This window comes from Ascidia mentula, chromosome 9 (genome assembly GCF_947561715.1).
Source record: "Ascidia mentula chromosome 9, kaAscMent1.1, whole genome shotgun sequence".
Taxonomy (NCBI): Eukaryota; Metazoa; Chordata; class Ascidiacea; order Phlebobranchia; family Ascidiidae; genus Ascidia; species Ascidia mentula.
The window spans coordinates 14,112,541-15,230,238 of NC_138574.1; the positions used below are offsets into that span (position 1 = coordinate 14,112,541).

The 1,117,698-nt window shown below is 39.2% G+C and overlaps 126 protein-coding genes, 2 long non-coding RNA genes and 7 pseudogenes across 165 annotated transcripts; 81 read left to right on the forward strand and 54 right to left on the reverse strand.

The window, feature by feature from the left end:
- Positions 1-49,495: 49,495 nt before the first annotated feature.
- Positions 49,496-53,103, forward strand: LOC145913805 (endonuclease G, mitochondrial-like). Its single transcript, XM_083001565.1, has 7 exons — positions 49,496-49,720; positions 49,958-50,087; positions 50,264-50,360; positions 51,126-51,290; positions 51,724-51,805; positions 52,140-52,266; positions 53,021-53,103. Exons 1-7 carry the CDS (start codon positions 49,541-49,543, stop codon positions 53,101-53,103), a joined length of 864 nt encoding a protein of 287 aa, XP_082857691.1. The 5' UTR covers positions 49,496-49,540.
- Positions 53,104-59,362: 6,259 nt separating this feature from the next.
- On the forward strand, positions 59,363-64,190 carry LOC145912994 (endonuclease G, mitochondrial-like). Its single transcript, XM_083000486.1, has 7 exons — positions 59,363-59,590; positions 59,826-59,955; positions 60,130-60,226; positions 60,570-60,734; positions 61,054-61,135; positions 61,419-61,545; positions 64,108-64,190. Exons 1-7 carry the CDS (start codon positions 59,411-59,413, stop codon positions 64,188-64,190), a joined length of 864 nt encoding a protein of 287 aa, XP_082856612.1. The 5' UTR covers positions 59,363-59,410.
- A 458-nt stretch (positions 64,191-64,648) lies between these two features.
- Positions 64,649-72,206, forward strand: LOC145914660 (endoplasmic reticulum mannosyl-oligosaccharide 1,2-alpha-mannosidase-like). Its single transcript, XM_083002475.1, is given in 13 exon segments — positions 64,649-64,732; positions 65,259-65,354; positions 66,135-66,194; positions 66,257-66,352; positions 66,568-66,619; positions 66,935-67,139; positions 67,710-67,860; positions 68,096-68,287; positions 68,726-68,896; positions 69,224-69,367; positions 69,719-69,931; positions 70,310-70,441; positions 70,639-72,206. Coding segments are annotated over 13 exon segments (1,809 nt in total). The 3' UTR covers positions 70,852-72,206.
- Positions 72,207-74,492: 2,286 nt separating this feature from the next.
- LOC145912993 (endonuclease G, mitochondrial-like) lies at positions 74,493-78,608 on the forward strand. The gene is made up of 7 exons (XM_083000485.1): positions 74,493-74,722; positions 74,960-75,089; positions 75,264-75,360; positions 76,134-76,298; positions 76,729-76,810; positions 77,145-77,271; positions 78,013-78,608. The coding sequence occupies exons 1-7, from the start codon at positions 74,543-74,545 to the stop codon at positions 78,093-78,095; spliced, it is 864 nt and encodes a 287-aa protein (XP_082856611.1). The 5' UTR covers positions 74,493-74,542; the 3' UTR covers positions 78,096-78,608.
- A 4,551-nt stretch (positions 78,609-83,159) lies between these two features.
- Positions 83,160-85,721, forward strand: LOC145914181 (endonuclease G, mitochondrial-like). The gene is made up of 6 exons (XM_083001969.1): positions 83,160-83,339; positions 83,472-83,601; positions 83,774-83,870; positions 84,386-84,467; positions 84,773-84,899; positions 85,608-85,721. The coding sequence occupies exons 1-6, from the start codon at positions 83,160-83,162 to the stop codon at positions 85,688-85,690; spliced, it is 699 nt and encodes a 232-aa protein (XP_082858095.1). The 3' UTR covers positions 85,691-85,721.
- Positions 85,722-95,813: 10,092 nt separating this feature from the next.
- On the forward strand, positions 95,814-105,534 carry LOC145913628 (uncharacterized). Its single transcript, XM_083001350.1, has 13 exons — positions 95,814-96,119; positions 97,315-97,589; positions 101,181-101,299; positions 101,407-101,504; positions 101,605-101,734; positions 101,943-102,027; positions 102,703-102,860; positions 103,108-103,979; positions 104,112-104,264; positions 104,347-104,408; positions 104,670-104,833; positions 105,009-105,248; positions 105,402-105,534. Exons 1-12 carry the CDS (start codon positions 95,845-95,847, stop codon positions 105,168-105,170), a joined length of 2,553 nt encoding a protein of 850 aa, XP_082857476.1. The 5' UTR covers positions 95,814-95,844; the 3' UTR covers positions 105,171-105,248; positions 105,402-105,534.
- A 446-nt stretch (positions 105,535-105,980) lies between these two features.
- LOC145914661 (uncharacterized) lies at positions 105,981-113,633 on the reverse strand. The gene is made up of 11 exons (XM_083002477.1): positions 113,477-113,633; positions 111,571-111,695; positions 110,927-111,024; positions 110,472-110,601; positions 110,098-110,182; positions 109,770-109,948; positions 107,900-108,582; positions 107,423-107,530; positions 107,302-107,363; positions 106,479-106,645; positions 105,981-106,200 (listed from the first exon to the last, which is right to left on the reverse strand). Exons 1-11 carry the CDS (start codon positions 113,631-113,633, stop codon positions 106,027-106,029), a joined length of 1,968 nt encoding a protein of 655 aa, XP_082858603.1. The 3' UTR covers positions 105,981-106,026.
- A 2,233-nt stretch (positions 113,634-115,866) lies between these two features.
- On the forward strand, positions 115,867-117,029 carry LOC145914062 (leukocyte elastase inhibitor-like). Its single transcript, XM_083001839.1, has one exon. The coding sequence runs from the start codon at positions 115,891-115,893 to the stop codon at positions 117,022-117,024; it is 1,134 nt and encodes a 377-aa protein (XP_082857965.1). The 5' UTR covers positions 115,867-115,890; the 3' UTR covers positions 117,025-117,029.
- Positions 117,030-117,956: 927 nt separating this feature from the next.
- On the forward strand, positions 117,957-119,106 carry LOC145914061 (serpin B6 pseudogene; annotated as a pseudogene).
- Positions 119,107-120,037: 931 nt separating this feature from the next.
- On the forward strand, positions 120,038-121,752 carry LOC145914064 (serpin B6-like). Its single transcript, XM_083001840.1, has one exon. The coding sequence runs from the start codon at positions 120,053-120,055 to the stop codon at positions 121,178-121,180; it is 1,128 nt and encodes a 375-aa protein (XP_082857966.1). The 5' UTR covers positions 120,038-120,052; the 3' UTR covers positions 121,181-121,752.
- Positions 121,753-121,760: 8 nt separating this feature from the next.
- Positions 121,761-137,990, forward strand: LOC145914662 (uncharacterized). The gene is made up of 6 exons (XM_083002478.1): positions 121,761-121,872; positions 122,122-122,235; positions 130,223-130,324; positions 130,585-130,697; positions 131,378-133,904; positions 135,067-137,990. Exons 5-6 carry the CDS (start codon positions 132,784-132,786, stop codon positions 136,202-136,204), a joined length of 2,259 nt encoding a protein of 752 aa, XP_082858604.1. The 5' UTR covers positions 121,761-121,872; positions 122,122-122,235; positions 130,223-130,324; positions 130,585-130,697; positions 131,378-132,783; the 3' UTR covers positions 136,205-137,990.
- LOC145914065 (serpin B3 pseudogene) lies at positions 123,144-124,377 on the forward strand (annotated as a pseudogene).
- On the forward strand, positions 125,918-127,255 carry LOC145913968 (serpin B3 pseudogene; annotated as a pseudogene).
- LOC145914060 (serpin B4 pseudogene) lies at positions 128,494-130,170 on the forward strand (annotated as a pseudogene).
- Positions 137,991-138,216: 226 nt separating the features above from the next.
- LOC145913070 (leukocyte elastase inhibitor pseudogene) lies at positions 138,217-140,788 on the forward strand (annotated as a pseudogene).
- Positions 140,789-140,795: 7 nt separating this feature from the next.
- LOC145913069 (leukocyte elastase inhibitor pseudogene) lies at positions 140,796-142,483 on the forward strand (annotated as a pseudogene).
- An 11-nt stretch (positions 142,484-142,494) lies between these two features.
- Positions 142,495-144,162, forward strand: LOC145913068 (decapping and exoribonuclease protein-like). The gene is made up of 2 exons (XM_083000587.1): positions 142,495-143,362; positions 143,623-144,162. The coding sequence occupies exons 1-2, from the start codon at positions 142,520-142,522 to the stop codon at positions 143,956-143,958; spliced, it is 1,179 nt and encodes a 392-aa protein (XP_082856713.1). The 5' UTR covers positions 142,495-142,519; the 3' UTR covers positions 143,959-144,162.
- Positions 144,163-144,390: 228 nt separating this feature from the next.
- LOC145913192 (outer dense fiber protein 2-like) lies at positions 144,391-155,254 on the reverse strand. Its single transcript, XM_083000761.1, has 18 exons — positions 155,097-155,254; positions 154,832-154,978; positions 154,489-154,677; positions 152,756-152,821; positions 152,350-152,471; positions 152,132-152,261; positions 151,691-151,816; positions 151,298-151,435; positions 150,948-151,079; positions 148,634-148,869; positions 148,112-148,258; positions 147,647-147,836; positions 147,032-147,166; positions 146,672-146,770; positions 146,167-146,349; positions 145,810-145,923; positions 145,574-145,666; positions 144,391-145,276 (listed from the first exon to the last, which is right to left on the reverse strand). Exons 1-18 carry the CDS (start codon positions 155,181-155,183, stop codon positions 145,091-145,093), a joined length of 2,520 nt encoding a protein of 839 aa, XP_082856887.1. The 5' UTR covers positions 155,184-155,254; the 3' UTR covers positions 144,391-145,090.
- On the reverse strand, positions 155,243-156,554 carry LOC145913193 (uncharacterized). The gene has a single exon (XM_083000762.1). It carries the CDS (start codon positions 156,341-156,343, stop codon positions 155,387-155,389), a length of 957 nt encoding a protein of 318 aa, XP_082856888.1. The 5' UTR covers positions 156,344-156,554; the 3' UTR covers positions 155,243-155,386.
- Positions 156,555-156,889: 335 nt separating this feature from the next.
- On the forward strand, positions 156,890-161,783 carry LOC145913616 (BTB/POZ domain-containing protein 8-like). Of its 2 annotated transcripts, none has more exons than XM_083001338.1 (11): positions 156,890-157,145; positions 157,197-157,285; positions 157,670-157,797; positions 158,081-158,201; positions 158,632-158,829; positions 159,165-159,346; positions 159,418-159,600; positions 159,662-159,799; positions 159,900-160,091; positions 160,212-160,265; positions 160,613-161,783. In XM_083001338.1, the coding sequence occupies exons 1-11, from the start codon at positions 157,027-157,029 to the stop codon at positions 160,724-160,726; spliced, it is 1,518 nt and encodes a 505-aa protein (XP_082857464.1). In that variant the 5' UTR covers positions 156,890-157,026; the 3' UTR covers positions 160,727-161,783. The 2 variants fall into 2 exon arrangements, with proteins under 2 accessions (XP_082857464.1, XP_082857463.1); XM_083001337.1 differs by having other exon boundaries at positions 160,553-161,781.
- An 819-nt stretch (positions 161,784-162,602) lies between these two features.
- Positions 162,603-171,735, forward strand: LOC145913503 (UNC93-like protein). Of its 5 annotated transcripts, none has more exons than XM_083001191.1 (9): positions 162,657-163,034; positions 163,740-163,934; positions 164,769-164,968; positions 165,496-165,615; positions 165,865-166,012; positions 166,511-166,680; positions 167,164-167,398; positions 167,630-167,930; positions 171,654-171,735. In XM_083001191.1, the coding sequence occupies exons 1-8, from the start codon at positions 162,941-162,943 to the stop codon at positions 167,896-167,898; spliced, it is 1,431 nt and encodes a 476-aa protein (XP_082857317.1). In that variant the 5' UTR covers positions 162,657-162,940; the 3' UTR covers positions 167,899-167,930; positions 171,654-171,735. The 5 variants fall into 5 exon arrangements, with proteins under 5 accessions (XP_082857319.1, XP_082857317.1, XP_082857316.1 ...); XM_083001190.1 differs by lacking the exon at positions 171,654-171,735 and adding an exon at positions 168,216-169,267; XM_083001192.1 differs by lacking the exon at positions 171,654-171,735 and adding an exon at positions 168,432-169,267.
- Positions 169,341-175,147, reverse strand: LOC145914663 (uncharacterized). The gene is made up of 11 exons (XM_083002479.1): positions 174,875-175,147; positions 174,028-174,186; positions 173,730-173,835; positions 173,249-173,455; positions 172,670-172,796; positions 172,469-172,598; positions 171,266-171,436; positions 170,809-170,967; positions 170,498-170,603; positions 169,809-170,015; positions 169,341-169,492 (listed from the first exon to the last, which is right to left on the reverse strand). Exons 1-11 carry the CDS (start codon positions 175,013-175,015, stop codon positions 169,362-169,364), a joined length of 1,644 nt encoding a protein of 547 aa, XP_082858605.1. The 5' UTR covers positions 175,016-175,147; the 3' UTR covers positions 169,341-169,361.
- Positions 175,148-175,592: 445 nt separating this feature from the next.
- LOC145913173 (replication factor C subunit 3-like) lies at positions 175,593-179,213 on the forward strand. 2 transcript variants are annotated; one of them, XM_083000737.1, is made up of 8 exons: positions 175,593-176,029; positions 176,239-176,413; positions 176,611-176,686; positions 176,797-176,916; positions 176,989-177,119; positions 177,463-177,577; positions 178,122-178,244; positions 178,834-179,213. In XM_083000737.1, the coding sequence occupies exons 1-8, from the start codon at positions 175,891-175,893 to the stop codon at positions 179,023-179,025; spliced, it is 1,071 nt and encodes a 356-aa protein (XP_082856863.1). In that variant the 5' UTR covers positions 175,593-175,890; the 3' UTR covers positions 179,026-179,213. The 2 variants fall into 2 exon arrangements, with proteins under 2 accessions (XP_082856863.1, XP_082856862.1); XM_083000736.1 differs by lacking the exon at positions 178,834-179,213 and having other exon boundaries at positions 178,122-178,811.
- A 127-nt stretch (positions 179,214-179,340) lies between these two features.
- LOC145914161 (uncharacterized protein C11orf42-like) lies at positions 179,341-182,490 on the reverse strand. The gene is made up of 7 exons (XM_083001946.1): positions 182,361-182,490; positions 182,018-182,129; positions 181,640-181,770; positions 180,949-181,160; positions 180,309-180,480; positions 179,873-180,000; positions 179,341-179,430 (listed from the first exon to the last, which is right to left on the reverse strand). The coding sequence occupies exons 1-7, from the start codon at positions 182,435-182,437 to the stop codon at positions 179,372-179,374; spliced, it is 891 nt and encodes a 296-aa protein (XP_082858072.1). The 5' UTR covers positions 182,438-182,490; the 3' UTR covers positions 179,341-179,371.
- A 332-nt stretch (positions 182,491-182,822) lies between these two features.
- Positions 182,823-209,619, reverse strand: LOC145913199 (uncharacterized). 3 transcript variants are annotated; one of them, XM_083000771.1, is made up of 12 exons: positions 209,541-209,619; positions 209,276-209,324; positions 209,038-209,089; positions 208,793-208,859; positions 186,224-186,350; positions 186,022-186,085; positions 185,775-185,895; positions 185,473-185,584; positions 185,128-185,213; positions 184,630-184,722; positions 184,297-184,504; positions 182,823-183,901 (listed from the first exon to the last, which is right to left on the reverse strand). In XM_083000771.1, exons 1-12 carry the CDS (start codon positions 209,591-209,593, stop codon positions 183,773-183,775), a joined length of 1,161 nt encoding a protein of 386 aa, XP_082856897.1. In that variant the 5' UTR covers positions 209,594-209,619; the 3' UTR covers positions 182,823-183,772. The 3 variants fall into 3 exon arrangements, with proteins under 3 accessions (XP_082856897.1, XP_082856896.1, XP_082856895.1); XM_083000770.1 differs by lacking the exons at positions 208,793-208,859; positions 209,038-209,089; positions 209,276-209,324; positions 209,541-209,619 and adding an exon at positions 190,119-190,532; XM_083000769.1 differs by lacking the exons at positions 208,793-208,859; positions 209,038-209,089; positions 209,276-209,324; positions 209,541-209,619 and adding an exon at positions 190,074-190,532.
- Positions 209,620-214,017: 4,398 nt separating this feature from the next.
- On the reverse strand, positions 214,018-220,048 carry LOC145913996 (uncharacterized). Its single transcript, XM_083001769.1, has 8 exons — positions 220,001-220,048; positions 217,753-218,197; positions 217,456-217,576; positions 216,792-216,855; positions 216,505-216,625; positions 215,999-216,094; positions 215,403-215,607; positions 214,018-214,438 (listed from the first exon to the last, which is right to left on the reverse strand). The coding sequence occupies exons 2-8, from the start codon at positions 218,145-218,147 to the stop codon at positions 214,313-214,315; spliced, it is 1,128 nt and encodes a 375-aa protein (XP_082857895.1). The 5' UTR covers positions 218,148-218,197; positions 220,001-220,048; the 3' UTR covers positions 214,018-214,312.
- A 3,389-nt stretch (positions 220,049-223,437) lies between these two features.
- On the forward strand, positions 223,438-227,461 carry LOC145914664 (uncharacterized). The gene is made up of 8 exons (XM_083002480.1): positions 223,438-223,754; positions 224,418-224,568; positions 224,979-225,183; positions 225,253-225,299; positions 225,493-225,660; positions 225,966-226,108; positions 226,610-226,808; positions 227,144-227,461. The coding sequence occupies exons 1-8, from the start codon at positions 223,438-223,440 to the stop codon at positions 227,459-227,461; spliced, it is 1,548 nt and encodes a 515-aa protein (XP_082858606.1).
- A 2,092-nt stretch (positions 227,462-229,553) lies between these two features.
- LOC145914003 (bile acid-sensitive ion channel-like) lies at positions 229,554-234,607 on the forward strand. The gene is made up of 9 exons (XM_083001778.1): positions 229,554-229,805; positions 230,112-230,247; positions 230,615-230,830; positions 231,166-231,376; positions 231,962-232,151; positions 232,431-232,570; positions 232,743-232,850; positions 233,127-233,259; positions 233,593-234,607. Exons 1-9 carry the CDS (start codon positions 229,622-229,624, stop codon positions 233,775-233,777), a joined length of 1,503 nt encoding a protein of 500 aa, XP_082857904.1. The 5' UTR covers positions 229,554-229,621; the 3' UTR covers positions 233,778-234,607.
- Positions 234,608-235,924: 1,317 nt separating this feature from the next.
- On the forward strand, positions 235,925-241,504 carry LOC145914067 (bile acid-sensitive ion channel-like). Its single transcript, XM_083001843.1, has 9 exons — positions 235,925-236,173; positions 236,542-236,677; positions 237,717-237,932; positions 238,090-238,300; positions 238,744-238,933; positions 239,485-239,624; positions 239,914-240,021; positions 240,462-240,594; positions 240,945-241,504. The coding sequence occupies exons 1-9, from the start codon at positions 235,990-235,992 to the stop codon at positions 241,127-241,129; spliced, it is 1,503 nt and encodes a 500-aa protein (XP_082857969.1). The 5' UTR covers positions 235,925-235,989; the 3' UTR covers positions 241,130-241,504.
- A 1,435-nt stretch (positions 241,505-242,939) lies between these two features.
- Positions 242,940-247,207, forward strand: LOC145914665 (acid-sensing ion channel 1-like). Its single transcript, XM_083002481.1, has 9 exons — positions 242,940-243,132; positions 243,346-243,481; positions 243,832-244,044; positions 244,406-244,616; positions 245,085-245,274; positions 245,332-245,468; positions 245,537-245,644; positions 245,917-246,049; positions 246,347-247,207. The coding sequence occupies exons 1-9, from the start codon at positions 242,940-242,942 to the stop codon at positions 246,511-246,513; spliced, it is 1,488 nt and encodes a 495-aa protein (XP_082858607.1). The 3' UTR covers positions 246,514-247,207.
- A 1,206-nt stretch (positions 247,208-248,413) lies between these two features.
- On the forward strand, positions 248,414-254,317 carry LOC145913407 (acid-sensing ion channel 1C-like). The gene is made up of 9 exons (XM_083001056.1): positions 248,414-248,676; positions 249,144-249,279; positions 249,748-249,960; positions 250,376-250,586; positions 250,825-251,014; positions 251,322-251,458; positions 252,694-252,801; positions 253,039-253,171; positions 253,443-254,317. The coding sequence occupies exons 1-9, from the start codon at positions 248,484-248,486 to the stop codon at positions 253,607-253,609; spliced, it is 1,488 nt and encodes a 495-aa protein (XP_082857182.1). The 5' UTR covers positions 248,414-248,483; the 3' UTR covers positions 253,610-254,317.
- An 817-nt stretch (positions 254,318-255,134) lies between these two features.
- On the forward strand, positions 255,135-260,465 carry LOC145913408 (bile acid-sensitive ion channel-like). Its single transcript, XM_083001057.1, has 9 exons — positions 255,135-255,305; positions 255,659-255,794; positions 256,066-256,263; positions 256,601-256,811; positions 257,609-257,801; positions 258,249-258,394; positions 258,551-258,658; positions 259,047-259,173; positions 259,623-260,465. The coding sequence occupies exons 1-9, from the start codon at positions 255,170-255,172 to the stop codon at positions 259,772-259,774; spliced, it is 1,407 nt and encodes a 468-aa protein (XP_082857183.1). The 5' UTR covers positions 255,135-255,169; the 3' UTR covers positions 259,775-260,465.
- Positions 260,466-261,033: 568 nt separating this feature from the next.
- Positions 261,034-265,611, forward strand: LOC145914666 (bile acid-sensitive ion channel-like). Its single transcript, XM_083002482.1, has 9 exons — positions 261,034-261,169; positions 261,561-261,696; positions 261,924-262,139; positions 262,555-262,765; positions 263,494-263,683; positions 263,992-264,131; positions 264,553-264,660; positions 264,975-265,107; positions 265,478-265,611. Exons 1-9 carry the CDS (start codon positions 261,034-261,036, stop codon positions 265,609-265,611), a joined length of 1,404 nt encoding a protein of 467 aa, XP_082858608.1.
- Positions 265,612-275,802: 10,191 nt separating this feature from the next.
- On the reverse strand, positions 275,803-288,314 carry LOC145914667 (2-oxoadipate dehydrogenase complex component E1-like). The gene is made up of 16 exons (XM_083002483.1): positions 287,984-288,314; positions 287,566-287,756; positions 287,133-287,327; positions 286,687-286,848; positions 286,104-286,248; positions 282,472-282,612; positions 282,098-282,200; positions 281,658-281,796; positions 280,814-281,056; positions 280,268-280,528; positions 279,710-279,866; positions 279,152-279,274; positions 278,391-278,533; positions 277,770-277,849; positions 277,327-277,576; positions 275,803-276,910 (listed from the first exon to the last, which is right to left on the reverse strand). The coding sequence occupies exons 1-16, from the start codon at positions 288,312-288,314 to the stop codon at positions 276,809-276,811; spliced, it is 2,766 nt and encodes a 921-aa protein (XP_082858609.1). The 3' UTR covers positions 275,803-276,808.
- Positions 282,699-286,047, forward strand: LOC145914070 (C-type mannose receptor 2-like). Its single transcript, XM_083001847.1, has 8 exons — positions 282,699-282,850; positions 283,042-283,216; positions 283,501-283,703; positions 284,200-284,400; positions 284,650-284,820; positions 285,079-285,126; positions 285,371-285,439; positions 285,617-286,047. The coding sequence occupies exons 1-8, from the start codon at positions 282,793-282,795 to the stop codon at positions 285,715-285,717; spliced, it is 1,026 nt and encodes a 341-aa protein (XP_082857973.1). The 5' UTR covers positions 282,699-282,792; the 3' UTR covers positions 285,718-286,047.
- Positions 288,315-288,537: 223 nt separating the features above from the next.
- On the reverse strand, positions 288,538-289,916 carry LOC145914727 (testis-expressed protein 30-like). Its single transcript, XM_083002553.1, has one exon. The coding sequence runs from the start codon at positions 289,608-289,610 to the stop codon at positions 288,771-288,773; it is 840 nt and encodes a 279-aa protein (XP_082858679.1). The 5' UTR covers positions 289,611-289,916; the 3' UTR covers positions 288,538-288,770.
- A 2,487-nt stretch (positions 289,917-292,403) lies between these two features.
- Positions 292,404-295,486, forward strand: LOC145913185 (N(G),N(G)-dimethylarginine dimethylaminohydrolase 1-like). The gene is made up of 6 exons (XM_083000751.1): positions 292,404-292,689; positions 293,070-293,205; positions 293,281-293,389; positions 293,909-294,105; positions 294,620-294,748; positions 295,107-295,486. Exons 1-6 carry the CDS (start codon positions 292,553-292,555, stop codon positions 295,209-295,211), a joined length of 813 nt encoding a protein of 270 aa, XP_082856877.1. The 5' UTR covers positions 292,404-292,552; the 3' UTR covers positions 295,212-295,486.
- Positions 295,487-295,500: 14 nt separating this feature from the next.
- LOC145913187 (uncharacterized) lies at positions 295,501-327,960 on the reverse strand. Of its 2 annotated transcripts, none has more exons than XM_083000753.1 (51): positions 327,665-327,960; positions 327,179-327,257; positions 319,235-319,497; positions 318,751-318,917; positions 315,147-315,354; positions 314,760-314,882; positions 314,587-314,670; positions 314,268-314,417; positions 312,821-312,979; positions 312,334-312,516; positions 312,029-312,142; positions 311,610-311,723; positions 311,190-311,277; positions 310,978-311,130; positions 310,598-310,701; positions 310,342-310,446; positions 310,063-310,150; positions 309,374-309,519; positions 309,034-309,147; positions 308,536-308,805; positions 308,008-308,183; positions 307,691-307,817; positions 307,216-307,343; positions 306,938-307,085; positions 306,507-306,678; positions 306,092-306,237; positions 305,722-305,842; positions 305,508-305,610; positions 305,285-305,407; positions 304,897-305,104; positions 304,772-304,827; positions 304,465-304,658; positions 304,170-304,305; positions 303,824-303,970; positions 303,455-303,595; positions 302,872-303,073; positions 302,477-302,625; positions 302,130-302,255; positions 301,630-301,837; positions 301,142-301,321; positions 300,730-300,919; positions 300,429-300,538; positions 300,027-300,228; positions 299,678-299,838; positions 299,104-299,467; positions 298,439-298,622; positions 298,132-298,188; positions 297,878-297,981; positions 297,618-297,804; positions 297,122-297,256; positions 295,501-296,536 (listed from the first exon to the last, which is right to left on the reverse strand). In XM_083000753.1, the coding sequence occupies exons 1-51, from the start codon at positions 327,735-327,737 to the stop codon at positions 296,321-296,323; spliced, it is 7,686 nt and encodes a 2,561-aa protein (XP_082856879.1). In that variant the 5' UTR covers positions 327,738-327,960; the 3' UTR covers positions 295,501-296,320. The 2 variants fall into 2 exon arrangements, with proteins under 2 accessions (XP_082856879.1, XP_082856878.1); XM_083000752.1 differs by having other exon boundaries at positions 297,122-297,259.
- A 701-nt stretch (positions 327,961-328,661) lies between these two features.
- Positions 328,662-329,644, forward strand: LOC145913190 (uncharacterized). Its single transcript, XM_083000759.1, has 2 exons — positions 328,662-328,780; positions 328,977-329,644. The coding sequence occupies exon 2, from the start codon at positions 328,987-328,989 to the stop codon at positions 329,569-329,571; it is 585 nt and encodes a 194-aa protein (XP_082856885.1). The 5' UTR covers positions 328,662-328,780; positions 328,977-328,986; the 3' UTR covers positions 329,572-329,644.
- Positions 329,645-330,804: 1,160 nt separating this feature from the next.
- Positions 330,805-334,445, forward strand: LOC145914669 (uncharacterized). The gene has a single exon (XM_083002484.1). It carries the CDS (start codon positions 330,805-330,807, stop codon positions 334,399-334,401), a length of 3,597 nt encoding a protein of 1,198 aa, XP_082858610.1. The 3' UTR covers positions 334,402-334,445.
- Positions 334,446-334,498: 53 nt separating this feature from the next.
- LOC145913191 (protein Dr1-like) lies at positions 334,499-336,176 on the reverse strand. The gene is made up of 4 exons (XM_083000760.1): positions 336,019-336,176; positions 335,642-335,777; positions 335,207-335,370; positions 334,499-335,016 (listed from the first exon to the last, which is right to left on the reverse strand). Exons 1-4 carry the CDS (start codon positions 336,088-336,090, stop codon positions 334,894-334,896), a joined length of 495 nt encoding a protein of 164 aa, XP_082856886.1. The 5' UTR covers positions 336,091-336,176; the 3' UTR covers positions 334,499-334,893.
- A 598-nt stretch (positions 336,177-336,774) lies between these two features.
- Positions 336,775-369,995, reverse strand: LOC145913188 (uncharacterized). 4 transcript variants are annotated; one of them, XM_083000755.1, is made up of 13 exons: positions 358,526-359,347; positions 356,278-356,375; positions 353,221-353,476; positions 345,070-345,190; positions 343,814-344,670; positions 343,552-343,672; positions 342,958-343,144; positions 342,059-342,356; positions 341,547-341,726; positions 341,184-341,272; positions 340,842-341,105; positions 340,378-340,568; positions 336,775-339,612 (listed from the first exon to the last, which is right to left on the reverse strand). In XM_083000755.1, the coding sequence occupies exons 1-13, from the start codon at positions 358,974-358,976 to the stop codon at positions 339,180-339,182; spliced, it is 3,546 nt and encodes a 1,181-aa protein (XP_082856881.1). In that variant the 5' UTR covers positions 358,977-359,347; the 3' UTR covers positions 336,775-339,179. The 4 variants fall into 4 exon arrangements, with proteins under 4 accessions (XP_082856881.1, XP_082856883.1, XP_082856884.1 ...); XM_083000757.1 differs by lacking the exon at positions 358,526-359,347 and adding an exon at positions 369,778-369,995 and having other exon boundaries at positions 340,842-341,272; XM_083000758.1 differs by lacking the exon at positions 358,526-359,347 and adding an exon at positions 363,866-364,157 and having other exon boundaries at positions 340,842-341,272.
- A 3,559-nt stretch (positions 369,996-373,554) lies between these two features.
- Positions 373,555-408,186, forward strand: LOC145913217 (reversion-inducing cysteine-rich protein with Kazal motifs-like). Of its 2 annotated transcripts, XM_083000795.1 has the most exons (22): positions 373,555-373,678; positions 374,047-374,105; positions 374,974-375,057; positions 379,325-379,358; positions 392,480-392,556; positions 399,007-399,098; positions 399,225-399,406; positions 400,900-401,159; positions 401,468-401,570; positions 402,555-402,678; positions 402,964-403,113; positions 403,504-403,640; positions 403,979-404,116; positions 404,174-404,362; positions 404,649-404,771; positions 405,013-405,184; positions 405,379-405,547; positions 405,937-406,086; positions 406,167-406,302; positions 406,446-406,613; positions 406,809-406,951; positions 407,259-408,186. In XM_083000795.1, the coding sequence occupies exons 1-22, from the start codon at positions 373,591-373,593 to the stop codon at positions 407,475-407,477; spliced, it is 2,997 nt and encodes a 998-aa protein (XP_082856921.1). In that variant the 5' UTR covers positions 373,555-373,590; the 3' UTR covers positions 407,478-408,186. The 2 variants fall into 2 exon arrangements, with proteins under 2 accessions (XP_082856921.1, XP_082856922.1); XM_083000796.1 differs by lacking the exons at positions 373,555-373,678; positions 374,047-374,105; positions 374,974-375,057; positions 379,325-379,358 and adding an exon at positions 390,409-390,565.
- Positions 408,187-408,844: 658 nt separating this feature from the next.
- Positions 408,845-410,951, forward strand: LOC145913130 (uncharacterized). Of its 2 annotated transcripts, none has more exons than XM_083000678.1 (6): positions 408,845-409,123; positions 409,333-409,397; positions 409,469-409,600; positions 409,959-410,066; positions 410,143-410,243; positions 410,708-410,951. In XM_083000678.1, exons 1-5 carry the CDS (start codon positions 408,931-408,933, stop codon positions 410,239-410,241), a joined length of 597 nt encoding a protein of 198 aa, XP_082856804.1. In that variant the 5' UTR covers positions 408,845-408,930; the 3' UTR covers positions 410,242-410,243; positions 410,708-410,951. The 2 variants fall into 2 exon arrangements, with proteins under 2 accessions (XP_082856804.1, XP_082856803.1); XM_083000677.1 differs by having other exon boundaries at positions 410,165-410,243.
- Positions 410,952-411,153: 202 nt separating this feature from the next.
- LOC145913129 (prohibitin 1-like) lies at positions 411,154-413,539 on the reverse strand. The gene is made up of 7 exons (XM_083000675.1): positions 413,384-413,539; positions 413,027-413,188; positions 412,627-412,769; positions 412,386-412,439; positions 411,876-412,034; positions 411,723-411,801; positions 411,154-411,473 (listed from the first exon to the last, which is right to left on the reverse strand). The coding sequence occupies exons 1-7, from the start codon at positions 413,466-413,468 to the stop codon at positions 411,334-411,336; spliced, it is 822 nt and encodes a 273-aa protein (XP_082856801.1). The 5' UTR covers positions 413,469-413,539; the 3' UTR covers positions 411,154-411,333.
- A 468-nt stretch (positions 413,540-414,007) lies between these two features.
- On the forward strand, positions 414,008-414,463 carry LOC145914670 (uncharacterized). Its single transcript, XM_083002485.1, has one exon. The coding sequence runs from the start codon at positions 414,008-414,010 to the stop codon at positions 414,461-414,463; it is 456 nt and encodes a 151-aa protein (XP_082858611.1).
- A 294-nt stretch (positions 414,464-414,757) lies between these two features.
- LOC145913499 (DNA-directed RNA polymerases I and III subunit RPAC1-like) lies at positions 414,758-416,138 on the reverse strand. The gene has a single exon (XM_083001181.1). It carries the CDS (start codon positions 416,121-416,123, stop codon positions 415,083-415,085), a length of 1,041 nt encoding a protein of 346 aa, XP_082857307.1. The 5' UTR covers positions 416,124-416,138; the 3' UTR covers positions 414,758-415,082.
- An 800-nt stretch (positions 416,139-416,938) lies between these two features.
- Positions 416,939-418,415, forward strand: LOC145912973 (ubiquitin-conjugating enzyme E2 G2-like). Its single transcript, XM_083000452.1, has 5 exons — positions 416,939-417,097; positions 417,252-417,333; positions 417,397-417,515; positions 417,716-417,856; positions 418,158-418,415. Exons 1-5 carry the CDS (start codon positions 417,055-417,057, stop codon positions 418,280-418,282), a joined length of 510 nt encoding a protein of 169 aa, XP_082856578.1. The 5' UTR covers positions 416,939-417,054; the 3' UTR covers positions 418,283-418,415.
- Positions 418,416-418,771: 356 nt separating this feature from the next.
- On the reverse strand, positions 418,772-423,755 carry LOC145912972 (WD repeat-containing protein 88-like). The gene is made up of 11 exons (XM_083000451.1): positions 423,577-423,755; positions 422,694-422,804; positions 421,960-422,048; positions 421,181-421,383; positions 420,792-420,918; positions 420,361-420,474; positions 420,200-420,270; positions 420,064-420,146; positions 419,556-419,624; positions 419,241-419,333; positions 418,772-418,902 (listed from the first exon to the last, which is right to left on the reverse strand). Exons 1-11 carry the CDS (start codon positions 423,655-423,657, stop codon positions 418,786-418,788), a joined length of 1,158 nt encoding a protein of 385 aa, XP_082856577.1. The 5' UTR covers positions 423,658-423,755; the 3' UTR covers positions 418,772-418,785.
- A 615-nt stretch (positions 423,756-424,370) lies between these two features.
- LOC145913804 (monocarboxylate transporter 14-like) lies at positions 424,371-430,025 on the forward strand. Its single transcript, XM_083001564.1, has 7 exons — positions 424,371-424,790; positions 426,118-426,261; positions 427,236-427,399; positions 427,495-427,904; positions 428,320-428,458; positions 429,094-429,307; positions 429,602-430,025. Exons 1-7 carry the CDS (start codon positions 424,601-424,603, stop codon positions 429,736-429,738), a joined length of 1,398 nt encoding a protein of 465 aa, XP_082857690.1. The 5' UTR covers positions 424,371-424,600; the 3' UTR covers positions 429,739-430,025.
- A 2,734-nt stretch (positions 430,026-432,759) lies between these two features.
- LOC145913652 (monocarboxylate transporter 14-like) lies at positions 432,760-438,569 on the forward strand. Its single transcript, XM_083001384.1, has 7 exons — positions 432,760-433,017; positions 434,625-434,768; positions 435,598-435,761; positions 436,559-436,896; positions 437,460-437,598; positions 437,738-437,951; positions 438,293-438,569. Exons 1-7 carry the CDS (start codon positions 432,828-432,830, stop codon positions 438,427-438,429), a joined length of 1,326 nt encoding a protein of 441 aa, XP_082857510.1. The 5' UTR covers positions 432,760-432,827; the 3' UTR covers positions 438,430-438,569.
- A 407-nt stretch (positions 438,570-438,976) lies between these two features.
- Positions 438,977-451,896, reverse strand: LOC145914378 (polypeptide N-acetylgalactosaminyltransferase 16-like). The gene is made up of 14 exons (XM_083002203.1): positions 451,695-451,896; positions 451,476-451,618; positions 451,169-451,270; positions 450,766-450,833; positions 450,643-450,708; positions 450,237-450,358; positions 449,245-449,417; positions 448,469-448,572; positions 448,045-448,171; positions 447,848-447,940; positions 445,021-445,104; positions 441,929-442,064; positions 441,163-441,288; positions 438,977-440,885 (listed from the first exon to the last, which is right to left on the reverse strand). The coding sequence occupies exons 1-14, from the start codon at positions 451,797-451,799 to the stop codon at positions 440,742-440,744; spliced, it is 1,593 nt and encodes a 530-aa protein (XP_082858329.1). The 5' UTR covers positions 451,800-451,896; the 3' UTR covers positions 438,977-440,741.
- A 3,468-nt stretch (positions 451,897-455,364) lies between these two features.
- On the forward strand, positions 455,365-458,267 carry LOC145913179 (ubiquitin-conjugating enzyme E2 B-like). The gene is made up of 4 exons (XM_083000742.1): positions 455,365-455,500; positions 456,461-456,657; positions 457,068-457,156; positions 457,670-458,267. Exons 1-4 carry the CDS (start codon positions 455,457-455,459, stop codon positions 457,808-457,810), a joined length of 471 nt encoding a protein of 156 aa, XP_082856868.1. The 5' UTR covers positions 455,365-455,456; the 3' UTR covers positions 457,811-458,267.
- A 151-nt stretch (positions 458,268-458,418) lies between these two features.
- On the reverse strand, positions 458,419-459,804 carry LOC145913178 (DNA replication complex GINS protein PSF2-like). The gene has a single exon (XM_083000741.1). It carries the CDS (start codon positions 459,147-459,149, stop codon positions 458,595-458,597), a length of 555 nt encoding a protein of 184 aa, XP_082856867.1. The 5' UTR covers positions 459,150-459,804; the 3' UTR covers positions 458,419-458,594.
- Positions 459,805-460,333: 529 nt separating this feature from the next.
- LOC145914741 (uncharacterized) lies at positions 460,334-472,266 on the forward strand. Its single transcript, XM_083002570.1, has 25 exons — positions 460,334-461,472; positions 461,649-461,830; positions 462,139-462,229; positions 462,470-462,526; positions 462,660-462,729; positions 463,080-463,212; positions 463,549-463,685; positions 463,903-464,059; positions 464,384-464,439; positions 464,610-464,718; positions 465,104-465,212; positions 465,501-465,644; positions 466,013-466,175; positions 466,514-466,661; positions 467,384-467,540; positions 467,840-467,932; positions 467,999-468,100; positions 468,530-468,724; positions 469,043-469,174; positions 469,710-469,842; positions 469,912-470,004; positions 470,287-470,485; positions 470,675-470,749; positions 471,134-471,235; positions 471,475-472,266. The coding sequence occupies exons 1-25, from the start codon at positions 460,640-460,642 to the stop codon at positions 471,909-471,911; spliced, it is 4,107 nt and encodes a 1,368-aa protein (XP_082858696.1). The 5' UTR covers positions 460,334-460,639; the 3' UTR covers positions 471,912-472,266.
- Positions 472,267-473,189: 923 nt separating this feature from the next.
- LOC145914671 (advillin-like) lies at positions 473,190-480,710 on the forward strand. Its single transcript, XM_083002486.1, has 21 exons — positions 473,190-473,210; positions 473,497-473,607; positions 473,669-473,743; positions 474,249-474,324; positions 474,519-474,639; positions 474,998-475,220; positions 475,550-475,654; positions 476,002-476,102; positions 476,334-476,415; positions 476,604-476,705; positions 476,833-476,938; positions 477,373-477,452; positions 477,691-477,828; positions 478,034-478,216; positions 478,427-478,557; positions 478,898-479,032; positions 479,094-479,187; positions 479,561-479,701; positions 479,764-479,949; positions 480,169-480,303; positions 480,597-480,710. Exons 1-21 carry the CDS (start codon positions 473,190-473,192, stop codon positions 480,708-480,710), a joined length of 2,460 nt encoding a protein of 819 aa, XP_082858612.1.
- A 231-nt stretch (positions 480,711-480,941) lies between these two features.
- Positions 480,942-484,027, reverse strand: LOC145914672 (noelin-2-like). The gene is made up of 7 exons (XM_083002488.1): positions 483,965-484,027; positions 483,520-483,693; positions 482,971-483,168; positions 482,646-482,818; positions 482,169-482,391; positions 481,528-481,700; positions 480,942-481,077 (listed from the first exon to the last, which is right to left on the reverse strand). The coding sequence occupies exons 1-7, from the start codon at positions 484,025-484,027 to the stop codon at positions 480,978-480,980; spliced, it is 1,104 nt and encodes a 367-aa protein (XP_082858614.1). The 3' UTR covers positions 480,942-480,977.
- Positions 484,028-485,029: 1,002 nt separating this feature from the next.
- LOC145914673 (uncharacterized) lies at positions 485,030-488,292 on the forward strand. The gene is made up of 16 exons (XM_083002489.1): positions 485,030-485,046; positions 485,479-485,635; positions 485,740-485,834; positions 485,919-486,089; positions 486,163-486,251; positions 486,368-486,430; positions 486,488-486,594; positions 486,844-486,880; positions 486,934-486,984; positions 487,044-487,079; positions 487,145-487,183; positions 487,238-487,278; positions 487,340-487,427; positions 487,752-487,797; positions 487,859-487,980; positions 488,264-488,292. The coding sequence occupies exons 1-16, from the start codon at positions 485,030-485,032 to the stop codon at positions 488,290-488,292; spliced, it is 1,188 nt and encodes a 395-aa protein (XP_082858615.1).
- On the reverse strand, positions 488,008-489,344 carry LOC145913984 (sulfiredoxin-1-like). Its single transcript, XM_083001755.1, has 4 exons — positions 489,249-489,344; positions 489,053-489,190; positions 488,833-488,930; positions 488,008-488,473 (listed from the first exon to the last, which is right to left on the reverse strand). The coding sequence occupies exons 1-4, from the start codon at positions 489,336-489,338 to the stop codon at positions 488,362-488,364; spliced, it is 438 nt and encodes a 145-aa protein (XP_082857881.1). The 5' UTR covers positions 489,339-489,344; the 3' UTR covers positions 488,008-488,361.
- A 299-nt stretch (positions 489,345-489,643) lies between these two features.
- Positions 489,644-490,515, forward strand: LOC145914674 (tRNA (34-2'-O)-methyltransferase regulator WDR6-like). The gene is made up of 5 exons (XM_083002490.1): positions 489,644-489,713; positions 489,775-489,875; positions 490,099-490,177; positions 490,245-490,311; positions 490,374-490,515. Exons 1-5 carry the CDS (start codon positions 489,644-489,646, stop codon positions 490,513-490,515), a joined length of 459 nt encoding a protein of 152 aa, XP_082858616.1.
- Positions 490,516-490,791: 276 nt separating this feature from the next.
- On the forward strand, positions 490,792-496,124 carry LOC145914755 (tRNA (34-2'-O)-methyltransferase regulator WDR6-like). The gene is made up of 14 exons (XM_083002593.1): positions 490,792-490,893; positions 490,976-491,114; positions 491,355-491,507; positions 491,595-491,696; positions 492,035-492,238; positions 492,348-492,467; positions 492,653-492,823; positions 493,072-493,241; positions 493,338-493,437; positions 493,694-493,803; positions 494,115-494,297; positions 494,689-494,859; positions 495,024-495,111; positions 495,437-496,124. Exons 2-14 carry the CDS (start codon positions 491,042-491,044, stop codon positions 495,529-495,531), a joined length of 1,740 nt encoding a protein of 579 aa, XP_082858719.1. The 5' UTR covers positions 490,792-490,893; positions 490,976-491,041; the 3' UTR covers positions 495,532-496,124.
- Positions 496,125-496,502: 378 nt separating this feature from the next.
- LOC145914754 (uncharacterized) lies at positions 496,503-510,894 on the reverse strand. The gene is made up of 23 exons (XM_083002592.1): positions 510,588-510,894; positions 509,451-509,559; positions 509,180-509,251; positions 508,897-509,027; positions 508,713-508,813; positions 507,752-507,846; positions 507,235-507,434; positions 506,528-506,637; positions 504,656-504,814; positions 504,102-504,242; positions 502,580-502,705; positions 502,339-502,485; positions 501,808-502,004; positions 501,245-501,445; positions 500,732-500,908; positions 500,186-500,291; positions 499,457-499,658; positions 498,910-499,103; positions 498,633-498,668; positions 498,158-498,356; positions 497,598-497,737; positions 497,123-497,195; positions 496,503-496,867 (listed from the first exon to the last, which is right to left on the reverse strand). The coding sequence occupies exons 1-23, from the start codon at positions 510,776-510,778 to the stop codon at positions 496,648-496,650; spliced, it is 3,327 nt and encodes a 1,108-aa protein (XP_082858718.1). The 5' UTR covers positions 510,779-510,894; the 3' UTR covers positions 496,503-496,647.
- An 858-nt stretch (positions 510,895-511,752) lies between these two features.
- Positions 511,753-512,677, forward strand: LOC145914293 (alpha-tocopherol transfer protein-like). Its single transcript, XM_083002100.1, has one exon. The coding sequence runs from the start codon at positions 511,794-511,796 to the stop codon at positions 512,637-512,639; it is 846 nt and encodes a 281-aa protein (XP_082858226.1). The 5' UTR covers positions 511,753-511,793; the 3' UTR covers positions 512,640-512,677.
- Positions 512,678-513,531: 854 nt separating this feature from the next.
- LOC145914296 (alpha-tocopherol transfer protein-like) lies at positions 513,532-514,716 on the forward strand. Its single transcript, XM_083002104.1, has one exon. It carries the CDS (start codon positions 513,567-513,569, stop codon positions 514,398-514,400), a length of 834 nt encoding a protein of 277 aa, XP_082858230.1. The 5' UTR covers positions 513,532-513,566; the 3' UTR covers positions 514,401-514,716.
- LOC145914294 (alpha-tocopherol transfer protein-like) lies at positions 514,638-516,489 on the forward strand. The gene is made up of 2 exons (XM_083002101.1): positions 514,638-514,773; positions 514,968-516,489. Exon 2 carries the CDS (start codon positions 514,972-514,974, stop codon positions 515,806-515,808), a length of 837 nt encoding a protein of 278 aa, XP_082858227.1. The 5' UTR covers positions 514,638-514,773; positions 514,968-514,971; the 3' UTR covers positions 515,809-516,489.
- Positions 516,490-516,512: 23 nt separating this feature from the next.
- On the forward strand, positions 516,513-518,059 carry LOC145914295 (alpha-tocopherol transfer protein-like). The gene has a single exon (XM_083002103.1). The coding sequence runs from the start codon at positions 516,564-516,566 to the stop codon at positions 517,398-517,400; it is 837 nt and encodes a 278-aa protein (XP_082858229.1). The 5' UTR covers positions 516,513-516,563; the 3' UTR covers positions 517,401-518,059.
- A 30-nt stretch (positions 518,060-518,089) lies between these two features.
- Positions 518,090-523,066, forward strand: LOC145914290 (solute carrier family 35 member F5-like). 3 transcript variants are annotated; one of them, XM_083002096.1, is made up of 11 exons: positions 518,090-518,230; positions 518,570-518,728; positions 519,197-519,259; positions 519,356-519,488; positions 519,718-519,848; positions 520,321-520,490; positions 520,757-520,944; positions 521,283-521,442; positions 521,626-521,716; positions 521,937-522,079; positions 522,495-523,066. In XM_083002096.1, the coding sequence occupies exons 1-11, from the start codon at positions 518,090-518,092 to the stop codon at positions 522,556-522,558; spliced, it is 1,443 nt and encodes a 480-aa protein (XP_082858222.1). In that variant the 3' UTR covers positions 522,559-523,066. The 3 variants fall into 3 exon arrangements, with proteins under 3 accessions (XP_082858222.1, XP_082858223.1, XP_082858224.1); XM_083002097.1 differs by having other exon boundaries at positions 521,937-522,085; positions 522,495-522,638; XM_083002098.1 differs by having other exon boundaries at positions 521,937-522,089; positions 522,504-522,572.
- A 126-nt stretch (positions 523,067-523,192) lies between these two features.
- Positions 523,193-526,784, reverse strand: LOC145914292 (uncharacterized). The gene is made up of 8 exons (XM_083002099.1): positions 526,484-526,784; positions 525,884-526,080; positions 525,528-525,691; positions 525,017-525,208; positions 524,574-524,700; positions 524,199-524,338; positions 524,037-524,137; positions 523,193-523,828 (listed from the first exon to the last, which is right to left on the reverse strand). The coding sequence occupies exons 1-8, from the start codon at positions 526,727-526,729 to the stop codon at positions 523,541-523,543; spliced, it is 1,455 nt and encodes a 484-aa protein (XP_082858225.1). The 5' UTR covers positions 526,730-526,784; the 3' UTR covers positions 523,193-523,540.
- A 1,771-nt stretch (positions 526,785-528,555) lies between these two features.
- On the forward strand, positions 528,556-529,531 carry LOC145914133 (uncharacterized). The gene has a single exon (XM_083001913.1). The coding sequence runs from the start codon at positions 528,720-528,722 to the stop codon at positions 529,368-529,370; it is 651 nt and encodes a 216-aa protein (XP_082858039.1). The 5' UTR covers positions 528,556-528,719; the 3' UTR covers positions 529,371-529,531.
- Positions 529,532-534,358: 4,827 nt separating this feature from the next.
- On the reverse strand, positions 534,359-542,781 carry LOC145914077 (uncharacterized). Its single transcript, XM_083001855.1, has 5 exons — positions 542,537-542,781; positions 537,681-537,887; positions 536,436-536,990; positions 535,780-535,994; positions 534,359-535,524 (listed from the first exon to the last, which is right to left on the reverse strand). Exons 1-5 carry the CDS (start codon positions 542,679-542,681, stop codon positions 535,390-535,392), a joined length of 1,257 nt encoding a protein of 418 aa, XP_082857981.1. The 5' UTR covers positions 542,682-542,781; the 3' UTR covers positions 534,359-535,389.
- Positions 542,782-548,237: 5,456 nt separating this feature from the next.
- LOC145914152 (uncharacterized) lies at positions 548,238-550,840 on the reverse strand. Its single transcript, XM_083001929.1, has 6 exons — positions 550,723-550,840; positions 550,114-550,239; positions 549,788-549,881; positions 549,395-549,507; positions 549,046-549,114; positions 548,238-548,685 (listed from the first exon to the last, which is right to left on the reverse strand). The coding sequence occupies exons 1-6, from the start codon at positions 550,835-550,837 to the stop codon at positions 548,573-548,575; spliced, it is 630 nt and encodes a 209-aa protein (XP_082858055.1). The 5' UTR covers positions 550,838-550,840; the 3' UTR covers positions 548,238-548,572.
- Positions 550,841-552,241: 1,401 nt separating this feature from the next.
- Positions 552,242-560,825, reverse strand: LOC145914775 (puromycin-sensitive aminopeptidase-like). Its single transcript, XM_083002615.1, has 21 exons — positions 560,542-560,825; positions 559,959-560,121; positions 559,660-559,729; positions 559,241-559,400; positions 558,913-559,015; positions 558,708-558,787; positions 558,206-558,354; positions 557,883-557,997; positions 557,413-557,534; positions 557,000-557,147; positions 556,733-556,843; positions 556,452-556,584; positions 556,050-556,179; positions 555,733-555,877; positions 555,100-555,322; positions 554,649-554,749; positions 554,263-554,361; positions 554,073-554,180; positions 553,664-553,819; positions 553,315-553,362; positions 552,242-553,243 (listed from the first exon to the last, which is right to left on the reverse strand). The coding sequence occupies exons 1-21, from the start codon at positions 560,776-560,778 to the stop codon at positions 553,106-553,108; spliced, it is 2,739 nt and encodes a 912-aa protein (XP_082858741.1). The 5' UTR covers positions 560,779-560,825; the 3' UTR covers positions 552,242-553,105.
- Positions 560,826-562,263: 1,438 nt separating this feature from the next.
- On the reverse strand, positions 562,264-567,260 carry LOC145914776 (phosphatidylinositol 4-phosphate 5-kinase-like protein 1). The gene is made up of 8 exons (XM_083002616.1): positions 567,004-567,260; positions 566,774-566,842; positions 566,372-566,535; positions 565,938-566,009; positions 565,617-565,707; positions 565,106-565,271; positions 564,595-564,757; positions 562,264-563,289 (listed from the first exon to the last, which is right to left on the reverse strand). Exons 1-8 carry the CDS (start codon positions 567,202-567,204, stop codon positions 562,689-562,691), a joined length of 1,527 nt encoding a protein of 508 aa, XP_082858742.1. The 5' UTR covers positions 567,205-567,260; the 3' UTR covers positions 562,264-562,688.
- A 1,187-nt stretch (positions 567,261-568,447) lies between these two features.
- On the reverse strand, positions 568,448-570,004 carry LOC145913981 (uncharacterized). Its single transcript, XM_083001751.1, has one exon. It carries the CDS (start codon positions 569,966-569,968, stop codon positions 568,880-568,882), a length of 1,089 nt encoding a protein of 362 aa, XP_082857877.1. The 5' UTR covers positions 569,969-570,004; the 3' UTR covers positions 568,448-568,879.
- A 417-nt stretch (positions 570,005-570,421) lies between these two features.
- Positions 570,422-585,971, forward strand: LOC145913127 (histone-lysine N-methyltransferase SETD2-like). Of its 2 annotated transcripts, none has more exons than XM_083000671.1 (34): positions 570,422-570,619; positions 570,968-571,353; positions 571,536-571,649; positions 572,030-572,119; positions 572,392-572,521; positions 572,790-572,886; positions 573,177-573,256; positions 573,631-573,768; positions 574,236-575,222; positions 575,338-575,425; positions 575,674-575,718; positions 575,785-575,876; positions 576,247-576,314; positions 576,420-576,503; positions 577,273-577,434; positions 577,800-578,010; positions 578,422-578,597; positions 578,782-578,968; positions 579,431-579,582; positions 579,827-580,029; positions 580,442-580,602; positions 580,736-580,872; positions 581,104-581,188; positions 581,376-581,473; positions 581,830-581,918; positions 582,417-582,594; positions 582,760-582,961; positions 583,280-583,363; positions 583,484-583,570; positions 583,773-583,841; positions 584,074-584,342; positions 584,736-584,850; positions 585,209-585,394; positions 585,674-585,971. In XM_083000671.1, exons 1-34 carry the CDS (start codon positions 570,599-570,601, stop codon positions 585,830-585,832), a joined length of 5,430 nt encoding a protein of 1,809 aa, XP_082856797.1. In that variant the 5' UTR covers positions 570,422-570,598; the 3' UTR covers positions 585,833-585,971. The 2 variants fall into 2 exon arrangements, with proteins under 2 accessions (XP_082856797.1, XP_082856799.1); XM_083000673.1 differs by having other exon boundaries at positions 572,395-572,521.
- A 707-nt stretch (positions 585,972-586,678) lies between these two features.
- LOC145913243 (carbohydrate sulfotransferase 11-like) lies at positions 586,679-591,258 on the forward strand. Its single transcript, XM_083000834.1, has 5 exons — positions 586,679-586,858; positions 587,891-588,131; positions 589,641-589,852; positions 590,276-590,433; positions 590,857-591,258. Exons 1-5 carry the CDS (start codon positions 586,721-586,723, stop codon positions 591,230-591,232), a joined length of 1,125 nt encoding a protein of 374 aa, XP_082856960.1. The 5' UTR covers positions 586,679-586,720; the 3' UTR covers positions 591,233-591,258.
- Positions 591,259-591,678: 420 nt separating this feature from the next.
- On the reverse strand, positions 591,679-595,990 carry LOC145913242 (uncharacterized). Its single transcript, XM_083000833.1, has 12 exons — positions 595,681-595,990; positions 595,394-595,496; positions 594,566-594,629; positions 594,415-594,508; positions 594,122-594,291; positions 593,770-593,907; positions 593,511-593,564; positions 593,352-593,445; positions 593,158-593,288; positions 592,990-593,103; positions 592,599-592,748; positions 591,679-592,140 (listed from the first exon to the last, which is right to left on the reverse strand). The coding sequence occupies exons 2-12, from the start codon at positions 595,432-595,434 to the stop codon at positions 591,820-591,822; spliced, it is 1,371 nt and encodes a 456-aa protein (XP_082856959.1). The 5' UTR covers positions 595,435-595,496; positions 595,681-595,990; the 3' UTR covers positions 591,679-591,819.
- LOC145913244 (serine hydrolase BPHL-like) lies at positions 594,573-597,055 on the forward strand. The gene is made up of 6 exons (XM_083000835.1): positions 594,573-595,239; positions 595,623-595,789; positions 595,891-596,044; positions 596,161-596,321; positions 596,577-596,683; positions 596,914-597,055. The coding sequence occupies exons 3-6, from the start codon at positions 596,014-596,016 to the stop codon at positions 597,002-597,004; spliced, it is 390 nt and encodes a 129-aa protein (XP_082856961.1). The 5' UTR covers positions 594,573-595,239; positions 595,623-595,789; positions 595,891-596,013; the 3' UTR covers positions 597,005-597,055.
- Positions 596,332-597,360, reverse strand: LOC145913245 (uncharacterized). Its single transcript, XR_014403333.1, has 3 exons — positions 597,224-597,360; positions 596,896-596,960; positions 596,332-596,657 (listed from the first exon to the last, which is right to left on the reverse strand). It is a non-coding gene; the product is annotated as an uncharacterized LOC145913245 (long non-coding RNA).
- Positions 597,361-601,832: 4,472 nt separating this feature from the next.
- On the forward strand, positions 601,833-609,496 carry LOC145914675 (carbohydrate sulfotransferase 11-like). The gene is made up of 5 exons (XM_083002491.1): positions 601,833-601,904; positions 602,151-602,391; positions 607,966-608,177; positions 608,554-608,711; positions 609,120-609,496. The coding sequence occupies exons 1-5, from the start codon at positions 601,833-601,835 to the stop codon at positions 609,493-609,495; spliced, it is 1,059 nt and encodes a 352-aa protein (XP_082858617.1). The 3' UTR covers position 609,496.
- On the reverse strand, positions 606,957-607,631 carry LOC145913731 (uncharacterized). The gene has a single exon (XM_083001477.1). The coding sequence runs from the start codon at positions 607,629-607,631 to the stop codon at positions 606,957-606,959; it is 675 nt and encodes a 224-aa protein (XP_082857603.1).
- A 74-nt stretch (positions 609,497-609,570) lies between the features above and the next one.
- Positions 609,571-613,487, reverse strand: LOC145913240 (uncharacterized). Of its 2 annotated transcripts, XM_083000831.1 has the most exons (12): positions 613,340-613,487; positions 613,204-613,281; positions 612,841-612,904; positions 612,690-612,783; positions 612,397-612,566; positions 612,045-612,182; positions 611,788-611,841; positions 611,629-611,722; positions 611,435-611,565; positions 611,267-611,380; positions 610,876-611,025; positions 609,571-610,404 (listed from the first exon to the last, which is right to left on the reverse strand). In XM_083000831.1, the coding sequence occupies exons 1-12, from the start codon at positions 613,420-613,422 to the stop codon at positions 610,084-610,086; spliced, it is 1,491 nt and encodes a 496-aa protein (XP_082856957.1). In that variant the 5' UTR covers positions 613,423-613,487; the 3' UTR covers positions 609,571-610,083. The 2 variants fall into 2 exon arrangements, with proteins under 2 accessions (XP_082856957.1, XP_082856958.1); XM_083000832.1 differs by lacking the exon at positions 611,788-611,841.
- A 2,727-nt stretch (positions 613,488-616,214) lies between these two features.
- LOC145913347 (serine hydrolase BPHL-like) lies at positions 616,215-618,123 on the forward strand. The gene is made up of 6 exons (XM_083000968.1): positions 616,215-616,353; positions 616,728-616,894; positions 616,996-617,149; positions 617,268-617,428; positions 617,684-617,790; positions 617,999-618,123. The coding sequence occupies exons 1-6, from the start codon at positions 616,251-616,253 to the stop codon at positions 618,087-618,089; spliced, it is 783 nt and encodes a 260-aa protein (XP_082857094.1). The 5' UTR covers positions 616,215-616,250; the 3' UTR covers positions 618,090-618,123.
- Positions 618,124-619,286: 1,163 nt separating this feature from the next.
- Positions 619,287-620,574, forward strand: LOC145913257 (uncharacterized). Its single transcript, XM_083000854.1, has 2 exons — positions 619,287-619,459; positions 619,525-620,574. The coding sequence occupies exon 2, from the start codon at positions 619,598-619,600 to the stop codon at positions 620,486-620,488; it is 891 nt and encodes a 296-aa protein (XP_082856980.1). The 5' UTR covers positions 619,287-619,459; positions 619,525-619,597; the 3' UTR covers positions 620,489-620,574.
- LOC145913256 (uncharacterized) lies at positions 620,567-623,909 on the reverse strand. Of its 3 annotated transcripts, none has more exons than XM_083000853.1 (9): positions 623,774-623,909; positions 623,545-623,712; positions 623,215-623,319; positions 622,538-623,041; positions 622,284-622,420; positions 622,107-622,226; positions 621,727-622,043; positions 621,498-621,668; positions 620,567-621,435 (listed from the first exon to the last, which is right to left on the reverse strand). In XM_083000853.1, the coding sequence occupies exons 2-9, from the start codon at positions 623,698-623,700 to the stop codon at positions 621,197-621,199; spliced, it is 1,749 nt and encodes a 582-aa protein (XP_082856979.1). In that variant the 5' UTR covers positions 623,701-623,712; positions 623,774-623,909; the 3' UTR covers positions 620,567-621,196. The 3 variants fall into 3 exon arrangements, with proteins under 3 accessions (XP_082856979.1, XP_082856978.1, XP_082856977.1); XM_083000852.1 differs by having other exon boundaries at positions 622,113-622,226; positions 623,524-623,712; XM_083000851.1 differs by having other exon boundaries at positions 623,524-623,712.
- An 887-nt stretch (positions 623,910-624,796) lies between these two features.
- Positions 624,797-626,929, forward strand: LOC145914688 (serine hydrolase BPHL-like). The gene is made up of 7 exons (XM_083002503.1): positions 624,797-624,948; positions 625,067-625,173; positions 625,431-625,597; positions 625,716-625,869; positions 626,049-626,209; positions 626,276-626,382; positions 626,477-626,929. The coding sequence occupies exons 1-7, from the start codon at positions 624,920-624,922 to the stop codon at positions 626,577-626,579; spliced, it is 828 nt and encodes a 275-aa protein (XP_082858629.1). The 5' UTR covers positions 624,797-624,919; the 3' UTR covers positions 626,580-626,929.
- An 867-nt stretch (positions 626,930-627,796) lies between these two features.
- LOC145914687 (serine hydrolase BPHL-like) lies at positions 627,797-630,486 on the forward strand. The gene is made up of 8 exons (XM_083002502.1): positions 627,797-627,933; positions 627,994-628,042; positions 628,485-628,591; positions 628,893-629,059; positions 629,225-629,378; positions 629,843-630,003; positions 630,070-630,176; positions 630,347-630,486. The coding sequence occupies exons 1-8, from the start codon at positions 627,909-627,911 to the stop codon at positions 630,447-630,449; spliced, it is 873 nt and encodes a 290-aa protein (XP_082858628.1). The 5' UTR covers positions 627,797-627,908; the 3' UTR covers positions 630,450-630,486.
- Positions 630,487-631,253: 767 nt separating this feature from the next.
- Positions 631,254-641,725, reverse strand: LOC145914676 (uncharacterized). The gene is made up of 20 exons (XM_083002492.1): positions 641,521-641,725; positions 641,057-641,164; positions 640,524-640,633; positions 640,185-640,326; positions 640,012-640,127; positions 639,782-639,947; positions 637,683-637,910; positions 637,262-637,369; positions 636,677-636,786; positions 636,280-636,421; positions 636,045-636,160; positions 635,815-635,980; positions 635,644-635,744; positions 633,223-633,427; positions 632,866-632,973; positions 632,492-632,601; positions 631,928-632,069; positions 631,753-631,868; positions 631,524-631,689; positions 631,254-631,363 (listed from the first exon to the last, which is right to left on the reverse strand). The coding sequence occupies exons 1-20, from the start codon at positions 641,690-641,692 to the stop codon at positions 631,254-631,256; spliced, it is 2,742 nt and encodes a 913-aa protein (XP_082858618.1). The 5' UTR covers positions 641,693-641,725.
- Positions 641,726-643,401: 1,676 nt separating this feature from the next.
- On the forward strand, positions 643,402-648,497 carry LOC145914768 (uncharacterized). Of its 2 annotated transcripts, none has more exons than XR_014403397.1 (13): positions 643,402-643,540; positions 643,596-643,702; positions 644,030-644,196; positions 644,464-644,617; positions 644,774-644,934; positions 644,991-645,097; positions 645,233-645,331; positions 645,756-645,883; positions 646,220-646,386; positions 646,629-646,782; positions 646,887-647,047; positions 647,142-647,573; positions 647,637-647,693. XR_014403397.1 is itself a non-coding variant. In XM_083002606.1 (13 exons), exons 1-13 carry the CDS (start codon positions 643,467-643,469, stop codon positions 647,737-647,739), a joined length of 1,689 nt encoding a protein of 562 aa, XP_082858732.1. In that variant the 5' UTR covers positions 643,402-643,466; the 3' UTR covers positions 647,740-648,497. The 2 variants fall into 2 exon arrangements, 1 of the variants encoding a protein (XP_082858732.1); XM_083002606.1 differs by having other exon boundaries at positions 647,142-647,248; positions 647,637-648,497.
- Positions 648,498-648,574: 77 nt separating this feature from the next.
- On the forward strand, positions 648,575-651,582 carry LOC145914769 (serine hydrolase BPHL-like). Its single transcript, XM_083002607.1, has 6 exons — positions 648,575-648,711; positions 648,901-649,067; positions 649,359-649,512; positions 650,038-650,198; positions 650,554-650,660; positions 650,729-651,582. The coding sequence occupies exons 1-6, from the start codon at positions 648,615-648,617 to the stop codon at positions 650,826-650,828; spliced, it is 786 nt and encodes a 261-aa protein (XP_082858733.1). The 5' UTR covers positions 648,575-648,614; the 3' UTR covers positions 650,829-651,582.
- Positions 651,583-652,186: 604 nt separating this feature from the next.
- On the forward strand, positions 652,187-660,334 carry LOC145913459 (choline/ethanolamine transporter flvcr2b-like). 3 transcript variants are annotated; one of them, XM_083001114.1, is made up of 12 exons: positions 652,187-652,388; positions 652,493-652,680; positions 655,093-655,324; positions 655,856-655,951; positions 656,525-656,666; positions 657,097-657,240; positions 657,573-657,640; positions 658,346-658,449; positions 658,819-658,929; positions 659,129-659,234; positions 659,606-659,717; positions 659,886-660,334. In XM_083001114.1, exons 2-12 carry the CDS (start codon positions 652,511-652,513, stop codon positions 659,960-659,962), a joined length of 1,362 nt encoding a protein of 453 aa, XP_082857240.1. In that variant the 5' UTR covers positions 652,187-652,388; positions 652,493-652,510; the 3' UTR covers positions 659,963-660,334. The 3 variants fall into 3 exon arrangements, with proteins under 3 accessions (XP_082857240.1, XP_082857239.1, XP_082857241.1); XM_083001113.1 differs by having other exon boundaries at positions 652,187-652,359; XM_083001115.1 differs by lacking the exons at positions 652,187-652,388; positions 652,493-652,680 and adding an exon at positions 653,819-654,119.
- A 726-nt stretch (positions 660,335-661,060) lies between these two features.
- Positions 661,061-663,570, forward strand: LOC145912963 (ferroportin-like). The gene has a single exon (XM_083000439.1). It carries the CDS (start codon positions 661,140-661,142, stop codon positions 662,832-662,834), a length of 1,695 nt encoding a protein of 564 aa, XP_082856565.1. The 5' UTR covers positions 661,061-661,139; the 3' UTR covers positions 662,835-663,570.
- LOC145912962 (WD repeat-containing protein 48-like) lies at positions 663,571-681,623 on the forward strand. 2 transcript variants are annotated; one of them, XM_083000438.1, is made up of 18 exons: positions 663,571-663,690; positions 663,793-663,855; positions 664,069-664,234; positions 664,566-664,778; positions 665,675-665,865; positions 666,149-666,388; positions 667,043-667,232; positions 667,612-667,709; positions 669,862-669,969; positions 670,340-670,436; positions 670,502-670,588; positions 673,021-673,165; positions 675,716-675,803; positions 676,117-676,196; positions 677,101-677,235; positions 678,880-678,976; positions 679,824-679,934; positions 679,997-681,623. In XM_083000438.1, exons 1-17 carry the CDS (start codon positions 663,646-663,648, stop codon positions 679,914-679,916), a joined length of 2,136 nt encoding a protein of 711 aa, XP_082856564.1. In that variant the 5' UTR covers positions 663,571-663,645; the 3' UTR covers positions 679,917-679,934; positions 679,997-681,623. The 2 variants fall into 2 exon arrangements, with proteins under 2 accessions (XP_082856564.1, XP_082856563.1); XM_083000437.1 differs by having other exon boundaries at positions 679,824-679,929.
- A 3,453-nt stretch (positions 681,624-685,076) lies between these two features.
- LOC145914014 (uncharacterized) lies at positions 685,077-687,912 on the forward strand. The gene is made up of 4 exons (XM_083001789.1): positions 685,077-685,266; positions 685,907-686,098; positions 686,572-686,781; positions 686,964-687,912. The coding sequence occupies exons 1-4, from the start codon at positions 685,098-685,100 to the stop codon at positions 687,473-687,475; spliced, it is 1,083 nt and encodes a 360-aa protein (XP_082857915.1). The 5' UTR covers positions 685,077-685,097; the 3' UTR covers positions 687,476-687,912.
- A 2,725-nt stretch (positions 687,913-690,637) lies between these two features.
- On the forward strand, positions 690,638-694,982 carry LOC145913592 (CD40 ligand-like). Its single transcript, XM_083001311.1, has 7 exons — positions 690,638-690,912; positions 692,327-692,431; positions 693,459-693,540; positions 693,843-693,881; positions 694,124-694,251; positions 694,478-694,593; positions 694,785-694,982. The coding sequence occupies exons 1-7, from the start codon at positions 690,766-690,768 to the stop codon at positions 694,951-694,953; spliced, it is 786 nt and encodes a 261-aa protein (XP_082857437.1). The 5' UTR covers positions 690,638-690,765; the 3' UTR covers positions 694,954-694,982.
- A 1,352-nt stretch (positions 694,983-696,334) lies between these two features.
- LOC145913889 (flavin-containing monooxygenase 5-like) lies at positions 696,335-701,444 on the forward strand. 2 transcript variants are annotated; one of them, XM_083001656.1, is made up of 12 exons: positions 696,335-696,488; positions 696,751-696,922; positions 697,324-697,407; positions 697,518-697,633; positions 697,792-697,934; positions 698,458-698,543; positions 698,661-698,787; positions 699,058-699,246; positions 699,638-699,788; positions 700,405-700,508; positions 700,668-700,766; positions 701,035-701,444. In XM_083001656.1, exons 1-12 carry the CDS (start codon positions 696,368-696,370, stop codon positions 701,251-701,253), a joined length of 1,611 nt encoding a protein of 536 aa, XP_082857782.1. In that variant the 5' UTR covers positions 696,335-696,367; the 3' UTR covers positions 701,254-701,444. The 2 variants fall into 2 exon arrangements, with proteins under 2 accessions (XP_082857782.1, XP_082857783.1); XM_083001657.1 differs by lacking the exon at positions 701,035-701,444 and having other exon boundaries at positions 700,571-700,740.
- Positions 701,445-701,539: 95 nt separating this feature from the next.
- On the forward strand, positions 701,540-707,331 carry LOC145913890 (flavin-containing monooxygenase 5-like). Its single transcript, XM_083001658.1, has 12 exons — positions 701,540-701,907; positions 702,326-702,497; positions 702,829-702,912; positions 703,023-703,138; positions 703,385-703,527; positions 704,091-704,176; positions 704,427-704,553; positions 705,039-705,227; positions 705,612-705,762; positions 706,103-706,206; positions 706,348-706,446; positions 706,945-707,331. The coding sequence occupies exons 1-12, from the start codon at positions 701,787-701,789 to the stop codon at positions 707,158-707,160; spliced, it is 1,608 nt and encodes a 535-aa protein (XP_082857784.1). The 5' UTR covers positions 701,540-701,786; the 3' UTR covers positions 707,161-707,331.
- A 1,861-nt stretch (positions 707,332-709,192) lies between these two features.
- Positions 709,193-715,109, forward strand: LOC145913375 (flavin-containing monooxygenase 5-like). Its single transcript, XM_083001006.1, has 12 exons — positions 709,193-709,307; positions 710,672-710,843; positions 711,121-711,204; positions 711,306-711,421; positions 711,662-711,804; positions 712,355-712,440; positions 712,505-712,628; positions 712,808-712,996; positions 713,178-713,328; positions 713,612-713,715; positions 713,917-714,015; positions 714,539-715,109. The coding sequence occupies exons 1-12, from the start codon at positions 709,193-709,195 to the stop codon at positions 714,770-714,772; spliced, it is 1,617 nt and encodes a 538-aa protein (XP_082857132.1). The 3' UTR covers positions 714,773-715,109.
- Positions 715,110-715,746: 637 nt separating this feature from the next.
- Positions 715,747-727,825, forward strand: LOC145913143 (flavin-containing monooxygenase 5-like). 2 transcript variants are annotated; one of them, XM_083000698.1, is made up of 13 exons: positions 715,747-715,881; positions 718,691-718,783; positions 720,656-720,827; positions 723,393-723,476; positions 723,711-723,826; positions 724,371-724,513; positions 724,746-724,831; positions 725,077-725,203; positions 725,937-726,125; positions 726,520-726,670; positions 727,017-727,120; positions 727,240-727,338; positions 727,391-727,825. In XM_083000698.1, exons 3-13 carry the CDS (start codon positions 720,685-720,687, stop codon positions 727,607-727,609), a joined length of 1,461 nt encoding a protein of 486 aa, XP_082856824.1. In that variant the 5' UTR covers positions 715,747-715,881; positions 718,691-718,783; positions 720,656-720,684; the 3' UTR covers positions 727,610-727,825. The 2 variants fall into 2 exon arrangements, with proteins under 2 accessions (XP_082856824.1, XP_082856823.1); XM_083000697.1 differs by lacking the exons at positions 715,747-715,881; positions 718,691-718,783 and adding an exon at positions 720,156-720,357.
- LOC145914677 (flavin-containing monooxygenase 5-like) lies at positions 716,039-719,526 on the reverse strand. Its single transcript, XM_083002493.1, has 12 exons — positions 719,409-719,526; positions 719,046-719,217; positions 718,666-718,749; positions 718,335-718,450; positions 717,952-718,094; positions 717,717-717,802; positions 717,441-717,567; positions 717,189-717,374; positions 716,771-716,921; positions 716,557-716,660; positions 716,312-716,410; positions 716,039-716,260 (listed from the first exon to the last, which is right to left on the reverse strand). Exons 1-12 carry the CDS (start codon positions 719,524-719,526, stop codon positions 716,039-716,041), a joined length of 1,608 nt encoding a protein of 535 aa, XP_082858619.1.
- A 492-nt stretch (positions 727,826-728,317) lies between the features above and the next one.
- On the reverse strand, positions 728,318-740,251 carry LOC145913553 (condensin-2 complex subunit D3-L-like). The gene is made up of 33 exons (XM_083001266.1): positions 740,188-740,251; positions 739,998-740,128; positions 739,498-739,660; positions 739,191-739,324; positions 738,838-739,011; positions 738,717-738,772; positions 738,552-738,630; positions 738,172-738,369; positions 737,847-737,972; positions 737,650-737,778; positions 737,157-737,314; positions 736,646-736,725; positions 736,163-736,371; positions 735,674-735,772; positions 735,109-735,215; positions 734,820-734,923; positions 734,578-734,696; positions 734,330-734,399; positions 734,006-734,121; positions 733,462-733,690; positions 732,808-733,051; positions 732,382-732,469; positions 731,697-731,920; positions 731,164-731,297; positions 730,870-730,952; positions 730,614-730,730; positions 730,397-730,507; positions 729,954-730,079; positions 729,630-729,678; positions 729,359-729,473; positions 728,981-729,114; positions 728,581-728,719; positions 728,318-728,436 (listed from the first exon to the last, which is right to left on the reverse strand). The coding sequence occupies exons 1-33, from the start codon at positions 740,249-740,251 to the stop codon at positions 728,346-728,348; spliced, it is 4,200 nt and encodes a 1,399-aa protein (XP_082857392.1). The 3' UTR covers positions 728,318-728,345.
- Positions 740,252-752,389: 12,138 nt separating this feature from the next.
- On the forward strand, positions 752,390-756,649 carry LOC145914360 (ras-related C3 botulinum toxin substrate 1-like). Its single transcript, XM_083002181.1, has 4 exons — positions 752,390-752,483; positions 753,224-753,414; positions 754,313-754,528; positions 755,079-756,649. The coding sequence occupies exons 1-4, from the start codon at positions 752,478-752,480 to the stop codon at positions 755,254-755,256; spliced, it is 591 nt and encodes a 196-aa protein (XP_082858307.1). The 5' UTR covers positions 752,390-752,477; the 3' UTR covers positions 755,257-756,649.
- Positions 756,650-757,810: 1,161 nt separating this feature from the next.
- On the forward strand, positions 757,811-772,179 carry LOC145913246 (serine/threonine-protein phosphatase 4 regulatory subunit 4-like). The gene is made up of 22 exons (XM_083000837.1): positions 757,811-758,034; positions 758,334-758,407; positions 759,637-759,758; positions 760,241-760,369; positions 760,647-760,827; positions 761,080-761,187; positions 763,554-763,675; positions 764,588-764,710; positions 765,234-765,463; positions 765,543-765,662; positions 766,054-766,212; positions 766,648-766,836; positions 767,084-767,189; positions 767,317-767,491; positions 767,884-768,043; positions 768,399-768,505; positions 768,786-768,907; positions 769,257-769,355; positions 769,800-770,067; positions 770,463-770,524; positions 770,783-770,864; positions 771,078-772,179. The coding sequence occupies exons 1-22, from the start codon at positions 757,948-757,950 to the stop codon at positions 771,148-771,150; spliced, it is 2,898 nt and encodes a 965-aa protein (XP_082856963.1). The 5' UTR covers positions 757,811-757,947; the 3' UTR covers positions 771,151-772,179.
- A 415-nt stretch (positions 772,180-772,594) lies between these two features.
- On the reverse strand, positions 772,595-775,508 carry LOC145914678 (carbohydrate sulfotransferase 11-like). Its single transcript, XM_083002494.1, has 7 exons — positions 775,301-775,508; positions 774,999-775,094; positions 774,827-774,936; positions 774,310-774,425; positions 773,859-774,065; positions 773,187-773,372; positions 772,595-772,913 (listed from the first exon to the last, which is right to left on the reverse strand). The coding sequence occupies exons 1-7, from the start codon at positions 775,506-775,508 to the stop codon at positions 772,595-772,597; spliced, it is 1,242 nt and encodes a 413-aa protein (XP_082858620.1).
- Positions 775,509-777,251: 1,743 nt separating this feature from the next.
- Positions 777,252-796,690, forward strand: LOC145913473 (uncharacterized). Of its 5 annotated transcripts, XM_083001144.1 has the most exons (25): positions 777,252-777,370; positions 777,896-777,955; positions 784,979-785,108; positions 785,428-785,526; positions 785,742-785,919; positions 786,919-787,055; positions 787,248-787,351; positions 787,795-787,959; positions 788,370-788,531; positions 788,879-789,115; positions 789,731-789,819; positions 790,209-790,241; positions 790,612-790,775; positions 791,912-792,159; positions 792,258-792,369; positions 792,687-792,883; positions 792,975-793,026; positions 793,204-793,306; positions 793,621-793,705; positions 794,067-794,165; positions 794,307-794,384; positions 794,581-794,836; positions 795,213-795,547; positions 795,717-795,798; positions 796,014-796,690. In XM_083001144.1, exons 2-25 carry the CDS (start codon positions 777,905-777,907, stop codon positions 796,547-796,549), a joined length of 3,732 nt encoding a protein of 1,243 aa, XP_082857270.1. In that variant the 5' UTR covers positions 777,252-777,370; positions 777,896-777,904; the 3' UTR covers positions 796,550-796,690. The 5 variants fall into 5 exon arrangements, with proteins under 5 accessions (XP_082857270.1, XP_082857267.1, XP_082857268.1 ...); XM_083001141.1 differs by lacking the exons at positions 777,252-777,370; positions 777,896-777,955 and adding an exon at positions 781,283-782,828; XM_083001142.1 differs by lacking the exons at positions 777,252-777,370; positions 777,896-777,955 and adding an exon at positions 781,283-782,828 and having other exon boundaries at positions 795,216-795,547.
- A 2,695-nt stretch (positions 796,691-799,385) lies between these two features.
- LOC145913003 (centrosomal protein POC5-like) lies at positions 799,386-806,728 on the forward strand. Its single transcript, XM_083000504.1, has 11 exons — positions 799,386-799,556; positions 799,829-799,973; positions 800,387-800,500; positions 800,712-800,890; positions 801,237-801,335; positions 801,652-801,822; positions 802,043-802,222; positions 802,640-802,799; positions 803,414-803,580; positions 804,684-804,896; positions 805,451-806,728. The coding sequence occupies exons 1-11, from the start codon at positions 799,470-799,472 to the stop codon at positions 805,571-805,573; spliced, it is 1,638 nt and encodes a 545-aa protein (XP_082856630.1). The 5' UTR covers positions 799,386-799,469; the 3' UTR covers positions 805,574-806,728.
- Positions 806,729-806,734: 6 nt separating this feature from the next.
- Positions 806,735-809,360, reverse strand: LOC145913004 (uncharacterized). The gene has a single exon (XM_083000506.1). It carries the CDS (start codon positions 809,304-809,306, stop codon positions 808,281-808,283), a length of 1,026 nt encoding a protein of 341 aa, XP_082856632.1. The 5' UTR covers positions 809,307-809,360; the 3' UTR covers positions 806,735-808,280.
- A 3,194-nt stretch (positions 809,361-812,554) lies between these two features.
- On the forward strand, positions 812,555-813,503 carry LOC145914679 (uncharacterized; annotated as a pseudogene). The gene is made up of 5 exons (XR_014403387.1): positions 812,555-812,731; positions 812,788-812,941; positions 813,009-813,082; positions 813,145-813,260; positions 813,320-813,503. The product of XR_014403387.1 is annotated as an uncharacterized LOC145914679 (transcript).
- A 152-nt stretch (positions 813,504-813,655) lies between these two features.
- LOC145914222 (uncharacterized) lies at positions 813,656-814,466 on the reverse strand. Its single transcript, XR_014403366.1, has 2 exons — positions 814,100-814,466; positions 813,656-813,989 (listed from the first exon to the last, which is right to left on the reverse strand). It is a non-coding gene; the product is annotated as an uncharacterized LOC145914222 (long non-coding RNA).
- Positions 814,467-823,112: 8,646 nt separating this feature from the next.
- On the reverse strand, positions 823,113-824,980 carry LOC145913857 (uncharacterized). Its single transcript, XM_083001619.1, has one exon. It carries the CDS (start codon positions 824,859-824,861, stop codon positions 823,788-823,790), a length of 1,074 nt encoding a protein of 357 aa, XP_082857745.1. The 5' UTR covers positions 824,862-824,980; the 3' UTR covers positions 823,113-823,787.
- Positions 824,981-826,546: 1,566 nt separating this feature from the next.
- LOC145913302 (sequestosome-1-like) lies at positions 826,547-829,190 on the forward strand. Its single transcript, XM_083000913.1, has 7 exons — positions 826,547-826,829; positions 826,966-827,115; positions 827,316-827,589; positions 827,939-828,091; positions 828,309-828,401; positions 828,534-828,572; positions 828,706-829,190. The coding sequence occupies exons 1-7, from the start codon at positions 826,713-826,715 to the stop codon at positions 828,849-828,851; spliced, it is 972 nt and encodes a 323-aa protein (XP_082857039.1). The 5' UTR covers positions 826,547-826,712; the 3' UTR covers positions 828,852-829,190.
- A 400-nt stretch (positions 829,191-829,590) lies between these two features.
- On the reverse strand, positions 829,591-835,292 carry LOC145913301 (uncharacterized). Its single transcript, XM_083000912.1, has 14 exons — positions 835,143-835,292; positions 834,840-834,926; positions 834,549-834,641; positions 834,207-834,324; positions 833,784-833,893; positions 833,302-833,447; positions 832,845-832,965; positions 832,428-832,562; positions 832,002-832,177; positions 831,621-831,725; positions 830,885-831,053; positions 830,529-830,679; positions 830,323-830,436; positions 829,591-829,982 (listed from the first exon to the last, which is right to left on the reverse strand). Exons 1-14 carry the CDS (start codon positions 835,260-835,262, stop codon positions 829,897-829,899), a joined length of 1,731 nt encoding a protein of 576 aa, XP_082857038.1. The 5' UTR covers positions 835,263-835,292; the 3' UTR covers positions 829,591-829,896.
- Positions 829,890-850,862, forward strand: LOC145913299 (uncharacterized). 3 transcript variants are annotated; one of them, XM_083000911.1, is made up of 12 exons: positions 829,890-830,001; positions 830,342-830,462; positions 841,133-841,240; positions 845,003-845,091; positions 845,952-846,046; positions 846,822-846,972; positions 847,767-847,852; positions 847,978-848,211; positions 848,479-848,612; positions 848,878-849,262; positions 849,607-849,795; positions 850,165-850,862. In XM_083000911.1, exons 4-12 carry the CDS (start codon positions 845,035-845,037, stop codon positions 850,424-850,426), a joined length of 1,593 nt encoding a protein of 530 aa, XP_082857037.1. In that variant the 5' UTR covers positions 829,890-830,001; positions 830,342-830,462; positions 841,133-841,240; positions 845,003-845,034; the 3' UTR covers positions 850,427-850,862. The 3 variants fall into 3 exon arrangements, with proteins under 3 accessions (XP_082857037.1, XP_082857036.1, XP_082857035.1); XM_083000910.1 differs by lacking the exons at positions 829,890-830,001; positions 830,342-830,462; positions 841,133-841,240 and adding an exon at positions 842,443-844,000 and having other exon boundaries at positions 848,881-849,262; XM_083000909.1 differs by lacking the exons at positions 829,890-830,001; positions 830,342-830,462; positions 841,133-841,240 and adding an exon at positions 842,444-844,000.
- Positions 850,863-852,060: 1,198 nt separating this feature from the next.
- Positions 852,061-853,290, reverse strand: LOC145914127 (uncharacterized). Of its 2 annotated transcripts, XM_083001908.1 has the most exons (3): positions 853,240-853,290; positions 852,796-853,095; positions 852,061-852,505 (listed from the first exon to the last, which is right to left on the reverse strand). In XM_083001908.1, exons 1-3 carry the CDS (start codon positions 853,261-853,263, stop codon positions 852,308-852,310), a joined length of 522 nt encoding a protein of 173 aa, XP_082858034.1. In that variant the 5' UTR covers positions 853,264-853,290; the 3' UTR covers positions 852,061-852,307. The 2 variants fall into 2 exon arrangements, with proteins under 2 accessions (XP_082858034.1, XP_082858033.1); XM_083001907.1 differs by having other exon boundaries at positions 852,796-853,264.
- Positions 853,291-878,366: 25,076 nt separating this feature from the next.
- Positions 878,367-888,635, reverse strand: LOC145913699 (prolyl endopeptidase FAP-like). The gene is made up of 20 exons (XM_083001444.1): positions 888,587-888,635; positions 887,946-888,058; positions 886,875-886,982; positions 886,325-886,503; positions 885,726-885,857; positions 885,365-885,497; positions 884,959-885,064; positions 884,134-884,280; positions 883,437-883,578; positions 883,330-883,374; positions 882,906-883,114; positions 882,462-882,649; positions 881,790-881,951; positions 881,492-881,561; positions 880,928-881,052; positions 880,541-880,671; positions 880,104-880,206; positions 879,637-879,695; positions 878,994-879,146; positions 878,367-878,605 (listed from the first exon to the last, which is right to left on the reverse strand). Exons 2-20 carry the CDS (start codon positions 888,037-888,039, stop codon positions 878,486-878,488), a joined length of 2,406 nt encoding a protein of 801 aa, XP_082857570.1. The 5' UTR covers positions 888,040-888,058; positions 888,587-888,635; the 3' UTR covers positions 878,367-878,485.
- A 1,254-nt stretch (positions 888,636-889,889) lies between these two features.
- On the reverse strand, positions 889,890-892,699 carry LOC145913582 (LETM1 domain-containing protein 1-like). The gene is made up of 8 exons (XM_083001300.1): positions 892,396-892,699; positions 892,027-892,136; positions 891,887-891,969; positions 891,588-891,774; positions 891,342-891,449; positions 891,002-891,157; positions 890,682-890,778; positions 889,890-890,364 (listed from the first exon to the last, which is right to left on the reverse strand). Exons 1-8 carry the CDS (start codon positions 892,691-892,693, stop codon positions 890,276-890,278), a joined length of 1,128 nt encoding a protein of 375 aa, XP_082857426.1. The 5' UTR covers positions 892,694-892,699; the 3' UTR covers positions 889,890-890,275.
- A 382-nt stretch (positions 892,700-893,081) lies between these two features.
- On the reverse strand, positions 893,082-899,805 carry LOC145913581 (uncharacterized). The gene is made up of 9 exons (XM_083001298.1): positions 899,666-899,805; positions 899,536-899,607; positions 897,983-898,171; positions 897,218-897,421; positions 896,851-897,013; positions 896,285-896,414; positions 895,808-896,008; positions 894,993-895,224; positions 893,082-893,237 (listed from the first exon to the last, which is right to left on the reverse strand). The coding sequence occupies exons 1-9, from the start codon at positions 899,729-899,731 to the stop codon at positions 893,085-893,087; spliced, it is 1,410 nt and encodes a 469-aa protein (XP_082857424.1). The 5' UTR covers positions 899,732-899,805; the 3' UTR covers positions 893,082-893,084.
- A 3,755-nt stretch (positions 899,806-903,560) lies between these two features.
- LOC145913554 (cadherin-4-like) lies at positions 903,561-912,109 on the reverse strand. Of its 2 annotated transcripts, none has more exons than XM_083001268.1 (16): positions 911,933-912,109; positions 911,812-911,848; positions 911,516-911,625; positions 911,005-911,169; positions 910,828-910,936; positions 910,537-910,764; positions 910,301-910,467; positions 909,838-910,032; positions 909,455-909,615; positions 908,820-908,965; positions 908,467-908,682; positions 908,164-908,302; positions 906,453-906,553; positions 905,972-906,108; positions 905,479-905,616; positions 903,561-904,705 (listed from the first exon to the last, which is right to left on the reverse strand). In XM_083001268.1, exons 1-16 carry the CDS (start codon positions 911,984-911,986, stop codon positions 904,493-904,495), a joined length of 2,316 nt encoding a protein of 771 aa, XP_082857394.1. In that variant the 5' UTR covers positions 911,987-912,109; the 3' UTR covers positions 903,561-904,492. The 2 variants fall into 2 exon arrangements, with proteins under 2 accessions (XP_082857394.1, XP_082857393.1); XM_083001267.1 differs by lacking the exon at positions 906,453-906,553 and adding an exon at positions 906,873-906,973.
- Positions 912,110-913,777: 1,668 nt separating this feature from the next.
- LOC145914680 (peptidyl-prolyl cis-trans isomerase B-like) lies at positions 913,778-915,445 on the reverse strand. Its single transcript, XM_083002496.1, has 4 exons — positions 915,182-915,445; positions 914,609-914,840; positions 914,366-914,482; positions 913,778-914,001 (listed from the first exon to the last, which is right to left on the reverse strand). The coding sequence occupies exons 1-4, from the start codon at positions 915,443-915,445 to the stop codon at positions 913,778-913,780; spliced, it is 837 nt and encodes a 278-aa protein (XP_082858622.1).
- A 1,789-nt stretch (positions 915,446-917,234) lies between these two features.
- LOC145913555 (vacuolar protein sorting-associated protein 4B-like) lies at positions 917,235-922,022 on the forward strand. Its single transcript, XM_083001269.1, has 12 exons — positions 917,235-917,391; positions 917,587-917,698; positions 917,920-918,073; positions 918,460-918,515; positions 918,656-918,775; positions 918,901-918,938; positions 919,086-919,204; positions 919,503-919,651; positions 919,894-919,975; positions 920,198-920,329; positions 920,607-920,835; positions 921,170-922,022. Exons 1-12 carry the CDS (start codon positions 917,368-917,370, stop codon positions 921,269-921,271), a joined length of 1,317 nt encoding a protein of 438 aa, XP_082857395.1. The 5' UTR covers positions 917,235-917,367; the 3' UTR covers positions 921,272-922,022.
- A 79-nt stretch (positions 922,023-922,101) lies between these two features.
- Positions 922,102-924,776, reverse strand: LOC145913556 (small ribosomal subunit protein uS4). The gene is made up of 6 exons (XM_083001270.1): positions 924,723-924,776; positions 924,503-924,633; positions 924,092-924,185; positions 923,701-923,887; positions 922,934-923,037; positions 922,102-922,213 (listed from the first exon to the last, which is right to left on the reverse strand). Exons 2-6 carry the CDS (start codon positions 924,626-924,628, stop codon positions 922,146-922,148), a joined length of 579 nt encoding a protein of 192 aa, XP_082857396.1. The 5' UTR covers positions 924,629-924,633; positions 924,723-924,776; the 3' UTR covers positions 922,102-922,145.
- Positions 924,777-925,445: 669 nt separating this feature from the next.
- LOC145914068 (protein trapped in endoderm-1-like) lies at positions 925,446-933,990 on the reverse strand. Of its 2 annotated transcripts, XM_083001844.1 has the most exons (9): positions 933,902-933,990; positions 931,733-931,933; positions 929,475-929,597; positions 928,656-928,857; positions 928,347-928,478; positions 927,864-927,994; positions 927,635-927,719; positions 926,215-926,348; positions 925,446-925,740 (listed from the first exon to the last, which is right to left on the reverse strand). In XM_083001844.1, the coding sequence occupies exons 1-9, from the start codon at positions 933,958-933,960 to the stop codon at positions 925,572-925,574; spliced, it is 1,236 nt and encodes a 411-aa protein (XP_082857970.1). In that variant the 5' UTR covers positions 933,961-933,990; the 3' UTR covers positions 925,446-925,571. The 2 variants fall into 2 exon arrangements, with proteins under 2 accessions (XP_082857970.1, XP_082857971.1); XM_083001845.1 differs by lacking the exons at positions 927,635-927,719; positions 927,864-927,994.
- A 2,636-nt stretch (positions 933,991-936,626) lies between these two features.
- Positions 936,627-940,782, forward strand: LOC145913606 (cilia- and flagella-associated protein 157-like). The gene is made up of 10 exons (XM_083001325.1): positions 936,627-936,872; positions 937,004-937,172; positions 937,416-937,550; positions 937,797-937,918; positions 938,123-938,285; positions 938,488-938,592; positions 938,787-938,932; positions 939,147-939,273; positions 939,546-939,689; positions 940,123-940,782. Exons 1-10 carry the CDS (start codon positions 936,694-936,696, stop codon positions 940,402-940,404), a joined length of 1,572 nt encoding a protein of 523 aa, XP_082857451.1. The 5' UTR covers positions 936,627-936,693; the 3' UTR covers positions 940,405-940,782.
- LOC145913608 (pre-mRNA-splicing factor ATP-dependent RNA helicase DHX16-like) lies at positions 940,402-942,976 on the reverse strand. The gene is made up of 6 exons (XM_083001327.1): positions 942,871-942,976; positions 942,178-942,369; positions 941,715-941,877; positions 941,306-941,467; positions 940,836-941,005; positions 940,402-940,538 (listed from the first exon to the last, which is right to left on the reverse strand). The coding sequence occupies exons 1-6, from the start codon at positions 942,936-942,938 to the stop codon at positions 940,409-940,411; spliced, it is 885 nt and encodes a 294-aa protein (XP_082857453.1). The 5' UTR covers positions 942,939-942,976; the 3' UTR covers positions 940,402-940,408.
- Positions 942,977-943,234: 258 nt separating this feature from the next.
- On the reverse strand, positions 943,235-951,918 carry LOC145913607 (G-protein coupled receptor 84-like). Its single transcript, XM_083001326.1, has 9 exons — positions 951,830-951,918; positions 949,662-949,862; positions 947,319-947,441; positions 946,479-946,680; positions 946,140-946,271; positions 945,656-945,786; positions 945,426-945,510; positions 944,006-944,139; positions 943,235-943,529 (listed from the first exon to the last, which is right to left on the reverse strand). Exons 1-9 carry the CDS (start codon positions 951,886-951,888, stop codon positions 943,361-943,363), a joined length of 1,236 nt encoding a protein of 411 aa, XP_082857452.1. The 5' UTR covers positions 951,889-951,918; the 3' UTR covers positions 943,235-943,360.
- Positions 951,919-954,533: 2,615 nt separating this feature from the next.
- Positions 954,534-958,550, forward strand: LOC145913604 (cilia- and flagella-associated protein 157-like). Its single transcript, XM_083001324.1, has 10 exons — positions 954,534-954,780; positions 954,911-955,079; positions 955,329-955,463; positions 955,709-955,830; positions 956,056-956,218; positions 956,423-956,527; positions 956,727-956,872; positions 957,087-957,213; positions 957,452-957,595; positions 958,018-958,550. Exons 1-10 carry the CDS (start codon positions 954,602-954,604, stop codon positions 958,297-958,299), a joined length of 1,572 nt encoding a protein of 523 aa, XP_082857450.1. The 5' UTR covers positions 954,534-954,601; the 3' UTR covers positions 958,300-958,550.
- LOC145913603 (pre-mRNA-splicing factor ATP-dependent RNA helicase DHX16-like) lies at positions 958,297-967,694 on the reverse strand. Its single transcript, XM_083001323.1, has 22 exons — positions 967,475-967,694; positions 967,181-967,315; positions 966,803-966,950; positions 966,563-966,684; positions 965,983-966,117; positions 965,548-965,689; positions 965,210-965,315; positions 964,968-965,041; positions 964,460-964,636; positions 964,242-964,363; positions 963,945-964,052; positions 963,581-963,782; positions 962,867-963,063; positions 962,497-962,628; positions 961,948-962,067; positions 961,431-961,571; positions 960,757-960,914; positions 960,060-960,251; positions 959,702-959,864; positions 959,211-959,372; positions 958,741-958,910; positions 958,297-958,433 (listed from the first exon to the last, which is right to left on the reverse strand). The coding sequence occupies exons 1-22, from the start codon at positions 967,538-967,540 to the stop codon at positions 958,304-958,306; spliced, it is 3,102 nt and encodes a 1,033-aa protein (XP_082857449.1). The 5' UTR covers positions 967,541-967,694; the 3' UTR covers positions 958,297-958,303.
- Positions 967,695-973,204: 5,510 nt separating this feature from the next.
- LOC145913826 (uncharacterized) lies at positions 973,205-976,204 on the forward strand. Its single transcript, XM_083001584.1, has 6 exons — positions 973,205-973,623; positions 973,802-973,888; positions 974,001-974,210; positions 974,479-974,578; positions 974,715-974,918; positions 975,217-976,204. The coding sequence occupies exons 1-6, from the start codon at positions 973,590-973,592 to the stop codon at positions 975,422-975,424; spliced, it is 843 nt and encodes a 280-aa protein (XP_082857710.1). The 5' UTR covers positions 973,205-973,589; the 3' UTR covers positions 975,425-976,204.
- A 3,792-nt stretch (positions 976,205-979,996) lies between these two features.
- LOC145914335 (ankyrin repeat domain-containing protein 17-like) lies at positions 979,997-1,004,015 on the reverse strand. The gene is made up of 51 exons (XM_083002150.1): positions 1,003,863-1,004,015; positions 1,003,308-1,003,485; positions 1,002,865-1,003,024; positions 1,001,306-1,001,450; positions 1,000,545-1,000,667; positions 1,000,058-1,000,205; positions 999,087-999,320; positions 998,568-998,662; positions 997,799-998,036; positions 997,289-997,480; positions 996,828-997,025; positions 996,438-996,559; positions 995,940-996,056; positions 995,172-995,367; positions 994,839-994,982; positions 994,467-994,591; positions 994,248-994,343; positions 994,034-994,124; positions 993,855-993,895; positions 993,608-993,653; positions 993,504-993,529; positions 993,373-993,442; positions 993,116-993,220; positions 992,572-992,775; positions 992,263-992,405; positions 991,979-992,124; positions 991,737-991,842; positions 990,932-991,087; positions 990,519-990,646; positions 989,815-989,989; positions 989,252-989,452; positions 988,837-988,957; positions 988,605-988,775; positions 988,306-988,438; positions 988,006-988,101; positions 987,675-987,839; positions 987,274-987,423; positions 986,763-986,997; positions 986,020-986,161; positions 985,820-985,945; positions 985,146-985,613; positions 984,935-985,057; positions 984,609-984,767; positions 984,437-984,537; positions 984,143-984,257; positions 983,935-984,005; positions 983,282-983,590; positions 982,759-982,962; positions 981,158-981,512; positions 980,761-980,813; positions 979,997-980,386 (listed from the first exon to the last, which is right to left on the reverse strand). Exons 1-51 carry the CDS (start codon positions 1,004,013-1,004,015, stop codon positions 980,366-980,368), a joined length of 7,620 nt encoding a protein of 2,539 aa, XP_082858276.1. The 3' UTR covers positions 979,997-980,365.
- A 33,216-nt stretch (positions 1,004,016-1,037,231) lies between these two features.
- Positions 1,037,232-1,041,891, reverse strand: LOC145913453 (uncharacterized). The gene is made up of 2 exons (XM_083001105.1): positions 1,041,738-1,041,891; positions 1,037,232-1,038,902 (listed from the first exon to the last, which is right to left on the reverse strand). The coding sequence occupies exons 1-2, from the start codon at positions 1,041,801-1,041,803 to the stop codon at positions 1,037,661-1,037,663; spliced, it is 1,308 nt and encodes a 435-aa protein (XP_082857231.1). The 5' UTR covers positions 1,041,804-1,041,891; the 3' UTR covers positions 1,037,232-1,037,660.
- Positions 1,041,892-1,052,720: 10,829 nt separating this feature from the next.
- Positions 1,052,721-1,063,373, reverse strand: LOC145913457 (uncharacterized). Of its 2 annotated transcripts, none has more exons than XM_083001111.1 (27): positions 1,063,281-1,063,373; positions 1,063,020-1,063,119; positions 1,062,177-1,062,875; positions 1,061,509-1,061,678; positions 1,061,078-1,061,212; positions 1,060,766-1,060,848; positions 1,059,984-1,060,142; positions 1,059,653-1,059,800; positions 1,059,556-1,059,593; positions 1,058,967-1,059,116; positions 1,058,720-1,058,840; positions 1,058,531-1,058,615; positions 1,058,283-1,058,391; positions 1,057,781-1,058,066; positions 1,057,344-1,057,553; positions 1,056,962-1,057,112; positions 1,056,395-1,056,659; positions 1,056,034-1,056,129; positions 1,055,895-1,055,968; positions 1,055,399-1,055,526; positions 1,054,959-1,055,143; positions 1,054,179-1,054,269; positions 1,053,986-1,054,122; positions 1,053,831-1,053,900; positions 1,053,704-1,053,725; positions 1,053,185-1,053,315; positions 1,052,721-1,052,901 (listed from the first exon to the last, which is right to left on the reverse strand). In XM_083001111.1, exons 1-27 carry the CDS (start codon positions 1,063,305-1,063,307, stop codon positions 1,052,767-1,052,769), a joined length of 4,005 nt encoding a protein of 1,334 aa, XP_082857237.1. In that variant the 5' UTR covers positions 1,063,308-1,063,373; the 3' UTR covers positions 1,052,721-1,052,766. The 2 variants fall into 2 exon arrangements, with proteins under 2 accessions (XP_082857237.1, XP_082857236.1); XM_083001110.1 differs by having other exon boundaries at positions 1,061,497-1,061,678.
- A 921-nt stretch (positions 1,063,374-1,064,294) lies between these two features.
- Positions 1,064,295-1,068,578, reverse strand: LOC145914020 (uncharacterized). The gene is made up of 12 exons (XM_083001795.1): positions 1,068,447-1,068,578; positions 1,068,275-1,068,346; positions 1,067,791-1,067,919; positions 1,067,520-1,067,611; positions 1,067,224-1,067,278; positions 1,066,995-1,067,073; positions 1,066,621-1,066,751; positions 1,066,057-1,066,185; positions 1,065,639-1,065,788; positions 1,065,415-1,065,492; positions 1,064,947-1,065,036; positions 1,064,295-1,064,868 (listed from the first exon to the last, which is right to left on the reverse strand). The coding sequence occupies exons 1-12, from the start codon at positions 1,068,486-1,068,488 to the stop codon at positions 1,064,614-1,064,616; spliced, it is 1,302 nt and encodes a 433-aa protein (XP_082857921.1). The 5' UTR covers positions 1,068,489-1,068,578; the 3' UTR covers positions 1,064,295-1,064,613.
- Positions 1,068,579-1,069,999: 1,421 nt separating this feature from the next.
- LOC145913362 (uncharacterized) lies at positions 1,070,000-1,080,692 on the forward strand. Its single transcript, XM_083000987.1, has 30 exons — positions 1,070,000-1,070,128; positions 1,070,262-1,070,408; positions 1,070,587-1,070,676; positions 1,070,733-1,070,861; positions 1,071,096-1,071,285; positions 1,071,445-1,071,597; positions 1,071,749-1,071,833; positions 1,071,909-1,072,057; positions 1,072,241-1,072,299; positions 1,072,480-1,072,619; positions 1,072,908-1,073,018; positions 1,073,125-1,073,273; positions 1,073,453-1,073,619; positions 1,073,962-1,074,124; positions 1,074,254-1,074,377; positions 1,074,476-1,074,609; positions 1,074,677-1,074,847; positions 1,074,966-1,075,114; positions 1,075,373-1,075,591; positions 1,075,808-1,075,893; positions 1,075,971-1,076,023; positions 1,076,141-1,076,358; positions 1,076,623-1,077,539; positions 1,077,796-1,078,160; positions 1,078,389-1,078,767; positions 1,079,286-1,079,336; positions 1,079,474-1,079,568; positions 1,079,828-1,079,946; positions 1,080,129-1,080,258; positions 1,080,322-1,080,692. Exons 1-30 carry the CDS (start codon positions 1,070,022-1,070,024, stop codon positions 1,080,571-1,080,573), a joined length of 5,301 nt encoding a protein of 1,766 aa, XP_082857113.1. The 5' UTR covers positions 1,070,000-1,070,021; the 3' UTR covers positions 1,080,574-1,080,692.
- Positions 1,080,693-1,081,112: 420 nt separating this feature from the next.
- Positions 1,081,113-1,088,497, forward strand: LOC145914205 (RUN domain-containing protein 1-like). Its single transcript, XM_083001996.1, has 13 exons — positions 1,081,113-1,081,333; positions 1,081,731-1,081,864; positions 1,082,160-1,082,285; positions 1,082,466-1,082,579; positions 1,082,749-1,082,904; positions 1,083,414-1,083,516; positions 1,083,946-1,084,061; positions 1,084,518-1,084,633; positions 1,084,982-1,085,108; positions 1,085,582-1,085,726; positions 1,086,482-1,086,626; positions 1,086,773-1,086,858; positions 1,087,104-1,088,497. Exons 1-13 carry the CDS (start codon positions 1,081,261-1,081,263, stop codon positions 1,087,325-1,087,327), a joined length of 1,665 nt encoding a protein of 554 aa, XP_082858122.1. The 5' UTR covers positions 1,081,113-1,081,260; the 3' UTR covers positions 1,087,328-1,088,497.
- A 1,102-nt stretch (positions 1,088,498-1,089,599) lies between these two features.
- LOC145914204 (FH1/FH2 domain-containing protein 3-like) lies at positions 1,089,600-1,112,941 on the forward strand. Its single transcript, XM_083001995.1, has 30 exons — positions 1,089,600-1,089,850; positions 1,090,083-1,090,186; positions 1,091,160-1,091,218; positions 1,092,938-1,093,005; positions 1,102,932-1,103,037; positions 1,103,448-1,103,542; positions 1,103,646-1,103,757; positions 1,104,629-1,104,807; positions 1,104,946-1,105,005; positions 1,105,063-1,105,136; positions 1,105,330-1,105,527; positions 1,105,633-1,105,743; positions 1,105,946-1,106,017; positions 1,106,263-1,106,385; positions 1,106,639-1,106,707; positions 1,107,737-1,107,798; positions 1,107,860-1,107,946; positions 1,108,010-1,108,674; positions 1,108,746-1,109,051; positions 1,109,183-1,109,308; positions 1,109,612-1,109,767; positions 1,110,161-1,110,343; positions 1,110,540-1,110,659; positions 1,110,966-1,111,127; positions 1,111,331-1,111,521; positions 1,111,611-1,111,803; positions 1,111,884-1,111,934; positions 1,112,156-1,112,267; positions 1,112,358-1,112,531; positions 1,112,589-1,112,941. The coding sequence occupies exons 1-30, from the start codon at positions 1,089,653-1,089,655 to the stop codon at positions 1,112,654-1,112,656; spliced, it is 4,284 nt and encodes a 1,427-aa protein (XP_082858121.1). The 5' UTR covers positions 1,089,600-1,089,652; the 3' UTR covers positions 1,112,657-1,112,941.
- The last annotated feature ends 4,757 nt before the right edge of the window (positions 1,112,942-1,117,698 follow it).

A 1,117,698-nucleotide genomic window follows, 5' to 3' on the forward strand; every position in this document is an offset into this window, starting at 1 on the left:
TCACAATGTACAACAGGCATCAGCCCAGCACTTTCATGTTCTTGTGTTTCCACGAAGACTCGAATCTTTTCAGTTGTGTCAACGCTTCCATCTTGTGAATAAACTTTCACATTATGAACAACGATCTGACGCCTCAAGTTCCAAAACCACTCCTAACTTTCCTCAACACGCTCTGTCATGATTTCTTCCTTGTTCAGTTTCCACCCCTTGGCCAGCTTGCAATAGTATAGCTGTGTGCAACAGATTGTTTATTAGAAGTGTTACACAACGATACGATATATAAATATTACCTGTTAAAAAGGCACGGCACCACGTTGCAATGCTAATGTGGGGTCCTGTGTTTGCAAGAAAGAGACATAAGTATTTTTTAGATAAAAAGGGGAGTCCCCGGCGACTTGCAAAGTCCGTTCGTTACGTTGGCAATCGGGTAATCCCCAGCCTTTCTCTTGCGTACACGACTTGCAAAATTTTTGTCTCAAAAATCGCTATTGTGAAATTGTGCGAGTTTTGGTTATGAAGTTCTTATGAGTTATTGGCGTCTACCCACAGATACCGTAAACAATGATACATATGAGTAGAGTTAAAAGTTGTGCGTCGTGATCGCGTTCGTGGGATACAGCAGTGTGCAGCTGTGCGTTGAAGCGTGACATCGCTTTTTTCTCGTGTCGTATTTGCCGCGTTATAAACGAGTGCTTTGTGTTTCTCGCTTCTTTCGACTGCGGGCAACGCTTGGAAACGAGCTCCAAACTGTTGTCGTCAGGATTCGCACAATGTCTGTGTTAATGTTACACACGCTTTCGCAGACGTATGACAACATAAACCTTTTACAGAAGTAAAAGTTAAGGTTAACCAAAACGTACCTGATAGTGAAATGTAAAACATGTCGATTTGGAGAACCTATAAACTGAATAATGTGGGCGTTGACATTGGTTCATTTGCCACCAAACCAAGCTCACGTTTCGTAGCAATAAAAAACGCTTCCAAAATGAAAACAAACAAATACACAGCAAACCTGACAAAAACATTTTAAACAAGAATATGACCAGTTTTGAACTGTAAAACTATACACAGTTTGGCTTTTTGCACTTACATAGTTTTCCTGTATGTGTTTAGTGGTAAATTCCTGTGCGATGTTTGTGTTAATTAAGAATGTCGCAAGTTTTTATGAGTTGCATGTTTTCACGACTTGTTTCAAGTTTTGGTGTCGGTAAAAACTGTTGTGTGTAAAAATATGCGTTCATTGTTTTAAGCGGGAAATCCACAATCAACAGAAAAAGTTCAACCAATCAAACGTGACCTTAACTTTTCTTGCAAATGACATAACAAACATGAAGTGCGAAACAGCGTAGCGCAAATTCAGCTGAATAACGCAAGCGATTGAATGAATAGAGAATGTCGGCCGATTAATGTTCAAAACTACGTTTACCCAGGGGGTAAAGCGTCTCTGTGTTTAAAAATGGGCGTGGGCGGCAATTCCGCGTCTCGCACGCACACGGGTTGGTTGTTTGTGCGAGAGACGCGGGGAGAAACCAAAACTCACGTTTCGTAGTTGCATTTTGAAATCCGCAATCAAGGTTTTAAAGATTTTTTTCGGTCGTACTGCGCGACTCTACTCAAACAAATCGACGTGTTGTTTGAGTCGTAATTAATTAATACGAACGATCTTTCGGCGAGTTTTTTACTTACCTTATCTTCCCCCGTATACATTCGTTGACTTTTAGTTTTCTTGAATTACTTTCAAAAACGAAAACAGTCAAATTTCTCGGAACTTTATTTTCAGCGAAAACTGCACAGTCAGCACTTATGACAAACTGAAATCTCACATATTTTAATGATCGCGTTTATTTACGACCCCCCAAATTTTGTCTTCGAGAAATTTTGGCTCCAAAATCACTGCCGTGAAATTGTGCGAGTTTGTTAAAATTTGTGAATTAGTTAAAAAAATTAAATTGTATAACGAACAGTATTCATACACACACATTTACATATTTACATTGAAAACATTTAAATTGAATAAGTACGGGTTTTAGGTTGTTAAATTTCAAAGAAAGCTCTAATTTCCACATTATTGATGACAACGGATCCATCTTCCGCGTAAACTGCTTGTAACTGGATCACATATTGGTTGTTAAACATCCACAACCCCAGGTAGATTTCCTCGAATCTATTCGCCATTGCCTCGTATTTGCTGTTGGTAAAATGGTTCCAATATGTCTGTAGAAAATCTGTCCACAAAATAGGCTTTTTTATGAAAACTTATTACCCACCTAATATTCATCATTACCTTTTTCTAAGTTACCTTGACCCCTTGAGCAATGTTGTCGACTGACTCGCTCAACCCTAAATGCGTGGAGTTGGTCCAGGAAACGCGCAATGAGAAAAAAGGTTGTCTACCCTTCGGGGAACCACCTCCGATCAGGTCGCAAATTGTTTTATTCCAATGCCTTAACAACCTTCCTCAAAACACAATTCTAATTTTTTTTAACGGTATAAACTTAACAATTCCATTGGTGTTGATCTATAATGTGCTATTAATATTACGTAGGCAACGCAGTATTGTTACCAGCCATACCACCGTCGGAACAATTGATTATTGTTACATAATTGTTACAATTGATACTACATACCACCGTCGGAACAATTGATTGCAAATGCGCGCCGGTAAGTTAAGGCAACTAACTGTACACAAATCCGCAAAACTCGGTCTCCAGTAACAATTATTCATTCATAAATGTGGGAAAATTCCCCTAAAATATTTGAGGTCTGAACATTCCAGTCGTCTGTGAACCAATTGTGTATTTTCAAAAAGTTTTCTTGTCGATCACATTTGCTGGCAAGTTTGAGACACCTGGTTTATAGCATAGATGTCTGATAAAGAATTTACAAAACCGGAATGACATGCTGAGAAGAAGTGTTTCACGCAATCGCATTACAAGGCAGAATCTCCCATTGCACAGTTTCTTTGTACTTGATATCAGCTTTCGTATTGGCCACGTTTATTAAAATGTCACCTCGCAAGTTGTGCTTTTGTGCACCAGTGTATCTTGACCATAATATACCACGTGAAACCGCTTGGCTCGTGTATAGTTCAGTCGGTAAAGCGTTAGGCCTGGTTGGCCCGGGGTCGTAAGTTCGAACTCCACTGAAAATTTGATTTTTCAGATCTCGCTCCGACTTGTCCGAAAAAGTGGCTGATCCAGCTCGGTTGCTATGACGCCGTTTTATTCTCAAAAAGTAAAAGTTGCCATGAATATAATCCTCCCAAAATTATGCCCTGCAGATACGAATTTAATACTCCAGCAAATGGAAAAAAACATACTCACCAGCAAATAGAACACGGTGATTAGGAGTATGACAATCACGATTGCCATTGAAACAATCTTGTGCGTGTTTGTCTCTTCATCAGCAACAAAATTCAAAGCATTTTTTCCGTAGTAAGCTGGCGATTGGAGAAAATTAAATGCAGAGATTAAATACAAAAAGTTCGCAATGTTCACTGGGTCGCCCTGGTTGAGGTGGGGATTCCCCTAATTGCGAGTGGAGATTTGGTCAATGTGAGCTCTTCCAATTAACGCAGTTGATAATTGTGATTAATTCAACTTTTCCAACATCAGAAATTAATGACGTCCGCAAACAAATAATTAAGCCACGGAAGAAGTACAAATATTGTAGAAAGCACATATTAGTCCCGGTTCACACAGGAATTGTCACGATAAGTTTAGGCCAAGTGTATAGGCCTACGTAGCAGCGTACGGTCCTCCATACAGATTCAAACACTTCGTAGCAGGGAGAATTTGCTGAGACAGTTGTGTATAACTTGTACAGCATACGCTGGGCTACTGTGTGCTCAGCGGACGGCCGACAACGCCAAAATATCTGTCTAATTGCGGACGACCCTGTGCCAGTGCCCGAGCTGTGTAATGTGATACTGTTGTAAAAGTATGTAGCTTGATAATTGAACAAGCTAATATAACATACAAAAAAGTAAGCACAAAATAACAACATGTGGTCATAGTAAGAACAGATATTGAAAATATGAAAATTTCTAATAATGTTGGAAAATCTGACTGTTATTCTTTAGCGCCCGTCTGCGAGAATACTATCCTAAATTGACAATTTCTAAGTGGCGCGCTTTTTAGGTTTAATAAAGTTTAATAGACTTCCACCAAAGGTACAATAGAACATCGTACAACAACAAAGCAGAAGATTAAGGACGTTTTAAACGACATTGTTGTTGTGTCGTTTCGTTACAATGAATTGCTTCTTTACTGTGTGTAATCGCCAATATTTTGTGTTTCGAACGCAACCAACTAACTGCGCGTTGTTGACGTGATTTGTCGCGTGGCTTGATTTGCCCTCGCATTAAAATAGTAGTGAGAGTGAATGTTTTATGTTCCTGCGTTAAGGACCTACTGTTGGTAAGTGTGGTTTATTTAGTCAATTGTGTACCACCTTTTGGTGTTTACGCGTGTATCAACCTTACTTTTGCGAAACTTGACCCTGCACCAATTCAATAAATAAGTGAGAAAGTATGTATGCGCATGAGTACAGACAGCTGCAATACAACAACGAACCGCAGCCCAACTTATTAAGCTGCGGCTACACTGTTGTTGTATCAACGTTTTAATTGTTTTTGCAAAATTTGTCGCGAATTATTGGAATTTATCTACTTGGATTCAATCATTGCTTTATTTAACTGTGATAACTTCAAGTAAATACGAAGGCTACGTTCTTTGGTGCTAACAACGTACAACAACGAGAGAAGATTAAGAACAATAACAAAGAACAATGTGTTTTCTTTCCGGCAGTTTACAATAATTTGTTGTAATTGTTGTGTCTTCTGCAATGTTTGGTGCCTCTGCCTCTAGCATGTGAGTTGACAAGCGATGTCAACGTTCACCCTTTTTTCTTTTTTCCTTTGTGCCCCTGCGTGTTTCAGTGTGATTGAATTGTTGCGTTATACCTGATGAAGTCTCGCCGCATGGCAGACGAAACGTCATGAGAATACAGTATGTTTATGCCAGAAGATCAGTACATTTTTAATTGCAATATGCCTGGCAACAACAGCAATTTCAAGATTAAGAACATTTCAAACGTCGGTGCTTTAGTGATATTTCAGTTCAGCTAAATTTAACTCATGTTGAACGTTTACTGTGATTGCATCACTGTTACAAGTATATTTTCAAAACTCCACACTAACTGATGCAATTTATTTGAATGGCCTTTGAACTAATTGCTCCAGAATTAAATGTGTATTGTGAATTAAAGCAATTAAGTACATTGTTTGGTGCTTATTGGCGATACGGTAATATTTTTTCTTGCCTTCTATGCATCTTTTATATAAGCGGTGCAAATCCACAACATTGTGTGACAATATAACCTTTAAACCCTCTGATGCGACAAGTATGTATTTTTACATACAAATACATGGAACAATTCGGTGATGATTGCAAAATAGCTTCTGTGCTATCTGGCAAATGTGATGTTTTCTTTTAACTTAGTTTACCCGGTAACTTTATACATAGTTGGGATCTGTGCATTTAGATAATCTCCATGTTCAAGTTTTGTAATCACCAGTTTACATATTATGTAAAACTTGCAGTGTGTTTTTTTTCTTTAAAGTCTGATCATTCTTGACTATTGGTATTTAATTTTAACAGTCTTTGTTAACTTACTTTCCAATACACATATTTGCTGTTGAGTAAAACAAAAAAAGTCCGACTGCCAATTTATTTGACTTCGCATTAGAAAATGCCATTCGCTCTTGATTGCCAAAAGTGTTTTAATTCTTATGGTTTGTAAGTCGCTAGGTGGAACTATTGAGTACAAAACTGTTTATCTTCGCATGTAAAAGAATTGTGTGTTAATTTTATTTTTTCTTGAAAATTTTTACAGGAACACATCATAGATATATGGTTGTAAATAGTAGGATAAATATATGACAACCCCGGATATAACTATTGTGACGTCAGATGGAACGTCCCGTGTTTGTTGAACCAAAACCGCCGGGATCAAAGGTCAGCGCGGAGGTCAACAGTGATATGTAACACGAAGAAAGGTAACAGTAAACTGAATAAATTAGGGGTTGCAATTAGTTCACTTGCCTGTTGGCGAACCACACCCAAGTTCTTTGAGAATAAAAATAAATGAATGCACGCGCTGAAAGATACGTATTATCTACACCGCCTGGTACTAGCACAACGGCTGCTCTAACTAATCTAAGCTTTACTTGCAAACCTGGTGCACAAATAAAAAATTGTTATACTCCTGCGCTGTTGGTTACTGACAGAAATCCCGGCGTGGTCTTGTTACTTGCTTTAAACTGTGTTGCATTCCGTTCCCAATGCAATGTTTTTGATAATTAGGAATGTCGCAAGTTTTTATGAGTTGCAGGTTTTCACGACTTGTTGTAAGTTTTGATGTCGGAAAAAACTGTTGTGTGTAAGAATATGCGTTCATTATTTTAAGCGAAAAACGCACAATCAAGGTTTTAAACATTCTTTGACAGAAATAATTTTACCAATCGGACATGACTTCAACTTTATCGTCAACGTAGTCTTTCCGCAAGCACTGGTGTTTTACCAAACCACGTCACCCACCAACAAAGTCAACATTACCTATGAAATCACACTGCGCGTTGTGGACACGTGATTAGTCTCGCGTGAGTGTTGTTTGAGTACAACTTTACAGCATGGTTGTATGTGTTTGTTGAACCGAAACCGCCGAGATCCAAGGTCAGCGTTTTCACCGCCTGGTATCGCGTGGCTGCGTTAGTGTGTTTGTTGAACCGAAACCGCCGAGATCCAAAGGTCAGCGTTTTCACCGCCTGGTATCGCGTGGCTGCGTTAGTGTGTTTGTTGAACCGAAACCGCCGAGATCCAAAGGTCAGCGTTTTCACCGCTTGGTATCGCGTGGCTGCGTTAGTGTGTTTGTTGAACCGAAACCGCCGAGATCCAAAGGTCAGCGTTTTCACCGCCGGTATCGCGTGGCTGCGTTAGTGTGTTTGTTGAACCGAAACCGCCGAGATCCAAAGGTCAGCGTTTTCACCGCCGGTATCGCGTGGCTGCGTTAGTGTGTTTGTTGAACCGAAACCGCCGAGATCCAAAGGTCAGCGTTTTCACCGCCTGGTATCGCGTGGCTGCGTTAGTGTGTTTGTTGAACCGAAACCGCCGAGATCCAAAGGTCAGCGTTTTCACCGCCTGGTATCGCGTGGCTGCGTTAGTGTGTTTGTTGAACCGAAACCGCCGAGATCCAAAGGTCAGCGTTTTCACCGCCTGGTATCGCGTGGCTGCGTTAGTGTGTTTGTTGAACCGAAACCGCCGAGATCCAAAGGTCAGCGTTTTCACCGCCTGGTATCGCGTGGCTGCGTTAGTGTGTTTGTTGAACCGAAACCGCCGAGATCCAAAGGTCAGCGTTTTCACCGCCTGGTATCGCGTGGCTGCGTTAGTGTGTTTGTTGAACCGAAACCGCCGAGATCCAAAGGTCAGCGTTTTCACCGCCTGGTATCGCGTGGCTGCGTTAGTGTGTTTGTTGAACCGAAACCGCCGAGATCCAAAGGTCAGCGTTTTCACCGCCTGGTATCGCGTGGCTGCGTTAGTGTGTTTGTTGAACCGAAACCGCCGAGATCCAAAGGTCAGCGTTTTCACCGCCTGGTATCGCGTGGCTGCGTTAGTGTGTTTGTTGAACCGAAACCGCCGAGATCCAAAGGTCAGCGTTTTCACCGCCTGGTATCGCGTGGCTGCGTTAGTGTGTTTGTTGAACCGAAACCGCCGAGATCCAAAGGTCAGCGTTTTCACCGCCTGGTATCGCGTGGCTGCGTTAGTGTGTTTGTTGAACCGAAACCGCCGAGATCCAAAGGTCAGCGTTTTCACCGCCTGGTATCGCGTGGCTGCGTTAGTGTGTTTGTTGAACCGAAACCGCCGAGATCCAAAGGTCAGCGTTTTCATCGCCTGGTATCGCGTGGCTGCGTTAGTGTGTTTGTTGAACCGAAACCGCCGAGATCCAAAGGTCAGCGTTTTCACCGCCTGGTATCGCGTGGCTGCGTTAGTGTGTTTGTTGAACCGAAACCGCCGAGATCCAAAGGTCAGCGTTTTCACCGCCTGGTATCGCGTGGCTGCGTTAGTGTGTTTGTTGAACCGAAACCGCCGAGATCCAAAGGTCAGCGTTTTCACCGCCTGGTATCGCGTGGCTGCGTTAGTGTGTTTGTTGAACCGAAACCGCCGAGATCCAAAGGTCAGCGTTTTCACCGCCTGGTATCGCGTGGCTGCGTTAGTGTGTTTGTTGAACCGAAACCGCCGAGATCCAAAGGTCAGCGTTTTCACCGCCTGGTATCGCGTGGCTGCGTTAGTGTGTTTGTTGAACCGAAACCGCCGAGATCCAAGGTCAGCGTTTTCACCGCCTGGTATCGCGTGGCTGCGTTAGTGTGTTTGTTGAACCGAAACCGCCGAGATCCAAAGGTCAGCGTTTTCACCGCCGGTATCGCGTGGCTGCGTTAGTGTGTTTGTTGAACCGAAACCGCCGAGATCCAAAGGTCAGCGTTTTCACCGCCTGGTATCGCGTGGCTGCGTTAGTGTGTTTGTTGAACCGAAACCGCCGAGATCCAAAGGTCAGCGTTTTCACCGCCTGGTATCGCGTGGCTGCGTTAGTGTGTTTGTTGAACCGAAACCGCCGAGATCCAAAGGTCAGCGTTTTCACCGCCTGGTATCGCGTGGCTGCGTTAGTGTGTTTGTTGAACCGAAACCGCCGAGATCCAAAGGTCAGCGTTTTCACCGCCTGGTATCGCGTGGCTGCGTTAGTGTGTTTGTTGAACCGAAACCGCCGAGATCCAAAGGTCAGCGTTTTCACCGCCTGGTATCGCGTGGCTGCGTTAGTGTGTTTGTTGAACCGAAACCGCCGAGATCCAAAGGTCAGCGTTTTCATCGCCTGGTATCGCGTGGCTGCGTTAGTGTGTTTGTTGAACCGAAACCGCCGAGATCCAAAGGTCAGCGTTTTCACCGCCTGGTATCGCGTGGCTGCGTTAGTGTGTTTGTTGAACCGAAACCGCCGAGATCCAAAGGTCAGCGTTTTCATCGCCTGGTATCGCGTGGCTGCGTTAGTGTGTTTGTTGAACCGAAACCGCCGAGATCCAAAGGTCAGCGTTTTCACCGCCTGGTATCGCGTGGCTGCGTTAGTGTGTTTGTTGAACCGAAACCGCCGAGATCCAAAGGTCAGCGTTTTCACCGCCTGGTATCGCGTGGCTGCGTTAGTGTGTTTGTTGAACCGAAACCGCCGAGATCCAAAGGTCAGCGTTTTCACCGCCGGTATCGCGTGGCTGCGTTAGTGTGTTTGTTGAACCGAAACCGCCGAGATCCAAAGGTCAGCGTTTTCACCGCCGGTATCGCGTGGCTGCGTTAGTGTGTTTGTTGAACCGAAACCGCCGAGATCCAAAGGTCAGCGTTTTCACCGCCTGTTATCGCGTGGCTGCGTTAGTGTGTTTGTTGAACCGAAACCGCCGAGATCCAAAGGTCAGCGTTTTCACCGCCTGGTATCGCGTGGCTGCGTTAGTGTGTTTGTTGAACCGAAACCGCCGAGATCCAAAGGTCAGCGTTTTCACCGCCTGGTATCGCGTGGCTGCGTTAGTGTGTTTGTTGAACCGAAACCGCCGAGATCCAAAGGTCAGCGTTTTCACCGCCTGGTATCGCGTGGCTGCGTTAGTGTGTTTGTTGAACCGAAACCGCCGAGATCCAAAGGTCAGCGTTTTCACCGCCTGGTATCGCGTGGCTGCGTTAGTGTGTTTGTTGAACCGAAACCGCCGAGATCCAAAGGTCAGCGTTTTCATCGCCTGGTATCGCGTGGCTGCGTTAGTGTGTTTGTTGAACCGAAACCGCCGAGATCCAAAGGTCAGCGTTTTCACCGCCTGGTATCGCGTGGCTGCGTTAGTGTGTTTGTTGAACCGAAACCGCCGAGATCCAAAGGTCAGCGTTTTCACCGCCTGGTATCGCGTGGCTGCGTTAGTGTGTTTGTTGAACCGAAACCGCCGAGATCCAAAGGTCAGCGTTTTCACCGCCTGGTATCGCGTGGCTGCGTTAGTGTGTTTGTTGAACCGAAACCGCCGAGATCCAAAGGTCAGCGTTTTCACCGCCTGGTATCGCGTGGCTGCGTTAGTGTGTTTGTTGAACCGAAACCGCCGAGATCCAAAGGTCAGCGTTTTCACCGCCTGGTATCGCGTGGCTGCGTTAGTGTGTTTGTTGAACCGAAACCGCCGAGATCCAAAGGTCAGCGTTTTCACCGCCTGGTATCGCGTGGCTGCGTTAGTGTGTTTGTTGAACCGAAACCGCCGAGATCCAAAGGTCAGCGTTTTCACCGCCTGGTATCGCGTGGCTGCGTTAGTGTGTTTGTTGAACCGAAACCGCCGAGATCCAAAGGTCAGCGTTTTCACCGCCTGGTATCGCGTGGCTGCGTTAGTGTGTTTGTTGAACCGAAACCCCCGAGATCCAAAGGTCAGCGTTTTCACCGCCTGGTATCGCGTGGCTGCGTTAGTGTGTTTGTTGAACCGAAACCGCCGAGACCCAAAGGTCAGCGTTTTCACCGCCTGGTATCGCGTGGCTGCGTTAGTGTGTTTGTTGAACCGAAACCGCCGAGATCCAAAGGTCAGCGTTTTCACCGCCTGGTATCGCGTGGCTGCGTTAGTGTGTTTGTTGAACCGAAACCCCCGAGATCCAAAGGTCAGCGTTTTCACCGCCTGGTATCGCGTGGCTGCGTTAGTGTGTTTGTTGAACCGAAACCGCCGAGACCCAAAGGTCAGCGTTTTCACCGCCTGGTATCGCGTGGCTGCGTTAGTGTGTTTGTTGAACCGAAACCGCCGAGATCCAAAGGTCAGCGTTTTCACCGCCTGGTATCGCGTGGCTGCGTTAGTGTGTTTGTTGAACCGAAACCGCCGAGATCCAAAGGTCAGCGTTTTCACCGCCTGGTATCGCGTGGCTGCGTTAGTGTGTTTGTTGAACCGAAACCGCCGAGATCCAAAGGTCAGCGTTTTCACCGCCTGGTATCGCGTGGCTGCGTTAGTGTGTTTGTTGAACCGAAACCCCCGAGATCCAAAGGTCAGCGTTTTCACCGCCTGGTATCGCGTGGCTGCGTTAGTGTGTTTGTTGAACCGAAACCGCCGAGACCCAAAGGTCAGCGTTTTCACCGCCTGGTATCGCGTGGCTGCGTTAGTGTGTTTGTTGAACCGAAACCCCCGAGATCCAAAGGTCAGCGTTTTCACCGCCTGGTATCGCGTGGCTGCGTTAGTGTGTTTGTTGAACCGAAACCGCCGAGATCCAAGGTCAGCGTTTTCACCGCCTGGTATCGCGTGGCTGCGTTAGTGTGTTTGTTGAACCGAAACCGCCGAGACCCAAAGGTCAGCGTTTTCATCGCCTGGTATCGCGTGGCTGCGTTAGTGTGTTTGTTGAACCGAAACCGCCGAGACCCAAAGGTCAGCGTTTTCACCGCCTGGTATCGCGTGGCTGCGTTAGTGTGTTTGTTGAACCGAAACCGCCGAGATCCAAGGTCAGCGTTTTCACCGCCTGGTATCGCGTGGCTGCGTTAGTGTGTTTGTTGAACCGAAACCGCCGAGATCCAAAGGTCAGCGTTTTCACCGCCTGGTATCGCGTGGCTGCGTTAGTGTGTTTGTTGAACCGAAACCCTCGAGATCCAAAGGTCAGCGTTTTCACCGCCTGGTATCGCGTGGCTGCGTTAGTGTGTTTGTTGAACCGAAACCCCCGAGATCCAAAGGTCAGCGTTTTCACCGCCTGGTATCGCGTGGCTGCGTTAGTGTGTTTGTTGAACCGAAACCGCCGAGATCCAAAGGTCAGCGTTTTCACCGCCTGGTATCGCGTGGCTGCGTTAGTGTGTTTGTTGAACCGAAACCCCCGAGATCCAAAGGTCAGCGTTTTCACCGCCTGGTATCGCGTGGCTGCGTTAGTGTGTTTGTTGAACCGAAACCCCCGAGATCCAAAGGTCAGCGTTTTCATCGCCTGGTATCGCGTGGTTGCGTTAGTGTGTTTGTTGAACCGAAACCGCCGAGATCCAAAGGTCAGCGTTTTCACCGCCTGGTATCGCGTGGCTGCGTTAGTGTGTTTGTTGAACCGAAACCGCCGAGACCCAAAGGTCAGCGTTTTCACCGCCTGGTATCGTGTGGCTGCGTTAGTGTGTTTGTTGAACCGAAACCGCCGAGATCCAAGGTCAGCGTTTTCACCGCCTGGTATCGCGTGGCTGCGTTAGTGTGTTTGTTGAACCGAAACCCCCGAGATCTAAAGGTCAGCGTTTTCACCGCCTGGTATCGCGTGGCTGCGTTAGTGTGTTTGTTGAACCGAAACCCCCGAGATCCAAGGTCAGCGTTTTCACCGCCTGGTATCGCGTGGCTGCGTTAGTGTGTTTGTTGAACCGAAACCGCCGAGATCCAAAGGTCAGCGTTTTCACCGCCTGGTATCGCGTGGCTGCGTTAGTGTGTTTGTTGAACCGAAACCCTCGAGATCCAAAGGTCAGCGTTTTCACCGCCTGGTATCGCGTGGCTGCGTTAGTGTGTTTGTTGAACCGAAACCCCCGAGATCCAAAGGTCAGCGTTTTCACCGCCTGGTATCGCGTGGCTGCGTTAGTGTGTTTGTTGAACCGAAACCGCCGAGATCCAAAGGTCAGCGTTTTCAGCGCCTGGTATCGCGTGGCTGCGTTAGTGTGTTTGTTGAACCGAAACCCCCGAGATCCAAAGGTCAGCGTTTTCACCGCCTGGTATCGCGTGGCTGCGTTAGTGTGTTTGTTGAACCGAAACCGCCGAGATCCAAAGGTCAGCGTTTTCACCGCCTGGTATCGCGTGGCTGCGTTAGTGTGTTTGTTGAACCGAAACCGCCGAGATCCAAAGGTCAGCGTTTTCACCGCCTGGTATCGCGTGGCTGCGTTAGTGTGTTTGTTGAACCGAAACCGCCGAGATCCAAAGGTCAGCGTTTTCACCGCCTGGTATCGCGTGGCTGCGTTAGTGTGTTTGTTGAACCGAAACCGCCGAGATCCAAAGGTCAGCGTTTTCACCGCCTGGTATCGCGTGGCTGCGTTAGTGTGTTTGTTGAACCGAAACCGCCGAGATCCAAAGGTCAGCGTTTTCACCGCCTGGTATCGCGTGGCTGCGTTAGTGTGTTTGTTGAACCGAAACCGCCGAGATCCAAAGGTCAGCGTTTTCACCGCCTGGTATCGCGTGGCTGCGTTAGTGTGTTTGTTGAACCGAAACCGCCGAGATCCAAAGGTCAGCGTTTTCACCGCCTGGTATCGCGTGGCTGCGTTAGTGTGTTTGTTGAACCGAAACCCCCGAGATCCAAAGGTCAGCGTTTTCACCGCCTGGTATCGCGTGGCTGCGTTAGTGTGTTTGTTGAACCGAAACCGCCGAGACCCAAAGGTCAGCGTTTTCACCGCCTGGTATCGCGTGGCTGCGTTAGTGTGTTTGTTGAACCGAAACCGCCGAGATCCAAAGGTCAGCGTTTTCACCGCCTGGTATCGCGTGGCTGCGTTAGTGTGTTTGTTGAACCGAAACCGCCGAGATCCAAAGGTCAGCGTTTTCACCGCCTGGTATCGCGTGGCTGCGTTAGTGTGTTTGTTGAACCGAAACCCCCGAGATCCAAAGGTCAGCGTTTTCACCGCCTGGTATCGCGTGGCTGCGTTAGTGTGTTTGTTGAACCGAAACCGCCGAGACCCAAAGGTCAGCGTTTTCACCGCCTGGTATCGCGTGGCTGCGTTAGTGTGTTTGTTGAACCGAAACCCCCGAGATCCAAAGGTCAGCGTTTTCACCGCCTGGTATCGCGTGGCTGCGTTAGTGTGTTTGTTGAACCGAAACCCCCGAGATCCAAAGGTCAGCGTTTTCACCGCCTGGTATCGCGTGGCTGCGTTAGTGTGTTTGTTGAACCGAAACCCCCGAGATCCAAAGGTCAGCGTTTTCATCGCCTGGTATCGCGTGGCTGCGTTAGTGTGTTTGTTGAACCGAAACCGCCGAGACCCAAAGGTCAGCGTTTTCACCGCCTGGTATCGCGTGGCTGCGTTAGTGTGTTTGTTGAACCGAAACCGCCGAGATCCAAGGTCAGCGTTTTCACCGCCTGGTATCGCGTGGCTGCGTTAGTGTGTTTGTTGAACCGAAACCGCCGAGACCCAAAGGTCAGCGTTTTCATCGCCTGGTATCGCGTGGCTGCGTTAGTGTGTTTGTTGAACCGAAACCGCCGAGACCCAAAGGTCAGCGTTTTCACCGCCTGGTATCGCGTGGCTGCGTTAGTGTGTTTGTTGAACCGAAACCGCCGAGATCCAAGGTCAGCGTTTTCACCGCCTGGTATCGCGTGGCTGCGTTAGTGTGTTTGTTGAACCGAAACCGCCGAGATCCAAAGGTCAGCGTTTTCACCGCCTGGTATCGCGTGGCTGCGTTAGTGTGTTTGTTGAACCGAAACCCTCGAGATCCAAAGGTCAGCGTTTTCACCGCCTGGTATCGCGTGGCTGCGTTAGTGTGTTTGTTGAACCGAAACCCCCGAGATCCAAAGGTCAGCGTTTTCACCGCCTGGTATCGCGTGGCTGCGTTAGTGTGTTTGTTGAACCGAAACCGCCGAGATCCAAAGGTCAGCGTTTTCACCGCCTGGTATCGCGTGGCTGCGTTAGTGTGTTTGTTGAACCGAAACCCCCGAGATCCAAAGGTCAGCGTTTTCACCGCCTGGTATCGCGTGGCTGCGTTAGTGTTTTTGTTGAACCGAAACCGCCGAGATCCAAGGTCAGCGTTTTCACCGCCTGGTATCGCGTGGCTGCGTTAGTGTGTTTGTTGAACCGAAACCCCCGAGATCCAAAGGTCAGCGTTTTCATCGCCTGGTATCGCGTGGCTGCGTTAGTGTGTTTGTTGAACCGAAACCGCCGAGATCCAAAGGTCAGCGTTTTCACCGCCTGGTATCGCGTGGCTGCGTTAGTGTGTTTGTTGAACCGAAACCGCCGAGACCCAAAGGTCAGCGTTTTCACCGCCTGGTATCGCGTGGCTGCGTTAGTGTGTTTGTTGAACCGAAACCGCCGAGATCCAAGGTCAGCGTTTTCACCGCCTGGTATCGCGTGGCTGCGTTAGTGTGTTTGTTGAACCGAAACCCCCGAGATCTAAAGGTCAGCGTTTTCACCGCCTGGTATCGCGTGGCTGCGTTAGTGTGTTTGTTGAACCGAAACCCCCGAGATCCAAGGTCAGCGTTTTCACCGCCTGGTATCGCGTGGCTGCGTTAGTGTGTTTGTTGAACCGAAACCGCCGAGATCCAAAGGTCAGCGTTTTCACCGCCTGGTATCGCGTGGCTGCGTTAGTGTGTTTGTTGAACCGAAACCCTCGAGATCCAAAGGTCAGCGTTTTCACCGCCTGGTATCGCGTGGCTGCGTTAGTGTGTTTGTTGAACCGAAACCCCCGAGATCCAAAGGTCAGCGTTTTCACCGCCTGGTATCGCGTGGCTGCGTTAGTGTGTTTGTTGAACCGAAACCGCCGAGATCCAAAGGTCAGCGTTTTCACCGCCTGGTATCGCGTGGCTGCGTTAGTGTGTTTGTTGAACCGAAACCCCCGAGATCCAAAGGTCAGCGTTTTCACCGCCTGGTATCGCGTGGCTGCGTTAGTGTTTTTGTTGAACCGAAACCGCCGAGATCCAAGGTCAGCGTTTTCACCGCCTGGTATCGCGTGGCTGCGTTAGTGTGTTTGTTGAACCGAAACCCCCGAGATCCAAAGGTCAGCGTTTTCACCGCCTGGTATCGCGTGGCTGCGTTAGTGTGTTTGTTGAACCGAAACCCCCGAGATCCAAAGGTCAGCGTTTTCACCGCCTGGTATCGCGTGGCTGCGTTAGTGTGTTTGTTGAACCGAAACCCCCGAGATCCAAAGGTCAGCGTTTTCATCGCCTGGTATCGCGTGGCTGCGTTAGTGTGTTTGTTGAACCGAAACCGCCGAGATCCAAAGGTCAGCGTTTTCACCGCCTGGTATCGCGTGGCTGCGTTAGTGTGTTTGTTGAACCGAAACCGCCGAGACCCAAAGGTCAGCGTTTTCACCGCCTGATATCGCGTGGCTGCGTTAGTGTGTTTGTTGAACCGAAACCGCCGAGATCCAAGGTCAGCGTTTTCACCGCCTGGTATCGCGTGGCTGCGTTAGTGTGTTTGTTGAACCGAAACCGCCGAGATCCAAGGTCAGCGTTTTCACCGCCTGGTATCGCGTGGCTGCGTTAGTGTGTTTGTTGAACCGAAACCGCCGAGATCCAAGGTCAGCGTTTTCACCGCCTGGTATCGCGTGGCTGCGTTAGTGTGTTTGTTGAACCGAAACCGCCGAGACCCAAAGGTCAGCGTTTTCACCGCCTGGTATCGCGTGGCTGCGTTAGTGTTTTTGTTGAACCGAAACCGCCGAGATCCAAGGTCAGCGTTTTCACCGCCTGGTATCGCGTGGCTGCGTTAGTGTGTTTGTTGAACCGAAACCCCCGAGATCCAAAGGTCAGCGTTTTCATCGCCTGGTATCGCGTGGCTGCGTTAGTGTGTTTGTTGAACCGAAACCGCCGAGACCCAAAGGTCAGCGTTTTCACCGCCTGGTATCGCGTGGCTGCGTTAGTGTGTTTGTTGAACCGAAACCGCCGAGATCCAAGGTCAGCGTTTTCACCGCCTGGTATCGCGTGGCTGCGTTAGTGTGTTTGTTGAACCGAAACCGCCGAGACCCAAAGGTCAGCGTTTTCATCGCCTGGTATCGCGTGGCTGCGTTAGTGTGTTTGTTGAACCGAAACCGCCGAGACCCAAAGGTCAGCGTTTTCACCGCCTGGTATCGCGTGGCTGCGTTAGTGTGTTTGTTGAACCGAAACCGCCGAGATCCAAGGTCAGCGTTTTCACCGCCTGGTATCGCGTGGCTGCGTTAGTGTGTTTGTTGAACCGAAACCGCCGAGATCCAAAGGTCAGCGTTTTCACCGCCTGGTATCGCGTGGCTGCGTTAGTGTGTTTGTTGAACCGAAACCCTCGAGATCCAAAGGTCAGCGTTTTCACCGCCTGGTATCGCGTGGCTGCGTTAGTGTGTTTGTTGAACCGAAACCCCCGAGATCCAAAGGTCAGCGTTTTCACCGCCTGGTATCGCGTGGCTGCGTTAGTGTGTTTGTTGAACCGAAACCGCCGAGATCCAAAGGTCAGCGTTTTCACCGCCTGGTATCGCGTGGCTGCGTTAGTGTGTTTGTTGAACCGAAACCCCCGAGATCCAAAGGTCAGCGTTTTCACCGCCTGGTATCGCGTGGCTGCGTTAGTGTTTTTGTTGAACCGAAACCGCCGAGATCCAAGGTCAGCGTTTTCACCGCCTGGTATCGCGTGGCTGCGTTAGTGTGTTTGTTGAACCGAAACCCCCGAGATCCAAAGGTCAGCGTTTTCATCGCCTGGTATCGCGTGGCTGCGTTAGTGTGTTTGTTGAACCGAAACCGCCGAGATCCAAAGGTCAGCGTTTTCACCGCCTGGTATCGCGTGGCTGCGTTAGTGTGTTTGTTGAACCGAAACCGCCGAGACCCAAAGGTCAGCGTTTTCACCGCCTGGTATCGCGTGGCTGCGTTAGTGTGTTTGTTGAACCGAAACCGCCGAGATCCAAGGTCAGCGTTTTCACCGCCTGGTATCGCGTGGCTGCGTTAGTGTGTTTGTTGAACCGAAACCCCCGATATCTAAAGGTCAGCGTTTTCACCGCCTGGTATCGCGTGGCTGCGTTAGTGTGTTTGTTGAACCGAAACCCCCGAGATCCAAGGTCAGCGTTTTCACCGCCTGGTATCGCGTGGCTGCGTTAGTGTGTTTGTTGAACCGAAACCGCCGAGATCCAAAGGTCAGCGTTTTCACCGCCTGGTATCGCGTGGCTGCGTTAGTGTGTTTGTTGAACCGAAACCCTCGAGATCCAAAGGTCAGCGTTTTCACCGCCTGGTATCGCGTGGCTGCGTTAGTGTGTTTGTTGAACCGAAACCCCCGAGATCCAAAGGTCAGCGTTTTCACCGCCTGGTATCGCGTGGCTGCGTTAGTGTGTTTGTTGAACCGAAACCCCCGAGATCCAAAGGTCAGCGTTTTCACCGCCTGGTATCGCGTGGCTGCGTTAGTGTGTTTGTTGAACCGAAACCCCCGAGATCCAAAGGTCAGCGTTTTCACCGCCTGGTATCGCGTGGCTGCGTTAGTGTGTTTGTTGAACCGAAACCCCCGAGATCCAAAGGTCAGCGTTTTCACCGCCTGGTATCGCGTGGCTGCGTTAGTGTTTTTGTTGAACCGAAACCGCCGAGATCCAAGGTCAGCGTTTTCACCGCCTGGTATCGCGTGGCTGCGTTAGTGTGTTTGTTGAACCGAAACCCCCGAGATCCAAAGGTCAGCGTTTTCACCGCCTGGTATCGCGTGGCTGCGTTAGTGTGTTTGTTGAACCGAAACCCCCGAGATCCAAAGGTCAGCGTTTTCACCGCCTGGTATCGCGTGGCTGCGTTAGTGTGTTTGTTGAACCGAAACCCCCGAGATCCAAAGGTCAGCGTTTTCATCGCCTGGTATCGCGTGGCTGCGTTAGTGTGTTTGTTGAACCGAAACCGCCGAGATCCAAAGGTCAGCGTTTTCACCGCCTGGTATCGCGTGGCTGCGTTAGTGTGTTTGTTGAACCGAAACCGCCGAGACCCAAAGGTCAGCGTTTTCACCGCCTGATATCGCGTGGCTGCGTTAGTGTGTTTGTTGAACCGAAACCGCCGAGATCCAAGGTCAGCGTTTTCACCGCCTGGTATCGCGTGGCTGCGTTAGTGTGTTTGTTGAACCGAAACCGCCGAGATCCAAGGTCAGCGTTTTCACCGCCTGGTATCGCGTGGCTGCGTTAGTGTGTTTGTTGAACCGAAACCCCCGAGATCTAAAGGTCAGCGTTTTCACCGCCTGGTATCGCGTGGCTGCGTTAGTGTGTTTGTTGAACCGAAACCCCCGAGATCCAAGGTCAGCGTTTCCACCGCCTGGTATCGCGTGGCTGCGTTAGTGTGTTTGTTGAACCGAAACCGCCGAGATCCAAAGGTCAGCGTTTTCACCGCCTGGTATCGCGTGGCTGCGTTAGTGTGTTTGTTGAACCGAAACCCCCGAGATCCAAAGGTCAGCGTTTTCACCGCCTGGTATCGCGTGGCTGCGTTAGTGTTTTTGTTGAACCGAAACCGCCGAGATCCAAGGTCAGCGTTTTCACCGCCTGGTATCGCGTGGCTGCGTTAGTGTGTTTGTTGAACCGAAACCCCCGAGATCCAAAGGTCAGCGTTTTCACCGCCTGGTATCGCGTGGCTGCGTTAGTGTGTTTGTTGAACCGAAACCCCCGAGATCCAAAGGTCAGCGTTTTCACCGCCTGGTATCGCGTGGCTGCGTTAGTGTGTTTGTTGAACCGAAACCCCCGAGATCCAAAGGTCAGCGTTTTCACCGCCTGGTATCGCGTGGCTGCGTTAGTGTGTTTGTTGAACCGAAACCCCCGAGATCCAAAGGTCAGCGTTTTCACCGCCTGGTATCGCGTGGCTGCGTTAGTGTGTTTGTTGAACCGAAACCGCCGAGATCCAAGGTCAGCGTTTTCACCGCCTGGTATCGCGTGGCTGCGTTAGTGTGTTTGTTGAACCGAAACCGCCGAGATCCAAAGGTCAGCGTTTTCACCGCCTGGTATCGCGTGGCTGCGTTAGTGTGTTTGTTGAACCGAAACCCCCGAGATGCAAAGGTCAGCGTTTTCACCGCCTGGTATCGCGTGGCTGCGTTAGTGTGTTTGTTGAACCGAAACCGCCGAGATCCAAATGTCAGCGTTTTCATCGCCTGGTATCGCGTGGCTGCGTTAGTGTGTTTGTTGAACCGAAACCGCCGAGATCCAAAGGTCAGCGTTTTCACCGCCTGGTATCGCGTGGCTGCGTTAGTGTGTTTGTTGAACCGAAACCCCCGAGATCCAAAGGTCAGCGTTTTCACCGCCTGGTATCGCGTGGCTGCGTTAGTGTGTTTGTTGAACCGAAACCCCCGAGATCCAAAGGTCAGCGTTTTCACCGCCTGGTATCGCGTGGCTGCGTTAGTGTGTTTGTTGAACCGAAACCGCCGAGATCCAAAGGTCAGCGTTTTCACCGCCTGGTATCGCGTGGCTGCGTTAGTGTGTTTGTTGAACCGAAACCGCCGAGACCCAAAGGTCAGCGTTTTCACCGCCTGGTATCGCGTGGCTGCGTTAGTGTGTTTGTTGAACCGAAACCGCCGAGATCCAAGGTCAGCGTTTTCACCGCCTGGTATCGCGTGGCTGCGTTAGTGTGTTTGTTGAACCGAAACCCCCGAGATCCAAAGGTCAGCGTTTTCACCGCCTGGTATCGCGTGGCTGCGTTAGTGTGTTTGTTGAACCGAAACCGCCGAGATCCAAGGTCAGCGTTTTCACCGCCTGGTATCGCGTGGCTGCGTTAGTGTGTTTGTTGAACCGAAACCGCCGAGATCCAAAGGTCAGCGTTTTCACCGCCTGGTATCGCGTGGCTGCGTTAGTGTGTTTGTTGAACCGAAACCCCCGAGATGCAAAGGTCAGCGTTTTCACCCCCTGGTATCGCGTGGCTGCGTTAGTGTGTTTGTTGAACCGAAACCGCCGAGATCCAAATGTCAGCGTTTTCATCGCCTGGTATCGCGTGGCTGCGTTAGTGTGTTTGTTGAACCGAAACCGCCGAGATCCAAAGGTCAGCGTTTTCACCGCCTGGTATCGCGTGGCTGCGTTAGTGTGTTTGTTGAACCGAAACCCCCGAGATCCAAAGGTCAGCGTTTTCACCGCCTGGTATCGCGTGGCTGCGTTAGTGTGTTTGTTGAACCGAAACCCCCGAGATCCAAAGGTCAGCGTTTTCACCGCCTGGTATCGCGTGGCTGCGTTAGTGTGTTTGTTGAACCGAAACCGCCGAGATCCAAAGGTCAGCGTTTTCACCGCCTGGTATCGCGTGGCTGCGTTAGTGTGTTTGTTGAACCGAAACCGCCGAGACCCAAAGGTCAGCGTTTTCACCGCCTGGTATCGCGTGGCTGCGTTAGTGTGTTTGTTGAACCGAAACCGCCGAGATCCAAGGTCAGCGTTTTCACCGCCTGGTATCGCGTGGCTGCGTTAGTGTGTTTGTTGAACCGAAACCGCCGAGACCCAAAGGTCAGCGTTTTCACCGCCTGGTATCGCGTGGCTGCGTTAGTGTGTTTGTTGAACCGAAACCGCCGAGATCCAAGGTCAGCGTTTTCACCGCCTGGTATCGCGTGGCTGCGTTAGTGTGTTTGTTGAACCGAAACCGCCGAGATCCAAAGGTCAGCGTTTTCACCGCCTGGTATCGCGTGGCTGCGTTAGTGTGTTTGTTGAACCGAAACCCCCGAGATCCAAGGTCAGCGTTTTCACCGCCTGGTATCGCGTGGCTGCGTTAGTGTGTTTGTTGAACCGAAACCGCCGAGATCCAAAGGTCAGCGTTTTCACCGCCTGGTATCGCGTGGCTGCGTTAGTGTGTTTGTTGAACCGAAACCGCCGAGATCCAAAGGTCAGCGTTTTCACCGCCTGGTATCGCGTGGCTGCGTTAGTGTGTTTGTTGAACCGAAACCGCCGAGATCCAAGGTCAGCGTTTTCACCGCCTAGTATCGCGTGGCTGCGTTAGTGTGTTTGTTGAACCGAAACCCCCGAGATCCAAGGTCAGCGTTTTCACCGCCCGGTATCGCGTGGCTGCGTTAGTGTGTTTGTTGAACCGAAACCGCCGAGATCCAAGGTCAGCGTTTTCACCGCCTGGTATCGCGTGGCTGCGTTAGTGTGTTTGTTGAACCGAAACCGCCGAGATCCAAGGTCAGCGTTTTCACCGCCTGGTATCGCGTGGCTGCGTTAGTGTGTTTGTTGAACCGAAACCGCCGAGATCCAAGGTCAGCGTTTTCACCGCCTGGTATCGCGTGGCTGCGTTAGTGTGTTTGTTGAACCGAAACCGCCGAGATCCAAAGGTCAGCGTTTTCACCGCCTGGTATCGCGTGGCTGCGTTAGTGTGTTTGTTGAACCGAAACCGCCGAGATCCAAAGGTCAGCGTTTTCACCGCCTGGTATCGCGTGGCTGCGTTAGTGTGTTTGTTGAACCGAAACCCCCGAGATCCAAAGGTCAGCGTTTTCACCGCCTGGTATCGCGTGGCTGCGTTAGTGTGTTTGTTGAACCGAAACCCCCGAGATCCAAAGGTCAGCGTTTTCACCGCCTGGTATCGCGTGGCTGCGTTAGTGTGTTTGTTGAACCGAAACCCCCGAGATGCAAAGGTCAGCGTTTTCACCGCCTGGTATCGCGTGGCTGCGTTAGTGTGTTTGTTGAACCGAAACCGCCGAGATCCAAATGTCAGCGTTTTCATCGCCTGGTATCGCGTGGCTGCGTTAGTGTGTTTGTTGAACCGAAACCCCCGAGATCCAAAGGTCAGCGTTTTCACCGCCTGGTATCGCGTGGCTGCGTTAGTGTGTTTGTTGAACCGAAACCGCCGAGATCCAAAGGTCAGCGTTTTCACCGCCTGGTATCGCGTGGCTGCGTTAGTGTGTTTGTTGAACCGAAACCGCCGAGACCCAAAGGTCAGCGTTTTCACCGCCTGGTATCGCGTGGCTGCGTTAGTGTGTTTGTTGAACCGAAACCGCCGAGATCCAAGGTCAGCGTTTTCACCGCCTGGTATCGCGTGGCTGCGTTAGTGTGTTTGTTGAACCGAAACCGCCGAGACCCAAAGGTCAGCGTTTTCACCGCCTGGTATCGCGTGGCTGCGTTAGTGTGTTTGTTGAACCGAAACCCCCGAGATCCAAAGGTCAGCGTTTTCACCGCCTGGTATCGCGTGGCTGCGTTAGTGTGTTTGTTGAACCGAAACCGCCGAGATCCAAGGTCAGCGTTTTCACCGCCTGGTATCGCGTGGCTGCGTTAGTGTGTTTGTTGAACCGAAACCGCCGAGATCCAAAGGTCAGCGTTTTCACCGCCTGGTATCGCGTGGCTGCGTTAGTGTGTTTGTTGAACCGAAACCCCCGAGATGCAAAGGTCAGCGTTTTCACCCCCTGGTATCGCGTGGCTGCGTTAGTGTGTTTGTTGAACCGAAACCGCCGAGATCCAAATGTCAGCGTTTTCATCGCCTGGTATCGCGTGGCTGCGTTAGTGTGTTTGTTGAACCGAAACCGCCGAGATCCAAAGGTCAGCGTTTTCACCGCCTGGTATCGCGTGGCTGCGTTAGTGTGTTTGTTGAACCGAAACCCCCGAGATCCAAAGGTCAGCGTTTTCACCGCCTGGTATCGCGTGGCTGCGTTAGTGTGTTTGTTGAACCGAAACCCCCGAGATCCAAAGGTCAGCGTTTTCACCGCCTGGTATCGCGTGGCTGCGTTAGTGTGTTTGTTGAACCGAAACCGCCGAGATCCAAAGGTCAGCGTTTTCACCGCCTGGTATCGCGTGGCTGCGTTAGTGTGTTTGTTGAACCGAAACCGCCGAGACCCAAAGGTCAGCGTTTTCACCGCCTGGTATCGCGTGGCTGCGTTAGTGTGTTTGTTGAACCGAAACCGCCGAGATCCAAGGTCAGCGTTTTCACCGCCTGGTATCGCGTGGCTGCGTTAGTGTGTTTGTTGAACCGAAACCGCCGAGATCCAAAGGTCAGCGTTTTCACCGCCTGGTATCGCGTGGCTGCGTTAGTGTGTTTGTTGAACCGAAACCGCCGAGACCCAAAGGTCAGCGTTTTCACCGCCTGGTATCGCGTGGCTGCGTTAGTGTGTTTGTTGAACCGAAACCGCCGAGATCCAAGGTCAGCGTTTTCACCGCCTGGTATCGCGTGGCTGCGTTAGTGTGTTTGTTGAACCGAAACCGCCGAGATCCAAAGGTCAGCGTTTTCACCGCCTGGTATCGCGTGGCTGCGTTAGTGTGTTTGTTGAACCGAAACCCCCGAGATCCAAGGTCAGCGTTTTCACCGCCTGGTATCGCGTGGCTGCGTTAGTGTGTTTGTTGAACCGAAACCGCCGAGATCCAAAGGTCAGCGTTTTCACCGCCTGGTATCGCGTGGCTGCGTTAGTGTGTTTGTTGAACCGAAACCGCCGAGATCCAAAGGTCAGCGTTTTCACCGCCTGGTATCGCGTGGCTGCGTTAGTGTGTTTGTTGAACCGAAACCGCCGAGATCCAAGGTCAGCGTTTTCACCGCCTAGTATCGCGTGGCTGCGTTAGTGTGTTTGTTGAACCGAAACCCCCGAGATCCAAGGTCAGCGTTTTCACCGCCCGGTATCGCGTGGCTGCGTTAGTGTGTTTGTTGAACCGAAACCGCCGAGATCCAAGGTCAGCGTTTTCACCGCCTGGTATCGCGTGGCTGCGTTAGTGTGTTTGTTGAACCGAAACCGCCGAGATCCAAGGTCAGCGTTTTCACCGCCTGGTATCGCGTGGCTGCGTTAGTGTGTTTGTTGAACCGAAACCGCCGAGATCCAAGGTCAGCGTTTTCACCGCCTGGTATCGCGTGGCTGCGTTAGTGTGTTTGTTGAACCGAAACCCCCGAGATCCAAAGGTCAGCGTTTTCACCGCCTGGTATCGCGTGGCTGCGTTAGTGTGTTTGTTGAACCGAAACCGCCGAGATCCAAAGGTCAGCGTTTTCACCGCCTGGTATCGCGTGGCTGCGTTAGTGTGTTTGTTGAACCGAAACCGCCGAGATCCAAGGTCAGCGTTTTCACCGCCTGGTATCGCGTGGCTGCGTTAGTGTGTTTGTTGAACCGAAACCCCCGAGATCCAAAGGTCAGCGTTTTCACCGCCTGGTATCGCGTGGCTGCGTTAGTGTGTTTGTTGAACCGAAACCGCCGAGATCCAAGGTCAGCGTTTTCACCGCCTGGTATCGCGTGGCTGCGTTAGTGTGTTTGTTGAACCGAAACCGCCGAGATCCAAGGTCAGCGTTTTCACCGCCTGGTATCGCGTGGCTGCGTTAGTGTGTTTGTTGAACCGAAACCGCCGAGATCCAAGGTCAGCGTTTTCACCGCCTGGTATCGCGTGGCTGCGTTAGTGTGTTTGTTGAACCGAAACCGCCGAGATCCAAAGGTCAGCGTTTTCACCGCCTGGTATCGCGTGGCTGCGTTAGTGTGTTTGTTGAACCGAAACCGCCGAGATCCAAAGGTCAGCGTTTTCACCCCCTGGTATCGCGTGGCTGCGTTAGTGTGTTTGTTGAACCGAAACCGCCGAGATCCAAAGGTCAGCGTTTTCACCGCCTGGTATCGCGTGGCTGCGTTAGTGTTTTTGTTGAACCGAAACCGCCGAGATCCAAGGTCAGCGTTTTCACCGCCTGGTATCGCGTGGCTGCGTTAGTGTGTTTGTTGAACCGAAACCCCCGAGATCCAAAGGTCAGCGTTTTCACCGCCTGGTATCGCGTGGCTGCGTTAGTGTGTTTGTTGAACCGAAACCCCCGAGATCCAAAGGTCAGCGTTTTCACCGCCTGGTATCGCGTGGCTGCGTTAGTGTGTTTGTTGAACCGAAACCGCCGAGATCCAAAGGTCAGCGTTTTCACCGCCTGGTATCGCGTGGCTGCGTTAGTGTGTTTGTTGAACCGAAACCGCCGAGACCCAAAGGTCAGCGTTTTCACCGCCTGGTATCGCGTGGCTGCGTTAGTGTGTTTGTTGAACCGAAACCGCCGAGATCCAAGGTCAGCGTTTTCACCGCCTGGTATCGCGTGGCTGCGTTAGTGTGTTTGTTGAACCGAAACCGCCGAGATCCAAAGGTCAGCGTTTTCACCGCCTGGTATCGCGTGGCTGCGTTAGTGTGTTTGTTGAACCGAAACCGCCGAGACCCAAAGGTCAGCGTTTTCACCGCCTGGTATCGCGTGGCTGCGTTAGTGTGTTTGTTGAACCGAAACCGCCGAGATCCAAGGTCAGCGTTTTCACCGCCTGGTATCGCGTGGCTGCGTTAGTGTGTTTGTTGAACCGAAACCGCCGAGATCCAAAGGTCAGCGTTTTCACCGCCTGGTATCGCGTGGCTGCGTTAGTGTGTTTGTTGAACCGAAACCCCCGAGATCCAAGGTCAGCGTTTTCACCGCCTGGTATCGCGTGGCTGCGTTAGTGTGTTTGTTGAACCGAAACCGCCGAGATCCAAAGGTCAGCGTTTTCACCGCCTGGTATCGCGTGGCTGCGTTAGTGTGTTTGTTGAACCGAAACCGCCGAGATCCAAAGGTCAGCGTTTTCACCGCCTGGTATCGCGTGGCTGCGTTAGTGTGTTTGTTGAACCGAAACCGCCGAGATCCAAGGTCAGCGTTTTCACCGCCTAGTATCGCGTGGCTGCGTTAGTGTGTTTGTTGAACCGAAACCCCCGAGATCCAAGGTCAGCGTTTTCACCGCCCGGTATCGCGTGGCTGCGTTAGTGTGTTTGTTGAACCGAAACCGCCGAGATCCAAGGTCAGCGTTTTCACCGCCTGGTATCGCGTGGCTGCGTTAGTGTGTTTGTTGAACCGAAACCGCCGAGATCCAAGGTCAGCGTTTTCACCGCCTGGTATCGCGTGGCTGCGTTAGTGTGTTTGTTGAACCGAAACCGCCGAGATCCAAGGTCAGCGTTTTCACCGCCTGGTATCGCGTGGCTGCGTTAGTGTGTTTGTTGAACCGAAACCGCCGAGATCCAAAGGTCAGCGTTTTCACCGCCTGGTATCGCGTGGCTGCGTTAGTGTGTTTGTTGAACCGAAACCGCCGAGATCCAAAGGTCAGCGTTTTCACCGCCTGGTATCGCGTGGCTGCGTTAGTGTGTTTGTTGAACCGAAACCGCCGAGATCCAAGGTCAGCGTTTTCACCGCCTGGTATCGCGTGGCTGCGTTAGTGTGTTTGTTGAACCGAAACCCCCGAGATCCAAAGGTCAGCGTTTTCACCGCCTGGTATCGCGTGGCTGCGTTAGTGTGTTTGTTGAACCGAAACCGCCGAGATCCAAAGGTCAGCGTTTTCACCGCCTGGTATCGCGTGGCTGCGTTAGTGTGTTTGTTGAACCGAAACCGCCGAGATCCAAGGTCAGCGTTTTCACCGCCTGGTATCGCGTGGCTGCGTTAGTGTGTTTGTTGAACCGAAACCGCCGAGATCCAAAGGTCAGCGTTGTCACCGCCTGGTATCGCGTGGCTGCGTTAGTGCGTTTGTTGAACCGAAACCGCCGAGATCCAAAGGTCAGCGTTTTCACCGCCTGGTATCGCGTGGCTGCGTTAGTGTGTTTGTTGAACCGAAACCGCCGAGATCCAAAGGTCAGAGTTTTCACCGCCTGGTATCGCGTGGCTGCGTTAGTGTGTTTGTTGAACCGAAACCGCCGAGATCCAAAGGTCAGCGTTTTCACCGCCTGGTATCGCGTGGCTGCGTTAGTGTTTTTGTTGAACCGAAAACGCCGAGATCCAAGGTCAGCGTTTTCACCGCCTGGTATCGCGTGGCTGCGTTAGTGTTTTTGTTGAACCGAAACCGCCGAGATCCAAGGTCAGCGTTTTCACCGCCTGGTATCGCGTGGCTGCGTTAGTGTGTTTGTTGAACCGAAACCGCCGAAATCCAAAGGTCAGCGTTTTCACCGCCTGGTATCGCGTGGCTGCGTTAGTGTGTTTGTTGAACCGAAACCGCCGAAATCCAAAGGTCAGCGTTTTCACCGCCTGGTATCGCGTGGCTGCGTTAGTGTGTTTGTTGAACCGAAACCGCCGAGATCCAAAGGTCAGCGTTTTCACCGCCTGGTATCGCGTGGCTGCGTTAGTGTGTTTGTTGAACCGAAACCGCCGAGATCCAAAGGTCAGCGTTTTCACCGCCTGGTATCGCGTGGCTGCGTTAGTGTGTTTGTTGAACCGAAACCGCCGAGATCCAAAGGTCAGCGTTTTCACCGTCTGGTATCGCGTGGCTGCGTTAGTGTGTTTGTTGAACCGAAACCCCCGAGATCCAAAGGTCAGCGTTTTCACCGCCTGGTATCGCGTGGCTGCGTTAGTGTGTTTGTTGAACCGAAACCGCCGAGATCCAAGGTCAGCGTTTTCACCGCCTGGTATCGCGTGGCTGCGTTAGTGTGTTTGTTGAACCGAAACCGCCGAGATCCAAGGTCAGCGTTTTCACCGCCTGGTATCGCGTGGCTGCGTTAGTGTGTTTGTTGAACCGAAACCGCCGAGATCCAAAGGTCAGCGTTTTCACCGCCTGGTATCGCGTGGCTGCGTTAGTGTGTTTGTTGAACCGAAACCGCCGAGATCCAAAGGTCAGCGTTTTCACCCCCTGGTATCGCGTGGCTGCGTTAGTGTGTTTGTTGAACCGAAACCGCCGAGATCCAAAGGTCAGCGTTTTCACCGCCTGGTATCGCGTGGCTGCGTTAGTGTTTTTGTTGAACCGAAACCGCCGAGATCCAAGGTCAGCGTTTTCACCGCCTGGTATCGCGTGGCTGCGTTAGTGTGTTTGTTGAACCGAAACCCCCGAGATCCAAAGGTCAGCGTTTTCACCGCCTGGTATCGCGTGGCTGCGTTAGTGTGTTTGTTGAACCGAAACCCCCGAGATCCAAAGGTCAGCGTTTTCACCGCCTGGTATCGCGTGGCTGCGTTAGTGTGTTTGTTGAACCGAAACCGCCGAGATCCAAAGGTCAGCGTTTTCACCGCCTGGTATCGCGTGGCTGCGTTAGTGTGTTTGTTGAACCGAAACCGCCGAGACCCAAAGGTCAGCGTTTTCACCGCCTGGTATCGCGTGGCTGCGTTAGTGTGTTTGTTGAACCGAAACCGCCGAGATCCAAGGTCAGCGTTTTCACCGCCTGGTATCGCGTGGCTGCGTTAGTGTGTTTGTTGAACCGAAACCGCCGAGATCCAAAGGTCAGCGTTGTCACCGCCTGGTATCGCGTGGCTGCGTTAGTGCGTTTGTTGAACCGAAACCGCCGAGATCCAAAGGTCAGCGTTTTCACCGCCTGGTATCGCGTGGCTGCGTTAGTGTGTTTGTTGAACCGAAACCGCCGAGATCCAAAGGTCAGAGTTTTCACCGCCTGGTATCGCGTGGCTGCGTTAGTGTGTTTGTTGAACCGAAACCGCCGAGATCCAAAGGTCAGCGTTTTCACCGCCTGGTATCGCGTGGCTGCGTTAGTGTTTTTGTTGAACCGAAACCGCCGAGATCCAAGGTCAGCGTTTTCACCGCCTGGTATCGCGTGGCTGCGTTAGTGTGTTTGTTGAACCGAAACCGCCGAGATCCAAAGGTCAGAGTTTTCACCGCCTGGTATCGCGTGGCTGCGTTAGTGTGTTTGTTGAACCGAAACCGCCGAGATCCAAAGGTCAGCGTTTTCACCGCCTGGTATCGCGTGGCTGCGTTAGTGTTTTTGTTGAACCGAAACCGCCGAGATCCAAGGTCAGCGTTTTCACCGCCTGGTATCGCGTGGCTGCGTTAGTGTGTTTGTTGAACCGAAACCGCCGAGATCCAAAGGTCAGCGTTTTCACCGCCTGGTATCGCGTGGCTGCGTTAGTGTGTTTGTTGAACCGAAACCGCCGAGATCCAAAGGTCAGCGTTTTCACCGCCTGGTATCGCGTGGCTGCGTTAGTGTGTTTGTTGAACCGAAACCGCCGAGATCCAAAGGTCAGCGTTTTCACCGTCTGGTATCGCGTGGCTGCGTTAGTGTGTTTGTTGAACCGAAACCGCCGAGATCCAAGGTCAGCGTTTTCACCGCCTGGTATCGCGTGGCTGCGTTAGTGTGTTTGTTGAACCGAAACCGCCGAGATCCAAAGGTCAGCGTTTTCACCGCCTGGTATCGCGTGGCTGCGTTAGTGTGTTTGTTGAACCGAAACCGCCGAGATCCAAGGTCAGCGTTTTCACCGCCTGGTATCGCGTGGCTGCGTTAGTGTGTTTGTTGAACCGAAACCGCCGAGATCCAAAGGTCAGCGTTGTCACCGCCTGGTATCGCGTGGCTGCGTTAGTGCGTTTGTTGAACCGAAACCGCCGAGATCCAAAGGTCAGCGTTTTCACCGCCTGGTATCGCGTGGCTGCGTTAGTGTGTTTGTTGAACCGAAACCGCCGAGATCCAAAGGTCAGCGTTTTCACCGCCTGGTATCGCGTGGCTGCGTTAGTGTGTTTGTTGAACCGAAACCGCCGAGATCCAAAGGTCAGCGTTTTCACCGCCTGGTATCGCGTGGCTGCGTTAGTGTTTTTGTTGAACCGAAACCGCCGAGATCCAAGGTCAGCGTTTTCACCGCCTGGTATCGCGTGGCTGCGTTAGTGTGTTTGTTGAACCGAAACCGCCGAGATCCAAAGGTCAGCGTTTTCACCGCCTGGTATCGCGTGGCTGCGTTAGTGTGTTTGTTGAACCGAAACCCCCGAGATCCAAAGGTCAGCGTTTTCACCGCCTGGTATCGCGTGGCTGCGTTAGTGTGTTTGTTGAACCGAAACCGCCGAGATCCAAGGTCAGCGTTTTCACCGCCTGGTATCGCGTGCCTGCGTTAGTGTGTTTGTTGAACCGAAACCCCCGAGATCCAAAGGTCAGCGTTTTCACCGCCTGGTATCGCGTGGCTGCGTTAGTGTGTTTGTTGAACCGAAACCCCCGAGATCCAAAGGTCAGCGTTTTCACCGCCTGGTATCGCGTGCCTGCGTTAGTGTGTTTGTTGAACCGAAACCGCCGAGATCCAAAGGTCAGCGTTTTCACCGCCTGGTATCGCGTGGCTGCGTTAGTGTGTTTGTTGAACCGAAACCGCCGAGATCCAAAGGTCAGCGTTTTCACCGCCTGGTATCGCGTGGCTGCGTTAGTGTGTTTGTTGAACCGAAACCGCCGAGCGATACCAGGCGGTGAAAACGCTGACCTTTGGATCTCGGCGGTTTCGGTTCAACAAACACACTAACGCAGCCACGCGATACCAGGCGGTGAAAACGCTGACCTTGGATCTCGGCGGTTTCGGTTCAACAAACACACTAACGCAGCCACGCGATACCAGGCGGTGAAAACGCTGACCTCTGGATCTCGGCGGTTTCGGTTCAACAAACACATACTACGCTACAATTTACGCTGTACAACGTATGCCTCCTCCGCACGATGTACCGACGCTGCGGTCTTTCCTTGGATCTGTACAATTTTATGCAAAATTTTTGCCTGCAGAATTTTCAACTGTAGCAGAACCACTCTACCGTCTCACAAAGAAAGGCATTCCTTGGAAATGGAGTCAAAAAGAAGAACGTTCTTTCAATCAGCTGAAGGAATTACTATCCAGAGACCAAGTGTTGGTTCATTTCAATCCATCCATTCCTGTGGGTATTGCCTGTGACGCATCAAGTGTTGGAATTGGTGCTACGTTGTTTCACCGTTTTCCCGACGGCAGTGAGCGACCAATTGCCAATGTTTCTAAAACTTTGACACAAAGCCAGAGGAATTACAGTCAAATTCAAAAGGAGGCTTTGTCAATCGTTTACGCTCTAAAGAAGTTCTTTCAATATTTGTTTGGAAGAAGATTCATCCTGATAACGGATCATAAACCACTGATGTCTTTATTTGGTCCGCAAAAGCCTACACCAGCTTTGGCAGCCAACAGGTTGGCTCGATGGGCACTTTTCTTGAACCAATTTCAGTACACCATCGAGTATAGAAAAACCAACGAACACAATAATGCTGATGTTTTAAGCCGACTTCCACAAGGCGATGATACAACTTTCGACGGAGAGGAAAGTGCTGATGACGTAGACATCGTTTGTGCCATCGAAACAGTCGGAATGCAAGTGTAAATGGACTCCTCAGCACTACGAAAAGAATCTTCAAAAGACCCAATATTGAGCAAGGTGATTCAATACACGCACGAAGGTTGGCCAAGACAATCTTCCGATGAACCGACGGAAGAATTCCGGAAAGTGAGTAATTTTCTCACTACGTCATATGGAGTTCTTATGTATGGCTCCAGAATCGTCATTCCAGCAAAACTACGTGACAAAGTTTTGCAGCTACTGCATTTGGGCCATTTCGGCATGCAGCGCATGAAGCAACTGGCCAGGACAGTGGTGTACTGGCCAAACATAGATCGAGACATTGTGGACATGTGTCGAAAGTGTGGCACATGTGATGAGCACAGAAACGTATTGCCGAAGGCTCCCGTACATCCATGGATACTACCCGAGAAGCCATGGAGTCGAATTCATGTCGACCATGCCATAAATTTTATGGGTTACAACTGGTTGGTTGTAATTGATGCTTATACGAAGTATCCATGTATTCACCGTACTCAAGCAATCACCGCTAAAGCAACAATGGATCTTCTCGACCAAGATTTCGCGCATTTCGGATATCCACACTCAATAGTGTCCGACAATGCACCATCGTTTACATCGGAGGAGTTCCGAAACTACTGCAAAGAAAGGGGGATTGTTCACCTTACAGGCGCACCTTATCATCCTGCGACCAATGGGGCAGCGGAGCGCTTGGTGCAAACTTTCAAGAAGGCATTACGAAAGTCTTCTGAGCCGCCCATGAACGCATTGAGAACTTTTCTCATGCAATACCGCCGTATACCAAACAGTAGCGGATACTCCCCAAGTGAACTTTTAAACGGAAGGCAATTACGAACAAAGATTGACACCATGATGCCTTCTCCAGTACATGATGTCCAGAAAAAGCAGTTGCAAGGAGTTAAACACGGTGTTTCCACTACACGCGTTAACAGGACATACTACGTCGGTGATCCTTGCTATGCACTGTATTACGGACCACGGCATGACAAAGACCCACGATGGGTTCCCGCACTGGTCATCAAACGTTGCGGAAGTCGAAGTGTTCGGGTTAAAGTTATTCCCCGAGGTCCGATATGGAGACGACATATTGACCAACTTCGACCCAGATATGCATCATCACAAGATGACGAGCCAGGAGATGAACCAGCAGATCACCCAACATCACGCGATGCATCCGATGATGAAGAGTCCGGTCGTGCCGATACGCGCGACACGGTCACCGCTGAGACTATCGTTAGTCCTGACAATACTCATTCACCTGCGGCGCAGGAGTTGTCACACGGGGAGAGTTTACCCCGGCGCTCGAAACGGCGTCCGAAGCCTCCCAAATTTTATGGTTATTAGTGTCATTTTGCGTTGTTCCATAACCCAATATTGGCGGGGAGGTGTTGTGTAATTGTATCATTATGTGTCCCAAAGTTGACCTTACAAAACGGCGCTTAAGACTCGCCGTGCAATCAGCGTGTCTGGCAATGCGACCCACGCGACCCACGCCAGCGTGTCTGGCAATGCAACAATTAAAATATAAAGTATTCATTCAAATCGTGGTTGCCAAGTAACGTTCACAGCAAAACCAATCAACAATGAAGCGGACCCGGCTTGCAATGTCCGCAAAGGTTTGATTTCTGCGGTGGAGCGTACATCGGTGAAACAGGGAGAACGTTACAGACCCGGTTAAAAGAGCATCGCCGCGACGTTGCAGCGAAGAATAGCCAGAGGACAGCACTGGCGAAACACGTTGTCCTAGAGATGGAGGTGGACCACACAAAACGTTTATTCCTAGAGACGCTCCACATTCACAAGAACAACCAATGCGTGAATGACAAGGGACAATGTGTGTACTTTCCAGCGGTTTACAACAATTTGTTGTAAGCGTTACGCCCCGCTACACACCTGGTCACATGACAATACCAGCGGTGCCAATGTTATCCGTTCCCCCTTTTTCTTGTGTTTTTCTTACGTTTTTCTTGCGTTTTTACTGTTTATGCGTTTGATGCATTATTGTCGACATAACCCTGAGGAAGTCTCGCTGAATGGCAGACGAAACGTCGGTTTCAAATAAACACTTTAGAAACTCAGTGCCAGAAGAGCAATTCCGATTAATAAGGTTTGATTTCGTCCGAATGCGCTACCTTAACTGGAAGCTATTTAGCTTTAGCTCTTCTGGCACTGAGTTTCTAAAGTGTTTATTTGAAACCGACGTTTCGTCTGCCATTCAGCGAGACTTCCTCAGGGTTATGTCGACAATAATGCATCAAACGCATAAACAGTAAAAACGCAAGAAAAACGTAAGAAAAACACAAGAAAAAGGGGGAACGGATAACATTGGCACCGCTGGTATTGTCATGTGACCAGGTGTGTAGCGGGGCGTAACGCTTACAACAAATTGTTGTAAACCGCTGGAAAGTACACACATTGTCCCTTGTCATTCACGCATTGGTTGTTCTTGTGAATGTGGAGCGTCTCTAGGAATAAACGTTTTGTGTGGTCCACCTCCATCTCTAGGACAACGTGTTTCGCCAGTGCTGTCCTCTGGCTATTCTTCGCTGCAACGTCGCGGCGATGCTCTTTTAACCGGGTCTGTAACGTTCTCCCTGTTTCACCGATGTACGCTCCACCGCAGAAATCAAACCTTTGCGGACATTGCAAGCCGGGTCCGCTTCATTGTTGATTGGTTTTGCTGTGAACGTTACTTGGCAACCACGATTTGAATGAATACTTTATATTTTAATTGTTACATTGCCAGACACGCTGGCGTGGGTCGCGTGGGTCGCATTGCCAGACACGCTGATTGCACGGCGAGTCTTAAGCGCCGTTTTGTAAGGTCAACTTTGGGACACATAATGATACAATTACACAACACCTCCCCGCCAATATTGGGTTATGGAACAACGCAAAATGACACTAATAACCATAAAATTTGGGAGGCTTCGGACGCCGTTTCGAGCGCCGGGGTAAACTCTCCCCGTGTGACAACTCCTGCGCCGCAGGTGAATGAGTATTGTCAGTACTAACGATAGTCTCAGCGGTGACCGTGTCGCGCGTATCGGCACGACCGGACTCTTCATCATCGGATGCATCGCGTGATGTTGGGTGATCTGCTGGTTCATCTCCTGGCTCGTCATCTTGTGATGATGCATATCTGGGTCGAAGTTGGTCAATATGTCGTCTCCATATCGGACCTCGGGGAATAACTTTAACCCGAACACTTCGACTTCCGCAACGTTTGATGACCAGTGCGGGAACCCATCGTGGGTCTTTGTCATGCCGTGGTCCGTAATACAGTGCATAGCAAGGATCACCGACGTAGTATGTCCTGTTAACGCGTGTAGTGGAAACACCGTGTTTAACTCCTTGCAACTGCTTTTTCTGGACATCATGTACTGGAGAAGGCATCATGGTGTCAATCTTTGTTCGTGATTGCCTTCCGTTTAAAAGTTCACTTGGGGAGTATCCGCTACTGTTTGGTATACGGCGGTATTGCATGAGAAAAGTTCTCAATGCGTTCATGGGCGGTTCAGAAGACTTTCGTAATGCCTTCTTGAAAGTTTGCACCAAGCGCTCCGCTGCCCCATTGGTCGCAGGATGATAAGGTGCGCCTGTAAGGTGAACAATCCCCCTTTCTTTGCAGTAGTTTCGGAACTCCTCCGATGTAAACGATGGTGCATTGTCGGACACTATTGAGTGTGGATATCCGAAATGCGCGAAATCTTGGTCGAGAAGATCCATTGTTGCTTTAGCGGTGATTGCTTGAGTACGGTGAATACATGGATACTTCGTATAAGCATCAATTACAACCAACCAGTTGTAACCCATAAAATTTATGGCATGGTCGACATGAATTCGACTCCATGGCTTCTCGGGTAGTATCCATGGATGTACGGGAGCCTTCGGCAATACGTTTCTGTGCTCATCACATGTGCCACACTTTCGACACATGTCCACAATGTCTCGATCTATGTTTGGCCAGTACACCACTGTCCTGGCCAGTTGCTTCATGCGCTGCATGCCGAAATGGCCCAAATGCAGTAGCTGCAAAACTTTGTCACGTAGTTTTGCTGGAATGACGATTCTGGAGCCATACATAAGAACTCCATATGACGTAGTGAGAAAATTACTCACTTTCCGGAATTCTTCCGTCGGTTCATCGGAAGATTGTCTTGGCCAACCTTCGTGCGTGTATTGAATCACCTTGCTCAATATTGGGTCTTTTGAAGATTCTTTTCGTAGTGCTGAGGAGTCCATTTACACTTGCATTCCGACTGTTTCGATGGCACAAACGATGTCTACGTCATCAGCACTTTCCTCTCCGTCGAAAGTTGTATCATCGCCTTGTGGAAGTCGGCTTAAAACATCAGCATTATTGTGTTCGTTGGTTTTTCTATACTCGATGGTGTACTGAAATTGGTTCAAGAAAAGTGCCCATCGAGCCAACCTGTTGGCTGCCAAAGCTGGTGTAGGCTTTTGCGGACCAAATAAAGACATCAATGGTTTATGATCCGTTATCAGGATGAATCTTCTTCCAAACAAATATTGAAAGAACTTCTAGAGCGTAAACGATTGACAAAGCCTCCTTTTGAATTTGACTGTAATTCCTCTGGCTTTGTGTCAAAGTTTTAGAAACATTGGCAATTGGTCGCTCACTGCCGTCGGGAAAACGGTGAAACAACGTAGCACCAATTCCAACACTTGATGCGTCACAGGCAATACCCACAGGAATGGATGGATTGAAATGAACCAACACTTGGTCTCTGGATAGTAATTCCTTCAGCTGATTGAAAGAACGTTCTTTTTGACTCCATTTCCAAGGAATGCCTTTCTTTGTGAGACGGTAGAGTGGTTCTGCTACAGTTGAAAATTCTGCAGGCAAAAATTTTGCATAAAATTGTACAGATCCAAGGAAAGACCGCAGCGTCGGTACATCGTGCGGAGGAGGCATACGTTGTACAGCGTCGACTTTGGAACCCTTCGTGATGCCCTTGTTGGAGAGAACATGGCCAAGGTACTCGACCTGCTGTTGAGCAAATTTGCATTTTTGCTTCCTGCAACGTAAGCCTTTGTCTTGGAGCCGTTGCAACAAACGTTTGAGATTGTGAAGGTGGTCCTTGGCAGACGAACCACTGACCAATATATCATCTAGATATACTGCTACACCCGGTAGGTCTTTAGTGATATCATCCATAATTTCTTGAAAATAAGCTGGCGCAGAACTGATACCAAAAGGCAATACGTTCTGTAATAAAACTCCGCGATGTGTGCTCAGAGCAAGCTTCTTCCGACTTTCTGGTCCCAACTTGATTTGATTGTACGCATCCGCCAAATCGATCTTCGTGAAGCCATAACCACCACCTAACTTTCGCATTAAATCTTCTGGTAATGGCAATGGGTGACGATGAACTTCCAATTGTGAATTGACAGTCACGGAATAATCACCACAAATTCTTAAAGCAGGCTTTTGCGAAGAAGTTATTGATTTGCGGACCGGAACTATTGGCGTACCCCAGTCGTTGAACTTCACTGGAGTCCAAATTCCTTTGCTTATCCCGGAATCTAAAACCTGGGACAAATCACTCTGCATAGCGAACGGAACTGAACGCGGTTTGCAGAAAACTGGTTTTGCGTCGTCCTTAAATTGTACCTCCAGTTCATAATCTTGAAGACAGCCTAAATTGGGCTTAAACAGTTCTGCGAATTCACTGCACAACTAGACACACTCTTCATGTAGTGATATGTCTTGCGGTTCTTGAGCGGTTACGGCTTGTAATACCTCTGCAGCTTGTAAGCTTGACTTGCCGTACAGAACTTTGTCCAACGAAATACCCATTTTCTGTATTCCGTTCCGCCCCACCAAATTCAAACGTGGAATGTTGCAGACGTTGAAATGAAGGTAAGCTACCTTTCCGGAATCTGCATAACTGGTAGCAGACGTAAATGTGCCCATTACCGGCAAGTTGTGCCTGCTTGCAGACTGATACTGCGACGTTGCTTTGTGCAGATGTGGAGAACCAATCTTCTTCCATGTTTCTTTTGACAGAAAATTTCCGCCGGTAGCTGTATCAAGTTCTATGTTCAGCGAACGATCGTTGATGCAAATTGGAACTTCCAACTTGGGCGTGGCTGCTTCAATAGTGGAAACGCAATTCAGTTTCTCAATTCTTTTAACGCCATGGGACGAGCGCTGTAGAATCTTTTTGTGGCAAACGGATTCCAAGTGTCCAGTTAGGTGACAAAAATGACAGGTTGCATTCTTGAAACGACATTCGGAAGCCTGATGCGAAGTCTTGCCACATCGATAACATTTCCTCCCTTCAGGTAATTGCACCGTCCTCGAATCCACTTTACGTTTCTCCCACGGCTTAGCTGTAGCACGTACCTTGAACACCGAAGTCGATGGCTGCGTCCCGTAAACAGTTTCTTTAGCCACTTTGGCAGCATCTTCGGTTTCAACCGCAATGTCAATCGCACGAGCAAAACTCAATTCGTCATCCTTTGTCCTAAACAGAGCTTTAAAAACCGCCTCGTTTTCAATTGAACAGATAAAACGAGTGCGTAAAGCTTCATCCAATGGATCTGTGATGGATGCAAAGTCGCAAGTTGCTGCGCTTTGTCGAATGCGAACAGCGAGCTCTTGAATTGTTTCTCCCGGCTTGCGCTTCATGTCGGTCCAAAACTTGAACCTTTCGCGGACTATGAAACGTTTGGGGTCAAACTGAAACTTCATATGTTGGACGATTTCTTCTAACGTGAGCTCATTGATGTCTCTTGGTGGCGATTCCTGTGCAGCCAAATTGAAAAGCATCTTGTACACCGTTGAAGATTGATTCGTCAAAAATACCTTGGCCAGTCGATCGTCAGGTACCAAATGAGCTTTGGCAAACGTGCAAAACCGGGACCAGTAGTCAACCCACAGCTCTGAAGTTGAATCAAAAGGCAAAAAATTTGGCGTATTTAGGTGAGTTACCGTTGATGCCGTTCCTTCCGTCGATCCTTCACTCGAGCGAGGCTTTCCCAGAATTGCTATCATCGCCTCCATTTGTTCTTGGTGTCGACGTTCTTGTTCTTCAAGTTGACGTTCTTGAACTTCGCGATGACGTTCTTGGGCTTCGCGTTGACGTTCTTGGGCTTTAAGTTGACGTTGCATCATCTCCACAAGCTTCTCCATGACCAGAAATTCCGTCCTCGTCGCCAAATAACTGTTGTGTTCTTCAGTCACAAACAGTTCAAGTGTATTGATACAAAACAGTGCGCAGCTTTTATAGGCAAAGCCAACACGCAAACAACGCCAGGAACGCAATTATTAGCCACTGAGGTGCGCAGTACATCCACAGGCGTGGGTCGCATTGCCAGACACGCTGATTGCACGGCGAGTCTTAAGCGCCGTTTTGTAAGGTCAACTTTGGGACACATAATGATACAATTACACAACATTAATAATGATGCTTTGTGCGTTCAAATCACTTGCCGATGTTATTGCTTCTAATGCAAATTACCAGAGAAAGCTTTGGCCATGTTCTTAAATTTTTGGGAAAAGGACGAACGTCATTTGCGCACCCGTGTGTTTTAAGTTATAAATAAAGCCTCACTGTCGCCATTTTTCCGAATAACTAACGAAACAACACAAGACAGTAACTTTTTGTGAATGTTTTACCTCTGTGGCTTTTCAGTAACAACATAGAATATACGTTTAAAAATAATATGTTTTTAGATTTTGTTTTAGCACAAAAAGGCAGATATTTAGTTTTTCAATCGTTTACTTCTGCAGTATATTATGGTATAAATAATCTTCCCTTGAATAGGAATATAACAGTAGAGCTTTTGTGGGACGAAACTTGCATGACGTTATTATAAAAGTATGACCTGCGCTGGTGGCGTTTTTAAAACGTGAAAAGAAAAAAAAAGCGTCTGCCTAGCGGAGAGGACTCGACAATCCAGTATCACAATTCCTAAAATGGTTTAAATTCTATGCAACGGACAAACATTAAAGCTTTCCAGAAATTCTTGTGACTTTGTAGTGAATGAAATTTAATAAAACTGTTAAAATCTGACATAGTGAACCCACTAATTATAAATATTTTTTAGGTTTGTTAATGTTTAGTGGACTTCCACCAAACATACAAAGGAACATCGTACAACAACAAAGCAGAAGATTAAGGACGTTTTAAAAAAATTCACTTTTATGACATGTTTTTTGCAAATGAATTCAATCAATATTGCATTCCTCTGTGGTTGCCCTAGGTATGTTTGTAGAACTTCTTGAACTCCATACGTTTGGTAATGTTGTTTGGAAATGTGTGCACTCGGATAAACACCATATCAATTCAATTGTTTTGTGTTCTGTTGTTCGCCGTCTCAAAGGTACAGTGATTTGTTGTTGAAGTTTCCACTGATCCACAGCAAAGATTCGATTACGTCACTGCTGCCGCCTGACTTAAAGGCATCTCTATTGGTGGCGAAAGTAGAAGTGAGAAATGATTGCACCGATTTTCTTTCAAACACCGCCCGAAAATATCTGTACGATCCTGCGTTAGTGAGTGAGCGCTTAGGTGTAAGACACACTCCTGATACTTTCTCCGTGTTAGTAGAGTTTAGTTCATCGCCCAAATAAGTTGGAATTTGATTTAAAAATTATGTAGCTTGGTAATTGAACAAGCTAATAGAAATATAACTCATACAATAAACACAAAATAACAACTTGAGGTTAAAATTAAGATTCCGAGCAGAAACCGATGTTAAAAATACGTAAATTTCTTATATAAATATCACGTGTCTGCTTTAGATTATGAGGAAGTGATGTTGGAAAATCCATGATTGTTACTCTGTAGCGCCCGTCAGCGAGCGCTAAAATTATCCTGAATTGACAATTTCCAGGTGTCGCGCTGTTTGGGTCGATTAAAGTTCAGTGGACTTCCACCAAAGATACAGAAGAACATCGTACAACCACAAAGCAGAAGATTAAGGACATTTCAATTTGTTGTTGTGTCGTTTCGTTACAATGAATTGCTTCTTTAGTGTGTGCAATAGCCAATATTTTGAGTTTCGAACGCAACCAACTAACTGCGCGTTGTGGACGTGATGAGTCGCGTGAATTGAATTGCCCTCGCATTAAAATAGAAGACTTTTGAGTGTGAATGTTTTGAATTGCTGCATTAAGGACCTACTGTTGGTAAGTGTGGTTTATTTAGTCAATTGAGTACCAACTTTTGGTATTTACGCGTGTATCAAACTTACGTTTGCGAAACTTGACCCTGAACCAATTCAATAAATAAATGGGAAAGTATGCGCATGAGTACAGACAGCAGCAATACAACAACGAACCGCAGCCCAACTTATCAAGCTGCGGCTACACTGTTGTTGTATCAATGTTTCAATTTTTTTTTGCAAAGCTTGTCGCGAATTGTTAGAATTTATCTACTTTGATTCAATCATCGCTTTATTCAACTATGATAACTTCAAGTAAATACGAAGGCTACGTTCTTTGGTTCTAACAACGTACAACAACGAGAGAATATTAAGAATGTTTTAAACGTCGGTGCTTTAGTGATATTTCAGTTTTGCTAAATTTAACTCATGTTGAACCTTTACTGTGATTGCATCACTGCTACAAGTATATTTTCAAAACTCCACACTAACTGTTGAAATTTATTTCAATGGACTTTGAACTAATTGCTACATAACGAAATGTGTATTAATGAGAGCTGCAGACAGGGTGTATACACGCACTGCAGCTCTCATTGATTATTATGGCTCTTTTGCGCATATAAATGTGTATTGTGATTGGAAGTAATTAGGCACATTGGTGCTTATTGGGGTTACGGTTATATTTTTCTTGCCTTCTATGCATCTTTTATATAAGCGGTGCAAATCCACAACATTGTGTGACAATATAACCTTCAAAACCTTTGCCCTTTGCCAAAAGTGTTTGAATTGTTATTGTTTGTACGTCGCTAGGTGGAACTATTGAGTACAAATCTTGTTGATCTTCGCACGTAAACCTTTCTTAAAAGTCTTTGATCAACATATCTGTTACAGGAACACAGCATAGATATATGGTTGTAAATAGTAGGATAAATGTACTCTGACAAACCTGGATATAATTATTGTGACGTCAGATTGAACCTCCCGTGTTTGTTGAACCGAAACCGCCGAGATCAAAGGTCACCGCGTAGGTCAAGAGTGAAATGTAACACGTAGAAAGGTAGGTAGTATTAAAGTAATTAAATTTTTTTTTGGTTATGAAGTTTTTATCTGTTGTTGACGATTACCCACAGATGCTGCAAGCAATGATTATGAGTAGAGTTAAAGATTTTTTTTGTTACGATTGTTGCACGTCAAGACTTGTGTTCGCCTGCCCGTCGAAGGGTGTCATTGCCATTTTCTCAACGACAATGCGAAATATAGGTTATTGACTATATATTATTATTTCCGACAGTTCTTAAAACTTTTAGAATCACACAGTCATCTATCATAATGGTAAGAATAGAACAATTCCTCGTCTCCAGCCCGCCTTCTACAACGGGTCTATACGAAGCACGCGGAATTTCTGTCCAGGCCGCGCGAATAACGCAGGACTCGCCCAGTAACGAAGTCCCAAAAATTCCAAGCTGCATGTTATTTTGCGTTGGTTCCATGCTCAAGGCTTACCACACGCATCCGCAAACGTATGACAGCCGAAAACCTTTCACAGACGGAAAAGTTTGTGAAACTAAAACGTGTTTTAATAGATTGGTGCAGAATAGCGTGACTGCGTAAACTTTGTAAACTGAGTAATGTAGCCATTAGTTCATTTGCCTGTTGGCAAACCACACTCTCGTTCTTGGAGAATAAAAATAAATGAATGCACACGTAAACCTGACAAACGCGTTTGCAACAAATATATGAACAGTTTTAAGTGATGAAACTCCACAGTTTGGCTTTACCACTAACTTTGTACATAGTTAGCGAACTGTGCGTTTAGGTAATCTCCATGTTAATCAATCTGTCGCTAATTTTGTTGTTCGTGTCAAAGTTACCAAAATTTGTAGTATTTTCCAGTTCATCGACCATTGCCTTTGAGTGTTTAAATTGTAATAGTACGTATAATCGCTAGGTGGAACTAGAGAGCAAAATCTGTTCAAAATCGTTTCCACCAATCCCCGTTTAACCAATATTCTTTGTTTGTGAATAACTTGGAATTGTGGTTATCATAATGGGGCAAAAGTCAGATAACTATTGTGACGTTATAATCGTCCCGTGTTTGTTGAACAGAAACGGCGGAGGTGAAAGGTCAGCTTTACCTCACGTGGATTTACCTCATTTTGTGATGGAGTTTTAATGGGTTGCTGAGGTTTACCAACAGATAGCGTAAACATTGATATATACGAGTAGAGTTAGAGGTTGTGCGTTGTGATCGCGTTCACTGTAACATAATGATTGTAACACGTGGGAAAACTGTAGTATTCACCTGTGCGTTGAAGCGTGACATCGCTTTTTTTTTCGTGTCGTATTTGCCCTTATAAACGCGTGCTTCGGGTTTCTCGCTTCTTTCGACTGCGGGCAACGCTTGGAAACGAAGCTCGCCAATGAATGAATACGCATGAGTACAGACAGCTGCAATACAGCAACAAACAGCAGGCCAACTTATTTGGATGCGGCTACACTATTGTTGTATCAACGTTTCAAATTTTTTTTGCAAAATTTGTCGCGAATTGTTGGAATTTGTCAACTTGGATTCAATCATTGCTTTATTTAACTATCACTTTACACCCACTGCTCTTTAGCACCACCATGTGGTCAACAGTTTTAAAATCCTTCATTTTGTCAAATTTATCTCGTGTATTTGCGCAGAAACCTAAAACGTGTTTATGTAAACCTTGTGGTTCGACAATGCGTTGACTCCGGGCATCACGTTGAGCAATTTGTGGAATGTGAAATGCAAGTTTTTTTTTTCATGAAAAGTTTCAAATTTGAAAAACTTCACCCGACCTATTCCACCTATTATGACGTAATAAACATTTCTATTTTAAATTTTGTATCCAACTTGTCGCATACCACGTGCTGTTTATCCGAAGACCTATTGAGGTGTACAGTTCTACCTGTTATCGCCTGTGTTGTGTTCCAATACCCACACTGCTGCTCTCAGCCTATTGCATTTACATTTGACTGTGTTTTATTTGTATAAACTCGTACATCGTTTATAACAGTGGCCCGCAACCAGAGTACCCCAAGCCGGTCTTAGTGTATCACGGTAAAATGTATGAATCTTTATTCTTGGCCTGATGTAAGAAAAAAGGTCGCGGTGTTCTGGTTTGTGGACTCTTGACTTAATGCAGTTTTATTTGTCCCTCAAGCTGTCGCAAAAGTGTGGTTGCGTTATTGTGCGTTTACATTATAATCAGTTTGAAGCTAATTTTGATGTTTAAAACTTTCCATTTAATCGATGTTGGTTGGTTTCTGGTAAGTTGTGAAAGATTTTCTTATAATTGTCCAAGTGAAGCTGTTATTGTTACGATTCGATTTCAAACTTCTGAAGTTTTTTGTTAAACTGTTTTACGATTCCGTGTTACGAGATGATGTTGTCGTCTTTTGAAGTTCGTGGTATTTTCGAACCTGAAATAATTTTTTTTGTTCATTCTCCAACGTTTCCACTATAATCGATATATTTCTTTCAGGAACGCGAAATGTAGGTTTTGTGTTTAAACATTTTAAGGAAATAATTTGGATTTAACTGGTGTGACGTCATCGGAAGGAATACAAAATGTTCTGTGTTTGGTGAAGTTTTGTTGGATAATTTGAACCGCAAAAGTCAAGAGACAACATGTAAGTTTTTCACGTGTGGATTTCACCAGTAAATAACGTATATTGGTTGGTGGGGACATATATTGTCCATCTTGAAATCAGTCCAAATCGCCATTTCTGTCGAAGTATGACGTCACAGTCCTCTATTATTGTGACACAATAATGTCATTGTTTGTGTTTATAGTTGTGGTTTGAGATCAGTTTCTACTGTGGGGTCATTCTGTTAATCAAGTATGTTCTGTATTGATTGTAATTACGGCGCGATGCTTGGACCCCTGGCTTATGTGGCGAATATTTCGAAAATAGCTTTCTTTATTACGTGATTAACCCCCATAGAATATACACTGATCTCGGCCATTGGTTTGTGAAATCATGCAGTGTTGCTAAACAATTTGTGGCTTATGTGATTGGTTGTGTTGCCCACATCGTCGTAGTGACAATTACCTACTAGCATTTGGATTTTGTCATGATTATTCAGAACGCATGGTATGGTTTTATTTGATTGGTTATGGACTTCTTTACTAATATGTAGAATCCACCTGAATCTAGGCGAAGTCTTGTAACTTAGTATGCAACATATCACCATGTCCTTGCATTTGACACCCACGCCATACCCCCGACAAAAATCATGAAAGTTAGCGGGAAGTAAACGCCCCCGACCCGGTCTAACGTGCGATCGGAGCCCCAGCGCAGAATTGTTGCTTAAATTTGTTCGTCATAGCAAAAGTCTTATTGCGTATCGAAGTAGGTTTATGCTTTTGAATGTCGGTCGGAGAAAAACTGTTGTGTGTGCGAGAAACAACATTAAACGTGGTTGAATCGGTAGTTTCTTGTTTGCGAAGCAAACTTCACATTACGCCGCGTTTATTTGTTTGCCGCGGGGGTGTTTAATGCGAGATGGATAATCGTAGTTTATTCACGACTTGTTTTAGTTTTGAAGTTTATTATTTGTTGAATGATTCGCCCGCCCAACGAACGTTGTTTGCCGTGCAGTTTTGTTTGTCAACGCCAACTTCGGGGCTTCACAGTAACACCGGATTAGCGCATTACATACACAGTGATGATGATGATGATATTGAGATGGTTTTAATTGGAAAAACGTTTGTTAGGTGGTGTTTGTCGGAGACGAATCTCGTGTTTCATTCGGGTTTCATTATGATTTGTTACAAACGTTATTTTGTTTTCATGTAACCATAATCGTCGAGTCAAAACTTTATTTCCAGCGATAACTGCAAAGTCGGCATTTATGACTAACTGAAAACTCACATATTTTAATAATCGCGTTTAATTACGACCCACAAAATTTTGCCTTCGAAAACTTTTGGCTTAAAAATCACTGGCGTGAAATTGTGCGAGTTCGTTAAAATTTTGAATTAGTTTAAAGATACGCAGATTTATTACCCTGCTTTCGCATAGCAAGACAGTATCCCCCATTGCGCAGGTCCTGTATATTTGGCGATCTTGGCTCTCGTATTGTATGCAATGCCTTGGCTGCGAAGCCTGTGAACCTCATTGTTTAAATAAAACTAAAATTTTTCAACGCAGTTGATGACGCAGATTATTTATTTATATGAACGCCGAATATAAGTCAATACAACTTCTTACAAAATAAGACATATACAGCAAAATAGGCAGTGACATATACAGCAAGTTTTTTAGAACCTGTACACAAATGCCCGGACAGTCATTGTAATGGTCACAGTTCCATCTGCAGCATAGACTTCTTCAATTTTTACCACATAGTCGTTGCCGAGGATAGAAATTCTTTCATAACTTTCCATAAAACATTCCGCCATGGTTTACTTCTTAGTTGTGATTTCTTGGTATTCTTTGTTGCAACTGTCGACAATACCTTGTTTTATTAATGTTGAAATTACCGTTGTTAAGATATAACCGTAACCTGTTGCTGCAATTGCATCCGACGACTGTAGGTTGGTTGTTAATTGAAAATGAGCGCAACGAGATACGACCCAAGCCCTCCGCCAAACCGCATGCGGTTGGAATAACGGACGAAGTAAAAGATTTGTGAAAGAGACGAACATACAGTTAGGTTACCCAAAGTTAAATCCCCTGCGCTTCGCTCCTCCTACTTTTTTGCGCAAGAGGAACGACGGAGCGCTCAATCCGTTCAAAGGAGGTGTATGGAATTCGCTGCGGTTTCAATCCACTTGGAACAGACGAACACGAAGGGTTTTATGTGTGCGGTTTTGTTAAGTTTGTCACCTTGCATTAGATATATCATAAACATTAAAAGACAAGTCCTTGACATTAGATGTAAAGTTGTTTTAGGTGTATATCGTTCACATTTTAACCTTATCCCTTTTAAAGCATTAAAGCATCTTCAGTTCTATTTGAATAAGAACTGAAGATGCTTTAATAGCGAAACATGTTTTCTAAAACCAGAAGCGTGGACACAAAGTTGTTCTAGTAACATTTAAAGTTTTTGTGTTTAAACATTTTAAGGAAATAATTTGGATTTAACTACTGTGACGTCATAGGAAGGAATACAAAATGTTCTGTGCTTGGTGAAGTTTTGTTGGATAATTTGAAGCCACAAAAGTCAAGAGGCAACATGTAAGTTTTTCACGTGTGGATTTCACCAACAAAATCAGTCCAAATCGCCATTTCTGTCGAAGTATGACGTCACAGTCGTCTATTATTGTGACACAATAATGTCATTGTTTGTGTTTATAGTTGTAGTTAGAGTTAAGTTTTAACTGTGGGGTCATTCTGTTCTGTGTACTTTACCAATAAAATACTTTTTGAATGTAATTAGTATTGTGTTTCTTGTGTTGCAATCTGTCGCAATGCGATGTTTGTGTTAATTAAAAATCCAGGACCCAAGTAGCTGCTGCCAAGTAAAATACTGTTTAAATGTGATTAGTATTATCATTGTTATGTGTTGCAGTCCATTCAAATGCGATGGCTGATCTCGGCCACTGGTTTGCGTATTCATGCAGTTAAGTACTGCTAAACACTTTGCAGCTTATGTGATTGGTTGTGTTACCCACATCGTGGTAGTGAAGGATTCCTACTAGCATAGTGATTACCAAACTTTTTGTGGTTGCGTACCACTTGGAGGTAAAACAATTTCGGCGCGTACCACCTAGATGAGTGTTACAAAGTAACCTAGGGGATGAAGTAACGAACATTTTACGATTTGTTAAATTCGAACTCGGTCCGCAAATTACCGAAAGGTGCTTGCGTACCACTTGGAATACCGTCGCGACTACAGGAGTGGTATAGTAGTATTACTTACAAATTCAGATGAATCTTATCCAACACCCAAATAGTTGTCTGCTAAACAACTCAAAGCATCGTCTTAATAAAAGCAGCCCAAAAACTACAGTATGACTAGCATTAAAATACTTTTTGAGTGTAATTAGTATTGTGTTGTTTGCGTTGCAATCTGTCCCAATACGATGTTTGTGTTAATTGAAAATGTCGCAAGTTTTTATGAGTTGCATGTTTTCACGACTTGTTTTAAGTTTTGGTGTCGGAAAAAACTGTTGTGTGTAAAAATATGCGTTCATTATTTTAAGCAAGAAACCCACAATCAAGGTTTTAAACATTGTTTGACAGAAATAGTTCAACCAATCGGCACGACCTCAACTTTTTAGGCCCAATCGATCGTGACGAAACTTTAGAGCCCAAGCGCAGAATTTTTTCAGGCTAACTTTTCAAATTTGTAGACTTTTCGACTTTTCACCACTGCGCTTTGTGGGCTGGCTCCCCGGTTCAGCAGAAGTCATATTGCGTACGAAGTAGGTGCTTTTGAATGTCGGTCGGAAAAAAACTGTTGTGTGTGCGAGAAACAACGTTAAACGTGGTTGATTGAATCGGTAGTTTCTTGTTTGCGAAGCAAACTCCACATTACGCCGCGTTCATTTGTTTGCCGCGGGGGTGTTTAATGCGAGATGGATAATCGTAGTTTATTCACGACTTGTTTTAGTTTTGAAGTTTATTATTTGTTGAATGATTCGCCCAATTTATTTTCAGCGAAAACTGCGTAGTCTGCGTTAATGACAAACTGAAATCTCACATATTTTAATGATCGCGTTTATTTACGACCCCCAAAATTTTGCCTTTGAAATCTTTTGGCTCAAAAATCACTGCCGTGAAATTGTGCGAGTTTGTTAAAATTTGTGAATTAGTTCAAAGAAACGCAGATTTATTCCCATGCATTCGTATAGCAAGGCAGTATCCTCCGTTGCGCAGGCCCTTTATATCTTGGCTCTCGTATTCTGCAATGCCTTGACTGCGAAGCCTGTGAACCGCATAATTCAAATAAAACTAAAATTTTCGACCCAATTGATTACGCAGATTATTTATTCATAAAAACGCCGAATGCGCCAATACAACTTTTTGCAATATAAGACATATACAGCAAAATAGGCAGAGACATATACAGCAAGTTTTTAGAACCTGTACACAAATACTCGGACAGTTATTGTAATGGTCACAGTTCCATCTTCAGCATAGACTTCTTCAATTTTTACCACATATTGGTTGCCGAGGATCGAAATCCTTTCATAACTTTCCATGAAACATTCCGGCATGATTTCTTTCTTAGTTGTGATTTCTTGGTATTCTTTATTGCAACTGTCGACAGCATGCGTTGTTTTATAAAATTTACCTATGTTAGAATATATATTAGTATATGACAATTACCTGTTGCTTGCAATTGCAATCCGAAGGCAATAGGTTGTTGACAAACAATGTTATAAATGCAACAAATTCTCGGCTGCGCTCTAGACAGAAGGTTGCAATCCGACGACAGTAGGCTACCAAAATCACCGCCACGCTTCAAGGGTTGTAAAGTCGTAAATGAAAAACAGTTCTCTTAAATCACACAGAGAGAGAGAGAAAAAAAAGGTATTACCTATTGGTAAATTTACTTACTGACGCACTTTCCTTTTTTCTTTCTGACACTGTTGAGCGTTAAAGGGAATCAGTTGTTGAGTTTTGAGTTTCATGGGTTTGTAGTAGTGGGCTGCTGTAATATTTTTATGTTATCCACTACAGGCGATTGGACAATTTACAGATTTAAAATTTTGTCCAACTGTTGTTGTTTGAATTTTTTCTTCTGTTCAATGTTGCTTGATCTCAAAGAATCTGTTTTTTAGGCATAGGTCTTTATGTGCAAAACTGTGTGTTTGTATGACGTAACTTGCATGACGTCATGAAGAAAGGGGTCCTTGGCCTGGTGGGAGCTTTTATGGCCGGGGGTCTTGTGGGGTTGGAGTTGGAACGAGGAAACGTGTTGGGTTATTTAGAACGGGTGAAGGTGGTTAAAGCTGCAGAACCGACCAGACCATCCCTGATCATGAAGTACGGATTCCCAAGCAACGAAAACATCAAAGTAACTGAAAATCATTACTATTTTTAACCTTTTTCTTAAGCTATTTTAATACAAAAAAAAAAGAATTACAAAAAAACAATTTTTAGGGCAAACTTTGTTATCACTATAAATTATTATGTGGTATGGCAGTAGTAATTTATTACTTTAACTTAAATTGTAACATGTCTCGGAAAAAGTATGTCAAATTTATGCTAAAATATGTCGTTGAAGGTAATGTGAGAACAATATTTGGTTTAGGTTCGTGAAAATTACGTCCTCTCATACGATCGTAGGAATCGTAATCCCAACTGGGTTTTTGAACATCTTACAAGAGAAATTGTTGAAAAAAATGAAGAAAGCGTCGATCGTTTGAACATCGGTTTCGTTGGTGAGATAATATCAACGTTCAAATAACGTGCTTTAATATTTGTACTGTGCAAAATATTGAAAATTCTAGCTATTCAAACAGTGGAAGTTGCAAAAAACTTTCAGAAAAACGATTTTGTTTATTACAGAGTTGTGCAGGTAGTTTTTGCATTTCAACGTTTCATTGTTTTCATGCAGAGGACCAGAGCATTCCAAAGATGTTTCGCTCAACAAACAGGGATTATTACAGCAGTGGTTACGACAGAGGACACATGGCTGCTGCAGCCAATCATAGGTCGGTGGTAACTAGTAAACTTCCAACCATTAAATCATTTATGTAGTTCAGGGGCGCACAACCTTTTTATTATTGCTGGCCGCATCACACAGACTTCATTTAACCAACGACCGCCAGTGAGTCCAAACTGATAACTTCGCATTTACTTATGCCGAAAAGCGTGATGAAATTTTTTTATATTTAACAATTTTTCTCGCCTAAAACTACATGATCTTACTCTGCTTAGTAGCAACGTCTAACCAATTTCATAAACCAAACACCCAGGCAAGGTTTTTATCAGGTTTAAACAATACACGGCCGACAATACAAATGTACTATAAAGCATGTGTTCGACCGCAGGTTGTGCCCCCTGACGCCTGACGTAGTTTATTTCTCTGAAGTTTCGTCTACCATTCATTGAGACTTCATCAAGGTTGAATTGTGCTGTTAAACCTTGATGAGTCTCGCTGTACGGCAGACGAAACGTCGGAAAAATAAACTCCGTTATGTATGTGACCAGTAGTTCAGTTCTATTGTAAATTGCATCATATTTTGAGCAAAAGTAGCACAACATTGTTTAAATCGATTGAATTCGTGACGAACCAAGACAAGAGAAAGGTGTAAAAAAATGGCGTTATTGCTACCGTGGCATGGCCAAAAAGCTCCATAGATGTTGTTTTAAGTTTAATATCACTAATCCGTAGTTAAAACAGGCTGTTATAAGTCAGGTACGGAAAACAGGTGTACATTACCAGTACGATTCAAACATTTTGTCCAATGCTGCAGAGCACGAAAGAGTTGGATGGAAGAGACCTTTTTTCTCTCCAATATTTGCCCTCAGTCTCCTCATTTCAACCAGAAGGCGTGGAACAATTTGGAGAAATACGTCCGAAGTTTGGCTTTCCATTACGACAACGTGTACGTGTGTACTGGACCCCTGTATCTACCCATGTAAGTTGGTTGTTTCTATCTATGGTTTAGGAAGGTTATACGCAAGAGCGGTCAGTAAATGATGTAATTATGTGAGTTAATTATCATTTTCACAGTTTGGTTCTACATTCCTTCATATTGTTTCTATTTTTCCGCAATAATTGCCAGGCGTTTTTTCTTATTATGAAATACTCTTATTATACATTTTGGAATAAGCTTTTGCAACTTCTGACTCTGTATTGGATGACTTCCTCGCTTTCCTTGCAATATATAAACTCATTCAAAACACGTTTCCTGTTGAAACAGTATTCGGTGAAGTAAAATATTTATCGCCCCCTGCAACTTTCTGGGTGGTTCCTATCTTAATTGAAAAGTAGTAAAAAATGAATCCTATTTAATCTGTAATGCAAAACCTGCAGTATTCGGTGAAGTTTAAGCTCGGTTTCTTGTTTAGGAAAATGCCAGATGGAAAGTTGTATGTGACTTACGAAGTATTGGAACCAAACCATGTCTCTGTTCCCACGCATTTCTTCAAGGTATTGTCTTGCTATGAAATACAACAATATGTTAAACAACTGAATAGAACAAAGCACGTATAATAAGGTCTAATGTAATAGATATAGATAGTGACTCTGCAATGATAGTTTCAACATTAAGCGTCTTATCCGTTAAAACTTTATGGTCCTCAAATCGCAACGTGTAGAAAAATCGTGTTGCTGTTTCGACTTTTACAAATATTGTGTTTTTGTTGTTGCTATTTTGTGGATCAAATGTTTTGAGTTTTTATATTTATTCCAAAATAACTGAACTATCCTTTTACTACTGACAGAAACAACATGTTTAAAAGCTTGCAAAATCTTACTTTTTCAGGTTGTTTTGCTGGAAACAGGGGGAGATTATACGTTGAAGAGTTACGTAATGCCTAACAGGGAAGTGGACCCGAATATTCCTGTGAGAGAATTCGAACAACCCATTGAGGCCATAGAAAAATCTTCAGGTGTTTTGTTGATTGTGATTTCTATCTCCACGCGAGCACGGACGACAAGCTTTTAATTTTTTGCCCACATTCGAATGCATTGAAACTGAATGCATTTCCATGCATACTGCTGCCTAAATCAATTTTCAAACAAATGCTGCTTGATTTTTTTGACCACACCGGGATTTGAACCGAGGACATCCTGGGCATGAATGTAAATGGGTCGGAAATTAACCGTGTATTAAGAAGTTACTCTTTAGCGTCGTTTTGCGGTGACCACACTACAAGCCCATTAACAATGAAACTGGAAATTAAATTCAACTTTTTAGCTGAAGGAGAACGAATTAACTTTGTGTTATTGTATTGCGAGAAATTTACGTGGATTCGTAGAATTTAAACCATTGTATTAGAAAGTAGTAGTATTTCATGCAATGGCATGTTTGGCAGGATCGCCCCTCTGCGCAGGTCCTTGCTTGGCGATCACCGCTATCGTATCGCGATCATTAGGCCACAATATACCCCTGAAACCACTGATCTCCTGTAGCTCAGTTGGTAGAACGTTGGGCCTGGATGGCCCAGGGTCGTGAGTTCAAACCTCACCGGTCGCTTGATTTTTCAGATCTCGCTCCGACTTGTCGGGAAAAAGTGGCTGATCCAGCTTGGCTGCAATGCCTGAGCTGCGAAGCCTGCAATCTTAATGTTGTATTAGGAAGTTTTTAGAAGATTTGATTTTTATTTAAATTTGATGTTAAAATGATGACTGCTTGTTTTTTAGGTTTGTTAATGTTCAGTGGACTTCCACCAAAGATGCAGAAGAACATCGTACAACAACAAAGCAGAAAATTAAGGACGTTTTAAACGCGATGGTTGTTGTGTGGTTTTGTTGCAATGAATTCAACGTTTCTTACTGTGGTTGCATCACTGTTTAAATTTTTTTTTACAGAATTTTGTCTACTTGAATTCAATCATCGCTTTATTTAACTGTGATAACTTCAAGTAAATACGAAGGCTACGTTCTTTGGTGCTTACAACGTACAACAACGAGAGACGACATGTTTCAAACGTCAGCGCTTTAGTGATATTACAGTTCAGCTAAATTTAACTCATGTTGAGCCTTTACTGTGGTTGCATCAATGCTACAAGTATATTTTCAAAACATTACGCTGTCTGATACAATTTATTTGAATAGACTATGTAACTAAATGTGTAATGTGATTTAAAGTAATTAAGTACATTGTTTGGTGCTTATTGGCGTTACGGTCATATTTTTCTTGCGTTCTATGCATCTTTTTTTTATGAGCGGTGCAAACCCCACAAAATTGTGTGACAACTTTTAAAAGTTTTTGATACGAGTATTTTTTACATACAAATGCACGGAACAATTCGGTGATGATTGCAAAATAGCTTCTGTACTTTCTGGCAAATGTGATGTTTTCTTTTAACTTAGTTTACCCGGTAACTTTGTACATAGTTGGGATCTGTGCATTTAGATAATCTCCATGTTCATGTTTTGTAATCACCAGTTTACATATTATGTAAAACTGTGTTTTTTCTCTGATCATTCTTGACTATTGATATTTAATTTTAACAGTCTTTGTTAACTTACATTCCAATACATATATTTGCTGTTGTGTTTGACTCGGGTCAGGAAATACCATTCGCTCTTGATTGCCAAAAGTGTTTAAATTGTAATAGTTTGTAAGTCGCTAGGTAGAACTATTGAGTACAAAACTGTTTATCTTCGCATGTAAAATAATTGTGTGTTAATTTTAATCTTTTCTTGAAAATTTTTGATCAAAAGATTTCTTACAGGAACACATCATAGATATATGGTTGTAAATAGTAGGATAAATATCTGACAACCCCGGATATAACTATTGTGACGTCAGATGGAACGTCCCGTGTATGTTGAACCGAAACCGCCGGGATCAAAGGTCAGCGTGGAGGTCAAGAGTGATATGTAACACGTAGAAAGGTAACAGTAAACTGAATAAATTAGGGGTTGCAATTAGTTCACTTGCCTGTTGGCGAACCACGCCCAAGTTCTTTGAGAATAAAAATAAATGAATGCACGCGCTGAAAAATACGTATTAACTACACCGCCTGGTACTAGCACAACGCCTGCTCTAACTAATCTAAGCTTTACTTGCAAACCTGGTGCACAAATAAAAGATTGTTATACTCCTGCGTTTGTTGGTTACTGATATGAATACCGGCGTGGTCTTGTAACTTGCTTTGGACTGTGTTGCAATCCGTTCCCAATGCAATGTTTGTGTTAATTAAGAATGTCGCAAGTTTTTATGAGTTGGAGGTGTTCACGACTTGTTTTAAGTTTTGATGCCGGAAAAAACTGCTGTGTGTAAAAATATGCGTTCATTATTTTAAGCGAGAAACCCACAATCAAGGTTTCTTAATGTGTTCTGTTTCAACAATTTGTAAAATTTATGTGTTCTGTTGCTCTATACCAAACCGTTCGCTGTGCAGACCAAAAATTTTGTCACTCCTCCCATGCAAACAAACGTCACAACAATATTTACGCAAACGTGTTAAGTTATCCTTAATTGTGACAAATATCATTGCACGGGACGAGGAAACGGTCGTTTCTCGTGTTCCGTAGTTACATTTCGAAACTCTCGTTGCTCGGCAATCTGTTTATTTTGTTCAATTGCGAATTGATTCAAAGCAGTTTTCTTTTGTTGTGTGTTAAAAATATGCGTTCAATATTTTTAAGCGAGAAACCCACAATCAAGGTTTTAAACATTCTTTGACAGAAATAGTTCAACCAATCGGACATGACTTCAACTTTATCATCAACGGTTCACCAAACCACGTCACCAACAAAGTTAACACCAAAATTTTGTCACTCATCAGTAAATATTGATTTTGCAAAACAATCCCGTGTTCCAAGCGGTTAATCAGTAATCAAGTTCAAACAGCCGCAAAACTTAGTTCGAGAAATCGCAAACAAATTTCCCAAATGCGCATTGTTCAAACAGCCGTATTTAAACAAACGTAATGTCCACATGGCACCTATTTGATACCAACTAAGCATACAGAGAAAATTCTGACAGATAAAAACACAACAAAAGTAATGGAAAAACGCATATATCCCAAGTTTTTTCGTTCATATCACCTGTTTAAAGTTTTGATTGCATCTTTACCCAGGTTCAAAGGGCTAAAAAGCATTGAGAAACACTGATATTTACAGTGCACAAAATACAAAAAAACGAATTTTTAGAGAATAATTTCCGTCTGCTTAAGACCACACAAATTTTTTTTGTTGGATAATTGGAAGCCGCAAAAGTCAAGAGGCAACGTGTAAGTTTTTCACGTGTGGATTTCACCAGTAAATAACGTATATTGGTTGGTGGGGGACATATATTGTCCATCTTGAAATCAGTCCAAATCGCTGTCGAAGTATGACGTCACAGTCGTCTATTATTGTGACACAATAATGTGTTTGTTTGTGTTCATAGTTATGGTTTGAGATCAGTTTCTACTGTGGGGTCATTCTGTTAATCAAATATGTTCTGTATTGATTGTCATTACGGCGCGATGCTTGGACCCCTGGCTTATGTGGCGAATATTTCGAAAATAGCTTTCTTTATTACGTGATTAACCCCAAACAATATACACTGATCTCGGCCACTGGTTTGCAAGATCATGCAGTTAAGTATTGCTAAACAATATGTAGCTGATGTGATTGGTCGTGTTACCCACATCGTCGTAGTGACAATTGTTTGAATTTTGTCATGTTTATTCAGAACGCATGGTCTGGTTGTTGTTGATTGGTTAAAGGCTTCCTTACTAATATTTAGAATCCACTTGAATCCAGACGAAGTCTTGTAACTTGCCATGTAACATATCACCAAGTACTTGCATTTGACACTCCCGCCTTACCCCCGACAAAAATCATGAAAGTTAGCGGGAAGTAAACGCCCTCTACCCGGTTAAACTTGTGACCGGAGCCAAAGCGCAGAATTTGTCTTTAAACTTTGTTCGTCATTGAAGCAGTCATGATGCGTGACAAACTATGTTTTTACTTTTGAATAAATGAGATCGAAATACTGCAAAACTAAACGAAATGAAACTGCGCAGGCCCTTCATATTTAGCGATTTTAGCTCTCGTATTCTGCAATGCCTTGGCTCCGAAGCCTGTGAACCTCATTGTTCAAATAAAACTAACATTTTTCGACGCAGTTGATCACGCAGATTATTTATTTATATGAACGCCGAACATACGTCAATACAACTTCTTACAAAATAAGACATATACAGCAAAATAGGGAGAGACATAGGCTATACAGCAAGTTTTTTGGAAATTATACACAAATGCTCGGACAGTCATTGTAATGGTCACAGTTCCATCTGCAGCATAGACTTCATCAATTTTTACCACATATTGGTTGCCGAGGATCGAAATCCTTTCATAACTTTCCATAAAACATTCCGCCATGGTTTACTTCTTAGTTGTGATTTCTTGGTATTCTTTGATGCAACTGTCGACAATACCTTGTTTTATTAATGTTGAAGTTACCGTTGTTAAGATATAACAATTACCTGTTGCTGCAATTGCATCCGACGACTGTAGGTTGGTTTTTAATTGAAAGTAAGCGCAACGAGATACGACCTTAGCCCTCCGCCAAACCGCTGCGCTTGGACTAACGGACGGAGTAAAAGATTCGAAAAACGCAATTTCAGTGAAGTTTGCGCCAATTACCAAAAGGTAAATCCCCTGTTTTTTTGCGCTCCTCCCGTTTTTTTGCGCAAGAGGAGCGACGGAGAAGCGCTCAATCCGTTCGCAGGAATTCGCTACGGTTTCAATCCACTTGGAACAGACGAACACGAAGGTTTCATGTGTGTGGTTTTGTTAAGTTTGTCACCTTGCATTAGATATATAATAAACATTAAAAGACAAGTCCTTGACATTAGATGTAAAGTTGTTTTAGGTGTATACCGTTCACATTGCATGCAACCCTTTGAATATATTACAACTGTTTAAACCTTATCCCTAGGCAAATTCATACCTACCTTTAAAAACTCTATGCAGATGGCATATTGCAAGGCTGTTACTCTCGACTTGGTATGTAACATATCGCCATATACTTGCATTTGGCACTCCCGCCCTACCCCCTGACAAAAATCATGAAAAAGACGGGAAGTAAGCGCGCTCTACGCGGTCAAACGTGTGACCGGAGCCCAAGCGCAGAATTGTCGCTTAAATTTGTTCGTCTATCGAAAATTGCGTATCGAAATAGATACTTTTGAATAAATGGTGTAATAAAGGTGTTGCGATTTGAGTATGAGGTAACATTCCCTCTTAATATGAATGAAGGTAGTTTATAATTCTCGAGCCATTTTGTTTTAAACTTGATTCAACACTTGATCCGAAAATTTTTCCAGAATAAATAAATTTTCAATTAAATCCAACAAGAATTAATTGCTACGGAAAGTTCGAATCGTATTCCCTGTTGTAAACCCTGGTATTAAGGCACAAATCCTTAAAGCAACTCAGAAACCACGGAAAGAATCACTTTTCAATTGAATAAAAAGTTCCACGGCCTTTGGTTTTTACACGCCTCAATTTTTAGATGTTTATTGAACTGCAATTTTGTTGGAAGTGAGCTTGCCCTGTTTCTTACTTGCGAATACAGAGCAACCTTTTCCAAAACCCAAATGGTTGTCTGCTAAATAACTCAAAGCGTCGTCTTAATAAAAGCAGCCCCAAAACTACAGTATGATTAGCATTAAATTGCAGCAAAAAAAAAACTTAATTTTGTTTCTTGTACTCTGTCCCTATGCTATGTTTGTGTTTATTTTTGATTAGAAACTGTTACGAGGCTACGTCTCGTTCCGACATTGCGGTGAAAGAAAGTATGAGAGAAAATACGACGTTTGACGTAGTTGTCTCCGCGGCAACGAACCGCGCTTAGTGTGCGTTTTTTAACAACTCAAGGGTCATATTGATTTTGAACATTTTTCTTGTTGTTTTTAAAGTTTGTACGAATTTGTTTGTAAATTGCAACCAAAGAAGGATTTTAAATTCTTTCAGCATTTGCTACTTTTGTTGACCTGTAACTTCTTTAAATTACTTTAATAAACGAAGCATCCAGTAAATTTTATTACCAGCGAAAATTGCAAACACTGCCTTTATGACAAACTGAAATCTCACATATTTTAATGATCGCGTTTAATTATTCCACCTATTATGACGTAATTAACTTTGTTCATCATAGAAGCAGTCATGATGCGTGACAAACTAGGTTTTTACTTTCGAATAAATGAAATCGAAATAGTGCAAAACTAAACGAAATGAAACTGCGCAGGCCCTTCATATTTAGCGATTTTAGCTCTCGTATTCTGCAATGCCTTGGCTCCGAAGCCTGTGAACCGCATTGTTCAAACAAAACTAACATTTTTCGACGCAGTTGATCACGCAGATTATTTATTTATATGAACGCCGAACATGCGTCAAACAACTTCTTACAAAATAAGACATATACAGCAAAATAGGCAGAGACATATACAGCAAGTTCTTAGAACACTAATGCTCGGACAGTTATTGTAATGGTGACAGTTCCATCTGCAGCATAGACTTCTTCAATTTTTACGACATATTGGCTGCCGTGGATCGAAATCCTTTCATAACTTTCCATGAAACATCCCGACATGATTTCCTTCTTAGTTGTGATTTCTTGGTATTCTTTATTGTAACTGTCGACAACATGCGTTGTTTTATAAAAAAAAACCTATGTTAGAATATATGTTTAGTATATGACAATTACCTGTGGCTTGCAATCCGACGACATTAGGTTGTTGATTAAGAAGAAAGATGAGACAACTACGCCTAACAACTGCAATGTGACGAAAAAAAATCCCTTGAACCAGAAAGAAAAAAGGAATACGGTGCGTGCTAGGTAGTGCGTGGAACACGAAACGCCGTGGAACTGTTCAGCGCTGAGTTTTATGGAGTAGTGGGCTGCAGTAATATTTTTATGTTATTCACGGCAGGCGATTGGCCAATTTATAGATTTTTTTGTCCAACTGGTGTTGTTGAATTTTTTCTTCTGTGCAATGTTACTTGATCTCAAAGAATCTGTTTTTTAGGCATCGAGGTCTTTAAATGTAGAACTGTGTGTTTGTATGACATAACCTGCATGACGTCATGAAGAAAGGGGTCCTTGGCCTGGTGGGGGCTTTTATGGCCGGGGGTCTTGTGGGGTTGGAGTTGGAACGAGGAAACGTGTTGGGTTATTTAGAATGGGTGAAGGGTGTTAAAGCTGCTGAACCGACCAGACCATCTCAGATCATGAAGTACGGATTCCCAAGCAACGAAAACATCAAAGTAAACTTGAAATATTTACTATTTTTACCCTTTTTCTTAAGCTATTGAATAAGAAAAAATAAATTACAAAAAAACAATTTTTAGGGCAAACTTTGCTGTCACTATAATTTATTATGTGGTTTGGCAGCAGTAATTTATAACTTAAATTTATTGTAACATGTCTCGGAAAAAGTACGAAAAATTTATAATAAAATATGTCGTAATGAAGGTAATGTGAGAACAATATTTGTTTTAGGTTCGTGAAAATTACGTCCTCTCATACGATCGTAGGAATCGTAATCCCAACTGGGTTTTTGAACATCTTACAAGAGAAATTGTTGAAAAAAATGAAGAAAGCGTCGATCGTTTGAACATCGGTTTCGTTGGTGAGATAATATCAACGTTCAAATAACGTGCTTTAATATTTCTACTGCAAAATATTGAAAATTCTAGCTATTCAAACAGTGGTAGTTGCAAAAAACTTTCAGAAAAACGGTTTTGTTTATTACAGAGTTGTGCAGGTAGTTTTTGCATTTCAACGTTTCATTGTGTTCATGCAGAGGACCAGAGCATTCCGAAGATGTTTCGCTCAACAAACAGGGATTATTACAGCAGCGGTTACGACAGAGGACACATGGCTGCTGCAGCCAATCATAGGTAGGTTGTAACTAGTAAATTTCCAACCATTAAATCATTAATGTAGTTCAAACTCATCACGGTTGAATTGTGATGTTAAACCTTGATGAGTCTCGCTGTATGGCAGTGAAACGTCGGAGAAATAAACTGCGTTATGTGTGTGACCAATAGATCAATTCTGTTCGTGACAAACCAAGTGTAAAATTAAATAGCGTTGTTGCTACCGCGGCAAAGCCAAAAAGTCCCGTATATATTTTTGTAAGTACAATTAACTAACACCACAGTTAAAATAATCGATTAAAAGTAAGGTACGGAAAACAGGTACATTACCAATACGATTGAAATATTTTATCCAATGCTGCAGAGCACGAAAGAGTTGGATGGAAGAGACCTTTTTTCTCTCCAATATTTGCCCTCAGTCTCCTCATTTTAACCAGAAGGCGTGGAACAATTTAGAGAAATACGTCCGAAGTTTGACTTTCCATTACGACAACGTGTACGTGTGTACTGGACCCCTGTATCTACCCATGTAAGTTGGTCGTTTCTATCTATGGCAAGGAAGGTTAAACGCAAGAGCGGTCAGTGAATGATGTAATTATGTGAGTTAATTATCATTTTCACAGTTTGGCTCTACATTCCTTCATATTGTTTCTATTCTTTCGCAATAATTGCCAGGCGTTTTTTCTTATTATGAAATACTCTTATTATACATTTTGGAATAAACTTTTGCAACTTCTGACTCTGCATTGGTTGACTTCCTCACTTTCCTTGCGATATATAAACTCATTCAAAACACATTTCCTGTTGAAATAGTATTTGGTGAAGTTTAAACCTGGTTTCATGTTTAGGAAAATGCCAGATGGGAAGTTGTATGTGACTTACGAAGTATTGGAACCAAACCATGTCTCTGTTCCCACGCATTTCTTCAAGGTATTGTCTTGCTATGAAATACAACAATATGTTGAACAACTGATTAGAATCATGCCCATATAATTAGATCTAATGTAATAGATATAGGGTCCTGGTCCTCAAATCGCAACGTGTAGAAAAATCGTGTTGCTGTTTCGACTTTTACAAATATTGTGTTTCTGCTGTTGCTATTTTGTGGATCAAATGTTTTGAGTTTTTATATTTATTTCAATATAACTGAACTATCCTTTCACTATTGACAGAAACAACATGTTTGAAAGCTTGCAAAATCTTACTTTTTCAGGTTGTTTTGTTGGAAACAGGTGGAGATTATACGTTGAAGAGTTACGTAATGCCTAACAGGGAAGTGGACCCGAATATTCCTGTGAGAGAATTCGAACAACCCATTGAGGCCATAGAAAAATCTTCAGGTATTTTTTTATCATGATTTCTTTCTCCTCACAAGCGACGTGATTGTGACGTCAGATGGAACGTCCCGTGTTTGATGAACCGAAACCGCCGGGATCAAAGGTCAGCGTGGAGGTCAAGAGTGATATGTAACACGTAGAAAGGTAACAGTAAACTGAATAAATTAGGGGTTGCAATTAGTTCACTTGCCTGTTGGCAAACCACACCCAAGTTCTTTGAGAATAAAAATAAATGAATGCACACGCTGAAAGACACGTATTATCTACACCGCCTGGTACTAGCACAACGTCTGCTCCAACTAATCTAAGCTTTACTTGCAAACCTGGTGCACAAATAAAAGCTTGTAACATACACCTGCGGTTGTTGGTTACTGACAGAAATTCCGGCGTTGGCTTTAAACTGTGTTGCAATCCGTTCCCAATGCAATGTTTGTGTTAATTGAAAATGTCGCAAGTTTTTATGCGTTGCAGGTTTTCACGACTTGTTTTAAGTTTTGATGCCGGAAAAAACTGCTGTGTGTAAAAATATGCGTTCATTATTTTAAGCGAGAAACCCACAATCAAGGTTTCTTAATGTGTTCTGTTTGAACAATTTGTAAAATTTATGTGTTCTGTTGCTCTATACCAAAATCAAATCGCAAAGAGCCACGTGACAACTGGCACGTGACAACTGGCATTGTAATGCGATAAACAATACGAACAATACCAGACGACCGAGAGAGATTTCGTGTCCGTCTGGTAATGTTATTTTCATTTGTGCCTTTCTCGTAACCAAAACACACGTTTCATAGTTAGTTGCATTTTGAAATCCGCAATCAAGGATTCAAAGATTTTTTCCCGTCGTACTGCGCGACTCTACTCAAACAAATCGACGTTGTTTGAGTCGTAATTAATTAATACGAACGATCTTTCGGCGAGTTTTTTACTTACCTTATCTTCCGCCGTATACATTCGTTGACTTTTAGTTTTCTTGAATTACTTTCAAAAACGAAAACAATCAAATTTCATGGAACTTTATTTTCAGCGAAAACTGCAAAGTCTGCATTTATGACAAACTGAAAACTCACATATTTTAATGATCGCCTTTAATTACGACCCACAAAATTTTGCCTTCGAGAAATTTTGGCTCAAAAATCGTTGCCGTGTAATTGTGCGAGTTCGTTAAAATTTGTAAACAAAATAAAATTAACATTGTTTCACACAAGTTGGTAAAACTCACAAAGCAGAGAATATACACAATGTACAACAAGCATCAGCCCAGCACTTTCATGTTCTTATGTTTCCACAAAAACTCGAATCTTTTCAGTTGTGTCAACGCTTCCATCTTGTGAATAAACTTTCACAATTTGAACAACGATCTGACGCCTGAAGTTCCAAAACCACTCGTAACTTTCCTCAACACGTTCTGTCATGATTTCTTGTTTAGTTTCCACGTCTTGGTCAGTTTGCAATAGTATAGCTGTGTGCAGCAGATTGTTTGTTAGAAGTGTTACTTACCCATACGATATATAAATATTACCTGTTAGAAAGGCACCACCACCTCTTAGTAAACTTGAAGGTACAGCTGTGAGCAGCAGATTATTGTGACATGCTGAAATAAGACAAATCGAGAGAAATAGGAAAAAACAGCCCAATGGCAAGAGCCCTATTTGAAAAACGAAACTAAAGTAAACAAACCTGCTCAACCATGAAGAACCGGGAATCCCCGACAACCAACGGGAACTCCCCGGTCCTTCATGGTTGAGTAGGTTTGTACTCGGCTCCCAACGTTACTTGAACGTCGAATTGACGACAAACTCTATTTCGTGATCAGAATCGGTTTGGGAAAATTTGGCTTCCAATTAAGGTAGCGTATTCTGACGAAAACGAACCTTTGCGGGTTTTGCAAGCCGGGTCCGCTTCATGGTTGAGTGGGTTTACTGTCAACGCTACTTGTCAAACACGATTTGAATGAATACTTTAAATTTATGATGGGTTATTGGTTTGTTCGTTAAATTCACTTGTTGATTTGTAATATGGTTAGTTTACATTTGATTTCTTATTCATTTTCTTGTTGTGTGGCCCCAGTGGGGAGTATTTTATTGTTTGATCGAAGCCTCACTGTCACCATCTTTACGAATAACTAACCAAACAACACAAGAAACTAACTTTTTGTGAATGTTTTTCCTCTATGGCTTGTCAGTAATAACATAGAATATACGTTTCAAAATCAAATTATTAGATTTTGTCATGTCACAAAAAGGCAGAAATTTTGTCTTTCATTCGTTTACTTCTGCAGTATATTATGGTATGAAAAAAGTTCATTAACGTAGTTTTTTGGTGACGAAACTTACATGACCTGCGCTGGTGGCGTTTCAAAACCAGCGTCTCGTGGGTTTAGCCACCACTAGCGGAGAGAACTCGACAATCCAGTATCGCCCATCCCAAAATGGTTCAAATTCTATGCAACGGACAAACAATAATGTTCATTGTGACCAGAAATTCTTGTGACTTTGTAATGAATGAAATTTAATAAAACTGTCAAAATATGACATAGTGAACCCACAAATTGTAAATATTTTTTAGGTTTGTTAATGTTTAGTGGACTTCCACCAAAGATACAGAAAAACATCGTACAACCACAAAGCAGAAGATTAAGGACGTTTTAAAATTTTCACTTTTATGACATTTCGTGTAAATGAATTCAATCAATATTGCATTCCTCTGTGGTTGCCCTAGGTATGTTTGTAGATCTTCATGAACTCCATACGTTTGTTAATATTGTTTGGAAATGTGTGCACTTGGGATAAACGCCATATCAATTTAACTATTTTTTTGTTCGCCGTCTCAAAGGTAAAGTGATTTGTTGTTGAAGTTTCCACTTTGTGTATTTTGCAAATCATGATGTCGGTTGTGTTCGTAATGTATTTTTATCTTCGTTAATATTACAAAAAAAATCTTCATAACAAAGCTGTATGAGACCGAGAACCCACACCTATACTGGTGTCGCTAAATAGAAATTAAAATGAAGCCTTCATTTGGTAGACTGGACAGGCAAACATGGTTGGTTATGATCCACAGCAAAGACTCGATTTTTTTGAAAAGTATCTCTACTGGTGGTGAAAGTATGACAAATGGTTGCACATATTTTCTTTCCGCTACCGGCAGAATATATCTGTACGACCCTGCATTTGTCCGCGAGAACTTAGATGTAATACACACTCCTGATACTTTCTGTGTGTTCGTAGAGTTTTTTCGTGCATCGCTCAAATAAGTTGGGATTTGATTCGAACTTTGTTCGCCATCTTCAGTTTGTTGTGAATGGTAAAGCGTGACATTTTTCGTGCCCTGTAGTTATTCATTTCGCACCCTGCGACACGCATCAGCGCTGAGGAATGTGATTGGCCGATTTCCCCTATATATGACCGCGATTGTTTTCTTTTATGGCCAGTCTTATTTCGTACGTGATGTCGTCTCATGCTTTTGTGCAAAAAATCCAACGGTTTTACTGTTAAAGTATGTTGGTTGTAAATCTAACAAGCTAACAGAATAACAAGGTTGGCAACTGACTAGAGATAATCCAACATTTAAAATATCATTTTAATCAAATGCAAATGCCGCTGATTGCGTATCTGCGTTAATATCTGCGGAAGTAATGTTGGAAAATCCTCGATTAGCTTCGTTGGCAACTCTTTGGCGTCGGTAGCGAGAAAACTATTTTATTTGACAACCGCTAGGTGGCGCTACTTTACAAGTCTGATTGGTGCTTACCAGGCGACGGGAGCCTCGGTTTGAATCCCGGTGTGGAAAACAAAATTAGAAAGCGGTGAAAGGTTAACTGCAAAGCAAAGTCAAGAAAGATAGTTTTTTTTCTTCGTTGATGAAAGTCAGATGAAGTGTTTTGTGCATCATTCTTTTAACATTTCAGTTTCATTGCGTTTGCTTTTACAGATTCTGCTTTGTTCGTAAATTGCTACATTTTTTACAAAATACCTACCTGCAGTTAATATTGTTTGTGCCCTATTTCGGGAAAATAACCTCATCAAACCTCAAGGTTATTGTAGGATATGCAACAAACAGTTGTTGTACTTTTTGTGTCAAAGTCAATTTATAACTCCATGACTTCAGTGATAAATTATAAATAAAATTAATAGAAGTAATAAATAAAAAAGTATTAAGTAATAAACAGAAACTGCGCAATGTCAGATGCGCTTAGGAGCCGACCACGACATCCAAGCAAATTCCGGGAACGCACAATTCATCATCTCTTTTGAAAGCAGCATTGCCAGGTAGTGGCCACATCCTAAAAAAAATCTTGGGTCTCCCAGAGGACTCGTAAGCCCTCCGAGGCCCAGACACAACACCTACCGACCAAGTGAATCGTAAAATGAAACCCAAATAAATAATAACACTGGTTACCTTACCTTACATAACACTAAATGTCACCAAAAACCCAGCACTGCTATCGTCGAAGTTGCTGCATGCCGGTTTACCCAAAACTGCATAATTCCGATCGTTTTGTTGTTGCATAACTTCCTCGTGTTTAGATAAGCTTTCTGCTGTTAAACTGTTTTGTGATACTTTCTAAACTTAATTTATTAAAAATTTTGCAGAAAGATCCAGAGCGTCGAAGGCCACCCAAGATAATAGCTGGTTTAAAAAAAGACAAACAGGTTGGCTGAAATATTTCAAAGGTTTTTTTTTCCAAAAAACTTAAATTTTACCTTCTCGCAAGGTGGAATTTGATCTGGACTCGGGCAATGACATGCAGATGGTTCCGGTGGAGGACCACAAAGATTTTGAGGATCCTGAAGAGGAAAATGTTGAAGAAGTAAGCTGACTAAAGTTTAAATCACTTTAAACCCGTTCCTGGTTTTTGTGCAAAAATGTGTGAGCAAAGTATTCTCATTTCTTATAAAATGGAACTCTTTCAGTTATTATTGCAGTCAGGTTTAAAACCTTCTTATGTGAGTCTCATAAAGAGGGGTTTGTAAATGTAAAAAAATGTATCTATTGTAAAACGAAAATACTGTTGCATTTTTGTAGGGAAATGAACCAGAACAAAAAGAGGAACAGCATGAGCATATTCCAGCCCCAGGTAAGGATAAAAAGGTTGTGAATTCTTCAGTTGCACCCCTTTCAGTTGCAACTTCAAACTAACGTTTCGGACAAGGACTGATGCAGTTGTATTGTTTATATATATTTTTAATTCACGTTAAATTTTCACATGTAATTTTGCTTCCAAGGAAGTCTGACTTTAAATAATAAAATAAAACAACACTTTATGTTCCTTATATATTTTTTGCCCAGAAAAACCAAAATACTAATATTGTTGGTTAAATGTCAAAAGAGAAAAAACAACCAACATTGAATCTGTTGCCATTGCAAAACTAACATAAATACTTTGTCGCAGATTTCCGATATCTATCAGAAACAGAACTTTCAACAAAACAGAAATTTGTTGTCAATATGTTCAAACATGCATGGAAGGGGTACAAGCAGTCAGCATGGGGTCACGATCATGCACACCCAATATCAAAAACACATGATGACTGGTTTGGGGTTGGCCTAACATTGATTGATGCCCTTGATACAATGTACATCATGGGCTTAGAAGAAGTTAAAAAAATGTTTCTGTTTGGGACATTTGATTGTTTTTGTTTAAAATTATCAATAAAAACGTCATATCATATCAAAAAAATGTAATTTTTTTATCATAAAAAAGGTAGCTTGGTACCGGTGTGGGCATTGTGTGCCGATTTAAATGCTCACTCTTCTAAAGAATTCAAATTGTGTTTTAAGCAACAAAATCAACATTGTCTTGGTGTTGTTGTGTTTAAAATTGTGTGACTGTCAATTGTATTTTAATGTTAAGCTAGAACTGTGGCCTATGTTAAACAGTAAATGACAGTTGTCCTAAACAGAAGGTAGATAACAGGTATTCATTAGCCCACCATTTCCTCTGAATTAACCAAAATGCCAAAAGTATGTGGTTATTTTTTTCAGGCATTGTCATCGTGTTATATTTTAAACTAATAAAATTATCCGTTGCTGTGTTAAAATTTCTTTTATTAGCAATTGTAATTGTTATCTGAAGAGATCGTTCCAATTCTTATCGCCATAAATAATGTATGGTATACAAAACTATGCTCTGTAAAACATGGTCATTAACTGCAATGCTTATTTGCAGAATAAGCAGATGTTCGTGATTATGTTGCAAGCAAGATGTCATTCAATGTAAATGTTGATGTTAATCTTTTCGAATGCACAATAAGAGTGCTTGGAGCAATGTTAAGTATGTATGAACTTACTGGAGACGCACTTTACCTCAATAAAGCAGTAAGTCAATTGTTGCTTTGTATTCAACTTTTTTATTAGTGTACTAGTTGGTGAAAAAGATTACTTAAGAAACTATATTCATTGCTACTATGACCAAAGTTTCAAATTCTGTAAAATGTAACTGTGTAATTTATGCTAAATGTGCCTAACTTGCTGCTTTATTATGCAATAAACATGTATTTTAGAAGAAAATTTGTTTTCCTAAAGTTATTTTCAAAAACACATTTCTATGTAGACTGACATTGGAAACAGACTTATGCCGGCATTGAGCATGTCTGTATCAGCAGTTCCATTCTCAGATGTTAACCTGAAGACAGGAAATGCAAGACCTCCAAAGTGGGGACCAGACAGCACTGTATCTGAAGTCACAACCATTCAAATGGAATTTCGTGAACTTTCATTCATAACCAAAAATCCCAAGTACAAGGTGAAATTTGGTGATGTGTTTAGACTTTATTGTTGCTGTGTTTAGACTTTCTTGTATTAAAAGTTCCAGATTTTAAGCATCGAAGTATATTTGTCCTAACTGTTAAGTATCTGTCTTAACTTTCATGTAAAACACGAAAAGTATTGAATGGATAATTTGATGGATTAGCTATACTTTGTGATACAGTATGAGTATAAGAAGCAAATAGCGTCGACTATGGCCATTAATGCCCCCATTTCCTGACCAAGACGTTAAATATAAACTATACTTTGTTGTTACCAACTAACTCAGTTCGTCTCGCATTAGTTTTGCAAATGATTATCTAATTGTAAAACATTGGACATAATGTAACAAAACACAATGCAACACATCTACAGGCTGTAGACTACAGCATATTTTCCAGTCATGAACAGTGAATCATTCTTCTCTTGACTACAGGATGCAGTGGACCGTGTATCGGAACATGTTGCAAGTTTATCTGGAAAGAAAGGAGGACTGGTACCCATGTGGGTCAATGCTAATACCGGACTGTTCCGTCCTGGTGGCACTTTTACTGTTGGAGCAAGAGCCGACAGCTATTATGAATATCTTCTCAAGCAGTGGGTGCAGGTTGGTATTCTGCTGTCACATTTTATAACAACAGAAAAAGCGACATAAGATAAACTTGTAATTTTTTATGTTAACGGTCATAATAAGGAATGAACTGTGTAAAACAATGGTTTGCCCAACTGATGCATCGCGACATACTGATGTCATTTTATTGTTACTGGGGTGTCACAAGCTTACAAGTGGGTTGTTGGCCAATTTTATTTCATACCAAACTGGGTATAAGCTATTTTTGTGTTACGCAAGCGGTTTGTTTGTACAAACAGTCAACTTTTTTGGGTGCTTCGTTATAACATTTGGGACATACCCTAAGTCGAGAATGCATTGCAGACGAGTCAGACCGAACAGAGATTCCTGGATCGGTATCTTGAGGCTGTGAATGGTATTAGGAATTATTTGGTCGGTCATTCCCTGCCCAGTGGATATACTTATGTTGGTGAACTTATTGGTGGTGTCACACCCAGTGCAAAGATGGTACGTCATACTACACAGGGGAACTTTTTCATATGTGTTTCGTTAGAATTATCAATCCCATTGATGCCATACAGCAAGAGTACATACAAGCGATATAGAGATAAAGTGATTTCATTTTAATTCAGCTTTTACTTCTATCTTCCCCCAAAACAGCCATTTTGCTAAAAATTTGTTGAGGTAAATTTCGTGAATAAAGCTTCTTTTTCTTGAATTATTAAACACAAACTCAAAATGGCATAAAAAATAAGGATGTTGACATATATTTTAAATAATACCCCCTATGTGTTTGTGCTTTCAAAAACATTTTCATTAACTAATTATTTCTCATAATATCGATAATAATATTTCAAGGACCACCTGGTTTGTTTCTTACCTGGGACGTTGGCCCTCGGTTCCACTCTCATCTCCCAATCCCACCCTAAAGAATCTCGTGAACACATGGATCTCGCAAAGGACTTGATGGAAACTTGTTACCAGATGTATGCAAACACACCAACCGGGCTCAGTCCTGAAATAACGTATTTTAACTTGGCTGAAAAAGCAAAAGAGGATCTGTATATTAAGGTAATAATCTAATTAAAAATATCATCATGTCGTCGTTGACTCAATATAGACTGTTTTTGTCACTATGCCAGGTCTCATCAGTGCAGCTGTTGACAGTAGCACTGTGCTAGATTTTACACTAGCGGACAAATTCTTAATTCTTTTAATATATGAAATATGTCGGTTAGAAATATTACATTGCAGTTTTTGTTAAAATAAGCGAAAAATTGGGGCTTTAATTTAATGACGCTATGACTGCAACAGTCATAACTATGCCAAAAACGAATATATTACAGTTGTTTCAACGTTATTGCTAGACAAATACATACCTACCTTTAAAAACTGTATGTAGATGGCATATTGCAAGGTTGTTACTGGACCAACGTTTTTTATTCAAAGCCACTCGATCGCCACAATCTGCTGAGACCTGAAACTGTTGAATCTCTACTTTATTTGTGGAGGATTACGAAAGATCCAAAGTACAGAGACTGGGGTTGGGACATCGCACGTGCGTTTGAGAAGCATACCAAGGTATGATTTCTTTAATCTTTCTTAACTTAATGTTCATAGCATATATGTTTGTTCTTATTTGTCCCCACTTGTAATGGCTGATCGTTGCAACAAAATATTTTCAACGTTTTAGTTAATGCCACTTACTTCACACTCATAAAAGCTTTAAAAATCCAAACTTTCGTATTGTGACGTAAACCCTTTTTATGACATCACAGGTGGATGGGGGTGGTTACACGTCTGTAAAGAACGTCATGGATCCGAATAATCCGAATCCATTCGACAAAATGGAGTCGTTCTTTCTGGGTGAAACCTTAAAATATCTTTTCCTTCTGTTCTCCGACGACGAATCTTTGATTCCGTTCGACCGATACGTTTTCAACACCGAAGCGCATCCTTTTCCGATTCGATCTTCGGCAGCCGTTTCGTAAAGTTTCGGATTCCGAACGTTTCCGAAGCCTCAATGGGGACAAAAGATCTTTACATTGAGAATTTTTATGCACTTGGCAATGCAGCCAAACTTTATCGAGATGACGTCACAGATGACGTGACGTGTTGTATAATTCTAGTTACGTCACTATGAGATGATGTAATTGGTTTTAAAATTTGGTTCAAAGAAAAATATGTTGTCCAAAGCGATTGTATCTGTGATAAAGCAACCAATTCAGCTTGTTTCTGTGCAAGGAACACATGATGAATATAATTCCATCACTAGTTTGTTATTCTACGTTTAAATGCCACAGATCACTTTCCAGTCGACGGTACGTCATCTTAATTTACACCCACTGCTCTTTAGCACCACCATGTGGTCAGCCGTTTCAAAATCCCTTATTTTGTCAAATGTCTTGTGTAACTGCACAGAAACCTAAAACGTGTTCGTGTAAACCTTGTGGTTCGACAATTCGTTGACTCCGGGCATCACATTGAGCAATTTGTGGATTTGACCTTTTCCACCTATTATGACGTAATAAACATTTCTATTTTAAATTTTGTATCCAACTTGTCGCATACCACGTGCTGTTTATCCGAAGACCTATTGAGGTGTACGGTTCTACCTGTTATCGCCTGTGTTGTGTTCCAATGCCCACACTGCTGCTCTCAGCCTATTGCATTTACATTTGACTGTGTTTTATTGTATAAACTCGTACATCGTTTATAACAGTGGCCCGCAACCAGAGTACCGCAAGCCGAACTTAGTGTGTCACAGTAAAATGTATGAATCTTTATTCTTGGCCTGATGTAAGTAAAAAAGTTCGCGGTGTTCTGGTTAGTGGACTCTTGACTTAATGCAGTTTTATTTGTCCCTCAAGCTGTCGCAAAAGTGTGGTTGCGTTATTGTGCGTTTACATTATAATCAGTTTGAAGCTAATTTTGACGTTTAAAACTTTCCATTTAATCGATGTTGGTTGGTTTCTGGTAAGTTGTAAAAGATTTTCTTATAATTGTCCAAGTGAAGCTGTAATTGTTGAGATTCGATTTCAAACTTCTAAAGTTTTTTGTTAAACTGTTTTACGATTCCGTGTTATAAGATGATGTTGTCGTCTTTCGAAGTTCGTGGTATTTTCGCACCTGAAATAATTTGTTTTGTTCATTCTCGAACGTTTCCACTATAATCGATATATTTCTTTCAGGAACGCGAAATATAGGTTTTGTGTTTAAACATTTTAAGGAAATAATTTGGATTTAACTGGTGTGACGTCATAGGAAGGAATACAAAATGTTCTGTGTTTGATGAAGTTTTGTTGGATAATTGGAAGCAGCAAAAGTCAAGAGGCAACGTGTAAGTTTTTCACGTGTGGATTTCACCATCAAATAACGTATATTGGTTGGTGGGGACATATATTGTCCATCTTGAAATCAGTCCAAATCGTCATTTCTGTCGAAGTATGACGTCACACTCGTCTATTATTGTGACACAATAATATCATTGTTTGTGTTTATAGTTATAGTTTGAGGTAAGTTATTTTACTGTGGGGTCATTCTGTTAATGAAGTATGTTCCGTAGTTATTGTTTTTACGGTGCGATGCTTGGACCCCTTGCTTATGTGGCGAATATTTCGAAAATAGCTTTCTTTATTGCGTGATTAACCCCCATAGAATATACACTGATCTCGGCCATTGGTTTGTGAAATCATGCAGTTAAGTGTTGCTAAACACTTTGTAGCTGATGTGATTGGTTGTGTTGCCCACATCGTCGTAGTGACAATTGTTTGAATTTTGTCATGTTTATTCAGAACGCATGGTATGGTTGTGTTTGATTGGTTATGGGCTTCCTTACTAATATTTAGAATCCACCTGAATCTAGGCGAAGTCTTGTAACTTGGTATGTAACATATCGCTATGTATTTGCATTTGACACCACCGCCTTACCGCCGACAAAAATCATGAAAAAGACGGTAAGTAAACGCCCTTAACCCGGTCAAACTTGAATGAGCCCCAGTGCAGAATTGTCGCTTGAATTTGTTCGTCATAGCAGAAGTCATATTGCGTATCGAAGTAGGTTTATGCTTTTGAATGTCGGTCGGAAAAAAACTGTTGTGTGTGCGAGAAACAACGTTAAACGTGGTTGAATCGGTAGTTTCTTGTTTGCGAAGCAAACTTCACATTACGCCGCGTTCATTTGTTTGCCGCGGGGGTGTTTGATGCGAGATGGATAATCGTAGTTTATTCACGGCTTGTTTTAGTTTCGATATCGGAAGTTCAATATTTGTTGAATGATGATTCGCCCACCCAACGAACGTTGTTTGCCAACCGTGCAGTTTTGTTTGTCAACGCCAACTTCGTGGCTTCACAGTAACACCGCATTAGCGCATTACATACACAGTGATGATGATGATGATATTGAGATGGTTTTATTTGGAAAAACGTTTGTTAGGTGGTGTTTGTCGGAGACGAATCTCGTGTTTCATTCGGGTTTCATTATGATTTGTTACAAACGTTATTTTGTTTTCATGTAACCATAATCGTCGAGTCAAAACTTTATTTCCAGCGATAACTGCGAAGTCGGCATTTATGACAAACTGAAAACTCACATGTTTTAATGATCGCGCTTAATTACGACCCATAAAATTCTGCCTTCGAAAACTTTTGGCTCAAAAATCACTGGCGTGAAATTGTGCATATTCGTCAAAATTTGTGAATTAGTTCAAAGAAACGCAGTAGTATTACCATGCTTTCGCATAGGAAGGCAGTATGCCCCATCGCGCAGGTCGTTTATATTTGGCGATCTTCTCTCTCGTATTCTGCAATGCCTTGGCTACGAAGCCTGTGAACTTCATTGTTCAAATAAAACTAACATTTTTTGACGCAGTTGATCACGCAGATTATTTATTTATATGAACGCCGAATATACGTCAATGCAACTTCTCACAAAATAAGACATGTACAGCAAAATAGGGAGAGACATAGGCTATACAGCAAGTTTTTTAGAAATTGTACACAAACGCCCGGACAGTCATTGTAATGGTCACAGTTCCATCTGCAGCATAGACTTCTTCAATTTTTACCACATATTGGTTGCCGAGGATCGAAATCCTTTCATAACTTTCCATGAAACATCCCGACATGATTTCCTTCTTAGTTGTGATTCCCTGGTATTCTTTATTGCAACTGTGACAACATGCGTTGTTTTATAAAAAATACCGATGTTAGAATAAATGTTTAGTATATGACAATTACCTGTGGCTTGCAATCCGACGACTGAAGGTTATTGATTAAGAAGCAAGATGAGACAACTACGCCTAAACGTCTGTAATGTGACAACTGAAAAAAATTCGCTTGAACCAGAAAGAAAAAAGGAATTGTTGTTCTCTTCTGAGCGAGCTATACGGTGCGTGCTGCGTGGAACACGAAACGCTGGACCCCTTTTTTTTCTTAGCGAGCTAGACAGTGCGTGCGTGGAATTGTTCAGCGTTGAGTTTTATGGAGTAGTGGGCTGCCGTGGTATTTTATGTTTTTCACGGCAGGCGATTGGCCAATTTATAGATGTGTAATTTTGTCCAACTGTTGTTGTTTGAATTTTTTCCTCTGTTCAATGTTGCTTGATCTCAAAGAATCTGTTTTTTAGGCATAGGTCTTTATGTGTAAAACTGTGTGTTTGTATGACGTAACTTGCATGACGCCATGAAGAAAGGGGTCCTTGGCCTGGTGGGGGCTTTTATGGCCGGGGGTCTTGTGGGGTTGGAGTTGGAACGAGGAAACGTGTTGGGTTATTTAGAACGGGTGAAGGTGGTTAAAGCTGCAGAACCGACCAGACCATCCCTGATCATGAAGTACGGATTCCCAAGCAACGAAAACATCAAAGTAACTGAAAATCATTACTATTTTTAACCTTTTTCTTAAGCTATTTTAATACAAAAAAAAACGAATTACAAAAAAACAATTTTTAGGGCAAACTTTGTTATCACTATAAATTATTATGTGGTATGGCAGTAGTAATTTATTACTTTAACTTAAATTATAACATGTCTCGGAAAAAGTATGTAAAATTTATACTAAAATATGTCGTTGAAGGTAATGTGAGAACAATATTTGGTTTAGGTTCGTGAAAATTACGTCCTCTCATACGATCGTAGGAATCGTAATCCCAACTGGGTTTTTGAACATCTTACAAGAGAAATTGTTGAAAAAAATGAAGAAAGCGTCGATCGTTTGAACATCGGTTTCGTTGGTGAGATAATATCAACGTTCAAATAACGTGCTTTAATATTTGTACTGTGCAAAATATTGAAAATTCTAGCTATTCAAACAGTGGAAGTTGCAAAAAACTTTCAGAAAAACGATTTTGTTTATTACAGAGTTGTGCAGATAGTTTTGCATTTCAACGTTTCATTGTTTTATTCAGAGGACCAGAGCATTCCGAAGATGTTTCGCTCAACAAACAGGGATTATTACAGCAGTGGTTACGACAGAGGACACATGGCTGCTGCAGCCAATCATAGGTCGGTTATAACTATAGTCAACTTCCAACCATTAAATCATTTATGTAGTTCAGGGGCGCACAACCTTTTTATTATTGCCGGCCGCATCACACAGACTTCATTTAACCAACGACCGCCAGTGAGTCCAAACTGATAACTTCGCATTTACTTATGCCGAAAAGCGTGATGAAATTTTTTTATATTTAACAATTTTTCTCGCCTAAAACTACATGATCTTACTCTGCTTAGTAGCAACGACTAACCAATTTCATAAACCAAACACCTCAGTTTTTATCAGGTTTAAACAATACACGGCCGACAATACAAATTTACTATAAAGCATGTGTTCGACCGCAGGTTGTGCCCCCCTGACGCCTGACGTAGTTTATTTCTCTGACGTTTCGTCTACCATTCATTGAGACTTCATCAAGGTTGAATTGTGCTGTTAAACCTTGATGAGTCTCGCTGTACGGCAGACAAAACGTCGGAAAAATAAACACACGTTATTTATGTGGCCAGTAGTTCAGTTCTATTGTAAATTGCATCATATTTTGAGCAAAAGTAGCACAGCATAGTTTAAATCGATTGACATCCTGACAAACCAAGACATGAGAAAGGTGTAAAAAAATGGCGTTATTGCTACCGTGGCAAGGTCAAAAAGCCCCATAGATATTGTTCAATAAGCTAACACCACTAATCCGTAGGACTGTAGGTAAAATAGTCTGTTATAAGTCAGGTACGGAAAACAGTAGTACATTACCAATACGGTAAAAACATTTTATCCAATGCTGCAGAGCACGAAAGAGTTGGATGGAAGAGACCTTTTTTCTCTCCAATATTTGCCCTCAGTCTCCTCATTTCAACCAGAAGGCGTGGAACAATTTAGAGAAATACGTCCGAAGTTTGGCTTTCCATTACGACACCGTGTACGTGTGTACTGGACCCCTGTATCTACCCATGTAAGTTGGTCGTTTCTATCTATGGTTTAGGAAGGTTATACGAAAGAGCGGTCAGTGAATGATGCAGTTTTGTGAGTAAATCATTATTTTCACAGTTTGGCTCTATATACCTTCATATTGTTTCTATTTTTCCGCAATATGGGCCAGGCTTATTCTTAGGATTAATACTCTTATTATACGTTTTGTAATGGGTGTTCGCAATTTCTGACTCTGCATTGGTTAACTTCCTCACTTTCCTTGCGATATAAACTCATTCAAAACACATTTCCTGTTGAAATAGTATTCGGTGAAGTAAAATATTTATCACCCCCTGCAACTTTCTGGGTGGTTCCTATCTTAATTGAAAAGTAGTGAAAAATCTGAACCTTTTTTAAACTGTAATACAAAACCTGCAGTATTCGGTAAAGTTTAAGCTCGGGTTCTTGTTTAGGAAAATGCCAGATGGTAAGTTGTATGTGACTTACGAAGTATTGGAACCAAACCATGTCTCTGTTCCCACGCATTTCTTCAAGGTATTGTCTTGCTATGGAATGCAACAATTAGTTGAACAACTGATTAGAACAAAGCACGTATAATAAGGTCTAATGTAATAGATATATATAGTGACTCTGCAATGATAGTTTCAACATTAAGCGTCTTATCCGTTAAAACTTTATGGTCCTCAAATCGCAACGTGTAGAAAAATCGTGTTGCTGTTTCGACTTTTACAAATATTGTGTTTCTGTTGTTGCTATTTTGTGGATCAAATGTTTTGAGTTTTTATATTTATTTCAATATAACTGAACTATCCTTTTACTATTGATAGAAACAACATGTTTTAAAGCTTGCAAAATCATATTTTTTCAGGTTGTTTTGTTGGAAACAGGTGGAGATTATACGTTGAAGAGTTACGTAATGCCTAACAGGGAAGTGGACCCGAATATTCCTGTAAGAGAATTCGAACAACCCATTGAGGCCATAGAAAAATCTTCAGGTATTTTGTTGATTATGATTTCTATCTCCATGCGAGCACCGACGACATGCTTGTATATTTTGCCCACATTCGAATGCATTGAAACTGAATGTATTTATAGCCATGTATACTGCCGGAATCTATTTTCATGCAAATGCTGCATGACTTTATTTTACCACACCGAGATTTGAACCCAGGACATCCTGGGCGCGAATCCCGATCAGGTTTTCTTCTAGGTATATGGGTCGGAAATTGACCTTGTATCAAGTTACTCTTTAGCGCCGTATTGCGGCGATCACACTACAAGTCGACTAACAATGAAACTGGAAATTAAGTTCAACTTTTTAGCTGAAGGACAACGAATAAACTTGGTGTTATTGTATTGCGGGAAATTTGCTTGGATTCGTAGAATTTAAACCATTATATTAGGAAGTAGTAATATTTCATGCACTGCGCGCAGGCCCTTGCTTGGCGATCACAGCTATCTTATCGCGATCATTAGGCTACAATATACCCCGTGAACCCACTGAGCTCCTGTAGCTCAGTTCGTTGGGCCTGGTTAGCCCAGGGTCGTGAGTTAAAACTTCACCGGGAGCTTGATTTTTAAATCTCGCTCCGACTTGTCAGGAAAAAGTGGCTGATCCAGCTTGGCAGCAATGCCTGGGCTGCCAACCCTGTAATCTTAATGTTGTATTAGGAAGTTTTTAGAAGATTTGATTTTTATTTAAATTTGATGTTAAAATGATGACTGCTTGTTTCTAGGTTTGTTGATGTTCAGTGGACTTCCACCAAAGATACAGAAGAACATCGTACAACAACAAAGCAGAAGATTAAGGACGTTTTGAACGCGATTGTTGTTGTGTCGTTTCGTTAAATTGAATTCAACGTTTCTTACTGTAGTTGCATCACTGTTTCATATATATTTTTTTGCTAAAATTTGGCGCGAATTGTTGGAATTTCTTTGCTTGAATTCAATCATTGCTTTATTTAACTGTGATAACTTCAAGTAAATACGAAGGTTACGTTCTTTGGTTCTAACAACGTACAACAACGAGAGAAGATTAAAAGCGTTTCAAACGTCGGTGCTTTAGCGATATTTTAGTTTAGCTAAGTCAAGCTCATATTGAACCTTTACTGTGGTGGCAGCACTGCTACAAGTATATTTTCAAAACTCCACACTAACTGATACAATTTATTTGAATAGACTTTGAACTAATTGCTGCATAACTAAATGTGTGTTGTGATTGAAAGTAATTAAGTACATTGTTTGGTGCCTATTGGCGTTACGTTCATATTTTGCCTTGTCTTTCTATGCATCTTTTATATAAGCGTTGCAAACCCTTACAAACCCCACAACATTGTGTGACAATATAACCTTTAAAACTGTTTATCTTTTCCGCTGTTCATCTCTTGATTGCCAAAAGTGTTTGAAATATTATAGTTTGTAAGTCGCTAGGTGGAGCTATAAAGTAATAGTTTGTTGATTCTAAATTTTTTCTTGAAAATCTTTGATAAAACAAAAATCTTACAGGAACACAGCATATATATATGGTTGTAAATATTAGGACAAATATCTGACAACCCCGGATATAACTATTGTGACGTCAGACTGAAAGTCCCGTGTTTGTTGAACCGAAACCGGCGAGATCAAAGGTCAGCGTTGAGGTCAAGAGTGAGATGTAACACGTAGAAAGGTAGGTAATATTAAAAGTAATTTAGATTTTTTTGGTTATGAAGTTCCCATGCGTTGTTGACATCTACCCACAAATGCTGCAAGCAATGATATATATGAATAGAGTTAAAGGTTATTGTGCGTCGTGATCGTGTTCACTGTAACATAATGATTGTCACGTGGGAGGCTGCAGTGTCCGCCTGTGCGTCGAAGCGTGTCAATGCCTTTTTCTCATTGAGGATGCGAAATATTGACTCTTGTAATTTCCGGCAGGTTTTCACAACTTTAAAAATCTCGTGAGTCATACAGTCATCTATCATTATTATAAATATAGAACAATTCCTCGTCTCCAGCCCGCCTTCTACAATGGGTCTATACGAAGCACACGGAGTTTCTGTCTAGGCCGCGCATACAGCCCAGGACTCTTCCAGTAACAAAGTCCCAAAAATTCTAAACTGCAAGTTGTTTTGCGTTGGTTCCATGCTCAAGGCTTACCACACGCATCCGCAAACGTATGACAGCCGGAAACATTTCACAGAAGTAAAAGTTTTGTGAAACTAAAACGTGGTGTAATAGATTGGTGCACAATAACGTGACTGCGTAAACTCTGGAAACTTAATAAAGTAGGGGTTGCAATTAGTTCATTGCCTGCTGGCAAACCACACTCACGTTCTTTGAGAATAAAAATTACTAAATGCACACGCTGAAAGATACGTATTAACTACACCGCCTGGTACTAGCACAACGCCTGCTCTAACTAATCTAAGCTCTACTTGCAAACCTGGTGCACAAATAAAAGCTTGTTATACTCCAGCGTTTGTTGGTTAGCATTATCTGACATAAATCCCGGCGAGGTCTTGTAACTTGCTTTGAACTCAACTTCTGCCGACAAAAATCATGAAAATAGCGGGAAGTAAACGCCCTCAACCCGGTCAAACTTGTGACTGAGGCCCAAGCGAAGAATTGTCGCTTAACTTTATTCGTCATAACAGTAGTCATGATGCGTGTCAAAGTAGGTGCATACTTTTGAATAAATGAAATGTATTATATCCAAAACTAAACCAAATGAAACAGTTGTTGCGATGTGTGTATGAAGAAGCGTTTCCTCGTAATATAAATAAAGGTAGATTAGTATCTCATTCCCCAGCATACATCCATCGACAATTAATATTATCTTTGTTATGTGTTGCAATCCGTCCCCAATGAGATGTTTGCGTTAATTAAGAATATCGCAAGTTTTTATGAGTTGGATGTTTTCACGGCTTGTTTTAAGTTTTAATGTCGGAAAAAAACTGTTGTGAAAAAATTGTTTCACACAAGTTGGTAAAACTCACAAAGCAGAGAATATTCACAATGTACAACAGGCATCAGCCCAGCACTTTCATGTTCTTGTGTTTCCACGAAGACTCGAATCTTTTCAGTTGTGTCAACGCTTCCATCTTGTGAATAAACTTTCACATTATGAACAACGATCTGACGCCTCAAGTTCCAAAACCACTCCTAACTTTCCTCAACACGCTCTGTCATGATTTCTTCCTTGTTCAGTTTCCACCCCTTGGCCAGCTTGCAATAGTATAGCTGTGTGCAACAGATTGTTTATTAGAAGTGTTACACAACGATACGATATATAAATATTACCTGTTAAAAAGGCACGGCACCACGTTGCAATGCTAATGTGGGGTCCTGTGTTTGCAAGAAAGAGACATAAGTATTTTTTAGATAAAAAGGGGAGTCCCCGGCGACTTGCAAAGTCCGTTCGTTACGTTGGCAATCGGGTAATCCCCAGCCTTTCTCTTGCGTACACGACTTGCAAAATTTTTGTCTCAAAAATCGCTATTGTGAAATTGTGCGAGTTTTGGTTATGAAGTTCTTATGAGTTATTGGCGTCTACCCACAGATACCGTAAACAATGATACATATGAGTAGAGTTAAAAGTTGTGCGTCGTGATCGCGTTCGTGGGATACAGCAGTGTGCAGCTGTGCGTTGAAGCGTGACATCGCTTTTTTCTCGTGTCGTATTTGCCGCGTTATAAACGAGTGCTTTGTGTTTCTCGCTTCTTTCGACTGCGGGCAACGCTTGGAAACGAGCTCCAAACTGTTGTCGTCAGGATTCGCACAATGTCTGTGTTAATGTTACACACGCTTTCGCAGACGTATGACAACATAAACCTTTTACAGAAGTAAAAGTTAAGGTTAACCAAAACGTACCTGATAGTGAAATGTAAAACATGTCGATTTGGAGAACCTATAAACTGAATAATGTTGACATTGGTTCATTTGCCACCAAACCAAGCTCACGTTTCGTAGCAATAAAAAACGCTTCCAAAATGAAAACAAACAAATACACAGCAAACCTGACAAAAACATTTTAAACAAGAATATGACCAGTTTTGAACTGTAAAACTATACACAGTTTGGCTTTTTGCACTTACATAGTTTTCCTGTATGTGTTTAGTGGTAAATTCCTGTGCGATGTTTGTGTTAATTAAGAATGTCGCAAGTTTTTATGAGTTGCATGTTTTCACGGCTTGTTTTAAGTTTTGATGTCGGAAAAACTGTTGTGTGTAAAAATATGCGTTCATTATCTTAAGCGAGAAATCCACAATCAAGGTTTTAAACATTGTTTGACAGAAATAACAATAAACAACACCGGATCGGTGAACCAAGCCACCCTGGTAGGCTGTCGATCGATACCGTCGTAGTAGTCGTGTCCGGGCCATGAGATTTGTGGAGCCCATGAATGGAGAGGGAATGGCGTCGCGAGGGTCGCAATTGTTTTTTTGTCCGGGCGCGACGTGTGAGGGAGGACTCGCCAATCTCGGCACGCTGCACTCGTCCAGTTTTTTTACATTCGTTAACTTTTGGTTTTCTTGAATTACTGCGCACTCGTCAAACAAACAAACGTTGTTTTCCCGTGTACCGAAATTAGTAACTTTTCGCGTCACCACCACGCTTTTTTTTGAAATCTAGTTGTGTTTTCACGAGAATCGGCGAGTTTTTTGCGTACCTCATCTTCCGCTGTATACATTCGTTGACTTAGTTTTCTTGAATTACTTTCAAAAACAAACCGTCAAATTTGTCGGAACTTTATTTTCAGCGAAAACTGCATAATCTGCGTTAATGACAAACTGAAAACTCACATATTTTAATGATCGCGCTTAATTACGACCCATAAAATTTTGTCTTCGAGAAATTTTGGATCAAAAATCACTGCCGTGAAATTGTGCGAGTTTGTTAAAATTTGCGAATTAGTTCAAAGAAAAAAAAAGTATTACCATGCATTCGCATAGCAAGGCAGTATCCCCCATTGCGCAGGTCCTTTATATATCTTGGCTCTCGTATTCTGCAATGCCTTGGCTGCGAAGCCTGTGAACCTCATAGTTCAAATAAAACTAACATTTTTCGACCCAATTGATTACGCAGATTATTTATTTATAAGAACGCCGAACATACGTCAATACAACTTCTTACAAAATAAGACACATACAGCTAAATAGGCAGAGACATATACAGCAAGTTTTTTAGAAATTGTACACAAATGCCCGGACAGTCATTGTAATGGTCACAGTTCCATCTGCAGCATAGACTTCATCAATTTTTACCACATAGTGGTTGCCGAGGATCGAAATCCTTTCATAACTTTCCATAAAACATCCCGTCATGATTTCTTTCTTAGTTGTGGTTTCTTGATATTCTTTATTGCAACTGTCGACATCATGCGTTGTTTTATAAAAGTTAACGATGTTAGAATAAATGTTTAGTACATGACAATTACCTGTTGCTTGCAATCCGACGACAGTAGGTTGTTGATTGAGAAACAAGATACGACCACCACGCCTAAACGTCTGTAATGTGACAGAAAAAAGTCAAAACATTCTCCAGATTAAACCAGAGACAAAAAAGAAAAAGGAGGTGCGTCAGTAAATTTACCAATAGGTAAACCCCCCCGATGTGAATGTTGTTCTTTCTCAGCGAGCCAGACAGCGCTCAGTTGTAACTGTTGAGCGTTAAACGAAGAAATCTGCCGTTGAGTTTTATGGGTTTGTAGTAGTGGGCTGCCGTGACATTTTTAAGGTTTTTATGTCATTCACGGTAGGCGATTGGCCAATTTATAGATTTTTTTGTCCAACTATTGTTGTTTGAATTTTTTCTTCTGTGCAATATTACTTGATCTTAAAGAATGTGGTTTTTAGGCATAGAGGTCTTTAAATGTAAAATTGCGTTTTTTAATGACGTCATGAAGAAAGGGGTCCTTGGCCTGGTGGGGGCTTTTATGGCCGGGGGTCTTGTGGGGTTGGAGTTGGAACGAGAAAACGTGTTGGGTTATTTGGAGTGGGTGAAGGGTGTTAAAGCTGCAGAACCGACCAGACCATCTCAGATCATGAAGTACGGATTTCCAAACAACGAAAACATCAAAGTATTTGAAAATCATTTTAAATTTTTTTTCGCTATTTGAATGAGATAAACAAATAGAAATGAAAACAAATATGTTTTATGGCAATCTTTGCTATGGCTTTATCAACATAATTTTGCACAATATCTGTTTTAGGTTCGTGAAAATTACGTCCTCTCATACGATCGTAGGAATCGTAATCCCAACTGGGTTTTTGAACATCTTACGAGAGAAATTGTTGAGAAAAATGAAGAAAGCGTCGATCGTTTAAACATCGGTTTCGTTGGTGAGATTCAACGTTCAAATAACGTGCTTTAATATTTGTACTGTGCAAACAAGTAAAAATTCTAGCTATTCAAACAGTGGAAGTTGCAAAATAAATTTAGAAAAACGGTTTTGTTTATTACAGAGTTGTGCAGGTAGTTTTTGCATTTCAACGTTTCATTGTTTTCATGCAGAGGACCAGAGCATTCCGAAGATGTTTCGCTCAACAAACAGGGATTATTACAGCAGCGGTTACGACAGAGGACACATGGCTGCTGCAGCCAATCATAGGTGGGTTTAACTAGTAAACTTCCAACCATTAAATCATTAATGTAGTTCAAACTTTTTATTATTGCTGGCCGCATCACACAGACTTTATTTAACCAACGACCAGTGAGTCGAAACTGATAATTCGCACATACTTATGCCTAAAAGCCTAATGAAATGTTCCGTTTAACGTTTTTTCTAACCTGAAAATACATGATCTTAGTCTGTTTTATAACAAAGATTGACAAATTTAATACACCAAACATCCAGGCAAGACCTGTTAAGTTTTATCAACACACGGCTGACAATGCAAATGTACAATAAAGCATGTTTACGGCCGCAGGTTGTGCCCCCCTGGCGTAGTTAATTTCTCTGACGTTTCGTCTACCATTCATTGAGACTTCATCACGGTTGAATTGTGATGTTAAACCTTAATGAGTCTCGCTGTATGGCAGTTGACAAGTCGTAGAAACCTTTTTTATAATGTAATACAAAACCTGCAGTATTCGGTAAAGTTTAAGCTCGTTTTTTTTGTTTAGGAAAATGCCAGATGGGAAGTTGTATGTGACTTACGAAGTATTGGAACCAAACCATGTCTCTGTTCCCACGCATTTCTTCAAGGTATTGTCTTGCTATGGAATGCAACAATATGTTAAACAACTGATTAGAACCACGCCCATGTAATAAGGTCTAATGTAATAGGTATACAGATAGTGACTCTGCAATGATATTTCAACATTAAGCGTCTTATCCGTTAAACTTTATGGTCCTCAAATTGTTAATTTTACAAATATTGTGTTTCTGTTGTTACTATTTTGTGGATCAAATGTTTTGAGTTTTTATATTTATTTCAATATAACTGAAATATCCTTTTAATATTGATAGAAACAACATGTTTAAAAGCTTGCAAAATCTTATTTTTTCAGGTTGTTTTGTTGGAAACAGGGGGAGATTATACGTTGAAGAGTTACGTAATGCCTAACAGGGAAGTGGACCCGAATATTCCTGTGAGAGAATTCGAACAACCCATTGAGGCCATAGAAAAATCTTCAGGTATTTTGTTGATTATGATTTCTATCTCCACGTGAGCACCGACGACAAGCTTGTATATTTTGCCCACATTCGAATTTTTTTGACCACACCGGGATTTGAACCCAGGACATCCTGGGCATGAATCCCGACCAGGTTTTTCTTGTAGGTAAATGGGTCGGAAATTAACCGTGTATTAAGAAGTTACTCTTTAGCGCCGTTTTGCGGTGACCACACTACAAGCCCATTAACAATGAAACTGGAAATTAAATTCAACTTTTTAGCTTAAGGAGAACGAATTAACTTTGTGTTATTGTATTGCGGGAAATTTACGTGGATTCGTAGAATTTAAACCATTGTATGAGAAAGTAGTAATATTTCATGCAATGGCATGATTGGCAGGATCGCCCCACTGCGCAGGTCCTTGCTTGGCGATCACAGCTATCATATCGCGATCATTAGGCCACAATATACCCCTGAAACCACTGAGCTCCTGTAGCTCAGTTGGTAGAACGTTGGGCCTGGATGGCCCAGGGTCGTGAGTTCAAACCTCACCGGTCGCTTGATTTTTCAGATCTTGCTCCGAATTGTCGGGAAAAAGTGGCTGATCCAGCTAGGTTGTATTGCCTGGGCTGCCAAGCCTAGGCATTTGTTTATTAGGAAAGTTTTAAAGGATTTGTTCCATTTGAATTTGATGTTAAAAACTTATTATGATGACTGCGTGTTTTTTAGGTTTGTTAATGTTCAGTGGACTTTCACCAAAGATACAGAAGAACATCGTACAACAACAAAGAAGAAGATTAAGAACGTTTTAAACGCGATGGTTGTTGTGTGGTTTTGTTGCAATGAATTCAACGTTTCTTACTGTGGTTGCATCACTGTTTAAATTTTTTTTTACAGAATTTTGTCTACTTGAATTCAATCATCGCTTTATTTAACTATGATAACTTCAAGTAAATACGAAGGCTACGTTCTTTGGTGCTTACAACGTACAACAACGAGAGACGACATGTTTCAAACGTCAGCGCTTTAGTGATATTACAGTTCAGCTAAATTTAACTCATGTTGAGCCTTTACTGTGGTTGCATCAATGCTACAAGTATATTTTCAAAACATTACGCTGTCTGATACAATTTATTTGAATAGACTATGTAACTAAATGTGTAATGTGATTTACAGTAATTAAGTACATTGTTTGGTGCTTATTGGCCTTACGGTCATATTTTTCTTGCCTTCTATGCATCTTTTTTTATGAGCGGTGCAAACCCCACAAAATTGTGTGACAACTTATAAAAGTCTCTGATACGAGTATTTTTTACATACAAATACATGGAACAATTCGGTGATGATTGCAAAATAGCTTCTGTGCTATCTGGCAAAGGTGATGTTTTCTTTTAACTTAGTTTACCCGGTAACTTTGTACAGAGTTGGGAACTGTGCATTTAGATAATTTCCATGTTCAAGTTTTGTAATCACCAGTTTACATATTATGTAAAACTTGTTGTGTGTTTTTTCTCTTTAAGAGTCTGATCATTCTTGACTATTGATATTTAATTTTAACAGTCTTTGTTAACTTACTTTCCAATACACATATTTGCTGTTGTGTTTGACTTCGGGTCAGGAAATACCATTTGCTCTTGATTGCCAAAAGTGTTTTAATTCTCATGGTTTGTAAGTCGCTAGGTGGAACTATTGAGTACAAAACTGTTTATTTTCGCATGTAAAATAATTGTTTGTTAATTTTAATTTTTTCTTGAAAATTTTTTGATCAAAAGATTTCTTACAGGATCACATCATAGATATATGGTTGTAAATAGTAGGATAAATATCTGACAACCCCGGATATAACTATTGTGACGTCAGATGGAACCTCCCGTGTTTGTTGAACCAAAACCGCCGGGATCAAAGGTCAGCGTGGAGGTCAAGAGTGATATGTAACACGTAGAAAGGTAACAGTAAACTGAATAAATTAGGGGTTGCAATTAGTTCACTTGCCTGTTGGCAAACCACACCCAAGTTCTTTGAGAATAAAAATAAATGAATGCACACGCTGAAAAATACGTATTAACCACACCGCCTGGTACTAGCACAACGCCTGCTCAAACTAATCTAAGCTTTACTTGCAAACCTGGTGCACAAATAAAAGCTTGTTATATTCCAGCGTTTGTTGGTTACTGACAGAAATCCCGGCGTTGGCTTTAAACTGTGTTGCAATCCGTTCCCAATGCAATGTTTGTGTTAATTGAAAATGTCGCAAGTTTTTATGCGTTGCAGGTTTTCACGACTTGTTTCAAGTTTTGATGCCGGAAAAAACTGCTGTGTGTAAAAATATGCGTTCATTATTTTAAGCGAGAAACCCACTATCAAGGTTTCTTAATGTGTTCTGTTTGAACAATTTGTAAAATTTATGTGTTCTGTTGCTCTATACCAAACCGTTCGCTGTGCAGATCAAAAATTTTGTCACTCCCTCCCCCAATCCATTCCGTTAATCAAATCGCAAAGAGCCACGTGAACAAAACACGGTCTTTCTCGTTTTCCATATCACATTTCTGGCTGTCAGACGACCCCCCCAGTCTTTCTCGTTTTTCGTAGCCCGCATCTCTCGCACAAACGTCAATTTTCATTTGTGCCACCTGAGAGAGAGGAAGCACATTTCTGGCTGCACGAAGGGTCTCAAGTTGCAGCCAGAAATGTTTGTGATCAATTGAAAATGAATGAATGACGGCCAGAAATGTTTGTGATCAATTGAAAATGAATGAATGACGCGACAATGAATGGGGGGTCCGTCTGACAGCCAGGACCCACATGTGTTTTGGTAGCCCGCGTCTCTCGCACAAACGTCATTTTCATTTGTGCCACCAACATATCACATTTCTGGCTGCAACTTGAGAGAGAGAAGCCACCACCCCCCCAGTCTTTCGCGTTTTTCGTAGCCCGCGTCTCTCTCATTTTCATTTGTGCCACCAAAACCAAAACACACGTTTCGTAGTTAGTTGCATTTTGGAATCCGCAATCAAGGTTTTAAAGATTTTTTTCGGTCGTACTGCGCGACTCTACTCAAACAAATCGACGTTGTTTGAGTCGTAATTAATTAATGCGAACGATCTTTCTTACCTTATCTTCCGCTGTATACATTCGTTGACTTTTAGTTTTCTTGAATTACTTTCAAAAACGAAAACAATCAAATTTCATGGAACTTTATTTTCAGCGAAAACTGCAAAGTCTGCATTTATGACAAACTGAAAACTCACATATTTTAATGATCGCCTTTAATTACGACCCACAAAATTTAGCCTTCGAGAAATTTTGGCTCAAAAATCGTTGCCGTGAAATTGTGCGAGTTCGTTAAAATTTGTAAACAAAATAAAATTAACATTGTTTCACACAAGTTGGTAAAACTTACAAAGCAGAGAATATTTACAATGTACAACAAGCATCAGCCCAGCACTTTCATGTTCTTATGTTTCCACAAAAACTCGAATTTTTTCAGTTGTGTCAACGCTTCCATCTTGTGAATAAACTTTCACAATTTGAACAACGATCTGACGCCTGAAGTTCCAAAACCACTCGTAACTTTCCTCAACACGCTCTGTCATGATTCCTTGTTCAGTTTCCACCTCTTGGTCAGCTTGCAATAGTATAGCTGTGTGCAGCAGATTGTTTATTAGAAGTGTTACTTACCCATACGATATATATATATATATATATATATTACCTGTTAGAAAGGCACCACCACCTCTTAGTAAACTTGAAGGTACAGCTGTGAGCAGCAGATTATTGTGACATGCTGAAAAAAGACAAATCGAGAGAAATAGGAAAAAACAGCCTAACGGCAAGAGCCCTATTTGAAAAACGAAACTAAAGTAAACAAACCTGCTCAACCATGAAGAACCGGGAATCCCCGACAACCAACGGGAACTCCCCGGTCCTGCATGGTTGAGTAGGTTTGTACTCGGCTCCCAACGTTACTTGAACGTCGAATTGACGACAAACTCTATATCGCGATCAGAATCGGTTTGGGAAAATTTGGCTTCCAGTTAAGGTAGCGTATTCTGACGAAAACGAACCTTTGCGGGTTTTGCAAGCCGGGTCCGCTTCATGGTTGAGTGGGTTTACTGTCAACGCTACTTGTCAAACACGATTTGAATGAATACTTTAAATTTATGATGGGTTATTGGTTTGTTCGTTAAATTCACTTGTTGATTTGTAATATGGTTAGTTTACATTTTATTTCTTATTCATTTTCTTGTTGTGTAGCCCCAGTGGGGAGTATTTTATTGTTTGATCGAAGCCTCACTGTCACCATCTTTCCGAATAACTAACCAAACAACACAAGAAACTAACTTTTTGTGAATGTTTAACCTCTGGCTTTTCAGTAACAACATAGAATATACGTTTGAAAATAAAATTATTAGATTTTGTTAAATCACAAAAAGGCAGAAATTTTGTCTTTTCATTCGTTTACCTCTGCAGTATATTATGGTTTTAATAATCTTCCCTTAATAGGAATATGACAGTAGAGCTTTTGTGTGACGAAACTTACATGACGTCATTATAAAAGTATAACCTGCGCTGGTGGCGTTTTTAAACGTGCGTCGCGTGGCTTTAGCGACCACTAGCGGTGAGAACTCGACAATCCAGTATCGCACAACCTAAAATGGTTTAAATCTTATTCAACGGACAAACATTAAAGTTGATTGTGGCTTTCCAGAAATTCTTCTAAATTTGTAGTAAATAAAATTTAATAAAACTTTTGAAATCTTGACATAGTGATCCAAAAAATTGTAAATGATTTTGGTACAAATTAAATAGGTTTTAATTTTCAGTGGACATGTACAATTGTACAACAACAGAAGATTACGCCGTCTTGAATTCAGTTACCGGACCTGTTTGAGTTTGTATTCTGCAAATCGTTATGTTGGTTGTGTCTTGTTGCTGTAACGTATTTTTATCGTCATATAATTGGTAAAAACAACGTTTGAAACGATACTGTGATGTCGGACATGAGGGACAAACGGCGGCTTCGCAAGGTTAGGGTTCCCGTGAAACGATCCCCGACTTGTCGGGCTCATTTTTTCCATTCCAACTTATTTGGCATTTTTTAAACTCTGCTTATGTGAAGTTTAATTGCTCAGCCTCAATTATATTTTTGTTATATTTACGATCTTTTCCCTTCTGACCTATGTTGTTTGCGTGTGTTTTCATGAAACCACAATCGTCCAAAGCAGAGACGTCTGATGTTCCAAAACCATTCATAACTTTCCTCAACACGCTCTGTCATGATTTCTTGTTTAGTTCCACCTCTTGGTCAGCTTGCAATAGTATAGCTGTGTGCAGCAGATTGTTTATTAGAAGTTTTACTTACCCATACGATATATAAATATATTACCTGTTCAAAACGAACGGCACCCTTTGCAATGTGGGCACGTGTGTTTGCAACTAAAGGCCTCAAGTGACAAGAAATAGACGAGCGGGGAGTCCCCGACTGGTGGTGTGGCGATAAAAGGGAGAATGGATGAACCCTCTCTACCGCCCGACAATATTTGTATGAACCCTGCCTTAATGCGTGAGAGCTTAGGTGTATGTACGCTCCTGATATTTTCTGTGTGTTCGTAAAGGTTTTCCGTCATCGCTCAAACAAGTTGGGATTTGATTACATCTTTGTGCGCAATCTTCAATTTGTTGTGATTAGTGAAGCATGACATTTTTCGTTCCCTGTGGTTATTCATTTCGCACCCTGCGACACGCATCAACGCTGAGGAATGTGATTGGCCGATTTCCCTATATGACCGCGGTTGTTTTCTTTTATGACCAGTCTTATTTCACACGTGGTGTCGGTTTATGCTTTTGTGCAAAGAATCCAACGGTTTTACTGTTAAAGTATGTTGGTTGTAAATCTAACAAGCTAACAGAATAACAAGGTTGGCAACTGACTAGAGATAATTCAACATTTAAAATATCATTTTAATGAAATGCAAATGCCACTGATTACGTATCTGCGTTAATTTCTGAACCCTGCGTTAAAACGTGCGAGCTTAGGTGTAATGCACGTTCCTGATATTTTCTGTGTGTTCGTAGTTTTCCCACGCATCGCTCAAATAAGTTGGGATTTGATTCAAACTTTGTGCGCCATCTTTATTTTGTTGTGATTGGTGAAGCGTGACATTTTTCGTGCCCTGCAATTTAGTTATTTCGCACCCTGCGACACGCTGAGGAATGTAATTAGCCTATTTCCCCTAAATATGACCGCGGTTGTATTCTCTCATGGCCAGTCTCATTTTGTACGTGTGTCGGTTCATGCATTTTTGCAAAGATTACAGCAGTTTTACTGTTGAAAGCTCGTAGATACAACAAGCAAATTGAAATACAATACACCAAAAAACAAACAAAAACTGCTTGAGATAATCCCGCATTTAAAATAACATTTTAATCAAAATATGGCGCTCATGTAAATATTACGCATCTGCTTTGTTTTTTAATCTGAAGTAAAATTGAAACATCCTCGATTATGCTGGTCTTTAGCAACTCTTTGGCGTCGTCAGCGAGAAAATTATTTTGAATTGGCATCCGCCAGGTAGCGTTTCGGAGTGTTTAAGGGGGGTCTCCAATAACGGTCAAGGCGTCTGGTCCAGATACCAAGCAGAAAACCTAATCGGATTCTTGACCAGGATATTCTGGGTTCGAATCCCGTTAAAAAAATTATTGACTGTCACTCAATTAATATTAGGCGGTTATTTTTTCACCAAAACCGTTCGAATTGTTTCTAAATTTTAACTATCATATTCACACACCGGTTTAAGGTAAGCAGTGAAAAGTTATTTGAAACAAAAAGCCGGTCAAGAACTTGTTTTTGTTTGTTTTGGGCAGCATTATTTTAACATTTCAGTTTTATTGTGTTTGCTTTTACTCAAACTGATTTGTTCGTAAATTACAATGTTTTTTTTGCAAAAAAAACTACCTGTAATTTTATCTGTGCCATATTTCGGGCGAATAACTTTATCAAACGTTTGCACAGGTTATAGTAGAAATGAATAGTTGTTGTACTTTTTGTGTCAAACTCAATTTATAACTCCATGACCTCAGTAATTGGTTGATAGCTTTATAACCATCTGTAATATATTCTGCATGCGAAGTAGCCATATTTCGGATACGTATACTCTATGCGGCGAGCTAACTACCTTACATAACACTAAATCCCTACAAAAATTGATAAGGAAATACCCAGAACTTTATCGACGAAATCGCTGCATGCCGGTTTACCCAAAACTTTATAAATCCGATCGTTTTACATCAGCGGTTTCATAGGAAATGTAATGCTGTTGCATAACTTTCCTCGTGTTTATTTAAGCCTTCTTGCTTATATAACTTGCGGTTTGGATGACATTGGCTTATGTAAGGTGACTTCGGTATAAAACAGGGAATCGCTCACTCATTTCATCGATCGTTTTGTCTGCAGGTTTGCTATAGTTTGCTCTTGCTGAAGAATGAATAAGAGCAGGCTTGCGATTTAAGGAACTGGCGTATGGACGTGTCACTGGGTTTATTGGTCGTTTTTCGAGCTTGATGTTGGTTTAAATGTAATAAAGCTGGATATGTTTTGTTATTTTGTCTGATTTGCATTACAGAAAGGTGTTTCACCCACAATAGGATATTTAAATTGGATTTGGAATTTTCCGGTCTTCGTTGTAGAATGTCGCAGACCACTTTCAAGCGGTTAGTTTTTTTGTAATTAAAAGTCGCAGTGTTAGGTTAGGTGTGAATGTTAATAAATTGAACGCACAGTGCAAGTATGTTATAATGTCTGATATGTACAGATACCCCAACCTATAAAACATGGGTTAAAATTGGTCAACAGTTGATGCAAATTTTAAATGATGTTCCATGACGAGCTCCAGACAAGACGGAACGCAACAAACAGACAAACAAAACATTCGCAAATATTTAATTACGCGACCATTGTTTTCGTTAGGAAATGCGTTCTGTTTTGACAAAGCGCCCTACAATGGTCCCTAATGACGTAACAGTGCTGTCAGTCATTACGCGTGGGTCTTTGAAGTAACGGGCGTTTCTAGAATGTCTTTAAGGAGTTCGATGCGTTCCCACGGACTAAATTGAGGGCCTTGACAAGAAATTGAGGATAATTGTTGCCAGGAATTGGGGAATTTGCCTAAATTGCGCACAGCTGATAAATGTTCGTTGTAATCGTGTAATTAACGTAAAATCAAAGCCAAAATTTATAGATTAAAGTTTTGAGTTTTAAATGGTAAATTACTTGCAAAAAAACGCATAGATTTTGTTAATTTGCTGTTTTTGTTCAACATGAGTTCATGTAAGATATTTTCCAAGAATGTAGAAGATAATATTGAATCTATTACGAATAGTTTTAATTCCAGTTGCGTGTTAGAACCATGCAAGCCGGGCGGTTTGTTGCAGTGTCGCCTTACCTGTGCTGTAATGTTTTTTCGTTCCTTTTTAGCCAAGGTTGTTTTTGGAAACAGGTGGTAAGAGTTGAAGTTAGGTGTGCAGTGTTATCACAGTTAAGCAACATAGCCTACCTTGTGATTTGAATCTTTGTGGTGATCAGGTTTTGATGATCAGCATTTTATCCTCTTTGTTGGGGCATAGTTTTAAAAGCGCTACAAAGTTATTTTGTATAGTTTTGGTCGATCCGATTTTTGCTAAACAACGTTCCTATGCTTCTAGGTCTATTTCACTTCACTTCGATTGAGGCAAGTTGTCGAAGAACATACCTAAGTCACTTGTCTTTCAGTTGCTTTAGATATATATATATTTCGCCCATAATTCTCCATCGTCAGTGTCACCTATTCAAATAGAATTTTTTTAATGAAGTATTAAATTCCGAGCAAAAAATATTATTTGCCACAATTTAAATATAAACAGAATGTGGTGTGTTGCATTTCAATGAATGCAAAAAGTTCGTGTATCGAAGTTCATTATATTACGGGTTTTTGATTCCGCTCTTTCAACCTTTGCCGCTATCAGTTATCTCCCGTCAAATAGAAAGTGGTTAATTTTTCGCACCCTCGTCTTCCGTTGTTCCGAAAACGCAGCGGAATTATCACTTGCACCAACTCACCGTGGTTTGTCGTAGAGACATTTTTAATAACCTCTCTATTGCAAACTTTCTGGACTTTTAATTGTAACCAGATGGATTGTCATAAAAAACTGCACGAATCAGACAATGAAGGTTGGTGTCGACCTAACCGCCTTGTTTCGTATCAGTATTTCCAGGGAACCCTAAATGAGAGCCTTTCAATGGTACTTACTTTTATAGATACCCAAATACATGGCATAAAACCTCATATCATGTAATAAAAAACGATTATTGCCCGTTATCTGAACTCAAAAAGGGTACAAAATTTTATATTTTCATAATTACAGCACTGACTAATGGGTGGCCTGTTGAAAAAAAAACCTGTTTTAAAACATCTCGTTTTCGCGTGACATCAGCAAGTGGAGCATTGGACAAAAGTTGCTAGTCATGATCATTACTGTTTCAATCAGGATGCATTTCATTGAACTCGGCATAAGTCGCCATTCAATTTCATTCAACGGAGATTAATGGTTCAAACGCATAACGGCATCAAAGCCTAGCTAAGCCCCTTGAGGTGCATTGTCATAAAACGGATTACCTTTAATCAAACGTACCCGCTTCGACTTCCACTTTGTGTCTCGGGCAATCGAATTGCAATCATCGCCGCGGGCACAATTCGCACCTAAGTCTTGTGCGCGCGAGTCGCGTGGCGTTCGATGGAAGTTTGTGCAGAAACGGATGTGGATGCTGGTGGTGTGAATCAAGCACTAAGCACTGGTATAAAAACAAGGTGTGTAGCTGGTGTAGAACTCAGTTGCCTTGTGTGCTTGGTAGGTCGATTGAAGGCGAATGTGGTGCTTAAATAAGACCCCATAAAGTTAAAGCAGGTGAAAAGTAGAGTGATTTTGGGAGAATATATCTTTTATGTGGAGAAAGCTTTGTGAAGCAGTTGTTTTTATAGAAGGAAGTTATAAAGAAAGGCTTAACAATACGACAACCCGATAGACCTTAGCCACCTTTTATATTTACGACACAGAATTGTTTGAGTAAAATTGACATTAACAAGTTCACAACGGGAAGTATGTTAAGTTTCATCGGCAAATCAAACAGAAATGTAGTGAATGACCTTGAGTTTAAACCTCCAACCCTTCAGACATTGGTAAATATTTTCCACGATTGAAAAGTTCGAAACCAGCTGCCCTCGCGTTCAATATTTTTATAAGCGTCTCGGCATATTTACTCTACGGCGGGCCCTGATCCCTGGCGAAGTTTCTAAACTCGTCGCTGGAAGGGTTTCGACTCCTGTGGTCTCTGCGTTTCGACGCAACGTTGTTTATGCAAGGGGGCGACGGGAGTTAAACTAACACTAAAATGAGAAGATTTAAAGCGACGAAAACCCGACGTCGTCGACTAAAAACCTTTTGTTGGACCGGCGTTTTCAAAATACAACATTATTTGTACAACCGCCGTGAAGTGTTTGGTTGAATCGGCAGGTGCTAAGTAGTTGGTGTTCAAGTAAAAGGATGTTTTGCAATGGTATGTATTGCGTAAAGTGCACGACAGGGCTTTAAACGAAACTGTTCTGGACAGGATAAGGCCGCCTTGCGCTGTATGTAACTTCGTTTGTTCAATCGATTTCATATAAATTTAAACACTTTCGATGGTTAAACAGTTTGATGGAAAGGAAATGCTACTGACATTTGTTGTTCAAAGTATGTTAGCTAACCTTGAAGAAGTCTCGCCGGATGGTTGACGAAACGTCGGTTGTTATAAAAATCTCGTTACTTTATGCCAAAGGAATAACTCTTTTAAAAATAATGATAACTATTTCTTTGTTTCTTGGCTTCTTTGAACAGTGTTTTCTGTTATCGCAGAATTTAGCATTAGCGAAATAGTCAAATCGAAAAGTAAATCATGCCTGAAAGAGCGCTACGACTTATCACAAACGTTGATATGGCAACCGGAATAAAAACGCAAGACCTCAGGATGAAAACATTGAACAAGATCATGAAGAAAAAGCGGGATTCCTCTGAAAACGCAGATGCTAAACAGAAAGAGCAATGGTTGATGGCTGTTGAACGAGCCGCCTGGTGTCGCGGCCTTGCTTACAGCTCGAGCTCTACGTCGTCGTATACGTCAGAAGAAGATGACGTCACAAGAAAAGAAATGTTTTCAAGGATTAGAGCAAGGTAGGCGATCAATTTGTGTCGCATATGCAGACACATTAGCTTTTATCGTTCACTTATAATACGCATATATTCCATATTTAACTGATGTGATCAAAATGCCTTTGGACGTTAATCAAGGCGCAAATACTTAACAATTAAAGTTCCCCAGCTTGTTTGAAACCTGCCCAAAACCGGGCAAAGGGACAAAAATAGTCACGTTCGAGTGATTCTCTTCACGCTTCCATGTTAGGACACGTAATTATAACAGAACTTTCATACCTGCGATTGCCTGTTAAATCCAGGTAGCTTTGCGAATGCCATGCGAACTTTAAGAGGCATTGTCGTTTAATTACCACTTTTATGCTGGAAGAGAAGCGGTTTATTACCTCATTTTTCGACTCACCTTCCGAGAAAATCAATTTACAAAATGACAATGACTGGCTTCAGTGAGGTTACGAACTTTTAACAAGTGACGAAAGCATGTTTTGACCTTGGGTTGAAGCAATGACCTTGCTTACTTTGATCGAAGTCGAAAACCCAACAATTAGCGCTCAACACTTCGTCCCAGTTGACTCGTTTCTTGGTGCACTGTGACAAAGTTTAAGTTACAAATGTCAGTATTTTTGCAAATGCCAAACAAGCTTTTTATCGGAAATTATTGAAAAGTTTGCTTCATGTTTAAATATTTTTGTAACTGCTGGAATATTGCAAAACAAATCACATGTCACGCTTGGTAGGTTACAGCACGTGACTCGCCATCCAGCAACCTCAGCTGGCGATACGCGATAACGTTCATATCTTGTGTAAACTCGGCGATAATTTATCGCGTTTCCGAACACGCTCGGCGTCTCACAATGTTATCGCGTGCATATCGCGATATGCGGATCGCGCGGAAACAATGGACTTGGCTCAGAATTTGCAGGAAATTCGAAAGTAAATTTTTTCGATGTAATGTAAGCTAGTATATATGATACAATCCCACGCTATTCAACACTGTACATAAGCAACTGTAAACAGCACAAGACACGTATTGAGCTGAATAAATAGCAGTTTTAGGATAATCATGACTTTATATGTCGCCTATGCATCATAAATACGATGCAATTCTTCTAGTTAGGGAGGAAAAGCAAGAATAAAGCAACAAGCATGAATCAAATGCATTATTATTTAAAACTATTTTCATGTGTTTTACTGATTTTTGTCCATGACTTTACAGATTGAACAAGTTTGATTCTGATAGCGACTGCACAAGTAGTAGCGAAGACGAAACAATGAATTACGGCGGGGGTCCAGGAATAAGAATGCGCAAAATGCGAAGAGTTCATCAAATTCGCCGACAGTTGTCCACAGTGGATACGAATACAGCCGAAGTTACCCAAACCGAAGACAACGCTTTTGACGCCCACTTGCGGACAGCGCTTTCTGTGCGTTCTTTACCACAGGGTAGCGCAAAAGATCGACTCCAAGAAGCTGGAATTGTGTCAGAGCACAGTGAGTACACAGCTTATTTTTGAAGTTGCATTAATTGGCGCATCATTCGCTTGCACATTTAAGACTGAAATCAATTTTGTTCATATACAACACTTGGACAAAGGTAATGTAACATACACAACATCATCACTGAAACATGTTATTTTCTAATTTAATTAATACAAAGGTCTTGGTACAACAGCGAAGAAATATTGTGCTACTTCTGCTGCCAAACAGTGGAGACGTTCACACCACTTTAATGCACCCAACTAAACAAGTACAATTCAAATCCAAAATTAACTGCTCAAAGCGCTAAAACTTTCACCCGCAGTGGCACTTAATCGATGCGCTGGCGCTCAATCAAATGTACACGCCCTGCCAAATACGCCCGCCTGCCAAAGCAACCCTAATTTTCAGCAGCAGATGTTTTATTTCTAAACTGACAAGAGCCGCCATTTTGACTGCAACCCGCATAAAACGACTGACAGGTTTTACTGCTATTGTGCGTTGTGACGAAACAATCGGGTATTGTCCGCTGTAAAGATTTGGCGGTTTAATTTGTTTTGTGCGAGTAGGGATTGTATGTTGTTTTAAGAATTGATGTCATTCGGTGATATATGATTTTTTCACCGAATTAAGAGCTATAAACATCGGTCGATTAAATACACTAATCTATGTTTAGAGCAGGATCTTCTGTTTGTTTGCGAATAGACGTTTTAGCCCTTATTGCCTTGGAAAAAAACCACGCGCCCATATTGCCTAGCCTTGGAAAAAAACGACCAAGTTGCTTCACAACGCAGATTCAAAATTTTGGCGCGTGGTGATTGGCCTTTGTTACGTCACAGAGTAGGTGAATGGTGTTTGTGAAGCAGAAAATCGGTGTCTTTCAACCCCCTGTCTTGTACAAATGACGCGTGCTCCTAATTGACGGCCGCCCGCGGAAAATCTGTTAATCCTGTCCCAGAGTTCTGTTTGTGGATTGCGAAAGTTAATTGACTTTTCACTGTGCTTGCCAGAGTGGAAAGGTTTCGTTTTTCGACAGTTGGATTAAAGTTGAACGCCCGGTTTAAGATTTACAGACCCACATATTTGCGACGAAGACATACTTGGAAAAAACTTTTAGTTTAGGCCGAGTCAAATTCGCACAAATTGTTAACTTACTATTATTTTTATTTGTCTATTACTACCAATCCAAAACCTCTCAATTTTCATAAATTGATAACTTTTTCGGCAAATGGTTGCATTAAATAGTCCCATTGCTGTTTCGCTCATCACATGACCTTCAAATGACATTCCGCCACCGCGGAAATGTCCCATAGACTTGTGGAATCATGGTTGGCGAGCTGTGAACCCTTTGCCTGACCCAAATTCAGCCGCTCGATGATCCGTCATTTCCCGACATGACGTATTGACTTGTAGACGCGTTTTGATTATGACGAAACAAGTGAAATGGTCGGCGGAGCGCATCGCCTGTTATTCGGACAATACGAAATAGGGTTTTGGTCTTGAATTGAAGTCGACAATGTGGAGAGATGCACCACAAAAAAATATTTTATTTAAAATATAATATATAATCATGTTTTTTTTTTTAATCTTGGCCGAAAATTTAACGCCATAAGGTGCTAGTTTTCCTGCAACTGTTTTACGGGTGTGTAAACATAAACAATTAGCAGCAAATATAAGTGGACGCCCTTAAGTTGGTGCAATTAAAATCGCGCTTCTTAATCTTCACGCCTTTGAATGGAACCGCTTTGCTTGTTTTAATAACTCTTGGGGGATTAACGAACGCAGGTGCGAATCGTACCAACTCTTTCTCGAACGCGCGCATTTAGTCACAAATCGCGATTCGTGTTTCGTTTGTTTTACAACTTAAACAAGATCAAGTTGCAGAATTTTGCTTCTTCGTTCAATGACAGCCACGTTTGCTTGGTATTCATTACACAACATTTAGAATAACTACCCGTAAATCACATGCAAAACCCGTTACACATAATTATGTGATAAATTTAGAATCGCGTTTATGAAATTCATATTTTACGCGCATATTTCGTAATTCTCTAAATTATGAAACGCTTTTGGTAACTTGGCATCAAGCAACGGCACCTCCAGCCTTTAAATCGTTTCCCATCCTATCCTAAAACTAGAACCAAAGTGCCAAATGATTCTATTCCATTGTTTACGTCACTTATTCACCTGCGGGATCGCTACATAAACGATACCCCAGGTATGGGTTCGCGAAATAGATGCTCATTGTCTCGCAGCGGCAGACATTGTTACGTCACAGTAGGGTGTAGCGTGAGAAAGTGACGCGCGACTTTTGACTTGGACGCGTGCGAAAAGTGGCATCACAAAAAGTGGTTCGCTTTTTTATGATTTCGTGAAACAATTGATGAAAGTGGGTTTTGATCTAGTTGTTGACTAAAATGATGTCTCATGGTTGCCAAGACAACAAATTCCAGTCAATATAATTGCGTTTTCGCCGTTGCACATCAAGTAAACATCTCATAAAATTGATGATAACTGTTGCCAGCAAACGCACGAAAACAGAGAACAATACGTTGCCAATCAATCTATAGAAAACATACAAATTGGTAAACTAACTGATTTGTTGGTTTCTTGTCCTTGTTACCTGTTTATACGGATTAGTGTAGATACAGGAAGGCTTTGCGCGCACACTGTTAGGTTTCGTTTTACAACCTCAGCAGGTCTTGCATTTAAACCTACTATAGGTGATTGAAACAGGTTCCATTAATCCGGATTTGGTGCCGATTCCCTGGGAAATTCCACTTGTATTTTGTGCAAAATTCGTAGACAAGTTTGCCCTTTTGTCAACAACGTGTTACCTAAAAACGAAGAACATTTGGTAGTTTAGCCACAAGCTTAACTTTTAAATATATTCTTGGCCACAGCATGGCCACAAAATATCATTTTGAAATATTACAACACCAAAGAAAAGCCGAAACTGGCCTTACTTGATAAAACTTAAAACGGCCATAATTTAGATAGTTAAAATCCACATGCTTTGCGAACACGTGGATGTTGCTTGGCGACCTGGCGAGTTTCCATTGAAGGAATATGATAGTTGGTTTTCTTTTGTTTAAACTGAGCCGTGTGAAATTGATGGCTGCCTTCAAGGGGCCCGCTGCGTCTTTGTGTTAGCGAGAAGAAAAAAGAGTTGGGACGGTCGTAAAATCGCTCGCCCGTCTTCTGGTCGTCGCAGTACCGTCGCGGGCAGCTCTGATGCGACAGTGCGTCGTCTAGGAGTTGTACATCGTCAGTTAGCTTTTACTTAGATTGTTTGTTGGGTGATAAAAATGCAGGAAAAAGACAATTCGAGCCTTTACATTGTAGCATTTACGTTAAGTGCTGAATGTGTCTGAAATAAGCATGTGACCCGTTTAGTATCTATTAATGGCACCTTGTTTAGCCATCAACTAAACTAAAAGCCTGTGTTTTTGCAGCTGTTAATAGCGACGTTTTCTGTTTATTAAAGTTTTAAATATTCCGTGAAAATGCACGGCTTAAAGTTAAGAGGTAAGAAGGTTCAATTTTATGCGGCAATTTTTGCGTTTGGTGACATCATTGCTGACGTCATTATGTTTTGTGACGCAGGTCAACTGAAGCTGGTTGTGTGCGGGTCTTCGAAGAAACTCACCGTTACTTTTCTCGGCTTGAGGTCATTTACACAAGTTTGCAAAATGTCCGGGCTTCCCAATCACATCTTCCTAAAGGTGAGTGTGACACCTAGTGGTGCTTAAGACATGTTGTATCTTGCCGCCAGATGGTGATGTGGATGCGTCGCTGATAGTTTTTTTAATTTCGTCCATTCTGTTTGCAGCTTTCTCTTTCTCCCGATACGGATAGTCGTATACGTCACAAAACCAAGCCTGAGCGAGTCACTGATGACGTCACAATGCTTCACGACACTTTCACTTTGTAAGTTTTAATTTTTTCGTATGAAAATAGCAAATGTGTCAAAAAAAATTGCAAATTTTCATCTGGAAAACAACATTTTTAAACGTAATATTTCCTTTAGTGACATCACCAACCGTGACGTCAGCAAGAGAATGCTTATTTCGGCGTGGAGCAAAACCGGCGACTCCCAGCGTTCCGCTTTCATCGGTTGCATGAGTTTTGGAGTCCGGAATATCATCAGCAACCATGAGGTGGGAAAACAATTGTTGATAATATTAAGTTGTGGTTTAAAGGTAGTGAATGTAATGATCGCTTTGGGTTCGTTTCGGTCGAAAATCAAAAGGGAATCGAATCGTTTAAAAATCATTATTTTTGAACAAGTTTTTTTTGCTATGGTGTGGTCTATGAAGTGTAATAATGACGTAATCTTCCAAAACTCACATTCCTTTTTCTATTCAGGTCATCCAGGGTTGGTATTATTTCCTCCGTGAGAATCTAGGAAGGAGAAAACACCTGAAAGTGAAGACGCAACCTTCCGTTGACGGTAAGTTTCCTACAAACAGCTTCACTTCCATTCAGTGTAAACTCTTTTTGTGTGCGGGTTTGCAAAAACAATATTTAACGCAAACTTTGTTTGCAAAAACATCTCAATTTTCGTATATCCATGAATAAAAGCGTAGTAATCAGTTATGGCGTGGATTAGATGCATAACTTTTAAGTACATATTGGTTGGAATGCCTACTACTGTGTGACCCATTATTTAAAAGGGCTTAAGTTTCATTTGTATGGAGTTGATGGCCGGACGTAATTTGACAATATTACTTGGATTATTATGCGACGCTCGACTGTCAAAGTCAGTCGTATGATAAACTAGTTGGCAAAAGTTTTCCAATCGATCATAATCAGCCATTGGCTCGTATTGCGCCTTTTCTCAACGATCATGGCCACAATGACCTTGGCCGCGTGTAGACAAGGTGGTTTTTGTGAAAATTTTCTGTTGGCGCTTTATTTCCGTCAGTCGGGTTTCTTACTCAAGACAAAAAAAAACAGGCATTGTGTCATTGTCTTATTCAAATAGAACTTTCTTTTCAATTGTTGTTTTTTGCGGCTTTATTAATTTAAGTACGTACATGGCGTTGCCCAGTACTTCAAGTGGTTCAACCCACATTACCGAAACACTAAGAAACTGACCACCACTAAAATTATTTTCCATTCACAGCAAAGCGCAGACGAACGCCGCGACGTCAATGCCGGTCACGTGACAGTGAGAGCGGCGGAAGTCGTTCGAACAATTCAAGCCGAACCCGTTCGGTCCGCAGGAGGTTTTCAACCCGATCCGGAAGCAGTGACAGCTCCCTGGCCAGCGGTTATGCCAAGGTAATAACTTTGCCTTATGACGTAAAAATGCCCTTTTTCCGTCACGTGGGCGATGGAAGAGCGCGCGCTTTTCTTGAGCTCAGTTGGAACTAGATTTTAGTGTGAGGGTTGGTCGCATTGAAAAGAGAATTTATTTTTTTTCAACACTTTTTTCAACAAGTTTTTAAACTATCTCATCTATTTTGTTTAGTTTTAATTTACCTATCACAGCCGTCATTTAAACAAACACCTTTCGTTCAATTTGTAGACTTGCGTTTACGACCAGTGTAGCTGCAATTGCTGCGTCATAGACGAAGAAGATAGACAACGTCGTCGTCTTTCTAAACTCAGCAAGAGACGTCGCGTGTCTGTGGGCGTGTCCACACCTGGCGTGGTTTACTACGACCTGCAAGAGCGTATTCCAAACGAGAAGGAAAGCCCGATTGTTACGTCATCGGTAACGCGTCGTGACGTCGTCCAGGCGGTTGAGAAGCGATCTTGTGACGTCGTGAGTGGAGTGATGCAGAAGAGGGGGACAAAGACTCCTTGCGGAAGGAGGAATTTGCAGAGGAAGAATTACTCCTCCGACGACCTCTTCATGTCGAGGATCAGCTACTGTACTGACCCGGATCACGAAAAAGAAGATGATGACGTATTCGTCGGTGATGACGAGTTGAAGCAGGCATCCCTCCATCGCATGGAGACGAGGGCGGCTCGCATCGTGTCCCCAACATCCCTGGCAGGATCGGCCAAACATTCCTCATCCAAACTGGAGGAATTCACAAAACCATCCGACAGCGTCTCGAAACTCCGCAACCTCCGCATCCACAACATCCAACCAATCAAGTTCGACTTCGAGCCAGAAGCTCAACCTCCCTCACCCGGAGCCGACGACCGCGGTTACCATAGCGACACGGGAAGGTCGACGTCATCCACTACGTCAGAGGAGTCCGTTCCTTCCCAGCAATCCTCAACTGAATCTGATTACGTGTATTTGTCGTCTGGTGACGCCATTGCTACCTCATCGCAGTCGGAAGGGTGTAGGGTCATCGATGACCTCATCAAGTCGTGTGACGCAATTGGTGATGACGTCATTTGCAAAGAACCATTACCGGAAGAAAAATCGAAACCAGCGAAGTTGTAAGTGTTTTGAATATTTATTCCAAATTTGTGAATCAAAGAAACTTTCTCTTATGAAACTAATGATTTCATTTGTTTTATTTATAAATCTTCCAAGATTTGTTACCAGGCATGTTTTATTTGAATTTCTAGTTTTTCGATCAAAACTTGGTTGCACCGAAAAGCTGGGGATGCCGACAGTTTGCACAGACCTGTTGTTTCGTTAAAAACCTCGCAAAGTCAACGAAGAAGCGAAACTGAAGCAACAAAATTGAGAAGAACTGCAAGTCTACGTAAACCTAAAAGGTAACAGTTTGTTGTTTGGCGTTGAATGTAATGTTTCCACCTATCATACGAATTTGTTAACATTTTCCTTTGCGTTTTACAGAAATGCCTGCGAAAATTGCTTCATAAATGTACAGAATCTATCGGACCTGCTTGAGAAGAAAGGTAAATTCTTCATACGAGCTGTTTTGTCTAATTTATTCATGAATTGATGGATCTACGTTAATGTAGAATGGAGTATATGTATGGATTAAATATACGCAATATTTTGTTGTTAATGCCTAAAACATTAAAGTTTAAAATAAATTTACATCGATAATACGCGTATGGATCAATTGTCATCTACAATATATTTTGCCGCTTAAACCAGATCATGTGAACAAAATGAAAGCCAACACAAACATTTAAACACTGTTCACTTTGCAGGAGGTGTGGTTGCTTTTCGGGCGTTTCTCCAGCGCGAATACAGCGAAGAAAACCTTGATTTTTGGATCGATTGCCAAAATTTCAAACTCACCAAGCCAAGCAAAGCGCGCAAGGTGGCGCTAAAGATATACGAACGATACGTGACGACTGGCTCTCCAAATGAGGTTGGTCATTTATCTCTACTCTATATATTGTTAGGATTTGTTCATGAAAGTAATCACGTTTTGCGCACTGCAGCAAAACTATTACGAACTTCACATGCGTATTTTTGCCCTAAACTAATTTTTATAAACCACTTACTTTTATAAATAACCTAATTTATTTTTCTTTCGTGTGCAGATAAACATTGACGGCCACATACGCGAAGAAACGAAGCAAAAGCTGAACCAAGCGACAAGCGACACATTCGACGCCGCACAAATCCGTATTTTCAAACTTATGGAACGCGATTCCTTCCGTCGTTTCCTCGTTTCCGATTTATCGCACAAATGCAAGGCCTAAGTGTGTTGATTGTGACGTCACATGATGATGAGGAGATGCTAAATTGTCCCAATTGGATGACGCAATGTAGTGCAATAGGTAAGCCTTCCTCATATATAGCAGAATGAATATGTTTATTGTAGATTAAGGGAACTTTGTTTACAATGTTGTATAAACTTGTCTTAGATGTAGCTTTTAGTATTTATCGGCGTATTGATTGTTTGTTAATATTCCATTTTTTATTATTCACAGATTTATTTCTGATTCTCGGACGCGATTTGCACAGTTTTGATGTCGACGCTTCAAAGTTCCACGTTCTTTTCTTTTTTGTGTTTGTTTTTTCCAAATTTCACCGTCTTTAGGCAATAAACATATTATCTATAAACGCTGTTGTTCGTGTTGAAAAGTTGGTTGCACGTACTGTGGCTCGTTGGGAAGTTGGTCCGGGTCGTTCGTTCATTCAGACCATTCTTTTCTCATGACCATTCACCACTCCAAATAAGGAGGCACAGAACAGCTGCGAGATTTCCGATTTAAGCAAGTTGAGAATATTTCTCAAGGGGAAAAACACGATATTAAAATAAACTGTTACGTTCGTGACTACATGGAAATTTCCTGTTTTTAAATTTCCTTTTTGGTGAAATTTCTGTCATACAGTTTCGCATGGCGATATTTTGCTTTCAACTTGGTTTTCGAACTACAATAGATTAAATACCTCACACCTACGTTGTCAGACTTTATCCAGATATCAATGCAAAGCCACTGACTATAGACATAATACACAAGAAGATCAGACTTTTCATCTAGCACACCCTCAACATACAGCACATACACAAACAAAAATTTTGTATTGAAATGAAAAATTCCACAAAACAGATCATAAGTGTGCGCTTGTTTTACACCTGTGAGCAAATTCTGAAACTAAAAATCGTCGGAACGAGTCTTGCGACATTAGCTTGAAAATACGATCTTGAGCCTGATCGAACATATCGACACTGGGACAATCGAGACTCGATTTCACTTCCTCGCGCGTTGAAGAATCCAAGTTTATCTGTGACGCAACAAACACGTTTGTTAAGACGGAATGAGTTGACTTTTGCATCATTAAATAAGCTTTGACAGGTGAATAGTCGGCATTAACTGCCACGTGCCAGCGGTTTGATATTTAAAAGCTTTAAATAAGTGACTTCATAAAATCTAAACAAAAATGTATTCGATAAACCCAATATAATACTTATTTGTGACGTCATTATAAATGTGAAGCCTATAATCTCCGAACATTGTTATATTCTATCATTTTTGGAAAGTGCCACTTGAACTTGGTTTCACCTCTGATGGCGAATCCACAACGAGAAACTGGCTGTAAATCTTTGTCGCCATCTTGTGGATTTTTGAGCTTCCCTTGACACGTTTGAACGACTCGCACTCGAGCCAGAACTCGAGATTCTCTTCACTGAACTCGCTCTGTAGGAATCCTCGAAATGCGTTGGTGCCGCCTGCAAATCATACATAGATTCATAAAAGCTGGTGGTAGAGACCCTCTACGCATATGTGGAGGTTGCCTGGCAAGTTGTGCGCTTGCGCACCAGTGTACCTTGGCTAGAATATACCCCGTTAGACCGCTGAGTTCAAACCTCACTGGGTGCTTGATTTTTCAAATCTGGCTCCGACTTGTCGGGAAAAAGTGGCTGATCCAGCTAGGCTGCAGTGCCTGGACTGCGAAGCCTGTTAACCTAATGGTCGCGATACGATAGCTTTAATCGCAAAGTAATGACCTGCGCAGTGGGCGATACTGCACCCCCAGTATTTTGCATAAGGCGGTGCAACCTACGGCGCATGCGGCAAATGTGGTATATGGGACCATTTCTGGTAGCATACACTGAGGACAAATTTCGTGGTTTCGTGGTTCGTGATAGCGTATTTCAGAAATATATTCATATAATATTAAACTACTTTAAAATTAGGATGATACTAGATTATGCGCATTTGAGTTAAAAAAGACCCTGATTTAGCAACGTGATTGAACATTCAGATTAGGTCAGGATTCAACCGAATAATGACTTCAGGTATTCGGATTCGGATTCGGATTTAACCGAATCTTTTCCGTGTTGTTAAAAAGACATATGTTCTACAGTATAGTCAGATATCCCACCTTTCCGCGACAGCAAGTGCGCCAAACTTGAGGATGAACAAAAACAATTTTCACATGAGTCCCTGCAAACAATTTTCACGTTAATCGTTGAGTTGGTTACGGAGAAAAACTGTAATATTACCTTTTTGACCTTCTTAAGCTTGAAGATCGTTTAAAGTTTGATGGTGTTGGATTGTTGGCTTCTTGCTTCATGTCGGTTTTGCGTTGAATCCAAGACCTGAACGCGAATCTACAGACAGGCATTTGTTAGCTTAAAAATAAGCAGAGAATAACCGCATTGAACGTTAAATGACTCAGGGCTGGTTAGGTCTGCTACAACCGGTGGTACACACGCCCCTGACATATACTTAAAAGGATTGTGCCTTAACTCGCCACTGCCACGCACATATTTGGACGACTTGAACGCATGGGCAAAAATAAACAGAAAATAATCGCATTTAGAACAAATCTGATTTTCTGTACCAAAAAGAAAATGTGTGTTGTTTTCTACCATTCCCATTAAAAATACATGAACGGGGGAAAATTAGCGCTACATGCGAACAATTTAATTCCTCAAACAAATTCCAACAAATGATTTAGGTCCACACCCTCTACTCACAATCTGCCAATTTTCGATTTCTCTTCGACTGCTTCTTCTCGAATTACGTCACTTCCTAGGGGAAGTCCCTCCGCGGCACTCCTAAACTCGTGTAGCGCATTCAAGCCTGCATCTAATGACAGTCGTCCTGCTTTTCTTCCTCTTGCTGAAGTGGGAAGGATATCCCATGCGGCAGGGTCGGTGCGAAACGCGTCATCTCTTTCGAAATCCGTCTGTACCTCTACGTTGTCGCGGTTTTCCTTTTCAGCTTCTTCGCTGTGGTAGCCCGTGTCTTCGGGCGTTGGGTGCGGTTGGTGCACGTCTTGCACGGTACGAAGTGCGCTTGGTGCGACGATCCTGGCGGATCGAAGTTCTGTTTTTCGCACAGATGCACATTTCAATTCCAACGGACTCTCCGGCTTGGCGTTGAACTGTTTCAGTTTCGGGGAAGCACCCACGCCAGGCATCGGCGCCGCGCTTCGTGTTTCCCGTCTCATGTTTACATTTCCAGTTTTTGCATCGCGCAGGATGGCGCCTCGCGACGTGGGCGCCTCTGTGACGTCACAATCTCCCGGCATCTTTTGTCGCTTCACGCCGTGCGATGCGGAGTACGGACTGTGGCGACGTTTTTGTTTGCTTTCCGCAGACAGTGCCGTGCGCTCATCCTCTTTCTTGCAGTACATGCATTGGCAGCCCGCGTAAACCTAAACATGAGACCAAAGGTAATTCACACAACCTTTTTGATAGCTGGTTTATTACTCGTTATATACTCTCTGATGGTGTTCAAGGTTCCGCTTTTGCTACATTTTAACGATTCACTTTACTAACAACTGCACAGTAAATGCATAACTAACATCAGGTACGATACACAATGGATGCAGCTGCTTTTTTTATATATTATTGCGTAAATGTCGAGGTCGAAGAACACGAATTCTGGAACATGATGCATTTTAACTCTTATCACAAAACTATTCGCTGCATCAAACACCGGTCCCAAAGCCAGTGAACCAATGGCAGTTTTCTTGTCCATATAAAGGGCACCAAAACTCAATCAAGCTTAAACCACGAAACCGTTTCCGATCTGTTGTGTCAGCCCATGACAAACCTCCCCGTCTAACTCACAATGTCTACCTCACTGTGTTTTCTGTACTGCACAGACTGTACTGTAAGTACAAAGCTGATACATAGGGGAAAAACTCACTGCATGGAAATTGGAGAGAGTACTGCTTCTTTCAGTTAATTAACGACTGTATCACTTTCTTTGTCCCTCTCCTAACAATAGTGCGGGGATAATCCGCTTACAGACAAATAGAAAAAAACGCAGCTAGACTTCACAGAAACTGCGAAAGGCTGCAGACATTTCGAAACAGCTGAAGTTCAAGTGCAGGACTTTAATTGTTTTGTTTTTTTACCCGTTTTTCTGTCGGTAAAACACATTTCAACAACTTTGCATGTTTCATACAAATCTTGATCAATAAATTCATTGAAAGTAACTTCTAATATCGAGAACTGCAAACGATGACCTGAAATACTGATACTGTTTGCGTTGCGTGTATCTTTCAATACATATATTCACCTTGTTTGTTCGGTGTAAAAACCACTGAACGATTCCCCCGCTTTTCTGTAAGCTAATCTACTCTAACATAAAATCAAACACGCTTACAACAAGCTGTAACCCACAAAACTGCAGACAGTTTCCAGACTGCTCACAACGGTTTTTATCGACTTCGTTGTTCCAGAACAGCGTATTATTCACCCTTCCCGTCGCTCGTCATAAGATTATGACGTCATAACCTGTAAGCTGTCAAGTAACGCTTGTTCCCGAACGAAATGCTTGGCGGCTCCCGGCGGCTTAACCTTTGATTAATCGCGTTACAAATTATTCACCAACCTTGTGTTGAAAGGTTTCGTTCTGTTGCGCCACCGCCAATTTCTTCAGCCTTGCGCTGTGACGTCCACGCGTGGGCAGTGTGCTGTATCGCAAGTCGTTTGGGTGGTTCCCCTGTTGCGCAGACAGGCGTGACGTGGTCGCCTTGTGAATGTGCGACCTTGTGGGCGAGAGAGCTGGAACTGTACAATATAAAAGTCCATCTTTAATAGACCTTCTTGCATTACACGCAGTTACAGCACCCAATAAAAGCTTGCCCCGTTACAGTTGGGTTTTAAAAACTTTGTAAGGTACTGCCCGTCGTGAATATCCATAAAAAGCAATCGCTTACCTCCGCCGGGGTTTCCGAGTTTTACTTTCAGGTGTTTTCTTCGTCCGAGATTCTCCCGAAGGAAGTAGAACCAACCTTGCACAACCTACGTCATTACATATGTTTTCATTTATATTCTTGTATTTATGTTGGTTTTAAACCGTGTTGTTTTTGTGTTTTAGGGATACTGATGATGCCCACAAGCATAGGTGAAACATACATAAAAAAAACCTTGTCAAACAAACGACTTAGGATTCTGTAGATGTTGCTTAAAAAATCGGTTACTAAGTCCTTGTTTGTCGTAAAGCTCTCAAGATATTCCCACCATACAAACTTTCATTCAACAAATAAAAGTTTAATTTTAAAACTGACGCCGCCAAGCTCAACCAGCATACCTCTTGATTTGCGATGATTCCCCTTACGCCGAAACTCATGCAGCCAATAAAGGTGGTTTCGTTGGCAGAAACATTTCTACACCAAGCAGAGATGAGAATCCTTCGGTGAAAATCCACCTCGCCGATGTCGCTGTAACGAATACAAAGACGTTCAAAAACTTAGAATGTGACGACTATAACTTGTTGACAGAAGTTCTGGAAAGGTTTTTCGTGTACTGATTGGTGTGACAGGGCCTTTATGTGTGATTTGGAAATAGACTTGCTTGTAATCGCCTTCCAACAAGATTAACTTGTGTTACTTCAGCATCGGGGGCAAGCTTTACTTTCTTTCACAAAATCTTTGTGGCATGTTAGAATATCTTTAACACATTTCATGTGCATATATAGCTATTACGCTATGATAAATACTGGTAGGGATTTGCCCTGATAGAAACACTATACTGCACGGTACTTACAAGGCAAAGTTTTCGTGCAACGTCACACAACCGTTTATGACGTATTGCGATGTTGTTCTGTGACGTGTGCGCGTTTCCTCGTCCGGACACAAGGATATCTGCGTTGTAAATAAATGCGTTGTTATGTTGACTGAAGTCGAGAATTTGACTCTCGATGAAATGAACAAGTTGTCAACAAGGCTTACAAAAAGTTTCAGTCTTCTTGTATGTTTGTAACCTATTTAATTTTAAATTAGATTCCCGCTTATGGCCAGTAAACGTTTAGTGGACAAATTATATGGTGGTTACTGAAACCCCGCATAAACTTTTTGGCCATAGACCTCTTTTTTGTGAACCTATTTTTTCTCGAACTCACAGCCTTAAGTCACATTACTGTTTCGCCCAATAGAAACAGAAACTAAAACCCAAGGAAAAATAACGTAACAACCAAGAATTATCATCACAAAACCTTACGAAAGCAAGTTTATTATCGTCACGGACCCAGTTTTAAATAACCTGTGTCAGAACACGCAATATTTCCCGACCTTTTCTTACGATAAACGCGTATTTTATGTAAAAAATGGTTGCCCACTAATTCGTTAGAGAAAGGCACTATACATTATACTTACTAAGCTCGGAACCGGAAAATGAGCGTTTTTAATCACCTTAACATAGGCTGTGGTGTTCAACGTAATGCTTGGTTCACTTTCTGTTGGCGGAAGAGACCGAAGTCCAAGAATGGTGAGAGTAATTTTGCTTGGAGTTCCACACAGGACCATTTTCATTTGGCCTGCGACATAAACATTTATAGTTAGAATCAAGAGAGATATTAACGTCATATTAACTTATCTAACTTGTGGGCAGGGTTTCTGTTTACATTTTCCAAGTTTGGCAATTTTTTTTGCATTACAGTAGCGCAAGACCCACCTTTTGATTTGTTTATAACCATGCTTTCGTTTAATGCTTTATGCAATTCTAAAACACCTATTTGACTGCATCAGTATCTTAAACAGGAATGAACAAATATAATAATAAGATTTTACCAAATATATGCTTAAGTCTGTCCAATTTTACATCGCCACAATCACACAGCAACCCTAAGACATGCTTTTTACCAGCCGGCGTCAAATAACACTATTTTTCCTGCCTAAGAATTTGGGTAAAAGCTTCAAAATTATCGTATATTGTCCAGATCAACATCTAAGCAGATGACGACTGCCAGCTATATTGCTTAAAAACTGCACGTCTGCATTCAAATTACAGCTGAATTGAAATCAAGCCGTAACCCCATCAAGACGGGTGTTGTCTCAACGGATTAGGAAACTGTCACTTTCACACGCATTTAACAACGCGGCGCCTTTGATCGTGCGTTCCCAACAGCACAGTTTGATTCTTGGTGTCTTCAGCGAGGGTCGGGGTAGTTTTGTTTGATCTCGGTTACAAGCTGAGCTTTTCAGTCAACCCTTTGCAACACATTACGTTTTATAACTCGTAGTCGCATGGTGCTTGCTAGAGGGCATAAATTTAAATACTTTATTGTTTTTTTTTTCGCTTTGTCTAAAAGCTTGGCCAGAGTGTTTGAAAAAAGACCAAGGGAGACGCTTGGCACCGAAAACCTGAACTGCAGCGTTTCCCTGTCCATACTCTTACATTCTCTATTTGTTTTCATTACTGAAATACTTCGGGCAAAATAAACCAACGAATGAAAAAAAATATGAAAGACACCCATATATATAAATAAACTTATATGCTTATAATGGTAAAGTAATAAAAGAAATATATTCTGCCAGAAAATGCGTTTTTATTTTACCGAAAAAGTACCACAATCAAAAAGCGTTGATACCTGACCATCGCACAACATAAACCGCCCTTCCAAACTACTTCCAACTTCTTCCATAAAACTCTTAACAAACTATGCATTACTATCACAGTGCTTCCCGCCCTTATATGAAAGAGGATTGGGCCAGACGGTGCAGAAACGTTTCTCGCCTTTTCACCATTGCAGACGTTAGGCGACCTGCTCGCAAAACGAGAGATTGAACAATGCAGAAGTTCTTTGAAACGCCGAACCTGAATGGCACCTCTGTGACATCACAAAGTATCCCGACGAACCTTTGGACGTCTGGCGGTTATTTGCTAACTGACCGCTTCAGTCTGTTTCGGGTCAAAAAGTTCAAGGTTCCTAATTACTCGCCTTTGTCCAAACACGTTTCGTAATTCTCAAATGTTTGGTATACAGCAAGGCGCAGAATAGCAGACGCATTTATTACTACTAAAAACTTTATAGCAAAATGTAAACGATATTTGTCGTATGCGAAAGTCAACAGGTTTCAAAATTGGAAACACGTGTTTTATAAATGTGGCCAAAAAAGACAGAAACCGTTGCGATCACAGGGCTAGAATGAGGATCGTTTAAACAGGAATTCATCAGCAAAAATATATTGAACAAAAAGCTTACAAAAGATGTGCAAAAAAAACCATATTATTGCAAGGTTAAAATAATTCTTAGCAATAGGCCTATATGAATTACAACACAGACATAGCTTTATCTTTTTATTATTTTTGAGTTACCAAGTTGGGACAAATCTTCCATAGCGACGAGACGCTCTCTGCTGTCCACTAGCGGCACAATAAAATCCGACGCTCGGCAAACGCTTGAGTGGCATCTGGTAAGTACCTTTGGCAAAACGTGAAAATTGAAATTCGCCAAAGTGTTGTTTCTCTCCATCATTAAATATACCTATGATGACACGGAACAACTGCAAGAATTCGAATAATACTACGTAATGTGACTGTAGTGCAAAGGAGGGGCGATTGGGGCGACTAAATACATTAGAAAACAAATATATTATAACACTGAAAATAAAACACAGCAGTTGAAGTCAAAATTTTTTGAATAATTTATTTTCGTTCATTACACTGGTGTGGTAATTGTCTGGCGCATAGCTATCTCCTCAACTAGCTCCCAGTTTGCTTGACAAAGAATTTTGGATTATTCCCCTACAGAAAATGTCTGGATCCTCTGTGGTATTAACTCTCACTTCTTTCCTGCCATAAAGTCAATTAAATTTCCCTTACCATTAGGATGCACCGCGCATAAAAGTAAGTAAAAAAACATAAATGCAGTTTTAACGTTGTTTCCACAGCAAACATATCGTTGTTAAAGTCTGACAACATTTCAAGAAAGCTGTGTCATGCGAGCTGCTTTACCGCGACTTTTCGGAACACTTTACTTGGCGGTCCTTGTCACAGCAAAATAAAACACACTAGTTTAGAAGGGAAAATCGTGTTTTATACTTCTGGTGAAACTGCTTTCTTTTCGTATAGCTGAAGTTTCAAGCAGCTGTCTTCAGTTCTCCCAACAGTTGCTGAAGAGGAAACTCAACTTTGTCAACTTTTGAACGAGCCAAGTCACAATAATATCACGCTGTGCTTACGGATGCAGAGAGTGCGCCGACGGAAAGTGACAAAAAATCGATGAATGGGACGTATTGTTGGCGGTGAAACAATGTCATTTGCACGAAACAGATCCATTTCCTTTTTATCGACGATGCCACGATGTCTTTTGGTGACAAATGGGTTTTAATTCAAGTTCTTCCCTAATGCGCGCGAAAGGTATTTTATATCCATCTCATGCGGCGCGGTTGAGTAAATTTGTCAAAAGGTTTACAAATATTTTAAAAAGAGACGTAAGACTGGTTCCTTAATTGTGCCAGGATCTATCCCTTCTAAGATACGTGGGCTATTTATTATTTAAACACTCTTAAACTTTACCTTTGTGATAAAACCAGCCAATGCAAAAAAAAACAAAAATTCTTGACTAGTGTTTAAAAAGATTTCTGCCAAAATGTCCAATATAACGGTAAAGTATTTAAATCTTGTTTTTTTTTGTTAAGTGACATAGAGCGACATGCGGGATTAAAACACTGCATCAACAATAGTTGATTGAAGCGTTCCATTGAACGTTCCAGCAGCTCAGGAAGCGGCCACGTCGAGTGCATATAAAAGACTGCAGCAATGTTTGTGAATATTGTATCGGTAACTAGAAACAAAATGGTTTACTTTGAAGTTAATTGTGGTTCTGGATATTCATGGTGGGTGAGGATGAGCTGAGCTTCCAGTGTTTTTGCTATAGTTTTTAGAAAACTAACCATATCGAGCGAACAATAATGAAACTCTTCGACCTTGGTTTATTTGTGTATGCGGTTTTATGGATCACAAACCTAAACAAACGGTGGTTTCAAACAGCAGAATTGTTTGTCGAAAATATTTTTACTTTTTTACTTATGAACAGTTACAAGACCTATAAGACTATTTTGAAGATTAAAATAAATCCACTAAATCGCACTAACCATTGTGAAGTTTTTTACCAGGGACTTTCCCTGATGGGAAAATTCGGCTTATATATTATTTTCAGTTGTTTGGGAAGTTGTACTTCCGCTTTAGTTGGTTGTAATTTTGTTACGTCACCGGAAAAATGCGGTTTATAAACTTTAGATACGATGTAACAAATTACGAATTCATCAAAGACTTGCCTGTGTACTTTAATGCAATTGATGTGTAAATGTAATAATGGTTCAAACTTTGCATCAAAAATGGGTCTGATATAATAATGCTACAGATAAAGATTGGTTGAAAATGCATTGTTTTGAAACACACCGCCCGCCTGGTGTTTTTGTGCGGCCTGTGATGCACTTTTCAATAAAAGTCATGTGGCTCAGAAATGATAAAGCGAAGCAGGATATGAATAGCCTACTTGTGCCAAGCACATAAACGAAGATTTATGTTTTGTTTAGACTGTACTATAAGTTGATTTTTTTTAAGCAAACCAAATTATAATTCCATTATTGCTTTGTTTCGTAAATTTATTGTGAAAAGTTATGTTATACAAAGTGGCATGCAAAATAATTTCTAACGGAAATATTTTTATGATATAAACAAACTATGCATTCTGCAGGTGTTTCACAAAAAACACTGTGTATAAAATGGCGAAACCACTAAGAGAAGGAAATTTAAACTTTTGCTTGGACTTATACAAGCTTCTGTCGAAAGGTGAAGAAAATCTCTTCTTCTCTCCTTACAGCATTTCAGCTGTGATGTCCATGGTCTTGTTGGGTTCAAAGGAAAATACTGCAAAGCAATTAAAGGAAGGTCTTGGATTTGGAGAAATTTGTGATTCAAATCTGCATGAAGAAATTGGAAAAGTTTTAAAAGGAGTCAAAGCAATTAAAGGCAATGTTGTGTTAAATGTTGCCAACAAGTTATTTCCAGAAATTTCTTTTAACTTGGAATCCGATTTTCAAGAGAAATGCATGAAGTTTTATGGTGCTGATATCGAGGGTTTGGATTTTTCTGGAAATCCTGATAAATCTCGACTGATGATTAATGATTGGGCTCAAAGAGAAACAAAAGATAAAATTAAAAACCTTCTTCCTGATGGCTCCATTAATGGTCTCACCAAATTGGTTTTGGCAAATGCTGTTTATTTTAAAGGAGATTGGAAGGACAAGTTTAACATCAAATCAACTAAAAAGTCTGAGTTCTTTGTCAACCCCCAAAAATCAGTTTCAGTTGACATGATGTTTCGATCTGGAAAATACAACATTGCCTTCGACATGGATGTGAAAGCACAGATTGTTGAACTTCCATACCATGGTGACAGTGTGTCCATGATAATTATTCTTCCAAGTGACAAATTCGGTTTGGCTGAAGTAGAAAAAAGTGTGAACACAGAATGGCTTCTCAAGATGATTCACCAGTTTTCAAATGAAAAAATAGAATTATCTCTTCCAAGAATGAAATTGGAACAAGAATTTGACTTGGTGTCCACAATGCAAAAGATGGGAATTAAGGATGTTTTTAATGATAGTGAAGCCAACTTAAAAGGAATGTCTCCACAAGAAGGTTTATTTGTGTCAAAGGTTGCACACAAAGCCTTTATAGAAGTTAATGAAGAAGGGTCTGAAGCAGCAGCAGCTACTGCAGCGGTTATGATGTTGTGTGCAGCTGTAATGCCAGTTCGAGTTACCTGTGATCATCCATTCATGTTCTTTTTGATGCACAAACCATCACAGACAATTCTCTTCTGTGGTCGTCTAAACTCTCTGTCACCACAATAATGCATGAAGTTGGCGAGCTGCAGACAGGTTGTGTACACGCACTGTTTCGAACTGTCAGGTCTCATCATTGCAGCTGTTAAAGTTGCACTGTGCTAGCTTCTACACCAGCAGGCACACTATTTTCCATATAGGGTACCCAACAGATCGACGTTAACCGGAAAGGTACCACAAAGTGGAAAATAGTGTGTCTGCTGGTGTAGAAGCTAGCACAGTGCCACTTCAACAGCTGCCCTGATGAGACATGACAGGTCGAAACAGTGCATGTACACAACCTGTCTGCAGCTCTCCAATATTATGGCTTTTTTGCACATACAATGCATGAAGTATTTTGATTGAATAAGTTCACAAACCATGTAGTGCTTGAACTAAAATTTTTGTCGCACTTTTTGTGTTAACTATGCTTACTTTTGTCTTGCTCTGATTATTTTTTATTGAAATTTACAAATGTGCGATTTGACAAGATTCTTGTAATACACATGCATTACATTTTCAAAGTATTTAAACTGTTTTTCTTTTCCAATCAATTGAAATTTTTTGACCGACTCAATTTGTTACAAGCGATGTAAACCATGTTCCTGCTTTAAACTGGTTTTAGTTTCGGAGTTACATTTTTTGCATCGTTTTGTTTTAGTAGTTTGTTTTTTGTAGCTGAGTTTTTAACTTGACATTTAAACATTTGGTAGAAAACTGAGTGTATGTGATGAGTTTTATATTTATTTGTTTTCTTTGCACTGGAGTGTGTGTAAATGATTTGAAAGTTGTTGACTTGTAACCATTGCAAAGTTCTTGTAAATTATAATATTTCCTGTGTAATGTTTTGATGCCTTTTGTGCAAATATGATTTAAATGACATTATGACACAGGCACTTTGTTGCAATTTTTTCATTTGTGTTGACAAAAACCATGCATTTTTTAGGTCTTTTCCATGTGATTAGTTGTGCATAAAAATGGCGAAACCACTAAGAGAAGGAAACTTAAACTTTTGTTTGGACTTATACAAGCTTCTGTCGAAAGGTGAAGAAAATCTCTTCTTCTCTCCTTACAGCATTTCAGCTGTGATGTCCATGGTCTTGTTGGGATCCAAGGAAAATACTACAAAGCAATTAAAGGAAGGTCTTGGATTTGGAGAAATTTCTGACTCAAATCTTCATGAAGATATTGGAAAAGTTTTGGAAGGAGTCAAATCAATCAAAGGCAATGTTGTGTTAAATATTGCCAACAAGTTATTTCCAGAAGTTTCTTTTGATTTGGAATCTGATTTTAAAGAGAAATGCATGAAGTTTTATGATGCTGATATCGAGGGTTTGGATTTTGCTGGAAATCCTGATAAATCTCGACTGATGATAAACAATTGGGCACAAAAGGAAACAAAAGATAAAATTAAGAACCTTCTTCCTGATGGCTCAATTAATGGTCTCACCAAATTGGTTTTGGCAAATGCTGTTTATTTTAAAGGAGATTGGAAGGACAAGTTTAACATCAAAGCAACCAGAAAGTCTGAGTTCTTTGTCAACCCCAAAAAATCAGTTTCAGTTGACATGATGTTTCGATCTGGAAAATACAACATTGCCTTCGACATGGATGTGAAAGCACAGATTGTTGAACTTCCATACCATGGTGACAGTGTGTCCATGATAATTATTCTTCCAAGTGACAAATTCGGTTTGGCTGAAGTAGAAAAAAGTGTGAACACAGAATGGCTTCTCAAGATGATTCACCAGTTTTCAAATGAAAAAATAGAATTATCTCTTCCAAGAATGAAATTGGAACAAGAATTTGACTTGGTGTCCACAATGCAAAAGATGGGAATTAAGGATGTTTTTAATGATAGTGAAGCCAACTTAAAAGGAATGTCTCCACAAGAAGGTTTATTTGTGTCAAAGGTTGCACACAAAGCCTTTATAGAAGTTAATGAAGAAGGGTCTGAAGCAGCAGCAGCTACTGCAGCGGTTATGATGTTGTGTGCAGCTGTAATGCCAGTTCGAGTTACCTGTGATCATCCATTCATGTTCTTTTTGATGCACAAACCATCACAGACAATTCTCTTCTGTGGTCGTCTAAACTCTCTGTCACCACAATAATGCATGAAGTTGGCGAGCTGCAGACAGGTTGTGTACACGCACTGTTTCGAACTGTCAGGTCTCATCATTGCAGCTGTTAAAGTTGCACTGTGCTAGCTTCTACACCAGCAGGCACACTATTTTCCATATAGGGTACCCAACAGATCGACGTTAACCGGAAAGGTACCACAAAGTGGAAAATAGTGTGTCTGCTGGTGTAGAAGCTAGCACAGTGCCACTTCAACAGCTGCCCTGATGAGACATGACAGGTCGAAACAGTGCATGTACACAACCTGTCTGCAGCTCTCCAATATTATGGCTTTTTTGCACATACAATGCATGAAGTATTTTGATTGAATAAGTTCACAAACCATGTAGTGCTTGAACTAAAATTTTTGTCGCACTTTTTGTGTTAACTATGCTTACTTTTGTCTTGCTCTGATTATTTTTTATTGAAATTTACAAATGTGCGATTTGACAAGATTCTTGTAATACACATGCATTACATTTTCAAAGTATTTAAACTGTTTTTCTTTTCCAATCAATTGAAATTTTTTGACCGACTCAATTTGTTACAAGCGATGTAAACCATGTTCCTGCTTTAAACTGGTTTTAGTTTCGGAGTTACATTTTTTGCATCGTTTTGTTTTAGTAGTTTGTTTTTTGTAGCTGAGTTTTTAACTTGACATTTAAACATTTGGTAGAAAACTGAGTGTATGTGATGAGTTTTATATTTATTTGTTTTCTTTGCACTGGAGTGTGTGTAAATGATTTGAAAGTTGTTGACTTGTAACCATTGCAAAGTTCTTGTAAATTATAATATTTCCTGTGTAATGTTTTGATGCCTTTTGTGCAAATATGATTTAAATGACATTATGACACAGGCACTTTGTTGCAATTTTTTCATTTGTGTTGACAAAAACCATGCATTTTTTAGGTCTTTTCCATGTGATTAGTTGTGCATAAAAATGGCGAAACCACTAAGAGAAGGAAACTTAAACTTTTGTTTGGACTTATACAAGCTTCTGTCGAAAGGTGAAGAAAATCTCTTCTTCTCTCCTTACAGCATTTCAGCTGTGATGTCCATGGTCTTGTTGGGATCAAAGGAAAAAACTGCAAAGCAATTAAAGGAAGGTCTTGGATTTGGAGAAATTTGTGACTCAAATCTTCATGAAGATATTGGAAAAGTTTTGGAAGGAGTCAAATCAATCAAGGGCAATGTTGTGTTAAATATTGCCAACAAGTTATTTCCAGAAGTTTCTTTTGATTTGGAATCTGATTTTAAAGAGAAATGCATGAAGTTTTATGATGCTGATATCGAGGGTTTGGATTTTGCTGGAAATCCTGATAAATCTCGACTGATGATAAACAATTGGGCACAAAAGGAAACAAAAGATAAAATTAAGAACCTTCTTCCTGATGGCTCAATTAATGGTCTCACCAAATTGGTTTTGGCAAATGCTGTTTATTTTAAAGGAGATTGGAAGGACAAGTTTAACATCAAAGCAACCAGAAAGTCTGAGTTCTTTGTCAACCCCAAAAAATCAGTTTCAGTTGACATGATGTTTCGATCTGGAAAATACAACATTGCCTTCGACATGGATGTGAAAGCACAGATTGTTGAGCTTCCATACCACGGTGACAGTGTGTCCATGATAATTATTCTTCCAAGTGACAAGTTTGGTTTGGCTAAAGTGGAAAAAAGTGTAAACACAGAATGGCTTCTCAAGATGATTCACCAGTTTTCAAATGAAAAAATAGAATTATCTCTTCCAAGAATGAAATTGGAACAAGAATTTGACTTGGTGTCCACAATGCAAAAGATGGGAATTAAGGATGTTTTTAATGATAGTGAAGCCAACTTAAAAGGAATGTCTCCACAAGAAGGCTTATTTGTGTCAAAGGTTGCACACAAAGCCTTTATAGAAGTTAATGAAGAAGGGTCTGAAGCAGCAGCAGCTACTGCAGCGATTGTGATGTTGCGTGCAGCTGTAATGCCAGTTCGAGTTACCTGTGATCATCCATTCATGTTCTTTTTGATGCACAAACCATCACAAACAATTCTTTTTGGTGGCCGTCTTAATTCTCCACAGTAATTTACATGTATTTGTGAAGCAAGATTTCAAACTATTTAATTTGGCCTCTTTGGTACCAATTTTGACAAATCTCATCTTAGATTAGACAGTTTTTATGCATTGACATGTATACATTCTCATGAATTATGTTTTGATTTGGTTTGGAATTTTTTTAACATATCCAGAGAGCATTTTTATGTATTAATATGCATGTAAAGCTTAATTTTGTTATACTTGTGAATATCAGATGCAAAGTTTGTGTATTTAATACCAAGGTAGCCTTTATAACTATATTAAGTGCAGTGAAAATTATTCTATGTTTGGGTTCCTGTTGTAATTAAATCTTGTAGATATTTTGTAGTTACTTTGCACTTTACTTATGTATCACCGTTTTATGTGCAACAAAATAATCGACTTAACTGATAGTGCCTTATAATTGCAAATTGAAATTAATTTTGTGCTAAAATCTTCAACTTGTTTCACATATAGTTCTGTGTTATTTCGTCTCTTATATATATACAGTGATCGCATAGTATGGCAACCTTGCTATGTCCTGTGGATTGATTCACAAGTAATAATTATCTTAATTTTCTGTTAAAGGTCTAAAAATGCTCCTAGTTTAAAATGTTAGCAAATGAATTTCTGCTTCAAAGTGATAAACACTAAAGATTCCTGGTGTCAAGTTTTGGAACCAAAATTATGTTATATAAGAGGTAACATCTTAAATGTACTTAATTATTTGTTGAGGGTTTATGTAAACTGTTTTACTTAATACATGTGTCTGAGTCGGTGACTTTCTGACACAATGCTGAGATTTCATTTTCCTAAGTTAAAGTAAGGTCCTTCATGCAATTTTGTTAGCTTGTGTGCAAAATTTTTTTTTAAGTGAAATGTGATTTAATTACCTTATGAAGAGCATGACTTTGCATTTATTTTTAATTGCAATTCTTCTTAAATTGCAGCAAGAAATCTGTTGTATGCACCAACATTTTCTACAAACTGTTGTAAATGGAGTGAGGATCCAAAACTATCTTCTGGTAAAGTTGAGGCTGTTGGGAATATTGAAGAAATTCAAGGTAAAGTTTGGGTAATTGTGGGGTACTGCTTTGTCACTAAATTCGTAGTTTTGCCGTCCATGTTTGCTTTAAAACATGGTTTACATTTACTTGTGCATTGTTGTATTAGTTCAATATATGGTGCTGCTCCTTATGTGTGTGTCATTAGTTGGCTGTTGAAAAGCCTGGTTATGATTTCGTCTTGAAATCTGTTGTGAGGGAGGCTGTATCATCATATATCTGAATACACACATTGCATGATGAATGCATTAAAGTCTGTGCAAAATACGTGTCTTATGCAATGCAAGTTTTAGTTGTGGAAGATGAATTTTGTCTAAAACTGGTGTTATTCCTGCTTTGTGCAGTTCCTGTAATTCATGTTCCAATCAACATTAAACCATGCAGTTAAATTATTTTATTTTATCTTTTTGCATCTTGAACTTGGGAAATAGGAAAAGTAATAAGGCAAGATATAAAAAACATTTATGATACTTCGACAAGTTGCTGACTAAATGTCTTCCTGTACATAAATTAAAAAACGTTTATTGGATTCACTGCCATGACAAGCATTATGACTGAGAAACAACATTGCTGAAAATTATTAAGCATGGTTCCATGAAACAAGTTTGAAGAGTTTGCTGTCACAAACAACATATTATTGACCCCAACGCTTATGAAAACACTTCAATTAATTGCTTGCTGTAAGACCCCATATCTCTGTCAACACTTTGTTGTTTGTGAAGTGCAAACTGTTCAAAATGATTCCTTGGAACTGCAGTTAATATTTTACAACAATAGTGACACTCACCTATGACAATACATTCACAGTCAACTACAGTCTGTGAATTGTGCAACAATATTTGAAATTGTGTAAAATATCAATATTTTTCATGATAAAAGGTTTCGGTGATAATGAGCGTTATTGCATTGGAATGAACTTGTGGTGCTTAGTATACCGCATGCATGGGGATGTTGGATCAAATGCTATGAACAGTTGGCAACCAAGATTGCATGAAGAATGTTATGTGCATTGAAATTTTGAGCTTAGTTGAGCCTCCATTGGTGGAAGAAATTATTTTATGACTAAAAATATAAACAAATGATACTCTTAAAATTTTGTGAAGGTTTTTCAGTAAGGTGTGTATAAAATGGCGAAATCACTAAGAGAAGGAAATTTAAACTTTTGCTTGGACTTATACAAGCTTCTGTCGAAAGGTGAAGAAAATCTCTTCTTCTCTCCTTACAGCATTTCAGCTGTGATGTCCATGGTCTTGTTGGGATCAAAGGAAAATACTACAAAGCAATTAAAGGAAGGTCTTGGATTTGGGGAAATTTCTGACTCAAATCTTCATGAAGATATTGGAAAAGTTTTAAAAGGAGTCAAGTCAATCAGAGGCAATGTTGTTTTAAATGTTGCCAACAAGTTATTTCCAGAAGTTTCTTTTGATTTGGAATCTGATTTTCAAGAGAAATGCATGAAGTTTTATGGTGCTGATATCGAGGGTTTGGATTTTGCTGGAAATCCTGATACATCTCGACTGATGATTAACAATTGGGCACAAAAGGAAACAAAAGATAAAATTAAGAACCTTCTTCCTGATGGCTCCATTAATAGTTTAACCAAATTGGTTTTGGCAAATGGTGTTTATTTTAAAGGAGATTGGAAGAACAAGTTTAACATTGAAGAAACCAGAAAGTCTAAGTTCTTTGTCAACCCAAAAAAATCCGTTTTAGTTGACATGATGTTTCAATTTGGAAAATACAACATTGCCTTCGACAAGAATGTGAAAGCAAAGATTGTTGAGCTTCCATACCATGGTGACAGTGTGTCCATGATAATTATTCTTCCAAGTGACAAGTTTGGTTTGGCTGAAGTAGAAAAAAGTGTGAACACAGAATGGCTTCTCAAGATGATTCACCAGTTTTCAATGAAAAGAATAGAATTATCTCTTCCAAGAATGAAATTGGAACAAGAATTTGACTTGGTGTCCACAATGCAAAAGATGGGAATCAAAGATGTTTTTGATGATAGTGAAGCCAACTTAAAAGGAATGTGGTTGCACACAAAGCCTTTATAGAATTTAATGAAGAAGGGTCTGAAGCAGCAGCAGCTACTGCAGTAGATGTAATATTGGCTTCAGGTCCAGTTCGAGTTACCTGTGATCACCCATTCATGTTCCTTTTGATGCACAAACCATCACAGACAATGCTTTTTGGTGGCCGTCTTAATTCTCCACAGTAATTTACATGTATTTGCGACGCAAGATTTCAAACTATTTAACTTGGCCTTTTTGGTACCAATTTTGACAAGTCTTATCTTGGATTATACAGTTTTGTGCATTGTCATGTATGAATTCTAATGAATTATGTTTTGTTCTGGTTATAATTTTTTCAACTTATCCAGAGAGCATTGTTATGTAATAATATACATGTAAAGCTTGTGTAATTTATGCCAAAACAAAACTGTATATTCGTATCTTTCTAAAAAAAACTCAATTAAAAAATGACTAACTAATCTTGTATAAATTTAATTGTGATTTTGATTTAAACATTATTTTAACTGTTTTCACTTGATCTAATGATTGCTATTGTTTCTAAATATCTTATGGTTTTCTATTTTGGGCTTCCCAAAGTAGTGGGTGTAATTTCTGTGTTTTAAGTTTTTGTCAAATTTTCCTTCTTTAAATCTTTGAACACAGTGTAATTGCAGAGCATTTTTTATGGGATGTGCATTGCTGTTACAACTCACATAAAACAAATTATGCTTTGACAGTTACATTTATGTTGTGATTGTTCTTTGCCACAGAACATCTTCAATCTGTTCATTTTAAATACATCTGTGCCATCTCCTCATTATAACTTGTCGCAATTGCAACATACATGTGTTCTAATTTCCCTGCAATAAAATGTAGAAATTGAGTAAGTCTTGGTTGTAAAGGCATAAATACATTTTAATGGATGAAAATATATACAGGGGTTAGAACTGTTTGCTGGTTAAGCAAGCCAGTGTTCTTAATATTCGTTGTGTTATTGCGATTATTTGGACGTGGTACAGGAAATTGCTTGATCAGTAATTCCGGCAAACATAACTCAAGGCAGGAAGTGACATAATAAAGTCAAAGTTTTGGAAATCCCGATGAGAGACAGGTCTTAAAAGTCAGGGGAATTATAAGTCTTGATCATGGAACGGTTCTAATTAGGGAATTTGAACACCACCCAAAATGTTGGACTGCTTTTTGCACAACTGGAGGCTATGTTGTTTGTTCTCTGCCAAGTGTCAACCATAAACGTGAGTGACATAATGGCTGACTTTAACTTTCAACATTTTGTGAGTTTAGTCCTACTGTAGTGGAGTAATATTTAAAAACTAATCTGCACTAGACCTCTGAGGATGGTGTACCAGTTTTTGAATAAAATTACTGCTGCCAAGTAACATTAAATTTTAAGAAGTAGCAAATGTGAATATAATAATTGCAATGTGTTGATTACGATGTAAAAATAAATTCTTTGACCAACCCAACATTCAATGCAAAATTTTAATTCTGTGTGTTTGTCATGTAATTTAATAACATTTAGTTTTGCAGCAAATAATAGCTGTACGTGTTATCATACTGGATTGTATTGGATGTTAGATTGTAGCAGTAACAAATTAATGGTGTGCGTTATGTGTTAGGTATTTTCTGTCTGATAAACAAGTTTCAAAATGGCAGAGGCTGTGAAAGAAGGGAATATGAAGTTTTCCTTGGATTTGTACAAGCTTTTAACAAAGAATGAAGAAAATCTCTTCTTCTCTCCTTTCAGCATTTCGGTTGTGATGTCCATGGTCTTGTTGGGTTCGAAGGAAAAAACTGCAAAGCAAATAAAAAAATGTCTTGGATTTGAGGGCATTAATGAGAAAAATCTTCATGTGGAAATTGGAAAAGTTTTAAAAGGAATTAAATCAATTGAGGGCGATGTGGTGTTGAATATTGCCAACAAGTTATTTCCAGAAGTATCTTTGAAGTTAAAATCTGAATTTAAGAAGAAATGCATGAAGTTTTATGGAGCCAATATTGAGGGTTTGGATTTTGCTGGAAATCCTGATAAATCCCGACTGATGATTAACAATTGGGCTCAAAAAGAAACAAAAGATAAAATCAAAAATCTTCTTCCTGATGGCTCAATTAATGATCTCACCAAATTGGTTTTGGCAAATGCTGTTTATTTTAAAGGAGATTGGAAGGAAAAATTTAACATCAAGTCAACTAGAGAGTCTGAGTTCTTTGTCAACCCCCAAAAATCAGTTTCAGTTGACATGATGTTTCGATCTGGAAAATACGACATTGCCTTCGACATGGATGTGAAGGCACAGGTTGTTGGGCTTCCATACCATGGTGACAGTGTGTTCATGATAATTATTCTTCCAAGTGACAAGTTTGGTTTGGCTGAACTTGAGAGAAGTGTGAACACAGAATGGCTTCTCAAGAAGATTCACCAGTTTTCAAATCAAAAAATAGAATTATCTCTTCCAAGAATGAAATTGGAGCAAGAATTTGACTTGGTGTCCACAATGCAAAAGATGGGAATTAAAGATATCTTTAATGAAATTGATGCCGACTTGAATGAAATATCAACAAAAGAAGGCTTATATGTTTCTAATATGGCACATAAAGCAGTCATAGAGGTAAATGAGCAGGGGTCTGAAGCTGCTGCTGCAACAGGAGCACAATGCATACGAAAAAGCTATTGCATACCTATCAGAATAACTTGTGATCATCCATTCATGTTCTTCTTAATGCACACATCATCACAAACAATGCTTTTCTGTGGTCGTCTAAACTCGCCGATATAATGTATCAAGTAATTTGGATTGAATCAATTCACAAAATACATATTGTCTTTAAATTAATTTTTTGGGTGTAAATCTTTAACCTCTGATTTGATGTGCATTGCTTTTGAAAGTTACAAAAAACACAGCATGTTTTAAATTTTACATTTATGTTGTGATTGTTCTTTACCACAGAACAACTTCAACCTGTTTCATATTAAATACCTCTGTGCCATCTTCTCATTTTAACTTGTTGCAATTGCAACATACATGTGTCCCTTAATTTCCCTGCAATAAAATGTAAAAATTGAGTAAATCTTGGTTGTGAAGGCACAAATACATTTTAATGGATGCAAATAACCACAGGGGTTAGAACTTTTTGCTTCTAAAGCAAGCCAGTGTTCTTAATATTCGTTGTGTTAACGCGATTATTTGGAATTGGTATGGGGGAAATTGCTTGATCAGGAATTCCGGCAAACGTGACTCAAGACAGGAAGTGACATAATTAAGTCAAAATTTTTGGAACTCCCGATGAAAGGCAGTTCTAATAAGTCAGGGGAATAATAAGTTGTGATCATGTGAACTGATCTATTTTAAGAATTTGAGCCCCACACAGAATATAGGACTGTGTTCCTTTTTGCCTTGAACACCACCCAAAATGTTGGGCTGTTTTTTGCAAAACTGGAGACTATGTTGTTTGTTCTTTGCCAAGTGTCGACCGTAAACATGAGTGGCATGAGGCTTCGCCGTTTCTTTGTGCATGCTATGACTGTGCTGTTCTGTGGAAGTTTGCATTAGAGAAGAATTTCGTTTTCTGTATTTGCATTCTCTGCCATACATACTGGTGGTTTATTTGCCACTGCAAATGGCTGACTTTAACTTTCAACATTTTGTAAGTTTAGTCCTACTGTAGTGAGAATTTAGAAGTACTATTTAAAAACTAATCTGCATACTAGACCTCTCAGGATGGTTTTACAGTTTTTGAATAAAATTGCCGCTGCCGAGTAACATTAAATTTTAAGAAGTAGCAAATGCGTAATAATTGCAATGTGTTAAACAATATACACATCATTATAGTTAATTATGATGCATAATAGCCCAAAATAAGGATTGTTTGGATTTCTCGATTAATAATCAATTCATGTAAAAATCACCTGAAAATGAAGGTGTATATTACACAATATACTTATGTCATATTTTTTAAATTATTAGGCCAGAAAAAAATTTCCCAAGAAATCATTTGGATAGTGCTGGGATAACTAAATTAAAACTAAATTCTTTGACCAACCAAATACAATACAGAATTTTAATTCTGTGCATTTGTCATGTAATATGATTGAAATTAGTATTGCAGCAAAAAAAGCTGGACATGTTATCATACTAGATTGTATTGAATGTTAGATGGTAGCAGTAACAAATTACTAGTGTGCATCATGTGTTAGGTATTTTGTGTCTGATAGATAAGTTTCAAAATGGCAAAGGCTATGAAAGAAGGAAATATGAAGTTTTGCTTGGACTTGTACAAACTTTTGACAAAGGATGAAGAAAATCTCTTCTTCTCTCCTTACAGCATTTCAGCTGTGATGTCCATGGTCTTGTTGGGTTCGAAGGAAAAAACTGCAAAGCAATTAAAAAAATGTCTTGGATTTGAGGGCATTAATGAGAAAAATCTTCATGCGGAAATTGGAAAAGTTTTAAAAGGAATCAAATCAATTGAGGGCGATGTGGTGTTAAATATTGCCAACAAGTTATTTCCAGAAGTATCTTTGAAGTTAAAATCTGACTTTAAGAAGAAATGCATGAAGTTTTATGATGTTGATATTGAGGGTTTGGATTTTACTGGAAATCCTGATAAATCTCGACTGAGCATTAACGATTGGGCCCAAAAAGAAACAAAAGATAAAATCAAAAACCTTCTTCCTGATGGCTCAATTAATGATCTCACCAAATTGGTTTTGGCAAATGCTGTTTATTTTAAAGGAGATTGGAAGGAAAAATTTAACATCAAGTCAACTAGAGAGTCTGAGTTCTTTGTCAACCCCCAAAAATCAGTTTCAGTTGACATGATGTTTCGATCTGGAAAATACAACATTGCCTTTGACATGGATGTGAAGGCACAGGTTGTTGGGCTTCCATACCATGGTGACAGTGTGTCCATGATAATTATTCTTCCAAGTGACAAGTATGGTTTGGCTGAACTTGAGAGAAGTGTGAACACAGAATGGCTTCTCAAGATGATTCACCAGTTTTCAAATCAAAAAATAGAATTATCTCTTCCAAGAATGAAATTGGAACAAGAATTTGACTTGGTGTCCACAATGCAAAAGATGGGAATTAAAGATGTTTTTAATGATAGTGAAGCCAACTTAAAAGGAATGTCTCCACAAGAAGGCTTATTTGTGTCAAAGGTTGCACACAAAGCCTTTATAGAAGTTAATGAAGAAGGGTCTGAAGCAGCAGCATTTACTGCAGCAGTTGTGATGTTGTGTGCAGCTTTAATGCCAGTTCGAGTTACCTGTGATCATCCATTCATGTTCTTTTTGATGCACAAACCATCACAAACAATGCTTTTTGGTGGCCGTCTCAATTCTCCACAGTAATTTACATGTATTTGTGAAGCAAGATTTCAAACTATTTAATTTGGCCTTTTTGGTACAAATTTCGACAAATCTTATCTTGCGTTAGGCAGTTTTTATGCATTGACACGTATACATTCTCATTAATTGTGTTTTGATTGGGTTTGGAATTTTTTCGCTAATTTTACTTAAAAGCTTAATTTTGTTGTACTTGTAAATACCAGATGCAAAAGTTTGTGTATTCAATACCCATGTAGCCTTTAAGACTATATTAAGTGCAGTGAAAATTATTCTATGTTTGGGTTCCTGTTGTAATTAAATTTTGTAGATATTTTGTAGTTACTGGAATCTTTGCACTTTAATCATGTAGCACTGTTTTGTGTGCAGTATGCAGCAAAAGAATCAATAATTTATACATCTACGTTCTGATTTTCTCTCATTCACTGATAGTGCCTTATAATTGCAAACTGAAATTAATTGTGTTGTTAAAACATTCAACTTGTTTCACATGGAGTTCTGTATTATTCCATCTCTTATATATGTGTAGTTATCGCACAGTATGATAACCTTGCAATGTCCTGTGGATTGATTCACAAGTAATAATTATCTTAATTTTATTTTAAAGGTCTTATAACACTTCTAGTTTGAAATGTTAGCTGCTTAAAAGTGACAAACACTAAAGATTTCTGGTGTCAAGTTTTGGAACTGAAATTATGTTTTATAAGAGGTATATAGCATCTGAAATTTACTTAATTGTTTGTTGAAGGTTTAATATGTTGTTTTACCTAATACATGTGTCAATTTCATTGACTTTCTGACACAATGCTGACATTGACTGAGATTATATTTCCTAAGATTAAATGAAATCTTTCATTATTTTTTTTCATCTTCTGTGCAAATTCTTTTTGATATTACCATGTGATTTAGTTACCTTATGGAGAGCATGAATTTGTGTTATTTTTTATTGCAATTCTTCTTTAATTGCAGCAAGGTATCTGTTGTATGCACAAACATTTTCTACAAACTGTTGCAAATGGAGTGAGGATCCAAACTGTTTTCTGATAAAGTTGAGGCTGTTTGGAATATTGGAGAAATTTAAGGTAAAGTTTGGGTAATTGTGGGGGTTTTGCTTTGTCACTAAATTGATAGTTTTGTCATGCATGTTTGTTTTAACACTTGGTTTAGATTTAATTGTGCATTGTTGTATAAGTTCAGTATATGAATGCTGCTCCTAATGTGTGCATAGTATGGCAACCTTGACAAGTTCTGTGGACTGATTCACAAGTAATAATTATCTTAATTTTCTGTTTAAGGTTTTATAACGCTTAAAAACATGTATGGGAATCACCCAACAGTCTTATGGTAACAAGGACTTGGTATCTGATTTATTAGGAAGTTGTCGAAGAGCAAACCTGAGTCTCTTGTATTTTAGTTGTGTTAAACATATATATTTCACTATAATTCGGCATCGTCAGATTCACTTAAAGCAACGCTGTTTAAAACAAAATAAGTAAAACAATACAAAAAAACTGACATGAAGTTCTAAGGTTTGTACACTGGTATACATTCAGTCTCTTTATTCTGAGAATTTACAAACATATTATGATAGGTCAAAAAGTCATGTTTGCATTATGTGTTGAATAAACGTCTTCCTGTAAATGAATTAAAAAAACATGTATTGGCTTTACTGCCATGACAAGCATTGTGAGAAACAGCATTGCTAAAAATTATTAATCACAGTTCCAGGAATCAAGTTTGAAGAGTTTGCTCTGTTTTTCAGGGGAATAATAAGTCTTAATCATGTAAACGGATCTAATCAGGGAATTTGAACCCCACCCAGAATATAGGACTGTGTACCTTTTTGCCTTGAACACCACCCAAAATGTTGGACTTTTTTTGCGCAACTGGAGACTATGTTGTTTGTTCTCTGCCAAGTGTCGAACATAAACGTGAGTGACATAAGGCTTCGTGGCTTGTTTGTGCATGCTATGACTATGCAGTTGTGGGGAAGTTTGCATTAGTCAAGAAATTTCTTTTCTGTATCATCTGCCATACATACTGGTGGTTTATTTGCCACAGCAAATGGCTGACTTTAGCTTTCAACATTTTGTGAGTTAACTCCTACTGTGGTGAGAATTTAGAAGTTTTATTTAAGGGTAGCCTATTGGTACGATAAACTGCAAAGGTATTTCTGTGTTTGTGTGACATTGAGATTGGATACTGATGGAAATTTGCATAGAACACTAGAGCTGTGCGCTCATATTTACCTTATTCTACTTAGTTAAACAGAACAAATCAATTGAAGCACATTATGGATGATAGAAACCTTGCATGAAGAATTCCTGTGATAGTATTTCAATCATTTTGTAAGCAATAACTTTTTCTGGAAAAAAAGTGAAAACTATTTGCACACTAGACCTATTAGGTTGGTTTACAAGTTTCCAAATAAAATTAACTCTGCCAAGCAACACATTGGAAAATAAATTCAGCTCCCATTCTACTGTTGGAAACCAGTTATTGAACTTAAGAAGTAATGCATGCGTAATATCTGCAACGTATTGAACAACTGAACTAATTGGCTTTACACACAGGAAACCGCATGTCATTAAAACATCGTGACCGTAAACCTGCAACATGTTTGATAACTGTAACACAAGCTATAATACAATGCTCCATGTTTGAAAACAATGCCTAGTTGCGGTGCGCTGTGGTGTGTAGGTGAGTTTTAAGTTTGCTTCCAAAACAGACAAATTTGGAGGATCTGGACCCCAATGGACACATCTATGCCTGTAGCTGTAAGAATGATTGTGAAAATACAAAATAATATCAATATTCGTCTGGTCAAACAACCCCCCACAAAGAATGCCTTTCGGTAGTCTCCTGTACTAACATGACTATCACGTTTGTAATTTGGTTAAACCAATTAATGGTATTTACATAAAATATGCTTTTTTAAACACTTAATGAGTGCAATTGAAGAAAATATTTGCATGTATATCAGAACCAACATACAATACAAAATTTTAATTCTGTGCATTTGTGATGTAATATGATGGCAATTAGTATTGCAGCAAAAATAGCTGTACATGTTATCATACTAGATTGTATTGAATGTTATATATCAGCAGTAGCAAATTAATAGTGTGCATTTGGCAGGTATTTTGTGTCTGATAGATAAGTTTCAAAATGGCAAAGGCTGTGAAAGAAGGAAATATGAAGTTTTGCTTGGACTTGTACAAACTTTTGACAAAGGATGAAGAAAATCTCTTCTTCTCTCCTTTCAGCATTTCAGTTGTGATGTCCATGGTCTTGTTGGGATCAAAGAAAAATACTGCGAAACAATTAAAAAAATGTCTTGGATTTCAGGGCATTAATGAGAAAAATCTTCTTGTGGAAATTGAAAAAGTTTTAAAAGGAATTAAAACAGTTGAGGGCGATGTTGTGTTAAATGTTGCCAACAAGTTATTTCCAGAAGCTTCATATGACTTGGAATCTGATTTTAAAGAGAAATGCATGAAGTTTTATGGAGCTGATATTAAGGGTTTGGATTTTGCTGGAAATCCTGATGAATCCCGACTGATGATTCACGATTGGGCTCAAAAAGAAACAAAAGATAAAATCAAAAACCTTCTTCCTGATGGCTCAATTAATCGTCTCACCAAATTGGTTTTGGCAAATGCTGTTTATTTTAAAGGAGAGTGGAAGGACAAGTTTGATATAAGTGACACAAAAACTTGTGACTTTTATGTTAATCCAGAAATGACTGTTACAGTTGACATGATGTATCAGTCTGAAGATTTCAGAGTAGCTTTTGACATGGATGTGAAAGCACAGATTGTTGAGCTTCCATACCATGGTGACAGTGTGTCCATGATAATTATTCTTCCAAACGACAAGTTTGGTTTGGCTGAAGTTGAAAGAAGTGTTAACAAAAAATGGCTTCTTAAAATTATTCGTAAGCTTTTGTATGAAGAAATCAAATTGTCTCTTCCAAGAATGAAATTGGAACAAGAATTTGACTTGGTGTCCACAATGCAAAAGATGGGAATTAAAGATGTGTTTGATGAAAATAAAGCCAACTTAAAAGGAATGTCTCCACAAGAAGGCTTATTTGTGTCAAGTGTGGCACACAAAGCTATCATCGAAGTAAATGAAAAAGGGTCTGACGCAGCAGCTGCTGCTGGTACCGACTTATTTTTAAATTGTTTGCCGATCATTATTAAGTGTGATCACCCTTTCATGTTCTTCCTGATGCACAAACCATCTGATGTAATCCTCTTCTGTGGTCGTTTTATTTCCCCACAATAATAGTCAAGGGGCATTGTTCCGTCAGAATTATAGAAAAATTTATACGAAAAAAAGGTTTTGAGGAAAACTGAAATGTGTTTAAGAATGTGGTTGTACATTTATACATTCACTCCAAACTTTGTTCTGGGTTTCCACTGTGTCCATAAGGTCTCATTGTAACAAAATATCTGTTAAAGAGTAACACAGATGTACTAAGGTGAGCTCTAGCTTTCCATTTAAGAAAATGTCAAAAAAATAAATTGATACATGATCTAAACAGAAGTGGATGGGAAATTTGTTTGTATGTTTATTTGCCACCTTGCTGTGTTTTAATGCACTGTTTAACATGTTCTACATCATCCACAGGACACTGCTGCATCTAAATCAGCATGTGTTGTGAAATTTTAATGTTTGTAATGGTATCTGAATTAAACCATTTACATATATATGTTGTACAGATATGTGACACATATAAGTTGTATAATAATAATAATCACTCAAAACAGTTATCACATATTGCTAAAACACCTTATCCCCTGGCAGTCACAAATCAGCCTTATGACTTAATTATTTTCTTTGTCATGTTTCTTGACCTGTTCATATTTTTTCCGTACAGCTTTGTTTAGTGCTGTAGTTTTGTGCCCTCCAGGTTGTGGTACTTCCCCAAGTATATCTTCCTTGTTGTTCCATCTCCAATCATACTGCATACCCCTTTCACTTTTTACTTGAAATTATTGCCAGAATAAAAGTACTGTGTTTTAATTGTGATAACCTTTTTTAGGCAATTGAGTCATTGCTTTGATCATTCTGGTACAACATTTCTTTATAAGACATGACAGACATGTATTAGTTTATTGTCAAGTTAAAAGGTTTCTGATTTTTAACCAAATGCAATTCAAATTCAAAACATAATTTTTTATGTAAAGGGAATGATAAAAATAACTGTATTGCCAAGGTAGAGTTCTAAATTTACAATTGTAAGAATGTCTGCACTTCTAGCAGAAACTCTACTAAGTTTGGTGATGTTTCATCTGTTAAATCCTTTATTTACCCAGCAGTTTAACAACTAAGCAATTGCGTTGCCTTTACTTTCTGGACAGTTTTATTATCATTGATTTGTTTGTTTTGCAGAAACCTGTGCTAAGCTGTACGTTAGTAACTGTTTAACCATTTTGCCATGGACTCCTTGAAGATTGGAAGTGTCTCATTTGCCTTAGCTCTGCATAACTGCCATTTACGTGACAAAAACAACATATTTTTGTCGCCCTACAGTGTGTACACTTCCCTTTGTATGGTGTTAAATGGAGCTGCTGAATCAACTCAGATTCAGCTAAGAAAAGCTCTTAACATTGGTAGTGAAATTCCAATCGATCAATTGTGTGAAGTTAACTTGAAGTTGATGGATGAAATAAACAATGCCAGGGAATCCATCACTCTGGAAGTAGCAAACAATGTGTTTCCAGATACTTCCTTTACACTTTGTGATGAGTTTATTGAGGCTTGCAAGAAATATTTCAAGTGCGATGTGATTGGACTGGATTTTCAATCCAATGCAGCAGATGCTAGAAACACAATTAACCAGTGGGTTGCTGAGAGAACTAGAGATAAAATAAAAGATTTGCTTTCCCTTGGTGATTTGCAAGGAGCAAAACTGGTTCTTGTCAATGCCGTTTACTTCAAAGGGGATTGGCTGAACCAGTTTGATTCAGGCAAGACGGAAGCAGGAAGATTTCAGATCAACCTTTTTCGGTCTGCATCTGTTCAAATGATGAAGACATTCAGTTATCAGCGATATCTGAAAGACAAAAGCTTTGGTGTTAAGGTGTTAGAGATTCCATACAGTGGAGATACTGTGTCTATGATTATCATTTTGCCAATATCAAAGTTTGGATTAAACTCAGTTATGGAGAAAATGACTGGAACAAAATTGCTTGATCTTGTCTCAAGGATTGATAGCTGTAAGGTTATAGTTGCTGTTCCAAAATTTAAGTTGGAAGAAAAGTACGAATTGACCAATGCTTTACACAGACTTGGCATCAAAGACATGTTTACCACAAAGGCCGACTTAAGTGGAATTTCTCCTGGCGGTGACCTTTTTGTATCTCAGGTTGTTCACCAATCCTATATAGATGTAAATGAAGAGGGTTCAGAAGCTGCTGCTGCAACTGCTGTTATTGGATTAGCAAAAGGATTCGGATTCGGTCGCCCACCAAAACCTCGGACATTTATTTGTGATCACCCTTTTTTCTTCATGATCTATCACAAGCCCAGCCAGGCTATCCTATTTTGTGGCAGCTACAGAAAACCACCAAAAGTCTAACCAGTATTAGTCAAAATAAACCTCAGTTTCTATTCATTGAAATGAATCATGTCAACATACAAAACAATTTGTTTTACTCAGTTGCTGTGGTCTTGTTTCCTATGGCTTTTCCACAGCCATAAAACAAAGTCAATTAATTGCACATAACAATTAAGTCAGACCCAAACCTCAAGTAGTGCCAAGTTTTTTGTCAAAGGTTTTTGACCCTTCCATAGTTTTTAGCTAAAAATCAATTGAGAACCATTCATATTGTTTTTCTCCACTGAATATTTTACATTGTTATGCTTTGCACTAAGGTTTCTGCTGTTAATGATTTACTAGTTCCTCTACCATTTCACACCATTCTGTATTTTACCTATACTATTTTGTATATCTATATCTGTGTAAAAGTGCCATGAAGTACAAAGAGTATGCATAACCAATAAACCAAAATACATGTTTCATGTTATGAATTTAACATCAGATATTCTTTCATTTGTACTAATTGCTATATACTAAAACGTGTGTCATGATACTGGTTGTTATAATACTTGTTGCAATTCATTTTTACCATACAGATTTACAATTATCTGATACTTTCAGATTGAATTAAGGAAATTTTATACCAAAATATTGATAGATTATGGTTGTAGATTTTTATTCACTTTAAACTGTGTTCTGTGTTTCCACTGTATCCAAAAAGTTATATTTTATTGAAATTAAGACTGGCAATCAAGAGAAAAATAATTTAGATATTAAAAAAACACCTGAATTGTATGTTGTATATATGTTTAATTGCAACCATGTTGTGTTTTAATGCAGTGTTTAACATTTTCTACATCATCCACAGGACACTGCTGCATCTAACTCAGCATATGTTGTGAATTTTTGATGTTTGTCATGGTTTCTGAATTAAACAGAATACATGTATATGTTATGTAGATATATGACATATGTAAGTTAGATAATAATAAAAAATATCATTTTGCTAAAACACAGTCACAAATCAGCGTTTTCATGTTTCTTGACCTGTTTATATTTCCACATACAGCTTGGACTCTTGTTGTTGTTTTGTAAATGTGTGCCTCACACTGTAATACTTCTCCAAGTTCATATATTTTCCATTATGTTTTATCTCCTGCTGTATATTACATTTCACTTATTACTTAGAACTGCTTTTAAAATAAACGTACTGTGCTTCAAATTGATGAGGTACAACTTATTATAGGTAACTGATTATCATTATTTTTATCATTTCAGTACAACATTTTAGCATAGAAACATAGTTTTGAATTTCAACCAATTTAAAGTTTTTGTGAAGGGAATGATGAAAATAACTGTATTGCCAATGTGAAGTTGTAAATTTACAATTGTAAGAAGGACTGCACCACTTGCCAAAACTCTATTAAGTTTGGTAATGTATCATCTGGTGAATCCTTTGTTTACTCAGCAGTTAAAATTACAAAGCAATTGAATTGCCTATACTTTCTGGACAGTTTTATTATCATTGATTTGTTTGTTTTACAGAAACCTGTGTTAAGCTGTATTAAGCTCATTTTTTCCATACAGATTTACAATTACCTGATACTTTCAGATTGAATTAAGGAAATTTTATACCAAAATATTGATAGATTATGGTTGTACATTTTTATTCACTTTAAACTGTGTTCTGTGTTTCCAATGTATCCAAAAAGTTATATTTTAATGAAATTGAGACTGGCATTCAAGAGAAAAATAATTTAGATATGTAAAAAAATCTGAATTGTATGTTGTATGTATGTTTAATTGCAACCATGTTGTGTTTTAATGCAGTGTTTAACATTTTCCAGCAGTTAAAATTACAAAGCAATTGAATTGCCTATACTTTCTGGACAGTTTTATTATCATTGATTTGTTTGTTTTACAGAAACCTGTGTTAAGCTGTAGGCTGTACGTTAGTAACTGTTTAACTATTTTGCCATGGACTCCCTAAAGATTGGAAGTGCTTCATTTGCATTAGCTCTGCATAACTGCCATTTACGTGACAAAAACAACATATTTTTGTCACCCTACAGTGTGTACACTCTCCTTTGTATGGTGTTAAATGGAGCTGCTGAATCCACTCAGATTCAGCTAAGAAAAGCTCTTAATATTGGTAGTGAAATTCCAATTGATCAATTGTGTAAAGCTAACTTGAAGTTGATGGATGAAATAAACAATGCCAGGGAATCCATCACTCTGGAAGTAGCAAACAATGTGTTTCCTGATACTTCCTTTACACTGTGTGATGAGTTTATTGAGGCTTGCAAGAAATATTTCAAGTGCGATGTGATTGGACTGGATTTTCAATCCAATGCAGCAGATGCTAGAAACACAATTAACCAGTGGGTTGCTGAGAGAACTAGAGATAAAATAAAAGATTTGTTTTCCCTTGGTGATTTGCAAGGAGCAAAACTGGTTCTTGTCAATGCCGTTTACTTCAAAAGGGGATTGGCTGAACCAGTTTGATTCAGCCAAGACGGAAGCAGGAAGATTTCAGATCAACCTTTTTCAGTCTGCATCTGTTCAAATGATGAAGACATTCAGTTATCAGCGATATCTGAAAGACAAAAGCTTTGGTGTTAAGGTGTTAGAGATTCCATACAGCGGAGATACTGTGTCTATGATTAACATTTTGCCAATATCCAAGTTTGGATTAAAGTCAGTTATGGAGAAAATGAGTGGAACAAAATTGCTTGATCTTGTATCAAGGATTGATAGTTTTGAAGTTAAAGTTGCTGTTCCAAAATTTAAGTTGGAAGAAAAGTACGAATTGAAGAATGCTTTGCACAGACTTGGCATCAAAGACATGTTCACCACAAAGGCCAACCTAAGTGGAATTTCTCCTGGCGGTGACCTTTTTGTATCTCAGGTTTTTCACAAATCCTATATAGAGGTAAATGAAGAGGGTTCAGAAGCTGCTGCTGCAACTGCAACTGCTATTACAACAAGTGGATTCCCATTCAGTCGCCCACCAAAATATCTGACATTTATTTGTGATCACCCTTTTTTCTTCATGATTTATCACAAGCCCAGCCAGGCTATCCTGTTTTGTGGCAGCTACAGAAAACCACCAAAAGTCTAACCAGTATTAGTCAAAATACACCTCAGTTTCTACCCATTGAAATGAATGATGTCAACATACAAAACAATATGTTTACTCAATTGCTGTGGTCTTGTTTCCTATGGCTTTTCCATAGCCATAAAACAAAGTCAATTAATTGCACATAACAATTAAGTCAGACCCAAACCTCAAGTAGTGCCAAGTTTTTGTCAAAGGTTTTTGACCCTTCCATAGTTTTTAGCTAAAAGTCAATTCAGAACCATTCATATTGTTTTTTTCCACTGAATATTTTACATTGTTATGCTTTGCACTAAGGTTTCTGAGGTTAATGATTTACTAGTTCCTCTACCATTTCACACCATTTTGTATTTTACCTATATTATTTTGTATATCTATATCTGTGTAAAAGTGCCATGAAGTACAAAGAGTATGCATAACCAATAAGCCAAAATACATGTTTCATGTTATGAATTTAACATCAGATATTCTTTCATTTGTACTAATTGCTCATGATACTAAAATGTGTGTTATGATACTGGTTATTATAATACTTGTTGCAATTCATTTTTTCCATACAGATTTACAATTACCTGATACTTTCAGATTGAATTAAGGAAATTTTATACCAAAATATTGATAGATTATGGTTGTACATTTTTATTCACTTTAAACTGTGTTCTGTGTTTCCAATGTATCCAAAAAGTTATATTTTAATGAAATAGAGACTGGCATTCAAGAGAAAAATAATTTAGATATGTAAAAAAATCTGAATTGTATGTTGTATGTATGTTTAATTGCAACCATGTTGTGTTTTAATGCAGTGTTTAACATTTTCTACATCATCCACAGGACACTGCTGCATCTAACTCAGCATATGTTGTGAATTTTTGATGTTTGTCATGATATCTGAATTAAACAGAATACACGTATATGTTACGTAGATATATGACATATGTAAGTTAGATAATAATAAAAAATATCATTTTGCTGAAACACAGTCACAAATCAGCGTTTTCATGTTTCTTGACCTGTTTATATTTCCACATACAGATTGGACTCTTGTTATTGTTTTGTAAATGTGTGCCTCACACTGTAATACTTCTTCAAGTTCATATATTTTCCATTGTGTTTTATCTCCTGCTGTATATTACATTTTACTTATTACTTGGAACTGCTTTTAAAATAAACGTACTGTGCTTCAAATTGATGAGGTACAATTTATTATAGTTAACTAATTATCATTATTTTTATCATCCCAGTACAACATTTTAGCATAGAAATATAGTTTTGAATTTCAACCAATTTAAAGTTTTTGTGAAGGGAATGATGAAAATAACTGTATTGCCAATGTGAAGTTGTAAATTTGCAATTGTAAAAATGACTGCACCACTTGCCAAAACTCTATTAAGTTTGGTGATGTGTCATCTGGTGAATCCTTTGTTTACTCAGCAGTTAAAATTACAAAGCAATTGCATTGCCTTTACTTTCTGGACAGTTTTATTATCATTGATTTGTTTGTTTTACAGAAACCTGTGCTAAGCTGTACGTTAGTAACTGTTTAACCATTTTGTCATGGACTCCCTAAAGATTGGAAGTGCTTCATTTGCATTAGCTCTGCATAACTGCCATTTACGTGACAAAAACAACATATTTTTGTCACCCTACAGTGTGTACACTCTCCTTTGTATGGTGTTAAATGGAGCTGCTGAATCCACTCAGATTCAGCTAAGAAAAGCTCTTAACATTGGTAGTGAAATTCCAATCGATCAATTGTGTGAAGCTAACTTGAAGTTGATGGATGAAATAAACAATGCCAGGGAATCCATCACTCTGGAAGTAGCAAACAATGTGTTTCCAGATACTTCCTTTACACTGTGTGATGAGTTTATTGAGGCTTGCAAGAAATATTTCCAGTGCGATGTGATTGGACTGGATTTTCAATCCAATGCAGCAGATGCTAGAAACACAATTAACCAGTGGGTTGCTGAGAGAACTAGAGATAAAATAAAAGATTTGCTTTCCCTTGGTGATTTGCAAGGAGCAAAACTGGTTCTTGTCAATGCCGTTTACTTCAAAGGGGATTGGCTGAACCAGTTTGATTCAGCCAAGACGGAAGCAGGAAGATTTCAGATCAACCTTTTTCGGTCTGCATCTGTTCAAATGATGAAGACATTTAGTTATCAGCGATATCTGATAGACAAAAGCTTTGGTGTTAAGTTGTTAGAGATTCCATACAGTGGAGATACTGTGTCTATGATCATCATTTTGCCAATATCAAAGTTTGGATTAAAGTCAGTTATGGAGAAAATGACTGGAACAAAATTGCTTGATCTTGTCTCAAGAATTGATAGCTTTAATGTTAAAGTTGCTGTTCCAAAATTTAAGTTGGAAGAAAAGTACAAATTGAAAAATGCTTTGCACAGACTTGGCATCAAAGACATGTTCACCACAAAGGCCGACCTAAGTGGAATTTCTCCTGGCGGTGACCTTTTTGTATCCCAGGTTGTTCACAAATCCTATATAGAGGTAAATGAAGAGGGTTCAGAAGCTGCTGCTGCAACTGCAACTGCTCTTTTAACAAGTGGATTCCCATTCAGTCGCCCACCAAAATATCTGACATTTATTTGTGATCACCCTTTTTTCTTCATGATTTATCACAAGCCCAGCCAGGCTATCCTGTTTTGTGGCAGCTACAGAAAACCACCAAAAGTCTAACCGGTATTAGTCAAACTACACCTCAGTTTCTATTCATTGAAATGAATGATGTCAACATGTAAAACAATATGTTTACTCAATTGCTGTGGTCTTGTTTTCTATGGCTTTTCCACAGCCATAAAACAAAGTCAATTAATTGCACATAACAATTAAGTCAGACCCAAAAATATTGTTTTTTTACATTGAATATTTTACATTGTTATGCTTTGCACTAAGGTTTCTGCTGTTAATGATTTACTAGTTCCTCTACCATTTCACACAAATTTTGTATTTTACCTATATTATTTTGTATATCTATATCTGTGTAAAAGTGCCATGAAGTACAATGAGTATAAATCACCAATAAGCCAAAATACATGTTTCATGTTATGAATTTACCATCAGATATTCTTTTATTTGTACTATTTGCCACATACTAAAACGCGTGTGTGATACTGGTTATTATATTGCTTGTTGCAGTTCATTTTTCCTTGCAGATGTACATTTACCTAATATTTATGTTTCTTCAGGTGCTTGAAATAAGTTAATGTGGTTTTATAATGTTGCCAAACCATTCATACGAACCATGCCATGGACGTTTTCCAGTAGCAGGACTTCTCACCAGCAATGACAAAAGCCATCAGTGCACTTTGCGTAAACCGACCGAAGTTGGACGCTTTTCTCTCGACGGAGAGCGAAAATTTCATCACGATCGCAGTCAAATGACCTGTCTTGTTTTGCCAAAACCAACAGGAAACAAACGATTAAATTTCGATTTGAACGATGGCTTCGAAACAGAACGCTTTGTTAAACGAGATGAGGAAGTCAAAGAAAGACTGGATCACCTTCTTATGTGGATGCAGTTAAACAAGTCTAGGTTTGCCGAATCGGGTCAGACCAATGCTGGTTCCAGACAACAACAAATGATTGGAAGCTGTCCTGACTTTGTGCTTTGGCGTGGTCACCTCACTAAAATGATGTGCACTCCATATGAAAACCGCGAGGGTTGGATTATGGCAACTCAGCGACTCGGCAACACTATCTACATTAGTGAAGTTGAAACCGAAGCAGCCGCGCACAGAAAGGGGAATATGACCTACAGGGAAAAACAGATGACTTATTGGGGAGTTCGTTTCGAAGGTTACATGACAGGTCCCTTTCCGAAACCTGGTGCAGAACCCGAAATCTTAAAACCTGTTTGGGAAACTGTCGTCAACACAAATGAGGCATTCTGTTCTGTGTTGAGGAGTAGACTTAATGGAAGGCACTCACTGATTTACGGAGCGGAAGTAGATTGCTGTCATCCTGTGCAGGTTTTAAACCCACCAGACTGCTACGTGGAGCTGAAGACAAGTCGAATCTTTACTTCTTCGAGACAAGAGGACAACTTCTATAGATTCAAAGTATGCTATAATAATAAATTGTTGCCAACTACCCCGAAAGTGGGTGAATTTACAAAACTATATCTAGAACCAAATAAAATTTGAAGACATCATTGCTCATATACATTGTGCTTATTCCTCGTTGCCTAAAAATACATATGTTTCCATTGCTTTATTACATGCAAGTGAAATGTAAGTACTTTACTTGACACTCAAACGCTTCTTGTTAAAACCACACGTTATAAAGGTTATCCTTACAGTAAATTTACGTATGTTTTTAGACACGGAAGTGGTGGGCGCAGTCGTACTTGGCTGGAATTCCTCAAATTACCTGCGGTTTCCGCGACGACAATGGCTGTGTTTCCCACCTTAAAAATTTCTCCACAGAATCTTTGCCTCAATTTGCCGCAAACCTCCACAATTCATGGAAGGCTGATACTTGCTTAATATTCCTCGACAATTTGCTGGAGCAAGTGAAAGGTTTTTACGAGAGGCAATCTACTTGTGATATGTGTATATTCACCTGGGAACCAGGAAATCCAGATATTACGTACGAAGGAAGAAACTCCGATAAAGACGGGTTTCTACCGGCTTGGTATATTGCTGAAATGAAATGATCTTTGTTAATCGATTATGGGAATCATTTCCGACCATTCTATTGCAACTGATGTGACGATTTCCACCTTGTATAATTTACACGTCAAACATGGAAATGTTAATTTGAGTGGGTTAAAATCTGTCTGCTTTGTTATAAGACATAACATGTATTTGTCATAAATAACAGAGCAGACAGATTTTTAATCCTCCATGTTCAGTGATCTTGTTCGTGATGGTGCAAAGGTTTTGAGAATTTTATTCCATATTTTCGTTACCAATTTAATAAATTTTCATGAAAAATTAGGCCATGGCAGTGGATAATCTGGTTAGTAATGGAAAACGTTGAATCATTGCAACTGAAATTGATCGTTTACCTGCCGGCTAAGATGTAAATCCTTTTGCAACTTTGCTTTGTCTCTGCATTTGCAGCCCCAAAACTCACACAACAGACAATAGGATATCAAAATATATTTCTTCAGCAACTTGGTCTGAGCTGACGTAGATGCATAAAAACAACAGTATCAGTTTCACAGGAAAAGCTTGCCAAATGTTTCACAAAATAATTTTATAGTTTTGGGACGGCTTTTTTGTTATGCTCGGTGTGGGAATGCAATATAAGCATTTTTCAGTACAGCAACAAAACTGCATTAAACAATAGCTTGCTAGACTGTTACAATCGTACATTACTACCTAGCGGAATGTCTATGTATGCTAATTTACAAAGCAATGACGTGGTGCTTAAAACGTGGATATCAAGGACTTTGATTTTAACAAGCAAACGTATGGGACAAGGTGCCACAGGCAGGAATTATAGGAATGTGTTTTCATGAATAAGTTTGGTGTTTTAAACGGGCGTGCGGATGTAATTGGGGGTTTGTAACTGTGCAGCTTGCAGTACATTATGCAAAACACTTGTGCAACAATTCCATACAAACATTTACGTCAATTGTAATTGGGTTTTACTAAAAATGTCCCAACCCAAATGCGCCTTATGCAGAAAAGACACAATTTACACAGAAAATATATTTTCGCTACACTTTTAGCCAACCATAGATACTGCAGAGATTCCTTGTTTAAAACAGTCACAGGAGACGCCACAGTGTCTCTCCAAACAGAATTTAACACCTTTGGCTGCCATTCCACCAGTGTTTGTTAATAAGGAGACCGATCAGCTTGATGGCGCACCGGAGTCGATGTGAGTGACACGTCACCGCCAAACACGTTGTTGTACGAAGTTTTGAGGAAGTTGACGTAATTCCGCATGGATCTGTTTGTGGATTCCGCTTGCTCCAGACGGTCTTTAGCGTCCTGCAACTTGCTCTGGTTCCTTCTTTCAGCCTGAAAAAAGAAGTTTAAAAATAAATGCCAGAGCCATAAAATTGTTCGCTAACATTTTGCAAATGTTTCGAACACAACCGTTTTCATTGTCAGTGTAGCGAACAGTGGCAAATTTAAGTATTTCGCATCTATGTACGTTTACATTTGCTGTAATGGCATTTTTCAATTATGGGAAGCGTCGTCCTAACTGTGCAAGGCTTTCTTACGCAATCGGTACTTTTCGAAGTTAATTAGATAAACGTCGAATGTTTTTACATAAACTTACAACAAACGTGCTGCATAAAAACAGTTACTTACATCTTCTTTTGTTCGCTTTATGGAAGCAACATCGGTTTTAAGTCTCGTCACAGCGGTTTCCAAATCAATGATTCTAGCCTGCGCAGCGTGTTCCTGCGTGAAAAAAATTGCAATTCAGAACATTGTGCACAAAAGCTGCTCTAGTAGAAGTAACATGTTTCGTTGCGTGCACACATTTGTCTAAACAAGTATTGCGAGCAAGATATCTACTTATATTCCTCCATACAAGCTCTTACCCTCGCCGCCGCCTTTTCCACTTCACTTTCAACAGCTTTGCGTGAATCGGCGACTGAAGCTTCCAGCTGACGTTTAAAACTCAATTTCTCGTGATTTGCTTCCTCCAGTTTGAGCTGAAGCGAACACAGAGTTGTTATATAAAAGCAGCCCTGGCACTAAGGCAGTTTATTAGGATCTAAATTCCATACAATCGACACAGTGGTACCTCTTCTACCGAGTACAAGTTTTAATGACGTCATAAATACAAGGGGATAATGTGTTTTTTTTTTCATCTTCATTAATATTTAAAATGAAACTTTAACATCAACTTGTTACACACATAATTTCTCACGTGACCGCACTGTTACGTCACAAACCTGCAATTGTTGTATCCTCTCATCTTTTCCCACGGTATCCAAGACCGTCTCCTTCACCCTGACGTCCCGGTCATCCAGTTTAACCTGCAGGATTTGCAGGCGTGCTTCTAACGCTCTGTTCTCGTCACTCAGGGCAGCGATCCGCTGACGTAATGATGACGTTTCATCCGCTCGATCTTCAGTCTGTGGTTCGAAAATATTTGATAGTTTTTGATAAAAAGGCCGAAGCTAATATGATGATTATTATGAGCAAACGTTTCCAACAATGCTGTGCTCATCATCAGTGCATATTGTGGACTAATTAAGCCATGCACACAGAAGCATGTTAAATTTTTTTTACATAAACATGTTTCGCTATGAAGATGAAAAACGGCATTCTGACGAACAGCTCCACATATATTTGAAAGAATACACTTGTGTGGAGTTGAGATACGTTTCGGCTAAAGTTATGTAAGTTTGTCTATTGATTTGGTTTTTCTTATCAGTGTGAAAGTAGGTAGAATACCTTGTTCGTGAGGTCTGCTATGATCCTGGTTTGTTCGGCCGACCTCTGTTCAAACACGTGAAGTTTGTCCTGGGCGTCTTGCAACTTCATTTCAGTTTCCTGGTATGCGTAAATGTATTAAAATGTCAGCAACAAGATCGTGGTAAACAACAAAAAAGTTGCAATTTTGAATAAAGGTTGCCATGGTGATTACATTTTCATGTTCAATACATTAAAGCAGCGATTCCTACAGAATCTGGTTTCAAGCAAATTGTGGGTTTTGCCGAGAAAAAGGCGGAATTTCATCAAAACGCTTTCTTTCTTCCAAATCAATTTTCCTGTATTTGATGATGACTGAAACCCCATAAAGTCCAGATTCACCTTGAGGAGTTCGGGTAATGGCTGCAAGTCCCTCATTCTATCCAACATTTGTTCCTTAACTCGTTCGATTTCATTGTTTCCGTCATCACGCATTCGCCGCGAGCTCCTCTCCACCCTTTCCGCCGATAGAAGAGCCTGAATGACGCCAAAATTAATTTGATCGTCTTAAGTTTAGGTTGCGATACAGCACTGCAGTGTATGAACGCTTAATCATTGCCTAATTTGAACTTAAATTAGTAAGTATCACCGGATGGTTGACGAAACGCAGCCTTTAATAAAAAATCTCGTAACTTTATGCCGGAAAAACAGTTCTTTAAAATTACAATGTAAGGCAGCAAGAATAGCACTTTAAATGAAAAGATTTAATGCATTGCAAAATACCAACACAAAACAGTGTTAAGCATGTTTTTAAACACAAGAAATCGTCATAAAATTAACGAAGGTTACAAGGACAGTAGTTTGTTTTTGAAACGTTTCATCACCGCAATGTTAAACAACAAATTTCCCACTTTTAAAGTTACAAGTTGGGAATAACTTTTCATAATACTTAATATTATGTTTCGAAGAATGTTTTAGCTGACAAATTTAACTTCAATCAATCAAAAGTAAAAGTACCTCTTCGGCTTCGTTCTTTGCTTTGCGCAGCTGTGTCCGAAGCTCCGACTCGACCGACTCCCTCTGCCGGATTTCGGCGCGCAAGTTCCCGGCTTCTTTCTCAGCCTCCTTCGATCTATCTTCAGCAAGTGCGCAATCCTTCCTGTTACGTTCGGCGTCCGATCTCAAGGCACTGTTTTCTGACATCAGCCTAAAAAAAATAACAATCACAAGGAGTTGAGTGCTTATAGCGAGTTCAATCAGACCAAGTTGTCTACAGAATAAATCACTAAGACGGTGTGTTTATGCTTTTACAAATGAAAGTTTGTTTTGTTGGAATCTCCTGCTACTTTTATGGCCAGCAAAGACTTAGTAACAGATTTTTTGAACAACTCACGAATTCGGATTCTGTACAGGAGTTGTTTTCACATATTTTATTTAATTAAAAAAATACCCGATAATCTGTCTCTAAACCGGAACTCCCACCTGTCAATTTTGCTTCTGTAATCATCTTCTTTGGATTGCGTCATCAGTTCGTTCGTTCTCAGCATCGACTCGAGATCGGAAGCTTTCTGAGCCAAAGACTGAACGTGATCGTCCAACCTTCCTTTTTCATCTGAAGTACGTTGGTATCTACAAGGAATGGATTAAATATTACATAAAGTGTGCATTTCGATAAAACCATGTACAAGCAAACACGTCAAAGCGTTGCAGACAGTGTACACTGTTTCGACCTATGAGGTATTATCCGTAAAGAATAGTCTTTGCCTGGCTAGCCGTCAGTCATAAGTTGCATTAAAACAGTGGCACAGTATGTAATTTTACAAAAGCAGTCAATGTGTAAAGGATGCACATGAAAGCATTTCAGCTTCCTTTTCAACATTACAAGAAAACGCACTTACTGTTTCTGACGAAGAGATTTGCGGTTTTAAGCACACGTCTTTTTTTTCTCTTACGCTATCACATTGCACGCGCGCGGTTAATGGAGATTCATTGAACACCACCCACCTATCTCTCCATGCATCAGCCTGGGATCTCGCTTCCTCCAACTTGCGTTCCCGATCTTCCAGACGACCTTCCAACCTCTTCATTTCATCCTCGGCCTTCTCCGCTCTGTTTCTCTGGGATCTCGTCGCTTTCTTGAGTCCTTCTTTCTCTCGCGCAATCATTTCTCGTTCATTCCGCGCGACTGCTGTGAGTTCTTCCGCTTCACGTCGCGTCGTCTCGCTCTCGCGTTCCATGTTCTGCCATAGAAATATAAAAACATGCAACTTTTCGTGGACAACAATCTGGATATTTTTGCTTTATGATCGGAATATTCCAGTGACACTGGAGATGATATCAGGACGAATGTCCTATAAATGTATTCTAAAGAAAGGTAAAAATGTCATCTTGGAGAAATGTGGATATCAAGTTACATATTTCCAAGATGTTTTCCTTATTCAAACCTGTCTCACTCACAAACCAAAAGATCTGACCGAATATTTTTATTATCCACAACTTTGCACAATCAGGCAACAAAAACACAGGGTTTACTGCTTGGCGCACGTGCTTCGTCGCAATCAATCTCTTCGCACGATGCTGCACTTATTCTCATGCGGTTTCGTATGCACGCAGTGCAGAATTAACTGCTGTGTTTCAAGTGGGCCAATAATCTAAACCTCTTTACTATGCCGTGGTATTTTCGGCGTATGAAACAAGCAACACATTTTCTGTTTTGGAAGATTTAGCCAATAAGCAACGCACTTTGCAGCTACTTTTGAATCTCAGTCGTCACCGGGTTCGCAATTACGCACACAATTTTAAAAGTTTAACCATTCTGAGCATCTTTCTCCTGTGGTTTTGTAAAACATCAAACACCTGAGTGTAAAGAGACTGGCCCATATTGTTATTAACACTGTCATGTTTAAATAAGACGTTTCGACAAAAACTTATGCCATCATCAGTTTGACTGACGCGATTGGTGTAGCTCCATCATTATAAGGAGCTGACCTGACCGACGTCACAGATATGGCTCGCGCGGGTGGTGACGTCATTTTGCTATCGGCCACACACCACTGAGAGGCGGAAAATGCGCAGTAAGCGACGCAAAACGCAAAATACACATCAAACACCTGATACAATGATTACCATGTATGTGTTTGTCAGATCGTGCAGTGACGTTGCAATCTGTGATAGAAGTTTATGTTTGGCTGGAAACGGAACATTCGCGATCGGACCTGAAGATATCAAATGATATTAATCAGAATTGCAAAAACATTTAATTTTTTGTTGGTACTTTTTGGTTGTTGAGCTTCTTGGGGTAAAGTTCGGACCAGTGATTTTTCCCAACTGCTGCGTTCTCGTGTTGCCGATCGCGCAAACTTATGCTGTTTTGATTTCCGATGGTCTTCCAGCTGGGTAACTCGCCATCCCGTTGAAGTTGCTTTTTTCCCTTCCGCAAACTTATTTTTCAACTTTGCTTCCCGGCAAATATAGCAATGGGCAAGACCTGATGTTTGGTCATAACGAAGCCAGGAGAACATGCAGAGCCACGCTTTTCTGAACGAACGTTTAGCTGACCTGGATGTGTATCAAAAATTGCTATACATTACTTTGATATTTTTGAGTCAATCGTGTTTTAGTGAACTCCATACACTGCTACACACTAATAAGCCTCATCCTATAAACTGAAACAGTGGCTGTTTGCAGATCACTTAACAATATTTTTAATTGTACTTACGGTTTTTTATCGTTTAAACTTCCTTGTGATCCGGAACTTTCGGTTGTTATATTTCCCACCTCGTTATATCGACTACGCCCACTTACACCACTTGCCTGGTGCTGAGATAAAAAACCAAACAAGGTAGACTGGATTATGTCTGACTCGACTTTAACTCTTTTTCTAGGCTGTTCTTCGAGCTCCATTATATTTTCCACGCAGTATTTTTGCTATACGATTACACGGCTTTGGTCACAAAAATATATCCACGCAGTGCAAGATTTCGAGCTGTTTGTATGCAGAATCACGCCTGTATGCCTAAGTTGCGAGTGAGCAACTGTGTCTGGACTGTTCACCAACAATGGACGATAATTCACATCCCGCTGGGCGTCGTGGACTGACGGGGGTCGAAAAAAAATGTAACGGAAATCGCGATAACGATGTCGATGAGCAAAGCAATACAAAGTCTACTTGCACGATGCCCCTTGGGAGGTCACGTTCGACGTTATCTCCAATCCGCTTCCTATTCGGACATTGTGTCCGAAGCATATTTTATTCTCCGACATTTAATGTCCAGCATAAAAGGTTTTAATTCCCGTACAGTACGCAGTTTTTCCTTACCTTGAGCTGAACGTGGAGTCGGTTATTTTCCATCTCCTTCGCCCTCAGTTCACGTTGCAGATGGGCTCGGGTCGCCTCCACAGACTTGTTCAGTTCGTTGAGAGTCCGGGCGTGGTTTTTCTCCTCTGAAACCTGGTCACAAAATATTGTGGGTTAAAATACAACGTGCTGCGCATCTTGTACGTCACAATGTGACGTCAATATCATCACGTCACCGGGTCAATATACAGATGAATTTTAACACTGTTGTAATCAAATCTACAAAGATTTGTGCAGTCTTTCATAACCAATCAAGCACATTGTATTGTACTAAATAACGAAAAAAATAGATTTTCAAAAACATGTTTTACTTGTGCTGTGAGCTGTTCCACGTCGTTCCTCTTCTGAATTAACTCCGATCTCATCCTTAGGAGTTCAGAATCGGAATCTGCCATTTTCTTCATCAGAATATCTCGCTGCTCTTCAAGACGTTGCACATCTCCTATCGTCTAAACAGGCGGAAACAAATAATATCTTATATACGAGTTTCTATAATTTGAACACAATCAGAACTGATGAATACTAAGTTGTCCGTTTTTTCCGATGAAAAAACAACAAATACCAAAGAATAGTAGCGAATCCAAAGGCATGGAAATTACGCGACGAAACAGTACAAAAAGCGCCAAACAGTGGACAGTTTTTAAAGTCACTTTCTCTCGACAAGTCGAAAAAATTAAACGTTTCATTAAAATATGAATAATCACCTTATGCTGTAATTGCAACAGACGTCGAACTTTTCTGTTTGAAACTTCGAATTGTTCGAGTTTCTGGAGCAAGAGATCGCGTTGTTTGCTCAGTTGGTTTACGTCCGATATCGCCAGGCGTTTTTCCTGTTAATAAACATGTTTGATGACATTCGTTTTAAATGAAGAATACAACGACTTAAGGAATAATTTGGTGCTTGACGTTTTAAGTTAAAGCAAATGAGCCAATAATGATTAGTGAGCTGAATTTTGTCTAGCTGTTACATCGTTTTCTGGGAAAAAACTGCCATTATCTTATGATTACAGAATGTTGTGTCTGCGTTTTACGTCAAATTTTGTGTCATTATAGCTACAAACAGCTTGAATTTGGTCAATTCTCTAAAATGTGTTTAAAGTGTGCATTCCAAGAGAGAGAGGAAATGTTATGAATTAAACACTTACATATTTCAATCTCGATGCAACATCCCTGAGAGCTGCCACTTGTTTTCCGGCCTCTGTCCCATTAACTTCCACCTCAACTAACTGATGCAGGAGAGAGTCTTTATCAGTTGGGAGATCGCCAACATCTTTTCTGTAAACCAAGGATACATAGAAATATACATTACATATGAAAGTATCCCTTATATATGTGGTTAGGTGGTTAAACAAGGACAACTTACAGACTAGTAGCCAGGTTGTCTTGGAAATTTTCAACACTCTTTCTCAATCTCAAATTCTCTTTTTCTGTTTCTTGATATTCACGAGAGAGAAAATTGAGTTCCTTGTCTTTGTCCTGAAGTGCCTGAAACCACACATTAGGTTAATACTATTTCTGTGTTTGTTACAAAAAAATCAGCAAAAGATGTCATGGTTACTATGCCTACAGAGAACAATGAAGAGTTTATGCGCATCTTTTATTACAATTTGTCCTCAGTACTTTCGTAACAAAAATCTGTGTTAATTTCGGCACAAAACCCAACAAAAAAATATGTCTGATATTGTGGCAAACCCTATGTGTTCATTATCACACCATAGTTAAAACTAAATATGTTGGTTAAAATTAGGTAAAGTATGTTCATATCTTACAGCATGAGATGCTTCCAATGCCTCATCCCTTCTCTCTAGTTCCCCTTCAATTTTCTTTAATTCCATCTGTTAGTTGCAAGAATAATTGACAACATAGTGATTAATGCAGTTAATACAATTACTCTATTCATGGTCACATAATCAGGTATTTTTGAATCATAAGACAAGACAGTGTAACCGGGCATGAGAACAAATTATATTCTTCTCCGTATTGTATCAAATATCTCTCCTGTCTAATTTGTATTCAAAACATGTCAAGAGTAGTTACAGACAACAAGGTAATTGGTGCCCACAGTAAACTGATACTTTCAAATCCTGGAACAAAGACAAGACACAGAAGAAGAATCAGCTTTATATAATCAGCTATGTTTGATTTACAAGCTAGCAGTGTATTAGTGTATGTATAAAATTGTCAATTGTTTGCTGACTAAAACCTTTTTGTCCTTCCTAGGTGTGCTGCTGCACCTCTGCCAATCATCTACTGATATCACAGCACTGGTTTCTGCTTGTTTAGTTTCAATATGCGAGCAAAGCTGGTCTGTTAAGGGTGAACGAAATGATACCTAAAAACTTTGAATGTCATACGTAGCAAAAGGACTCAAGGGTTATTTGCTTGGCTAGGAACTTAAGCACACAAGAATTGACCACAGCCTTCTGATCCAACCATTACAGACCTAATTTTTCAAAAATATTTTCTTAAATTGGCTGTGATACACAAGTACAAAGTAACACAGACTTAAGTTCAGACAAAATATGTACCGCTGCTGTACCTTTTGGCATGCAGGCTGAGCACAATCGATCGGTCTGAAGTTTCTCTTTTCAAAATCTGTTCTATGAGACCTTGCACAAAATATGTTAACAATGGTCTACAAAAAGCTTTGATTTGTATTTTTACCTTTCTAGAAACAGTAGTGGTTCACTCCTAGCAGAATTAGGTATTAATAAATTTTTGGGAATATATGCTTCTTTGTTGGTTGAAAGGTTTTCTGTACTTGACACCAATTTCTTGCCACTGCGTTTTTTGTCTGCTGTTGTTGGATTCTTATTTTTCTCAGCTGATTTAACCATCTTGGAGAATGCCCGATTTACTTTCCGTTCAACCTCGCTAACCTGATTTGGTTGTTTAAAACATTTGGTGTGCCTCACTTTCATTACTTGCTTTGGTTTTTCGCTGTCACCATGGCTGTAATAATTAAAAGTTATTGCAACCCAAAACTTCTAAATCCTAAAAACTGCTAAATTTGAATAAAACTATTCCAAATTCTTTTCTGAACAACTCTGTCTCAAATAGTCATTTATGGTTTGACAAATGTTTACCACAAACTTATGCTGTTGGGTTTCGGGCTGGATCGTAAACACTGACTGTTCTGCGAAATCATCTTGCTCATATTATTTGCCTGAAACAACAGACTTATGTCACAAACCTAGTAATGCTTTGAAATAGAACAAAGCAACCAAAATACTACCAATCAATCAATCAATCAAAACAAATATTTTGTTTTGCCAAGAGTCAAGCCCACTACAACTACATAAGAGCATTAAAGTTGGAATGTATTTTTATTTGGGTGCAAAAAACTTGGAGTTTATTAAACCAAAAAGCCAAAGCTAATTTCAAACAGGACTGCGTCCATCAACGTTTGCACATAATGTATAGCAGCATATTAGCTTTGTTTTTTTGTTTAAACATTTTAATTTTATTCTCACATCCTAATTAACATATGTAATATTCACACCTCATTCTTCAGAGTTCCAACCTCAGCCATGAGATTTTCAATTTTGCGTTCGTACTCGCTAAGGTGAGCTCTCAGACGGGAATCTTCCTCGGTTGATAAATCGCTTGTTTTCAGTGGAATTTCGTCAACAGGGTGGACATTTAGATCAACTTGATGAGGACCATGGACCTCCAGTTGCGATCTTGTGGACTAAAATAGTATTCACATAGTGTTTATTGTTTTTTTTTTGCTCAAGGGTTACATGGCACCATAAAGGTTTAAAGACACTGATCTAGTATTAATACTTTATGGTTATTGGATATTCAACAATTTTACAAAATATGACACTTTTTGTTCTACAAACCTCCCATTTATATTGTTTATCCAACTTGTCTTTCATGCTTGTTCTTCCTGGAGCCGGAATCCAGGGGTCATTTGCTGGCTTCAATCGACCCCTGGGGCCGCTTCTTACACTGTGCCTGACATTGGACTGGTTCCGTGCTGTCGAGGCCTGCAATAAATAATCATAAAGACATTTCAGTTCTTTAGAAACATAATAGAAATATGTATCTGTTTTAGCAATGATATCTGATGTTAAATTTTGCAAAAGATTCGTTGTTGGTTCAAACCTCCTTTAGTTCAGCCTTCTTTGGTTTTTTCACATGTACATGAAGGGGGGTGTTATCCTGGACGTGAACGTGAATTGGGGAAGACATCTTCTTGTTTAAATCACAATTTAAAAACTTGCAGGCACTTTATACATAAATTTGCATTATTGCATATCTTAACTGTAATGAAAAAAACAAAAACATCAAAGCAAAAAAAGAAATTGGCAGTTGCAATAAAACGCACACAATGATTCCTCAAGCAAAGATACTATAAAGAGCAGCGGTATTTCACTCTATATTTGCTTTATTAGTTACATTGAATAAAGTCTTTCAACAAGTTCTGGTAAAACATCAAAAAAACTGTTCAGGGCAATGGCCTCCAGAATCAGGTCAGTAACATCAATGGGACAATCAACAAAATTTACATCAACAAGTTTTTTTGGACTTCTCTTTACATCGTAAACAAGTTTTACATCACAGTGCTTGGTAGTGCCATTTTTTCCCATATAACAAACTTGCAGTATTTGACATTCTGAGGTATTTGCAATAAATTTTACATGATTGAGCTTCTCGTACTGTTTGAGTAGATTCTCTTCCTCTGTATTCCCTTTTGACATTTCATTTTTTCTTTCTATTTGGAACTGGTAAATGTTATCAACTTCTTTCGGCACAAATGATCCCAAAGAGAGCTGTGAAGCAGTTGTGATCAAGTTAAGATCCAACTGCAATTTGGCGATAAGTGCTTTCTGATCTCCAAGAAAGTGATCAGCCTCTTGCTGAGTGGTAATTTTTTTGCCGAAAATCAGTTCGATTTCATTCAAGCGTTCAGTAAGGGATTTACATTTGGAAATCTTGGATTCAACTTCACGCTCTGCTTCGTCGATAGACGACACCTCGTTCAATTGTTCCCAAGCTTCCATCAGAAATTGAAACATTTCGTTTTCAAGTTTTTTACTTCTTTCACATCGCAAGTAGTCGCTTTGGATGCTTTCAGTGATCTCGCTAACTTTAGACTTAATATCATCCACACTTATCCAACTATCGATTGATTTAAAAAACTGATTTAGAAATATGGCATAGCTTGTCAACTCCACACAGTTGTCTCTCATATTTTTGATTTCCAACATAAGACTTGTGTATTCATATCCAGGATCTTGGCGCAAATCTTCATGTTCTTCCAATTGTTTGTTGATGTCCCATAGTGAAGAATACAAACTATGCAGTTTTCCAAGTGCTGACACAAAAGCAACATCAGTCTCAACCGTCATTGCGTGACGACCTTTGTTGGATGTGATATACTGAAATGACAAAGAAATAAATTTGTTTTAACAATGGCCTCAAATTTGTTCTGCAATAACAATTTCAATAGTTTTGACTGCAAAAAGTTTCTTTATACACGCAGTAACGCAATAAAGCAAATTTTGCTAAATTTTATACAACATAGCAACGAAACATCCGCTTAAGCTACTTAACAACAAAAACGTCAACGCCTTTCCTGACAAAATTGATTTGAACGAATGGAAAAGGTTAAAAATGTAACCCGACGCCTTACGGACGATTTTGATTGGTCGAGCCACCCAGCTGTTGGAAAAACAATAACACGCATGAGTAGCCACAAAATATCCTTCGCAAAAAAAATCCCAACACAATTTTTTATTTTTATGAAATTAATTATAATTAAACCCAAAGTATTTTTTTAGTATAACGTGTTAGTAGTGTTTTTACGGCGGTTAGACTTGATTACTGACAATGAAAAAAGACAAGGTACCTTCTTACCGGATCGTTACTTGGGACTTTCCCTCATTGAAAGTAGTTGGGGTTGTTGAATATTTCATGAATATCATTTCTTTGCAATGAGTGGATTTTAGCAAATGGTGGTCGCATAGCAATTGCTCAGAATTTTCAAACAGAACATGATCCGTCATGAAGTAACGCAACGTAACAAATAAAGATGCCTTTCCAAAATAAGAAAGCAATGAAGAAAAACGAGAAAGATGAAAATTCCATGGTAAAAAAGGTAAAATCCTGGAAAAAGAAAGCGTGGGAAAAGTTTGTCTGTGATATTGAAAAGTAAGTTTTTTAATTTTTGTGGGTATTTTTGTTAAATTGATTTCTTTAAAGGTTTTTAGAAGACAGCAATGATCAACTGCACAGCACTGCAATATCTAACTTGCTCAAGAGTGGTGGTATAGAAGATGTGACGTCCAACTGTAATTCATTACAAAATTTGTTTTATGAGTCCAATTTCTGTGATTTTTGTGGCATAATAATTTAAAATAAGAAATGGTGGCGATAAATCCTTGCCTTGCCATCTGTCGGGCAAAATCGTCCACAATAATCATGACAAAGTTGCACTAACGAGACCGAGCTTACTTAAAATACTTTATCTGAATAAACTATAGCTCACATGATTTGATATTTTGTTTTCTGATGTCATTGGTAATCAGGAGTAAGGAAAATGGTTTTGTACTTGGGTTTGGGCAGCATAATACTGAAGTGTCTATTATGTTGCAGACCATTGTAATGCATCTTCATTTAAATATATCTCAAAGCAAAAATACTATAATCAAATGTGCTCAAAACTTGTTTTGCAGCATCAGCATCTCAACAGCCATCCTGTATACAAGCCTACACCAATTTGTATTCAACAAAAGGCAGACAATTTGAAATGGCTATGCTGCATATATTAACTACTGGCTTTGGTCATGATGTAACTTTCAAAGTAAGACACTTGGTTAATCCAATGACTGTAAATAATAAGTTAGTGTGTTAGTTATAATATCCTGCCTATTCTTTAAAACATTACTGTTTATAGAAAAAGTTTATTAAACATTTCTGATTGTTAAAAAAGTTAGATCCCAAATCTATTTTGCCCATAAGTTTGTTTGGAGCTTTTGATACATTATCAAAGACTTCCATAGGATATATTTCAAGCACATTTTGAACCAGTTTTTATTGCAAATATAATAGATCATATATGATCTGTAACAGTCAGTTGATTTTAGGTTGGTGTTGACAAGTTTTTGGCACATCGAGGTATTCTTGCTGCTAGGAGTGGTTACTTCGCTTCAATGTTCAGCCACTCTCAGTGTTGGACAGAAAAGGAAAAGACAGAAATAAGTCTTGGTAAGCACGTACTGTTACAACAAACATTACAAATATTCGAAAAATTGTGTGGTTACTCAATGATCAACGCAGTAGTTACAACTCACGTTTTTGGTGAGAAAACAAGTTTTGACATTGAATCATACCGGTGATTTCCAGTTTAATTGTGGAGCAATCCATTCATAAAATTAAAGCCAGAATGTTGTAAAACTTGTTCTGATTTAGGTGTGAAAAGCTTTATTAATTTGAATAGGAGAAGCCCTGCTTAGCACTGTTGATAAGCACAGCTTTGTTCGAAACATCTCCTTTTGATCAGAAATTATTTGGATTATGTGTTTGTTTTTTATGTGATCCATGATTCTTGGTTAATTCATGTTACAAACTTTTCAATTGTTGCGAAAATGTATGAGACTTTCCATTTGATTAGTAATACATTCTGTAATGTATGCAGAGGCAGTTGAAACAAGAGCATTTGGAATGTTCCTATGTTATACATATGGCCTGTTTATTGACTTTTCCAAAGTGGAAAACATCTTCATTTCTTCACTGGCTTCAGTCGCAGACATGTACAACTCTGTGTACATTAATCATGCAGTGGAGTTGTATCTGGTTAAAGAGAAGTGTCACATATTTCACAAGCCTTGTGCAGGTGGGGATTCATACTTTGTTTCTGTTTATTTGTGATTGTTTGTTCATAAACACATGCTATTAATAAGTATGGCCAATTAGTAGAAAGTTGGATTTTTGCTGTCGGAAACTTCTTTTGGATTTATGCTATGTAATTAAATGGTTGTTTTTGTTCAATACATTTGACAATAATAAATTACACATCATAAGATTTACCCCACATTAGAAAAAATAGCATGTTCTTTTGCATTGTGGTAAGTGGTTGCTCTCCAGTAGTTTGCACAGAGTTTGATACCTAACGATCAAATTGCCTCTACAGCTGCACTTATGAGTTCTTTAGCATTGTGTTTTTTGCAGAGTGTCTTGTCGGATTCACAGAAGCTTTGAGGTTTGCATGCGCTTATAACATGACCGACCTTAAAAACAAGTGTCTTGATTGGAATGTTCAACATCTACACAAAGTTTGGCAAACTGAAGCATTTTGTTCGATGCCGAGTGATCTTTTGGAGACCTGCTACAAATCTGTCAATGACAGAATGGTAAAAGCTTCTCTGTATGGAAATGTTTCCTTAATTTCTTCTGTTGTTACGTTTATGGCAATTCTTGGCAGGATGTTGATAATGTGGGAGACGTTACCTTGAGGGTGGACATCCTTCTCGGAAGCCTGACTTCTGTTAAATGGGAGAAGCCGATGGTTGTTATGGCAACGAAACTGATGAGTGATTGTGAGAAATTTATAGCCAAAAATTTGTACGAAATAGTGGAGGGAAAAAATTGGGATTTGCTTTTCAAGGTTTGTTAAACCTGGAGTTTGTGGTAAAACATTCAATACAGTTGGACAATTTTGTGCACAGGGTATGGGTTGCAGGACGGAGATTGTGGAGCGTATTCTGACAGTAATTGGATCAACTCTGACCGATAAAAATGCTTGCTACCAATATGTAGCAATTCAAACACTTCTCACATCTGCAAAGGCAGAAGAATGGAATCCAGTAATTTTGGCTTGCTTCATTTTTACAATATAATATTTTTTTTGGAAAATTAGGAGGTATGAGCTTTAATGGCACACAATGCTCATATTTACCATTTCAGAATACTCCTGTCCTGCAAAAACTATTTGACAAGATTGAAAGATATTTATCAAGTAGTTACTTTGCAATCATCCACACCAAAGGTTGGGACATTTTACCAGATGAGGTGAAAGTAAATCTTGGGCACAAGACAATGAGCGGGGCTGACCCTAAAAGAAAACCCGGTCGTAAACCCATTTTGTCAAGTTCAAAGGTTAAGATTATGTTTCTGTGCTCATATGGTTTGGTAGACTACTTGTAATTTGAAATTGTGCAATGCAAAACATAGGGATCATTTTGGTGTTGTTTAGAATGTGAACTTATTTTATTTCAGACAACGATCAAAGTGACATTAGCAAAGAAAGTTGCAAGCAAGCCTTCTTCCGAAGTAAAAAAAATTAAACTAATATCCTGAAAAACTATTAACCCAATGTGGCACAGTAATTTAAGACAAATTAATCAACAAATATTTAAAATAATAATTTCAGTTAATATCTTAGTTGTTGCCAAAAAACTAATGATAATACTGCAGTAGGATGCAGTAAGATGCAGTGTGTTATACATGAAATTAACGTCAAATCTAAACCTAATTTTTTAAATATAAAAACATTTAACACCGAAATTCAAAGAGTTTAAACCGTCCGAAAACTAGTCCAAATAAATGGTTTCACACAGAAGCCAACAAAAGCGAAACTCCCAGCGACCACACCCACGGAACGCCCATATATCTTTCAGGGACCTCCACCCCCTCTTTCTACAATTACTGCGAAAGAAAGTTTCTATAACGTCATAAAAGAAAAAGATACAGCGTCAATTGTGACGTTTTATACTACGTCACCTGCATCGTGAATGAGGAAATAGCACTGCCTTCATATGAAAATATAGCCAGTTTTCCTATCACATTGCATACTGTGCATTACCATGTTTCCAATCATATATCACATGTAGTCAAAAGTTATGCTTTAATGTTTATGGTGGCCGCTGCAACTTCTTTTAGAACCATTTTCATCTGCTTTTACCAGGTGACATCACCTTGCGCCATGATAAACAGTTGCCCACTGTACGTATGTTGCGAGCTGACTGCTAAGGAATTTCGTTCAAAGGTTTTTGCACGTCACAAGTTTTCTATTTTAAACAATTCTAATGCTGGTGCTGCTTTGCTTGTAAAGCCTAAAACACTGTGAAAAAATCAAAATAACAATTATGTATACATTCCATTTAATAGGTAATGGTATTCTACATTTGCATTCTTTAATCGTAAACTTCATTAGCAGTATAGTCACAAATTGTGACATTACACAAACGTGAAATGGAAATCATGACCATGCAGCTTGCAAACCTGTAGTTATCTTTTCGCTTTGGCAGGAATTTGTCAACCAACTTAAATTTAATCCATTTCCCAAACGTTAATCTTGATTAGTTCTGCTGCAACAATCTAATGTGTAACCAGACTTGTGTGCGATTATCGGTCCAAGTGAATGCGACCTTGAACGTAATGATCTGACTTAAGTCTGCCCACACGACGCTTGCAGCTTTGTTTCAACACAAAGCTCGTTGTGACGTTTCCGAATCAGAAGCCTATTTTGTCAAAGTTGCGTCACAATTCCGTTTTAATTCATTTGAAAGAAGGAAATACAATCTAAACTGATATCCAGCAAGATAACTTCCTTAAATCAGAATAGCTGCCACTACTGATTGTTTCGTAACCATTGTTGTGTCTGGTTTACTTTTAGCCCCAAAACTTGGAACTTTTATAAATTTTGTTGCGTCATGAGTTATGACGTTATTTTTGGCATGGTAACTCATGGGGTGTCATTTGACATTTATATAAAGAGTGAGGTTTGTGCTGCTTGGGATCCCTTGTTGTTTACGTTTCAATTTCTGATCTATGTTAGATTCAGATCAGTAATATTAGGACCGAAAGGTCACAACACGCCGACTGGGTTAGTACGCATTTCCGCAGCATGCCCAGTGAATGATAATCACTGTACATATTCTGTACAATGCGTGAGAACAAGGCGGACGCTACAGCATTGGAAGTCGCAACGTTTTCCGATCGCCATTTGTCACAGAAACGGTTGGCACACAGGTCTGACTTCAAATGTGCCTGAGGATATCTCGCTTGTTGAGCAACAGGGCAGCACTTGATTACCTGAACAAGTGCCCTGAATTGGGATAGTTTGTAAGTTGCGCCAGTCTGATGTATGAAGTCGTCCAATACTATTGTTCAGGTAACAGGTATACGGAAGAATCAGTCAGCCTTGGATTGAAATGCGTGTCACGGTCAGGAGGACATTGAAGGTCATACACCACAAATCGTAAACTGATAAGCTTAACAGCACACGGATAAACTTAGCAACGGGCACAAATTTACCAAAACAAGCAATGCGGGAAACCAGTTTCACAACTGGAACCTGCTTTGTACAGTGCAGTGGAACATGCTACCGAAACCGTGAAAAACATACAGACACACGTAAATAGCAAGTTAGGCAGGCAAAGCACAAAGGGTCTTTCTGCAACGATAGCGAAGCCGATAAAGTAAACAGTGTTTGACGTCATAAAAACCGCAGACAGAGGTTTGTGAAAGAATTCGGGGTAAATCCAAGACTCAAGGAAGCGTTAAACACTCCGTCTTACTTTGTAAACACGTCGGTATGACTTTTATTTTAGGGAAAATCCAGCTTTGAGTGGAAACTTTCAGGTTGCAAAACTTTTTCTTCAACAGAATCGCATTGGTTAGTTTATCTATAAAGCACCCATCTAAAAACTTCTACTGCAGTGTTACCCAACCGGTGGTACACGTATCACTGGTGGTAGGCGACGACATTCCAGGTGGTACGCGAGCAACTTTCCGTAATTTGCGGATGTAGTTCGAATTGAAAAAATCGTAACTGTTCGTTACTTCATCCCCTAGGTTACTTTGTAACATTCGACTAGGTGGTACGCGTCGAAATTGTTTTACCTCCAAGTGGTACGCAACCACAAAAAGGTTGGGAATCACTGTTTTACTTTGTGACCTGTTCTATCTTTGTCGTCATGGTTGAGTGGAATTAATGCAAAGTTATGACTCAAACGTCGAAGATGACTCAGCAAAATTCAAGCTTGCAGTATTATCTTGTATCTGTCGGAACGCTGGTGAACGTATCGGCGTATGTTGGTAAGTGTTGAGTGAAATGGATGTTGTGATTTACTGTTGGGTAATTCGTGCAGTTTTGGTCCACACCATTGTCTAATGGCACTGTTTGGTTTCGAGCGTAACCAGATTCGTTGTTGGGCCAAAAACGAAAGTGATGTATAAATACCGCTGTTTTTTAGCGATGTATGGCGATTTTTGACCCTTTGAAATTACCAATTATTTCTTGTTTTCTCTCTGATGTAATGAACTAATTGTGTAACCAACCTTAAGGATTTAGTCTGAAAGAATACCCTAGGAACGGATCTCAAGGAAATACCAGTTGTAGCAAACAGTACACTACCAAATACAGATGCAACAGTATAAGTTAACCCACGGTAGTTCCAGTTTGTTAGTATCTAGGGCCGCAACACTGTTACAGTGCGAGCTGGATGTAAGAAATGTCACAGTGTATTAAACTGGATCCAAGCAAACAATTCGGCCCCTATTATAGAGAACGTGAGATTCGCAATAAAACAACATTTGTTACCTACCAGCAACTTGCCTTCCTGGGCGTTTTTATTCTAAAATTTATTAAAATAAAAGCAAAATTCTGAATGAGTTTTGCTGTTGGCGGCAAGAAATTACGGCATGGGTCGCACATCGTCATCAACATATCGAGAAAGTTACTTTCAAACTGACGTTGAAAGGCTCGGTTTGTTACATTTCTGATGTGTTTATGTTTCTCAGGCATACTTGTGCTGCAAAGCAGCATGAACATCACCGACAATCTTGGGACGATTAGTGCCAGTATCCTGTATGCTTGTGCGTTGGTGCTTCTACTGTTGTTCACTCCATACATGCTCACGGAAGTTGGACCGAAGTGGTCTCTCGTCCTTGGCGAAATCGGTTTCTTCGTCTACACATTAGGAAATTTTTTCCCCAGTAAGTTCCACATTGCTATCGTTGATATTCAAACCCAATGACACTAGCAAGATGTTCAATTACCTAAAAAAAAGAAAAAAAAGTGCTGTCATCGTATCCAATCAGGATCTGCCACTTTCCGCGTTGGAGCAAGATCCGCTTGGGCGCCAGTGCGTCTTGGCCACAACGGAGCCCCTCTAACAGCTGAAATCCTTAAGCTCAGTCGGTAGAGCGTTGGACTTCAAACCTTACCGGGAGCTTGACTTTTAAAATCTTGCTCCGACTTCCTGGAAAAATCAAACTTTTGCTGCGATGCCAGTGAACCTTATTAAAATGGTTAGACTGACAATGCATGTAAAGCAATGGTAAAGACCTTGTCCGAAATATTTTCTTTCACAATTTTCTGTAATTACGGGGTAAAGATTGAAGGTATTGCTGTCGTCCGGTCTTTGTAAGCATTTCGGCCTAAGTTTTCTGTTTTCTATTCTTCCTGTAATTTATACAGAAATGATTTTCTGTCCTAATGTTTTCTTGTATATTTTGAGAACATTAAGTCTGACTCGTATTTCAGAATACATTGAAATGTTTTCTTTATCAAAACGTTTGGGCAACAACTCATACACTCAATGTTGAGTAAATGATTAATGTTCCCGAGTGATTTTGGTTTTGTAGTTGGTGGATAATAATGTGATTAAAGAATGTATTTGAATACGTTGGACAAATTGATGATGCCTTTTTAGGCGAAATATATTTTTCTTATAAAAATCCATTTGGGCTGTCCACAGATCGCTCTGTGGAATTTAACAAATAATTATTGGTGGATAATAATTAAAATGTATAAATATTTTTGTCCAGCTTTTTATACTATGATACCGGCGGCTGTTGTTGGATCACTGGGAGAAGCACTTGTATGGTCCTCGTCCACTCTCTACGTAGCACAGATGGTGAAATCTCATTGGTCGAGTAAAGGCGGATCGAAGGAGGACGCAAAAGGTCTTGACAGCATGAGGAACAAGTGGTTCGGACACTTTTTCGCCATTCTTAAGTCGTGTCAGGTCAGTTTTGTTGTAGTTTACATGCTTGTGTTGATATGAATTGAGGAAAATCTGATGCGGAAACTTTGCTGATAAAAGTTGCACGAAAAGAATTGTTTTATCTGACCGCGAGCCATGTAAAGAATACGCAAGGCTTTATTTGGCGATCACAGCTATCGTATCCAGCTTGGCTGTGACGTCAGCGAAACTTGTGAAAAAGAAAAATTAGGCTTGGAAAAATACGGTCTAGTATACTTAACCTTGATTTCGGTGCACACATGTACTGAATTTGCATCGTCATGATGACCAAAACAAAAAGACAGTTTTCATTTTGTCAGGCAATCAACTAAACCCGGGGGTTTTCAAACCCTTAGACTCACTGTTCTTCATTAGTGTCATGATGAAATACGACAATTGCAGTGGTAGCCTATAATATTTATGCATACTTTTTTGCGGCACATCTGAGCCCACTTCAGGGCACACAGTTTGGGAAACCCTAAACTAACCCGACTGTGTTAATTTAAAAAAAAACAAATGACTGTTTTCAGATCATTGGGAACCTACTTTCGTACGCTGTGCTGTATGGAGCTCGAAATTTGAACGTAGGAACCACGAACGCAACTAACAAAGACTTCAACTTGTCATTATGTGGGAGCCGGTATTGCTTGGTATGTCGACCAACAGAAGGAAGGACTGTGGCACAGTGGCGTTGAACAATAATTGTACAAAATGGTTCTGTTAACTTGAAATATATGTTTTGACTAACCTATAGCTAATGGAGTTTATGCTGAATTTCAGTCAAAATAACTCCATGTGAGAAACTAAACTTTCTAATGATAAAAAATTCGCTATACTTAACACTGAATTTATTTGTGGATTCTGCATCACCTAAAGCAACAAGTAATTTTCCTTTATAGTCCGAGCACGCAGACAGCGATCGATACAAATACGTCCCTAAAAGCAAAATATCCATATACCTTCTTGTCGGAATCTACGCAGCAATGCAAGCTTTCGCTGTTATCCTTCATTCAGTCTTTTTGGAAAGACTTCCAAGAAGTTCCAATGGTAATATTTGCGATTTTGAAAAAGTATAATTGACGCCGCAATTGATTTTCGTTTTTTTTTAGTATAAAATAAGATATAAAACATCTACAATACAAATCATATTGAGCTAACAACCACATGTTGACCCGATACTCTGATGGTTATCCTTTTTATCTTTTCACTGGGGCGCCGAACCCTTATGGTTTTGTCGGTACCCATTCCATTGTCCATGTGAATTGTAACTATTTAATCGGAATTGCTCTTCTGGCACTTAGTTTCTAAAGTGTTTATTTGAAAACAACGTTTCGTCTGCCATCCGGCGAGACATCTTCAGGGTTACTTCAGGGAATTGTAACTATGTGTGCAAAATGTAGGTGATAGGAACGTAACTGCGATAAAATATGATTGACTTGATTATACTCGTATGTCTTAGATCGTCTTTTACCGCCATAAACTTAAGATTTTTGTTAAAAACATGACAAAAATTCTTTTCAATAAATCCGGCGATTTTTCCAACAGTCGCATCGAAAAAAGTGGTTCTGAATTCCATAAAAACATCGTTTCAACATATGATCTCTATAGAGAGCATTCTAGTGACACCTACCGGTTTGTATTATGGTCTTGTGGTTGGCTACGCAGCTTCAAACTTCACACAAGCTTTCGTCTCCTGCACAATCGGTGTTCAACAGGTAAAAAGCTTCACATAAAATTTATACGATTTTTTCCTTGTTTTCGTTTGTGCTTAAACTATGTTTCGAAACATTATAGGGACATTCTTGATACTTTGGTGGGAATAATTGGAAAAAAAACACCGAATTCTTGCCCTGTTCTCATCTAATGCCAATGATAACATATTCCGATAAGGACCGAACGCTTTAATTTTTGCCACAAACCTCCGCTTCTAATACAGTTCTGTTCTTGCTGGCAGGTATTGTAATTTTAAAGAACTGTTCCTTTGGCATTTTAGGATACACAACCTTCTGGTACAATAATCTGAGGAAATCCCACCAGATGGTCGATAAAACTTATTAATTTATGGTTACAAAAAAAAAACTCTCGTAACTTAAGTGCCAGAACAATTCCTATTAATTTACTACGCCCGACAGCAAGAATAAAATAGCACCACATCTGGTTCAAAGTTTTTATATTTCTAATCATCCTCCTCCACACAGGTTGGTTTGGTAATGGTGATCTACGGCGTTTTAAACGTCGTTACGTCGTTTCTGGTCGGTCGGCTCGCTCACAGATTCAGCTTGAGGCCTGTCTTCGTTTGTGGCTTCGTTTATGACGTATTCAGTTGGACAGTGCAGTTGGTATGGCGACCGATGCAAGCTACGGAGTACTGGGTGTACGCGATTGGAGGGTTGATCGGTGTTTCGGATGGAATTTGGCAAACCGCATCAGCATGTAAGTGAATATTGTTAACTGTTGGCTAAATTCTGCGCAACCCAGTATTAAGACTGTGTTATTCGTTCAATGCTGACTTTGCATAGATTAAGGCTCTGTTACCACCAGAATGGGGTTTTATTGACCTTTGGATGTGGAGTTTGCATCTCTATGCCTTTATTGCAGTAAAAAAAACTGATCTTAACATCGAAAAAGAACTCAATGAGTTATTTGTGATATTTTGATTGACAGCTGCCACCGGCGTATTCTTCTCCGATCGAGTAGAAGTTGCGTTTGGCAACTTGAGTTTCTGCACTGTGCTGGGACTCTTCATCAGCTTCCTTATTAGCGGGAAAATTTGTGTGAACGCCAACATCGGGCTCCTTTACGCCGTGCTGGCCTGTGTGACTTTGGGATATTCTTTTGCCGAATGGCGTCGCTGCAAAAATCGCAAAGAATCTGAAAGCGAGGAAAGGACAAACATGTTGGAATACACAGACCAGAGCGTGTCGTACGACTAGCGGTCATAATTTAAATTGAACTTATCCGCCAGGTGGGGTTAATAAGTTGTGGTTTTATGGAACGTTATAGTTAACGAATGCAGCAGTTTATGGCGACGACCATTTGATATCTATGGGATGAACGATTCCAAGAAATATTCAAAACGTCAAAATTTGTCTTATGTTTGGGTTTTTTCGTCAGAATCGAATGCCATATAGGTCGGACGTAATTTTGTTGGAGGGAATTCATTTTCAAAGCACTTCGTCCAATCCAACCTTATGTGGTTTTGTCGCATTTTTTTCTTTTAACAATTATTTCTTTCTCAAAATATTTTTAGAAAAAGGTCGCGTTGGAACAGTTTATAAACTTCAACCGAATGCGCTGACTTTCCACGTTCGACACTAAACTTACAGCTGAATTGACATTTTGTTGGTTCTGAAAGTGACTTCTTTTCGTTGGCATGCGACCAACAACCAAACGCCAATGAAACTGTGAAACTCGAGAATTTTGTACAATTTTTTTATACATACTGACTGACGAGACTTTTGTGTAGGGCAAGGGTTCAAAACCCTAACGGTTATGCCTGTAAACCTCATGATCTCGATATGATTGCTGTGAACGCCAAGTAAGGACCTGCACAGTGGGGCGATCCTTCCAATCACGTGGATGCATGAAACATTGCAGTTATGCGTACCATATTTATTAAAATACTATCTATTGCGTGCCAAGGGTTTGTATGAATTGTTTTGAAGGTGTTGGCAAAAAACTTAATTTAACGTGGTTGAATCTAAAACAACACTTCAAAAACATTTTCTAACATTCTGTTGGCAAAAATCGTCCCGCGTGCCATTTTTAAACCATTGAAATGCCAAATTTAGCACGTGTTCCCTGTGTTGTTCACCCCCGGTTAAAAGTTGTAGATCGTCAAGCATTATGAAAGAATTTGTGTAAAAGGTAGTCACTATAAGTTTTGTAATGTTATCGATAATATCAAGTAAAAATAAAACTCCGCAGCGCTTACAGACGGACTGCTGCCGGTGGCAACCTTATGGTAAAGGATCAAATTTCTGCTGTGTTACATTTACGTGTTTCCTGTTTTTCAACTTTAGAAAACAACTATCGGAAACCGCAAACAGTTCCAGAAAAAAATACCACGGAGTATGGTGCACGATTATATTATTCCACAATGCTGAAACAGCTTAAAAAAGCAGCTGGTGATAAATACAAGTTTTGTACGCAAGCTTCGCTTGATTAAAATATAAATATGGTTTAACAGCAACAAGACCACCCGGAGTTTCGTAAAAAAACACGTACACCAGCAAAAATATCACAAAAAAATATTAAAAACATTTGGTTTTGCCACCAATTGCCCCCATCGAAGATGCATTTGTTTCAATTGTACATGGTGTAGTAAAACTTGAGGGATTCTTGCATGTTGCTGAAAACTTGCATTGTAATGTTATTGGTAGGATTTTTTGGGGTTTTACCCAATTTTCATTCCTTCATAGTTGATCGCAGCAAGTCGATATTCTGCCATTTCCATTCCTTGAGTGTAGTGGAAAGCAATGTTGGTCAAAATGACGATGTACTCGAAAAATGCAAACCACGAATACACTGCAATATAGAAGCTTATTAAATAATTTTCAAAACTCTACATTAAAATATTCACATGTCAGTAATATTACAGTCACCTTTCAAAAAAAAACTATTGACAAGACATAAATTCATTTGTATCTAAATTACTGTTTTTTTTCAACTTGTCAATGTTACAGTCAACGTTTTTAAAATAATTATTGATAAGACAACCATTCCATTTATGTTTAAATTAGTATTTATCATATCTTATCACAGCAAGAAAATGTGTAGGTTTTTCTTTATAGGTAACTCACAAAAATATGGTTTTAAGTTGCTTTTTTATATAAAATCTCACCTCCAGCTTCACAATGTTTGTTGTGGCGGAAGTAAAAATAAATGGCCAAGATAAACGAGATTATGTTGAGAATGAAAAACAGCAGCTTTCTTCTTGCTAACTTTCTTTCCCTTGCGTCAAGGACAAGAGTGGTTTTATTGAGACAGTCGGCCACCATAAAAGTGATGGCTCCGGACATGAAAGTGATAAAAAAGAATTCGTGTGCATCTGAAAGATACAACAAATATACCAGACATGTTAATGATATTTGTGACATAAGTTGACAAATTTGAATATAACAAATAACAAACAACCTAGTACTTTTATATATGGTTTAGAAAGCTTAATTTCCGAAATAAAAAATATTGCCCCTAATTAAAACTAATGTTACAGTATTTCCTGTATAATTGGTGGTGCAATGTTTTGATAAGGGACAGACTATTAAATAACTTGCAGCGACTGATGAAGCAAGATCAAGCTCGTGCGAATAAAGTTGTTTAATAGTCAGTCTCATATCAAAACAGTGCACCATCAAGTACTATAGGTATAAACCAGAGACTGACATGGCACATTGAAGAAATTGAATTACAGTATTAGGTTGTTACATTCAAAAGAAAGATTTCAAAGCATGTATTCAATAATGTTAAATGCAATAGAATAGAAAACTTGAATCATTTCTGAGTGTCAGCAAAGTAATTGTCATCGCTCACCCCCATTTTCTCTCGAAGAAACAACGGACAATGCAAGAAGGGAGGAAACCTCAACAAAATGAGCACTTAACGTTATGAAACTCAGAAATGAATGCAGCGGCCTCAGCTGTAAAAAAGGAGACATAGTTTTTATTCTACTTGCTGCAAATACCCAAATGATAATTCACATGTTTTATTGAACAAGATGGGAAATCTATATTATTCGCATGTTACCATCAACTAAATAAAATAAAATATTAAATCTTTCATACTGGAACTCCTGTTTTACATGTTTGGACAAGAAAAGCAGTATTAGAGCACATTTTTCACACCAGTGCAGCTTTATTAACTTGACTTTGCTTCAGCCAAACTTTGTACATCCACAAAAACACAAGCCTTGGAGTTGTATGCAGACCAATGCATGCCCTCCAAACATACGCCTGTGGTGTTAGGGCAATAGCTGCACTCACTGTAGGGAGGTAGTTGGGCACCTTGTAAAACAAAAAATTACATTTCAACAAAAACATTGGGTAAATATAAATATCAAAGATTATACTTGGGTGCAAAATACATTGAATAATGCTAGACATTATAATTTTGACTACTTTTACACCTTGTGCTGATAAATTTAAGAATTGATTCGTTATGTTGACTACGCAATTCACATGCATTTAAAGAAATGTTTCCCAAAACAATACTTCATACATTGTGGCACATTTTTGGATCAGAAAATATATGAAACTCAATGTTTTACAAATGGGTGGTGGAAAATATTTAAATTAAACCAACCTGGCAGTGTGTGCTTGTTGATTTATCAAAATCAAATAGTAACGACCACACAACGGCAAAAACTAATGCTACAACGGGAAGGGAAACCACAATAGTTGAAGATAGCACCATTGTAGTCCCAACCAGTTCAGGCTGTTTCATTTTGTCGATATAATACCTTAAGTTGTTCCACTATAAATGTATTTGCAGAATAACTGACCAGTGATACAGTGAACGGTTAACAAAATATCTTAAAAATAAATGCCTGTGTGACTTTGGGATATGCCTTTGTCGAACGGCGTCGTTGCTAAAATCGCGAAAAAACTGTAAGCGAGGAAAAGTCAAACATGTTCGAATACACAGACCAGTACGACTAGCGGTCATAATTTAAATTGAACCTATCTGCCAGGTGGGGTTAATAAGCTGTGATGTTATGGAAGTCCTTGGTAACCACGTTAGTCAACGAATGTAGCAGTTTATGGCAACGACCATTTAAAACCGATGGGATGAGCGTTTCCTAGAATCATTCAAAACGTCAAATTTTCTTTTGTTTGGGTTTGTTCGTCGGATCTGAATGCCATGTAGGTCGTAAATTTTTGGGGGAGAATTCACCTTCAAATCACTTCGTCCAATCCGACCTTGTGTGGTTTTGTCGCATATGTTTTTTTTGTATTTATTAAAATACTATTTATCACGTGCCAAAGGTTTGTGTGGATTGTTTAGGAGGTGGTAGCAAAAAACTTGATTTCAGGCGGTCGAATTTAAAACAACACTTCAAAACATACTGTTAGCAAAAATCGTCCCTCGTGCCACTTTTAAACCATCGGCATGTATGCCCTATGTTGTTCACCTCTGGTTTTAGGTTGAGGTTGCGTTTTGTCAGGCATTATGAAAGAATTCATGTAAAAAGTAGTCACTATAAGTTTTGCAATGTTGTCGATAGTATAATTACAAATAAAGCTCCACAGTTATTACAGACGGACTGCTGCTGGTGGCAACCTTATGGTAAAGGATCAAATTTCTGCTGTGTTAGAATGTGTTTCCTGTTTTCAACTTTAGAAAACAACTATCGGAAACCGCAAACAGTTCCAGAAAAAAATACCACAGAGTATGGTGCACGATTATATTATTCCACAATGCTGAAACAGCTTAAAAAAGCAGCTGCTGATAAAAACAAGTTTCGTACGCAAGCTTCGCTTGATTAAAATATAAATATGGTTTAACAGCAACAAGACCACCTGGAGTTTCGTAAAAAAACACGTACACCAGCAAAAATATTATAAACATTTGGTTTTGCCACCAATTGTCCCCCATCAAAGATGCATTTGTGTCAATTGTACATGGTGTAGTTATACTTAAAGGATTTTTGCATGTTGCTAAAAACTTGCATTGCAATGTTATTGGTGGCATTTTGTTGGGTTTTACCCAACTTTCATTCCTTCATAGTTGACCGCAGCAAGACGATATTCTGCCATTTCCATTAGTTGAGTGCAGTGGAAAGCAATGTTGGTCAAAACGACGATGTATTCGAAAAATGCAAACCACGAATACACTGCAATATGGGAGCTGATTAATAATTTTCAAAACTCTACATTAAAATATTTAAATGTCAGTAATATTACAAACCATTTCATTTATTTATGGCAGTTCTTGTGGCATAAAAGTTCCGAGATTTTTATTAAAAAAGTCTCTTAGGATGTCAGGCAAAATGTTTGCAATAAAAATCTTGTAACTTCTAGCCATAAAAGTTCTTTAAATTTACAATGCTTTGCAGCAAGAATAGCACTAAATTCATTTGTATTTGAATTACTATTTTTGTGTCAACTTGTTAATGTTATATACATTTAATTTTTTTAAACAATTATTGAAACAAGACAAATCATTTCAATTATGTTTAACTTACTATTTATCACATCTTTTGCAAAAAAAATGTGTAGGTTTGTTTTTCTTTATAGATAACTCACAAAAAATAAGGTTTAAGTTTTTTGTTATATAAAATCTCACCTCCAGCTTCACAATGTTTGTTGTGGCGGAAGTAAAAATAAATGGCCAAGATAAACGAGATTATGTTAAGAATGAAAAACAGCAGCTTTCTTCTTGCTAACTTTCTTTCCCTTGCATCAAGGACAAGAGTGGTTTTAATGAGACAGTCGGCCACCATGAAAGTGATGGCTCCGGACATGCAAGTGACAAAAAATAATTCGTGGGCATCTGAAATATACAACAAATATACCACACGTGTTGATGATTTTGTGACATAAATCGGCAAATTTGTATGCAACAATTCAATATTGTAATATTGGGGCTGAACTTTTGTTTTTAAATTAAACAGTTTTTCCTCAAACAAAGGAAATAAATTTGCTGTGGAATCTTTGTTTCTAAACTATGGAATATTACAGTGTTAACTTGTTATGTTTAAAAAAAAGATTTTACAACATGTATTCAATAATGCATAAAGTGTCTGCAAAGTATTTGATTCACTCACCCCCATTTTCTCTCGAAGTAATAACGGACAATGCAAGAAAGGAAGAAACCTCAACAAAATGAGCACTTAACGTTATGAAACTCAGAAATGAATGCAGCGGCCTCAGCTGTAAAAATGGAGACATAGTTTTTATTCTACTTGCTGCAAATACCCAAATGATTATTTACATGTTTTTATGGAATTAGAAGGGAAATCAATGATATTTGCATGTTAACATCAACTAAATAAAAAAAAATATTAAATCTATATTTAAATTTACGCTTTTAAGAAAAGCAGAATGATAACACATTTTTCACACCAGTGCAGCTTCATTAACTTGATTTTGCTTCAGCCAAACTTTGTACATCCACAAATATACAAGCCTTGGAGTTGTATGCAGACCAATGCATGCCCTCCAAACATACGCCTGTGGTGTTAGAGCAATAGCTGCACTCACTGTAGGGAGGTAGTTGGGCACCTTGTAAAACAAAAAATGACATTTCAACAAAGACATTTGGGAAAAATAAAAATTATAGATTATATTGGTGCAAAGTACTTTCCGATTTTTTTCGGACATTTACCACGTATATTTAGCATTCAAAACATGTAGCTGATTGCAGCAATTTACGCGATGCAATAGCCAAATTTCGTTACCAAAGCACACGACTTTTAAATTGCGTATCTGCACGTGTGTTTGCAAAAAACGCAGGAACAAACCGCATTGTTACGAAACCATGCGGCTGTACCTCAGCGAGTATTACGCGACAATGCACACCCCGTTGCTTTCGAGGCCACAAAAACAAAACGGCACGAAACGTGATAATGACGTCGTAAGCGTTGCAAGGCAAACTTGCGCGACGCACAATACTTTTCACTCGCTATTATTTCTTTGCCGAAATGCATTCGGACATTGTGTCCGAAATGACTTAATTTTTTACCGTCATTTCGTAAAAAAATCGGTCAATGACTGACAAATGACACAAAAAACAGCCTCATGGAGATAATTTTTTTATATTGACAACACAATTCACAACGCAAATTCATGTATTTAAAGACAGGTTTCCCACAGCATTACTTCATACATTGAGGCACATTTTTTGGATCAAAAAATATATAAAACTCTTTTTTTACAAATGGGCGGTGGAAAATAATTAAATTAAACCAACCTGGCAGTGTGTGCTTGTTGATTTATCAAAATCAAAGAGTAACGACCACACAACGGCAAAAAATAATGCTGCAACGGGAAGGGAAGCCACAATAGTTATAGATAGCACCATTGTAGTCCCAACCATTTCAGGCTGTTTCATTTTATCGATATAATGAATTTGCACCACTAAATATATTTGTAGAACAACTGACTAGTAATACAGTGAACGGTTACAAGAATATCTTAAAAATAAATGCGAGTGAAGCAAAACAGTTTTTTTTAACACAGTAGTCCGTCATTTACCTTTTTCAATTGTAGAATTACAAAAAAATTCTGAATAGGGCCTGATGATAATACGCTTGAGTGAGTTTTGAAAAACTAAACATAAACTGTGTAAAATATATTTTCCGCACAAATAATGACACTTTTGGACTAACGACAGTATAACATTGCAAGAAAGTAGCAGCAGCTATTATTTTACTGACAAACACCAAAATGAAAAAAAAATTGTAAGCAGCCCTATTATAAATCTATATCCGATCGACCTTGTAAATGTGGAATATTTCCCGCCAAATGGGAAAACATTGCAATAAAATCAAAATTCGGGAAAAGAGATCAGTTTAAAATCGGCTGTTGTTCAGGGTTTACGGTCCTTGGGCACGTATTTTTTAAGGTCTTTTGAAAGCTATAAAATGTATAAAATATATTGTATAAAACCCTGTAACTTCATTACCATGCGTCACGCGAAAATATATTTTTCAGTTTGGGTTGGCCCCCTTGTGCCACAGTGCCACCCACAGTGCCACTGCCAGCACATGCAGTTGTGCAGGCCCTGTTAAATGCTGGGTGTGTGAGACCTGTGACGTATTTGATTGTTGAACATCACATTGGCATTGGAATGCTGATTTTCGTAATTTAACGTTATCTGATTTTGTTGGCTAAAAAATAGTGAGGAAGTTATGTTTTGTTACCCCCACCATTAGTTTAGATTTGGTGTTTACTTTATTGTTTTCTGCAAACACAAACCTTGTTGGAATGAGCTTATGGGTGGATAAATATCGGCCAAAAAGTCTAGCCAAGCTGGATTTTCACCTTGAGCAGGCCGAGAACTTAAAGCTGCTCGTAAAGAATGGCGACTTTCCGCATCTTTTGGTGTATGGACCCCCGGGAGCAGGTCTGTAAGAAATGGCCATTTTTTTATTATTTTGTACACGTTCTTGCAATATCGATTTAGTTTTACTCATCCCTATACTCTATCTCTAATTGCAAGAAATTATCTGAAACTAAATTTTTTATTACGCCACATACTTAATGCTGATATTTGACATTGTGCTCAATTTTGATTTATTTGTGCAAAATAAACACAACTATACAATGCATTAGGAAAGAAGACGAGGATAATTTGCTTACTGAAAGAGTTGTATGGTTCTGGGGTTGAAAAACTACGGATAGAAAAGCATATGTTTACAACGCCGTCGAATAAGAAGATTGAAATTGCCACTTTAGCAAGCAATTATCACATTGAAGTAACACCAAGTGATGCTGGGTTTCATGATAGGTAGGTTAATGACCTGTTAGTTGCAGTAGTTTAATCTGTGCCTGAGGAAAATAAGTATTTCCTAAATAAATAACAAAAATAATTGTAAATCCGCAGTTTATTACAACCAAGATGAATATAAATAAAATTTATGTTACATTAACTCTATCATTATAAGTTTTGCACATAAATGATAATACACTTTGTATTTTTTGCAGGGTTGTCATTCAAGAGCTTATTAAAACTGTTGCCCAATCTAATCCCTTGGATGTTACAACACAAAAACATTTTAAGGTAACATTAACAAAATTCAATTATCCGAGTTGTTTTAACACTGTATGATGAGTTTTTGTGTGTTGTGCAATACTACTCTACAAAGGGTTTTAATTTATATTCTCTCAAAGGTGATAGTTCTCACAGAAGTAGACAGACTTTCAAGAGATGCCCAACATGCTTTGAGAAGAACAATGGAGAAATACATGAACTCATGTCGTCTTATTCTTTACTGTAACTCAACAAGCAAAGTATGTTCGGGTTGTATTTATTCGGGTTATTTTGTCCGTTCGTACTTAATTGACAACCTTTATATTTTGCAGGTGATCCCAGCTATCAGAAGCAGATGTTTATCCATCAGAGTTCCAGCTCCGAGTGAAGAAGAAATAGAGAAAATTCTGATGTTTGTTTGTAAGAAGGAGGGTTTGACACTACCTCCAGAACTTGGAAAGAGGTTTGTATTTGTTGTGATCATTGAAGTGTAACATTTTTACACTGTATCGTATGATTTCGCACCCTGTAAACATTCCAACGTTAATTGTACAGGAATGTGATTAGCCGCGTTCCCTATATAACCAAGGTTGCATTACCCAATGGACAGTCTTTAATTGTCTGTGCTTTTGCTTGATGCTTCTATCGAATACAAGAATACAACAGTATTTATGAATGGAAAATAAGCTATGCTGAAAAAGGGCATGCACTTATTTTTAAGAACATGATATATTTGTAATTTTGTAGGCCAAAAGTAATATACATTTACCATGTTAGAAGTTGCTAATAGCCTAACATTTTTTTAGAATTGCCATCAGTTCCAAAAGAAATCTTCGAAGAGCATTGTTAATGTGTGAGACATGCAGAGTGCAACAATATCCTTTTACACCAGACCAAAGCATTATGGATCCAGATTGGGAGGTAAGGTATTGCTTTAAATTAGATTGAGTTTAACCCATCAGGTTATGTCACAACTTTTGTAGCAGAAATACTTTGATGCCAGTGGCGGATCTAGAAAAAATATGAGGGGGGTGTTCGGTTTCGGTACCTAATTAATGAAGCTGTTAGATGCGATTAAAATTTTTTTTCGGACATTGATCATGATGTAATTTTTTGTCAAAATCTGGGTGGAAACCAGTTTAGTTGTTGAACACGTTGCCAATATTACGCTTGTTAAAAACAGCTGTTAGCGCTCGCAAATGTGCAAAGAGGAATATAAGGCCACCGTATGCAACATAGTTGTCGTTCCTGCAGAGCGTGAAATTAATCGCACTTTCACACCCCACAAAACAATGTGCCATAATGCTGAGGGGGGTGTTCTGACACCCAAACACCCCCCTAGATCCGCCACTGTTTGATGCAATGAATATTTGACAACATGGTGATTATTGAACAACTTTCACATTCTACTGGAAATTGTGATAAATGACTGTTGTTTAACCTTTTGATAAATTGTAATTTTTAGATCTATTTGCGAGAAACTGCCAATGCGATTGTATCAGAACAAAGTCCCAAGCGATTATTGGAAGTTCGACATCGACTTTATGAATTACTCACCAAATGCATTCCAGCTGATGTTATAATGAAGGTAAGTTGCATGGCATGCACATGTGCAACTATTATGTCTTCTTCACTTACCTTGCAAATGTTGAGAATCAATATTGCCTGTGATATTTTTTTATGTATGTCGGTTCCCTTTAGTTTTATTTTGCCATGCATCATAGATAAATTGTATCTATACAACATTTGTTATTCTTATGTAAAATCAATACAGATTTCCATTAACCTGGGGTTTTGCTATTGTCGTTTTGAAAAACTACTCATGGAGTTGGATTTACGAATCCAACAATTTGGGACTTGCTGTGAATTTAAGCTTGTTTTTGCTTTTGTTATGCTATGTGGTATTTTCGAAATGGCTGTTACTAATTGCTTGAATGCTGTAGTTGCAATTAGCAATGTTACAGTAAAACATTTCTCTTCTAATTATCACAAAACTCATATACCAACAACACTAAAAACCTTTCTAAATGCCCTTACATCCAGCTTCAGTAATGCTTCTCATTTAAAAAAATTAATGCATGTGTGATGCAACACAATTGTCAAAAATATACTGTGGTAAACATTAGCGGTCCCAATTAACACCCTACGCAATGTATTCATAACTGCCCTGTATGCAGGGAATTTACAATGAGCTCATGCACAACTGCGATGGCACTTTGAAATGTGAGGTAACACAACTGGTGGCACACTATGAACACAGAACACACGTTGGTCAAAAGGACATCTACCACTTGGAGGCATTTGTTGCAAAGTTTATGAGTGTTTATAAGCAATTCTTGGAGGAGGGATTTGACGCAATGATGTTTTAAAATGCGAAAATTGTTTGTTTGTGTTTTTTGAATATTTGCTGGACCTTCTGTTGAGATACACGATTCTTTGCGGTCACTGAATAGAAAATACAATGACATGTGTGATCGTCACAAGTATAGCATGATTGTGGAAATAGTGGAATGGTGTTTCTGTGGCTACTTCCTTGTAATAAATTTTTTCCATTTTTGTTGGCAAGCTCATGAAAATATGTGTGCACATCTTACAGACTGTGAAAAGTAAATAAGAATTACTTTTTAACAATTTTTAACTTTTTTAAAAGTGACACGAAAATGCGTAAAAACAGTTAAGTGCTGGGGTGGCTGATCATAAAAAATGAAACAAAATTCAGTCAGATGAAGATGTAGAATCCGGTGGGGGCGGTAGAGGGTCGTTTCGGCGATTACCTGAAGTTGAGAATGTTAATATTTATTTGCACACAGACAAGTTGAAATCCTGTTCTCTAGCATAAAGTAGATGATAACTTTAAAGATTTCTACGAAGGACCAAACTATTAATTGCTATTAAAAGGTTAGAAAAGTGCCCAAACTTACGTTGTAGTAAATATTAAGGAGACCGACCCATGTACGTAGTCCCAGATAACGTGGGTTCAAATACCGGCGCATTAAAAAATATATAAATTAAACTTTTTGTTTCAATGAATAACATCCTTCTGTGCACTTTATATGCCCAGGATATATTGCTTTAATGTTGAGTCATGGTTGAAAACAATCGTGCCCACTGCGTCACTGGCATGACGCGGCAAAAATTCCCATAGTTGCCATGCACAGTACTTGCGCCTTTGTCCATTCTGATAACGAACTGCATGCGACATGGGGTAGGTTATACCTGGAATACCCGGTAGGAGATCTTGCGGGTTTCGCCTGGCGGGTAGGGCATGGCCCATTGTCCATTGGTGTGAGGGACCGGCAGTTTCGGGGGCCCTGGGCAGGGGGTCACTCCGTAACCTTGAAGCTCTGAGGACAAAATAAAAAATGTGTTGTGTGTTTCAAAAATTCTTGCAGTGTGTTCTCTGTTCTGTAAGCTTTATTTGACAAACTTTGGCAGCCTCTATTTATTAAAACAGAAAATCACTCCTGTTGAATGCTTGTAAAATCGTCTTTTAAGGTTTTGCGGTTTTTATGAAAAAACTGTGGTCTGTTCCAAACGAGATTAAATTCAATATGCTCCATATTTAGAGTGACGTTTGTCTGGAAATATTTGTGTGTTATCTATAGATACCAAGTATATCCCATCTGACGCAACACTTGTTATTTTTTTTTACCTTTTCCACCTTCCTTCTCTCAAACCGTCCAGCGTGGATTTTTCCATAAATCCGACACAACCGTTTGTCATCAGGGGAAACTTTTGTGCGTTGAAACCCACGGGCATTCGTCTATCATGGGCGAACTTACGGTTCGTTGTGTCCATGTATTGACTTCCAGGCTGTTGCTCGCCTGTAATAAGGTATATCAATGAAACGTTTTTTTCTGCATTGACTGCGTATAGCGTCAAAGAAATATGTAGGGGTTCTATGTTTTGAACAACTATTGTTTTCTGTTATTTTTGCTGATGTCTGCCTTTCAGTGTTATTTTAAAAAACGAAAAAATTAGGGGAACATTATCAAAGCAAATACTTTTGGCCGTTATTTTGACCGGATGGTGGACGAAACGTTGGTTTCAATAAACACTTTCGAAACTTAAGTGCCAGAAAAGTAATTCCAAGTACTTATTTTGACTGTTTTTAATTGGCCATTAAGAAATCCGTGTGTTTCATGTAACTAAGTTTTTTATTTTTCGCTCGCTCCGACTTGAATAACTTTAACATCATAGCCTAAGATGTCTTAAAAAAGGCAACACACTTTCATACCAAAGTTTCACAATTAAACAAGAGAAACTCAGTAAATTTAAAAACCGTTACTCACCAATAGTGACACTGACGCTTACAGATTGAGCGTAGTAGATCTCGTACACGATAAAAAGCTTTTTCACATCACTAAGTTCAGGCAATCTTTTATCCAAAACCAGTTTGCCAAGCTCCATACTCAGCGATACGTCATAGCATTCTGTGCCGTTGATCTTGATCTTAATCGCTTTCTTAACACCGTTTTTCATGCCAGACACGCGGTAAACGTATCTGCAGATAATCGCAAACTTAGGCATGAAATTTGGGTGCAAAATATTTGGAGTTAATAACTTTGAAGATGAAAGCCAAAGCTAAAATGCTGTTATACATTAGTAATAGTAAACGTTTGATTTGTAGTACTGATGATGAACGCAGTTAGTGTTCGAAACGTTTACTATTACTAATGTATAACAGCATTTTAGCTTTGGCTTACATCTTCATAGGCATGAAATATTTGCCAACAATGAAATATGCCTGGCAGCGTCAGTAACAATTTATTTACCATTGATGTTATAATTTTAGTTTATATTTAACTGGAGGTGATGTTTTCCAGCTTTAACCATTATTCACGTCTCAAAAACAGATCTTTGTTATTGTGTTTTTTGAGACTGCGGTTACACAGGAAAGGTTGTGAGTTTGCGAATTTGAGCATATATTTACGTTTGGTCTATAACCACTTGCATTTACCTACAAACTGCAGTAAAATTTACTTGTTATTGAACTGGTAATCTTGCACTTTTTCCGGTTTCTGTTGAAAAGGCGTTTTGTCCACGTGCGGCGCTGTTACGCTTGCCATTGAACCGACGATGGCATATGACGTTTTCCCTGTTCCGCTGTGGGACTGACAGAAAAGGGATGGATTACTTCCTATGTGTGTCAAGATCAAACCAAATTTCACAAACACATTCTTTTATGCTTTTTTCGTGTGTGGTACATCTGACATTTTGACTTTTTTTAAAAAGCTGAATTAAGTAACTTGGTTACAGAGCAAAACATTTATAAATTATTGCAGTTTTTAATGGCGGTTGATTCAGATTTTTTGTAATTTAAATTGCGAAAATTTGTTTCTTCTCAGAACAAATTGTTACCGATTTTCTCCCTCTTTTCACAACCACACCGAACGGCACAAAGTGATAAGCTTCATCCAAAAACGGAACGGTCACTGCTTCGCGACCCAGCAGCTGGTAACCGACAAAATTTCTGCACAAAATTGTATTTTCCAAACAATAAGAGTTGTGACGTAATTGCAGGATATTTTTTAGGCGTTGTTTCAGTGTTTTTTCAAGCACAAAACTGACTTAAAATGGTAACGGATAAGTTGAAATTTCGGGAATCAAAATATTATTTGTTTGTAATTTAAAGAGAGCCTGCTTGGTGTTACACAATGCCTTTTGCAGGTTGTTGGATAACCAAGGCGTGTTTTAAACTTACCGACACAGCTCCCAAGCTAAACCGGGATCACATGAAGTAAGCTTGTCAAATATCTGACTTGGCATGGCCTCGTCCATGTTTTAAGGCTTCGTTCTTCAGGTCGTTTACACTCATCAAGCTTAGATGACATTTTATGTCCAAGCGACCCCTCTAAATTGAGATCCCTTGCGACAAAGCATTTTCTTGTGAAATATAAAATGTACTTTCGCAGGCCTATTTCCTACTCAGTGGTGTTTCAAGTTACGTCACAAAGTCGCTTGTTACGTAACAACCACAATGGGATAAAGCATTATTTCTCATGTTTGTCGGTAAATCTCCTGTCTGTAGTTTCGGGTATTTTCAGTTCTGTCGAGCTACCGCTGTATTGATTCGCGATTTTTTTCGACAATAGACAAGCGTGTACTTATGCCTCAAACTTAAGTGTCTGCACATACGCAACCGATTTGAAAGAAAAAAGTTTTATTGATGGAAAACACATACATTAAACATTACTGCGAGCAGGGCAAATGAAGTGCTAGTAGTTAACACACAAGCCTACAGCTTTAACACGACGAAGTAGAATTACACTTATTGCATTTCATTGGAGGGCAGGTATCACATTTACACAACTTAAACCAAATTTGCTACTGAGTTTTACAACACATTTACACTTTCTATGTTTACTTGAGGGATTGAAAAAAGACCGAAGTGTTGCAATTTTTTTCATCAATAGGAAATTATTGTATGATGTGATTTAAGAAGTTTGGTTGATTTTTGCGGAGTTGAGTGATTATGTATATTTGTATACTTTTACTACAGGAACTTTAGGAAAATGAAGATGGCAAGCGGACAGTTGAATAACAGCGCTTCAAAATGAACGTTTCGGTAATTGTACACAAGTAAAATATGTTACATTTCTTCCGATTTGTTTCCTACGGATTAAGTGATTTCTTGGAACTTTGGCGACGCACAAATACATACACACGTTAGGTACAAATCAAGCGAAAATAACTTCCAGACCAAAGTACACCACACACAACATTCAAATACCAGAATATCAAACCTGATCTGCTGTACAGCTTCACAAATTTGCGTATTAATGTTTTGTCACAAAAATGCAGAGCACCATGCTGATTTACTGTTGACTAATGGCGTATGGTTAAATTTTTAATTAATCAGGTGAAAAGTGAAGTATTTTTAAGTTTTCTTTTCACGGTTCAGAATTATTATTTAATCGCAGTAAAATCACAGAAAATTTATAAACAAACCAAAATCAAGATATGTTTTAATCACACAATTTAAGAGCAGTAAATGTTTACACTGAGATTTTAAAGTGCTTGGTGTCAGAAGACTGCCAGCAAAACCGTGTAGATACAACACGAGTGCTACTGACAGCGCAACAAGTTACGATGGAACTTCTGTGTAAGATTTGCTCACTGCATGGAGCAACCAGTTCTGTTGTCGCTCGACATTGAAGGCCTGAGATTCTTGCCAAGAAGCCAAAAAACCGTGCAATCCTCCATGGTAACCTTGGTGATAGGGAGAAGGGTGACCACATGACTCTGTAGAAGTAACATTGGTTTATTGGTGGTGACTGCAAGGTTTAATTTCGTTTTGGGTGTTTTCCCAACCAACAAAAATTATTCAATGAGTACAATAACAAAAGTTGAAAATGTTTTATTGAACTAATTAAGTTCGCTGTGGTCTGCATTTGGATGGAAAATGCTAAAACACCACAACACAAGCAGGTCGCAAACCTTGGTCAACATAGAAATCTGTGCGATCGTTAACTTTAGTACCTGCAGCATTCTAATTTTGCATCCAAACTAACAGGTCGTTCTCACAGATTTCTATATTACACAAACTTATTATGTGGATCAAGTATGCCGACAAATCTGTGCTCAAGTGTTTTAGTATCTTCAACTTGGGTGTTTAAAGTTGACAAGAAGTTACGCACCTGGCTGCGAATTCGGCCAATTATTCTGGAGTGCTCAGTCAAGAAGATTTGGGACATTTTGACCACCTCCGGATCCAAGCAATCGTTCCAATCCACGGGATTCAATTTCTTATTTCTGTCGACGAATATCTTGTAACCGTCGCATTTCTTCAACTGTTTTTGTGTCAGCTGTGGCACTCGGGTGTAGTGCTCGTCTGTTACAACGTGTCTGTAATTGGATATAAAAATATTTTAATTAAATAAAATTAAGGTGGGTTGTTCTATTTATTTTAAATATGAAAATATTTAATCAATAAATTGACGAAAGTCGGTTTAATATCATGTTTTTTTTACCTTTTCACGACCATTTCTTGATAGCTGACAACTTTCTTCGATCCATTGCATTTGTTGCAAGTTTTTCTGCATTGTCCGTGACACGAAGCGCATCTGAGAGATAGAGAAATTGTTAACCGGATAAGCCAAGTGGAAGTAGAGGTTAATGGAGAAATTACTCTTGCGGAAATTTTAATCAGTCTTAAATTTCCCGGGGCGCCGATCAACAGAACGAAATCTTGGCTGCTATCGATTTTCCATCAAAAGCACTGGTGATCGATATGTTGGCTTACTAATGTTTGTTAAGACTATATGAGAACAACGGGAGTTTGGTGAGAGCTCCATGCGTTAATTTGTCGTGCAATGCTTGTTTTCCTTTTCGTGACATATCGTGGGTTTTTAGGTTTTTGAATCTATCAAAAATTTCCTTTCAGTTTACATTGGTTTTGTATTTATACAATATGAAGGGTTTCAAAAAAATTGTCAGAAATTTCGGAAAATATTGATTTTTGTTCTTACGTTTGCATTGCTTGCCCGTAGCAGTGGTGACAGCATTCACTTCTACTGTGGCAATGCGAAATCGGGTCCCGACCATCATGGAATATCTGCATGCAATAAACAAAAGTTCAGTTCGGACCTGAAATATTTCGCGCTTTTTATATGTCGGTTAAAAGCAATTCTGGCAAAAACTTTTATTATATCGACGTTTCGGTCGTCACACAATAGACCTTCATCAGGACGAAGTGTTTCACCAGAACAACTTTGAATCGACAGAACATTATGTCTGTTAGCGTCAGCAATGAGTCATTTTCGTGTGTGTCTCGAAATTTTTTTGTTGGGAAACACTTTATGGTAATCGCCCACCTCTTGATGCGTTTCGGTTTTCACGAGTCTCCCGTCCCCATTGCAATGGTAACAGGGGGTTTTCCCGCAACCGTGACAGTTGTCACAGTTTTCGGTGCCACAGCCTCGGCATCTGAAAATGTTAAACGTCATTAACGTCGACATTTTTTTAGTTTAGTAATAGCAAAATAATTTTAGAAAAAAATGATTAATTAAGGAAACAATACAATTTATCAGAGCCAATGTGTTTGCGAAAATTTGTTCCGTAAATTAAAAAAAAAGTTAATTCGAGGCGGGTTCGAATCCCGGCTCGGGTAACTTACATAGGACAAGTGATCTTCTTTGACGTGAAGGGGATTTCCACCCGTTCCCCGTCCCGTTCTTCGCAAAGAATCTTCCACAGCTTAGGGGCTCTCCCCATGTCTGGGGTGCTCAAAGCTTCACCTGCATTTGGACTTCATGTTATTTTGTGTAATCACTTTTCTGTCGTTATTGCACAAATGGTTTTTAGTTGACTTGCAACTATTACCCGACCATGTGCGTTTGCATAAGTACTTTTACATGACCAACCTGGTGTATAGGCTCTGCACTGCGTTGTTTGAGATCGTTCGACGATGTGGGACTTTAGTTGGTACTGTAAAATTAACACGTTTGTAGTTTATGATTTCTATCGATTGCTCGAATACCATAATAGCTTTCATGTACTCAAAACCAAATACAGTACATTCCTATTCCTATAACAAATGCAGTACATATTTGTTATAGTACTTACGTGGTATGAAGTGAGAACTTTTGTTTTGCGGACGTGTTGCTTTTTCACCGTCCATCTGTTCTTAATGTTTTTCTTGCGATATTCGTCATAAAGTTTCTGAGCTTTAGATTTGCTGATCATGGGGATTCTGCAAAACCAACAGAAACACGTTTAATTGCTGTGTTAAATTTCTAATTCGTAAACGTCACTTTGAAACCAAGGAAACTGCACAAGTTTACTGAGAACTTGTGCCAACAAAAACCATGCATCGTGAAAACAAATGAAACACAGCAAGCGACAAGCAGTGATAACTTGGTTCAAACACAAAACGCAACAACAAAGGAAGTGTCGCAACTTTTTGCAATCTTGACTTCCGAATTTTTGATAAGATTTGTCGTATGAGCAAACAACAGTGACAATTTTAACAACTGTTTTTATGCCCTGGTCAGGTTTGCCGCCCTAACGTCGCGGCAAATGTTTGCCAAGCCTACATTACCTCACGCATTCTTCCGGGTATCACCTAATTATTATCCTTTTATCCAGCCGCTGTTTTTGCGACAACTAATATTGCGACACGGTTGCGACACTGTGATCGCAAAAAAATGTGATCGCGTCTGTCGCATTTTTAATGTGCACCGGAGGTTCGAATCCAGGCAGCGCATCTGACAAACGCTTCAAACCAAAAACCACAACAGCATTCACAACCGAACGAAATCCAGTTTCCGACATTGACGCAAAGGAAGTTGTATTTATAATGGATGTTTGTGATTATTGGGGGGTTTACAGTCAATGTGACGGAAACTAACAATGAATTTATTGGCTGGCAACCACTGTGTTGGTTTTAAAAATATTTTTCGCTTTCATCCAAAGTTTTCTTTTTATCGATCCTTGTCAACCAGGGGATTACCCTCAGGGAGAAGGGCGAGGATTAAGGTAGGTGTCAATGGGCAGATGCTAGTGTGTTGAAACAACAAAGCAAACGAGACAAGCGGAAGTCACGACAACGCCAACAGGAAAACCCATTGTCATGTCACACTTAGAAGCATTATTTCAATTGTCCTGCTACGAGTAGGGAGAAAATTTCAATCCAGAAGAATTCCAAACGCCCCCGCTGTGCTTCAGGCAATTCCGCTTGTTTTCCAACAAGACAAAAAACAAACAAACAACAAACCCACACTCAGTGGATACTGTGGCGAGCTTCCAACCGCAATAAACAAAACGGAGGGAGGGAATTCTCATTTGTGGTGCGTGGTTTCTATCAAACTGACAACCAGTGATAGGACGGGATTCAAGTTCGGTTTGTGGTACAATGGGAACCAGTTTAACCTACGTTCCCACGGAATGGGCGGTCCATATATTTTTATAACGCGTTGTGGAAGCGTTACGTTATGCTCCAGGAGGTATGTTTACGAACCCGCACTGTGCATTCGTATAGACTATAGACCAGGTGTTCTTGAGTCATCGCAGTAGGTCTCGTGTATGATTCCCACGTTTCCTTATCTTATACAAAGCAGCAAATGAGTCCGAACGTTGTCCCATTATTATCGACCCCGTGCACCTCTGACCGATAAACAAAGGCAACCTCCCACTATATTACAGTTGGAAGTCGGCGAGCGTCCAACAACCACCAATTGCCGCCGGTTTGTGACAGGCATTAAAACCCGGCATGTCATCGCCCGTAGTAGGCAGCTATTGATTGAGCGATGTAATCGTTTATAAATTGCCTTTGGCGGTCGTCCGTGACAACCTATCAACACTAACAAGTTCACCGCAATTTCATGACAAATTTATTTAGTTAAGGATTTGGTTTTGGAATGGGCAGGATTGCCTGCTTCCCTTTGAAGAATAAAAACTATAGGCAAAGCAAAATTAGTGATAAATTTTCGTGTCTGCGAAGTTGAAGCGCAACATATTAATGCAAGTTGTCGTTGTTCGTGAAACGCATCCGACGCCGGTGTGTTTTAACAGGTAATTTTGCGACATATCGTGTAAAAAATGGATTTTGTAAATTCCCAACAAAAGAAAACAGGTTGGGGTCAAATTTTAAACAATCCTAACCAGGTTTAGGTTCGATCGACCCGCGCGCTCTTAACGTAAAACAAACACGTGCTTTTTCCGCGCCGCTGTTCAATGCGGGCAAATCTTACACCACACGCCATGCGGCGTCCCGGGATAAATCGATCGTCGATCCATTACAACCTGCCTTACGTAAGCCAACATCTGGCGCTGAACTGCAATGCCGTGTTGCGGTTTTCACACGTTTCGAAGCTTTGCAGTAGTGCGCACAGGTTGGGAAACATCACAACGCTTGTCCAGTCCCGGCGACACGCAAGAAAGGACGCGAATGTAAAAGTTCGTGAGCCCGGTTGTTTTTTAGACATCGCTCAACGCCATAAGATAAAACGGCGCCGAATTTGGATCCTTGGCCTGCCCGGGCCCCCAATGTCCCCTATGACGCATCGGGTTATCGGCGGCGCCGTCGAATAATTGCACGAACATATTACTCTTGTTGTTAACTTCCGCTGGCAAGTCGTCTGTGCAGCTAAAGGCGAAATGCCAAACCAAGATTCACCCCCGCGTATTAAAAAGCCAATGAAAATATATTAAACTACATATTCCTTTTTTAGTGTTCGTACTTGGTTTCCGAAATCTTTGTTACAAAAATTTGTAGCAAAATTTGGTGTGATTAAAAAAAAAACGAAAAAGTTATTTACTTTTACCAATTTCAACATAATTCAACTCAAACAATAACAGCGCCTGTAAATTATCGCCTGTACTTTTCCATTTCGTGACAAGAAGGCGTTTCATTTCGCCTGGGGTCGCGCAAAGCGAAGGGAACCATTTCAAATCACGCAAACCTCGATCTCGCATAGAGCACGACCCTGTAGATGGCAAAATGCTTCAGCTGATGCATTTCAAAACAAACCTATAGACTTCCCCCTTGTTTTGCTGCGAAAGTCGTGACCCAGAGTGTTGATTAAACAAACCTAAGTGGGACCAGGTGTAAGGCTGGGTTACACGGGGTTGTACGAAAGGAAATTTTCCAAGCCTGCGTCAACAGCAACTACAGCAACTGTAGCGAATCAAACGGAAGCAAAAGCCTTGTAATACTTAAGGTCAAAAATAAAAGGTCGTTGACAAAACGATTGAAACAACTGCATATATAAGGCCCTACTGATTAACTAGTGTAATGCGCAATATCACATTTACCAGAGCTAAAGCTAAGCGGTGTATTCGCCAGGCACCCTATTACTATGACGTATGGTTAGTAGAATGCGCATGTTAAGCGTATGGTTGAAGTTGAAAGTTTGCCGCCAGGATATATCTCCTGTAATCCTGGACAGATAACTTCAAGGTCCCTATCTTAAACTTTATGCCACGTAAATACCTTTGAAATACGTCACAAGGGAGGTGGTTACGAATAATTCCTACGTTTTGTTTGTTTTGTTATTTGAAGCCAACTTCAAACAAGTTAGAGAAGGCCTTTCATCTGAAATTGTACCGCTTCAATTGTTATGTGGGAACTATGGTCAAACATCAAGAAAACGAGAAAAATGTGCTCGCCAACTATACGTGTGTGAAGCATTGAAACTTGCACGGAAAACATGAAGAATTTGTGTTTTCATGTGATAACAAAAAGCACACACACTCAAGCAAAGCCTGCTACATGATAAATTTGTTATGCTGGCAACACCAACATATGGGACTCACACCGTTAAATACAAAACCGAATGTTCAATTCTCTAAGGAGCCTCTTTGATTCTGGCACAAACAACGAAAGGCACATGCAAAGGTTTGGAAAACCCACGTGGGCAACAAGCATGGACAATGACAAGCCGGATGCGGCACCACATGCCGTCTACCCACTCACGTTAGATATTCTATCTTTCCTGCAGGGCCTCCAAGTTTTATGTACCTGTGGTTCTCCGACGGGTCTTGACACAGAGCAACCTCTTGGGGTGGTGGGTCAGAAAACATGAAAGGTTGAACTCTGGGCCAATTTCCTGACCTCAAGTGAACCTCGTTGTCTTCCATGATGTGCAAGACCTGGCTCCCGTGACGACCCCGGCTCTTACTGCTACCACTGCTGCTGGTTGAGGCACAGTCATACGGCAAGAAGACTTCGTTATCGGAAGATTTTGCTGGGTCCTCCACACTGTATGGAGGAGGAGGGTCCTCCCAGATGCGAGTTTGGTCATCACAGATCGATCCGGACAAACTTCGTTGGATAATTCGACGTGGCGAAGATCGTTTGGGCGAAGCCATTGTTTGCAAGAGTTTTTTCAAAATTTTATAAACTTAAACTGACGCTGCAAGGTACAAAAAACGGTCAGCAATTCGTCTGTATCTGATGAAAGACTGAACGTTGTTGTAAATAAAGTGTTGCGTTTTGTTACTTTACACGTCACTGCGTTTTATGCTTCGTCCATTATAAATCCCAAATGTACAAAGCCTTTAAAAAGTATGGTTACCACAAAGTGTAAGTCTTAGCATGGCTGTTTGGCCGGCAAGATCGTCCATACCCGCACCAAGCTGCACAGATAAGCCCTCCTAGGTCAATACAGTGGCCATCTGTATGAGGCTTACAAAATTACGAAACTTTATTGAGTTTGCTCCAAGCCTCAGAACCACGTTATCACAACTATTAAAACAAACAAACCGCACATGTGTGCTTAAAAAACCCTTAACCCCAAACCTATGCTGTTTGTTGAACCCTGAACACAGGGTCTGTGATACACGAGTATCATCAAAGCTTCTGTTGTTATCTCGCCTCAGAACACAGGTCACACACAATTTTTATCATCACATAACCTCTTTCTCCTCACATTAACATCTACAGTAACAAATTTCGGACTGATTTCCATTCCAACGAATGCGTTACATCTGTCCCATGCACTAGCAACCATGGTTTTCAATTTGCACCCTGCCTTCCCTTTAACCCAGGACTGTACAGCGTTACACAGGCCTCGCCTGTTGCTCCTACATTATTGATTCGTTCAGGCAATCGCAATTAGTGAGAGACGGGCGCACGGGCAATCGATTTAGCCACAGCCTTGCCTTCCAGTCTCCAGTACCATTTCAACGTGTTTAAAGTATGGTTGTTGTTACGCACACCAACAAAACCATTGGCGGTACGCAGGTACAATAAAGCGGTGGTTTGATTGTTATCGGATGAAATAATATGCGCAATCTCACTCAAAGATCTCAGGTAGATTCGTTTAAATTTTTAAATAGTTTTTTTTGGGTTACCCCTGACAACTCAGTTTTTGGTAACTCCTGACAACGCTGTGGAAGCTTTAGTTTAAGTCGCGCAATTCTGAAGGTTTTGTTCAATGTGACCAAGGGCTCAGTTTTAAAACTAGAACCACCATAAATCTTCCGCTGAAAAGTGTGAGTTTTTTTTCGATTTTAATCTTACATCTCTCTGCCGTTATTGACGCCGGGACAATGGGTTTAGCGGAGAGCTCGCTCGGTTCCCTTCCCACGTATTACTGACCGAGCCCTTGTGAATAATTTACAACGGGGATGAAGCGATAGCGGCGTTGAAGCGACTTTGGGTGAGGAAAGAGAAAGGGTAAACCGACTCTTGTTGTGTTTTGGAATTATCCGCTCCCCGACCAGCTATTGTTCACTATGCGGCCTATAGAAACGTGAGCGGGAACAACGCTGTGCCCAAAGACAACACCTTCCACCTGGCAACAGTGCAGCAACTGAGAAATAATGTATGTGCATATTGTTGTTACTTCACCGCAGGAAGGCCACGTTGTCAGGCCCGCGTTTTAATCCCCACAGGACAAAACGTTCTTGTCGATTCAACCTACGCGCGCAGGAGAACAACTGTCTGGCAAGCGGTTGCTATGCGACGCGGCTGCCCTGCTACTTGCATCTGTTCTTATGCGTGTGCATCGTGCGGAAGTGATTGCGCACCTGTCTATGCATTCCCGCATCTACCAGTTCGACCTCGCACAAGACACACAAGTAATCAAATCCATCGCAATGTCAGGTCGAAAGTTTAGGAATGGGGCTCGTCTGGGCGCAGCATTAACCATTGCACATACAAAAATACGCCTCCAACACAAAATACAGTTACATTTTAACAGAAATTGACAAATCTGTCACCGAAAAACTACCTGAACAATATAAAAGAATAAGAAATCTTTCGTATTCACAAAACCATGGCCAAGTTCGCCTTGCTAAACCAACCCGTACTTCCGAATGGAAAACTTCACTTGCTGTTCGAGCAAAGCAACATAATGTATTGAGGAACCGGAAAATAACAAAGACATGGACGGTCGCTTTTAAATGCGTGGACAGGTTCAGACTTGACCGTGAATTGAATTAAACCCCGCTGTACACGAATTAAAAGCTGCTTTCAGCTATTCTTGAGTCGGGCGCCTGTAAAGGTACTTGAGTAGCATCTGAAATATGCTTTGTATTTTTAGATGTGACCTTGAAATACATAGTTTATGAACCATCGTCATGTCTTACTTTTAGATGCAAGAGAACAGTTAAGTGCAGCGCTTTTATGCTTGGCATTTACAACAACAAACACATTTGATTTAACAAAATCCATTTTCAAGACCAATTTTCAAGACGCTATCGTATTTACATTCGCTTAAAACGAGCAGGAAGGCGAAGATTGCTATGATATTAACACATGATCTTTTATGTTGTTCACCTATCACGACGCACAGTTTAATGATGGTGGTTTGCAGACAAGAGTCCCACTCTACCGAATGCGGACGCAATAAAACGTAAGTAAAGCATGGCGCATTCATTAGTCAGTAGTAGCGCGCAGTGCATTATTAACGGAGCATTAGCGTGGGTTATATTGATTGTACACAAAGGATTCATCCCAGACAAATGCAATATCATGTTTTTGAGAATACCTGTCTAACTTCTTCCCACCTGTTACTCTATTCATCATAATTACCATGACAACATAACTGAATCGTCTGATGAGCCTGCAATGTTATACCGATATCAATGACCGAAATACCAATTTGTGGTCATTCCTCTTCGGGAATCGATCCCATACTAAACGTACAAAGGATCTCCCTACATTGCACGAAATTAAGGTAAGACTACCTCACCGTTCATTACACCCTGGCGTCCCTTCTAAATGCCTCGAATTGCCGGCCTTCCATCATCGCGGTAACGTAACACTAGTGGCGTCCCTAGCGCTCGGGCGTGTAACTGTACCCGCACATAACAGCAAAACTTCAAAGGACGATATTGATAGCGGGAAATTACTATCCAACATGTTTAGCATGGAAACCTTGTGACATATCACATGGTTCACATATGATAACAAGTTGGGTGTTTTCTGCGTGGGCGGGCGTGTGTAGTTTGTTTGTTTCCAGCCAATGCTTGCTATACCCTTTGTTGCCTTGGCAGTGCCAGTTGCTCAGGGGGAAATTATGATAAATTGTTTAAATGTTCGCGATAGTTTATCTGGAAACCATTTCCGACTCAGTATTAAACCTATTTACAAGATACACTTTTTTTTGGCATAAACATTTATGCGAACATTCAAAAACATCATAATTTCCCCCTTGAGCAACAAGCAAACGTTTATATTCTTATGTGCAAACCACACACATATACCAGATCAAAACTCTACAATTCTTATATCTACAAACACCCCAAACGTATTCGCCCTTTATAACTTATAATCGTACATTCAAACCTCGACTGGCCGCCTTTTTGTTTTCACATTGCAACGCGCTATACTGTATAAGTCGTACAGATATATCCTCGCCATCCCGCATATCGTGCTGTCAGACCGTTTCAACAACTTCCTCATCCTCGCGGAACACCATAGCAAGCGACACAAACACGCGAATGTGTCGGGTTCTTACCGTTCTAAACACGTCTATTGACAACTGCCAGTATTAGGCTAACGCGATATCGCTTTGTTTTTAAACTCTAGCGCGGTGCTGTCTCGAGGTGCATACATTCTAATAAGAAATTATTTGCAAGCAATACCAGTGCGTGGTTTAGGTGTTTGTCCTTATATTGTAGATATAGTTTTGTAGACTATGTTAATACGGGTTTGTTATCATTCTCGTTAGCTCGTGTGGGTTCACACACGTATTTTCAGCAGTTATAACGCGTTTAGTTTGTTATAATTTAGCTGAAAATCCCAAACAGGCGCATCCGTTCAAAGGAAACTCAAACACGATTCATTCACCCCAAATCTGTTTTAATTGCTCGGAAAAACGGGGAACAACTTGGGCACTTTTTGGGCTACTGTAACCCCGCACTTGTGCGACCTGGAATTCACGACCCTGAATCAGGAAGTTGCCTGCCCCCCCTGCGTCTGGTGACGCGCACGCTTTGTCTCCTGGCGGTCAATTAAGAGATCATTTCCAGCTAAACCGTCGGGGTCGCTTTAATACCGAGAAATAGTTTGGTTTCAGTCCACACGCATCCGACTCCGTCCCAATCAACCACATATTTGGACTTGCCACAACCTCGCAAAAGGCCTTGCTATACCTAAGCGCACATCGGCTGCAGTGGTTATACAATATTTTGTAATATAAATCCAAATGACAAATCTGTTTACAAACTCTAAATCGACTGAAAAATACGGTATTTTCCTCCACTGTGACACTTCACTCATTCCTTCGAAAACACTATGGTTTAAGGTTGGTCGGAGCGTGGAACTGTGGGCGTCAGGTCTGCCATATGGCGTTGACATGTGACAAACATGCCAACGTGACCAAACATGACAGTGTCAGAAAATTTAATCGATTGAAATTTTTGCAGCTCGGCAAATGGAAATCGGTTTTAAACAAACTTTGTACAAATTTCTCTTCTGATTGCTTTTGAATACAAAATATGGCGCAACTTCATTGCTTAATGTTAAAACTGCGAAATTTATTCTCAAAATGCCTCGTTCAATCTCGTACCTTCTAACACGTCCATCAGCGCCACACGCAAGCTTAAATCCCAAATACGAAGGATTTTTCACATGGCGTTTTAATGCCGTCCGCGCCGACCAGATCCCCGCGATTCTGACAAGCTATAACTGACTGCCGCTTGAAACAGAGCGCTAAATTGGGAAATATTCGACGCTTTGGAAATATCAGTCAATCATTTGACTTTCAATCAAGGTCGTTTAAGGTCGTGGCTTCTTGGAACTGGCGAGCAAATCTTGCTGCCAGGCAACGAGGCATCGTCGCATTACCAGGCGTCGGTAATTATCTAATTACAACACAAGCAATGTCGGCCGTAGCTTGGATACCGCATACTGCCTGCGAAACGTTCAACAGCTGGCACGTCGCTATATGATAGCCTCAACTCTTTGTGAAGCTCTTAACCAGTGAAATGGAAGTGTTTATTGTGCGCTAAACTGTTTTTTTTAGTCAACTTGTCCATGCCTCGGATCTACGCAAAAAATTTAGGCGGTTTGGTAAAACGAGTTTAAATTACGCCACCCTATCCTGCAACGTTGTTACTGTTCCTTTAGGAATGTCTTTTCAAATGGATTTTTCCCCCTAAAAATTGGTTCCTTTTTGGTTTGCAACTTGAAGGACGCCTTTTATCTCACAGGCGGGGGCAACATGAAAAATACCCACGTTGTAGGGGCCGACAGCAAACAGTTGTTTGTGGCATTGTTGTGGAGTCACACAAGTAGATGCTTACACCCATTGCAATTTGCAAGGTTCGCCTTTTGCGAGAACGGGAAAATGTGACTACACACACGTCAGGTCAATGCGACCTCTTGCCCGTCTTTTACTCCTGTCTATTACTCGACGTACGTCGCGTTTCGCATGGAAACAACATAGTTACTTTAGGTTCCGGAAGATTGTCAAAAACACATACAATAGTCAAATATATTGGTATTTTTTGCAACGTTTTCCTGTTTCTTGCGATGTCTGTGCACATTTCTGACGTCACCAAACTGGCAATCTGCCGACACATAATTTACAACAAAAAAGACAACTTGCATGGGTCAATATTCCCAGGCACGATATTACTACGCCCACTTCGTAAACTGAATTCATAACCAAGGAACCCTCACATATTTGCTATATTTTTAGTGACGAAAAACCGCTATTCGTCAATGCGGCGCCCTTAAGGCAACCATAGCATCGACCCCCCCGGGTTTGGCCCCCTTAGCACGTCACGAACTTCCATTGTGAGTCAGCCCGGTGAGACTGACCATGACAACAAGATAAAAAAACATCGCATTCGCCCGGTCCTTATTACTTTGCCATGCCTTCGCTCTGGTCCTAATGCGCACACAACGCTCAATGGCCCGTCTACCCTATCGAAGTCCATTAGTGCCATTAAAGTCAAGAAAGTCTGCGATAAAGCTGTGCGTCTTTCCGCATATCGTCGGCATTCACAACCTCTCAACCAATGGTTGTTGTTTATTATGGATGTCAATGCTTGGTGGAAGAATTTTTAAACACATTTTACAAATGCCCTCTTTCCTGCTTGTAATTTACACAAGACCGCAATGTTTTTGTTACCACACTTATATACGCCTGCTATTCTTTTTCCCTTAACAAACTTGGGCGAACTTCACGTCCACTTAAAAGTTTTTCAATAACTGTCTAATAGATCAGCTTACCGCGTGATACGATCAGTGATGACGTAAATTACATTGCCAGGATGTGAATGTTCAGTTTCATCTCGTTATTAATTAACGTGTTATTACGTCGAAGGGGAAACCCGATATTTCGGTAACTATCTTGCATTTCACTTGGATGTCGCTTGCAACACATGTTTTGTACCAAAAAAGGTTCGGTTAGTTTATATGTACGTGCATTTTCTTACTTGATGCAAACAACGCCCGACTAATTGTGTGGCTCAACTTGCTGCTGTATAACTTCGACAATACAACTGCCCACAATCAACACTAAACATTTTTGATATCGATTTGACACAAAGCTACTCTGACATGCGTTGGCGAACCTTTTCACACAAACACAAAAGGTCTGCTGTACACCATGCACCACAGACTGCCATCAACTGCAGTGACACCAAAGTTATCCATTTTCACGTTTACTGCGGAACTGAAGGCAGACGCTGTAAACTGACCCGTCGAACACTGCTATACGTTAGCCTGGTTTATCTGAATGTAAAGGAAGCGAAAAACAATTAAGTTTGGAACACGTCGACACCTCGCGCAGAAGGTGAACTGCAAATCGATCGAGGTTTATCGCCTTAAGCAGAGCGTGTTATGAGCTTGCCCCGTCTGGGTCAATATATTCGCGCCGTGACACATCGCGCGACAGGGCCAGTGTTTGGGCTCAATGTGGAGCCTTTAGGCACCGAGGAGTTTAGGAGCCCACGAAGTGTGGCTGTGGATTTTACAACGTCCGTCTGCGCAATCAAGCCGTATTCCGTATTTACTCTTCAACGAAATCTATTTCCGGGAAGTCGGTTTGGTTTCTGGTTTTAGTACGTTTACCTCTATGCAGTCGTGTTGTTGTTGCGCCGTAGAATTATTTGCCAAAAGTTGGTACTTTTTATAAATTTCGTGCGATTCGTCGTGAACTTTTCACCAAAAAAGGAAACCACCCTATGTTTGCAAACGGAGTTGAACGCCAGCACAAAAACAGTATAATGCCACGATTCACACACTTGCGTTTAATCCCCTACTGTTCCACCGAGCTGTCGTTTGCGCCAACAAAAGGCTCCGCGCCAATAAACAACGCTGTTAGGTTCATGCCGTTGCAGAGCCAGCCAACGCGAGCAGTGTTGTTGCAGACTTGCACCCATGCAAAGCATTACAGCAACACATAGCTTGTAGTGGCACGTTTTTGGCCAGCCCTGAATGGCGAATCGCAGGCCCTAAATGCCCGCCACAACTACTGTTTATGGCTTTGTTTTACCCTCCGTGGAGGGTTGCGAATAACCACAGGTTTTAACGTCGCTTTTTTGGTAATTTGTATTTTTACAGGAATTGTTGTTCTGTGTATTTTAGCTGAAATGGCATTTTCGTGCAAAACCGCTACACAACTATTTCGTCGCCAGTTTTGTCCAAACCTTTAGTCAGAATATAGATTAAAGTTCCGCTTGTTCAAACCAACTTCGTTTCGATTCGAACCTTCTGTTGTTACAATTACAAATTTGGGCGCAGAAACGTCTGCGTCATAATAATTTTCAAATTTTTTCGTTATGTTCATCCCGGAAGCCACAAATTAACTTTTCGCAGAGCGAGTTTAAAGCCGCACGCTCAACTTGCAACACCACAAAACCATAACAGACCCGCCAGCTTCCACTTAAAACACGACTCACGAAAACCACGAAAACGTTGCCGGCAGAGCAGTAGCGCCGCACCGGCCGATCTCGAACAGCGCTACCAAGGCTGCGCATTTTTTCACCTGTGTAGCGTTCACGATAATAGCGCGACTCACGGCTTTCTCTCGATGGCTTCGCGTTTTTAAGTCATACTCGCGAAGAAAAAGTCCATTCTGGTAAAGCACAAGTAGGGGAATCACCGCGTGTCACCGCGACGGGGATGTTGTGGCATTTTTTTGGCAGACGCGAAAGTCTGTAGTTTCAGAATTTTACATTTTTTGCGCAATACCAATCATGGTACAATGTTGAATTAATTAGGGAAGTTTTGTTTTTCTGTCCGAAAAAGTGGTATTTCTTTGATCTTAATTCCGACCTCTTGTCTCTCTTGTATTGGTCGTTTGTTATGTGGGAGTTTTTTGCGATCAATTAAAGTCGACAAAAGCCAAAAACTGGGAATGTTCCGCTTCGTTGAATTTCATCCCACTTTCTGTTCCTACCCGAAACCTAAGGTCCCGTTAGCTACCTCAGTGTTGACGTCAACTTGTCGCTATACGTCACTCCTCTGTGCGATATTGTGCGGCTGACCCACCCAGTAAACCACACAGCAAGAAAGGTTTGACGACAAACTTCGCCTTATTGTCTGTGGTCTGTTATGTGCCCGTGTAACAATAGACCAGCAGCCGGGTACAACGGAGTCGAATAGACGGCGCAGAGGCGTTGGCACAAAAGATTGACTTTAAATAACTTTCACTGCACACAAGAAAGTCTTGGCGCAATCCAAGTAGCACGTGCCCCGTTGTTTTCGTCGATTTTGGCCAAAACCTTTCCCAGCTTTTAATCCCCCGTTGATGTGTAGTGGTTGTTCCTTGGCAACCGTGAATGCCTTCAATGAGGGAACGAAACGTTGCAAGACATTGCAAAGTGCTAACTTCGTCTGATTTGAAGCAATGTAAACGTAATTGGTGGGAAATTAAAGGAAGCTGCCCTAATATTTGGCAAATATGTGGTCGGGTTTAAAGTTTGGTTTACGAGAACTCCACGAACACCAACAATGAACGCGCGGCGCCAACGGGTTTTACGACTTTAAAGGTTTTCAATTTTACGTGACGCGAAGTTTCGGATTGGGATTTACGGATCCCTGACCCAAATCAAGAATCATTTCAACAAAAGATGTTTTTTGGTAAAATTTTGTTAAAACGTGGCGACTTCTGATCGGCAACGATTCGCACAAGCGGGGAATAACCGGTGAATCAGAAGGTGTGCAATTCCTGGTATGTTTGAGGAGATTACATCATGTTCGTCGTGTTTACAGCATGTTTTGCGTTGGGCAACCATTACCGTTGCTTGGTTCATTGCCTGCTTATGGCGCAATTTCGATCCCATTTTTTCCCGCAGTCGTTGCACGGTGGGACACCTAGCGGTCAAACGTTCAACTTTTGTTACGCTCACCCAATCATTAGCGGCGGCTCGTCCGCGCACAAACCAAACCCTGCTTATTATTTCAAGCGAAATAAATTGTGTACTCTCTGAAGGTTGTATGACAAGACATTAACCCTTCTGTATTGCCAGAAGGGTCCTTCTAAATATGTGCAGTAAACCTGGCCTTTTTTGCTCATGACTATAAGCAAATTGTCTGCCATGATTGGCAACGCACTGCTTGGTATGTTTAATTGGAGATTTTGCATAGCTGGCTTACATACGTGCCGCCATAATCTCATTCTAAACCAACAAGGGTAACTCGGCGTAACCTCAACCTCCCTCAATCCACCCCCTCATTGACCTCTCACCATCGATAAATTTTAGAGGCGTGGCAGAATTCGTGGGCGTGTCTATCTTGTTTGTCCAAATCCTTAAGAATGAGAGCAACGCTAATGGTCCGAAACTCAGGTTTAAACCTTTATCATTACGAGTTTCGAACACGTGAGTTTACAGTGAGTGGTGATGGTTGTAGTGGATAGGTCGGTAATCGGCCGCCTGCGTTTGTTTGTTGGTTGAGTCAATATCGTGCACACGTCGGTGGGACGCCCGGGTTTAATTGTAGAGTAAGTTAATAACGTACACATGTCGGAGGTGTTGCTTGTGCATGTGAATAATGCATTTGTTACGTATTCACATAATGCAAAGGGTTTGTTAAAAATGCTCTAATTTTTGTGCTTTCCTTCCAGCTGTGGCAGTGGACGTATCAGGTTGTTTGTCAGGTATTTCCTGCTCGGCCTACTTTCCATTTTTACCCTGCTTTGGCCCCTTCTGTCTCCGTTAACGTGTACAATCCTTTTTATAGTCAACATTCAGTGAACCTCAAACTTCAAAATGATTACCTTAAATCGTGTTTGCGGCGGGTTCAATAAAAAATCGATTTTCTAATAAAATTATTGCAATCTTTTTTTCGTTGGGTGACGGAGCGTAAACTTTTCCGCATGACTGGATATAAAATGCCTTGAAATTGCGACGGACACAAGCTGCATTGTTTCGTCAAGAAAACAAAGTGGGCGCCCTGCCAGGCTGCGCAAATCGTGCCGCAAATATTGGGGGGCTTACGTTGCTGCAATTCCAGTGAATCAAGAAAAATGAATTTAAAAAATTGAATTGGGATAAGTATTTGTAGTTCAATATTGTTCGCTTGTTACCATTAAAAACGATGCAATGTCGTTTCTTACAATTATTCATAAAAATGTCGAAACTGTGCGAATTGAATGTTCGGAATCCAGGAGGCCTAGGTGATGTTTTTCGTAACGTTGTTGACTTGGGCCGTGACATGCCCGTTTTGTTGCCACGTGGGCGAAGATGTATTTGCCATACACGACCGCAAAAAATCCCCCCTCGTACTCTGCACCTTTCAAACTACTTTACATACAATGAAGTTCGGGCCACTTTGCACAATATTTTCTGCACACAATAGCAATTTATTAAGTTGCAATAGCCTTCCCTGCACCGTTATATTATAAGGTTGCATTGCGAATCCACTTGGCTTTTCATGTTTCTGACTCGATTGTATGTAGTGAGATATGGTTTTATCAACGCATATTTGCAATTTTTTTCCACTATTTACCGCAATAATAAGCGTTGCCAGAATTAAACCAATTTTGAATTTATTGTGTGGAAAATTAGTAAATTTGGTAGTTATATGGTATATATTGTGACAATATAGTATAGATATATATCCTACATCCACTGCGATTAACAAGCCGTTAAAGCAAGGCTTATACATACGCCTTTGCATACGAAGGTAAAGCGTGAATCGATTCTCAGGACTTTAATTCGAAGGAGCACGAATTTTATTTGATTTCTAATTTCTAATATCGCGAATTCGCATCAAATCTTTCACGTGAAATGATGAAATTTGTTCAACCTTTGCTGGCAGTTAGTAAACGACTATTATGTCGAAGTGTTTGTTGACTGTCTGCGGTGAACGCCATTTGAGTATGCGTAGGTAGCTAAATTACGTACACCCGTTGGTTTTTGAATGCTTGTTTCTCTGCAACGTGTTATGGGCATGATGTTCGCCTAATGCTTAAACGCGTTTCCCTTGCAATGCATTAATATCATTTCACCATAAAAAACATCATTGGCTTTATTGCTTATACATGAATTTTGACACGAGGAACCATAGGGACTAGCTTTAGCTTGGCCACAGAAGTTACCTGGTTTGGTACCCAATGAGTAATGGTGGTTGTTACTGCAAAGTAAAAGTCTTCCTTGGCTATTTAACTGACAAAGCATTGTAAGCACAACATAGCTGCATTGTAGAAACATACGAAAACATTTTGATCGTTTGCTTAAAATTAAGACAAATGCAAAAAACGCGTTGTCCACGCTGGTTGCGGAACCTTGTATGCAGCCATTACAGAAACATACGATGATATTTTTGTTGTTTCCTTCAAGGTAAAATTGAGACAAATGCATTAAGCCGTCAAATTGCGTTTTGAAATTACCGATGTCCGATGTGGTTGCACACAGTGAAGATTGTTGTAGCCATTATGAGTTGGCACAGCTTGAGAGATTTCCCACGCAAGATAGCGTAGGCGTTAGACAAGACTTCAGACATCGGTTTGTCGCATGTCGCATTGTTGACGTTACATTATCTCCTCCAGAAGCGACAACAAGCAGAAATTGCGACACAGAAAAACTTTAAACGCCTCTCAAACTTTGTAATCGCGTACGCATCTTGAATTTTGTGACGTAGTGTGACGTCATAATCGACGCGTGACTATCAAATCGTACGTCAATCAGACGCGATTAACGCTCTACCGCAAGGGTCTCGCGTCCCGTCCTACTGAGGTTTCAACATTCGAATTTTGGGGCGCGCCTTTAAACATGTGACCGGGTACGTCATAAACCCCCAGGGCTGTCGCGGGGAATTACTTAAAATGACATGAAAACGGACAAAGTACGATTGCTTGCCGCTGTGATACGCGTTAAAACAGGTTTCCGACGAGATATTTGCGTCAATCAATGTTTGTCTGTACACATCATCCACACACACAATAAATACGCGCGACATCAGCTCAAAGTATGGGAGGTTTAATAGCCAAATACCCGTAACCTTCTTAGTGGTTATAAAATGCGATTAAAAAGTTGAAACAGACAAAAACTGGTTGACATGTAGCTGTTTCATCGGTGTTTGCGTTAACATCAATTGCAAGAAGTGTTTTGAAGCCAAATACCCCGCAATTCTTTATGGCCAGGTGCGATCTGCGAACTTTTAAAGGGGCTTTGTTTGCACTTACACTGAAAAATGTAGAACTGCAGCACGTTCCCTGATATATTGGCGCTTGTTTTAAAACCTACAGTAGGACGGAAATTCATTTTCCGCGTTCCTTATCCCACTGTAATAAAAAATCCAAGAAAAAACCTCCCTAAACCCGAAGTTGCGCAAACAAACTTGTCTGCAAAAGCGACTTTGACATTCAGCGTGTGTTTACATGCAGTAGAATGGGAACGCGCCTACCAATATAAATACTATAATGTGATCAATCATATGTCGCAACGTCTTTGAACTTTACCCCATCATTTACATACACGCAAGATAATTTACACACGCCTTTAATATTACTTGGTTTGATTTACGCGTTGTAGGATTTGTTTAATCAACTCCTTATTGTTACAAACAGTTGCTAGGAAACTCGTGCATGAGGTTTGTTATCAGACAATCGCTTGTTATTACCCCAGATAGTCAATTATGCTAGCAATTAAATTCAATCAATTTGCGCAGGTAACTGTGGGTTATCCATGGTACTGTAAGATACCCTCCGTAGTCCCGCCCCAATGCATTGCGAAACATGGCTGAAGAAAGCTGCAAATGACAATTTACCTTTATTTTCAAATATTTAAATTTTTTGAACGTATGAAGCTTATGGACATAGGCTGTTGCTACGGTGGTAAATTGTTAAATTTATAGTGCGTTTCTGATACAAATCGGTTGACAAGCAATCGTGGACTGCTTGGGATTCGAACCAGTGAACTTCGTTTGAATCGTTTCCAATCCGTTGTGCAGTTGATAATCGAATGCTGTTCTTTGTGTGTTGTTGAAAAGACCCTTGACAACATTATCCAATGTGTTCACATACTAACACTTGCCTTTAGGCGTCGAAATTTAGCGCCAAGGGAACTGAAACTTATAACAGACGAGACAAGCTTTGTCGCCGTGCATTCAAGTGTTCTTGAAAGGGGAAACCCCATCCATTTGTATCAAGCTGCTGTAATCTCGGATTATAAGAGTCCCACGTGACCAAGCAGCGAAAAAAAAGCTTTTTCTGGCTCGTCTGGACTTGGCGAATCTGAGGATGTCATAGAGGGACGGTTTTCAGTAATTTTCCAGGGAAAGTTATTTTGCGCCGCTGCGGGCCGTGGCGCAACATGTTAAGGATATTTTTGTGCGGCCAATCCCTCTGCCAAATGGACTTGCAATGAAATTAACGAGTCGACCAGTTTCGGTTCCTGCTAAGTTTGCAATGTCATGCACCGAAAAGTATAATTTCAATAATGAGTGAAACCGCTTTGACTTGATAGCTGTCTGTATCCAACTGTTCGATGCCCTGGGCGGCTTCAGTTTGTGTAAAAGGTGTGTACCAAAGATAATGACTTAATTAATCGTTTTAAATCGACTGCATCAAATCACGCTGCGCCTTTAGTGGTTTTATAATCGTGGGAAAGAAGATATCGCAGGTTTTGTTGCAATTAACTCGCTTTTGTAGATGATACAAATGTTGGTGTATTACAAATTCAAATTCAACCACCGAATCATCAAACGCAGTGATTTCTACACGCATGGTTTTCATGCTCAAACGCAAGCCTTGATTTTTCAACGATACTCTCTTTTTTATGACGTAACGGTGCCTTATAAGACTTCCGAAAAATATTTTGTATCGAGGCTTGCGTTTGTTACCAGGAGGTGTAACGATTGTGTAGTGACGTCAACAGTTCATGACCACAGTTATTTACCACAGAATTTAATATTCGCTTGATATTAACGTATGAACACGTGACCCGATTCCACCAATTGGGAGGCAACCCACCAAAGCCAGTGAAACCCGTTAGTCGAAACTCCTTCAATTGCGTTGAGTGGGGGAGTATGCAGTGGTAATGGCGGTTTGTTTGTGGAGTAAATTTAAAAGGATAAAGTTCACACATGGACGTGCGTACTGAGATGCCTTTTGTTAGCTTTCTCGTTTGCGGTTCCTTGTTTGTGTCGTTTTTTGTTCGATTTTAAATCATGGTCGTTCAGAGGCGACAAAACTTCCGGCCGTTAGGGAAAAAACACGATGTTTGTGGCAGGGAACGAAGTTGAATTCTTTGTTGTGACGGTCGGTAAGCGCAAAGTTGTAAAATCTCCGCGAACATCAAGTCGATAAACGTGTTTTGTTTACTATGCTCAAGGTAAATCATTGCTTTAACGTCTTGCATTTGCAACTTTGTACGTTGTTGGGCTTGTTCTGTGTTGACGCAACCCTGGAAACATTGCTCAGTACCACGTTTGCCCTTCCACAAGCAAGTAATATGTCTGTTATGCAGATTTGAACATCAGCATGTCGCAATATCTTCCGCTTTGGCAAATCAACAATCGCGACGTGTTTCTAGGGTTCGATTATCCTAATAAGGAACGCTCGCCACTACACGTTCAGACCCCCCTCCACATTTCCAGCTAATGTTACGTACAATCCATTACCATTCGGTCACGAATTTACAAACAACATTATCGCAAGTTTGTCAGTGGAAAATTACTCGATGCTTCCACGGTGGGATTGCTACTGGTGAGAAATACCCTCAATTCAACCGTAATCACTCAAGCGTACAGAGGGTGTAATTTTGGGCGTATTGCAAGTTAAACACGATATTGCGGTGCAATGCATTCTGGAGCAATACATTGTCTGTTGTTTTGCGTTTTTTCTGGAAAGGCGCAAATTGCATTCGTGTTTTTTTCAATTGCACGAAAAGCTTTAATTCATAATAAACTGAAAAAAAACGTTCACTTCGCGGAAAATTATCGCATGAACGCAATTGACAGTTAGTCTCCTTGCAGCCTTTCGCGCCCTGCAGCTATCCCGTGCCATTACGTCACTCTGTTTATCGACGTCATTGACTTCTGCCACTCCAGGCGTAAGAAACGCCCTCGAAACGCCCACGGCCCGTCACGTGAAGGAGAGTACGGGGAACTCCCGATTTCGGGAGAGTAAAACTTTTGTGGAAAATTACCGAGGGGTCGGAGATTGTGAGGACAAATCACACTGCTCGGGAGACGCGTTGTTTGCTCGACATTTTGGGAAGAAAACGCACTTTAGGGCGAGACTCGTTGATCTGTCAACATTATTGTTGAACTACTCGCTCCTTCGTACATAAAAATATGCGGTTGCAAACTTTTTCACGGCCTTCACGTTTCAAAGACGTTCAGCCCTGGGAACTTTGACAAATAACAAAAAGCCACAGAGACAAAAAAAACAATATTTTTGTGTTTTTCACACAAACATCAAAAGTCATAACGTCCAAAACTTTGGTGTGTTTTGCAACGTTGTGGTAAAAAAAGGGTCAAAATGATCTGTCATTAAGGGTTGCAGATTCGAGTTTCGGCTGGAAATCGATTTAAATATTGAGATCATGCGGACGATTCGAAATAACAGTTCCTGTTTCTGTTGCACAAAAAACAGTTCCCGTTTCTGTTTCACAAACGTATTGTAAAAGATGTTGGATTGTTAATTGCTTGCTTGCCACGAGATAATTATATCTGCATTTGCATAATTGTAAAGACGTGTACTTGTGATGCACTTCCTCTGGGCATTGGTTTGACTGCATTTGTGGAAATTTCGATACATATTCGGAGTCTTTCGAAAGGTTATTAACTACGCAAACTACGCATCGAAAAATTCGGCTTGAACAAAAACTTTCAATTCGTTTTTTCTGCATTCTAATTGGAAGCTCGTTCTTTGGGTAGCGTAATTTGTTCTGCTTTTCTGCAGCATGTCTGGACCTTTACCTCGACGCTAGTGTAAATATAGCATTGCTTGTTAAATGTGATTCATACATGTTGTGGCATTACGAGTGTGATTTCAGGCACCCTGAGTTACCGCAGCGTGTCATTTTCAGCAGAAGATAATGGGACAACGCCCCCGCAACGCCCACGTAACAAAAAATTGAAATTTCGGGGAAGCCCCAGGTAGTAAACTTGGTGGAAAATTACCAGTTTTTTCGGAGCGGTTGTGACTGCTGCAGTTATGTGAAGCCTCCTGTGCAAATCACAATAGCCGTCGAAGGAATTCCGTTGCTGCCTCGCTGTCATTGCGTGGAGTTGTGTTTATCCTGCGCTGGCCCAGACTATCAAATGTCAACGGCCACACCTTAGCCGGAACCGAGTTCGCAAACCGACCAGAGCCCGACATGTCGACGCGAAACGTTTGAAGTTTTCGAAATTAAGACTTGTCGAAAAGCCTGGAAATCCCAGAATTAAACGAACATCTGTGTTCACTGTAAACACGTGACCAAGATATTTTTTCTGTTGTTGAAATCAGTTCAAATGATATCGGTTATCTGTTGTTAATTGTGGGACATGCTTAACAGTACGTATTTCATGAACTTGCACCAGTCAAATGCATGGACATAACGATCGATATTGCAACACATTATGCATGTAGGCCCAAATGTCACGGAAAGATTCATGAACAATATGTCGTCACCTAAAACAGCATAGAGATCATACATAATCTTGACCAGTTTAACGAACACTGGAAACAAAAGATTCCATCGCGTCACTCAACCGGAAATAACAAGTTTGGCTCCAAACCTACATCACCACTTGCACCATACCACGTGTTACCACATTTCAAAGTCACGATGACTATGACGACATAAAACACCATTGTTGTTTTTGTTTGAATTTTCAACTTGTGAGTTGATTCGTACACACGTGGGAGAAGTTAAAGTATGCGAGTTGGAGACGATAAACATTACTCTGGGGTTTCTTAAGTGTGTCGCAACGACTTTAAATTCAAATTTTTGTAGTTTTTGTTATAGAATCTACTTTATGTCGTTCTTTTAAACATTGGAAAGTTTTATCGTGATCTTGTAACACCGAGTACTGCAAACAATCCTTACATTGTTGCACCATTCAAACAAGGCACAACAGCCATTAAAAGTACTATAATGGGTTACTGAATAGATCATATAAATTTAAACACTTTTATGAGTTTCGCGTGCGTTCATGTTAATCGTAAAAGGGATTTTCGATTACATTTCTTACTCTTAACGACTTTGTTGTTTTGCCCATTGTTCTTGCAATGTTTTCTACCGAGGAACAACCAAACGATTTTGTGATTGCCAAATCTTTAAACTACTAAACTCGTTTTAAAACAGCAACTTTTCTGAACAATGTTATCGAAAGCTTCGCCCTAAATCCCAGAAAGGCGTTCAAGTCTTGTCCAAACAAGTCACAGTGTTGACAAAAGAGATTTTGTTGCGACAAAAGCAGAGTGTTTTCGCACAAGAAGGAAAAGATTTAGTTTCCATATTGCCATGGTTGAAATTTGTGGTTACTTATTTTCCAGAATTTTTTCGCTCAACACAATGCATTCGTGTCTGCTCACAATGCCAAAATTTTCTGAATTTTAGTGAAAATTGTAAGGAAACTGTTTTAAAATCGAAGAATTTTGGACCAGTTCTCTTCATTCCACTGTTGTACGTTTGAACTTTAGTTTGTCAAGGCTTTTCGTCAAGCTCATTTCTTTTCAAATCCAATCACAAAAGCCACACTTGTCCAAACTCGAATCCCAATGCCTCGCTACCATATTGCGCTATAGCGCCCCACTGTGGCCGAGATAAAACATTCAACGATTTTCTGCTTACCCTTGTCGAGGCGTTAGACTTTGTTGAGCGGAGTCTGAGAATGATCTTCCAGCAACAGCGGGCATTTCTACATCAATTTGATTGTTAGTTGGGCTTTGATATTGAAGGTTAAGACTATTATGAAGCATTTAGATCTGCCATAAATTCAGTGTTGTTAAATTTTGCTAGAAGTGATTTCTACCTGACGTTGTGGGTCGTTTTGTTTTATGATGTTATAAAGCAACGGGCATCGTAACTTTACCCACCTCGTATTGACGTCACCGGTAGAGAGGATGAGCGCGGAATGTTTCCACGAACCTGAAAAGTATGGACGAAAATCATGAAAATTATTCGTAAAATGGCGCCTGACTTGATAACCTTAGTGGATTTATCGGTGCCCAATTTCATTTTATTTTGCATTTTTATTGTTCCTACTTAGTTAAGCTCTTTGTGTTCGAAAGAAAATTAATTGAAATTAAAATATTTACAGAAAAAGCACTTTACCGTTTGGTTTGCCGCCGCTGTTCTCCTTTGCACGCTCGCCATTGAAGTTCTGTAGATAGTGTGATATGCAGTTAGTGAACAAAAAATAAGTTTGTGCGCCTGAACAGATATTTAATCATACATTTAAAGTATGTGGAAGATTGCGACTTCACATGTAGATTTATTGAAATTCGAAACTCAAAAACTACAAGTTTTTGTATGGCGTCAAGATTAGCAAAATTATCCATGCATGGTTACGTCGGTCAAAGTTAGGTTAAGGTTCTACCTTTCTCTGGAACGTTCACTGCGGCAACCTTCAACATTGTCAGGGATGGTCATGGTTAACAGTAAACAGCATAAACCTAAACCCTGTAAATGTTTTACACCGAAATCAGTTTCGCTTTTTTCCGGTTCCCGCAAAAAGGTTTGGTGCGCGCAGTTCCACCATTGCAATCTCTCCTCTTGCAAAATTCCATCACAAATTTTGTGTGAAATAACATGAGTTTGACTACAACCGTACATTTGCAGAGCGCAATCGTTGAGAGCACGAACAACGCACCGACATAACGTCCTCATATTGATCGCTTCATCTCTTTTATAGCTCGTTAACCCTTCAACACTTGCGCCACGAGCCTTTGGCCCAAGCAGAAACAGCGGGAGAAGGCAACCTCTTGACCGGGGAATATATGTTTGTGGTCGAGTGCTTGAGTTATAACGATTTTTTGCCAGTCGATATGTTTAATGGGATGGAACGTACTTGAAATCTACGGCTGGTGTTGGTGGAACCAGGTCGTGTTTTGCTCTTGAAAACAGTGGAAGTGGAATGAAAGTGAATTACAGATTGCGTTGGTTCGTTTGGCGTGGTCGTTAAAGTTTTATATAAACACGAGAACAAGTACCCCGTGTAGCGCAAGCGCCTGATGTTTGTACTTTGTAAAACAAACACAAATGTTTTAAATTGTTGTACATTGGAACAAATTTCATCAATGCTAACGTTAAATAGGAATTTTGGTTATTTAAAGGCCTCGCAAAGGTTTGCAGATTTATGATGTAAGCTATGATTAAACTCAACAAATAATAAACCTTTTTTCCGCTACATGGCAAACAATATTTGAAACGACTACATTTTGAACCTAACCCACACGCAAAAACGACAAGGCATGTTTGTTAATACCGAGAGGTCGTTTAACATGCTTTACATTTTTTACGCCCGGTTAAGTCACGTAGAGCACTTGCAGCGTCAAGTTCAATTGTGGCTCAACAGCCGGTGTTCCGTCTAATCTTTCAAGAGCTCCAAGCACCACAACGATTCCCTGGAGAGCGTCTTCAACCCAATATTCAATCCTATTCAACACCTGGTTCCCACGCCTGGTTGAGTAGAGGGTTTTAAGTACGAATTCGGCGCCTCTTTTACATTGTTATGTCACTTCTATACGAGGGCTGAGATTAAAGATTAGGCAAAGGTATTTCCGCATGAATTGTCGTTATCATATTAGTTGTTGCTTCTGCTGCCAGGTTTATTGTAATTAAGAGAAATTACTCTTCCGGCACAATAAAGCTGATTGTATTCTACCGACTTTGCGTACGATATTCAACTAAGCTTCATCAGGGCTCTACCATATGAATCAGCTGGAACAGAACGTATTTTTGCCCTTTGCAACTTAACATTGATGCGATAATAGTTGCTTTTTCGATAATCAAACAGAACTTCATTATCAAACAGAACCCCGCTACACACCTGGTCACGTGACGACACAAGCGGTGCCAATCCTTTTTTCTCGTGTTTTCATACGTTTTTAGTGTTTATGCGCTTGATGCAATACGTTGACATAACCCTGAGGAAGTCTCACCGGATGATAGACAAAACGGCGGTTTCGAATAAATAACTTCAGAAACTTAAGTACCAGAAGAACGATTTTGATTAATTAAGAACTTCATTAATTTTAGGAAATATTTGCACATTGGGCATACGTCTCTGTAAGCAAAAATAAATATGGGCAACTCGCATTTCAGGGTAACTCTCGAGTATTATGGTATTGTTGTTTATACATATAAACATGCTGTACAACTTTCTTTGCTGCAGATAATAAACTTAAGTTTATCGAAACAAACTTGATGCTATATCACTTCAGACTTAACTTCAATATATTGCCTTACAATTTGCCTTACAAAAATCGCAATTTTACTGTCTGCCACTGTTGAAAACCAATCTGTTGTTGCAAACTATAGCCTGTACCAACGCTTAACGCTCAAAAGGCACAAAAAAAACAATGCGTTTTTTGTTGCATGCTCCCGCTTCTACCTCGTTTCTAACACACGCTGTTATCTCAAAATTTTTCTCCCATTCTTAGCTGGTGACTTTTCTCACGAAACCGCGTTGAAGTTGTTTTGTAACATCACCCAAACCTTCAATGTTTAGTTCAGTATCAAGTAGCGTGGGGTTAACGCTTCTTGTGGTAGCTGTCAATGACTCGCACAGCATTACCTCAGTTATTACAACCGCCCCAACTTCAAACGGTGCGACACGGGCCATTTGAACTTGGCTTGTCAATCAAACGTTTGGAACGTATGTGTTTTTAAGAAGAGGTTCAGGTTATGGGTGGTTTTTGCTTAACCCAACACCCGTGATTCAGCACTTGTTGGTGAGGAAGTTAAAAAATAGATTTAAACCAGTTATTGCCTTATTTGGTAACAAGATAAAACCAGGGCATGCTAAGAAAGGCTCCCGACCAACGTGAATTGGCGCCAGGAAAAGCTTAGTAAGCATACACGTCATATGTTAGCTTGCAGGAGCGTGCGAATTTAAATGAAGAAAAGCATATCCACAATGCCCACTGGAAAAAGTCGAAGATACGACGTCCCAGCAAAAATATTCATACAATTTATTCAACTTTTATTTATAGTTTTGATGCACTCACGATTTTCTAAATCGTTCGTGGTATCGTCGCTATGCGATTAAAAATTAAGGCTATCTGAACATATCCGCTAATGTCCGTAGGTATGCGAGAATCAGGTTGAACTCACGTTCTTGTCGGTTCCGGTATGCCGAAAAACATTCGTGCGACAAGAACAGAACAGTATCGGATGTAACCTACAAATAAGTGTTAAAGCGTTGTGTACCACATATGACGTCAATATCCAACGTCATTTTTTTATCTCTACCGCTTTTACCCACTCCGGTTCACCGCAAGGTCTTTACGGTGTTTAGATAATAATTTGTTTGCTAAATAAACGCAACGTCTGCAACCTGCCGGCTATATATGGAAATGCAATGAAGGGGTTCAAAGGTTTTCGCGGCAAAAACCTGGCACCGAGTTTCATGAAATGTTTTTGACCTCAAACATGGACTAAAAAACTTCTTCGACACAACATTTTCTTGTACACCACGACCTCGTGTCTCACCAGAAGTAACGGCTATGTATATAGGGATATATAGAACGCAATACTAAGTATATAAATTTTCTGTGGTAACCGCAACAGCAAAATCATCGCACAAACCCTCACTGTCACCCCACGCCTGATGAAGCCTCCAGAAGTACTTGTTAGTACGACTCTGTGTGACAAAGCTCTCCTGTCTCCCTGTTTGTGTCAACATGAAGCTAAATTCTACTGTTTGGCAACTAAAAGTTGCTGACCCAAGCTGGGCGACAAATAAAAACAAAAACCCCGAAGAATGGTAGCCGTGCCGTCGCGCATGACCGCCTGGTGCAACAGCGCGTAACGAACAGCGGGCGGTGTTGTTTCTCACCGGTCAGTTTTAAACGCTGACGTGACGAATTAAACGCTTGTGTTGTTTTAAATCCGTTTCAATCTCTCCCGCCGCTGGATTCCAGAGATTTGGGGTCCGGGTTGTCATACTGGTGGCCCAGGGTCCTTTCCGACGTGCTTCGTTTTGTGATTTTTCAGCTTGCATTAGGACTACACACTAACAAAATATGCGCCATATTAAACGTTAACCAAGTTGGGATTATTATTGTGTCATAACGTATCGTTTCCCGTCAACGGGAGCCAATATTTGCTGCCAGAAGTTTTAATACTACTTCCGTTTTTATCATTTTAGTTCAAATCTTTGGTAAACAAAATGAAGGTTAATCCAACTATGCTGACGTATAAAATCAACAAGCATCTCGTTGTGTGGAAACTAATTTCCTTGGGGATTTCAAGGTTGATTTAAACCCAGCCTAAAAAATTCAATACGTCGATCCGCAGAAGTATTTCCGATATCCTGCAGACTTGTCTGAGATTATCACGGGTCTGCACGTTGGGAATTTTGTTACCTGCACGAAATCAGAAAGGCAAAGCTAATACTCTGGCTATTGTTTAGCAAATGTTTTGAACACTTCTGTGCTCATTACCAATGCTATGAACTGGTCATCAGTGCTAAGAGTTGACAGTAGTGTTCCAAATATTTGCTGCTAATGGTCCACTTATTATCTTTGTCTTTTCTGTTCAAAGTAATCAACTTCCCGGGTTTTCGCAACTAATTTTGTGATTATTCTCCTTTTTTGAAAGAAATTATGACGAGGCGACGGCGCGATATAAATATGAAAGCGGGAAATCCTTGTGCCACTCGCCAGAATAACGATACTTATACGACCCCATTGGTATCGCCAGGTCGTTGCAGTGAAACCGATTCCTCTTAGATAATTAACTTCGGGTTTTTCCTTGGTTTTGTGGTCAAACGTTGCATTTTGATACAGGTTTGTCCCAGGTTAAGAATGTGTTTTTGCGATGACAAAAGACTGCTTTACACTCCTGTCCTATGACGTAAGCAACAAACTGTATTTCACAATCGTTAGCTTGAAGGAACATTCGAAGCAAATAAGTTTTGGGTGACGGTGTAAAAATGTAGGGGGAAAATTTACAGCGGAATTTCTTGGCCAAGCATTGGATGCGGCGAAAACTAAAAGGACAAAATTATGTTCAAGCGCTTGTTCATGCACAATTGTATCTGCGTTACTTTCATTCAAAGCATTGCACCCGGCCTACACAAATCTTGTTTTTATACAAATGCAATTTGAGTGGAGATAGTGGTTGATGCGGAACGCTTTTTCCGATTTAAACAATATCGCAAGTTTCGACTCTTTTACAGAAAGGTCTTCTCTCCTTTCCGATCAACCAGAATGGGTTTCGTTGGTTCGATATTTCTGCTTTGTAGATTGGAATGAGGTTTACGGAGTGAATCTGAAAAAAAACACCAAAGTTAATTCTGTTCGTCCACTTTACTGTTGTTCGTAAGCCTTTAACTCTTAAAACGGTTACTCATGCTTGGCTTGAAGTTAGGTTTTGAGGGTGTGGGGCATTTTATTGCGTCCAACAAAATCCAAGCATTGCAGCTAAACCTAGATCAAAGCACTTTTGCAGCCTGGCTTTGATCCAGCTGGGTTGAACTAAATGCGATAGTTAAGAACGCCCGAGGGGCTTCGCAATAGGGTAACCCCCCTTGTGGTACAAAAGCATAATAGACTTATACGTTGTCCACCAACGCCAACAAGAGTTTTACTGTATAGTGAGTTTAACTGCCTTTATTGTGGGATTACAAAAGCTCTGAAATCGAACTTCTAAAAATGACCTTATCCCGAGCGGATGTATTTCATGCACCAGTTTAGTCACCACTGAGGCAGTCGGTTCTTGTATACAGATGTTCGAAATCATCAAAGCGTATCGATACGTGAATATATCGTTTTTACAGGCGATTGTTTACAGGCATGCAAATTAATAAGCTACGATAAGGGGACGGCGACGCCTAAATCCGATTATCGGTATCGCGTAGGGGCGATTTTATCGCAGATTGTTATCGGTGAACGATTTTTTCAGACCGCCATATTTTGCATGAAGCGTAACATTTTTAAATCGGCCATTTATTCTGCTGACCTAGATTTATTGATCTATGAATTATGCCAATATTTCACGTGTAATTACAAATTGTGAGATGTGTAAATATCGCAATGGTTGGCCATTACGTTTGGTGTTTAATTTGTCTGGGAATTAATAACAAGAAACGATTTCTGAATTATTTTGTATAAGTTTATCACTTGCTATCGTCTGTATGCCAGTCACTTCGTTTAGCACGAAATCAATCTTACTTGATCAATCAAGAATAAAAAATCCTTTTGTACAAATAAAGTTAACAGAAAAAACTATAAACCTGTTTAATGATTTTTCCTCTATTCTTGTGGCTTGTTGTAAGGTGGTATGACGCGTTGATGACGTCTTGATCCAGGCAGTTGTGTTCTGTGAGCGGTTCGACATTTGCTTTGGACTCGGTGAAAATTTCGTATCCCTTTGCGTTCTTCAGCTTCTTCGGACTCAAACCGTTCACCAACGACGTGTATTCGTGTCGAACTTTGCTCCTAAAGACACGAACTACTTTGTGGAAAAATCAGTACATAGCTTCGGACTTAAAACATTATTGAATTTTGCGAAGAAAAGAGTTGTCATATTGAACAATTAGCGAATATGAGGTTTTCGCCTGAGAATGGCCAGTTGAATTTTTTGTTGAATTTAACCAAACGTTCCCAAACAAGTCAACACTCTTATCGCATACTTTAATATCAAATTGATGTTTTTTAGATAAGATAAAATGGCGCACACACAAACAGGAATTGTTTGTAAGTGGATACAAAAAACATGTTTTTGAAATAGACGCAAGTCGGTGCAGTATCGACCCAAGGTCACATACGTCCATTTCGAAAAACCAACACCCAAAACGATTACAAGAAAACAAACCACACCAATATTCACCTTTGCACTCTCTCCATCTTGTAACGTACAACATATCCTGTTCCACAACATTTACGACACACACGAACGTCCATCTTATTCCCAACCTCACAGGAGCTGTAAGAAGCGCAACAAACAATGAAAAACAAAAAACACTTAAGTGATACATTTTTGTGGCTTTTTAAAAGAACTTCGTATGTTCAAAAATGAAAACATCTTAATAACGAGCATTTAACTGGCAATATTTCATGCAATATCATTATTGGCAGGATCGCCCCACCGCACAGGTCCTTACTAGGCGATCACAAATATCGAAGCGTGCAACTATTTATTTTAATTTAACATCGAGCATTGTTTCCAAAGACGAACTTTTACTATAGTTTTACGTCTACACTCTAGTTTAATGTGCGCTTAAAAATTAACCCGCGACGAGAAAATAATTAAATCAATGAAATGTGCTTCCAGTTCGTTATACCATGTGTCATCGGTTTGCTCCATATTTCAACACACACAGCTTATACCCTTACTCTGAGCATCTGACTTTTTTCGATGTTCCGGGAATTCTAACGCATATTCCGCTCTCCTCATCCGATGAAATGTCGCAAAGAGTGGATGAGCCGGGCGCAATCACTTCATCCAGTGTTTCTCCTGAAAAAATACTTTTTTGTTTAATTGTATTTTTTGACATGACAAACATCCACTATTCGAACGTGAAAAAATCCAAAAGTTATCGGAATAGAAGATTGTCATCACCATTGCGAATAAAACCGCTAAAAATTTCTGAGTTGCTTCCGCAACTTTTTTAAACTTTTACCTGGTCGAAAAGCTTCTGTTTTTGGAAAAGTTGCTCGCTCTTCCACCGTAGACTTAAGGCAGTACTAAAACACATGTGTGTTAGGATAACTAATGTATTTCAAGTTTCTTGTAGGGCAGTGGTTCGATGCTCAGTTAAGTCTTTCGACCCGCTGTCTCTTAGAAACTAAATGATCCGTCGAGTGCTTTTTGGGCAAAATAATGTAAATCTTTACATTAGGGGATAATTTGAATGCAATTGTGTACGGAACGGAATTGTTGGTGGAAAAATACTACGGTCCGCTAAGACCTCGCAGAGTTTGGATTTGACAAGTGGGTCAGTAAACCCAGGGGTCGTGTATGATTCTCGTTGTAACCTCTGCTGTGCCATATTATATATTAAGCACACATTGACGCTATCACGTACGTTACTCGACTGTTTTTAGCATGGATATTTGTGCACTATTATGGACGTTAAGAAAGGTTAGCAGAAGATATAAAGTTTAAATACATGAACCTGTGCGCTGTTACATATTTATTTGTAACGCTATTTGACGCACCATGGGAAATCGAATGGGAGCTCGCGAAAGCTCGTACTATCAAAGTGTTTCAAATAATCTTCAAGAAAGGCACTTAAAACCACAGCAGTCGTGTCATGTGGATCTCTGACGTTTATTTTCTGTTACCTTGTATGCGTACAAAGATGTCACATCTCCCACTCTTCCACAGCTGTTAAATATATTCCTCCTCCCGGTCGTGAACTTCTCATACATCGCCTGAGCTTCACCGAGGGTCAAGTCGGGTATCCTGCAAATCACGTGAAAATAAGATCGCATATTCTATGAGTCACATGAATATTTTCGTAATAAATTTAAGGCAGAGAGACCGGCGTAAACAATATTATTTGTTTTTAATCAGGTTGTATACTTAGTCATTATACTGTTATTGATGAACGTTGCCAAGCGCCGTTATCGCAAACTCACAGCAAGTATTCCAACACCGGGTTTTCCGAGTTCCTCGTCATGAACTTGGCGCCTTCGCAATCTCCCTTTAACCTCATGATATTTCTGTCATCTCTCCCGAATACTTTGAACTCCTTAATCCCACCTTTGAAACTTCCCTCCATAGCCAACTCCTCATTGCGTATCATTATATCCAATACATCCGTGCTAACACATGTAGAAAGCCTGTAAACAGATTCCTCGTTGGCGTCATCTTCTGGTCCCTCTTCCGGGGCCGTTGGGACCATGGGGACACCGGAAGTGACGTGGTTTGGGTCAAATGGGTTTAACTCGCTGTATGGTGGGGGTGGGTAGTACTCGGGACTTCCGAACGGCCAAGTGCACCATTCAGCCTGGAAGGCGGGCGCACTCGCCATCGTTGGTTGTTTCGCCTACTTCTATGTTTTATGTGCGGCTGTGAATGCGTCTGTAAGGAGGTAAGAATAAGTAGTTATGTATTGGAAATATTTTGCGGTGAGTTTGTACAACCAAGACATTTTTTACAAACAAATGAAACGAAATACTCAACAAAAGCCAAATATGTCACGCAAACTGTCTACAAAGCAAATACGACTTCTCTATTTAAATCACTTTTTTCCCAGAAATTATTAAAAGAGGAAACCGAATGGCTATGACTTCAATACAGGTAAGACTATAATACTTTATATCCCAAAATAAACGTTAATGCTGTGTTTGGTGCGGTAACAATTTGCGACCAGACAATTTTGTCTGATTCACCCTCACGCTGTGGTTAATTCTGTCTCGATATTTAAACTGCACTGCATCCCAGTTTGTACCATTTCGTCTTCCTAAACTCACCAAACACTTTTGCTGCAAATTTGTACTTCAAGTTCTATTCGACAAATTCTCAATGGCGCCGCATTTGCGTGTGGATCGTAAACACTGCTCTCTCACCAATGCAAATAACCCAAGCTTGCAAACAGAACACTGCGTAACTTAATGCCCTGAGAAAAGCACCATCACTTCAACTTTCTGTATGGAAGACACTGGAAACGACATCTAAAGGTAATCGAGTCTTCCGAAGCCCTTACCCTTGTATAAAGTTGCCGCGCTTTGCAATTACCTTAACGAGGCAATCCAGGGCGATTGAAGTCGCGCGAGCCCAGGGGCGCTTTAACATTGTTGAAAGCGGGTAAATTTCCTATCCACAAACGCCCGTCTATCACACGCAATTTCATCGACAGGTTCGTCAGGCGCCCGCACACAAACACGCGAACGGGGCCGAGCGCCCAAAGTTGATCACGATTTTTTCCCCGAAGTTTACGTCATTTCCGTCACGTGACGTCACGGTATGTGATTAAGCGATTGTTTCGCCGGATTTTATGGAAAGAATCAGAGTTAAACACAAGTTGGGTGACCTTTGCGTAAAATAGTCTTCGTTTGGTGTAAAAAGGTGATTTCTAATTTGAAAATATGGATATCAATACCACAACGATCATTGCTCTTTCAATAAAATCACGCATTACTTTATTGAAATATTCTTGGACCATATTCGCACTGTAGATGACAACACCGTAGCCCGAACAAGATAATTTTCTCAGATTTTAACTTATTTAGCCGCCCGACTTAGTCACAATGCTGATCACACGGATGTGATCTCCATCTGCTTTTATCGTTAAATCTACAACAAGGGATCGCCTATAAATCTTATCGGTTTTACTTAATTCTCTTCTTGAGGCCTCAAACTTTTGACATGGGGTCTCTCTGTGGTTGATTTTATAAATGATTTGAAATGAACACTTCGATATGACGTTTGTTAGCAATCTTCTTTCATATCTGTTTTGCACTTTATGGTCTGTTAATCATTTAGATCCCCGATAAACTAGTATTTTCGCAATGTACAGATCGGTGAAAGCATAAATTAAGCACTAATATTCACTAACATGTATTTCTTTGTCTTTTGTTCAATTGTTTTTCCATCAAATTTTTCCATCAACGCATAAATTTATTTTTTACGCAAGTTTTGACTTTTTGATTTCCTACTACTTACAGCTACTAACTAACTTTACAAGTATATAAATGATGTTGATTAAAAAAAAAGAATTATCCAAAAAAATTCAAGTCCAAAATAGTCGCTTTTCCAAAAGCATCAAAGTTTTCTTTCGTCTTACACAAAGCTATTAAACAACAAAGATAATTATCCCTCCTTTTAGAATTTTCCAAGTTCATGATTATTAACACCCAATAATTCCGTATATCTATAACTCACATCGCAGATCAGGTCTGCCCAGCAGCTCCGTTATCAGCATTCTGGCAGTATATCGATGTTCCATAGCACGATTATATCCATCTAATATCGCTCGTCTAATCAACAACCAACGATAATCGATCGATCTAATCAACTCATTCAATCGACGGCTTCGTTTTGGGCAGAGCTCTGTTTGTTGTCCCCCAAAATTTCAATAAATCCGCCATGAGAAGGCTACGTCCGCCCGATGCTTGGTCAGCCAATAAATCAATTGCTTTCTGTCAATTAAAGCGATAGCCGTGGATGGAGTCATGTACCGCCCAAGGTGGTGAGAAGAAACGCGTCAAATATGGCAGCATTACATGTTCATCACGTCCTTAATGAAATATACTGAGATTTTTGCCGACTTTGCGAAAATGAGACTGTAATTTGATCGCTTACAACATCGTTGTCAGTAACACCGTAGCTGCACTGATGAGACATCTGTCAGTATAAAAAACACTATTGGCTATTATTGCTTATACATAATATGATATTCTGTGGCCGATGTATATGGTTTCTTAACCCAACGTAAAAACTACAAGAGCGCGCTAAATTTCTACAGCTGACAATAGTCGATGCTCAAAACACGTTTGTGAATCAACGAGGACAGTTGTTGCTGCTGGGGCAAGCAAAGTAGTTTAACTGGTTTTGCAAAATGATTTTCTTGCGAAAAATCTTTGTTCCCATTTTAGGCCTTTTGAAACCTTTGAGAGGAAAATTCCACACTGTACGTGGTTTATATCGGAAAAACTTAATATCAAAAAAATTATCTGTTATCACACTTTAAATGATGTTTTATGTACCGACAAATTCAATGTATTTCATTTATTGACATCTGTTGCGTGTATGGGTAACCCTACATACGTAGTTGCTATCGAATATGTTGGCTTATGACATTTTTAAAATATAGTTTGACCTCCTCGAAAACTTTCCGTAACTTTCCGTACCCTGTATTAAAATTATTGTTTTCCTCGTTTTTTTTATCTTTCGCAACATCTTGTCCGAGTTTGGCGCAATCTCCATTCGAAATCATGACTCGAGTCTGTTATGCCGCGAAACATAAACAAACAACCCTGTTACGTGGAGGCCAATATCTGATACAATGTGTTATCACTGGAAACTATGGATGTGTTAAGATACCGCGTTAATTTTCCACAGTGGTCAGATTGGCAAGAAATTAAAGGAAGTCTCCGTCAAATTTGAAATCATTTCATGTTTTAGAATAATTTCAAGCCTTGTCATACCGGCAGAAAATGTTAGACAAAATATAACGAGTTCACCAACCGTTTTAAACCCGAATCGCCGTAAGCAACAACGCTTTAAAAAAAATCCCCTCATTAGTCTATCACGTTATGGTCGGTGACGCAACCACAGTCAGCTTCATTTTTGTTTCAATCACACACGTTACAAACTTCACATTTTTGTAAAAACGCCTTTAAAAACCGCTTTGTTTTGAGTCGGCTGGTGTTTGGTTGTTAGGCGTGCGGTTTCCATGGAGGTAATTAGCTTCCCGCTTGCTTGTTACCGAAATATACGAAGATATTGGCAGAGTATTTTCTCCTCTTAATGTGTGTACGAGTTGTTACAGTAACGATTACAAATAAACAATGACTGACAGGTTCACGTAATTCCTGTGTGTTCGGATAATCTCAAATGGGTTCGTCATAATCTGTCCGACGGATTATAAGTACTTATGGTTACCTAGTTTTGGATTGCGATTCATAAACACAGAGCTAAAAGGTGCAAAAACGATGTCTAAATTTGTGGCCTTAAGTTGTTGTAATACGACATGTTATAAGCAAATTAATTGACAACACACTTACGAAGTACAAAACACCAAATTGCTCAAGTTTTGTTGAAACCCAACAGCCTCTTAACAGCAACCATTACGCAATTACGAAACCCGTAATCTAATCCAACGCTCTGACTGATTGTGAAGGTGATAGCCTTGAATTCGCGCCAGTGTTTATTTTTATTTCAGATACGCCGCTCCGCAAACATGTTCAACCCCTACCTGCAGCCACAGTTTGACCGAATGTGTAAGTTTTGTGGTCTGAGGCTGCAGGTGTTATTCACATAACTGCTGTAAGTTTTACGTTCTAGAAAGCAAAGATGAGATGAATGTACAAATAAGTATGCAAGACCCTGGCGAAGAGCTTGTAATTATATTTCAGGAATTTACAACTTTAAATGACACATTTGTATAAACGCGTGGTACTGATTGCTCCGCTGGCCCGGATATTTTTTGTGCAGGTTAAAACACTGCCAGTAACTTTTCGCGGCCATTAGGGAGCAGTCTTGCTTTCAGCGCATAGCATATATGCACATCATGCAACCGTATCACGCCAGCAACTTTAAATGGCCTAATAACCAATTTAGGTGGAGTAAGGTCATACAAGAACTAAACAAAATATGTTGTTTACCGAGGTGTAAATTTCAACACATATTAAACTGCGTTGTTAGCGGATATTATAATGACAGAGGAAAAGTTTACACTGGACAAGGTAGTTGTTGTGTTAAACCAGCAGTGGCTGTTATTATGCCACCCTGATCTGGTTGTCTTTCGGTGCCATTATTATCCTTCTTTGTTTAATCAGGTCCCTATCCTAACAATTAAACTAACGTGTAAAATAGACTTGCAGCCATTGGTAGCAGGAATACATTTGTACACGAAGCATGCATAGTTATGTATATGTGTAACCACAACACCCTTCTATAACTGTGGGTCCCAGGAGATCGGCTTTCGCTGTTTGGTGACTTGGTTAAAGCTAAACGACCATAAATCCTCGTAGCACACCGGTTGTCAGATTGTTCAAAAGTCACTGATCATCATCTGGGGAATACAACGTATCACATAGGGGTAGAAAAGATGTACGTGATTTTATGTGCGTTTGTGTTTGGTGTCAGATAAGCTGATGTAAGGTTGTGTGTTTGCGAAAGAGTAGGTTCGTTGTAGGGTTTTAAACTTGTAGTTTTGCAAACAACACTAGTAAAAAACTTATATTTAAACTGTTAAAAAAGTACTTAGTGTCGTGGAAAACTCAGCAAGAACAATGCCATTAACAGCACATTTTTATTGCATGCGTTGGTATTTCTAATGTAATATTCGCAAATATTGTGGCCAGTGGGTTATCGTAGACAAAGGACATTGGGCGGATTGAACTCGAATTACATCTGTTGTGATTTCGGCAAGCTTATTAAAAGTCTATTTGGATGTAGGCGCATGAAGGTTGTTGGAAGTCTTTCCCGTATTATTATAAACGCACAGTAAACTCTCTAAAAAGACACAAGAAAGACAGAAATCGGCCAGAAGCGAGTTTCAGTTCTCACATTTCTGTTACCCGAAGATCTGGTTTCTTCCAACAACGAATCTACAGCCCTTCGTCGTTCGCACGAGGGCTTTCACGACTGTTGCCATGACAGCACCTAAAAGCACCGCCAGGACTTGCAGGAGATTTCTTCCCCGTTTTTCCGTTCCGAAAATCGTCCTCCTTTTCATCGCCGCTCTTCCTCTGGTGCTAATCCTGCAGAGATGCGGTTTCCACGGCAACGCAGCGTGGAGGAGCAAGAGGGAAGTCATGGTTTCGACTCCCGGCATCGGAAAACCCGGATGCCGGAGGTTGCTGGATCCTCACAACGGGAGGAAGTCCTTCTGCACACGGGAGGAGAGATACGGCTCGATTTGTGTGTTCGAGTGTGACGAAGGCTTCTCGATTCGCGGTTCTCTGTGCAGGTCAGGTTAGGTGTTATCAGGTGTTTCTTGGTTTTAAGTTGTCAAGGTTTGGTGGGGGCAAATATTTTACAGGAAAGTTTTGGTTCATCGAAGCAGAAAGTCCACTGGAAATGCTTTGTTTTGATTTTTAACATAAATAGTCGTAACACAAACACGTCTCTTGCGTCTTTCATATATTATCAGTCTTTCTTTTCCAATGATTTCTTTGTAACCCCAACTAATGTCCCTGGATAACCCGGATTTTCCTCCTGTTGATATTTTTTTACAGTTTATCTTAGGAAAGTTCCTTACTATTTTCTTAAACCTCGATTAAATCTTGTTTTGCGATTTCCAGCCCCTACCAATGAAATTGTTTTATGACAAAAGTCAAATAGTTTCAAAATAACGCCATTCAAACTGTATTTTTTTATATCCAATGTGGAGCCAATAATATGAATTGTGTAAGCTGCAGACAGATGGCCACTGTTTCGACCTAAAAGGTCTCATATCAGTGCAGCTGGTGTGACTATAAGACGACTTTGCTGTATTTTTTTAAATTCGTTCTTTTCGATTTTCCATAAAAAAGAGCCGTAAAAACTACACATATTTGATTTGTTTGAATAAAAAATCTCTTGTCCTGTTATTACGTCAGGAATATCATAAATTAGAAAACCACATCCACAGAACATGTCAGTCGAACGGCAGATGGTCAGGATACGACACGGCTTGTGCTGCTAAGGATGCGTGCTTATTGAAGCCTTCATCTTCAATGAAAAAGATACGACCACCTCGTAAGGTTAAGGAACCAGCCTGCTGTCCAGCCGGATATGATGGGGTGATGTTTTGTATCTTTATGTTGTGCTATTTACATTTCTGTATAGACGACTTTCATGTTATTCCCTGTTGAGGAATAATGTATTTACATGCATTGGAATGGTACTTGTAGCAACAGGGCAGTTACAGTATAAAAACCTATAGGATATTTAAAGCAAGTTAAATAGTCATCAGTCGTTTCAAAGTACCTGTTGTATTTCGCTGTAGATGCAACAGAAACTCGACACGTGTGTATACATTGTATAATTTGTTTTGTTTTTTCAGCAAAGTGCGTATATGTGTTTTATACCGCATGTACAATCGGGGCGATTTTTTCTGCACAGGTTTTCTATTGTCTGTTGTAGCATAGTTTGTTCCGAACAAACGCTGCTATCTTAAAGGAACATACGTCACACTGCGTTTGTCTTTCAGAGAAGATACGACCCTCAGATCCGCGAATGTTGCCACGCCGGTCGTCTCCACTGGAGGACGCCCTTGAGCTCACACGCGTCACGTGACTGCGACTGTTGCGCACGTCACGTGACCAAGTGTTGGACTTGTTGTGACGAACCACTGAGGATAAATGAAGGTTCGAGGAAGCAAATATTCCAGAATTACACGACGGGGGCAGATTTGGGTCAGTGTGCTTTATAATGGAAGCGAATTCGTTTTAACTTCCAGGGATATTAAAATACTTTTACTGCAGAGCTGGCACAAGACGACTTTTCCGATGGCTTTTCAATCGATTTGAAGGTAAACCAGCTTTTTCGGGTCTGCATTCCAACTCCATTAAACCGAAAGTTTTTTTGCACTTCTCCACCTCAAACAGTTCGCTGTTTTTGTCACTGTCTTTTCGGGTTTGATTACATGACGAAACTAAATTGGCGTTTTTGCTAAAAAGAAACCAAGTTACCTCATCAGGCTGTAAACAAGCTTTCGATTCCAGGTTGTTGGTGGTTCGGAGGCGAGCGAAACTTTAAGGAAAATGAACGCTTACATAATGTACCAAAACACACCCTGGGTTAAGAAACCGATAGATGGTTTCCCCCCTGTGTGTGGAGGAGTTCTCATCCACAATAGATGGGTTCTCACTGCTCGCCATTGCATCATGGATGTACGGTGATAACATGTGTGTGTGTGTGTATTATAAATTTTATGGAATAATTCTTGTAATCCTATTTATTTTTACATAATAACAGCGTAAATGTGTGTTTAACGTTGATGTTAAGAACTGTATTAACTTCAGATACGTTGAGTGTGGTTAATGTGCAGATATTTTGAGAACACCTCACACACAGAATTCATCCTAGGTCAAAATTATATTCGTTACTTCGACGTGATCGCCACTGCCATTCTAAGTCCTTGCCGTTACGGCAAACATGTTTTAACGCCACAAAAATTGTGCTTTGCTGCTTGTAGAGCCTTTGCAAGGAAGTGTTGGTAACCGGGGACTTTTTGCGAGTTATCGTTGGTAAGAAATTAAACAACTTCACAACTGAAGGTGACGGACAGGCAAGAAATGTGGACAGAGTTGTTTGCCATCCCCACTATTGTAATAACAGGTTTGTTCCATCGCAGAATGTTTCAATTAAATTTTTATCGAAGTAATTGAAGGGATTTTTGAAACTTTTGTGCAATCGCTTTCTCCGTTGGGAACAAACACCAATTGGTTTGACAAAAACTATCAATGAGAATTTTGTAATGGCACGTGTCTGTATTGTTCCCTGACTGGACGAAGCAAAATTTCACTGCAATGCAATACTTTTATACCTAGAAACCTTGTAGTTATCTTATTGCCAGGATGGAAGGTAAAAAAATTCTCACCGGAACGGTTGAATATGCAGAATTCTTTAAATAAGACGGCGTTCCGGCATACTTTTAACACTGTTTATTGCACTTTATACTCTATTTGCACTGTTAATGTATCGATGTACCCCATATAAACGTCTTTTTTTCTTTGAAAATCCAGTGAGTTTGTGGTTCAAAATATGTAACAGTCGTTGCAAATCACCGATATATTTACAACAAACGCATGCGATATGTTGTTCCTGGCTCGTCTGCAGGAAGAAACCCGACCTGAATGACATCGCCCTGCTTCGATTGTCCAACCGGGTGGACACCAATGACGACAACGTCGCCATAGCAACGCTACCGCTCCAGGGCGAAGAGGCGAACAACTGGAGAAACTGCAAACTGACAGGGTGGGGAATCACCGAAAAGATAGGGGTTTTTCCCTATCCCGATTACAACTTGTGGCTTGAGGTGAGTTATAAGTTTGTGGTTGCAAGGCGAAGAGGTTTGGGTTGAATTATTGCGTTTGTTCTGCGTTTATTGCCCATGGAAAACTGAGGTGATAATCATAACAGCAAGGCTTGTGAAATGCTGTTGCTTCTTCCAACATTATGGATGCCAAGTGATTTGCTGCAAGACAAGATTTAAGAAAACGCAACAAAATGCAATTCTGTAAATAAACTTCGCATAAAATATTCCAATACTTTCCGCAAGCTTTTGACAAATGTAACGTAAGTGACATCACTGCCGAGATGTATCGATGACAACAGTTATGAATTATTTCTGCTTGTAATGTAATAATACAGACTTACCGGAACGCTACACCCCCGGTCCTGCAAGAAGTCAGCGTTCCAATTGTCGCCAACAGACGCTGTAGAGGTCGAATCCGTCCATGTCATCTTTGTGCTGGAGCACTACACAGGGATGGGTGCAATTCTGACAGCGGGAGTCCATTGTTCTGTCAAACCAAAGACGAACGCGGGGGCTTCAAGTCCGATCGCCTGGTGGTTCACGGTGTATTCAGTTCTGGAACTTGCGGCACGCGATCGAACGTTCCCTCGGTGTACGCGCGCGTCTCTTTCTACAGAGACTGGATTGATGACGTCATAGAGGGTTACAAATAATATGTATATAGGGCCCAGTAAGAGGATGGAGCACCGGTGCCTGTACCAGTTTATGGGGCCCGTGATCACCTTCGTTTGCTTTGAAACTGGGAGGTTTCTTTGGCAACACTGGACCCCCTACAACTTTCTGTGATCACTAAGAAAACGTCCTCGCACATTCTATGCACAGGGCACTGTGTGTAAACCGAGTCCATTTCTTTGTTGGTGATCTTTTTTGTGGTATTTTTTATTTTAATTCCTTCATATTTCTTTGAATTCCGATGGCTTGCAATAAAATATATATTTTGCATTACGTTCATACGTCACACAGCGGCGTGGCTACGTTCCTTGGAACACGTGATACCGGGTCACGCCAATTAATTGCCACCTTTGTGTCGGTTCTGTTCTGACGTAAGCGGTATAAAAGGACGTTGCCATGGAAGTGTTGACGCAAACAACCGCAGTTGTCTTGTGATCAAATTAACATTCCTCACGTGTTGCTTATTGTCCCGCCATGACCTCTGCGATCACCAACGGTGACTGGATTTGTATAGAAACAAATAGTTCTGAGTGTCCTCTATAAGATTAAATAGATATTTTTAGTAAAACAATGAAATTACTACAGACAATAAATAGCGTCGAGTTCGTCCAAACAATAACGACAGACTTTTTAGTCGAAAATCCGCTGTCAAAGTTTCAAAAATTCAACGAAATGATTGAAGTTCTTGACTGCTGATTGACTCCAGTTAGTGATGAAAAAAAGACAACAAACAAAGAAGTTGGCATGAAACCCGATAACGCTTCGTCTACGGGAGTGGAGCGCATCCATCCATGACGGAATCATGGACAAAGATGGTGATAGTCTGATTTAGGCATAGTGAGTATCGCATGGTAGTTAAAATTTACACCAGTTAAACTTATGAGAGGCATAATAAGATGGAAAGAGACAGGGGAATGTGTAAGGGTTTAGTGTTTAAATTTAGCAACGGTTATTGCTACAAATATAAAATATAAACTTATAGGATATAAACTTATAAAAATCTTAGAGCTGGAAGATGTAATTTTCCTTTGGTAATGACGATAAATTTAGTACAGACTCTTTGCACTATCAGTGGGTGGGAGGTCGGAAAATACAAACACAACCCGCTCAGGGCGTGAGCGCGGAACCCGATATGATTCCTACAGAACAGAAGTTGAGCGTGTCGCCCCGTCGAGACAATTCTGGACCTTTGTACACAGAGGTGGCGATAATATCTATGTGCAACATATTGTTCTGAGCTGTTCATATCGTGTTAGTCTTGTTGTTACAACAAAACTGAATCAGTTTCTCTGGTCGCTCGTGTTGTTTGCGGTAGCGGTGTTTCATATTTATCAGTAAATACCAATTGAAGTTCGTTGCTGAACCAAGTTTCTTAGTTCAGAAATTTTGTGATTTAATTTCATAAAAAAAGGTTGAAAACTGAAAATAGGTTGTGACCATCAGGTATCATAATGAATTATGAATCTGGCGTTCTTCCAGTAAAAAAACAACAAATATACACCTTTTGCACCTTTTGTTTAAAATCTTTTTATACTAAAAGTGTATATTTGTTGTTATTTCCATCGGAAAAACAAACAGTTTATTATTCACAAAAAAAGTTTGTTGATGATGCCAACCGTAGTCAAGATTTAAATGGCATGACATTGTTTGAACGCAAACGAGACAACGCCTGACGCAAAAAAACGCTGATTAGTTCTGTCACCGGCACGTACTGTTCGCTAAAGGTGCTCCTTGTAAAGAAAGGCACAGTTTTAATGTGTTGTGGGTGGATGGAAATAGAGTTACAGTAATGCGGATTTGCATTTATGCTGCGGTAAAGAAACACCTTGAAGTTGTCTTTTGAACCGAATCGTTTACAGAACAACAAGGTCGATATTGAATGAAAGATTTTTGAGATCGCTGGTAGCCGAAGAATGTATTTTTCAATGCAGAATCAAACTTCCCAATTGAAATTTTACAGAAAACTTTGGACAAAATGATACATCGTCAAACGTAACGACATCTAAGGATATGTGCCGTTGTACAATTGTGTGGTGCGACTTAACAATAATCACTTTATGTATTGCAGAAGCGTACTTGTGTCCAAAACGTAAACTTTGCGTGGTTTAAGTAGGTCAAAGGTCAAAGATCACAGGTTGAAGATGAAATGTATCCAGTGCGGAAACGAGGTGGTTTCCCTGGATGGAGAAGATTATGACAAGAATGAAGATGAAAGATTTTCTTTGGAAAAAGATTTTGTTTCTGACACGAGTTGTCATGGGATCATGTTCTGGAACAAGAGCAAGAATATTGTGCAGCGAATTTTCTGGGTTCTGCTCGTGTTGGGTAAGCGAAATATCAACAAAACAACTGAACATCTTCCAATATTTGGTATTCGTATTCGTATTCGTAATAAGTTATTTTCAGCAAATTAATTAAATGTACCTTTACCCATGGTGACTAAATGCTATCTACAACAAGCCAACCTCCTGCTACCAACAGCCAAGACTAATGTACCAGTTAAATAATACCATTGTGTTTTCATATTAATAATCAATGAATTTGATACATATTCACTTGTAAATCTACAATGATCCAAAACAAACAAGAAATATAAGAAACAATTACGTGTAACTTCTTTCACATTGATAGGAATGACGGCAGGAGTAATTCAACAAGTTGTGGCAAGAATTGTGAATTACTACGAGTACAAAACGACGTCTAGTGTATCGAGGGAGTTTGTCAGCACCATCGAATTTCCTGCCGTCACCATATGCAACTTTAACAGGTGCATATACATTGCCTTTAACACTGGAGTTTTAGAGAATTTCAGTTTCGTACAACACTATATATTGGCTGTTGTAACGTCTTGTTGGTTGTCCTGCATTTACCATAGGCAGCTTAAACAGATGATTTTAGTGAAACACTTTTTCTGTTTAATATGGTCATATTAAAGGATTACCGAGTCAGGAGCCTAACTATTTTCCATTACATGCAGTCATTCTGTTGGACCAAATGATCAATATTTCAAAATGTTTGTTAGGTCAAATTTAGACTGTGGGTAACGGGTATCACGAAAATGTAAACCAATGCAACATAAACGCTCAGACAAACTTGTTCTTTGTATCATGCGATTTAAAACACTTTATTTTCAGGCTGTTTTACCCCTCAAGCAATGAAGAGAGACTGGCCATGCACACTTTAAACAGGATTACGAGTCCTCCAGATTTGGCGTACGCTCAAGCGGTCAACATTTCTCTGAATCTGGAGAGGTTGGAGTTGTACAAAAACTTTCCAAACTTCTCCATAAGTGATTATTATGATCAGAAAGGATACCCCTGGCTGGATGGCGGTCAACTATTGCTTTGTATGTGAGTGAAACTGCATTAAAAGGTTTCAAAGTTAAATTAGAAGTTTGTGTGTTTTTATTCCCTGCTATCCCAAAGTAACAGATGGTGTTTGAATAAGCGATACTGATGATTCCTGTAAATACAGGCGAAATATTTATATCGTAAACAACATCAAACCAACGACTTAGAACTACTTGTAAGAATTGTTTTAAAGTTAGAAATTAATAGTTTGAAACTTGTTTGTGGACGTGAACACGTTTAAACTTTTTTAAATTCCCCAAATATAGTTTTTGGAAAACGTAGGTTTACGATATTCGTATCACTTGTTGTCCAACTTCCACAACCAACTGTTTTAGATTCGCTTCACAATTTTGCAACGCGGGCAACTTCACACCGATCGTAACGAACCACGGTAAATGTTACACTTTTAACTCCAACCAGTCGGTTCAACATAACCAGACAGTAGGTGGGATTGGGAACGGGTTGTTCATGATGATTAACGTACAACACTGGGATTATACGGAGGAGCCACTGAATGGGAGGCAGGAAGCTGGGATTTTGTTCCAGGTAAGAGAAATATCTGTGTCTCAACAATTGCCCTGCGCCAACTACATTGCTACCATTTGCTACTAAGTACCACTGATACAGCAGATGTTACCAGGGGGGCGGTGGCGGTGGCGGTGAAACTGGAACTTCTGCTGTCCTTATAGCACTGATAAACGTAACTATTATTATTATTAATATATAATATGCCTGGCAGCAACAGCAACATTATATTTAACTTCTGCATAAGATCGATGGGAGTGCCGACAAAACAGTTAAAAACTGTTGTACTCAACAATATACATAATTTGAAATTCTATTTAATTGGATGTCTACAGGGCATCATCAAAATCACTTCAAAAACATCTAGAAAATTAATTCAATTAAGTTAAATGCGCTGCATTTTATCAGTCTTGTGTGTCAGTCTTACACTGGATTTCTCTCACAGGGATTAGTTTTGTGTAAAAACGATTTTTTAAATCATTTGTTGCCTCAGTAAAATCATCGTCACAAACAAAGCGACTAAATCAAGTAACATTTCACCCAGGTTCACAACTAAGATGTGAGCAAGTCATGCCAAGTAAACGTATGTTAAAATTTTGTTCGCAGGTTCACAACAAAGATGAAACGCCGAACGTGAAACACTTCGGTGTCGCGGTTCCTGTTGGTAGAAAAGGTTACGCTGTGTTGAACCGAGTCGACTCCGAGGTTATGTACGAACCTTGGGGAAAATGCGACCCGGAAAATGAGAAGGTTTTGAGGTTTTTCTCCTCGTACACTCTTGACTCCTGCATGAGGGGTGAGTTTTCCTCCACCCACATGCCACAATTTCTTGATCTAACTCCAAATGTTAAAAACACGACCAATGTTTCTTAAAATTTTTACGACGCGAAGTTTCAGAACTGAAATTTTCAACAAACTGTTTTTTACGATCAATAATTTGAAAACCTTTGCATCTAAAACAAGAACTTTTTACTTGTTATACCTAATTCACCAAGGTTTATTTATTTCCAGTTACCGGACAAGTTTTCTAGAAACGCAAAACATAAATGTATTAAACGTTTAATATTTTTTCCAGAGTGCTACACCCAAATAGTGATAAACGATTGTGGTTGTCATCACTTTGATCACATATGGGCGAGAGGTTACGCACCGGAATGTTCCATAGATCAGACTTTCAATTGCAGCTCACCCGTGCTTTCTACAGTTTTGCCACGTGTGAGTAAAGTAATACAGAATAGGTTATAATATGTTTGATATATTTGCTCAATCAGATAGTTTTTACATAAAACAATTCTTTTCACGAAACGATTGGATTTACAAACCTACTTTCAGCATAATGTAAACACCAATTCAAATTTGCATGTAAATTTGTTAATATCTTCTGTAGTTATCTCCCGACGCTTGTAACTGCACGATTCCATGCTCCTTCACTGAGTATCCGGTGAGGATGTCGTATTCCTACGGACCAATAAGAGATACAACAACATTTCTTGAGGTATGACTTTTTCTTCGCGTTTAAATGTAAAGTTTGGTTTTCTGGACGAATCTGATCACCGAAATCGATGAAAAACGATTGAAACATGCTTGAAATTCTTTTTGGAACATATTTTGTGATCAGCTTTTTATAACGTGAATGCAAACAGCAGCATTTTAAGTATATAAATAATAAAGGTAATATCATAAGAATAAATGCTCACCCTATCCCTAAGACCGTGTTAGACTATGCGTTTTAAGAACACGCCTATGATATTGTGTTTCTGTTCATTGCCAGGCGGCCTTTAACATAACGAAGGAATACGTCACTGAAAATATTCTTTCACTTGAAGTCTCGTTCGAGAATATCGGGTACAAGAAAGAAGTCGAATCGAAGCAAGTTGATGAGGGGGGTCTATTGAGTGACGTCGGTAAGATTAAACAGTGAACAGATTATAGATGGAATATTTCACGTAGAAACTGCAGTTGAATTCAAATTTTGCCATTACTACTTACGATATTTGTCCACAGCCAATATGCTGCATTTAATCCCAATGTTTATATTATAAAGAGTTTTTATTACTTTAAAACTTGTCGGACAAACTTTTGTTCAAAGTTTATGGAAGATTGTTCAAATTTTCGTCTGTAAATGCGGATTTAATTTTTCTGAATATTTTGTTAATTGACTTCCACACATAACCCTTTGCAATGTGTCTTGAAATAAGACTCAATGTTCTCTCACGAAAGGAAAATGTTTCTTGCAGGCGGGCAACTCGGATTGTGGATAGGAATGAGCTTTATAACATTGGTTGAGTTTATTCAGTACTTCGTTACTCGGGTATTTTATTGCTTCAAACAACCCAAGTTGAAACAGAGGAAAAACAACGGAAAAAGTGAAACTATTCCCACTGCCTGGAATGAAAAAACGAACAACGGATTTCAATATTAAAAACATAATAAATTCTCATTGGCCAGACTCTACATTTTCTGTAGCATTGAAAAAATGTATTCCGTGTTTTAGCGACACACAGATCAATTTTATAATTTATGTAGTCTTGAAATTTGACCGTTACCTCGTTTCCATTGTATCAAGAAACTGCACAGACCACACTCCGCTCTTACTTTCGTTTCAAATTTCGATTGTAAATATGTTGATCCTTGCCTTGCTCCTCTACTGCGTTTTCCACCTCTTGTGTACATGAGGTTACCTATAATAAAATTTGCCATCTTTGTGCAGACAATCAGTGAGTTGTGCGCACTGTTTCAACCAATCAGGTCTCACCATTTAGTCGACTGGCCCGTCGTTGGTCAACGGCTGCACTGATAAGGCTTGTGATTGGTCGAAACGGAGTGCACGACTGTCTGTCTGCTGTCATGTTTGTGTTTATATATTTAATAAGTTCCATGATAAGTCGATACACTGTGTGTTTTTCGCGTATGCTGTTTCTATGTGATATTTTTACGCCCGGCATAAACATACATTATTAAATCCTGTGGTTTCCAACCTCTACTCTGATAATTTTTATGAGACCACTTTAAAATGTTTTTTCTACCACGCAAAATTCCTTACCTAGATGTTATTCTAATATATGGCTATTAAGTACTTCTGCCCACGCATGGAACATAACGTTTACAATTCGACCCTAAAAGATCGCTTCGCAGACCACCAAGCAACTGGCCTGTGGGATTATATGCTTCCAACCTTGAAAGGGTCTGAGGTGTTGTTGTTTTCCATCAGACAAACCGTCTTTAATTATTGATAAAAAAAGGATTGCTTGTTGTTGTTGTCAGCTCGACGGAAAACTACTAATTCGATCACGCTTACTGCGAACATACAAAGAACAACAGCATGAAGTCTCTGTGTGCAGGAAAGAAAAGTTTCCAGCTTTAGAAAACAGTTAGTCACCATAGTGCGAAAAATAAGCAACGTCCATAAAAAAGAACCAGAATATTATGAAATCGTTGAGCGTGTAACCATGAACTTTTCACAGCAGTGGATTCCAGACACTTTGATTGACAGGTGATCAGAGACCAACACAACACGCTTAGGGCGTATGCGTGAAACCTGGGCATGGCTTCCAAGCAGCAGAAGTTAAGCGTGTCGGTCCGCCGAGACGATTCTGAACGTTTTGATACGGAGATGCCAGCGGTGCGCCAAACTTAGTTAAGCGTTGGTTACATTTCGTTTGTCTGTCAGTGTTAGTGTATGAGGAATCACAGGCAAGTATGGGATATTTCGACCATTCTTTGTGTTTCCTTGTGGTCCACAGTGTTATATATTGTTTAATAGGAGTTGCCAATCGATTGCCCAAGTTTGTTGCTGGAGAATAGTTATAACCATAGCTGTTTGATAGGGACTTAATACCTTGACTACGTAACTTTTAATACACAGAGAAAAGATAGCTCGAGTCCTCAACGGACAAAAATAAACAAATACTTTCCGGCCCAATGCAAATATCATCCATATTGAGGAGCATTTGCTACATTTAAATATATATGAAACGAATTAGGAAAGTGAACAGAATGCGTTGCAATGCGTGAACTCGATTAACAAAATTAGTTCCATTTCAGAGTAACGCGGACCGTGTTAAGAAAAAACACGTGGTTTGAACGCAATCAACGCCTAGCGTAAGAAGCGCTGATTAAATTCACTCGAGCGTTCGGAGAAGACGTTTCTGGCAAACTTTGGTGCAAGGTTTGAATGCGCTGTCGTGGAAACAATTGCGAAAACTGCTTTAAAGTTTAGTGTTTACGAAACAGACAATGAAAAGCGGTAAAGTCGGTTTATATGTGTTTATAGAGGTTTTTATGAAGTTTGTGAAACAAAATATAAATGTGAACAATTGAAACAATAATGTGTTTTAAGCGCGGCAGACAGCGCCAGTAGAGGTCTTCGCCTGGCTGTTTAGCTGACAAGATCGTTAACAATCACCAAGCTGCACAGATTGGACCTAAGTCGAAAGAGTGACTTCTGTCTGATGTTCTCTGATAGGAATATAAACAGCTGGTCTTTGTTTGTACAAATTCACTTACCACTAAATTCCCATAAGCGCTGTGGGCTGTTATTGCTGTGTTATTTACATGTTACAGCAGTAGCCCAAATTTACACAAACTGAAACGTTACTTGGCGGTGTAAGAGGGTCGAAGGTCACAGGTTAAAGATGAAATGCAACCAGTGCGGAAACGAGGTGGTTTCCCTAGATGGAGAAGATTATGACAAGAATGAAAATGAAAGATTTGCTTTGGAAAAAGATTTTGTTTCTGACACGAGTTGTCATGGGATCATGTTCTGGAACAAGAGCAAGAATATTGTGCAGCGAATTTTCTGGGTTCTACTCGTGTTGGGTGAGCGATACTTTTGTGCGAATCCCAATGTTTGTTGTTGTAAAATCATCCTGTGTGGTCTTGGTAATTATGAAATAGTTCGAGATGCTTTCAATGCTCGTAAAGCGTGACGAAAGGTCAAAAGATCAAAGAAATATCTTCGAATACTCGGGGTACTCACATTTACCAAATGTGCAAGTGATTTTGGCGTCTATTTAATTCCTTGGTTCTGATTTCATTTTGTAAAATGTTTATCTAAAACCCAATTTTCAGATTTGGGGCCAGTATTAACGTTAGGTTTTCGAGATTAGAACTAATGTATTTGGTACACAAACTTGTAATTCTACAATGAGCCATAAATTTATGTGGAACTTCTTTCACATTCATAGGAATGACGGCAGGAGTAATTCAACAAGTTGTGGCAAGAATTGTGAATTACTACGAGTACAAAACAACTTCTAGTGTTTCGAGAGAGTTCGTCAGCACCATCGAATTTCCTGCAGTCACGATTTGCAACTTTAACAGGTGCATATGCATTGTCTTTAACACTAGAGTTCTATAAGAGTTTCAGTTTAACTCAACACTCTTTTCACGTCTTGTTACAAATGCAACTTCATGAGGGTAGTTATGTGAATTATCTTTCAGACGTTACATGACCTCAAAGTTACAAAACCAGGCACCTAAGAACTGTAGTGATTGAAAACGACATTATATTGTGATATGGAACGCTGATTTCTTGACTCGGCGAATAACAGATTCTTGTGGTGAATTATATAATGTCAAGTCTCATAATACTCTTGATGTCAAGACGTATTGCTCGTTTATTTCATTTTGTAAAAACGCCCGACCCTTAAAAGGACACCCAAGGCCATATTTAAGTTTTAAAAAAGGGTTTTTGTAACAAAGAAAGTAGCGCCGACCCAAAATGTCACCTGATCTCTACGTGAGCATTCCAGCGTAAAAAAAATAAACCTCTATCATTTCCACTTTGATGTATCAGAAGCTCGGCTCATTAATTATGCATTAGCCGGTTTATGGCCTTTTTGTTGTTAAAAGGTTGACATTCTTGTGTTTATATGCCGTTTTACGTGCCTTAATTTTGTAAAATTACGTCAGATGTCAGCCGCAGCCATGGACCACGTGATACATGCTTAGAACCGTTTAGTTGGTCAAATCACAACCAGCTGAAAATACACGCAAATAAGGATTTGTGTGATGTGTATTCAAAATTTGTGAATGTACAGAAAAACCTTACAAGCTCTTCTGGCAAAAATAATTTAGTTAGTTGACGTTGCAGCCGATATGCAATCGAACTTCATCAGGACAAAGTGCGTAAAAATAAAGACTTAAACGTCGACCAACTAAATTGCAAGAAGATTCACAATTTTTTAATAGAGGTCACACGTAGCCTTATTTAAATGTCGTTTTAGTTGGCTTTTTCTTTGGCCAACTAAACTGTCCTAAACAAGAGCGTGCTGTGAGGTTTTTCAACGTTTTTCAACATAAGTCTGAATGAATGGAATACAAACGCGATTCCAGCACGTTTAAATTTATCTATTTTCAGACTCTTTTTCCCTTCAAGCAATGAAGAGAAACTGGCCATGCACACTTTAAACAGAATTACGAGTCCCTCAGATTTCGAATACACGAAAAGAATCAACATTCCTCTCAATCTGGAGAGGCTGAAGTTGTACAAAAACTTTCCAAACTTCTCCATAAGTGATTACTATGATAAGAAAGGTTATCCTTGGCTGGACGACGGCCAACTAATAACTTGTATGTGAGTAAAAATGTTGTTCACAGTTTTATGAAAAAAACGTTTGGATGTGTATATTTGTGCTTTTTTATGTTTTTTGACTATTACTGAAGAATGTCAGTAATTAAATTTTAATCGTATGGGTTTATGTTCAATCACAACTTAAAGCAAACTGTTCCAGATTCGCTTCACAATTATGCAACGCTGGCAACTTCACACCGATCGTAACGAACCAGGGCAAATGTTATACTTTCAACTCCAACCAATCGGTTCAACATAACCAGACAGTTGGAGGGATTGGGAACGGGTTGCTCATGTTGATTAACGTACAACACTGGGATTATACGGAGGAACCACTTTTTGGGAGGCAGGAAGCTGGAATTTTGTTCCAGGTGAGAGAAAAGTGATTGATTGTGAGCAGGAAGATGTTATTCTGTTGTGTTACGGCATTTGCGGGAATTACTCTATGCCAGGGTTTCTCAACGGTGGCTCAATATACCTTTAGGGTCAAACATGGCGTTTTCCGGTGGGTATAATCAGATACTGCAACAGGAAGCGTTATATATTAATTATATTTAAATAAGAAACTGATGATGGTTTGTTTAGAAAGCTAGCTTTGCTAAAATGTTATATTCACAAAAAAACTGATGTGCCTATTACACATAAGGAAAATCGATTTTTCACAGTAAATCTGCTGACGTGAATTAGAGGCGTGTTGCTTCATGATATATACAGTACCAACTGCAGTGAAATTGTTTATTTGCTACCATAAACTTAAATCATCTCCAAAAGTACATAACGAATCACTAGATAGAACCGCAGCACTTTCTCTCAGGTTCACAACAAAGATGAAACGCCGAACGTGAAACACTTTGGTGTCGCGGTTCCTGTTGGTAGAAAAGGTTACGCTGTGTTGAACCGAGTCGACTCCGAGGTTATGTACGAACCTTGGGGCAAATGCAACCCGGAAAATGAGAAGGTTTTGAGGTTTTTCTCCTCGTACACTCTTGACTCCTGCATGAGGGGTGAGTGGAAAATTGTTTGTAAACTGTTTCGCCCTCCACTCACATGCCCTAAGATCATAAACTTATAGCGCACTTGCGCCATCTGCAGTCCAAAAACATATATAGGAACAACTTTTGTACCTGCTGTACCTTGTTTTCCTCGTAAAAGTTTTTTTTGCCACTATATACAGTCGCTAAAATATTAAGACAAGACTTGCCACAAAGTGGAAGTCTTATCGGCTGTTTAGTTGACAAGATCGTTGTAAGTTACATCATAGCTGCGCTGATGAGACCTGTTAGGTCGAACCAGTGGCCCTGCCTGCAGCTCACTATAAACACATTATTGTTTCCATTGGTTATAAATTAGGACAAGACCATTATGATCGTCAGGTGACAAAAATGTTGTTAAATGTGCAGCGCTCTCTTTACCACACCGAAGCGGATTAATTGCCTTCTTTCGCCGCCTTTCTCTTTTACTAGTGTTGCGTGGACTTGCGGAGTAATTGTTTTACTGAACTTGGTAATACATTAAAGCAGTTATAACGCTTCACTTGAATGTATAATTTTTCTAGAGTGCTACACTCAAATAGTGATAGACGATTGTGGTTGTCATCACTTCAATCACATATGGGCGAGAGGTTACGCACCGGAATGTTCGATAGAGCAGACTTACAATTGCAGTACACCCGTGCTATCTGCATCCACGCCACACGTGAGTTGCGACACAGATATATACCATTCAGAACTAAGTTAGCTGCTAAGTGGCGCTTAATCATTCAACAAAAGTTTAATGCCAAAAACCAAGAAGGGTGGGTGATTGGCAACATTGGTCAAGCGCCCGACCCGTATACCAAGAAAAACCTGATCGGGATTCGTGGCCAGAATGTCCTGGGTTCGAATCTCGGTGTAGTCGGAAGTAATTTTAACTTTATTTTAACTCCGTCCAACTAAATTTTTTGTTGTGCTTCCTACTCTACCATTGAAGTTAACACCTTCTGTAGTTATCTCCCGACGCTTGTAACTGTACGATTCCATGCTCCTTTACCGAGTATCCGGTCAGGATGTCGTATTCCTACGTTCCAATAAGAGAAACGGTGGCTTTTCTGGAGGTAGGTACTTCTCACTCCCGTTGGATAGTAGGGATAAATTTCCGTTACAGTTTCGACCTAGGAATTCTCCCACTAACACCCATTAACTGTGGAACTTTGTGCCTGAACCAGGGCTTTTGTGGGACCTTGCGATTCGTGCGTGTTTTTGCAGAAGTTGGCGCTTTTGAGCATGTTGAAACGATATATTTTGCTCTTTTTGTGAAAAAAATCTGGCAACCCTGACCATGACATCCTTTTGGGTTGTTATTTTTATGCTAATGACTTTTATGTAATTTATTGGTAAATCTCAATCAGAGGATCGTTAGAATGATGGAAAATTTATGCATTTGATGAACATTGCTGATTGGTGTTTATAAACACCGTAACACTGCGATTTATGTTCAAAGGATATCAGGTTTATCACCAAGTGATATTTTGGCAATATTCCCGTTCATATTTAGGCGACTGCAAACATATCGAGGGAATTCATCGGAGAAAATGTTCTCTCACTTGAGGTCTCGTTTGAAACTATCGGGTACAAGAAAGAAGTCGAATCGAAGCAAATTGATGAGGGAGGTTTGATGAGTGACGTCGGTAAGATTAAACAGAGAACAGATGACAATCTGAATTAAATGTAGAATAGAATATAAGTTCGTTATTTCGGCCAATGTCCTGGCAATGGCAACGTTTTACGGTGCTCTTGTGTCAACTTTAACTGTTACTTTGGAGTCTGTCTTTTATGTTGTAAAAGAATTTTCCGTACTAAGCTCGCGGAATAGTGGAAATTTTAATCACAGCAGCTTGCGAAATTATTTACTTTTTATTAGTTGAGCTTGCACTTGAATGACAACCTCTTTAAACTAAGTGCTTATCATCAATGGCCCTGAAGCCAAAAGGATAATTAAAAAACTAATTTTAAAAATAAATATCTTTTCTACGTGCAGGAGGGCAACTTGGATTGTGGATAGGAATGAGCTTTATAACATTGGTTGAGTTTATTCAGTACTTCGTTACTCGGGTATTATATTGCTTCAAACAACCCAAGTTGAAACAGAGGAAAAGCAACGGAAAAAGTGAAACTGTTCCATCAGCCTGGAATGAAAAAACGAACAACGGATTTCAAAATTAAAAACATATTGATTCCAATACCATGCATGTGTGCAGATAAATTTTGTTCGAAAATTTACCCGTGTTCATAACCTGATTTCTAATTTTTACTCTTTCGTATGCCTACATCTCGCTTCTACCGTTTATAGGCGGTCGAATAAGTTGCTACTCCAACTTTTACTGTTTTTGTCGTATTATTCTTACCTCTTAACATCTGGTTTTCATATCAGATTATGCGTTGCAGAATGCTGTGTTGGGACTTTTGTGCTTTATAAGTTCCATGATCTGTCCAATTATTTGTGTGTTTCTGCATTGACCGTTGTTTGATGTTATTTCTATAGCGTTCTCGGTATAACTTGTCAAGGTTACTCAAACTATTTGAAGGCTCTTGAAAATGTTTCTGCTAAAAAGCTTTCAATTAAAAACCATTGTGGAACGCTGCAGACAGGGTGTGTACACGCACTGTTTCGACCTGTAAGGTCTCATCAGTGCAGCTGTTGAGTGGCACTGTGCTAGCTTTCACACTAGCAGGCACACTAGTTTCCACTTTGTGGTACCTTTCGGTCCTTGTGGAACGCCTGTCGAGAATTTCTCATAGGCAAATTCGGTAAAACTTCTGGTGTGTATAAATCATTTTGACTGGATATTGAATCGTACAACGCGCCAAACGCTGCAAAATACACGGGTAAAACTTTCTGCATTTGTTACAATAGTTTAATTCAGACAAACATCTCTTATACGGTTTGTATGCTTAATTCGTATCTTATAAATTTCTGTTTAGAACCGGATTTCTACTATTGAGATGGATTATTTTGGCACGTCGATACAAATATGCTTTTCTCCTAACGCCCCCCCAAATAAATGTCAACCATGTTATTACGTTAAACACAATAACACCACCGCTAGTTTAGCCTTGTATTCATGTTGTTTGTGTGAGAATTTTTCTTTCAACCCGACTTAAGCGATAATTTAATTCATTATTAATGTACAGTTTTTATATTTGGCCCAAGCCATTGTTAACACGTGTTACGCTTTCGTGGCACTTGTTGTTTCCCAACAAAGGACAAACGAAAGTGTCTTTTGTTATGTAACACACCAGAAAACCAGATTACCCAAGTGAACTGGTGAGAATGTAACAGGCTTTCCAAACCCAACATATATATGTTTGTGTTGACAGATAAGCAACCAGTGCAACCTTCCCAAATGTCTTGGGTTTAACTAGAGCTCATATTGTTGGTCGTATGAACTCGAGGTGCAGTGAACCGTGAATGCCTCAAGAAAAGCTCTTTCATAAGTTGAGCAAAGTTTACTTTGCACGACTGCTGAGACGCTCAGAATGGTCCACAGGCGCATATACGAAAGAAGTATTGTTTTCTAAGTATAGCTTGGTATGGAAGGTGATATACCGGAGTATAATCCTAGATTATTGGCAATACGGCGTTGTAATGAATTATTTTGTTTTGTTAGATTTCTGTCGTTTAAGATCAAAGTTACCGAATTTGAATGCATGAGCAAATGGTATACGTCATTATGTTGATACGTCATTAGGTTGGCACGTCAGTTATTTGCCACGCCTTCAGGTTGCTAAACGTCACCAAATTAACAGTTTTCACAGTTGAAAGACTTGTTTTTTGCAAAGCACGGTTTCACAAACCATCCACTGCAACATAAGAACTTACATTGTTTATTCGGGGGATTATTTTGTTTTTCAAGAATATTGTTTTCCATTTTGCTCATTATAATTTGTTTGTATTCGCTTTGCAGCAACGTCAGGTTTGCCCAAAAATTTCTGACCTTTAATTCTGAAAGCTTTAAGTTTAATCCGTATCAGCATGAATTGTTTATTGTGCGGAAGATCTCCGAACGAAGTGAGTGGAGACAGTACTGAGAAGGAGGAAATCCAAGGAGCGGCAACGTGTATCATAGAAAACGAATTCGTCCAGAACACGACTTGTCATGGAATGGCGTTCTGGTATTCTTCACGTTACACAATACAGAGGGTATTCTGGATACTTTTAGTTGTTGGTAAGAACATAATTCTTTAGGGAGTTTACTATTCTAGTTTGGCCCACAATAACATAAACAATTGTTGTTATTTTAAGTGCGGCTTATTAACTTGTGTCAACATCTAGGTCACGTATTTATTTTTTGTGGGGTTATTTGTTGTCAAACTTGATTAGTCTCGTTGAACCCAATTTTTAATTGATTTTTTAAAATTATTATGATTTGTATTTTAAGGTATGGCGTCAGTAATGTGCCAGCAAGTAGCGACTCGAGTAATCGCGTATTACGAGTACAAAGCGAGTACCGACATCTCATCCGAGTTTGTTGCTCAAATTCCATTTCCCGCTGTCACCATTTGCAACTTCAACAGGTAAGCCAGCAATTATACCAGGTTATGCACAGCGTACTACAGTACGAGCATTCGACCAAAGATTTATTGACAATTTGCAAAACTGTTGAAAAAACTGGTCACAATAAATTATCACTTATCCTGCCAGATATACTTTACTGCTGCAATACAGCTCGTCTGGCAATTTTATTCCAACGTTGCGGCCACCATGTAGTATTGTCTAAAATATTTTTATCATACAGTATTATTCACATTTTTACATCCTGATCGAAGGCTGCTGCATGGTGGCCGAAACGTTGATATAAGTAAATTGTTGCCAATGTGTTCAGTTATATTTAAAGATGATAATTACCGTGTGTTCACTGACGTAGATATTTCTTCCCGTCATCGGACGAAGAGGAATTCGCGATGCAAGCTTTGAACAGAGTCGCGTCACCAAAATACGTCAACTTCGCTATGCAGCACGACATTCCTCTTGACCTTGAGGAATTAGCTTACTTTGATCAACTCGACACGAATGTGAGCGATTACATGACTCTGAAGGGATATCCGCTACGTGAAAGAAGGGAAATTAAGGAATGCAGGTTGTTCAAGATCAAAGGCTTTAACAACAAATATATAGCTTTGTGGTGTGTTTACCACCAGGCAGGTGTTAATACCGACACAAAATATACTTAAAATAAGACAGTTGTATTTCATGCAATGGAATGATTGGCAGGATCGCCCAACCGCGCCGGTGAGAGCATGTTAACCTACTTAATATAAGTGTATATAATTAGATGGAACTTGGTTTGGAGCCTTTTTATGATATAAAAATTGGCTTTTGCGCTAGCAATACTACATATATGGTCCCCAGTTAGAAGTCTTTTTCAAATTTTGTTTAACAATGCTATCCTAAAAGAATAATTTTTTATTGCGTAATTAATAAACTTTTATGTTGGGCAGATTCGCCGGCGAGAGATGCACGACCAATGATTTTACTCCAGTCCTAACAAACTCGGGTAAATGTTACACGTTCAACGCCAACGTTGATGAGGAACGTTACCAGTTTATTGCTGGTCTGGGAGGTGGACTTACTTTGACGTTGGATGTTCTGCATTGGAATTATACGGAGGAACCGAATTCCGGGTACCAGGAGGCTGGGATTCGATTCCAGGTAATTGTGGTAACTTACAATCCGAATCCGAAGACAGTACAGAAATTTTCCCAAGCATGCATCTGACCAGCATGCGCCAAATTTAACAAGCACTAACGAACTACACAAACTAATTTTTTGTTTAGCAACTCCATTCTATGTAGATAAGTAAACGCCTGGGCGTGATATTCTAAATTGAACTTGCAAGCTTAAAAAAGTTCGGTAAACAAAGTTTAAAAAGCCCTGTTGAGACGATATTTGCTGGCATTACAACCACTTTCCTTGCCAACGAGGTATATGGAATGTATTTTAAAAGCCTCGCCGAAAGTATCTCTTCAGCATGCAATACAAAACGACACACTCATTATATAATTGGTTTAATCTTCAAACAAATAATAACACCTGCTTTTAGCAGCTTACTTCACGCCTTCTAATTGTGCAAAATGGTCAGTCCAATATACGGCTATATTAGTAATTGCTGCGTTCCAGGTCCACAGCAAGCACGTTCCCCCAGACGTTGATAAGAATGGAATCGGGGTTCCAGTTGGGAGAAAGGCTTACGCCCTCATGACACGTAAAGACACTAACGTCATGTATAAACCTTGGGGAATGTGCGACCCCGAGAACGAGAAAACCCTTGAGTATTTTTCCAATTATTCGCTACAGGCTTGCATGCAAGGTAAGCTGAATGGGTGCCTCGTTTTCATAATGGCTAAACCATCACTGGTATGGTTAGAGTGTTACTCGCAAAATGTAGTGGAAGAATGTGGATGCCGAACGTTTGATCAATACTGGGCGTTTGATATTGTTGAATGCACTCCGGAGCAAATGGCAAACTGTACATCACCGCTACTAGCATCCTTGGAGCGGGAGGTAATTGTCATGGCAACCATAGCAATAGAACTGTTAGTTTAACTTAAACCAGACTTCTTTCACGGCAGCTCACACCAGAGTTGTGTTCGTGTTCGGTTCCGTGTAATTTCAAAACCTTCTCTGTGAGCACTTCTTACGCTTATCTTCCCAACATTAACACGGCAACCTACCTCAAGGTAAGGCTATAAACGTATACAAACCAGCACCGGCTAGATGGGTACTGGTATACGTTATTGTTACCGTATTTTGACCGTTAAGGTGCAGTATTTTATCTCGATCTCTTTGTATTTGCGAATGGATTTGCAGAAGAGGCGTTTGCATTGTTTCAATTGAAAACATAAGTTTAGCGAACAATTTATTACCGACAAAGATTCGGGGTCAGATTCCTTTTTTTGTTTCTTGTCGTTCAGACTTGTTTTATTCAAAACATATGATCATGTTGTTTCAGAATACGTTCAGCGACACCAGCAATTATCTTGCCGACAATTTGTTGTCGCTCGATATTTCGTTCGAACAGATAGCGTTCACAAAAGAAGTTCAAACAAAATTAATCGATGAAAGTTCTTTGCTCAGCGACCTCGGTTAGTGTCGGGTGATTAAGTTTTTGTGGCAAATTTGAATTAGTTAAAGCTGTAGAGGCGCCAAATAATAATGTTTAGCCCTCAAACATAACTTAGCTAAGGTAATGAATTTTCCATTTTAAGATCTTTCAACATAAACTATACAGGCCGAGTTCACTTAACCGCGTGCTGTTTTGTCTGTCCTTTGTTTTCGTCCATTGAAAATGGTTGATGAATATTTTTTCAGTTGTAAAGATTGTATTATGTATTAGCTTACTGTATTAGCTATAATTTAATTTAATAAATATTATTTTTTAGGTGGGCAACTCGGTTTATGGGTGGGAATGAGTCTCATCACAATATTTGAGTTCTTTCAATATTTCATTATGAGACTGAGCGCCTGCGTCGTGCTTTCCAGCAAAAGAATTCAGAGGAAACGAAAGTTTTCCACAAATCAACACATCAACAACGCATTTGAACGATAAACAATTGTTACCTCAACCAGATCTTGCGCTTAAATATCCAAATAACTGTTTTTCGTTATTAGTACCCCTGCATATCTTGTTTTCTTCAAATCCTTTGCCTTCAAATTCTGCGATCACAACGGTTATTTCATGAATTTCCTGTTATTTAAGTTTCCTTAGTTTATTTAATGGGCACCGAAATACGGTGGTTGCGGGTTTGAATCCCACCGACAGCAAAATGCTTAGATTAAATTAGTTGTTTGTATCACTTTTTAATACTATGTTGTCTTTATCGCACTTTTCTTGATCAATATGTGGTTGATATTTTAATGAAATCAACAACAGTAACCACAAATAACATTTTTGAAACTGGACTTCTTCGGTTTCCGAGCTTACCTGACGCCACAAAGCAAGTCAGCCATGCGTAAAATATAGACAGCACGGGAAGTCACAAGTGTTGAAATCACAAAAATTAAAAGCACCGATTATTTATTGACATATGAACTATCAATATCATCCTAAATAATAACTTGGGGACCTTCGTTTGTTGACTGTGACGTACATGACAACAGACGCTTCAAGACGCCGTAGACACGACCTCTATGCTTTAAACGCGGTTGCATTGTGAAGGGTCAGGGTTTTGTGTTTGCAATTAGCCAGTGGTGTGGTTCCCTGTATATTAGATGTTTACAACCTCAGGTTCGCGGGCTTCGATGGGGTCCACGGGATGGTTTTAGGGATTCCATAAATGGTCAAGGGTAACTTTGTCATCAACATTTACGTGTATTCTGTGCGTTTTCTGTTGCGCGTTTTTTGTTCACTCTTAAAAACATTTTTCATATTTATATCCATTCTTTTATTTAAAGAAATGTACAGCTCATAGCTCGCCCCAAAGGAACTAAATGAAATGCACCTGATGTGCGCGACCGTTTCAATTAAATTGCAATCTTCACAGCGCAAAGTGCAGACTTTGTCGTGCAATTACCACGAAATATTGGTGCTAGGTAACGATCATTTTCAATCTCTTTAATTCTGCAATCAGGGCAGGTGCAGCTATGACTGTGTGTCCCGATAGAGAATTAGATTTGTTCGTTTTCATCAAACGCAACACGGGGAAAACTTTATTCATGACGTCAGTGATATAAGCGGTTTACTTTTTCCGGGCTACCAATATTTTGTGTTGTTGACAGCACACATATAAGAGAGCACGCGACACCTTTGTGACGAAACAAAAGTGCTTTGTCGTGGTCGCATTGTAGCGCGACTTTGCCGACAAAAGAAACAGAACTTTAACAAGCGGAGTAAACAGAGCAAGGATGCGATATCTTGTCACAGAAATCCACCGTAGTGGGGTTTTGTTTCACGAGGAGAATTGAGGAGAGAACGTCATGAGGTTATCAGAGGGGCACGAATATCACGTGATTCGTGACGTTAATTGATTGATTGATGAGAGAATCTATTGTGTGATCACGGGTCTCTGCGGAATTAAGTTTGGTGTCACATTTTTCCAAGGAGAAGTTAGATTGGCATCGGCGTCGAAATCAGGCATAGGAAATAGTTTTTTCGTCGAAATTGAACAGTTTGGCTGATGAAATAAAGTTATCTTGCCAGAGTCTGTGATAAAGTATCAGCTTCACCAATCTGTCATATGGGCAACAAACACTTGTAATTTGTGGTAATGATTGTGTTTGTCCTCTGTTATCGCCTATTATCAGGCATCTACAGGATCGCGGAAAAACAACGCCTTTTAAAATAAAATATACGTACGATAATTCTGAAAAAATAATGGATTGGGATGTTTTTTCTTGTACAATTTGCAACAATCTTAGTATTTGACCAGCCCAGCAAACTGAAACAAAATAAAGGAAAAGATCACCCGTATTTCTGGTGTACTTTCTTGTTTGTTGTTTTTGTAGTGCTGAGTGTAAACAAAAATATCCAAACCACTGCAGCAAAAAAGCACTGAACTTTGTTCCTTAATCCGTACAAGCATGAATTGTTTACTGTGCGGAAGATCTCCGAACGAAGTGAGTGGAGACAGTACTGAGAAGGAGGAAATGGAAGGAGCGGCAACGTGTATCATAGAAAACGAGTTCGTCCAGAACACGACTTGTCATGGAATGGCGTTCTGGTATTCGTCGCGTTACACAATACAGAGGGTATTCTGGATCCTTTTAGTTATTGGTAAGAACTGATTGTTTGCGAAACCTAGCGCACATAATGTTTGTAATAAAAAAAGCTATAATTATAATGATATTGTGGTTCAACATTGAGGTTATATAAAGTAAAAATTGATTCGTCTTGGTACATTTGAACTTAAATAACTCCAGTGTTAACTCTTGGTAGAGAGTTTATTTGTTCGTCAATAACCCCACTGTACCCAGGGTTACCATCGGTATGGACAGTAATATAAACACGCTGCTTTTTGATGCCGAAATATCGGATTTGCGTCAGAATTCCGATCTAATTTTAATACTATTTGCCAGTTTTTACTAATTTTTTATCAGGATGGTTGACCTTTATTATATTTTATGAACAAATAAGCAAGCTTGGAGGCTTAAACTAAGAACGTAAGTCCAAAATAAGCACGTTTCTTAGAATTAAGTACGGTATGGTAACCCCACAATATCTTTTATGATTTCTATTTTAAGGTATGACGTCAGCAATGTGCCAGCAAGTAGCGACTCGTGTAATCGCGTATTACGAGTACAAAGCGAGTACCGACATCTCATCCGAGTTTGTTACTCAAATGCCATTTCCCGCTGTAACCATTTGCAACTTCAACAGGTAAGCCAGCAAAAATAACACCAAGTGTGTAGCGACAGCAAAAGCAACAATTTAGAGAGAATGAAGTTTTATGTTTCCAAACTTTACTTTGTGTACTTGTTGTGGGAATAAAAAAAGTGCGTGCGTATTTTGCTGTACATATTTTTTCAACAAGTTAATAAAGCGTCCTGGATGTTAATGCGAATATTAGAGAAGTCATTTGTTGCGAAAAATCTCCCAAAAGTTTTACCTAAAAAAATTAAAATTTAGTGACCCCTGCATAATTATTACATATTCACTGGCATCGTAGCCAACCTGGATCAAATATATGCTTCTGCGAACGTAGGCCGAGTCCACACTCACGCTTTGCGCCTGCGGATTCTTTGTTTGTTTCATTGTCCCGAGCGTACGCCCGCAAACAAACAAAGAATCCGCCGGCGCAAAGCGTGAGTGTGGACCCGGCCTTAATCATTTACAACATTGACGTAGATATTTCTTCCCGTCATCGGACGAAGAGGAATTCGCGATGCAGGCTCTGAACAGAGTCGCGTCACCAAGATACGTCAACTTCGCCCAGCACCAAGACATTTCACTCGACCTTGAGGAATTAGATTACTTCAATGGACTCGACACGAATGTTAGCGATTACATGACTCTGAAGGGATATCCGCTAAATGATAGGGAACAAATTCGTGAGTGCAGGTAACAGTTATTTTGAAGATTACCTTGATTACTTGAGCAAAGTGGAGCCAATAATATAAATTATGCGAGCTGTTGACAAATGGACTCTGTATCGACCTGTATCAGTGCAGCTTGGAAAGGTTTTCCACGCTATAGCGTCACAATACTCTTTGGTTTGGAAACCTTTTTATTTTTTGTATTGCAAGTTCTCGCCGCATATTCTGTTTATTCACGTACTGGCTTTGTGCTTATCGGTGCATTTACAATCACAATGTTGCTGTTGCGTAATTCAGAATGCAAACCTAAGACTGCCATTTCTATTAGCAAATAACCTTTACTTCGAATTGTGCATATCCAAGCTTAGGGGGATTTAAATGGCTTAAAAAACCCTGATGCGATTCCACCGTTTACTCAAACAAGTATTTATTTTACGCAGATTCGCCGGTGAGAGATGCACGGCGAGTAATTTCACCGCAGTCCTAACAAACTCTGGTAAATGTTACACCTTCAACGCCAACGTTGATGAGGAACGTTACCAGTCCATTGCCGGCCTGGGAGGTGGACTTACTTTGACGTTGGATGTTCTGCATTGGAATTATACGGAGGAACCGGATTCCGGGTACCAGGAGGCTGGGATTCGATTCCAGGTAATTGTGTTTTAATATTTGAACAATTTTAACCGTTGAGCACAAAGTTTAGTTGTACTTGAAGTTTCGCGGGGAACAACATTACTGAAAAGTACAGAAAATGGCAAGTTCATCAATTTGTCGTAGCCAAGTGCATTTTTTTGGAAATGTATTTAAACTATAACAAAAACTCTTCCATCTGATTCTGACCATTTCGAGAATTACATAAACAAAGCCTATAACCATACATAAATTCCAGGTTCACAGCAAACACGTTCCCCCAGACGTTGATAGGAATGGAATCGGGGTCCCAGTTGGGAGAAAGGCTTACGCCCTCATGACACGTAAAGACACTAACGTCATGTATAAACCTTGGGGATTGTGCGACCCTGAGAATGAGAAAACCCTTGAGTATTTTTCCAATTATTCGCTTCAGGCTTGCATGCAAGGTAAGCTGGTCTTAAGGTTAGGTTGTGTGTACATAAGACATTGTAGCTCACGTAAGAATAGTGCTTCTAAATTCGATGTGATCGACAGAATCCTGTATTAAAAGTGGATTTTACACTTAATGTGCTGATGTCTAATTTAAACAAGATGGCCCGGATTGATGTATTGACGGCAAGATTTATAAATAAGTGAAACATGAAACGAATTTAGTAATAATTATTACGTCATTGCTGTTGTGGTTGCGTATTATAAATAATAATGGTTTAAGACGAGGTTTTTTTAACAACAATAGCCTGAACGTGTTTTCAGAGTGTTACACGAGCTTAGTGGTGGCGGAATGTGGATGTCGAACATTTGATCAATACTGGGCTCATGATATTGTTGAATGCACTCCAGAACAAATGGCAAACTGTACATCACCACTAAGAGCATCCCTAGAACGGGAGGTAATAAAGTATTTGCTTAATAAAACTCTATGTTGTGACATAACGGGCGAGGTTTAAGAGTTCTCCGGATGATGTGAATCGTTTTAATCTTGCCGGGGCGCGGTAGCCTTACTCGAAGGGTCTTGCGAAGTTCGTTTCGTAAAAAACTTCGTGGGTTTTCACCTTTTGTAGTCAGAGCCGGCACAAGCTCATTTTGCACCCTATAGTCAAGGTATTAGGTTTTTCGCCTTATTGTACCACTTTCTCCCACCCAAATTACTGATTATTAAGTTGCCATAGAAGATAGCAGGGTTTTATTGCACAAATCACGAATCACAATGTGTAATTTTCGGTAAGTGTGTCGGGCGCTTTTTTAGGAAGTGTTGCGTCCCCTCCAGGCTGTGCGCCATAGTCTGTTGCCTGGTTCGCCTAATAAACACGCCGGCCCTAATTGTAGTAAAAAACTAATTTATTGTAAGCAATGTGGAGCCAATAATATGAATTTGTGTATAAGCTGCAGACAGATGGCCACTGTTTCGACCTAAAAGGTCTCATCAGTGCAGCTGGTGTGACTATAAGACGAACTTTGCAGACCAAACGGCCAAGCAAAGACTTCCACTTTGTGGTGACTATACAGTCACCGTCATCCGTTGGGCACCAAACTAGGTGCAACCTTACGGAGCAAACAAGGTGGAAACACTACGGCCAAGCAAGCTTAACCAATAGTGCCGTCAGGCCCCGTGTCACAATTGGCCGTTTGGTCTGCAAAGTTCGTCTTATAGTCACACCAGCTGCACTGATGAGACCTTTTAGGTCGAAACAGTGGCCATCTGTCTGCAGCTTATACACAAATTCATATTATTGGCTCCACATTGCTTATCATATGATTATTGTGACACGGGGCCTGACGGCACTATTGGTTAAGCTTGCTTGGCCGTAGTGTTTCCACCTTGTTTGCTCCGTAAGGTTGCACCTAGTTTGGTGCCCAACGGATGACGGTGACTGTATAGTCACCACAAAGTGGAAGTCTTTGCTTGGCCGTTTGGTCTGCAAAGTTCGTCTTATAGTCACACCAGCTGCACTGATGAGACCTTTTAGGTCGAAACAGTGGCCATCTGTCTGCAGCTTATACATAATTTATTGTATTTCGTTCGTCACAAATTGGTGAAGCTTAAAAACCAAAACCACTTTCGCGTTATACTTGTGACCACAGCAATAGAACCGTTAGTTTATCTTAAACCAGACTTTTTCCCCAGCTCACGCCAGCGTTGTGTTCGTGTTCGGTTCCGTGTAATTTCAAAACCTTCTCTGTGAGCACTTCTTACGCTTACCTTCCAAACATCAATATGGCAACTTTCTTCCAGGTAGGGTTATAAACGTATATATATATGCACGTACAACTGACTATAATATTCGTTGTTGTTTTCCATTAACATTTATACGACGCCTTTTTTTGTGTTAATCTGCATATCCTTGTCTACTAAAAGACATGTGTTTGACAAGTTTAAAGTATGCTGGGAATGGTTTTTACCCTGCTAAAATTTCTGCACAAACAAAAATTTTGCAGTATTTAAAGCAAACAAATGCCATTTCGTTTTCAGAATACGTTCAGCGACACCAGTAATTATCTTGCCGACAATTTGTTGTCGCTCGATATTTCGTTCGAACAGATAGCGTTCACAAAGGAAGTTCAAACCAAATTAATCGATGAAAGTTCTCTGCTCAGCGACCTCGGTTAGTTCCAGTCTTGATTTGTTTCAAAAGTGTGCACTTTATTACTTTCCTTTGGTGACAAAAAATAAACATAATAATGTAGAAAAAAACTTAAAATGTACAGGCATAAAAGTTACAACATGCCTAAAATGACAATGAACAGTCCAGAGTGCATTTTTTGTATTATTTTTACATTTAAAAATACAATAAATAAAAAATACAAAATCTAGAATAAAAAATACAAAATCTAGAAGTATATATAGCCTACATGTATTAAAATATTATTTTTTAGGCGGGCAGCTCGGTCTATGGGTTGGAATGAGTCTGGTCACCATATTTGAGTTTGTTCAATATTTTATTATGAGACTGAGCGCCTGCGTCGTGCTTTCCAGCAAAAGATTTCAGAGGAAGCGCAAGTTTTCAACAAACCAACATAACAATAACGCATTTGAACGATAAATCAAATTGTTACCTAAACTAAAATTTGCACTTATTATAGCAGTGCTTTCCAACCGGTGGTACGCGTGCCACTAGTGGTACGCGACGGCATTCAGGTGGTCCGCGAGCACCTTTTCCGGAATTTGCGGATATAGTTCGAATTTAAAAAATCGTAAGTGATCACAAAATGTTTGCCACTTCATCCCCCAGGTCACTTTGTAACACTCAACTAGGTGGTACGCGTTGAAATTGTTTTACTTCCAAATGGTACGCAACCACAGAAAGGTTTGGAATCACTGTATTTTTGCCATTTGTCTCGTTTTTTTACTTCCGTAAGGTGTGGCTGTGGCTTGCAAAACATCGGTTGAATTTTGAATGAATCCGAACAAAAACTGAAACTTTTTGTTTGTGAATTTCTGTCGTTGGCCGTGAGCCTGGAGGTAAAGAGTTCAAATCCCATCGACTGTGCCTCGATTAAAGTAGTTGTTTGTATTACTTGTATTTCATTGTACGCATGTTTTTGCATATTTTACTGGTTTCCAGTTGAATTTTTTTTATCAGCAACAGCTGTGTGACAATGACAACACTGTTTGAAATCACTGACAGATTTTGTAATGTTGCATATTTATTTTTATACACCGCACATTCCATGGCATTGTTGACGCGTTTTTCTGTGTTTCATTTCGTCACTAATCTTGCTTCTGAAAGTTTCAATTTAAAGATGATTTTACTCCGTTTTCAGACGTTGGTTTAATACGAATATGGAATCACAAAATTTTAAACCGGTTTTTGTGTAGTTTTGTGATGCCCCAGTTACAGGAAGCCGAACCCTATATTCCCAGCCCTACCCAAAAACCGTGACCACAACAAAACGCTCGTAGCAAATACGTAGTTTTGTCCCTTTCAAAACTAAATTGACGTCACAAAGGAAGTCAGTCGTCCGTATAATTTGGCGCAACGACAGAAAACAGTTGGTTGAACGTTTAGCAACCACAATATTAAAAGTCTCGATCAATTTGTGATATTTGGACAGGAAAATGGCATCAGTATGTTCTGACATATTAACGTGAAGTGCCTTCGTTTGTTGACTGTGACGTAACTTCCCTCTGTGTGTTCATAGCAGCGTGACAATAGACGCTTTAAGCCGCCGGCAACACGATTTCTACGCTTTAAAACGCGGTTGATTGTGAAGAGTGTTGGTTGAGGCGGTATCAGGCTCTTGTGTGTGCAGTGTTAGTCAGTGGGTTTGGTTTACTGTATGTATACCAGCACTTACTTCATGTGATGTTTAGAATAGGTTTAATAAAGTGTTATTCAAGGAGAACTTGAGGCATGTTGTGTGCATTGGTACAGCTTGTTGTAAACAATATAGCCTGGTTGTTTTGTCTGTAAACAGATATGTGTGAAAAAATCCATGCAGTCGCTTTTGAGATAACAAACCTACTCGCGTTGTAAGTTTTGGGATTTTTTTAGGCACTTGACAGATCAAGATTCACAATTAAAGGTAAACTTTAGGGATGTACCTCTTTTTTTCCATAGGTGCAAATTTGCCAGGTCATTCTCTAAACCCAGTTTGCCGAAATGAAATGCGATCACGATGAGAAAAGCTGTGTGCCCGAAAAAGATTTTGCCAATACAACAAGTTTACATGGTGTGGCTTTCTGGTGGAATTCTAAGTCTGCCATACAAAGGGCATTCTGGGTGGTGTTGGTATTAGGTAAGTGTCACGTGCCCCGTTTCGGTGGAGTGACCACGCTTTGAAGCGGCTAGTCACGTGATTTACTCATGGGAAAACCTTTTCCTTTTTATAAATTTAATGTTATTGAGAATTTGTGAAACTATTTTGAACAATTTGATTTTAAAATTTCCGGGGATATGTAACAGCATTTCGCATTTTTGCATTTCCTAAAATTCAAAACTATTACAGTAACTTTAGTTGATGATCAAGTAACAAGTTAATTTAAATGAAAGTAGTTAGTAATAATGCACTCTTAGCTTTTATAAACCTTTTACAACAGTTATGTAACAATCCTGGTTTACTAAAGTAGATGTTTTTTATCGTTGTTACAGCTATGTTCTGTGGCCTCATCCAACAATGCTTTAGTCGGATCTCGGCGTATTACGATTATGAAACAAGCACTGAAGTTTCGCGTCACTTCTGGCCTCAAATACAATTTCCAGCCGTCACCATATGTAACTTCAACAGGTAAATTCTTCTAACATTCAATTCTGTATATTCTCAAAGTTTGGGTTAGGTATGCCAACTTCAATCAACCGGTATCCACACATTTTACTGTACGTTTTTAGCATTAATGCATAGTTGTTTACAACTTACATAAGTTGGATGTAAGGACTGCAAAATTTTTTTATACATTACCAACAATTTGTTCATTCTTGCAAAAATTACGTTGTTGACCTTGTAGAATAATCACGAATAACCCAGTATTCGTTTCTAAGTTGCTTTGCTGCTTTTCCAGACTGTTTGACCCAGAATCACCAGAAGAACTGGCAGCCATGCGTCTACTCAACCGTATCCTGACGCCTGAAATCACACCAATGGGTCCGACTGTAAATTTATCTGCCCTGGAGTTTTTCAACACCCCAAACTTCAGTATTAGTGACTACTACACGAGGAAGGGTTTTCCCCTGAACAATGAAACACTGTTAAGCTGCAGGTAGATTGCTATTTTTTATCAAATTTATGAACGTTATACGGCACTCTTGCTGGCATGTTAAGTATAGTGATTTTTTTACGTACTGTTGTAGTGTGACACATTTAAACCAATGTTTTTTTGGTGTTTGATTTTGTTTGAAGTTTGGTTTTGTTGGGCGCCAAAACAAGCTGACAATTTGTTAGTTGTTTTTATCAAATAAACGCAGGTGTAGTGGTTAGTTTGTTGGTGGTAATGTAAGATATTTTATCATTATGACTGTTTTCACCTCGAAGTGGTTTCTGCCTCGAATATGATCGTTTCCATAATAACAATAAGAAACTAATGTAACATGACACAGTTTTTCAGGAATCCCGTGCTCGGCTGAAGACTTCACTCCAGTCTTTACAACCATGGGCAAATGTTACACCTTCAACGCAAAACCCGAAACATTGGTCCACCAAACCCTACCTGGAGTTTACGGCGGACTCGAGTTAACGCTCAACGTTTTGCATTGGAACTATACGGAGGATCCGGAATACGGGAACCTAAACGCGGGTATTCGATTCCAGGTGGTGTTGATGAGACAATCGTACTAAGCATGGTAGAAAAATCGAAAAAAAGTCATGGTTACTTGGGATTAAATAAGCGTGGGTTGTATGCGTGGGACAGCAGTGAAAGGCTCAAAGACATGACATACGTTTCCTGTTAGTCATGCCTGCCGCAAGAATCAACACAACAAATGCAGTTACGCCTACACGTTTGCCTGCAGCGTTGATCTGCAGCCTATTTTTCACATTACTGGATAGATTAAATTGTTGTAAGTTATCAAGGAAGTCACAATGCTTTGCTCACAGATTGTGTTTAATGGTACTAAAATGTTACGTAACGCAACACGTCACCAGATATGCAGTCTATTCATATAACGGTGGCCGAAATACACGCAATAATTATAAACCTTGCATAGCTCTAGTTTTATTCAGCCCCTAACACGTGTAACTATTCTGGGTGACACATTTTTACCAGTATTATATCATTAGATGTCACAGCATTTTTTAAAGCAGATGACTAAAGTTACCACAAAATGTAAAGTATAATTTAGATCAATATTACTAAGCTATTAACACGTAAATATATCTAGGTTTATAAGCTTCGTAGTCCATTCATTGCAGCCTACAGATCCAGCTATAGGCTACAATGCCTGGGCTGCGAAGCCTGGAAACCTAATGGACTCGATACGATAGCTGTGATCGCCAAGCATGGCCCTGCGCAGTTGGGCGATCCTGCTAATCATGCCATTGCTGCGTTGTGTAAATATTTCTAGGTTGATTTTTATTCATCTCCTTTACGTCACGTGTAACATTTCCAGGTACACGGCCAGAATGACGTCACAGATGTGGACGGATACGGAATGGCTGTTCCAGTTGGTCAAGCCGGCTACGCTCTGATGGGTAGAAAGGATGTAACGAATATGTTCCATCCATGGGGAGTTTGTCATCCCGATCTGGAAAGGACTTTGACAACTGTTGGGAAAAAATATTCTGTTGATAGATGTTTCTCAGGTGCTGGAACACTGGATTTGTGATAGATTTGGTTTTGCACCTTTATGGAAAACTACATTTATTTTCAGTAGAAACACTGTGGCCTTCACCATATTCGACATTCTTTGATTAAATTTCATTAAGTTCGTTAGTTTAGGCTGGAAGATTTAAATTCACCAAGATCGTTTGTCAGTAATTGCCAAAACGTTAGAAGCATATTGAGTGTAACTGGAGTTTGGGCCCCTCTTATTTTAATAAAATCGCAGCTAATTTTGATGATGTCGTATCCTTTGGCGTATATTTGCGCTTCACAAAAGAACCATAAAAACTACGCATCAATACCCTTGGCATTGAATTGCATATTTACGTATTTGTGTTTGTTCCAATCGGGATGAGAACTGCGTCTGTCAGTCAACTCCCTTGTGTGATTTCCATCCAGCATTTATTTAACTGCGGCCTTCTCTGCAGAGTGCGTTTCTTTGAGGTTGTTGAATAAATGTGGGTGTTACCAGTACGGACTTCCTCGGGTGTCTTTCCATACAGACCATCCAGAATGCACCATCAATCAAACCATCACATGCAGCACTCCGCTTTTTTTTCAGCTTTTGGAAAAGGTTAGCCTGCAAAATAAAATTATTGGGTTATAAAAAAATATACTCGACATTAAACTAAAAACAATGTTTCAAGTTTAGAAAGAAACATGAAACTTTTTTTATCGAAGAAATAGAGCATTTTTTAATAGAACATTTTTGTATCGAATCTTTTTCCAGCTGGAACTGAGTGACTGCCCGTGCCCGATTCCATGTAATTTCACCGAATATGCGACCCAACTTTCTTATGCACTTTTCCCTAATGTTCGGGTTCGTCGCACTGGCGAGGTGAGCTACAAGATGTTTACGATAAATGGTAACTTCTTTGAGTATCGAACAAGTTTGTTTATACAAAAACTACGATGCACTTGCGCAAAACGTTTTGCGGTAAAAACTCCCAACACTGATAGTTATGAACTTAGTGAGGAGAAAGTTATGATATCAAATGGTTCAACAACACGTGTAATTTTCGGTACCAACCACTAGCTTAATAGTGAGGAGAAAGTCATGATACTACTAGCAGTCACTACCTTAATGGGGATTTCGCAACCCTTCTCTATAGGATAACTTTATGTTAATCTGTGTTTAAGACGTCTGCCTAATATGTCCAGCACCTTAGCTTTGACTTGCTTATTGAACATTCGAGTTCTACGTTGTTGCTTTTTACTTAAACCAGGACCTCATCGCACGTGAGTACATCAAGGACAATTACTTATCTTTAAACGTCGCCTTTTCGCAACTCAGCATCATAACCGAAGTTCAGTCGAAGAAAGTCGACGAATCGGCGTTGCTAAGCGACATAGGTAAGCGTAATATTGATTTGCAAAAAAAGTGGCCTCATATTTACCTGTCCACCTGTTGTACTGCTGCATGGTGTGCATGTTTACTGCAACACCAGTATCGGCAAAGGAATGCATGTTTTCGGTCGTACACAAGTCAACTGACATCCGACATTTACATGAAGATAATAACTATTCTATGGTGAACGTCGCTCTTGTTAACCCGAAGGCCTTTCAATCAACTAATTATATAACAAAGAAAGATTTTGATTTTGGATAAAAAGTTTATGGCATTTTATTTGAATAAGAAGCTTTTTAATCATTTTATTACTGTATTTACTGTAACCAAGGAACTAAAGATTCTCACAGGACGAAAAATATTCCAAACAACAGCCAAGCTAAACCTGTTGGTTAAAGCTAGTGCTTTGTGTGCAGTTACATGACGTAATACAAATACTTTAATATGTTTACAGGAGGTCAGCTCGGTTTATGGGTGGGAATGAGTCTCATAACTTTGGTAGAGTTTATGCAATACCTCACAATAAGAACATGGAAATCTTGTAAATCAAAACCGAAAGAGGAGGCGAGTGACAAAGAAAACGACGTCGGACCTCAATCTTTATAACTCAAGATTGCATTTTTTTCTTTTCTTTTTTGTCAATTCTTACATGAAATTCGTGTTTTTTTAAAGTTTCAGTCAATGACGATTCTTGTGCGCACATTCGTATGTTCAAGGCGGCTGCCTGCTGCGAATACCTTATCTTGGTTGTCCAGTCACAATATTGACAGGTCCGGCGCTTCCATTAGGCGAACTAGGCAAGAACGCACAGCCTTAAAGAGGTTCCAGACTTTGCAAAAACCGCCCGCCCCATGTACTAAAATTAGACCTCGGAATAACCTTCCTGCTTGGTGCTGTAAAAAAACCTGCTATCTACTACAGCAATTCAATAGACAGCGGGTGGCATTAGGTTGTTCAATGAGGCGAAAAAAAGTTGGTGCAAAAAATTAGGCTTCCTCTGACCCTTGATAATATTTTGTTGCAAGTTCGTTTAGAATGTTTCACAGAAGTTATTGAGAACACACCGGAAAACAATGCTGGTGGGAAACAAAAATATTTTTCATGGTTTGAGACATATTGGACGTTTTATTTTAGCGCTTATAACTTGTGTTGATTCGTATTTTGCTTTCGCGTTGTTTCTTCGCTTTTGTGCACTGCAATGCCGATTTGAAGCACTTAAACACGTTCTAACATGTTTTACTTTTAAACCTTGTCACTGCTTTTGCGCGCTCTTGACTAGGGGTTGTTAAACAAACAATTTTAAATACAAATTGAAGGAAAAATGGGACGGGTTGAATCAAATCATTTTCGTCTTCAACATAATGTTGTTTGTCCAACAAATTTAACTTATATGACCTATGAATGCTAGAATTTGGCTTATATGTGTCATATATTAGAGTCATAACAATAGTTCGTAGAGGATATTTTTTGGCATTTCTGTCGTATGTGAAGAATTACCACGTTTTCACTAAAGGAACACTGCACCAGGAGTGTTTTTTTGTTATTTTGCCTTCGCTACATCTTCCTGCGTGCAAGCAATGTGCGTTTGTGCATGATACTAAAATCAAACCCAGCGCAAACTCGTGCATCTGGTGTACGAAAAGAACATAATCCCGTAATGTCGTTTTCTAAATCCACTTGCATGGCAGTAAAATGTTGTAGTAACCAAATGAACGTTGGCGAGTCCACCTTAGTGTGTCACAAGTATATGCAAATCATTAACTCTTGTAGTAAAATGTCACTTCCTATCATGCACGCCTCTCTGGGTTGGTGAGGGATGGGTGGACAGCATCCGTCAGTAAGTTTGCTGTAAGATACTGAGTAGAATGGAGACAGATGAAGAGAAAACCCGTTGTTCGCAAGAGGAAGAATTTGCGAGCAGCACATCATGTCATGGTGTGTCATTTTGGTGGAGCAGCACACATGTCGTTCAAAGAGTTTTCTGGATATTATTGGTGCTTGGTATGCTAAAATTTACAACAGTCGACAAGTTAGATCGCTTGTTACACAATTAGTAATTAGTACTTGTACGCTGCTATTATATTTCTTTATGCAAGAAAAAGCAACCAGTTGTTCTCGCGAATATATTACAGCAGCATATGTTGAACTCCGCAAGAAGGCGCGCGCGAGCCACGATGCTACTTTTAGTATTGTTATGTCTACGTTAATGCCATTTCTCTAAAAGTTTACTTACCAACGTGTATATAATCAAATTTATGAATAATATCTCGTTACTACGACATATGGATTTATTTTACAATTTTTCAAACGTTTTTAAAACAAAATTTAAAATGATTGTTTTACTCTCGAACGCAACACCTGGAAACGAGTTCACTCATGCGTTTCTTGCCAGGTTCGTTGTGTGGAATGATTCAACAAGTGACAACCAGGGTTTTGGTTTATTATCAATACCAGACGAGCACAGAAGTTTCGAGAGAATTCAGGAATGCCATCGAATTCCCCGCAGTCACAATATGTAACTTTAACAGGTGGCACGTAACTTACAAGCTAATACACTTCGAATAAACTACAATATTGGTAAGCAGTTATTAACAAATACTGATGCAGGAGACAGTAAAATGTTGTCAGACGTTTTTTATACACTAATCAACTCTTATCATGGCACAACGATTTAGCTTCGTAAAACGTCCAAAACAATTTTTTTTAACTTTTTTGTTTGAACGCACATTTTTTAACTTATTATCGTATACAAAAGGCTTTTCTTTCCGCAATCAAATGAAGAACTGCTAGCCATGCAAGCGTTGAACAAGATCAGCACACCAGCATCCGTCGAATTTGCATCGAGTCTCAACGCTTCGGTTCAAAGTTTGAACGCCCTCCGCTTCTTCAATTCAAGCAACTTCAGTACAGGCGATTACGTCACAAGAAAGGGTTTTCCCCTGGCTGACGGACAGCAGCTTTTCTACTGCAGGTAATTAATGGCTGCTTCATACGTCTCTGCATCAGCGGTTCTCAAAACTTTTAGGCTCACGGCACACTCGGATCCTCTTAATTTGTTTGCGGCACACAAAATGGTCTTAATTAATATCATAAAGGAAAAACCGCAATGATTGTAAATGTTTATGTGAAAAGATCATAACGCAACTTCTATTATAAACAGTGTGATGGCTTCAAGTAATTTCTCTATCCAATTAAACAACCTGACTATATTTTCATTTCGCAAACACCCAAAAGCTAACTTCAGTAGTTCAGCTAACACCAAAAGTCATTGGTTTTGCCAAAAGCACACATGTTAATGTTCATGTCAGTCGTAACCTGTATCGCCTTCCTAATGGCTACAGAATTTTGTTAAAACAACCCAACATCGTTTGTTTATTGTGTTGTAGGTTTGGGGCTCGTTTATGTTCTGCTTCAGAGTTTACACCAGTGGTTACAGATATGGGTAAATGTTACACCTTCAACGCCGACCCCAACATACAGATGTGGCAGAATGCCGGTGGAAGTTACAACGGTCTTTCTTTCATACTCGACGCCATGCACTGGAATTATACAGAGGAGGCGATATACGGGAGGGCTGAAGCTGGAATAAGATTTCAGGTAGAGAACCCAAATAATGTGAATAACTTTGTCGTTGTCTTTCTGCGTATATTGTTTTTTTATGGCCCCAAATTATTCGATTCCAACCGCAAACCAAAGCATCATATAACCAAATATTATGATTTTCTGACCTTATGAATAAGTTACAGTGCAGTGTGGTTTAATTCTAATATGCTTGGTCCAAAATTCAAAATTACCATGAAATATGCATAATATTAATCTGTCCCTCTGGCACAATTAACGTGACTTTTATTGTCTGACGTTTCACAGCTGGACTTCATCAGATGCTTGTTTGTGTGGTGCACCTATACCCTAATGAAGCCTAGCTGTATAGCAGGTGAAACGTCGGACAATAAAAGTCACGTTAATTGTGCCAAAAGGACAGATTATTAAAATATAATATGCATGGCAGCAACAGCAACATAATACGAAACATATATTTGTGTAATTGTATCGTTTTCTGTTCGACAGTTAACCCAACAAAATGGCGTTTAATGTTCGCTGCGTAATCAACGTGCCTTGGCCCCTGCGGAATTACTGCGAATCTCAGAATGTGTTGATTGCTCTCCTGGCGTTAGTTGCGAGTTTTCGTTGTCCCATAATCCCTGCATACTTTGTATCAACACCCACGAACAGTGATTGTATATCAAGAATACAATATATATTTCACGTCTTGCAACGCAATACTACTGTTTAGTACGTTTACGTTAAAATGACGCCGAATTCAGGTTCACAGCAAACACGTGAAACCAAACGTTGAGAAGTTCGGCATCGCAGTTCCGGCCGGTAGAAAAGCCTACGCTGTCCTCACCCGTAAGGACGTGAGGAACATGTACAAGCCTTGGGGTGTCTGTGACCCTGGGAAGGAAAAAACATTGAAGTTTTTTTCAAACTACTCCCTAGAGTCGTGTATGCGAGGTATGATTTCTATGTCTCTTGGTTTTAACACTGGAGATATGAAATATATTTGTCTCAAACGAAAGCCAATAGATTTTAACCCAGAAAACATATTTTCCCATAATGTCCTCTTGGTTTTGATGTGGAATGTTTCCTGTTTTCAAACGCTGTAGCAGTGACGCGTAGCTTCCTTAGCTTTAAGTCTAGTTTTAAGTAATATTCTTGCAATCGACATAACGAGTTGACATCTTTTGAATCCAAGGCACGACATATGTTCTGATTTGTAATCTGGTACTCGGTTTGGTTTAAGCTATTAAACATGTTATCAGAGTGCTACACACTTGGACTCATCAATCATTGCGGTTGCCGCCAGTTTGACCAGCCCTGGGCAAAGCTCCACGCCGCAGAATGCAGCATAGAACAAATGATAAACTGTAGCAGTCGACTCCTTGCTGCCCTCATTCGTCAGGTAACCAAAAACTATTTCAAGAAAACTATTTTTCTATTTTCAAGATATTTCCTATAGTGACACCTGTTACAAATACAATAAAATCGGTGTTAAATATGTTGCATCCAGACGACCTATTTATAGAGAAAATTCGTGCTAATGGGGTTCAGTGCCATTTTATAAAATTCAGTTTATAAGCATGGTAAAAAGACCAAAGCCCTCAACTAAAACATTTACTAAGTTTTAAGCAACATCTTTTCCAATTTCGAGCATAAATTGTCCTCACCAAACATTGACCTCAAACATCCTAGCCCACCACCAAGAAAGCTTTAACGTATCTATACTGGTTTCGGCGTGCCACCGATTGGGAACCACTGCTGCAGAAGTTGATTGTCCCAATCCAATCGCACTGATATCCTGTTTTCAACGATTTCATTTGCAGTTGAGTCCACAGAATTGTTCGTGCACCACACCCTGTAGTTTTACCCAACATGATGTGAGAATATCATACGCTTCAATGCCTAATCTCCCTACGATCAAGTTTTTTGAGGTAAAATGGATAAATTTCCCGACCAAGTTATTTGTCAAATCTTTCCCATTGTGTGCGCAAAAAAAACACAATAAAAGAGGGCTGCAGACACACTTTTTTGACCTGTAAGGTCTCATCAGTGCAGCTGGTGACCGTTGCACATTTCCTATTGTGTTCATGAAAATATTCTTTGAAACACATAAATATAATTATTTTTCTATCTAGTTATTCCGGAAAATACTTCATGTCCAATCCTTATCGTGCGATTATTATGGTCGTGAAAATAAAGTATTTTACGTGCATTGAAAACAAACGAACCACATTCTTTTCGGCAGAATTATTCATCGCTTACTGGTCAATACGTGGGGGAAAACTTTTTAGCGCTAGATGTCGCATTTGATCAAATGAGCATTGTCAACGAAATCCAATTCAAAAAAATTGACGAGTCGGCGCTTCTTAGCGATATTGGTAACTGCTATTAGAAGCAATAATATATTTAGTGCCATTAAAACCAGCATATGACTATTTTGGAAATAAAAGCATGGAACTGTTTGGTGTATATAAAAAATAGCAATGACTATATAGATATGAACGTACATGGTCGACAGTTTTTCCACACAAGATTTTAAAAATAACTACTATATTTATTGTAATATCCAGTATACGAGGACTGTTTCAAAAGAAATGTTGTGCGGCATTTTTCTGTATGTGCCCAAATAATATGAAATATGGGGATTATTTTATAGTACTTATTTTTGAGTGTAGGTACCCTATCCCTGTTCCATGGACTCACTCGCATAAAATCATAAACTATTCACATTACGATTGTTCGTCACAGGAGGACAGCTCGGACTGTGGATTGGAATGAGTCTGATCACAATGGTTGAAGTTCTTCAATATTTTATCTTCAGAATTCAAAGTGTTATTGTTTCATTGGCAAAGAGAACAAAGAACTCCAAAAACGTTTATTAAACTGTCGTGGCATTGAATAAACAACAAAGGAAAAAGCAGAATAAGAGAGATTTTTAGATTAGAGCATTGTGGAAAACAAATTTCATATTGTGGGTTCAGAGAGATTATGAACTGATTAAACATGGTATACATGCGGATTAAAAGATACAGGATATGTACACACCCTGTATTGTTTCCATGTAGCTGGTAAGAAGTGTCTAAATTGGGATAGGCAAAGTCTAGTAACCGTGGTTGCAGTTTTTCAACAATTTACCTTAAGTATTCAGAGAAATTCAAACCGGTTTACAATGCAATCCGAGACAATCCGAGATAACCCCTTTCCGTTTTTCCGGATTTTGGCCAAAACAAAAATGTCCGGTTCCAGGCCGAATTGACCGGAATATTCCGGTTTCAAACCGGTTGGCGCCGGTTTCAGCAGCCTCTCGAACCTCCAAACCGGTTTAAACCGGAATCCGAGACAAAAAGATTTCGGTCGATTTTCGAAAAAACACCAAGGCTAACCCCTTTCCGTTTTTCCGGATTTTGGCCAAAACAAAAATGTCCGGTTCCAGGCCGAATTGACCGGAATATTCCGGTTTCAAACCGGTTGGGGCCGGTTTCAGCAGCCTCTCGAACCTCCAAACCGGTTTAAACCGGAATCCGAGACAAAAAAATTTCGGTCGATTTTCGAAAAAACACCAAGGCTAACCCCTTTCCGTTTTTCCGGATTTTGGCCAAAACAAAAATGTCCGGTTCCAGGCCGAATTGACCGGAATATTCCGGTTTCAAACCGGTTGGGCCGGTTTCAGCAGCCTCTCGAACCTCCAAACCGGTTTAAACCGGAATCCGAGACAAAAAGATTTCGGTCGAACCCCTTTCCGTTTTTCCGGATTTTGGCCAAAACAAAAATGTCCGGTTCCAGGCCGAATTGACCGGAATATTCCGGTTTCAAACCGGTTGGCGCCGGTTTCAGCAGCCTCTCGAACCTCCAAACCGGTTTAAACCGGAATCCGAGACAAAAAGATTTCGGTCGATTTTCGAAAAAACACCAAGGCTAACCCCTTTCCGTTTTTCCGGATTTTGGCCAAAACAAAAATGTCCGGTTCCAGGCCGAATTGACCGGAATATTCCGGTTTCAAACCGGTTGGGGCCGGTTTCAGCAGCCTCTCGAACCTCCAAACCGGTTTAAACCGGAATCCGAGACAAAAAAATTTCGGTCGATTTTCGAAAAAACACCAAGGCTAACCCCTTTCCGTTTTTCCGGATTTTGGCCAAAACAAAAATGTCCGGTTCCAGGCCGAATTGACCGGAATATTCCGGTTTCAAACCGGTTGGGCCGGTTTCAGCAGCCTCTCGAACCTCCAAACCGGTTTAAACCGGAATCCGAGACAAAAAGATTTCGGTCGATTTTCGAAAAAACACCAAGGCTAACCCCTTTCCGTTTTTCCGGATTTTGGCCAAAACAAAAATGTCCGGTTCCAGGCCGAATTGACCGGAATATTCCGGTTTCAAACCGGTTGGCGCCGGTTTCAGCAGCCTCTCGAACCTCCAAACCGGTTTAAACCGGAATCCGAGACAAAAAGATTTCGGTCGATTTTCGAAAAAACACCAAGGCTAACCCCTTTCCGTTTTTCCGGATTTTGGCCAAAACAAAAATGTCCGGTTCCAGGCCGAATTGACCGGAATATTCCGGTTTCAAACCGGTTGGCGCTGGTTTCAGCAGCCTCTCGAACCTCCAAACCGGTTTAAACCGGAATCCGAGACAAAAAGATTTCGGTCGATTTTCGAAAAAACACCAAGGCTAACCCCTTTCCGTTTTTCCGGATTTTGGCCAAAACAAAAATGTCCGGTTCCAGGCCGAATTGACCGGAATATTCCGGTTTCAAACCGGTTGGCGCCGGTTTCAGCAGCCTCTCGAACCTCCAAACCGGTTTAAACCGGAATCCGAGACAAAAAGATTTCGGTCGATTTTCGAAAAAACACCAAGGCTAACCCCTTTCCGTTTTTCCGGATTTTGGCCAAAACAAAAATGTCCGGTTCCAGGCCGAATTGACCGGAATATTCCGGTTTCAAACCGGTTGGGCCGGTTTCAGCAGCCTCTCGAACCTCCAAACCGGTTTAAACCGGAATCCGAGACAAAAAGATTTCGGTCGATTTTCGAAAAAACACCAAGGCTAACCCCTTTCCGTTTTTCCGGATTTTGGCCAAAACAAAAATGTCCGGTTCCAGGCCGAATTGACCGGAATATTCCGGTTTCAAACCGGTTGGGCCGGTTTCAGCAGCCTCTCGAACCTCCAAACCGGTTTAAACCGGAATCCGAGACAAAAAGATTTCGGTCGATTTTCGAAAAAACACCAAGGCTAACCCCTTTCCGTTTCTCCGGATTTTGGCCAAAACAAAAATGTCCGGTTCCAGGCCGAATTGACCGGAATATTCCGGTTTCAAACCGGTTGGCGCCGGTTTCAGCAGCCTCTCGAACCTCCAAACCGGTTTAAACCGGAATCCGAGACAAAAAGATTTCGGTCGATTTTCAAAAAAACACCAAGGCTAACCCCTTTCCGTTTTTCCGGATTTTGGCCAAAACAAAAATGTCCGGTTCCAGGCCGAATTGACCGGAATATTCCGGTTTCAAACCGGTTGGCGCCGGTTTCAGCAGCCTCTCGAACCTCCAAACCGGTTTAAACCGGAATCCGAGACAAAAAGATTTCGGTCGATTTTCGAAAAAACACCAAGGCTAAAACCCCTTTCCGTTTTTCCGGATTTGGGCCAAAACAAAAATGTCCGGTTCCAGGCCGAATTGACCGGAATATTCCGGTTTCAAACCGGTTGGGGCCGGTTTCAGCAGCCTCTCGAACCTCCAAACCGGTTTAAACCGGAATCCGAGACAAAAAGATTTCGGTCGATTTGGCCTTTCAGTGTCAGCAGCCTCTCGAACCTCCAAACCGGTGGTATGTTATTATTTCTATGAAAATAAGTTCCGATGGTGGGAAATCCCCACCGTGTAGACCTTTGTCACAATGGAACATTTACGTCACAGTGCAATCACAGCCGCATAGAGGTAAAATTCTTTGGTTGATTGAGCGCTCATAAGTAAGTGTGCTGTTGCTTGGGCGAATTTAAGCCAATTTCGGGCTGCTCTTTTGGGGTTTTGGGTGCTTTGAATCAGGTAGCTATACTTGGTGCCTGGTGTTGTAGAAAATTAAACTAAAAAGGCAGCTAAAACTTCGGCTATTTACAGAAAAATGAATCGTTTAAGTTCCCATTCATTTCTGGTTTTGAAAAGATCCAACCCTCACCTACGCATTCTGATCAGATATGGTTTGCCAGACCGGTGCATTTTTGGCCCCCTAACTCTTTCCACTCCGGACCATTTTCTGCGAACAGGCTCTAGAATCCGGGATTTTTGAGCAAAAATGACAATTTTCAAACACTTCCCATTTCGTAAATATATAAATTAAAGCGGTTACCAGTATCGCAAAAGAAAGGGTAAACCCCCGTGCTGTATCTAGGCAAGTTTCAGCTTGCTGCGAACAGCAGTTCGATAATTTTATGGCTTTCACCAACAGGACCTTTTTCAACTTTTTCCAAACTAGTGAAAATTGCTTGTTTTGGGGTATGGTTGCAAATGAAATACTCACGGCCCAATTGTAAGGTGTAATAGTTAGATTTTTGGTGTGTAACACACCAATGTAATGTGTGGTCAGGGAAAAATTACAATTCTTGCCCAGTGATAGTTGTTTTTATGTAACAGCCCATCGAATTTTCACATTTTTTCTCAAATATGGTTAAAAATCCAAAAAATATTTTTCTGAACTTTGTATATATCTAACTTACTTGTGAGGATTTTTTTGTACACAGGCTTTGCAGTGCTGTAGTATGCATTATGCAAACATCTATTTACAAAAATAAGTCAAAACCTGTTCAAAAATTTCTCAAACTTTCAAAAATGTCTTGTTATACTATTCGCATGTGTTCATTTCACCATCTATACATTCGAAATACTCACAAGCTTGTTTTTTATTCAAAGTAGTTCAAATTTTTACCAAATGGAGTACTACAAGTGTGCTTTGATGGAAAATTTTGACTTCACTGATAGCATGTGTAGTTTTTCCACAAAGACCCTTGCAAATCATGCATTTTTTAGTATTTTTCAAAAAACAACCATGAAGAAATGAAAGAAGAGAAACAGAGTAAAAAAAGACTATACACAATATTCAACCATGTTGTGAAACTTTACATGCAATTGTTTACACATAATGTCACACTGAATGTTGGACAACAGTATAAATTGGTTTTGAACTGCTCTGGCTGTTGTCTGAAGTTGCTCGACTGACTTTGTCGAAACCTTTCTTTGAATGGAGAAATAGGATTGCATTTTCAAATGTGTTGTGGTTATGAAGGTTTCTTTGTGATATCCATGTTTATTGTAATGCAAAAAAAGGTATTTGGGTCTGATACAACAACTGGAACCAATTCATGTAACCACATTTTCTTGTCGTGTGGTCTCAGAAATGCCCCCCACTTGCCATACTTTACCTCCAAATGCATTTTGAACCTGTTTTGCCAAAACTGCTTTCTGTTTTTGCACAGTACAAGGTTTTTCTTGATTCAGGTACAGACTGATTAATTACAGGACAAAAATATCTAGCCGACTCATTCCTTTTCTACCACAAGAACCATTATCTTGCATTTGCTTCGCAGGCTTTATGACGTCACAGTGGACATTCAACACGGTCGTAATTTTTATGCCGAGGGTTCAAGCGATCTCTGTACTTACAGTACCAATCCTATTTTCACTATTACAGCGCGTTGCTGGTCGTATTGCAACCAAAATATGTGAAAACAGTGCAAAAAAACACCCAAAATTTGCAAAAAAATTAGCGTTATATATGTTGACCAAAATTCATCAAAACATTATTATAGACTTTTGTTGACGCAAGGAACTGCTTTTCCATCCTAGTACATTCAAATGAATGTATTTTTGCGCAGCCAAGGCTTACGATTGCGACGCAATGACGATTTCATTTACCGTCTATATATAGACGCTTGGATTCTACGGCATGCGCGAAATCGTCTATATATAGACGCTCGGAGTGGAAAGAGCTAAGGGCAACTAAAAGTGCAATTAGATTTTGCAGGAAAATAATGCGTTTGTCCAATCTCTCACAACTACACAATAGCACCAAATTAGTTCCTGCAAAATTGCCTACGCCAACCCCAGGGACTGTTTATATTCCCTTGTAGGTCACATGATCCCTATGCAAGTCACAAGACCCATCAACGGTCAAAGAGGAACAGTCGCCAGATGCATTAACAAAGATTTAATTGCCATATGGATCCTTCAGCAGCCTCTGGATTAAGGTAACCCGATCTACGCTGTAAAGATACCACGCTTAAAAAAAACAACCATTTATTGACAGTTGACACAATTTTATGATTCAAATGCATGTTAAAATGTTCCCATATGCATGTTGTATGTACCCAGGATTTATTTAACATTCAAAAATAAGTTATTATTCAAAGAGGGAGGCGGGAGTCTTGGTGTCACTGTAGTTTTCTTCAGTGTTGTTCATTCTTCTGCAAAACATTTATAAGGTGTCAGAAGCCAAACCAACAGCTGGGGTAATTTAAATTTTTTTTTAATTTTTTTGGCCAAATGTTGGTTCTACATTGTACAAAACATTAGGTGTCTGTGCAAAATCAAAATCCATTGTAGCCATTACATCCTACAAAAAAATGCAATAAATAGTGATTCTTAAAGTGGTTTAATGCAAAATTCTTCCTTAATTCCCTACGCCTGCAAAACAAAAACACATTAAGATTCAACCAATTCATACACCTGCAAAACAGAAACATCTGCAAAACAAAAACACATTTAGATTCAACAAATCCCTACACCTGCAAAACAAAAACTTATTTAGATTCAACAAATCCATACCCCTGCAAAACAAAAAAACAGTTTAGTTTTAACAAATCCATACACCTGCAAAACAAAAACATATTTATTTTTAACAAATCCATACGCCTGCAAAACAAAAAAACAGTTTAGTTTTAACAAATCCATACACCTGCAAAACAAAAACATATTTATTTTCAACAAATCCATACCCCTGCAAAACAAAAAACAGTTTAGTTTTCACAAATCCATACACCTGCAAAACAAAAACATATTTATTTTCAACAAATCCATACCCCTGCAAAACAAAAAACAGTTTAGTTTTAAACACCTGCAAATCAAAAACATATTTATTTTCAACAAATCCCTACCCCTGCAAAACAAAAACATATTTATTTTCAACAAAACTATAGCGCTGCAAAACAATAACACATTTAGGTCCAACAAATCCCTACCCCTGCAAAACAAAAACATATTTATTTCCAACAAAACTATAGCGCTGCAAAACAATAACACATTTAGGTCCAACAAATCCATACCCCTACAAAACAAACACATTAATTTTCAACAAATCCCTACCCCTGCAAAACAAAATCATATTTATTTTCAAAAAATCCATAGCGCTGCAAAACAATAACACATTTAGGTCCAACAAATCCATACCCCTGCAAAACAAAAACACATTTAATTTTTAACAAATCCCTACCCCTGCAAAACAAAAACATATTTATTTTCAACAAATCCATAGCGCTGCAAAACAAAAACACATTTAGGTCCAACAAACCCATACCCCTGCAAAATAAAAAACACATTTATTTTCAACCAATGCCTACCCCTGCAAAACAAAAACACATTTAGATTCAACAAATCCCTACCCCTGCAAAACAAAAACACATTTATTTTCAACAAATCCATACCCCTGCAAAACAAAAACACATTTATTTTCAACAAATCCATACCCCTGGAAAACAAAAACACATTTAGATTCAACAAATCCTTACCCCTGCAAAACAAAAACATATTTATTTTCAACAAATCCATACCCCTGCAAAACAAAAACATATTTATTTTCAACAAATCCATACCCCTGCAAAACAAAAACACATTTAGATTCAACAAATCCATATCCCTGCAAAACAAAAACACATTTAGATTCAACAAATCCATACCCCTGCAAAACAAAAAACACATTTAGATTCAACAAATCCCAACCCTGCAAAACAAAAACATATTTATTTTCAACAAATCCATACACCTGCAAAACAAAAACATATTTATTTTCAACAAATCCATACCCCCTGCAAAACAAAAACACATTTAGTTTTAAAAAATCAACGGTAGGAGATACAAAGTGCAGCGTACAAACCAAGCAAATCCTCAACTCATTCCATAAAAAAATTCCCAATCCGAAAATCCTAAAAAGAAACTTAATTATAAGTTTTAAATTTAAGATGGGATAACGCAACGAACTTACCAGCTCATTGGATCAAATACAGCATCTGTGCGACTTCCAGGACCTTCGACGTTGTCTGAAACTGTTACTACTAATTCACGATAATGGCGGTTCATAATCAATGGCACAACTGATCGGCTGATATAAAAAATCACAACACCCCCCGAGAACTTGTCTAACTAACATTGGAAGCAAAAGGATAGAAAATAGATTGGAACTTTTACTGGGAAGCAAAAGTAAATGATATCAAATATCTTGTGATGAAGTGTATCGTATACGTGTCGATCTCCGACTGGTTGATCATCTCCTTCGGCGTAAAACTACGTCAAGCAAAATACACACAAAAACCTGGAACCGCCATCATCACTGCCCAGACAACAAACAAGTTTTAATTCTCGCCTCAACTACCTGAGCTCACTGCAGACCTCACAATAGCCTTAGCCTATATATAAAGTAGAAAGTGAATCTGTCGTGTTTTTCAACCACCCTCAACATAATAAGCAAAGCTCGTAGAGGAACAATCCTCATTAATGAAGGGAGGCCGAGTCAACCAGGATTGCGGAACCGATAACACCGTTACTTAAACCTAAAGTCAACAAATATAAAAAGGGAATGACCAGCAAAAAGAGGGAAGTTATTCGTGTAAATACACCGAAGTGTAAATTACACAAACGTCATTAATTTCAACACTTGTACATTACAGGAGTTACTGCATCTCAATGCTTGAAAACCAAACCACAATCTCTTCGTTACGGAAGAAAGTTGCCATTTGGGTGACAACATCGGATGGAAAAATCTGGTCAAACCCAAATCCACACAAATCCCTAATGTTACAGTTAACACAGGCGCAAAGAATGATTTAAAAGGGGGCAGCAACGTTAAAAGCGTATAACTCAACACCACCGAGTCACTGCCCCTTGCCCAGGGTCACCACACCCCAAATTTATGCGCAGAGCTTAGGGGAAAAGCGCAAACTACTAATTGCGCCCTACAGGCTGGCTCGCGGGCCGTTCGGGAGCAATGCTATGCCGGCCCCTTCGACATAAAATGCCGTCGGAGTAGCGGGTGTCCGTACTAAGCCCGCCTGCACCGCGGCCGCGCAAGTGCGGTGGAGACCGTGCCAAACGTGGTTCTAAACGCATCCTACATTTATTCTACAGCCAATTGACAACGCGCCACCCTTAGCTATAAAACATTGTAAATAAAGTCCCTACGTGGCGCGCGAATCCCAAGTAGCCTACGTTACCTCACCTAACCCTGTTTAAGTGCTACTGTAGTTCTATCCCTAAGCGAATGTATCTGAATAGTAGCACTGATGGAGACTTGGACCTTCTTTCGCCCGACGAAACCCTTCCATCGGGATTCGATGGCAAAAGAAAGCCGCTCACGGCGCAAGTTAGTATAGAGTTTAGGCCTAAACGATTCCGCCATCCCGGTTGACACACGACAGACTCTGGTTGTTTGACTAACATGTGGGTGTTCATAAATGAACGATGAATTGATGAACCGATGTCCGGGAAATCTTGCTGTAAATCTGCAAAAATGAAACCCCAAAATTTAAACTTCTGTACTGCGTATAAGTGTAATCCGCCTTTCCCACCAATATAAAAAAAGATTTGCATAATGACTAATTTAAATGTTTCATAGACGATAGTGTTATGTATTAAATTCACATCAGTCATAAAATCATTAACTATATAACCTATGCATACGAATAGTTAACTACAAGCAACAGCCCGCCTTTAAATACGCCATAATAATTAAATATATTAATTGTAATGAATATAATTAGTGTTATGAAAGACAATCTACAAACAGCAATAACAATGCAAAAGAGTTTTACTGACCTTCCAATTCCACCTCCGCTCAGCACCAACCACAAACCAAAATGGCCGAAAAGAACGAAAGGGAGAATTCGTCGCGCGTGGAATGTTATCTAATTAGTTGCTCGTCGTGACGCAACAATTAATTACGTTCGAGAAAAAAGTTCAGTTTTATTTTTTTTCAAAAAAGGGGAATTTTTTTGGAAGAAACTGTTTTTTTTTCTAAAATATCCAATTAAATTGTTTTGTGTAAAATGTTTGTTTTTATACTTTTAGTGAGAGTATACACGACTGCAAAACACACTAAAACTCCCATGCAATAATTCCGCCGAACTAACCACCAAACGATTGTGGGACTAACTTGTGTTTAAATTACATGAACGAACATACTTCTGCTATGAACGTTCCTTTTTAAATACTCACCCGTTAGTTCTCAGTAATTATTCAAGAATGACCGTCACAAAATACTTCAAAGCTATGATGGGTAATGCAATGGTACAGTTAACGAATATGAAATATTTGATCAAAGGCATTTAGTTAAGCATGTTTCGTGTAAATATTACAGACATTTTTAACGCCAGTCTGCAATGTTTCAATTCAAGGTGTAGTTTTGCTTGCTCATATGAAGCATCGATGAAAAACCTTCTTCCGTAAACTTCTCAAATCGCTGGAAAAGCGGCTAAAACTATTAACGGACCTCAGCGAAACGCAACTTGATTGGAGGCAAAGGCAGGGCCACACAAATTCACCCACTGTAGTAAAACCAACAGGTTTCTTAACTAAGTTGCAACAATCAAGGGGCAAAATGGGCCGATGGGATGACGTTTTTTCGGTGAATTTTTAATCGTTTTTGGGGGGAATTCCTTAGTTTCAAAGCAAACAATTATGTTCATGTTCCCCCTTAAATTCGTGGGTCCTGACAATGATTAAAAAACATAAAATTAACGGAGGCTCCACAGGCGAAATATGTTTAACTTAAATTACGAACTAAGTTTAGGTTTCTTTCAAACATTTCTTTTATTATTCAACAACGATAAGTTGGAAATCTTTATTTGGCAAAACAATTTTAATGCAAAAAGTTAAATAAAAGCTGTTTATTTACAATCGCAATAATGTCACCTAATAGTTGCTAAAAAGTCAGTCTGAAGAAAACGCACAAGGTTTTTGATATATTATCAATTTTTTCAATATCTAAAACAAACAACTCTGACATAACTGCACCAAACTACACATGTAAAATAAACTATACGAAGTTTGCAATACACAGAAGTAAAAAAAGAATGTTCCCAATAAATTAAAAGCCATACGGGTGATCACGTGACACGATGCAAGATAACCACCGAGAAAAATTTAGTGCAACATATTCCGATTAAAACGCTGGACTCAAGAAAACAAATTCGTTTCCATACAGGTCAAAATATTTCACCACAAATGTTAACAAGGTCAACGTGTTATGTAAAATGCATATCGCGATTTGTAAAAAACTTCACTTTTGCAAGTATTTACAACAAAAAGCCAATGCTTTTAATTAATCATACAAGAAGTTATGTAAGTTAAATCAGTTTCGATTGAAAACGGGATATTACAATAATAAAAGTGAAATTGTGTGAAAGCAAATGAGTGAACAATGACAAGTAAACTGCAGACAGTGCACACTTTCGACCTATCGTGTCCCGTCGGCAGGTCTTGTCAGTAGAACCCCTTTGGGGATCGCATCAAATTGTTAGGAAACCCAGCCTTTAAGACAGAAATCCCTCAGTTTTAAAGCAAACAATGGTGATCACGTGAATCTTTATATCTTTATGAGTCGTCTGGGCTCTGTTGACTGCAAATTCACCACAATGTGGAATGGTCTCGGTCTGGCAAGTTAGTTAGCCTACCGTCGTCAGACAACGAAACCCGATAGGTGAGGACACTGTACACAACTACATGCAGCTTACTGATCATTATTGGTTCATTTGCTTCTACATGATGTGTAATTAGTTTTAAATATTAGGTTTTAAGGTTCAATAGTTGATCTCATAACATGTAACACTGGAAACACAACTAAGAAAACGTTTCATCCATTAGAGATTTAATTTGTTGGGTGTGAAGAATTCCAATTCCAACAGCCGGGGTTGGTAGACAGGGTCGCCCTGCGTATCTGAGCTGTAACAATAAACCATTGTGACGTACATACATAAACATTCTGGAAGAAATATCGAAATAATAATTTGCTTAGATTGTTCAGACTATTAGGGTAAAGGGTCGTCTCTTTTTAACATATATATATAAATTCTGATTTAAACAGAATTGTTTTTTTATTTTTTTACTAAACAGCCTGCATTAAATATAAGTAACGATTTGCACAATTAATTGGGTAATGAGCATATTCATATTTTGGCAACAAAAGTTCAAAAGAATTAAAAAACACTGAGTATTTGATTGAAAAAACGTTAGCTTTAAAGTAGTTTATTTTTCTACTTTAATGACCTTGTAGTGATTTGCCAACACAAATTTGGGGAGAAATTGATGATATTATAAAACCGTACATAAACCACTAAGTCAATTTCTCAATCTCCCACCTTTACGCCAAGCAGGTTTTCAAACCGCGGTGCCACGAATGACCACGGGCCCATATTACGTGGCTCCTCTTGGGCCCAAACGAATGATGACGCCGACGAATACCGTGCGATCTCCCGCTGGAGGGCGCTAGTGGGAAATGGGCAGAGTTCCTCAATCCGCAAGATGGCGACGTCGTCCCTGCCGCGTTGGGAGCGTTCCTTCTCTATTGCGTAATAATGCTTTCCAGAACAGATGATCACCGTCTTTACTCTGGTTGTCACAGAACAAAACAATGCAAGAAAAAATCAGCAACGTAGTTTTACCACAAAATAACTTGTTATTTCCAAGTTCAAGTGGGAATCAATTTGCAAAAGTTTTACAGTAAAGAATAATGAATGAAACGAAACACTTTCCGAACCGAAAAAATGGAATTCCACCAAACCAAGTTATAATCTCCACTCACGTGTTTGGGGATCTCCCATCTCCGATCACCGGTTTAAACTCAGTTCCTTCCACGAACTCTGACATTGGCGACATGGCTGGCTGGAAATCACACGGAATTACGTTACAGTTATAATTATAAAAACAGCAACCAATACTTAAATGTTGAATGAAGCATGTTTTTGCCTTAATTTGGCAAATTATAAATAAAGTTTACAAAAACAAAAAAACTACAGCCACCCTGGTAGGTTGTCGATCAACAACTGTATCTGTAGTTGCTGAGTAAAACTTTTTTAGTCATTCTTTCAGACAGATAAAGATGTTCTTCATCTTTTAAAGTGCTGTCTGAAAGATTGACTAAAAAGTTTTGCTCAGCAACTAAAGTTTACAAATCTTTGATGAAGCCGTCATAATTTTGTTTTGTGTGCGTAACTACACGTAAAATATTAAGGGGAGTCCTATAATCTTTAAAACAATGATTAACTGGTAGAGTAATGTTATGTATACATAAAACTTTTGTCATCTTTCCCACAGAAAATGCGAAACGGTTAAATCATATCACCTAAAGTCGTCATGTGTTTTCTACACACTGTACGTGGTATGGCGAATATCATAGTGGACGTTTTAGTGGAGAAATACTGACTGGGAATCGGAGAAGAAGTTTGGGTGAAGCCACGATGAGAGGTTTCCTGAAATTCCTCATCATCTGCCGTCTGAGGAGGTGGAAATACTGGGAGGAAGTTGTCGGATGACAAACCGACATATTCACTCCGTCACTGTCAACATCTGACGAAAAATAAATGTTGCTGGTGAGGATGGCTTGGGCGCCAGGAATGAAAAAGAAACGGAAACTCCGATTTATGGTTGATATTTAAAATGTCCGTATGAAAAATACTTTTGGTAGAATGGCAAGAAAGTTGAATGTATTGGTCGTTATTATACAAAAAAACGATGAATGCAGCAAAAAGTATAGATTTTTATATTCATCTTTGAATAAATCAAAAACAAACCTAAAATACTTCATTTAATTATACACGAGGTAAAAAAACAAACAAAACTACACCTTCCTCATCAATAACTGATAAAAAATATCACAACGGGACGTGAATGGAGAGAGCTTGCATAAAAACAAATCCCACAACTGATGTTTTCGTCCAGTCGAACAAAACAATTTGTTAAACTATGTCCAATTAGTGCCCCTCCCCTTTAAGAAATAACACACTATGTCATGCACCAGTGCTTTTGCCCTTTTCCCAGCGTACTTGTCTTGACCTTGTGCTTTTGACCTTGTGGTCAGTTGCTACTGTTTGTGGAACTGTGAGGAGTTATGGTGTTTTGTTTAAAATACATTTACCTAAACTTTACACTATTAACATCAAAACTTCCGCCAACCCTTTAACTCACGTGTTTCACTGCTGTTGGTACATTGAAGGAACCTTTCCAGTCTACATGACGAATGTTCCGGACCAGCACCGTCATATCCGTGTGGAAGAAGCATCACAAGACCACTCTGGTACATCCACTTCGCTACAAATCAACAAATGTTTCATAAACCAATGTAACGCGCCCTTTATTATATGTCATATCAAGATAGACAAGCGGCTAAGGGGTTACTGCTTTCATGGTAATTAGTTTGCAGAAAACAGTTTTTGTGTTTTTTTTACCACAACGCCGTTGCAACGATCAATGTCAAATTTTACTAAACAAGAAAATAAGTCAATTTCACTGCGCCGTGCCAGTCTCAGAAGTGACCAAAGCGACCAACTCTGATCACTTCGTGCGTTTTTTTTCTTGTTTTTAGCGCTGTACCCGCAATGGACTTTGTCACGTCATCTGCAATACCTTATAAAGCGAGATCTTAAGCTCGCGAAAGCTCGTGTAAATCAAGTTTTTTTTTAGTCAGTCCAAAACAGTACAACAGCAAATACTAAAGAAAACACGTGAGAATGACAACTTCTCCACCTTCGCCGGACGTAACCATGGTATCCAACACGATCTGAGCTCCATTGAAGAAATCGCCGAATTGCGCCTCCCACACTACGAGTCTATTCGGGTTCTCGATGCTCATCCCGTATTCGAATCCAAGAACCGCTTCCTCCGATAGGAGGGAATTCACGATCTATCCGAAAAAGGTTTTCAAAAATCCATTTTAGTGATTCGGTTTAGTAGTCGGTTGGAGGGGAATACCCAGACATGGGAGGGGGAGCAAATAGTGACTGAAAATACGAAATTCTAAGCTTAGAAAAAACACTAAGAAACTGAAACTAAATGTATGTACTTTCTTTCATCTTATTCGTCAACAAGTTTAGATTACACAGTAAGCCATATTAGCATCTTGTTACATAATTGCTATTTTCTATTATCCGATAGAAAGTAAACTTCAAACAGTTCTAGGTATTTGTCCATAATATTGTCACATATAAGCGCCAATCTTCATTAAGCGGGGGATCTTGCTTAGAAAAAACACTTCAGTTGCAGTAATTACATCATCTCAAATGACTCTTAGTTTTGAAGACCGACCTCTAAATGACCTTTCTGCTGGTCGTACATGTGGTTCAAGGGCACGTGGACCCGACCGTCAACTTGGTCAACCAGAAAGTCGTGCCTGTGGCTGAAGGTTCCACGGCCAACATCCTGGCCGCACAAGCGAATATCGTAGCCCTGGTGCAGAAGGGAACCGAACGCGAACGCTTCGGCAAGCGACCAATCAACGTTGCCGTTGGAGCTGAGCCTACCCATGCGTGTAGTCACGTGATTCTTGAGCAGGTTTTCATGCAGATTCTAGGAAGAAAATGAGGTAATGGTTTTGTTGTTGATAACCATTGAAAGCCATTCTAAGCAGGATTATTTGCGTAAAATCTGCATGGAAACGTTTTTTGCATAATTAGAAAACGGAATTTCAGGCTTTTCGCTTTTGAACCCCTAGTTCAATTGAGGCTATGCAAAGTTGACCAATCACTGAATCCCAAATCTAATTTACTCAAAATCAAAACATAGTAATTGTTTTTTCTGTGCTGGACAATTCAATCATGATACACGTAGACACCAGAACAAGCCAACACTTACAAACCCTTCTGGAATTTCGACTGATTTCGCTCCAACGAACCGAAGAAGTCCTCCGTCACATCCGGTATCCCAGGAAGTGACGACATCGGTTCGAGGAATCGTCATTTCCGCCCAAACCGACCCTTTTCCTAGGTAAGTTGGAGGAGGTTCGTGTGATTCGCAATCTTTCAATTCTTTGTTTAATCGTTCTGTCTCTTCGTTCTTCCACTGTTCAACCATTGTGACGTCAACAATCCCTTCTTCCTGCGAAGGCAAAAAATTGTGTTCATTGCATCGTTGCGTAGCAAATGACTGTAAATTGGACATTTGGATATTTGGGAGTGCTTAACATAGAGATACAATCATACAAATGTCCAATTTGCGGTCAAAATTTCACAAAACTTATTCACCGTTAAACATGCCTATTCGTTTTCTGTTTTGCAGGCAACGTTTTTAGCGAAAACTTTTACACGCTTTAAACTTATAAAATAATTGGCACGGACCATAATTACGGGCTGTATGCGACATTGCATGAAAGTGTCTTGTTGCCATAATATACACAAGTGTTGGATGAAAGGGGTCGCTTAAAAATTCAGTTAAATACAGAAAGTCCCCCAAAACCATACAAACAAGATACTAATAAATTATGTATGTATAAATGTACGTGGTACCGAGGTGCAATAGTTAACATTTATTTGGTAAAAATAGAGGTCATAATTCTTTCCAATGAAGGGTTTTAAGAATAAGAAAACAAAGCAAAATACCACAACCGAAGTCCTTTCACATTAAACCATCTTCAAACAGCCACATATTGCTTGGATGAAACCATTTACACAGAAAGAAAGTTGTTGTGATATCGACTTACCACAAGTCTGTCTGTGTACAACTGCGGGACGGACTTTCTCGCATCAATCTTTCGGTATGTTAGGGGTTGGGTGAAAGTGGGGTCGTCCATTTCATTGTGTCCCCACCTCCGGTAGCAGATCATATCCACTATAAAGTCCCTAACAACAACAAACTTTAAGGTTCAAGATCGTTTTTGACTGGGTTTCAACAGTAGCGAATTTGGAAAAACGTTTGAATTGTTTAAAATTGTAAATGGTAATATTGCGTAACCAAATATTTAAAAAAAAATGATAGTAATTTAGAAATAGACAGCGTTTATGAGTGAAAGTTCTTCAGGAGATAATAAAACAACAGAGCAATTTCACCGCTTTTAAAAATACTTTTAAACGAGACATAGTAGTCGTTATAACCACAAAGGCGTTGTTAATAACAAAAAAACTTTTCGGCGAATCCACTAACTTTCTGAACTTGTGTCGGTAAGCTGTAGCAAGTAAGGCAGCTCTCATAACTTCCTCTGGTTCGTCACCATTCACGTGGAGTGTTGGGCAACCGACCATTTTACCTTAAGAATGCATAACTGTGATGAAACAATGACTGATTGTGGTTAAACAATGCGTTCATTCGAGGACAAACCATAATCCCCTAAACAATGCATGACTAGGAATAAACAATGCACTTTATACATTGCGCTGGTTGCAAGTTGCACTTTACAAAGAAACCTGTAGTTATGCAACTATTTTCCCAATTAGTAACCATCTGGCGTCAGAATAATACAGAATGCGGCGAACTTAATTTGATTATATTCAAATTTATGTTAAATCATAGATGCTAACCAATGTCACTGGAATAAGGAGTTGATCTGCCATGCTGTGGAGGGGTGGTAAATCCCAACAAGTTGTTCACTATCAAGTGTATCGTTCCACCCACATCAAAGTGGGGTAGGGCACTCATGTTCATACATTCCATCACCACTCCTGCAATGCACAAGAAAGTGTTGCATCAGTTCACTCCATTCAAGTAGCAATCTTCACGTGGCTGGCTATTCATATTCAAATTGGGGAATAAAACTGCAGGAAATCATGTGACTGAGAATCCATTCAAAAGTGGATCTTGCGACTCCATCAAAACTCACAGGAACCTAAGGTTTGGATGCAATGGAGTTTGAAAAATATTTAACATTCGTTGTTTTGCTTATTTCTGGCACTGTGCAAGGTAAGTCTATCATTACATCTGTGACTGTATGTATTTGTTTTTGGATAACCATATTTAATTCGTAGAAATCAAATTTTTGTTGCAATTTTTCAGTATAAAAAGTATTTTTGTTCATGTTTTTATGTCTTTTAAGTTCCTACTTATGGAAGAAATGATTTTTATATCAACATATTTTGTTGCCTGTATTCCAGCTCAACACAAAGTTCGACTTCATCAACGAGATGTATTTACTTATTCCTACTTTCTTCAAAGCTATGAAATGGCAAAATCAAAATGTGTCAAGGATCAAGCTGCCATGTTGGTGGTGGTCGAGGACAACTTAATTCAAACAAATTTGTTTAACGATCTCAAATCATTTCCTCCAAAGTAAATAAATTAAAAATGGTTTTATTTTTAAAATTGTTTGAAACATTTTAAATAATGTAATTAAAAAACATTTTTAATTAAAAAGGGATATTAGACATCCAAGTCTTTAACAGAGTGTTGGATACAAATTGTTTTTGTAAACATTGTAAAAGCAAAATTTTTAATTTTTATTTTACTTGTTTCCCACAATTAAATTTTTGCCACAGATAATGTCTAAAATCGCTTCATACAATAGACCTAAAACCATGTTAGAAATATGGAGTGCAATAATCCTTGATTTTCAGAGGCAAACATTACTGGATTGGAATACAAAAGTCAGATAGTGAAGGCTGGAAGTGGGTTTCAAACACAATGTACCAGTTCAGCAATTGGCCAACCGGGCCGGATAGTACAAGACCTGGTAAATGTGCTGCTATATCTGTTGAGAATGGTCAGTGGATACCGATGTCATGCAACACAAGTCTGCCCTACATTTGTAGGCAAAAAGGTATCCGTAATACTTTCTTAATAACTTAAACCAATAGTTTTGTCCATGTGTTAATATAACAAAATATATATTTGTGGTAAATGTATGCTTATAATCTGTTTGTGGCCTTTTCTTTTTTTTATATGTTTTACTTTTTTTTACGTGTTTTACCCCTTTTTCCAGTGTTTCAAAATTAGGATGTCACAGTATTACAGTTGCAAATTAAGCATGTTGCCATCCCTTGGTGCATTGCTTAGAGTTTTTTTGATGGAGGGAAAATAAGATCAGTTAGTATTCTGCTGAAAACTGTAAACCTAAGAAAAGTTTCCTGATCAATTTGTAAATAAGTACGTCACAAGTACAGCAAATTTTTCCAAGTACGTCGCAAACCACTAGGTTAAAACATTGGGCCTCATAACTACCAAGAACTGTGCCACACTTTAATGCTTTTTGGTCATATTTTTTCTTGAACAAATAGTTGACAAAAAAGGAAATGACAAAACTGTTATGTTTTCAGCATTAAGTAAGACCAAGGATGAAGACTTAATGATATCCGATATCAAACTACGCCAACAAGATGGTGCAGAAATCTGTAGTAAAACCAACAACATGCATCTTTTACATATAACGTCAAACTCCACGCAGGAAAATGTTGAGATGGCTCTTCAACTTTCCAACAAGTTAGACTTCTTTATTGGACTCAAATCAATGGGAAATGGTGGGTATATTTTTTTATTTTCTTATATTTTTTAACATTAATTATTTTTAATTTTTATGGCTATTTGACACAATATTATCTGACAAACATACAAAACTTTGTGTGTTACAGCTTAACTAGTTAACTAGGTGTTGGTTTGGTTGACAAGTTAACCAAACAGGAGCATTCTTTCTTGTGTCATAAATAATTCGTGTTCCTTTCTTGTGGTAACAGCGTAAAACATCAGCATCTCTTATTTCCCTTTATCAGATTCCTACTATTGGGGTGGCCAGCAAGTACTTAACAACAGTTACACAAACTGGATGATGGGATATCCAAACGATACCAAGGGTAATTGTGTGATTATGGCAAACAACAATGGAACGTGGAAGTGGAAAAATGCTGATTGTGCGTCGCCAACCCGATACTTTGTTTGCCAAGGTTGGGAAACTAACATTAAACATGACAATACCCTGTTGGCGTGACAACAAGAAAAACTCTTTTTACAGAGAAATATTTAACATCAAAATTACTTTTTAAATCAATCGTCAAGATATAAGCTAAAATTTTGCAAATTCTTTGTAAATCTATTTTTTTCCATATTTTTTGGGGCATTAATATAAGACATAACAGAAGGGAAGAAAATTAAAAGTAATTTACATCTGAAAACACACCTTTTTAAGTCATTGTTTTTACCAGGACGTATGGAAACGACCACCAGTATGAAAATAATGACTAGCCATGCAGGTAAGTTTTGAGTTGAAAGTTGAATTGATCACCCCGTTAGATCGTCAAATAATTTTTTTATCAGTGATTGACTTTTGCAAAATTTACAAAAGTTTTTGTTTCAAAATAGAAAGTATCATTGACAAAATTATGTATGCATGTGTAATTTGTTTATTATTCATAAAATGCCAATATGATAAATGTGAAACCAATACTGTTTACAATAAAAAAGTATTGGAAATTAAAATATTATGAATATGTGTAGATGTAACCAGTGAAATGGGTCATGTTACATCAAAAACACATCACATCACTATGACAACTACCACTGTTGGCAAGTTTTGTTATGTTTACTTGTGCTGTTTCAATGTGAAGAATATTTCTAAAATCTATGTTATCACCAACCTTCAGTTGCAAAATTCCATCAGTTTGCATTTGATATTGGTTAACTAAAGCCATACTTAACATGAAATACAGTTTCACGCACCTCTAACCAATGTATAAATTGTAGGTGGTGGAAACATAAAAACAACTTCAGGAGGAAAACGAAGCAACCAAATTTGTCCTATGTTGCTTGTAAGTGTTGTTTATGTGTTAATTGCAAGTGTGTAACATTATAGAAGAAGTGTAGTGCATCATTTTTGGCTCATTTACAATCAAATATATAATGTGTAGGTGTTTTCAACTGTTTCCTACACATACATGAACAGTTTTTACATGTTATTTCCAAACAAGTAATAAGTATTTATATTTACTTGATTTTTGAATGTATTGTATACAAAAAAATTTTGGCCATTATATTTACAATGTATCAATCATTTTTGCCTTTGGAAAGTAAAGCTCAACTACTACTTTACTTTGTGCCAAATCAGCATTAAACTAAACTATTTGACAGACTGGTTATCAACAAATACACTCGTGCTCATTAAACACGGAATAAAATCATCATATTGTTCAAGTTTCACTACTTTTTGAAAGTCTACACAGAAAATCCATACCTTGCCCAGCAAATGCTGCATCTCCGTGTATCGTAAAACTTGCTACCTTATCTCCTCTCAACGTCTCCAGGTTATCCGAGTAATCCCCATCAGCCAGGGTTTGTTGTCTGCCTCTGCATTTTCCCATAACTACCGGATTCTGAGCCTGAAATAAATTTAAAAACATATTAATATTTATGAAGTTAATTTATGATAAGATCTACAGCATCTTAAAGCATGTTTTTTTACAATCAACCTCCAGGCAAATAAGACTGCATGGACCCTGCAAAAAGCTAGCAGACCCAATAGGAAATACACAGCAAGTCAGGGCTCCCAAACTTTTTGCAAACACTTAAAATGTATGACAGAAATATTAACTAATTTTTTGAAACATGAAATGCAATTGTACATAGATGAACTTTATGCGACCCATTTAAATCCTGTTTGCAATCCATGACAGGGTTGTGACCTCCAGTTTAGGAAGCCCTGTAGTAAATTCTAGTAAACTTGAGACAGGAAATCATAAAGTTTGAACCTCAGACTGTGTAAAAGTACTAAAGCTGAATATTCAATTATTGTAATAAACAAACAAACTTGTGCTTGCCTCCAAATGTGAGGGATTGGAAACCAGAGTGACGTGGATTGATTTGTCATCGCCAACTTGTATATCGGTCGATACATTTAGATGGGAAAGTACATCGCCAACGGCAACCGTGAGAGCTTCAGGGGGAAATTCACTGAGACCTTTCATCTTCCCGAACATCACCTGACAAATCACACAGATTAATCCAAAGTAGACAAGAAATTTTACTTAAACACCACCAGTACACAACTAAGCTTTTGATTAAAAAAGTTAGTAAAATTTGATTTTGGTTGACGAGATGGATTTTCAATTGATGGCTTGTTCGTTAAAAAATATTAAGTTTCAGAGATAATGTAGCTAATGTACAACTATGGTGATACAATCGCACCCTGTGATCACCTAAAATCGAAATCACCTTAGCTTAAATCGAAAACAATTTTATGCCCTCAATGTAAACCACCACTGACCTTAGCAGGATATTTCATTTCACCAAGCAGGAGATTATTTCTTCCTCTATGGGGCATCCCAAATACCATCTGCTCGGTGCCGTTACTTGAAAGTTCTTGCAACATATAGTGGACGAACACTAGCATGCTTTCAGCACCTTCGCAACCATATCTTTTCAAGGTTGGAAATTTTGTGGCAAGTAGGTTATCCAACACCTGTATTGTAGGCAATTGTTGATATGTTGGCAATTGGTTCAAATCATGTAAATAGCCACACCAAGCGGCACTGATAAGGCCTGAGGTATGCAGCTCACAATATTGGTTTAATGTTTGTTTTATCAAGGCAGTGAACAGTGTTTATAATGTCATGGATATCATACTCTGATAAGCCAATTTTTTAAAAATATAATATGTTTCAGAAAAAAATCATATGTTTTGCAACCAAATAACCCACCTCTGATTTCAACATCATCTCACAAATATTTTTCTGAGCATCACCAGAAATTTCTATGTGTTGAATCTCCGAAAATTTCTCCAGCAACCATTTTCGTTCTTCAGGACAATCAACTGTTGATGTTTCTATGGAAAGGTTGCGACAGTACTTGCTTTTAAGTTCCTCTAACAGGCTGCCGGCAGCTAGATTTCCTTTAAAAACAATAGCATTCATGTCATCAAGAAATCTTAAGGATGTAAAAAATCCAATTCATAGAAGGCCCTAATACACACAATTGTTACATGATTTATCACTTATTAAAAAAAAGTGTACGCAAAGTTCAGTGCAATAATATTTGTTTTTAATTAAATCAAAAAACCTTTAATAAATTATTTTTTTGGAAATTAACCATCAAATGAAATGTATCTTTGCAACAAACCTTCTAATAAAATGTTATCACCACTTTGCAATCCATGATAAGACAACTCTAATTCCTGTGTATTCTGGTGCTTAATGTTTTTCAATGGATAAATAGTGGCCAGTTTATGTCCATGATTTTGGTAAGCTTCTCTGAGTCTGTGACCAGCAAATGTTAATTCTTGATCAGTACACGTGTCCTCACTAATTTCCTTCACAATGTTGGCCGAGTTCTTGTAGCCAAACACTCCTTGGTTATAATGATAACATCGCCATGACGAAAAGAAAGGAACTTTCCGTGCACAACATTTACTTTTACTCAAAGCAAAATAAAGAAGATTATGTGCAGACATCTATAAGAAAGATGAACAGTAGAATATAAGTTGCCTGTTATAAGTCAGAAATGAAGACAACAATGGAATAATATCATATTTTAATAATCTGTCCTTCTGGAACAATTAAGGTGACTTTTATTGTACGACGTTTTACCTGCTATACAGCCAGGCTTCATCAGGACAATAAAAGTCACGTTAATTGTGCCAGAAGGACAGATTGTTAAAATATAATATGCCTGGCAGCAACAGCAACATAGTATTTGTATAATATCATGTTTGTAATGTTACCAACATATTCCTTTCCTCTAAATATGTTGTACGTTAGTGACTGACACAAATTATTATACATAGAAAAAATGTGTTGGGATTATTGGCCAAAAAGTCTGTGGCAAACAGATTAAAAAAGCTCAAAAGAGTTCAATGTTCACATGTAATAATTAATTGTCTTGAAGGTTGTAACTGGATAACCTATAGTTAGGCAGCTGCAGTTTGAATAATACCGATCCATTTTAATATAACTTTGCCAACATGGTCATGTAACTCGGAATCATTGATTCCCTTCACACTAAGACTGTGACCTGCATTTTTAACAAGCAGCAAAGTAATTGGAAAAGCAGGTTCAAATATTCCCAAATAAGGAGAATCAGTTGTCAGTGAGACTGGGGTCTGTATCTCTGGCTGATTCATAGACTTAAATGTATCCTTAAGCAAATCCAAGCTGCACATTTCATCTTCAGTGCCGCTTACAAATAAGTGTGGAATGGGGGCATTTTCTTTGAGTGCATCCACTCGAGGTTCTTTGCCTTCAGGGGAAAGTGGATAAGATAAACATATAACACCCAGTAGCTTGACAGTAAAGTTGGAATGAACTGCTCCACACCTTTGACAATTGTCACGCACTGTTTCAAGCTTTCGTTTCCTTGATTTGGATTTATTTGTACTAACTTTTATGGACTGTTTGTTCACTGTTCGTGCAGACAGTATGCAGGAAGCAGCAGCTATTGCAGCTCTTGAGCCCATTGACCTTCCTCCAAGCACAATGTTTTCAATATGTGGAAATTCATTTGAAACATAACGGACCACTTCAATGTATACCTTTATTCTGTATTTGATATTGAGGCCTTTGCATGTAAAACGAACACACATATACCCATTCCTGACAAGAATCTTTGTAAGAGACACAAGCTGGTGAAAATCTTTGTCGCCACCAGCGCCATGGGTTAAAATAACACATGTCTTTGGTTTTGACCAATTTTCAGGGGTCTCAACTGTTGCTGATATAAGCTTTTTGTTAAACGGTATTTCAATATCCATGTGATAGTTTTAGATAGATACGTTTATTGCAACTACTTTCTTGGTAACTACAAGAAGCAAGGTCCAGATTAATAGAAACAGAGCCAATTAGTTTTAGATAGAAAAAAAGTTTTTGCAAGGTTATGAATTAGCAATTATGTTCAACCAAAAAGGTAGCATAAAACATGTTGACTAGATGGAAAACACTCGTGATTAAACAATTTTGAAGTTCGCACTACCCAAATCCAATACCAAAACCAACCAACCTGCTATCACTGGAAATGCAAATTTGTACCACCAAATAAGAAGTGGATTGCTTGCAACTACATGAGATCAAAATATGCATTACGTTTTCTGACAGCCAGAGCCATGCCATGGTGCTTTTTATAGGACCAACAACATGAACACAATGCCTTCAAAAAAAACAGCAAAAAAAATCGCAGACCGAAACGAAAAAGCTTTTTTCTTGCAGAAAGCACGACATGTTTGGTGTGCAAACAGTCACAATAAGTCACCCCTAGCTCGTCCCAACCCACAAACTTCGCTCATTTCATTGGTCGAATAATATGATGACGAAACACTTTTTGTGATGAATATTGTTTTGTATTTGTATATTCAACAGATAATAATATCACAATACTACATATAATCACCACAGAAAAAAAAATTATTGAGTATTTTGTTGTTTTATTTGCAAATTTTTTTGACTTTTTCTTTAAAAACCGTTACCCCGTCCCCGCCGCTCAGGATATTCACTCAACAACAAAATATTTTTGCTCGATTTAAAAATACAAGTTGTTGGTAAAGGTAAACGAGAACCAAGTAGCGTTTCCGTTACTGTTTTCAAGTGTTAAAATTGATAAATAAGATAAGGTTTTGTTAGTGTCGTTCTAGTTAATCTATTGTGGGATTTAGTGCCAATTCTGTATGCATAGCTGTTGTTGTTGTAGAAATTTTAATACTTATAATAGATTTGTTGTCATTATGTCATAAAGTCTATTCTATAGACTGGCTGGCGGGGATCGTTTCAACAGTTAAGTAGGAATTTTCTTTTATAATGAACGCCTTTTAACTGCGTTGCACAATTTTCTCAAAACTGTTTTTTTATTTGCATTCCTAGAATCAAACATTGATTCTGCAATAATAGGAAGCATACATGTATGTCACGACATTCTGAATAAGAACGTACATAGAAAAGGGAATATTAAAACAAACAGCAAGTTTTTGGAACAATGGCTCTCTTACTCGGGGTCGGAATAGGAGTTTGGATTGTGGGAATATTCATTGCTCTTACCTTGATCAGTTGCTTTGTATCTGTGAGGACTGCTGGATTAACAAGATATATTGGCCTTATCGTGTTTGCTGTTTCAGTTCTTCTGATAATTATTATTTCAGCTTTACCTATCCAAAGTGGGGCACCTGCATCTGTTGAAATATTTGATCCACTTATTATACTTCGCTATTGTATTCTAGCTGCAGGGTGTGCAGCTATTCTGGTGGCCCTGGTTTTTTTGGTGTTGACGCATGGAATGGAACCAATCTATGCAAGACCACTTAAGTCAAAATGAAAAGACCCTCATTGTTGGGTTGCAGTAAAGCTCCAGTGCTGTCAAATTACACTGTGCCTTTTATAGTTTTATCTGTTACCGTGACAACAATTTGATCATCATTCATCCAAGGTCAATACAAAAGTCCAACTTGGAGTAGATCTATGGCAATGGAACAATTTCAACCCTTTATGATATGTTAATTTCAGCTTGTTGAACTATTGGTGTTTGCTTTGTCAAGTGATTAGAATTGGTCAATAAACGTTTACAGGAAAATTTTTGAAAGTATTTTCTACAATAGAAAACTGTTGTAATTGTGATAGACCACAATTTGCTACAATACTGACTGCAAATAAAAGATTGTGTCAAATTTGGTCAACAGGCCAAACTGCCGTTGATTGCTTTTCTCCCAAGTGATTTGATGCGTTTTTTTTACGAGAAGTAGCACCAAAGGCAAACACAGCAGTTGGAGCTTACCAGAGGGATGTTAGTTGACAAACCAAGTAGCTGCGTTTAAGCATGTTTCCGTGCCAGTGGTGATCGGGTTGCTTTGCATGCAGACAGAAGCCAGTTAATGTCAAGGTTCTGATCGCTAGTTGCACGCACGATTGGTCAAGCAACAAAATGTAGTGAAAAAACTGGCAAAGCTACTTTTGTTGCGGCATATTTCAAGCTCTGCGTCAAAAGCCGCCATGACAGTTACAGCAAGCTGCACTGCGCAAGTAGCAGATTATAAAAATAGTGGGTATATGTAGGCTATGAAACATGGTGGCACTTAAAACAACTCAGTTTCGAGTGGTACTGCAGCGTACCAATTGTTTCCCGGTCGGTTTGCTGCTGTGCTGAAGCTTGCGTGTTCTTGGGGTAGACTACTGTAGCAACCGCATGTTTCCGTACTCGATTCTTTACACAGTTGGAACACATACGGACCGAAGACTGCAGACGGTGTTAAGGTTTCCTGTCGGAGCTCCCACAGTCTTTCTGGCATCCTGCTGGACAACACATTTTTTAGTGCAGCGTACCAATTGATTCCCGGTCGTCTTGCTGCTGAATCTAAAGTCTGCTTGCGTGTTCTTGCTGTTAATACTAAATTCGACTCCGTGGCAGACTTGTTTATTAATGGAAAGACACGATTGCAATACCAGGTGGCTTAAGTTTAGGACTAGCCTAGGCTGTCGAAGGATTACGAAAATGGGCGTTTTATACCAAAGTGTCAGGAAAAACGTGGTTGTCCAGCAGGGTTTTCGAAGCTTGTTTAAGCTCTGTAGGAAAGCTTAACTCCGCCTGTGTCCTTTCCGTCTGGTGTTCCAGTATAAGGGCCAACTATTTGTATATAAAAAGGCAAGCTAACATGCAAATGAGTAAATAAAAAATATTTAAGGCTAAGGTATCAGACGTTGTCGTGAAATTAGCGCCATGTTTGAATGTAAAACTGTTATCACCCGAAGAATTGCTGACTCATTGGCAGGACAAGCGTTGCGAATGGATTCTGGTCCTGTGGTCGACATTGCAAAAGCAAAACAGCAACATGCAATTTACGAACAAATTTTCAGGTTACAAATTATACAGCAATGCAAACCGCTTCATTATAACTTCAAAATAAGCTTAAAATTTATCTGCAAAAATATGTTTTGAAGTCTTGTTACGTTCAATTTATTTGTGAATGTTAGAACGATTAAGACACTTATCGTAAATAAATGTGTTGACCTTTATTTTTGGGGGGGGGAATTTCCAGATATGATTTTTGTCACAGCTGTAAGGCTACGTACGTCATTTGATTTTGAAATTTTGGTAAAAAAGTTCGTAAAATCGTTAAGTAAGCTTGCGAAGCCCCTTTTCCCAACAACACAAATACAAAAACTAATTAATAACCTCTAGTGCAACTCGTTAGATGTGGCAATCCCAAGCAATTTCCTCACAAATATTTTCGTAGGGATCTTAACCTCCGCGTGATCGTCCTGGAAGCAGACGAAAGTCTCCCCGATTGTGTTTTTGTTGAAGACCCAGCTTTCGTCGTAGGAACAAAGGCCTTAATCACCCACCCCGGTCATCCAAGCCGCCAACCTGAGGTAGGCTATAGACTTAATCCCAAATTCTCTGAAATTTAGCAAGACATATTAGAAGGTTTTCTTTTTTCAAAACAGTGCAAGGCGATACATGAATGCCTGAAATCTATTTCTGGTCTTCAAGTTTTTGTTATGAATGAAATGGATCCATCCGCACACATGGATGGGGGTGATGTTCTTTATACAGGTGCATAGCCTACCCGTTCGAAATTACTCTAACAAGATTAGTCATTATAGGCATAGTCATTTATTTGCAGTGTTTCATAATAGGCCTACTGATTTTTTTATGTTACAAATCGCAATTACTGAAAACATAATGAACCCACTCGATAAAATATATTTAACAATATTTTACGTCAATAAAATCGTAGCCAAAATACTGACTTTAAATGGGAAACCATGAAGTTGGTGTAACTTGCTCTAAGATATTTTAGTTTCGGGTAGGAATTGTACAGCTGGTGTGACCCAAATAGTCCTGAAAAACGTATATTCAGTAAATTTATTCACATTTAAGATATCTCACCTAGTATATGAACACACTATGTATTTTTCCTGTAAGTTAAGAATTTTGTTTTGCTTTCAACCCTGTCTTTACATGAATGAACGGCGAAATACACAAAAGGATCCGTGAAGGATCAAATAAACCTTATTTGCAATATTTTACCACCTGTTAGCTTTACCATCCCTGAATACTATTTTACATCAGGCAAGGAAATATTCGTCGGCTTATCGAAGCGAACGAACCAGGCTGGATACGAAGTTCTGCGGAATGTTTTTCACCCAATCCCGGTAAGATCAGTGGAAGTCGTCGACGCCTTGCATCTAAAAAGTGTCGTCACTCTCGGCTCCCCCGGAAAGCTCATGGTTTTCACCGGAAATGAAGCAGCAAAAAAGACAGTGGAGGTAGCGACACACCTACTATATACATGGGGAAACTGTGGCCCGCGGACCAAGTCTGCCCCGTTGGGTCCATAAATTTGGCCTGCTAGGGGGTGATTCAAATATTAGTTCATCTGAAAATTTTTCATTCTGCAATTTAATGTAATTTCATTGGACATTTGTTTGATTTTCGGTTACAGTATTTAAACTTTATTCAATGTAAAAATGCCAATTCATAAACTGTAATGTAAACGCTATAGTCCGTCAAATTTTTGATAATTTTTGGCCCGTGAGCTTAAAAGGTTGCTCACCTTTGGTATACAATGTTAAAAATAACGTTACGGGAAATAGAACGTAACTTTTTCAAATACCTGTGACAAGCATGGGGACATATTATGAGTTTAGTGATGTGAGTGTCGGTTTGAGAATTCCTAGTTTGCTTGTATCGTGTTTAACTGTGTGTCTTATAGTGCTGTTTACATCTATCACCCATGTAAACCTGCTCCCGAAGCACGTTCACGTTCGCCTTCTTTTACAGAACCTAAAAAGTGCGGCTCAAGAGAAGTACGAATACATTGACGTACCCGGTAGAGCTGAATTTGCGAACTGTATTTACCTGGAAAGAGATGGGAAGGGAGTGATCATACATCGATCGGAAGCAAGAAAGGTAACTTCTGTATTTGCATAAACACAAACCCGCGTCACCATGATCTGAAGCAAATGCTACAACAACACGTGGTGGCAACTGGCAAGTGAATTAAACATTTCCGCCTCTGTATTCTGTTCCAAGCCTTGCATTAGCCACCAGTGGTTTCCAACTTTCGTGAAACGAAACACCGATTCCTCACAAAATATGGTGGCAACGCACCCACAAAATTTTGCTGTATTTAATATACCGAGACATGACGTCAACCTTGGGAGACGAAAACATATTGGCCTTGGAATTCAAACAATACCTTACCGTTTACAATCACAACATTAACATCCGTCTACGAGTAAAACTTAATCATACAAATATGTTGCAGGCGTATGAGGGTTTGGATGGATCTGAAAAAGTTGAAGTAGAACATTCCGAACTGGGGAAAGTGGACGGATGCTTAACATGTTCATCACTGCTGTTGGCCATTTAAAACCAGAATAAAAAGAGCTTCAAAATAATGTGTATTTTTGGTTACTAATGATCAATTGATTCTTCCGTTTTTGGTAAAGTACATATTTCTTTTGCGTTGTTGTGTTAAAGTGAAGTTCACAATTTCTTATAATCCTTCTAAGCTGTTTTTACCAAAAGGAAAGGTTTTTTTTAAATTACTTTATGCCTGGCAGTAACAGCAACACAATAATAGTTGGTGACTTTAAACATTTAACGATCTATATAACTTGCTTTGTGGCTGCCTGTTTTAATAAACGTGAAACACAAAGTCAGGGTTACAACTGTGCTTTATTACTGAGCACCGAGTTTGAAACGAAGCAAATTAACAAAACGCACACGACTCTGTGAACGTGGGAAGGTCTTCAACGAAACAACAACAACATATTTACACATTGATTCACACGATTCTTGCTGGAAGTCGGGCGAGAAAAAATAGAAATGGTCGAAGAATGTGGATTGGTCGGCTTCATGCATGAGTGAAAAAGTTTAAAAAGGGTTTGTGTAAAAAAATGTCGCCCGTAAAAAACAAAGTTTGCTTCAAACGAGATTGGAGTGACGAAATAGAGGGAGTTCCAAACGTTTGTTTTGTGGCTCTGGCGGCTCGCGCGTCTTCGAGAAACGAGCGATAAAAGTTACAGGAAGCTTGAAGAAGGGACAAGAGAAAAAATGCGATTAAAAAATCACGACGACAAAAATCTCAAACTTAACTTGATCCAACCTCGCCCGCACGAGGCGGGAAAACGTAAATACTGGAGTTGTCATAAATATAACGCACGAGAAAAACAACCAACGAACGAAGAAAAAGAAAAATTTTACAGCTTATGAAACCCGCGCGCCCGTGTGTGACGTCACAATGGGAGTGTAAAAAACAAGGCGACATAACAATGGAAAAAAGATTTGGTCGTTGCAAAAAAACATTCCAGATTCTTCGATTGGTCCATGTCGATTAAAACTCCGTAAAAGGGGAAAAACCTTTTCAAAAATCATACTTTTCGGTCGACACGTGGTGACTCCTGATGACGTCATTGGCAAGGCACGCTCGGCGACCTCCAGTGGCGGAATGAACGGGCAGGAAAGAGCGATTAAGGATTACGAGGCGGCCTGCATTTTGCCGGGGGCACCCGGGTTTTGTGCGGGGAATACCCTAAGTCGTTGTTGGTGGGGATGGTGAGGATGGTGGTGGGATCCAGGCATGGGATCCGTGGGTGAACGGATGCCCTCCGACCAATCCGAGTTACTCCGCGGCGACGAGCTTGACCATTGGTCGGGTGAGTCTGGACTGGGCGTCTCATACGATATATCCGGCTGCACGGGAAAATGTTCAGTTTAGATGAAGTTGAGTTTGTGGAAATATTGATATTGCGCAGGATAATTTTGTTTTTTATTTAGTGCTTTGTAATATATTTTGTGTGCAAGCATTCCTAAAAATACATTTTTTGCGCCTTCTATTAACTGCCACTAACTTTATATATGCACCACATCTTGTGCGTGGAAAACAACACTGTGTTTTTACATTAAAGCGGTTGCGAACAATTTAACACCAAATGTTGAGCGACCACAAACTTAACAGGCTGAAAGTCTGTACGGAGTTTTAACATAAAATAACTGAATGTAAAAATTACAACTTTCACAACAAATTTCAAACCTGATGTAAGTTTTACTACAAGAAGGCTCTCCTGGCAATACAATTTATAAATATTAACGTTTCGGCTGCTATCCTTATGAAGGCTGCTGCATGGCAACCGAAACGTTAATATTTATAAATAATATCGCTAAACGAGCCTTTTTGTATTGATAATATGCCTGCCAGTATCAGTAAGAAACTGATGTAATTTTGCCAGTGAGGCAAACGGCGAACAAACGGCGATAAAACAATTCCGGATCACTCACCTGCATGTGTTTGTTGATTCCAGGTTGTAATGCGGAAGGTGAAAGGTTGTCAGAACCCGGGGATAGAATGTGATTCGATGGAGGGGTCGGGTATTTATCCAACGGGTTGCCGACCATTTGTGCTTGAATGTTTGTCTGCTGAAAATTAAATAAAGCAATTTTAAATACAATTTAAACGCCATTATCTAGACTGTCGTTGTACAATTAGAATACTTAGACAAGACAAGAACCCCAGGCAACTATTTCCCAAAACGCAGCAAGGTTATTTAAATTATCAAGGTCCCCCCCAAAATAGATGTCTATGTTTAAAATTGTCGCAATTATCTTTTTTGGGGCCTTGTTCCCATGCGTTTGTTGCACAAGATTTAGGAAAATGTTCAGCAGTTTTTTCCTAAAACCGGATAGTTTCAGGAAAGTCAACGTGGAAACTACTTTCAAAAACGCTACAATGGATTATAGGTTCTCAAATTAAGTACAGTTTATGAACCAAAATTACCTGAATGGGAGGTGACGGTTGTTGCATGAACGCTTGGTGGCGCTGTTGGTTCATCTGGAGCACTTGCTGTTGTTGTTGCTGCTGCTGTTGTTGCTGTTGCTGTTGTTGCTGTTGCTGCTGTTGTTGTTGTTGTTGCTGCTGTTGCTGTTGTTGAGCGTGTATCTTTTGTCCCATAAGATCAGCATATCTACCACGATAGCAATTTGTATGTTAGGTTTCTGAGAATCTCGGGTGGTTTTCATGTAAATCATATTTCTTACCTCCGTTGGTCGGCGTCCGGCCTCATTTGTTGCAAACTCTGTTGGTCGGTCATGCCGAGCGCACGATACGACACAATCTGGGAAAGTCCGTTGTGCGACTGAAACTGGAAATAATAAAACATTCTTTTATTTTCCGTAAGTGGGTTGGCGTTAAAAACTTTCTGCCAATTTCGAAAAGTTAAACTTTGCGTAAAATCAAGTAATTTTGGAAAACACATTTAACAATTAAACTGTGCAGGGTGAAGGTTTATTACCTGGTGAGCTTGCGGTATCATCATTCCCTCGTTTATATTCCTCCATTCCTGTGGAATCTGAGAGGAAACAGAGTTATAAAAACTGTCAGTGAGGCAACAGCAAAAAAATCCCGATGGTCGTTGTTATACATAGGAACTTCATTACATAACACATTGAGACTTCTTCTGTTCATAGACATAGTCAATATCACTAAGACGCTTAAGGAATCAATAACGTTATATCGGGGTACGAAATTACAGTGTTTCACACAAAACAGTGTTTCACACACGTTAATTTTTTGTGGAAATCTATTAACAAATCTATCACCTGTCCACCGTGGAACTGCCCCACGTTGAGGTCCAAACCGGTGTGGTTGGCCACGTGATGGTGCTGCCGAGGTGGGTACATAGCGCCACCTTGCGATGGCTGGTGGGAAAGTCTTGGTGGAGTCGGAAGTGATCTTTGGTAGTGGAGGAGGCGTTCGTCCACGTTTGCCATCGGCATTCCGTTACTGTGAACACCAGAATGCGTTTAGGTTAATCCCATGGATTTGATACTGGGTTAGTTAATGGGTTGGGATTTGATACTTGGCCGTTTAGCTTTTCGCCTTTAGGATGTTCAAAGAGTGTTTTTATGTAATTGAAAAGGTGATAAACCGAACGTATCAACACCTAATTTTGTGTTAGTCGCAGCATCAAGTATTTTTGAAAGGAAAATTACAGCCAACGTGACACAAGTTAATTAAATTTTTTACATGAGGTGTGAAGCCAATTTTCCCCAAAACGATTCTGCTCGTGTTTTGTAACAGAAACCGACATCATGCAACTCAGCCCCAACCAAAAAACAAACAATAGAAACTAAAAATATCGCGACTGCAGCCGCGACCTTTGACCCCACGTTAATCTCACGTGATCGTCCCAGGATCAAGTCGGCGCAGTCGTATTGGGGGCAAACGTCCGCTAGAGGTCCTCAGTACGAAGTACTCTGTGTACCTGAACTGTTGCGCCATCGTGTGGCGGAGGTGTGGCAGGTGGTGGTGATGGGCGTGGTGCTGGGGGGGCATGTGGGGGTGGACACCAGAGGGCGGAGAGAGCGTCGAGTCGGTGCTGTATGTTGTGGCGGGGGAGGAGAGGGACGCGGTTCCTGGGGAGAGGGTGCTTTCCCCTCCGTAACCCATACCCCCAGCTGGGTGAATGAGTCCCATGTTGGGGGGAGTCCCGTCGCTGTTTGGCGAGATGCTGTCGGTGGCACCGGACGATGGAGGGCGCTGTGACGCGGCTCCTTTCTTGGTTTTACGACCAGGTTTTCCGTCAGCTCGTCCGGCTTGACGACGCGTTTTCTTGCCATCGTATTTTGCTGCACGAAAATGAAACTGATGTTAAATGGAACGAACTTGAGGCAAATTATGTGCTAAGGTGATAACCAGTGCGTATATAGGAAATTAAACCAAAATGTTGAAACCATGAGAACTTTAGGCGGGACTCGAACCCACAACCCTCGTTTTTTCTCTAATTCTACTTGGCAGTAAGTTGTGAAATTAAGGTGACGCAGTCGTTTTCGCCCTACCTGAGTTTTTCAAGTGTGGCATGTAGGGATCCCTCATCATACCACCCATGTGCGACCCCATGTGGCCAGGTGGCAATGGCGGGCTTCGAACCAAGTTGTATTCGTCCAATAACTGCACAATGTCCGTATGGAGACGCTCGTGGGCGATATCCCGAGGAAGTCTGTGAGAATTGTTGAGGTTTTATTACACATTTCCATATATGGCAATCAAATGTATTGCAAAAGCCGATGTGTTATTTATGCATTGTTTGAGCAAATGTTTATCATCATAAGCACTTAATTATGAATACTTCCACATAACACACTTAACTTTTCTATTAAACTAGCGACAGGACACCTAATAACACACCTGTCCATATGGTCGGTAATGTCCCTGTTGGCGTAGTGGTCAAGAAGGACCCTGACAGCTTCGTAACTTCCTTCCCTTGCCGCCAAATACAAAGGAGTTTCCTCCCGTTCAGTCTGGGCGTCTCTGTTGCATCCAGCGCGCAGTAGAATGGCAACAACCTGGACGTTGTTTACTGCCGCCGCCCAATGCAGTGCCGACTTGCCTGCGAAACGTAACAAGACTCGTTATTGTGACGTCAAACTACGCTGTGTGACGTAAAATGGTGTTCGAAACAACAGCTTAATACATGTAATTTGGAAGTTTGGTTGCGATTACTGCTTTTCAGGACAGAAATATCAAGCGTGGAAGTTTGTGGGAAAGGTTGTAAAACCGACAAAATATTGTGATTTATTCTCAACACACCATGGTCATCGACCGCATTGACGTCAGCATGTGCAGTAATCAGTTCTTCCACCATTCCTTCCACTGCAAGACGAGCCGCGAGAATCATCGGCGTTGTCCCGTCGTTTGTTCTGAGGAATAAATTCTGGTCAGACCCCGAGGTAAAATAACACTTTTGCCCAAATACATCCACTACAAACCGGGGTTGAAATACTATATTTTTCTTTAGTAGCAAGAGAGGATCTTAAATGCGTGCGGTCGATTGATTTAAAATTTGACATCAAAACCAGAAAATACCGTTAACACCAAATCTAACTTTTACCTTGCATCAAGATCGGTCGCGCGGTTTCGTAGAAGAATCTGGAAAACTCCTTGAGCGTCGGCGGCAACAGCTGAGTGTAGAGGAGTTCGTCCTGTCAGATCTTTCATGTTGGCATCAGCCCCGGCATCAAGCAACCGCTTGGCGGCATCAGCTCGCGCGTATCTTGCCGCTAGATGGAGCGCTGTCTCTCCTGCGATCCGAAACAAGATATTAGTTTCCATTCCACAAATGTTGGTACAGCACAAAAAGATGCAACCACAAATCCACAGAAAAAGGTTTTGGAATCAAATAGTTGCAACACATTTTGATCTTGGTACCAAAAAGTTGTACTTTTTTTCCGAAAAATATTTTGGCAACGGTGCGACCTTTTGACCTTTAATAATTGACTCGCAATACGATTTTGACCACACACCTGTTCGTTCAGTCTGGGCACTGAGAGATGCTCCTTGCAACAACAAACTTGCAATCATTCCATCGCTGCCTTCGTTAGGGGAAGTCCCGTCACCGTTACTGTCGGCCGATTCCTCGTCACTCAAACCGGTTTCAACTCCACTACCTCGGGTTGAGGCGAGCATAAGGGGAGTCACGCCGTCTGCAAACGAGTTTGTTTCTTTAGTTTTGACAACGAGGTATTACGTTTGTGTGAATAACCGTAGATCATTATACTGTAACATGCCCTAGTTAAAGCTTTTTACGTCCTGCTCACAATTCACGTCCTACTCACAACATCTTTCATATGTTTATGTTGGAAATCTTTCCCAACTTATAAAATTCCGAAATCTTATGGTAAATTCTCAAAACGTGTTCAACAAAAAAAAGGTTTTTAAATAAAACACCCTTGCATTTATTTCAAACCAGTTTCAAGTTCATATATTTACTCTTCCATCACAAACTACCAACCTGGACCCCGTGCATCTACGTCAGCATTCACGTCAACTTGGGGCGGGGGAGTCAGTTCGGTGACGGCCCCAGCGGATCCAACGCGGGCCACATCGGCAGCATCCAAGTGCTGGGGGGTCCACTGACGTAAATCACTCTTGTTCATGTCGTCATCACGGCTCGATGGTTTTTGTCCACTAGATGGCCTGTATGAGGGAGTTCCCCCGTTCTGAGAGCAAATTGAGAGGTTATAAAAGTGGGACGGTGATAGACGAGTTTAATTCATTGCGAAGATTAAAACACACGATAGCGCGGGTTTGATTCTCAGTGTGGTACAGGAAACAGAAAGACCGATGTTAATGCAACCGAAATACCCGGTATTGTTACAAAAGTCAATGGAACACACCAAATTCATTTAACAGCAAAAATGATTGGGATTAAAACACACGATGGCGCAGGTTCGATTCCCGGTACGGTAAGAAACAGAAGACTAACGTGAGTGCGTGTGTATTTATACTTACAGGTAAAAATTCAACGGCTTCTTCCTGACTGGGAAGGTATCGGTTCCCAGCAGCAGGCCTCTGCTCCCACTTGTTAAGGAAGGGTTGAGTAAGTTGGTTGGGGTGGTGACTTTCCCCATTCAAATCCTGAAAGGGAAATTGTAGTGAAATTACGTCGTGTACCCATGAAGATTATGGGTTATGTCGAATGCTAAATTGTGATTGGCAAAAAAACATTGAAAGTTTTAAAGGCAACGCTGTGAATTAACAGAAGATTTTGTCAAACTATCCAATAATGTATGCTTTAAACCAATAACATAACCTCTGTAAATATTGAAAACACGGCCAGGGGAAATTTGATAACCAACCTTAAGATGCAAATCGTCTTGTCCAATCGGTTCTTTACGAAGTTTCTTGTTGAGTTGGAATCCTTCAGGAAGCCACAAAGTTCCGCTTTCTCTCTTACGTTTCTGATGCGTCAGAACTCCAATGATCACCATGACAATCATAAACCCAGCTGTGTGAAGAAAACTAGTTAAACTTGAACTTGATGAAGGAATGCTTCTGAACAGGTAATAAGCCTTTAATTGTCCACAGTCAAAAGTAACCATTTTTCAAAAGTTAATAAAACAGATAGTTTTTTTTTGCTACATAATGTACACAGAAACAGAGGGGTTGCAGCAGACGAAGGTCACGCGTTGACAAAATTGAAGATAAATTACATGGTGTTTAATTTGAACAAATCTCAAATCGAGGTGCTTACCAATGGCACCAACTATGTACATGTAATTGGGTGGGTCTTCCGTGGTTGGGTCCGGGACAGGTTCAATAGCCCTGATCGTATAACCAGTCTTCAGAGTAGAAGTAGCCACCCTAGCGCTGACGTAGGAAGTCGCCTCAGTTGTTGTTTTGAAACACGAGTCCTCTTCTTGCACACATTTCTGGTTGTTCAAGAGCAGGAAGACCTGGAACAATCCAGAAGTTAAATACTTGTTACGTTGCTTTTCCTCACAAACGAAAATGTAAAATCTTTGGTGGTAGACTGCATATAGCGCATGTCAAGCCTTAATCGTTCTTAATATGTGATGTCACTCGTTGATGACGTATCCGACTGACTCGTCTTTTTTGCTGTAACGAATTTCCTTTGTGGAAAAGTTTTGGAGCGTATTACTTTGGCAAAAATTTGCTGCTTAGCGTAACAGACACAGCCTGTACAACCTTAGTCCACGTGGACGAACGAGCAATTTCATAACTCTTGCATTCAGATTCAAACATTATTTTCGGTACCAAGGAGTGATTTATAACTCAGCGCACTGTTGCGTGAAAAAGGTGTGGCTGGTACTGACCTTTGACCCGACAACTTCGCCGACGGCCGCTCGTCTCATCCGCTCATGGACTGTTTCGTTGAAGAACAAAACTGTGAAGTCCGGTTCGTTTTCCTTTTCCCAACCGAACATTTGCCACACGGAACGTCGCTTTCTCGCAAGCTGAACAACCACAATATGTTGATAACATTGTAACTGTATGGCTCGGCATGTTGCTTAAACCGAAAGTCGACAAAAACGATACTTTTAATCGTAAAATCACTTAGCCTTTTGATACAGACACCATTGGCACTCAAAACCCAAATAAATGTAATAGGTCTACCGTGTTCAATGACGTCACTTCACAGATGACGTCACGCACACTACACATCGGTCAACAATCATACTTACATCTTGAGCATAGACGGGATCAATTTTAGGTTCTCCGTTTTCGTCAGTCTGTAGTTCCACTATACAGTGGAGCACGATTCCAAGTACACGAAGGAAATTTGCTTTCACGGTCATGAACACATCAGGTGTTATCATCACTGTCACCACCTGTGGTTTACGTCATAATGTCATTATACATATAGATAGATATTCCACTTGTTACAAAGCCGTTTGAAGCAACATACGACTTGTTTTAATAAACGTGTTATAAGCCTTGTACAGAATAGTTGTAACTAATTAAACACAAAACTATTTGGCTTTTTTGGCAGTGTAAAGATTTTAATAAAGTTGGAATGTAGGTTTTTACCAGGAGTCCCTCGGCGTTTTGAGGTGGAAAATCTTTCTCACAATCGAGTCCGTCGTATCCACAGGAGAATGTGTTGCACCCAACGTCACAATGCCCGTTGTTATAATTGTCTTTGCAGTAGTCACTGTAGCTTTCTCTGCATGCGAAGAATTAATGACCGATTAAGTGACTAAACTTTGTTAATAGAACAAAACCCAACAGTTTTTAGTATTAAATGTCGTAAGTGTTGTCAACGGGGAAAAATACTACTTTCATTCTGACATAAAAATATCAGTTGTTACGTCACAATACTTACGGGCAAGCGTCTCGCGGTTTTTCACAATCGTATCCATCGTACAAACATTGTTCGCTGTTACACTGTTGATCACACATTCCGTTGCGGAACAACTCCTGACATTGCAGGGCTGCTGGACAATTTGGCCACGGGTTCTTCACTCCGTATGAACAATCACCTCCGTCGTATTCGCATTCGAAAGTGTTGCATTGTTGCTGTGACGTCACAAAGGTTTTTGTTAGATCAAAGTTTAGGGTTTTGAACTTTTCACATAAAGGTTTTATGATTGTTGCGTCATGGGAATGAGTATTACGTCACTGGTACTTACGTCACATTTCTTGTTGCCGCGTAGGGATGCACAGAACGGCTGTTCACAAATTTTTTCTGAACACAAAGTACAGGTAAGAGTTTAAATTTTGTAAACTTTTTTCCCTTAAATTACTTCCTACTCACCAATATAGCTCGGAACCTTCACATTGTTACTGCCTGGTCCAGAAGGGAGGCCGGGTATTCTGTAGATACAAGCTTCACCCCCGAAATCTTCCGGGCAAAGACAATAATCATCAGCGGTGGCGCGATTCACGCAAGTTCCACCGTTGTAACACACCAGGCCACCACTGCACATTGACATCGAGTGGCCACAATCCTTTCCCAGGAAACCCTGCGTGTCGACAAATACATTTGCATGAAGTTTGCGGTTACATGAAAAAATCGTAATTCGCTTGTTGTAACTTAATATCAGGTATAAAGTTTTCCAACAAAATTTTCACATTTTGCCCAAAACACTTGGCTAGTTTGTATCCCAGCAAGGCTTACGTCATAAAAGAAAAAAATCACATACCGGCAGACAGTGGCATCTGTACCCCGTAGGTTCGAGCGGGTTATCCGTACACGTGGCTCCGTTCATGCATGGGTGATTGGCACAATTCGATAACTTCTGGTCGCACAGCTCGCCCGTGTAGCCCTGGCAACGGGAAGGCACGTGATTAATTTGACCAATAAGTGGTGGGTAAGGGTAAACACGTGATTAGTTTGACCAATGAGAGGTGGAGAGGGAAACCTACCTCTACGCAGTTGCACGAAAATGAGTTGACGGCCTGGACGCAGTCAAGCGTGCCTTCGGCATTGCAAGGATCCGATAGACATTCGTTAACGTCACCTTCGCAACTGTGACGACACAAAAAACAATTTTAGTGCTATTAAAGGAGATCCTTCAGTCGTTTTTTCAAGAAATTCCTAATAATGTATAAAGGAGAGTAGGATTCGTGTCAACCGTACCTGGATCCGGTAAATCCGGGTAAACATTCACAGACGAATCCGCCAAGTTGGTCGACGCAGTTCCCGCCATTTTGACAAGGAGAACTCGCACAATCGTTCCGGTCCACCTCGCACCTCGTACCTGGATAGAAATCATACATCGTTTTGAGACATTTCTTACCTTGGGGCTAAATTCTGCCACAATCAAAGAACCTTTCGCTGTATTTAGACAATGACATGTGCCATAAAATTCCACTGCTTACAAAAATCTTCATCAGCATATCTGACAGCCACAGTAGCACAGAATTATAAGTCTTTTTAAACGTACATTGGCACAGCAGTAGGAAGTGAAGCTTGGCGGTAAACTTAATATAATATAATGCCACCTCACCTGTGCTTCCCACGACACAACTGCACGTGAAACCGTTCACCAAATCTATACAGGTTCCTCCGTTCAAACAGGGGTTGGATGAACACTCGTTGATGTTAACCTGGCAGTTGGAACCTTGGAATCCAAGGGGACAGGAACACGTGTAGCTGTTGGAAAAGGTTTATAGAAATCGTATTGTTTGAAATGGTAACTTAAGTCAAGTTTTCTAAAAATAGTGGTTTCAGAAGGCCGTATTCAGAACTTCCAGATGTTTAAAGGTTGCTATATTGAAACCAAGCATGCTGGATATCTTATATCCAGCCAGTATTAAGACACTACATCAAGAATATACACTTCTTGGAACACAAAACTTTCTAAATAAATAGATTTTCATTAGAGTGTGCTTTCGGCAAAGCCTGACGACAAGAACACTCACCTTCCAATGAAGTCGTTGCAAGTTCCATCATTGAGACAGGGTTGAGATTCGCATTCGTCGATATCAGTGTCACAGTAACTACCGGAGTAGCCAGGTGCGCATGCGCAGTAGTGAGTGACCCCACTGTCAATGCAGCTTCCACCGTTGCTACACACCGATTCGGGTGCAACATCTGAAATATGGGATATATGGTTGCAGTAATGTCGCAACACAATATACTGCATTTTTACACCAAAATTTTAAATTACATATTGTAAAAATTTTTTTTTAATTGGAAATGATGGTATTGATATGGTTTAAACGACAAATGGCTTTTTCACAGCTGCTAAAAACGCATAATTTTTTTATCTAGTATCACGGATTTTTGTTAAAAACCACCTGTAGGTGACCGACTGTATGAACATCACCTCAAACCTGTTCAGTGAACTTACTTTGTTCGGCGATCTCGCACGATACACTCGGTATATCGCAGTATATTCCTGTGTATCCAGGCGTGCAGATGCATGAGAAGGAGGTGCCCGATTGAGTGCAACTTGCTCCGTTTTGACAGGGGTTGGGTTGGCAACGGTCGATCAGTTCCTATGGAAAACAACGGTCTTAAAACCAACATTTGACCATAGAAAACATAAGTTAATGCCCTGTGACGTCATACGGCGATGTCTTGACTTAATTGAAAACAGAAATCATGAAATCGCTACAGCGGACTTACGGCGCAAGTGTTGCCTTGGTAACCGGGCAGGCAGTGACAACGGAAGCCGTTGATCACGTGACTGCACGTAGCTTGATTCTGGCAGGGAGCCGATGCGCACTCGTCAATGTCGACGGCACAGTTGGTGCCTGTTACGAAATAAACGACATCAAAAGCTTAAACAATGCATATTTAGTTGTTGATACAGAAGCTCTGGCAGGTGAGTTAAGTTATTATTTGTTGTAAACACTGCATAGTGACAAACTGGCAACCAAATAAGTTTGTACAAATAATCATATTCATATTTATTAAAAGCAACAGAGCCAATGACGGTTTATAGTGAGTTGTTTCATCACAATCAGTCGTATTTTTGTGTGCACATTATTCTTATTAATGAAAAAGTTATTTGTTCCGAAAAAAACACGGAATTGCTACCGCGTTTGCTTTTGCTGTCTACATTACGTATGTAACTAACACGTCACAATCCATCACCAACCTGTGAAACCTGGTGAACAATTGCAGGTATAAGAATTGATTCCATCAACGCAACTCCCACCATTCACACAAGTTGCGTAATCACACTCGTTAATGTCGATGTTGCAGTTGTCACCGGTGAAACCAGCCTGTGTTTATGATAAACATTACCACGTTTGCTTGAAGCAATACTTTTAGATGCAAATTTTGAGTATTTTTAACTTGAAACCGCTTCGGTTGTACCTTTAAATTGTTTTCGGATGCTACTTTTATTATATTAGGACAAAAAAAAATTTTTTTTTCAACCACTGGTAAATTTTCAATGAAACTTTTATTCACCTTGCATGTGCACGTAAAGCTGTTCACAAAGTCCTGGCACGTGGCACCGTTTTCACATGGCATGTTGGCACACTCGTCGATGTCATGTTCGCACGTGGCACCCGTGAAACCCCTCACACACAAACATCTGAAGTGGTTGACGTCATCAATACACGTGCCGGCGTTCATACAAGGGTCTGTGGAGAGACAGAGGGTTTATTACATCATAACGTCATCAGGTTGTGTGAATATCAACACAAAGCACCAGCTTTTAACAACAGGATCAACCTGGCTGTTGTTAGGAATATTTTTCGCCCCGTGGGGCTCATCATTTCCTTGGTTACAGTAAACACAATAATAAAACGATTTAAAAAGCGTCTGAAAAACGATAACACTAAATGGATTAGGGATAAGTGCTTGTGTGCAAATTGCCATAACGGACGGTAGACAGTGGTCACTAGGGCATCATCTGCTGTCTATAGTTTAGATCTCAATTTTTCACTATTTAAAGTCAGGTTATGTTACGTCATTGTTTAAATAAAGACTTACTGGTGACGCAATCGTCGATGTCATTTTCGCAGTTGATTCCGTCGTAGCCAGGCGAACAGTTGCACGCATACCCAGGGTAAAGGTTGACGCAAATCCCGTTAAGACACGGTGACTTGACACACTCGTTGATATCCTGCCCGCACTTGGGTCCTTGGTAGCCATCGGCACATGTACAAGTATAACCGAGGTAGTCATCGTGCGTTCGACAAATACCCTCGTTGAGACACGGGGATGGGTTGCAAGGAGTCAGTGCTGTCTCGCAATTTACGCCTGCGTACATAGGTATGTGGTTCAGTGAACAAATGTTAATTTGACTGAGCTTTGTAATAATCTACACTTGACCAGCACGAGTCTGAAACAAAAAAAAAACGTGCGTACAAAAAAACGATTGAACGCGCCAAATAAAACAGTGCATTTTATTGCCTTGAAAACCAGATATTATCCAGTAAAAAACAAAATGTCATCTTCCACACTTTTTACATGAAACAATCTGCTTACCTGTGAATCCTGCCTGACACGAGCACATGTATCGACCAATCAGATCGTGACACGTGGCATCGTTGAGACAAGGGTTGGGTGAACACTCATCGATGTCAGTCTGACAGTTTAAACCTGAAAGTGAAAAAACAAGATGTTAAAGCGAGATTATCCGCAAGTGGGCGCACGTGGGCAGTTATTATTGCCAGCATTTCCATGTGACAACAATACAAGTTTAAATGGGAAGTATACGAATTAGCAGGAGCTGGAATTGACACATCCCGTTACGTCACGTCATTTTGAGTTCCAAAGTAAGGGTGACAAGTTTCCGCACACGTTTCACACCGATTGGCGCACTCACCTGTGTAGCCGGGTCTGCACGAGCACGAATAGCGGTTAACTTCGTTGCGACATAGGCCGTCGTTCTGGCAGGGAGCGGACGCGCACTCGTTGATATCGTGCTCACAGTTTGTACCTTCGTATCCATCGTAACACGAACACGTGTACCTACGTACATAAGCGTGACATAATTAGGTTGTGACGTCACCAATAGTAGGAAAATTTTAACAATGTTGTTTGTGACGTCGGAAAGAATAACTTTAAGTAATAGAGCGTTCGTTGTTTCTTGGATAAAAGGTGATAAGGAAAGCGCGTGAACGCAGAGGTTAATTTACAGGGAGTATATTGTTGTATGTTCGTGTGTGACTTGTGTTTTAGCTTGTACTTTATCAGTTACACGATAAGGTTAAATGGAACACGTTTCATTCTCACGATGCCCAGTTTAACCATAGGTCAAAGGTTACAACATGCTTTAAGACGCACTGACTCTCAACAAACCACCAACTTTCAGGTTTGTTTTCAATATCAAGAATTGAATTATTACAACTTTCGTAATAAAAGTCACAATACCCACAAAAATTTACTTTTAAACTGCTGAGAATTATTCACAGCGCTTCACAACGCAGTGCAACCTAATTGTCCTTGGCAATATATAAACACCAGTTCCGCCGGCTTTTCGGCCAACAATAAAATCATGTATATTTCACTCACTGGTTGATTTGGTCGTGACAGACTCCATATATACAAGGGTTTCCGGCGCATTCGTCAATATCCGAGTAGCATGTTGGGTCATTGTAACCTGAAATCACGTTAATATTTGTTATATTGGGCTGTCAATGATAGTTTGAAGCCTGTACACAATACGAGTAATTCTAAACAACAAGTAAATGTTGTTACCACACAAACACCATTGTTACATCATCAATGTAAATACAAACGCATTGTTACACTTGCTTTACACCATATGTTTAAAATGTATCAGGTTGTTACCGGGTGGGCAGTGGCATCTGAAGCCATCTTGCCGATCTTCACATGTCCCACCATTCTGACAAGGTTCTGATAAACACTCGTTTATTTCCGCTTCACAATGGATTCCTTACATGAAAAAAACAAGTTTATTTGTTACAATAATAATTCCACAACCACAAAAGCACAAACCACAGAAATGCCGTTGTCGTTTTAATATATACGAATCGTTTGGTAAGAAAAACAAGCAAACCAATGTTAAGTTTACAATATCACCCACCATTGTATCCGGAATCACAGGAACATGAATATTGATTAATTCCATCCACACATGTACCGTGCTGACACGGATTAGAAGCACATTCGTCATTGTTAATTTGGCAACTGTAAAGATGTAGCAGGGGGTAGGGTTAAACACGGAATTGTTTGATATTAAACTAAAATGTAGTCATGAACGTACAGATGGGATTCCTGTCTAATAGTAATTACCAAACATTTTAGGATACGCGTGTTATGAATTGTAAACGAGAATGACCTTGGAAATGTGTATTGGAAACCAAACCATATTTAGATTAAAAGAGTTTGTAACATGCTTATGGTAAGGTTTAATTATTCCGAAACCTATCCGTTGATTCTCACAGTGGATCTAAGAACACCTACTTGTCTCCACTTGTTCCCTGCTGGCAATTGCAGAGGTAACTCCCGGTTAAATCCACACACTGTCCTTCGTTCTGACAAGGATTTGGGTCGCACTCATCAACCATCTTCTCACACAACGTACCCCAATATCCGTCCTCACAATCGCACGAGAACCTACGTAACAAGGACGTTTATGACGTGCACTCTTACGTCATAATCATTTGCCAACTTACTGGTTGATGCCGTCGACGCAGGTACCGTAGTGGCACGGGCTAGATGCGCAGTCGTCAATGTTGACGTCACAGTTCTTACCGGTAAAACCTGGAGATGGAAAGTTTGTAAATTCGTCTGATTTCAAGTTTTCCAAACTGGGATCCGTGGCGATGATAAAAAAGTTAGCTTGATTTCGCAAGCTTGTTGTGTTATTTATTTTGTGTTTCGGAATACGTTTCACGCTTACGATTGATGGGACATAATAAGATTGGGGGTCTAGGAATAAACAGATTCACAAATAGGTTTCCGTGGCCCTGAAAACCCCGCAGTCATTGCTTATCTCATAACTTGTTAAGAAACGAAAGTCATTTTATACTTTCCCCTGAGATAGTTTTATCACACATCCATGTGCATTGTCACATGTAAGCCTACATTCTCACCTGGTTTACATTCGCATGTGTAATCATTTACTCCATCGATACATTGCCAGTGGTGGACACATGGTGTCGCTGCACAATCGTCAATGTTGGTTTCGCAATCTTTCCCTGTAAAACCTGTCGAGGAAAGTGTCCCATTTAACCAATCATGTAAGTAGCAGTATACGGAGAGGTCTTGAACCAAATCATTTATCAACCAAATACACTCAAAATATGGTACCAGTGGTCGTTGTATTCTTGGTCTCAATTTTGCTGTTATTTGCCTCAATATAATTAATGTCGAATTGTACCGAATGCTTAATGGAATGTGTATCTGACAAATTGCCATCAAACGACAACATTTAAACTCAGTTTATGTTAACACATAAAAAATTTTACAGGAATCAAACAATTTTCTTCATATAAGTGGGCATGTCACTTACCAACTTGGCAGGTACAGAGATATGCGTTGACTCGATCTTCACAAGAACCTCCATTAAGGCAAGGATTGGATACGCATTCGTTCTCTTCGAACTCACATTGTTCACCAGTAAAACCTACAAGAAAACATGTAAAATGTAAAAACATCGGAGATTTCGATATTTTCGCTGGAACTGGACAACGATTCTCCCGTTCACAATCGAATCAGTTTTACTGTAAATCGTAAACTTTTTTAACAACACGATACACAACATGCCTCAAGAAATCGCATGAAATATGAAAAATTGTGTGAAAAACTGTTCCTCACCTGCCATACAAACACACGTGAACTTTCCAATCTGATCCAAACAAGTTGCCTCATTCTGACATGGGTCCGATTCACATTCGTTTATATTTACTTCACAGTGAGTTCCTTCATACCCCAGTGCACAGATGCACTCATATGACCCCGGTGTATTGTGGCAAGTTCCCTCGAAATGACACGGGTTGGCTGTCGGACAAAGTTTTCATTATTTTTAAAGTTTGATTAAGTGTCGATTTGGGGGTAAATTTGATGGGTGTACTGCATAGGACAATGTTACCGAGCAAAAGAGGTCGGCTATACTTTCTTCGAAGCAGTAAACAAAGAATATCAACTTATTTTTCCGAAAACGTTACTATTGAGTTCATATTAATACCGTTACATTAAGTTTAAGGTGGAAAGGGCAAAACCATGAAAACAAAAAATAAAATAACAAGAGTTAATTTAATCTTGCATTCACCAAACAGCTGAATAAATCATCAATATTACCGACCTATGAGGCATTCATTCTTATCTTCTGTGCAATTGTCCCCAGTCCACCCTTCCGGACATTTACAAAAAGAAACTCCACTCACAGGGTTGGTGTGACATACCGAACCAGGTGCACACGGGTTTGCAGTAACACATTCGTCGTCCACATGACAAATGATGCCTGTGAAATGGAATAACTTGATTACCTGGCGTTATACAGGCTTGGTGAACCAGTGGAATACGTGCACTGCTCCCAATTCCAGTTAATTTCTGGTTTACCGGAACCGGCAAAAGTATAATGACTTTTTGTATGGTGTTGATTAGTGTACAGTTTTTTTGCGGCAGATAAACTCACAACCCTTACAATTTGCATGCATGAACAAAATGCACACGACACGGTCCAGAAACGCACAAGATTCTGACGTGAATGAACAGTGCGGTTGCCATAGGAAACACTCGCGACCCGTGATTGGCCAATTACGGAAACGCGCGGAAACACTGGTGATGTGAAGCAATCGAGGAAGTCTCTGTTTCCTAAACTAGCGGGGAGCACCACGCTGTGTACGTGAGTGTATTTAGGAACTTATAAAAACACGCATTTCCCTTTGGGCGGAGGCATTTTGGGCCCTGGCAACCAAGGCAACTTGAAATTTCTCTATCGAGGGATTTACATTGTGCATCGTTATTCATGCTACGTGTGGAGTGACGCGGGATTATGCAGACACAGTTGCAATATGCTTTGGGTTGAAATATTGCGCCAAGACCACAAAAAAATGCTTTTACTTTTTAATACACTGTACACTAATACACACTATTTGCGCCTTTAAAACTCTAGTGCGAACTAACTGCTTTTCGTGTTCCTATTTTTCTTCCATTTGCAAAATTTGCGAGTTACTGAAATGCCTCCATTTCCTACGCTGACTCCAATAAATTGGACGCGTGTGACAGCAATGTTGCTCGTTTCCTGTACCCAGACCAAACATGCGGCCACTTTATATCAACTAACTACAACAAGGTCGTCTAACAATCATGCGAACCGGAGAATTGTACAAAAATATTAATGGGAAAACAACATGCCGCTATTTCACATGTGGGAGGTTGATATATTGCTTGTACCGGTCTCACGGCCGTGCGATTTTCACAGTATTTAGTTTTGATTTAAATTGGTTGTTGGTATTATTTAACCGTACGTTTTGTCACAGTGTTAATAATCAAACGAAGAAACAGTTTGTGGTATAACAAGTTCCAGTTTTATGGCCGAATACACGCAAACACCCCATAACCATCAAGATATACTCAGTGTCTATTTTTGCATCAACATTTTCCGATCCATTAAATCATTGCAACAAGACCCTGCGGGTGCATATTTTTAAGTGTAACCTTCTACCGTATTTAAATGCGATATATTTGAATACGTATTTAAAGCATTAGAATAAGACACGGTTGACTCGGAAGATAGTGATACTCACCAACTTTTCCGACCGGGCATTCACATGTGAACATGCCAATCCCGTCGTGACACGTGGCACCGTGAAAGCAAGAGTGACTTGCGCAGTCATTCACGTTTTCCGAGCAATCGTCACCCGCCCAACCGTTGACACAAGTACAGTAGTAAGACCCTGGGCATCAATATTAATGGTTACAACACGGCAAATATATTTAGTTGCCACAAAGGCGGTTCTGCGTTTAACATAACACCCAATTTTGTTGCAACACAAATGGTGTGAGCAAATTTGACACAGGTTTCAAGGCAGTGTCAGAACAAAATCACACCATAGCAATACTTACCAACTGTATTGACGCAAGTAGCGCCGTTCTTGCACAGGTTCGGGTCAAGCGCGCACTCGTCAACGTCCATATTGCAAGTTGAACCTACAACATAAACCACGTCAAACATCCAACTTCCAGTTGTCATACGAAATTAACACAAGGGATGTCATGTCAACTGGTTATGTACGTACCTGTCCAACCCGCCGTACATTGGCACATAAAAGTGTTGACGCCGTCACTACAGGAACCGCCATTTTCACAAACGTCGCCTGTACAGTCGTCTATATTCACTTCACAGTTTGTCCCAGTGTAACCTGAATAACCGAATGGATTTGGGTTTGCTGCAGGAAATTATTCTTGGTAACTTCGATAGGCACTCGTATGTAAATTAGCCCTAGTCGCCTTTGTGATGTCACAAACGCAAAACTTAAGCAACAAATTCACTCGACTAAAGCAGCATCTGCTCCTCTTTAACACTGGTAACTTTTAACGCCCACAGAACATTCTCATTTAAGAACAAGTCCGAATATAAAAAATACTCCCTTAAATTAAGTCAGTATTCCTTGTTTTTCTCTCACCTGCTAGACAAACGCACTCATAGTGAGAAGTGTGATCCGTGCAAGTAGCTCCGTTCTGACAAGGTTCGGGAATGCAGGTACCAGTGGTCGAACGTCCGATTCCACCCAGTCTACTGCTTCCGATGGAGGTTGAGCAGTCGGGTTGGCTGAACCCGGGTGGACAAACACATATATACGACCCAGCTGTGTTCTTACATGTACCTCCGTTCTGTGAACAAGAAAATGGCGTATTTTAGGCACTTTTGTAAGAAATAAGGCAGACAAAGCATAAATTTTAGAAAAAAACGCTGGTAATACAAAATGTCACGCTTTCTTTACGTTGTAATAATTAGACTGTTGTTTGCAGTCATGTTCTTGTCAAAAACTAAATAACTTCTATTCTCGTGTTTCAATACGTTACACCCGATTCGTTCGTTACAACGAAATGCAACTTGGGCACTGTTTCCCAATTCCGATAAAAACAACGGTGTTCCAAGTGGGAAAAATTGGGAATGAATTTAGAGCAATATCAGTTAACTGGTCGGTGCCCACGAAAACATTAACCCTAGAGGAAAGGCAGTCGGGTTTATCATTGACATCTGTGGGACCTGAAGTGGATGAACGTCATTTCAATGCAAGCTCTACCCTCTGTGAATTGTAAACACAGGTGGGAAAACGGCGGGAACGACAAACGTAGTGGGTGGTTTTGGGCTTTATGTGGTGATAACCCAGCAGTAAAAAAAACGGCCGAAGTTTTAAGATTTCACTCATCTGGGAAGGCAAAAAACACCTTTCCGTTGAAAGCTTAGCAACCACCTTTACGAGTTCCCCGACACACATTGTTTCCTGGGCATATTCGTCCCCTTCAGCAACATCTCTATGTCTTTTTTAGTCTCTGCAGAGACTTAACCGTTCTAACAAGCTGACATCAGAAAAATACATTTTAAACGAAGGTGTATTAGGTTTACAGGCATTGCAACCTATAGCTGTGATCGCCAAAGCAGGGTCTGCACAGTGGGGCGACCTTGCAATCATGCAAATAAATGAAATATTGCTGGTGTTTTAAACGAAGGTTTATATTTTGTTTTTTTTTACCGGCAGAACGAATGCATCTGTAGTTTGTTTTCATTCCGTTGACAGGAACCGACGTACAACGGGTTGCCCGCTTGAGCAAACAGGTTCGAGTTACATGGAACCCTCCGGACCATATTAAAATTACTCGAGTTTGAATTGTCCGCGTCACGCTCCATTGCTCACGTACTCGAGTGACGTTAATGGCCGCCATGACAACCGAGTGTTCGATCTACGAGTAACTCGATGCGAGGTGTGCACCGGAGCGTGTCGGGAGCGAGGGTTTAATCAAGAAAGCGAGAAATCTCGAAGCTGCCGCGCGAGCTCTCTTTGTCTAATCCGAGCGGCGCTCGCCGAATCGCTGCTTTCCCACGCTGTGCGTTCGAATGTTCATAAACCACGTGTGTGTGCGTCCCGAAGCGCGCGCGGATACGTCATCAATAAGTAATCGGCGCGGCGAAATCGCTTTTCGAACATGCGGAACGCGGTCGGCGGCGGATTTTTAAGGGCGCGCACATTCGAAGAAGCGGATTTATATTACGGGTTATGAATATTCGGGGCCTTGCACTTTCTTCATTGTTCGTGTATTGTGTTTTCCAGGTGGTTGTTTCAGGGGAGCAAGGATACGAAATGCCTGCGGCAAAATATGCGGGTGCAGCTGGAGGTGTGTGTGTGGTTATTCCGTCGCATAAAGTCTACAGGCTTGAAAGATTTGATGTAGGGTGTCACGTTCGACACCAGAACAAAAAATACCCCATGTATGTTGAACAACTACAAGAATATGTTTATTAATGGGAAAAAAACATACGGTCTTGCACCTCTTACATTCTATATGGTTATACCCGACAACTACATTCTATATAGTCAACATTACAAAATTGACCAAAACAAATTATGATACCTGTTAAATGTACAGGAATCTCAGTAGTCGTAAACGCTCATACCGCAGGTGTTAAAAATAACAAGTTATGAGCTGAATTATTAAAGGGGTAACAGCGGCATTAAATATTAATGTCATAGCGGCCGATAATGTGAGCTATTTGACCCCAATTAAGTGGCGGCTTTTTGAGGAGTTATCCAAGGCGGAAAAGGTCGATTAAGCGCTGTCTTTTTACCAGAACGATCAGAAATTCCCTAGGGTAAAAATGAATACTTGTCTGTACCACACACAGCCCTTAGGAAAACAATATCAATTTGTAGTTTTGGGAGGAAACACTTTGTCTGTTGCAGTAACGCCGAAAAAACAATACTCCTGGCATTGGGTTAAAGGTGTTTGTGTGACGGCCCTCGTCAAATAAAAGGCGAAATTCAACTCCGCCTTTTATCGCCAAGGCGGATTTCAGCCGTTTATCGGCAAAAGGTGATGCCCTAAGGTAGCGGTGTTCACATGCAAATATCGCAGGTTGTTGTTGGCGCTGACATCGCTCGAAAGGAAGGAGTTGGAGGCGGTGAATGGGGGATGACCTAATTATATACAAACTCAGAGTAGCATCGGTTTTAACCCGGCTTTAATTGTGCTTGCGTACGTGATGCCTTCGAGTCGTTTATAATACAGCGGTACTGTGGGTGACTGAGTTGATAACCTTGTGTTTTATCCCTCGTCATTTTGTTTTCGATGTGGTTTTACGTATATTGACAAACTAAATTGATTTTTTTCAACTAATAAATGACTTGAAATTGCAAAATGACTGAAAAATATTTGAGATACATATCTTACATAAGTCTGAATCGCCCACAATACAATACATGTACAAATATTTAAGATATTTAATTTCTTAGGTTGTTTCAATAGACATGAACATAACAACTAACACAAAAAATTAAGTTGCAGCTTGCAGCGTATTAGTTAAACAGGGCTTCGATTTTGCCTCGCACAATGAAACAGACAGGATGTAGCAACGAATAAAGCGATCTTACAAAGTCAAAGGAAAGTGTCGCCTTACTTCATTCTTCTTCTAAAACCCAAAACAATCCCCAGCCCCACGCCCGGAAAAGAGGTTTTACCTTACCGGCAAAATACTGCCGACAAAAAAGCAAATCACCACGAAACTGCAATCAGAATTCACGAACTGTTATTTAACCGCGGCGAGGCAGTTATTAAAGGCGGGACTTCAGGTACTTACGGCGGTCTGCTGAAGGCAGAAGAAAATTATCACTGGCGTCGCAGTAGGGACCATGATTACTTTAATCAAGCGAGGATGGTGCCCACACCCACACTCCGGCCGATATTTTAGCGGCAATTAATTTTACCGGAATGACGGTGGTCTTGACGTAATTCGAGTGGTTTGTGTTTAAAATCGTTTAAAGGGTTTAAGAGTGCTAGCTTCTTGTTGGTCTTTTGCGTTTGTTTTCCTATATTGCTGCTAAGAGCAATATAAGTTTAATTTTGTCCGTGACTAACCACATGAGTTTTTTAGAAAGCAATGTTTTTCCATAAATTTCACACGAAGCGGTGAATGGTGTACTTGCTTAAACTCACACTAACAACCTTAAACTTATCATACATTTGTTAACTACTGAGGAAAATCAAGTTTTAACAAGAAACCTCACTTACTTTGCACATCCGTGGGCTCCTTCCACATTCGTTGATATCTTCTGCACAGTTGGTCCCGGTCCAACCTTTGTCGCACGTGCACATGTACCTGTTGTCCAGTGAGGTACACTGGCCGTGTCCACTGCACAAATCGGGAAGGCAGTAGTCGGTTTTGTCGCAGAGTTTTCCTGAAACAAAAGTTTGAAACATTAAATTTTTTAGGAAGACCAAAACACGGTAAACTAGATCGAATTTCTCAAAAAAAGAGAATTTGCGTTTTTCTAAAAATATTTTCTCCATCGTAACAGCTACGGACAAGCTACATGGCGTTGTCTTTCTGTCTACTTTTCAGGAAGATATTTCATTTTTTAAAGTATGCGTTCCTTGCGATTGATGGGTTTCCAGTCAAATCAAGCGTTTCCCGGACAAAAAAGTTTAGGAAACACTGTTCCACATCAACACTGCCCTTGAAATGTGGAAACCGTATTTCTATCATACTACAAACCTGTGTAACCGCTGTGACATGAGCAGGAATAACCGTCCAAGTTGTTGGCGGGATCGCAAACCCCATGGGCGCAAGGATCGTTAGAGCATGCCAAGAAATCCTGGCAACGATCTCCCGTGTAACCTTGCGGGCAAGTACAGAAACTGCGCATTGTTCCTTTGAATGTTTTGGTATTGCAAGTCCCCCCATGGGAGCAGTACATTGGAGTACATGGGTTCTCTACCACCGTCTCGCAACGCTGTCCACCGAAACCCTCCTGACATCTGTGAAAATAAAAACGTTTTAAAATCCTGGTATGATGTTGTGTAGATAGAACAGGTATGATGATAAGTCGAACGGCTGAGGATTATAAACACGGACTCTGTCTCGAGTACCGTTAAAATTCAATGCTGTGTATTTCGAAATCGTTTCGTTTATTTCGTACAAAAACCCTAAAATATAAGCAGTAACTTTGTCACACTGATAGAAAGTAGCTGGAATATACTGCTTTAATTCACCCTGAGGAAGGCTATATGCCTGACAGCAACAGCAACATTATATTTGTAAATTTACGCTCTGTCTGGGAGCGAGTTCATGGAAAGTTTTTGAACGTGATTCCGAAATGACACGTGAGTAGCGTAGGTACACATTAGTGGAAGGCGAACCCGCACACTGCCGACGAAAAATACAGGAATAGTTTCGCAACCGCAAGGCACCGGTTCCGCCAGGCGTAAATAACCAGAAAAGATCCCTTCGCAACGCTCTACTGATCCTATTGTGACACGACAATGTCCCTTGTGATTTCATCAACTCGTTGAATCAGTGGCAGTTCTGAGGCCATTACGGCACCGAGCCCTGACATTTTCGACTACTCAGGATGGACCCACTCGAAAACAGAAGCGTCACACGACCTCTCAACAATCAGGGGTCAAGGGTTAGGGTTAAGTCGTTTTTCGGCGCACGTATTTTTGGTTGTTCGTCGTAATTGGGATTAGATAATCGGTAAGACGAATTTGTGCAGTCGAATCTGGAACAAGTCACAAACAAAAAGCACGAATAACAGTAAATGAACGTCTTTATCAAGGATAAGAGGGAATTGCCTGAAACTGCTGTGCTGCCCATTTCCTTGCAAACTATCTGCATAAAATTGTAGTAGTGTCTTTCGTCAGGACAAAATATCAATTGGATTACAGGCGTTTTGCATAAACGAACCCGGCAAAAAGTGTTTGTATTCGGTGTTTGAAACTTTTAAAGTTAAAGCGTTATAATTCTTTTACTGATGCCAATGTCAAAATACGACACGTTAACTGTGCAGTAGCACATCGAAAAATTCCCGCGGTGGTGGCGAAAAAATACATTGACCGTATATTGACACTGAATAACGGGTTATCACAGGATGGTAATTTGGATATCCACAAAATTAGGGTCATCCAACCACTACGTCACGGCGTGGGAAAAGTTACCGAAGCGTGACTTTAAGTTGAACTTATAACTGGATCGATTAATTGCAGACTGTATCATGGCCAATTGCCTGCGACCGTCGGTACCCAAGTTCCCACCATTTATATCTTCCACTCGATTTAGCATCGATTTGGAGCGAACAAGTGCATTTAATCGATCGAGCCAGTGATTCCCATAACGACGTTTAAACGCAAGGCACGAGAAAACGGCGGTCCCTTAATGGTCGATTCCACATTGTTTGAAAATAGCGTATCCGAGTCGTGTTATATTGTCCCCCATGGGAATTGGAACGGGACGAGCTGACAATACTAACCACGTCAAACACCAATACACATTGCAATGAGCGTTGCAAGTGGGTTTGAAAATGCACTGAATTCCGTGGCGTGTGAAAAATGCAAACATTTACATAATTGAGAATTAGTAACAGCCGACAACTTAAACCATATTTTCATTGAAGGTAACGAACGGCCAGGCACAAGGTGTTTGTAAGATATAAAAAACATGAGTTTCTTGTCGAGTGTGAATTACAGCCACCAAAACCACCACAGTCAAATACAAACAACGCCACCTGTATCACGTAACGATTTTTCCAACAACTCAACAGTTATTTACGACATTGCGGTCGCTCGTAAACACGCTACGAAAAATCGTCGACAAATCGGTCTGTAACCGACCTGTCAGTCATAAATATTAATGCGCGACATAAGAGCCTGGGGGTGGTACGTCACAACAGCCATTGAAACCTCACATACACCAGCTGTGACGTAACTGCAGGTGTACGCCATGACAGTTGCAAAGCGCTAAGACTTTTGGGGGGTGATTATTGACTCAGACACGTCAGGAACTTGTAAGTTTTAATCCGGGACGTGGGGGTATTACCATGGGAACAGTTACAAATTACCGAGAGCTTGACACGAAAAGTATGGGGATTACTTTGTAAGTTTTGTATAATCTCGGAAATGGTCAGTTTTGTTTGAGTCAAAATCCGTGGTGTAGGGAATTTTGTGAAGCAACACCAGCGTAGTAAGTTTTATTTTACGGTACGCACTGTTCGCAAAACCTGGTTCGAATAATTTAAAATATTGGGTAGCACTCATACAGATTCATATTGAAAACTATCAAAAACCGTTTTCAAAAACATTGTTGGTTAATCTAACTGGCCATAGCTCTGGAGACACGGCCCATGGACGACGCAATCGCCCACGAGGGCAAAATCTTCACAAACAAGGCAGGATTTTACGCACGCGCATCCATAAGTGTAACATGCAACATGAAGTATCTTCAGGGCGCGGCCACCTCGAGCTCACAACGAAGCAGCAACAAACAAAACCAAACCCAACTACGCTTTCCCACGCTTCGCCCACCCAACCAAGTTCGCTTTGGTTTAAACAGGATTACTGCGTAACAAACGAACGTGTGACGACACAGTTAAAGAGGAATGCTGCGATTGATAGTGATAGTTGATACTTGAAAGTGTGTATCTCGGTACAAGCGATTGATGGGTTGAAATGATTCAGCCTTTGATCGCCATTGCTGATCGAAAGATGATACTTAAAGCATTTTGATTTACTGATGGCCAAAAATGACCAAAAAATCTAATCCATAAATTTCCACTTTGGGGGCCTAAGTAACAAAACAATACACATCATAAGAATGTTTAACTATTGGTCAAACAACGGCGACACATGTAATCGTTAATTCACATAGAACTCTTTCACGTTTCACCATTTGGGTCAAGATTAATCTATGTGCAGTCAGTGCAGCCTGAGGAATTGGAGCGGACACTTAAAGCAGAGAAACGTAGAAAGCCCTCCGCACTCTTTCCTCACGTTGTTGGCATAAGCGAGGTTAGCGTGTTGTGAAGTGGTCACGCCGTTATGTCGTTCGTCGCCGACTTAAGGGTCTCGTGTTGGACCAGATAAAAGCTTCGGCCACTCGGTTCGGATGCTTGTTTCACGACATAAGACAGTTTGTTTGTTCATTTGCTGGGCGGCGAGATTGGGTTCTGTGTACTCATTGGGTGGTTTGCTTAAAAGCAGTTGAACACACAACGAACACCGTTTAAACTCCCGTCGTTCGACCTCTTAAACATACTGAGTACACCGAATTGGCCGAGGTAAATCTTTAATGTGCGGAAGGCAAATTAACAAACATTTTATTTTTATGGTTCTCATATTTTAACTATTCAAATCTAGCCATTTTCGTGTATTTTATATTCTTCTTGGCTACTATAAAATTCACGCCATCCACACGTACAGAAACCCATAGCATTAATTGCAGTGTACAACACGACACACCGAGAGCGGGCATTGAAACCCCGCGGCGCGTTTAATTCCAGGCCAAGAAACGTTTTAATTTGTGAGCTAAGACGTCGATCTTGGTGCAAGGTCGGTGCCCGGAGGCGCAAGCATCTCGCCACGAGGATAGAGTTACAACCAGGGGAGGACTTGCAGATACGGGTGCAACAAATGAGACGTTACGCCTGCCCGAACGCCCGGTATTGAGTGCCTGGTTTGCACGGTATCATGTGCCGCTATATGGGGAGGGCTACGCTCGGTTGGAAGGACTTGTGCCGACCTTAAACACACTCAACGGACAATAGTGTGGTTTATCAAGCAACCGCTGCGTTAACGTGGCTTTTGTTATACGAAATGTAACAACTTCACAGTAAAACGATGGAAACACATGGGGATTTACAATTTGTGATTTTCTTGTTACATGACACATCCACACAAAAATATTAAATATTCCCTAAAGTTTCTCTGAAATCAAATTCTTTTAGATCAAAGCTTAACAAACCAATCAATTTGTCTATAGAGTTGTGTTTTCAAAATAAGTGCGTTTGCTTGATTTGCGTTTTTAAAACCGAACTGAAAAACCGCGACTGATACATCAGCAACCAGTAGCTCAGAAACGACGAAAAAGAGCAAAAAGTAGAACGATGTGTTGAGGCGGATGGAACTTTGTGTACGTTCCCACGCGCATGCGGAAATAACATTTACACGGGATGGGGCTTTAATCAGGATGTGTGAACATAAGGTCAACAGCAGCAACCAGACTTCAACGCTGCACCAAATCCTCGCCTGTATCGAACAAATCCAACATTTTTAAATGTTTGCCCACTCTTGGGGCGCTTTTCACTGTGATTGTTTACAAAAAATCGCGACTGTTTCCGAACACCCGTCGCTCGACTGCTGTTTATTACGTTCGTTGTTTACTTTGGACAGATAACTGTTAGAATAAACATCCAGGCCAGCAGTACACAATGTTATAAACAAACTACACTGGAATCGGCGTGCGTGTAATTGTAAAGCCATTCACACAGGGATCCGAACAGCATATTAACATCTACGGGTTGTTTACTTTATATTTGATACGGGTGTAAAATTTCACCAACGCCGTGACAACCAAGGCAGGTGGATTTAACGGTATAAAAGCAAGACGACCAAATTGTTATTCCACCAATTTTGCGAGGCCGCTAGAACCGTTTTAAGTCTCGTCAAAAACAAGCAAGACTTCGAACTGCACCTGCCGTCGCCGACGGTCACGCTTCACTGGTATTAAGAGCTGGCGTTGTCAGCCTTGCTGTGATGGGTCACAGACTTTGGGCGTCTGAACCGGTTTTACAAAAACCCGCACGACTGTTCGGGACGTCTTGCTCAGTGGCGCAAAATTTAACAGGATTGCGAAGATTTTTAACGTTTTTTTCGCAGCTTTTTTAACAATCCTTCGATTGTGCCCCAGGAAAGGAAAAATTACACACAAAAGCGATGGCAATATTTGCCCAAAAGACGAAACACGAGGTACAAGCTGCCATGATTTAGAGGCTGGAACAAGAACACTTTAACGTCAAAAGTGTCACTAAAATGAACATCGTCACTTGTCAGCTATGGCGCTTGGACATCCGCAACAATAGAAGCCGAACCAGTCAGGCGTATTTCCTATGCTTACAGGCATCAACGGCCACCTAAGATCGACTTACAAGCGGACAGGGCGGTCGCGTCCATTATTTCGTCACCATTTGAAGCTTGGTTATAACGCGACCACAACAATGGTTAACGAACCGAAAGTTTTGTTAAAGTGCGACCAATATTTCCGGTGAAAATAAGATGGGCTAGTCGCTATTGTTACTGCTGTAAGTTTGATTGATACCTGAGGGTAACAATATGACTAGACAGTAATGGAATACTTTGATATACCGTTCGATTTACTTGGATAAACCGGCAGCTCATCACATTGATTTGACAGAATAATTAATTTGGTAATATTATTTGCCCAAGACATAAGGAACATTAATGACATCTGTTATAACCCTGTATTGTAAAACGTATCCGTAACAATCGTTTCTTAAACTAAATAGCATCTTATTACATTTGACTTCATATTATTACAATGCTTTTTCCAGGCCCCTTGTTTAAAACCGTGCGGATGTCTCATAACCCCAACCAAATATGGAGAAAGTTCTGTCTGTGACACCATTAATTTTTGAGGTGTTTTAGGGTGAGTGTACCTGGGTAACTTTTAAGCAACTACAGCAGTGTTAAGAGTCAGAGACGTACTTGGGTGAAGACGCAAAACATAGGAAACCAAGTGATTGGCGACAAGGAGGCGTCGTTGTCTGCGTGTGACAAGCGAACTACAACACTTCGCGACGAAAGTTACATCACTCCAACATACCAATAAGCATGCGACGGACGGATGTAATTCGACCTAACACAATGTAGCTGATGAACGATTTCGCAAAAACATGCAAAGCTTTTTATGGAAACTCTGGAAAGCATCTTTTCGACGCCAAGGTCGAAAAGTTTTGACAGGTCACAATTGGTAGATAGTGCCTTGCTGGATTGTGAAATAAAATTCCTCACCTATTGACCTGGTACGCGACTATTTGTCCCACAGTCAATTTAATTAACCCAGTATTTGCTCTCAGACCACATTAAACAAAAAATATTGCGCCACCGTTACGGTTTTTTTGATTGTCGCTTTCCAGTGTTAGGAACCATTAAAAGGGAACGCCTTTCATTGGTTACTTGGAATGCTGGTAACATGATCTATGCACTAAAGCCATTCGAAAATTACAGTCTCCCTGAAGGAGTGGCACATTTTGTGACTAAGTCACTACGCCAATCCATGCTTGCCGTTTTTAGACTTTTGAACTCCGATATCGCGATATCAAAGTATGTGAATCGCGTTCACAAATCTTCAGCGCGAAGTTGGTTGCGAAGTGTTTACCTTTTATGGCGCCTAATTGGCGGTTTGGCTTTAAACATTACAAAGTACAGAACGGGCGATTTCGTAAAATCAGTGGATCCCACGGCGCACCGTTAATGAAAGTATGCGTTTAATTGGCTTAATACCCGAAAAGGTTTGAGCTACTCTCTACAAAACGCGGTTATCGAGAATGTCATACCTTTGTTGCGCAAACAATGACAATCAGACCAACAATAAGAAATATCGAAACGCGACACGACCGCGTATGTCTGCTGGGTCAAACATAATGGAAGTGCTAAGCAAACATTACATATCAGTGCGTGTTGATGCCTAAAAGCGAGGGACATCCGATCCATACCACAATGAAAAATCAGCGCATATAACTGAGGCGGGCTCATGTAGGGGTCTTGGGAACACAGGTCCTACGGGGCCTCCGTGCCGCAGTGTCAACAACACCGGGCCGTTGGCGTAATTCAGGGGTCTTTTTCGGGAGGTTATAAGCGGCAAGTGCACAGAGCTGTCACGGTTAGTGATTTGGTGTCGAGCACTGGGGTATTATGAAGTAAATTACCACCGCGCGTGCACAAATGGAATTTCGGCGTTGCGACCTATTTGCATCTCCAGTCGAAAGCCAACCAACCGAACGTAAGTGAATGAATCGCTCAGCGAACAAAGACAATGGGTCGCGAAAATAATTTGGAAATTACGACGCCCCGATGAGTCGTGTTCTGGAGACGAAACATGAACAATGGGGTGGACAATGGATTGGAAAGTGGGACAATCGGATTAGATTATTATTGCAACGCAAGAGAACCGAAAATTATCGCCCGCTGAGCGCCCTCTTCACTTGTTATTACAACTCTCATCCGGTAGGCGTGCACCTGCTCGACGGATTTCGAATTTCACCCTGTCTTATTTTGAATCCATGTGGAATATAAAGATCAACTCCCAAGATGGCGAAAATCGTTTTCAATAATAAAACGTATCTCCTCTAGGCAAAAAGCTTTCGTTTCAACTCGCTGACGGGCTGTTATTGCGTTGGTATGAAGTTACAGCCTTGTTCGCTCGCCTCGCCTATTCTCAGTGATATCGCGTTTCAGCGCGAGGGAACACACACGCTCCAACCAGCGCGACTCCGGGCACTCACCTCAGAAGAATGCGGCACTCACTTAGATAATACACGGATGGACAAATACAAGTAGCGCCCGCGCAAGTATAAAGTGACATTTTTTAATCGGGGGTGACGCGCAGTTAAAGCGACCAGACAGACCGCAAAATACCATATATTCGTACCTGCAAGAGAAGCTTCCCGACGAGTCTCTGGCGCATGTGCCGTGAATACAGACTCGTCGTCTGGACATGCAGTTTATCGCTGAGGAAACAAAATTTTTAAGTGTAAATGGGCATTTCTGACACGTGTGTATAGTTTAAAAGCAATGATATGTTTTGGTTTTAGGCACGCTCGATTTAAAGAGATCATTGGTACGGGTGAAGTGGCTGCTGAGGGCTGCCTTGGTGACAAGAGTGCTCAGTGCAACACTTAAAATTGGGAACTCTTTTACATTTTATCTTACAAAAGCGTGGGAAAGTTGGTAACAGAGTAGAAACAGATGCCCCTGGATTAATAAAACCACACAATTTTCTTTATAAATCTACTTATGCTTAAGGCATTAAGTGTATATTTTAACAGTAAAATTGGGGGAATAACAATCAGAATAATAATGGAACTTCCAATCCATTGTTGATCACAATGAACATTTGTTACATAAAAAAACCTACCTGAACATGAAACAAAGATACCAACAAAGACAAATAATAACAAAAACTGTTCATGAAGTGGTTTAAATCCCATTTTGGAGGTTTCAAAGTATATCCAAAGAGTTGAAAAGGAAAAGCAGATCACTTGAAATAAATATTCGAGTCTTAAAAGCTCTTCATTTGCTTGTGGACAACTTTGTGTTTTCCAACTTTGTCGCCAGATATTATGTAGAATAATATGAAGTCCACACACAAAATTCTTGCAAAATGAAACGTCACTTCATGTCAAACACAGTTGTGACTAACTTTTGTTTCAAAGATCTAAAAGACAAAATCAAATTACTGTGTGAAAGCTCTAGCAATCAATGAACTTTCAGCAAGTGAATATCTTTTTAACTGCAAGCAACCATGCAAGATGCAACAGCAACATTTAAACGGTGGCAAGCACCAAATTCATAGTTTTATCCAGAAACTTTGCACATACTTTCTAAAATTGCAGAAAATTGGCATAGACGCCTAATTACAAAATCAATTGTTTAAAATCTGATCGCTTTCACAGCAAACATGAATAACCCTCAAACTAAGACAAACCACATACAACAAAATACAACAGTGCACCCAACACCTACTCTACACTCTCTTCTGCTATCTCGCCATAAAAACACAGACGTGATTCACAAAAGTAAATTTGCCCAGACAGCTTTTGCCTTTTTCTCCAGGAATTCGCGATGTCAGGAACTTTTCTCGAAGGGAAAAAATGCTTTGCGCTCTAGCGCAATCTCGTGTACATTATACATCAAATATAGGCCAAAAATTAAATTCCAAAAATTTCGGAATAACACCAATATTATGCTGTATATACTATAAGCTTGATGCTGCATCTTTAAAAATTAGATTAATTTGAAACAATAGAATGGAAAATTGGCTTGAAGCGAATTACTTTCGATCGCCTGAGGCCACGGCGCAAATTTCGCTCGAAGCAATTTTAAATTGGAATTTGTTAGAAGCAATACTTTCGATGGATATACAGCTCTCATGTGCGAGCTGTCAACAGTAAACTGTATTCTGCAATAAGTATGGGATATAAATACTGAAGAGTCCAAATTGGACCAAAAAGTGTTAATCTTGCAGGAACAGGTAATAGCCTTTTTTGGTGAACTGCAATTATTTAGTATATTTATCAAAGCTGTTGTAATGTGTATCCAAGTAAAACATGTTGCATCGTACAGTTGTGGTGATGTTTTGTGTATGACAATAGTTCAAGCGAATTTAAATAATTATTTTTGGTCCAATCTAAAGCTATTGCAAACTCACAATGTTTTTAATTTGCCAGAGTGTAAAATATGGCTGATCAGCCGCATGCAGAGAAACGACGCGGGTTTTCACCACTAGCAGTCATTGCAAGTCCAGTTGTGGTTATGACTGCTCTTCTGTTGGTCACGCTGGTAGGTTTGTGGAGTCTTCACACTCATACCGGAGCCAAGCTTGAAGAGGCGGTAAAGCTAGTCGCCGAGCTCAACAGCGAACAGATGCGCCTGCTGGCTGTCCAAGAGAAACTGCAGGGAGCTGTTGGAGAATTAGAAAGTGGTCTGGCATCACAGCGTGAGGTCCTGGCGCACGCTGACGGGTTTTGGCGGGAGCGAAACCTAATTGTCAGCGGGATTCCAGAACGAGAAGACGAGAACGTGGAATCAATGGTTCGAGAACTGTTTCTCAAGAAGCTCGGGTTGTCCTACGACGAACGCGCGATTGAAGAAGTCCGACGTTTCGGTCGCCGGGTTCAAGGACAAGGGGACGGCGGAAACGAAGGCCGAAAGATTGTTGTGCGATTCGCCAACTTCCTGGACAAACAAAATACTTTAACCCAAGCTAAAATCTTTCTAAACGGAACACCGTACTTTGTAGAAAACGATATTCCAGTTTTATAAACTCTTATGACCCCGTAGATCTTGTTGTATTTTTTGATTAGTTTGAAATCAGCGTACATGAGCACGAATCTACATCAAAACTTACCACCAGTCAACTGACCGGTTAATTATTCGATTTTGCTTTGCTGATAATGTTTGGTTTTGCAAGTTTTGTCAATAAACGAACTCTCGTATCAGAAATGCATAGCATAAGAACATGGTTTCATGATGTAAAACAAGTTAACGTCAGAATTTTGTATTTTCAACATGTACTTTTTGTCGAGACATTTTAAAAAGTGTTTTTTTATGTCAATCAATTTTTCTGAATGAATCAACTTTTCTGAAAATGCCTTTACTTGTACTGTTTACTAATGTGAGGTTCAGAGGCTTCACAGCCAAGGCAATGCAGCCAACCTGCATTAGCAACTTTTTCCGACAAGTCGGAGCGAGATCTGAAAAATCAAGCTCCCGGTGATGTTTGAACTCACGACCCTGGGCTAACCAGGCCCAACGCTCTACCAACTGAGCTACAGGATCCAGCTCGGCCGCAATGCCTTGGCTGCGAAGGCTGTGAACCTTATGATCAGAATACGAAAGCTGAGGTGGCCAAATATAAAGGGCCTGCGCAATGAGGCGATCCTGCTTTGCTATGCGAAGCATCGTATATTACTTTAGTATTTACTAATTGTGTCCGCGGATATGATACATTTTAAGCTGGGACAATACAAAATAGTAAACGAGATTAAAGGTGCGATAAAATAAAAATACCATGATCTGTCCAGTTTTTGTATTGTTGTGATCTGCCCAACGGATCTTCAGTACCGTGGAAGTTAGACAAGGATAGCTAATGTTACTCAAGATATGTTGGTTCCAATCATGGCAGATTAAAAATACATCTAAAATATACTGAAATGAATTACTACAGCGCTTTGGGTCAGGATTTCTATGAATCTTGGCACAACTGCCTGAAATATTACCTCTCCAGTCGTTGTGAATAACCGTATCCCTGACAACAATGAAGCCAGCCAAGCGATTTTACGAATAAGATAAAAAAGTAATTGATGTATGTTTATTCGGTAACATTTTGTGGGTCTGTTTCTATTGCCAGTTAGCAGCACCGTAGGTTTTAGATTGGGCTTAGCAAGAGATTTAGATTTAATTCGTCGTGACTTAACGACTGTGTGTTTTGTGTTCTTTGCAGCTTTGTTACCAGGCCGCCTAAACTGCCATGCCTTAACGGTAGTTGAAAGTGTAATGGGGTGTGGGGCCAGCACATCCGTTGTAACAATAACAAAAGATGTTTCTTCCCAGAAAGCTTCAGCAATCTCGGAGCAAGCGCCTGACATTGAAGTGACAAAAAGTTTGACAACACACAGTGAAAGAGAGGTTCCAGATGGCGCCGAAGACAGTGTACAAAGTGACTGTGAGGCAACAGCTGCAGAAAATTCCTTGGTTGATGAAGATAATGCTGTGCCAAATGAAACAAACAGTACAGATGGATCAGATACACATTCAAGTGCACACATAGACCCAACAGAACCACAAAATATTGAGAATCCTGGTAAAAGTGAGGATGTAGTAACTGTGGTTTCCATAACAACTAGCAATAGCAATCATCAATCAGAAGCAGAGTTAAATATAGAACCTGCCACAAAAGAAAATCTGCAATATCTAGAGATTGCCTCATCCCCCACATCATTGTCGTCTAAATCTGCAGAAAGTCAGTTGTCATTGAACAAGAAACGCAAAGTTTCCTTTGCAGAAATTGACAAATATTGTGGACAAAGTGGAGAAGAACAAAATAAAACCAACACAAAGTCAGAAAAGATTAACAATAATAAAGATGACAGAGGAACAGAAAATAAATATACAGAAGAACATCATTTCTCAGAAAACAAGAATACAGAGAAAGAAAACAATGATTCAAAAAATAAAAACACAGAGGATGAAGATATTAGTTTGTTGAAAGAAAAAAGTGTCATCCAGGTAAATAGAGAATTACTGGAGGGACAGAAGGAAAACACAGTCGATATCATTGAAGGCAAAGATTGTAACAGTGCATGCAGTGACTACACTGACAACTCCAGTGGTTTGGATGTAGATGTTGCTGAAAACATTTTAAGCAACTTGATTGTTAATGATGTTATGTCCTCTCTAACAATGCCACAAGAGGGCAGCAATTCAGAACAACAACATGATCAACATGAAATGGGAGAAAGAACTGAAGTTGTCAAGGAAGTTATAGGTCACGATGTTGTTGTGACTAAGAAAGATGCAGAAAGTGTTGGTAAAGAAATTGAATTGCCGCATGTGGGTGAAGTCGGTCCTGGTGTACTTGTGCCAAGTTCTGGTTTGTCTCTTGCATCAAAACCTGCTTTTCAATATATTGAAACAGACGAAGATATTTTACTTCACTCAGCATTGCGCTTAACTTGTGATATCACTGATAAGCAACAGTTGGTGGATTTAGCAGCAAAAGCGAATGCACTTTATTTGGAAAGTTCCCTGCCAACAATAGCAGAGGTGGCTTCTTCAATGCCTGCATTACGAAAGCTCGACATTGGTGGAAATCATTCAGGCCCTGTGTCAGTCCGAGCTATTCTATCAATACTTACTTCTCATGACTGTGTGGAACACCTTGATATTTCGGACAATTCGGCCGACTCAGAATGTGCCGACCATTTAAGCAAACTTATATCAAGCAGCAAAAGTTTGAGATGGCTTAATGTCTCCAGTAACAATTTTGGAAAGGAATCTCTCAATCGATGCCTTTCTGTATCTGTTCTTGCTTCATCCTCACTAACGTACTTGGATGTAAGTGGATGTGGATCAATGAACTTCCATGGACTATTCGAAGCAATGAGACAAGGTTATAGTAACTGCACTTTACCATTAAGCTACTTGGATATTTCAAGTAACCATTTAAATGATGGACAACAATTAGGCATTGACTTGTCACTGGTACTAGAAAATCCCAACTGTTGCTTAAGGACATTACACCTAAATAGCACAGGACTTACAAGTGCTGGCTGGGAGGCAATGACAGCAGGCCTCCAAGCCAATACTTCACTTGCTGTGTTAAACATTGGTGGATATGAAAATAGTGCAAGTGATTTGTCTGCCCTGGTCAAAATGATTGCTGCAGCCAAAAATCTAAACAAGCTAAGCATCGGTGGAGTAAAGGTAGACAGTGAAACAATACTTGGCGACGAAGTTCTTCCACTGTTAAATATTGCTGACCTTGATGTTGGGAACTGTGGATTTGTGGATGAGGTGTTCGTCAAACTTGCAAAGTCCTCTCCAGGCCGTCTGGGGAGACTGGAATCTTTAAATCTGTCTGGAAATGCTGAGTTGACTTCTGCAGGCATTGAAGCTGTGGATAAACTCTGCTCAATTGATGGTTTCTCCAACTTAATGAAAATCAACTTGTCGTTGATGGAAGTGGACCATCTGCCAGAAACACTCAATAGTTGCTTTAAAAATGTGACACATTTGAATATTAGAAAGTCAAGAATCTCTCAAGCAGCGCTTGCAAGCTTAAACACAATACCTCAGAAGCTAGAGCATTTAGTATTAGATGGAATTAAGCTCAGCAATCTTGGTGCGTTGGCTTCAATCATGGAGGTGAATTCAAAACACCAATTCCAAACTCTTTCTCTGGGTAACTGCGGCCTTACAGACACAGATTTTAAACCCTTTTCACAGTTCCTTGGGCATGTTTCTTCCCCAATAAAGACCCTTACCAACCTTGATCTTTCTTCAAATCGATTGACTGATGAAGCTCTTATCACTTTATCAGATCAACTTAAGAAAATGCCAAACCACCCTCTCAAATCATTGGATATCTCAAACAATGTTTGCACAGATTTGGCAGCCAATGCCCTCTCTTCTCTGATAATGTCTGCTTCATCGAAAAGCAATATCCAGTATTTATCTGTTGCAAGTAATCAGTTAACCTCCAATGGCATCAAATCCCTTACATCCGCCGTAATAACTGGTTCATCAAGAAGAGGTTTAATCTCACTGGATATAAGCAATCAGAAAAGTAGTCTGGATGATGATGAAGCCGATGAAGTGATTACAAACCTGGCAACTACTATTGGTATTGATACTGACCGAAGTGATGAGGTTATCCCTGGATTGCCAGTGAACTTAAATGTGAATTTAACTGGTCTTGATGGAGCATCCAATGCAAAAGTAAAGGCGCTGAATTCAAGCTCAATTAAAACTGACTTCAGCAAGGTCTGCAGAGGGTCTGCAAGCCTAAACGATTATTTGCTTCTGGGAGCAGGTTTGGAAAAGAAGCTTGGAATCCACAACACCGAGAAGATGTGTATCTCCTTTGCTTCATCAGAATGGGTCAGCATAATTGGCTCTGATGCTCCAGCATGGCTTAAAGTGGAGACAGAAAGGGCAAAGGGGGTCTACATTAACCACCTGCCCGGCACAGCAACGGTACAAAGACTTGAAGGAATGCTGGAGATGGATGCTGATTGTCAAGTGAGTGATGTTTACATTGTGAAAGATCCTATCATGAGAAAACCAACAGGAGCTGCATGGGTTTTACTGGATTCTGAAAGCTGTGTTCAGAAAGTATTGGACTGGTGCCATGATGGTGAAGCTGTGATGTATGGATCACCATTTTCTGTCAGTCCATTGCCGGTGTCCATATTGGATGAACAGCAAGGTGCCCAGGTTTTGGCCAAACGCGATCTTGCTCTTCGAGAAAAGCAACGGAAAGAAACAGAACTGGATGACCTCAAGGTTCTGGAGGAGAGTCAGAAGCTAGCTGATGAGAGAGCAGCGTACCGTGAAGCTCATCCTGCCTACCAGGGTGGGAGAATTTGGTAATGCTCAGCTACCTGCAAATCTTCACTGTGGACTGCCTCTGTTTCCTTATTTGTTATCAAGCCAGTGTTCTGTGCATAACATTTTATTATCGTCACAAGACTTGCCAGTTTGAGTAACAGTGCAATGTGCCAATTCATATGATTGCCAAAGTGTTTTTTAGTTTATTTTGTGACTTAACAAAATATTTTACTCGACTACACACAATCCCTTCAAACCCAACCATTAATTGCTTTGGTTTGGTTGGAAAGATGACTCAAAAACCACCAACAAGCATGCACAATATTGTGGATTTCATATCAATGTAAAACCTTTTTTGCATGCACACGAAAATAGCAATAATGTCACAATACACCATGCTTGGGGTCCAGGCCTAACAGTTTAAACTTGTTTAACTGCATTAGGAGTTTTTGCATATCTTCATCTGGCTTTGTGATATGCAGCGTATGCATGTCTGTAAGCAAAAACTTGACCGGTATTAACTCTGCAGATTAATCATCCAGTTTCATCGCTAGTATGTGGAGCTGGAGGCAATTCTGCCGCAACACCTTCCTGTTGTAACTCCATTTGTTGTTGGAGCCATTCCTGTTGTTCTTGTTCCAGTTGTTGTTGTCTTGCCTTTGTAGGACACAAACAATTAACACACACTACACAGCATTATGTCTAAATAGGATTTACATTAATAGACAAACAGGTAATTTAGGAAGGTTGCAAAAAACACTCATGAAGGTTTATGGCTACCTTATGTTGCGTGAAAAAAATTTAATGACGGTAAAGAAATCCGTGTAGAAAAAAATTTAAAACCAACCTGCGCGAAAAGCTCTTGTTGTTGCCGTAACAACTCTTCCTCGGGGATTCCTAGGTTTTCAAGTCTGCTACTTCCTCTTCTCTTCTTCAGTGCAACATGTTTACATTCCACAAGCACTTCACGGCACTCCTCTACATATGATCCAAACCCAAGACTCTCCAATGCTACGAAACATGAACACTTTTGGGATAAGTTACTGGCCCAAAATTGTAACTGCTAAATATGTACAATTGTTCCAACATGTCGACATTATGAACAGTGAATAGATATTTTTTTTCGCAAAATATCGGTAAATTTTCAACAGAATTCCATTTGAATGAAAAACTGTTGATGCCTTCTTTAAGGTGAAATGTATTTTTCTGCCGTTAAACATCTTTAGAGCTGTATGTCTGATTATATTTTACAGCTTTTGCTCAGCAACAAATTCATGTTTACCATCAAGAACGTGTTCTGGCATAATTGTTTTCTTTGTGTTTTTGTTGCAAATATCATTAGCTTCAGATGATACAAGGTGGATGAACTCATTGCAACAAGCCACTATCAACTCCCGGGCTTCATTTGATACACGGACCTAAAAAGACCAAAACATTCATTAACTTTCATTTCATACCAGATTAGAAAGTTTGTTTTTTGCGCGGAGGATTTCGTTTCGGCGATCGTTAATTGCGCGGACGATCGCAACGTTTTTCGTATGTTAATGCATTAGGTCATTAATATTGCGCGGATTATCGGTAAATTTTCGCAAAAGTGACATTTTTTCCAGTCTGGTTTATATATACAACCAACAGGACATACTGTCTACCAAACCATACCTGTGGTAACGTTTCCCTGATTAGTTTGTTAATTGCAGCTCTTGGAAGGTTTAAATCGTCCTCGTCAGCCATTATAAGATAGCAAGAGTTTACAGAAAAACAAGCTCTTTTTGAAACAAGAGAATATCAATTTTACATTTGGTAGGTATAATTACACATAACACTCCAGTACAACGTACAATTTGCTAACAAAGCTGCCAAGGTAAAAAGCGAGCACCTTTTAATGCCACGATTTCTTGTAAATTTATGGCCATGGTTTTTTGGCCATTTGATACACACGCAATAATGAACCTAGTGCGTAAGCTAATGATATTGCGCTCGTGAGGTTTCGAGTTGTGCGTGTTTTTTAAGTTTCCTAAATTTTAGCCTAATCAATAGAAATCGTAGTAACCTCACATGTCATCGTACAAAAAACGACGCTGCAGTGGCACACAAAAAGGATTGCCTTAAATGTGATTTTGGTGCTTTTGTCTAATCATTGGCTATCTACTTGTCGCTACTCACAATGACGTTGGTTTGTGACCTAACCCTAGCAAAAATTTCCGAGACCACTTTGCATAGGCATTTGGCCCAACTGTCAAATTTTTAATGATTGCTGGTCTCGGTTTCAAAAAGTTGGCCTACACCAAAGCTTATGTCTTGCATTACATAAATGCACGTTTTGCAGGATCCTGAACCGGGAATGTCCTATAACTACGTCAACTACGCTGTATTGACTTCTAAATACGCTTCGTTCGACTGCAGAACAAACTCAGGTAGCATCATTCCACCGGTATATTTCAACAGTATCAAATATACTTGCACAATAACCAGGCAAAGGCGCACAGGAGTGGCTTGGCCACCGGGAACCTCGTGAACATAGTGGGGGGGGGCAAGCAAAAGATTTAAAATAAAGCACAGGGGTGAAAGGGTCTTGGGAATCACCTAAAAACTAGGGTTAAAGCGAATCTTTACGCCTGGTGTCTAACACAGTGGCACGTCACATTAGATGTGGCGCGTTGTGGACAAACGTGTGCACACTACAAGGGCATACTTTGCTTTAAACAAATTAATAAGAATTGTTTCAAGAAGTGAATTATTAACATGACGATGATCATAATTGGTTCAAGCAGAAAATAACACAGCATTAAATTGGTAAATTTTTAGACGAAAGTAATTAGGACTGTATATAAGAGATGCTTGGCCAATTGCACATATGCTCAAACCATAGTTACATTGTTAGGCGTGGTTTAAACCAATGGTTTTTTTAACGCAGTAACCATTATTGAAAAGCAGTGAAAAAGAATGAAACCTTTCATACAATATCGCGGATGAATATCAAATGACCTTCATGATGACGTAGGTTTGGGTAAACTTCGAAGCATATACTGACGATAAAGCGGGGGGCGTACCTTGGGACGAAAGGGGGGTGGGGTGTTCCCCAACATTGTGGGTGACAAAAGTAAGATGCACTTGAAATGATGATTTCCTATCGCTGTTATACGCAGATGGAGCAAGGGGTGCGGAAGCGGAAGCGAAATATCGTCTCCATCATTTGATCACATTGGAAATTCACAAACATACGGTTGAACTTAATGACGATGGGATTTACTGTGTTCTGAACTTAAGGAAATGGCGGGTTTGAAAACACGGTTTTAAATATTGAACTTCGCAAGTCAGTGTTAGTTTAAATATGCTGCAAATCCGTTCGTCCGTGAACAGACAAACTCAGGAAGCGGTGGTAAAGCAAATTGGCATAGCGGGTCTAACATACACATGGCACTTTAAGTAAAACAAACACAAGAAGCGGGAACTGAAGCGAATTAAACTGAATGTACGATCACGACCATCAGTGGCGGCAGAAGCACGAAAACACACACAAGCGCAAAGAAACATCGGCTTTCAAGCACGCAGGCAAATCAGCGAGGGGAACCACCGGTTTTTTCGGCACCTCAATCAAATAGGCGGAACATAATAGGAAACTTATAGGGAGCACAACTGGTAAAAGTTTTAAATTAAAGAGAGCACTTTTAGTTTTTGAGGCTGAATTAGTTTGCAGGTTCCTATAATAAGGGGTGATGTGGTAAAGTATGGAAACGCCTCATAGGCTTTAGTACTACATGTGAACGGGTAGTTAAAAGCACCGCTAGGCGAGCGCACAAATATGTAAACGAATAGGTCCTTCTTGGGACGCGTGAAAGTAATTAAAAACATGCTGGGAAAATTAACCGCTAGGGGCCATGTAAAAGATGCTGGATTTCGTCGAGTCATGATTTCTGTGCAAAAAACGAACAAACGACACTCAAGTTAGCGATGCTGCTCTGTCGGCGACGTTAAAGGATTGCTGCAACCTAAATACCAGACAAAAACGGAACCTCTCCGAGACCGCACTGGGCCGATGACGTAACTGTTGACGTCATAGTACGCTCTTTGGCGACACCTTTTGTTTAGTGGCGACTACATCTTATTCACGCATCGACTCTTTGTAGAATGGGAAGAGAATGGAACCTAATGGCGTGAGTTTTGAAGTTGATTTTACTGGTCGGAAAACGTGCAAGTTTGTTTCTGACTTGGTTTAATTTGGTGCGTGATTGCAAATTTTTACCAATGGTGCGTAGGTTTTTAAAAGTTTGCATAGTTGAAGTTGGAACAACTTATTTTCGTTTCGCAGAGTTGATAGATTAATTTGTTCCGGGACAGATATTTCAAGTAGCTAGGAAAATCGCGATCTGTTTTCAAATCTATATGGATGAGGCCGTCCAATGTTACAGCACAAAATAACACACAAAGATCTTTGAGGGGAATTTTCCTATTAAAACGCATTTTTTTGCGTATCGCCGAACCAAAAGCTTTCGGCCAAAAGAACTTCCCGCACCTTGTTATTCGTGGGCGCATTTAAAAGCTTTTTGCAGAGCTGCCGATGCATAGGGGGTAAAATTGCAAGCTTGGCTGTCTTTAAAACATCTATGAGCGCACAATAAACAGATTGCTGTCGTTCGCCAGGTCGCTCCCGGCTTGTTACGACCTTTCCAAACAACTAATTACCCGAATAATTAAAGTGTGAGCTGAAAAAAATTCATGATAGCGGTTGTGACGTATTGCTAGTGTCGCAGTTGACGTCACAAAAAACAGCGCAATTTTGCTCTAAAATGCGATCGATGACGTTTTTCTTGATGAAGTCATTATACTAGCTCATCATGCGGAGGAGGCTTGACAACCACTAGAGGCGTTGGCTCTGGAGGTGGTTCAGTTGATTGCGCCTGCATCTCGTTTTGATCAACAGCCGCTGTGCTGCTGTTGCTGTTGTTGTTGCTGTTGTTATTGCTGTTGTTGTTGGCGTTATTTATGTTAAACATTCCGGCGCCAGCGAATGGAACAGCCCTGGGGGCGAGAGAATTTGTGTCCAAGCCGGGATTACGGTGGGGGATTAACCTGGAAAGCACCGAACCCGGATCCTTCATCACCGCACTGCCAGCCGCTAGGTGGTGCGGTGGAGGGATGAGTTGCGGTTGTGGGTTTGACGTCACGAAGTTGTGTTGGTTGATTGCCACGTGATCAAACTTGTTGCCACGTGTCGAGTCGCCATGTTGTTTCTTGACGTGTTTCTCCAGCGTGCTGCGATGATAATGTTGGATTGTGGTTTAAGTTTCTGTGGGAGGCCGAAAGATCAATCATAACAGATGGCTCCATGGATAAATTGTTACTGATGCTGCCAGGCATATCTATTGCTGAATACTGCCCTTTTGGCAAACTTTATTTTATTGACGTTTCTTAACGTTTTGGCTGTTATGCAGCAGCCTTCATCAGGAGGTAAGAAATAAAGTTTGCCAGAAGGGCGGTATTCAGCAAGGCTCTATGGATGTTTCATGTCAGAAAAATATATTTCGCCTAAGAGGCATCAATAAAGTTTCTGTGAATGCGGAGTTTAAAAACAGAAGCACCATAAAAAAGCGACAAGGTTGGATATTCAGTATTATTTATATTATTCTTTGCATTGCGGTTTATTATATAAAAACAAGTTTTCTGTAAACAGGGAAGCTTCGTCCCAGTAATTCGATATAAAAATTTGGTTTGAAAGCAATGCGATCCCTTGGTGTCGCTCACGAGCATTTCAAGATTGACATTTACGACGTCGTGACTTCAACAAGCATTAATTTCTAAGTTACCTTTACATCGTTGGTTGATTCACAACAAACTATTATATAAAAGCAAAACAGCCATAATAGTGATAGGCTTCTGGTTTAAAAGCAAGCCCAGTGCCACAGTCACCATGGCTGCACTGATAAGACCTTACAGGTCTAAAAAGCGCGTACCACCGCCTGCAGCTCAAAACTATCATTTGATTCATTAATCTTGCCTGATTCTAGAGACGAAACGTACCTGTATACAGAGAAAGGCATCCCGCATATATCGCACCTGTACACGTCCCGCCCGTTTAAACCATGTGTGCGCATATGACGCGTTAGTTTGCTTGACTGGGCGCAGGCGTAGTCGCACAACCGGCATTTGTAAGGTCGTTCTCCTGTGTGCATTCGTCTGTGTACGGTCAAATTTGACGTATTTTTGAAAATCTGCGAAGAAAAAAACGGATCAATGGCTTGAGTTTATGTTGCTTTGCTAAAATGTAACAGGAGGTCAAATTTTTCCAAAGTTTGTTGTAATTCCAAAGTCAAGGTTCTAATAAACTGTGTTAAAAGTGTGAACAGAACGACCATAAGTTGGACAACGGATAAAACTGACAGTTATTTTGCTATAAACAAAACACACATCAAAACGCGCACCTTTAACGTGGTTAAATAAATCAAGCTAGTCGTGCGATAATGTTGCATGACCTTGAATCTCACCTTGCCACAATATTGACACGTGTCGTTGCGCACTGATCCGCGACCACGTGACCTTGGCGGGCCGCCATTGGTCGACGATCTTGATGGACTTTGAGTCATCGGCTGAGACATCCAAGCTTGTTGGGTATTCCCCACTGACCTCGGTATACTGAGCATAGGATAAGGAGAGATCTGATTGGTCGGCGCCATTGTGGGACGATTCTGATTGGCTGATCGCGGTTCGCCTGCCATAATCTGTCTCATGTGGTCCATCAGTAGGGCGTTCTGTATGTCACCGAACTGTGAGGCAATGGAAACGACATCTCCTATCTCAGGCATGGCAGTAGCAGAAGATCTACGGACTTGTTGGGCAGCTGCGGCCGCTGCAGCCATCGCTGCTTGTGATTGAAAAGTCGGGGACATTATTTGGGAGGGGTGTCCATCAGCTAAACCTAAAAAATAAGAATTGTCGGGTCGAATAAACAAACAAATAAGATGGAAACAAACAAATAAGATGGAACATTGTTGCAGCAAATCAAGTGCTTCAGCAGTAGTTTTTGTGGAGCAGTTATTCATAAATGCAAAAGAACCCGCGATCCCATATAACATATCGTTAGTTACGCAAAATATTCAAAATGTGTCACTTTTTCTCTATTTCTTTGCTTAAACTTATTTATTTCAACGTTGAAGTTACCTATGCTCATTTTTCCTCACAAACCGACTTACCGGCGCTTGGCGGGGTGCTGCGACTGCTAGTGGTTGAAGAATGGCGCACTGGACGTCCACCAGGGGACGTGTTTGACATGAAAGGGTTGTGGAGGGGATTCCCGTTAATAGATGAAAGAGCTGGTAACGAACCTCGTCTCGTTGCAGTCAGAAAAGAATTCGATTTCTCCGTTGCGTTGTCTGAAAGAGGATTTAATGAAAATAACGTGTATTAGTGTTGTTCCGGGGCTTTTTTTCAAAAATTACATGAATATTAACAAACAGGATTCAATGCGCTTGCTTTAATACAGGATAATATAATGTAAAAAACTAAATTTCGCCCTGTGAACACCGTCGGTTTCAGTGAAGTAAACGCACACTTAACAATAAAAAACCTATCTTGGACAAAGAATTCGCTTTGCCTAAAATAACAAACAATTCGTTGAAAGTGGAGTGAAGTAGTGGTTTGGTAGCAACAGACATCACGTAAACTGAAGCGCCCGCTCCTTGGATTTAGCCGTTTACATTCTCACCTAAACTCTGCTCCTTATCCGCAGGTGACGACAAACTCCTGCTCATTCCCTTCCCGGATTCATCGTTACGAGGAACAGGGAAGGGAGGGATGTTGGGATAAAACGGGGAAGAACTCTCTTTCCGACCTCCAGAATTCCCGAATTGAAGAGGAGATCTCTCTCGTTTAATCCTCTTCAATCCTTCCTCTTTCTCCTGCTCATCCCGTGACCTCTTCGTCCTCCTACCTTCGTTGTAGGATCCGGAATCCTCCGATGCGGGTCTCTCACTCTCATCAGCATAATCACCCCCGTTTATGTTCTAGAATATTATGATAAATGATAGAAGCTTGTTATATTTGTTATTTGTGAGCGCGAATCTGCGCTGTCGTCCGTGGAAGTTCGCTGTACATAATTAGACAAAGTAACTTTGTTTACGTAACAAAGTAACAAACGTATTTGATGTTTTACGCGGCAATGTAACAGACAAAGTAGCATAAGTATGTGATATTGTCGCATCACAGGGATGGATCGCCCCCACTGCCGGATCCTATAAGACCATTATGTTTACTGGCATCACATCCAAGCTGGATCAGCTACTTTTTCCTAACAAGTCAGGGCGAGATATGAAAAATCAAGCTCCCAGTGAGGTTTGAACTCATGACTCTGGGCTATCCAGGCCCAACGCTCTACCAACTGAGCTACAGAATATCAGCGGTTAGAGGGTGGCCAAGATACACTGGTAGGCAAGCGCACAACTTGCCAAGGAACCTTTACATTAACCTCTATACCACCGTATAATTAAAAGTCATACGTGTATCACACTATCGCCTGACATGGTAGGATCGTTTAGTGCAGTTTGCTGGGATGGCAGTGATCCTGATGAATCGTGTAATTATTAATGCCAAGGAATAACATCATACCGGGAGTTCTTCTTGATCGTTCTCTTCGTTAAAAACTGAGTCGTCGTCGCTTGGAATTGGTGAATTGGGGGCTGATCTGGTTTGTAATTCGAGGGAAGGTCGTCTGACGAAGTGAATATCTGAATCGCCTTCAGATCGTGTCCGCTTGAGGGCGCACGAGTCGTCGATGAAGTTGGATTCGTTGCATCTGTTGTTGGTTGAGGGTAAGTTTGGTTGCAGGAAGGAAAAAATGATTTTGTCCGTTTCAAGGGTGGTTGGAAGTTTTTGAGACTTTAGTAAGCAGCAGATATTTTTATCATACTTGAGAAATGGAGCCAACTATATGTGTTTAGTGACCTGCAGACAGGGCCACTGTTTCGATCTATTCGGTCTCATCAGTGAAGCTGGGTGATTGTTAACGATCTTGTCAACTAAATAGCCAGGCGAAGACTGGCCGTGTCTGCAGCTTACTTGAAACAAATTATTGCCTCCATTGCTTATGCGTCATAACAAATGTAGATTGCATCCAAATAGGATTCCAATTTCAATTCGGCACTAAACTCAACAACTTACTTAGTTTAAACTCAATCAAAACAATCATGATCAGGAACTTACGAATCGAGGCCGTTTGATTCTGAATCGGCACTTGAACCTTCGTCACCGAAAACACTGCCATCATGTGGCGATTTCGCGTGTTCTGAAGGTGGTTTAGAGTCACTAGATTCTGTCGTCTGACCTACATCATGTGATACAGGTGTCATGGGATATTAGCATGAGCGTAACAAGTAAATAACAACAGGTTTAGCATGTCTGCAGATGTCAAAGCATTCATTAACATGGACAACAGGCGTGGTTTAGAACCCGGAGTTCAACTTACTTTTGAAGGTACTGCGGGATGCGATCTCATCGCGGTGGACTTTCATATGACGTCTCAACTTGCTCGCTTGCGAACACCGGTAATCACACAGGTGGCAACTGAAGGGTCGTTCGCCAGTGTGGGAGCGTCTGTGGACGACCAGATTGCTCGCAAAGCGGAAAGTTTTCCCGCAAAACTCGCACGATTTCCGTCGTCTGGTGTAAGCCCACTTTGTGGCTCGTCGGTAAAGTTCACGACCGGTTTGTGCCTTTGAACAAACGATGCCAGAAGCTGAACTCATCGATGAACAGCGAGTCAGGGCGTTTGCTTTGCTTTCAACGCCTTGTCCAGACTCCTGGGCGCCCTCGCCCGACTCGTTTCCATCCTGTTGCGAGCGGATAGAGGGCGCTGATGAGTTGTGCTGCGGGGATAGCACGGGGCTCTTGGTTTGCGACGCTAGGTGCCGCAAACGAGCCGAATAATTGCCCTGTTTCACTTGGTTCAGGATATCTAAGGTGGTGGCGTACGTCTGATTGTTGGCCTCGCCTTCTTGAAGTGTAGGTTGGCTGATGTTGCGATGAGTTTGCGCGGGAACTTGGCTGCACACGTATGTGGGGCATTGACCCGCAGCTGCTGAAGCAATGGCGAAAGCGGCAGCAGTTTGAAAAAAACGGTTGCGTTCGTCAGTGTTAGCCGGAACCGCGGCCGGCCCATGGTCCCCTGGGTTACGTGTGGAAGCAACCTGGATCATCTGGTTGAAGAAATTTAAACTCGGTGACGTCATGGCCGTTTGACGCCCTTGCGTGACGTCATTAGGGTTTATGGGTGCCTGGACGGTGAGGCTATGACCGCGTTCGAGGGGAGGTGGAAGTCGTCTCCTAAATAACGACCAAAGTTAGTGACGAGGAAAATGATAAAACGTATTAAACGCTAGAACAGCACGACAAATTAAGGTATGTGAATTCATGGAGAACAAAAAATATCGACCATATCTGTAGGTGTTCCAGTTCTTATGTGTTTACGTATAATATACATTATTTTATTTGCTAAACAATATGTGTTGTCTACTTCCGCTGTACAGTTCACTGGTTGCGCATTCCTAATGCTGAGATAACAAAGATCGTTTCAAGTCAAGTTGGCTGTTTGATAGAGAATTGACACCAGTGAACTGTACAGGAACAGTTATTGTAAACTACCTAAATACCAACATAATTCGATATATATAAACCACTCGTATGGGCAGGGATGCATCACGTGACCCTTAAGAGCGTACTTACCTCGGCTCGCTTGGTGGCGCTACATCCACGCCGCTACATCCCTGCGCTCGTTGAAGATGTTGCAGAAAACTCACGGCCGAACCGAATTCTTTTGAGCCCGTTTCATCGGGTGACGTTGTACCTAAACGAATGACGTCATCTGGTTAACTAGGTTGCGAATAGATTTTTTTTATTCTTTAAACAAAATGGACCATGATGTAGAGGTTATGTTAAATAATTAAGGGTAACTATATGGAGAGTATGCATAGATATTGTGCTGCGGTTCCAGCCTGGCATAGCATAATGTTCAGGTACCCTGTGTATTCTTAAGCAACATATTTTATTCAGGCGAGTGAGAAGAAGTTTGTGAAACAAACAAAGTTAAGCTTTCCAAGCCAGTCGGAATGAAAGATTTAACATAATCCTAAAGTTCATGTCGGGGGTTTACGCTGAAACTGTGAAGAACGTTCGGTGTTGCGCAACAATTGTGTATTCGAGTGTAACAGACGGCTTACATGCATTTCAAAAAATTGCCCAAAGTCATAATTCAAACAGTTTTCATCTTACATACAATAAAATAGAACGGGAGTGTGAATTTATCAAATAAAATTTCGAAACAACTTTTTGTCTGAGAACCTTATAGGTGCAATCCATCAAACAGAATCAAAAATAACAAAATTACACAACAAGGTCAAAATCCACAGGTCAAAAAGATAGAATAAATGACCTTTGCCGGGCTTATGTAAGCGAGCAATTTGCATAAAACCAAGCAGCCCATTGACGTCACCCTGACTAGAAGTCATGAGAAAGTGGTTTCTTCACCTAAACAAAGTTGGCCATTCGATCTAAAGCCACGGCAATGGGCGTTTTATAATCTGTCATGACTTCAGTCCATCGGTATGCACAAGATGATTCATTTTAAGTTCATGGCTTGCTGCTATGTTGGAATAGGTCAGTAGGTATGCATGGTTTAAGAACGACTTTTAATGGTTGCGAATTGCTGGACATTATTTTTTAGCGCATGAATTAAAATGTTTTGTTGTTCACTCAGTCCTTTCCCGACACACAAGCATATCAATGTGTAAAGTGTTGATTGAAAGTTGTTATTCCTGAAATTATTGAGTTATTTTGTCTTTCGTCGACACAAGTTCTTTGGAAATTCCACTTGACCTCAACAAAAGTGTTTTCAGAAATATTTTGTCACGAGTGGAAAATAAAAACAACTAAGTATAAAAAATTAGCCTGTGTTTATTATTGCCAAAGGATTCGCAAACAACTAACAGAATGACAACGAACACAAATTTATCAAATCACCAACACATAAACCGACCACATCGAAGCAGCCAAGTGAAATGGGCCGGAGAAACCCAAAAACGAATCAAAAAACTGAAGAATGTGAATTCAAGTCAAGCTTAACCGCCAACAGACGCTACCCAGGTAGTCCGGATCAAGGTTGAAGGTTACTAAGGATCAAGGAACAGAAATAGAAAAGGCATTCGATTTTTGATAAATCACACTTGTGCGTGTTGGAAGTTGGCACTTCATAAGAAATGTTTGCCGAAATCTCTGAACAGAAAATGTGAATAATTTAAACTGGTGTTTAAGTAAAGTAAATTGTAAATTACAAGCAATTGGTTTGTTTGCCGGCGGGTTACAGCTAGTTTGTTGCCCAATGGGTAATGGCGGCTGTATAGTCACCATAAAGTGGAAGTCTTGTCGGCTATTTAGTTATCAAGATCGTTGTAAGTTACATCATAGCAACACTGATGAGACCAATTAAGTTGTAGTCTGCAGCTCACCCATGAGCAATGTTTGGTAATATATTCTCCCCCAATAGTAGTAAAAAGTGGCTGATCCAGCTTGGCTGCAATGACTGTAAACCAAACAGTAGTTAAATATTTCAATGGGAGATTACTTGTCAGATGGCAATGAACGTTCTCTTCTGGGTTTAATCACCTTGTTGAGGTCTGGTAAAACTTTCAGTGGCAAACCAACATATACTCTGGCGCCCCGATATGTAATTGTTCACACCAAAACGTCACAAAAAGGCGGGTAATTACGTAACAATCGAGAACGCGATCAAACGGAGTCTGCTTATCATCTGAGGGGGTCGCTGTTGAACGGAGAAGGGATTTCATCATCGTGTCCGAGACAGAGGATTCGAACACCGCGAAACTTCTTTGTTCAACTAAACGCCCCTGGCCATACTAAGCATATTCCCTATCTATAGTAAACTTAGCCAAAGTACAAACAGGGGGAGTACTGGAGCTACTTTTTGTTGGGAAAGAGGTCTCAGCCAATGTTGAGTTGCTATATCGGCGCCTAGTCACGAAAGTCGTTAATGTCCTTTTGTTTACCGATCGGCTGCTAGTTGAACTTCAACTTAAACCACAGGTACTCACACCCGTTTACTCCTGCAACGTGTGGAAAGTATTTATAGGAAGTCCAAGTTTACGAACCCAGGCGTCCGACACAAGCATACATCCTATATAACCAGCGGTTGGTAAATTTTTAAGCCAGACGAAAGCAGGGTGACGTCTTGTTTTTCAGTCATTACAAGGAGTTTCGCAACCTCGTGGCGTCCTCCTGAGTTGCTTAAATTTCGCCGCAAGTCAGGGTAGGCGATCTTACGTAGTCAAATGTAAGCATCGCCTTTGCACCACCAAGAAAGAAAAGACTCCATGCGTAAAACAACACACATAAGCCATTGTACAACTAATTCGAAAGTATTGAAACACCTTCTGTGTACATCAAGGAGGCAAGTGCAATACGTTCTCTACGTAGCCAACTTTACTTAATATGTGGAAATTTAGTTAACTTTCGGCATCAGCGTCACCATGATTTCCAACAAATTTAAATGAAGTTGCTTCATCGCTTTAAAAACCAACGCGACTTTAGCTTGCATTGGTAGAATCCTTGCAATCCAGGCTTTGTATTTGTGTTTGACAACCACACTTGTAATGGTTAAACCCGCATATGACTTGCACAGATGTTTCGCGTTACTTGCAATGTAATTTAACAGAAAAACATTTCTCCAAAAGGCGATTTCCTTTTCCTGACAGGGTGTGACGTCACAATAGGCGATATTCGTTCATGGAACCGTACACGTAACCAACACATGTGCTGATGGCTGACAGAACTGTAAATGGCAACAAACCAAGCATTAATGTTTGTCATAATACAATGCATTGTGAATTCTGCCTAAACACGAAGCAAAACCAGTAAAAGATTGCATCTTCACCACAAGCACTGAGCACAAAACTAGAATGGGCGGCTAAACAGAAATTGTGGCTTTAGCTAAAAAGTAGCACTTTTTTGAGAGAAATGTCCCAGCAGTCATACAAGATACATATGGTGTTTTGACGCTCAAAAAAGTCAACAGCTTCAGACGATCAGAAGGTTGTGATATTAACCGCATGGTAGCGCTGTTGTGCGGTTTCGTGTTCATTATAAAATGTTTACAAATTTTCAACGTCAAAATTGTTGTTGGAAATAGTTAAAGCACGAAGGGCGACAAATTTGATCAAAACGCTAATTTCCGCACCGAAGATGCTTCAGTAACAATTAGCGCTGTTTCGCAATATTGCCACCATTTTATCCTTACAAAAAAACCTAATGTTAGACGGTTGGGTAATACGTTTTAACGTTACACAAACCCTGTACCGTTCATATTGGAGGGTGCCGCACTTTTTTAGGCACCTTTTTGCGAGTAAATACATCTAACCTGATTGATGTTGGTTTGTGCGAGATTTCCGTTAAGGGGCAAGGTGGGGTTCGATGTAAACGGACATCCAATCTTTGAACCCGACAGTCGCTAAAGCTAGCTGAGCTAACAACATTGAGGTTGGAAGGAAGTCGGTGACACGCAGACGAAAGTTACGTGACTTAAAAATGCGGCCCTGGTCGGTTGGTTGCATCAGTTTTGGCTGTTCACAATTTTTAAGCGATTTTTGATTGTTTTTGTGATGTTTTGTCACCAACACTTGCAAATATTCAACTAAACTTTCGGTGACTTTGATGATCCTGGCCCGTTTGTATCTAAACAATAAACTTGGCTATGTTAAATGCTGACAGTGCAAGTCAGTGCTCATTTTTTTGTACAGGACAGGACAAGTTAAAGCTTTACATAATCCGTGACCTGCCATTCAAACTAAAGCGTGCTTATTCATCACAAAATGCCCCAGACCTAATTTTTCATCGGCCGTACTTTGGAAATTACGCCGGAGAAACCATCGCCATTTGCCACAAACACACGGAAAACCGACACCCAACCATATTTGACAGATCACTGGAAACATAGGAAGTTCACGGTCGTATACAGTAGACCGGTGCTGACAGTGTAACCTTTGTATTTTCCCATTTGTATAATTGTCGCAACCAAACGATACCTGTTTGGTAATTACATCATGCGAATTTTTACCGAAAAGCCAGTGATTCTACAGACAGGAGAGGAACTCGCCCCTTGTTCTGGCGACTGACTGGTTTATTCGATAACACAACCACAAATTATTTCCAACGTTTCTGTTCGTTCAAACCGCAGTTGATTGCGCAAAAAAATATCCGGCCCGTGTGCTAGTTGACGAGGGCGACACGTCAGCAACAAGTCTGTGTAAAAGGTTAAACGAAACTTAAGATCCCCATCAAGACGGCTGATGATTGGCTGAAATGTGGACATGGATGAGCGCACATGGTGTGGCGAGGAAAGATTACACAACCACAGAAGCGTGGTGAAACCTGCACAGCGCAATCCTGTGGCCAAGTGCTTGTTTTTTCGCTGAAGACACTCGACAACAAGAGAAGGTGTCCAATACACAGCTTAACGTTAAATAAAACGTACTTGAAGGCCGAAAATTGTTTGATTTCTCAAAAAGCTGTCAAGAGTCAGTGCGATTGAAACATATACTTAACCTTAAACGAAAGATAATTTCCTTTACAATCCAAACCTTCATGAAGCTATTTGAATTTTCTTCATGATTTATAAAACCTAAAGTTTTTTCCAAGGATTTGACGGTTTGCAAATACACCTTCACCGGGGTGACGATTAAAACTCAATAGGGGTTTTGGGAAAACGTGACAACATCCACATCGTGTATTGAGTTTGTTTGCCGTTACCTTATGACCTTGGCAGTTAAACCCAATGTCGCGTGTGGACATTAATTAACGACCGATCGTTGGTTGGTTGGGCGCCAACCAACTCCCCCCCACACCCTCACCCGCGCGCGCGTGATGGAACGTAAATCGCCCTTTCCCCCCATAATTGCACCCATGCGTGACGCGATTATTGATGCAAAGACAAAAGGAATGCATATAGATGGGTTGGAGCTGGGAAAGGGGGAATTCAAAAGCATTTTTTTCGGGGTAATGAAGCGAGATAATCTACCTGTTGTTTATTTTAATACCAGTAACAGTAAAATGTGTCACAATATCTGAAGTTATAACAGAAAAACCTCAAAGTTATGCTTCTATAGGAGCATTTTCGTAACAAATGTTGCGAAAGGTTTCGGTACTGATGAAAGAAGAAGCGAAAAAAAACAGGTAATATTAGGGCAATTACAGGAAACGTGCCAACCCCAAAAAAGCCGCAGATTGTCGGAAAGTTTTGTGACTTGCGAGGGAAAGTTGGCCGGAAGGGGGTGGGGACATAAAGCAGTAAACTTACGACAAGGGCAAAAGTCCGACTTTTGTCTCGACCTTGTGGCAGTCGGATCCGTGGCCAATCATTCACAAGCCAGCAAACACAAGTCGTCTCGCCCGGTCAAACCGCATCGTTTGACGAACGAAAATGCTTCGCCGGCAGCGGCTGCGGTGGCCTACGCACACCAGGCGCTGATAGAGCGTTCTGTTGACTGTGGTGGAGCGGAGACTGGGCAGCCGCTCGCCTCCGCCGAGCCGAAAACGTGGTAACAAGATAGGGTGGCCCGTACAGCCGTCAGCCGGTCACGTACCAGACAGAGAGAAAAAGGCAAGCGGGCTCGGACTTCGGCGCGACCCCTTGGCAAATACACTGCGCCGGTAAACCGATACAACAAACACAGAAGGCGCGCGGACGCGTTTTGTTTCGTCTGGGCAGCGGAGAGAACGCGCGCGTGAACTCTGTTGCGCCCGCCTGCCTGTCGAGCAAGCGATGCGTGACGGCACGTGCATACACACTCACGCCCACTCTCAACCCGGGCGCTCATCCGAGCTGACCGCTGACCGCAAAATCGGCCGAACCGAAGTGCGCGCGCATAGTTCACGGTCACGAGGGGGGCGATCGACCAATGGGCGTCCAGCAATATGTTGGATGGTGACCAAATCGTCTGGGCGGCCTCGAGCACAATCACACGCGAACGCGCGAGAGGTAGCCGAGTGGTCGTGAACTTCAAGTCTACTTCGGGCGTTTTTTTTCATGCACGTCCAGTCGTTGCTCCTGCGGCGTCCCTGCTGCAATTGCCGCGTGTTCGAAGGGCGAATAACTGCCGCGGTTGCGCTGGTCTCACGACGAGCTATAGCATGCATTGATCGGGTCGCAGGTTGTACCACTTGCTTACACGACTGCTTACATATGTAGCGTTTAGGGGACGACGTACGTTGATCAGATTATTCACACATGGGATTTGGATCCTAATGCGGGCAGTGTTTACGATTAATTGTACGAAACTCCTGTTTTTGGCGTTCCCTCGTCAACAGAATACCATGTGCCGGAATTTAATTTAACCTTTTCGCCTCCGTAGATTTTAACCGAAAAATATTTAAAATCGCGGGATTTTCTGAAATCTCAAATTGCTTTCACGATGTCTAAGACTTGGGGTTTTTACATAAAACTAGCCGGGATATTCCAGCGTGAACTGCCGTCCAACCATAGAACGAAACTGATAAAAGTTGCGCAACATGATCGGACGTCGAGGTGGTACAGATTGGACGTGTCTTGTGATGAATTGCGCACCAAGCATTTTCGTTACATGACCCTGGGCAAAACCTCATAACGCGACTGAGCCGAAAAAACCTCTCAGCGGGAAATTACGGACGGACACCAAACTTCTATCGACACTTGGTATGCTGAAAACTCTAATTATGGCTAATGGTTTTTCAAGCAAAGAAGGTGAATGTCGTTTGACCTATAGAGGTTTAACCACTGGACCGTGAGGCAATTCGTAACCGGAACGCAAAAAAGTTCATCAATTTTGTTGCAATGCTTTTATAAGTTGTTTTCTACTCATTCAGCCATGTGATGACTGGTATTCAACATACTTGTACTTAACGTTCGTTGTTTGATATCAACTGTAACGATTAGCCACGCAGTAAATGCGGGCGGGAAGAAATAACACCTGCATTAAACCATTTCTTTAGTGCAGGTAAGGTTTAGATTTATTAATGTTTAACCAGGCGAGGTAGTATACGTTATTTTGTATCCAAGACCTCATGCTACGTGGTTTAACCAGTTTTAGAATGCTCGTGATCTGGATATAATGGAAACCGCGACATGCGGTGGCAACATACGGCGAGTTGCTCCTGACCAATCGGTGTGACAGAAACACGGAACGTTGTGAAAGCGGGAACTGATTGCGAGGAAGTCTTTGAAGTAACTCGTCCTTCCCATAGAGCGTCCACTTAACAATGCAAACGGGAAGGGTTATCGTCGCGGAAGAGCTGAAACTCGTCGCTTCCTATGGCTTTTGCTTTCCAACCATCAAAAAAGGTATACTGTCTGTCGGTTTGCTCGTGTTGGTTTGTTGGACATTTTCGTTGAACCCAGGACGGATAATATGGCAAACCACGCGGAAGAGACTAATTTGCATTGAAGTGATTGGAGTAAAATGGAAGACAGAGTTTGACCACGCGGGATGAACCGAGTTCACTTTGTTCAAAATCGCGTTGCGTTTTACGATTCTTGAACTTGAAATTTAGTTAGATTCAATTAACAATAGCTGATCTTCAGGTAAAAGTTAACGTTGTTTATTTCTCCGACGTTTCGTCTGCGATACAGCGAGGCTTCATTAGGGTTTAACTCAACCTCTTGGCAAACGCAGCACAATATTGGTAAGATTCACCAAAAAATCGCCTTCTACTGAACACAATATCTGCATATTATGCTCCTTTACTCCTTTTGGAGTCTCAGGAATATAATATTTGTGATTCATAAAGACAGATCCGCCGGTCACTGACCTGCACAGACTGATTCCACAATCCTACCTGTTTTTACCGACGATTCCAGCAAGTGTTTGGCCATCCCATCCACGCTCAGCATGATGGGGTTGGTGAGGTCTATTGGAGGGGGAATCACCGCCGTCCCGGGCCCATTTGATGGGCTTCCGACCCCAATGCACACTTGCACCGACGCGTCCGACGTTCCCACGGAAGTGCTACTGCGTTTAGCGTCATTGCTGACGTCAGGTGCGATGACGTGGTCCTCTGACGTCACCTCTGCCTTGCAGGCGAGTTGTTTGTGCTGCAAAAGATGTTATTTTAAATTACAACACTTATGTCACAAAATTTACGTGAAAGATTCATGGTCTGTATTGCGCCTAGAAAACAACCATGTTAATTCTATGTGACCTTTTTAATTCTATTTGACCTTTAGATTTGGTCAAATCAGCTAATTGAGGGCCAGCCCCGGAAAGGGTAATATCATTAAAGTGATGTTGCGCTTAAGAAAATTTGGATCTCATGTCAATTGTCCGCAGAGAGCGTTGTGACAAAACGTCACCATTGCACGTCCATTTTATGCCCTGGGCGATGCCTAATGTTTGAAAACGCCACATTGACAATTGCGGGCAAACGCTGTTGCTGTAGACATTATATATTCCTTTTGTTCCAACGCAATAAACACTTCTTAGTGGCTGGGAAGGCTGTGATTGAAACATCCAACAACAACCTGTCTGCTAGTCAACATTGCGATCAAGCTCAAACCCGGAACGTCTTGTTGTAAATCGTCACCAGTGCAAGCGACATTATGGCGACGATTCCCAGCGGGTGACAGCAAGGTTTGAGACGTTGACACTACAGGAGCCGGGCAATAAAATAGCCTCGTGCGGTCTGGAATTCATTACATGTCGAGTGTTTGGGGTCATACGAACGTTGACGCTATTATTTAACACGTGGTGAGAGAGATATTAATACGTGACACGTCCGGCCGATCTTTAATATCGCTCGGTGCCGAAAGATGGCGGAGGACAAATGTTGTGGAAACATCCGGGTACTTTTTAAATGTAATTGATTTATCGCTGGGATTCTCGGGCGGAACAGAATCTGTGGGAAAAGAATTAAAGAAGCAAAAAAAAACGAGGGTTCAAATTTCATTTTTCCTAAACTCCTTATTTATTTTTCGAGATATTTCTGATGAATTTACGGACGCTGTATTCAAATCAACATAAGTTTACTTTTAATGTTTAGAAACCAACGTTTGAAGCACACGATAGGTCAGGCCAGCGAAAGTATGCGATACGATAAGCCGCTAAAACCATCGCAGATATAATTACTACGTTCTCAAGGCAGCGCTATTAGTGAAAACAGACTTTATATAACTGCAGTTATATAACGACAACAGTCCTTAAAAAATATTTTGCAACGCTCAGCAGCCAAGTGAACGTAAAGCAATCAAAAAAAACCTGTTAATTCTCCCACGTTCGCGTGACGTTCAGATGATTCAACACATGTTGAACTCCCAGGCAAATTCATGACCAACTCATTTCGCCTTTACCCCGCGACACAGCTACGCTCACGTGATCAAAAAAACGTTTCGCGTTGATCCCGCGCGTCTGTTCGTCCACCATTGCCGCCATGGATCGTGCGAGTCTCGCGGCAAACAAATCGCAATGTTCTGAAATCCGCTGGGAATCGCGCGGCGGGGGGTGGTCGACCGAATGCCCTCTGAGCAACCGCACCGCTGCTTTAACTAAAAGGCTTGGGTATATGGTATGATGTGTAGCGAGGCTTAGTTAACGCTAAAACGTTGCAGTTATTACCAAAGACATTTTTACGCCTACTCAGATTCGACGAAACGCGGTTGACCACAATCTACAAATTTGACAAAAACCTCACGATTTAGGCGACCTTTATGCAACCATAAAGCACGAAAAACTACATTCAAGCATCAATCTCCTCATTGGTAACAGTGAGCTGCAGACAGGGCCACTGTTTCGACCATACAGGTCTCATCAGTGCAGCTTTGATGACTTACAACGGCCTTGTTAGCTAAATATATAAGCAAGACTTCCACTTTGTGTTGACTATAAAGTCGCAGTCAACCATTAGGTAACCGTCTGTATACAATTTTTATTGTATTTAATTGCACAATCCCAATTCTATGAAACCTTAACCTAAAACGGCGGGCACGCTCCATATTCGTGGCTGTTTAAAGAGAAATGGATTCTTGGCATGGATGCGAGTCCCATAGGGGCCAGAGCTCCCATGGCAGAAGCCATGTTAATTCGAAACACAAGCGACAATACTGGACCTATCTATGTATTAAGCATTGATAATTGTTCGTCTGGTGATTGTTTCAAGTTTCAACTTGATCTAATGAAGCGGTGGTAGATTTCCGTTTAAATACTTGACCACACGCACTTAACAAAACTTACCCACGTATAAATGTCTAGTCCCATATCTGTGTGTGGTTAGTAGCAAAGTAACACTGCGGTTTAAACTAAATTCAAAGCTTGCTGAACATGAAAAACTATTCAGGAAAAGCATGAAAAATGTGCTTAGTTTGGCGTAAGTAAATCCGCCAGCTATCTAAGTTTTAGGTCTGCAGCGTTCCTGGAAAATGCTGGTAGACATAACGTAAAAACGAATGGTGACGCAACGTCGTTTGATGGACACCATATGTATGAGGACAATACGTCGGCATTATTGTTAACAATTAGTTTGTGGATGTAATAGGAGCTGTCGGGCGCCAAAACAATAATATTTTTTCAACACAATAAAAAACATAATCGCCGAGTCGCAGGACAACGCATTGCAAACCATGCATTGTGTTTACTGCGTATGTAATTATATATGTCCGGTTTTGGTATACAACGTCTATACGTTTGGCATGACTCATTTGGGATATTTTTCTGCCAATCGCTTCTACATACAGTTCTTAGACACAAAAAAATTAGAAAAACACATTTTTGCTGAGCGTGAGCATGGGTTAGAGTGTAGCGTTCTGGAATCACCTAAGTCGTTTGGAGGCAAGTGTTAACACCACACACTCACTCACATATAAATAATGCTCGAAGGGAAATGAAACAAATCCCAGGCACTCACCTGTATGAATTGTACGATTTCTGATAGGGGGAAGACTTTGTTGCACTTTCCGCACGTAATAAAGTCGCCATCATTCTCTCTGTTCTCTTCCGTTTCCACTGCAATATATCACGTAGATTAACTGAAGGTTGTTTTACAACTGTTACCAAGATGTATAAGCAAATCATGCTTGGCTACATAGTTAGCAAGATCGTTGTAACACACCATAGCTGCACTGATTCTGTCCGTAGTTCGCAAAAACGTTACCAGGATATCCTCCGACACAGTGTCTTCCTATGGCAAACATTTGTGACGGAAAAAAACACAAAAGGGAATCAGAAACTCTAATCCTTAATTCCTTCTGTCCTCTCCATATATTAGGATTCCATAACGTTTCCACAACGTGCTAAAGCTGCATTGTTGATTGACATGTCAAAGGGCCACTTTATGGACATACTGATGATGGCGGAAGTATTGGACAGATGCGTTTTTCGTGAATTTTTAATAACCAAACCAAACAAAAAATTCAAACTGTGTCCGCAACAACACAATTGCTACTGCATTAAAGTCTTAACGCCGTCACTGGTTGTCTGACTTATTGGTATCCTTATTAACTTTACGCAAACAATACAACAATGCGGGAATGGGAGAATACTTAAGCAATGTATTGGGATTCCCTAACAAGCACTCCCTGAAGTGATCAGTTTCTATTTGATTTTTGCAAACAATGTATTGTAATAGTTGGAATTTTGTTTTGATTAAGAAAGTGAGTAAGCTTTATTTGTGTCACACCAAGAACTATTACAATACACTGTTCACAAAGTGCTTTAAAGTTACCACAAGGAGAAACCGATACGACGGAAGTCTGGTCACAACCCACTCGAACGACCAAGTTGAAAAACTTAATCGACCTGGATTCAAATTGAAACATTTATAAAGTCATGACTTGGTCATTTTCCAGTTTGTTCGTCGCAAAACACGGGTAAACAACAGAGGTTGGGAATGCAGGGTTTTCCAACCATTCTGTTTCAAAGCAAAAGAGCAAGTTGTTATATTGCATATTTAAAACGTTTTGCTTATTCCTGGTAAGCTCTTCTGCGTTGTTTTTACAGACCCTGGCGATGCTTTTTCGCGAAATATATTTGTCTCATGTGAAAGCCAACACATTTTAACCTCGGAACCATAAATGATATCTGCTGAAGCGCATTAACAAGTTGTTATACCGCACATTTGAAACATTTTACTTATTGGTAAAAAGTTACTGGCCGTAAAACTTTAAATGGAAACCATGGTCCCACTGCTGGATGAGCGATGGGTTACGGCAGATTAACTGGAACGTTTTGGATCGCGAAATCCCGGCCGTTTGACGCGCAGAGAAAAAAAATGACAAATGTTAGGAGAAGGACAGGCATCGTCGTGACTTGAGCCTGCCTAGGATTGATGTCGGTGTGGACGCTTACGTCCGCTGCAAGCAGACGTGCCCATATGCCGACCCGACCGGCGACATGCAGCGGGCTGAGGTTGTCGGGAAACGGAAAAGAGAACAGACGACCAACGACCGACCATAAGCGATGTCGACCTCGGCCGGCGCGACTGAAACATGATTAGTTTTCAAGCTTTCTCTGCGATAACAAACGTGTCTCACCCACGGTTCACATCTAAAAGAGCGATTTTCTGCGAGATATTTATCAGGTTTTCATCAGATGTTTAGTCGATGTTAACTACAACCAGGAATAGTACTCGTTGTCGTCGTTTACCTTCCAGTTATTCACTGCCAACCGGCCCAACGTGTTTTTAAGTAAATATTCTTATTAACTACATCCAGTCAATACTACATCACGATTTCTATCCTGTCATAGGAGCCGCATTTACGTTAACTTTTGTCAAATTCCTACTTGTTGTCTTTCTGCGATCATTTGGGACCAGTGTGGCGCGGAATTCGGACAGAAACACCGGGCGGCCCACGCTAAACCTAAAGTGCGAGCGAGTCACAGCCACAAGCCACCGTTGTATCAACAAACGCCTTCCTGCAAGTCAAAAAAACTCGGCCCTAAACCGAAATCAACAACACAAAAACTTCAACGCGTTCTTGTTCACAAGTTAGCGTCTGCAATACTTTTTTGAATAAACCACCGTAATACCGGCGTACTCAGCAATGCAAACTAAGCTTCAAAACACGTTTGGCGACAATTTGACAAGGTGTTTTGTCACAACTGATTCTGATTGGGGAAAGTTGTAAACTTTTAATCCTATAACAATGTGATTTCACCTGAGTGCCGAGGGTTTTTGAAAGGTTTTTGTTTTCTTCTGTTCCATTTTAAACCTCGTGATTCAGTGGCTACGTGCGAAATGCCGCGACCTGCTTCCACGGTCGCAGTCACGGTGGCATCAGAAGCAGTATGGCCGCCTCCAGACTGAGTTTGCTTCAATTGCTCGCTCATGGACAAACGTCTCTTTTCCGCTATCTCTTTTACAAGTTCCGTGAGTTTAGCATTCTGGCGTTGCAACTGCTCAGTAGCGATGTCGGACATTCCAACTGGAGAAGATACCGCGCTTCCATCGGTCTCCCGCTCCACAGCAGTCTCATATTCTCGAGGTAAGTCCGTTCTGCCGCTGTTCGAATCCACATGGTTGCCTACGAACGCCCCCCTGGGGCTACAGACTCTCTGAGATAACCCGACTCCGTTGCCTGCCATCTTAAACCTTGTGACGCTAGCCATACTGGTTGGTCAGTTTGGAACCTACGTTGTTAAGTCCTGGCGACCACGACACAACGGCACCATTTCCACGCCACGTCCTGCAGCTTCTGAAGCGTCGACGCCGCTGAATCACCAGAGCACACTACACACGCATTGATCACGTGTTTCCTACAAATGTTTCCTGTCGTCTGTCGGTCACGTGACTCGAAAACGAAGAAGCGCTCGTCCGGTGTCCGTTTTCACGCCGCCCCCCACGGGCTGTCGGATACAAATTGCATTTGTTGTGGCAGATTCAAGTCGCACCCCGACTTTGCTACAGAGTTAACGTACGGCGCGTCGACATCGCCATCAGCAACACATTGTGATTAAAACGGATGTCGACCTACGGTGGTATCACTGCAACACAATGGAGCTTGAAGTATCGTAACTATTGACAACCTGTCTGCAGTGCCTGGCGGTTTGCACACAAAACTGCTGGCGATTTTCTAACAACTACTGACAGCTTGCTTGTTGTTTTCAAATAAACGCGATTTTTTTACCACCAAATACAAGTACTGGTGATTAGCATTGCATGTACATGCATTATACATGTAGACCAACACAAAATACAGGCATTTTTACAGCCGAACACACCTGTGTGGGAGTGGAGGTTACCTGGCAAACTTAACTGACTACGATATATCCTAACAGCATTTCTTCAATTTTCCATCGAGTGCAAAGTAAACAAATTATAAAAACTGGGGAAGTTATTCCACTACTCACTTTTACAGACAATTATAAAAGTTTAAACAGATACAGAACGCACAGAAAATGTGCAAATTCGCCAAGGCATGTAAATATGTCCTATTTCATTACATAATAGCCCCACAAAATAGCCACGATCTATTAAACTGAATGAAAAACTACTTTCAGGTGATAAAAAACGTGCATATGATTTTAACAATGCACGAAAAATCCATATTATGTCGACATGAATAGAATAGACTTGCAGTTTGTTTCACAACAATGCATCATGATACAATGTTGATCATACTTGGAGAATCATTATAATGTCACAAACTGGAACTTGTGCGCGTTCCTTTCGGTGCTCTGAAAGCACACGACACAGTGTATACATGTTAAATAATTTAATTCCTGCACAGTCGTTTTTCGCCCAAGCTGTGAAGAATAACACCTACCCTTGTTTAAAGTGTACATCATGCAAAATTAAGCAGACATTGAATCAAGAAAGTCTGACGACTAATTATCTTATCCCACGTCAAGGGCACAAAACTGGTATAAGTGGGAGTTTACCCAAGTAAAAAGTTACTTTATTCGATGTTTAATACATCACCATAACACAAAAGACAAGAATATTTTTGTCAACACCGTCCAGCACAGACTAACTAACACAAAACGTTATCTAGGATCCAATGCTCGTTGTAATAACACTGAGACGTATCAGCTATTCTAGCAAACAAAAAAGAACTTCCATTAGCAATATAACTGACCAACCTGCAAAGTTATTGAATCATTTCACCATGATAAACTTTCGACCAAGGGGAAACACCGATTGCAATGATTTTAAACGGAACCTCTACAATACATTAATCTGCTAGAGCAAAGGTCAACTGAAGGTCGTCAACATTTTGTAAATGAGGGTAATACCCACTTTCGCAACTCCAGACTCACTGCGGCCGAATGCGTCGTGGCGGGCGTGGTTGACTTTCTGGCCAAGGTTTACAAATTGCACGTTTGCAGCGAAACTCGGTAGCTTATTACCATACCTGTGGCACATTTGCGCTATGAAAGCGCTTCTACAAGTAAAAACCTCCTGATAGGTTTTTGGCTAATAGACTCAAGTACTTCAGAAATTAGATTGACTTTCGGAAACCATATGTACATATGTATACGGGCAATTACAGTTTCATGGAGCTTAAAAAATTTGAATTCTGTTTAATTAGAAACATTGGAACTTGTGCTGTTGGATCAACAGAAAAAACTAAACCTATCGTTGTTTTGGGTAAGAAAATCACAATATGTCTATGTTTACAATTCCTCACTCAGAAAACTCATGAAACTTTTCACCAATCAAATCAAACCCGCAGTATTTGCGTTATTACCAAGTTATATAAGAGAAAACCTAGGTCATTTGTCGTTATGTTGTTTCTGATATGTACAAATCGCCAAATCAGATACACCAACCCTTTGTTGTCCATAAGACTGTTGGGAGATTCCTATATTCATTTTAAAGGTTCTATCTTTCCATGTTATTATAACAAAACTAGAGTTAAAATCAATTTAGAAACACAGGATTTGAACATTAATAGATCATTTCAAATATTAACGGGTATCTACCTAAATCGCAACCCCAGACACAAGGTTAAAGTCGTTAAAACAAAATCAAACCATTGACAACAAGTGTGGAAAGCAGGCAGGTACCCGATCAACGCGAAAATCAGATTTAAAATGCCTTTAGCGTGATGGCGAGGGATCTTACTGGGCAGGTGGCACAGCAGCAACAAACAAAGATAACTTTCAATATACAAGGTGTCAGGCCGCCCCCGGGCGAAGGTTAGGTAACGCTGGCTTTGCTGGGATTGAAAGAAAGGTCAAAGTGTTAGTTTAAAGTATTGTAAGCATGTGGGGATCGGCAAGTACGTGCAGTGCGACGTATATGGGGTGGGTCGCGCTCTTTTAGCTTTTTGGAACGAAAACTTACTCAACGACACAGGGGTTTCAAACCATGCCACGCAACAAAACACTTTTTTTTAATTTTACTTAATTCTATTTTTCCCCAATTCTGCATCGATTTTTTTCACAAGGTGGTCAACTGGGTTAACATAATCTTAATGCGGAGATAGTGCGACTAATTGGGTTTAAATTAAGGGATTTTTTGCTTACGATTTATGCAAACTAAGTGTTCAAAATCCAATGGCACAAAATTTTACGGAACAAGTCGACAATATTACAGCTTGAAAACCATTTATGACAGGTTTGCAACACCCGAAAGGCAGAAAATCCAACTTGGTATGGCGGTTGCACGAGCGGGAATTTCCCATACACGCCCACAAGGCTGGACGAAAGGTTGAACAAAAGGAGTAAAGAAGCAGATTCCCGGTCCATCAATCGGATAGAATCACTACAGCCCGCACAACACGACGTGATAGTCGGCACACTGGACCTCGGTCGGACAAAGGGGACAACGAAAAACGGCTAGACGACTGTAACACGACACAGGGTCAACCAATTTAAGGGCACCCCTGCTTTCATGTGGTCGTCTTCTGGTCACCGCAAACAAGTGTCGTCACAATGACACGTAAGTTGAAATACTACAAAACAATCTTGTACAGTCTGTAACCATGGAAACTAATTGCTTTTAAATCCGAAGTCGGAGTTGAGAAAGTGTTTCCGTGTAAATCTGGGAAGTGACCAAGTGGACGAATGATTGCTTGTGTAGTCCAAGCATATCGGCATTATTAGATCGCGGTGGGTCGGTGTTGTCTCAAGTACTAAGGTGGTGATCTTATGCCGGCAATATATGTTTTTTTACAAAAAGGAATATTCGGGTCTTAATCCATCGTGTCGGCCTATCGATTTTTCTAAAACAAGCGAACATGACCACGCAAAAGTTCCCCAATATTTGGACGAACGTAACAGGGCTTTTAGATATCAATGCATAAGCAAAGAGTTCGCTGTTCAAAACTGAAACATAATTCAAATTAAACAAAACTGGTTTCAGAACGAATAACAAATCGCAGTGCAGGTGTTACTTGTCATATATTTCTTGTGGTTCTTTACCAGGGGTGTAAACCCTTTTACTATAGGTGGTCCGTGCATCTGTACATACTTTGTTACATTTGTATTAGAAGCTGCAGCTATAGAGGGATAAGAATCACTGACATGAACTGTTGGCACTTTCGTATAATTTGAAAAATTGTCCATTATTTTTTCAATATTTGGAAGCACTTCAACCAAAAAAGTTTTAAATTTTCTACAAGAATTCAGCAAAACATATGACGGACAAATTCCCCATAGGAAAATATCAAATCGGATGACGCCTTAGTAAATTTTTCGAAAAACGCCCATTTTTCTGGTAAGCAGTAAATTATTTGCTTGGAATGTACACCCAACACTAATCAAATGTCGTAAAATCTGCCATGTACAAACCCAGTCGAAATTAAGGCAAACATATCACTTAAAACAACTTTTACTTTCGCAGTAACCAGGAACATACGTGAGTCTGGCAACTGCTCGAGCATGTTTACTTGTTAGCAAACAAGTAGCAGTTGGCAGACAGACAGTAATTAGAAATGAAGACGTAAAATCGATAATAAATTTACTACTATGCCAAATATAGATTAAAAAATAAACGTCTTCAGCTTTGGTTCATAATATTTGAATTGTCCAGAGGTCCAAATGCCCCTGGGTCACACTCGCTCACCTCAACCTTGTCAACGCAAATTTACGCAAAAATTCAATTTAGCTTAGTGCAACATCGGTCTCCCCAACTTATAACTATTGTTACTCGATCTTGTTTGGGGCAAATTTAAATTGACATTGAATAGATGTTGAACCAAAGTATGTATAATTTTGCCGATCCACGTTTAGGCCATGTAAGTATTAGCTTGTATGCGTGTGTGACAAACCCAAGTGGCATAAAGTTTCATCCAACCACCAACAATGACGGAAAGGAAACGACAGCATTAAGTTGAGCTGCCTAGTTTTTCGAGCATGGGTTACTTTACACACACATTATCAACAGCAGAACAAACAACAGATTTAAATGACGTAACAAGTACTTCTGTGACGATAGATAATCGGGTCTATGACTGACAATAACGAGTAACAAAATAGCGGTTTGAAAAGACCCGCCAACTACATGCTCTAAATGGCATCATTTTGGAGTAGTCAAATACAGAATCACTCACTTTATTGTCATGAAATCAGCAGTGGTGCTTCGACCTTTTACTTGCAGTATTTGCACATTCCACCATGGTGAATTTACAGAATTGTTGAAGTACTTGTCGGTAGGCAGATGTCGACTTCGGTGTGGGCGGCTGTACAGGGCATGCGGTCGGTCTACAAACGGCTTCTCCTCTTGGCAGGTTTCGTCTTTCAACAATGCCTAATCGGTTTGAAAGGCGAGCCAGCAGACTTGCAACTGAAAACGACCACCCGTTGCGACGAACAAGCAAACTTTGCTAGCACTTCCAAGACAAATACAAACACTTTACGACCCTTGAATGAACGATTTTTCAACTAAACCTTAGCGCGACCAGTAGCCGCTATATCCAATAATAACAAGGTAGAGTATGGACGACCTCTTTGCGCGTAACTTCGCCTCCCAACCACTCCTTGACCACGGGTAACGCGCCGACTGCTCCCACACAAGAGTGGGTCTGGTTCTCTTCCATGAGGTAGGCCGGGCAGGCGTGCAATGTGTACTCAGCCTTGGTATAGGTTGGAAGCGTGGAAACTTGCCAATCTTGATGTACAATCAGCACATTTTAGTTGCACAAAGCTCTTTGGACCAAAAACATGACAAAAAATGAAAAGTAACACGTTTGTATGCATGTTAAGGTCTCTTTTATCTCGATTTTTTTTGACCTTTTTTTTCACCCAAGTAACCGCACTAAATATATATTTTATCTTAACATTGCGGCCCTAACAAATGAGTTTGTGGAACCCTGATAAGAGCGCACCGTTTCGCGTTATGATAAGGTTGGAGAGCCAGACGCCCTGTGTCCACTGTCAAGTTCCAACGCCAGACAGCATGCGTGTGCGCACCCGCGGAGAGCACAGAGCATTTAGGAAACAGGAAAGCAAAGAGTACGCGCAGTTCGCCTGGCACCTCGCTCCTCCACACGGCGCACATTTAGGCTTTCGAAAGTCCGTCGCCACCCGCGGTTCGACAGGACTGCGTACGGCAAAGGGTGGCTTATTAAAAGCACAAGGGGTGCCAGAAATATTCTTCTGGAACACGTGTGGAGTTTTTGGAATTTGCCGCGTCTCAAACAAGGTCATGATCAAAGCATGGCGCATTTAAGGTCAACGATATGAGTCATTGCCATACCTGCTTTGGTGCGAGAATGGTGGGGATATCTATCAAAATATGCACAAGGGTTTGGGAAATTTGTGTTAAAAAAAGGGTTTGCTAATCTTTGTATATCCTGCCCGCAACAACTGTACATGTTGAGCGAAACCAAACATAATTCTCAACAACAAACACTGCACAAATGCTCGCGTTGCAAAGAAAACAGAAAGCAAACTCACCCTTGTGAGTACAGACGTTGGGGTTGGGGCTGACAAACTGCAAGCTCCGGTTTGGGAATCTTATCAAAAAAGCTTCCATTGAATCTGACAACTTTGGTGCCTTAACGTTGACCAAATGTTGTTACAATGCAACGGATATTCACTCATTGCTTACTTTGAAAATATTAGCGCACACCGACTTGAGCAAGATGGGATATATTTTAAACAATGCCGTTGCAGTGATTTATATTATCAATCACACATTGTCAACGCGCACGTTTAACTAGAAGTCCATATTGCCAACACGCCACGTTACCAACGCTGCTTGGTGCTGGAAGAGAAGTTCGTATTCATGTGTTCGTTTTCGTAAACATAAGATAAACTTAAAAGCACTGAACAGTAAGAGGCAGTCAACCTGGACACACGGCGTCGAAATGGGCAAATTTAAGTCTAAAATACACAAAGATATCCAACCTTTATGTGCAAAAAAAGCCATAATATTATTGGCAAGCTGCAGACAGGGTGTGTACACGCACTGTTTCGACCTGTGAGGTCTCATATCCAACCTTATTTCTCAAGGACTTGTGATTTATAAACATGTCTTTATAGGTTATTAAACCTCAAGGATTTTTTTAATACTCAATGGAAATCAATCCGACAAATAGACAGAGGAAAATAGAGGTTGCTCTTTAGAGTGAAGAGATAAGTTGTTTTTCACACAAGAACCAAATGCATCCAACACATGCAAAAAGTGAGAACGTCCACAAATTTGATCAATTTTTTAAATTTACATGTGATCCAAACTTGCACAATACAGAAAACCTTTAAACCTTTACTTTTCAGAAATATTTTCCATCATTCGAAATGATTTTGCATGTCATTGGATGTTTTCCTGTCGACGTCCCTATGTTTTGTTCAAATATCTGTTGAAAATGTCGATTGTATGGGCAGCATGCACCTGAATGAACGCTCACTGACCCCAGCAACAACCCTACAAGGATATTGACAGCTCTAAACAGCCTTTCTGCCCCAATGCTTCTGGGGCCTGATTTGGATAAATAACCACAGAATGCACAGATAATCATAACATTGTATTGGAAATTCTGAAACAGCTCAATGTGAGATTAATGGAAAAAAAACTTAAACAGACGATATTTTAAATGAGTAGCAAGTTGTACAGACCCCACAAGTACCATGAAACTCTTTCTCTATAGAAGTATGGGCAGCCTTAGCGAGAAGGTACACGCTAACCACATTGTCATACCTCTAAATCTATGAAATGCCAGCAATTGCCACAAGATACAAAAATATATGTGTTGTAGAAACCCAACTAATTTTGTTCCCTACATGGAAGCCTAAAAATCGTTTGTCCATATCAACACTAGGGTTGAAGTACAAAAGCATGCAAGCTAGATCCATACCACGAATAACTATTCTGTACCCAGAACTTCTCATACAAATGTATTGATGTAAATTTGGCAGCTTGACAATATACTGCAATAAATTGTACGGCACTGATTCAGCGCCCTTGTAAGTAAACTCTACAAAAAAATATTGGTAATTAGGGTAAGGCACAAATACAATACAAATCGTAGTGGCAAAAGTTGTCAACGCAAAACCAGGATTACAAGCTGTGGGAGCCGAGCGCGCTTTAGCGAGTGGCTGTAAATGGCACGGGTGGACCACAAAACACCAGTTGCCGCCGCATTCCACTGCGGATCAAGCCCCACAAAGTTCACCAAGTATGTTACGCCTAATTGTTGTAGATGAACTCTGTAGACCTTGATGGTGGCTGTAAATGCCACAAGACGCAAAATGTTGCATTAAAAGGTGCCAATAAATTACCGCATTTGCGCGCACAAGGCAATAAAATATTCTGCATTTTACGCGCATTTTATATTCATTAATTAAGGTTATTATTTTTAGTTTGTCTTTGAGGCTTCATGTAAAAACCAAAATACACTACGAAAGACTGAAATCGCCTTCGGATTTTTTCTGATCTTTTAAAGATATTTTTTAAAATATTTTTCAAAAAAATAAAATAATTGGTTCCCTGTCACGCAAATTTAATCCGTTGATTTTATTTAATTTAATTTTTCTCCAAGTTTCGCATTATTACCAAACAAACATGGAAAACAGCTTTGATTCCAAAAACACAAATAATTCATTGTTAAAATTAAGATAAAAAATACAATAATCAATTTAACGCCAACTTGGGCACTGAAAATTAAAAAACTAAATAAGACAAGGAACTGAAAGCACGAATTTATTGTTTTCCATCAAATTTTGTTAATTTTAAATTTTGTTTTTATTTTATTTAAAACTTTACAGTCATTGTGCTGGAGTTTGCGCCTGAAAACCTACAATACCCGACTAAAAATTCACCGTTTACCTAAATTTATTCGAGAACTGATTTGCAATATTTCGTCAATCGCAAATCGCACCGTAAAAATCAACGAAACAAATTTTATGGCACTTGGATTAAACCGAAATAAATTTTGACGCTTATGTTTTAAACGTTTCATTTTTACATAAAAACTCCGCCGATTTGGTTGAAATCACGACGAACCCCAAGGAATCTGTTTGTCGACAAGCGTGGATAAAAGCTCGACTTGGGGCAGACAGGGCCGAGTAATTGGTCGTCACACAATCCCCGGAGCGGTGAAAGGTGAAGGAACGAGGCCTGGCCTTTCCCATACTCCCAGCGGCTTGGAAGGTTTGAACTGAACGCGGGGCCAAATGCTAAGCGGAGGTAAAGGGGCAGTCAGTGCAGATTGGTGCGTTGTAACTTTGGCCTTGGCTTTACAAGGGTTTATATTTAGAAGGCAATAATGCGACATGATTTAAAAGTATTGCTTTCAATATTTTGAGATAAGTTGCAGCAGGAATTGCAGTACAAAATAGCAAGGGGTTTATCAATTATCTTTTCCATCATACATGCACTATTAAAGAAAAATAAATGCTGTTTAATGAAGATAAGATGATTGCTGAGGGTTAAAAACAAATGATTTTTGGTAGCCAAAATGTTCGATTACAAACAAGACGAGGTTGCATTTATGAATAAATGGATGAATCTTAATTTAAGCAAATCTGTAAGGCTTAAAATTTCAGGCCAGTTGGGTAAAATCATTTTGTGTCTAATATTCCATTTTTAAATGTTTAGGGGCAAAAAGTTTGTTATTAAACGTCTTTGTCACATGGTTCTGCCCTGTTGTATGTCTGTGTTTTTTTTTCACATTTACCACATTAACACAATTAAATAACTCTTGACATTAAAAATCAACAAGCTTTTTTTCTAAAAATTGAGCAAAAAAGTTTCATATCTTTGGTAGTTTTGAAGACTCCTCTTCTGTATTTGCAAGTTTGCATACTGTTTATGGCATGAATTACATCAGATTATTGAATACAGAATATCAATACAGTGAACAACAGAAATCAACCACGGGTACAACGTTGTGCATCACCACTTTCGTGTCCAAACATAGCATGTTTAACCACAACCAACTACAACTTTCAGCAATGCTATTAACACAACAGCAAACTATGACTCTTCACGTTCCGCACCAAGTACAACATGCGAAGGTACTTTCCGAAAACGTTATATGTTGGTTTGCACAGTTTGCACCATTGCAGAGGCGAGACATCAAAGATAAACCAAAAATTATGTCGTTTCGTTTAATTCGTTTCCACGTGACTGCGCAGCTAACTGAATTACACAAACTTTTCTTGAACTGACTCGGGTGAAACTTAATGACCCTATGGCTTGAGCGTTACTCACGGTACTGCCATATACATATATGTGTGTGTAGTTGTACTCTCCACGCAAGTATGTGGTTTCACCAAACTTACGATGTCAAGGTAGAATCTGATACAGTATAGGAGGGGTGGAATAACAGATATTCCAAGATTAAGCACAAGAAGTCCTATCGCTAGTGCGCAAATCCTTAAATACATTACAACACAAGAAACTTACAATCAGTCCGGGCTTACGAAGTTACAAGCCGTTATTTTATGCCAGAATGTAAATCACAGTCACACATATTTGTCTGTGAGGTGTTGTTGTTTGCGACGGTTTTACACCGCAAAGCTGTCGATAGCTGTCACGCTTATGTGAGTTGACATGCTATTCAAACTTTTTCATTCGCTGCCTCAGACTACACTATACATAACCACCCGCTTTCTCCTCAATGGCAGTAAAACCAAAGAGCATTGTTGCTGTACAAAGGATCTGAGGTTACGTTAACTAGCGACATGGGTGCCTGTCCACTTACAACCAGGTAAAACCCAACAAAATGGCCGACGCACGGGGCCGCCACAGGTGTTCTTTGATTTATATGTGCAGAGGTGAAAATTCTGCGCACACGTAATAGAACTGCTGGCAGGGCTGCGCCTTTTTCACAGTGTGCGAGTCCCTCATACGCTAACGCAGACTTGGCAATTGGAGCTGGTGGCTTTGCCTCGCTTAACTTACAACCATATGGAGTATGCGTCGCATTAAAACGCCCTGCAAAGTTTGTCATGAATTGCGACAAAATGATTAAAGCAGAATACTCCGCGTTTAAAATAATTAATGAAGGTTTGCACTCACCGACACGGAATTGTTGCGGCTTCTCTTGCTTGCGTCGAGACATGTCAAATTCGAGGCATGCTGCTCTCCCATTACAATCTGGTCGAAACCAACGCGAGCGCACTTGACTTTACTGCCCAGACCAGAAGGCCGAATTTAAGCCGCCAACATTGTACCACCGACGGCTGCCTCTTCCTCGCTACTCTCTTCAGACCTTTTTGTTCTTCTTCGTTGTGCGATGACCGCGCATAGCCAAGCGCTCCACCGTTTGTTTATTACTCGTGAATGTCCCCTGATGGGTGTGTGCGGTAACGCGGCGCACGCGCCCTTCGAGCTTACGCGTGTGCATTTAAGCCGCCCGGGCCGCAAGTTCAAGTATACAGGGTCTGCCTGCTGCTGATGCTGCTACGTGATGCAAGACGCCGCGCTGTAACACGTCGTTGCAGTGGCCAATGCACTTCAACGTAAACTCAGCTACTCACAGTAGTTATAAAGTGCTGACTGCAATACAAACTTGTTGACATACAGCAGAGATCACGTATTGCAAAACTCATATATAGACCATTATGCGTAATGTTGACACAGCTAAACAGCCAAGCAGACAACTCCAAGTACTACAAGACTTGACAATACCACCACAAAATAAAACACAAATAGATTGTTGGTGGTATTGTTACGTAACATTTGATTGACTGTTTTCAATAGTTATTACGTAACAGTCTCCTTCGAACAAAGATGTTGGTTTGAAAAGATTAATTGATGAAAAGCGACTTGAACGTTTCGGTGGTCACGGGCCGCTAGGCAGAGATTACGCGTGCTTGTGATTGGTCACTAACTAATTTCGTGCCTGGTTGAGGTTGGTGGGCATGTGAATACACTGCAGCAAATTGACTTCTTTGCTCTTTGAACAGCTCAATATCCGTGGTGAAGTAGTTTCACCTGGGAAATTGACTTTTAACACTTGTAAATCCAGTTATGCAAAGAAAAGCTACATTGGGGAACTGCACAGATTAACTTTTTTGACTATGGAACTTGTATTTAAGCTTGCCCATGTGTAGAACTAATAGCAATGACGTTGCGTTATCAGTCAGTCAAAAAAAATTGATTACCGCGCTGTAACTCAACCGTAAACTTAGCGTAAATATGCGTTGCAATCATCCGATTTGTTCAACAAATAAAAAAGCAATGGCAAAAGGCACGGATTTGCCACTTGAAATGAAGCACTCGAATCCCATAACAATACAATACATTCACACGAGATTGGCTCATCAAGAATGATTATCCACACATAGAAATTGAAGCCTTTGTTTGAACATGTAATCAACTGTGAAAGGCAGGGTTATATTCTCATCTAAAAGGAAATGAACGTGATTTTCAATCGTGTTTACTGGTTAACATTTAATGTTCTGTAGGATTAATGTCCAATATAAATCAACGCTTTCAGACTAACAGATGTTTTGTGCTGTCAAGGTAGCTAACAGACATTCGTTTGCTTTCCCATTGGACTCAATGGTGATTGAAATGGCAAAATGGAAATATACAACAAATATTAAAGCAATCTGTTTCATGATGCAATCAATTTGCTTGTCCGTGATGATTTATGGGAGAATCAGAGGCAAAATATTATTTGGGACAATGCGGGGAGATAAAATGCAATAAAAAATATGGTCATTCTCCACAATGCCTGATAAAGAATCCAGTCATCATGTTGCCTTTATTACAACACAAACATGGCAATAAATCTTAAAAACGTCCAAACGTGGTTAGTAGGATTATCCAGTATAAGATTTTATTTTCTTCTACACCTGGATTCCATTTTTATCCACAATGTTGCAACATTTTTATGCCGTAGTAAATATTTCGGCTTGTCGCTCAAGCAATCATTCCTAATAAAGTTTTGCCGAAACACAACTCATGCAAAATGAGATTTATTCCAGTGTCTAAAAGAAAAAGAGAATTGTTCAACATGCTGAACTACTATTCAATTTGTATGTAAATATATCAAACTTAATTTTCACTAAAATACCCAAAAGGCATTGACAGGTCGTGTTTTAAGCCAGAGGAAAGCCATGTTGCTGGATACAGATGGTGATAGTTGTAAGGCTGTTCTGGCGGCAAAATAAGCCTTTGTAGCCAAGTTTGAGGCACTAATGGGGTTAGGTAATATGTTTAGCAATTATTTATCGATCAAGGCGCCAAACTCATATAACAAGTGGAAAACCCCCGGGATTCGTTACCTTGATAGCCAGGGTTCGAATCCCAGTGTGGTAAAAACTACATCTCCAATCACTTTTCTTGTCTTGTGTAATTTCGAGAGCATCCCCTAGCGATCGCTTGTTCTGCCTTAAACTGCAGCGCCGCTTAGCGGCAACAAATTTATTTTATTTTTACCACAAGTATGAAGCAAAGCATTTTGATAGGGTTTGGATGCGGGTGATTGGCAGCATTGGTCAAGCGCTTGGCCCATATACCAAGAAGAAAACCTGATCAGATTCGTGTCCAGGATGTCCTGGGTTCAAGTCCCGGTGTGGTAAAAAAAACATACGCAAACGAATTGGTCACTGAAACATTATTTTTGGTTGCGCTGTCATAACAGGGAGTAGTAAAACGCTTGCATGAAGGTTGGGAATCACAGCTGTAAGAAAGCTACTTTTGCCAAAAATAAGGTTCATTAAGTGTTCATTAAAGTTATATTAAGAAATTTAAGGGTCATGATTCCTTTGCTATTCAGCAGATTCTTTGGAAATTATTTAAATACAATGCATTTCTTTCGCATAAGAATCGTAACTAATGTTATATATACGATTCCTTGTATACATGTTTCCAAAACATTTATTTTTCTTGTCATCGGTTCATGTGTTTCGAAATACACTGTAAGTAATTGGACTGAATAATTAAATCAGGTATTTCCGTGTCTCTCAACCGTTAGTGTTTCGATTCTTATTTGATAGAACAACTTATAAAAACATTTTTACGTTATAAGGCGGCTTCAGAAAACAGATTAATAAAAATAGTATTTCATGAGACGAAAATAGGATTTTCAAACCACAAGAATTCCATGAGAATTGGCAGGTTTTTTAGTTGTGTAAAGGGCGTGTTGTGAGGTAGTGGAGAGCCTTTACTTTATTTTATTTGAACCTAATTCTTAATTTGCTTTTATAGACACTGATGATGCTTTTAACGAAGCGAAATATATATGTCTAATTAAAGAAGACTGAAAGATTTTAACCTGAAACGAGTTTCTTAGGCAGTTGTTACACAAGAAATCCATGTAACAAGTTGCTGTGTTTTTGATAAATTCGACCTAAACGCGGTTATAACGGAATTTGCGAAAATGCGAAACGGTGGAATACAAAAAAATGCATATAAAAACGTACAAAAAACAATTTCAGCGACAAAAACGAACCAGTCCTATTACACGATTTATTTATTTTGTTCCGTTAGACGGCGCTGCTGAGTAGCACAAGAAGAAGGTTTTCCGCACGCGAGTTCGTGGAATGTAAACAAGGTCGCGTTGGGCTTGGAGCGATGCAGGTGACGGGAGGAGGTGCGTGGAAACGGTCGATTCATCAAAAGAATGTTGGTCAGGAGTTAGTTAGGCAGGGGAGAGGATTAAGGCCAAAATATGATAGCATATACTACATACAATATACCACAATACAAAGCAATGGCAGCGAAATTAAGGCGGTCTTTGGGAGTGAAAATGTGAATATATTTGTCAACACTTGCACTTAACGAACGGGGGGGGGCTAGCTGGAAGGTGCTGCGGAATCGTAACTCGGTTTTTTCTTACGCTGCAGTGAAAAGTCTTGGTCTTGGACATAGCATGTAGCCATGAGCTTAAGAATGTTTTCCAAGTTATTTTGTTTGCTGTTGACCTCATGTATTGTCTCTGGATCGCCGTTGGTTGTTTATTCTGACGGTAAGGATCCTATTCTCCGTAAACTCGTGTATTCAAAATAAAAATACTGGTATAAAAGTGACGGTATTAAGGTTTCCTTGCGTTTATCTTCATGACTCACCGCTTCTCAAATATTTTATCGAATTATTCGATCAGTGGTTGTTTGTTGGGTGGCGGTAACACAATCAACAGCTTTGTGCTGATAAAAATGATCATTTTGCCACAAATTAGTCCTTTTCCATCGAACCTCATGGCTCATATAACTTCTAAGCCATAGTCTTGTCAGCTTATGAATGTGTAACATATGCCAACTTTACCACGATATAGGAGGCTTGGCATGCATCTGTTCCTACTGCAATGAAACTGTAACGTTCCTATTTGTTTTCCAGAAATCCATTGTTGCAGATACGCATCACACAACGAAGGATGCCAGGACACGTGTATGCTGGTAAGTTATTCGTCTAGGGTTTATGACTAAACTATCGAATGGAAATATGCGTGTGTGGGTGTAGTTATTCATCTAAGGTTAACGAAGGCGTGTGACGTATGTGTTTGTCTAATATATACTTGTCAAAGTGAAGCCGCAAGCATGTTAACCGCACTATGCACTGCGACACTGCGGTCAGGGTTTACAAGGTAGGCGCCGAAGTGACAAACTGTTTGCAAGTTGACCTGATTAAACTGACGCCCACGTTGCTGCATGTCGGGTGCCTGTGGAAGAACACAAGTGTTTGACGGCGAAGTTAGAACCGACGGCTGGTCGCGACAGATAGCGCTCCATCGATCCATAGCGTCAAACAGACGCGTGCACTTGTTGCGTCACAAGGGCCTGTCTTACAAGATTTGAATGCATCGCTCTCTTTGTCCAATCTTCGCGGCTGCCACACAGATAATGTTGACATTCGAGAATGCGCTTTTGGCAGACCGCGTACAGTGTGACGTAATACATGGAAGTGGGATGGTTTGGGTATCTCACTGACGCAATAATGAGAAGACAATTCTCATTATCATCGTTATATAACTCATCTCTTGTGGGCAAGAAGTTTTTAATTAAATATCGCGTCATCAACCTATTCCAGATTTGGGTATTTTTTAACCAAAAAAAACAGTTTTTCACTATCGATATGATCTGTTATTTTTATTCGTGAATGGGTTCCATAGTTTAGGAAACACGAAGAATTACTTCCCAACTTACAACTATGTGGTTCTTGTGACGAAACTCTTTGTTTTGACAGAAGTCCAACCCCCAGTCTACTGTCCAGTGGTTACATATATGTTGAAGGCAGACCTAAATAACGCTACTTGTTCGTCCTCAGATTTTCAAGACTAAAGATAAAACGTTTCTACAGGAATTGGAAACGCGATTCCCCGTCATTTGCCCCAGGAGCGACCGCCAGTTGGTGAGCGAATTATAAACTCATAACGAACAAGATTTAAAATAACAAATTTGGCGACAGTAAATTGTGTGCAAAGATCATTCGATGTCGTCATAAAAGGCCTTACAGTATAGCGGTTTCGATCTGAGGAAAAGTGCACGTAAAATGAACGGTTATATCCATAAAATTTAAAAGTTGTCGAGCATTGTGCTCATCACGGTTAATGATTATATCGCATCCTTCACAATTGTACAATTCCTCTTGGGCGAAAAAGTGTGCTCATTATTTCGTAAATTACAAACTAAAATACTAAAAATCGAACCGACTACACGTTTGCACGTGCTGTGGAGTGCTTGCAGGTTTGGTAACACGACGATATCTCATTAACGATCTTGTACCTTCGGACGTGGTTTTGAGGTGAACAATCGGTGCCTTAAGTTTCGCGATAACGATATTGAGTTATGAATCATGATGTTGGCTATGGAGTCTATTTATAAGTGGAAAGTCGAACGATATCAATGTCGATATTGTTTTGTGCTTGTTAATAATGATAAGAAATTTTAATAAGGCGTTGCCAAGTTGGAGTGACGACTTTCATGTTGAAGCATTATTAGTTGGGAGTTTTTTATTAATTTCACAGTGTTTCTTCTGGCTAGATCATAATAATCCGAATCATTTTGTTGCATTCAACCCTTTTCTTCTGCATTTAAAGTAGGAATTAGCAGATGTATTGCATCTGAAGTGCTTTATATTCCCTCAGTTCCTGTCAAACTTTTACGATCGAATTACAAACGAAACCTAGCGCCTTAAAATCCGAACTTTACGGTTGAAAATACGTGACGAGATTTGCAACGATAAAATCTTTTAGGTTGTTGAAGGTTCATCACAGACCGCTGTTTCTTTCGTCGTTTCGCGTTAAATTAGTCAGCCTTTGTTTGCATAAATTCGAAACACAGTTTGTGATTCAAAGTTGTATTTCAAAACCTATATAGGCTGGTATAACCATGCAATATCGCATGTATGCAAGTTGTAAATATTGCTGATTTGGAGCGCGTTTGTAGAACATTATGTTTCCGAGGTTAAAACCCGCCGGCTTTAGCACGAGACAAATATATTTCGCTGAAAAAGCATCGCCAGTGTTTATTAACACAACGTAAATAGTGTAAAAACCACACCCAGAGAAAGTTCATCAGCTCTGACTAAGGCTCGTTATTTGGAACGTGTATTTAGCTGCACAGAACACATTTTGTCTTCAAATAGACAACACAAAATTCCAATACGTTTCTCCATACAACGGTTAGCTGTTCGTTTACGCTCAATTAAGGCCAAGGTTGAACCTCACGGGACATTACAGCCACCACTGCGGTAAACCTGGATGCACAGTATAGACCTAGAGGCTGTTTTGATCACTCATTAAACGCAGCCTTTACGGTTATGCTGCATTGCCAACATAGCTGGGTGTGCCGTGACCTCGAAGAAGTCCCTAGGGCCAGAATGGACCACTTTCACCTCATGGGTTTTAATATCCAAGGAAATGGTCGGTTTACAAACTTAACTTGATAATTTAGTGTATTTTCTGTATTTTTTCAATCCTGGTCTTGAATATATTAATATAAATCAATACCTTGCTGCCATAAACTTATAAGTCAATAATGGCAATGCCGCCATTGTTGGGGATACAATTTTTGCGCCTGAACTGAGAAGAACAAATTCGTTTTAACTGGTTGGGTTTGAAAAACAAAGACTTTCATTTAGAAATAATGCGACCGGCAGGTTATCATGGTATGGGTACAGAATCGAATTACCAATAAATGTTTCAAATTAATAAATATCCCGCATCAGTCGTGTGTCTACGAACTGAATTCTCTTGAGTGTCGGTCTTCAAGAGTGCCAAACCAAGAGAATTCTGTCAATAAATGTTTCAAAGACCACAGCAGAGGCGATCCTGGAAGTTCTTGTATGGATGTTGCTATGACAACGCACACATCAAAACATCTTCAAACAGTATTGTTGAGGTTTAATGGATGATATTTGCCAATGTACCGAACTTGTATTTGGAGGCAGATGCGTGTTAATGGTAACGAATACAGGTCTTGCATGGGCTTGCCTCGGTCCGTAACCACACTGCACTTCTGTATTGTCTAAAGCTGGATTTATTCATCGTCAACCGCCTCGCGACGTAGGGATATTGCCGATCCATAACCGCCCACTGATGAGGGCCGAATAGGCAGATATTTATCCAGTTGTCTGCGTCCTCGTTGAGTGTCTGAGATATTGCGTCGTCTCAGGCGCACCCAGGAACGCTTATTCTCGCTAAGGACCCCCATGTGATAGATCTGGTTTTGGAGAAACGGTTGGAGATGCTGCTGCTTTCTCTTGCCTGTTTTGGCCCTGAATCACCATTGGTTGCTTAAGAAAAGAGCTTTCTAATACGCTGGTTGCTTGTCTCGTAAATTTCACTGATTGCTGTTTGATTTCGGTGGAAATTGTTTGATTCGATGACACGTTCCTTTTTGTAGTTGGAGAACATTGTGTTCCTGGTATTTATGAAGTACAAGCGTTGAAATATGCAAATTTTCTGACCATACAAAATCCTCTGTCAAGTTTTTTTGACGAAAACACGCACCCAGTTGTCCACGCCGGTTGCAAAACCTTGCATAGTTAACACCACGATTTCTTCAAACAAATTTTGGATCCCAGCTCGTTTGTCTCAATACGTTTTCTGGTAATTCTCCAATTTGTTGAGAACACTTTTTTGGGAGAAAGCATGTTGGAAAGTTGTTCACCATTTGTCAAGAGGCAGTTTAGAAGAAACGTCGAAAAAGGCTTTTTATTTGCGGCTTTTTGGTCACAATACCTTAATAATCCCCTTTATAAGACCACAATGCAACTTGTTATTCGTGCTGAATAGAAATTGTAGCGAACACGACAAATTGACGATTACTATTGTGACAACATAAAGAACCCAAAACCCAAATTCCATCGTGCCGAAAGCTAGGATATGGCGACAGTGACAATTTTCTGCCCTGTGGACGAATTTTACCCACTGTTGCCGGAGTGGGTATAATAGTGGGGTTTGTGACGACACAATGCGACAGTGAAAGTGGAATTTTCTTTGATGATCCCCGCGAAAGGTCACGCCTCACTAGCGCTGTAAGCACGTGCGCCCACTACGTCATTGCCAATTTTTTGCCGAAAGGGAAAGAATTTGCCATTGTAACAACTTTATTAAGAATCGCCCAATTGTTTTTTTTGCCACGAAGTGTGTATTTCGGGCTCTGCCTTCGTCAAACTAAAAAATCAAAATAGGATTTGGTTGATAAAATCCCGGCATCACTATTAAATGCTGATTATTCAGAGTGTGATTGGGACGATTTCTGTTCTACGGTTGCCATAACAACGCACACATATTAAAATTTTCTCAGTTCAATTTGATCAAAGCGACTTTTTGCGACTGTTGGTTGAATTCGCAACACAATAAAAACACAGGATCAGCACAGAAACAAATGAAGTCCAGTTAAGTAGCTGTGTAGTATGTTGGTCTTGTTGTTATAATACAGGGATAGAATGGAAAATGATTCCCGGAATCGTTTAACAGAATTCCCCCCGCAATATAAGTTTCTTTACATCGAAAATGAACTGAACAAAACCACATGAAGCAAAAAAAGCACAAAATTTTGCCAGGCCAGAATTTGGCCCAAAACCGCCGAAACCGGTTACAATGTTGTTCACAGTAGGGGATCGCCCTGTTGTTGTTTTTGCTTCACGATAGGGCCATTGATGACGGACAATGGTGTGTTCCTATTTTGCAACAAGCACACCCGAATGCGGCGTTTATCTAAGGCTATTGTAACGTCACAATGTCCGGCTTCGAGCGATATTTGCTTTGCGAATAATGTTAGTTGTCGGTACGTGCACGTTCCACAGTGCGACCGGGTTACAGAAGATTGTGGGGGGTAGTTTGTGTCTCTGTCCGGTCGTTTAGGAACATCCGGCCTTGTTTTATCTTTGAAGGATCATTAGGCCAATCGGGGTCACCAAATGTTTGTATAACCTAGCAACCAAGTGATAGCCGCGCTTGCGGGGACAAGAAAATTATGCAAACCTAACAACCCAAGGCAAAAAACTCTAGTAACACAAAAACCAGTATTGTTACGTCATTTTAATGCAATATTATGTCGTCATAAAGTCCTGTTTGGAAAATATTGTTACCAAATAAATAGATCGAAGCCAATTGATGAATATGAGACTCAGATTATCCTAAAATAACCCTTTTTTATTTGTTTCGCAGAGAAATCTTTGGACATGCCTGGACCAACCAAACAGTGAGTACCAAAATGCATGGAGTTATATCGTCACAGAACACACTCCTTACGTAACAATCAACTAACAATACATTCTTCGAATCCATCAGGGACAACCTAGCCCTGTTTAGACCTTAAACAAACCATGTGAAATGTAACTAACTTATTGGTTGACTTGTTTCAAACAGCAAATTTTGTGGGTTTGTTCCAAGAAAACACATTTTCGCGCTTACATGTTGGAGTTACGCTATTGGTTTGGATTGCTGGGCGGCGTGTGCTGGATTGAAAACTCGACCACAATAACAACTCCCACAACCCACAGAGCGCTAACGAGATGGCATGAGTTAATAAATTACTAAGCAGATATATTACGTTCGCTTGTTTGAAATATTAATGTGAAAACAAAATGCAACAAGTACGTTTATCTTATTAAAATACATGGTGTTAGCTGCTGTATTTTGACACCACTTTTGCTATGTTTCGTCGAGGTTTGTAACAAACACAACGATTCTAGAACTAAACCGCTGTCGAATTGCGGTTTTGTCCTTCCCAGCATAGTGGTCCCACAGCCGGTTAATTACCAACTGGAAACTCTGAAACTCGTTACAAAAAATATCAGATTTCATCTGTTGCAATTCACCCGTGACTCGAACACTCAAACGCGACCACGTTGTTTCTGCTCTGAGATTGGCAGCATGCAAAAACAGGTGGCATTGGAACCGATAAAACCATAAGGATTATCGTGTCATGCGCCTATGTGAAGGTGCTAGCATGGACAAAACATTAAACAACCTGCGAAGAAATAATCTAACTCTCAAACGATTTGGTGTCGAAACAAAAACAGTAAAACCTCATCGTTTAAACATGAAACTATAATGACTTTGTTTTTGCTCCAAGGTTCTGGTTCTTACATTGTCACAAACCCGTGGCTTGTTGCTCGGGTGTTACTGCCGTCGAGAGTTGTCGCACGTCACTATAACCAGGGTAACCATAGATATGAACAGATAGAACTGAAAACGACCCGCACTACGCCATATTGCTAATAATCTGTATGTTATAGACAAATATATTAATGTTTACATATGGCATAGATCACCAACTGACAACTTTGATCGGTCTTGGAGTCGTGGCACTAAAATTCTAGCAAAAAGTGATTGATAGGACTGACCTATTGCACAATTATCCAAGACAATACTGAATACTGATGACGTAGCATAGGCGAAATAAACATATTCTCTAAAGTGCAGTAGCTTGGAGGATTGGGCCATATTGTAGGTTAGTCCCAGTAATCACTTTATGGACAAATAAGCTCGTTTGAGGGCAAAAAGTAAGAAAAACTAAAGCACGCTAATCCTTAATATGCAAAAACCATAGAAATTAGCACCGTATGTTATTCCTGACAAAACCAGGCTTGTGCAAGCTTGGTGGTAGGTTAATAACCTGTAGCTGCGACGCGCCAAGATCCCGCAAATCCTATTTCATGCCATTGTGGTTCGAAGTGTTGCAAAATATGGGATCATAGCGCGAAATTATCCAAGCGTATCGCCGCCAAAACAAGCTGAGTCCTCACAGTGGAGACTTTACTAAACAGAAATGTCAAATTTTTGTTTACCAAATAACGCCTGGAGCGCAAAATAACACCCCCAGGTATGACGTGCGAATGATAAAAGGCACCAATTAGAGATGGTATTGCTACTAATGCGAGTATTAATTTGCTGAGGATGGACGGGTGGTTGTGAATGCCTAGCGCCGTGCGCGCCGACACAGAATAATTTGTTTGTTGTTTTGCCGCACCCCCGTGGTCCTTGCGGGCCCCTAATGTATCCATACGGCGTCATTGGGGCCTGAAGCGAGTCGTTTCCGCGCCTGGATTGTTGTCCCTGGGCCGTGGAGAGACCATGGGCCCCGGCGGCGTCGGCGGCTTCAGCTTTGGGTCCTGAGACATGCTTTTATATCGTCACGGCCAAGATTTTTCGTCAAATTTCTGGTCCTTCTGGGGGTGAAGTTCGCGATATTATCGACAATTAAAAACCAAAATGACTTTTCGGTTGCATTGGAAAGAGATTAAAATATGACTTGGTTTCAATTCATTCGCTTGGGGTTTGCGAAACACGCGAATCTTCACTTAGTAAAGCACTTGCGACCGATAACATACACAGGAAGATTCTTTGAGATTTTGAAACTTAACCCTAGCTTTCAGTTTGTGGCTATAATTCACACAAAACTTATGATAAACATTTGTTCCTTGTAATGTTAATCCAAAGTAATTAACGTTATTTGCTTTGATCTAAATTAAAGCTCAAAATTTTAAGAGGGATTCAAATCACATACAACCAGAGATACAACGTAGAGCCTTTCAAAATCATTCGCTTTAAGTATTTTACAACCAAGTCTTAATAGCTTTGTGACAAACACGAAAATCTTTAACACATTTTCATTGGCAAGAGCTGTGAAACGCGACTTTGATCGTTGCAAACCGAGCGACACAAATTCCCTGTTCCACCCGCCTTTCATCGCTCAGCTTCCGCTATGAGAGTTCGAATTCAACAATCGGATGAATAGGATTTGTTGGTCAAGTTGTCACAAATATTCGCCCTAATTCGAGGATGTCCGGAAATTGAGTCGAAAACCCAGAAAAAAAAGCAAAATTGTTATTCCCGTTTTGCGCGATGGCGAGATTGCGTTGTTGCGTAATAATGACAACAGAACTTTTTACCAAATACGCTAAGTTGAATTGAAGGCATCTGTGATCCCAATGTTAAATAAATCTTGTTTGTTTTGTCTAAAATTTGTTTTGATGTTTTGATAAAGATACTCTACATGACAGAATTTATCGGCCAGACTCCGATATTTTTAAATTGGATTTTTTGCTGATTGCGGATAGCGGTAAAGTTTGTGCTGAGCAGCGCAGCGCGAATTGGACCCTTGGGCTGAACAAGTCAAGTTCACCGTCACTCAGTTCGCAAAAATATGCAATCCCGAAAACGTCACGGATGAGCGAAGCGGTAACAAGTTTGTGTAATTTGAAACGGCAAAACTCTAAACTTCGGCATTTTTTGACCGTCTAAGCTGCGGGGACAGCCTCGCGTTGTCAACCCCATACACCTGCTCTGTGACACTGCAAACAAACGTTGTGATGGGTTTGTCGTGTTTTCAAATCCCGTCCTATACCGTATACGGAGGTGTTTGTACTCTTGCCAGAAGAGCTATAGGTCAAACCTGGGGGCATTTCTCGTTTTTGTGAGCGGGTCTTTCGAGAATGACAGTTGTTTTGTTTTATGTTTTTTTGTGATTCAAGTTAAATGTTAATACTTTGTTGCGCAATTTCGTAAAAAAATAGAAATAGTTTCGTTTCCTTCCACTTTGCAGCGCCGCAAAAAGTGTAAAAATGAAAGACATTTTAAACGCGACGAAAATCTGAATCTCGTCCGAGCGAAACGAATCAGCGAATAATCGATCATCACAAAACATTCGAACCCCAGCTTCAACGCGCGCGTCCGTGCCCACCGTCTGTCACTCAATGCCTAACAGTGCCGGTATATAATTCACTCGGGGCGTTCGTCTCTGTCGTTTCCCGACCAAAATCGCGGTGAGCTTCGGCCCGGAGGCATCTCGCCGCTTAATTTGTCAACACACCAACTATCAACATTTACACCTCGTCAATCGCTCTAAGCTATATTAACTACGATTGGAATTCGAATTTTTGAGCGCGCGAGTCGTCCGTACATCCAGGTACAATACACCCTAGTGTGGAACTTTGCCTTTGATGTTGAGCGGGGGTTGTTAATGAAACGGGGGGAGGATTGGGGGGATAATCAAGTTGGCTATTGTCCCGTAAATTCCTCCGCCAAGGCGACTTCAAAAAATGCGGCATAACTGCCAACGTCACAACAACGTATTGAAATCTTTTGTAAGATTCGCTGTTTTTCGTGAGGCTGAAGCTCATTTAACACGTGGCTCTCGATTAGGCGAAACTAGCTTACATAGATACCAACTCCAAAAAATAGTCTATTCTATTCAAAACCTATTTTTACACCTGGTAAAGCAAGGGAAAGGCTGGTGTTTTTCACAAGAAACTAACAATACAGTCTATATCAAGAGTGCCGATTTACCAGAAAAGGGCAGTTTAGTGACGTAAGACTGTTTAATCTGATGAAGTAACGTGCAGGCCTTGGTAGAGAAAAGTGCTGTAGTTGTCTTAACTTTTTGTAAAAGCGTGCCCTGCCCACACGAGGGTTTCTATTTGTCAAGTTTAAGTTTGTCTCCTGAACTTCGCAGACGAAGCCATAACACGTCAGAGTCAAGTTGTCATCACTCGACCATTAGCGGCCTTAAATAGGTTTACGACACTCCCAAAACTCTACAAAGGATTCTGGAATAACTGAAACAACTGAGGTCACGCACCATTTAGCCAACCTGTCAGATTCCTGGTTGCCCTCCAGAGGTCCCTTTGTTAAACGTTTTCTTTTCATGTCGTCGTTTCGGGACGATTTGATACCCATTTACCGGTTGCGAGTAGGCCGTTAGATGGCGCAAGAGGTGCAATTGTAAATACGGAACTGCTGGGTGGTTGTGACGTCACAGATTATAGAGCCAGGCGAAAGGTTGGTCGTAATTTTTGCGAACAGAGACTATTTGTGCAACAGATACAGGGCACTGGCAACAATATGATACAATGACAAATAAAGCACATTACAACAGAATCTTTACATGGCACAAAGATCATAGCGTTTCCAGTTTGGGTTTATTTGAGTGATAATAATAGCAGCTTTAATCTATGGATGTCAAGTATTTCGTCTTACACAATGAGCCAACAGTTTCAGAAAATATATTGTGGTGCTTAGACTGCCCAAATATTGTCGGGTGACACCAAGTTCAACATAGCTCAGAAATTTATGATTTTAAAACAATAACTTAACACAACTGTAAACAGAACTCGCTTCAGACACACGTCTCTCAAAAACAAATAAAAGATTTATTATTAATGCCACCATGACCGTTCTTCTGGCTCGTTGACAGCCTGGTGATGGCATTGCATCTATTTCCGCCTCCTTAAATCCGCTGGGAGAAAGTTAATGCATCAACTGTTGATTGACGGACTTGTTTGCGGAGGCGGGAGTCATTGTGTGAAAGATTGCGTTTATGACGCGACAATGCTCCCTCCCGGGGACGATTTGGTCACAGAAGTTTGGTTGGTGAAAATTAATGATCGACGTATTTTAGGATTTTCGAAATTCGGAAAATTCAGAACAGCTCATTTGTTTGTTTTTTTCTGAAAACGTGTTAAATCGACTTGCCGAAAAAAATACTGAAGTAATTTTAAGATAATTCTTTGTTTCAAAATTGGGGTAAAATGACAAACAATCCCGGAATAAACATTTCCCAAACAAAGAACATTCCGTCGCCGTTATTCAGAAAAAAATATCCAGGCCTAAGACGGCCTTCATGTGGCTTAAGTTAAAGCAACATGAAAATGGAATCGCCCAAAAAATGCGCATTTGTAAATCGCCCGTCCAACCACATAAGAGCGAAATCGACCATTATTTTAACGAGGCGATTTCCTATGAGATTGACTCTGCAAGGTCGCTGCCCAAACCGACCAGTTCCACGTTTTCTGGCAAGATCGCGACAGACAAGGGTTCGTTCGACGCCCTTTATTTATTTATTCAATCATTTTCCCGCCCCTGGCCCGCCGATGCGACGGCTATTACCGATGAGCACGCCTAGTGAATGTCAAGGTGATCTAGGTAATTGTGCCATTATCGACTGCCACAGGTTCGAAGCCATAAGATGCGTCATCCATCTAGTGGTGGTGATGTTTGTGTGCTGGCTGAGATGAACAGATCCAACGAGAAGTTTTGTTAACACTCTGCTCATCGCGGGCCTGGACGTGCCTCCAGTTGTATAGGTCTGAATTTCTCATAGTTTTTATTCGAGATTTGTGCGTTTTGTGAGGTTGGTTTTCATGTTGACTGATTTCAAGGGTAAAGGAGATGTAGCTTTGTTACGTTTATATGTTATTTGATGTCTTACGAATCTACACAGTGCACATGGCTTTGGAAAAGTCACGAAAGCAGCTTATGTGCCAATGTTGTGTTTGTTATGACACAAAGGCATCATGATTGCGGAAGTTTTGTAAATTTATGTTCATACAGGTTTGATAGAAACATTTTTTTGTGAAATATTCCGTCGTATTTGGCTTGTTAAAACCACGTGATCACGTGAACCAATGAGAAACGTCGAGTCCTTTCGACCGGGCGAATCCAGGCGTTAATTCTAAAACTCTGTTTCATCGTCACTTGTTTAACTTCATCAGCTGTGGGGAAAATGCAAGCATTCAGCACAGGGGCGATAGTTGCCAGCTGCAGAGTGAAGAAGTTACTTGCGAGCAATTAGTAAGTTTACGTTGTGCGGTATCGGGCTTTGGATCGTCGTGATGAGGTACAAGTTGGTTTGCTTGTGAAACTCTTGACTTGTGAGCAGGATAACAAATCGACCTCATCAAGCTCTGTCACAATTTAAACACCCTTTGTAGATCGATGGGATGCTGATGTCATGTCAAGCGGCTCAGAGATAAGCTTTGCATTGTGACAAGGTTTTGGCTGTTTCGTTTACAACAGGTGTTACGTTGGTCGCTAAGTAACCAATTTCGGCAAATTTTTAAGCTTGTGTTGAGAGCAACCTTTGTTGTTTCTCGCATCTATCGCGATACCGAAATTATATATCGCGATATTGAAAGCAAGCGGGCAGCGCCTGGTTTTCACAACTTTTAATTTACGCAATGGTAGAAATTTTTGGGGAAACTTAAAGTACTTTTTTTGCATCACCGACGCGCGGAAATGTGTTGAATTAACTGGATAACATCACCATGCAACTAACACTTTGTTTGAATTTCTGTTTTATTGAAATAAGTAAATATTTTTGGCAGTATTCCGGAAACATTTTCCAACAACCGTATACGAAAGAACATTGGCTTATGTGAAAGAGAACAAACAGATTCCATACCAAGCGTGCAGTTTGTAATGAAGCATTTGCACCGAATCAAATGCGGCAAACCTTACAAAAATACCCTAAATCAACAGAGGAAATCATTAGCGTGGGCCTTAACTTTGTTCCACCATCCGCTTGTGGGGGGGAATTACGTCCAGTGCGGCTTAATCTAATTCCTGAGGCCGTGAATGGGCTCCGGTAATTCGACATAATTTCTACATCGAATGAGCGCTGTGCCCCGGGGCCACAACATCCGGCCTCGTGGGGCGTTCGGGCCCATTGGGGTCCGCTCGATCGCGGCCGCCTAATTGCCCCCGGGTCTTTCGGGCGCGCGAGTCAACTATGCGCAATTCTAGAACTTGTGTTGGCGCGGTTTCCTGAAGTTGGAGCCAAACGTGCGAAGTCGGATTGTCGCGAATCACTCACAGCATATGGAGGTCAAACTGGCGTGACAATCATAACTCCATGCATGAGCGTAGGGCGCGCGAAACCCATTGTTACGTCAGGGCAGGAGCGAGCATTAACTCGATGTTTGTGTCACGGGAATGGAAACAAAAGCAACTCGAAGTTGACAGATGGATAGATCCTTTCTCGTCATAACCCGCGTTTATCGGTCGTAGATTGTTGCTCCAATGGATCTGTAGGTTCGGATAGTAGGATAACGTGTCCGGAGTTCAGCTGCAATCACAAACACGTTGCAGATCGCAGTGTGGTTATGATGGCGTGAAGAAAGTAACCTCCGTGTCGGTTGCAAAGTAGAGAAGTTATCTGGACTACGTTGAGAACTAGCTAAGGAATATACGGCGATTCGAGAGGGCAGTTTAGGCCAGAGTATGGAGAAAGGCAAGAGAATTAGATCTAGGTTGTGCTGTCGAGCTTTGACAAGAAAACTATTGTTCAGCTGCGATTTGTAGAAAAGTAATCAGGTCTGCTTTGTTGAATCCTGATGTCCATATTTAAAGCTATCAATTTAAAAAGTGCATTTTTCGCTATTCCATAGCGATTTCGGCAATATTTGCACCCAAGTTGAAAGGATTTTATGAACAAATTGTGGCTGGTTATCAGTTTCGTCAATCGACCGACGTTTCGTCAAAAATAATCGCGATTTAACGCCATCTACCGGCAATTTGCACGCATCCCTAAATAACTCGGCGCCAACAATGGAGGAATTATTTTCATTTCCGTGTTGCTGCCTGTTTATCACCTGTGTTCGTCATTGTTCGCTCATTGTGACGAAAACAATGGCGGTGACGTCGGGCGCCAGGACCCTTGCGCGCGCGACATTCGTGTTTATTTTGCAATTGTTTCGTCACAAAACGATCGGTGGATGGGGTCGGGTTGAACTACCTTTGACATGTCGATGGGGGGAGGGGGCGAGCGTTTGTGTCGGTCGCGGAAATACAACAAAAGCGCGATGTTTCGCGTTACGAGGTTCGAAAATTCGTGGGAAATGATAAGGAAACCGCGTAGCGGGAGGTTGTGAATGCACCAACACATACAACATGCGTCGTATCAGCAGAGGTAGCGGTCGTATATCGAATTTGCCCACCTGTTATGGTCGGAGATGTTTGGTCAGCGAGTCAGCCTTAAGAAAACCTTTCGCACCTGTAATCACGTCACGCTCTGATGCCCATCACATAGCCGGGCTCGAATCGCGATGAATATTTAATACAAGAAGTCGCGCGCGTTTTCGAGACAATGCGAGTTGGAACGTTTATAAACAGGTCGCGCGACTTGCGAGGCTCGCGGCGTTGCTCTGAAATCGAACGTCGCATAATCTGCGTGGAGTTTATAAACTTCTCGATCTTCTACCCCTAGGGAGATCGCTGCGTTCGTCTGCTATCCGCTTCGACGTCCGGTGTTGTTCCTTCGCCAGTAGCGGGCTAGGATGTTTCTTTGTAGACTGTACAGTCTCAGTTGCCAAGTTCTAAAAGAAGATTACAAAGGGGAAATGGATGAAAACTTACGAAATAAGTTGTATGAGTTTGGTCGTTTCAGAACCCTTTGCACGAAGATGTAGCGAAATCAGTGGAATGTATGTAGTTGGTGGATAGTGCAAACGTATTTTGTTGAAGGTTTTTGTGTTAAAATCGCGTCTCTCGTCACGAGTTTAAAGCGATAAATTATGGACGACTATTTTGTCAGATATTATCGGCGCCCATTTTTTGTCGCTTTGTCGAATCGATTCCATTTTCGTCGCCGATCAGCAGTTTTGGAGTTCATGAAATGATTAAATCCCCATGGAGAAAGAGGCATCAATGATATCTGTATTTACCGTAAAGCCAGCTGTCAGCACTCGAAGGCGGCAAGAATAAAACGGGCCCCAATTCAGCTGCGCCAGAGCTAAGTGCAAAGGCCAGTAGCCGAGTGACGAGGAAAACTTGATTACGTTTCCAGCATCTTGTCATCGAACACCATTTGCAACGTCATGACTCCGGCAAGCTAGACGAAGGACGCCCGATGCATTCGTATCAAATCGCACGGCTGCGCTCGACGCCGTTGGCAGGTCTACCTCAAAAGGGGTTTAAGCGGAAGGCAGTTTGCAATTAACGGCAACGAAATTAGAATTAGTTGTAACTCATATAATCGATGGAAGGTCGCTTTTATTCCAGTTTTTCTGTCGGTTTTAACTTTATGCAGAAAAATTGGTTCGTTCGTCCGTCAATTTCGCCTGAAAAAATTGGATTTCAATTTGGCCCCGATTTTGTGTTTGAATCGAGCACGGGGAAATCGTTTGCAGATGTTTCATTCTATTCATTAAACAATCGACAGTTAATTAGACGAGCGGCGCACAATACTAACCGCCAACATCTGATATTATGGAGCGACAGAGCGGGGTAGAATTCTCACTAGAGCCCAGATTAACATATTTAGTCGCGTGCCCGTATCCGGATTTTTGCTGTTAGATTCGCGCGCCAGCGAGAGGGCGGAGTCAGTTGCTCAGGGTTGATGTCCGTACACATTTATTACAGTTGAGCTACGTAAAGAAGGTTGTGAAGAGGTTTCTGTATTTTTCGTTTTATTAAGTTTTTTGGATGAAATTGATGGAAATTGGCTCAAAGAGATTTAAAAATTCGAAACACTGTTTTAAAATTTAGATCCACGTTATCGTAAAATTGATGTCCGATTTGTTGAAATGTGAATAAGACCTTACTTGATTCTCACAGAAAAAACAAAAAAGGGGTTTTGGAGTGAAGCTTAAAGCCTTGCGTGACTATCAATAAAAAGGTAAAAAAAGGTTGTGGGGCCGTTTTGAAGATTCCCCGGATACCTTCATAGCTGCAGTCCACAACCAGGCTAAGGGAAGGCGGTGATACCGCTTTGCTCGTTAAGTTGATGACAGGCCGTTTTTCGGCTCGTTTGAAGGCGGCGCCGATTACAAACCAGGGGGACAGCCTCAGTTGTTCAGTTGGTCTGCTGGAGTTCGACTGCGTGGGTCTCAGCATGTGTATGTAGTCGTAAGCGTGCCGCTATATTGTAACTGGATACGTTGGATTGTACTCTGTCAAGTGAATATCATGTAGCACCATACACGGGCCACAAATATTGACTACAAATAGTGAAAGCGATTTGTTTTTTCAAACTCCTGTCGTCTGTGGCTTTGTGCAGATTACCACGCATGGCGGGCACTTCTAATTATTATGACCAATATTGCGAAAGAGCGAATTGTTGCCAACGAAATGTAAACGGGCGGTCTGCTTTTAACTCAGAATTCAGCTAAGTTGGCATATGGCATGCGGAGACCGCCGCCGTAAGTAGCTTTGGAGGTGTTGTTGTTCCATAAACAGCAGCAAGACAGAGATCCAAGGTCAGAAGGATTTGTGTGTGTCAGTGCATGGCGTTACGACTTGCCATCAATCACCGTGCTTTAACGTAATTAAGCAGCAACGCCAGTCAGCCACCTTCTTAATTCATTCTGCAGAATGAAACTGTATCTGTATCGAATCCGTAGCTTAGTAGACAGCCTGTATCTTTGCCCAGCATTTCCCTTGGGGTAGCATTATCTTGGCAATACAAGGAGCAAGGCTGTGTAGCGCAGTGCTGGTAACTATTAACAGTTTTTGTGTTTTTCTGAAGTTTATCGTCGTTTAGTGTTTGAGTAATGGATTATTTGATATAAATTCTGCCTTGATAACTGACAAGTCGAGATCTGGGCGTCGTAACAATGGAAATACGAAGAAGTTTTGGTTGGTTTCGGTGCCTACTCATCGGGACATTGCTTCTGCTGCTCATAAGCGGTAATGTAAATATACAGTGTGCGGCTTTACAAATAAACCGCCTCGTCGGTTTACGATCTCTGGACAGACCTTTTGCGTCCAACAGTTTAACGGGAACGGTTATATTTTGTGGAAGTGCTGAACACCCGCAAAAACAACCGAAAACCTCATGGATTTAAAGTCTTGTGCGACCAACAAAATTGTAAATTTGAGTCAAAAAATCACAAAACGCCAAGGCTTATTATGGTGTGTCCGCATGTTAAATCCAAACAATGCAATTGTTCGAAAACGCACACACGCCCAGTGTGATGTCATAAAGGGGGATTTTGTAATCGGCGTGAGATTCTTTGTCGACGCAGCAGGTTTGCTTGTTACGACACAATCCGCTTTACGATTCATTAAGCAGGACAACCCCCCGTTGGGTGGTGATGTTTTTGCCGGGAAGAGTAAAAGTCAAAACTACAGAAATAAACGGTTGTCCGCCATGACGCAAAAACACACAGTTGGCCCATATTGACCCAAAAGCTTAGCAGGGCCCTCTCCAAACATTGGAATCTGGCCGCATATAATAAATATCAAGAGTTTAACTTAAACGATTTAGTCATGTTTTATTTTATTTTGGATTCAATGAACAAAAATATTGCCAACAATTTGTGGCCAAAATCTCCACTTAAAACTGCGAGAGTTTAGAGAATATTTTGTGTTTATTCCGTGTTTTCACAACACAAGTTTGTAAAAACAATGTAATCCGGAATACCCTTCGTCCCGTACAATAAAAGACGAACTAATCGAACGACAAACCGCGAAAACGCGATTACAAACTGGCTTGCGTCCAACGCGATTGTCCGAAATTCGACGTCACTTTAGAAACGCTTTGTTTTGATTCGCGCTCTCCACGAAGATTTTGGCGTCGCGATTTTTCACCGCAAACAAACTTTGACGCGAGAGCCACGATTCCATTGTTACATTATTCTGTTTCCTTAACTTACCAAAAGCAAGTTGATGTTTTTGTAAATGAGTTCGATTTTGGCAAAATTAGTGAGTTATCTCAGATCATAATTTGACCAAAAACATGTTTTTCCTTTTGTTTGCACGTTTATCGAAGCCAACGATTAACCCTACTTGTGACGTAATAATCAGGCATTCTCCTAACAATGCACAAACTAGTAAACGGTGATGCAAGTGCGCAATTTTATCGTGCTGGTGTCAACTATTGCGAAATACTCTGGTTGATTTATGGCAAACAAAACGTCACCAACGGGTCGTTAGAAACAGCTCCTAGTACGAAAATGTCAAAGCCGCGGCAACTTGATTTTCGAATGTAAATGTTGAACTTTCCTTACGCTATTTTATGATTTAGAAAACTATCTAATTCTTTACAGAATTGGTTAGTTCGTAAATCTAGTCAAGAAAAACTGGGCGCTGCTGAGACGTTAATCGCGTTTGTTAAATGTGTCGGCTAACGATTAAGCGAAAGCGCGAGACTGAAGAAATGTCGGTTTTGTTATCGTGATATATCGCTTTATGGACTCAGATATGTAAACTACATTATTAGGTTTGGTCGTGAAATATTTATAAGGAAGACTCGGACTCAAAACAATTCTATATCAAGCACCACTATGACGATAACCTAAGGTTAAAATTTCCTGTTATTTCGTATATTACTTTTCATAAAACAATAATTAAAAATATTAAAAAGTCAAATAAATAAAACATGATATGACTTCTTGGCGATCTGAAAATTTCTTTGCCAGAAGAGCTTTAAATTGACTAAACATGTACACGTTCTCTGCAATATTGGCTGAGTCCTTTTGTTTCCAGAATTATGGAAACAATAATATTTTAAACAAATTCTGTCAACGGAACGTTTCATTACCAACTCACAACTTTAGCATGAATTGTTTCAATCTTTTAACACTTGTTATATTTTTTCAGATGTCAACGGAACATGGGTTGGGAGGAGATGTTGCGAACATACGGCAATGGACGAATGCAGACACTCTTGTCTACAGGTGATTTAACTCCCATCTTATACCAGTGGTGTCATGGCTTACACTGTTAAGTGTTTTACGGAATAATTTACTGCGTTTGTTGGACTATGTTTTTAAGTACAGTAAATAATGCATGGTGGCAATGGGCAGATATATTTTGTGTCATACACAAACATTTGCTTATTCGCTTGCCCGCTTTTGTGGGTGCTTAATCGCAACTCAAGTCAGTTTGTTTACAACCCTGATGATGAGCACAGCGGTGTTCGAAACGTTACAAGGATTAGCTTTGGGTTTTCTGTTCCGTGTAATTGTTAAATTTTGTACAAAGTATTTTTCTTCTATTTGGAATGGAAAAGCCAAAGCCAATATGCTTATAGTCATAAACAGACATTTTAAACACCACTGTGTTCATCATCAGTGAAAAGTAAGAATTTTCTTTTGTTCCCAACGGAGCAAAACAAGAACCAGTTGTTTCCAAAAATAACAACAAGGTATTGGTACAGAACAGTCACAATATATCAAACCTCATAAAGTGTACACCATATTCTGATTCCAATTTGGACATGAGTACAATTAATCATATTAATTCGCCATCATAAGCCCGTCTCTACAGCACGGACTCGAACCTCAAGTTAATTCGGTTTTCCCAAAGGTGAAATCGTGCGCTTCTGTGCAAACAAATATACCACGAAAAAGCATTAACTTCCATCCAAACGGCCACCCAATGTCGACAGCCATGTTTTTAACCGCGTTGTCGTAAATACGTTCTCACCTATAACACATTACGCAATTCAACCCAGGGGTTTTGATAGTGCTGGGCGTTCACACATTCACACCGCCCTTCTTAAAACCCATCCGATTTTAAAGCAATTGTAGGGGGCGCATGCCATCTAGGTCGTGCCCACCACGCCTCGCAGCCCCTCAATGGCATATTTTCGGTAATTGGCGCCTCTGGGACAATAACAGCCCCCAAAAGGACCCCCATTGTAGACACCCCTTCTCAAAGTGATAAAATCCACTCCGCACCTATTTGCCAGAAATACAACATTGAACGTTTCGCAGAAATATGTTTTTCCATAGAAATCACGACAAGCTACTGTGCGTCTTGTGCCTCATTGGCAGCCGTTGTAGCGTTGGAAATGTTGGCAAGGTGGCTCTGGTCGCTCGTACGGTGATATTTTGTCCGTTCTACACAATGCCATGGAACAGTGGTTGTTAACCTTTCTGTACTGGTGAACCCCTTTTGATGACGTCATAGTAGTCCTACAGATATCTACCCCTACCCACCCCGCTAAAACAATAAAAGGCGGAATCGTTTGCTTTGTCAATCAAATAGCGCGTGTATTTATAAGTTTTCGTGGACGTTCCTAACAATGTTTAGCGAGAATTTTCCCTATTACGAAAACAAATCAACAACTTTCCCTGATACCAAAACCAGTTATCTAAACTAAGAAGAAAGGAGCGATTATACAGCAGGCGCGTTTAGTAAGCAGGTGTATGAAATGGGGGTGATTCATGTCCCGATTCAAGATCCCAACAGCTCAATACTGGGCACTGAATAATGCGACTGCAAAGAAAACAAGCGACAATTTCGTCCCGCACTTCTCTGGAGACGCTGTTGTTTCTGTCTCCCGACCCAAGGCGCTAATGCTCACAGAGATTCGACGTCGAGAGGCCCTCGCGTTCCACGGTCCGTGTTCGTTCGTTCAAACAAGTACGGAGATTGTGTATCCAACCTGACGCGATGGTTTTCCTAAGCGGCCCCGCGTCGAATCGTTTAGGACGATAAATTCGTGAATATCGTCCTCATCGTTTAATGTTATTATGCCGCTGGTTATCATTTAAAATAGAGTCTGGTTTAACCCAAGTAAATTGCATGACAACAAAAAACATCAAAAAACATCAACAGTTTGTTTAGAATATTGTAAAATTAATTGCATTGTAATTGGGTTCATGATGTTTAAACTAAGCAAACGATGCATTTTTCGAGCTATAATATTTATCTTTTTCCACCAGTTTTGTATGAAATCCCCCGGACGCATTATCTCGCAGACGTATTTGCGAAACGTGACATACAGTATTGACAAATAGGATTATATTCGATGTTGACATCGAAGTAACCCGCACACGAAGTGAATACAAACCCCCTCTAACCCTCCCGGTCGATCGGTGACCATTTATTTGAAAACCTGTCGTCGGGAGGTCACAATTTTTTTAACAACTTTATTCTTTCGAAAGTCGTAGAACCCCAATCACAACATACATGTTGTCATCGCGTCTCCGCTTGTTTACAATCGAGGTATCACGATTTCATTGTCCTGGCCACAAAGTGGTGTAGGAGGCGACACGCGCGCGACACGATGCTCGAATCTCGCGACATCAATCGTCGGGAATTAATTTCGAACTTTTCCTCTCGGCTGTAAATTGTGGAGCGATTCGTTTTCCATGGGAGGATATGTAGTGCAGTATTTACTATCTAACTTTTGGAACAAAATATATGAAGCACCGCAGGAAAACACATTTCTCTCGTTTCTTTTATAAAAGGTGAACTCTAGAGTTGAAATTTGCTGCCAAGCCCGCAACAAAAAATTAAAGATAACGTTTAGGCAAATGTTGTATAGTATATAAAATACTCATTGCAACTAGGAAAAGTGCTGGTGCGTTCTGCATTAGATTCCAATTCTGCATTAGACTTTAATATTTTGGTGATTGTCTGCATCAACACAACGACTGTTATTGTGACAGAATTGTTAAAATGAAAACCATCATTTTCACTTGAACAAGGTTTTATTTCGAAAGGGATTTTAGCTCTGGAACCACTGCAAAAAAAGCATGTGTTGATTTTTCACATGTATTCGCGGCCACTCTGGAGTCGTACGTTACGAAATATCCCGTCTAAACTTGTTTGCGAAACGCCCCAGTCCCGAAATCGAAACGTGCGCATGCCATTTTACTCGAGATCACCGCAAAATAAAAATATCTGCCCAATTTCAACAACTCCTGGTTAAACAGAAAGTAGGATGACGGGGCGTAACTTTCTCCGGGTTTTCAACCGAAATCCGCAAACTCAGTCTCAAGTCACAGATGTTGAAAAAGTCGATCAGTTATCGGTCGGTCATTAATCGTGGCTCCGAAGGCAGGCAAACACTTAAAACTTCGGGCGCCCAAACCGTCCGCATTCTGTTTGCGCGTCGGACAATAAAACCGCTGTTTAAGTTTGTTGACAACACAAAGTTTGACCACTCGTAAATATCATCAGCTTCGTCTCCTCTGCTTCTGCGTGACGTCGGTGGCTCGACGAAATACCGATTTCTTCCATGGCCGGTGCGAAGATATTAATAATTCATGTTTGCTCAGTGGAGACCGGGAGTCGATACACTCGCGTTCCGCCTCTGGTCTTTGATAGATTTGTCGCCAAGTTGGATAAAGCATTCACAACAGAACTTTTGTTCGAATTTTTCATTAAATTGATATAAAACCGCGACTTTATTGACCTAGGTTTGTAATTGCGATGCAGGCTTACATTGACACAAGTTGACGTCAAAAATCCAAATGACATGTGGCAAAGAGGATGTCGAGGTGGCAGGCATGCAAATGTCACTCAACCGTTACCTTGTCGTGTGCCACGTGTCACACATCGATGAACTCTGCCACAGCTACAAATTGCTCACAGAGAATATTTTTATGTCATGTTAGCAGCAGTAATATTCTAGTTGGTTTGGAATTGGTCAAAACCACTTTGAGAGATCCCGAACCAACATTTTACCGCTAATATCAAGCTACCAACGCGACGAATTCGATTGGTGGGAGCGAAGATACCAAGACTTGTGTGAATTAAATCAATCAATGGAAAATTCACTTTTCGGCAAAGTTCTGGATTAAAACAATTAACTTGTTGCTGATGTTCCCTGGCTTAATGTTCAGTTAATTGAAAGTTGTTCTGGCAAAAAAACTTTTTATTATGTCGACGTTTCGGTCGTCATCTAATCTCCCTCCATCGGGACAAAGTGTGTAAACAATACGGTGAATGTAGGGAAACGCGAAAATCGAATTTAAGACCGCCGTATTTATGGCATAGTTTTAAAATATTCTGGTCGGACGAGAGGTCAGAAAAGTCTGTGCACATTTTTTCCGACTGAAAACTTTGCGTTCGACTCGCACTCGAAAATTCGGGCACCGCGGTATGCGAGCAATGTTTCCTGCTCCAAAGTTTTGCATCGAACGAAGTTTTGGCTCGAGACTAGCGCCCAGACGCCCATCGTAACACAACCTAACCCAGGAACCTATGACAATGGGGTCCGAAACGAGGTTCGATTAATTTTCTGTTGACACCGAATCCGCGCCATTGTCCCGTACGTGGTCACGTGACAGATCCACTTGACCCGCGTCTGTTTCCAGGGTAACCTGCATCGCGCTGCTCCTGGTATTCTGTTACGTTCTCGAACCGTCGTTCCCATGACTTGGTAAACGCGAGGGTGATTGTGTTGTGCTTGTGTTCGTCTCGCCGTCTTGTTATGATGCAAAATGCAGAGGCTCTGAAACGTCTGTTCGCCGCCGACCGCCGCCAAATTGACAAAATACACAAGTGCTGCTTGGTGTAGAAACAGGAAGTGACGTTTAAGTTCCAGCGCCGACCACGTTTATGCAGTCCGGAAAATACCTCTACCCATAAAAAAAACTATTATTAGTAGGAAATGTGGGCAATAAAAGGAAAATTAGAGCCAGCTGGAGTTTTTGTACACGTTTGTTTTAACTTTCAAGACCCGAATTCCATCTCAATCGATCAACCGTTATACGTTGAAATTCTTAACGATCGTTCTACGTTTGACCCGGCAGATAAATAATTCGAGTACGACACGAATGATTAGAATATGGAACTCATCTAAGACTGTGTTGTTTCTGATCAGAAAAATCATTTTTATTTGCATAATATTTTTTCCAACGATTCTCTGCCAGGAAGAAGTTTGATTTCGGTCCAGGATGGCAAAGTGAGCGCCTGCAATTAAATCCTGCGTGTGGTCTTTGCGAAGGTCCTATACATCGCAAGATGGCATTTAACCTCAAGCAGAGTCGCGTTACCTTTTAATGGCTTGTGTACCGGACATTGCAGGGTTCTTGCAACTTGCAACATTACAACGTATCGCTTGCTAAGTATTGTTACGAGGCACACGACCCACGTCTGTTGGGGCGTTGACTAACAGCAACCTCACAAGTCGACGGCATGTAATTGTCGGTTCTAACCTGACCTCTGCACCTGGTTTAGTGTTCCTAACACGAGATGGGAGTCAATCTTGTCGCCTCGGAGTTGTGATATGTGATTGCTGGTTGGTTACGCCCTATTTCGGGAATTGGTTACATATGCGGCCCGACGCGCTCAACCCGTTTATCGTCGCGATAAGCAGGTACAATGCATGACTTCACAACAGAAAATATCACAGAAATAAGTTCGCATGTAAGTCATGGTAAATTGTTGTGTGAAATTCGTTACACCAGATCAGGAATTTAAATATTTTTCCCCAACCGCCAAAGGATGGTCCATTATTCCATTTAGAAGCGTGGTCCTTAATTTTATGTTGTTTTAGACCCGAAAATATTCAATCAAGCTTTTTTGCAATATGGATTTCGGAAATCATCTTAAAAAGTCACACAAATGTTTGGCAAAAGAGTGCACAACAAAAATGCCATTTACAAACTCCAGCAACCGACGGAAAATAGATACAGTTTTGCACCGAGTAACAACTCTTTAAACCAACGGGGGTCGGGTTTTAAAGTTCACCGCAATCTTTCATTTCGAAACCTCTTGTTTGGAATGAAGCCAACACGATCAAGAGAGCGTGGCGGCCATTTTGAAAGCCAAGATCGCGGTTGACGCGATTCGAGTTAAATCGGATACGAGCACCACGCATTTCCGACAACACGGAAGATTAGAGTTCTTCTCACCCGCAGCGAGATAGGGGTGATCCGATATTGTTGGACTCGCTCCCCTATTCCCTGTGATATTTGACATAACATAACAGTTTGAGTGAGTGATGTGACCTTCTGCGGTTTAACGGTTTGGCGTTTGGGGGAGGAATACAGAATCCGATCCATTTGATCAGAGAATATCCGGTTTATGCGAAATTCTTCGCGATTTTCTACGCCACCAACCGCTTCCTTGAAACATACACGTCACAAAATTTTGAAAAATCACGAACGGACAAAGCGACTTTTCGCAAACATTTTAATAAAAGTAGAAAAAAGAAAGACATCTGTGCTCTACAGAGCAAAATAAAACATACAGGATTCCATTTTCTCTTTGTTACTTAAACTAATTCAACACCCGGGTGTACCAGGTCCGCTTGCCAATGACCGTGTTATTATCAATAAAGCACACCTGCAATGCAATTGCGTGGCAATTATATGCATAAATTATAATCCCAATGCATTGTATTTGTTGCTGTGACAAACGATACAAATTGCTGTATTTTCCAGGCCAACTCGAAGATGGAATTACTGGAACATTGCAGGAGTGATTACGAAAAGGAAATGTTTAAATGTATTTACAAGCAGGAGAGTAAGCAAAGGTAAAAGTGATTAAAAATTTAACGTATTCTGCAGCATCATATAATTTTGAAGAATTTACGAAAAATAACCATTGCTGCTTTTAAGTGCTCAAATGCCTGAAACAGAAATTTCTTTCTTGTGTCCAGATGTTGTGCAAGAAATTCAGGGACAGCCAAAGGATGCAGAAACCTTTGCGAGAACGCGTTCGGCCCAGACAGAAGATCCCCAACACGACGCGATATCGACGTTGTAGATCGTAGATGCGGTCCAACCATGGGAAGATGTATGGAGGAGTTTGCCAACACCACCCGACAAACCCTCATTGAAAGTGAGTGTAGAAAATAGTCACATTTGAAATGCACGTTTTTCACGTTTGGACAAATCTTGAAGTGTTGAATCCGCAGGGTTAAAATTAAATAAGCAAAGTGGAGCCAATAATATGAATAGTGTAAGCTGCAAACAGATGGCCACTGTTTCGACCTACACCAGCTTCACTGATGAGACCTTTTAGGTCGAAACAGTGGCCATCTGTCTGCAGCTTATACACAACTAACATTAAATGTTCACAATGGCATTTTTTATACCACTCCATCTCCATAGTTGGCGTTTGAAATACTGTTTGGGTCACAGTTATTTTATTTACTTGATTTAAACACATATTTACAACATCAGGCGTAGCCGTTGTGACGTAACATAAACGCAATAACAATGACAATTTGGGAAAGATATTTCCAATAGAAACCGTTTCGAAATATTTGTGGTAAAATTTGGAATTGTTGAAACCTCGAGTGTCAAAAACTGAATTTAAGTTGCTGAAATACCGGATTTAGTTTTTCAATAAAGGCACGTAGGTATACAAGCATTTAACGCACGTCACGCATAATACACACACTTGTCAGCACCCGCAAAATTGTATCTTATTCCCAGCACAAAGGGTAAAAGACACAAATGGTCACTGTTTCGACCTGTAAGATCTCATCAGTGCAGCTGCAATGCAAATATCGTCCATGGTCATACCAAGCTGTACTGATGGGACCTTTTAAGTCGAAACAGTGGCCATCTGTTTGCAAAATTCATATTATAGGCTTCATGGTTGTTTATGAAATTTGATCAGTAGTTTGTACGGTAGTGACCAACCAGAAAAATAATATAAGGTCACGTGGGGATCTAAGATCACAGGAACGCTTTCGTGTGATTGTGTACACCATTTGAGGCGCTTATGTAAGCTCACACGGCTTAGAAGATGGCGAGGCCTTTATACGTGCGAAAGCGGCGGCAAAACAAGTCTTTGATATTGCAGCAAAAATCAATGCTTTCGTTCGTATGGTATGCGCACGCCGGGGATATATGTGAGATCAAAGGCAGAATGTTATTTTGCACTCCATTAAATGCGATGCAATTAGAACGGATTATAACGATCAACCTTTCATAAGGAATTAACGCAACATTTGCCAAAGAACGTTGTTCCTATAGCTGATATAGCTCAATCTTATAACCTAACAATCAATGAAGTAAAATTTATCATACAATACAATCTTTACCACAAAAATGTATAATTAGCTATAATAGAAAGCATTAAATAACTTATATGACAGTTTGAAGGAAGAAAGATTTTGTTTGAATTAGAACACAAAGTGGGAGAATTTATTATTTCAGTTGTTTTTAACAAAATTACAAAGATCGCAATGACGTTGATCTTTTTGAGTATTTTTTAGCTCCTACCTTCCAATATTGAAACGTTTTCGAATGTTGTGAGGCAAAATACCGTTTTAATGGCGTCACAACCGACCGCACAGGAAAATAAACGATATTTTTATGCAGAACTTCCGTGCTGTGAGTTGTCAGAAAACCAGTTGTGCAAAGAAACTTGCCGCAAGATTTTACAATCGGAAGAATCTCCGAGGGAGCCGATCGCCCGCTTGGTGGAGGTATGCGGCGAATTGATTCCCCACCTTCCACTATGGAAATGCTTCATCGAAGAACCCGTGAACAACCACAACACCAAGCTGGGAAGTACGTCACCAGAGCTGATGTGTTGCAACAAGGCGACGTCACACACGTGCAAAGAATACTGCGAAGAAGTAGGCGTTTTTGTTTGTTGTGTACTTTATTTTCTATGTGTTGTACATTGTCTGTTGACTGCGTTGTAAAACCACCTGTTTTATAGAGGTTTTCTACCGTTTAAAGGGTTAACTTTGATTTAACTGCGACAACGGTTTTAACCTTGTTGTCAGAAAGGAAAACGTACAGTGTTGACCGATTTCACTGAAAGCACAGAAAAGCATTTGTAAAGTTTGTGTTCACTTTTAAATGTCAAAATCCGCACACAGTTACCGAGCTTTTTTGTTTAATTCTACGAATCAATGTTAACCCGCCAAGTGTTCACCAGATTTACTCCAACCCGTGGTCGGAACCAGAACACTGGGAAGGTTTCCAGAAAACCTGCAAATCTTACGACGATGAAACGGAAATGACGGAATGTTTGGATGAAGGTGAGAGATTTAACGTCACTTCCGGTCAATTGTGCAAAAGCGAAACAACCAAGTTTTGCACTTAGAACGAAACAATGAAAAAATATCTTAAAAAAATACAACTAGATTTGCATTCAAGTCATTTCATTTGTAATTAGTATCAAAGCAAAATGCCCGTTTCGATTCCCACAAAAACATTTCGCTGTTCCCCTATCGGCGAATGTAAAGTGTTGCGTCACAATCAGGGAACACAAAAACACGTAACGGTTTGTGCTTCTGTGGAGAAACGGTAAAAAAATCCCACAGGTCCCGAGCGTTGAATGCGTTTCCGTTTGCTGACACAACCACACCCGAACTTAATCCAATAATACAAGCCAGGTTGCACCCCGCACTCACGCAGGCGCCCCCTCGTTACTGGGATTATCTGGCACCGGATTCACGCCCTGGTGAGCTCCGGATTTGAACCCAAACCCCTTTGATCTCTTCTCCCGTGGGTGCGGAGATGCTTCCGTTAGCTTGTGTTCGATTGCATTGCGGAAATTGTCCCCTGATGAGTGACTTGCTGTCTCTGCACGTAGTCGTGATTTAGTTCTAGAATCCTAGCCCAGGATCTGTATCACTTATAACCCTCAAAGTTATAAAATGGCAAAATTTGAACATAACATTTCCCAAGTAGTATTTTTATTACAGCTAAATTGTTGTGTCAGAAAAATACATTTCGCCTAATAAGGCATCATCGGTTACTGCATAGTTTCCGTTTTCTAAGCACAATCCTTTGACAAAAGCGTAAAAAAATATTCAATTCCTTCGACGTTGCTGAAAGTATTTTGACCTGATTGCATTTAAAAACCACAGATCATATAAAATGATTCTGAACGGGCCAAGATTTGTATTAAAAGGTCTAGTTGTATTTAAAGTGATCAAAATCTTAGTCGGACTTTGTGATAAGAAATATTACGTCATGCACTCACGGTCACAACCACGTAACCATGTGATTGCTTTCAGTGGAGAGCCCGTGCAAGATGGGATGCAAGGGGTTGTCGTTCTGCACAAACTACAACAACCGCCCGACCGAACTTTTCAGAAAGTGCGACGCCGACGCCGACATGGTGGCTTTGCATTCTTACAAGTAAGATTCACGTGTCTTTGCGGAAAACATTTCGTTCGTTTAAAAGTTTGGGATTTGCGGTTGCCATGGTGATGAGAATGTGAGGGCCAAACGTTGTTTATAAGCATCTATTCTATGACGTCACTATATCCATTGAGACAAGTCTTCAAATTCATCTGTTTTTCGATGCAGACATTTCAGAAACCCAATTTCGCCATAAAAAATACAGTAAAACGTCGAGAACAACAACTCTTCTATGACGTCACTGCCAATCTTTATTAAATTCGAGTTTTGTTGGCCTTCCAGAATGTGGTTGAAAGGTCACATAACGATCATGGGATCGGATCTTCCCGTTCGAGACATTTCAACTTGCGAACCTGAGAAGTGGAAGATGGTCGCGTGCGCTCTTGAGATCAAACCTTGCAGCAGGAAGACTGGGGAGGCAATAATATGCCAGTAAATATGGTTTATTTATTAATTATTTATAGTGGCTTTTATCTGGTATGGTTTATAGGGCGCTGTCCCTCAACGACGTTATTGTTTAACGCATACATGAATTTATTGTTCACTGGGTAAAATTGTTTTAAAATGTAGAATAAAAAATCAGTTTACTTTTTTAGTTGGACTTGAACATTTCTGATCACTTACTTGTTCTTCCAACAAAACTTACTTTGTGCGCATTTTTGGTAAATTTTTAAACACCTTTAAATACCGTTATGTGTAGTATGAAAAAAAGTCATTTTTATTCACTTTTTAAAAATATCAAGAATCCCTAATGTACAGAGCAATATTCCAATACAACAGCTCAGCGGCGTTTAAGTCTAATTACTTTTCTTTCCGATAAAGATCCGATTGTTTGGGACTTCTCAACAAATGCGTTGACAAGAGCCGACTCCGATACCCGCTCACTGTTGAAATGATTTGTGAGAATCTATCGCCAACTCATCTCCAATCTCAGTGCATCTCCATGTCCACTTATACAAGTGAGTCTGCTGTATTTTACAGAATAAGCGCCTGACTCGATAACCCTTACGGTTTTGACGGTGCCTATGCCAGTTGTATTTTTTTGCATATTTGTATTTCATTACTTTTGGACAATTGAAATTTATTTATAGGAAGAAAAAAACATTTCATAAGTTACCTAAAAAATTTGGCGTAAATTCACAATCATTTATTTCCACCTGGTTGAAATCTTCCCGTTTTCTTAGTTGAGACAAATATGTTTCGCTTTGAAAAGGAATTGTCTAAAATAAACAACAAAAACGTACACCGTTTAGCATATCGACTAGAAAAGTTATGCTTGATTGAATTTCCCTTCCAGAAGCCGGTCAAACACCAAAGACAGTAAACGTTACTCAACCTTGCCATCCAAACCCTTGTCAAAGTGGAGAAGTGTGCGTCATAAACAGAAAGCATTGTGACGCAACAAAAGTTTGTCCCAAGTACAAATGCTTACCAGGTAAATGTGAAAATGAGTTCGCAACAATACGAAATACCAAAATGTCGTATTGTGCAGGTTGTAAGCTGGGCCAAGGCTCCAGCTTCACCGTTCCCTTTGGGTCGCTGGTTCGAGTCCTGGACACATCCAGGAAAGAAGGATGTTTCAAAGCTTGCACATGTGCCAGGTCAGGAGATTTACGGATGTGTCGCCAACTTCCGTGCACTGACAGCAAAATGAACTGCAATATCGCCGGCCAAATGAGATGTAAGTGCGGGGTTATCATAGAAAGGTTTTAAATCTAGATGGACAAATATTTGGAAAGATTGGTCAAGGGTTGTACAGATTTTGTGCATTTATATATCTAAGTTGAATGCGAATTGAAAGGAGCTCAATTCGCTCGTCGCAATTGGCGAATAAACGACATTTGTCATTTGATTATTCCGTCATAGAGGCATACATTTGTTTTGTTGAGGTAACAAACAATCGTAACAATCGTCACGCTTAATCAGATAACAATCATTTTCTACTTTCTTCTGTTTCTTACTTCCAGCACACTCGAGCCACTTCCACGTAGATTGCAACTTCTGCAGTTGCTATGGCGGCGTAGTCACGTGCACAAAACGTCAGTGTCTGACGTCAAAGAGTTCGCCAGAGGAGACACGAAAATTTACAGGTGGGTCAGATTTTCTAAATTATTTTATATTTCTTTCTACACAGCTAAGTCTCAATAATTTCTCTAACTCAAATACCCACGAAGGGTCGTTTCCATTCTTACTTCACGCTAAACCTTAAAATTCCACCTTTAAATTTAACACTTATCCTAATTTTTAAAAAGATAGGAAATATTTAAAATAAGGTGGAAATTGTACCATTTGTTGGCCTCTAGCCGTTTACAAACAATTTTTTTCTTCCAGGCATTTCGTGCAACTGTCCGAATAAATATTCACCAGTGTGTGGAGCTGATGGTCGAACCTACCCCAGCATGTGCGTGGCTTCCTGCTTCGGAATGAAAGTCGGCCAAATTTCTCCGGGGTCTTGCGTCGACCAAAATCCTTGCCGCGGGAACCCTTGCGGGAAGAGAGAAAGGTAACGGATGTTGTAACACACTGTGCATAAACATGGGGCCATTCATATGAATTTTGTGAGCTTACATACAGATGGCCACTGTTTCGACCTGCAAGGTCTCGTAATTACTTTTGCGTATTAACGGGATTTAAATGTGGTTTATCGTGGCCACCTTGCTTTAGCAATGGTGATAAGAGTATATCTTGTGTTAACAGATGCGTGGCGTCTCCAAGAGTCTGTCTCACCCAAGTTCACAAGTGCCAACAATACGAATGCATACCGAGGTACAGAGTGTGCACCAAGTGGCTCCGCAACGCCATCCAGCGGTCGTTGGGTCACCATAAATCGATCCATCGCCACCAACATATTCACGATGACGAAAAGGTATAGATTTCGATTATTTTGGGACATTGCCAATGTCAAGTTTGTAAAGTTATGGTCCACTGAAATACAATTTTTTGTTGCTTGTATGATTTGAAGTTGTTCAGGAAGAATTACGTTTACACAAGGAAAAATAAGTGTCCGTTTGTTTGAAATATTTATTGCAAACATTCATCTTAGTCATCTGCCAGAATAAAGGGGCCATTTCATCTATTTATTGTAGCAATTATTGAATTCCAAGTTGCAGATTTGCAACTGAAGCCTCGGTACAAAAACAAGTTATGCTCTCAGACACAGCATTTGTTTTTGTACCGCAGCCAACAAAGCGAGACTGAGACTTCTGACATAGAAACTAGGCTCGCCTATTAACAACACTATGGTTGATTTGACAGGTCGCTCTATCCTCCTCGCATTTCTTCTCCGCTGCCGCGTTTCTTTCAAACGAAAGTATTGCTTGTGACGTAAACAATCAGCAGTTCGATGACGTCTGCAAACTTATGCGCGCAAAAAGACGGAATCTCTCCTACACGGGGTCATGCAAGGTAAGTTCCCCTTTCCCGTTAAAACATGACGTTCGGCAAATACAAGAGCCACGGTTCAGATCCTCTCAATACATTTTCAGAGCACCTGCGCTGCTGTTCACGCTCGACCGGTTTGTGGCCACGACCGCGTGACCTACAACAGCTCATGCGTAGCGAAAGCCAATGGAGTGTTGGTTGATCACGTGGGACCTTGTGAAAGCATCGGATTGACTGATGGTGAGTCTTACGTCATTGCTAATGTTGTAATTAGTGCGTGAATGTTGAACGCTCTGGTTTTTGTGAACAGTGACGTCACAATAAAATACCACAAGAAACGTGAAGAAAAAATAGGTAATATTTTTGTGTGTTGTTGTTTGAAGACAAGAAAAACGCAGACGCTTGCAAAAACATCGAATGTCCCCCTCTTGCAAACGAAAAATGCAGAGCGATTCGTCCACCTGATGAGTGTTGCCCGATTTGTGGCGGGCTTGTTCGTATAATGCTGAGTAGACAACATCTCGATGCCATAACTGAGGACGTTTGGAAAGGTACCCGGTTTTATTTGCTCTCTATATGTAGTTTCTGTGCTTAATACCTTGTAAGAGTGATTTTTTTCTTTCAAAACTCAAACTTATTCCATTAAAATAGCTTTTTTTGTGAACATTTTGGGATACTGTTGTATTTCTCGTTATAAACTTCAGATCCTTGGTTGAATTCCAACATAACATACAACACTTTTACAGGGCCCGTAACGGTACACGACATTGTGGGACAACTTCGGGGTCGTCTGAACGTGCTCGAGTGCGACATCTCTGGCCAACTTACCACCGAAGGAGATCTGTCCGTTCTCGTCGTTTCAAACGTAAAGAAACCGTCCTTAGTTCAAGTAAGTATTGAAAAATAAAGTTGAAAGTCTGATAATATTTCACATTGCATAACGCATAACGCATAGTATTTCGAACAAATGTTTGACACTTCAGTATAATTGGATAAAACGCTTTTTAGCCAAAACATTTACGAGTAACGACGCGTTGATCTACTGCTAGTGGCAAATGCATTTCATGCCTAGCAACAGCATTTTATCACGCTTTATGTAGGATGAACTTTATTTGCGATAAATCTTAAACCAATGTGGGGAAACTCCTTATTACCAATCTTGCAAAATGTTAATTTTCCACAACCCTGTTTTTCAGGTCGAAGCTTGCTCCCGTGAAGCGGAACGAATTTCGAAACTAATCAACACTCGAAGTCCAATGCTGACGTCATACTTGACACTTTCGCCCCTAACTGCCGCCACCCTCTCTACGTCAGAACACTCCAGCGCCGCTGTGACATCACAAGGGGTGTTTGCGTTTGTCGCCCTCATGTGGCTGGCGCAGTGGCTTTTGCTGAGATGTTTCGCTGTAACGTGATGCATGACGTATGGAGTGACCTTTGGCGACGAGAATAGTCTCCGCGCAGCCGAGTTCTGCGCAGTGGAGAGAGACCAAAACCGTTTGAACTTTTTGCGTTCGTATGAGATTGTTGGCGAGGCGATAGACTTACTATTTTGTTATTGTGGTGTCTGGGTTTTGTTTTCGAAAACGCTTTTTGTTTAAAATGCAGTAACAGCAAAATATCTACCTTTTCATCCCCATTAAACGTCCGAGTCAACAAAAAAATGTCAACGTCTTTTTCTAATTGAAATATTTATATATATATTTTCTTCCTTCACTGTGTTTCGCATTTTATTGCGTCTGTTCCGTTGTTAATATTTCACCTCACTCGCTACAAAACGTCGATGAAAAGATTTCAGAGCAATTCTCTTTTTTCACAAAAAAAGATACGCTTGAACAATTTCAACACATTGTCCCCTATTGAGGTATCAAGCAATGGCATTTTTATGTCCCAACGTGGTTTTAAAGATAAACATCTAAATGATAAACCTGCCTATTCATGTTCCAAAAGTGCTTTTCAACCAATGTTTGCTACACGAGTTTTTTCTACCACGATGTCGTTTTTTGTAGATTTTTTATCTGTTCTCTTTTTAACGTACTTGTTATTTTGTAGATGTATTTTTTTCGTAACGCACGGTGCAACACTGCCGCTGTGCCCGGTTCTTGCAAAATAAATGTTCGTTTACCGAAAGAAAAATTTCAATTTACTTGAGTCTATTTCCAAATTCCAAATTTCAAGTGGGCCGCTATCGTGTTCTGATGATGTGTTCGCCATTAAGGGTAATTCATTAAGTATAAGTATAGCTGCATGAATTACAGCCTTAAACCTTGACAGGGGTTGGTCAAGGAACAGCACAAAAATCTCATGTACAACTTGGTTGGTGATTTAGAAACTAAACAACAAGTAAATAATCGGTAAAAAACCCTTTGGTATGGATCGTACACATTCCACAAGGGGGCAGCATGCTGACAAAACGAAGTTAAAATCGATGAACCCAAATAGTTAAACATGTGGTAATTTGCCAATAGCTATTGTATGTTAATGACCCTGTATGGAATATTGCAAAAAGGAAACGATAATAACACAATTGTACACGCACTGGTTATACCACATTCAATGTGTCAGAACGTTTTGATCCGAAGCGTTTAATTGACTCCGACCTTCGTGTCAAAGTTGAACAAACAAATTAAGCATCTCACAACAAATTTTGCGCAACGAAGTTGAATGGGGTTTATTAATGAATTCGAGCATCCCTTTCTGACGAAACAATGAGCCGATTGAATTACATTTGGTGTGACAAAACAATGGCCGTTGATCTCAGATGTTCAAGCAGTCGTATTTGTATCAGCTGCCCCCGTATAGTGTTTTTAGTAGTGTGTAGTATAGTGCTAACGCCCGAATTACAACTAGCAGTACTGCAAGAAAAAAATGGGATGTTTCAGTTCCAAGGGCAGCACAGAAAAGACGTCAGACCGAGGTCGAAATGCTGCTTCTGCTGCTGGCAGGCATAGTGCTAGTTCACAGGACAGTGGTATAGGTCTGTCTTGTCCAAATCCGTCGTCGACAGTTTTTACTGAGTCAGATCCAGGTTCTGAAGCAATCCACACAAAAAACAAGAAAGGTGGGTGTTGATTTTGTTGGACATTTCGTACAAAGCTGCCGCTCAAGAATCATTTACTTCTACAGTTCGTACAAGTTTTCGTATTTGACTTGTACATGCCTTAATATAATTGCGGAAAGAGTATAATAACAGTAAAATAATTTCATGTTACTCAACATCTTAAAAAATAGTGAGTATAATTTATAAAAACACTATTAATATACATGCAGGTATTGCATTTGATGTGTCAGTGTCTAGAAAAGGAATTATTAAGCAACACCCACCAAGAAAAAAGGTAATTTTGACCGAAAAAAAATCGCCCAACTGTTGTTTTGTTACCTTTTTGCAAGATAATTTTATTTACAGGACGACTTAGGCAGTAGGCCATCGAGCAGAAAGTCCAACACATTGCCTTCAATATCACCTCGTCGTTTGGCAAACCCGCCAGCCAAACTGTTGCAGCATAGGAACGCCTCCAAACCAATAACTGCTGAAGAGGTTGATTTTGATTCTCCAATTAAATTTTTTACATAAACTTTGTTTAACAAAGCTAGGCATTTAATGTATTTTACAATTACAAATTACTACAGAATTCTTTTGTAACCAACGTTTTGGCGGCCATTAGGTTGTCTGGTGTAACAAAATGTGGTCTGTATAGTCCTGGTACGTTAAAAAATCAACATAATAGTCAGTAAATTATATATATATCCCACCATGACTACTTCGAACAAGTGTTGTAACTCACATTAAGGTTTGGCTGTAACAATATATGGTTGTACTTTGTAGTAATTTTGCAAATACGAACCCTTCGTAAAGCGTTTCAATTAAAGCCTAAGAATCCCACTACTTACAACAGATCCAGCGCAAACAAGAAGAAGCCGAACGCAAACGCGAAATGGATAGACTTGCTAAACTTGCTCGCCTGCACCGACGAGATCTTCGGGCGCAGAAGATAAAAGAAAGGGTGGGGCTACATACGTGCTATATTCATGTTTTTTGGTGTGGTTTTTGGAACAACAGTGGTCAACTTTAACATCCAGGTTCGTGGTGGTTATTTTTCAGCGCCAACAGCAGAAACTGTGGGAGACCGACACGGAAGAAGATCTAAGCGACGTCGACCAAACCTTCAACAACGATGACGGTAGAGGGTTGGTTTTCACCAATGTTGGTGCTTTTAAACATATTCTATGTGTTTGGTTATTACATGAATAACCAAGTTTGGCTTCGGCCGTTTGCCAAGGCTAGCTGTGCGCTTAAAATCATTTTAGATTGCATATTTTTCCTCCTCTAAATGCACGACGGTGTAGGTAAAAAAAAAGTTTTAAATACCAAAAACAAATAAAACCTAACCAAACTAACGAGATGAGATACAGAGCTTCTACCATAACATATATGAGCAGCATAAGGAAAGGGTTGTGCAACTTTTGGATGGCGTTGAGCATCAACTAACTAACTGACAAATCATCGCCGATGCTGCTAGCCATATTATCAACAAAAAGGCTCTTCTGACAATATTCTTTTTGTATCACTAACTAACCTTTGGTCGCGACCGCAAGAATATCTAAAATGTCACAAGTTAAAACTGTTTCTTTGCTCGTCTTGCAGAATTTCACTGGGACGAAACTTCCGAACGTTCAGTTCAGATCCGTGACGAAGATAACGGAGAAAATCTACCTCAGACACCTAGTAGTGTCGACATTCAGAGTGACCTGCTATTCTAGTGGACTAAAATCGCAAGTAACGACCGAGAGCCACTGGTGCGTCACCAAGACAACGCAATGTTGAAACCCAGATCATCAGCTGGGAAAAAACGCTGGTGCATACTTGAAAAAAGTTTTGTTTTCTAAGCCACGGACTACCCAACATTCCACTAGCAGTTGTACATCGGGTGCACAGATTACCAGTATTAAGTGTCTATTGTTAAAAAAAATAACCCCCCAAAAAATACACATAAGTTGGCCTAACCTAAACCACATATTTGGAGTCGGTTGTAATCAGTAAAAAACTTTTTTACAAAGTATTATCTATTGGGTGCTTTTGCTTGATATTGTGGATAAACACTTGTTGTCTCATCAATTGAATTATACACAATGTATTTGCTACAAGAACTTTCTGCAACAAACATTCTAAGCGGTCAAGTCAAGAAACATATTTAACCGGCGCAGAAACACTTTGAAAAGCCGCCAGTTGAATACAAGGGGATAGAAGTTGGATCCAACATTTTATAAACATCACTGGTTTGGATTAAGTGACAGCAACACACTTTGGTTGTTGGGAAGGTAGCTGACATTGCGAGAACTTGACATCATGCCGGCAATTTCCTCAGCAGCTTCAAGTTTACGTAATTGAATCAAACCCTCTCCAGCCTCGGCTGAAAATATCAACAGTGCAAATAAAAAGTCACAAATTTAAAACAAAATTTTACAAAAAAACAGAAGGATTTTGGTCAGCAGATTTATGTACATTGTCAGGTCTGGACCTCGGCACATTTGACGAAATTAGTCGCCATGACCAAAAAAGGTCACCAGCCTTTTGATAAATTTTTGTTTTTAAATGGTTTTACCAACAAGCTTGTAAATAGTATGTTTAATCCGCTTTACTTAATGTTACAAAGACATACCAACAGATTTTGCGATCATTTCAGCAGCTTTGGCGTCACCCTCAGCAGTAGTTATTGCAGCAATTTTTTGTTGTTCCGCCTTTTTTCATTTGAAGCAACATCAATAACATGTTACAAGTAAAATTTAAACAATAAACATGTAATTGAACAAACCTTCTCCACTACAAAGCGAGCCCTCTCAGCTTCCTGTTGTGCAACTTGTTTCTGCTCAACTGCTGTCGTAAACTCCCGTCCAAATGTCAAATGTGTCAGTGAAACATCATCCAAAATCAAACCAAACGAATCAGCGCGGTCCGAAAGGTCTTCACTTACCTATGGAGTAGATATGTGGGTTTGCTTATATAAATACATAATCTTCTACAGGGTGAATTCACACACTATGAATGCAATTAGCTTGACTACAGCTTCTAGCACAAATCAAGTTTTTGAGTGAATGTAATGCCTCAAACTTTTAAGTAAACATTACCAAAAATATCTGCACTAGTCCAAACGATAACAGAAGCATAATTTGCCAACCCTATCTAGAAGTGCTTGTATATGGCACCCACTTTTTAGTTCAAGGACCACTGAGTTCATATGCAAGATATAAAAGAAAAAAAACACTTTTATCAATACTAATTGGGGGATGCAGTTTTCTTAAAAAAAGGTAAATGCAAACCTAACCTGTCTGGATACAGTTTCTCTCTGGGTAATCAACTCGCTTGCATCAAATCTGGCCTGCAAAAAAATGTTAAACAAATCAATCTCAGACACAAGTTTGTGTGAATAAAGTTTTTATTCAGGAAAAACCTGTTTATTCTGCACAAATGGCTGTATGTAAAATGTAAATGAACTACACATGCCAAAGTTAAAATAGCGGATTTAAAGTGGCTACACAACCATGCAGACCCAAAGCAAACCTTACCACTACAGATTTTAACACTTCGTTTGTGATCGATGGCAAAATCCTCTCATCATAGTCTTCACCAATAGTTGTGAAAATGTTAGGAAGCATGGATGGTTTGGGACGGAACAGAATACGAAGGGTTATGTGAACATTCTGCAAATCTGTTTAAACATAAGTATTTAAATTTATCAGTTTGCACCTTGTTAATGTCAAAAAGCACAATAAAATTTGAAATAGCATTTTGTGCAAGAGTCATTGGGATCATTGGGAAAATTGAAAATAATTTTACAAACAATACACAGCAGCATAAAATTGAAAGAAGTCATGCAAAAAAAGTGGTGAAAATTGTGTAACTTGATATAAAATCACAAAGCAGCATTTTTGCATGCTGGTACACTACCAGTAATAAGGTATTAACCTTTCGAGCCTGTCACAACAGGAATGTTCCTCGGTCGAGCTTTACAATCAAAGATAATAGGTTTTTGAACAAGCGGAATAAGGAAGTGAGTTCCTTCATTGGTGACAGTTTTCTTGACTCCGGCAAATCGATCAAAAATTACCCCACGACACCCAGCGTCAACTGAACAAAAGAAACAGTTAAACAGTGGCAATACAAAGTTGCATCCATAGATCATGCACATAAATAGTTATCCACAACTATTTACTTATACTTCTATTCAAAAACGAAAAAATTAATACCCAAATGACTGTAATTATGAATGATATCGCGATAATATAGCATTGCAAAAATTAAGCGCGTCATAAAATCGCATACCATTGTACAGAGCGGAGTTGATTACTCCTCCAGCCACGGCTAATCCTAAACCAAATTTCGTCAATCTGCTCATAAGTGCCTCCATTCCCTAGGATGGTGGTTTCTACTTTTCGCAAGAAACCGGTTTGTGAATCGAACTATAATGAAACTACAGGAGAGCTTCAAAACACACACGTTTCAGTTGTAGGTGCAACAAATCAACATACAAAATTGTACAAAATTAACAACAATTTTTACATCAACCTCAAATTATTTCACCATACTGCAATCATTCGGCAACCACCATAATGCAAACTCACTATTTCCACGTGATTACATAAGCATGTTTTACATAAATATCCTGATCAACACGGTACGACCTCGAACGCCAGGGATCCGGATCAATCAAAATTTTAGTCATTATGTGAAAACATTTGTTTTTTGAAAATAATAAACACAAGTAGTGTTACATTTAACTTGGAGAACAACGAAAAACAGGCTTAACGTAATATCGGAAACTAAAACGTCAAAATACGCATTGGCAAATGTCATTCTGAGACGCAATTATCGCGTAACCCTACGTTTCACAACACAGTCGTTATATATGATTCGAATTTTACAACCGGTTCATAAGGTAAGCTAAAGATGGCTCTTCGAAGGTTGCAAAAAGAACTTCAGTTGATGCAAGAATACCCAGACAGGGAAATTACAGCGGCGCCGGACGAGGATGGAAATATACTAACTTGGAAAGCAGTTATAAAAGGCCCTCATGGGACTCCGTATGAAGGAGGATCGTTTAAGATTTCTATCACTATGATGCCGTCTTATCCATTTACGCCGCCGAGGTTGCGTTTTAAGACACCGATATACCACCCCAACATTAGCTCAGACGGACGTATATGTTTGGATATTTTGAACAAAACTTGGTCCTCTGCTTTGACAATTTCTAAAATCCTGATGTCCATCGTTTCGTTGCTGTCAGACCCAAACACAGACGATCCGTTGGTGTTCAGAATAGCAGAAGTTTATAGAAACAACCAAGCTGAGTTCCATCTGCAAGCGAAAAGGTGGACTGAAAAATATGCCATGCACAACGGATAACCAACTACGCAATCATAGTACGAACCGACCAGTCCATAATTTGTTATTTGTGTTTTGAATTTTTTAGTGTGTATCACTATTTTTCAGTGGATACAACTTGTGGTGCCGTTTCAATTTATGCGATTCTTTTAACCAACTACACACGTTTTGTGGTATTTAGGGGATGGCGTGACTTTTTGTAGCAAGTGATTATTGTCGAGCTTCAGCTACCAAAATAAAAAAAAAATATTGCGAAATGAGTACATTTATAACCAGCATGTTAGCCTTGTAACTTTGTAACTTTTCTATTCTACGTACATACATTTTGCACTTTTCTCTAGTTGTAGCCTATATGATGATAATTGATAATACTACAACGCGTTAACAACGTGACACTTCCGCCAAAAATATATTACGCAATTAACATAAAGAGTTGTTACGCGTTTTACAAAGCCATGCGTAGTAACCACAGCCCTTGTGATGGCACTACTCGCTGAATTACGTAGGAGAACCTCATCGTTTCTGAACTAGTCTCTCACAAAACTGTGTCAACGTTGCCTAAAGAAGAATTGCTCACATATCATCACAACGTGTTTTTCAATTGATCACAATAAGTGACAAAAAGTATTTAATTGCATGGCTACTGTGTTTCCATGTCTTTTTCTTGTGCATTGTCCAACTCTCTGAGGAAAGATCTACATTTTGCCATGAGGATTTTGATTGATTCAGAAACCAGGACATTGGGGGCTGTGCCAACAGTGGATTCCACTGAGTAAATGAAATGCTCTTTCACTTTGCTCAGTTGCACTTTGTCTTTAAGGTTGGGGTGTCTGAACACTTCTCTACTGCAAGCGTCCATTCTTGCAGAAGCAACATAAGCTTCATCTTTGTTTTCATCATTTTTCTTGATGCCAATTACCCCGGGAGAGAAACACTTCTGCAATTGCTGTGCGTCATTCCCTGTTATTTTTTCCAACAATTTGACTTCAGGAAGCAGCCTGTAAGATGCTGTAGCCACTGGTGAGAATTTTGCATGATCTCTACCCAAACCTTTGACTGCATGCATCTTCAAATCAATTTCATGGCCTGGTCGAAGTTTAGCGATCAGTATATCATCATGTACTGGCTTTACACACGAAAGATCACTTTGGTTTCCTCTTGGTATCCATTCAATGTCTCCAGAATATACTTTGTGGTTCTTATACAACACATTGGGGTCAGTCGCATCTTTGGGGGCTGAAGGATTTTTTGTACATTTTATATTTAACTCAAGATCCAGAGTATCTTCCGCGGTGCCTTCTAGGTCATCAGATTGCCGGAATTCAAAGAGCCTCGCATCAACATCCAAGGGAATGAGCCCCAATCTGTGAACCAAAACTTCATCCTGAATCACACTAGTGTTGTTGTACAAAAATATTTTTTCTATGGCCATAGTTGGAACTTCAGCAATTAAGATCCTTCTAAAGGCGTTAGCAACAGATGCATCTATTCCAATCATGTCAAACTGCATCTCCTTGTCTTCAATGGAAATAATTTTTATGCGGAAGGCAGATATGAACTTCCTGAAATCCCAGGCATCATTGTAGCCGCTGTAACTGCCAGGAAAAGTTGTGGTGTGAACATTACTTAGCCCATGTTCATTTAAAGTTAATCTTGTTCTCATGTCTTCAATATGATCCATTTTTGCTTTTATCGTCTGCCTCAGTTCCTTCGGTCAAAGTTGGTCTGTTGATTTTAGGGGGATCTTCGGTTAATCTTTTGTAAGTGACAAAGGCCAATAACCCAGCACCAAATAAAGTCAGTCCCATCAAAGAATAAGTCACTGTTTTGTGAGCTCTGTTTAGCATAAGCTCCTTACGTGCCTCAGTCCACCAGGCCATTACCCAGCAACAAAAACAATGCAAGAATGCCAATGCTTTCTGAAAACCAAGATTGAGAATTATTTTTTGCAAGTGATAGAGAAAAAGGTATCATGAAACGGCAAGCTAACAACTAAGCAAACTAATTGATGTATTTTTGAAGAAATGGTTGGCATTTACCCGCTTCACAAACATCTACAAGACTTACAAGCTTTAATATAAAAAGGGTTCCACATTACAAACAAAAGCTCCAGGCAGAGTCGCTAAGCTTAGCTAACTGGCTAATTCAATTTCTTCAGTTTGTCGTGTCTGTCTCTGATCTATGACTATATGCTTGCTTGTGCACTGCTTTTATAAGAGACTGACTGTTAAACAACTTTATTGGCACGAGCTTTCGCGAGATTGATCTCGCTTCATCAGGTGCAGCAAAACTGGCTAAGGTCACGTTCCTGCAAATGTGCTGTTCCGCATGATTAATTACCGTTTTTTTTTTGTCAAATGAACAATAAAAAGTAAAACTTTGTGTTAGGCTTCTTTTGAAAAAAGAATTACTGAAATATTTGTTTTTTGAATCAAAAAAATTATTAGCAAAATAATTTAAACTTTAACCTTTTCAAACAAACACCTTTTTAGGTCACTCATAGGATTTCTATAAATCTAAAACCAACACCATTTGTTTACAATTGCAACGCACGAAGGCAACGTGTATTTATTATATATTGATTTTGTGCAGTGTTTGCGAATCATTTAATCATGGTTGGGTCTGCACTTAAGCGGCTGATGGCGGAATACAAACGTAAGTAATCGTTTTGGTCCCTTTGTTTAGCAATGTTAACTGGGTTTGCTACAATTTATAAAGAAAGTAGTTTGTATCCAAAATTATGCCAAGATCAGTGTCTGTGATATTTGTGCGGAATGGTCATTACCTTTAATGAAAACTATGATTTTAGAACTTTCGCTCAATCCGCCAGAAGGAATTGTTGCAGGCCCAGTGAATGAAGAAAACTTCTTCGAATGGGAGGCTTTGATCCTGTATGACATTTTTATTTTTCCTAATGTCCAAGTTTATTGTTAACATTTTCCTTTTTATTGCAGTGGGCCAGCAGAAACACCTTTTGATGGGGGTGTGTTCAAAACGTCGCTGCTGTTTCCCACGGATTATCCAATGAGCCCACCAAAAATGCGATTTATCTCTGACATATTTCATCCTAATAGTAAGGGCAAAGTTATTTTGATATATGTTGTTGTAAATTTGATTCCTTAATTTGCCTGCATTTTATGATCAAACTTTTGCTAAATTCCTTGTATTGGTTTCAATAAATCATTCACTCGTTGATTTCTAGCAAGGGTTTTTTGTTCTTTATGAACAAACTGGTGTATCTTTTTAATAACATATATGTTGTATAATGTCCAGTTTATCCTGATGGACGTGTTTGCATTTCAATTCTACATTCTCCTGGCGATGACCCTATGGGATATGAAACCAGTGCAGAAAGATGGTCACCAGTACAGAGTATTGAAAAAATACTTCTTTCCGTCATGAGCATGTTGGCTGGTGAGTCAAAATATTGTTTCTCACTTTGTTGACAAATTAATTTTTCAACAAAATTTTGGTTTTGAATTATGGTATATAAACAGAACTTCAAAATATGTCATAAACATTTTTATGTTAAGTTTCAAGATCTATTATCTGGTAATGTTTATTTTGCATTTTGGTACAAACAATCGTTTTGCTAAGTTATTTAAAAAGAAACCCATGCTAATTTGCTGCTGTCCATGTTATTTTTTTCCCATTGCTCACACAACCAAGCTATACAGATTAAATAATGATCAAATTTTATGAAATATATTTCCAGAACCAAATCCAGAGTCTGGGGCTAACGTTGATGCCTCCAAAATGTGGAGGGATGACAGAGAACAATTCAACAAAGAAGCTGAACGCTTGGTTAGAAAATCTCTTGATCTCCCGATGGATTTATGATGCTCTACTGCTAGGGATTAATACACAAAGTTAGCTTAAGGGTACAGTGAATCTCTGCGAGATGGAAGTTCCCATTCTTGACTTTCTCATTTTTAAGCGTAATTTTTCTTCTGTCGTGCAATAAAAAAGTGAATGCATCAGATGGTTTATGCAACTAATTCAGTGAGAAAGATACAATCCCCAAAAAATATACATTACAACGAAACAAAGAAATTTTTTTGACAGTTTCTGCTTGACCTTAAAAAATTAGACATTTGAATTAGGAAAAATTGGTAAATTTTTAGGTAAAAACGTATGCTTGAATACAATAATGATAAAAGCAGTTAAATCACAGTGTATCTGTTGTATCATATTCCCTTAAACATCAGGTAAAAATAACAGTTGCAACAATTATTTTGCCATACTTGCATCACAGACAGGTACAAACATATGATTTGATAAAAAACAAACATTGAAACTAGCGTCAATATTTCTCAAAACAATTATAAAGTCCACCGTCATTCTCATAACGCAGGTAGTTGATTTCGTTGTGGTTCAGCCAGACGACAAAAAACACACATGCGAATGTCCAGAGGGTCATCACATTGAGCAATTGAAAATGGTTTTCCACAGTTTTCGCACTGCAACAATACACAGTATTACACAAGTCTTCCATATTTACACCTCTATGTAATAGCATTGAAAAAACGCTGGTGGCTTATGACATTTTCTCAATTGTCACATTAGCAAGCTTATGTTTGACAAATGTTTAGCTCATCATCTGGCACCCAAAATCGTTATCACAATGAGGTTTTGATCCAAACACAGCCTTCCGCAAAAGAAAAATTCAAGATCAGCCCTAGGAATTAGTGCCTGAATACTGTTTTTTAAATAGAAACTGAGCAAAAATTAGTCAAAATTAAGGCCTGTAATTGTGGATATTTTTGTGTAACTGCATGAAAAAAATTTTCACAATTACCTGAACAATTTTTAGTCCCATGGCCCTCCTGTTTTCAATGACAGCTGGAATGTGATCGGCAGCCTCAATGTTCCAAACTCTGATCGTTTTGTCCTGAGAATTTTATAAAACAAAGTTCTAAAGTTGGATAAACCTAGTCTGTTTCAAGTAATACAATAGGAAGGTGTTCTATGTTAAACTGCAATAGTTTTTAATGCAATTCTTGTGACAGACTGATTTTTCTAAATACCCTTTTAAGATTTACGATTGCATGCAATGTTTTTAACAAATACAAATGGATTTTATTGTTTGCTGGTGTCTTTTCACATGAAATACCTCTGAAGATGAAAGAATCCATTTTGCATCATGACTGATGTCCACCCCAGTCACCCAACCATCATGACCCTTGGAGAAGGTAAATAAAAAACTATGTTAAAAAAAATGAATTTGAGAAAACACAAGTTTTATGTGGGAAAATATGAAACATGAATCATTTCAAACTGAGCTGCAGAATGATGTGTATGCTAACTATTTCCACCGGATTGCTTATGAGTGCAGCTGGTGACTGGCTAGTCTGACTTAATAAACATTATGGTTTTATCAGTGCCCTTGCCATTTTTATTTTGCAATTTTAATGTTCATGCATATTTGTCAAAGTTATTTTGTACAAATAAAATTGAGCTAAATTGGTAGAAATGTATCAACGTCACCACAAAGTGGAAGCTAGTTAGCTGACAAGATTATTATCAGTTACCAGCTGCACTGATAGGTTAGAAAAGTGCGATCACCTGTATATCAATCTAATAAACAAATAGAAGGAATTAGTAAACTTATTTTGATTTACCTTCAAAACAAGTTTCTTGCTTTTGTTTTCAACTTCCCAAACAACGATAGCGGAATCGTAGCCTCCAGATATAACGTTTTGACCTGCAAAGTTTTAATTTGTCAAAAACAACTTGCTTAATTATGCAAACTCACACCATTGCTGGAAAACTTGCAACAACTGACTGATCCATCATGTCCTTTTGTTAGATTAATTGCTCCTTGTGATCTAAAACATATCATAATAAACTAAAACTTTTTTTAACAAAAACACATCACAGGTTAAAAGAAATAAAGTCTAGGTCAATCAGTTCATTACCTGAATGTTCCTGTGGAAATATCCCACACTTGTAACGTTTTGTCCCACGCAGAAGTACACAGATATCTTTCATTGCTTGAAAAACAGCAGCTTGAAACAATATTCTTGTGGCCGCTTTAAGTACAAAACATGCATCAACATCTACTTCAACTTATTTGTAGCAAGTTAAAAATAGATATATTAGCTTGGAAGGTTCACAGGCTTCGCAGCCAAGCTGGATCAGCCACTTTTCCCTTATGATCAGAATATTAGAGCTGTGATCGCCAAATATAAAGGGCCTGCGCAGTGGGGCGATCCCGCCTTGCTATGCGTAAGCATGGCATTACTACTTAGCTTAAAAGGGTATGTTTTCTTTTTGTACAAACTCATCCCTGACCAGATGTAAAGAAGCCAATATTTTGCAATCAAAATCCAAACTTAAGTAAATTTACCTTAATTTTATTGTAACTCGCTTTGACAACAAATCCCAAACTTTAGTTCTTTTGTCCATTCCACATGAGGCAACTCTTTGACTGTTTGGTGAAAATACACAACATGTTGGGGTGCTGTCATGATGATCTGCACAGGGAGATTACAACTGCTTTCTGTCATGCTTATGTGTAGTTGCAACCATTGACAAAAAGAAAAAAGTCTGTTCTATTTTTAAAAAATATCAAAGGTACTAGGCAAACATCCTAATTCCTACAGTGCTTAGGCTGTCCAGACTGCTTTTCTAGGGGTTAAATATTGCAAGCTTTACGTCTCGTTGTGTCATTTGTAGTTATAATTTTTTGCAAAATATGTAAAATTATCATCAATTATTTTCTAACAACATCGTTACCTGGCAATTCTTGGACAGCGGAACCTTCTCTGATATCCCAAACCTTTATGGCGTTATCAAAATCAGATGCGGAAGCAATTAGCTTGCCATCAGAAGAAATGTCACAACAAGTAACAATCCCTTCATGGCGACCTTGCCAGATAACCTTTTCATTCTCGACGTCCCAAAGTTTTATCGTTTTATCCCATGAGCTTGAGAGAAACCTAAATTATAAATTGCCACATAAACTTAATGAAAATTAAACTGTATTTTTGTGCAGTGGTTAGGTTGAATTTGTTTTCCATTTTAAATGGGATTGCTGTCGCTGCCAGACAATTGTAATTTCTAAAAAAACTTCTGGCCCAATTAAACTGCTGATTTTATTCCTACTACAGGTTGCCTGCCATACAACTATCCATAACTCTGTTGAAGCCTCATCCCATAGCAGGCAAAATATTAATGGATGTAGATCAATATTTAATTGTGCAGGAAGTTCAGTTACTAAGAAACCATCCATGGGTATCTGTTAGTACATTGTGGTTTACAAGCTAATCAATTAATTGTTTTCTGAGCAGTTACACGATATTATGTTGCTGTTGCTACCAGGTATAATGTTTTATAATTATTCTGTTCTTCTGGCAAAATTATATGCTTAGTGATATAAGTTGTGCCATTGTGCCAGAAGAACAGATTAATTGAAGTTACAAGATATTTGACAACAACTGTCCAGTAGTACTTACTATAATTCTCAACATTTACCAAGTTTATGCTGAAGATATATTCCTAACAAACAAACTTACTTTGTGTTGTCAATCTCACTCATTCTACTTTTTGTAACAGGCAACTTGTGGCCTTCATAACAGTGAACTACATTTCCATATTTGGTGTCCTACACAAAGTATTAATATTTATAGACATTATTAATATTTGGTCAGTACAATAAGTGGTACAATAATAAATTCGGTAGTACAATAAGAAGAAGATACTCAATAGTTGGGGTTTACTGGATGCATGAGCGGAGTCAAAAGACGTTGTGTTCCAAGCAAAATAAAATTATGATTTATTTCAGTCTTGTTGACTGATTTTGGAGGTTTTAATTAATTATGTCAGGCCAATGACCTTTCTTTAAGACAAATCCACTTGTGTACTAGTCTACACCAATAAGGTCATGCCACCTATGTCTTAAATGTCTGCTACAGTACGTCATACAACTAACAATAAACACAATGGGTTAAAAAACAAACAATTCGCAAATAGAATTATTTTCAAGAAATAAGCATGGCAGCAATCCTGCCAATAAGCCTTGGCTAACATGCAGCATGAGTTGCTTTTATCAATAGCAATGAAAAATATAACTTTTTTTACTTGTGTTACTAAAGGTACTTCCCACATTGGTAGAAAAAGCTGAATGAAACAACTTATAGTTCTTGCTGCCAGGCATTCTAATTTTACAGAACTGTTCTTCTGGCGATTTTTTTTAAATCTAACCTTATGCCAGAAGAACAGTTCTTTAACAAGAAAAACTTATACTTACCCACAATCGCACACTTCCATCATATGAAGATGTGAGTATGAATTTACCACTGCAGCAAAATTGACAACTTGTTACTGCTGCCTTGTGGCCTCGGAACACCTTGAATGGAATCTAAAGAAGGTTTAATAGTTTATTATATGTTGCTATTTAAGTAATGGGGTTTAAACCATTCCTACAATAAATAAAATCATTGGTGCAATTAACACCCATTTGTTGCTTTGTGTTTCAACAAAGCTGAAAATGAGTAAGTTATGCCAGATTGGAATATTTGTAATTAGTGCAGAGATTTTTCAATGTTGATTGTAAAAAGAAACTTTTTATCATGTTAATTTATCAGTCATTTCTTTCCTGAAAGGATTATCACCACATTTATTCCAATCTGGAAAGTATGAAACGACAAATGCAAGGGCTAAAATGCTGCTACAGTTATTAACAGATTGCTTCTCACTGATCAAGAACAGAGACGTTTCGCTACTGGTTAAGTATAGCAGTGTTTCCAATTTTTTTTGTCCGCAAAACACCCCAAGGATCCAGTCTGCAGAATATGGCAATACTAAATCTTTTCGCGTGCACGACCCCAAAGCCCGCGTGCAATGAAAACGGCTTTCTTTTAATTGTTTGATGTTTAGGTATTCACATGCCGAAAGATATTCGCATGCAGTCAGAAAAATTCGCAGCTGCCATACTCTGCAGATTGGCCAAGGATATTTAAGTTGCCCCAGAACACCAAAAACTTCCAACAAACTGACATTTGCTAGTAACCAGATAGTAGACAACTAAACCCCTCGTACTTGTTTAATCCCAGATCCCATTTTGGAAAACGCTGATGTATTAGTAACATTGTAGCACGGAAAAAACTCAACACAAAAAAACTTCTCCAAACCTGTGATAGGTTTTCGTTTTCCCAAAGTTCATTATTTGGAGCTTCTACAACAGTTTTGCTTGAGGCTGACGACAGGACCATGTCAACTAACTTCGATCACTTCACACTAAAAAAGCATTTTTTACTACTTATAACTGTCATTTTACCACACGCACACGACCCATTCTCGACCTCAAAACTTTTTCGAAACTTGTTCGATTTGGGGGATTTTCCGTCGTCCTGGCGATTCAACCAGTCGGATGAGATCAAGTATTAAGAACTTTTTCAAAAGAATTTGTTTATAAAACAACCAAATGGCAAAGTTGTTACATGTGGATTAAATTACATGAAATATATTTTAGGTTCGAAACAACGATAAAGTTCGGACCAATCTTTCAGAATAAAATCACTTTTCGTCGCAAAACTCGAATATATAAAGCGCCTGCCTTCTTAATAGTGAGGCCAGAGATTTTTATTTGTCGTTAGACTATGCTTCCTCCGATGTAATGTTTCATCTAACAGAGGAAGAACGTAGCCAATGCGCACAAACGTAATATAAACACGAGAGCACATTTTATACAAACTAGAGTGTTTGGCAGTCAGCGTAAAAATCGAGCATTTGCGCCGGAAAGCAATAAGTCGTTTAGTGTTTGTGTAAATGATTACTGGTGGATTAAACGAGTTTCTTTTCAGTATTGCCAAAAACTTGGAGATTAAGGTTTTCTGCCTGTGGTTACCGATAACAAGGGAAAGTATTTGTAACAGACAGTCTTATTTTCTTAAACATAACATTATAGTTTTTTGTTATAAAGCATTTCTGTAAATTTCTTTTCTAATATTCACAACTTGCCGTTGAATTCTGTCGCTTATACGGTATATCCACAACTATATCAACAATAACAACTGAAGGTTTTCCAGTCGAGAGAGACAGAGAGCATGCTTTGATGGTCGTTCAATCTGCTTGAACGGAACACGAAACCCGATCACTTTTAGGCCTTCAGTGTTTCCTCTCAAAGACGGTGCAAAGCATCAACATTAGTAACTGATGTACGGGAAAGACCAACACCAATACAGATGGGTTGTGTTAGCGATGGCATCCGCAGTCAACAGTCTTACTTGGGGGATGACTTATGCCGTTGGAGTTTTGTATTCTGATTGGGTTCGCCATTTTGATTCACCCCATGGCTACATTTCATTTGTCGGTGGCCTGCCAACAGCTATGTCCTGTCTGGCAGGTAAGTACAGTGATAATTTAATTGGCTGGGTTAGCGCAAGACGCTACGTTCAATTTCGCAGGCACAGCATTCAACGCATGGGTGTGTTTACCAGACGAAGTTATCCGTAACGCCAAGTATTATTTATACTGCAATCAAGCATACTATTTCTCAGTCCTCCGTTTTATAAAGACCGCAGCCTGATAAAAAATGCTTTAGCCTCCATAGCATAGGTTAACGCCTCCATAGCATAGGTTAACGCTTCCAGTTAAATCCAATTAAATGCGCCACCAGCCGTGCACAACGTTCACCAAACCGTAAAAGCGTGTTTTTTTTCTCACAGAACTTAACAGCCAGTTCCGGCGTTAACGACAATTTAAGGCCACATTTTTCTGCGCACAAAGCAATTTGAGATTTGCGGCGCACGATTATTTGTTTAAATTTGTTATTTGTTCAACGTAACGAGTTATTCTTCAACACAAAGGGAATCGGGTGTGTAGTTCGCAAATGCTTACGTGATGACCTTGAAATCCAACTAGGTCGCCGTGACCGACAGTTTTAAACCACGAGGAGACTGTATTCAAGGTTGGGTGCTCAGCCAAGTGTATCCCGCGAAAGCCTGAACTAACAACTCGCTCCACACTCCGAAACTTGCGGGTTTTAATGCTTCTGCTCACTCACGCGTGACTGATGCTAGGGGGCTCGCAGCAGAATAATCGACATCGAGGCAACAGCGCGGAAATCCCGCAGGATTTCATTTTATCGATGGTTCAAAAGGTCATAAGCGAACCACAACGTACAATTGAACGCATTTACCTCGTAATAGCAAACAATACGTAACTTATACAACATTAAAAAACTTCATGACGCCATGTGCAATGACGTCAATTGCCGTTTTGGTTAAGTTTGTTTGGAAGTTTAATGTTGTTAACCATCTAACTGTTCCCTTCACAAGTTGTAAGTAGTTTGAATTCTTTCTCTTATTATGAATGACAGGGTCAAAAAAAACGCGAAAAGCAAGGATTTAGAGTATTTAAAAAGATTTTTTATTAAACCATACAAATTGTCGAGGTTGTGTTAGGCAATAAAGATAACAATGAAAATATCTCCTTCGCGAAATCAACCTTATACCAGCAACACTTCTTATGCGTGACACAAGTGGAAACTTCATTGTCAATTTCAAAATATTATAAAACCTTGTGCCAAAACGCTTTATAAAAAAATAATATAATAAAAGCGTTTTCCAAGGTTTAATAATATTTTGAAATTGACAAAATTAGGCTGTTTGCTAACCTTGCAGCCTTATATATTGCTGCAGGAATAGCCGAGTATTCATGTTTGTTTGCAGGGCCTGTCTTCGGCTTAATGGTTGATAAATTCGGATGCAGAACGAGCGGTTTTCTTGGAGGTTTGATCATTACTGTCGGAATGGTTGCGGCTTCGTTCGCAAATTCAGTCACCCAACTTCTACTTGGATTCGGTCTCGTCACAGGTGCATGGACTGACAATTGGTTTTGCCTTTTATGACAATCAAAGGTTCTTTATAAAGAAGTCACAAACAGTTGTACAATGTAAAAAAATAGTTAATTATACAATAAGTACATAAATAAAAAAGTTGTACAATTCATTTCACTCCAAACAACAAAATTGATCAAACCGCAAAATGACTAACATAAACCTTGTTGATGGTTTTGTGTCGGTGGATACAGAAGTGCGATCCTGTCATATCCCGTTCACATGCAGGTCCAACAAATGCTTCCTCGTCAAACAAGTCGTTAATCAGTGTTGTTTCATAACACAGTCATTTGTTGGTGAATTTTGTCCCATGTTGACGTTTCAAATAGATGGGTAAAAACATTTTGAAAAACTCGGTATTGCCCGATTCTAGCGTTTACCTTTACTTATTGTCGTGAATTTATTTGGTTCAGTTCGGCCACTTTTCTTTAAATAAACAGGGTCGTTTGTCACAGCAATGTAAACAGCTTGTATCTCTCAGTAGATTAATAACACAGTTAATTACCTTCATCGTTGAAAGTGAGCAAAGGCTTTTATGATCAACCGAAATTTGGCTTCGCACATCCAGCACGAACCTATATGTCGTTTACAGTACAGGATTACGTAACTCGTTGGCTTCGTGCACCTCGACAATTTATTAAACTTTGTAGACTGCAAATTACCGATAAAAAAATGAATACTCTTTTTCATTTTTTTGTCGGTAATTTGGAGTCTACAAAGTTTTTCTGTGTGATTTCTTTAAATTCATGACTCTTCCATTAGGAAGGAGAAAATTCCACGATATTACCACCTATATATCGGTTCAAATTAAAATTCAAAACTGTAGTGAAAATACAACTGTCTGGAAAAATCTTGTGGCCTCCATTGATATATGTTATTGTGGCCTCCTTAGGCTCCGTGAACCCGCCATTGAGAACCCTGGGTTAAGCCATAATCTGTGGGTTTCCTTAGGCTTTGGGGCGGGTCTAGCTATATTCGCCGCCAGCAGTGGAATCAACGAGTATTTTCTCCACGACCGTGCGTTGGCTGAGGGTGTGGTTGGGGGCGGTTTGGGCATCGGAATGTTCGCGTTCTCGGGATTTTTGGAATTGCTCCGGAACCAATATACGTGGAGGGTGAGGATAAAATCGAATATTCAATAAAACTTCATTAATTCATTAGTTGCTATGAACTGTATCGAAATTATTGTGAAAACAATACCTTTTCTCAGGGTGCTCTAATGATCGCGGGTGCTGTTTGCTTCAATAACTCGTTCATCAGCCTCTTCTTCATCCGGGCGAAACACATCCTTCAACATCCATTAAACTTTTGGAGAAACGACCCCAGCTCCGAGTTTGAGATGAAAAATATCCAGTTGAATGACAAAAACTCCCAACAGGATCTTGATGAGGATCTTGATGAGGATGTTGATGAGGATCTTGATGAGGATGTTGATGAGGATGTTGAATCTTTAGATAAAGAAAAGGAAGCCGAGGCCGCGTTTTCCCCGAAACGCCCTGGTTTCTTCCGACGTTCTTGGCATCTCTGGAAGAATCCAATTTTCCTCCTTCTTATCGCGGTTGAATTTCCAGCTTGGTTGGCGACCTTCGTCCCCTACGTGCATTTAATCGAACGCGCCAGGTGCGTACACGAAGCCACACCTGGTAAGTGTGCTTTATTCCATTTGAACACACAGAACGGACGCAAACATGTGCTTTTTGAATGGGGTCGAAAGTTTCTTTTGTTACATTAAACTATTCATTGATTCTAATGAAACACTGACGATGCTTATTTTAGTGAAATATATTTGTCTGCTCAGTTGCCTGTCTATCTCCGTGCGCTCCTTGCTGCAACTCATGCCGAATTATTACTGATGATGAACGCTGTTATGTTCAAAACGTCTGCTTCATGAGAAGCATAATACCTTCCGCATTTATATTCAGATTGAATATATTTGTCTTTTATGAAAGTGAACAGATTTTCTCCATGGAAATACGTGTTTTTGTAATTGTGGTTTACAGTAAATTATTGACTGCAATCTACACATTGTACACAGGCAAAGTGGAGTTGAACCCAATGTCGCTTACTGGCTTTCGTCAACCACTGGCCTGGCAGGATTAGTGGGACGTCCCTTCACCGGTTACGTTTGTTCTCGCTTCGAATTTCACCCCTTCAACTTTTACGCGGCCATGCAGGTAGGCACGTGACTAAAGTGCTTGTCACAGCCAAACTTAATGATCTACATGTAATTCTGTGTAAAGTTGAAATCTGTGCGAATTTTTAAGGTAAGGTGAGAACAGGGCAACCACTTGTTATTCTTGGTTATGTATTTGAATTGAGTAAACTACACTGAATAGTATCTTCATGTGATACACAAAGCCTAGGTACATGTGCCAGTAGATTTTTCGGTGTATAGATCAGTGGAGTCCAACACAAGGCGGAGTACTTTAAAATGGCACTCAAGCTCTTGCGAAAACTCGTGTGTCAAAAACCAAGATTTGTCACACGGCCAATTGTTTTTCTATTGTTCATTCACAATACAAAACAATCGCAGCAAATACGACAAAGAACACTTACTTCTGACCTGTGCCACAGTATAATAGCCTGAGCATGCGCATGTAGGTCAGCATCAGCTGGCTTTAACTGATGCTTGTCGAAAATTTCAATTAGTTGAACAGAATTACCAAACGTTGGTACGGGAATAAGTTATAAATTGGCACGACAGCGTGTTTTAGATGGACAACCTATGGTATAGATGGACTTCAAGGCACTGTTTTTTTAACTGCTTACATATGTATTACCAATTAATGCAAAGCATGTTTTTGTGCAGATGGTTTTGGGCGTTTCCACCGTCCTGAGTCCATTCTGGAATGACATCAACGGATTCTTCGTCTTGGCCGCAATCGTTGGTTTCCTTAGCAACACGTACGGCTTAATTAAGGCCAGCGCAGCGTTTATGCTGGGCCGGGATAGATTCACCGACGCTTTAAGCTGGCTGATGTTTGTGGAAGGAATTGGGGTATGCGTGGGGCCTGTGCTAGCCGGTAAGCTTGTGGTGAATATGGTTTTACAACTTCTCCTTAATTGGTGTCATTTGTGAGAAAGGAGTTCTTCGGACCATCTATTAAAGTAATAAATTACAGATCCTTGATTAAACTTCCGGCTATGTTCAAAACGCATGTGACCATTATCCTTGCTTAAAATTATTTTTTATCCTGCTTTTAGCGCCGCGCCTCCATAAGTTTTAAATGACAACATATGAAAGATCTTCTATTTTATATAGGCAGATTTTCTACTATATAGTAAGTTTTAATGGCGAGCATTCACATGCATTTCAGGGGTTATATTTGAAGCAACTGATTCTTACGACTGGTCGTTCCGTTTCTCCGGTTCGCTTTTAATTCTTGCCTCGCTTCTCTGTTGCCTGAAGCAACCGGTCGAAAGGTTGGGGCGGAAATTGGATGCAAAAACATAACCGGAACCGGCCCGATTTGGCACTTTAACGTTACCGTTAGAAGCGCGGTGCTGCAATATTGGAAAATTCCAACTTATTTTCTTTTTTTTATGGAATGTTTTTTTTTTATTCCCTGTTTTCACAACTTTTTATCGCGCAGTTACGAAAAACTAAACTGTGCGTCCCGGGTTTTTAGCAATTGATTTCATTTTTTCTGTATATGTTGCATTTCAATTGTCCTTTCCCTTTTATCACTTCAACCACATGTTAAAATTTCTGTACAACAACAAGAGACATGCAAAGCTGTATTCAGTGTTGATGTTTCGGCGTAGTTTCCGTTGCAAATTCCTGCATCACAATTTCATAATAAACATATTTAAAAGACCATAATTCTGAGAATAAAAAGACTGGCCTACACTGATGGTGGCATATGTTCTTGCTGAAACGTTTTTCGTGTCAAACATGACAATGTTAGCAACAGTATGGGCCAGTCTTTTTATTCTCAGAATCTTGGTCCTTGTTTTCGGCCTGCTTCTGACGCACGCATTGAGTGCACGTTGAGTACATGTACAATAAGTGCGCGCACCGTAAGTGCGCGTACCGTAAGTGCGCGTACCGTAAGTGCGCGTACAATAAGTGCGCGTACCGTAAGTACGTATGCAGTAAGTGCTGTGCACTTGGTTTCTTTGTTTGCATCCAAAGCGGAATAAACACGGAACCATGTGGTGCAAAGACGTCGTTACGCTTCGGCGAGCACAATATGGTACATTCCATAATATAAACGAAATATACCTTACATAACAAAAGTACAAGGCCTATATAAGCTTGTATGTGATGGTAGTTGTGTAGCCTCACTTCCTTTGGTGGCATCAATTTGATTTGTTTACAAAACAAAAATCTCCGCCCTTAGCTGGAAGTGCTGTTACGTTGTGACGAATAGCGAGGTTCATGAGGGTAAAGAATGGACGCGCTTTGATAATGTAACGAGCAATGAAGGCATGTATGTCAGTATGTGAGTGTGTTACGATATAAATCCAACGATATAGTAAAACCAAATGTTATAAACTTGCTATAGAGGGACATTCAATGACCAAAAGGGCAATGTTTTGTAAACCATATAGTTCCAAAGCTCTGAATTAAAAGACCAAAAATTAGGAAATAATTTGCAAAATAGGCATCGCAAGCAATAAACGTGAGTGAGGTTTAAAGAATTGGAAAAAGAGCATTTAAACTTGTCGCATGAAACCACAAGAAGAGGCCAATCAGATCCAACGAAGTTCTGTTGTAACTCTGATGTCATCTAAAATACAGGCGGCCTGAATGTAATAGTGAAGTACAAGAAAGCCACGTAAATCGCCATGGGCACATTCTGCGGTTACGGAGCTGATTCTTAAAGGTGATACAGAATACACGCATTCGTGTTGCATGAGTAAGAACGCCAGACCGTTTCCGTCATTGAAATTGTTTTCAGTAACGCGTTTGAGACTGATGTAACAGAATGACTAAGAAATGGAAATCCGCTGTCAAATTGGAAACCACTATAACTTTGTTCTTGTAAAACTTACAAATCTGTAGGCCTCAAGCACATGTGTGAAAAGGAAGTCAATACTAACAGTCAGTTCATGATAGCCTATGCGTTTGTGTATGGTTTGTAAGCACAAGTTTAAAACTAGGCGAACCAGCTACAGGTAAAAACGAAACTAAAAATACAAGAACTGTTTCAAAAGAATGCATGTTGGTGAAATATGAATAATGCATCACAGCATAACCGAAGTTTTTAGACCGTACCTAACATTTCGTTGCTGTTGCTGTCAGGGATATTGTATTGTAATTAATATGTTCTTCCGGCACAATTAAACGAATATTTTTATAGCTTGGCTTCGTGCAGGGTAATGGTGTATCACAGCCAAGCATCAAGAAACGTACAAACACGAAAAAGGGCACCGCTAACACCGCTTGTAACATCACGTGGTATAATTGAGAGTTTTGTACGTTGCTAATGAGTAATTGATTTATTTTTATGAAGTAAATGGCAGTGCTGGAAGTAAGCCGTGCGCCGTTGCGAGCAGCAGCAGCATCTAAAACGGAAAATATTTAAACGTCTGACTGCAAGAAAATATGTAAACTTCTTGTGTTGTTGGAACACAGGAAGTTTTCGACAAAACTTTCGTTGGTGATCGATCTGTTTGTTACGTTTCGTTGAAAGATGTTTGTTTTCATCTTGCAGAAGAAGTTATACTTCCATATGTAACGCGTCTCCCATTCTTAAACTTATGTTATTCTTGGGTTCAATTATTGCAAGTAAGAAAACATTTTCAAATTTTCAGCAATTTTCAAATTAAAAATTTTATCCGTAAAAAAAGTTAAAAGCCGACCGAGTCGTATCGTATCGAACAAAATACATCCGATCAGAGGAGAATATATCTTCGCCCTTGACTAACCCACGATTTGTGCAGAAGAAGTTTCCAAACACAGCGCACGTCATGTGGAAATTATTCCCAAGTAGTATTAATCGATTGGATGGTTTGGCGCGAACAGGGAGCGTTCGAGTCACCCGGTACTTTGTTTCACTGAAAATGACCGAACCTCTAGCACAGGAAGTGCGTACAGTATCCTGAGTTTACATAATACACCCGATGTTGTTGGTGACGAGGCACTAAATGCGGAAATGTATGAGTTTAAATGTAACCATTCAAGGATACGTGCGAGGGGTGTGAATGTTTTGTTTTGTGGTGAGAACAAGCGTAAGCTGGCAAGTGAAAATTGACGCTGGCAATCATGGCAAAAAGGCCTACAGACATAGCTACGAGCGGTAGTGTAAAATTTTGTAGAGTTTACAAACAAACTTCACATGCCCTTAAAATATATGTTTATAAACGTGCAGTGCTTTAAGCAATTGAGTAAGAAGTACACACAATAAATTTCACCCGATGTTCACATGAAGATTAGTTCGAATTTAAGAGGCGTTCGTGCCTGATGGCATTTGTTTTGATTTGAACAATTCATTGTCACGACTGATGCTGATTCATGTAACGCAGGTTAAGAATGAAATTGAAATGCAGGCACTGATAGTTTGACTCATTTATCCAAGCTCATTGTGAAGAGCCGATATGCGAGACGCTGAGAGTTTTCAATACAAGTGGGTGATCCTTGTTGCCGCAAGTATTTCAAATGGAATGTCATTTGGACCGACATATGCAGTAGGGGTGCTGTATCCTGACTGGATCCGTACGTTCAACGCCTCAGCAAGATATGTTTCATTCGTTGGAAGTCTGCCGACCGCTGTGGCTTGTCTCGTCGGTAAGTGTATTTTTATTGCCTTGTGTTGGAATCAAGCGCTACAAGAGGGGGTGCATCCACAATGCTTAAATGTCAATGGGGGCCCACGAACACCATTATGTGCCTTAATACTAGGTATTGCACAGGTATGTCATGTGATCTCCTGTACATAAAGTACTCGCACCGGCACCTTTTTTTCTTACAAAGGATTTGGTTGAAATATTTTGTGTTATTTGTAAAATCACGCCATAGCGGGTCCTTGTTTCAAAAGCCCCGGAGGCGCTGTAAACTGCCTTACTCAAAGCTACGAACTTACAATACGACTCGTCCTAAATGGCAGGCTTCCTGCTTCGTATTCAGCAGTTCAGCAAGGCTCAGAGACTTCCTCTAGCAATCGAGAGTGCTTTGTGGCAACGGCTTGGCAAGGTCCTGGTGTTTCCAATACAGTTGAATGATCGCCACACAAACAAATTCGAAACTTACACCTCGTTTTCGAGTCATTGTCGATAGTTGAAACATAACGTTCTGTAAATGTAATGGTTTTGTGTTACGTCACAGTAAAAACTGTCACGTCATCCATCGTTTCATCAAATATTCATTGTTGTCGTCTTTTTGCCCAGCCCCAGACAAACATTGGTCCAAGAGGCTCAAGCGCCCGAGCCTTAACTTGACGAACTGAAATAACAACATAGCTGGGGCAGCCACCCCATAGGGCTTAAATTAAGCCCTAGGCATAAATTATACTTCAAATTGACAAAACACACAGCCATTATTTTGGATTGAAGTAGCTTACATTTGCAAAACAACGTGTAACCAATTATACGCTGATCACTTATCCTTTGTGACGTAATCCACAAACATAATTTTGGTCAAAGTTTGATAATAAAAAGTGACTGATGACGCGGAAGCATGTCAACCATGACGGCTTTGTTGGACAAACTATGTTCGCGTATGGCGTGGAAAGTAATTTTGCTGCCGGCCTGAGTTGAATTCTGCGGTCTACAGCAGCGGTCGGCAGCCGTTTGTACGCAGTGTGCTAAATTTGTTATGGCTTCGCGTGCCGACATGTTTTTGTTTATTGTAGCGAACATGTTACAGTATAATATCCTGGGTGGACGTAAATGTATCATTTAACCTTTCTGGAGGTTTGTACGCTCAAATAGTATTGGAACATGAACGTCCAAATTACTCAGTGTAGAGCGTGACTAATCACCCCTACCCATGGTCCACATTATGCTCTAACCGCCGCAATGGAAATTCCTCAAAGATATCAAATTACCTCTTAACGAAGCATAATCTAATGCCATTTATCGAAATGTATTGCTTCCTACTTCATCTTCATTTTATTCTTTCGTTCATGTGCATGAGAAAACCAGTTGACTTTAATCTGAAACCGAAAGTTTTAAATTATTGTCTTGTTGTGTTGGGTATTTCGAATTCAGCGCTTGAAATAAAATATGAATCCAAACTAATAACCGACACATTTATAATTCATCGCAGAAGTGTTCCATACTATTGCATGACAGCATAGGCAGGATCTCCCCACTACACAGGTCCTTTGTACATTTTATCTCTCGGGTTACGTTGCTTTTATTATAACTCCTATGATGTTGTTCATTTTGTTTCAGGTCCGTTTCTGGGTCCATTGCTGCGAAGGTTTGGAAGCCGGCGGTGCGGAATGTGTGGAGGTGTGCTAGTGTGCTTGGGTCTCGCTTTAAGCGGCCTCGCAACGAGTATGGCTGTCCTTGTAGTGACCTTTGGCATGTTTACCGGTAAGCAGCAATAGATACAAAACGTGATATGGCATTTTACAATTATAAAACAGCTTTTTAGAAACAGGGAAACCGACTGTTGATTCTCACCTGCGTTTTGGTTAAATGTTGCTTGTTTCAAGTGATGAAAAAAGACACAAACTTCGCCTTGCTTAAAATAAACCTGGCCAGACAGTTATAATGTGGAATAAAAGCCCCAGGGAGTTGATGCGAAAGGTCCCAAGACAATGCGTCATAATTCGTTGATAGACATGTCTTTCCCCTGCAGGGTAAAGTGCTGAAAAACTACATAGAAAATACAGACGACAAACCAACATACGAAAATTGAGTTAAAGGCTGTGCTAGTGTCTGCAGACAATGTCAATGCAGTCCAAAGGGGAGATATATGTTATGCAACACGTGTTCAGTGCTGTTTGTTTATGTAAATACATAGATTTTCTACTGATTGCAATAAACAAGCTGCATCCAATCCGAAACACTTGTTTTAAACAATTAAATTTATAACATATCCTGTAAATTATCCCTTCTTCACAGGAGTGGTTCAAAAAGTCTGATACTCAGTCTTTGAGGCCATTAAGATAACAGAAGATACCGATAATACAAACTTTCAATTTAGTTTATATATCGATATATCGGTGTCGCTGGTAATAAGGCCATGTCTAATCAAGGGCTGCCAAAATTCAGCTACCAGTCTATAGGTTACAGAGAAGCTTTTTAAAGAGCATTTTTGCTTAGGGAAAGCACCAAAGGTTTTTTTTTCCAATGTAAAATGCCCCAAAACCTGTGTCCTACAATAATAAGTTGCACTGATATTCGTATTTGTATGCAGGAGTCGGTGTGGGATTGGTGAACTTCTCTCAAAGTGCGGCCGTGAACGGATATTTCCTCAGAAGTCGTGCTCTTGCTGAAGGTTGTACTGGTGGGGGTTTGGGCGGGGGGATGTTTGTGGCTGCCTCTCTCCTTCAATACTTGGCTCGGGAATATTCCTGGAGGGTTCGTACAGCTTAAAGATGGCTACCTGGTGTTTAGTAATGGTATTTTGGTTTCTGGTGTTTAGTATTTTTTCTATGTAGATTTTCAGCACTTTCCCCTGCAGGGGAAAGACATGTCTATCAAGGTCCCAAGACAACGCGTCATAATTCGATGATAGACATGTCTTTCCCCTGCAGGGGAAAGTGCTGAAAAACTACATAGAAAATACAGACGACAAACCAAAGGTCTTATCAGACACTAGCGGGCACACAAATTTCCACTTTGTGGAACCTTTCGGTCAGTGGAAAAGTGGAAATTTGTGTGCCCGCTAGTGTCTGATGAGACCTCACAGGTCGAAACAGTGCGTGTACACACCCTGTTTGCAGCTTTCCAATATTATGGTTTTTTTTCCACAAACAATGATACTAATGTGACCAAAAATTACAATTATTGTTGACAGTAATTATCAACACAACTACATGATTTACGGACAGACCGCGGCATTGTTGTGAATTGAATGAATCGTTTCGAAACGAGCCAGAGTCGCTAGGAGGAATATAATGTTCCAAGGCGAGGAACTTTTTTGGAGATAATATGAGATTGTTTAGGCGACAAAGAAGGGGTTTGCGGTGAATATTTCTTGAAAGACAATAAGGGCCCACTAAACGCGAATGGCCTCAGTGCACCGCACCGCCTGCACACCCCTTCTCGTGTGGCTTAGGGGTTGCTCTTTTCTGGTTACAAACAAGTTTTTGTACCCTTTCAAAATTACATTTCAAAGCGTAGATTCTTCTTCCACACTCCGTTTGTTTCTACAGGGTAGCATTCTTTTACTTGGCGGATATTGCTTGAACGTTTGCGTCGCCGCCTCCCTGTTCATTCCTCCGTCCAAAATTAAACACCACCCTTTCAACTTGTGGAGCGCGCCCTCTAGTGATGCTACAACAGCGGGGAGTGCCTCCAGTGGCGACGAATTGGAACTAACTGTGGTCAATACAGAGAACGAGTCAAAATACGAACCTGAAGACCGCGGACGTTTCGCAAAGAGGACCCGGTATTTGTGGACGAACCCGGTGTTTTTGTTGATTATCGCAGTCGACTTTTTAACTTGGATCGCGATATTCGTCCCCTACGTTCATTTGGTCGAAAGAGCAAGGTTGGACTTTTTTCTTATTTAATATATTCAAGACCTATATTACCTTTCACATACTTACACGGCAACTATACGTGTTGGTAAATGGGTTTCGTTTTCGCTTTAACTTGTGGAAAAAACGCTTACGAATTGCCTTCACCTTAATAAGCGCTGGTTTAAGGGCTTTGTTTGATTCATATTTGTCGCTCAGTTGTAGAGATCATTGGTAAAGCTTATTTGAAAATATAATATCGTGAACATTTTGGTGGTGTTTAATTTTCCGGGAAACGTTAGTGCGATTGACTGCGATCCTGCGGCAGATGTTTATTCTCCGTGAACAAAATCACCATCATACAGGCGCTCGATAATCTCTAAGGTTTAACGGCACCCATGCCATTTAAAAATCAAATCACTTTTATTTTTCATGCAAAGTTACTGCGCACATTGACGATAAACGTAAAACATAAAATGGCACCGATAAAACCATCAGAGTTATCAAGTCAAGCGCCCATGTGAAGGCGATTACCTTACAAAGCATCGCAGCCAGTCGCACTTGGGAGTAATGAGTTGCAACTCCTCTTGCGCAGGCATCAAGGCGTGGACCCGAACTTGGCAGCTTGGTTGTCGGCAACAATTGGTCTTGCGGGAATAGCGGGACGACCCATGACTGGTTCCATCACCAGCTGTTGTAAAGTCCATCCCATGTGGTCGTTCGCCGCCAACCAGGTACGGGGGTTTGCCTTGAACATCCCAGCTATGTTTGAACTGGGATATTTAGAGCAAATTTGCATATAAGGGAAATTCCCGCATTGTCCATCTGCCTGCAGCTCAGAGTAACAAACTAAAACCATATAAAAACTCCCAGGGTTTACTTGGGGCCGTTACCTTCCTCAGTCCGTTCTGGTCAGATATCTACGGCCTCTTCGCTCTAGCGGTTATATTCGGGTTGCTTAGCAACGGGTACGGGTTTATCAAGGCATGCGCGGCGGTCATGATTGGCCAGGAACATTTCGTCGACGCCTACAGCTGGATGTTGTTCTTGGAAGGCGTCGGAATCTGCATCGGGCCGTTTCTCGCAGGTTTGTTACTTTGTAACTATAGTTAATCGTGTGGCGACACCGGGATTCGAACCCATGCGCGTAAAAACGATTAGGATTTCAGCTTGTATAAGCCGAGCATATGACATCATATCTTCGCAACGAATTTTGTACAGTCGCAATTCTGGTCCTCCTGCACTGAATTTGATTTATCGTGGCAGCCTCAGATACCACAATGTAAACGTTTTTCTTCGCATTGGAATCGTAATTAATGAAAAATATTCCAAAAATATTCCACAAATATAATAGGCCCATTTCATAGCATACTATTGTCTCTCAGTCTTTGGCGTTCCGCTAAATTTGAAATAATTTTCAATGTGCAGGTCTTCTCGTTGACGTCACGCAGTCGTACAACTGGCCTTTCTTTTTCTCCGGATCTTTAATGCTCCTCGCATCCGCTTTGTGCCTGCTCAAAAATCCGCTCCAGCGTTTGGAAGTTCGTCTAAAAAGTTCCAGATGACGCAGTCTTTCTTGCTTTTTTACCTTTCTTCGCGTACACACGTAGCCTGCCACTAACCGTTATGCAATAAAATATCAAACATTCGCAATAATTGTGCTACTTTTGCTGCCTAACATACTACAATTTAAACAGTATCTGCTCTTCTCGCATAAATTTTCCGACGTCTTATGCCAGAAGATCAGTCCTGTTTCAATTCGCAATCACATCGCCATTCTACCGAGATAACATGTTATATACCGTGAATATTTATTTTTCTGCATGGCGAAGTTCTATGTTACGTACATTGAATCAGCAACTTCCCAAACTAACAGATGTCAAAATCTGATTTCCATTTCATACGTTTTCTATTGATCTCGACTGCGACAAAGTAGTTAAATATTCCACAATGCGGAAGGATTGCGTGTTATACATCCCATGAGAGGATGGTAATTTTTCGAATCTCGCTCCAACCTGTCGGGTAAAATCGATGCAGCTTGGCTGCCCGATGCCATTAATTATTTTAATCAAACACTTTAAAACTAAAATTCATCGACCTTCAATTCCCGGGGTCAGAACAACGCGAAACAAGGAAGCACCAAAAACGTACAAAGTCGAGGTTGTACACGTGTAAATTCGACATTCACAAACAATTAACGGCATATTCAGAGGGGACAGGAACATCCCAACCTTTTCTCCCGATTCCGTGGAAAAAGTTTTGAAAATATTTGCAAAAACTAGTTCAGGGTTTCGCAGTTGGGGGCTCCACAGCGACCTTGTGTCGTGGGGGTTAACAGGAATTGCCCAAACAATAATACTTTAAGAATGATAAAGTTCATTTGTACAGAGAGACCACCAAAAAGGCCTTCAAAATCGGTGATGGGATCCACAGGACTTTTGCAAACAATCATACTTTCAGGGATAAAGTCATCACCATACAACGGTCTGTAAAAATTTAACCCAAAGTTGGGTCTACAGTGTTTATTAAAGTGCCCTGCTGGTGATCCACGGACTCAAGTTAAGAAACCCTGAGTTGGTTCACCTGTAAACTTTATGGACGCCCAGTTAAGGTTAGTGTGATGCAATACGGCACATAGTGACGTCATTATGTCCTCTAATTGAAGCTCTCTTTTCTGGTCTGTGGATAAAATTAAAATGCTGCGAACACAACAGCAGGAAAGGCGAAATTGCACAGATTAAGAAAATAAGATCGTGGAATCACAGTACGATTGATTGAAGTACGTGTAAAAATGATTTGGAATCTACTCAAGGTCAGTGGGCGCTGATTAATCGTCCACGAGCGTCGCTAAAAACACTGGAAATAGAAGATTTGCACGCTGAACAAATGGAGCAGTTGAGACTATGGGGAGAATGAAAATGCGAAATTACAACAGGACACAATTCCCTAAAAACCATGTTTTCGTAAAAATGGGAACAGTTGAACATGACAGATCGTACACACTTGCGTTGGTGGAAAACCACATTTGGTTTCACAATGACTAAAGTCAACATTCGCTAATCAAACAGCAATTGCATATTTCTGCTTGCTTTTAACATGCATACGCACATGGCGTTGTCATAACAATGCAAAATAAAGCAATAAATAACGTATATATGCACTTCCTTGTGGAAATGGATCAACATAGGTTTATCCAATATGTTAACACTTGGGCTATCGGAGGAAAGTGATCCTATTTACTATTAAACTACAACAGTTTTGCAAAGTTGTTGAGAAATTGGAATATGGCGATTTCGATAACACTGGTACGCTAAACACCGCATGGTGGCGCCAACGTCAAGTTTTTTTAACAAGTGGGGAGTGGAAAAATCTACAAAAGCGAATATATTAGTAGTACAGTGTTACTACTACACTCTACAAGTAACTAAACTACCCAACCGGAAAGACTACGACCGCTAAGCGTAAAACTGTACCAAAAACAAGATACAGCACAAGAATGGAAGTGGGATAGGATGAATAGAACGCGAATGTCCATGGAAGCAACTGAAGTTGTACTCTTAACCATTACCTACTCATTGTTACATGCACAATTATGACTCTGTTACGTAAGGCTCGCTTACAGTTACAACACAAAGGCTTGACCTGGTGATTGGTAGCAACACCTAAACAAAAGCAGAGGCAGCAAAGTTTAACCATGAGTTGCGGGTGCCAGAAAATCCATATTTGATTTTTAAGAAGTTAAACAACCTCCAAGAAATGAGAAGAAAAAAGGGAACAGTCTGATTGAGGGGAAAACTTGCCGCTTGGAGGTGATAAAGAGTCGCACAGTGTCAACCTTCTGATTCCGAAATCTCGAACGCCGTGAAATGAGGCAACGCTACGTTCCGCTTTTCCATAACTGACATCGCTCGCTGCGGTCGCCGGCTGGTTGGCATGGCAACAGGACCAAGTTTGAATGATCGCAGGAGAGACACAGACCGCTCATCCGATGTTTCAGTGTGTCGTTTTTACGCGACCAACGCTGAAAGTTTTCGAACATGACGTTAAGTGATGAAACTGATGGTAGGATAAAATATTAACCCTAAAACGGTAAAATCACGTTCGCTCATCGGATTTGTTATTTTCACGTTGACCGGGTTGGCATCAAATATAACCAAACACCCCTAACTCAACAGCTTTAAACCTTATCCAAACAACCTCCTCATACACAATCCATTCTCGACGCTGGCTTCAAATATCTCCAAAACGACGAATGCGTTGCCATAGTAACCTGTAAAGCAACGTCACGTCACACAAACCTGTTCCGCATCACTGGCGTCGCAACTCTGCAGGACGATCTGCGCATGCGCACTGCGCGATGTCGGCCGGGCGCATTTGTTGCGTGTCACGTGACGCAGCAATCCCGAAGTTGAAAATTTCCAATCCTTGAACACAAATCACGTCACAGAGACACGTATGACGTCAGACATAAAAAAATTAGGTTTGATATGGTTGCGGTAGCTGGAAACTTAAACAAACTTCAAATTATTAAACTTGCCGTATCAGTCTATATGTGTAAAAAGAAAGAATTTAAACAAACTTGAATCAGAAGCGTTGAACAAGGCATAAGACATTGCACATTACAAACACTAGTATGACGTCACAACGCCTTGGTTTAGAACGAACTGTGATTGTTTCCAAATGTAACAGGGTTTATGGATACCCACGCACATTTTAATAAATCATGACCAGAAAGTGACTCAAATAATATTTGTGCGACGCACTCGGCCTTTCTGTGCCAAATCGTCGTTTGTTTTTCGTTGCGCTTACTGCGTTTTAAACAACGCCGCAAAATTGTGCCGAAGCACTTCCTCGCAATCAGTCTAAACGTGATCGCAATCATCGAGCCCACATGTTGCAATTTACGAAAATGTTGCAATTTTGCACCGTAGAAAGATAGCGGGTAGTGGGACAATTAGTTCCGTGGCCATTTCCGTGTTGTCTAACTTTAATAAACAATCGTACACAATCAAGTTGTTGCTCGCGTGTTTAAAAATAAGTTAATGATTCCATGTATTAAGTTACCTGGCCTTTGTCCTCGCTGGGCGTACAAGTTGCCATTGATAATCTCGGAGGTTCTGATTGGTCCAGACATAAACAAAGATTCTTTGATGACGAAACAATCCTCAGTGACGCCATAGAGCCGGCTAAAGGTGGAATTCTAACACAAAAATATGCGGTTTAGTTTTGATTATTTTGACAAAACTTGAAGCGGTTGGCGCGTATTTAGCTGAAGTAACTACAACTTTTAACGTTAATTCAGAAAGACAAGCTGTGTTTAATTCGCATGTCTGTCTTGGCGAAGCATTTAGGGCTGTTTAAAATAAAGTGGAACAGAGTCAGCACAATTAAATATTTCCCCACTGCGAAAGGACGATTGAAGGAAAAACTTTAAACAAACATCACGTCTTTCTTTGCATATAAATGCATCGCGACGCGCGAAGCTGATCAAACAAACCCTTGTCTGCAGTAACAACAAAATATCACGAGACAATTGTTATTTCACACGAGGGCCATCCGTTCGCACCGAACAGGGAAGTTAGTTTAAGGCACGCGCGAAATGTCTGTTACGTCACAATGCACGGTTTGAATAAAAATTCGGCAGTGAGTCAAACTCAATTTCCTTTTGATATAAGTGAAGCCTTGTCCTGAATTGTACACAATCCAAAAGCTGGGACGGATATTTTACCGATTGGTGGCGCCAGAGTGTATTTTTTCTCTCCCAAAATTGGATTTTTTTTTCGTTTAGCGGAATTGAGAGGACTTGAAACTTGTCAGTTTGATCCGCAGTTTTTCAATGAGAAAATTATCCGGCTTTTCCTAAAGTTACTTGGAGAGAACTCCAAAGTCACATCATTCCATATCTCCGCAGTAGAAATGTAAAATCCAGTTACGTTAACTCAACAAAAATGCTGGGAAATAATTTTATGTCCTTAGAAAAACGAGGAGTGGACATTGGTGACCTCGTCGCTGCCAAGGACTGAACACGGACCCTAACCAAGTATAGCAAAATGGACGAAGACGTGGAATTAGGAAATAAACCAAATTAAAACACTTCAACTGATGACGCGTCGGTCGTTTTTAAGCTCAACAAACACTCGAGAAAACTGCACAACGGAAATTTTGGATGAGAGCCGGGACCGGCAGTTGGCTGCGTTTGCGCAAGATTGGTAATTGGGACTTCAGCTTTGGAACATTTCCCTCAAGGACACTTGGAAGGTGACAGGTCACAGCCACCCGGATTTATAATTACCAGGTGCTCCGGATTAAAACGCGTTTCGATTGTTCGGATTTCATTCAAAAGGTTTTAATTGAGTTTTTTGTGCTTGGAGTCGACAAAAGGTTGAAACAATGTTGTTGTTCCTGAAAGCACCCTTGTCTTTAAATCAGTTTTCCACAACCCACGTGAAACGTTTGGCACTGTCACAGTTAAACAAATCACAAAGGTTAATTTGAACTAAAAAACGGCATTTATGTGACTTTATCTAATTTGACGTCATAACTCCTTCAACTTGGGTTGAGATGTACTGCCAAATATTGCAAGTGTGCTGAAGATTGCAGAGGACATATTTAAATGAAACATTCAAGGCAGCAAGTGCAGAAAGTCAGAACCACGCAAAATATCATTTAAGGGAATACAAACCATGAAACTACAAGCAATGTCATATGTAAATGACCACATTTAGTAAAAGCTCCAGTTTCGCCAAAACGTCAACAAACCACAACCTTTTAAACCGAAATATTTATCAAAAAAACGAAGGTTTTCAATTTGCCAAAATAAATTTGAACCCTGATAAGACCAGAACATCCAAACAAAACCAACAGAATTTCCACGGTTCCTTGCAACCGAAAGATTTACAAAACCAACGAGCGTTTCTGAAATAATAAACACCAAGTTTAGACGACAGCCACGAGTGCCAATCAATGAGATAACGTCAGCGCGAAATCGATGTGAAAGCAGAACATGACCCGCTTGGCTAAACCAATTAACGCTCGGGGAGATCAATTTTTATCGTTCATCGCCATTACTTGGGATTTACAGGGTCGACATAGAAATCGTATTATTGTCGCTGGCTCACTGCGTCAGTCGAATTTAAATCCGCAAGAGTTTTCATGCTTGTTATCTTTAATTCCTGTACCATTTGGAACCGTTTCCTCTTCTTTTTAAAGCATCCGTATTTCTGAATTAATGTGTGATATTAATTAGAAAATGACGAACTACAGTTGGTGACGTAATTTTCACATGTGCCTGCTTTGAACTTGCAATCCTGGGCAACTTGAATAAAATTTCGGAAAATTTTACTACATTAAAACCGACAAATGATTTTCTGTTATTGGGTGCTGTGTAATGCAACCTGCAGAACGGTGTTATCGGCAGAATGCAACCACACCCGTCAAACCTCATTTGTGAACAACCGTCTGCACGTAACGCACTTTACCCGATTACAAGAAGTGATTTATCGCGGTTGCCAAGTTACCACAAACAACAATGGAACGCTGCATATTGGCAAGCTTCTTAATTAAATTAAATGACAAGCGGTTAGTCATTTCACATTCAAATGACTAACAAAGTGTGCAAGTTGCCAAATGTGCCGGTTTGTCTGATGCGTTTGATTGATAAATACACGTTTTGACTCAACAGATATCAACCGCCTTTACAATTTACCCATTAAATATTTTCTGCAATCTTACGACATACGTGATGTGATAAACAGCACCTTTCGGAAGCCTAATGTTTTAAACGGCGCCAGGTGCTATTGTACCTCACACATTATGTGAATTCATTGCTCATATATGCTCTCACCGCATCACGGTTGAGTGATTCGTCGAAACACCAAAGTCGGCCCATTTCCCTCACGGGCATTGCGCTCGTGCAAGGTCACAGCCACAACGTCATGTTTCAAACCACGCCCGATGCAATTATACCACACATATATGAAAAAACACAACGTTGCAATAAATGCCTTCGACGGGACATACTCCGTCAGCATTCCAAAACTCACAACGTGGAGGTAATCAGAAGTACATGAGAGGCACTCGTATGGTTTAATGGCCCGTTTTCGATCCGCACCCGCGTATTGCGTATTGGTGGTTCCTGTATAAGTGCATATACTTACATGAGTTGGGGGTACACGTGGTCCAAATACCACTCAAAACTTTTACACTGAAGATTCTCGCGAAGAGCTCTGCGATCTGTGACACTGCGAGAAAAACAATGTGTTAAAAAAATCAGTGTTTCCTAAAAGAAAACCGACAGTAAAAAAGCGACGTGAGGACAAAAATAGGTCTTAATGTTACACAGAGCGTTTGGTTTTTATGTTAACTCGCTGCAAAGCGACTATCTCAAGATCGACATTTTTTTGGAAACACTGGGCAGTAATTGACAGCAAAACTTTTGCCAAGTTTCACAAATAAAACATTTCCAGCCACGGTTGATCATAAACCTGTGGGTACCAAGGCCACACCATCGTAACATATACAAATGCCCAGAAGAAACGCCAATACAATATGTACAGTGGAGACTTCCCCAACCTTATTGGTCAACTTGACAAATTGGGGTCGACAGACTACGCTACATAAACCTTATAAGCGTTGGCTTGGTAAACGACCAATGAAATATGCATGTCCCTGGAACAGCGTGTAGCCAAACAAGGTACTATGTAAATGTTTGTTTAGTCGAAGTTACACAAGCCATGTGGTTGCCATTCCCTGATTTGCTATATTCCAATGGCGCTTGTAAACAGATATTTTCGTGCGGCAAGTCAATGGTTAGTTCTTTTATCTTGCGCTTTGTGCCTATTTCCACTATAACACAAAAGTTACATAAACGCCATAAGTCAAAAGTTCGGGTTTGAAAATAATGTGTTTTCTGTGGTCTCGCATATCAAACACCTTTGAAAACCGGCAAACCATACTTACCGCCGTTAAAGCCGATGATCGCTAGGGTCGTCCCAATATTATAACAAGCCGTAATAACAGACGCGAATCCCTCTGCACACCTGTGTACTTAGGATTAGGTGCCTTCGTTGTCCATGCAGTATAGCAACCCAACTAACTATATGGTTGTTTTGTGTCTGAATCACCTCAGACACTTTCTTATTGAAGGTACTGGGGGATTTTTGTGGTGATTTTAAAATTTTCAAAACCCTAAAAAGGTTGTTCTCCACTCACATCTAAGGTTTTATCTGTGTCCATGTCATTTTAACTTTTTCTTGTATGTTTCATTTACGTTGTGATCTTAAACACGATCTCATTTTCGATGTCAGGTTATAATGTATTTTGTTTGCCATACAATAACGCTACAATGTGCTGTTATAATTAAACATTTTTTGGGGGTCTATTGTGAATGTGTCAATATTTTGTAATATTAACTAACATTTATCAACCATATAATTCCTTTTAGGAAAATACAAACGATTCAACCTAAAAAGTTATAGACCATGAAACGTTAGAAGACCAATCTGGCCTATGTCACATTGGCTACGCTCGTTTAAAGATGTTTGGTTTAGCGTAACATGAGATGTTAACAATGGAGCTTGTGTAAGTTCCCACCAGAAGTTCCGTTGTTCGGCGAAAGTATTGGTTTTAAACAAAGTCGTATCTTCAGTAAATTCAAAGTTCTTGTGGGAAACTACTTCTTAGATCAATATTTATTAGAGGTCACAATATCCCGGTGAAGGTCGATTGTATGACGTCAGAAACGTCGATCACCTAAACAGTTTCGTTTAACAGAACAACTTTGAATTGACTGAACATTATGCCTTGTAGCGTCAGCAACAAGATTTTCAAAGTTGCAACTTTTATAGTTTGATGGTTGGTTAAAGAGGGACATTTTATTTCGGAAACATATAACGCATATACCTTGGAAATGCAACCTCTTTTTAATGCAATTTTAACCTAACAATAAATTTTGCACCGGGGATTTCAACTGCACCAGCAAAACGTTAATCGATCTATTTTGGAGTCAAATCATGTGATTGTTTGTGACATTGAAACACAATTAAGAAAGGTCAATCTATATACTGCATGTTAAAGCAATCAATATCAAGCACTCATTCCAACATACTGAAACGTACTGCTGCAAAATTAATACGCGTGATTTGCAAACTTAACCACATACAGTCGAACTTAACCTTTCTCAACCAAAAATAATTTGGCGTTGGAATAAAAAAAAAACATAGGAACAAGTGTGCCTTTTTGTACCATTGTTTTTTTAATTACAAGGTAAAGGCTAATAAAACTGAACCCACCTTAAAAAAAGCTGAGAAACTATTTAGGCTCGGAAATTAATCAAGGCAGGTACTGAAACTGCTGTGCGCATGCGATATCCCTAAATTGTGTCAACTCGAAACCCGAGAGGAAGATTATGACGTAACAAGGGCAGATGTCTCCCGACTTCGAGAATATTCTTCATCCTTCTATCTATCTATCTATCTATTCTGGGAATTCTAGAGTGTATTTTCGATTGGCGAGTTGCCAAATCGATTCGACCTTCAAACCACAGCTTGAAATAGCGCCAATACCTTAATAATTCATGACAGATCACTATGAAAAACACATTTTTACTCAGAACTGTAAATTAGATTTAGTTACTTCCCGTCGAAGGTGTGAGGAAATGGATTTGCGTAAAAATTTAAAATTCTGCATTATCACCGGGTAATTACGAGGGTACCGAACGTTGATAAAGAAGTCCAAACATGTAAGTAAGCAAAGAAAGTTTAGGTTAAACTTTGTAATTTACATGCCACGACACTACGGCAAAGATTTTTTTCAGACTTTTGTCGTAACAAGCTTTAACATTAAAAAATACTTTATCGTTGAATATCAGTAAACCTGTCACCATAGAACCACGGTTAATGGGCTTGGGAGCGTAAATTTACTTGTGGAAAAATAAAAATACGTTTTTTTCTCTCTTTAATATAACTCGTAATCTAGTGTACTTACTCTCCATAGGGCTTGTGCATAGCAGACGGCCGAGCGCTGTAATAAAACCGTTTGTATTCGTCCATCCAGACTTCTGCCGTCCGTCTTGTGTTTCTGAAACGCAAAATCCACCGTTTACCTACCGGCTTGTACGACCTACTGCCCCCATATTCAAGCGAGCAATGAAATTTCAGCGGGTAACCAAACTACATCCTTACCTTATGTAAGTGTTCGCGTTGCCATCTGGAAAAGTGTAAGGATGCTTTTTGCGGAACACGTGGCCTACTCTACTGCATGGGATAATTTCCAAACTCCCCCCACACATCCAAACACGAAACGAGATTTCTATGAAAAAGTTTAGGCTTAGAATATGCATTGAAATTCGTCTGGTCCTTTTAATGATAACAATATAAGAAAATAAGATGCCATAAGTGATAGATCAATCTACACAGTTTTAACTGCATTTCCTCGTGCACAATTTTTGAAGCCAAGCATTTTATTGGAAAGTATTTTATATGCATGCATGCAGACCTTGATTCTTATTAGGATTGTGACGAAAAAGACATATTGTTCTGTGACAAAGGCAACTATACGGTCCAACAACCACAGCCAGTGAGTAATCGTTATTTCAAGGTCGCTCACCAAAGTTCTCTCCGCCCCATATGTTCATAGCTGTGTCGTATTTTCCAAGATGGTCGAACCACGACTTGTTCATAACAAAGAGGCCTCCAGCAATCATTGGAGTACTACAAAAACCCTTGGTTAATGTTGTTCGAATGATTCATTGTTTGAAATGCACCTAACTAATGACCCCCCTCTGAAAAGCACTTGTGGTTGTTTAAGTAAGCGCGCCGGCTAATGGCTACTGTTGCACGCAACGGCAACGGGTTATATTCACATGTACTTGAATAATGAAAGACTGGCGGCTAATATTGGTGAAATAAGCAAGTACCCCAGGACCAACGCATTGAAACAGAATCCGCTGAACTCATTTTTTATCTTTATTGAAGACTTTAAACTAACACTATCACCACTTTAATATATTGCAACACGGACAAAAGCGACCACCCGTATTGAAATAAAACAACTTCAAGTATAAATACATAATACAAATGTCCGTTAAGTTTGGCTGTAGGGGGTTCTTGTAACAGTCTACGCAGGAGCTTCTCAAACTGTGCATCGTTATAAGTATTCAAGGGCGTCGTGCAACAATTTAAACAAAGAAAATTAAAGGAAACATGGAAGCAAACAAACAAGTTAATTCAGTTGTCTGCGACTAAACATTGTAAACATAGGAACAAACCGTCCTGCTAGGTTTATGATTGGTTGCAAGCGCCGTAAATCTTTCCGAAGTGCGTCGCACGCGAATAAGTTCGAGAACCACTGGTCTAGTTCATTTGCAATATAGGACCACCCACCTTATTGGGGCCACCGGATTATCCCGTTCGTGTAACTGCCGGACAGACAAGCGCTCCCACTTGAAATGAAGACTCCAGTCGAACCCTCCCCGTAGATCGGCAGACGCCGCGATGTACCTGAAGTTGTCCATGTTTATGACGTCAATAATGGGGCTGACGACACGCGTGTGGTCCTGGGGGGAAGAAAAATTGCAGTAGGTTTTTATCTGCAGAATCCGCAATGTTGTTAAAGCGGCTACAGAAGTGAGTACAGATTAACTTGGCTGTAGGAATATATATGTAACAACATTAAATGTCACCAGGACAAATGAAACCTCACGCTTAAGTTTTAGTTCTACATTATAGCTTGCAGTGGAAATTTAACCGACAATAGACTAGACAATTCTAACTGAAGAAGATTTATGAGCTGGCGCTCCTGCTAATGTGGATGGTTCTTAAAGAGACGCCGACTTAGCCCGTTAAAGCGTTGCGGTTTATCCGGTTACGCCTAATTAAAAGATTAGGTAAAGTCCCCTAGGTCCCACACAGGTACACGTTCCAGCGACGTCCGCTTTGTCATCATGCATTCAACAAACTCTACTGCTCTGTTTTAATTGAAGTTGTTGTTTTTCATGTTTTCAAGACTAAAAAGCGGTAAAGCAAAAGTTTATTTATTATTATTCCTATCAAAACTTACGTAAAAAACTTCCAAGGACGAAATGTTTTACTTTTCACTAGTATTATACAAGTAATTGCTCAGCGCATTCGCATTTTTCACAAATTGTAAATCCTGCACTTCGCATGGAATATGGGGCCGGAAAATTTACTTTTATTTGCATTCGAAAGAATTCCGCGGCAGTCGCAACCATTGTTTGAACGTTCTATTGTTCGCCATTTATTCCTTTCCTTTTATGTATCGGCCGTACGCATTGAGGCTATTTCGTCGAAATATTCTAACTTTAAACGTCAAAATTATTGTGAAAAAGTCAGCCGTTGAAAATTGCTCAACCTACCTCGGCTACACGTTGTAACAGAGGGGGAAGCCATCCCGTGTTACACTCACAGTGTGAATCGAGGAAAGTTAGGATCGGGGCTGAAGCGTAATCTGCCCCCTTCACTCTGGACCGAATCAAGCCTGAAAATAGCATTAAAATGACTTTGTAGTTATCAGGGGCTTTTCAGAGCACAAATCATTGCAAAAAATGGTCTTAAACAATCTTTTCTTAAAAAAAAAGGTTTTGAAACTAAGCATTAAAAGTTTTTGCATTAAAGCACAGTAATTTGTTGGAAAAAATCATTGCATGAAATACAGCGATTAAGACCTTCTGAAAACCAACATAAAACCCCTAACCACATAGACACAAATAACTGCTTCATTAACCACAAGACATGTTTATCATCTTGTCTTATAAGTTGTACCTTCTCTCTTATCATTGCGAATACAGTGAACTTTTGGGAGGGCTGTAAGTTGTCGGCAATCATCCTCTGAAAAGCAGTTGTTCGTTTAAATAGTAAAGAATTTTATTAGAACATTAAACATACCGTCATCACTAAAGTCATCGACCAAAACTATTTCCTTTATCAAATCACTCGGACTTCTGTTAAGAGCACTGCAAAAAATTGACACAAATTTACTACTTTTACTGTGGATTTCATGGATGCTGCAAGTTTTTCTCATAGTGCTTCAAATATATAATTATTTTAGTTGTTACCGGACCTAATAAAATGATAATATGAATTGCACAGTATTAAAATAATCTGGATTTGTTGAAATCTAGGTATACCCTGGCAGGCTGTCAATCAGCACCATATCACAAGCTATATTTATATGCAAGGTCGAAACACTGATCATACAGACAGCTCAGTTGATATTTTGCTAGCATTTTTTTTACCAACAATTTTCTTGCCAACAAAACATTAATATTGATTTTTTATTTCTTTTTACCTAACTATTGTTCTTAGAAGGGTTGAGCGAGCTTCATTGTGGAATGTGATGATGATGCTGGTACTTGGTAGTTCGTTAACATTATATGTTCCACCCCAGCATCTGCAAATGTTAATATAAACATCATACATGATCGCTTTATATTTCCATTTTTTATTTTTAATATTAAAAAAAAAACAGTTTATTTTTCTTGTGCTTGAATGACAAAAAAAAATATTTTTTGATGCTGAAATTTGTATGAAAAAAACACATCAACTGCATGAAAGAAAATTTGTGTAATAAATTAAACAAAAATAATTTATGAAACCTGTGACTTCTTGTGTCTGGAATATTTCGATTGCACTGAACTTCATCACTCCTAGCTTGATTAAAGGAATTCCTTTTGTAAGGATCACTTGAATAATATTTTTGACCCTTCACATATTCAACTCCGTCGAACCCATACTGAACCTGAAAAAAAAAATAACACATTTTTTTGTTTATTTTTCACAGCAAACATAAAATTGTTAAAAAAAGCACAACATACCTTTAAAGGCGGGGGCTGACTTTGCTGCAGCCAAATTACCACAAAAAACACAGCCCCGAGCAAAAATATGGCGGTAATTCGGTACAATTTTTTCCAAAATACCATTTCCCTGCAGTTTGCATATTTTACTTCCTCCAAAATTTCTTGGAAACTTTTTTCATTTGCAAATTCATATCAATTTTTTATATTCACACTAATTATAACTACTGTAGAACCGATACATCATTTTACGTGTGGATGAAAATGAAAAAGCCTATAATTAACATAAATGGCCTTAATCAATGTTCACTTCCAGCTGCACTGCTTCTGTCTTTAAAACTGCAACAACTGCAACGTTGTCTAATGGACACGTGCGCTTGAAAGTAAGAACAAAACCGAATCGTAGGCAAGCAGATATATCAAATTACCGTCCATCTCGTCTTTGTTACTCTCCCAATTCACAGCCAAGGAAGCATAACCAACCTTTGATGGCACAGCGCTCTTTGCAGAACCAAACACCCGAATAGAAACAACGCACGCGCTGTTCAAATATTCTCGTGTCTGGCGCCGATCGGGGTTTGTTTACCTTTTCTTAACCGCGGTTGCTCCATGGCGCCGTTTAGCGGTAATATTAAATCCCTTATTGTAAAATTAAACTAATGTTAACGACGCCAAAACAAATTCTTCGTGGAACATAGGACCATAGCAGCTACTCAATATTAAGCTCAGAAGAGCGCGCGTAATTATTTTTTGACCAGGTAGCGTAATTTATTACCTTTGGCAGAAGATTTTGTTTAATCACGAAGTAACACTGACCTTGTACACTTAAACGAGAGCATCATCAAAGTATCCCAGTACCACTTACACTGATTTTTATTTTAATCATTAATCCACATGTCAAAAATGTCAATGAAAATTGGATGACGTCACACTAATTTTTGAGGCACTAAAACGTGTTTATTTTTAGTGCTTCTGTTGCTGTCAGGCACAAAAAATAAATTGCTGCGTCATATCCCTCGGCAGAAGTCTCGGCAGACGAAACTTCGCTCAAAAGAAAAACTACTTTTATGCAAAAGGTACAATTTTTCGAAAAGCTTTTATTTATGTTTCGCACAACATCACAGTTTGCGTATAGAAACTGGATCTTTTCGAAAAAGTTTATTCGCGCAATTATGTAACTGTAGGGTTTAGGCCAGAGGACCCACAAGAAAGGGGGGCAGTCGATGCGGCGCATCAGGGCCCAAAAGAGTCTAGGAGAGAGAGTACATGAATAATATAAATTGGCTTTGAAGCTGGTGAGAGTCCAGCCCGAAAGGCTTTAGCCTCCCTAAAATTATGTGATCTCCAAAATAAATACGAGTTGCGCCAGCATATTTTTTCCCTCTCGAGTGGTAGATAGAAATATATCAGAAATTATAAAGCCGCAAATTCATAATTAACACAACTAATTGATGCATATAGTTCATATTGTTATGTCACTAAAGCCAAATTGGTCGTTTTGTATTGTGTGTAATTTCCAGTATATCGTCTTTGCTGGCGTTGACATGGTCAAACTTGGGCCAACGCCAGCAAAGATAACATAAATTAACAATTTTAAAAAACTTCTTTGGTGATAAAAATTCATCATACGGCCAAAATTCAAATGTTCCACAAGATATCGAAATGTAAAAAGTATGTTTGTTTCTTCATAGCCTATTCGAAATTGGTTTAGTTTATGTCTAGCCCCTCTAAATGATGGTGATACTGATTATAGCGAAAAAGGCAATGACATGTTTACTGTAGCCTAATAATAGCGTAGGATTATCACGAGGCGCGTTGTTGTAAGGTGTGAGGTCACGATGTCGTTTATGGAACAAACACATATTTCGCCAGAGGCGAAGTTAATTCAGTCGATTATGTTAACATCCATTGCTTGTTGTTGCAGAACGACAACAAATAAAACTGATCGTTTGCCGATATTAGTGTAGCCTATTACTAGTGTGTGTTAGAGGGTTTTTACCTATTTTCACAAGCGTCTGTTGAAGACATCGAGTTTAAACCACTCTACAAAATTGTCAAAAGGTGGACGTTCTATTTTAACTTTTCTTGAAGTGCCCTTAAAAGACATTCAAGGAGCGACTTGAAGCAAATTAGAGGCGTTTCAAAGCCTCTTGTAGGTTGAACACAGATGTCAAGCCAGTTTTAAATGTGCATGAAAATTTTGCCCACGTATTAGTAGTTTTAATGGCGATATCAATACGTATAAAAAAGTATTAGATGCAAAGTAAGCGGTGCTGTAGGTCCTTACGTGACATTTTTGTGCCAGCAAGTGAAAGTAGCAGGAAGTATACATAGGGTTGCTTCCATATTTATGAATAAAGTTGACCTCATCACATGCGCAATGCATGAAGAAAAGCGCAAGAAGTTGTATGGTACGTGAAGTTGCGTCAGCATCGATTGACGTCATATCAGGCAACACGCTCAGGAACTTGATCACGTGATGCTACGTCAGTATTGATCTTTTGTTTGGCTGCAGGCAAATCGTTGAGTGGGGGTGGCCGTCATATGGTCTGTGTTGTTGACAGAAGGTACCAGAATATGGGGAAATTTTATTTCACAGAAGGGTATTATGATATTTTATTGCTTAATTTAAAAGTTACAAAGCGTTTTTATTTGATGTTGCCTGTCAGGTTATTTAGCCTACGTTTATTTTGTGCTAATTAAAACGTTGACGGTTTCACAACCATCTGCTTACTGCCATGCAGTGAAAGAGGAACAGCTGGTTTCAGGCTCTTAATTTTAATCTTAGGTTTCTGCTTTTTTGTATTTCAGTATGTGCCACTATGCCAAGTTAATTAGGCTATTGGAAAAATGCCCGGCGTTTAATATTTTTTATATGATTCTGTGAAGAAAGGGCACCTTATGTAACATGATGTTTGTTTCGTAACTTGATCTTTTTTCAGTATTGTGAAATGGTTGTCAAATGTAGCCAAAGTATGGAACTGGATAGAAATAATCTGCTGAAATCTGGACTGGCTATTATTGTTCTTTGAATATTTTTACATGGAATTTTTATATACAATGGGCTTGACTCCAAAACCATACTTACAGCACATTATTTTCATGATGTAGATTTCACAAGTTTTAACTAGAAAGTCAAAACTAAACAGTAAAAAAGAAGTGATCTATTATTAAAGATGGATTTTCCATGACCCACCTTGCCTACAGTTGTTTTCTTTATTTGATGGCTTTATTGTTGTGACCTTCTAAGATTTGTCTCAAGGACATATCCACTTGTTTCATTGGTACAAGGTTATATATGTATTTTTGAAAAGTATCGTCAGCCAGTAAAGGAATATCACTATTATCAAAATACAAATGTTTGATATAATAATACAATAAAGCAAACATTAGCTTTAGGGAAAAGAATTATTTTAGCCTAAAATATATAATTCTATTGTTTACGTTTATTTTTATACTAACACATGCATAAAATTGTCGGAGGTGTTTTTACAAATATGTGGACTAAGTTTTACAGCATTGAGGAACATTAAAACTAGTAACAGAAAAATGTACAGAAAAACACTAAACTGTAAATTGTAGTGTAAGTAGATAACACAGACTGAAACAATCAACATGTGTTTGAAGTGTTTTTGCACATATTGATATCCTACATTCCCAACTCAAGTGTGTTCTATAAATGTATCAACTTGCCATGATTTCGAATGTAAATTCAAGACTTGTTTTTTTGCAGGCAATCAAGTAGTTAAAGTTGTAGTAAAATCGTATTTTTATTCTGTCAAGATGTCAACGCCAGCCAGAAGAAGACTTATGCGAGATTTCAAAAAGTGAGTCCACGCCCTTCAATAGTTTTGATTCCCATGTTCATGTTTTAGAATGAATGGATGTACTTCCTGTGTGACTGTTTATTAGGTTTATCGGCTATGTATATCATACTTATGAGCCCAATGAGTTATATGGGACATAACACATTTTATCCACAATTTGTTGCGTACTGACCCAGTTCGATTTTAATGTGTTACTGTGTCAGTTCATTGGAAGATAGAACAGATAATTTCCTATTTCAGTTATCCTAGGTATAAGCCAACATTAAACAAACCCAAACATATCACATTTCTGCATATTGCTATTCTAACTTTTGATGGATTGGTGGCAAAGTGAGTGACATGCTAAAATGTTACACCCTACTTGCGCATTTGACCTGAATAACCTTGACTTAGCACTGCTAATGTAGTAGTTCAATTGTATGCACTGAGCTGGTCACATTAGTTAAAACTAAAATTATCTGTCATCACATTACCATTATTTTGTTTATGGCTCTGCATTTTACATGTGTTCAAGTTCACGACATTGGGTGTGTCCTGTTCACCTGTCATTAATGACTATTTACATATGAAAGAGAAAGCTGATGTGCTGTCCATTTTTAATTAGACATTTCTCTCATCATCAGGGCTATAACTAACTAAGTTGCTGAGGCGTGTTTGAAATGTCGGCTAAAAATGTCCAGCATATTAGCTCAGGCTTTCTTCAAGATACATCATGAGTTATGCCAAAACAAAACAACTTTAACGTGCATGCGTATATGTATATATTTATATATAACAAAAAGTGCACATATGTTTGGGATAAAATTGTTTTATCACTGTCTGGTCTTACAAATACTGTCACATTTTACCACTTAAATAAAACTATTTGACTGAAAAAGCCAAAGCCTAATGCGATGCTGTTATAAGAAACAATTCAGACACTTTTTGCACTTAGTTCATGATGTATCTTCTTTTCCACAGAATTCAGGAAGACCCGCATGTTGGTGTGACTGGAGCTCCAACAGAAGATGACATCATGCAATGGAATGCAATAATATTTGGTCCAGAAAATACACCTTTTGAGTATGGCACTTTTAAACTAAAGATAGTTTTCACAGAGGAATATCCAAACAAGCCTCCAATTGTCAAATTTGTCTCAGAAATGTTTCATCCAAATGGTAGGTTTTAAATAACAAATTTACAAAACTTGAATATCAAATATGTTTTTGTTTGTTGTTTTAATCGCAATTGTTTTAAAAGTTAGGAGTTGGTATGCAGCCATTGAATCCCTTGCAGTTTACAAATTATGTGTTAATTAATTAGTTGTTTGCCACTGTTGCACAAACAATTAATGTTTCTGGCTTAATGAAAAATATATATATAAACTTTAAATAAAAGTTACCAACTAGGCACAGGGCCCTTTTCACATATTTTATGCATTGGTCATTTAGTACAGATTTAGAAAGTTTTTATGGATGTGGATTGTGACATAAGCAAACATGCATCCAGACAATTAAACTAAAGCCTTCATAAAACTATTTTACATCCTCCCAATACAGCCTAGCTTGAACATTGCATTTGTTGACAGTTTACAATGATGGCGGAATTTGCCTTGATATTCTTCAAAATCGCTGGAGCCCTACATATGATGTTTCGTCTATTTTAACATCTATACAGGTGAGCACTTGTAAAATCTGATCAATTTTTTGACAAAGTAGAGATTTTCCGTTCATGATTATTACATTGGTTAAGAGCAACAAAACTACTTATTACAGAGTTAGCAATGGTGATACATTGATGACATAGTAGCATTACACAGTTACACTTAACTACCACAATCAGCACAATATATGTTTTTCAATGTGATGTTTTTCTTTAATTTTGTGGAAACTGTTTGTGTTCATAATTACTGACAATTATATTCGCCCATAAAATTTATAATATATACTGTGTGAAGTGTACCGTCAATTGAGTCCTTAGGGCACAGCAGAACAATTGGTTCAACTAATAAATGGCATACTATATAAAGGCCTGGGTGAGCATCCCTTTTGGTTGCAGTCCAGTAATGATCAAAAATGGAAATATACTGTAGTATGGACTTTTATATGTAAACCCACAGCAATCAATTCACATGCACACTTTTTATTGCATTAAGATGTAGCATTTCCTAATTTATTGATTTCTTTGCAGTCTTTGTTGGATGAACCGAATCCAAACAGTCCCGCCAACAACAAGGCCGCCCAACTTTACACAGAAAATCGCCGAGAATACGACCGCAGAGTTAACGATATAGTAGAAAAAAGTTGGAAGGAAACATATCACCCTATCTAGAGTAATAAATGCGACCTTATCGTTAATTTTTTATTGCTCTAGTTAGGAATTCAGATAGTTCTGCGTCTCTATGTGTGCATTTCCGTGTGCTCCGTTAAGTTAACTTTCACCGTGCATTGGAACATTTTGTTTTTTGTGACTACCCAGAATGGTAGTTGCCACGACATGTTTTAGTGTTGACATGGTGAACTTGTCTGATTGCCTGTTTATTTCTTTTTACATTTTGCTTTTGTATTGATTTTCCAAATGAAACTTTTCGTCTTTAGATATTGGGCTGGCATGGTTAATGAAACTTTCAGTGTGTCACTTTTATTTAACATTAACCGTGTAGTTAACAATCACAATGAAAGGGATTGATGTGAGCCGTTGAGTTGCTGCCAGACACTACGGCTGGAAACATTATTTCACGTTATATTTTGCTATCAATGTTTCGACAAAATACAAAGGCTTGAACACTTTTAACTTGTGTCAATTGTTAGGTTTGGGAAATTGAACGAGGATAGTGAATATAAACCAACTTCAAGGCACATGCTTACAACTATATAAAAACGCTTTGAATGCAATGTATTTAGGTTGTTGCAAGTCTCACAAAACCAACAAAAGTATGTATCATCAATGTAGTACAACATAAATAAATGCATTTGTTTGTGAGAAAAAATTAAGTTAGCCAAGGGAATGTATGGAATGCAAATTTCTTGGCATGTGATGTAACGACCCAAGCCAACTGCTGAGGTAACAGCCAAAACTATGACCATAAAAACAATCCGACATAAAATGCATGGCTCTACTGTGATGGCAAATTGCGCTCGGCCATGGACTGCGAAGTTCGCAATTTATGTAAATGATCCAAGGATCCAGTCAGAAAAGGTCTGATTGTGTTAATTTCCATTTGAGTAAGATTGTCCAACCTAGCATGACTTGCTTGCAGTTTAACGAACTTATCAACGTTGCTTCTTAACTTGGCGGCTCGTATGTCCCAAATATCTTTCACGAGAGTCCTGATTTCATCTGCTTTCGGAATATTGTCAGTTGAATGAGCAAGCAGCAAATTCGCCATTTCCCGAAAATGTTGATTTGGCAGTTTCGTAAATATTTCGCTTGTAACTTCCTCCTCCTTCTTTCCTTCAAGGTCATCCACATTCAGCCAATCGGGTGCATTTATTCGACACTTCTGCCTCTGTTTTAAAGTTATTGCCAGCCATAGTGGAACATCTACAGGCAGGCCAGGGCTAAATGGCCCAAAATCACCAGATATAAAATAGATTTTGTCCAGTGAAAAGTTTGGTACAATTTGTATGAGTTGTTTTTCAGCAAGGAATTCTATGTCAGCATGCTCCATAATACACCAACCACCTAACAAAAATAGCCTGAGAAACAACAAAAAAACTCAAGCTTGTTTAAAAAAAGATTACATTTTATTTTATGTAAATATAGCCAACATTGTAGTACATGTTAGTTACATCCAAACATATGTAATGTGCACCGCCAGTCAAGTAAGATATTACAGTAAAGTTTAAAACACCCAATGAAGGTCACTCAAGTAAGTATGTATCAGTCACTTTCACAAACACACTTCAAAACAATCGCCCTGACAAAAGATTTTGCCGATATTTGTGTGGGAAGTGTATATTTGATGAATTCTGTAACCGTTTCGTTTATTGTATTTGTGTTATACAGATGAAAATGGGTGACACTGAAATGTTGAATTCATGCAAAGTAGTTAAATTTGGGTTGTTGAAATAAATTAAGTGGGTTGTTGTTCCGATAAATCAAAAACGGTATTTGTTAGTTGTTATGCTAGTTCTTATTAGAGTTGAAGGCAAGTAGATAAACAACTTTATGTGTTTAAAGTGAAACGAAAAGTATAGCGCTTGTCACTGACACAATCACAATAAAATGTGAAAATAGCGACTTTTTGTAAAAAATGTAGCAAAATAACGCAAAGAATTTCACAATCGGGATTTCTTTTGCTTTATCAGTGTGTGATGTCATAAACTCACAACATGCAAGCGTGACAAGACAATCGAGAACATTACGTCACACCTGACAAAGAATGTTGATGAACCTTGAACTTTTCCCGGGATGATATAGAAATGTTAAACTCCACAAAATATTATTTTTTAACTTATTTATCACCACTATAACGCATAAGTGCTGATCCGTTTTCCTAAGAAGGCAATTTGTGAAATTTTGAAAAGAATAATTACATAAACGTAAGCAACAAATAATTTGCAAAAATAAAATTTACGCTTGATTGACAACAGCAGTTCATCACGCTTCATTGCCTTCAAACCTTCAGTCGAGACATTAGCGAGTTGTTGGGAAGAGTTTGGAAAGTTGATCTGATCAAATCCTGCTTCAGGACGAATTTAGAAGTGCGACAGGTTTGTAAATGTACCTTAAAAGAGCCGAATTTAGTTTAGTGTTTGTTTAAAGTAATAAGTTGTTGAGCAATGATCCTCGTTCCATTGCTACAGTAGCAGGTGTATTGCCTACTTGAAGCCCTAGTAAAGCGTAGTTGGATTAGAAGCGCCTTTCAGTTTTTGAGATATTAGTAGTATACCAAAAGCTTGGTAATGTTTAGTCAAACGTTATTTTTTTCAATTTAAAGCAGAACTTGCCTATTGTTGGTTGACTGATCGACATTTTTCTTAACTTAGTAAATGCCAAATCAGATGGCTTGATCAATTTGTCAATGTCCTACTATAATGCAAAGATATCTAGTAGATTTGTCAAATTTCCTCATTGTTAGTGTCGTATGAAGGGTTATGACTTAAGTATGAATTTAAATGGCTCCATTAAACTGTAGAGGAAGAATGAAGAGAGAAAATGCCCCAACATAAAACTCTGGATTCTTCTCATTTAAAACGCTCGTACAAAAAGTCTCCACCTAAGAGAAAGGCGAGCAAACCGCTTGTTGAATACGAAGATTACAGCTCTGAATCGGACAGGGTTAGCCCAGAGATAAAACCAAAAAAATCTGGGTCAAAGCGAGTGATCACTGTCAAGTCTAACATTGTCAAAGAAAAACATTCTGATTCAAACAGGAAGAGGAGATATTCATTTGACAACAATAAGGAAAGGCACAATAAAAGCAGGGAGGAATTGTCAAGGCACCAAAGTTCTTCACACTCAAGTCGTGAAAGAACGCACAATTCCAGTCGAGAAAGGCCCAAAGAATCACATCGTCCACATAAAAAACCACAAAAACGAAGCAGTGCCAAGTCAGATAAAAAAGTGAGGGGCCGATCTCCCGTGTCACAAAGTTTGTCTTTGACTTCTGACAGCTCTGACCAGGAAACAATGGATCGAAGATTGCCCCCTCATCATTACGACCATCGCTATCCCCCAAGGAGTCCACCTTCTGCATTCCACAAGCCAGGTGGTTACCCACCAGGTGTACATCACGATAACTGGCATGACAGGTATCGCTCACCCCCACCCTTTCCTCCTCACCATTCACCTGGTTATGGACACAGACCACGGCCAGCTCATCCAATACTCCGAAGGTCGGTGACCCCACCCCCAAGGTCACCACCGCGACCTCACCCGACAGGCAGTGGCCCGTTTGGAGATCATGAATCTATGAGAAGATATGGTGGCAGATCATCAAGAAGCCCAAATTACAACCATGACTCCAGAAGATATTCTCCATTGCCAAGGTAACAGATTTTGCCAGTACAGTAATTATTTTTAATTAAAATTTTTTTAATGAAAAGAATTAAATGTAATTAGCAAGTAGCAAAAAACACTTTTAAGATTGTTTCTGTTGATAAATTATGCTTCAAGTTTAAGTATTACATTGATGCCGTTTTTAATGACATCTACTTTTTCACAGTGACATGCACTTCAGCAATCCAAATCGTGACGTTGACATGCGACGACTGCCAGGAATGTCAGTTCATAGTCAGTCAAGCCACTCTAACTCCGATCAAAACTATTCCCACAACAATATCAACCATTCCAACGCTAAATCTGCCCTAAGTGTGGAGAAACACTCATCACCTCCATCTGAATCGGGTATAATAGTGTTTTGGTTTATATTGTAAGTCATAAGGCTTTTTTGTAAACCAAGCTTCATGTCTCTTTTTAGTACTATTTACTGGTTTTGTACTTTCGTAAGTCAAAACGTGGACGCCAGAAGCGATTGTTATGATGAAAAAAGATAAAATAGGTGGTTTCAACCCCTGTACACGATTATCAACTTTCGCAATAAAAATTATATACATTTATTTTGTTTCCATGACCACAAAAAGGTTCTGGATACACTGCATTAGGACTATATACCATTTAGGCTGTTTCATAACTAGTTTATCATTTAATTACAGACGAGTCAAAAGGGTCCAAAGGCCGAAGCAACTCAAGATCTAGAAGCAGGAGCAACCACAAACATCATAAACATAAAAAACGAAAGCACAAGTGAGTTATTGATATTTGTTTCTTCATGTGACTTTGTTTTAGCCTTAACCATGCGGAGGTTTATAATTTGAATAAAATCATGGTTTCACATACATGCTAAATTCTTGCCATATGGAAACTACAGAACCTTATTTTTGCAAAACCCTGAATAAAGCTGGCCACTAGCAACAATTTCATATTTTTTTTCTATAAACATTGATTTGTATTGTGTTAAAATAAAAACTTTGCTTGCATTCTTAGATCAAAAAGCAAACGGAAACATGGCAAGAGATCAAGATCCTCCAGACGGCGCTCAAGGTAATTTTACTAATTTTACTAGGACAAACTCATTGAGAATATATAAGCACTGGGAAAGAAACCAGTTTTAAGTCATGAGAAGTGCATATTTTTTTGCCTTGGGGCATTTTTTGTATGAATTTTTTACATTTAGATCTGAGTCAAGAAGTGAGAGCAGTGAAAGCGGAGATGATTCAGTATCTGACGACCGGAAGTCACCCCAGGTCAGCATTTCTGTAAAAATTGCACATATTACTTTTCATCCAGTGCACAGTTTGTGTTGTTGCTTAAATATACATGTAAAAAATTGTTACAAATACACCCCAGTACTATGTCAGGTAATGTCAATGATAAAAAAAGTAGTTTCAATGAGGAAAACTTTTTTTTTATGGACGTATAGGTCATCTTGTAACTTTTACCTAAATTACTCATGCTAAACAATTGCTTTTGTAACCCTGTTAAAGATACTTTGATGTTTTTTGTGAGAATGAATGCAGCATGGGTTTCGTATTCAATACAATGACTCACTACTGTTTTAGTTGCCATGTGTTTACCCCGTGTATTACTTCTATAGAGTCGCCAGGTTGACGCACCCACATCATCCAATGCTACGGCTCCTATGACCGTTAAGGATCTTGCTGCACAACTTTCACAACACCGCAAAAAGTTGAAGGAAGAAAAAGAACAAGCAAATGATTCTCTCGTTGGTATGTAGACAGAGTTTTACTAAATAGAAATATATTTTCTATACACCCATTGTGTAATGTTATTTAAGTCCCTATTAAGGTGGTGATGTTTTTGGTAAATTTGATTATTGTGTTGTTTCAAAATAACAATTATAGGAACACAACATACAAATTTACTAAAACAATCTCCACCTTAAATTGTTTGATAAATTATTCTGGCCCAATTTTTCTTAAATGTTTGTTTGTTTTTAATTAATTATTGTTTGCTTTCGTTAGTAAGTTTCTCGAATGAAATGGCGACATTTGGTGGTTACATGATACTCAGTGTTGATATTTAAACAATTACTTCGTTCACAGACGATGATTCCAAATCACAACGAGGACACCACAAGCACAAACATCATAGGAGGAGAAAAGAGAAGAAGAAGAAGAGTGGGAGCAAGAAGAGGAAGAAGAGAAGTGATTCAGAGAGTGATGTGGAGGATCAAATCGATGTAATCTAATGTTTTTCTTATCTATACTGTCCGATATGATGCACAATCACAAACATTAAAATTATGTTACTGCAGTTATAACAATAAATTTGTGATAATAATGTTTGTGGTAGCTCTTACAGCAAAATAAATATTTCAAATATTTGTGCTTCAAAAGCTTTTATAAAGGTTTTGTATCAGCTCTTCGTAAACTATTATTTTTTATTCCCACCACCAGAATTCACAACTAAATGAGTCCGCAACGGTGCCAAGTCACTCGATGGAGGCAGAGATTCCACGTCCAGATGGTAAGGGAGTCCACCACCAAGTCCTTGTCTCTGTGACACAACAACAGCATATCGAGCCTTCCATGACAATCCTACCTCCAAAACAAGGCAAGATATCCATAAACCTTTATCATCATAAATAACCTCATCCTCGTGTAATGTTTTAAACCAGAGGTTCCCACATAGTGCGTCGCAACCCATAACTGTGCCATTTTATAGTTGTTGGGGCGTTGCAAGCTTGCTTGGTGGCATTGGACAATTTTGTATTTGTAACAAACTGCATGACCATTTAGCTGATGCATAAAAACCTTAAAGAATGTAAAGCATGTTTGGGTTGCATATGTATTGCATCAAAATAAATCCCGACTGTAAAACTTTGTTTGTTGTTTTGTTTTGTAAAGAAAGATAAATATATTTTATGTTTCTCTTTAGAAAATGCAACGAGTCAACAACCTTTCAGTACGTCTTGGTCTGCAGAAATGGAACAGGTAAGATTTTTATGAAAAAAAACTAAAGCAATGTTTGCATTTTTTCTCTTATCATAATTTTTTCTTTAACAGTCCTATGTTCTTAAATGTACAATCCCTGTATTTTCTTGCTTCTCATAACCAAGCCGTCATTTGTTATATTGTGTACAGCAGTACTTTGATATATTCAGGTTTCTCACTCAAAAGATGTGGATCACAGAATCCAACACATGCTCGCTAAGAAGGAGATGGGATCGCTCCCTGAGATGCAAGCGACATCCGCTCCTCACATATCTGAAGGTTATTTCTCAATTCATTTTGTACTTGTTGTAAAAAAAATGTAAAGCTTATTGTAGTGAATGTATGAGGTTACTGTACTCTATTTGTGCTGTAAAATGTAGTTAATGTTTCAATCAAGGAGTTGGTTTTGAAGGTGTAAACTGTTTAGACATTGTGTGCCAATTAAATGGGTTTGTATTGGACAAGCCCTGTTGCAGTCATTTTTTTAGTATTGGCATTTATTAAGATAATCTGATGTTTTTACAACTTTTCATAACACAAGCTTTCATGGGATACTCCCTGCTTCATCAGCTGTAATTTATGCTTGCACAATAAAAGACTTACTGTATAATTGAACATAATAAAGTTTGCTGGTAAATAACCAACTTGTTTTGTTTTCATGTAGTGACTGTGGGCAGTTCTGTGTCGAGTTCGTACAAAATAGCAACTGAGCGTGAGGGATTACCGAAAACTCCTCCTGATCCTTATTTGGAGAAAACCCCTCCCATTGTGAAGTAAGTTTGGTATTCAAGGGCTAGAATCTATTCCAGAATATATTTGTGCCTGGTTATGCTTTTTCAAACAGAAAGTTTAAATCGCATCACATTCCCTGTTGTTGCCCGTGATCGACTAATGTTCATTTCTAACCAAATTTAGTTTATTGGTGAAGTGTCCAAAGAACATGTGTGATTAAAACATCAACATGTAGGTCCTAATAGTAAATAGAGAGAAAAAATTTTGATGAAAACCTTTAAATCATAAACCATGTATACTTTCATGACAAAATTGTTTCTTCCTTGCAGAAATGAACCGGTGCCAACAAAACGAGGACTCCATGATCTTCCTCTTCCTCCTGTCCTCCCAACATCCTCTGCAACTGATGAGGAGCCAGCTCGAACTCCTCCTGCTGTCTTTGAGAAGGAAACACCCAAAAAGAAAAGACCTAAGTAAGTTTGGAAGATGGTTTTGATGAAGTTTTGTTTTCCATAGTTTAACTCAAACAGTAAATGCTGATCATTTTATTAATTTGTTGCTGATGCTGCCAGGGATAATGATCAGTCAATTTAAGCTCTTCTCGTAAGTTTCTTGTTAGAATATGAAATCAAGAACATTTCTTCTGGCAAATTTTCAATAAATCCTCAAACATCTTAAAATCTGACTTGAATTTAAAGCACATTGGAGACTGTAGGAGACTTAAAATCTTAGAATATCTATTTTGGGAAATATAAACTTTGCAAGTTTAAGATTTTATTTGCCATATTTATAAAAACCCTTCCCTTCATAATTATAAAAAACCCATTTCATTTCTCATTAGAATCTGTGGCCCGCGGACACGTGAAGTGAAACAATGCGTTAATGACTGGGGGTCGATGTGCGTCGACGAATACAACGTTATTTCCATCACTGGGGAGGGAACGTTTGGACAAGTTTACAAAGCTGAGGAGAAAAGAACAGGCACAGTATGCGCTCTCAAGAAGGTAAGTTGCGCAACTGTTTGAATTAAAACACCACACTATTAACAAAGCAGTAATGGCTATTTTGTGTGCACTTAGCAAATGTGGTTTAATAAGTCTTTGTGTTTGCGATTTGGTTGTATCATTGCTTATTTGTTGTCATATCAAGATTCTTGGCTTCTCAATTAACTGCGACCATAGCGATGCAAACAAAAACTTATTACTCATTTTTCTAGTGTTTTGTTGTGCTTGTTTTGTTGTGCTCATGGGCCCAAATTTCTTGCTTCCAATTATCTTCACTTACCATGGCACAAAACAATTTACAAAGCAAAAAGTTAACAAAACAACTATTCAAAAAAAAGGTGCGTCTCGACAATGAAAGAGAAGGTTTTCCGATTACGGCTGTCCGTGAAATTAAGATTCTTCGTCAACTTCAACATAGAAATATCGTTAGTCTGAAAGATGTGCTCACTGATAAATCTGATGCCACAGATTTCCGAAAGGAGAAGGGTGAGCTTTGTGTTTTTCATATGATTGTCGTCATGGCAAAGATGGTAATGTAAGGTTTCGGTACACACATGTTTTCAGATCAATATTTTTTTATATTAAAACCAGTGGCTTGATTGATACCAGTAGTAATATGAAAGCTGACATGCAGTTCCCATTTTCCATTGTAACATGTTTCAGTATGGGGTGTGTTGGTGAAATAGTGTATGTCGTGTTGTTTGCATTAGGGAGGTTAATATCAGGTATTGTTTATTCAGTTAGAAATGTTAACATGTTTGACAGAGAAATACTTCTCACGGATTTGCCAAAAGTTCTAATATATGCATTATGGACATTTTGTGTTTTCTGTTTAATCTATTTTTCACATCAAGTTGGTTGTGTTATGTTAACAAAAAGGCTATCCCATAATCAGTGTTAAATGTAGGGGATTATAAGGTGTTTTTTTAGGAGAACCCCCAGCATTTTGGCATATTGTTCTGAGAGTTGTAAAAATGTGGTTTATGTCACACTGTACAAAAACAAACACTACATGAATGTGTGTCATTCACAACCTTCTAAGTCTGCTTTTACTGCGATGTCGATGTTTTTTGCCTTGCTTTTTAATCTATTTATCAAGTCAGATGTAGTTTGTGTTCTGTCTCTCTTTCATGCTCATCTCATGAAATTGTGCATTTCCTTTATTAAATTTCACACACATCATCATGCCAAATATATTTGTTTTCCAGAATGTGCTTTCTACCTTGTGTTTGAATACATGGACCACGATTTGATGGGACTTCTCGAATCTGGTTTGGTTCACTTCAACGAAGGCCATGTAAAATCCTTCATGAAACAACTACTGGATGGTTTGAATCACTGCCACCAGAAAGGATTCCTTCACAGGTAAGCTTTAAAGGGTTAAAAATGTGATTTCACTCACGTAAAATGCTACTTTTTTGTATCCCACAAATTATCAGTATCAAACTATTACGTATTGAAATTGCAGTTTTTTTCATGAAACTACAGTGACACTTTTTTTTGCCATGCAATGCTTAAAAGGTCAAATTTAATTGGTTTTAATAGGTTTTGTCTATTTCAATTTTCACAAAAACAGGTGATACGTTTTTATAGAAGTTCTACTCTCTGACTTATTGCTTGGCTTTAAACCAGCAGTCGCTGAAAACAATGTTTTCCTTGTGCAGAGACATCAAGTGTTCAAACATCCTTCTGAACAACAAAGGAGAAATTAAGCTCGCTGACTTCGGGTTAGCTCGCTTCTACAACCAAGACGAGCCGTAAGTTTGATTTAAAATCACAAGAAATAAAAATATTGTCTCCCTGACAACCAACTCGTTTCGCAGACGTCCGTACACTAACCGGGTAATCACCTTGTGGTACCGCCCCCCGGAGTTGCTACTCGGTGAGGAAACTTACACGCCAGCTATTGATATATGGAGTTGTGGGTAAGTCAGATGGACTCTGATACCAACTATCAACAAAGTCGTTGTGTCGTCTGTTTGTGTGTTTATTGACATAAATTTGGTCTTGCTGGCCTTCCATAAAAGTTCCAGGTCTTCTCTTGCTAAAAACAGAACTCAAATTAAACAGCGTCAATTTTGTGTCACTAAAATAATCTTGTCGGGTACACTTGGCGCTATTGAAAACGACTGATTTTTTAAATTTCTAAACACGAGCTTTCGTAAATTTTTCTCCAGTAAAAACAGATTTTGAAATAATTAGACAAGAGTTTGTGTTTAGTTTTATTATAAAAATTTAAAATATTTCCTCCAATGTGTAGATTTATATAAAATCCGATATAAAAATTAAACATGTCGACATATTTTTGCGTCATCTCCTGCCTAACACCCATCTCGTATACGTTTTACCATCAGTTGCATTCTGGCGGAACTCTTCACAAAGAAACCCCTTTTCCAAGCCGACCGTGAACTCGCACAACTAGAGAGTATTAGTAGGATATGCGGGTCGCCCTGTCCCGCAGTTTGGCCTGACGTAATCCGGCTCCCTCATTTCCACACGATGAAACCGAAGCGACAATACCGAAGGAAACTAAGGGAGGAGTTCGCATTGTGAGTAGATTGACAAGAAATTACCTGCGTAACAGCCGTGTTTCTAAGACCTAAAACCGAAGTGTTGAAAAAACTTTAAAACACACAGTTTTTCTTCAGAATTTACTAATGTTGCAAGTTTTACTCGTATTTCAATTTTTATAAAATTCAAAAGTTCTGAAACTTTTGTATATTTTTCAAATGGTTTTCTTGCATTTTACAAGACTTATTCCTCTTGTCCAAATACTAAACATACTGCTGTCGTCATATTTTCCGAATCATAAACCTTCAAGTCAAAGTACTGTAATTCCTAATCAGGTGACGTTGATTTTATTTTAGTCTTCCAACGTTAGCGATCGACTTACTCGACCAAATGCTGACCCTTGACCCAAGCAAAAGATTTACTGCCGACGAAGCTTTGAATTGTCCCTGGTTGAAAAACGTCGACACAAACAACATGTCCATGCCAGAGTAAGTCCTTGCTTTTTAGCGATTAATTCCGTATGTAGCTGTTGTTGCAGCCAGACATAATTAAATTGTTAATATATCTGACATTCTGGCGCAAAAACATATTTTGGTATTCAACCAACGTTTCATGCGGCAAGACTCCATTAAGGTTATGACCCAAAAGAAAATATCATGAAATGGCTGCAGGAATCATCCTGTGCAGTTTGGCGTTAACCGACATATCTGTCTTTGTACGGATCATGACCCAATACTTTAATGAGTGGCTGTCAGGAGTCAAATAAAAGCAACCGATTGCTTAATCTTTGGCCTTTCTAGTTTTTACGGGACAAGTTTCGTGTTCTGTGGCGAACGTGTTCGTCATAACATGTTCATGAAGTTTACAGGCATTGCATCCTAACTAATACGATAGCTGTGATCGGCAAGTAAGGACCTGTGCAGTGGGGCAATCATGCCATTGCATGAAACATTGCTGCGATAACATGAACATGGGCACAGTTTTGTTGCTCTTTTAACCCGAACCACCTTCTCTCCACCACAGCTTCCCCCACTGGCAGGATTGCCATGAGATGTGGAGCAAGAAGAGGCGCAAGGTAATGAAGGAGAACGCACGACTCGCAGCTGAGGGGAAGCCCCCGATTCAACAGGTCGAGCAGTCCAAGTCGAACCCCGCGGTACATTTTGTGACTTGGGTGGTTTTTCTTTTTAACTTGGGTTTAAACAAGATTGCTTTATTTCGCCAGGCGGGGGCGACGGGGAGCAAGGATGTCGATCAACGCACCTCCTCTTCGGCGACGTCTAGCGGAAAGTCGTCGGGCGCTTCTACTTCCAAAGAAGTAAGCCCTTAATTTTTAACTGTAGTTTTTTTGTGAAATAAATATATGAACAGTTTGTGTTAAACTAGTATTGGCATGAGTTAAATTGCCGAAATGTTTTGAATACATGAAACATGTCAATATCTTCTGCAATATGGGACAGTCGTTTTGTTCTCAAGATTGTAAACTAATGCATGGATAAATGTTCGTTCCTGAGTTCTTTGTGTTTGGAAATAAAACAAGAGTGTGAATAAAATTGACAAAATTAACTTGTCATTTACCTGGTCGCTTTCTTTTACGTAGACGACAGGTGGCAAATCACGTGAGCACGACGCGCTGCTTCGATTGATGCAGGACAACCCGGAGATGAACTTGGCACAGTTGGCTAAAGCGTGGAACATGCCGCTGGATGAGGGCACGGTGAAGCTACTTTCGTCCGTAAACATTCAAGTGCTCATATCCGCACTCAACCAGAAAACCGGAGGGGAAGCCCCTAGTCCAGGCAAGTTGATTTTTTTTTTCTTGTTGGAAACAAACGGAAAATTATTTGCCCCTAAAACGTGGAAAAAAAACGAGTTTCTGTAAATGTTTGTAATATTTTTATTGAACCACTTGTAGAGGAAACAATAATATGTATGATTTCTATGTGTTTGTCGTGTCCGAGACGTAATCGTAATTGGAACACTTGCAGACCTTGCAGTGATATTGGAACATCTGAAGAAAAGTATGACCAAACCAACTTCGTCCAAACCACTGGGTGGTGCTGGTGAGTTGCAATATATTTATTTGTTTGATATTTCTAGGTCATGTTGTAGATACGCCAGTGTGACTGGAAAGCGTGAAATATTTGACAGAATTTTAATTTATTGGCCACTGTTTCGACCTAAAAGGTCTCATCAGTGCAGCTGTCTGCAGCTTTTACACAATTCATATTATTGGCTCCACATTGCTTATCATATTTCATAACTGTTTAGTTTGCATTAAAGTAAAGTATTGAATTTCGCACCATTGGACGGTGTGTAGATTCACTGTTGTGTCACAAATGTCCCAAAAACCACGTAAGTTCGGACCTCATCGAACCATGCCTGAGAAACACTCGTTATTAACTTCATGTTATGTTAAATTAATTGGCAAATTTTCTCCAAACCAGATCTCGGTGAAGACAAGAAACAGAAAATCACCGTCGCCCCCCTTCCCTCAAGACCCGGTTTGCAGGGACCGACTTCCCAACATATTAAGCTCGACAATCTAGGTTTGTTGGATGTTAAAGTAACTGGGATATTTGATAAAATCCTTTGGTTTGCTAAAGATAAGTTAGATACAAATTACACGGGAGTTTGTTATTTTGAATTGAAATGCGGGAGCTAAGAGTTTGCTGATTGCAATACTAACTGATTTCTCATGGTTTGGCGCTCTTTAAGAAGACTGCAATTCTAAGCCATTGTTTAAAATTTTTCCGCGATTTTTAACGCTTGAAATAATTTGTCACAGAATCGCAGCAAATTCGCCATTCTGTGTCCAACGACCCGAAGCATAAGAAACCGCAGGACAAACATAACACTGCCCAAGCCGCTATGCCAAGGAATCGCGACGAAGACCTACGTCACCGTAACCCGGCATCGCCCTCTAGAGGGCGCGCACAAGCTGGGCCACAGAGGACGTCGGCGCCCAGGCGGTCCCAGTCGGCCAACAGCGGTCCTTCGGCTGTCGCCCAGCAGAAAGACGAAGAAATGAAAAAACGACTTGCCAAGATACTCACTCAGCAGTTGCTCGATGGCGCCTCCGGCGGCGGACGCGATTTGAATGTGCTCTCTAGCGCCAGCGGTGTACTATTGAACGATTTGCCTAACAAGGATGTGGACCACCGCCAGAGGGCGCCACGCCCTGACACGTATCCACGTCATTCGAATGGAAAACATGGCTCGTAGTTGCTTTGTACGTCACCATATTGGGGCACCAATTTTTTTTGTTCTTTTTTCGAGTTTTCCGCCGAGCGAATCCCGCGCACGCGCGCCCACTAGCGGTCATTGTGTTTGCGGAAGAAACAATTTCAAAATCTTTCTTAGGAAACGGCACAGACGTACAGTATTGGACAGGCACTGTGCCAACAGACCGATGACCAACCCTCAGATACCTGGTGGTTATTCCCCCAAGGTGGAACACTGCCTATGTTGCACCGTTGTCATGACGACTGAAAACTATTTGCGATTCACGAAGTTCTTGTGCCTCGATATTGAATTTCCCCTCTTGGGGATTTTGCGAAAATAAAAAAGGTCAATTTGCCACCGTGTCTTGGGATCTGTTCCAATACCAAGGTAGGTTTCCAATCTTTCCTAAACGCTATTTAAAAGGGAGCGAATGCTGCTGGTCGCTGATAGCCCCGTTGACTCGCGTAAGCGGTTTTTATGAGACTTTATTTATTTGCGCACACACAGATGGCCACTGTTTTGACCTATAAGGTCTGATCAGTGCAGCTGGCGTGACTTAGCTGACCAAACGGCCAAGCAAAGACTTCCACTCTGTGGTGACTATACAATCATCGTCATCCGTTGGGCATCAAACTAGGTGCAACCTTACGGAGAAAACAAGGTGGAAACACTATGACCAAACCAAAGACTGTTAGTGTAGCCAAGCAAAAGCCAAGTACTTTTTATTTAATCTCGACGTTTTGTTAAGGGTGCTAAGTTCAACGAGTACTTTTTTGGTTCGAAAACCTTCACAGACATGCATTTCCAGTTCGTACCGGAACCTTCTCAAACTAAGTGTGATTTATTGGAGTGCCGCCGTATTTCGGTCGTTCTAGAAACTTTTACCCTAATCTTTCCACACAGATTGAGGTAAACGAAGTGAAATGCCCGTTTTTACTGAAAATGCGTAATTGTTCGATGTTCCACGAACATAAATACAATTGTTTTGCGTCGGGCGATTCGCAGGGGGTCTTTCGTCACTTCCGACACCAGGAACCTACGATTATTACGCGAAGTATTTGTTCGTAATGTTTTCGTTACAGTCCTTTGGGTTTGGTTCGAAACCATCAGCAAAGAAACTGTAACAACGAAAGATACATCAATAGTTGAACGTAAACGTGTTAGCCCAGATTGAAATTAAAGACTTTCCCATGCTGCGATTGCATGAGTTAAGGCTCAATGATAGACGTGCATTACGCACTGTCAGCATTTAACAGTATGCAAATTTAGAGTTAGGTAATGAATGGCTCAATACACAAGGTTAGAGCAGTAATTCTCAGCCATTTTTTGCACTTGCGGACCTGTAAAATTTCAAACAAAAAAAATGATTTTTTGGACTTGCTTAATTGCTATAGAGGGATCTGGCCCTCGGTTAAGCATTGTTTATTTATCTGCCACAGCAAATTACTTTAGTTCGTGAATATAATGAAGCAACAAACCTCGGATTAACGTTAATAAAATCTGCTGACGTTAATCCGAGGCTTATTGCTTCATTATATTCACAAAATGATTTTTAGATAATTTTGTGTCACTCAATGTATTTCAGCATAAACCCACTGCACCCGTCAATAAAATGCCGATCGAATTCGACAAATCTGCAGAAAAGGAGATCGAGCGCGCGGGAAAGAAAAACGGATTCGAAGTTTGGCGAATCCAGGTAAAACGTAACAAGAACCTTAAGTGGAACCGGGATATTAACTTTAACTTTTGTGTCGTAGGCTGATACTTTGGTCCGACTGCCAGAAGCATCTTTCGGGACATTCTATGATGAAAATGGATACATTTTACTCAAGGTTGGATTTTTGCCAATCTTTGTTGTTTTATTTTTACAATGAAAGTACTGGTTTGGGTCAAAGGTTATATTCTTCAAAAAATATTTCACTATATTGTAATTAAAATTACATTGTACAAATGATTCTGTCGATGATGTCATAGGTTAAGTATATAAATTTTAAATAAACATAACATACATTGAACATTATCAAGACACACCTTAGCCTTGATACAATCTAATACAGTGCTTCCCAACCAGTGGGTCGCGACCATTTCTAAACGTTACAGTTTCATGTGTGTACATTGTTTCTTTTCTCATTAAAATATTTTTCATTCATTTGGTCATATCTCATTGTGGGTTGCACAATAAAACTTGCATTAAAAGCGGGTTGCGAACTGAAAAAGGTTGGGAAGCACTGATCTAATACATATGATACTCAAATTCGATTTTAAAGCAAGAAATGAAACTGAGCATCATCAGCACCCACAAAAAACTGACCAATTAATATTGTGGTGTTAACACAGACTCGATCTCATGGAAAAAGACCCAAGTATTCTCTCCATTACTGGCTAGGGGACAACACCAGCCAAGACACAAGAGGTTAGTTTGTAAACACAAATGGTTTTGCGTCCCAATAAAATGCTCGAATATAAGATTACTATTTTGTAATAAACGATGTTAAAATATAAAACGATGGTTTCCAATTGCTTGTGCCGCAATTTGGTCAATAAAACGCAGAATAGAAATTCTGCCGTCGTCACTTCAAGCGTGCAATCTAATCTTGTATATTACAGACACAACAGCGTTGCTGAGCACGCAGATGTATCAATATTTGGAAGTCCCATGTGTTCATTACAGGGAGGTTCAGGGGCATGAAAGCACCGAGTTTTTGAAGTATTTCAAGCACGGCATCGTGTAAGTGTTGGGGATGATGATGTTGTACGATGTTTACGGTGGTGTTGAGCATAAGAGCATTCAAATAAGCTCAAAAATCCTGAACCCCCCCCCAAAAAAACAACAGTTTTTTGGGGGATCTAAACCATAGACTCAGATGCTAGCCTAACGATCACTGCATACCTTCCGTAATGGCAATATACACACAAGCACTAAACAGGATTAGTCTGGCTTTTTTCAACCATTATTAGTAATGATGAGCCTACAACTTTATCACTGCCAGCAGAGTCACATGTCCCCGATATATTTTGTCATAGTACAGGGAAATTCCCATGAAGAAACATGCAAAATTATTAACTTTGTTAAAATATATGTGTAGTTGCATGAAAGGTGCCGTCCCTCATGCGGAGCGAGTTTATGAATCGCTCCCACATTTCGACGTGAAACGGGTTTTCCTCGTCACCGACCAACTCCCTGCAAGAGCTCTGCAGGTCGATTATTCCTGGGGAAGTTTTAACGATTGTGGTGTGATGTTGATCGATATTGGGAATGTGATCATTGTGTGGAAAGGGAAGAAATGCACGGTTCAAAATGCGACTAAGGTGGGTGTGAAAAATCCCAGTAAGAAATCTTTAACTTTCAACTTTTATCTACGGCAATGGGCTGGAGTGAAAATAAGAAAAAAAGCACAAACACCTTTTATTTATTATCACGAAGTTTGTTTAACTAAAAATAATCCTGAATAAGCGGAAAAATAAATACAATAGTGGCCATTTTGTATGTTTTTGCCCCTACTGGCTAGATGAACAGTTTCTTATTTTTTTTGTGTTGGAACAGATGCCGCATTTTTAAACAGTTTGAAAAAACGTATCCTGGAATATTTTAATTTCATTTAATTTGATCAACATTTAAGTTCGTATTTTACCACCAGGCTCGCCTGATCGCAATCCACATAAAATCATCAGAACGCGAAGGTCTGGCGCACATCCATACAATGGAACACTTTAAAAACTCCCAGGATGTTGAAATATTGGAGGTGAGATTTCTAGAAACATTTGGTTTGATTCAGTTTGATAAACTTAACCGTCTGATGTTTGACTGAAAAATTTGACTGGAAGATACCAAAGCCTGGACCCATAGACAGTTCGGCACATGCAATCCACGTATAAGAACGTTAACGGTATAATTAAGTGTAGTATTTTAATTTTATTTATAACCAAAATTCAGGCGGTTGCTTTGTAAATACCTGGACATTAACGCACACACATTTCTATGTTACGCAGTCTTATATGTGGATCGTAGATGCCGACCTATCTGCTGGCCCATACTTTAGTATCTTCCTTACTCAAAACACACTTATGTGGTAATATGATTTCTATGTAGTCTCTTCTTGGTACCAAACCCGAAAAGATTTCGGAAGACAAGAAGGAAGTTGGAGGAGGAAAGAAGACTGGAGATGAGGAGAGGGTGATGACAATCTTCGCGTAAGAATCATCATCGAATAAACAATCCTTAATTCCTCGTATATAAAATACGCTTAGGAATGTAACTCACGACTTTGTAAATCTTTAGGACAAACAATACTGCCCATATATAGTTGATTGGAAATTCATTTGCAAACATTTCGATCTTGTCTACGACCAATCTCAACTGAATTTCGCATCAGCTACATGTGGGCAATATTGTTTGTCATGAATACGCTTGTCCTCGTTCAGACTAGAGCAAGGTCAGTCCAAGGTCATCGAGTTGAACGAGGAAACCTTCCCGAATCTCAACAAGCGATGCCTTCTCAATGACGTAAGCACCCAGTTTTGAGCACTTTGTCATGTTTAGCGTCCGTGAACTTTTTAATAACCTTGTTATCGTGCAGTATTACGACCTTTGTCATGTTTAGGGGCTGAATAGAATTTTTATTAAGCTTGTGGGTCGAAACAGTGGCCATCTGTAAGCAGCTCACAGTTTGTTATAACCTTCCTACATTACAGGAGTGCTACCTTTTCGACGTCCACAGCTCGGGTAGGATTTTAGTGTGGAAAGGTTACGACGCAGAACCTTCGATCAGGGCGGTTGTCTGGAGAGTTGTCATGGTAACATGCTTATACAGTGAACATATAAAATGTAGCGGTTGTTGTGTGGGAGTCAGTAAAGTGAACTCACTCCTGTTTTCCCATCTCGACTACAACCAGTTTAACTCCGTATATTTTGTTGGTTTAGAATTACATGGACCAAACAGAGAGGTCGTTTCATACTCAAGTTCAAGTCATGGACGACGGATGTGAGACTGACGATTTCATTGAACTCTTCCAGGAGTGGGAAAAGGGTGAGGATTTTGCTGATTTTAATCTAACCTTAGGTTATTCTGTTATTCATTGCGTGTACATCCAAATTACTTTTAAGTGTTATGAACTTCTCAATATGGCAACAAACCTCTCAGCTGCTATGTCAGCATTTCTAGTGTTTGTACAACTTACTACAACATAAAACCTTGTGCATTAGTACAACTTGGCCACAATATGCCAATTTTAACCGGTGAGCTCCGCAACTCACCTGGTAAAGCAGTAGTCCAGTGTGTCCAGGGGCGCAAGTTCAAACCTCACCGGGAGCTTATTTTTCAATACAATCTGATCTTTATGTTAAGCTGTTGTGCTACAATAACCATTAACAATATGAAGCATATTGGTTGGAAAAACGTGTTGAATCGGCGATTTTATCGGGAATTTTTAAACGCTATTTCATGCAAACTTTATCGCACAGATGTGTTTGAAGATCGAAAGTTTTCTATCTCTAATCCGGCACAAGAGAAGCCAGCTACGTTGGGCAATGGAACTCTCAAGGTTTGGATTAAATATTATTTTGTTTAGAATGTTTATTTGACATCACAGCTTTAACTTCAATTCTTAAAGAAACTCCAGATGCCAGTAACATATCATCGTCAATAATTACACAGTGGCAAGTACGTATTATTTTGACAGACAAATGGCCATTGCTTCAATCTATAAGGTCTCAACAGTACAGCTGCTGCCCACAAAATTCATATTATTATCTCCATGCTTACTTATATTATTCTTACAGGTTTATCTGATTGACAACAAGAACCTGATCCCCATCCCAATATCCGACCATGGAAAGTTCCACAGTTTCGAATCTTACATCGTCGAGTTTCTGTTCGAGGAGAAAGGGAAACCAATGAGGATTACGTACTACTGGGAGGTGAGATGCAGGGTTTACAGTAGAAACTGAGCATTAGAAAGGAAAAAAAGACTAGATTACTACTAGGCTGAAAGCTAGCCCGGTGCCACATTCACCAGCTGCACTGCGAGACCTTACAGTTTTATTATCGGGCTGGGATTCAAACCCAGGTCGAAAAACGCATAAATTTTTTCAAAACTAATAAATTCAACTACGTCACTTTCAGGGTCGTCGCAACATTGACGATATTGTTGGAGAAATGGATGAGCGCACGTCGACCTCATCCTCTTCCCGCCCAAAACACGTGACCTTGATGAGGCTCGACGGCACCACCGAGTGTCGAGTGGAGCTTGGAAAAGAGCCCCCCCACTTTATCGGGTTGTTCAAAGGGAACTTCATTATTCTCAAGGTAGGGGAAGTACCGTTGCTTTGTTACAAGGAACCAAATGTATTGGATGAATTCTACTAAAATATGACACTAAAAAAAGGACCGCCGTCAATCACCAACTGCACTGATGAGACCTGATTGGTCGAAAAACACTCTTCATAATCTTTATTGCTTGTACAAATATTTATGTTACTTTTTGTTTCCTTACGTGTAATTGTGATCATTTCAAAGGGTTTCGACCCGAGGTCTTCAATTAAAAGACCTCCACCTCCAGCTAACCCTAACAAAGTTCCCGGAGTATTTCTCTACATTGTGAAAGGAACCAACGATCTCAACACTAAAGTGATACAGGTTCCATGCAGGTAAAGCATACTTTCTACAGATAAAACTACATACACGAAAACGAATTGACTCCGCAATTAATTTCTTGACACTTTGATGTGCTTTTTTATTTATCTTAAAATGGTGGGTGTGGGGGGGGGGGAGGATATTGTCACCAATCATTTATCTTTCCGCAGCTGTAAGTTATGTGACGTTTTTGCTTTGTAACATAAATCCCAAATATGTATTTTATGCAAATACGACTACGTGTCTGAGGATAAACAGATCGGCTCATAATGCTAAAAACATTCCGACACAAACTTGGCCATTATCGGTTTATAACGGCCATTTGGATATGAAACCTTGTGTATTTTCCAACAGCATGTCGTCGTTAAACTGCAACTTCCCGTTTATCTGCACAACACCGAGGTCTGTCTACTTGTGGTTCGGCAAAGGATGCATTGGAGATCAGAGGAATATGGCCCACAAGATGGCCGACACCATGCTTTGTGGAAAGTATGTTTTTTTTAATTGTGTATATTGTCATGAGTGCAAATGTTTTCGTTTTTTGGGGCAGAAATCTGGTTGTTATAGAAGAAGGAAAAGAACCACAACGTTTTATCAGCGCTCTTGGTGGAAAAAAACCTTACTTGAATCTTGTGCTGGCCAAGGTACAACACACAAATATTTAAAAACGTTTGTTACTCCACGGTCATGTAATAGTCCTTCATGTGATTCGAGGAAATTTGGTTTGTCTTATTAGCAGTGGTGAAAGTAATCAGGCACAGTAAGACTTGGTGTGTCGAAAATGGTTATGACAAACTTAAATTTAGTAAATATATGCCATTATTTAAGTAAATCCTACTAACGAAAACACAACGGTTTAATAGTTGTGTAGTTTTAATTGTTCTGGTAGATTGAGGTTTACAGGCTTGGTAGCCCATGCAGGCATTGCAGCCTAGCTGTATCAGCCAATCATGCCATTGTATGAAACATTACTGGGTTCCGGTTGAAATTATTTTACTTTCAACCACTGCTTGTTAGGACTCAGATGTGATTCGTTCGATCAGAACATTCCAGTGCGGAGTAGACAGAAGGGGAGAATTCCTTTTCAACGAAGTTTACGATTTGGTTCAGAAAGATTTGGATCCGAAAGCGGTGATTTTGGTCGACACAAATACCGAGGTACGAAAAGTAACTGATCAAGTTTGGCGGGAAAACGTTTGTTGACTCACAATCCTCCACAGATCCTCATGTGGTTGGGTGGCAACGTCGAAAACCACATCGCCGTCCAGTGTTTCCAGATGGCTTTCTCATATCTGAAGGAAACTAAGGATCGTTCCGACATGAAAACTGCGGTTGTTGTCGTAAAACAAGGATTTGAACCGCTTATGTTCACCCGCCTCTTCCCCTCATGGGATCCAGCGTTTAGTGTGAGTACCTGCGTACGATTTCTATAGTTTAACGAGGTAGTTGCTTGAATTGAATTGTTCATGAAAAGACTGTTTTGTGAGATCCATTTACTATAAATTTAAGCATGGTTTGCCGTATACAACTGCCTCTACATGAGGCAAGTCCATTTCGTACGATGATTCTAAAGCAGGGCATTCGCATATTTAACTTTGGCAAACTTTTATTACCAATGCAAAAAGGTTGATGACACGGAGAATAGAATAACATCTGAAGCCGTGAAGCGACTCCTGGTCAACAGATACGGGCTTCCAACCTTCAGTCAAACAGAATTGAGCGAAAAGTGTCCTGAGGGTGTCGATCCGGCCAATAAGGAGGTCGGTTTGTTATAAAATGTTTGGAATGTCCGCAAGGATTTTTGACAAAACAATTTGAATAATATTTCTGCTGTTCGTCGTATTCAAAAATTGGACTAAATGAAAAATCCGCATTTTCAAAGTCGGTGCAGTCGTTTTGATTACTATTGACTTCGAAATATTGGGCTTTAATTACAAAATTAAGGGTGGATTTCATGAAAAATGTAATGATGAAAAAAAAAAGAATATTTTTTGCCATAACTCAGTTGGTGTTGGGTTTTGTTCGAGTATAACCGAGACTTTTATTCGAATAGAAATATCTGACGGAACAAGAATTCCTCTCCGTTTTCCGGATGACGAGAGAAGATTTCGCTAAAAAATCTCACTGGACAAGAGATGACCTCAAGAAAAGACACAAGCTCTTTTAAGCAGCAAAACACACAACTATTAAAAAAGTTTTATTTTCACAAACTGACCCAGAAACGCGATACTTGCTTTGTCATGCTTCATAAGCTATTACCCAACATACATTGTGACTACTTCATTTCCAGTCTTACAGGCCTTCTCACTGTGACCCGTATGGGGGCTTTCCCTAATAAGCTCTCCCATCGCAAGCTTGCTTTGTTGGAACTCCACAAGAAATGCATTTCTACATTTTTCCTTAGCTGTGCAAATTCCTTTTGCATATCGTGACGTCACGTAAAGTTGACGTCATACGTGATGAGGTCACCTTTGTCCCAAGCGTACAAACGTCTTTCACGCTGATTGTAATCCAGCTGGGTCAAAAATTGGTTTCTGGAAAAATGTGTAACTGGTAAAAATTCTGATAGGTGGCATATGGGGGTTAAATGTAAATTTTAACTTGTATTCATACATTGGTGACATGTTATTTGTTGATTTATACACGTGATAAAACGTCACCAACAATCATATTTTTATTTAGTCATAGAAAACGTGAGCATTTATGTATTTACTTTTATGCTTATGGGTATTTAAACCTGACACCGGTCTTATTCAAGTGTATCTTCCAAACGTACTTTGTATAGTATATAGTTGTATAGCGAGGCATGACTCTCAACATCATTATAAAGTATAGGACATGCTTGTACAGTGTTTACACCCCATGCATTGCCTGCTTGTGTTTATATAGCTTAGGATTTATACATAACCATATAGTAGCGTTACAGCTCCTGTACATTACACAGCATGCTTTGAAATTAAACACAACCTCTTCCACGTGCTTACTTGATTGTCATGGTTACGTTGGGTCTCAGGACTGAGTTGGTTTTCGTGTCAAAGGCGAAGTTAAGTGAGGTAGAATAGGAGTCGTATCGCTTTACAGCATACAAAATTCCTCCTGCAATAAATGCGTTCCCAGCCCATCGTTTGGTGTACGTTGTATTCCACACGCGCATCACCTGAAATTTTCAAACGTAAATGCACAGGTGCGTGTGTATTTGTTATTATAAACAAATGAATCTTCCAATGTATAACTACGTGTCAAAGGCTTCCTAAAGAAACGACCAATGTACGTCAGTTCAGATAGGGTATAAAAGTTCAGTTCATATTTTGTCCCAATCAAGCATTTTGACAAAGTATGTGTTTTGTTGCCAACACATTTATCATTGAGTTCATGTTAAAGCATTGGAGTAAATAATGTTAAGTGCAGACAGGGCCACTGTTTCGACCTAACAGGTCTCATTAGTGCAGCTTTGTTCTGACTACCCTATGGTTAATGGTGGCTGTATGGCGGGTGTCACCACAAAGTGAAAGTTTTACTTGGTTATTTAGACCATTTTATGTCACCTAAGCTGTACTGCTGAGACCTAACATGGCGGAACAGTGTCCACGTCCGCAGCTCATTTAAAATTATTAAAATCCCCGACCTTCAACGAATTGTCATCCAACCGACCAATAGATATGTTCCAGTCGTTCGCCTCTGTGGCGTAAATTACCCACAAACCCCCAGCGTCAGCGGTCAAGTCAAGGTCAGTGCTTCCCGCCCACTGGTAGGGACACATGTTGGCGAATCCCGCACCGGGAATTTCTTCTTCCAACAAAACTTTTCTCTGCTCGAAATTGTACTTCACCACTTTGTTGGTGTTGTACCTGAAAATTTGTTAATTTGATAATTTGTGAAAACTGTGAAAAAAGTCGAACACATTCCAAACCCTGTTTTAAACATGAAATGGTAAACTTTAAAGTCTATTATTTCGTCTTTGTGCCAATTTAAAAAACAATTTTTATTCGTGAAAAATCATAAATTTTATACAAAATCATGTGAACTTTGCAAATTATCCTTAAACGTAAATGTAACGAAGTAATAAATTGCTGAAGACTTTCACAAATTACCACAAACATACTTGCTGAAGTACAGATTTCCGTCCATAACCACGTGACCCGTTCCGCCCCAGTAGTAAGGCAGGAAGTGACGATCGAAGGTTGTTTCGTTTTCAAAGTCGGTGAAAATTTGAACCTGATTGTTTTTAACAAAATCCTCCATTACATAAATCATGTCATCGTTACGTTGTTGATCCTAAACAAGAAAAACCATTAGGGAGATTTGTGCATACGTTTTTGAACTCTACTGAACTACAATCTACGTCATATAAGAGAATAACAAAACAGGTAATTCCCCTCGAAATCGACAACCTTGACGAAGTACAACAGCAATTAACTTATTCTTACTTTCATCCAGGCACCGATTGGGTTTTGACTTTTTCTACGAACCGTCGGTTCCGCAATGGAAACGATCACATTGTGTGATTTGAATCCTTTCAATGTTTTGGGTTTTGTTCTACCTCCATGTGTTAACTTCCGTACTGACTTAGTAAATAACTTTTCCGTGGCCATATTTCTTGCAGTCGCACTTGTGTGTGGTGATGTCTGTGGATGTTAAAGTCACATTTTGATAGACATACATAATACAAACTATTTCCACATTAAAATTAAAATTAAAAGCAGCTTGTTAATTTATTTATAGTGAAAAACATCTTTCGCCGAATTAAAGCAGTTTCATTCCTAATAATACGACTAATACTGTAAGACAAACGCCAGTACATCACTAATGTTGACAGGATTGAGTCTGTGCAAGAGTTATGTATTTGCAGACCGACGTATGTAACTTATGTAAATTCGCCAATGTACATTGATTTGACATAGAGTTGCATTTAAAATACCTTCGAAGATGGCAAACCTACGGGGAGGTTAAATGAAATTTAAACACATGAGACTTACCATTGGTTGCGAAAAAGTGTAGTGATTAGTGCGAGGGGCAGATGTAACGTTTCTTCTTGCTTGCTTATAACGGGGATGTATCACTAGCGTCACCTCGTGGCCAACCGATCTCAGATAGTTGATTCCGAGAATACATAGGATGACAACGAAAGGACCGTAAATCGACATCAAACTCTGCAAAGCATTGTTTTATCGCGGTTTATCACAATTTTGCGTTGCACTGGTATATTTAAAATGCTTGCTTGGCAAAAAGGTCACCGTCTAGGTATTGGCGATTGTTTTTTAAATAGGCGTATAATTCCAGTCCAATTTAAATTAAGATGTTGTCATTGAGTCTACGCATTTTATGTACATACATGTTGAAAATGGTCAGCTTGCATTAAATTTCCACCGGAATTCTAACAGATCAAAAACAAAATAGGTTTACCCTTACGTGATGTTGTACCTTATTTTGTTTCTTTTTAACTATTTTTGACTTGATGTGGAGAACGATCTTTGTTTTACTCATAATTGCCTCAAGTTCTTGCAAAAAGCATGATCAAGGTATATCTCAATGACCTATCTTTTATATTACAAATTTCAGTAATTACGATACCTATACCAGCCAATAAAATATTGATTCTGGACAAACGGGAACTACCAATACACCGGGACACAGATTCGTCAGCATCCTTGATCCACATATAAGCTTGTGTAATGCAGAAATCTATACAAATATTAACGGTGAAAGGGTGTGAACTAAACAACCACCCGTTATTTTTAATTTGTTTACAGATTTCTACGTTACGTTGATTTATATGAGGATAAAGTCTGGCGAAAACCCGGTGTATCAGTATTTTCCAGGGCCAACGGCTCCAGAAAACTGTCAAGCAGATCAGCATGCAACTGCGTTGTCCGGTTACTCTCTCTGATGTGTTCTGTTATATTTAACCCCATATCTTATTTGTAGCAACACCATTCTGTACCAGCAACAAAACACAAGAAAACACAAATAAATGCTGTTATAGTCTCTCGCCTGTTCTGGTTACACTAGACTGTCGAGTGTGACGTAACAAACCCTGGGGCTATTCGCGCAATGTTATCTCTGTGTACATTCAAATCTATTATCTAAGAGCGCTAATAACCTCTTTAAACGGCGTTTATAACATTTGTGTTAGCAAAGAACAATTGGGAATTTTCCTGAATATCATAGAAAAGTTCGGGTGCTTTCCATTGCTTTGCAAAAAATTTTTTTACAACCCGATGCGTGGTTATGGTTAAGTTTTTTTTTTTTTTTACAAACTCTTTTAATTCTGATTAACGTATTTTTATTCTAATTTTGAAAACTGTTACATAAATTTTCGCCCAAAACAATAATTCATTTGTTTTCGAATGCAGCCACAAAAACGCGCGGAAATTTAAGCAATTATGACGTCACAGTGCGGGAGGCGAGGATTTTCTGCTGGGCGCGATTTTTGAATATCACTTACACGTGCAGTGCCGTTGCGAAGATTGAGAAGCGCCCTCGACGATGGAGAAAATACGAAGGTAATTATTTGACTGATAATCTTTTAGGCCGGCGCTGAGTAAGTACTTGCGTCGATGATTAGTTTACATCCATGCTTTTGATTTACCCAAATTAACTCACTACCGTAACTTTTGTCAACTTGGTTCAAGGAGCTTCTGTTTTTAAAAAGGAACTCTCTAAACGTTTAATTGTACTTGACTTTAAGGCACTAATCATACCTGTTTCTAGATGAATTGCCTGAAGTACTAATCATACCTCACTAAAGATGAATTGCATGAAGTAATAAAATAGGTGTACCATTGCAGAAAATGTCAGAATTTAGTCTTATTTTAAAACATGCTGGCATTTAAATGAGTGCAGTTTATTTTGGCTTGTCACACATTTGTGTATGTTTATAAAACTTGTATACCTTTTTATTGATGTAAATGTGTTTGTATACTTAACATGCACAGAAAGAGAATCAACAACTCACTGGAGCAGCTGAGAAAATTGCTCCCCTATTCTGTCAACATGAAGAAAGATATGGCGTCACTTCTGGAGCAAACTGTAGAATACATAAACATAATGCACACTGTTTTAAATGAAGATAAACCTGCTTGTCTGAACAAGGTGAAATAATAAAATGTAAAGTGGGAAGTTTTTAGTATGTACTTGTATGAAACTTGTAAAGTAATAATGGTTTGAGTTGTTCATATTGAAAGTATGCTTTGTAGGTTTATCTGTCTTACCGGCAAAAAACTGAACAAATTGAGACATTTAGAAAAAACTTTAAAAAAACAGCTGCAAAAAAGACAAAGTCTGAACCAGGGTCAGTATGAGAAGTAATGTAAATATATTGTACTTATTTTATAACCTAAGTCACTTGACCTGAATTACATGCAATCATTTTAAGGTGTTCATGGGGCCAGCCTTTTGGACAAAGTTCGCAACTGGACATAAATCCCTTTGGCAAGCACCCGGCCTGTATGTCAACTTCATATTATGACACAAACTGCATCAGCAATCCCATGTGGCAGCAACAAAAGATGCCAGACCCCTATTTGTTAAATCAGCCAACATACAGGTAACCACTTGAGGCTTTAATGATGTTTTAACAGTTTGGTTGGCAAAGTTGTTTGACTTTGCATTTATTTCAGTGGTCAGAGTAACAACCACTTTCTCTCGACCGCACCAACATCTTCCATTCACTCACGATCCGTTTACTATCCCCCATCTACAAAACATTGTAAGTCTTTTATATATTTGTTGTAAGTTTTGGTCAATGTGACTACTTTGTATGTATTTACTGTTACTATTGGTTTTAAAAGCAAGTTTTTGGCATCTTCAATTAAATGTTTTTAGTTGAGAATGAAGGTAACATTGCACAGACAAGAGAGATGCACTCAGGGGATGTTTCAAAATTAGGTTTGTGTGAAAGTCATAATGGAAAATGTATTGTTACGCATTGCAATATTAATTTAGCAGTACAACCAACGTCTAAACCAGAGAGCTGGCAGCTTGTGTCCTCTTCAATATCTTCACCACAAATGCCAAATGTATTAAGCAACATAAATTCACCCAATGACCAGGTAAAAGTAAAGCCAACATATTTCCGAGAAGTTGACAAGGTTTTTGACATCAATATTCATTACCAGCCTTATTTTTAGCTCATTATTGTTTTTTAACAAGACACCTAAGAAACCATCTGTAAGCAGTTAAAGGGCAATGTTTATAAAAAATTTTCTTGTGGATAAAATAACTAGAAATCTTAACTTTAGTAAATTAGGTAATTTATCGGTGAGAATATTTGGAGAAATATTGCAACACTTACTTTTTAGACAAATTGCAAACCTGAAATCTTTCAAGGTAGCAATGGTAAGTTATTGTCAGAAGCCTTGTATGTATTTTATTAACGACCTTTTTACCAGGAGAATGGAGCCATCCAATTATCAACAATTCACCCCCAAAGCTTGCCACAGGTTCGGGAAAAAACGAAACCTTGTATTTTAAGGTCTATTTAATGCTTTTATATTTGCAGATGACGCCAGAAAAACTCAGCCAGAGTATTACGATGGTATGTTTAACACTTTGTTTGAACTCCAAACCATAGTGACATGTTAACATCAACATTTCTTACAGAGAATAATAATGCAACGTTGCCATGTCTTGATAAATCAGGTCAGTTTTGAAAAATGTTTTTTTCAAAAGTTTTAAACAGGCATTTCATTTCAGAGGAGTCAAAGTCTATGATAGAAACTTCTCAATGTCCCGTGGTAAGTTTCAATGATAACCCGAAAGTTGTTATAAATATGTTGCTTTTAAAATATGTTGCAGGACACAAGTAAAACCATATCCAGTAATTCTCACATAAGTTTTACAGATGGTGATGTTAAGTGTAGTTCACCACACACAAACAAAGCTGGTAGGTGGAAAAATTGTTCTATTGAGATCAGATCTGTTTAACCTTTTTGGCACCATGAAACCCTCAAAGCAAATGTTGCAAAACCCCCATTGTAAAAAACTTGTCAAATAGAAAGGAAACATGCATTTTGCCCCAACACGCTCTCCACACATTATTGCACTGTGGTTTGACATAATATTTCAGTGTACTGCTTCAGTATTTAATGTTGTTAATGACTTGAAACCCTAAAGATGGGAGTGCTTCCCTGAACACCAGTCAGTTTATGAACCTGTTTTACTGCTGCTCAAAATCTATCGACTGTTGATTGAACCATTTTGTTGACAGTTTCAACGCCAGAAATTTACTTTTCAAGCAGTGATGCCAACAGCCTGTAAGTTTACATCAGAATACATCAAACTGTGATAAATTAATCGACGTACTTTTGTCAAAAGGTGTGCATTGTACGGTGGGTTTGGTTCATGGAATTCACTCCCACCTTTGAGTTTAAACCCAAACTACTTGACAGCTACGACCCAACACCAAGTTTTGCCAAATGATATCAACCAAGAGACAAGTGTGTTTCATTTTATATTTTTTTAATTCATCACGAAGTTATATTATATAATAGATATTTATTCTGTCACAATGTCACATATTAAAAAGTAACTTTGAACTATCAATAAAAAAATTAATTAATTTGAACAGTAAAATACCCAAACACAAACTGACCATGTTTGTGTCACTACCAATAATACAAAGCTTGTGAGTAAAAGTTGTGGAAAATTTACAACAATTTGTGTAAAAAGTACAATATATGTGATAATTGCAAAATAAAAGTTTTGTGTCAAATCTTTCAGGTCCAGCTCAGAGAACTGTGGACAACTGACAGAAATCGCTTCACACATCTCACCCTATTTCATCACTTTTGTGTTGTCGATTTGTTTTGTTATTTTTCTTATTTTAAGTCTGGAGTTGATGCTCCTAGATATGATCGTAACGAAGCCATTGTTGATTTCACGAGTTTCACATCAATCAACTCCCGTTTCAATCTCACGTGGGCTTCGTACCTATACACACTATATTGTTATGCATCTTTTCAGTATTACTTTTTCTTGCAAAATGATTTTGTTTTTTACAATCATTTCTTTTGACACTGTTTTTTTGGGTGTGTACCAACTTCTTAGGATGAATGATTCTTGGCATCAATTACACAAAAATGATTTATATTTATGCTTATTTCATCATGACTCAGCATTTAATAGGTATAATTGGAAATAGATTTGAGGATATCACAACATTAAGTAACAGGAAAATATGAAAAGTGAACTGGTGTGGGTTGGCTTTTCACCCACCACATCGATGTTAACCCATAAAGTGCTCATGTTTGCAAGTCGTGTTTGAGGTTGTACAGAAATGTAATAACCACCTGTGGCATCCTCCGAATGAATAATAATAATCCCCACCAAGCCTTCCTTTAATCCACATCACATCTATTGGAGGAACATCTTTTTGAAGGTTTGTGTCCTTGATTTAAAAAAAGGGCAATAAGGTATTATACACGTCTGCTAAATAATGCTGACCTAAATAGCATCTAGTAGTTTGTCAACATGTTAATTTGTTTTACTAAATCCTGTATGCAAAGTTACCTCAAGCGTTTTCATCAAGGATTGCACTTTCTCTTCGTTCAACTCTGAGGGGAAAGGTCTGGTTAAAAACTTGATGGGCATTGTATGAACTTCGGAGATATGATCACTGTGAATGCTTGTAATGTCACTGTATTCAGACTGTTCGAAAATAAGTGTGTTACTGTTAATGGACGGAATTATAGGCAAATAATCTTACCGACATGCTGGCTGTCGAAACTGTGTTCAGTGCAGATGTACGCAGAATAGTCCTACTGAACACTGCACTGTAAAATAATGACGATAACATCCTCGAACAAATGTAAACTAAAAAGTGGTCATGCTTGATTAATGACAGCTGGGCCAGGTCAGGCGTGTCAACGGCTTCACAAAAATATTCCAAATTGAAATATGAACAAAAACATCAAACAAGAAAAACAAGCCTGTAAGAATGTGGAATAACAATAACATTTTATTAGTAAAAGAAGTATTTAAATTTAGCAATACTGAAGCAAAGTGAATCCGGTGTGTCTGTTTTTACGATTTCTATAGTTGCCAGAAAGCGGCGACGCACGTGCGTTTTGTTTTGTTTATATGTTCTTGAACTGCTGGGAAATGTTTAAATCTACATGGTCAAGTCTCCCAGTTACTGCTTTGCATCTTAGCGACAAGCGTTTTTACTCTGGTAACCTGAACACTGAAAATTCTTGTGCTAAAAGTTCAACTTTGTTTGTATTTAATTGCAGGTTGTGGAGGCGAATTACACGTGTATTCTTGCACTGATGAAAGACCAAGATTTCTCAAAAAGTTTCCGATTTTTAACCATTCAGTGATTCATGGAATAAAGGTGATGTACCTGAAATTTATTTTGTATGATTATATTGAAAACATGGAATAGGAAAATATAATATTCTGATCTTTTCTTTTCAAACACTGATATGCCCACCATCAGTGACATAAATTAACTAAGTTGTGACCAAGTGGACAACATAATGCAGAGAAAAGCAAAACAAAATTGAAACTTTATTGTCAATTGTGATTTAGTGTTAGCAATGTTGTGTTTTGTACAGAGTTTCACTGCTTGCGAAACAAGGTTTCTTCTTGTCTTTGGTGGAAAGCAACTGGCTGTGTTGCAGCCTGATGACCAAGGTGATTGTGTTACCATGCAAATAATTTTAAAAGAAACACAATAAACACTTGTATGTTTCTTCTGTAGAGATTATTATATCTCGTCAATACAAGTCACAGGACTGGATATGGGATGCCCAGTCATTGAATATTGGGTAAAAATTCGTTTATCTGTTGCCACTCATTCAATGTTGTATTTAATTACTAATATTTGTAGCACAGAGCTAGCCATTGCATTGGCTCACAACGCATGCATTCTGTACAATTGGAAAGATGGTGTGGTGATAGAAGAAATTCATTGCTCTGTGAAGTGTATTTTGTATTCAGCCACACTAATTGGAAGGTGTTTATCTCTGTAAACTAATCTTTAAATGTTTAGGATGTTTCTGTTTTGAAAGTGTTGTTAAAAGTCTGTTAATAATTATTGGCATGTACTTTTGCTAACCCCAAAAAAATTTAACCTAAGCTCACTTAAATTTTTTTCAAGTGAGTTATTGTAAAACACCTAAGAATTTTGAAACAAACCACAGTTGTAATCGTCAAGTAAACAAGATTTTTTTATCCTGCACACTTTTAGGGTTTGGAAAGACATTATTTTTTATGCTGGAACAGTATTCAATCATATAGTAGTATGGTCACCGGGGGCAGGCAAGAGCCATGAGCGTGTTCAGCCACATAATGAGATTGCTGGCCATGATGGTGTAATATTTGACATATGTTACAGCAGGAAGTATCAGGTATTGTTTACATGTAGTATATGAAGTTGTATTTATTTCCTGTACAAGTAAGAAAAACATCTTGAATTTGGAACAATTTCAGCTTCTTGTTTCTGCTTCCGATGACCGAAGTGTCAGAATCTGGAAACACTCATCAACAAGTACCAAGATGACCACATCATGTGCTTGTGTTATGTATGGACATGAGGCCAGGATTTGGAAAGTTAGGTTGCTGGAAAATGGTACGTATCAAACTAAGTGACCGCAGTTGTTATGATGTTGTGATAAATAAACTAAGCTGATTTATTTTATGTAGATATTTTGCTACATGCATTGAAACATCTGCAATTTTTTTTAATGAAAGATTTTATTATAAAGTTTGTATTTATCTCACTATAAATACAAAATGTAGTCAAGTTGATCATATGAATAAATTACAATCGGATTTAAATTGACAGTTTATTTCTGTTTGTGTTTGACAGGTGACCAACCGTATGTAATCAGTATTTCAGAAGATGGGTTTTGTATTGTGTGGATTCTCTCCAACCTTCAAAATGCAAATACGATTGATTTCAGCGTTGCTAAGAAGATTAACCTGCATAGCAACCTTTTGAGTTTTTGCTTCGATGACAAAGGTAGCATTTGCAATATGTTTAAAATAACTTTCTAAATGATATGCATGTTTATTTTACTTGTTGTAAAAAACTTTACCATACATTTAGGTAAATTTGCTGTTGGTTGTGGCAATGGCGCCATCTACTGGCTTGATTTAAAAGAGACTGTTTCCCAAATTCAAAGTCAAGCAATTGCTGCTTCCAGTCAAGGTAGCACACATCATATGCACTTAATATTGAGCTTCACATTATAGCCAACAAAACTATGGGTTGTACTCGCTATTGATCAAAGAGGGTAAAATATGACAATATGAGTAGAACTACTGTCTGTTTTCCTTGCTTTGCTGAGTGACAAAGTTTTTAATTTCTATTCTTTTATAATTTGTGAACATAATATTGCATCAGGATTTACTCATGACTTGTTTAATTAACAAAAATAACTTGTGATAAAAAAGTTACAATTCAAGTGTAGAATGTAGGAGACATCATATATGTATTTATACAGCCCATAATAGTTGAAGATGTGTAACCTCTTTGGGTGCATGCAGGTGATTATGGAACTCCAAAGGTTGTAAAGTTGTGGTCTTATGGTGATCGTTCTGTGCTCCTATACACAGACAAAGGATTTCTGTTGGCTTACTGCCTCAGAACTAAAATATGGAAAGTGATCTATAATTTGCCCGACTATGGTTCTTACGCAGTAATGTCATTATCAGAATGCCAATCATTGGTTGCCGTTGGTAACACAAAAGGTAAACTGCTCTTTTTATAATTTGCAATATTTTTTTGCATAAAACATTGAAATGGTTAAATTTCTTACAAAAATCACAAAATTTAATTTCTCCTGTTATATTCTGTCAGGTTCCGTGGTTGTCCTTCAAATTACTACAGATTTGAAGGCAAAAGTTGTTGACGAAGTGGCAGATTTTGATGGAAAAGTTCAGAGAATATCTTGGTGTGGAAGGGATATGTTTGTTTCTGGTGAGTAACCTCTTTGCCAAAGTATGTTTGGAATCCATTAGATTCCTGTTGGTTGGCTGCAGTGTGCGTCAAGGCATTTGTTTTTTACAAAAAAACTGTATCAATTCAAATTTTCCAAGACCTTAAATGTTTTAAACAGCAGCGAATTATATATTTTTGATATCATTTGTATTCTATTGTTTTAGGTCCAAATGGCTATGTTTTCTGGTATCAAGTGAGCCACGAGATAATAAAAATTACTTCATTTATTCTTCCCCAAGCCAAGCACAGGTGGCACATGGCAGTTATGGTTTCGAAATCACAAAACACAGTTATTTGTGGTGACAGAAGAGGTTCCATTCATTTGTTTAGTAAAGGTATATTAAAAAAACAGTGCTCGAATAATATTGGCTGTTCGTGCTGAAATTATTTTATTTCTGATTTAATCAAGCGTACTGGTCATATTGACTCTTATGGTTGTAACCTGTGCATTAGCTACATATAATAATTATTGATTGTATTTAAAAAATTATGTGAACCTTAATATTATTGTACACAACCAATGCACTTTACTATGATTAATTTACTTTTAATTCCCTGTGTTTGTAATGCACTTATATTGCAGACCAGCAGACCCCAGTAAGTACAGTACACGGGGTTCATGGCAAGAATGGAGTAACGTCAATTTCTGAACAATCAGGAATATTTGTAAGCACGGGAAGGGATGGATATTGGAGAAGGTTTCATGTCGTTGATGACACAATACAAATTCTCACTCAACACAGAGCCTCACAGGTTATAATGGCAACTATTTGAAACAGTAGTTCTGAACCTTTTTGCTGGGAACCGCTTTTTGTATACTGTAATTGTTAACCACAAGTTGATTAACAGGGGATGGATTGGTTGGAAAAGGTTGAATTTGACCACACGCAAAACCTTTATGTCTGTGGGTTTCGCGGGAATAAATTCATTGTGTGGAGCAAGAAATCAGGTCTGAAACTATTTGTTTAAATAATTTACTTCATCAATAATGAAAACATTCCAGTGAAACATTAGCATTGGTGCCATACCAAGAAGAATCCTACCTAGGAAATCTTTAGGATATTTACTTCTAAACGAAATTATGTGCAAGCAAATTAGCCAATAATGATCATAAATGCACACTGTGTCAAACTATCACCCAAAATTATATCCAACACACTTGGAATTGGTCTGTGTGTTTTAAGCTGTGTGATCTTTATGTTTAGGAGATGAAATGTTTTCTGCTGCTTGTGGTGGGTGTCACAGATCATGGGATTTTTCCTCATCAATGTCAAAGTTTGTGTTTCTCAAAGCAAGTCAACTCAACATTGTGGAGGTATTGAACCCTTATTACAGTTGTGTAATAAAAAATGCTGCATAACTCTTGGTTGTTTAAAAGCCAAAGCTGTTAAAGGAGAAACCATTGCATACAAGTTAAGATCCCAAATAACACCAGTTAAAAAGGCAATGTATTTTGTGGGACAGAAACATAGATTGGGGTGGTTTTGTTTTGGTCAATACTAACATATTTATAGGCAATAAAGTACACACTAAAAATGATCTAAATCTTGGGTAGACAAGCTATGTTTTCATACAAGAAATGCTGCTTTTCATATTTGTCTCAATATTATGTTTTTCTGTCGATAGATTCCATCAAATGTGTTCAAGGAATCCATTGTCGAAAGTGGATTTCACAATCTCCAGATAAATTGTGTTCGATTTATTGCCTCATATACAGTGCAAGGGAACAGAGTTGACATTATTGCAACTGCCGGGGAGGACACTAAAGTCATAATAACGAGTCTCGTGGAATGCAAAGAAAATTCCATTGTAAGTTGTTTTGTTGTGAAGAAAACTGCTTGTGTTCTGTTTGGAAACATTATTCCAATGATTTGAAAGATCCTTGTTTAACATTTCAGTGTTATTTCTGTCCAGGAGCTTTGAGTCAAAAAAATAAGATCAATCCATTGGTGCAAAAATACTGGGACCAAAAAACTTTAAATAGAAAAGACAAAGCTAAGATGCTGCTTATTGACATGAGAGCAAAAATTTTGAACACAACTGTGCTCGTCACCAGTGAATAGCATGTCAGTTGGTAGCATCTTTGCTTTGGCATTTTTATTTGGAGTTTTAAAATCCACGTTCCATATTTTAGTGGTAATTTCTGTCCATGCGCTATTGCTTAATTTTATATCTTTAGTCATCTTTACATCTGCAACAGGCTACAGTCCTTCATACAATAGATGACCATCTATCAAATGTTCGGGCTATCTGTGTTTTGTCGATGCATGATAATGAGATGTTCAAAGAAGTGTTAATGTTCACGGCTGGGGGAAGAGCATTGCTGAATGTTTATAAAGTTTGTGTAAAGAAAGATGATTTTCCAAGCACTGTGAGTTTGATGGATAAAATTTGAGAAATCAATTGTTACTAAGCATGTTTTAAGTTTAGCTCTTTGAAATATTTTGAGTTGCGCTGCTGTCTGACAGATGAGTATTCTCCTAACATTGTTTACAAGCTTGTGTAACCTTTTAATATAGTTGTTTGTACTTTCAGTCCACCTGTTGTTTGGAGCACAGGGCAATGTATAGAAATGTTACAGAACAGGACATGAGATTCATGGATGTAACAGCTTGGCGATCAGGTAAAAACATAATTGCCAAAACCCCATCACTGAGACACTGCGAGACCAAACTTGCTAAATTAAAATGCTTGCGTTGTAAATTAGCAACATATTGTGATTCGGTCTGTGGTATAACATTTTTACTGACATGGAAATTAATATTTTGATAACTGGCCTTGAACTGGGTTCATGCACTGAATACGTTAGGTTCAAATCCTGCCGTAAAAAAATAGAGTCTGACGCTGATGTTAGAAAAATGTAGAATACCGGGTGATTTATTAGAATTTTGTGAAAAAACTACGACGGAAAAACAACAAAAAATGAGAAATTCAGTCTTTTTGAACAGATGACGGTTTCCACGAGGTGGCGGTAGCGTGCTCGGACGGAAGGATGCGAATTTTTCGATTGGAGGATAGAAATCTTACAGTGATTAGTAAGTAGCGTTAAAATGTGTTCAATAGAGCGTGAAATTATGAAAAAAATTATCAAAATCGTGTAAATTTGACACTTGCTGATATGTGTATCTCTGCATGACTTAAAGAATTTTTGTGGCTGTTGTTCGTATTGTAGTAAGTTACACATATGCAATATCCCGTTCTCGAGGAAGATATCTGCAATTTAAATAGTTGGGAGGTAGAAGGACGTGATCACGCGATTGTGGAATTGATAAAAAGTGGATGCGGCGATTTGAGGAGTGACGTCATCGATTAAGGAACGTTTATATCTTTGCGCATCGATTTTGACTGCGTTTGTAGAATACACGTGATGCATGCGAATAAATGATGACGCGGTTGCTATGGTAACAAACAACGGTTCAAAGGACTTGTAGCGATCGATTGAAACGAAATGCAACAAGTAAAAATGTGGTGCTTTTCGACATAATCCCGACAAGCTTGAAAACATGCACGTCTCAATGTAAATAACTGGCAACAATTTGAGCAAAAGCGAGGTTGCGAACACACGAAAATCTTTCCTGATTTCTATCATAAGGAACATATACGATTTCTATCCGCAGGTCAATCTCACGACACGGGTCACTGCTTTCTTGTCACGTCACGCTTGGATGGTTACATCGTTGCCGGAGCAACGGACGGTTTCTTGCGCGTTATGACGCCGACAATGGATGAGGCGGGGCGGTTGAGGAGGAACCAGTCGGGCGTGAACGCTCTCGGCATCGGTCACGTGACTCTGGGAGGAAAGAGACGCTGTTGCTTGGCAACGGGTGGCGACGACAACTCGATTATGGTGTCGATTGTGAATTTTGCTGTGGGGGGCTTGAAGGAAATGGGGGGATGCACAGTGGCGGACGCTCATGCCACTCAGGTCACAGGGCTCTACCTAGTGGAAACTGTGGATGGACTATTTCTTATTTCCACATCGATTGACCAACGTGTAAATGCGTGGCGCATCGATGTGCGTGAAGATAACGGAACGCCTGATTTGACCTTGACGCTATTGGGGTCAAAGTTCACGCACGTGGCCGACGTAGCGAGCATAGATGTCGCCGAAGGACGTTGCGTCATCAGCGGACGGGGCTTAAACGTCATGGACGTGACTTCACACTGCGTCGCCCTGCACGACAGCGGCACGCAGTGGTGAACATCGGCTGTCGTCGCTCAGTAAGTTTGTGCGGAAAGGAGAGTAATTATGATCCACGCGGTGGCGCTCGTGGGGCCGGTCCTTCACGATGAAGGTGCGGGTGGGTTTTGGCGCCACCGCGTGGGGAAGCGCGCCGTCCGAAACTCCTCCAGTGTCATGGTAACGGTCACGATGGTTTCTGCGAAGAAATATATTGTTGTTGTGATGTTACGCAAAACTTTAGGAAGAATTAAAACGTTTGTAACAAATGTAAATTTTGTAAATGACAAAATTTGGTTGCAAAATGTGCGAAGGGGGAGGTGGGATTTTTTCATTAAGATGATGAGATTAAACAGAACCACAGGATCGTTAAACATTGTAGGTTCGGTTAGAGCATTTGCGTACAATGTTTTCCACAACAGAAACAATCCCGACACTTTTAACTCTCACTCACACAATGGATTTCCTGGAATCTTTCTTCAAATCGAGTTGAGTCATCGACTCCAGGCGATCAGCTGTAAGTCTCGCTGCAGGAAACAATGCGATATGTTTAATAAACATTGTTTGTATTAAGAAAGCTGGTTATTTTGGTTTTAGCTAAGACGGCAAAATGCATTGGTTTTCTGTTCATGTATTCGGTAAATTGCTTTCAACGCATTAGGTGATAAATTGAGAGGCCATGTTTGAGTCAACTTTGCTCGCATTTAATTTTCTCACCATTTCTGTACAAGTAAGGTGGTATAAATCTGCATGGCAATTGGGGGCGGGCTTATATTAGTAATTTGTAAAAAACACGGGTCTCTAATATTTATGTTCTGCCAAATTCAAACGTGGGTCGTAAATTCGCTTCGGGTCTCAAACAGGCGTTAAACTAAGTTAAAGGAACAAAACATATTGTTTACAACTTGTCACAAACGGTAGAAACTTACAAGGTTTCGGTAAGTGGACAGGTTGGGTCCGCATCTGGGTCGGGATGAATTTGTACTTGTTAGATTCACCACCAGAGGGTAGCTCTGAGAGCCACGTCTCCGCTACCAAGGGCGACTCCTGGCGGAACGTTTTCGTGGGTCTGTAGAAAAATAGTTTTTTTCGATACAATGGTTCCACATAAAGCTTTGTATGCGCCCTTATGCAAGAGCCTTTAGATGAAATCCATAATGTCCTACATGTGCGTTTTAATGGGGCCGCCCTATTTCGCAAGGTATCTACTTCCAGCTAACGTAGCAGTCTAGCCCATAGTAGCAGTTAAAGTTTTTTTCGACATTTCGATAAAATGTAACATCAAAGTTTTAAACAGATTACGTAGATATCGTTTAAGTATGCCAGAAGAACAAATTAATTGAAATAATATCATCAAAGTGTCTTATGTCTATGAACTGAATTATTCTGGTTGGGCACTGCATAAGAAGACTGACTTTTATTTTCCGAAATACTCAAGCTCACAAGCATTAAAATACAATATGTCTGTCAGCAACACAAGATATCTTACCTGTGGGCTCCTGTAAAGGTTTTATAGTTGATTGGAGCAAGAGGTTGGGTTTTCTTCCTAGTTGGAGGATAAGCGTCGTGATCTGACCAATAACCCTTGGATGGAGTTTTCAATCGGGCAACGATCGTCTTCGGGTCCTCCAGGAAAACGTGGTGTTCGGTTGGTGATTTGGAAAGTTGAAGGGCTTGGTTTGAACTCTCTGTGAAGGAGGGTTGTGTTGAGGTTTTACATTTTAAACCGGTGATTTTAAACACAGCTTGAGGCTACATTTTGAACATGAATGTATTGGTTTATATTTTTCTGTTACTTTTCACACACTTTACAGACAATTTAGGTTCTTAAAGTCACTTTAGATGCGCCTTCTCTTACTCATGCAGTTTAATCGGAAATTGTGGGGCCAGCTAAGAACAGTTACCACAAATTTATTTTACAAACCGTATTTTCACCAAAGCAATTTCAAAGTTACGTTTATCACCTGATAAACTGAGAGGTTTCAGTTTTGTCGAGATTTCTGGAAAATAAAATAAAAACGTGTTTAATGTTTAACACAGAGAAGCGTGTTTATTATCAACCAACGAAACGTGCAGCCAATATCCCACTATTCAACTACGTTTCATCAGGGTAATGGTCCAGTACAGAGCCAAGCATAAAAAAACGTAAAAATCGCAAAAAAAGGAACGTTGAAAACGCTTACAACATCACTCACTCTATAACTTATGTCACATTTCTTCAGCCATGCTTAAACTACTTACCTTTGGTTCTTGGGTTTGGGCTCAAATCGTCATTTGAAGAATCTGAACTATTTGAAGATAATTTCCTTCTGTTGATTCTGTAACGTTGCCGGTAAAAGTGTTTCTCCCTCAATAATCTCACTTCGGGTGGAGGGGGAAAATCCGGGGCGTCAGGGTGCGTTCTCTCGATAGCAGGCACCCGTGGCAGAGACGACCTGTGGTATTGGAATGTTTATGTCATAGTTTTGTGGCCAGTAGTACAATAATACTATGGCATATTTTATTGGATGACTAATGCCTGGCAAAATGCATTTTAGTAAGAAGCAACATTTTTTTAGACAACTGTTTTTAATGTAAAGCAACATAAACCAAATCTAATGTCATCAATACTTTGCCAATTCGGGGCTAATTATTTTCCGGGCAACAGAAACAGAGATCGCTTAAATTTCAATAAACTATCATCTCTTAGTTTCCGCACATATAGATTTTAGATCAGATGCTCTTATAGTGGGGCTTGGGTAAAAAAAACGAAAATATTGTTTCAGATTTTCCATTATTCCTCACCAACCTGTTGCCGGTTTTCGGGTTTCTTACGACATTGATGAAAGATTTTTCCTTGTCGTGAATCGCCGAACTGGACGGCTTGGCTCGTTGCCGTGGTAACAGTTGCCGCCTTGTGATTGGTTGGTTGTTGGTAGTCTCGTCGCCGAATGGGAAAAGTTCGTTCCAGGATATCGGTTCGATTGACATCTTAGCCTGACTTTGCTTGTCTTTAGAGCAACATTGGATAATTAGTGTTGTTTGTAGGGATTGTAAGAATAAAATTACACCCGTCACCGCCACAATAAGAATGGAATTATTATGAGGCCATGTTTATCGTGTGCAAAATGTTTCGTCCTAAACCCTAATGAAGTCTTGCGACGTGTCAGACGAAACGTTGGTTGAATAAAATATACGTTCAATTTGTGCCCGAAGGACAGTTATTGAAGAAAGTTTCCTAATCCACTATAGGGATGCGTGTGTTCAAATTACAATATGTTGATATTAATTCTAAAAACGAAGCATTTTCTGGCGTGATTAATGATCAAAAACTGGATCAATTTAAAAACCAAAGGCCCCTGGCAGGCTGCCGACCGCACACCGTATAAAAAAAAACAATCCATCTGAGCTGTCCACAGATCGCTTTGTGGAATTTAACATATAATCATATTCTGGCGTGATTACTTTTCAAAACGACTGAGCTTCTTCGCAAAACATGTTAGAATATCAACATCTCGTTTCAATGCAGGGGATTTACCTGGTCTCCCTCTGATCGGGAATTCAGTCTTGGATTTGTGGAGGAACATTGAGAGTTGACCGGTAGACGATGAAACGACATGATTGTCGGCACGCGGTAGTGGGGGCTGGAATAAAAGTGGAATTAGGGTTAATTCATATTTTTTCTGTAGTCTGAGCTGGTTGGTATTGCGGCAAATAGCTTTCACACACATGAAAAGATAAGTTTCTGGACCTTAAACATGAAAATTTAGTCGTATAATCGCCATTACTGGACACTGGGCGATTTCCACATGTTTTAAGCACTTTATTGCTAATAAAATTCTTATCGAAAATCACAAAGGACGGCGGTGGAAAATTTGTCATGAGATAAAGAGGCTTGCAGGCTTAGCAGTCCAGGCATTGCAGCCTAGCTGGATCAGCCACATTTTCCTGACAAGCCGGAGCAAGAATTTGAAAAAATTACATTGAGATGAGAACACAATTCCTACATTACAACACGCCCAGGACAGTTTAAATGAGCGAAAATGCGAAGTTGGCGACGTCCGTTATGAAGTAAATCACCAACCTTGTTCGGTGCTCCGGTGAGAACGGCTGACACAAACCGTTCGCTGGTTGGGGAACTCCCCGACGTGGTAGAGGAGTGGTTCGCCCAAATTCCGTCTTTGGAATTCGAATGTTCGAATTTTATTGATTTTTCTGAAACACTAGAGACGCAGGAGGAAGGACGGAGCAGGGGACGTTTCTGTTGGAAAACAAACAAGTTTGGAAAAGTGGAAAATTGTGTCAATACAAGTTTTTCAAACCGGAATGCCCCACAAAGCGGAAATCTGTGTGCCTGCTAGTGTGCAGCACCACGGTCACTAGCTGCACTGATGAGACCTTACAGGTCAAAACAGTGTGTACACCTGTCTGCATCTCTCAGGTTTTACAAATGTTTACAAATTTGTGACTTTACGAAATGGGTGTAAGTGCTGACTGACGTCATGTCCTCATTAACAATGTGAAGAGCGACCGTAGATACGTATCCAGGATTTGTTGACCGTCAATAAATATTACAAACCATCAATGAAATACTCACTTTCCTCTTGTTCTTGGGGACGATGAGGGAAACTTGAGTCTTTGATTTTTCCAGGGGCGGTTTTTCGATTTGAAATTCCTTCGCTTTGAACGAGTGAGTTTTAAATTTGTGACGTCCAGGTTCGTTCTGGGATTTATCTTTGTGGGTTCGTTTCTTCGTTGCTTCGCTTTCGCATCTTCCTTCAGAAGTAATCGCACAAACCTGGACGGGAAATGATATTTTTTGTATTTAGGGATTAGGCGACAACGTTTGAATGAATTTAATCCAGACTTTATTTTGGTATTTCGTTTCCATATTTCATTTAACTTGGGGCAAATAATTACGGACAAAACTACAATCTAAAAGTCCTTATAATTGGTTAAAACCACGTAATCGTATCTATCAATAAGAGCCGTCCAATTACCCCCGTAATTGCTTGTGTCATATTCTCAAATTGTAATGGATATAATTTTGGACAATAATGACGGAAATATTGCATTAAAGAAGTCTGTAGGTGAAAACCACGTGATTGTATCAACCAATAAGAGTTGTCCAACTACCCCACGGTAACTTTCTATACTTACAGTAAACGCATAGTCGGTGTCAGGGATCAGATTCGTGGCTCGGTAACTTCGGTCGGTTCCAGAATAAATTACTTCCTTGTTGGCGAGCAACTCGAAACGGAAGAACCGACCAAGCGGAACGGATGGCGGGTTCCAGGTCACGTGGACCTCGTTTCGACCAATCACAGTCACCGCGGGTCGGCCGGGTGCATGTGCCCCTATTTGCAAGAAACGTGACATATTCACTAATAATAACAGAAAAGTACAACAACGGTGTTGTCAAAGGGCGAACATAGTTAAAGCATTCATGTCAACCATTATTACCAACCCAAACTACTTCGTAATTTGTTTCTGATCATGTAACAAGATAATATGCCTTTTCCGAATGTCGTAGACATATGTTCATGCCAACAGTTTTTCCTAACCACAATATAGATGCGTCCATAATCCATAATATTATGCTGATAAAAAGTCAGCAGTTGACGATGGTTTATAGTCGGTGGGCTCATGGGATCTACATAATATCCCCATACTGAAGGTTATTTATCGTACCGAGTTCATCAGTGGAGGCGATGATAGTGGACTTCTCCCCTCCACCTTTCGACGTGTTGGCACACACAGAAATCGTATAACTGGTGGCCGGTAGGAGGCGCCCTAATATGTGGGAAAGCTCCAAAGTCGAGTCGATCATCTTGTCACCTACAGTGAGAAAGAAACGTCATCAGTTTGATGACGTAATACCTTATAAGGTAAAAACCACTTTAACCTACGTAAACACGCTACTTGAACCTACCTAAGTACACAGTGTAACCCCTCATTATTCCGTTGGGTTTTTCCGGGGGATTCCAAGCGAACCGGAGTTGGGACGGAGTGGAAGCAACCACACGGAGGCAGAGCGGAGCTGATGGACAATCCTCCTCTGCAACGAAAAAACAATAAAAATAAAGATTGGTACTGAACTATTAGTTTCATACGCAATGTTCTGCGCATGAATTGCTCAGCGGGATTTGCAGAACGCAGCCGTAAAGAAAAAAGTATTACAGAATTCGAGGCAAAATAAATTTACATTTTGTTGCGTAAAAATGTTGTTTTTTATAAATTATTTACAATGCAAACATTGATACAACCACAAAAGTTTGCAAAAACCAATTTATTTAAAACATATTTCTTCGATTTTTCCGGTTTTAAATTTACGCGTTTGCAAAATACAGTCAGGCCTTTGTCTCCGCTAAGAAAACACTTTCAATAAAGGACAGTTTGACAGCTACAAATACTAAATGGAGTTTAGTGTTAAAGAAAACATCAGCAGTAATGTTGGCTGTGTAGTGAACGTGACAAACAAGTCAAGTGCGATCAAAACACGAATCCATGAAACCGCAAACTTCTGTTGTCAGCATCAGGCAACCAACGGTTATTGACTTAAGGCCCTGTGAAGTGGGTCATTATACGTCAACACGGTAGAGCGGTGAATCCTTTACCAGTGACTCTCCAACCACCAGAGCGGTTCCTGACACAATAGCTAATCATTTTTGCCACGAGCGAAGACCGCAATGTGTTTTGAATCGTGTTGTGACGACTTCGGCCGTTTCGGTCGAGCAAAAACACCCGCTGTACGAACATTAGTGCCGAGGCCTTGTTTGAACTTGGTTCTTCACAATGGCATAGCGTGGTTTGTCTTCGTTGACTAAAGGCTGGCATTTACACAGGCGGGTTCTGACGAGCTATCATTCAACAGCGTGGGTACTTGAGTGTATTTGTTCGCACAAACGACCAGAAACCCACGGCGACGGAAAGACCTCCTTGTGCTGGAGGCGGTTTGCTCTGCTGCGGAATTAATCACCGCGTTTCTGGCTTGTGTTTTGAAACGTAACAGGATTTCGACTTGCGACAATATTTGTTCGGTTTATGGGTTGTGGGGTCTGTGGGTTTCCGTATTCTGGTGGTCGAAGGAGTTTGTATTGCTGATAGGAACTACCACCGAAGCGACCGATAAGCGTTATAAGCAGACAAGGTGTTTGAATCTATGATCTAACCCAAGAACGTATATTGAAGTTCCTGTTTTAATCAACCTTATTTGCACTGCTCTTGTTTTTTCAATTACAATCACAACATATCGTCTATGGATCTTTCCTTATTATTTAACGAAAATGTGAAATTTAGGTGCAAAATACAAAGCTAGAATGCTCAGCAAAAGTGGAAAACACGACCTGTGTTTATTATTAGCGCTTGTGCTAACTGGCTAATTGAATAGAAAACTTCTTCTTATTCAAACAATCAAACGCAAAAATAAGTTTTTTATTGTAGGCCAAACTCACCGGTTGTAACAGAGACAACTTCACTAAACGGACTCTCGTCCCCTATGGACGATGCTCTTAACTTCAGGTTGTAAATTGTGTTCGGTGAGAGGTTTTCCAACGTCACATCCGTTTCCGCTCCTTTGTACATGATTTTGGGGCCTGCAAACAATTATTCAAAACTTCACTAAAAACTTGCTATCATCTATGAAATTTCGTGAGCATTTATGTTACGGTTGGAGTTGGTTTGGTCAAGACTTTGTGCCAACGCTGCTAGGGTTAAGAGTTCGGATCTCTACCTTCAAACATAGGCTTACATTTCGCTTGTGGCTCTGTCCATCACAATACCATGCTATAATATGTGTGACGTCAAACTGCCCGCCAGCGTTTTGGGCAAACTGATTCGCGAATGTATTATTCGTATAAACTGAGATTTTTGGGCGGTAATTCTCCCCCCTGTGGTTGTTTTTGCCGCCGCCCATGAACATACCCGATAATGGTTAAATTTGTTTCCACAATGCTGCGTTGATGCTCGTTGGGCGTTTCCCAGATTCCCAAAAATATCAGCCACTCACCATCAAACAACTTGTAGGTGATGTCCATCCCACAACTCGCCTCCATTCCCGTCCACGTTGCGTGTACAGAGGTTGGACCGAGGACTTTAACCAAGGGAGGATTGGGAGTTTTCAGTCGACGGAGTTGGTTCAGAGTCTTCTGTATTTCCTCGTTCAGTTCTGAAATTATGTCAGATTTTTGTAAAGTTTTTCGGGTTTTACTGTAATTGTCGTAGGCTATTTGAAACATTAAATGAATATCTACAAACTACAATGGGAAAATGTCATGAAGATTACAGAAATCAGCCTGTTCTGCTTGGTGGTTTCCAAAGGATCTTCCTTTACTGTTTAGATGTCCAAAATTACTCACAAACATTCAAATATTTACTTTAGTAAATAGACTGACGATGGATGAAATTAATATTTCTGTGTTATATTAAAATAAAAGATGACACTGACTCTGATCTTCAACCATTCTTAGTGACTAATTTTGGACACCACTGCCATATTTTAAAACGTGCAATTAATGTAAACTGCTGTACAGAACAGCGGTCCACGAAAACATATTTGTTTACATCAATATATTCGTCAAATCAACAACTTAATATTTGAGTAAACAACATTCTTGTGCAGTTGGAGGTAGAATGTATTTGAACATTTACAAACACGTTCCCGAAATTCAGCCTCCAAAATAAATATTATGGCAAGACAAATTGAACAACGTCACCATAATCCAAACCGTAAACCAACTGTGAGGTTTTCGGTTTTGGGAGAATTAGTTCCATGTTTGTCTATTGAGCTGGGGAGAGTTTGAAAGTACAAACATTCCCAAACAATGGAGCTACAGTTACAACTTCCATTTGGCGAAATTGAGACAGGAAATTGTAAATTTGAGCGAAGCGTGGCAAATATTTGCAAAACTGAATCAATTTGATTGAAAACAGAGAGAAGCCTGCGTGAGTAATTCCAAGCGAAGATTTTTAAATCGGTGCGACCCAAACAAAGATTTTTCAGGAACATTTTTGCGTTTTTATACGAAACAACCCGAACATTGCTTATTGATGTCCAACTTTTCGGGAACAGTAGTTGTTTTGCAACTGAAACGTTTCCGAAAATAAGTAACTGTTATGCGATTGGCTGCTACCAGGATATCGACTTTATAAACAATGAAATCGGTTCATAATCGTTTTGATTAAGGCTTCACATTTATGTTAATCACACAAAAAATCACAGCAAAAACTGCTGAATCCATCACTATCAGAACCCGGTTTTATGCAAAATGGCGGTTCATGGATTGACCACTATTCCTGTCCATGTATTTAAAACTACTACGATTAATGAGCACATATGCTGGATACGACAATGCCACACATATCGTAATAAAATGAGCTGATAGACAGATAGTTGCGAAGTGGGTCGAACAGACATACAGTTTGTTGCGTCACCAACCTTCGCTTTTATTGAAAGATCGACATGTCGCTATAAAAAACATCATCCTATTCACATCGAGGTTTATACTAAAAACTAAGCAAGGTTCGCGCTACTGGCGTTCCAGCGATCGTTTTATCGTAGTTGTGACGTAACAGAGACGCGTTGGCTCGAATTCGTAAACTTATCAATGGAATAAAGCCAAACCTACTTTTTGTCATCTCAGTCAGTTAGTTCACAGCACTGATGATGAGCACAACAGTGTTCGAAACGTTTGTCATTCATATTGGCTTTGCCTTTTCTATTCAAAGGAATCAACTCTAAGTTTTTGCAATTTTTCATGGAATATTCCCGATAACGGTCTTGAACCCACAAACACACAAATTCCATATTTTGCCGCTCGAGAAACGAGCGAACAAGAATTCACAGGAATCTAGAATTTCGCGCGAATTAATTACAGAATACCTTTGGTGTTGGAGGTCTTGTTGAAGTTTTTGTTCAGGGCGGTGATCACAGCTTCGTTGTCGCGTAATCTGAGAACTCCACGCTTGTGGCTCGACAAAGTCCGCAGCGTCCTGTATCCACATAGAAATATTACTCAATACGTCACGTTTGTACGTCACAGGGCAACGGAACACGTGTTTTGGGGTAAGATACATGGATACGACTAGACAGGGGGCGGTAGTCTGGCCACAAACGACAACTGTTGTAATACGAAGTTAACACGCTCTTAAAGTTTAAGTAAGAGATTGCGAAAGAGTGGGCGACATCTTCAACGCGTGTTAGTTACCCGAAAAACAGTTAGGAATTTTAAAGACGAAACGTCGGTTGTAACAAAAACCTCGTAACCTTCTGCCAGAAAAACAGTTGTTTGACATTGCAATGCCTTAGGAAGTTTTGTGCAAATTCAACCAACGATCTTAATATTCTCAGGCACAGGCAAACCAGCTGTTTGTACACCACCTTGTATACGTTGGTATGTTAGGAACTCGGTTGTGTGTTATATAGGACTGCACTGATACTGAAAGTTACTCCCAAGGGGTTGTTAATTGTTATGCACCGAATTCTAAAACCCATTTATTTCACAAAGTTCATTGGTTAATTTCTATTTTGCTTTCAACATTTAAGTCCCAAGCGAAATATTATCCTAAAACCAGCAAAACCACACTCACATAGCGCTAAACCAAGCTGCTTCGATATCATCCTCGTTTGCAAGTAGAACCACAAGCCGACCAATCATATCTTGACACGAGGAGTTGGCGAGAATCCTTTGGTTACCATCGGCGTCCATTGCTAGGCAACTGACCGCAAAACATGCGTTCTTCGAACTTCCCGTGTCCCCTTTCACCAGCATTCGAAACAGGGAGGAAATCTATCGTAAATCAAATTCCCACTGAACCGGCCATAAAACAGGGACCTTTGCTACCACGTCCATAATAACCCGACGTGGATAAATAACAAAAGTTGCGAGGAACAGATTCTTACAATCGATACAGGTGTTACGGAACATCTCGTGTTATTTGTTAGGAATAATTTGTTCAAAAATCCTAAATCGTTTACACAGAGTTCGTTTTAAGGTGCTGAGACCATAAATAATACGAAACTCGTGCAAAGAGCAACCCGAAAGTTGACAAATAACTGCCACAACCTAGATCGAAAACAGTTTTTCAATAATCCTGTATACATTACCATTCGTTCGGTCTCCTTACAGTTGAGCAACCTTTCCTTTCCAGGTGACATATCAAGCATTCGGCCAATGGCAAAAGCAGCATTCATACCTCGGCCTATAGAAAAATCAAATAGTTTTGTATTTAGTTGGAATATGTTACAACCTTTTAACATTTGCCTGTCGTCTTTTGTCGGTAAACTGTTGTATCTTGTAAAGGAAATTGTTGTTATTCCTTACAATAGAGAGAGCTGTGATCGCCAAGCAAGGATCTGAGCAGTGGGGATTGTGGCATTTTTAACATGTTTTTTCTTTTTGGCGATGATATGGGGTGGAGTTTTGACTTTCTGGGCATATACCTTGTCGTGCAATTGCATGAAACTTCTGAGTTATTCAGCAAAATATCGCCTAATTTAAAATCAGGCGCCGCATACAATGATGAAAGATTAATATTGTTGGTTGACAGCATGTATTTCAATGAAGTCTTACATTCAAACACTGACATTAATCCCAAAACAAATTTTCTCTGTCAACCAGGAACCACTAACGGGCCTTGCGGGCCAGCGGGCCTCAGTCGCTTAAAAAACAACCGAATACATGCCTTTGGAAAGTTAAGTGGCTTTTAATCCCTGCTTCTGTTCCCGCTTACACAACGAGAGAGGTGGACGTAGAAAGGCAGGGAATCGGCAGGGTCACGGAGTGACAAACTGTGGGACAATAGCGACAAATGGGCCGGGCCAGAGATTGACATGTCGCTATTGTCGGTAAATGGTGTCGCGTAGCGTAAAGCGCCTCAACCCAAACACGATTAAGGACAATTGAAACCGGTAACACAGGTAGTAGAACAACTTCTCCTCCGGTTTTCGACAAACTTGATTCATAAAATGACAGCTTTTACAACATTGCTCTATTTTAGTGCAATTGTATGTGTTTTGTGAATGACGAAGGAAACAAAAAAGTTTCACTAAATCGAGTCCTTCTCACCTGCAGCATCATTTCCAAGGGATTGAATAAGCCTGGTGACGATTTGCGTGGAATTTTTGTGATCCAGGATTTTGTGGCAGCCATCTTCAGATATGGTTAGTCTGAAAAAAATTCACAAAAAAAAATAGTAAGTATTCATACGACAACTACCTTAATATTATGGTTTAAGTCATCAATACCGCACCTTGCCAAAACCAAAGCAGCATTGGAAGCAGTCCAGTTATTTTCAGCTCCAAGTAAATCAGTGATGGAGGTGATGGTGTCGAGAATACATGGCTGGGAATTCATCCATTTACGACCTTCACTGGTTTCTGCCTGCAATAAAATAAATTGTTATGATTGCTTGGAACCCACCATAAAGTTCTAATTTATTTGACTCATGAAAAAACATCGGTAATAATTTTAAACCCAAATTCCTTACATTGAATAATATGTTTCTAACTAATATTTTTAGTTATTTATCTTACCAAAGTACCAAGTGTTCCAGCAGCATTCATAACACATTCCTGGTCTTCAGATCCAAGCATTTTTGTGAGATCCTGTACATACATAAATAAATTTAAATAATCAAAACCAACATGTACACATAATATGGTATTGCAATTAAGAAAACACAGTGAAATTATAAGGTGAAAACATTTATCTTGTGTGCAAATCATTTTCTTTTGTCTGCATTTGCGTTAACTTATAATCAGTATCCATTCTTGAGAGTTTTGTTTCCAAACAAACAACACTGACCTGAATAATTGATCCAGATTTTCTTCCTTTGGTGAGAGACAAAACTCTGTGAGATCCAAGTTCTGTCTCCGCCAAGCTCCCGATAACATAGGCTGCATTGCTGGCTATCCTGTACAACACGTTGTTTTAATTTATAAACAAATGACAAAATTGTATACATTCCTGGATCTAGTTATTAACTACCAGGTAAACATACTCAATAAATCTGTAGTCCTTTGAAGAAGAGAACATATTCTAGGTCAGTTTAAAACAGTTGCTTCTTCGGTGCGACGTTATTTGTGAATAATGCTTGAAGAGAAAGTTAGAACCGACATGGGACGCACACCACTGTTTGACGTGAGCAAACAGATTTGAGAATTGAACAAACAATATTGTCTGCAGTGGCCAACCTTTTATCAGCAAATGTCAGTGCAGTGTTTGTTGAAATTACGAAAAATCAATTTTCAAACATACCACAGTGCTGTTAATGTTGTACATTATATGTTTATCAATATTTGTCATGCTTCAGTATAGGGCAAGAGCAATTTAAGTAGTGTGAAATTTGTTTAATAACAAAGCAATTAATCAGAAGAACTTAATTTAATTGAAAGTGTGTTTCTCCGGAGTATCTGACAATTGCGGAGCCACAACTCAAATATCGTCAAATTCTGAAGGTTTTCATTTCCTAAAGGCTTTGTTTGTATTTCTGCTTGGCGATGAAGTACTTTTTGGTCTTTGTTTGCATTTTGGTTTTTGAAGAAAGTAACTGATTTTATCTCCGTTTCATTGCCCAAAACTTGCATGTGCACAGAAAAGAACAAAGACCATTTCTTGGAAAATACAGGCTTTTTAAAAAATGGGCCAAAATTATTAATTGCACCAATGCATAGTGATTCAAGTTCACATTGTGCTTTTCACCATTGTACTTTTCAACATACTAGTGCATTACCTATCAGCTAGTTCATTTACAAAGTCTGGACTGTTTGCTGATCAATGCAATCTCTATGCCGTTACCTTATTAGTGAACTTAGTTAGACCAAACAATGTAACTTTATGTACATATACATTGTTTTGTATATAATTATTTCAACAATGTCATGAGCATAGGCCTAATCCAAAACGTTTCAAGCTGTTGAAATTTTTAGTTAACATTGATACCTCTGCTCTTTAGAAGACAAAAGTGTTACTAAGCTCCACAGAAAATCTTCACTTCCAGAGTCACCCAGAAAGCGGTATATCGTTCTTTCTTTATTTCCATTTATTTCTTCCACAAGTCTGTCCAGGCAACTTTGCTGAGTGCTTGGTTTTGAGGACAACAAGTCTTCAAAATAGTTTCTTCCCGCTGCCATTGCACTGCTGGTCACAGTGCACTAATAATCCTTACTCTGTGTTGGGGCGATTTGTATTTTTACTCCCAGTACACAGATTTCTGCCATCACATCTTGGAGCTATGTAGATTCGACCCGGGCGACGCAAAACAATTGCCTTCCACCCGGCTTCCTTTTTTACCATGGCGACTTTTAAAATTTCGGCAGCTTCACCGCGACATCATGCGGTGAAGTTTATGCGGACGAATTTCATTTCAAAATGTTTCAACAAAATTAATTTAACCACTAAAACATCACTTTAGTCTTGTTTTCATTATTTCGTTTCTGCAGATATTACATACAAAAAATTTTTGATGTTTTTAGTATTATCTGCGAATATTTGGAAGAATTTAGCAAATGTACAAATTTGAAGCCTGTTGTAGTGTCTGAAGTATGTTGTCTACATTGTTCTTACAGTTTTTAACTTTAACGCCAAGTTTTCGTGACTTCATTATTAAAAAACATTTTGTTTACGTCATGCAAATTCGCCCTGTTTACAACGTTCCACTTGAATGATTCCATAGGTCACAAGATTGATTGACAGGTGAATCTTGTTGTATACGAGCATATTATGATCGCATTGTTTTCTTTCGCTATGTACAAGGAAATGTTTCCTGTGCATTTTGCACTCTACAGTATATATAACCCAATTACGGAAACCAGAGGCACCATGTGCTTGTTGAACACCACTGCCTGTGTAACCTAATAATTATATACGATTACTAATGTCGTCATATCTGCCACGTTAATCTTAACATGGACAACACACTAAAAAATGGACGGTGGTTATATATTTATGCCAACAGAAATATCGGCCATTTCTAGACAAGTTTAGTTCAGAAAAGAATCATAACATTCTATAAAATTTGGCCCAAAAATGATTATTTTTGTCATGAAAATTATAATCAGTGCATTTAAGTGCAGTTGGGACAATTTTATATTTGTTTTTAGCTTTAGTGTTGCAGTGTTACTGTAATTTGGAGTAGCATTAGACAGCATGTCTGAAACTAGTCGGTACGAGTGCAAATTAAGTCCGTTCTTGCTAGACAAAGCTGTTGCAGAACTAAATGAACCACATGACAATATTGAGAGACTGAAAGCGATCGACAAACTAAGAAATGCCTATGATGAAAAGAAAAACATTCCTCTGGTCAGATGTGATGATGAATTTATTCTGAGGTTTTTGCGTGCCAAAAAGTTTAAACACGACAAGGCATTAAAGTGTTTGCAAAAATACCATTCTCTGCACAAAGACCTGGAAAACGTCTTCCAGAAAGTAAAAAATCCTGATTCAATGAAGTCAGTCATGGATTCGGAGGTACTTTATGTTCTTGATGATACAACGACTGATGGAGTGACTGTGATTATGTACAGACCAGGTTTAATTAATCCCAACAATGATATTTATGATATCGTCGCTTACTGCATATTGTGCATTGAAATATTGCTTGAAGACGAGCAGTACCAAATTTGTGGGTGTTCGACAGTGGAAGACTTGGAGAATTTTAATCTGAAACTTGTGACAAAGCTGTCCCCAAGTGCTATGAAGAAAATGAACTCTATATGGCAAGATGCTATGCCCGTTCGCTTTAAAGCACTGCATGTCATCCATGAAGGCAAAATGTTTGATATTTTGTTTGCTTTGTTTAAACCCTTTATGAAAAACAAGTTGTTAAAGCGGATTCACTTGCATGGAAAGCAATACCAGGAAATCTATCCAGATGTAAATCCCAAACTGCTGCCATCTTACATTGGGGGAACTGGCCCAGATCCAGCTGTTGGAAATCAAATGTGGTGTGATAAGATTAAAGACAAGCTTTCCAGTGTGTACAACAAGAAATAAGGTTAATGTACTTTTAAAATCCCAGGTGATTTCAGCATTATAATTTGTAAAAATACTATTTCGTAAACAATTCAAAAATGCTATTTCTTTTTGTAATTTGATTTATTGAGGAAAAGGACTGTATATATTTATCTTTTCATTTAAATTGTGGCTGTACAATATGATTGTGTAGATATTATGTTTTGAGATTTCTGTTTGTGCAATTAACTAAATGCGGCGATTTAGAGACATTTTTTCAGTAACCTGAGAATATTTTAATTCAATAATTTTTGTTCAGTTGCATACAATGCTCACCTTTTCCTGTTTCAGTAGATTTACAGTTTGCACAATTTGTGGTTTTGTGTCATGTGCCCGTACCACAGTTACTTTGCCAAAGTGCAATATAGTTCTTTGGATTTGGTTTATTGTTGTTGACACTGCTCGGAGCCGTGTTTGCTCACTCGTCGACTTTAGCATTTGTGACATTATATACCTCCTTTAGCTTCCAGTGATGTGTCTGAATCTGTTGTGCTGTGAATTATTACATTGTTCCAAACTCAAGTTCCTAATATGGTCGATAATTACAGTTTATTTTATTTAAATTTAGTGTTACTAATTGTGTTTGAAGCAAAAAGACACCATGTTTAAACCATTGTTGAAACATTATTGTTATACCTACAGTTGTGTTGTGCTTTTTTAAACTATTTACCTCTTCCTCTTATAGTTCTAATTTGAGATTACCTGAAAGCTACATATTTGCATAACAATATATTTACATAAATTATATCATATATATATTAAACAGTGCTTAAGTATTGCACAAGCTGCATATCCCCATGTGTTAAATACACTCAGGAGCCGGTCTTTCTGCATGCATTTCTGTACATATTTTTCAATAAAACTGTTTTAAATAGGTCAGCAGTTACTTTTGTTGCATGAGCATTTGAAATGAGTGAGCGATATAGGTTTTCACTGAGCCAAGATCTGTTAGAGAGAGCTGTAAATGAGCTCAATGAGCCACGAGATGATGAGTTGAGGTGGAAGGCCATTGATGAACTTCGCTCCACGTACAACTCTGACAAGTACGGACCACTCTGTCGATCTGACGATGCATTCATGATGCAGTTTTTAAGAGCCAAGAAATTTGATCAGGCAAAGTCGCTTCAGATGCTGCAGAATTATCACAATGTACGCAAGCAGTACAAGGATGTGTTCACCAAGATGTCAAACCCAAATATACTGAAACCTGTAATCGAGACTGGAGCGTTTCTCGTACTGGACGGTGAAACCAAACAGGGAGCTAAGTGTGCATATTACAGGAGCGGATTGCTTGACCCCTCAGCTGATCCTTATGAGATGACTGCTGGTTGGATCATGGTCCTGGAGAAACTGCTTGAAGATGAACAGTTTCAGATTTGTGGCTTGGAAACAATTCAAAATCTGGCTGGCTTCAGCATGCTTCTAATGGCTAAAGTGACACCGAGCTTGTCAAAAATGAAGGCTGCTTTGCAAGAAGCTTTGCCGGTACGAATGCGTGGAATTTACATTATTAATGAAGGCACCATATTTGATCTAATAATGGTAATTGTAAAACCATTCATGAGGAAAAAGATACTTGATCGAATCCATGTGTATGGAGGGAAATATAGTTTGCTTCAAGATCATGTCGACAAATCAATTTTGCCTCCTTGTCTTGGAGGCACAGGACCTGATGCTGATGCATTGGCAGCAAAGTGGGTTGAGATTTTGTCAGGGGATTATTCAGAGGACACTGCATTGTAGCCAGCTTTTCACACGTGTTATCGTAAACTGCTTTTCATATGCTTTACTGTATTGTCTGTAATTAACTGTGCTTCAACAAGTTGTTGAATCTGTGATAACTTGTGTAATTCTTGACATTGTGAATTGTTCTCTTGGGTTTCCTGCAACAAGTTGTTAATGTATTATGTTTTATTTGCAATGCTTTATTTTGTGCCACTGTGACCATGCAATTACTTCCATGCTTTATTTCATGCAATACTACAGCTGTTATCGTGTGTTTTGAATTTTCCACAGCTGGTGATTATTGTGCTTAATTATACTGTGTTTTTTGTTGCAGTTACATAGTTTAACAACAGTTCAGGTTCTTTTTCCTACAGCCAACCTTGCAAATACAGTAAGTTCTATTGTTGTATTGTTTCTCAACATTACAATATCTTGCAATCTTGCTAAAAGGCTGCTCTGCGATGTTTTTTATAATGTTCAAACACAACTTAAATTGACATTAGTTGAATTATTGTATTTTAATTCATCACTAAATAATTAAATGTTTTTTTAAAGGATGTATTAATAAATTTTTATTTTTTGTAGAAAAATGTCTGAGAGATACGTTTGTACTCTCAGCCCAGAACTTTTGGAGAAAGCTGTGACTGAACTGAATGAGCCAAGAGACAATGCAGAAAGACTGAAAGCAATTGATGAGCTCAAAGCCAGCTACAAAGCTGAAAAATACGGCCCTTTGACAGATGAGAATGATAAATTCTTGTTGCGTTTTCTGCGGGCAAAGAAGTTTAACCAGAAAAAAGCCTTGGTTGCCTTGCACAACTACCATGACACCAGGAGAAATTTTAAGGAAGTTTTTGATAAAGTCAGAAACCCGATCACGTTAAAAGACGTATGGAATTGTGGGGTGATGGTGGCTATCGAAGGGGCCGGCAAAGATGGATCTTGTGTGGTGCTGGAAAGAGCTGGAAAAATACAAAGAGGTATGGATGTGTACGACCTCACAGCATACGGAGTCCTCATGATGGAGAAACTGCTTGAAAGTGAACAGAATCAAATTTGTGGGATGCAGAGTATCGATGATTTGGAAGGATTCAACATAAGCATTATTACCAAAGTGTCACCCGTAGCACTGTCAAGAATGAATTCTATTTGGCAAGATGCCATGCCCCTGAGAATCAAGGCAATGCACATGTTCAACGAAGGTAAATTCATGGACGTTCTCATGGCTATCCTAAAGTTGATGTTAAAGGAGAAACTGATGAAGCGTATACATTTGCACGGGAGCGATCCTTCCAAGCTGAAAGAATTTATTGACCCGACGAAGTTGCCCCCAACTTTTGGGGGTACTGGACCTCCTGTTGAAGAGATTATTGAATCTTGGAATGAACGTATGTCAGAGGCATGGTCGGAGGACACTCGATTGTAATAACTTGCAACTTTATTTGGTAGTTGTAGTTCGTTGTCATACTGCTAAACACAGATATTATTTTGTAGTTCATCAGCAAATGAAAACCAAGCAAATCCCAAACAATTAGAGTTTTGTGTTTGCTGTTTTCTTCTACAGTTGTAAACTGTGAGTCAGGATCTTCCACTTATATTGCAATCAACTTTATTTACCTTTCATGCTTAGTCACAGCTGCAATGACATTAGAAATGCATCATTACCCCAAGGCACAATGTAGCACTCGTGCTTTTATTAATAAGTAGTTGCAAAAAGCCATGTTACTAATGTCCACATTTGTGCAATTTGGACAAATTATTATTTTAGTATGCACTGTTTTATAGGAAACTTATCTTTTCAAATTCCTTTTTTGTTTGCAATGCTTATAATATTAATATTGTAAAACATCAGTTGTCTACTTCCAAAATCACATCTAAAAATGGTCAAAATATCTGTATTTTTTGGTGCTGTGTTATCTTTGCTTCAGGTGAATATTTCTAGGATTAAAGAAAGACAATGTTATTGATATAAAACATCCAACATAACTATGCAAAATTTATTGTGTTCTCACATAAATATTTTGATGGTTTGGATAAAGCTTGTGGTTCTTGTAGTTCAGGAATATAAGGACTTTATATGTTCATTAAAGTTTAATTTATGCATTTTTTCAAAATTTTCATTTTAGGTTTTGTAGCATTAGCACTGTGATAATCTGTGTTTATTTGTCTTGTCGTGTAACCATGTCTTCACGATATGAATGCACTTTGAGCCCTGAGCTGTTGGAGAAAGCTGTTACAGAACTCAATGAACCTAGGGACAACGCGGAAAGGTTGAAAGCAATTGATGAGTTGAAGGCCGGATACAAAGAAGACAAATATGGGCCTCTGTTGAGCACAGATGATAAATTTTTACTTCGCTTTCTGCGAGCAAAAAAATTCAATCAGAAAAAGGCGCTCACTGCTCTCCAGAACTACCAGGACACGAGGAAAAATTTCAAAGAGGTTTTCGACAAAGTAAACAATCCAATATTACTGAAGGAAATATGGAGTTCTGGAATTTTTGTTGCCATAGAAGGAGCCGGGCTTGATGGCTCCACTGTAATTTTGGAGCGTGCTGGCCTCATTACAAAGGGCATGGATGTCTATGCTTTAACTGCATATGGGGTCACAATCATGGAAAAAATGCTTGAAAATGAGCAGAACCAGATTTGCGGAGTGCAGACGGCTGAAAACCTGGAAAATTTCAACATCAGCATCATTACTAAAGTTTCACCGATTGCTTTGGCAAGAATGAATACCATATGGCAAGATTCGATGCCCGTCCGGTTTAAGGCCATGCATATTTTCAATGAGGGCAGAGTTATGGATATCATTATGGCAATTATGAAACCATTTCTAAAGGAAAAACTTCTGAAACGAATTCACATGAATGGAAGCGATTTCTCCAAGCTTAAGGATTTTATGGATATGTCGAAGCTGCCTCCATGTTTTGGAGGTACGGGCCCAGATATTGAAACAATTATTAAGGATTGGAATGAGAGCATGTCTGCAGTGTGGTCTGAAGACACTTACTTGTAGACTGGTTACTGTGCAAATGTTAGAATGCGTCATTGCACTCGGCAATCCCAGAAATATTTGTTTTTGTCATGTTTGGTTGCGCTAACTCCCCTTTTGTATCCATCTCTCACAGGGTGCATAATGTGTGGACAATACTTCTATTCAGTGTGCAAGTTAGGGTAATCAATTTTTTTCTTACTATCATAGTGTGTGCTTCACAAAATTACTTAAACATACGTTTATGATAGATTTAATCTCAGAAAGAAAATAGTTTATTCAGATCCAAGCCATGTTTATCAGTTATGTTGTCTGTTGACAGAGGTAGACTAATAAGTCATACCAGATGTTGTGATATGTGGTTGCATGATTCACTGCATTGTTTATAGCAGAGTACTGGTTTTATATAATCATCAACAGCCATTTTGTAAACCTCTTGTTCTGTATCATCCGCATGCTTTGTTTATTTTTTCTGTGCTGAATGCAATTTGTTGCTTTTGTCACCATGTTAATTTCATTGTGAGGTTCCAGTTTATTGAGGATTATCTATGCTTAAGGATGACTTACTGTTTTGTTATTGATTATATATGCAGCTTTTAAACATTTGTAATTTGTTGTGTTTCACTGTTCATCCAATCACCTTAATATGTAAAGTTAATCTTTTTGTGTTGATTTTTGCACAGTTTGCAGAAAATAGTATTTGACACAAATGAATGAAAATGCCTTTAAATAATGACAACCCAAGCATCAACACAGTCACTGCTCCACAAAGAAATAAGTCGAAGTACTGCTTGGGTATTTTTCTGCTACTTCTTGTTGATTGTATATGGGTTGCATCTTCCGAAGCAACAGAGGTTGGCAAAATTTTATACTCCTACTTGGTGTCAGGGATAACTTACTGGCTAACATTATCAAATTTTTTCTTTATATAGTTAACCATAGGCTTTAGTGTGCCCCGTTGTAAAAGTAATTTACCATGACTGACCAAAATTCATTTGTTTGTCAGTTGTGCTTTTTTAAAGCCTTTTTTTACAAATTTGCCTTCTTTTGTAAAAGTCACTTAGAAAGTTATTGTGTTAATATAATACCAAATCATATCTGCACACAAAACTTTACATGGAAGCAAATACATAAAAACCTCAAGATAAAAAGTTAAATCCATCCTGTTTTTAAACAGCTACATTTTGTTGCAGTATTTATTCAAGGACATTCACTACAACAAGCCCTACATGAGCACTTACATCAAAACTTCCATGTTCAGTATTTACCTTCTTGGCTTTATTATATTTCCATCATGGAGAAGACAATGTATTCGATGTGCGTGTGACGATTACCCCGGACAATACCAGCTGGTAAGAACGCTTGTGTACCAACTAGAGCAGGTTGCAATACTAAATGTTAATAGAATATCTTCGCCGGCACATAGTCAATTGAACTACCAACTTGGTTGCAAAAATTACGATGGGTCACCTATTCAGAATTATATATTTGCATTCTTACAGGTCCAGGCATTTGCATACTTCATGCTTATTTGCTATTATTAAGTGTTAAGTGACACAACAGATGTATATACTGATGATAATTTATGTTGAATCTAATTTTGTTACTGACCTTAAGTAACTTAAATTTGATATTCAAGGAACCACAACTGAAAAATGAAACAACATTTAAAAAAGTAGCAACATTTTAACCTAAATGCTCACAAAAACACAAAAAGTATTCATCTTGGCTAAACAAGGGGTTTTTGCCATAAAAATGGAAATATGTATGTTTATACATTGTGAATAATAAACTCTAAAATAAACATGTGAAATTATCAGATCGGTGAAACTGACACAGAGGACACAGATGAAGGCGGGGACTTCCAACTAAAAGATTCATTGGTATAAAAACTGTTTTATTTTGAATGTCAAATAATTCTTATCCTTAGTTCCAATTCCTACTTAATTCTAAACATGTAATGTTTGGTTTACGTTTAGGGTGAATCGATGTACGTTCCCGCAAATCTTCCATCAGCTTCGGAAATCGAAAGTGGGAGCGATTCGGAACGGAAAAAATCAATAGGAAATAAAGTTAAATTTAGCAACTTGATGGAGGTGAAGCAACTGGAAGGTTTGTTACAATTTTTAAAAAATCAATATTTTTCTCTTTAAAAAAACTTATTTGTATTTTTTCTCTTTAAAAAAACTTAAAAATTTAAAAACTTATTTGAATTTTTCTTTGACAAACAAATATATGCATTTATGTACTTTCTTGCACAGGCACTGCCTTCTAGGACAATGCTCCATCCGTTTTGTATAGATCATGTTCTTTTATCTAATTGTAGCCACCCTGTATTTAGACACAGAAGCTGACATAATTGCACGGATGAACTACAAAGCTGCAGTACGGGCTAAAATCATGAATAAGGCCAAAAAAGGTGACTTGACAGTTCAGCAAGTTGTCAGAATCAGTTTCATGTTCGCTCTTGTGGTGAGTTTCAAATTTTGCAACATTAAAATATTTACATTTTATGAATATAACTTATGGTTTTATAACGTTTTATCATGTAAAACAAACACTGTATTACTGATGTTAGTTTGCTTTTTTTTTTGTTGAATTATAAACGGTTAAAAAAGTAACCACAACTTTTGCAAAGGTAAAATGAATCTTACTCCACTCATATGGGCATTGTTTACAATAAAACCTTACTATTTGACCTATGTTTGGTAACTTAAAATAGTGCTTTGTATTCTTTGCGTTTAGTGTTTTTGGTAGAAACCATAATAATGGCCTGTAACAAAGAAAAACAAAAGAAAAAAGATTATGCAGTCACCACAGCTACACTGATAAGACCGAAAAGGTTGAAACTGTATGCACTTCAAAAAAAAAAATATTTTTCATTGCTTACACACCATATTGCTTTGACAATATGGAAACTTATGCAGCAATGTTTCTATTTTAGTTTTTTCTTGGCAATATCGCCTACCAGGAAGCTCTCAGTGTTACTGACATGGCGGTGGTGAACATTATGTCGTCCATGTCTGGGATTTTTACTCTGATACTTGCTGCTATGTTTCCGGCAAGACCGGCAGACCATTTTTCACTGACCAAGTTTTTAGCTGTGTTGATATAGTAAGTTGTCAGCCAGTTTGTTTAAAAAAGTATTAATTGTAAAAATCATATTTTTGTGTCAAAATTAAAAATATTAAAACATCTCAAGTTAAATTTATTTTTGCAAAATTAGATTTTATTTTTTTAAATATGGTTTAATTACAAAACACCAAGATCACCAATGACACATTTTTTGCACAATCGAATTTCATACAAGCTCTACTGCTCTGCTAGTTTTACATTAAACAGCCAAATTACCAACTAAGTAAATGTTTTTCCTATTTTAGTGTTGGGGGTTTAGTGATGGTTTCCTTGGGAACTGGAGATAAAGTTGGCGACCACTTTGTGATGTCGAACCATTTGTTAGCTGGGATATTATGGGCATTGTTGGGTGCTTTCTGTTATGCAGTGTACCTCGTATTTCTTCAAAAATCAGTTGGAGCTGAAGGGAAGTTGGATGTACCCATGTTTTTCGGTAAGTTATTGTTCTTTAATTCCGGCCGTTCTAACCTGAATATATTTTCCATGTCCAAATGTCGGCATTTTTTTGTCTGAACACATTGTAAAATATTGAAATAATGTTGCAATTTGAGATTCAAAGAATAAGTAAAAATTATACAAAATTTTGTGATCGGAATTAGACAAAATCATTTTGACATAGATTAAAAATTGGACAAGCAATCAAACGATTTTTTTTTCACCACAAAATTAACGTAGACACATTTTACTAGACACATCAACTCTGTTCCCACAGTAGACACATTTACTGACGTGTCACCTTTGACGTCTTAAAAAAATTTCTGTGTTATTCAGGTTTTGTCGGACTATTTTGTTTTTCACTGTTGTGGGTTGGCATGGCGATTCTTCACTATCTTCACATCGAAACTTTTCAACTCCCAAATAAAACAGAAATTATTTTTCTCGTTGTTAATGGATTTGTCGGCACTGTACTATCAGAACTTTTCTGGCTCTGGTAAGCTTTATACTGGAATTAAACACAACCCAAAGTTGAGCTTATAAAATATTGTGGTTTTATTTAACACAAATTTAATATTTGATTAAAAAAAATTACAGTGAAAACATATGACAAGAACATAAAAATTAATTAAGTTGATTTGCTTGAAGTTATGTGTGGGTTTCCTTTGTATTTCCACAGGGGTTGTCTCTTCACTTCTTCCTTGATAGGTACGATGTCATTGAGTCTCACTATACCTCTGAGCATACTTGTGGAGATTATCGTTAAGAAGGTGGGTAGTAGACTTAACTGCATGCTCTGTGTCTATTTACCTTCATATTTTGCTCTGAACAAAGTATGAGAGATAAGATGATTGTTTCCATAGAGGGTTTAAAACATTTCAGAATATTTCCAGAATTTACCTGTGAAAACAAACAGCTATAGATTGAAGCCAGTTAGATTCAGGCACTTGTCTTATCTTTTTTTAAGAATTATTTTTTTTTCTTTTGCAGAAACACTTTTCGTGGTTGTTTTACGCTGGAGTCGCCCCAGTATTTTTGTCGTTTATTTTTGTGGCGTATCTGTCGGATAAATCACGAGGGGACCCAATTCTGGATTGTTTGCGAAGATGTTGTCGATGTTGTTCCCGCAGAGCGTGAGTGTGAGTTCTTCATCCACACAAGTTACTCCGCAATTAAAATTTTTTAATTTCATTACTGCCTAAATATGATAGATAGAAAATGAAACTTGCCTTCATAATCTGCCGCTGTATTTTCCAGTAATTAACAATCCATGTAATGAACAGGGGAACAGACCTGAATCATTTACAACTTTTATTGGCAGAATAATCTTCATAATTGGCTGAATAATGATGTTGAGCATTTCATTGGCAAAAACAAATAATTTTCCATGCATTTTATTCCAATGTAATAATTCTATGCCATGCATGTGCATCAAATCAGTTTAATTTTTCACACAAAGTCGTGACACACATGAACAATAAATGTGGTGCCTGAAATGGCACTGATAAAATCACAAAGATTTAATTTATTTTCTTGTTTTAATTTTAGGAAAAAAAGAGCTTTGTCCGAGCAAGAGATTCCACTTACTGAGCTCAGTTATGAAGCCACGTAATATGCAATTATCACACAAATACAAATCAACGAAGCACATTTAAATAAAACATTTGTGTTGTCTGATTTTCTTGTTGTACTTTTATTGTCCACTGACTTCCTAAATTGCTTTTGTGTAACTCTTGTTATTGGTGCTTAATATTGCAATATGTTATTTTATTATGTTTTATCGAAAATCAAGAAGTACATGTGGTCTGAGCATGCTATATGATGTGTTCTGTTATCGAGCCAACCTGTTATTAAAGGTCAATGAATCCTATCAAGACATAATTTGCGGAGTTGGTCTGTGGAGCTCTTGGGGGAAAAAAACCTGTACGACATTCTGCATAACTTGGGTCAATTTATCTGGAAATGAGGTCACAAGTTTTCTTGAAAACCGAATTTCTGTTTAGTGTTGATGGTGCATTCCGTTTTGGAAGCCACAAATATTGACTGTTTGAAAATGTTGGGGGTAATTTTTATGTTAAAATGATTTTTTATTGTTGAACCATTTCTTGCAGTCAAAATAGAAATAATTCTATAAATTTTCCCAAACATACCATAAAGTATGTCCTCAGACAAAACTGCTCAGAAGAACTTCAAGATTTCAACCACTTTTATTGCAAAAAATAAATTCACTTGTTTTAAAACGTAAGACGTCACATGCAAATTTCAAAATAGAAACTTTTTTCCACAAAATGGAACATAACGTATGTAGCAGCGTGTTATCAGACGTGCAATAAAATAATTGGGTGCTTTGCATACTGATGTATAACACAGTGTGGTTTAGCACCAGAGAGAGTGTGAACAAAAGACAGCAGTTTGTAAAAGGTTAATCCTTATAAATTATCATTTTCAACCAAATTGCACTTTTTTTGCTTCAACAGCAAAAAACAAAAATTCCTGTAAGTGAAGCAGACTGTCTTCAATGTTATTTGTTCTTTTTGACGTAAAAAAATAATTCTGATCACTTGAAATGTTTGCAACTGCAAAAAGTAGCATTGCTAATCCCCCAATCTAAACACTAACAAGTCATTGAAGAGATTCCCAGAGGTGTCCATTCCACCAAATGTTAGACATACAGGCACAGTGCTAACAACTTTGTCCTCTGATATTGTCACCGACTCCAAGCGATCTCCTGCATCATTTATCTGGTCGCTAGTGGACGGCAACCAATCGTCGAGCGCGACAATCCGAGGTCCTGAACTTGAAGGTCCACCGTTAGTTGTGGCTTTTGTATCTTCTTGGGTAGAAGAGGAATTCAGGCTTTCTGCTGTTACTTGTTCTCGTGGCTGTTAATTATGTAAAGGTAAATTCATTTGGTGAGAAATAAGTCATCATTATTAAACAGCTACATAGTTGAGGAGTTTGTATTAAAGGTTCCACTTTGAATAGAATGGGGAATTGTTGCTTTATAATTTAAGCTGAAATTTATGCTTATTATGTCCAAATCATGCAAAATACATAAATAATATTAACATTATCACTTGTGCTACCAACCGTTTTCTGAATTAATGGAAGTTGTGTCACGATCATGGAGTGGTCAAGTCTTGGGGCAGGGGGTGCACAATCAAACTTAATCCTCGTCCATGTCACAGATTCTGCACGATAATATATTTGTAGCTATAAATTCATGCGAAGACACCAATATTAAGTGTGTACCTGTGTCGAGCTGGTACATGTCATCTAATGCACCTTCCAGTGACAAACCCCCGAAGACGTAAATTTGATCTTGATATGAAACAGCTGAATGTGCAGCGCGAGCACTCGGCACATCACCATTACCTTGGAGTTTTAGACATCTGTAATGAACCATTTTTAACAAAGGCAGAACTTTATTAAAAACTCATGGTTTTGTGTGAAATATGTGGTAATTTCATGGTACATTAAAATTTTCAACATTTAAGTCATTTTTCTACACTTGAAAAACCAGTTGTTTACATATTTCTACTCGACCTTGAAATATTAAACGCACCAATGTTCGACCTTTGCCAGTTAATGTGATAAATATTTGTAGCATCACTAAGTGTATCTTACGTGTGATGTTTCACATTAATCTTGTGAAGATCTTTATGGAAGGTTGGGCCGGACATTCCGCCGTGTATGTACAAGTAGTCACCGTTCATCACCATGGCATGACCGTGTCTCGCACTTGGGAGTTTCCCTAAACATAACATTTGGAATAAAAAACGAATAAAAAACGCAACTCTAACATGGGTGCGTAAAACTTGTTAATTTGCAGTTAAAAAAATACAAAACTTGGCAGTTAATTACACGGAATAGAAAAGCCAAAGCTAATATGCTAAAATTATAAGCAAACGTCCAAACACAGCTCAGCTTATCATCAGTGCAGTGAAGTAACTGACTAAGTTTAACTCTTCACAGAGACATCAATATTAACAATAGTTTATATGTGGATAGTAGACCGGAACATGCACAAATTTGGTTTTGCGAATAAAAATGTAATAACCTGCGCCCACCGTGTAACTTGGGTTGTTCCCAGGACTTCTTCTCTGCATTGAATACATGGAGGGTGAGATCAGGGACAGGGTTTGAACCCTGGTGACCCCCGCTCCAAACATACAAACAATTGCCACTAGAAGCAGCAGAGTGCAGCGTTCTCGAGCTGGGGCACTGGCCTCTACATTCAACAGTTTCCACATGTCCGGTGTCTACCAAAATTTAAATAGTTTGGTCTTGGAATATTGTATATACCCATTCTGTGGACTGCCAAGGTTAAAAACAAATGTTGAAAAGAGTGTTTTTCACAAAATCAAAGCAACCCTAACACATGGTAGCCTTACATAGGGCAGGTCATATCTGGCATGTAACTGATTTAAAAATGTCATGCATGGTGAATTTGGTCTACAATGTATTTTGCTTTAGATCCGATGTTTTTTAAACATCACCACTTAAATATTGTGGGTAGTGAACAACCAATACGGCATGGATATTGGTTTGTACGACCCTGTCCTAACACATTTTTTGTACCTCGGTTCATGGCTTGTACAGAATTGAGGTTGTTGTTTTTCGTCGCCCCACCAAACATGTAGATGTTTGTTTGGTCACAGGTAGGAATAAAGGCACAGTGTTCATATCTTGCGTCGTATTTGCTGTGGGATATCCTGCTCCAAGATTGCCCCAAAAAGTTGAACCTGTAACAAAACTTGCTTTTTAACACACAAATATTTGTTGATTTTTCAAACATTTCTTTGGCATTGAAGTTCTTGCAATGGAAATACCCATCATCAAGCTCGTGTATATTCAGTTTAAAATTATCTTTGGTCAGATATTGTTTTGCAACAGTGCAGTTGCCATATATCAATAACTATTGTAGCTCCTTTTACCGATAAAGGTCACTGTATGCAGTAGATGGATCTGCGCCGCCAATCACATACAACTTGTAGTCGTCCGTTGCAACACAAGCCTGTCCTACCCGGCAACATGGAGGGTGTGGAGCAGATAACACATACCACAGTTTGCTGTTGGGTGCATCCCCACTTTCAAGAATGGGATGCAACTCCATTCTAATGACTACGAGCACCTAAAAAAAATTTACGCAATCATCATGACAAGTTACACATAATATTTTGCTTTCAAGAAGTTATGATAATGCACAACTGTGTTGAATTGTAATCGTCAAACAATGAAAGAAAGTTAAAACAGAGGTTTGACATAAAAACAAAGCAGCATGTTTGACTGAAAGAAGCAGCCATTTGGCAGATTGATATGTTTGAAAATTTCCTACATACACAATTATACACAAAGAACACAACAAAAAGAGCTGCATTTGTAATGAAACAAAAATTCTGATATCAGTTTATTACTGTCTTTGAGCAGCATTTTTAATGCACATAAAAACCCATTTGCCAGTTTGTGCAGGATTTTGGCATTCATCACATTGCAGGAACTTCAGCAATCGATTCGTCCTGGACTTGTTGTATTACAGTAATATTGTCCCCCTTTAACATAATACGTCCAAGAGGTTTCCTTGCATTTCGTTTTAAGTGAACTTCCTCGGCGTCGTCAAGGACCAGGTTCATATATTCGTCGAAACCAACAATGTGACCCTCGATACGCAGATTTACTTGTTCATAAACCCATATGGAGACACGAGACCTGTTTTGGAGATAGCGGAAAATCAGGTTGATCGGCTGGACCATCACCTTTTGAACTTTTTGCTTGTAAGCCATTTTGTTTTGGCGTTTATTTGGGCTATTACAATCTGTTTTGTCAGATAATACAGGGTATTCTGCAGAAAACACATACAGTTATTTACTTAACTATGTTAACAATATTTTATATGCAAACTTGTAAGCATTTTAAAATAATGCTATTCTAGACGAATCAAGCAAAAACATATTTATAAAAACAAGAAAATAAACTATTTAATTATCTAACGTAAAATGTTAAAATCAAACGAAAAAAATTCCTCATCCCGTTGCTCAGGGAAAAATTATCCAAAGCGGTGGTTTCCTACACCAAAGTTTTAGATGCAAAAGTTAACAACAGAAGAATGACCTTGACAAATATTTTACAAAATTATTATGCAAAAGAACCTTACGAACAAATAAGTGATTATCAATGTCAAATTTGTGAACACTAATTCAAAATTTAGTCAATTGAGTTACAACCTACTCAAATAGTACGGATAAGCGATTGCGCCAAATAGAAGAGAGTGCTTTTGCACGTGGTAATTTTTTTTCATGAAAGGGAAAATCTAAACCGCAAAAGAAATTTTCTTGCCGCAAATTAGATTTTTAAAGGCTTTTACACACAACTTTTTTGAAAAAAAATGTGTTTGTTATTGCCGCTGCCAGATATAATGTTAAATTATCTTTAAAGCTCTTCTGTGTTTTACAACTCTATAATCGTTTCGTCCTGAGTTAATCGTTGAATTGTTTTAGTGTTTTTTGCTGTGTCTCCATTAAAGGCGTGTATATTTGTAGGGAACATTCATCTTAAAATAACCACATTTTGTGATTACAAAACAGAAGCGAGCCTGTGTAGTTTTTGTACCGATTTTTCGTTCAACCATAACATTTTCCTTCACGATTGTATAAAAAACGCTTATGAATACGCGTACAAATGGCGCGCTGTTTCACTCTTTACATGTACAGACACAAATCGCACAACCAGATGGGAAAAGATGATTGTTTGCGTTAAACAAACGGCTTTCAGCGCATTTATTTCCGTGTACCGACGCGACGCATCATATTGTATCCCAAAGCTTTACGCGCAAATCTTTCCAACCAGTGTAAAATGTAACTCGATACCTTGATGTATTTTCCTGTCTGAGACATTGTTGTGGCATCATGTCGTTCTATTGTGGAGAGGAATGTAAATCGATGCAAGATGGCTCGGTGTACATAAGGGCAGTAAACGTAGTGCTGTTACAGTGTTATGTAGGCTTACTGCTGTAAAACAAAGCTCCAAAATCCTATACTAAATTACGAGGCCACCACACGATATTGAACATGAATAAAGAAGCAAAAATCGAACGATATACGAAGTTCGAAACGGAATAAAACGACATGGTCGTCGATAAACCGATTAACGCGTCGAATTGGGCGTCGAGGAAAATGTTAAATGTAAAGACGTGGATGAACAAGAAAAAAAAATAGAAATAAAATGCCTGGACAAACTCAATAATGCGACGGGTTATGTCTTGAGCACATCATGTGAAATGTTAAAGAACGGCTTCGTTTTCTGCGATTCTCTTTTGATAATTACTCCCCTTCACACATCGTTCATGGATTGTTGCGTGGATTCAATCTTCCTAAAGGGACACGATTTGAAACCAAACACGTGCACGGCATGACCGCGCATATCGATATATCTCGTATATTTAAAGACCCATTGTGGGATGCTCAACGTAAAAATAACACCGAATTTACGATTGCGACGTCACAAAGGCACAATATCTCATGTAACAATCGGCGCGTTCGACAATGCGGTCCCGGTCGACGTCACAATGCGAGGAGGGCATCACACCAGCCTTTCATTGCCTCGTGCGACTGTGAGGAGGTCGCTGCTTTCGCATTTACGCGAGGACAGCGAGGGTGAAGGAGTCTGTAAAAAAAGGTTAGTCCCACTCCAAGCTGGATTCCAAGTGTTCTCTAATTGACTTTGGGGTCTAAAAACGGCACTGACAGCAGACGGGAAGGACAGAGCAAAGCTACAATGGCCGACAACAGGAAAAGTTCTGCCGGCCACAAGTCAGCAAACCAACTGGAACCGACGCGAGCTATGCGCAAAGTGCAGGAACTGCATGACTGCATGAACATGCCGATCGCCAAGTTGCCAGCGGTGCTGACGTATCTTCGGTGGTTGGACAAGATGGAATCATGGAACGCGCGCCATCCGACCACAATTAACGAGGCTTCGGCGAGACTTCGAGACACCGAGCAGTTGTACTCGTGGGGGAGCGAATTCCGTAACCCCATAGTTTTGCCGAAGATAAAAAAGCAACCAAATGCTGAGAAATACCGAAGCGCTCAAGTAAAACGTAGCGTGTTTGAGGAAGAAACTAAACGACCCGCGAAGGCAAAAACAAGCGTGCCAGGTAGAAAACGAGCCATTGGGAAACCGACAGCTTTCTACGTTCACGCAATGAACGGGTTTAAATATTGGCCGCAGGAACTCTACCAACCCCCAGTGCCAGCCACAAAGTACAGCTTCGGTGAGCGTTTCAATCCTGGCAGAGCTGGCGTCATTAATGACCGAATCTACGCCCGACCCCGGGCTAACAAGCATTACTGGACGGAATTTCAGTTGCACCAGAACCCGATTGGATCTGGGAATGCTGTAACTGGGAGTGTCCTTAAAAACTAAGCGCTTAATATGTTGTATGTTATGGTGTTATTGCTGCGTGTTGCACAAAGTTGTTGTGAAATCGACAGTGTTTTTCAATCAGTGTTAAAAGTATCTGTGCTTTTCTCACTACTTTTGCGGTTTCCTGCGATCACTTAAACACAAATAAATTGTTTTTTGTCCTTGAATGAAACTTCTTTTAAATATTTTACACCTAGTTGAAAATTCAACGGGCCGCCGTTTATGGCAACGTCACCACTATAGTGGAAAAATATGGGTCTTGTTGAAAACCTTCTCCTGAGCCACAGTCACTAGCTGCACTGATTATGAGGCCTTACACAGGTTAAAAATAGTGTACACTGTCTGTAGCTCTCTTAATTATCATTCACTTTTCCTTGTCTCGAACGCACGAATTCTCGCCACTCCACTCAGCCAATCAATGTAAATTCCTCGGGCGCCCAAATTGTACAAACACTTCTGTAACCTTGGAACTGACTGTTAGCGGGTGATGCTGATTTGGAAACTTTTGTCGAGCAGAGCTGTCTTTGTTGGTGCAAGGTGAGTGAAGTGTTTGTACGATTATGTAAAATTGTTGTTAGATTATAAGGTTTAGTTTGTTAAAATGTAATTTAATGATATCCGATTTGCGTAGAGTTCATCGCTTATTTTGACATTGCAGAAACATACCACGATCTCTACACACCCCCGTACAAGACTTGTCCACAGTAGAACTGTCCACTTTTATCAACATCCACATGTTAGTTAAACAACCAGAGTCTGTCGTGCGTCAACCGGGATGGCGGAATCGTTTAGGCCTAAACTCTATACTAACTTGCGGCGTCAGCGGCTTTCTTTTGCCATCGAATCCCGATGGAAGGGTTTCGTCGGGCGAAAGAAGGTCCAAGTCTCCATCAGTGCTACTATTCAGATACATTCGCCTAGGGATAGAACTACAGTAGCACTTAAATAAGGTTAGGTGAGGTAACGTAGGCTACTTGGGATTCGCGCGCCACGTAGGGACTTTGTATTTACAATGTTTTATAGCTAAGGGTGGCGCGTTGTCAATTGGCTGTAGAATAAATGTAGGTTTAGAACCACGTTTGTCACGGCCTCCACCGCACTTGCGCGGCCGCGGTGCAGGCGGGCTCAGTACGGACACCTGCTACTCCGACGGCATTTTATGTCGAAGGGGCCGGCATAGCATTGCTCCCGAACGGCCCGCGAGCCAGCCCGTAGGGCGCAATTAGTAGGTTGCGCTTTTTCCCTAAGCTCTGCGCATAAATTTGGGGTGTGGTGACCCTGGGCAAGGGGCAGTGACTCGGTGGTGTCGAGTTATACGCTTTTAACGTTGCTGCCCCTTTTAAATCATTCTTTGCGCCTGTGTTAACTGTAACATTAGGGATTTGTGTGGATTTGGGGTTTGACCAGATTTTTCCATCCGATGTTTGTCACCCAGATGGCAACTTTCTTCCGTAAGAAGAGATTGTGATTTGGATTTCAAGCATTGAGATGCAGTAACTCCTGTAATGTACAAGTGTTGAAATTAATGACATTTGTGTAATTTACACTTCGGTGTATTTACACGAATAACTTCCCTCTTTTTGCTGGTCATTTCCTTTTTATATTTGTTGACTTTAGGTTTAAGTAACGGTGTTATCGGTTCCGCAATCCTGGTTGACTCGGCCTCCCTTCATTAATGAGGATTGTTCCTCGTCGAGCTTTGCTTATTATGTTGGGGTGGTTGAAAAACACGACAGATTCACTTTCTACTTTATATATAGGCTAAGGCTGTTGTGAGGTCTGCATTGAGCTCAGGTAGTTGAGGCAAGAATTAAAACTTGTACGTTGTCTGGGCAGTGATGATGGCGGTTCCAGGTTTTTGTGTGTATTTTGCTTGACGTGGTTTTACGCCGAAGGAGATGAACTACCAATCGGAGATCGATACGTATACGATACACTTCATCACAAGATATTTGATATCGTTTACTTTTGCTTCCCAGTAAAAGTTCAAATTTATTTTCTATCCTTTTTCTTCCAATGTTAGTTAGACAAGTTCTCGGGGGGTGTTGTGCCTTTTACATCAGTCGGTCAGTTGTGAGATTGATTGTGAACCGCCATCGTCAGTTTTTATCAGGAATATACGATCAGTTCAAACACAGAAGGTCATAAAAGTCAAATATTTCCTTTTCGTCCATTCTGAAAAAAGTAAGTTTTCTGCCTTATCGTAAGTTCAATTAGAACTAAATTGTTGGTTTCGTTGCAGAAAATTCCATTGGGATCAGTTTTGATTTTGATGCAAATATTCCTATTCGTTTACTCCACTTTCAACCTTCCAGACCCAACGATTCACTGCAGGTTGCAATATTAAGTTTTTTTGTTTCCAATCGTAATTCGATCAATCAATTGCACCTCTGTTTTTCAGGTGAATTAGTTTCAATGTTTTGTTTTGCAGGTGATCAATTTAATTTAATTTTTTTGTTTTGCAGCTGATTTAATTTAATTTTTTTGCTTTGCAGGTAAATCAACTTTATTTTTGTTTTGCAGGCGAATCAATTTTATTTTTGTTTAGCAGGTGGATTAATATTATTTTTTTTATGCAGGCAAATCAATTTTATTTTTGTTTTACAGTTGACCAATTGTATTTAAGTTTTGTAGATGAATTAATATTATTTTTTTTGTGCAGGCAAATCAATTTTATTTTTGTTTTACAGTTGACCAATTGTATTTAAGTTTTTTAGATGAATTAATATTATTTTTGTTATGCAGGTGATTTAATTTTATTTTTGTTTTGCAGGTGATTTAATTCTATTTTTTTGCTTTGCAGGTGATTCAATTTTATTTTTTTTGCAGTTGACCAATTGTATTTTTGTTTTGCAGGTGAATTAATTTTATTTTTGTTTTGCAGGTGAATTAATTTTTTGTTTTGTTTTGCAGGCGAATTAATTTTATTTTTGTTTTGCAGGTGATTTAATTTTATTTTTGTTTTGCAGGTGAATTAATTTTATTTTTGTTTTGCAGGTGATTTAATTGTATTTTTGTTTTGCAGGTGAATTAATTTTATTTTTGTTTTGCAGGTGATTTAATTGTATTTTTGTTTTGCAGGCGAATTAATTGTATTTTTGTTTTGCAGGCGAATTAATTTTATTTTTGCTTTGCAGGTGATTCAATTTTATTTTTTTTGCAGTTGACCAATTGTATTTTTGTTTTGCAGGTGAATTAATTTTATTTTTGTTTTGCAGGTGAATTAATTTTTTGTTTTGTTTTGCAGGTGATTTAATTCTATTTTTTTGCTTTGCAGGTGATTCAATTTTATTTTTTTTGCAGTTGACCAATTGTATTTTTGTTTTGCAGGTGAATTAATATTATTTTTGTTTTGCAGGTGAATTAATATTATTTTTGTTTTGCAGGTGAATTAATATTATTTTTGTTTCTCGCAGGTGAATTAATATTATTTTTGTTTCTCGCAGGTGAATTAATTTTATTTTTGTTTTGCAGGTGATTTAATACTATTTTTTTGCTTTGCAGGTGATTCAATTTTATTTTTTTTGCAGTTGACCAATTGTATTTTTGTTTTGCAAGTGAATTAATTTTATTTTTGTTTTGCAGGTGAATTAATTTTATTTTTGTTTTGCAGGTGATTTAATTCTATTTTTTTGCTTTGCAGGTGATTCAATTTTATTTTTTTTGCAGTTGACCAATTGTATTTTTGTTTTGCAAGTGAATTAATTTTATTTTTGTTTTGCAGGTGAATTAATATTATTTTTGTTTTGCAGTTGAATTAATATTATTTTTGTTTCTCGCAGGTGAATTAATTTTATTTTTGTTTTGCAGGTGATTTAATTCTATTTTTTTGCTTTGCAGGTGATTCAATTTTATTTTTTTTGCAGTTGACCAATTGTATTTTTGTTTTGCAAGTGAATTAATTTTATTTTTGTTTTGCAGGTGAATTAATATTATTTTTGTTTTGCAGGCAAATCAATATTATTTTTGTTTTGCAGGCAAATCAATATTATTTTTTTATGCAGGCATATCAATTTTATTTTTGTTTTACAGTTGACCAATTGTATTTTTGTTTTGCAGGCGAATCAATTTTATTTTTGTTTTGCAGGCGAATCAATTTTATTTTTGTTTTACAGGCGAATCAATTTTATTTTTGTTTTGCAGGTGAATTAATTTAATTTTTTTAGGTGATATATTTGTGTTTCTTTTTAGCGCTTCCCACATGGCGGTTGTACGATGTTTCAAACGATCCAATCTCAACGTAGTGTTGTAATGTGAAAGATGTCATGCAATAAAAACCATTCAAAAGTCTTTGTTTTCCATTTTTTCACATACAGCGCGAGGTTTTACAGAATCCCGACTGAATTTGCCGGGTGTTTTTGGTTGTTTTGAATTAACAAAGCAAGCTAGTATACTCGAACAGACGTTTTTAAATACAAATATGTTCACCATCAATGATATCGCTGAGCGACTGATTGCATTCACCTGGGCTTAATATGTCTGCAGTATCTTCGCTGTGGCTTTTTTATTAAAAATAGTCAGCTTCAAGTTGTTCACACTTAGGATTTGTTAAAGTTTCTGTTGTTAACTGGTTATTGTGGTTATTCTGGCATGAATTTTGTTATAGTTTTGGGCATGACAACGCAAAATTATCCCAGTTGTAAACCAGTTCAAGGTCGAAGCAATGAAAGTATTATGGCAACAAGGTAAGTTAGTATGGCTTCAGGCAGATTCCGTTGGTTTATTCTTCGTGTCTGTTTTCAAAAACGCTGCTTATGCGTAAATTATTCGAACAAAACTTTATCGTTACTTTGTTGTAAGGGATGAGGAAGAAAAAGGATGTAGACCTGTTAAAATCCTCTTACTGTTTTTCTGCTGCCCTGTGAAGTTTCATACAAAACCCAAAAATCAAACGATATTCTGTTTTAATTTTACGACTTGAACGAAACGACAAAAAAGTCGACAACGATTTCGCATAGAAAAAATTCTTAAGATCGAAAAATCTCGCGTTCTAGGGAGAAAAAAACGAAACACAGATAAACCTTCTTCACTCGCTACAATGTGTAAACTACAAAGTATATAAAAATCTATCTGCTGTTTTTAAGGCACTGCATCAGCACACATGACATTAATTATATGAGGAAAGTGGAGTCAATAATATGATTTCTGTGGGATGCATGAGGTTGAGTATTTGACTTTTGGCTGAAACGAGTTATTTGTAAATTGTTGATTTGCATGAAACCGGAAATTGTAAAATTAACAAATAAAAAAAAACAGAAAAAAGCGTTGCATTGAAGAAATTGAAAAACCGTTTCAGAAAAAAAAGCGCTTGCAATCTCGCATTCAAACGCACAACAAATAGAAACGATTTTGCCAAAAACGCCACAAGCGTCAAGACATGGAATGCAGAAAATGACCCTGATAATGTTCCACATAAACTTGCTATGGCTTCAAGTCAACAAGTGTTAAACGACACTGGGCGGTTGGAGGTGACAGTTTTTATTGGGGTGGGGCTGCCCTCAGAGCTGGATTATCCGTCTGCGGTTCTGGAGTTTCGTCTAAACTTGTGACATGCGGTTGAAGGCGCGCCTCAATTTTCTCGTAAACAACGTTGACTTTGGCATCACAATTTAAGTCGAAACCAGATCGCGTTTCGTAAAGGAATTGTGGTCGATTAGATGAAAGTTTGATAACAAGATCGAAAGACAAAACAACGCTCGATTTTGAAAAGAAATAGCAAGATATACTTACTTTGTGTTGTGGTAAAGAGAAAAACATAAAATAAAATAAAACGTTTCGACGAAAAATAAACATGGTTCCAGGATGTAATCGTTTTGCCGGCCACTAAAACTCTTCTTGACACGATTTGTATCTTTTCAACAATTCACTGAAATTGTTTTAGGTAAGAGGCATTTTATATTGGTGAACACTAAGGCTAATTGTGATTTGTTTGCGTGATTCCTGTTACATATTCCAGCGCCTCAGATATTCCCTTTCACTTTCTCTGACTTGCTTCTCCGAATTTCCCAACACAACGTTGTCATGACGCCGAATGTCCGTTTTCCGTCCACGCTTCGCTGTGATTGGCCACCCCGTTCCGCTTGGGTGAGTGAGGCGATGATGTACCCGACGAACCGGATCCGGGAGGTCGGTCATGCGTGTGACCGTTAGCGACCTGCAACGGATGGATGGATTTCGTAAAGTTGCCTTGCGTGTCTTCCACGTAAGACTTTTTTTTACATAATGCCTTATCTCAGTTACGGTGATTTTAAAATAATAAACGTACTTTATTCAAAGACCTTTTCAACGCAACGATATGAAAGGTTAAGATAGAAACTTACCAAGTTGTGTTGGGTTTGGTCGTCCGTAATTAGTTTAGCGCACAATAAGAATTACACAAAAACTCAAATTAATGCAATTGACAACTTACCGGTTGTCCTTCAACGTCGACCCTCCGGTGACGTTTCCATCGAGCACGAATCACAAACACCCACGTGAGCGCCAACACGGTTACCACGGCAACCACGAGGGCGGGAACGAGGACGGCAATAACGATCGTCCGCCATTTTTCTCGCATGTGGCGCCCGGTAGTGGTGATGACTTTGGTTTCGCCGGGGAATGCCGAAGGTTTCGGGGTCGAGGGATCTGAAACAAAAAGATTGTTTTGTCGAATTCGGATTTTTATAATTGTTCTGAAACTTACCCAGGCCATAAACGTCACAAATCTGATAAACGTTATTGATATAATATTGCCTGGACTTTACTTTAACTTTGTTGAAACGGTTTTGCATTTGCCACAAAAACAATAATAAATATGACAATGTAGTCTCAACGGGCTTCGTTTAGGTTGAGGTAAATCGTACGAGTAAAATGACGACCCAACTATATTCGAGTACTGCCACAGGCCTTTACCAACGTTTCATAAACGTGGATTTGTTGTTTGTAGAACCAATAACATTGTGGATTATATTCGAACGTATTATTTTGAAAGGCTTCGTTTTTTGAGAAACTGCCCGAGGCAAAGGGAATTTGCAAGAATGTTTACAACGATTAAAAAGATAAGAAAGAATTCCTTAATTTCAATACCTGTGGACCTGCTTCCACTTAAATTTCCAGCGGTCGACACTTCCTCTGATGACGTCACATTCTCAGATGACGTCAATTCCGGTGATGACGTTGAACCTGCCGTAGAAGTTGCATCTTTTCCCGTTGCCACAACCTGTGGATACTTCGTCGTAAGTTGCGTCTGACCAGTCGATGACGCAACTGGTGACGTCACAATGTTTGACGTAGGCGTGGTTGTGGTTTGTTGCGTAAAAGCTATGAACCAAAACGGGAGGGAGCTCGTTGCCTCTTCCGGTGCTGTGGTTTCGTTAGTCACATCCGGGTTACCAGGCCAGGATATATTCGTCCATCTTGATGGGACTTTCCCCTCGGGAAAAAGGGGAGGGTTATAAATCGAATCCCCGCTCGATTCCATTTCGGGTAGTGGGATGATGGCGTACGGGTTATAATTGCTGAAGTTGAGCGAGTTAAGATATTCAAGTCTGTTGAGTCCCTGATACCTGGGGTACTCGGTGTTATTGCTCGTTGCTTCTTCCGGGACATCTTGTAACGAAGGAAACCGAGATCCCGAGTCACCTGTGAAGAAATTTGCGGTCATTTTTTACTGCGTATAGAAAGGGCAAAGTTGGTGATAGAAAATCGTGTCAAGCTGTTGATAGTAGAATTGCTTCAATGTCCAAAAGGTGAACAATCTCTTCAACAGAAAATACACTTGGTTATTCGTAAACTATTGATACGTCTTACTAAAACATTAAAAAACATGGAATTTTTTGCTGGGTTTTACGTTAAATCGGCAAGACCACTAGTCCCCAAACTATGCGTCGTTTTTCTAAGTTTTCGTAGGCATGGAGTACAAATTTGTGATTGTGACGTCACTGTGCCGAGCAACACTTCCCCCAAATAAATTCACTTAAATTTCCTCATGCTCGAATTGCTTCGTTTGAAAAATATTGCGACAAATCTTTAATCGGTTTAATCTCAAGTGCGGAGATTCTTTATAAATGCATTTTACGCAAAAGCAATAGTTTGGAACAGATGGAGTTAAATTTATATTTGTCGAGTGTTGTCAAAAAAGCTGTTTGTTGGATACTTTTGAAGACAAAAAAAGTTTAGCAACGCTTTTTTGCTTGATAATTTTTAACTTTTTTGCTTCAACTTAGAATCTCTGTTAATGTCATGATAATCGTTCCTAAACCGCTCATGGACATTGGGACAAAAGGGTTTGGCTCCCTTGGCCCAAACAAATACCTCTTGCATGCGACCCACCTTCTCCGATCTCATATATATTCATATCATCATAGAGTTGCCTCTTCCGCCTGTGCCGGTAAAATATCCTCCTAGATTTCGAGTGATGGATTAACTTGAGTCCGTGGTGACGTAGGAGATTGACGTCACCGGAACGATGGTATACTGCCACCGGGTGGTGAGCGGGAACGCGGCGTGTGAGAATTGGCTCGTGTTTCACTTCTGTCGCTAAAAAAATAATTAAAAAGTTTGGGGTAAGTTCGCAAACAGGTTTGTGAAGCAATGTCGTTGCGAGGGACGGGCGGAAAAGGGCCGCGACCCCTCCTAAATTTTTATGTTTTAGATCCGTAATAGTTTGTATTTCTCCACAATGTACAAAAATGTGGCTTGGTGATTTGTCAGATAGTACGGTTTGTTGTTTACTGCTTTATATGCTTCAGACCACATAGTTAGTTTTACTAGCGCAAACACAACAAATATTTGCCCCCCACAAGAGTTTCGAGGGGTAATTGCTGCAAACCAGGGCAGAATCCATGACAACAAAGAAAACAACCATCACTCAAGTCAAAACAGTTTCTATTAACATTATTCGGACAAACTTGGATGTTTACCAAAATGGCGGCACACATCATATACTGCATGTATCAAAAAAACTTAAAAAATCTTCGAATTCAAACATTTTTCAACATTCCTAATTGTGTGCATCATATAAATATGTGCAGTAGATGGTGATTCAAAACAACGCATGCATGAAAAGATGACAAAATAACTTAACAACTTGTGCTGTTGATTTGGATGCTAAAATTTTTTGTATTTTTTAAACATTTTGAATTTTGATGGTTTTAAAACTAAAACGTCAACTGTAGCAATTATAAACTTCCCATTAAATTATAATCAAATATGCCCCGAGTAAAATTAGGGAATTTGCAACTATGATACAGCAAGGAAAAATGTCGGCAGAATCCTCGTGTACATGACAGACATAATCTCTTCATCAAGTTCGCCAGCTTTTAAACCTTGCCCTGGGATGGCTTCATGTGCGGTTACGTTGGTGAAGGTGAATTGATACCGGCTTGCTTTACACACAAGGGTTCCACTGTTGTGGACAATTTGGCTTTAACTAAAGGGACGTTAACATGAATAAATAGTCTTCTGTATGGGTTTTATCGATGAAAACGTACGTTGGAAAAATAAGGGACAATGTAAATGTGAATGTTTCAAAATGTGTTGTATTTTTCACGTTGCAAGTATTGTTTTCTCTATGCTAGCCAATATTTTGTTGCGCCATAATAACAGTTATGCGGTCACAGAATGGATACAAATACTAATATTGTTTTGTTGGGTCTTTGTTCAACAAAAACTTACTAGTAAATTCTGCCGTTTTTTATGCTTTCTTGCATAAATGGTTATATCACATTTCAGAGTTCATCAAACAAACATGAGTTTATCCACTTTCCATAAACCCACATTTGAATAAACACAATCATTACCTCAACAAGGCCCAGGCCTAACGACCCAGAGTCATTATTTTCACCTCCGTACACCTTCCGTATGTCTGGCCTGGAGGCACAACATGGCCAGATAACAGCACTTGGAACGTAAACACAGCAATTTTTTATGGGACGAATTCGTACGATTGTAATTTGGTGGTTCCAACATGTTCCATCTTTATGACTCAGAATTGGTGTGTTATTACACATGAATTACAGACAGAAGGAAGCTTTCGGTTTAACTTTAATATAAATGACGTCATTCCTTGTAATACTGTAAGCTTTATTTTTCGGGTCAGTCTTTGCCTTGGTGGCTATTTTTCTTCGGCAAGATTTTTCGTTGTGTATTTGTTTTACAATTTTATTTTTATCAGAACTGGCAATTTTTTTGTTTGCTGGTAGAAAAAGTTGATTTAAATTGCTTTGTATCATACAAGAAACACAATTGTGCCAACATCACCAACAACTCAGAAATCAATTTCAGTGTAAATTTACACGAACAATTTTAAAAGTTTGATTAACTAGAACTAGGCAATTTAATTGTTTTTGTTTTGCATAAAACTTCATTATGAAAAGATAACTTCAACCTATGCTAGTCAAATATTGGCAGTGGGAAAATCACCATCTTGCTTCATCATTGTAAACAAATAATTGTATGTATCGATTTTCCGGAAATTTACCGTGCCCATATGCGGTCGTTTAAATGCGCAGAATTAATATTTACGACAACACATGGATACAAAAAGTGATTCAAGACGATAACTACTCGCATAACTTGAGCGAAATCAAGATGACAGGCACAGGCTCATTTCGAACGCACTGCTGACAATGTGACGTAACAATACATTGCGTTTGTGGGAATTCCAGAAGTCGTTACGAACAAAATCATGCAAAACTCGGAGAGAGTCAACTTTTTATCGAAAATATTATAAATAAATGTGAATATTTTAAATTAAAAATTAGTAACAACACAAAGTTCTTGTGCACACAGGATCTGGCACAGTAAAATTTCTCCCCGGATTTCTCGCTGCAATCCCTACATCAGCACCTGAGCCACCAACAAAAATAAACAATTTTAAAACGTGGCTTGCCTGTTTGTTGACGTAATAAACGAACAAGGGTTCTGCACTATTTATAGAACAAAGTTAATTGACTTCTTCGGACTTAAATAAAGGCAAAGACAACGCACTGATGAAACGTTGCACCAAAATCCCTGTTTGCAACACAAGTGTTCAACAACGGACACAGGCTATGATGTAACCACTTTACTTTACTCAGTTCTTCGAGGCATGTTTTGAAAAACAGGAAAATCAAAAAGAACGAATTAATTCAGCAAGGTCATCGGTCAATAAATTTAAACCAAGGGACGGTTGTTGTCAAATAACATTTTTATTTTTGTTGATTGAACTTGTCTGTTGTGGTCGTAATAATTAACATGGGATAGACACGTGAACCAAGTACATTGAGAACCTTCGGGAGGAATCTACGTATCTATCTTAATATGCAACAAACTTTTCAGTCCACAAGGCCTCTAGGGTTACTTCACAAACAAACATGAATCAATGAAATCATAAGTGGAATCTTCAGAAAGCCTAATTGGTGATAATTAGTTTAATTATGAAGAAATTTCTTCCTTAGGAAGATATATCACAGCTGTGTCAAGTAACGCAAAACATTTCCTCACAACCCAAGTGGACATAAATTGCTTGAACTTCGGGATTAGTTTGGAAAATTTACAGGGTTTTTAAAGCTCGTCCTGTGCCGGAAAAAAACTCTGCTCAACCGAATACATTTTTTTTCGCTACTTTCTTACAAAATTCCAACACGAGTTCGCGATTTCCTGTCGATCACCCACAACAATTCGTAAGAAACGCTTGTCGGCCGCCTCCCCCCTCACAGCCTAAATCCAGGAAGTTAATTTAGGCTATCGCGCCTCGGCCAAGCCCAAATCAAAGTACACCCGGTAATTAAAGCCAGGTGGAATTCAGTTGAATAAAAAGGTTTGTCTCAATTCGGCGGTTGTAAACGAGACTAAAAGGCAAGTGATGAAGATTCCATAACTGCGTTGGTATTTCAGACATTTGGTAATTTTACGAAGACACAACTGTCTCATGTGTAAGTAATAGTGTTTTTTAAACAATGAAATGATGTTTTATAAAGAGCTGCAGAGATTGCCTCTGTTTCGACCTAATATCATTGCAGTATTGGTGTGACTTACAGCTAATTCTATTGCGTCGAAAACAGTTGCCCTGTTTGCCGCTCACATAAAATATAACTGGCTTAATTCCCCAATTAAAGCTGTAGCTCTCCAATATTACAGCTTTTTTTGCACATATAAAGCTCCAAATGTTATTGAAATATGTAATACTGCTGTTTCAATGTTGGACATCCAACTGAGTTCTGCAGATTTCTTTGAGGATTTTACACTTTATCAACTTTCAGAAACTCGTAAAAAAGTATTTACGTAAACCCACAATGTTTTGAACGACGATTTTCGTAGAACTATGATATTGTACAGACAACACAACTAGCACCCGAATCCATGGTGTGGCACTCGACAGACCGCCAACTTTGTTGACGTGTTTGCTTGTGAAAACGCGGTAGATTATATCGGAGGCAATTCGCCGTAAACATCCAACACACGTTGGCAATTTCCCAACTCATCCATCAAAAAATCAAACAACATTTTCGTTTTTCGTCAAAATGTCTGATTTTTAATACGGACACGTGATAAGGGTGACACAAAAAAAATAATATTGAACTGTCAAGTTTGCCTTGTTAACAAATTATCAGTATAAAAATATCTTATTTACTAACAACATTTTGAATCGAAAAAATAAAAAAACGTTTCTTATTTCTCAAGTTAAAGTTTGTGAACACATTGCCCTACAACTAGTAGGTACTCAACTTTACACAGAACAAAACCACGATATTTAATTCTTGTCTGTGGTTAATCTAGTTATTAGGATACACAAACACTACAGCTGCAACACTACCTGTGTGCTGTGGTTGGTGTTGGAAACAAACTGGAAAAAGTACGTCCATGTGCTGAGCTTATCGGAAGTAAAACGGAAGTAAATACACACGAAATTCGCAACTGTCAAAATTTTGCTTGACACAAAATTCACGAAATTCATTAAGTGGACAATAATATTAAACAGATAACTTATTACTTTACTTTTTTTGACAGCCTTTAATTTTAATTTTTACTTTTTTCTCACTTCCTATAGTTAAGATTAACTTCAAGCGTTTTTAACAAGTATCTTAAATCTACCTTTCTGTGGGAGAATCGTTTGTTCTACATTTTAACACTGATATTGAAAAAACTTTAAAAAACAACAAAAATTGCCTGAAATCGTTTATAACCAAAACTTGATAAGAACTTACCGTGTACAGTTGCAAGAAGGGTGACAAATATCAGTATATATACCCCCAGGGCGACAACTTTCTTTGTGCATCTTTTTATTCCTGTTATATAGTTGTGGGAAGTTTGGTTGCATGGGTATAACCGGTGTATGATGTTTCCAGACATTTTTATTGCATCATCAGCCAACAAATGCGCTAACTGTGGTAAAACCGGCTTAAAAGTCTTCCAAATTACCAAATAATTACAATGTCCATTTCTATGTGAAGTTCACTCTGTAAAAATCACAACAAAAGCTGCATTGACATAGTTGTTCTACTAAGAAAACTTCCAAACAATTACATCTGTATTATCTCATGAGGAAAATGTCCTTGATTTATCACCACAAAACAATTGTTCACTTTAATATTAATAAAATTATTATTATCTTGGGATACGATGCTAGGCACATAAATCATATTAAATATCTGAAAACACTCCAATAGCAGATGTAGCAAGCTGTAACAACTAACTTTGAATCAAACTATTCTTCGCAAAGGCAGAGCGAGCCACTTGCCTAATCTGTACTTTTTTACACTCTCAGTCCAGACAAAATGTCACGCATAATTTGCTTCTCTACTCCTTGGTAAATCTTTTTTGTGTTTCACCACCTGTGCTATTCTTGCTGCTATCATAGAAACAATGACAGCCATTAAAATTGCAATTAGAATCTGTCGTTTGTCTCGCGCAAATCCCTTATCATACGCAATAACTCCATTTGTCGCTGTCACAATGGGCCATTGTTCGCGAACACCTGAGTAACAATCGCAACTGTTTCGCCTTCATTCATCTGTCCTGTGCAGTCACAGCAACAGGAGGGCTGGCTGCAAAGTTCCAAGCTCTCTTACAAAGGAAAAAGGAACATTCTGGTTGTCGATGTAAGTGTACGCTGTGGCTCTCAACGTCGCCCGGAGGCAGAAACTGATCTTACGATTGACGATAAAGGCCGCACCCGAAAATATGGGCTTGGTTTCTGCTATCCTGTTGCTTGGCTTCGGGTAATAAGAGGTTATGGAAACCGCAATGTGCTTGCTTATGTTTGACTATCCCTAGATGCCCTCTGACCACTTGATCAAGTTGAATCTCAGATTACTAAACTCGGTGGACGATAGTCAAACCGTGTGGTATAACTACTAATAAAGGAAAAACAACTCATTACACAAGTCTGAAGTTTTCTTCGCTGACAAATTGCTTTTTCTACAATAGTTGTTTTATATTTTTGGGGCCTAAAGATAATAGAACTCAACGAATTCAACACCAATGTTTTGTGCATTTGTAAATCGATTAATAATTAAATCGATTATAAAAAAAGAATTCGTGAGTTGTATACAGATGACCACGATATCAACCAATTAGGTCTCATCATTGCAGCTGGTGACTGACGTTTTTTGGTTATTTTGCCAGGCAGTTTATTATTGGCTTATTTGCTCTACATTTGAAGAATTTCGCAAAACTTGCTCAGCAACAAGAATGCCTAATTTATCGTCTATTTTTACCCCTGAGAGCCTCACATTTACCAGCCCTGATTCATCCAATACCCCACGCATTGTGACGTATACAGTCTTTGTTACGTGGCTCATTTCTTAGAATTAAGGTTGCTGCGGATTTTAAAATATTCGAATAAGACGTCAAGTAACGTGGTGACGTCACCACTCACCTCACGAACATTTTTGCATATGTCTAAAGTTAAACCAATTTTGTAGTTACAAATGGTATAGGACCATGTACTTGTTGAGTTATTCTGGGAATCATGCCCTGACGATTTCAACCTTATGTATAATTATACCACGGCAATCGCAATTCTTGTATTGTTTTTTATGTAACTGAGGATGCGTTTTCTTAAAAGCGAAATGTATTTGTCTTACATACCAAGACTGACAGATTTTAACCTGGAAAATAACGTTTCTGTGATTGGGGGAAAGCCCACGTACATACGTTATTTGTCCTACTGACTAACTCTGTCGGTGTGTTCTATAAGGATGTTGTTCCAACTTTTCAAAATCGTTGAACTTTTGCCTAACATTGGCGACACACTCACACACATATTACTGGCCAATAGAGAACACGTATGCACCTAGCACTATACTAACGCTTTCACAAAGTAAAACTTAATCTACGCACCCCCTGAATTTTAATGTCTTTCATTATATAGGGCAGGTGCCTGCTTTTATGGTCAACATTTCGTAGAATTGAGCACTATAGAAACGATTTTGATCCGCGCATTGAGGCGATATAGCTAGACGATAATCGAAATCGCGCGCTCCTCTCAAGTCTGACGTAGGCGATGACGTATATGTCTGGAGATAATCTACACTGTTGTGCACGCAAACCTGGAAACTGACCGAAACATTTCCTTTAAAGGTTAACTTTCACTTCTGGAAATTCAAAATTTAGGATTTGCAGCTTTTTGATTCGTGCAACACAAACAAAATATTAATGCAAAAAAATGCATGTTCATTACAAGTTTGGAGCCAATACTTTTGCATCGCTTTTAAAATTAGCAGAATCAGCAATAAGTTGTGTCACCAAATATGAGCATAGAACTTGCCGTAATATTTGTTGCCATTATTGGAGAAAGGCATAAATTTACGGAAAAATGTTTAAGCAATTAAACACTATTTGTAAAAATCTACTATCAGTCCAAAACATTACGTCACTATATGCAAAACGTCGAGGCCGTAAACTAAAACCGCGGAATCCTCCCGAAAAACAACCCCGTAATCTTTCAACACAAAACCAGCATTTATTCCCTTCTCAGTGCCAAGTTTTGCTGAACTCAACTTGATCCGAACAAACATTCCTTCAAACTTTTACTCGTTTCCATTTGTCGGTGAAAAGCGAGACAAAATGCTCGTGTCGCAGGCGAGTAATTGTGTACTGTCAGTCGCAAACCGGTCGTTAACTTGGCTGAAAAACGCTTTTCGTTATGTTGGGCAAACCGCGGGCCAAATTTTCAAACCGTGATCTTTTAAGGAATAACAAATGCTGGCACTGAAAACGCCCCAACCAACTTGTTTGTGTCCCATGTGACCTTATCACTGTTTTGTTGTCTTAACTCTATAACGATGGTCGCTGTGCATTTGTGCCAAAAATGCCCCAAGCATGAAAACTTATATCAGAAGATTTTTTAACAGATCCGATTTTTTCCTCAAAGGACAAAATAATGCAGCGGTGTCATGGCAACCCCCAGCTGACTAAATGAGTTAAAACTTTCACCAAAACGAATCCCTATTTATTCCCCCTCCAATGCAACTGCCATCTTGAAGAGAAATAACCGCGAGATTTTTAAAAACTGATTTGAGGCGTCACATTTTATGGACAGCACAAGTAAATTTGAATCCGTTCTCACGGGTTTTGCAACTCTGATACCGCAAAAGACATCGTACTTGAGAGATTTGCTCGTTTGAATGAGGTTACACCTAGATCTGTGACGCGGCAGTCATAAGCACACCACTAATTATTGCATTACATTCTCTACGGTTGCGCATTACGTAAGACCATATACGTTTGCCGTTTTGGACAAACAAAATTCAAAGGTACACTTTTTCTTATGAAAAAAAATATTTCGAAAAGCAACCAAAAATGAACACCGACAAACTTCTTATACCGTTTAATCTACAAGTAAAGGTTTTTCTTTAAACTTGTTGCATATTGGTTTTCCTTTAAACTTGTTGCATATTGGTTTTCCTTTAAACTTGTTGCATATTGGTTTTCCTTTAAACTTGTTGCATATTGGTTTTTCTTGAAACTTGTTGCATATTGGTTTTCCTTTAAACTTGTTGCATATTGGTTTTTCTTTAAAAAAGACTCAATATGAAATATTTTGTCGATCGTCCTTTGCCCAAGTTTTTCCAAACAACGACAAAAAGATCGCGATTTCCGCTTAAATCCGCTGCAAACATTACTACTCGCGATTGTTGGTCAAAACTTTCAAACTTCGAGCGTTCTGGCGCGATGCCGATTGTCACTTCGCGGAAAAACACGTCGGAAAGCACCCGAGGAAATAATTGAGCGCTTCGAAATGTAAACGTTTCCGTGACCGCGGTTCACAGAAAGGTTACACGTAAAATTAATCAAATTCACACGTGCACAATAATTGTGTCGTTTTCGTTCAACGGCGATCGTTAAGTGTGACGTCAGCATATAATCTTGCAACTGAAAAGTTCAGGAACTGGTTGCAGGCGAATATTAAAAACTCGTTGGAGATCCGAAGTGAAAGTGGTGATTGTTAGTTTGTAACGCTTTGAAGATACAACGCATTCTACCTCCATATGCAAGTCTTTGTTGTGTGTATCATTATAAGTTGTTCGGCCGCCAAGTGCTTGCAGTCAGGCAGTGGGAAAGAAAAGCAACGCGTTGATTTGACAGCCTGTGGCGGTGCAAGTAATTACGTGACACCCAAACACGCGGTTGGATTGATTTCAAGATCATGTTGGTGCAATTTGGGTAAAGCACAAGTACTAAACTTTCATGACACCTTCATTCGTGGTGAAACGATATTTGAAGTTTAAGAGAAATGTTACATAATTATCTACATCTAAAGACGTTGCAGTGATGAGTGTAGAGAAATAAACTTGGCTACATTTTGTTCCATCTTTGGTGAAAAAAGTAATTTTGCCATTTTTGGATATTTGTTAATTACTGCAACCAACGTTTACTGGCATTGCACCCAAGGCATTGCAGACTTATATATGATTTCGAGACAAAAGCTATGATAGCCAACCCAAACCCTGCGCAGTGGGGCGATCCTGCCAATCATGCGGTTGCATGATACACCTAATGCAACAAATTACCAAAGCTGAAACACTTATGGTTAGATAAGGCACATCTGACTGCATAAAACGTGATGTTCTGCTTTCTAAACCGCATGTAAACAAAACTATACCAACGCAGTTGCATTCAACAAAGTTAACTAGGATTCAAACTATAGGATTCCAAATTACACACAAAGAGTGGATGAGCGTCAGTGCTATCTTTTGTTTTAAGATATCACAGAAAATATTAATGCTTGCTGGTGCACTGTTTTTGTAAGAGACTGACTGGTAAATAACTTTATTATAGCACGAGCTTTATCTCGCTTCAACAGTGCACCAGCAAGCAATATACACATAGACCAGAGACTGACATGGCAAATTAAAGAAAAAGAAAATATTAATTCTGCCCTAGCGTCATCTGCACTAAAAACATAAAAACAAACAAAAGCAAAACTCAACGTTAACTCCTAGGTATCATTTACACACAACCGACAACACGCTAAACTTGTGTTCAACGAAAGACATTTCTTCTAAACGTTCTGCAATGCTGCACCTGCGCGCGCTTTTGCAAGTTGACCCAATCTATCGAGCGATGTTGACACCAAATAACCACAAAATCCGCCAATTTACCCGAAGGGGAATGCGCTCTGACAAGAACTTGATTCATTCCCGGATTCTGCGGAAGCCTGGTTTGTCTGCACGAAGATTGACCATAAATAGAGTTTCCTTGAATATTTTGACATGATCTCAACATGTTAAACAACGGACTGCGTTTTGACCCTGTATAATTCCCGCTTATAAAAGCTCAAGTGATCAAAAAAACTTATGTTGAGAAACTTTTTCTTGAAGTTATTTAGTGACGTCAATATTTCAGACTCCTTTTTCAACTTATCCTTTATATTCGTAAAAAACTTCAGTCGAAATTAGCGAAAGCAGACAGTGATGTATATTTACAAATGATCAAGCGAGACGTTGGGAAGATTGTACCGAGCAAAGGAAGAAGTGCAAAGGTCTCATGTCTGTTTCAAAAACACACAGAACGATATGGCTTAAATACCGGTGATTAAAGGCAGTAGAACCACAACTTCAACAGGCAAAATACGGTGCAAGATGGGTGGCGGAATGAAATTTTGGGAGAAACGTTCACGTACATTATGTTAAATGGCAGACGCGCAGCAAATGTTTACTAATAACAGTCTGACACTGTATATGGTCACAATTACCACACTTCTCGCTTTCAAAAAGACAAAATGAACAAACAGGAGTTTAATTTGAAGGAATGAAAGCAAAGTTGTTGTTTTGTTGATAATATCCCGGTGGTTTCGATGATCTTGTTCGTGGTGCTCTGCTGCTCGGGGCGGTCTGGATTCCAATAACAACTGAAAACAATAGTAGAAGATTAAACCTTATGTAGGGAGTCCATACATGGTGTCCAACACCTGCAACTTCATAACCACGTAGTTAAAGGGAAACCGTTACTGTTAAATGCAGAATTGTAAGGAGATTGTGTTGGATTGAGTTATGTTCTGTGCTAAACCAAAGAAAAACTTGCGCGCGTATCCGCTTGCTAGTGACACCTTGTGGCACGCTAAAACCCTTTCCTTTAAAAAGGATGCGGTAAATTCGGCTTTAGGAATAATTGTATTTTAAATATTGGATAATGTTAGCAACATCATTTACCTAGAGGTAAGAATAAAAATGTAGCGTAATTACAAATTAACCAATCAAACAGCAAGTACCTTCTCTGCTCGCAGTTTTGCCGTTCGATTTGTAACTTTGTCCGTTCTGGTGTCTGTCGGTCGCTTTCGCTGCAAAATATACATTGTGGCCATCACTATACGTCAACAATAAATTTGAACTTAAAAACATTGTTCGTCCAAAAAATTTGAACTTATTTGAGATTTTTTCTTTTTAATTTGTTAAAGCCAAGATTGCAACCAGCACTTTGAACGTTGATAACACATCAGAGTTATTTTTAGAAAACACTTCAATGTCCACTAAAGCACTTATCAAGTTACCCCGCCGATTTTCCAAACCACAAAACATACGGTAGGACGACCACTTTCATAGACTTTCATATAAACGCACCTAGTGTTTGTGATCTGGTCGGAGGGCGGGATAGAGGTCTATTGTTGTATGAGTTAGACTGCTTTGTAACCGATATACCGTGAAGTTGGGAGTAACCTGGAAGCGGACGGGATCTGAAAAATAAAACAAAAATATATGTAATGAGTTCTGGTGCAATGCCTACAGGATAATCTCAACAGCAATGCAGCAAAATGTGGTTTAAATAGCAAAAGTACGTTGGATACGGACAAACAATTTCTTGATTTATCTGTTCCTCACAGCCAAAATATACACGGATTAAAAGCACATTCGCAAATATCTCGTCGGTTACCAAGCTCTTTCGTTGCATAGGGGAATTATTTGCGCTTAAACGCACATTTACAACGTGAAAAAAATACATGAAGCCATTCTCACTCTTGTATGTAAGGTCGTGTTGATTTTCCGCCTTGTTTGTGACCGGATGCCACCAAGTTCCTACCAAGGGTATTCCCCTGAAGCTCTGGCGAGACTGATAATGGAGTAAAAATATCAGACTTATAACAAATATTTTTATTAAAACTCAATATGGGGATAATCATACAAAGCACTTAGCACCGATGATGAAATCAGTACTGTTTAAAACGTCAGCTTAATGATTAGCATATTAGCTTTGCCTTTCCTATTTAAACTACTTAAAAAAAGTACTTTGCAAAATGCTATTGAGCTATAAAAAAGCTTAGTTCAACAGCAATTTGTCTTACGTTTTTTGTCATTCGGGTCATCTCTTTTTAAACAGTTGCATTTCCCCCCTTGAACACAACAACCAATGATGCAAGCTAGCACAACAACGCCCACTATCGGCAGAACGATAGGAAGGACCTTGGCATCTGAAAAGAAATTTAAAGAAATCAAAATATTTTTCAACTTTTGTCTTGCTGTGCTTTTAAATGTGTGCATCTCCTGGACGTACATAATATAATTCCCATGCGCTTGATCAAAGCGTTGCTCGTTTGTATGCTGGGTGTGTTTAAAAGACCGTTTTACGAGCGAATTTGCACTTTAATTACGCCCACAACAACAAAACAATGACAGACTTTCTAAAACGTTATCAATCAATAAAACCGCGAACAACTTCTTCGTGCACGTGGGAGAGGCACGCGTCGGGTAATTGTGACGTGAAATTACATCGCGTCAGATGCGCAGTGATTTTATTTTCGCATTGTTTTGTATCCGACAGCACAAAAGCGGATATTTGCCACATATATGGATGAGTACAATGCAAAGTTTACATCGTCTTACTGACAAGGTCGCCTCGAGTGCAAAACTTTTCCGCAACCTTTTCCACTCCCACATTGCTGACGTCAACTTACCGTCTTCCACACTGTAGTTGTCATCCCATGCCTGCGATGAACCAAACAGCACAAAAAACACACTTAAAACGGCGTAAAGATTGTTTTGCCTAATACACATGACCGTTTGGCACATAACAATGCTACATAGACAATACTGAATTAATGTGGTTTTAATAAATAAAGTTATTTGCGACAACCCGACTTCTTGCCAAGCCAACTAACTGGTCGCTTTATATAGTTCTAGTTAGAAATGCAATTTGAAATACTTTTTGCAAAAGAAAAGCGGCAACATCAGACTCGTGCGACTGTGTTTCTTCGTTCTAACAGCGCAAAACGTTTTTCTGCTGTATAAAAACTCTAAATCATCTAGTTACGTAATTTGTCTGCTAAAAACAATCACACATTCTTTATGATTGATGTCGTCACAATACCCTTGCATTCAACTTCTTCGGTGTTTGTTACGAAACAATCGACTGCTGCAGCCAAATGGAAACGCCAGGAACTGGACTTAAATGACAAATAATGGCAGAGCGCCGATGCCTGGAGGCAAAAAGTTGGTGCAATTTCCAGCAGTTCCTAGGGTTTGAATTCGCTGCCAACTAAGAAGTTAACATGCCTTAAGCTAATGCAAGCTGATTCACGCAACAACGTTTGTCAGATAAAAGGATTGAACTGTCTTGGTGGTTTGTCGGATTATTTTCAACAAATACATTTCCAAGAATCTTGTTTCGTCGCTTTGTTAAAATTGATTGGCTGCATTTAAATCGGTTTGTGCAACTAACATTCGTTTTAATAAACGGATATTTTTCTGTGGTTAAATTATAACCTTAAAGCGACGACATTTTAATTTCTTTGACTCCAAAAACAATAATTTCAACGTTTTTTTAAGAAACACTTCGGTTTTCTGTTTTTTTCTCTATAGATCTCTGCTCATTTTAAACATGGCACTGCGTCTTTTACATGCTGTGTCTCCACTTACAAAGACCAATCGTCCGACGGCACACATTAATGCCCTGCCCACAAAACCAGCAAAATTCTTTGAAAGTCGCCCGGATAAAGATAAAATTTTGCTGAAATCTACAAAATTAATCTTCCTTTCAGCAGATTTAAATTTAAATTTATTGGAATATCACAACTTACAAACAAACCTATATCACAGATGCAAGGCAGACATGCCCAACAGTAGTCTTGCTTACACACAAAACACTGGCGACATTTTGTATAAGCGCATTATGTCTTTAACTACACGTCGCAATTCATTGGGGAGATTTAAAATGATTGCGGGTAGTGAACGCCCCTAATTTACAAGCGACCTTTTGGTGCAACGAACTGGTTGGTTTGGTGTAGTGCGCCTTGTCCTTTCACCAGAATAATATATTAAATTTAAAGTTGCCTTTTTATGGTTTTATCGGTACCCATTTACCATTTTATTTCTGTTGTATATTGTTCATCTGCGCAGTGGTATTTTGCGCAAAACACAAATTATTTGACTTGTCTTCAAACGAACCACGTTGTGACAAAAACAGTAGTGGTCGTGTTGACGTGGCTGCGAAAAGTACAAAGTTTGGAATAAAACTATATATAAGGACAGGGCCAGAAAAAAAACATTTTGGGGGCACACAACATGCAGTTTGAAGCACTGGAAAGGTCTGAATGAAATGCCAGTACATTGGGTCTAAACTTTTATGACCTGGTAATTCCACACCAACAATTTTGCCCTGCTGCATGGGAGGTTTCTCAAACTGTATGCAGTGGAACAGGCTCAGGTGTGCCCCAACATTTTCACCATGAATTAAAGAAAAATTGTTAATATGTGAAGACACGATAACATAAATTACACCGATTGCGTTCCCACTTTTTACTGTAATCGCCTTTTTCATCATTACTTTATCTTAATAAAGAACGATCAACGGAACTAAAAGATGTGAGTAAGGAGCAGCCGGGCGAGTGTTCGCCAAACATTTAGCCACGAATCTGATTTTTTCTGTTCACTTCATTACTTAGCTAAATTTAACACTTATAGTGAACCGGATAAGTTTACAAACCCGGGTTCTTGGAGACGAATTCGATTTAACTAGAACTCATTATATCAGCTAAAAGGTTACGCAGTTTGTTACAGAAATGAAACGCATTGGTGCGTTAGGCACAACAGCTTGCAGTGAATGTGGTTCACTAACATCGATACGCCACACAAAATTGCCTGGAACGATTCTTGTTTGAACATTTTTTGAAAACTCGATTAATTCTCGAATATCACTCAACATTCCAGTGCGAAAATTAGGAAAATTTACATCATGTCATGCAGTGTCTGGAATGAACACGCTACAAGGAAATTTAATTTTTAAACAAGGACACAAGGGTCAGGAACATGGACGGTCACTAGGTGACGCCACGGATTCACCTAAGCCAAGTGTTTTTTCAGCCAATCAGCGATTTTCCCGCCATCCCGTTTCCACCAATCACTTTTCTGCCTGATTTGTTCGATGGATTGCTGGACGGTGCGCTCTGCTGCCTCTGCCGGATTCTTGTTGAAGAATTCCTTTAAGGGGAAGAAAATGAAACAATTAAGGACAAATTCAACATATTTGTCACTGAGTAAAATACACGAACCTCAACTTCCTGAGCTTTCTCGTCCGTAGCAAAGTTTTCCGTTGTTTGCTGAAAAGTTAAAAACATTGGAAATGTAAAATCACAACAAAGTAGTCTCGCCGTCCACCAGCTGTACCGGAGTCACCTGATAGGTCGGAACAGTGATCATACTGTCCACACCTCAGGGCTACTCTTGCTGTATGTATTTTAACAGTTTTAGGTCACCATTGTCCCGTTTCAAGTAAACATATGTTTTACAAAGAATAAGTCACAATTTTTTCCTGCAAACAACTGCAGCAATTTTTTGCCAAGAACCAAGAAGATCATTTCGTCAAAACAAAGCGTTGACCTTGACGATGATAAAACTGACCTTGACGAGTCTCGAAATGAGAAACATTCCTTTGTACATTCCGTGGAGTTTGTCCCAGTTCGTCTTCGCGTACTCCCAAGCCATATCACGACCAGTTTTGTTACAAGTAGCGACCGAAGCGATCACGAACACTTTGTCGTTTGAACGAACGCGTTCCTAAAATTGCACAAATTTTGTGTCAAATCTTGCTGATAAATGGGAGATCCCCCCAATCATAACAGATCCAACCTCAATTATTTTACCTTAAGTTAAGCGTAGCTAAGCTATAAGGTTGTCAAATGTTTTTTTTTTTTTCAGTTTTAAACGTGTTGTCCAGGAAAATGCGACATTTTTACGCCATGTTCGCTTATTAAGGGTTGAATTTTTCACTTAGTCACATAAGAAACCTCAACATTAACTCTATACTTACAGACATCGCGAACTCCAGAACTTTCGATATGAGAGCCGGATCCTTAACGTGCCCCAAACTCTTCTCAACTCTGTTCCGTTCCTCGTGAAGATCGGTCGTTTGGTGGAGCTAAAGAGCAAGTTGTATTTTACGTATTTCACAAAACGGGAATGAAGATCGTTGTTGACCTTCACACAGATCTCGTCTTTACCTTCAGAAGATCTTCGAGATCGTTGGCGCCACCATGCGACAGGACTGTCCCGTAAACGGATGAGCGCAAGTCGGCGTTGAGGGGGCAGGAATTGTCGACCTGTCCAGCACAACGTAAATAAGTTGGGTGCAGAACACACTACTGTCAAGTCCCCATGACACAACCCTCTACCTATATTACGATATTCCTAATGGTTTAGCACGGTAAGGTGTTTTTGCCCATATATGGTGACGTAAAATTAAAGATGAACAAGCACAATTTTATATATTGGCGCAACTGCTTTTAGAACCTTCCGAATCTCAAGTAATTCGTATTTACGCATGACTAGTTGTGGGTTTAGGTTCAGGAAGTACAAGACGTTTTGTGATGTTGTCATGGTAACTCACATGGGTGCAGAGCCTCTTCTTAGCTTCCGACACCGTCTTCTCGCATCCGCAACCTCCCATCTTCGAAATCACGAGACTTCTCAGCATGCTGTCAAGATGTCCTGGAAACAAATTACATAAAAAGTGACCTCTCGACCGAAAGTTGTGCGCAGTGGACGAGGTGGTGAATGACACAATGGCAGAGATTTTCATTTGCTTAACGACAATAACAAAGATCAGTATAGATTACAGAACGCTGTTAAACACAATTTAAAATTAATCGAGTTTGTAGAGTTAAGAAGCAATAACATGTTCAAACCAAATTAGTCGGGCCAATTTTCTTTACGGTTTATGTCAATATGCTAATAATGCATTCACTGTCAAGTTCTACAGGGTTTCCACCCAGTCCGAAAAATTGCATTGTCACAACAAAGCTTATATTAAAAAAAATCTCCCCTAAAAGTTAATTCACCTTCTCCTTCCTTGGCGTCCCATCCAAGGTTGTCGGACACGCCCTGGAACAACTTCCTGGTGAACTTCTTGAAGTTGGCGTGGGCTTCGTCGTCGTTCCACAGTAAAGTGCTGATAGTCGATACTTTAGCCGATACATCATTCCATACAGTGAAGTTGGTTTCGTTCACGTAAGCTGCAAGAGCCTGCAGGAAGTCGGTGGTGGGGGAAACCCCAGATGAAGCCTAGAAAATTTGATGGCGTGTTTGTGAGAAGTTTCGTTGACAGAAATTATTTGTTCTACAAAGGATTTGTTACATTTTTGCTATTCACGATCCAAAAAACCAAACTGTCTGCAGATCACTGAAATCACATAATATTGGCTCCACTTGCTTATATAAAAGATTAATATCAACTTGATATTTTTGGAAATGTTGTCTATCGACAAATGCCATGGGTTATGCAACAGCATAGAACAAGCTAGAAATATTCGTCTTTCGAAGAGAGGCCTGGTAAATACGCCTGATTTATCCCAAAAAATGCTATTTTACCATCATTCAACATACCAATAAATCCAACACATTGTATGCGTAAATGAAGCTAAAAGTAACAGAATTCTGTGAACCAACTTTATCACTACTTGCACTGTACTCACCAAAGCAAACAGATCACTCTGCAACCCAAGGCGGTCACGTGCCGGCATGGATTGGTCCTTCACCGCAGCTATGAGTGACGTCAGCAACTCTCCGCTGTAGCGAACTCGGAAGAACCCGTAAAGACCGGGATTCACTTTCACCCAACTGTAAGAACATAAATAAAATTTGTTAATGGCCACACAAATATGACTGCATGCGCCTTTCCAATTTAAACCAAAAATACAACCGGATATAATGGTTAATATTAGGTGTGTTGCTGTCCTACAGTGCGGACAAAAATTCGTTGTTGCTTAAATTACACTCCCTTCATTCTTACCCGTCACGTGACACGTTGTCAATGGTAACCTCAGTGGTGGTTTCCTCCAGCAAAATAGTTTTGGCGACCTCGTGTGGTGATGCTGATGTTGAGAAAGCCACAGGGATCATCCACTTGGGGGCGCTTTCATCTAAAAAAAAAGACCATGTTTTTCTCAGACCACTAAAGTGGAACTACTAATTATATTTCCTCAAAATTTAAACTAAACGTATTTTGATAACAACACAAAGCTTCAATAAAAACACAGAACTTCTATGGGTTCTCAGGCATAGCAGCCAAGCTAAATCAGCCACTTTCACCTACCTTATCATGTGAAAGCATTTAACACTTCTGAGATAACTCAAGTAACTGATGTTAATGAAAAATATTTACACAACCTTGGGCCATGTTTCTAACACAAACCTGTGGAGTCCTTCATGTTGTTGGCTCTGAACTTGCTCTGAGAAATCTGCAGAGTTACGCTGTTATTTGTTCTAGATGTGGATTTTACGTCCAACACTGGATACCCCATCTGTGATGTCCATGTGCTCATCACCTGTGGAATAATGTGTATTCGACGTGCCGGCTTTTATATAAAACAAAGTTTTGCAAATCTTGCTATTGTTTATATGAGTTAGATTTAATTAATTACGAGCCCACAGCATTATAACACAAAGTTTCAAGCGTATAATTAGGTTTCCTACCTTCCCAACTGGTTTTCCACTTGCTGCACCCAAAGATTCCCACAGATCTTCAGTGAATGCATTTTTGTAAGCGTGTTTGTTCAAGTACAAATTCATGCCCTTCTGGAAACTCTGTTACACATAACGTTTAAAAGATTCATTAGCAGAGAATCATCGGAAATATAACCACATACTGCTATAGATACAGAAGTAAGCAACAATCGAATCATATTTGGAGTATATAAAAAATATAACAACACACAACAAAAAACGCTTAAGCTTTCTCACAGTATCTCCGATCCAATTGTGCAACATACGGATGACGGAAGCCCCTTTGCTGTACGAGATGATATCGAATATCTCATCTACTTCATCCGGATGACCAACTGGAATCTCGATCGGATGGCTGTTGTCCAGAGCATCAAGATCAAGCGCCCTAAGAACGAGACATGTTTATCTCTGTTTGAATATTCTAAGGAAAAAAATACTAACTTTCATCTCAAATGTTTTAAATTCAGCACAAAAACATTTTAAATTTGACCTTCTACTACAATGCTAGGGTTCTGTTTGCTAATCAAAGTTTGCACAGTTAAAAATTTTCATAGTACTACATTTACACACCCAAAGACTTGAGTTAAAGGTAAAATTTCACAAATTACGAAAGTTACTTGTAAGTTCTGTTCTGGAATAAAAATTCTTACCTGACCAAGTCATGTGTTATGAACTGGGTCCAGATATCGAACTTAGGATGGCAGTGATCGGTAGCGAGATATTCCATGAACGAAGCAAAACCTTCATTCAACCACAAGTGAGTCCACCATTCCTGAGAATAATCACATGATGTAAAAGGCAAAATTAAACTGTAACATCCACTGCTATATTTTAGTTTCACATAAAAAGCAAAGCAACTGTCTTGCATCTTGCCTAGTTAAATCTATTCAAAACACATCAAAAATTAACTGCTTTGCATCACAATTACTGATGGCAAACGTGTACACCCAAAGTTTTATTAAAAAAAACAGTTGCCAAACTTAATTATTCTGGTTTACCACAACAAATGTAATAAACCTCTTTATAACATATCTTTTTAACTTCCATAGTCGCTATATTTATAATTTTTATCAATAAACTATACATTACCATCAGAACAACCACACAAAAATTTATCTACCATTGTAACCAGGTTTCCAAACCATTGATGAGCGAGTTCGTGGCAGACCACTAGCGCCACCCACTGGCGAGTGTGAGCTGAAGAACTTTTGTCATCGATCAACAAAGCTGTCTCACTGTAAAAAGCAATTTGAGTCAAAAACTTAAAACACACCTTCTAACAATTAATCATTTTAGACAATATGAGTGCAAACTACACACACAGAAAACAACAATATCAAAGAAAATTGTTCAGGACCAAGTACAACATAAAGTTTTTCCAGCTCTCAGGAAACTTAACTTAAGATATTGTTTTGTGTTAACCAATAAATCAAAAAACCTTACCGATAAGTCACCAATCCCCAGTTCTCCATGGCTCCAGCACAGAAATCAGCTACAGCGATCAAGTCCATCTTCGGCAGAGGATATTTTATTCCAAAGTAGTTTTCGTAGAAAGGCAAAACCTTGGTTGCAACGTCCAACGCAAATGTACCCTGTTATACAATCAAAAGTACACATTGTGAAAAATAAATGCAATGGATTCAACATTTTGTTTTGTAAACAGTGGAAAACTACAAGTTTTGTTACTGGGTATATGTTGGTTCCTATATAAGTAACACCTTGTTTATATATGTTTGGCAAGTTCATAAAATTCAAATTATATATTTTAAAATAACAAAACAGCAGCTTACATTCTACTGAAAGTATTTAGATTACAAAGTGAGATATTTACCACTCAGCAACAAAACCAACAATTATCTCTCGTAGCTATCATTAAGTGGAGATGTGAGTGAGTTGTATGACAATCACTTAAACAATACATCTTAATTCCAAAACTTAAACAAACCTGTGCAGCTTTTCCAACTGGGGTGTAAACTCGTACTTTGATGCCGTTTGCTGTTTCACTCTCAACAAAATCAAATTCACCTGAAAAATTCAGTTGACATTTTGGTGAAAAAATTAAAATGTTGCATTTGCCCAACATGAAACTGGTAATTAATTATATTTCAAATGTGAAGTCGGCATGCAAAAATCTAAAAACAGATTCTTACCAACAACGAATGCAAGCAAGTAGGTGGACATGATTGGTGTTTGAGCATATTTCAGTATCTTTTTGCTATTGTCACCTTCAAATGCACCCTCAGAAACAACATTCTGAAAATGGTAGCGAGTTTATAAAGTAATCTAGGTGGGAAATTCCAAGCTTGTTTGTAATTGCAAATTTTAGTACATTTATATCAGAGCGTCTTCAATCCAACATTTTCTTTGTGTTTAAAAACTTTCACTTTAAATCAACAAAAAAAAAGTCATTTTTTATTAAAATAACATTAACTTTAAGTCAGCCAACAAACATTGATAAAAAATCAATGTGAGACGCACCATGTTGGAAAGAGCTACAAGTTCCGTGGGAACGACCAAGGTTGTATCAAAAGTTGCCTTCAAAGCTGGTTCATCCCAGCAAGGAAAACATCTTCTTGCGTCGGTCGCTTCAAACTGGGTGACAGCAGCGTATTTCTCCTCTCCATTGTTTCCAACATATCTGATGATACAAAATGTAAATTGCAAAAAAATCAAAGCATTCAAATTAGTTACAGATTTCAAAATATTTTCTCAGATGCATTACTGAATTTTTGAAACACTAAATATATATATACCATTACATTTCACCCAAAAATGAGAACACAAAATTTCTTGCTTTAAATTAAGTTGTCAAATTGTGTTCACAGATAAAAGTGTGGATTTTTAAGCGGTGTTCAGCTTCTATATATTTAAAATAACAAGTCTGTTATAATTCTTACTTGCTTCTGTAGAAACCCTTCATTTTGTCGTTCAGTTCTCCTTTGAATGACATGTTCAGTACACCAGATCCTTAATTTCAGAACAAAAAATATTGAGAGATTGGACAAGGACAAATAAATAAAAATAATAAACATACTTTTACATTTACAATGCAATGAAAAGTAAAATGGGGAAATTAAAATCTTGGGCTTAAATTTTAATGTCATCTGCACTTGTTGTGTTATCTAGAAGCGAATGTAACGTGGTTTAGCACCTTTATGTGGTAACAATTATGGTACAACGTAATTAGATGTTTTACCAGTTGGTAAATTGTCAGGAAACTGAATTGTAACTTTTTCCTGTTCCTCGTCGAATTTGATGCTGCTTGACGCAACTTCCTGGCCTCCATCTGGGACATAGCTTGCAGACGAGATGGAAATGTCCACACTGTTTAAAACCACACTCTTAGTTGCCCCATTTACCTGAAAAAGTAACAATAAAAGTTGAATTATGTTTTAATCTTTTTATATCGGTCTGGAAGCAATTTAGCAAAATACATTCCTCAATAATAATGTTTTTACAGAAATGTGGTAAATTTACATGAATAATGGATAATGAATAGGAGCAAAAACAGTAAAATGGTATTTTATGAAAATACTTCCCCAGTAAAATGAATTGATACCTTTATTTTGATATTAAAATTTAGTTAATGGTGCAAATTTTCAATGCGTTTAATTACCAACCTATCAACTGAAGATAGATCAAAAAATGGTAAAAATAATTTTGATAAAGCCAGTATTTTGCAGAAGGTAACATCAATAAAAATGTATTTAGCATATAACCATGGATGTATTAAGTAAATGTAGTTTACAAGTCATTTGTAACCACATTAGAACTCTCACTTGGACTTTGACAGCTTGCTTCCCATCAAAAACAAATTCCTTCAAGCACGGTTTCAGCCAGAGGTTGTAATTGACTGGAACAATGTTGGTTGGAAGACGAGAAAACGGTTTCTTTTCTGGAGCCATGTTGATTTTTGAACTCAATAGAATAGCAGTTGCACTAAATGAACGAACAGATACTGGAACACAAAAAGAGGCTCGGTATACGAGGTTGACGCACGACTTTCCAACGCGCATAACCAACTGTAATCACCGATCTTCAACCCTAATAAATATGGCTGTAAGAAGTGCTGCAATTACAGAGGGCTTTAGAATTCAATAGTTGAAAAACATTAATCAACAATTCAAACTGGTTTCGTAGTAAAACGTCCAAAAACTGCATTAACTTGCAAAAACTTTGACCCCAAAAACGTCATGGCGGTGGCGGTAATGAAATTTTCTTTTACTGAATCGATTAAACCCTTGCAAGTTAACAAACACAGCTAACTGACATGAAATTTTTGAGCGGAGATTTTCACAAGAAAGAGGAACTAAATTTATTTGCGAAACTTTTGAACAAGATTTCATCTTTTTACAACGAAACCGGTCGTGCGTGACAACCGGCATGCGTTATTAAAATTTATCCTGATATATAGACCAGTATACATTTTTTAAATATTAACTGTATTCTGGACTTCTAGACGGCCTAATCTAACAAAATATAATACAAAATAAACAATTACATGTTGGCTGCGGTAAAGTCCTACTGAAATCTTCTTCGGCTTTTTTTAACTGCCCTGTTTTTCAACACACACAGCATTTGCCAACTTTCATTACTTCATGCAAACAATTAATGATTAAAATCAACATTGGCGAAATTTGCTGCCAGATCTTATCATATTTAGTCAACATATCTATTACGTTTTTGTGGTCGGTATTTGCAAACAACTTGATTGGGATGTAGCGGCCGCACAAATTAAGTGCTACCTCTGGGTTCCATCGGACAATACTCTTCTTAAACTAAATTTATTTACATTCTAATGTAAGGTCACTGCAAGGACTCAACAAAGAGGCTTAACCGTGTGAATGTAGTAAGCAACAAAGAAGCTTAACCGTGTGAATGTAGTAATTTTAAACCACTTTGAAAGTATAACAGCAATTTGAAACCAACGCTTCGGTTTTGTGAAGTCATTCAAATGGACCAAAACGCCTTTGTCAAAACCTTGTTAGGAAACTTTACCCAAATAGCAAAACATGGGTTGGAGTTCAAGCGAAACGTGAAACGACAATTCTTTAATTTCCATTTTACCCAGAACTCGGCTTTGTTTTTTAGAAAAACTACTGTCATTGTTCAAATGACTTTCCCAAGGTGAATGGGACACTCACAACACTAGACTACTAGTCTAATAATGTCTAGACAGGTGGTTGTAGCGTTTGGGTGAATTGTTGCAAGCAGCCAGGTGTGTCCAAATAATTGTTTGAGGTTCAGGTTGTAGAGGGCAGTTTGCCAAAATTCTGCAATTAAAATTATCGCGAAAATTCCAAAATATTGATTAAATATAGAAACTGGTGATAGATTTTGTTATAAATGTGCTGACATCAAAAGGTTGCTTCAATAATACACACAACAATTGTGGTATCTTACTTTTGATGTTCAAAGAGATAAACGACGATATTTCCAATTCATAAACCTCTGTATTTTGAAAAACTTCTTCAAAATTTTGACTACAGAAAATGTCCGTACACGATTTGCAACTTTTATTACTTGCAACATCGATGGAACAAACCACAGTGATATTCTCTACACATTAAGGTAGCAAAGCAGACACACATAAAATATCAACAACAAATACACACACTACTCCTCTACTAAGTCCAAAAACATAAATGTATCTTTATCATTTGTAAGTCCTGATACCCAAAGTGCGTTGCAGTCCTAGCAAGGGTTCATTGTATACCTTGTAGGGAGTTGGAGATACAGTGTCAATATATTCCAGCAGAGTTCATGCAATCACTTTTTTATGAGGAACTAAGGGATGGATTCGTGCTAAAAAACTAACAAACGGAATACTGACACGGCAGCAATTTAAATGAAAGAATATATCGACGAAGTGCTCACAATCAACGTAAATACCTTCTCAAAGGCATTTTGCAAGTTTTACTTAGAGTTAATCCGTATGATCATCCCAATATTTCCGAAAGCGTTGGGCGAAGATATCGGGGTGAACGGTTGAGAAGGAGAGGGGAGGGTATATGATGCGCTTGTACGAGTTCTCCAACTTCTTCTTGAACGTGTACCTCGTGAAAAAGTCGATCACACCCAGATAGTACCTCTGGTCCACTCCGTCAATCACGTGCAACTCATTGCGATAATTCGGCAACAGACGTCGATTCTGCTGCATCGCCTCGTCACTCGTTATGGTCGAGCGGGCACACGATAATTTATGTGACGTCATCGAAGGTGACGTCACACTGTTGGCTGGGTGGTCGATGGCGCTTGTTGGGCGCATAAAACAGGGACAATCAAAACTTGAGCCGCTTTGACTCTGTATAGACGCGGTGGGCGGGGCAAGGGGCGTGTCCTGGACCATACCGGGCAGAACACTGCCCTCATCCGTTTGAGTGCTGCCGCAGTCGGAAGAACACTTGGTGTCAGCAGTGAGAGAGTTGCGGTGGCTCGATGGCGCTGTTGAGCCGGGTTGGGGAGGTTGTGAAGAGTTTCCGAGTTTGAGGGAGGGTTTAAATACACTCTGGTCAACTGCAACTGATCTGGAATACAAACGAATGTTTATGTGAAGTGTTTCGATATTCTTTACCACACGTAACACACAAGTTAAAGTCATTGTTGCTTGTTGGATTTCAAGCCCTATTTTGTTCATTCAATGTCGTATCACACACGGCATGGGTCCTCAAATTTTGTTTAACTATAGACCAGCACAATCTCCACGAACATGCATTTCACTTTTAGCTAAAGAAATCGTAGTTCCCAGGACAATATTTTCGTGGACAAAATGAAGCACGGTTTCGATTAAGTGGACGACATGTTTTTGATGCTGCAGTCCATGAAGCAAGTGACAAAATTATAACCAAAACATATGGTATAACAAATGACCAGTAATAATGCACAGAGCAGTGCGTGCCTGTATCCCAGTTGTAGGAAAACCCTGAATGGGGGTCTGACATCAAAAAGTTAATGGGAGTAACATTATAAATCAACTTAACTGGTGATTCTGTTGGTGGATAGTGAAAACTAATAAGGGTTTCACAAAGGAAACCTTTTATATTTCACCTTTTAAGCGAAATGAAAGCTAATAAACTTCTATATAAGTGCCACTACTTGTATTCAGGTAAGTGCTACTCATAAAGTTTCGCCTTCTGCAAATAACAGGTAATTTGCCTTTGTTAAATGGTGGGCATGGCAACTGTTCCACCATCCACATCAACCCAAACACACTACTGTTGGCAACTGCCATAAATTTTTCTGCCCTTAAAAGTGTCTGCCTTTAAATATAATACGACTTGGTATTTAAACTTACATTTTTAAAATAAAAATAATATCAAGAGTATTTAAATTTTTTTATAAATTATGAAATTGTATTAGCATTTACAACATAAAATGTGCAGCATCACACTGAGGAAATTTTTAATATTGTTGTTAATCTTTAAATGTTTGTTTTCACTTCCTGACAAACATGAAAAAGAATAAAAACAAACAAAAGACTTGTGTTAAATGGAAGCCAAACCATTCATAATGTCCGGCCCTAGGGAGAAAGTTTCAGGTACCATCCCAAAGCAAAAGTGAAGTTTTGATCATTGTCACATTACAATGGGCTTTTGTTGAGTCACTCAGCGTTCATTGTTGGACCAGTAGTGTGACAAAAGTATTTTTTTACAAGTTGAGTCAAAGACATGACAGTAACATGCTGTTACAATGAAACCAATTCATATTTTAGAACACAAATTATATACATTAACTGTATTTCTACAAATTCTTATGCAAAATATATAGTTTGTGCCCAAAAAACTTGGGAGTCAACTAGTTGGAATAGGAAAGCGAAAGCTAATCATACTTACTTTCTAGCTCTCGAAATAATTGAAGCCATGTCTTTATTTTCAAGTTTCTCGTCGGGCTGTAAAGGCTGCATTCCAACCAACAAGCTGTAATCCAGTACACCGATACTTTGAAGAAATCTGGTGTCTATATCAATTTGACGTAAAAACCAATCACGCTGCTCACCTTGAACCAAAAATACACAAAATCAACACAATTTTTTTGTAGTTATTCCTAATCAAGAAATTTAACAACTTAACATTCAATGGTAATATTTGAGGTATTGCTGTCACATTGAGTACAATTCAGGTATAATGAAATGCAAGACACCTAAACCAATTGTGTTTGACTCCCGGGGTTACATGATTAAAAAACAACGAATAATATTGGATTGTAGTGTTAGTTTAGCAACCTGTGTGTATTTGTGGTTGACTCTATTATTGGACTGAGTGCTCTGTAAATATTAACATCTCTTCACCTCAGTGATATGTGTGTCACAAAATCTATTGTGTTTTTTACAAGGTTAAAACATACCGAGGTGAAGCTTTCCATCTTTCAGATTTTTCTCCTTTAAAATAACAACAATAGCGCTGTCTTCAACTGGTTTTGTAAACCTCCCAATTATGCATCCTTTTATGTCGTATCGATGTTGGATTCGTTCTCCAGGATAATAAATACTCAACATCACCACAAAATAAACCTGCACAAAAATAGGGAGGTTTCCAATTCTAAGTACACTAAGAGGATATTATGTGAACAAAAGGTTTTGTGTGGTCTTATTAGGAGTTTGAAGAGCAATCATAGAAGACAGCTCTGTAGATCTTGACTTTATAAAAAAAATATTTTTTAGTTTCAACACCTGCCAATTCAAAAAGAATAATTTTTTTAAAAAATCAACATCTGTAGAGCTGTCTGCTATGATCTGTGTAGCACACTGTTGTAAATATAGTGCACGGTCGATAGCCTGCCAGAATGCATTGGTTGACTGGATCCACTTTTTTTATTAGCACTACACTTACTGGCAGGTTACAAAAAGTCAACTTACTGGTTTCTTAAACTTGCTGACTTGCACGCTGTGCATTCCAACGAACTTCACAAGCAAACTATGAGGAAAATCCTCAAAGTGTTTTACGTACCTGTGCAAAACATTTTGTTACATTGATTTATGAATGGATAAAATATAGAGACAAAACAATTGAACAGTAGTTGATAAATTGAAGAATAATCAAACAATTTGATAACATTTACCAAAATACCGTGATAGTCAAGGGCATTAGAAAAACATAGCGAAAAGTACAATATTGTTTCATAATAACATATTTGTCCAAGTTACACCATAGGGAAAGCACCAAGAAGATTGTCATACCGGTCCAAAATTCTCATAAAAAAATTAACTTCCGATCTTGTGATGGTTTTTATCATCAGCTGTTTGTTGCGACTGAAAAGTTTTGAAACATTTTGTCACTCATGAACACAATATTATAATGGACATGCATTTTTCATTAACTGAAAGCATTCTTGCACTGGGTGCTGTACATTGGATACACAAAAAATTCTTGCATAATTTAGTTGGAATTTAATTATTTATGCATGGTTATGCATGAGCTTTGTGTGCAAGTAATACAAAGAGGTGTCCCATAATTTATTAAAATAAAAACAATAGACTCAACATGCTTACAGTTAAATTTTTAAAATGTCCAAGCAGATTTTAACAAAGTAATCTGTTTTTATATAAACTTGGGAAAGCCATTAAATTGTTGGGTAAAATTATGCATTGCTAATAATAAATTTATATTTTACGTTAAAAAGAAGCTTTGTCCACTTTTAGAGTTTGTTAAAAACTCGTAATAAAATTCCTCATCATCTTTGGGTGAAACTGTTTCGACATATTCAGCTGATGGCAACGCAATTCTTTGCCTTAGAGAGTAGAAGACCCCAGGAGCAAACGATTCAAAATGAATTGGCTGCAATTTAATACACAATCATGTTTTACTAGAAAGATATTGTTGTTTCTTTTCGAATGTATTACAACTGAAAATTTTAAACCAGATTTATTTTGCAATAAAACAGCAGAATCTGTGATGTAAAACTATTATTTTGTCTGCTTTGCCAAAGTTTTGCACCAATATATATAACTGATAAAATCCAACAGAACTACAAAAGTAGAGTCAAAATATATAGTAGAGAAAATTATGCATTTACCGAATCATGGTAAGGGCAGGTGAATTCATGCTTTACAACTTCTGAATGGTCTTGATCAGACAAAAATATCTGCATTAATAAAATACACACAATTTGTAAACCTTCGTTTAAAACACCTTTTATTAAATATAACAAGAGCAAAGAAAAATACAGTTTAGAGATAACGCACAATGGCAACAAAATGTACACAACCCTAGTTGCTATATGTTGCTTATCCACACACTATGTACCTTTTTCTTATCATGCAAGGCAAGAAATGATCTCATTCCATATCTGATATATTGTGTGAAGATGAATTTTGCATGAAACTCGTCGATTTCTCGAACGTCGCGCTGTTTCCATCTTTTACGAACGCGAGTGAAATACCCTTGTCTTTTCACAGCCGTTAGCTTTGACATTTTAACATTATCCTTTTTACTTTTATTACACATAAAATTTAAGGAATAGAAAATAGAACAATGGGAGTAAGCCTGAAGTTAATTGTCCTGAAACTATCATTAAAATTTAAATTGATGTCAAATTGGTGCTTCTTAAAAACGCTGGTAAATCCAAGTAGGCTAAAGCTATAAAATACTGATTTTCACATTTCAAAAATACTTCAAAGTTCAAAAATACTTAGTTCTGTCAATTTTTAAGCAATTTGTTTTTGCTGCTTGTATTGCCTGTGGGTCTTAGAAATTTTGTGTTGTACTGCAGTAACACCTTTCCTGGTATAACAACCTAACTCCACAAATATCTGATTTGGTAACACGTATTTTACAGCCTTTTTACATTACAAACTGTGTCCGGAAAAGAGTGCAACCTCCAAACACTTTACAAACACAACTTTCACTCCCTTACCGGTAAATGCTTGCGCTCTAAAACCTCCTGTAGCTTCCGTCTACACTTTCTCCCACAAATCATCGTCTTTAGGAAGAACAGCTAAACTAAACAAACTCAGCAATATATCTAAAATTTCCATTGTCTATAGTTGTTGTCATGTTGTCATGAACAGGTTTCGGATGAGAGCACGTTCTTTTTACGATTCCGATTTTCATGTGTTTTTGTTGAACAGCTATTGAAATAATTGTTTCACCAAAATATGCAGTTTTGCATCTTGAAACAAACATCACCGATTTGTCGCAAGTTTTCTTTGCGAACGTTTATGTTCACGCCTTTCGCGTTTGCGATACGTCGCTGACTCGCTCTGCGCATTTCATACGATGAAGTACGTCATATTGCTTTGCAACGATTACTGCAACGTCAAGAGAAAAAGATTTCAGAAGAAAAATACAGCCCGGTTACTGTCCAAAACTTATTCCGGCGCACCATTGGCGTTTTTGTAACTGCAGAACAGTAGATATAGTTATTCATGCGCCAGACAAGGCACGCTACTGCCGATAGATTTTGTCTGCAAAGCTTCGTGTTATAACATATTCTAGCGAACGATCGCCACCTTTTGGATCCACCCGTGACGATCTGTTGTTTATTAAAAATCTATAGGAGGAAGCATACGAATGTCGTGTATATATCCGATGTACGCCTCAATTGCTTGGTTTTGGGTTCTTTATTCGCTCTAACCAGTGCGCGTATATTTCATAAAAAATATTTGCACTTACCATTCAACTAGAACTATTTGTGCGAAAAAGAGCACATTTAATGTTGTTTTTTATTATTAATACAGCTCTTGTTGATTATATGAAAAATATTTTCACGTAACAAACGGAAACCAGCTTTTCAAAATGCAAAAATACTGCACACGGACACGGACGTTTTTTGGCAACAGCATGAGCCCGAGCTTCACTCATACCATCCTAATGTGACATCATAGATCATAACGTATTTAGTGAAAAATTGTAATTTGACACCAAACACCGAATCAACAGCAAAATATTTTTTTTTACCTATTTAAATAAACAAGTACATTGTACTCGGTTGGGACATCAACTATAGCAAGAACTAAAAAATATGGAATTTTGAAGCATTAGTATAATAGGTAGAAATATAAAAACAGCATTTTGCACAACTTATTAAATAATCACAATAAAAAAAATACACAAGATTATCGTCACAACACATGTTGAAAAATTGAACAATGAACTATTCGATTGCAAAATGACCATGGAATCATAAAAATCTGTTAGGATTAAAGGAACTTAAATCAATTTCAGATACTCCAGTGACAATTAATTCAGCCAGGGACTTTCCAGTTGCTGGTGCATTTAGAATTCCCCAACAACCATGTCCAGTACCGATGTAAACTCCATCTGTATTTCCAACCTTTCCTATTAACGGAAGACCATCTTGTGTGAGTGGAAGATAGCAGGCTTGGGCTTTAAGGACTCTGCCTTCTTTGAATGTTTCCCCAACCAGATTCGTCATTTCCTTTACTTTTTCACATGCATTTGCAGTGGGCACTATGTCTTTAGGGTATGGAAGCTGGCTTGATGGAACAGGACTTTCCGCCATACCACACACATATACTTCACCATCAGGCCTTGGATAAAGTTCTGGTGAATATTTTCCATACTCTGTGAATAATGCTTCGGCTGGTACAGGAGATTTTGGTGCAACTGTTATTGAATGTGCTTTTTGTCCATAAACTGAAGGTAGATCAGTGATCCATTTAGCAGCCATGCCAGTCCAAGGTCCCATACACAACACCAAGGCATCACATTCAACTGTTGATCCTGATTTAAGTTGTACTCCATCCAACTTCTTACCAATAAATTTTAAATCACAGACACTTTCTCTTTCCATAAACGTAACTCCCTTGGATTTGCTGAAGTTACATAAAGCATTTGTAAATTTGTATGGATGCAGTTGCGCTATTGAATCTTTGGTTCCAATGGATTGCATTGTTTGCCGATCCACGCGAATCCCGTTAGCCCATTTCACATGTTCGTTTGTAGACGTTTGTTTTACTGGCGCGTCTTCAATGGACACCGAAAACGCGTCAAGTCTTCTGTAATCGTACACGTCACTTCCATTTAGCTCTTGCGCTAAAGTCTGGTGCAAGTCAAAGCTCTTTTGGGCAAATGTGTGCAAATCACCGTCAGCAACGCACCAATCCCTTGCCAAGAACCCGCCGGCTTTTCCAGATGCAGCGCAAGCAACAGTACCTTGTTCGATAACTGTACATTGTACGCCATTCTTCAACAAGAAAAATGCGGTGCAGTTGCCAATTATTCCACCCCCACAAACCACAACTTTCATTTTATTTCAACCTTTAAGCTGCACCAAGATTTGCAAAAAAACATGTTTATTCTGTCATGGATGAATAGTTTTTACACGCTAGAGTAAGTATCTCGTTTTTACATTTTATCCTGTTAAATAATAGAATACTAAACGTTATGTGGGTAATAAAGGGGTATTTTGTTTAAACTGTTCAATTTGTAGATATCAATGTAATTTGGGTGTTTTCGTTTCTTTGAAATCTTTATTGCATTAGTCAACTTTACCAAACCACCTTGCCAAAAAATCAAATTTATTTGTAACAATTTGTGTATTGATCCAAATCCAGATTTGTAAGAATTAAGAAAGCATATATTAAGCAAAAATTTCTGGTGATAAATAATTTTTCCGAAAAATACTCCCTACATTGCTTATTTTCACAACGATTCGATTCGACTATTCAGTTGCGCCGCGATTTTCTTTTGGGATGGAGAAGAAAGTTTTGCATTGTTCTTGAAGTTGTTGCAAATTTGTATTTGTGAGCTTCTAGTGCTATTGCACTACGTTGAATTTTATGTGCAGATTATATGATGTTTTTATAAGTTGACACCGCGAATGCAAAATGTAGATAATAGTTTTTATTATTGTTGCGCATAAGTTCTTTTCATTAGCATGGCAAGTTCTGAGCAAAAGGTAAGATAAACATGTTGATGTTGTTAAAGATATTTTAGGCTTGAAGGGCATTTAAACTTTTTAATGTCATAAATAAAACTTGTACAGTATAACGTTTTAAGTTATGCCCCTTACCCGATAACCCCCATTTTTTTCAGTGGCTATGTCATTTTATGATTAACGTTTATTGTTGATGTGCGTGGTAACTATGCATGCAAAATAAATCATATTGGTTTGATTTTTCTTGCAATTTTGGCATTGCATCAACAAATTGAGATCCAAATTGGTCATTTCTGTGAAAAATGAATACTTTTTTGCTTTGTATTTGTTTAATCTTTGTAGAAAATTAATTTTGCTTTTTAATTTCAGCCCATGAGTGGATCAAACCACATCAAGACTGTTTCTCTCCAAGGGTTTAAGGGATTCAAACTAAAGAACAATTGCCAACTTCTATTCAAAACCAACTTCAAGAATGCCACCTCCAAATTGCCAGCTACCAAGAAAGACGACAAAGCTCCCGCAGCTCCATCTCCAAGTCCCAATAAACTTTCATCGCCAACTTCATTCACAAATATAGCCACTGCTGCAATTCAATTGCCTTCCAGTGTACCAAATGTCAGTCCTATTAAACAAGGGCATCCAAATAACCTTTCTGATGAATCCAAACCTAAAACTCCAGAGAAGAAAGTTGAAGTCCCTCCAAAAAATGATTCACTCTTTTTATCCTCACACCAAAGCCCCAAAAGAGAAGAAAGGTGATGGTTTGCAGTTTACAGATTAAAGTGTAATTTCTTTTCTAATCATACATATATACATCTTTTTGTGAACTTTTCTTATTGTTGTTACCTTATCCTTGTTGTTATTGCATGTCTATGTAATTTATTCTTAAAAAATGATGCGAACCACGACACCCAGTTTAAAAGTTTAATATTTACAGAACGTCTTCCAGTCGACATTCCCGAGCTTCTTCAAGTGAAAAATCAAGCAAACGTCGATCTCCAATCAGAACCAAAAGGTCTCCATACCGGGAAAGAAACCACCACTCACACAGGTTTATATTTCACAAGTTTTTTTTTGAGCAGTCCAGAATTGTTTTTCTAAAACCAGGATTTTCCTATCTGGGGGTGCACCCTGCCCTGCAAGCAGTCACTCATTAAATTTATGGGACACAAAGAGTCATTGTTGCATAAAGTACAACATTTACTTGTATTTTGTTGTATTGCAAATTGTGTTGTATAAATTACGCCCCTCTTCTGAGAGTTTTTATTCATTTAAATTATATACAATTAACTGTTACAATGTGACTTATTGCCCTGCAATGTCAAACATGAAGATTCATGGAAAATGTTAGCCTGTTAAAGAGGGGTCTTAAGTAAAAAAGTTTGCTTTTCGATTAGTGAGTACGTACAGTATATTTTTTGGTATTTTCAGTGACAAGAAGCATTCAAGGCCACAAAGTAGGCGTTCTCATTCTTCAGACGAAAGGCACTCACCAAAAAGGAGAAGATCAAGCGACAGCAGGTTTATTGCAATACTCTTAACTAAACTGATAACTTGAAATTAAAGAGAGGTGAAGCTTTCTGCTCAGGGTTATGTTGATAATTTTTCAAAATAAATTTTTTAATCAATGGAAAAAAGTAACAATTGTGATTATGCTTGTGATGTATAGTTTTATCCATCAGCATGTTTTTTTTTTTGAATTACGAAGTTGTTTGTATATTGTGCAACAAACCTCATTGTGTTTATAAAGTGGACGTCGTTGCTTTGACATTTAAACCTGATCTTTTGTTCAGCAGAAACAAACCATCGGCACGCAAAAGACATTTTGTTAATGGACTTTCAGACACTAGTGATTATGATACAAAGAGATCAAATCATGACAGGAGAATACACAGATCACCAGAAAAACATGCTTCAAAGAAGGCAAGTATTTCAGTGGAACAGCTTATGCTTTGTGTTTCATAAATGTTTAGGAAAATACAGTGTGTTTATGTTTTCAAAACTGCAAAAAATATCTGTGATAATGTTCAACTGTATACAGTGAAAACAGTGACAATAATACACTTAAAAAAAAATTGTTTATGTTAAATGCAGATGTACTGTTGAATATCCACTAGATTCATTGTGGAGGCAGTTGTCTTAAATAATACTGATGTTAGTATTGAACTTTAAACATTTTTTTTATGATCAGGCAAGAACAAGCCATAGTGGACGAGATTCAGAGACACAAAAAATAGCGAAATCCAACAAAACCATTTCTTCAAATTTATCAAACCACATTCAATCAGGTTTTTGTACACTTTTTTACTTTGCTGTTTGAACATCAACTGAGCTGTTTGTAAGACCAGTATTTTAACTTTATACAAAAGTATATATCCTTCTTACAGTGTTAGTTCCATGGTTAAGTTTGTCATTGTGTTATGTTTACTGGAGTTGTGTATGTTAGTTTGCTCTGTTCATTTCAAATGCAATTATTTCAAAGTGTTACCCCCTATTTGGCTATTCCATAGAAAATTTTTAATTAAAATCTGAACATTGTTGTCCAAAATGTTTTAACAAAACTTTTTATTTATTTCAGACAAAGAAATTCCCAAACCGGCAGCTGATATTGAAATTGCAAAGGACGAGAATTCAATAAAATCTCCTAAAGCACCCAAGGTATAAAATGCATGTAATACACTTGTCCTAGCAATGCTGTCTAATAAACAAATCTTGCTTTTTACTAAACAACCTGATCACATAAGTGGTAAATCCATGAGATTTTGTTTGAAAAATGTTCTGATTTTTTTTTTGTATAATTTGTTTTTTGGATTTTCTTTTTTTTTGTATAATATATGTTTTTTTTTCTGTTTGGACATTGTTTATTCTACCATCAAGTCATACCAATGGCCATATTCACTTCTGGTCCACAAGACTTTTGTTGAAGTATTTGATCACCAATCTCGTTTTATTGCAATGTTTTCACATTTAAACCAAAACAACATGGAATAATCTATTGAAGATGTCTAATGGGCCTAACTCTGCCTCCAAAGGTGCCGAAATCTGTGGTTCCTCTTGCAAGTATTGGATGTTGGATGGAGGATGGTGATGAAGTTGATGAGGATTACAACAATCCTGACTCACAGATGATCCGAGATCCTGAAGTGGAGGAAGAAAAGCTTGAAAACCAGGTTAACTTCACCTTTGTGAACTTGGTGCTATTGTGGAGTATATATTTGGTTATGTTGAAGTATTAGGCTGCTCTTTTCTAGTGTCCTAGTTCCTTCATGAGTGACAAGAATCCGATTTGACTGTATAATTACAACTAGTGGGCTACTCCTTAGCTTAACATTTTTATAAAAACTTTTTTGACTGAAATATAAAGACCGCAGTTATATGTAATTTACTTTTGTTTAAAACTTGTGCCAACGATTGCAAATTGCTGTACCACGGTAGTTCCATCATTTTAATCAAAATATGCAACTTATGTCCATTGTGTATTTTTGTTGAACAAATTTGTTTGCACACTTCTGTGACATGTGCTGTTAGTTTTGTTCATATTGGTTTTTTGAATTAAGCCAATGTTGGCAACAGTTTGGTTATTCCCATTTCATCAGATTCAATTCAAACATGTTAGATTTAATTTATGATTTTGCAGGAAAGAAATGTTCTCGATTCTATCCTGTCGCACCAAGAAGAAACTCCCCCTGAACTTCCCAAGCAAAATGTCATCACTGATCACGATGTAGTAGCATCTCCAGGAGCCGTACAGAGTATTTTACCTGAAAATAAAAACTCTCTATTGGATGAAAACCAACAGCCACTGTTTAAAGGAACTCTTAATACTTTGCCCGTTCATAACGCAGTGAATGACCTTGACAATGCACTTGCTAACACCAAAGATCCCACAAAACATAATGCTACTAACTTTGAGACCACAGAACCTGTGCTACGCAATGGACCTAATGAAAGAAGTAATATTGTAAACGGAATGTTGAAGGACGACAGCCAAGTTACCGAATCCGAAAATATTGCAGAAACTCAACAAGGTGTAAAACCAAGTGATGAAATTCCTCATTTAGTAAGCCCCAAAAGTGAGCAACCTCTCAGCTTGTTTGAAAAACTTAAGTCAGAAATTCTTAGTGATAGTATTACAAACTTACCGACCGCGGAAGAACTGCCGACTGCGGAAGAAATGTCGACCGAGGTTGAAAGGGCGTCTGCAGTAACTGTCTTGGAAAATATTTCATCATCAAATGTTGAATCTGTTCCACTTCCCAGTCCTGAATTTTCTGCAACTGCAGTAAGCAGCAAACCTATGTTACCGGCCAAAAAACGATGCCATGAATGGTTTAAGGCACTTGCAGAAGAGAAGAATCACATCGACCAAACAGCACCACCCAGTGATGAAGTCAACTCACCACAAATCGATGAAACTAAGCACGGTGAAGATTTGGTGCCAACTGTGGAACCGGGATCGCCGGAGTCGCCGCTCTTCTCACCTGGTTCGGAGAGTCCTGTCCAAGCTCCTCAGATGACTGCGTTCGATGATCTGAGTTCAGCATCTGGTACAGAGGATTACGACCCCGTGGTGGAGATCAGGATTCCCATCGACGATGAAGAGAACGCACCTGAAAAATCCATTGTGAGAAGTTTATTATGTAAACTATGTATATAATACTTTCCAATTGTACATTATTAAGTTCAAAGGTATTATGTACGACTCTTGTCGTCTATGATACAAAATTATCTTCTTTTAGGTTAAGGAACGTCCGCAAGTTGAAGCTTGGACAAGCATTGCTCCATGTGAAGCTTCAACCACCGGGACACCAGAAATCACAACCCCTGGTAATTTAAATTTTTATCTGACTGTGTGAAAAAAGTATAGTTTCATATGTAAACACTTCACAAATATTTTGAACGTTGTATCCTTTTTTATGTGGTAATTTTGTTTTTGTTTCATTAAGGCTTGTTTCTTGTATGGATGAATGGATCTTAAGTACAGCAGATTGCACTTTAATTGAATAAATAGTAGCTTGTGTACAATGTTTTATAACATTATCTTGCGAATCATTTACGGATACTTATTCTTTCAGCTGACCTGGAGATAGAGAACTCTGAAGCATCGGCCACCGACGATGGTAATAAAGTCTCTTTATAGTTTTGTATTTCTTTTATATTTGTGATGTAATAAACCTCTTTACCAGGATGTCGTCGCTCGGCAAGAATAAAGACCTTGCAAGAAAAAATAAAACCACGGATTATGACGAGACTAGATTCCATCAAATCTGATTGTGAGGTAACTGTTTGTTAATGTTAATTGTATAAGTCTAAAGCAGTAACTTAACTCAACAAATCAATTAAATGGTGAATGAACCATGTTGTATTAAGCTGAAAATGAGGTAAACTACCTGTCAAAATTAGTAAATGAGGTCATATTGTATTGGTGGAATAAATGCCTGGTTAATTTTTGGCCAGAAAGTCAGCTATGTTGAGAATTAGTAAATGCATTTTGAAACAACTGTTTGTCATTGTGTGAGGAATAAGTTGTGTTGGAAAGTGTTATTTAATTCCAAACGATTTCTTCTTCCTCTTTCATGCTGTCATTCCTTCACAACCTCCGGTTGTTATAAGTTTACAAACCGATGAATATGTGTTTTTTTTTTCAGACTAATTTGGGAGAATCTCTAATGGTTGAAGAAAACATTAATGGTATCAACCCTGTCATATTCAACAAGTGGGTATTCAGAGTGGTTTGTACAACTATAGGGTCTTTATGTTTCTCAAATGAAAAATGAGTTGATTGTCTTTTTTAACTACCATGTCATACAATGGTTTGTAGAATTGCACCTGGAAACATATCTTCGTGTGAGGAACAGCCACCAAGTTTTGAAGTTATCGCGGAAAACATCTATCTCTCACAAACGTAAGATTTCTATTTTGTTTTCTCAGCACCTGGTAATCATGTGATTTATTTTCACACTTACCATTTAGTTGTATTATTAACTTTCAATTAGCCTTGATGCAATTCTACAGTAATTACTGGTTATATGTGTAGTTAATATTGATGAGGAAAGGGCAGTTAGTTGATACGGAGGAGTTTTTATAAACCAAGTTAACCATCTTGTTGCAGTAAATATGTGTGTGTGGCAAACCATGACATTGTCGACTTGTGCCGGAGGCATCTTACCCTGTGGCTCCCTCCAGTGTCATATTGAGCGAGTGTGTTTAATTTGTTGTGTTTGTATTGCATGTGTCACATAGAATGCTATGCAAATAAATTTGCTTCCTTCAGTATTGTTCACCGCTGTAACATTTTTCAACTGTGTTTTTATAATTGTATTTCTGTTAAGATCACCATGGTGATATTCACATGTTTGTTAAATAAAGCAAAACTGTTTTTCATATATTTTTAAGCATTGCACTTTGAGAAAAATGTACCTTGGTACATTGGTAAAATATGGAAATTAAGTGTTATATTTGCAAGCTAGTGTAAATGATGAATTATGACACCCAAATACACTGTTCACTGTGCATTTTGTCTTAATCAGGAATACTCAGACAACAAGAGTAGTTTTAGCAGGTTAGGGTAGGCAAAAAGTAGGGGTTATTCATATGTAGGAGTAGTTTGAAATTTAAATAAACCCCTTCTGATGATATAATAATCACCTCATTTTGTATGTATTTGTCTGCAGAAAAAAATCCAGAGTAAGAAAGGAGATTCGTCGCATGGTTTGTGAATGTTATAACATTGAAGAAGATGGTAGGCCACCATGTGGTGAGAATTGTCTCAATCGACTTCTGATGATCGAGTGTTCGTCGAGATGTCCATTTAATGATCAATGCTCCAATAAAAGGTTCGGATGTTAATTTGCGAAGTGGTTGCTTCATACATCATGCTATGTTTATTATACATTTATACCTTTGATTAACTATGGTTATGGTGTTAAATGCATAGTAACCAATTCCAATAGTAAATGTATATTTTTTTGGTATAGATGTATAACATACCTTCATTATACACTCGTTGACAGATCCACTGCTGTAATCGGTTACATTGTGCATAGTGGCTAGATTTGTCTGTAGTAGAAATTTTTCGTTTTTAAATCAAACAATGGTGTTCATGGCCTCATTTTGATATTCGTGGGCCCTGGTATGCCGCTGCTTGATGGGCCTCCGCATACTTTTTAAATAACTTCAACATCATTGCCATTTTGTTTAGATTCCAAACGTACGATTATGAACCCACGGAAGTATTTCGAACGTCGTGGAAGGGTTGGGGCCTGCAAGCTTCACAAGCAATAAGTGCAGGAAACCTTGTAATGGAATATTGTGGAGAAGTCCTGGACCAAACAGAGTTTGAACGAAGATCTCAAACCTATGCGATGGAAAACCAACAGCATTTCTATTTCATGGCTCTGTCACAAGATGAGGTCAGTTGTCAGGCAAAAATATTCGTTGCCAAGCAGCTTATTCTGTTACTTGTTGGTAACGCTTATTGTATCTGGTTGGTAAGCATTGGTTAAAAGTACACAAACGTTAATAAAATGAAGAAATGTCAGTCTTTACCTTGGAACCTGAAAGTTAGACTGCTCATATTATGTTGTTTATGACAAAATTTAATTCACAACCTTTGAATTAACCTCAAATTATGTAAATTTAAATCAGTTAAGATTTGAAAAAAATTGCCAAACTTGATGCTGCATGCTGTATTGTACTTTAGTTTGGGGCGAAATATTAATTTTTATCAAAGAATAAAAATTAAGAGAATGCCATGTATGTGTTGATGCCTACCATAGATTTGTGGGCAACCCAACCACTTTAACTGCCCATTTTCATTGCAGATAATTGATGCGAAGTACAAGGGAAATATATCACGCTTCATTAACCACAGTTGTGATCCTAATTGTGAGACGCAGAAGTGGACGGTCAATGGACGACTCCGGGTTGGATTCTTCTCCATCAGAAATATTAACAAAGGGGAAGAAATTACTTTTGATTACCAGTTTGAAAGATATGGGTGAGTCATTGCATGTTTAGTCTTAAATTTATATTTAAAAGTTGTCTTATACTTCAAACATAAGCTAGTTTCTGTAAAGTTCTATAATGTGGTTTAGTCTTGACTCTTTGTACCATCTTACTTAAACATTAAATTAAAATTTGATCTGGTTTGTGTGAATCACAATGTCTCTGTGTTATTTTAGCCGGGAGGCACAAAAGTGTTATTGTGGTTCAACCAACTGTCGAGGTTTCCTCGGTAAAGCTCCATCGGAGGATGATGATGTTGATTATTACAAATGGAAGAAGTGGGAAGTCCTCCCATCTACTCCTGTCGATCAAGATCTGGAAAAGAAAAAGAAGAAGAAGAGGAAGGAGTTTGGTGATACCACGGTAACGACTGATTGTTCGACGAATTATTGAAAACTGGATCACAAACTTATATATCTGATGCATATTTTTATGAATGAACAAACTGAATATTGGCCATCTGTCTGCAGCTTACACAAACTAAATATTTGTTGCTAATGCTGCCAGGCATACTATTCAATAATTCAAAGCTCCTCTGGCAACAAAGCTACTTGTTTGGACGATGTTTCGGTCATTATACAACAGACCTTCAGGATCTGGACACTGTCCAAGCAAGTAGTTTTCTTGCCAGAGGAACTTTGCATTATTGAAACCTATGTTGTGGATGCCAAAGTTTGTTGAATAAGTACAACCTGATATTTGGGTATTAAATTTAAAAAAATTCTGGTTTGGCTTTATTGGTTAAGATTACCACAATAGCAAACCTAACATCATAAAATGCTTGTTTGTCATTATCATATATCAATACTTGTCTTTGTTTTTTAGCTTGAAAGTGAGGTTTATCGATTGAGAAGTGGACTTCTAAACAACAAGGATGTTCTCCTTCTATCTCGATCAATGGTCAGATGCGAAACCACCAACCAAAGACTGATGTGCCTCAAAGTTCTGTGCAGCACTGAAAATCAAGCTTGTTTGAGGTAAATTAATTGATAATTGTTGTGTTACTCTATGTTAAGATTGTTGTGTAAAGGTTTACCACAAGACAAATATAAAATAGTGTAAGCCACATTGACAAGTTGTCAATAATATGTTTAAAATAATTAGTTTCTGATTTTGTCAATGACAAGTTTATGATATTTGGTGTTTTAATGACAAAAATCATGACCAAGCTGTAGTCTGGAATTTGTAAAAATCCAGTTGTTTCAATTTCACCTTCTTTAGATCATTTCTTCAACTTCATGGCTTACCTCTACTATGGAGCTGGATGGTAGATCTTGGTGCTACATCCACTTCTGATGCGGACACTTTCTCCTTTCAACTCCGACTTGAGATCCTCAACACGCTCGCCGTGCTCCCCATCACCAACCGCAACATCCTCGATGATAGTAAAGTCCTCTCCATGGTGAAGAGGTGGTCTGAGGAAGGTGAGTATTGCTGTTAATTTATTATGTATTTTCCAAATGATACAACTTCCTTTTAAAACTGTTGCAATGTACTTATTTGAGGATCTCGTTCAACATAACAGAGTTCCTTTGCAGATTTTGTAAGCCTGCACTGTGCATTCTATTTATATTTTGTTTCCCAACAAAAACAACTCTAGAGCTTATCTTATGCCTTGTGTTATGTCTGTGTGGTCACCAACTATAGGAGTTGTTTTTATTTCAATATTATTTAAGTAACTTTTCCAAAAGTTTAATACCAGTAACCTCCAAAAAAATAATCCATTGTGTTGTATCTATTATTTAAATGTGCAAAGTATCTTTACCAAAGCTGTAAATTAAATGTAAAAAATCTCATGTGTTTCGATATTATTTTGAGTCTGTGTTGTGTTTTTAGAGCAAGGCATTCAGGAATCGCAACAAGCCAAGAAACCGGAAACAGAAACAGTTGAAAAACCTGAAAATGTTGAAGTTGAAGACAAAGATGATGTGGACAAAGAAGAACCCACGGAAAACACTGAAAAGAAAGAAGAAAACTCATCTCCAGTTGAGAAAATGGTACGGGGCCATATCTGATTTCTATGTCAATGCCTTTTAGTTGTTATGATAAAAACTTGGATATTGACTGGGGGTAGAGAGCTTGACTCCTCCACAAAATTGAAAGTACACAATGTATTTTTTTTTGCCACAGGATGAAGATGATGGGGAAGATGCGGTGAAAGAAGAATCCACAGAAGAGAGCCATCAACATTTAGAACAATCCATCCAAATATCAACTCTTACATCAAAACTTCTCGACCTGTGGAAAGATTTGAAGGAGATTTACAGGTTGGTTGCAGATGAACTTTGTTGCATTTGTGAGGTTTGCATACTCATAGCAACCTGTGTTTATGGAAATTTTAAAAGCTGTAATTTGTATGCAAGTTTTTATAAATGGATAGAATGGATAAATGTTAAATTTAAGTTTTAATAATACGAAATAAAATATTTTATTATGACTCCCAATGCAATATATTATGACTCACAATGCATTGTATTATGACTCACAATGCATTACAGAATCCCCAAACGTCAACGAAGCCCAATAAAAATTCCGCAAGGTGGCGAGAGTGAGCGTAGTGTGGAGGACAGATCGAGTTCCCAGGTGAGAGACCAACAACCTGCGCCACATTTCACTCAATCAAAACATTTTTACTCGCGAAGTTTTCTTCAATACACGTGATGCATGAAATGACATGAGTACCGATAAAATCTCAAAAGTTATCGAGTCAGGCGCCCAATTAACCCAAACCCTGCGCCACTCAGTCAACCAAAACCTTTTCACATTTCAGGCTTCTTCGCCTAGTCTCGGTTACCACGGCGACGTCGGTTCTCATGACAACGACCGGGAGAGGTCGCCCCAGCGCAGCAGAGAGTGGGATAGGAATAGGTGAGTGGTGGTTGGATTCACGTAGAAATGTTAATATGGCAAGGAAAAGGTGTCTAGGTTTGTAATTACCAGTGATGTTTCAGTTAACGTTTGTCTTGCGTGCTACGGATTAGTTTGTTACAGATATGTATGTATTGAAGGTAACGCTATATACTTGGCCGGGTAGTTAAAGTGTAAGGTGGACAGATTTGTCTAACCATACAACTCCAAAATTGTAACTCCTCGTCAAAATATTGCGGGGGCATAAATTTATTCGACAATAACAATTGTGTGTCACGACCCCCAGCGTTTTGTGGTCTAAACTTCCATCTATTTGTTAATTCGTCTCGTTTTGTTACGTCACAATAAATCTCCAGACCACGTGATGGCGATAGACGCAGGAGATCACCACAGAGAAGATCTCGTGATGTTGGGAGACAAGAGTCGAGCGAACGGGACGACACAGGTTTGGGTTCAATGTCAGTTGTTAGAATTCACGTCAAGTGAAGATTTTTCCGACAACTGTTACGTCACGTGTTTGGTTTTATGAAAAGTTATTATTTATAAAATATGGCGGGTGTGATTCTCTGTTGGAAATTTAAACCAAAAAATATCTATGTCTGTGGTTTTTCAAACACTTTAAGAAGGTTCACGGCATTTGCGTAGCAATAGTTATAAGTTTATATCAGGAAGAATTGTTCCTATATGTTTCGCAGAAGGCTGACTTAACGTAATATTTGCCACCGTTTCCCAGATAAAACTCTTACATATAATAAAAAAAAATTTGTTTATATTGTTACGTGACGCCCTTGGAAACTCAAAACGATACGCAGTTTGAGAACCTTGTAAAGTTGAAATTATTCAAGGACTTGCCATTGTTTTATTATTGGCATGTACGGATTGTATCGACAATTTATCCCGAAGCAGAAACTTAAATATTTTCAACTTTCTATATTTCGCGCAGCAAAATATTCCTGGTTGAACGACACCCCCTCAAACCGTTTGTCACGTGAGGAACACAGACGTCAATTCGAACGTGGCGTCAGAATTAGGGAGGACGACAAGAAGAAGAAAGACGCGACTCTAGCGCCATCCACCGTCCATAGTTTGTGGCCCCAGCCGGCTCCAAACGCATCTAATCTGTAAGATTTTTGATTATTGTCCAATTTTTGTACCCTGGCAAATCTCTGCGCACCCAAAGCATATTTCTTGACCAATTTAAACATTTTGAAATTCCTTTTATTTTACATAAAAATACTGGTAACATACCACATACACTTGCGTGACGTCAACATTTTTCGCAACAGACTTGCAACGGTGGACGGTATTCCCCCTCAGGTGCTTCCCCCCGCTCAGGAAACGGTTACGTTCACAACGAGCGGTTATTCCGGGAATCTGATTCAAATCAACCCCATTCCTGAACCGCCCCTGCTTCCAACCCCAGTTATTTACCCCGCCCAAGACCCCAAACAGGGGGCTATCTTGTACGACAGCCAGACTCTACTACAGGTTCGTCAAAAGGAGGAATTTGTGAACATGAGTATTTGGGCCAGAAAAGCTTTTATTTTTATAAAAAGACGAAAATAGTTTTTTTACAAATATTAATTGATTTGTGTTTTGCGCAAAAAACAACTACGTGGGTGAAGAATAAACGCAAGGTTTAACATGGGCACCGATAAACCTTAAGGGTTAACGTTAGATGATTTCCTCACAGAGAATTACATCGTTCGCGTAATCGAGAAAGCACATCATAAGTTAGCGTTAAGCCAACAATTCCTTCTTTGCTTACATTAGATTTGATCTTAAACTATCGTTTGAATTGTTCAGAATTCTGCTACGGGAATTCCCCAGACCTTTATGACGTCCGACCAGCATCAACCAATCACTGTACCGCCTCCATCTCAAGCACCTGTGAGTCGCATTCTACTGCTACCCGTAAATACATCTACCGCTTACGTGATGCGGATAAGTTAAAATGAAAACTTTTATTTTGGGATAATCGTATGTTGTCATAGCAACATATTTGTGCAGATTCTCCATCTGGAACCAACCCAGACTTCCGCGGAAAACTTTTCAGCGATCCTCCACTCCTTCCCACAAGCTGCTACTTACCCCTCGGTAAGATGTCTGTTCCCATGGTCACAACTTTATTCAGTCAAACGTTTTAACGTGATATTCGGCCAATAATAATCGTTTTGTTTGATGTGATTCGCGTACTTTGATATGTTACTGGAACTTGTTGAAATAACATTAAAGAAGTGCTTTTTTATTGATTTGAAAGTTTTTAAAGTGCGTTACATATTCTTTTGTTACGTCACAGGGAATCAGTGTCTTAGCGTCACATTCGAATCAAGCTATTGTTCTCCTTACAACCGACCAACTCAACGCAGTAAGTTCCGTTATCAACAAAAACATGCGGCAACATCGTTATTTCAAGCTGTCATCTAAAAACGATTTCCGAAATACAAAAAATCAGTTTTACTCCTAATACTTTGATAATAAGTGGGAATGACAAATAAATTTAAAGATACCTCAATTTTAAAAAACAAGAAAAAACAAAAATTTACTCCATTGAAAGTAGTTGAATCACCTGTCAACATTTCTAATCCTTTTCCATGCAGCTTCTCACAACCCTCCCACCAACCGTGCCAGAACCTACCGTGCAACCTACTTTAACGGTACCCCCACCTGTACCACTACCCTCTGTGACCACAAATACCGTGCCTACAGCGGCACCTCCCGTTCCCTTGGATGATGCGGAGGAATTTTTCGAACCGGCGTCGAAAGCGGCCTCACCCCCAAGGGACCCCAGACCTCCACGCCTTCCCCCCAACTGGAAAACGGCGTCGGACGCCGATGGCTGCGTTTACTATTATCACGTCATAACCAGGTGACAATTCCGTTACAGATCACTGCACATTGACGTCATCACTTACCACCAGTTCTTTATGTACGGCTTCGGACAGAGTGACGCTCGAATATTTTATATTTTTTCTATGTGCTAAAAGAGCCAAAATAATTATTGAGAGCTGCAGACGGGTGTGCACACTGTTTCGACCTGTGACAATGATACCACAGTCAACAGCTGCATTGGTGAGACCTTACAGGTCGAAACAGTTTGTGCACCCATGTGCTGTTCTCCATACGATATTTAATTATTTAAAAATCCCAGTTACCTCACAGCACTGGTGATAACACAGCAGTGTTTAACACATTTTCCCTACCATGAATAGCATACTGGCTCTGGTTCTTATATTCAATATAATTTCAAGTATGTTTTCAGGCAAACGCAGTGGGACGCCCCTACTTGGGATGGCACGGAGGAAGATTTAATTGGGAAGAAGGAAGGAGAAATGGATATTTCATCCACTCCTACTTCGGATGATGGGAATAAGAAGGTGATATTAATATTTATTCAACTGCCCCAAAGCACTCGAACCGTGTTTTAACAAAGGTTTTAGAATGTATGAGATTGGCGCCGAACAAACTTCAATTCCAAACCGTGTTTTGTGAATTTCGAACGACTCCACATTCTTCTCTTCGTTTCGCAACTTCTTTTTTTATTTTTATGTGAATTTCGGTCTTTCATGACATAAAGCAGAGCAACAATGAAACAAACGGATATTAGGATAATAAAATCCAAAACACTTAAATCTGATTATATCATGTTGTCGTTTTGGTGTCGGGTATTGAAACATCACTTCTACGTGAAATTGGTTTTCAAAACGCAATAAACCTTTTCCGTATTAATCACAGATTAACGAAAAGCTTTCCGCTGCTGCTTCGATCGCGTCGGACGCGGAGAGCGCTAAGAAGGCGCGTGAGGCGTTTCGTTCTAGAATGTCGCAACACGTGGTTCAATGTTTGAGCACTTACCGAAAGCCCGATTGCAAAGTTGGCCGCATCACTTCAACTGAAGATTTTAAACACCTTGCCAGAAAGGTGAGTGCAAGAATGTCATTCAGACGAGCACAGAAACAGAACGGACTCTGTAATATTTTTGGCCAATACATTTGCACCACGTCAGCCTAATTATCAGCATTAAAATCTTTTTATTCTGCTGGTTTCACAATCTTGCTGATATGTTGCAAAAGCTGTTCTGACCAGTCCAGTATTAAGGAGTCGCCCATAGCTTAAACTGAGCCTCGAACCACCGTTTAGGCGACGTGCGTTGCCAAGTTCACAAGCATTTTATAATCATTCGATTCTGTTACCTCGCAGTTGACTCACAACGTCTTAATGAAAGAAATCAAACAAGTTCAAGTATGGGAAGACCTTGAATGCAACGCCAATGTCAAGCACAAAGCCAAAGAATACGTGAAAAAATACATGACCAAGTGCGGACCCATATACAAGGGGCGTGAAGATGACCAAAGGTGACCTCGTAACCCGGGGTAACCTTTTCCAAAATCTCTTCGTGGCGCCAATTCCGTCACGTGATCCATGCATTATATTGGTTCTGCCGCATTTTTTGTGGTTGTTTTTATGCGAATCGCTCGTTTTCCGTCAAAAGCGAATAAAATATTTTCAAGTTATGCGCGGTGTTGCTTTGTGAGCAGTCGTAAAAGTTGAACCGAAATTTAGTTAACGACTAGTGTGTTAACCGATTGTATATACGGAAACACAATGCTTTATTTTTTTAGTATTAATGCAATCGTTACTGTAAGATTTTTTACTTTCGAAACCTGTGCCAGAAGAGCAATTCCTGTGAATTACAAAAACTATGTTATGCCATCATAATATCTACAACAATATGTATTGTTTCACACAATTACGTAAAGTTGTTCTTATTGTTAAGCTAGCAGGGAAGGGTGGGTTGGACAACCTAGTCTTGGGGTTATTTTTAGGTGGAACATCAGTGACAGGACAGGTTGAATTTTTATGCATTAGAATAATAAATATCAAAAAGAGAACATATATATATAGCCAGACAGAAACAGACGGCCACTGTTTTGCTAATATGGATAAAAAGTTTTTTTACCCGTGTTTAAATTTGGAACACAAAGGCTGTTACGCAAGATAGAGGAATGCACCAGTGTGTTGTTGCTTGGTTAAGTGGGCCGACGGCTCCAAAGCGCCATTGGATACGTGGCACTTGGTGGTGTCAAAAGGCGCTGTGTGCTAATGTTACTGCGAGCGCTAACGGAATTTGCTGAACAAGACCTGCTGGTAATGCAATCGAAACGTATTTATTGAGCAAGTTTTTTGCGAACAGGATAGAGTTTAAAGACTATTTAGGATATTAGAAAATTTGGTTCCAATTTAAAGATGATTGTGATTCGGCGAAAATCAAAAGCGTTTATTCTTGTTGTTCTATTTATTATGACGAGTTGTTACGTCGCATTGAGGCTACAATTTGAATCTTTGCGACTTCGTGTTAAACGAGACGAGAGGTTGGATCAAAGGGTAAGTTTAAACGTATAATATTGCTTAGTTCATTAGCAGGCAAAATACCATCAATTAAATTCACAAAAACGGCCCATATTTTGCCAAGCGCCTGGTAAAGGTTTCTCAAACCATTTTGTTACAATTTTCAAGTGGCTCTTGTCAACAAGTTTGGAGAGATGCCAATACGAAATCCAAATAGTTATGGGTTCACTACCCATGGTTTGAGAAGCCCCAACCTAAACTTTACCTTGATCTATTTAATTTACTGTGCATTAATTGTGGCTAATTTTGATTTTAAATGTTGTATAATATACTTCTTTTGGAAATAGCAATGTCGAAACTGGCAAAACTGCCCATGCAACAAATTAAATTTAATGTATTGAAAAATGTAATAGCTGAAATCACAGTTGTTGGCATATAGTGCAACACATGTATCTTGGCTATAGCATTTCCTGCAATTGAAGTCACAGTTGAAGGCATATAAGGGATATGTCTTGGCTATTGGTTGTAAGCTAAGTTGTCACTTTCCGCCTATTGGAAAGTCTTGGCGCCAACAAAGAGACTGTAAAAAAGTTTAATAAGTAATATTTGTGTGGTGTGGATAATAATCCTAATGGGGCCTTTTGCAAACAACGGCTATGACGAGTTATTTATTGACTTCCTCGGTTCCCCGAGAACCTGATGTTGGTAAAATTGGAAATAGCTGGACATGCAAAGAATAAAACAAAACAATGGCCACTACAACTCGTTACACCAGTAGTTCTCAATCCTTATCACTTGGTACGGACTTGGAAAGATTTACGGCAAACTTGACTTGTTAAAAACAGTTTTCTCCATTTATATTGTAACGCGACACTCTTGGAAAACCAAAACGACGAACCAACTGCGTCGTGACTCTTTAGGAATTTCTGCGTTACATCCAGAGCAGCCTTTTCCTCGTCTCAGAGCAGTTGATTGCTCTTGGTATTATTATTTTTTTTTCGACATTTTTCACCGAACGGCCGATATTCAATTGTTTTAACTAACATTAAGAACTTGTTTCCTTTACAGGAACTTATTACGGTCGATTCAACAAGCAAACTTGCAAAAACCTTGATTTCCACAAACACCGTCAACTCCACACTAGTTTCAATCAAGCACGGTGATATTCCAAAAGTGTTGGTTTCAACTTTAAACGACCCGTACGGGGAAGTAAAGGCCAGGTTCGCTGGAAGGAGAGCAAAGGTTGACGATGTGTGTGCGCGTTACAACCCGGGTTTCAAGCAAGTTCAGTTCAACAACACCCGTATCGGTGAGTGACGTCATCCTTTCACACATCAAAACTTGGTTAGTTACAAACGACACGTGACATTGGTTTGTAATGGCGTCTGCATGGACGGCTGGGTGGCCAGCGATGCGGAACCGAAAATATGGACATAATGCGAATTAACCTGGGATTTTAGCTTTAATTTTGATAACGTTATGGTAGCTACCTGTGCTACTTCTGAACATGATCTTTTGTTTGAGAATGGTAAACTAAGTAGATTGGCAAACAGACGGATCTAATTTGCACTAAATAGGAACTAAAACACAGTAAAAATAAGAACGTCTGTGGACAACACAGGTTACAAGTGCCTAAACTTAACGACGCCCACAATCTAAATGGCATTCCTGTATAACCTACTGCCAACCGATTGCGGCTTTTGTATCGAGTTAATACTCAGGGCTGCACCCACAGCATGCTGGAAACACAGCAAGTTGTGGATGATCAACGCTTACAAGATACGACTTCGTGTAATATTGCTTCCAATTGTTTCACTAATTATGGCTGCTTTATTACTCTGAATGTGTGTGGATTTTTGCCCACAGTTTAGTATACGTGTTGGCATTGCTGTAATATTGCATAATTATTCCCAAAGATAAAGAGAACAGCTTAATACCGCTAAATACACAGTTTCGTTGCAACGAGCATTCACCAAGCCATTTTGACATGCATATGCATTCCCCACCAAAACTGTGGCGACGAATCCAGATATTTGTAATCAGAGCCACATAGTGAATACTAAGAAAACCGTTACTGTATCTTTGAAAGAGTGTATTTACTCTGCATTCAGTCAAGCACATTAAACCGCTTGGTGGTTTAAAGGCACTTTCTTCCAAGGACAATTACGCCATTGTTATAGATAGGGGCGACAGTATTAATGTAAGGATGTTGACACACAGCGTCGACAAAGTGTTATGAATTATTCATGTATTCGCCGAAATGTGAGCAACACTTAATTTTGCGTGGCAGTGTATACCTTCCACCCCTAATAAACATAAGGTTTTCATTATATTGTGATGCGTCACGTTTTGTCCGCATGCATTATTGGGTTTGATGGAAGGTTTGAATTTGACCGCCAACTTTTGTTGAACAATGCGGAAAAATTTGGATCGTTTTGCACAAAATGTTGTGGAGATTTTGTATATTCCAGCCAAGTGAATCAAACAAAACACAAATAACCCCAACATTCTTTAAACAAGGGCAGTATTCAGCAATGAAAATATATATTTCGGCCTTAGGACATTATCAGTATTCTCATGCAAATAAAATAAAAAATAAATATATTTAAACCTTCGTAACTTTAGTGGTATTCTTGCTGCCAGGTCAATGTGAATTTAAAAGAACTGCAAAAATTAAAAGTACGTAACTTTTGTGCCATCATAAGAGAACAGTTCATTTAAAGTTAGTGACTCTTTGTATTGCGAACGATGGCCAAAAAACACCGCTTTTTTTATTCAAAAACACAAGATCGTTTACAGTTGCATGATTTTAATACAGGGAAAGTTATGAAACGGACGATTGTGAGTTTAAACAAACACGCGGTGATGTGTTACACCTTGAAGTCAGGAAGTTCGAGTTGGAATGATGTTTTCTGGCACTTACGCGAACCCGAGGTAGCAGACAAAATCCCATTTTTCGAACGAGCCGTGTTCGGGAATCTGAGATATTATGAGAATTTGACAGACCAGGAAAGAATTGATCTGTACACGGTGAGTTTATGAAGAATCTTGTTGTGTTAAAGTAATAAATTATGCTGTGATTTTTCCTTAAAAGCATTCGAGTCCTATATTACTACAAAAAAGCTCTACCGGCAATAATATTTATGAGTATTAACGTTTCGGTTGCTTTGCAGTAGCATTCATCTGTAGTTTTCAAAATGAGCAAAACAGCCCAGTTTTTGCGCCACGAAATTTGATCGCGCTGTTTTGTACTTTTATACGACTCCAGTCATAATTTGGAAAAAGCCGCATAAACATGGAAAATAAATTTTAAAAAGAGCCTAAATAGATTTTAAATGGATGAATCAAAAATAAAATTGGGTTTTCAGCCAAAATACACGCATATTTTCACCTTCACTCACTACCTGTTCATATCGTGTAACCAAGGTCACAAGGTCATGTATTTGTTTTCAGCATCCTGATGCACTCAGGATGATGTCTGTGCGCCACCCATTCGCTCGTCTTATATCGGGTTGGGAGGACAAGTTTACCAAGTTGTATTATCATAACCGCTGGTTTGACGAATTTCCACTCATGAAAAATTATCCCAATCTACAGGGAAGTTGGAACAGGTGAGAGGAGAACGCTCATAGAAATATTTGTTATTGTTGCCAATCCCAACATATTTTAACTACCACGCATTCAACTTTTATTGTCAACCACTTTTATCAATCAAGACCGCCTTTAGTTATACAAACAGTGCGAAGCCAAAATTCCACCGCTCGCATTAAAACATCTAATATACTTTTTGAAGAGCATACATGTTTTGATTGGCAGTTGTGTAAGTTTTTGCTGAAATAATGAACTTGTCACTTTTATCCAAATGTCAGAAAGCAGATACGTATCGTCATAATTTGCAACTTGTCGGGTAATTGTTATTCCCTTGTATAGCTACGTACATTGATTGAACGATCCTCTGCCTTGTCATGCAATGGCATGCAACACTTCTACATTGGTAGTAGTTAATCGATTCAAACCAAACGTGTTATTTCCAGACGAGGGCCGTTCATGGAGTGGGAATCTTTCATGCAATACGTGGCCGACCACGGAATGAACTCAAGTAACCTCGACGACCACTTTAACCCGACCTCATGTGACCCCTGTTCGTTTTCCTTTGACGTCATCGTGAAGGCGGAGACATTTGAAAAAAGCGCTGACTGGATTCTCAAGGAGAAACTCAACTACGCCACTATGCGGAAGTTAAATAGAGCCGCGTCTCATTCGAAACCGGAAGAAAAAATTCGCATAATGTTCACGAAACTGGGGAGGGAAACAGTTGAAAAGTTAATGCGGATTTACGAGAAGGAAATGGAACTTTTCGGGTACACGTTTGACGTGGTTACCATGACAGCAGGAGGATGGGAGGACTAATACCACGAGGAAACAATTCAAACGTATGGGAGTGTGGAGGCGAGATTGGATTGAATGAAAGGTGCAAAATGTCAAACATTTTACTGCATTTTTTATATATAGGAGAAATTAGTTCACGCAATAAAAATTTTACTGTGTCAGGGGTTGGGAAATATATTTTTTAATATGCCGTCATAGGAGTATTTACGTTTTCTTGGTTGTAAACTTTACCCTCAAAGAGTAACTTTTTCGTAAGGTTTGCGTATTTTTATACATAACTATAACAAAATGAAATGCAGATATGTTTAAAGGTCTTTTACTCATATATTTAATTGTTGTATGCTGGACTTCTTGCTAAGGTATTATCTATCCTGCCTTAGACCGACCACACGCTGATGTTTGGTTTGTTATATGTACGTCAATGTGTGTTTAAATGTTTGTTGTCACCTACTGCCTTCAAGTTGTGGCCGTTCGGTCCATATGTAGATATTGCCCAGGACGAACTGTGGGCTCCTTCGAATATAACTGATCTATCCGTTGTTTTTCAAATATATTTTTACTTGCGATAAAAGAATAACGAAGGAGAAAAAAAATCACAACACATGACGTCACGGTATTTCGATGTTCAAAGCGCACACAAGCGAGTCTTGGGATATTAACAATTTTTTTCCAAGATTATTTTCGGGAGTTTGTAGTTTCCGCTTGAGATCCGTCGACGCCGTGCCCTCCTTTTGTGAGTTCGAGGCCACAGAAGCGACCGCTTCAAGTCCACTCAAAACTTCAGAAAGTTTTTTTTCGTTGTCCATTCCCGCTGTTAAATTTCTTATTTCGTCGAGTTTGTTTGCAATAACTTGAATATAAACATTCTCTTGTAATTTTTCTTCCGCTGTCGTCAGATCTTCAAATTCAGTTGGGATTTTCGTGGCTTCCTGATAAGAAAAAGACGATTTAACGACGTATCCCACACGGTGTGAATCACACCTAATCCCAGCATATCTTACATGGTCAAAATGCAGAAGTTTTTTTTATGGAAAGCAAATAACAAATCAGTTACTTTTACTAAGCACATAGTATGTTTGTCTGGGGAATATGTAGAAGGCTTTATCTATTATGACAAAAAACGTGTTTATCAGAAAATTCACTTTGCGACAGAGGTGGGTATAACAAGCACAGGGCGTGCCAAAAATCAACCTTAAATTCGGTAATACATACGTTTGCCACGTGACAGATAGCGCACAACAAATATGACACACATCACCGTTTTACTTCAAGCAAATATCGCCGTTACGGATCACAAGTATTATTCACATGGTTCTACTGTGCAAGCTTAAACGTTTTGATTGTTACAAATTATTTTGTCGCATCCAGAAATAACATGTGGTCGTACCTCCGTTAAATCATGCCCAGTGTGGTGATCATTTGGAGGCAGAAAAACATTAAAAGTTGTTTGTTTCAATAAAGTTGGATCACAATCTGTTAGAGCTTGTCGGATAAGCTTTCCTCTCTGTGTTTGTTCAAAGGAGTCCTTTGCAGAAATCTGTGAATCCAAATTATTTTAGCAAATTTTGATCAAAGGCTAGTTGAATAGCAGACGAAACGTGGGTGAATAAAATGTTTACTAGTACAGATCAATCAAAATACAATATCCCTAGGCCTGGTAACAACATACTATTTTAACAAATTTTCCCAGTTTAACATTTTATGTGCAAAAAAATACAATGTGTCATTGCAAGAATAGATAATTATAGTTTTGAATATTTTTGAGCAAAATCATTTACCTCAAACTGTGGAAACTCGATTCTGTGCATTACCCTGATTTTCGCTTTGCACCCAACTTTTTTGGAACCTCTTTGTCTCCTTTTCCTCGCTGAAGCACTCAAGGGATTTTCATTCTAAAATTAACTCAAAAATAAAAAAGGCAATGAAAATAAACTACGTCCAAATACCGGTTTTAACTTTCTTGACTCATTTTTAACCCTGTTGTAGTCTTTTCCATGTTGACAAAGAAGTTGTTTGTGTTGAATTATGATAAATGGCATTAACATATTATCCCATCGGACTTTGCATTTTGAAACATCTAAAAATAGTTTTAAAATTGGGTGTAATGTATGTTGTTAGAGTGTTATCCAATCTTTCTCACCAAACTTTTCATTGCTATAGTAGATGAATCTCGATTTTGTAGAAGATTGAAATTCTTCAATTACTTTTTCTGCTTCTTCAAATGATTTTACATTCTAAGAAGAAATAATTAGGCAAAGTTGTAGACATGGCCACTAAAAACCATAGAATCACTTTATACCTTCACAATTAATGGGGATAAAAAAGATTCATTTCTTTCAAAGTTGCTTCCGTTCTAAAAGGATTTCATGCTGCATTTATTTAAGCACCGTTGTATTACAATACAGTACACTGTGTGTTACCCATCGTTTTCAAATAACTCATTTAATTGCTTTTATGTAGACAGTGGCAAAACACAGAGACTAGAACTTAATTCAACCAAAATCGCACAAGCGGTTTTTAAGATTTTTTTTCAAAAATTGTAAAGATTTTTTATCTACCTGTACATTTAGATGATTCAGAGATTTTGGAAACCTAACACAATACATAAGTTCTGCGACAATTTCTGCTTTAGTAAACAACGCTTTTTTAATATCTTTGCTTGCATGTGTTCGGTAGTATAGGGTGTCCACTTTAAGCTACAAAAAAATAAAACCATCTACATTTACAATATGGATTAACACTGTTCTATTTTGCTGTTTCTACTTGCCTAGTATTGGTGTCTAACTTGCTTATACAATTAAACATAGCATTAGTTTAGGGCACAGAGGTACACAAGGATTTTTTTGATATTTCACACAAAATTTGTTTAAAATAACTGTACATAACAGTAACAGAATCAAGGGTTTCTACCTGATATTGTGGATATCGTTCCACTTTTAATAGAGACAATGAATGAGCACCTTTTATAGAGTTTTGCTTCCTAAATGATTGTCTTTGAAACCCTGGAATGTAGGTTTCCCTTGCAAGGATAACATACGGTGTGCTTGTGTTGTCCCAGTATATCTTTTTGTTATTGGCCTCTACAAAATAATTACATGTATGTTACCACATTTATGGAAACATCTATTTTTAAGGGTAAAGTGACAAAATAAATTATGAATTTTGTGTTTGCAAAAACCTATCCCAATGTTAATTGCACTTACCATATGTAAAAGTGTAAATCTTAACAAGCTGTGTGTTAAGTGATTCTGCAATTTCCTCCAAGCTCAATACTGCCTCTTCCATTGAAGAAATCCACTGCAGGGATAATGAATTCTATTGAAACCATTTTTTTAAAAATCTATTCCCTTTTACCTTTTCAGATTGCGCACAATCCTTGGTTGGAAAATTATCAGCCGATATTTCTACTTGAATTTTACTGAAAATAATCAACAGCAGTTAAACCAGACCAGTTCCATAATTGTGGCAGAATGTAGCCTCCAGCTTGATATAGTCATAATATCAGTGACACCAATTTATTAGGAGTGAAGTTTAATTATTATACACAAAAAAAACAGTTATACCAGTGTTAAAATATATTCTAGAGTGTGTTTCTAAGGTCATTATGGTAAGCTGCAGCTTATACACAAATTCATATTATTGGCTCCACATTGCTTATCATAAATAAAACTGCTTGAAATTGCAGTCTTAGTTAGCCAGATCTTACGGGATGAACAGAGGCTTTTCGAAATGTTTATACAATGGTGTTGAGACATAAACTTGTTAGCTTACATGCAGAAGTGCTTTGTGCCTAATCAGACAGCAGTAGTACATTCAGGAACAGCCCAGCTTATGAGTATTTAATAGTACATGGAGAGGCGTTTATCAAAATAACTTGTACCTCTTTTTCAAGGATAGTTAATAAAAAGAGGAAAATTGTGTTGAAATGTCAGCAACTGAAGGAAAGGTGCCGGTGAATGGGGTTGAAATTCATTACGAAAAAGTTGGACATGGAGACCACGTTGTGCTGCTTATGCCAGGGGCAATGGGCAAGTCCATATGGATGTATATAATTTTAACGTTACGTTATTTTTCACCCAAATATGCAAGTGTTACGTGTGGTATTTATGATAATTCAGAGTTTCGTGATATTGGCCACTTCGTTGCAAAAAAAACGAAAAATATGAAATGTCAATAACTTACCAAAACCACCTAAGGTTGGGTACCACCACCCATCCCACCATAGTCCATCCGCAATACACTGCGTTTTCCAATAGTTAACTGCATACAGGGCCACTGTTTTGACCTAGTAGATTAGATTAAAACAATGGCTTTGTCTGCAGCTACGTTATTGGCTCCATTGCTTTCCTTTCTCAATTTTCTTACAGTGATAAAAGTAAACACAAGCAGCAATTAAATTTATATTTTCAAGGCACCACAAGAGAGCACTTTGGCCCACAACTCGAGAATTTGAACCGGGACAAACTCACAATCGTTGCAATTGACCCTCGAGGTTTAGGCAAGTCGAGGCCTCCTGATAGAGACACGCCACCAGATTTTCTTTACCGCGATGCAAATGACGCAGCTGGGTTAATGTAGGTGTTTGAAAAACTTCGTTGTAGCAACAAACTATCATAAAAATATATTTTTTTTGTATGAAGTAAAAGTAAATTTTGCAACATTGCACTTTTCATCCGAAGGCTCTAGGATTCGAAAATTATTCATTGCTTGGTTGGAGTGATGGGGGTAACTCGGCTGCCATCTTGGCTGCGAAATATCCCGACCGGGTTAAAAAGATAATCATCTGGGGCGCAAACTCGTATATGACAGATGAAGACAGTGCAGTTATAAAAGGTAAAATAGTCTAATCTGTAGAGCACAAAGTATAAGCAATGGTTACTCTAAAACCCTGTTGCCACGTGCTCGTTAGAATAACAGCACATCCTGATATTCTAGATGCATGTTTTTAGGAATTCTGGATCAAGTTTCAGGAATTCCCCTCTCGGGTAAACCCCTTAGCGAACTAGAAGGGTCAGAGTACACGGTAGCTGTAACAAAAGAGTGGTCAACGTGTATGCTTAAACTGGCAGAAAACAAAGATGAAAATGGCGAGGCAGATCTCTACAGAAACGTACGCCTGTTGGTTTTTAATTAAATTACGCATTACTAGCTGTATGGTTAACATAGTGTTACAGACTATTATCCACACAAGATATGAAATCAAATAATTTATCTTATATACCCACGTTTTAGGCAATATAAAAATTTTATTAAGCAGATATTGACTGTTATTGTCAAAGTTTAAAAACGACAACAACGTGTTCCATTATGCGAACATCAAAATAATAATTGTTTAATGTGAAAATTTTGTTTCTATGCCGGACAGGAGTTGCCGAAGATTAAGGCGGAAACTCTGGTTGCTCACGGAACAGCTGATGAATATGTTCCATTTTTCCATGCTGAATATCTTCGCAAACATATAAAAAATGCCAGGTGGTCATAAGGCTTACATATGTACTGCACGCATACAACAACTATGTGTGACCTAAGTAAATTTATTGCCCGATTTATAGAAACTATTGTCAAAATTTTCTAAAGATCTTTGGTTAATTGTAAGATTTTGTAGGTTTTGACTTTTACATCGCAGTTACCTTTAATATTTTATTTATCGCAGTTACCTTTAATATTTTATTTATCGCAGTTACCTTTAATATTCTTCACAGACTCAAAGCTTGGGAAAATGGAAATCACGACCTTCATCTTAAGGATCCTGCAAAGTTCAATGCAATGGTTGAAGAATTTGTGTGCACTTGAAAAGTTCATCTCGTATAACCATTGAATGTAGCCTACCTTCGATTACACTTAAAAAACTTGTGTGGCAAAATAAATGACAAATAGTAAAATGCAATTGTTGGCTACTTGTCAAATATAATTTTAGCTCTTACTGCGTTTTTACTCCAATAAAAATAAGGGCCATTGCAAGATAAATTGGTAATGTCAATGCGCCATATTTGGGGATAAACATGTTTTTACCTGTTCCATACCAGAAGGTTTTTAAAAACCTAAAGGCTGATCACAGTAACTGTGCTGTCTTCAGCGAAGTTTTATTACGTCATCACAACAGGCCGCAGGTACATTATAAAAGAACGAAAAGTCACTTTACATATCATAATATACCTGGCCCTAAAGCCAGGCTAAACGTAGCAAGGCACGTGCTAAAACCATAACAATGTCCTTACGTGTCAGTAAAACGTTGAAAACATGCTTCACGTAATTCGAGTTACTTTTGTTTAGAACCCAAGTCACAATAATAGATTTTATGAAGGAAATTTTGGCATGTTCGCTACAAGCTTAAAGAAAAAAAATCCGACGAAATATGTTACGGTTGAGTGATGTATGACTGAATCACACAAGCCCTGACGAATCTGACTCCTGATAAAAAGGCTACTCTCTAACCCAAAGTCAATCTGTCGGTTTAATGCATAAATAACAGTCGCACGAATATTACAATAAAACGTTACAAACCACGCGTACTAAAATGTATGTCTGTTTGTCTTGAAAATTATCGACTTAATGTCTTGACTTAAATGACTCTATGCGACTCTCCGTGACTCTATATGACTCCCTGTGACTCTATATCTCTTCCTGTTTTACCCAAAGTGGTGTGGCTTATATAGAAAACGCATACAGGGTCGTTTGGGTTCGGACTGATACGTGACTCATTTGAAATGACAGCTGTGTTGATGGAAGGGTCACGTAATTTGAATAGCCGGATAATTAGCTGTCTTCCGTGCATACAATAAACAGCGTGTTATCCGCCGTATGTTGAAATGGGTTCGTGGCGTATTACTCGACGTTAATAAAAATACAGATGCCACGTAAACACAACATAACATACGAGAAATGTGACGTCATATACATAAAAACTCCCGTCCTCGTAAATGTTTTCCGAACAAGTGTTTATGGTTCCTCAACATTAATCTTGTCCTTTGATAGATTGAATTTTTTGTTCTTGTTGCGAATTGTCCATATCTTTTGATGTGATTTCCTTGTTCAACTCCTGGTTGTACTCGTATATAGATCGCAGTTGTTACTCCCGCACGAGTATAGACGGTGGTGATCGTTGAAAGTTGAAAGATTGCGTACGCCGTCGAAATATGCGTCAATCGAAATCCGGAAACCGTCGGAAATTGTTGAGTTGTCAAACGTACATACTGAGATGTCCGTGCTGTGAACACTCGAACGTAATCATCAACGTTTAATGATCTGCTCGTATCTGTCAAAAAAAACTCGAACATCCTGCCGTTATATCTAGGCCTAAACACAAAACATAACAGATAAAAGTTATAATTCACAAACAAATTTATAATATAGTACATCAAGATATTCTGTCTGTTGTCTACTTTGACGCGCAGGGGACATGAATGAGTGACATTGAATTGCTCGTGTTTACGAGTCATATAAGGGACTTTATTGCTGCCATGTGAGGTCTCTATAGCGCTAATATCGTCACAGCGAAAAATTAATCAACACGATTATCATAACTTGTGAGTAACTATACTGTCCGTTAAGGTCGTGCATACCAATACAGATAGGTTCGACATGAGGCGTGTGTTCAAAAATCCCAATTAGTTAAACGAACAAGCTTTTGTACTGAGCAGAGTTGGCAAAGTTTGACGGTCAGTGTGGGCTAAAAAGGATTTGCAAATGTGAAATGTAACTTGCGCCTTGGCCGTATGCACAAATCTCCCACATTGCATTGTATAGACACGCAGTTTTTAGAGAGTGATGAATGCCTTCTGCGGTCTGTAAAATAAGTCGCTTTTTAATTTTACCAGTGCATTTGGAACTTCGTAGGTTAATCACTGCGAATTATTTTTTCACCTACGGCTCCCAAGCCTGGCTTCAGTGCTCAGTAATCAAGTTTGTAACGTCTGATCACTTGCGAAAAATGTGGCGTGTTAATTGCCTTGCGACTAGCAATTATATGCTCTTCGAGTCTTTGCTCGGTGAATAAAAAAGGATTCAGTTTGTGTCGAGGGGACACGGTCGCGAGATGTCGCGCTTGCCCAAATGCTTTTGCATTATAACACCAATTTCGCGTCATTTTGTGCATTTCTCCTGCTATTTTCCTTCAGCAAGTTCAAAAATTACATAAACATTAACGTTTTGGAAACACGTAGCCATGTCGAATCTAGAATAACTGTTATACAATTTCCTTCAACGATTCTGGCAGTTACTTACAAGGGACACAAGGTAAAGTCAGGCGGTTCGTTGCAAATCGATATATCGTTACAGCTACCTCACATGAAGGAAATGTTTGTGTTTACAGACGTAAACGGTGGTGATTTAGATTTGCATTAAGCTCATGTCAATTAATAAATGGGCCGAAAAATCATACATGAAAGCTGTTAATTAGTAATCTCTTGCTTCGAATAGCCATAACAACCCCTAAGCTAGTACGAGGGTTTCTCCTAATGAGGGACAAAATAAAATGAGTAAAAAATGCATGCAGGCTGGGCGACCTCGTTTGCGCAATGTAAGAAATAACGTGTCAGGCCCCTTAGCTGACGTCATGCCTCCGTGAGGACTTTCTAAGCAGACAATGTTATGACCATTTTTCCACAATCAACCCTAAGTTGCCAGCAGTGACGTATGTTAAAGAAAATAATCTAACGTTTCGGACATGATTTAATTAAATCTAAAAAACACTTCCCAAAGTGTATTCGCGTGTGACGTAAACTTATTGAGATGCAAGCGTTATTACAACATCATAATATCAACGAAAATGAGATTGACATAACCACTACGGTCAGGCTTATGCTTATAACTATAAAAACGGTTTGACATTTGACAAAACATACTTAACAGCAGTTTGGCATTTTCTTACACAATCAGGCGCATAAAATCAAGAGAAAAACAAACGTCATACCTCATTATTGTTCGAAATGTTTGTTTCGATCTTTGTCCTTGATGGAGAACATCGAGAAATGTCTGAAAAACTTGTTTGACATGGTTAAAAATCAGAAGGTTTAAATGCCCGTTCAAATATCACGTCGTTGGGTGGCACCAAATTTATGTAGGGCGTTCTTTAAAACGTCTACACAAAATATTAACACTGCCGTATATCTGACTCCTGATAAAAAGGCTACTATCTAAACCAAAGTTAATCTGTCGGTTTAATGCATAAATAACAGTCGCACGAATATTACAATAAAACGTTACAAACCACGCGTACTAAAATGTATGTCTGTTGTCTTGAAAATTATCGACTTAATGTCTTGACTTAAAATGACTCTATGCGACTCTCCGTGACTCTATATTTCTCTCTGTGACTCTATATTTCTCTATGTGACTCTATATGACTCCCCCTGTTTTGCCCAAAGATGTGTGGCTTATATAGAAAACGCATACAGGGTCGTTTGGGTTCGGACTGATACGTGACTCATTTAAAAAGACAGCTGTGTTGATGGAAGGGTCACGTAATTTGAATAGCCGGATAATTAGCTGTCTTCCGTGCATACAATAAACAGCGCGTTATCCGCCGTATGTTGAAATGGGTTCGTGGCGTATTACTCGACGTTAATAAAAATACAGATGCCACGTAAACACAACATAACATACGAGAAATGTGACGTCAGATACAGTGGTGTCAAAAGGCGCTGTGTGCTAATGTTACTGCGAGCGCTAACGGAATTTGCTGAACAAGACCTGCTGGTAATGCAATCGAAACGTATTTATTGAGCAAGTGTTTTGCGAACAGGATAGAGTTTAAAGGTTCCAATTAAAAGATGATTGTGATTCGGCGAAAATCAAAAGCGTTTATTCTTGTTGTTCTATTTATTATGACGAGTTGTTACGTCGCATTGAGGCTACAATTTGAATCTTTGCGACTTCGTGTTAAACGAGACGAGAGGTTGGATCAAAGGGTAAGTTTAAACGTATAATATTGCTTAGTTCATTAGCAGGCAAATTACCATCAATTAAATTCACAAAAACGGCCCATATTTTGCCAAGCGCCTGGTAAAGGTTTCTCAAACCATTTTGTTACAATTTTCAAGTGGCTCTTGTCAACAAGTTTGGAGAGATGCCAATACGAAATCCAAATAGTATTGGGTTCACTACCCATGGTTTGAGAAGCCCCAACCTAAACTTTACCTTGATCTATTTAATTTACTGTGCATTAATTGTGGCTAATTTTGATTTTAAATGTTGTATAATATACTTCTTTTGGAAATAGCAATGTCGAAACTGGCAAAACTGCCCATGCAACAAATTAAATTTAATGTATTGAAAAATGTAATAGCTGAAATCACAGTTGTTGGCATATAGTGCAACACATGTATCTTGGCTATAGCATTTCCTGCATTTGAAGTCACAGTTGAAGGCATATAAGGGATATGTCTTGGCTATTGGTTGTAAGCTAAGTTGTCACTTTCCGCCTATTGGAAAGTCTTGGCGCCAACAAAGAGACTGTAAAAAAGTTTAATAAGTAATATTTGTGTGGTGTGGATAATAATCCTAATGGGGCCTTTTGCAAACAACGGCTATGACGAGTTATTTATTGACTTCCTCGGTTCCCCGAGAACCTGATGTTGGTAAAATTGGAAATAACTGGACATGCAAAGAATGAAACAGAACAATGGCCACTACAACTCGTTACACCAGTAGTTCTCAATCCTTTACACTTGGTACGGACTTGGAAAGATTTACGGCAAACTTGACTTGTTAAAAACAGTTTTCTCCATTTATATTGTATCGCGACACTCTTGGAAAACCAAAACGACGAACCAACTACGTCGTGACTCTTTAGGAATTTCTGCGTTACATCCAGAGCAGCCTTTTCCTCGTCTCAGAGCAGTTGATTGCTCTTGGTATTATTATTTTTTTTCGACATTTTTCACCGAACGGCCGATATTCAATTGTTTTAACTAACATTAAGAACTTGTTTCGTTTACAGGAACTTATTACGGTCGATTCAACAAGCAAACTTGCAAAAACCTTGATTTCCACAAACACCGTCAACTCCACACTAGTTTCAATCAAGCACGGTGATATTCCAAAAGTGTTGGTTTCAACTTTAAACGACCCGTACTGGGAAGTAAAGGCCAGATTCGCTCGAAGGAGAGCAAAGGTTGACGATGTGTGTGCGCGTTACAACCCGGGTTTCAAGCAAGTTCAGTTCAACAACACCCGTATCGGTGAGTGACGTCATCCTTTCACACATCAAAACTTGGTTAGTTGCAAACGACACGTGACATTGGTTTGTAATGGCGTCTGCATGGACGGCTGGGTGGCCAGCGATGCGGAAAGGAAAATATGGACATAATGCGAATTAACCTGGGATTTTAGCTTTAATTTTGATAACATTATGGTAGCTACCTGTGCTACTTCTGAACATGATCTTTTGTTTGAGAATGGCAAACTAAGTAGATTGGCAAACAGACGGATCTAATTTGCACTAAACATTGTTGGAACTAAAACACAGTACAAATAAGAACGTCTGTGGACAACACAGGTTACAAGTGCCTAAACTTAACGACGCCCACAATGTAAATGGCATTCCTGTATAACCTACTGCCAACCGATTGCGGCTTTTGTATTGAGTTAATACTCAGGGCTGCACCCACAGCATGCTGGAAACACAGCAAGTTGTGGATGATCAACGCTTACAAGATACGACTTTGTGTAATGTTGCTTCCTATTATTTCAGTAATTATGGCTGCTTTATCACTCTAAATGTGTGTGGATTATTGCCCACAGTTTAGTATACGTGTGGGCATTGCTGTAATATTGCATAATTATTCCCAAAGATAAAGAGAACAGTATATTAACACTAAATACACAGTTTCGTTTTAACGAGCATTCACCAAGCCATTTTGACATGCATGTGCATTCCCCACCAAAACTGTGGCGACGAATCCAGATATTTGTCATCAGAGCCACATAGTGTATGCAGTGAATACTAAGAAAACCGTTACTGTATCTTTGAAAGAGTGTGATTACTCTGCATTCAGTCAAGCACATTAAACCGCTTGGTGGTTTAAAGGCACTTTCTTCCAAGGACAATTACGCCATTGTTATAGATAGGGGAGACAGTATTAATGTAAGAATGTTGATACACAGCGGCGACAAAATGTTATGAATTATTCATGTATTCGCCGAAATGTGAGCAACACTTAATTTTGCGTGGCAGTGTATACCTTCCACCCCTAATATACAAGAACATAAGGTTTTTATTATATTGTGATGCGTCACGTTTTGTCCGCATGCATTATTGGGTTTGATGGAAGGTTTGAATTTGACCGCCAACTTTTGTTGAACAATGCGGAAAAATTTTGGATCGTTTTGCACAAAATGTTGTGGAGATTTTGTATATTCTAGTCAAGTGAATCAAACAAAACACAAATAACCCCAACATTCTTTAAATAAGGCCAGTATTCAGCAATGAAAATATATATTTCGGCCTTAGGACATTATCAGTATTCTCATGCAAATAAAATAAAAAATAAATATATTTAAACCTTCGTAACTTTGGTGGTATTCTTGCTGCCAGGTCAATGTGAATTTAAAAGAACTGCAAAAATTAAAAGTACTGTGGCGTGCTTGCTCTTTATTCGTAGTCAATAGAATGATGCGTACATGGCGTGACACATGGCACGTGAGAGAATCGCACGAAAAAGGCAAACACGCACCGAAACCAACGCAACCCGCGACGGCACATCCTTACAACATATTATGTCGCTACATTACTCCCCCCCAGAAGCGGGTTTTGCACTTTTTGGAGGTCGGCCTCGTTTTTTAGGCTTTGGTGTAAGAACTGGCTGTGTTGCATCAATAAAGGCCGGCTTAAGGCGATCAATGGAGACTGTTTGCCGAGTTCCAGAAATATCTAACACAAAATATTTGTCGTTGCGCGTTACAACATGAAAAGGTCCCTGATATGGTGAATTTAAAGGAGGACGGTATCCATCTTTACGAACAAACACATACTCGCAAGTAAAAAGCAAATCAGGAACAAAAGTACGATAAGTTCGATGGCGGGACATTGGTACAGGTAGAACACGGGAAACGGTTTTAAGAAATTGCGAGAGTTCAACGGCAGTGGTGGTGTGCGGAATGCAATCACCCAGTACAGCGATCGGTTCGCCATATACCAGCTCAGCGCTGGAGGATTGAAGATCATCTTTCGGCATGGCCCTGATTCCCAGCAACACCCATGGCATCTCATCTATCCAATTTGAAGAGTTGAGTCTGGCCATTAAGGAACTTTTTAAGTGTCGGTGAAAACGTTCCACAAGACCATTTGCCTGAGGGCGGAAAGCTGTTGTGCAGTTGCGCTTTATACCAATAACGTTGGTAACAGTCGCCCACAGATGCGATGTAAATTGCGAACCTCTATCGGAGGTAACTTGAGATGGAACGCCAAATCGGGCTATCCAATGGTGGATAAGAGCACGTGCGCAAGTTTCTGTGGTAGCATCGGGCATAGGTATAGCCTCAGGCCACCTAGTAAACCGATCAACGATTGTGAATAAGTATTTGTTACCTTGGCATTGTGGAAGAGGCCCCACAATGTCAACGTTGATGTGTTGAAAACGGCTTGCAGCTGTAGGATAATGCTTCAATGGTGCACGCGTGTGTCTGCCAACTTTTGCCTTCTGGCAAGCATTGCACTGTTGAGCCCATGTGCGAACTTGCTTATTCATGCCATGCCAGACAAATTTACTTGATACCAGCTTCTGTGTGGTTCGAACAGAAGGATGCGCCAACCCGTGAATCACGTCAAATACACGACGTTTCCATGGTTGTGGAATGATTGGTCGAGGGGAACCGGTTGACATGTCACATAAGAGCGTTAAACCGGGTTCAAACTTTATGTCTTGAAGCTTTAACTTGGTAAACGCTGTGCGGTATGCTTGTACTTCGTGGCTTTGCTGAGCAGCAGCGAGGGCGTTGTAATCAAGGTCAAGATGTGCTTGGTCTGCAGAGGCAATGTACGACCGGGACAATGCATCTGCAACAACATTTTGTTTCCCCTCGATGTGTCTAACATCCGTTGTAAATTCGGATATAGCAGTTAAATGGCGTTGCTGTCGAGCAGAAAGAGGTTCTGACCGCTTCTTCAGAGCGAATGTTAAAGGCTTGTGATCAGTGTACGCGGTGAACGTGCGACCTTCAAGAAAATAGCGAAAGTGGCGAACAGAAAGGTGCAACGTCAAGAGTTCACGATCAAAAGTGCTGTACTTTGTTTCTGCGGGTCGCAGATGCTTGCTAAAGAAAGCCAACGGCTTCCAAATTCCATTGATTTGCTGCTCCAATACCGCGCCAATAGCTTTATCCGACGCATCGATGGTTAATGCCGTTGGAGCCCGTGGTTGCGGATGGCACAAAATGGTTGCACGTTGCAGAGCCATTTTTGCGTTTGCAAAGGAGGCATTTAATTCAGGTGTCCACTGCAGCTGTAAATTTTTACCAGAAAATTGTTTATAGATTGGGGACATGATTTTAGCAGCTGCAGGAATGAAGCGATGATAAAAATTAATCATACCAGCAAACTCTTGTAGGCCCTTAATCGTAGTTGGGGGCGGAAAACGTTGAATGGCTAAAACTTTGTCAGGAAGTGGCTGTGCACCGTTGCAATCAATTCGATGTCCCAGAAAATCAATTTGCGTTTTTCCGAAAACGCATTTATTCACGTTAAGGACAAGGCCATTGTCTGCAAGTCGTTGAAATAGTTGTTTGAGATGTGTGCGGTGAACCTTTAACGAGGAACTCGCAACCAGTATATCATCTAGGTAAACAAAGGTAAAATCCAATGATTGACAAACAGAATCCATAAGTCTTTGAAAAGCTTGAGCAGCGTTCTTTAATCCAAAAGGCATGCGAAGGAACTCAAATAAACCAAAGGGGGTGATGACGGCTGTCTTTGGAATGTCGGTTTTAGCAACTGGCACCTGGTGGTATCCGCGCACTAAATCAATTTTTGAAAACACTTTTGCTCCATCAAGCCGAGAACTAAAGTCCTGAATGTGCGGTATATTGTAACGGTCTGGTATTGTGGCAGCATTCAGACGGCGATAATCACCACACGGTCGCCAATCACCGGAGGATTTCGGCACCATATGTAATGGTGATGCCCATGGACTGGAAGATCTGCGAATAATACCCAGTTGCAACATTTTAGAAAACTCGCGTTTTGCTATTTGCAATTTTTCTGGCGACAAGCGTCGTGCTTTTGCGTGAACTGGTGGACCGTCAGTTGGAATATAGTGTTCTACCTGATGTTTTGGCGTTGCTGCGGAGAACTTGGGAGTAGTTATGGAAGGAAACTGCGTTAGCAATCGTGCGTAAATGTTGTTACTTGTCGAAAGTGCGTTGAGTTGCATTGGTGAGTGATTGGTGCAATGAAGTGGTGCACTCGCAAAGGAACGAGCGTTTAACAAGCATTTGTGCCTTAGGTCGACAAGCAAGGAATTTGCGCGCAGGAAATCTGCTCCGAGAAGCGGCCTGGGCACGTGGGCTAAAACAAACTTCCAAGAAAACTTGCCGGCAACTAAATCGAGCGAAATTGTTTTTGTGCCAAATGTTTTAATGGCGCTCCCATTAGCGGCTATAAGCTTGAAATCGTTGCATTGACGCAAGCGATCCCTACTGGAAGCCGGATAAACGCTAACTTCTGCTCCAGTGTCGACCAAAAATTGTTGTTGTGAATTACTGTCCCATAGAAAAAACAAATTCTTGTGAACGCCGGCCGCTGCTGCAGTTAACAACGGCCGGCCTTTAAGTTTTCCTGATAAGCACAAGGTTGCTGGCATTTAAGGGCACGGTCGCCAAAGCGTTGGTGATAAAAACAGAAACCGTTCTTACGTGATTGCTGCGCAGGTCTTGCTGAAGGCATCTCACGCTTGCGGACTTTTGAAACAAAAAATTGCTCGCTGTTTCTTGCCTTCCAAAGTACGTCGGCACGTTGTGCTAATTGCCTTGGTTCGACCAACGTCTCTTTTGTCAACACGAGCCGAATTTCTTCTGGCAAGGTTCGAAGAAAAATGTAGTGAAACAAAAAACATGGCTTATGACCGGCCATCAGGGACAACATTTCATCCATGAGCTGCGATGGTGATCGGTCTCCAAGCTCGGTAATGTTAAGCAATCGTGCAGCTCTTTCATACTCCGTAAGTCCAAATGTTCTAAGCAAGCGTTCCTTGATTGCTGCGTATTTGTTCTGCTCAGGCGGACTTTCAAGTAGATCCAAAAGACGGCTTGCTGTTAGTTGGTCCAATGCTGACACCACATAATAATACTGCGTTCTATCGCAAGATATTTTGCGTAGCGTAAATTGTGCTTCGGTTTGTTGAAACCACACTCGGGGTTGTTCAGTCCAGAACGTGGGTAGTTTCAAAGAAACAGCAGTGTGTAGTACTTCTTCTTGATCCTGCATTGTCCAAAAAATATCGTTTCTTGACGCTCGGGGTCACCAAAATGTGGCGTGCTTGCTCTTTATTCGTAGTCAATAGAATGATGCGTACATGGCGTGACACATGACACGTGAGAGAATCGCACGAAAAAGGCAAACACGCACCGAAACCAACGCAACCCGCGACGGCACATCCTTACAACATATTATGTCGCTACAGTACGTAACTTTTGTGCCATCAGAAGAGAACAGTTCATTTAAAGTTAGTGACTCTTTGTATTGCGAACGATGGCCAAAAAACACCGCTTTTTTTATTCAAAAACACAAGATCGTTTACAGTTGCATGATTTTAATACAGGGAAAGTTATGAAACGGACGATTGTGAGTTTAAACAAACACGCGGTGTTGTGCTACACCTTGAAGTCAGGAAGTTCGAGTTGGAATGATGTTTTCTGGCACTTGCGCGAACCCGAGGTAGCAGACAAAATCCCATTTTTCGAACGAGCCGTGTTCGGGAATCTGAGATATTATGAGAATTTGACGCAACAAGAAAGAATTGACCTGTACACGGTGAATTTATGAAGAATCTTGTTGTGTTAAAGTAATAAATTATGCTGTGATTTTTCCTTGAAAGCATTCGAGTCATATATTACTACAAAAAAGGTCTACCGGCAATAATATTTATGAGTATAACGTTTCGGTTGCTTTGCAGTAGCCTTCATCAGGATGTAGTTTTCAAAATGAGCAAAACAGCCCAGTTTTTGCGCCACGAAATTTGATCGCGCTGTTTTGTACGTTTATACGATTCCAGTCATAATTTTAAAAAGCCACTTAAACATGGAAAATAAAGCTAAATAGATAAATCTCAAATGTAGTATATAAGCAAAATCTTCACTCATCACCTGTATCGTGCAACCAAGGTCACAAGGTCATGTCTGTTTTTCAGCATCCTGATGCACTCCGGATGATGTCTGTGCGCCACCCATTCGCTCGTCTTATATCGGGTTGGGAGGACAAGTTTACCAAGTTGTATTATTATAACCGCTGGTTTGACAAATTTCCACTCATGAAAAATTATCCCAACCTACAGGGAAGTTGGAACAGGTGAGAGTTTATTGAAATATTTTTTGTTGTTCCCGAACCCAACATATTTTAACTACCACGCATTCAACTTTTATTGTCAACCACTTTCAGCAAATCAAGATCGCCTTTAGTTACAGTGCGAAGCCAAAATCCTACCGCTCGCATTAAAACATTTAATATACTTTTTGAAGAGCATACATGTTTTGATTGGCAGTTGTGTGAGTTTTTGCTGAAATAATGAACTTGTCACTTTTATCCAAATGTCAGAAAGTAGATACGTATCGTCATTTGCAACTTGTCGGGTAATTGTTATTCCCTTGTATAGCTACGTACATTGATTGAACGATCCTCTGCCTTGTCATGCAATGGCATGCAACACTTCTACATTGGTAGTAGTTAATCGATTCAAACCAAACGTGTTATTTCCAGACGAGGGCCGTTCATGGAGTGGGAATCTTTCATGCAATACGTGGCCGACCACGGAATGAACTCAAGTAACCTCGACGACCACTTTAACCCGACCTCATGTGACCCCTGTTCGTTTTCCTTTGACGTCATCGTGAAGGCGGAGACATTTGAAAAAAGCGCTGACTGGATTCTCAAGGAGAAACTCAACTACGCCACTATGCGGAAGTTAAATAGAGCCGCGTCTCATTCGAAACCGGAAGAAAAAATTCGCATAATGTTCACGAAACTGGGGAGGGAAACAGTTGAAAAGTTAATGCGGATTTACGAGAAGGAAATGGAACTTTTCGGGTACACATTTGACGTGGTTACCATGACAGCAGGAGGATGGGAGGACTAATACCACGAGGAAACAATTCAAACGTATGGGAGTGTGGAGGCAAGATTGGATTGAATGAAAGGTGCAAAATGTCAAACATTTTACTGCATTTTTTATATATAGGAGAAATTAGTTTACGCAATAAAAATTTTACTGTGTCAGGGGTTGGGAAATATATTTTTTAATATGCCGTCATAGGGTTATTTACGTTTTCTTGGTTGTAAACTTTACCCTCAAAGAGTAACTTTTTTCGAAACGTTTGCGTATTTTTATACATAACTATAACAAAATGAAATGTAGGTATGTTTAAAGGTCTTTTACTCGTATATTTAATTGCTGTACGTTGGACTTCGTGCAAAGATATTTTCTATCCTGCCTTAGACCGACCACACGCTGATGTTTGGGTTGTTATATGCACGTCAATGTGTGTTTAAATGTTTGTTGTCACCTATTGCCTTCAAGTTGTGGCCGTTCGGTCCAAATGTAGATATTGCCCAGGAAGAACTGTGGGCTCCTTCGAATATAACTGATCTATCCGTTGTTTTTCAAATATATTTTTACTTGCGATAAAAGAATAACGAAGGAGAAAAAAAATCACAACACATGACGTCACGGTATTTCGATGTTCAAAGCGCACACAAGCGAGTCTTGGGATATTAACAATTTTTTTCCAAGATTATTTTCGGAAGTTTGTAGTTTCCGCTTGAGATCCGTCGACGCCATGCCCTCTTTTTGTGAGTTTGAGGCCACAGAAGCGACCGCTTCAAGTCCACTCAAAACTTCAGAAAGTTTTTTTTCGTTGTCCATTCCCGCTGTTAAATCTCTTATTTCGTCGAGTTTGTTTGCAATAACTTGAATATAAACATTCTCTTGTAATTTTCCTTCCGCTGTCGTCAGATCTTCAAATTCAGTTGGGATTTTCGTGGCTTCCTGATAAGAAAAAGACGATTTAACGAGGTATCTCACACGGTGTGAATCACACCTAATCCAAGCATATATCCTACATGGTCAAAACGCAGAAGTTTTTTTATGGAAAGCAAATAACAAATCAGTTACTTTTATTATGCACATAGTATGTTCCTCTGGGGAATATGTAGAAGGCTTTATCTATTATTACATAAAACGTGTCAGCGACAGAGGTGGGTATAACAAGCACAGGGCGTGCCAAAAATCAACCTTAAATTCGGTAACACATACGTTTGCCACGTGACAGATAGCGCACAACAAATATGACACACATCACCGTTTTACTTCAAGCAAATATCGCCGTTACGGATCACAAGTATTATTCACATGGTTCTACTGTGCGAAATTTATAACTCGATCACTTTAAACGCAAGCTTAAACGTTTTGATTGTTACAAAATATTTTGTCGCATCCAGAAATAACATGTGATCGTACCTCCGTTAAATCATGCCCAGTGTGGTGATCATTTGGAGGCAGAAAAACATTAAAAGTTGTTTGTTTCAATAAAGTTGGATCACAATCTGTTAGAGCTTGTCGGATAAGCTTTCCTCTCTGTGTTTGTTCAAAGGAGTCCTTTGCAGAAATCTGTGAATCCAAATTATTTTAGCAAATTTTATTCAAAGGCTAGTTGAATAGCAGACGAAACGTGGGTGAATAAAATGTTTACTAGTACAGATCAATCAAAATACAATATCCCTAGGCCTGGTAACAACATACTATTTTAACAAATTTTCCCAGTTTAACATTTTATGTGCAAAAAAATACAATGTGTCATTGCAAGAATTGATAATTATAGTTTTGAATATTTTTGAGCAAAATCATTTACCTCAAACTGTGGAAACTCGATTCTGTGCATTACCCTGATTTTCGCTTTGCACCCAACTTTTTTGGAACCTCTTTGTCTCCTTTTCCTCGCTGAAGGACTCAAGGGATTTTCATTCTAAAATTAACTCAAAAATAAAAAAGGCAATGAAAATAAACTACGTCCAAATACCGGTTTTAACTTTCTTGACTCATTTTTAACCCTGTTGTAGTCTTTTCCATGTTGACAAAGAAGTTGTTTGTGTTGAATTATGATAAATGGCATTAACATATTATCCCATCGGACTTTGCATTTTGAAACATCTAAAAATAGTTTTAAAATTGGGTGTAATGTATGTTGTTAGAGTGTTATCCAATCTTTCCCACCAAACTTTTCATTGCTATAGTAGATGAATCTCGATTTTGTTGAAGATTGAAATTCTTCAATTACTTTTTCTGCTTCTTCAAATGATTTTACATTCTAAGAAGAAATAATTTGGCAAAGTTGTAGACATGGCCACTAAAAACCATAGAATCACTTTATACCTTCACAATTAATGGGGATAAAAAAGATTCATTTCTTTCAAAGTTGCTTTCGTCCTAAAAGGATTTCTTGCTGCATTTATTTAAGCACCATTGTATTACAATACAGAACACTGTGTGACCCATGGTTTTCAAATTACTCATTTAATTGATTTTATGTAGACAGCGGCAAAACACACAGACTAGAACTTAATTCAACCAAAATCGCACAAGTGGTTTTAAAGATTCTTTTAAAAAAATTTTAAAGATTTTTTACCTACCTGTTCATTTAGATGATTCAGAGATTTTGGAAACCTAACACAATACATAAGTTCTGCGACAATTTCTGCTTTAGTAAACAACGCTTTTTTAATATCTTTGCTTGCATGTGTTCGGTAGTATAGGGTGTCCACTTTAAGCTACAAAAATATAAAACCATCTACATTTACAATATGGATCAAAACTGTTCTATTTTGCTGTTTCTACTTGCCTAGTATTGGTGTCTAACTTGCTCATACAAGTAAACATAGCATTAGTTCAGGGCACAGAGGTACACAAGGATTTTTTTGATATTTCACACAAAATTTGTTTAAAATAGCTGTACATAACAGTAACAGAATCAAGGGTTTCTACCTGATATTGTGGATATCGTTCCACTTTTAATAGAGACAATGAATGAGCACCTTTTATAGAGTTTTGCTTCCTAAATGATTGTCTTTGAAACCCTGGAATGTAGGTTTCCCTTGCAAGGATAACATACGGTGTGCTTGTGTTGTCCCAGTATATCTTTTTGTTATTGGCCTCTACAAAATAATTACATGTATGTTACCACATTTATGAAAACATGTATTTTTTAGGGTGAAGTGAAAAAATAAATTATGAATTTTGTGTTTGCAAAAACCTATCCCAGTGTTAATTGCACTTACCATATGTAAAAGTGTAAATCTTAACAAGTTGTGTGTTAAGTGATTCTGCAATTTCCTCCAAGCTCAATACTGCCTCTTCCATTGAAGAAATCCACTGCAGGGATAATGAATTCTATTGAAACCATTTTTTTAAAAATCTATTCCCTTTTACCTTTTCAGATTGCGCACAATCCTTGGTTGGAAAATGATCAGCCGATATTTCTACTTGAATTTTACTGAAAATAATAAACAGCAGTTAAACCAGACCAGTTCCATAATTGTGGCAGAATGTAGCCTCCAGCTTGACATTGTCATAATACCAGTGACACCAATTTATCAAGAGTGAAGTTTAATTATTATAAACAAGAAAACAGTTATACCAGTGTTAAAATATATGCTAGAGTGTGTTTCTAAGGTCATTATGGTTACAGTGCAATCATAACTGGATCCCTTGTTATACTGCCAGAGTCTTTGGAGCCCGCAAGTCCATAAATTCTTGTTTTTGTTCCAGTAATTGGATCGCCAATTTACTTACTTTTCATCATTCAACAGCGCATGTTGTGTCTGCAAAACTGATCCATTGACAATCCCTTCATTCTTTTTGTAGCAACACCTGGAATATTAAAGAAGTTACTGCAAAAAAACCTTGAACTAATCATATTTAAATTTACTTTGCCGCCACTTGTTTGTTCTTTTGGTTGGGTGCTGCCACACAAATCAGACATTGTCCCTCATTTCTTAGCAAATTGTCCATTTTACTGGAAAGCCAGCGAAAAACATTAACACAGAAGTCAATTTCAGGCTATAATTGAAGCAAAAGTTGCTGTTTGTACAAGATATGATTAGTTTTAGTGAGATCGGTAAAACGCAAGCAAAGTCATTAAGCTTGTTTTCGTTAGTTACCAACAAAAAGCATAGGCCGCAAAATTGTTGTGTGCTTTTGTGCAAAATAGACCAACTTTATATAGCTACTCTTACAGAAAATGTATTTAAGATTGCTTAAAAACACAGACAACAATAATAAAAAAAACTTTTACCGAAAAAAGTTTCCTTCTGTCATTTCGGCGAAATTTTTTTTTATATCAACGAAATATATTTCACGCATGACTGAACACAACTTCAACGGATTTACCAAAAACAAAACACAATTATATGCACAAATTAGAACATAATGACCATTCAAAAACATCAATGTAACTTTGGCACACCTCCATGATCAATTCAGACTATTTTGTTTTCACAAAATGTATATACTGAGGCAGCAATACTTGTTAATTTCAATGCGAACTTACACGCAGTGTTCATGAAAACCAGACTGTTGCAAGATCCCAGCCATCACAATCTGCATACAAATTATACTAAAATAAATGTATATGTGTTATAAATGAAGTTAATTTTAACGTTACAGTCGCAGGGAAAAAATGTAGTTTAACTCCTGGCAGTAACAGGAACAAACAGCACTTTTGTATAATACATGCAACCAACCTGAGACTGCGGGTACGTTTGTTGGCACACCTCGATCAGATGTTGAAAATCGGTCCCGATACTGCTATGGTGGTGATCCGCATGCCGAGAGACCAAGTCGTTCGTACCAAGAGCCAGAATGATAAAATCAACTGACCCGAACCTTTTCCCGTACATGAGTTCCTCCGCTCCATGGTGCAGTGTTCCCCCTGGAATAGAAATAGCACTTAACGTAAAAAGTTCACTATTCGACGATACCACCTGGGGGCAGACAATGTTCCTCCCGTTGCTGTCGGTCACCAACAACACGGAAGGAAGTGGTGACCCCTCAGCACGGAGGTAACATGTCTGCTTTCCGGAAACTCCAACTTTATATTTCTTGGGCGGCGTTCTTCTTCCCATCGTCGATTGCGTCTTCGGTTTTTCGTCGTTACACACAGCAGTGTCGTTGGTGGTTGAGAAATTTACGTAATGAGCTCTTCGGGTACGAATGGTTTCACACGGTTGCGGCTTCGATCTTTCGTAGTTATTCACACGTAGCCAGTTGATAAACAGCAGTTTTCTGTGAATAAAAATGATAGGTTTATGTGAAATGCGACGGATCTTAATTGGTTGCTGAACCATACTTTTTTTTTATTAACAGTACAAACCAAACCTGACGGCTTCTTATTTTGTATTTTCTGACAGATTACTGAATTGTAACTATTTTCTTAACGCTTCACTGCCAAGAATTTTGATCAGGTTTTTAGCTTGTCATGCACTTAGGACACCTTGGCTGATGGTACCATTCGCCCACCTCAAATGCAATTAAGTGATAAACTGCCGTCTTAACCAATTTATCGTCAGTCAATCTTCTCCTACGGGCCCGTAAAGGTTTCAAATGTTTGCCTGTGCAAGGGCCTTGTGGCCAGCCTATACGCGTAAAGGGCTCTATGCCGTCATAGCCGGTGACCTGCAGTTAAGTTCATTTCGTTGGGAAACTTGAAAACTGTTGGGATTTTAACTTATACCGCGTTCATCTGCATGCTCCAGACAAGCTCTGTGCAAAATTAAAAAAAATCCTACGGCCCGGAAAGGTTTCAAATGTTCGCCTGTACGAGAGGCTTTGTGGCCAGCCTATACGCGCGTAAAGGGCTCTATGCCGTCATAGCCGGTGACCTGCAGTTAAGTTCATTTCGTTGGGAAACTTGAAAACTGTTGGGATTTTAACTTATACCGCGTTCATCTGCATGCTCCAGGCAAGCTCTGTGCAAAATTTGAAAAAATCTCACGTCCCGGAAAGGTTTCAAATGTTCGCCTATATCAAGTGACTTCTTCATCTTATGCTTTGTGCAAAGTTCGCATCCAAATTCGTGTTGCTTTGTGCAAAAGTTCGCATCCAAATTCGTATTGCTGCCTCAGTATATATATTTTGTGAAAAAAAATAGTAAGAATTGATCACGGAGGGGTGCCAAAGTGACATTGATGTTTTTGAATGGTCATTATGTTCTAATTTGTGCATGTACTTGTGTTTTGTTTATCTTAATTCTGTTAAAGTTGTGTTCAGTCATGCGTGAAATATATTTCGTTGAAAAAAAAAAAATTTGCCGCGGTTAGGCAGGCAGGATGGTCGTGCGCTTTAACTTAATAACTTAACTGATGAACACTTCCTGGAAAGTGTTCGACACTTGTCAGCGTGCAACAATATTGCAGGCATTCGTACCATGTTAAAACTGGCATATGTGGTCATTTTGCTCTTAAACATAGCGCTTTAAAAACCGCATCTGAAATGCCTGAGGTGTATAGCATTGCAACACGCGGACAGAATACCTTACCATGTCTTGTGAATTGGTTGTAGAGGTAAATTGTTTGGAATACATAAATAAAACAGCATGAAATTGCAGTCTTAGTTAGCCAGATGTTACGGGATGAGGCTTTTCGAAAAGTTTATACAATGGTGTTTAGACATAAACTTGTCAGCTTACATGCAGAAGTGCTTTGTGCCTAATCAGACAGCAGTAGTACATTCAGGAACAGCCCAGCTTATGAGTATTTAATAGTAAATGGAGAGGCGTTTATCAAAATAACTTGTGCCTCTTTTTCAAGGATAGTTAATAAAAAGAGGAAAATTGTCTTGAAATGTCAGCAACTGAAGGAAAGGTGCCGGTGAATGGGGTTGAAATTCATTACGAAAAAGTTGGACATGGAGACCACGTTGTGCTGCTTATGCCAGGGGCAATGGGCAAGTCCATATGGATGTATATAATTTTAACGTTACTCCGGTATTTTTCACCCAAATATGCAAGTGTTACGTGTGGTATTTATGATAATTCAGAGTTTCGTGATATTGGCCACTTCGTTGCAAAAAAAACGAAAAATATGAAATGTCAATAACTTACCAAAACCACCTAAGAGTGGGTACCACCACCCATCCCACCATAGTCCATCCGCAATACACTGCTTTTTCCAATAGTTAACTGCATACAGGGCCACTGTTTCGGCCTAGTAGATTAGATTGTAGCAATGGCTTTGTCTGCAGCTACGTTATTGGCTCCATTGCTTTCCTTTTTTAATTTTCTTACAATGATAAAAGTAAAACAAGCATATATTTTCAAGGCACCACAAGAGAGCACTTTGGCCCACAACTCGAGAATTTGAACCGGGACAAACTCACAATCATTGCAATAGACCCACGAGGTTTAGGCAAGTCGAGGCCTCCTGATAGAGACACGCCACCAGATTTTCTTTACCGCGATGCACATGACGCAGCTGGGTTAATGCAGGTGTTTGAAAAACTTCGTTGTGGCAATAAACTATCATAAAAATATATTTTTTTTGTATGAAGTAAAAGTAAATTTTGCGACATTGCACTTTTCATCCGAAGGCTTTAGGATTCGAAAATTATTCATTGGTTGGTTGGAGTGATGGGGGTAACTCGGCTGCCATCTTGGCTGCGAAATATCCCGACCGGGTTAAAAAAATATTCATCTGGGGCGCAAACTCGTATATGACAGATGAAGACAGTGCAGTTATAAAAGGTAAAATGGTCTAATCTGTAGAGCACAAAGTATAAGCAATGGTTACTCTAAAACCCTGTTGCCACGTGCTCGTTAGAATAACAGCACATCAGGATATTCTGGATATGTATGTTTTTAGGAGTTCTGGATCAAGTTTCAGGAATTCCCCTCTCGGGTAAACCCCTCAGCGAGCTAGAAGGGTCAGAGTACACGGTGGCGGTAACAAAAGAGTGGTCAACGTGTATGCTTAAACTGGCAGAAAACAAAGATGAAAATGGCGAGGCAGATCTCTTCAGAAACGTACGCCTGTTGTTTTTTAATTAAATTACGCACTACTAGCTGTATGGTTAACATAGTGTTGCAGACTATTATCCACACAAGATATGAAATCAAATAATTTATCTTATATACCCACGTTTTAGGCAAAATAAAAATTTTATCAAGCAGACATTGACTGTTATTGTCAAAGTTAAAAAACGACAACAACGTGTTCCATTATGCGAACATCAAAATAATAATTGTTTAATGTGAAAATTTTGTTTCTATGCCGGACAGGAGTTGCCGAAGATTAAGGCGGAAACTCTGGTTGCTCACGGAACAGCTGATGAATATGTTCCATTTTTCCATGCTGAATATCTTCGCAAACATATAAAAAATGCCAGGTGGTCATAAGGCTTACAAATGTACTGCACGCACACAACAACTATGTGTGACCTAAGTAAATTTATTGCCCGATTTATAGAAACTATTGTCAAATTTTTCTAAAGATCTTTTGGTTAATTGTAAGATTTTGTAGGTTTTGACTTTTACATTTATCGCAGTTACCTTTAATATTTTATTTATCGCAGTTACCTTTAATATGCTTCACAGACTCAAAGCTTGGGAAAATGGAAATCACGACCTTCATCTTAAGGATCCTGCAAAGTTCAATGCAATGGTTGAAGAATTTGTGTGCACTTGAAAAGTTCATCTCGTATAACCATTAAATGTACCTTCGATTACACTTAAAAAACTTGTGTGGCAAAATAAATGACAAATAGTAAAATGCAATTGTTGGCTACTTGTCAAATATAATTTCAGCTCTTACTGCGTTTTTACTCCAATAAAAATAAGGGCCATTGCAAGATAAATTGGTAATGTCAATGCGCCATATTTTGGGATAAACATGTTTTTACCTGCTCCATACCAGAAGGTTTTTAAAAACCTAAAGGCTGATCACAGTAACTGTGCTGTCTTCAGCGAAGTTTTATTACGTCATCACAACAGGCCGCAGGTACATTATAAAAGAACGAAAAGTCACTTTACATATCATAATATACCTGGCCCTGAAGCCAGGCTAAACGTAGCAAGGCACGTGCTAAAACCATAACAATGTCCTTACGTGTCAGTAAAACGTTGAAAACATGCTTCAGGTAATTCGAGTTACTTTTGTTTAGAACCCAAGTCACAATAATAGATTTTATGAAGGAAATTTTGGCATGTTCGCTACAAGCTTAAAGAAAAAAAATCCGACGAAATATGTTACGGTTGAATGATAAATACATGTTGTCACGCCTGGGTGGTCCTGCATGAACTTGAGTTGTTCATTATGGGGCGCCGTTTTGAAAAAAATTATCTTGCCGCAACATAGAGCTAAGTTGCGGCAAGATAGCTAAGTTGCGGCAACATAGTGCTAAGTTGCGGCAAGATAGCTAAGTTGCGGCAACATAGTGCTAAGTTGCGGCAAGATAGCTAAGTTGCGGCAACATAGTGCTAAGTTGCGGCAAGATAGCTAAGTTGCGGCAACATAGTGCTAAGTTGCGGCAAGATAGCTAAGTTGCGGCAACATAGTGCTAAGTTGCTGCAAGATAGCTAAGTTGCCGCAACATAGAGCTAAGTTGCGGCAAGATAGCTAAGTTGCGGCAACCTAGTGCTAAGTTGCGGTAAGATAGCTAAGTTGCCGCAACATAGAGCTATCTTGCCGCAACATAGCGCTAAGTTGCGGCAAGATAGCTAAGTTGCGGCAACATAGTGCTAAGTTGCGGCAACATAGTGCTAAGTTGCGGCAACATAGTGCTAAGTTGCGGCAAGATAGCTAAGTTGCCGCAACATAGAGCTATCTTGCCGCAACTTAGCGCTATGTTGCCGCAACTTAGCTATAGAAATGATAAACGTAAACTGTTATCTGTGCATATTCTAGGGGCGACATCGGAAGCAAGTTGATGTGGAACATCTCAAGCAACTTTTGGTTCTAAGAATAAAATTTAGTGATATATGCTGATTGCTTGAAATAGCCAGACCCACATTGAAACGAGTTTTATGTGAATGTAATTTGGAAAAACCAACTTACAGGTATGGCAGGTGGAAATAACTTAGTTAAAGCTTTATTTAACTGGTGTATATCTATCCTCGTGCAGTTCAATATCAGATCAGGATCTTGACACCACATTACGAAATGTAAAAGGAAACCATCCTGCATCTGGGGAAGTTATGGTAAATGGGCACCTTAAAGCACAGGGTATATTTGTACAAAGGAAAAGGCTTCGATCTAGTTTGCATAGAGTTGATGAAGAGGGAATAAAAGCACGACAACTTACAACCATTGCCAGAAGAAAATATACAGTTCCATGTCCTAACTACATTTGGCATATAGATGGCACTCACAAGTTAATTAGATGGAAGTTTGTCATTCACGCTGGAATAGATGGATACAGTAGGTTAAATACCTACTGCCACTGCTCAGATAACAATAAGTCAGTGACTGTTTTAAACTTGTTTGAAGAAGCTGTGGATAAATTTGGTTTGCCACTAAAAATTCGAAGTGATTTTGGTGGAGAAAATGTTCATGTGTGGAGGTATATGTATGAAAGAAGGCTTAACAGCAAATCTGTGGTTACTGGAAGTTCAGTGCACAACCAACGAATTGAGCGACTCAACAGAGATATTAATTCTGAAGTTGTGAATAGGTTTCATAATGAATTCTCATACCTTGAGGAGTGTCACATATTGGATATTATGAACTCTGTACATCTTTACTGTCTCCATTTTGTGTACGAAGATATCATGAACAAAATGTTGGCGGAGTTTGTAACTGCAACAAACCACCATGTCCTTTCAACTGAAAATTATCAATCACCTTTGCAACTTTTTTACATGAATCGCCACCTATTACAGTTTCAGGCGCTAAACCCATTTGATGAAATTGATAATAGTGACATAATATACCCAAGTACTAGCAATGTTGATGTTGAAACAAATTTGTTACAATTGCCTGAAGGTGTATTACAAAACTTAAATGATGCAGTACGTCAAGAAAGTAACAGTATGAACAAATACAAGTGTGCTGTTGAATTTGTTAGTAACTATCTTGTTGAACAGTGAATGCTTTGTTTTTTTACTTTGACACTTGTTTAGTAGTTTTACATTACATGCATACCATACTGCTTAATACATACATCACAAGTTTTCATGATTTATTTTGAAAATGAACAGAAAATATCGGCAGTATTCAAATTATTTAAAAACGATTCTGTAGCAGGTAAGATATGACAGTGTATGTAGTACTGAGGTATGTGGCAAATTGAGGCTAGCAAACAATACAAATCAGAAAGTGTCAATGTTACTCATATTTTACAGTGGTTTTGTCACAATATGTTAAGGCCACATTAACATTCAAATATATCCAGTACAGACACTCAATATCTTACAGAACATTATAGTTTTGGTCTTTAAAACAGTTTTAACAAACAATTGCTGCACACAAGGGGTTGTTATATGCTAGAAATTTAATTGTGTACATAGTCAAAAGAAATAAAGAACATGGAAGTAGTATAACTTTTCACAAATTTAATTAAATAGCTTGGTTACAATCACAGTTTGCAATAAACAAAACAACATTTTAACAAACACTGCTCTCAGGTTATAGTGTACTAACATAAAACCAGTTCAAATGCACATCAGGTCATGTTTGAAAATGCTTTGTGGTACTTAATACTTATTGGTACATGGTAATTCACACTAGCCGAGGTAATGCATCCCATATACAATTGGTGTTCTTTGGGCATATCCAACCAAAATTATTCAATTGCTTTAAACTTTCCCAAAGCCAGGCGAATTGGAAATGCCAAATTCCATTTTGCTTTTGAAAGTGTCGTAATCCTTATGTCCCATGGGAATGCTGATAATATTGGCACAAGTATTTCCTAGGGGAAAAGGGGATGATTCAGTAAACTGTAGAGAAGGCTTTGGAAAAAATCCTAACGGAGGTGTTTCATCTGCCCCAGTTGCAAACACTAATATGCCTTGAAGTGAACATTCAGAATCTCTTTCTGAAGAAAGAAAGTATATATTTCACAAACTGCTACTTTTTAAAACAAAAATAACTTGGCACCTTCCACATCATCTAAGAAGCTTTTCCACCAGGTCATCACCAAATTTTCTTTATTTCTTCTGTTACTTCCAGCCTCAGAAAGCCTTGAAAAACATTTTGGAGCTGGCCCGCCATGCAATAGTGAAAGGGATATAAGAATTCCATAAATGTAGTATAAATCCTTGTCAATTGCTGAAAAAGAAAACAAAACTAATTATTCATATTATTTGCAAAGAAAATTTAAGATTACCTATTGGGTTAGTAGAAAGAAACTTTTTGCTTTCTTTTCCTTCAAATATTATGCTATTCATGATTTCATGCATTACCAAACATAAAAACTCTCTGGTTGGACCTCCAGCATCCACAGCTCCCTCAAATTCACCATTTTCATCACTAAACTCCACAGTAATCCGAGCCATGGGGTTAAACATTTTCCTTTTTACAGTTCGAACAGCTCCGTCTAATATGTTGGACCTAATTACATTGAACTTTTTGACAGCATGTTCATCAATGTTTTCTTGCAAAGTTTCCAGGCACTGTTCTGCGGTGGCAGTGTCATGCAATTTCCTGCAATGCCATTGTAACAATGCATTATTTTCAAAAGTGAATCCAAATAATATTGTTAGTTACTCAGACTTAGAGGGTTCTCCAAGTAATGACTGCTGAATTGCCTGTTGCAGGTCACCATCACTATCATCACTGGAATAGTTTGGAGGTTCATCACAACTTGACACCAAGTTGACATACTCACTAAAAAGCATTTAGTATTGGAAGATTTTTTTAGGCATAGGAATTATTTAATGTTACCGATAAATCAAAGATTCTGTCGCGGTTATGGAACCAACCAATGATGTATCCGGTAAAGGATTGCAATTTTCCTTCTCTTCAGAAACTTCAACACTGTTACTAGTTTCTTCAGTCAACAGAGCATCTTCCTGTGTTTGCTTGCAATCATAAGTAGATATTTAGTGATACATAACATATTACATATGGCATGGACATATTCAATAATTAGTCTTGATCGATTTATTTTTGTAATAGTTGGTTATTATCTTACAAACCATGTCACAATTGTTGACTGCAATTTCCACAGTTTTAATTGCTAGGGCATCTTCTGAACTGATATAAATTTTTTTTGTGTTTAGTGCAAGCACAGCTCTTGCATTCCATATAAATCCATCCTCAGATACTGCCTTCGTCAACAAATTAAAGCCTGGTTTGAGCAACAAGTATTGAAAAGTGGAAAATGAAATGAAGCAATCTTTAAAAGCGCTGATGATGGCTGTTTGCATTTCAGTCATATTCCATACACTGTTAATTTGTATAACATGGTGTAATCCCATTGTCTTCATCTTTTTTTGACATCTTGGTATTGTCATAAACCAATCACCTTTTATTCTTTGTATGCCTTGTGAAAATTCTTGAAGTGGAATACATACAACAATTCTTGAACAAAAGTGATGTCTATCAGTTTTTTTGTATTTGAGTTTTCGACCACCTTTAACTGCAACTGGTTTCCACCTTTTTCCTGTCGAGTTTAATGGACAGAAAACTCTTTTACACTCCTGCAAAACTTAAAGAACAGCATAAGAATATTACATTTACTGCATAATGCTAGCCAAGTTATTTATAACTAGTTGGAATGTTTTTGGATATGCTACTTTTGGATATACCATATGTTACGGGCGCATCAAAGCTAAATGTTATGCAATCTACAGCAGTAAATTAAATTACTTACTGGTTGAAAGTCATCATCATCATCTACAAAGGTGGAATAGCTTGTTTTATCAGCCCCAAAGATACGTCCACCACTACCTCTGATTTCATTTTGAAAGGAAGAATTCTGTCAACAAAGCACACAGTGGTTCGAAAGAAAAAAATACAGTAGTTAACTGCGTCCCCAGTGACAGGGTATACAACTTGGCATGATATAAACTTTTTCGTGAGTTTTACCTCTATTGGGAATAACACATTTCGAACATGAAATTAACATTTGTTACTCACTAACAATACTAATGTGTTTACCCGACCCCTAAGGGGTACTTACAATTTTGGGGGGTTTCTTTACTTTTTCCAACTGGCCTTTAGGCAGTGCAGATCCAGAAGATGAGGCAGATTTGCAATCATTGTCCTGTTCGGCTCGGTCCCTTGCCAAGGTATTAACAACTGTGGCCAATCTTTGCACCGCCTCTTCCAACTCCGTATATTCGCTCCTGGTTTCCATTACCTACGTTACCTTATTAAAAATATATATTAAATATAACGCGATAAAAAGCGCCGGCAAATTTTTAGCTAACCTGCGGCAACAAAGCTTTATAATGCGCAACTTCGTTATCTTGCAGCAACTTAGCTCTACGTTGCGACACATTGACTCTATGTTGGGGGAACTTGGCTGTCTTGCAGCAACTTAGATATCTTGCAGCAACTTAGCTCTATCTTGCGGCAACATATCTATCTTGTAGCAACTTCGATCTATGTTGCGACAACTTAGCTATCTTGCCGCAACTTAGCACTATGTTGCCGCAACTTAGCTATCTTGCCGCAACTTAGCACTATCTTGCCGCAACTTAGCTCTATGTTGCCGCAACTTAGCTATCTTGCCGCAACTTAGCACTATCTTGCCGCAACTTAGCACTATGTTGCCGCAACTTAGCTATCTTGCCGCAACTTAGCACTATGTTGCCGCAACTTAGCTATCTTGCCGCAACTTAGCACTATCTTGCCGCAACTTAGCTCTATGTTGCCGCAACTTAGCTATCTTGCCGCAACTTAGCACTATCTTGCCGCAACTTAGCTCTATGTTGCCGCAACTTAGCTATCTTGCCGCAACTTAGCACTATCTTGCCGCAACTTAGCACTATGTTGCCGCAACTTAGCTATCTTGCCGCAACTTAGCACTATGTTGCCGCAACTTAGCTATCTTGCCGCAACTTAGCTCTATGTTGCCGCAACTTAGCTATCTTGCCGCAACTTAGCACTATCTTGCCGCAACTTAGCACTATGTTGCCGCAACTTAGCTATCTTGCCGCAACTTAGCTATCTTGCCGCAACTTAGCACTATGTTGCGGCAACTTAGCTATCTTGCCGCAAGATAGCTCTATGTTGCGGCAACTTAGCTATCTTGCCGCAAGATAGCTCTATGTTGCCGCAACTTAGCTATCTTGCCGCAACTTAGCTTTATCTTGCAGCAAGTTAATATTTTTCAAAAAGGCGCGTTGATGCCATTGTGAAAAATAGCTATGTTGCGGCAAGTTAATTTTTTTCAAAACGGCGCCCCATAGTTCATGCGCGTCCTCTATGTGTTGCGAATGACTTCGTTTCTTTGTTTCCAAAAATAAACCGATGGTGGCTCTTTTCTTGCGTGAAGGTATTTTTCCAGCTATTGCCATGTCACCGCAGTTGCTACCAAAGCATTACTTTTTGCAAGGTTGCTGCAAAGGAATATGTTCCTTTCAAAATCACTCCTTAGCGCGTGAGTCAAGTTGAACAATTTGTTTGTAACGGGCACATTTGCATGTGTAATAACATGATACGCATCATTATTTAGTAATATCATCTGGCAAAGTTTACTTTATCAGTTTTTTGTAAAGGTTAAGAATGACCAGCGGCAACAAAGCTCTTGTCAATGGGGTCTATCTTTATTACGAAAAAGTTGGAAAAGGAAATCACCCTGTGTTATTATTTCCTGGCACATTTGGTAAATTATTTTTCATTATATTTTGTTTTTCAAATATCTTTCTCCTAACTGCAAAGCAAAATCTTCTTGATTGGCCTAATTTTTATTCTTACTGTAGTGTTCCATCGCATGTATGGATGGTGCTCCACAAATTAAAGGCTATTCTATCTCCAAGCTGCACTAAAATTGCATATATACTGTTTGTTCCTGCATTTAGACAGTCTTAGGTTTACCAGCTTTAAGTGTATTTGCTTTTACTTAATTTTCTTCTCACACAGGAAGCACAAAGACTGACTTTGAACCCCAGATGCAGAAACTCAACAGAGATTTATTCACGATAATCGGATTTGATCCAAGAGGTTACGGAAAGTCAAGACCACCTGATCGAGATTATCCTCTTGATTTTTTATACCGGGATGCTAATGATGCTGCTGGTTTAATGAAGGTTAAGAATTGCAAATACAAAATGTTTTATTTTGTGTACAATTTGTGATGTCAATTGTTGTTAACATTTGATTTTTATTGTTTTTGCTCAATTGGATATGAATATATTTTCTATACAGGTTTTAGGTTATGACATATTTTCTATTGTTGGATGGAGCGCCGGTGGCAACTGTGCCTGCATAATTGCTGCTAAATGGCCAGAAAGAGTTAAAAAACTTGTGGTTTGGGGAACCAATTCATTTTTTACTAAAGAAGATATTGAGATTTATAAATGTAATATGTTAGTAACAAGAATTGTAAACTGTCATGTTGTTGGTTAGTTGTTGTTATCTTCTGTAGCTGTCTGGCATAACATAAATTCTCAGTGGCACTCATTTGCGTAGAGCGCATGTGAGGCAAAAAACAGTAATTGTTAATTTATTGCCAAAACAGCAACCGGTCTTTTTATAAAGTTATTGGGAATCCAGACAACTGGAATGCAGAACAGACACAAGCTATGGTCAATGTATACGGAGAGTTGTATTTCAAAAAAATCTTGTGCTCATGGTTTAATTCTATTCTCAAAATGTCAGAAAATCCTGATGAGAATGGAGATACAGATTTATACAGAAAAGTTGGTTGTATTGATTCTTATGTGTACCCACTCAATTTCTTCAAATAAACAACCTTTTTTGCACAGGAATTACCCAAAATTAAGGCTGAAGTATTAATTCTACATGGAATACAGGAGCAGTTGGTGCCAAAATACCATGCAGAGTATTTACAAAAACATATTAGGAATTCAAGGTAATTAAACACAAAACTTGTAGCTGTTGAAACAGAATTAGGTATAATTAGTTTTTGTTGAAAATTAAACCCCATTTATCGTTTATATCAACAGGCTTGTGTGTTGGAAAGATGGAAAACACAATATCCACTTAAAATTTCCTGACAGATTTAATTCACTTGTTGAACAGTTTTTAAGTTCAACAACCAAATTGTGATTCCAAACTATGTCAATTCCTAGATCCCATTCCAGTATGCATGGCTTTTTTTTTATATGTGTATGTATAGGTGCAGTGTAAGTTCATCATAGACTTTAAATGTTAAAGTGTATTATATTGGGCCCATTCTAAATGTGCCAAAAGCTTTTAAGTTTTTTAATACTTTTAATCAAATTATTTTTGCGCCAAGCGCCAACCTCAGCAAGGTTATAAATATTTCGCCACTTTTCTGGTTTTATGCAACCTTTCTTCAAAATCTCAAGAAGTTCCTGTGCTACCATCTAATGTACATATAGGTCATCATAATGATGTATGTCTTTTGTGTGTTTTTTAAAATTGTTGTAATAAAATATTACATGCTAAATTTGGTTCAGTTTCTCGGTCGACTTGCCAAATTTTTATGTCATCACCCAGTTCTCAATTTTACAGATTCATAACCTCGCTAGTTTGCAATGACGTCACAATAAGCGATTGTTTGAGGCTCGTGTTGTTACAAAAGAATCAGATGGCCACAGAAAAAATCCTAAAACCATCAACAATTGATTGGAAAAATACCCATCATTAAACTAGTGACGCAATAATGATGATACGTTTAAATAATTTGGCGAAACGATATCATAATTCACCCTGTTTTTACATCAAAAGAAATTAGTAGGTAGTGAGATTTCAAAAACGGGGTCACCAAATACAAAATGCCTGGACATAGACATTACATTACACGAAAATGAACATGTATTTTAATTAAGTGCCAAGTACAATTAACAAGCAATTATTGATATTTGAAAGTGCATCAGTATTTTTGAGGCATTCGTTCATTGTTTGATCGATTAGTTCGGACTGGGCCACTGTAAATATCCTTTCCATCCGCAAACTGCACCTAAAACGTTGTGAATGAAAGTGTAAATTTTTCCAAACAATATAGAGGTTTTGTTTGGTATAAGCTATGGTATAAGTGTTGTGAATTATTATGTTCATTGACATCGCAGCACGTTCTGCAAGTGTTGGAGTGCCGGGTAAAAAGAAACACTGAAACAGTTACATGACAAAGAAAATAAAAATTCCGAACAAATACGTTACGGTTCAATGATAAATACATTGTAGCGAACATAGAGAATATTAATATGTTTTAGCCTTCTTAATAAAAGATTGTTTACCTGATTGGTGATGGATACACCAAGTTTACAGAAGAACACGCGTTTAAACCACTGATCTCTAGTGTTTAATAGAGATCAGTGGTTTAAACGCAACAGCATGCGTGTCACACCTGAGTGGTTCTGTTCTGCACTTGTTTTGTTTACCAACAAGCAGTAGGTGGTCTTGGAAATTGGAATGGTGGCTCTCTTTTTGTCTAAAGGTATTATTCCAGTTATTATCGTGTTACTGAAAATTGCAACCGAAGCAATACTTTTTGCAGGGTTGCTACGAAGTAATCTTCACGTTTTGAAATCACTCTGTACTTCCCCGTAAGTCAAACAAGTTGTAACGATTTTGTTCTAGACTTAGAATGCAACATTTTTGTTAGATGTTGGGCATTTATTTGCGCACAAAGTTGGTAACAAAGTTTGAAAGTTATTACTATTCTAATAGGTGTGAATGACGAAAAGAACAACAGGATATATTATTATTTATTATATATGATGTAGCATTAATGCACATGTAGCCTATGTATCTGGGGGGGGGGGGGGGGGGTGAATATATTTTGGCATCTGGTTCTATCACTAGCAGCATACCATGGTAACCGTGGGAATGCAGTGCTCGAAGTGAAACATAGGCCTGGAGACAAGCGAATATTTTTCATTATGCATTAGCTAATTATTTTAAGCTTGTTATGAATAAAGTTGCGTGCAGAGCTGGACTACAACCTAGCATAGGGTTTTGGTAACAATAAGACTTTTTTTTGTATAGGTTAAGAATGATTGCCAGAAACAAAGCTTTTGTCAATGGAGTCAACCTTTATTACGAAAAAGTTGGAAAAGGGAATCACCCTGTGTTATTATTTCCTGGCACATTTGGTAAATTGTTTTTCATTACAGTTTGTTTTCAAATGTTTTTTTTTCGTTTTTCCGTATGTTTACCTCGGCTACAAAGCAAAATCTTCTTTTTCCTGCATACTGCAGTATCCCATTGTATGTATACATGGTGCTTCACAAACTACAGGCTAATCTATCCCCAAAATGTGCTAAAACTATTTGTAAATGCCATTAATTAACATTTAAACAGTCTTAATATGTATGAGAAAAGTCTTTTGTTTTTAAGTCTCCGGTTTACCAACTTTAAGTGTATTTGCTTTTACTTAATTTTATTCTAACACAGGAAGCACAAAGACTGACTTTGAACCCCAGCTGCAGAAACTCAACAGAGATTTATTCACAATAATTGGATTTGACCCAAGAGGTTATGGTAGGTCAAGACCACCTGATCGAGATTATCCTCTTGATTTTTTATACCGGGATGCTGATGATGCTGCTGGATTGATGGAGGTTAAGAATCACATTTATTTTCTTTTGGTTCTTAATTTTTGAAATATTTAATGTTGACTTCATACTGCAATTATACCTGGGATTTGTTTTTACTTGATAAGTAACAAAGTATATTTTGTTTTTTAATTTTGGGAATTGCAAATTATGAACATAATTTCTAAACAGGTTTTAGGTTATGACAAATACTCTATTGTTGGATGGAGCACCGGTGGCAGCTCTGCCTGCATACTTGCTGCTAAATGGACAGAAAGAGTTAAAAAACTTGTGATTTGGGGAAATAACTCATTTATTACCAAAGATGACCTTGATATATATGAAGGTAAGACATGAGCAACACAACTTCTGGAGGTCGGTGTGATGTTGGTTGTTGCTGTAGATCAGTGCTTCTCAATGTTTTTGTAATCGCGTACCACCTACTGTTTTTGTTTTTTCATAACATACTACCATTCCATAGCCTACAATACACCAAAGCACATACAACAAATACTGTGTTACACAATTAAATGCTAAAACCAGGGGTGGTTAAATATGCGCATGTGCAGTTGTGCAGACTGTTTGCTACAAACAATTTTGTTTTATCACATCTAACTTCATATAAGGATCTTGCTAACCACTAATAGTACAGGTAACAGAGGTTGAGAATCACTGCTGTAGATGTTATACTGTTTAAATGAGGTTTATCTGCCAATAATATGCTTACACATGCCAGATATCAGTGTCTTTTTAAGAATTACTATTTCTAAATATGTCGCCAAGGCATAATTTTGTGCACTGCTATTGAAGGTATTGCGAATCCCAAAAACTGGAGTGCAGAACAAACGCAAGCCATGATAAACGTTTATGGAGAATCATATTTCAAAAAAATGTGTCCATTATGGCTCGATTCCTTTCTTAAAATGGCTGAAACTCCTGATGAGAATGGAGACACTGATTTATACAGAAAAGTTGGTTGTATTGATTCTTAATTGTACCCACTCCATTCCTTCAAACTAACAACCTTTTTTGCACAGGAATTACCCAAAATTAAGGCTGAAGTAATGATTCTGTATGGAATGCAGGAGCAGTTTATATCAAAACACCATGCAGAGTATTTACAAAAGCATATTAGGAATTCAAGGTATTTGAATAAACACATAACCATAACTACCAGACATATTCAGTTTGAAAAAATCTATGGTTATATCGATACCATTTATATGTTTCATTGTTTACATGTGTGGTAACTTTGCATGCAAACAAAAATAATTTGATTTAAAATTAAACCCGTTATGTAACTGAAATCAACAGGCTTGTGTGTTGGAAAGATGGGAAACACAATCTCCACTTAAGATTTCCTGACAGATTTAATTCACTTGTTGAACAGTTTTTAAGTGTAACTACCAAACTATGAAACCATATTGTGACAATTCCTACTAACTTTTCCTGCTGTTAATTACCTGTGTGTGCAATGGCGCAGTATTTTTTTACTCTGAATACTTTAATCAATCCAGAGTGTTGGTACTATTCTTGGTCTTGAAGTTGTGTTGATTCATTTTGTCGTTGCGGAGAGTCACATTCAGACAACACACCACAAAATTTTGGCTTGCATAAAAAAGACTATTTTCGACAACAACAAAATGAATGCTAACTCAATAACAAGACAAGAACACCTCCAATTGTCTTTTGCAACTCACAGTATATGAAATACCTCACTCACGATATATGAAATACCTCACTCACGATATATGAAATACCTCACTCACGATATATGAAATACCTCAATCACGATATATGAAATGCCCCAAGTTTGTCTTTTGCAACTCACGATATATGAAATTAATGCCTCAATCACGATATATGAAATGCCTCAAGTTTGTCTTTTGCAACTCACGATATATGAAATGCCTCATACATTGTGTTTGTTTTATTATTTGGATGTTAAATACTGATCAATTGAATATAAGTATACTAAATCCTTGACTATCATATATTGATTTGCCAACATAATAGTCCATTTTTTATACCATATAAAAAATACCCTTAATTAAACCAGTGACGAAATAATGACGTCAAAAAGATTGATAGGTAGCGAGATTTTAAAAACGGGGTCACCAAATGCAAAGGTACCTGGACGTAGATCTTTCATCACACGGAAATGACAAATATTTACAGTAAGTTGGTTTATGTATTAAGTGGAAAGATCATTTATAAACAATCATGTATATTTGAATGTGACATCAGTACTTTTGAGGCATTCGTTCATTTTTTGATCGACCAGTTCCGACTGGGCCACTGTAAAATATTCTTTCCATCCGCCAACTTCACCTGAAACGTTGTGAATGAAGTTGTAAATTTGTCCAAACAATCTAGACCTTTTGCTAGTTATAAATGTTGTGAATTATTATGCTCATTGACATTGCAGCACGTTCTGCAAACACAAAACCCATCTGTAAAATCCGCTGTAAAAATGTTAGATTTCCTATACCTTTGCGCAGGTTCGCCTTTTGAAAAAACCCAACATCGTCTGAGTAACTTCCGATGTCTTTTTTCATTCCATCCATCGAACATCTTTCTTCTATTTCCCATATTTTTTCATCACTGACTTCAACGTCCAAGAATTCCGCTATTTGGCGCAGTTCCGTTTTAAAGTCCTGAAATAAAAGTCGCGGGTAACTTGAAGGTTGTGGGTTCAAATCCCACCGTGTGTGCGTTACCTTTTTCAAATCCTCGTAGTAAACAAAGCGGACGTTTTTATTGTCTCTATGTTTGTACCATGACAAAATATGGTGCGGATACCATTCTCCGGGGAGACAACCATTCGGTATTTTCCCTAAATCGAAAACAAAGGTCAAGACGATATTAAAAATATATATAAAATCAAGCCCTCACCATTAATTAGGTAATCAAAAAACACTCCCCAACCGCCCGTTACCAATCTTGCCATAGGGTGATCCCCCGTCCCTATAATCTTCTGTACAAAGTGATACATGGATACCATTTGATCTTTGGGGTTTCGCAGAATGTAGATAACCTGTAGCGTATGTGTTGTGATCGTCTTGATTCAGCGTCTATTGTTTTAACTTTATATATTCTATGATTAAAGGTACAACTGGTAAGCCTTAATAAAACATGTATTATCCCATGCATTTGTAACGGTTGACTTCTGAAAACATGGGTGGCAACCTGGTACATGCGTTTCGTCATCAATTACATATATTTCTTATCGGGTCACGTGGGTTGTGCAACGAAGCATGAAGGTTAGTGCCATGGGCGATCTCTAATACCGAAGGCCACTGACTCCTGTGATTTGATTTCATTGTAGGCTAGCCTGGAAACCGTTTTCTCGATAATTTGCTAAAAGACTTATGCATGGAATTCGTGAAATTCATGTTCCAAAACCATAACATAGAGGGAGTCACGATTATATAGCATGGGAGTTTCCATTAAACTAACCTTTGCGTCGGCTTTTTTCATCATTTCCAAGTTGACAAAATCTCCCACCACGTGTGTCCCGAGTACTCGACGTTTAAACGGCAACCTGTCGAGCACGTCAAACTTCGAGCCTGAAATTAGGTGTCAAGACATTGATGTCACTTATCAAGTTGTCCAACATGTACAAGACCGTTAAATTGTAAAAGAGGTTTGATCTAATATTGAGCAAATAATATTTTGCACATACTGTTTTGACGTATCATGACTAGCACAACTGTCTGTTGCTTAATAAGTATTAATTAAGGCTCATTTGCTTCGAAATTATATCTTGTAATATCAAACCAGAAATTATCAGCGACAAGATTACAAACGTCAAGGATGATGACGTCACTTACTTTCACCGGCTTCAAGCAGATTGGCGTTAGTTGGAAGCTGCTTGCTTAAAATTAATTCCTTCTCATCATAAAGCAACGTACGTAGGATTGTAACCATCCAGTTTGTTCCTGTGGACATATAAAGCATGACTGAAACTTCGAACACGGTTAATCCCCAGTCAAATCTTCAGAGAGAGAGAGAGAGAGAGAGAGAGAGGCCAATATACTAAATAGTTTTTTTGCCAAAAGAGCCTTGAATTGAATTAATGAATTGATACCTGTTAGATATTATTGTCCCATGAGAGAAAGGATATGCTTTACGTCCATAATACACGTGTAATAATAACATCATTAATGAAAAACCAGCTTTATTCTCACCTGTTTTGGGGTAAGACGCCAATAAAACATCCCCCTCCCTCATCGACCATTTCTCCAAAGCGAACTCGACCGGCTCCGGTGAAAAATGGGCGGGAAACACGTGACCCCGGAACACCTGGGGTTTCGTCGCCTCTTTTACTTTTCTTACAGAGAATTTATCAAACATTTTCATGACGTCATCGTAGAGATCCTCGGGCAAAAGTTGCTGAAGCGTGTCCATTTTATTGAAATTTGCCGCTTATCGTTTAAATGAAACCACGCAACCTAACCATTGAAACATGGGATTTTATGATTGCGTGTGAAAAGTTTAAATGCGGGGATTTTGCACGACAAAGAGCTGATTTATTAAGCGTTTGATTTGTACTTTGAAGGCTGACGTGAATTAAAACTTTTAGTAAAGATCTAGGCCAGTGGTTCTTAACCTTTTCCTTCATCTCAATCGAATCAACAGCAATAATTTGAATGAAATTGGCTGGGGAATTCCCTCTTCCAAAGTTCACACAACGTTTCTATCCACAGCAACCATGCAAGTTAATGTTATTGTGTTATTATGATAGGATAAATACAACTTTTTTACGCGTAACCAAATGCAAAACCGGTCGAACAACTCAGTTTACATGTAAGGAGCCGTTGAACTTGAGTTCCCTTTTTCTAGAATCTACAACACGAACGTTACTGAATGTTTCCAAATCATTTCTTAAAAACACTTCCACCCGAATTGCAGGCCATCCAGTGATACGCATCACTGCACTCTGTAGCAATATACACAAGCGCGAGCTCCGCAGTATCGGTCGGTCAATATTAAATGTTTACCCGGAACAAATACATGGATAATCTGAAAATAACAGGCTACCCTGTGGTTGAAATGAATTGACTTAAAATGCGCGAAAACATTCCAGTTTGATTCAGTTTTCTTAGATTCTGAGAATAAACAGCCTGGCCAACAATGCTGAAACATGGACATGTTTTTTTATTTAATTTTTTTAAACGTTTCGGCAAATAATCATGTCATGATTAGTTTGCAAAAAGTCCTTTCATTCTCAGAACTATAAAATATCCGTAATTAGTTTACCCAAGATTATCTGATCTTTCTATAATCACTAAAAGCAACTTCCACGGCCACATTTCTACCAACAGATTTCCGCAAAACCCTCCGCTTTATACAGAACGCCAGCAGGATGACGTAACTCTGGCGTGTTGTAAGATGTGCCACGTATGTAAGGATGACGTATGTTTACCACGTTACACAATGTTGCGTATGAGAGTGAGCAACATTCTGTAAGCATCGGTTGGGAGGGTATGTCATCACCCTCTACCTGATTTTAATGCATTGGAGGCTTAGTGTTGGTCTTGATACTATGTCAATACTGTTGCTGCGAAAATGCGGTAAATGTGTTTTTTTATGTGGAAAACTACCATTTGTGTTTGGGCATTACACCACGATTACCAACGAAAATATAAGTGCAATAGGCAAAGTGTGTTTACTTTTAAAATAGTGGGGTTGTGACCGACGAAAACGCAGGAAATAATTTCATCACATGATTGCACTGTAATGTACGGCCCACATTCCATTGCATTACAACTGACAGCGGAAGCAATCGTGCGCAGTCACCATAAGCACAATTAGCAATAAAACTCGGGTAAATTTGCCTGTGTTCGACCAAAGTAATCACATTTCGTTACTAACTTAGTATGTACAAAACGCTGCAAAAACACTCAAGCCAATTTTGGTAGGAAGTCTGCCTCCTTTTTAATTTTTACGTCACAATCTCCACGTAATTAAAACCAAGTTGGCGGAGTTGAGTCAGCAGAATGTTTTTCTGTGCACGAATGGCAATTAAGATCTTCAAAGTTATTGAAACTGATTTATTTACATGATTTTGCTGGGTTGGTTTTAACAACCGCAGTCACTTTACATGCACAAGTATATTCGATTCAACAGGGTCTGCGGTTTATAAGAGAAATATCAAATAATTTTATTGCGTATTAGGTTCGTCAAAATGCAATAAAATTCATCCATACGCTTTCTGAATGTCAAAAAACGCTCATTTAATATTTACTGACGAAAAGCGCAATACGCGATGATGTCTCCATTTTGTGTTTGTCAAACAATCAGCAAAACGTTAGAAAGGCTACAAAATACTTAGCAACCTATTATTATTTAGTTGCTATCATTACGTCACTATCTCCACGTCGTTCAGTCCACTGGTCTGAAACACTATCAGGTGAAGAAGGATGATTCTGCTACTGTTTGCTTCAAATACATATACAGACTGCATGGATGTAGTAGGCCGAGGCGAAACGAAAGCATTGCGGTAATTTAATTATGAGAAGTTCACTCACACAAAAATGTACACTTACAAGAGTTGGTCTACGTCACAAGTTTCCAGTGCTAAGATTATTTACAAACAATTATGTATATTTGAATGTGACGTCAGTATTCTTGAGGCAGTCGTTCATTTTTTGATCGACCAGATCCGATTGGGCCACTGTAAAATATTCTTTCCATCCGCCAACTTCGCCTGAAACGTTGTGAATGAAGTTGTAATGTTGTCCAAATACAATCTATAGCTTTGATTTGGTTTTCATTACCTTTGCGAAGATTTGAGGACTGAAAAATTCCAAAGTCTTTTGAGTAACTTCCGATGTCTTTTTTCATTCCATCCATCGAACATCTTTCTTCTATTTCACATATTTTTTCATCACTGACTTCAACGTCCAAGAATTCCGCTATGTGGCGCAGTTCCGTTTTAAAGTCCTGAAATAAAAGTCGCGGATAACTCTGAAGGTTGTGGGTTCAAATCCCACCGTGGGTGCGTTACCTTTTTCAAGTCCTCGTAGTAAACAAAGCGGACATTTTTATTGTCTCTATGTTTGTACCACGACAAAATATGATGCGGATACCATTCTCCGGGGAGACAGGCGTCAAGAAATTTCCCTTAATTAAAAAATAAACTTTAAGATTTCCACTTTGTGGTACCTTTCGGTCAATCGTCGATATAGTGGGTACCAAACTCTAAGATGATTTTAAAATGAAGATCATAAATCAAGCCCCACCGGTAACCACGTGATCAAAATACGCGTTCCAACCTCCCGCCACCACTCTCGCCATAGGGTTATCCCCTGATCCCATTAATTTCTGTACAAAGTGATACATGGATACCATTTGATCCTTGGGGTTTCGTAGAACGTAGATAACCTGTAGCAAAAGAGCTGTGGTGATTATTGGTTTAATATTGTGATTTAAGGGGAAAATTTTGATCTGTAATGTAAATCTAAATCAAGTTATTTGGTGCAAGTTAATTGCGCGTTTGCTCTCTATTGTAATGCTGGGAAATCCAATGAACCACATTTAATATTACCCATATTGGGCATCAGGCCCCACGAGAGGGCGCCAAAGGGCCAAGTATATTTTTGCTTTAAGTTTCGGAATCTGTGTAATTATCAAATCAACCTTTGCGTTGACTTTCCTCATCATTTCCATGTTGACAAAATCTCCCACCACATGCGTCCCGATTACTCGACGTTTTACCGGCAACCTGTCGAAGACGTCGAGTTTCGAGCCTAAAATAAATAAAGTGTTGAAACATCATAGTCTGGAGAGCTGCAGACAGGGTGTGTACACGCACTGTTTTGACCTGTAAGGTTCGTCTCTGTTGTTCAGTACTCAGTATAGGGTAACCAACGGATCGACGTTGACCGGAAGGTACCACAAAGTGGAAATCTGTGTGCCCGCTAGTGTTAAAACTAGCACAGTGCCACAGTGCCACTGTCAACAGCTGCATTGATGAGACCTTACAGGTCGAAACAGTTCGTGTATACACCCTGTCTGCAGCTTGCAAATATTATGTTTTTTTGTACATATATCATAGCCTGGTTGTGCATAAAGCTACACGCAACAGAAGAACTTGTTTATTTTTGCCCTACGAGACGTAATTGAAAGAGATGAATTTCAAAAAATAAAACGCGGCTTTCTGTTACAAAAAAGTCTTGGTTGAAACATATTTGCAAAGTTAAGAACAGAAAGGACGCCACTAACTTTCCCCAGATTCAAGCACAGTGAATTCAGGAGGTAGCTGCTTGCTCATGGTTAACTCCTTCTCATCGTATAACAACGTACGCAGGATTGTTATCATCCAATTTGTTCCTGGAACGACACAAACCAACATACTTGGAATTGACATAACAAGCAAGGACGTTAGGATGAATGAAGTCCGCTCATAGCATGAGTTTAGTCGAGCCTGTTGCCCGCGAAAATGTGTGCAGTGGCCCGAAGAGGGCAAAACATTGTCTGCTGTGGCAATTTAGGCGTGGTGAAAACAAGAACATACATTGTCTGTAAAGTGGCAAAATAGTTTGTAATGCGCATATGGTCCTTTAGCCCAAAAGATTTGAAGCCTCTTGTTCATGGTATATGTGTAATAAAGGCATATTCCCAGAAAAAGCAGCTTTATTCTCACCTGTTTTGGGGTAAGACGCCAATAAAACATCCCCCTCCCTCATCGACCATTTCTCCAAAGCGAACTCGACCGGCTCCGGTGAAAAATGGGGGGGAAACACGTGACCTCGGAACACTTGGGGTTTTCCCCCTTCTTTTACTTTTTTCATAGAACAATTCTCAAATATTTTCATGACGTCACCGTAGACATCCTCAGGTAAAAGTTGCTGAAGCGTGTCCATTATTGATATTTGTCAAATTGCAAGAAATCAACACGACCTGAAAGACAATGTGGACGTGGAATAAACTTTGGAAAATGTTACGGAAAATCAGGTCGACAAAGAAATGTTGGCTTTGATTCCTGCTTCATATCTACCCACATAGTGTGGTGCTGATGTGCAAGTCTGCTGTATATGTGCTACCTCCTCCCCGGCAACCACAAGGAATTCATTGGTCGCTTTATTTTAGGAAATAACCCAGTGATGGTTTCCAATCTTTTAATGTGCTCGTTCTCATTATTTTACATGTCCTCTGTCTGAAGTAACTTACTAAGAAACTATTATTTTGTGACATATATTTGCAGAAGCTAACGTTCCTATTTCTTGCTCTCTGCCTTAAAGTTTAACCTAGCAACCTTACACGGTAGAGTTTATTGGACCATATTCCGCCCAACCTAACAAAATCATTTTGCTGCTGTTGCTGCCAGGTTTACATTAAAACTGATCCTCTGGCATAAATTAACGTAGTTATTTCTCAGTCGTTCGTCCGCCATACAGCGAGACTTACACCTTGATAAAGTGTCGCTGTTTAAACTACGTTTTTTTTTTGCCAGAAGATCAGTTCTATTGTAAACTCGAACAAAAACTGGTAATATTATTGCTAATATAAGGCAGAAGATAAACTACTTTCCAAGTGAACCAGCGACACGTTTCACTGCGCTTGGTTGAATACAAACGACTTGGTCGAGCGCACTTTTCCCATTGCCTGTCTGGGCCTAAATTGGATGTTTGTCCAACACAAACACTTATGAATAGTCTGAATACAACAGGCTTCACACTGATTTATAATTCAACCCAGTACAATGTCTGACTAGTTGGCCGACAAGACTTCCTCAATTACAACATGTACGTGGTTTGCAGCTCATTCCATTTTTTTAAAGGGGGCGCTTCTGAGTTGAGATAAAGTTTGTGTATAAGCTGCAGACAGATGGCCACTGTTTCGACCTAAAAGGTCTCATCAGTGCAGCTGGCTCCACATGCTTATCATGAGATAAAGTTGTTTGCCAATCTCTACAAGCAAACAACAGACGTGGCAACCTTAGACCTAGTCCACAGGTGAACATATTCACCGGCTTTCACCCCGCTTATATACACAACGTATGATGGCTTAACTTCTTCTCTGGCAACTTGCTAAATACGACACGTATGCCTGGATGACGTATGCGTTACGTACTACATACTGTTTGTTGAGGTTTTCGACTTTAACTCATTGGGATCTTGTGTAAGCGATAAATAGGGAAGTTCTGCGGATATTCATGCTGATTTTACTTTTGCTTGGTTATTATTGTCACTTTTTTGGTAATTCTAACAAAACTGGCGGAATGACTCAGCAGAATCTTTTACTGTACACAAAGGTCAAGTAAGGTCCTCAGGGCTAATGAAACTGATTCAACGAATATTCTTCTGTTTTTATGTTATTAAATTCCTTCCTGTATTTGCAAAATTTTATTCATACGCCAGCAGAATGTATTGTGTTTGTCAGATCAAAGGTAAATATAAGGATTTGCTTATTAGAAGTAAGTCCACTGGTCAAGGTTATAGTTCATACAGGTAGAGTAATCATTTAGGCTACAAATAATTATGTATATTTGAATGTGACGTCAGTATTTTTGAGGCAGTCGTTCATTTTTTGATCGATCAGTTCCGACTGGGCCACTGTAAAATATTCTTTCCATCCACCAACTTCGCCTGAAAATGAAGTTGTAATTTTCCCGAAACAATCTGGAGCTTTTGCTTGGTATAAATGTTGTAAATTATTATGTTCATTGACATCACAGCACATTCTGCAAAGTGTACTACACAAAACCTAACTATCAAATCTGCTATGTTTGGTGTCCATTACCTTTGCGAAGATTCGCCTTTTGAAAAAACCCAAAATCGTCTGAGTAACTTCCGATGTCTTTTTTCATTCCATCCATCGAACATCTTTCTTCTATTTCACATATTTTTTCATCACTCACTTCAACTTTCAAGAATTCCGCAATGTGGCGCAGTTCCGTTTTGAAGTCCTGAAATAAAAGTCGCGGATAACTCTGAAGGTTGTGGGTTCAAATCCCACCGTGGGTGCGTTACCGTTTTCAGGTCCTCGTAGTAAACAAAGCGGACGTTTTTATTGTCTCTATGTTTGTACCATGACAAAATATGATGCGGATACCATTCTCCGGGGAGACAACCGATTGGTAATTTCCCTAAATTAAAAGCAAAATTGGTGATGATTTCAATGACAACGAAAATGAAATTCAAACCGTTAACCACGTGATCAAAATACGCGTTCCAACCGCCCGCCACCATTCTCGCCATAGGGTTACCCCCCGATCCTATGATCTTCTGTACAAAGTGATACATGGATACCATTTGATCCTTGGGGTTTCGCAGAATGTAGATAACCTGTCCAAAATTTATTTTTTAGTTTTTTGAAAGAACATCCGTCATTCAGTGCGGGGCAACATTATTTACCCCAAAAGAAACAGCCCTCAGTCCTCGCAGGCCATTCATGTTTCAAAACCACAACATGGCGGGAGTTGCGTAAGAGGAACCAAACATGCTGCAAATAACATGAGCATGGGAGTTTCCATTAAACTAACCTTTGCGTCGACTTTTTTCATCATTTCCAAGTTGACGAAATCTCCCACCACGTGTGTCCCGAGTACTCTACGTTTTAACGGCAACCTGTCGAGCACGTCAAACTTCGAACCTGAAATAAATGGATATTGCTAAAACACCATAAAGTGGTTGTTTATAGATTTGCCAAAAACACAAAGAATATTGTTTCTCTTCACATGAATTAGAACTTCAAAGAAAATGACGGGTTTGGCAAGTTCGGGTAATTAAGCGATTTCTTTCATAACCTCCTGTGATAAGAAAATGTTCAACGAAAAAATCTTGCAAAGATACGAAGAGCAAGAACGTTTACGCTGTTTGCCAGTGACGTCACGGGTTCGTTCATGTAAGTAGAAAGGTTTGACTCGAAGCGTTTACTCGCGAAACACAAAACGGGACTTACTTTTGCTTAAGTTTGATTTTAATTCAGCCACAATGTCTATATTTCTAAAAACCAAAAACAAATCTTTATCTGAGACATTTGGGAGAGAAGGTGGTCCCTCCCTGGCATACTTACTGCCCCCAGCTTCTACCAAGGTAACGTCGATAGGGAGCTGCTTACTCAGGATTAATTCCTTCTCATCGTACAACAATGTACGCAGGATTGCTACCATCCAATTTGTACCTGGAAACCACAAACACATGCAGTCCGTATATGTTACTGTTGTTTTGAAGACAATTAATTGTCGATAAATAAAAGAAAATTGCAACATAAAGTAGCACATGCCAGATATGCATGCCAGATGTGTTCGGAAACGGGTAAAAATTCACCAGCGACTTTTCCAAGTCCAATACAAAAGGCTCTTCTGGCAATGATAAAAATACTCAGTGATGAATTGTTTATGTCCAGTGCAAAAGGCTATTCTGACTATTATATTATTGTTGCCAGAATATACCCTTCTTGTATTAATAATATTCCTGACAGCATCAGTTATGAATTGTTTATATCCATGTTTTGTTGATAGTGTGGTTTATTCTCACCTGTTTTGGGGTAAGACGCCAATAACACATCCCCCTCCCTCATCGACCATTTTTCCAAAGCGAATTCGACCGTTTCCGGTGAAAAATTGGGAGTGAACACGTGACCTTTGAACTCCTGGGGTTTCCCGTCTTTTTTAAGATTTTTTACAGAAAATTTATTAAACATTTTCATGACGTCATTGTATAAATCCGCGGGCAAAAGTTGCTGAAGCGTGTCCATTTTATTGACTTCTGTCACTCAACGTTTCAACAAATCTACACCACCTAAACAATAAAACGTGGGATGTGATCTTTGTATGTTAATGTAAGAATACTGAGAATCACACCTAGAACTTAAGGCTTTTTGGAGCTTTCTTCCCGTGAAGTTGTGCAAGAATTAAAGCCAGTGGTTCTTAACCTTTGAACGTGTTTTTGTCCTTCTTTAGGAATCTTTTCACATTCTATCTGTCGAATATAACTCACTAACTAGATGTGATTGTGACATTATTTTGCATTGACAGAATTAATAACAATCAAAACAGTGTGTAGTGTCTCACTGGTTTGCGGCACTTATGCGTCCATAAGATTAATTTATTTGTCTTCTACTTTTCTCACTGTTTACCCAAATCTAGGCAAGTATTACCACTAACACACGGGGATTTATCTTGCCAATTATTGTTTCTGTTCAAACGGAAATAAGCAGGACTTTGACACAGACATGTATACACAGTTAGTAAAATAGCGCAATGTATGAATCCACATGATCTAAACGGTTCCATTAAAATACTGAATCTGTTGCTCGAAAACAAGGTTCAAGTTACACATGACGCTTCGCTGCAGCCGCCTACAACACGAGAAGTCCAGTCCGCCGACTAATATTAAATGTTTATTCGAGACAAACAGGCAAACATGGTTGGTACAACTCCTCACCCAGTGTGAGCAACTGACTTAAAATGTGTTGAAACATTCCCTGCTTCATAAACTCATAAAATCGCTCCAGAATTAAACTCCCACGGCCTCATTTCTACCCATTTTCCACTATTTGATTTATCATCTTATTCTTTACCTCGGAATGACGTAACTTTTCAAAGATGTGACACGTAGGCAATGTCAAGATGACGTATGTTTACCACGTTACACAAGGTTGCGTATGAGAGTGAGCAACTTTCTGTAAGCATCGGCTGGGAGGGTATGTCATCATCTTCTACCTGATTTTAATGCATTGGAGGTCTGGTGTTGGTCTTGATACTATGTCAATACTGTTGCTGCGAAATTGTGGGCGGGTAAATGCGTTTTTTGTTGCACTGTAATGTCCTAGCTATGATTGATTGCATTACACTGACAGTCATCCATATATCGCTATTTGATTGCAAACAGGGGGTTCAAAGTGTTTTGTGCTATACTGTTGCTACCAGGCAGAATATTCTTAATATAGCTGATCTTCTGGCAAACAGTAACGTCGATTGTTTTTTTACCAATCCTTCCTTGGCCATCCGGCTAGAGTTCACCAGGGTTATGGCGCAGCATGTACAAAATAGTGTAATTGTTCAAAATGCCCTTTTTAAGTGTGGGCTGCTTTTGTTAAGTTGCTGTTGTTACGTGACTATCTCCACGTCATTCATGTAACGTTGGTCGTATGACTCAGCAGAAAGTTTTACTGCGTACAAAGGTCACCAACAAACGCCGGATTAGATTTATTTCAATGCATTTCGGTTCAAAATATCGATGTTTCCGAAAAAAAGATCGAAGTTAGTAAGTAACTTTTGTAGCTTTTTACCTCATCATATTAAAACGATTTAAAAAGTTGTTTCTAAAATAAAAAATTTTGTATCAATAAATTTATTCACGGTTGAACAGCTACAGCACGTTTTCACGGTTGACTAGCTTGGCAAAATATGTTTACATATTGTTGGTTATTGCAGAGTCTGCAGAATTATCTCTGCAACGGAAAGTGGAAGTAAAAGAAAATGATTTTCGCGGGGTTAATACGAACAACTACAACTATCTCTTCACATTGTAGGAAATTCAACTTCATAAATTCGTAAGTCACTTTTTTGTGCTTTAACAAATGTTGATTTTACGCTAAATTTGTGCAGGATCAGATCGATAAGTGACAGCAAGGCTAATGTAAATGGCGTCAACATTTTCTATGAAAAAGTTGGAAATGGAAATCATCCTGTTTTATTATTCCCGGGAGCATTAGGTAAGCAAGTTACCCAGGTACAAATCGGAAGGTTCATCAATTACGCAGTATCAAAACGTTTTTCATATGATAATGCATTTTGTAATGTTTTTTTGTGTGATATTGTTTATTTGTAATATTTGTAATTTGGTTATATACTATTCCTGCAACAAGGCAGTGCCATCTGTACTAAGATGCATTAAGTTATTCGCCTGCTTGGGATTTATTCCCATAACTTTATTAATATGGTTTCTAAAGGATAGAAGAACTGAGCAGAAGTAATGCCATGCTTACGCATAGCAAGGCGGGATCGCCCCACTGCGAAGAACTGAGCATGTATCTTTACAGGAAGCACAAAGACTGACTTTGAACCCCAGCTGCAGAAACTCAACAGAGATTTATTCACAATAATTGGATTTGACCCAAGAGGTTGCGGAAAATCACGACCACCTGATCGAGATTTTCCTCTTGACTTTTTATACCGGGATGCTGATGATGCTGCTGGATTGATGGAGGTTTGAAATGTTGATTCTAACTTTCTATTGCATAATTTTTTGGTGAAGTGATACTTTTGTGTACATTGAAGATTCACAAGCAATTTGATATCAAAGTTTCTGTTAAAATTTTGAGCCCTTAATAAACAAACTTTTTCACCATTAATTTTCGAATCCATTCTTTCGGTAAAGAATTTATTTGGCTTTAAACCCAATGAAGCGATTTCATTTTAAAGCGATTTCATTAAACTTACTATTCAATCAGTTGATTAAATTTTATTTCTGTAGGTTTTAGGGTTTGGGACGTACTCCATACTTGGTTGGAGTGATGGAGGTAACTCTGCTTGTATCCTTGCTGCTAAATGGCCTGAACGGGTCAAGAAGCTCGTGATTTGGGGAAGCAATTCATATTTTTCTAAACAAGAACTTGAATTGTATCAAGGTACATTTTATGACATGTTAAAATAAATTTGTTGCAATTGCATTGACTACCTTATGTTTCAAATATTGTTTGTGGTTGACAATGTATCTCAAATATTAGCTTTAGGGTCTTATTGGAATATTTTGTCAACAGAATAAAATCTTTAAATGTTTAAAGGGATTAGAGATCTTGACAAATGGAGCGCACGAATGAAACAACCCATGATAGATATTTACGGAGAATCTTATTTCGAAAAAACCTGGCATTCCTGGGTGGATGTTTTTGGTGAAATGGCAAAAAGTGCGGATGAGAACGGTGACACAGATTTGTACAAAAATGTAAATCACCCGAACACCTTATGCCACGTTGGTACATAATGTAAACTCTACGACAGGAGTTGCCTAAAATTAAATCTGAGACCTTGATTGTTCATGGAATGAAAGATGCTTTGGTGCCACAATTCCAAGCTGATCACCTGCACAAACACATCAAGAGTTCCAGGTATTGTTTTGTTGCCATAGCAACCAGTGTGGTTGTTTCATGTGTTTGATTGAAGTGTTGGCAAGTAGTTGAGCAATGTCACAAACCACCGCACTTCTGTCCGTAGCTTAATCAATATTTTGATTTAATCCACAGACTTGAATGTTGGGAAGATGGAAAGCACAATTTACACTTGAAATACTCAGACAAATTCAACCAACTTGTCGAACAATTCCTCACATCTTCTGAACCGTGGTACGTGAACTTTAATCCAACACCCTGTCTTTTCCACATATCTTTTAATTTGCTTTCTTCAGAATTATTGCGTCCTGATCCCTAGTTTACATGAAATTGCACGATTGCCTGTGTGGAACATGGATGGAGTGAACTTGAATTGTGCCAAATATTATGCTTTGTCCAAATGATTTGTGAATTTAACACAATAAATGCTTGCTACTTTGTGGCTGTTTTCTTCTATTCTCAATGTTATCCTCACCTGCATTAATTACTAAACGGTTTGCTTTCTAGTTGAGTGTTGTCGCAATTGTGTCACTTCTTTAGCAGTTTTTGATACTACAATTTGGATATAGCAGTTTATGTATTTTTGCATTATGTCTTTTCAAAAACTAGGCTGTTGCACTCACAAATATATTTTATTACATTCTGTGACTGATTACAGGTTTTTAGAGAGTGCTAAAAAAACTGAAACAATGAGTGGAAAGAAGACATTGGTAAATGGTGTAGAACTGTATTATGAGAAGGCTGGAAATGGAAACCATGCAGTTCTGTTAATTCCTGGCTCATTTGGTGGGTGTTGATGTCTTTGATAAGTAAAAATGATCATTTTGTTGTTTATGATAAGTTTTGATTAAATTTTTTGGGTTGATATTATTTTAGTCAGTTTTTGCAAACAGGCTCATTCTATTGTGCTGTTGATGCTGCCAGGCATTTACAATAGAACTAATCCTATGGTACAATTGAACGAAAAAAATTATCTGAAGTTTTGTCTGTCATGCTGCGAGATTGGTCAGAGTTTAACACCGCAATTAAAACACAACATTTAGCTCATGTATTTTTTGTGTGTAAAGAATCAAACACTTTAAATGTGTATTGTTTTCAACAAATTTAGTTTTATTTATGCAGGCTGTATTGAAACTGACTTTCGACCCCAGATGGAGAAATTCAACAGGGAATTATTCACAGTAGTTTCTTTTGATCCAAGAGGGTATGGAAAGTCCAGACCTCCAGATCGAGACTTTCCACTTGATTATATGTACAGGGATGCTCATGATGGAGCAAAACTCATGCAAGTAGGATTCAAAATATGATTTAGTTTTCTTGACTCCGCATAACTGAACTTATATCTGCAAAATTGAAACAGCAGCAAAAAATATTTTTTCACAGTTTTAATCTGATTATAAAGTGAAAAACGCGTTTCATATCTTTTAAGAACTCCTGTCAATTAAGTGCCTTTTGGGTAATAGGCCTTGTCACGTTATAGCGTGATATACTTCAACATTAAAAAGGTGTAAAATTAAATTTATTTTTTTAGCAATTGGGATTTGAAACATTTTCTGTTCTTGGCTGGAGTGATGGTGGTAATGTCGCTTGCATTCTAGCAGCACAATATCCTGAAAGAGTTAAAAAGCTGGTGATCTGGGGAGCTTACGCTTACGTTGTAAAACATGACATGCAGCGAGTGGAAGGTGTGTGAATTTTTTGTAACTGCAATTAGTCTGCTTAAATTTTTATGGAAATATTTTTGCATCTTTTCAAATAATTGATGTACTTTCCTTGATTTGTTTTGAAGATGCCAGGAATCCAAACAAACAAAATCAGAAAGGGAACGAATCCCTAAAAGATGTCGGCAAACAATCTTATTACGAGAAAATCTGGCTCGGTTGGGCAGATTTTCTTCTCACGATGGCAAAAAATGCTGACGAAAATGGTGAAACTGACTTGTACAGACATGTAGGTCACATTTTAAGTTGAGTGTAAATCATTTATATTTGTGAGAGTTATGTAACCATTGTTTGTTTATTAACTGATTACACTTTCCCTACAGGAGCTACCTCGAATAAAGGCACAGACTCTGGTCATTCATGGGGTCAAAGACAAAAAAACTTTCGAGTTTTACCCAAAATATTTTTGCAAGAACATCAAGGATTCAAAGTAATCATATTATCATCAACAACCTCTCAATTAATATTTAAATGTTATAAATTTGAGCAAAATTGTGTATATGCTGACTTGAGCTTCTGTTAAAATCATGTAAATGCTTTATTTGAATAATTTGAATTGTTTCAAAAAAAGTAGTCAAAAAATTTAAGAACTGACCTTTAAGAGTTATTTGTATTCCTGGACCTGCTTTGAACATCTGAAATATTGTTTTATATTTCATTTTTACTTTTCGGGGGAACTTGATTATTCGTGTTTCGATTTGGTCAGAACATTTGTTCTAAAACAATACATCTTCACCTAAAATTTGTTGACTAAGGTGCAGGCAAATTAATCTTGTGACAACAATTTTTACTCTCCGATTTCACTTTTTTCCCCGCAGGTTAGTTTACTGGGAGGACGGGAAGCACAGTCTTCACCTCCAACATCCAGATAAATTTAATACTCTTGTTGAGGAATTCTTGACATCTCTTGCTAAATTATAAGTGTGCAACACTTTCATGATTTTAATTACGTTGCTAATTGAAGATGTGGGGGCAAGTTATCAGCTAGTTCACCAAAGACCTCAAGTTTTACTCAAACAAAACCTCAAGTTTTATTGAAAAAACCCTCAAGTTTTACTCAAACAAAACCTCAAGTTTTATTCCCCCCCAAAAAAACCTCAAGTTTTACTCAAACAAAACCTCAAGTTTTACTCAAAAAAAAACCTCAAGTTTTATTGAAAAAACCTAAAAGTTTTAAACCTCAAGTTCTGTTTAAATGCAACTTGTATTGCAAGTTCCACAAATTAAAAAGTTAATTGTAAATATTTCTTACATGTTAACCAAATATGATCGCTTGTAATTCAGTTGTGTAATTTGTACTCTTTTTGTCAGTTTCATACGTTTTGTGTCAAAAGAATATGGTATGTTTTCTTGATCATTGCACTGTTTACGCTGTTTCTTCAAAAGTATCTAGTTATAAACAACAGCAACTTATAGTTGTGACATTACCTTCTGTATCTCATTATGCCTTGTTGTATTGTCTCTATAGGGACCTTAAATTTTGAAATCAAATTTATTGTCAAAACGGAAAGTATCATGTAATATTTTTTATCTAACAGCTCCACATTGCCCCCCGGTCATATTTTTTTATTGTTTCTATGCATTTACAAATTAAAACCATCCCAGTAACTGGATTTTAAGTTCAAGAGCTTATGAAGCTCTAAAAATGTTAAATTACCCCTTAAAAGGGAAAATGTTGTGAAACAATGTTCCAGAAAGTTCAAGTTTTTGTGTAATTCGTGTTCTTGCAATAAAACTGAATCTTGTCTTATGTTTTAGGAATTAGGGTTGTGTGTTCGTAACATTATGTAACTGTAATGGAAGGCAATAAGGTATTGGTGAATGGGGTGAACCTTCATTATGTAAAAGTGGGACATGGAAATCACACACTTCTGTTAATACCTGGCTCATTTGGTGAGTTTACTGGTGGTATTTTTTGGCCTTTTTTCTCATTTATTTAAATCAAATTTTACTTGGTATTAAACTTGTAAAGATTTAACTAAATGTGATATGTTGGTTTGCAAAATTTTGTAATAATGCATTAACTTGCCTTGAAATTCGCAACTTTCAACTACTACTGTGTAAAATGTACATATAATATAGGGACCATAGAGACAGACTTTAAGCCACAGCTCGAGAAACTAAATCATGATCTGTTCACTTTGATCGCTTTCGATCCAAGAGGTTATGGAAAGTCCTGTCCCCCGGTTCGAGATTTTCCACTGGATTATTTATACAGAGATGCATATGATGCCGCAGGACTTATGCAGGTTTTCAAACGCATGGTTTTGTGCAAAACCTTTTTGCCTATTGGATAATATATGACAGTTATATTTAAAACATAATGTGTTAAATGTCTATTAATAATTCTAAATACAAATAACTCATTTACAACCTAAATAACTATAAGGGTTACAATAGCTTGTCTATCTTAAGTTTTACCTTTTGTCCAAGCCCAAAAAATCACGAAACGTTGTTGTTTGCTTACTTAAAATCTGCATTACTTCATGTGTATGGCAATACCTTCTATCCAAGAAACTGTACCCTTATTTTCTCATTAGGTGTTAGGGTTTGAGACGTACTCCATACTTGGTTGGAGTGATGGAGGGAACTCTGCTTGTATCCTTGCTGCTAAATGGCCTGAACGGGTCAAGAAGCTCGTGATTTGGGGAACCAATTCATATCTCATAAAACAGGATTTCGTACCATGTAGCGGTAAGTTTGATAATAGTAAGCACTTGCGAAGAACAGGATAAGCAGAGAAATCAGGAATACATATTTTCCCCGTACAGCATTGCCAGTTTCTGATTCAAATAGAATCCTATAACGAAGTTATGAATGTCCAAAAGGTGAAATTTATATTCCTGAATATACCAGGCTGATCCTATATATACAAAGTGCTTCTTGTGTACCATTGCTAACGAAAAGCCTGTAATTGCCAGGTTGGGGTTACAATTGGGGACATGCATAAGATTGATAATAAGCTTTATTTCACCAATGTTTTACTAAACTTGTGTGTTTTGTTCATAAATTAATGAAGATTCAGTTACGGTTTCGCACTAATGATGAACGCAGTATTGGTATTCGAAACGTTTGTGATACTGCAAGGATTTGGTAATTATTGTCATAAATATATGAAAAATAGCCATGATGTTATGTAACCTTAGTAACGACCGGGCTAACCTTGCATTGCACAATGCTAACCAGCAAGTTATTAGCTTTGCCATTTTGCTTTTTCAGCTTTACGAGATTTGAACAATTGGAGCGCCAGAATGAGGAAGTCTATGCTGGATGCTTACCGGAAGGATTATTTTGTATTGATTGTGAATCGTTGGGTTGATTGTTATGAAGAAATGGAAAAATTATTGGATGAGAATGGCGAAACGGACTTGTACAGAAATGTATGTTGTGTTCTAACATATGGTAACAATAGAAATGATTTCTTCACGGAAAATGGCTAAATGGCAACCCTGTTTGTTATCAGGGCCAATTTGAAAAAGTCATTTTTAGGCATATCTTTAGGAAAGGACATTTAGAATAATTATATTATCATTACATCAGGTAGTTTGGCGAAAATAACAAAAAAATTTGGTAAATTTGGAGCTAACAATTTTCTTGGGGCAGACCCTTTTAGCTGGATTGAATTAAATCGTTCAAGCGTAACAGGCCTGATTGTGATGTAAAAAATCATTCTGTTTCCATTTTATGTCACATATTTGCCAGAGCAGTAAATTTATTTATTTCTGTGTTAAACAGGAGTTACCGAAGATTTCTTGCAACACTTTAATTATTCATGGATCAAAAGATGCCTTGGTTCCAACTTTTCATGCTGAATACATAAACAAACACATCAAAAACACCAAGTGAGGATTTTAACCTGTGTTGGAGTGCGGTGTGTTTGAAATCTATTTTACCTCATTGTTTTCTACAGGCTGGTGGTTTGGGACGATGGAAAACACAATATTCACTTGAGATTCGCCGACAAATTTAATTCATTAGTTGAACAATTTCTCACCACTTCCAAACTTTAACTTTAAAATTTCTATGGTTTTCGTTGTGTATAATTCTGACACCAAGCAATTACCAAGAGTTATGCAATTTTAAGAACATCTTGGTAACTTTTTTTGTTATTTCAAACGTATTTTTATGCAACATATGCAATATGCGTGACAACTTCAAAGTGTTTCCGGGACGCTTAACATTGCAACATCGTTATTAAAAGAGCCGGAATGTTTTTTTGATAATGTTGCGAATTGGTAGCTAAAGTAGACATTGTAGTCTCCTTGTCGCGCACGTGTCTGCACATTGCTGCTTTATTTCTCTTCAATAGCTGCATAGTTGTGGAACGTTTTGCTTCTGCATCCATCTGTGCTCCGGTGCAATCGATGCAGTCAGTGATGAACACAGGTGGTATCTAAAGCACTGATTCCCAACCTTTTTGTGGTTGCGTACCACGTGGAAGTAAAACAATTTCGATGCCACCTGGTTGAGTGTTACAAAGTAACCTAGGGGATGAAGTAACAAACATTTTGAGATCACTGACGAATTTTTGAAATTCGAACTATATCCACAAATTACGGGAAAGTGCTCGCGTACCACCGGTTGGAAAACACTGTTCTAAAGCTTCTGTTCAGCATTGCAGCTTTCTGTACTCAAAGCTATGAAAAAATTGCTTATCAATGTCAAACTGTTGCTTCACATAGCTGTATTTAAGCTACCAGAATTGTTCAGGCCGAATGACTGAAAAATCGTTGGCAAAATAAATTACATGTTACTTTGTGCCAGATGGACTGTTTTTTTTGAAAATCGTTTTTTTTTTGCTTGCTGGTTTTAGCCTGGCAGCGCCACTGTTTCCTATTCTAATACAGTTTCATTAAAACTTCCATTGTGTTGCACACGAAATCTTGACTCGCGTCGTCTGCCCAAACAACGTTATATCCCTGTAGTTTCACGTCGAGGGCAACCTTTGACTATTGTGATTCCAGCGCCGCGAGTGGCATTGGTTAACACTCAAAGCTGCTTAAAAACACAAATGCAATCAATGCAATTCATTTACAACTTTGTTTTGAACACGAAGGATATAAACGTACATCACGAAAGTATTGAAACCAGTGCATGGTTTACCTTAATCTTGATTTTTAGTGAAACAGATCTTGTAGCGTTACGATAATAGACAGTCCAATAATATCAGACACCAGAAGTTGGTGATTTTGAATAGTTTTGTTCTGGATTTCGAATCGAAAAGATCGAACCAGCGCCAAGCGACTCTGTTGCCGCCAACGTTGTGTGACTGCTTTGTTTAAACGGAAGGAAAGAAGTATTTGCCACAAAACGCGGGTGTCTGTGGTTTTGTTTCAGTAGCTTCAACGCGAGTGCCGGTATACGACGTAAGGGCTGTTTGAGTTTATGGATCAAGTCAAGTCGGTTTAGGGGTTGTCGTTTGTTTAATGGCTTGCTGAACAAAGAGAAACTGTGGAGGGAGACAACACGCAGACAGGAAAGACTCATTAGTTAAGACACTGTAACAAAGCGAGCCAATCTCATTCAGTCCTGTTTTTGACTGTAGGTTGTTGTTTTTGTATCTGCTTCAGGTTAGCGTTGTGACGTGTGATAAATAACGTAACCACTGGGGTCTATTTAACCTCGAAGTTTATTTGTGACGTAATGTTGTGAGGAGATTTCTGATGTGTTTCAGACTTGCTCGGTGGTGACAATGGATCAAGAATGCAAAGACACGATAATTGATAAAGGCTCTGAGGAGGTTGTGCAACCGACCAAGTTGTATCGCAGGAGGTGGTTGATTCTTGGCCTGTTTTGTTTGTATTCCGGCACCAACGCTTTTCAATGGATCCAGTACAGCATCATAAGCAACATTACAACACGGTAGGGGAAATACATTGAAGCAGTTTAACAGCGTATTTGAATAATGTTTTTATTACCAGTGCTATACTATAGGACTCTGGGTTTGAGATTTAAAATAAACTGGTAGTACTTTAAACATGTGCAACTAAGCATAACGAGATGTGATGCGGAACGAGCGATACGTTTAGTGAAGTTTTGGTCTGTGGGAATACGGTATCCCATCCTGTATTTCGCGGATGTAATCATTCGTTATTGCTGATGACGCGTTTGAACCCATTTAAAGATTGGGTTTAAAAGTAGTTTATTTCCCAAATCAAACGTTTCATGAAAGTAACTTGATACCGTAACAGTGTGTACACCCCGTCTGCAGCTCTCAATAGCTTGATACCAGTTTCCTCATAAAATTTGGGAAAAATTGTCGTGCGTGTTGAATAGTAAAAATGTCGTATCTGGTAACTAACGCTTGAGAACGACCAGGCTTATTTCGATTACAGGATTTTTGTACTTACGTCACGTTACACTTGTTTCGTAACAATGCAATATGTTTGGTAACAATACCACGTGTTAGGTAATAATGCTCCATGTTTGGAAACAATGGTTAGTTCTAGGTATAATGTGCTTATTCGCTGAACGGTAACATAAGTGCTAACAGTTTTTTTTTTATTTGGATTGCGTTTATTTAGCCATCTAAACAGACAAATTTATCTTGGGTGGGGATCCCAAACGATGATGCCATTAAGTTTTCAGCACTACGTAACCGTTCAGTTAAATGCTGTTGTTTGATAGTGACTCGAAACACAAATTTCTTCCCAAATAATTGATTGCGGTTTAAAATTAAACGACTTATACTGGTACCGACGTCTTCGAACCACTTTTGCCACCAGCATCTACGGCAAAATTGACAACTACATGTTAATCGTTGGCGTCCAATCTTCGAACAAAGAATACTAGTAAGATCGATGTGAAAGTTGCAAGATTGGCGTGACCGATACGTTAGGCTTAATTAAGTTATCGAAGTAATTCAATTTATAGACTTTTGCAGATAACAATAGCGTTGGTCTGTTCGTGGTACTGTATACCGGTAACTCAACATTTATTCACGCCGTCCGTGTCGAACAGTGGTGTCGCGTGTCGAACACTTAGAATGGAGAAAAAGGCATAAATCGACACCCTAACTGTGTTATTTCTGTTAAGATTATCCCAGAAGTAGAAAATACACTCAGGAATGAGATTTATAATTGTGTATTGGAAATTACATGTCTACGATAAGGGCGGGAGTTGATATCATTAACCGCTTGGAAACGACAAAGGTGTTAGCAATATAGTGAGCGTGGTAACCACACAATGACGTACTAACTGCAGAAAGTTAATATTTGATCCCATCCTTGCAACTACCACAAAGCCGACAAAACCGATGTAATGCTATTTGCATTGGAGCCCGCATAATTGGACTTTACGTCGTAAGTGGACTCCAAAAAGAGTTTTTGTAATTTCCCGTAAATCAATTAGATTTCCTGACTGCGTGGACAACCGTAATGTTTTCATCGGTGTCTATATTGTATTTTATTTCCTTTGTTTATTGTCCACGCGCGTGGTAGTTTTTTACACAATATACAAATTATCCAATTTAATTCAGCAATAACCAAGCTCCCGCAAAATTTTGACAACCAACTTTAATTAATCAGCCGAGAAATTCGATCCCTTTTTTTCGCGGAACGTCAGACAAATGAAAATAAATTCGCCATTTTCCGAGTTATTTGATCGCGTCCGTTATATTCAAATGTCAACTCAACGACGCAGTGTTATTTGAAGGCAGTCACATTACTGCTATGAAGCCACATATACCATAAGAAAACAAAATCACATTACTGCTCCTTACATCACAATGTAATCGATGCAGACATGCCAGTTAGTTCATACACTGGTGGTGAATGCAGGTGTTTTTGTGACTTCTGCTCAGCATGTCAAGCATTTTCACTTTGGCTTTCTACACAATGAATCCTCACTTGACAAAAATTGTGTACTTTCCGACTCGATTAAACTCAAAAGGTATATCCTAAAGGTGCAAACAGTTTAGAAGTGGATAACAATTAAGAGAAAAGTCAAGCTAATCATTATAAGCAAACGTCTGAACATTGCTGTGTTCATCATCAATGCTGTTAAGTTTTTGCTGTGCTTGTCTCTGCATTCGCTTGCCCGCTTTCGTAGACGCTTAGTCGCAACTCAGCAAATCAGTAAGCTTACAGCACTGATGATGAACACAGCAGTGTTTGAAACGTTACCTTATAATGATCTAACAAGTTTTCTTTTGCCAGAAGAGCTTTTAATTACAAATAGTATGCCTGGCAGCGTTAGCAACAAACTTATAATGATTAGTTTTGGCTTTGCTATACACCAAGGTTTATCCCATATGCTGTACTTGTACTTTTGAAGGTTCTACGGAGTCGAAATCACCACCACTGATTGGCTGTCGATGGTTTACATGCTCGTGTACATCCCCCTCATATTCCCTGTCACGTGGTTACTCGACACAAAGGGATTTCGCGTCGTCGCGATTCTCGGTTCCTCTTTGAACGCCCTGGGAGCGATAATCAAGATCGCCTCTGCCGAACCTCATCTCTTCGCCGTGACGATGCTTGGACAGACTGTGTGCTCCATTGCGCAGGTAAAGAATAAGTCGGTGTTTATCAAGCTGACCAATCACCAATGGTGTGAAGGGGAGGGAACGGGTCGTTGTACGGGGGGTCAGTCCACACACTGATTGCGTTATGTAAGAATTCAGTGTAAATGGTTTTCGCCATTTGCGTGTTTTATGGATGAGCAGGCGCCGCGTGGTTCCTTGAATATTACTTAGGGGTCACAAGGCATAAAAGGTTGAGAAGCAGTGAATTTGGTTAAATTAATTGGACGAATTGTTTGCATTTTATCCACATACTTTCTTCTCACAAAACTTCCGAACCCGGGCGAATTCTTCACAGAAACCTGGCAGGAAACAATCTTTCAAACCAGATGTCGCGGAAATTCGTGATTTCCGAATTGCGTATATCTTGTAATATGTGGCACGGGGCACATGTCAAAGATTGAAAATTTAGATTGAAAACATACGGTTGTGGCACCAGAACACAGACTTCACTTCGATCATTTTAGACGCTTTGTCCCTGGTTGTCATGGAAACTCTAATATTTCGTATTTTCAGGTTTTCATCCTTGGGATGCCTTCGAAAGTGGCTGCAACCTGGTTTGGTCCGAAAGAAGTTTCGACGGCTTGTGCGATCGCCGTGTTTGGAAACCAGGTGACTTTTATTATAAATCAACTTATTTCCAGTGCGTGAAACCTGTTGAACGATCCTTGCGGAGTTAAGCGTATAAGTTATGGCATTTTATCCAAGCAAATGTGATGCAGAGATTACAAGCCCTATTAATCCCGTCTCAGACATTGTGGACTCTGAGCTTTCCAGTCCAACTGCAACGAAATGCATACTACTTGCATTTTTGATTTGCATTCCCATAAATTTAGAAGAAACACATCAGTATAAATGATAGAGAACCCCAGAAATTACCAAACCTCTGCAACCAACCAACGCTGCCCTACTTTGAGACCCACTCGTGTGGAACCAACTATTTCACACAATAACCAATAGAGTTAATTTTGTGTTTATCTTGAGATGCAACAGTGCACCTATGATGTGACTTACAACGATAAATATATAAGCAAGACTTCCACGGACTGCACTGATGAGAAATATTAGGTCGAAACAGTGGCTCTGTCTGCAGCTCACTACATTTTACATAAGTTTAGCGTAAAAACAATGATTTAACCCACAGTGGTAATTTGTAATCCCCGTTATATGATTTATATCTCCCAGCTCGGCGTGGCTATTGGTTTCCTCCTCCCGCCCCAAATAGTCCCGGATGTAGACGACTTGGAAGTTGTGGCGGTTAACCTGAGGTACATGTTTATCGGGACGGCCGCGATAACGACTGCGCTCGCTGTGCTAGTTGCCATATGTAAGTACCTTGTTGTAAAACCTCTTGGAATCTCGTTGTATTTACTGCTGTGGTTTTTCCATACGAGTCCTGGGTGTGTTAAGAGGTTCTATGTATTATGTTCACTGGCACATACTTGTTAACATTTGTTGGCAATTGCGAAAAACTTTGCCCAAGTTCGTAGGAAAGGTAATGCAAAATATGTAATTGTTTTTTAAGACTTTTGAGCGCTTCAAACTGGAATTAGGGTTGACATTAAATTTACATATACGTCCTTAGGGTGCTCTATGCAAACTTGACTGATCGGTTGACGTAAAAACCTTTATGTTGACCCCCTGACCCCGGTTGCACGCAAGAATTTATTTTCTTTCCACAAACTTGACCCACCCACAGTTCGGGGGGAATCACCGGAAACGATACAGACATGTGTAATTTTCCCGCTTTTTTTCAGTTTTTAAGAAACAACCTCCACTCCCACCGAGCAGGGCTCAAGCCAACTTTCTGTTGAAGCAAAGCGCCAAAGAGGAATCTTATCTCCAATCCATTAGGAAACTATTGTTCAGTCTTCCGTCTTTCCTTCTTATTATAACCTATGGTATGATTAGTGGGTAAACCCCCATCTAACGTTGTTGGTGACCGAACTTTAAAGTAGTTTAAACGAACTGTGCGTGCTTAGGTTTTGTATGTATTGAAATACCTTGGACATACTCGAAGCAGGTTTAAATGCCAGCACAATATGTTAAGATTTGTAATGTGCATGATTCCACGTCATTCGCAGTACACTGCATGATGACGTCACACGAAAGAAATTAAGCAAATATTTATTAATCAGTGGAGATTTGTTTGGCGTTCATATCCAAATGTTTAACTATATGTTAGCGTGCTAATTCGTGATGTGTGCTTTTAACTCCATCTTATCACCCACAGGAGTGAACACAGGGTCGTTTTACGCGATTTCGACTCTTCTAAACCAAGAGATCCTCGATTCCTATCCGGTAAGCTTCACGCTTGGGTGATTCATGTCACGAATGCCTGCTTTCTGTTGTGTAAATTGTAAGTTGCTTACCTCGTATTTGACGCGGTCCACGGTCAACACTCGGTAATTGTTAAGGATTGGTTGTCAAATGCATAGTAGCCAAACCCGATTTTTGCCTCAAAATTAGTGAAGTTTGTGACGACCGATTTTGTATTTTAATATTGATTCTTTTGTAATTGATTCTGGGAATCATCCCCTTCTCTGTTGAATTTGCTGTCACGATTTCCATTTCTTATGCTTTATACCATAATACGTTGATTACTGCTGGCTAAAATCAGTCAGCTTTCTCAATCAAGACAAACACATTCCAAGACCATGTTTATTACAGCGGAAGTATTTGTCTTAAGTAAGGAAGCTGACGGATTTAACTACGGAAATAAACGTCTCCATGCTGTTTGTGATCAAGGTCAAAAATTTGTGGTGGGTTAAAGTCGAAACCTCCAAATGGTTTCACTAACATTTTGTATCTCACAAAAATTTTACTTTATTACCTGACAGCAAACCGCTGTGGTAGCTCGGTTGTCACCAAGCAGGAAGTTGCGGAAAATATTTGTCGTGCGACCGCAATGCAAACACTTCTTAGTTCATAAGAACGAAGGACCTTCCATGCGTGGGGAGGCCCATATTTCACTGGCAAACATGTTTTCAAGGAATTTGTTTGCAGAATAAAGTTGTCGACGCCGGGCAGATCGGTCTATCTATGGTTGTGGTAGGGGTGGTTGGATCCATTATTTGGGGAATCTGGCTCGATCGTACCAGAACTTACAAGTAACAGTTACATAACATAGCTAAATTGCTTTATTTGCTTAAAAATATTTTGTTTAAAGAATGTATCATTTACATTACAATAATTGTCCATTCGCCGATTCTTCAAGCATTATCCTTTCATAGTAAAACGCACTAAGACATCATTACTACATTAACACGTCTGTCCAAGCGGGTGGTGATAACAGACTTTTAAAAACCTTCAAAACCTACAATGTAACTGCTACAAAATTCATTGAGCATGATTGTATATACAATTGGAACGTCTGAAAATTGAATTTCGAAGCAGTTTCATTGGCTATATTGTTTGTCTTGAAGAAATACGAAGCTGTGTGTGATGTTTCATAATATTGAAATTCTGTTGTTTCGCAGGAAAACCACTGTAACAGTTTATTTCCTCACTCTTTTATCTATGGCCGCATACACAGCTACCTTGAGTCTCGGTCACCTCTGGATTGTTTACGTCACAAGCAGTCTTTTGGGGTAAGTCTGGTTAAAAAGTCCGGAGGTCAAGAGTTCGAGTCCCACTAGGTTCAACATTTTAAAACTGTAACTTGGGACTAAGGCCCAACATTAAACGTTCCTGGAAGCAATGAAATAATAATATTCACGGCTGAATCTCATTTTTCCGGAAAAAAATTCTCAAAAACTTCACGCATGACAGCAGGGTGTTTACTGTTAGATTTACAATGACCGGATACCTCCCGATTGGATTCGAATTCGCAGCGGAAATTACGTATCCGATATCAGAAGGAAGTTCTTCCGGTTTGGTTAACGCATCAGCGCAGGTAAATTCCTCTCAAGTATAAAAAATGACGTTCTATGAAGTTTGTTCAGTATCCGTAAACTGGAACGTAAAGTCTTCGTGTACTACACTTCCAAACCGTTCCGTATGCAAAATGGGGGATTGTAAGTTTTAAATAAAAAGCATTAAAAATATTGTAATGGGAAAAACAAAGAGGTTTGGTTTGACACAATTCCTTAGTCGCTGTTGACGTTTTGCGAAAGTTAAACTTAGTACTATAATTACAGCACACTTCTCCGCTTATCCCGAAATTCATCTGAAGTTAGTAAGACACAATTTGCTGTGTAAATAACTTGGGTACAGGTCAATATTTGCACCAACATGGACTTTTCAGTGTATTTGTTAATTGTATAGACGTTCGGCATCATATTCACAATATGCATGGGTCAGTTAATTCCTGCTGTTTCCGTCCTGGGGGCCAACATTTTTCTCTGCGCTGCACTTCTGCTTGGAGCTATCGTCACAGGTGAGTTCAGTGTAACTTTAAACGCTGGTGAAAAAGGAACTAATTCAGAGTATATTAAACTATATGGAGAAATTTGGCATTTTACAAAGTTTTTAGTGTCTCTGATTGCCGGAGCGTGACTTTTGTGTATAGAAAATATAGAAATGTTAAGTCACACTTACTTTACAGTCACCATATCTGAGGATCTCAAACGTCAAAGAGAAAATCAGAAAATGTTCGATCAACTGAAAACTAATGAAATTTGATGAAAGTTTGAGCAAAAAAGCACTGTGTCTAGTACATGGTTTTGTGTTGCAACATTTCATATGCTTTTCATACGACTTTCTGAAACGCTTTGCTGTGAAACAAATTTATTCCGATATGTGTTTATGTCAAAACTGCGGAGCTTGGATCAGCAACGTTTCTTCGTGCAGTTTTTCCCGAAGATTTCATTTTTCCTTTCTGGACGAGAGAGATTCTCTTCCGATTCATTCAAAGTAATGCTCTGTACGATTATTCTCAAACAATATTTTTGTTGTCCATTCCTGTGGTGCCATTTCGCTGTTTTGTTTTAAACTATCGCCATAGCAACTATACAAATGCTTATGCAAACGGTTGAGTGTTTTTGTCAAAATAAACGGAGAAAAATTCTGATATCTGAAAATACAGTAAATAGTCACACCAAAACAACTTTGCAATTGGACCTCGACAACAGAAACTATATAGTTGTGTTGGATATATTTAAAGAAAAATCACCAGTTAATTTACAGTGTCTAAGCTACGGCAAATTTTTTTCCAGTTTTGCACACTTGGCAGTATTCATAGAAATCTTGTTAATTGTTTATTTTGTGTTATGCTTGACTGGTTGAAAATTTTCGTTACGCGTGACTAGTTTAACAAACATCAGCAAGTTTACGACAAAATAACATCCATTGTTCAGAGTCGAAAAACTTAGGTGCATTTTTTTCGTAAAATATTTATGAATGTAGACTGGACTTAGCGTAGTTAGGATGGTGATTTTTTTTAGATTAAACCTTTTGTGGTACTTGGAATGTTTTGGGTCCTTTTATGGTTGAATGATTATTGTTTTGTGCGCGCCCTTCATATTTGTCCCTTCATGCTGTGTCTGGGGCTGAGGCGTAAATAAACACTGTTTTTATTATTAGCATTCAAACAGATGGTTCACCAAGGACCCACAATTTAAAATGCAATGCTGGTTTTTGAACAACGTTTACTTTTTAAGTTGCAATTGGCTTTTAAGAAAGAACCTAAGTTGTTGGTGCTCTATGTCATGTTATATAAGTTTGCAGAAATATTGCAACGAATGCTGCTGTTTTAAAACAATATTTCAATGTAGGCCAACTTGCTTGGAATAACATATTGCTTGAAAACTTTGTAGAAATGTAGCATTAAACCAGTTTAAACACATAAAAGCATTTCATCATGGTTTCTACTTCAATACTGATTTACGCTGGTCATTTTTTCTCATCATGGGGGGATAGGATGTGGCATTTTGCCATTCCTCTATTCATGACCGACTTCGACCCAACCTCACTCACATTGACTGCTGCCTACGGACTGACATTATCATTTTCTGTTTTATTGTTTGGGCCCTTGGTGGGAGATTGGATCGACAGAAACCAGAGGTTGTATGCAGCAAGAATTTCGCTGATTATTCAAAACCTGGCAGTGATTCTCTGTGCTGTTTTGCTGCTGGTCAACCTACAGTACGGAGACAAAAATGCACCATATGTTATTGGTGTTGAAATCGGGGCCATATTTCTGGGAGCGATCAGTCAGCTAGCCAGTGTGGCAACGGGAATAATTATTCAAAAGGACTGGATAGTAGTTGTAGCTGCTGGTAAGAAGGAGATGTTGGCAAATTTAAACTCTATGGTACGGAGAATTGATTTAACCACTAAAATTATTGCCCCATTGGCATGTGGTCAGATAATGGCATTCGCCAAATTATCTGGAGGTGCAATTTTCATCACTTGTTGGAATGCCTTTTCCATGTGCATGGAATATATGCTGTTAAAGAAAGTGTACGACAGGACACCAGCTCTGGCTGAAAAGAATTCTGAAGAAGAAGAGGTTAATGAACAAGAGATGGCTGAACTTCATGCTAAAGATGAGGATGGAGCTGAAGGCAGCAAAAATGTTGATGAAAATGCTGATGAAGCTGTGCCAAATGATCAAGAAAAGAAACCAAAAGAGAAGAAACCTAAAAAATCTGTGTTCAAGAAAATGTTTGGCTTTATTTTTACATTGAAAGATGGGTGGAAGCTTTACATGGCTCAGCCCATTGCTCTTGCATGTCTTGGGTTTTCGTTTCTCTACCTGACAGTGTTGGGTTTCGGTTACGTCACAACTTCCTATGCATACAACCAATGTTTTAGTGAATTTCTTGTTGGAATTCTGCTTGCCCTGGCTGCCGTCACAGGGATAGTAGCAACATTCTTGTACCCTATAATGCGGACAAAGCTTGGGCTTGTACGAACTGGATTGTTCAATGCATTTTTTCAAGTTATCACCTTGGCATTATGCATAGCTTCTGTATTTGTTGCTGGCAGTCCGTTCAAACTATTGCCAGAAAACCAACCAGTTCAAACTACCACAACATTGCCTTCACCAGTTACCACTGCTGGTTGGTCTGGAAATGCAACCACGCAACTATGGACCACAAACACAACTTCAAATTTCTCCTACAGCACTACAACCGTACAGGAGGACACAGAATTCAACCTTTTTATAAAGTGTTTGGATGGTGTTACACCCCCTTCATCACACTTATCACTGTCATTACTGATGGCTGGCATTATATTGGCCCGAATTGGATTATGGGGTTTTGACCTGACTATAACACAACTTATTCAGGAAAATGTGAGTGAAAATGAAAGGGGAATTGTAAATGGAGTTCAGTTTTCACTCAACAACTTGATGGACATGATACAATATGTTCTTGTCCTTGCTTTTCCTTCTCCGAGCGAGTTTGGATTTTTGGTGATAGTTTCTTCTGTGGCGGTCATGTTTGGATATTTTCTCTTCTGCATTTATGCAAGAAGAGTTCGTGGACACATTTTGCCTCATTGTGGAAAAACTGTTCTTGTTGCAACTGAAGATCAACCTGCAGAGTAACTTGTGATCAATGCTACGTTCATTGTGTTTCAACGGTGCTTCCTGTGTGTTAACTTTTAGTGCCTTGCAATAATGTGTCCATGATTTTTCATATGCTTGCCCCAATTAGGTTCCATCTGTGTTTTGTTCATTATTGTTTATTTTTGTTGCTTCCAGGGTTTGGATATAATATGGGGTCATTCCACAATTTGTAAAAGTTTTTTTTAGGTAAGCAGTTTTTCTTTAGTTCTCTTTTGAAAATTACAGTGTCATTTATTAGTTTTTAAAGATAAGTGCCTGATGTTCATTTAAAAAAAAGGTTGTTACTAACCCTTCATTATATAATTATGTATTTTTGCAAAACCTTTCATTGCCGTATGTTGTAAGCCTATTGACTGTTCATACTTTGTTTAAATCATCGAAGCCCCTTGCATGACATTCACAAAATATGTTGTGCAAATTTTGCAAAACCTTAACAGAAAAAAGGTTTCACAATTGTGTGCATAAAAATACAACATTTTGCTGACAGTCATAAAAATCCCTCAGGTTTATTCAGGATTATATGGTGTTCAAAAGTATTGCAATTGCAAGATCATCATTGTATTCCAATTATATTGTCCAAATAATTTCAGTTTTCATTTGTTTGCGTACACTAACATTTTTAAATTTTGCCATTTTCATGAGTTTGTAGAATTTACTTTTCACGCTTTCATGTAAAATTTTTATGTGTTCATGTCGTGATTGTTGAAGCTGTGGTTTCAGATGCTGGCATAAAACAAACAAATGTAAGTTTGCTGTAATTTTTACATCAACACTTGACTGCCAACGAAGAATGCTCCCAAGAAGGGACCTCGCTGCCTCGCGCAAAAAAATCCAGGTGAAATCCATTGAGTTTGTGCAGTTTTTTAAACATTTACCATTTAATAAATAAAATTGTTTCAATCCTAATTCCTTTATGTTGCTTATGTTTATATTTGAGGTGTCGTACATTATCCGTGATGTCATCGAAAAGTACAACAGATCTGGAGTCAATGCACTGCAGGTAACAATGTGTAGTTTACAAATAATTCTTTAAAAGGCTTTGATCCAATAATAATAATGCAAGTAATGATCAAATTATGATAGATGAGATCACCAAGCTTTTGTAGTGGGGGATACAGCTTACATTTTCTCGTTTTATCAATACGCGGTATTGTTATATAGAAGGTGTGATTACAGTTGCAGTGTGAGCATTTATTAAGATTTATATGTGCAGGTGGACCCGTCTACGAACAGATTGTACACTGGTGGGAGGGATTCCATTATAAGGGTGTGGAATACAGAAGCACAACATGATTCGAAGCAAGATCAGTATATTGCTTCTATGGAACACCATACTGACTGGGTGAATGACATCATACTTTGTTGCAATGGAAAAACTTGTGAGTTTGTGTTTTTATTCCTTTACATTGTACGGCAACACTTCCATATCTTGCCTGTGGTAAAATAAAGTTTTTCGCTGTTTTTCTTGACTGAAGGAAAAATTTTTTAAGGAACTGTTTTTTTTCCCTTAAATTTACCGTAGATATTGTAAACGAAGTTTCGTTGGCCATCCGGCGAGACTACTTTGAGTTTATTGTGCAGCAATTCGTCGTGTACACAAACACTGTAAAAACGCAAGGAAATGTTGTTTTCAAGGCTGAACGACATCTGTTGTAAACAATTTACTGAATTCATGCCATTCTGTTTAACAAAGCAATTATTACGTCATAGTGATTTCCGCCTCTTCGGACACCACAGTGAAGGTATGGAATGCCCACCGGAAGTTCTGCATGTCCACTCTACGAACTCATAAAGACTACGTTCGATCACTTGCGTACGCTAGAGACAAGGAACATGTGGCCAGTGCTGGTCTGGATCGACAAATATTTATCTGGGATGTGAACACGTTGACGTCATTAACAACAACGCACAACACCGTTACCAGTAAGTTGTTGTTTTTCTTGTTGTGTGTATGAAAGCTTGCTACCCTTGTGATGGGGTTAAGTTAATTTGATGATGTAACAATGACTCGGCATTTTCTTTAATGTCACAAACAGTAGTAATGCAAGAAGTTAAAGTCACGAGTATGTTGCAACAAGGAATGTCCTCCATATTTGATTCAAATTATAGATATGTGTCTCGAGGTAATTAATTACTATCGGACTAACAATAAAATGTTTTTAATTCATGAAATCCACCTAACCAGCAACACTTTTTTCGCGTGACACAAGTTAACCTTCAATTTCAATTTTTTGAATGTTACTTTCACGACTCTGTGTCAACGCTTCTGGTTTTATAAAACATGTTTAGCTTTTTACTAAGCATCTTCAGTTCTTATTCAGATAGAGATCTATGGGACTAACATATTTATTTGCCGAAAGCCGAATAAAACGCACAACGCAAACTTTTTCATTTGTCAGAAAGAATAAAGTACCTATATATACACCGTAATTTTATTTGTAATTGCTAAAGGTCAAAAACATGGCAGCTCGTTAAGTGCTTGATGGATGTCAGTCATTGATTGAACATAAGTTCAGCCTGAGTTTAATCTTTACGTTCGTCTGCTAGAGTCAACAAGATTATGACTTTACGATGGGGTTTGTGTGTAGTTTTACGTGGCAACATTTAATGACTTACTGCAGTACTCCACCACTGCAATAAGATTTATGCATTAGCAACATTCGACATTCGGAACAAAATAGTCACCTGTGGCAGCTTTTTTAACCACTTTTTTGTTGTGAGTTATTTGTTGTTTGCACGATACTTCATTTATTGTGGATAATTGCGTGGTTTTTGGCTGTAAGTCTTGTGAGTTTAAATGTTCTTATGATGCCTTGCAGCCTCCAATGTGAGCGGTTGCAAGAACTCGATCTACAGCGTTGCGATGAACGATCCAGGGACGGTGTTGGCTGCAGGTTCGACCGAACGAGTCATCAGAGTCTGGGATCCAAGGACTTGTGAGAAACGGATGAAGTTGAAGGGTCATACGGACAACGTGAAGGCACTGCTAATAAACAGGGATGGGACACAGGTGATTAAGTTTGAATTTAAAGGTTTTGCTGTTGTCTCCAGGCATTGCAAATTTATTTGGAAAAGTCCTTCTGGCACAAAAGTTACGCACATTTTATTGCAACTAACGAATTTTTTGTGCCAGAAGGGCATTTTTCTAAAATTCAAAGTATTTGTTCCAAGTGCGTTTTTTATGTATTTTCCCATTAATCAGTGGCAAATGCAAATGAATTTAAGAGCCGTTATATTGTTTTCACAAAGCAATAACTTTGTGTTCCTAAGCTTGTTTATTCGTTTAATTCCAGCTTTTGTCTGGAAGCTCGGACGGAACAATCAAGCTGTGGTCGCTCGGGCAACAGCGTTGCTTGGCAACACTTCCGGTTCACAAGGAAGGCGTATGGACCCTAGCAACCGTGTTCGATTCGCCTTCTTCATTCGGTTGCGTGTATTCGTCAGGTAGAGATGGGAGGGTCATGTGTAGCGACTTCAGACACCCGGATTGCAGCAGTTATCTCGTGTGCCAGGAAAACGCTCCTGTACTGAGAGTAAGTCAACTTCAACAGGTTACTCTACATCAGGGGCGCACAACCTTATTATTATTGCCGGCCTCATCACACAGACTTTATTTCACCAATGGCCGCCAGTGAATCCACACTGATAATTTCGCATGTACTTATGCCAAAAAGCCTGATGAAATGTTATAAAAAATTTTCTTGTCTAAAATACATGATTTTATTCTGTTTTATAACAAAGACTGGCAAGTTTTATAAGCCAAACATCCAGGCAAAACCTGTAAAGATTTTGATACCAATGCACTATAAAGCACGTTTACGGCCTCATGTTTACGGCCGCACGGCAATACGAGTCCGTACGGTCTGAGGTTGTGCACTCCCACACTATATCTTAGCAGGGTTGCTGGCATCGCAGCCGATGCCTTGTTTATAACACGAGAGCTGTGATCGCCAAATACGGGCCTGCGCAGTTGGGCGATCTTGCCTAGTCATACGATTGCCACAGAACTGTTCTTCTCTCTAATAATAAACATTTTAATCATCTTTTTCACTTCTAAATGGCCTCCTTATAACAGCTATGGATGATGATTTGAAATATTACCAGGCGTGTATACTTAAACAGTTGAACATTCGACTTGATAAATGAAATTGACGCAGTTACTTTTCAACAAAACCTAATTAACGCAGGTGCAACTGGATGGGAAACCTACACCTGAACTCATCTATTGCTCCACGTCTAACACCACAGTGAGAGCTTGGCCAGTGAGACCTGAGACTGACGGTGGAGATATTGAAGCTATGGAGGGCTATGAAAACATGGACGGGTTTTACGATGACGTCAAACCGCATTCGGATAAACCGTGTTACATTATTCCAGGTACGCACATGGTGACTGGAAGTTGCTCGGCCTCGTCAGTGTTTGTTTAAAAGACTCAATATTTGTCATCCGCTAGTGGGCGCCATTGAGTCTTCTTTGTTCTGTCCAGTATTAAGGGGGGATATTTATTCGCTTTTGAGTGGCCCTGACTCAGACTCTGACGGATGTTTGTAACGTCTCATGTAAACGGCAATCCCATACACCTTATCTTGGAGTATCGATAGAATGTAATTCGTCAGACTTTACACATTGTGTGACTCTCGTTCGTGCACCAACGCATTTGTGGGTTCGTTTATTCCTGTCAAACTCTCCCTATATCAAATAAGTGGTTATCCGGTTTGTGCAAAGGTCACGTGTACTATATACCTTGTTATCTTAGGTGCTTCCTGTATAACACAGTACAAGGTGCTTTCTGATAAACGACACATTCTTACACAAGATACGAATGACAGAGTTATGTTGTGGGATGTTTTAATGGTAAGTTACAACTTTATTTCTCTTGTTTGTTCTTTGCGATACATTTGTTATTTCCAAGACCTTTTTTCTTAGTCACCAATACTTCAGTATTTAGGGTTCTTACCTAATTTTGTGGTTTATTGTAACGTGCACTTTGGCTGATGGGCAAGAATATCAAAACAGCAAATTAACTTTGTAGAAAGCGATTAATTTTAACATTAAACAATGTGCGTCAGAAAAGCCCAAGTAAGATTACGTAAACTTGCACCTCAGTGATTATTATGACTCTTTTGCGTAATCAAACGTTAACTTGTATCTCCCCCTAACGTTTTCCTCAACCTAACCAATTCTTAACGCGACCAAGTATATCGTGGTTTCAACCATATATAACGTGTCTTCCTCCGTGTAAAACGAGTTCGAATCTCCACCTGGAACCGCACTTGAATATAATCTCCCCGGGCCAAACACCTCCTGCCGTGCAAGTCTTGGCAAGCGTTTCAAATTCATAACACATCTAAACAATATCTGTAGTCGGAATTGCCGAAAGCGCTGAACATGTTGATGCATAAAATCTACTGCAGTTCGATGCGGTACCAAACAATATTTCAAATCGAACAGTTTCGCAAACTACAATTTGAAAAGCCTGTTTATCGCAATGTGACAGGTAACAATCCACTTAAATGGCTTAATTCTGTTGTAGTTGTTGATCCTATTGTGTTTTATGACGTCATATACTGTTTTGTTTTCATCATAAACCACGAACAAGCTGTTGTTGTGCCAGCGTTTACCACGTACGACCTCAAATTGTTTTTTGTAAGTTGTTGAAATTGCAAAAGAACTTCGTGTTCTTTGTGCGAACTTTTCCTTTTATACCTAAAAATAAAGTAGGGCTTGTCTTGTCAGATCTAAACATCCCACCTCCCACACGCCCAGGTATCTATTTAAATGCAGCAATTTGTCGCCCTAAGTCAGGTCTGCGGTAAATTTTATTTCTTGGCACGTCTTTTTGCGGTTTGCTGCTGCACGTTCGTGTTATGCCTGCCTTGAAATACATTTTCCGACCAGTATCAGAACAGAGGGTCGATGTGTGTTCTACTTCAGATAAAGACAGGCAAAGGACGATCCTTCAACCAATTTTATTTTTGTACTTGAACATAAGTGTTTAAATTAAGCTAAGTTATATTGGGCAGTGCGGAAATACCTCTAAGCATTCGCCTTAAAGAACGGGTTTTAATTAAACGGGTATAATTTTATGTTGTCTTGTCAATATAAGATGTCTCCCGGACAAATTTCCTGACTAAGGTTTTATCTCATCCTTATTTTAAGTTCAACCACAACATTTTCTGGCGAATAAATTACCACGTGTCGCCACTCAGGATGTTTTTGGGCAAAATGTCGCCCAGATTTTTGGAAAATTCCTATGTCAAGAAATGATAAAGATCCACTTATTTGTAAAATATTTGTTTTAAATACTTTTGTGACTTGCCAGCTCTACAGGTTGTTACAGAGGTTTTTAGTTTGTTGAACAAACCAGTATGTAGTTTTATCATCACTTGTTAGTTCTACTTCCTCCATGTTTACTCCATGTGCCATTTACGGCGCTTGAGACGCACTCATTACAAATCTTTCGGGACGGGTTTGTTCTATTGTTAACTTTTATCAGTCGCAAAATACTTGACTAGTTATCTGCCTCCATTTCTCAAAAAAATGAATCAGATTTTCTTTTTTATATTTGTTAATCGGCGCCTATGAGAATTCATAACGGCGCGCGGTTTGAGAAGCGGTGTTGGGAGAAACGCTCTGAAACATTTTGAGCGCAGACGTGCTTGCGTTAAACGATTATTCGAATCCGCTCATAGGAGAATTGGTTTCAATCAATCCTTGTGAGATTATTTTAGCCGAAGAATTGTTCCTTTTTTAAGCCGATGAATTTTGTCTTGTTATCAATCAACAAGATTCGAGATCCAACTTTGCCGATAAAAGTGAAATTCACTGGCGCGGTCCATTTTGCACACGGCACACTTCTATATTTTGCAACTTTTTCTTATTCGTTTAATTACGATAATTTTAAATATTTGCATTGGCTGTTAAATAAGGTCTGTAAATAATTACCTGGCGTCACGCATGAAAACGTTTGGAAATAATCGCTAAACTGTTGGGTACTTCCCCTCAGGCGAAAGCGGTCGAGGATCTTGGAGTTGTTGATTTCGATGTTGAAGTGAAAAACAGGGAAAGAATCCTCTACGTTCCAAACTGGTTCAGCGTGGATCTTAAGCTAGGGGTGAGTTGGTGAAGTTGGAACAACCATCATAATCCAGCTCATTGTAAAAAAATAACATTACTGACTCCATTGCTTGACCAATGTAAAGTCGCAACCAAGTTAACGTCAAGCCATTTTGTACTTGGTTGTGATTAGAGGTTAAAGTCGTTGTTCACAAACAAACTTCTCATTGAGCGACCTATAAGCTTTTTAAATAGTAACCGGCCCAATTTAGAAAAAAATAATAAGATTTATCACTAGGGGCGCTATACACGCTGGTGAACCACTGTATATTCTTGGGGTTGAATTATTTCTTGGCATGACTTGAATAGTCACACATTCTTATTTATTGTTTATTTATTTAATCATCTGACACATGTTCAACTTCCAGCTTCTGTGCATTCACTTGGACGAGCGCGAATGTTTTTCCGCATGGATGACCGCACGTGACGTCCCCGGCTTTGAAGAATCGGACCCAGTTACCAAAAGTAGGTTGCCAGGCAACGTGTGCAAAGACACTTGTATGCTTTTATTAATTACGTGATTTTTGCAGTAAATTACGGAGGACTTCTCCTACGTGCACTACTTGAACACTGGCCGGAGACTCACGTGTCACGTGACGACAAATCTGCTGAGTCAGGTTCGTCATTATGTTGTCGTTGAGTCATTGAAAATATCTGCGGCCATGTTTGTTGATGGCAGATTTGAAAGATTTGATGTTAAATATGCCTAGAGATATGGGTTTAAAATTAACACTTTTAAAGAATGGCGCGCTTCGATTGACAATTGTGCACTGTTTGGAATATTGTTCTTCCATAAAATATTATTGTGAAATTTATGGGGAGCGCCGCGTGTCACAATATTTCATCATCTTTATCCATGACATCATCGGAGGTTGAAGGGGATTTGTCCACCAGACTGAGACAAATCCCAACTTTCAAAAGCACTTCAGGTTTTATAAGTTGGTGGTTTTTGGCGTTGTTTGGTCTGGAATTTTGATGGTTACGTCGTTTGCGAGAATATGTTTCCAAAAACTTTTCCATCTCAGTTTAATCGAACACGTTCTCTTTGTTGCCTTATCACCTCCCAATTCTAGACTTCAAACGTGAAAGGCCTATTGTTTTTTTTCACGATAATTTAACACAAATTTTTTAATACGAACACAAAATATTACAAGAGCGCAAAACACACGGGGTTACGCAGGTGGCTACAATTTATTTGTGTCGAATTTTTTTCCCTCAAAACGTCTAAAAATGTCCGAAGTCCATTTTATTCTTGTTTTAATTTTTTTTAACCTTTTCTTGTGGAGAATCGGGTGTTTTCCTCCTTGCATTGTGTTTCGGTTTGTCAGAACATGGAATCAATGCGGGCAGCTGTTATTTCCAAACGTGTATAGGGATTTTCCACATAAACAATGACGCCGTTGTCATGGTGACCATCTATCCTCTGTTCATGAGAAGGTCGAAATTCCTTTTTTCCGATCCTCCTGTCTGTGACGTTATAATAATGTTGACCGTGTTGCCTGGCAACGCACGGGAGGTAAATATTTTCGCGTGAAATTAATTTTTTTATTGAAATGGACTTTTCAATAAAAATGGAAGAAATTAAGTGGTCAATTCTGCGCATTTTGCTTCGTTACTGGGGAACAAGTTTGTGTGTGCGAAACCTTCTGTAAGGGCAACGTATGTTGTGTCATTGAGTCAAGGCCGCCAACACGGTCTAATCCAGACATAGGCAAACTCCCCAGTCCGTTTGTACTTTTCGTTAGGATTTAGTTAAATGGTTGACGCTTAAAAAACTGTTTACCTTTCGGTTACCGCGTTCAAACGTTAAACACTCATTGTACACCTTACACTAATAACATGCACCATTGACCCACCTGTCCACTGATCCTTCACATAATTCCACATGGGTTATGTTGCCATGGTTACTTTCACTTCCCCCCCCTCAAATCACTTTCGGTTGCCACTGGATATTTGGTTTCGTAAACATGATATGTTGTTCGGTAAACAATTGCTCATGGTTTGATGCTCTGTGAATTACCCGATCCAAAATATGTTAACAGCCTTTACTATACTAAATATGAATCGCAAGTGCTACTGTATTCCCATATTGTGGGCGAATATTTCATGCAGTGGGACATCTATGGATACGTTGGATATTTTTTTTGTCGTGTTAAGTATAAGTGTGTATTTTGTTACACCCGATCACCAGTTTCATTTTCCAGTGTTGCCACAAAACTTTTAAAACATGGACACGACTTTATTATGATGTTGCACATAGCATGTAAAATGTTGCACATAACAAGAACAACGCTCAAATGTAAGTTAGGAGTTCAACTTTGGCAAGTCCTAGTCCAGTTGCCACAAGCTTCACACATGTGAATTATAGTGGAATGCTTGCGGGAAATTTTAATCTCGTTATAATCAGCGAGTTCTTTTGAATTTGACGCCATCCATCAAACTACAACACCACACACTCGTGAATATCATGCCAAGCCAGTGGGAGAGAGGGAGGTTTCACACAAATATTTTAAACTTGTGCGATGCTACGTCACGTACCTCCCCGTGATCGCTTATTTTCAAAGAACTTTCAACAATTTAACCTTTAAACTGGTAGTTGTATATTGTGGAAAACGCCCTACTTCCCCATCAACGTCATGTTAAAGACAGAAACCTCGAAAACAGCAGAGTGTACAACTGGATATCGCCTTTCTAGTGGCGACATATATTCGAAGTTGATTAAAATAATGTAAGAAAAGCGTTTATCAATTGATCAATAGAAATTACGCCTGATGCAAATAGGAGTGTAGACTATCTGTTATAATAAGCAGATGTCCATCAATAAAACAACACGAAGTCGCAACACAAAGAAAAAATTTCGTGCATGAAAATGAAACTAAAATGTTGCATTGATTTGTATTTTGTTGTTGATCAAAGCAACTTGATAGTTTCCGCCAACCACGTATAATTAACTTGCATCGCATACGTAAGTTTGTTTGGGGGCCGTCAACCTCAAAATTCCTCTAGAAACTGATCGGTAATTTAACCCCATATAATTTCCCTCCAACAGACGAAGTGGATGAAACCGGGAGCCAATCATCGCCCGGGAAAAACCTGTCGCCAAGGAAACCGGGACCCGGGGGAAACCCCTTCTTTAAAGTTCCCCGTCACACTCCAGTGATTTTCAGCGAGGCTGGAGGTCGAACACTGTTCAGGTACCCCAAACGATTGTGACGTAATTCCCCCTTTGTTACGTCACAGTAATAGTAATGACGCAACTCGTACAAAAGTCCAAGCACAAATATATAAGGACTAAAAATTTTGAATCGAAATTTCGGTTTCTTACTTTTAATGTATAAAGTATATTTTTCCCAACAAGATAAAATCCTTCTATTTTGTTGTTTCGGTTTCACTCTTGAGTTTTGAAGTTGCCCAAACGTTAATTTTCATTTTATCAAAACACGTTTACACGAGCTGTGTTTAAGCCTCAATCCTGTAATCTCGTTACTCACCCGCCACCGTGAGCCATAATTCCACGTTTACACGACAAGCAAACTTGCTACCGGGTCTTATACCACGTGATGTGATGTCGTGTGCAACGGAATGTGCAACGTTTTGCCGCGTGCAGGCGGTTACCTTCGGTTAAATATGTGTTAGATGCTTAACTAACTTTTCAGTCTGTATTTAATTTTTGCGTTAGCAATACTCGTAATATGAAAAGCTTGCCGCGTCCTTTTGCTTTGCTCCCATATGGTTTACAATATCATATCCAAGTGTGATTAAGCACACAACTTGCTGGATTCCTTCAGTTGTTCGTGTGTTTACGTATATGACGGTGCAAATGGTTTCACATAAAGCATGTTTGCAGTAAAATTTGAACAGGAATTTCATTTAAACATATTTTTTTATCATTATTACATGCAAGTGAACGTTTTGTTGCATCAAAGCCGGATTTGTTTGTGTTCAACAAGCTTTGTGTGAAACCACTTAAAACTGCTCTGTCCAATCATATTACGCGCATTGTGGGCTTGTCAGACGCCAGATTGTGGTTACGTGTCGTTAGAAATGTAGTAGGCGGGCTAATCTCCGCGTGGGCTTAAAAGTATTTCCGTGGAAACTGCATTCACACCAGGTCGTCGTGGTTTCGGTCTTTCAGCGGATGTAAAACCAGTTATGTCTCATGGTAACGCATGGCAGGGCATAGGGTCGCCCCACTTCGCAGGTCCTTACTTGGCGATCACACCTATCGTATAGTGGTCATTAGGTTTACAGGCTTCGCAACCCAGGCACTGCAGCCTAAGTGGATCTGCCACTTTTTCCCGACAAGTCTATAAAGCATTTATACCCCCAGTTTGTTTGTCACATTATAACGTCTTGAAATCATTTGTAATTAAATTTATGGATCGCGATTATGTAAATCAACCTCCAACACTTGCGCACAGTCGTGACTTGCAATTTGTGCAAAGCTTTTCATCTTAGCGGTGAAGTTTATCCGCCGTGTGGTTTGTACAATCTCGCTCACTCCTCTTCGTGACGCGAAAACGCGATTAATTTTCGTATGTGATCATGAAATCATGTCAATTTTTGGAGGATCAACAGTCTGTGGTCAACTTAGTTCAACTCTGTGGGTTCTTAACCCGAACTGCAATCATGTTTGTAGCAAGTTTGTAAGTTATGGCGAAATTTTATTTGTTGCGAAATTTGGAACAGTTATTGCGAAATTGTGAAAGGACGAAAAATGTTTCTGTTAACGTTCCTGTGAGGAAATGTGGGACCACTTGTAATTACTGGCAACACTTTTACGTTCATGTGCAACATGCTACGAATGAAAGACACTCATTTAAACAAGAATTGCGAAAGCTCGTGGCAATACAAATTTATAAGGGATCAGTCTGTCTATAAAATAGTGCACCAGTAGTTACAGGAATCATGTACTCGACACGGCGTATTGCAGAAATCCCTAAGCAAGGTTCTTGTGACTGAAAATGGCGCATGGTTGTTGTGAACGCAGCAAAACATATTGTCATGTCTATCTTGCAACGGAATCTGGAGATAAAACGTTAGAACATCCGACACGATCTTTACCTTGTTAGACTTCGCCGAAATGTTTGGAAGGAAGTTGGATGAGTTCAGTGAAACTATCCACCCTGTATCGCCTTCCTGCTAATCTTAACCTCCGTGTTATGATGTGGGAAGTTTCTCAAAGTCTTTCCTTATAAAGTGTTGCAAACTGATTCCTATGTAACGGTTGGGAAATTATGGTTTATCCTTATAATTACCCTCAACATTATCGCCACACGATCACGTGATATATCTCATAAAATCACTGATTGGAATTTATGAGAATTTTTTTAATTTAAACGTTTTTTTCTCCACACTTTGTGGTTTTCGACGATGAATTCCCGGGGTCAACGCGAAAGTTTGCACAAAAATTAAACTTAAAACACTTACGATTTAGTGTACGATTAGAAAATAATGTTGTAACGAACGAACACACGTACACACGTACACACGTACACACGTACACACGTACACACGTACACACGTACACACGTACACACGTACACACGTACACACGTACACACGTACACACGTACACACGTACACACGTACACACGTACACACATACACACGTACACACGTACACACGTACACACGTACACACGTACACCTACACACGCACACACAAGTAAACACACCTACACACACATGCAGTGAAGCGACGAAGCCACCAGACTTGTTTACCAGCTTCCCGTTTTTCACAGATTGTTATGCGAAGATGCTGCCGGCAAGACAGAAGGTGTCTCTCTACGTGAGACGGTTCCGCAGTGGGTTGTACAGACCGTGGTTGAGGTGAGACACGTTGCATGACACCTGTGACCTTTCCTGGATATCTTCGGCACGTTTTCCCGATCAAACCCGCCTACCAGTTGTATTCACCTCAACACCGATAGCATCAACATGTCTGGTTTTGACAAGATAATCAAAAACGTTGTCGCTTTTTTAAGAGAATCATAAATTTTTGGCGTAATTTCCTTGCTGCTAATTTCATGCAAACAATATCTTGATTGAACGATCCGAAATATTTGCGATAAATCCGATACATGGGATTTGCTGCTGTGATAATGCCTCTTATCGGTACGATTTTTAATTTTGTTTTTTGCAGAATCGAATTCCTGCTCCTTTCGTCAAACTCTCATTCTTCCTGCTTCCTCATCCTTCCTCGGGAATCAAATCAACAAAAGCGTGAGTATGACAACGATACCGATACCTTTACGATACTGATACCTTAACGATACCGACACTAGCACGATACCAATGCCTTAACGATACCGACACCAGCACTATACCGATTGTAACATATAGGGTTGCTATACGTCGGAAATTTACCTGACAAGTCCCGGATTTAAATGTTTGGCAAAAAGTGCCAAAATGTCAAGGATTTTGAATATTATTCACAATAGCTATTACACACATGATGAATTCAACAAATATTCCGTAGTTGCGACACCGAAGGAAAGGTGTTTGCATGGTGATATACTAAGAAGTGCGCTGGCAACCGTATGTTCCAAAATAACATTTTCTGTCATTATCATTCGTGTTACAAAGAATTAAACCGCGGTATCCGGCATTGATGTTCCTGCAATCGCCACAACATAGAACCACCTGCATGTGGGCGTTGGAATTGTTATGAGTCATCCGCCCACGATCTGACAGAAGCTGTTGGCACCGTGCAGAGGCAGCATTTAAGTCCTTGCGGTTTTGTAACTTGAAACACTTGATTTTGTTGTTTTGCAACAAAGTTTCTCAACAATTCAAGCTTTATGAAGTGTTTTTGATTATTCTGGACTCGAAAGAAATGCAATTTTAATTTTTTTGAATTATTTTTTCTTTTGGTTAAACAAAACATTTAGTTTGTGGAAATGTTAAAGGGAAAAATAAAAATGAAAAAAAGTCTGCTGATTGGCTGGTACTGAACCAAACGTTTCAACCATCCACTGTGTTTATTATTAGTGCGGTTACTAATTCACCGTGGCACTACAGCTGTGCAAGCAAGTAATCTTAAATTTGCGCAACATTTTAGTTGGGTCTAATCCTACACGATTTTACGACACGAAATTCCTGATGTCTTTTTGAATTTTTTTTGCAGGACCAACAACAAACTGCTTGCAAACGACATGCTTACAGTAGGGAAGGTGATGGAGCACGTTCATGAGAAGATTGTTTGTGCTGGAGATGACGCATCGCAATCTTCCGGTAACGGTGGAAGTGGACAAGGCGACAAGTGGGTTATTTTACTTGGTTGCTTTGAAACCTTTGGTGTTGATGTTTTGGTGCTGATAGCATACGGTTCCAATATTAATGGGTTATTTTACTTGTTTTTGTAATTTTACGCTAAATAAAAAGATCTATTTTAAGTATTGCTGATATTTTGATTGTAGTAACATACGGTGCCTGTATTAGTGGGTTAAAGTGTCTTGCAAAAAAAATAACTAAAAAGAAATGCAAAGCCGCTAAAAAGAACACGCAGGCCATGCTACCAAGCAACCTTATATCGCATTTCGTACCTTCAAAGTTATGCCTGGGGACAAGAAGTGTGAAGAGCGCCAGAAGTTTTCCTTGTAAATATTTGGAGTTAAAACAAACCCGGCACCTTCGCAACCTTTGAGCTTATGCGGTTTTGATTCTGACTCGGTTAAGAAACTGTAGAGTCACCGTGTTCTGAGCTCTAAAGTTCAATCTATCAAGGTTAAAGTTCTAGAATATCTTTATTGTTGTTCCAAAACTAAGAAAATATGTTTTCACGTGGTTTTGTCCGAATTAGTTCTTGCAGTTTAACTTAAACCATGCATGAACTGTTTACACAGTTTTTCGAATTTTCCAATAAGTCTGGACAAATTTAGAACGCCCTATTTTTGCGTTGGCTCCGCGAAAGCAAATATTGGATTTGTTCTAATTAAAACCTCGCATTTCAACACATCCTGTGTTCGATAATATCGCCCGGAAATCACCCTTTGTTGAGGAAAATGAACAAATTTGAACACGAGAAAAAAACCCAAATCGATTAAAAATTCAAACAGTCTGACCTTCTTGTCATTGTGTGCTTTTGTCTTTCTTTAAACAAGATAAGGAACAAGATTTTAACATGTTTGTTGCGGTTGAATTGCTGTACTGTGACTTAGGGGAAAAATTTGCAAAGCTTGATTCTTTGATAATAATATGTACATGACAAGTGTTTTAGTTTAAAGCGGTTTATATGTTTTTAAAAAGTTCCCCAATCTCCGCCCAATTGATGGTAGCGGCTCTAACCCAAATTCACCTTTACAAAATCAAACATATGGCGTTAGGTGAGTAAGTATTAACGAGGTTACGTGTAAATGTAGACAGCGATTGTTGATTTCAAACCATCGTCTTAACCCAAGTTTCCGTAAGTCTTGTAAAATATGAGATGTTGTTTGTTGTGTTTCCACTTTATCCATATAATATTGATGGAGTTTGAAGTATTGGGAACACACCGTGGTGTTAATCCGCAATCTTTCCAAGGTAATCTGAAGCCGTGTTTGCATTTTGTGAATATGCAATTTTCGCGGATTTACGGCAAGTTTTAAATTTCTAAAGCTCAGTTTTGTCAGAACCAATTCATCAACAAGTATGTCTTAAAACGCTGTTTTTGCTTTTGATCTTAAATATAGAACAATTTTGTAACAGCTACAATCCCTCCCACAAGCATTTTTCTCAAAAACAAGATTCTTATTATGAAGTTCGGTGTTCGATGTTCATGTGAACGATTTGTTTACGTTGATTTTGTCTCAATTTTTCGCGGAATTTATTGACCGCGTTCTGATGTTTGAGGCGGTCAGCTCGCAACTTGCCCTCGGGTGTATGTTTGTTTGTTGATGAAACTTCATCTTAAAGTTTTCAATTTCAGATCGGACGGCGAACCTTCCGTTTGTGACTCATCGGATCCGAATAAGGAATCGATTCTCGGAGCCGAAAATAAAATTGAACTTTTCTGTTCCGATCAGGTGATTAAAAATCAATAACAGAGGAAAGGTCATTCCAGGAATAGGTTTTGTGAATATTTTTAGAATCTTTCTTGGTTCCAATTCTCATAACTACAGTATGCTGGTGAGAGCCTGTACTTAGTCATACAGGGTGCTTATTACACACAATGTTGCTTGTTGCAATATCAGTGAATATTCACAGCGCAAACGTCCAAAAACTTCTTTGCAAAACTCTTACAGAACAAGCTTTCTAAAACTGAAAAAATGTTGTGCGTGATAACATGTGCCTCATCATCTTAAACAGCGGTTAAGGAACAGCTGAAACGTTTACCGAATATATTTTTACTTTATCGTTTATGTTGTAACTTTAAAAACATAATATGAACATATCTGTGTGATCATCCAAGCGAAGAAGCTATCCAGTGTTTCTCAACTATCGGCCGCGTTAATATGTTCAACCCCTCCAACAATATTAATTCCTTTCAGACTAAATGGATTCCTTCTGGCTCAAAGTGAATGCTTTTGTTAAATATTCTTGTATTTCGTTGTTTTTTTGCACTTTAGTTTAGTTTCGCAAAATCATTGGACCATAAAACTTGTTTGAAATTTTTCCAAGAGCAAAGGCATTGAAAACCTCTGTTCTGATCAAAATTTCCATTGTTTGATTTTCAGAATTCAGGATCATTTACAGGAGTTGTTCGAAAAATCTGTTAATAAGTCTTTGTCGGCCATAAAGATAACAGGAGATTCCGATAATACAAACACTTAAATCCCTTAAAACTTGTTTGAAATTTTTCCGTCTACGAGTCGGCAAGCATCAAAGAGATCGAAAACCTCTGTCCCAACATTTCCATTGTCTGTTTTTCAGTCGCTTGAACCTGAGTGGAACTTACGGACGGTGAAACACCTAATATGGAAAAGCGGAAACGACATGCTTCTCCATTACCGCCTCAAATCATAAACACGTGGACTTTGTGCGGTTTGAATGTTGCTTGCGTAACCGCGTGTGACGTCATCTAATCGAAACTTATTTTTTTTAAGGAAGGTGGAATTTCTTGCATTTTTACCTTTGGGTTTCTACCATGCCGACATTGAGCTCTTGAGTGTTGCGGGGCCGACGGCCTAAATCCTGCCGCAGAGACAACTTGATGTTACGCAATGTTGAGCACAGGATGTCACGTGACAACCTGATGGCGATTGTCCAACATGGGTTGCAACTTGTTGGAAATGAGTTCCTGGTGGTTCCGATGTTTATAAATCATAATTCCTGCCTCTGATAAACATAAAGCGTTGTTTTTTGTGACGTAATTTTTTTAATTTAAGACGAATTTGTGGATTTTTTCTGCTAATTATGACCCGGCGTGCTTTTTGCCACCAAAGTAATCGGAATTTATTTCCGTGTTCACAATTGAGAGGTTAAACATGCCCTTCCCTCCCGCCAAAAAGTCCCGCTTGTTCCAACAACATGTGAAACCTTTGTCTGATGTGTTTGAGTAAACAACTTGTCGTCTGCACCTACCTAGGTGTGTTCGTAATCTCGCACAACGGGATTTCCGAACAGACAATATTCCTTTTTTTGTTGAAACCATACGTGGGATATTCCGTCTTGACATATATAGAGATAGAACTATACGTAATGCTAACCAGGCAACTTTATTGTAAAACTTAGTGAACTGCGGGATGCGTTAACGTAAAACCCCCACCGCCTATTGTTGCTGCTGTAAGCTATTTGCAAAACCATATTTGAACGTGCTGCTGTAATATTTGCCAAGCTGTGTGTTATTTGTGACACACAGACTGAAAGTTGTTCGTAGTGACGTCATGCGACAGTCGAACCGCATTCTACTGTGCGGTTAAAACAACATACATAGTCCACAGTTTTTGCATGGTGCACTTTGTAAATGCCATGTAGAGGTGGGAAATAAATTGCAAGTTTAAATGTTGCCTGGCGCGCAAACGATGACATCAATTCACCATTGCATTTCGCAAGCAATAAAACATGAAAGCGATTGACGTTATTCACGAATATTGTGTGATCGACGCCCGGTTATTTTGTCGTGGAAATTTACGACTGCCACGTGGACATATTTCATAAAACATCAAATAAAGTACGGATTTTATGAATTATCTGGTAATTCCCACCGTAGTGTCCAATAATATTGTGGCGTTACTTTGTTTTCTCAGTTTCGACATGCTTTGTTTCGATTTTTGTTTTTGTATGTTCCAATAACAAAAGACGCCCCTTCGTTTCCTTATACTCTGTGCCGTTTATTGTCGGGTATAGATTTGAAAGGTGATTTATGACACAAGAAAAACTTCGCAGGCCAAACCGAGCTCTTTGCCATCGAAACTGCCCATGCGGAACCGGTTTAATTTCAACATATCTGCGCAATGCGTATGGTGATTCCCCTCCTGTGAGAGTCGATTTAGCGTCGAAACTTTTGGCTCAGTTTGCCAGGTCACGTGACAACGCAGCAACGTATTTTCGACATAACCCGGAAAGTTTATTTCGGAAGTAACAAAAATAAGCTCTGGTATTGACCGTTTCCACTTTTCACCAAGTCTGTTTTTGCCAATGCTCTGAAGCAAACACAGCTGCTTGCTATGTTTTTAAATGTATCTTGGTGTTTTGTTTTTTTGTCCGTCTTCAAATACATTTAAATCTCTGTCTCAACATTTCGTCAGTCGATTTAATACACAGTTTCCATTCGAAGGGGAAGCAAACATTCTGCAGTCTATGAAGTCTCCCACACGAGAACGCTGCCCTCTATGACGTTGCAATATGTTAAAATGTCTGGATTGCCTTGTGGCCATTAGGAGTCACCACCCCTACCTGGCCAGATAAAAAAGTCACCTTGCTATGCCATAGTTACGACGAATGGATCACAGCGTCTCGTAAAACCCCCCGCTTCCAAATTGTTGGTATAGTGCTTTCCTTGGAGCCTTCCAATGATACAAAAGCCACTTCAAACTTCGCTTTGAATTGATCTTAAGCTTGTTGTAACTAATGCCAAGCCCTAAGTTGGGCGTTTAGGGGAATCCTGCAGCTTTTACAGACATGTATTTTTAGACCTTTGAAGGGCAGTTGTTCCGTTGGTGAATAACAATGACATTGGCTGATGGGCATGGCTCCAGCCTTGTGCTATTTTGAGGTGTATTGTGAGCATTTTTGTGTCTCCGCCAGAAAAGGTTACGTAAGATGATGGTTCTTATCTTGATTTGCAAGGAGTGTTATTGAACCGCATGTGGGTAGACATGAATTACGCAACGAACGTCATGTTTTGTGCAAGTAAGATTTGCTCAAAATGATTGTGGTAAGCACCACTGCATATAAAGCAGATTAAGACTAGTTTGATGTGTTGGAGATGATTTCTGAGTGAATCAGATACGTGTTGAATGTCCCCACTTCCTATGTTGGTTTACAAATACTTCCGCTTATTAATATTAAATCAACTTTCGACATAAATATTACATTACAATACTTCCGACGAGTTTTGCACCCCTTGAAGTAACTGCCGCCAATGATTTGTTGTCATAAGCAGCCTCGGGAAAAATCAAACTAAACATTACCTTGAAAAGATATCGCGGATGTCGGCCTCAAAGCTATGCAAATATTTGAGAATATGTTGCTAATGAATGATGACCGTTTTTCTCGTGTTGGGAAGTTGCAAAGCAAACTCTGCGTTATACCCAGGGTGGCAAACCCTTTGAAACAAAATCAATTAACGCATTGAGCAAACGTGAAAGCGGAACGAATTAGTGCCTTTGTGTAAATCCCCGTGTATTATTGTCTGAAAAATACCCCTGCGTTGGTGCCACTTTAAAATCCTGCTGGGGTCGCCCAATGGAATACCCCTTGTAAACCAGGATTTTCAGTAATGAATCAGCATTGTTAAATTCTTGTTAGTTTTAATGTTAACCTCTGTATACATTGCCACACAGGCCTATTGTATTATTGGTACATACTCGTGTCTATATTGAGGCATAAAGCTTTTGTTCGTCATCGACAATGCGGTTTGTGACGTAACATTCAGTATCAATAATTTCTTGCTTTATTCGTACGCATTAAGCTTGATCAGAAGGCAGACCACAGCAACCAAGTCAATATACACGGCATGTTCGCTGATAAACCACTCAACAAACAAAAATTTCTGCAAAACGACCTAAATCAATGACGTAACTGGTCTTGTAACATGATATATTGCCTCCTGACTGTTGTGTGTCCACGAGAAATGAAACAAAACCTTCCAAGGGAAAGCCCGTTCCTTTGTTTAGGTAAAATACATTAATTTTCTAAACCCTTACGAAGCTGATCCAAGGCAACCGTAGGTCAGTCAGTCAGTCAGTCAACCCCTTTTTCGAATTTTGACAACTTGTCCACAGATAAGATACGTACAGTTACAGATTAGCTGAACAGATCCCCACTTGAGGCAAGTGACACAGTAGCATCATGTTGACTCAATGTGTTAACGGTTCACTGAACAAGAATGATGAAAGTTGGAAATCCCTCTCGGATAAATTTACAGCGAATGTAACTTCGGAACGCGATTATGTGATGTTGACAGAACCCGCCTTCCGTTTCATAATATCAGTTGAAGGTTTGAACCTCGCAGGTGAATCAGTGCTTGGTTTTACTCTAAATTAATTAATTCGAAGTATTAGTGTACTTTGCTCCATTGGAACAGGTTTTTGACGTTTTACACAAAACGAGCTTGAGTTGACATTTGATCTGCTTTAACGAGATATCTGACAAGCGTAGTACAGCCACAGTGAGGGGATTATGGCAAGCTTCGGGCTGCGGTTTGGCAAGAGTGAAGTTTATTGATGGCTATCTGATCCAAAGAACCGGCCATGCCCATGTTCGCTCTTAGCTGTGTTAGCTCCTTGAAACATTTGTCGGGTTTCAAGTGGTTTTGTCCTGGACAGAATCATCCGGTGTGTAATTATCAAACCTCTGTCTGGCGAGTTATTTCCAGACAGCTGCGATGTATTTTTATCCGCCGCCAAATGTGCCGCTTGCATCGAGACGACAAATTTCGTCTGCTTTAGTTCCAGATTTGTTCCGTGAATCAAAAGCGACCGCTGTGATTCACGGTCTGACCTGAAAGATTTACATAGAAAACCGGTCAAACTGCTGGAAAAGTATTGATTTTAACTTCGTGCGATGGTTACACAGCTTCTGCATTTCTGATTTTCAAGGTTGCCCCGTATCGAGTTACCATGAGGTACTTGGCCAGCAACACAGAAGCGATGCCGACACCGAGCAATTCATTTTGAACACTAGTTTATGAACTGCTCGTTTCAAGTTTCCAGGATTTTAAACTCCCGTTTTGCGGTCCAACCAATATGAAATCGAACCTACGTGTCTTGTCAGGTTTAATAAAGTTGTCTGTATTCACTGAAGCGTATAAATTTGTTGGGCAAGAAATTTGCAAAAAAGTTGTGAATGCAATTGGACATCAATGATTTGCATAAACACATGTGCGCATTTTTTAATCCACCAGTTAGATAATTACAAAGCAAAGATTGAAGTGACGTTTTTTGTGTGTCGCCGGAACTTAAACATTTCACTATCGGTCCTAATTGGGATTTTAGGCAATCTGTGGCGTTATTTTCAAAGGAAACATTGTAATGTAAGTTGTGATAATTTTAATATAAGTTATAATTTCGTGTTTTTTTTTATTTTAAATAGTTGCATCATCACTTCACCCGGCGCTCATCAGCGTTTATTAAACGCTGATTGACGTGAATTTTTTTGGACGCAAACCACTCTGAGTAGCTCCGGGCCACAACGAAAAAATGTCGCATCCCAATATAAGAAGGCGAATGCAGCATTTCGAAATAGGAGTGAAAGCTTGTAGCATAGCGCGACGGTGCTGGTGAACAACGATCCCAGTTTGAAAAACCTGGGCTAGAATGTGAAGATTAAAATACGATTTGTGCGCGTTTATTCAAACCACGTTGTCTATAAGATTAAGTTTATTGGTTGATTGCTTATTCGTCGATTGAACTTGCTACAGATTACTTTCCAATGGTGTATTTCTGCGAGACGGTTGCATGCATTGCAACCAACTATTATCGAAAAAAAAACATAAATTAAACCCTGATATTGTACAGGAGTAGTCGTACTTTTAACATCAGCATGTATCGACTTGTGGGATGGTTTCTGTGCTTGTGTTTGATGGTCGGCGTGCTCGGGTCGGCGGCGGCGGCAAAATCAAAACGCCGATCTCAACGGAGCTGTCAGAGCTACAAGGAGTATCTCAACCCTAAGACGGGAAAATGTAAAAGTTGCTCCACTTGTGGACCTGGTGAGACCTTGGTTAACTCTTAAGCATTGCAAGCCATGGAATCTTGCGCTAAACAATATCGCTGTCGATTGTATTGTTAAAATATTAGCTTTACATTGGTTGCAATTTTTCTAAGTCATTTGTGAATGTAATTTATATTAGAAGTCATAAATAGGGACGAAGCCAATATATAAGTTGTTAAGGTGAACTAACGTACCCGAGTATTGCTTTCGGTTTGCTGATTAAACTCGAACATCCCACAGTCAACATAACATGCGTTTCAAATGTGGCGTGATGGGGATTTTACATAACCCGATACTTGGAGAGTCTGCCTCCCTTTTACACAGGAATGTGACACTGATAACACGATACCTTCGAGTCAACTTCGCGCAACACAGTTATTCAATACCGCGTTAACTCTACGGATTCTGGCTGCGTTGTTGTTTGGCAACACCTCGATTGAAACAAAAAAACTCAAAATCTTTGTCGTAGCGGCAAACAAATGTTATTTTGTGGTTGTCAATGTGATCATAATATTTGTTAAACAGCAATATTTCACAAATATTACGTTGCTGTCGGTCAATAAAAGTTACGTTTAAATGTGTCAGAAGGACAGATTGTTAAAATAAAAGCAATATTTCAACCTGTAACATTTTCACAGGCAGGGGTGTGGCCGTACAATGCACAGAGAAAAACGACACGGTGTGCGAAAAGTGCGTGGCCGGCAGAACATTTTCAACCGGTCGATCTCACAGAGGTTCGCCTTGTTACCCGTGCTCCACATGCGGAGGCCGTCAGATCGTCAAGCAATGCACGCCCTCTAGCGACACCGTGTGTGGCGAATGTCCCATTGGTATGTGAAATGTTGTGGAAACGATATTTGCAGAGATCCGTTAACCTGTGCTATTTTTGTCCAAATACAGTTTTCCAGTGTACCCTTGTCACAGCTAAATTCAGTATTTCAACATAAAAATAGATTTAAAGTACGATTTCTATAGAGAACGGGAAAACTGTAAAACATCAAAACTTCCAACCCTCGTTATCCAGCACTAAGTTGCTATTCATGACTTTCTAATATAACTTAACAACTTTCTGATCCTCAGCTCTGCTCACCAATATTACAGGGGCCTGACCTTATAAAAATTGTGGAGTTTTTTTATTTTCTAATAAAAGTTGTTTAAACGACGAATTCTAAATGGAGATCGAACCCTCCTTCTATAAAACATTGTACGTTTATACCGTAAACTATATGAGGTCGCCATTGTTTACTTTCTGGGTATAATTCAACTACTTTCTGTTTCTCAACTCCAACTACCCATATTACAGGAACATATTGGGATGAAATCTTCAGCAGGTGCCAGACATGTTCCTACTGCTTTGGAAGCTCAAGGCAGGCTGGACTTTACACTGTAAAGGCTTGCATTAAGAAAGAGATTCCGACCACCCACTGGTGCATCCATCGTTCCTCTCCTCCGCATTCAGCTCCTCCACTCCGATCCAAGGTCACTCCTGATGGATCTGTATCTTTTTACACAGGTACGAATCCACTTGATGGCGGTATATAAATTGGTGGTTTTTATCCAGGGATGTTGCAGCGAGGAAATTTTAGTTTTGGTTGCATATTACACTATCAGTTCTGTATAAAAAAAAGCGGGGAAATGAAATAGAACAACAACACGGAAAAATAAATAATAAATATCGTTTTGTTTCAACTTTAGATCCAATTGCAAAAATACTGGACATTGATACCAGCCAGGAGGGGGCGCTAGAGTACGAAGAATTTATTGTCTTGGATGAAGAAAGTCAACCAGATAATGCACAAAGTAACGAAATAAACCTGGACGTATTTGAAGAAGGTTGGTTGGATCACACCGTCGAAAACCCGTTTGTGCGCCCCGCAGCGCCATCTGCCGACACCATGAACTTACAGAATGAACCAGAGGGGGCGCTGTTGGATGCTGTGACAGGAAAACCAGCGCCACCTGCCGAAGATGAGGATAAAGAAGAAGTGCTGGTTAAAATTAAAACACCGAGATCATCTTATGATCTGGCTGTGTTGATAGCCTGCACCTCTGTATTTGCTCTGTGCACTTTTGTAGTTGTTATATTGGCCTGGAAAAAGTGCCGAGAATTAAGTCAACAGAAGGATTTGGAAAGCTACCAGCCTATATACAAACCCAAGAGGAACTGTTGGACAAAACGTACAGATCATGGTCCAATTAATGTGTAAAGAAGAAAGGGTTTCCAAACGTTAATGTACTTGGCTTCCTAGCTTTAACTGTTTGTGGAAATAAATGTTTTTCTGTTTTGTCTAATTGGTTTCACTTGAAATTCACTATTATTTCAATTCATTCATTCTGTGTACACTTGGTTCGTGTCAATCTTTTTGCTTGAGGCTTTTTGGTCGCGAAATTCTTTTGTGTTGTACATCTTTTCTTGGTACTTTATTTCTAATTTATGATTATATTTCTTCAACCAATCTTATGTGTATATATATAAAGTTTACTATCGTCTTGTCGGACACTTACTTTTCGCCTTAAAATTGCCTTCTTTGCAATTTATATATGTTTCTTATGCTTTTGTGACGCAACTCTACACGGTACTTCAGCCATTCGTCACAATCGCGCATTGTCTGCTTTTGTGACGCATGAATAAAACTCAAGATTAGACAAACAATGCAAAACAAACAGGTTGCTGTTTTGAAGCAAACTTTTTATGTTATTTATATTGTGATAAGAACGTCACAAAATAAAGTTTTGAGAAATAATCAGATGAAAATTCGCGTTATCCAAACTTAAGCATTGCCCTGTTCTATATATCTGCAGCACTGGTGGAACCATAGGTCTATTTCTTTTCATTTTAAAGGTTGTTTTAATTGACAAGACATACAACTTGAGGAAAAGCAAAATAGGATCCTATGAATGTTTATGACAAGGTCGGACGTCAGTAATTTGATAAAGACAATATAGAAACATTTAAAACTATGGAGTCTGTATTAAACCGACCAGCATCAGTCATATCCGTCCATAGGCAATCCATTATTATCAAGACACACAACATTGGGAAGTGGATCGAGTACATAATGTTCATAAACTCGGCATTTTACACAAATTTTGTTTTTTCCGCATAAAATTGCTTGATTGGAAATCTCACATATTGGGTAAAACACTAGTTAATGTGAAACCCCTTCAAGTTAGTTAATTGTTTTCGTAATTCTTGTTTTAAATCCTTGTTTTACCACACCGGATTCCCACGGTATCATGGCCACGAATCCCGATTAAGTTTTCTTCCTGGTATAAGGGGCATTGTGCACAGCTCTTTATCCCCACCTACCAAATGTACAGAATCCAGAAAATGCACACTACGCGTCGCAAGAAAGTCATATCACCTTTATATTTCCATTCCAGCGCCCGGACCATGCACTAAGAAATAAACCTGATCGCGTTGGGTTGCCAGGATATCCTGGGTTCGAATCCCGGTGTGACAAAAAATAATTTTTTTTCTGGCAATGGACATGAATACATGCTGTGTGATTTTAAAAACAGGTTGATTTAAATATTTGAAAATCCGCCATCATTTACTTTTTACACAGGCAAAATTTTGAACACTTTGCATTGCTGCATTTCCACACGCTTGCAAGGCGTTGTATGTTAAACTAGTGGTGGGTAATAAAACGTTTAAATGAGAACCGTTAAAGTTTAAAATATTTGCTGACCTTGTAAAAATAGTCTGGGAACGACTGCAAAGTCTAGACCTGGAATTACGCCATTGAAAAATACAATTACGCTCAATCTGCTTAAACGTTTCAACCTTCATAGTTGGACACGAAACGGAATCGCCGTAAACGTTTGATCAATGCGAACCCATTCCACCTCGGCTAAGGAAAGAAGATGTACTGCACGTGTAAACATGTACGTTTGTTTCCGTAAGTTTGTAATATTTTCTTCGTTCAAAGCATAAGCTGTGCTGGGATAAAACCCCTGTTTTGTCAGATTATGGTAAATACATGTTATTACAATCGAATATATATGCTATATTATTTCACTGTGTAATGTTGTAGTGTTGTGTGCGTTATCGCAAGCGCAATCATCTTTGGGTCCCACTGATCACAATAGTTCAACAGAGCTCCTTTAAATCAAATTACATAATTACTTCTTCGAACCTTGTTCGGTCTGGTAACCTCCAACACGCGGATACTTGTAACGCCAAGCACACAACTGCATTGCAAGCAGGTCAACAATATCAGATTTCAAAAATCCCCAACTAAAATCACAACGCATACGAACAGAGACCGCATTTTAAGGTTGAGATGACTGCAATTATGTGTTGTCAACTGCAAAGGGGCAACCACTGCAGCACTATGCAACCTGAACGCAGCACACAATTAGCAAATAATTCACCACAGAAAAGGTCGCCGCAAATCCGGTTGAATTGCATTGTCCAAACAGTTTGATATATTTGTTAGACTCCAGGTGTTATGACAGCTGTGTTGGTAATTTGAGAAAACGTCGCTTTGCAACCTAACTATGGGAAGGCCACCACATTAGTGTATTGTTCCAAATGTCAAGCCAACATCGATAAAAAGCTCGTCATTGTTCACTCGACTTCTTGCTAAACCCAATGCCCATCCCCAATCCGACCGTAAATATTATTGGAATAAATGTCGCGCCTTTTCGTCTCCCCGCTGAAGGCGGCATTCCAAAGCACCTCCTTCAGAAGTTGTTCGCGTTGTGAGCGGCGCACAATCGGTTGCTATTGAGGCAACAATTAAGAAGATCGAGATAAATTCTGGAACAAAAGCTTCGAAAATATCACTGTTTTGATAAAAACCGAAAATCGAAACAGGGTTTGTGGCGTAACAATCGTTTTCGAACCACCCGCATTTGCATAGAATGGGTCATCGTGCGTCAATCGAAGTTCCAAATCAAACAAGCCGTTCGAGCCGAGGGTCTGACAGCGTTGCGCGTCGAACGACTGGGGAGTTGCTCCCTGACACCCATTGTGATGCGACAATTGTAAATGTCGAGTCATCGAACTTGGGGAGCGCGTTGCCCGCGTAACGTCGCGCACACAAACACAAACGTGACCCGCGCGTTGTGGAACCCGATATACGCGAGAAATCTATCTCCCCCACCACACCCATATACACCCATATGGACCCAAATAACCTCATCGGACCGTGCAAGGGGACAATTAGGGGTCAGAAGCAGGGCATTGTCAGCTCATTTGAATCCAATTTCATGATTTAGATTATCACAACGATTCGTGCAGGTCGTACCCTTGCTTCATAGTAGCACGTGCACCGGTAAGAGTGAATTTAAGCCTATCGAACGAGCTCCGTGAGGCTTTTTTCAGGTGTTGGGGCCTCAGCGAAAGGTCGCAGACAATGCGTAGGCTCGGCATTCCTCTGTTGATCGGTAGACGTGTAAGGGGCGTTTGCTGGACTCTGCGTAAAGCACCGAATTCTTGGTGATTTCCGAGTCAGAAATAACGTACGTGGAAAAGCACCGGGCGATAACAATGAAATTACAAGTTTCCGACGATGTTAAAGTTCGTTTGGTCGAAGACGAGGAACCGGACGCCCCCCGCAGGGGAAACGTGGCCCGGGTCGTGGTCGGGGGACTTTTGGCTGTGCTGATCATTTCCAACGTGTTTTTATTGATCAAGGTAAGCATTGTGCTGTGAGGCTGTGAGGCTGCGAGCACGAGTGGTGAAAAACGACAGCGCTTTGGTTTGAGAAAGATTTCGAGAACTTTAAAGTCTGCTGACCTTGTTAAAATTTTGTTGTTTTTGACATGCAATTTGGCAATGTCGACGTTTGCTCAAATTACGCTAAAACTATGTTGTTTGCATAAAATATATTGGAAACATTTGTATGGTTTTCGGGAAATTGCTTTTCTTTTGCTAAACATGACGGTTTGGGAGTTGTGTAGTAAATGCAATCATCAAATATGTTTAATAATGCAATATAATTTTTAATCACCTACGGCAAAGTAAGTTTTTCAAAGAAACAGCAGCTCTTCCTCAAATCAAACAAAATGGCCATGCGACAAATATGGCCGACTTCATTTTCCAGCATCCAACGCCACTAAAAACGTTTCCACTCTTGTAAGAAATCTGTCGGATTCCGTATTGCGAAATTATAAGTTTGCAAAATTTTAAAATTGCAAAAAACTAGCAAAAATGGTCACTGAATGCCCTTGCAAATAAATCTGCGGAAGACTGCTGCATTGCAATTGCAGCAATATAAAAAAATCAAATCATTTGCAAACATTCGCAAGTTATAACGAACAAATGTCAAAAAATGAGTTTTCATAATTTTGGTTTAATATTGCTGCAATGGCAATGCAGCTTGTTGTCATATTTCGTTTTGAGGTTTTCGCGTTAATGTGCGCGCGTTATGCTAAGGGGGTATGCGCCCCTTTTCACAAAATGAATTTGAAACACGAAAATAGAAGAAAAGTATTTGTGGTGGGAAGGTTTGGACACAAATACATGCGCAGATTTACGAAGTAAGCCCTGCAATCTGCACAAATAACTGCTCTTAACCCAAGACTACTTATAATAGCTATGTAGGTGGCAATTTCAGCTTAGCCTAAATCCTGACGCATAGCCTAAATCCTGACAGATGGGAGTTCGTGACCGTTTACCGCTGATTGCTGTCTCCCAAGTTAAAATAACTTAGTTCCTAGTTTCGGTTTCAAATGCTGAGGGTGAACTTGTTGCGGTTTTGTGCCTGGGTTGACCCGACAAAATGGCTCAATTCTATTTTACCACGTTTAACATCATGCGTTGGTCCGACACAAAAATTTTCAGGTTAAAAATAATCCAAGTAAAAATGTTGCCCATCGCTTCTGCTACACATCACGAAACAAATCGCGTATTGCCACTAATTGCTTTGTACATTTTTGGGTAAAAATACTTTTGAATCTTTGTAAATTTGGTTTTAACGGCGACCAAACCCAACAATTTACATTTTATTTTTGTATTCGCTTTTCTAAAACTTTATGCAGATTTTTTTCTTATTTAAAACCCGGAAAAATTTGTGATTTCCACGAAGTTCGTAATTTAATCATTTCAGGTGACGAAGTTGGAGAAAAAAGTAAAAAAAGTGGAAAAGGCAGAAAATTTCATTCTACACGAAAGTGATGGAGACGAATATGAAGACGGGACACCAGATGGAACGGTGTGAATATAATTATCTCCCTTCCAAGTTGCAGTAATCAACCAATTTAGTTTCAAATTAAAAATTTTTATCGGTTAAGTTCCGTTTTAATCTGTGTAAATTTTTGTTAAATGCATCAGATGTGAATTTGGACGAAGTACTGGCGATTCTCTTAGAGTTAGAATTGTGCTTCAGCATAGATCAATGCGTAACACAATCATCACGAAATTTTCCACCTGCAGTTCCATGATTTTCGCAGCCGTGACCGAAATTTAACGCTCGATTTCCGCTAACTTTCCAACAAACCGCGATGTGAGAATCACAGCTTCACCAGGAAATCCACATTATAACACATGGTCGCATTCAACACCAGCTATGGTATTTACAACTCACCGTGCTTTAAACCAACTTTACTCGCGAGTTAGTAGCGTTAGCGTGTTAAGTGGAAACTATCCTCTCGCCGTCGGTAAACCGCAAAATTGCGTCGGGTTAAAAATTAACCGAATCCCAGGAACTGGAAAACGTAAAGTCAATATGACCTCACTCTTCACCTGGGAGGTAACGGCGGATTGAAATTTTAGTGGGGCGAAATATTTTATGGACTTGAGCGAGTAAAAGTTATTAATTTGGAACTTCACCCCCTCGAAACAGTAAACGACAAAACGTTCTTTTAAGTAAAACAAGAATAAAAAAAACATGAAACATTTTAGATCAGAGTTTTTAACCTTTTTTTTCTTATTTCCCACTTATAAAAAAATTTATGAATCCTAAACTTACAAATTTGGGAGGAGTCATGGCCAATATAAGCGCCTTTGGCTCCTTTGGCCCCTCAACCAGTCTAACCATAGACGTTCATTGGCATTACACTGAATATCACTGCACGTGTTCCTTAATCATTTTCAAATATCATTTAATCATTTCATTAAACAATTATTAACCATAATGAGTACGTGATGTTTTGAATCGAGTATGGTGTAAGTAAAATAACAACTAGTTTTAACGCATTTTAGTATATAATGAATTAAAATAACGCAAGTAACAATTGCAGGGCGTCGAAATTCCATCCGATATTTTTGGAACGCCGGACAAAAAATACCGCAGCAAAAGATCGCCAGCCGGCAGAAACAGACGTAAGCGTTTGACTCCCTGGCACCATCTACTGGTGACGCGTTAATTTTTTTTCGCATTGTTTATTTATGGGAAACTTTTATTGTCATAATGATAACTTGCGTACATCTTTGAATCAACGTACACTGTCTGCTAATATTTTATGCTTTGGGCAATTTCATACGTATTTCAAATGATGCTCGGGCGGTTATTTCAAATTTAGAAAAACTCTGTCACAATTACCCCAGCACATAAAAACCTACTTCTGCCATTGTCATCTCCACAATCCTTCGCACTTTTTTATTTCTTTTTTTTTTCGTTACAGCTGTTTGTCATCTTGTGGGAGAAGCATCCCAACCAAATGGTGAGTACTTGACCCTTGAATGAACCAACAACTGTGGGTAAATGTGGTCAACCGTGTTGTAACCTGTCGCTTTTGTGAATGCATTTGTATAAAAAGACATAGTAGCGTAAAGTTGATTTTACAACGTTCTTGGTGGTGAAATATTAATGGATATAAATTTTTATAATATTTGTTTTGTGACTTACTAAATTATTTGCTTTGGCCTTTTTAGGCGTCTTAAATATACGATCTCTATTGTGTAGATGAATTTTTCTCCTGGAAGAAGGGGCCCTCCCCACTTTCATCTTGTTTAATGTCCACCAAACCAAATAATGGACCGGTGAAGGAGATTTACATTAACAGAAGCGGTTTCTACTACGTTTACGCACAGGTAAAGTTCATAGTATAACAGTAGAGACCTGTGGTTATCTTTTTTTTATCCACATCGCATTTAACCGACATTCTAAGCCGAAATCCCCCCACTGGAAATCAAGTTTGCAAATATTATGTACATATCAGTGATATTAAAAAGAGGAACCAAGCTTTAACAATTGATAAACGCCTGATATCAAAATGTGCATTCCCTTTTTAACAAAATCCACCGCTGGCTTTTCCAGGTCACTTTCAGGACAGTTGGACTGAGGAACAATGCGATACAAGTTGTTCGTCGCGTCTATGAGAGAACGAACCCGGAAGTGGAAGAAAACCTGATGACGTCAGTTGTCAGACAACAGTACGTAGTGATTACGTATGTGATATAAATTTTCGCACGTTTTCTAAGTTGTTGAATAGGTTATCAATACGTCATCGAAAAGTGCATCAATACGTCATCAAATAGTTTATCAATACGTCATCGAATAGTTCATCAATACGTCATCGAAAAGTTCATCAATGCTGTTTTTAAAGCTACATTTTTATCCACAGGGCAAATTCGGAACTCACTCCAGCGGACAGTGTTAGTGTAGGGGGGGTTCTCTATTTGCACCAAGGTCAATATGTGAAAGTACGCGACGTGAGGGTCACTTTGACCATGTCAAGTTACGACGAAAGACCGACCTACACCTTTTTTGGAGTCGCTTTTCTTCGAAGATAAACACGTGGATGGGAGTTACGTGCCACTAACATTCGGTTGCCGACAAGTCCTTACTGTTGTTGTTGTTGTTGTTGTCTGTAAAGGTCGAGGTGTTTTTGTATCTATTTCCCGTTTTGCCTTTATTCTCATAAAGTTCCATTTTTTTTCTTTCTTTTTGTCCCCTGATTTTCCGCTTCACCGAACAAACGCGTCACAAAATTAGTGACGTCATCCTACAGTATATAAAAATTATTTGAGTTAGCGTGGAAATCTTTTGGTTGTAAATGAGTGCATTTATTTATCGTCTTTTAGTTTCCTTAATAGTTCTTCAACTGTTTGGGGTCATGGAAAATTTTAGTTAACATTGAACGTAGCCGAAAGTATTGCTTGATAAGCACTGGTATTATTTTTTCCGTCAGATAGCAGTAAAGGGCCTGGTACGTCATTTTTTTAACTTTCTTCTTTCTTGTGTTGTACATTTGCAGTAGTTCGTAAAATAAACTTCGTTAAATTTCAAAACTCTTTTTTTTCCTGCATGGGCCGCTCACAGGTGTACCGAAGATTTTCCATTTTGATATTTAAATTTAAGCAACACATGAACTGGCACTTGATGATAAAGCGGTCTGTGAACATTGCCTAATTTTGCTTTGTTTTTCTTCAATTTAAAAGAATTCCAACAATCATGCAAGACTTTACTTATCGAATGCAGTAATTTATGCACGAACGTGTTGGAAAAGTTGGACACAATTAAAATACTGACGAGGTTTACAGTTGGGGGGTTTTGTATTTGCGCTGAAACTAGCTCACGAAGTTCAACACGCGCAGCATATTAATAAATAAATATACACACATATATCATAGTATATATACATGAGTGAATGTACGGTTGGAGTTTGGTTGTCAACAAGCAATGATTTCTGCGGAAATTAGGTGGGGACTTGTCTGCCTGACGACTAGATTAGAAAAGTCGTATTTTGATTAAAGGTTGTTTTTGCAAATTTTGCGATGACAAACCAACGTTCGTCGTACAGGTTTTCATTTTATTGCGTATATCATAAAAAATTGACAATGACGTTATTTGCAATGCATTGCACACACTTGTATTATGTTACCTATGGCGAATATCGAATGTAGGCCTATGCATTTAAACTCCTGAATTTAAAGTGGTTTGTGTTTACTCCGAACTCCAGTCTGTAACCAATTCTGATGTAAAAAAATGCAGATTGACTAAGGATGTTGTGGACCTCATGGAGAGAAACCATTTTTACCAAGAAAAAAAGGTTTATTTGCTATTTTAGTGGAGCTATAGGTTATGCAAACATATTTACTTAAGATTAACAAGTGCTTCTGCTATAAATGCTGATTGTTCAAAAATGTTCACTTGTTACCTCAGATCAATATATTTTGTAGTGTGAATTAGTTAAGAAACTGTTTCATGACAATGTCCAAAAAAGTTTGTATAATTGGTGCTGGGGCAAGTGGACTTGCTGCGACCAAGATATGCCTCGAAGATGGTTTGGAACCAACTTGTTATGAATGCAGTGGAGATATTGGAGGTATGTGGTTGAACTCTTTATAAGTAGCAACCTAACATGACAAAATGAAGGCTCTTTTAGGACAATTGTACTTGGAAAGTTTTTGCTTTTTGATTATGCACAGATTGATAACATTAAAAAATTACTTAAATTTTCTCATCTAGTTCCCAGTTTGTGGAGATATTTTATTATTTTTGAAGCAAATAAAACATGTCATTGTTTTCTGCAATATTGTCCGGTCTTATTGTTCTCAGGATGATGAATTTTTTTCATTAAATCTCAGGTTTATGGAGATATGAAGAAGACAAGAAAGATGGAGCGACAGTTTATAAATCCACCATAATAAACACCAGCAAGGAACTGATGTGTTATTCAGACTTTCCAATTCCAAAAGAATTCCCAAATTATATGCACAATACAAAAGTCATGCAGTACTTTAGAATGTACAGCAAAGAGTTAAGTGAATGTACAGTTTAATATTTGATTATTGTGCTCTAAAAAAAATTGTGAATGTATTTTAATAAGAAGGCCAAATCTAAGATGCTTGGCATATTAAGCAGACGTTTTCAACACAACTGCGTCCATCTTTAATCCTATTAACTGGCTGCAGTACATAAACAGGCTGCATCACAAGTTTGGCCTTTTTATTCAAGGTTGTACCCTTCAAGTATTTTGCACCTAAGAACGGTTTGATATTTTACAAGATTGGGGTTGTTTTGGTTCGTTCTATTGGCAAGTAAAGTAATTTATTGTTATACAACAGTAGAAAAATTACTACTGCTTGTGATTGTTGTTTCTGTTACCAAGGAACAGTTGTAATTGCAACACCAGGTAAATCGCATTTTTATCTTTCCAGGTTTGGTTTGGAAAAACACATTGAGTTTTATACAAAAGTTTTGTCATGCAAACAGACTGACGACCACGAACAAAGTGGAAAGTGGTGAGGATTTAACATATTACCACACTAGTTGTTTCTATCAATGTGATTGTAAACTGGTTATATTGTAGCAATGCAAACTATGCATTATCACATTTTCGACTGTTTCAAAGGTGTGTCACAGTAAAGAATCTGAAGACAAATGTTGAAAGTAGCAAAGTGTTCGATGGAGTAATTGTGGCAGTCGGTCATCATGCTATACCCAACTATCCACTAGAATCATTTCCAGGTGAAAGGCCATATACATAAACTTATGTTTCTTGCTATCCCCTAAAGTTACTGTCTGAAATTTAGGACAAACTACAATTTCACATAATTTAGCATATTTTAAAACATATTTCAAAAACTTTGTGGTTAAAAAATAAATTATAGTGTGGTTTTAAACAGGTATTGAAAAGTTCCAAGGCAAGTACATGCACAGCAATGATTATCGCAAACCAGGTGCATGTGAAGATAAAAATGTTGTTGTGGTCGGGATTGGAAATTCTGGTGGGGACATTGCTGTTGAAATGAGCCATGTTGCAAAACAGGTCAGTTATTTTTCTTCAAATGGAAATGTTTGCTGGATGTCATTTCATTTAATCAAAGTAATATTTAAAAAAAAACATTATTTATGAAACAATTAAAAGTAAAATTTTAATTTGTGAAAATAAACTAATCAAACAATTTTTATTTTAAAGAAAAAATGCTTGAAACAGGCTGTATATTAACATTTTATTTTTTTAACACTAGTAAATTCCTGATAATTGCATTTTCTAATTTTATGTAATATATTTAATCATTTATGCATGCCACATCTCCCATCGCTGCTGTGAATCCACCTTAACGACAAAATGTTTTTCATTAATATTTCAAGGCTGCCAAAAACATCAACAGTCAAATAAATCTTATGCTTAAATATTGGGCAAATGTAAGATGAAAGATCGGAATAAAATCAACATTAGTCATTGGCTAAAGTATTTAGAAAGTGCTGGCAAATAGTTTTTTTACTGGCCATAATTTGTGTTTACACCAGAAATCGATTAGTGTTTAATTACAAAGTTTATTTTTTAGACTTTCCTCAGTACAAGAAGTGGATCTTGGGTATTTAACAGAGTCCACGATGGTGGATTGCCTGTGGATGCCGTCATTACAACTAGGTAGTTACATATTTTGTCAGACAAGATACGACATGTTTAACTTTCGCACACAATTATTCCACAAAAAATCTTCAATCATGTTCAGCTCACATAATTTATAATTTCTTCATTTCGCAGGAAGGCAAAATACATGAAGAAGCTTTTCTCTAATGAATCAATCAACACGACTGTGGAAAAAATCGTGAACAATAAATTTAATCATGAACTCTATGGACTGAGACCAAAACACAGGGTTTTTAGCCAGGTAAACATCACTGTTTATGTTTCTATGTTTTCGTGTAATGTCAATTGCTGCACCTTGCTTGTAAAGGTAATTTGTTTTAAGCAAGTATGTACACTTTGTGAATTGACTTTAACAAAACAAAATTTATTTGTTGTCAGAGATAGATTAAAATCATTCTTTTAAAATTAATATTCTAATGTATTTTTTTCTTAACCGATTTTCATGGAATTTTTTGGTTAAAAATCACTATCACCATCTTTGTGTTGACTTTGTATTTTCCCCTTCAACCAGCATCCACTTGTCAATGACGATCTTCCCAACCGAGTTCTGAGTGGAACACTGAAGATAAAAGGAAACATCAAAAAATTCACAGAGACAGGGGTGGTTTTTGAGGATGGTGAATATCAAGATGTGGACATGGTTATTTTTGCAACTGGTTACAAGTTTGATTATCCATTCTTGGATCACTCAATATTAAAAGTAGGCAAAGATTTATTTCTTGTACTTTAGTTGAATTAAAAATTAGAATGAGGACACAAAGCTTAACATGTGACATGTTTATTAAAACTATGTCTGCAAAATGTTTTGCCATCATCATTACCAATAAAAAGCATGGCTAGAGTAGCTGTAGGTTCTAAAGAGCTTGTCTGGCCACTTCACAAATAAATATAATAGATAGAATTGTCAGACATACAGTTTTTGTCTGATTTGACCAGGGTTGTTAAAATTCATGTTGAGAATCAAATGACAAAAAATGTCAAATGTCTGTAATATTAAAGATAATGCCTGAATATTCAAGGAATTAGCCGATAATTACTTTGCAAACCACGGGACTGTTGGATTTTCTATTTCATGTATATTCTTTGTGTAGGTTGAGAAGAACAGATCTCGATTGTACAAGCATATGTGGCCCACTAGTGTTAAGAACGGTACCTTGGCCATGATTGGTGCAGTTCAACCACTGGGGGCAACTAGCCCTATATCTGAACTACAGACCAGATGGATTACCAGAGTTTTTAAAGGTTTGTTTGAACCTAGTGAACTGTGCAGTTATTCATTAACCAAGATGTTTTTGTGTGTTTTGTGGTGCTTCAAGTATCATTTAGTATTTGAAATATTGCCAGTGGAAATAAAAGGTTTGCTTGTTCACCAAATATATTTCCCTGGCTGTGTTAAACATAATTTAAAGGAAAAATTTAGAAAAAATCATTGTAGATTTCCAATGTAGCTTGCTGTTGACCTTCAATGGCCAGTCCTACAAAATTAAAACATTACTGGCAGCATGATTAACACAATATCAAAGAATACACGTGCATAGATTTATTTTTTATTACATTTAACTTACATCATCTTTTTAGCCAGAAAAAATATTGTAAACGTTTTAAAGCAGTTTGCAACATTAAATTGTTTGAAACAAAATGTCTCAGATTAAAGTCAACTTGTTACACACAATAGAATAATCATCATTATCTTATTCAAATAGAATCACTTTTGAACAATGCTAAGCATGGATCAGATTCTGCCACAATTTAGGAACCAGTTCACAACATTAGAGTTTATAAAATAGGGCAACTTTAGTTGGAGATTAATTTTTTTTTTCAAAAAAAGGCACAGTTTCTATTGTTTGTGCATATACAGGTTTATCCAAGTTGCCTTCCAAGCTAGAAATGGACCAAGACATTGACAGGAAACATTTCGAGATGATGAAACGTTATTATGATTCACCAAGACACACTGCACAGGTTTGTGAATCTGCTAATGTAGATTCAACTAAATTAAATTTTTACCCTTATCAACTCAACAGCAATTAGCTTTTATTGACATGCAACACAACCTCATGCCTAAAATTATCATTTCTAACTGATGTTAAATGAGCCATGGAGCATAATGTTGATACCTAGGTGGACTACGCTGAATATATGGATGAGATTGCTGAACAAGTTGGAGTGAAACCGAACATGTTTAAATTATTTCTGACCGATCCTGCTTTGGCATACAAGGTAAGTGTTGGGGAAGCAATTCAAAACTGTTTGCAAAAATTATCTAATTTAATACTACAAGGAAAGTTTCAATAAAAAATCTGATGCATTTTCCGACCACACTCAGGTGAATCCTTTTTTTAATTTTGTTCACCTCAAAAAATTGTGTTGGATTCAAGTAAGTTTAAATTCATTTCTTGCATCCGAGAACAATGGCAAATAGTTAAATCCATTGATTTGAATCAGCTTCAATCACAAACTTTATTAACATTTTCATTGTGTTAATCAGGTTCTGTATGAAATCCTTTCTCCATATCAATATCGACTTACGGGACCTGGAAAATGGCCAAAAGCTCGAGAAATGATCATGACGCAAATGGAACGGATCCGTTTTCCATTGGAAACTCGACCAAGTGTGTACAAGGAACCAAAACCAAAGTTTCCATGGTTTAAAGTAACTTTCATAGTCCTCTTGCTAGGTGTAATATTGTATCAAGTGCTTCGATGAAAAGTGAAATTAAAATACAGTTTTCTCTAATAAGTATTAGTGCTAAATGTGCAATTTTTATTTCTTGTGTAACTTTCTTCTAATTGTCATGACCATAATTGCATGTTTAGTGTAATGTAATACTTGTGAATGTGTTTTCTTTAATTTTGTGTCCAATTTTCAGGCAATTTTGCTTTATACGCTGTTTTACCATTTTAAACACTAAACTGTGTTCATCATCAGTTCGGTGCGAGATTAAAAGTATTTGATGAAACCAAAAATTTCTACCCATTGGTGAAAAACTAGCCTTAACTTAACTTGTTTTGTGAAAAAATGGCAAATATTATAGTACAGGCGTGAATAGGTGAAGTTGATGTTCTACAGGAAACAAAACAAATTCAAGTTTGTTTGCTGTGTGTCCGGGAACATGCGCATGTATTTACCCAAGCTAAATAGTGCCATGAATTCTGTCTGCCTTGCAAAACATTAACTCTGTTTTGTACTTGGTTGCTGGCCTCCATTTGCAACTTGTTGCTGGCTGCATACATAGTTACATGACAATGTCCAAAAAAGTTTGTATAATTGGTGCTGGAGCAAGTGGACTTGCTGCGACCAAGATATGCCTTGAAGATGGTTTGGAGCCAACTTGTTATGAATGCAGTGGAGATATTGGAGGTATTTAACTTCATTGCTAGTGACCTAAAATAAGCAAATTATTGCATCTTTAAGGTTACTAAACTTGTCTGAATTTTTTGGAACGTTTTATATTACGAATGTTTACAGATCAATAACAACAGACAAAATGATGGAAAAAATATCGGACAAACTAGTTTGTCTGTGTTTTGTTGTGTAAAACAGTTGTACACACTTTTCAATAGATTGATACTGAAACATGTCAAAATTTAACATCAATATAATGAACATTTACAATGAAATTAGTCACAATTATGACAACATTTCAAAAAAACAATGACAAGTTTTTTTTAGATTTCAGACATATCTGAAATAAATAAAACATGTCATTGTGTCTGCAATATTGTCCAGTCTATTTGTTCTCATGATAATAAATTTTTTTCTTTTCATTAAATCTCAGGTTTATGGAGATATGAAGAAGACAAGAAAGATGGAGCGACAGTTTATAAATCCACCATAATAAACACTAGCAAGGAGCTGATGTGTTTTTCAGACTTTCCAATTCCAAAAGAATTCCCCAATTATATGCACAACGTAAAAATCATGGAGTATTTCAAGATGTACAGCAAACAGTAAGTGAATGTACATGTTAATACTGGAATTTTTATGCACTTAGCTAGGCAGCACTGTGGGGATACCAAATTGTGTATTCCTCATGTTAATTGTATGTTGAAAATTGGATGTAAACATTTTAACCTGAAAATGGACCATTAAATACCTATAGTCCAAATTTATGGCAAGAAAAATTGTCTTAGGAAACCACACAACAAGTCTGCAGGCCATATGTTTGAAAACCCTGGGTTAGCCTGCAGTGCTGTTGTATCCAAGCTGGCACAGCACTGCAACCTGATCAGTAGGGCTTATGTTTATTGGTTATGAAGTCAATATTTTGTATCTTTTCAGTTTTGGTTTGGAAAAACACATTGAGTTTTACACAAAAGTTTTGTCGTGCAAACAGACTGACGACCACGAACAAAGTGGAAAGTGGTGAGGATTTAACATATTACCTCACTTGTTGTTTCTATCAATGTGATTGTAAACTGGTTATATTTTAACAATGCAAAATACGCATTATCACATTTTCGACTATTTCAAAGGTGTGTCACAGTAAAGAATCTGAAGACAAATGTTGAAAGTAGCAAAGTGTTCGATGGAGTAATTGTGGCAGTCGGTCATCATGCTATACCCAACTATCCACTAGAATCATTTCCAGGTGAAAAATAAGACACATAATTATGTTTATTGTATGTTTTTGCATTAGCTAGAATACTGTGAACGATATCCTGGCGATCACATTTCTTTGTGCATCTTTTGCATTAATTACGCTAAATTTTATAGTAAGATGTGAATTTTGCTTTTGTTGAAACTTATTGCATGGTGTTCGACAAATTGTGACTGATAAACATAATGTTTACTAGCAAGATGTTTAGAAATATTGTGTAATGATTGCACTAAACAGGTATTGAAAAGTTCCAAGGCAAGTACATGCACAGCAATGATTATCGCAAACCAGGTGCATGTGAAGATAAAAATGTTGTTGTGGTCGGGATTGGAAATTCTGGTGGGGACATTGCTGTTGAAATGAGTCATGTTGCAAAACAGGTCGTTTTTTTTTTTAAATGGAAATGTTTGCTACTTATGTAATCCCTTCAGCTATTTCTGGAAACTTTTTAAATATCATAAATTTCAAAGCAAAAGACAACTTTCTGTTTATGAAATTCCTGTTGCTGCCAGGCATATTGTACTTAAAAATGTACTGATCTTCTGGCATAAACGTACTGTATTTTTTACGACGTTTCGTTTGCCATGCGGCGAGACTTTCTGTTTAATTTAAAAATGAAGTGATTGGAAAACTGTAAAATATTTCTGTTGTTATGGTAACAACTGTGGTATCGATTGGAAAAAAGTGATATTGTCATGCCAACGCTGACTACATAATGCTAGAGGTCAATCATAAACATTTCTGAGCAATTGTTAACTTATGTACAATAAAATATATTAAATGTTAGTGTATCGTTACAATACCTCCATCCAAGGGACTGAAATCTCCGACTGACTTCAATGAAAATTAAATGGTTGTGTTTTACTAACTTGGTTTTTGGCTTGAAAACTTACATCAGAGTTTTAAAATACATCAGAGTTTTACTGTGAACTATGTTTCAAAGACTTTCCTCAGCACAAGAAGTGGATCTTGGATATTTAACAGAGTAAGTGGTAGTGGATTGCCTCTGGATGCTATCCTAATAACAAGGTGATATGTGTTTTTATCATCCAAGACCTTAAACCACAAACTTCATAACCTGGTTTTTAACATGACTTTACAAACGGTGTTAACATACCCCTTTTTCTTGTTTGTGCTTTTGAATGTTGTGCGGTTTGAATCACAGCATTAAACCCTGATAAAGTCTTGCTGTATGGCAGACAAAACTTCAGAGAAATAAACTAAGTTGTTTTTTTTCGAAACTTTTTTAAAATATTGTAAGTGTTTATTTCACTTTCAGGCATGACAAATACATGAAGAAGCTTTACTCTGATGAGTTTATAAACAAAAGTGCAGAAAAAATCTTGGGCCAAAAGTTTAACCATGAACTTTATGGACTGAGACCTAAACATCGGGTTTTTAGTCAGGTAAATATCAGTAATTTTTATTGTCATTTGCTGAAAAGTTCTGATGTAACAGTAAAAAAATTGCAAAATACAAACCATGCTTTTGAATATTAATGTGATGGTTCAAACTTCCTGAAATCAAACTTGTTTCAAAGCCATTTGTTGTAACACAGGTGGGAAATTTAAATTTACAATATTGAAAAGACCTCATGTCCAAATACAGTTGTTTTTAGGAAACATTTTTCACTAAATCAACATCATCAGTTCTTCTATTTAAAAAATTGATTTGTATTTAGGAATGATCAATGTACATTGTATTAAACTGAAAATGCCGTAACTTTTTTTAAAGCATTTGTTCAGGTGATTTCTTGGTTTAAGAAAAACACACATTTTTCTTTCCTACATTTTTTTTCAATTTATAATGTTATACTTTTTCTTGAATGATTGTTCATGTCATTTGTGGGTTGTAGCAAAATAATTACGTTAAACTTCTTTTTTTCCTGCAGCACCCAACAGTCAATGATGATCTTCCCAACCGAGTTCTGAGTGGAACTCTGAAGATAAAAGGCAACATTAAAAACTTTACAGAGACAGGGGTGGTTTTTGAGGATGGTGAATATCAAGATGTGGACATGGTTATTTTTGCAACTGGTTACAAGTTTGATTATCCATTCTTGGACGACTCAATAATAAAAGTAGGCAAAGTTGTATTATTTTTGTAATGATAGCAAACTAAAAATAAAGCCACCATGTTTTGGGTCGGGTGGCCCAACCTGCAGTCACAGAAAGTAATTTATAATGTCATGCACACATTTAATAAACCAGGTATATTGGTGACTTTGACAAAAAATTTAGAAATTGCATGGCGGGGCTTCTACAGAAACCGGGAATCGCGGGGATATAGAGCCAGAATTCATTTATTTTAGCAGAAATCAAAATTGTAACCTCTATAATGGATTTTTTTATTATTTTTTTTTTTACTAGGAAGAGAGACTTTTAAAATCCTCAGTAAAAATTACCCAGAAGAAGGAGAAAACTCTAACACGATTTTTTTAAATGTTTTTTTTACAATCTTCTAGGTTGAGAAGAACAGATCTCGATTGTACAAGCACATGTGGCCAACTAGTGTCAAGAAGGGTACTTTGGCTGTGATTGGTGGAATTCAACCACTTGGGGCAATAAACCCCATATCAGAACTCCAGACCAGATGGATCACCAGAGTTTTCAAAGGTTTTTTTTTAATTTGAGTTTATGTCATTTAGTCTGCAAGCATGGTTCATGGAAGTGCAAACCAAATTATTAATTAACTATAAATTTTGTTATGCAATAAGCTGTATCAGTTTTGTGACACTAAATTGCACTTCACTAATATTGGCACTATTATCTGGGTATTTTATTTCAAGTAAAAAATTCAATCTTTTTTTTAATATTTATCGCATTATATTCAGCAATTTGGTTTTACATTATGGTCACAAAATATTAACATTATATGCCTGATTATTTTGGTAATCAAGTGAATTGTTGCTTTTAATCCAAACTACACTTGCCATATTTCATACTTTGGATACAGGTTTATCCAAGTTGCCTTCCAAGATGGAAATGGATCGAGAAATTGACAGAAAACATGATGAAATGATGAAACGCTATTATGATTCACCAAGACACACTGCACAGGTTGGTCTGCATAATTTAAGTCTCAATTAAATAAAGTTTTATAAACTATTTGATTCCATTGTTCTACTGTGTCAGACATGTCAACAAAACCTTTTACAGTAGAGATTTTCACCTTAAGGTAAACAAAATGTTGATACCTAGGTGGATTACGCTGTATATATGGATGAGATTGCTGAACAAGTTGGAGTAAAACCGAACATGTTTAAATTGTTTCTGAATGATCCAGCTTTGGCATACAAGGTAAGTGTTGGGGAAGCAATTCTGTTTGTAAGGTTAGCAATAATATTTAACATTTATAACTATCACTAAGGATTAATTGGCATGATAACATCAAGTCCAGCTAAGATTTTAGGTAATGTTTGTTTGTTTTACCAAAAAAATATACCCAAAAAGTAAAAAATTTCAAATAAAACATATTAGTGTGAATCGATGTGCAAAAAAAGCCATAATAATATTGGCAAGTATCAGACAGCGTGTGTAGACGCACTGTTTCGACCTGTAAGGTCTCATCAGTGCAGCTGTTGCAGTGGCACTGTGCTAGCTTTTACACTAGCGGGCACACTAGTGTGAATCGACTTGTTACAACTTACTTAAGTGGCCAAATCCCACTCGCTTCCAATCATACATGGACTATGTGGTATCACTTTCACAAAATTATAAACACAGCAGTTACATCGTCAAATATATGCCTGGGCAGCATGGCGATGCGGAAACCTTAATAAACTCTGTGTTAATCAGGTTCTGTATGAAATCCTTTCTCCATATCAATATCGACTTACGGGACCTGGAAAATGGCCAAAAGCTCGAGAAACGATCATGACACAAATGGAACGGATCCGTTTTCCATTGGAAACTCGGCCAAGTGTGTACAAGGAACCAAAACCAAAGTTTCCATGGTTTAAAGCAGCTTTCATAGTCCTTTTGCTAGGTGTAATATTGTATCAAGTGCTTTAAAATGATTTTCCCGTTAATTTTTTTTTATGTAGTGTAATTTTCTTCAAATTTTATATCAATGATAATTGTGTGAAAATGTGTGATAACATTTTGAAACATGGTGTTTTTTCTTTTGTGCTCAATTTTAAGTAAATATTCCTCCGTTCATTAAATGTTCTGTTTAGTTGATTATAGGCTGTGTTGCATAATGACTTACATAATGACTTACATAATGGATTGCATAATGGATTGCAAAAGATGCCACACACAGTTCATCAACTGGAAAAGATTTCGTGAGAAGCACCTGACTGTTGAGGGGTGTTATTTTTGTTAATCCTCTTCGAGACCTTGAGTTTGAACTCAATGAAAAATGATATCCTGTCTTCAGACAGTCTCGGGTGATTGCACTTCTGTTTTTTTGCTCGGTTGGCATTAGCGGTTTGTTTTTAATTTTAGAAGAGATTTGTTCTCTTTTTCTTTTCTGCAAATAATTATGAAACCTCTATATAACCAAGCTTAAGGCAGATGGAGTTTAGATGCAATTCAATTGTAAAAGTTTCCGTTCATTGTTAAAGTTTTGTTTGGTACAAATTCGAATGTTGTTGAGTAGCCTAGAGCAGTGGTCTCCAACCTGTGGGTCGCGACCCCAAGTGGGGTCTCCATAACTCACCATATTCAATTTGTTACCGAAAAAAGGCTGATGCTTTTTTGTTCTAGTTCGCAACATTTGCCTGTGTTTTGGAGCACAGCTTGCTACCCCGTGTCACAATTAAACCATTGTGTTTCCCGACTATGTCTAATCTTGTTATTCAACGTTTTCAACCACATGGCTGTGTGAAGCCGGATTCAGCGCAATGAGTACATTAAAAACGAAACATCGTAATCGATCGGAAGCAGAGGATGACATGCGGTTAAAGCTTGTGCAAAGTCAAGCCGCGGCTTCAAAAACTCGTGGACAGTATGCAGGTGCAACCATCGCATTAGCAGTGCTAATTAAATGTTGAAGCAAATGGAGAATTTTGTGTTCGTAAAATCACAGCAGGTTTATGTGTTAATTGAAACTTCTTAAAAACAATCATTTTGGAATACTTTTGTGTGGCCACATTTTTCCGTATTTGTGCATACTTACTCGTATTATTTAGTTTTAGCATTACTTGAAATATTTTTCTCCGTATCGGAAAACAAAATGGGGTCGCGTGTAAATGCTGATTTAATTTTCATTAAAATTGGGGTCGCTTCATAAAAAGGTTGGAGACCACTGACCTAGAGAATTAGCCTACTAAGGTATTGTAAAAGTTTATACACGGCTAGTTGCGACAGAATATTTTCTATACTGTTCAAAAATTCATAAATTTCAAAATGTGCACTCAAGTTTTTACTATTTCAAACTCATTGTGGGAAGGACGGTTGAGAGATAACAAGTTGTCGGTGCGAGGCCTGTTTGTAATGAATATCACATGACATATCGGGTAGAACCCAACCTTTACGATAAAAATTTCTTAGTTTTACAGCAAACATGGTGTTCGTGGGCCCCCTTTTGCTATTAGAAGGCCTCTAGACCAGTGGTTTTCAACCGTTTTTATCACATTTCCCTATTTTCCACAGGTATTAAATTTTTTTAAACTATAAATTTATTTTCGCCATATCTGTTACACTTTCTTAACTTTTTCGATCGCGTTGGGTGACCTTTTGCCAATATGTGTAGCCTACGACACACAGTAAATACAGAAAAAATTATTTTTTTTTACCACTTACGTATAGTTTGGTGCTGAGTAATTACCCGTTTACAATTCTCTATTTTTCCACTGGTTAAAAATCACTACTCTAGATGGACAGAGGGGTGCGCCGCCTATTCAAAAGGGGTAGGGGTGTATCGCTTTCTTTGCCCCTCTGTATCCGCCCGCTCCTGCGTTACCAAAATCAAGTTTGTCTGTTGTGTGGAATTATGCAAACATATTTAGCTTTATAAGTGTCTTCAATTTGGTTTTACATCTAGAACGTCGTTCAATTATTTCGTTGTTGTCTGCATTAATCAAGCAATAGCCACGTGACAATGCCCAAAAAAGTTTGTATAATTGGTGCTGGGTCAAGCGGACTTGCTGCGACCAAGATATGCCTCGAAGATGGTTTGGAACCAACTTGTTATGAATGCAGTAGAGATATTGGAGGTAACTTTAATTGCTTTATTCTTTATTATAGCCGATCTAAAGAACGACCAAATCTATGCACGGTATATGGTTGGCCATCGGTGTCATAATTGGTCATATTGTACGCGTACCTTAAATAACATGCATGTGCCTTATTTACGAACGTGCACGTTATTTAAAGTCTGGCCAACAGTGTCATAATTCGAATAAGAGCGACATCATGTGGAATAATGAGGTACGTTGTGCGCGTTAATAAGCAGCACGTTCGCTATTAGTGTACGCGTACCTAATTGTGTATTCTTTGTTATTGTTTGAATTAAGAAAAAAGAAAAAAAAAACTTTAAATAATGTTCACGTTCGTTTATAAGGCACACGCACGTTATCTAAGGTACGCGTAAAATGACGAATTATGACACCGATCGCCAACCATAGCAGGGCGTCCTTAACAATACCGTACTTCATTAAATCTATTGTATGGTATCACATATTACGGAGTTTGTCACCAAAAATTCGTATTATTATTTGTCTACTAAAATGCCTGTTTCTACGTGTAAGATGTAATACCGTATGTACCATACAATGGCTTTGATGAAGTAGAATATGTTTGCCGAAAGTCACTTTGAACCGAATTTTGAAAATTTTTTTTGATGAAGTAGAATATTTCCCACAGTATTTGGATCAAACATTCGCTTGTTTTGAAGTTTAGATCCCCATGCTTTCATATACCGACGAAAACATGCAAAAAAATTTCAAAATTGGGTTTAATCTGACTTTCGGCAAATGCGCAAATTCGGTGTAAAATAAGAGGCGAGACTTATTTGCAAACATGCTGCTTTCGACGACCCAAAGCTCTTTTCCTTGCGGCATTCACTTGTTTTCTTTTGCTCGCACTGCTCGGTGTATTGTTCGCTTTCTGGCGCCACTTTGGTTAACCTTGGATAACCTTGTGACGTGTTTTCAACACTGCATGTTACCACATGTATGTATTGTATATGCGTATCTGCCTTCTCTTGTGTCATGTTGGTGTGAAATAAAAGCTGGGTTTTAAATAACACCCGGCAATCGACAGAACGTATTCTGTCCTCACTCGTAGACAACGGGATTCGCGGCCAAGTAACCCAGGTTCCAATTCCGCCTTGATGAACGATAAAACACCCTACACAAATTATGTGTTTTTGCGGATTTTTGTCCTGAAAATATGTATATTTTTTTTAATTGCAGAAACCAGTAACAACACAAAACATAAACAGTGCGAACGAGCAGTTTTAGGAGTTGTTTATAAAACAAAACATTCTAAACAGTCTATGGCAACCTAAAAGTATGATTAAGCCTAGAACATGTAATAAATTAAACATTAGGATAACAATTTCTTCATTGGATTTCAGGTTTATGGAGATATGAAGAAGACAAGAAAGATGGAGCGACAGTTTATAAATCCACCATAATAAACACCAGCAAGGAGTTGATGTGTTATTCAGACTTTCCAATTCCAAAAGAATTCCCCAATTTTATGCACAATGCAAAAGTCATGGAATACTTACGAATGTACAGCAAACAGTTAAGTGAATGTACATAATTGTAACCTATGTTTATTGCACCAAGCAATGGTTGCTTTCTTTGGGTTAAACACACAACAAAACTGGATCTAAACCTTTCAAGTTAATATGATTGATGATCTAGAAAAAAATATGAGGTGGTGTCCGGTTTGGCTGACCTTGATCAAATACAACTGTAACCTAATTAGCAGGGTTTGTGATTATTGGCTCTGTCATTATGGAGCAGTGGTAATTTGTTTTTTGCGACATCCGGTTAACTGTGCTTTTTGTCTTTTCAGGTTTGGTTTGGAAAAACACATTGAGTTTTACACAAAAGTTTTGTCATGCAAACAGACTGACGACCACGAACAAAGTGGGAAGTGGTGAGGATTGAATTTTTATTAATTTAAATAACATGTTTAAAACTCTTTATTGCCATTGTGAACTGATTATTCTTTATCCATATTTTGTGCCAATTTTGAAGGTGTGTCACAGTAAAGAATCTGAAGACAAATGTTGAAAGTATCAAAGTGTTCGATGGAGTAATTGTGGCAGTTGGTCATCATGCTATACCCAACTATCCACTAGAATCATTTCCAGGTGAATCACTGACTTATAAAGCAAAAAGTTGATGTTAAACTTAGCAGCTGGTGGTAAATGGTTTTTGGATACTGGTGAACGTTTTTTTGTTATTTTTTTCATTGCTTCTATAAACGATTTGAGGACAGCAATTCAAATAATATTTCCATGTATTTTGCTAGGTACACAATTTTTTCTAAAGCCTACTAGTTATATACAATAAACTAATGGATAAATTTGTCTGACTATACAAATAAACAGGCATTGAAAAGTTCCAAGGCAAGTACATGCACAGCAATGATTATCGCAAACCAGGTGCATGTGAAGATAAAAATGTTGTTGTGGTCTGGATTGGAAATTCTGGTGGGGACATTGCTGTTGAAATGAGTCATGTTGCAAAACAGGTCAGTTATTTTGAAAATGTGTATCCACGCTCACGCTTGAGTAACCATGTTTGTTGGGTGTTGGATCTAATTATGTAGGTATATTTTAAAAATCGTCAATTGTGAAACAAGTACAATATTTATCTATAAAATAACCAGTTAAGTGAAATAAAACTGTGTCAAATATGTTGTTATGGTAGCTGGCATAGATTGCATCACACCAAATCACAAAGTATTGTCACATGGTCTTATGCGACACAATTAAATTAATGGTAGTTAATGTTATTTGCTATTCTTTATTATTTAAGTGGATTGCAATTGTTTTGCAAACACATAATGACGGAGATCATGCATAAAATTCAAGGCTAATACTGTTAACTTATCCACAATCAAGTGCCTGTGTATTGTGCAAGCAAACAGTTTCAGCAATAAACTGAAACTCAAAAACTGATTCATGTTAAACACAGAGAGTTATTTCTTCACAACATAAGTCATTTTTTGATCTGAAACCTCATTTTAGTGTTAGTTAAATATAGCAGAGCTTTACTACAACATAAAGTGTATTTTGAAGACTTTCCTCAGTACTCGAAATGGAGCTTGGATTTTCAGTAAAGTTGCTACCGGTGGATTACCTGTCGATGTTGACAAAGCAACAAGGTTAATAGTACATTTTATCACATAGCTCTCAATATCCCAAATAATAGTTTTTTTTTTACTGAAGGCATAGCAAATACATGCAGAGGCTTTCCTCACTTGACAAAAGGCACAACTGTGGAAAAGTCATGAACAAAAAGTTCAACCATGAACTTTACGGACTGAGACCAAAATATCGGATTTCTAGACAGGTGAGTGTTACCAGCACTTTTATTGTGAATGGCAAAAACTTCAGTTATTGTAGAATATACCCCAGTTATACTGTATTTTGGTAATGTCATTGTAAGATACATATCAAACTTTCTTATGTGCTACTACAGTAAATATTATATTTATAAATCATAATTATATTAACCATATATTCCTTCAGCACCCTACAGTAAATGACGATCTCCCCAACCGAGTTCTAAATGGAACTCTAAAGATAAAAGGCAACATCAAAAACTTTACAGAGACAGGGGTGGTTTTTGAGGATGGTGAATATCAAGACGTGGACATGGTTATTTTTGCAACTGGTTACAAGTTTGATTATCCATTCTTGGATCACTCAATAATAAAAGTAAGCTTTATTTGTTGTTGATACACAGGTTGTTCGAAAATAATACAATCATTACTTTGGCTGTGACTGATTATTTTAAGGCAATTTAAAACTTTTCATTAAAGTTAGTTGCGTTTATTTGCTCTTTTCTATAAAGGGTTCCATAAATTAACTTTTTTATCCCAAGCTTGTTGTTCTGTAGGTTGAGAAGAACAGATCCCGATTGTACAAGCATATGTGGCCCACTAGTGTTAAGACTGGTACTTTAGCCGTGATTGGTGCAGTTCAACCACTGGGTGCATTAAATCCTATATCAGAAATCCAGACCCGATGGATCACCAGAGTGTTTAAAGGTTTCTTCAAACTGTTTGTTTGTTGTTTAGACTGCAAGTCTCAGGCATTGCTTGAAATAAACCCAACACAAATATTGTATCGTGGTTAAGCAAGGAGTTTTGAATAACCTAATTTTTTGTGCAGCTTTTTGAATATTTGTTGAAAATATTAAGTTTGGTTCCCTTGTTTGTTGAACGTGTTTTTTATGTTATTTGGAAGTAAGCTTTGCAAAATTACACATATTTATTCCGTACAGTGACAACATAATGAACTGGTTTATGTGTTTCCACACTTTATACACAGGTTTATCCAAGTTGCCTTCCAAGATAGAAATGGAACAAGAGATTGACAGAAAGCATGATGAAATGATGAAACGCTACTATGATTCACCAAGACACACTGCACAGGTCGACCAATATTCCATGGTTAAGTTAACTAACTATAAAAACAAATTTTCAAACATGTTGAACCGATGTTTACCATAATTTGTAATTTTATTTTTCTCGTTGTAATGGCCAGCATAGTAAACAAGTACAATGGACTTAATAATAATAAGTTCATAAATTTTACCAACAATAACTAAAGAAAAATGAAATATTGATGCCTAGGTGGACTACGCTGTATATATGGATGAGATTGCTGAACAAGTTGGAGTAAAACCGAACATGTTTAAATTATTTCTGACCGATCCAGCTTTGGCATACAAGGTAAGTCTTGGGAAAGCGATTCAAACAGTTTGCAAAATTAAGCAAAAAAAACTTTTGAAATCTTATGTTTAATCGAGAAAATACTCCCATCAATCTCAAGTTAATCGTTAGTATTTGTTTTCAAAACCCTTAAAGTACAGATTTTATTCCTAGTCTACCAGCTAGCACAGTGCCACATCAACAGCTGCACTGATGAGACCTTACAGGTCGAAACAGTGCGTGTACACCCTGTCTGCAGCTCTCATAGATTTTATTCCCTTTCGTGAATAATTTAAATTTTTGAAAATCGACTTCTTGCAAATGACCAACTGGCAAAAGGTGGAAGTAAACAATTACTGCCGCATCTACATAGTAAACATGGTATGGATTGAGCTTAGGTTGTGATTTGAACAAATCATAATTACCGCAACTAGATTCCCAACAAAAGGGAAATGGATATAAATTTGCATAAATTGCCCAATTTCATCATATATATTCTCAGTAAAACAACTCTTGCACTTAACAACATGTTGTTTATGTTAAGGTTCTTTTTGAGGTTCTTTCTCCATATCAATATCGACTTATGGGACCTGGAAAATGGCCAAAAGCTCGAGAAATAATCATGGCACAAATGGAACGGATCCGCTTTCCATTGGAAACTCGACCAAGTGTGTACAAGGAACCAAAACCAAAGTTTCCATGGTTTAAAGCAGCTTTCATAATTATTATGCTAGGTGTAACATTGTATCAAGCGCTAATATTCTATCAACAGATTTGATCATGCCTGGTTAAAACTTTATTTTCATGCTGCACAACAAAAACCATTTACCCAAAATAATTTCTACTGTATTTAGAACTTATGCAATCTTTGATTTCCTGTAACTTTATTCCAGTTGTCAATACAACAATGATGACCGCATGTTTGACGAGATGTTATGTATACGAAAGTATTGTTTATAAGTTTGTGTCCCGTTGTTAGTGGTGTTGCTTTTATCGTGCTGTACCTTGCAACTTTTGACCCCCTGTTGTTTCATCAATTTAAAGGATTCTATGTGATGTGTTGGCTGGTTTTGTACATTGATTTAAATAAATGCTTTAAACATAGGCATTTCAGTTTAGGCATGTGGCGAATGTGCATCCAGGGGTCCAAACACCCCCCCCTTTTCTGAAATTCTTTTGTTCGTTTTGAAGTTTAACGAAGACAATCGTAATTTTTTCCATAAATTTCTATACAACTTTTATCTGGGGGAAATGGACACAGGGGAACGTTTATTCAAATTTTAGTTCAAAATATATTTAAACAATTCTTCCCTTGTAATAGCGTCGAAAACCATGGAGCACGCAATAAAGGGAAAGAGTTAAGTAATTAAACGCAAGCTACTTTTAACTTGACGTAACTGCAACCCTTGTATTTTGGAAAGAAACTTAACCAACGTAATTAAAAAAAGAAAGTGGGAATTCCCCAAAGATGTGTGGTGGGCCTCCGTTTTAAAAATTCAGAATCCTAGTTTTTATTGACTGCGCAGCATGTGCACTATGCAGGTGAATTTTGTGGGCTTTGCGCTAGAGTTTTATAAAAGAGTGCGACTGAGCGAGATTGAACATATAAGGCTTGTCGTCCAGCTGGAAGGCAGTTCTGCAGAAAAACGTGTCTTGGAACGCAAGTGTCTTTGTTGCTGCAACGATAAGCGCTGTAGGTCGCGCTTTCAGGTGATAATTGTAATTCGTCCTTAAACTCACTTTACAGTTTATAGTCTTAGATTTAGGGAAATGTGTAGTTTAAATTTAAAATCTTCCATGGCTGTATTGAAAGGCATCAAGGTTTATGCCTGTAAATACCATCAAGTGTGGAAAGTTGAGCAGATTTTTCAATGAATTTGTGACAAGGTAAAATCAAACTGCTTATTAACACCTAAACTTGGCAATTGCTGTAAATGGTAATCTGAGTGGTAGGAGTACAAATTATCAAGTTAATTAAGCTGAAAAATTGTGTATTGCGTGTTTTTAAATTTTGACACAAGGAACAAGTTTATTCCAACACAATTTATCCCCCATAAAATTTTGTTAGACAAATTGCAAAACCAGCCATCAGTAAAATCCACAAAAGAAAGATGAAGGAATTTCCCTTTTTCTCTTTTTTAACTTTTCTTGTGTGCAAGGGAAACAACATTCTCTCCTTTTGAGTCATGATCGTCTCTCTTGCTTTACCCCACCGACCCGGACCAAATAATCTGTACTGGTACGGAGAACTTACCTCGTACAGAATCTAAGTAAAAATATTCTTTATATGTTTAAATATCTCAAAAATGCATCTTACCTTTTTTGCTAAAGCGTAATCAGTGAAAAACAACTTAGGAATATTTGGTTTTGCACCGATTTGTTCAGCAATCTGGTCCATGTAATCTATGAGCTCAACCTGTAGTTTATGATGATAAAATGGATAGTTTATAAATAATTTGCATTGTTTTCTATTTGGGAAATCTAAACTTGTTACGTCCATTTCTGATGCAAAGTTATTTTGTTGTGATCAATCATAATCATTATTTAAGAATTTGTTTTTACTTGTATTGCTTGTCGATGACTTGCATAAAATCGATTTTCCATTTTTTCCCTTTTCTGACGAATGTCCTCATACATAATTTGCTTCGAAGGCAACCTAGCGAGTTCTAAATGAAAAAAAATTGCTTTGTCTTTCTGATATTAATGCAGAAGAATGTGATTGTCATGGGTAACATTTACAACATACAAAATTAACTATTTTGTCACAAAAACAAACCATTCAACACACGAGTTGCCCATCGACATTGTATTTCAACAACTGGGTTGACGGCACCAAAAACATTTACTTGGCCAATCCTGGCAAGTGTGTTGTGTTTCAAGGATGTCGGCCACATGTATTTGTAAAGAAATCCATCAGTTTTCTCAACCTGTGTGGAAGATGATGAGCATGAAAATTTATAGGACCTTTTCATGCTGAAATCCAAAGGGGATCACTTAACAATTAAGTAAATGAAATTGTTTATTTTTGTGAAAACCGGTGTTTGAAAACCATTGGCATATTAATTTTCATATAATATATAAGCAATAATCATATGACAACAAATGTTGTGACACACAGAACCTCTGTTCTATGTGGAAGATTTATTCAAATAGATAACATGGACATAGCCATGTCATATTAAAAACAAAATTACATCCAAAATTGAGTCAGACAAGAATGGAGAATGTTTGTATCCCGTTGCGAAAATGATGCAATCTACGTCTTCTTCTGTTTCATCATCAAACACAACGCTCTTCTCTTTCACACAATTGACGTTGGTTTTGATTTTAATCATGCCAGTGGTGATTCGGGCTGGCAAATCCTGGTTAATTGTTCGATACTAAATCAAAATGTTTGCAAATCATTTTTTAGTTTAAATATTGTTTGATGATTGTTTTTATTTAACCTGGTCAGCAGGAGAATGTTCAGGTATGAGACCGTACAGCTCATGGTCAAACCTTTTCGTCAGCAAATCTTTCATTCGACTTTCAGTCCAGTTTTTAGGCAAATAATCATCCAATAATTTATTGTATCTAAATTAAAAAACAGCTTTTACTATGTTTTTTCTAAATGTTGAAGAATGATTGGAATATTTACTAATATTTGTCTCAAAAATTTCCAATGCATTAATACCAAGTTTTTCTCTTGACAACTTAATAATTCTTTGCATAGTGAAAATTACCTTGTGAGTCCATAAAAATCCCCGGGTAAACCAAAAGGACCCAGACGTCCAAACACCCACATTCCCCTCCGAGTGCTTATGTACACCTGAAATATATGAAAACATGTAAAATAACTTCACATAGTTTTTCAAATGAATAGGGTTTATCGATATAGCAATAAAATTTATAAAAATCTGGCAGCCCTAAAATATACCTTAATTAAGTCTAAATTGGTTTGCTTCATGAATAACTCACTTGTTTAGCATGTAAGCTCAACTCCACAGCGATGTCAACACCAGAATTTCCGATTCCAACCACTAAAACATTCTTGTCCTCATAACCTTCAAAACTCCTGTAGTCGTGACTGTGGGTGATTTTTCCACTGAAATTGTTAATGCCTGTGAATCATATAGACCCATATTAAAAGTAGGGTTATGACAATTAGTGGCAAGCAAGGTATTAACCCACGTCTAGTTTAAACATAGTTTATTGATGAACATTTTCCCTGATTTTGCTTATCCTTGTGGTTGTAAAGTCAAAAAATTTTTTTCGATGCAATTAAAAAGATTTGATTGTAAACTGATGTTAAGTTTAATGCAATTCAAGTTCAACTGTTACAAATCACAGGGTTTTTTTACCTGGAAATTTGTCTTTGGGAAAGTTTGGATGAGAGTGGTGACCAACGGCCACCAAAACACCATCGAATTCTTCTTCTTTCAAAATTTCATTCTTTTGGTTCTTCACTTTTAAAATCCTTGAACAATATGTTAATTATTCAAACTGTTAATTCATGTGTGGTGACTATTTTTCCAAAATGCATTGCAACTGTTTTATTCTTTGATATCAACTATATTGGGTGGTGCAAAGTTGTCGGGAAGTTTTTCGGCTTGAAGTAATTATTCTAACTTAGGATTTAATGTTTTTTCTGGGACAGTTCTACACACCAAAGTCAATGTAATTGCTTCGTACCATTTTCCATTCTCTTTATGTTCAGGTGCTTTTGTACAAGACAAAACATCCATGTTGAACTTGATGTGCTCCAGTAACTTGAACCTGGTAATGCATGTCAGAGTGTAACAGAAAACAGGTGTGTTTAAAAGGGTCCTAAATTGTTTGTGATCTGTGTGTTGATGCTAATTTATAACCATACATTGGTGGAGTACGAAGAAAATTTGTGTATGGAATTTTGTGCAGACAAGCTTTCAAATGAATGTTAGAAATTAAATAAGTTGGATCATATCAAAATCTTAAACCGTTTTTGTATGTTTATATTTCATCAGAATATCTGGCATGATTTGGTTAAACTTTTGCTATGAAAAGTGATGCATATGATGTAGTGTAGTACAAACCTGTCAGCATAACGACGATAATATTCTAGAATTTTGGTATGATGCAGATAATTTGGCCACTCCTTTGGCATTGGAAAATCAGAAAAAGCTGCAAGTTCTTTACTGGTGTTTGCGACGGTAGATTTGTAAATTGCAGCTCCCTTCTTTTGGCCATCTTCATATCTCCACAATCCTGTCAATTAAAATCCAATTTTGTTTGAATTTTACACAAAAAAAAGAATGAAAAATTTTAAATGAATTATTGCACCATTTTTTTTTCCCAAAAAATCAAACAATACAGCAACCAAAAATCTTTGTTTTTTGTAAAATACTTACAATGTTGCACATTTAAAATACTCTTCTACATAATTTCTCCAATTTTACCTCCAATGTCGTCACTTCTTTCGTAACAAACTGGATGTAGCCCTTCATCAAGACAACACTTGATGGCAGTCAAACCACTTGCACCCGCTCCAATCACAGCTATCTTCCTCTTCATCATATTCAGTTGTCACACAAGTTATGTTATGTTAAGTTTAACTTAAATATATTCATTCCTTTACACTGCAAAAGTGAAAATAATTAAAAACTTGATTTAAATCAAACATGACTTGAACAACTCGCATCCTCCTTTGAAGTGGATTTTCTTGACTAAGATATTTAATATTTTTCTGATCAGACCACACTTTCTAATGGAGCAATGCACACCAATGTAATATACTATGACTTGTTTGTACTTTTTGGTTCTTCCACTAGAAGAAAGGTCTTATTATTGTTGTTCACACAAAGCGAATTTAGCTCAACAATCATGTGTATGTATTGGAGGCATTAATTCAGATGCCACCTGATTACTGAGTTTCAATTTGGGTGTAAAAGTTTTTAGTGGTTTCATTGTTGTGGTGTCACAGCAAAATGTGCGGAAAGTTCAATGTCAGGACTTATTAAAATCCATTAAAAAGTATGAACGATTAACGGTGCTTGGGTGCAAAATATTTGGAGTTTATAACTTTGAAAATGAAAGCCAAAGCTGAAATGCTGTTATGCATTAGTATTAGTAAACGTTTCGAACACTAACTGCGTTCATCATCATTAACGGTGTAGACAACTTTGTTTTTGTATAAAAGGACTTTTGTGGTTATGTAGGTTACCTAGTAAAATAATTAATAGTGAATAAAAATGACAAAACAAGGAATTTGAAAACTGGTTACCATGACTACATTAGTGAAGAGGATAGCTGTGATTGGAGCGGGTGCAAGTGGTTTGACTGCCACCAAGTGTTGTCTTGACGAAGGGCTACATCCAGTTTGTTACGAAAGAAGTGACGACATTGGAGGTAAAAATTATTGATATTTTATAATATCTGATATTATAACGACTTAGTTGCTGTTTTAGTGCATTATTAAAATTGATCTGATATAAGTTTTATTTAACAAAACTAACAAAGAAAGTAGGTGCAAGTATAACTTGTAAAAAAATATTTTTTATGTTCGATTGTTATTTTATCGAGCATGTTTGTTTGATTCTTTATGGATACTATTCAATTAGTGAGATGAATAAATAAAAATCTACGAACAAACTTCACTTTGCAAAGCATGTGTTTTACTGTAATCTGTATATTTGTTTTGTTGTAGGACTATGGAGATATGAAGATGGTGATAAGATGGGAGCTACCGTTTACAAGTCAACTGTTATCAACACCAGCAAAGAGTTGATGACTTTCTCAGACTTTCCGATGCCCAAAAATTGGCCAAATTTTCTCCATCATTCCAAGGTTCAGGAATATTACCGTCGATACGTTCACAGGTTTGTATATTTTTCATTAAATTAATAAATTACGTGATTTCTTGCTGCCCGCACGGCCCTTGAGAAGAAGGATTACTATCCGAAACGAATTTTTGACGCAACATTAGCGTTTTTGCAGTGGATATGGTAGATTCTTGCGCCAGACAAGGCACCCTCGTAATGATGGTCAAAAATCACGCCAACCCTTTCGTGTTGGGAGGAGATTCGCCTTTGAAATTACGTAACCTATGTCACAATGGAAAACCACGTTTCGGTATTGTTGCCAGGGTTCGAATCAGCAGTTCGCAATTCGCAAATTGCGAAAGGTTTTTGAAATTATTGCGACACGCAGCAGATTATAAGGCGCCGCATCCTTCTTTATGTATTCATTCGTACACGCAACAAGCGCTGATGCAAACAACGTTGTTAACGTTTCTTGGCAATGTCAACGACTATTTTCTTTCAATCCTCGTATTTTGTCAAACCTCTATTGCGCAAGTCAATGAAACGATGGCAATGTATTACGAAAAAAATATTAGATTGACAATGTTTAAAACAGCAGGTTTTAAGAGTAATGCACAATCGCGTACGAAGCAAACTTTTTGTGTTGGAATTTAGGTTATATATACCGTTTTTGCGATACGTTTTTTTACCGCTAATTCGAATCCTAATTGTTGACAAAAAATATACGACTAACTCACTCTAAATATAAAATCGTCGTCATGAATGGTTGGAATATGTGTTACGATGCAACAAGATAAACTTGTCAGACAAACAGTTTAGTTCGGTTCAAAACACTTGGTATAAATGCCACAAAGTAATATAGCGAGTTAAGCTGGAAATCTGGTAACGTGAATAAATACTAACCGGAGACTCCATATGGCGGAGTAAAGATTGGGCAACCCCACAATCATCCAAAACTCATACAAATAAACTTTGTGTAAAAACCTGACAATGCAACTGTCCTGTGTCTTAAAGAACCCATGCCTCGCTATAAAAAGGCAAGAAAATTACATACCGCGACAACCTTTCCAAATGTTGCCGCAAAAACCTGCTGTATGCTGCAATAATTGAGTAAAATCCATGTGAAAGGCAGGATGTGATTGAATGGACGACAAACGGAAACGTAGGTTGAAAAATAACTTGGTCAGTCCTGCCCTGTGTTGGCAGGTCAGTCTGCTGCAAATATATCTGACACAAAACCTCCGTGCTTGGATCAGGGTTGCCAGATTGGCGCTTTGGGCGCCAAATTCCCTGAATTTGGCTTTTTTCCATTTTGTCTGGCGCCCAAAATTTGGTTTGGCTTATTTGGCCCTTTTCTGGCGTTTTTCCTGTTAGCTTTGCGTTCGGAAGTTGCCCGGGCTCGTTCGTGACGAAACAGGTTCGCGGTATGCTCCTTTTCGGTAAAAAACGTCACGCATCACAGCCCAAGCTAGTTCAGAAGCGTTGCAAACTGTATGCATGGGTCGCGTAAACCAAAGTCCATAGAAAACATTTCTATGACTTTTCGTAAACTTGACTACTTCTTTAGTGACGTCATAATTTGAGTTTTGAAAGACTGTTTGTTAAAAGTTTGCGTAGCACTGGCACTGCTATGCACATAGAAAGACGGATATAATCCAAGAGCATAAATAAACAAAGAAGAGATTATATGTTGCTCTACCGCATGAATGTAATTTGCCTGTAAATACAATTGAACATATATGTTCGGGAAGCAGAAAATTAAACAATACAGTATTTAAACGATTGGCTCTTTTCTGTTTCACTCAAAACTAGATTTGGCGCTTTTTGGCGTTTTTTGTCGTGTTGTTTGGCTCTAAACAAAAAAAATATTCTGGCAACCCTGGCTTGGATGTGATATCGTGTATCTACTGTGGTAGTCACGTGTAAACCTTCTACACAAACCTTATCCCATTTCGTACTTGTGTTGTCCATGGACACATGGTGTAGTTTTCCATTGATGTTAGCGCCAATATCTTTTTGCGGAGGTTGAATGTATCTTGTTAGCACTGGTGTGTTCTGCTTTTGGATGACTAACCTGTGTCGCCAGAATTCATGACACAAAGTAATGCAAATATTATGTTGCTGATGGCGTATCATATCTTAATCTGTTCTTGTAGCACAATTAACGAGTATGGTGCGTTTAAAGGAAACTGTTCTTCTGGTATAAATGTGGCGTACATTTTTGTTTCGTCTGCCATCCGGCGAGATTTAATCATGGTTATGACGTAACAATCAACTATTTCCACAAAACGCAGGATTGCTTTGCCAAGATTTGTCCGGCGACAGAAAAAACGTTGGTCAAATACAATCCACGTTACTTTTGAGTCAGAAGGACAATTTTTACATAAATTGCAATTCATAAGTAGTCATAAGTTTGCGGTAATCGTGATGCCGTAAAAGGGGTGGTTTGTCTCACTTTTTAGGTTTGTTACACGACCATGAACAACAACCCGGCCCTTTATTGAATCCATGCATTCACCCCAACATGCTTTCTACCACCAAACATTGTGTTGCCTCCAAATTTAAGTCGAAAATCAACTTATTTCCTTTTAATTGGTGATCAACCGATTTAAAAATTTTCAGGTTCCAGTTGATGGAGCACATCAAGTTCAACATGGATGTTTTGTCTTGTACAAAAGCACCTGGATATAAAAAGAATGGAAAATGGTACGAACATACTCTGCCTTGATTAGTTTTGTGTTGTTATGTTCACCGAAGTGGGGCTGCCATGTAATTAGAAGGTGCCAGACAACACTGCACCAAAATCAATGGCGTTGCTTTAGTGCAGTTTACAAATATTCCTTATTTTTCGCATTGTTTTCTTAAAATGTTTCTTGGAGGTCACAATTTTTCAAACTCAATGTAAATTTTTGTCCAAAGCAATTCAAAAATGCTTTTCAGGATTCTCAAAGTGAAGAACAGAAAGAACGGGACGACATTGGATGAAGAATTCGATGGTGTTTTGGTGGCTGTTGGTCACCACGCTCATCCGAACTTTCCCAAGGACGAATTTCTAGGTGAAGTCAAATTAAATCCTCAGTAAAATAAGTGACCCAGTCATAAGCATTGCAGCTGGTTAAACTTTAACAAGACTGACATTTTTGTGGCAAACGTTGAGCGTGGCTAAGTCACTTTCTGTAAACTGCATACAGATGACCACTGTTTCGTCCTATAAGGTCTCATCAGTGCAGCTGGTGTGAGTGTCAGACGACTTTGCCGACCATACGGTCAGGGCCATCTGTCTGCAGCTCACAGAAATCATATTATTGGCTCCACTTTGCTTAGAAATGTGGCTGAGTCACTTTTTATCCGTGTACTTTTCTTTTTTAAATTTTTATCCCCAAAACCCGTGTTTTTTCTGTGGTTTTATTGCTTAACAGCTATTCTGCTGGTAATATTTTTTTCTGTTGTGTTCGTGAATATCTGTTCCATAATCCCTTGATCTTGTCATTTTGTTTGAGCAAAAAGTAAAACGGAACTTTATCTTTTTACTCGGATGATAATGAGAAAAAGTATGGATTAAAACATTTTCATCATTACAAATTCTATGATTCACATCAGGCATCCACAATTTCGGTGGAAAAGTCATCCACAGTCACGACTACAGGAGTTTTAAAGGTTATGAGGACAAGAATGTTTTAGTAATTGGGATCGGAAATTCTGGTGTTGACATCGCTGTGGAGTTGAGCTTGCACGCTAAACAAGTGAGTTGGAATTTCGCAAACAAATGGGATTGGTTTATTATTGCTGTATTTTTGTGATGATTAATAACGACATTTTCGGTAGTACTGCTCGATTCAAACGAATTCAATTTACATACTTTGTCATTTTCTATGTTCAAGTCGTTTCCTAACCAATGGTTTTTTCCCGTAATATATTTGGGTCAATTATAAAGAGGATTGATAAACACTGGTTAATGTGTTGGTTTGTATCCAGGTATATCTGAGCACAAGAAGGGGAACTTGGGTATTTAGTCGTGTTGGACCTCATGGGATGCCAGCTGACTTTCTGGGAGTTACGAGGTATTAACATCAGCACTTTTCTGTTAATTCTGTGTCAGCGATTTGGATGAATTACCAGATATATGCTTTTTGCAATAGAATAAGTTTCAGACAGGGGCCAGAACGCGAGGTAATTTTCGAAAAAAATCAAATGCTTTGAAAGTTTATTATTGCGAATCTAGTTTAGTGATTCTTTTTTCGCTTTCATGTGTTATGACGTAACGAAAATAGTAAAATTTTTTTGACAATCCAACCCCCATCGACAGATACCAGAAGTTGCTTCAAGATTATTTGCCTAAAAATTGGAGCGAGGACTTTATAAAAGAAATGTTGACGAAGAAATTTGATCATTCTCATTACGGCCTCAGACCTGATCACGGTCCTTTCGGGCAGGTACGGGTTATAACATCAATATGTCCACAATCTTTTTAACAACCGAAAGGTTTCTGTTATAATACGAATGTTTGTGTTTTTGAATGAATTGATTTTCCCATTCGCAACATTTTTCTCTCAGATTGTTGCAATTTATTAACAAGGTTATTCTAAGGTCGTAGATGAGACTCAACATCTTAGAAAATCGGTGGGGGGTTTAGGGTTGAGGCCCAATTATAAACCTGCACTTCACCAAAACAAGCATAAAATGGCCGAAGTCCACCAAGGGACGGAACTGTTTGCCGGCAGCGTTTTCCGAACTGTCTTCTAGCTCAAAAGTTAAACTTGACTCTTCACGCACCGCTGTGTTGGTTTGGATGCGTGCCACCACTGTGTCAACATTAGTTCTCCCAACTACTGCCGCGCACTTGATCTTTGATATATGTTTTGTCAATTCTCCTTCAGCGCTGGCCTGGAAAGACCTGACACCTTGAATTCTTTCATTAATGTTTGACATTGAGCTATAATATGCCGAATTTTGTCAAAGGCGCATTTCATGTTTGTCCCGTCGGTATGTGTTATTATAATACGGTCTTTGTAAGTAGCAAACAGACAGAAGTACATGTTTTGATACAGCCAACATCCGCGAAAACCTTGAATACATTGTACTACTATTGCTGTCAAGCATATTTTAATTAAAAATATACTTATCTTCTGGCATAAAATTAACGTATTGTATTGAATACATTTTCAGCATTTGACGATGAACGACGACCTCCCAGCCCGAATTATCACGGGATCGATTAAAATCAAATCGAACGTGAGTCACGTGAGAGAGGGGAGCGTCGTGTTTGATGACGAAACAGAGGAAGACGTGGATTGCGTCATTTTCGCTACCGGATACAAACACTTCTACCCGTTCTTGTCCAACTCCATATTAAACGTAAGCTACAGGTGGACGTGGGGTTTTCATCAGGGCAGAGGGAATGTGTTTGCATAGGATTGATGTTAAAGAATCGAGGTTTTTTTCCCTTTTTCAGAAATCTACCAGGTCTGTGTCACTATTGGAGATCAGAGTAATCGATTTTTATTGTAATATTTCTCTATCTGAAATCTGGCAGCGCTTTGGAGACTTAAAAAACCTTGATTCTATCCTTGGCAAAAAATGTTCTTATAAATTAAGGTCTTGGAACATTATGTTTACATGCTTCGCAGCCCAGGCATTGCAGTTTAGCTGGATCAGCGAAACAAATTTTTAAACAAACAACTTTGAAAAACTTTTAACATAAAACTGTTGGAACTGATTTCCTCATTAATTTACCTGCACAATGTTACAGACGAAGGACAATAATGCCGTTCTATACAAGTATATGTGGCCACTATCTTTAGAACGCAACACATTAGCTGTTGTTGGCCACGTTCAAGCATTCGGAGCCGTTAATCCTATATCAGAAATACAATGTCGCTGGGCAACTCGTGTTATTAAAGGTTTGTGTTTTTCAGCATTTTTCACAAACTTGTCGCTTTCTTAATTATGAAAGATTGTACGTCTATTGCTCCCCCGTACGTTTAAGTTGTAATAAATGGCAGTGGTGTGTTTGTTGTAGATTTAAGTTTAAATATTTTATGCCAGGGCATGCGTGGTGAATTTTCCACATCATTGGTTTTAAAAATGTCACAACATGTGAAACGGTTTAGAGTTAAATTAAGATTTTTCCACCTTTTTTGTCAACACAATTCCTGAAGAACTTAGTTTATGAAAATATTGACATTTTTTTAAAGGGTCCCATTACGGCGACTAAAAAATTCTATAATATTCACGTTTTATTATCAGGTCTTGCCAATCTTCCCCCCGAGCAATACATGTTGAAAGATTTCCACAAGAAACAATTCGAAATGAGAAAACGGTTTTACGCCAGTCAACGTCACACAATTGAGGTAGGATTTCGTTGAAGACAGTTTGTCAGAACAGCCTTCATCATTAATCAATATTATTTGCGGTTATCAAAACGTTTGTTGTTTGCGTTCCCTACATTTGTTCCATCCCAACATTTCAGGTTGATCACGTGGATTACATGGACCAGATTGCTGAACAAATCGGCGTGAAACCAAATATTCCCAAACTGTTTTTCACTGATTACGCTTTAGCAAAAAAGGTAAGATGCATTTTTTGAGATATTCAAACATTTAAAGAATATTTTTACTTAGCTTTTATACGAGGTAAGTTCTCCGTACCAGTACAAATTATTTGGTCCGGGTCGGTGGGATAAAGCGAGAGAGACGATCATGACTCAAAAGGAGAGAATGTTGTTTCCTTTGCACACAAGAAAAGTTAAAAAAGAGAAAAAGGGAAATTCTTTAATCTTTCTTTTGTGGATTTTTCTTGCAACTGTTGCGGCGTTTTTTCTCAAATTAGTAATTTTCTGATAAATTGGCAAAAATTTTGGAAATTTTTACTTCAACTGATCAAAGCCTAATTTTTAAAAAACATTTGCTATCCATGATCTTTCTGCCAAGTGATATTTGTTGCAATTATTTTACCAAGGTGCAATATACATTTTGTCGTACTGTACGCTGTTGATTTTATGCAAAATAATCATGTTTTTATACCTCACTAATCGTTGCAGTACTTATAATTATCAAGACGCCTAATAAAGTTTTATCGTTTATTTGCGATTCAAAATATATTGTGCTTTCCTACACGCCATGGTAAAAGCATTGATTTTGACATTGCGAATTTCAAGGTCAATGGCTACTGCACTATCTACTCTTGCAGTATCGGTTTACTTTTAAATATTACGTTAAGTGGTTGTGGCTTTTTTCCACGCAACAGTCAACGTTTGTAAAGTTCTCACGAAGGCTCCCGGATCTTCAATGAATCTTGTTGTTGTTGTTTATGAAAACAAAGAAAGCAATATTATGCTATCCTGGGGGAATCCCCCGTACTTTTGTTTCAGAGTTTCCATAAATGTGGAATAACAGCACGTTGCGTACAAAGGTGCTGTAAAATCCCCTATAACTACAGCCCACTGACCCGTTTCCTTTAAACTTCTGCTACACAAATCCTATACATTTTATTGGAACGAATGCTGAGCTCTGCAAGGTAATATTTAAAGTGAGTCTCAATCTATTGACGTCATGATTACGTAAACAAGGGGTGACGTCATTCGGTCGTTGTTCTGCGTGAACGTCGTTTGCGATTCGATGACGCAGGTGCCGGTGACGTCACGTTCCAGACAGCCGGGGGAGGAGATCTACGCGACAAGAATGTGTTACAGGTGGCAATTGATTTTTGTATTTTTACCACACTGGGATTCGAACCCACGATATTCTGCATTCGAATCCCCACGCATTTACTCAAATATTGTACGTATCTGGACCTAAACACCGTCACTTACTTCTCTGGATGTGGTAGTAAGACCTGCTTTCTCCCCTTGCTCTTCGTGGGTTCTTCATTCTCTTTATCATGGGTGGCAGCAGTGCTGATCATGCTGATGTCCCTTGCGGCGAATGTGATGTTGGCGGCTTTGGCGCTTGCTACAAATAAAGTGGTTGGTTGGGAATATTTTCGTCAACTTGTTAAAGTTCTCAATTCCCGATATACATACAAGTCACAAGGCGTAAAGCGTAGTTGGGCGAAAGAAGACAATAAAAAACAATTTTTTTCTGCAATCTGCATTGACGTTTTGCGTAAAACCCGATTGAAAACCTTTTGTCACGTTTTTGTCATTGACTATTTCAGAAGGATTTTAGTTTCCGCTTTTGACAAAAAAAATGAGGCTAAAATGCTTCACTTACTTGGTGTAGAAGCAGCCCTAGAGGCACTTGTGCAAGTTTCCGACAAACGTTCTTTTTCTAATGTGGACGGCGGTCGCGTCATCGGGGTTTTCCGAGCGGAGTTGAGGATCGCTTGGATGTTCATCGGTCGATTTCTGTTAAAAAGCAATTTTAAATATTTAGTGATAACAACCATGGATTTGAACAACAACTGCAGACATTCCGTTTCACGAAACAAGCGGATGCAAAACCAAAACGCATTAAGAAATTTACAAATGTTGCCTATCTTGCCCACACAATGTTTGCTGGATATCGCGTATCGTGGTTGGAAAAATCGGGTGGTTTGGTCGTTAAAATAACCGAGACACCTTTCAGTTTTATTCATTTCACCAAACTTACCGGCGTCTTGCTGTTCCTGGTGTAACGAACTCCATTACGCCCGCTTGCGGCGTTTGTTGCGCTGTGTTTCGTCCGCTGGATGGTGTTGTAACTGCACTGACAGGCCTGGACGCAACTGCAATGAAAGAATGCAATTCCCTATGTTCAGAATATAGCTCTGTTTGTTACTTTAAGAGCGACACAACGTCTTGTTGCATATGAGTTCTGTGAACCAACATACAACATGTTGTTACGTGAGTAAGGTTTGTGGGCAGACAGAATTCTTACTCACTTGATTTTCTTGCAACTCGGGCGGCCGAAGAAACACTTTGAGCTTGTTCCTGATAAAATATAGTGGTGTTTGGAGTTCATTGATTAGTTACACAGTATGAACCACACAAAAAAACAGCACGAGTATTTTTTTAACGGTTTTGTTTGCATTGATTGTTTTTTATAAAACCAAAACGTTAAGTTTAAACTGTATGCATTGTAAGTAAACACATTCTGCTCAAAAGAATCTGTTTTAAATTAAGATTTTTATCTTTTTTTGCACAATTTTCGCAGTAAAAAAGCTCGATTATTCTAATAGCACGATGTTAATATTTGACTCATTCACCTTCTGTCTGGCAGCCTCTTCCTCTTCACGTTCAAACCTCTTTAGATCAAACTCAATCTCACAAGCAAGTTGTTTATCAGCCGAGAGGATTTCGTCAACTTCAGCTCTGTATTCCTGCATTACTTCCTGGGAGGGAAATAATTAAACTTTCATCTCTTCAAATAATTTATCTGGGTGGGGAATGTTGTTAATCGGAGTCAGAATTCTCGACAATGTTACGACGTAGAATCTGAAGTGGCGAAAAAAAGTCAGTAATTTTTTTAACTTAATCAAAACGTAGATTTCACGAGGAATACATAAAACACAGCATCGCAATTATCACTTCAACAAGGATGAACTGGATGTCGGCATGCGTTTACTACATTAAACACGCTATCACGTAAAATAAGCAAGAAATATTTTAATGCAAAAGTAAAATCGACGACAACAGTATCGAAGCTCACCTTCAGGTAGAGCATGACGTCATGTACGAGGGGATTTTTTTTCTCCGTCAGCATATTCTTCAACGCTATAATAATGGGGATGATGTTTTCTATCAGGTTTTTCTTCACAACCTGAAATCGAAAACGGGTTTTTATCAATATTCGAGCTTTCCACGAATAATGCACACAGTTGGAAAATCATTCTTTAAACAGTTTATTAATAGGCGAAACAACTTACTTGGGAAATAATTTTCTGTTTCATTTTCTGCTTCATTGCATTTTGTTCCGCTTGAGTGCCGAAAATCTCGTCATCTTCATCACTTTCTTTGTTTTTCAACGATTTCAAACGAATTTCCTGAAACAAACCAAAAGTTTTACAAAATATTTCCACGAAACTCTTTTCCCAATACCAGTTTCTGGTAACTGTATCCGTTTTAGTTTAAAGAAAGTCATGAAGTCAATCCAACAAAATAAGTCTCGTCATGAAAACTTACTTTACAGCATAATATGGAAAGAGCGTCGGTTAAAATGTGTCGAGTTTTATCGTTAAGTGGAATCGACGCCTCCACAAATCCATCTGGAAAGTAAAAGTAACCACGTGTCATGAGATTATGTCGGCAATCGAGTGACAACTTATTTCCACACACAGATCACGTGATTTAATTCATTGTTAGCAAACAATCCGGTTGTCATGACACCGGTTGATCAAACAGAGAAGGAATTTAGCTTCAGTCGTATGTTGTTTAACCGTAACAAGTTTCATTGTACGATGAGGACGTTAATTTTACCCAAAATATCGGAGCAGAGTTTCCCGGTCAAGTTGATCCTGTTTTCATCTTCCAAGTTCTCCAGGAGGAAGGAATATATCTCCATCCTCTTCCCAGACTTCCCGCCTCCCGATAAATCGATCAAACGTTTCTCTCTGCAGGAATCGACATAAACTTACGTGGTTTGAAATCTTGCAAAAATATTTCTGAAGTATCAACAACACCACGAAATAACCGCCGTTCACAGCTCTATTTTGATTATTATTTATTTTATTTTCTAGTTGACGTCAATATGACCACGATACGCTTTTAACGTAAGTGCGTCGGTAAATTATTATTTTGTTGCAACTAACAAGAAAACAATATCGGTCGGGACAAAGCAACTGTCAGTATTAGAGCAGTGTTGGACTGCATGACGAAGACTATATTCAATGTTTTGAATACACAATACACTGCATTGAATCTATATATGAAGTAGGGTGGAAGAACTGGTTGATGATGTCATAATGTAGTCGAAACGTAAAGATCCACTGTATATGAAAGTTGAAATTCACCTCTCTGTTTTAACGAACTGGTGCAGATTGTGTTCGTTGTAAGCGTTGAAATAGAAAATACAGGCGACGAAATTACGATAGAACATATCCCCTGCTATCCCTGGCCCTCTCAGATGTTGTTGGAGTAAACAGTATCTCGCTAGGGACCGAACATCTGGATCGGGATCACAACATGCGAACACGAACTTGAACAGGAGGGATCCCTTCCATTTCACAAACTCTTTCTGGAAGAAGACTTCGTTAAATAAATGTGAATGAGCCAATAATGACCAGTGACCCGCTGGCAGTTGTTTACGGTGTAACGACCTATCAGGACTCATCAGTGCAGCTTGACTGACGATAGTCTATCAGCTAACTAGACACATAGTGTGTTCTACTGTGGATCGTCTCCGGTGGTTTCTACGCATAGTTTGTCCTCTTGCGAATAATAAGTGGGATAGTCTCTGGTTAGTTAGTCGGATAGAACTGATGCTGGTCACCAACTGCACTGATTAGACGAGTTAGGCCGAAACTACGGACAAGACAACTGTCACTTTCCAACATTTCATTTTACAAAATTGATGGTAGCACTGGGAAGCAATTGGTTGCGACCGGCCGCACAGGAGGTCAGGTGGCCACCCGACCGTGCTGGCCGAAACAAAACCATCAAAACTCAAACCTTTCGTGCAAGAACTACTGCACTCACCTTGATAAGATCGCTGATCAAAATCACAGCGTGTTTCCTGACTGTCACAGATTCGTCAGCCAAGCATGACGCCATTTCGGAGAGGTGACTGCAATAAACAGTATTCACTTTATTATGAACAAGGCGTCTATATAGCAAAAAATGTTGGAATTCTTTGGTTTTACTTTTATTAATAATCCACGAATCACAGCACAATTACTTTGTGTCCACAAGACAATAACTTTTATACCAAAAAAATGTGGAAAAAATATTAGCAATCCACAACTAATCGCACAACTCTGTGTGTTGGAGACCTCACACTATAGTTGTTTTAACAATAACTTGTGCCATCAAAAGTTTCAACAAAATCCTTCATAAAAAAGCAGTTTCAAATCTCGTTTGGTTTCTCAATGCAACAAAATACGTTTCAATTTGACATGAACTCACGGGTCAACAAGTTGTGTGTGGAGGATGCACAGATCGGTGAGAACAACCAGTACGTTATTCCTGACAGCTTGGTCTGAGCAAGTCACCATCTCCCGTGCCATAGCGGGTACAACCTTCTTAGCGAGTTGCTCGTTTAGGAAACAGGCTCTACCCAAGTTAACGATGGTGTGAGCTCGAATGTCGGAAGAAATTCCAGTGTTGCGAAACTGAGAGAGCGGCTGGGAAAGTCCCTGACTTGATGGAACTGTGATGAGTAAATGTGGGAGGAAGTTTAAATCAAATATAACCGAAATAATCGATATAACTTTGAACATCACCGTTTGTACTGAGATACAAATGTATACGGGATTGTAATGAATGGAGTACATTTTTTTATAAGTTTTGATGCAAACACAGGTGAATTATTTGATGCAAACGATGATATTTATAAGGCGACGAATGCTGGTAAATAATTACCATTATAAGGATAGAAGAACTACGGTTTTGGTTTAAGCGCAATAGTACATGGGTACTGTTTATACCAAAAACACTTTTATTTCCCCGTTGTAGCCTTCAACACAACTAGGGTTAGTTATAAAAAACATTTTCTCCAATATTATTTCCTACTGCTATTGACCGGGACAGTTTACAACAATACGAACTTAGTTTTCATACCGGCCTCGTCGACCTCTCCATCAGAAGGACTCGTCAGTAGAGCTTGAATTGACAACAGGACACGCCGTGGAACATTTCGGGGCGATCTCTGGGCGGTTTCCCCCACAATGTAAAGATGTTTCACCAACAAATCTTTGTCGAAATTACCCGGTGAAGTTTTCATGATAATCTCGGAAAGCCACGAATCGCTTTGTTTGAGTAAAGTTGAACACCAAATATCCATCGATTTCTAGTGGATGAACATACATGGTTTGGATAAGTTTTTGCGAAGGTTCAAACGATTTGTCTTCAAATGTGCGGTGCCATTTGCATGCCCCCAAACGAAGAGGAAGCTCTCGAAAGCTTGTCTTACAAACTTGCAATGAATTAATCCATAGTTGCCATGAATATTACCAGACAAGCGTATTCATGTAAGTCAGAAAAGCTTGGGTGAAAGTTACTCCATAAAGGAAACAAATATAGCTACCTAAGTACATTTTTTACACGAATGTCCATGTGTTTACTGTAAAACCACGCACAAGTTGCACAACCTTACGGAACTCACCCGCGCTTGCTCAGGATCTTTGCTCTGATCGTTGAGAAGTTTATAAACCGCCTCAAAGTGGAATCCGATCAAATGATGCGAAACCTGATGTTTTGAAACTTCGGACTGGAGTTTGTCTGAAACGGAAAACAATAAAAAATCCTCTCCATTCGCTACTTTAATGTTTTAGTACTGCAGGGTCCACGTATAACTAAATGACTACAGCTTAGCAAAATAATTAAAAAACAGGATTTGTGATCAGTATATCAAGGGTTCGAATCCCGGTGTGGCAAATATCTTATTGTAACGCCTTCTTATTATAGAATTTTGTACAACCAAACTTACCAATGACGTCATCCACTTCGTCACTTTTTAAATGTCCGCCAACTTGTCCGACCGAAGCCACGATATCCATCTGATAAAAACACGTTTGTAAATACGATAATCGCTTGTGTACACAGACGTTAGAGACGATACGCAAGCCTCAAAACCCTTGTTGAAAACTTTACTAAAAGTATAGCGGGATAGAACGGAAAACGCAAATAAAAATGAGTTGCAAGTCATTAAGGTTTTAACATCATGTTCAAGGTCACCTTGGTGGCCACAAGTATATCTGAGTGGATTTGATTTCTCCATTGTTCCACTACTGTCGAGGCGGTGGGGGCATCCCCGAAGTAGAGAGTGAACATTCTGATCAACATCCACGCGCAAGCTGAAATAAATATTTTGTAATTTTTCGCGATCGTAAAATGAGGTTATGTGAAAATTATGGTACTCAACTCTAACTTGCTGGAAAGTTGGTTATTTTCTTTGTAAAAAAATCTTAAAAATTAACCGTTTCTGTCGCCGTTGGCCAAATTCCCGCACAGCTTCTTCAGGATTTTTTTGTTGAGTTTGTTTAAAAGTCGCCACTGTTTGATTATCTTCTGGAAGTAAATTCTGAAGAAATTAAATAAAAATACTAAAAACATATCTTTAATATGGCGTAAGAAATTTAAGGAAATTGCAAAATTCTTCGTTTTTTTAGGATTTTAAAGTGATGGAAAACCTCCTCCTTTCTTAAACAGTTGCCATTGGTTTGTTATTAAGGAGGAAAATAAATTCGATTTAAGACAGATTTTCACCTCATTTGATCTCCATCCTCAGTTGTGAGAAACTTGAGTAAATTCCACGCGAGAATTTCTTTCTCCGAATCTTCCATTACTCCGTTCAATAAAACCTCTTCACATAACTGAAAGTAGGGGGGCACGACAACGTAAACATCAAAAAAGCAAACCAGCAGCATTGTTATAGCGGGTTTGTCCCCAACCTTCAAGAACCAGTGACGCATCTTGTCTCTAACAAAATGTTATAACTACGAAAAAGTTGACCGATTTTTAAGACGATTTAGCTTGCGTTATGCGATAATTGCTTCAGTGAAACAGCTATAAGGTCAATGGGTGTATCAGGGAAATAATATTTTCCAATGTATATGCCACAACATGAAAACGACGCACCGTTTTGGAACCTTTGCGATAGTGGATTTAAGCAGTAAAAAGCGATAAACCACTGCAGCAAAACGATTGTGAAATGTTACAAGAGCAAAGATGCGTTGTATGTAGTTAACCGCACCTCGACCACAAACGAGCATACATTGCAAAGAATCAGTTTTAAAGAGGATAACAGTTAAAATTGTAAGGAATCTGTTACCTGCACGCATTTCTCCTGCATTGAACTTTCAACATCAGCTATGGATGGTAACATACACTTCACCCAAACTTCCTGGACGTCACTGCTCTCTGGATAAGCCTGTTATAATTTATGTTGTGATGGTTTTTAATTTGATTCAACAAATTGCGCTTTAGTTATGTTATCTCTGTTACTACAGTAATTTATGGATAAACTATAATTTAGTGTTACTCTGCCAGGGCAAAACCTTACTTTAGTTAAACTGAAAGAAAACTAACCCTTAACCGAGGTTTGACAAATCCAGTCCAATGTTATATCCGAGTTACTGATAAACTAACGTTAATTAATTCTTTGAGCTGAAGGCATCAGTACTGTTTGGTGTGGTTATGGACAATCCTGCCAGCCATATACGGCCATAGGCAAAGACTTCCACCACAAATTGCAGCTCACAGAAATCATATTATTGGCATTAGGCTTATTTATTTAACTTTATTTAAACTTGTCACTAACCATTAACACCGCCGTTACGCTTTGCACAGCCAACTTCCTCACACTTAACAATGGATCCAAACATCTGGACTTCAAAATATCCAACGCTTCTTTAGTGACAGCTATGTAGCCGTTACATAATGACGCTTCTAGGGTTTGAACTGCCGTCCTTCTCACCGCTACTTTCCCCTCCGAACATCTCGGTGTTAACAGTGGAAGAAGACTGGATGCTGGAAACACAAGATTTGGCAGAATGATTAAAATGAAATCGCCATTTTAGGAACAACATAGTTTCTTTATTAGGGAGGCTTTGGGAATTTACCTGGTGAAAGTGTTTATAACAATAATTCAAACAAACTTTAGTTGCATCAAGCAATGCCATTAGATTTCCTCCACAAAAAGTTATGTTTTTAACATCGGAATTTAACAAAATGTATCAACAAAAACACAAGAAAATATATGATTTCCCGCTGGAAGCAACAAGTGTTCAGCTCTTATACTTACATGGAAAACTTCCACCGAACAAAGTTCGTCTCGATTGTCCGCTAGATGGCGCTGGTGTTACAACCTCGCTTGCCGACACCCTACGTCACAATAATCACGTGTTTTCAATCACGTATTGTGCAATACCAGGTTTAAAGCAAAGTGTGGATATAAGAATAGTAATTGAATAGACCAGATGTCAATACATGTGTTAGTGGAGGCTGTTTCGTTTCGGGGTAAAAGAAAAAATTATTGTAAGTTAAAACCAGAGGACCGCAACGCCATACCGGTTAGAATTCAACGGCTTTTGTGTCTTTAAATTTACTCTCTAACTTAAGAAACCTCACCCAGTATACGATAACACAATGGTTTATTATTTAGAGTAATTTCAAACGTTCCAGTTTTTTACTTTCATCCTTGGTTAAACCCGGGGGGTTTTACTGTTTGAAAAATCTGCGACTAACAAAAACATACATAAGGTAAAAGTAACAGGGAAAATACCCCTACAGCTTAGACAGAAAGGAATATTTACCTCCCGCTTTCGCAACCAGAGGTTGTGAGATCGAGTCCCTGCACAAGCGTGGCGAAAGCATTTGTTGAAATAACTTGACGCTTAACAATCTCAGCAAGAACCAACAAAGCCCGGGATCGGACGGTTGGAGCAGGATCGGTGAAGTTGTTTACAACGATCTGTGATGTGAATGTGGAATTTATTCGTCAGTAAATCGCAAGAAAACGGTAAACTTAACCCACGAATTGCTAACCACGTGACATTAATCTTTGTTACTCTAACAACTTTAAACAGAAACAACATTTTTTAAGAATATCAACTTTTGTATCGTTTAACTGGCACATACGACATGACAAAAAAACATTACTATGATGAAACCTATCTGGATAGCAGATGAAACGTCGGTCAATAAAAATGTACGTTTATTTGTGCCAGAAGGACAGAATATTAAAAAAAAACATGACGAACACTGTTGATTCGTGAAAATCATGCAACAAATGTTTACCAAGCCTACCTGTAGAATGTAAGCAGGCAAAAGGCATGGCACCAGTTCATCAGGTACTTCCCCGTCTGCGTCACTAAACTCTGGTTGATGCAACAATAATTCACCAATTACAGCCATCGCTGAAGCTCTATAACCGACCTATATAAACAGTTGTGTCAGAAGAATTACATCAATATAAATGTTTTCCTTTATAATCTTTTTTTTACCCTTGCACAATTGGCAAGCAGCTCCAACCATTTGATGAACTCTGCATAAATTTTCGCTGGAAGTTTTCTCAGTATACAGGTGACTCGCAGCGCCATCTGGTGTTTAAACTCAGATCTGTCCGGTGACTAAAAGAAAAATACAAATATATTCTGTCGTACATTTCTTAATAGGTGAAGATTTGTCAAAACCTTAAACCAGTGATTCTGAACCAGGGGTCAATAAACACCAGGGACATTTTAGACTATTTTCAGGGATCTACTGTCAGAACTTAAAGCCTGACAACCCCAACATTAAATCCATAAAAGTCATGTTTAACAAACCAACCTGAGCAATAACATTATGCAGGAACTCCACGACAGCTTCCTGCACAACTTCTCCGTGTTTATTATGCACCGATGAAACCAATAGTTGCACTGCATCAGCTCTGTGCATGAAAGCACGCGGAACAGTGCTTGACGTTGGACTCACGCCGTGTTTCATTGTAAAAATTGGCATTAGAAGTTCAAACACCAGTGGTGACACCTAAAAATGTAGCAAGGTAATTAGTTTGCCATGAATTTGTTAGAACCAGGCAAAGGCAGCATTAAACAAAAGCTTAACACCCTATACATGCAAATTAACTATCACAGCCAGATTAAAAAACACTCAACAGATCTTAATTTTCATAAATGTTTCGTTTGATCATTTCAACAATGCATGAATACCTGGGCTGGATTTTTGGAAATAATAATTTGCAGTGCCTTGTAAACAATCTGGTCTGGAATGGACATTTCTTCAGGTTCTCTTTAAAAAATCACACATTATTTTATTCTATGCTGTTGTGGTTCCTAAAGTTCACAAACAAATTGTTTCAACAAGACTTCAGTCACCTTTCAATCGATGAAAAGGTGGTTTCCCCGAAGTATTTGCTGATATCAACCAAGCCCTAGAAGAAATTGTCAGAATATTAGAACAAATCCATCCTCACAACACACAAAACTAATCACTTGCCTCAACGGTTACTTTTAGTGGCATTGGTTTATTTTTAAATGCAAAAGTTTGCACAAAATAACAGAAATCTTGAAGAGTATCCGTTAAGTTTCCAACCAACTTGACGGCTTCATTGGTTGTAATTTCAATTTCATCGTCAACCTCCATTTCTTCATCATTAGGCTGTGAATGGGACTGGAAAAATTTGACAAAATTTATGCTCTTTGTGGCTTGATTCCTTAGGTTTTACTTTACAACTATCACTGAAATCGTATCCAAACGTTTTATTAAAGTAAAATTTGTCTTGGCATTATCAGTGTAAATACTATTGTACTTGCATGTTGTTAAACATAAAAAATTAAAGTGTAACTTACAGTTCTTGTTGGTCTTTGTGTGTTTTTGGATTGCCGCTTTTGGTTCTGGGTACGGTTTGAAGCAGCAGCAAGTTTTAAGGCGTTGATGCTTTTCTCATAAATAACTTCATGGAAGAATAAGAATGTGTCGCCCCCTGATTAAAAAAAACATTGATTCATGACCAAAGAATCACACGTTTTAGCAATAACTTACTCAGTTTAATCAAGTCATAATTTATTTTAATCATTACTTTTTTCATTGAACAATAATGGCATTACTTGCTGCCAAACTGTCTTGATTAAACATAACGTTCCAATGTTAACAAACCTTGTTCTTTCATAAGAATGAATGACAAGTGAGCAGCATAAACCGCTCTCTGCTTTTCAAGAAAGGTTGATTTTCTCTGTAAGCCTTCATGGAGGAGATAAAATATCCACACTTGTAATGTTTTAATATCAATCTTGTTGTGCTTCAAGGTGCTCCATAATGACTGAATTTGGAACATAAAATGAAAAAATATTAAACTGGATTCTAAATTAAGGAAAACCAACTAATTCCATTATAACCAGTTTTACTCACAGAAAAGCATGGCACAAAATTGTTGGATTATTTCAAAGAAAAACAAAGTTTACTTTTATGCAATACAGAAAAATGCATACTATCACATCACAAATCAGAAGCTTACTGATTTATGTATAATTCAGGCCATAATGCATGTAACAGTTTCATACAGATAAACGACTTAGTTAAGTTCACATGTCAACATTGACTGTATTATGAAACTAGCCTCTTATTGTCAGGACCAACAGTTAAATTGTGGAACTTACTTCTGGTTGGTAGCTTAGTTCCCTGATTGATCTTATCAGTTTGTAAAACTTGGTGTTGGACGAAGCATCGAAATTTAAATCAAAGATCGGATCTTCCAAAAACTCTGCATTGCTCGTAATTTCAACAAAATCTGAAAATAACAAGTAAAATTGAAAGATTACTTAATTTAGGACTAAAATAACCGCTTACCATCTGATATATCGTTGAACTGAAAGTCTCCACACAAAATATCCACTGCAAATTGAATTGTCATTTTGCCAACAATAAATTACATCTGGAAGAAAATAAAAATAAGAACAAAAATATTCTCTCAACAAAAAATTTCCCGCCAAAATGCTACGATTTTTATGCGCAATTTGCAAAAATTTTCACGAAGTCATTGAAAAAAATCTGTGCAAATCTTTTAATCCACAAGGACAACAATTCATTTAACTTGATTTGATGTTTAAAAAAAGTAATGTTTATTGTCTCACAAGCATGCAATGTAAATAAAACTGTAGTTGCCTTGTAAAACTATCGAACTATATCTGGGGATTACCCAATTTCTTGTAATTCCAATATTTTTCATAAAAAAAGGTATAAAGCAACTTGGTCAGAACTGGCCCTTCAGATACTTTACTGATTCGCCCAAATCGCCCGGCGCTTAAAAAAGGGACCCCGCAGTTTGGCGGGGTGATTAAAAATTTACTTATTTTGGAAGTAAAATATTTCTTGGATTGGGTGTGGAAAATATTCTACACAATGCGAATGGCCACGCCACCATCAACGCTTCAAACACAGATTAAAACACATAAGAAAAAAAAACAACTTGTAGCATCGCCTGTAGAGGCAATAGATTTCTGTGTATCAATTTACCTTTGGAAAATTGTCTCCAAAAAGAGGATAATAAATTTTAAAGGCAGACAAGCTTGTCATAACTCTACGGAGCCATAACGGAGCGTGAAAGAGACACAGGTGGCTCCAAAGCCTTGGGTTTCATACGTTTGGGTTAGAGGTAGGTACTGCAACGTTGTACGAGATTAAATGTCACACGTAACTTCCTGTAAATCCTCCAGTATAACTGACGCATTTCCGGATGCTCGGACATGAAAATAAGCGGATGGAAGGAAAATAAATGTCCTTTTGTACGTAAATAATATTTAGATGTTTTGTAAACTGACAACGTATAAATGTTGATGCTTTATTCAATGCGATGGAACGCTCGCGCTATAATGGGGAAATGTTTTGTTGGTAATTTTGCTGCAAATAACTGCGAGAATATTTTGGTTGTTCGCAGATTTATTGGAGATTCGAATTGTTCGATTTCAAGATAAACAGTTAAAATGTGCAAAGTTGGTCGCCTGTTGCAAGCTCTATCTCTCCTGTGTTTGGTCGCTTGGAGACAAACCTTAGGTGAGTAAATGATTCTTTCCAATATCGTGATGACATTAACATAGGCATATTGACTTGTTGTGAAAATGCAACAAACTTTAACATCTCTTTGTGGTGAAAATCAGCGGTGGAAATAACGAAGGCAGTCATTCAAGGTAATGCTTGGCTGGAAGGACAGGAGCAATGCAACGACACAAGAGTAGAAGGTATTGGGATTAACTTAAACTTTATACCAGTGTCAGGGCGGATCCAGGGGGGGGGGGGGCAATCACTCCCCTTGGAATTGTTAAAACATCGAGAAAAAAAAACTGCAGAAGCAGTCAATAACGTTTTCCTGATACTGATTATTGTTTATCATCGGTGTGTTTGTCCGGCGCTGCACATCTACCGACCAAAATGGTTAATTACGTCATGAATGGTTGAGATTCTGTCCGCAGTCTTGTGCACTAACTCGAATCAACAACTTTTATTTTTGTTGTGCAGATAGGAGAAAGTCTATTGCCATTAAATGTATTGGAAGCTTTGCAGGTGAGCTTCTGCGGACTGAAATAACGAATTTTAATAGTAGACATGCTCCTTGGTTTCCGCACAAACAGAGTTTTTAAACTGTTTTGTATCATTGTCTTGTACGCAGTTGTCTATAAGTCGTCAGTATAATACAGATTTCCAAACGAATAAAGTCTAAAAAAACAGGTTTTAATTTTTTTAAGGCCCAACATGCAGCTACGTATTCGATACAGAAAAATGCTACGATGCAAAAACGGAGCGGCCTTCCTGGTTTGTAATTTGTCACAGTAAGTTGCTTGAAATAAGATACAGAGCATGTACGACACGTTCTTCCTTGTGGGAGCATGTACGTAAGTCCTCGACAACGACACGTTTCTCCAGACATGTAATTGAAAGCTCAGAAAAGTTTGGAACCACTGAAATTACATATTAGGTTTTCCCTGAAGGTCAGATATGATTGAAGGCGGGATATCGAAATATCGAAATGGTGGTCTGCCCCGCACCAGAGTCACTTTTAACGAAAAAGTGCCCTCAAGAGAAATAATGCGCAGGAGCGAGGACCTTTTTTAACGGAGATCAGATTAGACACAGCCTTTAGGATAGAAATCCTGTCCAGCATAGAGGGTTAAGGCAAACGGCGATGTTCATTAGTCCATTTTGCTATTCATGGCCACCCTAGGCGGCCAGAGGCCCAGGTGCCTCTTACCGAATGCACTCCATCTCGTGGGGTATGTTAACACAGTTTTGTTCGGCTCGTTTCCGCATGCCATTTGCGTGTTTTGTTGACAAGCAGGGTCCAAAGTATCTTAATCGTTTTTGTAGTGAGGCCACGAGGCATAAAAGGTTAAAAGTTTGTCTTATCAGAATGTGGACTTAAGGGAATCAATGAATGGAATCATGTTTGCAAGCACTTGTACAAAAGGTTCAGAATATCGTACCGCGAAGAAGGTATGAGTATATTTGTTCTTATAATGCTACAGTAATGTAGAACAATTTCGGTCACCATTTATCAACACGTTTGTGTTCGCCAGGCGGAAACCTGACCTTTACTGTTCTTCCATGCTCTGACGAAGGTAACGGTTATTTTCAGTATTATATATCTCTATTATCCAGGGAAATGTTTATTGTCCATGCAAACTAACCGATATTAGGAATATCTTGGCGTTATGAACTATTGAATTTCTTTTCTATTTATGTTGATTGTGACTGAATTCAATTCAAAATGAATTCATTTTTTTTTAATCCCCGATCAGTAAAACACCGAGAATGATGAGCAAGATAATTTTATGATTGTAATTAAATGGAAAATCCTGATATATTTTATTCACGATATTTTTTGTTTACGATATTTTTTATTCACGATATTTTTATTCACGATATCTTTTGTAGAAGTGACAAAGCGTTTGGAGATTGGTTTGGCGTCATTTCTTCAACCGAATATCACAAAAAATGCAACGAGTCTTTTGGATGACCTAAATAAGTTCCAGGATTCCATATTCGGTTTTGCGTCCTCCAGGGCAGAAGAGGACGAAGTCGGCAACCTCTCTGTTCCTGGCGTTGCCGAAATCGAATATGGAAAAGTCGCATCTGGCCCTCACAACTTTCCTGAGAAACCTGACTCCACTCAACTGCTGGCTTTTAACTCCAGTATCGGTGACGTCATCACACGTAAGAAGCGAGCTATAAAGTTGGTGGTGTTCGTTTTCACCAAATATTTCTTCAACCTCGACAAAATGATACCTTTCTACTCCCTTTCTCCCTCGGCTTCAACGTCATTCTGGCAAACCGGCAACATCACAAAATATCAGCCCAGTGCAACTGTTCCTTACCTCAGTGTGAATGTCTTTTTCCCTCCGGATGGGGAAATAGACGCAAGTGTTTCGTTTGCTGTGGACATGAGAGGTAAAATGAATGTTACGCAAAATAGTTTTTTCTTGTTTTACCGAAGGATCACTGCTTTTCTTTTAAAAAAAACTTCATGATTTTCGGGGCGGTCACTATTATGCCCTAAACGTATTGTTATTGCGACGTTTCCTGGCGGTTAATATAAGAATCTGAACCATTAACTGCAGAAGGCCTGGCGATCACTGCCCTTTCCGTAAAAACACACCCCATAAAGCACCTGCTGATTGAGGCGATTTTGATTATTTTAGTGTTAATTCGAATTCTAGGGGGGTCAAATTGGCCCCTGTATTAAATAACGACACAAAATTCAACGTTGCTTTAATTTCCAGATGACACCACAGTGGAATCGGTGGGGATACCGAGTTTGTTCAAGATCTACAGATCATGGTTCGAGTTGGTCGAACACGATTTCGTCTGTCAACGGTTGGACGTGAACCTCACATTCTTCACATCTGATGGTTGTACGAGCAAGTCTGTGAACGGTGTGGTGACGTGTTCGTGCGACAGAACCGGGATGTTTACTGTTGTACCTCGGATCGTCGCACGAGTCAGACCGGAAGGAATTAGTGTGAGTGGAAAACAACAAAACAAGATATTTTGAACACGAACACCAAAGCTAGTATGCTAGGCATACAGCAGGCGTTTTGAACAACGCTGCGTTCGTCATTCAAATAGTCTGCTCTATTTCTAGCGTACTAGCTTTGGTTTTCTTCTTAAAATAACTTAACCCAAAATTTTTGAACCCAACAACAAGATATATTTCCGAAAATAAATTCCATGTCCGTTTCTGGATAATATGAATAAGGAATGTATGGTTAAGTGATAAAGAAACAAATTAGGAAAACTGTAACCGATTCTTTTACGTAAAACGACACCAACATGTTAAATCCGGTGCAACCCCCCCAAATAAATATGATTTCTATGCTTGCTTCCAGACCATTCTCTCTCTTTTTCTGGTGCTGGGTTTGGTTTTCCTCCTCGTCACAATATTAGCACTCGTTGTTATGAAAAGTCGGGTCACTACTGAGCGAGTGGTTGCGCAAATCAACCTGGTGACGTCACTGTTCTTTCTACACGTCATCATCTTGGTCGAGAGCCGAGGATCCCAGGTCAAACTGTCGTGCGAGGCGACAACCTTCTTCACTCACTACTTCATACTAACAACAGGTGCGTTCAAACCAGCAGTGTTTTTCAGTTATCACGGCCACCTTTTTGTCAAATCATTAAACAAACTGACCCCGCGTAACATTTACCTTGCACTCATCGGACAAACCTAGTTCTACCTTTCTTTGAATGAAATGATGTTGTTATGGGAAGATCACAACCCAAAAATTATCTGAAATTGAACAGACATCAGTTCAGTTCTCACCATCTCTCTACAGCTTGCTTCGCCCTCATGGAATCATTCACCATCCTTATCACCATGACAACCAGAAGCCTCCGCTTCGTTAAACTCAACAGGTTCCGCTTTATCGCACCATGTCTAGTCGCGGGGTGGGGGATTCCCCTGCTGATCGCCGTGACCGTGGCGGGCTCGAGTATTTCTTCCGGAAATTACGTACAGTCCCGCTATGGGCTCGGTTATGAGCGCTGTTGGATGCGTCACGGTTTGACGCCCCTCCTTGCCGGGGTGATCGTTCCTATAGCAACCGTGTTCGCGGGATGTTTCGCTACCTTCGCTGTTTCCATGGTGATGGTTCGTCGCGCGGTTAACGGAGCTCCGCCGGACGGGGAAGTCCCGCCCCCGGCTACTGTGTATGACGAAATAACGGTGGATGACGTGGATCTGAGTCACGTGATGAGGATGCTGGTGGAGAACGTGACCGTGTGTTTAGTTTTAATGACTGCTTGGACATTGTACTTCATGCCAGGTATGATTGCATACAATTGTACCACGTATCCGATCTCATATCGTTCTACGTCACACACAGTAGGTGGCGTCATAGTCAATATATTGTAAAGAACCTTTTGCCACTAATTTAATGTTAATATTAAAGAATATTTTTTTGTAGGAATTCACAACCTTGACGTCACGCAAGCTAGATTGTACGTCACAATGGTGGCTATTGGCTTGCATGGAGTCATTGTGTTCATAGTCTACGTCATATTAAGCCGAGATGTTCGTACTGCCCTCTGCTGGAAAGAAGCGAATTATCCTGAGCGGTACGACCTCTACTGGTACGGACCATACATGCAAAATGATTCATTGATTTCTATGGAGAATCCAACGGTGGCTTTGTGATACATTAACGTCGCCACCACATGATCCCACAAGAAGTATTTTGGCAATTAGTCCATCCTGAGTTGAACTAGCGATTTTTTTTTCAGTAGTAAATGTAACGTATCTATGTTGGCGTATGTGCCCTGACAAATAAGAACATTATTGACAATCTAAATCCACCATAGCTTGTGCATTAAAACACTTTTTCTATCACCAAAATTATCGCAATAGGTTTTGCATTGTACATATTGAATCATCGTTCTTGTAAATATGTGACACAAATACCGTGATTTCGTCTCCAGTGTCGGTCTTATTGTTATTTCTAACACGCATGCATTATATAGACATGCCTTTTTATGGCAAGGTTTACTTGCTTCGCAACCAAAGCATTCCTGTGATTATGACGTATTCTCCCACATGATCACGTGATACCACAACCGCTCCACGCTTGGTTGCGCACAGCTGATAACAATCAGTAGTTGCGGCGAAATTTGGTGCCGAGTCCACTGGGAGCTCACGGGCAACTGCAAGTGACGCAGTCAGCAGCTAGATTGTGATTCATGCTGGTGGAATCGATACATAGGACGCACGCCCAAAGGATTTGCGAAATGTTAAGCTTGTGCTTGTGTAGTCGCATAGCTTTAGATTTGCTTCAAGATTTAACAAAGTTAATTTTTGTAAACAAAAATGTTTGCACAAAGTTGGCAGTTCGGCAAGATTAAATATATATTAACATCGTTAAATCTGTCTGAAAGTTTGTGAGCATTTAGTATGGTCACTTTGACCTGTAGGTAACATTTTGACATTTGTGCAAGGTCTACGTATCAAAGTTGTAAACACAGTGACGTTTGGTTTGTTGACATTATGAAATACCGTGACCTTTGAAAAAAGTCAACTTACGTAAACAAGGTTGGAATAAAAACATTTCCAGCGATATTTACAAGAAACCCGCGCAACAAAATTTGTAGGAAGGTTAGGGTCTGAATCAGACGCGACTGGAGTTGTTCAAATCACTCAAGTCGACTGGCAGAATGTCGTTAAAGTCAACAAGCACCAGGCGTTCCATTATTCAACCTACAACCATTGTTGCGTCACGCGTCGTTCTCCGTTGTTTCGTCATAGACTAGTTTCCGCATTTCCTTGTGATTCATCAAACGTTTTAGAGAAAGATATTTTCAGGTTTGGTTTCGTTGAGTTTCCTAGAAGTGATTGTTGCAGTGCCCAAGTTTCGAACGCACCTATTGTTGTCCATTGTTTGAAACCGCGATTAACAATTAGACGACAGATTGTGGATCGCTTGTCAGGTTTTCATGTATTGAGTTATGTGTTGTAAAACCGCAGTAAACAAATAACTGTGTACCAGAGAAACTGGAACTAGCGTTGCTGTCAAGCCCTTGTTCAAGTTGTACGATGTGAAAGTGATATTAGGGAGTTTATTCATTGTGTGTGTAAATACGAAGTAGCTAATGTGAAAGTGAATATATATTGACTTCACGAATAGCGCAGTTTCGTGTTTAAACTTTAAATTTACGATGGTGGCAACAGTTCATGTAATCGAAGCAAGAAAAGGTGCTCGTTCCTTGGCAGTATTGGATCAAGGGGGCAGACTTGCAAGTACGGCGCGCATTTATTGCTTTGAAGTCCAACGTGAACTTGGATAAAGTGTGATGTGATAACAATGCAAGTTTAAGTTGGCACTTTTCGACTTAACCTAACGCTGTGTACAGCGATGCCATGAACACAACATTCCGACATCGCAATAAAATGAGACATCAGCAGACAAAAGTGCCTGCGTTAATTGCTGGAGCAAAACTCGCGAACTTACAGCGCAAACTTGTCGTAATAATGGGTTACGCGTAACTGTTGGAGCGTGACGAAAGTTCGCGTGTTCTCACTTAGCGCGTTTCCTCCCAAAACACCTTTACTCGTTTGGTATTGCTTTCAGCTAAGTGTCGTATGTGACTGCGTTATTGTTGTGATAGTTTGGAGTTTTTGGTTTTAAGGTTGGGATGAGTTTGTAGTTGATGTTGTTGATAGTTTGTAAGCATGCAATTTACTTACATTATCATTTCATGGCCGATATCAAATATCAATCACACCATCAACATGGAGATCTGTATGTTGTATGTAAAGAAAATACATCTATATGGAAACATCTCAAAAGCGGTGAAGTGGAAATCGTTGTGATCATAAACCTATAGAATGGGGAGCGATTCCCGGAGTCGTTTAATATGAATTTCAAGAAGTTGTTTCCAATTTTCAACCAATTAATATAATGCGTTTGTATACATCTATAATTCTATAACCATTGTTACGTTCCCAACTTTTAAACCAATAGTTAAAGAGCCCAAACGCGCGCTGTTTCTATCTGAGTCGCGTGCTGTCGCATTGTAAAGCGATCGCGTCGTGGTTTTATGGTAATTTGGCTTTACGGCTCCCAATGCAAACAATTACTCCATCGTTTCTGCACCTCGGGCTTCGTAAACACAAAGTAAAGGTAGAAGGCAAGTCAACTTAGCTGATAGTTTTTCCTTGCAAGTTATATAGGTTTTCAAGTATTCTGCGAAAGTTTTTTTTTCATAAACGAAGTTTTTGATTGAAACCAACTTACTTGCGTGAAACCGCACTTTTTGTCAAATACGTGCGAAGTTTAGTTTGAAAGTAAAGTTGTTGCAAAGTAAGGGAGGAAGTCTTCATTGACTTTAAAAACTTCCCTGAGCTGACGGAAAGTTTCTCAATATTGCGGGAGAATGGACGATAATCGATCCCCTCCCCATTACCAGATTACCCGCAATTTAATCGCACTAAAACGCCGCCGATAAGTGGTTCTATCGCCACTACGCTATGATGAGGGCCAAGTATAGTTTCAACAACCAGTTGTTAGCCGTGCTGTCGGCTATGACCAGTTGTATGAGGGTTTTCGGTTTTGCAAGAGACAGAATGAGCTACAGACATCTTCTGTCTCACGCAAGAAGTTATTTAATTTAAACTTAGTTTCGTTTGTGATGTCATGAACCTTTGTGATGTAATGAACCTTTATGATGTCGTGAACCTTTATGATGTGTATGGTTGAAAGCAGTTCGACTTGACATTCACTTTACATTGATTTATTTGCTTCGGGTATTTTGAAACTTGAAGGGTTTAATTTAGTTATCCTTTGAGTAAAAATGACCAAAAAATCCCCGAAACTACGATTGTACTTTTTTTAATTTAGTTACTTAGAAACGGCAACGTTTTTTTTATTAAAATGATAAATTTAGCACAAAAGTGGGGAGCTATATTCTCAGTAAAGCTCTGTTAAAGCTAGTGAAAAACCTACAGATGAATTCCATTTCCTGGTTCTTCACGCGAGTTGGCAGGTGGCATGCGCCCAAACCAACATCGGAATAAACTACATTTCCTGGAGAGGGGACGAAAGCCTTTTTCTCTTAGAGTTTGTTGTTATTCACAGGTTTTGGGTTCATGTTAATGGTTCTGAGGAACAGACAGGGGTTGCTGGGGTTTGCAGATTATTTTAGTTCGACTCTGTTGGTTATGTAATTAGGGAATTTCCCTACCGAATTCAGCACAATTAATAACTTGTTGAAAGTAATGGCTTTGCAAATACATAGGATTTTATAAAATAGTAAGTTTGTTGTCGGAAAGTTGGAGAGTATTAGAGATAAAGGTAAGAGCTGTTCAGTGGAATTGTCTCTCTCAAAATTTCGTGCACGCAGGTTACGTGATGATATTATTTGTTGTTTTAATTGACTATTAAAAATGTATCCTTCATAACTTTCCCGTGCCGAAAAGCTGTCAAAAAGTTGTCGTTTGTTTTTACGCCGGCAGACAGCGGAAGTAGTGGTTGCTACAGAAACCATCGAACTATTTTACTGAGAACGTCTGCGTAGACTTTCTCCTTAGCCTGTCTTGCCCATCTTGCCACTGTAACCATAACAGACGCAAGTCTGAGGTCGGCGCGTGTTCAGGTGCAAGATTGTGTTTTGGGTGAAAACATGGATGTTACGCCCGAAACATTAGCGCTAATTTTTTTTGGTGTTCACTTACACGATGCAGGTCATAGTGCGTGGCATGGGGTCAAGCAGATATCTTCTGATCACGCGGTAATGCACCTGATAGGGTGAATTATTATGCTTAAATTTGCGTGAAATTAGGGATCACACGCATATTTTGGTACAAAGTTTTTGAGGAATGCCGGGTTTTTATGGCAAAGATGACCCACAATGCAGAAAACATTGACCTGTTTCAATTGTTCATGATATTTCGGCAGTAACAGTTCAATTGATTGTGGCAAAAAAACTACATTTGTTAAAAATGTTTTCTGTCGCACTCAGTTCAAAATACATTCATGTGTTCGTTCACCCGGAAAACCCATGGTCATAACCCACAGCTTATTTGCTTTTGTTGACGTAACCCCTAGAAAAGAGTGGGCAGTGACAATTTCAAATAACGTTTTGACCTTGAAATGTTTTTGTGAGTTTGTGTTTGGTAAAACTGTTTGAATTTTGATAAGTTGACGCAAATGTACCCCATCCCTCTATACGTAGCATGAAACTAGACCAACTTCAACAAAACAGCTATTGGTTTTGAGGTGTTACCACCGCATGGTTGTATTTAACACTCACCATCAACTTGTACATTTTTTAACTGGCTTCTGTTAACAGTCGTTGAGATTTAATGTTGAGGTTTATGAACGTTGTAAGAAAGGCTTGCGGGGTGATCCCGTCAACGTTTTTGAAGTGGGCTATTTTAGTGACGCGCGGCGGTAGTGACGTAACAAAGCATGCCCGCCTCCCACTTGTTGGAAGCAGAATCACCGGAGATTCAAAACATAAGTTAGTTTGTGTGTCAGTTAAGCGTTAGTCGGGTTGGCAACAATCCGCAAAGTTCGCGTCGTGGCGTTAAAACATTGGGTTGTCAGGCAGGTTTGTGACGTAATCGGTTGTCAAGGGTGATTTGTGGCAAGGGTTGCATTGATGTTGGATTTGATGTAGAATTGATTTGGGGAAAGAAATCGGGGGGTTTCATTCGTTTATTTGTTACTTCTTAGTTTACATCCCAGCATGACAAAATGTGGAAGCATTAAATGAAAGCTGTTTTGCGTCATTTTCAGAAAAGAGAGGCAGCTTATAGACCTGTAGCCATTGCAGCAGTCGTAGAAAAGAACTGCATTGTCACTGCACGCTACACACATACAACCTTAGAAACAGCAAAAAAGGCAGCAAATCACAACCGTTGTATATCGAAAAGCATGTTGGTTTATCCACTGTAATCTTTGTGAATATATCTAAAAAACACTTCCTTCATAATAACCGGAGCGCGTACATAACGTGTGTGACGATGAAGCGGAAGTTCCTTACTCCGTGGTTCTCTGCTGTACGTTACATGCAGCACGGTTGTCGGTTGGAGAGCTGGGACATGCAAATCATGATTCCATGACGACAATCTTACCCTTTCTGATATTTCCCATGACTTGACAAGCGATTGTGCGTCGTTTGAGGCGATTAATTGCCTCACTTCAGAAAGATTTAGTCGGCTTTGCTGCTGGATAATCTTTAGTTAGAGTGCCCTAAGTCATGAAGCGTAGCGTTCACAATTCCAATATCTCGAATGGATATTGACTTCGGCTTTGTAATACAGAGATGGTTAATAATTCTTGTGTAACTTTGTTTAGTTGCGTTAACTCGGTTGGCAGGAGTTGACTTGTTGGCAAGTTTTCTTATTTGGGTCAAAATTAAAATCAAATTAACTTTCGATTGACAATACGTCATTGTTTGACATCACAATCGATATACTTGCCGTCTGTTGCAGAATACATACAGCTGGTAAGAAGGAGAGGAATTATTTACATGGTTTCAACCCGTTTGATTTATTGTTTGTGAAACTGCAGCTGAATCCTTACTTAAGTTCGTGTTGGTGCTTTTGAAAGGTAGAAAGGCTACTGTGTTGCGTAGGTTTATTTATAGTGTGGTTAGTTGGCGCTCAGTGAAATAGATTACCAAATATGTGAACTGACCAGATGCAAGATAAATTGCCATGAAATGACTACAGGAATCATCCTGTGCATGTCGGTGTTAACGTATTGGTCTTTGTAAGTATTAATATGTCCCGGGAACTCAAAAAGAGTAACAGACGAACTACGTCAGTGTATGTGATCAAAAGATGTGTTAATTTTATGGTCGCTACAACTTTAATTCGTTACAGTTCGATAAAACACATTTATTGGTTTTAGTTGAGACAAAAAATGATTGTAAACGCTGCAAAGGTTCCTCGTGTCCCCACAAACCAGAACGATGTTGAAAATTATTAAAGTCGAATTTAATAACTCTACTTGAAATGTCGTTGATCCTTATAATTACAAGTTAACTAACTTTCCTGTGCCATTACAGCTTAGGTACACGTAGTCGCTCTTGTTCAATTAGGTTTTGTGGTATTTGTGCTGTAAGTTGAATTCTGTCTCAAGCAAACACTTCAAATGCAGGTGAGTTACTGTAACAAATTTATAAGGAACTGACTTTCTGGCACAGTTAAGAATTAATTTTCCTGTAGCCTGTTATATTACGAAGCTTTATTTGAGTCATGGATATATTAAAAGGATTTATATGTGATTTTCTGTGTTTGACATACTTCAAAATTTACAATCAATATACACGTGTAGATTAGGTTACAGTTGGACTGCTTAAGCAGAACCTTTTTATATCATTACAGATAATGAAAACACTAGATTTTATGATTAGTCATGCTAGCTATTTGCATATTTGTCTTAATCAACATGACCTCGGTCTTTCGTCACACTTTGCATATTAGTTAACTTCTTCCACGTAAACCATTTGCATTCGTGACGGGGAAACATCATGTCTGTTGGTTCTGAATGAAAAAGGGTATTGTTACAAAAACAATCTGTGTAACAATTGCTGTTCGTTGCAAACAATCGTTATTATTAACGTTTATTTGCAAACAAAAACAGCATTCAATACAAGAGATAAATGAGCATGTCCAGTGATACACACCTGGAGACGTAGTTTGTTAAATATTGCAGTTAAACGTTGCATTTTGTGTGACATTAGTGAACTTTGTACTACCCATACAATTCGTCGTGTGCCACAAGTTTGGAAAGCCCTGTCCTGCATAAATATGCATTGGTTTATTAAACAATAAACTTGATGTTGAAGCGCTAACAGGTTCGCGTACAATTTCATACATGCGTGTATTTTCCCACAGGCGATCAAACTCGTTGTGGTTGGCGATGGGGCGGTGGGCAAGACGTGCTTGTTGATCAGCTACACTGCCAACGCATTCCCATACGAATACATACCCACAGTGTTCGAGAACTACATGGCAAATATCAGCTTCGAAGGACGACCCATCAGTCTCAACCTCTGGGATACAGCTGGACAAGAAGATTTCGACAGGTTTGTGAAAAAGAGTTTATAATTCTGCGGCAATTTCCTTGGACAGATTCTATTGCGTCATTTTTGTGACGTCAGTTTTCGTCGTTGCCTAAATGACTTTGCATTTATAGAGTGAAATAGAGCGGGTTTTCATATTTCCATTTTAGTGAAGGAGACACAATGCCTGTACTTTACTTTACTCTTGCTGTGGTTATTGTGACTCATCTATAGTCCTTTGTGACATCATAGCACTGTTTCGATTGTCCTTTGCTCTGACGAATCAAGTTTGCGGAAACTATGTCAGGCCAATAGGCTGCGGTAGCGGTTCCCAATCTTTCAAAGCCTATGGCACCCGCACGAAGTTTATGTAGATTTTGTTACCACTGGACTACAGGGTAACAGCAATTTGAATGTAATTTTAAACTAAAAAAGATCTTACTTAAAATCGACCGAAATCTTTACGAACAAAGGTTTTAAAAACAGAGGTCAATATTGGTCAAATCCTTTTCCGACGTGATGTGGTTTCGAGATGAAGATCCTATCAATAATGCAGGAGGCGAAACACATCTTCTATCGACCTTTCCCTGTCGTGACGTAGTTAACCTTTCCACGTCGGACATGATTTAATAAAATCAAGACATTTAAGATATCAAGTTAGAGTGCTGGCATTCCAGACGAGCTGGTTTAAGTAACCTGACCATTACGTCGCCTGACTGACTAATCTATTTAACAAGTGTTTATTTAACAAGTTAACATTTCTGTATACGTTATAATAAAATGGGCTGGTCGTCTGCTACACTTTGTGAGTAATTTTGACTTTGTATGTTTACAAACCTAGTAAATTAATTTCTCCCAGTATACGCGGGAGTACAAAGTGATTCGCACCGAAAGCCGACAAGACTTTGTTTTCTCTCCGCAGACTGCGACCCCTGTCATACCCGGACACAGACGTGTTCGTCCTTTGCTTCTCGGTCATCTCCCCAACCTCGTTCGAGAATATCAAACTCAAATGGATTCCAGAGTTAAACCAGCATTGTCCAAACGTTCCCGTCGTTTTGGTTGCGACCAAACTCGATTTGAGAACAAACCCAGAAGTTCTTCAGCAGCTCGAAAATAAAGGGACTGCCCCTATATCGTAAGTAAAAGTGGAAAACACATATTTTAGTTTTCTTGTTGGCGAGATATGAAAACCACACAGCAAAATTTGAGGTAGTTAATGCCGATATGATTTGCATAAGTTTTGTCAGCTTGTAGTGGAGGACGAACAACTGGGCCGGGACAGATTCGTGACTCATTTGTAACCAGACCATACCGAAAAAACTAATGCTTAATTCTAATTTAAGGATATCAGCGCACGCATTACGCACGCAGCATCCTTATGTGTCCTTAATTCCATGCTAAAATATCCCAGTGGTGATGCTTATGTTAAACCGGTCCGTTACATACGGGCACAGTAAAGAAGGGTTGAGGGAAAGGGAAGTAACTTATCAAATAAAAATCCTTCTTCGTCACAAAGATCTGTTTGAATAGGAACTGAAGGTGTTTAATAGTGCGGAACATTTATTTAAAAAATAGAAGCGTTTTGACACAAGATTCTATGATATTTTGAAATTAACATTGAAGCTTCCACTTGTGCCACGCAAAAGTAAAATGTTTCGTAAAGAAAGATATTTTCATCATTTCAGAGAGATCCAGGGTCAGAAGCTTGCTAAGGAGATACGAGCTGTGAAGTACGTGGAATGTTCAGCCCTGACGCAAGAAAACCTGAAGGTTGTGTTCGATGATGCGGTGTCTTCGGTTCTCCACCCGGAGAGAATTAAGGATAAGGGAAAAGGGAAGGGAAAACCGTGCGCTCTACTTTAACTTCGTCATTTAAATTTCGTCATCCATCTTCTTTCTTCTTTTTTGTATTTATTTTGATTGGGGGTTGGTCACGTGGTAAAAGTAGGTGATGTTTCATCTTTACTGAGGTTTCGTGGCAATATTTGGGAAACTCCAAAAAAGAAAAACCACTAAGTTGAAACTAAAATTTAAATGCGGAAATTTAAACCGTTGCGTTGAAACCGCATGGAATTCTAGGTTTATTTGTTGGCAAATTTCAAACCCTTCATTTTCTCGTATTTAGGGTATTTGTCTGATAGACATGGTTTGGCATATGTATGTATACTGTATTAGATACAATGACAAAGTATTAGCATGCGCCGCACAAGTGCTGTACCAAATCCTCAGGTTATTGGAACGTTTCAAGGCCCTTATAGTTGCAATTAATTGAGCTAGGAGGTTCCTAATTGCCTGAACAAAGTACCAGTATCGCTTCTTGAAGCATAAATGGTAAAAAATAGGCGGTCATGTCAATCATACTTAAGCGAAAGAAGCCGCTGGAAACGTGTATGTGTTCATAACCTTGCGAGCAGCAAGGAAATGGCAACAGACATCACAAACCCACACCTTACCATCTTCCCGATCTTATCCCACGTGCTGTTCACCAGTGCACAACATGTTTATCGACCTGTTGCTGTCTGTCGCGTGTTCCATCGGTGTACAAACTTTGGAAAATGTTCGCTGGAGCGCCAAGCTTTTTTATCACTGGTGATCTTTTGTTGTAATATTCTTACATCTCACAAACATTATGTTTTTCTGAATTAAGAGAAACCATTTCGCCGCGAATTCGGTTGGAATAACAACAAATATTTGTTTTTTTTATTTTTGATTGTGTTTTTTTGTATACGTTTATATTTTAAATGGCCCAGAAACCCAACTTTACATGATAATCTGCACTGTTATGTCTGAATTTGCAGTTTGTCTATTTGTGAGTTTTGCATTTTTTTGTGTAATTCCCTTTCAATTCATTCTCTGTATAATAATGCATTTTCAAAGTCAGTTTATGATTTTTCAATCCATTTTTAATGTTTTTAAAGTCTCAAATTTTATGTTTAATCTTTCTACGCCAATAATTCTGTACATGGGTCGTAATAAATAAGTATTAACATCCTATTACGTTCACAAATCTTATATTTGGGGGAAATTTTCGACGAAATCCTTCATCTGTTTTACTTCTGGAAGGTACGACCCCTTTTTTATCAACACTCCTATTTTCTTGGCTTGCATTTGCGCAACCACAATTTCACCCTTTTTTAGAACTTTCTTTGCTTCATCTTTTCGCAGCGCATACTTTGTCATTATTGTGTTCATTGTTTACCATAATTTTTTGCTTTCCGAATTAGAGAAATTGACCAAATGCAGTGTTTTACTGTCATTTGCGTGTTGTGGTTATTCAGAGAAATAAAGCGTATGTAGTGCGGAAGGTTAGCGCAAGGTTATTTTTACCTTAAAACTTTCTTGAAAAAAATATTCTTTTTTGAATTCTATTTAGATCTTCAATTGTAGAAAACAATGTAAAAAACAAATCACCTTTGCACGCAAAGTCACTGCGCACGTAAACAATAAACGGAATGCATAAATGACAACGATAAAACCTTGTGAAATTGAGTTCAATCATTCTAAGTTCCCCGATATAAAATATTTCAGATATATCCGTTAGATGGCGTGTTTAGTCAGTGAAGCGTGAGCGTATCTCGGTAACACAAACAGCTTCATTTGATCAAATGCAGGTAATGCAGGTTTGTCCAACCAGGCAAATACAGCAATTTACAGTCGTTATATTTACTCAGAAACAAGTTGTTTTGTGTTGCGTGCGTTTTTTAAAAGAAACAATCTTTTTACTATTTGTTTGTGTCTGTCTGGCAGACAAAAACATGTGCGAATGAACATGATTTAGTAACTCAGTTTTGCAAATAAATTGACCAATGAATAAAGAATGACATCATTTGCATCGTTGTGTTATACCAAAATTATTATATTTGGATTATTGTGATACAACAACATAGTTTTAAATAGTTTTAGTATCATCTGCCAGCCTTGGGTTAAATTATGTTGCAGATTTTAAATTGTTAGGTTTTATCGGCAGTACTGTGCTGTTATAGTTTTTTTCTGTTTATTTGCAAAGTTAAAGCTTGGTTTGTGTTTATATGCACAAATAATGTTGGGAGTTTAAATTTTGTTAGATCACAACAAGTTTCCTGCAAAACAACAAAACAGAAATATGCACAAATACAAATGATGTTGGGGTTACAACTGAAACATTAATTGCCGAACATTTAAGCAACATTATTACGTTTTTTTTATTGTACAAAAGTTGCTAACACTACTATTTCATTAGTTTGAAAATCGATATTGTAGTATAAAGCAACTTGATAAAAAATAACCGACTTTGTTGCTGCAATTAGTCATTTGTTATCCTATAGTACAGATTTCCTGTATTACATAATGTTTTTTGCAAGCATAGCACAGGCAATAAACCTAATTTTAAATGTTGTTCGAAAAAAATAATGATTAAATGTACAATTTGCAGGCTAGCACAAGGAGCAAAAAAAAACAATGTTACCCAGCTAGGCAGTAAGTTTGTAACCAAATACCTCTAACAATGGAAATCTAAGCACAGTTTTCTGTATAACTTTTTTGTGTTTATCCGTCCATATACCATTGACCTCAAATATGATGGACTTCAGTAGTGACATTGCTACACTGGAAGAAGATATCCAAGATTTCAACATTGAAAAAGATGTCCGCACTAGCCTTAAGGTATTGATAACCTCTTACTTTAATGGACATAAAGATTAAATGTATGTTTTGATGTTGATGTTTAATGTGGTTGATTTGCAAGTTTTTGTTCTAAACAATGTGAGTATCAATATCCAAATGTGTTAATTTTAACCAAACCCACTTAAAGTTTTAATTTTGTGAATTGCATCATTGGTATTTTGTTAAAATATTTTGCACATGTTATAACTTCTATTAAAAAGCTTTTCCAAACTATGCAGAATTGTCAGATGTACTGAAATGTTTGTGAGTTAATGGTTGGATTTGATGGTTTTTTGTAGACTCAAGAGGAATTGGATCGACTAACGGTCGATGAGACATTGAATGACATTGACCGGGCTGTGTTTATTCTGAGGTTAGACAAATATTGATCTTAAATATTTGCTTACATATATTTGTTTGTTTTATTCAACGAATCATGGTAAAACGTGAATTTGTATTTTCTGTTCATCCTTCCAAAAGTGAAAAACAAAAATATTTCTGAACACAAACTTGGACTTGATTTTTTCCGATAATTGTGTTATTTGAAAAAATAGTTTATTTCTTTGCAATATAACAGTTGGCTGGTAGTAAATTAAGTTACTTTTCCCCTCAAGAAAATGCAAAACAGACAATAATATTGTGTTTGCTTGCACTTGTCATTTGTGAAGAAGAATATGCTTAGTAATGCAAATTTCAGTCTGTGATGAATAATCAGATTTTAAATTAACCCTGGTAAAGTGCAGCAACCTGAGTTGCCGGCAATGTGTTGGAAGACATTCGAAGTTAAGTTGTAACCTCAGTCAGTTGTCCCAAACAAAAGAAGCTTTTTCTACCCAGACAATAAGATAGTGTGACCGACACCAAAGATTGTCCTTTTTCCTATCCCAGCTACTGAATGCTGACAACAGACTAATAGTTTGGTCTTGTGTATCCATTATCTCCTTATATCAACTCCACACTCTATATATTTATTAACTTAGAGTTCAGATAATTTTTGTTCCCATCATGGGTTTATGTGAAACATGGTTAAATGTAACAAAAAACAACATTTTTGTACCTTCTACTATGTTGAGGTTTGATTTTCTAATAATCTTGCAAGAAAACCTAACTTGTAGATCCTATCAAATCAGCCCAGGCATAAATATGTTTCTGAGTAAGTCTTAGTAAAAGTTAGAATAGTCAAGTTTTTTGCTTGCGCCATGAATACCAAATGTCCAAGTTCCTGGCAATATTACTTATTTAGATTTGTTTAAAAGTTTGACACAGCTATTTACTGACCAAAGAGCTTTACATTTGGATAAATATTACAACAAGCGATGGTGAAAACTTTTTTATTTTTTAAAATTTTATTACTTTATGTGTTGGCCCCTAGTCCAGGGGGCAGGACTTGTTGGTTTCGCCGTACACCGATCTTGTGCGTTCATCGTTAACGGCGCCCTTTTGGCTATTACGCCTCATGCATTGAAATTTAAACACAGTTTTTCGATACTCGATGACGTCATAGTAAATTATGACATCAAAATATATCCGCTCCTACTGGAAAAATGAAAACTAAGCGCTTATGGTTGGCGTAAACATGTAATCATCATTTAATCTTTACAGCTCCGGGCAAGAAGTTCAATCTGTGAGTGTGATTCGACATCTTCCTAAATTAATTCGAGGTTGGCAGAATGAGTGCATCAGGAGGGTCATACCTAAAGTCAAGGAGTTACTGCACACTGCAGGTAAAAGGGAATTTTTCTTCAAAAACAATCATTTGTTCTCTAAAGCATAAGCTAAACACAACAAAGCATGACTCATTGGAATTACTATTAGTCAATCGTAAAGCAAATGATCCCAATTTATTTGTTTGGATATTCAACAGTACTCTATGTAATAAATAAGGTTATAACAACAACAGGAATGGTTTGACTTAGAAAACAATAAGTCATAGTGGTGGTGGTTGTGAAACAAGATTAGGCTTAATGGCTGATTTTCAGCTTAGTTTCCTCATATAAATGGACATTTAGGAGTTAAATCCACTATGCCCTGAGCCAAGGTCAAGTGTAGACAGGCCAAGGTCACCACACAAAAAGTTAAAGCAACATGCGTCTGGGTGGACGGAGCATTATGCCTTGTTGACATAGTTGAGATATGTGATGCCCTCTCTCAAAGATGGTTCGTGGTGATATTGAGTACTTACACTCCTCTCTTCATGTTTACACAGGCTTGGATGCCCAGATGTGCGCCACTGAAGTATTCACCACCGTAGCCAAAGATGAACTCCTGCCAGTTCCAGTTTACACACAACATTTTCTTCGAACCATCATAACTAATGTCAACACAAAAGACCCAAGTATGTACTTACTTGTCTTGGTAATATACAAGCATGTCTTCAATAAAAGACTTTCAAACAAAACCGGTTAAAATGAACTAAGTTCTTGTTTTTGGCTAAAATCCACAATATTTTCAGTCAAAAAACAAGCGAATGTTGCAAAATTAAAAAAGTAATTTTTAGTGCTCCAAACTTTCTTTGTTGAAATTTTCTCATGGTAAAATGTAGTTTAAAAACTGTATTGAGGGAATCCACTCAATAAACCCTCTCTTGATAGGTAGTTTGTTGTTAAATGCAGTTGCTTCTAACGCCTGGCTTGACACACTTATCACTGTGATTAACTACATGCCCCGAGAAACAGTTCGAAGAGAAGTTCTGGGTCTTGCCATTGCTAAAGGACAACTCTCCCAATCTACAGCATCACGCTTGTCATGTTGTTCAATACTGGGAGCTGTTTGTTCCAAGTTTGATGCCCACATGTAAGCCCTGCTTTTCGTAGTGTTGACTACTCACATTATCCATTGCTTGCTGTTCGAATGTGTGTTATTGTGGAAGTAAACAACAAAATACAACAACTGAAATAATTTAATTGTGTTTTTCCCGGTCGTAAAATGTCAGTAAATGGATTTTGTAAACATAAACACAATTTTCTTGTTTCCCATTGTTTTGTCATAATATCCTGTCTCTGATCCTGAACTTGTTTTCGTTTAAACCGATTGTCTTCATTCCAGTGTGAAGAAGGATATTGTGCACACGGTGAAGCAGCTTTGCCAGGATGTGGAGCACAACGTTCGAGCCTGTATGTGTAATCATCTACACACTGTGGCAGCATCGTTGGGGTTCGTTGCATTTCAAAATTGTTAAAGAGCTTTGGTATTTTTACCAATTAAAATTTGTATTTCGGAGTTTAAAAAACCGAAGATTAGACAAAACATATTTTTAATACACGCAATGATTCCAGCACTAATGCTACAACACGAATATATTAGGTTCAGGGAGTGTGCTTTTATGGCTCAGCACCTTAAACGTTGTTAACGGGGTTTCGTGTATATAAGGTAGGAATTACACATTCCCACAACGGTTCCTTTGTTTACTAACCCTTGAATAAAGATTTCAACACTTGGTATTTGAGCCTGTCTTGAAGGGTGTTGAGTTGATTAAAACCTGAGGTTAAAATTAAGCTGTGGATCGTAGTGTTTCGACCTGTAAAGTTTCAATAATTTCCACAAGTTTAAAAACATATGCGGATAATCGGGTACGGATTACTACGGATTGAGGCTGATGTCAAATATGAAGTTATTCTGACAATGGTTTATCAGCACTTGCCACACACACACCCTCCAATCATGGCTTGCTTCAATAATGAGAACAATGGAACCCTTCGAAATTGACTTTCAGTTTTAAGAATAAAAATATTGGCACTTGATCAATAGACGTTAGTCGTAATCACTGTGTAATTGGTGTAGAGATCTCGGAAAAAGTTTTCAAACATACACGTCATTAAAGAGACCTTATTAGTCGAAACAGTGGCCAAAAATGTTTGCGTCAGCATGAAATCCCCTTGATATGGTGGCAACACTACTAGCTTGCTTCCATCTGATGTGTTTTTAGCGATGTTTGAGAAAATAAGTCACCACTTCTCACCTGTCGATCCTCCACCGTCTCGCTTGTATATACAAGCTATGTTTGATGTGGCACTCACCACTTGCCATTAGCGTAACGATATCCACTGTGCCAACTCTGATTCTGGTTTGATACCTCAAGTTTCCACGAAAACACCTCCGCACTGGACGACCTGCTGAGCGTATAACATGGGCCATCAAACTTTTAACAAAGGGTCACGTATACATTTGGGAATCCGGGGCCGGATACATGTTCAAGTCAAGATTAGATTATTTCTTACCAAAATGGTCTCTTTGTAGTTGGTGTATAAAAGCAATAATTCCCAAGTTAATTTCGGTGCCAAAAAGCAGGATCTTAACAAGATAACAAGAGGTCCTGTAACGTAGTGACGTAACCAAAACAGTGGGCTGCAAACAGCTTTAGTTTGCGCTTCGGGGGTTGAACTTTTTGTTTTGGCGCCCTGATGGTGTCTCGCACATTTGTTTGCAAATTTACCTCAGTTTCCGTTGTGCAACTTCAAACCCCACTGGAGGCGATATTGTTTTTTCGAGTCCCCTATAGCAGTGATTTCCAACCTTTTTATGCACTTGGAGGTAAAATAATTTTGACGCGTACCACCTAGTTGAGTGTTACACAGTAACCTGGTGGATGAAGTAACGAACATTTTGGGATCACTTGCGAATTTTTAAATTCGAACTATATCCGCAAATTACGGATAGGTGCTCGCGCACCACCCAGAATGCCGTCGCGTACCACTAGTGACTGAATTAATGCAGCTTTGATCCAGTTCTGGAACCGCTCTGTTACCATTGTTCCAGACAAAACCTTACAGTTTACATAAACGTGATGTCAATATTGTCATACCGACTTGGGGTGAAGTTTTCCTGTGTTTTTTATTCTCCCCGTCCATCAACTCCTGAGAGTTGTCATGAAACATCAAGTGGAAAATAAACAAAAATCCCGACTTAATACTCGAATGTGTCTCGTCATCACGACCCGACCACGCCTCATAAAAAACGTTTTGATGGCGGGATGTCAAGGAAATGAAATCTAAATTTTATTCTGTTTCTGTGTTCTCTCGTTTTTCAAAGTTTTAAAAATTATCAATAACGTTACGTGATTTTGTAGCGTTTTCAAATGAGTTCACCGAATCGTTCATGCACAGCATGTTGGGCAATTTGTCATTGGAAAGTTGCATTGCCATTGTTTGTTTGGACACTGCGCAACTTATACTGCAACATAACCCTTGTGGAAGAAAATAAAATTGTTTAAATCAAGATGTTTAGGATTGGAGTCGGCAAATTTATTGCAAACATAGAAAAATCGAATTTATTCAAATAGATTTTTGATTTAATTTACTTTTATATTTTTTACATATACTGTTTGCAATAAACTAGCTGACTTCAATCCGAAGCATCTTGTTTTACACAATTTATAATCCTTATTTTAATATATTGGTGTAATAAGACACTGTCTAATCGACGACTAGATTCTGCCTAAACTAAAAGCAACCAACCTTGTGGAAGAAAAAATATTTCATCACAATTACTCTCCAACTCAAAACATGATTAAATTCCTCCAGGATGGAAGAGACGCGGAAACTTCTCCTGGATGAAGTTCTGGAGCTTGCAGGAGACGAGGAAAGTCAGGTCCGGGAAGCAGCACTGGAAGCTCTCCTCAATATGACGAATCTCCTCGATGACGGTTTGTTTTATTTCTATGTTTATATGTGTGTGACGTCATTTACGTGATCCTCCCTTGCGATGCGATTGCACAGAACACTTCTGCGTTGTGTAATTCGCAAGGTTACACAACATAACAAACAGTAATCGTGTAGATGTATTTTATCGCGCAGATTCATTGCAAACCCTGTTGTTGGAAATAAATTTATTTAAATAAGATTGAAAACACATGAAAGATTTAATCATGTTAAATTTCCAATATGGACACGAACAGATTGTCGTTTTCAGCGAAAATACAAGAAATATGTCCTAAATATATCGCACAGGCGGTTTACCCTGTTTTGAAAAACATTTAAAGTTGGCATCCAACGTAACATCGTCCTTTCACTATTTGTGGGATCTGCGGTACCTCTGGTATTGATTAATAAAGGTTTGGTTTTACAAATTGAAACCCTGACGTTCTTGAACATATTTGACGATCTGTCAAGTTGTTTGTCATGATGTGCGTCAGAAGATGATGTTTATTTAATATTTGCAGCGTCACCAACTTTCATTCTGACCCGATATTTATTTAACCAACGCAACCGACCCTTAAACAAATATAAACACCACAAGTATTTGGACGAAAGGTTAATTTCCAGCTGGAACTAACAACAATATAACGAAGCAACGACAATAGTTTTGTTGGGTCAGCGTTGAAGTTCATTTTGTTTGAACCGATATTTCAGAATGCCTGCCTGTCTAATGGAAGCGTAGAAGGTCGGAATCCTAATCTATAGCAAGCGTTACTTTAACGTAAAACAAAATATTTTTTGTTAAAACTGACGTCACTGTGGCATTTTACCCTACTGAAATTTTTCGTGACCCGTTTAAACATTCGCACACGCGGTTGTGTATCGTGGGTTTCACCAATATCGACATTTTCTATCCGCAGAATGCCTAACCCAGAGTGTGGTTCCGTTGGTGTGCAAGTTCTGTCAGCTGTCAGTACAGAGTGAGGACCACACGCTTATGTTCGTGGCGAGAGAGTTCGGGAGGATTTGCTGCAACATGACAAGTGAGTTATCGACTTCTACACGAGACGTGTGACGTAACATTACCTAAACGCTTGTTTCAACCAGAAGTGGAAAGTTGTGTTCAAGAAATTAAATGAAACACTTTTAACCCCAAAACGATTTAAGGACAATAGAACTTGGAACAAACAAAAAGTATTAAAACTATGAAAGAAAAGTGGTTTCAAATTATTCATGAATCAACTCGCTGTATTAAAGTTGTTTAAGTCTCATTCCATTTGTTTGAAAGCCACTTTCTCAGTTACACTCTGTACACTTGCGTTGCTAAATCTTGAAATTTCTGCGCTTCATTTAAAACGATTTAACAAGTTTCAAATCGATTATCGTGACAGCGTTCATCTTTAGTGAAAAACTAGTTCGTTACCTTGGCTATACTTTTCAACGCGTTTGAAGGTATTCAAACTTATTTTCATATGTTACGTCACTTCCTGTACAGGGCGTTGTATTTTGTCACGTGACTTATCAACTCCTAAATAATTCTTTGCGTTTTTTTGTTCCTCATCACAGAAAACTTCAATCAGGAGCAGCGATCTTGGCTCCTGGTGACCTTCCGCCATCTGTGTGCTCTGGGGCGCCCTCCATCGGACACCGGGTCACCTGAAGGTCAGGGTGACCTTTTGCCCGCCCCAATTTTGCCCCAAACACCCCTCCAACCCCCTCCTTCGCCAAACCGACCGAGCACTGAGAAATTGGAGGAATATGTTGAGTGCAGGAGGTTGTGCGCGTACAATTTCCCGGTGGGTAGATGGCGCTGTGGAGCTATGTGATTTAAAGTAACGAAATTTAAACATTCAACTCGACTGATTTTCCATTCAGGCCCTCACGTTATTCTGCACTCCCGACCCATTCGAGTCCGAACTTCTTCCGACCGCTTCGCTTCTATGTGGTGACAACGACCCGATGGTGAGAAAGCATTTTGCCGCCGGAATCCACGAGGTAACCGAATTATTTCCCGTTCAATGTGTGGCGAATGGTGTTGAGTTGCAAAAGGTAATTTGTAAACGCAGAAGTATTAGCTGCCTTCTCCAGGCATAGCAAGGCAGGATTGCACCACTGCGCAGATCCTTTATATTTGGCGATCTTAGCTCTCGTATCGAGATCGTTAGGTTCACTGGCACCGCAGCCAAGTTTAATCGTCCAGTTTTTCCGACAATGTTAATTGCACACGTACAAGCACGAGTAGCTTTGGGTTTAAAGGTGGTTCAATGGATAATAAGGCGGCGCCGAGGTCCAGATTATTGAAGATCTGGGGTCGCCTAAATCTCGAAATGTTGACAAGTTTCTATTTCTGCTAGATGTAATACTTCTACTTTTTCTACCTGACCAGGTTGCCCAGGCGTTGGAAGCTCACGCCCACCTCATCCATAATCACCTGGTGACGTTACTACGCGAGAAGAACATCCCTGCTGTCCTGGAAGCTTGTTTAAAGAGGTTGCCGGATACTCTGACTGCAGTGGTGGTGAGAGGGAATCTCATTGATAACCAGGTATTTCATATGTTGTTGTGTGGAGAAGGTTTAATACGTAATTACCAAAGGTTTTTATCCTGTTTCACAACATGGCAAGAGATCATTATTTGATAGAGGGTAATTGGGGTCGTCGTACGTCCGGGATTTGGCTGAAAAAGGGTGGAAATGTAAACAATGTCGAAATGTCAGGGGTTTTGAATATATTAACAGTCGACACACCCTGCACTGTAAAAAAGTCTTTGCCGAGATGTTGTCGAATTTTTGTTTTATTTCGACAAAATTTGTCAAGATAATTAACATAACTCGGTTCGGATTTGTGTTTTTACGGTAATTCTGGGATAATCGCTTAGCAACTTTTGTTTGTTGTTTGTAAGTTTTGAACTATGGTGTTTATTAACAATGTTCTTCATGTTACGGCTTTTGTTTTAAAATATCAAAAAACTCTCTTTTCAGCCCCATGGAGTGACTGAGTTGATCGGTGCGCTCCTTGCCGCCATCTCGCGGTTAGAGCAACAGTGGCCATCCGCATGGCGCCCTCTAGAGACGTTGGTAACCCACTTGCGCCGTCTACCGGACGTGTTAACTTCGGATCAGATCTATTATAAGTTCGTTCCTGTCGTTTTTAAGCTGCTCACCACAAACGTGAGTGACCAACATTAAATATTGATGGGAAGTGAATTAAACTTGACCTTATCTTTGACTTTGGCAGGGTGAAAAAGTATCTTGAATTTTAAAATCGTTATTTTTGCATTTTCTGCTTTGATTATACTTAAAACGAGTAAAATGTGGTAATTAAGAAAAATAATGATTAAAACCGAAGAGTTTTGTTTAAAATTACAATTTGATGAAAACTTTTTTTGTAAATCTGAATATCTTGATACATGTGCAGAGATATCTTCCCGTTCGCGAAGCCGCGGCATCCACTGTGTGTGTATTCATACGTCACAATAAGAAACAAACATTACGGAACGAGATGTGCGACAGACTTATACAAGGTGAGAAGTTTTTTATTCCTCTCTTGTTTTCATCCTGTGTAAGAGTGACATAGAAATCCTAATTATTCACGTATGATTTCTATGTTCAACATCCTGTGCTTCCGAGTGAACTTTTTTCTTTCCTCAGATCTTTGTTACGCCAGAAGTTTTCGGAACCGCCTGCTCTTCTTTGAGGCGTGTCGCCACATGATGGCGCTCTTCTCGCGTACTTTTTTCAAGGAGAATTTCTTTGAACACGTGTTGGTTTTATTCAACGACCCCGTGCCCAACGTCAGACTCTGCCTGTGCAAAATCCTACCCAGGTTTGTTTCTTGCCTCCATTTTTCACATTCCCCTTTTTTTTAATTTATAATTGTACTCGTTGCTAATTTTTAAACGTGAAGCATTTCATTTATGACATAAACAATAGGTTATTTTTTGAAACCAAACAAAACACAACAAATAAATACATTATTTTTCAATAACAAACAACATAAGATTAGGAATAGATATTTTCAAAAAATCGGAAAAATTACAGATAGTTGAACAGAAACCATGAGTTTTCTGTAAAGCCAAACATTTGTACCACTGGTAACTTCAAAATACTATTCTGTTTTGTATTATTTCTTTTTATCTGCGTAACATAATTTCAAAAACTCTTTTCTAAATTTCTATAAAAATATTTCCTAACTTTAAATTGTTGTTTCTTCTCCAGCATGAAGGCGTTGTTGAAGTTGCCGAGAGATCGAGCTTTGCATGGTCAGCTTGAAAGCAGTGTGAGGAGGTTACTGTCCAGCGAGAAGGACCGCGACGTTTCATCCACGATTCGCGTCACTATTCTAGAACTCGACCGCACAGAAGTGTCCATGGAATCCGTAAGTCGACCCATTGGCATTTTTTCTTAAAAATACCACCTAGCCATGCCTTCAATGTTGTATTTGATAAGTTGATATACCTACAGATTAATTTCACACCAATTCACGCCAAAGTTTTGTCCAAACTTCTTTGCTTCAAGGTCGAATAGCAATCATTGTATTGTGGTGAACTACTGACAATGCCCCTGTTTTGACCTATTGGGTCTCATCAGTACAACTTTAGTGACTTACCAAAGATTCCGGTAAATTGTCAAGACTTCCACATTGTGTTCTTAACAAACGTCAATATCGTCTTTATCCCATAACCCGGAACCTTGTTGTCTCCAACTTGATTTCATCCCGTTTCTGTTTCTAGCTAACTCAACATCTTCTCCTGGATGCGGATCTTCAGGATCAGCGGAAGGAGGAGGAGGAGAGATTCCTCGTTGCTAAGGAAGAGAAAAGTCGGGATGAGGATGCGAGGTCTCATGTTGGAATAAATTTGCAATGTTTCGCTCATTTACACCGGACAAAAATTAACCATCATGCTTTAAAATTAAGTTTTGTGACAAAAACATGATGCTTCTGGTGCAGTGAACGGCACGGATTCTCGTGCTATAGGTGACGGCTCCATTTGGGGTCATTCTTTTCGTTAGGGGTCTGAATTTGTTCTCGAAAATGGGAACACAGATCGACAAAGTTTGAGAATCGCTTCGATTGGGGAACAATTTACAACTGTAATAACAAAATATAATAAACGCAGGTCTCTAAAAAGTCATGGCAGCAGCCACTCATCTTCATCCATGAACAAAACTCGGGAAAAGAAGTTGAAGAAACGAACAACTTCCTCCTTCCAGTCAAGCACAACGGCTTCAAGTCTGAAAGGTGGTTTGTATTTTCCTAACCTACATATTTCTTACGTAAACCTCATATGTTATCTTACTGTTAAAGGATTGTTTTTGGTTTTTGTATTTTTATATCTTCTCTGCATTCAGCACTCCAACCACTGCAATATATCCGTACTTACCATAGTAAAGTGTTGATCTGTTGTTTAAAAAATTACAATCGCTTTGTAAGCTTAACACTCAATTTTCGAAGAACAATTTGCTTCACTTGCGTCTTGCTGTCGGCTAAATTACGGTAAACGGCATGAGATGGATTGTAATTTGTGTTTAAATGAAAAAAAGTAGTTGCAACCTCAGTAAACACTCAAGTTATTCTCAACTATTTGCAGTCAACGGAAGCAAAGAAAAATCAAAATCCTTCCAGAATATTCCCTCCTCCAATTCCTCGTTTATTCAGGGAAAAGATGGAGTCATATCAAGTTCCAGTGGTAAGTTTCCCAAACACAGCTTGCTGAAGTTGGAATTGTGTTGTCTTTGCGAAGTTCAATACAAAAAAAAACTATTTTATTTTGTGTACAAGTGAAAATTCATTTTCAGTTTGGACAACTTTGTGACTTGTATATTTGACTAGAAACGATTTCCCACTGGGCCTTGAGTATTACCATTGTTCGTAGAAAATGTGGCGCCTGATTAAGAAATACCATTTCAAAGTTTGTTTGGCGCCAAAAAACTAAAGTTTTGAAATTGGTAGACTTAGGGGTTTAACCTCTTCTAATTGCCGGTCGGAATATGTGGCTTGGTCAAATATTTGCTCACAAAAAATGTGGTTCCTTGTTTGCTGCGATCGGCAAATCCTGCGATTTGGATCTAACACTAAAAAAGATCAAGGATCAGTGTTATAAACGGTCAACAAGTGCGTTCAATATTTCCAGGTGGTTCACTTTCCGTCCTCTACAACATGACCCCGACCAACGCCCATCCACCCCGTAATATCGTCAACCACTTCTCACACACTTATCTTACCGGAGCTGCAAGCACTGCGTCCCAGGGTCCTTCCACTGCTCTCGGTCATAAGGGGCCCCAGTACCCCGGGCATACCCTTAGTCAGTCCCGGAATTCTCCTTCTGCCCAGAGTTCCGCCTTTATGGGCTCTTTGACCCAATTGTCGTCATCAACCCAAGCACCCACTAAGCCATCAAGGTTTTTATGAATTTTATTCAACTTGTGATAACTGTTTTTGGGTTTTACAAAAGCAACATTTAATTTAAACATGAGCTGGAACAAACCTGTTGGTGTATGGAATTAATGTTGTATTCTGTTGTATTTTCATGTTTAAACTTGGATGCCATTAGTTGTTGCTTTGTTACAACACCTATATCGTGTTTATCCGTAGTTGCATTTGGTCCTCACTCAACCGATATTTTCATAACTGCACTTCATTGTTCCTTGTAAAAATCCATTAGGTTCGCAAGCTGCGTCAATTCTCCTCCATACGTTAGCACTGATCGGCAAGTAACGATTCTGTCAATCACGCCATTGCATGAAACATTACTGCGTTGTCGTTTAAAATTTGTGTTTTTATTTTTTTATCACAGAAAAAGCGAGCGTCGCAAAACCACCGACTTTTCCCATTCAACTCCGTCCCTCGATCCCTCAAGTAAGCGATATGTTGTAAACATTTCCTCACAACAATATTGTAGTAATAAGGTTGGATGACTTTGTGTTTTTGGGGGGAGACACTGGCGTCTTATGCGAGATGTTGGTTCTTAGAAGTCTCTGTCATCCAGCACTGCTCTTGTTCCATACATTTTCAATTGCACTCGTGTAATACCTGACATTGTAATTGGACTATTTTTCATATTTTTAGCAAACCCAGTACGTTGTGTAATAAACGCAAACTTATTTAAATTTCCAGCGATTGAACCTCGTACAAGGAAAGGAAGCACAGGGAGCGTTTCCTCCACCGGAAGTGGCGGGAGAATCCGAAGTTTACCCGCGTAATTTACCGCTGTTGTTCCTCTTGTTACTAAAGTTTAACCACAACGATCATACTGGCTTTTTTTGCCAAACCAACAAGGGCCAAATGTGGTGCTTTTGCACTTTGTTATTATTTGCTACGATAATCTAAAATTGTGTGCTTATTGCAGGGCAAAAATTGTCTTTTTTTGTTTGGGTCAATGACAAAACCAGCTTTTTTTTCAAATTTGCAGACGCAGAAAATCGACTGTGGGGAGTCCCCTGTCTTCGACCGGTAAAACTAAAAAAGACAAAAGCTCCAGATAGGGAAACTCCCGCTAGGAAAATGCGTCGTTGAAAAGTTGTTGGTCTGTACCAAGTTATCGAAACGAGAACAAGACAGTGACCCGCAAACCCGCGCGCTCGGGCGTCACCTTGCGTTTTTGTAGCATCGTTTTGAACCCCGCCTGGTGGCGCTGTGTGTAGCAAACGTACGGTTTCGTAGATTCTCAGGTTTCAGGCTTTTCGTCCATCTTTTATTATTGCTTTGTTCGTTGGTTTTACTTTTTTTTAGTTTATTTACCTAGCTCAGATTGCTTCGGAAGAAAGTCTGTCCATCCAATTCTCAAACATCCTTCGCAAAACATCCTACAAGATTTTGATGCCATCCTATGTTTGTTCGAGATTCCTTTAAACATTGGCTTCAACCGAAAACCTCACAACATTCCTGTTCATCTTCACGTGACTTCGAAATATTAACAAACATTTGAATATTTTGGTTTAAATGGATTCAGTTGTAATTTACTGTTGGATGTAATTCTTTTCATTGGAAACTGTACACAAGCATATGTTATTCGAAAACTGAGCCATTCCTAACATTTCCTTGGTTTTAATTAAGGGGGAAGTGTTCCTTGTATTTTTTACCTTGTACGAGACAAAATCTTATCATATTTTTTTACCTTTGGGTTCAAGTTCGTCTTAGTGACAAACTTAAACTTCACTGTTGACCAACAAGTTTCAAATAATTGTTTTTTATAATTCGCTTTGGGGTTTAGAACTCGATTCTTTGCCAAATTTCATTCAGAAATATTTGAAAAATGACGTTTGTGGCGTGACAATGGTGGAACTATGTTACCACTATTATTTATTTGTTTAAACGCGCCCATTGTCTACATTCTATTACGTCACACTCGGTTTAACTTGTTGCAAAGTTGACTATTCACATTACACACTGTATCGTATTCATGTTTGCCTTTCTCAACATATTGCGCCCTCTACCGGCCGAGACCCTTCCGTTCTATGAAGGCTGTGTTCGGTCACTCATGCGTGACGTGCCACCGAACTTTTCCACTGTATTTGCTGACGTCAGCAAATTTTCAATAAACAAAATCCGTTTATTTGCAGAAAGATTGTTCCCTTAGTTTTTTCAGAATCCCTCTGGTTTGCAGAAAGATTTGAGCAACCAAACCGCTCTTCACCATATGTGGTTGAATTGTAACCACTGCTCGGGGAGTTGCTGGTTACAGCATGTGCTGGAATTGTTTATATTGATAATATTGCTTTAATCAGATTTCTAACCAACAAGTTTTCAGTTTGGAACGCGTCAGAACTCAACAAATAAACAAGGAATATTGGATGCGATCGGCAATTGCTCAGATTTGCGTAAAAACCTTTTATATTTTCACTGATTTCGTGGAAGTCGTGAAACGTAAAAGGGAGAATTCGGTTAATCGCTGAAACCCAGTCTTTCATTTTTACTCCAATTTCCGATTCACCGAAACCCCCCAGCACTGAGCGTGTCGATATCGAACGTGTAACCGAATCGTGCGAAATCGTCGTAATACAAAGCCATCAATCCACGTATCGTATCTCTGGGCACTCGCGAGAAAAAGTGCCGCACGATGGCGCTGAAGATCCGCTCCGATGACGTCAGACCGTGGGAATCAACCTCTATGCTATCCCCTGCCATGGCAACCGCGTCGTGAACGAGAAATCTTTCCATGGTGGCGTTCACGCGGTTGAGCAGCCACCAGAGGTCGTTAGGAGCAGTCTCTGCTTTCACGATGAAATCGTACGGAAAACTGCAAGGTCTGCGAATGCGAAGGAATATTTGTATGGGGATGTTGAGTTGGGACGGCTGTGATATTTTGGTGTTAATTTGGGATCATTTCGATTTTGCTGTAAAACTTTCACAAATCAAAGTCTCTTAATCTGCATGTCAGTTACAACATTGCATCAACCCTAATTTAAATTGCTCAGAAATTTAAATATTTCAAGTTTTAAAAAATCTATCCTGGTTTTCTAAACCGTACAATTCCAACCCCCACCGTCACCACAACCCGTGTACATTTGCGACCACTTACTTGCAAAGCTGTTCCACCGTCTTGAAATGAGCGTCCACTTTGTCCAATCCATGGTCCGCTACATAACGGACGAAGTCTTCGAACGATATCACGTGATCCTTATCAGGAGGGGATTTTTCGTTGACATAATCAGCCAGACCCGGCATGGATTTGAACATCACGTTCCCAACGCTTGCCACGAAGTTCCTGCTCAAATATTCAGTTCAAAATTCCTGATTGCAAACTCTACAACGTTTAGTAGTTTAGTCAGACCTGAGGAGTCACGTAAAGGAAAAATCCACTCCAGACTATATAGGTTTAATTAATCCAGAAACGCAACCTCATGTTAAATAACTTTTTACTTCGATTTAAGGCGTTTTGTGGAACTCTTTTTATAAATATTTATACTGTAATTTCGGGTCAATATATTCAATAGTTTTCATATCTCAGTATAATGCTGGGTCGGTGAAATACTGAGGGTTGTGAGTTCGAACCTCACCATGAACAGGCATTTTCTGTACCCAATTTTCAGACCAGACTTGTCGGCTTCACACTCTTGGTTACCTGACATATCCGTCTCCCTTAATCCTCAGCAGGGTGGGAGGGATTGCCCTTCAGAGGGAGCTTTGTATTTGCACGGAGAAATTTTATCATAGGACGGACAACGCGTTTAAACCATGCGGAAATTTTTACTTGTGAAACTTGTTGTTCCATCCTGAGATGAGACGTGCAAAGGGGTGACGTATGCAGAGAACTCTCGTGGCGTCGCGCGATTTTGTCAGCGCTCTCTTTGTGACGCCAGGAAGGTCGCGCGTGAAGTTTCGGTTCTCGATGTGACCTTCGTTCGTCCAAGGTCGCGCGTCATCGTAGTTATGACGTAGGTTGTAAATAAGTTTGTGCCTGTGTGATGAAAATGTAAATCTTTTCATCTTGTTTGAAAAAATTTTTGAGCCCCGAGCAAATTTTGAAAAGAAACGTGTTTTTCGGGGGAAGATTATTGTTGTCACAACGTTTTATTTTACTCATGGATTCGCAATTGAATTGACAACAGGTTGTACTGCCACCGTGCGGTTGCCAGAAATAGTGACCATGTATATTTGAATGCCATGTATACAATGTAAATTATTATTATAAAATTTCTTACCAACTGGTGCTCCCAGCTTTCTGGACATGACACACCACTAGGCGTCGCTTCGGAGCAGCTATCAGCTGGATGTTTTCCAGCCACTCATGGGATATTTTCCCCACAGGGCGACAAGCCTACAGAGAATATGCCATTTTAAATACTTTTAATCAAACCAACACTTCCGATTTCTGAAAAAAGACATTCTTTACGGCATAATAGTTTCAATGCCATTAAACTATGATATTTATGGATGAGTAGGGGGCACATGCTGGTTTTTGATTATTACTCTAGGGGTTCTCAAACGTTTTATGCTCGCGGCACACTCAGATCCTCTTAATTCGTTTGCGGCACAACAAACTTTTAGTTTTACGTCATCAAGCAAACCTACAATTGCAGTGAAACCCATAACATTTTAAATACAATTTCCCGCGGCAAACCAAAACCCACTTTACGGCACGCAGTTTGGGAAACTCTGCTCTCGGGAACCACCAGCATAAAGAGTTGATGAACACTGCTTTAAAGTAAAATAAATTACCGAACGTAGTTGGCTTCTCCTTCTGTTGTGAATTAAAGCAACAATCTTACTTTGCTTTGATCGCTCGTAGTGGGAAGGATTCTTAATTTCGATCCACGCTTGTTGATCTGCACGGAATTACTCCTTGAATAATGTTCGTATATTTAAGGAAATTGGTAATTGTTATTCTTACGACCAGCTGTGAGCAGATTCTGTGATGGGATGAGGGAATAAAATGACGACTTGTTGGACGAAGTTGAGGCGTCTGCAGTCACTGTGGTAATTTGTTCTGCAACAAAACAAACGGCGCAATCGGTCAAGTTATGTAAATATATCCCGGCTTGGTTTAATCAGATTTACGGTCACAAACAGTTGGCATGGAAACACAGGTGGGACAGCTTTAATGATTTAACTTTAGTTATACGTGGAAAAAAAAAACATTGAAAAAAATTCGTTTTTAGGGTTTCTAGTGCAAGGATATTTTATATCCTATACCATGTTTTGTGCGATGTCCTGAATCTCCAGATAGAATCTTCCTCTTGATGTAACTTCCGGCCACGTTTCCGGCGGTTTTTCCTCCCCTAATCAGAACCCTCCTCTCCGCGTGTTTCACGATGACCACGAGGAAGAAGGTGAGGAGGAATATGGAGGTGGTTCGGGGAACCACCATCCGGTACATGGTACGAAACACTTTGTTCACCATTCTGTTACATTTGCTGACCATTTGTCTCTGTATCTGGTTTCTTTTGCCACAAAAACTTTGAAAAACTGAGTCTGAAAAATATGTGAAAAAAGGACTGGAGGATTTGGTTAAACTGACCAAGCACATATACGGCCAGTTGTTATTTTGCCTCCTTTGGTTCTACACTGGGGTTTCTTAACTCGTTTGGGTCAGCGGATCACCTGATCAAGTCAATAAACTTTATGAAAACCCAACACCGGTTAAAAGATCCATTTTTCGTTGATTTTTTACACAAAATTTATATCATTGTTGAATGTTTTATTGCTTGTGAAAGTCCTGTTGACTAACTCGATAGATAGCCCTTAGATGTTAATGGACTTTCAGTTAAAAAAAACCCTGTGCTACACTAAAGCCTGTACATAACGGTTACAGAAGTTCAATGAAACAACAGAATACCTAAATACCTGAGACGAGTCTATCAATCGATTGTAAACCACGGCTGCTGATGTTAACTGCAAGATTAACGCTGGAAACACTTTCACCAACAACTTTTCTACAAACCCTTTAGTCCGCATCTATCTCTTCACCACCATCAGGTTTATACAATACGTGGCCACACGTATGTAAAGAGATTGGATGTAGATGCATTGATTAGATGTGCGATGTCTGTAATTACTACTTTACGATGGGGGGAAATTCATTGAAGTTAATAGATGTAAAAGCTTTTATGTGCATGCGTTTGGTAATTGATCACTTTCGTCGCTGGCTTATCCAAATAGGACATGCTTGTTTTCCATGTTAATTAGTAATCAGGAAATAGTACGCACTAAATGACAAACATACACAAATTTAAACCCCTAACAATTTTTCCCTACACCAAAAACAAATACGAAGCCATATACAAAAAGGCCCATCGGATGCACAGTACTAACTGGAAAATACCAATACACCGGGACATACGTATATGTGGATCAAGTATGCGGAATAATCTGTATCCCGGTGTATAAATATGTTCCGGACTTACTGACTTTCCAAAATTGCGATATTTTCAGAAATATTCTCGTATGATTTTACAAATTGCGAAATACAAAAATACAGCAAGCTCATCCACAAGTTAAATAAAAAATAAAAAGCCCCGGTCTTGTGCAATTGGATGAGGGCGTGGTTTAATTTCGGCCTTCGCGAACTGTTGAAATAAAAGCATCAAAAATGGAGAAATTAATTTTGTAGAAGGATATTGTGTGGTTTTGTTAAATGGGATAATCCTAACATAATCATTTGGTGCTTGTCGGCTGGCATTTATGTATTTGTCACTCACTTGCGCTGCTATATTTGGACTTTGTGTTGTGTTTATAAACCTAAGCAGTAAATTATATGTTTAAGTATAAATTTTAGATTAAATTTAACGAAGGTTTGTCAGTTGGTGTAGTTTTTGCCTTTTAAGGCTTTCAGGGAGAGATATCTAAAACAATTCAACTTTTCAAACACTGTTGAAAGGTTATTTTGTTGTTTATATTGTAGCAACACGAAACTGGAGCTTTGTAATATATCCTTGCACAGAAACTGAAGCGATAGCCTATGTAAGGTCCGGTATAATGTATTTTGTAAGTCAGGGACATCATGTTCAAATTAAAGCTGATATTATCATTGAGTATTAAAATATGTGCAAGGTTCAGTGTTATCAGAAGAAATTAAAATATTCTTTCTACTTTCAAAAACAAACTACGGCCAATTTTGTTGTCTAAAATGTAGTTTTTTTCTTTAAAGTTTCATCCTGTGTGTAAATCAAAGGGAGTAATTTGTTATTTAATAGAATCTGTTTTTATCACCAACTGCTCTTTGGATATTAAGGGATTTCTTGCAGGGATATTTTGCCTATCAAGGTATGTTTAAAAGTAGATTATAATAAGATGCTGTCTGTGGTTGTGTTGCATCTAACAAACATACAATTTGTACAAACAATTAAGGTCCAACCAAAAATAATATTATTAGAATGTATGTGATGTGATGTGTTTTGTTAGTTTATGTTATTTTTTGAGGTCATTTAAAGTCATATAATGCATTCATGAACATGTCACTTCAATGTAACCAAATAAAGGTGATTGTGTTATGTAGAATTTTGTCACGAGTAATTAGTTCCTTTTTTTAAAACTGATACAAGCAGCAACAGAAACCAACACATATATTACCTTTGCATTAAAAGATTAGACAAAATTTAGTGGTCAATAAATGCATAATGGTAAAGAAATAAATGTAACATCACTAGTAAGGATCTGTGCACTTTGTACAATTGTGTTGCAAAGCTAATATGTTGGTTTGGTGAATATCTATTGTTCAGTGTCCTGTCATACTGGTATCAATACGTTGTTTAAACATTTCCATTTGCTAAACAATATTTTTTGATGCAGGAAATATTTATGAAATTGGTTTTGGACGAACAAAAGATAGGATCAACCCTGAACCAAGATGTAAGTGAATATAGTGCTATGTTTATTTGTAAAGCTAATAGTACCCCAATTTTTGGACCAAATCATTTTGTTGTCCAATAGTTTTATCATTTGTTAGACATGGACCACACTGAATTTTTCTTGCTGACAAAACCATGTCAACTAATAAAATGGACTTTATTATGGTTTTTAAATTTTAAGTGAGCCACATAATAGTGTATCCAAGTTTTAAGTTAAACTTTTTGTTCATCAGCAATAACATGTTGGTTTGAAAAGGCCCTAGTGTGCTATAGAGAATTAAAATTTAGCAGTGTGGTGCTACATATGGAACCTATGCATGTATTTGACATTTTCTAACATGGACATGAACTTTTGTGACTAATTTTGTTGTCATAGAACCTTTTGCAGCAACCTTTACTTAGGATAGTTAAATATTCATGAGATTTTGGGCTTTAGTAGCCATCCTTTCAACAGCATTTTTCTTTTTTGCCAAGTAATATAACTTGTATGGTGCAATTTTGGCAAACCAGCATTTGTAAAGCTGTTTGTAAATTTGAGCTTTTCAAAATAAAACTGTGTTACTAAACTTTTTAAACTGGTCTGAATTATCAGTTGATTGGCCAATACATGTGTTATTGTTTGAAACATTGTCAATGCTTGCCAAATGAGCAAGCTTAATGGAATGGTTGGGTGACAATGCATCAATTTAGTCCCAACCTTTGTTGTCCATATATCATGGTGAAACTGCTGTTCCCTCTCTGTACAAATACAGGCAGCACTGGTGGCCTTTTGTGTTGGAATACCTTTTGTTTTCAAACAACCCTTTAACAAATTTACTTTGATGCAAAATAAATAGAAGTAAAAATACAACTGGTTTTAAATGGTAAAATAAAGTGCTTTTTATGACAACAAAAAAGAAATGTAATTTTCATCACGCTCATATTGTGGTGAGCACGTCATTATTCCTACCCTCAAAAAAGGCCAATGCAGTTTCACCCCAACAACTAAACATGTGATGGATGTTTGAAAAACTTTAAAACCAATGCCTATGTTGTATTTGTTCTTATTACTCTTAATATTTGTTTGTGGTGAGCAGTTTTATATATTTGTCAATTTGGAAGATTTTTATATACTGAGATTTTATGGAAGATCATCTCTGATTTTGTAGATGGTTGTTTCTTTTATTGTGAAGCTTTCAAATTGAAGTGAGATGTGTGTTTTGTCATGACTTTGCGACTTTATGTATTGTGTGCACATGACTTATTAGCAGAACACTTTTTGAAGGATGTGTTTGCTGTACATGTGTCACAAGGCTATTTGTCAATAATGTACATGTTGAATTAATTTACTGCAACTTTTCCTACACCCCAGGCAGAGCTACAACACAAGTATCAAGTTTCCCTTTGAACCCAGTGTTCATGAGCGTGCTGCAGCCCACATAGGTTTGTTGTGTTAAGGTTTGTTAATACAAGTCCAACCACCAAGGTTTGGTGTTAAACTTCTATATGATTGGCTGTGTACAAAATCCCTAGAATTGGAGTTCAAGGTTACACAAAGTTTTCAATATTTTACTGTTGTATTTTTGTGGTAGTACCAATTACAAAGTGCTGGCCGCAGTCACATGCCTTCGCGCGTGTGTGTAGATCCAGCAGCGCGCAAGCCAGCGCTACTGCCGCCCGACCGACCGCACTTTTGACAATTGTAAAAAGAGTACAAAAGAGGGGAGCGGTGGCTCGTGGCAACAGAGCATCGAGACGGTTGCTCGCTATATATCTAGACCGTGTCTCACGTGACTTGCTCACTCAACTGGGTTGAAAGTCTGGCCACGTGTTTGCGCGTAGCGCCCTCTAGGGACTTGTGTGATTGCGTTGGCGTCGCAAAATCTTTTTTGTTCCTTTTAACTGCGTTTTTTTTTCGCTTTTTGCTGTGCCTAGACTTGTTTCGTTAAAATTTCACTTGTCCTGTGTTTCTGGGGACGTCACGCTTCACAGAATTTCATGTTTTGTTGCCAAGAACTTAACACGACTTTCCATGCACAATGAAGGAGTGTCCAAGTGGTATTTGTTGTGTCACGGTAATTGCTTGTCGTAAAAATCGCCTTTAATAGTTAAATTCAACCCCGCTCAGAAGGGTGATGAAATAGAGAAGCAATGCTTTATTACGTCACAGCTGCTGTTGTTTCGTAAAGATAGAAAACAAACAATTGGCTGTGGGTATTTGGCGCGTTTATATTGATTGCTGTATTAGACAGGAGTGAAGACCAAATATGTAAATGATGGCCATGTTTTATGAAAAACCGGTTCATTTTTCTATACTGCTGAGTCATTTGTGTCCGGTTTGTATTATGAGGCAATTTGTTAAAACGCGTTGAGTCCACAGCGTTCGAATGTAGCTGACACTTATTCGCTGGCTGCTAGTCTAGTTCTTGCCATTGCATTAGAAAAAGGCGACGCCGCGGGTCACACTAGAGGACAAACTCTGCCTGAAAAACGTGGTGTCGACGCTGGTAAACCTTTTAGCTCATGTGTCTCTATCTCGAAAGCATAGAGAAATACTCGTGACTGAATTCTCGGAACGAAAAGTTTTGATGCGGTATATAGTAAGAAACACATGATCTTTCAAATTATGTGAGTATGTGACAGACAAAGTTGATCACAGATAAAATGCCAAGCATTGAAACGAAGCAATAAAATATGCAAATTGTAGTTGGTTAGGTGAAGAAGTTGTGAGGGTTTTATAAAAAAAAACATGTATATATCAAGAAACAAATCTGCTTGTGTGTAGAAGATTGAAACTGTACGGATAAAAATTTAAAATAGTTTTAATTTTATAATTGTGCATTGAAGTTGTTGTTATCTTACATAGTTGTGACTCAATTTTTTACCGGCAATTACCAACTACTATGTACTCGCATAATACATGAGTTATTGATGCAATATTAACTTTGTTTAGATGATTAACTGCAATATGTGTATCCGCCAAAAAAAATGGAAGCGATTAAAAAAACACAAAAGGAAATGCTTTCCATGGCAAAACCCCAACGTACTCGAGTAATTTAATCCGTTCTGTCGACAAGCTATATGCGATTACATACGTTACAAAAGGACCAAGCTATACTACTTCTTTTCGTCTATTGTTATAGTAACTGTCGAAAAGCTTGTCACTGTAAGCTTAGGGCTTAACCGTATCAGGTAGTTGATTATCCTAGGTATGCACTTTAACAATAATGTGTTAGAGGAATGTACGTTAGATCTACACTAATACAAAATGTTCTGGTCGTTTTCGAGTAGTTTTTTTGTCAGTTTGAGATTGTCGACCTTAAGTTTTGTTGTTTTTTAACTCAGGCAAATAGATGAACATTCCTTACATGGTGTTAACTGTAGTTATATCCAAAGTGTTTAGTAAATAAAGGTTTCCACTGTTATGTTTATGATTATCAATCCGAAAGCCCACTGAGCCGTTCATGTACAAGTATGTAATGTGGACAATCGTCAGTTAATTTCGTGAATAATTGGCAATTGGAATTCCCTTGACAACCAAGTACACTATGGCAAAGTCTGCTCTATCCACTACGGAAAGCTCCCAATCCGGCGCCGGTTGTACATTAACAAACCACGTTGGCAGTTTAAACTTTTCTGGTGTTGCTTCAATGACGACCCGTCCTTCAGACCCAACTAGTGCTGGCATCGTGCAGTGTAACCCGGACGATAAAGCAATGGTTGTGGAATTGGAAAGAGATGTGCAACGCAACGATGGTTTTGGCTGTGCAGAAAGTAACGGGATTAGTGCAGAGTTTACTGGAAAAGAAAACGATGGTAAAGGTTGTGACGTTTCTGTGCAAGACTCTGTAATGGAAGTCTGCAAGGAAAGCAAAATAAATTCCTCCATCGATCTTCAAGCGAGCTATTATAGCTCGAACGAGCGGTCTATCGATTCACCTATGCTCAACAAGCGTTATGTTGTAAGCAGTACCCCTCAGAATGTCGACCCAAAGCTGAATCGACTTCTTAACAGCTGTTTAATGGAAGATACGAGCGTAGCGCAGACTGCCAGCTTGGTATTAGGAGTGACAACACAAAGTGCTCACACTCTCACGTCAAACACGTCTTCACACCGAACCGGAGATGGGTTGTACCGCGGTGCGACACTGTCCATGGCCGACATTCAAGTTGTGGTGCCAGACTTCGTGACGTCAGAGGTCAATGACGTCAACTGTGACGTGGATGTTCTAGCAAACCAAAACATGACTGAAGATGTGGTCGCTGATGCAAATCAACCAAGCAAAGTGGAAACCTGTTCAAAAGGGCGCCATACGGTGGTCGACAGATCAGTTAGTGCGGAATTAAGCGACAGCGGTTTCTCTGAAACAGCGACACCAACCGACGCCAGAAAGGTTCATATTTTGAACGTCTCTGAGCCTCAACCTGTTGTGCCAAAACCTCAACCCGAAAGTTCAGTTCCGCCAGAACAAGATGTGGACTTCTCTGAAGCAACTTCGCCTGAAACTCTTTGTAATTACGGTTATTCAAGCTCTGAATCAAGCGACAATGGCGAGTGGTCCGTGGTTGATACAAAGAGCAAACAAAAGAGACGACAGAACAAATCTAGAACAACCTTTCACAACCAGAGGCCCGACAACGACAGACAATATAACAGCAATAGAAAGTACAGTTACCCTGGTAAACCTGTGACTCAAAGGACAACTGCAGGCATGGCGAACCGTGGCAGGGGAATCCCTCAACGCATTATAGGCAGGTCACCTCAGTATAGCGAAGGTTCCAGCCCTCCAAGCAATAGGTATAACAGAAAACGACCCTCTCAAAACTTCTCTGCCCGCGAGAAACCGGGTTTGCACGAAAGTTTTCAGTCACCAGACCAACTTAAACTGTCTTCGGTAAGTGCAGTGGATCGGAAAAAAATAATTATCTCAAATAACTAGTTTGCATTTGGGTGTTTTTTACAACGCTTCAGATGTTTGGGGAGTTGGGGCCTTTCATTTGGTGATTGCATGCGAGTATTTATTTTGTGGTTTGTTGCATTACTGACGTCGTTACGTTGACGCGTCTCAATCCATCTTGCGGTTGAAAACGCATCAATTACAGCAAGTCATGATGTAGTTGCAGTTTATGCGTTTGTGTTTCTCCTCTGGCGCCACATCTGTCGATTCACATTTGGGAAAACACTGACATGGGTTGTTAGGCTTTGGCTGGAGTTCAAAGCAACCACGTGCTTCTGCGGTTTTTCCTTGAAGTATTTCCTGGTTCAATGGATTGCTCAGTTTAAATCGAAGCATTTCGTTTCGCGTATGCTTGCCGCTAGTTCCACAGCTGTCTTGTAACATAAAAAGGTTCATTAAATCAAGTTGAAGGTATAATTTTTTTTTTTACTATTTTTTAAAGACTTGCCCGGAACTGTATGGGGATGTTTAATTGCCTTAAAAGACGGTCGAAGCCTAATGTATTTTAATTTTGATTGCGGTCAGCTTGCGAGATACACGTGACCCATCGGTTTATTGGTCGGCATAATGGAGTTAAAGCCGAAAGTGAGATTTACATTGACTTTCTGTCTGCCTTGTGTTGGCGTATGGCAGTACTGCCCTTAACCTTCGCAACGCTCGGCAAGCGTCGGGTATAAATTATGCATTGTCTAGTCGCACCGTACTTGGATGCACTTGCGTGATCGCCATGCAAGGAAAGTCTGTACGTGGTCTTCCTGTAGTCTGTGCATACCCAGATTGAAAGTCCACTTGCGTGTTTGGAAATATGCAGTTTCGCCTTTCAAGAGAATAAAAGATGGGCAGTTGTTCCCAAACGCCAAACAGCATGCAGATTGTACACGAATCGTTTGAGCTTGACTTGTGTTAATTCAACTTAGTCTGGGCTGTTCTATGGTGCGATAATGTCGGCAAAATTGGCAAAATTATGCCTACATTTTAAATGTGTGCGGGTAACCGAGTTGCCGGTTGTTCCTACAACCGTGTGTTGTTGAGGGACAAAGCGTTTTAGACATACGGTGTTCGGACCCGCGAAGGCCATTTAGGGCGCGCGGTGACTCATGTTTGTGGGTGGGCGATGCTGCTTCGCTGGTTCGACGATAATTATCGACCAAATGGGTCGGAATGTGGAAGGGACAGATACCTAAGTTGGCGCTGCAATTAAACTCGAAAGTACAGTTTATAACCTTGTTCCTTGACATTAAACCCAACACAAATAAAGTTGGTAGTCAGCAGAAATTTGCGCCAAAAAAGATGGCTTGTGCTTAACTATGTGCAGGGAGAGTTAATTGGCGACAAGACATCAATTGTTTCCTTGTTTACTTGTGGTAGGAAACGTAGCCTGTATAGAGCCCCGTCCGCCAGTCGTCACTCTGATAGAACGCCGGCATTTTACTTCCTGTATGTTTTACTGCAAGACCGGCGCCACGCTGCAGTGCAGTTTTAAGCGACGCGGAATTAACTCGCCTCGCTTTTATTCAGTCTTGGGGAATCCATCAACCAGGACAAGGTTCCCCAACCGAAAAGGTTAATAGTCTGTTGATTGTTTAGATAGTGTGGCCCACTATAACGGCTGTCTGCTGAAGGCTTTTTTTGCAAAGTATTAACTGTATAGTTGTTTGGTTGTGGAGTTGCTGTTGTTGGCAGCTATGGTGAACTTGCACGTTAAGGTGAGATATGTCGGATTTTAGCCAGATGCTTGCTGTGCTTCCAGATGGTGAACAATATTATTATGTGTACAGTTATATGTTTAACTAGGTGGTTTCATGCCATGTTAATATCCTAAACAAATTGACTGATTGTCAATCAAAGTTTCCATTTCAGAAGTTCTACTTTTTATGATTAGTAAAATATGTCTATGATTAGTTGTAAATAAATATTTGTTCATGGACTTTAGTATTTGAACTCAAAAATAGCTTTTCCTGCAATCATAGACCAAAAGATTTTGCCACTGGGCATACCAAGAGTTGCTGAAGTGGTTTCCTAAGAATTAGTAGCCACCCTGTACTTGTCCGTGCAAACTACTTAAACCTTGCTGTATTTTTCACCAGGACTATGAGCAGAGAGTGAAACAAACAGAAAACAAATCAGGTCAAAGTGCTCAACTGCAGCAGGAGCATCAAGCGTTACTCAACAGGGTTCCAGACAGTAATTTTGTGTCAGCACCTTTCACAATGACTGGTAAAAATAACTGCTTTCTGAATAACAGCAGTCAAAAACTACAATGTGTTTGTTTTACTAAATAAATGCATCTTTTTACATGTCAACTCGCATCAGCGTCGTGGCCTTAACATGTCCCTTTGAATTATTTGCATAGTAATGAAAAAAAATGTTTAATTTCAATGTTTAAATCCCTTGATGTACAGTTAACTAATTTTAGTCAGATTTACTGTATTTTTCATTTGTAAAGTTTAAGAGCGCAGTGCTTTTATATTTCATGTCTACAAACCTGGCTTCCTTGCATAATTTTGTTGACCTACATTATGTTGTTTGCTTTAAGATCCCACAAGCTTACATCATTTCGAAAGTTCAACTTTTGGTTCCAACACAAGTGCCTACAATGCAATGAATAATGGAGCAAAGAAGGAATCTTGTGAAGGTTTGTAGTAATGGTCAGAATTGTACATGTGGTTTTGTTAAAAACAACACTCGTTTAAAAATACATGAAATGCATCGAAGTCGGAATTAAAAAAAACTTGTTTTATTCTTTTACATTTTGGATGCTTTTCGGTAAATCTTCTCATTAAGCAAGATTTTATCTGATTGTGTTTCACTCTGCATGTATTAATAGCAACATTTCCCACCTATTTGCAGTTGTTGATGAGAATGGCAACACAAAGGAGGTTGAAGTTGCTGAGCAGTTGCTTGATGCAAACAGTGATGAAACAAAGCAGGAATCCATCCCTGAGATTCTGTCACCTGTTGCTACAAAACTTGAAGGCAAAGAACTGATGGAACAACTGCAGCGCCAGCTCGAATATTATTTCTCCAGGTTTGTAGTCAACCTATTAATATTTCATGCAATGTTAAAGTAACAAATTAGTTTTGGTAATTATCTTTGCACCCAATACATTAGAATAATGTTTAAGGTGTCAATCAACCAAAAAGATAATTTGTAGTACCTGCAAATTATACAATGTTTGTATATTTATTGTTGGCATATATTTTGTTTACAATATTTTGTCCTTTGTCCATCTCCAAAGTTCATAAACTTCAATGTTTATGGTGGCTTACAAGTTTAGGCCCCACATATATTAATCATATCCATGTCATGTATGTGGTAATCATGCAGTCACTCAGTCAGTACAAATGAGTGGGTGTCCTTAACTGACAAGTTGTGCATTACAATAAATGATTAATCCTGTCGTGACTGACAAAGGATTGCATAATTGTGTTTTACTGCCATTACATTCACATTCTTAATGCTGTTAACTCTTAACTTAGCCAGTATTACCATATCAAGGATTATTACAAATACCTTACACGACCTTATGGGAAGGGTAACAATTGTAATATGCAATTATGATTAAAAAAAAACACCAAAATCTGTATCTTCCAATATATTTCTGACAAGTCCTTACTTTCGGTGTATTTTGCAACAAATATAATCGTGTCAGATGTTATGTGCTTGTGTTGTAAGGTGGGCTCTACCATAACTTATATAATAGTGTTGTTACGTAAAAGGCAATATATCAAGCAGAAATGTAAAGCCAGTGTAACAATTTAACTTGAACCTTGTTAACGGAGAAGCTCCCATAGCTCACTCTATAGAGAAATGGGCCCAAGGTACCCAAAATCTGGAGTTCAAACCTCAGCTATTTTCTAATTTTTAACTATTTGCTCTCACTTCTCTGGTAAAAGTGGCTTTGACCCACCTGTTGCTGTAATCTCAAAATAACCTCCAAAATGTCCATGTGTCTGTCTAATATGTTCAACAATGTGGATAGCAACTCATGGAATAGTTTATTGAAGTATTTGATATTTCCTGCAGGGAGAATCTTGCCCAGGATCCATACTTGTTATCACAGATGGACAACCAGAGTTATGTTCCAATATGGACGATTGCCAATTTTAATGCTGTGAAGAAACTCACCCTCGACCTTAGCCTGGTTATTGAGGCTTTAAAAAGTGAGCGTTTTCTTAAACAAAATATGTAAATTTGTTCAATATGTCAATATTTTAAGAGTTGTCGCTTTAAAATTACAGTAATGGTAAGTGGTTGAAATATTTTACACAACCTTTTTACAAATTTACAAAATAAACTCCCTCATAATTAGCTGTTAATAAAACCCACAAATTAAAATATGTTAATGTTTACAGCGTCTAGTTTAGTTCAAGTTGATGACAAAGATGAGAAAGTGAGACCGAACCAGACGAGGTGCATCGTCATTCTCCGAGAAATACCTGGGGACACCCCTCTTGAGGTGTTTGATCCCAAACATTTTGCTCATTAATTAAAAATCTCCAACTTTGAAAGTTTAAATTCTGCATTAAGGCCATATCAATCTCTGGTTCCTTAACTGCTATTATTTCCAATGCATTACTTTTGACAAATGGATTTCAAAACACTTTTATCAGCACAAGCTTTTGTGATTCTTGCTCAGGTGTGATAAGAGTAGTAGGCTCACAAAATCTTGTGCTGATAAAATGTGTTTGAAATTTCTGTTACAAGTAGTGCACTAGAAACTACAGCAGTTCACACCATATACAACTTTCTTTTTAAAAAGCTAAACCTTTGATTAAAGCATTGTTTAATTATTTCTTAATATCTACTAGTTAAATTTGATGTTGAAGAGCTGCTACTTCGAGAAAACATCTTATTAAAGTTACCTTGGTTAAATTACCTTAAAATTACATTATGACACAGAATGTTGAAAACCTGTTCGACGGATCCACATGCCCAAAGTTTCTGTCATGTGAGTTTGCTGGAGGTACAAGCTGGTATGTCACGTTTGCAAACGAAACCGATGCACAAGGCGCTTACCGTCACTTGAGAGAGAACGTCCAAACTTTTCTGGGAAACCCTATTATGGTAGGTTCAAGTTTTCTGGAATTTTTGCGCTAAAAAAACCCCATAATTTTTTCCAAATATTACGTTGCTGTTGCTGTCAGTCCTGTTGTATTTCAATTAATTTGTTCTTCCGGCAAAATTAAACGTTACTTTTTATTCAATGACGTTTCGCCTGCTTTTTAGCTGTGCTTCCTCAAGATAATGCTGTGGCACACGAATATGTATCAAGGAACGTAAACAAATTTTCCTTCTGCTAGTTTTGTTGTCCATCTGACATCCTAGATTTCGTTTCTTTCCCCTTTAAAGATTGTAACAATTTATATCGAGGAAAATATGCGAAGTAGTGAGAATTAGCCACAAAATGCAATAATTTTGTGTCAATTGAAACTTTCTGTGACTTTTGTTACAACTGAAATAATAAATTGTGACAGGCTCGAATCAAGTCCAAGACCATCCACCATGTGTACCCTGTGCCCCCACGCCCCAACCAAGCACCAAAGTCAGAACCCCAACCACCCACACCCACACCCACACAAAGTCAACCCGTACAGCAACAGGGAAATCCCCAGCAGGCCCCAACACCTCAACAGCAGGTAGGGGAGATTTTGGAAGTTGAAAATATTTAATAAGTGGTTCTGCCAGTCACTAAACTGATATTTTAGTTATTTTTTGTACCACCCATAACACAATGTACGTACTCAGGACAATGCATTACGATTAGAACTCAATAATTAATAAAATCTGTTTCTTTTATTTTCTTTTAAAGCAGTCCATTTGAATCTTTTAAAACTTTTTTCACAAGCTTCTCATTGCTGTTACATTGTTACGTAATAGGATTGGACAGTGTTAGATGCATGGTTCTCGTTAAATTCAATGCTAATTATAATAGTTTATTATTTTTCTTCCCACATCGATTGTAAAATATTTGCTTTCAAAACAGATCAGTCCTCAACCTGGGGACTTCCCCAGTGTTCCTCAGCCCATACTGTTCTGCCCCCCAGGGCCCATAACTGGCTCCGCGGCCCACCAGGTCAACCATCCGTCGGCCACACTCGCACACACCCCTCCATTTATTGCCCAGGTTGCTTCGTCAGCTTCTACAAATGCACCTGGCCAACACTTCAGCATCGTTCTTCCATACCAGGCTGGGTTCTATCCTCCCGACCGGGGAGTCCTGGTAAGATAAAATATTAAGTTTCGTTGCCAACAATTTCTTCAGTTGTTGGAGCCCAGCAACAGCAGCCAAATTGTGTAAAAAAAAATGTTCCAATGTCTAAAAACTGTTTGAGTCCTTTTTGTTGCTATGGTTGCAATGAAACTAAAAGACAGTACACACTATTATGACCTATCAGGTCTCATCAGTGCAGCTGGTGACTGACGTGGGTCTTTAGACGTAGACTATTACACTTTATAGTGACGCCTCTGTCAATGTGTTCAGTCTCAAACATAATAGGTCGAAACAATGTGCACTGTCTGCTGCTTACTCATTATTGCTAATTTGCATCTACATAAACTAAAAAACATTTCAAAATAACGACTGGAACGTTCATTACAACAAGATTGAAATCTGTTAGATTTCTTTTTAAAGTTGTAAATGGTCATGGCTTTTGCAATAGAATAGAAATTATTTCCCATGTATAAATTAACAACATCTTTTGGCCCAAGTGTTTTATAAATGAAAACTCTATGCATGTGTGGTTAGTTTACCCAATACAATCTTCACACCGATCGTTCTAAGACTTGTGTTACGGTGACAATGTTTAATTGAAACCTTTCCACATTTTCTGTCCAGAACACTTTCCATCCTGGGTTTCTTCCTTCGTACAAACCAGGCCAACCCTCAGTCAACCCCAAGACACCACAATACCAGCACTCACACAGGTGAATTATGCTTTAATATCTGTTGTCTTGTGTCTCATTCCAAATGAATGAAACCATGAACTTGCAGAATCTTCGATTCCTGTCAGAAGAATGTATTTATTTAATAAAAAAAAAAAACAACATTATTAATTTGTAAATGTAGCTGATGAAAAATTGTTGAAGTTGTTCTTGTTAAAGCCAAGTTATCGAAATCTTATCTTCACACTGTCTGGGTTAATGCTTAGTTGACCAAAATAAAACACTAAATGCTGTGTCATTATCGAACATATTATAGTTTATATATAAGGTGGTTAAGCATTTTTACTGTGTGTAACCATGACACCCATTGCAAACAATGAGTTGGGAAAGTTTGGTTAGAGTGAAATCGTACAATATTTGTTTTATTTCAGCTTCAGGGAAGTTCACAAGGGCCTGAACCAAAGGTTGGTTGTTTATTGTGTGTTATAAATCTTTTTACTGTTTGCTGGCACACTATTTAACCTGCTCCTATCAATGATCAGCATTGTTAGTTATTTGGGAGATCAACTTAGCACACAACTCATATAAACCTTGTTACACAACATATGTGAAAGTCTATCTTTTATTATGACACATTTTCTCATTTGGTGTCAGTAATCCTTAGCACCTTAATTTTGAACTAGAACTTCAACTTATATGCGATATAACTAAATTAAATAAATTAGCAAAATTTATTTCTATTTGGAATAATGTCAAATTTTTTTATTATTTCATTGGGGCGTTTAATACCTGCGCAAAAACTGGCCATAACCATTGTGTTTATCATTCTTTCAGTAGGAACCAGCAATTCAACCAGCGAAAGGGGTCGACCTCACTCAGCCAAGCTCAAACTTACCCAAGTTCAACCCACTCCCAAGTACATGTGGGTCAACATTTCATTCTATCGACCGACCCAAACCCTCCAACACTGTTAAGCGAATACTCAACTGATCAACCAGGTAAACTTTAACATGAAAAATATGCTGAAACCAGAGGCTTGATTGGGGTGTTGATCCTCATAAAACATGCAATAGCACTGATAGGGTGCATTCGGCAAACAAAAGCAGTTGCAAGGTTGATTTTTTGTTTAGCACTGCTTTGTGTGGTGCATGCTTGGCACCAAAAACACTATTGTTGCATCATAATGACTTTTGGATAGTATGTCATTAAATTGCTTTTTTTCCTGCTGCGAGTCAATGTAACTTGTGAAAAAAAATAAAACCCCCACAGATTTACAGACCGTTAACAGCCCTTAAACCCAAACCTGTGGGCTTAGGTTTAGCCTACGTGTCGTTTCTATCGGTTGAATTTAAGCGCCATATTTTCTCTGTTTCGTTTTAAATACAACCACGACGCATATTTCCCGTATTGAGCGCTTGCGTAAAGCCACGTGTACGTTGCTAGGTGACGAGCGTGTACTCCACACCAGTCACGTGATAACCCGACCTAACCGCCTCGTGTTTGCGTCATACGGGGGGGTTGAAGGACATCCTCTTACATGTAATGACGAACCTGTTAACACTGAGCATAGCAGAAGCTAACTTGTTTCAACTATGCGCAATTTACTAAACTCCAACAATTGGTTTGTTACATCATAAACCAAATACCAGCCGAAAATTGTCAAGTTAGTTAGGTTTGGTAGTTTTAAACATTGTAGAAAGTAATTATAAGTCAAGTTTAAAGCTTATGTGAAAAGTATTTATCCACTAAACTCAAGTTTTGAGGGATTAATTTAAACTTTTTACTCAACGAAGCCAAACTAAACATACGTGAACTTACATAGGGTGCAGATACAGCCAAGTTCACTAAAACACCATGTTTTGTAACCATAACAAACAGTGAAAGGATCATATGTGGCTTCGAAACCATGCGTTGTCCACATATGTTCTTGTTAAATAAAAATAACCGCTGAATTTTTTTCTTGTTGCCATTCCTCAAAGTTACTTTCCTACATGACAAAAAAAAACTATTTCTGTCAGAAATATTATGTTGCTGCCAGGGATATTAGCTTTTGTTAATCTGTCCTTCTGAACAGCAGGCGAAACGACGTTTAATTGTGCCAGAAGAACAGATTATTTCACTATTTCTGTTACAGTTGGTCAGACAACCCCATCCGGACATTACCTCCCGGCCGTCCCCCCTGCCCCAGCACCGGCCCCATTTGTCACCCCTAATGTTGACTCCATGATGATTGTACCCCGACCTGCCCAAGGGGGTGTACACACCCATATGGGGCAGCACCCAATGGTACCTCCCCGACACCAGCAACGTGAACACAGAGGAACCCTGCAGCAAACTGCACCTCGTCAGGGAGCCAACAACCCCGGCTATGGATCAGCACAGGTAAGCGAGGTCGTTTTCAAATGTTCTTTTCAACTGAAATTATGACCGCGTTTGATTTGAATGTCTGCGGAAAAAAAACATATTACTGCTGTTTCCAGGGTAACAACGGTGGTCAATCACAGTCGAACACGTCACGTGGTAGTCGACCGTCATCTCGATCTTACCAGAATAATCACCAACCAGAAATCAGCCCCAGATTTCAACAAAAAGGTTTGAAATTGAACAAACCTTCTTTATATCAATCGTCGTTTAAGGAACGTTAAGTTCATACAGTTCATAGGAGTGGTTGATCCTGCTTGGCTGCCAGGGAAGCCTTGCAGTTTACATGTCACTGTTTTGGCCAAAAAATTACATCTAAAATAATGTAACGCAATTTCCGCAGAATCAATTCGGATATGTGGTACCTGGTACGTACATCCGGAATCAGGATAACGACAGTTGCAGTGTGTAATGGGATTTTATCATACTCCTGCTTGTTTAAACGTGTTACTTTTATCGACGATTCATAACTTTACTATCCCTCATAGCCATGAACCAGCACCAAGCCCAAATCCCCTACGCCACCAGCACATACGGTTACCATGCCAACCCGACGATGCACCACACCGGTCAGAAGGTGCAGACGATGTTGGTGGATTCTTCGTACAACCAGGGTGACGAACACGGCTCTGGGTATCCTGTACAGAAGATGATGAATGGGATGATTCACCATGAACAGAACATGGTACGTATTAAGTGCAAAACTTCAGGTTTGGGGGGTTTTCTGCCGCTTTTTTACAATCTCTTCATAAAAACTTTGCAATTTTTGTGTGCAGAGATTAAGTCCTGATGACCAGAACCATGAAGATGGAAAATTCGTTGCACAAGGTTTGTGTCGTCCGGATCATTTCCGTGTATGTTTTGATAACGATGGGTTTTGATCAATTGCATTTTTAAACTTTAGTGAAAAGAATTGGCAAAAACAAAACAACCACGATTTTGAAATATCCTGCGCCAAATAACCCGTATATTTCTGTTGTAAAATCGTTGATAATTTCTGTGCAGATGGATCAGGATATGAAATGGTCGGGAGGACTCAGATGCCACCACGTGGAACACTGGGAAGCACTCAACCTCCACCTCATACATCCATCATCATAGACGCCAGGTATCACGTTTGTTACCTCTGTGTTTCATGCTAGAACAATGAAAAGGCTTAACTACAAGGGTTTTACGGAGATTTCAGCGAAAATCAACATAATTTCCACAATAATGATATAACCCCATAATATTCACTGTCTTCATGATCAAAGACAATGCAGCTGTTATCACTTCGTACATTGACTTGGTTTCGAATACGATTACAGTGGACTGTGTTTATTTACTACTAAAGTCATACGATAGAACTTGTGGCATAATCTTAAAACCTTTTCTTGAATATATTAGATACGGGAATAACTTTTATTTTGTTTCGAATTTTAGGAACCGCCAGATGGCGCAAGATCCACGAAGAAATCCACGCCTTCGTCGGCCACGCCCAAGGACAGAAGAAGAACGCGCAGCCGGGGTGAGTTTGAGGCGTCGGTTTCTTTGAACAAATCTTAACCTTCGCATTAGGGCAGAGGTCTGCAATCTCTCCCTATTCATTTGTCATTTTTACTGTTTATGACATTGTTAAACCTTTCGAATTTGGTGCCGTATTTTGTGTAAACATTACCTCATTACTTTGCACCATAACAAAATAGCAGCCAGGGGCCACAAAGTTGTTACAATTTGATAAGTGATTGTGGACCCTTGGCTTAAAGTACTAGGGCTGACCGCTAGATTAATCAAACAATAGTTTGTGAAGTTAACATGTATCTGATCTAGTTGACTTAACCTCCGTGGTATCCTGTTTATTCCCAACGTAAGTTTGTTCTTTCCTGCAGAGAGTCACGCCTCCAGCGGTTTCCATGGTAGCAAGTTCGACACCCTTCACACTGGAGAGTAACTCCTTCCCTCCTCTGCCTGGTTCAATATCCACTATGGTAAGATACCAAAAAAATAACCTGTTAAGGAAGCGGTTAAATTGGACGCTAATTCCTCGATATGTAGTGTTTTGCGTGTAGTGGGAGTTAGTTGGCTGTACAGGTATTAAAGGTGATATAAATACGTGGTGTTTCTTCCAGGCGAACACAAACAACGGGAGGTCGGGTGAGGGCAGACCCGCAGCAGCTGATATTGTGAAAGGTCGCGAAACTGCGAAGGTGAAAACCCAACTTGCCACAATCACTGTTAGAATAAGCAAAGTTGAAGCAGTCGAAATTACGCAAATTTTAATTGAAATGTGTTTGACGTCGGGCGTGGATTAAAATTACATTTATTTTTAATATCCTACAACTTTATAGACTCTATGTCAAAGAAATGAAAACATTTGGAAACAACCCATTTTTTTACTTTCAGACCCCTCTTGTGAGCGCAACCACACAAAACGCAAAGAAATATTCTGAAGTGTCAAGTTCTCCAACCACCCCCATCAGTTTGACCCCACAACAACCCCCTAAACCGATATATGTACCCCCACCTGTCCAGGAGCCCCCAGTTTCAATAAAACACCCCCGACCCAAGCAGGAGGTGAAGAATGCAACCCCCCAACCGATCCCCTTGCCCCCCCAAACCAACACTGTGCCAACCCCCCCGCAACATACTCATGACAAAGGTAGGTGGATTCCATCAATAAATACACGTTTTCAGGAATTCGGTCTTTAATAAAAATTTGAAATCGTTGTTGATTTGTTATAACATGGGGAGTGAATCCCGTGATTATTTAGCAGGGACTTATTTTAAACCTGAAGTCTTACGTCTAGATTTCCATGCATCAAATGGTTGTAATATTTTCTGTACACAATAATTCGTGCCCAACATTATTCCTTACGTAAGTGGAACAAATCGTTGCGATTTATAATTGTTGCGTCACAAGTGCTGTGTACGCGGAGAAGTCGAGAATCATTGTTATAACAAACTTAAGTGCAAATTCACACGTGTTGTGATTAAGGTAATAATATTTATATTTCAAATACTTTCGCCTCTTGCAGCAGCGCCTCCAGTAGTCAAACCGTCCCCCACGCCAGTAGCAAGCAAGACGGTGACGTCAGAAAAGCAAAATAATGCAAAAGAAAAAACTCGACCTGTGGCGCCCTCTGGTGGTGCTACGCAACACATCCCGACCTCGGTCAGCTCGAATGCGCCACCTGGCGGCGATACTCCCCAGAAAGCGAAGTCAACTTCGCGAAATTCATCTTTCAAGAAGATTACGCCGAACAAATCGGAGGGCAGCATTAAGAACGAGACGGTGGTAATGAACAAGCCTGAAAGTCACTCGAACAAACCTGCTGTCGAACAGCACACTATGCCTACTCAACATAATGAGGTAATGTCACATCGGGACATTTATGTTTGGTCGTTTTGTGTAAATTTTGTGGTTGTGATGCAACGTTTACATGGGTTTATAAGTTTTTTTGAAGCTGTAGGTTGCTTAATCCGCCGTTTCCAGTTGGCTGGTCGGTTCTTGTGTTAATGTAAGGTGGATTTTGTTTCAGATTAAACTTCCTAATGAGCAAAAACAAGATGACGCAAATTCTTCAAGTGGTCGAAACTCTTCTTCATCATCACCTACTCCTGGTAACAAAATAAAACCACTTTCTATGTAACGAATGTGTCGTGTGTGTCTGTCATGAACATATACATTGTACGCCTGATTTACTCAATTTAAAAATGATTTTTGCATTCACAAAACACTTCCACGACCCGATGTAAGTTGTTTAAATTACCACAGATGCTGCCACGCATGTAATATTTGCTACAACACGGTGATGTAAGTTGCTGTTTTGTTTCAGACTCTAACGGAAAGAAACCAACCTACGCCGACATGCTTCGCAGCACAAAGCAAGCAGCAGCCATGCGAAACGGCAAGGATTCGTCCGATTCCGCAAGATCCGATTCCGGTGACGACACCAGACCAGTCGATGACGTCAAAGAAGTCGGTGACGTCAAAACTCCTGAAACCCCAAACGCGGAACCTGAAAAGCCGGCTTTCAGGAACCAAAGACCACCACGCGGTGGCGCCCAAGACAATGACGAGGGGGAGTCCCGCCGTTACGATGGCAACGTACCCAACGGATACCCACGACGGGGGGGTTATGACGGGGGTTTCAGAGGACACAAAAGTTACTACCATAGAGATCAGCAATACAGGGATTACGGTTACAACACTGGAGGGCGCGGGAGAGGCGGTCAGTACAGAGGACGCGGTGGTTACCGTGGCAACAGGCGCGGTGGATACCGAGACAATTACTTTAGCGGTAACCATGGCAATCGCCCCGCGATGGTTAACGGCCCAAACGGCAGCAACGGAAACACAGCCGAGAGATGATGGCACTCGGGGACTTCCCCCCGTGACGTCAAAGACTTACGCTCCCCTCCAGCGCCACCAAGCGTCAATATTGAAAGAAACCAGCGACGGGATTTCCCGCCAAAGCGACGTTGCTGCTGTTACGCCGGCGTTGCCCTGGCAACGGCGCCTACTGTGACGTGACAATATGCAATGGGGTGCAAAGCCGTCGTCGTCGCGGCAACGACCGAATCACGTGATCACTGTTCTTAGGATAGGTTTTTGTGAAAACGCGCAAATGAACAATCGTGCTTGTGGGGCCTGACCTTTTAACCCCAGGCTCCCCCTCTTTGGGGTAAACACCTACTAGTTTATTTTCAGGGGTACAACGGGGAAGCCCCGCTTGGGCGAATGCCCTCCCCTTCTGTTTCTTGTTCAGTTTGTAAAAGCAAAACCAAAAGAAAAAATTTAAAGCGTTTATTTATGCCGTGTGCCACGCTTGGCTAAAACATAAAAACAAACCTTCACATTTTTTTATATTTTTTGAGCAAACCGTAACCTTGTTTCCCCGACGGCCTAATACTTACTGGCACTGTGCTCCAGCACCACGAAGCCGTCGTACTCATCCGTTTCAAGGTTATACAGCCCCTGCGCTCATCGGACGTGTCGCTCGGTTTAGCTTGCTGACTTGTACAGCGGGGTGTTCGGTTTAGGTGGATCCCCAGTCGGTGCTTTTTGCCATATCTTCATTGGTAAAATTATTGCGTTTGCTTCCCTTTGCTCCATGTCTCGATGTTTATCACAGATAGCGCGCCACCAGGTGGCAATGACCACAACCATAGGAAAAGCGGCCCCTCCCCCCCACTAAAATAATCCGAATTTTCGATTCCCATTCACCGAAGTCCTGCCTTCTTTCCGGGGCATCTGTGGGTTTAGAAGTAACAACAGTGTCTTAGATGAAAATGCATGTTTTTCAATGTTACAAACAATAAACCTTTCCCGCCAAACTCGCACACTAAAGCCCTCTGTGACGTCATCAATAGGGATTGTTCGGCAAAACTATTTCCACAATTATTTTAGCGGCAAATTTACCCTAGCGTGGGGGTAAAGCGAGGTCATCGCTAATCTCAGTTCGCTCGCGTTTTCTTTTCGTCGCATTTTCTTTTTATTCAGCGCAAGGGGGGGTATGACGTATGTCGACCCCCCTCCCCCCAACCTGTTATGTAATCCCTGGCTAAGCTAGAACAATAGAAATCAAAGCTAATTTACCTGAGCCTGTGATACCCGGTGTGTGGTTTACTGATTTCTCAAGCGAATTCAAATATTTCTCGAAACTAATTTCTCGTCTCGAAATGCGATAGGGTATTCCCCTTTTTTGGCACAGTGGACTACTGATGCGCCAACTTGTTCTCGTGTTCTTTATGCCTTGTTCTTTTAATTTATATCGCGATGTGTGCTCCATGTCGTCACCGTGCGGTCGACTTTATCGTCCCCTCATTTCGCGATTAAAAAAATTACACGATTGTGACGTCATAATCGCGCGATGTCGATCGATCGTTGGAGCGTCTTCAAGTGTTTTTTCTCAACTTAGAACATTTTCTTAACCAAAGAACCCCCGGTCTCGTACTGTGTCGTCACAAAGCAACTGAATGTTTTGATTGTTTATTTAAATTTTCCATTTCAAAGGCACTCTTATCCAGAAACGCTAACAGCTGTGTGTATTGTTCTTGGCGCAACGCCATTGTGACGTCATGCGCAACTCCTCCCATCCACCCAGCAACCTTACTATGCATTTGGCAAACACGTCGCCACGGCAACGCGACTCTAAAAACTCGATTGTTCGGTTTGTCGCTCCCCCCCCTCTCCCGCCTTCCATGTCGTCAAGCCAAACGTAGAATAAGTTGTATCAAACCTTGTGGTTTCTCAATGACGTCACCAGAAAGTCGTGTGACGTCATCCAAAACTTTGCAAACTCTCAATTACGTGGTGCTTGAGTCTTTCTCGCTCTCTGGTGCACGTGACCGCACTGGCGGCTTCTGATTGGTTCGTTCTCGTGCCACACCTCCCCGCATTGAGTTGTATTCTTTCACAAACTCGCAAAGCCAAAAGTTGGGAATAAAAATTCAAACCAGGATATTGAAATTATGTTATTTGATTTTGTGAGATTTATCAAAAGTTAGGAGTGACTTTAAGAATTTGCTGATTCTTTTTGGAAATTTTCCCACAAATGGAATTACGTCAGACGTTCAAAGCAATACAGGACGATGATTTTAAATTTTTATTCTGGATTTTTACCTCATGATGACATCAAAAGTAGTCGCTGACTCTAGATTTTTGGTAATTCTGCTTTTGAGATTTTGGTCTGGGGTGTTCCGTAACAACACGTTTTTATTAGCACACAACAAATATGCTCATGTAATTTTGTATGTTTTCAGGCTTCAAACGTGTTTCGAAACTAGGGATATATAATCACAGATCATTCAGAGGTTGGCACGGATTCCCTGTTGAGAACCACTGCTTGGGGAACAGTCATTGACGTCTAAACTTCTTGATATAAAACTAAGCAGGTAATTGTGATGCAGGATATCAAGGGTTCAAGTCCCAGTGTGGCCAATGAAGTTTTAATTTATAACTAAACGAATACGAAAGCTTAGAATAATTTAAATAACATTTTTGTGCACGTCTGTTTTAATTTAATTTTGTTTCAAAAAATATTCAGACAAATATTTGTGCAAAAACCCGCCATAGAAATCAAAACTTTTCGCCTTGTCCATGTTTTCAGTGAAAGTCACTCAAGCACAACCAGAGCAATTAACCAATCAGCGCTCGCCGTCGTTGATCCATTTTCTCAAAAACTCGTTTTCGTTTCTTCAGTTGTTGTTAAGGTCACAGTTGGTCAATTAAGTTTAGCGATATATTTTGAGCATTCGAACTTCGAATACCAGGTAAGTTCCACTGAACAATGTCAAGTGTTAGCGAAGATGACGAAGAAGGGCCATTGGTGAATTACGACACTTCAAAAGGAAGTTCTGTGTCATCAGGTTTGCAGGTAAGATTTGGTTGAAAGTGATGTGTTTTAAATCAATGACGCAGTCAACCCGAAATGTTGCAGGCCAAATATTGTATAGGGTTAACTAAGTAAAATTATTGGTTTAAAATATCAGCAAAACAAAAAATCTTATTTATTTGGGCGACCAATCTCATCGGTGCCAATTGTATGCACACACAGACACACACAGCTAATTAGGTCAAAATGTAACTAATAACAAAGTTTTAACCAAAAAATCACAAGTAAGAATCTTGAAACATATTTATTTGCAGGAGGAATATGACGAGTTGCTGAAATACGCGATTGTTACTCCGAAATGGGAACCACGAATAACTGCACAGCAAAATGTTTCCCTGCCACAACTCAGATTACAAGAACCAGATCAACTTGCTCTTACCACTGTTGATGAATATTCAGGTATAATTATTGCTTTTCAATTCCTTAATAATAGTTATGAAATGCAACGTATCAGTCTTGTGTGTCCATAACTAAATTATCCTGGTTTAAGAAGACTGACTTTCATTTTTCAAAATACACTAGCTTTCACGAGTACATGTTGCTATGTCAGGTGTAAATATATTTAAGTCAGTCTTCTTAAAGAGTTCAAAATAATTGCGATGGAAATGAATTTGAAAATAAATTCAATGGCTAGATCATCTATTTTTCATTGTATTTGTTGGATTGCATAAACTTGACTCATGTTGTACAATTTTCCACATTTGCAAGAAAACTATAAACTTGTGTGGCTGAATCAAAAAAGAACATGCATTTATAAAATGTCTCCTTGGTTAAATGAGACCTGAATAATAGTTTTTCATATTGCTTCACAGAAAGTACATCGCAAACGGAATCAGTGAAGCGTGAAGGTCACGACAGTGCGATGGGAAGTGAGGAAATCGCTTCTGATAGAAGAACTTTCCGTGAACCACAACTTACACCTAAAGGTTGGTTATTTTGAATCAATATTCCTTACCGGCACAAGTTATTTATCTTGTCACAATGCGTGGTGTAAAACTTATAGTTTATGCCAGTGATAACTTTCGGGTGTGTCGCCAGGTTTTCTTCATGTAAAATCACAAATATCATTTTTCTGAGACATTAAATCTGTTTTTCTAAAACCAACTTAGTCCATACATCTGAATTGTTTTTCATTAGATTATCAACCAGTGGTTGGAGGACTGGGATCTTCATCGTTAAAAGAAGTGGAGGATTCCAAGATGGACACCCAGCAATTCCAACCAGGTTTAAGTTCAAGCCATGGTGGAGATGCAGATATGCAAAGGATGCAAACACATCTGAGCTCATGGCATAACAAGATGAACAACTCTGTAATGGTAAGAGTAGCATATTGTTAATGGAACTCTGCGAATAAGTATTGAAATCACCAAACAGTCTTATGGGACTTTGTATCATATTTTTTGACAAGTTATGTTTGAACAGAACGACAAATGGCTTTTCATACATCATATATTTGTTAATATGACCTAAATTTACCTGATGTTACAAATATGTACAATTAATCAAAAAATAGCGTGTGTAAAAATGTTTGGCTAGTTAAGCAGCTGGTTGGAAGCCACGGTTGCCAGCTACACTTATGAGACCTGTTAGGTGAAAACAGTGTTCACTGCTGTATGCAGCTAACTGTTTATATTGACTTACTAAAATTCATTTACCTTTTAGGCTGAGATGAGTCAGATAAAGATTGCGATCGCCGAAAGCTATCGCAGGGAAATGTATGCCAGACAACAAGAACATGAAGTTGAACGAAAGAAACTACAGGTTAAAACCAACAATATTTCTTATGTTTTATTATACGTGAATCTTGATAGCAGAAAAGGTTGTGTGCCGACTATTGTACTAAAATTTATGTGAATGGCAAAGTTTTAAATATACTTCAGTATAAATGAGTGTGGGATACTTTTTGTTGAGTATCTTGTTATGTTTTTTTTTGTATGTAAGTTTGTGTTTATTCCAGTAAGACAATATTGTTGTTGTGAACTCCAAGGCTTTACTGTTATAGTGTTATTAGCAAATGGTGGACAAATTTTTTCCAAAAGTGCTTTTCGTAACTAAGCAGATTGTTCTTTATTTACAGGATGAAGTATCAAACCTCAAGGAACTTCTTCACACTTACGATCAATCTCTCACTAGAAAAGATGCAGTAATATCCAACCTGACGAGGGCGCTACAGAGCAGCAAGGAGAAGCAGGACATGATGAGAGCCTTAGCTCACTGGAAACTACGACTTATTGATGAAAAACGACAGGTATTCCTCATAATTTTATTTCTTTCAAAGCCACAGTTGAAGCTTTATACAATCTTCTCTGCTGTTTCCAACATTATCAGTAGTTTGTTAACATACTGCCATATTTACTTCCATATCATGAAACTAAATTAGAGGTTTGCAAATTCTCCTCAATCCGTTTATGAAAATATTTTAGTTACCAATTATAATTATTACAAACTATACATGGTATTATCTGCAGGCGTTTACGTCAATCCTGGCACGACGTCATCGTGAGCATGCCCTAGCGGCGAAAGCGTGGCAGGGATGGAGGAGTTTGGTGGAAGGGAAATGGCGGGAAAAAGTGGAGAAGGCTTGCCAGAAGAAAGCTCAGGAAATTTGTGTAAAGTTGACTGACGACTACGAGGCCAAACTTGCTTCCGTAAGTTTATGAATTCCTACTGTCGTGTTGATTAAAATTTTACAGTTGACCGTCTCTTGTTTCTAACTTCTATAGTTCATGGTGCACATTTCTAATCATGTTAATTTCAACCTGCTAAACTACATATAGAGCAGGCAGTTGCTAACCTGTGTTTAGAAAGAGGTTTTATGTTGATGAAATGTAATTCTGTCAAGTCGTTTTTCACCTGAATAACGAATAGATCAGTAATTTATTATGTGTTTCCCGATGGACAAAAGTACATTTTCAGTGTTATGAAAAGCGTTAGTTTGGCAAGTGGTATTCCCTGCATACGTGTATCATGCGGTCGCATCCAGTTTGTAAATGATGCAAAAACTGCCCCCAGTTTGACCATATTGCTCACACAAGGAGTTCCATTGTTGAATATTCTGTTGCCAGGTGAACGAAGCACTTGATTGTTCGCGGGTCGAAGTTAAACGACTTCACAATGAACGAGATCGCTACGAGGAAACGATGAAGAAGGCATTCATGCGTGGCGTGTGTGCACTCAACCTTGAAGCGATGACGATGTTTAAGGAGGATGAAGAAAATATTTCAAGTAAGTTCATCACCGGTGGACGATTTCCAATCACATGAATATTCTTGCATTAAAGCTTTCAGAGCAGTGGTTCCCAACCGGTATTGCGCCAAATCCTTCCAATTGTTACGCGAAAATATTTCACACGAATGTTTGGTGTCGAAAGTTTATTTAATGATGATGCAAATAATGAAAGTTAACATAGTTTTGTGTGCGTATAATATTTTCTGGAATTTCTCCGATGTTTTTAAATTGGAAAATTGCGACAAAACCACGTTTGAATTCCGGTCATTCCACATCTAATAAACGCCATAGTTTTTGTTTTAAATGTGGTTTGGGACATGCGCAGATATTTGTAGCACGCCATGTAATTAAGGTGGGGAACCTCTTCATTGGATCCTGATTAATTTGTGAAAAGCATTATTAACAGACAAATTAATGTTGGCAAACCCTTTATTGTTATTGTTGAATTGTGACGAACTTTCGCAGCTAAAGAAATTTTTCTATTCATGCAAACATGATTACTGTGATGTCATAGAAATCATAAAACAAACCGATTTGCATAAACTTTTATGTTGTATAAAAATAATACTTTCTAGTGTCTGAATCGTTTTGTTTCCAAATTTCTCCTTCAGCAAACGAGGAAGTTCGGACACTAGCTGCCGCTGTTGATGCGCTAACTTGCGACTCGTCAGGAAGCGAACAGACCACTCAAGCGAGACGTGACGTCACAGCTTCGCGACGCGCTGATTCGCTGCCGCGGGATGACGGACGTTCCATGCCCCGCCCTTCTGCTCGAAAGGTGAGTTTGTAATTTCCTGTTTTAAACATTGGTTTTAATCCCACCGACGTTACTGCTGTTCAACAACTAGGGTTTCTTGTGGACCAACATGCCTGGCAATCCATATTTATAAATTTGCAACAATAATAATAATACATACTACATTGAAAACTGATGATAGGTTTTGACCACCAGGTAACATAACCAAACTGTTCTTTCTTCAAGTGCGTAATATTAAATACTGTTTTTTGTTAAAGTTCTGTTCATTACATTTTAATTTAGATTTTATGAATTCATCGGACCGTAAAATTGTTTCGGGTTTTTAAATATTTGAGATGCGCTGGGTTGGGTTGTATTTGGATCACTGGAAATTTAAACAAAAACAACGCCAGAAAAGTTTGCCTGTGATTCACAGACCAAACCAAATTACGATACCCTGTCTTACGTGTTTTCATATTGTGGTGAAATATGGGAACAGATGTCCCAGACGATGTTTTACGTGATGGATGGCAAAATACATCAGGATTACCCACTTGCTTTGTTCCGCTTCGTGACGCAAACGGCACAAAATTGACAAAAACAAACGGCTTTATGACGTTTTTGACAGACGTCGCCATTAACCCCCCTTGTTCACAAATACAACTGCGTTGCGTGATTGGACGGCTGTTTGCAAATTGCTTTGCATTCAAGAGCATTGCACGTGTGGTAAAATCGGTAATTATAGAACAGCTGGCAATCTTTATATAAACTTTTCAGATAAAAGGCTTTTACTAAATCCACCAGTTCCGATTATCTTATTATCCCCACAGGCAAAAACGCTGTTAATTAAGTGGATATTCACATGATTTTCGTTTTTATTTACCTATAGCTACCTGCTGTTGTGGGCATAGTGGTCTGGCAGAAAATGTCCAGCGGTTGGCTTTTCTTATTAGGGCATGTGCGTGATGCTTCACTGTTGACATAACCCTGAAGAAGTCTCGCCGGATGGCAGACGAAACGTTGGTTTCAAATAAACACTTTAGAAACTAAGTGCCAGAAGAGCAATTCCGATTAATTAGTATGCCTGGCAACAAAAATAGCAGTATGTTGGCTTTTCTGTTCATAACACTGACATTTTCTTTCAGGTTTCGGCAAAGAGACAGAACCTATCAACACGACCCCAGAAGCCGCAAACTCGCCGATCTCCCATCCGTGTACAAGCTGGTCGTACCACTACACTCTCCGCAAAAGTAACAGGAGTAGCTCCAGCGGTGACTGGGGTCGAACCGAGAGCTGACGGTTTCGCTTCTGCTTCTAATGGATCTATATTAGTTGAAAGACATCACCCCAATATACAGGTGAGCACGCTGCCCCATCACTTACACGCGATTTGACCGGTATCAAAAATTTTATTATATGATATTGAAAGAGAAAAATGTCAAGAAAATGACCACAGGAATTATCCTGTGTAGGTCGGTGTCGACGTATCTGTATAGTGTGGGAACTCAAATGGAGTAGCAAAACGATGAGCGTTAATGTATGATATATTTGATTAATAAACAAAAAAATAAATACAAAAAAATTATTTAAAAACCACAACAAAACCCAGCTGTGAGTCCAGAAACTGACTAATATGTAATTGTACATATTATACTGTTGGGAGTGCCAGGCGTGAAGCAATTGTCCATTCCTGCCCTCCTTGCAAATAAAGTATTTTAACCCGATAAAGGTAAAATGTATGTTTGGCGAAACGTCGAATTCAAGGAATTTTTTTTTATCTCCGGGAAAGCTACTAGAAATTAAGATATTTCAACAGTTAATTTGATTTACTGCTTGTACAAAACGCGGTTCAAATTTGTGTGAAGAAAAATATTGTTTTCTAGTAACATTTCATCATTCAATGATTTTTCAGAACCTTTTGACCGGCCAACCCTTAGCACACGTTACCAAGCAACCGAACACGCCAACTCAACCAATCAAAAGCCGGGACGAGCGCAAGGGTGGACGCGCTCAACCAATCGGCTCGCGGCAATAAATCGGTCGAATCAGTGTCCAAATGCTCGATGAAAATTCAATTATTAGTGGTTTGCGTGTGGTGTTGGCACGCTATCCTGGCACACATATGCCAAGTGCCTCTGAATAACCGAATTTCCGAGATCCCTTGGGAATCGCGTGTTCCGAAAAAAATTGCAAATTCTCTGTCACGTCCGGTCAAATTCTACCTTGTTCAAATGAGTTGGTCTAATACAAGTGTCCTACACGTATTTTAATTGCTCTGGATGAATCTATTTTCAGGAGTAAACACTACTGTGGTCTTTTTATTGTAGTTTTCGCTATGGTGCTTGTTTTTATAAAGATTCGCCATTTAGTCTTCTGGTCATGGTTTTATTCCAACTAATTCCAGACTCGTTTTGTTGCTTTCGATTAAAACTCTCTACATAGGTGTAAAATTCTTTCAATTCTAAACATGAAACCCAAAACCATCAACGCCAATCAACGTTTAACTCTCATGATAAACACAGTAGTGTTTGGAACGTTGGCCTCGTCCATGCCAACTAGCAGATTCATAGCTTTGGTTTTTTTCTTTAATATTCTCTAAATTGTTAACCATATTTATTTCAAACAAGCTGTGTTTCTTGAATGGAGATCCACCGTTTATCCGGTTTGTTTTAATCTGAATTTTATCATAATTTGGTTTTGAAAAGCAACTCAATTTTCCTATTTCATGTGATTTATTATAAACAAATTATTTTATAATACCTATGTAGTACGTTTGATAAACGTGAAATTTTTGCATCTTTTATAGCTTTAATTCCTTAACACCCAGACTCTAGGGCGGTGTTTAATTGTGATGTTTTCGTTCGCATTAGCGAAAAGACCCGATCGAATTTACATCGATCTGCAGCCTCTTACGTCTCAGTAACGGATTTTCTGCTTCAATCCTGTGTGCTGAGGTCTGATTCTAATTCACACCACCCTGCTTTTCCATTCAACGACCTCCCGTTGAAATTGACTGAAAATTAAAAATTAGGCTGACGTAAATTAAAAGTCCCATATTATCCAATTCACCGGGTGACTTCATCCATCAAGGTTATTTTATATAATTTACATGTACAGTTTTATAGGCCTTTACGTAACGTAAGGCCTTTAGGCTTTAAATTAAACATCTCAAATATGGACTAGGTAATGGAGTAGCGAATTCGGCAACTCCTTCAACATCTCGTTTAGTTTGTTGCAAATAATCTGCGTGTTGGTTCAAATCTTTCTTCCTGGGGAGTTGCTGCAGTTTCTTCATCACTCAATCACAACTGTGAAAATTGCGTGTCGTGTTTTAAGCGTCCTATATTGTTGATTGGGCCCAACCCCATGCTTGGATTCTGCTGATCCAGGGCGAATGCTAAAAAGTGGCCTAAATCTTTTGCCTACACATGAATATTGCGTTCACCAAAATATAACGGTTAAACTGATCAAATTCGACAATCTATTTTTTCGGAGCCAGGTTTGTTTGTGAATTAACTTTCGATGCAAAGAAGGTTTTGTTGACGAGTCGAGTTCTTTGATCGTAAACTTACGTCTCAAAGTTATTTAGGTGTCCTGTATTTTTGGCTTCACCTGAGGCATGTGCCTTGTTTGTCTGATAGTAATTCTGACACTGCACTGGTGGTCAACATGTGTTTTATGTTTCGTCCTTCGACCTCCACTTTACCTCAATCTTTTACACCCACACAATCACAATCTGTGACATCAGTGTATTTTTTTGATTTTTAGTGGTAAAAAATCTCAACGGAACGATTAAATTTACACGAAACATTAAACCGTTGTGTTTTCGTATAACATAGGTGAGATTTCTTTCAATAAGCAATTAATTTTGCAAATTAAAATTTCTAATAACTATTTGTGACACACCAGCTGTAGAATTTTTCCAGAACGTAACAAGAATTATTCCCATTCACTTTTACCACTGTTTTTTTAATAAACTACACTCACATATTACAAATATAACATACATGATTCAACAACGTCTTTGGAGAAACACGATACGTTATGCGTGATTTGATTTGACCAAAACGACTACTATGTTACGAAATTATTTCATTTTTTACTATGGTCCTAAAACTTGAATGTTCTAGACGTGTGTAGCAAGGTAAAATACAAACGTTTGACAGGTTTTAAATACACCATGTTTTTATGAAACAACATTATTACTAAAACAGTTTAGCGGATATTGGGCGCACAAATAAAAAAACAATGTGCTTCCAATACAACAACCAACTTCACAGCAATAAGATCTATTTTTTTGTTGAGAGCAAGATGAATTAGTTATCAGATGAATTGGTTTCGAGTATTCTGGAATTTTCGATTGGTTTCCAATACCTCCCGGCGTACCTGCATCTGTTCTTTGGTTTGCAAACATGTATGGTGGAAAGTGCCCGTAAACATCATGTACAATTGTTGGAGAAAATGTGTCGACTTCCTGATAGCATTCACAATGGGTATTTTAAATAGATGTGGTGTTGACGTTGTTGATCATTACGTTAATGTTTTTCTTGGCGAAACACTGCGGACATCACGTGACAACACAGTCGAATCAGGAGAGCGCTTTCGCGTTTTTTCTGGTGATAATAAAGTTGTTGTGTTGCTCCACAGAAAAAACAACCTTAGCTGTGAGTTTTCGGGACAAGACAACAACGTTCAGTGGGTGATCCAAACCTTCTGTGACGTCATATTGTGGATTTGTGACGTCACAGAGCAGAGCTGCTGGTTTGCTGCATGGAAGTTGGAACCTCTTTGTAACCTAACGCGGAACATGGCAGGAGCCGCTTCTTCCAATCAACGAAGGACACTGTGACGGTGATGATGTTTATCAGCAAGTTGATTGTGTAGACGTTCGCCCAGAGTGTGATGGGAGCGATGCCGTCGTGGATTGTCATCAGTAGGACGCAAGAGATCATGTCGGAGAGGACGCAGATAGTGGCGCACACGCTCAAGCGGATAACGGTGCGCTTCACGTTGCCAGAATTCGGCCGGGCAACTTCCGAGCCGCAGCAAACGCGGATCTTGTAGTGTTTCACCAACGGGTAAATAAGCAAACCGAGAAGGGCGAATTGGAAAACCAGGGCGGAGACGAAGAGCAACAAACCCGGCAGAGTGGATGTCTGGGGGTCGATCTTGGCCAGGTCGTACACACACCCTACGCGGGAGCTAATGAGAGTGAAGTTGGTGAGATAAGTGATGGCCGTCGCCGCTCCAGAGCCAATGTAGCCAATGATAACAACGGCGCTGACGAAACGGAGCAATGGCGAACCGAGATGTCTCAAAGCTTTGTGTTTGTACATTTTCAGCTGTCGGGACCAGAGGAGAAGATAAAGGCAAGTGAGGGAGCTGTGGAAGACTTCAACGAGCTGATGTTGGTAGATCCTGCAGGCCAGGTCCGACTTTGTCCCGTATCTCAACTCAAGTTGCTCAAAGAGGCATCGAATCAAAGCGAAAATCGCTGCCACCAGACACAGAATTCCCTGCGACAGAAAATCCTCGACGCGCTTCGCGAAGTTTTTGTTCTTTTTCCCCTCTTTCCTTTTCACGTCCGCCTGCCGTATTTCAAACACCGACAGGGAAACCACCAGATACAGCGCCACGCACGTCAGAAATGACGTCAGAATCTCGTCACGGATCCAAAGTCGTTCGTAGGTCGCACGTGGATCGAAGAATGCTGGGGCATTTGTTGTTTGAGTTCCATTAGAAGTTTCGTTTCCCGTGTCGTTGTTCATTGTGAGGTCGAGTAAATCAGGTTGGGAAGGTAATAAAGTGGTTACTTTGACACTAATCCTGTCAACACATACAAATATATTTAGGTGCGAAAAATATGGAGTTGGTTACACTGATAAAAAAGCCGAAGCTAATCATTATAAGCAAACGTTTTAAACACTGCTGTGTTCATCATCAGTGCTGTAAAGTTTTTGTTTTGCTTGTCTCTGCATTCACTTGCCCGTTTTTCTGGGCGCTTAATCGCAACTCAGTCAGTTAGTTCACAGCAGTAATGATGAACACAGCATTGTTCGAAACGTTTGCTTAACAATGGTTGGCATATTTGCTTTGACTTTTCTGTATCGCGACATACAAATATATATTGGGGTTAAAATTGTTCATTTCAACATAAATGTTGTCATATTTTTTTACATGTACTGGAATTATGCGGAATGTGCTTTGGTATTGGATGATTAACACGTTAGTTGCCTGTTTTGCAGGCTCTTTAAGAGTTGCCAACTAAATTCAACTTTTGTTAAATCCATTAAACATATTAATATAAAAGTCTGCATGGGAACCAGTATCCACACCGTGTTACAAGTAGTGAATAAGTTAAACAACATAGGTTGTCCAAAAATAAAATGGTGTTACATGGATACAATCGTGCACGACGCCGACAGTAGACGGTGGTCGAATTCGATTCCTCTAATCCCATTGTTTCTCACAATCAAACAATGGGATTCTCTATTCTTCTGTTTCACGAATTGTTACGCAACAATGCAACACAATTACACCTTAGGAACCCAATATACAATTCCTTGGCACTAAATTTTTTAATTTGATAAAAAAAATACACTTTTGGACAACGGTCGGTGGTGAAACAACTCCCGCAAACACGAGGAAATATTGTACAAAAAGGTTTAAATATAATGTCATAGATTGAAGCTGGAGTGAACCAAAAATATCATTTATTTGCAAATGTCTCGGAACATATTTCGGTACAATTGCACTCTCCGCACACGCCAAGGGTCATTTCTGCGCAATTCACAAAATTGTTTCGTTTTTTTTTTCATTTAAAACGGGGAACGAAGGACTTAATTCCAAAATCACCACCCTCAGCTTGTTCCCAAACCTGTCATCTTCTCAATATAACCGCACTGCGACTTGACATTCTCTGAAAATGCGCAAACAAATCTTTTCAAGGTAAAATTACGCCGAAGAGGCCGAGACAAGTCAGTATAAATCCCCCCCAGAGTAATTTTGGTCTCCCCTTGCGAGTACATTCTGGATAACTACGTGTTTCGCCTCCTTGGCACACTAAAACGTACACCATCTGGTCGTATATAGACACCTATTATCGCAATCATGGTCTAAACCAGTGCTTCCCAACCTTTTTCAGTTCGCGACCCACTTTTAATGCAAGTTTTATTGTGCGACCCACAATGAGATATGACCAAACGTATGAAAAACAATTTAATGAGAAAAGAAACAATGTACACACATGCAATTTACTATTAATGCGAACATTTGGAAATGCTTCGCTACCCACCTGAAATAGCTTCGCGACCCACCAATGAGTCGCGACCCAATGGTTGGGAAGCACTGATCTAAACCGACATGCGTTTTACAAAAGTATGTCTGCAATATTGTGGTTGCGTTTAAATGCATTTGGGATATTTCTTTTTTTTGTAGGCGAGAGGGAGGGGGGGGGGGGGGATTAGAAGCAAATTTAAACATGCCCACGAGAAGAAAAATGCCACAACTTCGTCGATTGGATATTTTATCATTCAGGTCTTGGTATAAACACTTACACTACATCAAAAACAACAATCTTCGATTTAAAACTACAAATTAAAACACGACAAAACAACGTGACCTTTCCACTGCATGGATATTGCAATATCTTAACTTGTAACCAAGCAGAGGTTTCGTCTGACAACACGCATCTATATCCCACCATGGTTTACAATATACCGACAAACCCTAATTAGACACGGGGTAATTTTACAAAACCTATTTCTGCTTTGACTTAAGATAAATTTTTAATGACCTGACCTTGCATTATTAACGAATAGCAAACAAAAGGCAAACAGTCATCAGTCTTACGGAAAAAAACCATAATGTTATTAAACCTTTACATGGCGACAAATGTAAAAAGGTCTCTTAAATTTAACCGACTGTCAGCTGTTTAGGATTACATAATTCAAATTGCATAGTACAGCACTAACGCGCCAATTTCACGGAAATTTAATGCGTTTCGCTTTGCAAATGCATTTTGCACGCCTGAACAAAAATAATTTGCAACAAGCTTTAAAAACCGCATGTTTTGCTAAACAAACAGGTAAATATGACGTCACACGCCATATTATGACGCAACAAAACTTTGCTGTCAAGAAGCAGTGAAACCTGCATCAGAATTCACTTTTACTCGCTCTAATCCTTACCCTGCTCGCTCTGCCAGAGAATAAGTTTTAGAAATCGCCTTTACTTCCAACGGAGCTTGACGCAACACAGCAGCTTTATGTTTTCATAACTAAGCATTGTGACGTCAGTGCACTTGTGCGTTAGGCGTTACAAAGCGCGAGCTAGTATTGACTTTAGCAAACTCCGAAGCGGAAACGAAACACGGCTATTTAGGTCACCAATCCTTTGCTTTTATAAAGCAAAACCAAGTGATATTACATCACTTTAAGAATCAAGTAAGAAATATAACAAAATTGTTGATAACTTTTTGTTGCTCGAATAACTTATGCACAGGCCCGATTTTCAGATGTAAACTAAGGTTAATTGTGGTCGAGCATTGCAAAATACGAACGCCAGTGTTGGCGCCAATCGTCACATAAACGGTGGCTTCCTGGCTTGCGCAATTGTGTAAAGCGGGATTCACACCAGACGCGGTTGACGGCTGGCGACGCGGTTTCGAAGCGGCGGGGGATTCACACCAGCCGGCGTCAAGCCGTGACGGCGTGATTTTCTCGCTCGAAGCGTCTGACGGCGGAGTTAAATCTGATTTAACTTTTCCGTCAGACGCTTTGTTTGCTAGTAGCTCTGTTGGCTGCAGAAACTTATTTTTGTGGATTATTTGACTTATTACTGACAATTTTAGCTAGTTTTGTTTATAAATTAATTGTTTTATGGTAAGTTGGCGTAAATTTTCTGGTTACAGTTAATGGTTTTGACACTTGTTTTGTTATTTCATCATTATTTAGTCATATGAATATACTGATTACTAATTAAATTTTATAAATTAAATTGTGATTAATATTTGGTGGAGAAATTTTGTTTGCAGTTTGTTTGTTTAAAAGTTTAATAATGGAATTCAATGAAATGCTAATACAAATGGTACATGATTCTCCATGTATATATGACTCTGGAAGCAAACTATATAAAGACCAGAAGCGAAAAGAAAATGTGTGGAAAAACATTAGTGAGTGCACTGGACAGTCAGGTAGGATAAATGTACTGTTGTTGTCTGGACCAGCAACTAATTAATTGTTGATTCAGTGGAGAATTGCATGAAACGATGGAAAAGCTTACAAGACCGTTTTGCAAAAGAAAAGCGAAAAATTGAAAATGCACGGAAGAGTGGGGCTGCTGCTGAAAACCTGCAAATATGGGAGCATTATGAAGCATTAAAATTTTTGCAGGATCATAAAATGTGAGTGACTTTGGTATGGGCTAAATTATAAATATATTGCACTTCTAACAAGTATGGTTTGTTGCAGGACTGTTGGAAACTTTTCCCGACCATCAACACCTGTGGTTGATTTTACACAAGATGAACCTGTTCCAGAACAAGGTATTTATACATATTTATTATGATTTTATTATTTTAAACAAACATTCAAATGATGTTTGCAGAGGAGATAACCCTTGAGGAGGTGGAAGAAGATATAGCTACCCCACCAAGTACATCTCTGCCATCAACTTCAAGGCAGGGCATGAAACGGAAACGCTCTGATCGATTGGATTTTCAGGTTAGTGTTTTTAGGTTGAAATGTAATTTATGCCACTCATATATTTCATACTGTTTCAGGAAAGCATTTGCAGCATGCTCCGCCAAAATACGGAAAGCATTTCAAAATTAACAGCATCCAACACCGGACAAGATGATGAATTTACAGGCTTTGGAAATTTTGTTGCTTGCAGCTTAAGAAGCCTGCCAAAAAAAGGCCCACGAGGCCATGTCTGCAATTACAGAGCATCTGTCATCACTATGAGCTAATTGAATTGACAATGCATAATGTGTTTTTTACTGTTTATTCTTCAATGGTTCTTTCTTTTCTACTTTTCCATTCCAGCAATTTTTAATTGTCATGCAGCATGTGTTACCTCATTGTATTCTCTGTTCACTTCTAAACATGAAACCAGATCAAAGAAATTGTGTGATTTATTGCGTGTGAAAAAGAAAAAAATATACACCAAACAAGATACTACACTGAATAGAAAAAAACAACTGAAAACAATTATTGCCAAGGCAGTGCACCATTCTCTGAAATGAAATAATCTTTGTAATGGTCTCGTACTGCAGCAGCACCTCTGGTATACATATTTGTACCCATGCGACCAATAGATTGGAAGTTTGAATAACTCTGCATTTCAGATCTCCATTCTCCCATAATTACATTACCCATTCTGTCTTCTCGGTCAACAAACAAAGCAGTACAATAGAACTTTTCATTTCGCACACATTGCCTATTTTTGATCTGCAAAAAATTATGTAAACAGCATGCAGCTTTTGTTATAGCAACAACTCTGTTTGGCTGTTTGAAACATAAAGTTCATTTTGGATCAACCAATATACAAACCAACTTACCTTCTGGGGTACAAAATGTTGTACATCAGTGCCACTAACAATATCACTTGCTGATTTAGCAGTAATATCACAACTAAATCAAAATTATTCATTTTACACTTGTGCTAAGGAAACACACTAGACATAAATATTTTATTTTATTACAGATTTAAACGTTCAAACGATAATTGGCTTTGTCACAACATCTTACGATGCAGAGACGCAGAAATTGGCTGGCACATTGGCCTAGTTTTCGTGGCAACAAAAAATGATTTATTGCCGTCAGCGCCAACCGCTCTGCGGGTGTGAAGCCCCCTGCCGCTTCGAACAACGCGCGAAAAAAACGCGACGGCACCGCAACGCCAGCCGCTACCGTCAACCGCGTCTGGTGTGCAGAGCCCTTAACGCTATGAATACTCGATGCGAATTTTTGCGGTAGTGCTTGTGCCCTGGTTTTATTACTGCTACTTATATTCCTCTTTGCACCTATGCGAGCGCTATCAGTTGTTTTCAACATGCGTAATATTGCCCACGTGTTAACAACTAAACTAATTAATTTTACAAGAACACCGCTTGCCGTTACAACAACGTGACCACTAAAAAACGACATTTCGTCCCTAGACTGACGAAAAAGTCCGGGATCCCTCATATGATGTTTTGTTCCAGAATATGAATGCAGGGAGAAACCTATGACGCAAACACCTGCGTGGCAAGTGTGACGTCACAATTGGTTTAATTTTAAACGCTCGATGATTGCATCTTGATGCATGGGGGATTAGCATGCATCGGGTGTCACGCTCCTCAAAACCACCTGCCCGCAGAGGTCAAATAAATATTACGTCATCGGTCGATTGTGCACGCGCACAATGACGTCTGTTACGTGATGACGTGCGAATGCTATTTTTGATATTCTTGCGAAATATATTTATTTTGAGGTAAATATACACTGGTGGTGTTGTGACGGCCGCGAACCTGTTTACAAAATAAGTCGAAATTTGTCACGCGCCAAACTACATGAAAAAATATACATGACTTTTTTGTCACCTTTTTATGCGAATACATGAATTTTAATGCCTGTTCACTGCTCCAATTTTTACAATACCCCCCCGCATTTCGGCACCTTTTAACCTTTTCCTGACGCAACATAATCCGGGCATATGGCAATATATTGGATTATAGACAGCACTTGTTCATCTCGCATTCCAAACATGTCACGAGTGCCAGAAGTTTGCCTGGCGGACCGAAAAAAGCTATGGGAAAAAGCTTTACGCCGTCGGGTCATGAAGAAAACATCAATAAAGTCGAGACATCGAAGCTTTACCTTTAATAATTCCAAGAAACTGGTCCATTACCGACCAACTTTCAACCTTAATCATTACTGGCTACTGATCGGCTGCTGTCAAATTTCTTACTGAATACACCACACTATATATAATTCACGATTATAAAGGTCTCTAATTGCGGTTTTGAGCGACAGACTCCCTGGCGTATGACGAAACAATTTATTGCATTATGTATGAGGCAATTAGATTGTTACGACACAATTACAATTTTAGCAATATCCACGTGACAAATCGCATTTCTGATAAATAGATTGTTTGGAAAAAACATTTATTCATCAACACATAAAGGGCAATTGTGACGACAACATTGTTTTCTGCTTCGCCACAAGATTCCTTTCGACTCAAGCTTACAAGCTGTTTTGTCTAAATTTATCAGTCTCTTCTGAAATGCACACACTTAACCTATTCTGCTATCAAAGGGCGGCTATATTCAAGCATTGCTGCTTCATGGGTCTGTAATAGCCTGGCAATTATCAGGTACAAGGGTTACTCTTGCCTTCCCATTGACACAAACTAATTGGCCAAAGCGAGCTCTCATAATGGCTGCTCGCACTCTGGTAATTGGTGTTCGCTGATAAACACTGCGTTGTAAAACTTATCACTTTTCCTCGGGTTCATCATCAGTTTTCTATCGAAGGAAATTGCTGTTTCAACGAAGATTACAGGGTGACCTACACAAGGTCAGTTATTTTAAAAACCGAAAGATCTCTTTGGTCTAAAACTTTAAAATTAAGTTTGTGACGACATAACTAACCGATCGTGCAAATAGATCAATAAACTCTTGCCAACTAATGCAAAATGTTCCATTGTTACTCTCGTCATAGCCAATATTTTCTAGAATTCTTGTCCAAACGATTAATGCTGTTGGTTTTCTCATTTGAATTAACAAATATAATAGTCTGAATACGACAATTCAAACCATTACAAAACAATGCAATTTACTGAAGTCTCTCTCTGCAAATATTATCCCTCAAGCAATTTGTTGTTGAAACCGTGCGATGTTATCCCACCGTGTGGTTGTAATTCTATATTTTAAACGTCTTAATTTTCTCAGAAACTTTCGCTTGAAGGAGGGTAAGAATATTTGTTTAGTCCCAATGATGCCTAAAATCGTGACTGTCTAAAATTTTGTGTCTCCTATGAATTATGGAATACTACATGAAATGAAAACACTCTTTCCAGCCAACTTAGCCTTCCCAAGTAACGCTTCGTGAATTTACGACTGATGCATTTCTGTTTTCACAGTGGAAACTATTTCTACAATGGAGTGACTGCTCTGTCACCATATGTGAGGTTTTGACAGGTTAAAAGCTCGTTTAAGAGCTCTTACAAAATGTTGTTTGAAACCTGTCGTTACGCAGTTTGCTTTTAAATGTCTAAATCCTTTGCAAAGGTTTAAATACAACGTGTTTGAAAATCCACAGTGCTTCATAACATACCGCTCCGTGCACACAACTCACCTAACAACCACTTTCACAAGACAGGGACCCCGAACAATGAATTCACATCGCTAGTCGGGCTAACGACTTTCCGTAAGCGCCATCGACAGCTCTTAGCCGAATCCAAACCATGCTACGAGTCCTCATTCCCTACAGTTCTGACGTCATTACGGTTGATGACTTGGGGAGCAGAGTTGCTTTCTAATATTAACTTATGCTGATGCATTTAAGTGTCGTTAGGTGGAAGTTAAAGAGGACCAGAATATTAAGGAAATGTATTTGGTTTTGCGAACAATTTTAACGCTGGGGAATTTAGTAACAACCATGTTTGACAATTGATGACTAATTGAAAGCCTGTTCAACGACAGTTCTATATCGATTTGTACTTTACCCGATTTACATTCATTCACATTTTGGAAGTCACGACGGGTCGAGTTTCCTAACCAATAAATCAGCTGATTTTATCCAAATAAGATAAATGTAAATGGCATTTAGTATTTTATCACTCAATACAAAAAAATACCATAAGGACACACACATAACACTGTATCCAATGCATGACTGACTGAATGACAATTATGTTATACTAAATAATATATTTTACTCTGGAACTTATCGGTTCTGCAATCCCATTGTTACCGGTTTTAAACCACACAGTTTTACATACCGTTTCGCACTAAATCGTTAGGAAACGCGATTAAAAATCCTAAAAAACAGCAGCGACTCCAGCACGCGAAAAAAGCATTGCTAGTACTTCTAGTGCTGAACTTTCAAGTGTTCTGTGCGCTTTTCACTAGCGATGAAAAAGGCCCAACTGTTGGGCGTTCACTATACAACAGTTAACTAGATTAAAGGGGGTCTTGCAAGCGGAAAACGATACTACCTCAGACAAGGCCGAGAGTAACTGGATACCAGCGCCAAACAATACGCTTGTATCTCCAGCCGACACACCCACTGTAAAACTATGTAACGGTTACACTGTCTCACATATATTTCGACCCAAGCAAATTCACATTTGGTCAAATTGCCGCCGTTGATCTTTCGCCTTTAGCAATGTCGCCATTTTTGAAATAAATTCTTTTCACTTATTTTACTTAAAATCTCCTCTGTCACAAATAAAATTTTGCAATCTTGGAATCTCCTGTTATCTCTATAGCCGACAAAGACTTAGTAACAGATTTTTTTGAACAACTCCTGTAAATAATCCTTTTGGACGTTTTTTTCCAAAATGCCTTTTTTTAGTTACAACTTCAACATAAATCATTGTCCCAGCGTTGTTTGCAAACAATCAAATAAGGCAGTGACGTCATATGTAAATTAATGTTCCACTTCACCCTTACTAAAGGCCTTCCCGCGGAATAATCTCAAAGCAGCAGTAAACAGCAGCCACATTAACGCTCAGTAATGCCAGCTATTATGCTTGCTTGAGGCAAAATTGCTGACAAATGCAGACAATCATTCAATAATAGAGACATTTACCTCACAAACGAGCATTGTTTGAATTTGGGCGCGAATATTCCACTTACCGCTGTAAGTACAAGGGTTGATTAAATTACATGTGTATGAAAGCTGAAACAACCATTTCTTCTTTTTTAGAAAGCATGTAATTGACTCAAAGTAGAGTTTTGAAATATTACGTCACAATCATGGAACAACAACGGTTTGTTTCACTATCAATGCGAATTGTTTCCTCATACGAGCTTGCAAACAATAGTTTTAGCCCATAATGAAATCATTGCTAAAGTTTGTTTACGCAGTTCCAACTACGCTATCTTAGTGTCAAACTTAATACCAACTAAGCTGGCTCTGCAACAAACACTGTAACTTTCCCGAATCAGCAAACAATGGTTATAAATCCATATCTTTAGGCGCACAAATATGCTGATCTAGCACACTTGGTATCGTCATTATGCAAATATCATTATTCGTTGTAATTGATATTCCACAATTGTGGACCCAAATAGGGAGGGATACTATCCAAAACTTACTGTGACGCAACAATGACGTTAATGACGTTTTTGTGGTAAGACGAGTAGATAAGCATGCGCCAGACAAAGCACGCCAGTGATCAATCTTAAGACAGCCCGCGGTTTCTGCAACCGTAAACTCATGTTCAATTTGTATGTAAGCAACAAGCCCCTAACTTATGTCAGCAAATTTATTTAGAAATATTTACAGAACAAAAAATAGAAAACCAACATAACAAAAAATCGATTTTTCTCTGAATAACCATAAATTAGAGACTTATTGCTTCGTAGTCCGTAACAATTGCAGTAATTTGCTGTCTGGGGAAAAAAGACAATACCAAACCTAGTGGCACATTCATGTACAGCTAATGAGCAAGTATTATGTCCAATATGTATTTTGCTCACACATATTCAAAGTGTAACGTATTGCTGAGCATCTAGTTGTACTTGATTTGCCCAAGTGTCATTTGGATAAAAGTTATTAGAGATAAGTCCCATTTTTCAAGATATTATTTGAAAACTCGAACTGTAGGAGCGACAGAATTTAGTTTAAAATCTGTTTAAAGTTTAAGCGCAAGACAAAAATTGAGTAAAAATTCTCGACATAGTTCACATTCTTAAAATTGGGGATCGTTAGTTTTTAACAACGAGATACTTGCCTGCAAATCGTGTTGACCTTCAAGGGTCAAACCAGTGAGGAAATTTCTAAAGCCGACTGAACCCGAAATCCGATTACTGGAGGCGTGACTTAATTTAGTTGGCCGGAAATTAAATAAACAATTGCTCCTCCAAACCCTTGCACCTGCATTTACATGCCGCTCCAAACCGTGAATTGACCTTGGGCGACTCCTGCGTGACCTCTAACGGGCATATTAGATTTCTGTGGGTTCAACAGAGAAACCTTTTACACCTGAATTACATTCTCGTTTCCATCTTTAATATTTCGTTGCAAATGTTAGCACAGATGCAAATTTACAGACAAACTATCGCACGATACTACGTTATTACTGCCAATAAATTATGTGTGTTTCGCTATCTAATGAGTAAGCAAAGTAAAATGTGCAACCGCAAGCTGAAATATGTATCTTTTTATGTCTTTCACAATCTCAAAAAGTCATTACGATATATGAAGAAAATTCTTTGTTCTTAGAAAAACTATATGTTTCTTGCCAAACTACTGGTTTTGCCAAACCAACAAAACAATTATACAAATTTGCATATATAAATATATATATTTTAGTTATACCTACGCAATACATATAAGAAGTGTTAGCATTCACATTCCCACTATATATACCCTGCCCTGCCCCTGGGACTTGAACCCGCGCTCCATGAGGGTTTGAAGGTCATTCAATCTGGCTTGTGATGCGGCTTAAAGTGGAGACAAAGGTTACGTTGGCGGTTTCATAACTCCGTAGATTGGCTCTTCATCTCAGATCAATTTGTTTATAAATAAGCATTAAAAGGATTTATAATTACGTATCATATTGCTGTGACGTATATGGGATGGAAACGCCCCGGTCTAAGAGTGCTGGTGGCGCGTGATATATTTGAATGATTGTATAAACGCCAATAACCTGTCAATCGTATCTACAACCAATGTACTATTAAAATATATGGTAGTCCAATGTCGTCGAGTTCCTTCTGTCCTTTGACCTGTAGGTGGCGGTATTCGGTCGCGCAATATAAGGTTTTAATTTCGTGAAAATATATTTGTCTCAATATCTGGGTTGTCTCAATATCTGGGTTTAAAGCCGGGCAACTTCGGTGCCAAGTTGCAATTAACATTTGATGTGATTTTGTTCAAAACCAACTTTAAGGGATTCTTACGATTTTTTCCCTTTTTTATGAAGGAATTTTCTGTCCAAGGAAAAACGTCAAAAACTATTGGCAATATTTTTCATACATGGCGAACTTTGTTGGTAAAATCGTTTCAGTTCCAGCGCACGAAGAAGCAGGCTTTGAGCAAATGTGCGATTTTCCTGTGTAACCCCACACCACATTCAGGAAACCGGCAGAAAGCGGCGACTGAATGGCTGAAAATAGCTCAACATCCCTCGATTGCTCATTCTGTGATGCAGAATGACCCCTGGTCTGGCCCAGCCATGGGAAAGGGGGTCGATTGAGGGAAGAAACTGTCAATTTTGCCGCCACATTTTGGAAAACCCGTCTCGTGTGAGGGTTTGTCATGACAAGCAATCGACATGTGCTCATGATTATGACAAACGCGATCGCTTTATTGGTTGTGAAGGCGCGGCTTGAGGCGTCTTTCGGGCGCCGTGCAATGGATGCTTCGCGCGTCACAAATTCTATTTGGACAATGATTTATTCGTGACAATTACTTCTTTTCATTCGTTTGGTTTTCGTTGTTTGGATTTTTATTGCTTGTTTTTGTTAAAAGCCCCAGATGAATAAAATTTAGCTGGCTATGTTGAAAACTGAATATGTTTTTTTGTGAAACATGAACCTTCATGGAGAAGAATACCTAAAATGTATGCATGAATATATTACATCAAATTAGGCGGAAATCATCATTACAAGATAACCGCACCATTGTCGGTTATAATTGCCGTCGAAGGCAATTATAAAAACGCATAATACAATTCAAGTGGCATACGTATGTAAATTTCAAAATATCGCATCACACAATGTGGAAAATAACGTCTTTATGTCAAAATAGCGAGATAACTGAAACAAATTAACCAGCAAAAGTGCACAGCACTCAAATAAATGTTTTGAAAACTCACTGCAAAAACACGACTTGAATAATTGATGAGCGGATTATATACAAAATGCACCGAAATAATAAATGCCTCGGTTTAACTGTTCAACTTTTTCGTACTTTCCAAACAAAATCTTTGCCGTTGCAATTTCTTAAATCATAAAGTGCCATAGGATCATGTTTTGCGCAACCTTTATACGATCAGCTGCAATAAAAAGTGACCGGACACCACCACCAGGTGCTACGTCAGAAATCCGAGATGCAAGGATCGATACGGGGAAGGGGAAAAAACGGAAATAAGTGGAAGTTGCGGGAGTTTGTGCCATCAAAGTATCGTTGATGGCCTTTTCGCCAAATCCATTATTAATGAGCTGGCTGTTAATTGAAACAGAATGAGGTGTTCGTTTTGCTTCCAACTTTAACGCGAGTTTTTCTTTGGTTATTTTCACTTTTTAATCCTCTTCTATTCTGGAATGTTGATGTCATCAAGTTCTGTGTGGACGTTTGTAGTTGTAAGTTGAAAACCTATACCTCGGGTCAATTCTCAAGAGGTTGACCATGGCGATTTTACAATCGCGTCTATAATAATATTATAAATGTTTCTACACTAAATAATTATTTGATGGTCGCGAAAATTACTACGGAAATCGTATGAACTATCCCGTTTCATCTTTCAACATTGTCAATAAAATAAAATATTTGAACGTCCTTCTTTCCATCGGGAAGCGTCGATTTCATATTTAACTCTTGGAAAGGTGTCGCTGTGTTGGTTTCATTATATCGGTGCAGGTTTTATCGTTAATTTCGTCTGAATCCGAAAGGCCATTGGCGACAAATCTGATAATTACCATCGAATGTTACCCGGCAAATTGCTACGCAGTAAAAAAGGAAACGTCATCAAAAATAAATCTAACATTTACACGTTTGAAGGAAAAAAGATTAAGGTTGAATGACCTTATACCCATTCCCCCTTCGCCAAATGGAGGGGATAGGATGTAATTAAGCGCTCAATACTCGCGAACGACCTTTGTCTGCGTTTGTGACGTCACAGATTAGTGGCAGAAGGCGCCTCATGCTCAGAAAACGTCCCGGCGACATTGCGATGAGAGATAAGATTAGGATCTTGCAGGTGTTGAACATAGATTTCCTTTCCAAATTTTTCTTTTATATTTTTGGTAATATAGATCAGATCTAGAAACGATTGATTTGATTTAATTAAATTCCTGCTTCAACCAATTCGATTGCAATTTTCAATGTCTTGTCTTATTATGACGTTTTTATGAAAACGTTTAGTTAACGTGATTTTGAAGGCTGAACTTGTTGGCTACGTATGTTGGGAATCATGTCAAAGGTAATAATCAAGTCGACATCCAGGTTGCACAAAGTATTTGGGACATTTCATAAGTTATTTGAATGGGCAGCAGGTTTTATTGGAAGGATGCTGATATACTTGCAGTTGTTTTCAACTTTTCCTGCACTCTTATACTGCACACATTCGCCAAATACATTTTCCAAATATTTACATAACAAGTATTTTTTTATTCGATTAATAAAGACGATTAAAATACATGGAACAAGAGGGCAGAGCAATTTGTTTCAAAACTAAAAAGAGAACGTTGAGCAGCAGTCCTAGGTAACAAGATACCCTCAGATTTTACCAAACGAACCATTATTTAAACGCCATTAATTTCAACAACAATTCTGTTGCTTACAACGGAAATACCCAATATTGATTTACACTGGTTAGCATCATCCAAAATCATTGATCTTATCTTGTCTTGGCGAGACAATGTGTTGAAGTTTAAAGACATTTTAGTGCAACTCCAACAGAGGTAAAGGCACACTACAACACATAGTGTAATACAACAACACAGTTTAAGATACAGAATATATTGCTTTGGAAATTCGATAACAACTTATCATTAAATACGTTTTTCGACACTGATTTGTCTAAATGACTAATTGGAGGTAAGTCAAGCACGTGGCTAGTGAAGTTTTACAATTGTCATCATTTGATAGGGTTCTTATCCGGACAACAAGCGTTTGTGTACGTCACAAGTGGTTTGTGGTATGCCATTATTGCAAATCAAAGTTATTTTCTGCATGACCAATTTGTGTGAAACTGAAGCTTTGGCAACATGGCTGTAACATTCAAGAAGTCAGTTGTAAAAATGACCAACGTGCGCTTGTATGCGATATTTATGCAGAATTGTAAAAGGTCAAGGGATTGCTTGCGTCTCATACAGTGGTACTAGGCAAGGTTGTATGTTGTGTCGCCATGACAACCTCATAACTTATCTCATAACAGGGGAAAAACCGACGTCGGCAGTCGACGAAAGAACACGTGACAGCTATGAGATTAATGATCAAGTTTAAGCTGTAAACGTTTGCCCAAAACATGATCGGGCTGTCGTTGTCATGCATGGTAGCCATTGTTGTTGCAACGATGAAGTCTGAAATCACGCACACTGTAGCGCAGATGGCAATTCGCAGCACCGTCCTCTTCACGTGTCGGGTGTTAATTTGCTGCTGCGACAGCTTGGTACAGCAAAGGTTTATGTGGTAATGCCGCACCAGGGGATAGACCAGCAGTCCCATGAGAATAAATTGGAACAGACAAGCACTGCCGAACATCATGAGGCCTGGAGTACCGGAGGACGCCTCGTTTTTGTTCTCAAACTGATAAACACAACCAACGTCCGAACTTACGAGTCGGAAACTGTAGAAATAAACAAAAACTGTCACAGCTGACGACGCGAAAATTCCAACAATGACGGTGCCGCTGATGAACCTTAACCTTGATGACGTCAGGTGACGTAGCGTCCGATGACGATACATCTTTCGTTGTCGTGCCCAGAGCAGTAAGTAGAGTGATAGCAGCGGTATTTGGTAATTGACAACGTACAGGTGTTGGTATGCGAGGCATGCAGAGTCAGATGTGGTCCCGAACCTCAGTTCGATTTGTTCTCCGAAACAACGGAACATTATCGAGACCGCGGCTATCAAGCAAAGCTTTCCTTTGGTCAGAAACAACTCCACCCGTTTCCAGAAGCTCTTGTATCGCCGATTTTCGTGTTTGCATTTCTCGTGCATTACGACTGACCGTCTGTATTCGTATACAGCAAGGCCGATTACCAAATAAGCTGAGATGGCAGTCAAAATTCCAGCAAAGATTTCATCTCTTATCCATAACCTTTCGTAATCCGTTACATTACCAGACTGTTGAAGTTCGGTGGACAAATTAACATCACTTCTTCCATTGTATTCCAACTGGGGTGTGATAGTTTTTCCTCGCACAATGCTTTCATTCATTCTCCTGACAGGTCGTGTTTACAGAGAATATCAACCCTAAGTCGTGCCAGGGTTTTATCTGCACCACTAGGTTGTAACGCACGTTCCTATCTTGTTCTAGAAGTCACGTAGTCCGCCTAAACACAACTACAAGAAGTAATGACGAGCAACTGTTTGTTTAAGCCTAGCTAGCCTTCGGTGTTTAAGTGAAACTGGTCAGACACACGGGACAGGCATGAAGTTTTCGCTTTCACCCAATGAGCGTGAAACCCTTTTTTCTTTCAAAGCTCGCTGGAGTAGAAGCTGGAAAGTGGAAGAGTGCCCTCTCCCCGTGCTCGACACAAGAGCTGAGCTCCACTCGATTACTATTCACAACACGGCGTCTACGTCAGCGTGCCTCAATGGACAATAGGTTCCTGTTCCACAAATCAACACTGCTTGTGGGAGTCAGAGAGGACACGCCTATCCGCTATTGTCTCTTTATTGCGGACAACAATAAAAGCTTTTAGACTGACCGAAGTGCGGTGTTCGTACATGCACCACAGCGCTCCCAGTGGAATGATATTGTAAGATAAGCTGGAAAACTTGTCTGTAACAATGTTGGGAGATCATTTTACAGAGAGATGAAATTAATGTACGTAATGAGGCAATAACAAGAATAATATTTTATAAATGGAGCGATTGGTTTTAGTTTGGTCTCTAGCAAAGAATTCAGAACAATGTTATCGACAACTATTTGTTTTATTCATGTGGTGATATGATTAAAATAAAAGTATTCAAAAAACTACAGACCGTTAGTTTAGGAATTTTAAAGTTGGCAAATACATAAACATATCGATAGAGTAAAGATCTCCAAAGATTAAAACTATTTTATTGAAACACCACTTTCCACTACATAGACTCTCTGCTGACACCTAGTGACACTAGCTGATGTTCATCGATAAACGACAGTGAGTGACGTCATGCTTCTCTGTAATTTGCCGATCGTTAATAAATCACGACGATCCAGTTTAAGTCGCTGCTTGCCAATAAAATCTTCCTGATTTCTTTTGTTTTTGGGGGGGATCGGCGTACTTGTGACGTCACACACTCAATAGTGTTTGATTCTGTCACCTTATGCAATTATTCTTTCGCAATTACTGTGGTAGTATTTTTTTTAAATCTGTACAAGATTCCTAGCATGACCGGCTAACGAGGTCGCTTTGTGATATATTTCTGCGTCTCTACCACGGTTTTCTACCCTCCCTCCACTACACTCAAAACGCGGTTAGTAAAGATTTTTCACTCGAAATACGCCCAACGCCTGCTTCGCATAATCCCGTTAATGTCAGACATCATGAAAATAACGATTTCTTTGGACGTGTTTTCGAATGGCCATAATTTTATGTTCACGCAATTTCGGCATTTCGAATCATAGAATGCTTTTTGTAACAATTCCAAGGGTCCATAGCTTGTTTTGGCATGTTATGTGCAATTTTAAGTTTACCCAAAACTGTGTTACTTTATTTTTTTCCATTATTTAAATAATTTATTCACCAGAAGATATTATCCTTTCCAGTTTAAAAATATTATGAGGGGGAATCCCCAAGTACGTGATGGTCATGTGACCGCGAAATCAGCTGAGTCACAACAAAACAACAACACTCGGTGGTGCAACTTCTTCAATTTTAATATGTCACACCAAAAAGCTTCAATTTTGCCTGTTCACGTGCACCGAGAACATTCTAGAAGCAGAACTGAATTGTTATATATAGCGCTCCAAAGGTGCTGCCTGACACAAGTCTATTTACAAGTTGAAACAATATTTTTAGTGATAAGTTTTTTTTCGGATCTAGAATTAAACTTTGAGGTTTTGTAAGAAGTATTGAAGAAATGGCACTTCAAATAAAAGCGTTCCTGTATGATGAAAAAGTGAATCGGCCAAAGGAAATCCGTCGTTTTGCTGTCGACCAAGATGTTTCCAGTAATTATGATTACCTAAGGCGCAAGGTAAAAATTTGTGTTGTAAATCTCTCTTAACGTTCTTATAAGTTGTATTTTATCAGTGTTTTAATTTATTTTTAAACTAATGACAATCACACATTAGTTAGTCTTGAATTTGAAGAGGGTTTGATATTTTTTGTAGGTGGCTACTGTGTTCCCAAACCTTGGAGAGGACAACTTTGCTCTTCAGTGGCGTGACAGTGACGGTGATCTCATCTGGTTTAACTCTGATGAAGAATTGATGCAAGCATTGGGTCAGCTTGATGGAGACGTCTTCCGTCTTTACATCAAGGTACTTTGTGTGATCCATACAATATTTTTCACATTAGTAGAACTTTTTTACAATGGAATAGAAAAGGCAAAGCCAATAGGACAGTTAATAAAATCAACAGTTTAGAACACTGCTGTGCTCATCATGAGTGCTGTTACCTAAATGACCCTAATTTTTTCACATTAGAAATTTATTCACACTTAAATATCTTTTCACGTCAGCAAAACCCTGGTGAGCAATCAGAAAGTGATTCACAAGAACCTCGTGGCCCAAGATGTGGTCGGCGCAGGAACTTTCCTGGTTGGCAAGGACATGGTGCCCCATGGATGAACCAGCCATTATTTGGTTGGGGCCCTAGGTTCCACCCACCCCCGTACCACTGCTTCCAACAACAATCTGATTCCAGCCAGGAGAAACCACAGGAGGCAAAACCTCAAGAGCAGACACAGGGTGGTTGTTTCTCGGGTCAACAGCAATCTCAATCCCAACACTCTGGTGGGTAAAAGACTTGTCAATTGCTTTTAGTTGTTTATACCCTCAGATCACCAATTACCAATGTGCAATTCACTTGCATCTAAGTTAACTGGAATGTTGCATGATTAAATAAATTTTATCTCCTTAAATTTTCAAATTTTTGGATTTTGAATTTTAAATTAGAAAATTTGAGTCATAGAAGCAAAGGGGCTACAAATTTTATTTTTTAAATTTTGTTTTCAATTATTTTTCTTTAATTTTGTCTCCATAAGTTTTTGGATTTTGATTTTAAAATTAAGATATTTTAGGCAAATGTTGCCAGGAACAACGTACATATTCTGAGTTTTTAAAAGTTTGTCATTTTCTTTAGCTGAAGGTTACCTTAAACACATGGGAAATGCTGTCGCCGATTTTCTTCAGCCATTTGGAATTGATGTTGACATAAATGTTGAACATAAGGGTGAAACAGAAAAGTGCACCGGCACTCAGAAACCACAGGACGGCACCAGTGACAAGGAAAAGGGTAAGCTTTGTCGCATTGATCAAGGACACATGTTTTTCGTCGACAAATCCAAATAAAGATCAATATGTACTTACTTAGTAAATTGTCATGTAAATATTCATCTACACTTTCATAAACATGCAGTTAATACCATGCAATGGTTCATATTGAAAGTCAGCAAGTTAAACAATGAAGTGTTTGTACTAGTTGTGGTTATAACATGTTGGTTATATTTTAGAGGCACCACAGGATAAGTCAAAGGAAAGCTCAGATGAAGGAGAATGGACTTTTTTAAAGAAAGATGGAGACAAAACCGGTGCCAGATCAAAAGGTAAATTTTCAACACTGTGCAGAAAAAGTCTTAAAAGACGTTTAAACACAGTTGAAACAATAGATAAGGTACTGCTGTTACAAATGTATGTTTTGCTAGTTACAAACGGCAACATTTTTGTTTCGTTTCTAGGAGCTGGCACTGGGGAAGACACAATGGAAACTGATGAAGGTATGTTTGTAACAACTATTCCTCTAAATACTCGATATCCTCCTGTGGCTGACGTTTGTCTAAATTAGGTTTATTGTGTGTATATTGCAGAGGTATTTTAACAGTTTGCATTAACTCCTGACATTATTTACAGATACAGTGTTAAAAGATGCTTTGGCACAACTGACTGACATGGGTTTCAGTGACCATGGAGGCTGGCTCACAAATCTTCTCAAAGCTTGCAATTTTGACATATCAAGGGTCTTGGAAGCAATGCAACCAGCCCAGGGCTCCAAGTAGTCTGACACATATAACCTGTTTGTGTACTTTTCTATTTCTCCTGGTGTGTTTTTGTGTACTTTAATTGTGTTTTAAAAAGTAAAGAATTGTAAAATTTCATTAAAATATAATTGTTTTCTTGGCTAAACAAATGACTTTTATACATAAGGGTAATGTAGTCTTATTCTTTGAAGAGCTTGTGTGCCTGCGAATGTGCTTTACTATCACTTGGCTGTAACTGATCAGTGCACTATATTATCCACTTTTAACTTTGTGTGTTGTTGTAATTGCACTTGTGAAAAAGTTTCAGTCATTGTATGTAAATACATTTATCCACGAACAACTTTGTATTGCTTGCTTGGTAAAAAAACGAGTGCCTAATATTATGGAGGTCATTATTGGTTTCCAGGCAAAACATTAGCCAGGCAGAGAACAGCTGTACATCTGTATGAAGTGTTCCATTTTAAGAAAATAAATAGGTTTTAACAAGCATCATAAAAATATTAACCAAAATCGAGATTGCATGTACCTTGTAATTTCGTCTCGCGCGAATTTCAAGAATTGTTGAGTCACTACGTAAAAGAAAGAGAGCGAAAAGGTAGGACTGTTTGTATTCTGTTTGTGTATTTTTAGTATTTTGTTGGGGTTTTCTGTAGCTTTCCGTATGCAAACATTGTTACAATTATAAGGCGTTACCTGGGCATAAATACTATGTTCTTCATTATTCTTGTACAAACATAATCGAATGTTACAATAAAAAGCCTAAGAGTAAACGTTTACTATAGAATAACGCAAAGAAGGAAAAGTTTGTTGGAAAAATTACTAAATATTAAACAAACATGTGGGAAAATTGTCCTGTAGAATAGTAGAAAATGCATGCACATGTAAGACCCACTAAATGTTTTATATATACACAACACAGTATAATGAGCCCCAGTGAAACAAAAAGCATTCAGGCTGTGCGCCTATATAAAGTTCGTTTGTAAATTTGAATGAATGTCTGTACTTTGGACAAGCTCCAACATACAAAGTTTGAACTGGCGAATCCTTGAAGGACAATTGAAGGTCACACTTTCTTGCCGGGGATCATTCCACCAAAGTTAAAATTTCCTTCAGGAAACTGAAAAATGAGAGCAGGAAAACCTGGAGCTCCTGAAGAAAAATGGAAACCGTAATTATTTTGTTTCACAAATATAATAAGCTGTATATCTGAATTTCTACAGGTTGAAGTATATACATATATTATATATATATATATACCGGCTTGGAAAGGTTTTAATTTTAACAGATGATTTTTTGGGGCGATTGTCGATTACACGGACAAACTGTTTGAAAAATCATACATTTTTTGTATGTAAATGCATTGGCTAATTGTTTTTGTGCAAATTTTCGATAAAGTCATATGTGAAAATTTTGTGTAAATAATGTATTTGATGTCATTATTGAGGTTCATTATAGACCTAGTGTAGAAACATGTTATGCTTTTACTGACCTTTTCCAACCACATGCAGAACGCTGTCATGTCGTTTTATTCCTCTCGCCAATCTGTCCGTGAGAACTGTTTGTGTCCAAGAAGAAAGTGAAGATCCCAGATACAATGTGGATTCTAGGGAGGAAAAGTATTGTTTGGAGGTAAATGAGGTTTAGTCAAAACTATTATATCTACAACCATTAATTCTCCTTATTATCAAGACTTACTGAAGCAAATCTCTTGTTCAATAAATGACCCTTTGTAGTTGTTTGTCAAAAATCCGTTTCCTTCAGTTTTTGCTGCGTACTTTTCCACATCATCGCTGTAGTAAAAGTTTCCAGGGAAACTATCATTCATCAGTCTTATTAGATCAATGTTCTGAGGAAAAAAAATGCTTTGAAATAGTTGTGCTCGAGGTAATTTTCTTTGGAAACTCCAAAGAAATTGTAAATTTCATGTTATCAGAGTAAACCAATTTTATTACTTTTAGTGTTTGGAAGCCTTTTGTTGTTTAGTTCTCCATCCAATGATGGCATTTTTGATTAAATTTTTTCACCCAAAATTAGGGCAATAGGTTACATACATTTGGTGGACTTGCAAGAAACAGTTGCTTTAAACTGTAGTCGGCCATCTTGTCTTTGATGGCTTGTACAAAGTTGTTCCGAATATCATCATCATAAGTTAGACCCATTGTGAGTCGGCAGATTTCTTTGTTTCTTTCTCTTGCTCCCTTGGGTCTGGATGGTTTGCACCTGTTTGTATATAAGCTGGGATGTTAAGTTTGTGTGCATTGGTTGTGTGAGTTAGATAATATTGTCATTTTCCCTATAAATTTGCTTTTCTATCCAAGTAATAATAAGCTTTTCATTTGGGACCACATAAGTTAGAAATATCATATCTCTAAAGTTGGTGCTGATTCGTTGTTTAAACAGTGCTTCCCAACCAGTGAAGCATTTCTAAATGTTACAGTTTTCTGTTAGATCACGAAATTATTGCATTATCATTACGAATCATTTATGCAACAATGTAACAAATACATAACAATTAGATCACACAAGAAAACTTGCATTAAAAGTGGGTTGCGAACTAAAAAAGGTTGGGAAGCACTGCTTTACAACATTTCAACATGGGTTTGGGTGTTAGAACCGTTTATCCCATATGGTAAAGTGAGTTGTATTTTCTGTGCATGGTTTTTATAGACCTTTTTTGTCGTTATTCTGGTATCAGGAATTGTATTGTGTTGAAAAAGCATCAGGTAGCTGTAAGTGTTGTTACGAATGCTTCATCCACAATTTGCAAAATAATATAAAATATCTCACATGTCGAGCCAGTCTGATTCATATCTCCAATGTACAGCCATGTAAGGTTGTCCTCCCATCACGTTTTCTATAAAACTGGCTGCAAACTTTCGACATGGTAGAGGTCTGTAATTTGAAAAACAGAGTTTTATTTGTTTATATTTCTTTCTTTTATATTTCTTCTACATAGTTAAACACCATTGTAATCTGTGTTTTATGATTATGTTCTTCCCACATGTCAATGTTTCCCAAGATGGCTGCCAGTATTTTTTTAAAGGGCAGTTTAGCATTTCATGGTCACAACTGAAACCTTCAAATTATGGAGAGAAACTGGTGTTGTTGCATAAAACTCGTCAATCCATTGATCTTTTACTTCCCCTAGTCAGTAACTATATAACTGACCTCATGAACGATTTGGCAATCCTTGAAAATGTGGCCAACCATCGGTCCTGATTAGGAAGACATTTCTTCCCATATATTATCCCCATACATTTGTATTCGTTGGCTCCTATTATTCCCTCGCTCAGATCGTTTGGCACCAACTCTTCGTACGTTTTGACCGAGATCTCTTTGTCGATCTGGAATAACAACAAGTTGGAACCGTGTTCAAGCGTTATAACATACAAAAATTGAACAGAATTTTGTAAATCATAATTGAGAACATAAGCGTTTAGGGTTGCGTTGACTACATGGGACAAGAAGCGTGTTTCGCAATGGAATAGTTAAAGAGAAACATATTTAAATAACGCAAGTTACTGTAGATTTATACGGCGCATATGAGGAAAGGGTTTGACCCGTTGGTTTTGTGGATGTTTGAAGGAGTTTTACCTTAAGATCAGCTGCACGTTGGAAATGTTTGATTCCGTCCGATCTTTTCTTATCCATTTCCCCACACGTGACCAACAGGTCAAGATGTCCCTTGCAATCTTTGCGGAAGTCTTTCATTGAACTTACCCCGAGCACCTGTCAGAAGAATACATTTGGTTACGAATGTTTTGGTATAGTTTTACTCTGGATGTTGATACGCTTGGGAGTATATTATTGAAACGTTTTTCCCCTTGCTGTTAAAGTAGGAGAAATCATGCTGTAGTTTGAGCTACAGGAGACAGAAAAATCATGTTAAATTTGCCTTTTAAACTTTTTGTATTTGATAAAAGTTGCGTCCACGACATTGTGATTGTATTTGCAGTTTGTTTCAAACCATATTTATCGTATCAGGGTCTTATATAACACAAGATAATTCACCTTTTTAAGTGTTCCCGGATCTATAGTGTCAGTGGGAGGCCATACTAAATCCACTGTGTAATTCTGGTCGAATATTGGAAGGACGAATGGATTTGCTGCCGCGTCTCCCATACGTGGGTGTCTACAGAGTAAACAGATGTAAGATTTCATGGAATTAGAGTTGGTTCATAAACCTCGTGGTCTTTTGGATTTCGCAAACTTTAAACATGGGTAAATTTTACAACAATCAATGAAACTAGAAATAAGTGGGAACAAAGGTATGTTGGTGGTTGGAGTGTTTTGTTTGTATGGTAACATAAGCTTGGTGAATGCAGCTACTATGAAATATGGATGGTTTTTCATTGCAGTTAAACACGCTTTGAACTTGCTAACTTTACTCGAATATACCAAAAAGTCGGTTGCAGGGCAAGTCCTAATGCAGTGTGATGTTGATGTTGATTAAAATGTGTTTGTTTACCTGTGGAAGACTGGGACGACCGCCGTCCTTCCCATCTCGTATGCAGTAACAGCTCCTTGTCTGAACAATCTGAACAAGTTGTTCGGTCCCATGTCGAAGTACAACATGGGAAGGACGTATCCCGGTGATTTCAGCTTAGGTTGAGGCTAAAAAACAATATTGGTTATTATTAGGACTTTTAGACAATCACGCATTTTTATTAAATTAAGTTTCACACCAAACAACTGCTGCGTTAAGAATGGCAAGGGAAGGATTTTATCTGTGGCAAGCGGTATTGTTGGTTCAGTTGTAATATTCAACTTTCAAAAACATTTGACGCAAACATTTATTTCTGTTTATTTTCAAAATATAGGATGCGAAACTAATTGAGGACCAAGAAAAATAAACAATTTGTCGGCTTTGTTGGTCGTGATTTTTGTTTTGTTTATTTCAGAAACAAATTCCTTTATAATTCCGAAGGTGACAAAAACAAAATTTCTTACGATGTTGAGTTGTTCGAAGTTTGTGTTGACTCCAAGGTCCGGGGATCCTTTTCCTGACAGAGGTTTGATCGCAACGTTGTTCGTATCCGGTTTACCTTTTTTCGGTTGCGCTTTGTAAAGGAAGGTGGATTAGATTGTGTGCATTGTTGTTGAATGAGTTGCATAAAGTTTTATAAAACCAACGATTAATTTGATCGGTAAAATAATGTTGGTTGTTCGTCTGCTGTTTTAAAATAAGTGCAGCCGTCATACTGTCGGTTTTTGTATCGTACAGAAACATGGAATTTCGTTGTGGTAAACTTTCCGAAAGTTTTGGTTGACCTTAACCTTCTGGTAACCTTTTACACGTGTTATTGGCAATGTTGTTCTTTGTACTGAATTTTTTTCCGATTCCACTCGTATAGAAAATTTCTTATCGCTCACCAACTACTTGTCTCGATGGTGGAGCCTTCTTCGCTGCCACTGGTTTGAGATTTGCCGCTGGTTTTTCTTCTGGGGCTTCAACCGCTTGTACAGGTTCAAGCTTTTGTGGAGCATGTTGCTGTATATACAATTGGTCAATGTTTGCATTCAAACCTCCAAATATATCAGCAGCAGAATATAAATTTTCCCTATTTGCAGTTAAACATAACATCTGTTCGTACAGCATTTGCTAAAACTTTGTGAAACAGTAAAATGTAGATTTGTCCGCATTCAAACCTACTACAGTGGAATTGACAATGTAAATACTTTTGTTGATATTATTCGACAGTCACTGTTACTTACTTCTTGTACAGGAGGTAGGTCTGCCTTAACCTGGCTTTGAACTTGTGGAGGATTTTGTTGCGCTTGCGCCTGTTTCCGTTTTACTTCAAGAAACTTTAAAACAACATAGAATAAGTTTATGTGCTGTTCGGGTCACAACAACCTATTGTACGATAATGAATTGTGTGCAAAATTTCTCTGTTCGAATTTGGTTTAATTTGGCGATTGCCAACCAAACTGGGTAACAACAAGTTCAAAATCTTTTTGAAGGGCAAGTCATCTTTATTTGTTAAATATGTTTCGATCACAAACCTGTTCTTGCAACTTTTGCAGTTCATTTGCTGGCACAGCTATTTCCTCAATATCACCATTAGCGTGTGGCAAACGTACTTGGATATTCTGGAACATAAACGCGACACGGGCGTTAAGTTTTTATTTGCGAGAGTTTGTGATTTGCTAAGCTTTACGATGTTCTCAAAAATACTCAATTGTTTTGATACAGAAAATAGTTTTGCGATAAAACTTTCTGTTGGTCTTGTCATGGACCACTGGTTATGCAATAACGAATAAATTTAGTTGTAATTCGTGTTTTGCACGAGAAACCCACAAACCTACCCTCGAAACGTCGTTCTTATCCATAGTGTGGGACTCCAACATCTCTAACATTAAATAAACAACTGCTACAGCTCCAATCAGTTCCAGGGAACGTTTAATAAACCTCTTATTAATCCTCATTCTTATCACAAAACCATTTACCTGTATATGAAAATCTATTGGAAGAAAAAATATTTCGTCAACATCAACATGGACTTCCTTGAAAGAAAAATGGCGTTGACCAAAATCACCAAACAAACTGATTTTAAACATATTTTTAGAAATACTTCTTAATTGAACATGTTGTGTAGTTGTGTGATGATTTTGGCACACAACGTCTGACAATTTACGACATATGTAGGTTATACATCATAATATAACATGGGATCGACAATATTCCAATCTACAGTCGGTCTCTTCCCGTTTAAGTGCGACGGCATGTTTGTATATTGGCGATAAATATTTGATCAACCACAAAACTAGCTCGCGGCAAAATGTCTGCCACTTAAACGTCGGCCTTTGATGAACTATGACTTGCTCTTGTTCGACGCAACAAAGTAAAACCGGCATTCTGCAAGTTGGCAAGGCTTCATCTAATAATCAGTCTTCCATTTTAAAGATTTGCCCGATTCTGAACTTAATCTAAACTTATTCAAATTATTTTAGCAAATTTAAATTTCACTTTTTGTTTTTATTAAAAATGTCCATTTGTTATCGTTGTGTGAGGCATCCAGGTATTCGAATGTATTTCTGATTACAGCAAAGACTTTAGGCCGTTTTGTTATCTGTGGCATACTCAACTATCACAACATATTTCTAAACTCCATTACATTATAAACTGATGTGAATTTTCTCCTTCCATCACTTCTAACTTGTGTTTCTCATTCCTGTTGTGAAACGAAAATATGCCTGGGTCAAATCTGCTCATATTTACTGTGATGTTTTACATAATCTCTCTATCCAACACTCTGCTCCATCACTTCTGTTGAATCTTACAAAATTGACCTTATCTTATCCCACCTAAATAATGCATTCCAACTTTCATTGGAAACCATAGAATAAGTGCTGTTTTAAAAACAGTCTTAAATAAACTTCCAATACTTTAAAAACACCTGAAGCCAGCTAAAAACGTCTGCTACAACTTGCTCAGTATTCTCTATATACCGTTATTAATCTTTCATATATCTTTGTATTGCATTAAAACTGAGGTAAACATTCTCAGAAAAATTCCAAGCATTTTGCTTCTCAACTTCGCATATTCCACGCAGTTTGTTAAGCAGATATTCAGGTTTTGTGGCGATTTAAAACGTTGAGAACCAGATATTTGCCCGGGGGCATCCATGAAAACGAGAGCATAGCAACGAACACGGCAAACTCTCCAATGTAGAAATCGCACCTATTGTGTTGGAACCGCCAGGGGGGTTCTATGTTAATTGTAGAAGTTGAGTCGGTGCTGAAAGTGTTTTACATTTCGTCGTAAAATTCAAGCAATTAACTTGAAAGTGGAGTTTTGCGCTAAAACTGCCCATGCGGAACCGAAATACTCCCTGCTGATGTCGTACAAGAAAAACTTTTCATTCTTCTGTTCTGGGGGTGGTGGAAAAATAAAAGTAATTACTAACCAACCTACGCCTGAAGCAAGCCTTGTTGGACGGAAAAGATTTTACAAAACACAACTTCATGTCTACACATTGTCGTAGCGCTGTTTGTTACTTTGACCTTCTAATTTTGCAATGACCTTGATCATGAAGAATGTTTCAAATGTTAAGTTTTTCTGCCAGTTTGTCGACTTAACAATATGCTTTACAGAGTTGATGAGTCCCCAAATTATACTCCTGCAGATATGTTTACGCCCGCATGTTGGCGTAAGAGCGCTGTCATATTTTGTGTAACGTCAAGTGGTCGTTTCTGACCTCAATGTGTTGTTGCGACTCTCCAAAAGGTGTCCAAGGAACAAGATTGATGCCTTTATATTTTTCCTGGTTTAAACTTTTCTTGGTATTTCTGTAAGCAAACAACCGCCTGAGGGCGTAATTTAGTAAAATATATCGTGTGCCGCTAATAGGATCGTAACGGTTGGAAAATATGACGTGTTTAACTTCAATTTCCCTCCACCCGCTACCAGATGTTGCAAACGTGAAGGACGGATAGCGAGGTTAAAAGTCACATTATGATAAATTGCTCGAGTTTATCAAATCAAACTACTTGAAATACGGCAGCTCAGCCTTTAGGCAAGAAACACGATACGACCGATTTCCACTTGCAGCGTTCAATGCCTCATCAATAACGCAATGACCTGTTTACGTCACGTCCCCACGAAAATCTGGTTTACGTTTGTGGGTGGGAATCCCCCAACATCAGAGCGGTTGTGGTATGTTGTCGGTTAAAATCTCTTCCATTTTTGGAGACTTCAACGTATTTTAATAATTGTACATTCTGTCGAAAACAATGCTTATGTTACGGAAAGGTTAATGTTATGACAAAGTATTGCAGCATCAATAGGCGCCATACCCTCATTCTTATTGTAAACAACAACATTTACATTCGGGGATGGAAGAAAAAACATTCGCAACAAAAACAAGGTATAGTGTTGTGTGGTATAAGAACATTATCCCATGCGAAACATTATCCCCGGTTCTTATGTCCAAGCAATCGTAACTCCGTTTGAAGCCAACAAAGCTTTGAAACCGAGGCACGCTCGTCTCGGGGCAACATAACACTGTTACCTGCTTTATGGCGTTCCGCTTGTCTCGTTTCGTCGCAAAGCACGTCGTGGTGTTTGTGGGCGGGATTCTGTCTTGTTAGACAAGTTGTAAGGGTCGGTGACAATAGCGCTTACAATCTGTAGGAGTTTCATTGCCCTCAACTCACAATACGAGTTGATTTGATCAGGATGACGACGTGTAAAGCTTGCGGATGAAATTAGACTTGACACAACGTGTTTTCGTGTTTAGGGTGGGTTGGGGTTTGAGGTGGGACGGAAGTCAGACCTTTATGTTAACTTGCGGATTGCCTGTTGCGCTGTGACAGTTGTTTATTCGACTCAGTATGGAAGTTGATGACTCGTTTTTGATCAGAGTCCGGCAATCATACCAAAGCAGAAATTATGTGTGCAAAGTAGAGAATGGGAAATGTCGAGTGTTTACAGTAAAGATTTTTCTGACAATTTAACCACATTTTCGAAACGTAAGCTTTTAGATTGAAAAATAACTTTTGGTTTGCCGAAAACGATGACGGCAAAGGGTTAAGAAATAATTCTTTATTACTTTAACGTATTGACGAAGGCCAGGTTTTGTCGTAATAATAAACTTTGTAAAGTTGAAAACAAGCTTGGTTTGATTTCAAGATAGTATTATGTGAATTTGTGAAGCTAGAAGGAAGTACTTGGTTGTTGGATTAAGTACAAAAGCTTGTTGTTTTGAATTTTGTGCCAAATTTTCGTGTCCTTGAAAACTATATTTAGGATCGATTAATAATTTATAACTAGATGTGTCGTAAATTGACACCCGTTTAATCCGTAGGCGTGTTATCGTATGGTGCCCGTATATCGGATATAGTCATAATACGGTTTTCAAATGCTTTGTATGACACCTGGTGAAACTTATTTTGACGCGAGGGTGTTTTTATCCGGAATGCAGCGTTTGTTTGAACACGTTTTCTTTGATGCTGTGGTCGATCGCATTCAAGATACGGGAAAACACTTAAAACAAAAAGAAACACGTACTCAGTAATTCGTCCTAAAATAACTCCCAATATTGTATTGTGAAATAATTCTAGCCTTTACTGCTTTCCACTAAAGTATAGGTATAATTAACGCATGAACAACCTTATCACATACAACGATCTCAACCGCCGCATTGTCAACGACCAACTCATTTTAAACGTTTGTGAAAAGATTTCATTTGACGCCAGGAGCATCTGTTTAGTCAATACATTACAACACTAACCATGTATTCATCCATAATAACCCAGGTCTGGCTCCAGTACACGTGTTAAATGTTGGTTAACTGATGGAGTGATAGCAATGCCACAATCAATTTTTCGTAAACCTTTGGATGCCTGCCATTGTCTGAACAACTTAATATGTTCATTGGTCAAAGATTTGTGTTATTACTATGGTGGTAAGGATCGTCAATGTTAAAACAAGTATTATGGCATGGATAAGGAGTGTGGCCCAAATCACATGAAGTTTATATCGGATAAATTTGGCGTCACAACCGTGAACAACTTGATATAAGGCAAAGGTTAACATTTTTTTATTATTGCTACGGTGGTTGGGATTTCCATGACGGAGAAATTGTTATTGCAAGGTCAAATGGTATGACAAGATCATCATTTGTAATCATATATTCGAATTTTTTTTTAATAATTGGGAAAAATAGATTTGTGGAACCCTTGTCAAGGCTATTATTTATATTAAGCTTTATCTGGCTGAAGAGATTGGTTTTTAAATACAATAAATACAATGAACCCAGGCGCCCTGAGAAGAGTTTTGATGCAAGTGGTTACCCGATGATCACACGATCTTTGCAGATGTAAGTATATTGAAGGTTGAAGGGTTGGGCGCTCACCTTTACAACAAACCCACAATTTGATGCTAGTTATTTGATTATTCCTGGAGCGCCTTGTGAGAATTGACTTGTTTGTTGCGTTTTGTCGAAACATACGTTCGATGGTGCTTAAATATAATACTGTCAGCTGCACGTGTGATACATGTTGGTTGATCGATACTGATGCTCTCGTAGCAAATTTTATTTTATCGACGTTTATCGACGTTTCGGCTGTTATGCAGCAACCTTCGTCGGGAGATGAGAAATGTAAATCAAGCAATGTGGACAATGTAGCGTTTTTTCTTTGTTTATGTGCAACTACATTGTCCACATTGCTTGATTTACATTTCATACCTCCTGATGAAAGCTGCTGCTTAACAGCCGAGACATCAATAAAATAACGTTTGCCAGAAGAGCAGTATTTAGCAATAAAATATGCCTGGCAGCGTCAGTAACAATTTATGTTTGTTGATCGTCCAGTGCTTTTGGTTCTCCAGTTTATGGTTAATATATTTCTTCACAATTATGACGACGCGTCCACTACGTCATTGCGTGTCTACATAGATTAAAATTCGTCACTGTTTAATAAAAATAATCATAACAGAATGGGTTTTAGTTGTTGGAAATCATGTCACTATAAAATATGGTTTTGGGTTACGTAACATGATTAAGGTTGATTGACTGGTGGCTGGGGAGCAGTTTTAGTAATCAGTCAATGTCGGAAGTTCAAGGAGGTTGTTAATCCTGGAACAACACTCGCTCAAAGCCGCGGTCTGGTTTGAAGGCTCCCCTTGTACTTGACATGGTAAAACTACTTTGTTAAACGTGTCTCGCATTCCTCACAAAACTATGTCAGCATATTGTTGAAACGTTTAAAGTTAAATTCTTGTCGGATGCCATTGCGTTGTCAGCCTTGCGTTGTCCCTTTATGAGAAATATGAAAAGTTTTAGTTAAGGCGTAAAACAGCTGCACTCTGGAGGTTCGACCTCTTCACTTCGAGGGTCCTACAAGGCGATTCTCGAGTGGTCTTGGTCAACATCGCAGCTTTCGTGTAGCATGGAACAAGACTCGACTCTTACTCGTTATTTACTCATCAGATTTCGGCCCGAGTTGGTTTTTGTTCGAGGATTTTTTTTGTTGTCGTTTTTTCTGAACTGTTTGCGAAATGAAATGTGCGCAGGTATTTACAATATTGAGCAACAATTGCCAGTCTTTCCAGATTTTTGCGCAATAGCCAGTTCGCAAGTGAACTCTGGCGTAAAACACGTTTATCTTGTTCTTTGCAACTTACATCCACAAGCTGTAACTACTGTAGGCAAGTCAGGTTAAACATACGGAGTATTTGTTTGTTTTGACTGACCTTCTATCTTTCGGTCTTTTTTCAATGTCTTTTTTGCAGCGTTATTAGAAACAAGCGTGTTTAGAAAACCTAACCCCGAAAATATTTTATTGTGTTGTAGATCTTATTTCTTGCTAGGAACCGACCTGTTGATTCTTCATGCATCTTGTTACATGAAAAACGTGAACCAAGCTGAAGTTTCGACCAAATTCATGTTGATCTTAAACTGGTAAGTCAGCTAATGGGTGCTCGTGTATAACACTATTTTCATTGGTGACAATTCGCTTAAATGCAAAATGTAGTTGAAACTCACTGATTTTGAAAACGTGTATACTGAAAACACACGGCCTTCATATTGTGGCAGACAAAAGCATTATTAAATAAAAAAAAATGCAGTAAGTAACCCCTGCTTAACGTTGTATTAGCGGAAGTCTTGGCGAAGACAATACCGTGCTCCATTTATTGGTGCCTGAATAAAGTACTGTGGGCGTGGGGCGTGGACCATGCTCAATATTTTGTTCTTTCTTTTTGGATTAGTTACAGATTTATCGTATTGGTTCGCGGCTCGGTGGTTACAATATTGTTGTAGTCACCATTGTTCGGTCACAATGTTCCATAAAAGCGAAGATGACATTCGCGATTTAAACGCGGTTTGTTAAAGTCGCGATTCATTCCATTATTCCATTATCAAGATCAACAAACGATAAAGTTGACCTTTAAAAGTTACCGCTCAAAATCAGATTTCGTGACAAGTTGGACAAAACGTCGAACCGGTTTGACCCGGCATACTGTGGTTCTCCGTGAGTGAAAACAAGTCAGGGCTTTCCTGTGTAAATGTTATTCCCCGGCTTTTTAACCGCGACTGCGTGTCCAACCGCACAAAGGAAAACGTGCGTTAAATGACGAAGTTACCGCTGTTGAGTCTTATCGTGGCTTGCTTGTTTTGATTTCATTGGGATTGTGAAAGTTGGGTGGTAGATAGTGGTCAGATATTCATGCTGTGAACAGTGTTCGTTATATTGCACTGTTACGAAACATTTCTACACAGACGACACACGTATATGCTTTCAAAATTAGGCGGCGCACTTCAACCAATTTTAAGCTGTGATATCTTATGTAAAAAAACATACTTGCAACCCTCATTCATTTATCACAAGCCTAAATATACTCCTGCCCCATCTACTGTGAATTTAACCAAGAGTTTAACATACCATGGTCTAAAATTGCCCCCTTATTTGCTCGCTGAGAAATCCTGGCATTGGATCAATTCACGCAAGTTTGACGCAGAAAATCTTACAAAGGATCGGTTTCTTCCCCCTGGCTGTGGCAAATGCTATCAAAACAATTCCAACGATCGTCGCCAAATTCTTCGTCTGCTTGAAACGACGCGAGCCATTACTTGGTGGCATCTACTTATCGTGCGGATGGAAGTGAAAATGTTGCCGGGGAAAAAGTTTTGCTGCTTTTTATGCAATGTCCTGAGTGGTGCGTTAATGTGCAAAGGCTTTGGCCTGTAATTGTGGTCTGATATGAATGTAGTTTGTGGTTTAGCAGTGACACGTTATAACATTAAGGACATAAATTTTTTGTTGTTCGTTCATGTGTTTAAGGATACCAAGTTATTGTGATGTAACAGTGAACTAGTTTATGATGTCACTAAGGGCAAGATCTCGAGCTGCAAAGGTCGGAGTTAGTCAAAAAATACGATTTTACGTGATAAAGTGTGGCATTGTTCGCCATTGCTTGTAACTCACTAAACAGGAATATCACACACTTAAATTGTGTGTAAAGTGCTATGGCAGAACTTGTATTTGAACGTAACATTTCTTGCAAACCAGCATGAAAATTTAATTCAAGACATCGTTAGTTTAAAGAGGTCGCGAAGCCATTTACAACCTTGCGGCTTTGTAATTATCACAATTAACCTTTTGTCGCGATTCAGCGCTTGGGGGATTTACATCGAAATATTGCGTGCAGTTCGTAACTACAACCGACTAACGGTTAAACTTCTTCCGCTCTAGATCAAAACAAACCGGTTCCGGTTATAAATTGTCGGGGGAACGAAAGGTTGTATCATAAACAGGATGTGTTAGACCTTTCATCGAAAATATAGAAAACTGTGTACGTTTACATTTGTATATGTGTCCACATATTTGTTACATTCACGTAGAACGCGGGCATCAAAAGAACGTGAAAGTCTTTCCAGGTTTAACAAAAGACCAAACAAACTTCGGTGATAATTTAAATTCGTCGCGATCACAGAATTGTGGCGATAACGGTTTGCGATATGACGAGTTCTTCACAAAAGCGCGACGCGCAGCCGTTACGCCAATTTAACCGAGTAAAAACCTACTGAGATTGTTACGATTCCCTTTGCAAATAACAACCTTTGTGGACTCGGGATTCGTTGTTCAGGTTGAGTTCTAGTTGAGGCGGATTAATGAAAGTTAGTTGCTTTGTACTGCAGGTTGTTATTCTCTGGTTATTATCTCACTGTCGTGAACATATCTGAAGGCTAGATTTTACATTTACTCTGTGTTGGTGTAAAATTTTCAATAAGCTTGGAAAAGATAAATTATATTCCTGTGTGAGGTCGTGTCACATACCCGGTAATGGTGAACTTCCGTAAGATTTGTACATTCGAAGTTTCTCACATAGAAATCTAACTTGAACTTCACGGTCGACTGCCCACCAGGGTACCTCGCTACCAATAGATCCAGATATATTGTATGTACGGAGAATATGTTGAAAGTATTTGCAGGGTTTAGACTCGTACATTAGACATTATAACACAGGAAGCAGAATGTTGTGCGTGTCGTGGTGCGTATATGTTTGACGCAACTTTCATAAACAATGAAAATAGAGGAATTATACAAGCGGCCCGGATCGAAATACCCCCCAGTAAAAGTGCGGACCACCAAACATGTCGTCATGACAACCAGCCAGAAGCCGGCCGAAGTCAAGGAGCGACCCAAGATTGTGACGACAGGTGATATAAAGACCACAACGCGATTGCTTTGTGACGTCACAAATGAATGCGCCCAGATACGACCAGAAAGTGAAGGCCTGAATCAATCATTTACAACAGAATTATTGCGGATCGCGGATAATTTACACAAAAGCTTTTTATGGGGAAGTGACCTGAAAGTAATTACAACGATTCTCTTCCGAAAAACCCTTCAAAATATTGTGGGATGTAACTATGTTTGAAATGGTGAGGGAATAATTACGTGACACTGAAACTGTGTCAGTTCAAACCTCGCGACTTATGCTTTTAACGTTGGAATAACAAACTTCTGGAACTCTTTCCCGTCTCTCTCTCCAAACCCCTTCCAGTTTAGCGTTGTGTTGATTCCGCAAAGCTCCCCGAACTGAAGATTTGCTTTCCTGGGGATTAAGTTCATGTTATTGTGGCGAATTACCGGGATCTTCACCCACTGTGTTATGTCATGTTTGTTTTGTGATGAAGTTTGTTTGAACAACGTCCCCATGCTCTTAACTCGGATGTCATCCAAAGCTTTTCTAAGCTTCGTAAAAATGTCGACGTTGTCAAAGTTGAAACCTAAAAAATTGTCAAAAACAAGTCTGTTGTCACTTTCTTAAAGTTCAAGTTTGTGTTGATTCACTTTTAGTTTTTATTGTGGTGACTTGGAACCCGGTTCGCTGCTGCTTGAAATTATTGTTTGTCTTGTTTTACTTCAAGCCCACGTTTTATGCTTGAGAAATCGGACAACAAGTTAACGAATAGAAAGTAGCGACTCTCCAGCGAATAATATAGAAAATATAAACCTCGTGTGTCTTTATTGTTATTGGTGGAAGTATTATAATGTTATTGTTGAAACGCTACTTACGTCACAGAGACAAGAGCGAAATCGCGCCAATCTCAAGTGACGTCTATTCCGCAACTGTTTTAAAATTGTAATTTCGTTGAGGTGTTTGTTAGAAGGAAGCGTCACATTCTTTTTCATTAAAAACGATTCTTACGTCACAGATACGAAGACGAAATCGCGTCGTAAGATCGGGATGAGAGTGGAGCAGGTGGCGAGACATGAAGAGACTTCCTACTTACTTGATTCTGAGGTGGGTTATGAACCTGATAAGTTTTGCGATTCAAACACGATTTTTGCCACTTTTTGCTACAACTGAAGTACTGACTTTGTTCCAAATAGGTTTTACGGAATGACGACATGCGTTCCAAATAAGTTTACCTTTGTTCAACATCAACCGTATTTTGTTCGAAAGTTTTTAAATTAACGAATTTGTGGTGAAACTTTCAAAAGTGGAACCAAATTACTGAACGCGCCCTTAAATTCGCGTGAATAATTATCTGAAAAACGTTGTGCTTTTCCCCAAACTCGAGTTACTCGGGTCGGCAAAGTTAGCATCCCACCTTCCAATTTCCTCTGCTCCCAACTTATTACGGTGTCAAGTTTAAGGGCGGAAACTTCAAACAACAAATTATTTTGGTTTTGGTCTTGATCGCTTGACTGAACACGAAACACTCCCGAATAAATTTAATTTCGATACGGTCTAATGATTGCAACCGAAAGTGACGTCACAACTTTTGTTAGCTGATAATATCTGCAAGATGGAATACGTTTATTCGGAGCGGGAATAACTGCTTTTCGTTTTTGTGCAAAAATACGTGTGTTGGAATAACTTTTATACCCGAGATTAATAAAACTCGTGCAAATTCATGTTCAATTCGAATAAATCGCAAAGCGTTATCTTTTTGCGGGAAATCTTACGACCTGAACGTAAATGCTTACAAAAAAAACCCCGCAAATATTGTGGGTAAAACGATGCTTGTGTTGGTAAAGAAATTTGTCTTAAATTCTCATGAATTGTTACAAACCCGTTTGGTTGTGTTAACATTGTTGGTCTGTGGAGTTGTTGTGAATGTTTTATCATCATAAGACATTCTGTTTATTTCCACGCAGACCAACCAAGCAATCCTTAAGAACGTGGTAGCGAAAGATGAAATTTGCCGATTTCTGACCCCACTTAAATTTATTGAAATCGACACTTGGAGGAGGTTGGTATTCATTTAATCATTGTAGACTGAATGGAAATATTGTTTAAATATATTACTTACACTTCTGAAACATATAGTGGTGCACAAGCATTGTTTATATAATCACATTAAAAATCCCGAGTTAAAATTTAGATACAGCATTAAGACAGCGGTTAACTTTATTTACATAAGCGTTTAAATTGCACAAGAGGTTCTGTGTACGCAATACTAAGCAAAACTTATAGCCATCAAAACAAGTTGCACAGCGTATATATGAGTGGGGTCGTTAGAAGACACACGATACACTGTAATGTGCAATTTTCAAAACCTACCAACGCCTCAGGGCGATTCCGTGCAATTACCTGCCCCTCATCCAGTGAGCGAGACAGCAAATTGCCGTTCATCTTGTCATCCGCTCATCCGATACGTGACATAACGCCACACACTGCAACCGAACTGGGACCTCTCCGATAATTTCGCGTGGGATTTTTTGAGAGAAAATTTCCGTTAGTTGTTTTATGTTTCGTGATGCCGCACCTATTGTGTGATTACGTTTTTGGCAATTGTAAGGAGGTTTTTGAACTTAGTTCATTTACCGGATTTACTTGATTGTAAACCATGGCTTTTCAAGTTTTTTAACCGGTTTACAATCGAGTAAATACGGTAACCAAATATATATTATGACGAGCTGCACACGAGGTGATTTTTACATTTTCGGCCGATACGTCATCAGCATTACGCAAAAGTCACTGACAGGACTTGCTCAGAAAAATATGACGTCATTACGTTCATAAAGGGAAGTCCCCTACGGGTTGACGAAGGAGGACGGGGATGAAAAGAGGAAGTGGAGGACCCCCCTCGAAATCCTGGAGGCTGTGAGTCGCCATGACAACGATGTCGTCAGAGGGAACAGGATGGGGTCGGCTGATAAGTTGATGAGGAGACAGGTGAGGTGGACTCATAATGTCGTCGGTTCGAATCCCACCGGAACCGCTTTTAAGTGTTGTGGCCATGAGGTGTAATATTCCTGTCATCAATGGTAATAAACCTCACAAAACGTGCATCGGTTTAAATATACTTTCTAGTAATGCGTGAAAGCAGAAAGATTCAAATTGGAAAATCCAGTGTGTAATACAGGAGAAGTTTTGCATTAATTTCGGTCGCAAACTTCGGCTTCAGAGAAATTCAAAAAACTATGTCTAGGTTTGTTAAAAATCTGGCAAAACTGTGCATTTTGTGTCGTTACTTGGCAACAACACATAAATTACACACAACGTCATCAGTGCGAGTTAAACCAATGAGCAAAACAAGCGTAAAGTCGCACGTCAATGTTCCACTGTAAACTGACATGGTTTAAACCCGTGGAAGAGAAGCAAATAACCGTGGAAACCTCACGAAGATCAAAGCCTGAGCCGGAACTCAAATAACTCGCACAAATATTTGATTTTCTTGTTTAAACTTGGGCGCTTTTGAAATATGTGAATACTCCGGACCAACGGGGTCTCGGGTTTGAATCAACCTTGACAATTTGTTTTATTGGTTGGAATTATAAATGCCCCCCTTTAAACCATTTACTATTTCCATAAATTGCAAATTAAATGTGGATTTCTGGATCTATTTTAATTATATCCTAACAAAGCTATTCCTGTTTGGGTAGCAATGGGTCATTGTTACTTGACGTTGTGATCAAACAATATGCCCTGTTGAATCTGACATAATTATGTGTGTTGTTTCGATTTAGGGACTTTTTTCGGCCCCGGTTCGAAGTGCGTTTGCTCAAAGGAGGGGAATCCCCGCCAACCGTTCTGCAGAGAAGGAAGAATTGAGGTTGGATTTTTGAGCAGAAAATTTCTTGGTTTGAAATAAATAGAAAAAAAGTTTCAAGTATTTTCTTTTCTGATAATCCAAGCGCACATGAACATTACTATAGAATAAATACAACTTAATTTTAGTCAGGGGTTGGACAAACCTCGCACAAACAGTTCATCGGCAAAAGATGGATCTCAACAAAAATCACCAACCGAAAACCGCTCCACAGCCCCACCACGTGGTCGACCATCAACATCTCCTCCCCGTCAACCGATTTTAAGTAAAATCAGCAACGAGAGGTTGTTGGCGGCTCCACAGAGGTTGAGTGCGGTTATCAATAAACAGAGGGGATTCGGTGATGACTCCGACGCACACAAGTACGTGTTGTTGTTGGTTTTTGTTGGTTGTTATAAGTTGGTTTTGTTACCACCATGTCACACAAGAATTTTGGTATTCATGTTCAGTAACACAAATAACCCATTTTATTTTCAAGGGTTTTAATTCTTCTCGAAGTTTAGTTTTTTGGGAAATCAATTTCCAAAATCTTAGCTAAACATAATTCGCGATAAACAGCTTCAATTAAACTGGAAAAAATATTTGTTACGTCACAAGGTCGTTCGTATAAAATGTTGTTGTTTGTTCAGAGGTTACAGTTCGGTTGAGGTCAATCAAGGTCGACTTCTTTACACCCGAACCCCGGTTGTCTCTACCTCCCCCGTGCGGAAATCTCTCAACACCCCGTTATCTCTCTCCACCTCAAACTTGGTGGCAACGAACGGTGCGTTCCGGTTGGCTGCATTTGTAACTTCCTGCTTCACTAAACAACAAAGCGCAACTTGTGATTGACCAAAAAAACTGTTTTTTTTTCAAAAAATTTGGGTTTCAAAGAAATAGATGCTATTTATGAATTTGCTGCCACGGTTTTCGGCAGAAAATCCTTTTTATGCTCTGTTTTTGCTTGTGGTGCCCTGGACTATTATCTTGCTTCGTTTTTTCTTCATTGGCTTGAAGGAATTTCAAAACAAAAATAATTTATTTTTCAGCAGCAAAAAGTCATGAAAACATTCGACGCTCAGCGTCACCTAGTGCCAGCGCCGAGCGAAACAACCTTACCGCGAGGGGGCAGCAAGGCGACGCTCTGCTTCCTCTTCGTAACTCGAATGAAAGATTTGAGAATTTTTTCCCGCGGCCCTCCACTCGACCCCACCCCCCACACGACAATGTGGAAAAGCCCCACGGGACTTTTTCCGACCCCAACATAGCATACGGGCCCCAGTTTCTGGGTAAAAAATCGTCAAACAGATCTAAAAGGGACGGCGTGAATTACAAAGTAAGGAACTATTACGCCGCCGCTCAAAGCACGCCTGACGTCATCAGTGGTGACGTGGGGAAGATGACGACGAGACAATCGTGGGTTGTGAAAAAGAAGTGAGTTTAAGTGTGACAAATTTTTTTGCAAAGGAACCAAGAACTCCATATTAACTTTCAAACCCACTTCGTGACTCGCAATGTGTGTTTCCATGTAAATATTGGTTTTAAATCAATCAACATGACGGCTAATTTGTTTGTAGTTTGGCTTATTTGTATACAACCATGTCGTATGCAAAACAAGTTTCGAACGTAAATGCAAAGCAGGCTCAATTAATCGCAGGTTATCTAAAGGCTGAAAACCTAAACAAGTTCCCGTGCGTTAAGTTTAAACCACAAACAACAACAAATTCATCAGGCATTTTATAAATTTTCACAACCTAACACTTTCTACTCCTCCCCAGCCCTCCAACCGCGTCACAGGGTGATGACGTCAGCACCCGCATCATCTACCACGTGCCCGAAGCCTCTACGGGACGCAGTATGTTGACGTCAAAGGTTCATCATTCTCCGTGGGTGACGCAGGCCTTGCCCGACCCAACGGTGAATGACAAACTGGCCAGAGTAGCTGAGAGGGATGGTTACTACGTGAGGTTTGTTACAATTTCACTGTTTGACGTAAAACCATGAACTCTGCACTACTTTCTGGACGTCACTCCGTTTATTTAAAAACTCAAGTTTATGAGGCAATTTTCGACTGCAAAACAACAAATTTTTTGAAATTAGTTTGCCTGCTAGTGTAAAAGCTAGCACAGTGCCACTGTCAACAGCTGCACTGATGAGACCTTACAGGTCGAAACAGTGCGTGTACACACCCTGTCTGCAGCTCTTTGTACATATAAGAAATTAATACTTGAGTTAATACTGGTCGTTAACGATAACTCAGTAAAATAGTCATAGGAAAGCTCTTGTACAGTTTTTAGTTGTGTAACAACTCAATGTTGTTCATTTTTCCACCGCAGTCGGAACAACAAGTCGGTGACCTTTCACCTGGGGGAACCCCCACCAACCCCTACCCCCTCAACACATCGACCAACCAACCGTTACGTCACAGACAAAATATCCATGGTGGTCGTCGACGTCGACGCTCCATCAAATTTACCACGAGATGGCGCCCTCACAGCACGCGTGACGTCACCTGCGCATGCGGGATCGGCGCTCCGGGCAAGGGGCGGATTTTCGGACGTTTTGCGTCACAGTCATTCGATACCTGTTCGTCCGTAGATTTAACCCCGCTCTGCTCCGTTAAAACCCGTCAACGTGGAAAGTTGAGTTTATGAAGCTCCAGAACCAGGGAATGTTCAATTCTTCTTAGTGTAGAGATCTTGGTCCACAAACTTTCTCTTTGTTGCTTACATTCAAATATTAAAGTTGAATTTGTAAAACCAACGTTGTCATAATGTTACAGTTTATGGGAATAGAGGTCACTGGTGTCATTCCTTGGGTTGAACACGAATATTATTTATTAAGTCAAAAATTAATTAACGACAGATCTCTAATTCTCCCCGCATCTCTACGCTTTCTGCATTGTTCTGCGTTTGGAGGATAAATGTTGTTGAAGATATGTTGTAACATTTCGGATCCTCAACTGAACACTTGTGTAAGAAGCTGACTCTACAAAGTGCGGTTTGATGTTTCTATCAGAAAACCTTTTACAAGATTCAATTGGTGGTTCTATTGCTTGTAAGTGGTTCTTAACCATCACAAGTACAACAAACCTTATTACCCAAGCTTCAATGGAACCCAGTTTGTTGCAAAATGTTGACTAAAACATATAGAAACCAACTAACTGTAAGCGGAAATGTTCACAGGAAGGTTTGTTACAATTTTGTTGAAATCCATAGACAAGCGACTCCGGTCAACATTGTCACGACCAAGCCTTCAAATCAAAATAACAAAGCGACATTGACGTGTGATATGGGATAGGACGTATTTTGCCTAAAAAGTGACGCATTGATTTTTCGTTGAATTGAGTCAAGATTGGAAGCCGAAAAGCCCCAAACTTCGTCACTTGGTAGAAATGATCAAGCATATTTCGTGGAAATTTATGTTGATAAACTTCAAACAGCGACTGCTAAGCACGAAAACGTGATGTTAGATGCGACTAATTTGGGAGCATTTAGAACCAGACGTCCGGCAAAGAATTGGAGTTTCAAGTCACGTTGTTGTGCTACGTGCAGTGTGTCAAGCAATGCGGCTCGAGTCGTTACATGAACAACCCTTAGTTGGCGATTAATTTTGCATCGAAAAAGTTGAGCCTGCTGCAAAAGAACCAAAAACTTGAATGTGAGTTTGTCAAAAACCATGCCCGCAACCTCCAAAAGAAAAATTTACGATTTCTATGTCACGTCATAGACGTTGCGGTTTCTCAGCGGGGGGGAATTGGCCTGCATTGGTTTGGAAAATACTAACATAAATATATAATAAATACTATTATGCTTATGAACACTGTTTACGGATTTGCTCATAATTCCGAGAATGAAGAGAGTGGTCCATACTATGGTCAACTTTATTGCCCTGTTTCATACGAAAAAACGTTTTGGCAAGAAATTAAGCCGTCATCAGTTTAAATGACGTGGTTGGTGTATCTCAGTAGCTGTATTTTCCCATCTGGTCAACATAATTAGGCCTGTGTTGTTGATCAAGTATTGGATGGTTTAGGGATAGGGTTCATTTACTGTCACACAAAAGACAAATCAACCAAATTGTCTTCAGGAGTCCGGTTGAAGCCGATATTATTTACCTTTCGAACCCGACTCGGCCAAAGTTTTGCCTTTGGATCCATCGACAATCACTGATTTAAACAAACTTAAAATTTGATTGTTTTCAATTTATTTCCAACAAATCGCGATGCAGAATAAACTAACAATGAATATAGAACAGTAGAATTATTTCAACATCGGCCGCAACACAATCACCCTCGTAGCGGATGTTTTCACAACAAACGATTCAAGAACACGTTGTGTTGTTTGAACATTGTGGTGCAACAATGACGTCACAATGTAGCGCGCGTGTCAATCGTTTAGACTTCTTTCCAACACACGAAGCGCTAATTGTCAGCTTTCCGCAAAAACTCTTTACAGTTTTGATAGAAATGAATTTGTTTCACTCGTTTATCGGCAAAATATCTTCGTCCTTTGTGACGTGGACAATGGTTCCGTCAAGGTCACCTTCACGAATCGGGACCTTTTTTGGAACGATGATCTCTTCGCAAACCATCTCCGGATCGGGACAATGATCCTCCTGGGAGATCTTCCGGAAGATTTTGATCTTATTCAACGTGATCTCGCATTCTCTTGACATCTGTATTAGAAGGTTGTGGATTAGGACGTGGTATTGGTTCAGAAGGCGGTGAACATACTTTATTACGTCATAGTCAATTAGAACAGAGGTAATATGCACCGAACAAAGACGACGTTCTTTAATATTGTATGCTTGGTTTATGGTCAGGTCACGTGTTTACAAGTATTCTATTTCTCTTCCGTTTTCACAACAACAATTATATTCCGCACCACTGATTATTGGGGAAGTAAACACGTGTTTTTAAACTCAAGAATAAAAGTTGTTTGAAATCCACGAATATTTAAACCCACCCTCCTTCTTTCCACTTCCCTGAGGGATTGACGCAAAATTTTAACATCGGATTCTTGAATCTCGATGTCGTCTTGCAAATCTTCATACGACGGCTTACGAGAAAGTTCTGAAAGACTTCCTGAATTTTCCTTCTGTGACAAGTTTGGAGTTGACGAACTTCGCGTCATCGCCCGTTTAATCTTGGGAAAATATCTGGTAAAGGGTTTCTTGCCATATTTCTTCGCACTTCGTCGCTTGGTTGAAATTTGTCTCTTCATAACGTTCAGTTTGCACTCAAACAAATGTGAATAATGTGAATTCTGAAATGGAACAATGGAGAGGTAAAAACTATGCAGGTTTTCAGATAATTTCAACATTGAAACTTTTTATTCAAAACTTCCAAACTTTTTATTCAAGTTGGGCTTTGTTTAAAAGCTTATCGACAACTTTCTAATATTTTCAACCTGGTTTATCGGAATAACTGCCATGTAGAGTAAATTAGCTGTCTGCGCCGATAGATGTTTAGCATATGTTGCAAATCTGCCCCAAACCTCGCATATTTATTGCAAATATGCCACGAGACAACACGTGACATACGTCATAGTCACGTGACAACGTGTCAGAACATGATCAACATTTCCTGGTTATGAAGTCGATGAGCCACAAGACGCGTTTCGTGGTAACGGGAAACTTTTTACTGACTTATCTGCGAATATAACCTATTTGCGAACTTCACAAGAAACTGTATATTCGCTTATCATACTGCTGACCAAGGTTAGTCGTACAGATAACTAAAGACAGTTATTGGATCATTCCGTACCAACAGAACAGAAAAACTCAAGTACACAAGAAACAGTCATTAACATTTTGCATTTGTCAATCTAACATGTGAAGAAAACAATATTCAGTTCCTTAATGCAAAGTTCGAACGAAAGTGCATTTCACCACAACAAGATATCGGGAAAATAACATTTCGTGACGTTCGCTCGACTGTTATAACTGCCGGCGTCAAAAAAACAGACACGTGAGCAATTAGTTGGAGGGAAATTCATGAAAAAATTACAAGAACATGCCCTGCAAAACCTATTTTTAGCTGGTGGGTGTTCCACCAGCTTTCCCAACCTCCAAACAGGCTTAAAACATTCAAATCTTTAATCCGTTGTAAACACTAATCGGTTGTTTTTTCAGATTTGGGCCAAAACAAAAATGTCCGGTTTTAGGCGGAAATCGCCGGAATATTCCGGTTTTTAACCCGTTGGGGGCGGTTTCAGCAGCCTCTCGAACCTCCAAACCGGTTTAAACCGGAATCCGAGACATGAAATTTTCGGTCGATTTTTGAAAAAACACCAAGGCTAACCCCTTTCCGTTTTTTCAGATTTGGGCCAAAACAAAAACGTCCGGTTTTAGGGGGAAATCGCCGGAATATTCCGGTTTGTAACCCGTTGGGGGCGGTTTCAGCAGCCTCTCGAACCTCCAAACCGGTTTAAACCGGAATCCGAGACATGAAATTTTGGTCGATCTTTGAAAAAACACCAAGGCTAACCCCTTTCCGTTTTTTCAGATTTGGGCCAAAACAAAAATGTCCGGTTTTAGGGGGAAATCGCCGGAATATTCCGGTTTGTAACCCGTTGGGGGCGGTTTCAGCAGCCTCTCGAACCTCCAAACCGGTTCAAACCGGAATCCGAGACATGAAATTTTTGGTCGATATTTGAAAAAACACCAAGGCTAATCCCTTTCCGTTTTTTCAGATTTGGGCCAAAACAAAAATGTCCGGTTTTAGGCGGAAATCGCCGGAATATTCCGTTTTTTTACCCGTTGGGGGCGGTTTCAGCAGCCTCTCGAACCTCCAAACCGGTTTAAACCGGAATCCGAGACATGAAATTTTTGGTCGATTTTTGAAAAAACACCAAGGCTAACCCCTTTCCGTTTTTTCAGATTTGGGCCAAAACAAAAACGTCCGGTTTTAGGGGGAAATCGCCGGAATATTACGGTTTGTAACCCGTTGGGGGCGGTTTCAGCAGCCTCTCGAACCTCCAAACCGGTTTAAATCGGAATCCGAGACATGAAATTTTTGGTCGATTTTTGAAAAAACACCAAGGCTAACCCCTTTCCGTTTTTTCAGATTTGGGCCAAAACAAAAATGTCCGGTTTTAGGGGAAAATCGCCGGAATATTCCGGTTTGTAACCCGTTGGGGGCGGTTTCAGCAGCATCTCGAACCTCCAAACCGGTTTAAACCGGAATCCGAGACATGAAATTTTTGGTCGATTTTTAAAAAAACACCAAGGCTAACCCCTTTCCGTTTTTTCTGATTTGGGCCAAAACAAAAACGTCCGGTTTTAGGGGGAAATCGCCGGAATATTCCGGTTTTTAACCCGTTGGGGGCGGTTTCAGCAGCCTGTCGAACCTCCAAACCGGTTTAAACCGGAATCCGAGACATTAAATTTTTGGTCGATTTTCGAAAAAACACCAAGGCTAACCCCTTTCCGTTTTTTCAGATTTGGGCCAAAACAAAAATGTCCGGTTTTAGGCGGAAATCGCCGGAATATTCCGGTTTGTAACCCGTTGGGGGCGGTTTCAGCAGCCTCTCGAACCTCCAAACCGGTTTAAACCGGAATCCGAGACATGAAATTTTTGGTCGATTTTTAAAAAAACACCAAGGCTAACCCCTTTCCGTTTTTTCAGATTTGGGCCAAAACAAAAATGTCCGGTTTTAGGCTGAAATCGCCGGAATATTCCGGTTTGTAACCGGTTTGGGGGCGGTTTCAGCAGCCTCTCGAACCTCCAAACCGGTTTAAACCGGAATCCGAGACATGAAATTTTTGGTCGATTTTTGAAAAAACACCAAGGCTAACCCCTTTCCGTTTTTTCAGATTTGGGCCAAAACAAAAACGTCCGGTTTTAGGGGGAAATCGCCGGAATATTCCGGTTTGTAACCCGTTGGGGGCGGTTTCAGCAGCCTCTCGAACCTCCAAACCGGTTTAAACCGGAATCCGAGACATCGAATTTTGGTCGATCTTTGAAAAAACACCAAGGCTAACCCCTTTCCGTTTTTTTAGATTTGGGCCAAAACAAAAATGTCCGGTTTTAGGGGGAAATCGCCGGAATATTCCGGTTTTTAACCCGTTGGGGGCGGTTTCAGCAGCCTCTCGAACCTCCAAACCGGTTTAAACCGGAATCCGAGACCTGAAATTTTTGGTCGATTTTTAAAAAAACACCAAGGCTAACCCCTTTCCGTTTTTTCAGATTTGGGCCAAAACAAAAATGTCCGGTTTTAGGCTGAAATCGCCGGAATATTCCGGTTTCAAACCGGTTGGGGGCGGTATCAGCAGCCTCTCGAACCTCCAAACCGGTTCAAACCGGAATCCGAGACATGAAATTTTTGGTCGATCTTTGAAAAAACACCAAGGCTAACCCCTTTCCGTTTTTTCAGATTTGGGCCAAAACAAAAATGTCCGGTTTTAGGCGGAAATCGCCGGAATATTCCGGTTTGTAACCCGTTGGGGGCGGTTTCAGCAGCCTCTCGAACCTCCAAACCGGTTCAAACCGGAATCCGAGACATGAAATTTTTGGTCGATATTTGAAAAAACACCAAGGCTAACCCCTTTCCGTTTTTTCAGATTTGGGCCAAAACAAAAATGTCCGGTTTTAGGCGGAAATCGCCGGAATATTCCGGTTTTTAACCCGTTGGGGGCGGTTTCAGCAGCCTCTCGAACCTCCAAACCGGTTTAAACCGGAATCCCAGACATGACATGTTTGGTCGATTTTTGAAAAAACACCAAGGCTAACCCCTTTCCGTTTTTTCAGATTTGGGCCAAAACAAAAATGTCCGGTTTTAGGCGGAAATCGCGGGAATATTCCGGTTTTTAACCCGTTGGGGGCGGTTTCAGCAGCCTCTCGAACCTCCAAACCGGTTTAAACCGGAATCCGAGACATGACATGTTTGGTCGATTTTTGAAAAAACACCAAGGCTAATCCCTTTCCGTTTTTTCAGATTTGGGCCAAAACAAAAATGTCCGGTTTTAGGCGGAAATCGCCGGAATATTCCGTTTTTTTACCCGTTGGGGGCGGTTTCAGCAGCCTCTCGAACCTCCAAACCGGTTTAAACCGGAATCCGAGACATGAAATTTTTGGTCGATTTTTGAAAAAACACCAAGGCTAACCCCTTTCCGTTTTTTCAGATTTGGGCCAAAACAAAAACGTCCGGTTTTAGGGGGAAATCGCCGGAATATTACGGTTTGTAACCCGTTGGGGGCGGTTTCAGCAGCCTCTCGAACCTCCAAACCGGTTTAAATCGGAATCCGAGACATGAAATTTTTGGTCGATTTTTAAAAAAACACCAAGGCTAACCCCTTTCCGTTTTTTCTGATTTGGGCCAAAACAAAAACGTCCGGTTTTAGGGGGAAATCGCCGGAATATTCCGGTTTGTAACCCGTTGGGGGCGGTTTCAGCAGCCTCTCGAACCTCCAAACCGGTTTAAATCGGAATCCGAGACATGAAATTTTTGGTCGATTTTTAAAAAAACACCAAGGCTAACCCCTTTCCGTTTTTTCTGATTTGGGCCAAAACAAAAACGTCCGGTTTTAGGGGGAAATCGCCGGAATATTCCGGTTTGTAACCCGTTGGGGGCGGTTTCAGCAGCCTCTCGAACCTCCAAACCGGTTTAAACCGGAATCCGAGACATCGAATTTTGGTCGATCTTTGAAAAAACACCAAGGCTAACCCCTTTCCGTTTTTTTAGATTTGGGCCAAAACAAAAATGTCCGGTTTTAGGGGGAAATCGCCGGAATATTCCGGTTTTTAACCCGTTGGGGGCGGTTTCAGCAGCCTCTCGAACCTCCAAACCGGTTTAAACCGGAATCCGAGACATGAAATTTTTGGTCGATTTTTAAAAAAACACCAAGGCTAACCCCTTTCCGTTTTTTCAGATTTGGGCCAAAACAAAAATGTCCGGTTTTAGGCTGAAATCGCCGGAATATTCCGGTTTCAAACCGGTTGGGGGCGGTATCAGCAGCCTCTCGAACCTCCAAACCGGTTCAAACCGGAATCCGAGACATGAAATTTTTGGTCGATCTTTGAAAAAACACCAAGGCTAACCCCTTTCCGTTTTTTCAGATTTGGGCCAAAACAAAAATGTCCGGTTTTAGGCGGAAATCGCCGGAATATTCCGGTTTGTAACCCGTTGGGGGCGGTTTCAGCAGCCTCTCGAACCTCCAAACCGGTTCAAACCGGAATCCGAGACATGAAATTTTTGGTCGATATTTGAAAAAACACCAAGGCTAACCCCTTTCCGTTTTTTCAGATTTGGGCCAAAACAAAAATGTCCGGTTTTAGGCGGAAATCGCCGGAATATTCCGGTTTTTAACCCGTTGGGGGCGGTTTCAGCAGCCTCTCGAACCTCCAAACCGGTTTAAACCGGAATCCCAGACATGACATGTTTGGTCGATTTTTGAAAAAACACCAAGGCTAACCCCTTTCCGTTTTTTCAGATTTGGGCCAAAACAAAAATGTCCGGTTTTAGGCGGAAATCGCGGGAATATTCCGGTTTTTAACCCGTTGGGGGCGGTTTCAGCAGCCTCTCGAACCTCCAAACCGGTTTAAACCGGAATCCGAGACATGACATGTTTGGTCGATTTTTGAAAAAACACCAAGGCTAATCCCTTTCCGTTTTTTCAGATTTGGGCCAAAACAAAAATGTCCGGTTTTAGGCGGAAATCGCCGGAATATTCCGTTTTTTTACCCGTTGGGGGCGGTTTCAGCAGCCTCTCGAACCTCCAAACCGGTTTAAACCGGAATCCGAGACATGAAATTTTTGGTCGATTTTTGAAAAAACACCAAGGCTAACCCCTTTCCGTTTTTTCAGATTTGGGCCAAAACAAAAACGTCCGGTTTTAGGGGGAAATCGCCGGAATATTACGGTTTGTAACCCGTTGGGGGCGGTTTCAGCAGCCTCTCGAACCTCCAAACCGGTTTAAATCGGAATCCGAGACATGAAATTTTTGGTCGATTTTTAAAAAAACACCAAGGCTAACCCCTTTCCGTTTTTTCTGATTTGGGCCAAAACAAAAACGTCCGGTTTTAGGGGGAAATCGCCGGAATATTCCGGTTTGTAACCCGTTGGGGGCGGTTTCAGCAGCCTCTCGAACCTCCAAACCGGTTTAAATCGGAATCCGAGACATGAAATTTTTGGTCGATTTTTAAAAAAACACCAAGGCTAACCCCTTTCCGTTTTTTCTGATTTGGGCCAAAACAAAAACGTCCGGTTTTAGGGGGAAATCGCCGGAATATTCCGGTTTGTAACCCGTTGGGGGCGGTTTCAGCAGCCTCTCGAACCTCCAAACCGGTTTAAACCGGAATCCGAGACATCGAATTTTGGTCGATCTTTGAAAAAACACCAAGGCTAACCCCTTTCCGTTTTTTTAGATTTGGGCCAAAACAAAAATGTCCGGTTTTAGGGGGAAATCGCCGGAATATTCCGGTTTTTAACCCGTTGGGGGCGGTTTCAGCAGCCTCTCGAACCTCCAAACCGGTTTAAACCGGAATCCGAGACATGAAATTTTTGGTCGATTTTTAAAAAAACACCAAGGCTAACCCCTTTCCGTTTTTTCAGATTTGGGCCAAAACAAAAATGTCCGGTTTTAGGCTGAAATCGCCGGAATATTCCGGTTTCAAACCGGTTGGGGGCGGTATCAGCAGCCTCTCGAACCTCCAAACCGGTTCAAACCGGAATCCGAGACATGAAATTTTTGGTCGATCTTTGAAAAAACACCAAGGCTAACCCCTTTCCGTTTTTTCAGATTTGGGCCAAAACAAAAATGTCCGGTTTTAGGCGGAAATCGCCGGAATATTCCGGTTTGTAACCCGTTGGGGGCGGTTTCAGCAGCCTCTCGAACCTCCAAACCGGTTCAAACCGGAATCCGAGACATGAAATTTTTGGTCGATATTTGAAAAAACACCAAGGCTAACCCCTTTCCGTTTTTTCAGATTTGGGCCAAAACAAAAATGTCCGGTTTTAGGCGGAAATCGCCGGAATATTCCGGTTTTTAACCCGTTGGGGGCGGTTTCAGCAGCCTCTCGAACCTCCAAACCGGTTTAAACCGGAATCCCAGACATGACATGTTTGGTCGATTTTTGAAAAAACACCAAGGCTAACCCCTTTCCGTTTTTTCAGATTTGGGCCAAAACAAAAATGTCCGGTTTTAGGCGGAAATCGCGGGAATATTCCGGTTTTTAACCCGTTGGGGGCGGTTTCAGCAGCCTCTCGAACCTCCAAACCGGTTTAAACCGGAATCCGAGACATGACATGTTTGGTCGATTTTTGAAAAAACACCAAGGCTAATCCCTTTCCGTTTTTTCAGATTTGGGCCAAAACAAAAACGTCCGGTTTTAGGGGGAAATCGCCGGAATATTACGGTTTGTAACCCGTTGGGGGCGGTTTCAGCAGCCTCTCGAACCTCCAAACCGGTTTAAATCGGAATCCGAGACATGAAATTTTTGGTCGATTTTTAAAAAAACACCAAGGCTAACCCCTTTCCGTTTTTTCAGATTTGGGCCAAAACAAAAACGTCCGGTTTTAGGGGGAAATCGCCGGAATATTCCGGTTTGTAACCCGTTGGGGGCGGTTTCAGCAGCCTGTCGAACCTCCAAACCGGTTTAAACCGGAATCCGAGACATTAAATTTTTGGTCGATTTTCGAAAAAACACCAAGGCTAACCCCTTTCCGTTTTTTCAGATTTGGGCCAAAACAAAAATGTCCGGTTTTAGGCTGAAATCGCCGGAATATTCCGGTTTCAAACCGGTTGGGGGCGGTATCAGCAGCCTCTCGAACCTCCAAACCGGTTCAAACCGGAATCCGAGACATGAAATTTTTGGTCGATCTTTGAAAAAACACCAAGGCTAACCCCTTTCCGTTTTTTCAGATTTGGGCCAAAACAAAAATGTCCGGTTTTAGGCGGAAATCGCCGGAATATTCCGGTTTGTAACCCGTTGGGGGCGGTTTCAGCAGCCTCTCGAACCTCCAAACCGGTTTAAACCGGAATCCGAGACATGAAATTTTTGGTCGATATTTGAAAAAACACCAAGGCTAACCCCTTTCCGTTTTTTCAGATTTGGGCCAAAACAAAAATGTCCGGTTTTAGGCGGAAATCGCCGGAATATTCCGGTTTTTAACCCGTTGGGGGCGGTTTCAGCAGCCTCTCGAACCTCCAAACCGGTTTAAACCAGAATCCAAGACATGACATGTTTGGTCGATTTTTGAAAAAACACCAAGGCTAACCCCTTTCCGTTTTTTCAGATTTGGGCCAAAACAAAAATGTCCGGTTTTAGGCGGAAATCGCCGGAATATTCCGGTTTGTAACCCGTTGGGGGCGGTTTCAGCAGCCTCTCGAACCTCCAAACCGGTTCAAACCGGAATCCGAGACATGAAATTTTTGGTCGATATTTGAAAAAACACCAAGGCTAACCCCTTTCCGTTTTTTCAGATTTGGGCCAAAACAAAAATGTCCGGTTTTAGGCGGAAATCGCCGGAATATTCCGGTTTTTAACCCGTTGGGGGCGGTTTCAGCAGCCTCTCGAACCTCCAAACCGGTTCAAACCGGAATCCAAGACATGACATGTTTGGTCGATTTTTGAAAAAACACCAAGGCTAATCCCTTTCCGTTTTTTCAGATTTGGGCCAAAACAAAAATGTCCGGTTTTAGGCGGAAATCGCCGGAATATTCCGTTTTTTTACCCGTTGGGGGCGGTTTCAGCAGCCTCTCGAACCTCCAAACCGGTTTAAACCGGAATCCGAGACATGAAATTTTTGGTCGATTTTTGAAAAAACACCAAGGCTAACCCCTTTCCGTTTTTTCAGATTTGGGCCAAAACAAAAACGTCCGGTTTTAGGGGGAAATCGCCGGAATATTACGGTTTGTAACCCGTTGGGGGCGGTTTCAGCAGCCTCTCGAACCTCCAAACCGGTTTAAATCGGAATCCGAGACATGAAATTTTTGGTCGATTTTTGAAAAAACACCAAGGCTAACCCCTTTCCGTTTTTTCTGATTTGGGCCAAAACAAAAACGTCCGGTTTTAGGGGGAAATCGCGGGAATATTCCGGTTTGTAACCCGTTGGGGGCGGTTTCAGCAGCCTGTCGAACCTCCAAACCGGTTTAAACCGGAATCCGAGACATTAAATTTTTGGTCGATTTTCGAAAAAACACCAAGGCTAACCCCTTTCCGTTTTTTCAGATTTGGGCCAAAACAAAAATGTCCGGTTTTAGGCTGAAATCGCCGGAATATTCCGGTTTCAAACCGGTTGGGGGCGGTATCAGCAGCCTCTCGAACCTCCAAACCGGTTCAAACCGGAATCCGAGACATGAAATTTTTGGTCGATCTTTGAAAAAACACCAAGGCTAACCCCTTTCCGTTTTTTCAGATTTGGGCCAAAACAAAAATGTCCGGTTTTAGGCGGAAATCGCCGGAATATTCCGGTTTGTAACCCGTTGGGGGCGGTTTCAGCAGCCTCTCGAACCTCCAAACCGGTTCAAACCGGAATCCGAGACATGAAATTTTTGGTCGATATTTGAAAAAACACCAAGGCTAACCCCTTTCCGTTTTTTCAGATTTGGGCCAAAACAAAAATGTCCGGTTTTAGGCGGAAATCGCCGGAATATTCCGGTTTGTAACCCGTTGGGGGCGGTTTCAGCAGCCTCTCGAACCTCCAAACCGGTTTAAACCGGAATCCGAGACATGAAATTTTTGGTCGATTTTTAAAAAAACACCAAGGCTAACCCCTTTCCGTTTTTTCTGATTTGGGCCAAAACAAAAACGTCCGGTTTTAGGGGGAAATCGCCGGAATATTCCGGTTTGTAACCCGTTGGGGGCGGTTTCAGCAGCCTGTCGAACCTCCAAACCGGTTTAAACCGGAATCCGAGACATTAAATTTTTGGTCGATTTTCGAAAAAACACCAAGGCTAACCCCTTTCCGTTTTTTCAGATTTGGGCCAAAACAAAAATGTCCGGTTTTAGGCTGAAATCGCCGGAATATTCCGGTTTCAAACCGGTTGGGGGCGGTATCAGCAGCCTCTCGAACCTCCAAACCGGTTCAAACCGGAATCCGAGACATGAAATTTTTGGTCGATCTTTGAAAAAACACCAAGGCTAACCCCTTTCCGTTTTTTCAGATTTGGGCCAAAACAAAAATGTCCGGTTTTAGGCGGAAATCGCCGGAATATTCCGGTTTGTAACCCGTTGGGGGCGGTTTCAGCAGCCTCTCGAACCTCCAAACCGGTTTAAACCGGAATCCGAGACATGAAATTTTTGGTCGATATTTGAAAAAACACCAAGGCTAACCCCTTTCCGTTTTTTCAGATTTGGGCCAAAACAAAAATGTCCGGTTTTAGGCGGAAATCGCCGGAATATTCCGGTTTTTAACCCGTTGGGGGCGGTTTCAGCAGCCTCTCGAACCTCCAAACCGGTTTAAACCAGAATCCAAGACATGACATGTTTGGTCGATTTTTGAAAAAACACCAAGGCTAACCCCTTTCCGTTTTTTCAGATTTGGGCCAAAACAAAAATGTCCGGTTTTAGGCGGAAATCGCCGGAATATTCCGGTTTGTAACCCGTTGGGGGCGGTTTCAGCAGCCTCTCGAACCTCCAAACCGGTTTAAACCGGAATCCAAGACATGACATGTTTGGTCGATTTTTGAAAAAACACCAAGGCTAACCCCTTTCCGTTTTTTCAGATTTGGGCCAAAACAAAAATGTCCGGTTTTATGCGGAAATCGCCGGAATATTCCGGTTTGTAACCGGTTTGGGGGCGGTTTCAGCAGCCTCTCGAACCTCCAAACCGTTTTAAACCGGAATCCGAGACATGAAATTTTTGGTCGATTTTTGAAAAAACACCAAGGCTAACCCCTTTCCGTTTTTTTAGATTTGGGCCAAAACAAAAATGTCCGGTTTTAGGCGGAAATCGCCGGAATATTCCGGTTTTTAACCCGTTGGGGGCGGTTTCAGCAGCCTCTCGAACCTCCAAACCGGTTTAAACCGGAATCCGAGACATGAAATTTTTGGTCGATTTTTAAAAAAACACCAAGGCTAACCCCTTTCCGTTTTTTTCTGATTTGGGCCAAAACAAAAACGTCCGGTTTTAGGTGGAAATCGCCGGAATATTCCGGTTTGTAACCCGTTGGGGGCGGTTTCAGCAGCCTGTCGAACCTCCAAACCGGTTTAAACCGGATTCCGAGACATGAAATTTTTGGTCGATCTTTGAAAAAACACCAAGGCTAACCCCTTTCCGTTTTTTCAGATTTGGGCCAAAACAAAAATGTCCGGTTTTAGGCGGAAATCGCCGGAATATTCCGGTTTGTAACCCGTTGGGGGCGGTTTCAGCAGCCTCTCGAACCTCCAAACCGGTTCAAACCGGAATCCGAGACATGAAATTTTTGGTCGATATTTGAAAAAACACCAAGGCTAACCCCTTTCCGTTTTTTCAGATTTGGGCCAAAACAAAAATGTCCGGTTTTAGGCGGAAATCGCCGGAATATTCCGGTTTTTAACCCGTTGGGGGCGGTTTCAGCAGCCTCTCGAACCTCCAAACCGGTTTAAACCGGAATCCAAGACATGACATGTTTGGTCGATTTTTGAAAAAACACCAAGGCTAACCCCTTTCCGTTTTTTCAGATTTGGGCCAAAACAAAAATGTCCGGTTTTATGCGGAAATCGCCGGAATATTCCGGTTTGTAACCGGTTTGGGGGCGGTTTCAGCAGCCTCTCGAACCTCCAAACCGGTTTAAACCGGAATCCGAGACATGAAATTTTTGGTCGATTTTTGAAAAAACACCAAGGCTAACCCCTTTCCGTTTTTTTAGATTTGGGCCAAAACAAAAATGTCCGGTTTTAGGCGGAAATCGCCGGAATATTCCGGTTTTTAACCCGTTGGGGGCGGTTTCAGCAGCCTCTCGAACCTCCAAACCGGTTCAAACCGGAATCCGAGACATGAAATTTTTGGTCGATATTTGAAAAAACACCAAGGCTAACCCCTTTCCGTTTTTTCAGATTTGGGCCAAAACAAAAATGTCCGGTTTTAGGCGGAAATCGCCGGAATATTCCGGTTTTTAACCCGTTGGGGGCGGTTTCAGCAGCCTCTCGAACCTCCAAACCGGTTTAAACCGGAATCCAAGACATGACATGTTTGGTCGATTTTTGAAAAAACACCAAGGCTAACCCCTTTCCGTTTTTTCAGATTTGGGCCAAAACAAAAATGTCCGGTTTTATGCGGAAATCGCCGGAATATTCCGGTTTGTAACCGGTTTGGGGGCGGTTTCAGCAGCCTCTCGAACCTCCAAACCGGTTTAAACCGGAATCCGAGACATGAAATTTTTGGTCGATTTTTGAAAAAACACCAAGGCTAACCCCTTTCCGTTTTTTTAGATTTGGGCCAAAACAAAAATGTCCGGTTTTAGGCGGAAATCGCCGGAATATTCCGGTTTTTAACCCGTTGGGGGCGGTTTCAGCAGCCTCTCGAACCTCCAAACCGGTTTAAACCGGAATCCGAGACATGAAATTTTTGGTCGATTTTTAAAAAAACACCAAGGCTAACCCCTTTCCGTTTTTTCTGATTTGGGCCAAAACAAAAACGTCCGGTTTTAGGGGGAAATCGCCGGAATATTCCGGTTTGTAACCCGTTGGGGGCGGTTTCAGCAGCCTGTCGAACCTCCAAACCGGTTTAAACCGGAATCCGAGACATGAAATTTTTGGTCGATCTTTGAAAAAACACCAAGGCTAACCCCTTTCCGTTTTTTTCAGATTTGGGCCAAAACAAAAATGTCCGGTTTTAGGCGGAAATCGCCGGAATATTCCGGTTTGTAACCCGTTGGGGGCGGTTTCAGCAGCCTCTCGAACCTCCAAACCGGTTCAAACCGGAATCCGAGACATGAAATTTTTGGTCGATATTTGAAAAAACACCAAGGCTAACCCCTTTCCGTTTTTTCAGATTTGGGCCAAAACAAAAATGTCCGGTTTTAGGCGGAAATCGCCGGAATATTCCGGTTTTTAACCCGTTGGGGGCGGTTTCAGCAGCCTCTCGAACCTCCAAACCGGTTTAAACCGGAATCCAAGACATGACATGTTTGGTCGATTTTTGAAAAAACACCAAGGCTAACCCCTTTCCGTTTTTTCAGATTTGGGCCAAAACAAAAATGTCCGGTTTTAGGCGGAAATCGCGGGAATATTCCGGTTTTTAACCCGTTGGGGGCGGTTTCAGCAGCCTCTCGAACCTCCAAACCGGTTTAAACCGGAATCCGAGACATGACATGTTTGGTCGATTTTTGAAAAAACACCAAGGCTAATCCCTTTCCGTTTTTTCAGATTTGGGCCAAAACAAAAATGTCCGGTTTTAGGCGGAAATCGCCGGAATATTCCGTTTTTTTACCCGTTGGGGGCGATTTCAGCAGCCTCTCGAACCTCCAAACCGGTTTAAACCGGAATCCGAGACATGAAATTTTTGGTCGATTTTTGAAAAAACACCAAGGCTAACCCCTTTCCGTTTTTTCAGATTTGGGCCAAAACAAAAACGTCCGGTTTTAGGGGGAAATCGCCGGAATATTACGGTTTGTAACCCGTTGGGGGCGGTTTCAGCAGCCTCTCGAACCTCCAAACCGGTTTAAATCGGAATCCGAGACATGAAATTTTTGGTCGATTTTTGAAAAAACACCAAGGCTAACCCCTTTCCGTTTTTTCAGATTTGGGCCAAAACAAAAATGTCCGGTTTTAGGGGAAAATCGCCGGAATATTCCGGTTTGTAACCCGTTGGGGGCGGTTTCAGCAGCCTCTCGAACCTCCAAACCGGTTTAAACCGGAATCCGAGACATTAAATTTTTGGTCGATTTTCGAAAAAACACCAAGGCTAACCCCTTTCCGTTTTTTCAGATTTGGGCCAAAACAAAAATGTCCGGTTTTAGGCGGAAATCGCCGGAATATTCCGGTTTGTAACCCGTTGGGGGCGGTTTCAGCAGCCTCTCGAACCTCCAAACCGGTTCAAACCGGAATCCGAGACATGAAATTTTTGGTCGATATTTGAAAAAACACCAAGGCTAACCCCTTTCCGTTTTTTCAGATTTGGGCCAAAACAAAAATGTCCGGTTTTAGGCGGAAATCGCCGGAATATTCCGGTTTTTAACCCGTTGGGGGCGGTTTCAGCAGCCTCTCGAACCTCCAAACCGGTTTAAACCAGAATCCAAGACATGACATGTTTGGTCGATTTTTGAAAAAACACCAAGGCTAACCCCTTTCCGTTTTTTCAGATTTGGGCCAAAACAAAAATGTCCGGTTTTATGCGGAAATCGCCGGAATATTCCGGTTTGTAACCGGTTTGGGGGCGGTTTCAGCAGCCTCTCGAACCTCCAAACCGGTTTAAACCGGAATCCGAGACATGAAATTTGTGGTCGATTTTTAAAAAACACCAAGGCTAACCCTTTTCCGTTTTTTCTGATTTGGGCCAAAACAAAAATGTCCGGTTTTAGGCGGAAATCGCCGGAATATTCCGATATTGTTAGTGAGGGGCTATTCTAGTTACGTACTGTTGGATAGATACGTAGGGTAGAAGATATTGTTAGTAAGGGACTATTCTAGATACGTACTGTATTAGATAGATACGTAGGGTAGCATATATTATTAGTAAAGGATATTCTAGATACGTACTGTATTAGATAGATACGTAGGGTAGCACCTATTCTTAGTAATAGACTATTCTAGATACGTACTGTATTAGATAGATACGTAGGGTAGCATATATTATTAGTAAAGGATATTCTAGATACGTACTCTATTAGATAGATACGTAAATAGATACGTAGGTTAGCATATATTATTAGTGAGGGACTATTCTAGTTACGTACTGTATTAGATAGATACGTAGGGTAGCATATATTATTAGTTATGGACTATTCTAGTTACGTACTGTATTAGATAGATACGTAAATAGATACGTAGGGTAGCATATATTATTAGTAATGGACTATTCTAGATACGTACTGTATTAGATAGATACGTAGGGTAGCATATATTATTAGTAAATGATATTCTGGATACGTACTGTATTAGATAGATACGTAAATAGATACGTAAGGTAGCATATATTGTTAGTAAGGGACTATTCTAGTTACGTACTGTATTAGATAGATACGTAGGGTAGCATATATTATTAGTTATGGACTATTCTAGTTACGTACTGTATTAGATAGATACGTAGGGTAGCATATATTATTAGTAATGGACTATTCTAGTTACGTACTGTATTAGATAGATACGTAGGGTAGCATATATTATTAGTTATGGACTATTCTAGTTACGTACTGTATTAGATAGATACGTAGGGTAGCATATATTATTAGTAATGGACTATTCTAGATACGTACTGTATTAGATAGATACGTAGGGTAGCATATATTATTAGTAAAGTATATTCTAGATACGTACTGTATTAGATAGATACGTAGGGTAGCATATATTATTAGTGATGGACTATTCTAGATACGTACTGTGTTAGATAGATACGTAGGGTAGCATATATTATTAGTAAAGTATATTCTAGATACGTACTGTATTAGATAGATACGTAAATTGATACGTAGGGTAGCATATATTAATAGTAATGGACTATTCTAGATACGTACTGTATTAGATAGATACGTAGGGTAGCATATATTATTAGTAATGGACTATTCTAGATACGTACTGTATTAGATAGATACGTAAATAGATACGTAGGGTAGCATTTATTATTAGTAAAGGGCTATTCTACTTCCGTACTGTATTAGATAGATACGTAGGGTAGCATATATCATTAGTTATGGACTATTCTAGTTACGTACTGTATTAGATAGATACGTAGGGTAGCATATATTATTAGTTATGGACTATTCTAGTTACGTACTGTATTAGATAGATACGTAGGGTAGCATATATTATTAGTAATGGACTGTTCTAGATACGTACTGTATTAGATAGATACGTAAATAGATACGTAGGGTAGCATTTATTATTAGTAAAGGGCTATTCTACTTCCGTACTGTATTAGATAGATACGTAGGGTAGCATATATCATTAGTTATGGACTATTCTAGTTACGTACTGTATTAGATAGATACGTAGGGTAGCATATATTATTAGTAATGGACTATTCTAGATACGTACTGTATTAGATAGATACGTAAATAGATACGTAGGGTAGCATTTATTATTAGTAAAGGGCTATTCTACTTCCGTACTGTATTAGATAGATACGTAGGGTAGCATATATCATTAGTTATGGACTATTCTAGTTACGTACTGTATTAGATAGATACGTAGGGTAGCATATATTATTAGTTATGGACTATTCTAGTTACGTACTGTATTAGATAGATACGTAGGGTAGCATATATTATTAGTAATGGACTGTTCTAGATACGTACTGTATTAGATAGATACGTAGGGTAGCATATATTATTAGTAAAGTATATTCTAGATACGTACTGTATTAGATAGATACGTAAATAGATACGTAGGGTAGCATATATTATTAGTAAAGGGCTATTCTAGTTCCGTACTGTATTAAATAGATACGTAAATAGATACGTAGGGTAGCATATATTGTTAGTAAGGGACTATTCTAGTTACGTACTAGGGTAGCATATATTATTAGTTATGGACTATTCTAGTTACGTACTGTATTACATAGATACGTAGGGTAGCATATATTATTAGTAAAGGATATTCTAGATACGTACTGTATTAGATAGATACGTAGGGTAGCATATATTGTTAGTAAGGGACTATTCTAGTTACGTACTAGGGTAGCATATATTATTAGTTATGGACTATTCTAGTTACGTACTGTATTAGTTAGATACGTAGGGTAGCATATATTATTAGTAATGGACTATTCTAGATACGTAATGTATTAGATAGATACGTAGGGTAGCATATATTATTAGTAATGGACTATTCTAGATACGTAATGTATTAGATAGATACGTAGGGTAGCATATATCATTAGTTATGGACTATTCTAGTTACGTACTGTATTAGATAGATACGAAGGGTAGCATATATTATTAGTAAGGTATATTCTAGATACGTACTGTATTAGATAGATACGTAGGGTAGCATATATTATTAGTTATGGACTATTCTAGTTACGTACTGTATTAGATAGATACGTAGGGTAGCATATATTATTAGTAATGGACTGTTCTAGATACGTACTGTATTAGATAGATACGTAGTGTAGCATATATTATTAGTAAAGTATATTCTAGATACGTACTGTATTAGATAGATACGTAAATAGATACGTAGGGTAGCATATATTATTAGTAAAGGGCTATTCTAGTTCCGTACTGTATTAGATAGATACGTAAATAGATACGTAGGGTAGCATATATTGTTAGTAAGGGACTATTCTAGTTACGTACTAGCGTAGCATATATCATTAGTAAAGGATATTCTAGATACGTACTGTATTAGATAGATACGTAGGGTAGCATATATTATTAGTAAAGGATATTCTAGTTACGTACTGTATTAGATAGATACGTAGGGTAGCATATATTATTAGTAATGGACTATTCTAGATACGTACTGTATTAGATAGATACGTAGGGTAGCATATATTATTAGTAAAGGATATTGTAGATACGTACTGTATTAGATAGATACGTAAATAGATACGTAGGGTAGCATATATTATCAGTAAGGGACTATTCTAGATACGTACTGTATTAGATAGATACGTAGGGTAGCATATATTATTAGTAAAGGATATTCTGGATACGTACTGTATTTGATAGATACGTAAATAGATACGTAGGGTAGCATATATTGTTAGTAAGGGACTATTCTAGTTACTTACTGTATTAGATAGATGCGTAGGGTAGCATATATTATTAGTAATGGACTATTCTAGTTACGTACTGTATTAGATAGATGCGTAGGGTAGCATATATTATTAGTTATGGACTATTCTAGTTACGTACTGTATTAGATAGATACGTAGGGTAGCATATATTATTAGTAATGGACTATTCTAGATACGTACTGTATTAGATAGATACGTAGGGTAGCATATATTGTTAGTAAGGGACTATTCTAGTTACGTACTGTATTAGATAGATACGTAGGTTAGCATATATTATTAGTAATGGACTACTCTAGTTACGTACTGTATTAGATAGATACGTAGGGTTGCATATATTATTAGTAATGGACTATTATTGATACGTAAATAGATACGTAGAGTAGCATATATTATTAGTAAAGGGCTATTCTAGTTCCGTACTGTATTAGATAGATACGTAAATAGATACGTAGGGTAGCATATATTGTTAGTAAGGGACTATTCTAGTTACGTACTAGGGTAGCATATATTATTAGTAAAGGATATTCTAGATACGTACTGTATTAGATAGATACGTAGGGTAGCATATATTATTAGTAAAGGATATTCTAGTTACGTACTGTACTAGATAGATACGTAGGGTAGCATATATTATTAGTAATGGACTATTCTAGATACGTACTGTATTAGATAGATACGTAGGGTAGCATATATTATTAGTAAAGGATATTCTAGATACGTACTGTATTAGATAGATACGTAAATAGATACGTAGGGTAGCATATATTATCAGTAAGGGACTATTCTAGATACGTACTGTATTAGATAGATACGTAGGGTAGCATATATTATTAGTAAAGGATATTCTGGATACGTACCGTATTAGATAGATACGTAAATAGATACGTAGGGTAGCATATATTGTTAGTAAGGGACTATTCTAGTTACTTACTGTATTAGATAGATGGGTAGGGTAGCATATATTATTCGTTATGGACTATTCTAGTTACGTACTGTATTAGATAGATGCGTAGGGTAGCATATATTATTAGTAATGGACTATTCTAGTTACGTACTGTATTAGATAGATGCGTAGGGTAGCATATATTATTAGTTATGGACTATTCTAGTTACGTACTGTATTAGATAGATACGTAGGGTAGCATATATTATTAGTAATGGACTATTCTAGATACGTACTGTATTAGATAGATACGTAGGGTAGCATATATTGTTAGTAAGGGACTACTCTAGTTACGTACTGTACTAGATAGATACGTAGGTTAGCATATATTATTAGTAATGGACTACTCTAGTTACGTACTCTATTAGATAGATACGTAGGGTAGCATATATTATTAGTAATGGACTATTATAGATACGTACTGTATTACATAGATACGTAGGGTAGCATATATTATTAGTAAAGGATATTCTAGTTACGTACTGTATTAGATAGATACGTAGTGTATCATATATTGTTAGTAAGTGATAATCGAAAGCTTTCACTTCCTTTCGAATCTCTAGGCCAAACTACAAGCTGACACTTTTAACCTCCGACGAGTTGACCTTTAACCTCATCCCTCCCTCCCCCCAAACAACACAAAACATTACATTTTATTTCACAAATCTTCATCATGGTGTCTTATGGTGGTGATTGGATGAATCATCTTCCATTGAAGTTGTTTCTGCAAGAAAAAAATCTTAAATATCGAAAACAATTATTTGCCTTTTTAAATTCAATAACAGAACGGCCATATAAGACACAAAAGGAGCCAAGAAATTAAATTAGGTTTAAGTGTCCTTACCTTGGAGAGATAAATAAACATCTAAACTTGTGACACTATGGCGAGCGTTCATATCTCACGCCGAAGGCGATCGACAGCGGAACTGTCAGGGAGCGACATGACCATGAACCCCGGATGAATAACGGCGAGACAACGCCAACAGCTAAACTTAACAACTTAACCGGAATTTAACACAAAAAGAAACAACCACTAAGCGCGGAGACGCCTTCAACCAAGGGAACTTGCCGAAACACTATGGCGAGCGTTCATATCTCACGCCGAAAGCGATCGACTGCGGAACTGTCAGGGAGCGACATGACCATGAACCCCGGATGAATAACGGCGAGACAACGCCAACAGCGAAACAACAACAGCTAAACTTAACAACTTAACCGGAATTTAACACAAAAAGACAACCACTAAGCGCGGGGACGCCTTCAACCAAGGGAACTTGCCGCATCACTATGGCGAGCGTTCATATCTCACGCCGAAGGCGATCGACAGCGGAACTGTCAGGGAGCGACATGACCATGAACCCCGGATGAATAACGGCGAGACAACGCCAACAGCGAAACAACAACAGCTAAACTTAACAACTTAACCGGAATTTAACACAAAAAGACAACCACTAAGCGCGGGGACGCCTTCAACCAAGGGAACTTGCCGCATCACTATGGCGAGCGTTCATATCTCACGCCGAAGGCGATCGACAGCGGAACTGTCAGGGAGCGACATGACCATGAACCCCGGATGAATAACGGCGAGACAACGCCAACAGCGAAACATCAATAGCTAAACTTAACAACTTAACCGGAATTTAACACAAAAAACAACCACTAAGCGCGGGGACGCCTTCCACCAAGGGAACTTGCCGCATCAATATGGCGAGCGTTCATATCTCACGCTGAAGGCGATCGACAGCGGAACTGTCAGGGAGCGACATGACCATGAACCCCGGATGAATAACGGCGAGACAACGCCAACAGCTAAACTTAACAACTTAACCGGAATTTAACACAAAAAGAAAAAACCACTATAAGCGCGGAGACGCCTTCAACCAAGGGAACTTGCCGAAACACTATGGCGAGCGTTCATATCTCACGCTGAAGGCGATCGACAGCGTAACTGTCAGGGAGCGACATGACCATGAACCCCGGATGAATAACGGCGAGACAACGCCAACAGCTAAACTTAACAACTTAACCGGAATTTAACACAAAAAGAAAAAACCACTATAAGCGCGGAGACGCCTTCAACCAAGGGAACTTGCCGAAACACTATGGCGAGCGTTCATATCTCACGCTGAAGGCGATCGACAGCGGAACTGTCAGGGAGCGACATGACCATGAACCCCGGATGAATAACGGCGAGACAACGCCAACAGCTAAACTTCACAACTTAACCGGAATTTAACACAAAAAGAAAAAACCACTATAAGCGCGGAGACGCCTTCAACCAAGGGAACTTGCCGAAACACTATGGCGAGCGTTCATATCTCACGCTGAAGGCGATCGACAGCGGAACTGTCAGGGAGCGACATGACCATGAACCCCGGATGAATAACGGCGAGACAACGCCAACAGCTAAACTTAACAACTTAACCGGAATTTAACACAAAAAGAAAAAACCACTATAAGCGCGGAGACGCCTTCAACCAAGGGAACTTGCCGAAACACTATGGCGAGCGTTCATATCTCACGCTGAAGGCGATCGACAGCGGAACTGTCAGGGAGCGACATGACCATGAACCCCGGATGAATAACGGCGAGACAACGCCAACAGCTAAACTTAACAACTTAACCGGAATTTAACACAAAAAGAAAAAACCACTATAAGCGCGGAGACGCCTTCAACCAAGGGAACTTGCCGCATCACTATGGCGAGCGTTCATATCTCACGCTGAAGGCGATCGACAGCGGAACTGTCAGGGAGCGACATGACCATGAACCCCGGATGAATAACGGCGAGACAACGCCAACAGCTAAACTTAACAACTTAACCGGAATTTAACACAAAAAGAAAAAACCACTATAAGCGCGGAGACGCCTTCAACCAAGGGAACTTGCCGAAACACTATGACGAGCGTTCATATCTCACGCCGAAAGCGATCGACAGCGGAACTGTCAGGGAGCGACATGACCATGATCCCCGGATGAATAACGGCGAGACAACGCCAACAGCTAAACTTAACAACTTAACCGGAATTTAACACAAAAAGAAAAAACCACTATAAGCGCGGAGACGCCTTCAACCAAGGGAACTTGCCGAAACACTATGGCGAGCGTTCATATCTCACGCTGAAGGCGATCGACAGCGGAACTGTCAGGGAGCGACATGACCATGAACCCCGGATGAATAACGGCGAGACAACGCCAACAGCTAAACTTAACAACTTAACCGGAATTTAACACAAAAAGAAAAAACCACTATAAGCGCGGAGACGCCTTCAACCAAGGGAACTTGCCGAAACACTATGGCGAGCGTTCATATCTCACGCTGAAGGCGATCGACAGCGGAACTGTCAGGGAGCGACATGACCATGAACCCCGGATGAATAACGACGAGACAACGCCAACAGCTAAACTTAACAACTTAACCGGAATTTAACACAAAAAGAAAAAACCACTGTAAGCGCGGAGACGCCTTCAACCAAGGGAACTTGCCGAAACACTATGGCGAGCGTTCATATCTCACGCTGAAGGCGATCGACAGCGGAACTGTCAGGGAGCGACATGACCATGAACCCCGGATGAATAACGGCGAGACAACGCCAACAGCTAAACTTCACAACTTAACCGGAATTTAACACAAAAAGAAAAAACCACTATAAGCGCGGAGACGCCTTCAACCAAGGGAACTTGCCGAAACACTATGGCGAGCGTTCATATCTCACGCTGAAGGCGATCGACAGCGGAACTGTCAGGGAGCGACATGACCATGAACCCCGGATGAATAACGGCGAGACAACGCCAACAGCTAAACTTAACAACTTAACCGGAATTTAACACAAAAAGAAAAAACCACTATAAGCGCGGAGACGCCTTCAACCAAGGGAACTTGCCGAAACACTATGGCGAGCGTTCATATCTCACGCTGAAGGCGATCGACAGCGGAACTGTCAGGGAGCGACATGACCATGAACCCCGGATGAATAACGGCGAGACAACGCCAACAGCTAAACTTAACAACTTAACCGGAATTTAACACAAAAAGAAAAAACCACTATAAGCGCGGAGACGCCTTCAACCAAGGGAACTTGCCGCATCACTATGGCGAGCGTTCATATCTCACGCTGAAGGCGATCGACAGCGGAACTGTCAGGGAGCGACATGACCATGAACCCCGGATGAATAACGGCGAGACAACGCCAACAGCTAAACTTAACAACTTAACCGGAATTTAACACAAAAAGAAAAAACCACTATAAGCGCGGAGACGCCTTCAACCAAGGGAACTTGCCGAAACACTATGACGAGCGTTCATATCTCACGCCGAAAGCGATCGACAGCGGAACTGTCAGGGAGCGACATGACCATGATCCCCGGATGAATAACGGCGAGACAACGCCAACAGCTAAACTTAACAACTTAACCGGAATTTAACACAAAAAGAAAAAACCATTATAAGCGCGGAGACGCCTTCAACCAAGGGAACTTGCCGCATCACTATGGCGAGCGTTCATATCTCACGCTTAAGGCGATCGACAGCGGAACTGTCAGGGAGCGACATGACCATGAACCCCGGATGAATAACGGCGAGACAACGCCAACAGCTAAACTTAACAACTTAACCGGAATTTAACACAAAAAGAAAAAAACACTACAAGCGCGGAGACGCCTTCAACCAAGGGAACTTGCCGAAACACTATGGCGAGCGTTCATATCTCACGCTGAAGGCGATCGACAGCGGAACTGTCAGGGAGCGACATGACCATGAACCTCGGATGAATAACGGCGAGACAACGCCAACAGCTAAACTTAACAACTTAACCGGAATTTAACACAAAAAGAAAAAAACACTACAAGCGCGGAGACGCCTTCAACCAAGGGAACTTGCCGAAACACTATGGCGAGCGTTCATATCTCACGCTGAAGGCGATCGACAGCGGAACTGTCAGGGAGCGACATGACCATGAACCCCGGATGAATAACGGCGAGACAACGCCAACAGCTAAACTTAACAACTTAACCGGAATTTAACACAAAAAGAAAAAACCACTATAAGCGCGGAGACGCCTTCAACCAAGGGAACTTGCCGAAACACTATGGCGAGCGTTCATATCTCACGCTGAAGGCGATCGACAGCGGAACTGTCAGGGAGCGACATGACCATGAACCCCGGATGAATAACGGCGAGACAACGCCAACAGCTAAACTTAACAACTTAACCGGAATTTAACACAAAAAGAAAAAAACACTACAAGCGCGGAGACGCCTTCAACCAAGGGAACTTGCCGAAACACTATGGCGAGCGTTCATATCTCACGCTGAAGGCGATCGACAGCGGAACTGTCAGGGAGCGACATGACCATGAACCCCGGATGAATAACGGCGAGACAACGCCAACAGCTAAACTTAACAATTTAACCGGAATTTAACACAAAAAGAAAAAACCACTATAAGCGCGGAGACGCCTTCAACCAAGGGAACTTGCCGAAACACTATGGCGAGCGTTCATATCTCACGCTGAAGGCGATCGACAGCGGAACTGTCAGGGAGCGACATGACCATGAACCCCGGATGAATAACGGCGAGACAACGCCAACAGCTAAACTTAACAACTTAACCGGAATTTAACACAAAAAGAAAAAAACCACTATAAGCGCGGAGACGCCTTCAACCAAGGGAACTTGCCGAAACACTATGGCGAGCGTTCATATCTCACGCTGAAGGCGATCGACAGCGGAACTGCCAGGGAGCGACATGACCATGAACCCCGGATGATCAACGGCACAGTTTCCTACCAACATTCTTTCAACTGTTGAAACCATCACACAAACTTCAATGTTCCTTTCGTTATTTTAAAACGCACAAAAATTCAACCTAACTTTTCTAAGAAACCTCTTAACCTCAAAGACATCCACACCAACCAACAACAACAACAATCTGTTTCAGAGAGGAAAACAACGCGCGCACAGTTGCCTCTCAACGCCGAAAGCGGGAACCTTGATTGGTGCTAGAGGCACTGACGTCACTAAACTTATCTTTTCATTCACATGGCGTTTCAAAAGTGTTCTTCCTCTCACATTGAGTATCAAATTTGTATTGAGCTCTGTTTTATTCCTATTTTATGTTTGTAAGACATGAAATTTTTGGTTGATTTTGAAAAAACACCAAGGCTAACCCCTTTCCGTTTTTTTTAGATTTGGGCCAAAACAAAAATGTCCGGTTTTAGGCGGAAATCGCCGGAATATTCCGGTTTCAAACCGGTTGGGGGCGATTTCCGCAGCCTCTCGAACCTCCAAACCGGTTTAAACCGGAATCCGAGACATGAAATATTCGGTCGATTTTTTGACATAAAAAACTAAAAGGTTTCAAAAAAATCCACCGCACATATAACTTCTCGCATTCCATTTCTTTCAAATTTTTTTGCTAACTTGATCCCCATACAAATGTCAACCTCTTTTGCATTTTTTTTGTATTGCTACATATAAAATTGTTGCTTTGAGTTGATTAAGAACACTGTTAATCTCCTTCCCAACTTTCCTGATATATTTTTCAGTGTGCAGGATCAAAATTTGCAGACACTTCATACTAATAAAATATATCGGGTGTTCGAGACCTTCTGCATGTCCCGTGCTTCTCACGTTTGCTTTTTTTAAATCTGAGTTTTTTGCATCACATATACGAGGTTTCACCGAATAACATACAACTGAATTGGACACAAAATAAACAGGGTATTTTTCGATATTAGACTTTTTGCTCGAATTGTGATTTGACAGATATGAAATTCGCCAACACAAGATGAAAACGCAACAAAAATTACATTTCAATAATTAATAAACCTTAATTAAATCTAAGCAATGTGAAATAATTGAAGAATTTGAGGTGGAAATTGTTCCCGTGTTGTCATCCAGGATAAGGCATGTCGTATTTTCCCAAGCAGTATGACAGCCTGTGGTCAATCTGACGGTAAACGTGTTTATTTGCATTCCCAACGTTGATGGAATGAGCTTGATCGGCGTAAAACTAAACATGAACAGTCCGTATTAGAACTTGTGCTAAAACCACAATTCGCATCATGTATGATTCGGTTATAAAACGATCTTGAAACTTATTTTTTACCATTTACAAAAGTATTTCATTTACAGGAAGCGTATCATTCTATCGCATGGCAGTATCGCCCTAGTCCTTACTTGGCGATCACAGCTATCGTATCGAGATTATTAAGTTTACATACATGGGCCCAGGGATTGTGGAAAACACAGATCAGCGATTTGTTATCAATCAAACAACGCGCTGCCAACTGAGCTATGTGAGCTTAGCGGTTATAACGGGGTATATTATGATCAAGATTTTGAAACTCGCCAAATCGTCCATGTCATTTTTGCCACAAATATGTTTTCTATGAACTCACGAAATCATCGAAATCAACATCGGCGGCAACCAAAGCTTTCTCCATCTCTGCTGCACTCTGGAAGTGGACGTTGTCGTCGGCAGTTCCATGGATCAAGTAATACCAGGAATTTTTGAAGTTTTCAATCGGGTGTCCTTCGATAATGGATGCTTTCTGCGTTCAAGAGCGAGTGAATGCGAAGGGAATTAATGACATAAAAGTTGTATGGAATATTTGGCTGATACAAAAGTCATCGTTTTGTGGTGTAGAATGTTTGATTCAAACCAGACGGTCGGATTAAGAAGCGAGAAATTGTGAACCGACATTCGAAAATAGAGCGGAATCTCGAGGTACAACAGCAAAGTAGGTACAGGTAAAATAATTATACCCTGATCCGTTAATATTCCGTTGGGTAGGAATTGTAAACTTACGAATCAGAACAAGCGCAATATTGCAAATAAACTGGTGAGGATTTTATTGGTATGAAATATTTGTTTTGTTTTAGGGCGCCTGACTCAACTTCAATGGTTTTATCGGCGCCCTTGGAATTTCATTGCTTGTGTTTATTGATGGAAACAGTTTTTTGCGGAAAATAAAAATGATTTTATTTCAGTCAAAACCTCGTTAATTCCCACTTGCAACAAACGGTGGTTTACCAACTTACCACATATCCATCATTATTAACTGTAACGTTTCCCATGTATCTCTCAGCATACATCGCATCTGAAATTCAACGTGTCACATTTTATCATGAGTCAAACACACCCTGATTTGAGTGATTCTGACCGAACTAAATCCACTCCATACTCGTTTATAAGCAAGAAAATAATGGAATTCAATCGACGAAATATCGGCCGGGGGGTAATTTATGTTTTCGAGAGGGGATTCGGTTTGAAATGTAATTGCACGTTTTTGATAAAAGATACTAAAAACGTTTACTAATTATCAGAGGTTAGTGTCTCTTATCGTTATTACTGATATTAACATAATATTTATAAACTGAATTTCCAGTGGGGGAGGGGGATTTTAGCTTTGAATATCGGTTTAAAGGATGCATTGGGAAAGCGACAGAAACCCCGCATTTCATGACGTTATTCATTGTACCCAATGTATTGAGGTAACTACACTTACCATACCATCTCCAATCACCCAGAGGAGCGACCGCAACTCCACATTTGAATGTATTCCCGTTGTCGTAACCCAGAGCATGGGAGGTTGTGTAACCGCCGTAAGACTAAAAGGAAGAGAAGAACATTCAGTGTTTCCCAAAAATTTATGTCCGCGGAATTCCTGCGAGGTCGTTTAGACCAAAGAATGTACGGAGAGCAATTTTTGCTTAAAACCAGAGAGCAGCTCATGAAAACCCTTTATAATGTGTTCTGGAACCCTGGTGAACTTTCTTAGGGAATCGCTGAGTTAAGGTCACTTATGCAAAGTATCGTTTTCTTGTGCGTAAACACTGACAATAGCCAGAGTTTCCAGAACATTTTTGAGCTGTTTCACAATTTATTACAGACCCTCAATTATGAAGGAACATCGAAATTCCCCAAACTAAAATCAGATCCCACCCATCCCCATATGGCAACGTGATCGCGATCCAAGTAATCATATGTGTCGAGCAAGTAGATGGCGAAATCCGTTTGGTCGATCGGTTCGTTCTGTCCCAGCTTCAAGTAAACCTCCCTCATGAATTTGTAACCTGGCAAAAACAAGGTTACAAAAATTTCCCTATTCCGAAACTAACGATAACTCAGACAAAATGTCAGAAGACCAAGAAGCAACTTTTTGAGTTAAATCAGATAATTTAGCTGAATTACAAATCACAATTGACGTTTTTCGTCCAAAAACAGGATAACAATTATTTCAATTTTGTTCAAGTCTGAGACCGATTTATGTTTAAAGAAAACATTCGTCACAATTACATTGAACCCCACTTCACACATCGGGGGAATTACCTTCAAATGCTGACCCTCTTCCGTCGACGCTCGCAACTATGACGTCACGTCCGCTTACCATGTAGGTCTGAGCGAATCCCTTGCGCCACGTAGCGGTTACTTTCTGGAACTCGGGACCGGCGTACCTTTAGCGACATCAAGTGGTGAATAGTGACAATGTAAAATACTTTGTTTTTTGGGTAGTTTTGTCACTGATTTTGGTCGACTGTTTGAGAGGTTGTTAACTAGAGCGATCTTGAAACATTAGTGATGTTTTGTAATACTTCCATCGCGTTGTTTTTTTCACATAAACCGTTGATGTTGTTTAACGAAATATATTTTTCACGTTGATGTTGTTTAACGAAATGTATTTGTCTTGAGAACGTCAACTGAATTTAACCTTTGAAAAACATATTTCCTATAAACGTGATCAATTATAAAAAGTGGAGGTCGTTGTTGATGTCGGAATGGGAAATGATTCCCAAAGTTGTTTAACCGTGAATTTTGGTCGGATTTTGTTGAATTAGGCCTATATCCATGGGGAGTTTTCAACACAAGTGAAATCAAGGTAACTACACTGCTTACACTTCAATAAGTAGCGGATATTTCTTGGCTGGGTCGAAGTCGGCTGGCCTCCATATTTCGTAATTGTATTCTGAAACATCAACGAATATCTGGTCAGGTTTGCTAAACACGAAATCTTTAGGATTTTGAATCGCACAAATTTCACATTAGTTTTGCTTCAGGATGAAAAAAGTTATATTTCATGCAGGAGGACATAAAATTTTTTAGACCATCAACGAGTATTTGTTGTAACTTTCCACGAACTTCGCCCATCTTTTACCGCACTACAGCGTAAACGAACAATTTTTCTTCAACCCACCTTTGGGATATTTGTCGGATGGGAATTTCCCGAATTCGCGAACGGGCCAGAGGACTCCGTCAACATTATTCTGGATTTGCTGGTTGTCCTGGATCATCTGTTCCTTCGCCCAATCCCCGTTAGCCGCTATCTCGATCCAAAAAGTGTAAGGCATCAAATCGCCTAGAGGTAAGACACGTTTAGTTCAATCACAATAAAGACCTATAAAAAGAAGAAGATGGTAGCAGAACGACTCACATACTGTATACGTAGGTTTACTGTTATGTTGCCACCGAACAAAAAACTCTTGGATAAACGTGTTTTATTCTGGGGATTTTAATAAAGTAACCATGCATGCATGTTTTGCCAAGGGTGAAATAATGTTTTGCCAAGGGTGAAATAGAGTCACAATGTAGATGTGCAACAACTCAACCTGGATATCTAACCAGTGCTGGATTAAGCTTTGCTGATTCAAAGGCAAATTGCGACAAGTAGAAAGAAACACATGTAATGTGTATTTACTTATGATGCGTTGACATCTTTAATCCTGAACTTATCGTCATAAAGTTATTTGATTGGCCTGGAGTTTTGGCTGCCCGTGGAGACAATTCAAAACTAATTCCCAATCATTTGAGTCACTATACAGGCTAAAAGACACGTGATCAGTTCGACCAATCAGCAAAGGCGTAGTACCTCTGCAATTGATCACAACACCACTCCCGTCCAGGTTGAACACGGGGCTGATCCATCCACAGTGAGAGGGGTAGATGATAGTTTCCAGATCACAAGTCATACACTCAAAATCTGCCTTGTTCCTGTCTGAAGACTTCACCCTGAACACTTGTCGGTTTCTCGCCTCAGGCCAAATCCCGATGAAATATCTGGGAACAAACGCGTCAGTGATCGGGGGGGAGGGGGGATTGTCACTTCCGTATTGTTTTTTTTTTCATAAAGCGCGAATGCAATTTTAAAGCAAGAAAGTGTCAACAAGATCGTTCTAAAATATAACAATTAAGAGTGGATCGTTGAGAAAGGGTCGTGATCCACTCTTTAAATAAAAAAAATAAATTGTATCTTATTCGAAACCAAAGGTATATTTCAAGTTAGAATTATTGCAAAAAATGTGCGTTGTCATACATGAAGTCGTTTGTTTCGTCATAGTAGTTCAGTTCAATAATATCGAATCCAGTGTTTGTTATCCACGTTCTAGTTGTTGTTGCATCTCCTTCTTGCACGTAAGCGATTTGCCAGAATCCGTCCTCGGGGTCGGAATTCGCCCTCGCGTAGATGGTGAAATAATCGCTCGATGCGGTTCCTTTCTTCCATAGAGGATAAAATGGACCAAACTGCAGTCAGAAAATCACTGTCATTATTTGGATTCTAAGTGTTTTAAATAATGTTTACGAAGAATATTGTTTGGTGTTAAGCATTCAAAATGACAGGCTTGGTATGTTTGCAATAAAACAGTCTGCAACCAATGGATCCGCATGTGGCTCTTTCACCATCTGATACGTATTTTAGATATTTAATTTTGTAGTGAATATTTTCAACCCAAACTCACCGATCCAACCCAGCCATTATTCACTGTCTCAGTGTTGACGAAATTCTGTGAATGAATTAAACAATTACAAGATGTGTTTGAACCTTTTTATTTGCAAACAAACTCACATGCCCGCAGTCGAACCCGCTCATATCTTGTTTCTCAACACAGAGCTGGGCGATACTTTCTGTCTGAAATCGGTTCGTCCACGATACGAGACATGTGGTTGCATTCTTCCATGTAAATCGGGAGAAATATTGATCTTCGGCGCTGAACATTTCACAAATAAATCTTCGTGCTCTTATTTTTGGCCTCAAACCAACGCTAATAATAACGTGAAAAGTAAAATGTGGACAACATAAATAAACTGCATACAGTGCACACTGGTTCGACCTGCAAGGTCCCACATTAAGCCTGCTTTGACGATCTTGCCCGCCAAGCAGCTTAGCAAAGAGCAAGGTTAATAATTAAAACGTACAGAAGAGGGATTTTCTGATACTGAGTTCTTCACGGAATTAAAAACAATTTTTGACTATTTTTTCGACCTATGTCATCAGTGCAGCTTGGTGTAACTATCAGACGACTTTGCCGGCCAAATGGCCATAGGAACAGACTTTGTGGTGACAATCACCGTCATAAGTTGGGCACCAAACTAGGTGCAACCTTACGGAGAAAACAAGGTGGAAACAAAATGGCTAAGCACAAGTTAAACCAATACTGCCTTCAGGTCCCTTGTTACAATAAATCATGTCTGGAGCTCCCAAAAAATTCCTATTATTGGCTCCATCATTTTTTCCGACTCTAAATATTTTGCCGCAAACTTACGCAAACTCAGTGGGAGAAGCGAGTTCGAAGTTGTTTGAGAAATCAACTTCTCCTACGTCATAAACCCAAAGTCTCACTGTTCCAATCGGTGTGCCGGCTTTGGGGTATGCGATGTCTATGGTCTGTGGGTATTGTCCATCTCCGTACCTGCATAGAAGAGTTGCAGAGTAACAAGTAGAGTAGCCATAACGGAGTTGACCTGGTAAACATGTTGCCAACAAACTAAGTTAGGAACAACGGTTCCCAACCGTGGGTAAATTTGACTGAATATTGGGGTTAAATTTTGTAAGTAAGATAGTTTTAAACTTTTCACTGTACATCGTGTAGTTTTTGTTTTGGAAAAACCATCAGTTATTTTTGCATAACTTCTTTGTTTCACTGTATAGTTCTTTTTAAGTTTGGTGCAATTTCGTTCGGGTTTGTATTTCAAAACCTCTGTTTGATTTTGCAACTATTTTGCAAAACTTTTATGTTAAAACAGGGGGTAAATTTTAACTTTAATGGCTGCCAGGGGGGAAATGAGTAAAAAGGGTTTGGAACCTTAATTAAGAAGCCCACACTACCACTGTATTGGCCTACATCGGACATGACTCAGCAAACTGGGTTTATTTACTTTACACAGGGAATTATTGGGACGAACAAGAAAATTATTAACATAGGAGTGACCCAAACAATGGCCATATGTTACGCAATAAACGTGTTTTTATGTAAATCGAACATCATCCCATCTGTTTCAAATGCTTTTCAAGATCATTAAAGGTAGTTTGTAACGAATTTGCTGGGAGTAAAGTGTAGCAAACCGCGTAACCCAGTGTTTATACTTACCATGTGTATTCGATAAGGTTGACGCCAGTTTCGTTCGTTTCCAGGAACGCAATTTTGGTTGAATCTGGATTCCAGTACAAAACATAGTTTGTCGCCACCATTTCCTCTGCAACAATATAATTAACATGGGAATTGTAAAATCCCTTAAGTTAAAGTTTGTAAACTCTCTAAAAAAATTCTTTACTAAAGACATTCTTATTCTAAAACTGTTCGTTTCGCGATAAACATTCTCTGCTGAATGTTCTTAATCGCCACAACTCATTATTACGCAACAAATTATGACGTTACACTCGACAAAACCAACATTACAACTTCTGGAGGATTTCGAGGTAAAAAACGTTGCAAAACTACATGTTTAAGGAATTAGCGGTGTTTTTTTTAGCAGAAAACTTTATTGTTCTCTAACCTTCGTACATCCAGTCGGGTATTCCATAATATTTCATGTTTTTCTGACCGTCAAGCGGACTCACGTCTATTATGGTTGGATTGGTGGCCCCGACGTCTTCGATCATTTTCACATTGAAATTGTAAACGTAAGCCTACAGAATGTGACAGGTTTACAACAACAAGTTTCGTGTACGTCTTTCGTTCTTGGGGCGAGCGTAAATTGTATTGGAAAATATAAATCAGATTTTATGAAGAATCCTCGTGCTTTTTTGTGAAATAAAATTGTACAAAGAACAACAAGCCTAAAAGTAGTTTCTGTCATAAATATTGTTGGTTTCCGTGTGTTTGTAATACTTTAGGAATGTTTGCATCAAACTCACCAGCTTATGATCAGTTGGCGACCATCTAACGTATTGTATCATTTTGTCTGCGGGGAAACCGGGGATGGTGATCTCTCTATCTGCCGCAACATCCCAGATGTGCCATTGGGCCGTGTACGAATGTCGCCAAACCTGAATGCACATAAGTGTTGCCGATACTCTACGATCGTCTTGCATGTTTTTAAGCACTAAACTCTTTTAAGCAGTGATTCCCAACCTTTTTGTGGTTGCGTACCACTTGGAGGTTTTTCGACGCGTACCACTTAATTGAGTGTTACAGTAACCTAAGTAACCTATGGGATAAAGTAACAAACATTTTGAGATCACTTACGAATTTTTAAAATCGAAATAGATCTGTTAACTGCGGAAAAGGTCTCGTGTACCACCATTGGTACCACCGGTCGGGAAACACTGCTTAAAGGGAAACTAATGCATCTGTATGGGGCATAAAGGGGTCCAAATGGTTTAAATGAACAACAAACATTTTTTGAAAATTAATTTTTGTGTTTTAGTTATTTCTGTAGTGCTTATGGGAGGACGAAGGAAGTTTAAACCAGTGTTGAGTTGTGCTGAGTCATACCTCAAAACCCCTGACTCACCTTCGCGTAATCCGTTCTGTACAGAATGTATTGTGCATCGGCAGAAACCGAATACCCGTTGCTTTTGAGGTCTTTGTATGGTTGTCCACTTTGGATTGTCTGATAATCAGCGTAAGGTTTGAGAATTTGTCTCCGTTTAATCGAACCATCGCTGTCTTGTGTGATAAAGTCTGTCTGGTCTGTTTGAACCAGGGGAAAAATATGTTGAGGTTAAACTGCAAATAAACGTGCCTGCATTTATTTCCAAATCCGACATTTCGAAAATATGAATTATTGTTCAGATAACACCAAAATATAACGGAAAGACAGAGCAAGATTGTAATTATTGTAATTCAGGGCGTATAAGCTGATGCCTTCATGATGGAAATTATTCAACACCTATTTCAACTTAAAATATTTTTGGAAATTTAGAAATTTAGAAATTCGTCACTAACAATTTCCAGAGCTCATGAATAAACAGACAATGCCAAACCTCAAGACAGCCTTAGTTACAACCGATATACACAGACATACACAGAAGATCGCATTCCAATCATCCATTGGATAATACCTGCTGTAGTACTTTCATCCCATGAGGGGTAAATACTTGACGGGTTGTAAGTCGAAGTCCACAAATCATCAAATTTGAACGGGACTTGGTTGTCCGTTGCCTTCGAATCTAACGAAGGAAAAATTAAGTTACACAAATTTATTTAAATCCAGGGAAAATTTTATGATATAAAAATTTGATACTCACGCCAGGCGATGCCTGTTATATTGTCGAAATATATAAGTTTGCAAAGACGAATATCTTTCAACAGACAAATATTGTTTTACATAAAACCATTGCTTCAACCAGATGTATGATATTCCACGATCTTTTTAATATTTAATCACAACAATGCATCAGAATTTTTTAAACTAATTTGATGACAAAGTTTGTCAAGCTCGGTATCACAGACAAACAAAGTCGACATATCATGACTTGTGGGATTTAGGTTTCGAGGTAAGTTATGACGGGGTCGTTATTACGCATCTCAGGTAAATGGGGAATGTTTGACAGAAAGAGCAGAGTTTGTGCTTTGGTACGAACCTCCTCCTGTTATTTAAACAAGGGGGGGGGGGGGGGGGGGGGGGGGGGTAAAGGTTGTTTGCGACCTGATGTCGAAGCTCTGTTGACTTTGTTCAAACACTCACGTCATCATTACGTAAATCTAATTATGGCGGTCTTGCATTGCAGGCAACCCCCGGAACTGGGCTGTTATCATCGGCGCTTTTTCAGTGATAAGCAGAATAAACTCCCGTAAATCACACAGAAATTTGTTTCGCCACTGGACGGAATTCATCTCATGTATTTTTAACAAAAGATACGAATTGATTTTGTGACAATGGACATATAATTTATATATATAAGATGTAACTGGCCAGATGCGCAAATAATAAATATAAGTTCTAAAATTACCCATCAAGTGACTTTAAGAAATGCCAGGTTTGTTTATTGGCTGAAAGGAAAACAAAAATATTCCAGATGTGAAAACCAAATGAAAACATTAAATTTAATGGCAAAAACTTTATATAGTTCTGTGGTAATTTTTATTGCTATAGTTGCTGTAGCAACTGTGTTTTATATATTTTAACAAACCTGACGATGGAATGAGCAGAACACAGGGGATTACGACTGCACAAGTGACCAACACACTCGCAACCACGATCGCCACAACTGCTGACGTCTTCATGATCGAAATTATTCAACACCTGTAATATTTCAACTTATTAAAATGTTTCGGATTGGAAATTTGTCACAAACGAACTTCAGAGATCATGGGTAAAATTGCAACTTGCTTTAACACAAGACAACGTTGGTTACAAATTATCAGCCGATATAAAATAGACATAAATAAAAAAAATCATTATAATTTTAATAAAATCCCACATGGCACGCACTTATCTTTGCTACATTGGAATAAGCAAACCCTTGCTACATGATTTTTCGTTTATCTCTTAAACGAAAACCATTTCGCAACGTACGCCTTTTCCTTTCCAGCACGTAAATTTTCCTCCGACTGTACTTTTTTAAGTGCAAATTTTTTCTAACATAACTGATCTCAAAATAATAGCTGTAACTTAAAAAGAAAAAAAAATTCTTGCAAAACTAATTTTAACATTTGCCAGTATTTAAGCTCTAAAACGAAACATCTGACAAAAGTTGCTTCAATAAACGCTACAAATCCTGACCAGGGTCTATAGCAGTTAATGCAGGCTAAGCTGACGCGCGTAACCTACCGAATATAGATTTGGTCTCTAATCCGAGCGTTGAAAGACGGATATTCGCTGCTGGTTTGACTCCAACTCCCATGTGAGCGGCGGTTAAACTCCTGCACCACACAAACAACCAACAAAAGGAGAGTTTAAACATTAACTTTTGCATGGAGGCGTAGAACACTTGGTTACGACGAATGCAAACTGACCTTTCGCCAACGACTCATTCCAATTTCTGCGTCACGCGCTTTCAATGCTGTAAAATAAAATCTGTAAATTAATTACGATTGGTGTCAACATTGTAGCTTGTACGGGCATGTCGGCACGAGCAATAACAATTAAAAAGTGTGTTTAAAGTTATATAACCGAACATGTGCAACTTTTCACAATGCTATTAATTCCACGTTTGTATAGGATCGTATATTTTACTAAAATTATGAATTAACTTTCGAAACAATGTTCAGTTTATTGATGGAAAGAAGTCAGATTAACGTTTGGTTTTGCGTCAACATTTCATGGGTTTGCTTGTCGTAATTTGCTGTTCCGGAAGGTTTTAATGTTGGTCACAATTTACCGAAAAACATGAAGTAAACTTTATGGGTAAAGGAAGTAAACAAGATTCCTAGGAATCTTACCTCAGCGAAACAGAGGAGGTGATCATTGGAAAAAGACCTCACTCTTAAAGATGTCACAGAATTTACGATCGCTAAACCAACATGATCGGTTGTAAATTAACCGAATCGCTCTTATACAGCCGAAGTTAAACAAATATCAATAGGGTTAGGTTTGATGGTTGCAGAGGCTGCATTGCCTTCAAAGCGAATTAAATCAATGTGAGGGAAGAAATTAAATATCGAATTTTTTTTACCTTTTTATAGAAATCAATGTTACACAATGTGGAACGTTTTTTAAAAAATCTTGTAAATATTTCCAAAATCTTTACCGAAATTTAGGATTCCCCAAATAAACACTTTGGATACGAATGCGTTTCGTCGCAAGTTCACCTCAAGCAGTTCAAAAACAAGTTTCACAATTCCTTAAGATTGGGCTCCGTGCAAATTTCGCCGGACAAGACTTTTATTTGCACAAAACTTGCCTTTGTTGAAAGTTTCGCCCAAACGATGCTCGTAAATTCACTTCAACAACGGTGTTGTATAACAATTACCAAACAACTTAACAGTTTAAGAAAATATTGACCCAAGATAACTCAATCCGCCTATACTGACAATGAATTTTTCCTGCACCTGACCACACAAGCCAAGCTCTCTACCTCGTGAAATGCAACGTGCGTTACACTGTGTGCACATAGCAGTGACAAACATCTTGGTTTGTTGGAACAAAGATTGTTTTGTTCACAAAAACTTTACGGATTCCGCACTAAACGAGAAGCTGTTGAAACAAATTGCAGCATTGGAGCTTCAACACACAAAAAAGTTGGAACCGTTGCCATGAAACGAGGTATGAAAATCAGCCGGAACTTCTTACACCGGAAAATGAACGCATTTCACAATAAAAGCTTTAAAAAAAGAACACAGACCCTTTAAAAGCTTGTTGACCGTTTTTCAGGTAGGTTTTCTGCAACACCGGAAGTACGTTAGTGCAAGACAATCACATTCGTTCTTGAGCTCTTTGTTTCGCCACCAATTGGCAACACTGCATATTATGACGTCACAGTGAGCAGCAACTTGGCTTTGCATAAAATTGTTGTTGAGTTCAGTTGAAGACTTTACGCTGGAACTTGAGCTCGGAGTAATTTGAAGAGAGCAAAACCATAGCGTGGAGCACGAACCACACATCGCCATCTGGTAGCACACAAAACAATAAAAGTTTAAACAGAAGATGTCGGCAGAGAGCGAAAGATCAAAAACGGAAGGAAGGTCGTCAGAATTCGTGGTTTTTCATATGTTTATATTTTGTGTTCAGGCGTTTTGTTGTAATTGTGCATTGTTCAATAAATCGTGTCATTTTTCATCTTGTTGATTTTACAATGCTATGTTTTGTTAAATAACTATTTCTGATAGTGAATTTAAATTCCCTTTATAATGTTTATGAACAAACAACAACAGTTTTTCAACAGCCAAACAACACTATCAAGTAATATGGTTAATCCTACACCCACCATCACATTGGCTAGTCAACGAAATCCAGTTTTGCATCCAATACAACTGAGCATCCCGTGAGAGTTGAGTGCTGTTGAGACCGCGCATGAGTGAAGCCTGAAATAATTTGATGACAAATTTTAACCTTACCTAACATAGTTATTCAGTTTTATGTGTAAAAAAAATCAATTTTCTAATATAGGGACAAGGCAGTATTATAAACTTGTATTCTTTGTCACAAAGCAAAAAAGGGGTAAAACTATCAAGAAAATCTTTCATGTGCAGAAATTAGTTTGATACACACCACCCTACTCCCTTAAAACAAACATTTCTGACTCACAAATATTAATTCTTCAGGAGAAAGTTGAGTGAGAATTTTTTCACGCTGCAACAATCGATCCAAAGACATGACAAGATGAGCATTTGAAGAGAGTCGGTGTCGAAGCCATGTATATGGTTGGTATGGCGACACCATAATCGTGAAGCAGAACGCTCGCTGTAGAACACACTTACAGTAACATTTATGAAAATAAAACAAACATAGGTTTTTATATGGAACTTAGTTTTACATCGGAAGTGGTCAAAATTCATTGTCAGTTTTCAGTATATCATGTTTGAGATTAAATATAGATGAAAGTTTTATTAAATAGGCTGCCTCAGTTAGTTCTATGTTGTCTTACCAATAAAATGTAGACCATCTGATTTCCGTTAAATGGACTTTCTATTTGTCGACAGAATCGTCTCAAAGGAAGAATTTGGTTGTTTTTAGGGACTTGACCATCCCCAACCTGAACACATTCAGAAAGTCATACAAAATTAGGGGTAGTAACAGAAAACCTGAACAGTTGATGCACAAGCTTACGATATATGAATAACAACATGTGTTCGGTTTGATTAATTATCAGCCACCAACAAAATGACTCAACTGTTTTACAAACATCCTCCAAAACTTTTTTCAATTCAACGTCTTCTGTGTTGTTTTTGTGGTAATTCATGTGATGTACAATCACACAAAACTCTTGCAGTCGATCTTTGTGGATGGCTGTCAGAATTTGTCTCCGCTGACGTGCAGTCCAAAATGTTTGAGGCAAAACATGCCGGGGAAAAAGATATCTAAAAGATGGTGAATTATTTAGAAAAAAGTCTAGCTTTAAATACAGAATTACAAATATTATGTAGTAAACTGAATAAGTGAGGCTACAATTTCCCCACAACTAAAACTTACATTGGAACAAAAACAAGAAAAAACCCAAATGGCAACAGGAACACAGGAAGCAATGGAGCAAGTTTGATCACATTTCGGTGCATCTAAAAATAGTTTTTGCATTTTATTAACGCTATATAACTTTTTAACACAATCTTCACATTGTAAACAATCATTTCTTCTTTGTAAGTATTGCGGTAATTTTGGTCGTCATTTTTCTTTTGTCGAATCCTCCAATAAGCTTTTGCATTTCTCCATTCATGTTGCAAACCTATTTAACATTCAGGAGTTTATCACAAATTTTAAAATAAAAGCTTTTGAACAGTTCAGTGTCAAAGGGTTTCACCAGAAAATCACGAACAGGCAAGTTTTTATAAGCTGCAACATCTATTTTGCAAAAATATAAAATCGCTACATCTTTATCGCATGCCACAACACTGCCCCCAAGTATAAATTTACAAGGCAACCGCATGAAAAGTAATTAACCGTTAATATATTAAGATAAAACTTTAGAGCAATGTGTCACTTACCATTAGATAAATAATCTAAGTACTGTTTAACAGCTGGGGCATGTCTTTCCATTGCATCATCATAGCCTTGTCTAGCTTCCCTTAACCAATCTTTAGCCCTTTCTATCACTGAATTGTTCTTTTTCCTCGAGTAATGCTGTGGTGTGATTGTAAAATATCTTCTATTACGTAAAAAATCTGACGACGATTCAAGTTGAAGGGTTGGCTTTCCATGGTAAACGGATGCGACACCATGATATGCAAGTTGTCGACAAGGCAACTGAAGGGCCAGTGCTCTGCACTTCACTATTAAAGCCATTTTTCTAACACAAAGTAACGCCGCTGTATTTGCACACAGTGTTTCCAGTTTTACAACAAACCTCTTCCAACATAGTGTTACGCATGAGTGCCTTCATTCCAAAGCATCTTTGATACGCTCGAATAAACACAATAACTTGGGTCGGGGCCGGTTTGTGTCAAGAGAAATTTTTGTTTATTTCACAGGAGCCAGGAAGTACGCGTTTGCTTGTCATAATAGCAATTTAAATATCTACGTTTGAAAAACCTTTGGTCACTTATTTATAAGTGTGACCAACTTCATGTAACTGTGACGACAAAATTGCAGGTTGTTCGTTTTTGAGTGTCACGGATAGAATAATAGTTATTTTTATGTATATACTGCATCAACCATAACTAAACAACATTCTGTATCACGTCACTCTTGCGATTGCGGAATGTGCCTGGCGCACGGTAGCGCCAGAGTAGGTTATTTGTTGGACAAGTCTCTGGCGAGTCATTTCTCTAAATTCCTGGGCGTCCTCCATTGGAATAACTGCAGTAGGATCTTTCCTAAGTATTTGTATCTGCAAGAAAATGTACGGGGTTTATTATCACAAGTAGGTTGCAGAAATTACAAAGAACTGTTTCAATTTGTGCAACGAAGGTTGCACGATTGACTCTTTTTCAGGACAATGATCAATAAATAATTTATTATGAAAATAATTCCAGTTTTAAGAATTCAATGAAACTAGCAGAAGTTTCGAATTGAGTCAGCTGATTTATTAGTAAAAAATCGATTTCGCCTGAACTGGCATCCTCAGTTTCTGCAAATTCGAATTTGCAAATAAAACACAGAAAGCTATACGGTAAATAAACCCAAGAATAAAATAAATTAAAATGAAATATAATAAAACATAATAAAACTGCTAAAGTTAAAAAGCAAGAAACCCTGTACTGCTGTCTTCCCTATGCACTACACTGCAATGGAAGGCGTTCAGACTTCAGAGGCGCAAAGATAAGCCGAATGACGTGACACGCAACGCAACGCTACACCACCTGCAGCACGAACGTATACGCCGTAAACACAACACATAAGGACATGGAAAGGGCGATGATAAAAACCAATGAACAGAAATGCGTTGCAACCGTGGGACACATCAATAAACCATCAACAAGATATTATTCACCGAATTCTGGGAATGATCATTTTTTGAATGTTTATTGAGGCCTGCGTAAGGTTTAACCATTTGGCTTCGCAAACATCCAGCCTGTTGACCATCGGTTGTTCAACAAATGTCACTGTGAAACAGCTTTCAATGGGCTGGTGTTGACTTGACGAGGGGTGTGCACTTGAGTAATGGTGGCGCAGGGCCGTCTTGTCGGTACTCCCCGTTTTGCATGTTGTCATATTCCAATCAACCTATTTGTTGAACAACCGATGGTCAACAGGCTGGATGTTTGCGAAGCCAAATGGATAAACCTTACGCAGTCCTCAATAAACATTCAAAAAATGATCATTCCCAGAATTAGGTGAATTATATCTTGTTGACGGTTTATTGATGTGTCCCACGGTTGCAACGCATTTCTGTTCATTGGTTTTTATCATCGCCCTTTCTATGTCCTTATGTGTTGTGTTTACGGCGTATACGTTCGTGCTGCAGGTGGTGTAGCGTTGCGTTGCGTGTCACGTCATTCGGCTTATCTTTGCGCCTCTGAAGTCTGAACGCCTTCCATTGCAGTGTAGTGCATAGGGAAGACAGCAGTACAGGGTTTCTTGCTTTTTAACTTTAGCAGTTTTATTATGTTTTATTATATTTCATTTTAATTTATTTTATTCTTGGGTTTATTTACCGTATAGCTTTCTGTGTTTTATTTGCAAATTCGAATTTGCAGAAACTGAGGATGCCAGTTCAGGCGAAATCGATTTTTTACTAATAAATCAGCTGACTCAATTCGAAACTTCTGCTAGTTTCATTGAATTCTTAATACTAAATAGGAGATTGGTGTCGCTGATTAGTAAACAATGCCAACCAGAGGGCTAGATTCGGAAAAAACTAAGGGAACAGTAATTCCAGTTTGATGGAAATTAATCATTTTACCCAATTCACATAAAAAATTTTCTTTTTTGCTCATCAAAATATGCAAAATCAGTATTAAATCCTAAATTTCTTTCAACAATAAGTTTACAGGCCTTGTAGCCCAGGCATTGCAGCTTAGCTGCGGGTCATGCACCTCAGCGGGAACTTCATTTTTCAAATCTCGCTACGACTTGTCAGGAAAAAGTGGCTAATCCAGACAATCGTGCGATTTCATGAAACATTACCGCGTTCCTTTTTTACCTTTTGTCGCAAATCATCCACAGTGGCGTCGAGTCGTTTATTTTCTTTTGCGGCTCTTTTAATTCTCGTCTTATCTTTAAAGAAATCCGATTTGAGTTCAAGGACTTCGTCAATCAGTTGCAGTTGTTTCTTGGTCAACTCCACGTTGACTTTCTGCGTCCTGTGATCCCTCATCATGAAGGTCAACTTGTCCTTCTCGACAACATCGTTTCGGTGACTGGATGATTTCAACCTGAAACATTTTGTTCACAAACTTTTTAAAAACGTGTAGCCAGTGGTGAACGCAAAGCGGAACGCTCCCGAATTTTTCCGTTTCGGTAAGAATTCAACGGCTGGTGTGTTACAATTAGTTATTTGGGAAACTTCCTTAGTTATTTGGGAAACTTCCTTAGTTATTTGGGAAAATCATAATTTGGGAAACTTCCTCATTATAGTTAAGTGGTGAAATTACAGGAAATCCCTGCTGAAATCGGTGGCATTTCATTTACTTGAATGTTGTAAGAAGTCCAATTCGTTTTTTGCGACCTCTTATTTAAAGGTTATGTTAAAGTTTGCATCAATACTGTTTCAAAACCTTTTTAAAGCGACCCTAGTTTTATAAAACAATCTATTTTACAAAATACCCGCGACCCAAATATAAATGTCATACAGCGACTCTGACGTAACAAACGATATCAGAACTACAAAACACCGATATTTACATATCTTAATTCGTAGTTTTTTGCTTTACTTGCAAACAAGCGACCCGAAAAAAGCGACTCAACTTTAGATCGCGTCCCTTAGGTTGGGAAACATAGATTTAGAATCCTAAATACTTTTCTCTGAGCTGTTGATTTCGGAGGATCGTCTTGTGAGTATTTGCTCTTGCTCTTTCCATCTTCTTCTGGAGGTCATCCATCTCCTCCTTGAGTCCAAATCTCTCCCCATCCCAATCTCTCCTCTTCTGTGACATTTCCTCATGAGATTTCCTCAACCTCCCATGAAGACTCTCAACCATCTGCTCCAGTTGGCTCTTTCTGTCGGAACCAATAATAAGATGCATAAACAATGTTCGAATCATGCTTCTACAACATAAATTGCCACAAAAGAATCAGTCGGTGTCGTTGCATGTCGATGTTATTCAGAGGAATTGTTTTTACATGTGTCAGTATGCGATAAAGATAAACAGGTTTCCAACATTCCTGGGGTTCAGCGTCAGTGTGTGGTCTTTATAACGCTTTTTTGAGTTACCCGTATGTGTGAAAACCGTTCATCACTATGACGCAATACACGGGATTGTCTGTAACAATCACCTTGTTTCTAATGCATTTTTCTCATTGTTGAGTCGATCAATCTCATTATTGCGTTCCTTCAAAATATCGCGTTCTTGTTTCAATTCCTCCCGAAGCGAAGAAATGTCTTTTTCCAAACGTGCGTTCGCTTCTATAACATATGGAAAGTACGAATGGATAAAATTGTTAATCAGTTCGCCCCGATCCGTCCACATGGTATACGGTGGTTCTTTTTTAATTTAAAGTTTTTAATTTTTATAAATCCGTAACCGCAGGGTCACATAAGATCAGGGCTTGAACCTTTTTTCCGCTACCCCAATTATTACGCATTTGTGGGGTCGCGTTTACGGATGTGGGGAACTCCCCTAGTGGGGCGATCTAGATAAGTCCTGTGTTGGACAACAGTTTGTATGGGGGGGGGGGGAGTTGTATTCGAGCGGAGAATGCGCAATTTTTAGTTTAAAGGTTAAATTTTCAATAACACGCATAATGTGAAACAAACCAAGTAAAGCAACAACTTACAATCTGAAACACATTCGCATAACTTCTGTGTTTGCATCGCATTAATTTATAAACGGTGAGTTCACCTTTAAGTTTGTTGTTTTGTCTCAGCATCCATTCTGCCTCCTTCTTCATATTTTCCCTCACCTTCTCGAGTTGTTTGCAAGTTTTATCCAACCCCGTATTCTTCCGCGTTAAATCTTCGACCTTGTTGCGACTCTCGATCAACTGTGTTCGACAATCACTCAACTGGAACGAGAAATAAAGTCCTAGGTTCGGTGCTCGATAAAACGACGGTTCAAAATTTAAAACAATTTTAACACACAACTGTTGATGGTGAATTGACTTTTCTAAACCCTGAATATTAAAAAAAATAAATTTTGCGAGGTATGAAAGGGCTTTATTAAAAATTGTTTTGTTACGTAATAAACGATAAGAATCTAGTAAACTGACCTCTCTGCTCAATCTATCCCGGTCATTTTTCAGTTTGTTGTTCTTGTCATTAACCTTATTGACGTCACTGAGTAGTCTACATATGTATTGCTCCCTTTGCACACTGAACCTCTGGTTGTATTCAACATAGCGGGAGTTTGAAAGAGCCAACGTCTGAGTTTCTTCGATAAAATTTTCCTTCAAATCAGTCAAGTGTTTGTCGTTCTGCAAAAAGCAAAGAAAGTATTAAAAAAACTTTGTTGATTGGGAAAAGCGTTGGTGAAACCGCAAGGAAAGGCTTTTGTAATCCTGGGGGTCAGTCATAGGCTTACCAACCCCCCCTTGTGGGCTCTGAGGACCCCAAAGCCAATTATACGATTGTACACAGTTAAAATATCTGCTTTATACTAAAGATACAAAGTAAAAATACTGAGTATTGTGGATTGGTTTAGCCGAAATCTTCACCGTACAGGGTTTCAATGAAACAAAATTAACATGAAATAATAATGAGAGCGGGGGGCGCTTGATGGCATAATAATATATGGCTTACTATATAGGTAGCATATTAAAGCAAGCCCAGACCCCATCGCACCTGTGGTATTAAAAGCATACCACAAGCTTCTTCGTGTATAGGTAATTTCACAAGTAGTTTTTTAAGAACAAGTCAATTATTTTGAATGACAGAAGGACGAACAATTTTGCTTGCGAGGCTCTGGATATTTATGGATATTTAAATACTTGCCAGTAGACAAACACAAAATGTTAAATAAACAAAGTATATTTGACCTTGAAATAAGTGTCCCTGTCCTCCTCGTGTCGCTTCTTCGTCGCCAGAGCTTGATAATAATGTTGACGAAGCGCTTCGTTTAAACGTTCTGTTTTCTTTATTTCGTCATAATGATCCTTGAATAGGAAAGTGCTGTTTTTCGAATCCTCGTAGAGTTTGTCAAAATCTTTTCCCGTGTGACGAAGTTCCTGGAATACGTCATAAACGTGAAATACGTCATGAACGTAAATTACGTCATATACGTGTGGACTGGTTACGAAGTATTTCACCGCTAGAAGGCGCTAGCGACAACACATTTGTCATATTATCAACTTGGATCATAAGCAGGTTATGAACATTGTGAAGTGGGTTCGAATCCCGGTGCTGACAAACATAAAAATAAAACCTAAATATGCATTAGTTAATGGTTGCTATATTTTTCTGTGTTTTTAGACAAATGTTAAATTGATTAAAACCTGCGTTGAACCTGGAACAATGTAAACTTTCACAGCATTGATTGTTATTTTTCCCTCCAACATTCTTAACACTTTCATGACTTTATTTACTCTGTTTCACTCCTGCTTCTATAGGGCAGACAAGCTGACAACTGACATCATCTTCACAACATCCAGTGCTGTTATCTTTACACTAGACTTGCTCTTGCTTTGCGAGGTTTCCCTGCAGGGCGCTTTTTACTGATTGCTCGAAAAAGTGTTGAGGCATCAAAACCTGCAGGTGCCCTCGGTTAAATTGCTGAACAAATTCTAAATGAAGATAAAAAATTACACTAAGTTCAGACAACCCTTGAGGACGGGAGGCAGATATTGACGAATTTATTGAAGGATGGGACGTTTTGCCTTGGATCCCACAGCGTAATAATGAACTGGAATAAAGTTTTTTAGTTGTTTTAAACTTAAACCAAACATAGTATGTGATACCCCGCTTTAAAAAAAACTTTAACATTTAAATTTTGTTGTGAAACATTGAAAGCAAGCTTTGAGGTCGCACTCAATCATAAGCGTCGACCGAACCCAAATATTGGAAACGGTCGCCTTGGCAGTTCAAACAAAGTTTCCATTATTTGTCAAATATTGGCCGCCCTCCGAGAAAACATGGAATACTGGGGTGTGTTTGGACAGTCGGGATATGTCAAGTACACGACTTACACATCAACCGAGGTGTGGTAGTCATTCGGCGGAATGTCAATTCTAGAGGCTTTTACCATTGTAAATATTAACCCCTATTCTCTGTAATGCTAGACTCTATCGACATTTCTAGCCGAATGCCGAAAGTACTCTGGACTACTTTCGTAATATTCTTTGCTTTAATACGTGTGTTATAAGCAAGTTACTGCTTGTTTAAGCCTGAAGGTTTAAGGTATGATTTGCTTGGTTTGGAAACTCTGTGACGATTTTGTGACATCGCTGTAACTTTACAAATACATTTATTCCACACCTTTTGTTGCCATCTCTAACTTTGTCCAGTGATCGGTATTGTTGTAGCGCAAGCCGCGTATTCCAAACAAACATATGAAATTGTGTTTTATGTAAATGTTCCATACATTTTCACGTACCTGCCACAACTTGTTGTAATCCTCTGTTGATATTTTTCCCTCCAAAGCATTGAGCGCATTCAGTACTTCAACCTACATATTTACGTACAAAGGTTACTGTTTAAACTTCCAACTAATCAATCATCCTAACCTCGTATTCCTTCAGCTTTTCTTGTGATTCTTCCGCGTCCTTTCTAGACGGCACAGACATGTACATGTTTCCACAGAATCCAATGTTACAACGGTTTTTGAAATGTTTACTTCATCGTTTGCAGTCTAGAACACGATCTATAGAACTCTGCAAGCGTTTCAACAATTTACTGTTGATTTGCAAGAAAGTGACAATTTCTGAAGACTACTTTCTGGCAAAATACTGAGCTGGTTGAACCGCTTCCTAATCGCATTGTGTATCTAAATTATGCAGAACTGTCACAAAAGCACATGCAAAGTTGAACCTTATTTGCCCAATCGTGTTACATTATCCCTGGCAGTTCCCAGCAGAACCATGTTAAAGGTTTTGCTGCGCACAAAATCCCAACCAATATCAAAACACAACAATCCCACCCCAGTCCTACACCCCCAGGGCAGTAATATTGATACCTGAACAATATTCTGGCATTCCGAAACAAAAACACCTCGATCTACCCGAGTCCTGCCCCTTTTGTGTCGTAACAAAGGCCCGATTGTGCGTCGGACAAATTCCCAAAGTCGTTTTGGAACAAAGGCTAGAATTTAAACTGTGTTCTACAACAGCATTGAGTGAAACGTGAGCTGTGATGTGTCAAGCGACCCACGGCTACTGTGGCCCACATTTGGGAAAGTAAACAAACCTCCGGATTATAATCGGGTGACGTAAATTATGTACCTTGTAAGGTTCCTTAAAAGCACTGGTGCAGGTCGGTCTCAAAATTATTTACAAGGTTCGAATGGTTTTTAATATTTTTGTGTCTGTTAACCACACAATTCCTTTAAAGTTAGTGACTAACAATTAACGTACAAAAGCACAATCGCTTGTTATGGCGTCCCGTTTCGTATGCTGACGTAATCGAGGTAATAATGAAGAGTGTGGGCCCTTAGGGCGCATGGACCCCTGTAAAAAGAAACCTGCCCAATTGTAGAAGCAAGATCTATATGGTGAATTATATCATGGGTAGGTAACACCCAAACTTAATTAATAACGTACCTAAATAAACAAAATCTTATTTATGCACAAGCGTAAACTTCGCACAGCTGTTTTTTTACTACACCGGGATTTGAACCCAGGATATCCTGGCCACGAATCCTGACTCTCGGTAAATGGGTGGGGCTGATGTTGATGTTTGTAAACCTGCATTTCACGGCGCCGCAACGTGGTGTAAAACCTAAATGTTTGTTATCGCTAGGTAGAGCAAGAACTTACTACGGGACACATTTTTGCGACGTCGATGGTTTGAATTTGCAACTAAAGCGCCCTTAACTTACAACTTGCTGGATGACAAATACGTTATGTGGGACTAACCCTAAAACGCAACAGGTATAGATTTTTCTGTTGGCTACATCGCATCTGTAAGTTCCATACCTTAAGCAATAAATTGTTTTTACTACATGAAATCTACCTAACCAGCAGCACTTCTTTTACGTGACACAAGTTAACCTTCAATTCAATTTTAAATGTTACTAGAACAACTTTGTGTCCACGCTTTTAGTTTTATAAAACATGTTTCGCTTTTTATTAAAGCATCATCAGTTCTACAAACAAAATAAATAGGAAAGACATAGTTAGATTCTAAAATGATAAAACGATAAAACTGGCCGAACAGTAGAAACCTCTGGTGCTAACATACTGGACGACGCTCTGATCAGATGTTGCAAGTTTTCTAAAACTAGAAGCCTGGATACAAAGTTGTTCTAGTAACATTTAAAAATTTCCATACCTTCAGGGGTATTCCTTAAAACACGAAAGAATATTATAGGTGGTGGATTGATAGTTTATGTATGCCGCATCTACAATCCGTTCTTGTTGATTTCTGTGTAAATCATTAAAGTGAAACGGAAAAATGTAATTAATTTGCTGGTGATTCAATGATTTTGCCCAAAAAAATTAATGGTGAAATGTCTTGCCAATAACCAAAGAACGAAGTCATTACTCTTTGTCCCCACCGCGTGATAAAAAGCTTTGGCACAAATTTTCACAAGATGATGACAAAGAGCACAATATCACTGAACTCAAAAAATTTGACCTATAAAACCTTTCCAAATAAATTTTAAATTGAAAAGATGTGGATGCAGTTAATATTTTACCGATTTTTAACATTTTAGTCCTAAGTTAAAGACCCATAGATCTATTAATAAGAAATTTCCCATATATGGTAGTGAACAAGGCACCTTTAAAGCATTTCTCCCTACTTTTATTCGTTCGATTGTGAAATTACGACTGGTAACAATGACGTAATTTCCTTGTAGCCGTCGCGTAGGTGTGCGACTAAAATAAGTGACTACCTTTCCAAAATCAAACATTATGAAACCTCAATATAATGGTTATAGCTCATCGGGTCATAAATTATATGGTGAAAGCATTTTCTTATGACAATAATTGTGATTTTTTTGCGCAGTTCTAAACAAATTTGTTGTTTCAAATATCTGCATTTAAAACTTTAAAATGCCTCGTTTGAAAAGACGATAATATTTTCCCTTTCAAAAGGACGTTATCACAATTGTAATTTGTTGTGAAAATAAAGCCACATTGTTTTGTAATACTTGACAGGAGTACATTTGGAACTATGACATGTTGATAAATATGTGGAGTCGATTTTAAAACAGCTGCTAGCTGACTGGAGGCTGCTGTCGAATTTGCCAAGTATGGCGCGATAATTGGGTCCAGTACACAATCGGGATTAACTGAAAGGTCATCGAGAAACGTCCAAGGATTTGCAACTGCCACAAGTTAATCCGATTCTCGCGCGCACATAATCCAGAGATTGGTAAGCGCAATTTGTTTTTGTAATGAATCCGCATACGGAGGCACTTTTAGTTCAGCGGGACTTTGAAATATCGACTTGGTTGGGACGTTGAGCAAACAAATTAATGATTCACGCTTTTCTGTATCGACGGGTAACGATCTACAAGTGCTGAGTGGGGGTATTGATTCAAAGCGACAAGTGGTCTGTAAAAAGCGCGGCGTCGTTGGCGCACAGGGGAATTGAATAGTAGGTTTTGAGTTCCTTTTCATCGCCCGTAGAATAATAGAAGCGTTCTGCTCCAGTGGTTTGTGAATCATTCACTTGTTCTCTGCCAGCACTCTTGGGTGAGGCTGCTGGATTTGGAGAGGAAATCATAATACTGACCATGTTTCATCCGGATTGCGTTGGGTGTCTTTTGTTTGGCGAGCAAATACTACTTCCCAACTTCAAAGACTCAAAAAATGAGTGACTGACAAAATTTACAACCCATTAGAAAGCAACATTCAACACAAACCTATTCCCAAGTTTTACCAATATCAGTTTGTAAGTAACGAAGTTATTGCCACTGCTGGGGGTGTTTATTTGTTCACTACGCTGTATGAGTAACAATAATTGTCAATGCCACTCTTTACGTCTATTGCAAAAGCGAAGAAAACGCCCCGGGCGCCAATTCAAAGTATTAACATCACACACAGAGGCGCCGTCGCCAATTAAAACAACTCATTTTTATTGTAGTTGCCCCAACCAAACCGCCGTTCTGTTCTGGCGTCTTGTAATTAATTGGCCTTTCGAAATTCTTGTGTCCAATTTGCGTCCCAATCACCAAGCAGGAAATGCCGTACAAAGGTGGATGTGAAAGTGGTTCAAGGAGAGATTTTCGGGCTGTATGTTTTACAGATTAGGGTTCACGGTAGATTATCAGCTTTTCACGTGTAGGATTAACTGCTACACCGACCCCTCAATTATAAATGCTGCCATATTTTCACACGACCGTTTAAAGAGGATTTAAAAAATTCCTGAATGTTGAACACTGGAAACCTCATCTGCCTAAAACGTTCAATTAAACAATAAACCAAAAACATTCTCTACAAAATCACAAACGAGCAAATTCCTCACACTAAGTTGTTTTATTGTCGGAAGGCACCAAATCAATTATAAACCTTTGCAAGGAAATTCACTGATCGCAAAGCAATTTTTCATTCCAAACCAACCTTTGTGAAAGCAACAAAAAGTTGGGCAGCAAAACATCGGTTGAAAACTATATACGTGGTACAAAAGCGTGTGGGGTTTATGTACAGCATACGCCCAGACTTTAAAACTGTAATAAAAGGTAAAAGCTGACCATGAAAAGATTACAAAGCTCGCACCTAAAGTATGGGTTAGATATAAAAGTAAGATAATTTTGGCCAATTAAGTTAATTAGCACCAAAACGTAATCACAAGTGGTGAAGTAGGAATGGATTCGATTGAAATTAGTTGGCCAATAATGTATGTATAATGCATTAGAAATATTGATTTGATCGCCAACAGTTAATTGGGTCGCACACAAACAGGTACAACTAAACGTAAAAGCATGCAGTTGATAAAATGATTAAGAACAACAACGTAGCATCGGTTATACAAAATTATAAATATGAAACCATCAAACGAGATCGCGCTAATTTCTGGTGATACATCAAAATGAATGCTGTAAACATATCTCAATATACAAATACAATTTGATGACTTGAAACCCGGGAATTGATGTAAGGATTGTCAAATTAAATGCCATATATACATAGATTGGTCCACTTACAGTGGTCATTAACACATATAAAAGCGAGCGTACACTGAAAAACAAGTACAAGTACCATCAGTTTTCAATAAAACATGGCGTCGTTTTGACATAAAAGAAATTACATTGATTAAAACAACAGAAATGATATCAGATCAGGTTTTGGCTAAAAATGTCTGTACACATTAGTCCATGCTTTGCCAGCCTGTACTTGCAGTGGCATCATTTGGATTCAACTTCCAACCAAATATCCTTGTCATATTTTTCATTCCTCATCCTCACCGCCGCCGTACATGTCCGCCAATTTCTTAAACCTTGGACCCCAGTTGTTAAGATAATTGTAATCCTGTGATCCATCTGTTGTGCCAGAGTTGAGTGAACTTAAAGACCCAGCATCTGACCCTTGACCTTCATAATCAAACACCAACAAGGAATCGAATGGGGGGGCTGTGGGGTCGTTGTCTGCCTGTTGTTTGGCCTGTGAAAAAAATATTTTATTTTATTTTTGAAAACAAAATAATATTGTGTGGCTGATTATGGTGAATACATTATTTAGTAAAATAATACAGGTTTGGAATTAAATTCATTGAACACTTGTTGAAAGTACGTAATGTAATCAAACGACATCAAGCCTTGGTTTATGAGGAAACCAAAAAGTTATCAAATTACAGTGGACAGACTCTACACATCCTTTCAGGCTCAGCAATCACAAAACAAATACCACAGAATGGTTGAATAGGGAACCAACACAAAATAAAGGAATAGTGATGTAATCCATTCAGGCCAGGCTTAAGCAGTTGACAATAAGTCAAAGCCTCCAATGATTGGTTATACAGGATTACTTGGGGTTTTGGAAGCTTAGCACAAGCTCACTATCATATAGCTTTCAAAACAATTGTGTTGCTTTTATGAAATTGGACCAAAAAGGGATATAACATGTTTATGTCACTTAAATTGTGTTACTTCTGTTGCACTTGCCAGTGCAGAATACTAAAAATACCTGTTCTTTCATTTCAAAAAAGTAATAGATAAATATAATAGATTGAAGTAATTTGCAACAGTTCACTATGCGGGTATTTTAAAAATATATCTCAGATATTCCCAGATAATTAATTATGATGGATTTGTGTTAACACATAAGCTGGCTGTACAAAATACGCAACATATTTAACCCAAGTTAGGATGTAGTCAGGCAGCCATGACACACACAGCAAACATTCCATACACACACGTAGTGTAGAGTGTACTTACATCATTAATATAGTCACCAATATCTGTATCAGGAGGTACCCTCGTTCTTGGTGGCATTTGAGCCCCGAGCGGTTTCTCGTCAACTCTTCTTGGTTTATTCAGTGGAGGAGCTTGCAACGCACTGATGTCATATCCGTCCTACAAGGGTAATAAGTTCAACATTTTTTAACGAACAGTACATTTTTTAGAAACTGGCATTAAATTAACTAAGATTTTATTTTAACCAACATTTTGTCTGCTATTTCCAGGGTATAATCGTTAAAATAAAATCTACTGTTATTGTAAATGCAATGGATACAAAATCAATAATAATTCTGTTTGCAAATAAAACATTACAAAATAAATCAAAATTTATGGTGTTTTAATGGCCCTTATGAAAACTGTCTAATATTTATTTCATTCTTTTGAATCAAAAGATAACATTATATCTTCTATTCACATGGAGTTCTATAGTTTAAAAATATTTTAGAAGTTGTTTAAAAGTTATTCCTACATTGTCTTCTTCACCGCCTCCTTCGTCGTGGTAAGCCTGAAGATTTTCTCTAACATCGTCGTCGTCAATAAACAAAGCTTGTTTCTCCAAGTCAGCTTTCTGACGTCGTCGGTAAGCCACCACAGCAAGCACAATGACTGCACATTGGGTTGACATTGTTAGTGTATGAAAAGTTATTCAATGTAAAACACCACCTCAGCAAATTACTTTTACACAAGTGCGATGATCAACTCAAATTATTTTTGTGAATTTTTGAAACAAAATTATCCATAAAATTTTCCTTTAAACAAACTTAACCAACACATATTCAATAAAAATCCATCAAACAAACTTACAAATAACATGCAAAAACTTTACTAGAAAACTCAAAAATTCTCCCATGCATGTGTATGTTTGTATCATGGTACAAGCAAGGAATATTTAGAAAATGTGTCACACAATTTAATAAAGACATTCACAGTCAAAAAGGGCATGCACTTACTGAGTAATATAAGCATGGCAGCAATAACAGCCACAAGTACAGGCACAGGAAAACCAGCTGCCACAGGCACAGCATTGGAACAAACTCCATTTGCATCACAACTATAATAAAACACCTATGTTTAGTCAACGTAACAAAAGCCAAAGTGTTAGAAGCAAAAGGTTTAGTAGTAAATTCAATAAATAACTCATTACAAACTTGTTAATCGCAATAACGCAAATGGAAATAGTTATTGGCCACATAAAATAAATGAAAAGTTGGAAATAGCAACACCACTTTGAAAATGCAGGAAAACATCAATTTTCCTTCTGCATACAGCAATGGAGTCTACCCATGCAAAAGTGCTCCAGCTACTTATTATAATGATTAGTGTGTAATCCACGATGCACTGCATGAGCCAGATGCCCCTTTATAACTTACTGAACAGTATTAGGATAGCAGCAATGATAGCGACTATTATCATGATATTTATTCCTCCAGGAGCGACCACTATATCTTGGCATTCTCCGTTATCCCCACATCTATGTTAACGTTCAGTTTAAAGTTTTAAGTTGGCCAGAATATGGAGATAGCTCAAAACCATGTGTTTAAAAGCTCTATGAGGAAATTCATTGCTTCATGGCATGAATGGCCTCAAGCCTGGCTAAACCACATGAGACAGGTTTAACTCAGCAGACTTTAATTAAATTGGCCAGAAGTCATGTCAATCTTCGCAACACAAATGTAATGAAGTGTTCAGAAAAAATCCATCAATTAGAACAATGGGATAATTTAGACAAACTGAACGACCAGTATTTTTCATAACTTTATTTCCTGCCCTCACTAAGACAGGGTTATTACATAGTTGGGTTAAAAGCAGCATAACTGATTCCTGCATACTTCAGTCACAGTGTGACACCAGTGGCAAATACAGTTATCACCATGCTTGCATAGCATGGTTGTAGTTCCAGTTCATATTAAGGGTTACTCATTCACTAGCAATGGAGCAAACCAAATTTTTATAAAACAGTTCCTAATATTACTAATCAGGGGTTACTTGATCATGGCAAACACCTGTTGTTTGGATGCATTTTTTTTTAAATCCGAATAATTAACTTTTTAATAACAGCATTTCATAAACTGTGTCTAGAGACATAGCACTAAAGATCAGTGTATTTACTTACTGAATTACAACATAATTTACGCTGGCTCCATTGTCAGAATGATGGCAACATGTGTTAAACATGCAGAGTAGTGGCTTGTCACCGCATATCACATACAGTGTCATAACTTACTTAACAACAAAAGTAACAACACGATTGGGATAATAATGGGCCAGAGTGAGACCGACTGTATCCCAGCAGCACAAACCATGTCACCATCCACACATCTGGTAAGGGCATATGAATGTAGCATTGCTCTTGTTGCGAAAACTTATTAACTTTATTTATTATGCTTGCCGGTGCACTGTTTTGTAAGAGACTGACTGGTAAATAACTTTATTACAGCACAAGCTTTATCTCGCTTCAACAGTGCAACAGCAAGCATTATTGGCATAAACCAGAGACTGACATGGCAAATTAAAGAAATTGACTTTATTTGAGCGTTAAAAAAACAGCACATGTGTATAATAATTTGGTACATTTAATGGCAATTGCCTGGTGAATAAAATGTATTCGGGAATCTGCTATGCTGCTTAGTGTTGATTAGCCAAATTATTTGTGTAACAAACCTGCAAACAGATACAGTGACTGTGCTTGTCCCGGAAAGTCCTTGAGTGTCTTGAATCCTAACCTCAACCAAATGCTTGGGATTATTTGTTGCATCAAACTGTGTGATGGTTGTGAGTAGCTCAGCAGTATAATCCGAAGCTGGAAACATAAAAGTGATAAAATCAGTAAAGCGTGATGTAAGCAAACCGGGACATTTATTGTGCATTGCAAAATAAGATTTAATTGGGACTTTTTGTATTTCCAAAAAGAGGTAAAAAAATATTTTTTCAATACTGTTTTGAAACAAATGAACATCATCTCACTTGATTCAACTATCCAGTTTGAGTCCATGGAAGTGTAGGTGAATGTAGGGCCATTACTTCGGGTGTCCGCATCCAGTATGGTCAAATTGCCGACACTATTGGAGTTTGGTTTCTCGCAAACATTATAAAGAGTTTGCTTAATCTTGGGGGCATTGTCATTAACATCAACGACAGTAACTTCAATGTCCACTGGGGTGGATGTCAATGCAGGAGAACCTGGAACAACAAAAACATTGGTCTAAAATCAAAACCAGTCCTAGTGATTTTCCAAGCTTTTCGATGCCAAATACAACTACTTTGTACTTCTGACTTAGTTATATTGATCTGTGTATGTGTCAATGCAGCATGCTTACCATTATCAGTAGCTTGAATTTTTAAAGTGAATATATTTGTTGCGTCATCCACCAGTGGGCTTTCACGATCAACTCCATTCGCCACGGTGATAACACCTGTACTTTCATCGATGGAAAACCATTCCTGACCATTTAACTGGGAATATCTGACGAAAAACATACCCTCATTGTTGTTTTAAACATTTTTAGTAATCTGAAATTGTTCATGCTAAATTCTAGAACACAACATCAAATAAATACCAGGCATTTTAAATGGGTTTGCAAACAAAAAAATGTTTGTGATAATAGTGTGTTGTATGACACTGTAGCAGTATCATTCATCAAGTCTACAGACTGCAATCAAGTCATTACCTCACTCATTAACATACATGTGCCTGGGGCTACAGACAATTTCACATGACTATGATTAATCTCTGTCTTGGAGAAGCTGAAGACAAGAATCTACACCTACCCTCTGGTGAGTGTACATATACATATACCTACAGAATGTTTTTTAACTGGGCGACTATTTGACTCCATAGATGCTACGATTTTCTCAGTCTTTATACTTTATAACAACCTTAGAATACTTTTTAACCATAACTATTGATTTTATACACAATGGGTATTTTGGGGAGCTAAAATTGACTACCTACCGTATATCTTGAGTTCCACCAAAATCACGATCCACAGCAGTAACAGTAAACCAATTAGAAATGGGAGCTTGATTCTCAGTCACAGAGGCAAGGTATGGTTGATTGATAAACACTGGGGGCTCATTTACATCAACAACGTTGATTTGCACGGTTGTAGTCGTCTGCAGGAGACTTTTGGTTAGTATGCTTGTACAATAATTGGGGATGTGACATATTAACAGACTTCATACATCACAAACAATTGTGTAACCTGCTATTGATTCACATGGACATGCGAAACTTGGTGAAAAAAATGAATAAGCTCAAGTCATTTGCCCACAAATAGTTAACATAACTTCCTGCACAACATGTTTTCAACACAAGTAAGTTTTATATCTTCTCACCCGGTACATGGGATCGTTCTTGTTGCTTGCATCAGCATTGTACCCCTCAACAGTAAGAGTATAACTAGTAACTCCACTCTCATAGTCTAGCATATTGTCAAGAATAATTTCAGCTGAACTTGCTCCATTAATATTTGGGTATGATTTGATGGAGAACTTGCCATCTTCATTACCACGTAATATTTCGAAAGTTACCTGCAAAATTCACAACATTGGTTTGTATAGCAGCAATTACTTCCTGTACAGCCCCAAAAATACAAACTTGTATAACAATAGTAATTGTGAACAGTAAAGGAATTTTTCATAAAACACATCATAATGTTTCTTGTGATTTCTATACAAACATACATTTTTACAGAAATAAAAACCAGTGAACTGAAAAGTTAGAAATTTTTATACGAAGTTTTTAAACTGTTCTGTTGATTAAACTATTTCTTTGCAATGTGTAGACGTGTCAGCTTACCGCCTTGTTAATTCCTTTGTCACCATCTGTAGCTTCCATAGTAATGAGTGCATTTTGCACCTGTGTGGATTCAGGCACATCTATCTTATAAGGTGTGCTTATGAAAACTGGAGCATGATCATTGGCATCATTAATAGTAACTGTGACTGTGCCTGTGGTTTCTTGATCTACAAAGATTTGAACAAGTTCAAGTTACCTGTAAACAAATTTACAACAAGCAATAGGGCACCACTCACGAAGGAGTTCGGGTTCAACATCAGATGCCAGAACCAGAAATGTTACAACTGGAACAGACTCAGCATCCAAATTTCCCACAACAGTAACTTTCCCATCCGGTGAGATACCAAACCGAGGTACGTCACCAGGAGCGGAAGGATTTTCCCCTCCCAAATAGGTGTATGTCACTTTGTTATAATTGTTTTCTGAGCTATCGGCATCGTTTGCCAGAAGTGTCATAAAAGATCCTGAAAGTATATTGTTGAGCTGTATGTTTGCAAGCAAAAGTAAGAGATAAAACAGTATGTTACCAATTTTGAAATCCTCATCAACATTTCCCGACATTGTGGTTTGGTCAAAAATAGGTGCATTATCATTAACGTCTCCCACATTTATCACCAGGTCAACAGGAAGCTCAACCTGAAAATATCAGCATCTTTGTTTGAAAATCCATGACACTATCACCAAACCATATTATAAAAACAAACCTGCTGTCCATTTTCATCAAGAGCTTCTGCCTTAAGAATGTATTGACTTTTCTCTTCCCTGTCTAAGGGCTGAGTTTGATAAACAGTTCCGTTTGGCTTCATCTCAAACTTGGTTGGAACTGGGTTGAAAATGTATGTCTTGGCTGCAGGGTTGTTTGATTTAATCTGTAATTATTTCAACAAATAATGTCAAACCTGGTCAGCACTTAAATTTAGGCATAGCAATGCAGGAAAGTCAAACCATTTTTGCCTTTTAACCTAAGACAACATGAAAAATAAACATATTTTCATGTTAAAGCTGTATCTGATAATTAAAAATGTCGGTAAAAATTAATGTAAATCTTAAAATAATGATTGATATGGATAGCACAAATATTGTCACCAAATCTGTTGTCTACAATTGTGAGATGGTGACCATGTGATAAAGCATCATGGGCGCCCTCAATTGTAAGATGTCAATTGTTTTTTACACAACTTACAAGCTAGTAAATAAAAAATTTTGGAAACTTACAGTTAACAAAGTTTTTGTTTTAAAGAATTTGACATGGCCTGGGTCCGTTTCCGATACTGTCATATCTGGGTACGACCATTCCCTTTTTTGTCTGTGGAGAATCTTCTGAACTGTTGATAAAATAAAACAATTATTTACTAGGAAAACCCACAAGGTTTGTTGCCCAAAACAGATACAAAAAAAGAAGCAGGATTTTAACAATTAACTCGTTAAGGTCCAAATATACGTTTGATTGCTTACTATACAGGAAGTATTTAAGGAAGCAATATACAAGGTATTTAGGATTCAATACTCACTAAAACTTTTAAATTCTTTTCCATTCACTGTGTGTGCCTGAAAAATAAAAACAAAATAATGTTATTTCCTTTCCAGTTCCATTAAAAAATACAAAAAAGTACTATTTTAATAAAATCTCACATGGTGCAAAGCCAGGAGGCACAGAACAGCCTGGATGATCTTGAATTTATTCATTTCCAAACAGGTACGAAGACCCTGGTTTGTAAAAACCTTTTTCTTGATTCGTTCGTGGTAACTTCAATATTTTATGAAAATAAATCAGCAAAGAAACACAAAAATCCTCAATTTATCGTCTTTAAAACTACAACATAATGTAAAGAACAACAACATTTAATACAAATCTTAAACTCCAAAAAAAAGACTTAAACAATAATTACAACCTGACAAAACCTAATAGAATCCAAACTTAAATTAAACGGCGTTTACGTTATTACAATCTAGCTAACACGACCTTACTATTTGCTGCTATTTACTTGTTTTTTAAAAACTTGACAGCACACAAAGCTCGCACACATATTTTTAAAGTACTTTCTAACACATTTTCAAACCGGGAAGACCGACAAAGACGCGACAGAACAACCAAAACCAAATGACGCCATTTTTTTCTTCGCGTCATCAGGAGAAAATGGATCTCTAAAAAAGGAAATCGTTAGATGCCCGACATAGAAATAATAAATTTTAAAAACTATTTTTTGTAAAAATCACTGATCATGGAGACCAGTTGGTAAAATTAAATGCTGTCAAAATAGTCATCTTTAACAAAACCGTATCTGTAGTCAAAGTGATCACATATTTTGAGGTATATTTGTTTGGTTAGACTACTATAGTAAATATTTAGTAAACAAATAAAGTAAATATTTATGAAAGCTTGATATTCGCAACACAAAGAAAACCTGGGAAATATTCTGCACTTTATTAGAACTTCAAACGAAATATCCGTTTGCCGTCTATAAGTTCATATTATTATTGAAACCGAATGCCTTTGAACCTAGAACGCAAGATAATTCCCTAAGTGGTTCAATAGCGCCGCTGGTGTTCGTAAATATTAATTTTCGGTGGACACAATGGCGTGCCTTTAGTCTGGCGCATCTCATCGCCATTATTGCGTCACAATAAGTTTTTGGATAGTAAACACCTAAAAAGCTGGATGCACCCTAGTCACAGGATATTTGACGGCTCCTTATTGGTCAAAACACTCCGACTCTAATCCAGCTCCGCCAATCTCAAAATCCACTCCTGGTGGTTCACGCATAACTAGGCTTCAACTCATGGTGTACCCCAACCATATCCAGTGTTATAAGATCAATTGTTATGGTTGAGATTTTGTGATTTTGACGTTAGTCCAGTTCCGAATTATTAAAAAATGTTCCAATCCAGTTCCATTTAATCCGATACCAGACTCTGTTACCTCTGCTGTCCTCTGGGATTCGCACTCGGCAAAATACACTACGACGTCACACGCGTAACTAATATTTTAGTATGTTAAATAAACTTCATGCAGGCGCTTCCCATCTGCACCGTTCGTGTTACCTGGATATCTATACGTTAAACACAGATCCGTAGGTGAACACAAAGCAGTGCAGGCTGATTCCTGCAGTGTTTAATGTAACTGATGTACTCATAGTTGAATAAAATTGTTGACTTCATAGGTAGAACCTACACTTTATTTGTCTGTCTGCAACAAATTGGCCGCATCAATTCTTCTAAGAGGCAAAATTTAGGACACTTCCAAAACTACGCAACTTCCGGCGGATAAGGGTTGGTAAGAAACAAACTTACGACAATCTACGAATAGTTACGTAACAAAGAGGCAAGAAACTTCGCAAACAATAATGATCTTGTTTTAAAAAATTAAATCCCCCATCTTTCTGTTCTCTATACCGCTTTGTTACGTCACTATCGACCACGGACGCCGTAAAATTGTGCGCACAACACAAAAGAGGGGGTGGGGGATTTGAACAAAATCTAAAGTTCTTTCATTCTGGAAGTCTCCTTCTTGTAAACATCCGTCCATGTGCCCGAAATCCACACTTGCCGGTAGGGGCGGTCGTAAGTGTTGACCTTGACATCGTTGATTTGCTTCGCAATCTTGTGACCTTTGATCACCTGGCCGAAAACCACGTGTTTTCCGTCCAACCACGATGTTCGGATGACCGGAACGAAAAATTGCGACGCATTTGTGTTTGGACCTGTGTGAGAATATCACATTTTATCCAATGAGCAAGAAAATTTAATGGCTAAATTAATTCAGAAGCGGTTCGGACAACTTTTACAATAAATCCTTCGTTTATTTTACAAGGTTTTGAACTGATACCAACACAATATTTCGCCTACACGTTTGTGGGAAGCATCTGTGTTGCTTATTCTAAACAGAATCTTCGAAAACAAAATTTTAAACGTTTTTCTATTGAAGGATGAAAAAATATGGGTAGGATGATAATGAAAAAGTAGTTTAATACAGAAAGATGAGGGTTAATTCAGGTTAATTGACTTCTTTACTATTCCTATGGTCTTAATATAGCACGTGATACATTGTAATGATGTTACTCTTACCAGAGTTCGCCATGGAGATACAAAATGGAAAATGTTTGATGGCAAAATTCTCGTCTCTGAAATATCGCCCGTATATGCTCCAACCTCCACTGCCGTCATTCTTCAAAAAATCCCCACCTGGAACAATGGTATTTGTTACGTTATAAACACCAAATATCACCTAGGGTTCAAATCCGGGTGTGGCCAAAAAACTAAAAAAATCTTTTCGGGCAATGATATTGAATGAAAATCAAACTTATATACCTTGGAAAGCGAACCCTTTAATAATTCTGTGTATCTTGCTTCCTTTGTAACCTTCTCCTGTCGGGCGGTTCTTGTTCGCCAAAGTGATGAAGTTCCTTACAGTCTTCGGACAAGTTCGACCGAACATTCCGAAAGTTACATTCCCAATTTTTTCGGTTCCGAAACTCACTTCAAACGTCACAGTAGCGGTGATTGTACGATCTGCGCGCTCAACCGGAACTTCGCGTCCGTTCTGAGCAAATAGATGAGTTTGTTAAAATACGAAAAGTAAAAAAATTCATGAAAATAATCTAAACCGAATCTTAAAGGATCGATAATGTTTCAAAAGGCGTGAACGTAACCACATCAGAACACTGGTATAAGTTCCAAATTAAATTAGTTATAAATACAGGGCAACAAGCTTGGAAACGTTTATTTCCATACTTGTTGTGTAAAGTAGGTAAGGTGGAAATTGTCATGGCGACTTTAGCAGAACAGGGAATGATTCCCAGAATCAATTACTGAGAATATATACGAGGTTCATAGAAATCGTAATAATACTTGAGTCTGTTTGCTTATAATTTACAAACGTACGATTGTGATAGTTTTGGGAAGTTCTTCTTTATCTTCCTCCTGCTCCCCATCCTTCTTATCCTCATCTTCATTTTTCTTCTTCTTCTCATCCTTCTTCTCCGAACTCTTGGTTTCCGTAACAACCTCAACGTCAACATCACCTTCCACTGTGATCTTTACATCCTCATCATTGTCATCTCCCGCTCCTTCCTCCACATCTTTAGCGCAACATCCGAGAGCCACCAATGAGATCAGGATGGCAAACATCAAACTTTTTCGTCTCATATTCTTCGGTGATTATTTTAACTGGGGAAATTTTCTGAATCTAAAACTTAAAATTTTTGTAAACAAAACTTTAGTTTCTCCAGATCCAAATATGTTTTTAAGAACTAAAAAGTTAGTTCACAGCATTGATGATGAGCACAGCTGTGTTCGAAACGTTTGCTTAGCAATGATCAGCATATTACCTTCCGCATTTATATTTAAAATATTTTCGCGATTTTTATATAAACATAAGACTGGACCTAATTCATTTAATTCTTCGAAAACCTTTTCTTATCAATCAAACTCAACAATATTTCTCATTAATTTTAACGATTTGTTCTTGGCGATCCAACCATAACAGTACAAGCTTAATCACGCCATGGACAGACCTGCTGACCGACCAAGCAGCTATTTCACGACCCCAAGACTAAACTCAGTCTAATCGACTCATTATAAAAGCGTCCAACATTTAATCGTGTTGAATTTTGATTGGCCAGTCGATATTTGTAACTGAGTATAGGCTTGAAGCTTGATTGAATCGAGTGTCGCCGACCGGTTAAAACTTATCGTTTCGAGTGCTGGCAAAGTCTGATCGATACTTCGAGTGTTGTCAAAAGCCGGTTTAGGGTTCGTGGCAGTCACATTGCCACCAAACCATTGCAACGTATCATTTATACGTCATCATCACCGCGAGGTAACGAACGTAACACCACAGTCGTTACGACTTCACAGCATCTATCCTTTGCACTGTTATTCTACCCGTTGACTTTTCCTAACCGTTTGTGGTAATGTTTATGTGTATTAGTTGGTCTATGACTGAGTTTTTTTGGCATGAAATCTTTGGCAGGCAAAAACATTTTTTGCACTCAACTAAAACATGTTAGGGGCCATAAAACTTAACTTGGCAGGGATTATTTTGTCCTTTTAACGTACAAGAAAACGTATAATGTCGGTCACCACACGTTTAAAGTGAACTTGCAAAACCTGCAGGAACAGTCAAGCGCAACAAATATTTTAAATTAAATGACTTGTTGGCTCGCTTGCTTTGAGCGCACACCGACGTTTAACCTATCTTTTATTGTGATTATGTTGGTGGGTGGTACTCGGTATATGACAATCACTATTGCAAAGTAATCCAGGTTTTCCGCTTGAGTTTTAAACCAGTTGGTGGGTTTCACAATAAATAAGTTTAATCATCTACCCAGGAACCTCCGACAAACTATTTGATATTTTATTGGAGCGGGATTTAAGAAAAATGTTTTTACATGTTACTTGTAACGTACACACAAGGGACTGTAGGAATCTTTCATGCGTTAGTAAATAAATAAACAAGCTCGATCACAATATGAGATTATGGTAAACTTTTTGTTTGTTTGTCACTCACGAATAGTTTGGGGAAATAACCGGCCTATAAAACGTTTTGGAAATATGGACGACTTCCGCAAACATTACCAGGTTAACTTTGACACTTTGTGTTTGTGTGTTTTGAAAGAAATTGTTTGTATTCACTACTTCAAAGGCGTTCGCAGGGTTTGTGTGGGTTCCAAAACGTCTAAAAATAATGTTTTTTGTCCTCACGTGATCTTTACTTTCACGGGAATGAAATAATTTTCTGTTGTCAGTCATGCGTAAATATTCACCCCTTTTCAAACAGCATCAAACTGTTTCTTAATACGAAGTTGCCATCAGTTCGAGTGAATAATATCCATATCTCCCAGGTCTACCAGTCTACGACAAACGTACTGGACGTTTATGTGCTTTACATGACTCATTTCTATGTGATTGTATTGTTAGTGTACCATCGTACGTCACATTTTGTCACGGGAAGGGGCATAGACAAGTTTACTAGTTTTAGTTTGAAAGTAATGCAGCGGAACTTGTCATACTTACTGATCTGGTTACTTCCTATATTCACAGGTTTTATTTAATAAACAACTTGAATTATGGCAAATGATACAGTGCTACAGGTGAGTTACCTTACAGGGTATTAAAACATTGTTTTTTCAACAAAGTATATGTTTTTTACTTGAAAAAGTAACCAATGAAAAGATTTCTGTAATGCTGACTTTATGTGTAACAACCAATTTAAGTTTTGTGGTAAGATGAAAAGGTACCACATAAATGTTAAAAGAATAGACAAATGACTTTTTCAATTTTTATAGAAAGCCATTGATATGGTAAAGAAGGCTGTTGAGGAAGACGGATGCAAAAAATATGATGAGGCATTCAGACATTATGAAACAGCTGTCGAGTATTTTTTACATGCCTTAAAATGTACAGCTTTGGTTTTAATTTTTATTTAGACATTTTACAAGTCAATGCAGTAATGTTTCATGCGATCTCATGATTGGCAGGATCTCCCATATTACCAGTAATAATTTATTTTTGCCAAATCTGAAATTTTGGGATATTTTTAGTTAATGCAACATGCCAGATTTTTCGGTTTCGAATTAGTATTTATGTTCATAAACAACGAAATTATTTTTTTGTTCCAGATGAGGCAAAAGACAATCCCACCCTTCAGAAAAGCATCCGTGCAAAATGTATAACTTATTTAGACCGAGCAGAAAAACTAAAGGAGCACTTGGCTGATAAAAGCGGTAGCAGTGGGAAAAAAAGCAAAAAGAAAGAAGTCAAAGCTGAAGGATCGTAAGTTACCAAAAATCATTTTCACATTTATATGGTTTTGCTGCTGACCATATCTTAGTATGATCTACTTCAAAACTCATGCATGTAACTAAACCATGTTGTACTGTGTTTATGTCTAGTTGGTTTATAGATATGAACAATACTGTGTTTACAACTTACAGCATTGTGTAAATCGTGATCGCTAGCAACATTTTCCAATACTAATTTGGTTCAACTTCAAAGCCTGTTTTTTTCCACGTTGACCTGTGTTGAGATTTAACCACATGGTGGCAGAATATATTGGTTCCATGATCTCCAAATTGAGCTGTGACAGTTGGTCAATTGATAACGACCCTAATTTTGTTGTGTACCTTGGGTTTATTGATATGATGTTTGTGTTTTTGTAGCGATGATGATGACGAAGATGATCCAGAAAAGAAGAAGTTTCGAAATCAACTTTCTGGTAATTAAACGCTTGTTAATTTTCTCCATTGTTTTCATGAGAAATGTGCTGAAGTGTTAAACTCACATTACAAAATTATTGTTGTTGTTGTCTAGCAGTCCTGCAGTTGCTCAAATCAATACACCTTGTTTTAAAATCAGGTGCAATTGTTGTTGAAAAGCCCAACGTGAAGTGGAGCGATGTGGCAGGTTTATCAGATGCCAAAGAATCTTTGAAGGAAGCCGTGATTTTGCCAATCAAGTTCCCCCATTTGTTCACAGGTATGTAAGCTGAAAACATTTGAAACAAACTTGAGTTTTAGGAGATGTTGTAACACTTGAAAAAGTCCTGTTACCATGGCAACACTTACTGCAATGCAGCAAAATATTTTTACTTTTTTCTTCAGGAAAGCGAACGCCATGGAGGGGAATCCTCTTATATGGGGTCAGTAATTCAGTATCATTTGTCTTGTCAAAAAAACATAATTTTCTTTTAATCATAAAAATCATCTTTCTTAAAAGTACAGAAATCATATTTGTAGTTGATAAAATAAAAATATGTATCGATGTATCGAATGTTTGTGTTATTTAGCCTCCGGGAACTGGAAAATCATATCTAGCAAAAGCAGTTGCCACTGAAGCCGATAACTCAACTTTCCTTTCCGTCTCATCATCAGATCTTGTCTCAAAATGGCTCGGAGAGAGCGAAAAGTAAAAAGAAAATTATCATTATATAATAATCTCATGGATTCTTTAATAATAGTAATATGTTTTCCAATTTATGGAATACTAAAAATAGTTTGAAAAATATAAACTTCAAGTTAAAGTAATTCATGTCACTAGTTTTTTTCTTGTTTTGGACTTGCCTACAGCATTAATTACTGAAAATAAAAGATTATCAAACGAGTTTGGTTTGGCCTGTTTATGTAAATATTGTGTTTTTGTACTTTATTCTGTGTGTTAAATATTTTAACACATTGTTCTTACAACTTTTTTTTTCCATTGACAGATTAGTGAAAAGCTTGTTTCAATTGGCTCGTGATGAAAAACCTTCAATTATTTTTATTGATGAAGTTGATTCATTGTGTGGTTCCCGTAGCGACAACGAGAGTGAAGCATCTCGTAGAGTAAAGACAGAATTCCTCGTACAAATGCAAGGTTGGTTCACTGGAAACTTGAACACACAAACTTTTTACTATATGTAACCAAATTCACAGCACCTTGTTGTAAGGTCTCTTGTATTGTCAAATCTTATTTAATTTAATTTTTGTATGCAAACTTTGTTTTTTATTGGATGGTGGTTTATACATAATTCGGCCATAACTCTGTGTACTTCAGTGTGATCTGTTAAAAATATTCCTTGTTCATTTACTGCGTGTTAATAAACCTTATTTTCACAGGTGTTGGTGTTGACAATGATAAAGTTTTAGTTCTTGGGGCAACCAACATTCCTTGGCAACTGGACTCCGCCATTAGGAGGAGGTATAAAAAAATTTTTTTGTTGCAAACTTGTTAGTTTTTAATTAACTCAAAAAGCTCTTATGGCAGAAAAAATTAGAACAGCTTTGTGAGTTAATTTAACATTACGCTTGACAGCATCAGCAACAACTGTTTCTGAGTTCTAATCAGCAATATGCATTATTTTTAAATGTTTATAATTGAGCAACTGTTTCCCAAAATACACAAAGACAAATTATTGTGAAGGTTTGAGAGGAGGATTTACATCCCTCTGCCTGAGGAATCTGCTCGGTGTAATATGTTCAAATTACATCTGGGAGAAACGCAAACAAATCTCACAGAAAGAGACCTCATAGAACTCGGAAGAATTACGAAAGGGTGAGTGGTTGGTGCGAGGATTGCAAAATTACCAATATAATTAAATTTGTCACAGCAACTAGTTTTGCTGTAAGAACACAACATTCATGAAGCGGTAACTACATGTGATACGGTGGACACAGTGGTACCTTTGCACCAGCTGATCCGTATTAGTTTTGTTATTCTACAACACATGTTTAGAAGTTATGAATTCAAAATTGTACCAGTTTAGTCGTTTAGTTTTTTCATCCCAACCAACCCTCCCTATGGAAGCACTAATTCCTCCATTTATGTTCAGATATTCTGGTGCCGATATCGGCATAGTAGTCCGTGACGCCCTGATGGAGCCAGTAAGGAAAGTGCAGAAGGCGACGCACTTCAAAAAGGTCCGAGGGCCATGCAGAAAGGACCCAAATGTAATTGTTGATGACCTTTTGACCCCCTGCTCCCCAGGTGCCCCCGGTGCAGTGGAGATGTCATGGATGACTGTTCCAGGAGAGAAACTTTTAGAGCCAGTCGTCGATATGGTAAACTGACAGAAAATTTGTTACATTATGTGAGCTGCAGACAGATGGCCACTGTATTGGCCTGTAAGGTCTAATCAGTGCATTTTGGTGTGACTGTGGTCGATCTTACCGACCTAACAGCCAAGCAAAGACTTCCTCTTTGTGGTGGCTATACTGACCCCATGCTTATTTATTTGAATTTTTATATGATAACCTACGTGTCATAATGCTTTGTCGAATTGCTCAGGATATTTTCAGCTGCACACAAACTTATTGTATGTTGTGTTTAAATCAAGAACACAACACAAACAGTTGAAGTATAAAACATATTACTCCAAAGTTTGCTTTTGTTTAGAATGACATGCTCAGTGCAAAGGAAAGCACCCGCCCCACAGTGAACAACAAGGATCTTGAACAATTCGAACAGTTTACTAAGGACTTTGGTATGGAGGGATGAGATTGAAGGAATTCTCTGCACTATGGCACTTACCAACGTAGCTGCTGTGCTTCAGAGTGAAATATCAGTTAAAACATGGCACCCCTCCATCAGCACACTGTTTCAAGTTCAATCGAATTTTTCAAAGTTTTTGGGACCAGAACTGTAAGAAGTTGTCCATAATATGCACTGTACAAAAGCTTTTTATAAAATGTCTGACATGTTTATTCCGTCGCATTTGGTTAGTCAAAGTTGCTGTTGGATTCTGTTGCTTAAACAATGCCTTTTAAGTTAAAATTAAACACAACAGGTACATGCAGTTTGGATGGGAAAATATTAATTTGAAATACTGAACTGTTTGCATGGAAATGTCATTTGTGCCAGTTTTGCATTAATTTTGCCTGTATTTTTCATTTATTCTGCAATATATACTTTGTAAATACGTTTTTGTTAAGATGCAGGTTTTCCATTTGAAAGTTCAAAATTAGGTTAATTTTGACTCCACTTTCATCCTGATTTTTGTAAATAAACAAGAACCTGTATTTGCGAAGTAGATTATTAAACCAACTTTTCCAACGGTTTGTTGCTGTTACTTCACAGGGTAAGTTGTGTTATGCTTGCGTAACCACATTTCCAGAGTTTTCAAACTGTTTTTTTTAGTTTAATTGTCCTCTACCAAGATTTTGTTTCAGTACTTCCCTTGTGCTAGTATTACCCAAGACGTAATTATTACCAGTTACATCGTACCAATGTTTGGTTGTTGTTCCATTTCCACACAATAAACAAATGAAACCAAATATTTTCTTTGAATACTGGGTTAACTAAAACAGGATATCAACCAACAACGAGACTATGGCTGTAAATCGTTTTATTTCAAGCCACAAAAATCAACTTTTTAATCCTCATCTTCCTCCTCTTCCTCTCCACCTGCTTTCTTCTTCTGGTTCTTGCGCTTCACACGTCCTACAAACAAGTGATTATTTGTAAAATTCCACAAAGCGATCTGTGGACAGCTCAGATGGTAGATGTTTATTGAGAAAAAAAATATTAAGCCTAAAAAGGCATCATCAGTTATTCCAACTTATTCAATCTTATCGATAGGGTGTGCAATCAACAGCCTGTCAGGGGCCTTTGGTTATTAAATTGATCCAGTCTTTTCATTCTTTAATCACATCCTACAAAAAGTTCATTTAAATTAATTGGGCAACGCTTGCTTATAATGAATGGCATACGAGCCTTTCTATTCCATTTAAATGTGTAAGTTTTTGGTGTGAGGAACAAAATACTAGGGCCACATAATTCTGAACTTGAAAGTCAAATAAATCAAGTTTACTTGTGAGCAACTTGGCACTTAGTTTAGTGTTTGAAATGTTTGCCTTGCCAATGCTCACCAGCAGACTTATGACTTTAGTCTTTCATATTTAAAATCAGATAAAAAATGCAACTTCAACACTAGTTTGTCATGCAAGTATCACAAAAATCTTGTTTCAGTTTTGGCATTTTAGGGCACTAAATATTAAGTTTCACATTATTTGGAATCAGTCGAGTCTAATATCTGACAAGTGAAGTTTGTTCCAAAAACTGATACACAATAAACTTGTTTCCAATTCATCATGAACTCTAACAACACCAACTCATAGTAAAGTGAAAGATAGGGAACAAAGATTGTTTGTGATTGCATACCTGGTCTTCCACCACCATAGGGAGATCTTAGTGAGAAGTCAATGTGTTTTTGTGAATCAAGTCTCACGATGAATGAAGGAATATTCACCACCTGTTTGCGAACTCTGGATGAAAGTAAAATATTTGTAAAGTTCAACATTTTCACAAACTTCTCACTATTAACACAATGCAACCGGTTAGATATCTTTAACTGACACAAGGCCCCACATGGCACAGCAAGGATTTTGAGGAACAAGTTCAATTACATTAAATTTGGTAAATAATATGCATGTTGCCCATGGTGACATCCATGATAGCTCTGTTCTTTCAACATGCTGTGGTTTAAGTCCAGATTTGCTTCTAAATGTTTTACACAAAAAACTCTGGAATGTTTAACAATTTTCATTAATAAATCTTCCCAAATATTGCAAGTTGACACTATCCTGCTGTAAGAGACCCCTTCACCAGTATTACATACCTTCCGAAAACGTCAAGTTAAAACAAAGAATTTTAAAACAATATCAGTAAACAGTTCGACACAAGCTAGCAAGAGATAAAATGTGCTTAATTTATAACTATAAAGATCGTGTTTTGTTGGTGGCCATACATCAAATGAATCATAATGGGGAGTAATATAGTTTGAAAAAACCCTGTTCTAAATGTACAAATGGAGATTATTATAGACAAAGTGACCAAGAAAGGTGGCGTTGATTTAAATGTTATTAGACATAAATATCAAAAATTTAGTATATTTACATTAAAAAGGATAATTATGTTCCTAAGAGCACCTTATATGCCTTTGACGGATGAGAATTCGGGCGTGATGAATGGATTTTGCCAAACCAAGTTTAAACACTTGTGTCTGAAGCCTACGTTCCAAGAAATCCTCAACTTTCAAACCCAAAACATAATCGAGCTTCATTTTGGTTTCATCCAACACTCCGATCCTCACAAGTCGTCTCAGCAAAGCATTACCTGAACAAATGTTTCCGCTTGGCAATGACAGCAAAAATACAAAGATTTCTGGAAACTTTACATGGTTTTACGAAATTTCTGTGATTTCTTGACTAAACTGAATAAATTTCAAGCAATAAAAATAGTAATTTTTGCCATGTCAGTACTGATTTAAATGCTGGGTAGGTGTTATGACTTGTTTTTCCAATAAGTAAATATAATTACCTTCAAAGAGACGTCTGGTGTCTTTTTCATCGAGGGTCAGCAAATCACGAGCTGCTTTGCGAATTTTGGCCAGGGTGTATTTAACCCTCCATACCTAAAATTTAAAAAATATTTGCACACATTGTTTTGTCTGCGATACTCCTTCTAACCTAACAGCATATTTGTGAACGACATTGAATGTGCAAAATATGGAACAATCTTTAGCTTTTCGGGGCCCGATGGACGTTTTAAGATTTTTTTTTAAATTCATCATGCATAATATTCAGTTATAAGGAACTTTATGCAGATTCCAGTCAACCCAGTTTGGAAAATGTAGCCTACCATATTTTTGCAATTTGCATAATAAAATAATTTATATTACATGCAGGCAAAAAACAGTTAGACCGTGCATTTAATAGCTTTGTTACTCACCTCTCGTTTGTTGCGAAGTCCGTATTCCCCGATTAATTTCAACTCCTGGTCGAGACGAGCTTTTTCGAAGGGACGACGAGGCGTTACATAAGTCTTGCTGTTCACTAAACTCCTCGCGTGCGGCATTATGCCTAAAATATAATCACAATTTTGACATTTCCTGTTTCAGTAATTGTAAAAACGTCTTTATTTCTGTAAAAATTGACGAGGAAAAACTCACCAAGTTAAACACGGACCAACGTGAGAGAAAAGACAGCCACGATCTCGATCCCACAAAACATGCGCCAGAAAAAATGGAAGATAGATTTCAACATAAAAATAATAAACAAATCAAAATCAGACAACGCAGTAATGTTTTAAGCAATCACATGATCGACAAATCAAAATCAAATCACTTTTGTTTTTGCGCGCAAAGTTATTAAGCACATGAACAATAAACGTGAAACATAAAATGGACTGGACAGCGAAAAAACCTTACGGGTTATCGAGCTGTTGGATCACAGTCTGTCGTATTGGGAGGTGATGGGTTTGGGACGACAAGCTGCATATATGACGTTAGGTGGCCACCCGGCCGTGCTGGCCTAAGCAAAACCATCAAAACGAAAACGTCAACTCGTTTCACAGAACGGTAAGGACGACATTTTCATGGGAAATAGAAAGTAACTTGAAGTTGAAACTCCTGTTGCTTGCAACTTTATTCTTTTTCATCCACAAGGTGTCACAATAGCGCAAACATCGAACCCACCTGCTTAGGTTTCTGAAACCTCAAACTTCTGTTTGCCATTCACACTCAAATCTCTGGGAAAACTGTTTTTCTCACATAAATATCTGCTACCTCGCCCTAGTAAACATCAATGATTTTTGTGTCACCAAAGTCTGCTTAAAGAAACAACAAATAAGATTTATTTCGGTTTGAACGCGCTGGAGGCGGATGGTGGTTGTTTACAAGAAGTAAAAAAAAATGAACACTTGCACGGTTTTAAAGAAATATTAAGGAACAAAACGCAGGAACAACAACAACAATCACAAAAGATCTGCATAAATTTAAAACAAACATGTTTTGGGGGAGTCACGTGATCTTGAGAGCGTCCCTTATTTTGTTCCGTAAAAGTTTGATTAATTTCTTGTATTCTTTCCTCATTCCCTTGTGGAAGAAAACATAGACAAAGGGATTCATGCAACAGTTCAACCACGTGATGTTGGACGCCATCATGTGGAAGCGGGGATCGAACTTTTGGCTGAAATATTAATAAGTGGTTGTCATGGCGACAAATTGTTAACTTAAACCAAAACATACATATTTTCACACTTTTAAAATCAGAAAAACTTTTAAAATCAGAAAAAATAATCATATGTGTGGAACTATTTGTACATCAGTGGTTCTCAAAGTGGGTTCCAGCACCCCAGGGGGCGATTTCTATTAAAAACGGGGCTCTGGAAAATAAATGGACAGCTCAGCATTCAGTGATCAACTTGTTATGTGACCAATGATATCAGGTTGTATGCACTTATATTTTACTTTGTGAGTGTAAATTAAAGTTTGAGAGACTCGCGTTGTTACATCAGCCTCGTCCATTGATGTTCTACTTGCAGGAGAAACCCGCCATAACTTTTTGCCAATTGAGTTGGAGTTTTCAAATCATACAGCTCTTTAGGTTCACAATGAAAGTTTGAGAAACACTGCTGTACACAAATCATATATCCCCACTCACTTTCCAGGTATCAGGTTCAACACCACGCTCGGCAGGAATAGCAAGGTGAACACGAGGCAGATTATGATGCTGACGTACACGAGGTGGTTCTCGTTGTCATGACGACGCTGCACGTGGGCCGGGAGCTTGGTAACCTGTGACGGATCAGTGAAAGTGTCAAACGTTGCGGGAGGTGGAGTAAAAAAACGTGATAAAGTTATCCGCTGCGTCGAACGATTTGGCATGGGGGAGAAATAAACAAATTTGATAATTGAATTTCAAGAGAAAAAACACAACTTTAACTAATTGTGGAATTTGCAGACTTCTCTACCTATTAACAAACGACCAAACATAATAATACACAAACACAGTAACTAAAATAGAAACATTTGGATCTGTCTTTTAACCATCAGCATCAATAAAACCAAAGCTTTGCTTCACAAATTAAACCCCAGTAATATCGCTACTGGTATCCCCGTTGTCATGTTATGTCTGTAATGGTTGGATATGGCACGCATACTTGCACTTGGTGGTTAAAGGTCAGTGCATGTGAACACAACATACGCCGTTCGCCACTTACGTTCGTACATAGGAATGCAGCTTTCATCACAGCCAGGTTAAAATGTTGTTGTTTTTAGTTTAACCCAAAACTGATACGAGTGCAGGGGTTTGAGATTGTGGAGAGTCAAGTGTTACCCCTGATAATTACTTGGGAATTCACAACAGTTGGGTTTTTACTATAAACCCACTTGCTCATATTTTGCTTCAACATTTCAGCCGTAAGCGCATCACTGTCGAGCTCGTCGAGACTTGATTGTTTTGCAAACAGACCTGACAACACTTTTAGCCACAGGGCAGCTTTTTGGGACGTTTATTAATACATTCAGAAAATACTTTGTCTTTCATTGTTACCAGACAATGGTGTGTTGTGGGCCGGTTGTGTCGTAATAATCACAAACTAACTCACACTTTTGGTTGAAAACAACTTTGGTTATGAGCACATTAAACAAGAATGTGCAAAGTCAAGTACAAGTAGAATATTATTGCACCAGTTACACACTATACGCGTTGTTGCCCATTTAAAGTTCAAGTTCGCTATAAAAGCAATCCATGCAGACGAATGAAACATTTTATGCAGCAAAATTGATAAAACAACTATCAGAAGAAAGTTTTAAATCCGGCGATCCTACGACAGACGGTGATTCTCCGTGAGGAAATCACCTTTACATGGACGCCTGACTCGATAACCTTATGGTTTTATCGGTGCCAATGTTATTTAATGTTTGCATGTATAGTTCAATTACGTTGCAGTCTTTTGCGCAAAACAAACATGATTTTATTTTGATTTGTGTGACACAATTTGCTTGACTTTCGCAACGAGATTTCGTTAAAGATTTTCTTGGGTAAAATTCAATGTTTGAATATTTTCGTTGTCACCCACCGAGTTCTCATTTTCAACATCTGTGGATGCAGCTCTCAAAAATCCCAACGAGATTCTACTGAGCCCGCTCTGACTTCGAGATAATCTGATGGAAATGTTAACAAATAAGCTGGAATTGTTTGTTGGGCGATAAACACTTGGTGGCGTCGTAACACAATCATCACCATATAAGGAGTTACATAAAGTCTTGTTGTAATTTGTTTTTTTTTTAACTTTTGAAAGAACTCACTTTGGTTTTTCGTTATTTTCGCTTGCCATTGATATATTCTCTCTCATTATGACGGAACAATCACAGTCAGTTCGACAATCGTCCCCACAATGAACCACGGTCGCGCTGCTTAATTTTTTTCGCATTCGTTGCTGGAACAAAAATTAACACAAAACCTTGCAAGGAAGAAAACATGTTTGTCGCAAAATTGGGACGAATGATTTCATGGTTGAGTTGGATATAGACGAGACTTTTTGAGATATAAATGGACAGTGGATGATTGAATCTTGTGATGATTCAAACAGTATTTACGAGTTCGAGATATTAGTAACGATTATTTTGAGATTTAAATGGGGGTTTCCCCGAAGCGAGAAAAACACCGACATAAAGTCAATCAACCGTGAAGAAATATTGTTTCTACTGTTTGGCGATAATTTTTGTAAAACATTGCCGACCATGCATTAAAAATCACACAATTCACAATTTCAAGTTCTTACTGTTTACCTGATAGAGAATGTAATCGGGAGGACTGTTCGCGTCCATTCTTCTGTTACTTTTGTGTACGTAATAAACCATAACAGCGTAACTCACTGACATCATAATGGATGGAAAGAATTGAAAGAGGAACCGGACAACCTTAAGAATATGACAATGGTTCGGGAACACCGACTTTTTGTGTTGTATTATACGTTTGAATTGCGATGTTAAACCCTAATGAAGTCTCGCTGTATATGGCAGACAAAACTTCGAGGAAATAAACTACGTTAATTTTTGCCGGAAGATCAGTTCTATTGTAAATTAAAATAACCTTACCTGCATATATTGAACCCAGTTGGACGGCATCGATACGAACGTGCAGAGGAACTGGTCGGAGCGCCACCCAGTGATGAGTTGGTCTCCTCTCACGGAGTTGATGAGGGAGGAGACGAAGAAAGGAAGGAGGAAGGCGGGAGCGATGAGCCATGAGAAAAAGATCCAAATCCTCACCATATTCTCGGTGAAGAACAAAGTGTATCTGTGACGTCACAACATGAAGAAAATCGTCAGGTGAGTGAGTTTTAAGGAGAAAACAATAAATTGTGTACAAGCAGATGAGCCAATAACGATCAGGGAGCAAGCCAAAGTTGCGCTGATAAAAGCGCGGTTAAATAAATCATCAAATACTTGAGGAATGCGGTGGAATCTCCCAAGTACACAAGGTTGTTTTTAAACCAGACTTTGTGATTCGACCCAGTGACGTAAATACAGGACAAACATTTGGACGTTGGCTTTTCGTATGGGGATAATGAAAATTTTAACCAACTGCGATGTAGGAATGCAGTATTAAGAAAATCTCCATACTCAAAACACAATGTTTTACAAGTTTATTAGAATTACAAGAAAATCTTGCGTTTAAATTTATTCTTTTAAATAAAGCAAAAACATACAATCATAAATTTACATTTTGGGACAAAATCTTATCGTGACACCTTATTATGATCACACCTTGCAATGAGATTCAGTGAGAACATTACTTGGTTCTGGGAACTGCTTCGCTACGAAAACCGACACAGTTAAGTAGAAGGTGATACCGCCTACTTAGGGGGGCTGTGGTTTACCCCCCGTCCCAACCCCTAATTAGTGTTCACAAACCTGTCGGGAAACACGATCCCCAGGAACCTGTTGAGTGTGATGGAGATCAGACAAACAACAGAGGTGTAACCGCATGAGAAGTAGAAGAAGGCTTGGAGAATGCACGCTTTCTCACTGAACGGCCTGCAAGATATACACAGGTGTTATTGTCAGTTTTTGAGATCCAATCAGCGACTAGCGGTGGATCTCAAGGCAGATGAAAAACACTGCGGTTTCTATCACTCCACAAGGTATTGGGTGGAACTGCAACAAATCATATACCTGCTGGGTTATCGGGTGTTTACAGTTGTGACGGAAAATCAAAAGCGATTGTAAGTCAATATAGGATTTTAATACCAGGTAATTTGGAAAGCAGGAAAATGCGCAACTGCGTTAATGATTAAAAAAATATTTTCCATATTAAAACAAGCAGCAGCCACAAACGGTGTTAGCTTTTCAGAATCTGTTTCACGGCTGTTTCCAGCTCATGTAAAACGACACGGTTTATTGTAAGACAAAATGTTGCCTCCCGATTGTGTTGATTGATATTCACGCGAAAATACCGCCAAACATTCAACGCCTAAACGCAAGCTCCTGGAACTGAGGGAGAACAATTCCTTACTGTTACAACAGACAGAAGTTGGGAAGCTTTTAATGCACCAAGTTGGGATTGCGTGCAAAGTGAAATTACAATCAGGGAAATCACCGTCAACCAGAAGTTCCAGTGGGTTAAGAAAGTTCTAGAATATTATTTTCGACATTTCTGCGAATTTTTATGACATACAAAATCTTTCATGAAACCAATTACACCAAAACCACGTGACCAATTTTGCTGCCTCATTGCAATTTTGATGACGCAACTACTTATACGTCATAATGCGCAAGAAGAAGAAGGCTGGATTAAACAATCCATTTCTCCCATAAACACGTGTGTGAATTAATTGGTTTGTCAAAGTTTCGTTCCTTGTTTCGTAAACAACACCCATCTATGACGTAACAGATATAACCCTGTGTTTCTACACGTGGTTTTAGAGAGTGTTGTTTTGTTGCGGTTTTATGAAAGAAAATGTGAGTCATCAAAAACAGTATCCACTACAGGCTGTCGGTTTGCGGGAAAATATTCTCCTTATCACAGTTTATGTCAAGGAATGAGTCTGACTTCCTGCAAGAGGTGGCAAATCTTTATAAATGAGGCGGATCCAATCGTGACTGATAAGACTTGCGGGGTTTTCGTGTCCAGCTTTTCGTTACGTCATACGAGGATGTGGTTCCTGGAAAGTTTACCGTGGACAAATTGAGCAAAAACAATTGTTTTGCCCTTCCATGGTACGGTAAATTACGAGTAAAAAGGTGTGGCCTTCTTTAAACATCAAATTAACTACTGTTGTAACTGCAGATATCTGAAAACCCGTGTTTCAAATTGTTTTTGTTTCTTATTTTCCATTAAAGGTTTTCGGCTGTCCACACAAATATAATGAGAAGATTGCAATTATTTCACTAATATTATGAGAAAAACAAAGCCTTAAAACTTGTAGAAATTACACTGTAAACTTGCCATGACTAATCGAAAAAGCGCAATCAAAATATCATAGGTTGTATATAAACTACACGGAATTAGGGAATATTAAAAGTTAATCCACTCTTGAAATTGTGGCCGGAATCGGGTTTAGATCAGATCAGATAAGGAATTTGCAACTACAGTCTTGCACACACGACCTGAGATCCCGACTGCAGATAAACCTAAACCAACGCACTAAAATTGAACCGCGAAAATTGTGTAAATTCCAACAAGCTAACGGCTGGTTCCCTGGGCGCAGGCAGAAGTTCTTAGGGATCTACAAGTTGTTGTGGTGCAACAGACTTCAATGCCGGCGTCTTAATTACCGTTACACTAACAACAAGGTCAGTGAACGCAGTTTGGCCAATTCAAACAGTTGTTAGCTGACCAAACACACACGGGCGGTTCTCCTTACAGATGAATATGTTTTTGAACACCAGACGTTCGTGGCGGCCAAGCAAGTTCAAACTGTGGAGTTTTGATGAAATATTGTATTGTAAAAACCAGCAAATACGTGAGATATTGTTTAAGTGACAACAAATATGTCTGCCCATATCTCCATATATGAGAGCGCGCACAACATCTACTGGACTGGTTTGACCGAGGCTAAGGACATATATACTGCTCAGTATTGTTCACAATAACAACTTTGGTTCAATGATTTCAAAAAATATCAACATTTGCCGCAATAGCTACGTGAATAGATTATCACGAAACTCACCATCTCATGAGCGAATATCCCATGACGTTGAAAGGCATCATCACGAGAGCTGTGAGTAGATCAATGATACTGAGGTTCACGATGAACATGTTAAAGCTGCTTCTTCTCAGGTGAGCGTTCCTTAGTACGGACATGATAGTAAGCAGGTTACCTGATGTCCCGATAATTATCGAACAAACTCCGATACCGATGCCAAGGAATCTAGAACGATATCGATATTATCGAATTATTATTGATTTTCATTTGACAACAAATTATAAGTTTAAACCCTGGCATGCGAGGTGATTATTTTTGGCACGCCCTGTGATTTACGAGTTCATGTTCCAAAACTTATTAAATCTTAAACATCGCAGAGCTGTCTGCCTGATCGATGTTTCGACCTCAAGCAGAAATCTAACTTTTAAATCTAGAAATCAAACATATTCCATGGTGTGTGTGGTCACGAAAATATGTTGGCATGTGGCAAGCAAAGCTGTCAACATTTCGACATATTCGTAAACTGACACACATCGTTTAAAAGGTTGGCGACCACAGGTCCAATGTAATAGAGCTGTGCATATTATGAAAGATGCAAGATACATTATTAGCAACATCAAAACCATACAATTCTGGCAGGTTTTATCACTACTACTTTAGAGCTTGGCATTTCAAGTCTTAAGCAAGACTTGCCTTATTATAACCACATCAGATGCAAGAATGCTTTGAAAAGCAAACCCCTACCACACAGCAAGTCAACGCAGTCATTACATTTGCAAGACGGAATTTTTTCGCAGGCACATTGCTGACGTAACAACCATCTATTGTTACGTAACAAAATACAGAAACTTTGTATTTATTGAATCATGACAATTTAATAAGACTTTTTGCAAATTAATCAATAAACACACACAACCAGATTAAATAAATCAACCAAATACCACGAAAAAATATAACATATTTCCTTGGCTGCAACGGGAGTAAAAATGTTCAACGCCCAAAATGAAAATGTGTTCGCATTACAATGGCACGGGATATTGCAAGCTGCATTTTCTTGGCGGAAACATGACACAAAATCATGGCATAGCGTGATTCGTTGTTGCTTGGCAACCAGAACAACCAAATATATTCGATGCAACGCAGGATGTGCGTATATTATAATTGGTTTGGCGAGTCCAGCAAATCGATCTGTGAAGCCCCAATATTTGCCTGCCAATATCTTACAATTACTTTGTGTTCTACATATTTTGTGTAACTCCATAAACTCGAGCCCATTGTGACGGGATAATGCACGCTGTCCATTGTATACCAGAGTAATTCATCATAAACAAAATTATACGAATTTGGAGACAAGCCACGCGAAATCCACGCGAAATAGTTGACATCGTTTAATCTTCACGGTAAACAACTCCAAGTATTATCGGCGCATCGAATCCCCTATGATTTCTCTTGTAATTTCACATATACTATATTTCATGGTGCGCGGAATGTTTTTAAGCAAGACAGGATTTGGTTTGTTTGCTGAACGTGACAACGGCGGGCACGGACGAATGTTTTCTTTGTAAGTCAAATGGAGCTTAGATAAAATATTTTAAAATCCAGTCAAAATGAGCGACTTGACAGACAAGGTCATGAGAAAAGAACGGAAGGATTTAAGAAGGTGAACAAAAATGTGTTGTTGAACAAAAAATATTACGCCAAATTCCCATTGACAGAAAACATCGCAAATACTTTTCGTCGTTACTTGGGGTAAAAGGTTTTGTAACAGAGGCAAGGTGATATACTGCGTCGACGGTTAAGCTTGAAACGTAATATTGCGAATTACCCTGAGGGTAGTTTGAAATTGGGGCTTTGCGAATTGTTGAGTCCCATTAAGTCGGTGAATATACAGAGTGAACTTGCGATAAAATCAGTGAGAAAATGATGCCCACTCATACGAAACTGCAGGAAATACTTTGTCACCATAGGCTGAGATCACTTAAATCTTACACAGGATATTTATTGCATCTGGAATTCCCGGTAAAACTACAACAATAACCGCTATACGTTAATATGTTGATGAATAAATTTGCAGCTTCCACGTAAAGTTTGAACACTTAATAGCCAGGGAGCACCTAATCCGAATGTAGGTTGACTTCCTGGTATGTTTAGCAGTGCTCGGAAGTCAAAGGAAAACCCCACAACAAAACTTACCGGAAACTTTGAACATCTGAGTTGAAATGTAAACTCCCATCAGTGGCCGATTCGTTCATGATTCATAAAAATTATTAATACAAATTCCTGAAAATACCCATAGTTGATTAAAACTTGACGGAACCAAACAGATTTATAGCGAGCAAACAAAAACTGGAAAACATCATTTGCTTTCCTGGGAAATCAGGCCAATAAAAAACATGTTTTTGTTACGATTTGTTTACGATTTGAACAATGTGTGAACGTTCCACCACTACTACCAAAACGCTTGGCAATTATTAAGTCTAAATATAAAAAAAAGGAACGCCTTGGCTGCGAAGCCTGTGAACCTTATAAAAAAAACGTATATAGAAACATAAAATGGTTCAGAAATTTAATTATGATATTGTACTTAGTTGTGGAATAACTTTCAGCCGCAACTTACTGAACGTTCTACCACAACTATGTACAATATCATAATCAAATGTAAACAAACGGATGAACACAGAATTTACTTCAGAACTTGCTGCAACTTTCATTGTTGTTAACTATTCTGCAACAAATCCACGGATAGATTACAAAACAAAACCTTGTCAACATTACACAGATAGCTGCCTCGTCTTCGGTATGCGAGAGAAGGTCTGCGCTATTCTAGAACTGACAACAATAAAAAAAGGCGTCCAAACCGCTAACGCCAAAGTGAGGAAGGACGCGTGTGCTCGTGAAAGGTTATAGGAGGCAAGCAGTGGTCTTAACACACCCGGCAATCTGCTGCATTCCAAACTCTGTGCGAGCATTTCCAAACTTGTTATTATTATTTTGCTCGCGCGTTTTCTCGTAATCGAACGTAAAACAATGCTTTATTATTTCAACCTGGCTATAGGTTGCAATCTGTCAATCAATCCAAGTTAAACGATGAAATGTCTCAAATCTGATGTTATTTCTCGTTACCCACAGTTATCTCAAACGACGTTCTGTTTGGGAATAAACAACGATGGCTTAGAGAGGCGGATTTAAAACATGTCTGAGATTCTCCGCCAGTTTCGAAGATAGCGGAATTGAACGGTGATGAGGTTCAACAAATCACGCTTTAAGCAGATTTACCCGAGCCTCGCTTATCTGAGCAAGTTTATCTGTACACAGCATAAGTTACAACTTCCTCTACTGTGTCCAACTTTGCTTTCATGCGACTTTCACGTTTTGTAAACGTGAGCTCAAGGCTTAGTGTTTATCGCGGGCTTCGGATAAAGCGTTTGATCGATTAGAGAACCTACACAGGCTCCAGTAACTGTTTCTAATAGGACAATCCAACGAACATTTTACTTGAAGACCAAAAAGGACCCCTAACAAGGCAATATGTCAGGCATGCCACAAACCGCAAGAGCGGCCAGTTTAACACAAAGACTTCCTCACTGCAAATCGACCGCAACCAACTCCTGCACTTACAGCGCAGGGCGCATTGTGTTTCGCCAATTGGAGTAATTCTACCCTTTTCTTCATCCCAGTAAGGTTAACTTTTTTTAAACAATCTACGTTTTTTCAGCGTTGTGGTGAATTGCAGATCACAAAGTTGCCCTTGACATGTTTGTTCTACAGTTAAAACTGGTGGCAGACACTTAAGAAATACCCGCCTCCAAACCTCGTCTTGTCACCAATTCAAACCCGGTAGGTAAAAACCAGAAGCCAGCAATTACCTAAATTTACCGCGAACGGAAGAAAAGATACCAGTTGTAATTATAAATTGTTGGCGCAAGTAGCAGAGATACCGAACACTTTGTACCCAGTCTGTCTTGGGAGATTTTATACAACGTGGGAATTTACACGCTCGACCAAAGTTCATCAGATCGACTCGTTGACAATCTTGTAGCAACATATAAGGCTTCTGTTCTTTTACGTTCGTTCCAACAAGTCTGGGGCATCTCCAATAAAACGCCCATGGTTCGTCTGCATTTCACTTTTTTAGGCAAAACGAGAATATACGGTGATGCAATTTCCCCAAATAACCAGACACGATTTTGCAGTGACCCATGTTAACAACGGGCTGGATCGAGGCTCCGGGTTGAATTATCACGTGGTATTTGTTTAGACTACTTGGCTACCTACATGGGTGAATGCTTTGTGGGTTGTCTTGGGTTTCGTGGCGTGTAATTGTCTGTTTAGCACACATACGCAATGCCACAATACTTTCCCTAATAGAAAACCCACAAGCCAAATATCACCTTTCAAAATAAATGGCGAATGATTTGCAATTGTTATTGTACGTAAGTTCGAGACAACAATTATGCAGACATATCAGTTGATGTTTAACACAGAAAAATGTATTTCGCCAAACAAGGCATTATTAAACATGAAACATCAACTGAGCTCTCTGCATGTCTCTAAATTGCATGGAAATACCAATTGTGATACGGTGCGCGATGGTCAGTCTTGGTTCAAACCAGATCCAGATTAGTTTGCTATTCTGCCATACATTTAAATGGCAATTACATAGAAATCTTTGCTTTAAGACGAAAATTATCTTTTAATTTAGCGCATTAGCGCCATCTTCAGGAATAAAATAACCATGGCAACCGCCACTGTGGCAAGATGGACGCCAGCCTAAAGCTGGTGCATTGCATTTGTTTTTTTTTTATTGTGAATTTGTAATCATTGAAATTATTTTTTTAATTCCCGGCGCAACAGTGAATAAGATTGCGATTTTAATGTCTGCAGAATTCTAAATCGAATGTTCTGATTTTTTAGTTGTACCTAAAAACTGTTTTAAACTTATTTAGCAGCAGTTTCTGTTGTTGGCATGTAAATAATTTCAAAGCATGCCCCCTAAAAAGAAAGGTGGTAAGAAAGGGAAGAAGGGAGGAAAGAAGAGTGGGAAAGATGAGGAGGGATCAAATGCAGGAGAGAGGGGAGGATCGGGTAAAGGAAAGGAGTTAAACGAACTCAGCAAAGAATTTTTCCTCATTCAAGTTAAAGATTTGGAACAACGACTTTCAAGGTATATTCCAAACAATTTGGATAACGTTTTTGCAAAATATAAAAAGTATGATTTTTTTGCATAAGCTTGTGTTGATGGTGTTTGCTTTACTTTATATTTTATTGTTTAAAATTTAAATGCTTTTACAACAGATATCAGTCAAAATGCGATGAGTTGAGCATTTCCAATGCTGAGTATGAGGAAAAACACAAACAGTTGGTACAAGATCGGAAAGAAATTGTTGACTTTTTGAAGAAGTCCCTGGAACAACGTCAGGATGAAATATCTGACCTGAACGACAAACTCGTTGGCTTGCAGCAGGTGATGATATCAGTGGCTCAATAAAGTATGAAATTATTATGGAATGTTGCTCTCTGCTTTTATCTCTATGGCCAACTAAGATTTGGTTACAAAGTTACGACAGCTCTTGTATTAAAGTCTTTATTGTCCACCTTTTTGATATATTTAGTCTGAATTTTATACAAAATTCTTGAAAAATTTAAATAAAATTAAATGTGGCAAAAGATTTCAGTTATTATTTTTGTTGCTTTTACAACTTTGTAGGCCAAAGACACAGAGAAGGAGAATTACGAAAGTCAACTGACTCAATTGAAACGTGAATTTCAAGAAGTGCGGGATCAACTGACATCAGAAAATATGATTCTTGGTGGGAAGTTGGCATCACTTGAGGAGTTTAAGGTGATTTTGATAAAACTTCCACAAATAAATTAAGTCCATAAAAAAACTCACAGCAGACAGTGATTCTCTGGGAAGAAATCATTATCATATAAACACCTTAATCAATAACCTGTAAAGTTGTATCAGGTCAATGCTATTTTATTGTTGAATTGATTTGCAATTTTTTAGAGAATTATTTCCAGGTTGTAATAAATTATGTCAAATGAAAACCTACAGGATTTAAAACTTCTCTAAATTTTGTGACAGGTTCAAAAAGAAGATTTGATGAAAAAGTTTGAGGACATGGAGGAGAAATTGCAACAGCAGGAGAAAAATCACAGTGAAATAATCTACAACCTGGAAAGAAAGGCAGTCGTGGATAAAGACAGGTAAACACCTCTGAAAGCTAGTTGTGATTGCAATAATAAACTTGTTGTTTTGAGTATCTTGAAACTTGTTGTGAAAATAATATGCTGAACATTTATTCACAATTCTGTGAGTTGCAGACAGATAGATAACCACATTGTGCAGCTCAGAATTCATATTATTGGCTCCACTTTGCTTATGTATTAACTATGTAAACTACTTGACAGACTGAAAAAGGAAATGGTCCTTCGAGTGAACACTGTTGCAGCCGAGTTTCGCAAAGTTTCAAACAAGCAAATGGCCGACACCACCAAAAGGAACATACGAGAAAATGTTTCAATAAATGCACAACTGACCAAGATGTCGGAAAAGACAAAAGAACTTGTGCAAGTAAGAAAGTGATTAAATTAACATTCACCCTTCCTATGGTTTTGAAAATCTGTTCTTTAATGTTAATGACAATCACAGTCTTGTTTGATGAAATAGTTGGGGTAAATGTTAATTGCTAGGATGTTTCAGTTAAACTATAATGCGTTTATTAAGATTGCAACAAAATAACACTGACTTTTTTACTATTTGTTTTTCTCCTTAGGAAAATGATGAGTTGAGGGAAAAGGACAAGAAGCAGAGATTACAAATTGAATTGTTGGAAGCAAACCAGGAAGAATTAGCCAAGAAAAATCACAGCAACCTCAAGGTTTGTTTTCTTGTCAACATGGCAATTTATATTGCGGGTTAATTGTGTGCTTGTACAACTTTTATATTAGATGCACAATTGTACAGAATAACACTACTCAAAAGTCTGTTGCTGAATTCTATGTCTTTTGTGCTATTTTTATGCTCTACTGTTGAGATGGAATTGTTACCTATAATAAATAAACATATATTCAGGTGTTGAAAATGATAACAGCCCGAGCTCGCCAGCAAGAACTGAACCTGGAAGATCTCGAGTCCAGAGAACAGGAATATATCCAACTTGAGGAGGAATCGACGATGATCCGACAGGAGAATGAACAACTCACTGAAAGGCTTGAGATGTGAGTTAGGGGGGTTTCATACAGGTGCATTCGTAAAGCTTGTCACTTGGTATTCTTGCAATCAGAATAAGGAAACATGTTTCAAACTAAATGTGTTTTTGGTGATTTTAAGTGAAAGCAACTTCACAGTTGACCCATTGTTGATTCTATGTCACACTTGATGTGAAAGTAACTAAATTATTGGAGTTAAAGAAATCAACTTTATTCTGCACAGGCTGGAAGAGGACTTAAAACAAACAAAGCAATCTTTGAAGGTGATGACAGAAGAACGAAACACACTTACTGATGGAAAAGAGCGATTGGAAGATATTCTGGCTGCAACAGCATTCACCTTGCAACAGGTTATTAGAACATTTTGAATGACTCCATAACCCTTCTGGTTATATCTATCCCATGCTATTTTAGCTTTCCTATTTATTGTTAATGTGCGTTTACGTTCTTTTTGTGCGGATAAAACTGAAGTTATCAAATTTATTTGGTATTTTGAGTAGAATGATAACCTAACAATTTAGCTAATGATAAAAAACACCATAAAGAAAGTTGATCTGAAATCAGACACAAAAAAATTTAACCATGGTTGTTCCATGAACTCACTGATATGTTGTGTTCACAGGTTTCAACAGAAGCAGCTGAAGATGAAATTGAAACGAAGGCAAAACGTCAAACAATGATCGAACGGTTGTTGTTGATCCTGAATTCTGCAGCTCTACTAGGGAAAGCCCCACCTCCATCTGAGTTCTTCCAGCAACCACCCAAGGTTTGAACACAAATAAGTTGAATTTGAAACAACATAAGATTACCCCCAACCATCGAATCTAATTAATCCATGCAAACTATTTTAAGACTTTTTTTTACTCTCGGTAACGATCAGGGATTCCCAAAATGAAGTCGATGACAATATGCTAAAAAACTCCATTCACAAAATTTTACAATTACAAATCTAGATTTTTTTTAGCATTTCCAGTGTAGTGTTTGAAACATTTGCCTTGCCCATGCTTACCATCAGACTTACAGATTTGTCTTTCATATTCAGAATTATCATAAAGCATTTCCCAGTCAAATAAATACATGTGCTGCTCAACCAGTTAAAATTTTATAAACTTTTCTATCAGTCTTAAAAAAACGCCAAAACGTTTTCATCATTTTTATTGAGGAAGGCAAATAAAAATCTTCACAATATTTTTGATCAGACGCTGATGGCCCCACTTTCCATGGTGAAAGATGTTCCAAAATCAGACAGTAGCCAAATTCCATCAAAAGAATTTCCACATTACAATCTGGGTGACCTTGGTCTGGTTCCGCGACCTCGAAAACTAACCTCAAAGCAGGCCACGTTCGCCAGCAAGGTGTCCACACTGTCGCACACCACCAGGGTGGGAATGAAACCATCCATGGCAGTCGGAAAGTTGACCCCGAACGCTCTACAGAAGTTGGACAAACTCCCAGCCATTGTGATGCAACACACATCATAACGAGTCAACCGAGTTCTTGTGCAGACTTTCCTTGTTTCCGAGGCATTTTTTTAGATTCTTGTTCAATTTCTTTGTTTTTATAATAATGGGGGGCAACTTCAAGTAACCAACTACTTTCAATTTCGATCGCTTGTCTGGAAAAACATGTGGGTAATTGTTTGTTTGTTTATGTTATCCACTTGCACTGTGCTTTATGTGTGCATATTGGTTTGTTGTATTTACACTTTCACAAGTAAATGTGTTGAAGCTCAGTCATGCACGACCTTGTATAGTTAAATCCAGAGACACTTCGCAAAATAAGTCCTTTTTACAGTGATAATTGTTTGTAAAACAACTGTGGCTGGGCTTACGGGATTTAAGCTAAGTTGCATTCAAGTAATGCTTAGCTTATATGCCATAACACAGCTTAACATGCACATCATATAACTAACCTCATGAATTCCTTAGTGGTGAAGACAAGCTCGTGGTAGACGATCCACCTCGGTTGTTCCTCGAACAAACTACTGTTAGGGTGAATGTGAACAGTTTGTTGTTGCTTTACTGTCCTGTATCCTGACTTGGTCAGTCGTGCTGTGTGGTAAAAGAAGCCAGCAGTGATCGCCTGAAAAAATAACAACGAGCAAATATTAAAATAAATTAATGGAAACCGAAAAGTCAGTAACTATTGACCAATATTACTTTCAGTACTGCAAACAGCTGTGCACCCTGTTTCAATCTATAGAGTTTGATCCCTGCAGCTGGTGACTGTAGTACTTTAAGGTCAAAACAGTCTACACTGTTGTCTAGCTAATTATTATCGCTCTTGTGTTCCCCCAAAATATATCCACACTTAACAAAATCACATCATCCAAGCAATTGTACAAGCACAGTTTCACGAACATAACAACATTCTAAATCAAACCTTCCTGATGGCTTCGGTGTCCCCCGGATTCGACGTGGGTTCGATTTCAACTCTTTCCATCAGTCCGGCTAACTGATCTCTTACATCTCGAGCTCGTTTCATCGATCGGTGTTGGATGAAATTTTCAAAACACCACTGAATCGAGAAATCCGTCCCTGCCCACTGTGATGATTTGACCCATGTTTATGAATACATTAATCATTTGGTCTTAAAATAATAAAAAAAGGGAAAAAAAACAGTAAAATTAGATTAAAATTAGCAGATCAAATCATTTGTATTTTGCACTAAAAAAATACAATGCAGCTTAACTATAAACACAAGAAATAAAATGCCATGGACATTGATACAAACAAAGGTTATCAAGTCAGTCACCCACAGATCAGAAGACAAAACAGCAGAAATTTTTTACCTGGTTATAAACGTTCATCAAAGTAAGATGATCACCACCAGGAAGAAAAAAGTTCATCCTTGCATTGTCAGCGTGAACCATCTTATCTTTGGGTCGGTAAAATATTGAACTGTTCACTGACAACATTGCTACGATCGTCAGCATCTCGTCTGAACATTTGTATCTAAACAAAACATATGCAAGGCTGAAGAAAAAATAAATAAATCTGTTTTGCCACATTAGCTACAATTCAGCGCAGTAATGTTCAATGCAATGGCATGCTTGTCAGGATCGCCCCACTGCGCAGGTCCTTAGTTGGCGATCACAGCTATCGTATCAAAATCATTAGGTTTACAGGCATCACAGCCTGGGCTAATGCTTAATTCTTGAGCTTTCTTTACTTATGGGATCGCACAAGATTCTATGTCAGATTTACATAAATAAAACACAAAGTTCAATGAAATTAATGCCAAGATTTTCTTACTTTTCTGAAGCAAGAATTGCTTTGGAAAGCATCGGGTCGGCCGGAAACTCAGCCATCCTCCTCCCAAGTTTAGTGAGTTCCCCGAGGTGGTTGAGAGAACCAAGGGCGTAAAGTTGTTCCAGGGCAAGAACCAGGGTTTCATGGGGAGGAGGGTCCATAAAGTCAAAGTGGATGAGATCGTTGATTCCAAGACTGGAATGAAGGGAAGGTTTTGAGGTAAGATTTGGATACTGAGTTCTGTGCCCAAAATTCTTCAAGAATTATTCTACAACGTGAACATATTATTTAGTTCAGAGGTCGGCAACCTTTACCATGCAATGAGCCAAAGTCATTCTTTAGCACAAAACTGAAACAAAATATTGGGGCCAAAATAGTGGGTAGAAATATTTTGATCCTTTAATTCACATGAAGCAAATCACACGTCATTATATGGTTTCTAACAAGCTTGAAATACCTACAGTCAAGTTCGCCGGAAGTGTTAAATATGTTTGTTTTTGAACATTATTGCTATTTTCTTTATTGAGATTGCCCTCAAATGGAGTCATATCAGAGATTGAAAGAGACACACGTGGATCTAGAGTTATCGGTCGTCGAAATCTGTTTTTAGTTAAACGAAAATCTTCCACAGAAAACCATATAACACATTATATTGCGACCACTTCCCCACACATAATATCATTCCCCCAGAATAACCTTTTCAACATAAGCACGACGTTGGCCAGATTAGTTCTTTCACAGAACGGTAAGGACGACATTTTCATGGGAAATAGAAAGTAACTTGAAGTTGAAACTCCTGTTGCTTGCAACTTTATTCTTTTTCATCCACAAGGTGTCACAATAGCGCAAACATCGAACCCACCTGCTTAGGTTTCTGAAACCTCAAACTTCTGTTTGCCATTCACACTCAAACCTCTGGGAAAACTGTTTTTCTCACATAAATATCTGCTACCTCGCCCTAGTAAACATCAATGATTTTTGTGTCACCAAAGTCTGCTTAAAGAAACAACAAATAAGATTTATTTCGGTTTGAACGCGCTGGAGGCGGATGGTGGTTGTTTACAAGAAGTAAAAAAAAATGAACACTTGCACGGTTTTAAAGAAATATTAAGGAACAAAACGCAGGAACAACAACAACAATCACAAAAGATCTGCATAAATTTAAAACAAACATGTTTTGGGGGAGTCACGTGATCTTGAGAGCGTCCCTTATTTTGTTCCGTAAAAGTTTGATTAATTTCTTGTATTCTTTCCTCATTCCCTTGTGGAAGAAAACATAGACAAAGGGATTCATGCAACAGTTCAACCACGTGATGTTGGACGCCATCATGTGGAAGCGGGGATCGAACTTTTGGCTGAAATATTAATAAGTGGTTGTCATGGCGACAAATTGTTAACTTAAACCAAAACATACATATTTTCACACTTTTAAAATCAGAAAAACTTTTAAAATCAGAAAAAATAATCATATGTGTGGAACTATTTGTACATCAGTGGTTCTCAAAGTGGGTTCCAGCACCCCAGGGGGCGATTTCTATTAAAAACGGGGCTCTGGAAAATAAATGGACAGCTCAGCATTCAGTGATCAACTTGTTATGTGACCAATGATATCAGGTTGTATGCACTTATATTTTACTTTGTGAGTGTAAATTAAAGTTTGAGAGACTCGCGTTGTTACATCAGCCTCGTCCATTGATGTTCTATACTTGCAAGAGAAACCCGCCATAACTTTTTGCCAATTGAGTTGGAGTTTTCAAATCATACAGCTCTTTAGGTTTACAATAAAAGTTTGAGAAACACTGCTGTATACAATTCATATATCCCCACTCACTTTCCAGGTATCAGGTTCAACACCACGCTCGGCAGGAAGAGCAAGGTGAACACGAGGCAGATTATGATGCTGACGTACACGAGGTGGTTCTCGTTGTCATGACGACGCTGTACGTGGGCTGGGAGCTTGGTAACCTGTGACGGATCGGTGAAAGTGTCAAACGTTGCGGGAGGTGGAGTAAAAAAACGTGATAAAGTTATCTGATGCGTCGAACGATTTGGCATAGGATTGAAATAAACAAACTTTACAAAATGAATTTCAAGAGAAAAAACACAACTTTAACTAATTGTGGAATTTGCAGACTTCTCTACCAATTAACAAACGACCAAACATAATGATACACAAACACAGTAACTAAAATTGAAACATTTGGATCTGTCTTTTAACCATCAGCATCAATAAAACCAAAGCTTTGCTTCACAAATTAAACCCCAGTAATATCGCTACTGGTATCCCCGTTGTCATGTTATGTCTGTAATGGTTGGATATGGCACGCATACTTGCACTTGGTGGTTAAAGGTCAGTGCATGTGAACACAACATACGCCGTTCGCCACTTACGTTCGTACAAAGGAATGCAGCTTTCATCTGCACAGCCAGGTTAAAATGTTGTTGTTTTTAGTTTAACACAAAACTGATACGAGTGCAGGAGTTTGAGATTGTGGAAAGTCAAGTGTTACCCCTGATAATTACTTGGGAATTCACAACAGTTGGGTTTTTACTATAAACCCACTTGCTCATATTTTGCTTCAACATTTCAGCCGTAAGCGCATCACTGTCGAGCTCGTCGAGACTTGATTGTTTTGCGAACAGACCTGACAACACTTCTAGCCACAGGGCAGCTTTTTGGGACGTTTACTATTCAGAAAATAATTTGTCTTTCATTGTTACCAGACAATGGTGTGTTGTGGGCCGGTTGTGTCGCAACAATCACAAACTAACTCACACTTTTGGTTGAAAACAACTTTGGTTATGATTACATTAAACAAGAATGTGCAAAGTCAAGTACAAGTAGAATATTATTGCACCAGTTACACATCACTATACGCGTTGTTGCCCATTTAAAGTTAAGTTTGCTATAAAAGCAATCCATGCAGACGAATGAAACATTTTATGCAGCAAAATTGATAAAACAACTATCAGAAGAAGTTTTAAATCCGGCGATCCTACGACAGAATGTAATTCTCCATGAGGAAATCACCTTTACATGGGCGCCTGACTCGATAACCTTATGGTTTTATCGGTGCCAATGTTATTTAATGTTTGCATGTATAGTTCAGTTACGTTGCAGTCTTTTGCGCAAAACAAACATGATTCTATTTTGATTTGTGTAACACAATTTGCTTGACTTTCGCAACGAGATTACGTTAAAGATTTTCTCGGGTAAAATTCAATGTTTGAATATTTTCGTTGTCACTTACCGAGTTCTCATTTTCAACATCTGTGGATGCAGCTCTCAAAAATCCCAACGAAATTCTACTGAGTCCGCTCTGACTTCGAGATAATCTGATGGAAATGTTAACAAATAAACTGGAATTGTTTGTTGGGCGATAAACACTTGGTGGCGTCGTAACACGATCATCATCATATAAGGAGTTACATAAAGTCTTGTTGTAATTTGTTTTGTTTTTAAATTTTTGAAAGAACTCACTTTGGTTTCTCGTTATTTTCGCTTGTCATTGATATATTCTCTTTCATTATTACGGAACAATCACAGTCAGTTCGACAATCGTCTCCACAATGAACCACGGTCGCGCTGCTTAATTTTTTTCGCATTCGTTGCTGGAACAAAAATTAACACAAAACCTTGCAAGGAAGAAAACATGTTTGTCGCAAAATTGGGACGAATGATTTCATGATTGAGTTGGATATAGACGAGACTTTTTGAGATATAAATGGACAGTGGATGATTGAATCTTGTGATGATAACAGTATTTGCGAATTCGAGATATTAGTAACGATTATTTTGGGATTTAAATGGGGGTTTCCCCGAAGCGAGAAAAACACCGACATAAAATCAATCAACCGTGAAGAACTATTGTTATGCTTCAACTGTTTGGTGATAATTCTTGTAAACCATTGTCGACCATGCATTAAAAATCACACAAACACAATTTCAAGTTCTTACTGTTTACCTGATAGAGAATGTAATCGGGAGGACTGTTCGCGTCCATTCTTCTGTTACTTTTGTGTACGTAATAAACCATAACAGCGTAACTCACTGACATCATAATGGATGGAAAGAACTGAAAGAGGAATCGGACAACCTGGGGAACATGACAATGGTTCGGGAACACCGACTTTTTATGTTGTATTATACGTATGAATTGCGATGTTAAACCCTAATGAAGTCTCGCTGTATGGCAGACAAAACTTCTGGGAAATAAACTACGTTAATTTTTGCCGGATGATCAGTTCTATTGTAAATTGCAGCAAGCCTGGCAGCAACAGCAGCACAAGACATATAACCTTACCTGCATATATTGAACCCAGTTGGACGGCATCGATACGAACGTGCAGAGGAACTGGTCGGAGCGCCACCCAGTGATGAGTTGGTCTCCTCTCACGGAGTTGATGAGGGAGGAGACGAAGAAAGGGAGGAGGAAGGCGGGAGCGATGAGCCATGAGAAAAAGATCCAAATCCTCACCATATTCTCGGTGAAGAACAAAGTGTATCTGTGACGTCACAACATAAAGAAAATCATCAGGTGAGTAATTTTTAAGGAGAAAACAATAAATTGTGTACAAGCAGATGAGCCAATAACGATCAGGGAGCTGCACACGGTCGTACAAAAACAAGCCGAAGTTGCGCTGATAAAAGCGCGGTTAAATAAATCATCAAATACTTGAGGAATGCGGTGGAATCTCCCAAGTACACAAGGTTGTTTTTAAACCAGACTTTGTGATTCGACCCAGTGACGTAAATACAGGACTAACATTTGGACGTTGACTTTTCGTATGGGGGGTAATGAAAATTTTACCCAACTGCGACGTAGGAATGCAGTATTAGGAAAATCTCCATACTCAAAACACAATGTTTTACAAGTTTATTAGAATTATAAGAAAATAATGCGTTTAAAATTATTCTTTTAAATAAAGCAACAACATACGATTATAAATTACATTTTGGGACAAAATCTTATCATGACACCTTATTATGATCACACCTTGCAATGTAATACAGTGGGATCATTACTTGGTTCTGGGAACTGCATCGCGACGAAAACCGCCACAGTTACGTTGAAGGTGATACCGCCTACTTAGGGGGGCTGTGGTTTGCCCCCCGTCCCAACCCCTAATTAGTGTTCACAAACCTGTCGGGAAACACGATCCCCAGGAACCTGTTGAGTGTGATGGAGATTAGGCAAACAACAGAAGTGTAACCGCATGAAAAGTAGAAGAAGGCTTGGAGAATGCACGCTTTCTCACTGAATGGCCTGCAAGATATACACAGGTGTTATTGTCGGTTTGTGATCCAATCAGCGACTGGCGGTGGATCTCAAGGCAGATATAAAAACACTGCGGTTTTCATCACTCCACAAGGTATTGGGTGGAACTGCAACTAATCATATACCTGCTGGATTATCGGGTGTTTACAGTTGTGACGGAAAATCAAAAGCGATTGTAAATCAATATAGGATTTTAATACCAGGTAATTCGGAAAGCAGGAAATTGCGCAATGGCGTTGATGATTAAAAAAATATTCGGCTGTATTTTCCACATTAAAACCAGCAGCAGCCACAAACGGTGTTATCTTTTCAGAATCTGTTTCACGGCTGTATCCTACTCATGTAAAACGACATGGTTTATTGTAGGACAAAATGTTGCCTCCCGATTGTGTTAATTGACATTCACGCGAAAATACCGTCAAACAACGCAAGTTCCTGGAACTGAGGGAGAACAATTCCTTACTGTTACAACAGACAGACGTTGGGAAGCTTTCAATACACCAAGTTGGGATTGTGTGCAAAGTGAAATTACAACCAGGGAAATCACCGTCAACCAGAAGTTCCAGTGAGTTAAGAAAGTCCTAAAACATTATTTTCGACATTTCTGCGAATTTTTATGATGTAGAAAATCTTTCATGAAACTAATCACACCAAAACCACGTGATCAACTTTGCTGCCTCGTTGCAATTTTGATGACGCAACTACTTATACGTCATAATGCGCAAGAAGAAGAAGGCTGGATTAAACAATCCATTTCTCCCATAAACACGTGTGTGAATTAATTGGTTTGTAAAAGTTTCATTCCTTGTTTCGTAAACAACACCCATCTATGACGTAACAGATGTAACCTTGTGTTTCTACACGTGGTTTTAGAGAGTGTTGTTTTGTTGCGGTTTTATGAAAGAAAATGTGAGTCATCAAAAACAGTATCCACCATAGGCTGTCGGTTTGCGGGAAAATATTCTCCTTATCACAGTTTATGTCAAGGAATGAGTCTGACTTCCTACAAGAGGTGGCAAATCTTTATAAATGAGGCGAATCCATTCGTGACTGATAAGACTTGCGGGGTTTTCGTGTCCAGTTCTTCGTTACGTCATACGAGGATGTGGTTCCTGGAAAGTTTACCGTGGACAAATTGGACAAAAACAGTTGTTTTGCCCTTCCATGGTACGGTAAATTACGAATAAAAAGTATGGCTTTCTTTAAACATCAAATTAACTACTGTTGTAACTGCAGATATCTGAAAACCCGTGTTTCAAATTGTTTTTGTTTCTTATTTTCCATTAAAGGTTTCGGCTGTTTCACACAAATATAATGAGAAGATTGCAATTATTTCACTATTATAATGAGAAAAAAAACAACGTTTGGAAAATAAACAAAGCCCTAAAACTTGTAGAAATTACACTGTAAACTTGCCATAACTAATTGAAAAAAGCGCAATCAAAATATCATAGTTTGTTTATAAACTACACGGAATTAGGGAATATTAAAAGTTAATCCACTCTTGAAATTGTGGCCGGAATCGGGTTTAGATCAGATCAGATAAGAAGTTTGCAACTACAGTCTTGCACACACGACCTGAGATCCCGACTGCAGATAAACCTAAACCAACGCACTAAAATTGAACCGCGAAAATTGTGTAAATTCCAACAATCTAACGGCGGGTTCCCTGGGCGCAGGCAGAAGTTCTTAGGGATTTACAAGTTGTTTTGGTGCAACAAACTTCAATGCCGGCGTCTTAATTACCGTTACACTAACAACAAGGTCAGTGAACGCAGTTTGGCCAATTCAAACAGTTGTTAGCTGACCAAACACAGACGGGCGGTTCTCCTTACAGATGAACATGTTTTGGAAAACCAGACGTTCGTGGCGGCCAAGCAAGTTCAAACTGTGGAGTTTTGATGAAATATTGTATTGTAAAAACCAGCTAATACGTGAGATATTGTTTACGTGACAACAAATATGTCTGCCCATATCTCCATATATGAGAGCGCGCACAACATCTACTGGACTGGACTGGCTTGACCGAGGTTAAGGACATATATGCTGCTCAGTATTGTTCACAATAACAAACTTTGGTTCAATAATTTCTCGAAAATATCAACATTTGCCGCAAAAGCTGCTCTGTTGCTATGACAACAAACTGTCTGTGGTGACAATTATTCATTAAGGTCTCGATTCATGTGAATAGATTATCACGAAACTCACCATCTCATGAGCGAATATCCCATGACGTTGAAAGGCATCATCACGAGAGCTGTGAGTAGATCTATGATACTGAGGTTCACGATGAACATGTTGAAGCTGCTTCTTCTCAGGTGAGCGTTCCTCAGTACGGACATGATAGTAAGCAGGTTACCTGATGTCCCGATAATTATCGAACAAACTCCGATACCGATGCCAAGGAATCTAGAACGATATCGATATTATCGAATTATTATTGAATTTCATTTGACAACAAATTATATATTTAAACCCTGGCATGCGAGGTGATTATTTTTGGCACGCCCTGTGATTTACGAGTTCATGTTCCAAAACTTATTAAATCTTAAACATCACTGAGCTGTCTGCCTGATCGATGTTTCGACCTCAAGCAGAAATCTAACTTTTAAATCTAGAAATTAAACATATTCCATGGTGTGTGTGGTCATGAAAATATGTTGGCATGTGGCACGCAAAGCTGTCAACATTTCGACATATTCGTAAACTGACACACATCGTTTAAAAGGTTGGCGACCACAGGTCCAATGTAATAGAGCTGTGCATATTATGAAAGATGCAAGATACATTATTAGCAACATCAAAACCATACAATTCTGACAGGTTTTATCACTACTACCTTAGAGCTTGGCATTTCAAGTCTTAAGCAAGACTTGCCTTATTATAACCACATCAGATGCAAGAATGCTTTGAAAAGCAAACCCCTACCACACAGCAAGTCAACGCAGTCATTACATTTGCAAGACGGCATTTTTTCGCAGGCACATTGCTGACGTAACAACCATCTATTGTTACGTAACAAAATACAGAAACTTTGTATTTATTCAATCATGACAATTTAATGAGACTTTTTGCAAATTAATCAATAAACACACACAACCAGATTAAATAAATCAACCAAATACCACGAAAAAATATAACATATTTCCTTGGCTGCAACGGGAGTAAAAATGTTCAACGCCCAAAATGAAAATGTGTTCGCATTACAATGGCACGGGATATTGCAAGCTGCATTTTCTTGGCGGAAACATGACACAAAATCATGGCATAGCGTGATTCGTTGTTGCTTGGCAACCAGAACAACCAAATATATTCGATGCAACGCAGGATGTGCGTATATTATAATTGGTTTGGCGAGTCCAGCAAATCGATCTGTGAAGCCCCAATATTTGCCTGCCAATATCTTACAATTACTTTGTGTTCTACATATTTTGTGTAACTCCATAAACTCGAGCCCATTGTGACGGGATAATGCACGCTGTCCATTGTATACCAGAGTAATTCATCATAAACAAAATTATAAGAATTTGGAGACAAGCCACGCGAAATCCACGCGAAATAGTTGACATCGTTTAATCTTCACGGTAAACAACTCCAAGTGTTATCGGCGCATCGAATCCCCTATGATTTCTCTTGTAATTTCACATATACTATATTTCATGGTGGCGGAATGTTTTTAAGCAAGACAGGATTTGGTTTGTTTGCTGAACGTGACAACGGCGGGCACGGACGAATGTTTTCTTTGTAAGTCAAATGGAGCTTAGATAAAATATTTTAAAATCTAGTCAAAATGAGCGACTTGACAGACAAGGTCATGAGAAAAGAACAAAAGGATTTAAGAAGGTGAACAAAAATGTGTTGTTGAACAAAAAATATTACGCCATATTCCCATTGACAGAAAACATCGCAAATACCTTTCCTCGTTACTTGGGGTAAAAGGTTTTGTAACAGAGGCAAGGTGGTATACTGCGTCGACGGTTAAGGTTGAAACGTAATATTGCGAATTACCCTGAGGGTAGTTTGAAATTGGGGCTTTGCGAATTGTTGAGTCCCATTAAGTCGGTCAATATACAGAGTGAACTTGCGATAAAATCAGTGAGAAAATGGTGCCCACTCATACGAAACTGCAGCAAATACTTTGTCACCATATGCTGAGATCACTTGAATCTTACACATGATATTTATTGTAGCCGGAATTCCCGGTAAAACTACAACAATAACCGCTATACGTTAATATGTTGATGAATAAATTTGCAGCTTCCACGTAAAGTTTGAACACTTAATAGCCAGGGAGCACCTAATCCGAATGCAGGTTGACTTCCTGGTATGTTTAGCAGTGCTCGGAAGTCAAAGGAAAACCCCACAACAAAACTTACCGGAAACTTTGAACATCTGAGTTGATCTGTAAACTCGCATCAGTGGCCGATTCGTTCATGATTCATAAAAATTATTAATACAAATTCCTGAAAATACCCATAGTTGATTAAAACTTGACGGAACCAAACAGATTTATAGCGAGCAAACAAAAACTGGAAAACATCATTTGCTTTCCTGGGAAATCAGGCCAATAAAAAACATGTTTTTGTTACGATTTGTTTACGATTTAAACAATGTGTGAACGTTCCACCACTACTACCAAAACGCTTGGCAATTATTAAGTCTAAATATAAAAAAAAAAGGAATGTCTTGGCTGCGAAGCCTGTGAACCTTATAAAAATAACGTATGTAGAAACATAAAATGGTTCATAAATTTAATTATGACATTGTACGTAGTTGTGGAATAACTTTCAGCCGCAACTTACTGAACGTTCTACCACAACTATGTGCAATATCATAATCAAATGTAAACAAACGGATGTACACAGAATTTACTTCAGAACTTGCTGCAACTTTCATTGTTGTTAACTACTCTGCAACAAAATCCACGGATAGATTACAAAACAAAACCTTGTCAACACTTCCACAGATAGCTGCCTCGTCTTCGGTATGCGAGAGAAGGTCTGCGCTATTCTAGAACTGACAACAATAAAAAAAGGCGTCCAAACCGCTAACGCCAAAGTGAGGAAGGACGCGTGTGCTCGTGAAAGGTTATAGGAGGCAAGCAGTGGTCTTAACACACCCGGCAATCTGCTGCATTCCAAACTCTGTGCGAGCATTTACAAACTTGTCATTATTATTTTGCTCGCGCGTTTTCTCGTAATCGAACGTAAAACAATGCTTTATTATTTTAATCTGGCTAGGTTGCAATCTGTCAATCAATCCAAGTTAAACGATGAAATGTCTCAAATCCGATGTTATTTCTAGTTACCCATAGTTATCTCAAATCAATTCAAACGACGTTCTGTTTGGGAATAAACAACGATGGCTTAAAGAGGCGGATTTAAAACATGCCTGAGATTCTCCGCCAGTTTCGAAGATAGCGGAATTGAACGGAGATGAGGTACAACAAATCACGCGTTAAGCAGATTTACCCGAGCCTCGCTTATCTGAGCAAGTTTATCTGTACACAGCATAAGTTACAACTTCCTCTACTGTGTCCAACTTTGCTTTCATGCGACTTTCACGTTTTGTAAACGTGAGCTCAATGCTTAGTGTTTATCGCGGGCTTCGGATAAAGCGTTTAATCGATTAGAGAATCTACACAGGCTCCAGTAACTGTTTCTAATAGGACAATCCAACGAACATTTTACTTGAAGACCAAAAAGGACCCCTAACAAGGCAATATGTCAGGCATGCCACAAACCGCAAGAGCGGCCAGTTTAACACAAAGACTTCCTCACTGCAAATCGACCGCAGCCAACTCCTGCACTTACAACGCAAGGCGCATGGTGTTTCGACACCCTTTTCTCAGAGTAAGGTTAACTTTTTTCTACGTTTTTTCAGCGTTGCGGTAAATTGCAGATCACAAAGTTGCCCTTGACATGTTTGTTCTACAGTTAAAACTGGTGGCAGACACTTAAGAAATACCCGACTCCAAACCTCGTCTTGTCACCAATTCAAACCCGGTAGGTAAAAACCAGAAGCCAGCAATTACCTAAATTTACCGCGAACGGAAGAAAAGATACCAGTTGTAATTATAAATTGTTGGCCCAAGTAGCAGAGATACCGAACACTTTGTACCCAGTCTGTCCCGCGGGAGATTTTATACAACGTGGGAATTTACACGCTCGACCAAAGTTCATCAGATCGACTCGTTGACAATCTTGTAGCAACATATAAGGCTTCTGTTCTTTTACATTCGTTCCAACAAGTCTGGGGCATCTCCAATAAAACGCCCATGGTTCGTGTGCATTTCACTTTTTTAGTCAAAACGAGAATATACGGTGATGCAATTTCCCCAAATAGCCAGACACGATTTTGCAGTGACCCATGTTAACAACGGGCTGGATCGAGGCTCCGGGTTGAATTATCACGTGGTATTTGTTTAGACTACTTGGCTACCTACATGGGTGAATGCTTTGTGGGTTGTCTTGGGTTTCGTGGCGTGTAATTGTCTGTTTAGCACACATACGCAATGCCACAATACTTTCCCTAATAGAAAACCCACAAGCCAAATATCACCTTTCAAAATAAATAGCGAATGATTCGCAATTGTTATTGTACGTAAGTTCGAGACAACAATTATGCAGACATATCAGTTGATGTTTAACACAGGAAAATGTATTTCGCCAAACAAGGCATTATTAAACATGAAACATCAACTGAGCTGTCTGCATAAATTGCATGCAAATACAAATTGTGATACGGTGCGCGATGGTCAGTCTTGGTTCAAACCAGATCCAGATTAGTTTGCTATTCTGCCACACATTTAAATGGCAATTACATAAAAATCTTTGCTTTGAGACGAAAATTTTTTTTTAATTTAACGCATCAGCGCCACCTTCAGGAATACAATAACCATGGCAACCGCCACTGTGGCAAGATGGACGCCAGCCTGAAGCTGGTGCATTGCATTTTTATTTTTTTATTGTAAATATGTAATCATTGAAATTAATTTTTTAATTCCCGGCATAATAAGGAATAAAATTGTGATTTTAATGCCTGCAGAATTCTAAATCGAATGTTCTGATTTTGTCGTTAAACCTAAAAACTATTTTAAACTTATTTAGCAGCAGTTGCTGTTGTTGGCATGTAAATAATTTCAAAGCATGCCCCCTAAAAAGAAAGGTGGTAAGAAAGGGAAGAAGGGAGGAAAGAAGAGTGGGAAAGATGAAGAGGGATCAAATGCAGGAGAGAGGGGAGGATCGGGTAAAGGAAAGGAGTTAAACGAACTCAGCAAAGAATTTTTCCTCATTCAAGTTAAAGATTTGGAACAACGACTTTCAAGGTATATTCCAAAAAATTTGGATAACGTTTTTGCAAAATATAAAAGTATGATTTTTTTGCATAAGTTTGTGTTGATGGTGTTTGCTTTACTTTATATTTTATTGTTTAAAATTTAAATGCTTTTACAACAGATATCAGTCAAAATGCGATGAGTTGAGCATTTCAAATGCTGAGTATGAGGAAAAACACAAACAGTTGGTACAAGATCGGAAAGAAATTGTTGACTTTTTGAAGAAGTCCCTGGAACAACGCCAAGATGAAATATCTGACCTGAACGACAAACTCGTTGGCTTGCAGCAGGTGATGATATCAGTGGCGCAATAAAGTTTGAAATATTTATGGATGAAAATTAACAATGTTGCACTCTCCTGTTATCTCTATGGCCAACAAAGATTTGGTTACAAAGTTACGACAGCTCTTGTATTAAAGTCTTTATTGTCCACCTTTTTAATATATTTAATTTTTTATGCAAAAAAATTTACATAAAATTAAATGTGGCAAAAGATTTCAGTTATTAATTTTGTTTTTTGTTGCTTTTACAACTTGTAGGCCAAAGACACAGAGAAGGAGAATTACGAAAGTCAACTGACTCAATTGAAACGAGAATTTCAAGAAGTGCGAGATCAACTGACATCAGAAAATATGATTCTTGGTGGGAAGTTGGCATCACTTGAGGAGTTTAAGGTGATTTCGATAAAACTTCCACAAATAAATTAAGTCCATAAAAAAACCACAGCAGACAGTGATTCTCTGGGTAGAAATCATTATCATATAAACACCTTAATCAATAACCAGTAAAGTTGTATCAGGTCAATGCTATTCTATGGTTGAATTGATTTGCAATTTTTTAGAGAATTATTTCCAGGTTGTAATAAATTATGTCAAATGAAAACCTACAGGATTTGAAATTTCTCTAAATTTTGTGACAGGTTCAAAAAGAAGATTTAATGAAAAAGTTTGAGGATATGGAGGAGAAACTTCAACAGCAGGAGAAAAATCACAGTGAAATAATCTACAACCTGGAAAGAAAGGCAGTCGTGGATAAAGACAGGTAAACACCTCTGAAAGCTGGTTGTGATTGCGTTGATAAACTGGCAATGTTGTTTTGAGTATCTTGAAAACATTTTTTATTCCAATGTGTTGTGAAAATAATATGCTGAACATTTATTCACAATTCTGTGAGTTGCAGACAGATAGATAACCACATTGTGCAGCTCAGAATTCATATTATTGGCTCCACTTTGCTTATGTATTAACTATGTAAACTACTTGACAGACTGAAAAAGGAAATGGTTCTTCGAGTGAACACTGTTGCAGCCGAGTTTCGCAAAGTTTCAAACAAGCAAATGGCCGACACGACCAAAAGAAACATACGAGAAAATGTTTCAATAAATGCACAACTGACCAAGATGTCAGAGAAGACAAAAGAACTAGTGCAAGTAAGAAAGTGATTCAATTAACATTCACCCTTTCCTGTGGTTTTGAAAAATCTTTTCTTTAATGTTGATGACAATCACAGTCTTTTTTGATGAAATAGTTGGGGTAAATGTTAATTGCTAGGATGTTTCAGTTAAACTATAATGTGTTTATTAAGATTGCAACAAAAAAACACTGACTTTTTTACTATTTGTTTTTCTCCTTAGGAAAATGATGAGTTGAGGGAAAAGGACAACAAGCAGAGATTACAAATTGAATTGTTGGAAGCAAACCAGGAAGAATTAGCCAAGAAAAATCACAGCAACCTCAAGGTTTGTCTTCTTGTCAACATGGCAATTTATATTGCGGGTTAATTGTGTGCTTGTACAACTTTTATATTAGATGCACAATTGTACAGAATAACACTACTCAAAAGTCTGTTGCTGAATTCTATGTCTTTTGTGCCATTTTTATGCTCTACTGTTGAGATGGAATTGTTACCTATAATAAGTAGGCTAAACATATATTCAGGTGTTGAAAATGATAACAGCCCGAGCTCGCCAGCAAGAACTGAACCTGGAAGATCTCGAGTCCAGAGAACAGGAATATATCCAACTCGAGGAGGAATCGACGATGATCCGACAGGAGAATGAACAACTCACTGAAAGACTTGAGATGTGAGTTAGGGGGGTTTCATGCAGGTGCATTCGTAAAGCTTGTCACTTGGTATTCTTGCATTCAGAATGAGGAAACATGTTTCAAACTAAATGTGTTTTTGGTGATTTTAAGTAAAAGCAACTTCACAGTTGACCCATTGTTGATTCTACGTCATACTTGATGTCAAAGTAACTAAATTATTGGAGTTAAATAAATCAACTTTATTCTGCACAGGCTGGAAGAGGACTTGAAACAAACAAAGCAATCTTTGAAGGTGATGACAGAAGAACGAAACACACTTACTGATGGAAAAGAGCGATTGGAAGATATTCTCGCTGCAACAGCATTCACTTTGCAACAGGTTATTAGAACATTTTGAATGACTTCATAACCCTTCTGGTTATATCTGTCCCATGCCATTTTAGTTTTCCTATTTATTGTTAATGTGCGTTTACATTCTTTTTGTGTACAGATAAAACTGATAACCTAACAATTCAGCTTATGATAAAAAACACCATAAAGAAAGTTGATCTAAAATCAAACACAAAAAAATTTAACCATGGTTGTTCCATGAACTCACTGATATGTTGTGTTCACAGGTTTCAACAGAAGCAGCTGAAGATGAAATCGAAACGAAGGCAAAACGTCAAACGATGATCGAACGATTGTTGTTGATCCTAAATTCTGCAGCTTTACTAGGGAAAGCCCCACCTCCATCTGAGTTCTTCCAGCAACCGCCAAAGGTTTGACACAAATATGTTGAATTTGAAACAACATAAGATTACCCACAACTACCCAAACCTAATTAATCCATGCAAACTATTTTAAGACTTTTTTACTCTTGGTAACGATCAGGGTTGAGCAAAATGAAGTCCATGACAATATGCCAATAAACTGCATTCATAAAATTTCATGATTACAAATCTAGATTTTTTTTAGCATTTCCGTTTGAAACGTTTGCATTGCCCATGCTTACCAGCAGACTTACAGATTTGTCTTTCATATTCAGAATTATCATAAAGCATTTCCCAGTCAAATAAATACATGTGCTGCTCAACCAGTTAAAATTTATAAACTTTTCTATCAGTCTTAAAAAAATGCCAAAATGTTTTCATCATTTTTATTGAGGAAGGCAAATAAAAATCTTCACAATATTTTTGATCAGACGCTGATGGCCCCACTTTCCATGGTGAAAGATGTTCCAAAATCAGACAGTAGCCAAATTCCATCAAAAGAATTTCCACATTACAATCTGGGTGACCTTGGTCTGGTTCCGCGACCTCGAAAACTAACCTCAAAGCAGGCCACGTTTGCCAGCAAGGTGTCCACACTGTCGCACACCACCAGGGTGGGAATGAAACCGTCCATGGCTGTCGGAAAGCTGACCCCGAACGCTCTACAGAAGTTGGACAAACTCCCAGCCATTGTGATGCAACACACATCATAACGAGTCAACCGAGTTCTTGTGCAGACTTTCCTTGTTTCCGAGGCATTTTTTTAGATTCTTGTTCGATTTCTTTGTTTTTATAATAATGGGGGGCAACTTCCAGTAACCAACTACTTTCAATTTCGATCGCTTGTCTGAAAAAATATGTGGGTAATTGTTTGTTTGTTTATGTTATCCACTTGCACTGTGCTTTATGTGTGCATATTGCTTTGTTGTATTTACACTTTCACAAGTAAATGTGTTGAAGCTCAGTCATGCACGACCTTGTATAGTTAAATCCAGAGACACATCGCAAAACAAGTCCTTTTTACAGTGATAATTGTTTGTAAAACAACTGTGGCTGGGCTTACGGGATTTAAGCTAAGTTGCATTCAAGTAATGCTTAGCTTATATGCCATAACACAGCTTAACATGCACATCATATAACTAGAGATGGAAAACCTCATGAATTCCTTAGTGGTGAAGACAAGCTCGTGGTAGACGATCCACCTTGGTTGTTCCTCGAACAAACTACTATTAGGGTGAATGTGAACAGTTTGTTGTTGCTTTACTGTCCTGTATCCTGACTTGGTCAGTCGTGCTGTGTGGTAAAAGAAGCCAGCAGTGATCGCCTGAAAAAATAACAAGGAGCAAATATTAAAATGAATAAATGGAAACTGAAAAGTCAGTAACTATTGATCAATAATACTTTCAGTACCGCAAACAGCTGTGCACCCTGTTTCAATCTATAGAGACTGATCCCTGCAGCTGGTGACTGTAGTACTTTAAGGTCAAAACAGTCTACACTGTTGTCTAGCTAATTATTATCGCTCTTGTGTTCCCCCAAAATATATCCACACTTAACAAAATCACATCATCCAAGCAATTGTACAAGCACAGTTTCACGAACATAACAACATTCTAAATCAAACCTTCCTGATGGCTTCGGTGTCCCCAGGATTCGACGTGGGTTCGATTTCAACTCTTTCCATCAGTCCAGCCAACTGATCTCTTACATCGCGAGCTCGCTTCATCGATCGATGTTGGATGAAATTTTCAAAACACCACTGGATCGAGAAATCCGTTCCTGCCCACTGTAATGTTAGAAGAACATGTCATGATTTGACATATGTGTCAGTAAATGCATCAATTCAATCAGTCTTGGTAAAAAATGATAAATAATCCTAAGTCGTCTGTCTGTTTCAAGTTTCTACGACATATATATTTCGCCTGTCTGTGCAGACATCATCAGTATTATCAAACTCTCATTAGTCTTGGTAAAAAATAGTAAAATTAGATTAATATTTAGCAGATCAAAAATACAACACAAGGTATAAATTAGCACATGGGCAGCGATAAAACCATAAAGGTTATGGAGTCAGTCACCCACATGTCAGAAGACAAAACAGCATAAATTTTTTACCTGGTTATAAACATTCATCAAAGTAAGATGATCACCACCAGGAAGAAAGAAGTTCATCCTTGCATTGTCAGCGTGAACCATTTTATCTTTGGGTCGGTAAAATATTGAACTGTTCACTGACAACATTGCTACAATTGTCAGCATCTCGTCCGAACATTTGTATCTGAACAAAAATACATTTAAGGCGAAGAAAAAATAAATAAATCTGTTTTAAAAATGCTACATTAGCTACAATTCAACACAGTAATGTTCAACGCAATGACATGCTTGTCACGATCGCCACACAGCGCAGGTCCATACTCAGATTACGGTAAATAAAACACAAAGTTCGATGAAATTAATGCCAAGATTTTCTTACTTTTCTGAAGCAAGAATTGCTTTGGAAAGCATCGGGTCGGCCGGAAACTCAGCCATCCTCCTCCCAAGTTTAGTGAGTTCCCCGAGGTGGTTGAGAGAACCAAGGGCGTAAAGTTGTTCCAGGGCAAGAACCAGGGTTTCATGGGGAGGGGGGTCCATAAAGTCGAAGTGGATGAGATCGTTGATTCCAAGACTGGAATGAAGGGAAAGAAGGTTTTGAGGTAAAAATGAGGTAAGATTTGAATATTGAGGAAATTTGTTGTTCGAGATTGTTTAAGATTTATTCAAAAATGTGCACATATTTTCTGGTTCAGAGGTCGGCAACTTTTGGCATGCAAAGAGTGAAGTATGCTCTTTAGCACTAAACTGAAACTAGGGGCCGAAAAAGTTGCTGGTGATTATTCTGATTCTTTAATTTACATGAAACAATTTACCCGTCATTATATGTTTTCAGTTAACCTGAAATACCTACAACTACAGCCAAGTTTGCCTATGTTTGTTTTTGAACATAATTGCTATTTTCTTTATTGCTATTGTCCTCTAACGAATTTATATAACAGTGGATGAAAGAACCACATGCGGATCCAAAGTGATCAGTTGTCGAAATATGTTCTTGTTTAAACAAAAATCTCCCACAGAAAAAGCATTATATTGTGCCCACTTCCCCACACATAATATCCCCCAGACCCCAGGATCACCTTTTCAACATAAGCACGACGTTGGCCAGATTAGTTCGTTGGATCTCTGGTACCGTGGAATCTTCCAACTCATGCATGTAAGCCCAGGCCGTGTAAAGACGGAAACATTTACCAGGTCCAACCCGACCTGCTCGACCAGTTCGTTGGTTTGCCGATTGCTGGGGAAAATGGAAAGGGTTTATTTGATAGCAGGATTACAGTGTGGTATAATAATATGGTGTAAAATAAAAAGTGTTTATGTTTACTTAAAATCACACAACAAGTCATATAAGTATCTTGTTACTTGGTTGCTCTTTTTATTCTGTATGGGCATTAGTGATACATATTGATATTTAAAAACATTTTTGATTATCTTAACTATAACTTTCAATTGAATAACAACAGTAACTTTTTACACAATTCCAAGAATAAACTGAACGTAGTAAAGAATAAAACTTAAGCGCAAAAAACTGAAATATTTCATTTTGATCAGCAAAGTCGTCCGAAAGTCACACCAGCTGCACTGATGAGACCTTGTAGGTCGAAACAGTGGCCATCTGTATGCAGCTCACATAATACATATTATTGGATCCACTTTGCTTATCTTTGAAATATTCCAATCACACTGAGTAATATTATTTTAACAAACATCACTTCGCAACTTAAAACAATACAGAAACCGTGTCGTTTCAAACCTTGGAGCAAGGGACCACTATGAGAGATTCCATTCCATTTCTTGCGTTGTAACTTTTCTGTTTACAGAATCCGGGGTCGATCACATACACAATACCGTCTATCGTCAGTGACGTTTCTGCTATGTTGGTTGCCACGACAACCTGGAACAACAAACGAAATTGCCCTGTTTTACTTTGGTCACTGTTAGTTGCGAACAGTGTTGATGAGAGAAAAACTACAAATCCCAGTTTATTTAAGGATTTGCAGTAATGCATTTGTCTGGTAATTATTAATTGCAAATATTCGCATTGCGCCATCAAGTAAATACAAAACATGTGAAAGCTTCTTTATATTATTCGCATAAAGACAAAATCTGTTGCAGAATTTTGCCGCTGCCATGGAATAATGTAATCTGTAAATTGATTGTGAAAATAGGTTTTATGCAATTTCAGTTATCATGAATAGGGAATCGGTTTGTCCACATCCATATAAGCAATCATAATTTCCATTCCCGACCATGACATGTGGTGTAATTACCTTCCTAGCATTAGGAGGGGTCGGCTCGAATATCTTGGATTGCATATCTGATGGAAGGTTTGCGTAGATCGGAAGAACCAGAAGTTCACGAATCCGGGATCCCAGACTTCGGGCTTTCTCCTGCAATAAACAAAGTTTAACAGCAAATTTTTAAATTTACTTTAAAATTTGATAACACAAAACTTGACGTTTGTGAAACAAAGATAAACGATTTCATTGTTGCGTTTCAGCAGACATACTGTGATTTCTGTGGTGTATTTGAACACCAATAATTATGAACCTAAGTAGAATGTCGGGTGAGGTTACGTAATAGCTAGGATAGTCATTACATTTTCTTTCTGATTGCAAAAAAATTGTAAACAATCATTGTATACACAACACTTCATGCTGTTGCAATCCAAATTCAAAACTTTTACTGTTGAAATTAAACCTTTGGACGCTTGTGGCCACAAAAAAATTAAAATTAAATTTTGAAGCATGGGCAGAGGGGAATCTCATTAAGGCTGACCAAGTGATCACAACATTTGAAAGTTCCCGAGATAAACCAACCTGCATCATTTCACAACACGACTCGATCTCCTCCTGTCCAGTAAGGAAGATGAGAATGTCTCCGATTGGTTGAGTCAGATGGATTTGGAACACAGAGACCACACAAGCGTCGAGATAGTCTGCCTCTGGAGCCTTCACACAAATAAAACCTTAATCGTATTTTGTTGAAATAAAAAATAATCAAGAAAGTTATTTTAATGCAGTTTGCAGATCAAATATGAGCCTTGCATACACTGTCACATGCAATGGAACATGAAATTTTATTTTTAATTAAATCCTTTTCTCCCCTTTTTTAATTACCAACAAAGTACACTGAAATCCCTTGGGTCCGAACAACCAGGAAAATACAATTTCCCGAAGATCAACTTACTTTGGTGTAATAAATATCAACAGGAAATCTTCGTCCTGGGATTCGAAAAATCGGAGCGTCGTCAAAAAATGTTGAAAACTTCTCAGCATCTAAAGTCGCACTGCTGATCAGAAGTTTGAGGTCAGGTCGGAATCGAGCGATGTCTTTCATCAACCCAAACAGTATGTCCGTGTGGAGAGTTCTTTCGTGGGCCTCATCTGTGTCACGAAGAAGATGCAAGATTAAAATATTGTAACCTCTGGTCCACTTTATGGCTGGAAAAGACTCAGTGCCAGATAAATTTAAAGTACTTTTATGCAAAACAAAGAAGTCTCTTAAATAAACTAATATTTTTCTATCATATTTTGACATAATTGACTTAAATTACTGAAAAGTAATTTGCTTTAATTCAATGAAAATACAATAAACAACACCGGATCGGTGAACCAAGCCACCCTGGTAGGCTGTCGATCGATACCGTATCTGTAGTAGCTGAGTAAAACTTTTAAATCAATCTTTCAGACAGCTCTTTTAAAGATGTTTAACATCTTTAAAAGAGCTGTCTGAAAGATTGATTTAAAAGTTTTACTCAGCTACTATTGCTTTAATTCATCTAGACTGTTTTGTAAACTCCACTTTCTAGTATATTAGCAGTATTAAAACATTGTCTGAGTCATTACAAAGAACAAAGCAGATTGCGGAAATTTAGCCAGCCATGAATAACCCAAAACTCACCGATCATAATCACGCTGTATGTTTTTAAATCAGGTTCAGTCAGGAATTCCCTGAGCAGCATTCCGTCTGTCATGTACTTTATCTTCGTCCTTTCACTCGTGCAATCTTCGAAGCGAATGCTGTACCCAGCTTCTGCCCCAACTTTCACTCCAAGCTCCTCGGCAACTCGTGACGCAACTGACATAGCTGCCACACGACGGGGCTAGAGGTATACATGTACTACTATTAAATGCAGAAAAAAATCTTTAAAACATGGCAAAAAATTATGGAAGTTGACACACATGAGAATACAATGACATACTTTAGGAGAAATAAAAGACAAAAGATTCACACTGATTCAAGAAACTGACACATAATTACACACCTGTGTGCAGCCAACTTTGAAGTCGCCTCTACAGTAACCAGACTCGTACAAATATTGTGGAATTTGAGTTGTTTTTCCACTTCCGGTTTCACCCTCAATGATAATCACCTACAGTAAGTGAAAGTTCTATTTTAAGGGGTTGTAACCACACTACAACTTTATTTAGCAGAAAATAACTTCTCCATTCTTCTTTTGAATGAAATTTGATAAGACAAAGTCATTCAAGCTTCTGATTTAATCATTATACTGATTTGTGTTTAAATGAACACAGATGTGGGATCAACACAGTCAAAATACCTGATGTTCTTCTATTGCATCAAGAAGATCTTGTCGGTAAGCGTAGATTGGCAACGACTCTCGAACTTCTTTGATCGTCTGCATTTTTTTATCTTTTTCACTCATTTGCACTTTTTCCATTTCTGAAACAATTTTTAGAATTAAAAAAAAAATTTCAAGAGTTATTTCGATTAAATAATCATATAAAAAAAACTTCTTTGAACATAATTTTATCCCACCTTCATCATTTAGCGTCCCCTTCCTAGTCGTGGCCTGTACGAACTCAATCATGTCGTCCTCAGTTATAAGTTCATAATTGTCAGCTTTCCTCCGGGCGTCTTTAGCTCCGTAGTGAGTAACTGCTGCGTTCAACCTTGTTTGCTCCCATCTCTGATGTTCAACATTCGTGTGATAACCTGAAACATAAAGATATTGCATAAGTTAAGATGAAAACAATATTTATGAATAAGCTGGCAGTTGTGGACGCTGTTGACTTCAGCGCTGAACTAGCTTTCAAAAAACAAGCAGACACAGAAATTATCACTTGGTTGTAGTTTTCAGTCAATATCGATACGTTGGACACCCAACTAGGTATCAAACAACAGAGATGAACCACCATGAAGCGCATTATGACCAAACAATTGCCTAATAAATACAATGTTAGAAGGTAAACCAATTTTATGGGTGAGTGTTGTTCATAGTAAGGTCGGTTATTTAATTGTTGAATAAAAGCACACAAATTCTCACCATCTGTGTTTGTGTCAATCTCATCATATTCGTCAGGGATGCTTTTCCTGCGTTTCTCTTCCGGAAGATAATATCTAGTAAGATTTAAATATTTCACCACTTAATTATTCTTCATTTTTATGAAAATATTTGTTTTTAAAATATTTGTTTTGAAAAGTGGAAATAATGCCTGAACAAAGAAGTTACAGAAGCACATTTTTTGTAATCTTGTCAGAAAGTTGGGAGGATTAAAAAGCCTTTACCTTCCACTTTTATCTTGCTTTGTTATTTTCCTGTAATTCTCAGCGACATCGATCACAGTTTTCTTGTATTCTAAATCCTTTCTCTCTTTGGATGTGAGAGCCTCGCCTTCAAACAATAAAAAAAAAACATGCTAAAAATTGCAGGTTTAAAGAAAACTCCATAGTTGATCACTTTTACAAAGTGCAATATGTCTGGTGTTGATAGTTCAGAATCACACAAGTCAACTCTTAGCCCTACAATTTAAATGTTATACCAAGGAAAAAAATTTGAGTTGTGTTAGTAAAGTACAGGGTACCGCCAAGCACAAATATAATATGGTGAAATTAAACAATTTTACCAGAAAACAGATATTCTTCGTCTTTGATGTCATCGGCCAACTCCTGCATTTTAACTTCTTCCCTCATCTTCAGATATTCCCTCCTGGACTTCTTCCTCAGTTCTATGATGCTCAATTCCTCATCTTCCTCTGCCTTGTTAACCTGATCCAAGATGGAGAACAATATAAAAATATCTGGCAATTTTATCAGAAAATAAGGAATACCAAAAGGAATTTTAAACTGACACTGAGACGTTTTCAATCAACCAACTTTGCACATATGAAGCTAGCAACCTTGGAAGGAAAGTATGCTACTGAATTTATTAGCATCCCAAATGTTTTTTTACATTTAAGGTTTAACAATGATTTGTTTCTTAACATTTCAGCAAATCGTTCATGGTAAAATAAAAACTTCTTAAAATATTTCATCAATGTGGTTATTGGAAAAAAACATACAGTTTTTGCATCAACGATCTTTCTTGTTTTCGCGTCATCTTTTTCTCTCATCCGTTTCGCGAACTCGTCTCGTTCGACCAAATCTTTTTGTCTCTCTCGTTCCTCTTTGTCCCACTCATCTTCAGATGATGAATCCTGAAGAGGAATCAGTTGTAAAAAACAATAAGTGAAAAGGTTTGGGACATATGTTGGTTAAGTATCTTTTCTGCAAATTTGTTTCCTGGTTCTACAAACACAAGTTTTTAACTGGGGTTCAAGGACTCCTAGTGGTTGACAGTGGAGGGAGCCTGAAGTCCACAAGATTTCTAACAAACTTATACTTCCACAATTGATTTTTAATGGATCAGTGATGAAGTTAATTTTGTTTTTAAACAGATGTCCCAAGATTTACATATCACGATTTTTTCTTCAATGTTTTTCTAGGATTTTGAACCTTTGAAATAATGTTTGTAAATTTTCACCAAAGTTTATAGTTTGGCAAAACAAAACCTTTTACCAGTCAAATAAAACTGGAGTTTATACCCCTCACATAGCAAACTATTTGAGACATAATGATAAATCCACATAAAATGCTCCAAACCTTTTGATCATTTTTTCTTTTGCTTTCCTTCTTTGCAACAACTGTTTCATCATCAGACGATGATTGTTGGGATTTTGTTCTTTTCCTGATGTGTCTCGGAGCCGGTTTCCTTTTGCTTTGTTCTGAAATATTTAAAAAATATGACAAAAAAATTAAAATAAAAATAGTGGACAAAAGACTGCTTGGATTTTGGGAACTCTGATGTAAAAACAAGATGTTTGGTAATAAACTCTGAACCACCTTTGGTTTTTTTCCTTGGAGCAACAACTGGTTGGAAATCTTCTTCCTCCGATGAAATTAAGGCATAAGATTTTGTCTTTGCTTGCAATGCCACAGCTTTCTGCTCAGCCAACTTGCTGGAGGTGACTGCCCTCTGGCGGTGGGGGACCTGAAGGTCAAAATACAAAACATGCAGATGTACTTAAGTGCCAGAAGAACAATTTCTATAAATAACTATGCCTGACAGCAAAAATAGGAAGATGCAGATGTTGGTTAACAAGGAATTTTTTGAAATTAAAGGATATATTTTTATTTGGAAAACTTATTTCTAGCAAAAATTTTGGACATTGCTAGAATAAAAAACAGCAAATAGTTGTTTTTAGCAAAACACAAACTGACTCTTGAAAATAGTTCCGATGCAAAGTTGACCATCTTAGAATTTACTTCCACAGTTCCAGTACTTCGAAGACGTTGCAAGAAATCATCGCTGCTGTAACTTTTCTCACAAAGTCCAATAAGAAATTGAGCAACATGCTGAAATATCAACCATGTTATCAGTTCACAACATGTACAATATTTGTTCAAAGCAAACTTAAAGAAATTTACTTGTTTTTATGATAAAACTTGAAATTCTTTGATTTTGGACACAAAATTGTTTGTTTTAAGCTAAACTTTTTCAGAAATAACTTGTACCTTTTCACTGAGACCAAGTATTTCATGGAGTTGGTCACTGACCCAAACCTCCACTGCAGAGGGCATGATGTTATTTAGAAAATACAAGCTTTTATCTGCAAACTGTTTTCTCACAGAACAGAAGAAATGCTACTGGTTTTAACGTCACTTTCAACTTCCTCTGAATTTGAAATATTCAACAGACTTTTAAGCAGGTTCTTCATTAATTTGTGATTTTTCAGAAAACTAAAATCTCGTGGATTGTACGTCTGTCACGCATGACTAATTTGTTCAGTGAAGCACAAAATCAAACATGGAAAAGCGACATCTTACGGATGTTTAAAATAATTATTTAACCGCGAGTTGTCAGAAAAGAGTAAAAAGATGCATTTTTGTTTGAACGCAACCTCTTAAAATTAGTACTTACGGACAGACAAACGTTAATATTCAACAACCAAAGATTTTAATCATCTGTTAGCGTAGAGATATTTTTTATTAATCTACTAGTGATTTTGACGATGTCGAATTATAGGCGAAGCATATATATCAGAAGCAACGAGAAATGACTTGGGTTTTCTCTTTAAAACCCGTTAAAAACTCAGATACCATGTATGTGTTGTCCATAAGATGTTGGGAGTTCTTTCTGTAAGCGTACGAGGGATGTTTAGTCAGAATTTCGACACGTGACACACGAAGTTGAATACATGACTTTTACTCACGAAAACTTTGGGTTTCCGCTTGACGTGTCTGGAGTTGCTCCAGGTTCTTCGTCGTAACGGATATCCGTTAACACGTCGACCTTCGTTGACCAAAGGTGAGTAGGGTTTGAATATTACAACATATCCTGCCGATTAACTTCAATAAAAACCTACCAGACTGAATGAACATTTAAGGGTGGAAATGGAGACAGACAAGGTTCAAAATTTGTTTATTCCGACCCAACAGACGTGTAATGGGATGAAGAAACATGTAGGACCTGTTTGTCTGTCGTGTATTTAATTTCCCTTTCGGCCGGGGGATTGGCTGTAAAGCCGGGGATTGGCTGTAAAGAATTATAGTGAGAAGAGGTTTGTCGAATCATAAATTCCAGACAAATGAAATCCATCCAGCACGACGAGCGCGCCTGGGGATTATTCAACTGTGAATGATTCAAAACTTGAAGAAAGTTTTCAAAATCTACACGAACGAAACCGGGCTAAGATCGTTTTTCGAAATATTCCTAAACTGCCTGGAGCACTTTTCGGTCGTGATTCGGAACAACTTTTTCGGCGACGAAATTGGAACGAAAATACATGAGTACAGTTTCCCTTTCCTAAAAAATACGGGGCGTGGTCGATTCGAAGCGGAAATGTGACCGATGGGCGCCCCTATGCTGCTATCCTAAGGTTTCGTATATTTTTGAAACAAATCCACAGATTGCGACTGTAAAAGGTAAATAATTACTGCTGTGTCATCACAGTGTGGAAAAGTTAAATTTATGCGGATCGGAAGAAAAATGACCAGAATTTTTCGAAACACGAATCCACACAAGAATATAACTTGTGTCAACCTGATCCATTGATAACCTTCATATAAGGAGGAATAACTCAAGAGTTGCACAAATTTACGTCACAACCGTTTACTAAGAACTAAAACGCTTCTGTGCGTGAGGTGTTAAAGTTGCCAAGATTATAACTTGACCAATTGCACGTGCGAAGTTACCGTCTTTATCTTTCTATGTTACGTAACAATGTGATCTATTGCACGTTTCCGACCTGTCTTATACGTCAGCCACGCACAAATTGTTCCTCAACCACCGGATGAACTCGAGAAGTTGCATTTCTTCTAATTGCGGAGGAATGTCTGCGAATTTCCAATAAACTATTTAATTACCTCTTGGAGGTGACGAGCAGCCTTATATTACTTATCTTAGATTCAAACTTAATCATCCTCATTGCATTAATGTAGGAACAAAGGAAAAAATCATTGTCAGGAAACACAAAAATGTTTCGTCAACTTGGCCAAATATTTGAGAAAATTCCGGGTTTTAGGGTTTTACAAAGGTTAACACTGAATAACCTTTAAATAAATCATAATTGTAGGGAAAATGGTCATGCATCGTTGATCCTTGTTGCTTATGTCATTTTATCAGTACTTGGGGAGAAGTGTGGCGGTCACACCCAAAAAAACTATGCCGCAAGAAATTAAAATGCTTCATTTCCTTGAACAGTGACTGCGACACGCTTATACGACATATAACGATATTCCATAATTAATCATGTTGTCTGACTCGCGACCGGAAGTGACGCAAGCAGTACGTAGTGTAAGTTACATTATGAGCATGTAGCGTACAGCACGCGGCTTGTACATATTTATACAAAGGGGGCAAGTCCCTCTGCCCGATCGGTTGCAGGTTATTTGCAAGTGGTTCCATATTAAACCCGCAGGGTCCGCTTATAGCTTCCGCGGTGTAAAAATAGAGCTGCCGTCATGGTTGGGATTGAGTGTGGAGAAATGAGTGTTATCACTGTGGGTCCATATCCAGGTACATTCCCACGAGTGGTCGGAAGTACTGAATGTAACAAGTCATGAATGCAAATAAGGATGGACCTGGACCTGAGACACTTCAATTAATGAATGCTCGTTACGTTGTCAACGTCAAGGCGTCCAATCTACATAAATTTACATAAAACTGCTTTCTCCAAATAATTGAACAAATTGCACGTTTTGTTCGAGTGTTTCGGCCACCACCCGAGAAATGTTAACCAACGAAAGTAAGAATTTCCTCCATTTCTTCGTTTGAATCTGGTATCAAGATGGTGACAGAAATGTAAACTCGCCATCCAAAAGTTTCGGACGAACTCGTTGCCTGGGGCGACGTACGCACAAAGTTCGCCTTAACACAGCCCAAGAAAGCCGCGAGACCACGTGCGTTCGTCGCCTGATGGATTCGTCGCAAGGATTTTGAATTATCTCCGAAACAATTCGCTTTCTCTTAACGTGTTGCGTCATCAATAAGGTGTGATGACGTGATAGACATGTACCTTGAAACTCATTGGGATGACGTAACAAAGCAGCGATTACGTGTTCTAAAACTATATATTTTTATTAAACAGTAGCTGAATGTAATGTGAGAAAAGTACATGTGACTGGGGGTGGTTTGACGATCCGGGTGACTGTTCTCTTGTTATTCCGTAACAAGTGACTCAGATTGAGGGGATTTTCAGATTGATTGCTTTGGAAAACAACACATATTGCATCAGTCGAACTTGAACATGGGCGGATATGCCCAAACTTTACTCTGTCCACAAATAATTACAGAATGACATCAGATCCTGATATGTGGTCACAATTTAGGAGATCAGGATTTTTTGTGTACTGTAAAAAAGCTAAAAATATCGCAAAAATCTCCGAAAGACACAAAGATTTGTTGCTTATCAGACACACTGTGATTTCGCAATGCAACATAATTTCGTAGAACTTGTCTGGTCGTGAATTAGGCAGGTAATATACTGGACACGCAAATCTAATCAAACTACAAATGGAACTTCCAGAAGTAATTAAAAATAAAACAGCAAAAATGGTCTTCCCTAAATAGTGACCCATAACGAATTGTACGGACACTAAATCTGGATCACAATAGTTCGTGCGATTGGGACGTCCCCCGTATAAGGAAGTGACGCACTTATTTCCTTAAATGAATTTCCGGTTTGATATTAATATTGAATGATTTTTGGCGCTGGACTTTGTGGATTATTTTGCTTTGAAAAATTTGGTTAAAAACAATATTCAAAACAAAAACTTTAAAGCAGTTGGTGTTCGATCCACACGCAAACCGCTTGTTTGAACATAAACGTTTCTGTGACGTCATATTGTAATTGTAGTTTTTATATCGATTGTTTCCGGCTATTAAATGACGTAGAAACAATACACACTTTTGTTGCCTCCAAATTGACGTCATCCAAATCAGAAATTGGATCACTTTCCGTATGACGTCATTCAAAAATTACATATTACGATGCTCCTCAAAATGGTAAAGTGATTTTTTAAATCAAATAATCGATTTTTATTTCAATTCTACGCTCATCCACTACAAATGGAAATCTTTTAATTCAAATATTTTAGTATATCTGTAGCAAAGATACTTCGGAAAATTATCTGAGAGGAAATTGAACCAAATCATTTGTTATTTGAATATGAGGAAATTGTAGTGATGAAATGGAATGGCGCTAAACCAACATCCTGTAAAAAAATTAACATTCAAAACTTTGTGTTTGAAGTTTGAAAAAAATCGCCATTATTTATTTTTCAAAATCTCATTTGCATAAAACATAGCGACACCTTAACAACTCGAAGAATCTTGTATGCAAATTTTCCAAACATTTGTAATGCCGTTTAGATTAAAACAAAATTAGCATTTTTGTCATCCGTTGTAATCTTGATCATGAGAGAGACCGATTCTGTCAGCTTACTCAACCCACTTTCAAATATGACCAAATCTCTCATGGAGCTCAAAATGATCGTATTGGACCGGATGGACAAAAATGGAAACTGTTTGAATTTCGTTTCGTGCTAAAGATATTTTTAGAAATGTTACAGGAAGTTTCGGTACCAAAAGAAAGCGTGTTAGGGTAAAATTTTGGGTGATGTTACTCACAAACCACTTCCTCTGTCACGATATATTACTTCTTCCATGTAGTAGAAATTACACAAACGTCAAACGGTATTTACCAACCTGATATTAACGAACTAAATATTGAACAACTACTATAATTTCCAGCCATGGCACAATTTAATTAGGGAAAATCCCGCACCTGCAACATTAATATTCTTGCCTGCGATCGAATTCGAATGAAAAACTTTTTCAAACAACCTACGTTTGAGCGACGCCGGTGATTACCTGGTTTTTGCTCATGGCGAAAATTTTCCTCAAGCTATTTTCACAGACTAGCTTGAAGCCGATTACGTCCCGACTTTAACCGGCAAATAACTGCGCTCTCTTTATGGGCAGGCTATTATTTCGTTGTCAAATGAAAGCAAAACTATCATTATTTTTAGTCCTTGAACCCGACATTAACCAAGTTTTATTTATGTTCTATTTTGGGGTAGGTTAAAAAACATGACGTTATTTATGTAACTTGATATTCAGTTTTACAAAAGGAATCGCACAAAACATGAACAGAATTATGATTAAAATATTTCATAAATTAATAAATATATCAGACAATGTTCATGTCTGATCTACAGTCGCGGAATTCAAATTTCCAAAACCCCAAATTACGTTAAAATGGAAAAAAAGGATTGTTTGTGGAGAAAAGTTAGAATCACGGGAATGAAGCCAGACAAACCACGTGAATATTGGGTTAATAACAATCAACAGCTTTTATTGTCAAAGCCAAACTTAAAAAAACACAACAAATGGGTAGTTTTCAGTTGGAAGACACAGCTGAAACTATGTTTTTGTGTACTTGATTTGCATGTATATATTTAGTCGGGAAATAACCATCGAAAAACATCTGACAAAAATAATGCAAAAATATTTTTACCCTTCAAAACATAAGCATGTTTAAACCTAAGGTAATTTTTCTCCCAAAATCCCGCAAATACCTTCTGTACAACTAGAATCACATTCAACAGCCGTCCGAAGTGCGTGCGTAATTCGGCGCGAAAAAAGACGCGTGACGTCACGCTACGCTGTATATAAGAAGGCTCAACTGAGCCATCCATACCAAACGCAAGGGCGCAGCCAGCCAGCATAGAAATGGTGTTGTTTGGAAGGTTTTCATTTATGAGATTATTCGTATCTTGGCTTGATGTACATGTATTAAATGCTGGAACCCTTGCAGAGATCATTAAGTAGTATTGCATGCAAATGCATTGGCAAGCGTTGGATTTTGGGCAATAAAATGATTTCCCGCCCAATTGTTGCAAAACAACACATTTAACTACTTCAAGTAGCAAATGTCAGGCACTTTGTTTGCAAGTACAGTTGGCAGTTTATCAATGGTTCAACGTCATGAGAAACACTGTTGTCAGCTATACTCTCGACATTTAAAGTTAAACATTGTGTTGTTTTTCATTTTAGACTTAAGTTGACGAAAAATTGTGATTCGTGCGAATATCGAACTTTTTGAAACGAAGAAATAACACTGAAAAGATGCGCAAGTACAACATTCTCCAACTAGCACTAGGTAAGACCTTATCTCATCGACATTGCGTAAGTCATACATGCCGGTGCTTCAGGCTGTCAGGCTGCCAATTATGAAGCTGATCACGTTTTGGAGATTATTTCGTCTGCACATTCGCAACACAAACACGACAAATTCTTTGAATATGGACAAACCGGTTAACGAGGCATATCTTCTTTAGGTGTTGCATTGCTCCTTCCTATAATTGCCGTTGAATTGGACTGCTCTACTGATGATGACTGCCCTTTTCTTGGAACCTGCAACGAAGGTAAGCATTGATTTCCAGGGCTTGATAATGTTTTCAAACAAATAATTGTACAGTTTGCAAGTTATTTCATTTCTGCGTAAATCCACAAAAAAATACGTGTATTCTGATGCAGCAACCAAGAAATGCGTGTGTCAAATTGACTGCAGTGCATACCGACCTCTCCCAGGCGAACAAACTGCTTATTACTGCACATCGCATCAAATGTGGCCACTTACCCAGTGCAAAGCTTTGAGCAGAGCTTGTGAGTCCAGAACCAACCTTCTTATGAAAGCTTACAACCCTATCGAGTTTACAGCATTCGGAAGAGATTGCAAAAATCTACGTGAGTATCTCACTTTCACCATCTTGTAGTTTTTTTGCATCATGGCATTCAAATTCGTTGCCAAAAGTTTATCCATATTTCATAAACGCAGCAATATTGGAATAATTACCTCTGCAACTAATATCTCCAACTAAAGTTTTCTACAACACATTGTTTACCATATGCGCTAATAATAGCCATTGTCGTGAAGACAATCACGCGAAGTTACAATGGCCCAGAGCGGGCTTTTCTTTGAATCAAAATGAGTAAATCAGTTATTTTTCAACAGCTTATACTGGTGGGGAGGAATTATGCGAAGACCAAAGTTTCTGTAAAGGAAATGGTATTTGCTACAGATCCACAGACAACAGCAACGCAATGTTTTGCCGGTAAGCAAACATAACTTACAGGGTTGATAGCGTAATAAACCAAACAAAAATTTAGAAAATTGCCCGGGTTAGATTAAGGAATATGGCATGTCTGCTACCAAGTTGTTTTCATAACAATTTTGTTTTAAATTTGCAGATGCAACAGATACTACGATGGTGAGCGTTGCGGCATAAGAAGTTTGGAACAAGTTGGTGACAACGTTATAACTGGTGTAGGTTCAGGAAACCAACAGCCGTCAAAAGGCTCACAAAGCATGCTTGGAAGGATTGCACCCTATCTTGCATTTGGTGTTTTGTCTGCAGTATTGGGATGTTGCTTTGTATCCCAGTATGTTAAAAGGTTCGTCTGCCGCATTGTTGTTTGCCTGTTCGAACCTTCTATTGTGATTGTTGCATGCATAGAGTGCATTTTGAACAGAACAAGGGGAAACTTCTTTAATTCGAATGTGAAGTCATAAAAATTGTTGCACGTTTGGCAGTTTTTCTGGCTGCTACCCCGAACCAAATTATCCTCAAAAATAAGCGAATGTCTGAATGTCTGAAAGCAATTTGACTCGGTTAAATTGCCTGGAATGTCTTGAACCAATTTCCTCTCGATTCCGGCAACCGATTTAACGCAATTCTTTATCGATTTACAGACGGAATAACCAAAAAGGATCAAAAAACGACCAATCAGCAGACAGCCAGCTTAACCAGGTTGTCGTGACAACGAACGATAAACAAGACCAAGTTGTTTCACCGTCAAATCGACCGACGGATACTATGGAATACAAAGCACCTGTGCCAGTTGTGGTTGAATGTCAAATTCCAGCGGGAAAGCCCGGGGCTAGAAGGGCGAGATTATAACGAAAAAAAAATCGCGCTTTTTTGTTTTCTCGTTTTCCTGATCTGACGTCATCACTGTAAACCACATCGTCTGTTTTGGTTGGTTTGAAATGTTGGTTAATTATTACTGTGCGAATCGTACTATAAGTGGGAACAATACGTTTTTGCAACACCAAGAAATGAACCACCTGTGGATCGTGCAGCGCGATACGATATTTATAATTTGAATTCTGTTTGCAAAATTTCCGCTTCAAATTGTTTTTATCGCTTTTTTATTCTAAACGCATCATATTTATTTTTTATTGTAAAAAAAATGCAAAAGCTTTTTATTTATTGCAAAGCGTAGTTTATTTATACAATCGTTTACCTTACCTACCCTGACGGTACTTTTGTCTTTTCCATATTGCTTTCCGGGTCTAAGGTATAAGGGGTGCCTGATTTGAAGCCAACACCAAATATTTTGTGTATTTTTTGTCTGTAAACTTTCACGTCGGGTTTTCCACTTCTACTTCTTCTCTTGTTTTGATCTAGACTCGTCACAACTTGGCCCGTAGCGCAGCCATGAGCCTCAGCGTCGGGTTTTCCGGATTACCTGAGGCCCATGTAAAAGAATGAAATAACCTCGGCCGGGAATTTCCTTCAAACCGGGCAAATATCTTCCGCTCATTAAAACCTTTGCTCCAGAATGATTTCAAATTTTCGCGACCGCGCGCGCTTTCTTAGATCGTCTAACACTGTTTCCAATTTGCTGCAATTGATTTTTATGAAGAATACGAAATGTTTCAAATACAAAAATCCTCTTTTTACCTCAAGATTCCATATTTCTGACTGCTGAGAGACAGAGGTTGTGCAGTACAGCAGATGGTAGTAAAAGTTTGTGGATTGTTCAAATAAGTGCGTGTAACAATGACAGAATAACACTTGTTGCGAAATGCAGTGTAATATGGAGGAGGAAATGAGTGTGAGATCGCTTACAACGAATTTCACTTTAATTTCTCCGCCGATTAAACCCAGACTTTGGAAAGTATTTGAACTTATCCGCGGCTAGCCTGGAAAGCAATTTTCCGATCAGATTACAAAATCCCTTCGCCCCAAATTTACGCAAATAAAGTCCACGTCAAAAATCTTGTATTCGTTCTCTTAAAACAGCCTTTAGGTTGAAACCTGCACGCCCAACAAATATGACGAATTTGTAAATTCCGAAGTTATGAATGTGTTGCATCTATATGCGGCACGAAACTGTTTTGATCACAGGTAAATTGTTTTCGACGAATTAAAGCGGCTCACGGTCATTCCCGCCCCGCCGTTTCAACGACCTGTGTTGCGAAATATCTACAAACACGTGACTAAATTATTTCGTTCTGAGAAATCTGGATCCCACCGATATTTCTGTTCAGGTGTTCATGCGTTTGTTTTAAGCAAAAATCGTTTTAATCTGGTAAACTAAATATGTTAAACTCAACATCTTGAAAAATTTGACGACAGCGAAAATAAATTTGTTTCGCAACAATTCCGTGACTTTGCAAATTCGTGCCTGAGCTCCGTAGATTGGAAAGCCGTGTCCTGAGGCTACAAGCTAAATGTCTCAATGACCTTGCTTGACCTCAGCTGTCAATCACTTGTTACGAAACGTTAAGAATGGCAGGGCATCGAATATTCCAGCATTGTCCTTTGTGAGTTTGAGTGAAAACCAAAACTGTTCCCGTGGTTTTGCAAATAAATCAAGTTTGTTTATTTGAAAAGTAATTTTTGTTTCCGAAGTCTTTGGTATAGCATGGGAACCAATCAGAAACCATTCAAAAAAAAGTTATGAAAATTAAATCATGAAAACGGAATTTAGACACAATTTCAAACATTATCTTCCACGTAAAAGGTTCACAGGCATCACAGCCGAGCTGGACTTTCTACGATGCGCAGTAAAAATATCGACCCACAGTAATTACGTAAATATCTTCAAAATAGTTTGACGAGTTGACATTAAAATCTATCACCAGCTCTCCTAATGAAACCTGGTAGGTGGAAACTGTGTGCACACCTGTCTGCAGTTTAAGTCAAAGGTTATTTTTGGTTAAATCCAATCGACGTAAATAAACAAAATCGCTTCGCCAAAGTAGATGATGCGTTATTGTATGTAAAGGGATATATTAAAAGTGCGGAAATTCCGCTATGTGAAATTTTCAAACTCAGATGTCTCACAACTAAAAACAATTGTGTTCTAAACCCATTATTGGACTCCGATCTAAAAATTGTCGCCTGTTTCCAAAAATAAATTCCAATCTGATCTCGGGTGGAGTCCCAGAATAACGAAAGCAATTGATCTTGACCCGATAATGGTACGCCTATATCGGATGAGGAGAAAGTGATATCTCCGTGCAGCGGAGGATTTGACCAAACACATACGAGACGTGACTGAATGCGATACTTAATATGATTATGGTGTTGTGCAGCCTGCAGTTCCGGCGGTGGCTATTAGTGAATAAAAATACTCTAGCAGTGGTTTGATTACTGTTGCCGACACAAAACTAATAACTGGACACCAACCGCGGAGAATTTAAACCACCCGCCAAGTGGAACGGATTAAGAGAATATGCAATAATAAACATTCACGTATAAACAACGACTAATAAACAGCCACTGACTAACAAGCAATTCATAAAAACGGTGACTTCGCATTTCCGACAAGGAAATTCGTAAACAGGAAACTACATGACGCTTCAAATTTTACGAGGGTTACGAATTGGTGACTCAGCTATTTTCTTCCAGAAATATGTCACATAAATGACTTTGACTCATGGCGGGAAACGGGTTAACGACAGCATGTAAGGAACAAATCACGGTCAATGTTGGTTTTAAGCGGTTTTAACTTCGAAATAAACGCCAAAACTTGACAACTAAATTTCAAATCATCAAAACCCCATCGCGATGCAGCCATTATGCCGTCACAAACGAAATCACTTCAGGAGAAACAAACAATCGTGCCACGGAAGGTTCGAGAACGTCGGGGGCGCCATTTGCAATTTAGATTGTAAATTGTGGGTAGTTATACGGTGTTCGTGCGAGAGCGCAGGTTTAACCCAGGGTTTGCTGTGCGTACGTGGCATGGGTCAGCCTCATAATAAAAACCCTGTTTACAAATCGCTTTGTACATAAATGGGTTGAGTCTATCGCGTATATACCGATTACGAATGTCTATCGCGTGTTTAAAAAACATTTTTTGATATCTGGCGGCACAAAATTTGTATCGTAACATACAGTTTAAAGGGGAGAACTAAGTTTAAAAGAAACATAATCAATAACTGATGATTAAATCTTTTACTTTTTTGACAAAACATTTTGTTCGAACCCGAAGAAATTCTCTCAAAGTGAATTCCTGGACTTTGACCAAAAAACAGCAAACGTCGAGTTAAAAATAAACCGAGGTAAGTTGCGGTGGCCGTTACAAGAATGAATCGAGCGAAAATGTCGAAAAATCATCGTGTTGAATTCTATAAGTGGACGCCGAAGATTTCCGAAGACATCAAAACAAAATGAATCACGCCCCCCCCCCTTTCTCTGGCTGTTTTCGAGAAAACACACGAATGAGAAACAACCTCCCCCCCTCCCCCCCCCCAAATCCACTTCATACGTTGTGCGATTGTTCGCTAAAAATGTGCATTCGGGGATTTTTTGCGGTAAATTCGGACAAAACGCTTGAATGAGTATTTGATCGCCGAGGTTTTACAAGTGTGGAGAATTACGTGAGTTCGATGATTAATAAATAGAACAAGTGCTTCGAAATTCAAGAAAATTCCGTCCATTAAACAACACTTACCGTTGTCAGATATAGAATGGACAGGATTATTTTTGTCACTAATACTTTTGTGGTTGAAACTTTACCATCCGGTCCACGCCTTCTCAAGTCCTTCAACTTGAGGCAAGCAGATGTAGAGGCGAAGATTAACATGACACGAATAACTCCACGAACCTCGAGCAAAAAACCTCAGAGAACCGGCGTCAGTCGTGCGTAAAATCATCTTCGTCACGCATCATCGCACACGTATGCGTAAATATTTCCGTTGCCCACTCAGGGGTATATACCCCGACTCAAGAGGGGATTTACCGCGTTTTACCCCAAGTGAACCCCCCCGTTACGTCATCGTACGTCACAACGTCATGCGAGGGTGATGTAGCACATTAAACAGTGTGAAAATAAAGAGATTACTATGGTTTAAGGGGGATTTTTGTTGTGTTGGACTTATGTTGATTACGTCATCAACTTATTGTTTGAAACTTTAAAAGGAAACAGTTTGCTGACCTCCTTATTTGGGCATTAACATCCACATCTCCAAACAAACGCGTGATTCTAAGTTTAAACAGTAGATTTCATCTCGAATCCAATCTGTCATATTTTGGAACATTTTTCGAATGAGTCTTCGCGATGACGTTTTTTAGTCATAAGATCACTGATGAAATCGGTCCGAGGATTTCGACACCAAAACATATGCTGACGTCATCCTCAAGTCGCAAAAATTTACAAATGTCGCCATAGTTTTGGATCAAAACCGAATAGCGCAAATAATTCCTCTGCACAAATGAAACGTCACAATTGGTTGTGATGCAGTTTTATTTCGTCACAGAGCGAATGGCACACAACGATTTCTCACAAGCCGGCCCCGATACCAAAGAAAAAAAAAGTGAAATAAGAAACACAATCCAGCCATCTAACAAACCGACCAATCAACGAACAATTTCCGAAAACGGTGGGTGTGTCAGGGGCGTGGTGGTCATCCACAACTTCATGTGGATTCCAACACAAAACGTAGCAGCACCTCGGGTGTTACAAATATTTACAGGTAACGCAGGTTTTTTCTTGTTTTTTTCTCACTCCGAGCGAAATAAATAAATGCACTGGGGGGCAGTAGAGAGAACAGAAAACACTCGAATGTGAAAAGGAATAATATCAGGGCGGGGAGGGGGATTTTTTCACCACTCGTTGTTCCAGTTCTGCAGATAAAACGTGAAGATTTTATTAAATTTCCACACCCACAAGTTCATGATATTTTTAACAGCAGCGCTCCTGGCTAAAGGTTTATTTCCATGCAGCCAACTTCAACGATCTTTCCGCATTTAAATGCATATTTTTTGCATCGTGGTTTGAATACAAGAAATTCTTGACGATAAGCTTAAAGATTTTTCTCTTAAAATTATCCAACAGAAATTTATTCACACAAATGTTCAGGTGTAAGTGGTGGCTACATGATATTTCTGACAGTTTAGTTTCAAATTGTGTCGATAATTGTCGGTAATGGAAACTTGTCAAAACGTTTAAACCGGAAGGAATATGGGTTTGAAAGTTTGTTGTAAATTTTCAATTTTACCTGTGAATCTCCGTCGATTCCGTTCTGTCCGCTTATCAGGGTGCGCGCGTCACCTGCGATGGAAAAATAGGAGGTGAATTTAATTCCTGCTGTCATGTTTAAACATTCGCACGGCTTCTTCCAACACAAATTTACCAGTGCCTGCTTTATCTACAAATTATGTCCAAACAAGTTAGAAGGAAAATATTTCGCCTGTTAGACATCAACTTATTGAAATGCGTTTTAAACAGCCACAGTTAATATTTCAGATGGGTTTAAACGAACATTTAGTTAAAACTGTGCTAGGTTGAATGAAGATTGTACAAAACAACATTTTAAGAAGTTAACATTTATAGGCAAATATCTCAAACTCAAAGCTGAGTAGACCCGGATTAAATGCAAGACATATTCGACTCACCGCCATTGATTTGTTGAAAGTTTGGTTGACAAGTTCCACCATGATCCCAACCACCAGAGCCGGCACTCTGTCCACCATAGTTGTTCGTCATCATACCTCGCACTACGTAATCACTACTCCCACCCTCGAAATATGGGGGAATCCCATCATTCCCAAACCCCCCTGTGTGTTGTTGATGGTCGGTGTGGAGGGGGTAGGAATTAAGATCGGCAAGCTGGTGGTGCTGTTGCTGCTGCTGCTGGTTGCCGTGGTAACCGCCGTGCTGCATGCCGCCGTGTGATTGGTTAGTCGCGTCGTTTTGGGCGGGAAATGGTGATTGGACGTTGCCATAGAGACTTGCGTTGTTATGGGGATCCTGTGGTAAAGATGTGTTGGGGAATGATGAGATAATGCGTTGAGTTAAAACCACTTTAGTGATTTGGTCAAAAAAATTACTGACAAAGTTTCAAGTACATAATCACGTGACTCAAATATTCATAAAACATTTCAACACTTTTTTGAAATATTTCCGATCTATTTCTTGTTTAAATAAAGAAAAAAAAATCAAAATGAAAGCGGTTTCGCTCCAGTCGCGCCGATACATTATAGATTTGGAATTCTGGACAAGGATTGTCTCGCCATGCAATAAGCCCGGAGCGGACGAACTATTTGTGGAACCACGCCTCGATGCTAGTTCCAGTTATTATGACGCAACAAACGATTTTCGAACGCGATCGGGTGCACACGAGACTATGGAAGTCGAAACTTCATTTTAGCTTTCAAAATGCAAATTCGAATTTCTACGATGAAAGTTTGATGAAATTTTAACTCAGAATAATTTAAGTTGCGAAACAGGAAACCAGTTGTGAATCGTACGGAGTCCAACTGCTTCATCATCTCTACCACATCTGTGACAACTACGCTTTTAATCTTGTTTTTTTAACTTTTACAATATCGTGGGAGGTTGCATCTAATGTTGGTGCGGGCGGAAATTGCGATATTTTCACACAAAATATTTTCCTTATCTCATGACTCAGGGCTGGTGGGAAAACATTTGAAGATTTTGATGGAATGCAAAATGAACTGTAACACCTCCAGGTTTAAATGTCGTGAATATCGCCCAACGGCACTTTCACGGTTTTATCGCGTCGAGTTAAAGTTGACTTCTTACGCAGAACGAACACGCGTTTCAATGTCAAAAGGTCACACGAAAATCTTACAGCTGCGTGAGAACAAAAAAGCCACTAACGCAATTTGTGTCTAGGTGGACATTTACATGCAAGAGAAAAGTTTATGAACCGCTGTGTGTGTCAAATACCTCAAAGTACATGTCGTAGATTTTAACTGATTGAAACAAGGTGTTTGTAAATTGCTACAGGCGATACTGAGCGTCAAGCTTGTAAAAAACTACCGAAGTAAAAAAATCATACTATACGCATTAAGCTCAGATACACTGTGCCTGCTAGATTGCCAGCTAGATCAGTGCCACAGTCACCAGCTACACTAATGAGACCTTGCTACAGCGAAACGTTTTTCCATGCACTGATTAAAACCCTAACGACGTCACTCGTAAATTCCCACAATACCCATGAAGTTAGTTTCAGCTTCACTTTAAAACAAACCTTCTGTTGGTAGAGGTTGAGTTGTGGGTGCGAACGTTGGTACAAGGATTGTTGTTGAGTTTGTTGTTGTTGCTGTTGTTGTTGTTGTTGTTGCTGCCAACTCAAGTCGTTGCCAACATATCGCGATACTTCTGATGGCATGAAGTAAGGGGGAACCTGGTAACGTGTCTGCATCTGATTGGCTTGGAAGTTCCGGTGTTGAACCTGTGTGAATATAAAATATGAGCTTGATTGTTCGTGAATCTCAAGGTCGAAGGATTTAGGCAATCTTAAATATTTAAACTGGAAACAACGCAGACGAATGCAGGATATCAACATGCTGGGGTCAGTGGAAAACGTTTAGTAAAAACAATTAAGGTTGGAATTTTGGTCAAGAAGAAGTCAACATTATTTGTTAACCTAATGATCTCAATACGACAGCTGTGATCGGCAAGCAAGGACACGTGAAACACTGCTGCGATATATTTAAACAAGCCGGTCAACTAATTCCTCCCAGCGATATAATATAAAGAATGCAGTTTACCGGTTGGAAGGGATTGTTTCGCATGTGCCCCCCACCAAGATGGGAACCAATAGGAGGAAGGCTGCTGTTATGTTGCTGGGGTCCAACTACTCCTACGCCCCCACTACCCCCTAAATGACTCCCTATTGGGGCTTGTGGGGCCACACGGGTGGGGTTGGAGGGTTGGGTGAAACGATTAACACTTGGGGGCAAACGCCCAGGGGGCATCTGGGGATTTTGTTGGGTGAAATGTGGGGTTATAGTGTTGGTCTGGGGAATTTGTTGTTCGATGTTCCTGGACTTCAAACCTTCGGTCTCAGACGTGGCGACCTGTGGGCGGAAATACAGAGGTTTCAGATGCATGGAATGTGAGGATCTGGATTCCAAGCTGTAGATAATGATCTGGTCTTTGCTACCCTTTCCCTAATACCACAAATACTATGTTTATCACATCAGGAAATATATTTCTGACTGAAGATACCCACGGGGCGAAACACCAGGTTGATGCCATGTGCGTTTATTAGATGTAAAATATTTAAATTTACTGCTCTACAAGATTTAACGATAAGTGGTTGGAAATTTAATACAAGCTGAGACTTAAACTGACGACAAGGTTAAGGTTATGAGACACAGAAGCTCAGGTTTGATGTAAAAACTTTCCAACCCCCAATTACCTGTGGTCGGTTGGCAGTGGAAGTTGTCACCGTGGCATCTTTAAGCTGGACTGACGCTGACCAATTCGCATCTGAAATTAAACAGAACGTGCTTCATAATACACATTCTCAAACTATTTTTGAAAGCTACGTTTAAATTTTTGTCCAATATCCAACAATATTCAGTAAATTGAAATTGTGACGGACGTTTAACTTCAGATTCACTCACATTTATTCTGTTCTAGTGAGTCGATTCCCCCGATCTGAGCCAACGCCAGTTTATCGTATGACCAAATGTTGGTGGGTGGAGGAGGATGGTTAATCTTCCTGTGGTGAGCTCGCTCCTGAGAAGAAGAACTTAAGTTGGGAAGCAAAGCTCGATAAAATAGTGATCATCCATTTAGTGTTTAAGATTTCTTGGCCTTCAATGAAAACATCATATGTTGGGCAGATAAACTTAACATAACTATATTGACGTCAATATTGAGTTTTTATAGAAATAATAACCAATGAATTAACAAACCGTTCCAATTGGTCTTGGTTTTGTGGGTGCTTCCCCGTCATTATTGGGGTTAGAGGGCGATCCTTGTTGGGAACCGACAGGGGATGGGTTTTCAATATTTCCTGAAACAAAATAAGTTCAGCAACATAAAAACAACATTCCCAACCAATGAACCAAGATCTTGATAACTTACCAGCTGATGACGTCACACCGATGACGCCATTCTCGACGATTGGTGACTTCATGTTGCCACGGTAACCGGGAGCCTTCGACTGGTCCACGTGACCCCGCAGAGGTTCGTCAGGCATCTGTGCCATGCCACTAGGTGGCGCTGGCGTCTGATACGGGGAACCTGAAATGACGTCATAATGTGATGACGTGACGTTTAATGTCTAAGTGCAAAACCAGCAAAACTATTCCCAGCTAGTAGTCGGAATCATTGTACAGGAAAACATACAGAAGCACTAAGGTTTTGTTGACACGAGTGTCTGATGGAACTCTACTGTGAACACATCTTACCCGATGCTGAATCGCTGTTCCAAATCGCTGTAGCGGATGGGGTGAAGGAGTTACTGAAGGGTGAGAATGATGGGGTTGGGGTGGGGCCGGTTATAATCTGGCCGAACGCTGAACTCATCCCACCTTGAAAACAAACGACAGTTAACAAGTTGACCAATAACCATGCGGATGGTTTCGTAAACACCAGAGGGCGCCATTCATGACAACTTACTTGTGACGTTGTTGTTGTTGACGTAATTGGGGTTCGTTACGTGCACCGGGGTTCTACTCATTGGGGGAATCCCCGTCTGCCCAGGGACGGGTCCCACTCTGTTCTGGGTGGGGGTTTTCGAGACAGAACTTTGCAGGTTCAACACGGGGGGCTGAGGGGGGCTCAATGCCCTCTGCGCGGAACCCATCATCCCTTGGGTGTCGGTGGGTGAGTGGACTTCCCCCGAGGTCATGGGTTCGGCTACAGCCACGTTTTGGCAAATCGACCCATGGGTGGAATTAAGGGGGCTCGGGGGCATCTGACCTTGGGTAGGGGTCATATTGGGGTGAACTGGTTGGTGTATGGGCGGAATACCCGACCCGACGGGACCAAACGTGGACACTGATGGCCTGGATATTGGAGCTGATGACGTCACCTTTGTTGAAACCATCGGGGCCACAGGTTGGACTGGTTTGCTCGATGTCTTGTCTGAAAACGTGGAAATTATTGAGAAACGACATTCAACTTCGGTAAAGCAGCAAATTCCAATGAACAAATACGTTGCTTTGTGACATGGCTGGTTTACATGAATGTCAACCAAACTTAATGGTCCATTTACACAGTAAACAATTCACTTATTTCTTAAACGCGCACATTTGCAGTAAAATCTATGATCGTTCAAAACCAACCCGCACCTGATGATTTGGTCACAAACGAAACAATCGGGGTGGTGGGAACACTCGAAGCAGCAGATTGTGACGTCACAAAGAGAGCCTTTTTAACCGTCTCGACGGTGGGGAGGGCGGTTGTAGGCGCGACACCTAGTGGATAGAGAAGTCCATAAAATATTCCCCGTGTAAGATCTCATCTGTTTTTTTATATTTGTGTTACTTACTGGTGGATGGTGTGGTAGTGGATGGTACAGACCACTTGTTTTGGTTCACAGAACTGGTTGTTGGTGCAGTTGAACTGGTTGCAGATGGTGTGGTTGACCAAGCGGATGGTTTCGCTGATGAGGTTGGCGCGGGAGGTCGAGGCTGGTTTGCAAAATTACCATCATGTACTACTGGTAGTTTTATGGAAAAGAATGAATATTCTTTATATATTACGCAAGTTTCAAAGCAAATTCCCGCTATTACATTTGGTATCGAACTTAACTTTAGGCTACGAAACTGATTAAAGTTTTGAGGAATTTCGTGTAATGGTACAGACCACAGACAAGCATTCGCTTGCAGTAATTTCCGCTTTGCTGCAAACGCAATGCGAAGTGCTTTGGGCGGTGTTATTACAAATAACTTGTCTTGCAAAACCGGGAAATCTGCAGCGTTTCTTGGTAATGAAAATCCGCTACCATGTTTGCACATACCGAAAAAAGGGTGTTTTCCAAAACGTTTGCAGCGCTATTTATTTGCGAACTGTTCTTCTTTGCAAAACTGATTTCCAACTTTAATCAATTTTAAAAAAAACTTCTCAACATATTTCCAACAATGCAATGAAACAGGGCCAATTCCATATGGAAAAGATCGCCCCCTTTTTAATAAAACGAATTCGCTTTTGGAACTTTTGTTTCAAATTTGCAACGAATGAAAGATATATAAAGTATCAGCAATTCCAAATATCCATCAAAACTGAACATACTTGACTGGAAGCTTGTGCCACAATAGATGGTGGTACAGTCCATGCAGGCTTGGTCGGTATTGGAGCTGCAACCACAGTCATGGGAGGTTTCTGGACAGGTTGTTTGGCTGCGGCGTTCTGTGCGGCCTGAGCTTGAACCTTGGATATAATAGAGGTGATTTCCTGGTCTGTCCTGTCCTCCTTGATGAGAGCTGTTATGAGTTGGTAGGCGTGCTTGATGGAATCAGCGGAACCCCTGGGATATGTGGGATTTGGTTAAGAAACGAATTACTTAAGTCCAGTCTAAAATTATTGTTAAAGGCATTAACACATGTTCATGCTTTTGTATTTTTAGTGCGAAAATTTCTTTGAGGTCTTCGACAAAGCGAATTTTCACGAATTAAGTTGAGCAGATTGTAAAAAGTTAAATAATTTGAACATTCGCCATGGCTGGTGTGCGGAAAAAATTTAGGACAAACCACATAAAGTTAACATAAATAAACGTGAGTTTGCAGAAGAAATCGTGTCTTACTTGATGGTAACAGTCCGTTCCAATCCCCCCTTCCTCTGCTTATCGATATCAATGTGAGCAGCCGTAACTTCGCGTATGGCGTTGATGTTGCTTCCACCTCTACCAATAACTCGGGATATGAGGTTTGATGAAACCATGATTCGTCTTGCACTGAAACAAGTCAAACATATATAGAAACAAAAACTCAAACAAGAAATATTTACTTCATTTTGTTAGTGAAAACATATTTCTTGTTCGTAAAACATTTTTTTTAATTAGAGGGCTGAATTTAAGTGATACAAAGGGACAAAAAGGATTTAAATCCGCCGCAGAAATGTCCAAACCATTCCCATATTGTTTCCATGTTAAAGTTATTAACATCTACGTGTGGACGTAAGGAATTGTTACGTCACAAAACTCACGCGTTGCTCGCGAACTTCCTGGATGGCGGAACTTCCTTCCAACCTTCCTCTCGTCTCTGGGATTTCTTTCCTGGACTCGGAGTCGCAGCGATGTTCCTGTGGCCACTAGATGACACTCGTGAGGTTGGTTTAGCGCTGGTGGACTCAGTGATGTTCGTTGTGTTGCTGTGAGAGAAACACGTTTATCATGAACAAAGGAAAAATGTTTAGTATCGATTAATTTCCCATCCATTGTGAGAAAATAGGTTTTTAGAAGAAATAGGCACAAAAGTTGGTCAACCTCACACAGGATACGGTAAGTCGTATAACATACCCAACCAAGGGTACTTACCGGGATGTTGGTGTTTGCCGTTGGGTAACGCTAGACCGCTTCATTTTTCGTGAGTTGCTTCGTGGACTCGACTCACTTCCAGAGCTTGAAACCGGACTGCGGAAAATATCAGGGGCGTTTACCGAAACTGTGCCGGCGCATATTTCATACCATGGTGGCACTTGTGGAATGCTTCAGGCTTTCTTTGAGTCTATTTCTGTATTTCTAACTTTAAACACCGTTACGTATTGCTGGAAAGAACCGAATTTTCCGTAACAACGCGCGATGTTGCGGTAAACAATGGTTTCGAATGTTTCCTACCTCTCCTTGGAATTCTTCTTCCTCTCATCTCGTTTCTTGTCGTCACTCCTCAGTACGAAGGTAGTTGTTGTGATTGGGGGGTTGACGGTTTGGGGGGGTTTTGTCTTGTGGATCACCTCGATCAATGCAGGAGCTGCAACAATACAGTGGTTTGAATTCACCCTCAGTCACTTTTCATGGTTTGGTTCAGGTTTTTTTGCCACAGAATCACGATTGCAAGATTTTCAGTTCCAGCATTGGGAAAAACTTTGGCTTTTGCGAATATTTGATCTGAAAATTTCGCTTTCGAGTTAACTCACCAGTTGGAGCAGTACTAGCAACGGAAGTGACGATCTTCGTCAACACCGGAAGTGACGTTGCGTTGTAAGTGGCAGTCGAAAGCGGTGGTTCCCCCATGTTAAGTTTTTTAGTTTCCATGACGACTTTGTTGATTTCGTTGGTTTTCTCGATAACGTCATCGTCGTGGAGATCTACGCGAACACGTGGAACTTTAATATCGTCTACGACTATGACGTAACAATGGGGACTCACCGTCCAAATCATCTTTATCGTCCTTCTCATCAAACGTCTTCTTGGTGGATCTCTGCTTACGTTTCTCGCGTTTCTTCGCTTGTTTTCGAGCTTGCCGTTCTTTCTTAGTTTTTTCCTTCGTCTGAACAAGATTGGATCTCGTTACCGTGTGTTAACTCCACAACCACAACCCAATTACTCCTACTCACGGCTCAATACTATTCTGTTTGCAAACAACATTAGCTTTAAGTTTAATTGCCATATATGTACTTGGACATTGTTGTGGTACAAGTTAGCTGGCTATAAATGCAAGAAATCAGATGACCTGATAGTTGCTGGATTATTTTATCAAACAGACTCCCGTAATCGCCCCAGACTGCATAACTTATACAGAGATCGTCCAGGAATCACACAATAATATTTTAAGTATTTCTACCTTGAGTGATTCCTCCTCTTCGAGTAATTGTGTTGCAACCTTGTTCGCTTCTTGAGCTTGTCTGTCCTTAGCTTGTCCGATGCATTCCATACACTGATGAGATCGTTTGAGTAACTCGCGGTCTGTTATAGTGGCGATATATCTCATGCATTCAGCATCAGATGGGAATTGGGAAACTTCCTTGGCAAGCCACTTAACTACCTGTAGTTGGGGTCGAAAGGAATATTGTTAACAGTAAACTCAATGAAATTGACGCTTCAAGAGAAAATGGAAAAAAATATTTTTGTGATATTTGTGCTTTAAAATAAACTTTTTCGAGAAATATTAAAATAAAATGATAAAATGACTTCGCAAACCGTTTTAAAGAAATCTTTATAAAATGCAACTGACTGACAAACATAAATCCGATATACCACAGCTACAGTATAATAAATTGGTTTGTCGACCGCAACGCGTATCTACAGGTTGTCTATCAACACACTAGTTGCATCAACACAACACAAGGTAAATCGGTTAAAATCACAGCGAATTATCGAACAACCAGATATCAACTTATACCGAACCTGGACATGTCCCTTTCTAAAAGCGGCCATGAGTGGAGTAACACTTCTATTATCCGCAGCATTCACATCAGCACTCTTCCCAACTAGAAGCATCACAACATCCAGATGACCACCATTACAAGCCAACCACAGGGGAGTGTTTCCCTTCTTATTTTTCACCTCAACCTGAGCCCCTCTGAAACAGAGTGAACAAAAAGAATGTGAAACACTGGAACTGTTCGTAAAACGCGAATCAACGACGATTTCGAAATATCAGTTTTAAATAAATAAACGTGGAGGAAGTCAAGCGTGAAATGACGAACCAGAAAGAGATCACGTGATTGTTTCTACGCTAAACAAACACGTGACACATATCGAGGTTCGGTTTTAATTCCAGCATTGACCCCAAGATCGGAACAAGAAACATTTAATTCGGGAATTTTTATCGTATTTGTGACGTCATAATACCATATACAGACAAAATGATTCACTTTATCTGAAACGAAACGTTTGGCGTTAAGCAAGTGCAGAAGGATAGAGAGTGGTGATTATCCGCAAACAACAACCTTTATGACGTGGGAAATAAACTTTTGACCCTGCATGAACCTTTCCAGGTAAAGCCCAAGGGTTCAACATTCCCACGAAAAGAATTAAGAGAAAATCATTTATAAATATTTGAGTAATGTTTGTTTATAGTTGGGCAGAGAAACATGAACGCCACCAACCTGTTTAGTACAAGTTCACAGAACCTATAATGACCCTTATCAGCTGCAATGGTGAGCGCTGTATCACGTGACGAAGGGACTGGGGGGGCATTCGGATCCGCTCCTTTGTCCAACAGAACCCGACCAACCTAGAGAAGGTTCGAAAATAACTTATAACAAAAAATAACACAATATCAGCACTGGGAAACAATCTTGTGACGTAACAAACGTTCTTTGGTGATCACACAATCACCTCACCAAAGCGTTTGGACATGTTTCTGAAAAATATCGGTATTCTACCGCCACCAAGCGGACAGTGTCAATATTTCCATACACGTGTTGATATTTTATTAATTTGAAACTATTTTATTTGCACCAAGATTGTGTGTGGTTAAGTTACAAGGCTTAACATAGGGTAAGAGTGTCCAACTTACCTCAGCATAACCTCCAGATGCCGCTTCCATGAGGGGAGTAAGACCGGTCTTTGCTCTGTGTTCAACATTGGCCTTACGATCAACCAACAAACTCACAACCTCATGTCGACCTTGAAAGCATGCCAAGGTCAACGCCGTGTTCCGGTTCGTCTCGATCTGAAACCACCGAACAATGTGTCATTATGACGTCACACACTACAAACATTTGAAGGCGAGGAACAGTATAATCTGCCACCTCATGTGAAAACATGGGATTCATATTCCAAGGTCAAACAACGACCTCAACACAATGACGTCAGCAAAACATCAACTCTATTCAAACTCAACACTTCCATGGGTAGACACTTAAACCACATCACGGACGGGCGAAACGGGACTTCCCCGTTTCATGCGTGGCTACTCAACATTAGTTTCCACGAAGACTTTGCAATATTATAACTCTAATATTTAGTTTGTTTATGCAAAAACGTTGTTACACACTAAGAGCATATTGTTGATTGGTAGATTTGGCAAAAGACCAAGAATTTGATACTTTAGGACGTGCGTAGCATTGCCGAAGCACGTGGTGAACGAAACAAACGTTTCGTTGATGGAATATGTTTTGCTTGCTTTTGAAATACCTCTATGCAATGACTTGGTAACTATTTTAGTTCAGAAAGAATGATATTTCCAACAAACATGTGTGAAAAGTTTAACAAATCACGAAAACCGGGGAAATCCCGTTTCGCCCGTCCGTGAGGTGGTTTAAGTGTCAACCACTTCCATGCGGACACGTCATCCCATACGTATGTTCACACGTCATCACCTGTGCGTTAATATCAGCTCCCATATCCAGTAGAAGTTGGACGGCTTGCGTGTGTCCGTTCATCGCCGCCAACATGAGGGGGGAAATACCCAACTTGCTACCAGTCCTATCAACAGAGGTAAGTTTTGTGTAATTTATATTTCTATGTTTATTGGACTGTGATGTTACGAGTAATTTTGAGAATATTTTTTCACAAAATTAAATGAGTAGATGAAGTTTTTAGACTTTGAGAAAATCCTCACCGAGAGTTGATCTCTGCTCCGTGGTTAAGAAGAAGTTTGATGATGTTGACATAACCACCAGAGGCCGCTAGAGACAATGGTGTATAATCCGATACATTTCTATGTTCCTTGTTGGCGCCTCGCTCCAACAACAACTCAACCACTTCCTGTAAATATTTCAGTTTTTCAGTTGAAGTTTGAGATAAAATTAAATGCTTGCATCTTTCAATCTCAAAGACTCCACATTAAACAAGCAAACTGCTTGACATCTTCTTGCCATCAACAAAATAGAATTGAGTTCTTACCAGTCTTCCCCCAGAGCAAGCAAGTGACAGTGGAGTATCCTTCGTTCTTTCAGATTGAGCTTCGATATCTGCACTTGCTTCAAGCAATATTGAAACGACCCCAACATGACCAGCAGTGGCAGCCAGGATCAGTGGAGTAAATCCTAAACAACATAAGATATTGAAAATATTTCATCCCAAAAAGATTTTCAAGTAACTTGGGAGTCTGTGCAAAAAATCATGCGTTTTCAACAAAAAAAATGAAGGTTTAAAACTTTTGCCTCGGAAATTGATTTTTGGTGGAAGATTCACAACAGCAATTATTCCCACCTTTCTTATCTCTGTGTTCAATGTTGGCTCCTCTTGCAATCAGAAGTTGAACCAGATCCTCGTGACCTCCAGCACATGCCAAGGTCAGTGGGGTGTCGTGGTTGCTCTCCGTGTAACCATCAATCTCTAGGTGGGGATAGGGAGCAGGGGGAATTCCCCCAGGTGGGATAGGCATAGGGGGTGCAATGTCCAATCTTGCATCGACTGAAACATGAAAAATTTGAATACTTTCTGGAGTTTTGCGACATTGTGCGAATGAGCAGGCATTTAGTTAAAGGGAAGATTTAATATTCCAATGAAATTGATGAATATTTGGTAATACGGATATTTGGTAATATGGCAAATCATCACTTAATAAACAACACCAATGACAAAAAGGTAAAAACCCAAAGTTATGAAAGTTTGAAAAACTGAAAAACGACACAAAACAAAATCCACTTCTAGTTTAATTTTCAGCAAATGTATCTGACATTTGTGGCAAAACATGTCTCTAATTTTCACATCTACAACCTTATTTGTGATGAAAACATATTCATAAACTGACCATCATTGGGAGATGGATGTGAGAGTTGGGTGCATGGGTGGTGGACGCACTGACAAAATGATTCTTCAGAGTCTTTAACAGCTTGTGGGAGGGAACCAGAAGATCCTGTGAACAACATGGAAATGAGTCAACTTTCTGTATTGAAAGAATCTTGAAACTTTCAGTAACTGATAATAAATGCCAGTGTAAAATATGCAACCATCAAAAAATATACAAATTAAATAAAAACATTGAACAGAAAACTTTTAAGGTCTTACCGTTGTTTAGTTTATGCAATGGTTGATTAACTTTGCCTGCGTTGGGGTGGAGATTCGATGGGCCGGAAACCTATATAAGAAAGTAAATATTTAGTTAAACCAAAATAAAATTAACAATTAAAATATTTTACCTCAGATTGTAGAAAAGGTTGAACTCCTGCAAGAATAGAAGAAAATTATTAAATGTTAATGGTTTAGAAAAACACATAAAAATTTCATTTGGTATCATTTTCACCTTTAGACTTGGGATGATCTGAAGGGGAGATTGACTGGTTTGGTTCCTAAAACATATTTGTGTAAATTGACTAATTATCAACAAAAATGGAATGCCCTTTAACTTCATCATAATTAGGTACAAAAAATTGAAGCAGACTTTCCAAACACTACTATGTTCATCATCAGTGCTAGAAAAGTCTTCTCATAACTAATATTATATTTTTCCTATATTAGACTGGGGGAATTGAAATAATATTGTAACTTACCTGTATCTGATTACTGGTTGTGTCTTCTCCATCTGGTTTACCTGCAAATAATGAACAGAAAAATTTAAAACTGATCATGGTTTTATGACAACATTGTATTGAACATGATTTGCAAAATAACTTTTCACACAGAAAATTTCAGGAATTTTCATTAGTTAGTGGGGTGCACATTTTCCCACCTCTCTGAGATGTGCTTGCTTCCGCTTGCTTCATGTCCATATAATGTTGCTTTAACTGTTGTTGTGTTTTCAACTGCAATTCCCTTTCAACCTGTAAAAAAATTCCTTTGAATGTCAGTCTACTTTTTGTCTTTAAACACCAAACAAACATATCAAATTTACATAACGGACCCAGGAGTAGCACACTATGCAAGGAGCCTGTATCATTATTCACCTTTTGTAATTCTTCCAAAATCTTCTGTTTCTTAAGAACTTGTTCTTCCCGGGTTTTGTATAACTCCTCAACTTTTTCCTTCGTCAGTTGATCGCTCTGAAAACATTTTGACGATCACAGAAAATTATATGGTTTGAAATTTATTTATCAGCAATATAAATACATGGGGTGGTTTTGTACGAAGTTGTGTTAAGTATTGAGACATGGTTGGAAAATTACCTGCATCATTTCAATATTTTTAAGTTGTGCATTTTTCTCAATGGCTTCCTTAATTCTTTGTTCCAGTTCAGTCAGCTTTCCTTGGGCTTCTTCTACGATCGATTCCGCTGTGCGAGTTTTACCAGCTGCATAAAAATAATGGTTAGAAAGTTCTGAGCTCCAGACTTCATGACAGATGTGATGACAAATATAAAAAAATTTGTATTTCTAACGTTGTGCCGACATCACAAATGTTGACTATTTGCAAGAATGTTGGCAGAGTCACCAATAATCCATAATAATAAAAAGTCAAAATATAGTTCTACATTATTTTCATGTCATTTATTAAACATTTCATGTTCTTAATTAGATGAGTTTGGTTTAGAATCCCACCTGCTGCATCATCAGCCATGGATTGGAGAAATTTCTCGACAGTAAACGCGACGTCTTTGTCTACGGCAAGTTTAGTATCAGGTGGTAGATGGTCAGCTTGGGATAGGAGGTTGCCTTGTTGGATTAATTGGGTGACGAGGGCAGCTGTTTAACAAACCAATTGTTACAGAGACATAATGACAAAATACTGGGGTTAAATAAGTTTAAAACAAAACAGGCTGATTTCTTTTTTTGAATTAACATAACAAATTCAACTAGCATTACCTGTATCTTAACTTAAGCCTGTGAAAATTTTTAATCAAAAACTGATAAGAATTGGCATAGAAATCATACTTGTGGCTTTCTCGTTTCCTTCAGGCAGTTTTAGGTCACCAGGTGGCAGTAGATGCTCCATAACTTCCGGAAAATGGTCGCAACCACTCGCGAGCGGGAGTTGGGGGGCTTGGTCAGGTTCTTGAGGGGGAACCACCATGGGAAGGGACTGGGTCGGGACTCGTGGAGTGACTTGTTCGGGGGTGGGTGAAGCAACCTGGAAACAGGGGGTAACTTTAAATAACACCAGCTCAACGTAATTTACATCATATTATTAATATCGAGGGGCCGGAAACCTATTGGACGTGTGTTGGAGTTCACCAATTGTGGTAAAATATGAATGACTCTGCAGGACAATTTTCGTAACCACTGTAAATCTTCAATACATGAATTACATAATCGTAAGCAATTTAATGAGGTTATCACTCATGGACGTGTAGGCATTTTATCTGATTTCTCACTGAAGTGATACTAAAACTCTGTAGACATATCAGAGGAAACCCTGGCATGTGGCAATTCTAGTTTGTGGAGGTTATCACATTTGAGTATTAGGATAAACTTTTAAATCACTTAAAACGCCACGAATAATCACCGCAATCAAGTCTGGTATAACATAAAAAACATATACCAGTGCATTTAAAACTGACATTTAGAAAGTTCCAATAAGAACAGGTGGAGGTAGACAGAAATTATCGATTAGAAACAGGGAAGCAAAATACTTCACCAACACAGTCAGTATCACAGAAGTTTGGTTAATAACGAAGTAACCACACAAATATTTCCACCAACCTGGGAAGTGTCTGGAGGCAGTGACATGAAATTATGAGGAAAATCTAGGAGCAGTTGAACAATGGCAGTGTGTCCCCCCTTTGATGATTCCAGAAGCATTGTTGACCCATCTTTCAGCTGAAACAATGCACAAATGTTGTTTGGTTTGTGTGTTCACTATGGGCACAGGGTACACACGGTTTACTACAACAACTTGACATATTTAAGTTCTAAAGAATCCTTCCATTAGAACAAAAGTATTTTTCCAACAAATCTGTATGTTATATTTACATAAATGTATAATATGAACAAAATAGCCCATACAATGCTGGAAAACTTCATGCAGACGTTTTGATTGTGTCCTACAATCATTATCAATGCAAATAAAGGCGAACCGGCAAAATGGTACGGTGAAGTTTAAATAAGCATAAATGTACCCGAACACAAGTTTATGCTGCTTTACACAAATTTTACACAGCAAACCAATATATGCATATATAACATTAACAAACAGTTTACCTTCTGTGTTGGATCAGCACCCTGGCAGAGTAGGAGTTCCACGACCGAGAGGTGACCACACACACAAGCAAGAGATAGGACACTGTGTTCGTTGTTCTTTGTCGTACGATTTACATCAGCACCTGTCAGAAACAAAACAGTTACAGGAGGAACGGGAATGAAATATATACAGTACGAATTCTACTGCAAAGTAAAATAATGTACAGATGATATTTTGGTCATGGTTAAATTTTATTTCAAGCTTAGTCATATTAACACTCTTTGTACAATTTTTTGCAAATAAACTGTACCAATAAAATCAGAAAACAGTTTTGTCACAACAATAAGATTTTAAGAAATCAACCAACCCACATGAAACCAGGCAACATTTACAAGTTCAACTTATCCCACCTCTTGATATGAGGAACTGGACGGTGCAGAGGTGACCGGCACGAGCAGCTTTCATCAGAGGTGTTCGACCACCTTCAGTCTCATGCTCAAGGTCGGCTCCAGCAGCGAGAAGGACGTCCGCGACATCCGTGTGTCCATGTTCACATGCATATGAAAGGGCAGTGTCACCACTTGAGGTCGTAGCATTCACATTGGCACCTGAAAGGGTCATGGGGTTAATTGGTTGCTTGCACATATATTCCCAATAGTAATGCAGACTTGCTAGATGGTTGTGTTTTGGGATATTGCAATGTTTGATTTGCCAAACTGTAAGTCTACTCTGCCAAATACTGTTCAAAGAGTTAAAATGTCCAACGAGTGTGTTGTGTATTGGCTTCGATAGAGAGACAAGCTGGAAGTTGAAATGGATTCACACAATATTCAGAATGATAATTCACAAATAAAAAGCAAACTATTCAAACCTTGTTGGATGAGGAATTTTACAAGATCAAGTTGTCCTTCCTGTGCCGCTTCCATGAGAGGAGTGGAACATCCGGTCTCAATATTTCCACCAGCTCGAACAAGAAGCTCAGCACACTCCAGGAATCCTCCACAACAAGCGAGGGTCAACGCTGTTTCTTGCGTCTCTTCAGTCTTCGCATTAACGTTGGCATCTGATGAGCAATCATTCCGATTAATTATGTTTATTTGTGAACAAGTCAGAAATGTCGTCAAATGAGTGGGTTGGATTGTTCAGATTGTGGTCATCGTATGTCATAAAGCTACGTCATTTTAACTTACACCCACTAGTTGGATAAAAATAGCAATGTGAATCATTAACCTATTGTGAAAAAACATACTTTACTTTAATCTGGGAAAGCAAGGTTACTGAAACACTATCAAACATAGAAGGCTTGCTTCGTTCAACTAAAGGCAATGTTTAAACTTGTTAAACGTCATATGGGTTCTCCCGTAGTTCATAACAAACTCACTTTTAGCGAGAAGGAGAGCCACCATCTCCTCATGTCCCTCTCGTGCAGCTTCCATAAGAGGCGTGTAACCTTCATCATTAACCTCCTCCAACGCTGCTCCTCTTTCTATCAGAAGCTCAGCCAACTCCACATGGCCTCCGCATGCTGCCAGGGTTAGAGGGGATTCGAAACTGTCCGCAGGCATGTTCACTTGTGCACCAGAATCAAGCAGCAGCCGCGCGACTTCAACATGACCATCCTACAGAAATCATATAAATGTACTGGGTTGAAAGGAGCTTTGTTGTTTGTAAAGCAAACATGTCATTTCAGCCATACCTTGATCTGTGTATTATTCCTATATTATTGAATGTGGTTGGCAATTGGGAAATACTTTTAATATTACAGGTTGGAATTCAATAATCACATAATCGAGAAAGTAAATTGGAAACTTGTACTATACAGAGTAAATATTACAACAACCACAAAGGAATTTCCAAAGTCTTTTGTTAAACAAATTTATACAAGTACAAAAGTAAGTGTTGGATTTGTGGATCATTGTACAAACATAAAAATCATACTGGCAGTGTTGGCTTTTTGCTGTAAGATTGGGATTTGAAACAATTTATTGCTTGTTTAAACTCAAACTTCCATCACATCTTTTGTTTAAAAATGTGTTGGTGTAGTTCATGGATACATAAAAGTTTGTTTTGCCATTTAATGCATGAATATTTAAGAGTTTGACAGACCAAAATACTGAGTTTTTGGCTTCTGCTAGTGGAATAATTCTTACCATGGAAGCTTCCATAAGGGCCGTGTGCATCTCATCTGTCTTGTGTTCCTGATCCGCTCCAGCTTGTAATAGGAATCGAACCATCTGAAGATGTCCTGGAAACACACAACAAATTGAGTGGTTTTGTTAATTGTATTTATGAGATATCACCACTGTTCAAAGGACCACTAAGGTTTAAATTTCAAGGTTTACTGATGAAATTTTGCTTAATGTTAAAAGCATTCCTTGATTCAAACAAACCAAACAAACAGCATTAACAAAAACACCTGAAAATAAAAACCAAAAGTTAACGATTATGTTCTGTCTTTTTTTAATTGAAATATCGAACATCTTTGATCTCCACTAAGGTCGGCCAAATACCAATTGAAAGTCAAATTTAATGAAACAGTGCCAAGAAAATGTAACTCTAGCAATATACATGATGACAACATCAGCAGTCTTAACTTCAGAATAATGACTGCCTTATCATAACAGTCTGAATACTAGCCATGATAAGACGACAAATAAAGAAAAATATACCTTTGTAGCACGCAAGAGTAAGTGCAGATTCTTTAAACTCATTGGAGTGGGTGTTAATTCCTGCCCCCCTTTCAAGAAGGATAGCAGCAACATTAACATGACCACCAGAGGCAGCCTCCATGAGGGGTGTGTGACCATTTTCATTGTGACATTCTAACTCTGCCCCGGCATCAACAAGCAGTCGGACGACATCTTCGTATCCACCACAACATGCGTACGTCAGTGCAGTATTGCCTGGAAACAGAAGGGAATTTTAATATGTGGTAAACGAACACCAATATTGTTGTGGTTTTGGTTTTAATTTGGTGAAAAGGTTGGTTAGCATTGGGGATTCCATCTTTCCCAAAGGAGTTTGTCACCATGGTTACCATGTGCTAATATAGAGCTTTACAACTTTACCAATGGACCACAAGTATAAATTATTCTGAGGCAAGGTCGCGATGGAGGTGACACAGGATTACATTTTGCCATGTCATACTATGTATACAAATTATCATAAGCTTGATCTCATGTCCCGGTGAAATAAGGAATATTGAAAAGGTCACGCTTTTGCACTGAATAGTATGGTGTGTATTTGATGATTAGATGTGATTATAGTACATAGTTCATATACAGGGTGTGCCAGCAATTATTTCCAATGTGAATTGCTAACTACAGGATATTGAAACACAATTTCACATTACATAGTAGTTTGTTCACACAATCACCAGGAAAATATTGATATGCTGAACCTTGCATATGGCCATTTGTACAACAATACATCGGATAAATTTTGTGGTCAAGGTTTACATAAATGCTGAATGGAGCAAAAAACAAACATGATTCAGTTAAATTCATGAAACATAGTGATTTGTATTTCAGCATATGTGAGTGGTCAAATTTGAACTGTTTCCATGACAATACTATGTTACAACACACTTGAAAACATCGCTCTGAGCACCAACAAACTTAATGACAACTGTTAAGTGTACCTGTGGATGAAGTGGCGTTCACGTCTGCTCCGTGGGCTAACAGAAGTTTTACAATATCTGTGCAACCTCCAGAAGCAGCTTCCATCAGCGGAGTACAATCACCCTTGGCACCGCAGTCGTCCACATTAGCATGCATTGCCAGTAGAACCTGGAGATGAAAATGAAGTGTCAGGCTTTGTTACAAATAATAGTCACTGTTAAACCTAACACAAAACTCCTGAGCTGTATACAGAAAAGGATAAAAAGTTAAAGTAGTTTTGGTAAATGGAGAAACTGATGATGCCGTTTTAGGCGAAATATATTTTTCTCTCAATAAATCGATCTGAGCTGTCTAAAGATCGCTGTGTTGGGATTTTAATACATTATTAAGTTAAAGTAGATTCACAAAAAGTGTTTCTTATAACAAAGACTTTTCTTGCAAAGCAATCGAGAGTTAATTGTAGAAAAGTAGATAGAGATATATTGAAATGTAAGTTGAGGAAAGTGCCTTTGTAAGTTGCTGATTGAGAGTGGAAAGGAAAGCGGAGTTGATTTTGTGACGGAGACGAAGGCTGTTTTCTGAAGTAAGATAAGTTGATTCATCAGAATACGGAGGGACAGAGAGAAGAACCTTTGAACAAGAAATTAAGAAACAAATGCACATAGAAAAGGATCCCAACATAGCTTAATAACATGGATTTTAGCATACAAGGGAATAAAAAAGAAATAATGTAATGCAAGCAACATGCAAATTCCTTTGTGAGTTCACAGAGCAACCAGACGTCATTCTGAGAATAAATCCCATGGTTTGGGAATTTCTACAGGCTAATAATATATGTCCAAATATCTACACTGAGCATAATTACTGGGGTTGTCTAGAGTTCAATCATCAGCTTGCTTAAAATTATGAACATCAATTCAAATGAACGTATACAGAATAATATCAATACACATTTCATTATTGATGGACAACCATTGTTAATGAATTTATAAGAATAATTTTTGACAAAAAATACTGAGTAAATACAGACAGTGGGTGGTTTCCTGTATATACAGGGTCAAAGGAGCAACATGACATTGACTTCCTATGAACAACTTCACCAACAACAACTTCGATAAAAACACAACAAAAGCTTATGAAGGTTATAAGATACCTTTAGAAGGAAAACAACTTGGCATGACATTGCAAACATTGATGGTGTGGACGTGGTAAAACCAGCATTGCATAATTAAAAGAAACACGACAGTTATATTAAACAACAATTTCACCTCAACTAGTTCATAATATCCAGCAGAGCAAGCTAAGGAGAGGAGACTTTCTCCATCTTCGGTTGTTTCGTTTGCACTTCTTCCCTCACACAGTAATTTTCGTACAGTGTTAACATCCCCTTCACTACATGCATCAACCAGAGTCCTGCAGAAGGAGCTAGTGAAAATACTTCATATGTTGTAAATTACATTATTTGTTTAATGCCTACATTAGCTACATATATAAATCTTATAGAAATAAACAAAAGGTTTTCCTTTCAATCATACCGTCAATGGGAAGACAGCTTGGGGTAATAAGTAGTGATGCACCGAAACTAATTTTAGTGTCCATCTCTTTAAAATCGCAATAAATTTAAACAAAACATATGCTGAAATTGATCTGATCCTATCATACAGCCTTTTATTGGTATATTAAGAATGCTGTACCAACTTTTTAAAGTTAATTTCGATGATAATTACCAAATAAAACAAATTAGTACAGTTGAAACAATGACTCTTAACTATACTAAACTTTGCGTATCAGTGTTGCATGCAGTAAAAAAGTTTCGGTTTCGGCCGAATTTTGCAAAAATATTCAGCCGGAACCGAATAATTACAAAAACCTTGGTTTCGGCCGAATAAATTCGGCAAACCGAACTTTCGGTGCATCCCTAGTAATAAGCTAATGGGTAAGAATCAAAGGTATTTATATATATGTAAGTACTTTGTCAATAGATGGTTGCTGACAAATTTAATTTTTTTTATCATAGAGCTTTAGCCGGACTGTTGGCTGTGCACCCCAGGTTACCTTATATTGTTAGGTAACATACCCACATATGAAATGCCACTGAGTTGCGATTGTTGCCTAACAGCATAAACTGTTAGTGAATTTGAACAATTGTGTACTGCCCCAAAGAAAGTGGGGCTGTTAAATTATTCAGAAGAAAGTATGTGCTCTGAATATTGATTAATAATCAGGCCATGAGGTAATGTGTGGACTTTAGAACGAACTTTTGGAATGCTGACCGAGGGGAAAAAAAATTGCTTATATCCATTAATGTTGCTGATTCACAAGATTACAGCATATTTATACATTGGGTGTTACAAACTCTTTTGTTTTTGTATCGTTGATTTGGACAATTTGAGCTGATAAGTACAAATTTAGTTGATCATTGGTTTGAGGTGTAGAGTTTTTATTACTCTAGTTGAAACTCTGCATTAAAAAAAACCTTCCTTTTTCCACAAAGTTAGTGACATTTTATGCAATTCATAACAAACATTCCAATGAGTATTACTTGATAGTGAACAATGATCTAAACTCAAAATTTAATTTTAACAACTAAACTTATGGTCTGCAGACGTAGTAAATAGGAAAATTTACTATATTATTGTTGAATGCTAACATGTACAAAGTTTGGTGTTATTGTTATTTACTTTCCACATAAAAGGGAAATTATTGTGAAACTGATTAACAGAAACTACAGTCCCTAAACAAAATTATCTTTTTGATTAAATTCAGGTGCAAAAAAATAAGTTATGAAATGGAAGAGCCAGAGATAATCTACTACAATCAGACTCACCTTTCTTGTGAATGTTCGTTTGCCGTTTCATTTTCAGTTTTCATTTTTGACAAAGCAGCAGCAGCTTCATCCAGTGCACACGACACAGATGAGGACAATCTCTTCAAAACCTCCGGATCAGCAAAAGCTTTCCCGTCAGACGTGGATAATTTACCAATCCCTGAAATCATGGAAAATATATTTGGTACATGATATATTGTAAATAGCAACTTGCAGAATATGTAAATCTTTAAAGATTGTGTGCCCACCTCAAGACAAAGTTGTTACACAACAAGATTGACACATTCAAACCACAAAAAAATAAGATTTAACAAAATGAAACTTGGATCACTAGCATATATCATAAGAAAATACTGTATAAAATTTTACCAAAAAAATGCAGGGTACTACAAATATACAAAAAGTGAATAATCTTAGCAACAATTTTAAAACAGAAATCTTACCGGCAGCTTCAAGTAGCGCTTCTAGTCGTGCTTGTGTTTCGGCGTCGACTGAAATTTGGTCATCACTTGCTCCGTCGCTAAGGGAAGCCTGACCGGTGGCAGCCAGAAGAGCAAGTTTTGATGCAAGCGCTGACGTGTCGCTTCCAAAACTTTCCTGGTCAAGAATAAAGGATTCGATCTGCAGGGAAAAAGACAGAGTTGTTACAGATGCTATTTTGGGAGATTGGAGTGTTTTGTCAGGTCACAAGGAACAGCATTGATCAGAAGACGAGTGTGTGTTTGAGTGTTTAAAATCAATACCTAAAAAGATCTTGCAACAATGGTTCACTAAGGTGGGGCTAGCGTCTGCTCAGCCAAATAATAAACACAAAATATACTTCAAGAAAATTGCTTTTTGTAAGGCTGTATAACTTGTTGGATTTTGTTTAAAGCATGCTGGTATATATGTACAAAAATCTGGGAAATCACAATGCTGCTAAAGCTAGAATGTTGTTGATCATAATGCTGGTAAACATTTCGAACTCATACAGGGTTCATCATCCTTAAAATGCTTACATCTTTTCCATATTTTGTTGCTTCTGTGGATAAACTGTTTCCAAATAGGAATTTCTCAATTTCGTTTATGTTTTCTATGTCAATAAACGGTTGAGGAGGACGCCAAGACATTATTTCATCGGCAGTCAAGGAACAATTCACCTTATTACTCATTTCAAATTTCACTAATTGTTTTTACTACAGGTTTGGAACAATATAACAATTGTTACTGTAACTGACATAAATAATCCAAACAGTTTTGATTCAAGTTTGTTTACGGTGTTGATCTGACATCTGAATGTATCTCCTTGTTATACGACTAACAAACAGCTTGGAACCATAGTTTGCCCTTTTCCAAACTAACAGCAAAAGCCTTAGCACCTGTACAGTAGAGTAATGTAAAGTGATTCAGCACTTTCTACATTCCCACATTTTCAATAAAATCCTTTTTCTTTATTTCACGTAAAGAAAATACAACCTGACTAAAATCTAATCCAGTTTATTGCATAAGAGTTACTTGACCAAGTCTTGGGAATTATGATATACTGTAGCAGTAGAGCAGCTTGGGGAAAAGGCTTCTTCAGCCAATGCCCAGTTGTGTCTATCAATCAAACTCAGCAGACTTAACACATCTGGGTGTGCAAGAATTATCACAGATCTTACTGGATAAGAAAGGGATTGCTTCATTTCAGTTGTATTACAGATTATGATTTGGCCATGATATTTGTCATCAAAAGAAAACAAAAATTGTTCAAATTGGCCGGAAAGATAACTGATAAAAATGTCAGCGAAGCAGCCAGTAGGGACAGACAGTCATTGAATTCCTTTGGGTTTTAAATATTTTATGGAGGAATTTAAAAGATAAGGCAAAGGTTCTACATTTAAAGAAAAAAAGCCAGCAGCTCAGTTTAACATTAGTTCACATGTTTTTAGTTTTGTAGATACTAAGTGTGTATATAAGATGTGTTCACTGTTGAATTAATGAATGCAACATAGGCTATAAATGCTTAATCAGAGTAAAGTTGCATACTTCTAAAATAAACTTTAACGTAACAACTGTTTTTTTTTCATTTAAAACTCAACTTCACCCACCTCTGACGTCTCTTCGTCAGTTTGGGACATTTCCAGCAAATTCCAACAACTTTTCTTTATTATTTCTATTCAGAGCAAAACTTATCCTGTTGGCAACAAACAATGATTGGTGACAAACATTACATGTACCATCAGAAGTAGTGTGTCTAAAAAAATGCCTGGTACTTGTTAAGTTTGGTGGGACATAACTTAACAGCTAGCTTTGTCTAAGGTTTTGATTATAATGAAATCATAACTACTAAGCATGTTGCGTTACCATTTTACGACTTGTGCATTTTATGCCATGACATGCAAAATAAACAAATGACCCTACAATTGGGTGCTGTTATAAATATGGTTTAGTCAAGTTAATTATGTAACATACAACAAAGATGCTATTGACCTTAGTTGCACAGTGCCAAATCAACTGCCATGGATACAGAACAAAAAATAATTTTTGAGGTAATTAGTGCTGAATATAGCTTGTAAGCTTTTGCCTACTTTGGTAAACTAAATATCATTTAAAGGCTGAGGTGGCTTTTCAGCAAATTAGCGACTTATTAGATTATTAGTTTTCAGTGTATGAAGAAATATTTTTCCACACCAAATTATCAACAATGAAAATCAAGCTCATTTTTTGTAATTAGTAATAATAAAAACAAATGTGTGAATCTCACACTTTTACTTGGTTGGCATAGATCTTTGAAGATCGGCCAAAACTCCTAAGTATCAAAATAAAACAAATAAAAAGACGAAACGACCTTAACCACGAAGGATTTCTCTTGAAATAGTCTGACACTTTTTCGCGTTACGCCATTGTTATTTTTGGATTTATCACCAATTTCAGACTAGAACATCGACGTACATGCGTCCATTTAACCAAAGCCAAAACCCTGGAACCTGAGCGAAATGTAAATTCGGCTAAAATATTCTTTAACTTTATCCAGCAGCACTTGCCACACTTCACACACCGAGGCGAGGCAGGTCAATATTTCACTCGTATCCGAGACATAAGCGAGACATTTCCATCTGAAATCGGTCAATGAACAGCGAGGCGTGCACCAACCGTTGTGTAAAGATCAGAGCTGGAATGTGCCAACAGGATTGTCTGGTTTATTATTGCAAGAAAAAAATATATAAATCCCAAAACTTCTTCATCAATGCATAATTTTTTTTTCAAACAATTACACTTTTGTCAAAAAACTGTTCATTTTGTAAATTTAAAAGTCCAGTTTTTTTATTCCTTTGGGGAATATAAGTGGCGTGAACGGTATATACATCCCAATCATTGTGAAAATACATGTCACGCGGTTTTCCCGCATTTGGTGCTAATCAATAAAGTTACCGGTGAACGCCAAAGTGGCTTGTAGGTCTCTAATCAACTTGACCCTTACTTATTGTTGGCGGCAATATTTTTATCAACTTGCTGTTGTTCCACGGAAAAAAGTCGACCACTGAACGTTCGTTCCAAGGTTAGTGAAAATTATTGCACCGTGGCAATGAATTTAACAAAAGTTTAACCGTGCAACTCAGTGCTAAGTAAAATACTTGCATTATTGTTTGTTATCTGATGAAAAAATTAGAATATTAGTTTTGCGTCAAACTTTGAAATTACACAAGAATGCTATAAAATTTGTTTTTGTGGTCGTGCCGTGACGTGTGATGCAAAACTGTTTTTGCAAACAAACTCAAAACCACATAATAAATTTTTGTTATTTTTTTGAAAAATAGAAATTTGGAAATATTGCATTGTACTGGCGCGATGTCGTTATAGGGATACGGACTACATTGGCGATGCCAAAACCTTTACGTTCATCTGAAGGTTCGTTTTTTCCAAATGAGCCGTTTGTTTTCATTGAAGCAATTTGCCTTCAAGCACGTCCAGTCATAACCGCCTGCTTTTCACATTTATATGTCGAGCGGATATAGTGTGACGTCATAATTTGTTATTGTGGCGGCCATCACTGCAGGATTTCAGTGCAAGTTACGTAATAAGTATTAGCGTATAACGAAAAATGACGTACCAACAGGCAGAGAGATTGCAACCAGCTTCACAGCGCAACATGTTAGTAGGGGAAAAATTATTTTCATCAGATGTTGCATTTGGATGAATCATAGAATAAGTGGAAGTGCGTAAATTGTCAACACAAACTTTCCATTTGCTTCGTAACGCGGAATTTTGATTTGTAAATATGCATTTTTAAATTCAACGCAACAATTTTTTGCAAACAGGATCATTTCCACCCAAACATAGTTCATTTAAACGATAAATTTCATTGAAAAAATGTAGCTGCAATAACCTGCCCTGCAGAGGGATGCACATCTTGTGTTTCTGTTGATGTTTCAACCACTCAAAGCTCACCCTACCTCCAGAATACACAATGTCTTCCCCAACAGCAAAAATCCCAACAAACCAAATTTACATAAACTATGAAAGCCCCTGTCTACTCTCTTGTAAGACCGACGTGGTCAGTGCTGAATTCCTCTTCCACTACTTTCAAACAGAGGCAAGGTGTTTAACACTGCTCTATGTCAAAGATTATACATGTAAGAGTCTGTATGTGTTGATACGTTTGACACAAATTATACATTTTTGGTGTGTTGCAACAATACAGTGGAAGTTAAGGGGGTTGTTTTAATTTTTGCAAACACACGTGAAAGGTTGTGGCAGCCCAATGTATTTTCCTTTAACAATGACAGGAAAGATGATCGGATTGCTTCAATGGGAGATTTTCATGTTTCCCATGCGAGCTCAGTCAAAAGTTTCTGTAGAATTTATTCTTGCAATAAAATGTCCCAAGTCTCGGTCGGGTTTTCCATTATGCGACAATACTTATTTCAGTTTTCAGCATGTTTTAAATACAATGGGAACGCGCATACCGAACTTACTACTGCAACAAACTGCCTCGCGTTTTATTGACACAGAGGCCGATCGCTTTAGGTTTTTAAACTTCACCTGTATTTGATTGTAAGGTATCACTTCAGTAGACGGAGAATACACATTTATTTACATCAAGGTGGTATCACACGTCATGTAAACAAACTTGTAAATACTATCACATTTTAGGTGGAACCTAATGACTCTTTTGTAAATTCCACCATAAAATTGCCAGTGGGGTGTTAATACACATGCTCTGCTATGTAAAATCCAGCTTTTGAGTTTACTGTGACTACCAATTGTATCAGTGACATGTTGGTCTCAATAATTTGTCTTTGTCCTGGGAGTCTTTCGGTTAAGTAATTATTTACGCACAAATAGTGGCCTTTCCCTTGCCAAGTTTGTGGTATCACTGCTTACCGCTAGTTGGCGTCAAAGAGCAGGTATTTTAGATTCAACGCAGTGAAAAACATCTTAAACATTCTAATTGCGTAAATGACTGATTTAATTCCAATGAACTTGCCCCAGTCTTTAACTTAATGTTAAAATAACTAAACAAGCAAAATTAACAGAGAAACCCATGGCGGTGATAATATGCACAACTTCATGCATGCTTGTGGTTTTGTATTGGTCAGGTATTAAATGCACGCGTCTTGAAGAATTGGCTCTTAAGTTTATTTTGGCCTTAACGCGGATTAAGGCTTGTTTGTTGTTCGTCGTCAACCCAATGTATTGGCTTCAGTGTCATGTGCCACATGCCACACGCATCGTGCCACACACACACACTGCTGGTTGTTTACTGACATGTTGACAGCACCCGATATCTTACCATTGATTTGGCGTTCCATTATAATCTTGACCTTGATCACCTCCTGTCACCTTGACTATGGGCGGGAGAAATGCCGTGTCGCGATTTATTATCGATTTTGTGTTTACGTTCAACCGTCCTTCGGTTAAGAGAGGTCAAAACGCTGCTCGCATCCACGTTTGTTTATATTTGGCCTCATCCATTTTATCGCTCGTGGTTTGCGAAATGAAATCTCAAAACGTCCCGAAAAAGCATCGCAGGAAACACTGTTGTCGCCTTTAAGTTATAAGAAAGAAATGTAACAATTACAAACCGCGCTTGATTGCGTTCAACATCATGAAACATGTGACGACATTTGTTGAAAACGGCCGATGTTCGAACAAATGCTAAAGATAGGAATGATCTGGGTTGGCTCAAAGCTGTAATCACCCAGTAAACAACAAGAGCATTCGGTTTGCTGCGTGGCGATTATCGTCTCGTATCTTCTGCGAGGAAACCGTGTCTTCCTCCACAACATGTAAGTGTTGCACGCGACAAGATGCACGCGACAACTTTTGAAGTTAAAAACTTAAAATTTATGTTTTTATTTTAATTAATAACAAACCATGGAGTGTAAACAATTGCAAGAAAATGTGTTTTCTGACCTGAGATTACAAGTAATGTGTTGAGTGTGTCAAAAGTTAATGGGAATCTGATTATTTGTGCAGAATTACCTCACGATTTTCCTAATTTGTTTTGTTTTCCTTTTTTATCCGTCACGTAATCACAAGAAACCGGAATTCAATTTTTTCACAAGAAACCGGAATTCAATTCAAAAACTGATTTTCTTTTTTAAATTGTTTGGAATAGTAAAGTATAGTACTGTTGTTAACAAGTTATGTATTCCCAGTTCAACAACAAACCACAGATGTCTCGGTGACATTGAAGGTGACGCCTCAACAATCTCCATGTGCAAAAATAACTGTGACTGTGAGAAAATCTTGAGGAATAAAATCTCCAAAGTCCCCCCTCCAACTCAAGCACTAGCGGTGAGGTTTACAAGCCCGCTACGGGTCAATTTAAACCTTACTTGCTCCAATTTTCTTGTCATAACAACAAAAGCGCTGTCGGGTTGCGCCACGGATTCAACCGATTCCAAGTTGCGATTCTCTCTGACGCGAATCGCGTGCTGTTAATTCAAGAACGCCTGTCGCGGCGACAACAGACGGACGGAAAAATTACATGCCGTCGACGAATTACAGGTTTTTCATCACACCTCAAAGAAACCGCCTGTGGTTTTAAATATTGTTGTGCGAATACTTCCACTGCCAGAACTTGTCTGACTTCAAAGCAATTTATTTGAAGGAATTCCTACACTTGTTTTTCGGCAGCGCAGGACGCAGTATTACAAACAAGCAAGTGAGTGTATTAGCACAGACCCGACTTTGTCCACACCTTATCTCTCTGTTCTTTTTATTCTTATTTCTCGACAAAACAGTTTCTCTGTATTTGTAAAAATCATTTAAGTTTCTAAATTCAAATAAATCAGATTGAAATATTAATAAGCATTTGAGTAACACTTAAAAATGGAATTACTCTTAAATCTGAGAATAAAAAGTTTGGCCCGTATTGCAGAAAGCATAAACATGTTTAATTAAAGTTTTCCTTTTATTTCCAGAAGTATTTTGTTTTCTATTCCTCTCACCAACTTTGCTTTATTCGCTCGATGAAACATCAGCGACTTTCAGAACTTTTAAAAGATATAAGGTACAACGTAAATAAGGTTCACAATCCGGTCGTTTTGTTACGTGACGTGATTTAATGACGTCACTTAAAGATAACTCGTCTAAAGTCACCGATGACCTTCAAACTTCTTTACCATTCGATGCGTCTCAGTTGCAACAAATTATTTTGAGTGACAAGCGATGTGAGTCACGTGGCTCGTGTTCCACTTCAACCTTGCTAGTTTTCGGCCTCGTTTCACACAAGCGCTCGTAGACGGGATGCCAAGAGTTAATTGAGTCCCGACACTTCATCGTGGCGGTGTTATTTAATGTGGTTTGTGATGCGCAAATTTCGACTTGTGTGGAATTTTTAATTACAAGGCGTTAACGAATTTGTCAGAACATCAAAGGTTGGGTTTCGATGTCGATGTTGTTGAAATTGACTTGCGTTGTTTCTGCACAAGGCCAGTGACAACCACGAGTTGCAACTTCTCTGGAGGTAATCGTTTCTCAAAGTTAATATATCCCGACCCTGTGCTTTCTGGCCCTTGAAATGTAATGAGGATTCACGTATGGTTTGTAACCACTTGTATGAAGCATCAGATCGTATACGTTATTGTGTGAGCTTTGCGAATGTCATTGTTTGAAATGATGAAGCAAATAAATATACATAACAGTCATGTTGAGCCAACACATCGTAGATGTTACAACCAGATCGTCGCCCGATTTGAAACTGTAATCGCGAAATTACTTATCGCGATATCAGCGTGACTCACCGACCTCATAATTGTATCCACGTCGTGTCGTAAGATTTTCGTTTTGTTCCCTGACATCGATCACATGATGTATCATGTTCATGCCCAGTCATTACAGGACAAACAAACACACTGTGTCTCTATCGTAAACATGTGATATTGCCTTTGTTGTGGCGATGCTGGATTCTTTCAAACACTTGTAAATTTTCGAAGGCGTTTCAATAAAACCGCCATAGGAACGTTTACAGGTTCGATGGATCATCGCGCGACGTCACATCTTTCTTATCTCAGTTTCCTAGCAACGAAACTTCTGTATTGTTTTTTTCTCTGATGTTCCGACGGGATTTTCTCGGGTTGTTCATTTGTTTGTTTTCATCCTTTGCGGTTTTCATCAATCTGATTTTCCCGTTCGAGTTTCTCAAGAAAAGTTAAGAGAAGTAAGATAATGAGTTGACGTAACAAAGGAATTGGAAGATTTGATTTTTAAAAACAAAGTAGAATTAAAACTTTTAACACTGAATTATTTTGGGAAAACAAACCTTCAAAATTTACCGCAACGAACACTTTGTACAAACCGCACGTGGGCGCTAGTGAGCATAATTTCAGTAATTGTTTCTCGGCAACCAAGAATCCGTTTCTGTTTGGTCAAATCCACAAGAACGCATTCAATCCATCGAGGCTCTCGTTTCCATCAAGACACAACAAGACACTTAATGAGTGAAATCAAAGAAACCGCGACCGCACGGCTGGAGACAATGACATTGATTAAAAAATGCCTCGAGTCGCTTTCCCATGCAGACAAATCGAAATTAGAATTCCACTGCCCACGCGCGCGTCGTGCCCGACTTTCCCAACTCCGTACCATGGTGGTTATCGCTGGTATTCAGTGAACGGCCGACGATTGAGTTCGGAATGCTAATGTGTTGAGCGATAATCTGTGACGATACTGTCACGTTTGTGTCGAGAGTGCGATTTTAAACACAAGCGGTCTTTGGAGAAAGGAAAGGTTGGAGGGGACAATCATTAAAACGTCGTGTTGTAATCTGTGATGAAGAGTGGGGGATTTTCGGGATTAGGAGAGACTTTCGCGGTGGAAAGTCGAACTCTTGAAAACAGGAAAGCGACGTCGCGTTTCGACGCGTGTCACTTCTGAGTTCTGTTTTTAGGAATCATCCACAATCACAGAATACTTAAATCTGGTCTTTACAGCATCCCTGGTCAAACCAAGACCCCCAATATAATTTTGACTGGTATCAACACACGTGATGTTTTGTAACATAATATACATTTACTGTTTCCAAACTCTCGACTCCAGCGCTGTCAACATTACTGGTAGAGTTTAAAACGTATAGAGATCAAGGTTTACTCGTTTGCGGCACGGAAATGTTTTGGGGTCACCCCCTCTTCAAATAAAAGCCATTTGCGGTTGATCTTTGGATATCTTTCCCATCGTACTTCGGGCCGGGCATTCGCTAATGGTTGCAGGAGTCCGTTTGAAGCGACACGAATCGCGGTGGAAAAGTTGTAACTGAACACCAGGCGAGTATGACCCAGACCACGACTCAAGTCGGCCGCTCCCCTGGTGGGAAAACTTCAAAAACTTTCAACGAGCGTCGTTAGTTCTTGTATGTCGGCCTCCCGTACTGGGTGTGTGGCGAATGTTGTTGTAATGTTCAACATAATAAACAACTCTCTGTACTCCAGGACGAGATCGCTGTAGCGAGTTCACCTTATTGCAAAACTTCAACAGAAAATATGCCTCGAATATGGTTTTTGGTGCTTTTGGTCACGCATGACTTCATCTCCAAAATTCCAGGAAAACCCAAAGCACGCTTTCAGGTTTGGAAAGTTCCAATGTTAGACACGTTAAGTAGACGGTTGTCAAGTTCACTTTGTGTTAAACATCTGTCCACTCACTTTAACCGACGATATTCCTAAAACCACTTGTTGAGTGACGGATCTGCGTAGACCATGTTTTACAGGCTTTTAATAAAATTATCTCAGCGATTAATGGAAGGCTCGGAGGCGATCTCTTTACATGTTGTACATTTGCTCTCCTTTGATCGTTCACTCATGCGGTCAGCCCTAATTCCGCAGAGGCCCAGAGTTCAACAGTGCACGTCTACATCGGCCCTTGTCAATTACCCTTTCAAGTGCATGGAGTTAATCGCAACCGTCGCAATATTAAACTGTAGAAGGGACTGGGCGAGCTGTCAGTCAACTTCTCTTGTATTAGCTTCGAGTAATAACAGTGCGCTGTGACAGTGGGGCGGGTTGGTTGTCATGCTAATGATAATGTCTAGGGCTGTTGTGACAAACTTGAACGCCTAAATGACAATTCAATTATCCCTTAATAAAGTTATCGGCGTCAGTGTGCCCTGCTTTGTGTGTGTTCTGTAGTTTATTGTTTAACTTCTGGTTTAGACAATTTATGTTTCTTTGTTGTTGTTTGTTTTTCAAATCTGTAATATTTGCACGCTAAAGGTGCATAGCTGGACGGCAATTTTCTTGTAATTATCCAAGACCGATCGATTCCAAGTCTGATGCCCATGCAACCTTATTGCAGGAATTAAGCCTCCTCTCGGGCGTTTGACGCCTTGCTAACAACACCAGTGCGGCTTATTATCGTTTAACACGCGATCGCGTAACATCTCAGGTTGCATTCCGTACTCTACACCACTCTTTCTCCCAATATGTAACGTCCTATCGCGGTTTTCAGCTCTATCGAACCATCTCAGCGATTTTGCAGAAGTTCCCTTGCATTTGCACCTTTATCTGCCGCGAATATTCGGACAACGGATCGTAACGCGATAACAATACTCCAACACAAACACGTTCTACACACTGAGCAACTTTTGGCGTCGACCAATTCATGGAAAGCTATGTTGAAAGATTGTGGCGGTTTAGTCAACGCAGTGAATTTGCCGCTTTGATCTGGGATGATTTAATTGGAATCTTCCATTGAAACGCTGATCGGAGATAATTTGGCACTCCTTTAGATGAAGTTAAGAAAATTTACCAACAAAAATATCAGCATTCCAATTACTCCATAAACGCGAGAAGGCTTGTGTTAAAATATGGTGACTTCCAAGACATGCGAGGGAACTACTTTATTGTTCAACTCCGTATCGATGTAAATGATGGTCGTTAGCTTGGTGCCGCATGTGTCACCATATATGAGGTGGAAAACACACGTTCGCTGTGGCTCGAAGTACTGACAGTAAACGGAAGCCCCGCTCATTCGTTTTTCAAGAACGTCCCATTGATTGACGATCCAATGAGAGGAAGTAAAGTTTAAGAATTACGGAGTTTCCCCGGGTTTGCGGTTGAAGGACGACAAGCTGCAAATTACTCTGCACCAACTTCTGCATTAACCATGAAGGATGGAAGGAGTTTGGAGCAAAGGATGTGGAAGAACAACCCCACTCCTCTTGCTCGCTTCCTCGTTGCATCCAAAAATATGTGAATTCTAATTCCAATCTTTAAATATATGAAAAAATATCATTTCTATGTAAGTTTAAGACAGCAATCATGCAGGAAGCTTTATAGTTGATGTCTAACTTAGAAACATATATTTCGCCTAAGAAGGCATCATCAGTTTGTGAAACTGCCACTGGTGAAACAGAAACGTCACCTTAACACAAGTGTTTCAGTTTATTATTGTAGTGGTTTTTTATTTCAACAACTTTACCCCCTCAAAGATCCACAACCACAAATTTAACCCGATCCCTCCAAAGTTATTGCAGGAAGTGACGTCGGTGTTCAGTTAAAACTTGACAGGAAATCCTTAACCTCCATTGACCTCAAAAGAAATGACACACTTTTCATTTATGCACTCCCTGTTCCCCAATCTTTTCCAATCTCTTACTTCGATACAAACTGCACGTGGTGGAGCGAAGGAAAGTAAAAGTTAAAAGAACCAGTCTGTCTCGCATCAAAACATTATAATCGTTTTAAATTTGTTTCAATTGAATGAAATGTCTTCATATAATAAATTGTAATTAATTAGTTGAGTTTCTCACTAGGGACAAAGAAAACCGCAACACAAGCATTTCTCCAAGCATGTTTGGTTTTGTAAAATTTAAATTTAGATCCTGTATTCATACTGTGGCTAACAAGGGAGATTGATCACCAAACGCATGCCGCCTGTAGCCGATCCATCAAATACTTCCGCCAACCACCGACAGTTCCCAACCTTATTCATGTTAAGTGTTTTCCTCGCCACGTACAGAGGTTCGGGCTGGGTCCGTTCTCATTAAAACCTTTTACATCTGTATAGGTTGCATACCACACTGACCGGGTAATTCGGTTGCACTGATCACGTAATTTCAGTTTCACTGACCGGGTAATTTCGGCCTCACTGGCCGGGTAATTTTAGTTTCACTGATCGGGTAATTTCGGCCTCACTGGTCGAGTAATTTTAGTTTTACTGGCGGGTAATTTTTGTGGGCAGAGTGGAAAGCCAATCATGCATGACGATTTTTTAAGTATTGTACATGAAACTGAGTAAAATCGCTTATATTGTTGTTTATTCAAGTTCCACTTATGACGTTAGCATAAAGAACACCCTAAAAAATGGCGAAATTCGAATAAATTCCTCAGGGATCGATGAAATCCATGAACTCAGATGTTTTCGTCCAACCTTGTCACAAACAACCGCCGACAATTTTGTTTAAAAATAACTTCTTTCTTCAAACCCGTCGTTACGTCGTCACATCCACGCAATTTCGGCGGGATCCTGCCACACGACGGCGCAGCCCCACATAATTCCTTCCCTGTCCAAATCTGTTGCTTATTTCGCAGCTAAAAATACTCCCTGACAATGGAGCGAGGTCGTGGCTCAAGTCGAAAATGGTGGGGCCCGGGGAACATAGATGAACCCCCGTTCTATTTTGGGGCACCCCGTTACCCCCCCACCCAGCCTCACACACGAGGGGCCGCGAGTTTAAAATAGATTCCAGAATTCTGGTAATTTGCGATCCGCCGCAGAGCCCCCCGCTTTAATAATAACACCTAACACCGCCCTTAGATTAAGAAATAAAGCCGGCATCGCACAAATTTCCGCTTCTAGGTTTCGACAATTCGTCGCCTAAACCCTTCTGACGTCACAAAGGGCTTCGAGATGCTTGCTTCAAAGGGGGGCCATTAACGTTTGGAGATCTAAGTCTAATCCGATATTTTCCCCCTTTACCGGCTCCCCTGTCAATCATTCCCAACACACTACTTGGAAGGGGAGGTAATCTCTTGATATAGCGAAGGTACCATATGGTAGCCGCACAAAGCTTTTAGTGGTTAATTATGACGCAGCGTCTACGTAATAAACCTCTTGGGCTTCTAACTTATCACGTGGCGTTATTTTGGCAGAATGTGGAACAGGAAACGTTGTTGTTGCTCTTGGTGACTCAAAAACATGTTCTAGTTCTCATTGAGTAGATCTTTAAATCCTGTTCACGAGATGTTGTGGATTCTCTGGTTATTTGAGTTTTGGTTCTCACGTGATATTACTGGCTTAGATTCATCGTCGCGTCAAAGTTGCTTAAATTCTCCAATTCCTGTCGCCAGCGCGCCCCATTCAGTCGCCGTTTGTGTGCGTATGTGACGTAAAAAGATTACGGAATATGTGTTTATGACGTCAAAGGCAAGCGGCGTCTCGGCAAATTTTAGGTAATGAATCAAAACCACCAGGGTGTCGAGCTCCTGTTCGATTTCATGGCGAAACCGTTTTCATTTGAGCGGTTCCTTGCCTTTAATGTGTCGAGATGATTTAAGCCTTCCTCGCATTTACTGCTCAGCCTCTTCAGAGAGAGAATCGTCATTTCGATCGCTCGTATATCTTTATCGTGGCGATAAATTTTCACGAGCTACCAACGACAGTTGTAAAAGCGTCAGTCGTCGTCGGCGAACGAATATTCCCAACTTTTATTCCCGAACGCGATTTTAAACCCGCAACAAACAGTGATTCACAACTTTTAATTCGAGAACTTCGCCTTTATTGCCCCTGTCGCAAATTTAACGTAACCCGTAAAAGTCATTAACAAAATGAACAAACACGTGACTCAGTGACGTCATTTATATGCCGCCGTTAATCTTTCAACACAAGGTCGTCTTTATGCTCGGTGAAAATGAGGAGAATGCAACTGTTTGATCAAACATGGTGATTTTAAAACAGGGTTAATTCTGTCCATTATCATCACAGAAACTCGAGCCCTGTTGCCATGACACCGAGAAATAACCGGAAGATTTACCACCTTTTACGAAATCATTTTATTTTTCCTAAAACTTTGAACAATCGCCATCAAGTTTTTCGTGAGTCAAGCAACTCCAGGGGGGCAATAAAGTCACGTGTACACAGGAATTAAACACGTCACAATCGAATATCGAACAGGAGAATGTTCCACACAACAAACAGTGCCCCCATAAAATGTCGACGTTTTCATGAAAATTTTTGCCACAGACATCCGGGACTTTCTCATCCTTCAACACTTGGGTAAATCCCCCATGCTAATTGTTTCTTTTTCTGTTGGAAATAATGAAATATTTCAACCGGAATGATTGAGTTGTCGCGACGACTTCGGTCTGTACAATGATCTGTGAAACTACTACAGCAATGACGTCATCGGATACCCCCCATAATAAACCACATGATCGGTAAACTTCAACTAATTGCCCGCATTTGAGGGGAACAGTGATGTTCGGGTCGACGTCAGTTGGTTGCATGGAAACGCCCAGGCTGTAAATCAAATTCCCCACTGGAACCTGCTGTATGTCCCCTAGGAGAATGTGAAGGGCATTTTTCTCAGTTAATTAAAAACCACTAACCATGTTGTTGTCTAACTTGTAAACGCCAAGAAAGCCGAGAGATTCGCTTGATTGGATTCGTTTTGACTCGATGCCAAAATTCATTTATGTGAATTACTTTCTTGGTTAACTTTGAGTTTGTCTGCCCAGTTTCATGCAGTCAACTCTTGCATTGAAAGTTAACATCAAAATATAAGCTTTAACACGTTTGTTGTGACGTGGTGATGATGTCATAAGGATAATGTTTGGTCAGAACAGTAAGTTTGTATCACATATTGGAATCTGCAAACCATTTTTTAGCAAAAATCCAATCACAAGTTGTACGAAACGTTTAGTTTGAACAAGCAGTAGAACAAAGAGGTCCCTTACAGTGGTTTATAATGAGCTGCAGAAAGTTTATATCGAAGTTTTTCAAGTTTCATCCAATTTTCTCGTAACATTGGTTTGTTGCAGTCAATTGTTGATGGTCGATGTGTTTGTGTGATGCAAAATTCCTCCCCTAAGACAGAGAGCTTCACGCGCTGCCCCGCGCGACTCAACGACTCACATCGGATTATATTGAATTTCTCGATCCCACAAACGCGTTTGGAAGGACTTGAAAACCTCGCTCGCTTTTGAGAGGTAGAAATAGAACGCTCTCGGCGTGAAAACATCCGACTCGAAACCTTTGGAACGATTGTGGAGAGTTGGAGCCATACGTCATCATCTGACCGTCACTTGAAGCTAGAGTGGCAATCCGTCTTTCTTACCCGCTCGTAGAAGGGTTGATGTATTATCGCTCGGCTGCTAGGCGCAATTACGCTCAGTGCCGCGTCTCGTTCATCATCGAACACCCAGAGACCGCTTCCCCGACCCTATCCATCAACCGGCCGCTCTCGAAGCTGTTTAACTCCCCGCCCAAAGCTCGCGCGTTTCGCTCTATCGCGCTCTCGGCTTTGGAAGTTTGTTTATTCGAGAACGATAAAGAGGGGGGCAGGGTGTTTTCAAGCACTGCCCGTCCAGGATTCGTCACGTCACACCTGTGATTACAATAAAAAGTGGTTTTGGTCTGAGGAACAGTTGTTTGTTCTTTGTGGCAAAAAAACTCAATCAAGTAACCCAGGTTTTAACTGAACTCTTCCAGAACAACTAACGTGTGCAAAGTAAGACCTTCTCATTGCGCGATTAAAATCACCTCTTTTCTCACATCAGAACTTTTAAAATGTGTTTAGGAGTCTCCCGACAGTCTTTCGGGCAACAAACACTCGGTATCTGATTTGATGACAAATGACTTGAGACATTTACGTTTGGTATATTTCAGTGTTATGTTGTAGATACAGAGGGATAAAATCCCACTTAACATTTAACCTACTGTCCAGAGTCGGCGAATTACTTTGTTGTTCTGACAAATCAGAATGGAGAATTGGAATGTTTGCCAAGCGCCGAATACACACGCCCTGTGTTGGTCGACGCAGACACTTCTGCAATCCCTGACGTGATATTTGTGGATAGGATTTCGTGGGGGACTTGACCTTCGCATAAATCTTATAAGCAATTTCCGGGTCGTTTTGGCTCAAGGATAATCCTTCAAAAACCCCGAGTTAATGAAATTAGAATAAAGAGCTTGCTCTCTAAACCGCTCGAGGTCGAAGCTCTTCGCGCGCTGTCCCTTGTGACGTTACAATAACTCCGGGGGGAACAAATGATCATGGCGCGAACTCACAGATCAAACAAGGACCATCACGGAGCTTAACAATCGATCGCGTATTCGACAATGGACGACGAGCGATGAATTTTCTTTGATCGCAGTCGATTTTGGAATCGCGCACCTGGCACATAAGCGCGTCATCAAAGATAAGAGGGCGAAACTTTATGTCATCATAACGCATATATATGACGAACAATCGCCGATAAATCTTCACTCCCGGTTACCTGGGTGAACTTTTCAGTCCTTTCTTTACCTGAACTCCTACTTCCTTGTTCAACATTTCATTTATTTTACTTCCGGTTTTCTGAGGCACACGGGAACTTTCTATTTTTTTATTGATTTCACTTCTCCTGTAAATGGGAAATAACCTTAATAATTTTATTAGAATCGAAGTAACGAAAACCAAAAATAATTTTCGACACCAACCGAACCTGGAAACTACGAAAGTTATTTATGTTGCTTGTTGTGAACAAAACAAAATGTAACGTAAGAAAATAAACAGAACGTATTAAATATTTCAGTAAAAATTTCTTCATCAGGTATTATCAGCAATTAACAGAGAGGTCTCTTACAGCAGCAAACATTACAAACCCATAGGAATGTTTAATATACGTGGAATCACATCCAAATCCGATTTCCCGTCTTGAATAACCGTAACACTAAACCTAGTGATGAACGGGTAACAACCAAACGCCCTTAATTCCAGGCCCATCCTAGAGTTTTTTCCCAAATTCTCAACATTGCTGGATGTGTTTACGCCAAACTGGCAACCGCATCATGACGCTGGTGCGCCTATTAAATTTAAGGGTAATTTACCGCTTAATTGTTGAGTTGGGAGATTCTCCCATCTCGTATTGCTTGTCTGCGATAAACTTGCGATATTTTAACTCCGTGTATCTGAGCTGAACAGTAGGCTGTAAGTCAACACAAATCCTATACTTTGATAACCTGTTGTACTTTGTGGACGTTTTACAAAAGTATTCTGACATGTTGTAGATATTTGCTTTTCAAAATATACGTTTGTTGTTGTAAATAAGGTTGCGATGCCTGTAAACTTATAATGATCTTGATAGGATATCTGTGATCGCGAAGTAAGGACCTGCGCAGTGGGACGATCCTGCCAATCATGCAATTGCATGAAATGTCTCTGTATTGTTAAAAATATTGTTTCATTTCGTGCTTGCGTTTGGGAATCCCGCTGTTCTAAAAGTTAAATCACCCTTCGTCACTTTGGTGCTTCGTGTTATGATATTGGTTATTTGTTTGAACAGAACATGGGGCTTTAGAAAGCTATCAAGAAAACAGTTCATTAGTTACACTGAAACACAAGACCCTGTAAAATTACAAACGTTGGACCGTGGTATGGCAATACACGTGCACTGCAAACTACAGCTGATATTTCAGGTGGATTTTTTTGGTGTTTCAAAACCAACAATTTCAAATATAGTGGAGCGCGTGACGTCATATATCTACAAACTAATCGAAAATAAACCCAAAAATCAATCGATATCGCGCTTCACGCTTCTCTTAACACCCACCATTTCATTGTTTATCACTTAATTATCGAATAACATAAACCGTTTCCTCTCATAATGAGGTCATACGCATGTCCCCAACAGCTTTCGCGCAATAAAATCGCGCTCGCGTTCGAAACCTATTGTTTCCACCGGAAAACATTTTCGTTGAGAAACCTTTAAATGAAACGATGAGTGGTTGTAAATCTCAACCCGTTGTCTGGTTTTGATTACTTTATTGCTTAATTACCGTCACCAGTCGTAAATTACCGTTAACTTATCGCCAAACAGAGCAGGTAGGTTCCTGTTGTGGGTGAGTCGGGCACAGAACACAGTGGGGCCATAAACTGTGACGTTTTAATACCAACCACCATTTCCACTTTAACGGTTGACCGTAAATCGCCACAATCCTTAATTTATGACCATTTCCAGCTACAGTCAGTGAACAAGCACTGGTAGTGGTGTTGGTTGTTGCCTTATATGTTTTTTTTTACGAACCCGAATTGGATTTTGGAATCGATAAAAGTCACAAGATTTTGCTGCTGCCATTGCTGCCTTCAATCGTTAGTCAGAGCATAGCTGAGGATGCCTATGCTGGGTAATAGTTGGATTTACAAATGTTATTCTGCGTGTTTTTCCTGAAAGTCACTGGCAGTAACATAATTTCGTGTTTTTCCTCAGGTTATTTCGGCGCCAACAACAATCTGTTGTAAATCTCAGTGCAATTTAGCAAGTGCTATATAAAGTTCATACTTACAATAATATTAAGGCGTCCAATTCATCCACAATTTCTCTATCTTCCATGCCAGCTATCCAACGTTACTAACCGCAGTTAAAATGCTGAAGGTAGGACCGCGGTGATGTTGGTTTTCCTTCTATAACCACAACGTACTGAAGGAAATTTGCTGCATGCTGGCGCCGTCTTATTGTTCGTAAATGCCACATAAATGCAAACGTGCCATTGCTTTACATGGATGTGATTGACAGTTGAACTGTGTGGGAAATTACTGGAACGTTGACACATATTATCGGATGGCACGTGTCACTAAGACGTGAATGGCATGTTACTAGATACTGCTCCAAAAATATTTTGCCAAAAGATAAATTGATTTAAAAGAACAAAGCCATGTGATTTGAAATTAGGAAGGGATGCCACATCGAAGCAAAAGAGGAAAATCCAAATTAAACAGTCTCTGTTATGATGATGTGCACAGAAAAATGTGTTAAATAGGATGACTATACTCTATCTTAAATATCACTCATACTGACAACCTGAAATTATATCACTAAAATGATTCAGACGAATCTGCTGAACCAACAATAAGTTAAACCCATTTACGTGCAATTATCGTCAACCCAACCTAACCGATATGTTGCCTCATATGAACGATGTTGCAATATGTTGGTTCCCCCCATAGTGGAAATGTTTTGACATCCACGGTCAGGTTGAACTTGTTACGTGGGACAACCCAGGCTCGCTCACGTCCCTGGGACACGGTTTGAAAATTTACCGTAAAGTTTTCATCAGTATTGTTTGATTGTGAGTGGAAAGAGTGGTCGCAAACACTTGCGCACAAACCTCGCTAATCTTCTATGAGCGGAAAATCCTGATAAAGATCAGCCGCCATAACGACCTGTGTTGAGACTGTTACTCGGGTTGGAGACGCATTAACATTGGCCACGTCCGTGTTCTGCTGATATAACCTCCGCCCATGGTAAGATTCAACCTTGTCAACTTGACCTTGAACGAGCACGCGTGAAAATTTGTGAAATGGAGCGTGACGATGCGGGATCACACTCCGGGCCACAAAAATTTGAAAACAACTTTTTTAAGGCGACGTAATTATTGGAGGCACCCGCATAATTGATAATTGTGAAATTAACACTGACTATAATGTTAGAAAACATCGTCAGTTCAAACTTACAAAACACTTGGTTTAATACAGGATCAGTCTGGTAAAGTTTTAAAGTTATATATTTCACCCTACGATCATCGTCAGTTTCTTCCCTCAGTGAAAGGAGGTTACCGCTGGTAATTTGTGGTTATTTGAGATTCACACACACACGATACCAGAAGATATTTTAAACAAGAATCTTCCGCAACTTCTCGTGTGCACTGGGTTAAAATGTATACTGAGGTTTCTGGTCGTGTGAATTGAGTTTTGGAAAACGGACAAAAATAGCTTCGACCCACCCAGCTTGAACTTCGCGGATCTTGAACTTGTCACTAATCTCGGCTGGCGGTAGGTGGAAGAATCAACATGGCATTTAGCGACAGGTAAACACGGTCTATCAGACCATAAGGCTCACAACACGAAGTTTGGGCTTGATCGCGAATATCAATGAAGCAAAACTTCAACGTTACCATGACCTTATATTTGTTTTTGCTGAAACTGAATTATGCGGGGTTATTTTCGTGCCACAGGATTCGCTTTTTCCTGGGGATCCAGAAAATTTTTTAATTTGAAATCCGAGTTCTCGAACGCATGAAAGTTCACGTGACGACATTGACCAATCAGAACTCACACTTGCACATGGTCCAAATTAGCTTGCAGAAAAACTTGGACAGTTCTTTGTCTTGTTGGGGCCAAACTAAGTGTTGTAGAAATTATTGTTGTGTTCGGTGGTTTGTGAATGTTTGATTTCAGGTGCAAGCGCGCTCTCCGCATAACAACAGCTGAGCGATCAAATGTAAAGCAGCCATCGATCATTCAACAAGATGGCAAACAAGGTGATCGCTCAAACTCTTAGGTTTTAAACATGGCGTTTGAAGGTCGTGATTCAAACTTGGAAGTTTTGATCCAAAATGACGAGGGTGACAAAATGTTTGCTCCCTGGAAACGATGAACTGCAGAGATTGCAACGAGAAGTTGCAAAAAAACTTAATCAACTGTTTCTGTTAGAGGTATTTTACATATCATTACCTCTGTATTTTTGTGATTCTACAAGAAACTTGAAATGCGGTTTGACACAAATAATCTCTTTCCAAATCAAGACAAGCATATTATTGTTATATTTTGTTATTATGCAGCGTCATTGTTGTTCGGTTATAAATGAGCTTGTTTAACTTTTTGTCTCACAACATTTCAGCGTTCAGCCCCCACGCACGCAGCAAAACACTTCAAGGTTTGACAGGTTTTGTAAACAACTCCAACTTGGTGACGACCAGCCCTGTCAACGACTGACGGTTATAAAATGATTTACGTGCAATGATTAACCAATGTCCGTATTGTCGCTTGCGTTTTACTGTGGATGATTAAATAACAACATTGTTGACACTGAGCAGCAATCGACGTGGGGAAGTCCCGACTTAAAGGCTTACTTCCCATTTCCAACTTGAAGTGTTGCGATTTTGTGTGTAAACAAATACGACAGTGGGAGATTCCGCATTCAAAAAATAGGGACTCAAACCTTGGAAGGAAGGAACTATTCCATCACCTTGACAACTTGCAAAGCCATACATGTGGTCCGACAATGACGTAGATACTTTTAAACTTAGGGAGTTTTTATATATGATTACGTCATCAAGCTGTTTTTCATTTCATATCTTAAGTCATCCAGTCATAATGTTTCGATCCTCAATGTCGTCTGTTTCGCCACTGTTGAGTACGTATGTGTTGAGGGATGAGCTGATATTTTGTTTCTGTCATCTCGACACCAACGCTCCGTGGGGTGGCTTTCTAGGGATTACGACTTAATTCGTCTCGTCGACGTTCAACGCTTGACATTTGACATGGCAACAGATCAACTGCCACCCCCTCATCTTCACTTATTTACAAACTTGACACCAGGACAGGTGGGGTCTGAGGTGTGCGCGCTGTCGGTCTGAGAAAGGAAACCTACGAGCGTGGTTTCAACTTCAAAGCGAGCCCCAAATTGACGCCGCGGGTGACTCGCTCATTTGTAAACTGTCACCTTCTCCAATTTCCAGTCGCTTAGAAAATGTCAATGCCAAGTTCGACGACCGCGGATTGACAGGGGTGTTTATTTTGCGTCGCCGGACCAATTAGTATCGGCATCCGTCACTTCTACACCACGCAACTGTTTATTGAAAACCCGATTACCGCGAGTGCTTTCTCCCGAAGCTAATCTGACCGCGCCAAGACACACCGCTAGTTATAAAAATATCGCGCGGCGTCTATTTGCTTCGAGGAATGCGAAAATCCGCGAACGCGCGCGTTTCACTTCGAAAAACAAAGAGCTGACGGATTGTGCTTCGCGAAATCCGTTAAACCGTGCTTGCAAGTTTGTGTATGTTTGCAGGAAAGACTTTAGTACCGTCGGAATCTCGGCCTTCCGAAAAGGACTTTAAACACACAGGAGCCCGATGGTCTTGCAGGCCATCTAAGACCTATTTTCTCCGCTAGCATCGCATTATAAGAGCAACTCAATTACTCCCTTGTTTGCCGGGCGGCGACAAGATGCAACAACTCACCGCCTCCCGCCCTAATCCGAATTTTTGCGAAGAGAAATTCACCTTTCCGCGCTTATTTTTGGAACACGGTCAACAAACAAGAGCGACCGCTACATCGAATTGCTGTCAATCATCGCCGGAGGGGGAAGTCAGCGGAGGGCGACGTATTATCCGTGAGAAGGCGATAAAACGATTGGACGATGTTATCTAAGAACGGGCGTGGACAGTTTGACGAAAAGTATGACAACTTTTACTTCCGCGCTGAATACGTTTGGCAGCAGAGAGAGGGACTCATTTGTTTAATGCACGCTTGCATTCTCACCACCTGCACGCTGGGGGTTTTCCTCATAATGCATTTTCCGTCAAGCACCTTTTTTCCATTCCTTTTATCCCCTGCACGTCGCGATGCCCTTTCGCAAGCGGGGCCAAGCAGCAATATAGCAATGAAGATTAATGTGGCGCGGGCTTGCTGTAGCTTTGAGCCACAAAGAGGAGTAATCAATCTCACACCTTACGCGCTTGCGTGGCGCACGAATTTGATTCTCCGTGTCGAAAATCGAGCGGGAATCCGTCGTTAGATTTTCACCACCAATCGATCAACTGCTGCTTCATCCCGCGCATTAAAGTGCCTGTTGTTAATCCATTTTTGCGCATGTCGCATTTCTGGTGGGGTTTTTCGCCGTCCGTCAAATCTTGCTTCTTCCTGTGGCTGCACAGAAGCGCGGTGACAACTCGAGGGGGGGGAGGGGCGTGCGGCAGAAAACCTTTTCTGCAGTTGAATTGCTTGCTTGCTGTGGGCCGAGGCCAATGTTGTGATGATAACTGAGTGCCAACTTAAACCACTTTGTTAAAGTAAATTATTAATTGCAATCGTCGAAAATGCCCTGGAAATATGAGGTGAACTTGCTTGATGGAAATTGCATTCACATAATTTTGTGGAAGCGAAAATAGCAACAGAGACCACGTGACTCATAGTCAACTCGTTAAAACCAGCCAAGGTGAAACAATGAACTTCGCTGTAACAAGAATATTTTGTTCCTTGTGCGCTATATTGTTTAAGTGTTGGCATTTGTGGGCGAAGTTCGGGTTAAACACGATTATATTAAAATCCACTGACGTTTTTGTGTTGGTTGAGTCGGCGACTCACAACATTGTTATAATGAGTTCGTCCTTGCTGTCAGAAGGACGGGATGACAAACAACCAGCAGTTGAGCATCGGTACTTCTTGTCTGTTATTGATTGTTCCAACTTGCCGGATAAATGCCATTACACCTGCGGTTTCTGCGTACTGTCTTGTCTGAGCGGATGAGCGCTGATGTTAAATTACGTTTCGCTGCGACTTGTCGGTTTCTCTCGACGCGTCAATCCCTCATCCAACCTCCACCCCCCTCTCATCCTCCACGCGCGGTTTTTTGTGTTTTTAAACACGGTGTAAGTTTAAATATAGAAAGTGTTACAATCTCCCTGTACTTACCGGGCAAACAGTAACACTTGCAACGATAAAAGCTCGACAAATTCTAGTTGCTGACAAACGAAAGCAACAAACGGGTTGAAGCCACCAACTGAGAATGTAAATAATAGTTTAATAAATTGCGCCATACGATAACATATGTCATGTAACTTTTGTGACATGTGCTTAACATTTGTGCCATGTGCACATAATTTGTGTCATGCTTCAACCCTTTACGCAAAAATCTCCTATCTTTATGACTTTGAAAGCCCACTTAGCGGAACGCCCGAAGATAACCGCGATGCATTTGTGAGATCGCTTTGACCCAATTCCAAAAACACCTCGGTGACATTTGCGTTGGAAATCCCCCCTCATCCGTTACATTACAAGTGAGTTCGGAGATGAAATATTCATGGAGGTTTGGGATATCGCAATATAACCTGTCAATAATGTAATGCACAGCAACGTTATGATGCGGACGTAACAGGCAGATGTATCTGCTTGAATGACGTCAGTCACCACTGTTGCTTCAACATCAGTGGCCTAATTCCGACAATTTGAGGACTTGCATGTTAGAAATATCGACATTGGATACGCGGGACTTTTCATTGGATGACTTACGACTTGAAAGTTTGTCACATTACCACCTCGCTTCCCTTCGGTCAAGACCTGTTGGATTTTAGAAATCTGCATATTTGTCCTCAATAGCTCGCAGTGCTACCAGGTATCTGTCCTTTAAATTCCTCAAAATATTTTAAAACTGGGTATTTTTGTATAACATTTAACACACTTGACGTTTGGATTATTCATTTCTTTTTTGCTTTGTACGGAAATCTTTAATTTCCACCTCTACCTGAATCAAATTTAAGTTACAAACTCCAGTGTCCACGTGGCCGGGGGGCGACCTCATTATACTGGGATCCCACCAGCCAGTCACGTGACTTTTCAACAACCTTTCGAAGACGTGAACTCGACTAAAGGTCAAAGTAGAACACGGAAGAAAATAGAGCTTGTTGCTCTAAGATTAGATTAGCGGTTTGCGTGAGTGACGTAACAATATAACAGCGGCAGAATTCGTATTTTTACACCAAACTGGTGGCGACGCCCGTTTGTTTTGGCGCAAACAAGATATTGTCAAACAATGAGTCGCGCGACGCGTAAACGATTGTCCGACGCGATTACTTTAAACCCCTTGAACTCCTTGACCCCGTTTCAGTGGAAAACCTTGTCAACTTTATCCGTTTAATTTTGTTTGTGGGTAAGTTATAGATTCAGAGTCCAATGTACAGTTATATACAAGGTTACCTTCACGTGATTTCACCTCCAAGCGTTCTTGGTTTTTGCCTCCATACGTGCTTGGTTGTTCAAAAAAATACTGATTATCGGTTATAAGGCGCGGTGATGGATGTTTTCCAACTGACCACATTCAATAAAGGTCAACCGTCCTGAATTAAATATCCTCAAAATTGTCTGACACATTGTCGATATTTCGGCAAGAGCAGCGTGATTATTTTTTATTCCATGTCAATAGGAACGCTGGTTGTAAGAGAGTACGTCCACTTACGTGACGTCACTCGTCTGACTGTATGTGTGACGTCGGTGAAAGTGTTAAATGTTAAAGTAAACCACAAACTATTAGATTTAATGTAATACAGTGTATCAAGCCATGCAGCTTTAACAACTACAGCGTTCACAATTATAAGTGGGTCCAGATATAGAAGACGACATGATAACTTTCACAGCATCATGGAAAAATTCAACGCTCGAATTTTAAATCGCGTCTCTTCAATTATAGCCAGCACGATCCATCTCAAACTGATGGAAACGCGATCCAACGATTCCCTGTTTGCGGTTACTCCATTCATCTGTCATTGAGCACGCGCGCTCTCCATTCTAGAACGCGCGCGTCTGTCTGGGTACCACCTGGCGTGGCGGCCAACCTTGCACAGTGGGCTAAGCTTCCATCAGGCTCCGCTATGCTGTAGGTTAAACCCATTGTTATCCGTCATCTTTTCTCAGCTGGAGCTATTTTTAAAGATAAGGTTTGACAAATGCGAAATCCACTCGATCCAACCTACACTAATTGACCATGAGGAATTGATGTCTGTCATTCAAACGACCTTCACGCACGGATTTGTTTATTTTGATTTTCTCCGGTTGTGGGTGGAGTGAAAGCAATAATGTGGATTTTTATCGTATGTTTTGCCACTGGGGTTTGATAAGATACAACACGTTTAATGCCATGTAAAGTTAGAACGGGAGATTCCACGGTAATTGTGGCTTGCCAATCACGTGACATTAAATACGACCACAACAAACTCTTACTTCTGTAAACAATGGGTTGATTGGTTTTCATACGATTTCAAACTTCGAAAACTGGCAGTAATTTAGTTGAAACCTATGTTAATCTGGTTAAGATGGCATTTGTGTGTAAATCTAAGTTTTCATTTAAGTTGATTAAGTTTGCCTCATATAAAAATATCTGTGTTTCAATACAAACTAAGCAGCAAATTGATTGCTCTTTTGTTGCCATCAGGTTGTGGAACCTCCTAATCCACTTCGGTTCGAACCTCAACGCCCAGTGAAGTCATCAACCTCTCCAAGGTTTTGGATTAAAGAATTTGTCCAGCAGACATCGCGTGACTGAGAGTTTGGTTATTTGAGCCCGGGTCTGCAGGGAAATGTTCTAGAACTGAGGAAGAAGTTGTTTTTCAATCGAAGCGCGCGACGTCTTCCTAGATCAGGTGACAACGATTTGATTTATCAATTCTGCAACGCACGAGCGAAGGCTATCGCATCCCGGAAGTGGGGGGGATATCCTCGTACAATTCATTTATTTCAACCCCAAATTTGTTGCCTGTATGACGTCATACCACGATGTTGTAATCGTGATTGTCGAAAAATAGTGGGGAGGGTGTGTGATAAATGGGGGGGAGGGCGAATCAGTCAGATTCCAGGTATGATTTTGTTGGAAATTAATTGCAAAGTTTTTGTCACGTTTAAAATCGTTACCCAAGTTGTGTTCGCTGCTCGTGGCAACGAAACTTGATTAATTTGTGATGACGTAGCGGGGAAGCGCCGTTATTTAAAAAGTATTTTGCAAAATAAAATTACGTCAGCAAATGTCTGTGCTTGAAAGTCCAACCCTGTCACCCCCAACGCCAATAACAATTCAATGCCCGAACAATTGACTTCAATTCCAGAATGTTCGCGAGCGTTCTGCCTATCAGAAGTCAATCAAACTCGATTTGACGCGCGCTGTTCCACAAAGCGTTCGCGTGAACCCGAATTGTTGGAGAAAGTCGTTTTGTAAGAGCGCGATATTTTGTCTGATATATTTGTCACTCGGTTTTTGTCGCAATTGAGTTTCCCCGCCGAGCGATTTTGGCACTTGGCTCGATATCAGATGGTTTTGATATCGTCTCAAACTGCCGCCAACTACAACCTCCTAAGCGAGAGGAGAAAACGAACATTTCGGCGATTTCGTCGGCGCGCGTTTGTCATTATTAGCGGCGCGCGATTCTCGAGCAGGTTCTGGTTATTTACACGAAAGCTTTTTCGACCAAATAATTGTTGTGAAGCCGGCGTAAACGTTGTGATGTGCCGGGAAAATATAAACAATCGATACAGGGGTAATTGGGAGTTGGTTGGACACGAAGTATTTTTAGACGAACCTTGGCGCTAAATATACTTCCAACGAATTCTAGAATCCGCCTTTTTTGCTTGTTGTCTTTCCACTTTCGCTTCGTAATCCGACTCCATTCTCACAGACGTGAAACCAAAGGTCAATGTTGATTTTCCAACCGAGTGGATGTTCCAAGTGGGCGTTTTCAATATGTTTCGCTTTGAAGCGATTTCACAACAGGATTCTCAACTTTTGTTTCTCACAAGTAATCTGCATTCTTGCTGTTCTATTACGTTTTAATACGTCACAAATTCGAACACATCAGTGTCATAAAAATTTGGTTGATTTTGTGTTTGTCACTAGTGATGTCACAGCTGAGGTTAAAGCGGCGGAAGGAATGAAAATTATTGACATAAATTGTTTGTTGGTCAAATTCCGTGTGAATTACTTGAGGATTTTGATCTTCGTGGCGACAATCACAAAATCATGAGAGTTTTTGGTGATTAAATGCTTTGCAAACTTGCGGCAGGTTGTACTGCACTTGACCCAAGCTTTAATCATCCCAAGCCTCATGTAATTGACGCTTGAAGTTGAGTGACACGTGGTATTGAAATTGGGGCTTCTCAAACCCAGGTACCTGTTCATTATGACCACGTGCAGAATTGCGTGACACGGTGACAGGTTGTTCTTAATCCGAAATCTTCTGCTTCGTAAATCTCAAGCACATACCGACAAACTTCTGCGCGTCGTTACTTCAAAGCGTGCCCGACAAATACGTGGTTAGCGAACAAGTCCTTGTGTATCATTACCCGACCGAATGTGTCGCTGTCGGGCGGCGAGTTGTTGAAATTAAACGTCTCCAGTCTCATTTCCGTACTGACATCTTGCAACTAAACCTGTCTCGTCTGCCAGAAACAATGTTAATTTTGTGGCAAGAAATATCGCGATAATCGTTCGCTTCCCGTCTGATACGATTCAGTTACCCATGGCAACGACGATATTTTTAAGTTTGAGCAACGGTACGAGTTCGCTGGCGTAGAAAACAAAAGGAAAAGTATTTGGGAATTTTTTTAGGAACTTATTTAAATTCCATTGAGCACAAAAATAGAATTCCAAATTAGTTCCAAAAATAGCTACATAATGACCCTGGTACATTAGCATGCGTCTCTTTATTAAAATGCATTTTCTTTCTCGCAAAATTGGGTCGGCATATTTGCATAGGACATGTGTGCAAAAGGTCGAAAGTTTTGCTCATGAGATTCCATCAAGAATAGGCGAGATAGGGAAATACTTTCTCACAACTTAAAACTGCAATTTCCGCTGAAAGGGTTTGGACCACAGTTGGCAGCCAAACCCGGCAATTCAGGCTCGCTCGTCAAATAAACCATCCGTCAGATGCATTAACAGTTGGTTCCAAGCAAACAGAGAATATCCACGTGTTCGATCCTTTGCACTCGATTCATGATTCTGCAAAAAGTTGATTAAGTTAAAATGATTCAAAATTTGAGAAACAATGCATTTTTAAACTGATGATGGCATAAGGTTTTGCCGACACGAATAAAAAACATGTCATAATTTTAGCAACATGCGTCTGTTTGTTCTCGGGATTATCAATAAATCCGTTATTAATGTTCCTAATGCATTCCAGTTCTGTTGTTTTTGGGGCAGGTGAAACAACTTTATTCAGAAAGTGTGCAATTCTTTTATGACAAAATTCTCATTTAAAACCTCGATCTGCTCAAAAGGAATTCGTTACAGACGTTGAAAAAGTTTTAAACCTTTTTGTGATTTTAAAACGCGAAAAAGATAAGTTACGTAAGTCATCGGACAAGTCAGGGCGAGCCAGCTTGGCAACGGCGGTAATAAGAACACTGTTTTCCCGCGGCAAGCATCAATAAATTCACGTTAATTATGCATGAGTGGGTTTGACAGCGAACCGGGCAGCTTTGTGAGCAATATTCGAGAATTTACAGGCTTCCGTAAAAGCGAATTAACGATATTTGGCGACGAGGGACGGATCCAAACTGAAAAGCTGCCAGTGAAAATAATGCAAACAGCTCTTTACCCTCCGTACGCGGTCACCGCGCTCATCGGATATCACCGACTGCGAGGGTTTGGTAAATAAACCGATGTGATGGAACTGTGGAAATGCGTCGACGCTGACGGGAATAAAATCATTCTTTTCTTTGAATTTCGAAATAAAATCATGAAATGTCCAACACGGGGGCGTCGCTAATATGGAAATGTCCGGCAGCTGCTTTTGAGGTTGAATTTTTGTTGAATTTCTCATTGTTTTCGTGCGTTTTTATTCACACGGAGCGTGAAACTGTCCAAGGTTTAATTCCTGAACTTTATTGGGTTACGAACCGTGGTGTCGGTTTGCAATCAACTCTATGTTGAAATGTGTGCACAGCATAAGTGCAACAACAACTTGATACTTAACTGACAAGTCAGAATAACTCCGGAAGTTTGTTGTAGGGTTTGTATTGTGACCGAACACAACCCTTTGTCATATTTTCGCAAGCACATTGACAAGGTCAAATCTTGTGTAGTTTTGTTACAGAAAGGTCAAAGTTACGACGGAGTTGTGAACAATATCTGTTAAAGGGAAGCAAGTTCAACGGATTCTTTAAGATGGAAGATTTTAATTGGGCAGAAGTCAAGCGGAACCAAAAACCACGTGACTCCTGTTGACGAATGGGATTTCTCCACGTAGTGTTGATGGAAAGGTCACGTGAGCGGAACCGTCAACAAACAGGCGCGAAAACATCTGCGCTCTCTGCTTCGATTTCATCGCGATTGATCACCGCTAATCGACGCGAGCAGGTGTTCGAGTGTCAAATATTCATCCGCGTGTGGGGGAAGAATACAGGCGTTGGATAAAAGTTGTCAGAAGCCACCATTTTTCGCGTGTGACGTGGGAGGCCTTGCTTAAATTTGTCTCCAATCTAAATCGGAAACTCTCAAAATTACTCACGGGTTTTTAAACATTGTTGTTTTTCCCTAGCATTTACCTTGAATGATAAATTTTTAAATTATTACCAAACAATAAAAATGCGTTACCCAACAAAACACAGTCAACCTCAATTTCCCCGTACTGACCGTCAGCTGTTGTTTAAAGTTGGCTTTCAATGATGGATGATTTGTTTATTGGGCGTTTACTTTCCAAATCGCTAATTAAAATGCGCCACTCGGGTTCACGTTTTAAATAGACACAAACTTACCTCGCTTCGATCTATTTTAAGCTCCGTCCCAGCTTAGACACAAAAGCCGGAGTCGTCGTGTTGTGTTTGTCGGCCAACATACAAGCTGTGCACGCTTGGAAATTGCGTTGTGTTTTGCTGAAAGCAAAGTGCTGTCAGGTTGCGGCTTCCACTGGCGAGCTTTTCTATCTGTGGCCGTCATCGTTCACCTGTGGTTTCGGTGGAGGGAAGTGTGGACGCTAACGAGGGGAGACGGCTCTCAGTAATTGCTAACATGGCCGTGATGTTAAAGGAATCGTTCCGTAATTTTCAAGTTGTGTTTTTGTGAAAAACTTTTCTGTCCCAATCTCAAACGTGTTTTTCCTCATCGAGTTCTCGCTCCAATTCGACGCTGAGGATATTTTTCTCCTTTTTACCAGGAGTTATTTCAAAACATAAGCGATCCGGATTCGGCCGAATCCGAAAACCTGCAACCAATATATTTTTTTTTAATACGGAACGAATCTGAATACTTAATGAAGTCATAAAATTACAAATTGGTCGTAGACAATCACACATATTTCACTACAGCGAAATAACTCTGTTCTTGTGTCGTTGTTCGTGAGCCAAATTTCCCAGCGTCTACTTCGTTGAATCCAATTTTCAAGTTGAAATCCAAACGAAAATGCGCGATTCCAAGCACCTTTGTTTAAATTTGATGAGATGATGTGAGTGACTGTAGTGTGATTCAAATTCATGTATTTTCCATATATCAATGCACTGCGTCAACATGGTTATGGCATGAATATATTTTTGATTGTTTTAATCCGAGGCGACCACAATCTCACACGTATTTAAATCAACGTTGAATCCTGGCCTCAGTTTTCCTACCAATGGAATTATGAAGGAGCGACGTAGTTTGGTTTTCCGCGATGACTCGACTGATTCTGTTGTGTTCGTGGTTGGAAGGCGCGGTGTCCGCGTCAATAAACCGACGTCATTCAATCCTGGCCACAAACGTCTATCCCAGTGGTTGGAATTCATCTCATGCCTTATAAGGAGATCCGCCCGGTGAAGAAATTTCGCAAAAGTTCGACTTTTGAGCTTCTTCAATTTCGTTCGCAGCTCAGAAAACTTTAGAGTGAAAATACACTGATATGACGTCATTGATGACGAACACGGCATCTCGGTGTCAGTCAGGTGGTCATCGAAAAACGTGTGTGGCTATTCATAGACGTGATGTTATTTCAAAGCAACGTGACTCTATTTGACGCAATTTTCTCATCGGAACTCTGACAGACCCATACTTTTGCTTGTCACGCTATGGATGAAACCTGTCATTGCCCCCGAGAACAAGCAGACTGTCTTTATAACCAGGGTTATATATGCCTCTATTCATGGTGGTCGGATGAAACCTTGACATCACTAAGCCGTGGAGAAAATTATGATATACGTTGCTTGTGTGCGAACTGAGGGCGACGCAATATGCTTGTGTGCGAACTGAAGGCGACGCAATATGCTTGTATGTGAACTGAGGCCGACGCAATATACCGGGGCGCATAATTTACAGGGTCAATATTTTGTACAAGTTTTCCCTGGATCAACTGACCAACACTGTAACGTTTGCTGCAACATCGGTCGTGTTTGTGCAATTTAAATCTTATTTTGATAAAAATTGAAGCAATCCCATAATTTAACAAACTAAAATCCATTGCTTGAATCTTAAAATTTATATCTTCATGCCACTGGAATATTTAAGCGGTCATGAACGCCATGAATTATTCAACTGGAATTTCAACAATAAAGTCAGTTGTGACTGATTGATTGGTTGGCGATCACGTGTGTACAAATAACGTCAGGTTGATTGAGGATTCCCGCGGTTCGAACTTGCGTGTGGCATCTGCGTGTCACGTGATAAGGGCGGGACTTTTGAGTTGATTGACATGTTTGGATCAGTGATCCTGTCAAATCATAAAGATGATTGAAATTGGAATTTCCAACAAGTTCACTAAGTTGGTGGGATCCTAAATAAACGAAGACTGGATGATACGTGACGGGAGCAACGTACGTGTTGTGTTCCAACCTACAGCTATTGGGATCAACCGGACACGACATTTGTCATCTGAAAGAGTATTTCCTTTTTAAATTTTTGTTAAAAAAACACATTTGGAAGCTTTCAAAGCAAATCTGTTTCAACCACGACAAATTTTTGAATTTGTTTCAACCTGTTGTTATTATATCTGCCCCATTATTACTTTTTTTTTTATTCCCCTAACACTTGACCATGTGTAACCTTGAGCAACACGCGCAAGGTCATCGGGGTTTACGCGTTCTTGAAGATTTCCACGAAGCCGTGAAACTCGCGTGGATTGACAGAGAGAGAGCGACGAGCAACAAACAAATTCCCACAACTCGTACAAACAACTCGCTTTAATCGGATGATGGCGGTGATCTGACACGACAGCTCTGTTTTCCGTTGATCGACGATTCCGGCCGAATATCGAGCGCTCATCCGCCGCCCACCGCGTTTTAAGCAAGGTTTGACAGATTTGTCACCTGGAGGTCGTCAATCGTCGCCCGCTCATTGGACACCAGGATTGTCTTTATTACCTCACATAGATTGTTGTCATGGTAACCTCAATTCAGACATCATCCCTTCTGGTCAGCCATAATGCGATTATAGAAGGTTTTTCTTCCACACGCAAATGTTGACACAATTTAATTCTTGTCGAAAACACGCTCCTCAAGATCCTTCCATCCACCGTAGACACTTTGTGCTTCAAGGTTGCTTTAACATCTCCTGCAAATGGTTTAAATCCTGAAGGTTATTGTGATTAAATTTGTTTTCCCTGACTTCCTTGGAATATTACTGAGTATAAATTGTCCCTCCCTGCGCATGCAGAGGAGCTGATGTATATTCCTTGAGGTTTGATGGACGAGGTTGGCTTTCGACATAAGCGGGTAATTTTCCAGTGATGGTTTCGTTCTTCTCAGAGGTCGTTCCCTGCTATTGTTATGTCACATGACACCGATGAAGCGAAACCAACATCGGAAAATTTATTGCGGGGTTTTTTGTTTGCTGGGTTGAGGTGTAAGTGGATTTTTGTCAACACGAAATATCCAACAATTTAGTTTCACGATTAAAGTGAGCTTTTCAACTTGATTACTGAAGTGCTGGCTATACTGACTCTGCCAGTCATAAAGTTAACTCTAAGTATCGGTATGATTATATTTCTATGTAAAACTTTCACGATCTGTGACGTCACTCAGGTCAGCTCCTTATAATAACGGAGTTCCACCAACCGCGTCATTCAAACTGATGATGGCAGAAGTTCTTGCCGAAACGTTTTTTCACACATGTCAAAGTTAGTAGCAGTTTGGGCCGGTCTTTTTAATTTTAAACTTTCATTATTTTAAACAAACGTGACTTGGAAAAGTTGCGGTTTTGGTAAAACCCCTTCAAACTTTCCTCACTTCTGTGAAACACGCGCGTGATTTTTCATCTTTCAAATTTTATTCGAGTTTTGGGTGCGATCTCGACAAGATGAAGATTGACAGCAAATAACGTCACAATGCACAGGTCTGAGAATAAAACGGATATTTGAAAAAAAAGGCGACGCGGGCGAATATTGTGTGGACAAACAAACGAGAAGGTGCGTGAACAATGGAAACGCGCGAACTCTGCTCGGTTTGACAGAGAAGTGCGAACCTCGGGGGAATCGATTTTAATGGATGAGTCCGAGCAATATCGAAGGTGGTGAAAGAGGCGTCGGGACTTGTCAACAACAAGTTCGAACCACAATCTGGAACTCTCAGCGCTTGTGTCGTAACAATCAACCACCGCGGCGTCACGATTGTCGACGCGATTTCCGCATTCGGCCCCAAACCCACTCAAACAACCGCGACCCCATAAAACCGCCCACATAAGGATCGTTCATGGGTACGAGAAGCCAGCAGCAGCCGCACCAAGTCGTTGTCCATACAATGCGAAGGGTGAGCAGTAAGGCCCGGCACCTGCTGCTATCGGGATCGGCGGTACACCGGAGAGTTGACCCAACATATTTGAGCTCTTGTACGGGTGATATCTGCCTACTGGGCTGTGACTCCTGGATAGGAAATTACTGGCAGGGTTGGTCGCACTCGGTGAAACGGCGGCCAATGCAGCGGCGTGTTGTGATAGGTAAGCTGCGTACGGGTTGGATGCCAGTTTGTCGAGTCCGTTCAATAAATAACTGTTCGTGGCGCTGGCGACGCTGGTTGAGGGCAGGGCGTGCGTCCTGAGGTGGTTTGAAAGTTCTTCGGCTGTTGCGAACCTCTTCCCGCAGCTCCCAGACCCAACATTGACCCAATTACAAACATGAGGCATCGGGTCGAGTCCGTTCCTCGCCGCTGCCGCCATCACCATCTGAGCGTAGTAAGTACTCGCTGCTGCCGGGTTCGCGAACGGGTAGAATGGGAGCTGACTCGACTTCAAACCCTCATAACACGAATTCCCGGGTACATGGGGTCCTTGGCAACCCATGCAAAACGGATCGTACAGGGACAGCATCGAGATCGCTTGTGGAGGTGACGATGGACTGCTTCCGTGTGCTGTGTGACGCGTTGTGTCGGTGATTGAGGTTGTAGTGAGGGGGCAACCGCATGAGCTGCTGAACGCTCGGTTGGGTGACGCAGTGGGAGAGGATTTCTGTCTCAAAGCTCCGTTGGATTCCCCGAGGTTGTGTTTTGCGGATGTGTCGTCATAAGATGTTGTGTGACGTCGTTTAACTTCCGGTGCAGTCGCGCGTTTGTGTTCGGCGCGCGACGCCTTGTCGTTCTTGATCCCGGCGATTAAGGAAGATTCGACAGATTTAATCGAATCCGGGCAAGATTTAATCGAATCCGGAGACGCGCGCGATTTGGGGGGAGATGAGGCCCCAATTCTTGCAGGGGATTTTTCCCTCTTCGTTGGAGCTCTGGGGTTGATTGGGGACACAGAGCCACGACGGGGTGAGTTACCACCCATGGGTGGGGTCCTGGATGCTGGGGTTGTAGGTGGTTTATGGAGGGTGACGATACTGGGGGACCGTTTCCTCTCCGGGTAAATTTTGCTGCTGGACGATGTTTTCGACGTGTCTTTGCCGATCGCACTGCAGGTTTGAGCCAACAAAGCTAGGGGGCTGTTCTTGGCGTCAAGCTGTAATGAAAACAACATATGTTTAGACTTAAGTACTTAATCCCTGTTCTGTAATCAGCGTTTTGTCTAACACTTATACAACTAGGGGATAAACAGTTTTTTTTCGCATGTTGACAATTAAATTTTTACCATTAAATTGAAAAAAAAAATAGTTTAATAAATTACTTTGACCAATTATCGGCATGCGCCAATTACTCGGGAGGTAATGATTTAGTCGTGAAGCTGACGTAGCAACAAAAATAAGATTACAACATAGGAATGTTTGGCACACAAGCTTGCTATGTTAATCTCTTGACAAGACGTCAGGGCGTTTATTAAAACCCCATTCATGTTAAACTGCGGTAGCTGTCGGCTAATTAGTTAATCCAATTAAACCGATTCGAGCTTAAAGCGTGGTCAGGTTGCCGCGGATGTGAGGTTATTAACCTATATCAGGAGGCAGGAAGTCTTTGTGGACGGTTTATTGCATGAATTAACCTGAAACCAAATGCGGACAATCCATTTTACGACACATTTTATCCCAAAAACCTCCTGTTAACGACGGGTTTCAAAAATGGCCGCCGCTTGTACATCAGTGTACGAACCACGTCCATTAAGAGGTCACAGTTTAAATAATGAGCCGACAGCTGCATTGAAATGGCCAAATAATTGCCCCCTTTTCATGGTGGAATTTGTGACCAAACGAGAATCCGTTCTTTGCTTACATCAAACGGAGTGAAACCCAATAAAGAGAAATGGGCGTAACTGCGTTGAAAGGATTCAATAAAGCGAAGCGTATAAAAAGCACGGCTAGCAGGTGTAAAGGAAATTTACATTCCGTCGCTTGGAAAGATCAAAGAGCGTCGCCGATTGATTGACGCTTTATTGCGAGTGCGACTAGGCGATAAAACCAGGCTAGTGGTCGTAAATTTTCGACCTCTTGATGACGAATCCGGCGACCAATCTTTATCCGCGGTGATATCGTCGCGCGCATTACGTAAAACAAATAAGATGGTGCCAAATATCTTTGACAAATCGACGCCGGTTGCCCGTGACACAATAAGATCACCCCTATGGTTCGAGAGATCAAAGACCCATTGTGAGGTAACAATGGACGATCGCGACAACACTGACTGCTTATCAAATTCACTCGACGAAACGCGTCGTGGATGAACGCTTTCTGTCAGCGCGGGAGCTTCGAGAAAGCGGTTATTGCGTTCTGCTGATGTGAACGCGAATCTATCGTTGATTGACGTTTGTAATGAAGGAAACTTCAAAGTGCTGACATGGTAAGTGGAGCATCTATGCCAAACGTAAGCTATCCATCCCCCCACAAGACCCCCATCAATCGCGTCAAATCTACCGAGTCTTGGAACGTTTCACCCCCTCGAACTTCTCGCGTCCGGCGCGGTAATTATCTCCACACTCCGTAAAAGATAACTCATGCATGTCTGTGCCCACCCAACCTTGTAATGACGTCATTGTCCTGTTGGAATAACTTCGGGATTAATAAAAGGGCCGGGGTGTTTTGCAGTAGCAGAGTTTCCCTTTAATAGGTGAGGAAATGAGAGAGCCTTGTGTTGTGACGTTGCGGACAATGGGGTGACGATTGATTGCTTGGGAGGGTGCTGGGTTGTGAGGAAGGGGTGGATTACTGTGCTGACTGATCGGCCTTCAAATGCTAGCACGATCCCAAAATATTTGAAAGCAAAGGGCAGAGACCCACCAAGAAGTCTGCGTTTTGTCACAATTTAATCCCGATTCTATTCTCGTGGCTCAAACTCCACAGTGCGCTGCCAACTTACCCCGAGCTTTGTTGATCAATTCAACATTATTCAGGCACTGACTTAATTCTGTATTACGGATTTTGTTAAGCTTGACATATTGCTTGTAAATATCGCGATGGCCTGAGGAAAGCGCCCGACCGGCTCCTGGCAGTGATAATTAATGGGAAATGCTCCAAGCGAACGTGGGCTTTGGGAAGCAAGTCATCCGGAATAGAGCAGACATTGCTCCTGGAGCCGGAAGAGAGAAAGGGATGCTAACGTGTGGAGGATGCTACAATCCAAAGATGATTGAACGCAACATATTAAGGACGCGTATGATCGACAACCTTTTTACCAATTAAATCGTTTCCATTGTTTGATGCGTTGCGCGCGTTCGCCATCGAAGCGTCGGCATTGTGCTGGAAGTTGTCGAATGCGCAACAACCGCGCGTCAAGCGAGTATCCGCGTCGCGAGCACATTCATAACCCCCCTCACTTCCGGCCCGCACTTAAAATAGTCCCATTTTAGTGTGATGGATTTCCTCATTCCGGACCTTGCAGTGGGGAACGTTCCGAACCCGAACCGCGCTTCGTTGTTCGATAATTTACAACCGCGCGCGCGACGCCGCGAGGCCCGGGACCCAATTTCGATCGCGGCGCAGGAGAGTATTGCCGGGTCAGGCTTCGGACAGGGGGGGTCAAAATTCGGTCAATCCCATTCGCACTGCAGCAAGCTTCGCGCGTTTCACAATTCCAGAATCGATTGTTATCGGTTCTACATTCATTGATTTGCCCTTCATCAAACTCTAATCCTATTTGGTGTCACTAAATTGTCAAAATGGCGGAGCTAAAATCTTGTGATGTCAACAATAAGATTCTGTTTAAATTTGAGCTTCTCATTTAAAAGTTGAACTAAGAATTCTTGCTGTTGAAACGCAACAAAGTCGCAGATAGTGGAACGGAATGAAGAATATACGACGTCGTGTTTTTGTGTCATCAACCCGTTAGCAGTTTTCATACCAGCATTAACGTTAGGTAATCCAGCATTTACTGGCTGAATTTTTGACAAAACTTGTAAAACTTAGCTTACCGTAGGTGGTCCAGGCGGAGGCTGGATGTATTCGTTGCGGAGAAATTGTTGCGTTCTTCCCGCCATTGTTTTACGCTTTTCCCGATGTCTTGTTGAGAAAGCAAAGCAAATATACCAGATTGCAGTTAAGGTTTTCACTTCAATATCTATGCAACTTCCTGAAACACAACGACATGTTATTGACGGCATGTACGCATGATCACGCGTTGACGACTGGACAAGCTGTCATGGGGGGGTTCAACGATCCCCCAGATTGTCGCTCAACCTCAAACGCTCGGTTAAACGGATCAAATTATGTCTGACACGGCGAAAATTTTGTCGACTCGCGATCTTTCGAGGGAAGCAAGCTAACCTTTTCCTGTTCGCAACTCGACATGACAGGAGCTGAGATCACTTCGCCTACGCCAGGAAATTCTTTACTGACATGTTGACGTTAAAACCGTGATGCTTGGAAGTTGATTCGCTGAAATTGCAAAACCCGTACCTTACGTTTGCAAGTTAAGCGGGGAAACTATTTATTCCCAGGTTTGTTAAATTATAGCGTTTTTTTTTCAGTATTTTAGCTTCGCGACGCAAATTAAATCAGTTTTTTACTTTCTGCTTGTTTTTACCCCAAGTCAATGCTGTTGTTTTAACTCCGGACAATGGCGCAAATATCTGAATCTAAACAATCTACATTAAAACTTGAACTAACTCATTTAACAACAACTGTATCTAAAATACGATCTGTGCGCTTTCTTACACTTGAAACACAATTCTGTTCCAAAAACCGGCGCAACATAACAACATAATCCCACCCCGAGTAACACGCGGCGAACAACGCGCGAACTTCGGTGTTCTGTTCTGATTGTGATAAGCGTCTAAAGACTGAATCGCCCTCTCGCTCCGCCGGGCGCCTTCTTCTCTTCGCGCTCAGTGGATGATTGAAAGGCAATTCATTTTTTCGGCTGTCCCTCAAACCTCCTGACAGCTCCTGCCTTTGTTCGAACATTACCATCGCTTTTTAGCGTCGCGCCTTGTTCGATTTTCTCTGTTAGGAGCGCGAAATACTTTGTGACACCTGACTGAGTAATTGGAAGCCTAAGTTATGAATGGAAGATGAGGAGGAAGGTTTCGTAATTCGATGCTGTTCATTCCAGACTTTGAAAACTGGCGACGTCGCCACATTCAAAGAAGCCGCATTTTTTGTCGCTCGGGAAATTCATTGTTGAAACCACGCGCGTTCCTCGCCTAAGCCTTAATTGTTCACCAACATTTGGCCGTTGTTTCGACCAACCTAAAACGTTTTGGCAGAAACATTTTGGAGGAATTCCAAACGGTTTATCACGAATTCGTGAAAAAGTGAATCACTTTAAAATTAAACCGGCATAATTTCACGTTTCTGTTTCAGTTTACGATCCCGCTAATATCACGAATTGATACCAAGAATTATATTTCAGAACCCAACCCTGACATGATCAAAAATATTCGCCATTAAAACAATCGAGCCATCGTGTTCCATGTCATTTTGACGCAATAATGGACGATCGACCAGCGCCTCGAGCGCTCGTAAACTTGGAGTGTTTTGACGCACCAAGGACTCAGCTGCGCCACTTAGCGGGCGGAAGCTGGACTCGGGAGTGGGGGGAGGGGGTGTGCAGGATTTTCAGCTGAAGAAAAGTCATCCGTCTTTCCCGTGTCAGGGGGACAAAGGCCCACAATGCGCCGTGGGGCAGATGAAAGAACCCCGCTCCGCTCCGCTTATCGCATTCTTAAAATAACAGGCGCTCTCCCCGTGCTAGGAGGGCCCAGATGATGATTGATTGACAAGTCGGCAGCTTTTCTCTCCGCTACTCCCTCGCCTTAAGTGCTCTCTGCCATCTTGTTGATCTTTTCAGCTTCGCTCGTCGACACCCTAGACAGTTTACACAGCAACAAACGCGTCGTGCGCTTCTAATCGAATCTTCGACAATTCATTTCGCGCGCGCCCGTTTCTCGTCTTGTCATCGACGCTGCGCGACCTCCCCCCTTCCGTGTCGACTTCTCATTATTCGTTGGCGTTCTTTTATTAAAGAGGAAATGAAAAGATCGCGCGACTCGAGGCACTTACTTCAAATATTCTCTACTCAGAGAAGTCACCTCCACCAACCGAGGGTGAAGCTGAAAGTTTTTTACACGTGACCTCATCGGGTGATATTCTGGAATCGCGTTCCAGGCAAACGGAAATGACGAAGTACTTCAAATAACGTTCTAATAACCCGAACATTCCACTATATTCGAAACACCATCAAGTCGTTTCCATGTGGCGCGATTTGCCGTGGTCGAATGTTTTACTGAAAGATTTAATGTTTTTCACATGAACGTGCGCGGGAGGGGATTGAAGTGGATTCTTGGGTCGCGTCAATCCACATCCGGTAATACAACAATATTTGTTTCGGGAAAATTCTCTTTTTATTCACGTCACGAAGGTTGGATTCGACTTTAGACAATGGAAAGCCCGACTCTATCACGTGACCGCGTTGAAGTGTTCTAGTACGTGACAATCGGCGTCGGGCGTCGCTTTCTTGCCATTCTCAATCACGAGGCTTCAACCCTACAGCGTGAAGTCCCACAAGAGAGTGCAGAGTCTGGTGCTTACACCGGATATTTTGTACGAGGGGCCGATGATTGACGGTTTGTGAAACCGGCTATGCTCGAAGTTGTCTTCTTCACAGCGGTCGCCGTCTGCTTTGCCTAACCCACACACACATTGGATCGCCCGCTTCGATTACATCCTGTAACTTAACACGAATTTTCCTGGCTGCTGTGTTCCTGAATATGAGGCTCGATGTAAAATGGAAACACCGCAAGGTTTCTCCACGATAGCAAACGGGGTTGCGAGGAAGGGAAGATCTTCCATATCTTGTTTGTCATCCTTTCTACCGGGGTATCACGTGTGCAGGATGGCGCATGTGATTGGTTGAGGGAAACATATGTTTCTCGCCTGCTTGTTCACCGCACCCAGGTTTTATTACGTAGTTATCAGTTACTTAAGTGCGCACTTTTGCCCACACTTTGATATAAGGGATAATATAGGTGTAAAATTCCTTGAATATTTCATTCTATTTTTGATAGATTCTCTTTGTACAGAATTATGTTTTGAACACTTTGGTGTTTGTCCAGCAACTCTTGGCAAACCAATGCCAGAATGTATTACTGCTGTGTAGGATAAACTGAGCCTACTTTACTGTTTCACTTTCTAGCGTGGCCCGCTTGTTTGTAAAACCAAATCCCCGTCCAGCCTTTCAGAAGAAACTGCAGCTTGGCAACGAGGAAGTGAATTGGGTAAAACTTACAGGAAGATTCCAATGACGTGTCAACACGAGGCCATTTTAAAGTTTCCTGCATAATTCATCACCGATGTCGCCTCGCAGTCTTGCACTGTGTCGTGATTACTAACTCGTTAAACTCGCGATCATAAATCAGGGCAGGCAGGGCTCGGTGCTGGAACGTTTGTTTTTTTAACGATTCCTAGCTCTTGTTTAATTAAAGAAAACATTCCTGGATGAAAATCTGTGTTTGAAAAAGTTAAGAATTAAAAAATAAATTCAGTCATTTTGCGTTGAATAAAGATACGAAAACATACAGGTCTCATTTCAATGATTGCTGGACTTAACCCCGCAATATGGACGTTTTACCATAACATGACATTAATATTGCAACCAATAATTGCTTGCCACGTCACCGAACAATTACTTTTGTTGTGTGGTTTACGAAAGATCGGTTGAATGTTTTGTGTTTTTCGTAAATCCGGAGATTACTCGGTAAGCTCTCTCATCGTAAATGTCCTGATTTCACTCCGATATAAACTTGCCACAAACCATCGTCCGTTTATAATCACAGCCGATGTAAACAACATAATATCGTCCGCTGCTTCGATTTGTTGCAGAGAATTTATCGTGAACTAACCTCGTGGTTTCTAGCGAGGAAACTTTAGGCGAAGAAATTTCGCTTCATTTCTCAGCTGTTGGGGAGAATCGGAGGCTGAACGTAGCCTTAAACAAACAATAGCGCGTTAAGCCTGTCAGCGCCTTGACAGCTCCGCCGAGCGTCCAATACTTATGACATGTTTTACAAACACAGCTCCACGCGCGTCTGATATTCTCGAGTGCGATCCTTTATGTGCTGAACGCGCGCGCATTAATCTCACGGCAGCCTGGAGACGAAATCCTTCTGCGTATGATTGACGGATTTTCAAAGCTTCTCGCGATTCTCGCGTCAGTTAATTCGATTCAACGAACAAACTACGGACGAAAAATCCGCGATTTATTTGTCGTCGCGTTCCATGGATAAGAAGTCGAACGTTCTAACAATCGCTCGTCGCGGTATCGCTCATTTTGTTGCTTCTTCTCCATTCCAACGTTGAAGCTTTAACCGTAGAAAAACACTTCTGCTTTGACGCGAAGTCACGTTCTGGAATTAATCACTATGGCGTCACAGAGAGAGGTCGTGCGTTACTTGCCCCCCTCCCCCCAAATTGTAAACATCCAGGATTGTTTGAGTAAAAAGTTTACGAAGCGAGAAAAATTCAACAAAGCGCGAAGGGTTTTATTTGTTATGGATGGAATGTTGTTGGATATTTCGAAAACGCTGACATGTTGAATGTGGCATGTGGCATGTGAGCACAGGTTAAGTCATCCCATGAATCCATTGCATTTAACTTTTCAGTACCTTTTTGTTTGAAATATGCGGAATTATTCAACAAAATTGTGAATCCCGCCTCCAATGAGTGGCGTTAATTGTTCTCCCGCCATTCGGGTGGAGGAAGCTGCACAAAATTTACCCCAAAATAAATAAGTTTGCCGCGGATTTGCTCCAAAATAAACGACCGCTCGTTGTCGGTAGGAATATTTGCTGCCAAATGCAGGTGTTCTATGTTTAGAATCGTAGGCGAAGATAAACAGTAACTCAGTCGTCTGTGTTTTCTTCAAGCCTAACATCCAGTGTTAATCCCCCGGTAAGAATTTTAGTCTGGAACAACTTGCCCGACTTCCCGAGAAACTCAGGTTTCTTCGAACATTCAGGGGTTAAGTTTGACCCAAACCAACAACGGTAATGAATCCTAGGCTACTAGAAGATCTTCTGCCTTACTTTAAGCAAAGATGCTCGCCTTAACCCGGGGTTAAGCCTGTAGGAGGCCCAGCAAGGTCCAGTTCATCCCAGCATGGTGAAGTTAATCAACGTCAGTTTGCTCCTTTGTCAACGTCACAAACACTTCTGTGAAAAGTTGTGACGACATAAATTGAATAAAATAAGTCGAATTTTGGTTGCCAGTTTCATTTGCTCAACTTGTGATGCCACATTTTGTTGAGAGTGCGAACTTAAATCGTTTTGTTTGGTTTCATCTTCAACCTTAACTAACTTTCCTCCGTGAAGTAAATTCTTCTAACTGGATTCTCGATATCCAAGGAAATGGTCTTCAGGCACAAATAAAGTGGATTTTATTCCACCCACGTTCCGCCTGTTCGACAACGAGGTTCCATCAACAGTCTGGACGTTTCGGTGGCGCAGACGCCACATATTTTCACATCGATTCACAAACATACCCCACCCAAGTGAGGGCGGAAAGGACCCTCATCGAAACGACGACAATCGACCCCCCGATTGTCCCGGTTTAATTCTCGAATGTGGGGTCGCGAAGGCCGGTATCGAGTTGTCGAATCCTTCCCGCCACACACACGAAAGGGGGGGAGGGTACGCGACGAATTGTTGTTTAGTCAACAACCCATGGTGAGAAAATGAATCCCGGACAGACAGTAGTTGGTGGAAACAGGGTTCGTTAAACTCACGACTCCACGACGCCACATCAAAGGCCACACGTTGAGAGGGTGGCGCGAATTTTCAATGGTTTCGGGTTGCCAGAAAGACGCGCGCGATTCTACGACGTTCGAGAATGGATCACCCCCATCACACATCGCGACCCGGTGATGGCGGTTTGAACGTTTCGACGCGTCCGGAAAATCAAAACACGTAAGTTGTTGGAGTTTGGAAGTGTGGGGGGTGGTTTGCCGGAAGGTGAAGCGGTCTTAAGGGGTCGGGATCTCGTCTCGCGCGCTTTTAACAATGGTCTGCGCGATAATAAATGGTGCTCCATTAACTACACGGGGTTACGGTTGCCATTCAAAACAAATCAGGACGCTTTGAAGTTGGCTGCGCTTCTTGCTCTGATGAGTTCCTTGTTTAGTGTAAAGTGATTCCTGGGCGTTCATACGCTCAGCATCTGTCAGCTCTCTCGTTCATTATGTTGGCAGGTTGACGCGCTGACTTCTCTGCTCTCTCACTCGTCAACACCACTTGATATAAAGCACCTGTTTTGAACGTTCCCCGCTCTACTGGAGTGTGTATACAGAACTACTGAGCCGGCGCTTGTTATTATTTCGCAATAACAGTGGTGTGGAATGACGTTAGAGGTGGAAGTTTTGATATTGATGTGGCACAATCATCAAATCAGGGTTGTTTACGTTAAAGCATTTGTTTATGTTAAGACGAGGAAATTAGCGCCAACATTTCATCAAAGGCGCCTTTCGTTTGCTTTATTTAATGAGGGCTAAATCTATCGAAAAACATAAGTTATCGGGTTATGGGACACAGCTTTCATGAGAAAACTAAAATGTCACTCAAATTTGCAGGGCGTTTGTGTTAAAATTTTGTTAAAAACACAAGAAAAGCGGAATTTGTCGCACGGCTCGGTGAATAAACCTGTTGGTATTCAGTTGTTGGTTCGGGTTTAACGAACCCTGCGAACCCCCAGCAAGCACAGGTGACACCTCGTGTTTATACCTGGGCTTATGGGGGGTTCGGGACGCGGCAGGGGGCGCTTACCACAACAATCGACTTCGCGCGACGCTCCATCGATTTTCTGTCGCGCTTGTCGCGTTTTGAATAATGCAGTCGATTGTTCATCGGCGCGATAACGCTTTTTGAAGCGATCGCCCTATTTTTTTGACAGGGATCAATTACGTTGTGATGTCATAATTGCGACGTTGTCAGGGCACCGGATTTAACGCTTTATTTCCATTGATTGATTGCGGAAATGGAAAAAAAAACGAATTAAAGTAAATGACAAGAGATTAACTAAAAACCGTTAGTGACAACCATTGATAAATGCACACAATAAATGTTGATTCATAATCCTGATAACAATTGTTGTAGTTTTGTAGCAAACTCGTCGGGTTCACGAGATATTCGGATTGTGACGTTTTTATTTGTTTTGTGACGTCAGATCAAATGAGGTCAAACCAGGGTTCAATTTCACACTAAATTTTTTAACAACCTCATATAATTTCCCCGTCGTGCAGTCGATTCGCCACACTCAGTTCAATATTCTGACTTGGTGGCGTTTTACAAGCTACCATCAGGCGAGTATTCCCAGATGGCGAGCCCACCAACCACAAGCAGTTAAGTGGCGAAAATCAAGATTTCACGGTGACTTAGTCGTCCTTTCTGTGCTTGTTTCCAATCCATCGGCGGCAGAATTTTATTTCCCTTTAATTGAGTTGAAGAAGCTGAGCAGACGTCGAATGATTTCTATGATTTCTATGATCGACTCCGGTGGTCGTTTCCTGGTGTTGACGGAGTCGCTCGAAGCGTTGCTGACATCTCGTTATCTTCACCTACAGATAAACCTCCCCTTTTACGCTTTGGTTTAAACCGGAGTTAAGTCGCACCAAGCTGAGGAAAAATGGCGTTACTTGATGTGACATCTGACAACTGTCAAAGAATCGACCTCGGCCGTTTGTGACCCGGGGTCATGAACCGACCAAAACACGGGTCACATCTAGTTTGATCCCGAGTGACCCCAGAAAGTGACCCGGCGTCCGGTGTGGATTTGTTATTATTACTTTTGACGAAACGTGAGGAATCGGATCGGATTTGTCGGTTTTCCCACAACCCTGGGATTAATCACAAGTCCTTGGAAATGTCGGTTGGAGGGATCTCGTTTCTATTCTGACTCATTATGTTGTTACATGGTTTGGGTTTGTAATGGATGGAGCTTGGATTTTCCATCAATACTTGTGTCAGAATTCCTCAGTACAAGAATTTTAACTGACAACATTCTCTCAATTTGTTCATGCTTGGTGTTATTGGACGATATTTATTCCAAAGGTTACCGTCCTGACGGACATTTTTGGTTGAGAAAAACGAATTTGTGAATCTATGAATGCATAAATAAGGTTTTAGTTTCAAAATCATCCCTCACTTCAAGCAAAAAAAACAATTGCTTTCATGTTCTTCTGTCGGTTTCTGCTGCTGACCAATTTACCATTGTTTACAAATCAGATCACCAAGCAACCGTTGTGATGTCACACGAGCGCGTCATGATCCGCGAATTCTTAGGCTCGTCTGTTGTTCTGAGGGAAGAGCTGGTCAAGAAATTCTGGAACTGGCGCGCGGCCTCGTTAATCCAATCGCCCGAAGGGGGGAGGGGCATCGTGATTGTGATGGAACAAAGAAAACGCGCGCGATCGTTCTTGATCTTGTGGGGAGAAAAATGTTGGATGTCTTGCTAGGAGCAGAGGTCAGGGGGTAACTGTCAAGCACTGGTATCTAAATCTTCATTATTTTTCATCACCCGTGGACGCAAATCCGCGGGACGCAAGTGATCCGTTCCCCGTCAACTTTGCTGGACAAGCCCGGTCTTTCCCCGCTTAATGCTTGGAAATAGGATTAACTTGACATCAAAGCGTCCACCCGCTTATTAGGGTCACTCCTCTCTGACTGGGATGGACAGTAATCGGACAAAGTCTGCGAACAAAGCGACTGTGGAACGAAATCCCTCAGGGAAACCGGTTCCAGTGTTCCCAGCTTTAAATAGATTGAGATCAGAGTCCGCCCACAGATTTCTTCCAATCTTTCCAACATAATTACTGATGATTTGTTTCACGTGGATGAAATGGCAGATGATATAAAATATATTGTTGAAACATTTGTGGGCATTTCGTAATTCACAAACAAGGTTTCATGAACTAACTATAGACTATTTATACATCAGATAAACGTGGAATGGACACTTTCGGGTCCACGGTTTGTTGAACAAACAAACGTTCTTGTTTTGTACTTAAAAAATATCACGTTTTAACGCAAATACTTTGAATCCGGCTGTTTCCGTCAAACTCTGTGAGTTGTTTTTAGACTATTTGAATGACGTCGGAGCGAAGGGCGTTCATCTCACTTTAAAGTCATAATATTTTTACAAACGTTGGTAACGCCCCCACTTCACATAATGTGGGGAGTTGAACCAGGGGTTGTGTTGGTGCAAAGACGGGAGGTTGATTCGCAGTTTGACGTTCTATAATGTCCAGATGTCGTTTGGTTTATCGGAGAAAATACAGCTGTAAAAACGGACAAAAATATCACATGTATTTGTCGTAGTGTTCACCCGTGTGCTGGCGATAGTTTAGCTTTGAATAAAAATTCCAGGTTTGAAAACGTTTTGAGAAAATCACATTCAACTGCTATGCGTTTCCATATTTCTCTTATTGAAGAATTTATGGAGTCCCGGGGTTTTGTGGAAATGTCCGTTCTAATCCCCATAAAACATAACCCTGTCACAGAGCGGGTGATCGAACGTCGCGATTCGACGCGCGTTCGGGGACAAACGCGTCATAAACCTTCCTATTGTCATAAAACATAGACATCACACTTGAAACGCCCGTCAAAACATGACGTCACGCACATCGTCACGGTTGAGCGACGCCACTGACAGATGGAGTTTAGTGGGGAGGTGACCCGGGTGGTGGGGGGGTCGCGACCCTTCATCGGGGATTCTATTTGTCACAATCGCTTGAAGCGACGCCGCGACGAAACAGTCTCTTTGTCGCGCTATTAAGTCGCCGACGGTTCGTTTGTTGTCGTTCGCGCGGCGTTCGATTACAAATCAAGCTGTCACGCACGTCACAATAGGGGCATCGCGCGTTTGGACGGGCCGAGAGAGAGGGGGGGTCGGACTACATGTGCGGTCCTCAAGACTGCAAAGTGACATTCGCGCTTTTCGCATTCCAGAATAACGCCAGTTTCCGGTGATTGAACAATCGAGTACATCCGCTTTTAATTGTTACGTATAATGAATTGTGTTCGACAACTTTGTTCGAAAAGTTTGTTTTCAGCGAAACGCCCGAGCCAACTTTGGTTGAAAAGGTTGGAGAAGTTTAAATCTATTCTGAGCCAAGATTGAAGCAACTTTCTGACAAATTGAGACGAACGGAGATCGCCAGAAACGATAAGTTTGCTCAGTGAGGGTTTGTATCGGGTTCAGACACGACTGGAATTATTATTATTGTTTTCTTCATAGAATATTCCGATTAAAATTGTATGTGATAAATGGTGTGCTGTGTTCGAAAGTAATCTACATTCGATTATCACACCTTGTATGACATCACAATGGTGCGAGACTTGTTACTTAGTAAAGTGGGAAATCCCCCACAGCTGTCAGTTATTCCTTTTCAGGCAGTTCTAATTTTTCGAACGAAATATCTCGAACTTTTGACACCGTATTGTTACCGTTAGTTGGTTTCGAATTAATTCAAGTGAAAATATATTCCGAAAGTTCGAAGCAAACCCGGCCGACGCACGCGCGGAAGCGAAAATTCTAACAAAGAGGAAAGAAACAAAAATCTCATCTATTAGTGACCCCCCCTCCCCATTCAACCCCCCACAAGTATCGGTTCCAAAATCCCCAATGACTCACTGTTGTCTTGTAATTGATGTTGACAGCCACAAGTAGGTGAACAAACAATAGCTAACACGCGCGATTCAACACGTCACAGTGAACACCATTGTTCAGTCACAATTACGAAGCATTCAAACAATATGATTTTAATACAACGCGGAATTTAATATAAAATACCACGGTTTGACCACTTTGTCGTCTTTATGAAAAATAAGTTGATAAGGGAATCACTGCTGACTCTTTGCTGCCACTTAACGGATTTATTTGTACAAAAGTTTCGACGCTTTTTACAGTTTATTTCCAACATGTTTCGACACAAAGCACTTAAACACTTTATATATTTTAATAATGAGAAGCCAAGTCGAATTCAGATCGAGTATTTCCGTTAAAAATCACTCGACTTTCTGCGTCCGAATATTTTTCACCGATCGAAAATATTTTGTCTCTCACTCGTTTCAGATATTTGATCTCCTTTACCTGGAAATAAAACAGATTTTTTCACAAAACTTTAAGTTGGCATTAAAATAAAATTAATAAAACAAGGAATATTCTGGTTAAACAAACACCACGTTTAAAAACAATCATTCAGCGGAATTCTGAGCTCCACAGTCATTAGAAAAGGTGTAGGTTTTTATTCTGTTATTAAGTCTCAATTTCTAATCTACACAAACGCCTGATTTCGTTGATTGAAATCTGTTTAAAGACGATACATTTCTAATAGTTAGTCATTATATATTAATAAAACATGGATCCAACCAACCATAACATAGATGCATAAGAAGTTTATGAGGAAGAGTAGGATAATCCCGAGCCAAACTCCCACCAGAAGAGGAGTTTTATTCCGCGCCCACAACGACATCCTGTCGATGCAACCCCGGCCGTGACGTAATCCTATAAAGTTGCGGTTTCTTTAAAAGTTTCCACTCAATATTTCCATGTGATAAATTATGACGGATGTTCGCTAATGGTTCGTTGTCATGACAATGAAGGTTCGTTGTCATGACAGCGATCCTTGGAAGTTGGAAACCACTGGTGTTCAGTGATACCAAAAAAACGTTCCTCCAGAACTCGTTTTATGACGTGGACAAATGTTAAGTAAAATAGGTTAAAACAAATAAACATAAAAATTTCCCAAACGTTTTTACAACAATATTAAAATCAAATCACTTTCACTTTGCAAGCAAAGTTACTTCACATGAACAATAAACGTGCAACATAAAATGACATCGATAAAACCATAAGGGTTATCGAGTCAGTCGCCCTAAAACTTATTGCTTACCTGCTTTTGTCGTACAGGGAACCTGAAACACAAAGGAATCAAATTAATGATAATTTTACATTGGAACGAAAACACAAGAAAAATTAAATGAATTTATTCACAGACAAGCTTCACATAGAAATCATACCGTGGTTTCAACACTTTTGCAGCAAGTTGGAGGAAGGTCACAAGTTTGTCCTTCACCACATCGATATTCCCTGCGCAAGAATACACGTGTTATGACGTATAGGCGAACATATTGTAGCGAATATGACGTAACAATGGTTATAATGTTAAACTTACGCTGTGTTGTTCCAGTCACTGTAGGTTGAAAACCCACAACATTCGAATGTTTGTTGTATCTGGTCGATGGTGAAAGTCGCTGCTTTTCTCGTCGTGTGGTTGTACTCACCCACGAGGTTGGAAAACGAATTCGTCGTCTAAATATTCATCGATTAGCGCAAACGTCACGTGATCAGGTAAGTTTAAAACTCACGAATTCCTGGATGGTGGTTTTCATAATCCAAAAGGTGATTCCCCCACCGACGAAACAAAAACAAAAAATCACGAGGAAACTCCCGAAAAATCTGGAAAAAATATTTATGTTTTAACTTTTACACAATGAGGAGGTCAAACGGGTTTATCGACAGCAGGACGTCATCAAAAAAAATAGATTCCACCCAAAATACTTGACAAAGGGCGATCAAGAAAGTCTGATAATTGTACTGAGTTTACTGAGCTTTGTGTGCTTTAGCGTGCTGGGCCCATAACCCAGAGGTCGATGGATCGAAACCATCCTCTGCTACGCTGTGATCGTATATAGTGGTTAGTACTTCACGTTGTGGCCGTGACAACCCAGGTTCGAATCCTGGTCACAGCAAGCTTTTAAATTTTTTTTTCATTAATTTCAATTATTTTATTCAATCAAACAGAGCACTCAACTCTTCCAAGTTGAAAGTGAAAAATATTTTGATGCCTTATACTGGTTACTAGTTGTTGTGTATCTTTTGCAGCACGTAACACCTAGGGTACAAAGGGGAGCGGTGGGAGACGTCAGAGAAACCTTTTATACGTTTTTTTTAACGATAAAAATACAGCAGCTTACTCTTATTTCCTACCCAGCATTTAGTGCAAAAATAAGCTGAAGAAGACGGTGTTTCAACCTTTTTAAAACCCGAAGTTAACGAGGATACAAATGAAAGCGACGAAGAACGTTACGAAAATCTTTCAACAATGAACCAGGTTTTGTGATAATCAACATTGGTTTCAAACTCACTTCAGGAGGCAGATGTTGTCACGGAGGAATCCCACAGCTCCAAGGAAACAAACAAGAGTGAGAATTACACCAAGGACGAATACAGGGAAGAGAGGATCGTAGACGACCTTCCAGACATCCATAACTCCACTAACCATCATGTCAATGATGCCCCACAATCCCAAACCAATCAACGCCAAACCAACCTGATGGAATGAAGTTCGTGTAAAATATTAAAGATGAGTTAAACAGAATTAAATTACCCCACAATTGTGACTTAAATTTTTTTTCGTAAACACAATATTATTTGTGTGTCAAGATGAAGCTATTTTATTGCACTTATTTATTGGTAAATCTATTGACAATATTCAACGCTAAATATTTGACACAGGTGGGAACTTATTTTTAAATTAATGTTTCTGATATAGAATCGTATACGATTGCTGGAATGTCTTACTTACGATTAGAAATATCAGGTTGATGATGAACATGAGGTGTTTGGCGAACAAATGACAACAGTTTCGTTTCATGTACTGTCTTTTGTACCACTCGATGTATTTGTCAGAGAGACCACCACCGTTTAGTTCATCTGCGTTGAAAATGTATTAAAATTTGAAGTTTTCCTTTTAGTTACCAATTGAATTGGAAACGTTACAGTTTTTGATGGTGGTTACTGTTCCAAGGTCATCAAACTATTGACCCGCCCGACTCAAATAAATATAATTATTTTATTTTATTTAATATGTTAGTCACTAAATTTAGGCAATTTCATTTTCTTCTTTACATCCTGTTTATTGACGACGAAACTAAGAATATTGCTTTTATATCCGCAATACATGGAGACTAGTTTGCTAACAAGTATTATATGCAACTTTTGAGAAAAAGTTTGGTGACCCCTGTTATAACTGGACGTTGGTTATTATTCAGCAAAAACTGTTCATAGCAGATTAATTTAACCTGATTTCTTTAGTTTCCGTTTCGAATTTGTGCTTTGTAAGTCGTATTCCGAATCACTTGAAGAATCTGATTCTCTAAAACCACACAAACATGTTAAGATTCGCGTTCGACTGTGTTTGTTACGTCACAAGTGACTTACTCCTCTTCCATCGCCTGTCTTTGTGCGTCATAATTGGTTAGATCGATTCCACTGTCACCACCATGACGTAATACCTTCTGATCGGCAGGCAGGGATCTGTCACGTGGAAACAATGTAATGACGTATTCCATGTTATGGTGATTAACATGACACAGCAATACTTTATAAAAGGTTTAAATCTCAAAACAGTGGTAAGTCCGAAAGAACACGGATACATATATTTACTTTTTGTAAAATAGACAGTTTTCTAAATTCTCAACGACATGACAGGAATATTAATTGTGGTGACGTCATTGGAAATTGGTTTGTTGTGTCGTCATTTGAAGTACAACTGTGTTTAGGGAATTTAACCACATCTTACCTGTAACGACCATTGTGTAATGGTTGTATATTAACCACCATGTTATTAGGATGGTTCGCTTCTGCTGGTTGTACGATCATGGAACGGGTGGTTGTAATGGTTGGTTGCATGGCTGGTGCGTTGGCTTGCACTGGAACGAACACTGGTTCGACTGGTTGATGCACAACTGGTTGCTCTATTTGTACTGGTTGGAATGGTTGAAATGGTTGAGATTGTGGTGCGATTATGACCTCAGGGTTGACGTGTTTAGGTTGAGTCTCAGATTCTGTTTAAACAAGTTTTTTGTTGACAAAAGTTTTTTTAATTAGCAAACAATCGTTTAAGGAAGTTGTAAATGCATGCTGACACCTAATCTTATCTCCACTGACAACACAAAGTCGGTTTGGCAGTTATAAATGCTTTGTATTGGTTTGAAACTCACACCCGTGACTCATAACAATTTATCATAAAAATATGTTTGTTCTCTGCCAAAAGTTTTTCGCCCAACTAAAATCTAATTTCTTATCCTGCAGTAAATCACAGTTTAGAAGTTGTTTTATTACGTCATAAACAGCTTCGAACACGAACCTTGTGTTGGTGGGGGTAGATCACTCGTATCTACAAGGATTGAAGGCATCTCAACCACTCTATGTTGTGGGGTTGTAAGTGGGGCCAACTCTGTTTCACCCATGGGTGGTGGAGGGTGGGTTATGGCTTGCATTGGAACCATCGGTTGAACCTGCAGTCATACAGAGGATCGGTTAGTTGGTAGAAGGTTGATATTGTAGGGAATATTATGTGGCGAATGTTTCATTGGACGCAGGTTATTTTGCAATATTCTAGGTTGGTTACATTGATATATTGCAGATTTTTGTCATGCAGTTGAGTGAATGAAAGACGAACATCGTCATTACCTCGAAGAAAAAACGGTCCGCAATAAACTATAAGTTCATTAATCCAATCTTACAACCTGCAGTGGGGAAAAATTTGGTGGATCGTCGAATAACTCAGGACTCATAGCATCGTCGGAAGATGGCGCTCGAGATGCAGTGGTAATGTTGAGATTGATGACGTTCGGGTCGTCCGATGGGATGACGTTGATATGCAGGGGGTTCGGAATAACTGTAGTGTCCGTGTCAGAGTTTGTTGTGGCTCCGACAGAGAAATGAAATTGTGGAGCCTGAATAATGGATGGATTATGTTTGGTTTGTTTGAGTAAATATTTCTCAGGGGATGTTAGGGCTGATATTCTTGTTTGCGAGTTAGTTTCAACTATTCCAGATCCGCAGTTTCATCAACCATTAAATAAGCATGTCGCTTTACATATGTCCAAGAACTATATCTATATGTATGGTTTGGTTACATTGCGCCATTAGCTGTGCAATTCCACATCACGTTTCAACTCACATTTGCGTCGCTTTCCGACTTTCGACTCTTCTTATTGGTCGGTTCCTCGTCACGTGGGTATCCTCTTGAAGCAGGGAAATCCCCATCCGCCCCAGTTGGCCCCCTGGTAACGACGATTTGAGGGACTTGGCCAAACAAGATGGGGGGATCCTTCTCGAAATCTGGAACACTCTTGTTACGCCGCAAGGGGGCGCTCTTCTCAAACGGGAGGGACGCCATCCGCCGCTTGGAGCCGCTAGAGGGGTCGGTCAAGGGTATCGCGATTGCGTTGAGACTCGCACGCTCTCTGTGACGTAACAGTTATGTTAGGTTTGTTTAGGAATCACGACCGAAACATGATCAAAATATACAGTGATGAATTCACTAACCAGAGAAAACCATGAAACATTTTATTTGAATAAAATGCCCAGCAATGCTCAACATTTAAATTGACTAAAGTTGTGTTGTTTTCACAGTAATTTAGCTTAAAGATATCGTATATTTATATTCTTGCTGTATTTACTTGGGAACCGGTTTATCTTGTTTGATTCTACGTGGAAAGGTGTTGTGGGATTTGCTGATGGCTGTGCAGATCTGGTAATCCTCATTTACAATCGGATTCAACATCCCGTCTGTAAACACGATACATTGCAATGATGCTGAGATTACGTTTGGAATTATGGGAAAAACTCTCTGAGACAATCGTGTAGTTTCGCTTGCAAGAAAATTAGTGAAAAGAAGTTTTTTATAATTTCCTCATCGCTAACTCACCAACTCTTGGCTTTGGCATATCGCTGTCAGTTTCCAAATCTGCAACCGTGTCATACGGGGTGACGTCATGATGAAGGGGGTTACCCTACGTATACAAAGATATGTCGAATTTCGATGCAAAACATTTCAACTGAAATTTCCACTTAAACTTTTACCACTGGTTTCACTGCAACAAAGTGGGGGATCTACCTGTGGTATTTCTGTGGCGTCGGTCTCTGAGTCGAAGTCCGTGTAATCAGAGGGATAAACTTCACATAAATACTGGCTTGCGTCAAGAGATTTCGGAATGTCGCTCGGTAAAGTTGGAAATCTGTTAAAACATGAACTGATGAACTCAGTAGTTTGATCTAAACCTCATTCGTTACCACACCGGGATTCGAACCCATGTTCTCGGGCACCGATCCCGATCAGGTTTCGTTCTGGGTTGAAAATTTACCTAATATCTGATTCCCCAATGGATATCTCATCATCGCCATCTAGCGGATCTCGTGTAGTGGGAAGAGGGTCATCGTGGAGGGGAGATTTTCTCCTCCGTTGGGAGTTACGAGTTGTTTTGATCGGTAGATCCGGACCTTGAGGGATCGCACTGAACATAACGTAGATATGATGTTTGTTGAAATAACATAGTGTAAGGTTGAACAAAGATTCGCGTGAATCATGCACGACATGAACTTGAGTTTGTAATTCTGCCCAATTTATTAAAATTAAAAATATCGCTTTGACCTGTAACTTAACAATATCTATTATGTTACCGATGCCGTTAGGCATGTTCATGACATAAAAACGATCGAAACGTCGAATAATCAGCGGTTTTATATTGCCAAAGGGCCCTTTTTGTAACACAAACAATCTGAACAAATCTCCTAGAGTAAAAATGTCAACATTATTTGCTTAAAATCCTCATTTTTTTATCTTACAAGGTCGGTTGTAATATTTCTCCTACTTAGATCATTAGCATCACAATAACATAGAACAGAATATTGATTAGAATCGGTGTGAAGTAAGGAGAATGCAACAAGAATTACCTGAACTGCAAGGGTTCGACCACTGGCACTACAGGAACCTGCAAGACAACAAGTTCCCATTACTTGTGTTTCATAAACTCACAGATCAACAACTTACAACTTGATCATCGTCAACTGCAAGTTTGGCGAAAACCTCAGGAAAGGCGGATGTCAGATTCTTCTGTCTTGGTAAACTTTTGTTGTAGGAAGGATAAACCACGTCCACTTGCTTGGACTTTTTATCCGGTTGCGAATGAAGATCCAAGCTAGAGATCACATAGGAGTTAAAACAGGGGTCAGCAACTTTTCACGGGCCAGAAGTTTTAAAAAAATATCAGGCCGGCCAGATTTGTTGATCCACTAAATAACAATAACCCCCTTTCTAATAAATTTAAATTAGTGATACTGACGAGTTCTTTAAATGTTAACTTTCCTCCATCTCCCCACACCTGTTAGCTTCCCTTATCAGTCTGTTAAGGTCATCCATTTCCTCATGACCTCCATCGAATTGATCAGAGTCATCGCTGTTAAGTTGGTTTGGAACGTTTGAATGAAGACTCACCATCGCCTGACGCCGGTAAATGTCGTTCAAATTATCCTTCGGGCGGCTGAAGTAAACATGTTCAAATGTATGGTGATGGCGATTAAATAAAAAAGTCTTAACTCTGACTTCAGTCAAATATTTTTACCGCGCAGAAATGATCTTGGTTTTGTAAAAAATAAGAGAAACAAACGGTAAAAAAATACTCAAACAGCAGAAATTGTGATTCGTAAATTTTAGAATTTGGAATTAAGTTTTGAACAAATAAAAAAATTGTGTAAGCTGCAGACAGATGGCCACTCTATCAACCTAAAAGTTCCTTCTTGCTGATCATAAAAAATTGTGTTGCGCTAAATGTAAACACAGAGAATGACGTCATCGTTGGAGAATGTTTCTGTTCAACAACAAACCTCAATAATTACGCATAATTATCGGTAAAGGTCGACGTCTGTAGGAAACGACCAACTGAGAAGTCGCCTATAGCTACGGGCGATACAACCACGTGTAACTTGATACGGTGTACGTGTGTTCCACGTTGGGAGTGTTTCAACAACATAACTTGTACGTAACAATAAGAAAAGGGCATTTTTACGAAATCAGCTTGTGGAAAATTTCTGCGAAAAGCATTAAAAAAACTTTCCAGTTCACCATAACCTCCCCGACGTAGACAAGTGTGAGAACATATGATACCTTGGAACGTTGATGACTCTTGTTGGTGGGTCGTGGTATTGATGGGGGTTCCTCGGTCTGTTGTGTTTCTTGTGTTTCGGTTGCTGGAGGGAAAAAATAAGGGAAAAATTATCATGCAAGAAAGTGGCTACTGTTTCGTCCCATAGCTAGATCTGTACTTGTAACGTTTATTAAATTATTTTACTGCGGAGATTAATGGAGCTGTGAAAAGATTTGTTGCTAAATTGCAAGAAAATTTGACAAAGATTATTAAAAACGTGTTTTTGTAAAACCAAAAAAATGCAAAAAGATTCATATCAATAGAAATCTTACCGGTTGCGAGAAATCTACAATCCTATCCGGCTGGTGGCGCACTGGTGCCGGCCTCTGTTGTCTGTGGGCAGGAGGAGGTTGGGGAGGTGAGAGTTCATCATCATCCGACCATCTTCCTCTTCCCAAGCTTGCAGTCTGTAGATGGGAACAAGATTGTATATGAGGTGGATGAAGATGAACTCCTGGAAATCCTCATTTACTTCCGGTTTCGTTTGAGTAATATCAGGATGTCAGAATGCAACTGATTTATGACGTTACAATCACCATTATCAGATAATTGTTGTTGAAACCACATTTCCTTACAGTTTGTGAGTTTCAGAATATTGGGGGCGTCACGTTGATTTTTTGAGATGGGATTGAACTTACTTAAACGGAGGAGTTGCAAAAAAAATAAAAAAACGTGACGTATTTGATTCAACCTTGTCATTTACTCGAAGGATGTTTGGAACAATTGGATCGCTCTTCGGTCCTGTATTCGACTTTCCTCTCATCTTGGGAGGTAGAGCCGGAGGTTGATCTGCATTGAAATCATCCGCGCTTCTTGCTTTGAGGATTGAATCATCGAAATCCTCTTCAGGAACAACATCTTCCATCGGGACTTCTAAAACAAAGGAAGACAATATATAAGCATTCGAGAATAACAAGTGTGTTTGTTTCGTCACAGCGTTGCTATGGTGCCTCAAACAAAATAGAATCGGAAGTTTGAGAAACGATTGATTTCAGTAATTTTACCAGCAACGATTAATGACGAAGTGAAGTATAGGTTGTTATGTCATAAAAGAGTGAAGAAATCAACAATTTAAATTGACTCGGAAACTTTAATGGTTTAATCTCTGCCCATGATAATATTTTGCTTCATTTCTATTTAAATTTGTCATGTTTATCTTTGGAAATTTGACTTATTTTACGACATCTTTCAAGGAAGTTATTTCATTATTATTACAAGAAGGCTCATCCGACAATAATATTGATAAACATCAACGTTTCGGTTAATCTGCAGCAGACTACATCAGGATGTGATTAAATAAATGGGTGCATAGAACATAAAAATCACATTTATTTCTTTATTATTCGGAATAAAGTGTATTTTCCAACTCACCTTGAGGTTTCTCGAGTTGTTGCTGTTTCTCTCTTTCTTCCAAAGCTCTCTTCAAACACTGAGCCAAGTCCTCATCATCATCCCCACCTGGCGGAGCCTCCTCCGGCTGTTGTCTAATCACTAGAGGGCCAGAATCCTCATCATCCGACGATAAGCTGCTGGAGGAGTCGGAATCGTAGTTGTTTCCATGGAGATCATCATCTACTGGTTGACTCGCTTCTTCCTCTTGTTGATGGGGATCTTGGCTTGGAATTTCCGGAGGTTGCAGATCAGCTTCAGGTTCCTCACTCCTCTGTGGGTCTGGATGCTCCTCGTTGTTAGGGGTGATGTTATTTTGCTCATTGTCCTCTTCAGGGAGGTCTTGATCAATTCTCTCCTCATCATCATCTCCATCCTTTTCCTGATCTTCCACATTAGGATCCATCTTATGATCCTCTTCAGGTACTCCTGATCCTTCCTCTTGATGTAGATCCTCAATCTCATCATCTTCCGGTATCTCCTCATGTGGGATTTTTTCCTCCTCTTCTTCTGACTCCGAGTTGATACCAGGATTATCGGTAGGTGGCGCCACCGGCTCATCAATATGATCATCTTCTGACTCGGAGGAAGATGAACTGGATTCGGATGAAGATGTTTTGTCGTCATTGTCTTCCGTCTCTGATTCCGCTTCTTCCTCAGGAATAATATCATCTTTATCGTCTGGTAACATTGCAAATGTATTAAATATTTAACAACAACACGAGTGAGCATTTGGTTTTGGTGGTTAAAGTTAAGAAACAAAACGTTGTCGTTACAAATATAAGAGTCTGGTTCAAGTTTTGCATAGAAACAATTTTGTTATACTTTGTGTAGTTTCATCTTGATCTTGTTTATCACCAGGCGTCACTGGAGGATTGTTTGGTTCTTCATCTTTTTGATCAAGTTCTTCACCAGGCGATGGATCCTGGAATGAAATAGACTCATTATTCTCCACATGTAATGCTTTCAACGTTTAGAGGTAAATTTAATGATAATCAATATAAGAATTTAACCAATTGGACAAATGTGGCAATGGATTTTTTTTCAAATTTCTGTGCCGCGTAGTACCCATAGAAACCGACTTACATCTGCGATATTTGCGTGGAGATCCATTTCAAGTCGTCCACCAGAATGGCTGGTTCATACACAATATATATTGCTATGGTTTGCTTAATATCTGTTGCAAAGGTAAACAAACAGATGTGGAGTAGTTAAACATCTTCTATTCTGTTCACCAGGTCATATAGTGATTAGTTTTCCACTAAACTGATTCATGTATGTCACGTGACATAGGTGAAAGCCTGACAGTCTCGTCCTCAAACTGATATTGAAGACTTTCAAATAAAATAAAAATACTGAACAACCAAATCAACACAATGCAAACTCTATCCAAGTCCTTCAATTAAATATCGTGTGTATCCCTTACTAGTTCACCTGTTTACCATTGGAATTATAACTGGATGATTTAAAGCTAGAGATTCACTGTGAACTACAACGCAACTGGTCGTTACGCGGAATGCTTCTCGTCAAACCCGTTCCAATCTTTGCCCTTGGGGCTTTTAACCTGACGCGTTCTGGTTGGGCCACATAATCGACGCGATGCCGCATTGTTTCGTCACAAGGCAATGTTAACCATCGTCGTCAACACTTGCTCATTGTGACGTTGTATCCGGTTGTTTAACCATTTCTTTAAACCCCTGAAATGGTTCAATATTTTTGCTGCTTTACATAGTGTTGGAATATCACGTGATGGTCGTTGAAAAGTGCATTGGTTTATTGTTACGTCACAATTATCGAGTTCTTACAACCGACAAAAAAGTTTTTCGGTATTATGAATGGGATTCGTCAGATTAATGACTCACTTTGACCTTCACAATATCACGGTTACAACGAACACTCTTGTACAATGTTGCTTACATGCTGCTCGGACAAACTTCTTAAAATGCTAACCATGCACCACTGATAATACCTAATACAACTATACCAATGAGCTGGTATATACAAACCAAATCATCACAAATAAGTTTTATTTACAAACAGAACAGAACCAACAACAGAAACGAACGAAACGAAACAATAGTCGTCGAACGAACCCTGGAAACTGACAAATGAACCCAAATGTTAACTTCAACCCAAAACTTACCTCAAGTATAAGATCTATGAAGATAGGAAAATATCGTTATCGATTCGGAGATACAAATATAGATATATCAAAGATTTCGCGAATGATAAAACGTATATGCTAGGTGAGAAATGAATAGTGCAAAAAAACGTTTCGCAAGGTTCGGAAACATAGGGGGGTCGCGCGTCGGACGTTGTCGTGACAACGCGCAAAAAAATCGAAAGTCTATGTACAAAAATCGCGCTCCATAAAGAAAACAGCGACATCGCGTTGTCCATTATGTCGTCACGAATATGTTCATTGTTGTTGGTTGATGGAGGGGTGGGATTGGACGTGGGTAACTTGTTGTTGTTGTTCGGGGGTTAGGGGCGGGGTCAGGATGTCGTTCTCTGTCTTCACGACCCCCTGTATCATACTGGGGGGGACCTCCTGACCCTCCTGGATCATGATGGGATTGTAGTGGGTTTGCGGGACTTCCCCTACACCCACATAATGCTGGGTTTGTACTTTTATTTGTTGGGGGGGAGGGTTGGCGTAAATCGCTGTTTGAAGCTGCATAAAAACCACAGTATGTTTACGTCATCAAACGTCACATTTGGTGCATGACGTCATGGTTTAAATAAAACTTGCCTGTTGTGTTTGGATTGTAGCTGGTTGGACGTATGTTGTGGCGGCGTTCTGAGGTGCAATCATGCGTATCGTCTGAGGCTGTGCCGGTTGCTAGGTAACATCAAAGTTATTATTCATGGATGTAAAATTACAGACTTCTGTGCATTAAATATGTGCAAAAGATCCACAATAATCAGCTGAAGACAGGTGCACACACTGTTTCGACCTGTAACGTCTCATCAGTACAGCTGTTGACTGTGGCACTGTGGTTTATACACTGGCACTAACAAGCACGATGGCCATAGTGCGCTCCACGGTGGTTCGTCTCTGTTGTTCGGTACTCGGTACCCAACGGATCGACGTTGACCGAAAGTGGAAATGCGTCTGCCCGCTAGTGTAAAAGCTAGCCTGTGCCACAGTCACCAGCTGCACTGATGAAACCTTACATGTCGAAATTATATTTATATGACGTCAGTATTGTTACGTCACCTCTTGATGTGGGATGAATTGCTTCTCCTGCTGGTGTGCTATGGCGCCATCTGACGGACGTGTTGGTGCGTTCACAGACTGTTGAAATATCAACATTAGTAAAATACATAAATATTCCTTCGCGCGAATAATACAAAAAAGGTAGGTTTTGTAAATAAAATCGTATTTTCTAAAGAGTTTTAACAAAATTTAATAACATAGGCTCTGGGGCGATCTACAATTACCGCCACAGGTTGGGGAGTTACGACTGCAGCGGAGCGTGGAATGACGTAACCGCCAGCTGATAAGGCGGGGGTTGCCATGGGAACAACGTTAACTTGCTCCACAGGATGTGTTGTTGAGGGGGCGATGATTTGACCGCAAGCTCCAGGGATCTGAGGGAATAACAATGTACTTGTAGGAAGGAGACCTTTTTTATTTTATTTACAAACGACATCCAAGATTACTATGAGGCAATCTTTCCTTTAAACAATATTGCACAACTAACGATATGGAAAGGTTATCTTATAAAATATTTTACTGATCCCAATTCGTCTAATCCCGAAGTTATTTTTGCATATTTTGCTATCATGCGCCACCAAGTGGCCAACAAGTATGAAATTTATTTTTATCATCAGGTTTTTGATTTTCCAACAAACTGACCGGTGTATGATTCCACGGCAAATGCACAGTGTTGTAAGGTTGAGTTTGGTAGGCATAACTTGTGTAATGGTTTGTTACTGGTTGGTAAGGCGCACCATTGTAAGCCATCACGTGACTGTGCGTAAAAGGCTGCAAAGAAATATTTTAAACGTTATTCTGAAAGATTCATTCCTGGACCAATCAGGAAGCAGTTTCCATGGCAATTTTGTCGATTGCGTTTTTATCTCGGGTTCTTATCCCACATTCTTGTGATTATGTTGGTTTTAAACTGCCTTGTTCTATGTTTTTAGCGATACTGATGATGCCCAAACACAAGCGAAATTTATTTAGCAATTAAAAACCTTGTAAAACACACGACTTACATTTCAACACAAAGATTGTTATAACTGTTACTAATTCTTTGTTGGCAAAAAAGTCAGGAGAGTTTGTAAATGTAAACTCATACCTTATACAGAACACATTTAATTCGTGTACATTTTGGTCATGAATAAACCTTTTTAGCGCCACCAGCACCAGTTAACCAGTTTTGAACAAGCAACAGCAACAATAGCCTCGTTATGTTACCTGTGGTTGTTGTAGGGAGGCCACCACAGGAGATGCCGGTGCGAAGTAAGTTATTCCGTTTTGGTTTGTGTACGATGCGTAACCTCCCGGATGTAGAATCCAACTTCCTGGGGGTGGAGGAACGTGGATATCTGGGTTGAAAGCAACGGATTATTATCACGTATTGGTTAAAGATGTCGTCCATTATTCGACACTGAATCTACAGCTCGTGATTTGTGTTCGGCCGCGAAATACGACACGCAGGTAGTTCAACTTGCAACAAACAACAACACACAAAACAGAAATAAATGCGTGGATATAATCAACACAAATTAATTATTTTGTCAATTTATTTATAAAACCTTAGCTTTTTGCATTGCTAACCTATAGCTTACCTTTAGGAAAGCAGACTTGTTGCTTTCTGATCGCTTGCCCAATGTTCAACTTCTTCCCATTTAAATACAAACAATCCTCCTGGAATGTAAAATTGCAATGCGAAAATATATTTTGTGTAAAAAACTGTTTCGGACATCTATGTTCAGTTAACATGTAATCAACGGTGACGTAATAACAACCATTGTATCAATAAAATGAATATGACTATATGAGATAATCGAGTTTCACCTTTTCTCGAACCTTGTTAGCTTCCTCCGCGCTTTCAAACGTCACAAACCCATATCTAGAACGTGAAGTTGTGAATTCGAGGTTTCTAATTAGAATTATCTCCAAAAATATGACTACAATTATCTGTTGAGACGTTTAAATGGAAAAGTGCGTTAATGTTATAAAACACCTCCTGTACTATGAAAAAGCGACCAGTTGGTAACCGAGATTATTCATAAACACAAAACTAACAATCCTCTAATAAAAATTTTTTTATTAAAACAGTAACACAGGTAAAAGTAATATCAGCGTGTTACCCTTTGGATATATCGGCTCTGTCTCTGATAATCTTCGTATCGCGAACTACTCCGAATGCACAAAAGAATTTCTGCAAATCTTCCTCTCTAGTCTGCCAACATAAACAACCTTGTGACGTCACAATATTTTGTTTAACATTTTTCAATATATAATTTCTACTGGTTTTGCTGTATTTGTTAAGTTAAACGTAGCTACAAAGAATAATAATGAGTTTAAGCAAGGGTAATATAGTATGAAAATATTTGGGTGGTTAACGGATTAAATTTTTACCTTGAAATCGATTCCACCAACAAATATTCGGTTTGGAATAACCGTTCCATATCTTGGGTAGTTGTTCAAATTGTTAATTGGGGGTGCTGGGCTTCCAGCAAACACATGCGAATCAAGAGGTTGCTGCTGCTGAAAGTTTCACGTAAATAATATATTGAGCTAAAGGAAATGATATTTCCACCAAACAGATTTAACTGCTGCGTTGCGTGCATTCTCATACAACATAATAACTGTCAAGCAATGTGGAGCCAATAATATGAATTGTGTATAAGCTGCAGACAGATGGCCACTGTTTCGACCTAAAAGGTCTCATGCCATTTGGTCAGCAAAGTCATCTTATAGTCACACCAGCTGCACTGATGAGATCTTTTAGGTCGAAACAGTGGCCATCTGTCTGCAGCTTATACACAATAATAATTGTTTTTTGAAGAAGGGGGAAAATTGCAACAAAACTTTTGTGTGTTAAGCTCTAACCGAAGTTTACCTGCTGGACAGGTTTAAAGTAATGAGTGTGCATCTGACGTTCCTTTTCGTTCATCTCCAATTCCGTTCCATTCTACACATAATAGCGGATACAGTTACACCTTATACACACACAACGATAATGAGAATGTTTGCTGCCAAATTGTATGACTTTCTCCTGGATTAAAATTCACCTTGACTGGAATATAAGAGCTGGACGCTGGAACGCCGCTCATTGGATATTCCTTGTATTCGTGGCAATATGACTCCTGCAAAAACCCGAAACTTTCTGTCACTATACAAAGAAGCAGCAGTTTTACATGGCGGCCGAACGATGTAATTGCTACGATGCTTTCGCCTGCTTGGTAATAAACACTGCTGGTTATCACCATTAGTTCCTGTGCGTAACGCTTATTGCCACAAACGTAAAAAGCTTCGACGTTAAACTGTAAACAGTATGAACTGTCATCTCACCATGCCTGTGTCTTTCTGTGTCTCTGCTTTCGTTAAACCTGTAGCAACATCACCTTATAAATTAATATGTACATAGTTTTGCTGTAACTATTGACCTACACCTTAGCTGCATGAATACAGCCGAAACCAAAACACATTATAACCTAATGGTTTGGCGGGTTGTCATCTATTAAACGTAAATGAATGCAAAACACAATCTTGATCTAGCCTTGAACACTGCAGCTGTGCCTTAATTGCAAAAAACTTTAAAACAAACAACCATACCAACTTTCTGTTGCACTATCTTAAACAGATTTTTACTATTTCTTAAAGCTCAACAGGGATGTAACTCATTACGAAAATTTCTTTTGTTGTAGTAGCGACGTTCACAGTACTGTCTACGCGACATGCAAGAACCGCATGCAGTGGCGTCTACATTTGGCGTGTCAATCAAACAGAAGTGCTAATGTCTACAGTGAACGTTCTGTGGCGTTCAAAAGCAAAAGGTGCCTAAACGGGCCAATGTTCGCTAATGCATTAGTCAAACTGCTGCAGGTACGGTTGGGTTTGAAAACTGATAAGTTCGACTAAAGTTTGCAATGAGTCTATGGCTGCATCTTTTGAAACGACAGAAATATTTTCTAAACGAGTGTTACAATAACATTTGCAACTTAAACACTTTCCATCCGGTCAGTTCTTTACCATTATACGCGAACTTAATCAATATTCTTTCAGTTCAAAAACACAAGCATAAGTTTACATTTTCAACCTTTGCAACAAATTGTCACTTACCTAAAATTCCAGTGGTTGCCGAAATATTCGCACGCCCAGCAGCAAATTTCAAGTCCAACAACTTTGCAACTATTGGCGCAAAAATTGAACGAACAATGTATTTTGTTCTGGAATGGTTTATGCTGTCATAAAGTATCCGTGATGTCACTGGAGTTCAAGTCGCTAGAGCGAAAGTTTGTGGTTTTAGGGCCACATTTGGCGCGAATAAAACACTACACAAAAGTTACACTTTTTAATTATTTTAGCCATTCGTATGTTACAAATGTGTTTGCGTGTATTTAATATTCGCCATAGACTTCAAGCTTATTTTTTTTTTAAATATGTGAACACGTTTTTTGTGAATGTTATTTGCACGGCCTATGCTTGCACTGTAATACAGCGAAATCCCATATTTTGTTACTAAACATTGTGTCCATTCAGCTGCTGCATGTTAAGGGTTTTTAACTAAAAGATTTCATGTGAATTTAAAATATAAGGCTCTTTTTGTTTACAATTTAGCTGATAATGTTGTGATACGAGTTAAAATGCCTGTTGCACTTTTGGACAAAGATATGAAGAAATTAATAGTCCAACTTGTCAGTTGTGGAGATGATCCTGCCCAACACCTTTCAGTGTTAAAGAATATCAAGCGGTAAATACCGGGAGATGCTCTTAATTTTTAAAAAGTTTACATGTTCATAGAGCCTGTAATTATCCCAATTCAAGCTGGTTTCACATTATTATCGCATAACAACTTCAAATAGATGACAATTTATTTGTTTTAGATCAATCGGAAACAAACTGGTTGAAAATGAAGATGTTTCTTGTTTGATCAACCAACTCAACACAGAAATATTGTCAAGTGATGACCAACTTGTTTCAGAAGCACTTTCTATATTAAACGAGATTATTGACCCACATGGAAAACTATGGTAAGTTTATATAAATTTATTTATTGCACCATAGTCGCAAACCTATATAATTTAAATGATGTGTTTATATGCAGCTAATTTGCTTCTATAATAGGTGACACCTAAGCTAAAACTATATGTTTCGAAGCAGTTTTTTGGTCTTGGTGGTTAAATTGGATCTGTTTTAATCATTTTGCAGTGATAAAGTGACTGTGGACCAACAAAATAACTTGTTGGAAAATTTACTTGAGATTTTGGGTAAATCCAGACAACCAGACATACTTAAGAAGTAAGTTTTTAAACAAAACCCCAAAAACTTCCCAAAACATGTCTTTTCCACCACAGATGCATGTTGTTGTTGGAAAATCAACAGTTTAATGAAAGTGTGGTTGAACTTTTTATTGATTCCATTTTAACCGCTACCGTTCTTCCACAACTTCACCTGGAGAACGACACCATCACTGTGATCAACAGGTAGAGGGATTTTTAACTGCATTTCAAATACATTGTTTGGTTCATTTTTTCTGTGTAATTTTCAATCTGTTGAAAAAAATGCATAGTAATATTTTTGGTGGTTGACCCAATGGGTATGAATGTGTCAAATCTACCACAGTCTGCATTTTAGAAATTAGACTTGTGTCAGTATCATGTTGAGTGTTAACCTTAAGAACCAATCTTTGCCAATTTATAACTTTCCCATGTTTGAAGACTTTTACATCAATGTCCCAAAGAAATGGAAGAGCACATTTTGTTATGGATGAAACCGCTCGTTCAACTCTCAGCCCATAATAATTCTGACACAAGAGAAATGGCCATGGCTTCATTAAAAGGGAACATGACAATGCTCGTGAAGCACAGAAAAGAAATTCTCCCTGATTGCACATCTGCATTAAAACAGGTTTGGAGATTTGCCCAATTGTTTGCAATTCATCAAGAAAAAAAAATTATGCAGTGGCAAAATATTTTAATTATGACAATATTGCCTTAACTTTTAACATAATTTGTTAAACAACTTAATTGTTCGTACAAATGTAACAAAAAATCCTGGAAATTTCAGGATGTGTTTCCAAGATTAAAACAACTGGCAGTTAAAGAGGAAACTCTCAAAGAAATTTTAAACTGCCTCCTTCCCCTTTACATGAAAGTTGTCGGGGAATATTTCAAGAAAAGCAGCAGTTTGTTAAATCTGCTTCTTCAATTTGTCGAAAAGGTATTCACCTATTGGTATTCACCTACTCCTATTCACCTATTGGTATTTACATTGATGTAAAAGTTGACGATCATGTTTGAAAAAGTTTGTTTCGCAATAATTACAATGCTTGTAGGATTCTCATAGTTTGAAAATGTGTTCTTTTTTCCAGGGTTTCCGACACAACAAGGATGAGATTAAATGTTGTGCGTTTAATGCTTGGGGTTGCTTTATCGATACATTCGCTGCTAACAAAGGTCTCTTTTTTAAGTAACTGTTATTTGTTTTTATATTGCTGCAAAATCATTACAAAATTGTGTAAAACTTTGCAGAGTTGCTTGCGTCTCCGAAATACGTGAAACTATTGACTCAACCTCTTAAATTGAAATTCAAATCGTCAGAACTTGTGAAGGTTCGACTGAAAACTTTGTGGAAATTGGTTGTTTGTCTTGAGGAAAAACTACTTGATCTGTTCGAAGTGGTGAGTGTTGGCAAATAATCATGACAAGGAGTTGGTTTAACATTGAAAAAATAAATCTACACATTTTTTTATTCACACTGATCCACTGATGACTCAACAATTTCAACAATTAAATTATGAACATATTACCTCGTCAACCTTTTTTGTGTACAAACTATCCCCTGATTTTTTATGTTTATTCAGGTTTGCAAGCCCTTAATACAGATGTGCATCAGTCAAGAACAAACTTCAATTAATATTCGGTAAAACAATTGATAAACTTGCGTTAATGTCTCCAAACATTTCTTTGTTCACATAAAATGTTGATCAAGGAATAAAAGAAAATTATTCAAATTAGGAAATAATTAATCACACATTGCATTGTTTGTGATGTTGATTATATTCCTACAGCGATGGCATCATATTAATATTTTTCCTCTCAGAAGGTTGTCAGGGAGACCATCCCAAGATCACATCTCCAACCACAATCCTCCTCCTGATGAAGGTCTGCAGGAGTTGGGAGTCGAGATGCTCGCTCATCTTTTACTAGATGTATCAAAGTACAACCATGCTTTCAAACTGCGTAAGTTTCTTGTAATTAAGGTTCCTGTAAATTTGCAATATTGTTACTATGGTAGCCAGGATTCAAAAGTTTTGTACCATATTGGCTGATTTAGATAATGCACAATACCATGTAAATGTTAAATATATCTTCAATTTCTATGTAATTGGTAAAAGACAGCCACACTTTTGTTTATGTTTTCATGTTAATGTATTTTTGGTTTGTTTTTATTTTAAATGCTGGAATTCAAATCCAGGGCATCCTGACCACGATCTTTTACTTTTGTTATTTTTAATGACTTTTTCACAGAGAAACTTTACTGCCCTCTACTGGCACAGGCCACAAACTTTTTGAGGTTTCAGTCATTCCTTATGACTTGTATATGTGACGTTATTTGCTCGTCGGATATTAAGATGCCAGGTAACTTTGGACGTTGTTTATTCATCAAACAAACTTTTAACATTAATTTAACTTGGTTTGATAAGTTATGTGCAGTTTTGTTTGATTTGTTTAAACCATTTTTTAGATGAATTCTTGCATGGATTTTGGGACGTTTTGGTGAAAGTTGCTCAAGATTGCATCAGTCGTAAACGTGATTCTGATTTCTTCAGATCTTTGTATCAAACTATCAGCCAAATTGTAACAAGTTCCACTTTAAAACCTGAACTACTGCTCGTGAGATCATTTCTTTTTCTACTTTTACACAGACTTCGTTGGTAATTTGTTCAAAAAAAAAAATGTAAAAGGAATTGTCAGTTCCTGTTCATATAATTATTTAACAAAACATCTTTCACACTGTTTGATGTTTAAAACCTTTTTTCTTTTTATCATGCTTTCTTTTTTATATTTTCCAGATGTTTGTGAGCAGTTTAAGTAAATTTCCAAACAAGGTTCTGAACTCCAGTCTCCTCTACTCCTCGGATAAGAGACACTCTGGGTTGATGCACGGAACAGTCAACTTGGCTCTCCTTGATCTTCTTCTCACTCCCAACATCCGGAAGGAATGCATCGGACATCAGAAGTAATTTAAAGTTATTGAGATAATTATTTTTACTAAGACACAACAAATTACAAGCAGTGTTTATATTCAATCATCAAATTCCTATTTCAAAAACAGGCTGTAACCCCCCAACATTTTTCATAAATTTTATGATGTTTTACTCTTAAATCTGTCACTATATCTATATTGGCCACAAAGTTATCAAGGGATTCCGACAATACAAACTTCCATTTGTTTCGAGATAGTTAGCATTTTTATCAACAGTGCATCTTTAAAAATCTTGCACAAGGAAACAATGACTGCCACACTTTAAAGGTGTCAAGTAATTAATGCTCTAAATGTGACAGAGAAACATGTTTCAAGGTTTTTTGAATGTGGGCAATCCATCATCCTATGTGGTATGGAAAGGGACATGGCAACCCTGGAGTTCACCCATGCTGTTGCTAGGCATTTGTCATGTGACCACATTGTGTACTTGAAGCTGTGGAATTTCCTCACCGAGCAACTCATGGTTTACATTAACAAGGTAAATAGTGTTTGAAATTGTCACTACCTTAAAGCTCTGTTATTGCTTGTGTGCTGTTTGAATGGAAACAATACAAAGCCCACTTACATATGTCGTGTTGTGAAATGTGATTTTTCCTGTAATATTTAGACAGGGAATATCAACCAGGGCGACAGTTTGGAACATGATTTCTCTTCGATCTATGATCTTGTTTTATTCCCGATAGAATTTATAGTGAAAGGAAAATGTGACGTTGAATCATTCGAGGAAACAAGTAATTGTCATTTAAATTTCATTTTTGGAAAAGATATATTTTGAAAACTTGACAAAAAAGCAGGGGAATACTGTATTATTTTGTCAATTCTTTTGCAGCTATTGAACTTTGGCAAAGTTTGGTGGAAAAATTCCTGAGTTTATCGACAGAAGTTGAAACTTCGACACCTCAGGAAGCCAGAAACTTCATAATTTCAAACTTTCTTAACCAATTGTCCAACACAAGTGACATTGTGAGTCATAAACCACCTTTGTTTCATCATTCATGAAACATCCTGCGAGATTGTTTTTATGTTCCAGATTCTGAACAATTGTACAAGCAAATTTTTTCAAGCTTTTGCCGTTTCACTTGTAAAGAATGCAGTGTTTCCCCCGAAACCGGTCGAGAATAAACGTCGATCACTTGTTGGATCAAATGCTTTGGTTGATTTCAAAAGTCTCATTGTAAAATTGTTGTTTCAACTTGGCTTGGTGAGTTACACTAAACCAATCTGTTGCTTGTGGTATTTGTTGAAAGTGGACACTGTTGGATCGGCAAACCGATAATTTACATATAATGACGTCATGGTTTGTTGTTAATTTTTTTCAGTTGGAATCATCACCTGAGTCATCCCCAATCGTTGTGAATATAATGCCAGCTTTGCATTGTTTGTTTTCTATCTTGCCGCCCGATCATGTGACTGAATTCTTTATTTCGTTTTCTCCGATGCTTGCGACAATTCTACAACAAGATTCACAGTAAGATTCATGTCTATTAACTTTTATGAACAAATCGCTGATTGCTTGAGTTTGGCGATAAATTAGTTTTCGTGTTTCTGCAATACAGTTCCTATAGAAATATTTTATTACTTAAATGCTTGAATGTTTCGAAACATAGTAATAAAGTTAGTTTTATGGAAAAGTTTGTCCAACTTAAACCAGTGAACCATACCATGAAACCAGGGACAAATTAAAATATTTTATTTCTCAAAATTTAACAAATATTTTTATATCAAGGATGTTGAAATCCTTTCAACAAGATGTAGAGGATTGCTGGAAGCAGATCTTGATGCGTCTTCCATTCACCTCCATCCTCCTGGAGGAGGAATCAGTCCTGGAAGTTTTCTCCACATCTTTCCAAGACTCCTCGTCGATAATCTTCCGATCAACTGTTGAATTCTGGGAGATGAAAGTTCTTGAAAACTTTGAACCAACTGATCTTTCTAGTGATTTTTTGTAAGTTTAAAAAGTAATTTTTGGACTGTGTTATTTCCTGAACGTACTTTCATGTTATGATTTGCTAGTTGGTTTTTACCAGCATATTTTTATTATGATTAAACTACAGACTTTATTGTTAAAGTTTTTATTGCTGTATAATGTCACACAAAGGTAATTCTTGCAAAAAATCATTTATAATTTTTGGATTTTTGACCAAACCCTGATAATTTCCAGATCTTTGCTTTCCATCATTTATAAGAAGAGTGGATTTAAAATAAGTTGGGACAACGAACACGAAAAAGAAGACGGAAAATTTAATGGTTTGTGAAAGTTGCAACCGAAAGTTCATTCACATTGTTGCAACACAATATCAAATAATATTTCTTTTAATTTTTAGTGTCAGCTTCGTCGTTGCAAAGTTCTTTGGATGATGAAGATGATGTTGTTGGGGTTTGTGACATCATAATTGAAGTGGAAAAAATTATTTTTTTCTGATATCTGCTTAAAATGTTTTCTAAATTAAAAAGCTGAAATTTAGTTTATTGCAACCAAGTTTGAACAATTTAGGAATCTTTGGTTGACGTCACCAGAGGAAGTTCACAAGATGACGAGTGTGACGTCACAAACCAAAGCCAACAATCAAACGAGTGCGACGACTCGTTCGAAAGTCACCAACGTGTGAAATGTGATGTCACAAACGAAAGTGACGACATTACCCAATTGTCCAACGAGAACTTGGACACGTCACAATCGGCTTCGGATCGCTCCCTGGAAGAAAATAACAAGTAAATAAGAATGCTGACTCAGCAAGAATTGTTTGAGTTATTTAATATGTAAAGGGGGGTCAGATCCATGAAGTATACAAACCAGTTACTTTTTGCTTAAAATGTGTTCGAAATATCCTTGCATCTGGTTAATTTATTTTGAACTTCTATCGTGTTCCCCATAACTGATCAAGCCACAGATAATTTACTGAAAATATGACGTAGATCCCCTGTATCGTGGTAAGTTCCACAACTATTACCAACTCCATCTATCCTTTCCTCCAGATCCCTCAACCTACGGAGTCTTGCCTCCTCATCCCAAACTAAACGGAAGAAGGTTTCACCAACATCCGAGAGAAGGAGGAGCGCCAGACTCCGCAAAATCCTTCCTGAATCCGAACATCTTCCCACCAAAAAACCCAAACGATCAAAAAAGGAAACTCGTGACGTCAAACGCGATGACGTCAAAGACGAGGTGGTCGTTCTCGACGACAGTGACGTCAGCCAGGACGAACGTTTTGTCTCGGCTTGTGATGTCACAAGCACGGATACGGATGATGACGTCATTGACGTGGATAAGAGCGCTTATGGCGTAGTGGATGTTGCTGAGTCTTCAGCGGATCAAAGCAGATTGCAGGAGGAGCAAGATGTGGATGAAGAGGAGAAGGAAGTCTCAATGGAGTCGGATGATACAGAGATCGATAAAAGTTCAATCGATGAGAGCGTTTATGAAGTTGTTGAAATGACAGATGTCTCGATGACGTCGAGTAAACCTCACAACGACGAGTCCAACTTGGAAGATGTGGATGCAGAGAAGAGTATGTACGAGTATGTGGAGGTTGCGGACTCATCAATTAATCCTCATCATGATAAATCAATCTCCAAGCAAGCAGAAGAAAGTATTTATGAAATTGTTGAGATGGCTGAGATGTCGGTGAATCAAACACGTCCTCTTGAAGATGAGGAACAAAACGATGTTGAGAAGAGCATATATGAGATGGTTGAGGTGGCAGAAGTCTCCATCCACCCGGAGCATCGTGATAACCTGGAGGAGAGCAACATCCAGGAGGACACAACTGATGAGGATGTTAGTGAGAGGGAGCAAGATGATGTGTTTGTTCCGGCAACGGATGCAAGTATATATGAAGACATTCAGATGGCGGAGATGTCGATCAATACCACAAACCTCCCGGACTCCTCAGGTTGGGACATGTTGCCATGTTACACAGCAACCTTTGTTTTGTAACAAAGGACTGCTTTTAATTTGTTACAAATGTAATTGTATATTTTTTAGCAAGAATTTTTAAGCAACAAAGCTAAGATGGGATTTGGTCAGAATAAAAGCACAATTTCATGAAACTTAATCGTTCATTATTTATAAGTTGTATACCCAGCTAACTATTTAAGACAAGTTCAAAATTTGGCTGAATAATATCTGAAAAATTTCATCATGTCCAGGAGAAGAAGAAACTACAGCTGATGAGGAGATAAAAGATGAAGATAAAGATGAGGAGCAGATCAGTGATGAGGAGATGAAGGATGTGGAACGTGAGTTGGGAATCCAACCTCTTGATACAAGCTTCGATGGTGATGAGGAACCGATGTCCGCCGAGAAGCCAGATCATCCAGATGAACAACCATCCCTTGCTCCTGGGAAGATTTGTGTTGAATCACCACCAGAAGAGGAGGTTACAAGGAGAATTGAGACACCGAACATCAAACACTTCCAGGATCAATCGGATAAACATGATGAAGTTGGGGCTCCACTTCGAAGATCTCTTCGCAAGAGAGTTTCCACACCTAAAGTGGTTAGCTCGAACAAAGTGAGTATTTCAATCAGTATTGATTGATTTTACAGTTTTAAAACTTTTTCCCGTACTCCCCCTGAAGAGTTTGGTGGTTTAACCTCCCCAATCGGTAAAATATTTTTGCAACCAATTGATATTGGGCTCTGGCAAGTAAAATATCAACGCAATGAATGAGGTGATTCAACAACACCAGTTTCCTGGGTTTACACTCACAACGTAAAATATATATTATCTTGTTCCCAGGTGAGTGGCTTATCTGAGAAGGGAGGAAATGGACGAAGAACGCGGCAACGAATTCTCGAACAAAACACAGAATCAGAGAGGGAAATTCCCAAAGAAGCGAACTCGCCAACTAAATCTAAACTGGATCGAAATCCTGTGGTGGTTATTGTGCGTGAGGAGAAACACGAACGAACCCCTGACGTTGAATCTGGTGTGATTGCCGATGAAACACCTGAAGTGGTGAGTGTAGAGAAACCAGATGGTAAAACCCCGACGGATGAGCAACAAGCGGTGATAGCTGAAACCCCGATGATCGCGGGGGAGACTATAACGTCCAAAACCGAGGTTAGAAATGTGGACAGTGGGACAAGACAGGAATGCAATTCACCGACATCGACCGGTAAGTCTAATAACGTAATACGGCAGATGATGTTTTTGCAGAAATTGTTAATATTTGGAACTGCCCAACTCCGTTTACGGAAAATTAATATTTTCGTATACATTATATTAAAGATCACGCTAATGCTTGTGCGTAATTTTAGACACTTAACAAGTAAAAGACAGAATCGTCGGTTCGACCAAACAAAACAGAATGATCCCTGAAGTCTTAATGACATTTTCCCATTATGCTTTATAACTGTTTTGATATTAAATCACAGCATTTATCAAGGGAAATATATCATTCAGACAGGAATCAGCCTATTTGCTACAGGTGGTAGCGACGGATCTGTCCTGTCGTGTCATGTATCCAAAATAACTCACAAAGAGTGGCCGTTACGGCGAAATTATTATTTCTGTGAAATTTTTAATAAAAGATCGCATTGGCGTTGATTGTCAATTACTGTTTGTGAGTGATTATGGATACTGGATTTATCAATTCTCAAATTATAATGATTTTGTGTCGTTTGTTGTAAACAGGCCAGAATACCGAGTACGTGAGCACTCCAAAGTCCTGCACAGCTAACAGATGTAAGTAGTGGATTTGTATACGACTAAAATCATGTCAGACCATCTGTAAGTCGCGGAGTTTGCTACAGTGTGGTAACATTCAATATTATGGTAAATATTGTTCGGTTGAAGTTGGTATTGATGAATTCTCGTTCCAGTGGCGACACTTCGGGAAGAGGCGGCTCTGACTCCATCAAGTCCAGGAGGAATATTGAAGAGGAGAGTTTCAGAAGTCCCGAGTCCTGCAAACAAAGTATGCTTAGCAACACTTTTAGTTACGAGGCGTCCGGCAGTTTAAGATCGGAAACTTAGATAATAATGACATGAGCGCGGCGTATTTGACCGGCAACATCCACGCTTTAAGCTCCGCCGTGTTTTAGCGTTCGCTGATGAGTCATTATATCCACGAGGAATGGTGTTAATTGCGCCCAACAAACATCATTCTGCTGTACTAAGTCAAGTTTGTGTTTTGCCACTCCGTGTTACCACAACAACACTCATAATCCTTCCAGTCGCGCCGAGTTTCCTTCGCTGAACCAATCTCAGTCTCCAAAGTCCAGGAGGAAATGATCCCGTTGTCTCCAAACTCAAGTCCTCACTCGGAATGGAGGAAAAATAAGTTCTCAAGCCGGTAAATCCCCCTACAATTGCGTCATAGTCTGTTCTTCCGTAGTTGAACTTGTTACAAATTATAGAAGTCGAGAAGTTAATTTGTTAGTGATGATGTTCCACATTAAAAAACTTTGGTCACATCCCGTCATCAGCATGGTGGTGACTTCTTCAGTTGTCACATCAACTTTACAAAATGTTTAGAATCGTGAGTCGACGCCTCAGCCTTCCCGCCCCCAAGCGAACGGTTATAGCGCCCCGTGCGGATGACGTCACCCGTTCACCGATGAGTGTTCGGAGTGCGACGGTTGCTGCCGCCATTGCTGGGATCAAGGTATTGCCTGATAACATTTAAACAAGACAGCAAGCTTGTAGCAGCATGTTTTAATGTTCCCAGGCACGCGGTGGTGACCAGAACGTACAAACTCAGCAATCTTCCCCAACTTCGAGTGTACAAACTTCATCACGTGACCCAACCTCGCCTTCTAAATCAATCGCGCGCGTCAACCAATTGACAATTAGCCAGTTATCCAATCAAGCTCTTCTCCAAAACCTTTCCGTCAGTCAGCTTTCACATTTAACTGATAGCGTCTTGCAAGCAGCTCCTATTATTCACGCGGTTTTAATGCACAAGATAGGCAAGACATAGAAATCAGCATATTTTCTTTTGGTGTTGCTGGTATTGTGCGCTTATATTTTGCTTGAAACTACAGAACTCGGCACACATTGGGCTGGAAACAAGATATTCGTTTGTCCATCAATAAATTTAGTGGCTTGTTGCTGCGTGCGTGTCTTATGGTTCTTGAAACTTTTTACATTACTTGCAAAACCGGAAAGCCCCTTGCACGTTGGACGTGAGGATAGAAATTCTAGTACAGTCACAAGCGACTTTTCAATCACAGATTCAAAATTGATTGGGGTTTTCAAATCATTTTTTAATTTAAAACATAATCTGATGTTCTTTCGTATTTTTAAACAAGTTTTAAGCCAGCGACATTTCTAGCAATAAAAAAAAACTGGCTAAATATTTTGTAAAATCAAATACATCTTAAGCCACAATGGAATTTTGTACACTGCTTATGTAATCCCCGAATATTTCCCACAGATTGTAAAATAAATTTGACAAAAAAATCGGACGTGTCAAAATTTATTCAAAACAGTTCTGTTATTTCTCTGGAATCTGTTATATCCACGACTGTACGAAAAACAGTCGCGATTCGCCAGCAGATGTTTTGTTGCTCGAGATCGGCTGGTTATTTTTTGGTCGAGTAGTTACGCCCATTGGTCCCCTGCATACGTTTTTGTAATAGTTGAGGTTCTGTATGTGTTTGTAAATATGGAGATGCAATTGGAGAACAACCTTCAAATTGAAGATAGCCCTCCACTTCAAGAGAGATGGCCTCCTCTCGGTAAAATGCATAATTGTGTTAATTATAAATTTATACGCAGTAATATTACACAGGAAAAAGTGGCATGATCCAGCTAGGCTGCATTGCCTGGGCTGCCCAGCCTGAAAACCTCATGATTATAAATTAATGTTTTTGATGTCTGCTGTTCAGCTTGGTTCTGATAAAACAGAATCTACAAATGTTATATGAAGTTTAACTGTTGTTTACTTGTAACACTTTGTTGAAATAATGTATTTTTGGTTGAACTTTCACTTTAGCTACTAGGATTTTCAAATACCAATCCATTTTCTGCCTGGGTGGCTGATAAATTTGTAAAAATGTGATTCTCCCCTATCAGGAGCATGGAGAGTGCAGGAAATGGTATTTTAGGTTGAGTAATGTTAATTGTTGGTTGCAGGAGCTTCTTCGTCACCCGATCTTCCAGTTATGTCTGAACCAAAAAGTTTACAAGGTGAAAGAGTCCAGGAATTGATGGATGAAAAAGAACAACTGACTACATCACTTTTCTCTCTGACCACACGATTTGCACAGGTTAATACCCAGATTGGACAGTTTGTTGTTTGTGTGGAGGATTATTTTTGGCAATCGTTAATGGCGCGGATGATTGCAACGTTTTTTGTATATTACTGCATTTGCTTATTTTATTGCACTGATTATCGGTAAATTAGGGATTGAAATATTACAATTTATTTTCATTTTCTTGACACAAATTTTGCCATGTTAAACAATGTGTTGTTCATATTTGTTATAATGAGTGTGGGAGACACTTCTTGGGGTTCATGTCTCTTCAGTACCTGTGCAAAAAGTAATTATTTTTTGTACATAGATTCAATTCCGTTTGCACCAAATCACTGAAGCATCTCCTGAGGATCGTGAAGAAATGTTGAAGGAATTGGAGGAGTTTGCTCATCGTGGTTGCATCGATCAACATGCCGTACTGAGCAAGGCTAATGTGAGGGAAACTTAATATAATAAATTACCAAGTGCATATCGTGTGACACCAACCATTTTACTTCAAGCTTTACATTTTTCCAGAAATCTACGCATTTATTACAAACAGAAAGAAAATTAACTAATTTAGTGGTTTCATTTCATCATTTCCATCCGGTACAAATAATATTTGTGGCGTTAGGTTGAAGATGCTGATGCCCAAGAAATGACAGAAGATTTGAAAGAGAAACATGATGTCATCATTTCAGAGTTGAAATCACAGCTTCATGATCTAGAATCTTATGCATTTCAACAAGTAATGGATGTTGTAGTTTATTTAATTTGTCATGTGATAATTTGTGCTCTCATGTTGACTAATCCACTTTTCATGCAAAACTCGCTAGTTGATTGTTGCGATGGATATCTGTTGTAATGTTAATTTGTATGAATCATTGATAAATGTTTATGGCAACATATATTTTCAGGGTGCAGGCAAAGTTCCTCAATCGTTACAACTCCAAAAACAACAAGCTCTGATTGATCAACTGACGAGGAAACTCAATCTTAGAGTGGATGATGAAGACTTAGCGCACACATCAGTTGATGACCTGAAGACCAGGGTTGACGACGCTGTGGCAGAAGTAAGCTGTGTTGTATTGTAACCGTGCGTTGGAAGCATGTTACATAAAGTCAGTTTTAAAAAGTTGACACAAGAAGCTGTGTGCATGTTTAGCAGGCAGTTGAAACCATGTGGTCTATTCTATAAATACATATCCACAAATGTGAAAATATATTTAGATATGTTGCAAGCTAATTGCCAGTCAACTAGTCATAGTGTGTCATGCTCCAAATCACTACAATTAACTCAACTCTTTTAATTTAAACCACAACACTTCTATAGCGACTACTTGGTACAACTAATTTGCTTCCAAGGTAACTCTCCAACCTTAAGTTAATTATCCCACTTTTAATTTTTAATTATCAAAGACTCTCTGGCATTTATGAATACACAACCAAGAAGAACCTATAGTAACATGAATACATAATACAACTGCGTACAAGTTGATATTGGAAATTTATTTTACCTTTATATGCAGAGGTACATTAGAGCCTCCTTGTGCAAATAAGTCATTAGTAAATATTTTCACAGATTGTGAACCCAGCCAAGATGAAGGAGAAGCTTGTCGGACATTTACAAACACAAATACAAGACCTTGAGCGCTTTGTGGAATTCCTACAAGCGGAAGTTGAAGGTAATGTTTGTGTAGCAACATACACACAATAGTTGTAACTCAACCAGGCCAAGGTACCTCTGCATTGTGTTCACACTGAAACATTCAGGAAGTTGTTTCCCACCAATATTCTACCTGTGCTTCATCACATGCACTTTTCTAATAATGAAATCCACACTATATCCGTCACTACCATAAATATTGACCATCTATTATCATGATGAATAACTTGCCAACAACTCGCACATTTAACACTAATAAGAAAAATACTCATTTAAAACATTGACAATGTTTACTGTACTTTCTGTTTTTATAGCCCCTAAAATTGGAGGCTGTTTAAACTAGACCATATTATGAGGGAATCTGGCAAATTGCAAACCATAGCACTTATATATTTTTGTGCATGGTAAAATACATCAAAACAATGTAAACCAAACAATTATTTTCCAGTTGACGGTCACAAATCATCTGGATCTGTACCCAACCCCAGTTTCAGTGGAAGTAACAAAAAGAAGGAAAGAAAGCAAACCCTTGCCCTCGTTAAAAGAGTTCTTGCTGTTGTGCATGTAAGTGTACATAGGATATGGGGTTTTGGGGTTGAAACCAAATGCAGATTTTTGATTCTGAGTTGTTTACAGCAATTTATAAGCTCATGGTTTAATAAATGTTAGCGTTTAAACATACAGTCTCAAGGCATACATAATCACTGTATTTGGACCATATATTGTTTTGTTTTTTTATTTTTATCACATTGTGGATAAAAGCCAACATGCCACAAATACAAATGTTTGTGATTGATCGCCACAAAGTACCATAACCCACCACAATATTGTTTACACAAACGCAAACAACCCTATAGATTGTCATGTAATGGCATGATGTATTACCGTGGGTGTGTGACCTTACATGAGTGCACGGCGATACTTGTAGCTCATCGAGTGTCGAATACAAGCACCCTCACACATAAATGAGCTCAGGTTGATTTGATACTGCATTGATTTTTGTCCACTCGAATCTTTCAGATGTTCTCGTTAACACAACTGGGGTGTGGATCACAGATGCAACCTCCTGATGACGTTGCTATGAGCGATCCTAAATCTCTTATCACTGAACTTAAGAAAGCAGTGAATCACATAAGGTGGGGGAACAATTTGTTAAAAGTGTTTTATCAAAAGTTACAGCGTAATCACCTCTGATTGGAGCTTAAATGCTCCAGAAACATAGATTTCTACTTGATACGCTTTTATTTAGTTCCTTACTAATTGAAACACAATTTTATGCATTCCTAAACATTACTTTCCTTGTCCACATTATTACTGCTGAAATATCTGAAGGTCAAAAGTTCATGCTCTTATTGCAATGTTTCTATGACAACATCGAACTGATTCTAATTTGCGCACATTGTTGAAAGTGTGTTTACCTGGATTCAGTTTTGAACTTTTAAATTAACACAAAAACACAACAATTTTCACAATGCTTCGTTCAGAACTGTATCTGCTAAACAACTGCGCATGTGCGATGGTGAATCAGAAACCGACACGACAAGTTGTTCTGAGCTTGATGATGAAGAAGACGAACTTAACAGACAAGTTCCACCTGATGAGATGACACAGGTACCCAGTGTATAGCTCGCATACCTCCCTGTATAACATTTTAGTTGTGACTAAACAGGATTTTTCCACTGTGCAATATAAATGGTGTTATTACCCCATTCATAGCTACAGTAAACTTGCTTTATACTGGTTTGTGTATTGAATTCCAATGATAAATGTGGTTAACACATGCATGGTTAGATCATATACCAGATGGCTACTTCCTATCGCAAGGCATATGACAGGTCATTAACATTCAAACCTCTCCCAACTTAATAAATTATTCAACTCAACTTAGGATAAATTTAGTGTTAATGCTTCAGTACCTATAATATATAACTACACGAATTCAAACTTTCATACCCTTGTGTGGTGAAAACGTACAATCAGTAACAAAAGACGTATTATTACGTAACAACACGATAATCAACGTGGAACGTGGGGTTTAACACCTTCTATCATAACATGTGATCAATACATTTTATCGACCGTAGATTGTTCGGAGCGAATTATGCATCGCCTTGCACAATATTTTGAGTGATGGATTGGTTCATGACGCTGTTGGGAGGCATGGGACGGCTCTGATTGCTCCAATATCTTGTATTCTGCCAAGGAAATTCAACTCTACATATGCTGCAGGTTTGTAGGATGCCAACTTTATCTAAAAACACTAGTTTGTATGTTGTGGGTCTCTGTACAATTACCACCATATATAATGGGTTGCGATCAATGTTGGATAATCTTTATTAAATTAAAGATTGTTGTTCCAATCGCGACTTTCTGTAAAAATTTGCCATTTCCGGTTTCCTATCGAGGGCATAAATAGAATGCCGACCTTCCATTAAAATCGATTCCATTAATACACAATGACATGATGTGCGTCATAATGGCATCCTCTTATGACGTGTTACTCGCTATTATGTTTGTATTCATGTCAAAAGGCTTCTATCTAAATGTGTTTGTTAACGGGGTTTTTGGCGTCTCTGTCTGTGGTCATTCAACAGTAATTAGAGATACCAAGTATTATAGTTAAGGTGGCGTTGTAGACTGAAAACTAAGGCGTTTCTTATAAATCTCCCATTACCGCATTTGTTAACTTAACGTATTAGTAGCGAAACAACGTGACATTCTTTCCAAATCCGGAAACACTACAGCCCCTTGTGTCAACAACGTAACAATGCTTGTCTTTGTGACGCCATAATGTGTGCGGTCTGAAAATAGCCTGGAAATGTTGCGAAAACATCCGGTTAGAATATGTTTGGATATTTTAACAAAAACTCCAGAAAAACCTTTTTTACACCCACTGTGGCCTCATCATATGATTGGTTTAAGTGACCAACATAATAAATTTGCTGTTTAAACAAAAGTGCAATAATTACATGTTCATGTTCTAGAACCGATGCATCCATGGGAACTGTTTCTTGATTATTACGAAATAAAGCACGGTTCAGAGTTGGCGAGTGCCCCAAACCGAATGTTAACGAGAGCGTTTAACCTCGAAGATCTTGTGGCAGCTGGAGATGAGAAACGATCAAGAAGGTGGGGAGCAACTTCATGATATGTTGCTTGTATCTTAAATCCAACAATCATTTAACTTCCATCACATTATTATTATCATGAATTCTCGTTGTATTTAAACTAATATGATTTTTTATGTTTATTTATTATGTGATTTGTGTTTCCAGTGTGAAGTATTCGTTACTGGAGGCGATACATCTCGTTGTGAATGACCACAACCCACTCAAGCGAAGCTTCGACGACATGTTTAAAGGTGAGTGTTCGGTATTTTCCACATAGTGTGTGTTGCTTTCACCTACGGTAAACGAAACGCGTATCCAGAAAAACTTGTTGAACAATTTTATATCAAGACTTGTGAGTTGCACCTTAAACCTCAACAAACACCCTTGATAACCTTCGGTAAGTTATTATGACCTTGGGCGAGAGTTAGTTCTTTTTACGTCCCGTTTAACATCAAGCCTCAGTTTTGCAAATATTTAACTTCCCCCTCCTTTGTAGCTTTGGTTTGCCTCGGTTTAAACGCTGGTCGTCTGTCGCGTTGGATCCGCTTGGTGTCGCGTTCTCCCGCTCTGGTTTCTCACCATTACACGGATGCGAGTTATGTGGCTCGAACTGGGATGGAGGGAGTTGTGACGGTTCTATCCAGACTTGATTCCGTTGTCTTCCGTCTGCCGGTAGATGTCGCTGTGCGTCCTTTCAAGAATATCAAGGACGCGTTCTGATTTCTATGGCAAGAAGTTTGCTATCCCTGTGGTGGACAATTCCCTGAGATCGCCTGTTACGTCACAATAGCTACTCTATACGTAGGGCTTGAAATGAAAATCGCGGGAAAATATTCTGAGACAATTTTGTGTCGATTCAAATTCAACAACACGAATTTACGATTGAGGAACTCGCTATAAATTAATGACCCAAGCAAAGTTAGCCATGGAATTGAATATATTTGTTGTGGTCATTTATTTCCTTGTTACCAATTGATCATTGCTGTAAATCTTTGTGGTGCTTCGTGTGCGCCGCCAAGTGGTTGCTTTGCTCGATATGCTTTCTGACGTCATCACATTATACGCCACAATTTAATTATTTGATCATAGATAGAGCCATCAATAACCCCCTACCACACATAGTCCGTGCCAAACGTTTCTCTTTACAGAGCTTGGTTGTATAGGATTGTTTGATTCTGTTGTACCACAGTGGTACGAGTTTAACAAATATTTCTCGTAATTTGTTCGTTTTCTGTAGTTTGCTAAGAATCGCTTCATGTTTTTACAGACCAAGTTATTTGTTTGTTTATTATTTGGGACACTAACTTGTGATTGGATTTTAATTCATTCAACATGTGTTTTGTGTTACGTCACCACTTTTTCGGTGTCTGCATCGGTCACTTCCTGAAGTATTTGCACTTTTGTAGTTTAGTTATATTGCCATAACTTTCTGCTTATAAGGTCATATGTCCCTGGAAAGTTGAAGAGAAAGTCGGTATGGAGCCACTGGGTGGCGGTGGGGAGCCACTTAATCATGGGGCTTAAATCTCCAGCAGTTTCCCTCAAACTGGAATATCAAATAGTTCCAAAATATTAATTCTGTGTTTCAGTTTCATCCCTATATTAACTTAGTGTTGACCAGCCGCCATGCACTCCTACCATTTGTACACATTTTACCGTTGTTTTTGCTTATCAGAGGTACTAACACCTTGACTTATTGTTGATCTTGCTTTGCACGTTTTGTTTCCGAATATTCTTTCCCTGCAATGCAACTTAGGTTTAGGGGTGTGCAATAAATCCTTACTTCATGCTCTTCACAGAATCAAATGTTTTTATTCTTTTCGTGATGTCAACATTTCTATCCTTGTTATGTGCGTGAAGGTTTAAGCAGACTAACATTAAAAGGTATATTGTCGGTGCGTGAATAACTGCCTTCACTATGTGTAGTCAGGTGGGTTAACTGCAACAATGTGCTGTTACAAATTTATTAGTTGTTTGATGGAGGTTTGTGGTACTTATTTGTCTGAATTTTCACAACTACCAGCATAGTAGCTTGTCTCATAATTGCACTATGAGAAAGGGGAGAATGCAATTACTATTTTCAACACATGTCCTCAAAGTCATCAGATCCCCGGAACGTGGCTTCAATGCCTAAAAACTTTAATTAAGTTTACGTTTTGACAGATGCGTTTTTCAATAGTTGCCTGAAATATGCAACAACATTCACTAAAAAGTGTTCTAATGGTTGCTAAGACTGGAAGGTCGCCGAAAGATAAAATTTGAATTGAGGTGCAGTGAACACCAAAATTGTTCATTACCTAATAACAAAATTCAGTAGCATTAGCACGTTGCGCACTCCAGGGCAGAAATTCAACAAACAAAAGCAACTTTTTCAAACACTGCGGGCCACGTTTTTCTTTGATCTTTGGTCGAAGCGACAAAAATCAGCTGGTGACCGAAATTAAACAATAGCCGCTGTAGGGAGGTAGAGATACAGTAGGTTGTGCGTAGCAACAAGTTCTACGCTGGGTACGCGAGGCAATTTATTTGTTTGGCGTCTGAGCGAGGGAGGGTGTAGTTGAGGCCCAGGCGTCATGTTGCTTGTTGGTATGCTGTTTGATGACAGTTAGATCTAGACCGTTGGCGCTAATATCGCTTTGTATTGCGCTGTACTGTGTTGCATGAACAGTTTATTTGGGGATTAGAAGGTGAATTATTCAAAAACAGTATATTGGATTAAGACCTGATTTTGTTGAAAATAGGTTAAAGCAGAACAAAAATGTAAATATGATTATTATTAGTTACAAGTTGATCCAGTAGAGTTGCCAGTGAATTAGGAATGTTATACTGATTTGAAGGCATTGTGAATCTGTTGAAAACCATATAAAAACAGTAACATTGTTTTCCGCTGGCTGTGTCAGCATTTTTTATATTTTGGTTTTGTTGATATGGCGGTTTCCGAAAAACTGCATTTGTTTATTTTTTACCAAAAAAACTATTTTATTGCAGAGGTGCTTCAAAAAATTTTGTCCAAAATATGTGATATTAATTAAAAAAGTTATTAGCATGACTGGCAGGCATTCAAGTGTGGAGAATGGATCCCAGTTTCTCACATGTCGAGTCCAATATCTCGATGACACAGATCCATTTTCCTCGACAAACTTCCCCGAGCCAACAAGACCTCCAAGCTACACTTTTAAGGTTGATATTCCACTGTGTGAACAATTGGCTGGCGTTCACAGACTTCTCAAAGCTCCGCACAAGGTTTGTGTTTATAATCTAAATTAGTTTACTTTATAGAAAATTGTATAGTTGTAGAATCAAACTGTATATTTAGTACTATGTCTGAAATAGAAGGTTCAAATACAGCTTTTTCAATCAATTGAAATGTAAAAATGCACTATTTGAATAAACTCTAAGTGTTATGTGCTAAAAAATACAGTTGATTCTTCATTAGAAACATATTCATTCATAAAGCAACCATCCTGTTTTGTAGCTTGGAGACTGCACCTTGCAGTTATCGAACACAAGTGTTTACTTGGACCTGGATTTATCCATTGCAGAGCAAAAGGAAGAATTTGAAAACTTTTATGCTGACGGGTGAGCAAATTGTCAATTCTAATCATTAAATACTAACCTGTAGTTGATATAATACAACATTTATATAAGTTGTTGTGGCATAGCGATAAAAAATAAAGGATACATTAGTAACCTACATTAGTAAAGTAATCCTTACTTGCAAAATTGAATTTAAAGCAAAACATAATAATAGTAATTTGCACATATTTATGAAATCTATTCATAATATCAAAATGCAGAAATGTTTGACGTTTTGAGCAAAACTGTCCGGAAACATGTCAGTGTTTTTTCACATGGCTGTCATCGTTTCATTGCCATGTGAAAGTTCCTTCAGATAAAGCTTCAGGAAGCAATGGACTTTGATTTGTTTGACAATTGCCTTCAATTGAATGCCTAATTTGTTGCCATGCCACTGAAAATTTACATATTTGTACTTGGCCTGATGTATTGACTGATCAAAATACTGCATTATTTTTTTATCTGACATAATACAAATGAGCATAGCTGTTGAACAAAGTGGCTTCAATTATTGTTGGGCTTCACCACATAATGAGTTTACTCAAAATTTTTGTGGTCTGTATGAATTCCAAGACAGGTTTTTAACTTTTCAGCTGACTAAGCACAAGCATTAATTTCTGAGTTGCGGACAGGTTTTTAAGGTCATGTTCTAAATGGCAATGCTCAAAATAGCTGCAGATTTGCAAACTAAAAAAACATGTGTTCTTAAATTTAATTTGCTGATGTGTCCTATTTACTGTACAGAGAAAGTACTTGACAAACATGTTTATCCCAAGTCATTTTATAAACCTATAAACCAAGCATAAATATTGAGTGCAGTGACATAACTTCCACAAAGGAGTTTGCGTCTTGGCAAACATTGTCCAGTTCTGTGTTTGCCGTGGTGTCGCGTTTGTTGTTTGCTGTTTTTAGTGATGGCCGACATTACCCGGCATAATTCTTCAACCCGATTCATATTTGTCTTTGTTTTGTTTAGAAAGAGGAATTCCATCATAATTCGGACACAACTGTCTGTAAGAGTTCATGCCTGCATTGGTGAGTACAAGTATACAGAAATATCTACACCTATTGTGAAGATAGTTACACTTAAAACAACAGATCACTAAAAATTTCAAACATTGTTGATTGCAATCTTGTTTATGTTGCACGACATAATTGTAAAGACATGTTACAAAATCTTGTTATAATCTAGAGTGCAGTTGGTTAATGGCCGACCTATTAACATATAAAGTCAGCAGAAGGTGAGATGGTATCATTTGCACTGTGCAGCCTTGAACATGTAAAGCTTGCCCTGAGGAAAAATTCCTGAAGGCAGATAAAATCAACCTTGTTTTTGTACAAGAGTTTATTTCTTTGAAAAGACATAAAGCACATGCTTAGTGGTGGGGATTGTGTATTTCCCTAAAGAATTAATGACTGTTTGTTGGTGTTTTTAACTCAGTTGGGATATTCTGTGATGTTGAGGCAAACCCATGGGATTGGGATTCCTCCAACATTACTAAAAGTTAAAAATTTTCTTGTGAGTCACAAGTAATTGTTTCCAGGCACAACTGTTGGATTTAAACTTATACCGGAACCCTGTGACCATATTTTTTCAGCCATTGCCCCCCCATTCCACAATGACCATTGTGCTGGATGCTATTGTTAGTTCAACTATTCCCCAGCCTGCTCTGTCCCTTTTGTTTCAGGTTTTTGAAGATAACACCGGACCTTCTGAGCACTTTCGAGTGCGACACCCTTGACAATAGTCAATAAAAAGCGCGCGTGGTAGATTTTGGTGTCGCAATTTTAGCTGCTTTGTTGTTTTAAATACCCCCCATGTTGTTTGAGTGTGATTCTCGTTCAAATGTGTGGCAACTAAGCAACAAAGATATGTTTATCACAGATTCTGCACAACTATTAACACCTTGGCGCACATGAATTATCGTAACATTAATTTTACCGTTACATCAATTAGCGCATTTTAGTGATAAACTAGTAAGTCAAACTAACGTACGTTTGGTTAAATTCCAATTTGGACCATGTAAATATAACTGTAAGGCCTGAATATAATAAGGAACATTCCGTACAGCAGACAGCAGAAGTCTCCTTTTTAAACGCTAATGTAAAATACATGAGTTTCTCCGGGCGTTTATTTGAATTCAGCGTCGCCGTTTGATCTTGTCGGCGGTCGTCTGTCTGTAGTGCTTGGCCTAGATTCCTGCCGAGTAATTTATAACCTTACGCTATCATGGCAATAGCAGTGACCAACCGTTCCATTGTAATCCCCGATTGGTGTTCTGTAGTAATAATAGTGTCTGTGAAATCACAAAGCCTACCCAAAATCTGATAATGGTTGCCTTTTATTGTGTGGTAAGCTTTTTATGGGGCTTAGTATGATTGCTGGATGTATATATGGTCGCCATGTTTGGTTCTGTGTTGAGATAATGGGAGACTATGGAAGGGATTTCTTCTGAGATTTAAGGATTATTCGATGATAATGCGTCTGGCCTAACAGTTGCCTTCTGTGACAAACACTCAAGATGATTAAAATTGGTTCAAGTTTGAAAGGGGTTTATGCAAATACGATTTAAAATCCGTGCCAAGAGTGAAAAAGAGTGTCTTTAGGGCAATTGATAGTCTTGCTAATAATCGTATTAAACTTTGACTTTTGTAACTTTAATGGTATTTGTGACACAAAACTAGTGGTCTTATCCGACTCAATTGCTTTCACTTAACTTTCTGCAACTGACCGAAAAATGTTTTTTTTTGCAGAAAAACTTTTTAATTCGAAGGGCCGCGAACTTCGACGAGCTCTCTTCTCTCTCAAGCAAATATTCCAGGTATGTGGCTTTCCTGCAGACACGGTCGCTTGCCGTTGGTTTTGGGCTTAACTTGACTTTACGTTGCGCTGTGTCCACAAACTGCTGTTTTAACATTGGTTTGCCATGAGCACCAGAAGCGCAATTGAATTCCTCATGATTTTTGAGCTCAAGGTCATGTTATAAACAATTACTTATTTGTGATTTTGCAAATTCTGGGTTTAACAAAATCAGTTTAAATGACAGTTTGTATAATGGTCGGTGTTGATCCAATTGCTGTTTTTCGATCTGAAAGTTAATATAATCCGTTCTTGTTACTTTAGCACACGTATTGATAAAATCGCCGCTATTTCTAATCGTTTTCACTTCTCAACTAAAATTGGTCGTCAAGTTTTAATTAGTTGGTGGCAAACAAGTTCGGAATAATTGCGTGCAGTGGTTGACATCCGTAATGGCTTACCACCGGTCATTAGTTGAAGAGTGGGCAGACAATTTAACGGTTTTGACTTGACTCGCAAATACCGTGTCAGGCGTGGCATCTCAGGGAATAATATTGTCCCAAAACCTCCAACGTTGCTCTGTTGTATGTCTGCGATACCGTACTTAAAAGGTCATGGTTTATTATTAGTTTTAAACGCGTTTCGCTTTCAGGTATTGTTGTGAATGCATTATGTAGGAAATGTTAATGAGGAAATTTTCATGCTGGTTATGAAGTTCTGACCAGTAAAGGTCCCACTTTAAAATGTTCATGTGTTGGGTTTCACGTCTTTTGTTGCCACGCGTTGCCTCTGATTCGATTACATTCGTACGTAGTAAAGTGGAATGTGTACAACATACACTGTCAGTATGGCCCGAACCCTTTGCGGCGCCATCACAAATCTTTTCGCGACGTCATTATCTCCCGACACCATGTTTACTTTGTAAAGATGGCCGGTTGTAAAACTGACAAATTAATACTTTTGCGACCTCCCAGGCAGACGGGATAGGTTTTCAACGCTCTGTAGGCAATCACACACATGTGTATAAGAGATAAATTGCTGTGTGTCTAAATATACGAATTACTCGTAAATCTTTTATAAAGTTTAGTCGGGTTCGGTGTTTTAATTTAACCTAATTATATTTAAGGTTGGTTAAATAGGTGCTTAATTAAACAACCCCGGAGATGATTGTTTTGATGAATTGCCTAATTGTGGAAATTCTGCGTTTAAAATCGGCGAACTTGCATAGGGAATATACGGCACTTACACAATGCGCCTTATCATATATGGACATGCTGCATATTTTGTGAGTGATATTTTCGGGCTGTTGTCAGTGGTGTTGTTTATTTTTGAGCGCTGACACGTTGAAATGTCTGTGGTGCGTAGGCTCTTTCCTGCTCTGCCATATTAAGCTACATGCGTTGTTGTTGTTGTAAAACCACCTACTTCGTTACAAAATGTAGGCATGGTATTACATGTATGTAACGCGGCAAGTACACAACACACTTTGGGACACAAACCAATTTCCGTTGAGTTGATTGTTCTGGAAGGCCTCGTTTGTTTAATAAAAGTCGTCTATGACCTCATAACCCAACAATAACTTCAGATCGACTCCAATATACATGGAAACCCTATGGGATTTGTCTCGAATAGAAATCAAGACAGCATGTCTGTTAGACTGTGATTAACGTCACGACCTAAAGTGAAAAGACGGCATGGTTATCTTCACGCTTGAGCGCGCACCGAACACGTGTTAGACAGCTGCCATTATGACATCACAGTGTCATCGCCTGTTATTGACAAGTAATTAGTCGCTCGTGGGCAAGCGAATGAACAGGCGTTAAAACTACTTTATACACGATTAGCCTGTTACACGAGGTCAATGGTAATTTCCTGATCTAACACAAAAACCACCGACATCCCAGATATCTGTGGGTTATGTATGTGAATATGTCGTATATCTGATGTCTTACGATGGGTATTTTTGTTCTAAATTATTTCATTCTTGCACAAATTATTGATGAAGGTCCAGATTTAGTGCTTTGCATTTTCCAACGTTATTCGGACGTTGACGTCATATATTGACTTCTGTAGAGATTTCGTGATTATATTCAATCTCATTTTCAAACCTGTTGCATGCTGTGGTTTCGGAAAGATCGAATTTTCCAGAAATGCAATGACCTTTTCATCTCAACTCCCTTCTGCCAACCCCAGCAGCTTGGCGGGTTGTCATATGATGGGATCTCTGTGGCCGGGGTCGCTGTCAGCTAAAGTGAGATTAGCAGGGCTTTGACGTCCGTTGGAAGCCACCAGATCGTTCAAACGTAGACAATGTTTGAAGATAATCTTTAAAGCGAGGGTTGGTAAATGTTAAACTTCTGCTGGCTTTGCTGGTAGTTAAATGGGGGCTTAAATTGTGGATTAAGAAATAATTTCAATCAAATGTCTTGCAGAAAGTTAACGCTGTAAAAAACATCAACGTTACATCTTAAATAGCAAACATAACAATTACACTCAACTAATTCAAAACACATCAGACCGTTACATGATACAAATGCGGTAAAGGCATCCTGTAAAAGTAGCAGCTATACCCAGATGAAAGTATCTTCAATTAATATTGATATTTCATGCTATTCCCTCAATCTACTTTAACCTATGTTATGGGAACCGGAATATTCATAGGTGACGTAACATGGGTTCTTCTATCTGTCAGTCCAACTCCACGTGTGGGATTTCCAATCGTTTTGTATCAAATGGAATGTTTATGTCTCGCCTTCGTTGGCTTGGTTCAACGGAATTGTCATAGGATGACACGAGGTTATGGTTATGGAAGAGTGTTGAGGTTCACCTGGACATTAGGATGATGTAACGCTTTCTGCCATATTTCATTGGGCCTCTAAACTCTATATTGTTACATGCATATGTGATTTGCCCACTTGTGTTGACACGAACATCCAACATCCGTCCATATATTGTTTTTGTTTTGTTACTCTGAGATGTGAGACTCATGGTAACTCAATCCACAACAACTAATTAAGCGGCTTTAGTGTGTTGGATCCGCCCGCATACCTCACGCTTCCTCTCATGTGTTATTCAAATATTCCCACAGAATGACGTCATATGTTTTACAATTTAGAGGTTGGAACCTCAACGTGTAATTTTGTAGTCCATTGTTTCACAAAATATTTCTCAAATGGCAAAGAGGATTGGGTTCGAAGTGTGAACGTTTAAAATAGATGGCCGAAATACATCCGCGTACAACTTGCTTTCTGGTCTATATTTGTCATAGAATGGTTTTGTTCGTGAATTTTCCTGTGAGAGATCAAACCAGTAAGAATGTGTAACCACTGGCTCCTCTGTAGGTTGTGTTGAGAAGATAAATGAAATATTTTGACGCCTTCACTCCAATTGCTGGAGGCCTTCCGGTACTTTGGGAAGGGGGCACACATGCAAATGCAACAACAAACAAACAACGCACTTAGTCGGGTGGAAGCAAGTCAACTATTTAGTCGCTACGTTGGAATGCGACTTTATTATGCTTGACTTTGTCAATTACGTCCTTGCGCCAAATTAGTTAAACATCAACCAGACTTGCGCCACCCTTTGTATCAATTGGTGACTTTGCTGAACAAGGAACTTGTTGGACAATTACTCCACAAGACTTGCCCGGTAAATTTACACAGAGATCTCCTTAGAAAATAGTTTAGCTTTGAAATTTCACAAACCGTCGATCATTTAAACGTGACGGTCCACTGTGAGTTGTTTGCGTAAACTGTTTCAACTTCAATCATTGCTTTCATAATCAATCAACAAACATTTTGACACCAACGAAATGAACTTTCCAATTTAGTTTTGTTGTCGTTTAGTTTGTGTTTGTGCTCCGCATTTTTTCCATCACTATCTGAGTGACCATCATTTAACATAAAAATCGACCGCTCTCTGACCCGTAAACAAACCCAAGCCATTACCCCCATTTCGACTTGACAGCGAGTGAAGTCGGCTTTTAAATGACTCCAACCATCTAGATGTGGCGTCGTGGAAGTGCTGCCACCCTTCGTAACACGACCTATGAACCATAACAGGATGAAAACATCCCACATTGTGTAGGCTCAACGTAGCGTGCTGAGCGTGCTGAGCGTGCTGAGCGTGCTGAGCCTGCTGAGCCTGCTGCAAGGAATGTCAACTTGCTGCATTCGAAATTTTCCGGGTTTTTGTGGGAAATTTCGTGATGAGTTGATTAATTGGAAATCTTCAGGTTGACGTTTCCTGCACCTCTATGACATAAGAATGGAGGTTGGAATGTTACGCGCGCGTCATCGTAAACTGCTTCATTAATGATTGTTCAATGTTGAACTCATTCCAAGGTGACGATAAATGAGGTCAGACAAGAACTGCATCAGTTTTTTTGATGCAATTTGCCACATCTAGAGACTTCTAAAACTGCCCATACCACGCTTTTCCATCGTCACCCAAACAATATCTGTCAGCAGTGAAAAGTTCGTCTGTCCTTCACTGTCGAAATGCTTCACGAATCACAAACATTCACGAAACACAACAGGAGGTTCCGGTTGTCTGTAACAAACACCTTCTTTCACCACCAGCCAGTTCGGTGCCTAACCTCCTCCCAATACACCATGTTGTCGTTCATCCAAGTTTGTGTTTTGCATCCAAACAATGCTAACGGATGGTGGGAAGTGATGCGTGACGGACTGCTTATATGGGATTGTGCGTTTACGTCACTGAACAAGAGAATCCTAGACACCAACTTTGTGTAACAATTTCACATCAAGTATTCATGACTTCTTAAACCAAATCTTTATGAAATTGCGAAGAAAACAACGACAATGTTTGTGGTGACGAAAGATGTGTAACAAGTCATTCCCGATTGAAAGTGGATTCAAAACCTACTTTTTCCAATATTCTTAAGTGCAAAACACTAAACCCGTTTGTTAGTTTAACGTTTGCTTCGAGAACTCTGCCATTGTTTATGGAGTTTATGACGTTCGACAACTATAATAGGTTCTCTGTTGCGCCTTTGTGTTCTTTGTGGTTTATTACCTTGATTGTTCGTATTGTTACGTCATAATCGGGTGATGAAGGAGAGCAGTGTGAGAAAATATGAGGAGTTTGTTCTTGGTGTGATTACGGTTTAACAAGCGGATATATTTGCTCCAATAGGCGGGAGGCAATTGTGGTATATTGTGTAAATTGTAATCGTGTGAATATATTTATTCCTTGATCTTTAAACCTTATAAGGAGTGGAAGGGGCGATTAAACCAATAAAATTACGTTGCGTTTTTAATCGAAAGTTTTAAAGTTCAAAACTCCTTATTTGTCTCAAACCCAACAGCGACTAAAAACCGCACTTGAATCCTGCTGGGAACCGCGTCCTGGTTATGGAATGAAATCTGTTTTTCCTTCAAATTTCTCCACGTTGGTCTTCAACCGAGACAGCCGATGTTTGTTGAATAGAAATGTTATTTCTGCATTTTCACCAATGTTAATTATTTCGATAAACTGCAAATCAACATAAATTATTTTCAAACGTAATTGTTACCAAACCCTCTCCCCCCCACACAACAAAGCACAGATAGCGAAACCACAACGCGGATAAAACCTCCGTTAATTGGTTTGAAATCATCTCTCATTCCACATAGCTCCCCTGACCTGTAACCCAACCCTCCGACCGCGTCCTGTTCTCATTGTTATGAGGTCGACCGCCGCTATCTGACCTCACGTGGTGTAAGTTTACTGTTTAAACGTCCCCTATTGGTTACTCGGTATCATGTGACCATCACTTACCAGCATGTGTCCGTGGTAATTATGACGGCTGAAGAGTTAATTCTACAGGGATTATGCGACCGTTACCGGAAAATCCCCCCTTCAAACCGACGAACCTTGTTCGAAATTGTGATAAAGTCTGTTTGCCCAAGCACATGTAGTTAGATAATTATGTTCATCTGTGGTAATAAGATTTGATAATATTGATTTTGATTGAAGTCTGATCTTACAATCACAGATCTTACGCTAGATACATTGTCATGACGTCATCAGTTGCTTCCACATCTTGTTGTAAAAACAAATTCTCCAGTGACTCGAAAGATATTTTCGGACACGAATTTGCCCAGAAAGCCAGAAAACTACCGTTTGTCAGTAGGCGGTTTGTAATTCAGATCTTTTACATAAATTGTTGCATCATTTTAATCTTTTCGCAGTCGCAGCAGGTGTAATGGCAGACGCAAAACATTGGATTAATATACGGGCACTTGTGTGTCATTGTGGACTGGTGTTGAGAAATTCTCCCCTGTATTAAAGCGAGGTTGGAGCGAGACAATCACCTCCGTTTCAACCACACACTGTCTGCTACGTTGTGACCACTCTTTCGCCTCTCATGCAAATTTGAAGTCGCGCAAATTAAGTTTTGGTGCAGAAGTTACTCCAACCCACTGGTGAATCACTTTGTCGTGTTGTTGGATGTAAATGATGGACGGTTTCATATTTCAAACTATTTTTACCACCGGTGATTAATTATCGCGACGACGTCCTGGACATAAATGCGGTCACAACCTGGTTTCGACGCTCGACTAAAAACCTTTGAGCATTTCGAAATAGACCGATTTTAATTAAGTTCTCACATCACAGATGGCAACACTGTGTGAATTATTTATGCAGAAACTTTGCAGTTTGTGGGGTTGAAATGCCAGACAACTTAGTTGCAATGTATTAACTTTTTCGACTTCAAAACCAACGTTCGTGGTGCAATATTTTATGACCAAGAAAGTTACGGAATTGCAGTTTTGTTTTGAAACGTTACTAACGTGAGGGATTTGCAACAGGATGTGTTGAATAACTTCTGCTTGTCGAGGTCGGGGAATCTGCGTTTGTTTTAAGGGAGCTCGTGTTTTCTACGGGTTTCAAGTTTCAGAAAGTTGACCGTGACATATTTGAAGCGTGGAGAAGTTTGGGGCAAAAATTCAGAAGGAAATGTTCTTTAACAGCGCTTAGCGTTGAAAGAAGTGTGTGTCAAGTCATGCGTGACTCGCGTATTAGATTTCCCGTCACGGATGGTTGAGCCAGGATCAACAAAGTCTGAAGTTATAATTCCACAGATAACGGGTTTGCTATCATCTCTTGTTATAACGGCGTGTGTGAAGAAGTATGTTAATGTCCCATCATGCTGTTTGAAACGTTTATCCTAAGCTGCGTTTTGTTTGGAAACTGTCCAGATGCATTGAAAGATGGGATTTGTTAACTGTGTTTACATATAATTACCCTGCAATGAATTTTCGGTCTTATGGTCGGTTAGTTTGTAAATCTTGGATCTTAATCACCTCAATTGACTTTGCCGTTTGAAGTTTTTGACTTCATCCACTACATTTCATGACCCGTCATCCCCATATTCGACCTTAGAAGTTTGTGTTTTAATATTTGTCCACTTACAACCCGAGCTGTATAAGGAATGCCCTCATCCCGACGTGTTACGACTTGCCTGATGTGAGGGCGTGTGACGGCATCCAAATATGTCCGAGTCGTTTGAGTTTGCCTTCCATCCATCGCCAAAACATACGACGTCTAATTACTTTCCTCGCCTCCACGTTTTAAACACGGATTGCTCGTTGGAAAGGCGATAATTTTCCTTCTGTGACGTTTCCCCGAGTGTTTTTCACATGCAAACCCACAAGCTTCCCATATTCACATTAGACACGTTATTATCGCTACTTGTATTGGGGAAGTTTCATATGAATCGCCACATTTGTCTGTTTCTTTCATAGGGAAGGCGTCTCTATCGTTTTGCTTCAGCACGTGGGCGAAAAAGTTTGAATTGTTAGTTAGAATCGTGTAGTTTTGCAGCCGATGTTGCTAGAGGTGTGTGTGTGTAAAGGGAATACACGTGCATGGATTTGCAGCATTTATATTTGGGACGGAGGGCGTTTAAGTCATTTGTTAATTTGGACAAAACATTTGGTTCCAACTTCACGTTCCGACATGGCTAGAGTTTGTTTCCCACGTAGTCAATTAAACTGACAAAAGATGATGTCATTCTTAGTGACGTAGTCGTGTGTATAAGCACCCAATTTGTCCGTTGATGAACGATGTATGTCTTGCGTGTGTTACGGTTGATTGGTTTGGATTGTCTTGTGTCAATTTCATCCTCTGACGTTTTAACAATGGAATGACCATTCCATGTTTGTGACGTCATTTCCTTATTGTTCCCTGCTGACCTAACGTGAGACAAAAGTATTGAATTTCTGTCTCCCAGAAAGTTGGAATTCCAATAACAATATCATGTAACCAGTGTCACGTGACCAGGGTTTACCGAAATTTCCCATGAAGTTTTTCATCAAAGGTGCCGAAATTTCTTGTTGTTTGTCGCGATTACCAACAAAGTCACGTGAACTTGATCAGCCAATGGCGATGCGTACTGCAAATATCACAGACTACAGATAGTTGTCATGGCAACAAGCGCGGTGTGTTTAGTTGAGTAAAACTCGCACTGAGTTATCGGAAACATTTGTTCCAACCTTGCTACTGGGTAACACGTGTACGTGTGTGGGGGGGAGTTTAAATACGGCTCAGTGGTGTTGCTTGCTCTCTGGAAGTGTTTCGTATTTACTTATGTGTGGAGGGCAGTTTAAAACGAAGTTTAAATCGTATTTTTGTGGAAATTGTTAATTTTGTGAGTTCGTGTTAAGGCTTAAAACGTTTTTTGGTGCAACAAATAGTATGACGTCAGATAGCGGGTTGTGAGTTCTGTTCATCTGCTGAAGATTTTCCGTATGGTGTGGAAAGTAATGCACATGTTAATCACCCCAACTGCGCCATTCGTTTACTATAAGTTTCAACGTTTGTTTAATTAACCAAGTGACGGAATTGATCGATTTGTTATAGTTGACAATTTTTGAGAGAATGTGGTATGTGATGGTTCACAGGGTAGCTACAGGCACTGGTAGTTGTGTAGCAGACATGTTTGTTTACCCACAACATTCTTGTCCAAAACACTTGGGGAGAGGAAGATTTAAGATCGATTCCCGCGCACGCCGGCGTGATTTAAATACCCGTTGCCTGGCGACCATTCAAACATATTGCAAAGCGTGCTGGTGGATTCACTTAGAGGAGGAAATTGTATTTGCTTCTTTATTGTTTATATATTCCTGTGTTTGTAACTTAATGAGGGATAAAAGCTTGGTTTATCGTGTTATGCAACGCAGAAGTGTTCATGGCAGTCGTTTATGTGAAAAGCTAAAGTTGTCAACCCTGATAGTTTAAAACCCCTGATGTTTTATTAAATTGTCAGGTTCGCATTTCGTGACGAAGTAAGCTTGTCTAACATTTGTGATGCAAACAATATATATGTTGTATATTGTAGTTGGGTAAAGTCCCTGTGTATAAGCGGCAACAGTGGTAGTTGTGGTATCAGTGTGGATGGAATCTTGAGGCAGAGCACTTCGGTCGAACCCGCAGGTCATGTTGGGCATTGTTGACTGCCACACTTGATACCGGGTTGAGAGAAAAGGTTTTATGTCTCGGTGTTGCCTTATATGGTAGCAGCATTGTGTGCGTCATCCCGACTGCACTTGGCTGGTTGTTTTGTAAACCTTTTACCGCTTTTGGAGGTGGCAGGCGTCGCTTGTTGAGTGATGTCGTTTAAATTGAAGCTTGTTTTGTGTCTGACGCCGGGGCTGACATTTTTGTGTTTGTTTATTGAAATTTTGCTTTTTATCTGTGAAAAACAACTTTGGCCTCAGCATTATCTGACCGACATTAAATTATACACAAAGAAATTACATTTTGTTTCAATCAACTTAACAATAGTTACCTTTGATCAGAAAACATTCCCCATTTGTGTTTATGCAAAATTTCTGAGATTGTATGACGTTAATTGTAATTAACAATAGACACAGTAACCACCACATCCTCAAACAACCTTCACAACAATCTTGTTGTTGTCATGGATTCTATTATGTTTAGGATGACAAGGATTTGGTTCACCAGTTTGTTAACGCAGATGGACTCACTTGTCTTATTCAGGTTGGCGCTGAAGCCGACCAGAATTATCAGAACTACATCCTCCGAGGTAAGCATTATTACATATCACAGTGGGTAACACCGGAATACACGTTCCTACGTGTGTGTCGTTAAAGTATTTGCCAATCATTTCGCACAGCTGTTGTTTATTGCATCAACAGACGGTTTATTATATTTGCGCATCATTGCCATAATATAAAAGTCAACATTATCCAAAGCTTTCATTTTGCCATTTAATGTTTGAATACGTGGATGAAAAGGCTTTAATATTCCATATTTTTAAGTTTATTTGACGCTCAAACAAATATAAAAAATAAATCTTGTTTGCTGGATTTTTTTCTGGTATTGAATGGAGTAAATCGACCAATAATTCCAGTCGAACCAACTCCAATATGTTTGGAATCTTTTATAACCGCCACGCTTTACTTAACACACCTAACACATACATTCCCCATCCAGCCCTGGGTCAGATCATGTTGTATGTTGATGGAATGGAAGGCGTTATAAGACATCAGGAAACAGTCAGGTGGCTTTACTCTCTCATCGCTTCCAGTGTGAGTATCATTTATGTTAATATCGTTCCGCATGACAGGACATAATGTTTGTTAACATGGAAAACACACTCCGAGTCAAAATTATTTTCACCCTGCATTTCAGTTCCGACTCGTTGTGAAAACAAGTTTGAAACTCCTTCTGGTTTTCGTTGAATATTCAGAAATCAACGCCCAGGTGTTAATTCAAGCGGTACAACACGTTTCTGCTCACAGAGGTTAGAAAAATAATTTTTATAAAGTTTCCAGCTACCGTAACTTTTTCTTCATTCTCCCGCGTTTCTTGGCTGCGAATTTGCATTTAGTAGGGATTATCAGTGTAGTGCGTTGCCATAACAACGCCTTTTGTGTAATATTTCTGGCGTGGGAACCTTTGACCAAATACGGAAACGGGCGATCACGTATTGTGACGTCGCAAACGGTGCATTGTTGCCAGAGCTGACGTATGCGTTCTGATGCTGCGGGTATATTTTTTGATTTTATCTTCAATGCGACGAATTATCGTGTAAGTTTTCGAATGTGGGGGGACGTATTTGGAAAATCGCGTGTTATGGAATGTCGAGGTTTCGGTAAATGCCATTCTACATTGGGGAAATATTTTGCAAGAAAACAAAGATGTTTTTGTTCTTTGCGTCCGACGCGATTCCATGTGTCTCTCACCGCCATAAACTTACCGCTGTCTAAAATTCATTCAAAAAAATCGTTCTTTTCATTTTAACACGCCTGGGATAAATGGAGTTAGGGTTAAAAAGGTTGTGGCTTGATGTCAATTAACTGCGCACCCGTGTAACCTGGCTACTGGTTAGCTGGTTATATAAAGCTGCATTTCCTGGAAACTTTCGGTTTGAAATTTTTTTGCTTTACAAGAAATGTATACTTTTTGAAACCAAGAATTCTACGAAGAAATGTTGTTAAAAAATCTGAAACCCACAAAAGTGTTTCCAAATTTGTTGAAACACAATCGGTTACGTTGACAATTTTTCCGTTTAATAATATATTGACCAAGCCAAAATTTAGTCTTCGTATTCCAGTGAATAATTGTTTTGGATTAATGAACATTATTACGTAACAACCACGATTGTTTACCAGGTCGCGCTATTTGGTGCAATGTGATGGATGTCTTGGGTGAAAAAGATGGAATTGATTCAGAACTTCTTGTTTATGCCATGACGCTAATCAACAAAACGCTGAGTAATGTTTGTGACCAAGATACGTTCTATGACATCACAGATGCCTTGGAGGAACAATCCATGGACGCCATTGCCCAGGTTAGCTTGTGTAATATTTTTTTCCCAATGTAATTAAAAAAAAAGTTAAGTTAGCCATCAGTTGAAAATCAATGTCATATCCGCCGTGTTTGCCTGTGCGTATATGACGCCATAACAAGCATTGTTACGTATTCGTAGAGACATTTGAACAAGAAAGGGAACGACTTGGATCTTGTGGAGCAGTTTAAGATATATGAGGTGAGGTTATCAGTTTACTGAGGGTTAAAATCTCCTCTAACCAAATATTTGTCTCAGCTTGCGTTGAAACACGAGGATGGGGAGGAAGACGTCACTGGTGACGTAACATCAACAGCTGGAGCGGGGATTAAGTGAGTAGATTGTGATGAGATGTTTTATTTCATACTCGAACGAACCTTTGAAACTTCGTACTCTCCCACTCAAATACATTTTCTATATCATGGCGGGTTTGCGACAAGTCATGGGCTAAAAGCTGACGTCATGTTTTCTACCATCAACTTACTCCTGCAGCTCCAAACCTTGTGTTGGTATTAATCCTGGCAGGTGGAACAGGGAGCGAACGAAGTCGGAATTAACAACCGAACGTAAAAGCAAACGACGTAACTCCTTGACTAACCTCACACCGACTGATGTGGTACCAGAAGAACCTCCAGTCCCCCAAACCACCTTTACCCCCAGAGAGAGAAAAAGGGAAACTCCCCCAGACCCCACGAAGAGCCCCAAACCGTGGATGCAGAGAAAGTAAGAAAACCAACCTTTAAACTTTTTGTTAAAACCAAGTTTTGCTAACGTTGGGAAATCCCCAACAACACGACTACGTTTACCAAAACCTTTGACCCGATATAGCGATCAGAACAATTCGTCAGTTCGACAACTTTCCCAACAACAGAAGCCTTCCATTGTAATAAACGACGATAGTGACATCACAACCGAAACTCGGCAACGTCGCCAAAGAAGGTTATTGCCAACGCCGCAATAGTTGGGTGGCAAATTAACCCCCAAAAATGAAAAAAACCCTAACCCCTGTAATCAGCTTGCCCCCCCCCCCCCCCCCAAAATCGCTGAGCTGTGATTTTGCCGCAAGTTTTGATCGCTTTGTTACTAACATAATGAAAACAATGGTTGTAGAAGAAATTCGAATATTTGGTGATTGTCGCAGGTATGGTCACTCGGTGGCGGGCACGAGTCCGGTGAGCTTGCAAATGAAACCTGCCCAGGATAACGACACAAGGTGCTTGAATGCTGGCTTGCTATGTTTAAGATTCATTATTTTTGGCTAGTTTCACGAAATTCCCCTAACTTTCCTTTAAATCCCTTACAACCGATAAATATTACTGAGATCCTAACTTTACCCAGCTAATTTATTGAATGTATTCCTGGAAATACTTAAGATGATGACGAATATTTTGTCGTCACGCAATATGCTTGCAAAACCACTCAACGTGGTGGCGGTATTAACCTGGTGCGCATGCGCAGAAACCATAACGGCTCCCCCGCCTACTCGTCACTGCAAACTAACACGGTGACGTCATCAAATGATGACGAACGTGAAAAAAGGAGACAGGAGCGCTTGCTTAAGTGGAAGGAGAAGGAAAAAAGGTAACCTGCGCTGCCGCATGGGATTAATTGCTGCAATTGTTGTGCAATAATTCATCATTAACTTATTATTTTCAATGTTTTTGAAAATTATGATTCGATTATTCATAAGTGTTGTTGCCACTGGCAACGTTTATTCGTTTTCGACATTGTACAAGTTTAAATTACATCCAATTCTCTGGTATTTATGTCGTCATAAAAGCTAACTGTGTCGCACAATCGTTCACACAATAACGTTGTGTTGTGTGATGAACAGTTACAGGCGACAGATAAGACCAAAGCTGGAAGATATTGTTGAGTCGGAGAGACTCATGTTAGAACGCAGGTTGTATAAAAATGCTTCGTAACCCGCGTGTTTGCATTGTGACGTCACTGTAACACATTCACCTTTTCCCCTCCCATAAACCGCCGCAGTGTTTCCCAAAATTTAAGTATTTTCCTGCAAATATTTTTTGAAACTTTTTTATCCTCAATTACTTTATGTAGTTTGTGGATTTAATTGATTTTTTCAGTAAATAAGTTATGTGTGAATATAATTTCTACTGGCCATAATTTTAACCAGTTTTAATAAAAGAAACAACTTTGGTGAAACACTGTGGCGGTTTCTATGTCAACCCCGTGCTTTGCTGTGTGTTAAATGTTTGGTGTGATTCCACGTGTGAGGTTTGACCTTGAAGTGTCCTCTGTAACATCTTCAACTCGTGGACGTTTTTGCGTCTGTGTGTTCTTGTTTTGATGACTTTCATATCACGACGCGGTTCACGTATCACGCCGTGACCGCTCACATGATTCATTTGTGATTTTTATGAAAGAAAAATCACTTTTTCCTACAAAGATTCCGTAACTATTTGTCATTACTTAAACGGCAATAATTTATTTATTGATCACCTCGAAATTCTCCGCACAGTAATTTGCCTTAAAAAATGTTTTGTAATTTTTTTACTTTTAACACAAAATCCCCCCACTGTGATAATTGTGATTTAACAAGTTGTGGAATGCCCACTATTTCACGAATCAGAAAACATTTTCCACCAATCACAAACTGACACGTGTACACACCTATATGTGTGATTGTGACGTAACATATGTTAGTTTAGTTTAATGTGTAGCTTTATCATCATAATGCGCTTAGGCAAAATCAAAAATTTTAATTTGAGGATAGGTGTAGATTTTTTAGCTTAGAATTCAAATCTACTTCAGTAAATTTTCCACATGTATTGTGAAGTGTAAATTACAAACCTAACATCTTAGAAGCATATTCGCACGGTTTGATTGTTTATTGGATTGGAATGGACAGATTTGACTTTGAAACTGATGTTGTTTGGGAATTTAACCTTGGTTTATTTTCCTTCAGACGTAATTGTATGGAAAAGACGACCCCAGCATCGGTTGACATTAACGGATACACCAACGGTGGTTAGTCACCATTGCCATTATTAACTAACTTAAAATCACCAAACTTGTTTTCTGAAATTAGTAACGCGAAACGATGACGTCACCGCAGAACCTCCTCCCCCTCCCACTCGTACGTCATCAAGCAGGGCGGTAGAAAATCGGAGGAGAGGTAGGTGTATCAGTTGTAAACCAACACATGGGGGAATAAATTCATGTTATTTTACTCACACAGACCGAATGCGACTCCAACAACAACAAAAACAACAAGAGGAATTACAACAACAGGAAAAATTCAAACAAGAAGAATTACAACAACAAGAAAAGTTGAAACGAGAGAAGCAGCAATCCGAAACCGTCCGAACCTTAAAACACGACGCCCTTAGCAACGGTGACGCAACTGTGGTGACGTCACGACACCGACGTCGTGATGAAACCCCGAGGGAAAGTCCCTCCCCTGCAGAACCGCCTCCTTGTATTCCTCAAAGCAACGGAGAAACACACTTCCCTGCTTCACCCGTGGAAACTAAACCTTTCTCACGCCTCGACCGGAAGCGGAACTCGGACGTGACGTCAGAGCCAAGCGGTGACGTTATCGGCAAGGACAAGAAGCTGCTGATGGATATGTTGTACGCAAACCAGGAAGTCGCCAATAAACAAAGGGAGAGTGACGAAGGTTCTGACGTCACACCCCCGGCGGGTGAGAGCGCCACCGAGTGTTCGAATATAAAGGCGATCGCTGAGAAGTTGCAGGCAACAACAATTGACCTTCCTGGGAGGTTAAAGGGCCCCCAGATCCCACAGGAGGCCGAGAAACCCGCGGAACCCATACAGGCCCCTGTTGTTGTTAAGAAGGACAGCGACATCATGTGGGAGAAGCTTCTGGCGCAGAGAGTCCATGTGAGAACCTCATGTTTGCAGCCTCAATATTACGAGATCAGAACATTAACAAATATTTCCGTGTTTCGCAGAAAAATCTAAAACTTGAAGGATTCGACTTCTCTGACGTCACAGCAACTGATGACGTGGACCCACTTAACCCGAACGCTGGTTTGACGAGAATAGACGGGGGTCCACCACTGCCCCCACCCATGATGGGGGGAATTCCCCCTCCGCCCCCTTCAATCTTAGGAGGAATACCCCCGCCCCCACCTATGATGGGGGGAATACCCCCTCCGCCCCCGGCAGGTAGAATCCCTCCACCCCCACCAGGAACCCCTCCCCTCTCAACCTCCCCCGCCAACAAGAGGAGGACGGTCCGATTGTTCTGGAAAGAGGTTTGTCATTATGACGTAATAATATTGGCTCTATGTAGTATCACGCAAAAACCAAAGCGTGGATTGCATTGTAACACCTGGCAGCTATGACGTGACTGTGAACTTTGTTACAAGTTATTGTTCGTTCACAGGCGCCATCTGTGGGGCGAAACTCACCGGATAATAAGAGCGTGTGGATGGATATGGAGGAGGTCAAGATTGAAACTGACAGATTTATCAGCTTGTTTGAACTCAAGTCCAAAGACACACCTTTGAAAGTGAGTGGGGGAATCTTATTGTGGGGAAGTGTATGGTAACCATGGTAATCATGGTAATCACATCTATAAACAACACAGTAAGCTGCACTGATGGTTTCGTGGAATATAATGACAAGAAATATTTTTTCCAATCAGTTAAAACCCCTTGCTTCAATTCGTCATCAAACCATATGAGATACTTTTTCTTCAAAATTACGCTTTTATGTTAAAAACTCTAAAGAAACAAAAGTATTTTGCCGGCCAACCAACAGGGTACCCACAATTCCATATGCGCACCGTAACCATAGCAACTCGTTGCCACAGAAACAGCAGAGTGAGAAGAAGAGTGAACTCCGCGTTCTGGATATGAAGCGATCGAACGCGATTAACATCGGTCTGACCGTCCTCCCCCCTCCAAGAACAATCAAATCGGCGATAATCAACATGGACGAATTCGCTCTAACCAAGGAACAAATCGACGTGAGTGTTTACACAATCCGGACCAATAGGGTGTGATAAATGCGATTTCTATGTCAAACACATGTCAACTGATTAAGTCTGTGTTCCTTGACCGGTTTCCCAATGATAATCATTTTCACGTATAACGGATTTCCTTTGGTGTGAAATGGATCATTTTGCAACGATAAATTTTACAAAACATGGGCTCACGAAAAGGTTGTGAAGTACTCGGTTAAACGACAAAACCCCATCCGCCTTTTAGTGGAATAATATTAGGTTTCATGTCAAACTTAATCTTCTGGCAAATCTGACGTATACAACGAAGCGTATAATATTCATGTGTCACGTGGCGTGTGCGGGTTGGTTGAAGTATGGTTGCGTGGCAACATTAAACCCTTCTTACTATTTCCACAGAAACTTCTGACCATGATTCCGACTGATGAGGAAATTAGTTTGATCCAAGACGCCCTGCAAGACTCGCCAGATGTCGCCCTTGGGTCGGCCGAGCAGTTTCTTCTTACACTATCATCCATCTCCGAACTTGAAGCTAGGTTGAATTTGTGGGCTTTCAAGCTTGACTACGACGCATTGGAAAAAGTAAGTTTCTTGCAAATGTCCCAGAGTCCCTTCCCTGCCTTTGGTTTTCATGTTGCAAAGTACACGTTATTCCATTCAAACTTACTGAAAAATAACTCGACTTTCGCGTGTAATTAACTATTTAAACAATGCGATATTTACTGGAAAGCCCCGACCTTGGTTGGTTTGAGTCAATCCGTCCATGTTTGATTGACAGGAAGTGGCCGAGTCGTTGTTGGATTTAAGAGATGGAATCAATGAAATCCGACAAAGTGGAACACTCAAGTTAATTCTGGCTACACTCAGAGCTATCGGGAATCTACTCAACAACACAAAGGTTTGAGTGCTTGAAACTCAGTGAATCTTAACTTTTGATTTCTTTGCAAAATGTTGGATTTTCACCACAAGAAGTTTTGAGAAATGCTTCAAAATATAAAATGTTACAAATACATCTGATGTAAAAATGTATTTTTGTTTGATTCTCGGATTATTAATCATTTTAAAGTCACTTATTTATGCAAGTCACTTGTACTGTGTCTGAAACGTATTGAAACCTGTGTTCAACCGCAATCTTTTGGCGTTTATTTTCCATTCAAGAACTCATTAATTTCCAACAACTTTAAACAACCACGTGTTATCGCAGGCGAAAGGGTTCGACATCACTTACCTCTCGAAAGTTCCAGAAGTCAAAGACACGAAACAGAAACAAACCCTGCTGCATCACGTGACCCAGTGTGTACTCGATAAATACCCGAACTCAAATGACCTCTACTCGGAACTCGGCGCCGTTACTCGTTGTTCACGGGTAAGAAATGCGAGTATTTGTAAATTATCCGCTTTGTTTTTAATTTGTGCAAATAGGAAAATGGTTTGAAATACTTTGCAAACTTGGCTTGTGTTAATTACTGATCGGTGGTTAAACAAAAGGTTGCCTAAGCGAACTTGAACCCAACAACCAAAATTGAGAAACCAAACTCACGAAATCGGAAAAATTCCGTTTTTTTTCAGTCCGACTTCAACGCCCTCCAAACAACTCTGGAAAACATGGAATCCCGTTGTAAGGATTCCTGGGATCATTTGAAGAAAATCGCGAAACACGAATCGAAATCTGGGTTCCGGGTCCGCTTGAACGATTTTCTGATGACGTGTGCTCAACGCATCATCGCACTCAACATTATTAACAAACGGTTGATGAACAGGTAATGTTACTTTATCATTTGTTCTATGGACAACTATAGGTTTGTTGCTACAGGTGAATATGATTTCTATGTTTAAATTTTCCTTCCAGATTCAAATCCATGCTCCTCTACTTCGGTACTTCCCCTAAATCGGCCGAGTCGGTCACGGTTCAGGGATTCGCTCGACTCATCAGCGAGTTCGCACTCGAGTACAAGACGTCACGTGACCGCGTTGTGTCGCAGAAGAAGAAGAAGCAAGTTGAGGGTGAGAGGAAGAAGACCCGAGGGAGGATGATCACAGAGGTTGGTGCTTTCTTAGCGAGCTTCTCTTTTTTCTTCTTCCCTTTTTTCTTTTCTCAATTCTTTTTCTCCTTTTCTCGAAGGATTCTCTTTTCTCTGATGAGGTTTCGGACGACGATCCCATGCTCGCATATGTGAGTAGCGCGTGATAACAATTACTTTCCATTCTATTGTTTCAACCGCGAACTCGCGGCCAGGAACGAAATGTTTTCAGCATCTTTAACAAAACCCCATTATTCTGAAACTTCAATCGTTATAATAATCTCGATCCAAAACTTTTGTGACGTTTTAAAAGTTTTGGAAATCCTCACAGATTCAGTTCGAAGTAAAAATATTTATATTCACGCTGATTCAGACGCGGAAGTTTTCTGCCACCGAAGAACAATTGAAGCAGAAACAGATGGAGAACATCCTCCGTCCCACCGAGATTCAGGTTGAGAAGAGAACGCGTTCCAGATCCAACAGAGGTATGTTTGTGACGTCACTGTTACTTCACAATTCAAAACCTTTTTGTATTCGACCTATGTGGTTTTAATTGTTCCATTATTACATATTAGTTCGGAAACCTGCCGACAGCACGTCATCAATGATGTCAAATATGACGTCACCCACTGACGACATGACGGATCAGATTATGGAGCAGTTGGTGAAGACGGCCACGCATGCGCCCAGCAACCGTTCCACCCCAGTGAGCAGAAGAAAGAGGTCCAGAAACGCCCAGAGAAAGTCACGTGAGTATAATAGGGAGTTTTTTCTACTACAGAAATCATATATTATATTTTCCACAGTCCGCCGCACTTTAAAGGGGGGCCTAACTGATGAGGAGAAAGCAGTGATTATGAGCGGCAACTATTAATACTTCCTTCCATGTACCTTATGACGTCACCGCCATGATGACGTCACGTCCTGCCCAGTGTTATGACGTCTTCCTGCCACCATAGATATCGTAGCGGTTCGATACAGGCGACATTGTGACGTTGTGTAGTTTACTGTCCTTTTGCTGTTGTTATTTTATTATTGTTTTTACTTTGTAGAGAATTTTACCGCCAGCTTTTTGTCTTTTATCGTTGTTGTTCCATTAAAAACTAATTACTTGTTGTTTTAAGTTGATCTCATCGCTTGATCAATAAAACCTGCTTCCAAATAATTGTTTCTATTTTTGCTGCAAAAATTTGTTCCCGACATTATATAATATTTGGTAAATCCCCTTTCGCTCCCTTCCCTAAATCGTCGGTGCTGCTCGTCACGTGACTGATCATATCGCGACCGTGACCTGTTTGAGGTCAACGTTGGCCTACTTATGACGTTGCACTTTATAATGACCTTGAATTGGCTGAAGGTCGTTTTAACCCAGACAACTTTACCTGGAAACATTTTTATCCAAAATACCGAAAATTTGATTATAATGAGTTCGCCTCCGCCACCAAATATTTATTTCAACTCAAAGTCTCAATTCTTTAAATTTCAAGTGAAAAAATTTAAATAAGTTCAGTGTTTATTTTCCACCACAAACGGCTGAAATATTGTTACGAAAATCGAGGTGAATCATCTCGCGACATTGACGTGACCTTCACGTTGCAAATCATCGATATGTGACGTAAAAGTGCGATCGCCGACCACGTGATTAACGCGCGAGAAAACGTGACCTGAATCATCTCAATAGACGGACGCGATCCAATTACGAAAACGCACAGGAAAGATTTTGCGAAATTTGAAACCGCGGTAGAAGCGAAAATATCAATTGCAGACCGAATTGATCGCGATATTTTGATCTTTTGTATCGCGATATTTTTATCGTAAAGGTGGCATTGACCTCAAAGGATATGGTGTCATTAGCTTGTTTCCAAAAAGTAATTTCGCTATAAATAGGGGCTTGCAAATCTAAATGGAGACGAAATGTGTAGGAAACACATTTGTATTGTGATCATGTTGTTTGCAACGATCATCGTCTGTTTATAACGAGTACAAGATATTTCTGTGCGGTGTGAATTGAGTTGTTGATTTGCCTTGAAAACATATCGCGTTATATTTGAAATATTTGTAATGCTTATGTAAAAGCGGTAAACATTAAAACATGTAAAACTGAAACATATTATATTTGTACATTCCCTCACAATATGATGGCTTGGACTTGGGCGGGAATTATTCAAAAACAATAAAATATATTAAGATACTGCTTGTTAGTGGATCGTCTTCCCCTCTCCGTTATTCGGTTATCGCGATTCTGGGATCAATTTCGCGATATTAGGAAAACCCGAAATGCGTTGCAGCATTTGCAAGCAGATTGCCGGAACTTCTAGAACTCCGACGTAGAATGAAAGAAATTTGTCACGAACGAAAACTCCGCCGTCAAGTTCGAAGGCACGCGGGTAGGGCGGGATTTCTTAACATGCTTCTGATGTTTCTGCCGAATTCTTGGTTTTCACGCCTGCAACAATATGTTTTATCGTCAACGAAATATCGTGATATCGCTCGATTATTTTTACATTCCCATATCGCGGACGAAGATCGATTCCCACAGTGGTGGGGGCGGTTTTACGTCAAGGAACCTGGAAAAATTCCAACTGTAGATTCGGGAGGAAATTTGAGAACTTTTCGAAATCTGCCTCAGGTTTATTATTTCACAACGATTACTAAATAGAAGAAAGTCCACAGACATCACCATATATAACTACAGACATCATAAACACGATTGTTTACGTGACATGAAGCAAACAATCAATGAAGCTGCTGACAGATTGTGACAAAACAATTATCTGAGACCGCGCGTTAATTATTCCGTGTCAATTTCTCGCTTTCCGGGAAAAGTTTGGGCCGCAGGTCGAACTTGATTCAAGTTCTTCCTTTGCAAAATTTTGTTTCGTGCAATAAGCTTGTACGTCAGCCAGGGCTTGTTAAGGCCCTGAAGCTATTTGAAATGCGTCGGGTTAGCGCTTATGTCTAGTGTGTAGTGCAATGATACGCTGATGGGCTAAATCCAAGTTGTCATTTCTAACCATTTAGTTAAACGACAACTCCTTGTCAAATTCAAATATACAAAGATTTCTGCAACAAACCTTCATCGCAACCATTTCCTCACAAGACTTTCTAGATTCAAAAAGAAAACGAAGAACAGGAAATTTCCACCCAAATGCGAGACCTGCATGCTCTCACGAATGGAAAGAAGTTCTAAAAATATCTCCCGCGTCGCGTTGCCTCAGCACAATGTTTATACGAATGAAGCGCGACGCAGAGAAAGTACCCGATTGTGTCGTCATAATCGCCTGGTAATACGTCGCAATTCGAGAAATTATAAAGGCGAAACCTCTAAAAGATTTTGCTGGCATTCGGTTGGCTGCGCACAGAGGTACAAGATGACTCAACAAATCAACTGATTCTTGCTCACAGGAAAGTTTCGACAACCTAGACTCTCATATGCAACCAACAACTCTCATATGGCAGAAGGTGGCAGCAATAGTAAAAGGTGACGCGGACAGTTAGAATTAGGAAGTTACTTCGCAGATAACGAGCAGCAGTTTTTGCAAAAGGTTTCTGCCATACATTGGTGTAGGGAAATTTATTGAAGCGGCGAAACTAGCTCTCTGTGTGGTTACCGACCCGATCGCAAATATTTGGTGAGTGTTCGGGGAAAGTTGGTTGTGGCTCGCGCGCGTAGTTGTGGCGTCACATCATTTACTTACTGTGAGAATACCCTGAATGCATGCCGTCCATTTCCACGTGGACAATCTCAATATGTTTTAAGTGACGTCATAAAGTCGTAATAACCACCTGCACCACGTGGTGTGAGTTGCCATGACAACAGGTGGCCAACCTATAATTTGAGGGAAAGAAACCAAGCAAGCATTTTGTCTTATTTGGAAAAGTTAAATGTTTTGTGGTTAAAGTTGTCTTGACTTCTTGTTTCTTGTTTGCGCCAGCATAACTAGTAGAACATTACAGTGGTCTGCGCTGCGGTTTTGATTCTAGTTTGTTTCTGTGATAGATTCGGTTTTATTCTAAATCAATTATTGAAAGTTCTTGGGCCGTATTTGGTCTAAATCTGTTACAACACTGTTAGAAAAACAACTTGAAAAAAGAAAAAAATCCGAAACATTTTTGTCGCCGTGAGGGAGATTGTGGCAAAATGTTGCCGCAGTGTCAGGAGTTGAGCGGGAAAGTTGGGCGAAACTTTCCAAATATTCAGTTCCTCATTTCTTGGTGTTTAAATTTGTTTCAAGCGAATAAAATTTCTAAACTTTCTGTTTCAACATTTTCAGGTCTGTATTTTTATATTTATCAAAGCGCTTGAATTTGAATTGATGAAATTTTGCCTTCCACCATTTTCAGCGGCGAAACAAAATGGACAGTAAGTATTTTCTTTAACTTTGCTTTATTTGTCGTTAAAACTGAGTTTAATAAAATCATCAAAATATTGTTAAATAAAAGTTTAAGTGTACCATGACAGTAACTATGTAATAAAACTACATTTAATTTCAAAAAACTCAAACACGATATAACTTTGCGTGAATCAGAATGTTTCCTGAAATAATAAATTACACCGTTTACCACCGAATAAAATAAAATATTTTACGCCAGAAAATGATGTGAAAATTGGACTAAAATTATTTTGAATGTTTTTATGTTAAACCTGATATGTTTTGAAAACAGTCTCAAAATTAATCCTTTACAATTTTGTCCACCGAACAAGTTCAAACAAAGACCTAAGATATTTTTAACATAAATAGATTTTTTTCCTGGCGCGTTTTTGGAAAGAATATTCGGACTCCGGCTTCACACCCAAACTTACTGTTTTCAACAACAGCCAATTTCACGGAAAACTTACATAATCGCCCACAAACATATAAAAATTCGTTGACGGTCTTGTAACAGGATGTTGTCCGTTTGGTTGTAAAAGAAATTCGTTTATGGGGCGGCTCTTGTTGTGTGTAGAATGTATATATGTGTCCTGATTCGAAAAAACGTCACAAAAAACATTGCGTAAATTGCAATGTTCCGTAACAAACAACAATTGTGAACAAACAATTTAAATTTTCCACCGCTAAAAAGTGGGAAATTTGTGCAACCTCGCCCTTCCAGTAACCTGGAAGTTTGAAACTTTAATGGTGAATCGAAATTTAAACGCCGCAAGTTTGGACGAAAAAACCCGAAACGTGACCGTTCATACTCCTGGGAAGATTTTGCAAATGGCCGCAGCAATTTTCGCTACCTGTGCCAAATAAAAAACGCGCGAAATAAGTTTCCGCGGCCCAGTGCAGTGGTTCACGCACGTGACAATCACACAACCTGGTTTGTTTAAAGTCAACGTTTTAAAGGGAAATATTTGTCATAGAAATGACTGCAGTTCTGGCGTGGAGTTTATTCCTCGGCATCCTCAATGTTTCCAACAGCAGAAGTATCTGTAACGATAATAGCGATTGTCCGTTCGGCGGAACCTGCGTTACAGGATCATGCAGATGTTGGTCCTCCTGTCGGAATGCTGGTAAATGTTGGTAAAAAATATAAATAATTCTTTAAAAACTCCACGGAAGTTTTTGACACTTGATAATTATTTTTTTACATTCAATTTCGATAAAATTATTTTGGGTTGTTTTAAGGCTACCAGATGTATTGTGGTTTCTGTCCTTCTGGCATAATTAAACGTATATTTTATTCACCGACTTTATGCCAGCTATGCAGGGAAATGGTGCAGTCACCAAACTTATATTTTCACGTTCCTCATGTTTGTGCGCCACAGCATCGTCCTCACCAGGCCCAGTTAAATATCATGCAAAACGTCATTGGATAAAATCACGTTTAATTGTGCCAGAAGAACAGATTCTTTAAATTTGCTTTGTTTCCCTTACTTTTCTGGTTTTCTTTGGTTAGAATTGATGTTTTTAGTACTAAAAGTACATATTT

Bases quoted from the DNA above. Each gene is read 5' to 3' on its own strand.
- LOC145913556 (XM_083001270.1), bottom strand. From the start codon at position 924,628: ATGCCGCACGCGAGGAGTTTAGTGAACAGCAAGACTTATGTAACGCCT. The intron at 923,038-923,700 runs GTGCTCTTAGGA...ACTTTCATCCAG, and splicing joins ATCCGTCAAAGGCATATAAG to AGTTCGCAAACAGGTGGTGA. The intron at 922,214-922,933 runs GTATGCAATCAC...ACTTGTTTGTAG, and splicing joins CTATGGTGGTGGAAGACCAG to GACGTGTGAAGCGCAAGAAC.
- LOC145913217 (XM_083000795.1), top strand. From the start codon at position 373,591: ATGAGCTTAAGAATGTTTTCCAAGTTATTTTGTTTGCTGTTGACCTCA. The intron at 403,114-403,503 runs GTAAATATGGTT...TTTCCGATAAAG, and splicing joins GGGGAGGCAATAATATGCCA to ATCCGATTGTTTGGGACTTC. The intron at 406,303-406,445 runs GTGAGTCTTACG...TGTTGTTTGAAG, and splicing joins AAGCATCGGATTGACTGATG to ACAAGAAAAACGCAGACGCT.
- LOC145912993 (XM_083000485.1), top strand. From the start codon at position 74,543: ATGAAGAAAGGGGTCCTTGGCCTGGTGGGGGCTTTTATGGCCGGGGGT. The intron at 74,723-74,959 runs GTAACTGAAAAT...TATTTGGTTTAG, and splicing joins CAAGCAACGAAAACATCAAA to GTTCGTGAAAATTACGTCCT. The intron at 75,361-76,133 runs GTCGGTTATAAC...CCAATGCTGCAG, and splicing joins GCTGCTGCAGCCAATCATAG to AGCACGAAAGAGTTGGATGG.
- LOC145913301 (XM_083000912.1), bottom strand. From the start codon at position 835,262: ATGAGGATTAATAAGAGGTTTATTAAACGTTCCCTGGAACTGATTGGA. The intron at 833,448-833,783 runs GTAAGAAATTTT...ATTGTTTTTTAG, and splicing joins ACTTCGAACAACTCAACATC to CCTCAACCTAAGCTGAAATC. The intron at 830,437-830,528 runs GTAAGTCTTGAT...TTTCCTCCCTAG, and splicing joins TGAACAAGAGATTTGCTTCA to AATCCACATTGTATCTGGGA.
- LOC145913347 (XM_083000968.1), top strand. From the start codon at position 616,251: ATGTCAGCAACTGAAGGAAAGGTGCCGGTGAATGGGGTTGAAATTCAT. The intron at 617,150-617,267 runs GTAAAATGGTCT...GTATGTTTTTAG, and splicing joins AGACAGTGCAGTTATAAAAG to GAGTTCTGGATCAAGTTTCA. The intron at 617,791-617,998 runs GTGGTCATAAGG...TATGCTTCACAG, and splicing joins AAACATATAAAAAATGCCAG to ACTCAAAGCTTGGGAAAATG.
- LOC145914378 (XM_083002203.1), bottom strand. From the start codon at position 451,799: ATGGTATTTTGGAAAAAATTGTACCGAATTACCGCCATATTTTTGCTC. The intron at 450,359-450,642 runs GTACAACTTATA...TGCTATTTTCAG, and splicing joins TCGCAATGATAAGAGAGAAG to GCTTGATTCGGTCCAGAGTG. The intron at 441,289-441,928 runs GTAACTTAATAC...TTTGTGTTCAAG, and splicing joins CCAGCGAGGACAAAGGCCAG to GATTGGAAATTTTCAACTTC.
- LOC145914360 (XM_083002181.1), top strand. The intron at 753,415-754,312 runs GTTTGTGAAAAA...TTCTCTCCGCAG, and splicing joins GGACAAGAAGATTTCGACAG to ACTGCGACCCCTGTCATACC. The intron at 754,529-755,078 runs GTAAGTAAAAGT...TCATCATTTCAG, and splicing joins AAAGGGACTGCCCCTATATC to AGAGATCCAGGGTCAGAAGC.
- LOC145913129 (XM_083000675.1), bottom strand. From the start codon at position 413,468: ATGGAGGCACTTATGAGCAGATTGACGAAATTTGGTTTAGGATTAGCC. The intron at 413,189-413,383 runs GTATGCGATTTT...TCTTTTGTTCAG, and splicing joins CAACTCCGCTCTGTACAATG to TTGACGCTGGGTGTCGTGGG. The intron at 412,035-412,385 runs GTTAGGTTTGCA...TCTACTCCATAG, and splicing joins GAGAAACTGTATCCAGACAG to GTAAGTGAAGACCTTTCGGA.
- LOC145914678 (XM_083002494.1), bottom strand. From the start codon at position 775,508: ATGGTGAACAAAGTGTTTCGTACCATGTACCGGATGGTGGTTCCCCGA. The intron at 775,095-775,300 runs GTATAGGATATA...GTTTTGTTGCAG, and splicing joins AGGACATCGCACAAAACATG to AACAAATTACCACAGTGACT. The intron at 774,066-774,309 runs GTAAGAAATTTT...TTCATCACACAG, and splicing joins AAAGCTGGGAGCACCAGTTG to GCACAAACTTATTTACAACC.
- LOC145914290 (XM_083002096.1), top strand. From the start codon at position 518,090: ATGAAAATGCCTTTAAATAATGACAACCCAAGCATCAACACAGTCACT. The intron at 518,231-518,569 runs GTTGGCAAAATT...ATTTTGTTGCAG, and splicing joins CATCTTCCGAAGCAACAGAG to TATTTATTCAAGGACATTCA. The intron at 521,443-521,625 runs GTAAGCTTTATA...GTATTTCCACAG, and splicing joins TCAGAACTTTTCTGGCTCTG to GGGTTGTCTCTTCACTTCTT.
- LOC145913984 (XM_083001755.1), bottom strand. From the start codon at position 489,338: ATGTTATCGTCATTATTTTACAGTGCAGTGTTCAGTAGGACTATTCTG. The intron at 489,191-489,248 runs GTAAGATTATTT...ATTTTCGAACAG, and splicing joins TTTCGACAGCCAGCATGTCG to TCTGAATACAGTGACATTAC. The intron at 488,474-488,832 runs GTGGTTATTACA...TAGTGTGTATAG, and splicing joins TCATTCGGAGGATGCCACAG to GTACGAAGCCCACGTGAGAT.
- LOC145913302 (XM_083000913.1), top strand. From the start codon at position 826,713: ATGGCACTTCAAATAAAAGCGTTCCTGTATGATGAAAAAGTGAATCGG. The intron at 826,830-826,965 runs GTAAAAATTTGT...TATTTTTTGTAG, and splicing joins ATGATTACCTAAGGCGCAAG to GTGGCTACTGTGTTCCCAAA. The intron at 828,092-828,308 runs GTAAGCTTTGTC...GTTATATTTTAG, and splicing joins CACCAGTGACAAGGAAAAGG to AGGCACCACAGGATAAGTCA.
- LOC145913004 (XM_083000506.1), bottom strand. From the start codon at position 809,306: ATGAACAACGACACGGGAAACGAAACTTCTAATGGAACTCAAACAACA.
- LOC145914152 (XM_083001929.1), bottom strand. From the start codon at position 550,837: ATGTGCCAAACGGTCATGTGTATTAGGCAAAACAATCTTTACGCCGTT. The intron at 549,508-549,787 runs GTGAGAATGGCT...TTTATTTTTCAG, and splicing joins ACACGACCTTACATACAAGA to ATCCCGTCCGCTTCCAGGTT. The intron at 549,115-549,394 runs GTGCGTTTATAT...TATATTTTGCAG, and splicing joins GACCAGATCACAAACACTAG to CGAAAGCGACCGACAGACAC.
- LOC145914292 (XM_083002099.1), bottom strand. From the start codon at position 526,729: ATGGCTTACAAGCAAAAAGTTCAAAAGGTGATGGTCCAGCCGATCAAC. The intron at 526,081-526,483 runs GTAATACAACAA...AATTTTTTTTAG, and splicing joins TAAAGGGGGACAATATTACT to GTGCTCGTAGTCATTAGAAT. The intron at 524,339-524,573 runs GTAAGATACACT...GGTTCATTACAG, and splicing joins ATTAATGTGAAACATCACAC to ATGTCTAAAACTCCAAGGTA.
- LOC145913299 (XM_083000909.1), top strand. From the start codon at position 843,865: ATGAAAATAGAGGAATTATACAAGCGGCCCGGATCGAAATACCCCCCA. The intron at 847,853-847,977 runs GTTGGATTTTTG...ACTTAATTTTAG, and splicing joins GCAGAGAAGGAAGAATTGAG to TCAGGGGTTGGACAAACCTC. The intron at 848,613-848,877 runs GTGCGTTCCGGT...TTTATTTTTCAG, and splicing joins AAACTTGGTGGCAACGAACG to CAGCAAAAAGTCATGAAAAC.
- LOC145913459 (XM_083001114.1), top strand. From the start codon at position 652,511: ATGGATCAAGAATGCAAAGACACGATAATTGATAAAGGCTCTGAGGAG. The intron at 658,450-658,818 runs GTAACAGTTACA...GTTGTTTCGCAG, and splicing joins GATCGTACCAGAACTTACAA to GAAAACCACTGTAACAGTTT. The intron at 659,235-659,605 runs GTAAATTCCTCT...TTAATTGTATAG, and splicing joins TGGTTAACGCATCAGCGCAG to ACGTTCGGCATCATATTCAC.
- LOC145914294 (XM_083002101.1), top strand. From the start codon at position 514,972: ATGTCTGAGAGATACGTTTGTACTCTCAGCCCAGAACTTTTGGAGAAA.
- LOC145914664 (XM_083002480.1), top strand. From the start codon at position 223,438: ATGACAGCACCTAAAAGCACCGCCAGGACTTGCAGGAGATTTCTTCCC. The intron at 224,569-224,978 runs GTGATGTTTTGT...TTTGTCTTTCAG, and splicing joins GTCCAGCCGGATATGATGGG to AGAAGATACGACCCTCAGAT. The intron at 225,300-225,492 runs GTAAACCAGCTT...TTTCGATTCCAG, and splicing joins GCTTTTCAATCGATTTGAAG to GTTGTTGGTGGTTCGGAGGC.
- LOC145914688 (XM_083002503.1), top strand. From the start codon at position 624,920: ATGTTCCTTTCAAAATCACTCCTTAGCGC. The intron at 624,949-625,066 runs GTGAGTCAAGTT...TTTTTTGTAAAG, and splicing joins TCAAAATCACTCCTTAGCGC to GTTAAGAATGACCAGCGGCA. The intron at 626,383-626,476 runs GTAATTAAACAC...TTATATCAACAG, and splicing joins AAACATATTAGGAATTCAAG to GCTTGTGTGTTGGAAAGATG.
- LOC145913173 (XM_083000736.1), top strand. From the start codon at position 175,891: ATGAGCTTATGGGTGGATAAATATCGGCCAAAAAGTCTAGCCAAGCTG. The intron at 176,917-176,988 runs GTATGTTCGGGT...TATATTTTGCAG, and splicing joins ACTGTAACTCAACAAGCAAA to GTGATCCCAGCTATCAGAAG. The intron at 177,120-177,462 runs GTTTGTATTTGT...ACATTTTTTTAG, and splicing joins CCTCCAGAACTTGGAAAGAG to AATTGCCATCAGTTCCAAAA.
- LOC145912994 (XM_083000486.1), top strand. From the start codon at position 59,411: ATGAAGAAAGGGGTCCTTGGCCTGGTGGGGGCTTTTATGGCCGGGGGT. The intron at 61,136-61,418 runs GTATTGTCTTGC...TTACTTTTTCAG, and splicing joins TTCCCACGCATTTCTTCAAG to GTTGTTTTGTTGGAAACAGG. The intron at 61,546-64,107 runs GTATTTTTTTAT...AATATTTTTTAG, and splicing joins GGCCATAGAAAAATCTTCAG to GTTTGTTAATGTTTAGTGGA.
- LOC145914020 (XM_083001795.1), bottom strand. From the start codon at position 1,068,488: ATGAGCGGCGTTCCAGCGTCCAGCTCTTATATTCCAGTCAAG. The intron at 1,067,074-1,067,223 runs GTGAAACTCGAT...TTTACATTCCAG, and splicing joins CTAACAAGGTTCGAGAAAAG to GAGGATTGTTTGTATTTAAA. The intron at 1,065,493-1,065,638 runs GTAATTGTAGAT...ATATTTCAACAG, and splicing joins TAACTCCCCAACCTGTGGCG to TCTGTGAACGCACCAACACG.
- LOC145914673 (XM_083002489.1), top strand. The intron at 485,835-485,918 runs GTCAGTATGAGA...AATCATTTTAAG, and splicing joins AAGACAAAGTCTGAACCAGG to GTGTTCATGGGGCCAGCCTT. The intron at 487,798-487,858 runs GTAAGTTTACAT...TTTTGTCAAAAG, and splicing joins AGCAGTGATGCCAACAGCCT to GTGTGCATTGTACGGTGGGT.
- LOC145913607 (XM_083001326.1), bottom strand. From the start codon at position 951,888: ATGAACGAATCGGCCACTGATGCGAGTTTACAGATCAACTCAGATGTT. The intron at 949,863-951,829 runs GTAAGTTTTGTT...ATATCGTTCTAG, and splicing joins TCAGATGTTCAAAGTTTCCG to ATTCCTTGGCATCGGTATCG. The intron at 945,787-946,139 runs GTAAACAGTAAG...TTTTTGTTCCAG, and splicing joins CCGATTACATTCTCTATCAG to CAACGAATGCGAAAAAAATT.
- LOC145913193 (XM_083000762.1), bottom strand. From the start codon at position 156,343: ATGACGGTTGAGACTGATGTTGCTTTTGTGTCAGCACTTGGAAAACTG.
- LOC145913130 (XM_083000677.1), top strand. From the start codon at position 408,931: ATGGGATGTTTCAGTTCCAAGGGCAGCACAGAAAAGACGTCAGACCGA. The intron at 409,398-409,468 runs GTAATTTTGACC...TTTTATTTACAG, and splicing joins AACACCCACCAAGAAAAAAG to GACGACTTAGGCAGTAGGCC. The intron at 410,067-410,164 runs GTGGGGCTACAT...GTTATTTTTCAG, and splicing joins CGCAGAAGATAAAAGAAAGG to CGCCAACAGCAGAAACTGTG.
- LOC145914181 (XM_083001969.1), top strand. From the start codon at position 83,160: ATGAAGAAAGGGGTCCTTGGCCTGGTGGGGGCTTTTATGGCCGGGGGT. The intron at 83,871-84,385 runs GTGGGTTTAACT...TTTTTTGTTTAG, and splicing joins GCTGCTGCAGCCAATCATAG to GAAAATGCCAGATGGGAAGT. The intron at 84,468-84,772 runs GTATTGTCTTGC...TTATTTTTTCAG, and splicing joins TTCCCACGCATTTCTTCAAG to GTTGTTTTGTTGGAAACAGG.
- LOC145914662 (XM_083002478.1), top strand. From the start codon at position 132,784: ATGGCAAAGGCTGTGAAAGAAGGAAATATGAAGTTTTGCTTGGACTTG. The intron at 133,905-135,066 runs ATAGTCAAGGGG...TTTTGCCATGGA, and splicing joins CGTTTTATTTCCCCACAATA to CTCCTTGAAGATTGGAAGTG.
- LOC145914127 (XM_083001907.1), bottom strand. From the start codon at position 853,152: ATGTTGAAATTATCTGAAAACCTGCATAGTTTTTACCTCTCCATTGTT. The intron at 852,506-852,795 runs GTGGGTTTAAAT...CTTCTAATACAG, and splicing joins GGGAAGTGGAAAGAAGGAGG to ATGTCAAGAGAATGCGAGAT.
- LOC145914666 (XM_083002482.1), top strand. From the start codon at position 261,034: ATGGAGACAGATGAAGAGAAAACCCGTTGTTCGCAAGAGGAAGAATTT. The intron at 261,697-261,923 runs GTGGCACGTAAC...CGTATACAAAAG, and splicing joins ACAATATGTAACTTTAACAG to GCTTTTCTTTCCGCAATCAA. The intron at 262,766-263,493 runs GTAGAGAACCCA...CGCCGAATTCAG, and splicing joins AAGCTGGAATAAGATTTCAG to GTTCACAGCAAACACGTGAA.
- LOC145913199 (XM_083000769.1), bottom strand. From the start codon at position 190,468: ATGGCTTCGCCCAAACGATCTTCGCCACGTCGAATTATCCAACGAAGT. The intron at 186,086-186,223 runs GTAAGTACTATA...TTAATTTTACAG, and splicing joins AAGTTCTCACTTCATACCAC to TACCAACTAAAGTCCCACAT. The intron at 185,585-185,774 runs GTAAGTTACCCG...TAACATTTTCAG, and splicing joins AAGAAGATCACTTGTCCTAT to ATGCCGAGGCTGTGGCACCG.
- LOC145913407 (XM_083001056.1), top strand. From the start codon at position 248,484: ATGAATTGTTTACTGTGCGGAAGATCTCCGAACGAAGTGAGTGGAGAC. The intron at 251,459-252,693 runs GTAATAAAGTAT...CTTTTTCCCCAG, and splicing joins GAGCATCCCTAGAACGGGAG to CTCACGCCAGCGTTGTGTTC. The intron at 252,802-253,038 runs GTAGGGTTATAA...TTTCGTTTTCAG, and splicing joins ATATGGCAACTTTCTTCCAG to AATACGTTCAGCGACACCAG.
- LOC145913240 (XM_083000831.1), bottom strand. From the start codon at position 613,422: ATGGACAATTTGCTAAGAAATGAGGGACAATGTCTGATTTGTGTGGCA. The intron at 612,905-613,203 runs GTAAGTAAATTG...TATTATTTTCAG, and splicing joins GCGCTGTTGAATGATGAAAA to TAAAATTCAAGTAGAAATAT. The intron at 611,842-612,044 runs GTAGGTAAAAAA...AAATCCTTTTAG, and splicing joins TGAATCATCTAAATGAACAG to GACGAAAGCAACTTTGAAAG.
- LOC145913555 (XM_083001269.1), top strand. From the start codon at position 917,368: ATGGCAAATGATACAGTGCTACAG. The intron at 918,516-918,655 runs GTAATTAAACGC...TTTTAAAATCAG, and splicing joins GTTTCGAAATCAACTTTCTG to GTGCAATTGTTGTTGAAAAG. The intron at 918,939-919,085 runs GTCAGTAATTCA...TGTGTTATTTAG, and splicing joins GGGGAATCCTCTTATATGGG to CCTCCGGGAACTGGAAAATC.
- LOC145913246 (XM_083000837.1), top strand. From the start codon at position 757,948: ATGATGGACTTCAGTAGTGACATTGCTACACTGGAAGAAGATATCCAA. The intron at 764,711-765,233 runs GTGAGTTATCGA...TCCTCATCACAG, and splicing joins GATTTGCTGCAACATGACAA to AAAACTTCAATCAGGAGCAG. The intron at 770,068-770,462 runs GTTTTTATGAAT...TTTTTATCACAG, and splicing joins GCACCCACTAAGCCATCAAG to AAAAAGCGAGCGTCGCAAAA.
- LOC145913453 (XM_083001105.1), bottom strand. From the start codon at position 1,041,803: ATGGCGGGAAGAACGCAACAATTTCTCCGCAACGAATACATCCAGCCT. The intron at 1,038,903-1,041,737 runs GTAAGCTAAGTT...TTTTCATTACAG, and splicing joins CTCCGCCTGGACCACCTACG to CTTGACGCCAAGAACAGCCC.
- LOC145914667 (XM_083002483.1), bottom strand. From the start codon at position 288,314: ATGTCTGCACATAATCTTCTTTATTTTGCTTTGAGTAAAAGTAAATGT. The intron at 279,867-280,267 runs GTCGGTCTTCAA...TTTTTCGGATAG, and splicing joins AGCAGAAAGGTCATTTAGAG to ATCGTGAATTCCCTCCTATC. The intron at 279,275-279,709 runs GTGGAGAAGTTG...GTTGATTTGTAG, and splicing joins CATGGTTACGTCCGGCGAAG to CGAAGTGGATGTACCAGAGT.
- LOC145913731 (XM_083001477.1), bottom strand. From the start codon at position 607,631: ATGCAGGATCAAGAAGAAGTACTACACACTGCTGTTTCTTTGAAACTA.
- LOC145913187 (XM_083000752.1), bottom strand. From the start codon at position 327,737: ATGGGATTTAAACCACTTCATGAACAGTTTTTGTTATTATTTGTCTTT. The intron at 311,278-311,609 runs GTGAGAATGTAG...TTCCATCTCCAG, and splicing joins CACATGCGAATGTAAACCAG to GTTTTACCGGTAAGAACTGT. The intron at 310,151-310,341 runs GTAACAACCTGA...ACGTGATTTCAG, and splicing joins CAGATGCCACTGCCCACCCG to GTTACAATGACCCAACATGC.
- LOC145914687 (XM_083002502.1), top strand. From the start codon at position 627,909: ATGGTGGCTCTCTTTTTGTCTAAAG. The intron at 629,060-629,224 runs GTTAAGAATCAC...ATTTCTAAACAG, and splicing joins ATGCTGCTGGATTGATGGAG to GTTTTAGGTTATGACAAATA. The intron at 630,177-630,346 runs GTATTTGAATAA...TGAAATCAACAG, and splicing joins AAGCATATTAGGAATTCAAG to GCTTGTGTGTTGGAAAGATG.
- LOC145913553 (XM_083001266.1), bottom strand. From the start codon at position 740,251: ATGACAATTCAATTTGCAGTGGATATTTTGTGTGGAGACTTTCAGTTC. The intron at 738,631-738,716 runs GTGACTGAAGTC...GATTTTTTAAAG, and splicing joins ACCTTTTCATCGATTGAAAG to AGAACCTGAAGAAATGTCCA. The intron at 731,921-732,381 runs GTGAGTGCAGTA...GTCTTCTTCCAG, and splicing joins TGATCAGCGATCTTATCAAG to AAAGAGTTTGTGAAATGGAA.
- LOC145913179 (XM_083000742.1), top strand. From the start codon at position 455,457: ATGTCAACGCCAGCCAGAAGAAGACTTATGCGAGATTTCAAAAA. The intron at 455,501-456,460 runs GTGAGTCCACGC...TCTTTTCCACAG, and splicing joins CTTATGCGAGATTTCAAAAA to AATTCAGGAAGACCCGCATG. The intron at 456,658-457,067 runs GTAGGTTTTAAA...ATTTGTTGACAG, and splicing joins AGAAATGTTTCATCCAAATG to TTTACAATGATGGCGGAATT.
- LOC145914665 (XM_083002481.1), top strand. From the start codon at position 242,940: ATGAATTGTTTATTGTGCGGAAGATCTCCGAACGAAGTGAGTGGAGAC. The intron at 243,133-243,345 runs GTAAGAACATAA...TTGTATTTTAAG, and splicing joins CTGGATACTTTTAGTTGTTG to GTATGGCGTCAGTAATGTGC. The intron at 243,482-243,831 runs GTAAGCCAGCAA...TCACTGACGTAG, and splicing joins ACCATTTGCAACTTCAACAG to ATATTTCTTCCCGTCATCGG.
- LOC145914755 (XM_083002593.1), top strand. From the start codon at position 491,042: ATGACCACATCATGTGCTTGTGTTATGTATGGACATGAGGCCAGGATT. The intron at 493,804-494,114 runs GTATTGAACCCT...TTCTGTCGATAG, and splicing joins GTCAACTCAACATTGTGGAG to ATTCCATCAAATGTGTTCAA. The intron at 494,860-495,023 runs GTGAGTTTGATG...TTGTACTTTCAG, and splicing joins AAGATGATTTTCCAAGCACT to TCCACCTGTTGTTTGGAGCA.
- LOC145913185 (XM_083000751.1), top strand. From the start codon at position 292,553: ATGTTTGAATGTAAAACTGTTATCACCCGAAGAATTGCTGACTCATTG. The intron at 292,690-293,069 runs GTTACAAATTAT...ATATTTTCGTAG, and splicing joins ATTTACGAACAAATTTTCAG to GGATCTTAACCTCCGCGTGA. The intron at 293,390-293,908 runs GTGCATAGCCTA...ATTTTACATCAG, and splicing joins GGGTGATGTTCTTTATACAG to GCAAGGAAATATTCGTCGGC.
- LOC145914677 (XM_083002493.1), bottom strand. From the start codon at position 719,526: ATGATGAAGAGGAAGATAGCTGTGATTGGAGCGGGTGCAAGTGGTTTG. The intron at 718,095-718,334 runs GTAAAAAAACCC...TATGATTCACAG, and splicing joins TCCCAAAGACAAATTTCCAG to GCATTAACAATTTCAGTGGA. The intron at 717,375-717,440 runs GTTAAATAAAAA...ATTTTGATTTAG, and splicing joins AACATTCTCCTGCTGACCAG to TATCGAACAATTAACCAGGA.
- LOC145913857 (XM_083001619.1), bottom strand. From the start codon at position 824,861: ATGAATGAAAGCATTGTGCGAGGAAAAACTATCACACCCCAGTTGGAA.
- LOC145914680 (XM_083002496.1), bottom strand. From the start codon at position 915,445: ATGAGACGAAAAAGTTTGATGTTTGCCATCCTGATCTCATTGGTGGCT. The intron at 914,841-915,181 runs GTACGTTTGTAA...CTATTTGCTCAG, and splicing joins TTCCCAAAACTATCACAATC to AACGGACGCGAAGTTCCGGT. The intron at 914,483-914,608 runs GTATATAAGTTT...CCATTGTTCCAG, and splicing joins TAAAGGGTTCGCTTTCCAAG to GTGGGGATTTTTTGAAGAAT.
- LOC145913805 (XM_083001565.1), top strand. From the start codon at position 49,541: ATGAAGAAAGGGGTCCTTGGCCTGGTGGGAGCTTTTATGGCCGGGGGT. The intron at 49,721-49,957 runs GTAACTGAAAAT...TATTTGGTTTAG, and splicing joins CAAGCAACGAAAACATCAAA to GTTCGTGAAAATTACGTCCT. The intron at 50,361-51,125 runs GTCGGTGGTAAC...CCAATGCTGCAG, and splicing joins GCTGCTGCAGCCAATCATAG to AGCACGAAAGAGTTGGATGG.
- LOC145913616 (XM_083001337.1), top strand. From the start codon at position 157,027: ATGCCTTTCCAAAATAAGAAAGCAATGAAGAAAAACGAGAAAGATGAA. The intron at 159,347-159,417 runs GTAAAAGCTTCT...AATTCTTGGCAG, and splicing joins AATCTGTCAATGACAGAATG to GATGTTGATAATGTGGGAGA. The intron at 159,800-159,899 runs GTAATTTTGGCT...TTACCATTTCAG, and splicing joins AGGCAGAAGAATGGAATCCA to AATACTCCTGTCCTGCAAAA.
- LOC145914067 (XM_083001843.1), top strand. From the start codon at position 235,990: ATGAAATGCAACCAGTGCGGAAACGAGGTGGTTTCCCTAGATGGAGAA. The intron at 236,678-237,716 runs GTGCATATGCAT...ATCTATTTTCAG, and splicing joins ACGATTTGCAACTTTAACAG to ACTCTTTTTCCCTTCAAGCA. The intron at 238,934-239,484 runs GTGAGTGGAAAA...TAATTTTTCTAG, and splicing joins TCTTGACTCCTGCATGAGGG to AGTGCTACACTCAAATAGTG.
- LOC145913604 (XM_083001324.1), top strand. From the start codon at position 954,602: ATGCCCCCTAAAAAGAAAGGTGGTAAGAAAGGGAAGAAGGGAGGAAAG. The intron at 955,080-955,328 runs GTGATGATATCA...TACAACTTGTAG, and splicing joins AACTCGTTGGCTTGCAGCAG to GCCAAAGACACAGAGAAGGA. The intron at 957,596-958,017 runs GTTTGACACAAA...ATTTTTGATCAG, and splicing joins TCTTCCAGCAACCGCCAAAG to ACGCTGATGGCCCCACTTTC.
- LOC145913473 (XM_083001141.1), top strand. From the start codon at position 781,482: ATGGCAAAGTCTGCTCTATCCACTACGGAAAGCTCCCAATCCGGCGCC. The intron at 789,820-790,208 runs GTGAATTATGCT...GTTTTATTTCAG, and splicing joins CAATACCAGCACTCACACAG to CTTCAGGGAAGTTCACAAGG. The intron at 795,799-796,013 runs GTAACAAAATAA...GTTTTGTTTCAG, and splicing joins TTCATCATCACCTACTCCTG to ACTCTAACGGAAAGAAACCA.
- LOC145913244 (XM_083000835.1), top strand. From the start codon at position 596,014: ATGACAGATGAAGACAGTGCAGTTATAAAAG. The intron at 596,045-596,160 runs GTAAAATAGTCT...GCATGTTTTTAG, and splicing joins AGACAGTGCAGTTATAAAAG to GAATTCTGGATCAAGTTTCA. The intron at 596,684-596,913 runs GTGGTCATAAGG...TATTCTTCACAG, and splicing joins AAACATATAAAAAATGCCAG to ACTCAAAGCTTGGGAAAATG.
- LOC145913606 (XM_083001325.1), top strand. From the start codon at position 936,694: ATGCCCCCTAAAAAGAAAGGTGGTAAGAAAGGGAAGAAGGGAGGAAAG. The intron at 937,919-938,122 runs GTAAACACCTCT...ACTACTTGACAG, and splicing joins GCAGTCGTGGATAAAGACAG to ACTGAAAAAGGAAATGGTCC. The intron at 939,690-940,122 runs GTTTGAACACAA...ATTTTTGATCAG, and splicing joins TCTTCCAGCAACCACCCAAG to ACGCTGATGGCCCCACTTTC.
- LOC145913127 (XM_083000671.1), top strand. From the start codon at position 570,599: ATGGCAAGTTCTGAGCAAAAG. The intron at 580,603-580,735 runs GTACGGGGCCAT...TTTTTGCCACAG, and splicing joins CATCTCCAGTTGAGAAAATG to GATGAAGATGATGGGGAAGA. The intron at 582,595-582,759 runs GTAAGATTTTTG...TTTTCGCAACAG, and splicing joins GCTCCAAACGCATCTAATCT to ACTTGCAACGGTGGACGGTA.
- LOC145914727 (XM_083002553.1), bottom strand. From the start codon at position 289,610: ATGGATATTGAAATACCGTTTAACAAAAAGCTTATATCAGCAACAGTT.
- LOC145914161 (XM_083001946.1), bottom strand. From the start codon at position 182,437: ATGGACGAGGCCATGCCAAGTCAGATATTTGACAAGCTTACTTCATGT. The intron at 180,481-180,948 runs GTGAGTAACGGT...ACCTTATTACAG, and splicing joins AAGCGTCAGTGTCACTATTG to GCGAGCAACAGCCTGGAAGT. The intron at 180,001-180,308 runs GTAAAAAAAAAT...TTTTGTCCTCAG, and splicing joins AGAGAAGGAAGGTGGAAAAG to AGCTTCAAGGTTACGGAGTG.
- LOC145913178 (XM_083000741.1), bottom strand. From the start codon at position 459,149: ATGGAGCATGCTGACATAGAATTCCTTGCTGAAAAACAACTCATACAA.
- LOC145913191 (XM_083000760.1), bottom strand. From the start codon at position 336,090: ATGGCTGACGAGGACGATTTAAACCTTCCAAGAGCTGCAATTAACAAA. The intron at 335,778-336,018 runs GTATGGTTTGGT...TGGTCTTTTTAG, and splicing joins TCAGGGAAACGTTACCACAG to GTCCGTGTATCAAATGAAGC. The intron at 335,371-335,641 runs GTAAACATGAAT...CATGTTTCGTAG, and splicing joins GCCAGAACACGTTCTTGATG to CATTGGAGAGTCTTGGGTTT.
- LOC145913408 (XM_083001057.1), top strand. From the start codon at position 255,170: ATGAAATGCGATCACGATGAGAAAAGCTGTGTGCCCGAAAAAGATTTT. The intron at 257,802-258,248 runs GTGCTGGAACAC...CCTTCTCTGCAG, and splicing joins TGTTGATAGATGTTTCTCAG to AGTGCGTTTCTTTGAGGTTG. The intron at 258,395-258,550 runs GTTAGCCTGCAA...ATCTTTTTCCAG, and splicing joins TTTTTCAGCTTTTGGAAAAG to CTGGAACTGAGTGACTGCCC.
- LOC145913603 (XM_083001323.1), bottom strand. From the start codon at position 967,540: ATGCCCTCTGCAGTGGAGGTTTGGGTCAGTGACCAACTCCATGAAATA. The intron at 964,364-964,459 runs GTGGGATAAAAT...AAATTGTTTCAG, and splicing joins GGGGACGCTAAATGATGAAG to AAATGGAAAAAGTGCAAATG. The intron at 960,915-961,430 runs GTTTGAAACGAC...CATTTTCCCCAG, and splicing joins TAGTGGTCCCTTGCTCCAAG to CAATCGGCAAACCAACGAAC.
- LOC145913188 (XM_083000754.1), bottom strand. From the start codon at position 358,976: ATGGCTAGCGTCACAAGGTTTAAGATGGCAGGCAACGGAGTCGGGTTA. The intron at 356,376-358,525 runs GTGAAATCACAT...GATATATTGCAG, and splicing joins CAAAAACCCTCGGCACTCAG to TGGAAACGGAAGAGAACAGA. The intron at 342,357-342,957 runs GTATGATGTTAT...ATAATATTCTAG, and splicing joins ACGATCAAGAAGAACTCCCG to AACATAAACGGGGGTGATTA.
- LOC145912973 (XM_083000452.1), top strand. From the start codon at position 417,055: ATGGTTGGGTCTGCACTTAAGCGGCTGATGGCGGAATACAAAC. The intron at 417,334-417,396 runs GTATGACATTTT...TTTTTATTGCAG, and splicing joins GAATGGGAGGCTTTGATCCT to TGGGCCAGCAGAAACACCTT. The intron at 417,516-417,715 runs GTAAGGGCAAAG...TATAATGTCCAG, and splicing joins TGACATATTTCATCCTAATA to TTTATCCTGATGGACGTGTT.
- LOC145914133 (XM_083001913.1), top strand. From the start codon at position 528,720: ATGGCCGACAACAGGAAAAGTTCTGCCGGCCACAAGTCAGCAAACCAA.
- LOC145914775 (XM_083002615.1), bottom strand. From the start codon at position 560,778: ATGCGCGTTGGAAAGTCGTGCGTCAACCTCGTATACCGAGCCTCTTTT. The intron at 558,788-558,912 runs GTAAGAATCTGT...TGAATTTTTCAG, and splicing joins CTTGCTTGCATTCGTTGTTG to GTGAATTTGATTTTGTTGAG. The intron at 557,535-557,882 runs GTAGATAAATTT...GATTATTCTCAG, and splicing joins TTGGAAACCTGGTTACAATG to GAATGGTGGACTCACTTGTG.
- LOC145913652 (XM_083001384.1), top strand. From the start codon at position 432,828: ATGCGAGACGCTGAGAGTTTTCAATACAAGTGGGTGATCCTTGTTGCC. The intron at 435,762-436,558 runs GTTCGTACAGCT...TTGTTTCTACAG, and splicing joins CTCGGGAATATTCCTGGAGG to GGTAGCATTCTTTTACTTGG. The intron at 436,897-437,459 runs GTTGGACTTTTT...CCTCTTGCGCAG, and splicing joins CATTTGGTCGAAAGAGCAAG to GCATCAAGGCGTGGACCCGA.
- LOC145914663 (XM_083002479.1), bottom strand. From the start codon at position 175,015: ATGAAACAGCCTGAAATGGTTGGGACTACAATGGTGCTATCTATAACT. The intron at 174,187-174,874 runs GTTGGTTTAATT...TTGTTTTACAAG, and splicing joins CAACAAGCACACACTGCCAG to GTGCCCAACTACCTCCCTAC. The intron at 170,604-170,808 runs GTGTGAAAAATG...CCTTTTTTACAG, and splicing joins AAGTTAATAAAGCTGCACTG to CTGAGGCCGCTGCATTCATT.
- LOC145914205 (XM_083001996.1), top strand. From the start codon at position 1,081,261: ATGGAGATGCAATTGGAGAACAACCTTCAAATTGAAGATAGCCCTCCA. The intron at 1,082,286-1,082,465 runs GTGAGGGAAACT...TTGTGGCGTTAG, and splicing joins CCGTACTGAGCAAGGCTAAT to GTTGAAGATGCTGATGCCCA. The intron at 1,084,634-1,084,981 runs GTGGGGGAACAA...TGCTTCGTTCAG, and splicing joins AAAGCAGTGAATCACATAAG to AACTGTATCTGCTAAACAAC.
- LOC145914754 (XM_083002592.1), bottom strand. From the start codon at position 510,778: ATGGCAGCGGGAAGAAACTATTTTGAAGACTTGTTGTCCTCAAAACCA. The intron at 500,909-501,244 runs GTGAGTATTTCA...GTTTTCCAACAG, and splicing joins TCCCCAAGAACAAGAGGAAA to AAACGTCCCCTGCTCCGTCC. The intron at 499,104-499,456 runs GTTGGTGAGGAA...CCAATACCACAG, and splicing joins AACCCGAAAACCGGCAACAG to GTCGTCTCTGCCACGGGTGC.
- LOC145914014 (XM_083001789.1), top strand. From the start codon at position 685,098: ATGTATCGACTTGTGGGATGGTTTCTGTGCTTGTGTTTGATGGTCGGC. The intron at 686,099-686,571 runs GTATGTGAAATG...CCCATATTACAG, and splicing joins GTGTGGCGAATGTCCCATTG to GAACATATTGGGATGAAATC. The intron at 686,782-686,963 runs GTACGAATCCAC...TTTCAACTTTAG, and splicing joins ATCTGTATCTTTTTACACAG to ATCCAATTGCAAAAATACTG.
- LOC145914296 (XM_083002104.1), top strand. From the start codon at position 513,567: ATGAGTGAGCGATATAGGTTTTCACTGAGCCAAGATCTGTTAGAGAGA.
- LOC145913190 (XM_083000759.1), top strand. From the start codon at position 328,987: ATGGCTGATCAGCCGCATGCAGAGAAACGACGCGGGTTTTCACCACTA.
- LOC145914671 (XM_083002486.1), top strand. From the start codon at position 473,190: ATGAATGGCTCAATACACAAG. The intron at 476,706-476,832 runs GTAACATGCTTA...TTGTTGGTTTAG, and splicing joins TTGTCTGGAGAGTTGTCATG to AATTACATGGACCAAACAGA. The intron at 479,033-479,093 runs GTATGTTTTTTT...TTTTTGGGGCAG, and splicing joins GACACCATGCTTTGTGGAAA to AAATCTGGTTGTTATAGAAG.
- LOC145914064 (XM_083001840.1), top strand. From the start codon at position 120,053: ATGGCGAAACCACTAAGAGAAGGAAACTTAAACTTTTGTTTGGACTTA.
- LOC145913608 (XM_083001327.1), bottom strand. From the start codon at position 942,938: ATGAAAATGTCGTCCTTACCGTTCTGTGAAAGAACTAATCTGGCCAAC. The intron at 941,468-941,714 runs GTAAAAAATTTC...AAATCATCACAG, and splicing joins TGATGAACGTTTATAACCAG to TGGGCAGGGACGGATTTCTC. The intron at 940,539-940,835 runs GTTAGTTATATG...ATGTTTTTCCAG, and splicing joins ACCACTAAGGAATTCATGAG to ACAAGCGATCGAAATTGAAA.
- LOC145914776 (XM_083002616.1), bottom strand. From the start codon at position 567,204: ATGTGTAATAAAAGTAAAAAGGATAATGTTAAAATGTCAAAGCTAACG. The intron at 566,010-566,371 runs GTAAAATATAAA...AAAACTTTTCAG, and splicing joins GGACAAAGCTTCTTTTTAAC to TCGCAACAAACAGCTGATGA. The intron at 565,272-565,616 runs GTAAGTTGACTT...ATTTTTGTGCAG, and splicing joins TCAGCAAGTTTAAGAAACCA to GTTTATTTTGTGGTGATGTT.
- LOC145912962 (XM_083000438.1), top strand. From the start codon at position 663,646: ATGCTCCCAAGAAGGGACCTCGCTGCCTCGCGCAAAAAAATCCAG. The intron at 667,233-667,611 runs GTACGCACATGG...TTGTTATCTTAG, and splicing joins ACCGTGTTACATTATTCCAG to GTGCTTCCTGTATAACACAG. The intron at 673,166-675,715 runs GTACCCCAAACG...CGTTTTTCACAG, and splicing joins GGAGGTCGAACACTGTTCAG to ATTGTTATGCGAAGATGCTG.
- LOC145914293 (XM_083002100.1), top strand. From the start codon at position 511,794: ATGTCTGAAACTAGTCGGTACGAGTGCAAATTAAGTCCGTTCTTGCTA.
- LOC145914003 (XM_083001778.1), top strand. From the start codon at position 229,622: ATGAAATGTATCCAGTGCGGAAACGAGGTGGTTTCCCTGGATGGAGAA. The intron at 229,806-230,111 runs GTAAGCGAAATA...TCACATTGATAG, and splicing joins CTGGGTTCTGCTCGTGTTGG to GAATGACGGCAGGAGTAATT. The intron at 232,571-232,742 runs GTGAGTAAAGTA...TATCTTCTGTAG, and splicing joins TTTCTACAGTTTTGCCACGT to TTATCTCCCGACGCTTGTAA.
- LOC145914676 (XM_083002492.1), bottom strand. From the start codon at position 641,692: ATGAAAATGTTTAATAAATTTTCTGTAAAAAATCTTAAAAAAGACGGG. The intron at 640,634-641,056 runs GTAAGTATGCCA...CATTTATTTCAG, and splicing joins CTTGGTAGAAGCTGGGGGCA to GTTCGAAGTTTGACGTGCTC. The intron at 636,161-636,279 runs GTGGGGCTTGAT...TTTTTAATTAAG, and splicing joins TTTTGATCACGTGGTTACCG to GGAAATTTCTTGACGCCTGT.
- LOC145914669 (XM_083002484.1), top strand. From the start codon at position 330,805: ATGGGGTGTGGGGCCAGCACATCCGTTGTAACAATAACAAAAGATGTT.
- LOC145913889 (XM_083001656.1), top strand. From the start codon at position 696,368: ATGACAATGTCCAAAAAAGTTTGTATAATTGGTGCTGGGGCAAGTGGA. The intron at 697,634-697,791 runs GTGAAAGGCCAT...GGTTTTAAACAG, and splicing joins TCCACTAGAATCATTTCCAG to GTATTGAAAAGTTCCAAGGC. The intron at 700,767-701,034 runs GTAAGTGTTGGG...TGTGTTAATCAG, and splicing joins ATCCTGCTTTGGCATACAAG to GTTCTGTATGAAATCCTTTC.
- LOC145913582 (XM_083001300.1), bottom strand. From the start codon at position 892,693: ATGGCTTTAATAGTGAAGTGCAGAGCACTGGCCCTTCAGTTGCCTTGT. The intron at 891,970-892,026 runs GTGAAGATTGTG...AACTATTTTTAG, and splicing joins AAGAAATGATTGTTTACAAT to ATGCACCGAAATGTGATCAA. The intron at 891,450-891,587 runs GTTGAGTCATTT...GAATGTGTTCAG, and splicing joins TGGAGGATGTTTGTAAAACA to GTTGGGGATGGTCAAGTCCC.
- LOC145912972 (XM_083000451.1), bottom strand. From the start codon at position 423,657: ATGGTCCTGTCGTCAGCCTCAAGCAAAACTGTTGTAGAAGCTCCAAAT. The intron at 420,919-421,180 runs GTAACGATGTTG...CTCCCTGTGCAG, and splicing joins CGCTGTCCAAGAATTGCCAG to ATCATCATGACAGCACCCCA. The intron at 420,147-420,199 runs GTGTGAGTTTGC...AAAACTTTGCAG, and splicing joins TTGCAAGTTTTCCAGCAATG to GTCAAAACGTTATATCTGGA.
- LOC145914670 (XM_083002485.1), top strand. From the start codon at position 414,008: ATGGCTCTTCGAAGGTTGCAAAAAGAACTTCAGTTGATGCAAGAATAC.
- LOC145913628 (XM_083001350.1), top strand. From the start codon at position 95,845: ATGCCTGAAAGAGCGCTACGACTTATCACAAACGTTGATATGGCAACC. The intron at 101,300-101,406 runs GTGAGTGTGACA...TTCTGTTTGCAG, and splicing joins CCAATCACATCTTCCTAAAG to CTTTCTCTTTCTCCCGATAC. The intron at 104,265-104,346 runs GTAACAGTTTGT...TGCGTTTTACAG, and splicing joins AGTCTACGTAAACCTAAAAG to AAATGCCTGCGAAAATTGCT.
- LOC145913554 (XM_083001268.1), bottom strand. From the start codon at position 911,986: ATGAATAAATTCAAGATCATCCAGGCTGTTCTGTGCCTCCTGGCTTTG. The intron at 909,616-909,837 runs GTGAGAAGATAT...AGTCTCCTGCAG, and splicing joins AGAACGATCCCATGTACCGG to ACGACTACAACCGTGCAAAT. The intron at 908,966-909,454 runs GTAGGTAGTCAA...GTTTTTCGTCAG, and splicing joins GGTGGAACTCAAGATATACG to ATATTCCCAGTTAAATGGTC.
- LOC145913804 (XM_083001564.1), top strand. From the start codon at position 424,601: ATGTACGGGAAAGACCAACACCAATACAGATGGGTTGTGTTAGCGATG. The intron at 427,400-427,494 runs GTGAGGATAAAA...ACCTTTTCTCAG, and splicing joins GGAACCAATATACGTGGAGG to GGTGCTCTAATGATCGCGGG. The intron at 427,905-428,319 runs GTGCGTACACGA...CATTGTACACAG, and splicing joins CATTTAATCGAACGCGCCAG to GCAAAGTGGAGTTGAACCCA.
- LOC145913192 (XM_083000761.1), bottom strand. From the start codon at position 155,183: ATGTCTTCCCCAATTCACGTTCACGTCCAGGATAACACCCCCCTTCAT. The intron at 152,822-154,488 runs GTGTGAATATTA...TGCAACTAACAG, and splicing joins TTGGAACTCTGAAGAATGAG to ATGGAATTAAAGAAAATTGA. The intron at 145,277-145,573 runs GTAAGTAACTGT...TTCTTTTTTCAG, and splicing joins TAAAGCGAACAAAAGAAGAT to GCTGAAAGAAGGAACCAGAG.
- LOC145914068 (XM_083001844.1), bottom strand. From the start codon at position 933,960: ATGAACGAATCGGCCACTGATGGGAGTTTACATTTCAACTCAGATGTT. The intron at 928,858-929,474 runs GTTTGTGAACAC...GTGACGTCACAG, and splicing joins GGGATCGTGTTTCCCGACAG to ATACACTTTGTTCTTCACCG. The intron at 925,741-926,214 runs GTGAGTGGGGAT...TTAATATTTCAG, and splicing joins TTGAACCTGATACCTGGAAA to CCAAAAGTTCGATCCCCGCT.
- LOC145913242 (XM_083000833.1), bottom strand. From the start codon at position 595,434: ATGGTGGGATGGGTGGTGGTACCCAACCTTAGGTGGTTTTG. The intron at 594,292-594,414 runs GTAAGTGCAATT...ATTATTTTGTAG, and splicing joins GATTTACACTTTTACATATG to AGGCCAATAACAAAAAGATA. The intron at 593,289-593,351 runs GTGAGAAAGATT...AACTATTTTTAG, and splicing joins CTATAGCAATGAAAAGTTTG to ATGTTTCAAAATGCAAAGTC.
- LOC145914672 (XM_083002488.1), bottom strand. From the start codon at position 484,027: ATGAGTAAAACAAAGATCGTTCTCCACATCAAGTCAAAAATAGTTAAA. The intron at 482,819-482,970 runs GTAAGAATAAGT...TTTCTTGTTTAG, and splicing joins CAATCGGTGCCTGGATGAAA to GATCAACAACGTAACGATGA. The intron at 481,078-481,527 runs GTAAGCACGTGG...ACATTTTTCCAG, and splicing joins AACGTAACCATGACAATCAA to AAACCAATTTTTGACCCAGC.
- LOC145914741 (XM_083002570.1), top strand. From the start codon at position 460,640: ATGCCCCAACATAAAACTCTGGATTCTTCTCATTTAAAACGCTCGTAC. The intron at 464,060-464,383 runs GCAAGATATCCA...GTTTCTCTTTAG, and splicing joins AATCCTACCTCCAAAACAAG to AAAATGCAACGAGTCAACAA. The intron at 467,933-467,998 runs GTAAGTTTGATT...CTCGTTTCGCAG, and splicing joins TTCTACAACCAAGACGAGCC to ACGTCCGTACACTAACCGGG.
- LOC145914077 (XM_083001855.1), bottom strand. From the start codon at position 542,681: ATGTCTGGAAACATCATACACCGGTTATACCCATGCAACCAAACTTCC. The intron at 537,888-542,536 runs GTAAGTTCTTAT...TTATTTTTTTAG, and splicing joins CCTTCTTGCAACTGTACACG to CGACAGAAGTGAAACACGAG. The intron at 535,995-536,435 runs GTATTGAAATTA...TTTTTGTTTCAG, and splicing joins AAGTGGAAGCAGGTCCACAG to ATCCCTCGACCCCGAAACCT.
- LOC145914295 (XM_083002103.1), top strand. From the start codon at position 516,564: ATGTCTTCACGATATGAATGCACTTTGAGCCCTGAGCTGTTGGAGAAA.
- LOC145913826 (XM_083001584.1), top strand. From the start codon at position 973,590: ATGCGCAAGTACAACATTCTCCAACTAGCACTAG. The intron at 973,624-973,801 runs GTAAGACCTTAT...TATCTTCTTTAG, and splicing joins CATTCTCCAACTAGCACTAG to GTGTTGCATTGCTCCTTCCT. The intron at 974,579-974,714 runs GTAAGCAAACAT...TTAAATTTGCAG, and splicing joins AGCAACGCAATGTTTTGCCG to ATGCAACAGATACTACGATG.
- LOC145913581 (XM_083001298.1), bottom strand. From the start codon at position 899,731: ATGTACATGTCTGTGCCGTCTAGAAAGGACGCGGAAGAATCACAAGAA. The intron at 896,415-896,850 runs GTGAACTCACCG...CATATGTTATAG, and splicing joins ACAAAACAACAAACTTAAAG to AAGCGAACGCACGTTTGGAA. The intron at 896,009-896,284 runs GTGATTGTTACA...TGGTTCCGACAG, and splicing joins AAAAATGCATTAGAAACAAG to AAAGAGCCAACTGGAGCAGA.
- LOC145913981 (XM_083001751.1), bottom strand. From the start codon at position 569,968: ATGAAAGTTGTGGTTTGTGGGGGTGGAATAATTGGCAACTGCACCGCA.
- LOC145913068 (XM_083000587.1), top strand. From the start codon at position 142,520: ATGTTGCCAAACCATTCATACGAACCATGCCATGGACGTTTTCCAGTA. The intron at 143,363-143,622 runs GTATGCTATAAT...GTATGTTTTTAG, and splicing joins ACAACTTCTATAGATTCAAA to ACACGGAAGTGGTGGGCGCA.
- LOC145912963 (XM_083000439.1), top strand. From the start codon at position 661,140: ATGGTTTCTACTTCAATACTGATTTACGCTGGTCATTTTTTCTCATCA.
- LOC145913890 (XM_083001658.1), top strand. From the start codon at position 701,787: ATGACAATGTCCAAAAAAGTTTGTATAATTGGTGCTGGAGCAAGTGGA. The intron at 703,528-704,090 runs GTCGTTTTTTTT...TATGTTTCAAAG, and splicing joins TGAGTCATGTTGCAAAACAG to ACTTTCCTCAGCACAAGAAG. The intron at 705,228-705,611 runs GTAGGCAAAGTT...ACAATCTTCTAG, and splicing joins TGGACGACTCAATAATAAAA to GTTGAGAAGAACAGATCTCG.
- LOC145913003 (XM_083000504.1), top strand. From the start codon at position 799,470: ATGTCAAGTGTTAGCGAAGATGACGAAGAAGGGCCATTGGTGAATTAC. The intron at 800,891-801,236 runs GTAAGAGTAGCA...TTTACCTTTTAG, and splicing joins AGATGAACAACTCTGTAATG to GCTGAGATGAGTCAGATAAA. The intron at 804,897-805,450 runs GTGAGCACGCTG...ATGATTTTTCAG, and splicing joins GACATCACCCCAATATACAG to AACCTTTTGACCGGCCAACC.
- LOC145914768 (XM_083002606.1), top strand. From the start codon at position 643,467: ATGATTTTCGCGGGGTTAATACGAACAACTACAACTATCTCTTCACAT. The intron at 643,541-643,595 runs GTAAGTCACTTT...AAATTTGTGCAG, and splicing joins AAATTCAACTTCATAAATTC to GATCAGATCGATAAGTGACA. The intron at 645,332-645,755 runs GTACGTGAACTT...GACTGATTACAG, and splicing joins CTCACATCTTCTGAACCGTG to GTTTTTAGAGAGTGCTAAAA.
- LOC145914062 (XM_083001839.1), top strand. From the start codon at position 115,891: ATGGCGAAACCACTAAGAGAAGGAAATTTAAACTTTTGCTTGGACTTA.
- LOC145913592 (XM_083001311.1), top strand. From the start codon at position 690,766: ATGAAATTACAAGTTTCCGACGATGTTAAAGTTCGTTTGGTCGAAGAC. The intron at 692,432-693,458 runs GTGTGAATATAA...TAACAATTGCAG, and splicing joins ACGGGACACCAGATGGAACG to GGCGTCGAAATTCCATCCGA. The intron at 694,252-694,477 runs GTAAAGTTCATA...TGGCTTTTCCAG, and splicing joins TCTACTACGTTTACGCACAG to GTCACTTTCAGGACAGTTGG.
- LOC145913699 (XM_083001444.1), bottom strand. From the start codon at position 888,039: ATGAAGACGTCAGCAGTTGTGGCGATCGTGGTTGCGAGTGTGTTGGTC. The intron at 880,672-880,927 runs GTAATTCCCCCG...TGTTTTTGCCAG, and splicing joins AAGAGGGTCAGCATTTGAAG to GTTACAAATTCATGAGGGAG. The intron at 879,696-880,103 runs GTAAGTGTAGTT...GTTGAATTTCAG, and splicing joins GGGTGATTGGAGATGGTATG to ATGCGATGTATGCTGAGAGA.
- LOC145914769 (XM_083002607.1), top strand. From the start codon at position 648,615: ATGGAAGGCAATAAGGTATTGGTGAATGGGGTGAACCTTCATTATGTA. The intron at 648,712-648,900 runs GTGAGTTTACTG...CATATAATATAG, and splicing joins GTTAATACCTGGCTCATTTG to GGACCATAGAGACAGACTTT. The intron at 649,513-650,037 runs GTAAGTTTGATA...TTGCTTTTTCAG, and splicing joins GGATTTCGTACCATGTAGCG to CTTTACGAGATTTGAACAAT.
- LOC145913503 (XM_083001193.1), top strand. From the start codon at position 162,941: ATGACTCAAACGTCGAAGATGACTCAGCAAAATTCAAGCTTGCAGTAT. The intron at 164,969-165,495 runs GTCAGTTTTGTT...GACTGTTTTCAG, and splicing joins CCATTCTTAAGTCGTGTCAG to ATCATTGGGAACCTACTTTC. The intron at 166,013-166,510 runs GTAATATTTGCG...TTTTTCCAACAG, and splicing joins ACTTCCAAGAAGTTCCAATG to TCGCATCGAAAAAAGTGGTT.
- LOC145913499 (XM_083001181.1), bottom strand. From the start codon at position 416,123: ATGGATCATATTGAAGACATGAGAACAAGATTAACTTTAAATGAACAT.
- LOC145913257 (XM_083000854.1), top strand. From the start codon at position 619,598: ATGGTAAATGGGCACCTTAAAGCACAGGGTATATTTGTACAAAGGAAA.
- LOC145913256 (XM_083000851.1), bottom strand. From the start codon at position 623,700: ATGGAAACCAGGAGCGAATATACGGAGTTGGAAGAGGCGGTGCAAAGA. The intron at 623,320-623,523 runs GTAAGTACCCCT...CTTTGTTGACAG, and splicing joins TAAAGAAACCCCCCAAAATT to AATTCTTCCTTTCAAAATGA. The intron at 622,421-622,537 runs GTTTGTAAGATA...TATGATTGCAAG, and splicing joins CAGTCAACAATTGTGACATG to CAAACACAGGAAGATGCTCT.
- LOC145913143 (XM_083000697.1), top strand. From the start codon at position 720,234: ATGACTACATTAGTGAAGAGGATAGCTGTGATTGGAGCGGGTGCAAGT. The intron at 724,832-725,076 runs GTATTAACATCA...CCCCATCGACAG, and splicing joins GACTTTCTGGGAGTTACGAG to ATACCAGAAGTTGCTTCAAG. The intron at 727,121-727,239 runs GTAGGATTTCGT...CCAACATTTCAG, and splicing joins GTCAACGTCACACAATTGAG to GTTGATCACGTGGATTACAT.
- LOC145913243 (XM_083000834.1), top strand. From the start codon at position 586,721: ATGATTGTGATTCGGCGAAAATCAAAAGCGTTTATTCTTGTTGTTCTA. The intron at 586,859-587,890 runs GTAAGTTTAAAC...TTTCCTTTACAG, and splicing joins ACGAGAGGTTGGATCAAAGG to GAACTTATTACGGTCGATTC. The intron at 590,434-590,856 runs GTGAGAGGAGAA...TGTTATTTCCAG, and splicing joins CTACAGGGAAGTTGGAACAG to ACGAGGGCCGTTCATGGAGT.
- LOC145914335 (XM_083002150.1), bottom strand. From the start codon at position 1,004,015: ATGAGTAATAAGGTGAATTGTTCCTTGACTGCCGATGAAATAATGTCT. The intron at 1,001,451-1,002,864 runs GTGAGTCTGATT...CTCCTTCTGCAG, and splicing joins AACGAACATTCACAAGAAAG to GACTCTGGTTGATGCATGTA. The intron at 996,560-996,827 runs GTGGGATAAGTT...TGTTTCTGACAG, and splicing joins CCAGTTCCTCATATCAAGAG to GTGCTGATGTAAATCGTACG.
- LOC145913375 (XM_083001006.1), top strand. From the start codon at position 709,193: ATGCCCAAAAAAGTTTGTATAATTGGTGCTGGGTCAAGCGGACTTGCT. The intron at 712,997-713,177 runs GTAAGCTTTATT...GTTGTTCTGTAG, and splicing joins TGGATCACTCAATAATAAAA to GTTGAGAAGAACAGATCCCG. The intron at 714,016-714,538 runs GTAAGTCTTGGG...GTTTATGTTAAG, and splicing joins ATCCAGCTTTGGCATACAAG to GTTCTTTTTGAGGTTCTTTC.
- LOC145914204 (XM_083001995.1), top strand. From the start codon at position 1,089,653: ATGACTGGCAGGCATTCAAGTGTGGAGAATGGATCCCAGTTTCTCACA. The intron at 1,103,758-1,104,628 runs GTTAGAAAAATA...ATTGTTTACCAG, and splicing joins ACACGTTTCTGCTCACAGAG to GTCGCGCTATTTGGTGCAAT. The intron at 1,104,808-1,104,945 runs GTTAGCTTGTGT...ACGTATTCGTAG, and splicing joins CCATGGACGCCATTGCCCAG to AGACATTTGAACAAGAAAGG.
- LOC145914674 (XM_083002490.1), top strand. From the start codon at position 489,644: ATGTTTAAATCTACATGGTCAAGTCTCCCAGTTACTGCTTTGCATCTT. The intron at 489,876-490,098 runs GTGATGTACCTG...TGTTTTGTACAG, and splicing joins CAGTGATTCATGGAATAAAG to AGTTTCACTGCTTGCGAAAC. The intron at 490,312-490,373 runs GTAAAAATTCGT...TAATATTTGTAG, and splicing joins GCCCAGTCATTGAATATTGG to CACAGAGCTAGCCATTGCAT.
- LOC145914070 (XM_083001847.1), top strand. From the start codon at position 282,793: ATGGAGTTTGAAAAATATTTAACATTCGTTGTTTTGCTTATTTCTGGC. The intron at 283,704-284,199 runs GTATCCGTAATA...TTATGTTTTCAG, and splicing joins CTACATTTGTAGGCAAAAAG to CATTAAGTAAGACCAAGGAT. The intron at 285,440-285,616 runs GCAAGTTTTGTT...TATAAATTGTAG, and splicing joins TATGACAACTACCACTGTTG to GTGGTGGAAACATAAAAACA.
- LOC145913457 (XM_083001110.1), bottom strand. From the start codon at position 1,063,307: ATGGATCTCCACGCAAATATCGCAGAT. The intron at 1,057,554-1,057,780 runs GTGAGTTGAAAC...TCCATTATTCAG, and splicing joins AGTCGGAAAGCGACGCAAAT to GCTCCACAATTTCATTTCTC. The intron at 1,057,113-1,057,343 runs GTTGTAAGATTG...GTATGACTGCAG, and splicing joins CAAATTTTTCCCCACTGCAG to GTTCAACCGATGGTTCCAAT.
- LOC145914661 (XM_083002477.1), bottom strand. From the start codon at position 113,633: ATGGAGAGAAACAACACTTTGGCGAATTTCAATTTTCACGTTTTGCCA. The intron at 111,025-111,570 runs GTGATTAAAAAC...TTTACAACGCAG, and splicing joins ACACCACAGCCTATGTTAAG to ATATCCTTGTGTCCGGACGA. The intron at 110,602-110,926 runs GTAAGTACCGTG...TATTCGTTACAG, and splicing joins TTGCACGAAAACTTTGCCTT to CGACATCGGCGAGGTGGATT.
- LOC145913362 (XM_083000987.1), top strand. From the start codon at position 1,070,022: ATGCCTGTTGCACTTTTGGACAAAGATATGAAGAAATTAATAGTCCAA. The intron at 1,072,300-1,072,479 runs GTAAAACAATTG...TTTTCCTCTCAG, and splicing joins CAAACTTCAATTAATATTCG to AAGGTTGTCAGGGAGACCAT. The intron at 1,074,848-1,074,965 runs GTGAGTTACACT...AATTTTTTTCAG, and splicing joins TGTTGTTTCAACTTGGCTTG to TTGGAATCATCACCTGAGTC.
- LOC145914675 (XM_083002491.1), top strand. From the start codon at position 601,833: ATGGCCACTACAACTCGTTACACCAGTAGTTCTCAATCCTTTACACTT. The intron at 601,905-602,150 runs GCAAACTTGACT...TTTCGTTTACAG, and splicing joins CGGACTTGGAAAGATTTACG to GAACTTATTACGGTCGATTC. The intron at 608,712-609,119 runs GTGAGAGTTTAT...TGTTATTTCCAG, and splicing joins CTACAGGGAAGTTGGAACAG to ACGAGGGCCGTTCATGGAGT.
- LOC145913996 (XM_083001769.1), bottom strand. From the start codon at position 218,147: ATGGCGAGTGCGCCCGCCTTCCAGGCTGAATGGTGCACTTGGCCGTTC. The intron at 216,856-217,455 runs GTAACAGAAAAT...CATGTGTTTTAG, and splicing joins CATCTTTGTACGCATACAAG to TACTGCCTTAAGTCTACGGT. The intron at 215,608-215,998 runs GTGAATATTGGT...TCGTGTCTTTAG, and splicing joins AAGATGGAGAGAGTGCAAAG to GAGCAAAGTTCGACACGAAT.